Below are 1,007,992 nucleotides of genomic sequence, written 5' to 3'. Positions count from 1 at the left end.
TGAGTGCAACTTGTGATCCCAGACTGGATCCTTGGCTAAAATCTTTTTTTGTTGATTTGTTGTTTGTCAGGGATATTAGTACAACATTTGGCAAAATGTAAAAAAGATCAATAGGTTAGATTAGATAATGGTGCTGTTTTAGCATTAATTTCCTGATTTTGATCATTTTACTGTGATTACATAAGAGTCTATCCTTATTTTTAGGACATACATGTTGAAAGAGAAGCATTAGGTTTGCAATCTACCCTCAAATATTTTGAGGGAAAAAAGTAATTGTATGGGTGTTAATGTGTGTGAGAAACAGTGATTGACAACCAAATGAATTAAAATGTTCACCTCAGAGCATATGGGTGAAGGGCGCAGGGATTCTTTGTACTATTCCTAAAACTTTTCTGTAATCTGATTTCAAAATAAAATGTTTGAAAAATCAAAACATAAAGCAAAGACCCTGGCCAGTTTGAACATTAGCTGGGTCAACCTGGGGAGAGCTGATAGCCATTTGGGCCAGGAATTCTAGGGATAACCTCTAGGTCACATGCTGAGTGACCCAAAAAGAGAAACCCCAAACTCAGACATAAGGAGCTTGTGTCCTGGACAGTGTGATGAGGACACTGTTTTTTCTGTCTCTGATTCATTCAGGAGATGTTAATAAACCCTGGCTCAGAAACAGCTGGGGGTGCCCATTCCCAACCCTCTCCCCATGAGCAGTCTGACCTAGCCAAAGAAAACAGTATCAGTGGTTATTCTGCTCAGAAGAGAGATGGCACACATGTGAAGGTAGGGAGTAGAGCCTGGGGTGAAGAGGGGAGAAGGAAGGGTGGCCGTCCTCACAGGCACCCCAATGAAGGAGAAGACCTAAGTGGATCAGCTGAGTTCTGCCTGCTGGGGTCTGGAGAATCATAGGGGTCCCCAGAAGCTAAGACCTTGCATGGGGCAATGAGATTCCACCTGGTGGGGAAAACAGGTAGATTTCTCCAACACAGTAAATCTCCTTCTATTATTCTCCAACTTGATGTAGTAATGATGCAGTGGTGGTGGGCTGTCCTATTGGAAGCACTGCCTGAGGTGGTGGCAGTCAGCAGGGAAGCAGCAATGGTTAGGACTGGGCGGGCCCAGCTCTTCCCAACTGTTGTGGCATCCCCTGCTCTCCATGCTTCAGAAGGGCCTTTAGAGTCATCATGAGAGCACAGGGTGTGTGTAAAGCCCTGTGCAGCTGTCTACTCAGCAGGTACATGAACACCTTTTGTCAGACCCCATGTGGACTGTGAGCCAGGCAGGGCAAAGGAAGGGAGGGGTGCCTACATTGTGCAGATAAAGTCACTGAGTTTCGAGTGGTGAAGGGAACTGGACAGTGACACACAGCTATACTGGCAGAGCAAGGACTTGAATCTAGGCCTCTAATGGAGAAACCTCTATGCAGGTTTCTTCCCACTGGGCCCCACTGCTCTTCAAGGTTTAAACACCAAGCTTATCCTTCAAGACTGTCCATGAGCTCACTCACCTTGGGGATCCTTGTCTCTGGCCTTTGAAAGACTGCTCCTCTGCCTGGGAAAGTGTTGCTATTCAGGCCTCTCATTGTATTCACCCCAGGACATTCTAATTGCAGTTCACCTTGACCTTCTGTCTTGCTGCAACATATGCTGCTGGAAGTTAGGAACTGTGTCATTGCACTTGACCTAGCACATTGTAGACAGAAAATTCTTTAGCACTCACCCAAGTGCAGTGATTTCTGAATTTTTTTGATCAAAGACCCTTTGAGAACCTAATGAAAGCTGTGAATCTTATGGTTCAAGTGAGCTCCCAGGTGAGCAATGAGGGAGGGGAGAGAGTTCTATGAGGATAGCACTTCATCCAGCTGATGCTTTAGGCACAGATTTGTCATCATGGAGAGAAAGAGAGTTTTCTTTACTACCAGACCCCTTTGACACCTGACCCTGGATAGGTTGTGACAGAAGTCCACTGGGGTCCCTGGCTCCATTCGTCTGCTCAAAACATGGGTAGGAAGCTGAGGGGCTATGCCAACCAGATGTTCCCCTGGTACGACTTCTCCTCTGAACTGGAACACAAGCCCCCAAAGGGGTAGGAGTTCTGCTTGACACCGTGGCTCCCAAGATCCTTCTCACACTCAGCACTGCTCAACTTCTTTCTCCAACACAGTAAATCTCCTCCTATTATTCTCCAACTTGATGTAGTAAGCTGTGTCATTTTGAGAAGAAATACATAATGGTATATTAGAGGAATCGTGGATCTCCTCATTCATGCTTAGAAAAAATTTATTACAATGTGAGAAAGTCTGAATAGCATGAATTTATTATAATGATTTAACACTCTAGTACTTGAGTTAAAAATGCCCCTCCATAAATAACTGTCCTTGGAAAACATAGCAAATTTACGCAGTTTACTATTTCCCAATGTTATATAAATCCAACAAGTTTAAATCACTTGTGGCTGGGAGGAGAGCGTGGAAAATGGGACTGTATGATTTCCATCTTACCTGGCAGTCGTAAGACAGTCTTCCCTTCTTCTGGCTCCAGCATCTCAGCGCTGGACTGAGGGGATTTAAGAGTGGATGGAAGACAAGGTGGGGCAGCACCTGGAAGAATCAAGGAGGGGAAACCACAGTTTCCTAAATGCAGAATAGGTGAAGGGTAACAGGCCATCCTGACAGAGGTCAGGCCGTGGGCTGTGTGGTGCTGCCACAGAGGTGTCAGCCAAGGCTATGTAGCTGGGACTCAGGAAAGGGAGAGGCCAGCTCCGATGCCTTGTCTGCCTCTCACACTGGGCCTGGTCTTCTGGCAACCGCTTCTACTTTCTCCCACACACTAACACTGCTTTTTGCTCCTGGGCCTTCTGTTCGTGTTCCAAGGAGTTCCCTTTCAGCAGTTCTTCTTGCTTTCCTGGACACCCTGCCAGCCCCACTTTGACATCATCATTCTGACTTTTCTGGTCTAGTTTCTAGGGCTGTCGGCAGTCCAGGCACCAAATCCATAAGGTAGAATTATCACCTTCACTTTTACAAGTGATTTTTATAAATTATTATATCTGAGGTTCAGAAGGTCTAAATAACTTAAATTCCTCCAGTTTACAAGTGGTAAGGCTGGGTTCTCTAAGGAGATTACATGTTGGTTTGGACACTTGGCATTCTAATAGGAAAGACAAACCATGCACAATACAATATGGCACCAAGTGAAGTAGGCCATAACAAAGGCTCTACATGGTATTATTGCAGCCAGGAGTGTACACAGTCTGAGAGGTTAGGAAAACCTCATGCAGGTGGTGACAATTGAGTCTGGAAAAATTCACCCTGGAGAAAGGGACCTGGAAAAATCACACAGGCAGTAAAGAGCAGTGCGTCTTTTGGTAGTGAGGAGCAGAGGGAGCAGAGGAGAGAGGGAGGGAGATGACAGAAGAGGGACGGGGGGCCAGAGCCCAAGAGTCCCATGTACTTCTCTAAGGGATATGCTCCTTGCACTCCCAGGAGCTGGGGAGTCTTTGGATTTTTAATCAGATAAGTTAGAAATCTTAAATTTGAAAGACAGAATATGTCACTGTGGAGATGGAACTGAGGAGGGATCAGCGGAGGTATCCCAAAGCCCCTTCCTCCCCAAGTCTTCTCAGTATGCTCCTCACTGTATCCTCTGTTGAGAGCTGTGAGCCATCTGGGGTGGTACAGAGAGTACTGGATTTGGAAGCCACAGATCTATTTCATTTCTTCCCTTCCGTGTACCTACCTACCTACCTACCTGTCTGAAAAATAATGATTAAGGATGTACAAGCTACCAGGAGCCCTGCTGAGTTCTGAAGAATTATTGATGAACAAGCCATCCTGGGGCTTTCAGTCCAAAGGAGTCACATCAGTAAATTCCAGCACAGTAAGTGCTGTGAGAAAGAATGTACAGAGGGCTGAGGATGCTCCATAAGGAGGTCAGTTGAAGAATAGATATCACAGTGCTTTTAGGAACAAATGATGGAAGTTCAGGGTTGCTGGAGCACACACTGCAGAGAAGGAGCATTGGAAAGGGGCTGGAGGTCTAAAGACTGCAGTGGATCAAGCCATGAAGAGTCACGAGCTCTATGCTCAGAAGTCCAGACTCCCAACGACAAAGGGAGACACATGTTCTGCCAGGGTGTGATTTGATGACTTTGGTAGCTTCTTGGAGAATAAAACTGGAATAGGTGCCCTCATTGAGTGCTTATTATATTCTATACTGGGCACTGTCCATACATTAGTTTACTTACCCTTCACAATAGCCCTGAAGAAGTATGTTCTGTTATGATCTCCACTTAAAAATAAGAGTAAGGGAGAGATGAGCAATGCTCTAGGATGAATCCAGGCCCTTTGGCAAGAAAGACTAATGATGTATCAGAGAAGTGTCAGCAGTGACACAGAGAAGTGGGTAGGTTTGAAAAACAGAAAATGAGCTGGGTGCCATGGTACATGCCTATAATCCCAGAGACTCAGGAGGCTGAGGCAGGAAGATGGTAAGTTCAAGGCCAGACTCAGTAACTTAGTGAGACTATCTCAAAATAAAAAAAGGACTGAGGATGTAGCCCATCGGTAGAGTGCCCCTGGGTTCAATCCCTGGTACCACAGTACAAAAAGAAAAAAAAAAGTGTCATGATAATTTGAGAGATTGTTTGGAAATAGGAAAGAGAGAGGAAGAAGTGAATAATGACCCTACCATCCATTTATGAATTTGAACTTTACTTCTTATTAGCTGACAAACTTGGTAAATCTTGCTAAGCCTCATTTTCCTTATTGGGTGAAAAATAAATCACCTTTATGTTTTAGGTGTGCACTCCATGAAAGGTTTGAGGAGGTTTACCAAAAAAAACCCACGTTTAAATAATTTTTAAAAATATGAGAAGAGATGCATCTCATAAGAATTGAGGAAGATGGCACACTGGCTATGGTGCATGGTAAGAGCTCACAAGTTCCTTATTTTTTGAGGCTTTCCTGACATTCCTGCCTCCATGCCACGTGCCTAATGTTTGTAGTCCTTCCTTCCTCATGTGGGGTCTAGGTTTTTGTATCCTGTTCTGGCTAATTCTATCACCCTTAGTCACTGCCCCACAAAATTTTCCCCTCACCTCAAATTCTTCCTGTCCATGCCTTTTCTCTTTCTTCTGTTCTTCAATAGTAGTTCCCAGTTTTTTCACATCCTAGGAGCTCCTTTGTTCACACCTCCATGCACCCCATGTTGGGAAACAATATCAGAGTGCACATGTAGATTTACATGCCTGTTCTTACTAAGCAGATTCAAGTATGGTGTGTACAGGTATGACAACCAATCAAAGATGACCTCCCTGACCTACCCAACTTGATTTTACCCCTGACTTTCCAGCACTCCTCCAGCCAATACTCCTCCAGTATTCAATGCCATGAATACTTTTTCATTTTTCCTCTTCTTCCCTCCTTCTCCTTTCTCCACCTTCTTCTTTTGGTAACAGTTTTATGAGACATAATACATACTACACAATACAGTGATTCAAAATATACACTTCAGTCATCTTTAGAGCATTAAGTTTTGCCATCATCACAAGGTAAGGACATTTTTCATCATCCTAAAGAGAAACCCTACAGGCTTTAGCAGTCACCCTCCATCTCACCCATTTCCCTAGCCTTAGATGACCATTGGTTGACTTTATATCTGAACATGTCATATCAATGACATCTGACAATATGTGGTCTTCTACTGGCTTCTTTCACTTAGCGTAACATTCTCAAGGTTGATCCATGTTGTTGCATGTACTTCATTGATTGTAAAATAATGTTCTAGCAGAAACATTGTTGTTTATCCATTCATTGGTGATGAACATTTGAGTAGATTCCCTATCTTTTCATTTCTTTTGGGTATATATCTATGTATGGAATTGCCGGGTCATAACTGAACTGTTTAATGTTTTCAGGAACTGCCAGACTATTTTCCAAAGTGGATTCACATTTTACATTCCCATTGGCAGTGTAAGAGGGCTACCGAATATTTCCTGCCTCTAAAATTCTTCCCTTTATCATAATCATTGCCATTACTGGGGCTGAACACCTTATCAATGCCACTGGAGCAATTTCTGACCTCTTTCTCCATCACTTGCTCCTCTCCCCCAGCCCTGCCACTGGTCCTGTTATTTATCTTATCAGTCAGTGGCAATCCTGATTTCCTTCGGTATACATTCTCAATCCGTCAGAGTTGATGACAATGTTACAGTTGAGGTCTTTCTCCCCAACTCAGTCCCCAGGATGTCTGTCAGATTCTAGGTATAGTAGGTCTGCAGCCCCTAATTCTCCTTTGGGTGGGTTAAGACAAGGTCTAGACTTGGGAGGATGTATTAGAAAGTTTGATAGTGGTAGTATAACAAATATACACCCTTCTATCTACTAGGACAATCGGCACAAAACTAAGAGGTGACTGATAGGGTGGTACAGTGGGAGTGACAAACTTGCAACTTCACTTGTGGCAACTGCTTATAATTGGTGTCTTTGTCTTAAGTTTCACCTGCTGAGACCAGCATGAAGAGACTTGCATGTTAGAAAGTGCATGAATGCAGATGAGACAGATGCAGTCTCCTGGTGCATTTTACAGCTCCATGAGTTACTGGTTGAGGCATGACACCTAAAGTCTCCAAGCTGACTCCTCATCTATGACATGGGGATAATTACACTCAGTTCTTAGGGTTGCTGGGTGAAGTAAATGAAATAAAGTTGTCTAAAGATTTTGTACTTGCTAGGCACTCAGTAGGTGTTATTTTCCTTATTTCATCCTAACTGAGAGTGCCACTACTGCTAACTAGATATTTTTGTTGTTGTTTGAATTACTGGTGATTGAACTCAGGGTATCACACATGCTAAGCAAGTGTCCTACTACTGAACTATATCCTCAGTCCCCTAAATAAATATTTCTTAACAAATAATTGCAAAAACACGCAGTGGCTTTTCATTGTGTGAAGGATAAAATACTTAATTGCCTGATACTTAACATTCTGCAGAGTTTGGGCTCAACTTCTCAGCTTCTTTCCACACCTCTCTTCCAGTATCTCATCTGTTAGCCATGACATCCTCACCATTCATTCAAAATGTATCATGTCTGCCAATGAGGACTCAACTTCTGCACTTTCCCCACTTGCCCATATAAAGTCCCCTTCCACTCAGTCTTAGAGATATTCTTCCAAAGTCTATGTCAAACCCCTCTTTCTTCTTCTCCTCCCATAAAGCCTAAGTAAATGCAGCCCAGAATTCTGCTATCCTGAAACCATAGCATTTAGGGCTTCCTGCCAGCCACCAGAAAATTCACTGATAGCTCTTATATTATTGTTATTAGAAATTTTATGGGGTGGGATCCTAATTAGAATAAGATATATCCTATGCTTGTATGACTTTATCAAAATGGATTCTACTGTCATGTATAACTAAGAAGAACCAATTAAAAAAATTGCCAAGTTTGAAGCTTTGTCTTCTATCCAGCATATGTAGGCCCTTCACGTAACATTATCTCATTGTATTTTATCTAAGAGTGCCTACCAAGTGCAAGGTAAAGTCTGTAGACACTTTATTTAATTCACCCAGCAACCCCAAAGAAGTGGGTGGCATTATCCCTGTGTCACAGACAAGGACACAGCTTGGAGAGGTTAGTGTTTTGCCTTAGCAAAATGGTGAGAGGTATGCATCATCATCCCCACTTTATAGATATAGAAACTTACGTTCAATGGGGTTAACATTTTGCCCAAGATCATTCAGTTAGTAAGCAGTGCTACTGAGATTTGTACCCCCTGGTTTCATAGCTCATGCTGTTAGACACTTCCCCAGTGGAGTCAAGAGCATCTAACACAATGCTGGGCCCAGGGAGAAGGGCCACTTAACTGACCACAAGCACTGATGAAGACCTGAGGACCAGCCTTGGGATCTGGCGGGTCACAGAACATGTAGTTGGTTGTCACATGGGCAGTGTATGCTAGTGATCATTCCTACTCGACTCAAGTGCCCACCTACGGGCTTACTTCTACAAAAGTAGTGACTACCTTCTCCACACAGGTGAGGCAGGGCCTCACCTTCATTTTGGTCTTAGTCTTTTCAGAAGAGGTCTTCATTAGGATTATAACAGCCTCATTGTTCAAAGAAGGCAATCACACTTGGAGCTGTATCTCTCTTCCCTTAGACTATTATTTTAGATAGGCTTCCCATGGCTTCCACTTCTGCAGACAGAAAGAAGATCCAGACAATGGCACACGATCCTTGAGGGTCAACAACCTTCAAAGAATCTGAGGAGCAAATATGTTGTCTTTTTGTTCACCATGGCTCAAGTGGTCTGTGATGGCTCTCTCCTGAGAGATGGTGGTGGAATGCTCAGAACTAACTGATGGTCTTAAAAATGCTCACCTTGGAATACCAGATCAGGCAGGTGATATGATGTAGCGAGGACACCAGCCTGGCAGCCAGACCTCACATTGACAGGATGTGGGACTTCAGACAAATCACTTTTTTTCTTAACTTTCTTCATCTGTAAAATGAAAGTGATGGATTACATGAGCTCTGAGGTCCAATCCAGCCATAGAATTGTGACTCTGGAATGTGATAGATTGATGGTGGAGACAGGCAGTGAGTTTGTATCCTCTCCAAAGTTCAGGAGTTGCTGAAGTGATGGTATTGCAGGGTGGAGGCTTTGAGAGGTGAATAGGTGATGAGAGCCCCTCTCTCCTTGGTGGGATTAAGGTTCTCATAAGAGTCTTTCCTCATGCAGCTGTGGTCAGCTCACTAGCTTGCTCTTTAACCACATGAAGACACAGCCTTCTGCCCTCTGCAGGGTGCAGTCTCATCAGACAAGGGAAGCAGTCAGTGCCCTAATCCTAGACTTTCCAGCCTCTATAACTGTGAGAAATAAATGTCTGCTCTTTACAAATTACCCAGTTTCAGCACAAATGGATTAAGGCAAGTTGCCACCCAGTTCTGTGTATGTGTATGTGTGTGGTGGAGATGACAAGAAAGGAAAAAGCTATGAGGTTAAGCCTAAGAGGTTAAAAGACTCCCCTTCCAAATGGAGCAATGGAACCCTAGGGGCTGAGGAACTGTTGCTTGAACAGTGACTCTAAGAAAGCATGTAACTGGTCTTTCATCTATGGAGTTGGTCCTCTGGCTGCCAGGTCATTCATTTTCTGAGGATTAAGATCACTCCACTCATCTCTGGCTTTGTCACTAGACTCAAGGGTAACTTTATGACAACAGGGGCAAACTTCATTTATTTCATTTTCAGCTTGAGAGTTGGCTGAGTGATGATTCTGCTCTTGCCACCTTTGCCTCTGAGGGAAGGAGGCACGACAGGGACTTTAGCAAAAGAATCCATGAGTATGAACTCAGAACCAGGCATTCCGGGCAAGCAAACCCTTGCACACATTCTTCCAGCACCTAAGGCCAACTTAGGCAGGACTATGTCTCCTGTCTCTAAGTGCTGTGGCACTTCTTCCTTGCTGAGCCAGCTATGGGTCTAGGCGCATAGAAGCAATTCAAGGATGTGTATAGATCGAATCTTTCATCCCAGCAACCACAGAACCCACAGGAGACCTGGTGTCCGTGTGATGACATGGTACATGATTTCCTTTCTTCTGCTTGACTACAAGCACCTGTTGCTTTAACAAGTACCAAGGAAAATATTTTGGTAGTCTGGGGCTCAGCTCTTGCTACCAAGCTATAGACCACTGATCTGATGAGGAATGTTCAAGGGGACAATTGAGTATTAAAACCACATGGGGAAAACAACCATAGAGATAATTTATTAATTATAATTCCATATATTTATAAACATTTGCCCACATTAAAATAACACACAGAGAGTTGAGGATAAAGTGTGAACTGAGAGGAGTCCCACAGGGCCCCTACCTCCCTTAGTAGACTGCACCCAGCTCTGCTCCTTTAGGGCTCTCCCCCTTCCCACAGTATTTGGTCAACAAATCTCCAGGATGATCCTGGTGCTAGAAGCAGGGCCAAGTGAAAAGACTGGCTCCACAGGGGAGAGGGCTCCTCCCTCCTCACGACATTTGGGGTGCTCTGGATAAGTTCCACTATGGGGATCAGATTTGGATCAACACAAATGTGCCTCCCGGAAGAGTGACATCAGCGAAAGCTTTACCTTGATTAACTTTGATTTCTAACTCAAGCACTCTGGGTCTTACTTAGGGAGTTTCAAGGGACATGCTCTGTCCTTTTCCATTTTACAGACACTGATTGTTTTTTCTCTCATAGGTGGTGGGCAGCAGGGTGGACAATGTTGCAGCACTACATGTTGCACCCTCAATAAGTGTCCAGTCTTGCTTTGGGGAAACAGCAAGAGGCTGGGAAAGCAAATGCCAACCAGCCACTATTGGGAGACAAACTGGAGGAGGGCAGGTTCTTTTGTTCTAGACTTTCTCTCGGTGGGACAGTTTGCAATTAGGTCAAACCTCAAGGCTCTGCATATATATCTCAAAGAGATTTAAATCAGATTAAAATGTTAACATATATTATTGAATTTGTCATGAAGACACTAGATTCTATACAAAGCCACACCCGATGGCTCACATCAACACCAACAAATGTCCACAGAATAGAGGAAAGCAACTGGTGGGTGACTGTGGCATAAGAGACAACTGTGTTGATTGATGCTGTCCTGAAAATTCATCTTTTTTTCTTCAAGTTGCCCATTCAGGGGAGGTAAAGAAGCAATTAAACTCCAGTTACTGGCATGCGACTCAAAAAAGTCTTTTCAGTTTATGATTCTTCTAAAGATAAGCAAATTTTTTAAAGAAATCATAATCCTTTCCTTGATCCTTCTGGATTCTCTCGCAGAGAACAGCAAGGACACCACTGTCCAGATGAGGTGACTGTGTTTATGGCTGGTCTAACGGAGAAAGGTACACTTGAACTGATTGCGACACCGGGGAAGGGAAATGATAGTTCTGAAAACTTAACTTTGAGAAAATGCCTGAGGGCTTCTCAGTTTCCCATCTACCCATTCCTGTTACAACCAAAGAAAGCTCAAATTCCAAAGGCTTTCTGAAATGGGACAAGACAGATTTGGTTACTTTTATAGGGGTGAACTTTAACAGGAAATTGGAATCTGCAATGATTTTCAACTTTTCAAGGGAGTAGCTATAATCAGACAAGGAGGCTGCTTAGCATGGCTTTTGTAGACTGAGCGCATGCAAGGCCTGGTCCAACCTGGGGTCTTTCATCCTCTTAGAAGGCAAGGGAGGGCCAGAGGAAGCTAATAAGCCTGCAGCAGCTGGATGCCATTCTCCCTTTAGTACCATCTTTCTCAGATATAACCATGGCAAGTTCACAAGAGCACAAGTGATGGACTATAAATGAACTTCACACTTGGATCAACAGGAAATTCCTAGAGCTTCCTTTTATTCATCCTGGGAAACTGGAAGGGTACCTGAACATTGGAAGAAAAGTGTTTCAGGCCTGTCTGTCCACTTGACTTCCCCAGGTAAATATATGAGTTAATGCTGCTTTTTTCCCAAAGATTGGCTGGGTGGATTAATACAAGTTGTAGCTCATTGAGACTTTTGGTAATAGGATGGGCAGCCACCAGGCTGATGACTACTAAGACTGACTGACACTTGGTCTCCAGTGCTGCTTCTCCAACTTCAGAATTCAATGACCATACTTAGACAGAGGTACTGGTGAGAGAAAAGGATGAAGGTAAAAAAGTCTTTCTGAAATTGCTTATGTTACAATGGGCTACTTTTATATTTCAGGGACCTTACAGTGGAAAGATTTTCTCACATACAAAAGAGAACCAACTTTTCTAGCAGAAGATTGAGAAGGGAATACTCTTGAAATGATGTGGACTATGCAATGGTGTTTTCTCATGTAGAAAGTATCCTAAATTTCTAATCTCTGTTTGACTTAGAAAAGATACTGACCCCTGACCTACCTCCTTTTAGTGTGTTTCTACTGATTGGTCTGATCCAAAACACCCTGGGTTGTTAGAAAAATTTCTATATTCAATATATAACAAGATGACAGTGAGGACCCTGTGAGAGGAGAAATTCAATACTTTGCAATCAAATAATTCAACATCCTAGATCAGTAGGTGAAGAAACCCACATATTTTGTAGCATATGCTTTGGAGTCAAATGAAAAATATATCTTCCAGAATTTGATTCTCCTCCAGGTCTTCAGGGGTCCTGCATGCCCCCATCTTCTTCCAGGTTGATTTTTGAGAACTGAGTCGAAAAGAATTACGATTCCAGGTCCCAGTTTCTCTGGAGGCATGGGGATGAGGTTTGGGAGAATTTGGGCTCAAAGACTGAACCAAATCCAACAGAGATGTTTCATACCTGTAAGACACACACAACCCAGTCAATAAAGGATCAGACTATTAGAACATTAAATATAAGAACCCAGCAGAGGTAGGTTGTCCAGGGCAAACCCATCTTACACAGGTCAAATCATGTGCATGTTCAAGAGGCTTCTTTGGGGGAATTCAGGGACGGAAAACACCAGAAGGACTTAAAGAATAAAGCCCCTGCTGCCTGTCTGTAAACTCTTCTGCTGACCCCTAACAGTCCTCTCTAACTTATTAAGACAGACTGTCAAGTGGGAAAAGTAATCATGATAATAGTAATGATACCACTTATTAAAAAGAAAGTCCAGGCAGACAGTGGCTCTATCCCCTGAAACATGTGGGCTTCTCTTCTGTCTTGGCAGGGCAGAGAGACTGAGGAACTATATGTAGGTTTTCGATCACCTGGAGGTGAAATAATGTTTCCTATCATATCTGACTGGACAGAACCAGTCATGTTTCTACAAAAAGGGGAAGGGAAATGGGTATTGGCAAACACTCACAATACCTACAATGTGAGAAATGGGTCTTCCACATAATTTGTAATAATTTTTTTATTTTATAGATTAGAAAACCAAGGTCCACAGAGATAGAAATGAAATGGAGTCACAGAGCAAGTCATTGTCAGAGTCAGGTGGTTTTTAAACCAAGACTAGTGTATCTGCAATCTTTCCATCATGATTAATAAGAAATACAACCACAGCAAAAGTAAAAGAAGAAAGTGGTTGTTTCCAACTATATTTTAGTTTAAAAATTAGTTGTAACTACACTGTATTTCCTCCAAAATTCATCTACCCTAAAGTAGAAATGCTTATCTTCATGTCCTGCCGTTATCATAAAAATTCCATTTCTCTAGAAGCAACATTCAACCATGGATTACACTGTGGGAGAAGAATTAGAAAGTTTGTGGTAGGCAGGGCTCAGATTTCAGTTCTACCTTACAATTAATTTAATTAATAAGTGCAATGACAGTACTTTTACTATCAGAAGAGACTAAATAACTTGGAAGATTAAAAAGCAACAAATCTTATTTTAAAAAGCAAAGCTTGAAAATCACCCAATGTAACACAAGAATTATATATACCATAAAGGAAAATAAAAATGAATTCCTATGGAACTTTGCACTAAACATCAGAAAAGCACAGTTTCTTTATCAGACTGTGTTCTGTGAGCAGTGTGCTTTAGTTTATTTAAGTGAGGTGATAGGAGGCTATAATGTTGATCAGTTTGGTCTTACCCTGCTGGAAGTGTTTGATGTTTGAATAATTTAGGACATATATCACTTATCCAGATCCATAAAATAACACTATTTGAAACGCTGGTCTATTTTAGCCATGGGCATTAACTATGGTGCCTCCGTACCTCACAGGGCCAGCCTCATGAGTTTCCTGGGCACATAGGCTGACTTCAACAGCTTCATTACAGATAGTGATAAGCAAAAGGCTTATCTGGTCTCCTCGACCAGTCCTATTCTGACTGGGCTGTGGTGGCATTAATTCTACTTTTTTAGAGTTCTTTCTAGTCGTCTTTGTCTCTGAGTTAGGAAGATACTGTGACAAAACTCAAGGGCTGTAGCCTTTGCTGCTTTGACTTGGCTCCATGCTCCCAACTTAAGAAAGGGCTAGTCTAAGATGATGTACGGGAATAACCTGGACATAAGTAACTGATTTCATGGTCTGCTCCATAGGCTGCACTGCATGGGAAGCTAACCATGACACCAGAGTTCCCCTCCCCATCTCCCTTTTTGATCTTTTGTGATTTCAGTAGACACCTTCTCTGATTGCTATTCCAGATCACCAACACCTTCCTCTTCTCTTGCCTTTTAATTGATGGAATGTTCCAGGACTCAATCCTTAGCTCTCATATCTTAGTGATCCTGTCTACTCTTGTGGCCTTTGTTAACATCTACAGGTCAATGACTGCCAAATGTCTAGGTAAACATCAACTTTGCTCCTGACTTTGAGATTCATACTCAACTGCTACCTGATATCTCTACTTGGAAATATAATAGGTTTCTCAAGCTAAACAAAATGCTTATTTTTTTTTCTGCAAATTCCACTGTCCATCAATCTAACTGCTCAGGTTAAAAACTTGCTATTACCCTTGATTCTTACCTCTGAGCCTTGGCATGTGTTGTACCTTCTGTTTAGGCTATTCTTTTGAATTGTGATCGTTTTCTCTGTCCGTTAATGTTTTTGTTTAAATGTCACCTTTTCAAAGAAGGCCTTCCTTAGCCACTTTATCCAAAGTAACTATCACTTGATAGTCACTTTACTGATTTATGGTATTTTACTTTCTTTATATCACTCAATATTATTTACAATGTTGTGTATATATCATTATACAAATATTTATTTAATATTAATTTATTGCCTATCTCCCTCACTAGCATGGTGGGCTCCATAAGGGTAGGGTCATAATTTTGTTTATTACTACTATCTCTAGTGAGAAGGAAAGGTGTCTGCTGCAAGGCAGTTGCTACACATTTGTTAAAGAAATGAACGGTCTCATGACTTAAATTTTAGTACTTTCTTTCTAGGCAACTTTTAAAATCTTTGGACAAGTCGTCTTTGAGAAATTAATAATGTATTTCTAACATTATGAAAAGTATTGCCTATCCAAAATTTCTTCTTCTACACAGTTTCTATAAACTACTTTTTCACTTAATATGTTGGGACCATTTTTCCATATCAATATTTTATATTATTTTTAATGATTTCAGATTATTTCATCTTTTGGATACACTTTACTCTATTTAACCAATCTCCTATTGAACAGTACTTAGTTAAGCCCAAAAGTCTTTTGAAACTTAATCAACCATATCTCTTATTCCTTCAGCCAATGCTCAAAAGGTACTCCACATTAACTTTGAGTGTTAAACATCTTTTTTTTTTAAAACCAAACTATGTCTTTAATCAGCTGTTTGCTTTCTTCATTTCCACTTGTCACTATCCTAAACAGATGGCCTTGCTCCCCACTTCAGGGAAAATAGAGGCCATCAAAGAGAAATTGTTTTCACCCTATTAAGTTTTCAAGTCTTTCAGCACTCATCCTTTTCTCCTTTTATAGTGAAGGAAGTGATCCTTCTTTTAGGTAAGGAACTTAATCCATTTGTACTTCTTAGGAACATTTTAGTTTTGATTAGCTACTCAAGAACCTTCACTCTTCTCCTGCTTACCATAAAACCAAGAACACTTAAGAAATTCTCTTTCCATGACCAAACCACTTCTCAATTTATTCCCATCTGGTCTCCACCTTCTACCACTCCAGTAAGACTGAAATTGCCAAATTCACAATGACTTCTACATTTCTAAATCCAAAGGACTTTTTGTAGTCCTTATTTTACATAATGCCTCTACAACATTCAATGTTGCTGGTCACTCTTTTACTTTATAAGCTTTAATGTTTTACTGAAGTAAAACATACATACAGAAAAGTTCACCTATTTAAAGTATGCAGCTCACTGGTGGTTAATTTATCCAGAGTGGTGCACTCATCACCATAATCTAAGTTTAGAAGGTGTTATTGCTCCCCGCAAAGAAACCCTGTACCCATTAACAGTTATTCCCATTCCCAGACCTAGACAATCACTAATGTACTCGCTCCAAAGATTTGCCTGGACATTTCATATAAAGGAAACCATATAACACATGGTCTTTTATATCTGACTTTTTTCACTCAGCATATGTTTTTATGGTTCACAAAGTTATAGTAGGTATCAGTACTTCATTCCTTTTGTGTTTCCAAACAATATTCCACAGTATGGATTTTAAAAATCTATTCATCACATATGGATATTGGGCTGTGTACACCTTTTGGCTACTGTACATAGTGCTGTTATGAACATTCATATGCAAAGTCTAGCAGGGACTTATGTTTTCATTTCTATTGAGCAGATAGGGTGGGATTCTGAGTCACACAGTAATTCTATATTTAATCTTTTAAAAAAACTTTTTTGGGGTACTGAGGATTGAACCCAAGGCACACTTAACCACTGAGCTATATCCCAGCCCTTCTAATTTTTATTTTTATTTTATTTTGAGACAGGGTCTTGCTAAGTTGCTTAGGATCTTGCTAAGTTGCTAACACTGGCTTTGAACTCTTGATCCTCCTGCTTCAGTCTCCTGAGCTGCTGAGATTACAGGCATGAGCCACCATACCTGGCTATATTTAATCTTTTTAAGTAACTACTTGCTAAATTATTTTCAAAATAACACCACTTTACAGTCCCACCAGCAGTGTATGAAGGGCATATACCCATCATATGTTGAGGTCTTCTTCTGGGACCATTAAGCTTTTTCAGAGAAGAATTCTTCAGTATTTTGCATGGGAAGGAGATGTGGCCTACTTCTGGAACATAAAAAGAGGTGAAGCTTTCCATTTCTAGACTTTGAATTAATACCATTTTCAGTCTTATCAGTTTCATCTCACCTTTCAAATATATGACATTCCTGAGTCCTCCCTTCTCTATTGAATTTTTCCAGAGAATTAATTTTTCTTTCTGGGACTAATATATCATATATGGAACTGTGGAAGAGATACTGAGTTTTAAAATTCTTGCATCAAACGTCCACCATGTACCGTTTTTAGTTTTATTCTTACTTTCCAGTGTTCATGTTGCTCCCCTAGTCCCAAATCTTGCCAAAGTTCTGTGAAATCAATCCCTTTTTGTCTGAATACCTTGCTCAGCTCCATGTAGTATCTTCCTCTGTCCTGCTTCATAGGTTACTAATACTGCATTCATTTTCCTTTTCCAAAAATGTGTAAAATCTCTGGTCTATTGATGACCCTTCTCTTTTCTTTATTCTTTTGAATTTCTACCTTTTATAACATAAATTTACCCTCATTTTATTGGTATCTCAGGAAAGAGAAGAAATAAATATGTGTTCTTTTAATCACTTTGTCTAGGAAATATATTTTCAGTGAGGTTCTAGAAATTTCTTTTCATGGCTATTATGAATGAAACTACCTACAGGTAGGCTGTTTCAATTATTTGGAAATATTGTAAATGCTACCGTTAATACTAATTTCACTTTCCAGTTGTTCACTGTTGGTATACTGGAACATAATCACATTTTTTTGTGCTGGCCTTTTATCCTGCAACCCTTCTATACTTCCTTAGCTTTCAGAGGCTTTGTGTAAAGTCCATGAATTTTCTATATAGATAATCATTTAATCTGTGAACATGGACAGTTCAACAGTTCTTTATAGCAGGTCTGCTGAATGATGGATTCTCTTTTTTTTTTTTTTATCTGAGAATGTAATTAATTTACCTTTATTCCTCAAAGGTATTTTCACTGGCTTGATGGTTCTTTTATCTCTTTAAGAGTGTTTACATCATTCTATTCCTCCAGGTTTCTGATGAGAAATACACAGTCATTTAAATCACTGTTCTCTATGTGCTGTCAATTTTCTCTGGCACCTTCCAGTATTTTCTGTACTTTCTAATTTTCAGAAGTTTAATTAGGATGTTTGGAGAGAATTTTTTTGAGTTTATCTTGTTTGGACTTGCCAAACTTCTTGAATCTTCTTTCACCAGATGTGAGAAATTTTCTTCTAGTATTTTTTCTTTTTTTCTACTTAAAACTCTTTCTGATATTCTTTCACAGGTCCCTGGGATTTTGTTTCTTTTTTCTAATTTTCCTTTTTTATTATTCAGAGTGGGTACTCTCTATTGATTTATTTACATATTTATTGACTCTTTTCTCTGTCATTCCTATTTTTGCTACTGAGCCCATCCAATAAATTTTTATTTCAGTTATTTTATGTTTTTGGTTCTAAAATAAGCATTTGTTTCTTCTTTACATCTTCTATTACTATGCTGAGACTTTGTTGATGTAATCTAAAGAGTGTTTGCCCTTACTTCATGAAACTTAGTTATGAGAATTGCTTTAAAGTTTTCTGATAATTTCAATATTTCTGGCTTCTCTGGTTTGGTATCTACTGATTATATTTTTCCTTGTAAGTTGAGATGTTCAATATTATACATATGCTGAGCAACTGTGGACTGTATCCTGGACATTTTTAATGTTATGTTATGAGACTCTGGGTTTTATTTAAATTCTAAGAAGAATGTTGATTTTATTGTGTGTGTTATTGTTATAGCTGGAATTCAATCAGAACTGGTCAATTTCAACCTGTTTTCTGTGAGGCACTGCTATCACAACAGTTAAATTTTCAAAGTATTTGCAAGCTATTTGGAGCAGTCCTACAGGTGTCCCACCCAGTGGACAGTATGGACCCTGGGCAGAGATCAATCCTATATCTCATTTCTCAAAGTATGTGAGAACTAAGAATGGGAATCAGAATTTCTAAAAAAATTTTCGTAAAACACCTAATAGGAAATATTTTAGGTTTTGCTGGACAAAAGGCAAAATTCATGAAAGGATATGCATAATTAATAAAAGAAGGAATATATTCCACACATTTTTGTTGACAAAAATTTAAAAAGAATAATAATTGAGTACATATATTAAAAATTCAGGTCTGAGAAAAATGGAAATTTTGGGGGGTGTGGGGAGAACATTTCACTTACCTGGGGTTCAAAGTTAATTATCATTGCTATCTCAATTGAAAATGTTCACCTGTTAATGTTGAAGTATAAAAAGAGGTTTATATATTGTATCTGTGAAAAATGTCTTTTCACACAGGTAGTGTCAAATATGTTTTAGGTGAGCATATGTAGAGTTCTACTGTCTTTTTCCGCTGACATTCCTTTTAGTTTGTGATTAAATTGCAAATTAATCACTTTCAACTTTCAATGGATAGTTAGGTTGAAGTTTCTCAATTACACAGTGAAGCAGAATTTGCAATAGAGAAATTTCCTTTGTACTTATATTCAGGCCCCCAAAATGTAGTTTGAGCTCAGAGAATATATCTGTTGCCAGTTTGTGAAGAATTGGAAGTCACACTTCTTGTTTAAACTTTTGACAACAAAAAAAGTACATAAAACAGCCTGAAACTACTTGTGATTCAGATAAGGTTAGTTGTCATTAAAAATGACCATCACAGTACAAGTGCTGTGCCTTACAATTTTAGGCTGAATTCACTAAGAAACATTATCAAGACTAAAGCAAAAGTTAATTTTCAAGGCTATTCAATGGTCACTAACAGTAGTTGAAAGGGATTTTTTTTCTCACTCAGAAAAATTTTATTCTTAATTCTGAACTTAAAAAAATCACAAAAGAATTTTACTATTGCTAAGTCACTTGTGACTGTGTCACACTTGTCTCAGGATATTTATCCTTTATTTCTGACAAAAACTCAAGGAACTAATGATGGTTAATTCCATGAAACTAAATGACTTTCACCATTGACACTACTGATTCAATAACAAAAGTAAATTAAAATGTTTTTCCTCAAAGTAGCTGATGAATAACATAATGAATAATCATAAGCTTTGAATCCCTTACATTTTCACAAGTTTTGTAAATTCGTCTAACTAAAACTTTTTCTTTTCTATCCATGATTTTTCTGCCACTAATTGTAGTTCATTTCAGTAGATTCCACTTCATGTTGCATTGAATTAGTGTTTTCTCAACTTCTTTGAAAATACTCTTGCCTGTTGTTGTTCCACATAAACTATTCCTAGAGAGAAATCTTTGAACATGGTCATTGACTTGGCACTGATTCCAAATGAACAATATCTCTAACAATGATGATAACTCTTCAACAGGAGTGAAGGAGAAGCACCTTGAATAATTTGTCTTGTTTTAAATTGACTATCAATGCTCCTTCCAATTTTAGCTCTTTGAGCAACTTTATATACTCTACAGATATCAAGAGTACTCTCTTTTTGTAGCTCTCTCCTATTTAGTACTCTGCCCTGTAAACACTAGCCACTTGAGCCTCTTCAGATTTCCAACTCCGCCTCCTTAAGTCAATGAACCGGTTTAGCTCCAATGAGATTCCTGAGCTGTCATCCTAGAATGTCACTGTACAACAAACCTCATTGGTTTCTCCTCTTTCAGGGATAATTGACATGTGCATTTGATGTACAATGTGTGAAAACAGTTGTTTCATATATTTTGTTTTTAGTTGTTTCCAGTGGGAGAATAAATACAATCCCTGTTATTCCATTTTCTTTGGAAGAGGAAGTACTCTGATAAAGATCTTAATTTGAATTTCAAAAACATGCTTCAAGGACATGCTTTGACAGTCACCTGATACTTGAGAAAAATGCCAAAACATGTTGGAGAAAAAATAGTCTTTTTAATAAATGATGCTGGGAAAACTGGATATCCTTATGTAGAAGAATGAAAGTAGGTCTCTATCTTTCAACTTACATAAAAGTCAACTAAAAGTGGATCAAAACCTTTGAAATTAAACCAGAAACACAACTACTAGAAGAAAACACCAACACAATACTCCAGCATACTGGCAAAGGCACCAACTTCCTAAAGCTCAAGAAATAAAACCAAGAATCAATAAGTAGGATGACATCAAATTACAGTTTCTTACAGCAAAGAAAACAAGAGCTTGAGGAGAAGGCCTACAGAATGATAAAAAGTCTTTGCCAGCTACTCCTCTGATAGGGGATTAATATCCAGAATATTAAAAAAAGAACTCAAAAAACAACACAAAAAATCATATAATGCAATTGATAAATGGACAAAAGAATTAAACATTTCTTAAAAGAAGAAGTACAAATGGCAAAGAAATATATGAACAAATTTTCAACAGACCTAGCAACCAGGGAAATGCAAATCAAAAACTACATTGACCTTTAATTTCCCTCCAGTTAGAATGGCAATCATAAGGAATAAATGTTTGAGTTGAAAAAAAATTGTAGAGTTTTAAAAATCATAAAAGCCCCAGAAGATATTACACAATGTTGGGAACAAAAAATCACATTGGCATACACACACTTCATTCTGCTTAAAAAGTTCATATCATATGGTATGATGATGTGAATTCTCATAGTTGTGGAATGAAAGAAAACTGGGCAGATATAACTGAATAGAACAATAAATGAACAGGTTTTTGGTAAAAAAAAAAAAAAAAAAGAATACAAATGGTAAGTGTTGACAAGGATGTGGCGAAAAGGTAAATCCATACATTGTTGATGGGATTTCAAATTGGTACAATCACTTTGGGAAGCAGCATGGAGATTCCTCAAAAGATTAGGAATGGAACCACCACAGGACCCAGCTATTTCACTCCTTGATATTTATCTAAAAGAACTAAAATCATCACAGTATAGTGAAACATCACTTGTTTACTGCAGCACAATTCATAATAGTCAAGTTATGGAATCAGCCCAGGTACCCATCAACAGATGAATAGATCAAGAAAATGTGGTATGTATATTTAGTCATAAATAAAAATAAAATTAAGGTATTTTCTGGTAACACAAGGAACTTGTTTTAGATAGCGTTTTTTGCTGCTGTGACTAAAAAGACCTGACTAGAACAATTTTAGAGGAGAAAAGTTAATTTGGGGGCTCAAGGTTTCAGAAGTCTTAGTCTGTAGATGGCTGGCTCCATTCTTTGGGACCTGAGGTGAGGCAGGACACCAGGGTGGAAATGTGTGGGAGAGGAAAGCAGTTGGGAACATCACACCAGGAAGGAGGGGGGAGAGATAGGGAGAGAGAGAGAAAAGGAGAGGGAGGGAGGGAGGGAGGGAGGGAGGGAGGGAGAGAGAGAGAGAGAGAGAGAGAGAGAGAGAGAGAGAATATCTCCTCACCATGACAAAATATGAACCCCAAAGATATACCCCCAATGACCCACTTCCTCCAGTCACACCCTAGCTGCCTACAGTCACCACCTACTTAATCCCTATCAGTGGATTAACACACTGATTAGGATAATGCTCTCTTAACCCAATCATTTTACCTCTAAACCCTCTTGCATTATCTGACATATGAGCTTTTCAGGGATATCTCACATCCAAACCAGAACTGTAGAACATCTGGCTAAGTGAAATAAGCCAGACTCAGAAAGTCAAGGGTCAATTGTTTTCTCTCCTATGTGGAAGCTAGAGCAAAAGAAAGAAAAAAAGGGATAATCCCTTGAAAATAGAAGGGAGATCAGTGGAGTAGAGAAGGAGGGAGGAGGGAGGAGATAGCAGAAAGAATTTCACCTTTATGTATATCTATGAAGCACCAATTAAAAAAGAAAACAAATAGAAGGAAGATCAGTACAGTAGAGGAAGGGAAACCAGGGAGGGAATGAGGACGTACTGGGGACTGAAATGAAGCAAATTATATTTCATGCACATATGATTATGTCAAAATGGACCCCACTACTATGTATAACTAAAATACACTAATAAAAATATTAAATAAAAAAAAGAACACGCTCTGAGAAGGTATCTTGCTTTCTTATGGCATTTGAGTTTTGCCACTAAGGAATTTAACCTTGCCTGCAAATGTTAATTGTTTTGCTTAAGGGTTAGGGAAACTTGTGGAAACAGATTTAGGATTTGCATTCTGGTGGTGTCAGAACCTAACACATTTCCCAGAATACCCAAATTAAAGTTATAGGAAGAAAGACGCTGGCTACAAATGTAATGACAATCCACACTTACAGCTACTCAGGGAGAAAAAAGACAAGTAAGGCATTTGTGGAATGAAAGAGATCTCAGAGGCAAATAATTAAGTTTAAAAAAATGTGTGTGAATGCAATCCAAATCAACATCAAGTATTAACTAACAAGAAGGATAACAGATGCATCAGTTGTACAATACACATTAGCTAGATTTGAAATGCCAGTATTCCTATATCATCTTTAGTTGTTAGATAAATAAGCATAGATATTAAACCAAGCTGACTGCTTAAAAGAGATCCCCACAACAGATGTGAACATCAAAGGTAAGAAGAGTAAAAAGGGCATGTCACCTAACATACCAAAGAGAAAAAACAAAGCTTATTTTTAGGAATCACAGTTAGACCTCGGGAAGGGATAGAGAAAACATGGATAGAAAGACCAAGCTAAAAAAATTCTTGATATTTCCTTCCACCAGAGAGATTAGACAGCTTTCAGGAATCCCTTTGGAAGATGAGATTTATATGAACATATCATTTTAATTTTAGAGGTGCTGACAAAGACATTGGGATTACAGGAATTTTCATGTGTTTTAAAAAATGTTTTTGTGTTGACCATATAGCCTATCTCGTAGGGCACTTGCCTAGCACATGGAAGGACTGGGGTTCGAATCCCCAGCACTGGGGGGGGGGGGGGATGGTGGAAGAAAATTTCAAGGAAAAAAAATGTTTTCATTAAACATAAAGGCAGAATTAAAACTTATAATCCCTAATTTCCCCACTTATTGCTCAATATCCATACCACCACTTTGTTGAAAAAGTATCAACTATAGGGAATTATAGTATTCTTTTCCTACCACCAAATCTGTACCTAACTTCTCCCTCTTTTACTCCCCTCTATTACAATAATTGAAAAGGGAACAACCTCCCAACAAAAGCTGATCTTTTCCTATATGCTGAGTTCTATCCTCTGACACCTTCTTGAGGACCTTCATCATTTGATCTTCCCCTCTTCAAGATCAAGTTTTCTCTCTCAACTGAATCATACCATAAGCATTCAAACAAGCTTTGGTATCTTAAAGTATTTAAAAATATCTGTCCTTAAAGTTCTTCCTTAGAAAGAGATTATAGCTAATAAATGCAAGGAGAACAACAATAGAAACAAAATCATCATTTTGCAACCCCTGATCTAGTCAACAATCATCAATGGCTGCCAAAACCATTAAGTGAAAGGTTGATGGGGACCTTTATAATAGATGGATCAGGATGACATCATCTAAGTCAACTGATTTATCTTAAAACCACTAAAAGTAGGACAACCAATAATTATCTTCTTCTTGATATGTTACAACAGAAAGTACACAGCATCACCTATGAAGGATTCTTGCCTTAAAGCAATTAAACTTTAACCTAACCAAACCCAAGGATCTAATTGTCAATTTACATGAAATTCGAAGTATAGAGGAATAGACTAAATGACATTTCAAGGATATAATCAGCTAAGAACCAGAAATTCTATGACAAATGACTTAGTTGCTTCAGCAAATAAATGGCATCACAAAGGAAGAGAAAGTGGTAATAGATCAAAAGAAAGTTTTTGGACATATAAACCAAATGCAGTAAGTACGTAGTGATACAAACAAAGCAATGACAAACGTGTACTTTTGAAACAAATGAGGAAAACTGAGCAGATAGAGTCGTAGATGATCTTAAGGAATTTTACTTTGTTGGAATAATGATATTATAGTTATAGGTTTAAAAAATCTTGTTAGAAAAAAAGGAAAAAAATCTTGTTAGAAATATATACTGAAGTATTTTTTGGCAAAATGATATGATATCTGGAATTTGATTTAAAATATTCATTGAATAAAAAAGTTTGGTGGAAAATTATAAGAATGTCAGAACAGCCAGGCGTGGTGGTTCATGCCTATAAACCCTGGAGGCTGAGGCAGGAGGATCGCGAGTTCAAAGCCAGCCTCACCAAGAGCCAGGTGCTAAGCAACTCAGTGAGATCCTGTCTCTAAATAAAATACAAAATAGGGCTGGGGATGTGGCTCCATGGCCAAGCACCCCTGAGTTCAATCTCTGGTAACCCTCCACCCCCACAAAAGAAAAAGAATGGCAGAACACCGAAGATTGCTGAAACTCAGTGAAACCTATGGATCCATTAAATTCTCTCCACTTTTGCGTATGTTTGAAAACTTTGATAGTACAAAATTAAAAAGAATTCTCTTAACCCACATCACCCTTCAACTCCCACCCTTGTTTCTTTTCATAGGAAGCTTTCTGAAGTCGTAGCATGTATTATCTCTGCTTTTCACCCCTTATTCGGTCTGCAACCACTTGAATCTGGCTTTCCCTGGACCACTTTCCTGAAACCGTTCTTAAGGTCACAAAATAACCTGTCTGGGTAAACCCAATGGTCAGTTGAATTGTTTTGACCTCTCACACATATTCTACATTAGTAAACTTGTCTGCCTCCTGGAAACACTTTTCTCTCTGCTCTTGGTTTCCATGACATTACAACCTCCTCAATTCCTTCTTGCTTTTGGGTCACCCCTCAATGATACTGCCTTTTCTTGCTGTTCTTCTATCTAACTTGAATATGCTGGCATTCCTCAGCATTTAGGTCAGAGGTCTTTTCAGAGATCTCAGTATTACATAGCATCTTTGTGGTAGTTCTCAAATTTCTATCTTTAGTCCAACCTTCAAAATCTAATCAGTTACGTGATGACTCCACTTGGGTATCTCAAAGCATCTCAAAATTAATTTTCCCTAAGTCAAAGTCTGGCCCCTTTTCTCATAACTAAATTTTCTCCTTCTTCTAGCTTTTTTCATTGAATACAAAACAAAAAAACCTCTTTCATCCACTCTACTACTGAAGCCAAAATCCTTAGAGTCATCCTTGACACCTCCCTCTCAGTACTGTCCTCTTCCCTATAAGGTCTTGTTGGTTCTACATCCTAGTACATGATAGTATTGATTGTTCCTATCCCATTTCAACCCTTGAGTTCCAGTCACTATTTCTCTCATCTATACTACCACAATAGGCTCAAGAGTTTCTAAGTTTTACTTCTGTTCCCCTCCACATAGCAGCTGGAGTGAACTTTAACACACACAAAATGAATCCTGTCAATCCTCTCCAGTGACACTCAGTTAACAAGGGCAGTATGGTTGCTAATTTTATGTATCAACTGGATGGATATGATGCCCAGTTGTTTGGACAAACACTAGTCAAGACATTGCTGTGAGGGTGTTTTAAAGATGTGGTTATAATCAGTTCACTTTAAGCAAAACAGATTATCCTTCATAAGGTGGATAGGTCTCATCCAGTTAGAATTTCTTTCTACCAGAAATGAACTAAAATACCACTTCTTCAGAAAAGCCTTCCTTAACCAACTATCTAAAATTAAATTACTCCCATTATTTTTTCTCATGATACTCTGTATTTTTCTTCATAACTCTTATCATAATTTATCATTTTTTTCTATAGTTTATTTATCTATTCTGTCTCCTCATTAGACTAGAAACAATCGAGGACAAGAAACACATTTATTTGGTTTACCATTATATCTTTAATTTCAAGTACTCAATAAATAATGAATGAAACTATACAGTTCCAGTTATTTTCTTAAAAAGCCCTTTTAATTGTTCAAATATGAGAATATATGCTTACATTATAAAATTCAAACATACAAAATTAAGTAAGAAAAAAAGAAAGTCCCTTTAATACAGTATTCCCCCATCCAAATGCCAAGCCTATGCAGCTTCTCCCAAATCACTGATAAGTTTACTATATATGCTTTCAAATCTTTTTTAGTACAATTACATGCATACATGTGCATATTCAAATGCACAGACAAGGACACACAAGCATTTACAAACTTAAATTGGGCCATGCTTATGTACTGACTTGTGATCTGCCTTTTCACTTTTCAGCATGTTTTTTTGGGGGGGCTCATTCCACAATAATGCATATAGATCTACTTCTTCTAAACTAGGGCAAAGTATTCTATTTTTTAGATATGCCACTGCCCTAATTTTAAGGGGTTCCTATTGCTTCTACTATCTTAATCTACCTAGTATTAGTATTCCCGTTCTGGTTATCTTAAGAGAAGAAAATCAGTATTTGGTCATTAGTGTAGATTTAAGGGCAATCTGCTTGAAAACATTTCCTTTAAAATGTGCCATCCTTGAATTTCTTTTCTACTATATTGGTGAAAGATATGTCAATATGACTTGCTTTAATGAGAAGAAATAAAATGGAAAGACCCAGTAATGGGTCCAGGAACTGTCAGCTAAGGTTCATAAAGATCTAGTCTCTCTTCCTTGCTGAGAACTGAATTCTGTAGGTATCAGAGATTCATATGTGATAGACAGATTTTTCTCACATTTATGTCAACCAGTCTCTACAGCCTATGAGCCAGGCATCATTTGGCACAGAGTGTCTCAGAGAGGTTAGAGTCCCTACAGGTTCTCTTTTGAGTACCTCCTTCTCTTTTTTGTTTTTGTTTTTGTACCAGGGATTGAACCCAGAGGCCCTTAACTACTAAGCCAGTTCTGTTTTGTATTATATTTAGAGACGGGGTCTGGCTGAGTTGCTTAGGGCCTCACTAAGCTGCTGAAGCTGGGATTGAACTCGAGATCCTCCTGCCTCAGCCTCCCAAGCTATTGGGATTACAGGCATGTGCCACCATGCCTGGCTCTTCTGACTTCTTATTGCTACTTAGTTCCATAGCTCCAGGTAAACTGAAATCCTGTTGGCTGGAAAGCTTAATTTCTATTTCTATGACAATTTTTGTGGTTCCAACCTTTAGATCTATGAAGTTAATATTATTTATTATGCTGAGGGTTTAAAAAGTGGATGGAGTTAATGAAAATCTTTCTGACAAATCATTATCACTTAAATGAACTATAACAATTCAGTGGGTTAAATTCACATGTATACATACTTCTAATAGATGTCTATTGTTTTTAAGCAATTTTAAGTGATGCTACCATTTGGATGTAGTCCGTGTCTCCAAAAGTTCATATGGAAGGGTTGGTTCTTAGTATTGTGGTGGGAAGTGGAAGACCTTCAAGAGGTAGAGATATTGGGAAATCCTTGGGTCAGTGGGGCTATGCCCTCAGAAGAAATGCAGCTATTTCTCATGGGATCTTGGTTAGTTCTCATGAGAAGGTTGTTACAAAAGCCTGAGCCTGGTCCCACCCTATATCTCTACAGCTCCCTATTTGGCAATCTTCCTTTCACATGCACTCCTACCATTGAGATTTACCATGAGATGATGCAGCAAAGGGAGGAAGGGCCTCACCAAAGCCTATATGTTTTGTGGTTCAGCATGTAAAGTGGAATTAAAAGGACTTTTTTCTTTATAAAGTTAGCCTGCCTTAGGTATTTCACTATAGCAATGTGAAATAGACTAATGCAAATGGCATGGTTTTTCTGACATCACTGAGACATGGGTAGTAATGGAATGACTATGGAAGAATTTGGGAATCTTCATGTCTGAAACCTTCCTATTTAAAGATAGTTATACAATAGTCACATTTGTAGGCTGATTTTAACCTGACTATGTAACATCTGATAATAGGTCCAAATTAATAATATTTATAAAAATATTGCACTCCAGGGGCTGGAGTTGTGGCTCAATGGTAGAGCACTTGCCTAGCATGTGTGAGGCACTGGGTTTGACTCTTGCACCACATGTAAATAAATGAATAAAATAAAGGTCTAAAAATTTAAAAAAAATATTGCACTCCAGGTAGTGATAAGGGCTCAGACTCTAAAGTTAGATGGTAGATTTGGATGCTGGCTCTATCAAATTATTTTTTTCTTGGTACTAGGGATTGAACCCTAGGCCTCACAATTTCTAAGCAAGCATACTACTATTGAGCTACAACTCCAGCCCTCACCCCTATTTTTAAAAAAGTTCAATTTGAGACAGGGTTTTGCTAAGTTGCCCAGACTGGCCTCAAACTTGTGATCTTCTTGCCTCAACTTCCTGAGTAGCTGGATTTCAGGAGTGTGCCATTATGCTAGGCTGGTTCTTTTAATCCAAACTATGTGATCTTGAGGAATTTGCTTAAGTTTTCTAAGCTTCCATTTCTTCATCTGTAAAATGGGGGTAAAAACAACAATGACTACCTTTCTGAGGATTTATGATTTCGGTGCCATTCCTTGCATAGAATTAGTGTGTAATAAACGAAGGCAATTACTATTATTACATTTAAAATTATTGTTAGGAAGCAGGATGTAGTCAGAGAAAGAAAGGAAGACTAGATAGAAGGATAAGAAAAAAACTCCAGATGAATGTCCCATTATATCTATCATAACAAACGATTACAGGAATGAATGTAGAGTGAAATGAAAGGTATGAAGAGAAATCAAATGTATAACCAATCAAAGGACATGAAAGATCATTTGTATGGGAGAACTTTATGCATGGAAAAAAAAAGACATACAACTTAAGTTCAGTGACAAAAAAATAAGCTGACAAAAATATATGTGACATACTATTAAAAGGGCTATTCTTCATAGAAAAAGAAAAATTCTAACTCAGTGGAAAAACAGACAAAAGTAAAAACAATTGATTTTAGAAAATAAAATATCATTTATAGTAAGAGAAATGTTAATTGTAACTACACGATGCCATTCTTAACTGATCAGACTGGAAAAGTACCAAATTTAGGATTGTATTTTTGAAAGAGTAATAAAATGGGCACTTTCCAATATTGCAGGTGGGAAATAAGTTGTACATTTCTACTGACATAATTTGGCAATATCTGTGAACATTTAAAATGAACTTATCTGTGATCTGTAATTCCACTTCTGGGAATTTATCCTATAATTATCCTTACATATGTATAAATGACACATCAGGAATATTCATCATTGTTTGCGATCACAAAACAGCTTGGAATGTAACCACTATTTGACCCAGCTATTCCACTCCTTGGCCTATACCCAAAGGACTTAAAATCAGCATACTACAGAGATACAGCCACATCAATGTTCATAGCTGCTCAATACACCATAGCCAGATTGAACCAACCTAGATGCCCTTCAGTTGATGAATGGATAAAGAAACTGTGGCATATATATACAATGGAATATTACTCCACCATGAAGAATGATAAAATTATGGCATTTGCAGGCAAATGGATGAAACTGGAGAATATCATGCTAAGTGAGATAAGCCAATCTCAAAAAACTAAAAGATGAATGATCTCGCTGATAAGCGGATGAGGACATATAATGGGGGGTAGGAGGGATTAGCGTTAGGGTTAGGGTTAGGTTTAGGGTTAGGGATAAGGAGGGTGGTAAGAATGGAGGAAGGAAGGACTGTATAGAGGGAAAAGAGGGGTGGGAGAGGTGGGGGGGAGGGAAAAAATAACAGAATGAATCAAACAACATTGCCCTATGTAAATTTATGATTACACAAATGGTATGCCTTGACTCCATGTACAAATAGAGAAACAACATGTATCCCATTTGTTTAAAAAAAAAAAAAAAACAGTGGGAGTAGTCTAAATGTCTGTTCACTAGTGGACTGGTTTACTGCATTAAGACTGTTCCTATCATCATACATTCATTCATATACACAGCCTAAATCATATATGCATAATTATCCCTGAAGACACAGAAGTAACTGTACTTATGTCTAAGGTAGACACTTAGTTGGCTGAGAGATTGGTGTGAGAGGAACCCTTACTTTTCACTGAATATCATTATGAATTTTTTCATATTAAGACTATAAGTTTGATTTTCTCTCTCTGACAAGTGACTATTTAATGCAACTGGGAATAAAATACTTTAATGGGTTCCTTCTGTAATCTGTGTACCCTAAAGAATTTTGCATGGGCTGGGGATATAGCTCAGTTGGTAGAGTGCTTGCCTTGCATGCACAAGGCTCTGGGTTCAATCCCCAGCATCATAATAAAAAAAAAAAAAGAAAAAAAAAAAAAGAATTTTGCCTAGGAGAACAGTACCAAGAAATGATTTAGAGGAAAGCAGAGACATTGCCTTTTATGGAAATCCCTAGGCTAGGAATGAATAAAATAAAATGCCTAAGAGTGTTCTAAGGATTAAATTGGTTCTTAATCTTTATCTGCAATTGTGAAATCTTGATAGCACTGAAAATTCAAATTTTTTGTAAACTTCTGATAGCAATATCAGACCAAACTCACACTTTTATAGTTATAAAATCTGACCTGATTTGATGTGGGATTATATACTTAGTTTATTCCATTTAATGTTAATAATCATACATTATGCAGGTTCACATATGGCATATGTACAATGCTATTTTTTTTACCATTTTTTCATTTGTTCTTTTTAGATATACCTGACAGTAGAATGTATTCTGAGATACCCATGCTATTTTTTTAAAAATAAAATTTAAAATATATCTAAGAGTTCTGGATGAGGAAGTGTAGACCTGTACCATTTTCTCTTTTGGTTATTAGTCCTGAGTTAAATCTTCACAGAAAGAACCTCCTGAAAGTTACCCTATTCTCTTCAATAAGTACTATAATACATTCTTAATATGAAAAAATTCATAATGATATTCAGTGAAAAGTAAGGGTTCCTCTCACACCAATCTCTCAGTCAACTAAGTGTCTACCTTAGACATAAGTACAGTTACTTCTGTGTCTTCAGGGATAATTATGCATATATGATTTAGGCTGTGTATATGAATGAATGTATTATAGAACTGTTTGTCTCTTCAATTCAATAAATTCCTACCAGTCATGGTTCATAAGATGCCTACTCTTGGTTTTTTGTTGCTTATGGGGAGTTTTGGTAAGATTATCACTATGAAAACAAAGTACTTGATCTCAGAGATTTTGATATTGAAAGCAAATGTGGGCAAATCTGATAACTTGTGCAACCACAAAAATTGAGTTTAAAATTTTTTTCTTCCTGTTATTACTGCAGGAACTACACACACATTTTTAAAAAATAACACCACCTCTGCACCCCAGGCCTGTACTTTGAGGACTGGAAAACTTAAGATAACTTATTTTCTAGCATCTTAATCATTTTGTGAAATTATGATGTTAGATAATGATCATTTAATACTAAATGTTCTCTTTTCTATAGAATTATAACTTCCTACTAATCATGATTTAAAGTCTAATTTAGTATGGCCGGAAACCAGAATGACAAGTGAAATTTATAGATCTTAAACTCTACTGTCTTGAGAGACAAGTACTGTTAGGCAGATTGGAGCCAAAGAATGTTACCTGCTAGATCCAGAAGGAAAAGCAGCAAGCTGACTGCTAGAGAACATTATGCAGAAACCAAAACTAAGAGGAGGAAGTGTTTGCCTTGTAAATTCTACCAGGCAAAAATGATGGAAGGTTATCCTGCTTACTAGTGTGTTCTTTAGAAAGTTCAGGGCACATATGGATATGCATTCATTACATTTGATGCTACACATTACTGAAAACAAATGCAATAACATAACTTGTCGGTGTCCTGTCTAAAATGTAAAATTATAAAACCAAATGGTAGTGTTCTGTTTTGTGATTGTTTATATTTTTGAAAGAGAAAAGTAATATAGATAGATGGACTTTGTAACCTTTATGTGAACCTATTAGGGGAAACAATCTAGCAGACAAGACCCCCCCCCCACACACACACTTGTACACACGGTTTCTCTTTGTGTGTGTGTCACAAAGTGAGTTATAAGTAAAATCAAGTATTCTGGAATATTTTAGGGGGAGCAGATTGGGCTGGAGGTAAGGTGTTCTGCTTGCTCTCAGGGCCACAGTTAGAGCTGGGAGATTGAAATTGATGGTAAGCGAGTTGAAATAAGAGCTCTGTGGAAGAGACCCAAGATTCTTCCAATTTAACTGTAGATTATATTTCTCTGTTCTTGGGTTACAAAGAAGGTGATATAGGTTGGATGAGGGCAAACTCACGAAGGAAGAGAAACTGGTAGAAATACAGTTAAAGAGCTTACCTACTTTGTTGTTAAGTATACATAGTTCCAGAACAGCCATTTACTTAAAATGGTTGGTCAAGATTATGAACTCAGAGACCATGTTCCTAAATCTGCATATAGCTGAGTGTTTGGGTTAATACTCGACCCAAATTGGTATCTTAAATGAAAATTAAAGATGGGGAAGATCCAGACTTCTGGGTTGAAATCAATAATGCAGTGTGTATCCTGGAAAGGCAACAGTTGAACTCCCCTATTAAATGCAAAATGGACCACTGCAGGTGAAGTTCTGATAGGCTGGGAGTGCAAGTCTTGCGAGTTGGCTCTCCCAACAAATAAGCCTCTGACTAAGGCCACCTTAACAGATATGATTAAAGTGCACTTAATGTTATTTCCATGTTACTTTGTTACTAGGGGAGAATAAAAAATTGCACAGGCCTACCTAAAAGAAGATGCTAAAGTAATAGTCTCTTGTCACTTTGTGAATGGTAAATGGATGTGTGATGACAATGTAATGCATGTAGTGAAGTGTTTAAACACACATGTATAAAGGAAGTTTCTTAGTGAAAAAAGACAGGAAAAAACAGTGCAGGAAACCATATCTAATTTACTTACTTTAATAAGCTTACTGATGCTAAGAAAATTAGGACAATTCAATAGAGAGAGAGGGATATAAGGAAAGGGAGTCAATAAAGGAAAAACAAGTACAGTCAAATATAACTATTTTGATTGTTGCTAAACAAGGGAAGGATGAAGTAGATGTTGATGGGGAAAGATGAAGTAGATGTTGATGGTGAAAGTTTTAAAAGAGCAAACCAAGACAGGAGGACTAATTGAGGCATCTCCCAGCTCTGGCAGTAAATAAAGGATAACCCCAAAACTCTAGAAAGATCCACTTGCTATCCTAGTTTGGAAGAATTTAGAAAACTGAATAACAAGAAAAAGTCCAATGCATTTGTTACTGAAATACAAGAGGTGTTAATAAGAGAGATTGAATCCAATGGAGATTGATGGGGAGACCAGGATCTCCCAGTTGACACTGGGTCAGCATAGTAATTGAACCTGACAACCCTTGTTTGGGTCAAAATCAATGATAAATGGAAGGAAAAGAGGAAAAAGAACGAATTAGTGGGGCATGTTGAAGTGAAATCCAACATTATTTTGGTGTCTCAAGAGGTTCAGTGCAAGAAAATAAAATTATTTTTAGTTCAAATGTCAACACATAGCAGTACAATTCACAATAGCCAAATTATGGAACCAGCACAGGTGCCCATCGGCAGATGAATGGATTAAGAAAATGTATATACACATAATGGAGTTTTACTCTGCTATAAGGAAGAATGAAATTATGGCATTTGCTGGTAAACAGGAGGAAACAGAGAATATCATGCTAAGTAAAATAAACCAGACTCAGAAAATCAAGGGTCAAGTGTTTTCCCTCATATGTGGAAGCTAGAGCAAATTAAGGCAGAAGGAGATTAGATATCATAAAGATATAAAGAAGATCAGTGGAATAGAAGGAGAAGATTGAGGAGGGAGGAGGGATGGGAAAGGGAAGGAAATGTGGAATGAATTTAAAATCATGCTATGTACATATATACATACACCAGAATGAATCCGTCTCATGTATATGTATAAAGCACCAATCAAAAATAAGTAAAATGAGAGAAAGGAAGATCAGTAAATTAGAGGAAGGAGAATAGTGGGAGGGAAAGTGGAGGACACGGGAGCTTAAAATGGAGTAAATAAAATTCCAAGCATGTATGATTTTGTCAAAATGAACCAAACTAGTACGTATAACTATAATGCTCTAATTAAAAAAAAAGAATTAGCATATGATTCTGCAAAAAAACAAAAGTCAATGCTTAGGTGAAGAAATATGATTTTCCAAAGACACCTCCACTTTTGGAAATGGAAGAAGTAGCATGGCAACCAGCAGTCTTGAGTGACATCCTCCAGGAAATGCCTTTTGCGTTACTCATAACCAGGAAGATTCCATTTAATCATTTTTCCTCATTAAATATGTTTTAGTCTAATTTTTAAAATTAAGTTTAATACATTTTTTTCTCATCTCACAAATAAAGGTAGAATCATTTTTACAATAGGCCATGACTTTATAGCAGTGATTTGTACTTCATATTAAGTTTCTGTATTGACCAACTGGAAACACTGAAACACTGTAGCATTCTAAGGTATAGTATGAGAGAAACATGAACATTATTGTGGGGAGGAGTGATATGGATCAAGGTGTGTGATTACCTTGTGGTTGTAATGTGCTTGTGCTGAGATTCCCTGTATAAAAGTATAGGGTTAACATTTCCCTGTGCAAAAGTACAGTTGTATGGTGACAGTCGCTTGACTTCTCTGGGCAAATGTTCAGATTTCAGTTTTAACCTTGAATCACAGACACTGACTCTTAAGGGTAGAAGATTCTGAACATAGCAAGATAACCGTAATGTTGCTCCTGTGCTGTGACCTTCAAGCCTGCCTGCTTTCCATAAACTTTCTCACAAATAAACTTTTGATGATAAAACCTATATAATAGAGTTTTCAAGATGGCGGCCTAGAGGGTGGCTGCATTACGTGTTGCTCCAGAACTCAGGATTCAAGAGAGGAGATATTGAGACGCTTGGGACCAACTCAAAGTAGCCGGGTGACTCTCACCCCCTGGGGGGGCATCCCGGATGGGACGGGGGTCCCGGAACGCAGGAAACTTTGTGAAGTAGAACTGCCGGCGAGACGCCCCTCCCCCCGCTGGAGCGCCATAGAGGAGGCCGCTTGGCACAGCGCTGGGACTCGGAGCAGCCACTGGGGCTCCGGCGGCTGCCCGGGGGAGGAGTGGCGGGGAGAACTGTGTGGACTCAGGACCCCGGGGCCTGCCCTGAGGAGGAGGAGAGGAGCGTGGCCACTTGGATTCGGAGAGACTGCGCCAGAGCTGCAGGCGGTTGCCAGAGGAGAAGCCGCGCGCGACGAGCTGTTTGGAATCAGAACGACGCTTCTGAACACCGGGGCCTGCCCTGAGGACAAGGAGGAAGAGGAGCGGCCGCTTGGATTCGGGGCCTGCCCGGAGGAGTAGGAGAAGGAGGAGAAGGAGCGCGGCGGGTCCTTTGGACTCGCAGTGACTGCATTAGCGCTCCAGGCGGCTGCTCAGAGGAGAAGGCGAGTGGTGAGTTGTTTGGTCTTAAAGTGACAACTCCTGAACACAGGGGGGCTGCCTGGAGGAGAAGCGTGGTGGGACGCTTGGTCTTGAGGGACCACACCAGAGTTCCGGGCGGTTGCCCAGAGGACCTGTGCAGTGGGTCACGTGGATTCAGAGCCACTCAGAGGGACTGCTCCTGAACACCCGGGGGGTTATCTGGAGAAGGAGGAGGAACGTTGAGGGTCACTTCGACTCGGAGTGATTGATTGCCCCGGGCTACGGGTGGTTGGTGGGAGGAGGAGGCACGAAGTGAGTTTCTTGGACTCCTAGTGACCGCACCGGCATACTGGGCGGCTGTCTGGAGGAAGAGGCCTGTGGCGGGTCTCTGGGACTCAGAGCGATTGTTCGGGGCCACAGGTGGCTGCTCAGAGGAGGGGCCACGCAGCCAGGCGATTAGGTGCAGAACAGGGTCCCAGGATCTAGGAGGCTTCTGGGTGGAAGAGCCGCACAGAGACAGGCTTAGGGCGGAGCGAAGGTTCCAGGCCTATGGGCAAATTCTCTGAGGAGGGGCAGCCTAAGGAGATTCATCTGCGAAGGTGAGGCTCCCAGGCCCAGGAGGTAGGGCCGGGCCCCTGGAAACTTTGCAGAGGAAGGCAGCCCAGCCCAGGCAGTAGCTGTAAATTGAGGGGAACCTCTAGGAGGAAACTGACCAGCGAGACCTCCCCACCGGGTGAGTCTTCCCTGCTGGGTGAGGTTTCCCACAAGGACGGTAAAACCAGAGACTTAGGCCCAAACAGGCCTTGCCTCAGCCCACAGCCTAGGTCCCCTTTGGATGACCATTGGTCAAAAAGTGGAGGCACCTCTGCCCACTAGCAGGGAATATACCCCACCTGGAGGCCACCACTCTTAGAGAGGCAGCTTCCTTGTGGAGCACCGCATTATCAACCTCCTCCAAGACTTCAGCCTACTGAAGGCTAAGAGGGGATATATATAGAAATCTTCAAGGTCATTGTAAATCAACAGAGGAAATCTGCAACATCTCAGCGGTCCACTGATATCTGAACAACATGAGAAAACAAGGAAAGAAAATGCTGCAAACAAATCTAGATGTTACATCAATAAAACCCAATGACAGCATGGCAGAAGAAATGACAGAAAAGGAGTTCAGAATGTACATAATTAAAATGATCAGAGAAGCAAACGAGGAGATGAAAGAGCAAATGCAAGCATTGAATGATGAGATGAAAGAGCAAATGCAAACATTCATTGATCGCACCAATCGACAGTTAAAAGAGCAAATACAGGAAGCAAAAGATCATTTCAATAAAGAGTTAGAGATATTGAAAAAAAAACCAAACAGAAATCCTTGACATGAAGGAAACAATAAACCAAATTAAGAACTCCATAGAAAGCATATCCAATAGGATAGAACACCTGGAAGACAGAACCTCAGACATTGAAGACAAAATATTTAACCTTGAAAACAAAGCTGAACAAACAGAGAAGATGGTAAGAAATCATGAACAGAATCTACAAGAACTATGGGATATCATGAAAAGGCCAAATTTAAGAATTATTGGGATTGAGGAAGGCCTAGAGAAACAAGCCAAAGGAATGAACAACCTATTCAATGAAATAATATCAGAAAATTTCCCAAATCTGAAGAATGAAATGGAAAATCAAGTTCAAGAGGCTTACAGGACTCCAAATACACAAAATTACAACAGACCCACACCAAGGCACATTATAATGAAAATACCTAACATACAAAATAAAGACAGAATTTTAAAGGCTGTGAGAGAAAAGAACCAAATTACATTCAGGGGGAAACCAATACGCATATCAGCAGATTTTTCAATCCAGACCCTAAAAGCTAGAAGGTCCTGGAACAACATTTTTCAAGCACTGAAAGAAAATGGATGCCAACCAAGAATCTTATACCCAGCAAAACTTACCTTCAAATTTGACGATGAAATAAAATCCTTCCATGATAAACAAAAGCTAAAAGAATTTACAAAAAGAAAGCCAGCATTACAGAACATTCTCAACAAAATATTCCATGAGGAAGAGATGAAAAACAAAGAAGCAAATCAGCAAAGGGAGGAATTATCCTAAAGGAATTGTCAAATAAAGAAGGAAACAAGTTGTGTCAAACAAATAAATAAACAAAATTATAAAAATGAACCAAATGACCGGGAAACCAAATCATTTCTCTATAATAACCCTGAATGTTAATGGCCTGAATTCATCAATCAAAAGACATAGACTGGCAGATTGGATTAAAAAGAAAGATCCAACAATATGTTGCCTGCAAGAGACTCACCTCATAGAAAAAGATACCCATAGATTAAAGGTGAAAGGATGGGGAAAAACATACCATGCACATGGACTCAGCAAAAAAGCTGGAGTATCCATCCTCATTTCCGATAATGTGGACTTCAAGCCAAAGTTAGTCAGAAGGGATAAAGAAGGTCATTTCATACTGCTTAAGGGAAGCATAAATCAGCAAGATATAACAATCATAAACATCTATGCCCCAAACAGTGGCTCATCTATGTATGTCAAACAAATCCTTCTCAATTTCAGAAACCAAATAGACCACAACACAATAATACTACGTGATTTTAACACGCCGCTCTCACCACTGGACAGATCTTCCAGACAAAAATTGAGCAAAGAAACCATAGATCTCAACAACACAATCAATAATTTAGACTTAACGGACATTTATAGAATATTCCATCCAACCAAGAGTGAATACACTTTCTTCTCAGCAGCACATGGATCCTTCTCTAAAATAGACCATATATTATGCCACAAAGCTAATGTTAGCAAATACAAGAAGATAGAGACACTAGCATGTATTCTATCAGATCATAATGGATTGAAGTTAGAAATAAATGAAAGAGTAAAACACAGAAACTATTCCAACATCTGGAGATTAAACAATATGCTATTATATGATGAATGGATAACAGAAGATATTAGGAAGGAAATTAAAAAATTCTTAGAGGTAAATGAGAACAAAGAAACATCATATCACAATCTCTGGGACACTATGAAAGCAGTACTTAGAGGGAAATTTATTTCATGGAGCGCATTTAATAAAAGAAGTAAAACTCAACAAATAAACAACCTAACACTACAGCTCAAAGCCTTAGAAAAAGAAGAACAGAACAGCACCAAAAGTAGTAGAAGACAGGAAATAGTTAAACTCAGAGCTGAAATCAATGAAATTGAAACAAAAGAAACAATACAAAAAATTGACAAAATAAATAGTTGGTTCTTCGAAAAAATAAACAAAATTGATAAACCTTTAGCCACACTAACAAAGAGAAGACGAGAGAAAACCCAAATCACTAAAATTCGGAATGAACAAGGAAATATCACAACAGACAGGTTGGAAATACAAAACATAATTAGAAGCTATTTTGAAAATCTATACTCCAACAAAATAGAAAATTTCGAAGACATCAACAGGTTTCTAGAGACATATGAATTGCCTAAACTGAATGAGGAGGACATAAACAATTTAAATAGACCAATTTCAAGTACTGAAATAGAAGAAGTCATCAAAAGCCTACCAACAAAGAAAAGTCCGGGACCAGATGGGTTCTCAGCCGAGTTCTACAAAACCTTTAAGGAAGAGCTCATTCCAATACTTCTCAAAGTATTCCATAAAATAGAAGAGGAGGGAACCCTCCCAAACTCATTCTATGAAGCCAATATCACACTGATACCTAAACCAGACAGAGACTCATCAAGGAAAGAAAATTTCAGACCAATATCCTAATGAATATTGACGCAAAAATTCTCAACAAAATTTTAGCAAATCGCATACAAAAACATATTAAAAAGATAGTGCACCATGATCAAGTGGGTTCATCCCAGGGATGCAAGGTTGGTTCAACATCAGGAAATCAATAAACGTAATTCACCATATTAATAGACTTAAAGTAAAGAATCACATGATTATTTCAATAGATGCAGAAAAAGCATTTGATAAAATACAGCACCCCTTCATGCTCAAAACACTAGAAAAAATAGGGATAGTGGGAACATTCCTTAACATTGTAAAGGCCATTTATGCTAAGCCCATGGCTAATATCATTCTAAATGGTGAAAAACTGAAAGCATTCCCCCTAAAAACTGGAACAAGGCAGGGATGCCCTCTTTCACCACTTCTATTCAACATCGTTCTTGAGACTCTGGCCAGAGCAATTAGACAAACCAAAGAAATTAAAGGGATACGAATTGGAAAAGAAGAACTCAAACTATCCCTGTTCGCTGATGACATGATTATATATTTAGAGGAACCTGGAAATTCCACCAGAAAACTCTTAGAACTCATAAGTGATTTCAGTAAAGTAGCAGGTTACAAGATCAATGCCCATAAATCCAACGCATTTTTATACATAAGTGATGAATCTTCAGAAAGAGAAATTAGGAAAACTACCCCATTCACAATAGCCTCGAAAAAAATAAAATACTTGGGAATCAATCTCACAAAAGAGGTGAAAGACCTCTACAATGAGAAATATACAACACTAAAGAAAGAAATTAAAGAACACCTTAGAAGATGGAAAGATCTTCCATGTTCTTGGATAGGAAGAATTAATATTGTCAAAATGGCCATACTACCTAAAGTGCTATACAAATTCAATGCAATTCCAATTAAAATCCCAATGACGTACCTTACAGAAATAGAGCAGGCAATTATGAAATTCATCTGGAAGAATAAGAAACCCAGAATAGCTAAAGCAATCCTTAGCAGGAAGAGTGAAACAGGGGGTATTGCAATACCAGATCTTCAACTCTACTACAAAGCAATAGTAACAAAAACGGCATGGTATTGGTACCAAAATAGAAAGGTAGATCAATGGTACAGAATAGAGGACACGGACACAAACCCAAATAAATACAATTTTCTCATACTAGACAAAGGGGCCAAAAATATGCAATGGAGAAAAGATAGCCTCTTCAACAAATGGTGCTGGGAGAATTGGAAATCCATATGCAACAGAATGAAACTAAACCCATATCTCTCACCATGCACGAAACTAAACTCAAAATGGATTAAGGACCTCGGAATCAGACCAGAGACCCTGCAGATTATAGAAGAAAAAGTAGGTCCAAATCTTCACCTTGTTGGTCCAGGACCAGACTTCCTTAACAGGACTCCCATAGCACAAGAAATAAAAGCTAGAATCAACCACTGGGATAGATTCAAACTAAAAAGCTTTCTCTCAGCAAAGGAAACTATCAGCAATGCGAAGAAAGAGCCTACAGAGTGGGAGAATATCTTTGCCAATCATACTTCAGATAGAGCACTAATCTCCAGAATCTATAAAGAACTCAAAAAACTCTACTCCAAGAATTCAAACAGTCCAGTCAACAAATGGGCTAAGGAAATGAATAGACACTTCACAGAAGAAGATCTACAAGCAATCAACAAACATATGGAAAAATGTTCAACATCTCTAGTAATAAGAGAAATGCAAATCAAAACCACCCTAAGATTCCATCTCACCCCAATTAGAATGGCGATTATCAAGAATACGAGCAACAACAGGTGTTGGCGAGGATGTGGGGAGAAAGGTACACTCATACACTGCTGGTGGGACTGCAAATTAGTGCAGCCACTATGGAAAGCAGTGTGGAGATTCCTTAGAAAACTTGGAATGGAACCACCATTTGACCCAGCTATCCCACTCCTTGGCCTATACCCAAAGGACTTAAAATCTGCATACTACAGAAATACAGCCACATCAATGTTCATAGCTGCTCAATTCACAATAGCCAGACTGTGGAACCAACCTAGATGCCCTTCAATTGATGAGTGGATAAAGAAAATGTGGTATATATATACTATGGAATATTACTCAGCCATAAAGAATGATAAAATTATGACATTTGCAGGCAAATGGATGAAATTGGAGAATATCATGCTAAGTGAGATAAGCCAATCTCAAAAAGCCAAAGGACGAATGATATCGCTAATAAGTGGAGGTTGACACATAATGGGAGGGAGGGAAGGGTTAGAGTTAGGGTTAGGGAGGGGGGCAAGTATGGAGGAAGGAACTACTGTATAGAGGGTAAAGAGGGGTGGGAGGGGTGGGGGGAAGGGAAAAAAATAACAGAATGAATCAAACAACATTGCTCTATGTAAATTTATGATTACACAAATGGTATGCCTTTACGCCATGTACAAACAGAGAAACAACATGTATCCCATTTGTTTACAATAAAAAAAAAAAAAAAAAAAAAAAAAAACCTATATAATAAATGTGTGGAGCCAGTGTTCCTCCATCAGAATACAGTACCCACCTGGTTCCACTTTTTACTCTCTGTGGTGTTTGTCTTTTCTTAATCTCCCGTTGCCCCACACCAGTTTCTGAATTAACAGTCATTCAGGTTGCAGCACATTATTATGTCAATAACTGACTCTGCTAAAAGGCCAATCTAGGTAATTTTATTAAATATACCTAATTACCTCCTACCTCTTTCTTATTTATTCATGGAATGACAAATACCAAAAAGAAACTGCTACTTTTTTACCTTCCAGATATTTCACAATTTAGAAAAACTTTATCATGGATTGGGGGTGCTGCTCAGTGGTAGAGTACATGCTTAGCATCTGTGAGGTCCTGGGTTCAATTCCTAGCATATGTGTGTGACTGCGCGCACGTGCGCGCATGCACATACACACACACACACACACACACACAATTTTATCTAAAGATAGAAGTGCGTAATAGTGAAAGAGAACAAGTGCTGAAAGGAAAAATATTAATTATAATTTAAATGCTACTTAAAAATAATCTATAGAACCACTACACTTGTTCCAAATAAACATAAGTGCTTAAAGTGGTTGCTGCCAAATTAGTTTATCAGTTTCTCTAAAAACTCATTGATTTCACGTTTGAATGAATCCTCCCTAACCCTTATACACAGTCCTCTAAAAAGGATTATGGATGGTATTGTGAGGAGGTGAATGCTGTTGCCCATATCATACCTAATTATTCTTATCCGGCAGTTTAAATCTGACTTTGGGACTATGGGTTGATGATGGTAGCAAGAAAGTAAATTTGCAATAGTTAATTATAGGTTACAGAGTATTTCATAACTTTTGTAAAGACTACATAAATATATTTTTAGAAGTTAATGTTAAACAGCTTATGGTACTGTTACAATTCTGTAGTATCTTTGATCTTTAACTTCTGATATGAAAAACTTCTGTAATAAGGCTCTTTATTTAATTTTTAAAATAATTTATTTTAACCAAGTATCCAACTTAAATAATAAGGTATAATTTGTTTCCATCACGTTTGTTATTAACCTATTACAGAGTTTCTTTTACTGTCAGCTCTCTCTGCTGTGTTTCCTTCCCTTTTCCAAATAGTTATGTGAAGGGGAATTTTATCTATCTATCTATCTATCTATCTATCTATCTATCTATCTATCTATCTATCTATCTATCTATCTTATCTATCTATCTATCTATCTATCTATCTATCTATCTATCTATCTATCTATCTATCTATCTATCTATATCTATTACCAGAACTGACTAGTTAGAAAAAGGTCTTGGCCCCTCAGATGGATTTTTATACCCCAACAATTGAGGATATCTCATATTTCAGCCAAGAAATCAATGATAATTTGTGCTACTGAAACACAATCAGTAATGAATCTATAAAAGAAAGGTCTTTTCCTTTTGGGAGCTGTGGGATCCTATTCACCCATATGGAAAATCATATTAGCAGAAAATAATTCTTTTAAAATTTTCTCATCAATGATTTTCTGCCAACAGATTTTTACTTGGAGATCTCAAATGGATCAACTGCAATTTCTTTCAATCTAAAATGACTGTGATACAGAGATTTACCCTTTATGCAACAACAGGAGCAGAGAGTGCACAAAAGACTGAAATCTACAGGGCATGAAATTAAAATGCTCACATTGATAAAAAAGATACCACTGAAATAATGATACAGTGTTATAATCTTGCCATGAAATCTGGTTTGAAAGAAGTGACCTACAGTTTCTACACTGGTAGAAACATTTTGTTGTTCAAAAACATTTATATCCAAAGGAAGAAGATGAAAGAATTGAGGTCAGCTGTGGTGAAGCATAAACCTACTGAAGGGGAAAGTTCTGGCAAAGCTGTGTAGCCCTAGTAGCACCAGACCAAGAACAAAGAGAACTGTGGACTTGGCTGAGGATGGATCTTACGTGAGCATCACCACAATGCCAGTGACTCGCAACTCTCCCAAATCCACAGAGGGGTCATGGTTCCCAGTGGTTTCAGTGCCAGTGCCAGTTTGGTTCTACCATAATTATAATTAGCTTGTTCATTTCCATGTCAGTGGTTAGGGTTACAGTTATGATCCATTACTGGGGAGAAGCATCACCTCAGCTTTTACTAGAATCTAGTCCATTTCCTTCCAAAGTGCAGAAGCTAGAAGTTGGCCATGAGGTATTGTCAACTGGTCATTAGAGAAGTTTTCTTTTAGGGGCAGTACATTCTTAGTCATGAACTAAGAGGATAATAGACATGGGTTCAAGGAATGAAGGGGCACTGACTGAGGACTCCCCTGAGGTAGTTAGCATATCACTTCCCCTACCCATAGCAGGAGAGCACTAAAATGCATCTAAATGAAGTATGCATCAAATGCCATTTGTGGTAAACAGTCCAGTAGGGCATGTGTCCCAAGGTAAATACTTCCAGACTTCATCAGGTTAGAACAAGTGCCAACCACACGACTGTGGCAATTTCTATAGGACAGATTTCTTCTAGGGTGTAGAAAAAAGACAGGTTCCAAGAAGAAGTAAGATGAACATTCCTTTCCTCAGCAGGGACTTGTCTTCTATCTTGGCTCTTAAAGTGCTTCAGCAGGCAGGGTTGCTCAGAGCTCCAGAAAGAACAAAATCCCAGGGCACAGTTCCTACAATCCTTTTATTTATTGAATGTACAACATCTAAAAAAATAATACTCCCAGCTAAGCAAGACTTTTATCTTCTTTATTATATATGGCTCATGTAAGATATGTAATTCCATATGCAAGCTTTGTTTGCTTTCTACCTTTCTGTGCTGGTATTGGGCATGAGACTTTCTTTTCAATCTAATTACTGGCTGTGGTCATCTTCTCTTTTTCCTTCTCTTATAGTACTAGGGATAGAACCTAGGAGTGCTTTACTGAGCTATGTCCTCAGCCCTTCTAATTTCTTGAGACAGGGTCTTGCTAAATTGCTGAGGCTGACTTTTCACTTGTGATCCTCTCACTGAGATTACAGGCATGTGCTACCATGCATGGCCCTGGCTGTAGCTTTCAAGTAGTACACATGGCAGAAGAACTTGAAGCAGGGTCCCTATGCTAATACAAATGCCAACCCATCTAAGAATTTCCTTACTCTCCCAAAGGAAGAAACAGACTTTCATCGATAACAATAATCCCTCTTCCCTTGCCTGACAAGAGGCTTATGGTAGTTGACTGTTTTATTAGGGGTGGGGGGGGGGCAAGCAAAATGACTATGAGCTTTCAATCTTGATAATACTCATGCTTCAATACATACCCACTACGACAATAACAACAAATCAAAGAAAGCCTTATTATGTAAACAGGCAATGGAATGCATTAACTAACTGCCCTTGAGCTTCAAGACTAACTTGGAATCTTTCTTTCATGGATAATACAGATTGAGTATCCCTTCTCTAAAATGCAGGGAGCCAGAAAGTATTTCAGATCTTGAAGTGTTTGAATTTTGGAATATTTGGATAGATGTTACTGATAGAATTTTCTGACCCTGAAAATACAAAATAAAAAAAGCTCCAAAATCTGAACCTTTTTTTTTTTTTTTTTTTTGAGTTTCATGTCAGCCCTCAAAAACTTTCAGATTTCAGAGCATTTTCTATTTCAGATTTCTGGATTAGGTATGCTCAGCAAGTATTAGGATTTATACACCAAGAAGCACATTCATATTCTCTAAAAAGATACCATGGAGACAGTTTGGTGAGAAGATGGATTTGGAAGACTTAAGGCTAATAAAAATAACAATATTCATGCATTTCAATTTACTGTATACAAAGAACTTTTATACATATCTTTTTTATTTTTAGGTTCATAAAACTTATAGATAATACAAAATGCTAAAATAAATTTATCCACAAGAAATAAAAATAAGCTAAATAAAAAGGCTTAACTCAATATGAAAAATGTTAAATATTTTTAAAATGATATATACATTTAAATAGATAAGCAATGTATACACAAATGTCCAGTTGAGCTTATGATACATTAACCAATTATTATTATCCATATTATTCTACTCTTCCAACTAGAAATATCTTTGCTGACACAGTTTTTGATTTGCTAACTGCCGTTATTGATACTATCACACACAATTCTGACCATTCTCTCCATAGGGCAAGCATGCAGATTAACTAACGCAGTTGTCCTTTAGTAATCTCTGGGGAATTGGTTCTCAGTCACCCATTAGTTACCAAAATCCGTAGAGGCTCAAGTCCCATATGTAAAACAGTATAGTATTTTCATATGACCTTAGTTACATCCTCCCATATATTTTAAGTCATATTCAGATTCCTTATAATGTCTAATACAATGTATATGTTATGTAAATAGTTATTTTACTGTATTGTTTAGGGGAAAATGACAAGAGAAAAAGTGTGTGCATGTTTAGTACAGATTCACAATTATTTTACACATGATTTTGATCCAAAGCTGGTTGATTCCATGGATGCAGAGCCCCTAGTTATACATGGACCATTGTATGTGGTCACCTTTTTCAATGTGACTGATGACTTTGATTTGGACTTCAAGGTGTTATCTTTCTTTCCTTTCTCTTGAAGTCTTCCTTGTAATAAGACCATATGTTTTCTAGATAAAATTTCATTAGGAACTTTAAAAAGTAAACCTTCATACTATGAATGACATAGTGCTAAGTTTGCTTATATACTTAATCTTTTTAACTACTGATCAGCATAAAATCCAAACATTTTTGATAAGAATTTTAAATCATGTTATTATGAAATCAATTATGCCATTGTTTTTTGAAATACTGATTTCTTCATTGTTTTACTTCCCAAGTGTTCAAGTTCCTCTGAAATCCGGAAAGAGATATATATTTAAATTTTATAAGGTTCAGACAAAGAGAAGCCTGGTAAACTTAGGTTCCATGCAGTCAAGGTACTTTTTCAAGGTTGTGCTGTTAATAGACGAATAGATGAATCCACATCCTTGGACTTTAATTCTAATACCCTTTTCTCTAAGCCATGCTTGTCAACATTTGAGGATTAATGAGAAAACCAAAGCAGTAAACCAGCTGCAGGCCAAATCAGAGGTTTAGAAGCTCTATGACAAAAGATAATAGAATGGCTAAGCAAAGCATATCTGATATCCTCAGTGATACTGACACTGTCTAAGCCATCAAATCCCAGCGCAGAAACCACGTTGATACTGCTCACAATTGACAATCTGCTGTCATTGCAATCTGGAAATCCCCTGAAAGCAAGATGCTTTCCAACAGCTACAAAATGGGAAAACCTGCTACACAAAAATGCAAGGAAGTTCAGGAAGTAAGAAGAAAAACTGCTAGAAACTATAGTTGTTTTGTAGACTTTGGGAAGACATAAAGGAAAATACCTGTTTATAAGAACTGGTAAATTAAAAGGAAAACATTAAATTTGTGATCATTCATTCATCCATCCAACAAATATTTATTGAATGTCAGACTCTTCTCTAGCTTGGGGATATAACAATCAATGTGACAAAATGATCTTAGGCTCATAAAGTTTATATTCAATGTGAGGCAGGAGACAAGGAGAGACAGATAATAAATATAACACATATAACACACTAATAACATTAAAATGTGACAAATTCTATTAGGAAAGATAAAGCAGAGACGAGAAAGAAAGGTAAAAAAAAATCAGGAGTGATTTCCTTAGGAGTCTTTCTCTTGTTGATTGGTGAGAGTTTTCTTATAGATGATGAGTTCATACTAGCTTTTCTAAAAAATTGAGACATAATATTTGTACCTATAGGGTACCTATGGTAATTTAATACATGTATACAATGTACACTAATCAAAACAGGGTAATTAGCATTTCCATCTCTTCAATAATTAGTCATTTTTATGTGTTGGAAATTTCATAATCTTTACTAGTCATTTTGAAAAATTTCATAGATTGTTTTGACCACTAGTTACCCCACTGTGCTAATGAAGAACTTGAAGTAATTCCTGCACTGTTTTGATGACCCTTATTGAACTTCTTTCCATTCCCTTTTCCTCCTGCTCCTTCTAGTCTCTCGTGACCACTATTCCTTTTTGTTCTTCTATAAGATTAAACTTACTATTTTAAACTTATTGAATGAGTGAAAACATGTAGTGTTTGTCTTTATGTGTATGGCTCATTTCATTTAACATAATGAACTCCAGCTCCATTCAAATTGCTAAAAATGATGGGATTTCATTCCTTTTTAATGGCTGAATAGTGTCCCATACACACATTTGCTTTATCCATTCACCCTCCCTCTGAAAGGCATCTGGGCTGATTCCATATTTTGTGAAGAGTGCTGCAATAAACATGGAAGTGTAAGTATTTTTTGGGTGTAATGACTTCATCTCCTTTGGGTATATACCTAGTAGTAGAATTGCTGCATCATATGGTAGTTCTATTTTTACTTTTTCATATTGGTTATGCTAATTTACATTTCCACCAAAGGTGTATAAAGTTCTTTTCTTCACATCCTTGTCAGCATATTTTTTTTTTGTCTTTTTATGATAGCCATTCTAACTGGGATGAGATTAGAATTTCTCTGATGATTCATGAATTGAGCATTTTTACATGTACTTGTTGGCCATATGTATGTCTTCTTTTGAGATGTGTCTGTTTAATTCTTTAGTCCATTTTTTTTAATTGGATTGTTCAGCCTTCTGAATTCCTTATATATTCTGGATATCAATTCCTTGTCAGATGACTAGTTTGCAAATATTTTCTCCCATTCTGTAGGTTATCTCTAATTCTGTTGATTTGTTCCTTTGCTGTGCAGAAGGTTCTTAGTTTGAAATAATCTCATTTGTCTACTTTTACTTTTGTTGCCTGTACCTTTGGGGTTTTATCTTGAAAATCATTACCTATACCAATGGCTAGAAGCATTTCCCATAGGTTTTCTGGTAGTAATTTCATAGTTTCAGGTTAAACCTCTGGATGTTTGATCCTTTTTGAGTTAATCATGAATGGTGAGAGGAAAGGATATAGTTTCATTCTTTTGTATACATGTATCCAGTTTTTGCCAGCACTGTTTATTGAAGAGACTGTCTTTCTTCCACTGTATGTTCTTGGCATCTTCTTCAAAAAACAGTTGGCTGATCCATGAATGTGGATTAATTTCTGGGATTTTCTGTTCTTTTCCATTAGTCTATGTGTTTGCTTCTATGGGAGTACCACACTTTTAGTTACTATAGTTTTGTGACATGATTTGAAGTCAGATATTGTGATGCTTCCTGCAGTTTTGTTTTGCTTTGTTTTTTTCCCCTCAGGATCACTTTGGCTACTCTGGGTCTTCTGTTGTTCCATATGAATTTTAGGGTTGTTTCTATTTTTGTGAAGAGAGTTTTTGGTATTCTGATGGAAAATACATTGAATCTGCAGGTCACTTTGGGTAGTATGATCATTTTAATAATATTGATTTTTTTGAACCATGATATCTTTTCATTTCTTGGTTCCTCTATAATTTCATCAGTTTTTTTTTTTTTATACTTTTCATTGTAGTTATGTTTCACTTCCTTGGTGAAATTTATTCCTAAATATTTTTTTTGTAATTATTGTGAATAGGACCTTTTTCTTAATATCTTTTTCAGTAAGTTCATTATCAGTATATAAAAATGCTATTTTTTTTTTACCTTGACTTTGTATTCTGCAGTGTTACTGAATTCACTTATAAGTGCTAACACTTTTTAAATTTTTTTCTATGTACAGAATTAAATGTCATTTGTAAACATGGATAATTTAACTTATTTCTTTACAACTTGGATGCTTTTTCTTTCTCTTTCCTAATTTCTCTTGTCTTCCAGTACTATGTTAAATAAGAATGGTAAAAGTGGACAATCTTGCATTATTCCTGATCATAGAAGAAAGAATTTCAGATTTCAGCTTTCCCCCATTCAGTATGATATTGAATGTGAGTTTTCTCATATATATAGACTTCAGTATTTTAAGTTATATTCCTTTCATACATAATTTGCTGAGCATTTTTATCATAAAGGGATGTTGAAGCTTATCTAATGCTTTTTTCTATATCTATCAAAATGATCATATGGTTTTTGTCTTTCATTCTGTTGATGTTATATTTGTTGATTTGCACATGTTGAACCATTCTTGCATTTGCAGAAAGAATCCCATCTGATAATGGTGTATCATCTTTTTGTCACCAGTAGCTGTGCTCTGGAGTTGGATGTTCCCTAGTCACATGGGTTATGTGCAGGCAACATTTGGGCTTGCAGTGCTGGTATCTATGACCCTTGAGATGTAGGATGTGGGGAAGAACTTCAAAAGGTCCTTCAGGTTGAATACAAGTAGTGTTGGGACTTGCTTTGGTATCTGTGGCCCAGGATTTGTAGGGCATGGGTGGAAACATCCCTAGGTCATACTGGAAAAGCTCTGTGGGGACAAGGCTTGCAATGTTGGTAGTTACAATTCTGGAGTTGAAGAACACAGATGGGCCCATTTTCCTGGTCTCCAGGAAAGCTGAACAATGCTGAGGCTTTTTGCACCAGAAGCTGTAGTCCCAAAGTCATGAGTTGGGAAGAATTTTTCTAGATCCTGCCAGTCAAGTGTAGGTACTGGCAGGTGATGGAGACATTGGCAGCTGCTCTCCTGGAGTTGCAGGGATAAACTGGGAGCCAAAGATCCTTATGTAAGGTATGGTTGAAGCCAAGACTCTGTAGCAGTGGCTACAGAGTTTTGGAGTATGGGGAGAAGCTCTTCTCTAACTTCCATGGGACAAATGTGGGTGGTATTCAGGTTTGTGGCTGTGACAGCCACTGTTCTTGAAGCTGTAGGATACTGAGTATTCTATCTTCTGCTCAGTGAGGTATGTATTCTGTCAGGGCCCAGGGTTTGACTGCTGGTACGAAGGCCAAGATGGTGTCTAGCAGAGGCTGTTACGGTGGTTTGAGCTCTGAGTGTTGGGGGAGGTCCAAAGTGAGTAACGTTTTTGGAGCAGAGGAGTCACTTTTAGACCAGTCAGCTCCCTGAACTGGATTTAAAGCTTCTAAGCACTATGGAATTCTGCATTTAGGCCCGCTGGTCTGCTGGTATAACTGAGGTTGCTGGCACTTTCTTGCTTACTTTTGCCAGCAACATCACTGGAGAGCTGGCATTGAAATTGTGAATTGCTTTGTTCTCTTCTCTAGGTTGCCTTTCCAACTCTCCATGCTGTTTAGGATTTCCATCACTTTGCTAATTTCCTGAATTCTTCCTCTCTCATTCTTCTCAAAATACAGTTTCTTCTTTGTTGCCCTGATTCTCTTTTGCAGCTGAGTCATGCACAGAGTACCTCAACTCATCCAACTTCCACATAAACTTTCCATAGAGAAGACTGATTAAAAAACAATAGGCCTTAGTGATTAATCCCTAATTTTAATAATTTAGATTAATAGGTGGGGTCCTTCAAGGATTTTAAATGTTTTTTTTACTGTAGGTTTATTAATGTATTCTGTTACATCATTAGGGAGAGGATGACAGTGTCTTAAGAAAATTGCTAATGCAAAGGAGTGGGCCTGGGATTAGGGACTGGGCAGAAGGAAGAAAGAATGCTGGTGTGCTGGGGTTAGGCAGTGAGAAGATGTGCAGCTTTGAAGCAGGGGCTTCCAAATATGTCTTAAGACCAAGTACATCACAGTCAATTTGGAAAATCAAAAAATGCACATCACTGGTGACCATTCCTAGCATCCTGATTCAATTAATCTAGTGTGAGACTTACAACTAGGTATTTTTTAAAGAATTCCTTTGGAATCCCGAAGTGCAGATGGGTTTCACAACCACTGCTTGAAGGAAACTAAACCCTTTCAGAATCTTTATAAAGGGTTAATTTTGAGGACAAAATCCATTATTAATAACTTCAGCAAGGCCTTGAGTGTACCCAGAAACTCATGTCCTAGGAATACAACATTAAATCTTAACTATCTCTAGTCAAGGATTTTACTCCCTCTCCTCCTCTATTCAGAAGAAAAGCAAATGGAGGGAGGGGTCTTCTTAAGACACTGGAAAAATGTGCTAAAATTGCATGAGGAAAATCCTTCAAATTCAGGGTCATTAATGATCGCTTCTAAACCATATCTTTGCAGAGGAACTACCACTCAAATCATTTGGTAGAGAGGTCAGTATCATTCAGAGGCACTGTTCTAGGTGTCCAGACAATTCTTTCCTAGAGCACAAGTTAATGTGGAAGTGCCCAATATGGCATCAAGTTAAAAGCTTTTCATATTTAGTTGCATTTAAACTCCTGAGCAAATTTATATAGTAGTTATTAATATTCTTATTTTCACATAAGGAATTGGGCTTAGCATGATAAAGTCACAGGCATATTTGTAAGGTCAATGTAAATACAAACCAATTGTCCACCTCAGAGTTGAATCTAACCATATGCTTATTTTGTTAGGTTTGAGCCTGGAATCACAAGAGCAAGTCCCAAATTTGTTTCTCATTGCTTCTGTGATCTTGGGAAATTATATGATAGTTACTACATATGAGGCACTTAGTCAAATAACAGAATAGTGCTGAGTACTTTACATTCACTATCTTGGTTAATCCTCATGAAATGCCTATGAGGAAAATGTTATTATTCCCATTTTATAGATTAAGTGAAAGATTTGCTCAAATCACATAGCTAACACTTAAATCTGGGCCTATAAACTTGGGTGTTAATTGTTCTATAATTGCCTTTTAGAGCTTTATGTTTTCACGATTGTGTTGACTACATTAGGTAACATATAAAATAATCTTTATAAAAGCATTAAATTAAGAACAGTAAAAGTACCCACCAAAAGTTTTTTGAAGTGAAGGAAATTTTATGACCTTGGAGCAAATGAATAACTCTAAAACAGCATTTCACGAGGCTAAAACCTCTGAAATAATAGCAGGGACTGGCAATACTGAACAGGTGTCACTAATCAAAGAGTTTTCAGAGTTAAGTAGACACACAAAGGAAAGATAATCCTCACTTATTGCTGAGCTGACAAAGAAATGCACTATCTATGTGATGTGGTCCAAGGATAACCTGAGGGTTTTTGCAATTACTCAGAACAAATATTAAAATTTTGAAAAAATTACTATAAATTTGTTCCCTTTGTTTTCATTTAAAATATTTTAAAAAATTATGTTAGCAATATATCATTGCTGTGAAACATTTGTAAATTACAGAAAAGTGTGAAGAATAAAATAGTTCTTTAGAAAAATCTCTTCACCAGGCACTTAGGCCTTTAGAAAGATTTCCTGAAGCCAAGGACTAGAATTCTATATAGGTAACTACCTACATAGATAAGAATGCCTTGACAAGCTTCCTCAAGCTGAATTCACTTCTTGGAATTATGCTACATCTTTATTATTGCTACTTAGCCTATTTGTTTCTACTTCCTAACTCTATAAAGCAAGGGTGTGCAAGAAGTATGGATGATTATAATAATGGGTTTTAAGGGTGAGAATTACAGTATCAGCACATCATGACTTAACTAAAAGCAATATCTTTTCATCAAACATGAGAATTTTCATGCAATCAACTGTTCTTGATGGTAATGGAGTTGTTGGCAAGGAATTCCAAGCTATCAGCTTTACTAAATGAAAACCCCTTTGAATAGCTGGGCTTTTCACCCTTTTGGTTAAACATGGAAGACAGGTATATTTGTAACTGCATTTTCCTTTACATACTGAACACATTCTTTCTTTTTTTTTTTCAGACCTAATTATTTTTTTATTGTCTTTTCTTTTTATAAGGGGAAAGGAGAAATTTTTGTGTTTACTCAACAACTGTCCAGGAAAAGGCAGAGATATTTAGAGTTTTATGATTCTGAATCTGGGGCCTTGGTTTGGGGAGAATAACATCAAAGAGAGTCTTCAGAATAGATGGGCCACAGGAACAGGGAAAGTCTGTCTGGGCCGCCCCACTGAACACAGGGACAAATCACCAGAAGTTATATAAAAATTTAAAACATCAGTCCTTCCTGAAGTAAATAATCTGTCTTGCTTCATTTAAAACAACCTAGAAGTGTGGTAAGCAGAAGCATAAAATCAATCAATCCATAAGTCTGAAGAATTGAGTCTACTCAGACAAGAGTGAAATCGAACCCAGGGCCTTGTGCTTACAAGGCAAGCACTCTACCCACTGAGCTATCTCCCCAGCCCGATTCTGTTTCCTTTTACGGAAAAAAGACACATAGTCCAAGATCGTCACTTTTCTTTAGTTATCAGACCTTTCCTTTCTCTCATACTTAGAGTTTTTCCTTATTGATATTTTTATGACAATGGTCAAGTGCATGGATTTATTCATCTTGACAGAGTCTGCAATAAGCTCCGCCCCCCTTACAGAATAAAGCCCTGTGCTCTGAATCAGTTCGGCCTAGATGGCTTGTCAAATGAATCTGTCACGATCTTTTCCTGATGCTCCCTGAAGCCTGAAATGACAAGAAAATGACCTCAGATCCAGGCCTTGAAGGTCGCACTCCTACGCCAGCTTCAATACCCAGGACAGGAAGGCATCCTTGGCCACAGGCCTATCACTCCTTAGCTTTTCCTGACAAGCCCGTCTTCTGGTCTAAGCATTACTTAACTTTTTTTTTTTTTTTTTTTTTAAATTTATTTTTATTGTAAACAAATGGGATACATGTTGTTTCAGTTTGTACATGGAGTAACAGCATACCATTTGCATATTCAAATATTTACATAGAGTAAGGATGTTTGATTCATTCCATTATTTTTTCCTTCCCCCCACCCCTCCCACCTCTCTTTTCCCTCTATACAGTCCCTCCTTCCTCCATTCTTGTCCCCCTCCAACCCCCATTAAGTGTCATCATCCACTTATCAGTGAGATCATTCCTCTTTTGGATTTTTGAGATTGGCTTATCTCACTTAGCATGATATTCTCCTATTTCATTCATTTGCCTGCAAATGCCATAATTTTATTATTCTTTATAGCTGAGTAATATTCCATTGTATATATACCACTGTTTCTTTATCCATTCATCAATTGAAGGGCATCTAGGTTGGTTCCATAGTCTGGCTATTGTGATTTGAGCCGCTATGAACATTGATGTGGCTGTATCTCTGTAGTGTGCTGATTTTAAGTCCTTTGGGTATAGGCCGAGGAGTGGGATAGCTGGGTCAAATGGTAGGTCCATTCCAAGTTTTCTAAGGAATCTCCACACTGCTTTCCATAGTGGCTGCACTAATTTGCAGTCCCACCAGCAATGTATGAGTGTACCTTTTTCCCCACATCCTCTCCAACACCTATTGTTGCTTGTATTCTTGATAATCGCCATTCTAATTGGGGTGAGATGGAATCTCAATGTAGTTTTGATTTGCATTTCTCTTATTACTAAAGATGTTGAACATTTTTTCATATATCTGTTGATTGCTTGTAGATCTTCTTCTGTGAAGTGTCTGTTCATTTCCTTAGCCCATTTGTTGATTGGGTTATTTGTATTCTTGGTGTAGAGTTTTTTGAGTTCTTTATAGATTCTGGAAATTAGTGCTCTATCTGAAGTATGAGTGGCAAAGATATTCTCCCACTCTGTAGGCTCTCTCTTCGCATTGCTGATAGTTTCCTTTGCTGAGAGAAAGCTATTTAGTTTGAATCTATCCCAGTTATTGATTCTTGCTTTTATTTCTTGTGCTATGGGAGTCCTGTTAAGGAAGTCTGATCCTAAGACAACAAGGTTAAGATTTGGACCTACTTTTTCTTCTATAAGATGCAGGGTCTCTGGTCTGATTTCCAGGTCCTTGATCCATTGTGAGTTGAGTTTTGTGCAGAGTGAGAGATAGGGGTTTAGTTTCATTCTGTTGCATATGGATTTCCAGTTTTCCCAGCACCATTTGTTGAAGAGGCTATTTTTTCTCCATTGCATATTTTTGGCCCCTTTGTCTAGTATGAGAAAATTGTATTCATTTGGGTTTGTGTCCGTGTCCTCTATTCTGTACCATTGATCTACCTGTCTATTTTGGTGCCAATACCATGCTGTTTTTGTTACTATTGCTTTGTAGTATAGTTGAAATTCTGGTATTGCGATACCCCCTGTTTCATTCTTCCTGCTAAGGACTGCTTTAGCTATTCTGGGTTTCTTATTCTTCCAGATGAATTTCATGATTGCTTGCTCTATTTCTGTGAGGTACGTCATTGGGATTTTAATTGGAATTGCATTGAATCTGTATAGCACTTTTGGTACTATGGCCATTTTGACAATATTAATTCTGCCTATCCAAGAACATGGGAGATCTTTCCATCTTCTAAGGTCTTCCTTAATTTCTTTCTTCAGTGTTTTGTAGTTTTCATTGTAGAGATCTTTTACCTCTTTGGTTAGATTGATACCCAAGTATTTTATTTTTTTTTGAGGCTATTGCAAATGGAGTTGTTTTCCTCATTTCCCTTTGAGCTGTTTCATCGCTTGCGTATAAAAATGCTGTAGATTTATCCATGTTGATTTTATAGCCTGCTATTTTGCTGAATTCATTGATGAGGTCTAGAAGTTTTCTGGAGGAGGTTTTTGGATCTTCTAAATATAGAATCGTGTCATCCGCAAATAGTGACAGCTTAAGTTCCTCTTTTCCTATTCGTATCCCTTTAATTTCTTTAGTCTGCCTAATCGCTCTGGCTAGAGTTTCGAGGACAATGTTGAATAGAAGTGGTGAAAGAGGACATCCCTGTCTTGTTCCCGTTTTTAAAGGGAATGGTTTCAGTTTTTCTCCATTAAGAATGATGTTGGCCATGGGCTTAGCATAAATCGCCTTTACAATGTTCAGGTATGTTCCTACTATCCCTATTTTTTCTAGTGTTTTGAGCATGTAGGGGTGTTGTATTTTGTCAAATGCTTTTTCTGCGTCAATTGAAATAACCATATGATTCTTATCCTTAAGTCTATTGATATGATGGATTACGTTTATTGATTTATGAATGTTGAACCATCCTTGCATTCCAGGAATGAACCCCACTTGATCGTGGTGCACAATTTTCTTAATATGTTTTTGGATACAGTTTGCCAATATTTTGTTAAGGATCTTTGCATCTATATTCATCAAGGATATTGGTCTAAAATTTTCTTTCCTTGATGTGTCTTTTCCTGGTATGAGGGTGATATTAGCTTCATAGAATGAGTTCGGTAGGGTACCCTCCTTTTCTATTTCCTGGAATACTTTGAGAAGTATTGGAATGAGTTCTTCTTTGAAGGTCTTGTAGAACTCGGCTGAGAATCCATCTGGTCCTGGGCTTTTCTTGGATGGTAGATTTTTAATGGCTTCTTTTATTTCATTGCTTGATATTGATCTGTTTAAATCATGTATGTCCTCCTGGTTCAGTTTGGGAGGAGCATATGTCTCTAGAAATTTGTCAATGTCTTCGGTACTTTCTATTTTGTTGGAATACAGATTTTCAAAGTAGCTTCTCATTATGTTCTGTATCTCAGTGGTGTCTGTTGTGATATTTCCTTTTGCATCATGTATTTTAGTAATTTGAGTCTTCTCTCTCCTTCTCTTTGTTAGTGTGGCTAAAGGTTTAACTATTTTTGTTTACTTTCTCAAAGAACCAACTTTTTGTTCTGTCAATTTTTTGAATTGTTTCTTTTGTTTCAATTTCATTGATTTCAGCTCTGATTTTAATTATTTCCTGTCTTCTACTACTTTTGCTGTTATTCTGTTCTTCTTTTTCTAGGGCTTTGAGCTTAATGTTAGGTCATTTAATTGTTGACTTTTCATTCTTTTCTGGAATGTGCTCCATACAATGAATTCTCCTCTTAGTACCACTTTCATAAGTGTCCCAGAGATTTTGATATGTTGTATCATCATTCTCATTGACCTCTAAGAATTTTTTAATCTCCTCCCTGATGTTTTTTGTTATCCATGTTTCATTCAATAGCATATTATTTAGTCTCCAAGTGTTGGAGTAATTTCCTTTTTTTTTACTTTGTCATTGATTTCTACTCTCAGTCCATTATGATCTGATAGAACACAAGGCAGTATCTCTATTTTTTTGCATTTCCTAAGGGCTGCTTTGTGGCATAACATATGGTCTATTTTCGAGAAGGTTCCATGTGCTGCTGAGAAGAAAGTGTATCCGCTCATTGATGGATGGAATATTCTATATATGTCTATTAAGTCTAGGTTATTGATTGTGTTATTGAGGTCTATGGTTTCTTTGGTTGGATTTTGTTTGGAAGATCTATCTAGTGGTGACAGCGGTGCATTAAAGTCGCCCAGGATTATTGTGTTGTGGTCTATGTGATTCTCAAAATTGAGAAGGATTTGTTTGATGTACAGGGATGCACCATTGTTTGGGGCATAAATATTTACTATCGTTATGTCTTCCTGATTTATGGTTCCCTTAAGCAGTATGAAATGTCCTTCTTTATCCCTTCTGACTAACTTTGGCTTGAAGTCCACTTTATCTGATATAAGGATGGAAACCCCCGCTTTTTTACTGAGTCCATGTGCGTGGTAGGTTTTTTCCCATCCTTTCACCTTTAGTCTGTGGATGTCTTTTTCTATGAGATGAGTCTCTTGCAGGCAGCATATTGTTGGGTCTTTCTTTTTAATCCATTCTGCCAGTCTATGTCTTTTGATTGATGAGTTTAGGCCATTAACATTCAGGGTTATTACTGAGAAATGATTTGTATTCCCAGTCATTTGGCTTATTTTTGGTTTTTAAGTTGGCTTGGTTTCTCCTTTGAGTGTTTTTTCTCTAAGGTAGTTCCTCCCTTTGCTGACCTCCATTGTTGTTTTTCATTTCCTCCTCAAGGAATATTTTGTTGAGAACATTCTGTAGTGCAGGCTTTCTATTTGTAAATTCTTTTAACTTTTGTTTATCATGGAAGGATTTTATTTCATCTTCAAATCTGAAGGTTAGTTTTGCTGGGTATAGGATTCTGGGTTGGCAACCATGTTCTTTCAGAGCTTGAAATATGTTGGTCCAGGCCCTTCTAGCTTTTAGAGTCTGGGTTGAGAAGTCGGCTGCTATCTGTATTGGTCTCCCCCTATATGTAATCTGATGCTTTTCTCTTGCGGCCTTCAAAATCCTATCTTTATTTTGAATGTTAGGCATTTTCATTATAATGTGCCTTGGTGTGGATCTGTTGTGATTCTGTGCATTTGGTGTTCTGTAAGCCTCTTGTATTTGATTTTCCATTTCATTCTTCAGGTTTGGGAAATTTTCTGATATTATTTTGAATAGGTTGTTCATTCCTTTGTTTTGTATCTCTGTGCCTTCCTCAATCCCAATAATTCTTAAATTTGGTCTTTTCATGATGTCCCATAGTTCTTGGAGATTCTGTTCATGATTTCTTACCATCTTCTCTGTTTGGGCGACTTTATTTTCAAGATTAAATATTTTGTCTTCATTGTCTGAGGTTCTGTCTTCCAAGTGGTCTAGTCTGTTGGTGATGCTTTCCATTGAGTTTTTTATTTGGTTTATTGTCTCCTTCATTTCAAGGATTTCCATTTGGATTTTTTTTTTTTTTTGAGAATCTCTATCTCTTTGTTGAAATGATCTTTTGCTTCCTGTAGGTGCTCTTTCAGCTTATTGGTATTATCATTCATTGCCTGCATTTGCTCTCTTATCTCATCCTTTGCTTCACGAATCATGTTAATCATGTATAATCTGAAATCCTTTTCTGACATTTCTTCTAACATACTGTCATTGGATTCTATTACTATAGAATCTAGATTTGTTTGGATCATTTTCTTCCTTTGTTTTTTCATGTTGTTCATGTATCTTCCCCTCTAGCAGTGCACATCTGGGGTATTGTAGATTTCCCCCTATAGGCTTATAGTGGCCCTATAGGTTTCCAAAACCCTTTCTTTAAGGGGAGATCAATATTAGCAGTGCCCAAATCAGACACTATGCAATCCTAGACCAGATAGCCCCTATGGGGACAATAACAAAATTGTCATAATAAACAAAATGAGTTCAAATGTTATCTTCGGTAAAACAAACAGGTTTACAATAATGTCTGCAGTTTCTAATGGAGGACAAAGAGGATGCAAAGGGATGAATAATATGGCTGTTAATGGGATAATAAAAGAATATACAGAAGTTCTAGAAAACAGAAAGGGTGAGAGTATAATCAAAAGGAAAAGAAAGCAAGAAATGTAAAGAAATAAAAACTTAAATATATATTTTTTTAAAGGAGAAAAAAGAAAATCTACTGTATAACAGTCAATATAGTAATGAAACCTCCCAGTGTTCAGTAGCCTGAAGCATGAGAGGTACCTGACAATGAGCTTCAAGCCTCCAGCAGGCGTCTCAGGATGGGATTTGCCCCACCCGAAGATTGGAGCTATGGCTTCCAGGATTATCCAAGAGGGCTGCTCTGGCTTCCAAATGTGTTGGCAAATGGGAAGCTGCAGCTCAGGGGTGGACGTGGTCAGCTGGAGGTCCTGGAGACAGGATGCAGTTGGTCCGGCAGTGGTCCTGGAGGTCGGGTGTGTTTGGTGTGGTTGTGGGATCCAGGAGGCCGGGTGCAATTGGTAGGTCTGGGGTCCCGGTGATAGGACGTAGTCAGTTGGTCTGGGGGTCCTGGCGGCAGGGAGCAGGCCCCAGATGTGAGGGCCCCAGAGGCAGGGAGTGATCGGTCAGGCTGAGGGATCCTGGAGATGGGACTCAGTCAGTCCGGCCAGGGGTCCTATAGGGCCTGGCTGTTGTCTCAAAATGGCGGCAGCCACATGTAATCAAACCTGCAGGTACTGTAACAGTGAACTTCCAGGCAGCAGCAGGCAGCTGGTTCTCCACTGGCGGTCTGTGGTCAGTCTGCTGGCAGCTGTTGGACGATTGGGAGGTGAACCTCCAGTGTTGGGTGATGGATAGGGGTAAGGCAGGCGATGGACAGGCGAGAGGCAGGCAAATGGCGGACGACAGACGCCTGACAGTGAGCAATCGAGAAACAGATATCCTCTGCTTGAATCCGGCATTGCGGAGCGACAAGGAACCCTGAACACATTCTTTTCTGAAGTTTATAAATTAGTTCTTTTCATTGTCATCAATTTATGGGCATCATGTCATTGGGCTTTGTATTACTTTATTATTTACAACATACTAAAAATGGAAAAGTTATAGTTAATGCTGCTTTGTGTGTAGTATATAAGGCAGAAAAAGCTAAAATGATATTTTTAAGACTCGGTAGCTCACATTTTAGGAAAGTCATTTTGAAAAGTTTGAGAAGAAATTCTATCTAATATTTTGAAACTAAGCTTTGTCATTATAAAATCTTTACAATATTTAATTTGTATGAACATGTAAGTGAATATATCTGCACATGCCTAACACAATACTTGGCATACAATAGCATTCAGTGAGTAATAGCTTGAGGATCATCAGATGTTGTAATCATTCCTATACTTTACTACACAGAGGTAGTGGGGTCTGTTATTCAAACTTACCACAAACCCCAGCAGAGGTTTGGGATTTTAATTTAGCTTATTTCTCTCTGCCACTCAAAGAATAACTCATGATTACTTTCTCTGCTAGGCATATGAGAGAATCTGGTTGAGTACTTAACACCATTTGTTACATTGAAGATAAAAAGAAAGTTTGACTTAATAAAGATTTTGTAACACTTAGGTTTCTGGGCACAAATTCAAGAAAGTGTTGCAATTTGGCTGTTGTGTATAACTGAACCACAGAAGCAAAACTTGCCTGTAGTTTCTTCCTATGCAGTTACAGAAACAAATTCCAATGCTTAAAGTAAGTTTGTGTGATCCTTACCCTACTAGAATTTTATTAGTTTAGTGCTCATACTGCAGAACCAAATCCTAGTTTTAGGCGGAGTGGAAAATGAAAAAATACTGAAATTTAGGATTATGAAAGCTAGTTTTGCCAGATGTGGTGGTGCAAATCTATAATCCCAGAAACTGGGGAGGCTGAGGTAGGAAGATTGTGAGTTCAAGACCAGCCTCAACTACTTAGTGAGACCCTGTTTCAAAATAAAAATTAAAAAGGGGCTGGTGGGTGGCTGGGGTTGTGGCTCAGTGGTAGAGCCCTTGCCTTGCATGTGTGAGGAACTGGGTTCAATTCTCAGCACCACATATAAAAAAAATAAATAAAGTATAAACCCATTGACAACTAAAAAATATTAAAAAAAAAGGGGGGGGCTGAGGGTTTAGATCAGTGATAGAGTACCCCTGAGTTCAATCGTGAGTACCACAAAAAAAAAAAAAAAGAAGGAAAGAAAAAAGAAGAAGCAAGTGTCAAGTCTTTTCTGCTCCTTTATAATGTGACCTTTGCCAATTGCTATTCTCTCTCAGTTCTCATTCTCTCGTTGTTAAATGGGATAGTATTACTACTTACCACACAGTGTTTTGATACAAATGAAATGAAATAATGTATGATAAGAGCACTTTTCAAATCCAGAGTACTATGCTATGAACTGTGAATAGTAATTATAATTTTCAGTATTGTATTTTTATTCTATTATTTTATAATTTACATTATTTTATTATTTTAATAAAAATACGTTGCTTGTGTAGGTTTGAATCTCCTGGCAGCTTCCAATCCAGAATTTTGTTGCTGAGATAAACAAAAACACTGTTATAATCGAGAAGAGCATATTTATATGATTTTCCCTTCTCTTCAATCTAAATGGCCACTGCCCATGTGATGTGCGAAACTAAATGGTGCCAGAACTGCCCACAGTGTTTCACCTTGGAGTATTACACAAAAAGAACAAACAGTGACATGCAGAAATATTCTTCTTCAAAGAACATCCAAGAATCCAAATGTCACCTGTTGTTCTAATATTGAACTCTAATATTGAGTTCAATAACTCAAACCTTTGACCGTTGTTGTATCATAAGTGGAGGTGGAAGCAACTGAATTTTCATATCAAGTTACTTAAGGTAAAAATAAGTAATTACTGTCTTCATTACAGAAGAATTCTTCCAGACTGTGCTCAGGCGAGTGTGGCACCAGGTTTCTGGGCCTGGTGCTTGGATCTTAGCTGCAGTGAACAAAGGTCTCACAAGCCAGAATGAGGCAGCTTGTGCAGTCGCCTGTAAGTGTGACCACATACAGGCCATTAGACTCATCAAGGTGTAACCTTACAGCAAAATTTTCAGAACATATTAAGCATATGGTTTAGCAACAAAGGACCAAGATCTTTAAAGAAGAGCAAACTAAATTATTTTTAAAGCCCCCAAATAAGCTATCAAGTCCTCTAAAGTATATACTCAAATATTTTTCAAACTCCCTCAAGAAAAAAACAGGTTTTACCAAGTGCCCTCCCCTCAATAACTCAAAAAGAAACAAAGCAAAAACCATTGATACTTTGTGTTGTGTTAAAAAATTTTTTTTTCTTAAAAAAAAATCTGAAAGGCAAAGTGTAATTTCTAGAAATAGGCTAAATTCATTTTCAGTTTCAAAAATTCACTAGTTGTGCATGATTTGGAGAGATTTACCTTTCTTCTTGCACATTACAGAAAAAGGAAGGTGCAAAGAGTTACCAGTTGTAATTCTTTCGAGTCATGGAAGAGCCAAGAGAAGAGGCCTTAGTCACTTTTCAGTTCAGAGACTGAGAATTTAATCCTGCTGCTACAGGCCTGGTGTTTGCTTCTGCTTATCAGTTTGGAACAATCATTATTATGTTGTCTTAAGACTAAGAACTAGGGGCTGGGGAGATAGCTCAGTTGGTAGAGTGCTTGCCCTGGTTCGATCCCCAGCACCCCCAAAAAAAAAAAAAAGACTAGAAACTTGATCAGTATTTTATAAAGTGACAAGGTTTCTGTTGCATTAAAGAATCCCAGAAGATACTACCTACCTACAATTTAATATAACATGTATCAGATCTACATACATGAATAGAGAAAGATATCAGCAGAAAAAGGATATATAGCTGGAATAGAACTTATTTCCCAGTCCAATTTGAAATAAAAGACTTGAAGATCCAAAGCCACATTAATGCAAATATCTGCCTGTTGCAAGTATACTTTTTGATTAAATTGGCATACATCAACTACAATTAGAAAGGTTATTTATATCAAAGAAATACATAACTCTGCATCTTAATGGGGATGACAATTACAGCTGATGGTTGTTAATTAACACTACTTCTTTTGCTTTGGGTGTTAGATATTTCCTTTATTCTTTATTGTTAGCAATGGACATACCTAATCCTGGAAGCCATAAAAGGGTTATTTATCAGTGCTCATAACACATTCATTTAAGAAGTAAATGATAACCTGCTCAGGTCTGATTTCACATTGAACACCAGTGGAATTGGTAAACTTGATTTAGCCTCATGGTAGTAAAAGTAAATATTCAATTTTCTTTCAGAGCTAAGGCTAACCTACCCACCTGGTATTCAAAATGACAGGGAGAAAAGCCCTTCCCACCCTCTCTCCAGGTGGTGTGATCTATGTGGTGTTGCCTGACCAAGCAGAAGTGAATGGCATCATTTAGTTCAGTCCTACCACCCTGTTGTGCCAAGATGACCATGGTCTTTTCTATTCTTGACTGTGCAGGAGTGTGTGGTTAGCGCTGGAAGCCAGATGTGAAATGGAGAGAAAAGCACTGTAGCTCTTAGCATGGAAGACTATAATGCCCTCTGTGCTTGTGCTGTAAATTACATATTTATTTTGTTAGCATGAGATGGATGAATATTTCTACATATAAAGGTGCCCAGCTAAAATAGGATAAGTGATATTAATGTCCTATGGTCAGTATTATTGAACTTCGAAAGCAATAAACTTTATGAGTCGATAAATATTACATTTGCAACATAGTTAACATTCCTTTACTGTCTCTAGCACTTATTACACATTGTAACCACAAGTCTACAATACATTATTCATATTTGGGGTGTCACCAAGTGATGGATTGCTGTAGGAGAGGCTGTCCTTTAAATAAATCAACAAATAAAAATGCAAATGTTAACATTTTCAGCCACAACTTTTCCCATCTTGAATGGGGAATGAAAATTTTACATTATATTGACAGCCAGCAGAGAGAACAATTAACAACCTACACTGTGAATGAGAAAGATGACTCTGTCATGCCTGTTTTTTTTTTCACCTGTACAAGGAATGATATTGGACACTTCTAGATGTTTTCAGAGAACAAAAGAAAACCTAATTCTCACCAGCACCTGAACTACCGCATCCTCTTATGCAAATCTTAAACTTTCTCCGAATTTTAGGGTGGATATCAGGCTTTTCCTCAGGGTTTCCTCAGTTCCTTCAAAGATTGTTAGGAAGAATCACAGGTGTTTCTCTTGCATTGAGCGTTTGCATGTAACTGAAAAGTAGTCTATAAAAATGCCTTTTGTACACTTTGAAATAAGAATGATTCAAATACTCCTGATTCTGAACTCTGCAAAGCACCCACTGGGTTTTCCTGGTAACTGATTTTCATACTATTGAATCTTTTTTCAACTCTGCACTTTGTATAATAGAACAATAATATGCCATTGTGCACGTCTAAGGATAAAATTTGGTGTGCTACACATTGTTTTATTTAGCCAAATGCTCATTATTTACACAGCTTCTGAGAATCTATATTTAGCTGATCTGCAGTATTAAGGACTAACAGATAAATAATCATTTTTTAAAAGTCTATAAACATGAGTCTTCACAGCAATTTTAACCTGGGTTTGTAAAATTCTTTAAAGTTAATATGGTCCACTCAGACAATGTGTGCTTAGGATGTTTTATAAAACCCTTACAGTGAAACATTCTACTCCTCTTTTTCATGCTCCTCTCTAAACTGAAATGCAACCACCAAAAATATATTAAAATGATGTTAAAGATCTCATTTTAATCTCGAACAGTAGTAAAACTGAGACTCAAAACATAAATCATCACCCATCACCCCTCTTTAACTCTAAATCCTCCAAAAGAACCCTTTTAAAGTGAGCAAGATGGAAATTCATTAAGCACAAGTTTCCAAGCACAGTGCTAAGGTCCAAAGAGGGAGCCCCATCAACATTCCAGAATCACAACTCATTGTGGATTTTTGGCAAATGCCAATAATGGTAGCATTAAAAATAAAAGAAAGGAGAAATGGAAGAAAAACATGACAAACTAGATAAATTCTCTTTTGTGGGTGGCCACTACAATGGGAGGTTGTCATTGCCAGCTGTGAACAATATTTAAAATTATGAATCTGGAGTCTGAAATGTTAGCTCTGCCTCTTATTGGACATGTGACCTTAGACAAGTCACTCAATCTCTCTGATCCTCAGTTTTCTGATTTTTAAAATGGGGATGATAGCAGTACCATCTCAGAAGGTTGTGAAGATTCAATCAGATAATGCATTAAAGGGTCTTGGCACAGTACTGGACCCATAGTCAAAATAGCAGCTATTATAATTATCCTGAGTGTTAGAGTCATTTCTCAAAAGTTTTTCATGATGCTTCCCCTTTGGGCCCCAGAATTAAAGGCATGAAAATATGAGCCATGCTGATTCTTAAGGATGCCTAGGTTTGGCTTCTGTGGGACGGTATTTCTGCAGACTGTGGCTGGAATACAACTCTTTGGAGGAAGAAGAGTTAAAGCTTCTTTCTCTCCCTTCAGAAATAATCACAAACCAAAATAATAAATTTTACAGTACACTTTTGAAATCATTGGCCTTGAGACTAATAATTTAAGCATTTTTACTCTGCAAATCCAATGGACTGTGAATTAACTACAAATTAAGTCTTAAAATCTATATTCATCTGATAAAATGTTAAGAACTTAAGTACTCAAAACCAATCAGATCCCCAAGGAAACATAAGCCAAACCCTTCTGGTACTGATGTTATTTAGCAAGCTTTCAATGAATATGGGAGTTGGATTATTAGATATGATAAATTTTAAATAACATATTTCCTTAACTGACCCAAGAAATGGCTGATCAAATGATAATCCTTCTGATGGTACAAGTAATATGGATATACTTTAAATTGATATAAAAGCCACTATAATTTTTAAAATTAATTCAGTTAGTTAAACTTATAGTTCCAATGTATAACTATCCCATGATAAATTGGGAAGGACCTACTGCTAAGCAGATTTTCTGATGAAGGATAGGATTAATTTTGGGTCTCATTGAAAACCCTTGTTAATTGCCATGATTAATTAAGAAAGTGCATGTATAGAGGAAAGAACTCCATGTGGCTTAACCTGGCCAAATCCATACACTTTAATGGAAGGATATCTCTATTAGAGTAAGAGTCACTAAGAACTATCAAGATTTTTCCAATCATTATTTTTAAAAATCCAGAAGATGCTCTCATATGGAAAATATTAAGTCAAAGAATCCCTAAAGCTTACCGGGAGGTGTTGTGTTGGTATGATGATGAAGCTGTGGTTACAAGCTCCTTTTGGTTTCCTGTTGGTATAGGAGATGTGGAAGCATCTTTTCTAATTCCTGTCATTGACCCTGTATGAACAATAAAGGAAATAATTGAGCATTCAATTAAAAAAATGAAAAAACCCATTCTGAGTAATAAATTAGGTATTATAGGTATCTCTAAGCTTCAAAGACCAGGACATTCCCCTAATTCCCAAAAAGGAACAATGCAGATAAAATAAACTCTGGGAGTTATTTTGTTTTTGTAAACATCAGAGATCCACATTGCCATTTTTTTTTTTTGCTTGTTATTTTTTATTTTTCCACATATTTTTAATTGGTGCATTTTTAAAAACTATACTTCTGCAATAACAGAATTAACTAGAGTTTTTTTTTAAATCACACCTGATTGCCTATCATATTCCTGCTGATTTTGGTTTACTGTGAAAATGTCCAAGAGGGTAGGTTGTTTCATTTTGTGCTCTTTGACTATCATAAGAAAGAATCTTCTCTTTGGCAGAACAGAAAATTCCAGTACTCTGTACCCCTAAACCCTCCAACTTACAATGATTCTCTTCAGAAGTTTTCAAGGTAAATATAAAGCTTGTCTCTTTTAAAGAACTCCAAATTGGGCTATAGCATGTTTTAATTGAAAGAGATGTTCAACTAACTATTCACTCTGGGCTGCAGGCAGATTCCTTAGCAACAGTTTACCTTCCTAAACTATTGGCTGATTTGGCTCTTGTTCCTTTCTAACAATGTTTAGTTTATAATTACTTTTCTTTTTTGGAGTGCTAAATGAAAAGATGGTATTAACAGAAAGATTTTTTTTTTTGTTTTATTTTCTATTTATTATTTTCAAACAACTGTCTTTATCTTGGAAGACTACAAGAATCCCATCACAATTTTCTTCTGTTTCCTGGGAAATGTGCCCAGAATGCATTAAGAAGTTATTTGAATAGAACTGAAGAATATCATGCTAAGTAAAATAAGCCAGTCCCCAAAAACCAAAGGCCCAATGTTCTCTCTAACATGTGGATGATAACCACAACATAGGGCAAGGGAATAGAAGTTCACTGGATTAGACAAAGGGGAATGAAGGGAAGGGAGGGGGGAATGGAATAGGAAGGACAGTAGAATGGATCAGACATAACTTTCCTATCATTATATATGAATACATGACCAGGATAACTCCACATTATGTACAACCACAAGAATAGGATTCCAATTAGAATAAGTTAAACTCCATGTATGTACAACAGGTCAAAATACTGTCATGTATATCTAGAAAGAAGAAATTTTTAAAAAATAAGTTATTTGGAAAGATCCACTTTTTCTTTGAGCAAAGAGTGAGTATTCATATAACACAAAAATGGTTTGGGAGTGTTGGGAATTCAAGACCTTAAAATGTTAAGGGCAGAGTATGCTAACTATGAGAATGGCAACAGTTTAGGTGTGACCAGAGAAAATAAGGCCTGGAGCAGATTAGAGTCTTACATTAGTAGAGATTAGCATTAAAGTGATGATTATTATCCTTGGTATTCAAAAGTTATACTCTTACTATCAAGTATTCTCTATTATGTACAAATGTAAAAGTCCTTCTGTCTAAGTACATAATTCAGTCCTCTTTGCATATACAAACCTTGGGATCCTTCACCCAATCCAGTGCCTCTTCATATTAGACATAATGTCCACTGGTCCATAGAGTACATCCAGTCAGTAAATAACTACTGAGTACCTACGATGGGTAAAGACCAGTGCCAGGATAAAGCTCAGGCTTTGTTTATGAGGAGGGAAAAGAAGGTGTGAGGGTAAGGAAATGAGACACTTAACAATTCTATAAAGACACATAGATAATCAAAGGCAGTATAGGGTATAAGAACAGCTAAAACAAGGCGTATTGCTTAGGATGACCCAGGCACACACTATTCTAAGTCTTTTTTCCCTCTCTCTCCCTTTCTTTCTCTCTTTCCATCCATCTGTCCATCCATCCATCCATCCATCTATCTTTTCAACAGATTCATTAGGGTGTAATTTGAATACCATAACATTTACCAATTTTAACTGTACAGTTTGATAAATAATAGTAATTTTATACATCTGTGAAAGCAGAGACAGTTTTAAAAAATTCTTTTTATGGTATTTACTTAATTTTAGAGAAGTTTTGGGATATTTCCTCCTTCAAAAAAGCTCACTGTACCCATTTGTCTTACCTACTGTCTGCCTGAGTCTCTCCTACCTCCTCCAGCTCTGTCTATAGTTTTATGTTTTCTAGAAATCATTTGTATCTGTATAGGAACTCTTTGTTACAGATATTTTCATATTGAACTTTTAGAAAAGGAAAATAAAAGGTAGATCAAGGTCACAAAGCTAATAAGTGATGAAGTCAGAATCCATAACCAAGCAATCTGATTAAAAAGTTCTCATCATTACACTATGCTGCTATAATAAATAATATGAAAAGTTTCAGCAATTAAGAAGTGGAAGAGATCACATCTATAGGATTACAGAAGTTCTGATGCAGAAGGTGGAATCTTGATAGGAAGGAATAAAGAGCATGGAATTTGAAGCAGAGAGACTTACATTAGCAAAAGTAATAAATTAAAAACCTCAAGGCTAAATATTTAATCCATTCAGGAAGTATTTATTAAACATCACTATGTCCTTATATCTTGCTAATGACTTTAAATGTATTATCTCATTAATCCTTGTAACAGTCTTTAAATTATATTATTGTCCTCATCTTACAGATAAGAAAGTAGAAACTGAAAAGGTCAAATAGCATGTCCAATGCACACAGCTAGTAAGGATAAAGTTGAGTTTTAAATGCAATAAGATCTGCTCGACTCTGTATTACAGACTTTTAACCATGATGTTACATGCCTCAAAAATAAAACAAAACAGTAACACAAGAAAAACATCCAAACTGTTCTCTGGAGAGATTGGTCTTGCGGAAGATTTTAGAACAGAGTGGAACAGACAGAACAGAGGTAGATAAAGAAGTTCATGGATCCCACTGCCTGGGCAGAGTTCTGGATGACGTAGGGAAAATGAAGATGGGCAAATAATAGTGTAAACTGAAGGATTTGTGGGAAGAGGGAAGAAGAAATGCCTCTTAGTGATAGGTTATAAATGCCTTCCAGTCACTCATTATCACAGAAGATGTGAACATTGGTCTTATTTTTTCTGTTCTGATACTTGTGTCAAAAGTTGGCTGAAACAACTAACATCTGATGGGGACGATTTAAGGAGAAAATCTGAATGAGGGGCCAAGGACTTTTAAATCCATGGATATGTTTCAGGAATGTGTGAATACCTCAGAACTATAGGTACCAACAATCTGTATATGTGTATATGTTCATTCATATTTTTTCTGGGGAAAAGCACCATAGCTTTCATCCAATTCTAAAAGCATATGGGACTCCAAAAAGGTTAAGGATGTTTACTGTAAGTTATAGGTCAAGTTTAACTATTTCTTGTTATTAATTTTCTAAGCTCTTCTTATTAAGTATATTTGCTAATATATAGAATACATTGTATGCATAGAATGTGCATATTCATGGACTATATATTTATACATGTGTATACATACAAAGACAATATAAACTTTTAAAAAATAAAAGTGCTGGAAGAATATCATCCATTAGGCTGACCAATTTCACATATAAATATATATGACATATTCATGGGGTCACATTTATATTTATGTAAATAAACATGCACACATTTTTTACATACACAGATGAACTTGTACACAATGGTTCATGTCCTATTTGTATGTAGCTGAGTCTGTTTGCCTATCTGTCAATCAACATTTCATGATAAGACAAATTTTTCTTGCAGCTCAATGATTAGAAACCTCTGTTTCTGGTTTCTTTGTTTTATTCTGCATTCTAAAAATAATTGAGGGCTGGGGATATAGCTCAGTTCGTAGAGTGCTTGCTTTGCAAGCAAAAGACCCTGGGTTTGATCCCCAGCACCACAAAAAAAAAATAGCTGAGTCATATTACATATTCAGTTTAGTTTAAAGCATAAATTATAAAGAAAACACCAGTGTAACACTGCTGTTTTCTGTGATCAGAAAACACTGGCAGCACTGCTGTTTAATGCATCCCCCATCATACCTCCTCTTGTGTCCAGGAGTCAGCCATTTCTCATAATTATTCCTTTTTATTCTTTTAGTAGTTTTAACATCTATGCATTTGACAAAAACCATGGATTAGTTTTGCTACTTTTGGACTTTATAAAAATAGAAATATATTACACATTGTTTTGAGAGCTCTTTTGCTTAATATTGTCTGGAAATTTTATCTATGTTGATGGTTCATGTAGTTGCAGCTTGTTTTCTTTGCTATATAATGCTCCAATGTATGCACTGATGACTTTTAAAAAAAACTATCCTGCATTGATGGGACATTTGAAGTAATTCTTGTTTGATACTATTATGAAGAATGTTGCTCTGACAGAAGCTACCAGTTATCCACCAATATGAACTTTTTCCTTCATCCTGGGTACACTGGATTATATTTCCCAGTCCTTGTTGTAATTCTGTGTAGTCAGGTAGAAAATCAGTGGATGTTATTTGTGCCACTTTGGGCCTGCCTATAAAAACTTTCCATGTGTACACTTTCATACTATTCTCCCTCCTAGCTGATCTACCGTACAGCAGGGTCAAAAAATATTTTTCCCATAAAGGGTCACAGTAGGATTTGTGGGCCATATGGCCACTGTCATAACTATTCAACTCTGCTATTGTAGCATGAGCTGTTACAGACACTACATAAACAAATGGGGACATCTGTGTTCCAATAAACTTAATTTACAACAATAGGCAGTAGGCAAGATTTGGCTCATGGTCCAAGTTGGCTACCCCTGTGTTACTGCAATGCCCAAAGTGATCTTGGAAGGCACAGGAAGTGGCAGAACCATCATTCTTTGAGGAAGAGATGCTATTAATCTGAAGCCTCAAGCTGAAACTGTTAGAAGAGAAAGAAACTTTTGTTCTTTAGGCACTGATATTTTTCTGTCCACGTGTTATCATAGCTTAGACTAACCTAAGTGAATACAGCTGCCATGAACATATCTGTAAGTGAATCGTTTTGTGTATAAGTTTCTCTCTATTATATAAACCTGGCAATGAAATTACTGGATGTAAGATATATATTCTTTATCTGTAATAAATAATGCCAAATTGTTTTCCAAACTAGTTACATGAATTTATATATAGACTAGCAGCCAGTCATTGCTGTTCTGTTCAGTTCTACTCCATTGATATATATCTATCTTTATGTCGTAACACATTATTTTGATTTCAATAGCTTTGAAAGTGTGAGTCCTATAACCTTCTCTTTTTCAAGACTGTGTTGGTTATTCAGGGACCCTTGCAATTTTGCATGAATTTTCAGATCAGCTTTCCCATTTCTCCAAAAATATCACTAGTATTTTGATAGGGATTGAGTTTGTAGGTTGTTTTGTGGAATACTGCCATCTTCACAATAGTGAGGCTTCAAATTCAAGAATACAGAATTTCTTTCCATTTAATTAGGCCTTTAATTTCTTTCAATAATATATGTACTTTTCAGTGTGTAAGTCTTGCATCCTTGCTTAAATTTATTTCCTAGGTATTTTACTGTTTTGATGCTATTATAAACAGAATTGTTTCCTTCATTTTCTTTTCAGATTGTTCATTATTAATGTACAGAAATACAATGCTTTTTTTTGCATGTGTACATATGTTGAATTCTATCCTGAAAACTCAATGAATTCATTTATTAATTCTAACAGGTTTTTGTACATTTGCAAGGATTTTCTATAGTCCTACATATAATCATGTGATCTACTAAAATAGTTTATGTTAGTTTTACTAATATACTACTAAGTTATCTTAGTTTTACTAAGATATTCCAGTTTGAATGTGCTTTACATTCTTTTTCTTACCTGTTGCTCTGGCTAGAACTTCCAGTACAATGTTGAACAGGACTGGCAAAAGTGGGAACACCTGTCTTATTCCTAATCTTATGGGGGAAATTTCAGTCTTTCACAATTGAGTATGACATAGCTATAGGTTTTATATATTGGCTCCTTGTCATGTTGAGGAAAGTCCTTTCTATTCTTGCTTTACTCATTGTTTTTTCTATGTCAATTGAGATGATTGTGTGGTTTTCCCTTTTCTATTGTAATGAATTATACAGATTTTTAAATGTTAACCACCTTTGAATTACTAGCTAAATCCCATGAGATCATGATGTATGATCCTTTTAATATGGTGCTGCATTAAGCTTGCTACTATTTTGTTGAGGATATTTTTACCCATATTTATAAGGAACACTGGTCTATAGTTTTCTTGTTTAATTTTTGCTTGGCCTTGGTATCAAATGAATATTAAATGGTATCAAACAAATTAGGATTTATTCTTTCTTCTTCTGTTTTATACAAGAATCTAAGAAAGTTTTGTGCTAATTCTTTTTCGCAGGTTTCATAGAATTCACTAGTGAATCTATCTGGTCCTGGGCTTGTCTTTTTCTGAATTGTTTTTTGATTACTGATTTACTCTTCTCTCTTGTTATAGGCCTATTCAGATTTCATAATTATTCTGGAGTCAGTGTTGTGTATTGCACTGAGGCTATCTAGCTTTTGGGATTTTGGTGTGCTTACTGTTTGCCTCACTGTTGTTGTTATATTACTTCAGGTGACAGCAGTCTCTCATTTGACTTTCCATGTTTTCAAGGAATATTCTACATGTTGATTGTTCTCTTCCCTGAGAAAGTTGTAAGTTAGGCAAAACAAAAGCAGGCCCTGCGTCAGCCCTGTGGGTAATTCACAGATAGTCCAAACAGACCTCTAATTCCTTGAGAACAGGGCTAGCTCTGCTTACTCTGAAACTAGGTACTCTCACATGGGCCTCAGGCTACCATTTTTAAGATTGCTGCCATGCTGGGGCAGAGGCCAGAGCAAAGCTAAGTTAAAAACTCCACAAAGTTCTACTACCATGTTTCAGTGGTCTTTCTCCTGGTGTAGCACATGTTTGTCTTCTATAAAAACTTTCTTATCTTCTGATGCATTGATTCTTAGAGGTTGTGGCAAGTTTTTCAGTGTTTCTGGGGAAGTATAAGCAATTGGAGTTACTACTCCACTGTTTTTACTGATACGCTCCTGACTCATTTATGACACTAGAATAACTCTGATACCAAAACATGACAAGGTCATTAAAAAAAAAAGACATTATACCTTAGTAGCTCAGTGGCATCCAGTCATTATAATCATCAAATTAGGAAAAGGAAAAAAAAGATCATCTCAAATAGTTCAGAAAAAAGATTTGATGGAGTTCAACACCCATTTATGACAGATTAAGCAAACAAGGAAGAAACTTTCTCACGCTGATAATAGGCATTTATGAAAAACCTATAGCTAAAATCATACTTAATGTGTGAAAGATTGTCCTCCCTATGAGATCAAGAGCAAGGTGTAGAAGTCTACTTTTACCATTTTATTCAACATTGTAATAAAAGCCCTAGGCAATCTAATTAGAGGAGAAAGATAAATGAAAGGCATAAATATTGGAAAGAAAATAGTTACTATGGACTGAATTATGACCCTGCCTCCTCCTGACCCCAGTTCATATGAAGTCCTAACATCCAGTATTCCTTAGAATATGATTATATTTGGAGATAAGGACTTTAAAGAGGTAATTAAGTTAAATAAAGTCTTATGGGTGGGCCCTAACCAAGTATGACTGGTGAACTGGTGTCCTTATAGGAAGAGGAAGCGACACCAGGAACATAAACACGAAGAAAAGGCCATGTGAGGTCACAGTAAAAAGACAACTATCTGCAAGCTAAAGAGAGAGGCAGGGGGCAGGGGACATACTGACTAGGAAGGAGCATGAGAAAACTTTAAGTGATAATGGAAGAACATTACATCTTAATTGGTGGTTACATGGTTGTAAACAATTGCCATATTTATCAGATTGTACATCTATGGCCTGGTGCAATTTTATTATACATAAATTAAACCTCAATTAGAATAAAAGGAAATGAAAAAAAATCCCCACAGTTTTCTTGACTCTTAAGGCAGTGCTGTCCTTAAGATTCCACTCTACTGCTTTTTCTTTGACATTAGCAATCAATCACCATAAGAACTTTGAAGGGATAAGCATATATTTTGTTTAAATCACTAAATCACTGCAGGCACTGAGGTCAAAAGGTCTAACTGATTAGGTCCTTATTTTGGGAAAATGGAACAAGGGCATAGAAAGAAAAATCAATATATGTAATGTTATGTTAATTCATTCAACAAATATATAATGAGCACCTACCATATGTTAAGGAATGTTCGAGGAGATGGGGAAACAATAGTGAATATATGGAGTTTATTTTCTATTGAGAGAAGATATAAAATATATATAACAAGGAGGTAAATTATATAGTATTTTGAAATATTTCTTTCCATTGTAGAGGATAAGAAATGTAGATGCTCTGGTTTAAGTGAAAATAACTCCAGGATAGCAACTTCAATTCTTAAAGATAGCCTGTTACATTTGAATTCTTTTTTTTCAGTGAACTGAGCAGGATAATTTATTCTACATGTCTGGGTTTATTCATAGCCTTCTAGCATGCTTGTCTTCTGTGTGCTACTGATAAGGGCATCAATATTTAGCATATCTTTTATCTTACACCTCTGGGAATCAAAAGTATTATCTTTTGGTACTTTTTCTTACGATTAAATTTATAATAAAAACAATGGTGGTAATAATAAAGGAAATATAAATGAATGCTTCTTCCAGGCAAGATGGAAATGGTTTCTGTGCTTTGGATACCCCAACTTGCCTATTTTAATCAAGTCACCTGTATAAATCCACTGTGGGCCATGAAGAGCACTCACATCATTGCAAACACAGGATCATTTAGAAGAACCGTTAAGATATTCTGAGATTAGTCCTCATTTTGGGCAAGTCTACAATAATACCCTTCTAGTTAAAATAAAAATGTGTGTTTTGGAGCCACACAGGGGAACTTAACCAGTGATAGTGCCGTATAAGATTATATAACTTAAAAAAAAAAAAAACAAAACTCAAAGGCAAAATGAAGGCCATGGTCAATACCAGCAGCTAAATCCAAATTACTCTAGGGTCAGTTTCTCTCAAAGTTGTAGGGGAATTTAGAGATCCATTAAAGAGAAGCAAACAGGAGGTAGCTTTAAATGTACAGGGAGCTCTTGGCGAAGCTTTACAGCCTGTGCTAGCAAAGAGTAGTGCCTAGAACATTCCAAGTACTGACAAATGAAAAAGTTTATATTTTAAGTAAAATTCTAATAATGCTTTATATGTTTTTGTACCAAAAGGTTGTTTCAAGAGTCTGGTCTCTCTTATGTGTTTGGCATATGAAGTTGGCAGAAGGGTGAGGAGGATTGGAGAGGTAAAGGAGTAGGAGACTGGTAATAAAGATTAATGACCCTGCAGTAAATGTCCTGTGCTGTATTTAGTGATGAGAGGACAACAACAAAAGAAACAAAGGATATCAAACAGAAAGAATGTATATTAAAAAATTCAGATACATTAAAGAGGGGAAAGCAATTAAGGAGGTGCCAAACCAAGCAGTGTAACTTAGGTAATTAGTGCTAGGTCATTGGCCTTCTCATAAACAAGGTATCCAAACCCGCTGTAGCACTCCTTGGAAAGTTGCACTTCCCATTTGGTTGGATGCCACAGCAAATGCCAACACAGTAACTTTGCCCTTACCATACTCTGTATACACCAGCTCTGCCATGGGCAGAAGAGTTCAAGGGGGCAGCGTGAGCTCTTTGATGATCAGGTAGATCAGACTTTTGCTGATTAAAGGATGGAAAAATATGTGACAGTCTTTTTAAAGCATAGAAAAAAGTTAATAGTTTCGGTGAGTACTTTAAGAACTCTTTTCAAAAGATGAAAAAGTTTTCTGTGTATTTTTTTTCACTGCTACACTACAACTTCCCTTCCATCGAAAAAAGAAAAAAAAAAAAAAAAAGTACAAACCTATAGAAAAAATAAAACCATGAGTGAATGAGTGAAAACTGTTCCTGAAAACTTTGCAGAATTGTAACAGCTTTCTCTTTGTTAAATTGATTGGTATAGCAACATTATAAAATCACTATTAGAATTCATTGTACACAACAGAAAGTGCTGAAATGTCAGCAGACTATACAGCAAAAAGTAATGGGTTCTGAACTTCTGTTAGTCAAAAATGATTTTGTTTCAAATTAGAAATTGATTTTTTTTGGACACAAGCCCTTTCCAGGCTTCCGTCTTTTGTAGCTGGGCCCAGGACAGATTAACCTCCACCACACAAGAGCCAGCCTGATGATACCTTTCTCAAAGTGCCTTTTCAATTGTTGCTTTCTAATGTTGCTGGGGTCTTAACCAATAACACAAGTTATTTGTCCCCTTGCTATTACACTATATTTTTCTCATTTTGCCATTTTATTTTAGTGCTGACACACAACATGAATGTGTTGACAAGTTAACAGAAGACTATGTTAAGCCTCGTGGTATAACCACCAGACCAATTCTGACTGGTTCTCCTCTGACCAAAGTGCAATGGCTAAGAATGGAGAAAGCTGAACTAAGAGTTTTCCATCTCTGAAAGACTAATACAAGAGAAAGTAGATTCTATCTCACATCATATGTCTGCTCACTTTTATTTTTGTTTTTGGTAGAAAAGTCTAAAAAGAATATTCTACATTATTCAAAAGAAACGGAGGTCTTGCAGAGCATTTGCCCTAGGTCAAACAAAACGTATTTTTGTTTTTGTTTCAAATTGTGGATAGTCTTCCTTCTGAAGTCTGGATTAATTATGATCTGTCAATTACCTTGGAAAGGATTAAATAATCTGTAGGTTAATCATAATTAAAACAAACAAACAAACAAACAAAATGACAAAGGAGGTAGCAGGTGAGTAAAGGTAGGGAGAGGTACACCTGCAAGGTCTTTTCATGAAGCACTGCGATTCTCAAATAAATATGAGAGTGGCTACAAAGATTATGAAAAATTGATTGCTTAACACCAGAGGTAAAAAGGTGTTGTCTGGTGAAAAAAGAAGGAAATCAGGGTTAATAGTTGTGAGCTGAAAGAGATGTGTTACAAAGGTGTGAACAGAACAGGGTTCAGAGAACACTTTGGCAAATCTTTTCTGTACAGTGAGGCTCATTCCCTTTCAAAGTCCTTTGTTTAAGGCCATTAGGATAGATTAAGCCAAGAGCCACTCTAGAATAACTGGGAAACACAGTTAAATGTCCTTCATTCAACATTTGACCTTTATTTAGAACTGATTTCAAAATCTACACATAAAGCTGGGCGTGGCAGTGCATGTCTGTAATCTCAGCAACTTGGGAGGCTGAGGCAGGAGAATCACAAGTTGGAGACCAGCCTCAGTGAGGCCCAAAGTAACTTAGTGAGATCCTGTCTTAAAATAAAAAGTAAAAAGAACTGGGGATGTAGTTCAGTGGTAAAGTGCCCCGGGTTCAATCATCAGTACCAAAAACCAAAAATCAAAACCAAACAAAACAACGACAATATCTACCACATATAAAATAGGAAGCATTACTAGCACTTGAAGGACTGCTTGGCAATATCTGATTTAGACTTGTGAGGTTGTTTTAGCCACAATGTGGACCTACAGATGATTTCTTTTCTACCTTCTTTGTATCCAGAAAAATGAGGATTAACTGTTGTTAGGATTTTTGATGCTAGAAGAGATTTATGTACACTTGTCCTCTTTACTAATTTTGAACACTATTTTATGTTTATGACCATATTAATACTTAATTCTTATAGGTTGCTAACTAAACACTGTTTGTTAACTAAACACTGTTTCTCATACAAGTATTCTAAGAGAAATGCAGATGAAATTAATCCAGTAGCTGTGCCACTGTGGCCCCATAGGCACATGTCAGTTTGTAACATTAACTCCTTCTCAGCATTTAGAAAATCATCTGATGTTCACTGGTTAGCAGCAACCAACAACCACCTTGCCCATGCAGCTTCTCATTTTGATATTACAGATGCTAAACTTACCTCTTTGGGGTCTACATGTATCTTTCTTTGGACTTGTCCACTCGGCATCATCTTCTACATGAAACTGAAACCCAACTGTCTTCTTCTCCCTCCTATTCTCTCCACTGTTTGAGGAATCATGGTACTTTTTAAAGGACAATGAGGTTCCAGGCAGCCATCCATCACATTTTGACTTTAACAAACTGAAAGAGCAAACATGAATGAACTGCAGAAAGCACAGAAGGGGATACAGATCACACAAGGATATTTAAATTCAGCATGAGGTGAAATGCAATTCATGGAAGTAAGAATTCGCCTTATATTTTTTAATTAAATGTTTAATTTTAATTGACATTTAATTTGAATAATTTACTAACAGTCTATTTCGTGTCCTGCCATAACAAATCAAATGTTCTTACAGAGTTTATGATTAGGAGGAACTATCCTTATCTCCCAGAGTCATAAGTCTGTGCTGAACTTCAATTAGAAGGAACAGGCTAGTGGAATAGTGAGGGCTAACACATCAGAATATTTCTCCCTAAAAAATAAAATATTTTAAGAAGAAATGTGTTAACATTGGAAACAGTTTATTAATGAGAGAAAAAAATAAGTGCATGTGTTTGTGACCTTAAGATGTCACTATTTGCTGATAACATGATTCTCTATTTAGAGGATCCAAAAAACTTCTCCAGAAAACTTCTAGACCTCATAAATGAATCCAGAAAAATAGCAAGTTATAAAATCAACACTCATAAATCTAAAGCATTTTTATACATAAGTGATGGAACATCTGAAAGGGAAATGAGGAAAACAACTCCATTCACAATAGCCTCAAAAAAAAAAAAAAAAAAAAAAAAAAACTTGGGAATCAATCTAACCAAAGAGGTAAAAGATCTCTACAATGAAAACTACAAAACATTGAAGAAAGAAATTGAGGAAGACCTTAGAAGATAGAAAGATCTCCCATGTTCTTGGATAGGCAGAATTAATATTATTGGCCATACTTCCAAAGGTGCTATACAGATTTAATGCAATTCCAATTAAAATCCCTATGACATTTCTCATAAAAACAGAAAAAGCAATCATGAAATTCATCTGGAAGAACAAAAGACGCAGAATAGTGAGAAAGTCCTCCTTATAATTCTCAGCAAGACGATCTCATGCAGTGCCAACCTCCACATTCCACTCCTCCTCATTCCACTCAAGTGCCAACATCTAATACCACATTAGCCCCAGGAGGGAATACCTCTCTACCCTGCAAAACTCTGATATTCTATGCCAAGTTGCCCTACTCTGCAGATGCCCTCTTTACACTACTCAAGTCCTAACACTTCAAGATCAAATTAATTTTTGGCTAAGATGTGAGGTAGGGATCAAGTTTCATCTCCCTCACATCTATATCCAAAATATCCAGCATTATTTATTTAAAAGATTTTCTTTTTTGTACTGGATTGCTTGGCATCACTATCATAAAACAGTTGAGTATGTGAGTGTGTGTGTGTGTGTCTGTGTTTCTGGACTCTATTCTTTTTTATTTATCTATTCATCTATGTTAATGTGAGTACTAACCTGGATTGATTCTGTAACTTTAATTTACGTGCCTGAGAATAGTTAGCCCAAAATCTTCAATTTATTCTTCTACAGTAGCAGAGATGGTCAATGCTATTGTAGGCTTTTTTTTTTTATGTTCATGAGGAAGATTGGCTGATCATTTTCTTCTCTTTTACTGCATTTATCTGGTTTAGGTCTTGCAAAAAGAGTTGGAAAAAGTTTCTTCTTCCTCCAGTTCAAGTGATTCTCAAATCCTGTAGAAGAGAATTTTCCCACACAGGGAATTTGGAAATTTCTGGAGAGGCTTTTGTCATAACTGAGGTTGCTCCGGGTGTCTAATGAATAGAGGATTCTGCTGAACATCCTACAATGCACAGGACAGTGCTCTTCTTCCATCACCCACAAAGAATTATCTGATCAGAAGTCAGTAGTACCAAGGCTAATAAATCCTGCTCCAGTCTGTGAGTGAGCTTGTGTCACTGTTTCTTCTTTAGATGTTAGGGAGGATTCTCAAGTGAAGTGATCTGTATTTTACTTATGGCAAGGTTCTATTACAGTGACAATACCCTGATAGCTACTTTTGCTTCTCTCCCTTTACCTGGCATTCTAAATTCTAAAGAAAATTCTCACCTAAGTAAGATGTTAACTATTAAATAATCTACTAGATTTACAGAACCCAGAAAACCAGTGATCTTCAGATAACATCAAACTGTGTCACTCTCCTTATTGTTTTTTAACTTTGTGCATCAACTAACAAAAACAATGTAAACTGTTGTGAAGTTTAACATGCAGAAAAATAATGTTTGTCTGAAGGATTATAGGAACTAGCCTCAAGACATCAAGGTCTGTTGCCATGTTCTGGAGGGGAGGGTGCAGAAAAGGAGATACATACCCTCATGCCCTAGATGATGAAGATCCCAACCAGAATGTAACTTTCCTGCCACTGTCTTACTGGTAGGCGACAGAAAGATATGAGCAATGGGAACACGACATTCTGAGATAATTCTATAAACCGGACCTACTATGCTGACTCCCACATGTTTTCTTTTAAAAAAAATGTACTGGCATCCCTGACTGGCCTAAGTCAAGAGGATATACTATATTTCTCAACAAACAACATATTATCTGCAGAAGAAATGCTGGCCATAGGCTCCTCCTTTCCAGTAAGAAGAACACAAGTTACCCTGAAGGAGGGGCCTTTTATGACTTTCACACAGATCAGATTACAGAACTCAGGGAGACAGGATCATTAAAAGTAAAGCCCCCTAACCACGAAATTCGTAAGAACAAGTTCCAATTAGAACTGGTAAGCACAGGTTAAAGTGACCCAGAGTTGTCTTGGATCTTTAGCATATCATTATAGTACTAAAATCTTTCCCCATGGGACAAGACCATATGCAGTGGATCCCTGGAAGTCTGATGCAATCCTGCTGTCTATCAAAAGTCAAGATCGGACCTAGGTGGGACTCTCTGGAAACTTCCTTGGGCCTCCAATAACCTGGAGGGCAGGAGGGGCACACTGCCCCCTCTGTGAAAGGATCCACTTTCTCCAATCTCCCTTAAGAGTGTCAACCTTTTCTTTTCCTTATCTCCTCTAATAAACTCATGTATGTTACTATGTGTAGTCTGTCTGAAATCCTTCTGGTGTAATTACAAGAAACAGGAACTAAGGACTCCTGTGGCTACCTTGATTTCATGGCAAGCCTATGCTCTATAACACACAAAATCATAATAAAATTCATATCTCTGAACTTATCATACATAAAATCCAGGATACAAGTTACCATACATAAAAAGAAAGAAAATGTGACCTACATTCAAGGAATATAATCAGTCTATTAAAATCAACCTTACATATAAGGACCTTATTTAAATAAGCTAGTATAAATAAAGATGGTTCCTGACTTTGATAATTCAATTAGGACTTTTCAACTTTTCAATGTTATGAAAGCATACACATACAACTTATTTTGTTTCTTGCTTTCAGTATAGTATTTGAAAAATTATATGAGATCGTCAACACTTTATAAAACAGGCTTTGTGTTAGATGATTTTATTCAACCATAGGCTAATGTAAGTGTTCTGAATACACTGAAGGGTAAGCTAAGGTAAGTTACAATGTTTGATAGGTTAGGTGAATTAAATGAATTTTTGACTTAAGGTATTTTCAATTTATAATAGGATTTCAGGAAGTAATCCCATCATAAGTCAAGTATCAACCATACATTGACGGACAGAAAAGAAAACATTCTCTTAATGACTGAACAGACAGGCAGTTTCAGCAGAAATGTTGAAACTCTAATTTGAACTAGAAGGAAATTAATTCAAGATCTGAAAATTAGTGTTATAAAAATTAGAAAATGGAAACGGTAAATGAATTTTATGAGCGAAACAACAGAAGTTATCTAATTTGAACAACATATAGGAAAAAATATTAAAGAAAAGTTGCAAAAGCCTCAGGGATCTTTGAGACAATGTTCAACTGTCTAACAAGCATAACTTATTCAAAGGAGAAGACAATGAGAATTGGGTAGAAAAAATAGAAAAAAATGTATCAAATAAATAATGCAGAATAGTTTCCAATTTTGATGAAAAACATTGATCTAACAGTCAAATTATCTAAAACCAAAGATAAAATAATACTAGAAACAATGAAAAAAATGTTAATTATACAGAAGAATGGTAATAGTAAGAACAGTTAACATCAGAATAGCAATGGTCAGAAGACAGTGCAATATCTTTAGAACGCCGACAAATGACAAAGAGAAATGGAAACAAACAAACCTGCCATTTCAGAATTCTACATCTTATGAAAATGCCCCATATAATGAAGGAGAAATAATATTTTCAGATAAAAACAGTAAAAATTTGTTTCCAGCACACCTGTGCTACAAGAAACAACAGGATGTTTTTCAAGTGGAAGGAAAATAACACCAGATGAAAATCTGGATCTATATTGAGAGAAATGAAGAGCACCAGAAATAGAAATAGTACATACGTGGATAAACATAAAAGATTGTGTTTTTTTAGTCTTCTTTTAATTTATTTAAAAATTATATGAGTGTTTAAAACAAAAATAATAACACTGTTATGGGGTTTATAATACAGTGAGTTATGACAAGATACAAATGACAATAATATCACAAAGAATGGGAAGGTAAATGTACTTATAGAAAAGACCTACATTCTGCATAAGGTGGCACAGTATTAGTATGATACGGACTTTAATTAAAGTTAGGGAAGCATTTTGTAAGCTCTACAGAAATTACTTTAAAAATGCAAAAGGTATACTTAAAGAGCTAATAGATTACAGTAGAAAAATTTTATGGTTTAAATACCTGGTATCCCCCACAAGCTCATGTGTGAGACAAAGCAAGAAAGTTTAGAGGTGAAATGATTAAATTATGAGAGCCTTAATCTAATCAGTGCATTAATCCCCTCATAGGGATTAACTGGGTGGTAACTGTAGGCAGGTAGGATGTAGCTAGAGGAGCTGGGTGGTTGGGAGGGTGCCCTTGGGGTTTATATTTTGTCCTTGGTGAGAGAAGTCATCTCTCTCTCTCTTTACTTCCTGGTTTCATGTCTTGAGCTGATTTTCTCTTCCACATCTTCTGGTCATGATGTTCTGCCTCACCTCAGGCCAAAGCAATGGAGTTGGCCATCTGTGAACTGAGACCTCTGAAATAAACTTCAGCTCCCAAATAAATTTTCCTCCTCTAAAATTATTCATGTCAGTTTTGGTCATAGGAATGAAAAAGCTAAAATGAAATTATTTAATATCTAATTAATTATAAGAGAAAAATGATAAAAATATTATCCTTCTCTTCTTAAAAAAAAAAAAAAAAAAAAAAAAAAAGAGAAATGGCAAACCAAACAAGAAAAAGAAAAAAAAAGTATATTAATAGGAAGGGTGATCAAAAAGCAAAATAGTAGAACTAAATCTGACAGTATTAATAACTAGGTTAAATTTAGATTGTTAGACTAGAGAAAAGTAGAGAATCCAACTAGATGCTGCTCACAAGAGTCATATTTTAAACATAGTAAACAGGTTGACATAAAAGGATGGAAAGAAATATGCCACATAAACAAAACATGTGAAAGATTGTCATGGCTACATACTCTCAAATAAATTTACATTTATAAAAAGAGTATTACCAGAGATAGAGAGAAGTATTTCATCATGATGAGATAAATTATCAAATAGACATAAAAATCATAAATAGAGATGCATCTAAAACAGAGCTTCAGAATATATGTAGCACAAACTGGTAAGACTAAAGGAAAATGTAGAAAAATTAATATAATATCTGGAGAGTTTAAAAGACCTTTGTTAACAGTTGACAGGAAAAGAGGGACAAATATTTAACATACTATGGAAGAACACAACAACACTATTCATAAATTTGACCTAATTAACATTTACAGAATGCTACATTCAACAGAATATACATTTTTAAAAGTGCACATGAAATTTGACCAAGATGGATCACACATTGTGTTATAAAATAAATTTCAATACATTTCAAAATAATGAAAGTTAACAGAATGTATAGTCTGACCATAAGTGTTAAACTAAAAATTAAAAAGATAGTTAAAAAAAATTTCAAGTATTTGTAAATTACTTAACATCCTTTTAAATAACCCATAGATTAAAAGAACACACAAACAGAAATTAGTAAATATATTTAAATCAATAAACAAACCTCTATCAAAATTTAAGGTATGGGGCTGGGTTTATGGCTCACAGTAGAGTGCTTGCCTAGCATGTGAGGCATTGGGTTATAAAAAAAATTTAAGGGTCTCTTATTTTTCCAAATGAATTTCATAATTGCATTTTTTATTTCAATAAACAACATCATTGAGATTGTAATAGGAATTGTATTAAGTATATAATGCTTATGGTAGTATGGCAATTTTGACAATATTAATTCTGCCTATCCAAGAACATGGGAGGTCTCTCCATTTTCTAAGGTCTTCCTCAATTTCTTTCTTTAGTGTTCTGTAGTTTTCATTGTAGAGGACTTTCACCTTTTTTGTTAGATTGGTTCCCAAGTATTTTATTTTTTTTGAGGCTATTATAAATGGAATAGATTTTATGATTTCTTTCAGCTGATTCATCATTGGTGTATAGGAACACAATTGATTTATGGGTGTTAGTTTTATATCCTGCTACTTTGCTGAATTTATTTATGAGTTGTAGAAGCTTTCTGGTGGAGTTTTTTGGGTCTCCTAAATATAGAATCATGTCATTGGCAAATAGTGATAGTCTGAGTTCTTCTTTTCCTATTTGGGCATCCCTTTAACTTCTTTCTTCTGTCTGATTGCTCTGGCTAGAGTTTCAAGGATGATATTGAATAGAAATGGTGAAAGAGGTCACCCCTGTCTTGTTTCAGTTTTTAGAGGGAATCCTTTCAGTTTTTCTCCATTTAGAATGATGTTGGCCTTGGATTTAGCACAGATAGACCTTAAACTACACCACAGAGCCATAGTAACAAAAATGGCATGGTATTGGCACCAAAATAGACATGTACCAATACACCAAATGGTACAAAACAGAAGACATAGAGACAAACCCACATAAATATTGTTATTTCATACTAGACAAAGGTGCCAAAAACACATCAGGTACAAGACAGACCATTCAACAAATAGTGCTGGGAAAACTAAAAATCCATATGTAAAAAAATGAAATTAAATCTCTATCTCTCACCCTGTGCAAATATCAACTCAAAGTGGATCAAAGACATAGGCACTAGAACAGAGACCCTGCAACTAATAGAAGAAAAAGTAGGCTCAAATCTTCATCATGTCAGTTTAGGACATGATTTCCTTAACAAGATCCCTAAAGTGCAAGAAGTAAAATCAAGAATCAATAAATGGGATGGATTCAAACTAAAAAGCTTCTTCTCAGCAAAGGAAACAATAACATGAAGAGAGAGCCTACAGAATGGGAGAAAATCATTACCACTTGCACCTCAGATAGAGCACTAACCTCCAGGATATATAAAGAACTCAAAAAAACTTAACACCAAATAAACAAATAACCCAATCAATAAATGGGCTAAGGAACTGAACAGACAGTTCACAGAAGAAACATAATTGATCAAGAAACATATAAAAAATGTTCAACATCTATAGTAAATCAAAATGAGAGAGGTGCAAATCAAAACTACTCTAGGATTTCATCTCACTCCAGTCAGGATGGCAATTATCAAGAATACAGTAAAGTAGCAGGATATAAGATCAATGCTCATAAATCTATTGTGTTTTTATATGTAAGTGATGAATACTCAGAAAGAGAAGTTAGGAAAACTACCCCATTCACAATAGCCTCGAAAAAAATAAAATACTTGGGAATCAATCTAACGAAAGAGGTGAAAGACCTCTACAATGAGAACTACAGAACACTAAAGAAAGAAATTAAAGAAAACCTTAGAAGATGGAAAGATCTCCCATGTTCTTGGATAGGCAGAATTAATATTGTCAAAATGGCCGTACTACCAAAAGTGCTATTCAGATTCAATGCAATTCCAATTAAAATCCCAATGATGTACCTCACAGAAATAGAGCAAGCAATCATGAAATTCATCTGGAAGAATAAGAGACCCAGAATAGCTAAAGCAATCCTTAGCAGGAAGAGTGAAGCAGGGGGTATCACAATACCAGAACTCCAACTATACTACAGAGCAATAGTAACAAAAACAGCATGGTATTGGCACCAAAATAGACAGGTAGATCAATAGTACAGAATAGAAGACATGGATGCAAACCCAAATGAATACAATTTTCTCATACTAGACAAAGGTGCCAAAAATATGCAATGGAGAAAAGATAGCCTCTTCAACAAATGGTGCTGGGAAAACTGGAAAACCATATGCAACAGAATGAAATTAAACCCCTATCTCTCACCCTGCACAAAACTCAACTCACAATGGATCAAGAACCTCGGAATCAGACCAGAGACCCTGCTTCTTATAGAGGAAAAAGTAAGTCCAAATCTTCATCTTGTTGGCTTAGGATCAGACTTCTTTAACAGGACTCCCATAGCACAAGAAATAAAGCAAGAATCAATAACTGAGATAGATTCAAACTAAAGAGCTTTCTCTTAGCAAAGGATACTATCAGCAATGTGAAGAGAGAGCCTACAGAGTGGGAGAAAATTTTTGCCACTCATACTTCAGATAGAGCACTAATTTCCAGAATCTACAAAGAACTCAAAAAACTCTACACCAAGAATACAAATAACCCAATCAACAAATGGGCTAAGGAAATGAACAGACACTTCACAGAAGAAGATCTACAAGCAATCAACAGATACATGAAAAAATGTTCAATCTCTAGTAATAAGAGAAACGCAAATCAAAACTACCCTAAGATTCCATCTCACTCCAATTAGAATGGCGATTATCAAGAATACAAGCAACAATAGGTGTTGGTGAGGATATGGGGGATAAGGTACATTCATACCTTGCTGGTGGGGTTGCAAATTAGTGCAGTCACTCTGGAAAGCAGTGTGGAGATTCCTTAGAAAACTTGGAATGGAACCACCATTTGACCCAGCTATCCCACTCCTTGGCCTATGCCCAAAGGACTTAAAATCAGCTTTCTACAGAGATACATCAATGTTCATAGCTGCTCAATTCACAATAGCCAGACTATGGAACCAACCTAGATGCCCTTCAATTGATGAATGGATAAAGAAACTGTGGTGTATATATACAATGGTATATTATTCAGCCATAAAGAAGAATAAAACTATGGCATTTGCAGGCAAATGGATGAAATTGGAGAATATCATGCTGAGATAAGCCAATCTCAAAAAACCAAAGGATGAATGATCTCGCTGATAGGCTGATGATGATACATAATGGGGGGTGGGAGGGAGGCAAGAATGGAGGAAGGAGAAACTGTATAGCGGGAAAAGAGGGGTGGGAGGGGTGTGGGGGAGGAAAAAATAACAATGAATCAAACACCATTACCCTATGTAAATGTATGATTACACACACACACACACACACACACACACACACACACACACAAAGAATACAAACAACAATAAATGTTGGCAGAGAATGTGGGGAAAAAGTTACACTCATACATTGCTGATGGGACTGCAGATTGGTTTGACCACTATGGAAAGCAGTATGGAGATTCCTCAGAAAACTTGGAATGGAACCACCATTTGACCCAATTATCCCACTCCTTCATTTATATCCAAAGGACTTAAAATTAGCATACTAATTTTGATGCATCCACATCAATATTTATAGCAGTTCAATTCACAATAGCTAAACTATGCAATCAATCCAGATGCCCTTCGACAGATGAATGGATAAATAAAATATGGTACATATGCACAATGGAATATTACTTAGCCTTAAAGAAGAATGAAGTTATGGTATTTGCAGGAAAATAGGTGGAACTAGAGAATATCATGCTAAGTGAAATAAACCAATCCCAATCCCAAAAAACAAAGGATGAATGTTTTCTCTGATAAGAGGATGCTGATCCATGGTGGGGGCAGGGGCAGGGAACAATGAAAGAACTTTGGATTGTGCAGAGGAAAGTGGTGGGGCAGTGGGGATGGGAAGATCGGTAGAATGAGACAGACATTATTACCCTATTACTACTGGTGTGATTCAGCACCATGTTCAGTCAGAGGAATGAAAAATTATGCTCCATTTGTGTACAATGTGTCAAAATCCATTCTACTGACATGTATAACCAATTAGAACAAATTAAAGAAAAGGAAAGGATATTAAGGGGAAAAAAATTTAAGGTATGAAGGAGGACTGATTCGAGAGAAAATAACCTTAAAGCCTATACTAGGCTTTGAAAAGAAGAAAAATCTTAAATCAATGATTTAATATTTTATCTTATGAAGCTAGAAAATGAAGAGCATACTAGATATAAAGTAAGGAAGAGAAAGAAAATGGTAGTGTAGAAATCCAAATAGACAAGTAATAAAAATACAAAAGAAACACAAAAGTTGGCCATTTAAAAAGATCAGTAAAATTTATAAATGCCTATACCAAGGCAAATTAAGAAAAAGAAAAATTTCCTATTATAAAAACTAGGATCAGAGACGATATAAAAGAATATTAAGGATATATTATGAATAACTTGATGCCACTCTGCTGTTCATTTTATTAATAAAACAAAATGCACACATTTCTTAAACATGCAATTTGTCAAACTGTCTCAGGAAGAAACAGAAAATATGACTAGTCTTTTACCTACTAGAGAAATTGTATTCAAAATAAAAAATATTCCCATAAAGAAAAAGACCTGGATACCCTCATTGTTAAATTCTATCACACATAAGAAAGAAATATTACCATTCTTACACAAATTCTGTTAGAAATAGAAGATACTTCTCATTAAATTTTATGGTGTTATATGATACAAAAATCTGATTATGTCATTATAAGAATATCACAAAGTAGTATCCTTCATGAACTTATGACACAAGAATCCTCAACGAAACATCAGCAAACCAAATTCAGATATATGTAAAATGGTACTACATCATGGCCAAGTGAGTATTTTTCCAGAATGCAGTGTTGGATTAATATCCAAAAATAAATTCAGGTAAATGATCACATTAAAATAATAAAAGAAAAACATGATTGTATCAACACACATGTTAAAAAGCATTTGAGAAAATTTTCATAAGAACTCTCAGCAAACTAGGAATATAAAGTAATTTGTTTCAACCTGGTAAAGAGCTTCCTAAGGTTTGGATGTGGTTTTTCCCCAAGGTGTGTTAGAAGGCTGGTCCCCTTGGCAGTGGTATCAGAAAGTGGTGTGGAACCTTCAAGAGGTACAAACTAGTGGGAGGCCCTCTTATCAATTTTAAGTGTGTCCTTAGAAAGGATTATAGCACCTAGCCTCTTTGGCTTCCTATTTTGCAATGTGATTTCTTTCTTCTCCTACATGTACTCTTTTGTGTGTGGGGACTTTGTCAGAGCCAGCACAATGTCATTTGGACTTTTAAGCTTCCAAAATTGTGAACTAAATTAACCTGTGTTTCAGTCAGTTTTTTCACCATTGCAACTGAAAGACCCAACCAGAACAACTGTAGAGGAAGAAAGGTTTATGTAAGGGGCTCACAGTTTTAGAGGTTTCAATCCATAGGCAGAAGACTCAAGGTGAGGCAGGACATCATGGAGGAAGAGTATGGCAGAAGAAAACAGCTCACATGATGGTCAAGAAGCAGAAAGAGAGACTCACCCATAGGCATGCCTCCAATGAACAACTTCCTCCAGTCACACCCCACCTGCCTCCAATTATCACTCAGTTAATTCCATTAGGGATTAATTCACTGATTAGGTTAAGGCTATAGCCCAATCATTTCTCTTCCAAACCTTCTTGCATTGTCTCACATGTGAGCTTTTGGAGGACACCATATCTAAACCATAACAACTTTTTTCTTATAAAATCAGCCCATCTCAGGTATTTGGTTATAGCAATGAAAAAAAAAAAGACTAATAAAGGGTAACCACCCAAAATCTATATTTAACATATTTTTTGGTGAATTACTAAATAACTATCCCTTAAAATTGATAACCAATTTAAGATGTTTTCTTTAACCATTTTAATTCTGTATTGTACTGGAAATTCCAGATAATGAAATAAGGCATGTAAAGGAAATTAAAGGTATGAAGTATGGAAGGGTGTAAGTAAAGATGTTGTTATTCACAGTGTGATTGTGAACTTTAATACCTTAAGAAATCTACAAAACAGGGGAAAAAACCAAACTGGTAGCAAATTTGTAAAATTTAGCAGATTGTAGTATACAAAGTAGGTACTTAGAACAACAAAACTTTTTCTATATAATTTTAAATTTTAAAAAATGTGCAAGACAGTTATACTAAAAGTTACACGGCATTGATAAGTTAACTTTAAAAGATCTAAATAAATATAGAGATACACCATTTTCATGTATTGAAAAGTCCATATTTTTAGAATGACAGCTTTTATCAAATTAATCATAATTTCCTTAACAGAAACTGGCAAATTGAATCTAAAATGTGAAGAACCTAGAATAGCTAAAAGAATTTTTAATGAGAAAAACAAGATTGGACTTATTCTACCTGGTTTCAAGATTTACTCAAGTAATCCATACTGTGTGGTAGTAACATAGGCATGGACATACAGATTTGTGGAACAGAAATCCATACATCTGTGAATGTGGAAATATATGTATGTATGCATATTCAATGGACTTTTGAAAATGCATCAGACAACTCAATGAAAAAAAGGTTTTTTTAATACATCATGATGAAATAACAAGATATATATATATACATATACATATATATATATATAATGATTCTTGAGTCCCATCTTATACCATGCAAAAAAGTAATAAAAATGAATCACAGACTTAAATGCAAAAGTTAAAGCTATACAAAGTCTATAGGAAAACACAGAAGAATATCTTCCTAGCCTCATCAATATTAAAAATTTCTCTCCAAAAATACCATTAAGGTCACACACTGGGAGAAAATGTTCATAGGACATGTATCTGATAAATGTGTTGTATCCAAACTACGTAAAACAGTCTACCTTCAATAATTGGATTGTTTACCCAGTTAAAAGTGGTTTACTCAATTAAAAGTGGTTAAAAGATTTGAATGGTTATTTTGCAAAAGACGATGTATGGATGATTCAAAAATTAAAAGATGCTCACCATTGTTAGTTATCACAGAGAGTTATATATTAAAACCACCATAAGAAGTCATTCCACGTTGTTATGGTTTAGATATAAGGTGTCCCCTAAAAGCTCATGTGTGAGACAATGCAAGAAAGTTGAGAGATGAAATGATTAGGTTATGAAACATTAACTTAATCAGTGCATTAATCCACAGGTATGAATTAGGTGGGTGTTAACTATAGGCAGGTAGGGTATAGCTGAAAAAAGTAAGTCACTGGGGGCATGCCTTTGGGTTTATATTTTGCTTCTCGTGAGCAGAACTCTTTCTCTCTCCTTCCTGTTGCCCTTTCCTGAAATGCTTTCCTCTCTCATGCTCTTCTGCCATGATGTTCTACCTTCTCTTGGACCCAGAGCCATGGAGTCAGCTGTCTATGAACTGAGACCTCTGAAACCAGGAGCCCCACATAAACTCTTCCTCTTGTATATCATTCATGTCAGGTCTTTTAGTCACAGTGATGAAAAAGCTCACTAAAACACACATCCACTAAATGGTTAAAATGACAGTGAATACCATGGCGTGGCCATGACATGGAGTAACTAGAACTTTGATTCGTTGCTGGTGGAACTGTTAAAGAGATCATTCCCGACTTACAATCATTTGACTTATGATTTTTCACCTTTACAATGATGTGAAAGCAACACACATTCAGTAGAAACCTACTTCAAATTTCAAATTTCAATTTTTCTCAGTTTAGTCATATGTGGTATAGTATTATTTCAAGAAGTTCCCAGTTAGTCATATGGTCACTAGGGAAATAATTGATTTTCTATAGTGCATTATGTTGTTAAGTGAGAATATTCAGTAGTGTAAGTGTATTAAATACATAATAAATATCGATGCACAATATTTTCAACTTATGAAGGATTTATATGGGATGCAACCCATTGTAAATTAAGAAGCACCCATTTCGCTTTGGAAAACTGTATGGCTGTTTCACATATGGTTAAAAAGAAAATTACAATACGTTAACCACGATTCTACCCCTAGATGTTTGCTTAAGAGAAAAAAACTCAAACATGTCTACTAAAGACTTATTTAAAAATGTTTACAGGAGCTCCCTTCCCCTTGTTCAATCTGGAAACAGTTCAAATTAACTGACAAACAAGTTGTGGTTTTTATTTTTATAATGAATTACTATTACAGAAAAAAAAAGCGATTCACCAGTGAAACATGCAATATGCATATATCTATAAAACATCATGGTGAATCAAAGAGGTCAGATACATTCATAATATCTGCATTCATTTATATGAGGATTTAGAACCTGCAAAATGATTTGAAGTGATAGAAATCAGATTGCTGGTTGCTTGGGGAGGGACTTGGGAAAACGTACTGAACGTGGTACAAAGTACTTTCTAGAGTGAATAATATTTTTAATATTAATTAGGGTATTAGTTATAGTATTGCATTTGTTTTTTAAGACATCAATCCTGATATGTGCATTTTATTGAGCATAAGTTATTTTCAACAGTTGATAAAAAAATTAGAAAAAGTGAAAATTTTCACTCACAGACTTTTAAATATACCAAAATGTCTCAAAATTAGTCATTATGTAAGTTACTTACCAAACTACATAGACTCAGATACTTGACTAAAGAAACATGCACTGAATACATACTTTTGTACCACGTGCCATAATGTCTAGGTGTTAAATAAGCAGTGTTTCTTATGATTTCACACAGTCCAGATAAAATGTGTGCAAAATTCACTGGGGAGTTATAGCTTAATAGGTTCATTCACTGATATATATGAAATAATTCAGAATAGCATTCTAATATTCTTAGTATCTGTTGGAGATATTAAAAGTGATGGCAAATATGATCAAAATCAAGATAGCAGAAGAGATTTAAGCCATAGTATGTTCTGGTACACCATTTATAAATCACCCTCAAATTACTAAGATTTTGCTGAATTATACCTCTGTATTTTAATATTATAAAATATTAAATGGGAAACTTTGAGTAGTCCTGATATTGGGTGAGGAAAGAAAAACATTTTCAGTTTCTTAAATTCAGTGAAATTGTAATAATTCAAAGCATCTTGAACTTTTTTTTCCTGTTTTGCCCAAATCTTGTATCGCGATAGTCTGAGTTTGAACGGCAAAATTTAAATGTCATACAGGACCAATTGAAAACCACTTGTATTTGCATTCTTTAAAAACCAGAAAAACATTAACCTTTTGTTTTATTGAATTAAAATGCCATGGAAATGCTGATGTAGTCTTGGGAGACCGAAATACTTTTACAAAGAAGAATAGCTGTCATTTATTAACACAAAGAACAATTACTTGATAGGATGCCTTCTGACAAAAAGCAGATTGGTATTCTCATCATAGAAAAGGCATTATAAAAAAAAAAAATCTAGCCTAGACCTCTGAGACTTGAATAATTTAAAGCTGCATTTGGTGCAATTTGAATTTTTCTTTAGGGAGGCAAAGTTAAATACCTTTAATTTGTTCTAATTATTTCAAATTTGCAAGTTAATTATGGCTGATCATTAAATAACAAAAAGGACTATCGTCTCCATAGAGTTTTACCTCCTACCCTCTGCATTACTTAAGCTAGATTTTAGTATGCATGAATTAACTTTCTAAATAATCACACGGTTTGACTAAATGGCTCAGTAAAATGAGCTCTGATCCTCAGAATAAGCATTAATGGACATTAGAAATGCTACAGGGACTCATGTTACTTACATTTTAAGTATTTTTAATGGGGCCTTATTTACTAATCTTTATGTACTGTTCAAGTTAGAATACCATATAGATACATTATTCGGCTTTACTGGAGGAAAAGTCCAATCTTTGAGACAATAAAAACGAATGTCCATTTAACACCAACTAAATTTATGTTAAAATTAATGCAGGGATATGATGATGGGATTTAACTTGTGTTGGCTGTTCATCTCAATAAGTCAAACTAGCAAAAATGGTCTGCTTGGTCTATAAATGGAATATTATGGATCCACTGAAATGCTAAGTGACTCAAATAGCAGAGGGAGGTTCAATGACAACCAGAAGTAAGCATTTAAATTCCACCTATTAAAGAAAGAATTCATTTGTGTGTGTGTGTGTGTGTGTGTGTGTGTGTGTTGTACCAGTTTCTGGTTACCAATTCCATGTATCCTTGGCAAACAATGGATATGAAGCCAGATGTCACATAACAAGACCATTTAGAACTCATCTTAAAAATAATTGTCCTAAATGTCCCAACTAAATCTTCATTCCCTCAGAGAGAGTCCTGTGAATGAACAAAATATTTTGAGACCAAAGAGTTTAAAGAATAAAATTTCACAAATGAAATATTCCATATACTATCAGATCTTTGTCTTCCCACTCCAGGATCATCAATAAAAATTTAATTTCCATATATCCAATACATATTATCTGAGAGCCTACTATGTGTCGGTTCTGTATTCAGACATTGGAGTACACAAAGGAATAAGTAACTGCCTCTGAATAGTTGTATGTAAATAAGAAGAAATAGCTAAACAATTAATACATAATGTAGCAGGTGTTAGGACTGCAGTGTATACAAAATGCTATAGGGAGCAGGCACAAGAAGCAGGAAGTTTAGAGGAACTACTATTTATTATGCAAAAGGCACTGACATGATACTTCGTTTCAAAAGATGTGGTTTTCTTACTGGAGTATTTATGCTAAATCCCTTGTATACACTGGGTAGAATAATGTTCTCTGGACAACAACAGTGAGTTTAGAGGCAGGAACTTAGATGTGACTGCTGGAGGAAAGAGAGAAATCTGACCCTGAGAGATAGTTAGGGCAGCAGAGTGGTTGAGAATATTAGCTTTCATGTCAGACAGAACTGGATATTATATTACTATTTTTAAGTTCGGATAGATGTAATTTCTTAATCCACCAACTTAACTTCTCTGGGTCTTACTTCCTCATCTATGAAACCAGGTTAATAACAGTATTTAATTCATAGAGTTATTGTGAAGATTAAATGAATTAACATGTAAGATGGATAGAAGAGTTCCCAGCACATACACACTACCTAAACGGTGGCTTCCATTATCATCTCCTATTATTACTATTAAAGGAGATGACATTTTAAAAGGTTTAGAGTAATATCTAGTACATATTAGGTACTCAACAAGTTATTACAGACTGGCTGAATAGATGAATGCTGCAATTGCTGAGAATTATAAAGAAAGAGTAGGTCATTTGGGCTGGGAGAGAGATAACTGGATGGGAACTGGACATACTTAATTTGAGGGGTCAGTTAGTTATTTGGGCTAGATAATATTATCATGAAGTTATAAGGGCAGGATTGAACCAAGAAGGTGAAAATTGAGAACTGAGATAAATATTTTAGACTTACTGGCATAGCAATATGGCCTGAAGTTGGGAATGAATTAAATTTCCCACAGAGAAAAAGGTCTATTGAGAGGAGGAAAAAGGAATAAGAAGAGGCAAAGGAAGCAAAAGTCAACAGGGAAATAATCTCCAACTGGGAGACATGCACAGAAAGAAAGACTAGTGTCAAGAAAGCAAGGGAATGTAAGAGATTCTAGAAAGGTTAACTGTGTCACTTACTATTGAGAAGTCAAGTAACATGGAACAGAAAAGCAGAAAAATGATTTAGGAATTAGGAGGGAAACACTGAACATGGGGAGCATGGTTTTGGTTGAGTGATAGAGCAGGCAAAGAAAGTGAAAAGGTAGAAGCAGAAAATATAGATTATGCTCTCAAGAAGTTTGGGCAAAAGAAAAGAAAGATGATACCATAGGTCAAATGCAAGGCAAAATGATGTTTTTTATTGTTTTAAGAAAGGTCCTTGAACATGTTTGTAGGCAAAGGAAAAGGATGAGAGTAGAGCAGAAGAGCTTGAAGATGTAGGAGGCACTGATGCAGTGAGAGTGCTGGGAAAACAGGAAGGAATATGAATGAGGCACTGATGCAAAGACATTTGGATTTGAGATCTCTTTGGGACCTCCAAGCAGCAATGCTGATAGGCACTTTAAAATGAGCAGTCAAGAGACAGGCCAGCAGCACTTCATACAAAGATGTGACCCACACCATATAATTAGGTTACACAGGTCTCACTTTTAGTGAAGGTACACTTCATACATGGTGTCTTTAGATTTTAATTTACTCCTCATTAAAAGAAATGCAGTTGGAATTTCATGAGTTAAAATGTATTTTAATTCTGTCCCAAAGAAGCAGCAACTGAGAAAAAAAGAATGACAATGAATCTGTGCTAAATAAAACACACTGCTGTAGTGATCACCAAACAGCTAATTTTTTTTCTGTTGTTTTAATTCTGGAAATGCTTTTCAGAATTTCTTTTGGTCTTCAACAAGCAAAAATTAAGTCAACTAATGCATATTTCAATGTAGAATAAGTACTTTTAACTCTAAAAAGTATTAAAAGAAGTTAATAGATGAAAATGTCAGTTTTAATACTGTTATGGTTTGGATGTGAAGTGTCCCCCAAAAGTTCACGTGTGAGGCAATGCAAGGGGTTCAGAGAAGAAATGATTGGGTTGTGAGAGTCAACCCCATCAATGATTTAATCCCCTGATGGGATTAATTGAGTGGTAACTGAAGTGGTAGGGTGTGGCTGGAGGAGGTGGAAATTGGGCGTGGCTTTGGGGTACATATTTGTATCTGGCAAGTGGATTCTCTCTCTCTGCTCCTGATCACCATGATGTGAGCTGCTTCTCTCTGCCACCCTCTCCTGCCATGATGTTTAGCTTCACCTTGAGCCCTAAGGAATGGAGCCACCTTCTATGGACTAAGACCTCTGAAATTGTGAGCCCCCAAATAAACCTTTTCCCCTTTACAATTGTGCTGGTCAGGTCCTTTAGTCACAGCAGTGAAATAGCTGACTAAAACAAATACAAACTAAGAAGATAGGTACAAACAAAATTATCAAAGATTATCTGCTATGCAACTCATTTCCTAAGGGCAAAACCATAGCCTATTCTACTCTGAATCACCAGCAAAGCCTTCTGTGAGGAGGCACACAGATACATAGGTTTCCTCCACATATATCTGCTGAGGAAACAATTACAATCCACAAAGAATTTGTAGGATCAGGATAACAGAACTCAGAGTCAGCTGTCATCCCTTCCTGTTTCATGGACGATTTATAGTAATTCTTAGGTTTATAATCCATATTTCAATTTTGTCAAAGCATGCATTTACAAAGCTTTAAATATCTGGCATAAGGTGAGAGAGACACTATAAGGGTATATTTATACTATGCCAAAAAATCTTTCAAATAAACCATGAATATAATACAAAATTTTGGAATGAAGACTAATCCAATCTATAATACCAGATGTTTATACAGTTATTGAAAAAAGTATGTTTTATTTTACTTTTCAGTTATGCAGAGAAAATAGTCTTAGTAAATATCAAAATGAATTTGTATTTGCATTTAGAATTACAGGCACTTCAAAAATGATGGTTAATAAACATGCTTTTTGAGAAAAAAGTTTAGTGTTATTAATCATACGTTTGACCAATGAATAATTGTTAATTGCAAAACTGTCAGTTTTAGTATATAGCTATGATTAATTACATAATAATTCATATTATTATCAGAAATTAAAAGAAAATGTCAAAAACTTCATGGAGGTCAATTAAGGGCTATGGATGAAATTTCCTTATGAAAACCAGGCCCATTGGTGAATCAACATACAGCCAGAGTGTTAACAAAGATGTAAATGAGGACCAGCCTATATTTATGCTATCTATAAAGCAGTGAGTGGTTCCGAAGTATGGTAAAAAGATGTAAAATATTTTTTATAATAATGCTAAGATGTTACTTGTCTTCTTCACCTTCTTCCTCTCATGAGTAGACAGTGAAATTCTCCAGGGGTATATGATATGTGACATCACAACAGTACAAAATTATAAGTAGATATAAGATACTGTCTATTAAGTTAGACATTAAAGAGAAAATTTGCAAAAATATAAAGAAATTTATTTGAAAAATATACTTTTCACAAAAATAAATTATTTATGCTAACATTTAGTAGGTTTATTATTATTTTTGAATGAATATTTAATTTTTAAAAATTTCTATTTTAGTAAATATTAATAAATATTAATATTAATAGCTATATACAGTCTACATAAAAGCTCTTTGGGGTCCTTAGTATTATTTAAGAGTATAAAGAGGTCCTAAAATTAGAATGCACAAAGACTGCTACTCACAAAGCATGATGAATGATGAGCCATAGAAATACTTATCAAAATGTCCTTTGAAAAACTGAATGTACCATCAATATGGAAGACTCCTGAGATCAAAGGCAGGAAAAGTTTTTCATGCAAACATTTTAAATTTTTAAAATAAATACATAGTAAAATTGACTTTTTTAGGGTATAAAGTTTTAGGAATTTAACACAGAGATTCTTTTAAGATATCACTACAATCCAGACACAAAGTAGAAACATCACTCTAAAAGACTCCCCTGCTATTCCTATGTAGTCACAACCTGCACCATCCCCTAGCACCTACAACCACTGTGTTCTCTGCCATCAATTTTATCTTTTACAAAATGCCATATAAATCGAATCAAACAGGATGCAAGTTTTTGAGACTGAATTATTTCTCCTAGTACAAAGTCTCTGAAATTCATTTAAGTTGTTGCACGTATCAATAGTTCCTTCCTTTGTATTGCTGAGCAGCATTCATTTGTAGATATTTACCATGGTTCATTTATCCATTGAAGAACATCTGTGTGGATTCCAGGGTCTGGCAAGTACAAATAAGGTTGCTATGAATTAAAGGAGACCTCAAAATTTTAGTCAGAGGGTAAAGTAGGAAGCCTTCCAGCTGTTATGCACTGATAACAACATGTTTAAAATAAGCCCTGTTCCTGCATTCTCAACAAAATTTTCATGACAAAGTTTAAAAATACCATTCAAGGGACACTGAGGTAGAAGGATCAATTGAGTGGTAGAGTTGAACCAACCTGGGCAACATATCAAGATTCTATCTCAAAAAGAAGAAAGAAAAGGAAAAAGAAAAAAATATCTCCTAAATCAAGACTATGTAGTTTACATTATAGGAACATATATTCTCTATTAAACAAGCAAGAGTTTCATGTTAACCTTACCGATCAAGATGTATCACAAAAGTAAAGTCATTCTCTGGCATCTATAGAATCAAGAGTTTGGGAGTCTGCCTACTGAATAAAATAGCTACTTAGATGTTAAGAGACTTCTCTGTCTCCTTGCATCAAACATAGCCAAAAATATCTCCAGGACTATTATTATACAAACAAGCTGGTAAAGTGACATTTGTAATCCATCAAACTTTTATAAGAATCCTAAAAAAGCATGCTATAGAACTTTTTATTATTTTCATATGGTCAAGATGACCATAAGTACATATACACCATTTTCCATCACTGGGGCCTCAGAACCAGCTCAGTCATTAATAGAAGGCAACTTTATGTAAATGAATAGCTATTTTTAATTTTTTAATTTTTTATTTTTTGCTACTGAGTCCTGTTCATAGAATCATCATCTACTGAAGGTAAATGAGAATAAAATGGAAAACTGGGGGGAAAAAAGAAAAAAATATCCTAGCATTTTAAAGGAATTCAAAGAAAACACTTAAAAGGACCCATAAATTGGAGAAGCTATCTTTGAGCTTTAAAATTGTTAATTTCTGGTCATTTTTACAGGGCATTCCCTGGCATTCATTTGACCCAGAATCTTCTAATAGGATGAAAAACTACAGAGTATGAATAAAGATAAAATGAAAGCCTTTAATTACCCCAGTGTGATCAGTTTAAAGAAAATCAATCATGCTACCTTAACGCTAATAGTTACATATAATTTGCACAAAGACAGTCCTTTGTATATCTTTTTCACAGAATGCTTGTTGCTACTGGCTCTACTGTACAGTCACCAAATGAACCATCATTTTAAAATTCTGCATTTTGAAATTGGTCTCTGTTGAGTTGTGCTCTTCTGCAAAAAGCCTTCTGTGCCTGTGCAGCAAGTGTGATTCATCAACACCCCCGCCACACACACACAAAAAACTCCACACAAACAAAAAAAACTCTCTTACTTTGTGATGTGACACTGAATTGCTTATTGAAGAAAAGTAAGAAGCAGGAGCAGGGGGTTGCTAAAATATGAATATATAATAACCACTGAGCCATGAAAAATAAACTGTGATAACATATTATGTCTACTAGTTCATTCATTTAGAGATGCAAACTCCTCTTACATTGTTCAAAAGCGCTGCAAGCACAGAATCAAAAGATAATAAACTAGGGTTCATAATGCTGACTTCACATAACCATCATTGGCATATCCCTGCTCTAGGAGCAAGGGCATTTATTTTGTGGGGTACTGGGGATTAAACCCAGAAATGCTTAACCACTGGAAACACTCTCAGGCCTTTTTATTTTTTGAAACAGTCTGGTTAAGTTGCTTGGGGTCTCATTAAAGTCCCTGAGGCTGATATTGAACTTGCAACCCTCCTGCCTCAGTCTCCCAAGCTGCTGGGATTACAGGAGAAATAGCAATTTTGATAATACTTTGAATCACCAGTGACATGAAAGAGCCATGATTTTATTTTTGTGATGCTGGGGATTGAACCCATGCATGCTAGGCAAGCTCAATACTGTCATTGGCTCTTTGCGGTTCCAAAATCCGTGGATATTTGTCACTGCCTGCAGCAACAACTTGCACTGGTCTTATGGGTGGTGGAGTGGAAACTGAGGCACTTCTATCTTTCTCTTTAGTGCACTGCTTTCTTGCTTGTTTGTTTATAGAGGATAGAGGAAATGAGGTTTACTTGCTATGAGAGGAGAGAGAGAGACTTTGTTTATCAGAGAGAAAGAGACTTTGCTTAAGAGAGACTTTGAGAGAAGGACAGGCTTTGCTTAGAGGAAGAGAGACTTGCTATGCCTGCTAGCTGCTGCCGCTTTTCCCTACTAGCTGCCGCTGTTTTTCCCTCTAGCTGCTGCCGCGCCTGTTTCTTCTTCTACTAGCTGCTTCCGTTTGTGATTCTTCTTCTACTGCTTTTCTGCTAATGGCTGCTGTGGCGTGTTTTTCCCTCTGGCTGCTGCCGAGTGTGTCTTCTGCTGCTGTTTTTCTGCTAATGGCTGCTGTCCGTCTGTCTTGCTCCGCCTACGCTTATATCACCTCCAGGAGGCGGAGAGCAGGGCCACGCCTCTTATGCAAAGATTAGGCAAGACAATCTGAGCAGGCAATTAGTGCTCGAGAACACATGCGCACACATTGTGTATGTGGACGATAAAATCACCTGAGTGTGCTTATGTCAATTAACCTCCTTGCTGCCGATGTGATCAGGCGCCATCCCGGCGCCGCCAACATGGCACAGCCCCCAACACAATACCACTGAGTAATAACCCTAGTCCATCAGTGGCCCAAAAGATATGAAAATTCTATTTGCTAAAAAAATGACAATAACATGATAGTGAAATGCTTAGTGAATATCAGTCACATCTAAGTCCTTTTTTTTTTTTTGTCTTGCCCATAGGTGGTTATAAAAGCCCTTGTTCAAATGCCTTTATGAAATCAATATTTCTTCTAACATGTTTCTCTGATCTTCCATATTCAGACACCTTATAAAAATGGACTGAGATTAGGCTAATACTCCTGGTAGCAAATCATTTTTTAAATTAGTAGTAAATGGATGCAATTAAAATTTTTTTATCTTGTTTCTCTGTACATGAAGTAGAGGCATAACATTTGTGTAATCATACATTTACATAGAGGAATGTTGTTTGATTCATTCTGTTATTTTTTCCTCCCTCACACCCCTCCCACCACTTTTCCTTCTATACAGGCCCTCCTTCCTCCATTCTTGCCACTCTCCCAGCCCCCATTATGTATCATCATCCACTTATCAGCAAGATCATTCATCCTTTGGTTTTTTGAGATTGGCTTATCTCACTTAGCATGATATTCTCCAATTTCATCCATTTGCCTGCAAATGCCGTAATTTTATTATTCTTTATGGCTGAGTAACATTCCATTGTATATATATATACCACAGTTTCTTTATCCATTCATCAATTGAGGGGCATCTAGGTTGGTTCCACAATCTGGCTATTGTGAATTGAGCAGCTATGAACATTGGTGTGGCTGCATCACTGTAGTATGCTGATTTTAAGTCCTTTGGGTATAGGCCAAGGAGTGGGACAGCTGGGTCAAATGGTGGTTCCATTCCAAGTTTTCTAAGGAATCTCCACACTGCTTTCCAGAGTGGCTGCACTAATTTGCAGTCCCACCAGCAATGTATGAGTGTACCTTTTTCCCCACATCCTCGCCAACACCTGTTGTTGCTTGTATTCTTGATAATCGCTGTTCTAATTGGGGTGAGATGGAATCTTAGGATAGTTTTTTTTTTTTTTTTTTTTTTTTTTTTTTGCGGTGCTGGGAATTGAACCCAGGGCCTTGTGCTTGCAAGGCAAGCACTCTACTGACTGAGCTATCTCCCCAGCCCTTAGGGTAGTTTTGATTTGCGTTTCTCTTATTACTAGAAAAGTTGAACATTTTTTCATATGTCTGTTGATTGCTTGTACATCTTCTGTGAAGTGTCTGTTCATTACCTTAGCCCATTTGTTGATTGGATTATTTGTATTCTTGGTGTAGAGTTTTTTGAGTTCTTTGTAGATTCTAGAAATTAGTGCTCTATCTGAAGTATGGGTGGCAAAAATTTTCTCCCACTCTGTAGGCGCTCTCTTAACATTGCTGATAGTTTCCTTTGCTGAGAGAAAGCTTTTTAGTTTGAATCTATCCCAGTTATTGATTCTTGCTTTTATATCTTGTGCTATGGAAGTCCTGTTAAGGAAGTCTGATCCTGGGCCGACATGTTGAAGATTTGGACCTACTTTTTCTTCTATAAAATGCAGGGTCTCTGGACTGATTCCGAGGTCCTTGATCCATTTGAGTTGAGTTTTGTGCAGGGTAAGAGATAGGGGTTTAATTTCATTCTGTTGCATATGGTTTTCCAGTTTTCCCAGCACCATTTGTTGAAGAGGCTATCTTTTCTCCATTGCATATTTTTGGCCCCTTTGTCTAGTATGAGAAAATTGTATGTATTTGGGTTTGCGTCCATGTCCTTTATTCTGCACCATTGAACTACCTGTCTATTTTGGTACCAATACCATGCCGTTTTTGTTACTATTGCTTTGTAGATAGTTGAAGTTCTGGTACTTTTAGAGGAACCAGGAAATTCCACCAGAAAACTTTTAGAACTCATAAGTGAATTCAGTAAAGTAGCAGGATATAAGATCAATGCTTATAAATCTAATGCATTTTTATACATAAGTGATGAATCTTCACAAAGAGAAGTTAGGAAAACTACCCCATTCACAATAGCCTCAAAAAAAGTAAAATACTTGGGAATCAGCCTAACGAAAGAGGTGAAAGACCTCTACAATGAGAACTACAGAACACTAAAGAAAGAAATTAAAGAAAACTTTAGAAGATGGAAAGATCTCCCATGTTCTTGGATAGGCAGAATTAATATTGTCAAAATGGCCATACTACCAAAAGTGTTATACAGATTCAATGCAATTCCAATTAAAATCCCAATGATGTACCTTACAGAAATAGAGCAAGCAATCATGAAATTCATCTGGAAGAATAAGAAACCCAGAATAGCTAAAAATTTTAATATAACAACATGGTTTTAATGAAAATGAAAAGTTTCCTGCCATGTACTCAATTTTTATTGTCATTTATTTGTGTCGTCAGTTCTTCTGAGGGTTATACCATATATTATATATAAACAATAATGCTATATATTATATATAAACCTCAATTTATTAATCAGCTTTAGAGTCTTTCCATTTCCATTTAGGAAAATATTTAGCTCAGAGTTCCCCTTCCTCTCCTCCTATCTTGTTTTACTAATTAGATCACTGAAAGTCTATGTTATCTGAATATTCTTGAATATTATAGTCACCCTTTTATTTCATGTTTCACCAACTTTAGAAACACTTTCTTGCTTCCACACTAGGCAGGAGGGAGCAGTTAGAGCCTGTGTACTTCTTCTCACCTCTATTGGTAGCCTCCACCTCTGGACGGCATGTTGATGAAATTCACTGTGTTTACTCTCTGTTATGCAACTACAATTATTTTCTGCATCTGTCTATAGATTGATTTTGAAATTAATATTGTTTGACATATTTAACATAACAAATTTATTCACTATTGAAAAGGACTTACTAATGAACTAGATATGAAGAAAGAAGAAAGGAGAGAAATGAGCTAAGATGGTTTATACAGTTTGTGACTTGAGCAAGTAGACACAAATTTCTTTGAAATGATTGAGAAAAACTGTTCAAGTTTGGATTTTCCTAATATCTTTTTTTTTCAACTTAGTGTTATTCTGGAGGAAAGTGGTAACTATGTGTTTAGTATGCATTCTTAGAAATCATTTTATAATTAAGAATCATGTCCAGATTTAGTAACTAGTGCACTGGTATATAATAAACAGAAACTCTCCTCTCTCTGTCTCTCTCTCTTTTACTGGTACATCCATAGTTTTCCATAAATTCTCAGTATTACCAATATAGGCTGGGCAACCTTATCCACAAATATTTCACTATTCTGAGATGTATGTAAACTGAGCAGGAAGAATTGAAATTTAAAATAAACTCATCTATTCTGTAATTTAGTTTTCTTATATCAATGGTTGTTAAACTCATCCTTCTCTGAAGATCATTTATCTTGTGGGTGGAGCATGAAGTGAGCGGGGCAGGGTGGCACATGCCTGTAATCCTGACAACTCAGGAGTTTGAGCAGAAGGATCACAAGTTCAAGGTCAGTTTCAGCAACTTAGTGAGATACTGTTTCAAAATAAAAAGTTCTGTGATAAAGCACCCCTGGTCAATCCTGATTACCAGAAAAAAAAAAAATAAATACAACTCAATTAATGTTTTATTCTCTTTGACAAGTTTGTACATCATAGGTCCTAAATAACAAGCTTATTCTTGGTTTGTTCTTACTCCTTTATACATATCAAATAATCTATTTTTTGTCATCCATGGCATTTATTAAAACCCTAAACTCATTGTAGGATCGTCAATTTGAGAAACTTCTTACTGCTCTTTGAAATTCTCTTTTACCTACCCTTACATATATCTTCCTATTTTTGCAGCCATGATCTAAAGAGTCTTCTCTTAATCCCTCAATAAGTTTATATTTTCAGAGTCAGAATTATACTTTTGATAGCTTCCCAGCTGTCTCTACTCTTCTGCTTTTGAGTCTCAGAACAAGAAATTCTGCTTCTCTCTTCAAGGTCTTCCTTATGTTTTGGTTACACATATAATTATGACCAATTTTTCGTATGTCAGAGCTGGGTGGAACATGATAACTGTACGGTGGCCCTCATCTCCTTTTGGGATGTGAAGTGCTGACAACAGTCAATCAAAAATTCTTAAAGTGTGGAATAAAATATCCAGCTTCTCTCTCATTTTATACAAACGCTCTCCAGAAAAACAAGTGAGACTATTCTCTCAAGTCTCACAACCACTTTATGAATTTTTGTGTGTGTGTGGTTTTAAACCCTGTCTCTGACATCTGATTTATTTATTTATTTATTCATTCATTCATTCATTCATCCATTCTCCATAGTTATACATGACAGTAGAATGCATTTTGATACATCACATATAAATGGAGTATAACTTCTTATTCTTCTGGTTGAACATGATATAGTATTACACCTGTCCTGTAATTATATATGTACATAGACTCATAGTGTCCAATTCATTCCACTATCATTCTTGCCCCCTTTGTCTAATCCAAAGTACCTCTGTTCTTCCCTAGCCCTCCCCTCATTGTCAATCAGCATGCCCATATCAGAGAAAATATTCAGCTTTTAGTTTTTTGGGATTGGCTTGTTTTACTTAGCATAATGTTCTCCAACTCCATTCAAAATGAGATTACTGTATGAAAAATGGTGGGATGAGACAGACATCATTACCCTATGTACATGTATGATTACATGAATGGCATGAATCTATATCATGTACAACCACAGAAACAAAACGATGTACCCCATTTGTGTACAATGAATCAAAATGCTCTATGAAGTTTTTTTGGAGAGGTTGAGGAAAGTAAGGGTTAGCAAGGTTAACTAATTTGCCCCAAGTTCATACAACTGGTAATAGATGGAGCCAAGATTTTATCCCTGGTTTCTTTCCAGAGTTATTAAATCATTATACTGTATTGTATTGTAATGATCCATTCCCAGGATAATGGAGTTCCATAAATGTGTGTATTTTTTTCCCAACACATATTACTACTTCAATGCTCTAGCAGATCAGCTTTATAAAAATGCCATACAAATTTACCATTTCTAAAATCAGCTGGAATTGAAATGCCATGAGATGTTTTACGTGTTTTCTGGGTCATCTCTCTCTCCTTCTTGTCTCATGTCTTCACAGGAGCTACTTCAAGTCTTCTCCACTCTTCAGACCTTTGATCTCACCCTCCCATCAGCCTCTGCCTTCCTCAGAGATACATACTCAAGCACACCATCCCACTTCCTGATTTGCAGGGAAAATTGAGACCACCACAGAGGAAAACTCTCCACCTTGTGCTAACAAATGCATTGACTTAAGAATAGAGTTAATTTGGATTAAGTAGAAAGGATACTAGAATGAATTGGACATTATTACCCTATGTGCATATATGACTATACAACTGGTGTGATTCTACATCATGTATAACCAGAATGAGAGGCTATAACTCCATTTATGTATGATGTGTCAAAGTACATTCTACTGTCATGTATAACTAATTAGAACAAATAAAAAATATACTTGTCCTTTCCACAGTCCTCCCTGTTACCCTGGGCAAAGTATTCCTTCTCTTGATTAAAGACAATTCTGCTACCTAGGATACAGACTCCAGCAGTTCTTATATTGCTGGGATCTTATTTTAAGGATAATCATTCTCTCCTATATTTTCAAACTCTTCACCTCTATTGTCTCTTTCCCATGTACACTTAAATATTTTTAAATTTGTTTTCAGCTTAGCAAAACCCTCCTTTGACTTCACATCTGCTGGCAGCTACTGCTTGGGCCTCTTCTTCTCTTCTGGCTAGGACCTTTCGTCATTACCATTTCCTCACCTTCCATTCCGTCCCAAATCTCTCATCTTCCATTCCTATTATCTGTGTTGCTAAGTCCAACAGGCACATTTACATTCTTATCACACTTGCTCTTTCATGTGATATGATGATATCATTCTCTTCCTGAAATACTTTCTCCCTCTTGACTTTCATGACATCATTTTCTCTTGGTTTTTTAGTTTAACTCTTGTCTCAATCTTTACTGCAGGCTCCTCCTCCTCTGCCTATTCTAAAAATATTGCATTTATTTGGGGTTCTTTTTTAGTCTCATATCATCTAAATGCATTCAAATTTTAAATGTTCAAAAATATTAAGCTAATCAAACACTATAGCTGTTGACTGGATCTGGCCAGAGGCTTCAGTTTCACTCTTTAGCAATAATCTCCCTTGGAGATTATTCAAAGTTCCTTGGTTTCAATGACCAGTCATGTTTTACACAAGACACACACACACACACACACACACACACACACACACACACACACACACCTTCTCTGGAAACATCTCATTCATTCACTTATTCATCCATATAACCTATATGAGGCCCATTTTCCTTCAAGAAACTTAGTCCAGTGAAAGTGCTTCATTTTATGTTTGACAGGCTGAACATGTCTATCTGTACATGCTGCTTTCAAACACAATTCCCAGATATTTCTCATGTCAAACAGCACATTTTTTTCTAGTTTGTCAGTTATATCATGTCTACTATACTAAGCAATAAGTTTGTAGTTTTATTCCACTAGCTCCTCTGTATTCATTTTAAAGTTCTCTCCAGTAGGGCAGCCAGTTCTTGCTGTTCTTCTCAATCATCATATAAAGTCACCTACCTAGAGCTAAGAATTATTTTTCAAGAGTCTCAGTACTTGATTCTACACTGCAAATCGGTGTTCATGACTGAAGGTCATTATCTTGATACACACATGAAAAACTGGATTTTAAGAGTCTCAACAGATTCTTAACAGTATTTTATATAGACAGAGGCCCTAACATGATGGTACCCTTTCTTATGAATTATGGCAGGTCTACATAAGGCTACCTTCAAATGGATATAAAATAATTATTAACTAACCTGATGAACTCTCTTCTTATAGAAGATGATAGATTTTCTTGATTTTACTAAAACTTAGAAAAAATCGTTTTACTTTTTTCGTGTTTTTCATGTGGTTAGATATGTATCCAATGGTAACAGTTTATTCTCTTTCTATTCCTTCTAGTTTAAATCTCTTTATTTAGTTTATACAATGATAAAATGAGAGGGCTGGACTATTCCTGTATAGACTCTTTACACTCTGAAACTTCAAAATTCATCTTTGCATTTATGGCTTTTATTTTGACATTATAATCCTTTAAAAAGCATAATCTCGGGAGGTTTCAAGATGGCGGCCTAGAGGGTGGCTGCATTTCATGTTGCTCCAGGACTCAGGATTTAAAAGAGGAGATATTGAGACACTTGGGACCAACTCAAAGCAGCCGGGTGACTCTCACCCGTTGGGAAGGTGTCCCGGATGGGACGGTGGTCCCGGAACGCAGGAAACTTTGTGAAGTAGAGCTGCCGGCGAGACGCCCCTCCCCCCGCTGGAGCAGTGAGCGCGGACAACTGGGAGCCTCGTAAAGGAGGCTGCTCGGCACAGTGCTGGGACTCGGAGCAACCACTGGGGCTCCGGCGGCTGCCCAGGGGAGGAATGGCGAGGACAGCTGTGTGGACTCAGGACACCGGGGCCTGCCCTGAGGAGGAGGAGGAGGACCGTGGCCACTTGGATTCGGAGTGACTGCACCAGAGCTACAGGCGGTTGCCAGAGAAGCCACGCGGCGAGCAGTTTGGACTCAGAACGACTGCTTCTGAACCCCGGGGCCTGCCCTGAGGACAAGGAGGAGGAAGAGGAGCACGGCCGCTTGGATTCGGAGTGACTACACCAGAGCTACAGGCGGTTGCCAGAGGAGGGGCTGCGTGGCGAGCTGTTTGGACTCAGACCACTTCTGAACACCAGGGCCTGCCCAGAGGAGTAGGAGGAGGAGGAGGAGGAGCGCGGCGGGTCGTTCGGACTCGCAGTGACTGCATTAGCGCTCCAGGCGGCTGCTCAGAGGAGAAAGCGAGTGGTGAGTTATTTGGACTTAAAGTGACAGCTCCTGAACAAAGGGGGGCTGCCTGGAGGGGAAGCGTGGTGGGACGCTTGGTCTTGAGTGGCCGCACCAGAGCTCCGGGCGGTTGCCCAGAGGACCCATGCTGCGGGTCACGTGGATTCAGAGCCACTCAGAGTGACTGCTCCTGAACACCCGGGGGGTTATTTGGAGAAGGAGGAGGAACGGGGAGGGTCACTTCGACTCGGAGTGATTGATTGCCCAGGGCTACGGGTGGTTGGTGGGAGGTGGAGGCACGCAGTGAGTTTCTTGGACTCCTAGTGACCGCACCAGAATACTGGGCGGCTGTCTGGAGGAAGAGGCCTGTGGTGGGTCTCTGGGACTCAGAGCGATTGTACGGGGCCCCAGGTGGCTGCTCAGAGGAGGGGCCGCATAGCCAGGCGATTAGGTGCAGAGCAGGGTCCCAGGATCTAGGAGGCTTCTTGGTGGAAGAGCCGCACAGAGACAGGCTTAGGGCAGAGCGAAGGTTCCAGGACTGCGGGCAGATTCTCTGAGGAGGGGCAGCCTAAGGAGATTCATCTGCGAAGGGTGAGGCTCCCAGGCTCAGGAGGTAGGGCCGGGCCCCTGGGAACTTTGCAGAGGAAGGCAGCCCAGCCCAGGCGGTAGCTGTAAATTGAGGGGAACCTCTAGGAGGGAACTAACCAGCGACACCTCCCCACCGGGTGAGTCTTCCCTGCCGGGTGAGGTTTCCCCACAAGGACGGTAAAACCAGAGACTCAGGCCCAAACAGGCCTTGCCTCAGCCTGCAGCCTAGGTCCCCTTTGGATGACCATTGGTCAACAAGTGGAGGCACCTCTGCCCATTAGCAGGGATTATACCCCACCTGAAGGCCACCACTCCTAGAGAGGCAGCTTCCTTGTGGAGCACCGCATTATCAACTTCCTCCAAGACTTCAGCCTACTGAAGGCTAAGGGGGGATATATATATAGAAATCTTCAGGGACATTGTAAGTCAATAGAGGAAATCTGCAATATCTCAGCGGTCCACTGATACCTGAACAATATGAGAAAACAAGGAAAGAAAATACTGCAAACAAATCTAGATGTTACATCAATAAAACCCAATGACAGCATGGCAGAAGAAATGACAGAAAAGGAGTTCAGAATGTACATAATTAAAATGATCAGAGAAGCAAACGATGAGATGAAAGAGCAAATGCATGCACTGAATGATGAGATGAAAGAGCAAATGCAAGCATTGAATGATCGCACCAATCGAAAATTAAAAGAGCGAATACAGGAAGCAAAAGATCATTTCAATAAAGAGTTAGAGATATTGAAAAAAAACCAAACAGAAATCCTTGACATGAAGGAAACAATAAACCAAATTAAGAACTCCATAGAAAGCATATCCAATAGGATAGAACACCTGGAAGACAGAACCTCAGACATTGAAGACAAAATATTTAACCTTGAAAACAAAGCTGAACAAACAGAGAAGATGGTAAGAAATCATGAACAGAATCTACAAGAACTATGGGATATCATGAAAAGGCCAAATTTAAGAATTATTGGGATTGAGGAAGGCCTAGAGAAATAAGCCAAAGGAATGAACAATTTATTCAATGAAATAATATCAGAAAATTTCCCAAATCTGAAGAATGAAATGGAAAATCAAGTTCAAGAGGCTTATAGGACGCCAAATACACAAAATTACAACAGACCCACACCAAGGCACATTATAATGAAAATACCTAACATACAAAATAAAGACAGAATTTTAAAGGCTGTGAGAGAAAAGAACCAAATTACATTCAGGGGGAAACCAATACGGATATCAGCAGATTTTTCAATCCAGACCCTAGAAGCTAGAAGGGCCTGGAACAACATTTTTCAAGCCCTGAAAGAAAATGGATGCCAACCAAGAATCTTATACCCAGCAAAACTTACCTTCAAATTTGACGATGAAATAAAATCCTTCCATGATAAACAAAAGCTAAAAGAATTTACAAAAAGAAAGCCAGCATTACAGAACATTCTCAGCAAAATATTCCATGAGGAAGAGATGAAAAACAAAGAAGCAAATCAGCAAAGGGAGGAATTATCCTAAAGGAATTGTCAAATAAAGGAGGAGCCAAGTTGTGTCACACAAATAACTAAACAAAATTTAAAAAATGAACCAAATGACCGGGAAACGAAATCATATCTCAATAATAACCCTGAATGTTAATGGCCTGAATTCATCAATCAAAAGACATAGACTGGCAGACTAGATTAAAAAGAAAGATCCAACCATATGTTGCCTGCAAGAGATTCACCTCATAGAAAAAGATACCCATAGACTAAAGGTGAAAGGATGGGGAAAAACATACCATGCACATGGACTCAGCAAAAAAGCTGGAGTATCCATCCTCATTTCAGACAATGTGGACTTCAAGCCAAAGTTAGTCAGAAGGGATAAAGAAGGTCATTTCATACTGCTTAAGGGAAGCATCAATCAGCAAGATATAACAATCATAAACATCTATGCCCCAAACAGTGGCTCATCCATGTATGTCAAACAAATCCTTCTCAATTTCAGAAACCAAATAGACCATAACACAATAATACTAGGTGATTTTAACACGCCTCTCTCACCACTGGACAGATCTTCCAGACAAAAATTGATCAAAGAAACCATAGAGCTCAATAACACAATCAATAATTTAGACTTAACGGACATTTATAGAATATACCATCCAACCAAGAGCGAATACACTTTCTTCTCAGCAGCACATGGATTCTTCTCTAAAATAGACCATATATTATGCCACAAAGCTAATGTTAGCAAATACAAGAAGATAGAGACACTACCATGTATTCTATCAGATCATAATGGATTGAAGTTAGAAATAAATGAAAGAGTAAAACACAGAAACTATTCCAACATCTGGAGATTAAACAATATGCTATTATATGATGAATGGATAACAGAAGATATTAGGAAGGAAATTAAAAAATTCTTAGAGGTAAATGAGAACAAAGAAACATCATATCACAATCTCTGGGACACTATGAAAGCAGTACTTAGAGGGAAATTTATTTCATGGAACGCATTTAATAAAAGAAGTAAAACTCAACAAATAAACGACCTAACACTACAGCTCAAAGCCCTAGAAAAAGAACAGAACAGCACCAAAAGTAGTAGAAGAGAGGAAATAGTTAAACTCAGAGCTGAAATCAATGAAATTGAAACAAAAGAAACAATACAAAAAATTGACAAAATAAATAGTTGGTTCTTCGAAAAAATAAACAAAATTGATAAACCTTTAGCCACACTAACAAAGAGAAGACGAGAGAAAACCCAAATCACTAAAATTCAGAATGAACAAGGAAATATCACAACAGACAGGATTGAAATACAAAACATAATTAGAAGCTATTTTGAAAATCTATACTCCAACAAAATAGAAAAGTTCGAAGACATCAACAGGTTTCTAGAGACATATGAATTGCCTAAACTGAACGAGGAGGACATAAACAATTTAAATAGACCAATTTCAAGTGTTGAAATAGAAGAAGTCATCAAAAGCCTACCAACAAAGAAAAGTCCAGGACCAGATGGGTTCTCAGCCGACTTCTACAAAACCTTTAAAGAAGAGCTCATTCCAATACTTCTCAAAGTATTCCATAAAATAGAAGAGGAGGGAACCCTCCCAAACTCATTCTATGAAGCCAATATCACACTGATACCTAAACCAGACAGAGACTCATCAAGGAAAGAAAATTTCAGACCAATATCCTAATGAATATTGACGCAAAAATTCTCAACAAAATTTTAGCAAATCGCATACAAAAACATATTAAAAAGATAGTGCACCATGATCAAGTGGGTTTCATCCCAGGGATGCAAGGTTGGTTCAACATCAGGAAATCAATAAATGTCATTCACCATATTAATAGACTTAAAGTCAAGAATCACATGATTATTTCAATAGATGCAGAAAAAGCATTTGATAAAATACAGCACCCCTTCATGCTCAAAACACTAGAAAAAATAGGGATAGTGGGAACATTCCTTAACATTGTAAAGGCCATTTATGCTAAGCCCATGGCTAATATCATTCTAAATGGTGAAAAACTGAAAGCATTCCCCCTAAAAACTGGAACAAGGCAGGGATGCCCTCTTTCACCACTTCTATTCAACATCGTTCTTGAGACTCTGGCCAGAGCAATTAGACAAACCAAAGAGATTAAAGGGATACGAATTGGAAAAGAAGAACTCAAACTATCCCTGTTCGCTGATGACATGATTATATATTTAGAGGAACCTGGAAATTCCACCAGAGAACTCTTAGAACTCATAAGTGAATTCAGTAAAGTAGCAGGTTACAAGATCAATGCTCATAAATCCAACGCAGTTTTATACATAAGTGATGAATCTTCAGAAAGAGAAATTAGGATAACTACCCCATTCACAATAGCCTCGAAAAAAATAAAATACTTGGGAATCAATCTCACAAAAGAGGTGAAAGACCTCTACAATGAGAACTATACAACACTAAAGAAAGAAATTAAAGAACACCTTAGAAGATGGAAAGATCTTCCATGTTCTTGGATAGGAAGAATTGATATTGTCAAAATGGCCATACTACCTAAAGTGCTATACAAATTCAATGCAATTCCAATTAAAATTCCAATGACGTACCTTACAGAAATAGAGCAAGCAATTATGAAATTCATGACGTACCTTACAGAAATAGAGCAAGCAATTATGAAATTCATCTGGAAGAATAAGAAACCCAGAATAGCTAAAGCAATCCTTAGCAGGAAGAGTGAAACAGGGGGTATTGCAATACCAGATCTTCAACTCTACTACAAAGCAATAGTAACAAAAACGGCATGGTATTGGTACCAAAATAGAAAGGTAGATCAATGGTACAGAATAGAGGACACGGACACAAACCCAAATAAATACAATTTTCTCATACTAGACAAAGGGGCCAAAAATATGCAATGGAGAAAAGATAGCCTCTTCAACAAATGGTGCTGGGAGAATTGGAAATCCATATGCAACAGAATGAAACTAAACCCATATCTCTCACCATGCACGAAACTAAACTCAAAATGGATTAAGGACCTCGGAATCAGACCAGAGACCCTGCAGATTATAGAAGAAAAAGTAGGTCCAAATCTTCACCTTGTTGGTCTAGGACCAGACTTCCTTAACAGGACTCCCATAGCACAAGAAATAAAAGCTAGAATCAACCACTGGGATAGATTCAAACTAAAAAGCTTTCTCTCAGCAAAGGAAACTATCAGCAATGCGAAGAAAGAGCCTACAGAGTGGGAGAATATCTTTGCCAATCGTACTTCAGATAGAGCACTAATCTCCAGAATCTATAAAGAACTCAAAAAACTCTACTCCAAGAATTCAAATAATCCAGTCGACAAATGGGCTAAGGAAATGAATAGACACTTCACAGAAGAAGATCTACAAGCAATCAACAAACATATGGAAAAATGTTCAACATCTCTAGTAATAAGAGAAATGCAAATCAAAACCACCCTAAGATTCCATCTCACCCCAATTAGAATGGCGATTATCAAGAATACGAGCAACAACAGGTGTTGGCGAGGATGTGGGGAAAAAGGTACACTCATACATTGCTGGTGGAGCTGCAAATTAGTGCAGCCACTCTGGAAAGCAGTGTGGAGATTCCTTAGAAAACTTGGAATGGACCCGCCATTTGACCCAGCTATCCCACTCCTTGGCCTATACCCAAAGGACTTAAAATCAGCATATTACAGAGATATAGCCACATATATGTTCATAGCTGCTCAGTTCACAATAGCCAGACTGTGGAACCAACCTAGATGCCCTTCAATTGATGAGTGGATAAAGAAACTGTGGTATATATATACAATGGAATATTACTCAGCCATAAAGAATGATAAAATTATGGCATTTGCAGGCAAATGGATGAAATTGGAGAATATCATGCTAAGTGAGATAAGCCAATCTCAAAAAGCCAAAGGACGAATGATATCGCTAATAAGTGGAGGATGACACATAATGGGGGGGAGGGAAGGGTTAGTGTCAGTGTTAGGGTTAGAGTTAGGGTTAGGGAGGGGGGCAAGTATGGAGGAAGGAAGTACTGTATAGAGGGTAAAGAGGGGTGGGAGGGGTGGGGGGAAGGGAAAAAATAACAGAATGAATCAAACAACATTACTCTATGTAAATTTATGATTACACAAATGGTATGCCTTTATGCCATGTACAAGCAGAGAAACAACATGTATCCCATTTGTTTAGAATAAAAAAAAAAGGAAAAAAAAAAGCATAATCTCAATAGCATTAGCATGGTAGAACAGAGCTTGCTTTTCCTCTCTTCAATTGTCATCCTTTTGACTTGTCACTTTCTAGACAGTGCTTTTCCCCACTGAAGAGAGCAAGAAATTTCTAAAATCTACACATTTATTCAGAATCCTATACTCAAAATTTCCTTTTGTATTAAGTTTCTTCACTCTTTCTAGAAACTAAACTTTCTCATAAGGTGACACTTAAGGCATTCTTTTTTTCTCATTTTCTCTCAAAGACAACAGTGTACGTGTAAAGCAGTTATATGATTCAGACAATCTGGATGCATCTTCTGTAGTTCATCATAGTAAAGTTCCTCAGGATTAGGAATGTCACTCTCAGGAAGTGAATTACTAGAACTTTTCTAGTAATTATTAGTAATGAATTACTAGAACTTTTCTTTCTTGAGTAAAACCATTCCTTTCAACATTCAGCTCTTCTACACTCCCTTTACTAAGAAAGCAACAAAGATTAAATTATCCTTTTACCAATTCACAGGGAACCATTACTCATTTTTGTTGTTAAAAGGTCAACGTGCTACTTTCTTAATTTCATCTCAGCTAACTTAGCAACATTTCACAAGGAAAAGAATAAACAAAGAAACAATAATAACAACAACAAAACCCCAATGACATTGCTGTTCTCATACTAACCCACATCTATATTTATTTTTGTACACAGTCAACATTAGTTTATACACATACAATATGGACTGAATTCTGTTCCCCTTAAATTCATATGTTGAAGCCCTAACCCTCAATGTGATGCTATCTGAAGACAGGGCCTTTGGAAGGAAATTTTGTTTAGATGAGCTCATGGGGTTGGAGGTTGTAATGGGATTAGTGCCTTCTGGGAATAGATACTAGAGAGTGAGTGCTCTTGCTCTCTCCTGTGTGTGCGACTCTCTCTCCCCCTCTCCTTTTCTATCCTACCTAAAGGACAGCAAGAAGGTGGATATCTTCAAGCCAGAAGAGAGCCCTAACTGGAACCAAATCATGCTGGCACTTTGATCTAGGACTTCTAGCCTTCAAAACTGTGAGAAAATAAATTTTGGTTAAGCCACCCCATCTATATTTTTTTGTTATGGAAGCCCAAGCATACTAAGACAATACATAAACATGAGTATATAAGTATATGTAATATCTCCAACTTAATCTACTACAATACCATTCATTCTAGCTTTTTTCCCCCTTGCTTGTTTGTAACTTTCCTCTATGTCCTTTCTCTATGTCCTTTTAAAACTATGGTAGGTATTAGTGGTATTAGTAGCTATTATAAGATTGGAGATATCTCACCAGAACAGATATTTACATTGGATATTAATTTTTTCTTTCATGCATGCAAAAATTCTGCCCAAACTACCATCCATGGACCTACATGATGCCATGTCCACCATCACAATATTTTATCCAGCACTGCTTCTAATTAAGAAACTCTAAACTTGTGAAGTTTGGTAACTGACCTATGCTCATGGAATTCACTGGCACTGGGTACTATCACCTGTTCTCATGAAACAGCTAGCTGAATTAAGAGAACAGTGGAAAGACCTTTACCTAGATGGCAATGGGAAAAGGTCTTCCAGGATGCTCTAAACTGTTGTTCAACATATGGTGCTACTTCTTCTATAACTCGGATTCAATGACCCAAGAAAAGAAGGGTGGAAATGGGAATGGCCCCATTCACTATTGCCCCTAGTAACTTACTAGCAAAATATATACTTCTCTTCCCAATTACTTCAGGGTCATTGGTCCTAGTTCTTAAAGGAGGAACGCTTCACTAGGAAACAATGATGATTCCACTGAACTAGACATTGACAATATTGCTTGGACATTTTGGGAAATTCATCCCTCTGAATTAACAGGCTAAAAAGGGGGCTACACTACTAGCTGGGGTGATTTATCATGATTGTCAAGGAGTAAATGGGTTGTTACTATACAAAGGAAAAGGAGTTTCTCTAGAATATAGAAGGATCCATCCCTTAGGGCATCTCTTAGTACTGTGTCCTGTGATTAAATGCAATGGGAAACTATAATAATCCATTTTTGGTAGGACTACTAAAGGCCCAGTCCCTTTAAGAATAAAGGTTAGGTCACCCCACCAAACAAAGAACTACTAAGGTGGTTGCTGCTGATACATATGAAATACAGTAGTTATAAATACCAGCTATGCCCATGTGACCAGATGCAGAGACAACTGTAATACCTTTGAGTAATTATCTTTTTGTTTTGTTCTGAATATGTCAATATATGTATATTAACCAATTTGTTTTATTTCCTTTATTATCACTTTATCATTCAACATAAGATGCATTAATAGTTAACTTTACATCTCAGAATTTAGTTAAAAAATATCAAGAAGAGTGAATGTATTAATAGACTCTGCATCTTATTCTGGGGAAAGAACTAGCATGTTTTCAGTTATATGCAGAATAGTTGTTGGATGTAAAATTTTTAAAATCTTTATTGAGAGGATAAATATGGTTTAATGAGAGGTATGGGTGCCAAGGTGGCGAGGCAAGGGCTGTGATGGGTCTTTTTCATGTCATCTTGGTCAGGCTAAAATTTCCAGTTAACCAAATCAAACACTAAACTAGGTGTTACTGTGAAGGTATTTTGTAGATATAATTAAAGTACATAAAATCCTAGGCATTCTAGATGAGATATGGTTTTCCTGAAATTTCCTCTGTGGTTTCCAGCTTCTGATTGTTACTGAGTTCCAGAGTGCCCTTCCTAACAGCCTGTTTTATGGGTTTCAGACATGCTTAGCCAACACCAACAACTGCATAAGCCATTCCTTGAATTATATCTCAGATATCCCTTACTGGTTTCTCTGGCCAACTCTGACTAATACACTACCTTTCCTTTTGACACAGCAAAGATTATCTTCTCATCAAATATCCCAGGGCTCACATTCAAATTAAAGTATCAAAGCAGAAATGCCAAACAGCACAAGGAATGCAGAAATCAATCCTCTTCACAACAGAAGCAATGGAAAAAACAAATGAGTTGAGTTCAATGTGGAATTCTTTCTGTAGGATTACCAAAAATTAGCACTGCTTCATATGTAACAGCTCTTCTGAGATGAGCATCCACCTGCAACAAACCACCATAGGCCAATCAAGACCATTATATTCTCAGATACTTTATGACCCACAATGTATGCTTAGAAACAAGGTCATTATTTTTCACCATCTTTTCTTCAAATAAACCTTCAGTTATCATATGGATCCAGAAAGTCCCTACATACTAATACTTGCACAAATAAAATAATGTACTTGCTTATTGTTTTGTGTTTGTATGTTTCTTCTGTTTTAAGTTGTCTAGAATCCAAAAATGAAAATTTTAACTATCTCCAAGCAATGAGAAAAGCAAATTGAAGATATGGCTAATTAAAATTAAAATCTTTTATTACAACTAAAAATTGTATATCCCTTCAGAGGGAACTCGGAGGACTTCTGGAAACAAGAATAACAGACTTAATAATCACTATTGTTGACCTTGTTTCCTCTACTCATTTATTGGCACATGTCTTACATGCTGGCCTGCTGCAGTGGCACATGCTATAATCCCAGCAATTTGGGAGGCTGAGGCAGGAGAACTGCAAGTCTGAGGCTAGTGTGGGTAACTTAGGGAGACCCTGTCTCAAAATAAAAATAAAGGAGTGGAGATGTAGGTCAGTGGTAAAGTGCTCCTGGGTTCAATACCTAGTCTTAAGTGCCAAAGCTTCATTAAGTACCAATGCGTCAGGCTTCCATTTGTTTTATCTGAGTCCTTACTTCCTCTTCCTACTGCAGAATAACTAACATGTAAATACATCAGTTATATAAATAAAACACCACTATATATATATATATATATATGGATCCTTATTCCTTATGGATTCCATATATATATATTCCTTATGGATTTCATATATATATGGATTCTTTATTTAATAAAATCTCTATCTGCACATACTTTATAACTAGATAATAATATGCAGAAATAGTCCTTCGGATTTTACCTAAGGACTATTGACCAAAAATTGTAGACTTCAGGCTAATCTCCACTTACTGGGACATGAAAAAAGAGTGCTAAGAAATAAGTGATAATTTTTACACAGCTGACACCTTCAAGACCATTATATTCTAAATCTATTGTTTTTCTAAATCTCCCGTGGAATAATGTTAACTATTCAAGATGTAACCTCTGCTCCATATTGTGACAAGAACCTGTAAATTTCTGACTGGAAGAGGATAGGCAGTTATTATCTAAAAACAAATCAAACTGTTTTTATTTCAAATAAATCTGGGAATGAGGTTATCAAAGCAAGTAGACTCAAGTGGCAATGAAACTTCCAATTCCCTAATCACACTAATATTATTGGCTAGGAAGAAAACTACTTTGAAAAAGATTTGAGTAAGTAGGTTATAGCACAGGCTGAGAACCACTACTATTCCATCCATATGTGGGGATCAGATAAATATTTACACAATTTGTTATCTAGCTCCTTGTATTTAACCATTGGTACTAACTATATTTTCCAGGAAATTTCTCTAATTTCTATTGATGATGTTCTCTACCCACCATTCCCATACACATGAATTGGACCCTAGGAAAAGGGTTTGCAGTCAAATAACATTCTGAAAAAAAAATTATTATTTAGAAAATACTTTTCCTCAAAATTAATAATGCACTAAAAGTTGGCAAACTGATTAAAATTATGTAGATCCAAGAACATGTAGATAATATACATGAAGAAGTAAATTCTAAGGATATGCTGTGCCAAAGATGAGAGGACAGTAGGTTTCCTTTTCCTGTTTGAGTGCTATCAATTTGGGAAGTAACAAATTAGGTATAGATAACAGCTTGGTGGAACCCTAAGTAGCCTACATTTGTCTATTAGCTATACTTTTAAAGCTAGTATTTGTGACAAGGTCGAGAAGTGAGGATCCCTGGAATGGAATATAAGAAAGAAATTTTGCTCCTGCAGGCTATTCAAAGGCAGCCTACAGCATAAAAGGCATCAGAGTGGTAATGCAAAGCCCATCTGCCTTACTACTTACAATGAGAAATGCAAAAGTTGGTTTAATAAATTATATATTTATCACCAATTTATCTGATTTACACTATTGGTTACATACAATTTTTAAAAGTTACATTATCATGCACCAAGATATATATCTCACAAATAGGGTTTGAATAGTACTTGCTCCTACTTGTTTTATCATTGTACCTGTCATGAATACAGAAAGGGATTGTAACCAGTCATGTTGGAGAATTCAGTTTTAAAAAAAGCAATTTCCAAATAGTGTAAGGTGGCAGCGGGTAGAACAATCTTAAGAAGAAAAAGGGGAAGGCTGATGTGGTATGAAACAGCAAAGCTGTGTACATTTTTGTTTGTTTTTAGTAATATTTATTTTGAATTTTGAACGATACTATACATAGAACAATTTTTAAGTTTTAGTGAGATATAATTTACATATCATAAAATTCACCCAGTTAAAGTGATTAGTAGTAAGTTGAGTTGTACAAACATCACCATAATCTAATTTTGTATTATTTCTCATACCTCTAGAAGAAACGTCATTCCCATATGTAGTTTACTCTCCATTCCAACTCCCAATACTAAGGCAATCAATAAAGTACTTCCTTTATCTATATAGTTTTGGACAATTTATATAAATGGAATTAGTGTTACCATGTTTTCAAGACTCATCTGTGCACAGTGGTATTTTTATTGGTAAATATTCCATTATATGGATATATAATTTTTGTTTATTCGCCAGTTGTTGGAAATTGGGGGGTGTTTCCATCTTTTAGCTATTATGAACAATGCTGATATGAACATTCACTGATGTCTTTGTGTGTATATACAGTAGAAATGCTGTTGATAAACATATAATGAAGAAGTTTGAAACTGAAATGTGGGTCTAGAAAAAAGTACTGAAGAATTAACAGTTTTTTACTTTACAACTTAAAAGAATTTGAGAGACAATAGGAAAGTCCTGAATCTACTCTCCCCAGGATCTGATGACACCATTCTACACTCAACTTCTATGAGTCAACTTATCTATATTCCATATATGAATACAATATACTTATGCATAAAAACAGACACATAGACCAATGGAAAATAATTGAGTGCCCAGATATAGCACACATCTACAGTCAACTGATATTTGTTTTAGATATACAAGATAGTAGGGTGTATTTTGACATGATTTACATACCTGGGGTATAACCCATTACAATTTTGATCCCATTCTTGTGGTTGAACATGATATGGAGTTACACTGGTCGTGTATTCATATATAGCATAGGAAGGTTATGTCCAATTCATTCTACAGTCTTTCCTATTCCCATCTCCCCTCCCTTTTCTTCATTCCATTTTGTCTAATCCAGTGAACTTCTAAACTTCCTCTCCCTACCTTCCTTGTTATGGCTTAGCAACCACATTATTAGAGAGAACATTCAACCTTTGGTTTTTTGAGACTGACTTACTTCACTTAGCATGATATGCTCCAGTTTCATCCATTTACCAGCTAATGCCATAATTTAATTCTTCTTTATGGCTGAGTAATATCCATTGTGTATATATACCACAATTTATTTATACATTCATCTGTTCAAGGACACCTAGGTTGGTTCCATAGCTTGGCTATTGTGAACTGAGCTGCCATAAACATTGATGTGGCTGTGTCTTGTAGTATGCTGATTTTAAGTTCTTTGGGAGTAAGCCAAGGAGTGGAATAACTGGGTCAAATGGTGGTTCCATTCCAAGTTTTCTAAGGAATCTCCATACTGCTTTCTAGAGTGGTTGCACCAATTTGCTGTCCCACCAGCAATGTATGAGTGTACCTTTTCCCCCAGATCCTCGCCAACACCTATTGTTGCTTGTATTCTTGATAACTGCCACTCTGACTAGAGTTAGATGGAATCTCAGTGTAGTTTTAATTTTCATTTCTCTAATTGCTAGAGATTTTGAACATTTTTTTCATATATTTGTTGACCAATCATATTTCTTCTTTGAAGTGTCTGTTCAGTTCCTTTGCCCATTTATTGATTGGGTTGTTTGGTTTTTATGATGTTAAGTTTTTTGGGTTCTTTATATATCCTGCAGATTAATGCTCTATCTGAGGTGCAGGTGGCAAAGATTTTCTCCCACTCTGTAGGCTCTCTGTTCATGTTCTTGATTGTTTTCTTTGCTGTGAAGAAGCTTTCTAGTTTAATGCCATTCCATTTATTGATTCCTGACTTTGCTTCTTGTGTTTTAGGAGTCTTATTGAGGAAGTCTGTTCCTGAGCTGACAGGATGGAGAATTGGGCCTACTTTTTATTCTAGAATTCTCAGGGTCTCTGGTCTAATGCCAAGGTCCTTGATTCACTTTGAGTTGAGTTTTGTGCAGGGTGAAATATGGGGGTTCAATTTTATTCTACTACAAATGAATTTTCAGTTTTCCCAGCACCATTTGTTGAAGAAGCTACCTTTTATCCAATGTTTGATTATGTGCCTTTGTCTAGTATGAGATAACTGTATTTATGTGGGTATGTCTCTGTGTCTTCTATTCTGTTCCATTGGTCTTCAATTCTATTTTTTGTTACTATAGCTATGTAGTATAATTTAAGATCTGGTACTGTGATGCTTCCTGCTTCTCTTTTCTTGCTGAGGATTTCTGTTTTAGTTAGCTATTTCGCTGCTGTGACTAAATGATCTGACCAGCAAAATTATAGAAGAGAAAAGGTTTATTTGAGGGCTCACACTTTCAGAGGACTTACTCCTAGAAGGCCAGCTCCATTCCTCAATGGAATGAACTGAACATCATGAGGTGAGGTGGAGGGAAGCAGCTTACATCACAGTGATCAGGAAGCAGAGAGAGTGTCTCCACTCTCCAGATATAAAATATATACCCCAAATCATGCCCAATTCCAATCTCCTCAAGCCACATCCTAACACTTCAATTAATCCCATCTGGGATTAATTCACTGATTGGGTTAAGAGTCTTACTACCCAATCATTTCTCTTCTGAACCTTTCTGCATTGTCTCAAATGTGAGCTTTTGGGGGACACCTCACATCCAAACCATAACAATCGCTTTGGCTCTTCTAGGTCTCTTATTTTTCCAAATGAATTTCATGACTGCTTTTTCTATTTCTATGAAGAATGTCATTGGAATTTTATTGGGAATTGCATTAAATCTGCACAGTGCTTTTGGTTGTATGGTCATTTTGACCCTATTAATTATGCCTATCCAAGAATATGGCAGGTATTTCCACTTTCTAAGGTCTTCTTTAATTTCTTTCTTTAGTGTTCTGTAGTTTTCATTGTAGAAGTCTTTCACCTCTTTTGTTAGATTGATTCCCAAGTGTTTTTTTTTTTTTTTGAGGCCATTGTGAATGGAATAGATTTTCTGATTTCTCTTTCAGCTGATTCATCACTGGTGTATAGGAACACAATTGATTTATGGGTATTAATTTTATATCCTGCTACTTTGCTTAATTCGTTCAGGAGTTCAAGAAGTTTTTTGGTGGAGTTTTTTGGATCTTATAAATATAGAATCATGTCGTTGGCAAAGTCAATTGATTTTTAACAAAGGTGCTAAGAACACGCATTGGAGAAAACAGTCTTTTTAATAAATGATGCTATCAAAATTGGGTATCGTTACAGGAAAAAAATGAAACAAGCCACCCTACCTCTCACCAGTTACAAAAATCAACTCATAGCTAGGCATGGTGACACACACCTATAATCCCAGTGAGTCAGGAGTCTGAGGCAGGAGGATCACGAGTTTGAGACCAGCTTCAGCAACTTAGCAAGGCTCCAATCAACTTAGCAAGACCCTGTCTCAATATAATAAAAATAAATCAAGGACTGGGGATGTCACTCAGTGGTTATGCATCCTGGAATCAATCCCAAATACAAAATTAAAAAAAAAGAAAGAAAACAAAATAAACCCAACTCAAAGTGAATTAAAGACTTACATAAAAGACCTGAAACAAAGAAACTACTAGAAGAAAACATTTTAGGTTATTGAAAAGGGCAAGATAGTTTAGATGAGACTCCAAAAGCATAGACAATCAAACCAAAAATAGATGAATAGATTAAATCAAACTAAAAAGTTTCTGCACAGTAAAGGGAACACTTATCAGAGTGAAGAGAGAACACAGAGAATGGCAAAATATCTGCAAACTATACACCTGAGAAGGATTAATATCCAGAATTAAATAAGAAACTTTAAAAACTCAACAGTAAATAAATAAATAAAAATGTGTGCTAGATCTAAACAGACATATCTCAAAAGAAGACTTACAAATGGCCCAAAGGATAAGAAAACACTTCAACATCCTCTTTCTTCATAAACTTTTTTATACTGTCACTATCTTTACTCTTTTAGATTCCCACACATAGGCATTTCTTAAGGTTCTATTTACATTTCTCTTTTTTTCTGCAAACTTTTTCTCAGAAATTAACATCTATTCTCACAGGTGCAACCCCAATGCAGATGACTTTCAAATTTAAATCTCTAATTTTAATTTGTCTTAAGAGATTTAGACCCAAATTTCTACTGAGCTACTAGACAGCTTTGCCTAAAATTCCTGTTAGAAATGGAAGAAACTCGGTAAAAATACAGTTTAACCTACATTTACAGTTAAGGAGATTGAGACACATAGCATTTTCTTTAAAGATGCATAGGTAATTACTGAAAAGACTAAAGCGTGGCATTTTGACCCTTATTCCAGTGATCTTCAAAATCAAATCAATCTTCTTCATCATAAAATGAGATTTTTCCCTCTTTTTTCTTCGAATCACTCAGATCTAAAACTTGAGCCCTGATATTTAAACCCTTTCACAATCAGCCTAATTTACTAAAGTATCTTTGGTTTCATTTTTCCCTACTCAGACTCTTTCCCCCTCTCTTTCCACTGGACATCCCCTCCCCACATCTCTAATGTGTGTGTTTCAGGCAAAGAGGTTAGTTCCCTATCCCTGGCCTATCAAAATTCTATCATGTCTTCTATGAGTTCTCTTAAATAGTAACCCTTATAGAAATATTTTCTTTCCTAGCCCTTATATTCTGAATAAATGATAAATATTGGTATATTTGCCTAGCTCTATGACTAGAGTACTTAAAGCTAATGGCTTCCTTATATCTCAGGAAAGACTTAGCGAGGTTTATTTAAAAAATAGTAGTTGTTTAATAAGATTTTGTTTTGAATTACTGACTATTATATGAAAGTACAAAATGATCTGATTTTAGGAGTCTGCAGAATTACAAAACTGTTAATTCATAAGGGTCATCTTTGCATAGTCAATAAACAAACATCAAGCAAACTCACTAAAAACAAGCCAAAGGACCTATAAACAGTCAGAGTTGTTTTGAGTTTGTAAGTCATTACCATCTTTCACATGATAATTACCTTCCAATGGTTTGGCTCAGCTGTGCCCTACTATTTGCTCTTATTTGTCATTAAGGCCTCACACATTATTTATTTTCATGCTATAGCATTTATGCAGGAAGGCAGCGATGTAAGCTCCCTTGCCTGTGATTCTTCCCACAGATAATAGAAAATAAATTGCAATTAGATTTTGGTAATTGTATATAATTAACTCAAAATGAGCTGTTAATTATAAAAAAATATGTTTTTCACTTTCTCATTATCTCATTTATTTTAGTTCCAAATTCTTAATGCTTCACTTGAGTAAGTTTAATATTTTAAATATACAGAGTATTTTTTATACTAGGATAATTTAAATTTCTAAATAAACAAATTCTAGTTTAAAATTAAATTTTATCTAGGGAGTTCTATTAAAGTCAAAGAGCTTGCAAGGTAGAGAGAAGGTCATTCTCATAACAATTCTTGATTATATGTTCTACAATCAGCAGGCATTCTAGCTGAATATTCTACGAAGGCTGCTGCAGGCAGTACAGTATTCTCCCTGACCTCTCCCGACCTTTTCCTGGGGTAAGTGGAGACAACATCATTGCCATAATCAACTGAATCAAGGAGATGCTGAATTTGTCTTTGCCTCTTTTAATCTCACATTATATTAAATAATTTATGAGGCAGAGAATTCTTGGCTTTCCAATGACTGCCAGACATTAGAAGCAGTTGCAAGAGTTTCTTCAAATTCTTATAATGTATAACAACATTTTGAAAGGTCTACAGTTCTATCAGAGGCATATTAAGAAAGGTATTTTTGAAGCAATGTACAATTATTTAAATTTAGAGTACACATACCCAGATGCCTGGAAACCTTGCATCATGTTCAACCCTTCAACTGGAGCACAAATTTCCAAAGCATTCATCATCCCTATCTGACCAGCAGTGATGAAAACTTTTATAAATGGCCAGTGGGAGTATAAATTGCTATATTCTTTTGGAAAAGAAAATTAATATGGTCTATTGTAATTTATAATTATAAATTTTACCAAAATAGTCTTTGTAAAAATAATCTGACCTAGCAATACTATTTTTGTGAATTTCTCCTAAAAAAGAAACAAAAGTACCAGAACACAAAAATATATGTATAATCATACTTTTATAACACTGTGTGTAGTATTAAAGAACATCAAAGAACTCAAAAGTTCAGCAATATGAAACATGGCTGGAAAAGTTATGGTGCATATATAAACCATGAACTCTCAGGCATTTATAATAAATAATGAGAGCATTTCTATTAAGTTTTCTATAGCTACTACAACAAATTACCTCAGCTTGATAGGCTTAAACAACATGAATGTATTATTTCACAGTTTTGTAAGTGGGAAGTCTGACACAGGTCTCACTGAAAGAACTGGCCTAACATTCAGATGTTGGAAGGGACATCTTCCTTTTTGGAAGCCCTAGAGGATAAATTGTTTCCTTGCTCATTTGGGTTGTTGGCAGATTTCAGTTCCTTGCAGTTGAAGAACTAAGATCCCCTGTGGTTGCCGCTGAAGACTGTCAGTCTTCCACTTGCATTCCTTGGTCTGTGACTTCATTCCTCCATCTTCAAAGTCAGCAACAGCAGTCTGGGTCACTTTCATGCTTCTAATTTCTCTTCCTCTTCACGTGTCTCTGACCCAGCAGGTGACATGTCTCCACTCTTTTTTTTCCTTTTCCTCTTTTGGTGCTGGCTGTAAGTTTCCCTATTTTTAAGCACTTGTATGATTAGACTGGACCCACTCAAGAGAATCCAGTATTATCACCCCACGTCAAAGTCCATCCCCTCAATCACATCTGCCTTTAAAGTCTATTTGCTGCTGGGCATGGTGGCACATGCCTGTAATCCCAGTGGCTAGGGAGGCTGAGGCAGAAGGATCTCAAGTTCAAAGTCAGCCTCAGTAACATAGCAAGGCCCTAAGCAATTTAGTGAGAACCTATCTCAAAAAAGAAAGATAAAAAGGGCTGGAATGTCCCTTAGTGGTTCATCACCCCTGGGTTCAATCCCTGTTACCAAAATAATAAATAACATAAAAAATAAAGCAATAAAGTCCCTTTGCCATGTAATGTAACATATTCAAGGGTACCAGGGATTAGTGCCTGGATACCTTTGAGGGACAATTATTCTGCTTACTTCAGCTCTGTACCTAAAGACTTGATAATTCTAAAATAGCATTCAGGGAAACAATATGATATGTTCAGAATGATATCCAGTGTACACAGATGTATGTATTTGTGCACATAAAGAAAGGTTTAGAAGGTGTTATACTTTGGATGTAAGGTGTCCCCCAAAAGCTCACATGTGAGACAATGCAGGAAGGTTCAGAGGAGAAATGATGGGGTTGTAAGAGTCTTAACTCAAACGGTGAATTAATCCTGATGGGAATTGAAGAGGTAGGGTGTGGCTGGAGGAGATGGGAGCTGGGGCATGGCTATGGGGTATATATTTTGCATCTGGAGAGTGGGAGTCTCTCTCTGCTTGCCCATGATTTGAGCTGCTTGTCTCTGCCGTACTCTTCTGTCATGGTGTTCTGCCTCACCTCGAGCCCCGGGGAATGGAGCTAGCCTTCTATAAACCAAGACCCCTAACACTGTGAGCCTCAAATAAACTCTTCCTACTCTATAATTGTGCTGGTCGGGTTCTTCAGTCACAGCAGTGAAATAGCAGACTAAAACAGAAGGATACGCATAAGGGAACTAATACTAATTTAACCAAGATGGTCACATAGGGAATGGAAGATGGAATGAAAGATGAATGAGATTTTCTTGATAGGCCTTTAAATGTGTTACTTTTTATACGAGAAATATTTACTTTTAAATTTTACAAAGTTTAGGTAAAATATTTTAAGATGAATCATAAAACAAAATGTATAATATAAACACATAATACATAGTTATAAATAAGTAAGACCTACTAGTTATATACTAAGATAACTCTAGATATTATGAATATACTTTTCTTTTCTTTTGGTTTATCAGCATTTTTTTTTTATATTGTAAGCAAGCAAGAAAGTAAATAAGTAAAGATATAAACACAAACAGCATTAATAAGAAAAATATTTTAAATTAAAAACAAATATAATAAAAAGTTTGAAGATTTCAACTAAAGAAATGCAATGCCCTTACATAAAAACTGTGGACATAATCAAGAAATGAAAATTTTGCAAAGTAGAAGAAAGGGTTAAAAAAAGACATAGAAAATTTTTCATCATAATTGAATACTGGGAAACTGAGAATTAAATTCTATTTTCCACTTATAAAATTGCCAAATGTTGTTTAATTATTCAGATCACTATTGGCTAGCCAAGTTACCTCTGTTCCCTTCTAAAACTGCTTAAAAATAACAGTAAAAGAAAATGACATGAAATCTATGTGGCTGCAGAAAAATGGAAGTCACAAAATTTCAAAAGCCTGGACAGCAGATGGATGAGTTGAAACTCAATTAGCCAACTAGAAAAGTTAAAACACAAGTATCTGCTAGTTGTGATGTAGGAACAGGTAAACTGAAACATGCCAGTCAATGGCTCAAAGGCTCAGACCTAATAGGAGGGAGTGAATTCACAGCTGGTTGAAAAATCTGCACAGAGGTAAAAAGCAAAGATGCCCTCTCCTCTATCTGTCCCCATCTGGTGGTAAATGATTGGAGACTGAAAATACAGTTGAGGGCAGAAATTCCATACAGTTAAAAAGGTGATTAGGTAAAAGCCTATAGATTAATGAGGGATGGATCTCTTTCTTCTTCCACTGGGCTCCCACATTGGTAGCTATTGTGGTATGGATACTAAATGTCCCCCAAAGGCCCATATATTAAAGGCTTGGTTGCTAGCCTGGGTGCTACTGGGAGGCAGCAGAACCTTTAGAAGGTGGGGCCTAGTGGAAGAAAGTTAGGTGACCTGGGGGTATGCATGTGGAGGGAATGTTGGGACCTCAGTTCCCTTCCCCTCCTCTCCTCTACCCTCTCCTCTCTTCTGTCTCTGTTTCTTAAAACTTTTCTTCCTTTTAAGTGTTATTTTCTCAAGTATTTTCAGTAATGAAAATCTGACTAACATGGAAGTCAAGTTTATATAATGCTCTCATTCCTTCTTCCCACCCGGGCATACAATTTATCTGCAGAACTGGCCACCCAAGAGAAGAGACCTATGGACAGTAACAGGTAGGGGTCTCCAGGTTTCTACCTCATCATAATGAAATCCATTAGTTGAAAAAGCCTGCTTATATATTCTTAGAACTTTCAATAGCTTTTTACTGTTTTGCTCATAAGTACAAATGAATCATCAGACATTTGTGGGCAAAAGAAAACTGAACTTGGTGAAAACAGAAAGAATGCACTAAAAACAGAAGAAACCTCAAAACCTAATACAAATATCCTCAGAGGTAAGAAAAAAATATCATATACAGAACAACAATGGAACATTCATAGAGTAAGGTGTCCTTGGAAGATAATCAATAATAAAATTCAACAGAAGCACTGAAAGATAAAGTTCAGGAAATCTTAGAAACTAGGAAAAAAGACAAATATAAAAAGTGAAAAAAATAAAATTCTGAGAGATTCAACATCTGAATGTGATGAGTTCTGGAAAGAAGCATTATAAAAAGCGAGATAGGAGAGATTGACAAACAAAATTTCCCTAAACTGAGGGAAGTTGCCTCACTGAGTGAAAAAGGCCCAATTAATGCACAGCAGCGTTACATTTTTTAGAGGAATTCAGATCTGAATAGCAGAGCACAGATCACACACACACACACACACACACACACACACACACACAGATCAAAAATCAAGTTGCATCAAAATTTTAATGGCAATGCTAGAAATAGAAGATAATGGAAGACACCTTTAATTCATTCTGAGGAAAAATAATTACCAACTCAGAATTCTATAAAGAGCTACACTATAAATTAAACATGAAGACTAAAGATATTTCTTAGAGATGTGATATCTCAAAAATTATTGCCTCTGTACTCCTTTTCAGTAAGCTATTAAAGGACATGCTTCAGTAATATAAAGAAGTATTAACAAAAAAGAAGATAATGTGCAATCTAGGAAAAAGAAAATATAATATGGAAAAACAAAGAAAATTTCCAGGATGATAGATAAGGAAATTTCAGAATGAAATCATTAGACAGCAAGCCTAGAAAATAATCATCTATTTTTGATTAGTGCTTTATAATTATATATAATAGTGAAATTCATTGTTACATATCTATACATGCATATAATATAACAAAATACAATTTGATCACCTTAGTTCCCAAGTCCCTTACTTTTCCCTCTCCTCTCGTCCCCTGGTCCCTTCCTCTTTCTATTCTACAGGTCTCCCCTTCTATGATCATGCAATCCCCCTACTCTTTTTTTCCCACTAGCTTCCACATATGAGAAAAAACATACTATCCTTGATTTTCTGAGTTTGTCTTATTTGGCTTAAGGAAGGCTATCTTAAAAAAAAGATGAAAAAAAAAGATGAAGGGGGAAAAAGCAAAATATTAAAGAAATGAAAAGATATGATAGAATAATTGATGAAACTGAATATATTAAGAGATTTATACTTTGTGTGAGAATGACTAGACATGAGAATGTATGTGTTAAAAGGCCAGAAATTTTTTTCTGTTTTATAACTATTTTCTCCAAGTCTAGAACATGGTGGGATACTTTATAAATATTTGAGTGAATAAATAAATGAATGAATTCATATAAAATGAAATAAGGCATTTTTGTTTTATTAAAAATTTAACAAAATTGAAAAACATTGTATATGTTCATGATATACGATATAATATTTTGATATATGTGTACATTGTGAAATTATTAAATCAAGCTATTTAATGTATCCATAACCTCACATACTTATTTTAGGTGAGAACACTTAAGAGCTACTCTCAGCAATTTTCAACAATACAATACATTGTTAGCTATGATCATGCTGTACAGACCTCCAGAACTTCTTCATCCTAGCTAAATGAAAGTTGGTACTCTGATCAACACCTCCCTACTCCCCCAACCCTCTTGGCTCCTTTTGCAATCACCACTCTACAGTTTACTTCTATGAATTTGACTTCTTTATTTTTTGGTTCCAGAGAATGAACCCAGGGGTACTTAAGGACTGAGCCACATCCTGAGCCCTTTTAAAATTTTTAATTTTGAGACAGGGTCTTACTAAGTTGCTTAGGGCCTCACGAAGTTACAGAGGCTGGCTTTGAACTTGTGATTCTCCTGCCTCAGCCTCTGGAGCTTCTGGGATTACAAGTATGTGCCACCATGCCTGGCTGAATTTGACTTTAGATTCCACATCTAAATGAAATCATGTAATATTTGCTTTTCTGTGCTAAATAAGACATTTTTAAACTCTAGAGAAAGTAATTTATCATATAGAAATTAAATGTAATATTTGTAAAACACAAGGTTTAGCTGTGCATAAAATATTTAGTCTTAAAACTATTTTGATATAGACATATTGAGAGGACAGATGAAAGGAAACAGTGTATTTGGACATGTTATTAAAGAGAGGGGGAGAAGGAAGAAAGGACACAGGGAGAGAGGTTCCAGAGGGAAGGAAGAAAAAAGGAAGAAAAGGAGAAAGTAAACGGTTATTGATGAGAACCAAATTGTCTTCCATAGCAGAAAGTCAATACTTAATGACCATGTAAGTTGTTATTCAGAAATATGAATACAAATACTAGAAGTACAAGTAATAGAGGTAACATCTAAAATAGTCAAAACCGTTTGTTGAAAGAGGATATCAGGAAGATGCCAAAACAGAACTTCCAAGTGCTTGTTTTTCACTGTAGAAACAATCAATGTGAACAACTCTCTAGACATAAAAACTTCACAAGAGCTAAGGAAAAGAGGTGAGAGAGCATAGCAGCTCTTTGTACTACAAAAAGGAAGAAGAGGGCAAGGAAGGACAGTTTTATATTACTGATACCAGCCCTCCTCTAACTCCAGGCAGCACAGTGCGGGTGGAGAGACCTTCCATGAGGAAGAAGAGAGAAGTGAGCATCAGGCTTTGCCCTTGGTCCCAAAACCAAGCCTGCCTCCGTAAAACCCAGTGTTAGGCAGAAAGATGCTCAAGGCCTCAGACACCAGGCAGCAAGGTATTCCCTGGCACCAGGTAGGATCTCTCTGCCTTAGACTCCAGGCCTGCTTGGCAAATTTGAATTTCTTCCTTAGACCCACTTCACCACCAGCCCACCTCAATGGCCCCCAGGCTGTGGGTGAGTCCCAGTGACAGGCTGTTCCCTAGCAACCTTTAGCTAGGGGCTGCCCCAGTGCCAGGCCAGCCTCTCCAGACTCAGGCTCACACAGTTAGCACTATGCTGGACCAACTGGTCTCAGGTTTTAGGCCTGCCTAGCACCTAGACAACATCTGTGAATCTAGCCTCTACACTGGCCCCAGCAGCTATAGTCTCCAGGCCTGCCCTCTAGTGGACAACTCCTGTGGTCCCAGGATTCAGCCCAGTCCATGCCAAGCCACTCCTATGGCTCTACCCTCCTGGCTGGCCTCTGTGGCTGAGTTTGAGTTCAATAAAGTTAACTGCCTGATATCACAAAAAAGTCAACACTGTTCAGGGGAATATAACAAAATTTCAGAGTCATTCACAATGACTATAATAAATTCAAAATTACTAGACATATAGAAAACTAGGAACATATGATCAATACTCAAGGGAAAAGTTAGACAACATAAACCAGAAGATGACTCAAGTGTTAAAATTAATGGACAAGCACTTCAAAGGAATTATAATCATACTCAGGAAAATAAGAAAAAAATATGCTTGTGATGAATAAATTATGAAATCTTAACCGAGAAATAAAATTATAACAAAAGTCCAAATAAAAATTCCAGGAGTGAAATATATAACCAAAACTTAAAAAAAAAAAAAAAAACCCTATAATGTTTATCAACAGATTGAAAGTAACAGAAAAACAGAAAAATTTGAGGATAAATCAATAAGAATTACCCAATATGAAGAACAACAACAACCAAAAAAGATTTTTAAAAGTTAGCAGAGTTATCAGGGATCTGTGAGATAATATCTACAGGTTTATTATACATGTAACTGGAATACTAAAAGGAAAGAAGAAAGAATAGAGAGAGGAAAAAAGAAAGAAAAAACAATGGCCAAAATACCTAAAATTTCATAAAGTAAGAATTCTTAAATGTTGCCTTGAGGGTATAAAAGGAATTAACATTTATAGAAAATAATTTGGCAATATGAATCTAGAATCTTACATATATTCATATAAGTTTAAACTAGTAATTCCACTATACCAAGGACATAGGCAGAGACAAGGTAAAAAATTCATTTAGAGAAACACTCATCAAAGAATAATTTATAACAGCAAAATTCTGTATTATTGAATATTAGGTTAATAGATAAATACTGGGCATAGCTGCCACACATTAAATATTTGTTTAATGAACTAATATATTTTCACAAAGTATTTAATGAGATCAAAATGGTGGAATGAGACAGACATCATTACCCTACGTACATGTATGTTACACATATGGTATGAATCTACATTGTGCACAACCATAGAAATGAAATGATGTACCCCATTTGTGTATAATGAATCAAAATACAGTTTGTAAAAGAATAAAATAAAATAAATATATATATGAAAAAGGTAAATAAAATTATATACAAATATAATCCCTTTTACTTAATATGGAATATAAATCATATAAAGAAAAATAGGAAAGAGTGCTCAAAGAAGTATATCTGCAACATAGGATTATGAATTGCTTTTTATTTTCTTCACACTTTTCTGTATTTTTCAAAAAATCTTATGACAATTATTCATATGGTCAGAAAGTAGTAAAAATGAATACACAGCTACAACTTGATGCCAAATATATTCTAAATATCTATGCTCTTAATGTTTTTTGCCTCTCCCAGCTCTTTTTACCTTGGTCCAGGGTCACTCCCGTTCATATGGAGATTGAGCTCTCGGGGTTTAGTAAACTCTTTGTCAGCAACCAGTTTTGTAGACTTAAATACAGCTTGAGTTCTTAACCTGCAAAAATAAATTTAGAGAATTTCTAATCCTGAGGAGCCTGATTAGCTGACTGATAATCCCTAGAAAACTATGTTCTTCCAGCTCGATCTGCTGCTTCCCAACACCTTTGTCAAAAATAAATGGGTAGGCTGGGGGTGTAGCTCAAGCAGGTGCATAGCACATGCGAGGCCCTGGGTTCAATTCCCCCACACCAAAAAGAAACAAACAAACAAATGAGTAATTACTAAACACAAATTGATTTATGGGACTTTGAGGGTTTTTTTTTTAATTTATAAGAGAGTTGTTCAGAATAAAATTCAAACACTCAAAATTATAGATATGTTCAAAGTACTCTGAATCTATTCTCTAGAAATTTAAATCTTCCCTCTATTCATTGTTTAGTGTATTTTGGTCACTAATGTCTAAACAGGAATTCTAGTAACAGTTAAGTATCACTGACCCTGTCCGATATTATGTGGGAGGTGTCCACTTCTAAGAGTCACATTTCAAAGAGCTGGGGCTACAGCACACTGACCAAATGTTTCCTCTGGGCCACAGACAAATAAGAATTGCACCAAAACCCCACTCTCACAAGAACTGAGAAGGCAAGGCTGTTGAAATCAGCACAAGTCTTCTACCAGGTGTTTGGAAGTCAATGACTAGTACAAATATGTGGCATTTACTACCCAATTCTCTGCTTTGTAGAAATGTTTTCTGGATCTTTCTTAACTATGAAATTGAACCATGAAGAGGTAAAAACATCCTATGGCGTCATCATTTTCAAAAAATTCTTGTAATAGTAACTATCTATATACAAGAATATACAAAGAGATTATAGAGATTAATTACCCTTAGGAACTTACTATTTAATTGAGACTAATTTTGGTAGTGACACACAAGTAGGTTGGTTAAATGCAACTGTAAAATGTTAAAAATCAGGCAATTATGAGACCAGAGTGAAAAAAATAATAGCAATAGTAGCAGTCAGAGCAACATCGGAAGCAGCAGTAGAAATAATGATAATGTCATGTGAGACACCACTGAAGGAATGCACTTTACATATACTATTGCACTGATCCTTACAACCACTCTATGAAGTAATTATTTTTACTCTATGTTTTCACAGATGGCTTAAATAAGGCAGACAGATAACTCATCCAAGGTGACACATTTTAAAATGGTAAAGTCAGTATTTTAATCTTAAGTAGAGAGTACATATACTAGGATATTGTAACAGTGAGAAAAAAATGATACATATTGATTTTTTGTGATATTGGGGATTGAGCACACATATCCCACCACAGCACTCTACCACAGAGCAACATCCCCAGAAGGTTTTCTTTTTCTTTTTTTTGAGACAGGGTATTGCTAAATTGCCCTGGCTGGCCTTGAACTTGTGATCCTCCTGCCTCAGCTTCCTGAGAAGTTGAGATTATAAATGTGCACTACAGTGTCTGGCTAAATATTTATAATTAGCCTTCATTTTTATTCCTCATACATACATACATTCCTCATACATGATTATTAATCAGAGTTTAAATAAATGTTAATGTCATGCTTAAATGTTATTCCAAAAAGACAGGTTCATCCCCAAATTCTGAACTACTGTTAAGAATTCTATGCTACTCACTTGATAGTAATTATAGATTGCTTCCCAATATGACTCCCAAGCATCCAGAGCACCATAAACAATGCATGTGCATAGTAAGTATTAATTTAGTAATGTAATTGAAGCAAGGTTCTTTCATCATTTAGATTAGAAATTCAGTAATAATATATAAAAATTCAAATTATGTAAAAATTAGAGAGTAAGATTATATTTACTATACTGAGAGTCAAGACCAGGTCTTGTTGATTTGATACTCCTCTGATATAGTTTTGTACAGAGTAGGGGGCTTAAAGAAGGGGAATTAAAATGAATTACAGAACTATATTACATATCAAACAATAATGGGCTAATTTTGTGTAAGTTCAATAACTTAGGTAAGAAAGAAATTAGTCCTAAAAATTTTAAGTAGAGAGGTTTGTGCTGCAATGAATAGAAAGGGAGTAGACAAATGGAAAAGTAGAGGGAAGAAGATGTTTAAGTCAGGAGAAAAGGTATGGCTTGAGGAAGAAATGTGAATGTATGTTGGGAACAGTTGCAAGGAAACACAACTTACCTTCAGAAAAAATTTCTCAGGAAAAGTAGTGCAAATGGGTAGAGAGGTGATACAGATTATAAAAAGCTTTGCACACTAGGTTGAATATGCATAATCCAGTAGGAAATTATTATGGGTTTTTAAAATTCAGAAATGGCACGATAAAGGCAATGTCTTAGGTGAATTCATTTGAGATAGATATTCTTAGTATAGGATACTAATGTGCAGAAAGTTGAATTTCAGATAAATCATAAGTGATAAAATTACATAAATCTAAAAAGTAGGCCAGAGAGTAGGGCAACTTTCAGCCTAGAAATATGAACTATGATACTGATTAGTTAAATGGATAAATTTAGGCTCCTAGTTCTACGTTGTATCTGCTAAATAAGGTAGATCAGCTTACTTTTCAGGCAAAAGTTAAGTAGGAGAAAAAGAAATGGAAGCCATGGGATTAAACATGCTCCGAGCTTCTGTTTATCTGGGCATCTCACTTTTTTTAACTTCTTGATGGGAAGAATTTTGTTTTAGGACTCTAGCTTTAAAGGATAAATGAAATGGCAGAACTCTGATGGTCAAGACTCAAAAAGTAACAAAGACTTTAAAAGATGACCAAGGCCCCAGAAACCAGCCTGATCAGTTCTACTGATGGCCAGTATTACAAATGCTGTCTGATGGTTTATAAATATTTAGATCACAAGAGCTACACAAGAAGATTGATGCCCTAAAGGAAAACACTGGGGGTTTCCTAAAGCTGGAAAGAAAATAATGCCTTCCAATGATAATTCCTACCCATCTAGGAAAATGCACGAAAGTCAAATGACAACCATTTCAAAGAGGGGAACTCAGCAGCACATAAGACAAACATAGCCAAAAAGGAATTTAGCATAATGTGATCTGGACCCAAGGAGGAACTTGAACCAACTCAGTTGAGTTGTTTTCCAGAGAAGTAACAAAATTCAAGGTTAAGGACAGAAAATAGGCATTCTCCTCTCATTATGAAATGTATACTGTTTATTTTGTGTGTGGGGGCTTTGAGGGGGGATTGAACCCAGGGTCACATGACCACTGAACCACATCCACAGTCCTGTTTCCTATTTTATTTAAAGACAGGGTCTCACTGAGTTGCTTGTGCCTCGCTGCTGCTAAGGCTGGCTTTGAACTCTAAATTCTCCTGCCTCAGCCTCTGGAGCCACTGGGATTATAGGTGTGCCTCATGAGACTTATATTGTAGACCTTCCTGATAATTTTGCTTTGCAAACATTTTGTTCACTTGACAAAAGTCTAATTTTTGAATAGAAAATAACAAAATATAATTGATGAAATCTGAGTCACATGAGTTAGATAAATGAAATTAGAAGAAAATTAGAAATTATTTGACCCACTGAATGCACTGAACGTTTACATATTTATTGTTTCGACTTATTAAAATCTCTAGGGGGGTTTTCAAGATGGCGGCCTAGAGGGTGGCTGCATTTCATGTTGCTCCAGGACTCAGGATTCAAAAGAGGAGATATCGAGACGCTTGGGACCAACTCAAAGCAGCTGGGTGACTCTCACCCCCTGGGGAGGCATCCCGGATGGGACGGTGGTCCCGGAACGCAGGGAACTTTGTGAAGTAGAACTGCCGGCGAGACGCCCCTCCCCCCGCTGGAGCAGTGAACTCGGACAGCTGGGAGCGCCGTAAAGGAGGCCGCTCGGCACAGCGCTGGGACTCGGAGCAACCACTGGGGCTCCGGCGGCTGCCCAGGGGAAGAGTGGCGAGGAGAGCTGTGTGGACTCAGGACACCGGGGCCTGCCCTGAGGAGGAGGAGGAGGAACGTGGCCACTTGGATTCGGAGTGACTGCACCAGAGCTACAGGCAGTTGCCAGAGGAGAAGCCGCGCGGCGAGCTCTTTGGACTCAGAACGACGCTTCTAAACCCCGGGGCCTGCCCTGAGGACGAGGAGGAGGAAGAGGAGCGCGGCCGCTTGGATTCGGGGTGACTACACCAGAGCTACAGGTGGTTGCCAGAGAAGGGGCTGCGTGGCGAGCTGTTTGGACTCAGACCACTTCTGAACCCCGGGGCCTGCCCTGAGGACGAGGAGGAGGAGGAGGAGGAGCGGGGTGGGTCCTTTGGACTCGCAGTGACTGCATTAGCGCTCCAGGCGGCTGCTCAGAGGAGAAGGCGAGTGGTGAGTTGTTTGGACTTAAAGTGACAGCTCCTGAACACAGGGGGGCTGCCTGGAGGAGAAGCGTGGTGGGACGCTTGGTCTTGAGTGGCCGCACCAGAGCTCCGGGCGGTTGCCCAGAGGACCCATGCTGCAGGTCACGTGGACTCAGAGCCACTCAGAGCGACCGCTCCTGAACACCCCGGGGGTTATCTGGAGAAGGAGGAGGAACGGGGAGGGTCACTTCGACTCGGAGTGATTGATTGCCCAGGGCTACGGGTGGTTGGTGGAGGTGGAGGCACGCAGTGAGTTTCTTGGACTGCTAGTGACCCCACCGGAATACTGGGCGGCTGTCTGGAGGAAGAGGCGTGTGGCGGGTCTCTGGGATTCAGAGCGATTGTACAGGGCCCCAGGTGGCTGCTCAGAGGAGGGGCCACATAGCCAGGCGATTAGGTGCAGAGCAGGGTCCCAGGATCTAGGAGGCTTCTTGGTGGAAGAGCCGCACAGAGACAGGCTTAGGGCGGAGCGAAGGTTCCAGGCCTGCGGGCAGATTCTCTGAGGAAGGGCAGCCTAAGGAGAGTCATCTGCAAAGGGTGAGGCTCCCAGGCTCAGGAGGTAGGGCCGGGCCCCTGGGAACTTTGCAGAGGAAGGCAGCCCAGCCCAGGCGGTAGCTGTAAATTGAGGGGAACCTCTAGGAGGGAACTGACCAGCGAGACCTCCCCACCGGGTGAGTCTTCCCTGCTGGGTGAGGTTTCCCCACAAGGACGGTAAAACCAGAGACTCAGGCCCAAACAGGCCTTGCCTCAGCCCACAGCCTAGGTCCCCTTTGGATGACCATTGGTCAACAAGTGGAGGCACCTCTGCCCACTAGCAGGGATTATACCCCACCTGAAGGCCACCACTCCTAGAGAGGCAGCTTCCTTGTGGAGCACCACATTATCAACTTCCTCCAAGACTTCAGCCTACTGAAGGCTAAGGGGGGATATATAAATAGAAATCTTCAGGGACATTGTAAGTCAATAGAGGAAATCTGCAATATCTCAGCGGTCCTCTGATACCTGAACAATATGAGAAAACAAGGAAAGAAAATGCTGCAAACAAATCTAGATGTTACATCAATAAAACCCAGTGACAGCATGGCAGAAGAAATGACAGAAAAGGAGTTCAGAATGTACATAATTAAAATGATCAGAGAAGCAAATGATGAGATGAAAGAGCAAATGCAAACACTGAATGATGAGATGAAAGAGCAAATGCAAGCATTGATTGATCGCACCAATCGACAGTTAAAAGAGCAAATACAAGAAGCAAAAGATCATTTCAATAAAGAGTTAGAGATATTGAAAAAAAACCAAACAGAAATCCTTGACATGAAGGAAACAATAAACCAAATTAAGAACTCCATAGAAAGCATATCCAATAGGATAGAACACCTGGAAGACAGAACCTCAGACATTGAAGACAAAATATTTAACCTTGAAAACAAAGTTGAACAAACAGAGAAGATGGTAAGAAATCATGAACAGAATCTACAAGAACTATGGGATATCATGAAAAGGCCAAATTTAAGAATTATTGGGATTGAGGAAGGCCTAGAGAAATAAGCCAAAGGAATGAACAATTTATTCAATGAAATAATATCAGAAAATTTCCCAAATCTGAAGAATGAAATGGAAAATCAAGTTCAAGAGGCTTATAGGACTCCAAATACACAAAATTACAACAGACCCACACCAAGGCACATTATAATGAAAATACCTAACATACAAAATAAAGACAGAATTTTAAAGGCTGTGAGAGAAAAGAACCAAATTACATTCAGGGGGAAACCAATACGCATATCAGCAGATTTTTCAATCCAGACCCTAAAAGCTAGAAGGTCCTGGAACAACATTTTTCAAGCCCTGAAAGAAAATGGATGCCAACCAAGAATCTTATACCCAGCAAAACTTACCTTCAAATTTGACGATGAAATAAAATCCTTCCATGATAAACAAAAGCTAAAAGAATTTTCAAAAAGAAAGCCAGCATTACAGAACATTCTTAGCAAAATATTCCATGAGGAAGAGATGAAAAACAAAGAAGCAAATCAGCAAAGGGAGGAATTATCCTAAAGGAATTGTCAAATAAAGGAGGAAACAAGTTGTGTCAAACAAATAAATAAATAAAATTTAAAAAATGAACCAAATGACCGGGAAACGAAATCATATCTCAATAATAACCCTACCCTGAATGTTAATGGCCTGAATTCATCAATCAAAAGACATAGACTGGCAGACTAGATTAAAAAGAAAGATCCAACCATATGTTGCCTGCAAGAGATTCACCTCATAGAAAAAGATACCCATAGACTAAAGGTGAAAGGATGGGGAAAAACATACCATGCACATGGACTCAGCAAAAAAGCTGGAGTATCCATCCTCATTTCAGACAATGTGGACTTCAAGCCAAAGTTAGTCAGAAGGGATAAAGAAGGTCATTTCATACTGCTTAAGGGAAGCATCAATCAGCAAGATATAACAATCATAAACATCTATGCCCCAAACAGTGGCTCATCCATGTATGTCAAACAAATCCTTCTCAATTTCAGAAACCAAATAGACCATAACACAATAATACTAGGTGATTTTAACACGCCTCTCTCACCACTGGACAGATCTTCCAGACAAAAATTGAACAAAGAAACCATAGATCTCAATAACACAATCAATAATTTAGACTTAACGGACATTTATAGAATATACCATCCAACCAAGAGCGAATACACTTTCTTCTCAGCAGCACATGGATCCTTCTCGAAAATAGACCATATATTATGCCACAAAGCTAATGTTAGCAAATACAAGAAGATAGAGACACTACCATGTATTCTATCAGATCATAATGGATTGAAGTTAGAAATAAATGAAAGAGTAAAACACAGAAACTATTCCAACATCTGGAGATTAAACAATATGCTATTATATGATGAATGGATAACAGAAGATATTAGGAAGGAAATTAAAAAATTCTTAGAGATAAATGAGAACAAAGAAACATCATATCAAAATCTCTGGGACACTATCAAAGCAGTACTTAGAGGGAAATTTATTTCATAGAGTGCATTTAATAAAAGAAGTAAAACTCAACAAACAAACGACCTAACACTACAGCTCAAAGCCCTGGAAAAAGAGGAACAGAACAGCACCAAAAGTAGTAGAAGACAGGAAATAGTTAAACTCAGAGCTGAAATCAATGAAATTGAAACAAAAGAAACAATACAAAAAATTGACAAAATAAATAGTTGGTTCTTCGAAAAAATAAACAAAATTGATAAACCTTTAGCCACACTAACAAAGAGAAGACGAAAGAAAACCCAAATCACTAAAATTCGGAATGAACAAGGAAATATCACAACAGACAGGATTGAAATACAAAACATAATTAGAAGCTATTTTGAAAATCTATACTCCAACAAAATGGAAAATTTTGAAGGCATCAACAGGTTTCTAGAGACATATGAATTGCCTAAACTGAAGGAGGAGGACATAAACAATTTAAATAGACCAATTTCAAGTACTGAAATAGAAGAAGTCATCAAAAGCCTACCAACAAAGAAAAGTCCGGGATCAGAAGGGTTCTCAGCCGAGTTCTACAAAACCTTTAAAGAAGAGCTCATTCCAATACTTCTCAAAGTATGCCATAAAATAGAAGAGGAGGGAACCCTCCCAAACTCATTCTATGAAGCCAATATCACACTGATACCTAAACCAGACAGAGACTCATCAAGGAAAGAAAATTTCAGACCAAAATCCTTAATGAACATCGATGCAAAAATTCTCAACAAAATTTTAGCAAATCGCATACAAAAACATATTAAAAAGATAGTGCACCATGATCAAGTTGGTTTCATCCCAGGGATGCAAGGTTGGTTCAACATCAGGAAATCAATAAACGTAATTCACCACATTAATAGACTTAAAGTGAAGAATCACATGATTATTTCAATAGATGCAGAAAAAGCATTTGATAAAATACAGCACCCCTTCATGCTCAAAACACTAGAAAAAATAGGGATAGTGGGAACATTCCTTAACATTGTAAAGGCCATTTATGCTAAGCCCATGGCTAATATCATTCTAAATGGTGAAAAACTGAAAGCATTCCCCCTAAAAAAGGGAACAAGGCAGGGATGCCCTCTTTCACCACTTCTATTCAACATCGTTCTTGAGACTCTGGCCAGAGCAATTAGACAAACCAAAGAGATTAAAGGGATACGAATTGGAAAAGAGGAACTCAAACTATCCCTGTTCGCTGATGACATGATTATATATTTAGAGGAACCTGGAAATTCCACCAGAAAACTCTTAGAACTCATAAGTGAATTCAGTAAAGTAGCAGGTTACAAGATCAATGCCCATAAATCCAACGCATTTTTATACATAAGTGATGAATCTTCAGAAAGAGAAATTAGGAAAACTACCCCATTCACAATAGCCTCGAAAAAAATAAAATACTTGGGAATCAATCTCACAAAAGAGGTGAAAGACCGCTACAATGAGAATTATACAACACTAAAGAAAGAAATTAAAGAACACCTTAGAAGATGGAAAGATCTTCCATGTTCTTGGATAGGAAGAATTAATATTGTCAAAATGGCCATACTACCTAAAGTGCTATACAAATTCAATGCAATTCCAATTAAAATCCCAATGATGTACCTTACAGAAATAGAGCAAGCAATTATGAAATTCATCTGGAAGAATAAGAAACCCAAAATAGCTAAAGCAATCCTTAGCAGGAAGAGTGAAACAGGGGGTATTGCAATACCAGATCTTCAACTCTACTACAAAGCAATAGTAACAAAAACGGCATGGTATTGGTACCAAAATAGAAAGGTAGATCAATGGTATAGAATAGAGGACACGGACACAAACCCAAATAAATACAATTTTCTCATACTAGACAAAGGTGCCAAAAATATGCAATGGAGAAAAGATAGCCTCTTCAACAAATGGTGCTGGGAGAATTGGAAATCCATATGCAACAGAATGAAACTAAACCCATATCTCTCACCATGCACGAAACTAAACTCAAAATGGATTAAGGACCTCGGAATCAGACCAGAGACCCTGCAGTGTATAGAAGAAAAAGTAGGTCCAAATCTTCACCTTGTTGGTCTAGGATCAGACTTCCTTAACAGGACTCCCATAGCACAAGAAATAAAAGCTAGAATCAACCACTGGGATAGATTCAAACTAAAAAGCTTTCTCTCAGCAAAGGAAACTATCAGCAATGCGAAGAAAGAGCCTACAGAGTGGGAGAATATCTTTGCCAATCATACTTCAGATAGAGCACTAATCTCCAGAATCTAAAAAGAACTCAAAAAACTCTACTCCAAGAATTCAAATAATCCAGTCGACAAATGGGCTAAGGAAATGAATAGACACTTCACAGAAGAAGATCTACAAGCAATCAACAAACATATGGAAAAATGTTCAACATCTCTAGTAATAAGAGAAATGCAAATCAAAACCACCCTAAGATTCCATCTCACCCCAATTAGAATGGCGATTATCAAGAATACGAGCAACAACAGGTGTTGGCGAGGATGTGGGGAGAAAGGTACACTCATACATTGCTGGTGGGGCTGCAAATTAGTGCAGCCACTCTGGAAAGCAGTGTGGAGATTCCTTAGAAAACTTGGAATGGACCCGCCATTTGACCCAGCTATCCCACTCCTTGGCCTATACCCAAAGGACTTAAAATCAGCATACTACAGAGACACAGCCACATCAATGATCATAGCTGCTCAGTTCACAATAGCCAGACTGTGGAACCAACCTAGATGCCCTTCAATTGATGAGTGGATAAAGAAACTGTGGTATACATATATACTATGGAATATTACTCAGCCATAAAGAATGATAAAATTATGGCATTTGCAGGCAAATGGATGAAATTGGAGAATATCATGCTAAGTGAGATAGGCCAATCTCAAAAAGCCAAAGGACGAATGATATCGCTGATAAGTGGAGGATGACACATAATGGGGGGGAGGGAAGGGTTAGTGTTAGGGTTAGAGTTAGGGTTAGGGAGGGGGGCAAGTACGGAGGAAGGAAGTACCGTATAGAGGGTAAAGAGGGGTGGGGGGAAGGGAAAAAATAACAGAATGAATCAAACAACATTACTCTATGTAAATTTATGATTACACAAATGGTATGCCTTTACGCCATGTACAGAGAAACAACATGTATCCCATTTGTTTACAATAAAAATAAATAAATAAATAAAGTGGAAGGGGTCGGGCTGTGAAAAAAAAAAAAAATCTCTAGGGAATTTCAGGTCTGGAACAGATGAAGTAAATATACATCTCCCTACTCCTACAACTAAAACTCCCAGATATCATATTGAAACAAACCTAATAAGACTTGAAAAGGTAGGCAGAAAAAGTAGACCAGGCCTACAGGAACAAGGTGAAATTTCTAGGGATTTCTCTTTGCCTCATATACCTTGGATATTAGAAAAGTTGTCGACCCAGAAACTGGAAAGGCCTGGCCTCTCTCTCCAAAGAATCAGACTCAGGAAAGGGGTAGTCTACAAGACAGAAAACTTCAAAACAATAAGTACCCTACTCTAGTCAAAACATCATGGGAAAAACTGTAGCCGCTTCCCTTATTTCACCAACAAAGGCCAAGTCAGAGGCTATTTTCCATTGTCCACTGGCTCTTACAAGGCATCCAACTCCTTTGCTAAAATGAAGATCTGAGTAAAACCCAGAATTTCATACCATAAGCTTGAAAGGTTCAGGATGCAACTGAAAATCACTCAACATACCAAGAATGAAGAAAATCTCAACCTGAGTAAGAAAAGACAACCAATAGAAGCCAACATCAAGATGACAAATGTTGGAATTATCTAATATTAAAACATACACAATAAAAATGTTTCAAAAAACACTTCTAACACTTCTGAACATGCTTGAAACAATGAAACAAAACAAAACAAAACAAAAACACCCAGAAAAATCTCTGAACAGAAATATAAGACATAATGGGAAAAAAAAAAACATATCACTCTGCTGGATATTGTAAACAAGCAGGGGTTTGACTTTAAGCCAAAGTTAATCAGAAGGGACAAATTAATAACATTAATTTCATGTTAGGTGAAATAAACCAATACCCATTTTGTTGTCACACAATAGGAAATAACAATTATAAATACTTATGCCCCAAACATTGAAGCATCTCTGTGTACTTCAAACAACCCTTCTCCATAACAAAAATCAGAAACCACAACACAATAACACTGGGTCGCTTTAACATGCCTCTCATATCACTAGGTAGATCTTCTAAACAAAAACTTAAAAAGAAGCTACAGAACTAATATATAAAAAATACAAAATTAATAATTTAAACTTAATAGACCTATATAGAGTATTTCATCCATTAATATATTAATATAATATTAATATTACAATAACACAGCCACATCAATGTTTACAGCAGCTCAACTCACAACAGCTAAACTATGGAACCAACCTAGGTGCCCTCCAACAAAAAGGATAAAGAAAATGTGGTATATAAATACTATGGAATATTATTCAGTCTTAAAAAAGAATGAAATTATGGCATTTGCTAGTAAATGGATGGAGGATATCATGTTAAGTGAAATAAACCGAGGTTTTCAAGATGGCGGCCTAGAGGGTGGCTGCATTTCATGTTGCTCCAGGACTCAGGATTCAAAAGAGGAGAAATTGAGAGACTTGGGACCAACTCAAAGCAGCCAGGTGAGACTCTCCCATTGGGGAGGCGTCCCGGATGGGGCGGTAGTCCCAGAAGGCAGGGAACTTTGTGAAGTAGAGCTGCCGGCGAGACGCCCCTCCCCCCACTGGAGCAGTGAACTCGGACAGCTGGGAGCATCGGAGAGGAGGCCCCTCAGCACAGCGCTGGGACTTGGAGCCACCGCTGGGGCTCCGGAGGCTGCCTAGGGGAGGAGCGGCGAGGAGAGCTGTGTGGACTCAGGACACCGGGGCCTGCCCTGAGGAGGAGGAGGAGGATCGTGGCCGCTTGGATTCGGAGTAACTACACCAGAGCTACAGGCAGTTGCCAGAGGAGAAGCTGCACAGCGAGCTGTTTGGACTTAGAGCGACTGCTTCTGAACACCGGGGCCTGCCCTGAGGACGAGGAGGAGGAGGAGCGCGGCCGCTTGGATTCGGAGTGACTGCACCAGAGCTACAGAAAATTGCCAGAGGAGGGGCTGCGTGGCGAGCTGTTTGGACTCAGACCACTTCTGAACACCGGAGCCTGCCCGGAGGAGTGGGAGGAGAAGGAGGAGGAGCGTGGCAGGGCGTTTGGACTCGCAGTAATTGCATTGGAGCTCCAGGCGGCTGCTCAGAGGAGGAGGCGAGTGGTGAGTTGTTTGGACTTAAAGCGACCGCTCCTGAACACAGGGGGGCTGCCTGGAGGAGAAGCGCGGTGGGTCACTTTCTCCAGTGGCCGCACCAGAGCTCCGGGCGGCTGCCCAGAGGACGTGTGCAGCGGGTCACGAGGATTCAGAACCACTCAGAGTGACCGCTCCTGAACACTCGGGGGGTTAACTGGAGGAGGAGGAGGAACAGGGAGGGTCATTTTGACTCGGAGATATTGATTGCCCCGGGTGGTCGGTGGGAGGAGGAGGCACGCAGTGAGTTGCCTGGACTCCTAGTGACCGCAACGGAATACTGGGCAGCTGTCTGGAGGAAGAGGCGTGTGGCGGGTCTCTGGGACTCAGAGCGATTGTACAGGGCCCCAGGTGGCTGCTCAGAGGAGGGGCCGCATAGCCAGGCGATTAGGTGCAGAGCAGGGTCCCGGGATCTAGGAGGCTTCTTGGTGGAAGAGCTGCACAGAGACAGGCTTAAGGGCGGAGCGAAGGTTCCATGACTGCGGGCAGATTCTCTGAGGAGGGGCAGCCTAAGGAGATTCATCTGCGAAGGGTGAGGCTCCCAGGCTCAGGAGGTAGGGCCGGGCCCCTGGGAACTTTGCAGAGGAAGGCAGCCCAGCTCAGGCAGTAGCTGTAAATTGAGGGGAACCTCTAGGAGGGAACTGACCAGCGAGACCTCCCCACCGGGTGAGTCTTCCCTGCTGGGTGAGGTTTCCCCACAAGGACGGTAAAACCAGAGACTCAGGCCCAAACAGGCCTTGCCTCAGCCCACAGCCTAGGTCCCCTTTGGATGACCATTGGTCAACAAGTGGAGGCACCTCTGCCCACTAGCAGGGATTATACCCCACCTGAAGGCCACCACTCCTAGAGAGGCAGCTTCCTTGTGGAGCACCGCATTATCAACTTCCTCCAAGACTTCAGCCTACTGAAGGCTAAGAGGGCATATATATAGAAATCTTCAGGGACATTGCAAGTCAATAAAGGAAATCTGCAATATCTCAGCGGTCCACTGATACCTGAACAATATGAGAAAACAAGGAAAGAAAATGCTGCAAACAAATCTAGATGTTACATCAATAAAACCCAATGACAGCATGGCAGAAGAAATGACAGAAAAGGAGTTCAGATTGTACATAATTAAAATGATCAGGGAAACAAAAGATGAGATGAAAGAGCAAATGCAGGCATTGAATGATCGCACCAATCGACAGTTAAAAGAGCAAATACAGGAAGCAAAAGATCATTTCAATAAAGAGTTAGAGATATTGAAAAAAAACCAAACAGAAATCCTTGACATGAAGGAAACAATAAACCAAATTAAGAATTCCATAGAAAGCATATCCAGTAGGATAGAACACCTGGAAGACTGAACCTCAGACATTGAAGACAAAATATTTTAGCCTTGAAAACAAAGTTGAACAAACAGAGAAGATGGTAAGAAATCATGAACAGAATCTATAAGAACTATGGGATCTCATGAAAAGGCCAAATTTAAGAATTTTCGGGATTGAGGAAGGCCTAGAGAAACAAGCCAAAGGAATGAACAATTTATTCAATGAAATAATATCAGAAAATATCCCAAATCTGAAGAATGAGATGGAAAATCAAGTTCAAGAGGCTTATAGGACGCCAAATACACAAAATTACAACAGACCCACACCAAGGCACATTATAATGAAAATACCTAACATACAAAATAAAGACAGAATTTTAAAGGCTGTGAGAGAAAAGAACCAAATTACATTCAGGGGGAAACCAATACGGATATCAGCAGATTTTTCAATACAGACCCTAGAAGCTAGAAGGGCCTGGAACAACATTTTTCAAGCCCTGAAAGAAAATGGATGCCAACCAAGAATCTTATACCCAGCAAAACTTACCTTCAAATTTGACGATGAAATAAAATCCTTCCATGATAAACAAAAGCTAAAAGAATTTACAAAAAGAAAGCCAGCATTACAGAACATTCTCAGCAAAATATTCCATGAGGAAGAGATGAAAAACAAAGAAGCAAATCAGCAAAGGGAGGAATTATCCTAAAGGAATTGTCAAATAAAGGAGGAAACAAGTTGTGTCAAACAAATAAATAAATAAAATTTAAAAAATGAACCAAATGACTGGGAAACCAAATCATATCTCTATAATAACCCTGAATGTTAATGGCCTGAATTCATCAATCAAAAGACATAGACTGGCAGACTGGATTAAAAAGAAAGATCCAACCATATGTTGCCTGCAAGAGATTCACCTCATAGAAAAAGATACCCATAGACTAAAGGTGAAAGGATGGGGAAAAACATACCATGCACATGGACTCAGCAAAAAAGCTGGAGTATCCATCCTCATTTCAGACAATGTGGACTTCAAGCCAAAGTTAGTCAGAAGGGATAAAGAAGGTCATTTCATACTGCTTAAGGGAAGCATCAATCAGCAAGATATAACAATCGTAAACATCTATGCCCCAAACAGTGGCTCATCCATGTATGTCAAACAAATCCTTCTCAATTTCAGAAACCAAATAGACCATAACACAATAATACTAGGTGATTTTAACACGCCTCTCTCACCACTGGACAGATCTTCCAGACAAAAATTGAACAAAGAAACCATAGATCTCAATAACACAATCAATAATTTAGACTTACTTAACGGACATTTATAGAATATACCATCCAACCAAGAGCGAATACACTTTCTTCTCAGCAGCACATGGATCCTTCTCGAAAATAGACCATATATTATGCCACAAAGCTAATGTTAGCAAATACAAGAAGATAGAGACACTACCATGTATTCTATCAGATCATAATGGATTGAAGTTAGAAATAAATGAAAGAGTAAAACACAGAAACTATTCCAACATCTGGAGATTAAACAATATGCTATTATATGATGAATGGATAACAGAAGATATTAGGAAGGAAATTAAAAAATTCTTAGAGATAAATGAGAACAAAGAAACATCATATCACAATCTCTGGGACACTATGAAAGCAGTACTTAGAGGAAAATTTATTTCATGGAGCGCATTTAATAAAAGAAGTAAAACTCAAAAAATAAATGACCTAACACTACAGCTCAAAGCCCTAGAAGAAGAAGAACAGACCAGCACCAAAAGCAGTAGAAGACAGGAAATAGTTAAACTCAGAGCTGAAATCAATGAAATTGAAACAGAAGAAACAATGCAAAAAATTGACAAAATAAATAGTTGGTTCTTCGAAAAAATAAACAAAATTGATAAACCTTTAGCCACACTAACAAAGAGAAGACGAGAGAAAACCCAAATCACTAAAATTCGGAATGAACAAGGAAATATCACAACAGACAGGATTGAAATACAAAACATAATTAGAAGCTATTTTGAAAATCTATACTCCAACAAAACAGGAAACCTCGAAGACATCAACAGGTTTCTAGAGACATCAATTACCTAAACTGAACGAGGAGGACATACACAATTTAAATAGACCAATTTCAAGTACTGAAATAGAAGAAGTCATCAAAAGCCTACCAACAAAGAAAAGTCTGGGACCAGATGGCTTCTCAGCCGAGTTCTACAAAACCTTTAAAGAAGAGCTCATTCCAATACTTCTCAAAGTATTCCATAAAATAGAAGAAGATGGAACCCTCCCAAACTCATTCTATGAAGCCAATATCACACTGATACCTAAACCAGACAGAGACTCATCAAGGAAAGAAAATTTCAGACCAATATCCTTAATGAACATCGACGCAAAAATTCTCAACAAAATTTTAGCAAATCGCATACAAAAACATATTAAAAACATAGTGCACCATGATCAAGTGGGTTTCATCCCAGGGATGCAAGGTTGGTTCAACATCAGGAAATCAATAAATGTCATTCACCATATTAATAGACTTAAAGTCAAGAATCACATGATTATTTCAATAGATGCAGAAAAAGCATTTGATAAAATACAGCATCCCTTCATGCTCAAAACACTAGAAAAAATAGGGATAGTGGGAACATTCCTTAACATTGTAAAGGCCATTTATGCTAAGCCCATGGCTAATATCATTCTAAATGGTGAAAAACTGAAAGCATTCCCCCTAAAAACTGGAACAAGGGAGGGATGCCCTCTTTCACCATTTCTATTCAACATCGTTCTTGAGACTCTGGCCAGAGCAATTAGACAAACCAAAGAGATTAAAGGGATACGAATTGGGAAAGAAGAACTCAAACTATCCCTGTTCGCTGATGACATGATTATATATTTAGAGGAACCTGGAAATTCCACCAGAAAACTCTTAGAACTCATAAGTGAATTCAGTAAAGTAGCAGGTTACAAGATCAATGCTCATAAATCCAATGCATTTTTATACATAAGTGATGAATCTTCAGAAAGAGAAATTAGGATAACTACCCCATTCACAATAGCCTCGAAAGAAATAAAATACTTGGGAGTCAATCTCACAAAAGAGGTGAAATACCTCTACAATGAGAACTATACAATACTAAAGAAAGAAATTAAAGAACACCTTAGAAGATGGAAAGATCTTCCATGTTCTTGGATAGGAAGAATTAATATTGTCAAAATGGCCATACTACCTAAAGTGCTATACAGATTCAGTGCAATTCCAATTAAAATCCCAATGACTTACCTTACAGAAATAGAGCAAGCAATTATGAAATTCATCTGGAAGAATAAGAAACCCAGAATAGCTAAAGCAATCCTTAGCAGGAAGAGTGAAACAGGGGGTATTGCAATACCAGATCTTCAACTCTACTACAAAGCAATAGTAACAAAAACGGCATGGTATTGGTACCAAAATAGAAAGGTAGATCAATGGTACAGAGTAGAGGACACGGACACAAACCCAAATAAATACAATTTTCTCTTACTAGACAAAGGTGCCAAAAATATGCAATGGAGAAAAGATAGCCTCTTCAACAAATGGTGCTAGGAGAATTGGAAATCCATATGCAACAGAATGAAACTAAACCCATATCTCTCACCATGCACGAAACTAAACTCAAAATGGATTAAGGACCTCGGAATCAGACCAGAGACCCTGCAGATTATAGAAAAGTAGGTCCAGATCTTCAACATGTCGGCTTAGGACCAGACTTCCTTAACAGGACTCCCATCGCACAAGAAATAAAAGCAAGAATCAATAACTGGGATAGATTCACACTAAAAAGCTTTCTCTCAGCAAAGGAAACTATCAGCAATGCGAAGAAAGAGCCTACAGAGTGGGAGAATATCTTTGCCAATCATACTTCAGATAGAGCACTAATCTCCAGAATCTATAAAGAACTCAAAAAACTCTACTCCAAGAATTCAAATAATCCAGTTGACAAATGGGCTAAGGAAATGAATAGACACTTCACAGAAGAAGATCTACAAGCAATCAACAAACATATGGAAAAATGCTCAACATCTCTAGTAATAAGAGAAATGCAAATCAAAACCACCCTAAGATTCCATCTCACCCCAATTAGAATGGCGATTATCAAGAATACGAGCAACAACAGGTGTTGGCGAGGATGTGGGGAGAAAGGTACACTCATACATTGCTGGTGGGGCTGCAAATTAGTGCAGCCACTCTGGAAAGCAGTGTGGAGATTCCTTAGAAAACTTGGAATGGACCCTCCATTTGACCCAGTTATCCCACTCCTTGGCCTATACCCAAAGGACTTAAAATCAGCATACTACAGAGATACAGCCACATCAATGTTCATAGCTGCTCAATTCACAATAGCCAGACTGTGGAACCAACCTAGATGCCCTTCAATTGATGAGTGGATAAAGAAGCTGTGGTATATATATACAATGGAATATTACTCAGCCATAAAGAATGATAAAATTATGGCATTTGCAGGCAAATGGATGAAATTGGAGAATATCATGCTAAGTGAGATAAGCCAATCTCAAAAAGCCAAAGGAAGAATGATATCGCTAATAAGTGGATGATGACACATAATGGAAGGAGGGAAGGGTTAGTGTTAGGGTTAGAGTTAGGGTTAGGGAGGGGGGCAAGTATGGAGGAAGGAAGCTCTATAGTATAGAAGGAAAAGAGGGGTGGGAGGGGTGGGGGAAGGGAAAAAACAGAATGAATCAAACAACATTACTCTATGTAAATTTATGATTACACAAATGGTATGCCTTTACGCCATGTACAAACAGAGAAACAACATGTATCCCATTTGTTTACAATATAATAAAAAAAAAGAAAAAAACAAAAACAAACTAATTGTCCAGCTATACAAACAAGATCCTGGATTATAAGAGCAGCTTGTGATACTTCAATGAATTAATAAAAGACCTCCGTTAAAAAAAAAAAAAAAAGTGAAATAAACCAATCCTCAAAAATCAAAGGTTGAATGTTTTCTCTTATATGCAGGTGCTACGTTAAATAAGGGTGGTGGGGGGATTGGGAAGAATAGAAAGAATTTAATCAAAGTCCAAACAAGATAAACTTAAATTCATACCAAATCACATCACAGTAAAACTTCTGGAAACTAAAAACAAAGAAAAAAGTCTTGAAAACTATAAAATAACTATCAAATAACATTTTACATATAAAAATAAATAATTTGAATGACACCAGAAGACACAGGGGACAGAAGGAAGTGACATTTAAAAAATGCTGATAGAAAAGAACTGTCAACTCAGAATTCTATATACAGCAATAATATCCTTTAGAATGATACAAAGATAGAAATATCCTCATACGAAGGGAAACTAAGAGAAATTGTTGTCAGAAGGCTTTTTCTAAAAGAATGGCTAAGTAGAGTTCACAAAACAAAACAAAAGGAACAAACAATAACAAAAAAGGAAATAATAAAAGAAGGGAAGAACTTAGAATATTAGCAAGGAACAAATGAAAATAAAAATATAGATAAATACAATAAACTTTCCTTCTCTTCAGTTTTCTATGTTATTCTATAAATTATTCTAAATGTGATGACTAAAACAAAAATTGGAATGTTTTCTGATGTAGTTATCAATGAATGTAGAGGAACTCTTTAAAATGATTATAAATGGGGAAGGGTAGAGGTAGGTAAAACTTCTACGTCCTAAAATTGTTTTTCATTTGTTCATTGTTTTCATTATTTGTGATCATGTTTTCTTTCAGTACAGGCATAAAACTTCTACTCTGAACAAAGCAGCTGCTTTTTAAAAGTAGTAATTGCATCTTTACCTTTTATTTCTTTTGTAAATGAAGCTTTTCTTTAAGATTGTGACTTTAAGTGCTGTCTACTATATAAACAGTTGATACTTATTGTAAAGTGAAGATTGTTCTACTGCATGTGAAGTGGACCATGCAGATTTCTGTATATTTTTAGTATGCATCCTTAGATAATAAGGTTAAACTGTAAAATACAATACCAATAGACTATGATGTTATGTATGAGTAATATCTGTAGCAACCAATAAAAGAAATATATCCAAAGAGATATACACAAAGATGCTACAGAATTATAGAATTAAAATGTATTCTAAAAAATTGTTCAAGTAACTCATAGGAAAGCAGGAAAAAGAAAACACAGAAATTAAAACAAAGAGAACAAGCAGAAAATAAAAATACAAAATGCCAGACATAATCCCTAATGCATACAAATTACATTAAAAGTAAAGTCTGAACATACCAATTAAAAAATAAAAACTGGCACACTGGTTTAAAATAACATGATTCAGAGAAATCTTAAAAATTCACTACAAAATCACAACATACATAGGGTAAAAATAAAAGGATGAAAAACATATACCTTACAAACATTATATCAATAATAGACAAAGGAGAATCTAAAGAAAAGAAAATGACTACAGACAGGAAAGGATGTTATATAATGATGAAATGATCAGTCCACAAAGAAGATACAGCAATTTTAAATGCATAAGCGCTAAATAACAGAGGTATGGTTAGGTAGAACAAAAACTGATAGAACTAAATGGAAAACCAGATATATCCTCAAATGTAGTTGAAGATTTCAAAACTCCCCTTTCTCAATTATTAATAGAACCAGGGAGAAAATCTACAAGGACACAGAACAACTCAAAAATACCATCAGATAATAGGATATAATTGACATTTATAGAACACTTTCCACCTAACAGTAGCAGAATACACATTCCTTTCCAGCACTCACAAAACAGGTGTCAAGATAGAACACATATGAGGCTTAAAACAAGCTAACAATTTTTTTAAAAATGAAATCATATAGAATGTGGAATGTGATCCCAATGGTATCAAATTACAAATTCAATAGAAAGAAAACTGGAAAATCTTGAAAAACTTGAAAACTAAACACTACTTCTGAATAACCTATAGATCTTAATCTCATAGGAAATTTTTAAAATACTCAAATTAAATGAACATGAAAAGACAACATATCAATATTTGTGGGATACAGCTATATCACTGCTGGGAGGGATATTTATAACATTAAAAGCTTCTGGCAGAAAAGAGGAAAAGTTTGAAAATAATAATCTAAGCTTCCATTTTAACAAATTAGAAAGAATAAGCTAAATCCAAAACAAGCAAAAGGAAGAAAATAACAGAAATCAGTGAAATTGAAAACAGAAGAACAATAAAGAAGGAGGTTTCAAGATGGCGGGATAGAGGAGTTTGCTTTCCTTGTTGCTGTAAGACATAAAAGCAGACAGGCAGCTTCTCACCAAGATGGGTGAAAAAAAAAGGGCGGGGGTGACTTTACTATAATTTAAAACTGTACACTCAAAGCAGATTGGGGACTCAGGAGGTTGGATATAATAAAATAAGGAAGAAATCTGCAGTGCTCTAGCCACTGGCGTGGCTGGAGTCACCACCCAGAGCAATCCTTCCATGAGCACAGTGGAGGGATAAGAGAATTAAAGAAACCCACATTTTTAGGAGACCTGAGAGGCATGTATGGGTGGGAGAGTATACAGATCAAAGATAGGGCCTGACTAAACTGAAAGGTGTGCTGCACAATAGCCTTGTATGGGAAAGAAACTGTATCTCTCCCATTCCGCAGCCAAGTACAGGGACCAGCAGCTGAGGGAGCCAATTCCTGGTGACCTGAGTCTAGCCCATAATACAGGTCTGGCAAATGCACACTGCAGGACATGGACTGTGCCTACGTGAACAGGAGAAAATCAAACATGGAAAGAGGTTTACAACTGGTTATGGAAACCCACTTGGCTCCTGTCCCCCACTTCCCTCCAATCCTGCAGTTTGCAGGACTGGTTAGGAAAGACACACCTGACCAGGCTTTCAAAAGGGTGTTGGGGCAGGCAGAGATTGAGTTTGGAGACAACTTGAGACCAGGAGCCTTGGGGTATGCAGGTGATATAGTGGACCAAAAATTGGCTCCTCTACCACAGGAGTGGAACTCAGGGGAGACGCAGTCTTCTGGCAATTGTTGGGCCCTGGAGGTGTGCTGATTTAAAATCACTAGACCAAATGGCATCCAGAAAAGAGCCTGGAGTCCACCTAAGCCTAAACACCCTCTCCAGGAGTTCTGCCTATGGGATTACCTCTCTCCCTAGCAACCCGATCCTGAGGGTGGAGCAAGCATCATACTCCAGACAACCCAACCTAACTGTGAGAAGGGAAGCTGACTCTTTTGAACTCCAATGAAAATGATTCTTTAACTTTTCATTGAGATGTTTTTTTCTTCTTCTTTTGTTCTCCTTTTTTCTTTTCTCTGCTTAATTTTGACCTTAATTTGCATGACATTTATATATATTCATATTTGGTTTTTTTCTTTTCTCATTTCTAGATTTTTGAAACCATTTATTTTTTATGGATTAGTTTTTTGAGGACTAGGAATCTTGATTAGTATATTTCAGTTTTGTATTCTTTTATTTTTTCATTTAAAAATTTTTACTTTATGTATTTTTTCTCCTACTTTTCTGTTTCCCTCAAATCTTTGTTTCCCTTTTCTTCTGCTAACAGTCAATCTCTATTGTTCTCTCTTTAGGTCTTCCTTTAATTCTTTTACTTCTATTCTCTCTCCTCTTCCCTCATAGTCATCACATCCTACATCCCTTCTGTTCTCTACTTGTCTACCATTCAAAATTGTAAACCCTTTGGCAAGCTTATTGTTTTTATTATAAACAATAACTGACCATATATCATTTCTGTTTATTTTAACAAAATTGTAGACATCATAGCAGGAACTATTTGGTTTAATGCTGAATATTGTTTGTATTAGTTGTTATTATTTGTCTCCCTCTAAATGGTGAGGTACTGGAAACCTTCAAGGACACTATAAATTTACAGGGTAGAAACTACTGCTTCAGATCCATAGTGTTAGATTGGGTAGACACACAAATAACATGAAAAAACAAGGGAACAAATGGCCCCAAGCAAACCAAGAAAACAGATTCAATAACAGAATCCACTGCCACCACAGTGGAAGAAATGTCAGAGAAGGAGTTTAGAATGCACATAGTAAAACTTATCTGTGAGGCAAAGGATGATGGAAGGAGTGATATCTGAGAGAAAATACAGGAAGTAAAAGATCACTTTGATAAAGAGGCAGAGATTCTGAAAAAAAAAAAAAAATAAAGCAGAAATCCTTAAAATGAAGGAATCAATAAACCAAATTAAAAATTCAATGGAAAGCCTCATCAACAAACTAGGCCACTTGGAAGACAGTGTTTCAGGCAATGAAAACAAAATATATAATCTTGAAAATAAAGTTGGCCATGGAGAAAGGATATTAAGACCTATGAACAGAACTTCCAAGAGATATGGGATAACCTGAAAAGACCAAATTTAAGATTTATTGTGAAAGATGAGATATAAACCAAAGGAAGGCACAATCTGTTCAGTGAAATAATATCAGAAATTTCCCCAAACATAAAGAATGAAATGGAAAATCAGATACAGGAGGCTTATAGGACACCAAATATACAAAATTACAACAGACCCACACCAAGGCACATTATTATGAAAGTACTTAATATAAAGAATGAAAGAATTTTAAAAATTCCAGAGAAAAATGACGTTATGTTTAGAGGGAAAACAATCCACATCTCAGCTGATTTCTCAACCTAGATTCCCAAATCTAGGAGGTCTTGCAATAATATATATCAAACTGAAAGAAAATGGATGCCAGCCAAGAATACTATACCCTGTAAAATTAAGCTTCAGAATTGACAATGATATAAAAAACTTCCATGATAAACAAAAGTTGAAAGAAATCACAACTAGAAAGCCTGCTTTTTAAAACATACTCAATATTTCATGAAGAAGAAATGAAAAAGAAAAGTGAAAACCAGCAAAGGAAGGCACTAAGCTAGGAGAATAGCCAATCAAAGGTGAAATTAATTCAAATTAAACACCAGAAATAATTAAAATGGGAGTCCTGTTAAGGAAGTCTGATCCTAAGCTGACATGTTGAAGATTTAAACCTACTTTTTCTTCTGTAAGATGCAGGGTCTCTGGTCTGATTCTGAGGTCCTTGATCCATTTGAGTTGAGTTTTGTGCAGGGTGAGAGATAGGAGTTTAGTTTCATTCTGTTGCACATGGATTTCCAGTTTTCTCAGCACCATTTGTTGAAGAGGCTATCTTTTCTCCATTGCATATTTTTGGCACCTTTGTCTAGTATGAGAAAATTGTATTTATTTGGGTTTGTGTCCTTGTCCTCTATTCTGTACCATTGATCTACCTTTCTATTTTGGTGCCAATACCATGCTGTTTTTGTTACTACTGCTTTGTAGTATAGTCGAAGTTCTGGTATTGCAATACCTCCTGCTTCACTCTTCCTGCTAAGGATTGCTTTAGCTATTCTGGGTTTCTTATTCTTCTAGATGAATTTCATGATTGCTTGCTGTATTTCTGTAAGGTATGTCATTGGAATTTTAATTGGAATTGCATTGAATCTGTATAGCACTTTTGGTAGTATGGCCATTTTGACAATATTAATTCTGCCTATCCAAGAACATGGGAGATCTTTCCAACTTCTAAGGTTCTCTTTAATTTCTTTCTTTAGTGTTCTGTAATTCTCATTGTAGAGGTCTTTCACCTCTTTTGTTAGACTGATTCCCAAGTATTTTATTTTTTTCAAGGCTATTGTGAATGGGGTAGTTTTCCTAACTTCTCTTTGTGAAGATTCATCACTTATGTATAAAAATGCATTAGATTTATGACCATTGATCTTATAATCTGCTACTTTACTGAATTCACTTATGAGTTCTAAAAGTTTTCTGGTGAAATTTCCGGGTTCCTCTAAATATATAATCAAGTCATCAGCAAATAGGGATAGTTTGAGTTCTTCTATTCCTGCTCATATCCCTTTAATTTCTTTTCTCTATCTAATTGCTCTGGCTAGAGTTTCAAGGACAATGTTGAAGAGAAGAGGTGAAAGAGGGCATCCCTCCCTTGTTCCAGTTTTTAGGGGGAATGCTTTCAGTTTTTCACCATTTAGAATGATATTGGTCATGGGCTTAGCATAGATGGCCTTTACAATGTTAAGGAATGTTCCCACTACCCCTATCTTTTCTAGTGTTTTGAGCATGAAGGGATGCTGTATTTTATCAAATGCTTTTACTGCATCTATCGAAATAATCATGTGATTCTTGACTTTAAGTCTGTTGATATGGTGAATGACCTGTATTGATTTCCGGATGTTGAACCAACCTTGCATTACTGGGATAAAACCCACTTGAATGTGGTGCACTACCTTAACAGGACTCCCATAGCACAAGAAATAAAAGCAAGAATCAACAACTGGGATAGATTCAAACTAAAAAGCTTTCTCTCAGCAAAGGAAACTATTGGCAATGTGAAGAGAGAGCCTACAGAGTGGGAGAAAATCTTTGCCACTCATACTTCAGATTGAGCACTGATTTCCAGAATCTATAAAGAACTCAAAAACTCTACACCAAGAATACAAATAATCCAATCAACAAATGGGCTAAGGAAATGAACAGACACTTCACAGAAGAAGATCTACAAGAAATCAACAGATATATGAAAAAATGTTCAACATCTCTAGTAATAAGAGAAATGCAAATCAAAACTACCCTAAGATTCCATCTCACCCCAATTAGAATGGCGATTATCAAAAATACAAGCAACGACAGGCGTTGGCAAGGATGTGGGGGAAAAGGTACACTCATACATTGCTGGTGGGGTTGCAAATTAGTGCAGCCACTCTGGGAAGCAGTGTGGAGATTCCTCAGAAAACTTGGAATGGAACCACCATTTGACCCAGCTATCCCACTCCTCAGCCTCTATCCAAAGGACTTAAAATCAGCATACTACAGAGATGCAGCCACATCAATGTTCATAGCGGCTCAATTCACAATAGCCAGATTGTGGAACCAACCTTGATGTCCTTCAATCGATGAATGGATAAAGAAACTGTGTTATATATATATACAATGGAATATTACTCAGCCACAAAGAATAATAAAACTATGGCATTTGCAGGCAAATGGATGAAATTGGAGAATATCATGCTAAATGAGATAAGCCAATTTCAAAAAACCAAAGCATGAATGATCTCGATGATAAGCAGATGATGACACATAATGGGGGACGGGACAGGGGCAAGAATGGAGGAAGGAAGGACTGTATAGAGGCAAAAGAGGGGTGGGAGGGGTGTGGGGATAGGAAAAAATAACAGAATGAATCAAACAACATTACCCTATGTAAATTTATGATTACACAAACGGTATGCCTTTAGTCCATGTACAAACAGAGAAACAACATGTATCCCATTTGTTTACAATAAAAAAATGCAAAAAATAAAAAATTTTAAAAATGAATAAAGAAAAAAATAACTAAAATGACAGGGAATAAAAATCATATTTCCATAGCAACATTGAATGTAAATGGCCTAAATTTATCAATCAAAAGACATAGGCTGGCAGATTGGATTAAAAAAAAAGACACAACAACATGTCTTTGCCTCAGAAGCAAAGACATCCACAGACTGAAGGAAAAATGGGAAAAAGACGTATCATTCACATGGATATTGTAAACAAGCAGGGGCTTGTGTACTCATATCAGATAAAGTCGATTTCCCTCGAAGTTAACCAGAAGGAACAAAGAAGGACATTTCATACTGCCTAAGGAAATTATATATCAACAAGACATAACAATTGTAACTAAGCCCCAAACAATGGAGTATCACTGAACATCAAACAAACCACTCTCAACTTTAAGAATCAAATACACCACAACACAATAATACTGGATGATGTTAACACACTTCTCTCACCACTGGATGGATCCTCAAACAAAAACTAAATTAAGAAGCTATGGAACCAAAAACTACGATTAAAAATTTAGACTTAACAGACATATATAGAATATTTCATCCATCAATGACTGAATACATTTTATTTTCAGCAGCATATGGATCATACTCTAAAACAGACTGTATCTTAGGTCACAAAGCAACTCTTGGCAAATACAAAAAAGAAAATAGAGATAATAATCAGATCATAAAGGAATGAAATTAGAAATCAATAATAAAATAAAAAACAGAAGCTACTCTAGTACCTGGAGACTAAATAACACAATATTGAATGACCAATGGCAAGCAGAAGAAATTAGGGATGAAATAAAAAAATACATAGAGGTAATTTAGTAATACAACATATGTTGTTTAGCAATACAACATATCAAAATCTCTGGGACGCTATGAAGAAAAATTCATTGCATTGAGCTCATTCATTAAAAGAATAGAATGTCAAGAAATAAATAACCTAACGTTACATCTCACAGCCCTAGAAAAAGAACAAATGGACACCAAAAGCAGAAGACAGGAAATAATTAAAATCAGAGCTGAAATCAATGAAACTGAAACAAAGAAAACAATCCAAAAAACAAAAACAAATAACAAAAAGTTGGTTCTTTGAAAAAATAAATAAAATCGATAAACTTTTAGCCATGCTAATGAAAAAGAAGAGAAAACTAGAATTACTAAAATTGGTGATGAAAAAGGAAATATCACAACAGACACTACTGAAAGACAGACAACAATCAGAGACTTTTGAAAATTTACACTCTAATAACATAGAAAATCTTGAAGACATTGACAAATTTTTAGAGACACGACCTACCAAATTGAGTCAGGAGGACAGAGAAATTTAAACAGATCAATTCGAGCAATGAAATTGAAGATGCCATCAAAAGTCTACCAACAAAGAAAAGTCCAGGACCGGATGGATTCTCAGCTGAGTTCTATCAGACTCTCAAAGAGGAACTAACACCAATCCTCCTCAAAGTATTCAATGAAACAGAAAATGGGGGAACCCTTCCAAGCTCAGTCTATGAAGGTAGTATTACCCCGATACCAAAACCAAACAAAAACACATCAAGGAAAGAAAATTTCAGACCAATATCCCTGATGACCATAGATGCAAAAATTCTTAATACTGGCAAATCACTTGCAAAAACATATTAAAGTGATAGTGCACCATCAACAAGTGAGGTTAATCACAGGGATGCAAGGTTAGTTCAACATATGGAAATCAATATATAGAATTCAACACATCAATAGACTTACAGACAAGAATCACATGCTTATCTCAATAGACACAGAAAAAGCATTTGACAAAATACAGCACCTCTTCGTGTTCAAAATACTAGAGAAACTAGGGATAGTAGGAACATACCTCAACAAAGTAAAAGCTAAATATGCTAAACCCAAGGACAACATCATTCTAAATGGTGAAAAACTAAAAGCTTTCCTTCTAAAAACTAGAATAAGACAGTTTTTTACTGCCCTCTTTTGACAGTTCTATTCAACACAGTCCTGGAAACTCTAGCCCCCAGTGCTAGACAACAGAAAGAAATTAAATTGATACAAATAGGAAAAGAAGAACTCAAACTATCCCTGTTTGCTGACATGATTCTGTATTTCAGAGACCCAAAAAACTTCCACCAGGAAACTTCTAAAACTCATAAATCAATTCAGCAAAGTAGCAGGATATAAAATTAACACCCATAAATTAACTGCATTCCTATACATCAGTGATGAATCAACTAAAAGAGAAATTAGAAAATTATTCTAGTTTCAATAGGCTAAAAAAAAAAATTGGGGACTCAATCTAACAAAAGAGGTAAAAGAACTCTACAATGAAAACTACAGAACTCTAAAGAAAGAAATTGAAGAAGACCTTAGAAAATAGAAAGATCTTTCATGTTCTTAGATAGGCAGAATTAATATTGTCAAAATGGCCATACTACCAAAAGCACTACACAGATTTAATGCAATTCCTTTTAAAATTCCAATGGTGTTCTTCATAGAAATAGAAAAAGCAATCATGAAATTCGTTTGGAAAAATAAGAGACCCAGAAGAACCAAAGCAATCCTCAGCAAGGAAAGAGAAGCAGGAAGCATCACAATACCAGACCTTAAATTATACTGCAGAGCTATAGTAACAAAAATGGCATGGTATCGGCATCAAAGCAGACATGAAGACCAAGGGAACATAATAGAAGACACAGAGACAAACCCATATAAATACAGTTATCTCGTACTAGAAAAAGGCACAATAAACATACATTGGAGAAAAGATAGCCTCTTCAATAAATGGTGCTAGGAAAACTGGAAATCCATAAGCAATGAAATCAAATTGGACCCCTGTATCTCACCCTGCACAAAATTCAACTCAAAGAGGATCAAGGACTTTGGCATTAGACCAGAGATGCTGCACCTAGTAACAGAAAAATTAGGCCCAAATCCCATAATGACAGCTTGGAACTGAATTCCTCAACAAGACTCCTAAAGCACTAGAAGTAAAATCAAGAATCAATAAATGGAATGGTATCAAACTAAAAAGCTTCTTCACAGCATAGGAAACAATCAAGAATGTGAAGAGAGCACCTACAGAATGGGAGAAAATCTTCATCACCTTCACCTCAGAGAGAGTATTAAACTCAAGGATATATAAAGAACTCAAAAAACTTAACACCAGAAAAACAACCCAATCATTAAACAGGCAAAGGAACTGAACAGGAAATTCAAAGAAGAAGAAATATAATTGGTCAACAGATACATGAAAAAATGTTCAAAATCTCTAGCAATTAGAGAAATGTAAATTAAAACTATACCGAGATTTCATCTCACTCTAGTCAGAATGGCAATTATCTAGAATACAAATAACAATAAACGTTGGCAAGAATGAGGGGGGGAAAGTATACTCATATGTTGCTGGTGAGACTACAAATTGGTGCAACCACTCTGGAAATTAGTGGAGATTTCTCAGAAAACTTGAATGGAACCACCATTTGACCTAGTTTTCCCAATCCTGGGTATGTACCAGAAGCACTTAAAATCAGTATACTACAGTGATGCGGCCACATCAATGTTTATAGCAGCTCAAGTCACAATAGCCAAGCTATGGAACCAACCTAGGTGTCCTTCAACAGTTGAATGGATACAGAAAATGTGGTACATGTACACAATGGAATATTACTCAGCCATAAAGAAAAATAAAATTATTGCATTTTCCAGTAAATGGGTGAAACTGAAGACTATCAGGCTAAGTGAAATAAGCCAATCCCCCCCCGCAAAAAAGGCTGAATGTTCTCTCTGATATGCAGTTGTAGACTCAGTATGCAGGGGGGAAGGAGAAAGGGAGGCTCACTGGATTGAACAGGGGGAGTGAGGGGAATGGAGAGGGGGAATGGGAAAGACAATAGAATGAATCAGATATAACTTTCCTATCTTCATGTATGAATACAGGACCAATGTAATTCCACATCATGTATAACCGTAAGTATGGAAAGTTACATTCCATGTATGTATATGTCAAAATACATTCTACTGTCATATACAACTAAAAGAAACACATAAAAATTTTTTAAAAAGAACAATGAAGAAAACTAACGTGGTTCTTTGAATAGAGAATTAAAATAATTCCTCAGCAAAATAAATACAGAACAATAGAAAGACAAATTATCAATACCCGATAAAGAATGAGAGATACAACTACAAACCCTCAGACATCAAAAAGGTAATGAGGCAATACTAAGACCAAGTGTGGAAAGCAGTGACACAAGGATGGGAGAGCAGTGACTGAGACTGGGGGTCTCTGATGACCTCATGGCTGTGGCATGCTGGGTGCCTGGGAATGTTTCTGTGCAAGGGGACAAGAAGCTTAGCTGCTGCAGCAATGCCCTGCATGAGGAGGCTCTGTGCAAGAGCCCTATCAGCTCTGACCTTGATCTCAGGCACACAGCTCCTGGGAAGGAAGCCGGGTTGTCTTATGCTAGACAACCACAATGTTTTGCCAGCTCCACTTCTGGTTCTCCAGTTCCTGCAAGCTTTACAGTAACTGTTAACAATGAACTTTCTTGAGAGCTACACAAAGCTCCTAACATTACACTTTGCAGCTGTGGAAAAGCAACATAGATGTCCTAGTTTCTGTAACTTTCCTAAATACAAAGAATAATGGTTGCATAGTCTGTAACCTGATAATGAGACATATATAAATAAAGATCGTTGGCGGAATTCTTTAGATCTGCATTGCCATCAGAGAGCAGAACTCCACTGATCCCAGCTGCATCTTCAAAATCTGTGTTTGTGAATCTTTATTTTCCAATCCCCCTTTGCCCCTCACCAGACCCGAGTTTGGTTGCGCTGGTCTCAGCAACCAAGATCACACTTGAATTCAATGACAGAGGAAATGAACCAGTTTCTCAAAAAGCACAAACTTAAAAAAAAAAAAGCACAAACTACAGCTCACTCAACATCAAATAGGTAATTTGTATAGCCCCATATGTATTAAGAAACTTGTAATTTCAAAACTCCTCAAAAAAAATCTCCAGGCCCAGATGGTTTCACTAGAGAGTTCTAGCAAACATTTAAAGAATTATCACCAATTCCACACAATTTTTTCCAGAGAAGTATAATTTCACTGATATAATATTCTCAAAATGACAGAATTAGAGAAATGGCCAAAAGATTAGTAGTCTCCATGAGTTAGGGAGGATGCGAGCAGAAGTGAGTGGGTGGGACTATAATAGGGTAGTAAGAAAGGAAATCTTTGTGGTGACAAAAGAATTCTGTGCTTTAACTATAGTGATGATTTCACATAGTTACATATGTGATAAAATGGCATACATACAAGTATATACATGCATTTTATCAATGTTAATTTAGCAGTGTTGATATGGTATTATATTTATGCAAGACACAGCCAATGAAGGAATCTGGGTAAAAGATACATGGGAACTTTCTGTGCTGTTTTTTGCAACTTCTTGTGACTAGATAATTATTATGAAATAAAATTTAAAAATACCTACTTAATACATATACATTTTGCAATTTACACATATATAAAACTTGCTCAAACTCTTTGCTTCCTAAATCTCTTGTACAATATAGACCGTATTATCATTATGCAGTATTATCTGAATATACAATGCTATACAAATGAACAGGATGCCTATTCTAATATTATCAATTTTCCCCTGCTAGATTTTACCCTCTTCAAAGCAAAGACCACATTTGAATCATTTCTTATCCCAGCCACCTAAAATGATACTTGACATATCCCAGACATTCAATGAATACTTCTTAAATGAAGTACTGAGGACAGCCTACAGAGGATTAGGGATTGGGGTCATAAACATGAAGCAACTGCAGTCTTGGTGACAATCCTGTAAGAACTTTCATTTTCATTTACTTTGAAAGCCCCCACATTTAAAAATGAAAAATAGGTCTCTTTGATAATGAAGAAAAGAAAGAGGAAGATAACTTGTATGTCCCAAACGAGTAGGTATTACACGAAGGGAAAAATGTCAAGACTCTCAAAGCAATTAGAATTTTACAAATATTAGGCATAATCTGTAAGTAAAAGAAAACTGACCCTAAGAGGTAACAGAAAATAACACTATTATTGTGTCTGGGATGCATGTGTCTAGTAAGAATGTGTACAAGGGAAAATGGGCAATTTGACCAAAAAGGAAATGGCAGAGACATAAAAGCACTCCCCTTTTGCAATTTATTATTTTTAGAAGGTATAAATACCGCATTTTATTGTTTTAAATAAAATTATCTGATTTATTACTATTTTTCTTGAATAAATTAAGACCACATTTTATGATTCTGCTACGAAACTATTTTGAACACTATATATATCAGAAAAGCAATTTAGCTTTGATACTGTTCTCAGGGAAGAACTGTTAAAAGAACAGTTTAGATGTAGACAGGTTTGTAAGAATCAGTTATTAAACAGGTTTTGCTTCATGACCAGAAAGGGTTAAGTTTAGAAGGTTCCCATCAGTCATCATTTGTTGTTTTATATAATGATAGATATAAATATGAGTGATGACAGCTAATCACACTTCTTCACAATCTGATTCCATACCCTGAAATCCTAAGTTTTTACTTGATACCTAATAGGTGACATCAAACAGCAAAGGATTCTGCATAATGGTATTATCATTTAAAAATTTTAATCTTTGAAATCCACCAAATTATACTGAACTGCTTAGAGGTAGATAGTCTAATATTACATTTTGAAAGACAAGGTAATTTTCCTGGTCTTTCATAGAAGACAGGAATTTACTTTGTAGCCATAGTTATAATAAATCTTGAACAAGCCAAGAACTGGAAGAATCTCTGTTCCTACACATCTGCTGAAGTAATACACCAGCTATTTTATATGTGTTTTCCAAACTATAGACACTGTCAAAAAGAATAGGTAGGACTCACCAATTGTAATCTAGTCGAGACTGATGAAGCTGCTGCTGTTTTAGGAGAAGTTTTGTCTCCTGCTGAGCCAGCAGATGCTGCAGACGCTCCTTTTCGATTTCCAGTTCCATTTTCTGAAGAATCAGTTGTTGCCTTCTATCTTCTGAGAGTTGCTTTTTGACATCAGTTTCACTGGGTTGCAGTGCCCCTCCACCATGCATGAGAGATGCCCAAGAAAGCCCACAATAACTGCATGATTCTGGTTCTGTCTTGGAATACTGAGACACTATGTTTGTAGGATGGCTCTCATGAACATGATCTTCATTTTCAGAAGGTCTATGACCACAACACTGACTAGGTGGAGTAGGCTTAAGATGTAGATGCTCCTTCATCTTCTGTTCTTCTTGTGGAGCTTTCTCCATTGGTTCTGTATCCACTGGTTTTCTCCCTGGAGATTCATAATTACATATTCTGGTCTCTGATGACACCCTGTCTGGATTCTCTTTGGGATGATGAAAGGTTACTGGTTTCAAAGAATTGTTCCTATGTTCCATCTGGGATTCTGAAGCTGAGTCTTGGTTTGCAGACTTAGGCCTTCGCTTAGTTTGACAGAAGGTTTGTGGTTTGGCTACACTCAGGTAAGAACCATCCAGTTCTACAGATGAAGACCGGGGAGTGATTTTCCTATTGGTTACCTAAAAAGAAACACAATGTCTCTTGTCAAGTAAAAGCATAATAAAACAAGTTCTTTCTTTTGGCCTTTCAAAAATCAATGATACATGTTCACAAAACAAAGCTCTTTTTTTTTTTTCCTAAAAAATTAAATGATAGCATTTCGTATAGCTAACAGATTTGTGCCAGAAAACGATGTCCATTTTCAACCAGCTTATGTGTCAGAAAATCCACATAAGGATGAAAAAAGTACAGTGTTTCTACATACTGCTTAAGCAAGAGCTTTGGTGATTTTGAGAGTTGCAAATAACAAAGATTGTATAAACTCAACCTTGAGAAAAGGCAAAAACATTAAGTTTAATGTCTAAAAATGTTTATTTCTGAATACTGAGCCAATAAATCCATTTGGCTACCTTAAAAACCCTTTGATTGGCCATTACAAAGAATGAGATTTGATGTAAAACATTTTACTTTATACTGAATAGGATGTTACTGCTAAAAAATTTGAAGAGCTGTTATAAATACCTTTACAGAACACAGATAAAACCAATCACTTTCAACAATATATAATTTTAATCAAAAGCTATTATTTAAATATAACATATTTAATTTCAATTACAAACATAAGTGATTTTTCAGGTAAGCTGTTCAAGAGGATGTAGTAGGATAGAAAAGAAACAGTTGCGAATTACTGCTGATAGGTCGAGAGAGTAACCTTTTCCCATATTTTAGCCTTAAGCTTGTTCTATCAGGAAGGACAAAACTCGGCTTGAGAGTCAATGATTCTCAAACTTTAGCATGTTTCAGTGTCACTTGCTTCTCTGTCTCAATAACTTTTGAAGGCAGGAGTTATATTTATCTCACAGTATTGGGGTTTGCACATAGTACATGCTCAGTAAGCATGGGCTGTTCATATAAGCATAGGAAAAAAATTCAAGTTGGGTTACAGTTCACAGTAACTGAAGAAAATTTAGAATCCATGATTATGCTGAATCATGTGTCAATAAGCAGGAGAAACAGAGGAGACAGGAAACTCCCTGCTAGAGCCTAAATATAAGAAATTTAGCTACCTTATTAGTGGAGTTGAAGACACATGAGAGTAATAATGGGCCTGAGTGAGACAGGTTCCATTTTCTTTCCGGAACAGCTCCATGACTTCTATGGGATATTTGCAAATATACTTTTTCTTAATTAAGGCTTAAACTAATGAAAAGTCCAAAACTGTTCCTCTAGCATATGAATTTAATATGAAACACTGAGATACATAATATTAACTTAGAAACTAAGTTTCTAAGTTAGAAAATTATAAGTGGGTTTTTTAAAATTGAAGCACAATTTCCAATAAAATACACTTTTTTTTTTTTTTTTTTTTTGAGGTGCTGGGGATTGAACCCAGGGCCTTGTGCTTGAAAGGCAAGCACTCTACCAACTGAGCTACATCCCCAGCCCAAAATACTCTCTTTTATACATGGTTTCAGCATAATTTTTGAGCTGCTTCTATTACCAGAATCCTGACTCCAGGGGTTCCAAAAAACCAGGTCTACCCATTTGCTCCAGAAACCAAATAGCAAAGGTTGTGGAAAAGCAGGAAAGAAAACTTTCATCAACATGGCTATAATAGGAAGGTAAAATGAGATCCAGCATCTCAGTAGGACCGTTAGGCTTACATGGAGGAAAAATTGGGGCAGGGGTGAGAGGTCTGCATAATTAAGCAATTTTGGTCAAACTATGTTCTGGTTGATCATTACTTCAGTTCTGGTTCTGTGAGGCAGCTCTGGAAAAATCTTTATCACTTTAGGAGTCAATTTGCACTTGTTGTTCTGGATATTTATGTATCAGAGCTGTGATCCTGGAAGCGGGTGATTCAGTTCCCAAGAAATGATTGTTTCTACTATTGTTTCTACTCAGAAGTAGTCTCTCCATGGGATGATGTGTCTGACTCCCACTGTTCCTGGAATGTGTAGGGCAATGGCTGAAGACTTTTAGGCATCATTCCAGGGGTCTGATGCTGTAAAAGCTGAGTCAAATGTCCACAAAAATATTGTCTCAGTCTTAAAGCAGGAATGAGATAGTTTAGGTAAATTTAGGGCTAATAAACCTAGTATTATCAGTTTTTGGAAGTCCAGTACTAAAATGATTAACATACCTATATGCAGAGGTGAGAAAGCCCATAAGGTTTAAGGTAACAAAGGAGACAGATACAAAAAGAAGACAGAGATGCCAAGCTTTATCCTGCTTTTAGTTACCCGGGGGCATACAAAAGCCTAAGAAGATAGTAATTGCTTTTAGCAAAGGCAACCTCTCTAACTTTCTGTTACACTTCTATGTTGAGTGTATTGATATTCATTCTTTTCTAAAACACTGTATTCTATTCTTATTATATGACTATTACAATTTGTTTATTCATTCTCCTATTGATGGATATTACAGTGTTTCCACTGTAGGGCTATTATGAATAAAGCTGTTATATACCTTATAGGAGTATTTTTTTTTTGACATGTTTACTTCTCTTTGCAACAGGATAGGCATATGTTTATTTTAATGGAAACAGACAATAAGTTTTCTAAAGTGTCATCTTGTTCTATATCCCATCAGGAAAGTACAAGATTCCTAGTTGCTTACTGATACTTGGTAGTGTGTTTTTATTTTTAGCCATTTTGTTGTGTAATAAAATACTGTGCTTTTATTTTGTATTTCCTTATACATTGTGGCACTGAATAACTTTTCTTAAGCTTTTTGGTTATTTGGGTTGTCTTTTATGAAGTGCTTAGTGAATCCAAGACCTTTAATTCAAAATAATTTTGAAGGATTGAAGATGGGAAAATGAAAAATAGAGGTCAAGGCAGAAATTTGCAAATTATTTCTGATGAGAGAAGTTGGCTCTAAATAGTCACCTTCACTGATCATTGAATGCTCAACATGCTTCCAGATTACCTTGTCACTTAGGCTATTCTTAACTCAGAGCTTACATGTCCTATGCTAAATGTTTTACATATTCAACCTATAATTCTTAACAACACCTCTGCAAGGTGACTATTATAATTACCACTTTACATGAGAAAACGAGGTTCTATGGAGCAACACAACTTCCTTAAGGTCGCATCAACACTACATGTGAGACAAGGGAATGTCTCACTCCAAACCACTTCCATTACTCCACATTATCATTTAAAAAAATCTTCTTTAATATCTACCTCAGTAAATAATCACAAGGCAATGCCCACATGACCACGATTCAAGAACTTAAACGCTGCTTGCAGGCAGAACTTTCATGGCTGCTCTACCCCTCCTGCCAAAGGGAATGAGTATAATGAGTTTTATATGGTTAATTTCTTTGCTTCAATTCTTCTCTGCTTAAATACTTAGATATCCACATCAGAGTTTAGTTTTATCTGTTTATTATTTAAGTATAAATGAAGTCACACAATATATATTCTTGTGTCTGGCATCCTTCACCCCACATTATAGTTATTAAGTTAATCTATGCTGCTGCATGTAATTTTTTTTATTATTTTTAACTATATAGAAGTAGCTAGAAATTTTTTTCCTTAAAGGGACAAAAGATAAACATTTTAGGCTCTGCAAGTCATACATACAATCCTTGCCACAGCTATCTGACTCTGCTTTTATGATGCAAAAGAACAAGATAATGAATGCATGTGTCTAGATGTGTTCTAGTAAAACCTTATTTTTGAACAACATAAGTTTCATGTGATTTTCCCATTCCATGAACTACTCTTTTCTCTCCCTAAAACTATTTAATAATGTAAAACTCATGAGTTATACAAAAACATGCATTGGGCTAGATTTGGCCAGCTGAACTTGATTTCTATATGCTAAAATGCACTCAAAACCCAATAAGAAAACTAAGCAGTGTGACTTGATATATATCATTTACATGTTTTCTATGTAATGAATACAAGCTGAGTCAGGTGTTTAATAATAAATGAGAAAATTTAGCAGAAAAGCATGCAAAGGAACACATAAAGACAGAAAAACTATAATTCTGTTTGAAAAGTTTAGCCAGGAAGATAATCTATAGATCACAACAGATAAAATAGTTGGAATCCCAATAGATAAAATAGTTGCATTCACAGCAGTAGCAAGGGATCTGTCTTATATAAAAGATACCACAATCTCTGGCTCCTATAAGTGCCTTCTGCCAATGAAATCTTTGACATTGCATTGTCATGTCACAAAAGAAAGATGAGGAGAAAATGCAGGCATTTTTAACTTAGGACAGAATTGGAGAATAGTCTCTCAACTTGGATAGACACAGAAATGACTAGATGGAAAAACACCACTGAGGAAAGAACAGGTTTAAAAATAAGTGTGAGGGACTTGGCTTAGGCACATGAAGAATTTTGTAAGACTAAAGATTAATAAATTTGAGTTGGAAGATTTTCTGAAATATTAAGATGCTTTTTTATATGATACATTATATATGTTGCCTATATTATAATAATGTATGATATGATTATATATGTGTGTATACACACACACAGAAGTATAAGTACATGCATGAACACATATCAAAAATCACATACTATTCTTAAGGTAATCCAGGGTTTTCCCATGTTTTCAAATGCTAAAAACCAATAAATGCAGTGTTACTTTGTGAAATACCATCAAGAAGTAGACAGTGATGTTTTGAAAGTTTCTATAAATCATCTTTATGGGACTGGCCAATCTCTGTGCTATAGAACCATAAGAAGTTAAACTAAACTGCCAGCAATATTTTTTTGCAACAGGCTGTTATTAACTTTGGATTTACAAGAAATGATTACTTCCAATGCATTCATGAGTTGCTGTCCACAGGATTAGTCAATAGTACAATAAGTCTTATTGGTATTCATTTCTTTGATGGCAAATAATAATTTTCCTATCCTGGGAAGTACCTTATTAATGATTTTCATTTTCCCACTGACAGACTTGTAAAATTTCTGTAACTTTAAAAATTTCCCCTCTACTCTTTATTTTATTGAAAATAAACAGTTCAAAGAACAAGATAAATACTTCTAAAACCAAACTACTGTGCATGGTGCAAGTCTGTATTTCCCAGAGCATTTGGAATTAATGTAGATTAAGGCACAGAATGACATCCTGCATTTTCAACATTGGGCATACATGGACCAGTTGTCAAACTGACAGAAAATACGTAATGCAACAGCTGCACTGTGTGCTTTGCCAAATTCTCATCCCAAATAAATGTTCATTCTCCCTAGTGCAATTAACCCTCCTATACTGGCAGATTTTGCTAGAAGATCATCAAGGTAGATTACCTTCCAGCATTATAAACTAAATACTTACAGGTGTTATATCATCAGTTATAACTTACAAACTTTTGCATTTAGTAAGACATTCAGGCAAATGAATCATCTAATTTATGAATTATTTATAAGAAATTCACAGCATGCTCCTGGCGTCATCCATGGCCTTTTCCAGGTCATATGACACCAATTAGAGCTGAATTTTAAATTATTCAATAACCTGAACTCTCTTGTCATTTAACATATAGATATCAATGCAGTAAACAAGTTAAATCTAATGGACCCTAGAGGTTTAAGCTCCTCCACAGCACAGCAGCTAAAGCGGTAGGCCATCAGTGGAGGAGAAAATAACAGAATGCAGCAGTCGAACACATTTGCAAAACTCTAATAACTTATTCTAGTTCCCATAGGGACTGTGGCACAACTTAGGAATATTGAATCTAAAAGACATTAAAGTCAATAATTATGAGATTTAAAAGAATATAGGCACACAGAAGGCACACAAAAACACATAAATGACAGACACTAGTACCAAATGCCATACCAAGTCCTAGGATATACACACCGTAGGCCTGCCAACTTTTTTTTAACAGTAACTACCAGACTCAGAAAAGGTTAAACTTCATATTCTCTAATCATTACTACATTTCCCAAAAGTTGGAATTAGTTGAGTTGCTATACAAATGAACAGACAGCATGGAATAATTGACAATATAATCCAGTTGAGGCCAAAAGGTTGATTGGAATTCTTGTACTGTTACTTAGAAGTTGTTATTTTAGGCAAGTTACTTTACCTTTCTTAAGCAGTTTAGTCATTTGTAAAGGAGGAGCTGGGTTTGATGATCTCTATGGTTTATGCTATTTTTAAGAACTGAAAATAAACAGGGATTAGGTTGTTATACCCCAAGGAAATGAGAGAAATTAAAAAGGACTGGATGAAAAATCATACCAATCAGTAAATACTCAGCTATCAACCAACAGACCTATAACAAAATTACTGAATGTTCGTTGGTTCTATTTCCTTTAGCAAATTCTGGATTTAACTCTTACTGCCTTATTACTAAAGAATTTAAATCATCACCTTTACTTATACATTTGGCTCCTAAATCTGAAACAAACACAACTGAAAAATGAATAAGACAAATGCATAGTTGTGGTGATGGTCCTAAATATTTTGATTGGATTAAAAAGGGGCAACCATTCTCCACAGCAATGGTACTGACTAAAATGGCATTCACATATGATTATAATCTCAAAACATGGTTTTCTAAATCTACATGAGGAAACAGAAGCACAAAACTAATTTTAATTATTTAACAAAGGTCATAAAAATGGTAAAATAATTTTAATAGAAAATCAAACAAAGGCAAAGACAAAGTAAAACCCTAGTAGATAAGTTGAGAACAACCTTCAGAGGTACAAAATGAAAACAAAACATATTTCAAGGATATAGTCAACTGGTAACTATTTCAGTTAAAAATGCAGTACTAGACAATGATCCATAAGAGGTCATACATCAATTTCCTTTGCCATTCTCAAGGATCATGGAGTGTATTCAATGACTTCTCTCACCTCCCTCCAATAACAATCAGACTCCAGAATGGAAACAAGAATTGTATGTAGACAGATGCTTCAATGCAGTTTTATTTTTAGGAAGGAGCAAACAAGACGAGTTTGTATCAAAGAAGGCAAGTTTTAACACAAAATTCTTAAGACACTTTCTATAGAATATAAAGTTAACTCTATGAGTGTGATCAACTGTCCCTGAAATGGAGATCAGAGTTTACACTGCATTTATGCTACTGGCTGAAAGGGAAAAGTATTTGCATTGTATTTCTGAGACAAGATGGTGAAAAGGAACTCTCAGGGAAAAGGCGTACTTTCTAAGAAAATACCAAGAAGTACAATCAAACAAGAGGGATGGAAAATCAGATTGCTGTTTATTAACCAGATTTCTCAAAGTGAATCACTGTTTTGTCATTAAAGACCAAAATCTTTCTTAAGACTCTTACTAATTTTTCCCCTGTATGAGTAGTTGTAGACCAGGGATGTTGAATAGACCTAGTCAGAAGCATCCGTGAAAGCACTGGGAGCCACCAAATCAAAAAGAATGAAGGTGGCTGTCTTTACAGGGCCAGCCCTTCCTTGGAGAACTGCATAGAATTCTTGGTCTATTAGTTATATAGTACTGGATCTTGGTTTTTTAAAAATTAGGACATTGTTTATTAGCTGCTTTATTTAAAAAAAAGATAGCTCATCTAGAATTTAATTTTAAAAATCAGTGATTTAATGTTCCACTGTTCAAATGCACTGACTCCTTTTTCTATTCTTCAAGATTGTATTGGCACCACTCCTTTCTGTGTGGTTTCTCTATTCTCCCAGCTCAAATTATTTATGCCTTCCCAGGTACCCTAAGAGCACTTTATTCATTCCTTTACTGTTGAACTTATTTTGTTCTGCTCCACTGTAGTTAAATGTTAGCTGTTTTCACATCTCTAAGTTTCCTTGTGATGTTTAAGTATTTATAGACTTTTCTCTAAATGGAAACTGAATTCTCTGAGCGTAGATACCATGTATGCTGTTCATTGCTATATCCTCAAAAAGATACAATAGGTGCTCAATAATAATAGTTTTTGTTTTTAAATTTTATTTATTTATTTATTTTGCATAGAGTTTGGTTCCTTTCCAATATGTTATATGGAACTTGAAGACTGGGACAATTTTCTTTTTAATCTCCTATTTCAATGATAACTTCCTTTACAAAAAAGACACTTGAATTAACGAATATTTGTTGGAGAACTATTAAGCAGGATGAAGGAGTAACAGCCACTAAATAGCCCAGCTTGTACCATAAGGGACTTGATGGTAACTTATCTTAAAATTTAATGTACTCCAGGGGTCATTTACCCTGTATATTTTCTTAAGAGTATTTAAAAGTGTATAAAAAGTTCTATGAGCATAATAAAAATTCCAACTACGTCTTGCACTGCTCAGAGGAAATAAAAAAAGGAATCTAGATGCCGATCTAGTTTAAATTTGTGAAATAGTAAATCAAAAGGGTTTTGGGGATAGAGTTTCAATTTAAGCACAGATCTTATTTTCTAAAATATTCCTTTAAGTGTTTAAAACCAGAACTGCATTTAAAGACTGTAAAATGTGTTCTAAATCAACCTAAAGTTAAGATAATTAAACAGGTTACATGAACAAAAGGGAACTGCCTCAGGATTTCTACTTTTGAGTTATGTTTTAAAAAAAAATCATGAACAAAAGGGAACTGCCTCAGGATTTCTACTTTTGAGTTATGTTTTAAAAAAAAATCACTGGGCTGGTGGCTCAGTGGTAGCACACTTGCCTGGCACCTGTGAGGCACTAGGTTAGATCCTCAGCACCATATAAAAATAAATACATAAAATAAAGGTATTGTGTCTATCTACAACTAAATTTTTTTTTTTTTAAAATCAGGCTTAACACAGGGTGACTCATATCATAAACAAGAAGGGTACATCTTGAGACATATAGTATTATGTTCAAAGAAATATTCATGAAACTTTGGGAAAAGCAGGGCTTTAAAAACATAAGTTAATTGCATTTTCCCCAAAAAATCCTTTTTCAGTTAATGGTGTCATCCAAAGCATAAAACCATATTATCAAACAAATACTGTCCTATAGCTATTTTTTAAAAACTCAAGTATTTCCATTCTGTTCCTTGCTTTGGGTGCTACTCTGGTACTAAATGTGAGAGTTAGGATGTGGGCATTTGGGGAGGAATAATTTCTAAAATAATTAAATGAGAGATACATAGGAAAGGACAAAAGTTCTAAAGCCAAAAGCCAAATATTGCACATTTGTCTAACAATAGAAAGGAATCATTTATAAACAATATTATGAATAAAGACTTTCAGAATTCTTATCCTCCCTCTCTATAAAATTTTATTACCTTGGGATGGGCAGGCAGGACTAGGATTTGGAAGTATCTGCCAGATACTATGCTAGCTGTCAGGAATACAAGGTTTGATAAGACAGATCCCCAACCTTCAAGACCCTGAAATATTGGCTCAGGAGGGAAAATATTTTATTAGATAATAAGGTTTATCAAGAGTGTTATGTGCAAAGAGCAGTAGTAGTGAGATTAGTCTTCAGTTGAGGCAGAAAAGGGGAAGGTTTTGTAAGACAGTTGACATTTAAACTAATTTTTTTATTATTTTTTACAGACTGCATTTTGATTCATTGTACACAAATGGGGTACATCATTTCGTTTCTATGGTTGTGCACGATGTAGATTCATACCATTTATACTAAATTTTGGAAGAAAGACTGGAGTTGATTAATGTTAAAGGTATGTGTAAGAGTGTATAGTACAGGATATTTCAGACAAAGTAGAAAATATAAGAACAGGGATTATGAAAATGAGTATGTATGGTGAACTCTAAGGGGTCCAGAACATGTATAAAACTGTGACAGCTTACACTATTCACAAATGTGGTCTGGAGTTTTTGTGTGTTCTGACAGCACAGCAGCGATAGGAAACATTTAAGAGCATAAATTAGAATATAAACATACACACTGGTTCCTTCATTTACAAAGTTTTATTATTAAAAAATCTATAAATTAAATAGCATGGTTGGTAACTTGGTAAAAACGAAAGTGTATTTCACAAAGGTAAATGCATAAAATCTGAGATTATTTTATTTATTTTTGGTAATGTATTAGCCAAGAGCAGGCACTAACAACTTTTACTATATACTAAGGTATGAAGGTTATATTGAGTGGGCAAGTTCTGTTGAGAATTTGGAACAGACCTTAAGTGTTTTTATAACATAAGGAACTAGCTTGGTGTCAATTTTTAAAGCAGAGTTATTTAGCTAATCTAATTTATTTATCTGGTATCTTTGGGTTTTTTAAGCTGATTTTTAATTATTCCATGTACAGTGAAAATTTAACATGATATTCAATGGCAGTTAAGAGTAAAGAGCAAAAATGAATGATAGTAGTGTGGAAAAGTCACCAGAGATCATTATGTCATATTCCATCATTTCAATGAAGTAAACGATGATACTGATAGTGTTCACCTGTGAATAATTATCACTGAACTTCCTTCAAATTTGATGTTCTGAATTTTATTTTCTATCAAACAAAATCCATGCACAGAAAATCCATTTCCTTCTCTGAGAGAATTTAAATTTAACCATAGTTTTGTAAGATGAATTGTTGAAACTGGTTAATAGTAAAAGACTGGAGACAAATTTTGAAAAGATACCAACACTTCATTCACTTTGAACAAAAGTTAAAAGCTAAGAGTGAACATTCTGAGCCTATTGAAAATTGATTTAAAATCTCTTCTTTCATTCCTAGAAATGTACCACTGTGAGTTTTATCTGACGTAAGTATTAATAAAGCAAAACAGAGTTTAAAAATATGCTATCAAATACTCTATTGCTATGATCACTCCAAACATGACTGCATAGACTACCAATCTAGAGCAAGCTTATTTATCATATATAAGACTCTAAATATTGGCATACATAGTGCAATTAATATATGTGGCACTCATTCAAAGTGTGTACAGGCATTTGTTATGAGGTAATTATGACTTCACACATACATTTTCTTTTAATTACAATTGCAAATAAAAAGTAGTAAGTAAGTCATTCTCCATGTTAATCAACTGTATGTACACTTTCAACTCAAGGTTTTATAATTCCTTTATTCCTGTTGCATTTGTTCAGTTTATTGAAATACAACTTAGGATTGTTAAAACTATTAAAATTTGTAATTTATTTCATTTTTCTAGTATTTCAGTTGTAAGGAATTTTACACAAATTTTATTAGTTCATGAAAATTAAAAAAAAAAAAAAGTCAAACCTGGCCCTTCACCACAGTTTAGTTTGAGAAGCACTGACCTAAATCATCTAGAATCTAGTCAGTTTTGTGTAACATTTAGTTGAAAAAGTGGATTTTTTCCAACAGGATTTATATATTAGGGAACAATCTGAACATAATGAAATTTCAGTCTGCTTATGTACAATTATTTTTGTGGAAAACACTAGGTGAACACTGAAATTGGAACCATGTAGGCATTTACAAAATGCACAAAACTGAAACTAGCAATCATCTCAGTTATACTTAAGCTTTACACTTACTTAAGCTTGTGTTCTGCTATTCTTTCCCTTTGTGAACTTTTCAATATAAGAAAAGTCAATCAACATCCCCCAAATGTGTGACCATCTTGGTTATACAACTATAAGCAGTATGTATAAAAGAGAAGCTTTAAGCATCGAGGAGAAGGGTGAGCAGCAAGCACAAATGAATCCCCATTGGGGACTATCAGAGACAACTCTGCAAAAAGCAAAAACAAAACAAAAACCCCTACAAACCCACAAAGCCTCTGGCTGATATAATTCCAAGGACTATGAAGTCAATAAGAACAAGTCCTAAGGAAATAAAACAAATGGAGAGAGGTGAGCCTTTGGAATGAACACCAAAGAACAAAATAATTGATTTTCATAAAGAGGAAATGCTCTATTTACTAAGACCTTAAATGTAAATCACCACATCCTGTAACAGTGACTTCTTTTCAAGCTAGGCAATGGCTGGATTTGTGTTTTCAAACAGCACTTCAGCTGCCTAGCAAGGCCAAGAGTGTAGATATAAAGTTGCAAAAGAATTTCTAGCAGTCAAGTACAGAAAGTATTGGATTAAATTTTCAGTTTCCATGAACAGGTAGATACTATAAAGGTAAACCTCAAAAGACCTATATCCCAAATCCAGAAAAACATGCCACAGGATTTAAGGCCAAAAGATTACTTAGAGAATTTTAGTGCCAACTCCTACTCAAGAGTGCCAACCTCTAATGGCGATTATCAAGAACACAAGCAACAATAGGTGTTGGCGAGGATGTGGGGAAAAAGGTACACTCATACACTGCTGGTGGGGTTGCAAATTAGTGCAGCCAATCTGGAAAGCAGTATGGAGATTCCTCAGAAAGCTTGGAATGGGACCACCATTTGACCCCAGCTATCCCACTCCTTGGCCTATACCCAAAGGACTTAAAATCAGCATACTACAGAGACACAGCCACATCAATGTTCATAGCTGCTCAATTCACAATAGCCAGATTGTGGAACCAACCTAGATGTCCTTCAATTGATGAATGGGTAAAGAAACTGTGATACACACACACACACACACACAATGGAATATTACTCAGCCATAAAGAATGATAAAATTATGGCATTTGCAGGCAAATGGATGAAATTGGAGAATATCATGCTAAGTGAGATAAGCCAATCTCAAAAAACCAAAGGACGAATGATCTTGCTGATAAGCGGATGATGACACATAATGGGGGGTGGGGGGGTTAGTGTTAGGGTTAGGGTTAGGGAGGGGGGCAAGAAGAGAGGAAGGAAGGACTGTATAGAGGGAAAAGAGGGAAAAGAGGGGTGGGAGGGGTGGGGGGGAGGGAAAAAAAGAATGAATCAAACAAACCCTATGTAAATTTATGATTACACAAATGGTATGCCTTTACTCCATGTACAAACAGAGAAACAACATGTATCCCATTTGTTTCAAATAAAAATAAATTAAAAAAAGAGTGCCAACCTCCTATAGCTGCTATTACAAATTTTCTTCTTGTTTCCGATAACCCTGCTTTTACCACTTTCACAGTAAGTCACAAACTGCAATTCTTACAGCATCCATTTCAACAATCAACCTCAGGTCTATTTCAAGGCAAACTGCCAAGTTTACTGTGTATTTATGCATTTATTTTTAACATTTCACATGCATAAAACTTCATTACTATTTTTATTAGATCCTTATTTTTTTTTAAAGTGTGGCTTTAAGTTTTTAAATGTTGGCCCCTAATCCCATTTTCCTGACAAGTCATTTTTTAATTACATCATTTTGCATAGCATATTTATGTTGAGAAATATGTGTCACTTTATACATCTGAATGTATTATTTCTCCTTTCCCATTTCCCTACCACCTCCAAGTAACAATAAAGGAACAGACAATGGATAACACCAACAGTGTACTTGAAAAATTACCTATATTCTCTGTAATTCCAGGGTCTATTGCTATAAATTTTAAAGGTAAAAAGGAATACTTTGTAACAATATGTCTAGGAACTTTTTCTTCTCAGTCGTCAAAAAAAGTGAATGTTAAATAGCTTTAAATAAAGTTTAAAAATGAAAAGCTTGAAGTGTTAGTCCATGATTTATGAAATTATATATTAACACTATTGCCCCTGATGTTTGAAATCTGAGATGTGTTGAGATATGTACCTTTCCCATAATCCATAAGTCTTTACTGTGTGATTTTGCATAGCATGCTTACTTTTAGAAACATATATCACCTTATAGCAGAACGGCCTGATTGGAGCAAGCAACTGCCTGACAATCAGAAACTTAACAGGGATACTGGGGAAGGAGATAGTTAAATGGGAGTTTTGATAATTCCTTACATACCCAATGGTCCAGAAGGCATTATCTATGCTCAACTTTGTGTGTACATTCAATAGAGACTAAAGAGGGTCCTTAACTATCTACATATCGAGATGTGATATCTTGCTTGCATTCAAAGCAGATGTGAGAAGGCATGGCAGAAAGTAAAGGCATTCCCCAACTCACAGTCATTGGCAAAGGATAGAAACCAGTATATGAGCATAACCTATGGCCAGTAATTTGCTATTTGCTAGTTAAATTATAATACTCTGGGTGAGTTAAAAAAAAAAAAAAAGGCTGAGATACCAGTGGATAGACTTTAGGGGAGACAAGCCCTACAGAATGAATTCAGGCAAGTCATCAAACCAACAAAAAGGCAGCATCAACAACTTCTGAAAGAAGGGACTGGAAGCCAGAGTTGCTACAATATACTAGATAAAATGTCCAGTTTTCAATAAAAAATTATAAGAAATACAAAGATAGAAAAGAGTGATCCATATTAAGAAAAAAATATCAGAAAGTAAGGGGGGGTTCAAATATTACAATTACAAAGACTTCAAGGCAGTTATTATAAGTATTTAAAGACCTAACAACAAAAGAGCACTTGACATGTTTAAGAATTAAAGGAGGGTGCTGGGGATATAGCTCAATTAGTAAAGTGGTGGCCTCACATGCACAAGGCCCTGGGTTCAATCCCTACCACCACAGAAAGAATTAAAGGAGGGGCTGCAGTTGTGGTTCAGTAGTAGAACACTTGCTTAGCATGTTTGAGGCACTGGGTTTGATTCTCAGCACTACATACAAATAAAGTTTCATCAATAACTGATAAAAATATTTTTAAAAAAGAATTAAAGGAAAGTATGACAATGGCAATGACAACAGAAAATCTCAATAAAGAGACAAGATTGAAAAACAAAACAAAAAGTAAATGGCAATAATGGAGTTGAAAAGTATAATAAATGAAATGAAAAATCAGCAGATAGTCTCAATAGCAGATGTGAAATAGCCAAAGTCAGAATCAGTAAGTTAAAAAATATATCAATACAAATTATTTTACAATGTGAAGTACAAAAAGAAAAAAGAATGATGAAAAATTAAGAGTCTCAGAGACTGGTGGGACACCAACATACCCATATACAGACATATGCCACATAATAATTGTTATGGTTCAGATATATTGCGTCCCTGGAAACCTCAAGTGTGAGACAATGCATGAAAGCTTAGGTGTGAAATGATTGGGTTATGAGAAACTTAGCCCAATCAGTGAATTAATTCCCTGATAAGGATAACTGAGTGGTAATTAAAGGCAGGTAGGGTGTGGCTGGGAGATCATCACTGGGGATGTGCCTTTGAGTTATAAATGTTGTATCTGGTGAGTGGAGTCTCTCTGCTTCCTAGTATGAAGTCTTGAGCCACTTCCCTTTACTACACTCTTCAACCATGATGTTTAGACATACCCAAAGCCCCAAGGAATGGAGCTGGCTGTGTATGGACTGAAACCTCTAAAATCATGACCCCCAAATAAACTTTTCCTTCTCTAATTGTTGTCAGGTCTCTTACTCACAGTAGTGAAAAAGCTGACTAAAACAATTACTTTTCAGTAAATGAAAATATATTTGACATGGGTCCCATAAGATCATAATAAAGTTGAAAATTTCCTACCATCTACTGGCATTGTAGTGTAATACAATACTCATGTGTTTGTGTTGAAGCTGGTGTACTATATATAATATTTGATAACAAATGACTTGGTTTATGTTATTTACCATATTATACTTTTATCATTATTTTAGTGTAATCCTATTTATAAAAAATGTTTATTGTAAAACAGTATGCCACTTATGCTGCCAGCAGCTTCTTACATCTGTGTTTACCACATCTCCTGATTGCATAAAGAGGCCACATTGAGTAATTGACCCATATACCATTTAGGTCTATATACATGCATTCTGCCATGTTCATGCAACAACAAAATCACCTAATGATGCATTTCCCAGAATATGTCTCCATCATTAAGTGATGCATGACTATAGAAATGAAAGAGAAGAGGGAAAAGATGAAGGGGCAGAAAAATATTTGAAAAATAAGCCAAAACATCACAATTTCATGCACAGAGAATTCATTTCTACCATGGATCTTAGCCACTTCAGTATAAGAATTTTTTTTCCTTATTAAGTAAAAAATTTCCACCTTCTCATAAAAGGAAGTACCTTATGACTTCTCCTTAGCGTATATGTATGACTAGCCTTGTGCTTCAGGGCTCTTATCAAGTGAAATAAGGGTTACTCAAATACTGTGATACCACAATAGCTTATCTGTCAACATAGATGGCTACACTAAGTGACTAATGGATGTATATGCTGAACAAAGGGATGATTCATGATGCAGGCAGGATTGAGGAGAAAGTGTAAGATTCCATCATGATACTCAGATGACATGCAATTTAAAACATATGAACTGCTTATTTCTAGAATTTTCCATTAAATATTTTCAGTCAACTGTGGACAACAGAAACCTTGGAAAGTGAAACCACAGATGGGGGGCAGGATACTACTGTATGGCATGTTAATAGAAAGAAGAACAAAAAACAAAAACACATGATTATCTTATCAGGAAGAGAAAAATCACATGACAAAATACAGAACCAATTCACAATAAAGACTCAACAAACAAGGAAGAAAGGGAACTTTCTCAACTCGAGAGTGTCTATAATCTCAGTTTGACTTAATATCCTTAATGGGGAAAGAATAATATCAAAAGACAAGCAAGTGCACTCTTACCCTCTCAGTAACACTACATTAAAAGTTCTATTCAGTGCAATGAGGACAAAGAAAAAAGAAAAAAACATACTTCATGAAAGAAAGTAAATCCATTTTTATTCACAGTTATCATGAGCCTTTATATAGAAAATCCTAAAGAAACTCCAAACAAAACAAAAAACTTCTAGAGCTTTGAGTTCATCAAGGTCATAGGATACAACATCAACACATAAACATCAACTGTATTTCTATGTACTAACAATTTGTATTTCTATATACTTTGCTTCTCGCTCTCTACGCAAGTGAAATGAAAACATGTCTGCAAACACATACTTGCAAATGGTCACTGCATCATTACTCATAATAGTTAAAAAACTGAAAACAACACAAATATCTATTAACTGGTGCATGAACAAACAAAATGTGGTATATCTAGAAAATCAAACACCATTTACAAATAAAAATGCACAGACCACTGGTAAATGCTATGATGAGAATAAACCTAAAAAAGGGATGGTAATAGAAACAAACCAAATGCAAACAGTTATCCATGATATTATTCTCTCAATATGAAACATCCAGAAAAGGTAAATTCATAGATATAGAAAGCACATTAGTGGTTCCTTGAGCCCAATGGTGGGACTAGGGATGACTGCAAATGGGCATGAGGAATTCTTCTGGGGTCATCAAAATATTAGAATATTGGATTGTGGTGATGGCTATACACTCTATAAATTTACCAAAATCACTGAATTATATACTTAAACTGGGTAAATTTTATAATAAATCTGTTTAAAAAGGCAACATTCATTCATTTACTTACTAATATTTATTGACTGTATAAATCCACATAAAAAATCATTCTGAGTAATGTGGAACCATCAGTGAATGCAAAGCACCTGCTCTAATGAGATATTCTAGTGGAAAGACACGAACAACAAAATTAGGAGGTCACTGGTAAGTGGCATAAAGATAATAAAAATAGGGCTATTTGATTGAGAGGGAAATGAATGACAGAGTCTAATAAAAACCTTACATCATCTGCTACTTGCCTTAGGATTTCTGCCATCTTTGCAAGATCTCATCTGATATGATAGGCAACCTGTGTCATTAATGTGGAAGAGCCATACTTCAATTTTATCTCAATTCAGATGGGCCTTTAGAGTCTGTTAGCTGAAAAGTCATTTGATTCTGGGAGAGATTTATTACACAAAGCCTTATATGCTCTTGGCTATATATAAATAGTGAACAATACAGTTTGTAGAAAACAGGTTGGAAAGAAGTTAACTGTAAGGACAATAGAAAATACAAGCACTTTAAATAGTGTGCCAGATGTTGTTTTCTTTACAGCTAAGAGTGAGTGATGATGAAATTTCAAATGAAAAGTTACTGCAAGAATATTTATAGTATATATATTTTTAGGATCTGAAATCATTGTGACTTATACTATATAAATTTTGGACATGTTTTAGCTGAGGTCATAATTGGGGTGATTAAGCTGTTACATTATTTGCAATAGCTTAAAAAGCACAAATAATAAATTAGTTCCTTAATCTAGATTACATGTAAACTGAAAAAGGGAGAAACCCTGGTGATAGAGCACTGTCCTGAAGCACTTACTGCAGGGGTGTGTGCGCACACTAAAACATCTTTGCAAGGGTGTGTATGTGCATGTGTATGTGTAAACAACAACATAAACCTGGACTCTAATGACACTTTTCATGTGAAAAGGGAGAGCAAACTTGGACATTTAAACTAGGAAGGTAGCCCAAGCAATGACTTTAAATAAAAAGAACAGGTGGCTGTGAGCATGGACAAGGCATATTGGCAACAGTATTCATGTTTCTCCATGTGTCAATAAGAACTAATCAACTCAAATTGTATGGAATATCTGTACATGCCAAAATGTCATCATCTGTTCAACACAGACCATCTGTCCTAATGAAGTGTATGTAAAGGGTTTCCACCAATCCATATCACCTAGGAAGACTGACACAACTTCAATAGGGAAAGACATCCAGGGTCTATCAGGCTTATTAGTGAATCACTAATCATCTACCATGGTCAGCCTGCTTTTATTACTTCAATGAAAACTTTCTCCTACAGAGATAAGGATGGAACAACCTGCTTCTTCTCTAGTAGTATTTACACTTGGATGTCACAAATGTGCTATCTTTCAATGCTCTCCAGAAACTACTCAGATCAGCTATGTTTTCTTTCTTTCTTTCTTTCTTTCTTTCTTTTTTTTTTTTTTTTGCAGCTTTCTGAAGCAAAGGTGCTAGGCAGGACCGAGCACATCAGTAATCAAATGTTTACCCAAATCTGACTGTAAACAGCGTTTTTCTTCTCTGAAGGCAGGCTTTGAGAGAAAGACAGTGAGAAAGCTGAGGTGGCATGGAAAAGTAGTAACAAAGAAGAACTGAGAAGAGGAGAGGAATGATAACAGAGGAGCAAGGAAAAAAAAAAAAGAGCAGCAACTTAACCCAGGAAAAGCTACACTGAAAAAAATACATCACTTTCATACATTTCAAACTGGTTTTTAAAGAACCCTTTTAAGCTTAAAGGACTAATTTGTACAGAAAACAGCATATTCCATTATCTCACTCTCAACCAAAATTAGTTTAAATCCTCTTATCAACCCTTATCAATCACAGAAAAAACACATCATATAAGAATGGATAAAAACAGGAAAGAGGAAAAGGCTTGAAGACCTGAAGGTAAATTTTGCTTATTTTCCATCTTAGAGACTCTTCTTGTTTTCCATCATTTGTGTGATTAAGTACACTCATTATTTCTTCTGATAGAAAATACTTCTATCTGTACCAAGGAGATAATTTTGGGAAACATATTCATAAAATTCTGTATGTGAAAGAACTCACTAGCAATTTAATAGATGACATTTCTATTACATTGGCACAGAGGTTCTCAAATGTTAGCTTTCATGAGATTCACCTAGATCTGGGTCCCACCTCCAGAGTTTCTATTTCAGTTAAGTGTGGGGTGAGGCTTGAGAAACTGCATTTTTTAAAAGCTACCCAGGTGATGTTCATGCTGCTGGGAATCATCACACTAAGAACCATCATATTAGTAAATGTCTTCTGACATCATGAATGAATTCTGACTTTGGGACAAATCAACTCAGATGTTTTTGTTTCCTCACTTTATACGATGGGGTGTGCACAATTTCTTTCCCACCTCTGGCCTCTGCTATGACTGGCAGACACCTAAACATCATTCATCCTTCTTTTGTGAATACTAGATCTAATTCTCCCCCACTAAAGTAAATATCTTCCATCTATAAATTACTTTTTCTTTAAAGGTCTTGACTTGGTGGTCTATATGTCACTAAGGAAAGAAGATACAGTTGGAGTTCTTTTCATTTCTTTTCCTTTCCTCCTTTTTTCCCATTTTATATCCATTACTTTTTTTTTTTTTCTTGGTACTGGGGATTGAACCCAGGGGCATTTAACCACTGAGCGACATGCCCAGCCCTTTTTAATATTTTATTTAGAGACAGGGTCTTGCTGAGTTGCTTAGGGCCTCGCTAAGTTGCCAAGGCTAGTTCTGTACTTGTGATCCTCTGCCTCAGCCTCCCAAGTTGCTGGGATTACAGGTGTGTGCCACCACACCCGTACTTCTAAGAGTTATACACGAATGCTCAACATCTCTAGTGATTAGAGAAATGCAAATTAAAACTGCTCTAAGATTTCATCGCACTCCAGTCAGAATGGCAATTATCAAGAATACAAGCAACAATAAATGTTGGCAGAGGATGTGGGGAAAAAGGGTACACTCATACATTGCTGGTGGGACTGCAGATTGGTGCAACCACTATGGAAAGCAGTGTGGAGATTCCTTAGAAAACTTGGAGCAGAACAACCATTTGACCCAGTTATCCTACTCCACAGTCTATACCCAAAGGACTTAAAATCAGCAAACTATAGTGACACAGCCACATCAATGCTTATAGCAGCTCAATTCACAATAGCTAAGCTATGGAACCAAGATGAATAGATAAAGAAAATGAGGTATATATACATAATGGATATTATTCAGCCTTAAAGAGGAATGAAAATATGGCATTTGCCAGTAAATGGATGAACAAGAGACTATCGTGCTAAGTGAAATAAGCCAATCCTAAATAAAGGCTGAATGTTCTCTCTGCTATGCAGATGCTAATACACAATAAGGTGGTGGGAGGGAAGAATAAAAGTTCATTGAATTAGACAAAGAGGAATGAAGGGAAGAGAGTGGGAATGGAAATAGGAAAGACAGTAGAATTAACTGGACATAACCTTCCTATGTTCATATATAAATAAATGACCAGTGTAACTCCACATCATGTACAACCACAAGAATGGGAAGTTATACTCCATGTATGTATAATGTCAGAAAACATGCTGTCATGTATATCCAAAAAGAACAACAAAAAGAGTCCTACACTTTGTATCCTGTGATGTTGCTAAAGTTATAGCTGTTTGTAGTCCTTAGGATTTTCTACATAAAGGATTATAGCTGTCCTCTGTGCAGATCACCCAACTGTTTTTTCTGCATAGCTCTCTTCTCTGGGACTCTATCCTACATCTTCTGGCCACCTTGAACTTCCTGAACTCTGGTGTCTTATCTATATAACTCAACAAGACTCATGTTCTGCTAGGATTTCCCTCTATGTGCCACATCTGGAAAGTTTATCTAAACTGAAATCCAGGGCCCTGGTATTCGTTTGCCTTTTCCAGGGATCCTAGACTTGCATTGCTGTTGTCCAGTGTTTGAAACCAATTGTCTTAATATTTTGCCCTGTTTTCTAGTGTAAAAATTGGTGAATAAGCATGTTCCCTGTTACTCCAAAATGAAATTTCTCACTGCAACTCTCTTTTAAATGCAATGATAGATTTTACAATGCAAATTTAGTGGCATTCTTGGGAAAACAAAGAAGTTAGGTATGATATGGAAAATGAGAGTACCTGATCTCATTGGACAAAAAATAAATGTGGAAATTTAAGGAAGGAGAAGTTATATTTTGTCAGGTTTATTGTAAGATTGTAATTAAAGAACTCCCAAATTGTTGTATAATAGGAATTTTGTAAGGAGTACTTATTTTGAGAGGACAAAGTAATAAAAGCAAAGTAAATATTTAAATAAGAACTATAGGTAGAGTATTTCCTGAAGTCTTGGCTCTGGGGCTGGGAACCAAAGTTCATGGTTTTGAGTCTAGGTTCAGTTACACTGGGCAGATCTTTTAGCTTCATTAGCATTTCCTTATAAGAATTAAATTTAAGCCTTAATAAAAATAACTTTGAGTCCATCTAATGAAAGGAGTGTTTACCAAATATTTCTCCTGGGGTTTCTTTATGACACAGTACTTTGTGAAAATCTACTAATATGCTTAAAGAACAAGAATTGAAACTCAGTTATTAATGGGTTAATAATCCTCTGCACAATAAAGTTGTATTCAACTGTATAAATACAGTTGGTCTGAAAAAAAAAGCTAGAGCAAAACATTAATGTTTCAGTACCTCGGAACCACAATAATAGAAATGTCAAAACATTCAAATGAACTAGAAAGTAGAATATTTAATTAACATTATGGAACAAAAGAGCTATGAATGTATAAACCCAAGAAGTTCAGTGAAACCCAAGCAGAGAAACTACAAAAAAAATACCACCATGGGACATCATGGTCACGTTGCTAAGAACTAGTTATAGAAAGATCTTAAGATGCAGATTCAGAAAGACATTACATACAGAGGAACAAAAAATTAAATGGGCTGGGCATGGTGGCACACACCTGTAATCCCAGTGGCTCAGGAGGCTGAGGCAGGAGGATTGTGAGTTCAAAGCAGCCTCAGCAAAAGAGAGACGCTAAAGCAACTACATGAGACCCTGTCTCTAAATAAAATACAAAATAGGGCTGGGGATGTGGCTCAGTCATCAAGTGACCCTGAGTTCAATCTGTATCCCCCAAAAAATTAAATTGGAGGAGAATCTCACTTAAAAAATAAGTAAAAACAGAAGAATATAATATTTAAAAAGTGGTAAAGGAAGGGAAAAAATACCTGAGAAGCCAGAATTGTATAACTAGCAAAATTTCCTTTAAAAATTAAAAGTAAGGAGCTGGGGACATAGTTCTGTGGTATAGCACTTGCCTACTATTCATGAAGTTATAAGTTCAATCCCAGCACTTCAATTGTAAAAAAAAGTAAAAAAGAAAGAGAGTGAAGTAGACATTTTCAGAAAATAAATGAATATTTGCAGAAGATGTGCTTGACCATAAACAAACACCCTTATATACAAATAAAATAATAATGAATGAAAATTTGGACCTAAAAAATGAATATGGATTACTAGAAATGAAAAATATGTGCAATATTTTTATATTTAAAATCTATTTAAAAGATAATTGTCTAATACAATAATAAAAAATTTGAGTTTATAACATGTAGAAGTAATAGAAAGAATGGATGGGGAAGGAAAAGTATTCTATTATAGGATTATACACTGTACACTAAAACTGTGGTAAAATGTTATTTAAAATTAGACTTTTAAAAGTGTCTATTAAATACCTTAGAGAAACCACCAAAAATAAAACAAAGATAACAATCTTTAGTTATTGAACACTAAAACTGCAAGTGAAAGGAAGGTAGGAAGGCCCAGAGAATAAAAAAACAAATTCATAAAAGCTAGAAAATAAATTATAAGATGGTAAATTTAAACTCCATCAAGTTGATATGTACACCAAATATAAAGGATCTAAATACTCCAGTAAGAAGTCAGAGATTGACTGGATTATAAATCAAAACCTGATTTCATACTATGAGAACCCTTTATAAAGACAAAGATGAGACAACAGTAGGATAAAAAAAGCATTTTGCTAATACTAATGATAAGAAATCTGGAGTGCCATATTCATTCATATCATATAAGATATACTTCTGAAGAAATAATACCATAAATAACAAGGCATGTTCATATATGATATAAAATTAATGCATCAGAAGTTCCAACAATGCTAAACATAAAGGCATCTAACAGGGGGCGGTCCAAGATGGCGGACTAGAGGGTGATTGCATCTTCTGTCGCTCCAGAACCCAGGATTCAAGAAGGGGAGGCACTGAGAGACTCGGCCGGGGTGGGTCTCCCCCACCAGGTGAAGCTCAGCCCAGGTGGCAGGCCCGGACAGGGGCGGCTTCTCAGAGCAGGGCAGCTACAGTCTTCCCCAGGTAGCCCTGCTCCTCCAGCGGTGGGCTCCTTCCACACGGCCAGCTTCTTGGAGCAGGACCCCAGTGAGAACCTTTCTGCACAGAACCAGCTCAAAGTCCCGGAGCCAGCGGAGAGCTCCGGCCTGCAGGCAGCCTCTGAGACCAGGGCAGGGCAGCCAGAAACTTCTCCAAGCAGCCCTGCTCCCTCCGGTGGCAGGCTCTTTCCACAGGGTGATCCAAGATGGCGGACTAGAGGGTGACTGCATCTCCTGTTGCTCCAGAACCCAGGATTCAAGAAGGGGAGGCACTGAGAGACTCGGACTAAAATAGAGCCATGGGGTGTCTCCCCCACCGGGTGAAACTCGGCCCAGGTGGCAGGCCCAGAAAGGGGCGGCTTCTCAGAGCAGGGCAGGGCAGCTAGGCCTCCCCAGGAGCCCTGCTCCCTCCTGCGGTGGGCGCCTTCCACACGGCCAGCTTCTTGGAGCAGGCCCCCCAGTGAGAGCCTTTCTGCACAGAACCAGCTCCAAGTCCCAGAGCCAGCAGGTGAGCTCCGGCCCGCAGGCAGCTCCAGGGACCAGGACAGGGCAGCCAGGGACTTCCCCAAGCAGCCCTACTCCCTCCAGCAGCAGGCTCCTTTCACGGCCACCTTCTTAGAGCAGACAGCCCTGTGAGAGCCTTTCCGCACAGAGCCAGCTCCAAGCCCTGGAACCAGTAGCGGGCTAGGGGCAGCTTTCTTCGGAAGCACTGCATTATCAAGTTACTCCAAGACTTCAGGCTACTGAAGGCTGGGAGGTGATATACTAGAAATCTACAGGGACACTATAAGCCAATAGAGGAAATCTGCAATATCTGAGTCCCACTGACATCTGACCAATATGAGAAAACAAGGGAAGAAAATGTCCCAAACAAACCTAGATACTATATCAATAAAACCCAATGACAGCACAGCAGAAGAAATGTCAGAAAGGCAGTTCAGAATGTACATAATTAAAATAATCAGGGAAGCAAATGAGGAGATGAAAGAGCAAATGCAGTCATTGAAGGAGGAGATGAAAGAGCAAATGCAGGCATTAAATGATCGCACCAATCAACAGTTAAAAGAGCAAATACGAGAAGCAAGAGATCATTTCAATAAAGAGTTAGAGATACTGAAAAAAAAAAAAAAAACAAACAGAAATCCTTGAAATGAAGGAAACAATAAACCAAGTTAAAAACTCCATAGAAAGCATAACCAATAGGATAGAACACCTGGAAGACAGAACCTCAGGCATTGAAGAAAAAATATTTAATTTTGAAAACAAAGTTGACCAAACAGAGATGGTAAGAAATCATGAACAGAATCTAAAAGAATTATAGGATATCATAAAAAGGCCAAATTTAAAAATTATTGGTATTGAGGAAGGCTTAGAGAAACAAACCAAAGGAATGAACAATCTATTCAATGAAATATCAGAAAATTTTCCAAATCTGAAGAATGAAATGGAAAACCAAGTACAAGAGGCTTATAGGACTCCAAATATACAAAATTACAACAGACCCACACCAAGGCACATTGTTATGAAAATACCTAACATACAAAATAAAGACAGAATTTTAAAGGCCATGAGAGAAAAGAATCAAATTACATTCAGGGGGAAACCAATAAGAATATCAGCAGATTTTTCAATCCAGACCCTAAAAGCTAGAAGGGCCTAGAACAACATTTACCAAGCCCTGAAAGAAAACGGATGCCAACCAAGAATCTTACACCCAGCAAAACTTACTTTCAGATTTGAGGATGATAAACAAAAGCTAAAGGAATTTACAAAAAGAAAGCCGGCATTACAGAACATTCTCAGCAAAATATTCCATGAGGAAGAGATGAAAAATAACGATGCAAATCAGCAACAGGAGGAACTAGCCTAAAGGAATAGCCAAATAAAGGAGAAACCAAATCATGTCAAAAAACAAAAATGAGTCAAATGACTGGGAATACAAATCATATCACAATAATAATCCTGAATGTTAATGGCCTGAACTCATCAATCAAAAGACATAGACTGGCAGATTGGATTAAAAAGAAAAATCCAACAATATGCTGCCTGCAAGACAATCTTCTCATAGAAGAGATACCCATAGACTAAAGGTGAAAGGATGGGAAAAAAACATACCATGCACATGGACACAGCAAAAAAGCTGGAGAATCCATCCTCATTTCAGATAATGTGGGCTTTAAGCCAAAACTAGTCAGAAGAAATAAAGGACATTACATACTGCTTAAGGGAACCATAAATCAGCAAGACATAACAATCATAAATATCTATGCCCAGAACATTGGCTAATCCATGTACGTCAAACAAATCCTTCTCAATTCCAGAAATCAAAGAGACCACAACACAATAATACCAGGCGATTTTCACACACCTCTCTCACCACTGGATAGATCCTCCAAACAAAAATTGAATAAAGAAACCATAGATCTCAATAACACAATCAACAATTTAGACTTAACGGACATATGTAGAATATACCATCCAACAAAGAACGAATACTCTTTCTTCTCAGCAGCACATGGATCCTTCTCTAAAATAGACCATATTTTATGCCACAAAGCTACTGTTAGCAAATACAATAAGAAAGAGATACTACCTTGTATGTTATCAGATCATAATGCATTGAAATTAGAAATAAATGACAGAATAAAAAACAGAAACTTCTCCAATACCTGGAGATTAAATAATATGCCATTATATGATGAATGGATAACAGAAGACATCAGGAAGGAAATTAAAAAATTCTTAGAAGTAAATGAGAACAAAGACACATCATATCAAAATCTCTGGGACACTATGAAAGCAGTACTGAGAGGAAGATTTATTTCATGGGGCGCATTCAACAAAAGAAGTAGAAATCAACAAATAAACGACTCAACACTACAGCTCAAAGCCCTAGAAAAAGAAGAGCAGACCAACACCCAAAGTAGTACAAGACAGGAAATAGTTAAAATCAGAGCCAAAATCAACGAAATTGAAACAAAAGAAACAATCGGAAAAATTAACAAATAAATAGTTGGTTCTTTGAAAAAATAAACAAAATTGATAAACCCTTAGCCACACTAACAAAGAGAAAGAGAGAGAAAACTCTTAATTACTAAAATTCGGAATGAACAAGGAAATATCACAACAGACACGAGTGAAATACAAAACATAATTAGAAGCTATTTTGAAAATCTATACTCCAACAAAATAGAAAACCTCGAAGACATCAACAAGTTTCTAGAGACATATGAATTACCTAAACTGAACGAGGAGGACATACACAACTTAAATAAATCAATTTCAAGCAATGAAATAGAAGAGGTCATCAAAAGCCTACCAACAAAGAAAAGTCCGGGACCAGATGGGTTCTCAGCCGAGTTCTACAAAATCTTTAAAGATGAGCTCATTCCAATACTTCTCAAAGTATTCCATAAAATAGAAGAGGAGGGAACCCTCCCAAACTCATTCTATGAAGCCAATATCACCCTGATACCTAAACCAGACAGAGACACACCGAGGAAAGAAAATTTCAGACTAATATCCTTAATGTACATTGACGCAAAAATTCTCAACAAAATTTTAGCAAATTGCATACAAAAATATATTAAAAAAATAGTGCACCATGATCAAGTGGGTTTTATCCCAGGGATGCAAGGTTGGTTCAACATCAGGAAATCAATAAATGTCATTCACCATATTAATAGACTTAAAGTCAAGAATCACATGATTATTTCAATAGATGCAGAAAAAGCATTTGATAAAATACAGCATCCCTTCATGCTCAAAACACTAGAAAAAATAGGGATAGTGGGAACATTCCTTAACATTGTAAAGGCCATTTATGCTAAGCCCATGGCTAATATCATTCTAAATGGTGAAAAACTGAAAGCATTCCCCCTAAAAACTGGAACAAGGGAGGGATGCCCTCTTTCACCATTTCTATTCAACATCGTTCTTGAGACTCTGGCCAGAGCAATTAGACAAACCAAAGAGATTAAAGGGATACGAATTGGGAAAGAAGAACTCAAACTATCCCTGTTCGCTGATGACATGATTATATATTTAGAGGAACCTGGAAATTCCACCAGAAAACTCTTAGAACTCATAAGTGAATTCAGTAAAGTAGCAGGTTACAAGATCAATGCTCATAAATCCAATGCATTTTTATACATAAGTGATGAATCTTCAGAAAGAGAAATTAGGAAAACTACCCCATTCACAATAGCATTGAAAAAAATAAAATACTTGAGAGTCAATCTCACAAAAGAGGTGAAATACCTCTACAATGAGAATTACAGAACACTAAAGAAAGAAATTAAAGAAAACCTTAGAAGATGGAAAGATCTCCCATGTTCTTGGATAGGCAGAATTAATATTGTCAAAATGGCCATACTACCAAAAGTGCTATACAGATTCAAAGCAATTCTAATTAAAAATCACAATGATGTATCTTACAGAAATAGAGCAAGCAATCATGAAATTCATCTGGAAGAATAAGAAACCCAGAATAGCTAAAGCAATCCTCAGTAGAAAGAGCGAAGCAGGGGGTATCGCAATACCAGATCTTCAAACTCTATTACAAAGCAATAGTAACAAAAACAGCATGGTATTGGTACCAAAATAGACAGGTAGATCAATGGTACAGAACAGAGGACATGGACACAAACCCAAATAATTACAATTTTCTCATACTAGACAAAGGTGCCAAAAATATGCAATGGAGAAAAGATAGCCTCTTCAACAAATGGTGCTGGGAAAACTGGAAAACCATATGCAACAGAATGAAATTAAAACCCTATCTCTCACCCTGCACAAAACTCAACTCAAAATGGATCAAAGACCTCGGAATCAGACCAGAGACCCTGCATCTTATAGAGGAAAAAGTATGTCCAAGTCTTCACCTTGTTGGCTTAGGATCAGACTTCCTTAACAGGACTCCCATAGCACAAGAAATAAAAGCAAGAATCAACAACTGGGATAGATTCAAACTAAAAAGCTTTCTCTCAGCAAAGGAAACTATCAGTAATGTGAAGAGAGAGCCTACAGAGTGGGAGAATATCTTTGCCACTCGTACTTCAGATAGAGGGCTAATTTCCAGAATCTATAAAGACCTCAAAAAACTCTACACCAAGAATATAAATAATCCAATCATCAAATGGGCTAAGGAAATGAACAGACACTTCACAGAAGAAGATGTACAAGCAATCAACAGATACATGAAAAAATGTTCAACATCTCTAGTAATAAGGGAAATGCAAATCAAAACTACCCTAAGATTCCATCTCACCCCAATTAGAATGGTGATTATCAATAATACAAGCAACAATAGGTGTTGGTGAGGATGTGGGGAAAAAGTTACACTCATACATTGCTGGTGGGGCTGCAAATTAGTGCAGCCACTCTGGAAAGCAGTGTGGAGATTCCTCAGAAAGCTTGGAATGGACCTACCATTTGACCCAGCTATCCCACTCCTTGGCCTATACCCAAAGGACTTAAAATCAGCATACTACAGAGATACAGCCACATCAATGTTCACAACTGCTCAATACACCATAGCCAGATTGTGGAACCAACCTAGATGTCCTTCAATTGATGAATAGTTAAAGAAACTGTGGCATATATACAATGGAATATTAATCCGCCATAAAGAATGATAAAATTATGGCATTTGCAGGCAAATGGATGAAATTGGAGAATATCATGCTAAGTGAGATAAGCCAATCTCAAAAAACTAAAGGACGAATGATCTCACTGATAAGTGGATGAGGACATACAATAGGGGGTGGGAGGGGCTAGCGTTAGGGTTAGGGTTAGGTTTAGGGTTAGGGTTAAGGAGGGTGGTAAGAATGGAGGAAGGAAGGACTGTATAGAGGGAAAAGAGGGGTGGGAGGGGTGGGGATAAGGAAAAAAATAACAGTGAATCAAACAACATTACCCTATGTAAATTTATGATTACAAAAATGGTATGCCTTGACTCCATGTACAAATAGAGAAACAGCATGTATCCCATTTTTTTACAATAAAAAAAGGCATCTAACAACAGAAAATCAAAATGTACAGTGAAAAAACAGAGAGAAATAAAAGGAAAAATAACTCCATATCATAGTTGAAAAATTTAAGTTCTCTTTCATTTACTGATGGAAAAAGTAGACCAAAATATCAATAGTTATATGAAAGAAGTGACAGCACTTGGAAAAGAAAACACATGTATATGAATATTTACATATATTTACACATAATATATAATATATTAAGCATAATATGTTATATTAATATATCACATGTATCTGTATATTACATGTAATGTATTACATGCAATATATTAATTTGAGTATATAAATATAAATGTATGTAAGTACATATAAATTATATTACATGTAATGTTATACATAATATATATTACATGCTACATATATTACACACATTTAATATATATTTACATGTGATACATATCACACACAAATATACATAAATATTCATATATAAACTTATAAGTAATACAGATATTTATATATAGGGGGAGCGAGAGAGATGGAAAGAACACTGCATTCAGTAATTATAGATTATTATTACATGCATATGAAGCAGTTACCAAGATAACACATACTGCAGGGTATAAAAATGGCATCAATAATTTCAAAGATTTGGAAGTATATTTTCTGACAAGGGAATTAACTTAAAAATAAATGACAAATCTAAGAAATCTGCACAGATTTGGAAACTAAAAATCTTATAAATGATTATAAAGTGTTCAGAGAAGAAATAATGAATTAGGAAATATTTGAAAATAAAACAAAACAGATACACAGAAAAATATGTGGGATGCAGCTAACTAATCCTCAGAGGGAAATTTGTAGCTTTAAATGCTAATACAGAAATGCATTGCTAGGCAATTTTCGTCTGTGAACATCCAAATGTACTTATACTAAGTTGGCCGTGACGTATGTAGGTGACATAATCTTATGTGACCAGTGTTGTTGTATATGTGGTCTGTCATTTTGTAACATCATTATGTGGCACATGACTTATTAGAAAATAAGTTGCAAACCAATGATCTAAATGTCCATTTTAGCAAGTTAGAAAAAGAAATACAAGTTAAAATAAAGTGAAGGAAGAAAAAATATGGGCAATAAACAGAAAACAAGCAACAAAAAATATGACACAAACTGCTTTGCTAAAAAATCAATTAAACGATCAAGAAAAATGTTAAAAATGATTGAAATAAAAAATGAAAATGTGCCACAGAGGTCATAGACATTAAGATAATAAAGGAATATTACAAATGTTTAACACTACTATATGCAACATCTTAAATGAAATAGACAAATTCTATGAAAGGCAGAAACTATGAAACTGAATGAAGACAAAACAAAATCCAAATATTCCAATGTAATTAAAAGAAAGTGAAGTAGTAATTAAAAATGTCCTCACAATATAACTCCGTTTCTAATTGCTTCAGTTTTGAATTCTATCTTTTTTTTTTAAATGAAAAAGAGAAGAAAAGAAATTGACTTGGAAGATATAAAAAAAAAGAACAATTTTCAATTCATTTGGTGAAGCCAGACCCATTCTATTACCACAACCAGACAAAACCATTCCAAGAAAACTAAAGATCAATATCCCTTATAAACACAGATGTTAAAATGTTGAGAAAAAGTGGGGGAAAAAAAGACATTGCAGAGATAACCGATTAGTTAGTTGTTCCTTGCCTCTCTGCAGCAAAAGTGTTCACATATAATCATGGTTAGCTGTAAACAAAATGGTTCACAGGCTTCATACATATGAATAACACAAAAATGAATTGTCCTTCAGAAATGTAACATTTAAAAGCTTTGAGAAGGAACTAAGAAAGGTGAAAGCTAAAATAAACTTTACTACTTTCTGATGCAGTAAAATAAGAGTAAAATTCCAATGCAGATTCTAAAGTAGTCTCCCTCTGGTGTGAAAAAAATGACAATTAGATAATTGCATTTAAAATACAGAAAGAAGAGAGTGTGACTGTGTATAAAATATCAGTAGTGGTATTCAGTGAGTGCAGAGCTCATCTGTTTGCTATTAGAGTTGTACAGCAATATGCTCAAGTTATTAGCCTGATGGGCTATGGAACCTCTATCTTAAGCTAAGAGAATGTGCAATGATAGCTTATATTTTCATAAATACTCTTCACCTCAACATAACCTTCATCTCCCCAAATAACAGTTTCTTCATAAGTCAATGAGAACAAAATCACAATAAGATAACATCTCCATTTCTAACATTCAGATTAAAATAGAAAATACCAGAAGGTAAGGGAATAAATTTGGAACTCTGACAAGTCTCCAGATTCCTTAAACTTCCATGTGACAATTCAATGTGTCAAGCAAAAGTATCGCTAATAAACTGTTTTTAAAGAGTTTTTTACTGGAAGATATATGTAATTTAACATTCAAGGGTCTTTAATTTTTAGGTTATATTATTAAATAGCAGTCTTCTTCAAAGGTACTTTATTAACTTAATGACAACAGAACCACCCTCCAAACTAAATTCCTCAATTAAACAAAAATCATGCAAGGAACATTCATGTTCTATCTGATTGAGTTTTCAAAAAACTACCTTCTTAACATCAAAACAAATGCAAAGAAATCCTACCACTGTTTTTTTTGGAAGCTATGAAAGGCATCTCCAGAGAATTTGGTAGTTGTGCTAAAGGCATTTTTCCTCCTTAAAAAGAAAAGTTTCTCATACAACACGTTTCATTACAAGAGTGTATTGATTGAAACTAGTTTCATCGCCACTAATGTTCTGCTTAATTTTAAAGATAACATAATATTGAACAGAATAATGTGTTCTATTAATAACATTTTATTGAAAGAGTAAGCTGATTTATTGCATTTGTTTGTCCGAATAGGCAACCAAATCATTTGCCATAAATCTTCTTGAGTCTAAACAGAAGGTTGAGTTGCAACTTGATAAAAATAAAAAGTTATCATAAAACATAATGAAAAATTCAATTTGAAAATTAAACAGTGCACTGCCCAGCTTCATGCTTTGTTTAGGGTCTGAAGTTTGCAATGAAGATGAAAAAGCTGTTCTAGTTTACTTTAAATGCCTATTTTGAGTCTTAATTGAAGAAAAACTATAAAAATAATTAAAATCTGTTAGGGGAAGTGTGGTCATTTTGCTTCTGAGGCAATTCACTCTAATCGCATTGCTTATACACTTTAAAATAAAATTGCTTACTTTTTATTTAAAAATATTTGCAAAGTTGAACTTTATTTTGTGAGGGTTAGAGAGTGCAGAACTTAACACAAGACACATGGGCTGAGAGTATAGCTCAGTGGTAGAGTGCTTGCTTAGCATGCACAAAGCCCTGGGTTAGATCCCAGGGAAGGGGGTACTTTTGTTCCTAGGTGAAACTACTTCTCTCTGGAGCTTTAGATTCCAATGAGTCTACCAGAATCCATTCCTGTATGTGTTATGTACACACAGAAACACAAACCATACACATGCAAACTAGTTCTAGCAGGTGAAACATAAAGGATGCCATCAGGCCATTCCTTTATGGAAGGTGATCCATACAACATTTGGAGGTAATCTTTGGAATTCACAACCAAGAGATAAGACTGTGTTGTAATACATATTTGCCACTGATTCCATATAAACTTGATTGTTTATCTGCAGCTGTTTTTCTGCACATTGGAAAGCTCTTAGTAGTCTTTTATATTATTTATCATTTTGAAAAATTCTTGGTTTGTGAAATTTATGTATGGTGTTTTGAATATTAAGAACTATAACTTGTTCTGTAATATTTCAAATTAATTTTGCAAAAGAGAAGCTATTTAACTATTTTCAAGAAATAGCAATGTTTGCAACACAAATTTAAAAGCAGTATTACTGAAACTGCAATACAGATATTGGCTTTGCTAGGTTAGATTTAAGAGTTCAACATTTAAATAACTTGTATTTATTAACCTACCTGCAAGACTGCAATTACACTCTGGCTTATGGAACACCCACCACCTGGGTAAATCCTTCATGTACTGTATAACACGCCATGATTTATTCAAAGTCTTTTATTAATGAAAATTTAGCTTCCATGCTGACTATTGAGGTTGGCTCAATCTACCTCATTTCACCCTACATTTAATTTAAAAATTTAAAAAGCTACAAATCACATACTCCAGACTCCTTTGCAGCCATGACCACTGGGTTTTGCCTATCTCACATAATTTTGGAGGTCTCGTTTTTTGTGTTTCTACTGGCAAGACAAAGGTGAAAACATGAGAATTTTCTCCTGCTGTAATATCCCAGGAAATACCTCTCAATTTCCTGGGTAAGTAGCAGCAGTTGTAGTAGACCACCAAGGATTTGAAGATCTGGCTTCCTAACCACTACATATCATAGATGGGAGTCTATTCTTAGTTCCCTGGGTTTTCAGAAAGTTGTGGAAGCAGCAAATGGATTGCTTCTAATTCCAGCAGAGCTCCAGTGTTGTCTCAGTGTATTAGTTCTGTTGTTCTGAGGTAATTACTGAATGCCTAATCTAGACCTGCTTCTTTAATCCTTTCAAAGCTTTTTTTCCAAACTTTTTATTTGTTTTAGTTATACATGGCAGTAGAATGCACTTTGACACATCATACATAAGTGAAATATAACTTCTCATTGTTCTGGTTGTACATGATGTAGAATCACATCAGTCTTGTAGTCACATATGGACATAGGGTAATAATGTCCAATTCATTCTAGTATTCTTCCTACCCCCAAACCCCCTCCCCTCTCTTCACTCCATTCTGCCTAATTCAAAGTAACTCTATTCTTCCCTAGCTCCATCCCCCTTTACCGTGAATTAGCATCTGCTTATCAGAGAAAACATTCAGCCTTTGTTTATTTGGGATTGGCTTATTTCACTTAGCTTGATAGTCTCCAGCTCCACCCATTTACCTGCAAATGTCATAAATCCATTCTTCAAGGTTGAGTAATATTCCATTGTGTATGTATACCACAGTTTCTTTACCCAATCATCTGTTGAAGGGCACCTAGGTTAGTTCCATAATTTAGCTATTGTGACTTGAACTGCTATAAACATTGATATGGCTGCATCAGTATAGTATGCTGATTCTAAGTCCTTTGGGTATAGACTGAGGAGTGGGGTAACTGGGTCAAAGGGTGGGTCTGCTCCAAGTTTTCTAAGGAATCTTCATACTGCTTTCCATAGTGGTTGTACCAATCTGCAGTCCCACCAGCAATGTATGAGTATCTGTTTCCCCACATCTTCTGCTGACATTTATTGTTGCTTATGTTTTTGATAATTGCCATTTTGACTGAAATGAGATGAAATCTTAGTTTTGATTTGCATTTCTCTAGTTGCTAGAGATGTTGAAATTTTTTTCATATATTTGTTGATGGATTTATATTTCTTCTTTTGTGAAGTGTCTGCTCAGTTCCTTAGTCCATTTATTGATTGGGTTGGTTTTTTTGGTGTTCAGTTTTTTGAGTTCTTTACATATCCTGGAAATTAGTGCTCTATCTGAGGTGCATGTGGTAAAGATTTTCTCCCATTCTGTAGGCTCTCTCTGTTATTGTTTCCTTTGCTGAGAAGCAGCTTTTTAGTTTGAAACCATCACATTTATTGATTCTTTTCATTTTACTTCTTGTGCTTTAGAAATCTTGTTAAGGAAGTAGGATACTAATCTGACATGGTGAGGATTTGGGCCTACTTTTTCTTCTATAAGGCATAGAGTCTCTGTTCTAGTGCCTAAGTCTTTGTTCCACTTTGAATTGCATGGTGAGACACAGGGGTTTAATTTTATTTTATTACATGTGGGTTTCCAATTTTCCCAGCACCATTTGTTGAATAGGCTATCTTTTCTCCAGTGAATGTTTTTGGTACTTTTGTCTAGTATGAGATAACTGTATTTATGTGGGTTTGTCTCTGTGTCTTCATTTCTGTACCACTGGTCTACATGTCTGTTTTGGTGTCAATACCATGCCATTTTTGTTACTATGGCTCTATGGTGGGTTTAAGGTCTATCTATGCTAAACCCAAGGCCAACGTCACTCTAAATGGAGAAAATTTGAAAACATTCCCTCTACAAACTGGAACAAGACAAGCATGCCCTCTTTCACCACTTCTATTTGACATCCTCCTTGAAACTCTAGCCAGAGCAATTAGACCTATGAAAGAAATTAAAGGAATACTAATAGGAAAAGAAGGACTCAAACTATCACTATTTGCCAAAGACATGATTCTAGATTTAGAAGATCCAAAAATTACACCCAAAACTCCTAGAACTAATAAACAAATTCAGCAAAGTAACAGGACATAAAATCAACACCCATAAATCAAACGTGCTCCTATACATCAGTGATGAATCTACTGAATCTCTGAAAGAGAAATTAGGAAAACTACCCCATTCACAATAACCTCAATCTAACAAAAGAGGTGAAAGACCTCTACTATGAAAACTAGAAAACACTGAAAAAAGAAGACCTTAGAAGACGGAAAGGCCTCCCATGCTCCTGGATGGGCAGAATTAATATTGTTGAAATGGTCGAACTACAAAAAGCATTATAGAAATTTAATGCAATTCCTGTCAAAATCTCAATGACATTCCTCATAGAACTAGAAAAGGCAATCATGAAATTAATTAATTTGGAAAATAGGAGACCAGAACAGCCAAAGCAATCTTTAGCAAGAAGATCAAAGCAGGAGGCACCAAAATATCAGACCTTAAATTATACTACAGTCATAGTATCAAAGTTTTTATATACACTTATTTTCCAGAATTAAATTTTCCTGATCAAAATACCTAAAATGGTTTGTTTCCCACACTGAAACCAGGATGACAGAATCCTTTGCTATTATTAATAACTCATTCATTATTTTTCCAAACTAAGGTACAATTTGCATGTAAGACTTGTCCTTCTTAGGATATGGTTTTTCAAGTATTGAAAAATTAATACAGTTGGGTAATCATAATAAAAATTAAGACAATTGGTTGGGGATGTAGCTTAGAGGCAGAGTGAATGCTTAGTGTATGTTCAGTCCCAAGCAACACCCAGATACACACAAAGATAATTCCATCCTACTAAAAAATACCTAATGCTTCTTTGGAATTGACCTCTACTGCAACCTTAGCCCTTGATTTGTTTCTGGTTTTGCAATTTTCTTTTTCTGGAATATTATATATGTGGACTTATATAGCATATAACCTTCTGAGTCTGGCTCAAAAGGTTTCACTTAGCACAATGCATTTGAGATTCATGAATGTAGTTGTGTATCAAAGTTTGTTCCTATTTATTCATTTACTGCTGAGAACGGTCACTTGGATTTTTTTAGTGATTATTAATAAAAGCACTATAAACACACTCAATTTTTCATATGAATACAGACTTTTATTTCACTCAGGTAATTCCAGGTGAAAAGTGCACCTGAATTAGGGTGAGAACAACAATGATAATTATAATAAGAGTTGAAATATATTTAGAGGAAAGAATGGACTAGATTTGGTGATGGACTGGATCTGAGATGACAGAAAAAAGAATCACTTATGAGCAACAGAGGAATGGGAGTGCCAATTACTGAGCTGGATGGATGAGACAGTTAAAGGTTTGGGAAAGAAATCAAGAGTTCAGTTTTAGTTATGTTAGGTATTGGTGGACAACAGAACAACTATGTATTTACTGTTTCCATTTTTAGACTGAAGTCTTTTCAGGTAAAGTCCCTATCTTTTACTAATACACAATTTCCTAATATTGCAATGGAATGGATTAGAAGACATCGGTTAGAAGATTTGGAGGTGTTTTTCACCTCTTAAATTCTGAGTGAGAATCAGTTTATCACAGGTGAAAATTTACAAGTGCACTAAATTTTCCATATTCCACAAATGGCTCTTATAGATCACCTATAATTTAGGTGAATGTGCCATTGCTCTGAGACAATTAAAACTAGCATGGACTTAATAAAGAAATTCTACTTTCTTGAGGGCATGAGGCAATTTCATGGTCATGTTGGATTTTCTTAGTTTTTGTTTCTGTCAATTATTGCTATACATACTTATAATCTCCTAGATCTGAATTCTTAAATTCTCTTAGTTCCTTAAATATCAGTGTGGTATAATTTCAAATGACAGCATCATTTTAATCAGGTTCCAAGGCTGCACATAATATTTTAGCTTTGATATTTCCCCTATAATCAGAAAAGGATCTCAAAAAGTCAAATCAACATTACCTATTAGTTTTCCATATGTATATGTAGCTTACCTCAATCACTTTCCTGTTAGTGTATCTGCAAACCACAGGCAAGGGAGGCAAAAGCAGTTTGTTAAGTCCCTATGGGATCAAAAATAATCACAGATCTAATAATGTTTAAGTGAACAAATCCTGGCACCAGAATGTATACATTATAACACTGATGGAAAACTGCCTCAATAAAATGAGATTCACAAAATGGTATGAACTTCTCTTCAGATATCTTTAATTTCTCAATAATAGGCAAATATATGTCTATAGCCAGCAATTTGATATTTTGCCAGATTTTATATTCATCCACTTCACCAGGTAGACATTCCATAAAATGTGTCTTGGCCCAAATATATTATGCTAAGCTTTTCCTTATTCTTTTCAGTGCCTACAGTTTCATGATAATTTACATTTTAGCTATTTTAATCTTTATGACTAACATTTAATAAATGAATCCTCTTAGATAATTAGAAACTACATAAGAAAAGAGAACTCCATTGGCTTAAATAGTTTATATATGTATATTTTGTTTTGTTTCTTCTCGTAATGAGGTGCCTGGAAGTCCACAATCTGGGGTTCCTTTGGCACCTCTACAATGTTGTTAGGAACTTCAGTTCCTTCTATCTTTTAGTTCAGACATAGTCTTGCCAATTACAGTCATAAAATGGCTGGTCAGTCTCCAACATCAAGTCAGTATTGCATAGAGCAATGGCTCATTGACATTTGGACCTAGTAACATTTGAACCAGGTGATTATTTGTTCTGAGCATGCAGACTATAGGATGTTTTGTAACATTCCTGGCCTCTACCAGCTAGATGCCAGTAGCAAACTCCAGATGTAACAATCAAAAAATGTTTCCAGATATTGCCAAATTCCCTCTGGGTGTCAAAACTAATCTTGGCTGAGAATGGTATACCATTGAGTAAAAAGATAATGGACAAAAGACAAAGACAGTAGTTTCCTACATCCTGCCCATCTACAAAGGAGATTGGGTGGACACAGCTAGAGACACTGTCACTGTCAGTGAGATTGGCATTCAGTTAAGAAAATGGATAATAACTAAGTAGATAGCATTCTTCACAATACAAAGTCACCAAAGTGACTTTTGTTTTTGTTTTTGTTTTTTGTTGTTGTTGTTGTTTCATACCAGGGATTGAAAGTAGAGGTGGTTAACCACTAAGTCACATCCCCAGCCCTTTTAAATGTATTATTTAGATACAAGGTCTTGCTGAGTTGCTGAGGGCCTCACTAAATTGCTGAGGCTGGCTTTGAACTCAAGATTCTCTTGCCTCAGTCTCCCAAGCCACTGGAATTACAGGCATGCACCACTGCACCCAGCATCAAAGTGTTTTAATACTTTATTTTCAAGACAATTTTGTTCTGCTTTTTAACATGTTCTTGATATCCTTGCAAAATTTCCCAAAACTTTTATTGTTTAAAATTTTACCTTCATTTGTATCTTCTCAAGAGGTCACTTTGTAGAGATTGTCTTTTCCCTGTAGAACTGGTTATGCTTTCCTATACTTTACACATAATCTTTCTCCTCCCCTTTTGGGACTCCAGTGACATAAAAGTTAGATCTTTTGATATTATACCAAAGGGCATAAAGCTCTTTCTCTCTCTCTCTCTCTCTCTCTCTCTCCCTTTTCAATCTTAGGTCATTGGGGAAATACCTTAGAAGGGATCTGTGAGATTTAATTATCTTAGGTTTTTTTTTTTTTTTAAAGAGTAACACAAAGCTGACCAACACAGATGCCAACCCTACAATTACCTCATGCCTTCCCAATATACAATAGAGTATCTTTTACAACTGTAAATAATGCCATCAAGGAAATATCTGCTGACAGTAGCACCTAAACCAACTGACAAAAGGCAAGCTACCTTTGCCTTATTGATAAACCTCAAATGTATTTTTCCAGGTTAAATGGTGTGAGGCCCTACTTTTAATCAGTTAAGACAAAAGGATATGTTTCTTCAAAGCCTCTTGCTAGCCCATTGATTTGGACTACAAGTGTCCTTTCTTTAGGACTAAATGGCTTTCCAGATGGAAGGTAATATTTAGAATCAAAAAAGAGAACTAGTGGAGGAAGAGAATTGGTGCAATTTAAAAAAAAATGTTTAGCAACAGAGGCTAGTCTCAAGAAGGCTTAACAAATAAATGAAGCAAACAACCTGTAAACACATTACCTAAATCAATGCCTGACCATTTTACTATTACTCAGGCATTAATCTCCTGAGTTTTGCTATGCGTAATAACTAAAACTTCTTAAGCAACAGTGACCATTTGTTGGATACTCATTTTGTGGCAGGCATGTGCTTGATGTGCCAGACTGAAGAATAGAAACAGTTTTATTTCAAACCCTTTCATTTTAATATCACTGAAAACCAAGGTTACAAATGTACAGAATGGAAAACATTTACAGAATACTTAAAACATAATAAAATGATATTTTGTATAACAATACAAACTAAGAATCTCTTTTAAACTTAACTGTTTGGGGATGTGGGATAATTGAGACATTTTACAAAGTTTATACTCCTTGAATATCTTTTATGAAAGTCACACCAAACCATAAAATCTTAATGAAGGAAGGAGGGAGGAGGGGATGAAGGGAAAGTGAGAGGGGAGAAGGGAGAAAGAGGGCTATAAGGAAACAATATATTCCTTCCTAAGGTATATAGAACAAATCATTAAATGAAAATGAATGACTCATAGCTTAGTGCTTGAACTAATGAAGCCAGACTGTCAACTGGTCATACTGGTTAGGAGCCCATACGTCCTGATGGGCTCTATTATTCTTCCCTTTAATATAACTTTCTGGGAGGGGAAGTGGGGGGGTGGGTAAAAGGGGTAAATCTAGTACAAAGAAAGGAGTTTGAAGCAGGAAAGTCAAGGTATCAGCTGGGCACCTCAGATTACCCTCCTTCTATTTAAATACCTTATAGGGTCACAGACATGGACAAAAAGGCAAACCCAATGTGCATGTCCAAGTTAACACAAATGGTATTTCCACAGATCCAAATGTTTAACTCCAGGCACAAGAAATTTCTCTTAAAAACTTGCAAAGGTGCCAGGTATGGTGGTACACACCTGTAATTCCAGCAGCTCGGGAGGCTGAAGCAGGAGGATTGCAAATTCAAAGCCAGTCTCAGCAACTTAGTGAGGCCCAAAGGAACTAGGGAAATATGTTTCTAAATAAAATATAAAAAGGACTGGGAGATGTGGTTCAGTGGTTAAGTGCTCCTGGGTTCAATCCCTGGTACCAAAAAAAAAGCAAAGCTAATACATGCTATCTTCTGCCTTCTGATACAGTTAAGACTGCATGAAATGCACATTATTCTATCTCAGAATTAGAAACAACTTTAAAGAGTATAGCAAAATAAAGAGAGTAAAAAAATTCTTTAGCTCTTTCCCAATCTGCAGATGTTAATGCCAGAACTCTAATACGGAAACACAGAGTGCTCACCATCCTCCTTCCCCCACCAGAATTTATTCTTTCTTTTTTTTTTTTTTGTCAAGGGCTGGTAGACTAACCAGAAGTCTTAAGCTGTGTTAAGATGTTTATTTTTCACATTACCTTCTCAGAGTTTTGGAGAAAAAGAAAAAAACTATTTATTTACTGTTTTTAAAGTTTAGAGTCCTTTTAACAGACTCAGTAATCAATTAAAAAAATATAAACATTCTCATCTACTCCAATAATGACTAAATGACTGTGTTAGAATTGTGGTTCCATGCACTACAGCTTTAAGTGACTGACTTTGAGAAAGTTATTTAATCTCTCTGACCTCCATAACAGAGGATAATAATGGTGCCTAACTCATAAAGTTAAGGTGAGAAATATGTCAACATACATATTAATATAATATAGTATCTATATAAATAAGAGCTATATAAGTGCAGGCTGTCATTTTTATTGCTGTTGCTATTAAAACAAGTAGAAGCCTAATAAGGTGAAAAGTGGATTTTAGAGTAGACAAAGTTTTGAATAGTGTACCTAACACTAAACTGTAATATTGGGCAAGTTACTCCACTTTATAATAGCTATTTTTTTCATTTACGGTATTTTGAGAATAAATTATAATAATGTTTGTAAAGCAAATGGCACAGGAAAATGATCAATAAACAACAGTAATTATTATTACCATGATTACCAACTTCTCCCTAAACAATAAGTTCTTCTGCTCTTCTAGAAAATGCTCAGTTAGGAAATCTATATGCAGTAGAATGAAATTAAACCCCTATCTCTCACCCTGTACAAAACTCAACTCAAAATGGATCAAGGATCTAGGAATTAGTCCTGAGACCCCTCACTAAATAGAAGAAAAAGTAGGCCCGAATCTCCATCACTTTGGTTTAGGACCAGACTTCCTTAATGAGACCCCTATAGTGCAAGAAATAAAAGCAAGAATCATTAAATGGGACAGATTCAAACTAAAAAGCTTTTTTTTTTTTTTTTTCAGCAAAGGAAACAATCAATAATGTGAAGAGAGAGCTGACAGAGTGGGAGAAAATCTTTTCCATACACACTTCACACAGAGCACTAATCTCCAAAGTTTATAAAGAACTTTAAAACTTTACACTCAAAATACAAAGAACCCAATCAATAAATGGGCTAAGGAACTGGGCAGACACTTCACAGAAGAGGATATACAGGTGATCAACAAATATATGAAAAAGTGCTCATCATCCCTAGTAATTAGAGAAATGCAAATTAAAACCATCCTAAGATTTCATATAATTCCAATTAGAATGGCTATTATCAATAATACAAGCAATAATAAGCATTGGTGTGGATGCAGGGAAAAAGGCACACTCATACATTGCTGGTGGAGTTGCAAACTGGTGCAGCCACTCTGGAAAGCAGTATGGAGACTCTTTAGAAAACTTGCAAGGGACCCACCATTTGACCCAACTATCCCATTCCTTGGTTTATACCCAAAGGATTTAAAATCAGCATACTCAGTAATGCAGCCACATCAATGTTCATAGCAGCTCAATTCACAATAGCTAGATTGTGGAACTAATCTAGATGCCCTTCAATTGACGAATGGATAAAGAAACTGTGGTATATATACATAATGGAATATTACTCAACCATAAAGAAGAATAAAATTATGGCATTTGCTGGTAAATGGATGAAGTTGGAAAATATCATGCTAAGTGAAATAGGCCAAGCCCAAAACACCAAAGGCCAAATGTTTTCTCTGGTATGTGAAAATGCTCAGTTACAAAGGAAACCAGAAAAATGCTAATTTAATTTCACTGAAAACCCTCAGTGAAAGGAGAACTTGCCCATCCTCCAAAGAAAAGGAGAGATGGGACAAAGGTTTTACCTCAAGTTTTACCTAATTCCATCCTCTGACAGAGCACAAGTTAAGAATGAGTAAGAATATAACAAAAGAGTTTTATCATGTACACAATTTTATAAGAGTAGTAACCTCATTTGGTTGCTTTACTAAAATATCAGTGATTCTTTGCTATTGAAATTGGTTTTCAGTTAAAAATTTTATAGTACAGGAGTGGCAGGGCTGGATGCAGTGGTACCCACCCATAATCTCAGCTACTCAGGAGGCTGAGGGAGGAAGTTTACAAGTTTGAGGCCAATTTGGGCAACTTAGCAAAATCCTGTTTCAAAACATAACAACAACAAAAAAGGGTGGGTGTAGGCTGGGGGTATAGTCAGTGAGAGCTCCCCACCCCCACTGGTTTCAATCCTTAGTGTTGGGAGACTGTGGAAAAAGAGTAACAGGAAAGGAACATAAAAAAGTAGAGGCATGCAGGTGTGTGTGTACATGTGTATACAGCAGGTCTCTGTGTATGTGTATGATACATACAAAAAGGAAAGGAAAATATACCAACCAAGCTTTGGGTTCTGGGAAGCAGTGAAGAACTGGTAACTGAGTTGGTATAGGACAAAGCAGAATCCTAATTTAGAAGTAAGCTGATATGTATTAGCTCAGAAACTGAAAACAATGGATATTACTAAAAATGAGAGTAGAGGTGAGGCTGAAACAGGGAGAGTGGATTGAAGGTCTCTTTAAGGAGAGAGTCTATTTTGGAAAGAGATGACTTTTAAAGGGTTTTTAGAAGAAAGAAGGTATATAAACTAAAATAAGCAGAAAAAGTCAAGAAAGAACTCTAGACTAATGGAAATCACATACAACAATAGAAGTAAAGAGATCAGTTTTTCAAAACTAGAACATTAAGAACTGTTTGACATTAGGAGTCAACATTGCTCTGTCACTAATCAGTCAAGTGAACCCCAGGGCTTAAGTTTCCACTTCTGCCAATGAAGAGGCTGGATGAGATTAGTTCTCATGGAAGATGTGTATCAGGGTCATGTGGGAAGAGAATATCTTCTTAAAAACCATATGATGGGGACAGACACTTCACAGAAGAAGATATACAGGTGATCAACAAATATATGAAAAAGTGCTCATCATCCCTAGTAATTAGAGAAATGCATATTAAAACCACCCTAAGATTTCATCTAACTCCAATCAGAATGGCTATTATCAAGAACACAAACAATAATAAGCATTGGTGTGGATGTGGGGAAAAAGGCACACTCGTACATTGCTGGTTGAGTTGCAAACTGGTGCAGCCACTCTGGAAAGCAGTGTGGAGATTCCTTAGAAAGCTTGGAATGGACCCACCATTTGACCCAACTATCCCATTCCTTGATTTATACCCAAAGGATTTAAAATCAGCATACTACAGTGATGCAGTCACATCAATGTTCATAGCTGCTCAATTCACAATAGCTAGATTGTGGAACTAACCTAGAAGCCCTTCATTTGACAAATGGATAAAGAAACTGTGTATGTATACACAATTGAATATTACTCAGCCATAAAGAAGAATAAAATTATGCATTTGCTGGTAAATGGATAAAGTTGGAAAATATCACAGTAAGTGAAATAGGTCAAGCCCAAAAAACCAAAGGCCGAAAGTTTTCTCTAAGTGCATGACACTATATAATGAGGGGGAGTGATGGGGGGAAGAGAAGAATGAAGGAACTTTGAATTGTGTAGAGAAAAAGGGGGTGGGGATGCAAAAACAGTAGAAAGAAACGAACAGTATTACCCTATATATATGTATGATTACATGAATAGTACGAATCTACATTGTGTACAACCATAGAAAAGTTGTACCCCATTTGTGTACAATGAATCTAAATGTGTCTGTAAAAATAAAAAAATATTTTAATTTAAAAAAATATGATGGCCCCTTCACTTAGGTAATAACTGCTGGTTATGTGTATTATAGAAAAATGTTCTCAATGATCTCAAAATTATTCCTAGTTCAAAACTTTATACTTCAAATAACAAAGAAAATAAGTATAACTAAGTTTATTCAACGAACTCACCATTAAGTTTCCTTTAGACTACCCAAAGCACACTAGGGACAGGTATAAGAGACTAATAGTCTGAGATTGACCCCACCAATTGATGTTTGTCAAATGAACCGGCATGTATATGGTATTGTTATGATTTTAATTTTATAACTCAAATTAAATAGGTTTGCTCCCATTAAACTATAATAGGGTACAATTTTTCTTGATATAAGAAGTTCACAAGTGGATTAATAAACTACATAGTATATGTAAATCTTAGATGTCTAGCTAACTTTGATATTCCTCAGTGTTCCATAATTGTTTTGATTCTTCCACCACAGTGTCATGGCTTTAGCTGTTTAGTCTGTTTGACTAATTTGCCAAGTGATAAATGAACACAGAACTAGAGATACAGTTACAGAAAGAAAGAAAAGAAAAAAAAGTCTTTGTTCCTTACCCCTAACTTCACTCCTCAAAAATAACTACACCCTTTTTTCCAGTTCTTTTAGTGTAACTGCCACAATTCTAGTATATTTATATTTAGACCTTTGCTTCTTCAATTATATCTACATAGTTATTAGGCAAGATGCAGGGTTTTCCTCACTCAGACAGAATTACCTCACTTTTACTACTTCTTAAAAGTTGTTCTTTGTTAAGTCTCTAATACTAATTCTTTTAAAGTCTGAATAATTATAATGTCTACTTGATGTATCATTTTAGATTGTTTCTTTGTTCATTCTGAAAATGAGAAAATCAGTATCAGACATCTCCTTTTACCTCTTCTCCCCTTCACTATTCAAATGTTAACAATGCTACAATTTCTTTCAATCATCAAGATTTTGATATTTGCATTCTCTGCAGAGATTGGATCATTCAAGTTTTATTTACAGATATATGCTAAAAATTGCATGTCTGCAAACATAAAATATGTAAATACTTGTCATTCAAGACACAGAATATGTGACTAGAGTCATAGAAAGAAAGATAACAGTCTATGGTCACAAAACCAGACACTTGAAAGAAAGTATTCTAAATGTAGAGGCCAAAGGGATCTCCTTTCTAATACTGATCTTCTCAGGAGCATATCTTGTTTTTAGTCTATTTCATTTTGAATGATGACTTTCTTGTTCAGCTTTTCATTTTTACTACATTCCAAGTGCCTCTTTCTTCCAATTGATGGGATATTTCTTGTTGCCTCTGCCAGGAACATTCTTTCTCTGGCTCCTTACATGGTGGGTTTCTAATATCTAAGGTCTCCACTCAAGTGTTATCCCCTCACAGAAAGACTACAACTATTTGATCACATTATTTATAAATGCTCAATTACTTATTAGTTTCCTGTTAGGAGCTTTTTTCCTCGGAACTGCTACATGACTGTGCTCTAGCAAAGTAAAAGAGATCCAGAAAAGAGGAATATACAACATTTAAGAAGCAGTGGAATTAAACAACAACAAAAGTGGTGTAAAGAAGGGGCACATATGACAAAAAAGGAAAAAGGAAAAATATATATAGAGAGAGAGAGGGACAGAGAGAGAGAGTTCTGCCCCACACCAATCCCCAAAATCAATTCCAAGTGAATTAGAAACCTGCATGTATAAAACATAACTATAAAACATTTAGAAGATAATATACAATATTTTATGCCTTAGAAAAGGGAAGGACTCAAAAAACACAAACTATAAAAGACTGATAAGTTAAACTACCATTAAATTAAGAACTTCCATTCATCAAAAACACCATAAAGATAGTGAATCAGTCATAAATCGGTCAAAGAGTTTGTAACACATACAACAAAATATTTAACATCCAGATTGTATAAAGAATTTCTATGAATCAATATGAAAAGACCAACTACTCAAAAGAAAAGTGGGCAAAACTTGGAAAAGAATTTGAAAAGATGTATCTGAAAAGATGTTCAACTCCACTAATAATCTGAGGAATGCAAATTAAAATTAAAAAAATTTAAAAAAATTTTTAAAAATGACTGAGAGAGCATTTGTGGTAGTCTGTTACACTGGTGGCCTCCAACAACTACCAGTTGTCTCTTCAGCTTAAATCTAGTCTGGCCAAGTTGTTCACTCTAACTAACAATGTGACCAGTTCTGAGCCTCGACTGTAAAAAAAGACCTAGTAGCTTCCATTTTTGTGCTCTAGGAGACCTGAGCCGTCCGGTAAAAATTTCACCTCTGTTTTGATGAGCCACATACAAGGGCTACATGGAGCCAGAGGCCTTGAGTAAAACATGAAAAGACAGAGACAGGCCCAGCCATGCCAGGGTGATGAATATAATGCCAGTTACATGCAGCTACATGAGTACCACAGGCAAGGTCAGCAGAAAAGCCATTTGGCTTTTCTCAATGCCATTCACAACATAGTTATGGAGTAGTTTGTTAAATAGCAGTAGATAACTGAAAATGTAAGTTAGTTATTTTATGCTTTCATCTTCCAAAAGCCCAAAGGTGAAAAAAAAAAAAAAAAAAAAAAACTGCCAAATATTCTGAGGGGGGGAAAATCCACTCAACTAAGTCTTAAGACTTTTTTTTTTCTTAAGAGCATATGCCTACCAGACATTTGTGGTTAGTTAACTAGATTACATGATATGTATTAGAAGTTTTTTGGCACAAAGAGGAATTAATATGGAAGAACAATTTCCAAGACTCAAGTAATAAAAGCCAGAGTTTAAGTCTTCATTGCCAACTATAGTGAAATGATTAAAACAATTATCTAACAGAACGCTACTAGCCATTAATAGAAAATGCCAAAATATGTTGACAAACAGAATCCAAAACTGTAAATATACAGTACAAGAATTTTATTTTCCAAATATATAGGTAAAAATCAGAAGAATTTCACAAGTAATTATTCCTATTTAATTAAGCTTGATTTGAGAAACTGGAATAAGTATGCATGACTGTCAAAGAAGTATATAGAGCTTGATCCCTTCTCTCATACTGGTGGCAACTGGTCTATAATAATTGTAGTAATCTAAGAATATAAATGGCTATGACAAATATAATAATTGTTAAATATATTGACAAGCAAAATATTTAATAAGCCAGTGAAAAGTGATGTGATGAAAATCAATTTCCAATCAATTTTTCAAAACAAGTGTCCTTAATGTCAGAATAATGTTGAAGTTAATTTTTGTTCATGGTGCAAAGTAAGGCTCTAAAGGCATAAGGGTCTAAATCTTATTTTAAAGTGTCTATTTATTCCATCATCATTTGTTGAAAAGATTGTTTTTTCCCCCACTTAATTAAATTAGCACCTAAAAAGTCAACTAACCATATTTGTTAAGGTTTGTTTCTGAACTCACAATTTTGTTTCTCTGGTCTATATGTCCACCATTATGGTGATCTTGAATACTGTGTGAATTTGTTGCCTACTTCTGAAAAACAAGTTCCCACAAATGCAGAGCCTTAAAATATCAAAGTCAGTACTACAGATCTCTACAGATCAGGAGTACAGGCAGGTTTGGGCAGCTTCTCTGTTTGGTTTCTTACAAGACTGAATTCAGCTGGGTTCTAATTCCAAATTTCTAAGAAAGAATATGATCCACGCTCACACAGACCCTTGATAGTCTCTTGAGTTGTAGGACTTAAATCTTAATTTTTATGCTGTTGGCCACAGTCTATTCTCAGCTTCAAGTTCTCTCTATCTTCAAAGTAACAAATGGTGTGTTAAGTAATTCCCATGCTTTAAATGTCTCTTGATTTCATCTTTTGTTCCCAGTCAGAAAAAATTCTATTTATCTTATGTCCTTAAGATTGGGCCTATCCAGATAATCTTTTGATTATATAGCATAACACAGTCATGAAAAACAAAAGGAGCAGGGGGCAAAGTTTTGCTGGCCATCTTAAAATTCTACCTACTGTACTGTAGTTTTAAAATAAATTTTGAAATTGTAAAAAGCAATCTCTACTTTGTTCATGTTTCTCAAAATAATTTTGGTTATTCTCATTTCTTTGCATTTCCATATAAATTTTAGAATTCCTTTATCAGTTTCCATTAAAAAGAAGTTATCAAAATATGTTAGAATTCTGATAGGGATCACAATAATGTACAGATCATTGAGAAGAATGACCTTTTTAAGAGCATTTGAGTAGTTCATGAATGTGGAACCTGTTTTCACTAATTTAGATTTTCTTAGATTTTCCTGAGCAATGTTTTGTAGCTCTCACTGTACAAGTCTTGCACTTCTTTTACTAAATATATTCATTTTTAATTTTTAATTAAAAGTGAACAAAACTAAAATTGATTTTGACAGTTAGGTCTTATATCATGCAACCTTGTGAATTTGTTAGTTGTATCAGGTTTTTGTAAATTCCTTAGAATTTTCCACATACGAGGATCTCATTATTTGTGAACAACCACAGTTTAAATCCCAGTAACTTATTCCAGGAATTTGTAGAAAATTTGTTTCAATATAGTTTCTCTCCCTCCCTTTCCTTTGTGCAAATGTTTGTGCATGTATACACTACACACACACTCACAGAGATGTTAACATCTGTCTTATAAACTCACTAATCTATTTTTATAATTATTATTGTATTCAAATATTTTTAAATAATCTAAGAGAAATACACAATTGCCTTTATGAGTACTCTTTATTTCACTGATAGATTTAAGTTATTGCTTTATGTTATTTCCTTTAATCTACAGAGACTTTTACTGATATGTAATGTAATGCAGGCATGCTAGCAACTAATTCTCTCAATCTTTAAGTATTTGGGAATGTCTTTATGTCTTGTTCACTTTTGAATAATGCCTTTGCTGGATTGTCAAGGAACTTTTTTTTTGGTTCTTTGAATATGACATCTCACTGTTGTATTCTCCATGGTTTCTGATGAGAAGTCAGCTGTTAATCTTATTCTTTTAACCTACAGAACTCTCATGCTGTGAGGAGCTTAATATTATAAAGAGCATGACATCATCTCAAATTTGGGGTTTTTGTCAATTAGAAATATGGTGTAGTTTCTTGAACTGCCAGTATAATCTGGGCTTGTTCAAAGTGGTACTATGACTTGAAGATAGTTCAGTATTAAAATAGTTGGAATTAAGATACATACTACACAGTAAACACACATTAAAATGCATAAAATAACATTAGAATTAAGATGCCAAGGTGACTAATTTTATAATTAAACAAAAAGTCTTATTAGCAATATCACATTCCAGCAGAATTATTATCATTTATCTATTTAGATTTTTCCATATGTGCAAACTTTAACCTCAAAACTGAAGTTCCCTCAGTCAGAACTCTTAGCTCATCTAAAACAGTTGTTTCTAGGTTGAACAGCAATGATGTTCTTTAGAATGTTTGCAAAAATCTTTAGGATCTTTAGGACTTGTACTGTTCAGAAGGAAAGATAATACTCTAGTACATTATATTTTGATACATAATATGAATACTTTGATCATTTCTATAATGTCTTTATATATATATAAGCTTATCTTGCATTCACTTGAAACTGAAGCCCATATGGATATGAAAAAGACAAATATCAATTGGAAGAGGGCAAGAAATGTGTCTGTAGAACTTGTTTTACATAAAACCAGCAGGACTCTGAATATTCATTTAATCATATAATACTACTTGATGATATGTGTGTGTGTGTGTATATATATATACACAAATATATAGTGATTAATATACATATGCAAATGTGCAAAATATTCTGATTATATCAATTTAAAGTTTTTATGGGTCATTAAGTCACTTTTATTCTAAGAATGATAAATGAATTAAGAAAGGCTTATTAAGTGTTTTTCAAAAAAATGAGTAACAAACAGTCCATTTGATTTTAATTGAGTAACAGAGCAGTGCATTTTCTTTGCCATTCCTCTTATGATTTTTCACACAACCAAGAGATTTCCCACTGATCCTTGGCCTATTTCAGGTCACTGTTCCCAACTTTTGAGTTCCAGGAAAAGGAAAGAGGAAGGCAAAACACAACAACTTAATCACATACAGTATCTGCATATTTATTTTAAAGTATTACATACTGTGCAACAACTAACATAAAAGCAAATGACTCTTTTGACATCTTGCTAATCCATCAAAAACAAGAAAGGGTAAAAATACAGACGCTTACCTGTTGTTCCGGCATTCTAGCAGCATTAAGTTCTGAGAGAGACATGGTGAGCTTCTCTTGCTGTTCTGATAGGTATTTCTGATACAGACTTAGAAGTTCTTGGCATTCTCTGTACTGTAGCTGAAGAGGTAAGATTTCAAATTAAGGAAAAATATCTAAATAGTTGATTCAAATTGCATACATCAGTGCTACTTTTCAGTTTCCAATAAACAGAAATGTAACAATGTTTGGTAACAAAATAGGTAAGTATATAGTCAAAAGATAAAAATAATACACATATCCCCCTAAAATCATAAAACAATAATTCACAAAGAGGGTAGCAATGGTCATCCCATGAAAGAGAATTATTTTTCATGTCTTTATATTTGAATAGATAAAAACACATGGCAGATACATGCCAAGACACTCCTACCTCATGCAATGTACAAAATGAAATGAAAATGGACCATTGATCTAAATGCAAGAGTTAAAACTATACGAAATTCTTAAAAGAACATAAGATAATGTCTTTTGACATTGGATGACATGATGATCACTTAAAATCACGAGCAACATGCCCCCCCCCAAAAAAAGATAAAACTGGACTTCAATACTAAGTCTTGTGCTTCACAGGGTAAAAACATGGAAAATATAACCCTCAGAATGAGAGAAAATAGTTGGAAATCATTAATATAATAAAGACTGGTATCTAGAATATATAAAGACCTCTATAACACCTTATACAACTCAGCAATAAATTATTAACCCAATTAAAAAATGGGCAAAGGTTCTGTATAGATTTCCCAAAAGCAAACATAAATGGCCAAGAAGCACAAAAAAAATGCTAAAAATAACTAGCCATTAAGGAAATAAGAATCAAAAGCAAAATTACATGCACTAGATAGCCATAATCAAAAAGACTAACAAAGGCAAGTGGTTAACAAGGGTATAGAAAAAGTGAAACCCTTCAACATAGCAAACGGGAATATAAAATTGTGTTGCCACTTTGAAAGGTAATTTGGTAGTGTTTCAAAAAATTAGACACAGAGTTTCCATATAACCCAGTAATTGTATATGGTAGGAATATACCCAAGAGAATGAAAACATATGTCCACAAAAAAAACTTGCACATGCATATTCAGAGCAGCTTTATTGGTAACAATGAAAAAAAAAAAAAATAACCTGATGTTTACCGAATAATAAGTAGATAAACAAGATGTGAATTACCTAAACCATGGAATATTATTTGGCCATAATGAAGACTGAAATACTGCTATATGCTGGAAATCTTGAAAACATTGTGTTAATGAATGGGGTACAAAAAGAAAGGGTGCATATTTTATGATTTCACATATGTGAAATGTCCAGAATAGGCAAGTCCATAACAGAACATTGACTGGGGTTCCTAGGAGAGAGGAAATAGGGAATAACTGCTAGATGTGGGTTTAAGGGAGAATGTAATAAATATGTTGTAGAATTGACACTGTGGTCATGTTTGCACATATTTTTTTTAAAAAGCATTTTTAGTAGTAGAACAACAACCTTTATTTTTTCACCCAGTGTCTCACACATGGTAGGCAAATGCTCTAGCAATGACCTACAGCCCCAACTCATGTTTGTACATCTTTGAGAATATATTCAAAAAGCTTTAACTGTACACTTGAGAAGTACACATTTTCTGTAAAATTATATCACAATCAAGTTGTTATAAAAAGCAAGGTAGAAATAATAACACTATATGGTAAAAATTATTACTGCCTAATTTACACAGAAAGTTCCTAACCTATTAAACATAAATGAATTATAATTTGATTTTTGTCATTTCTTTTATTTTGTTTAACATCAGATAAGTCAATGTGTCACTAATAAAAATATCACCTGGGAATTTTCTTTAGTCAGGTATAAAGAACAGGCAAACTAGCCTGGGGTATCCTCTCTCTCAGTTCCTAAAACTTGAAAATTGCTCAAGATGAAAATAATCAAAAAGGTCACCTAACTTCATGACCTGGTGTGTCTGGGAGACAGATGGTTCTAGCCTGTTCCCTCCCATTTTTTCTTCAGATAATTTCTAAGTCTCCCTCTTAACACTCATGTATGCTGTTGATGTAAGAATTACTGTTCAGTGGGATTATTCTACATAAATAATCTTACAACAGGTCATCATGATTAAGGATGAGAATATATTTCTTAAATGTCAAAAATGGTGACTAGTTTCAGTATTCCTTAACATTTTTATAACCTATTCATTGCTTCTGGAACAGGAATCTTCCTGTTCTAATAACTTCCTAATCATTACTGCATAAATAACCAATTGTTTCATTATTCTCATTATTAACCTTTAACAGAGAAGGAGCCAAAGATGGCTTATAAAAGAGGAACTGATTCACAGTGAAAGGACAGGTTACTATGCTTAGAGAACACATTAATTAGAAGATCCTGTTGAATATTTGGTATCTTAACAACAGTAACAACAATAGCGTGAATGGTGGTCTAAATAATCTAACAGGTTTTCAGAGTTAATCTATGTTATACCAGCCTGGTTTTACATTTCCATGCTTTGTGTCAGCAAGCTCTAAAAGAAAGGAATGATTTGTGTTGGTCCCCAAAGTCTCCACCAGCTTATTATGTATATAAAAAGAATTTTTTATTCTAGCTGTTACATTGGCAGTAATGTTTATAGTAGGTGAACATATTAGCCTGGTCACAGAATATGAATTTTACTCTGGAAAAATCAAGCACAATTATATAGCCTAGGAGTTAAATGTCAGCATTTGAGACAAATTATAGGCAAATTCATTTAAATACATGCCATGTTGGCAGAATATAAAAACAAGTAGTTCTATCTTCATCCATTTTTTATGTCTTTCCTGATTTTTACCAGATTTCAAAATGACCTGATTTTCCTTCCTCCTTAGCACTATGGGACTTCAGTCCTCCATCTGGAGAGAGATTTATAAATGCTAGGAAGATGTGGGTAAAATGCCCTCTTCACTGATTTGGAGGGGGGAGGAGGTTAATGAAGAGAAGACATATTTGACTCGATCCTGGTCAAATGACAGGAAAGAATACAATAGATAAGGAAATCAAACCTAACAAAAGATATACACTAAAATTAACACTGGAATCTGTCCAAACACCATTTAAGAACTGAGAGAGATTAGCATTCATCACAATTTCTTTGAATAAAGGCTTCAGGGAATAAAATAAATAAATAAATTAATTAATTAATTAATGTTAAGCAAGATCACATGAAAACCTAAACATCAAATTAATTAGCTGAAATGGCTGCAGGAAATGACCATTTTCAAAAGTTTAAAGGCTTAACTCTAAAATACATTATATAGAAAAATAAAACAATATTGGCAGAGAATAAAAAAGGAGATGAAAGAAAGAATTAAACTATGTAAGAGAAAAATCAGAGGTAGTGGGAAAAAGGACAACAGCCAGGATATACTACTAGTCAGCTGTCACAGTAGAAGGAAATTGTCCTAAACTGGAAGAATTCCTCTGGTCCAGCAGAATCCACCCCACCTGCTGCCCCACTTCAACTCTTGTCCCTAGCACTTGGGATACTTGAATTTTGTACTTAGTAATACTGACCTAACACACAACCAAGTGAAGACAGGCCCTTGTGAGGGGAGAAAAGTTAATCAAAAAAAAAAAAAAAAGTCTTCTCTTTTTGGAACCAAGGCATTAATGTAACTGACAAAAAAGAACAGATTGAGGTGTCCAGATTAAAATATTAATTCTGGTACCTGGGAACACTTTAACTTTGGGCAAGTAACTATACAACAGAAAATGGGTTCTTTTTTTAATATTTTTTAGTTATAGGGGTATATGATGCCTTTGTTTTATTTATTCATTCTTATGTGGTGCTGGGAATCGAACCCAGTGCCTCACATGTGCTAGGTGAGCACATTAGCACTGAGACACAACTCTGGCCCCAGAAAATGGGTTCTTGAGAAAAGAAAACCTGATTCCAAGATGATGAGATTAGCAATGGTGGACAAGAATTTCACACAAATGTTTATATTCTTTTATTGAATTGTGATGTGTGCAGGAGTAAAACCCACTTATGAAAGTCCAATGTCTAATTTGAATATTTAACCAGCTCCTTTTGAGCTTTCTAATTCTCTACTTTGTTTCTTACAGAGTTGCAAAACCAGATGGGACAAAAACTGACTTGGAACTGAGATGCAAATGCATTCAATTCTGTTTTGCTCTGGGTATTTAGGGCCTATTGGTCTTCAGGGAACTACCTACACAATGGAGACTCAATGGTTATTTCTCTAACCTTAAAGAAAAGGACATATATTTAAAAGTTTATATGCAGATATCCTAAAAAGCAAGTTATCAATGTGTCAGACTGATCAGAACTTTGATTTTTTTTTAAAGTAGTTTCCTTGTCATACCCTAAAAGAATACAAGTTTTCAAGTATTCACTGTGGACATTAAAGAAAAAGTTGCAAAAGCATTTCTACTGAAAGTTATGCATTTTTCCTTGCTTCTAGCTTGTTTAAATATTTCTATTTTACTTAAAGGTTCCATATTTCAACAAGAGCCAATGTAGAACTATCTCCCCCATTTGGAAAGGCTACTTTAAATCAAGTCAGTCTTTTATGAGCTATAGGAACTAGCCTAGAATCACAGAAGAAAAAGTAACTACAATCCTTTACCCATGAAGTTTCTTTATAAGATAAACTTCATAACAATGAGCAACACTTTAAAATTCCCACTTTCAAAAAGGAACTCCTGGCAGTACAGACCAATGAAAATTGTCCATATGCCAAGCTCTCTAGATCCTGAAAGGTGCTCAGTGAGGTTGTGTGAATAATGTTTTGTGAGGCTTATAAGCCCGGCGCTGAGGAATGGACTTCAGAGCACCTTGGACAGGTATCATCTCATCTTTTGTTCCCCATCTTCAAGAAGAGATTTGTTCTTGCATTAGATCATAACTCTTCAAGAGCTTTCAGTTTCAAAACATGTGATACCTGTCTCCGTATCCTACATTTGTCTATTTTAACTATGCTGTTGTGTGGAATCATTCATTTCTCAGCAGAAATGTAAATTGAATTTAAAATGTCCATTAATCTTGTCTTTTCTAAACTAAGTAACCCAGTGACCTTGTGTGTACCTCAAATATTTCATCTTCCAGCTATATCATTTTTGTGTTTTTCATCTCCCCCTTCTTCAGATTCCTTATCAGCCTTCTCTTCTAAGAGACAGATGGTACCATTATCTATCTCACAATTAAATGCTTAGTACCAGGAACAGGCACTTGAACTAGAATATCTGTGGAGACTCAGTATAAACTATCTGTGGGTGTGGTACTTCTAAGTGCTTTAAAGATCTGTGGGTGTGGTACTTCTAAATGCCTTTGGGAACAACATTCTCACACCAGAGATGCATGAATTTTTTAATGCAGCATTGAAAATATCACCCAATATTAATAATTCTAAGTAAAAAAATCAAATTCCTTAAAATAGTATTGTTTTTAATTCCCATCACAAGAAAAAAACCTCATGAGGTACTGTTATTAGTCTCATTTTACAAATAAATCTGCAGCATAGAATAGTTAACAACTGATGCAAGGATATTCTGCCATTAAGGTGGGATATGGAGGAAAACAACTAAAACCATTGCACCAGTGTTTCTGAAAATATAATACACAGAGCAATCACCTGTAGATCTTCTTAGCAGATTTTGATTCAGTAGATCTTAGGTGGGCCCACAGCTCTACATTTCTACCCAGCTACCAAGTGATGCTGATGTTACTGGTCTAGGCAGTACACAATTGAGTGTACAGATTATCTCTGAGAACCCACTCCATGTCAGTGGGAGGAGGCCCCTGCTTTCTTCCTGTTAAAGTATAATGCTTTATCAGATTCCTTTGCTTTTTCCCCTTAATTCATCCTTAGAATACCTGTGGGTTTGTTTTATATTTTGGTAAACTGTTTCTTTTTGAGAAGGAAGCATATAGAAAATAAAATACGAGATGCAAAATAATACACTTTCTGCCTTAAAAGGAGGTGGTGTTCTGAATTCAGAGTGGTATAATATTTCCACTGTGGTTGTCTACAGAAGTAATAATAATTAGCAAATATCTCCAGTAGGGCTTAATAATTTATACGGGGGAAAGAGTCCATGGGAAAAAAAAAAATAATCACATTTTCTGTCTCCCACTTTCAAGTAGATATCTACCTTTTACTTTTCCCGGGTATACTTTAAGCCTAAATTTACAGCATGATTTATGAATTCAGCTCAACACTGCCAGACTATTAGCTATGGCCTTTGGGAACAACATTCTCACACCAGAGATGTATGAACTTTTTAATGCAGCATTGAAAATATCACCCAATATTAATAATTCTAAGTAAAAAAATCAAATTCCTTAAAATAGTATTCATAACTAGAGTGAAAAGTAAGAGAGTTCTTATACAGTGGAATCACATCTAACATATTAAGGTCACATTTGGAAAAAGTATTAAGAATATCTCATTATTTGCCTCTTTGAAAATGACTGAGACTACTGATCACAAATATAAATTACTGCTCAGAGAAAAATTAAGTAACTTCAGTGTGGAGGTTTATTATCTAAACTCAGCAAATGCTGCAAAGGCTGAAGGTAATAAAGCATTTTATGAACGACTTCATTTCACTAGATCCTAATATAATTGAGCTTATATGGACTATTTAGCAGAAAGATATTTTAAAAATTGGTAAAACACCAGATTATTTGCCTGACCCTGCACTTAGGAAATGTTATACAGAAAAATCCCAAAACACTCAAGGAGAAAAGTTTTACAGTATTACAAAGATCAACAACTTGGGTTTGGATTTACTATTTTACTACTATTGACTACAAACTAGATTAATCCAAGAGGCAACATTTAGAAGGACAAGCCCCAAGCCCTAGTATTTTATTATATTAGACCAGCAACAGAGATTTAGACCTACTAAAAAATTCAAAGTAGTGAGCAGAACAGTTAAAGTCAATGATTTCTATTCCATTTTTTTAATATGCGGGGGTATGACTGCTTAAGTAATTCTGTTAGGAGGTAGAACTTTTGCACATTTAGTTGCTGTCTAAAGGTGATTTTTCTTGAAAAGTAAGTCTGAGCTAAATCAGCTCACCCATTTATATGATGAGGAGGAAAACCATTTTCTTTTGGACTAAGGCAAGGCATGGAAATATGACAGGATGTATTCAGAAAGTGGAGTTGATGTTAGCAGACACAAAAGAAAATTTAAAGAAAAAAATAAATTGTAGTGGATTTTTGGTTCTAGAGAAGACGGAGTAATACAATTCTCCCTATTCCTCTTATTAAGTACAGCTGAAACTCTTGGACATCACATACAAAACAACATAAGATGACTCTGAAAAACAAAAAAGAAGGCAGCAGACTGGCCAGGGGCATTAGATCTCAGGGGACAAGACAGCAGTGAGAGGTTTGCTTTTTGTTTGTTTGTTTGTTTTTGCTTTATTTCTATAGTGGGAGCTGGAGAAGTCAGTCAACAACCCAGAAATGCCAATTGGCAAAGACAGAATTATTATTTACTAATAAAAATTTACTAATTTTTATTAGTAAATAAAAATTAAATAAGTAAAAGAAAGAAAAGAAATCTAATCAGAGAGAAAACTTTTAGCCAAGAAACACTTTACTTCAGCCAGAGATCACACAAAAAAACTGCAAACCCTACCCCTAGACTTTCAGGAGTTCCTCCACTGCCTTTTCTCTCTTTCTCTAGTATGACATCAAAGAAGACTGAACTAGAACAAAGAACTTTAACCCTAGCTTCTGCCTCTACCCTCATGATTGTCCGTGGAGGCTTCATGGGGAGCTTGGAATTCGGTTCACATTTAATCTAGCTTTAATGAGTGTCCATCTTTGCTAGGGTAGCATGGGAGGAAGCTAAATAGGAAGACAAAAATTTCATTGCTAATAAGCAGCAAAGAGTAAAAGCCATCTGGGAAGGACCTGCCCTTTTCAGCCAGGGTAGTATCTGCCAAAGACCTAGTAGATAGCTAAACTTCCACTCCTGCCCACCCCCTGCCCCCAGCAGCAACAATGTGCCCAATCCCAAGTGTCAAAGGAGGACAAATAGGGCCCTGAACTTTTACCTCACAATCTGGTGTGATGTTAGAAAGGTTCTGCTAAAAAACCTAATTTAAATGAGACCATAACATAGTACTGCAAGTGTCCAGAACACAATTAAAAGCCATATGCTATACCAAGAACCAAGATAGTATCAATTTGAATGAGAAAAGATAATCAACAGATGCCAATACTGAAATGACCCAGATGTTGAAATTATCTGAAAAGGATTTTAAAGGAGTCATCACAAAATATTTCAATGAGTAATTATATGTGTGCTTAAAACAAATGAAAAAAATAGAATGTCTCATCTCGGCAAAGAAACAGGAGATAAAAAGAACAAATGGAAACTTTAGAACTGAATATTACAATAACCAAACTAAAAACCTTATTGGATGTGCTCAGCAACAGAATGGGAAGAACATGGGAAAGGATGAAGTTGAAAATATTATGATAGACATTACCCAGTATGAACAAAAGAGAAAGTAGATTAAAAAAGAAACAAATAAAACAACAACAAAAACAGAGCCTAAGGGACCTCTGAGACTATAAGTTCCAATGTCTATGTCATTGGAGTACCTGGGAAAAAAGCAAAAAGAGGGTAGGGCTGGAAAAGTATTTGAAAGAACTAACAGCTAAAAAAGTCACCAATTTGGCAAGAAAAACTAAACAAATCCCAAAAAGGATTATTCCATAGAAATGCATGTCAAGAAACATCATAATCAAACTTCTGAACACTAAAGACCTCTCACCCCCTCCAAAAAAAAAAAACAACCAAAAAAAAAAAAACTTAAAAGCAAAAGAAGCAACACTATTTACAGGGAAAAACTGAAAAACAACAGTGATTTTTCATTGTAAAACATGGAGGTCAGAAGGAAGCAACAAAACATTTTTCAAGTGTGAAAAGAACTGTCAATGCATAATTTTATATCTGGCAAAATATCCTTTAGAAATAAAGAAATTCTCTGGTGAATAACAACAATGAATTCATTGCCACTACATCTAGTTTAAAATAATGTCTAAAGAAAACTCTAATATGAAGGAACTGAAGAAGAAAGGAATTTCAGAACATCAGGAAGGAAGAAGGAATAGAAAGAACAAATATGGATAGATATTTCCTTCCTCTCTTGAATTTTCTAAATTATGTTTGAAGGGTGAAATATATAAAATTATATTTACCTCCCACCAATGTAGGTAAGGAAAAAAAGAAACAGAATAACTAGAGAACAATAAGCAACTACATCAGGAAGCAAAAAATTTACTCATATTTAGGTACATCTTATTTCCCTGAAAAGGTATATTGCCACAATGAATGTCTGAAATATCCTCAACTTTCTCACAATTACCATCTCAACACATCTTTACCTCAGGTCTTGGCCATCAATAAATGTTGAATGAATGAGTAAATGGATGGATGTTTTCTAAGACAAACTCCTCCACTTGTGTTCCTGATTTCATCATCTTCTATATTTATTCAGGACACTGTCCCATCTGTTATTCTATCTTTCCTATGATTTCATTAACTTTTGGCTACTGCCTATAACCTTCAACTAAGTGTATCCCAAGAAAAGTCTTCCTCAAAGCTTTCTTCTCAAGTTAACAACATTTCTTTCTCCTCCCATTATTATAAAAATTCTGAAAAGATTAATATATACTCATGGTCTCTATTTCCTTATTTATAATTTACTTTTTGACTCAATACAATGAGTTTTCCTATCCTTCATTCTATTTACATTGTATTCCTGACAAGTATTCTCTAACACATTTTTAAATGTACCAGTCTGATTTCAGGTTTTATCCTTCTTCTTGGCCACTTCTTTTTTCTTAAAAGGATCTCTTCCCCTGGTTCCAAAGTTACAGGTTCATTCTGCTTCTTCCTTATTGAGTGTTCCTTTTAAAACATCACTGATTTTCTTTAATTTACTTCCCAGTAAATGCAGACATTCTTCCTTACAATGTCCTTGAAGTCATTTGGTTTTTATTACCTCCTCCATAACCTTATATTCTACCATAGCTTAAAATTCAATATCTATGCTGGTGATTCCCAAATTTCTATTTCTTAGGTATTCAAGAAAAGAAGTGGGGACAGGAGGTTCTATGTTGCGAACATGATTATTATCTAATAGAGTATACACCTATATTTGGCAACAGTGAGTTTATATAATGGAGGTAGGAACACTGATAAACCTTCAATTTCTCTAATCATTTTCAAATCAAAATGTTGGGTTTTTACACTTTAACAAAAAATTAATGCTTCAGAAAGTTTTAACATCCTATTGTTCAGAGCAGCATCATATTATTATTGAATGATGTTACTTTTTTTTTGGGGGGGGGAGGTGCTGGGGATCGAACCCAGGGCCTTGTGCTTACAAGGCAAACACTCTACTGACTGAGCTATCTCCCCAGCCCCAAATGATGTCACTTTTTATAAATAAAATGCTAATACATGCCAGTTTCATTTGAAGAAAACATGAATTTACTTTATTAGAGAATAATAGCTCATGATTAGTTCCTGATTTGATTATCCTTTGAAGTGAATCCAAAAAATGGCATCTGATATAATACAAATCAATTAATTTAGGATAACCTATACACGATAAAAAATCACATCAAATAAAATTAAGGAGTATGTTATTCATCAAAATAAAATTTCTTCTTTTTCTTCAACTGACATCAATAAGACTTCAGTAATATTTGGCTTTCTAACACCAAAATGACTTGTTTTCAAGTTCCATTGATGTTACTTATGCAATAACTGTTTTTAAATGACTAAAAGTCAATGAAAAATGTGAAGTAACTCCCTACACTGGTCAAAATCACTGATATGTCCTATTTATACTAATAGAATAAAGAATATAAACACTAGATTACTATACTGGCAATGTTTTCCATGATCAAGCAGTTTATCTTCTCTCAATTCAGGTAATAGCTCTGAAATATATAAACCAGGTAGGATAACAGAGTGTTTTTTAACGTTTGTATAGAACCACATGGGCATCAGCAAGTGTCAGTGCTGAGCAAATGAAGAAAGGCTTTATAATGAAAGCAGCTGTACACTTAAATAATAACCACAAACAAAATTTTAATTCCTTGACAAAAGGCAAATCATAATTTAGAGGGACCTTCATAATAATAGCTAGGTACTAATTATCTGCCACTCAATGTGAATATACAAGTCCCAAACAAACAAAGCAGGTACTGTGTGCATCTTGGTTAACACTGTTAGCTCCTTCAATTTTAATCAAGAGTTTATGTAGATATGTTGATGTGCCCTCATACCTGGACCCAGAGAGCAGGTCTATGTAGCACTGCAACAAATCCTGATAGAGTTTAAGAAAGTTAATTTGCTTCAGCATTATCTGTAGGGCTTCTTCAGAGTAAAATCTGGGAATGGTTTATCTTTAGGAATTGGTAGAAAATTTCAAAATTTATGTCTTTGTCAATTTAATTGCCTGTTATGTGTCCTTCTTATTAAGTAGTAAGAGTCAAGAAAATATAGCTAAAAACATTCATTCCCCAGAATATATATAACTTCACAGATATGTGCTTCAATTCTCATAATTCATAAGAGGTCAATTAAAAGTGAAATGCAAGGTCCACTGGGTAGCACAATACTAAGTAAAAGGAAGGGTTACTCGTTCTACTAAAAATTGTTCTGGGTTTTGTTTTCTCATTTAAAAATATATTTAGATTACAAAATTAAAACAAATAAAAGTAACACTGCATAATTTAGCTGTCGTTTTCTACCAAATTGCTTATAACTGTAACCATAAAATGATAATAATTTACCATATGTGCAGCTGCAAAACTAAGAAAAGCACTGGTCAGTGCTGCTGCAAAATGTGAACCTACTACCCCCCCTGGTGCTCATGGAACTGAATTGCAATAAAATTAAAAGTTTATTTTTCCAGTAAAGCGTGAAATTTCATATACAGTCAATTCTATAACGCTTGTTTTGAGAATTCAAGTTTGTTTCAGTGCCTCTTATGTATTTGGAAACAATTTGGGCACAATGTATCACTATGAGAAATACTAGGTGCACTGTGGAAAACTGCACCCAGCTGACCCAAGTCCAGTAGGAATACACAAAATATGTACCCATAGGGCTCATACCGCAAATGTCTGACAGCTACCTTGGTTCACCTCATGCAATGAGCCACACCCACTGGTGTTACAACATTCCATTCAATTTTAGTAATCTTCCCACTACCATTTCACAATAACTTGAGCTGAGGCTCTCGCAATGTTCACTTTCACAAGGTAAAGTACCATATTCATTTTTTATTCATTTAATATGTATAAAATTATGCTATCATTTTTATTAGGTTTCCTTTTTTAAAAAAAAGTCTAACTGACAAGGTTTTGAATACTATACCCATTTTTGGCATGACTTTGCATAGTACAGTGATTTTTTAGGAATAAATATATGTCTCCTTATAGTCAAACTGACTACATAAAAAGTAATAAAACTTAGGTGTCTCTAGTACATTGGTGTATAAGACCAAAGTAATTATATTCAAATTTTGTAATTTTAAAAAATGTATTTTATGTGTCTATTTCCATTAAGAGTCTTACTGACCTATCTCACTTTAGAAAGGCTATCTTATCAGTTAGATCCTCTATATGTATTCGGGATAAAAATATTAATCTATGTGTGTATGTGTAGGTAAAATATATTTTAACATATATTAAAATACATAAAAACTTTCACTTTTCCCATCCAAGCTGTTAATTATACCATATAGTCTGTGTCCCTACTTTAATTTGACAACCAAGATCTTTCCAAAAGTCTGAAGTGAGTAAAGGTTCAACTGACTCAAAAAACAGGATTCTTTGTTTCATGTTCATACATCATTCAAAAACTTAAGCCGAAAGGTGTGTAAGAAAAACAATATTTCCATTAGGAAGTGAGAATGGAGAGAAAATACAGAGTCCAAAAAAGCTGATTTTGCAAATGATGAAGTTTCTCATAGGCTTTCATTTTTCTGAAAAATACCAGCATTTCATTCAGACAAAAGGGAAGTTAAGATAAAATCTTTAAGAATCCACAGTCTCTCACTTAGTTAATACTCTTGCTTATATCTAATGCTTCATAATTACATCCAGCTTCCTCAACTGCATGTCTTGCTTATCAACTTCAACTAAAGTAGTTTGTCTGCACTGGATTTAACCTTTTCACATTGTCAACTGGCCATTAAACAAAACAAAGTAAAAACAAACAAACAAAAAAATCTTACTGTCCTGTGAGAAGTCTAAAAGTATGGACAATGAACATCAGAATAGGTATCACCAGGGAGTTCCTAAGAACTGTAAAATCCTAGGCCTCCCTCCATGGGGGTCACAGTTTGCATTTAACAAGCCCTGAAAAGAGACTGAAGAATATATGGGGCTTGAGGAGGATTGGGGAGAAGCCTTAGACTAATCTACTTTAACAAAGTTTCAAGTTCAATTTCTGCCCATCTTGCACTTGTATAGCATTAAGAAAAGCAGTTTTTTGTTTTTTGTTTTTTTTTTTTTTTGGCAAAGTCATGATTTTTTAATAGAGAATTAACCAGAAAGATTATTTTTAAAAATTTACTGTTATTCTATTGGTCTAATCTTATTGAAACACAAACTATATGGATCATAATGAATTAAAAATACTCATATATTTCTTTCAAAAAGTAATTGAAGTAAAATTAATTATATGTCTAAATATTAATTCCTAAAATAGGAGTTTATTATCTCAGTATATATAAAATAGGTACTTTTTCATATACATATGTAAAACAGCAGACATTTGTTCAATAAAAACCCTAGTAATCATCCCAATAAATGCAAAAGGCATTTGGCAAAATTCAACATCCTTACAAACTCAACAAATTAGGCGTAGAAGGAATATATACCTCAACACAATAAAGGCTATGTTTGAAAAGTTCATGGCTAACATTGTACTTGTATTAGTCAGTTTTGTGTCACTATCACGAAATACCTGAGAAAAATTAACTTATGGGAGGAAATATTTATTTTGGCTCATAGTTTCAAAGTCATGGTTGATTGGCCCAGTTGCTTTTAGGCCTGGCAGAAGCATGTGGTGGAGGAAAGCTGCTCAGTTCACAGTGGCCAGGAAGCCAAGAGCTTGCTTTTATAACACAGACCCTCCCTCACACCCATTAAACTATGAATCCATAAATGAATGCATTCATGAGACCTGAACCCTGATGATTCAAAGGCCCCACCTATGAACACTACTGCACTGGGAAACCAAGACTTCAACACACAAGTTTTTGGGTGATGTTAAGATCCAAACCATAGCAATACTCAGCAGTAAAAAATTGAAAATTTTCCTCTAAGATGAGGAACAAGACAAGGATGCTCACTCTACTCACTTCTATTCAACATAGTACTGGAAGTTCTAGTCAGATCAATTAGACAAAGAATAAAAGGAATTCAAACAGGAAAGGAAGAAGTGACAGTGTCTCTGCTGACAGAATTATTTTACATGTAGAAACCTTTAAAGACTCTACTGAAAAACTATTAGAACTGATTAAAAAAATAAACAGGGGATATAGCTCAGTTGGTAGAGTGCTTGCTTTGCATGCACAGGGCCCTGGGTTCAATCACCAGCACCACAAAAAGAAAAAAACAGTAAGGTTGCAGGATACAAAATCAAGACACACAATGAGTAGTGCTTCTTTATACTAACTATGAACTATCTGCAAATGAAATTAAGAAACCAATCCTATTTACAATAGCATCAAAAAGTAAAATACTTAGAAGAAAATTTAATCAACATGAAAGATCTGTATACTGAAAACAATAAAACATTCATGAAAGAAATAGTTGATACACAACTAAATGGAAAAAAGAATTAATATTGTCAAAATGTCCATACTATCCAAAGCAATCTACCAAGAACACACAATGGAGAAAGGATAGTCTCTTCAATAAATGGTGTTGAGAAAACTGGGTATTCATATGCATAAGAATGAAATTAAATCCTTAATTCACATCATATAGAAAAATTAACTCAAAATTTATTAAAAGACAAAGGTAAACCTGAAACCATCAAACTACTAGAAGAAAACACTGGAGAAATGTCCTACGATCCTGGTTTGATCACACATTTCTTGGACATGATTTAAAAAAACAGAAAGCAAAAGCAAAAATAAACAAATGAAATTCTATCAAACTAACAGCCTACTGAACAGTAAAGGAAACAGAGTGGAGAAACAATAAATTGGGAAAAAATACTTGCAAGTCATATGTCTAATAAAGAGTTAAGTACACTCATACATTGCTGGTGGGGCTGCAAATTAGTGCAGCCACTCTGGAAAGCAGTGTGGAGATTCCTTAGAAAACTTGGAATGGACCCTCCATTTGACCCAGCTATCCCACTCCTTGGCCTATACCCAAAGGACTTAAAATCAGCATACTACAGAGATACAGCCACATCAATGTTCATAGCTGCTCAATTCACAATAGCCAGACTGTGGAACCAACCTAGATGCCCTTCAATTGATGAGTGGATAAAGAAACTGTGGTATATATATACAATGGAATATTACTCAGCCATAAAGAATGATAAAATTATGGCATTTGCAGGCCAATGGATGAAATTGGAGAATATCATGCTAAGTGAGATAAGTCAATCTTAAAAAGCCAAAGGACGAATGATATCGCTAATAAGTGGAGGATGACACATAATGGGGGGGAGGGAAGGGTTAGTGTTAGGGTTAGAGTTAGGGTTAGGGAGGGGGGCAAGTATGGAGGAAGGAAGTACTGTATAGAGGGTAAAGGGGTGGGAGGGGTGGGGGGAAGGGAAAAAATAACAGAATGAATCAAACAACATTGTTCTATGTAAATTGATTACACAAATGGTATGCCTTTACGCCATGTACAAACAGAGAAACAACATGTATCCCATTTGTTTACAATAAAAAAAAATAAAAAAATAAAAAATAAAATAAAAAAAAGAGTTAATAGTAAAAAAAATGTAAGAAACTCAACTCAAAAAGAAGAAAAAAGAGAACCTAATTGTAAAAATATTGGCAAAGGACCTAAATACCCATTTCTCAAAAGAAGACACAAATGGCCAATAGATATAAAAAAAAATGCTCATCATCACTAATTATCAAAAATATCCAACTAAAATTGCAACAAGATATCACCGCATACCTATTAAAATGGCAGCAATGAAAAAGATGAAAAATAAATACTCATGAGGATGTGAAGAAAAGGGAATCCTTATGCACCATTGGTGGAAATGTAAATTATTAACACAACCAAACCAAAAGTAGAATTGCCACAAGATCCAGCAACCCCATTACTGGGTATAAAACCAAAGAAACAGAAACTAGTATACCAAAGAGACTCTCCTGTTCACTGCAGCTCCATGCACAACAGCTAAGTAATGGAAGCAACCTGAGTGTCCATCATCAGATCAACAGTAAAGAAAATGTGGTATAAATACACAAAACAATACTATTGAGCTTTAAAAAGAAGAAAATTTCTTCATCTGAGACAACACAGATAGGCCTAGAGAACATTATATTACATGAAATAAACCAGACACAGACAATACAGTATGATCTCACTTATATTTGGAATCTAAAAAGTAAAACTCATAGATGTAGAGAGCAAAATGGTGGTTACCATTAGGGGGAAGAATGGAAAAAGTTGTGATGTTGATCAAAAGATAAAAAATTTAGTTACACAGGACGATTAACCTTTAGAGATCTATTGCACAGAATGATGACTATAATAAATAACAATGCATTGTTTGTTTCAAAAAATTTGGAAGTAGATTTCAAATGTTTTTACTACAAAAAATGTAAACATGTGAGATAACGGATTTGTTAGTTTGATTTAATCATTCCATGATGTAAACATATCAAAACATTACATTGTACCCCAAATGTATAATACATACAACTATTATTTGTCAAGCAAAATTTATTTATTTATTTATTTATTTATTTATTTATTTGTGGTGCTGGGGATCAAACCCAGGGCCCTTGTGCTTGCAAGGCCCAACTGAGCTACCTCCCCGGCCCTTGTCAATCAAAATTTAAACAAACTGAAACAAAAAACCCTAAGGGTAACTCACATTTTAGTTGCATGCCTAGGACATACTTCGTTGATTATGGAAACATTTTTAAAAAACTAGAGTTAACATTTTCTTCCCCAATCATATATAAATGCATCAAACTGAGTGTCCTGGTTATAATGAACTAAAAGCCACAGAAGAAAATGGCATCTTATAAAGTTCATTATGATAGAAAATATTTATCACAATTTTATTGGAGACCATTGTAACTCTTATTAATACATATACTTCTACAAAATTTAAAATGCCAAGAACCCAGGAATTCTTTGATAAAATGATCCTTCTTTTCTAAAGCTATCTCCTGCACCTATTAGACAAACAGTATATATTTGAAACAGACTAACTTGATTGCTTCATTAAGATTAAGAAATTCACCCTCCCTTCTCCTTCCTGATCTGTTCCTTACCCATCTCTTGTGTACATGGTAAAAAATTCTAAGAAAAGATGTGCCTTCCCATAAACATATATAATAACAAAAATAAGAATACAAAGATCAAACCAAACCAAACAAAAATCAAATCCCACTAAACAATTACATGAGTTCCAGATAGCATAGGGTAGTAATGACCTTATGCTACGTGGAAGGAAGAACAGGTAATTTGGTCAACTTCTAACAAGACCAAGGAAAATGCCCTTGTTACTTAAGATAAAAGCTGACAGGTTTATGCCCAAAGAGATCTAAATTTAATTCTTTTATTAAGTGACTTTATGTATGGGTAAGAGGAAAAGGAGAGAAAGGGAGAATCTAAGTGATCTCATTTTGGTTGGATAACTTCTACTCACTAAAACTTTGGTAAACTTCTGTTAAGAGTCAAAAAATAAGTATTTTGAGGTTTTCAAGATGGCGGCCTAGAGGGTGGCTGCATTACGTGTTGCTCCAGAACTCAGGATTCAAGAGAGGAGATATTGAGACGCTTGGGACCAACTCAAAGTAGCCGGGTGACTCTCACCCCCTGGGGGGGCATCCGGATGGGACGGGGGTCCCGGAACGCAGGAAACTTTGTGAAGTAGAACTGCCGGCGAGACGCCCCTCCCCCCGCTGGAGCGCCGTAGAGGAGGCCGCTCGGCACAGCGCTGGGACTCGGAGCAGCCACTGGGGCTCCGGCGGCTGCCCGGGGGAGGAGTGGCGGGGAGAACTGTGTGGACTCAAGACACCGGGGCCTGCCCTGAGGAGGAGGAGAGGAGCGTGGCCACTTGGATTCGGAGAGACTGCGCCAGAGCTGCAGGCGGTTGCCAGAGGAGAAGCCGCGCGGCGAGCTGTTTGGAATCAGAACGACGCTTCTGAACCCCGGGGCCTGCCCTGAGGACAAGGAGGAAGAGGAGCAGCCGCTTGGATTCGGGTGACTATACGGGAACTACAGGCGGTTGCCAGAGAAGGGGCTGCGTGGCGAGCTGTTTGGACCCTGACCACTTCTGAACCCCGGGGCCTGCCCGGAGGAGTAGGAGAAGGAGGAGAAGGAGCGCGGCGGGTCCTTTGGACTCGCAGTGACTACATTAGCGATCCAGGCGGCTGCTCAGAGGAGAAGGCGAGTGGTGAGTTGTTTGGTCTTAAAGTGACAGCTCCTGAACACAGGGGGGCTGCCTGGAGGAGAAGCGTGGTGGGACGCTTGGTCTTGAGGGACCACACCAGAGCTCCGGGCGGTTGCCCAGAGGACCCGTGCAGCGGGTCACGTGGATTCAGAGCCACTCAGAGGGACTGCTCCTGAACACCCGGGGGGTTATCTGGAGAAGGAGGAGGAACGGGCAGGGTCACTTCGACTCGGAGTGATTGATTGCCCCGGGCTACGGGTGGTTGGTGGGAGGAGGAGGCACGAAGTGAGTTTCTTGGACTCCTAGTGACCGCACCGGCATACTGGGCGGCTGTCTGGAGGAAGAGGCCTGTGGTGGGTCTCTGGGACTCAGAGCGATTGTTCGGGGCCACAGGTGGCTGCTCAGAGGAGGGGCCACGCAGCCAGGCGATTAGGTGCAGAACAGGGTCCCAGGATCTAGGAGGCTTCTGGGTGGAAGAGCCGCACAGAGACAGGCTTAGGGCGGAGCGAAGGTTCCAGGCCTATGGGCAAATTCTCTGAGGAGGGGCAGCCTAAGGAGATTCATCTGCGAAGGGTGAGGCTCCCAGGCCCAGGAGGTAGGGCCGGGCCCCTGGAAACTTTGCAGAGGAAGGCAGCCCAGCCCAGGCAGTAGCTGTAAATTGAGGGGAACCTCTAGGAGGAAACTGACCAGCGAGACCTCCCCACCGGGTGAGTCTTCCCTGCTGGGTGAGGTTTCCCACAAGGACGGTAAAACCAGAGACTCAGGCCCAAACAGGCCTTGCCTCAGCCCACAGCCTAGGTCCCCTTTGGATGACCATTGGTCAACAAGTGGAGGCACCTCTGCCCACTAGCAGGGAATATACCCCACCTGAAGGTCACCACTCCTAGAGAGGCAGCTTCCTTGTGGAGCACCGCATTATCAACCTCCTCCAAGACTTCAGCCTACTGAAGGCTAAGAGGGGATATATATAGAAATCTTCAGGGTCATTGTAAATCAACAGAGGAAATCTGCAATATCTCAGCGGTCCACTGATATCTGAACAACATGAGAAAACAAGGAAAGAAAATGCTGCAAACAAATCTAGATGTTACATCAATAAAACCCAATGACAGCATGGCAGAAGAAATGACAGAAAAGGAGTTCAGAATGTACATAATTAAAATGATCAGAGAAGCAAACGAGGAGATGAAAGAGCAAATGCAAGCATTGAATGATGAGATGAAAGAGCAAATGCAAGCATTGATTGATCGCACCAATCGACAGTTAAAAGAGCAAATACAGGAAGCAAAAGATCATTTCAATAAAGAGTTAGAGATATTGAAAAAAAACCAAACAGAAATCCTTGACATGAAGGAAACAATAAACCAAATTAAGAACTCCATAGAAAGCATATCCAATAGGATAGAACACCTGGAAGACAGAACCTCAGACATTGAAGACAAAATATTTAACCTTGAAAACAAAGCTGAACAAACAGAGAAGATGGTAAGAAATCATGAACAGAATCTACAAGAACTATGGGATATCATGAAAAGGCCAAATTTAAGAATTATTGGGATTGAGGAAGGCCTAGAGAAACAAGCCAAAGGAATGAACAACCTATTCAATGAAATAATATCAGAAAATTTCCCAAATCTGAAGAATGAAATGGAAAATCAAGTTCAAGAGGCTTACAGGACTCCAAATATACAAAATTACAACAGACCCACACCAAGGCACATTATAATGAAAATACCTAACATACAAAATAAAGACAGAATTTTAAAGGCTGTGAGAGAAAAGAACCAAATTACATTCAGGGGGAAACCAATACGCATATCAGCAGATTTTTCAATCCAGACCCTAAAAGCTAGAAGGTCCTGGAACAACATTTTTCAAGCCCTGAAAGAAAATGGATGCCAACCAAGAATCTTATACCCAGCAAAACTTACCTTCAAATTTGACGATGAAATAAAATCCTTCCATGATAAACAAAAGCTAAAAGAATTTACAAAAAGAAAGCCAGCATTACAGAACATTCTCAACAAAATATTCCATGAGGAAGAGATGAAAAACAAAGAAGCAAATCAGCAAAGAGAGGAATTATCCTAAAGGAATTGTCAAATAAAGGAGGAAACAAGTTGTGTCAAACAAATAAATAAACAAAATTTTAAAAATGAACCAAATGACCGGGAAACCAAATCATTTCTCTATAATAACCCTGAATGTTAATGGCCTGAATTCATCAATCAAAAGACATAGACTGGCAGACTGGATTAAAAAGAAAGATCCAACAATATGTTGCCTGCAAGAGACTCACCTCATAGAAAAAGATACCCATAGATTAAAGGTGAAAGGATGGGGAAAAACATACCATGCACATGGACTCAGCAAAAAAGCTGGAGTATCCATCCTCATTTCCGATAATGTGGACTTCAAGCCAAAGTTAGTCAGAAGGGATAAAGAAGGTCATTTCATACTGCTTAAGGGAAGCATAAATCAGCAAGATATAACAATCATAAACATCTATGCCCCAAACAGTGGCACATCTATGTATGTCAAACAAATCCTTCTCAATTTCAGAAACCAAATAGACCACAACACAATAATACTACGTGATTTTAACACGCCGCTCTCACCACTGGACAGATCTTCCAGACAAAAATTGAGCAAAGAAACCACAGATCTCAACAACACAATCAATAATTTAGACTTAACGGACATTTATAGAATATTCCATCCAACCAAGAGTGAATACACTTTCTTCTCAGCAGCACATGGATCCTTCTCTAAAATAGACCATATATTATGCCACAAAGCTAATGTTAGCAAATACAAGAAGATAGAGACACTAGCATGTATTCTATCAGATCATAATGGATTGAAGTTAGAAATAAATGAAAGAGTAAAACACAGAAACTATTCCAACATCTGGAGATTAAACAATATGCTATTATATGATGAATGGATAACAGAAGATATTAGGAAGGAAATTAAAAAATTCTTAGAGGTAAATGAGAACAAAGAAACATCATATCAAAATCTCTGGGACACTATGAAAGCAGTACTTAGAGGGAAATTTATTTCATGGAGCGCATTTAATAAAAGAAGTAAAACTCAACAAATAAACAACCTAACACTACAGCTCAAAGCCTTAGAAAAAGAAGAACAGAACAGCACCAAAAGTAGTAGAAGACAGGAAATAGTTAAACTCAGAGCTGAAATCAATGAAATTGAAACAAAAGAAACAATACAAAAAATTGACAAAATAAATAGTTGGTTCTTCGAAAAAATAAACAAAATTGATAAACCTTTAGCCACACTAACAAAGAGAAGACGAGAGAAAACCCAAATCACTAAAATTCGGAATGAACAAGGAAATATCACAACAGACAGGATGGAAATACAAAACATAATTAGAAGCTATTTTGAAAATCTATACTCCAACAAAATAGAAAATTTCGAAGACATCAACAGGTTTCTAGAGACATATGAATTGCCTAAACTGAATGAGGAGGACATAAACAATTTAAATAGACCAATTTCAAGTACTGAAATAGAAGAAGTCATCAAAAGCCTACCAACAAAGAAAAGTCCGGGACCAGATGGGTTCTCAGCCGAGTTCTACAAAACCTTTAAGGAAGAGCTCATTCCAATACTTCTCAAAGTATTCCATAAAATAGAAGAGGAGGGAACCCTCCCAAACTCATTCTATGAAGCCAATATCACACTGATACCTAAACCAGACAGAGACTCATCAAGGAAAGAAAATTTCAGACCAATATCCTTAATGAACATCGATGCAAAAATTCTCAACAAAATTTTAGCAAATCGCATACAAAAACATATTAAAAAGATAGTGCACCATGATCAAGTGGGTTTCATCCCAGGGATGCAAGGTTGGTTCAACATCAGGAAATCAATAAACGTAATTCACCATATTAATAGACTTAAAGTCAAGAATCACATGATTATTTCAATAGATGCAGAAAAAGCATTTGATAAAATACAGCACCCCTTCATGCTCAAAACACTAGAAAAAATAGGGATAGTGGGAACATTCCTTAATATTGTAAAGGCCATTTATGCTAAGCCCATGGCTAATATCATTCTAAATGGTGAAAAACTGAAAGCATTCCCCCTAAAAACTGGAACAAGGCAGGGATGCCCTCTTTCACCACTTCTATTCAACATCGTTCTTGAGACTCTGGCCAGAGCAATTAGACAAACCAAAGAAATTAAAGGGATACGAATTGGAAAAGAAGAACTCAAACTATCCCTGTTCGCTGATGACATGATTATATATTTAGAGGAACCTGGAAATTCCACCAGAAAACTCTTAGAACTCATAAGTGATTTCAGTAAAGTAGCAGGTTACAAGATCAATGCCCATAAATCCAACGCATTTTTATACATAAGTGATGAATCTTCAGAAAGAGAAATTAGGAAAACTACCCCATTCACAATAGCCTCGAAAAAAATAAAATACTTGGGAATCAATCTCACAAAAGAGGTGAAAGACCTCTACAATGAGAACTATACAACACTAAAGAAAGAAATTAAAGAACACCTTAGAAGATGGAAAGATCTTCCATGTTCTTGGATAGGAAGAATTAATATTGTCAAAATGGCCATACTACCTAAAGTGCTATACAAATTCAATGCAATTCCAATTAAAATCCCAATGACGTACCTTACAGAAATAGAGCAGGCAATTATGAAATTCATCTGGAAGAATAAGAAACCCAGAATAGCTAAAGCAATCCTTAGCAGGAAGAGTGAAACAGGGCGTATTGCAATACCAGATCTTCCACTCTACTACAAAGCAATAGTAACAAAAACGGCATGGTATTGGTACCAAAATAGAAAGGTAGATCAATGGTACAGAATAGAGGACACGGACACAAACCCAAATAAATACAATTTTCTCATACTAGACAAAGGGGCCAAAAATATGCAATGGAGAAATGATAGCCTCTTCAACAAATGGTGCTGGGAGAATTGGAAATCCATATGCAACAGAATGAAACTAAACCCATATCTCTCACCATGCACGAAACTAAACTCAAAATGGATTAAGGACCTCGGAATCAGACCAGAGACCCTGCAGATTATAGAAGAAAAAGTAGGTCCAAATCTTCACCTTGTTGGTCTAGGACCAGACTTCCTTAACAGGACTCCCATAGCTCAAGAAATAAAAGCTAGAATCAACCACTGGGATAGATTCAAACTAAAAAGCTTTCTCTCAGCAAAGGAAACTATCAGCAATGCGAAGAAAGAGCCTACAGAGTGGGAGAATATCTTTGCCAATCATACTTCAGATAGAGCACTAATCTCCAGAATCTATAAAGAACTCAAAAAACTCTACTCCAAGAATTCAAACAGTCCAGTCAACAAATGGGCTAAGGAAATGAATAGACACTTCACAGAAGAAGATCTACAAGCAATCAACAAACATATGGAAAAATGTTCAACATCTCTAGTAATAAGAGAAATGCAAATCAAAACCACCCTAAGATTCCATCTCACCCCAATTAGAATGGCGATTATCAAGAATACGAGCAACAACAGGTGTTGGCGAGGATGTGGGGAGAAAGGTACACTCATACACTGCTGGTGGGGCTGCAAATTAGTGCAGCCACTATGGAAAGCAGTGTGGAGATTCCTTAGAAAACTTGGAATGGAACCACCATTTGACCCAGCTATCCCACTCCTTGGCCTATACCCAAAGGACTTAAAATCTGCATACTACAGAAATACAGCCACATCAATGTTCATAGCTGCTCAATTCACAATAGCCAGACTGTGGAACCAACCTAGATGCCCTTCAATTGATGAGTGGATAAAGAAACTGTGGTATATATATACTATGGAATATTACTCAGCCATAAAGAATGATAAAATTATGACATTTGCAGGCAAATGGATGAAATTGGAGAATATCATGCTAAGTGAGATAAGCCAATCTCAAAAAGGTAAAGGACGAATGATATTGCTAATAAGTGGAGGTTGACACATAATGGGGGGGAGGGAAGGGTTAGAGTTAGGGTTAGGGAGGGGGGCAAGTATGGAGGAAGGAACTACTGTATAGAGGGTAAAGAGGGGTGGGAGGGGTGGGGGGAAGGGAAAAAAATAACAGAATGAATCAAACAACATTGCTCTATGTAAATTTATGATTACACAAATGGTATGCCTTTACGCCATGTACAAACAGAGAAACAACATGTATCCCATTTGTTTACAATAAAAAAAAAAAATAAGTATTTTAAGTTTAGTTTTTCCTGTATCTACTCCACTCCATCACTGTAGCATAAAAGTAGCCACAGATGATGCATAACAAGTGTGGTTGTGTTCTAATAAAAATTATTTTATAAAAACAGAAAGTAGACTGGATTTAGTTGGGGTGGTAATTTGCCAAAGTATTGCTCAAGTCTAACTGAGAACTGTAATTTTCCCATGGTTTCCAAAGGAAATAAACTGAGAAATGATGAGTGAGAATTACTTGGTCTCAGAAAGAAAACTGTCTCTAAGATCATTGTGACAAGTTTTAAGAATGATAACCCCTTTGATAACTTGAACAAATATTTAAACAAAAGCACAAATTTATTATATATCCTATTTTATCATATTGCCACAACATATGCCTTTCCTTTCCCCAAGTTTCATCATTATTACCTATAAACTTTTATTGATTTATTAAATTAAAAAACCCTTATCCTTCAAAAAGCAAAACTTACTCTCACACGGGTAATCTGGGCAGGTACACCCAAAGCAAAAATTATTCTCAAAAAGATGGTAACCTAAAAACATAGAGTTTAAGACAATTTATAACTAGGACTAGAAGGTGTAGTAAAAGAAAAACAGAGAAGAAAGATGAAGGCTACAAAAGGCATAATGAGTTAATCCAGCTATTTACAAAAACCATTTTAAAACTAAGTACTTGAAAATCTTGCCTTAAGTATTTTCTGTACTAGTGTTTGCTAACCCTCTTGTTTATGTCCCCTGACTATAAACTGTGTTGTAGTCTGCGAATTAATGATTGTATTTACCAACTACCATGAAGAAAACACTGTTTCCTAATATGTAAGCAGCTGGGTAGATTAGGGAATGAAGAGGAATTGGTAGAAAACCCATTGTTTTGAGTCATTTAACCCAGATTTAAACAAAGCAGTGAGGAATCTACTCTAGAAAATAATAAGCAATTTGCAGGGAAACAGATCTTGAATATTTGAGAGTTTTGGAGACCTCCCACGTAAATAAACAATGGAAACTTTTGGACTTATTAGTACGTTTCTATCTGATAGGAAGAGAAGATCCTTTATTCACAGAGAAAAAATATGAAGATCGGTAGCAGAGAAGAGTCATGGTGTAAGCTACATCAAACCCAAATAATTAAAACAAAAATATTAGGAAAATCATGCAAAGGCTGAAAAATAAGGAAGAGACCTAATTTATCCTTTTGCTCAACCCCACTCTTGAAAATAAACAAAACTGGTCAAACTAAAGAAATCATGCTTATTTTTCTTACTTATTTGTGTACCCCAATTTGTGACCATGTTCCTGCCACTCTATTATTGAAGTAGAAAGCTGTCCTTCTGAAGGTAAAAAGACCTATAAAGACATCATGAATGATACCTGGTGCAGACATAGAATATATACAGTAGAGCACTAAAAAATCCAAGGATAAATATATTTTCATTATTTTCCTACACTGATTAAAAACTGGCATTTGTAACTCATTCCAATATTTAAAATTTTTTCCTATTCTAATAATTCTATAAGCAAAAGAATAGTACACAATTTTTAAAAAAAATCTTAGTTTTGCTTCTTTTTACCTCAGAGTAAATGTGTTCAGAATATACTATGCAGTTACTTTCCCACATTTACTGTTGAATTTCATTTTTCTTTCAGGGTAAATACAAAAAAAAGTCCATTATAGAAATACTTAAATAAGATCTCAAACTTTTTCCTAATGCAAATGGAAGGATTGATTATTGGAAATGTCCTTGAGGTATCTAATATAATCTGTATCATAAAAACAGTGAGCATCATAAGCTTACTTTCAATAAAAACTCACTTCTTTGTTCATTTTTTTCCCTCTATGGTCCCTTAAAGATGTAAAATAAACCGAAAGAAAGTAGAAAAAAGGTCATTACATTTAAGTGCATATGGTTTAAATCTTTTATAACTGATTTTATTAAATTATACATCACACTTTGTGAGATAAAATATGCAAGGTAGAATTCTATGAGTAAAAACATAGACTATAAAAGAGAATAATTAAACTATTAAATGTTAAAGCAAATGAAACTAAAAATTTTAAACATAAAATAGCTAAGATTGGTAATTTTCAAAACTCTACATCACAACATATATTTCCAAGAGCAAAAAACAGTCAAAACGTTGGGAAGTGCTACATTCCTGACCACTGTATCTGTGGTTTAAAACTGAAGCTTCAGTGTAAATTAATATTTCAAATTTCTAAAAGTCAGAGGAAAAAGTCTTCAAATTTGCGTTGGTGCTAAGTTACTATAAGAGAGGCCAACAAGAATCAGATGTCCTCCCACTATTTACAAAGAAAAAGACCAGGGCTGTAGTTCAGTAGTAGTGCTTGCTTAATATATGTAAGACCCTCAACAACATAAAAAATACAAGTCCAAATAAATAAAATACAATAAATTTAAATCCTAGTCAAAAGACAGCCTGATTGTTTGGGGGCTTTGCCTATTTGCTTTTCAATGGATTGATATCAGGTATTAAGCAGGAAACATCTATGCTGACTGTTCTAGTTGACTAATTTTGGAATACGCATAACTAAAAAAAGGAATATATTGAATAAACACAAAGAAAGTAGGTAGTAAATGCTGGTAACTATGGCAAAATGTAGGTCCTTAAGCTTACAAGGAAAAATTTTGACTTTTTTTTGTGTGTGGTGGTGGTAGAGATAAAGCCCAGGGTTTCATTCACACCAGGCAAGTGCTCTACCACTGAGCTATATCCCCAGTCCTTAATCTGATTATTGTTAATTTCTAGGAATTGTCATAGCATTTATACTATACCATAATATTCAAATTCATTTTGAATTCTGTACTCTTTGTTTATCTTAAACATAAGAATAATTAAGATGAAAATGAGTGGCTATTGCTTGTATCTGATTTAATCACAATAATTATAAAGTGGATCCTGTAAATAGATGCAGAGCATGGGAGGAACCCCATTCTAACCATCACAGAATCAAAGCATTATGATACATAACTAGCCTCATTCCAACAACTTACAACATCTTTTTACAGTACTCCGAAATGCCTATTAAAGAAGATGCTCCTATCCATTCATGCTTTGCTACTATTATTTTTAAAATTACCTTAAAAACTACTATTACAAGATTCAAAATTAGAAAAGGCAGTTCTTTAAATTTCTTCTTAGAACTATTTGACTCATTTATAAAAGATACATCATGATTAGAAGGGAGGGCCACCCTGTTTAGAATAAAGTTTCAGGAGAATGTTGCTTCCACACTCAAAATAACAAAGTCAGATAATCTACAAAATATAACTTTTGGGGCTCTGCAGAAATTTGAGATTGAAAGGCAACTAAGAGAACTAAATTTCAAAGGGGAATAAGCTACTCTAGAGAGAGACAAGCATAAAACTAAGGGAAAAGGTGACCATAAAGGGCAGATAAGAAACAAAACAAAACACAGCTGCAATTTTTAACAAATTCTTCGAGGCTGAGTGGGAGCTAGTGTGACAGTTTAGATATTTCTGGGAGCACTAGACATAAGAGAAGTATGTGTTAACTGACTAGATCTTTTCCATAGTCCTTTACCAGAAGCTTCTAAGAAACAGACCTGAGAGAGTCCTCCTCAGTGGTGCATATGTACATAAACTCTGACCCCTCCATAGGCCCTTCTCACACAGTAGGGTGGGGAAGGCAGATGTGTGGGGCAGCATTCCATCAATATTGAAGAGATAAAATAATAAAACTAGATTCAGAGATGACTGAGATATTGGAATTAAATAGGAAATTTAAAATAATTTTTAAAGGATTTTGTGAAAAAAGGCATATGCATGAACAGATGGAGAATTTCAGCACTGTATTAAGAACAATCAAATGGAAATGTCTGAAATGAAAAACAATATAAGAAATAAATAATTCCTTTGATGACTTTTGAGTACAGAGGAGAATCAAGGAACTTAAAATAAGGCAACAGGAATTACTCAAAATGAAACACACAGAAAATAAAAAGAAGTAGAGTATCCCAGATTTGTGGGACCACATCAAACATACAATTTGAATCCCAGAAGAAAATAAGAGAGAACGGGGTAGAAGGAATATCTGAAGGATAATAATGCTCAAGAACTTTGCAACATTAACTAATAAAACAGAACAACCACAGTCCAAAGAAACTCAAAGAACTCTAAGATGAATACACACACACACACACACACACACATACACAGTAAGTAAAGTTGCTGAAAATCAGGTCAAAGGAAAAAATCTTCAACACAAAAAAAGAAAAAAAAATTAAATTATTCAAACAAATGTATATCAACAGCAATAATATTTCACATTTGTGAGTTACCCTCCTCTCTTTTGTCTGTGGGGATGTAATGCAGGGTCTTGCATATGCTAGGCAAGCACACTACCACTAAGCTATATCCCCAGCCTTGTGAGACTCTTGATAATTACAAACAGCAAAAGAAAAACAGGTATTATACTTACTGATCAAGTATTCCATGTCAGACACTGTTCTAAGTATCATAAAAACCCCAAGAGGCAAATTAATAACTCATTTTACAGATAAAGATGAAAAAAAAAACACACACACACACACAAAATGAAGTTGAGCAAATTGCTCAATATCACAGCTCAAGGCTATGGAACCAGGTGTGACACCAAGATCTATAATCTTAATCACAATACCATTCTGTTGTTTTTTTCTCCAACAGGTCAAGACTTTTATCTTCTCATAAGAGTACCATGAACAATAATAATCAGCACATACCATCATCATCATCACTACCACCACCACCACCACCACATCATATACTCATCCTGTTGTATCTGTGCTCCTAAAATAGAAAGCAATACTGATACAACAGAGACAGAAACTTCCTATTTCAATACTAGAGTTGGCAGTAAATGTTAGCAAGATATATAGAATCTCTTCTAAATCAGATGAACACTTCCAGACAACAAAATACCTGGCCTTTAACTATCCTATGTTCATTATTTTTGTATAGAACTGCATCTACTTGTTCTTACAAGAGGACTCCTGTTCAGAATCACTTTTCTCTTTTTCCTCCCTTGAAGCACAGTGAAAATAATCACATCAAGGAAAAAATTATTACTAATACCAAATTGTCTCTGCTCACAGAAGGCATGTTCTCCAAGCAATAGTTCTGTCATAGTGCTATGATTAATAAATTTATTTTAGAAAAAAATTTAGTTCTATAGAAAGGTTGCAAAGATACTACAAAGAGTACCCATACTTCCTTAATTCGGATTTCCCCATCAATAATATCTTACAATAATATCAATAATACCAAGAAACCGACATTATTGTACTACTAAATAAACTCCACACCTTATTTTATCAAATAATTGATTTCACTACATTCTCCATTAACGATCTTTTTTCTGGTCTAGACTCTAATCCAGGATAGTACATTGCATTTGGTTGTAGCTGTCATGTCTTCTTAATCTCTGGTCTGTGACAGTTGTCCAGTTTTCTTGTTTCTCGTGCCTTTAAGAGTTTTTAGGAGTACTGGCCAGGTATTTTTGAAAAATGTCTCTCAATTTGACCTTGCTGATTTTTCTCATGATTAGAACAGGGTTAGAACAGGGTTATGGATTTTTGGAAAGAAATAGAGGTCAACGGACATTCTTAACACATCTTATTGGGGGTGTCAGATATCCATAAGATACTGGTGATATAAACATTGGTCACTTGGTTTAAGGAGTTTTCACCAAGTTTCTTCAATGTAAAATTATCATTTTTCCCTTTTCATGTGCTAGTCTTTGGATTAAGTAATTTGGTCTAGCCTCCTCTCAGGAACTGAGGATGGGAAGTAAGCTCTATTTCCCGAAAGGGGAGAATATACATAAACTATGTGAAATTTTTCCAGAAAAAAAGAAATGTCTCTTCTCTCCTATTCTACTAATTACTTTTTTGTTACTCTTTAATACAGGGTGGGTATAAAATGTTCAGATAAAGTAAATGTTTTCAGCTGGGATTTCGTCCTCTTAAATAACACCAAAAAACAAGCCCTATCCCACTTGTTAGCCCAATTTTACTGAAAGAAACAAATTTAAAAAGTGTCACACTTAAGACAATTTTGTCCAGGAAATCTGAATAAAATTAACCACCTGAAAAAGAAGATTCAAGGTTGCTATGAATGGAGGATTATGGAACAGGACTTGGTCTTCATATTACTGTGCAACTACAGCCACAAACTCTCCCTTTGGGGTGAAGAGTGACTAGAATCAAAGTCGAGAAAGGAATAAAATGAGTCAAATTGTTATTAATCTTTCCTCCTAATGACACAAATATTTGTGAGGCCAAGTCAGGATAGCTAGGTAAATAGAAATAAGAACTACAAATCATTCTTAGATCAACATAAATATTTTCCATTTTCCGGAGAGTCTGTCCTTCTTCTTAGTACACAGGAAACTGAACCCTCTGAACAGGAGCTTGTTTCACTGTAGAAAGAACCTAAGAATGCCTAGGAAACCCCACATTCTGAAGACCTGAGTTAGAAGCTACAAAAGTTGAAAAGTAGCAAGAGAACATCAATATCACAAAAATAAGGAAAAAAAGCTGCAAGATCTTCTAGAAGAAGAAATCAAAGGGGTGAAAAAGTGATGCAGGGACAAAGAAGGAGAAAACTTGATGAAATATTACCTGCCACTCCAAAGGTCTGGATTCGGTTGGTGATTGAACACACTAAACATCTCAAATCTAATATATGCTCATAGTTCTCTTATATGGACCAGTAACCCTCCTAGAAATGTTACCTTCCTTGGTCTTTTCTTTGTTACCACTTTTTGCTAATACTCTTCCTTTTTCTAGTTACTGCATCTCATTTGTATTATAAAGACCTATCATTTTACACCTAATAAATGTTGGAGTCTGTCCTTGGTATGTATCTGTTTTTATGTCCTCTCTGGGAAATCTCACCTAAACTCAAAGTTTTAAAAGCCAACTAAATATTAATTAAAGTGAGCCTATCCTCAAAGTTAATATGGATAAAATTAAAATGATAATCTTATTCTTGTCTCAAAACTTGCTTCCCCATATTTGTACCATCCCCTTTCTATATGCCTGATACAAAAATCAGTCACAGACTCTGTTAGCTTTCATAACAAATCGTCCTACCTATTCTATCTCTAACTGGCACTCTAATCTGTCTATTCCTTTGTATCCTCATTGCTTCTGATTTAGCTTAATCCTTAGCATCTCTCTTACCTGGAATACTGATCTACAAGTCAGTGAACTCTTGAACACTAATTTTATCCTTTTATCTTTGTCAGAAAGATTATTTTAAAACAAATCAGATCAATGCACCAGCACCAACATTCAATAATCAAAACTACACATCCTCCCACCACCCCAGCTGGTATCCCATAGGATCAGTTTAAACACCTCTGCCACTGGCTTTGGATTTTGGCTTACCCTTCCAGTATCACTACCTTCGAACCTGCCTGTTTTGTTTCCATCTCATCACTGTTGGTAACACTATAATCAAACCAAGCTTCTAAAGGTTCTTTAACACATTATGACAGCTTTGTCATAGAACTTTCTGTGATGATGTAAATGTTCTGTATGTGTCCTATACAGTACCAGTCACTCGTGAGTAACTGGTAATGTAAAATACTGCAAGTGTGAGGTACTTAAATTTTTATTTTATTGGATTCTAATTAATTTAGCTTATTATATGTAACTAGTGCCTACCATATTAAATAGCACAAAGAAGATCAATATGCTTCATATTTCTCTAAATCTTGGGATATGTCCCTCTGTCCTGAACAGTTTATCTGTCAATTGCTTATTTTGAACTACAAATTCAATTATTCTAATAGAAACATTCAAGTTATCAATTTCTTCTAAAATGAGCTTTAGTAGTTTATCTTTCAAGAAATTTATCCTTGAAACATTATAAAATTTATATGCATAAAATTTGTTCATAACAATCTCTTAACTATTCTTTTATTGGCTGTAGAATCTACAGAGATGAGACCTCTGTCATTCCTGATTTGCTATTTTTTTTTTTTTTTTTTTTTTTTAGTTTCTTAAGGTAAAACCTGAGGTTATTGACTGGAGAACTTTCTTCTTTTGTAATATAAGTTTTCATTGCTAAAATTTCCCTTTAACTAATACTTTAGTTGTATCCGAGTAATTTTAATATGTTACATTATGGTTTGATTTATCATCATAACTCAAAATACTCTCTACTTTCACTTTGGATTTTTCCTTTGACTCATGAATATTTAGAAAGAGTAAAAAAATAAAAGGAAAAAAACTCAATTATAAACATCTTCAATACTTCTAGACACAGCAAAATATACATGTTAAGATATATCAACATATTTTATACTCTGCAAACATTAAGCATTATTATAATAACCCACATACATATACCAAGATTCATCTCAAGGCAACATGTTACGTGCCTTCCAAATAATGTCCATTATGAGGAAAATATCCAACCTAAATAACTTGAAGGATGATTCCTAAGTATGTACATGGGTTCATAAACTCAATATTTGTGTTCCCTATTAAATATGGAATAGTCAACCTGTGTTAGATAGCTGCTGAGTTAAAGTCTTTTCTTTTTACAAAGTTCTCACCAAAGGAAAGAACAGTTACCTGTACAGGCCCAAATGTAAACATTATTAGAAGTAATAAATGCAGATCAGCATTCACAGGCCAGTCTAGTAAATCTGAATCAATTAAAAAAAAAAAAAAAACACCTAAGTCTTAAACATGGAACTAAACACAATCTCTGTGGCAAAATACAAACTAATTTATCAATAGCTGAATGAAGAAGAATCTATGATATGATGGATTCTGCATGACTAATTTTTCATGATGCTGATCTCAAATAACATCTTCTATTACTAATAAATATAGGGGCTGGGGATATAGTTCAGTTGGTAGAATGCTTGCCTCACATGCAGAAGGCCCTGGGTTCAATCCCCAGCACCACCAAAAAAATTTTTAAAAAGATATATCAACTGTATGCTTCACTTAAAGAGACCAACCATGTTGCCAATTGGAGATGGGATTGGGGGAGGTGAATAGACAGGTTTGAATCAAAGTAAAGTACAACATCATTTGGAAAATGAAAAGAAGGCAGACCCTACCTCCTTAAGAACTGTATGATCAGGAGGTACATTCTAGATACCGCAAACAAAGACAATGGCATTAATATTTGGAAAAGTCTCAGAGTGGTGTTAAATCCTGTCCCATCCTGCTGAAATCCATGTAGGCTTAAAAAAATTAAAAGGTTAGTACTATAATTTAACTACAGACAGGTTGTCTCTGTTTTTCTTAAATACATATAAATTTTCCAAAGGGGAATGAAAGGAAGGGAGAGGGGAATCTGACATAACTTTTCTATGTACATATATGAATGTACCACAGTGAATCTCTACATCATGTACAACCATAATACTGGGATCATAATTAGAATAAGATGTACTCCATGTTATACTCTATTGTGATATATAGCTAAAAAGAACAAATAAAAAAAGATATTTTCAAAAGTTTCTAAACTACTTCTGAAATAAGCTGAGTATATGGGAATAAGAAAAAGTAAGAACTAGGAGTAGGTCTTTAGAATAAAATACAATCATATGAAGTTTGCCAAAATTCAGTAATTTATAGGAATCTTGGAAGATTCTACCATCTGAACCAGATAAGTCATAGTAAACATGTAAGCTGAATATCTGCTAAAAATTTAATGGAAATATAACTCGTAATTTAACAGAATATTTTTCCTCACTTCTTTGTTTTTTGTTAATTTATGAAATTTAAGATCAGGAAAAAAAAAAAAAAAAAAAAAAAAACCTCTTGTAATCATGACCATAAACACCGTCTTTTTAGGAGCTTCTCCATGTACCCAGGAAGAATGAATTGGGACAAGAACTGACTTCCTATCATAAACAACTACAAAAATGAACAAATATATTAAATAACTGTTTTAAGATGTTGAAGAAGGGACAGTGGAGTACTGTGCTGCTAAAGAAAAGGTAAAAACATTAGGTGAGTCTACAAGTAGCCAAACCTACTCCCTAAAGGCAATTTCCAAGTCACAACAAACAGACCTGGTGTGCTAGCTGAAGAATGCAGACAGTCTAGTACGCTGGAAGCTGAGGATGCTAGATTTTACAGGGCAGAATATTAGAGAAGAGAGAGAGATGCACAGAGAGAGCTTTGGAGATCTCCAGAGGAATGTGCTGACTCTGGCTGAGTACTACTCTGCAAATTCATGGAGCCAAACACCTCTGGCCAATGAAAGAAACACTAAAAAGCAGAAGGCTAAATAAATGCTACCGGGTTTTACACAGGGTCAAAAATATGTAGTACTCACACTAACCAGGGCAGAAATATTAGTTAATACACAAGACATTTAAGAATATCCTCCAAGATATCACATCTTAGTAATAGAGCTAAGTTAGCCCCAAAATAAAGGCTGCTAACAAAGCTTTACAGCAAGACACATTGAGTCCAAACAACTAGAGTGCCTTGAACAAAAACAAAAACTTCTTATAATCTACAAAAAGTAAAACCAATTAGGGTTCACAGGGTGTAGGGTAAATTTTATTTGACTTTTGAAAGATTCCTTTAACAAGAAGTAATACAATATCGATGCAAAGCAGATTTTGAGAGCTTGTTTGGAGGTTCTAGCAGGGGAGCGCAGCTACTCGTATACCCTTGACTGAAGAACGGTCCTCCTCTATTGGGGAAGGTCGTCCTCTTCGACTGAGCGCGCAGCTTCGGGAGGGACGCACATGGAGCGGTGAGGGAGGAAGGGGACACCCGCCTAGCCAGCCAGATCAGCCGAATCAACCCTGGCGATCAATGGGGTGACAGATGTCGCAGCCAGATCGCCCTCACATCCGCAAAGCAGATTTTGATAAAGTGTACATTATAATCCCTTGAGCAACCACTGAACAAAATAATGTAAAGTAGTACAGCTAAAATTTCAATAGAGGTGTCAGAATAGTATACCAAATATTCAATTAATACAAAATATGGCAGGAAAGGAGTCTTAGAAGCACACATAAATAAAACGAATAGCAAACTAATAGCACAAAAAAAGACCTAAATTCAACCATGTCAATAATTAAATAAATGTAATAGAGTAAAAGCTCATGATTAAAAGAGATTGTCAAACTGAAAAAAGCATGATCTAACTATTTATGGTGTCTATAAGAGATACACTGGAAATAAAAGTAATGGGTTATAAGTACAAAGAGCAGAACAAGATATACCATACGAACAAGCATAAGAAGCATAAGAAGGTTGTGATCATATTATTAAACAAAACAGGAAGTTTTACCAAATATAGGGGGGAATTTCACAATAATAAAAGAGTAGATATACCTTGCGCACACAACAATAGTAAAGGCATATATACTTAGTAACATTGCTTCAAATGATACCATCAGTACCTTGATCCAAATGACAAACTTAGAAAACAATATTCCCACTAACTGTACAATGTACATTCTTTTCAAATGTACACAAAATGTTCATCAAATTGCACCACATATGGGGCTGTAGAAAAGTCCCATTAAATTTCAAAAGGCCAAAGTTATACCCATTATCTTTTCTAAGCACAAAAACTTAACTTAGAAGTCAGTAATAGTAAGAAATCAATGGAATAAAAAACATTTAAAAATATTTCAAAATGAAAGATATTGAAAATACAACATTACACACAATTTGTAGGATGCAGCTAAAGTGGAGCTTAGATGGATATTTATACTTATAAATGTTTATTAAAATGAAGAAAGCCTTAAAAGCAATGATCTCAGTTTCCATCTTAAGATGCTAGAACAAGATGAGCAAATTAAGCCCAAATTAAATGGAAGAAAAAAAATTACTAAGAATGAAAATCAAGGATAAAAATTTTTAAAGAAGGAAAAATTTTAAGAGTTGGCTTTTAAGATATAAATAAAATTGATGGAACCCTGCAAGACTCTTGGAATACAAGGCATAAAAGAAGAGATAATGCTATAAATGTGACTAAAGAAAAATAAGGGAAGTTCACCTTCCTGTAATAGTCATGTAGTTTGTTTTGAACCAACCCTCCTACAAACAACTTAAAGCTCTAGACACAAAAACTCTAGTCATGAAAAACAAGTATGATGGAAGGAAGGCACTAGAGATGAATAAGAAACCAAAAAAAAAAAAAAAAAAAAAAAAAAAAAAAAAAGGAAGGGAGTTGCCAACTAAAAGAAAGGAAAAACACTGGGTTAATTCCCTGTTTTCACAGATTTTTACCTGTATGCAGGCCCTAGACAAAGTGAACAAAACAGATGATCTCAGAAATAAATTTACCTGTTAAATCAGAGAATAGAGTTAAGGATAGAAATGGCAAACAAATTGAGGAAGGACATGGTAGGAAGGATAAAGAAAGGAAGTACACAAATCCTGTTTTAAACTGTCCAAATCTCTGGCTGATACCAAGATTATACATGCATCAGTGAAGTCTTCAAGCAGCCCAGCTAGGACTAAATGAACTGATTATAGATTTCAGGTATTGCACAATTTCAAAATGCAAAGTTTGGCATCTGAATTCAGAGGAATCTAACAGAATGCCCAACCATTTACACTGTATCAATCACAATATGGAAGAAATAATACAAAATGATAAGAATATGTAAATGGGGCATTATGGTACATGCCGGTAATCCCAGCTACTCAAGAGGCTGAAGCATGAGGACTGTAAATTCAAGGCCAGCCTGTATAATAAAGCAAAACCTGTCTCAAAATAAGAAATAAAAAGGGCTGATAACATATCTCACTGGTAGAGTGCCCCAGATTCAATCTCCAGGATCAAAATAAATAAAATGAAATGTGACCCATAAAGGCATTGAACGAAGGTCAACCCTAATATGACACGGCTGTTGGAGTTATCCAACAGGGATTTAAAATAGCTATTATAACTAAACTCATAATGAACAGATAAGGAAATCTACACAGAAGAAAACCTACAAAATAAAATGGATACTTTAGAACTAAAAATTTTAATATGTTTAAAATAAAATTTTCACTGAATGTGCTTTAAAAAGCAAATTAGTGATATTATAATACCTCAGTAAGCTTCCAGAGATCAATAAGCATCATGAAATTTAACACCTAGCTGAGCATGGTGGTGCACACCTGTAATTTCAGCAACTCAGAAGGCTGAGGTAGGAGGATTGCAAGTTTGAAGCCAGACTAAACAACTTAATATGAGATCCTATCTCAAAATAAAAAATAAAAATAAAAAAACAGGCTGAGGATGTGGCTAAGTGGCTGAGGATGTGGCTAAGTGGTTAAGTTTTGGGTTCAATCCCTAGTACTAACACACACACACACACACACACACCTACCTAGTTGCTTCATTTGAAAATGAGGGACTGCAAATGGAGCTACTTCTTAAATTTCAGTTTTTATTGCAATGTCTTCATGTTGATCTTATCGTGTAATGTTACTAAGCTCACTTAGTTCTAGGAGGGTTTTTAAACTTGTTTTAAGATTCTTTAGGAGTTTTATGATAATAATCAAAGCTTTGCTAATAACTAACCCTCTTCCAGCAACATGCCTAAGGTTTTCCATTGTCTTACCAAAAGGTCTTCGCTTATGGAACTCATGTTCACATGCTTTGGCACACACATAAAAAAAGGTATGCCTAGCTGAACAGTATTATGTTTCTTGTACTTCAATAATGTTTTAAAGATATTATGGTTAAAAAATGGTAAAACTGAAGTGATACACAAATTTATTCTAAGAATTTCTAAGAATCAAACTGTCTTATATATTTTCAGGTAAAGTTTATACTTCCTGGGTGGTCCAAGATGATCATCTTGTTTACAGAGATCACCATATGACAGTACACAAAGAAACCTAAAAAAAAAATCTCAGACCTCCTTTGGAAAAACTTATCTTCAAAGAATTCACAGAGACACAGATACAAAGCAAATAAGTGACTGAATCAATTAATTTAGTAAATACACAGGGAAAGAAAGCATCATAACTAAAAATAAGCAAAACAACAGGCAGCATAAACTGACTTGCAAAGGTTTCATAATATATTTAATATGCTTCATGAAAGAAAAAGAAAAATTGTAGATTTACAGATCTGAGGTAGTAAGAATGAAGCATAGAGAAACAGACAATATGAAATGAAATGATAAGAAAAATAGAATAAGTGATCTAAAATATTCCTACTCTAGAGTTTCTAGAAGGCAAAGAGTGAATGGGGCAATAATAATACATGAAGAAATAACTTAAAATTTTTCACTAGCAATGAAAAATCTGCAGATTCAAGATGGAAAATGAATTATAAGCAGGATAAGTAAGGGGAATTTATATGTAGAGTCCACGATGAAATCATAAAACATAGCCTAGTTATACTAATTACTAATTGATTAATCCTAGGAGATTTGTAAGCTTGTTTTCTGAGCTGTAAATATAAATACAATAGTCACTATTCTTTCTCATCTAGTCATTGTTTACTCTTATTACTACAGGTAATCTTAGTGGAAACTATGGAAACAGTCTTTTATATTTACTCATATTAAATCTACATCAAAAAGTTATTAAATTAGACAAAGACCAAGATGATTTACATAGTGTTTTCAATCATAAAAATGACAGGGCTTGAGGTGTAGTTCAGTGGCGTATGCTCTCGAGGGACTGGGTTCAATCTCTAGCACATGCATATGCACAATAAAAAAAAAATTAAAAATAAATTTTTCCCAACTGAGCATATTCAAAACTAAGAATGCATTTCTGAAGTTCATAGCTCTAAGTATGCTTCCCAAAAGTAAATAATTGACAAACTATAACCTTATTATCCTCATTAAACTGTCATGACAAGTTCCCCCAAATCACTGCAGTGAATAACTTATTACTTCAAAATAAGATTAAAGGCTGAAAGTGCACTGGATACTGAAAAGGTATTAAATACTAAAATGTGTTTTGTGGTAAGACAGTGAAAAACCATCATAAGGAAAAAAATTTACAAATTTCCTAGAATGGTGATCAGTACTAATAATAAAAACACAAAAGAGCAAAAGTAACAAACCTGCAAGATGTTTGCAAAATAAGACTGATTTGAAAAGTCCAACTGGAAGCTTTAAAATATTTGATATTATCTTGGAATATTTTTGTATTATAAAAGTTTTAAAAATAACATCAGATGAAATTAGATAAAAAAAGCTGTCAAACAAGGTATAAAAATAAGTCTATTCACAATATTCAAGATATAGAAACAACTCACATATTCAGACAAATGAACAGATGAAGAAAATGTAGCATATATCTATAATGGAATATTTTCAGCCTTAAAAAATTGGGAGATAGTAGTGATTGGAAGGAGCCACAAGAGGAGCTTTTAGGGTACTGATAATATATGGCATGTTTCCACTGGGAAGCTTGGGGTTGATTGTTTTCAAAGACGTTTGATTCTTCTCTTCGGCATTTTCTCAAGAAAGTGACAGAAAAGTAAGAGGACAAGTAGAAATATGCAGTGCCCTCTGTTAAAGCCTAGGTTCAAAATAGGATGCTAGCTATCATTTAAGTTACAGGATGACACTAAACATCAACAGAAAGGTATGTGAGTATATGGACGTGCACATGCACATGCACATGTATATATCTGCAAAGTTATAGGGAAAACTAGATATAGGAAGGCAATAATGAACTGGGACCAAATATACCCACCACACAAATTCTGGTTCAATTCTGACACTACTAAGCAAGCTACGGTAGATAAGAAAGCCTGCTGAATTTGGCTTTGGATATAGGGATTGTTCTGTGAACTTAAACTATCAATGAAGTTCATTCATTTCACAATGTCATATATTTTTTAAAAGGGGAACAGCTCAATTTACATATTTCATTATAAATAATTAGCAATGTTTATGTTTGTATGCAAGTAATAATTAATATACATTCTAGATTCATACAGCTGCAAATTCTGTCCTGCAATCTCATGTAAATCTATTCACACCTGACACACAGGCTCCCAAGTTGGTTGCAAAAGTATAGTCATATTTAGTTATAAAAAAATCTTTCTGGGTTTTACATAGTCAAATTTTAGGTGGCTAAAATGAATGAAAATAAATTACTTTAGTGTCTTAAAAACAATAGTCTCCCACAAGTCAACTAGCAGGGCTCAAAGATGGAGAAATAACAATAATGAGCAATACTTCCAGAAGGAGGAAATGATTCTGTTTTATACATTCCTTTTTAAAGCATATTCCAAACAGGAAGAAAGAAATTTGCTGTTCTTATTACAAGTTGGTGAAATTAATATAGGTTAAGAAACCGATTCAGTTAATCTCCAAAGTCCTATGTTACTTCAACTTTATACACATGAATTTGAAAACAATGATGAAATGGAAAAATTCCTTGAAAGAAACAAACTACAAAAGTTTATTCGGGAAGAAACAGATATCCCAAATGGCAATTAATTTGAATTTGTAGTTAAAAAATGTTCCCATATGAAATGAGAAAATTCTCTAGATGCGGATGGTTAAAAAACAACAACAACAAAAAAAAAAACCAAGATTTTTTTAACAAGTAGTACTGAAACAAATGAATGCCCATATGCCAAAAAATTTAACCTAGACACAAAGTTTACACCTTACAAAAATTAACTCAAAACGTATTACTAATGTAACTGTAAAACAGTGATAAAACTTTTCAAAGAAAGCATAGAAGAAAATCCACAAAAATCTATGTTTGTTGACAAGTTTTTAGATAATATCAAGAGCATGAATCATGAAAAAAAATTGATAAAACTAAATTTTATCAAAATTTGAAACTTCTGTTCTATAAAAGACACTGTTAGGAAAATAAAGACAGCCAGGCACAGTGACAGATGCCTGTAATCACAGCAACTTGGGAGGATGAGGCAAGAAGATCACAAATTTGAGGCCAGCCTGGACAACTTAGTAAGACCCTCAATGACTTAATGAAACTCTGTTCAAAATAAAAAGTACAAAGGTCAGGGGATATAGCTCAGTGGTAAAGTGGCCCTGGGTTTGATCCCCAGTAACAACAATAACAATAACAACAAGAACAACAACAAAAATTTAAAAAAAATAAAATAAAAAGAAAGAAAGAAAGAAAGAAAGAAAGAAAGAAAGAAAGAAAGAAAGAAAGAAAAAAAGGAAAGAAAAGCCACAACTGGAAGAAAATATTTGCAAATCACTCAAGAGCATAAAGAGAGAGCTAATAGAAAAGGAAAGATCTGTGCCACCCTCACCTCAGATAGAGTGTTAATTTCTAGGATAAACAACTCAAAGAACTTAACACCAAAAAAAAACACATAACCTAACCAATAAATGGGCAAAGGAACTAACACAAAGAAAGAAATACAGTCAACAAATATACAAAAAAATGTTCAACATCTCTAGCAATTAGAGAAATGCAAATTGAAACTATACTGAGATTTCATTTCACTCCAACACATAAGGGCAATTATCAAGAATACAAGCAACAATAAATGTTGGTGAGGATGTAGGGGAAAGGGTACTCATATATTGCTGGTGGGATTTCAAATTGGTGAAACGACTCTGAAAAGCACTATGAAGCTACTTCAAAAAATTAGGAATGGAACCACCATTGGACCCAATTATCCCTCTCTTGATATATATCCAAAGGATTTAAAATCAGCATACTACCGAAGTACAGCCACATCAATGTTTACAGCAGCACAATTCATAATATATAAGCTATGGAGCCAACCTAGGTGCCCTTAAACAGAAGAATGGATAAAGAAAATGTGTTATTTTTTAATACTAAATAAAATATTAGCCATAAAGAACAATGACTTTATGATATTTGCCAGTAAATAGATGGATCTGGAGACTATCATGCTAAGTGAAATAAGTCAATCCCAAAAAACCAAAGGTTGAATGTTTTCTCTGATACATGGAATCTAACCCCCAATGGGAGTGGAGGGTGGAATAGAAGTTCAGTGGATTAGACAAAGGGGAATGAAGGGAAGGGAGGGGAGATGGGAAAAGGAGAGACAGTGGAATGAATCTGACGTAACATTCCTACATACATACATATAAATATATATACATGAATATACCACAGTGAATCTCACCATTGTGTACCTCCAAAAGAAATTAATTTAAAAAAATAACTATGGGGGCTGGGGTTGTAGCTCAGTGGTGGAGCACTTTCCTTGTATGTATGAGTTATTGGGTTCAATCCTCAGCACTACACAAAAATAAATAAATAAAGGCATTGTGTCTATCTATAACTAAAAATATTTTTTAAAAATAATAACTATGGGTAAATGGCACAAGATCAATAGAGGGATGGGAATGAGGAGTGGGGAGAGGGAAGGAAAAGAAGAGATAATGTGATCTGAATCAGAACAAGATATATTACATGATTTTATAATTATGTCAAAATGGATTCTATTGTCATGTATAACTAAAAAAAAAAGAATTTTAAGAATCCTTAGTCCATATATGGTAAAAGACTTATATCCTGAACATAATATACAAAATTCTTTAAGCTCAACAGTAACTCAACTTTAAAAAGGGAAAAAGATATAAACAGACACCTCACCAAAAAGAAATATAGATAGAAAATTAGCATGTGATAACATGATCAAAATCACATCTGTAGGGAAATGTAAATTTATAGTAACCAACAGAAATGTGGACTGTAGTCATGTAGAACACTAGAATGGTAACTGCATAAGTATATATGATATTTTTTCTTTTTAAATCTCCTTAAAAGATAATTGATTAACAACATGTAAGGTGTGAGTATAAAATTAAAATGTATCTTGACAATGTATAATGATTAGGAAGGAAAAATGGTACTATACTATCATAATATAGCTAAAATGGTATAAGTCATCAGTAGATGGTTCACTGTTATTAAAGGTATACAGACACATCTTACATCAACCAATAAATACTAAACTGAACAGATCTAGTTTTAATAAGCCAAAAAGAGACAAATTTGTTTAAATATTCATTTAATTCAAAAGTGGGCAGAAAAAAGGAAAGGTGGGACAAAGGTCAAAAGGGGCACATTACAAAATGAAAAGCTCAAACCTATCTGTACCAAAAATCATATAAAATGATTCTAAATATCTCAAAAGCCATAGAGGGCAGATTGGATCAAAAGATAAGACCTATCTATGTGCTGGCTATGAGAAATGTACTTTAAATATAGAGACCCAATTTATTTAAAAGTTACAGCATACAAAAAAGATATCATGCTGACATTTGCCAATAGATGTTGGAGTATGTTTAGCCAACAAATATTACCAGGGATAAATTAGGTCATTTTATAAAGGCAAAGGGGTCAATTCATTAGGAGGAGATAATCTCAAACCTTTGTACATCTAAAAATGGATCTTCAAAAAATATGAAGCAAAACCAGAAAGAATAGCAAGGATAGATAAATCCATAATCATGCCTAGAGATTTTAACAGCCCTTTCTTAGCAACTGACAGAACAACTAGATTAAAAATCAATATGCATATAGAAGCTTTGAACCACACATAATCTACCTAACAACAATAGAACACACTCCATGTCCTATACTATCTAAAGCGACAAATTTGTGAGAACAACAATTTGCGCTCATCTCAAGAGTTTTCTAACCACCTGGCTTAGTAGAGAGCTCAGGTGTTCCTTGAAATTTTCTTTTTCCAACATTTCCCCTACAATCACATTAATTTCAGATTTCTTTTTCTTTGGAGTTCTCTCTCCCTTTCCCCACTTTAAGACCTAAGCATTTTACCATAGAACTGAGCAGAAAAAACTTTCACAAACATGATTATACAACTGAACTGGAATTATTGTAAATACATGCCATTAAACATCATGTAGCTGACTTTTCTATTGTGTTTTAAAGATATTTTTAATTGTTTCCCTTAAATAAAATGTAAGTGAAATGAAATTAAATGCTGGAGATCTGAAAAATTCTTTCACTGTGACAACAAATTAGACCTTCAAGCATCCATTTGGTGATTCACATTTGCAAATATCTCTAGAAGCTAGAAGAGCCTAAGAGTAATTTATGTCCTCAACAACAATGGAAAAATAAAGAAAATATACACAGGAAAAAATATCGAATATCCTGAATCAAAGTTTCCTTGAAAAGGTGAAACACAAATGGCTGCCACAGGGTTCCTGCAGTCTTCCAGAATAGGTGGAGCTCAGGAATCTCATGGTGCTGACGGTTTACTTCTAAATGCTTTTATGATCTTAAAAAGGAAGTGGTCATTGTATTCCCCAAGCCACAGAAAAAGAAAGTAAGTATAAATGAACATGTGAAATCCTCCCAACTGGTTATTACCTTATGGACAACCTGACTCTTGTTTAGAATTTTTAACCTATAAAAAGTGTACAAGGAAGTTGTCCTCAATCATAATTTAAAATTCTTTTTTTCTCTAAAGAAATCAGAAACCATTGACAAAACCCTTAAAAACATGCTCCATTGCTGCCTTGAAGGTAGTTAAGTTCTATAGCAACAGAGATGTTAAGGGGCAAATTGTCAGATTAAATATCATAGCACTTAAATACTAAATAGCAGATGATTTTTTTATGTCAATGCTAACTTCTGTCCAGAAAAGAAAGAGTGTACAGGGAGAAAAAAGATAAATGCTATTTTTTGGTGAAAGGAAATGTTTTTCTCCCTTCGTGGCCAATGGCCATTACCCCAAAACAAAACAAAACCCTGATTGATGCTGAAAGATGCAATCACAAATAGCTTTATAAGGAGCTGAAAATATTGGAGTTGAGGATATAGCTTAGTAGAAGAGCATTTGCCTAACATTAGTGAGGTCCTGGGTTCAATTCCCAACACCACAAAAGAAAAAAGAGAAGAGATGAAAATACTACCTCACTTATAATTGAGGCTGAATTGTTTGAATTTTTTTTTTACTTCCATATATGACGTCTGATTTGCCAACAGATCTGGCAGCAATAAAGACATTTTCCCTAAATAGAAGGGCCTGACCAAAGTTTTCAATATGACAGTTCAGAAGATCCTATGAGTGTGAGAAGTAATAACCTCACACTATTTTAAGAGATCATATAGAAAATTTAAGAAAAAGCTGGGGTAAAAATGAATAGCTATAAACTCCATCTCTACAGTAGTTTCTTCACAACCCTTATCGTATTTCTTTCTTGGCAATTCCCCAAAGAACAGAAGTCCTTGCAAAAATTTTAGTTGTCTCCTGACCTGTTAAGCCAAATAATATTTCTATCTAAATAATCCTTTTATGCTGCATCAGTTTTATGCTATATCAGTTCTAATATATTTTTAGCAAGTAATTTGGGGCAAGAACTCCTCTCAAAGCTGCTTCTTACTCTATCTTGCTAGAGTGCCAACCTTGCGTTTTGAACTGTGCAGAGTCAGCTCTAGCACTGCAGGTCCACTAACAGTCAACACTAAAATGCTGCCCTAAGCCAAAAGCAGAGAAGACCCACAAAGAAGAAAAAAAAAAAAATGTCTAGTGGCTTCATGCTCACCCACCCACCAACAAAAACACCTGTCAACCTCCAAAACATTCTTTAATTGATTGTTCCAGTTTTAAAATTTCCAAGCATCTCATTGATGGCATCCAAAAAAGCATTCACATGTTGGAGAAACAGAAGCTGATAGTACACATAAATATCCAACAAGCAAGAAGTTTGTCCATAAACCTGTCCTTCTGTATTAGTTCTGCTGCTTCCCTTGACATGCCTACCCCACCAAGTGACTCATACTTTCACACTGAACATTTTCTAAATGCACACAAAAAGCTAAGATGTCTAAGAGCATTAACATAATAAGCTTACACCACAAGGCTTTACAATACAGATTAAGAGACAATAGGAAGAAAAACAAAGCAAAATACAGAGAATACTTTAAAAACTAACATTGTGGCCTGATGTATTCGAAAGCACTGAAAAACATGCACTTTAAGATCAACATCTCAGAATCAGAACTCTAAATATTCATAAGCAACAGGATCTTTCCTAAGACTTCTCTCCTTATTCAAGACAACAAAACTAACCCTAGTCAGGTAGATAACTTTTCATATTAAAGCATCTGGAAGAGATAACCAGATTATAACATTTAACCCTGAAAGTTTTATTTCATAAACCTATTTTTATGGAGATGGACTCTATCTAAAAGTGCAGATTTTTTTTAAAACTTCCTTTGCCATTTGGGGGATGGAAAAGCATCCCTGATTTGTATATTAAAGCACAAGCATCTGTCCTACTGATGATATTCTAGGGAAGCACATTAGCATAAAATTTAACGATGTCAAATAAGTGGATGTGAAATAGGGACTGCGTAAAGACACTATTTCCAAGGCTGACAGAAACATCACTGTTTAGAAATGCAAATGAAACCATTATGTTCAATAATTATATGAAAATATGAACAGTTCAGCATGTTTTCCAGCCCTGATGGCGGTTAATGGGATGTACGCTTATGTAAATAACTACTATTAAAGCTAATGCTGAAAAAAACTAATAAATTCATACTAAAGCAACTGATTTAGTATGCTTTTAAACCCCAGCAGTGCTCACTTATTAGAAAAGAGTGCATTATTATGTTTAGAACTCATTACTGCTACAAGTCACTGCAACTCCATCAATTACCATGCATTAATGAAAATGGGACACATACAAAAAAAATTATTGCCTCTCAGCAGTTTTCTTTAAAGACAAAATCTAGGGGTATTACCATCATGGGGCCTTCTAGGGAACTCATCCACATGATAATCTTTATTACTAAAACAGTACTCCCAAAACTATCACCCTAGGGCATTTTGATGGGAAGAAAGAATAACCTTTCTGTAAAATTATTAATATTTTACAACATGATTAACCATTTAAACATCAATAAAAATTTTTAATATCTGAATGGCATTTTTAAAAACTTTCATTCACATATATTTAGCATATGGTCCATTTTTTAAAAGAAAGGCTAAGAGACAAAAATACATAGTGGTAATCAAAACAGTGTAGACGATAGATGGCTTCATCCTAAGATGCTGCTGATATAATAGATAAATCTCATTCAGTTCTACACTATGTCTCAGTGAATTCTGTGTAACCAACAGATCAGATTCTTAAAAATAAGTCTTAAATTTCTTTCTTGGACACAGATGACTTTCTTCAGATATGTTAAATATTTAGTATAAAATATTAAGAACTGGAAAATTCTTATTCTTTTAAAATTTCAGTTTAGCTATTACCTAACAGTAAGGAAATGATGACAGAGTAGGAATTCAAATATAGAAATGTTTTTGCTCTCACTCCACTTCTGTCAACTTTTACAATTTATTCTGTTTCTTTAATACATAACAATTAAACCGACACTTCATCCTTTCCCTAACATTCAGGAAAACAGAAAACACTTCAGCACCTAAATATAAAATATATTTGTCAATCTCAAACACAGTCTTATTATATATAGTGAATATATGTTTAGTTGAAAATTATAAATATTACATCAATTCAATCATGTGCAGTTTTATTCATCTCCCAGGATACTTTTATTGCAATTCAGATGTACTATCAGCAGGTGGTAGCATAGTGCCAGATTTATGCACCTTCAGCAGTAAAATATAAGTTTTCTCTGAAGGGTCAGATGTTCTCTGACCAAGCAACTCTGGTTTGTCAACTCAATCATTCAATTATTGAGTATGAATTACTGTTCTAGACTCAGTATACAATAGTGCACAAGACAGAAATGATGTCTTGTGAGAGAAATAGATAAAAATACATAATAGAATAGTAAGTGCTACATATAATCAATGTCCATTCATGATTTTTAAAAAAGAGGAAAAAGAAAACAACAAAAACTCTTAGCAAACTAGGAATAAGACAGATTCTTCAAACAACAAAAAAAGTGGGGGAAAGAGAAATTCTTCAATATTGAAAAAAGGCATCTATCAAATCAAAAATGTATATCTAATATTAAACTTAAGAATGAAATAAATATTTTCTCCTAAGATTTGGAACATGAAAGGATATTCTCTCTCTTCACTTCTATTTAATACTTAACTGAAGATAATGCAATAAGGCAAGAAAAAAAATAAAGGATATAAAGAATAGAAACAACTAAAACTTTTCATTTGCAGATTGATATGATTCCATAGGAAATCCTAAAGAATTTGTCAAACAACTTCTAAAATAATAAGTAAAAAATTTAGTAAGGTCAAAAGACACAATCAATATATAAAAATCGATTGTATTTCTAAATTCAACAATGAAAAAATGAAATTAAAAACAAATTTAGAGCAAACTTTTCAAAATCAACAGACTATCCAGAAGGTCCTGCTGCCTAGAATGCACATGTGATGGCTAAAGCTTAGAATGCCAACACGGAAAAAGTGTGACTCTCTAAAATCTATGGAGTCATGCTATGAGAGTATCTTTTACATGAAAAAAAAAAAAAATACACATACGTCTTGATTTGATTACCATTACTTTTGCATTCTTGTTATATACAAGGAAATCTAATCCTGACACAGATTTATAAAACATTCTAATGTAGATTTAATACCATCATAGCTTTCATCAATTTTATTTCTCCATTATTTTCCTTGAGATCTCTATGCTCTCAGAGCACCATATGATGCTAAAATTTCTTAGCAATTCTTAGTCAAACTAACAAGAACTTCCTTACAACTACTTCAAAAATTGTAAAGGATGCTCTCTTATCTTATTAAAAAACAATTTTGCTTCAGAAGTTAGACAGTCTTTTTAAAAACTAGAAAGCTAGCTACACTTTGAGCAATAGAAATCTGAGGGCTCTAAAGGCAAAAGGAAAAAAAAACTTCACATAGAATACAGAGTCTGAAAAAATGTTCAAGATATTTCAAACATATTTTTATATGCTGTGAACTTTTTCAAGACAAGAGAATACTTTATAGACCCTCAATTTTTATAAACCTTTATATTTTTGTAAAAATGTTATGTTAGTTCATCTTGTTTGGTTAATAGTCTTAATGTTATTAACATGCTATGTACAATGAAATTAAAACTCGCAAAAGTTACTTTATCTTTTGAATACCAAAAAATCTTTGAACCAATTTTCAGTAAAATGCTCCACAGAATATATTAATAATATTTGTAAATTTCTGCTCTAACTACAAAGCAGTCTAGAAAAGACAGGCTTATTGATATTTGTATGAATCATCAGTGCAGAAATAACTGGGTATAATGGAAAAAACAGAACACTTGGTGTCAAAAGAGACACTCTTAGCTCTGCAAGTGGTCTGTTTCAGCTACCTCTCTTGACCTGTATCCTCATTTGTTAAATAAGGATAAGAGTATCCTCCTTATCTAATTTAACCAGCTTATTATAAAGATTAACAAAGGATACATGAATATGCTCTGTAAACGGAAAAGCAATTTATAAATGTAAGATGTCTTATTAACAGAAATACTAGTAGAACTAAAAGGGAACAAGGGATAATTTGTTCTCTTGATGCCTCAAAATCACCAGTATGAGACTATTACATATTATGCTGTAATAATGAAATCACTAAGATATATCTACATGGGTAGAGTTCTACACTGCTGTGTATTTTCAGTTCTTACGTGTTTTTATGTTTTTCTGCCAACTATTCTGTCAGTTTCAATATTGCTCACTGAAGCGCCCTTCTAATTTTCTGTTTCTAAGCTGCAATGGGCTTAAAAATCAGATGCCAGATAATGAATTTCTTACCCATATGACAGCTCCAGAAAATCTCATGTAAGAAAAGTGCATACAAAGGTGACCAAAGTGAATAAGGAATACTTCCTTTTATTCTTATTTCCTGACTGAGTTCCATAAGACTGTAAATATAAGTCATGAAGAGAAACTGAATCCTTAAAGGTTCTCGTTGAAATAAAATTAAGTATGAGAAACTAAGTATTTAAGTATATAGCTATTTTATTTTTAGAAACATTTGGCATCAATTCCTTCCTGTAACTAGCAATATCAAAATATTTTTAAAAGAAAAAATAATCTTTATTTAAAGACAACAACAAAAGAAACATCGGTTCTTTCCTTAAGTATGCTTATTTCCCTGTAATATAAATGGAAAGTTATTTAATGTTATTCTGACTTAAAATGATATTCCAGGACAATATAAATAACAATGGTCCAAAACCTGCTAAATGTATACAGTACTATACAGCAATACAACCCCTACAGCATTAAAGACAATTACTAGACTAGTAAACAACATATTCTAAGGCTTGTTAAATGGAATTAATCAGTTTTATCCAAGTACACAGAAAATATTCTATCACTCAATAATTCAATTCATAAACATTTTAAAAAACAGTATTTACTCAAAACAAAAAGTCCAAGATCCAGCCAAGTTGATGTGGTGTTTCGCAACATATTTTGCTAATTAACATATTAGTAAACCACACTATCAGACATCAATATACCCTTTCCTCTTCTATATCTTTTTTCTTTTACCTATGGTCTTCTTCATTTTAAGTGTAGTTTTTTAACTGTCCCAAAACCATTTTAAAGACTAAAAAATGTTCTGACTTTTCTTATGGAAGGCTAGAAAGATTCACTGAAAAGGACTTATCCTTTGTCTTTAAACCTGGGTTCTATGAAACCAATTTCTACTGTTTCCCTTCCCTCCCATACCACTCTATCCATCCTACAGTATAGCCCTTATCCTAGCTAAAAATCTGTTCATGATGGTAGTAATTCATGATAGTCTGGTTACTAGGAGAAATGAGATGATTAGTTAAATAGAAAGCTCTGAATACTTCAGGACCAGTGATTAGTTTCATAAAATTAAATGAAATTCTTGTGCATTTCCTACTTTCAGCACAGACATTAATGAAAACTTTGGTTCTTTCTAAAATATCACTTAAAATTTGTTAGTTCCTATAAAATTTCTTCTTACGACAGGACAGTTTTTAAAAATGATCATCCATGAAATGGACCCAAAGATATGAGCTTCAAATGTCTTTAAACTTCTTCAGTTTACCAAGTCTCTCAATCAGAGAGAAAATGGAAACAAACCAGAAGGAGAATAAAAACACTAACATCGCCATCAGTCTGGTTTCTGGTAAAGGAAATCAAATATTGGTTTCTTTCTAATGAACAACCAATAGGTGAAAGTAGTACAGGGAGGTCTTCCCTTTTGTATAGCTTAGAAAATAAAGTAGAGAACAGATCAGTTTTACTTTCCTACTGGGCCTCTAAGCAGCCCAAGTACTTGCATAACATAATGAAAACCATTAAAACCCTGGTGACAAAGGCACAAAAATGGCAAACAGAGGGGCCAGTTATCTCATCCCTCATCCATATTAACAGTACTCAAAATTTGAAATTGTATCTTTTATTCAGTACCTACTGAGTAGAAGACACTGGTAGATTCTTTACACATATAATGTAAAGAATCTTTCAAAGTTCGACAGGCCTGCAAAGAAGACATTATTACTTATCTATATATTATAGAAGCAAACAAGGGGAAGTTCAGTAACTTTTCCAAAGGGTCAGACAGCTAGTCAATGCAAAAATGGGATTTTGATTCTAAAGTACTCTGTGATTTCTTCAGGTTCCTTGCTATGCCAGTTCAAATAGTGAAGTCATCAAACATTAGACTTTACTTTCTTCGGCAAGCTTTTGATACCACCATTGATCTGAGTTAGATGTTCCAGAAATAAGAGTTCAAATACTAATCAATTTTTCTAATAGCTACACCCTCTGTGTCTTATACTATTACATGCTAACACATTTCAGAATTATCATTATTGAACATATTTATCTTTAACTGTCAGATTTATCTCTCCTTATGTGCTCATTTAGTCAGGCAAAAATCTACTAAGTTCATCAAACTGCTTAGCTTTGTAAATGACATATTCGGTTATATGATTAAATCTTAAGAAATAAGATTTTGTTATTCAAAGACTGAAAATTACCAAAAATTTTAATGTTTTAATAAACTGCCAATTTTCTGTAAGAACAAATCCTTCAAAAGCCAGATTCTAATGCAAACATGTAAAATATCTTTCAGTCACTAAGGACTGGTCTATATTTGTACAGTTGATCAATAAATCAAGTTATGAAAACCTAAAAAAACATAAATTTGGTGAAACACATCTTTAAAATGCCAAAAATTACAATTCATGGATACAGTTCCTCACACTGAAATAGACTTTAAAATGAGCTAAAATTATCTGATTTCATGTATATGAAAGAGTTTGAATCATTCATGTATGATAGGTAAATGTATCTGTAGTTAAAATTACATTGTTTTAAATTACAACCTCGTTTTATGTTTCTAAGTTTAGAGTTTTATGTACTGTAAAATCATCTGTATTAACCTTTGACAGGTTTATTCTGGTAAAAGATTTGTACCTGAGCAACCTAGTTGGAATAAAAACCATGAATGTCATTATTTTTATCATTTCTGTCTTTCTCCCTTTTTTTAACAATAAAATTCTACAAATACCATCTATCTTTGAAGATTAAAAATATCTTAAAGCAGGGCAGGGGACGTAGCTTAGTGGTAGAGTGCCTGCCTAGCATGTGCAAGGTGGTCCTAGGTTCAATCCCCAGTATCACACACACACACAAAAATAAAAAAAAAATAAATCAATCTTAGAGCAGTCATACCAACTGTCATTTTAATTAACTAAGCCAGTCTTTCATTTATTTCAGTTCTTATTCACAATAAAGAATAAATACTTAAACTCCCTTTTATGTGTAAAATAGGACTAATTATGCCAAATGTCTCTTTGACTTTACTTATGTGCCTTTTCTCTCCTTTTCTAGCTTAAAAGAGAGGTCAGGATGCTGCAGAGGGTCAGAGAGTCAATATTTTAAGTAGGAGAATCAGAGGGTATTTATTTCAAGTACCTGCTGCAACTAGAGCACAAAGGCAGTCATAGGCCATGTATAAGGGAATGTGTGTGGTCAGATTTAGTTGGCACCCTAATGGATTTGGTCCCCAATAGCAGTATGGTGATTCCTGAGCTAAATCATGGGAAAACATGAAAACTCACTTGGGGTATCTTAACATTTAGCCTTCTGGAAGAAATTATTCACAGCCATGCTGAATTTAGACTGCCTCAGCACTGAAAAGCACTAATCTTGACCCAGAGAGCATTAAAAATAATAGTCCACTGAAATTAGATTCTACTTTTCACAGTTTTCTTAAGTACAAGGCAAACAAGGACCCATTTTAACTGTGGCCAGGTTTTCTAAACTATCTAATACCAATCTTTCTCACCTTTCCCCAACTTTTACCTCAGTTCTGCTGGATGCTATACATGTATTTTGTCCAAGGAAGAGCAAAGCATCACCACATCCTCTCCACATAAAAAGTGAATTCTTATTTTCCTTATTCTGCTACCAGAGCAAGAAGCTAATTTCACTCCCAATTCACCTCTCCCTTGTTGCTTCTCATTGTGTCAAAGAAGCTAAATATTCGCTTTTTCAGTTGCCTATGCAGCTTAGCATAGCCACATAATAAACTTCATGACAAATAAATGTCATATGAAAGACTACCAGGTAGGCTGGAGAATGCTCTGAGAAAGTTTTTATAAATCTGAAAAAAAAAAAAAAAAAAAGCAGAGTCACAATTGTCAGGACCTCTCCTCTCCCCTAATTTCTTTTCTCACCTTAATGCAAATGTGATTCCAAGAATGGGAGCAAGTGTTAGAGAAAGCTAGAATTATAAAAATGCACTGAAAATTTTAAGTCACCAAATCAATGCTAGAGGCTATCTCCAGAGTTGTTGTTATATGAGTAAAAAACAGGCCCTATAAACTGAATTTCGTTGCAAAAAGAGCATTCTTAATAATTTCTTGAAAGTGTAGGTAATGTGTGCTGTGAATTCTGACTAAACAGCACTTCTTTAACCTGGAGAAAAAAGTAGCAGGAAGAACAAGGTCTGGCCTGAGGGTTGCTGAGGGAAATAGTCAAAGTGGAAAAAGCAAAGAAAAGACCTGAGATGATTATCCAAATGCTAGAAATATGGGGCAGGGGGACTTGAAAAAATTGCTCCTTTAGAATTGTGGGATCAATAAGCCTTATTAATGTTCTACTGAGCAAATCAAGTCTGAGAATTCCAATTAATTTCCTATCATGCACTCCCACTATTTGAAAAATAGAGGGTCAGAACTCATTTTTAATGGTTCTTGTGTTTTTCAAACTATTTATTTTATCTTTATTCTTCCATTTCTCTGGTATTCACGAAATCATACTTAGGGTCAATACATGATCATTCTGGACTTTTGCAGAATCTGAAATAATTACTAACAATCACTAAATGATACTGTCAATGAGGACAATGGTTTTTTTCAAGCATTCACACATCAGTTTAGCTGGCAGACCCATCACCTTAACTTCAGGGATAGTCACTTTTCTTCTACATCAATGTCACTACATAAAACACTGAAAGAACTCAAAGATAAGTAATTTAATACTACTATAAATTAATATTAATTTAATAATTAATACTACCTCAATACATTCAAAATACACTTCAGAAATATTATTTTAACTCACATATCCCTTTAAGTACAAATTTTAGCTTAAAATATGATTTCACTGTTACAAACAATGCACTATGTATAAACACACACACACAAACACACACACCTACCTCTAATTCTAAATCCAAGTTTCTGCTACATGAAAATTGGTGATTATATGCTGCAGTGCGAACACTTATCAATTATCTATACATTAAAACAGACTTTTTTTTTTAATGATTTTAGAGTAATTCCTTAGAACTATCAAAGCTTTAGCAAGAAAGAATACCAAACACAAGGAGGTTCAGGCTCAATTACAGTAGTGGAATGGAATTTAATAAAGTTCCAACACTACATTTTAATGCCCAAATTTCTTATTGTCTTTTTAGTTGACAAATATGTGCTTCGCAGCATAATAGCAGCAGCGGAACAGCTGGGTGGCCTTATCAAGCACAAAGGCAGCAACAGCACATGCTGTTAAGTGTCGTTCTGATTGCCTGGAAATGGCAGCACATGCAGATTTATTCCCTGTTATAAATTAAAGCAATTATTTCTCTGGAGTTTACATTTTCTTCATCAAAGAGTCAAACTTTCTGCACATTATAAAAGAGGACTTTAAAAAGGATATCTTCCCTTTCTTTGATGATCAGTTCATTCTGTTCTTCCAACTGCCTGATCTTCTTCTCAAATGATTCTTGTTCGGCTTTCAGTCGTTCTTCTGTCACTTCCTTTTCTTCACTTACTCTGAAAGATATAAGAAAAAAAAAAAAAAAAGAGAAAAGAAAAACCCATCAGAATAAAAACTATGTGCCTACAGCAGCAGTTTACCAAAACTAAATTTCTTCCAAAGGTGTGCTGAATTCTTCAGAGTTACTGTGTGTTGATTTTAACTTAATCTCTCATAAAGCAATCTTCTTCACCTTTGTTACAAATTATGTTCATGAGTTTTACTTCAAGAATGTTTCCAGCTAGACATCAGGGCACATGCCTGTAATCCTAGGTATTCAGGAGGCTGAGGCAGAAAAATCTTGAGTTCAAGACCAGTCTCAACAACTTAGCCAGATTCTGTCTTAAAATAAAAATAAAAGGGGATGGAGATGTAGCTCAGTGACCCTGACTTCAATCCCCCTAGTAGAGCAAATAAATTAATTAAATACAAAAAGAGAGAATGTTCCATCTTAGATACATAAAGTCCTACAAAGGACACGAGTGCTAAATTATAATCCAGGGCAGAAAATTGCTCCAATATTTAAAATACAGATTTCATTTTTTTTTCATTGCCAAGATTACCAATTTGTTTTCAGTTAGATAGTTTTCATACTTTTATTTAAATCCGGTCAATGAAGTAGGAAACATATATCTTAAATATTTTACTAAATATATATAGGCATTTTTTTTTCCTGGCACTGATACCCTGCATTCCTTGCCAGCAAAGAAATAATTGGATTAAAATAAAAAGATGACATTAACATGAAGGAAAGTTTGCAATAGTCTTATTCTTAGTTCAGAGAGGTTATCAAAGAAATGTGTTATTAACGTTTAACTTCGAAAAGTATTCATACCAAATTTAATCATACCAAAAAAAAAAATGGCTTCTGACAAGATATCCCGGGGGAAAAATCTTAAAAAACAAAAACAAAAAAAAAACCCTAAACAATAAGATAAAACAATTCACCAAAGTATATATGAGACCGACCCTAATTTTCATGCTATGCTACCTACAGAGATGTTAACCCTGAATTCCTGTTACTGGTGCTTATTTCTCCAAAGAGGATGTAACACAATTAACCCTACAAGATCACACAGGGATAGGTGGACGTAAAATCCACAAGAAATCTAAAAATTTTCCTTAAGCTACTAAATATAATTCTTCCCAGACTCAACTCTACAGAACAACTTCTGAATAATATGAATCCAATAGGCTTTATTATTTACTTGCCCTCTGACAAAGAAAGACATTGAGATAAATGAATGAATATTAGAATTTTGGATGTTCTAGAGTTTATTGCATCTTATATTTGAAATTACTTGTGAAAATACATAACACACACTAGTGCTCAATAAATAATTTCTCCAGGCTCATCATGACCCTCATTTGCCTAAGCTATGTTATTTATGGTTAACGTACCACTGGGCCCATGACTGGGACCCGGGCCCTTCTGTCTAACAGAGTAATCTCTAAAACTGATGTATTTACAAGGAATCCAGACAACAAAACAAAAATATGAAGAAGATTTACACTCAGATCTCTTCACGATGCCTTCCCTTTTCTTGTCATTGCTCTCAATTACACTTGCACTAAAATCTTTCACAGAAACTTGACAAAGTCTACTTATCTCTCAGAGCATCTTTATTGTCATTCATAAAGGAAAAAGGTTAGACTAGACAGTTCTAAAAATCCTTTTCATTTAAAGTTTTAGAATTTCCTTCATTATATTTTAAATTACCCTGTGCTGCATATATACTGTTTATAAATATGAATAGTATTTATTAAAAAGTTAAGAAGTTATCAAATATTTGATCAAAGTATAAGCCATACAATACTATAATCTATTTCATAACCTACATCCTATAGTATGAGAAGTAGATATAAAAGTATTAAAAAGTATAAAGACGTGAAATTTGGCATGCAGATAAATATGAAACAAAGGAAGGGATAAATCTGTAAGACTCTGCATGAAACGAAGATGAAATAAATGCTATATAAGGAAAGAATAAATACTGCCAAGGTGAGGAAATACATGGCAAAATCTCTCTCTGCTTGGACTTGAAGACATAACTGAAAAGGAAAATACCTAAGTAGACAAGCAAACATTTCATTTTCATTTGTTTATTTAAAAAATACTCGCCGAATATGTACATTAGGAAAATATAATCACAGTAACTTTACTCAATATCCAAAAGGAACTAAACAAGGGCTCTCAGTAGTTTTAATCCCATTTATAAAAGCCATATAGACATGAAGAGTACCCAAAGATTTCTTTCTTCACCAAGTAATGCTACAGGGCCATAAAAAACAGTAACAAAAAAGGGAGACTACTAAATTGACCTTAACATTAACCTAAATGCAAAGATTAATCTAATGCAGAGATCTCCAGTATCCCCCAACTCAAAACATAGTTATACCCCAAAATTGTCTCACTCACATTGATGAAACTGAAGGAGATCTATGAAATTTCTAAGGATCAGTAAGAGCAAAAATGTTTGTGCTAGCAATCAACAGATATATGAAAAAATGTTCAACATCTCCAGTAATAAGAGAAATGCAAATCAAAACTACCCTAAGATTTCAAATCTCACTCCGATTAGAATGTCTATTAGCAAGAATAAAAGCAATAACAGGTGTTGGGGAGGATGTGGGGAAAAAGGTACACTTATACAGTGCTGGTGGGGTTGCAAATTGGTGCAGCCACTCTGGAAAGCAGTATGGAGATTCCTTAGAAAACTTGGAATGGAACCACCATTTGACCCAGCTATCCCACTCCTGGGCCTATACCCAAAGGACTTAAAATCAGCATACTACAGTGACACAGTTACAGAAATGTTTATAGCAGCTCATTCACAATAGCTAGATTGTGGAACCAACCTAGATGCCCTTCAATAGATAAATGGATAAAGAAACTGTGGTATATATATATATATATATATATATATACACACTGTGGTATATATATATATACACACACACACAATGGAATATCATTCAGTCATAAAGAAGAATAAAATTATGGCATTTGCAGGTAAATGAATGGAGTTGGAGAATATCATGCTAAATGAGATAAGCCAACCCCAAAAAACCAAAGGCAGAATGATTTCTCTGATAAGTGGATGATGATACATAACCGGGGGGCGGGGCAGGCAAGAATGGAGGAAGGATGGATAGTATAGAGGAAAATGAGGGCTGGGGAGGGGGTGGGGGGAAGGAAAAATAAAATAATGAGACAAACATAATTACCCTATGTATATATGTATGATTACACAAATGGTGTGACTCTACTTTGTGTACAAACAGAAATGAAAGTTGCATTCCATTTGTGTACAATGAATAAAAAACAAAAAAAAAACAAAAAAAAAAACCAAAAACGCTTGTACTGGTGTATTCCATAATGCCAGGGTCTATAATGAGATTTTCCTAAAATTATTAAAGTGCTCTGTCTACATAGAAATCACTCTTCTCTAAATTTAGTTTCTGAAGTATGTTTGAAATATTTGTTACTACATTAAACAGGGTTTTAAGCAATATTTTACACTGCTGAGATTAAACTATCCTTTAGAAACTATTATGCTCTGAAAGGCTATAAAATTAACAAGCTGTGTTAAGAACAAAGGGTAACACTTTTTCTATAGGTCTATCAAAAGATATGCATGGCTTCTTTGCAGCCCATTAGCACAGTTAATATGAGCAAGTATATTAATACAGACATTAAAGGTAGAGGATCTGCCAGTAAAGCAAACTCAGGAATTGAAATCCACTCTGAAATCAGCCATCTTGTTTCATTTATGTTCAAGAATATTTGAAATAAAGTACATATACAAGAAAACATTTGGCATCATGATCTATAATTTTTACCTAAGTATTTGGAGAACATAAAGTAACATAAAAAAGACCTTATCCTCCAATCAAGAGTATATAGCAATGTTAGGGCTGGGATTTTAGCTCAGGGGAAGAGCACTTGCCTAGCATGTGTGAGGCTCTAGGTTCAAATCTCAGCACCACATATAATAAATAAAATAAAGGTTCATCAACAATTAAAAATATTTTTAAAAAAGAGTGTAGCAATGTTAGTTAACAAAATGAGAATCTAAATACAATAAAGGGAATTCTTTGTCTAATAGGATAAAAAGTTCAAATTCTAGATAGGAGGATATGAATAGTGCTGGTTTGTCAATTATAAGGAGGACAATAACTTGTTCATTAAAAAAATCATGATCATTTATTTAATACTTCAGACTATTTCTCAAGGAATTCCACAAAATCTACTCTTATCTAATAAGAAAAGATAATTCAAATCCTTAGAGTTGGACAGTGGACCAGAAAATTGTGCCAAAAGTACTTAATTTCCTTTAAAGTCCTATCTTTTACCTTAAAAATTCATGTACATTTTATATTTCTGCATGAAATAGTCTTGTCTGTTTTAATATAAAAAGTTTTCCCACGCTCACCTATTTTGTGTGTGTGTGTGTGTGTGTGTTACTGGGAATTAAATCCAGTGGCACATCTGCACCTCAGCCTCTTGAGTAACTGGGATAACAGGCATATATATGGAACCTCAGTCCATTGTTCACCTATTCTAAAATTTTTAGTAAAACTAATGTTTTAGAAAAAGGCCTTTTTTTTTTTTTTTTTTTTTTGTGGTTCTGGGGATCAAACCCAGGGCCTTGTGCTTGCAAGGCAAGCACTCTACCGACTGAGCTATCTATCTCCCCAGCCCAGAAAAAAAGCTTTTTTAATGACCTTACATATCCCTGATACTCTCCCAGATACTCCAGGAAAGGATAATTTTACACAAATATGTAAGACAAAGCCAAGTCAATAAAGCTTCTATCCCAGAGAGAGTTGCAGCTCACCTAGCAATCAACCAGATTAAGTGCATTCCCCCATTTAATATCTCCTACTTGGGCATGTTGGTTGCATTTTGGAAATTATTAATATCAACTTAGTAATAAGATTTGGAGAAGGAAGGAAGTAACTGATTTCACAAGTATTCCTAGCAAGCAGAAAGGGGCATATTCCTTTTAAGCAAAGGTAACTTCATGGTAGGGGGAAAAAAGATTTCATCATTAAAAAAATATTTCAATGAAATCATCTTAACTCCCTCTTGACAAATTTCAACATTTGGCTGTTATTTAGAGTGTACTGCCTAAAGATATCAGGTGATTTCAGAATCAAAGATTCAGTGATCTACATTCAAAAGGGTTCGAAGAACTACAAACCACTATCTCTTAAAGATTGTACAACATGATCAACTGGGATTTATCCTAGGAATAAAAAGTTGGTTCAACATCTAAAAATTAATTAATGTAATACAGTCTCTCAACAGAATTAAAAAAAAGAAACCATGATCATCTAAATAGATGTACAAAAGCATTTGAAAAAATATCAAATAGCAATTCAAGATCTTTTAAAAAACAAAAACTCAGTAGTAGAAAAAAGGAAATTTCCTCAACCTGAGAAAAGCCATCTACAAAAAAATCCATCCCTAACATCATACTTAACAATGAAAAATTGAATGTTTTCCTCCTATGTTCAGGAACAAGAAAAGTATGGTTGCTTTTACCACTTTGATTCAACATAGTGCCAGATGATACACAAGGCAATAGGAAATAAATAAAATGAAAGAAAGAAAAGCATCCAGATTCTAAAGTAAGAAATAAAATCATCTGTATTTCTCACAATATGATTCTGTATAGAAAAAAACTTAGAAATAAAAAGGAATCAAGAAAATAATTTCCATTTGTAATTTCAAGAAGAATAAGACACAAAGGGATAAATTCAAAAGAAGTTCAAGACTTAATACCAGAAAACTACAAATCATTATTGAAAGAAATTAAAACCTAAATTAATGAAAACTATACTTATTATTGCATGACAATATTATTAAGATGGAAGTACCTGAACTGATATACGAATTTAATGCAAACAATCTTAGTGGCCTTGTCTGCAGAAATTGGTCCAAAAATTCATAAAGAAATGAAAGGGAATACCTAAAATATTCTTGAAAACAAGCATAACAAAGATGGAGGACTTAACGATTCCCAATTTTGAAACTCACTAGATAACTACATTAATCAAACCACTTAGGTACTAGTGTGAACATAAGACATACAGGTCAATAGAACAGAATGGAGAGTCAAAAAAAATTTTCACATTTATAGTAAATGGATTTTCAATCGGGGTACTGAGAAAATGGAAGAATGGAAGGAAAAACAACAGTCTTTTCTACAAATAGTGCTGGGACAACTTCATATTCAAATGTAAAAGAATAAAGTTAGGCATCTATCTTATGCTATATACAAAAATTAATTCTAAATGGATCAAAACCAGAATAAAAGAGCTAAAATAATAAACTCTTTAAAACACAGGCATAAATCTTTGAAACCCTGAATTGGACAATGGTTTCTTAGATACACTAATAACACAAATAACAAGAGAAAACTAGATAAACTGCACTTTATCATAACTAAAAACTTATACTCTTAATGATGCCAACTAAAATAAAAAGGAAAAAAATGCACATGAGATAAAATATTTGCAATTAAGAGATCTAATTGTATATGAATATATTAAAAAAACTCTAGGAACTCAACAATCAAAATACTTCATTTAAAATAATATAAATAGGTATTTCTTCAAAGTAGGTTCATGAATGGCAAACAAGCACATTAAATGATGTTCAACATCATTAGCCATTAGGTAAATGAAAATTAAACCCACAATTAGATATTCCTACATATTAGGGTGGCTAAAACAAAACCAAATTCTACTTGAAGCTGTGGAAAATGTGGAACCTAATACACTGCTGGTGAGAAGGTACCTTGATATAACTGTTTTAGAAAACATTCTGGCAATTCCTCAAAAAGGTAAACAGTGTTATCGTATGACTGACCCAGTAATTCCACTCCTAGGTATACATCCAACAGAAATGAAAACACGTGTGTACAGAAAAACTTGCACATGGATGTTCATAGTAGCATTCTCTGTAATAACCAGAAAGTAAAAGAGCCCGAATGTCTACCTAGCAATGAATGCATTTTAAAAATGTAGTGTTGTCCATATAATTTAACAATAAACTGAAATGAGGTACTAATACATGCTACCTACCACAAGGATAAACCTTGAAATCACTAAGCTATGTTAAAAAAATTAAATTAGTTTAAAAAGACCATATATTCCATTGATTCTATTTATAGGAAATTTCCAGAACAGACAAATTTCTGAAAAATCTATAAATCTACTTGTGCACTGTTAAGCAACCCTCCAATAAATAGATTAAGCAAAGAGAGATACTATACCTTGAGGAATCTATAATTTAGGGGACTTTTCAGAACTATGTATTGATCAGATAAAGAAGACCACATCAGTCTAAAAATCCTGAGATTTGACCAGATCGCCAGAAACCGTCTTGAGCTCACCAGACTGGTATCATTCTACATACTTTTCCATACCCACCCCACACCAAGTTTTCTTTAAAAGAAGAGACTGGCACCCCAGAACCACATCTCTCACTTTTGAGGTGGCTAATATTCTCCCTTGAATGCATATGTTCCTTGCTTTAATACAAAAGATGTCTCTCTTGAGACTGCCCACATTCTTGCTTGAATGCATACCTACCTTCCTAAATAAACTGTCTATGCCTTTGACTGGTGCATGCTGAAATTCTTTCCCATCAAGTATGCCAAGAACCCTGACAGTATATTGAGTCAAGTTCCCCCTTCCCTTCTGAAACTCCTCAAGGGCTTTTCTTCTGAGACACCTCTTCGCAGGTAACACTATCTCTATTTGATATTGACAGGAGGTCATGGCCAATGCAACAAGGCAAGAAAAGAAAATTTTATGTGCAGATGACATCATTATGTTTAAAAAATATTAAGGATTCTACAGAAAATATATAAGCTAATTTAGGAAAACCAAAAAAGTTATTATGATAGGCAGCCTCTAAAATATGACCCAGTGATTTGTGTCTCCTGGTATTCATGTCCTTGTTTAACTGTCTGTCACTGAGAATAGGCTGAAACAAGTGATCCTCAAAATCGATAAAATGTCACATCTAAGATTCAGTTACAAAAAGTAGTGTCTTCTGTCTGGCTTATTCTCACTCAATCTGATGGAAGCTAGTTACCAAGTAAATGAATGTGCCGCCTACTTTCTTCTTGGTGCTGATAGTAAATTGGGAGAAAAGAAAGATATACTAAAGGAAAAAAATATTAAACTAAACCATGAGGATTCATGATTTCAAAAATTCTCAGCCTCTCCACATAGCAAAACACATTAAAATTAAGAAATGTCTTATGACCAATTTCAAATCCAGGATACCACCAGAAAAAAACATGCCTTAAGAGATAAAGCCAAGGGTGAAACTTTTGTTAAAACTTCAGAAAGACTAAAGTTGATGTCTCAATACAAAAATCAAAAGATGTGTTCAAGAGATTAAGGTTGGGCCTCACAATTTCTTTAAATCAAACAAGGGCCTCCATAGTGGCTTAAGCTAAGTTTTGAGACAATGGGCAGCCACAGATAAATAATACAAATTTTTTGAGACAGGGTATTGCTAAGTTGCTCAGGCTGGTCTGGCACTTGTGATGATCCTCCTGCTTTAGCCTCCCAAGTCACTGGGATTACAGGTGTGTACCACTGTGCCTGGCTACCAATACAGATTTTAATATATTAATCAGTTATTTTAAATTCTTCATTAGATTGCTCAATGTCTATACCTAACTGCATCTTCAGTTGCTCTCTTGGATACTTGCTTCTGTTACCTGTACTTTTTCCTATGCTTCATATTTTACATGTTATCCGTACATTTTGAGTAAGACAGGAGGGACCGAGGTACATAATTACAATTACTAATAATGGGCAGAACTTGCCTTTGCCTAGGTTTTCAGTGTAGGGATTTTGTTGATATAGTCAGGAACTGGGTGGGTTTGTGGTTTACTGTTGCTATGGTGACCATTAGGCTTCAAATTCCTCCAGGCATAACCTCCCTTCAGGTGGGTCAGATGATCTTTCTTAATGTCAGTTCCCCTGCTCAGCTTTGTCCTCCCTCCCAGAGTATCTATTTAAAGAGTTTTTACTCTTACTAGACACTTGTTAGGCTGTTGGTAAGGATTTGGATTGGGGTAGTTTCTTTTGTTGTTATTCTTATGTCTGTGACAATCAGTCTCTGTATATCTGAGTCTTTCCAAGTCTTTCTGCCCTTCTACAGTTCTGGGACCTACAAGTAACTCTGTCCTCCCTTATGGTGTCCCCCCCACCCACACACACACACAAACACACTTCAGGTAGTTTTCATGAATGCCCTAAGGAATAGTTTATGTAGCTCCTCTTCCTGAATTTTGTTTTTTGGTACAGAAGAGAGACAAAGAAGAATGATCCAGGAAATATTTCATGTCCTTTCCATAGCAACTGTTGCTCTGCTCCAACAGACCTGCCCCAAGGGGAATACCTTATCAGAGTTTTCCTTCTGTAAGGGGACAAACAGATGAGGATGGTGGAAACATGAGGTTAAGAGAATAATTCTATAAAATAAGCCCATTGTACTGACTTCCCATGAAACTGGTCTTGAAAATCAGGATCAGGTTCTCTTTTCCCCTGGTGTTGAATATTAAACACCCCAGAAATGCTGAGGCAAAAGCAAAAAATAAATTTTATTTGAGAAACAACAGAGAGAGACTCCTCTGGAGAGGAGGGAATCCAGAGCTTATGCCCAAAGGAGTGGGGGTGTCTTGCCCCTTTTACAGGTTTCCTTTCTTCTCATACCCATTTCCAAAGTGCAAGAAGATAGCCATCTAGGAGGCAACTGCTCCTGTTGGAAAATGTGATCCTTCCCTTTTTCAGAGGCTGTTAGCAACAGGGGGATTGCTATCTACCCTCTTTCTTTTCTTTGATAATCAGCTACCTGCCTGTCCTTTCCTCTGGTATCACTCACAATGCTTTCTTTGTCAAAAAGCAGTGTGCCTACAGCCCCACCTGGCCTAGGGGACAAGAAATGTCACATTCCTCAACAAACTGAGGTAGGAGGCAGAAGACCTGGCAGTCAAGTAGGTAATGAATGATGGGGATTGAGAAGAAAGGGTTGGTTATCAAAGAAACACCTCCAGATTGCACCTCCCAGCACAAGGAGTGCTAGTAATTATCCCCTGTGCTGCTCCTTCCTGCTCTTAGGCACATACACAAAGAAGAAAGAGAAGGTGGGGGGCTGGAATTCTGGGAGGTCTATAAAAAAAGCAAGGCACATCCCCTCCCCGTGGGCACCTATCTGTCTCTTTCTCAAATAAATCTTGCTTTCTACACTTGCCTTGCCATTTCTCAGTTGTTTAATCTTCAACACCAATACTGATTTCCAAGACTGGTAACACTTTATCAAAAGAGCTCTTACCACATGTGACTCTATGGAGGAAAATATGTCAAGAGAGTTCAACCTCCCTCTATATTTGCAGTCCAAGGAGTTACCCACACTTACCTGCCCACATTTAGCCTTCACCAACCTGCTGTCTATTTGCAGCTGTGTCTGCCCCAAGTTAGCTAGCACTCATACCTATTTTTCCCAAGTCCCCTTAGAATTCAGGTTAGTTTGTTGGTTACCCTTCTACCTCAGCTCTCTGAGTGTTTCAGGAAATGTCCTGGGCTTGTAGTTTTCATTCCACCATCTTATGTATTATTGTAAGACTGAGAACAACACTCTTTAAGTAATTTAGGCTTATCTATATAATTATTTATATATACTTATCTACTTATTTGTTTTTGCTCATATTTTCCTAATATCTGCCTTCAATTTTCAAAACTGGAACAGTTTTTTGCAACACAACATAAAACTGAAGGATATGGAAAAAGACAACCCCCAAGACAATGTGACTTGGGAGGAGAGAGGGAGGAAAAAGGCAAAACATTCATCCCTTCCCAGTGACAACAAGTCCTAAAGGGAGGAGCCAGATACTAAGGGCTGGGTCCTGCACTTTCACCCTTTCCCATTACCAATGAGTCCTGGAAGGAGAAAAGCAAATAGTGAAGCTCTGGATAACAATGGATCCAAGAGGAAGAAGATAAACAGTGAGCTCCAGCCAGGCTCTGAGCTTTCATTCCTTTCCCATTAAGTGATGGACTTTTCACAACGTTTTTCCTGACTGCCCAAACCAACACATTCTACTACATTGTCCAATGATTAAGTCACTCTTATTGTAAACTATAAAAACAGCCCCACTTTGTAATTAGTGGCCATTTTCCATTCTGAAAATGAGCCCCTCCAATGCTTGACTTATTGACTTCACTGCTGAATAAAGGAAAGCTTGCTGATCCATTTGAGGTCTGCTCCCAACTTGGTTATTTGTGCTTACAAAAACAATATTAGATTATAACCCACAGAACTATGATATTTATTAATTATAAAAGGGGGAAAAATAACTTCACAGTGCAGAAACCTGCGAGACACCATCTTAATCAGGTGACTAAGGTTAACCTCATCGTTAAAAAAAAAAATAATTTTAGGTAGTCCCTGATCAAACTATCAGAAAAAGCTTTGATATTCTGGCCATAAATGCAGAATCATAATCTAATTAAGGGAAAACGGACAAACCCATATTAAAGACCATTCTATAAAACATGTAACTAACACTCTATAAAAAAAATAAGTATCAAGATCATGAAAAACTGAAGACCTATCACAGATTAGAGAAGTCTAAGGAGATGTGACAACCAAATGCAATGTATGATCCTAAATTGAATATTAAATCAAAAAAACAATATTAATGAAATGACTGGTGAAATATGAATAAAGTCTGCAGTTTAGTTAATATTATATCAATATTAACTTCATAGTTTTTATAACTATATTACTTGAATTTAAAAGGTACTGAAAGCTGGGTGAAGGATATATGGAAATTATAACTCAGTAACTTTTCTATAAATTTAAAATGAAATCCCAATTAGAGCAGTGAATGTACAGGGGAGGGTAAAGGTGAAGGAATGAAGTGTCCATGAAGGATTTCATTTATCTGCAGTTTTATTTTTTAAATTGCACAGTTTTAATATTTATGTAATTTCAAGTAAATTAAAATTGGAAGGAAAAATACACTAAAGTGAATAAGGATGCAATTTTTTGGCCTCTGAAAGAGCTAACAAAATAACACTGCTACCTTTGTTAGCTACCTTTGTTATATCATGGATTATTCAATTACTTTAAAAACCATCAGAATAAAAATGTCAGTATAACACGATAAAAATTGATTATCTTTTCCACGAAAGCTTTGAAAAAGATCATCATATAACAAGTGATCTATGACTGTTTTTCAGTCAAGATATGAAAATTAGTATGGTAAGAATAAACACTTTTAGTTAAAAAGTACTAACCTGAGAATAATCAATTCTCAAATGCCATAATTCAAGTCATAGTTCCAGTTTTGAGGCTGCAACCTAAATTAGCACTCTTTTAAGGACTTCTGATAACTTCTGCCTTTCACCCTTCCCTTATTTTTATCAATGATTCTTCCTTTTTCCTGTTTATTTCAGATCTAAGAAATCTGAGTTCACTATAATGGGAATATAAAAGTGAATTATGAAAGAAATTAATCAGCATATCTAAGCACATGTGTTAAAAGCACATTAAAATGAAAACTGCCTAAGAAAAGACTGAACTGCTGTGACACATATGTCATACATATACGTACAATGATGACCTTTGTACTTTTCATAACCAAAACATGGCCCAAGCATAATTCTGGGTAGATCCTTCAGGATCAGAGATTATCCACATTTATATGCCATTGTACATTTCCAGATGCCATGCAAAAGGGAAAAATAATTAGTAGAGAAAAACTACCCTCTTTCAGGAGGCAGAGTCTGGTCAGAACCATGAGAAAGACTGTTGAGTGCACAATAGTTACTCAAAAAATGTTCTTTGAATTATAGAGTTCAGAATGGACCACGTGAAAATAAAATCTGGCACACTAACTGTTCTACACGTTAAACTCCACTGAAGTTCAGAAATTTTCTTTCTACTTAAAACAAGTTAAAGATTCCTTATCTTTTCTTGAGATTTTCTATGTAATCCATCATAAAGATTATTATATACCAGACTTCTGCCCCCCAAAATCTAAAAAGGCTTTTAATGGGAAGACAAAAGAACAAAACAATAAGCCTAAGTCACTAAAAAATTAAAGTCTAACTTTCCTATGGTACTGCAATGTATATTTAACTATAACCCAAAAGTTAAAATTTTAAAAAAGACCAGAACGAATATAAAATAATGATCTACTCATTTTACAATGGAATCTAATGGTTCTACATTTTATAGTCTTCTTCTGAGAAATGTCAAGTAGAACTCTGTGTCTAAAAAAAGATTTAAATGAGTTAGTGCAAAAGTATTCACTGGGCAACAATACATTATTTGGCATTAGGGGCACAGGGCATGAAATAGTGGTGGGTTTTGTTTTTATTTTCAAGCTTCTTCGAACAGAGTTAATATACATCAAAAATTAAAATTGTGACCAAGACTGTTTAAAATGTTAAAGTCTATGTTACAGTCTGTGCTTTAGTCTGTGGCACCCCTCTCCCTCTTAAAAAGTCTCAGTAAAAAAACATAAATGCATATACGGAGAACGACCACCACCTTTCTGCACAAATCACAATATTTTGCAAAGTCATTTATTTTTTAAGTCCTCATAAAAGACACTGCTTTCCCCAATGGATGCAAACAATTCATTAATTTTACTGTAAAAGACTTCCTAAGGTCACTTAATTCAACAACTTCAACAACAACAAAAAAATTCTCTCTATCCTAGTATCTTCCAGAAAGATCAATCAATATTCCAGTTATCCTTCTGCAAATGTAAATCAATGTGAGACACCTCAGGGAAACCCCTTCATTTACTTGAAAACCATATATCAACTAATCCATTAACACTCTCTTCCTCAAGTTAAATAATTCACATTACCCCTAATTTATATCTTTGTGGGATCTATTCTTCATTAGCCTGTACATTTGATTCACATTTGTAGTCTATTCTTTTATTACTGTAGTTAACCCAAGTGAAAATGTTCCTTGAGTATAAACAGATTATTAAAGAGGCATTTGCAGATTAACTCATATCAGACTTTTAAAATCTTTTTTCTTGACTACCACCACAATTTTGCTGCATTTGGGTGATTTAACTACAGGATATAACAAAAGAGCCAGGGATCAGTCAGGCATGGTGGTGCATGCCTATAATCCCAGCAGCTTGGGAGACTGAGGCTCTAAGAAACTTGTGAGGCCCTGCCTCTAAATAAAAAATAAAAAGGGATGGGGATATGGCTCAGTTGTTAAGCACCCCAGGTTTCAACCTTGGTACAAAAAAAAAAAATAGAACCAGGAATCTTTTTTATTTTTTTAATCTATCAGGTCTTACCAGTAGGTCTTTCTCTAATATAAAGTTCTAATTTTCCCTGAAATAATGCCAATGGACTTGCATAAGAGCTGAACCTCTTTAAGTATGTTATACTTGAATATACCAAAGGAATATAACTTTTCTAAATCTTTTGACACTTTACCTCATTTGGTTTGAACTTTAACTCAACTAGGTATAATATGTCCTATTCTTATCACTGTTATCTTTTACCCTATTCTTAACTATTATGTCAATTCTAGATTTTATTTATATATTTTATTCACATTTATTTTCATTTAGAACCATTAAAAAATCTTTTAGGCATCTTTTTGATTCTCACACATAATATCAACAAATATACTAAGAAGGCATCAATAAATCCCTCCAAAATACAAGAAAGCCACTCGAGTTGGGACACACATGTTTTCCCATTTAACACTACTAAAAGACCCTGGTTATTTTTTTGTGGTTTGTTTTATTTTTGTTTTTAATAAAGGTCTTGATCTCCTTAGGGTGCTTTATATATCAAAGGTACCCCAAAAGAAGCTATAGTTAGCACTTTGCCTTTATACTGTATATCACTCTGTAGTTGAACAAGATGCTATTTGTTTTGTTTATTGTGCTGAGGACTAATTACTATTATATCCTTTTCAAAATATACTTGTCAATGCTAAGTAGGGGGTGCCTAGCACGTCATCTCAGTGGCTTCTCCCTTGAAATAATGCCAGTGAATTTGCATAAGAGCTGACAATCTTTTAAGTATGGTATACTTGACACTTTTGCCCATTTGGTTGGAACACAATTAAAACATCATTCTTCATAGCTAACTTTATTTCTGAAATGATAAACTAAAAGAACTTTTAAAACTTCAGCCTTGTAATCATTTTCTACTAATACTTCATAAGAAGTATTTCTATTTATTCAAAAGTCTATTGATTTTTAAAAAAATAATATACCAGGCAAGGTAGGTAGAACACAAAAGCAGCCATTTTTATCATATTTTATATAACATGTCATATTTTATATAACAACAATGAAGCTAAGTGTTCAGTCACAAACAAGGAAATACATCTAAATATCCTTTACTCAAAGAGAACACATTTTTCCCTCCAGTACCGGGGATTGAACCCAGGGCTTAATACATGCTAGGCAAGACCTCTACCACTAGTTATATCCATCACCCTCGTTATTTAATTTTTTTTGAGACAGGTTCTCATTAAGTTGCTCAGGTTGTCCTCAAACTTGTGATCCTTCTGCCTCAGTCTCCTTAGTAGCTGGGATAACAGGCATGTTAAAGAGAACACTTTTTTTTTCTTCAAAATGAGAAGGTGAACTTTCATTTCCTTTCTCCTCTTCATTTTTCACTTTGCCTTTTCTTCATGACAACTAAGATCTAAAACCGGAACGTGGGGTAGAGTCAGAATGGAGTGGGATTAAAGATGGCATCTGCCCGAGGAATGTCAGAGCCCAAGCAGGTTGAAAAGTACATCCACACGTGGAGTAGTTTAGTAAGAGCGGTCTGAACCTAAACAAGGTAAGAAAAGCATCCATGTGGAGAAATAGCCATGCATGGTAACAGAGCAGGGGAACAGTGGTGACTTAGCATGAAGATTCAGAGTCTAAGTATGGTGAGAGGGGATCTATGCTGCAGTTGGTAGTGGGTGCTGGTGAAGCAAAGTCAATAAAGAATGAAAGAGTATTCATACAAAGGGTTAACCTGAAGCAGGGTATCAGACCCCAAAGAAGATAAGGAAGAAACAGAGGGGGCAACGCCATGAGTAATATCAGAATCCAAGCAGAGAAAACAGAGTTATCCTCAAGAAGAGGCTGGCTGGTGTGAAATGACAGCCTGAAGTGGGTGAGAAAGGAACCTACTCAAGACAGCAAAACAACATGTGGAATCAGAGCCAAAGGTATGTGAGGACAACCCACCAAGGATGGACTGGTATGGGATGTGAAAGCCTAAGCAGAGGGAAGAGAATATCCAAGTAGTGGAGAGCCCAACATCAAAGTCAGAACCAGAGGGGAATGAGGAGGGCATTCCAGCAGAACAAAGCCTGAACTGGTAAGCTGAAAGAAGAGCGCGTCCATGAGAAGGCAATCAATGAACTGGAATGGAGAGTCAGAGTTCCAGCAACGTAAGGGACGCTTCTGAGCAGTAGAGGGACAAAAAACAGAGAGGGAGGATTAGTTGCATACAGGATGACTAAACAGAAGAAAGAAAAGAAAATTCTGTATGTCAGCTAAGAGTTACAGTTATAAACACTTTTTTCAAGCACTCATGAACATTCACCAAGATTGACCATCTACTAGATGATGAAATAAACCTCAAAAACTTTTTTTAATTGGTCTCTGATCATTATAGAACCAAACTGTAAGTCACTAATGGATTCACTGGAAATTTTACAATACAGTTCTAAATAATCCACAGATCAAAGAACTATCAAAGAAAATTTTTAAAAACAGAACTGAATGAAGATGAAAAATGAAAAAAAGAGCAGATGCAGAGAGCCATTTTGTGAATGGTTTGGATTATTTAATTAATACTACCTCACTGTAGAGAAAGAATTGTAAAAAAAAAAAAAAAATACTTTGAGACAGCTTCTTGTTTTTTTAATTGTTTCTCTCTTAAGAGTATAGAAGGAGGGCTGGGGATATAGCTTAGTTGGTAGAGTGCTTGCCTTGCAAGCACTAAGGCCCTGGGTTCAAATCCCCAGCACCACAAAAAAGAAAAAAAAAAAAAGAGTATAGAAGGATTCCTTCTTTGATAATGTTAAATTTGTAAATTTTAGGTGATATGTAAAATCTTTTTAAAGATTTTTCTAAAAGTTTTGAAAAGCTACTGACAGAATCATGGTGTGATATGATAAAATGTTTTTCTCTTTAAAAAATTCAAGAGCATATGTAGTTAAGAAGTTGTTGTACATTTACAATTTAATGATATAATTCTAAAACAAAAAAAGAAAAGAAAATACAACAAGTAGTTTCACTGAAGTGTTCAGTGAAAGGATTCTGAGAAATTTATAGCACTAAATACTTACATTAAAAGAGGATTAGTCTCTTAAGTTCCCACCTTTAAAAGAGTCTAGAAAGGGAAGAACAAAGTAAGTTGAAAGCAATGATAAGGAAAGAAATAATAAAGAGCAAAAAAAATTAAAAATCAATGAATAGAGAACAGGAAAAAACAGAAAAGAATCAATGAAACAAAAAGCTGGTTCTTTGAAGTCAATAAAAATTGATAAAACTAGTAGACTGACAAAAATAAAAGAGAGACCACACAAATCACTAAGGTCAGAAATGAAGCACTACAGAGTCCATGGTGATTAACAGGAAAATAAGGGAATACTATTAACAACTTTATGCTCATAAATTCAACAACTTAGAAGAAATGGAACAAGTCTCAAAACCACAAACTGGGGATGTGGCTCAGTGGTTAGGTGCCCCTGGGTTCAATTCCCAATACCAAAAAAAAAAAGTGATTTCAGCAGGGTTTCAGAAATCAAGATTAACATAAAATTCAATCATTTCTATATATTACCTAAAATACATGAAAACCAAAATTAAAACCATAATACCATTTATAATTACTCCAAAAAAATTAAATAGATGTAAATGTGAAAAAAATGTATACGACCTGTATCCTTAAAATCATAAATACCTATTAAAAGAAATCAAAGACAAATAAAACCAAGATAAGATATTACTAATAAGCACCTATGAGAACTGCTAAAATAAAAATCATAACAAATTTGTTAGCAAGAATTCAGAGAACCTAGATCTCTCTTGCATTGCTGAGAATATAAAATGGTACAACCATTGTGGAAAGTAGTTCAGCAGTTTCTTTCAAACATGCACTTAGGATACAATATCCCAAAGAAATGAAATTTTTATGTTTACACAAAAACCTATACATGAATGTGCACAGCACTTTCATTTGTAACTGTCAAAAACTGAAAACAACCCAACTGTTCTTCAAAAACGAATGGTTAAACAAACTGGAGTACCTCTCTCTATACCATCAAATACCACTCAGCAATAAAAAGGAACAAACCATTAGAACATGTAACAATTTGGATGGATATAAACAGAATGATGCTGATTGAAGAAAGCCCATCTTCAAAAGATACATACTGTATGATTCCATTTATTTAGCTTTCTTAAAATAACAATTAGAATAGAAGAAAAGCAGATTAGTGGTAGCTTAGAATTATGTAAAGGGCTAAGAAGGGCAATAATGTCTAAAAAGATCTTTTAAGTATGTTCCTTAAAAGGACAATATGAGTAATCCTTGTAACAGGACTGTTTTGTACACGTGATAAAATTTCATAGAAACAAATACATATTCAAGGAGTACTTAAAATTGGTGAAATATGTAAAACATTAATGAAAGCTGTCAATTGTTAATATTATACTATAGTCAATCAAAATATTATCATTGGTGAAAACTGGGTAAAGTTGTAGGATATTGTACTATAATTAATCAAAATACCACTGCTGGTAACAGGGAAAGGGCACATGGATTTTTTCTGTATTATTTGTAACAACTGCCAAATGAATCTATAATGATCTCAAAACAAAGTCTTTTTCTGTTTTTTTTTTTTTTTTTTTTAAGTGAAATGAAAAAGTATCATCTTGCTACTTCACTTTGTTTCTGAATCTTGGATAGAATAAAATAAATGTTCATGCATCTGATATTGATAAAAATAAACCATGACATAAACACTAACCTAAATAAAGAAACAGGGCAGAAAGGGTAGTCTGTCCTTAATAGGAATTCCAATTATTAAGTGTGAAACAAATATGGGAAATAAAGTAAACATCAGAACATCACTGTAACAGCTGTTATATGTAACGGTCCTATAGATAGATAGATGCTTATCAAAGTAAGTAATATTTTCAGAGCAAACAGTATATCTGAATAGTTCCAGTGGATCTCCCCCAAATATCTTCTTTGGTTTGGATAACACCTTTTAAAGTCCCATGTGTTAAATGCTTGGTCCCCAGTTCATGGTACTACTGGAAGGTTGTGGAACCTTTAAGAGGTAAGGCCTAGCAGAAAGAAGTTAGGTCACTGGGAGCAGGTCCTTGAAAGGAATGATATTTTGGGTAACAGTCTTTTAATTAAGTCTTTGCTCCTGTAAAATCAATCGACATCAAAACATATTGGTAATTTTGTTTTCAAAAAGGGCTGTCTCTCATATAATAATGCATTTCATAGAAGGTCCCGCGCCTCACCTGGCCAGTTCTTTAATTAAGTTTGCAATTCGTCTTTTGTCTTCGAGACATAAATCCTTCAATGATACACTCTTCATTCCTCGCTTGCAAAAATTCTAAAGAAAACAAAAAACAAAAAAAAACAAAAACCGAAAAAAAAACCTTCTGGTTAACTTTTTCTAAAAATACTTAGAAGCCTAGTTAGAATAATTAGAAACCTATTAAAAATAAGCATGGAAAGTAAAATTTCTTAGATATCTTTTACCTGGTAGAACACCATCCACCTGTTGTATTTAAACCTATTGTGAACTCAAAACAGGTTAAGGAACCAATTATGAACCAGAGAATACCAGAGAATTTACACAGAAAATGACACAAAAAGAACTTTAAAAAGATGTTCCTGCTAAAATACTAAAAAATATTAGGAAAACAACTTTCCCTTGATGCATGTCACAAGAACAAGTGCCTAATGGAAGATACTGAGAAACCTTTCCTACACCACAGTCCCGAGGCTGTTTAAGGATACACTAAGATTGATAGATGAAGCATCAGTTACTAAGCATTCAAAATACCCTAAGGTCTATTGCAATAGATACTCAAAGAATAATTATTGTAACAGTTAAATGTAAATCTAGTGCTTACAGCATGACAGGAATACTCTAAGTACTTTGTACTTACTATTCCATTTCATTTTCACAACAATGCTATTAAGGTTATTATTCTGTTGTACATTGAGGGTACAGAGCCTTTACAGGGTTATAGCAGTTACATAGGAGAATCAGGACAAAACAAGTTCCATAGCCTGTGCTTTTAAACATTATACTATTCTATCTGTTATGCTACAAAAAATTCTCGGCAGTACTTAAGCAACATTAAGAGGGATCTTTAGGGTCATCTAACTCAGGCAGTCACAGGGAACCACAGGTAACATGTAAAAGGAAGAAACAATGATTCTTGACATTTGTGCAACTACCTAAGTAAGTTACTATGATTACTTCAAGTAGCCAAGAAAAACCAAAAGGTCCCTAAAATTAATCCTGGAAATAGTAAAGTCAAAGGTCAAAGGTGGGGAAGGTAGGGTAGGAAAAGGAAATAGGAAAAAGGATAAGAAAATAAGATGAGTTTACTTTTAGGTATGCTCAATTTAAGATGCCAGCAAGACATTCATGTAGAAATGTCCAAGCAGGAAGTTGGAGAGGTAGGTCTGTCTCTCAAGTCAGTACGGTTTTAAAAGATAATGTATGGTATTATGGATAATGCTTAAATTTTTATTTTCTTTATACCTTTCTGTGTTTAAATTTTTCTTTAATAACTATAAGTTATATTGACATTTTTAAAGATTATTTTTTAAAAATTGGTTAGAAATTTTTTAAAATTGTATTTGATTTCAATTTAAATTTAGATTGGCATTTAAAAGTATAAAAGAAGAATCAGAAACAATATTGTAGAGAACAAAAGTTTGAAGACAGTATGGGGTCAATCAATAGTGGTAACAATCAAAAAAGTCAAACAGACTAGGGAAAAAAGGCACTGGATTTGGCAGTAGAAGAAATTATTGATAATCTATGAAAAGACCAGTGGTGTAGTGAGTGAAAGATCAAACAAGAGAAACTCATGCACACAGGCGAAAACTTTAGCCACTGTGTTTAACAGCAAAAACCTGAAAACACAAATGTCCATCAACTAGAGAACAACAAAGCAGTGACATATCTATACAATGGAATTCTGTAGGTACTATTGTTATGCTACTGGCATTGGTCTTCAAACCCAGAATTCCATGTTCTGCTTTGTAATGCTGAAGTTGAGACTTTAGAAACCTCTGTTCTTTGTTACCTGGCTCCCTGATAAATTCTGCTGCTAGAACTAAATGGAGACCAGATGTTGTTCGAGGAAGGAAAGACATATCCCTTCCTATTTGTTTCCAATTACTGTCACTGTCAGCCCTAAGTTACTCACAGAACAACTGATTTCAGTTTGTAATTTTTTCCAGCCCCTGCAGAACTGGCCTTTATTAAGTCTCCTGAGGGATAGCAGAAGCAATCAGGCTGGTGCTCCATCATCAAAAGTCCAAGCATAAGGGGCGCTTCCTCCAAGTTTCTAAGTTTTAATTGTTCCAACTTGTTCTGCCTGTTCAACCAGCCCTAGGGATAGTGGACATTATGCCTTAAGGTTGCCTTTTGGATTTTTGGATTTCCAGCACTAACAACTCTTTATGTTAAATATTCTCATTTAAAATCTGAATAAGCACTATTAGTTAAAAGAAATGAATTGTAACTACAAACAACATTAAAAAAAATTCCATGATCACCTTTAGCTTGAAAAGAATCAAATTAATTCCAGATAACACTGTTCCAAAATAAATTAATAAAGATTATTTCTAGAAATACAAAAATACCAAACAAGGTAAAATTCATACTGTCTGATGACATCCAATAAAAAACAATCAGGTAGGTCAAGAGAGAAAAATATAACCCAAAATTAAGAGAAAAATTATTTCATTGAAATCAACCTATAAATAACATGGATGATAAAAACTGGTAGACAAAAATATTAAAAATTAGTTTAACTATATTCTGTATGTTCAAAAAGCCAGAAGAACGACTGAAAGTTAAGTAGAGACAAGAGACAAGTGAATAAGGAAAAAAAAAACCCCAACCTGAACTTCTAGAGATAAAAATTACATAGTTTCATATGAAAAATACACTGGATGAAGTCAGTGGCAGATTAGACACTGCAGAAGAAAAATGATTAATGAATATGAAGACACAGCAAATAGGAATACAAACCATCCTAAGATAAACAGAGAACAACAAAAAGAACAGAGGACCTCAGAGTTGTGGAACATTTCAAGCTTAAGTGAGGTCATCAAAAGAGAAAAGGATATGCAAAAATATCTGCAGAAATAACAGCTGAAAAGTACTTGATTTGATGAAAACTATAAATCTATAGACCCAAAAAGCTTAACAAAACCCATCCAAAAGAGGTATTTAGAAAACTATTGCAAGGAATACTAAAATTGGTCAAAATGAGTAACAAAGAGAAAATCTTCAAAGCAGCCAGAATTTACACACACACACTCTCTCTCTCTCACACACACACACACACACACACACACACACGGAATAAAATAGGGATGATAGCAGATTTCTCAAAAACAGTGCAAGACAGGCAACTAATGCAACATCATTTAAATGCTCACACACAAAAAAACTATTGACTCAGTATTCCATAACCAATAAAAATATCTTTCAAAAATGAAAGTAAAATACTTTTCAGGTATACAAAAGCTGAAAAAAATCCATTCCCAGTGTGTCCTCACTATAATGTTAAAGAAGTCCTTTAGGCAGAAGGAAAATATCAAATGGAAACTTAGATATACACAAAAGGATGAAAAATACCAAAAAATAGTAACAACATGAGTAGATTTTAAAACTTTTGTTTGATATTTTTAGATCTCTTTAAAAGACAACTGAAAAGGAATCCAAATTGAAAAGGAATATGTAATGCTACCTCCATTCACAGATGGCATGATCTTTTATGTAGAAAATTATAAGGAATCTATAAAACAATGAGTTTAGCAAGGCTCAGATACCAGATCAATTCACAAAAATAAACTGTATTTCTAGACACTAACAGTGAGCTTAAAAAGAAATTAAGAAAACAGTTCCACATATAATAGCATCAAATAATATAAAATATTTGATGATTCTGTAATTTCTATGGAAATACATGGAACCCCAAACAGCTGACTCTTTCAAGAACAATAAATTTGGATGACTTCCCAATTCTAAACCTTTCTGCAAGGCAAGAGTAATGAAGACAGTGCTGGCATAAATAAAAATATAAATCAATGGAACAAAAAAAGGGAGTCCAGAAATAAACCCTTACATTTATGGTCAACAGATTTTGACAGGGTGCCAAGATAATTAAAGGAAAACGACAATCTTTTTCACAAATGGTCTGGGACAACTGGATGTCCACATGCCAAAAAAAAAATAAAGTTGGAATACTACCTCACACCATACATAAAATTTAACTCAGATGGAACAAAGACAATAAGAGTAAGAGCTAATGCTATAAAATTCTTAAAAGAAAATGTAATCATAAATCTTTGTGACCTTAGATCAGATAATAATTTCCTGGATCTAACACCAAAGCAAAGGAAACAAAAGAAAGCACTAGATAAATGAACTTCACAATTAAAAACTGAGCTTTGAAGGACAAATACACACACACACACACACACACACACACACACAAGGCACTGCACAGAACGGGAAAAAATTCTAGCAAATTGTGTACCTGATAAATGGAATCTAAAAAGAACTTTCATAACTCAACAATAAAAAGACAATTTGATTAAAACACACCTGACCAGATATTTGTCTGAAAAGATATACACATGGCCAAAACGATATACACATAAAAAGATACTCATCATCACTAGTCATTAGGGAAATTAAATTAAAATCACAATGAACTACCTAGTGCCAGACTCTACTAGGATTGCTATCATCAAAAAGCTGGATATAAAATTTGGTGAGAATGTAGATAGTTAGGTGAAGGTCACACACATTGCTAGTAGTAATTGTAAAATGATGTAGCCACTTTGGAATATAGTTTGGAATTCTGTCAAAAAGTTAAACATATAATTTCCACAAGGCCCAGAAATTCTAACTATATTCCCAAGAAAGCTCAAAACATGTTTTCACATAAAAATTTGTATATGAATGTTGATGGCATAATTATTCATGATAGCCAAAAAGTAGAATGTCACAAATGTCCATTAACCAAAGAATAAGCAAAATATGTTTTCAGCCATGAAAAGAAATTTAATGATAAGAAATAAATATAGATGAACTCTGAAATCATAATCACAGTTAAATCCTATAGAGTACTAAAACATAATCATGAGTAACAAAAAAGATATTAAAATTGTCTTTAAGAATATAAATTAAAGACTGCAAAACTTTATAAAGTCTGATAAATGTTTTCGGCTTGTTAGAATGCAATCTCTAGCCATAGACAATATGGAAAAGAAAAGGCATGGGTAGGTTCCAAAAGATACCTTATACAAAACAAGCAGCAGGAGGATTTGGTCCACAGGTCATAGATTCCAAACCCTGATTTGAACTCTGCTTGAGGAGAGAAAATATAACAAAAACTAAAGTAAAATGAAAAAGTCAGAAAGGACATGCACCAAAAGAAAAGTCCACATATAGAGACAAAGATGAGAAGAAACCAAAGACAGGGCTATAAAAGGTAAGAATCTCTATGATCTTATTTTCTAAGTAAAGGTAAGATAATAATAATGCAGGTGAAATTTCTTTAATAAAGTGGCATTATTATATAACAGGGCTCATCCATCAACAGATTCATAAGAAAAAAACTCATAAAGGATACACAATTTTTAAAAATTTTGTCAATTTGATTTATTAATGCCACACAGATCAGAATGTAGATTTTTTTAGACATATTTAAGATAATATGTTTTCCTAGCTAAGCCTTAAAAGTTTGTCTAGATATTGTGGAGTAAATCTTTGAATTATATAGATATTTCATAGTCATTTTCAGCATTATCAAAGGTCCTTATTTCTGTATCTTTTAAGAATGTTTTCAGCTCACATAAAGTTCTTTTAAAGGCTCTTCTATCTCTATTGACTAGCAATTATAAAAAACTGACAAAAAAAAAATTACTCACCTGTTCACTTACAGAATCTCCTGCGCCTTTTAAAGACTTCATAGAGACTGAAGTGTCAGCTACCCTGGAAGTCTTATTACCTTTAACATCAGCTTTTGGACTTATCAACTTGTGTCTTGATCTGGTATTTCCTTCTGTAGAAATTCCTAAAGATTTTCATTAAACAAGATTTTGAAATTACATTTTTTCATTCTCTTAAACCCTCCCCTCATAAACCTTTCCTTTAGTATTCTCTGCTTTATGGGAGCTGATGGGAAAAACTTACTTTATAAACTTCTTTAAAAGCTGCCTTTCTTTGAGGAGGGGGCGGTACTGGGGATTGAACTCAGGGGCACTGGACCACTGAGCCACATCCCCAGCCCTATTTTGTATTTTATTTAGAGACAGGGTTTCATGGAGTTGCTTAGCACCTTGATTTTGCTGAGGCTGCCTTTGAACTAATGATCCTCCTGACTCAGACTCCCAAGCTGCTGGGATTACAGGCGTGTGCCATTAAAGCTCTCTTCATATTCAATGGATCATGAAAAGGTAATATTTTAGAGAAATACTTTAAGGAGTCATTGGAAACAGTTTTTAAAAGGTGCCATAAACAGTCATAAACCTTAAAACCAATAAATTACAACATGCCATAAATACCTTAACTTAGGAGAAATCAAAGATATTTCTCACTAATTTAAGATGCCTTCAATGATTCCATTTGACTACTTGTCTATTAACCACCATTAATAGTATCTTAAAGGGCTGGAGAGATAGCTCAGCTGGTAGAGTGCTTGCCTCACAAGCACAAGGCCCTGAGTTTGATCCCCAGTACCGCAAAAAAAAAAAAAAAAAAAAAAAAAAAAAAAAGGTATCTTAATATCCATATATCAAGAAGTTTTCATATTTTTCTTTGAAATATTAAATTTAGGCTATTTTTAACTTAAAAATTTTTTAAAGAATCTTTTACCCCTTAATATGTGAAATATTGTACAAATTCATTAAAAGTTGATCTCCCCAATCACTGCCCAAGATGAGTCAGTATTTTAAACCTCAGTAGGATCTGGTCATATATTCAAAAATACTTGAATTTTTTAATTTGTTTTGAAGAAACAATTTTAGATTCTGATGGACTGTCCTGTATCCAATTATACCTGCAAAGTTGTCTTGATGTTTTATATTCTTCTAATACTTAAAAAGCAAAGAAGGCTTCCCAAACTTGAACACAGAAAGTCATACCTGGAACGTATACTACTGATTGTTCTTCATCAGAAACTATGAGGAGGACATAAAGGAAAATACTATAAAAGATTATATTAATATCCAAATGTTGCTCCTATATGTCTGTTATAATTCTTCATCTCTTCCGACTTGGGGAATTTATAACTTTTAAAAACAAAACTAAATTACTTTAATTCAAGTAATTGAATTAAATGTAGTGAAATAATTATTGTTTAAAAATTCATCTTTATATAGTCACAACTATTTGTTTCATATAAATTCTGAAGGCTTTATTCCATGAACTTTAATCTTATTTCCAACTAGGATATCTTACAATATACATTCTGCTATTAGGTTCCTTTCCTTTTGTGCTCCATTCAGTTTGCCCATTATTAAGAAACTGGCAAGTTATTTTAGACACAAAGAATATAAATAATTTCAAGACAGGCTCTAGCTTTGAAGAACACTGCACGGCAAGTCAACTGTGAAAACACAAAGGCAGCATTTATTTTTCTGCAGTACATTCACAAAATGTTCCATGAAGCCCTACTATTGCAACATTAAGAAGTTTAAGACCAAAATAAATAAATAAATAAAACAATTATTTTGAATTTCAAATGAAGAAATTTAGAAAGGCTAAGATCATAATGTTGCTATAGGAAGAGAAACAACAACATAAGAAAGCTTTTTTTTTTTTTCCTGGAAAAAAAAAAAAGTCATATTCAGAACCTTATCCAGATAGGTCCATGCTTTGGTAACCTTCTGGTCCACTTCTGCAAAAGAAACCTACAAACAATTTTCAAACAATCTAAAAAATTCCAAAGTTTTCTGTTCTTTTGTAGAATGTTTTCAAAGATTTCTGAACAAAAGCAATTATTAACTATAGCCTTCTGGAAAAGGTTAGGGTGGATACAATAACATTTAAAAGAACATTTTCAGTTCACTATCAACCCTAGTAATGGGGTCTTTCCAGAGAATACTGACTGGAAATGCCTGGAATACTATAAAAATACTAGAAATACTCAGATGGCGTTTACTGTTTGCTGTATATCACAGGTTTCAGATGTGGGCTGATAATGAGTGCCTCTAAATTTTCAATTCCCTCCAACATCAGGGATGGAGCTTAAATTTTAAGAGACACATAAGGCAAATAAACCAAAAAATTAGAACCTCCACTCCAAAGAAACTGACAACAATTAGTATGGGAGCAAAAAGAACACTTCTAAATTTACTGATACCCAATCTAAAAATAGCCATTTTATAATGAAATTGTACAGGCTCCTCAATAATAAACATTGATTCATTTTTTAATATCCCTTAGGACAAGCACAGGGCCTTGTAAACACAGTAGGCACTCAATACATGTTTATTTGCTATTTGAATTGTACTTGGAAAAGAGATCTTGGGGAAAATTCAAAACAATGATGCAAGATCTGCTCCAAATGGCTGTACTTCTAATTGGATGGTATAGTAATGAAGAATTTTCAGAGTTTCCTCCAAAGATGACCTATGGAAAAACTAACATAACTGAGTCTTGGAAAACATAACATTTCCCTACACCACTCATGAAGGAGCCTTCTCACAATTGGAAGAGATCAGCCCCTGGACCCCACTGAGTTCCACCTTGATTTGGAAACTCAATATTTCTTACTTTCTTTTCTCTACTATAACTTGACAAGTTTCCCCATCCTTAGTCTCAGCTAATAACTTTGCCTCCTATTTCTTAAAAACAAAACAAACTTCCCCAGGCTTCCATCAGCATATCTACTGACCTTTCCTGTATCTATGCCCATAGACTCTGCTTTCCCTTTTGCTACAGATGTTCTTGCTCCTATGTAAAACCAACATAGCCCTTACACACACACACAAAAAAATGATTTTTTTCCCCAAGAATATTGCTCCTGATAGTCTCCCTTTCCTTCTCCTGAATCAATTATTTTTCCTATTAAACTTTCTTCATTAGCATCCAAACATGTAAATAATTTTTCCAGAAAAAAATTCTTGATTTACATTCCTTCTCCATCTACTGCACCAACTTTGCTCCCGTTCCCAGCAAAATTTCTCAAGAGACATTCACTGTCTCCAATTCCTCTCCTCCCAATCTTGAACCTACCTCAATCAAGCTTTTGACTCCATCAACCCAATACAACTATTTTTGATAGATATAATGTTCTATATTGTTAAAAATTCACTAATCAATTCTCTGTTAATAGTATTTGGCACAGAAGACCACTGCCCTTTTTTTAAAGCAGCTTTTTGTTTAGCTTCAAAGACACGACTTCTCATAATTTTTCTACTATTTTTCTAACAATTCCTGCTCAGTCTCCTTAGACGCCTATCCTATAAACCTTGGAGTAACCCAGGGCCCAGTCCTTTCCTCTATCTACTTTTTCTCTCAGTGACCTCATTCAGTTCTCAGGTCTTTACATACCATAAATACATTGACTTCTACCAAATTAATTTTTAGCAGGAGCCTACCCCCTAAACCTGACATTGCTACTTATATTATAAAAGATATCTAAAATTCAAATATCCAAAACTGAAGTCCTAATCCTCATCTCAAAAGCTACTATTCCCAAAACTTTCCCCATCTCAGTAAATGGCAATTCCATCCTTCTAGCTTCCCTGGACAAAAACAAGGAGTTATTCAACTCCTGTTTCTCTCATACCTCACATTTAGAAAATTCTCTTGGTGCTTCAAACTACACTCTATCCCCTATCACTTTTCACCAATACTATCACTGTGATCTTAGCCACCTTTTCCTCTCCCCAGGATTATTACAATTACTTCTTAACTGCTCTCCCCTTATTTCTATACATAACTCCTCAACTGCCATTGTTTTACTTAATGGTGGGAAAGAACATTTTAAAACGTATGTCATCCCTCATTCAGATTAAACGTCAAAGTATTTACAAGGACTATGCTCAATGTCTGATCTCTCACCCTATCACCTCTCTAGCCTCCTTTGGGACTAAATTCCCCTCACTTATTCCTGGATTCCTTACATCTGTCAATGAGCTATGCAAGTTCCCACCTCAAGAGTTTTTTGCATTGATTTCTTCTATCCAGATAGCTCTTTCCCAATATCTTCATGGTTCCCTACCTTATTATCTTTAGAATTCTGGTCATACGTCACCTTCTGACTTCTGACTGAGGCTTTAACTTCCTAAACCATGTAGGTATTTAAAATTGCAAAACTTTCTCTACCTGTAGCCCATGTACCTCCCCCTACCAGCCCCTTCCTGCTTTATTTCTCTCCAACGTACCTATAATTATCAGACATAATATATTTTATTTATTCATGGTCTTATCTCACTCAAATGTAAGCACCAAGAGGGTGAAGATTTTCTTCTTTTTTGCCTTATTGCTCAGTGTTATATCCCCACACATAAAAGAATGTCTCTGGTCCACAGTAAGCCATCTGTGAATGAAACTGATATTTAATTTTATAAGGCACGACACAACAACTTTCAGGGTTCTTTCTCTATCTCATTCAAAATATGTAAACCAAAACCCATTATTTCTGCCTATAGCCATGCCAAATTTCTTTTTAAATACAAAAAAAAAAAATTCTAAGTAAATTGATTACAATGAAGTTTTTAAAAATGAAATATTTGAAAATGCTTTCATCCAAATTATGCTTTCTAATAATATGTAATCTTATCTTCATCTCTTTATCTTATTGTACAGAATTTCCCAACAAATGTATATTTTATGGAGAAGTCAAAGAGGCATAATATATACCAAATGCATATTAGACCTACCACTGGGATCCCCATGCCACCTTATTTCTACTTTAATTACTTTAGAAATGCCTCAATAAGACAAGAATAGCAAGCTTGCAAAGCATTTTTAGTGCTGGTACCAAACTACTTAAATGCCCAGAATTAAAATAGTAATTAGAATCCATGGGCAGGAGGGTTAGATTGGAAGAAGCATCTCTATTCTAGATCTCCAGTGTAGGAAATAAGTTTAATGCTGCTCACTCTAACCCTCTTAGTTTTAATCACCAGGAACAAATCTATATGTAATTATTATTGACCACAGAGACCTGAGCTTGTATATTATCTTTACATCCACATAAAGTCTTGCCTATTTTTATTTGAGAACTCAATATCACGGATTATAGCTACTGAAATGTTTTTGACCAGGTCCCTTGCAGTTCATATTTGTTAATATCAAGTCATTAAATATAGTTAATGATAATCCACTTAAGTGCATTTAAGTAATCAATGTTAAATACTGCAAAAACACTACTTCTAACATTACCAGAAACTATTATGAAGGAAGAAAGCAATTTACTACTGAAGAAACATTCTACTGGAAGATTTAACTCATAAAATGTCAATGTGGCATACTCATCACTTACACATACTAAGACATGAGGCTTTAGTATGACATACTTTATGCAAAACACCACTGCTGAATCACACTGTGAGGGGGATACATAATTCACAGCAGCAGTTTAAAAAAGTGGTAATGATCTGTCCTCATGATGGAAACTTTTAGAATCGACAAATCTCTCAGTCATTGAAAATCTAATCCTTCAATAGTGTGAGAAGAATTCAAGATCATAAGTGCATACTATTTGACCTTTTTGTATTGAAAATTCTACTACAAAGGCTCTGGGTTGGTCTGGGAAATCAGCAATGTAACTGAAAAGAAATCAAGACTCAATCCATAGGATGAAACAAAATGATTCATAACTATCATCATGCTTCTCAGCAAATTCACAGTAACAAAATCACATTCGTCATTGCTTTTATGCCCCATCATGATTTAAAATGAAAATATCTGAGGCTGGATGTTAACTGGTCATCATATGGATTAAGCTAGGGAAACAGGTGATGCTAGTAACCTTACAATTCCTCTCCAATATCTAAATTTCTACAGGAGAGCATCCTATTTTTCCCATATAATTTCAATTTCAGTTCCTCACTATCCCTGGGTAGACAAGTATTTTATATTAAATTTTCAAAATAAGAATGTAAAACACAGGGAGTATCTGTGAATTCTATATGAAATAGAGTGATTTGACTACATGAATGAGAACAGAGCTGCTAAATCCAAGAGCAAACGCTCCAAACACTTGTTAATTAACTTAGTCCCACTTGTTAATTAACTTAGTCCCACTGCAATCATCATTCCACCCCAACCACTTATTCTATATCAGAACAATACCACTGGTTGTTATAAGGAATCTCCTCTCTCTCAAAATCCTTTCAATGCAGAGGCAGTGTTTCATAAGGAAAGGTTTATTCCAATTTCCAGACTTCTTAATTCAGCCCAGTTGTCCCCCCATACACATATTCTCTTCTCATCCCCACTGATGGTTGAAGGAAAAAACATTTAATTTGTACCCTGCACTAGTGTGCTTTCATCCACAGCCTATATACATGATTTCATTTGATTCTCACCAACCTATCAGAGACAAGTGGTAATTTTGTTTAGTAAATGCACAACACTAAACACCCAAGGAGCAAAGAATGCAAATATGTCCCTCTCCACATATGAAACTCTAATCCTAGTAACTCAATAAGAACTGGAAATATAATTGTGTAAATTTCACTGGGAGCTAAGTAGAATGTCTAAAGAGTGATTCTGCCAAAGGTAACAGCACTATCTCAATGCCAATCCTAATCCTAGGAAACAGACAAAAAGACTTGTCTCTGCAGGTATCCAATAACACTGATTGCATTTCTTCTTCCTAGTAAAGCCCCTCTAAGGAACTAAAAGTAAATTACCAGGAGGAAAGCTCAGGTTACAACAGTCTACTTAACTCAGGGGAAAAAAGGCACTGTCAAGGAAACATCACAGATATTGAACTGGGACTACTACCACGGAGGTAGAAGGCTCCACAGTTTCTCCATCCCCAAACAATTCCAAAACTTGAAGCCCTGCCAGTGGGACCCACGATCGACATGTAAATCACCCTTTTAAGTGCCAAGATTCACATCTTATTTTGTAACCTGCACCACGAGAACACATCGCTATGAAACCAAGCCCTACACGTCTCTAAAACCTCAGTTCGAAAACGTGTCACCACTGAAAGGCCTTTGAAATCCGACAGAGTCTTGATTTGAGACTATCAGCATAGACTATGGACAATTCTAAATCAAGACAAAAAGCTCCCGACCCCGCCAGCAACTATCCCTGTCCAGCCCACGTCCACTCTTCCTCAACCACAAGTATACTCCGCACACTCCGTCCGCCTGGGGTCACCCTAGGAGGGTCGGTGGACGGAGCCTCCCGGTCCCAGGCTGGGCCAAGACTAGGCCATCTTTCAGCGCTCACCACCAAGGAGGGCAGGGAACCATCAGTGCAGTGTCCCCACACCTGGAATTCCAGTCTGGTGACACCTAAGACCCCAGCGAGAGGGAAGTCCGGCACCTAGACTGAGGCCGGGCAGCACGTCCCTCACTCCGGGTTAGATCGCGCTCCGCTGGCCACCCAGCGTCCCACGCGACCGCTCGCCCCTCGGCCGGGGGAGGGCGCCGGCGCCCCCTGCCAGCCGGGCAAAGGATACAGTCCCGGCTCCAGAACGCTGCGGCGCCCGAGCGGGAGGGGCCCGCCACGTCCGCCATCTTGAAACAACCGCCACTCGGGGCGTCGCGCCGAGACCGCCACGCCCCGGCCCCCAGGCTCAGTCCCCATTGGCCGCAAGGCGCAGAGGCCCGCCCCCGCTTGCGCGGCCAGCAGCGGCGGGGCAAGAAGGTCAGGGCGGAGGGGAGGTGGGATCCGAGCGGTGCGGAGTGGAGCGCAGCGCCGGGCAGCGGGAAAGAGCGCCCGGAGGAACTACTGCGGCCAGACCAGGCCGGGCCGCCCATCTCCCCTCCGCCGCGCTCTCAGGAGCCGAGAACTACAGCTCCCGGCATGCCGTGAACTGCACGGCCGAGGCGCCGAGGCGGGGTCCGGCCCGCCCCGCTCGCCGCACCGGCCGCAGGCGCTGTCTCTGCCGCGCGCGTAGCCGTAGCCGGGACTCGAGCCATGGAGGAGGCGTCGCCCTCGCTGCTGGGCTGCAGCAAGCCGCACCTGGAGAAGTTGACCCTGGGCATTACCCGCATCCTAGGTGAGGGGACAGAGAGCCAGGGGATAGGCGAGCCTGGGGTGAGGGGGCGTGGAGATGAAAAGAGGGTGGAAAGGTGATGTGTGGGGTGGACCTCACGACGCTAGACCCAGGCATCGCTGCTAGGACTTCCGTGGTTGAGGAAGAAAGACCGGGAGCCGGGTGCATGACCAGGCCGGGGAAGGGTTTGCAGGGAGTGTTCCGAGACAGCTGGGAAGCAGGAATCCCCCCATCCCCCGCGTACTCCAGGACCTGGAAGACCTGCCAAGACGTGCATAGGGAAGACAGCAAGCACCGGGCATTTGGGGGACTGGGTTTCCCAAGAGGCATTCTTAGTCAAGGCGGTATCCATAAAACCCAAGGCTTTTCTCTGGTACCAGGGCGAGCTGGGGAAATGATGCAGCCAACCTCCCTAAGCATCGATCACCAAGCACCTTCGTGTGCAGCTCCTGAAGTGGTTGAAAGGAGTCAAAGCTTGTGCCTCCTGATGGGTTACAGTTTTTAATTCAACTTTTGTTTAGTAACTACCACTGATGGGCTAGGGGTATAGCTCAGTGGTAGCACCTAGCAAGTGCAAAGCCTGGCTTCAGTCCCCAATAGCACACACACAATAGGAACCACCACTGTTAGATGCTGGGTTACAAAGATGAAAAAGTAAACATGCTAGTTCCCTAGTAGCTCAGAGGTAGCACAGAGGAGGTGAATGGCTTTTTTGGAGAAAGTTAAAGAACATGTCCCAAAGATGATGCTAGATTTTCATAGATAAGTAAAAGCCACAATACCAAGGAGGAGAAAGACTATCTTAGGCAGGCTGAAAAGCATGCCTCAGTGCCTGCCCATCACAATTACAATACACTCGAAATTTCTCTACTGTGTCCCACAAGTCCCCATATGATCTGCTCTCATCTGTTGGTTTTCACTGCTGTGGCCACCGGGTTACCATATCAAGGCTATGACCTTAAACACACCAAACTTACTCCTGCTTTAAGCCTTTTGCAATTTGCTTGGGCTTCCAGCTGGATTTTTCTCTAAATGTCTCCCTCACAGCGTTCAGATTTCTGATCGAATTATTATGTCAGAGAAGCCATCCCTGAATGTAGTTCTAATAACATCCTTCCTTCCTGCTCTTTCCTTAACTTACTAAAAAAAAAAAAAAAAAAAAAAAAAAATTGGCAGCACTTATCGCCAATGATATAATGCTTTTTTTAAAAAAAGTCTCTTTTTATAATAGAAGTCCAAGAGCACATTATCTTCGGAATGTGTGGTTTTAAGATATGAAAATCAATTTGTTAAAAGAATAATTTGTTAATAGAATAAAAGAACCAACACCCTTCTCAATAGATACAGAAAAAGCACATGATAATATCCAACACCCTTTCTTGATTTAATAAAAAAAAAAAAAACCTGAAAATAGAATGGAATAGAGATAGAACTTCCTCATGCTGATAAAGAGCATCTGTAGAAAGTCCACAGCTAACATCATGGTGAAGCCCTGACAGCTTTCCCCCTTCAAATCAGGAACAATGACAAAAAGGTCAGAGGTTCACCAAGATTCCCTGGGAGGATTACAAGACATAGAAGATAGCCATACTCAATGTTATGATTTATTACAGAAAAGAAATATAAAACAAAATAAGCAAAGGGAAAGACACATGTGTGGAAGTCAAGGAAACCAGGTGTAAGCTGTCATGAGTCCTCTCAGTGAAACCACATGGTACTTAATTTCTCCAGCAACATGTTGTCATAGCATATCTGAAATATGTATCAGGGATGCTTACCTGCACCTAGGAGTTCAGACCTTTTATTTAAAATCAGTCACCTAGGTACCTTTTTTCTACCAAGTGCCAAAATTCCAGACTCCCTAAGGAAAAGCAGATGTTCAGCATAAACCATATTGTTTGCAACAACACTTTAGGTATGGCAAGTCACTCTTATCAGAGAATGATGAGAACCTTCCTGAGATCCAGTTCCCAGATGCCAAAAAGGGCCAGCTTTACAAGAATTTCAGTCTCAGGCCTATTGCATTTGGTCTTTTCTGCATGATAAGAATTCTTATCACTTCTGTACACATTGTATTAGAGATTCTAGTGAGTGTAGGTAGGCAGGAAAATGAAATAAAGAAGTCAAATGAAGATTTCTCCACTTACAGATGATGTACTCTTGTATATAGAAAACCCTAAAGAATTCATAAAAGTGAGGGGGACCCTGTTGGGTTTACATTTTGTCACTGTGACCAAAATACCTGATAAAAACAACTTCAAAGAGGAAAAGTTTATTTTGGGCTCACAGTTTCTAAGGTTCAGTTTATGATCAGCTGACCCCATTGCTCTAGGCCCCAGGTGAAGTAAAAACATCCTGGCAGAAGGGTGTGGCAGAGTGAAGCTGCTCAACTCATGGCAGCCAGGAAACAGATGCATGAAGGGGCCAGAGACTGATATAATCCCCAAGGGCCCATCCCCAGTGACCTACATTCTCAGTCTTTGACCCCCTGCCTGCAGTTACCACCCAATAGTCCATTCAGATTATTCATCGAATGGATTAATCCACTAATGAGTTTATAGCCCTTATGATCCAATCATTGCTTAAAAGCCCCATCTCTGAACCTTGCTAGGGAAGAAGCTGGGTATTAGGTTAGTATTCGCAAATCTTCTCATGTTTTTGTCTGGCTTTGTGGCCATACTTCTTAAATCATGTAAATGACAGCTTCCTCTGACCTGTGAATATTCACCTGCCTCAGCAAGTCTTTTCTAAGCCCACAAACCGAAACTCTTTGTATCTGTCAAGGTTCTTAGTTTCAGGCCTTAGAATACACTCTGGCTAGATTAGAAATAATTTGCACTTTATCTAGTTAAGACAGAAAGGGATCAGTTAAGGGGCAGTAGCCTACAAAATCATTGAGAGAGCTGAGGGAAGCAGACTCTATAATGAGAACCTTACTGCAAACATAAAAGATAGATGTTAAGTAGGAAGTATCTGCAGTATTACAGTATCTGTAATAAAGAAGCTGGGTGATTGAAAGTTATGTTGTTGTTGATGCCGTTGATGCCGTTGTTGCAATGCCCAACCTATGAGATCAAAATACCTCTGAAATTATGCTTCTAAGAAGGTCTCCTCTCTGCATTTTCCCTCACCTGCTCATCCCTTTTCCAAATTTATGGGTGCAGTTTTACATAGAAGAATTTTGTTTGTCTGAGGAATCCTAAATGTAGAGGAATCTAGGAAATGAAGTTTTTAGCTATCCAGTCTCTAAAATACAGGTATGCACACTAGGAAGAAGCCAAAGTAGGTATTCATCAAACCAGTCTGCAGTAACTTCCACATCATCCTTCAAGGACCAGATGGACTGTGCATTATTTCTGACATCTGTCACTTGTTCAGTCTTTATCAACCTCCCTCTGCATTCAACTCCTGTGGCCCTCGGGGTCATTATCACCCATTTTAACACATAATTGTGTAATCTTGAAGTTTTCACTTTCATTACATGTATGTCTTGTTTAATTAGCAGTAACTTTCTTTAGATGGTAGTAGATGGTGTCTACTACTTAAATTCTTTTTTTTTTTTTGGGTGCTGGGGATCGAACCCAGGGCCTTGTGCTTACAATGCAAGCACTCTACCGACTGAGCTATCTCCCCAGCCCTTTAAATTCTTAATAGCTGGTAGTAATTTCACCAAGCTGAGGATATAACAGGTCCTTGTTAAATAATCCAGAGATTGTGGATTTGGATTATTTTCTACTGGGAAGTATGTGGTGTTGCAGGGTGACAAACCACTCCAAAAATAGTGACTTGAAACAAATTACTAACTGTCCTAGTTCTTGGGTTTAGCTGGGATACTTCTCATTTGGGGTCTCTGAAATGTTTGCAATCCCATAGCAGCTAGGATTGAAATTTTCTGATGACCTTTGCACTTACATGTCTGGCCTCCTCAGTGTTCCTAAGTAGGACCTATCTCTCCAAAGAGTAGATTGAATTTATTATATGATGGCTTAGGACTCCAAGGAAAAGGGAAACTGCCAGTTCCCTTGAAGTTTAGGTCCAAAGCTGACACAGCATGTCTTCACCATATTGTTCAAAGCAGTTACATGTCAACTCCAAATTCAAGAAGGTGGAGAATCAGACTTCACCTCACAAGGGAGAAAGGAAGGAAAGAATTGATAGCACCCAACCTTGGAATAAACTACCACAAAGTTTAAAAAGTGAATAATTATATATGTCCTCTTGCATCCTTAGACACCAGACTGCCCTGAGAATATAATCAAAGGTTATCACTATGCAACCACCCAGGTTGTTGGAAAACAGTGTATTCTATCCTACTGCCCATGAAGTGTTAGGTTACTAAGACTGATGAAAGCTAGACTCTGCAGTTGCATAGGATAATTTCTGTAGAGCTATGCCAGGGGACATGCAGCAACTTTTCCACATAAACTAGACTTATACTTGGAAGAGACCAGGCTATGTGGCTTTAACTCTCAGCCTCAATATCCTTATCTAAGATGTGAATAATAACATTTATTATTCATTATCTTGGCTTTGATAGAACAGTGGTCAACAGGACCACCCTTGAAGGGATAGACAGCATCTTCCATCCCCACCAGGCAGGCACATAGCAAAGACTCATCCATGCCTAATGGCTTGAAGTTCAATCTTTTCCCTCTGTAACACCTGCTTCCAATATCTTAGAATATTGAACGGGGGCAGGAACAAAATGTGTAACTCTACATATAATACTTTTCATTTTACCATAGTATTCTTACTCCTTGTTTTCCCTACCAAGGGAAATAGTAGTATTCTATCTTACTGAAGGCAAAGAGAAGTGAGGAGTCATCTCAGGTCATATAATCACTGAATGAATAGAGAAAGACTAGAATAGGCAGAGTCCAGAATTTTTAGTTGTGCTATTACTGCATCTCAAAATTTTATACACTTTATTTATTTTTAGATAGACATGACAGTAGAGTGTATTTTGACATATTATACCTTCATGAAGTATAACTTATTCTAATTAGGATCCCATTCTTGTGGTTGTAAATGATGTGGAGTTTCTTTGTTGTATATTCATATATAGAACATAGGAAAGTTATGTCCAATTCATTTACTCTCTTTCCTATTCCCATCCTCCTGTCCTTCATTCCTCTTTGTCTAGTGAACTGAACTTCTGTTCTCCCCTTCCCCCTTGTTGTGTTAGCATCTGCATATCAGAGAAGACACTCAGCCTTCAGTTTTTGGGATTGGCTTATTTCAGTTAGCATGATAGTCTCTGGATCCATCCATTTACCAGCAAAAGTCATAAAATCTTTTTTTTATGGAGGAGTAATATTCCATTGTGTATATATACCACATTTTCTTTATCCATTCATCTGTTGAAGGGCACTTGTTTGGTTCCATAGCTTAGCTATTGTGACTTGAGCTGCTATAAACATCGATGTGGCTGCATCACTGTTGCTGATTTTAAGACCTTTGGATATATATGGAGGAGTGGGATAACTGGGTGAAATGGTGGTTCCATTCCAAGTTTTCTGAGGAATGACTGTACTGCTTTCCAGAATGTTTGTACCAATTTATAGCCCTACCAGCCGCATATACCTTTTCCCCCATATCCTTGGAGGAAAACTTTTATCATGCATAGAAAGGGTATAATCATGGAATCAATGAACCACATAAAACTGAATTAGAAGTCTGCCATTTTCCTAAAAATTTTTAAAAGTCATTTCAATAAATTCTTGTATACAGTATTTCTAGAGTCTCATAGTAAATAACTAGGATTCATTTTAAATAGTATAAAATTGGGGCTGGAGCTATAGCTTGCCTAGCATGTGCAAGGCACTGGGTTCAATCGTCTGCACTGCATATGAATAAATTAAAAAATGAAGGTCCATCAATAACTAGAAAAAATATTTTAAAAAATAGAGTAAAATAAAGTACAAACATGTAGCACTGAACCTGTGTGAGATGGAATGGAGTATTAGGATAATCAGAGAGCTGTGAGCTATAGTAATCCTTAGTAATGGTTTTATGGAGGAGGTGGAACTTGAGTGTGGCTTTAAAATATGAGTAGTATTTGGGTATGAAGAGAAACAGGAACACATTTGGGTATGTGCATCAGGAAAAGGGGATAGCATATTTAGATAGGAGCACAGGTTTCTTTTGGGGGTATTGGAGGAATAAAAGCAATGAGTGAACTCACTGACACTGCTGAAACAGAGGATTTAGACCAGGGAAGAAGATAAAAATCAAACATAATAAGGCTACTATCTTCTAGACCAGAGGGAGAACTGAGCAAAATTGTATGAGAAACAAGCCTAGGTATGGGCAAGGTCTTCTGATGGTATGCTAAGGATGGTTGAAGTAGGAATAGATTTTTGTAGCAGTGGTTTCATCAAGGCTTACAGTGACCATGATAGAAAACAGAGTGGTGCAGCATCACACAGAAAAAGTGGATCATTTGCTAGGGCTGCTGTAAAAACTGTCACACTGGCATATAACAACAAAGTCATTCTCTCACCGTTCTGGGGGCCTAGAGTCTAAATTAAGGTGTCAGCAGCAGCCATGCTCATTTTGAGACCTGTATGGGATGTATCCTGCCTTTACCCCTTCGTGATAGTTTGGTCCAGTCTTCCATCTTCACATAGTCATATTTCATCTTCACATGGTATTCTTTCTATCAGGACACCAATCATATTGGGCTGGGGATCTGAGGTACTATTCTGTATTCCTGACTCCAGCGTAGCAATACTGATTACATCTACAATAAACCTATTTCCAAATAAGGTCATATTCTGACCTTATTTCAACATATTTTTGGGGGGAGAATTTAACCATAAAACTGTTTCCTTGTTTTTTTTCGGGTTTTTTTTTTGTTTTTTTTTTTTTTTTTTTGGTGTCAGTGATTGAACCTAGGGGCATTTAACCATTGAACCACATCCTCAGCTTTTTTATTTTGAGAGAGGGTCTCACTCAGTTGCTTAGGGCCTTGCTAAGTGCTGGGACTGACCTTGAATTTATAATACTCTGCCTCATCTTCTTGAGTCACTAGGATTACAGGCATGAGCCACCATGCCCAGCATAAACCATAAAAGCTTTTATGACAGATATTTATGTCTTAGACTAAGGATTTCAAGCTTAAGACTGGGTGACCATAGAATAAGTAGAGAATATGGGAGGAGATATTGAAATGTTTTATTCCCAGGTGACTTCTCTTCTATCAAAGTAGTAAAGCACAACTCAGCTAAGACGAGAGCGGATTATTTGGAGATCTTTGCCAGCATTGAGGATAGAGAGATATGACTTACTTTGTTTCCAGTATATTTCTAGACAAAATCCATTTTTCATAATGTTCGCCTAGCTTCTAAAGCCTGAAACTCATAGAGTAGAATATTATGTTCAAAATGAGTTTTATTTGGAAGAAAAGTTAGCAGGTTTTACATCTTATAAAAGTTAATGAGGAACTACTATTCCGTATTTCTTTTTACCATTTCATAAATATATAAATTTAGCTCACTGAGAAGTTTGGTGTGAAATCACTAGAAATTTAGGATCTCTTTTCTCTTTTCAACAAGATAAATGAGTAGTGATTGAATGTGGAGTATGTTCTGTTGGTGTTCTTTCTACCAGGTAGACTGTACCATCTTAGGTTACAAGACTGAGTGTTGCCTTTGAGGGATCAAACACTTCTTTGCTTTTGTCACAGGGGATATAAATACTCATTAGAGGGACCAGATAGTCCTCGGACAGCCATCAACAGTCAATCTGTAGTGTAGAAAAGTGAGAACCAGGTCAATTGCAACTCCACAGATGTTCTTTTTCTTCCTCCAGAATCTTCCCCAGGTGTGACAGAGGTGACCATCATAGAAAAGGCACCTGCTGAACGACATATGATTTCTTCATGGGAACAAGTAAGTGTTGTCATGTGGCATCCTAATCTCCCAACAAAGAGAAGTCAACTAACATGTCCCTGAGAAGAAAGATTAGGACAGGAAACCTATTCTTATGTCAGCTACAGTTGCCTTCTATTATGGAATGCCACTTTCCCTGCATTGAAATGTCTCCCCTGAGCCCTGGTAAACCTTTGATGTCAATGGGTATTTGAAGCTGTTCACAACAAAACTAAAAATCCAGCAAGGATAGGAAAGGAGACATATTACTAAGTATCATGCCAGGCAGAATGTGGTTAAGCATTATAAATAACTACTGACCAGATCCACAGCTAGTGCTTTCCAGTTTTCCTCTGATCTTTCATTTATTCAATAAAACTTTAAAGCTCCAAAAACGGTCCAGGTATCCTGCTTGCTATCGAGCCTTGGGGATTCAGTGTTAATTTTTTTAAAGGCACTGTTCTTCCTCTTGATTGTACTAAGATACAGTGTAAATTGTTAATAAGCTTAATTACAAACTAGACTGAGTACTGTGAAGTAGAGATGAAGGGAGAATTGTCCAGACCCTGACCTAGTCTAGAGGTTGAGAAAAGGTTTTCCAAAGAAGCTATGAGAAGTTGTTAACCTGACAGATGGGATCTGGGAAAGAAGGGGCTTTTGATATGTTCCAGGGCTTTGAGATGGAAAGGATTACATAAAACATAAAAATAGAGCATAGGAGAGCAAGATCACAAGGACCAGGCATGCAAGGCTTCATGGATTAGAATTTTTGTTCCATATCTTGAGAGCAAAGGGTAGCCAGTGAAATGTTTAAAGTAGGAAATTAAGAAGGTCAGTTTTCTGCTTTGGAAAGATCAGAATAGCTGTAGAGTAGCAAATAGATCTGACTGGGGCTGGTGGCTAAGAAATAACCCTGTCATTTAGTAAGTATCTGCTAATGTGTATCATCTAAGTTATTTCCTATTAAATGAATTATAACCCTACAAAGTGAGCATGGTATCTTCATTTTATAGATGAAGGAACTGAGGCTCAAAGAGGTTAAAGAAGTTGTTCTGGGTCTCACAATTACCAAGAGATAGAGCCAGAATTTGAGTGCAGAATTACCTGCCTATGAACACATACCCTTTCTGCTGTGCATGGCTGCCTCTCTAACAGAGACAACACTGGGTGTCTTGCCCTCAGCAGCCAGGCAGCCCCTGGCAAAGTATGTAGTCCTGCCAGTGTGACTCCTCTCCCTGGGTTGAGACAGCAGCAGCTTTTCTGGAAGCTTAGTAACTGGTAGTTGAGATTTTCCTCCGGGACTTCAGCTCAGCAGTACCTCAACTTTTCTCAGGGATTTCTCAGCCCCCTACCTCCATTTCAGCTCACAACTGATAATAGAAAAAGGAAATTTCAGACAGTGTCTGTTTAAATCTTTTTTTAAATTTTTAATTAACAAATAATTTTATGTATTTATGGGGTTTGATGTGATATTTCAGTATATATATACATTGTAGCATTATCCAATTGGGCTAATTAGAATATCCCTTGCCTCAGATATTTTTAGCATGTCTTTGTGGTGAGAATATTTAAAATCATTTCTTAGCTATTTTGAAATATACAGTAAGTACATTATTAACTGTAGTCCCATTGCTGTATAGTGGAATATCAGAACTTGTTCATTCTAATCCACTGGCCAATATCACCTCTTTCCTCCTGCCCTCCCGCAAACCTCTGGGAACCACCATCCTACTCTACTTCTAAGTTTGCCTCTTTTAGATTCTGCTGTAAGTGAGGTCATACCATGTTTGTTTCTCTGCGCCTGGCTTATTTCACTTTATTACTAAAATGTTCATACTATTCAAAGCAATATGCAGATTTGGTATAATCTCTATCAAAATTCCCATGTCATTCTTTGCCAAAAAAAAAAAAAATCAGTCCTAAAACTCATATGAAACTACAAAAGACCCCAGATAAACAAAGCAATCTTGACTAAAGTGAACAAAACTAGAGATATCACACTGTGGGATTTCAAAATATGTCACAGAGTTTGAGTAATCAAAACAACATGGTACTAGCATACAAACAGATATAGGAGCAAATGTTGAACCAGCTGATCCTGGCAGACCTGTGTGAGAAGGTGAGAGAACAAAGTGGAGCAACATTAAGGCTATGACATATTATGCCACTTATTTAATGAAGCAGTTTCTGAGTCATATTCTTTGTTTCTTATATATTCCCCAGAACTCTTTAAGGAGACTACCCATTTGTCCCAGCTTTACCTGTTATAATATAGTTTATTCATTTGGAGCATACCTTCCATAGCTAGTTTCCATGGCTAACATCTGTAATGGATCTTTATTGGAATATGGTCCACCTCCTAGACAGTATGTCATTATTGGGTTCCTGTTCAACTTGGGCTGATACCTAGAGAATATGGTAACAGAAGTGGATGAATAGCCATCAGAGGTCTGAAAGGAAAAAGATTTTTAAACTAAGATAGTTAATCCTCAGACATACTCAGTGGGAGGATTTCTGTGGAAGTGCTTAGAGGAGCTGGCCTTTTGAAAGCCTGTGGGTTGCTTAAAAGTTGACAAACAAATGTACAAGGTAGAATTTAGAGTGTGTACCTTGGTTTTAAGATGCTGTTTTTATGTCATGATAAAACATTGGTCACAATAAAAAGATTGGAAAACAAAAACACAAAAAAAGGATTTAAAAAATGAAGAGTTCTCTAGGATCTAACCACCTAGACATACCACTTAGCATATTTTTGGTTTTGTGTGTGGGTAGGGGTACACAATACAAAGTGGTCCATGGAGTCCTTGAAATGTATGTCAAGTGTATTAGGTCTGTGCATGTTTCTGGGCAGAGAATTCCTCAGATTCTCAAAAGCATACAAAGGTTTTTAAATAAATTTTTCAGTCAGAATGGGGCAATATACTACATACTATTTTGCTACTTACTTTTATCTGTTAAGCAATAGAGAACAGAAGTTTTGAGTTGGTTGGGAGCTCCTTCTTTCCTCACCCAAAGGGTGACTGAGGAGTCTGGTTCCATAGGAAAAAGCTTGGTAGAGCCACCCCTGACTTGTGCCTGATTCCAGAGATGCCTGTGCCAGAGAACACTACATCTACTTCTCTAGGGAACTGATCCTACAGACCTCTGTGCTTGGAGACATCCCAACTAGGGAACAGCTGCCATGTGGTATACTCAGTGTTCACAACTGCATACATAGCCAGAAAAGGCCCTCAATGAAGAGGTTCCCCGCCACTACCCCTACCCCTTTGGGCAACTATCGCCCTCTTGGAAGCTCACTGAAATAGGACATAGCAGTAAGGTTATGGAGGCACTGTGGCGTGAGGAAAACAGCTTGGAGTAGAAGTCTAATGCCAGCTCTGGACCCTTGGCTAAATACTATAGCTTCTCTGGGTAACTTCATCATTTGTAGAATAAATGATTTGAAACCAGTGTTTCTAAAGGACTCATCCAGCTATAATCTAATATTTTGTGATTTTGTACAGATCCAGGAAGAAAGATTGAAAACTAAAACCTAAAAGATCAAATACCTAATGCAGATCCTAAGGTTAGCAAAAAGTAAACAACCTCTTCCCATTTCACCCTCTGTTCTTTGAAAAGCAGTTTCCATCTGCCTGACTTCATGCAATTGTATGACTCACATTCATTGTGCCTGCTACCTGCCTTGTGTAATGTTGGTATTTAGTAAGACCTAACGTCTTTGCTGAGCTTTTCATCTTTCAGGCACAATGAAAGCATGCCTCTTAATACTCACAGCATCTTGGTGCCAGGAGAATCCTATTATTGTTATTATTAAGCATTTCAGTGACATTGCATAGTTGCCAAGTGTTTTACGATTCTTGATTGATTACGTTCCCAATCCCCAGATAAAAATTCAGTGTACTGATGGTAAAACTATGACTCACAGAGACCAAATGATTTGGTAGAATATCCCTTTTCTTTTCAGCCTTACTGACTCTACAGTCTACAGAGTGCAAGTGCATCCCTGTACCAGTTAACCATCCTTTCTTTCTCCTTCCCCCACATCCTTTCCAAACTTTAGTGACCAGTGTTCTATTCTCTGCATTTCTGAGATGAACTTTTTAGTTTCCACATGTTGTGAGAACATAGGGTACTTGTCTTTATGTGCCTGACTTATTCGCTTAATATAATATCCCCCATTTTCATCCATCTTGCCACAAATGACAGAATTTCCTCTTTGTGGCTGAATAATACTCCACTGTGTATAAATACCACATATTCTCTAACCATTCCTCTGTTGGTAGACACTTAAGTTGATTCTTGTGAGTAGTGCTGCAGTAAACATGTAAGTGCAGATGTCTCTTCAACATACTGATTGCAATTCCTTTGGATATATACCTAGTAGTTGTTTTGCCAGATCATATGGTAGTTCTGTTTTTAGTTTTTTTGAAGAACCTCCCCACGGTCTCCATAATGGCTATACTAATGTACACTCCCACCAGTAGTATGTTAAGAATTCCCCTTTCTCTGCATCCTCACCAGCATTTTGTTTTATCTTTGAATTCCGCATATATTCTGGAGTTAATCTCTTTTTCGATGAATAGTTTGAAAATATATCCATTCTGTAGATTGTCCCTTCCCTTTGTTGTTTCCTTTGCTGCTATGAAAATTTTTAGTTTGATAAAATCCCATTTGTCAGTTTTTGTGATTTGTCCTAGCATGTTGGTTGGATATGCTGCATTGTCTTTCATTCCAGGTGGGTGCCTTAGTATTGTATCCATGTAGCTTCTTAAGCAGTAATCAAAGTTAGTCATGTGTATAGGTGTCTCTGTGGCATTGGGGATTACACTGCCAGGTGGGATGCAACTCTCTAAGGTTGGATGGGTTCGCTGGAAGGTCTGGGTGCAGTGTACCTGGCTGCAGGTACAGATACCTACCTGTTTCTGCAGGTCATGTGGAGGCAAAACCACCCCAGTGAGCCCAGGTAGGTGCAGCACAGCATGTCCAGTAGTGGGGCAAAGTGCTGGTTTGTGTCTGAGGACTGCATGGGGACTAGGGCATCCCAGTGGGCCCAGCTCAAGTACCTCTCGATATCAAAGGAGCTGCTCAGGTGACTTTGCAGGGCCTTGGGAGGCCAGCCTGCCTGCTCCAGTGGCCTTCCAGCTGTTTTCCAGGACCAAGGGGAGTGGTTCCCACTACCTCAAAAGGCCAAGCTTCTGATAGCAGCAGTTTGTTCATCTGCTTCTTGAGACTGCAGAAGGATGGGTAGGGCTTCCCATCAGCTTCCTGGGGGTGCCTCAGTGAGCCAAGCCAGTCAGGGAATACTGCTCAGATGCTTCCCTCTGCCCTACTCCAGCCTCTAGGTGGGCATGGCCACCTGTCTGCTTCCCAAAGACTCTGTAGACTGAGCCACTCAAGGTGGGCTGCCCAGCTACTTTCTGGGACTAAGGGTGAGGGGTAGGGCTGCCTAGCTGGCTCAAAGGTCAGCCAGGCTGCTGGGGGCATCTGCCTGGCTGCTCCATAAGGTGGAAAGGTCTCAAAATATTGCTGTGCAGCACAAGCCTAGGATGGGGTTCTTTTTCTAGGGTAGTGGGCTTGTTTGATAATCTGGCAGCTTCCCAAACTGGGTTTGGTCCTCTGAGAGCTACAGGCTTCTCTAGGAGCAAATGCCTCAGATGGCCATGGCATTAGTGAAGATTGCCAGAACCTCCTACTCATTACCCTTCCCCTGTCAAGCAAAGTCCCTCTTAATTTAGAGTTGATCTAGAGAGGGGGTGGTAGATACCGTGTGCCTAAAGGCCATTATGTATGATTGTGCTCTGTGAAGTCTCTGCTATATCTCCACTGTACTCTAGCACTGTCTCAAACACTCCAGTGAAGTGTTTGAGATACATCCTTTGTTGTGGAGAGAAGCATGTCAGGCACCTCTAGTGAGCCATCTTAATTACCCATAAATCTTCTTCCTTGGATTCTAAAGCACCACCCTCTTCTGATTCTTCTCCTACCTCTCTGACTCTTCTTTCATAGTTTGTTTGGTTTTTTTGTTTTTGTTTTTGTTTTTGTTTTGCCCTTCACAGCTGCAGAACATTTGTCTGTTATACATTTGTCTCTGTATAAATTTGGAACGTGTTTGGCTTCAGGAAATATAACATTGAACTAACAATAGTTTAAAGAAAAAGGAATTAAGATCTGCAAGTAGTTAAGTCCTGATGTAGACAGTTGGAATTGTCAGCCCTGACAATGTTAAGCCATTATCTCTGGAATTCTTTTGTCCTTTTCCTTTATGGTGGCCAGATGACTGCCAAGAGTCCCACCTGTCATCTCCAAGCTCAAGGCAGGAAGAAGAGGTAAGGGGTGTCTTCAGCCACATCCATCACCTTTTTTTTTTTTTTTTTAAATATTTATTTAGTTGTTGATGGACCTTTATTTATTTATTTATATGTGGTGCTGAGAATCAAACCCAGTGCCTCGCACATGTGAGGCAAGCATCTGCCACTGAGCCACAACCCCAGTCCCAACATCCATTACCTTTTAACAGGAGAATGAGTTTTCCTGAAAACCTCTTTGGACTTGTGTTTACATTTTAATGTCCAGCACTAACTACAGAGGAGGTCTTTAAAGTAAGTATTTAACAAGACACACACCATCTCAAACAAAATGAGGGTTTTGTCAAGGAGGAAGAGAAAGGCAGATTTGCATAAGTAAACCATGTGTCTGATACAGCCTCTTCTATGTCTTGCCTCTTTCCTGATTCTAATGCCCAGCACAGTGTTTACTCTATAGCAGACACTTAAAAAATATTGGATGAATGAATGAATCTGATAAAACACCGAAGTCAGAGGGTAGAACTGTCCTAAGGCTACCTGACTGCTTTTCTACAGTCCTTAATTTCAGCCCTGAGACTACTTCACCCAGGAGCTTTAAAGCAAGCAGGCTGCAGATGTGAAGCTTTCTCCCCCAACCCAACCACTCCTACCACTTGTAAAACTTGATCCTGATGATTAGTTAATATAATAATATATGAGGACAATACTGTTCTGAAGACTATCATGGTGTACCCGGATATGGCAAAATGTATGCTACATCATGTATTTTACAGGGAGACTGATGATTGTGTGGAGAAAGGATTTGGAGCAAAGTATACTTCCTCTCTTCTGGGTCTTAAGCAGTTCAACTCTGATCCTAAACTCTTACACCTTACTCAACAAAATAATAGTTTCTAGTGAACCCTCCACCTTTCCTTAGAAGGAACTTTGAGAACATTTGAGAATCTGGAGTCATGCCATCTCTCCACAGCCCAGGTTTTCCTTCCAAATGGTGAACTGCTCTCCCCAAGAAGAGTTTGATTAGATGCACTTATGCTCAGTGCTTCTCCTTGGTGGGTTTCAAGGGCAACCTTTCATTTGGCTGTAGTTGCAGACTACTCAGCAAGGACAAGCCCTACAGAAATACAAATTTCCATCCTCTGTTCCCTTTGCTGACCTTATCCTGCATTTGCTGCCCTGCTCCCTTCCCAGATGATGTGACCTCTAAAAGAGGAGGGAACTGTGGAGTGCAGGATTGTCTACAAGTAAAGAAGGTGAGCAGGAGGCAATGCACAGCACTTTGCTTGAGACTCAGGCAGCTCTCATCAGAGTTTTCTGGGAATCTAGTTGATAGCTCCCCAAACCGATGAAGTAGTAACAGTTTATGGTTTATTCTTTACAGTAACTTAAGAAACTTTTGTAGTTAGCCTCCTTGGGAAGAGGGAAAAAATGTTGGAAATTAGGAGCTATGTGACAGAATCATCATTAGACTAGAGATAGCAGTACCATGTTGGAGCAGTTAGCTGTCATTCCAGATTCTGGTCAGCAGGGTTATCCTTCCTTCTTCACTTTCTCGCCAGATCCTCCCTCCAGTCTGGAGATGCCCCTCTTCCATTCACCTTCGATATTTCTTCTTCCTTCCCTCTCTCACAACCTCCCCACCCCACCCCACCCCCCAAAAAGGCTGAGCACAAATCTTCCTGGAGAGAAGCCTTCTGAAGTGGGCAGATTACTTTCTTAGCAACAGCAAACTATTTCCAGATTGACCAGAAGAGAAATTAATATGGCAGTAATTTGAATTGCTGGCCAGGGCAGAGAAGCCACCAGAAGCAGCAGTTCCCTGAAAATCCCACTCAGAAAAGCTAAACATGGTAGGAAAGGACAGAAGCACTGTAGGACCTCAGGTGTGTGGAGCAGAAAGATACACGTGGGGAAACAGCTCATGGGCCAGGGTCCACAGTCCTTATATCAGAAGGACAGTGTAGACTTAATGGTTCACTTGACAACTTATATGTTTATATTAGTATTTTAAGTATTTGTTACTGACTTTTCCTATTTTATGAATTTTGAATTTTTTTTCAAATTCTGGTATAAAATGTTAAAATTCCATTCTTGGGTGAAAGAAATGCTGTAACAAATGTATAAATACTACTACTGAAATTCTACAGCCTAACTTGGAAGATGAACAATGCCAAGTAGTCTACCAGTCCTTCTCTTCTGGAATCCCATGGAATTCCCATTAAGAATAGCTGGTGGTCAGGAGTAGTGATGCAGGTCCATAATCCCAGCAACTCAGGAAGCTGAAGCAGGAGTTTCACAAGTTTGAGGCCAGCCTGGGCAAATTAGTGAGACCTTATTTCAAAATAAAAAGTAAAAAAGGGCTAGAGATGTAGCTCAGTTTAAAAATATCCCTAGTTTCAATCCCCACTACCACCACCAAAAAACAAAAACAAGAACAAAAAAAGACTGATAGACAGCTTTTTTCTTGTCTCTACCACTAGATGGCACTGAAGATCAAAATCTTCAAGTGGATGCTGATCTTCTGGGGCATAGGAGCAAAAATCTTGTCAGAATAGTGTTAACTCTAGGCTTCCTTTGCAAGGATCCCAGGAGTGGGAGAAAGGCATTCTGTATGTATGCTTGTTCACTTAGCGAATGGAGAATATAGCCATACAGGAGGCACTAAGGGCAAGCCCCAAACTCCATGTAACTTACCAAGTAGGAAATAAATTAGCCTAAGGAATCTGAGAATCCCCTCACTTTCATATCTCTAAAATTGGGAATTGGATGGTAATGAGGAAAAATTTTTAAAAACTGGTTCTTAAAGGAAATTTAACACTGGATTCATTAATTAAAATCACCCACAAACTTAAAGCTGTCCCCACGTCTATAATTCTTGAAGATGCTATAGATAAAAATCATAATTTCTTAGTCTTCTCTCTTCCTGACAAGCTTATATCCCTCACCTCCAGTGGCTTGTAGATTCAGTCTTAGAGTTTTAATTCTTAAAGCTAGATTCACATGGTTTAAAATGACATGTTCAAGGCTGCTCAAGGTGCATGACCAAATTGGGAAGTGAACTCAGATTTTCCTGCTATGTAATACTTCCCCACCCATTGGATGCCTAGAATTGACTCACATTATGACCTGAAGCAAACTTGACATACACTGGTCAGTATCACATCTTAGAAGGATCCAGTAAAATAAAAGTTTGGACAGAGTTACAAAAGAGTTCTCTTTTAAGATGTTCTTATTTGTCCAGTAATTTATTTCAGAAGATAATATGTGAGCATGGATCTGAAATTCCTAATAGTGATTGCTTTGCTCCAACATTGTCAGACTTTCCCTAGGGCCTCCTCTCTCTCTCATCACATTTCCCTATCTCCTCAGCTTATTCCCTTTGAGTTCCTTTTCCAGCTGGCTGTCAGGGCATACTGTGGCAGAGCAGATACCTAATCTACTTTATCTAGTGAAGTAAAAAAGAAGCAGGGGTTGATGACTCCACTTGCAGACCCCATACCTGTCCAATAGTTTTATAGGTAATTATCAGTCTTCCTATTTCAGAGATCTGAATATGGTGAATCATGCCCCCAGTGCTTTGAAACATAGGCCTGCACCCTCTTTCCTAGCCCCAACCTTATGCTTGGTTGCTTTGTGATTCTAGAAAAATAACTGTGTGATGCCTGAGGATCTGAGGAACTTTTACCTGATGACCAATGGCTTCCATATGACATGGAGTGTGAAGCTGGATGGTAAGTCACCCTCCTTGCTGTTAGGGAACAACATCCCTGGTGGAGAGGTTGGGTGGGACAGCTCTGGGTACTCACAACTTTTGAGTCTTTGAATGTAGACAGTTTCTATGGGTGTTCAAGTACCACATTCAGAAACTGAATTTTCTCCCAATGCTAATAGATATCTAGTGCTTCACATACTTTACCCTGTTCCAGTGGCTGTCTGGTACTGACCAGGAGCTTAATTTAGAGGCTTCCTCTAAATAGGCTTGGGATAGACTGGAGGAAAACGTTAACTACAGAGAGAACTGGAACTGAAAGCCCCTGATTCCTTTATTTCAGAGCAGACTTCTGATAGTAACCTGAAGTGAAACCCCATGCTGCCTGGGAGCAGCTGTCCATCTCTTTCAGACTCCTTCCTTAATTCTTACCATTGTGAAGACTTCAGGGCTTTAACCCTCAAACCAGAACTTTTCCTTCTCTTCCTGTAGCACCTCAGCCTCAGTCACCAACTGCCTCAGTTTGCAGGCTGTCATCTTGCCTTAAATGTGTCTAGACTAACATATTTGCATGGTGTGTGTGGGGACTCACAACTTTGTATATGTCAGAGCTTGCAGCTGCTATGTAGACATGAAATGCAGCACTGTACATTTAGGTAAGGAGTTCTTTAAAAAATTCATAAGCTAGGAAATCTTGTTAGAGTCCATCTTCTTCCTGACACAGACTTGCCAGCCCTCACCCCTATTGGCCTTTATTGCCTTCTGCTCCTGCAACATCCCCATTCCTGCATCTACTTATATCTTAGGAAGTACCCTAAACCTCCCCACTGCTGTCCCTAAAGAGGAGTGACTTCTGCTGCATGGCAAGTCCACACACCTGTCTTGTCTTCTTCCCTGCTTCCACCTCCTACGCACACATCTGAGTTACCTTTTTTGGTGATTCCCAAAGCCTTTACAACTGTCTTCCAAAGCCTTTACAACTGTCTCCCATAGCTGATCAGAGGTACTTTTAATAGCTTACTAATGAATATTTAACTTTAGTTTTAACTTAGAATCATTTCTTCTAATGGCAAGACGTCATCTGTCACCAGCATCAGTACTTTCTCTGGTAGCATGGCCATGGCCTTTGGAATCTGGAACAGTAGACAGGGGACAGAGACTAGATTGACTGACAGACTCTCCCTGCCTACATCATGAGGACAGGCTAGCTCACTCTCAAGCCTGCCTCACAGAAGAAATATTACATGAATATTTCATAAACAAGTCTCTGGTCATAGTGCAACATTGTCTGTAACTTGATCTCAGTCCTGGTCTTTTTGTCACCATTACTATACCCATTCTTTACTAAATAGTTTACAGTACTGACAGAAAAGACAGTAGAGTCAGCTTCCAACATGTACTCTAGTGGTCTTTTCTTCTCAGACAGTCCATTGTGGGGGGTCCTCTCTGCCACATCCCATGTGGATGAGAAAAAGGTTAACTGCCAAAGGATGATGTTGGCAGTTCTTCTATCTCTTATCCCCAAAATTATTTATCTACTCAATAACATACAAGTGTCAATAAAAACAAGAGTGGGTATGATGGGTCTGGCCATACCACCTCTGACCTCTAATAACAACGACCTGGAGTAGCCCAACTCTTTTTTATTTATAGACAGACAGGTAAAGTAGGCAAGACCAAGAGGAGCTTCTTATGTGATGAATAAGATAGGGTGGAGTTAGGGGAGCCATTCTCTCAGGGCAACTTGACAGGGAACTGTCTGCTTCTGCTAGATAAAGATGGCTTGCCACAGTCCATGGTCTGTACCAGCTGTTTTATTGCTTTCAATCATTCCATTTTTTTCAAAAGTCAGATTTCTAAGTCTGTGTGCCACCCTGTGTCAAGGATTCTTTCTATACAACAGATAAGGAAAACATGCAGTCTTCCTGTTCCTTACTTACACCCTAATCACAGAAGACAAGAACCAAGTGAGAGGGGCTGCCATATTCTCTCCATTGAGAAAGAGAAAATAAGGTATTTTCCATCATGAAAGCTTATAATAAGAGAAAAGTTCCAGTATACAATCAAAGCTGTTACTCCTTTGAAAAGTATAATTGTTTATACAGAATATTAGTTAAACAAGAGAGACAGAGAGTGGAAATATCCTTAAGTCATTTACTCTTCAAATGAGGTTCCCAAGTCCAGATTTTTTTTATCTCTTCTTGAGCATCCCTCTCTAAACTTTTTCTTCAGCTGCACCCTAAATGTAGTAGGGACTGTTCATTGCCTGTGATCCCTGATTCCCTTTTTGTTTTCTTTTGCATGAAAGGTGGGTGCTTTGGGCCATGCAGCAAGTGAGCAAGCCTCTTCTTCCTACCTTCCATCAGATGCCTCAACCATGTGACCAATAATAACTGAATTTATAATGACCATTATAACTAGGCCATCAACTTTTTGTCATTCTCCTTTTTAATGTCTCCATAGAGCACATCATTCCACTGGGCAGCATGGCAATTAACAGCATCTCAAAACTGACTCAGCTCAACCAGTCTTCCATGTATTCACTTCCTAACGCACCAACTCTGGCAGACCTGGAAGATGATACATACGAAGGTATCTGGAGGAACTTCTGCTTTGGGTTAGAAACGAACTTGCTTGCTTCCCTTTTGTAATATTAAGACCCATGGGAAGAGGTTGTAGCATTGTATTACATTCCACCAAACCAAAACCCTTCCCACTCATAGCTCCTTAGACCCTGGGGGTGAGCAGCAGCAGCAGCAGCAACAGCCTGTATCAACAAAGGAAATTCTCATGAAGGAAATGCCAAGTTTGGGATCTTTGTTTTGTTTTCCATACGTGGTTCAGTGCCGAGTACACAGTAGGCACTTAATAAGTACATGCTGAGTGAATGAATGTTATAAATTAAGCTTCACTTCAGTATGGGGGGGCGTTCAGGGAATATGATAGTGTAAATACAGCCCCTTTCCTCTCCATTCCTACATCCAAGCTCTTTTCACTTCTAAGTGAAATGGCTTATAGGTTAAGTAGCTGCTAAAGCCTCAGAGGAGGGCTTTTCAGTCAGAATTGTTTAGCTGCTTATAACAGAGACCCAATTACATTATCTAAACTAAATAGCAGTTAATTTCTCTCATAACATGAAATCTGGAACTAGGTTGAAGTCGCTGCTTGAGAACGTGAAAGTCTCCCTCTGACTTCCTGCAGCACCAGCCTTTGGTATGGTTTTCATCCTCATGGTTTAGGATTGTGGGCTTTACCTTCTAATTCAGGTCTGTGTTTCCAGCACGAAGATGAAGGGTAAAAGACAAAGAACAATGACCAAAAAATGTCCTTGGCAAAATCTCTCCCTGTTTTTTCCGGAAAACAATTATTTTTTCAGAAGACTCTCCTAATAGCCAGTGGCCAGAACAGAGTTAAAAAGCCACCCATAGTCTGACAGCTAGACCTAAAGGAATCTCGGGAAATGTTTTTATTTGTGCAGTATTACCTCCTCAAACAGAATTGGGGTTTAATTAAGAAAGAAGAATGAGTAAACAACTAGAGTCTAGGCCTCGAGGGTTCATTTAAGCTCCGGCAGAGGGAACTGATGTAAGGCTGTCTCCTCGCACTGGACAAACAACTTTAGAATAGTACCAGAAAAGTCCAGGAACAAAGATTAGAAAGTGATAAGTCCTGGAAAAAGCCTGTCATTCAGAACTATGGAATCGCCAGCAGTGGGAAAAGTTCACATTGGCTTAATAAATGGGTTTCTCTAAAAGGCAAAGAAGTAGTTATATAGGCAGACTAGGTCTTCCCTGCCCATGAGGTTGGAAGAAAAGAAGTACTCTGTAGAGGGTACTTAACGAAAGTACTAAGCCAGGAGTAGGGACTACGTTGCTCCTACATACTCATGGGGTATAAAGACCAGTTGGCCTTCTGGCACCTGCTGGACTCATGCTTTCTGCAGTAATCTAAGTAGAAAAATATTGACTTTTCTCTGGGTGCTCAGCATACAATCAGAGAACAATCAGAAGAAATGTCAGAATATACAACCAAAAAACTAAAACTTCTAGAGCACACAAATGAAAATCTAAACAAAAATAAGCACAAGAACACTTGAAATTTAAGACAACACAGAGACCTCTCATAGATTAAAAAATATAAAGATTCTTAACCAATTGATTAAATGAAATGAAGAAAGTACAAATATTATTGACTCCTGAGTTAGCCAGAAAAATTAAGTGCAATGAATGTCATAAAGTGATGTTAGGTAAGTATAGATAAGTAAATTTTAAAGAAGTGAATTTATAAGGAAAAAAGTAGGAAAGTATGAGAAGTAGAAAATAAATCCAGGGCACCTTCCATTGCATTTCTAGGTGCTCAAGAAAGAGAAGAGATGGAAAGGCAATAAATACTAACAAAAGAAAATTTATCTGCAGATTGGAAAGACTCAACCTAGACCTAAATCAAACCAATTTAAAAAAATCTAAACCTTCCCACTGATATGGAAAAAATGACAAGCCTTTAGGCAAAAATAATAAATTGTACAGGAGTAATAATCAGACATCGGTGGAAATTAGAAGATAGTGAAAAAAACATTTTGGGGTTACTGAGAGAAAAAGGAGTGAAAAATCAAGAGTCTTAAGTTTGCAGACTAAATATACCTCAGGTTATGAGAAGGAAGTATAACAGCTAGAAATTTGTTATATAAGAACTCTTAAGCATAGTGCAAAGAATATTTTGAAAAGTACTATCCCATTTCAGTTTGACTTAAATGTGAAGAGAGAGAACAGTTAAAAAACTACTCTGGGTTAAATTATGTTCTGCCCCCTTCCAAAAAAACAAAACAAAGGATATATTCAAGCCCTGACTCTCAGTGCCTCAGAATATGACCTTATTTCCAAATTGCAGACTTAGTTAAAAGATGTGATCATACTGGAATAGGACAAGTCTTATAAAAAGAGAAATTTGGATACAGGCACATATTGGAAGAATGCCATTTGAAGATGATGGCAGCGGTGGGGGCGATCCTTCTACAAGCCAAGAAGTACAGAAATTTCCAGTAAACAACTAAAGGCTAAGAGAGAGATATGGAACAGATTCTTTTCCATAGCCCTCAGAGGGATATTCTTTGGACACTTTGATCTCAGACCATAAATTTCTGTTAAGCCACTTAGGGCTGTTGTATCAAAATACCCAAACTATCAAATTAAATACAGTGGTTTCAGTGGTCCTCATAGTGGATAACTGAGAGAAAAGGGAGGAGGTAGCAAATGAAAGATTCTTTTTTACTCTAGGAAAGAAGTACTACGACTTGCTGGGGAAAACAGTTTTGGTTTACCAGTTTTCTATTCCCTTATGACAGATTACCACAAATCTAATAGCTTAAAGCTCCACAAATTATCAGTTTTATTTTCTTATTAGCAGTTTCCATGAATCAAGAATTAAACTGCAGGTTAGCTGGGTCCTCTGCTTAAGTAAGGAGCTGACTACTGGCTAAGCAGAGAATGCAGCTTTCTGAAGCTGAACCCCAGTGACTGAAATGATGTCAGCTGAGATTCATCTCATCTGAGGCACAGGGGCCTCTTCCAGGCTCACTGTGGTTGACTGCTTTCAGTTTCTTACAGTTGTGGGACTAAAATTTCTGTTTTCTTCCTGACTTCCATCCAGGGTTCACTCTAAGCAACTTATGGCTGCCCTCAGATCTTAGCCATATGTCCCTTTCCACATTGTGGCAGCTTGCTTTTAAGCCAGCAGGAAAATTTCTTCCTAGTGTGCTGTGAACCTTCTTAATGTAACCTAATCCAGGGAATAACTGCCCATCATATTCATAGGTCCTGTCCCCCCCCCCCCCACCACAGGGGAGAGGATTATGTGAGGTGTATATACCAGGAGGCTGTAATCTTGGGGACCATTTTAAAATTTTGTATATCCCATTTGGTTAGGGAAATGATAGTATATTATTCTCAAAGTTACTCATGAATCTAATCAAGCAAAAAAACAAAAGATAATCAGTTGTCAACCTAAAATACAGACAAATGACTCTTGGAAATATCAAATTTATTTAGGAATGAGTAATGGGAAATTCCAGTCTGTGATGCAGAGGCAATGAAAAGCCATAAGTGTGTCCAGAGGGATTTAGGTAAGGGGAGGCTTTTCAAGGCCTAAAGGAGAAGTTTACCTAAACTGCTCTGAGATAAGGTTCTTTTATCTGAACTTCAGCAGTCTGGAAAAATTTCTGGAAATAAACTTTGAGAACAGAAGTAAGTGCACAGTGAGCAAAGTATATAAGAATGAGCTGCATCTAGGATGCAAAGGAATTTCTGATGGGCTCTAGGAAGTCTTTGTGGTAGCCTATCTCTGATATACAAGCATGAATGACCCGCTGCCACCCGACCCCACCACCACTCTTTCATGACCTGCTGGCTGTATTTTGATGGGACAAGAATAAATTCATCATCTTGGTATTTTAAGACAGGATCTTGCTAAGTTGGCCAGGTTGGCCGCAAACCTGTGATCCTTCTGCTTCAGCCTCCAGAGTAGCTGCAATTATAAGGTTGTGCCACTATGTCCCACTAAAATCTCCAGTCTAATAAGGGAAATGTGGAATGATAGGAGTGAAAAGAAAAAAAAGAAAAGAAGTGATTTAATAATTCAGATATATAACATTAAGATGAGAGGAATATAATTATTAAATGTTATGGAATCAAATCTCTTTTGAAAGACAGAGACTGTTAAAATTATATAAAAAGCAAAACTTATCTATATATTATCTTCCAGAAACATTCTTAAACTGATGAATAGACTTCTTCTGGTAATGGCAGATTATTCAGAGCAGCCTTCCTGCTGAAGACTTAAAAGCAGGACAAAATATAACAATTGTCTTCCTAAAAGCATCAAAGAGCTAACAATATACTAAGGGTGTGATATCAGATCAACATACAGGAGAAGACATCCAGGGAAGATGATTAAAATGTGGCATTGCTTTTGTCTAAGATACATTGTCCTTTTCAAAAGAGGAAAAGAGAGCAGGCTGGGGTTGTGGCTCAGTGGTAGAACACTTGCCTAGCATGTGTGAGGCACTGGGTTCAATTCTCAGCACTGCACATTAAAATGAATAAAATAAAGGTCCATCAACAACTAAAAACATATATAAAAATAACTTTTAAAAAAGAAGAAGAGAGGCTGCTGAAAAACTGAGAATTTGACCCATTTATGAGCAGGGGGATAAAAAGGATTCCAGGGCCTGGAAAAGATGGGACCATGCTCTTTGTAAAGGGGTATTGAAAACCTGTATCCCAGGAGAAAGGGTGAATCAGAAGTAACTATTATTCACATGGACTGAAGCTCAGGTGTGAGTCATCTGGTTGTCCCAGAAAGTGTTAAATCTCAAAACTGGATGTAGTTAATCCTGGATTATTAACCTCAGGGAATGGCAGATGCAAACAAAAATACACTCTGGAGAAATGTTCTAAAATTGTGATCATGATGATGATTGCACATCAACTTTGTAAAATATACTAAAAACCATTGAGGTGTACAATTTAAATGAGTGAATGCTACAATAGGTGAAATATATCACCAAAAAAAAACCACTTTTATATAAAAATAAAAATCCACCCTAGCGGGAGGTAACATTATCCTAGGTCTCAAATTGTTTTTGTAAATAATTTTTCAAAAAATAATTTCTACTAAAAAAGTAACTAGGCACATGAAAAAACAAACCCCTGAAAGCAAGAACGAGTACAAATTATGGGTAACATTAAGAGATCCACCAATACTCCCAGGTATGAACTACACACAGATGCTAATGCATACATGGAGATAAAACCAAACTAAAATTTAGGTGGGGGGCAACTGAAACAGTGGTACTGCAGATTTGGGAGAGGGGCGAAGAAAAAAATTCAAATGCTGAACTTATACTTCTGGTAATGGCAGATAATACTCTACAATCCAGAAAAACATTTAAAATAATTACCTAAACGGTCTGGAGAATAGCCAAAATCAGGCAGAAACTGAAGTGGTATCTACATTTAGCAGAAGGGAACCTCACTGAGTGAATTTCCTATTTTTACAGCTTTTTACCTAAGGGCATACCCCACAATTTTTAGCACCATGCAGGGCTGCTAAGAAGTTGTGGAACCACCCATCTGGACTTATGATTTCATCTAAACAGGAGCAATAGAGACCAAATTTTCCCTCCCACCCGAAACAGCAATTAAAGACCTAGACAAAACATATAAAGTGGTTTTCAGGACATCGGTCATCAGGCAACAAAGAACAGACAGCCCTGAGTGATGGGAAACAATCATGGTAAAACCTGTTTATTTCCCAAGTTTGCTTCCTCGAGAGTTCCCAGTTCACAGAGTAGAAAGGAGGACCCAGGCAGGCCCATTGTTCTTCCTGAGTTGAGACGACAGCTGTGAGCCCAGATAGATCAAGGCAACTAGGATCCACAGGACTAACAGAAAGAGTGCCGAACAGATAATTCCAGAAATCTATGAGGGGTTCCCTTAAGTATTCAGCAAAGACCTGATAATAAGCTCAGGTGTTTGAAGAAACTGCCCAAGGCCAATGACAAAAACCACTGAAGATAATTAGAGGGAATGATGTCTAGTCCTCATAAAGAACCAGGAAGAGTGCCTGTCTCTACTAAACAAGCTGAAGTACCTCATGATTCACAAAGCTTTAAAGTACATAGAAGGGCTTGCCTCAGAAAGAGGAATAATTAGCCACAGGTAAACATTACATGGATCCCGCCTGATAAATCTAGGAGCAAAGCCCAAGGTATCTGTTTCCAAGTAACCATGTCTAAGAATAAAGCTCAAGAATATTTATAGAAATATAAAAATACTTAGCGTTCCACAATGTAAAGTTAACAATTTTTGGCATCTAATCAAAGATGATCAGGCTTGCAAGTAAACAGAAAAATATAACTGTAATAAGGAGGAAAGTGGATTAATCAAAACAACCCTGAATTATATACATTTCAGAATTAGCAAGTGTGGACATTAAAAGTTATTAAAGCTGGGGTTGTGGCTCAGTGGTATAGCACTTGCCTGGCATGCGTGAGGCCCTGGGTTCGATCCTCAGCACTGCATATAAACTAATTAATTAAATAAAGGTCCATTAACAACTAAAAAAATATTTTTAAAATTATTAAAACTTTATTCTGCATATCTTTAAAAATACAGATTGGAAACTGTGTATCCCAAGTTTAACTTTTAGACTTTAGTTTCTGAGATGAAAAATACACTGTATGAAATTAGCAGTGGCAAAAAGAAAAGACTGCAGAAGAACTGAGAATTCAGCAATAGAGATTATCCAAAATAACAGAGAAAGGAAAAAAGTTAGCATCCATACACTGGGGAAGAATAAATGGTATAATATATGTGTAATTAGAGTCTGTGAAAGGAGGAGTCAGGGTCAGAAAATAATATTTGAAGATATAAGGGCCCAAAGATTTACAAGTTTGATGGAGTAACTGATATATTCACTGAACTTATTAGGCCAGGAAAGAGAGACATGAAATGATACCACGAAACATCATAATGAAATTGCTCAAAATTAAGGATGTGTTAGTTTTTGGTCACTGTGAATAAAATACTTGACAAGAACAACTTAGAGGAGGAAAAATTTATTTTGGCTCATGGTTTCCAAGGTTCAGTCCATGGTTGACTTACTCCATTGCTCTGGGCCTGAAGTGAAGCCATTACATGGTGGAGGGGCATGGCAGAGGAAAACTGCTTTGCTCCTGGCAGCTAGGAAGCAGAGAGAGGAGCCAGGGACAAGACATAGTCCTCAAGTGCACACTCCTAGTGACCTACTTCCTTCAGCATCACCTTACCTAACTATAGTTAACACCCAGTAGTCCACTCACATTATTAATCCATCAAATGAATTAATCCACTGATGAGGTTACAGCTCTCATCATCTGGTCATTTCCTAAAATCCTCTCTGAACCTTGCTGCATTGGGGACTATGCTTTCAACATGAACTGGGGGAGATTCCAGAGCCAAATCTTAACAAGGCATAAAAAGAAAATCTTAAAGACAACCAGAGGAAAGCCAAATTGCGTACAAGGAGCAAAGGATAACGATAACAGCATATTTCTCCCTAGAAATAATTAAAATGAGATAAAATACTCATAGAAAAAAATTGTCAAGGGGCTGGGGTTGTGGCTCAATGGTAAAGCACTTGTCTAGCATGTGTGAGGCACTGGGTTCGATTCTCAGCAACACATAAATAAGTAAATAAAATAAAGGTCCATCAACAATAAAATTTTTTTTAAATGTCAAAACTAGAATTATATACCCAGTGACAATGTCTTTCAAAAGCAAGGACCTTTTATGAAAAGCAATCTGTCAACACCCATTCTGCAAGAAATTTATTTCATGTAAGGAAAGCAGCAAAACACGCAGAGAATTATTTTAGCATTCATAGAATGATAAGGTAAATGCATATCAATAGGAGGATGGTGAAATAGTTAAAGATACATCCATCCCACTCCTACAAACCTTCCAGCAGCTACAAAAAGAATTAATCAGTTAAAGGGTTTTCCACGTGGTATTATTGTATAAAAAGCAAGATTCAGATAATGTGTGTGATATCCTATTTTTACATAATAGACAATCCCAGAAAAAGAAAAAAAAATGTCAACATCAGGTCTTTCAGCCTGTTCTGACTTTATGTGGTGCCATTCCCAAGAAATCAAGTTCCTGTCCTCTTGCCAGCTTCCCCCAAATTCTCTGATGCTATGGCTGATGAGACAACCCAGACAGAAGGCCTAATCCATTGATGAGATCAAGCATTTATAGAATTGTTTTGACAGTATTACTTCACAGTATGTATGAGGCTTTTTCCCCATATTTTCATCCTAGCTAAGTTGGATATGTAGCTTTGTTTGAGGTGAGTTTGTTTGTTTGCAGCCAGTGAGGACCAGCCAGAGAAACCTCACTTTGACTCTCGCAATGTGATATTTGAGCTGGATTCATGCAATGGGAACGGGAAGGTTTGCCTTGTCTACAAAAGTGGGAAGCCAGGTAAGAATAACAGCGTGATGCCGTGGTCTTTTAGTCTGGGTGTGATCTTGCCTGACTGCTTGTCAGCCATCACACAAAAAGCACATATCTCCTTGGCCTCCTGAAATGATTCCAGATTGTCTGTGCCAAGACCTAGAAAGCCCCTTTGGTTGTCTCTAGCTCCCCATGTAAGCTAAATTTTTAGTCTTTAGCCATCTTCATATGTGAGTTACTACAAAACAACCAACGGGATTACATAATAGGTAAGATAAACTAAAAGAAATAAAGAGATCATCTCCAGCTGGAGGAATCTTAGAAAAACAGACTTTAAACTGCATCTTGAACTATGGTGGGAATTAGATATTGTAGGAAGGGGCAAAAACCATGTCATGGAATTGTTACTCCAAGTTAGTGCACTTCATGCTTCATCTAGGGGATGTAGAGATGAAGCCAGAAAGTTAACTGCTCTCTCTCATGCAGAGCTTAGAAAGCCAAAGAAGTTGAACATAATGTAGAAGACAGCAGGTTATCACTTTTTGTTGCTTAGACTGGCAGGATTCAAATGAAAATTTTTATGACCATAAGCAGTTTTGGAAAAGGAAGAGACTAGATGATGGAGGCCACTTAGGGAGATGTTACAACTGTCTAGACAGCAGGTGAACTAGGATAGACTTGAGCTAGTAAGATTGGAAGGTCAGAAACAGGTGCAAGGCAAGAACTGGTATAATGTCTGTGTCACCCAGAACATCACACAACAGCACATGCAGGGTTTCCAGGAGTGAGCTGGTTCAGACTTTTTTAATAGTAATTTTTCACAGCATTTCTGGAAAAGCTGAGACCACAGTGTGCACCCATTGGGAAGGAGAGTCTGCTCAGACAAGATCATCTGCTTAGAGAGCCCAGATGTACTTCCAGATGGTCATCACCCAGCAATTAGAGATAGACTGATGAAGAATTTGTAGAAGTGGCCATTGGAGAATGTGACTGGGAGGTCGGAAGGGGGAAAAAGTGGAACTTTTACTTTATATTTTTATTTTATTTTATATTTTATATCTTACTATTGATTTTTTTTTTTTTTAAATCATGAGTATATATTGACTTTAAATTACAAGGAAAAAAAGTATTAACTTACTTCCTTTGTCTGCTATTTTAGCATCAGCCCAAGACGCTGAGATCTGGTTCCTGGACAGAGCATTATACTGGCATTTTCTCACAGATACCTTTACTGCCTATTATCGCCTGCTCATCACGCACTTGGGCCTGCCCCAGTGGCAGTATGCCTTCACCAGCTATGGCATTAGCCCACAGGCCAAGGTAAGGACTGAGAGGAGGAACACTGTCATCTCCAAGTGTGACACTGTGTATCAGAATCTTCTGAGGAAATGGTTATATTGCAGATTCCCAACTTCCTCATTTAAGAGGTCTGGGGTAGAATCCAGGAACTGTGTTTGCTTAACACTGTAATCACATGCCTTGCTTAATAAATAATAACACTTCATACCGATCTAGTTAAGTGACTCCCAACATAGCTGACTCTCAGAATCACCTAGGGTGTTTTCATCTCTGTTACTGGGAGCTTACGTCCAGTTGATTGGTTTTGGATTAGCAAATACATGTACTCAGAGTGCAAAGTAAATCTTTTTCCTATTCTCCCAGTGTACTTTCACAGAGGCAGCCATGATTACCAGTTTATGTGCTCTTCCAGAGGTACTCATTACATGTAACACATGCAAGTGTATGATTTTTGGTTTCTTTTTGCTAACTCACAAGTGTAATGTACTATTCACATTGTTCTTTTCACTGAACACTCCATCTTGGAACTCATCCACCATCAGTCCATGTAGAGCTACCTTGTCCTGTGTAACGGCTATCAAGTATTCCAGGATATGATGGCTCATTTATATTACACATGTGGGCACTACATTTCAAGCATACAGATGCCAAGTATTACTGATACAATCCCTAGTTTGAGAACACCCAGTGTGGCAAAAAGAACTTTTGACTAGAATGAGCTGGTTTGGGCTCCTTTCTGGTAGTTTCTCACAGCACTAAATTAGCAGGAAACTAGGCACTCTGCTCTACCACTATGTTACTATGTGTTCATCGAGTAAGTATCATCTTCTTCAAATATCACATAATGACAGTTTCCATCAGGTAAATATTATGAGGTGGTTGTGATCAAAGAAAAGTTCATGAGAACATCCTTCACCCTCAGCAACTTGGAAAGCCAATAGGGAAGAAAGCACTAGCACATACATCTTCCTTCAGGAAGGCTGCACCAGCCTCCTGTCATACTTCCCCTGGGGGGAGGGTACTGGTGGGGACTACTACTTCAAGGGCAGATGGAAGGACACTGGCCCCTGGTGGGCTTACTAGATCAAGAAGAATGCAGCATACTCAAAGTTTTAGTTTTCGTACTACATTTACTTAGAGATTATTAGATAGGCCTCATAAAGCCTCCTTGTGCCTGACCAAGTCAGTTTTTCAAGGCAGTTTTTCATAAAAACTTACATAAATATCCCTTATCTGAAATGCTTGGGACCAGACATGTTTTCAATTTGGGCCTTTTTTTTTTTTTTTGGATTTTGAAATATTTGCATGGACTTTACCAACTGACACTCAAGAAGTTTTCAGATTTTGGATTAGGAATGCTCAGCTTGTACTCTTGTGTCCTCAGCTTTCAACCCCCAGCGCCCACTAAAGAGCAGAAATAGCGTTGCTCCTTTGAATTGTGACCTTCTCTCCCAATTTTGCCTTCCAGCAATGGTTCAGCATGTATAAACCTATCACCTACAACACAGACCTGCTCACGGAAGAAACTGACTCCTTTGTGAACAAGCTGGATCCTAGCAAAGTGTTTAAGAGCAAGAACAAGCCCTTAATCCCAAAAAAGAAAGGGGCTGTGCAACCTGCAGGTGGCCAGAAAGGGCCATCGGGTCCTTCTACCTCTAAACCCTCCTCTGGACCTGGAAACCCTGTCCGGAAGTGAGCACCCCCACCACCAGCTCTCCAACAGCCCCACAGCAATGATTTCCATGCACAGATGGCCCCAACTTCAGATTTTGCACGTAACTGTAGGCATCTTCCCAAGTGACCAGAATCCCAGCCATTTTATTCCCACTAATGTTAGCCAGGTTTGGAAGGGCATCCTGAATTCTTATCCCCAAGAGTTCTTCACAGTGGGTTTTGCCAGCCCCTGCCTCCAAAAGCTGTGAATTTCAGATCTTTAAGGGACCAGTGAAGTCTATTGAGAGCTTTCCTTTCTGTACCCAATCCTCAATCCCTTAGCTGAAAAAGGCCTCCAAAGAAATCCCTGGTTTTGAGCGTTGAAGCATTAGAACGTCACTGTTCAGTCGGTAGCCACTAGTCACATGTGGCTATGAAAACTTATATGAAAAATCCATACCCTCAGTTGCATTAACCACATTTCAAGTATTCACATGGCTGCTAGGTTCAATAATGGACAGTAGAGAGATATGGAACATTTTCTTTGCAGAAAGTTCTTTGGGACAGCACTGCAGTAGAATATTTTTCTACTCAGATTAGTTCATTTCTGGTGTTGATACCTAAATTTGATGGTTGCAATATTTCATAAAAACTGTTGAAGATACAATTGTATGTTCTTTATGAACACATTTCACTCTGTTCATTTTCCTTTAGTTTCTTAAAGTTTTTGCTTTCCATTTTATGCTGTTTACACATTTGCCAAAAAAAAAAAAAAAAAAAATTGGGGGGGGGATATACTCCTATACTTTATTCTAACCTTTTAAAAGCAAAAACTCCCAGGCATCATTTTGGAAAACTCTTCATAGAGTGTTAATGAAACTAGTTAATGTTAAGAGCAGCTTTCTATCTGTTGTCACTTTTCTAGCCCCACCCTGGTTGGTCCCTGGCCGTACTTGAGACGGAAGTCCTTTAGAATATGGTGGGGTTCCAAGAGTTATCTTGCAAGTTTCCTATAATTCAGAAATCATTTTCCCCTAGACACACAGGGGTATTACACCTCCAGTCAGACCACATGTGCCTAAGAGTTGACACAACATAAACCTGGTTTATGTGTATACATACATCTAGTGGAATTTCTACAGTGTTGTTCAGGTTTTCAATTGCAAAGTGAGGTTTCCTCACTTTGCAGCCCTGACATTGGGCACAAGCAAACCTTCACTCTGATTCCCAACAGGGAAATTCAGGAGTCACCTACCATTCACCCAACCCCAGGGTACTTGAGTAGCCGAAGTTTTTGCCCTGAAATCCCAGAGGTTGGAGAATGACAATTCTGAGGCGTGAGAGGCAATTCTGTATACTTCAGTCCTGACTGGCTTTCTCATTTTTCCTAACTTTTCTTCTGCAGTGATTATCTAGACTCTCTTCCATTGAGGCCTCAACCTGTTAATCAGTCTGGGGCTCTTCTCTTCCATGGCCCACCAGGGAACTAAAAGAAGTCCCCACAATTGCCCACCTGCACTTCTGTTCTGATACCACTTTGAGTATTACAAAGTTTTAAAATTTGTGTTTTGATTGCTGATTATAGTGATAGACATGAAAAAGGCTTTCAGTCCCCTAGGGAAGCAAGGTGAAGAGTTGGCCTTCAAGGATCATGGCAAGCTCTACCTGGGTGCTTCACCATTTTTGTAATGGTGCTTAGTCTAAATACTAGTGTTCAAAAGTCTTTGGAGGGCTAGGGATATGGTTCAGTGGTCGAGCATTTGCATAGCATGCACAAGGCCCTAGTTCCATCCCCAACACTGCCTCCCCCAAAAGAAAACAATGTGTTTGGGAATATACACTGAGCTTCATATTAACAGCATACTCAGTTGCTTTAAATATGCCAGTACTACAGCTCTCCTGTTCACTTCTAATAGAAAATGTTTAAAATAGCACCTCTAGCCTTTTCAGATCCACAGCTAAACATTTATAATGCAGCCTGGTCACTTAATTGTTTTTGTGGGGTTTTTTGGGTTTTTTTTTTTTTTTTTTTAACACTGATATGCCTGTGTCAATTTTCCCTAATTTAAATGTTTTGCCCCTTTTAAATTAATTGTTTAGGTTATTACATTTTGAGCATTTGTAAATGTGCAACAATTCAAGGGAGATCCGACAGCACCAGTTCAGCATTTGACTGCTTCTCCAAGACAAGTCAAGGTTAGAAGGGAATTAAGAAGGCATGTCATCCTCCATTGCCACAGATGTCCTTCCTATAGTACCTGTGGAGCCCATTGGAGGACCAGTTGGGTTTTGTCCAGTTCTAGATTCCATAAGTGAAGCAACAGAGGAATCAGGAAAGCAATGGTGACTTTCAAACCAGTGACAAGCAATCAATGGGAATCCTCCAGAGACTGGAAAGGAAGCAGTTATAAAGAAAGGCTCAAGACCTGCCTCAGAAGGAAGAGTGATGAAAAAGCAGGGCTGGTTGCATAGTATGCAGGACCCAGTACAAAATGATGTGGACCTCTTGTTCAAAACTCAAAAACAGAGGGGGTTTCCCTTAAAGTTACTAAAATGTGCTTTTCCTTTCTTCCATAGTCTCCACCAGCTTGTTATGATCTTTTCTATTTGCTACTTAATACTGTTAGAAAGAAAATTAAAAATTTTAAGTTAGCATGCTTTTTAACTGTTTTTATATTGTACATTTTAATTGCAAATACAAAAGCATTTAACTCATGCAGAATCACCAGAATTACACAATTTGTATTTCATAGTTTATGTATACATACTATGCAGATGTATTTTGTTCTTACCAAAACAGTGGAAAAATTGCACAAAACTCAGCATTTCCCTTGATATGTGCACATTTTAACATACTCTACTTCTAGCTTACTGATGTGTAAAGAACTGAAAAAAGGAAGTGTGGACTGCTTTCTGTTTTCCTGTTCTTCTGTGTCATCCTTTTCAGCATGAGTAGTTAGCTAATACAGGGAAACAACATGAGAAAGAGTGGATTTGGTAGGGGTTTTCCTTGGTTATTCATGTTTCTTAGAGCACTGTTGCCTGCCATCTGTGTTTTAGCAAGTCTGGTTCAAATGGAAAACATGATTTGGAGCTCCCAGTGCTCTGTATTCAGTTACAGACATACTTACCTTTCACCACTTTTATTCTGAGGTCTGCCACATTGTGGATCCTCTGGAATCCTGTACTCTAAGGGCACATGGATGTGTGCATGAGACATCAAGGAACAGTGGACACACGCATCCCTTGTTGCATCAGACTTCACTTAGGGAACACAAAGTCAAGGGTAAAATAAGAGGTTTCAAGTCAATCACAGAAGAGCAGTAAAACAAATGTGAGGTCCTTCCGAGTATGGGTCCTTGTGTCACTGCACAGGTCACCTGCCTGTGAAGCCGGCCCTAGTGAAAGAAGAGGGCACTTCTGGCAAAAGACTTGACAACATGGATAGTGAATTTGTTAAATGGGGAAAACAGCCTTGAGATTTTGGTTTTGAAACTAAAGCAATTAAAATGAGAATGTACTGTACAAGAAATCAATTACTTAGGAAAAAGACACTATGCTGGAGTTACAAAATAAAAACGAATGGCAGAATGCCTCAGGATACATTAAGTGGCATGTCATCATGCTGCCTTGCAGGGAGGTAAATAAGCCATGGATAGGAATGAAAAAGGTCAGCTTGTGCATGACACCCTGTAGAATCTATCCCTCCAAGCTATGCCCTCCAAACTTTTCCAAATGTGTACCAATGACACTGGAGTCATGTGTAAAAAGTAAGATTCCCAGATCTCACTTCACACCTACTAAATCAAAATTTCCAGGCATCAAGATTTTTAATCAACTGATGGCAATAATGCTAAGTCTGAAACTTGCTGGGTGGTTTTGCTTGTATTGCATGGAGAATCCAATAATACGTATAATAATGACTGGAATAGAAGGGACCAATGATCCTTTATAAGTTGCATAATGTATTGTTTTCTAAATTTTGTATTATAGAGAAGGGCAAGCATTTACAAAGATAAATAATATATTATACCCTATCTCCAAAAGCCACTTTAAACAAATCATGACCATGTTTTGTGTATACCTCTATTTACTCCTCCAATTTTAATTGATTTTTAAATAATTCCAGTTTGTCAGTTTTCATTCTATGTTTTAGGTTTTAACAGTTGTTCTAGGAATTATAAGTTCCTTTTTCTGTCAAATTCAGTAGCCATTCACACATGGAATCCCTGGCAGCATTATTTGTACAATATAACTTGGTCCTTGTCTTACAGTTTGTTGGACCCTGGGTGGGTAACAATCCACATTAGCTGTGTTTTTCTTTGGGATCCTGTGATAAATTTTTTTTTGGACTAAGCCAACTCTCTAGATTGTTTTTCCATCTGAGCATTCTCTTGTTAACATACAGCCTCCATTATGGTGTTAATTGTGATTATTAAAAGAGGTAGTACATAGATGAAAACTCAGAAGTTTTACCCCATTCTTTGTAATGTGATCCCAACTTTGTTTCCTACTATTAACTTTCTGTGTGACCTAGCCAACTCTACTCTCCTTTTCCTTCCAAAATTCTACCTTATGTTGTGCTCATGTATCAATATGCAACAATGGATTCCACCATTATTAGTAATTATAATGCACCAAGTTAAAAAAATGAAGGGGAAAAAATGCTAGCTTGGTCCTCCTGTGCCTATACACCAGTGGTTGTCCCCAAAGGTCTAGCTCCAGTCTGTCTTCACCTCAGAGCACCATGAAGCCCTACCCCATGAGGAGGGCCCTCTTTGAGATGGAGTGCTTCATGTCAGTATCACTCAGTGAACGTTTAGTCATCTTACCTATGTCTTCTGTATCTTCCAGTGGTTGTTGAGATGAAGACTTATACTACTCTGGAAAGCCATCCTACTTGGTGTGGAGTCCTATCAACCATTAATAGAGTAAACCTGAATCAAGCATTCAAACTTTTGTGCAAAATCAAGAGCTGCATTGTTGGGCTGGGGATATAGCTCAGTTGGTAGAGTGCCTGCCTCTCATGCACAAGGCCCTGGGTTCAATCCCCAGCACCACAAAAAAAAAAAAAAAAAAAAAAAAAAAAGAGCTGCATTGTACTTAAGGATAGAACAATAGAAACAGACAACCAAGCAAAATTAATGGAGAAAATGGCCAGAATAAAATATATTACCAATGTTCTGAATATTTTGACATCCAAATGTCTTATAGACTGCTTCTTGCCATGCTCATTCACTGGCAGTGGCTCAAAAATCTTTTTATCAGTGTATCTTGTAGTCTTGGAAATAGCATCTTTAATTACACATCTGTATGCTGCCTACAGAACCTAGCACCTAGGCCTTAACCAGTACCTACCTTTGATAGATGTAGCAAGTAGAATGAGACCATCTACCCAGCTGTTGTCAATATCCAACCAGTCATTCTCACATGGATAAAATCTGTTGTGAGCAGGCCTTCCAGACAACAAGGGTAAAAGCAGTGAAGACTAACCAAAGGGTGACGAAGGATACAAGCAACCAGGCTCACCCATGGTTCAGTCTCACCCAATTCACTCTGCCATGAAACATAGCTGACTATGACTATCCAACATGCAGCTGTCTTAAGAGTTCTAAAAGAACAAAAAATAACCAGTAACTAGTGAGACAAGCAGGATATATCACTTCCTTCTTATGTCCTTAGGGAAAGGTCCTCAGTACCTCATGCTCAATATTTTTAAATGTAAAATGACAACAGAATGGCTGAGTTCTACTAAATAAATATATATCCAGTACTCTAAGAGGTGCTTTCAATAATATTTTTAAAAGTTTAAAAATCAAAGTTCACTTTCCCTCCGAATGGCCTAGCAAACAGAACTCATTTTTCTACCAAATAACCATCTTTTTTGACACAATTGATGATGTATTTTAATATATATCTTCAGTGCAATTGCAACGACATTTCATGCCTTAGGCAATTCTGTTTTTTTACTTGTCTCTGATAAAATTATTTCTGATCAAAACAAAACAAGAAATGGCTTCAGAATGGTTGATAGATTAATATTTTAGTTAGTAATTGCCTCCCATGGCTCCCAGTAAGTTCCCAGCTGTTTCCCCAGTCTGGCACACAGTTACCTTTAAAACAGGCCCTCAACATGTATTCATTGTGGTTGTATAGTTTCCTGTGGCTGTCATAACAAATTTCTAGGGCATACCCAGACTATCCAGGATGATCTCAGATTAAGGTCCTCAACTGAATCACATCTACAAACTCTTCCCCTTACAAGAGAACATTTCTAGACTCCAGGAATTAGGGTCTTTGGGTGGATGCTATTCAGCATATTACAGTAGCATTTGGTGGTACACCATACCATGGCCATGAACACAAATAGTGGGTTTGGGAACCACAGACGATATGAAGCCCACCAAAAATCAGTGGCTGAAAACCAAGTGTTCTATTCCTGGCCCTTGCTCTTCTGCACTATGTAAAGTGATGAACATGGAAGAAAAATAAAGTGGGTCTTCAGCCCTCCAAGGCCCTGTGAACTTTCCTCTCCATTCCCAAATCCCTTAAAGTTATTTTTAAAACAGGAAAGAAAAAATCCAAAAGAATCAGACCCAGGAGTATTCAACAACAACAAAAACTGTTTTGCTTTTTTTATTTTACCACAGCATCCATATGGAGGCAAGGTGGAAGAATATCTGTACTAATGACCAGAAAAATTAGCAATAACATCTTGCAAGTGTAAGTTACCATTTGCTTTGATGCCTCTCAAGGGTCTTTTAGGGGAACTCAATATCTTGAATTAAAACTATTAGAGGCAACCAGACTAAGTGACAATAAGGAGAGAAGCAATAACAGAAAACTCCTCCACTTTCATTAAAAACTACTTAACAAGCTTAAAAATACAGACTGATTTTTCATCCAGGCTCATCTGTGCTCCCCCTTTTTTTAAATGGTTCTATTCCCTCAGTAGAACTGAACAATCCAATGGGAAGAGAAATGATATAGAACAGAAGGTTCTAGAGCTACCCTGCAAGCAGGGCTCACAAGGACTCTCCCTGGTGCATTCTGAATACCCTGTGACACTGACCAACAGCACCTCTGGGTTCACTTCCTATAGCATGTCTGTCATGCCACTGAGTCAGTAGCATTTTCTGGGTGAAGGAAAGAGAGGCGCTGGCAAGAAGTGGGCCAAGATTATTGGGCATGAAAAATGTTAACTAAGGAACTCAGCTTTTTCTTCTGGATTTTAAAGGAAGGAACAGATCAGGCATCACTGAATATTATATACAGCATGAGAAAGACTTTGCACAAACATGTCCTACCTAGTTGATCAGTTCGTTGATAGTATGAAAGTTACCAGTATAGAACTGTAGACTATCATGCTAAGTGAAACAAGCCAATCCCAAAAAACCAAAGGCCGAATGTCCTTTCTGATATGTGGATGCTGACTCAATAGGCAGGAGGGAGGGAGGAGTGGAGGTTCACTGGATTGGACAGGGAGGAATTGCGGGGTAAGGGAGCAGGGATTGGAATGGGTAGAACAGTAGAACGAATCAGACATAACTTTCCTATGTTCATATATGAATACATGACCAGTGCAACTCCACATCATGTACAACCACAAAATGGGTTGATATGTCAAAATATATTCTACTATTATATATATAACTAAAAAGAATTAAAAATTTTTTTTAAGTTACCAATAATAAAATGAAGTCACTTTATGTCTAACCCTAATAATATGGAGCCCGGAAGCCATGAAAGAGGGACACTTTCACACTATGCCTATACAAAAAAGAAGAAAAAACCCACAGGAAAATTTTTCTAAGCCACAGCTTGCTACATGGATCATACACAAGGACAGCTAGTCCACAAAGACAACTATCCACCGGCATAAGAACAACTGCCTGACAGCCTCCACTAATGAACTGATGTCAACGCCTGTGAAAAGATGTCACCAGTAAGTGTACTTCTCTCTTCTGTCTTTAAGAGCTTCCCCTCACCCCAACTTCCTCAAATGGGCCTAGAAGAGCACCTATAGCTCACCATGACACCATATAGAGATTGCAATACCCCTGTTATTCCTGATAAGCTGTCCTGGAGAGCCACTCTGTCATTTATTTTAGATTAACAATACTGATTAATAACCAGTTCTGTATTAGTGAATTAGTTTGGTTTTGCCAGGGTCTCAAAAACACCATCTTTAGTTTCTGACTCCTACCCCAGGGAAGAAAAAAGTAAAACACACACACACACACACACACACACACACCTTGTGACTCAGTGGCTTCCAAACTCATCTTCGTATTAGATCCCAGGGGAAGGAGATGAGACTTTTTAAACATTCCAAAGTTCAGGCCACCCTCCAAACCAACTAAACTGCAATCTCTGGTGGAGTCACCAAGATGGTAGTTCTCATGCACCCAGATGAGTCCAACCTAGAGACTAGGGTGGCAGCCTCTGCCCTATGTTACTTCCACTGCAGTGAGTTTTCCAAATGTCATTCCCAATAAAAGGGACCCTCTTGGCTAGCTGTACACAAGAAATTAGTGAATTTTGCTTCTTCTGAAAAGTTTCAATTCCTGAATTGAACATTAGATTTATTCAGTCACTTCCTTCTGAATGCGACCTTCTCTTCTAAAATAAAATTTCTCAGAACTACAAGGGCATCAAAGTATTTGTTCACTAAACAGTGACAAAAACACACTTCCTTCTGTTTATACATCACTATCCCATGTGATAGTTTTCCATGTCTCTATTCAGTGCCAAGGTAACAAGCAGATGCCCTCCCAAATCACTAAACCAGGTATGCAATATTACAAATTATTTACAGCCCTAAGGAAATGAATATTAACAACTGGGTATCCTTTGTAACACAGTGATTAAATAAACTCAGTGGTCTATAATCTACAAACTTATAGTTCCAGGCTCTCCTGGGGTGCTTCCACCAGGTATGATTTCACCAATGCCTGCCTGAAAAAGCTCTCTCCATCAGTGGTGACAGTTACAGGGGCCTATGATGTGAATATATTATCTTTGACTTCTTAGGCAATACTACTGCAAGTTGTCTATAAATCACATATTCCAGATGCAGAGGTACAGACATTTTGAAGGTAAAGCAAAGATGGAATAATCTTCCAACCTCTCAAAATACCAACTGCAATGGCTTACCTTTCCCTGGCTTTGGAGTCAGAGGTTCTTTGTAGGGAACCATGTGACCCCGGGCCAAGGTGCTCCCGTGGAGGTCTCGACCACTTCTTGGGTGCCAGGCCCCCAGTGTTGCTCTGCAATTGCTGAGAGCTCTTCACATGCCTTCCCCTCCAGACACCTTAGGTCTCCATCACCTTGAGAGCCAAGTACCAAATGTGTGATTCTGTTCTCTGTAGATAGAGCTTTAAATTTCTACTTCAATTTGGTGACTTAGTAAATTTTCCGAGACAATTTTTTTTACAAAAAGGCAAGAAAGTAAGTTGCAGAAGAGTTCAGATGTGTAAAAAGCCACTCTCAAGGAGCTCTGGCATCATAACAAACCCTCAAACCTCACGTAAGGTGATATGTATTTGGTTAATAGCAGCTAATACATCCTAGAACAAACACTGTGCCTACGTAATTAAAATAGGAGTGCCCAAGAACACATTGCTGGTGCTACTCACTCTGTCAATGAAATGTTACCCAAAGGACTTGAAGATCATTCCAAGCAAGGGTCCTGATGAAACCAAAAAGAGGCGAACCTTCATAGGGCCCTACACCCGGGACAAGGAAAGTTTCTCATTTTGGCATTAAACTCTATTTATTTAGTATTTGAAACATGGTGTACATTTATGAATTTGTATAAACATTTAGTACATCTAAAATCCACAACTGGTAAACAATCTGTGCTTTCTTTTGTGTACAAGGTTGGAGTTTACATCTGGATATTTTGGTGTTGTGGAGAATCAGTCTGTGAATCTAATCAGATTGCCTCATATTACCATAATAACTGTGACAGGAGTGATCTGCTCCTTAAAAGGGCTGTTTCTTGCCCAGAAAAGGTGTCACACTTTGGAACTAATAAACCAGGTGTCAAGGAAACAAGAGAAACATGGCTGACATGAGGAGGAAAGTTCGTGCAGGAGATTCCTGGAGATCCACATCAATGCGCAGCAGGCAACTGAAGCCACGTGGTGACACCTAGTCTCCTCAGCTCCCCCACCAGAGGGGTTCTGTCCAGCAGGAGCTGGTCCTGTTCTCTGTTCAGCATACTTCTGAGGGTGCCCATGAGGGTCACAGTTGCAGCTCAGAGGTGCCAACCAGGCCCAGGGCTCTGGCTTCTTCTGGAGTCAGGCCGCTCTTCAGGGTCCTTCGCACTGCAGTGGCCACCCACAGGTCACAGCCAGAGAGACAAGAAGAGAAGGAGGTGTTATCAGCAAGACATACAGCAAGCAGTCAGTACACCAGTCTCTCCTCTCCCCAAATATCCCCAGGGAAGCCCAGGGATGCTCCACACCACCCTGCTGTTACTCCAGTACCCAAGGTAGAAAAAATCTTGGGGCTACAACAGGGTGAGCTGAAGCTAGTGCTGTCCAGAAGGGCAAGGGGCATGAACTGGGGCTAATGGAGAGGGGACAAAAGAGGAGGCTCTCTTACTGGGTTTCTGAGAAATGGGTGCAAACTACACAAGTGCTCATGGCAAGTGAAGAGCTCAGTCTCTGCCCAACACACAAAGTGTAACAGAGCTTGAGAAGTAATCACAGAGCCCAAGAACGCATGAGCACCAATGACAGAAATTAGGTAAAATAATTAGTGCATGGTGAGGGGGTCAGCAAACTTGAACAACCCTCTGGGTCTACAGAAGGACCAAGGATTGCTGGTGACATAACGGAGAACCCATGGCTCCACAGAGTTGGGTGTTAAAAGGCCCAGGGCAGCGAACAGAACGAGTTTCTTCATGAATGTTATGGGTCTCGGTCTCAATTTATCAAAGGACCTTTAGGGACAATGATTAAAGTAATCAGTGACTCTTTGCATAATGGATGCCAAAGAGCAAACTACCAAACTTCTGGGTGGGTTTGATGGATGTTTTTTCTATTAAATAACCCAAAGCTAAGAAGGCGGTGACTATACAATCATTGGGGGTCAATGCTGGAAATTGGATGCTCATATTGAACTGACACAGCCTTTGACTGCCTTTATCTCAGCAAGATGGTTTTTCCCATTGTTTGGTATTGATCAATTTGGATGTCAGAATAAAGGCTGGATCAGGGTAAATGAGCAGGCAGCCGCCCTTCCCTAGACAATTCTTTCATTTGAAAGACTGACCAATTACATTTCCCTTAATTTACAAATCATATTTGACCTACTCTATTTCTTTTAAGGTTATACAGAGTTCAGGGTATTTATTCTATTTTCAGAAGACCTGTGTCATGGATCTATCTTCCACGCTAAATCCCAAGTCAGCCAGTCCCTAAAGTGAGAAGAACAGGCTTATAATCAAAGTACAAAGGTAAAGCTCGCCCTTAGCATCTTTCCCTTTCTCCTGCCAGAACAAGTTCCCCTCATTCCCTCCCCAGAAGCCAGGGTCCCACCTCATGGGAATGCAGGCAACACTTCACATTCTCTGCCTCATCAACCCCTGGACGAAAGCTCATTTAGTTGATAGCAAAGGAACTGAAAGACCCAGACTCATGATGGAATGAACACAGGCTAAAACCTATTAATAAATGGCTTTGAACAGGAGCCAGCATCTAGTGCATTGATTAGTCAGTCAACAAATCATTTATAGAAAGTCTGTGTGCTCAACATTTAAAGAATTGAAACTCTCATGGAAGACTCACAGAAATCAAGTATGGATTCTTCAAAAGACACAAGGATCTGTGGTGAGGGGTACCCCAAAATCATGCCACTCTGTTTCCAAGCCTAGCTTTGGGCCCCAGACCTACCTATCTGCAGCGATTGCCACACTCACTCAACCTCTCCAACTGGCCCCTTGAACTCAACCAGACCAAATGTTTGGCTTCAGAGTCTTGGCTGGAGGCAGACTGCATATAACTAAGTTATGGAATTTGTTCTATGCAGCAGCAATAAAAACACTAGTTTGAAACAAGTGTCTATGTTCTTTAAACACTCAAAGTGTTTGTTAAAGAAAGATCATTTTTAATAGAAGAAAATAAGATAAAATCTCTCTCATTCTCAACATGGAAAGACAGCTAAGACCTCCTCATCAAAATTCAAAACACTGCCTGAGGAAGTCCATGCTGTACTGGCAGGCACTTCAAATTCCATCAGCCATAGAAGGCAGCATAGCACAGGCACGTGCCTGGAGACTGTCACCTTTGTGTATGTAGGAATATATTCTAGGGTCAATGACTACAGAAGCCCCCACAGACAGATGGGAATTTTGCCCATGAAGGTGTTTGAAAATGTTTCTTAAACACTTTTGTTCACATATTTGCTCTAGTCCTGTGACTGTTGTGCTCAGTTCACACAAATCCTTGCATAAGGACTCTGACACCTTTAGCCCATGCAATAATCTCCTAACAGACATGAGCCTTGGGCTGGCCTATCTGCAGCAGAATTGGGGGACAGATTAAAGGTAAATGGTGCTGCCTCAGCCTTTCTGCACAGAGGTTGTGCTTGCCCCTGTGGCCCCCGACTCAGTTTTGATGCATCAGACCACAAGGGAACCCCTCCCTTTGACTTGGCTCAGAGTCCTCTGTTGTGGGGATAAGCCAGCATGGCTTAGTTTCTTTTGTTTACCAGATGATTCCCCCCCAAAATGAGTATTCACAGAAAAATCTGCCTCATTAATGGAATCCTACTTTCTGCAGACCTCCATGTCAATACTGGTAAAGTTCTCTTAGATATTAACCCCTTGGTGTAATGTAAAAGAACTTGAGAATCTGACACCGCCCACTTGAAAAGAGAAATGAAAGTAATCGGCTGAAATCACTTTTGTACCCCATCATATCTAATAGGGCCTCATATACAGGAAATGTTCCTGAGCATCTACCCTGAGCAAAGTGGCTGCAGATAGAGGATCCAGGTCAGGTTCTGACAGGGAAAAGGTATAAGGAGAAATGTTTGGGCAACAGAATGTGTTCAGACTAGGAGTTGGCTCTCACTCAAAGTTTCCCAAAAGCAAAATAGTGCTCGGGGTATAAGAAATCAAGGGTGCTCATAAACAGGCTGCAGGATACGGAACTGCACGAACCAACCCTCTATAACCCTTCCATCAAATAGAGGGAATCGTCAAGTGAGTGTATCTGGCCTCTCTCCATTCTCTATTCTGCATCCCACTGAATGCTCTCCAGCCCTTCCCATGCAACTGGTTCTCATCCCTGAAATTGCTTAACAGACTGGATGTGTTTATCTTTGTCTGTTTTAAGGCTCTTCCACACATAGTGTGGGTCTCTTGGCTGGTACCAGCAGCAACTCTGTGGCCCAGGCACTTGTGACAGCTCTCTCAAGCCATGATGAGGAGAGGGGTTCTGAAGCAGGGTACCTCTGTAGTCAGCATGCAGTGCAGGGCTGTGGGGAATCAGGAGGAAAACAAGTGTTCTTCTCTCTTCCTCCTTAGAGGTGAGGAAGTTTTTCTAATCCTACAAAATGGTAACTCTTGGTTCAAACAAGTTGGATCTAAGAACCATGGGGATAGTAGTTGTCATTTACTGATTATACAGAGAAATCTGATCACGTATACAGTAAGTGGTGGAGAAGGGTTTGAGCTAGGACATTTGGATCATAGCCACACTGTCTTTCGTATTGATGAGGAGTTGGCAACTTTAGTTTGAAATGACAGAAGTTCATTTCTGATCTTTCACCTTAGGATCACTGGCAGATTTTTTTTTTTTTTTTTGCATATAATGTTGAACAGGATTTGAAAATAAGTTTTGGGTTTTTTTAACTCTTAAGATCCTGAAGATTTTATACTTACTATCTGGGGGAGCAGTGTGCTAGGATCATAGGTACTGTATAGAAGTTCAAGATGCCTTAAATGGTTGGGCGCAATGGCGCACACCTGTAATCCCAGCTACTTAGAAGGCTGAGACAGGAGGATCTCTCCTAGCTCCCACATGAAAGAAAACATTGACCTTTGACTTTCTGAATCTGGCTTATTTCACTTAGCATGATGTTCTCCAGTTCCATACATCTACTAGCAAATGACAGAATTCATTCTTATTTATGGCAAAGTGAAATTCCATTATGTATATATACCACATTTTCTTTATCCATTTTTTTTTTTTTTTGCAGTGCTAGGAATTGAACCCAGGGCCTTGTGCTTGCAAGGCAAGAACTCTACCAACTGAGCTATATCTCCAGCCCTTCTTTATCTATTCTTATGTTGACAGATAACCTGGGTTGGTTCCATAACTTGGTTATTATGAACTGCACTCCTACAAACATTGGAATGTGTGTATTACTATAGTATGCTGATTTTAGATCTTTTGAATAAATACCAAGGAGTGGGATAGCTGGGTCATATGGTGATTCCATTTCTAATCTTTTGAGAATCCCTATTCTGCTTTTCAAAGTGGATGTATCAATCTGAAGCCCCACCAACAATGCAAGAGCGTACTTTTTTCCACACATGCTATAAGCATTTATTGTTACTTGTTATTGATGATTGCCATTCTAACTGGAGATGAAATCTGTGTAGTTTTAATTTACATTTCCATGATTATTAAGGATATTGAACACTTTTCATGTATTTGTTAGTCATCTGTATTTCTTCTTTTGAGAAGTGTCTATTTAGACCTTTTGCCCATTGGGTGATTATTATGTTTAGGTGTTGAAATTTGAGTTCTTTATTCTGAATATTAATCCCCTATTGGAAGAAGAGCAGGCAAAGATTTTCTTCAAAGCTTTTCTTACTTTTGTTTCCTTTGCTGTACAGAAGTTTTTTACTTTATGGGATCCCATTTATTGTTTCTCAGTTTTATTTCTTGAGCTTTAGAAAGTCAGTACCTGCACTAATATATTGGAGTGTTTTCCCTACTCTTCTTCTAGCAGTTGCAGTGTTTCTGGTCTAATTTCTAGGTCTTTGATCCACTTTAATTTTTGTGCAGAATGAGAGAGAGAGGGATTGTTTTAGTCAGCTTTTTTCCACTGCTGTGACCAAAAGAACTGACGAGAACAATTTTAGAGGAGGAAGTTTATTTGGCACTCATGGTTTCAGGGTATCAGTCCATAACTGACTGACTCCATTGCTCTGGGCTTGAAGTAAGGCAGGAATCATTGCAGAAGGGTGTGGCAGAGGAAAGTAGCTCAGGACATGGTGATAAAGAAGCAGAAAGAGACTCCCCTTATCACAAATATATACCCCAAAGGCACAACCTCAATGATCCAACTATTCCAGTCACACCCCACCTACCCACAGTTACCACGCAGTTAATCCCTGTTAGCAGCTCAACACACTGATTAGATTAGGCTCTCATAAACCAATCACTTGCATTGTCTCACATATGAACTTTTGGGGGACACCTCACCATCTAAACCATAACAGGAATCTAGTTTCTTCTACATATAGATATCAAATTTGCTCCATTTGTTTAAAAGGCTATCTTTTCTCCAACATATATTTTTGGCACCTTTGTTAAGGATCAGATGACTGTATTTATGTGAATTTGTCTGTTTTTATAGTAATACCAGGCTGTTTTGTTACCATAGCTCTGTAGTATAACTTGAGATAAGGTATTTGATGTCTCCAGCATTGCTTTTCTTACTCAGGAGTGCTTTGGTTCTTCTGGGTCTTTATTCTCTATAAATTTTAGGACTTCTGTTGTGTTCTGTAAAGAATATCACTAGTATTTCAACAAGGATTGCATTGAAATTGTAGAATGCTTTTTGGTAAAATGGCCATTTTGACAATTTAATTCTGCCTATCCATGAACATGTGAGATCTTTCCATCTTCTAAGATCTTCAATTTCTCCCGTGTTTTATAATTTTAACTGTAGAGATCTCTCTTACCTCCTTGGTGAGATTTATTACCACATTTTTTTCGGGGGGGGGTAGGCTTTTGTGAATGGAATTGTTTTTCTCATTTCTTTCTCAGCACATTCATTATTGGAGTTATAGGAAAGCTCGTAATTTTCATATGTTGATCTTGTATCCTACTACTTTGTTGCATTTCCTTATCAGCTCTAGGTTTTTAGTGGTATTTTTGAGGTCTTCTAAGTATAGGATCATGTCATCTACAGATAATTTCTTATTTTCCTGTTTGTACCCCTTTAATTTTCTTCTCTGACCTGATTGTTCTGATTAGAGTTTAAAGAACTCTATTGAGTAGAAGTGGTGAAACTGGACATTCTGCCAATGTTAATTTCTTAATTTTTAAAAAATTTCTTAATTTTGATAAATTGTCCTATGGTCATGCAAGGTGTTGTATTAGGGGCAGTTGAGTAAAGGATGCAAGGTAATTCTCTGTACTATTTTTGTAACTTCTCTGTATATCTAAAAACTCTCAAAAAGTTAAAACCAACCTGGAACAACAACAAAGCAGAGGTTCCCAGACCTATGCAACTTAATCTCAACTTCTTGTACTCCAGACCCAGTGACCAAGGGTGTCTGGGAGAGGCCCACAGCACTGCATTTGTACCTTCCCCCGGTGACCCTAACTTAATCACTGCCCTCAGACTGAAACAGGGGAAAGGCAGGGCCCTCAGGAAAGTGCTTTGTGGTGACGGGGTTGAAGTCTTCCGGTTCCACCTAACACAACACGATGTCCATTCATTCTGAGACAGCTGAGAAACACTCATCCATCAAGCACTTTCTGTGGTCACTGGCCTGGCCATGTAGCAGAGCCCCCTACAATGACACATTCTTCTGACTGGCTACATTAGCATCCATACTTCTTGCAAATCTCTGGTTTCTAAGCAGGAACCACCCATGAGTCATGTTATGGAGTGAGGAGTGGAACAGAGCTGGGCTTGGGAGGAAAGAAACAAAAGTTCTTAAAACTGTTTTCTGGGAGAACCCACATCAACACATAAGGAGGAAGGGTGGCTCAGGAATCCACAGGCTCAGGATTTTCAGCAATATTTCAAGTTCTGGGCCAGATAAAACTGCCCTACCCTGCTTTTCAGACTAAGTCAAACTCATCAGCTCTCTGTTTGGATGAATTAGCAATACTAGCCAAGAACTATGCCAACACGGTAGCCTTTGTGTTACCAGGTGCAAAGCCACTACCCCAGCACATTCAAGGCAGTGAAGATAGGTCTGGTCTACTTAGAGCAAGTGGGGTGAGGTAGACAGTGTGGGGCATGGGTGAGAGAGCAGAGTGACCACTGAGGAGGTATGACTGTGTGCACTGCCACTCAGAAGCACCTACAGGCAGCTCAGATTCCCACCAGCATAAGGTCTCTTGAACAACAGCACAACAGAACCTACATGAGAGGAAGGGTTGGAGAGAGGGAGGTGGGAACTTGTCACAAGCAACTAACAACCATACTTGGGGCTGGCACTACTGCCTTCAGTGTATCCAAAAAGCCCACAGTTCTGTGAGTTGAATGTACATGTGAAATTCCGAGCATAAAAATAGATTTTATTGGAACCTGGTGGCATAGACAATGAAAGACTGTGGCACCCCATCAGGAAGGTACTGGGTGCTTTCCAGAGCACCCTTACAGGAACCCTCTCTTGCACCCTCAGAACAGCTCTAGAAGCCAGGAGAGACAGATTCCTCTTTCACTGCTCCTCCCTCTTTCTGAACCTGCACTCTGGGCCAAATGGGTTTTCTGGCATCTGGACAGACATGGCAGAGGACTGAAAGGCCAGCCTCCTCTTTTGGTGTGCCAGTTCCTTGTTTAGGAGGGTGATTTATCTGAAAATGAAACAATCAAAGAGCTATTGAGTGCAGTGAAGCACTTCAAACTCTCCCCAGATCCATCTCCCTAACCTCAAGGCTTCCACTGGAGCCCAGTTTCCTGACATTTTGCCCTGTTGGAGTCCTGGCCCCTGGCCCAGTCCTACTCTGGAGCCCAGGCTGTCCTCCAGCTCCCCACCTGGGTTCATGGAGATCTTCAGCACTCTCTTGGATTGCTCCATTTATCCTTCTGTCCTGTGTACATTGGGTAGGTGCCCTCAGCTGCATGAGGGGTCAGTCCATCTTTAATGAGTTCTAAAACTCAGGAAGTGCTGAGTAAATTCTAATGATTTTGTTGAGAAGAATCTGATTGAGAAACTCTGTCTCTTCTAACATCTTTATTTTGCTCCAAAACATTAATTAAAAAACTCTCTGGCCTATTGCCATGTTAACTTCCCCTGTGAAAGAACATATAATTGGTTCAGGGTAAGTAAGAAGAACTATTTAAATAAAACACAGGGAGACTTTTCTTAATGGGATTAATTTTTAAAAAATCCCTGGATATTTTCAAATACCACCTTGGAAAGTAAGGACAAGTGAATTATGTTGTGTACTGATCTAGTCCAGGGCTGAATCTAATGTTTTGTCAGTCATGTCTTCTGTTTTCTCTAAAATAGATTCAACAGTATTTAAGATTCAATAATTTTCTATCACCAAGAAATTTGACTTATCAGATAGCATGGCTATCTCCCTCCATATTCTGTAAAAGAAATAAGATTAGTTACACCAAATAAATGTCAAGTATTTCCCAAGCCCTTCAAGAGGAAAATAATGCTTATAGGAGAAACACACACAAGATAGGGAGGTAATCATGGTGTGAGGGTTGGGAATCAGGGTGCACAGTCAGAGTTCCACGTTCCTTTCCCAGCAGAACCTGACATCTCCAGACTGAGCCACTATTTTCAAAGGGGTGACCAACCTTAAGTTCCCAACTAGTTGTAGGTCATATCAGAGTGAGAACATCTTTATAGAAAGTTGGCCCTGAGCCCAAAACTCCATGGTCACATCATGGGCAGAAACCCCCTTGGAGGAAAATTCAACAAAAAAGGGTCATTTGGCCTCTCAACCATGACAAGACCTGAGTTCTACTGGGAAAATATATAAGTCCCTAATCCCTAGCTGTGTTCTTTGACAAGTTGAACTCAAGGTGACAGGCAGGCAACCAGCTGAACAGGCCCTCCTTCTAAGACAGGTCTGAAATGAGAAACAAAAAATGTAACATGGGAGCTGCTTCTCCTCCCTGACTACCACAGCCTGCCCTGCAGCATCAAACTGGGGAGAACCCCTTAAATGCCTAAGCTACCATATTCCAGGCAAGGCTGAGTCTAGGGAGCCTAAGATAACAATCAGCACTGAGACAAAAATAAAACTCCAAATTGTTGAAAAGGGAAACCAAAATATGAAAACACGAAGAGCTCTGGGAACTTTCTCCCTGGGTCAGGGCCACCAGTCAACTGGAGAACCTTGGATGGAATCAAAGAATATATGAGAACAACAGCTGTAGCTCAGTGGCAGAGTGATTGACTAGCATGTATGAGGCACTGGGTTCAATCCTCAGCACCACATAAATAAATAAATAAATAAATAAATAAATAAATAAATAAATAAATAAATAAATAAATGGCATTGTGTCCAACTACAAAAAAATTATAAAAAAAAAGAACATATGAGATGAGGGAGATGGACCATTTTGCAGGTTAGAAATCATCTACCCAATTTGAAACATTTTACTTAATGAGATGCTGACTGGTACTAGCTGGAAAAGCAGCAAACTGAGCCACGAGAAGCTGTAAATGGATTAAGATGCCCTTGGCATGTCTGATGCAACCACATGCCAGGCGTTAGCAGGATATTTGAGGTGTACAGGCCTCGTCCTCAGCATTACACCCGAAAGCAGACAATTATCTCTGAGGATCCTCAAGTGGCTTGCAGGTCATAAATTTCCAGGTTCTGGGATGGGCTCTGTTTGATTTCCTGCACTAGGTGGACTATAATTGCCTTAAGCCAAATGAGTTATAGCCCAAATAAGTTGGTTATTCATTACCCCCTTGCCTCAGCGCCACCATTAAACAATCAAACACAGCATTGTTCCACAGTGAGGCCCAAACCACTAAATTTCACATAGATTGTGCAAATTGCTTTTTCCTTACTCCTTTAACCCCTTGTGAAAAGCTGGAGTTCATCATTCCTTTCTAACAGAAATTAAAGCCTAACATTCCTTGTCTGTTGACAGTGCCATTGCTAATGTATTAAACCCATTACAGATAAACACATGCACATGATGCTATATTTGTTATAGTAGCTGTGTTGTGGGGGAAAGTGTGCTGGCTAAATAAAAAGAATATATGGCATAAAATTGGAATGGAAATGACACCACAGGAAATTATTTTTTATCAACCTCAAAACAGGCTCTTTCAGGCCAGATTAAAGAGGAAAATTATTTATGACTGTGTTATTGTCCCTGATATTATGGATCTATGAATCTGATTCTTCTTAAACCAAAGAGAGAGACAAAGCAGTCATAAAACCTGTAGGAGGAGCCCATACCTTTGGCCTCCCCAGGACTGGCCAGGCCAATGTCTTCATGCATAAGGCTTTTTGTTTGAGGTCCCTGACCCAAACCTACCCACCTCTGACACTCATTTCCTGCCCTGATGTTCTTTCTCTACTTTTCTCCCCAAGTCCACCCCCACAGGCTCTTCCCAGCAACACCCCACAGTCATTCTTGAACTGAGATTGCTCATTGCAGTAAGACCAGGAGTTAATAGACACAAGGCTTCTACCATTTGGTACCAGGCTATCAAAGTAACATGAAAGCAATAAAAAAGCTACTGTTATAGATAATCCACTTAAGACCTCAAAAAGGTTTTTGCAAGCTTCATTTAAAAAACTAAAGATTTTTTATTAAAAAGCAAGAGAAAAATGGGCATATATGATGGACAAGTCATATATTGCAAGACGTTCAATCTTCCTCATGTGCAGGAAACAAATTAAAGCCAAAAGAAAATATTATTTGATACTATTCTGATAAGCAAAAATGGAAGTCCCTCATTGGACTGGAGCAACTGAATGCAGAATTCAGTCAGTAGTGGATTAGTTTTGCTCCCCTTTGGAGAAGATTTGTCACCTGAGGATGCCACTACTTTCCCAAGAGGCAGGGACCTAGACCTCAGCCCCTACCCTTGAGATTCTAAGCTGTTGGCCTGAGTAAGCCAAGATATCTGCAATTTAAAAAACTCTGCAGAATATTCTAAGGTGCATGCAAGGTTGAGAATCACAGCTCAAGAGCCTCATGACTCAAATGAGTACCAAGGGCCAGCAATATCAACTTCACCTAGGAGCTTGTCAGCAACAGATTTGTGGCCCAACCATCTTACTGAAGGAGTCTTTCTTAGGAAAAATTCTCATTAGTAACTGAACAGATCATATGAAGGGAGCAGGGAACAGGCTGCAGTTTTGGCATCCTTTATCCTGGAAGCAAGCATGTTAATGAGTCAAGCAGAAGCACAAGGTCCGACACATGCAGCCTGCATCCCAATAACCTCCTGTGTGAATCTCATGGGTGGCACAGGCTGGGGGCAATCTGTTTGAGTTCTTAGTGAACTCCCCACCTGCCTGGGGTCATTCTTTCACTTTTGAATACAGAACAGAAGAGCAACCAGGCTCTGTTTCCTCCTCACTATTCCTCAATCTCAGAGGCAAATCATGAAGGCAAAGGCTGAGTGACCCAGCAGGGGGTTGAATCCTACGAGCTCCCCTGAAACATCCAGGCCATGGCTAATACAGGCACACAACAAAGGACCCACAGGAATCCCATCTCTCAACAGTGGGGTCCATGTGAGACTTGGTACATAGCCACAGTCAACAGAGACTCTGCGCCCATTAGCTCCAGGAGCAGCAGCAGGCTCAGACTAAAGGGGACACTTAGTCCCTTTGATGTCCTGAATCCTCTGGTGAGGAAAGGAAAAAAACAATCTGCCTAGGCTACCATCATATACTGTAAGCATCCTAATGACCATCAAATCACTTGCTACCCTGGTTTCACCTTTGACATGCAAGTGGGCTGTGGTAAACCCCTGAGGGATCCAAATTCTAACACAGTGGGTAAGTGGTCCTGGGTGCCTTTAAAGAAGGCACTCACCATGACACACAAGAGACATTTAAAACCCTTTCAGACTTTCCTGGACAAAGTGTGATTTGTGAGAGGCCTGGCCACACACAGCAAATAAACTGGACAGATGCAGTACAGCCCCTCCTCCACAGTGGCCAACACTGGTAGTGAACTTGAAAACTTTCAGTGAGGGTTTTTGTTGTTGTTGTTGTTGAGGGCTACAGGTGGGTACTGAGACAGCTACTGAGGATTCATGGGAGCTGCCTCTGAGTCCCTGTCCTTCGGGGTTGTACAGCATGTTGTACAGCATGTAAAGCTAGATCCCTCCAGGGTTGAGTCCCTCACCCCTCCTCAAATGCACTCACGAGATTTGCGGTTGGCCCGGGATCGCTTCCTCTCCCGTGGCACCACTCGCTGACTGGGCACTTGGGTGGCTGACTTGACAATGCGGTCCATGATTTCATCCGCTGCGTCGTCTGTGACAGTGGGTGAGTCATCAGTTCCCATAGTCCATGAACTAGTGGATCCTGAAAAATTAACCAGAGTGCAATATATTTAAAGAGAAAGAAAACATAGACAACAAGACAAATCATTGCTTCTCAAATGGCTGACATCCATCAGCGATGGATCTCAGCAAAGCCAGAGAGCCTCAGAGTTAGTGACACATTCCAGGGTGCTTAGCTGTACCAACCTGTGACTGCTACTGTCCAGGCTCTGCCCAAACCTGTGCTGGGGAATTTATTTCATATTCATTTCATACCCTGTAACAGCTATGTTCTTGTCTCTCATTGTTATGTAACTCTACCCTTGCCAAGTCCTGTGATCACCCAAGGGCAGATGATCCATGCTATACCCAGCTGTGTACATCACTGATATCCAGCAATGTACAGAGGCCCATGGAGAGATTAACTGAGTTACCTTTCTATGAGTGCTTGTGTATACCTAGTAAATGTGCACTAATCCTACCTTCTCATATATTAAATAGAAACCAAGGAATTTTATAATACATAGCTAGCCTTTTAATTACTTAGTTTTTAAAAATTTTAACAGGATTGCCCATTTCCACCAGTAATATGGATATTGATAAATTTTTTTCCTATGAAAAAAAAAATCACTTGCTCCTGGACCAGAAAAATGTGTTTATAAGCAACTGTATGTTCAAATAGTTCAAGTTGAGTATCAAGGTATCTGCCTACAGACAAGCAAAAGACACAAACTAAACGTGGGCTCCCAAGTAATGTCAAATAGTTAGAAATCAATGCTAATTTAATATATCCAGAACTTTGCCTTTGTGATAATTTCCTTATGAAATCTCTTCTATGATGGTGAATATGCTTTTATAGGAGGAAAGATGTACCTGTTCAAAATCATTTATTTCTACTACCCACACTTTACTTGTAATAAAATAATTTACAATGTACAATTTCAAAAGTCTATGGAACACAGGTAATCCCAGGATGAAGCCAAAGAACAGTCAGCTTTTTCTAATTCAAAGGGAAAAAAATGTTTAAAATGGTAAAAGTTTTAAAATTTAATGTTAACATATGTTAATAAGCATATATTTCAAACATTTATCTTCCCTCTTGACATTTTAAAAACTTTCTAGGCTTGAAACCACCTGACTGGTAATGAATGTATGAAGAAAACACAGATATTGATGGATCTAGTTGGGAACAGTGGATCACAGTTCAATGCATTGTGGTTTTCATGGACATGTGTGTTTAAAATTTTACTCCAAATATGAAATATGCTATAATGTAGTCCTAACTTCTGCCAGTAAAATTCATGTAACTGAACTGAATGTGTCAACACTTTACTTTGCAAGAGGAGTGCCAGAACTCCAGGTGTTCCATCACTTGCATGGTATGTCCTGTAGCTACAGGACAATGATACAATGATGCTTTCAAATGACAAGTTTTTTTTTTTTGTTGTTGTTGTTGTTGCAATTGATCAAGTTCTTGAAGTTTGTTTTGCTTAGCTTTTTAGTGGGAGTGCATTCACAGTGCTGGAACAGGCAGAGCCAACTGCAGTTTTCCTGCTCATTCCTAAGGGAACTTGGTCTATTTGCTCATATCAGAATGCCATTTTTCCCCCCCAGAATTATATAACATTTTGAAAAACAGACTCTTTCCAAAACTGAATTTTTGAAATTGCTGCTGAGGTCTCCCACCTTCTCAGGATGGTCCGAGTGTTGGAACTGCAGGTGGGAGGACTCATGGCACAGCTTTCAGACCTGGACTGCAGAGCCTCTGTGACAATGGCCCCCTGGGAGTAGGGCAATCAATAGCACAACCATTTACCTAGCAATTTCCTGTTTTCCCTTTTGCCTATTGATTTATAATTCTGAGTCTTATCTTGATATGCCAAACTACCCCTCCAAAAATACACCCAAGCTCAATTGTGTAAACTCATAAGACATTTTCAGAGCACTGGGCTAGAAATGAAGGCACCATCTAATTTTCCCTCTGAGAATTATCAACATTTCCCATCTCCATTTTACACATCCCCAGGGATCCGCTTTCAATGCAATTGTCGGAGAGGATCAAAAGGAATATCTTGCCATGGGTCCAGGATTGTCAAACCTCAGTTCTGTGATGACTTCATTCCCTCCTGTGACCTCACTCCTGGTTCTGCTTGTTATCTCTTTTCTTCTTGGTTATTGTCCTCACTGCCTGATCACCATTTGTTCTCACTCTTCCTGGCCATGGATGTTTCTCTTCGTAGAACCTTGGTACCCACAGGCAGCCATCAGGGGAGTACTGCCCACACCTCTTCCATTCCCTAGGGGCCATGTGTCTCATCTCAGTCACCCAAGTACTGGCAAGTCATTTATGTACACTGAGATATGATGGAGGGGAAAGACCATTCTAGGCCATAATAGCACAATACCATTTTATTTTGGCTTCATTTTTAAAGATATGGACATGATAGCTTGAAAGAAAATACTGTAATTCATTTTTTTCCTTTTAAAAACCCAAACAGTCTATAAGGAAGAAATTATATCAAAGTAGATATTAATGGTTGCCTTCATCACTAAAAGACAATTTTCCTGGAGATAGACTGCTAGGTTACAAGCTTTTTCTTCTGGCAGTTTAAAGATGTCATTCCTTTTTTCTTTTTTTTCTGGCTTCCATAGCTTCTTTTGAAGAGTGAGCCACACTTCCTGATCTTGATCCTTAGAAGGGAATGTATCTTTCCTGTGTTATAAAGATTTTATCTTTATCTTTGCTTTTTGGCACTTTGCCTATGATATGGCTTTTTCTATTTATTCTGCTTGGACTTGCTAAGTTTCTTAAATGAGTTAATATCTATCATCAATTTGGGGAAATTCTCAGCCATTATCTCATCAAACATTTCTTCTTCTCCTTCTTTTCCTTCTCGTACTCCAATGACACATTAGATCATTTACTGTGTCCCAGACATCTCACACTTCTTCTTTCTTACCATGCTTTGATTTATACATGTTCTATTATCCTGTCTTTGAATTCACTAATTTTCTCTTCTTGCTGGGATCTGCTATTAAACCTAACCACTGAGGTTCTTATTTCAGATATTTTGTAGTCCCAGGGATTGAGATCAGTGTTACTTTTCTCCAGAGTCTCCTCATTTTCCTCTGTTAATAAATGTGACAAGGTACTGAGCTAGCTTGAGGCCAAATGGCAGTTTTAGCTAAGAAATTAATCCACCTCTCTCCCTAGATACCTTGAAGCTGAGATCTGTGTGTTCACTCTACCTTGTCTATTTTCCTCAGTGCTTGGAAACTGCAGGTTCCAGCAGCCTGACTGGCCCAGTGCCCCCACCCCCTACTTCCTCTTGCAGCATTTAGCCAGTATCTTATGGAGAAAATCCCCTGCACTTGGGGCTCCTTTCAATTCCATTTCTTGCGCCAGCTCACCTGGTTCTTATGAGTTCTACTGTTATCTCTTTGCTGTTAGTAAGCCTGGTCCTTAACCTGTGCCCCAATTCAGCAAATGCTCCCAGAGGAGCAATCTCAACCCATCCAAAATTCTACTTCTCAAGTCTTCTTTCCTTGCACAGTTCTACAGTGTCTTTTAAAAGAGAGCTTCTAACTTGTTTTATCTCTAATCATTACAGGGAGTGGCAAGCCACACTACATGCCACCTGGAAACACTAGTCTTTCTTTAGATAGGTGTGAACGTGCAGAGAAACTAAACAGCCTCTCTCTAAGAACCTTTATTAGTCAGTGAAAATGAACCCATATTGAACAAACCCAGCAATAGTTTTTCTCTTGGTTCCTTTTGGTTGGGGAGAGATGTCTTATTTCTTTTAAAAAGTGTACAGCCTGTTTATGTCCTGTTATCTGACTCCTTCTCCTAGGAGGGACTCCATTGCACCACTCTGGCATCCAACAAGGTACAGTGACTCAAGGCTCTGGCCTGATGGCTGGGGTCACATGATGCTGTACACTAGTGCCTTCTTCCACCTTCCTGCTGCCCCACTGAGACCAGGGCACCAAGCCTGAGAGAGCTGTCAGGCACAGACTCGAACCCGGGATGTGTGAGACTTTCTGCTACCACAGGGAACAAGTAATTCCCCTCCCCATAATAACACTGCAAAAGCTATTTTATTTTTATTCTTATTTTGTGCTTCTTCCAGATTGACACTCTCTATTGCTCAGCATTTAATGATAGTATTTTCTTCACTTTCTGACTTGCCCCACTTTCTCTTCTTTGTTTAAACACATGCTGTCTTCTGTTATGTCTTAGGATGGAGGACTTTTATATACAGCAATGGCCAAAAGGAGGCCATGTCTTAAACCAGATGATCAGAATGCACGATGTCATGCTCAAGGCTGTTCTCCCCCACTACGTCTTTCTAAAGTTGGTCACTGAAGTCTGCATTTTGATGGCCAAAAGATGTTATTTTCTTCTCCTAATTCCACATCTTAAAACTACTCAGCAAAGAGTTTGAACAGATCAAATATTGAGAAGCCTAACCTTTGATTCTTTGCTGTAATACATTCAAATATGGAGGGTACAGCTTGGGAATCAAGGTTATAGTAAGAGATGTGCCTTTTCCACTGTCATCTGTGTAACACTGGGGCAAGGACGGATGGCAGCCACCTTTCTTTTAGAGTATTCTTAGCTAAACATCAAAGTTAAGGTCCTATTACAGGGTAAAGACCAAAGTCCCACATGAAGGAAGAAAGGGGAATTACAGTCAGTACGACTACATGCATATGAAATAACAACCAAACAAAAAAACCCAGCAACTCTGTTAAAAATCCTGAAGTACAACTTCACAAAATTCTGAGGGTTCTAGAACACAGACTGTGCATATCTTTCGAGATCCTCTCTGGAGGATTTGTGGCTTTCTGGTTCACAGGAAACTCTAAGAAGCCATATGCATTGTGTGAGAAAAATAGGAGCGGCATTTATGTTTTCCCTTCCTGTTGAAATTATTGCTGCTAGTGCTTTACTATATTTAAGAGAGTTGACAATAGCAAGATTCCAAAAAGCAGAGTCAGTGAGCAAAACCAACTGGAAGTCAATGGTAAACCCTCTCATGGGCTCTCAGAGCACAGCCCTCTGATTCTAGCTGTTTCCTATCCTCCTGGAAGTCTGAAGGCTAATCAGAGCCTTAGAAGATGCCTGGTGGGCACTGCATGCATTACCAAGTTTCTGTGATAAGTAAGGTCACCCTCAGCCCAGCTTACCTGACATGTTCAGTTTTATTTCTTGTACCAGCATAATTATTACCAGTATCCTCTTTTAAACTCCAAAGCATTCAGTTATGACAAAACTCTGGTTTCTTCTGTGTGCATAACATGCGCTAACTAAACACTCAGAAGACAGAGCCCATCTCTAGCATTTAATTCTCTTTAAAGCTTATCCTCTTTAGAAAGCCTAAACTGGGACCTCATGAGTGCATCGAAGAGGAGTTGGAGAGGGACTGCAAGTAGTGTCTGGAGGTGAACAGAAACTGGAGAAGCCGAAGAGAAGGGCATTCCAAGCTGAGGGAACAGCATGAGCAAGAGGTGCACCCAGGGCTATGCATTCAGAGAAGGGAAGTGCCCAACAACATGGGGATGACTGAACACCATATTGGGAAAAGAGGCCCGGATGACAAGGCCCCCAAAGGACAGCATGTATAGAGTGGGTTTTAGCCCGCAGCAGGGAGTTTAGGAGGGCTAACATGGTATCAGACTAATCCAGGAAGCATGAGTGCTCCTTAATTCTTAAAATTAAAAAAAAATCCCTTCCAATTATAATTCAAATCCGGAAATTCCAAACTCTTTATCATCCTAAAGTTTAAGTTTTATCTATATTACTAAGGATGTGAAAAAAATGCACAAAGGGTAGGTTTTAAACCAAGCGTTGGCAAGTTTTTTTCTGCAAAGTCACCGTTTCAGGCTACAGACCCTAGAGTCTGTCACATGGCTCAACTCTGCCATTGTGGTACAAAGCAGCCACAGACCATACTCAAAACATGGCTGTGTTCCAATGACACTTTATTTACAAAAATAGGTGGCAGACTGAATTTGGCTCTCAGGATGCAGACTGCTGAGCTCGGCTTTAGCTCATGAGGATTCACTCATAATAAGAACTTATGTGTGCAGAAAGGTATATTTTGGAAAGTGTTGTTTGGTTTTGAGACACAGCTATTGGAGGGAGTGGTAAAGGGAGATGTGTGCCCTAAAAGTCCAGGAAGGTTGATGGCCCTTCATGGCCACATACAGGTACAATAATATGTACCCGTAATGGAGACTCCCAAGATGGCCAACCCAAGACGACAGGCTCCACCCACCAGGACTCACCTCTGCTGGCCCGGCTGCGTGTGCGGACACCCAGCACAGGGGTGGCATCCTCCATGGCAGGGGAGGAGGTTTTCAGCACGGCCTTCATATTCTCATGTTCAGCTGCATCCTCTGCATAGCTCAGCCCCTGCGGCTGGCTAGGTGGCACTGGGCAACTGCCAGAAAGTTTGCCAGACTGCAAAAATCAAAGGGGAGTTAGAATGTGAGGGAGACTCCCCAGAACTCCAACTCAAGCTCAGAAGATGTTTCATTGAGGAAAACTTTATCTTCTCTGTTTTTGTATGCATTCTGTGGACCCATTAGTTCAGGCAGTCACTGAGGTTATCAAGTAATGACAAAACATCTGTTACTAAGATTGTCAATCAGTGACAAAACAACTGCGTCTCTTAACTCCAGGGCTACGGTGGACTTACTGTACTCTCAGCCTGGGAATCCTGGCATGTGGGCAGAAGTAGCACTAAGCAGGGGCAACATGATCACCAGCCTGGGAACTATGCTCTGCCAGCAGGTGGGACCTGGTTTTCCCTCTAGAGACATCTCTCTACAAAAGATGTATTATCAGAAAAAGAAGCCACTGCCCCGGAACGAGGTCCACACATTCATCCGCTGGAGTGGGTCTCTCTGGGCTCAGACTCCCCAGTAAACGTTTGCTAGGAGTGACTGAACTCTGGGAGGAGCTGAAAAAACAAACTGAAGCACTGATATGAGAAATGAAATGTATCTTCTTCATCAAATTACTGAGCTTTATTTTTAAAATTTAAAACCAGAATGCAGGTAAATTTTTCATAAACATCAGTTATGAAGAGAGAACTGTAAAAGTGGGATTTGATCATGGCATGTTAAGAGGTGGGGAGGGTTCTTCTAGATCTAGATCACTTGCTAGAAAAGGAAACTGAGGCCTTTCAAGAAAACACGGCCTACAAAGGCCCCAGGTGAGTTAGTATCAGGATATAGTAGAGAACATGACAATTAAATTCAAGCTGAAACCGGATTTGGCAACACTCACTACTTCTGATGATGTCAAAAATTTGGTTCTGTTTGTCTGTCTATCAGTACTGGGGATTGAACCCAGGGGTGCTTTATCAGTGAGCTACATCCCCAGTCCTTTTTATTTTTTGAGACAAAGTCCTGCTAAGTTGCTGAGGTTGGCCTCAAACTTGCCATCCTTCTGCTTCAACTTTCCGAGTCACCACCACACCTGACAAGAATTTAATTATTTTAATAAGCATTACAAACTAATGATGATTTCCTCTAATTTTACCTGAACAAAAAGGCAGGTCATATATATTTTAAAGAGGTATGCTAGAATACTGTGTATGCACAAAGCCAAACATCTGGTGAAGAACAAAAAGTCAGATTAACATCTGTAAAGACAAGCTACACAGTTTCCTGGCTTCCTCTTTCATCCAGTGTCTCAGCCACAGAGCCAAGAGCCTGGGACACATCTGTGGCTTTGTACATCTACACTGCTCCCTCCTCATTTTCCAGGGCCAATGAGGTCTGGTCTCTTGTTCTTGCACCCACACCCAGGTTCAGGGGAAGCAGCCCCTGCCTCCTAGCACTACATACACATCAGTGCCACAGGGGCCAGTCAAGGAAATGGGCAAACATCAGAGGCTGCCCACCAGCTGGTGACATAGAGGCTCTGGTCTGGCACGTGGCCACTGCCTCACTTCCTCTTAGGATTCTTTATGTAGTTATTCTAGAGTCTACTTCTCATACTTGAGTTGCCAAAAGGCTTAGAAAGGCAGCTGAAGGGAAATTTCTTTGTTCAGTTTTCTAGCAGTAGGGAGAGATCCTCTGAACCTGCCACTAGTGACAAGGCTACTGATTAGTTTAGACTCAGAGACAGGTAGGAAGATGGAGTCAACCCCTCACTCCCTAGTACACAGCATGACAAGAATTCGTCAGGTGGTTAGTGGTCAAATGAAAACCAACCAGAAAATGCCCATGCATGATTTAAAGTACTAAATGGTGCTGAACACTTCATGCTGATTATGTTAGGTTAGACTTTACAGCACACATGGAAGGTCAAATGTGGTGTTCTTCATGTTTATAAATAGTCATACCTCAACTTCATCCTCGTCATCAGTCTACCCGACAGGACAGGACAGGACAGAAAAGACAGAAGGATTCTTAGATGACACAGAAGTCAGCAAAGATGAGATTACCTTAAAGTCACATCACATTCCAAAAAAAAATGGCCACCACAACCATGGCACACCCTCTTGAACTGGGAGCTGCTAGGACCTGCTCTCTTTGTCCTCATCTGGATACTTGTTTAGTAAGCCCAAGACCAGGCCTTCCCAGAGTCAGAAGGGACTTGCAGGGCTTCAGACCAATCTCCTGACCTTGCTTTCTGCTTTGTGTCCTGCCATTGGAAGGCCATATTCCTGCCAACCCCCCAGTATTGGGGACTGAACCCAGGGATGGTTTACCACTGAGAAACATCCCCTGTCTGTCTGTCTATCTATCAAGACAGGATCTTGCTAAGTTGCTCAGACTGGCCTTGAACTTGTGACCTTCCTGCTCAGCTTCCTCAGTTGCTAGGATTACAGGCATGTACCACCACACCTGGATTTAGTGGTCATATTCTGCTGAGGCACCTCCACCAGCTGGTCATCAGGGTTTCAGTAAGTGACTGGTCTTAATTTACCTGGCTCTGCCCATCAGTAGCTAGCCCCCTCTTCCAGAGTGCAGAAACCTTCATGCCCAGGCCACTGGGCCTAGGCTACAATGACCCTTCCATGCACAGGTGAGAAAGGACAGGGGGAACAATTTCCAGGCAGAATGTGTCATATTACTCTCTCCTCAGACACATGAAGTTAAGCTCTGTACACAACCTCACCTATCCCTCCTGGTGGCCATCTTAACTGACTCTGTACTTTCAATTAATTTACCATTAGATAAACTTGACTTCAAATAAAGCATCTCTTTTCTAGATATAAATTGGGGGTAAAAAGTCCTGTTAATCCCTTGATTTTAATTAAGCACAATTTCAATTTAAGAGCTTCCACCAAGGTTACAGACCATGCCAACAAATCGAGACAAAAGTTTTGTGGGAACTGACTACGCTTTTGAAAGTCAAGATGACAAGACATTTCCAATGTATCACATCCCACCCAGCCCCACCAAGTGGCATTATGACAAAAGAGACAATAGTCCTGCTCCACCATCTTTCATCTTATGACTTATGTAACCAGGATGACTGGCATTATTTTCAGCAACTGGCACACGCGCAAAGTTCTGCAGTTACAGAATTCCTTACACAAACTCTCATTCCCCTTCAACAGAAGAAGCTGGGGCTGGGAGAGGCTAAGGGGAGTCCTGGGATTTACCAGCCTGGGTTCTCACAGCTTATTTGGATTACGCCAGCAGTAGAAAGGGCCAGAGCTGCCTCGTTTTCCCTTGCTTTTGCCTAGTTGGTCTAGAACTAGGTTGGGATGGACAGATGAGGAGTAAGATTCTCAGTGAGCCTTGCCTGGGAGGACCTCTGGATTATGAAAAAAGCAGCCTTTTCCATGTCCAGGAACAGAGAGGGCAGAGAAGGTTCACTCCAGAGCTGACATGGGGCCCAGTTGATAAAAGCAGTCTTTGGATTTTACCTTCAGACTTCTCATCTTGATTTAACTGCAACCATTTCCATCCTCAATTTTATTCAGCATTCATGTTAAAAGTAATGAAATACCATTTTCTCTAACCCCTTCTAACTCTGATGTTAGGGAGTCCTGATTCTGAATCTACCGAATGGCCTTGGTCATAGTGGTTTCAGTTGTGTGTCATTTTCTAATCACATCGTGATGTTCTTGGGATGTAAATTTGTCTTTTGTTATACGCACAGCTTCTTGGTGCCTGCCACAGTGACTGGGCGCTTCCTAATCAAGCACGGGGAAAATTAGAGGTTGTGCTTTGCCTTGGTGACAATATCCTGATATTCCAGCAGATGGCAGTCTTCCTACATGAATGATGCCATTTTGACTTCTAAAAACAAGGACCAGGTTGGGAATGAACCCTGAAGCCCTTTCTGACTGCTGTTATAATTCAAATAAAGTTGTGAGAGGTTGCAGCTCGGTGGTAAGAGTGCTTGCCTAGCATGTCTGAGACCCTGGGTCCAATTCCCAGAACCGTCAAAAACAACTAACAAGCAAAAGCCCAAATAAAAAGTGAGAATCCAGGCTGGTAAATTCTAGGACTTCTCTGTGGAAGGCAGCAGGACTCCTGGGTACACCTCTTAGCCTCTCTCAACCTGGCTTTCTCTTCTACAGAGGAGAAGGATGGTTTTCTATTGAAGGAGAATGATGATTGTTCTCTAGATTTTAATGGCAATTTAAATGATTTAAACTAAACTCTAGAAACATTTATCTCTGTTTATAGCTGAGAAAGCCAAATATTCTTAGAGAAGGACAGAATTAAAAAATTAGTGGGATCTGTTAAAAAGCCTCAAGAATTTGGCAAGAAATGCTGGTGTGTTTTCATAATTATAAGCACTCTGGGCTGTGTCTTTTGCCCTCCAATGTGTCTCATTTCCAGAAAAATAAGTGATCCCTTTTTAAAACTTTTAAAAATACTTTGGAATGAAATGTGGGCCTTATTTTTCCCAAGTGGATTCAATTTGCTTCCTGGATCTTCCAGAAGTCTAAAGATTCTGCTGAACCCAGGTTTCAGAAGACAAAGAAATGACAGAAAGAGCTGATGGCTCTGGTATTCAGAAATACCAGGGGCTGCAGAAAGGGGTCCTTCTGCAGTAAAGTGGCTTGGTGCTCCCCTCAGGGTCCAGAAAGTTCCAAGGAAACAAGGAGCTCAGGTGAAGGTGGGGGGTTGGGGGACTGATTAGTCCATGGTTCTACTTAGACGTGCCTTGAAATTACAGAATTTCTTGGTTAACGCATTTGGATTTCCATGTGAAATCAAGACCTCCCAGGAATGTGGACCCAGCGGTAACCATGTTCCCTTTGTGTTACCTACAGGAACATACCTCTGGGTAGAGAAGGCAGGTTCCATCAAATCTTCAGAACCAATTTTCTTCCTCCCCAAAGAAATCTGCCTACCCTGTATTATGATTTCCACCTCTGCTTCCCTTGTAGTGGCACTTCTTGTCACTTAATCCTGTACTCAGCCCATTCCCTGTATCACTGGAGACCTTGTACGACTCAAACACAGCACAGGTGGAAGAAGTTCATGGGTACCAATCTAAACAATCAAAACCAAACCAAACAAAATATCCACCCAAGGACCTTCAACAGGTTCCAAGTATGATCTGTCGGTACTAAAGAAAATTGACTTTATTCTTCCGGAGTCTGTTCAAGAAAAAAATAAATGACGAGGAAAGGAGAATTTCTACAGACTTTCTTCCTTTCACCGAACCTGAACTTACGGCTTGCTAAGTAATAGATGAGGTGCACATGTTTCATAAAGGGACATCAGAAAGAAAGATCTGCTCTGATTATCTTTGTTGTCTCTGGCCTCTTGATGGAATCCCTTCACCCTGTACCTATATAGCATGTCCCATCTACATGCCCACCGAGCCTGGGTAGGCTCAGGGCTGAGGTGGTGGAGTTAAAGAGCTCAGGAATGGGGAGATATGTAAGTGTCCAGGGGCACCCCACAGTGCTGTAGGGAAACTTCTCCTGGATCCACTGTCCTCTGGTATCTTTCCACCCTGATATTCTGTGACTCAAGGGACTGTAGAGGGCCTGTCACATTATGTCTTAGAGCAACTACATCAGTTTCTCTATTCAAACGCCCCAAACGGATGGTCCAGGTGTCAACTGACTGGTTATACAACATTGTAAGGATGACTAAATTCCTGAATCAATTCCAAATCAACACATCTGTCTTCCTCTAGATAAGTGGTGCTACCTCTGATGTTTTTCTCCTCCAATTTACCAAGCATCTAAATGTCATCAGCATCGTACAACACATAAAGATGGGTTATTCATTCCTTCTCCAGCCTCATGACCTTAATATGTCCTAGGTCCTCATTTGTCACACAGATTTTCACAGAAATGGTAGAGAGGCAGTTGGAGAGTGTATTTGAAAAGAGGCAATTTTTTTTCCCCTACAATGGCAATGGGGGAGGAGCAGCTTCCAAACTCTGGGGAGGATTGAAGGCCGATCTTTCAAAATAAGTGACATAAAGAATCAGATTTCATGAAACTTACATCTGTGATCATCTTCCCTCTGGTCTTATTTCTTTCTCTGTGGTTGGCCCGTTTCTGTTTCTGCTGCAAAACCCTCTCCCTGGTGGTGCGATACTCTAGCGCAAATTCACTAATGATCCTGCAGAACTTGTTTATGTTCACTTCCCGAATTGCATAAGGTGGATGGCCCATAAAGAGCAAAAAGGAGTGGAATCTGCAAGAAAAAACAGAAATGGCGATGATATCAGTTTATGCCACATCCCCAATACTATTTTAATACTATTTTGTATTTTATTTAGTGACAGGATCTCACTGAGTTGCCTAGCGCCTCACTTTTGCTCAGGCTGACTTTGAACTTTAATCCTCCTGCCTCAGCCTCCCAAGCTGCTGGAATAACAGATGTGCACCACCGCACCAGGCATGACTTCAGTGTCAAGGAACCAAAATTACTGGTCTAAAATCTCTCCATAAGAAACCAATGAGCCAAGTTCTCAGTAACAGGTCACCATCCTTCATTCCTCAGGCTCTGAGTTTCGAGAGTCTTCTCAAGTAAAAATGCAAACAAAAGTCAAGTTCAGTTAACTTTCTCATCTGTAGAGATTATGTCTAGTGGTAAGATTTCAGGGGATTAATTACTTCTTGTGTATCTGTGTTTTAACATTTTTCTAATGAATACATAAAGCTTTCTAAGAAAAATGATAAACTACTGTTTTAAGAAAATACTGCATAGTTTCTACACTATGCAAGAATTGGACAAGAATGAAGAAGTGTTGCTTAGAAATTCCTTTATAAAAAGGTAAGGGGGAAAAGAAGAAATTCCTTTAATGAAAACTTCAGAGTAGACATGAAAATGTTAATCGATGGTTTATAAATAGGTGTTTATAAAGTTTTTCCTGAGTAAATATTTGAAACATTTTCTTACAATATTATGCACAATCTTAATTTAGCTAGAAAACACCAAATAAACAGAACAAGATAAATTTATAAATTAAAAAAATATTAATTTTTATTTGTTTAAAATTTTTGTAAATTTTTAGTTATCAGGAAATAAGAAAGAAGATAAAAATAGGTCTCTATGCAGAACAAATGGCACTACATAAATATCACTATTTGTAGACAAAAAAAATTTGGTTTCAATCACTGGAATCTGCCTCCTTTGAATATAATTTTTTTCCTAAAGAGGAACATTGATTTATTCTCTTCTGTGACAAAAAAAACACAACTTGTATTTAAAGTCAAGGAGGCTCAGAAAACACTGGCAAAAACCTTAAAACTCAATAAGAACAAAGTGAAAATCTTTTGGACTTAGATTAGGTAATTTTTTAAAAAAATATTATACCAAAGCATAAGCAACCAACGATGAAACAATAAATTGAATCTCATCAAAATTAAAAACTTTTTTTGCTTCAAAGGTCTTTATTGAGAGTGTAAAGACAACCTTCAGAATAGGAGAAAATATTTGCAAATCATATGCAGGAAAAGAAAGTTTCTACCAAAATAAAGAAATCTTACAACTCAATGCCAAAAAGACAAATCAGCAAAGGATTTGAATAGACATTTCTCCTAAAAAGATATGCTGAGAAGTACATGAAACGATAAAAGTTGGCAATTGCTTGCAACATACAAAGCATGAAGGTCAAACCAGCTCACATTCCCTGCCTCCCCTTTTTAACCACGGTGAAAGCATAGTGTACTTTAGTTTTAGTAAGAAATTTGACAAAATCTTTTATAAGATCCTCCAATCCAGAGGGCAACTAGAAGGTCTAGATGAAGTACAGTTAAGGGGGTTTATAGTTGAACAAATGAATTCCAAAAGTACTGATTAATGGATGGTTTTCAACCTGGAGGGAAGTTTCTGTCCTGTTCAACATTTTCAAAGTACCCCCCTTTTCTCAACAGTCTGCCTCAAGACCCAGAAGTATGGTTATCAAAACAGCAAATGACCCAAGCTAGGAGGCGGCTCATGGGCAGATCAGAGAATCAGGGTTTTCCAATTCCTGTGTGGGTTGAAAGAAAGTGAAAGAAAATAAGGAAAGAAGGGGAGAAGGGGAGAAGGGAAGATGGGGATGAGAGTCCTACAATCACATCCTGTGATGAAGCAAAGGAGAAGCAAGTGATGGCTTCTGGCAGGAAATGCCCTGGCCTGGGAAGTTATAGAACCTGGGTTCTAGTCTAGGGCAATTACTTGCTGGAACATGCCTGGACAGCCATGGAGCCATGTTAGACTCAGTCAGCCTCCTTGTGGGTAAGGCAAGGCCTGACCCATCACTGTCACATCTCTAGGGTTCTCTTGGATCCTGTGACTCTGGGGAAGGCTGGTTCAGAGAAGGGCACCTGTGGCATGGAGCAGCCATTGGAGAATCCATGGCTGGAAGATCCTCAGAGGGCAGAGAGCCGATCAGACAAAGGAGGAAGTTTTCTAATAAGGAGAGCTGCCATGCACGGGAGTAGGTTCCCTGGAGGTGGAATTGTTCAAGCAACCGTGGAGAGGCAACATACAATTTGACAGGTGTTACAGAAGTGATTCCTGATCAAATGGAATTTTGGATGAAATTATCTGACATTCCTTCCACCTTCAAGATTCAATGGCATTATATTATTGTGTATGAAAAATTAGGTATCCACGAAGCTGTTACACATCCGACTAAGTATCCACGAAGTTGTTTATCATAGGTACACTTTGTGATGCGCCGTGTACCAAGAATGTACACTAACCTTTACATCCTGGGTTGCAGAATATTTTTAATATGCTAGTGTACTGAATTTTTTAAATAAGTTACTCAATATACTTACCTGTTAATTATCCTTCTATGGACAATCTTTAAAATTATAATTCGCTCTGCACAGTCTTTTAGGAACTCTGACATACGCTGTTTTAACACTGGTTTCATTTCGTGTTTTGCAATTGCCTTGAGGTGATCCCATGAAGCTTTGCATCTTCTCTCCATCTGACATAAATTATCCTGAAGTTGATCAAAGTCAACCTGAAAATCAGAGCGAGAACATTGCAAATGCACTGAAACAACTGGACACCGACCTTAACCAGGAGACCAGAGTGCCTCTGGGAAGAAACGAACATCAAAACCCAATTTACATCTTGAAACACAAACATATTTATGACCTAAAAATTATTCACATGTGTATTTGTTATTATCTGAAAATCAAATTAGTGATAAAACTGTTCTCCAAATGAACCCAACACAGGAGTTACCTTTCCTTGCCTAATTTGGAAAGAAATGTTACAAAAGTCTTTGGGGGGGACTGTAAGTTAAAACATGAGATCAAAGAACCTAGTACAAGATGAACTGAGTAGATGTCTCATAAAATTTCAGAGCACACTCGTTCTTCAGGGATGATATTTCACTGAACACTGAGGAATGTCCCCAAGCCTCATGTGGATGGCTCCTGAGGCTCTGGAGCAAGCCAGCTTCTCTTCACCACGATCTCCTTCACAACTTGTGTGACACATTATTTTATCCATCCACCATTCACTCATTCAACCAATATTCTTGGATTGACTAGTACACGCCAGTCCCCCTATCCAGGCACTAAGAGAACAAAGACAAATTCTGAAGGAAATCACATCGGTGTTCTCAGGGAGCTTCACAGTACAGACAGGAGATTGCCAAGCTCTGAAGGGGCACAATACCCACCAGAGATCTTGACAGCAAATGCAAACCACCTACACAAAGAAGACACGTGACAGAGCTCCTGCTGCGTATTCGGGGAAGTGCAGTTTGGATTGACTAAAATGGCCCCAAATGAAACTTCCTAAAGTAATGCCTTCACAGAATTTCTAGACCAAAAATTATGAGAATCAGAGAGTTGTTTAGTAATGAAAAAACACAGGTGAGAGTGTGGTGGCACACGCCTGTAATTCCAGTGACTGGGGAGGCTGAAGTAGGAGGATTGCAAGTTTGAGGCCAGCCTCAGCAGCTTAGCAATATCCTGCTTCGAAATAAAAAATAAAAAGGGCAGGGGATGTGGCTCAGGGGTTGAATGCCCCTGGATTAATTCTCCAGTACTCAAGGGGGTTGGGGGAAATAATTCAAAGGGATGGTGGGGAAGAAGAAAGAAATGGGTGGGTGGGCTGAAAGAAGGAGAGGTGAACAGTGAGTAAGCAAAGAGGTCTAAAAAACCAGAAGGAGCAGAAGACACACACAGGCAAGCAGCCTCTGCTCAGGTGTCAATGACAGTGGTTGTGCACTGGAGGAGGATGCCCAGAAGGCATCCTGGCAGACTTGCTGGTATGACTTCAGAGTAAAAGCCCCACCCTCAGAAGGACAAGGGAGGAGCTCAAGTCATCAAAGGCAGATACTGTGGGAAGATCCATGGCAGCCAGCAGGAAGACACACTGAGCACAGGAGTCGTCCCCTCATCCAGGCAGGACTTTGCAGGGTCTGTATTTCTTGATTCTCTGCAACCAAAAAGGCTCTGGGAGTGAAGTGTGAGAAGAGGTGGCTGATGTCCTCTTGGCCTCCTATGGCAATTCACAAGCGTCTGGATCAATAATCATCTTGAGGGCTGGGGATATAGCTCAGTTGATAGAGTGCTTGCCTAGCATGCACAAGGCCCTGGGTTCAATCCCCAGCACCAAAAAAAAAAAAAAAAAAAAAATCATCTTGAGTAGTTGCTGCAGTCCCTGGAATTGTCCTCGTGTTGGGACTCCTAGGCCAGGATCACTTTTAGCCCAAGCTGGGGAAGGCCCTGGGCAAAACCACAGGACATGGAAAAAGGGAAGCGATTTGCTCTGGTGTCTCTGGAATTAGAACCAAGATGAAGGGGATCTCCACAGGCAGACTGCCTCAAATTCCCAACAGAACTCTCTTCTGAGAAGGGGCCCACAGCATGTTGGAGCAGCCCCTGGAGGACCCTCTGCTTGGATACTCAGAGAGGGGTTCTTCCCTAGTTAGGAAACTGAAGTCGTATTTGTATAGAATAATGCCTGTTAAACAGAGGACTGTTCCGCGAAGCCCTCTGTCAGCTCTCCACGCCTCTTTTTGCCTCAAGGTCGGTACACCACGAGGCCAGCGGAAGGGCTGCTGCTTGATGTACCTGTGGCTGCCAGCCTGTTACTCCTGAGGGAGATGGAGGAGGGCCCCCAGCCACCAGGTCCCCACCTTTCAGTCCTGGGGGAGAAAGCTGAGCAAGCGAGCGAGCTTCTAGAACGGGACCATTGCGGCCCTCGCTCCATTCCTCACCCACTCAGTCCTCTGTCCTGCTGCCTCTTCATATACTGGGCTGCAGTGTGTTCCCAGGAGGTTCCTCCACACAGGCCTGGCTCAGGTGCCCTCTTCAAGGGTGCTCCCACATCCAGTGTGTCTGGAATTCCTCTGGGCATTGTTCAGTCTCAGTGACACCCCTGCACTGGAGGCAGCTAGGTGTCCACCTACTGTGACTGTCTCTTTTCTAATAAACTGTATGCTCATGAAGAGATTAACTCTGCACTCACTTTAAGAGCTTGCAGCCGAGGGGCCAATGCTATATACTGTTTACAGCCCTATAAAAATGTTCCCTGTAAGACTGTAGGGACAGCCAATCTGTGGGCAGCAGGGCCAGGCCAGGCGTGCCCTGTTTCCCAGCTCCACACCTGAGACATTGTATGGACATCTCAGGGGCCAGATGGCATTCTTTTGACATGTTTGCCCACCTAAAACAGGCTGTGCAGTTGGAATGTTCTGGAGAATCCAGCCTGGTCAGTAACACTCCCAAGGAGTGAGGACTGGGATGGCAGACTAGCCTCACATACCTCAGTAGGAAAGAATCTGACTGAGAACCAGAGATAGGAAAAAGATCTTAAAAGTTCATTAGAAAAGGCATGAACTGAATCCTGTCCTCAGACTCTAGAGCAGGGAACACAGGCGGCACTGTGGGTCAGAGTTAACAGAGCATGAGTGTGTCTGAGAAGAGGGTCAAGGATCCAACCAGCGGAGGCTGAGGCAAGGCCGGCTCCTCCGTGTTCACTGACGTACCTTGGCTGACCTGGTGATGGCCCCAATCTCCGAATACAGATCAGAGCTGTCTGGGAAGTTTTCCACCACCATGGTGCACACGTGGTGGAGAAGCGACTGCTTGTGCACTGTGTCTTTCACTTCTGGAACCTTCTCGAGGTAGCTTAACTCAAATGCTTTGGCCTGTTTTGTGACATTAAAGATGAGAAAAACAAGTTTTATGTAGGCTCTTAGAATAGCACAGATGGTTAGAATCACTGCACAGCTATAATAGCCAATATTTAGTTTCTGTGTGACTGAGGCTTCTCAGGCACTCCATCCTTTGCTGATCACATGTGGACAGTGGTAATGAACTGAGCCTCCAGCCCTTTCCTGCACAGCCCAGAGGCAGGTCCCAGGATGTGACCCTCAGTCAGGGTGCTGTGGGACTCAGTTTCACATTCCTAAGCTTCTTTCTCCCCTCCTGTTGCCTGCCTACATCTTGGCCAGAGCCAAATACAATCTACCAAATTATGCCATGTCCACATATCAACATGCCACAGTGAAGCCTGCATATATGATCAAGTGGACAGAGCAAGAGGATTGGAGAAGGGAGGAGCAGGGAGGGAAGGGAAAGGGAAGTTCCTGGGAAATGAGATCAGTCTAATTATGTTAATGTGCATGAATATGGCATAATAACTTCATTATGTATAATTATGATGTACCAATTAAAAAATAAAAAACAAAAAATTAATAAAAATCAGAATATTTGAGAGAGAAGCTCAAGGGGGGGAAAAACAACACAGGGTAGATGAAAATTCTCCAAGTCAAGGTTGAGAGTAATCATACTCTGTGAGGAATAGGGTACTTACTTTTCTAAGCTTTCTTACAGCATGGTTCAAGTTCAAATAAATGGGTTCTAATATTTTAAAGACAAAATCCTTTCTAGATTTTCAACAAAAGTTACCTAAGGTCTTTATTCTACTGTGCTTAGGAGATCAGAGGTACAACCTTCATCAACAAATGGTGGGCAGGGATTTTGTGACAAGGGAGGCAGGAGGATAAGACACAGGGACAACTTACATTAGTTCCATTTAGAAAGTTCCCAATAGCAAGGAGAGTAGACAGGATAAAGCCCAAAGTTTTATTGTTCTCCAACTGGTCTATTCCTTCCTTCAGATCCAAAAGTGGTTCTGCCACTTCCTTTCAGTTAAAAAAAAAAAAAAAAAGATGAAAAAGAATGGACAATTTGGTGACTTTTTATTTTTCATTTAGGGTAAAGTAACAATAAGCAGGGTTCACTCTAGCACAGGACAGTCTCACGTGTGGGGCATTTGCTCCTAGGTATGACAAAGTGCTGAACAGCAGCAGGGAGAGCTAATCCCCAACCATTCCACAGTGGAGACCAAACAGAGTTTGTGCCCTGTCTTCTGTGTGTCTGCCCAGGGTCTAAGCCCAAGCAGGACCCTCAAGTCATCCTGCCCTCTCTGCTCTGACCATGGCTGACTTCCAAGAAATCTTCCTTATGAGGCTCCAGCATGGAGAGCATGGTCCCACTCTTTGCCTTTCCTCCTCATAGGCAGATGACTGGAGAAATTGGGCTCCAATGTCCCTGGACCACCCGTCTCCTCCATTCCTCTCTAGGCACACTTAGCCTAGGTTGCTGCTCACTAGAAGGCCACTGTCCTTGCTACTCCAACTCCTTCTGACCTTCAGCCTGCCCTGTAGCCTCACGACCTCAATCTGGTCTTTCCTCTGTACTGTGGCCCCCTCACTACATCCCCACTGAAGCGCTCTTCTCACCTGTACCCCAGGATATTCAGCTTCACTCTCCAGCAGCCTCACTTCTCCTGGGCTGGCCCTCCCACTACCCAACCAAAGCTGGCCCAGCTGTTTCTTCCATGATGATACCTCACTTTGTTGAAGAGTCACACACATGTAATAACTGGTTTTGCAGCTGAGTTACATCAATCACCTTAGGGGTCCTAGGTGTCTTTGTCCCTGCTTGATTCCCTCATGAACTCAAATATGCTACAGGTTGGGCATCCCTTATCCAAAATGCTTGGGACCAGAAGTATTTTGGATTTCAATTTTTTAGACTTTGGAATATCTGCATATACATAATGAGATATGTTGGGGATGGGATCCCATGTTTAAACATGATACTCATTTTGTGTTTCATATATGCCTCTTCATATAGCCTAAAGGTAATTTATATAGTATTTTTACTGCACCTGTGTTTGGACTACAACCCATTATATGAGATCAGGTGTGGAATTTTCCATTCGCGGCATTGTGCTGGCACTCAAAGTACTTAGGATTTTGGAGCATCTGGATTTCTAATTAGAAATGCTCAACCTGTAGCACCCTTCTGAAGACCCCCAAACCCACTGCCATTCATCTGGCCCTCAGCATAGCACAATGCCACCACCTCTTCCAAAAGAAAGAGACCCAGAGCCTCTCCACCTGGGCTTCAGAATCTCTCCTCTGATGGTTTTTCTCAACTAAGCTCCCCTGCCATTCACATCCATCTCTTTCTCTTCTCTCCACTGGCTGCCGTTCAGGCCAGGCCAGGAGAATTCCTGTGCCTTCCATGTCCCATTCAATGTCCCTTTGCCTACCCCATTGAGGTCTCGTTCCTTTGAGTCTCTTCTCAATTTTTTGCAAACTGCTTCATCTTTAATTTCCTAGTGAGGATGTTTCCCCCCAAAGACCTGCAGTCATGGTCAATGGCAGTCTCAGTGATAATGATCAGATGAAAGGATGACAGGCAATATGCTATACTGTGTTTTTCTGTGTTTTCTAAGTTTTCTAGAATCTGAAAAACATTTTAATTAATTTAATCACTCACAATGTGCCCATAAGCAAGTGTCTGAGGCTGGTGCCAGGCAAATGCTTTAGAACAACCCTTCACTGACAGACTGATGATCAGTCAGCATGGACACAAGTAACATCAGAGCTAGCGACAAGACAACAAAGTCATCATTGACTCGCCCTGCAAATCCTGTATCAAGAGTGATATTTCACTATTTTAATATTCATGAATTTTTCTAAAAAAATGGGGGACATAGGGTTTGGGCTGCCTCTTTTAAGATAGCACTTACCTTTTCTGTGGTTTCATAATCCATTTTGAATGCCCACAGGTGGAGCCGAGCAGAAAGCTCACTGATAGAGGACAGAGTAAGGAGGAACTGCTCTGCACTGCCCAAAGGCATTTCAGGGTTGGCCAGCTGAGCTTCCTGGATTTTCTGCTTCTCCTCTTCAGTTGGAATCATGGTCAGAATTTTCTGGAAAGATGGGATGATAGAAAATAGTCTTTCTCAGTAATAGATTCTACCCCACCCCTTCAATGATTTCAAACTCATGTTATAATTTTCCAACCAGGTAGTAGAAATAGTCGGTATACATTTTTTAAATCACACATGGGTGTTATAATGTCATAACCAAACAGACTTTAAGCAACTTGCCAAACATTTTCTGGGTCTTGCCTCTGAAGGACATTCTAGACATGAAAGGGGGATGGAAAGCAAGAGAACAGTGAAAGAAAATTGGAGGACTCCCTCTTCCCTAAGAAGAGGGAAACAGGTCATAATACATTCTTTGTAGCATTTCTCATGGATTAATTTAAGAACTACAAAATGAGTCATTTGTAAAGAACTCAGGTTGACTTTTGGTTCATGTGACATTAAAATTTTGTTTTAACTATTTCAGAACTTTAAAATGATACACTTTAATATCAAACTCAAGTCTGAAGAAAAGTGATGATGGTATTTATAAACCTACCTGCTAATAAAAAAAAAATGTGCCTACTTATTTTTATTTGTTTCTGGTAAAAAAATCTATTGTGAAAAGTAGAGAAAGCAAAAAGACACCAGAATGATTATGATTCTTGCAAGTTCAAATTTCTTATTGATTATATTTTTTTAAAAGATAAAAATTCCCATCTACTCTTACCATTATTATTTAATATTGTACATAGAGTAATCATACAAAGTGTCAGAAAGGTAAAGTCGTTCCTATTTGCAGATGACATGATTGATTACATAGAAAATTGTAAGAAATTTTTAAAAATCTAAAAAATGTGTGTTCGACAATGTTGCATTTATAAGGCCAAAACAAAAATTCATTTTATTTCTATATGTTGATAATGAACAAAACATTTAAGTGCTATCTATAATGAAATTCATAGTCAATAAATTTAACAAAAAATGTACAAGATCTGTATGCTTGCAATTAGAAAAACTGATGAAAGCAATCAAAGAACTAAATAAATGGAGAAACAGACTATATTCAGGGTTTGAGAGAATCAAGATGCTTATTTTCCCCAGATTGATCTAAAGATTTACCTCAATTCCAGTCAAAACAATGGCATGGAATCCTTAGCAAGAAGAATGAAGCAGGAGGCATCACAATACCAGACCTTCAACTATAGTATGGAGCAACAGTAACAAAAGTGGCATAGTAGAGGCACCAAAATAGACACATAGACCAAAGGTACAGAATAGAAGACACAGAGACAAACCCACATAAATACAGTTATCTCATACTAGACAAAGGTGCCAAAAACATACATTGGAGAAAAGATAGCCTCTTCAACAAATGGTACTGGGAAAACTGGAAATCCATAGCAAAATAAAATTATACCTCTATCTCTCACCCTGCACAAAAATCAACTCAAAATGGATCAAAGACTTAGGCACTAGAACAGAGACCCTGTGCCTAAAAGGAGAAGAAGCAGGCCCAAATCTTCATCATGTCACTAGGACCTGACTTCCTTAACAAGATTCCTAAAGCGCAAAAAGTAAAATCAAGGATCAATAAATGAGATGGATTCAAACTAAAAAGCTTCTTCTCAGCAAAGGAAACAATCAAGAATGTGAAGAGTGCCTACAGAATGGGAGAAAAGTCTACCACACATACTTCAGGTACAGCACTAACATCCAGGATATATAAAGAACTCAAAAAACACCAAAAAAAAACCCTAATCAATAAATGGGCTAAGGAACTGAATAGACGCTTCACAGAAGAAATACAATCAACCAACAAACATGAAAAAATACTTATCTCTAGCAATTAGAGAAGTGCAAATCAAAACTACTCTAAGATTTCATCTCACTCTAGTCAGAATGGCAATTGTCAAGGACACAAGCAACAATAAGTGTTGGCGAGGATGTGGGGAAAAGGCACACTCATACATTGCTGGTGGGATGGCAAATTGGTGCAACCACTATGGAAAGCAGCATGGAGATTCCTCAGAAATTTGGAATGGAACCAACCACCATTTAATCCAGCTATCCCACTCCTCGGCTTATACCCCAAGGACTTAAAATCAACATACTGCAGTGACCCAGCCACATCAATGTGTATAGCAGCTCAATTCACAATAGCTAAACTATGGAAGCAACCTAGATGCCCTTCAACAGATGAACGGATTAAGAAAATGTGGTACTTGGATGGAGCTGAAGGATATCATAATAAGTGAAAAAAAAGCCAAAACCCAAAAAACCAAAGGTAGAATGTTTTCTGTGATAAGCAGATGCTGATTCATAATGGGGGGTAGGGAAGAAAGAAGGGACTTTGGATTGGGCAGAGGAGAGTAGGGGAGAGAGTGTGGGAACGGGAAGGACAGTGGAGAGATACAGATATTATTGCCCTATATACATGCACGATTACACTACCAGCGGGGCTCTGCACCAGGCACAGCCAGAGAAATGAGAAGTTGTGCTCCAATTGTGTACAATGTGTCAGAATGCATTCTACTGTCATGTATAATTAGAACAAATTTAAAAATAAGAAATTTAAAGAGTGCTGGCATCATTTTTATATAGGCATACAAGCTGACTTGAAAAGTTACATGTCAAGATAGAAGAACTTGAACAACCGGAATGAATAGGAAAAAGAATAACCCTAGAGGAATCACACTACTGATTTAAGAACTTAAAGACTATAGTAATTTGGGCAGTGTGAGAAAGGCAAGAGGACAGACACATGGATCAATGGGACAGAAAAGGCAGGCCAAAAATATAACACACAAATACAGCCCACTGGTTTCAGCAATAGGATAGTATTTCAACCAATGGTGTTGAAAAAATTGGATTCCGTATGCAGGGAAAAAAAAGTGAAACTTCAACTTAAACCTTTTACTTTATACATAAAACAAAACAAAACAAAAAAATGGACCATGGATCTAAAAGTAAAATGTTATAGCTTCTTCCTTCTTTTAGAAGAAGGAAAAATAGGAGAGAATATTTGTGACCTATGTTAGGCAAAAAATTCTTAGATATGATACCAAAAATGAAGAGGCTGATGAGCTGAATTTCATTCATCCAAATTGAAAATTTTTGCTCTGTCAAAAGTACTATTGACAGAACGAAAAGACAAACTATAGTTCATCAAAAAGTTAAACACAGAGGTTACCTTACAACACTGCAATTCCATTCCTAGGTATTTGCTCTAGAAAAAATGAAAACTTACATTCACACAAAAACTTGTATGTGAACATTTGTATTAACTTTATTCATAACTGCCACAGACTGTCTCGAGTTAGACATTCTTCAGTGGATGACAAACTATGGCACATCCCTACAACAGAACAGTACTGGGTCATAAAAGGAGTAAACTATAGCCAGGCACAGTGGCACACTCCTGAAATCCCAACTACTCAAGAAGGGTAGGCAGTAGGATCACAAGTTCAAGGCCAGCCTCAGCAACTTAGCCCCACCCTGTCATAGATAGATAGATAAATACACACACACACACACACCGGGATGGGGATGTAGTTCATTGGTCAGCAGCTCTGGGTGAGGGGAACTATATACATACAATGGCTTGATGACTCTCAAAGGTATGATGCTCAGTGAGAGAAGCCAAACTCTAAAGGTTATGCACTGTATGATCCCATTTACATGACATTTTCCAAAATACAAAACCTGTGATGGCAATAGCACCCCTGGCTCCCAGGGCCTAGAGGTAGGAATAAACATATAATCAGAAAAGAGCTGTATGGGAGTTAGGATTGTTTCAAATCCTGCTTGCAGTGGTCACGGCATCAACTTACACATGATTTAAAACTCCTAGAACTGTATATCCAAAAAAGTCAATTTCATTCTATGTTACCTCAAAAATATGAAAAAATCTGTAACAAAATAATGGACACCAGTCCCCATATATGTGATTGTTTAAACTACTGGGTCCCAGGACACACCTGGGTAGGGTAGAAGCAGTTACATGTTTGATCGGAGTGTTAACAGGCGGGGCTGTCTCTATCAGAAGCCAGTGATGTAAAACTACTTTGAAGATGTGTACTCTGAGCCACAGTCAGAATGAGGCTGCAGCAGGTGACACCTGGTGAGCCCTGAGATATGTTCTTTCCAATTTGCTCTTCATTATGGCTCCCAACACTGAGGCCATGTGGGTGGAATTTGAGCATCAGGAGAAATACTTAGCCGCGGGTCTTCTTGCTTGCTCACTGCCTGGCTCATGCCCCACTGTCCACACAGATGGCATTAAAAAAATAACTCAAGATTTCGCCCCTTAAAACATCCATGATTTGAACCTAATTAGTTTGCAAAATAAAAACTAAAGTTTATATTTTAATTTCCTTAATGCTTAAATTGTTTTGAGCATGACGAGCATTCCAAATCAAACAACTGCCAACACCTTTTATAACCTTCAGAAGGCATTTTTCTGCAACAGTTTGGTTGCTTTGTTCCTTTGAGAAAGTAATCAAACATCTTTACTTTTGTTTTTCGCTCCTCTAATTCAAACCATTTGTTCACTGTTGAAGACTTATGAGGTTGCCATCTGTCAGTTTATTTTACTTTATTTTGTTACACATCACCGACAATAGAAGCAGCCATAGACAGTGGAACAGCAGGTCAAAGCCACCTCCTGTGAGTCAATGGCCCTTTTTCCATGAGCAAAGGGATAACAGGATGAGCATTTTTACTTGCTTTTCTACTATATCAATAGGTTTATTGATGATTTTATGATTTCCATTTGGTATTGCAAGAAAACAAACATCAAACAAAACCAAAACCTGAATGTGCTGTGTTTTCAGCTTTCTTCCTGATAGTGTCCCTTTAATACTCCTTGAGATATATTTGCTTTTGTATCCGAAAGTCATATTTCAGAGAAAACAGTGCAAAAATATCCATTTTTCTAAAACCAAATTCTACTGAGTTTGTCCATTTAATTCACCTGAATATAAGGCCATAGAGTCATTATTTTGCTTTATGATTGTGAACAGAACTCTGGTTACAACTTTGGATAAGAATCTATGATGAGGATTGTTTGGGTGATAACAGTAGAAAATCAGAAAACTTAGGGCTGAGCCTGCTTTATATACAACTTGCATATTCTCATGAGAAAATGTTGTTCTTTCCATGTACTTATTTTCATGTCACAATTTAGGATTTAAAAAAAACCCTTCTGAAAGCATCTCGAGAGTATCTTCTTCCATTCTTTTTAAAATTGGTATAATTATATATGACAGTGCACTTTGTTATGCCACAATCATACATGTACATAATTTGATCAATCTCATTCCCTAGTTCCTTCCCTTTGCCTCCCCTCCTCTCCTCCCTCCCCCTGATCTCTTTACTCTAATTGGTCTCCCTGTTGTTGTTCTTTTAAAAATTAGTACTGTAATTATATACAGAAGCAGGATTCTTCGTGATGACTACTCTTTGAGGCATGTTGGGCAGAAATTATTGCATCAGACTTACAGATGAAATGACTCACCTGAGGCTAGGTTGGAACAACCAAGACAGGGCTAGAAAACCACCTAGGGGCTGCTCCTCCTTTCCTAGTGCCAGCTCCATAGTTCATGGAGATTTGACTAGAAATTCAAAATTAACAGCACAGCTGTGTCTATTCATCACAGTATCTTGGTTCCCTGGTCCCACTAAGCTAACAGTAACTCTCCATGGGCAGGCTCATCTGTATGTGTCCAGCACCCAGTTGGCCACCTGTGGAAAGGCTTGTACAATACCAACTACTTAGATGCTGTAGCTTTGCATGTATGGCTGAGGAAATGTCTGTTCCCAAGATGCTATCAGGCCTCACAACCAAACTGAACCAAGTCAAACTTCATTTGGGACCATTTGAATGTGCTACCCTCTAAGTTGACAGACTCTTACAAAATAAAAAAGGAAAAAAATAAAAAGGACTCTTCATACTTCCATTTGTGAAAATTTGATGACATATTACTTTGGAAAATATTATTATGCTACTTAGAGATGGCCCTAAAATAATTTTCTAAAATTTAATACTCTTCATAAATACTACTTCCTTAATGAAGTTAAGTTCTCCCTTAGGTTTGCATGATAAACCCTGATACATACCACCAGTTGCTAAGCAAAGCCACAGGATGTCATTTAATACATCCTAATTACATTTAGGTATACATAACTTTCAAATATCCCTATTAAGCCATGGTGCCTGTGTTCAAGAAGCAGACTGTTTGGCAAAAGGCCCTTTGGGCATTAGCTGGAAATCTTATTAGTGAAGATCTGTAAGTTCACAACTGCCATCTCAGTTTCAATTTAATTCTTGAACAACAAACTTACCAAATAAGCTCTGGGTACTGCCCAGCACATGGATTTAGATCTTTCTTCTATGCCCTCCTGGTCCCTGAGATCAATGGCCAGAGATAGTAGATGATGTCAGAGTGTCCTGGATTCCACATGTTCCAAGAGGGCTGTTTCCATTGGAGTCTTCCCAGTGGAATTGCTCAGGGATATACACAGTCCCTGGATTCACACAGGAAGCCTTAGGATCAGGGGTTTTCAGCCCCGGTGATTCTACTCCCAGGGAAGGATTAACAACGTCTGGAGTCATTTGGGGCTGTGTGTCAAGGTCCAGGTTGGTAGATACTGCTGGCATCTAGCAGGTAGAGACCAGAGATGTTGCTGAACATCCTTTAGGGCACAAAACAGCCCCACAACAAAGACTGGTCAACTCTGAGTGGCAAAAGTATTGAGTGTGAACTTTAGAGGAAAACTGATCAAAATGTTTTAACTCTGTTATGGTTTGGATGTGAGGTGTCCCCCAAAGCTCACACGTGAGACAATGCAAAAAGGTTCAGAGGAGAAATGATTGGGTTGTGAGAGTCTTAACCCCATCAGTGATTTCATCCCTTGAGAGGGATTAACTGAGAGGTAACTGAAGTGGTAGGGTGTGACTGGAGGAGGTGGGAATTGGGGCGTGGCTTTGGGGATGTTTTGTATCTGGCAAGTGGACTCTGCCTCTGATCATGATGTGAGTTGCTTCTCTCTGCCATGATGTTCTGCCTCACCTTGAGCCCCGAGGAATGGAGTCTGCTGTCTATGGATTGAGACCTCTGCAATTGTGAGCCCTCAAACTTTTCTTCCTCTGTAATTGTGCTGGTCAGATCCTTTTAGTCACAACAGTGAAAAAGCTGACTAAAACACACTCCAAGTGCTGCTGTGACTCAGTGAGTTTACTGAGGACTTATGACACAATAAAATCTCAGTAAGGATTTACCAAGTAGTTTCTGTAGCTGTGTTTCCTCACTTCAAACTATCTGCCCGCCAGGGATGCCTGGGCAGAAGACCCTAGCAGGACTGTGAGGGACTCCACGCTCCCTCCTGTGTGCTTCTCACCCACTTCAGGTTCTTTCCCATTCTGTGAGTCACATAGTTCAGGCCTGAGAGGGGCTCCTGGGCCATTCATCCCCCAAGGCCCGCACCCTGCACTCAGGCTTCAGGGCTCACGTTCTGCTCCATCTCTTGGGGGCCTGTGAGTTTGGCAGTCTGATGCTGGGACTCACTGGTTCTTTTTTAAGATGGAGCACAACGTTGTGTATCTGCAGTGCTGTAAAACACCTACAGGGTGCCCAAGGAGAAACCCACGAAAGCTGACCTTGTGCTGTGTTCATTCCTACAGCCACTGGCATTATTATTACTCTTAGTATTCCTTCCTGGATCAAAAGGGTGCTCAATCAGTCAGACAGGGAAAAAGAATCATTGGCTCATTCTAAAATCTAAGTAATTTATTATTATCTGAAACTTCCCCAACCCAGGGAGAGCTGTATTTCAGGAAAGAACAAAGGCAAAACTGAAAGGACTCGCTCTCTTCTGATGGAATTTCAACTTCTTCTCATGAGGAGGGGAAATATCTTTAAAAGGAGAAGTTGTCATTTTTTCCTTTCATTGGGCTGGCTCTGGCTGTATATGAAACCTCTCCATGTATGAATCAAAGAATTTGTAATCTCTAAAGGACCTTGGAAAGTAAACAGGATGGTCTGAGAGGGCCCAGACCTTGCTCCTCCTCCATGAAAAACACTTCACACTTGGTTCATCCAGGTTCACCCAGTGGGAGGGCCCAGTCTTCTTCCTCGCTCCTCTGGAGGACCCCAGAGTGAGGACGCCTCACACAGAGGCTGAGCCTGACCCTTCTTGCTTGGGGCCTGACAAATGCCTCAACATCTGTCTCTGTCTGCTGTCACCTGACTCATTCCTTTATCCCCCTGCCCTGCTCTGCCAGGTGTGCCCACCTGGATATTCTGCCTCATTCCAGGGCTCAGGGTACAACTTTCTCTCCAGCCAGGAAGGAAACACATTTTTCCCTCTTATACCTGTTCCAGAACAGGGTGTGTGTGCTTCTCAGAGTAGAGCTGCTTGAGCCTCATATGCATTTCTAGGGCTTCCATAACAATGTACCACGAATTAGGTGGCTTGACACAACTAAATTTATTCTCTCACAGTTCCAGAAGCTAAAAGTCAAAATCAAGGACTAAGCAGGGGCTGGGGAGGTAGCTCAGCTGGTAGAGTGCTTGCCTCAGAAGCACAAGGCCCTGAGTTCAATCCCCAGTACCACAAAGAAAAAAAAAAAAAAAAAAAAAAGACTAAGCCGTACTATGGTCTCTCTGAAGGAGAATTGCTCCTTGCCTCTTTTTTGGTTCTTTGTTTGCCTTCTGTCCTTGATATTCCTTGGCTTATGAACACACTGCTCTAAATTATGCCCCTGTCATTACATGGCACTCAGTTCTGTTTCCCTGTGCATTCTGTCTTCTGATGGCATTCTTCTCTATGTGTTTATGTCCTAACATCCCTTTTCTTATAAGGACAGCAGTCATGTGATTTAGGACATATCCTAATCAGATGATCTTACCTTAATTGATTACATCTCTAAGATCCATTTCCAAGCAAGCCTATCTTTTGGGAGAGCATGAATTTTGGAGGACACGACTGAACTCAGCATGGGCCTCTTAGAACAGGTTTTATTCTGGAAGCACAAAGGCACGTGTGGCCTGCAGGGTTCAGACTGTGTGCCCACCACTCCCTCCCACTCCCAGGGCTGTGGGCAAGTCTGGCACTGTGGTCCAACCCTCTCGCTTTTCTGTCAAAGGCTTACTCTTCCTCTTCAGGGTCAGACTTCACTGGTTCCCTCCATGCTCAAGTATTTCAAATAAGACTGTGCATGCATGAACCCCAACCATGGAGAGGCTTTAAAGGAGTTCAAAGCCCTTGACCAATGGGAGGATGGTTTGAGTGTCCCTCAATGTCACAAAGCAATGTTCCCAGACCCCCCCCCCTTTTGACCAAGGGGACCCTCAGACTACAATGCCCATACAGAGGACTATCAGCTGGCCATTAGCTCCATCTGCTCTTCTTTCATTATTAGAGTACAAACTGAAACCCTGGTGAAGGAGAAAATGATCTGGTGGAAGAACATGAATGCTGGCACAACAGGTGAACCATGGCTCCAGCTGGGCCACCTACCAATCACACAGTGACAGCCATGTCACCCAATCTCTCTCCACTTTTGACATTCACATCAACAAGTGCTACAGCCTCAATTGGCTTAGTTCTCCTGGTTATGGAACAAGATGTATCTCTATATATCCCAACAAGTGCCAAGAGAGAAACACACAGATGTGATCACAAATTGAAAACCTTATATTTGAAAGTGTTTCCTAAATATATTTGGTGTGGAATGACATGAATGAAGAACCCAGCAGCCTCCTAGGAGGTTCTGATAGTCTATTTTCAGAGCGTGATCAGAGGCAGGTCCATAGATGAACTGTAGAAGGAGGGTCTTTGAAGTTCACAGGCAAATGAAGCTTGCCTCTCCATGGATTAAAAATGAAAAAATTATTAACATTATTCAGAGCCTGGTCGAGAACAGAAAAATGGCAAGACACCCTGTGAGGAAAGTCACTTTAGATGCAATAATGTGTACATTTTATGCATGTGATAAAGTACAGAACAGAAACGATATTTGACAGCTTCCCTTACCTCAATTCCTTCTTTGTTTAAGGCATATTCATCAAAATTCAAAATGGCTATCTTAATTGTTCTTGGAGGGGGCAGCACTGTCAGGCCAATATTGATGGCGTTGCTTCTCTTGGAATCTAGAACGATGATCTCCTGCCTTTTTCCATCTGCAGCAGTTTTCTTGGTGATAAAACAAGGAAAATCCAAGATTAATGCATTATCATGGGTCCTTTCTGTGTTTCATTATTAAAAGAAAACTCACCACTTACTTAGAAATGAAAACAAATGGCCCCAATTCAACTCAGGCGAGGACTGGCTACTGCTTAGTCCAGAAGAAAGAGATCAAGATTGGGCTCTGAGAAGCCGCCAAAGTTGGGTCAGCAATGGAACTTTGTGAGTCAGACACATTACAAAATAAAATTGATTTTCCTTCAATTGGGAAAAATGTGATATTTTGCAAGGAAAAAACCTGCATTTTTTTTTTTTTCCATAGAAGCAGTGAAAACAAAAGTAAAATCTTTCAGCGTTCCTTTCCTGTGGGCTGTGAGGTGTCAGAATGTGTCTTGGTTGGCAGGTGCATGAAGAAGTGAGTACACAGGCTGAGAAGACAGGACTGACAAGGAGGGGCCTCTCAGCCCCTCCATAAACCCAGCTGAACTGGCTCAGGGTCCCCTGCCATTCAAATATCTCACGTCCTTTAGGCCAGGTCACCTCCACCTTTCCTGCTGCATTTAACCATCTGTGCAGCTGCCCGCTGGGTGGGTGAAGAAGACCCACTATTGAAGAGAAATGATGAGGCATGTGCTGATGAAGAGGAATAAGGTATAGGCAGGCTCAGAGGCCAGGAGGAGAACAGGAAGCAAGAGGTATCCTGACATCCTCATAGAACCCTGTGTGTGGTTTCCCTGCTGGCCTGGGTCCCCCTTGGAAGCAGGACCTCTCATCCCTGCAGGCAGCCCAGGGCTAGCGTACAGACTGAAATGTCTGTATCCTCCCACTCCCAAAATTTGTATGTTGAAGGCCTAACTCCCCATGTGAAGGTATTAGGAGGTGATGCCTTTGGAAGTAATTAGGTTTAGGTGAAGTCACAAGAGTGGGATCCACCTCATGGGATTAGTATCCTCATAAGAAAAAAACAGTTAGTGCTCTCCTTTCACCAAACAGTAAGAAGATAGCCATCCAAAAGCCAGGAAGAGAGCCCTCAGCAGGAACCAACTTGACCAGCACCTTGATCTTAGGCTTGCCAGCCTCCAGAACTATAAGCAACAAATGCTTTAGGCCACCAAGTCCATGGCATTTTATTACAGTAGCCCTAGCAAAGACTGTGTGAGGTACTGAGCCAATGCTTATCATGACCCAGAGTTGTGACCACAAACCACAACTCCCCCCTCACATTTTTTCCTTCAGTCCTAAGGAAGTGTAGGTGGCAAGCGGGGGTCAAGTGGGAGACCTGGCCCAGCATGCCTGCTCTTGCTCAGGTTTCCCTTGAGGCACATAGGACTGGGAAGATGACTATTCCAATTCAGGCCTAAGGTGACCAGAAATGAGTAAGTCAGAGCAGTTCTCCTGAAGGAAAAGACACACAGCACAATGACAAGATGTGCTCACTGCAAGAGGGCTCAATTCAGGGCAGCTGTAATCACCTGGTGGTAAAGTGGGTCACTTGTGCTGGGTCCTAAAGAATACCTGGGATCTATCCTTGGGCCAGGGAAGAAGGTAAGGAGAGATGCCAGGAATGAGGCTGGAGGTTGATGGGGCACATCCCTGAAGACCTCAAGGACTGGCCAAGGGACTCTGACTACACTCTAGAGTCAGGCCTCAGCGGGTGGCTCACTGCACTTCCCATTCACTCTCACTCTCACCCTTTCCTTTGAAGCAGGGAATGTAGCCTGGGAGCAGCTGAGCCATCTGGAGAAGTTGGCCTAAGGCAACACCAGACATGGGGAGTCACCAAGGAGAAACAGACTGAAGCTCCACTAAAATTCTCCTGGGCCCTCCAAACTTAATTGCTCACATTCTATTTTAGATTCTTAAATATGCATTTGGGAATAAACTCAAATTTCTTCATGAAGAACTGAAGACATCCCAGCTGTTTTGGGGCCTGGTGGCCAGGAGGGGCAATTCCTACGGGTGTGGCCACTGGCTTTGAACAGGGGCTCCCAGAGACATGTGGCAGAGATGCTTCCTTCTGCAAGGCAGGCTTTGTCTTTCACATATTTAGCCAAATAAAGTGAAAATTCTCAATTTAGTTTTGAAATATAATTTAAAACAGTATATTTTATGTGGAATACTAAGAAGGAATGAGAAAGGTTTGGCATAATGCAGAAATTGGGCAATGAAGAGGGATATTAGAACCTGAGATGAAGCACTAGGGTGCTGGGGTGCCTGCTTCTCCAGTGCCCCTATTCATATCTGCTCTCTTCTCCCTGATCACCACCAGGACCCTCATTTCTTTTTTGGCTGGCAATATGTCCATTAAAACAAAAATTACCTCTTCGCATCTAACTCTGGCCCTGTGACTTAGTTCTGGTTTTTTGTTCTCCTGACTAAAAACGGACAGATCCAACAAGCCAGGCCTTCAACCTTTTCCCTTCTTTCTGCCTAGAACATTGGCTTGACGCCTGGAGGTAGAACTGTAGATATCTCATGAGTGACAAAGCCGCAGGTCACAGGACCGGGAAAAACAGAAAGCATTCAAAGAATAGACAAGGGGCTGGAGAGATAGCTCAGTTGGTAGAGTGCTTGCCTTGCAAGCACAGGCCCTGGGTTCAATCCCCAGCACCGCAAAAAAAAAAAAAAAAAAGAATAGATAAGCATTTGGTCATATATAACTGGTATATCAAACCATCACCAGCCATAGTTGATCATAACCCACTAAAGTAACTATTATTTTAAAACCCTGTCAAAAACATCTTCTGTGATCTGGTTATTGCAATCCTCAAAAAGAAAATCTGCTGAGGGCCATTCAAAATGACAAAGGGCTATAATTAACTTTTCAATCATAGGGGATGAATTAAAACTAGATATTGACGAAGAAAGAAAAATCCAGACTCTTTAAAAGTGCCTCACTATGCTCTTTGGATATGGTCCACTCTGTGCCAATGCTGAGTGCACTGTCACTTTAAATTCTCTAATAAACTCTTTGCTTGCTTAAAAAAAAAAAAAAAAAAAAGACAAACTACAGATGTTGAGCATAAAGAACAAAGTGATGGACAGCAAGGATTCTCTGGGTACTGTCAGTCCTCAGCCTCTCATCCATACAGTTCTTTTCACCCAAAGATCCTGGAGAGATGACTGTGCAAGCCCAGCTAGGCCAGCTGGAGCCTCCGTGCAAATGAGAAAAGGATGCTCCGCCTCTGGGGAGACAAGGCCCCACCATGAACAGCTGCCCCAAACAGCTTGGGAGAGAAGCACCACTCAGGTTTCAGCTTCTTCCCTGGTGGCCAGTGTTCATTTGTGGCAAACACAAAACTTACATGGTGGCTCTGAAGCTGGTATGACCTTGGTTCCAATCTCAGGACTTGGTTTACAAAAATGGACACATCCACACGCTTCATTATAAACCACTGAGCAAGATGAGGCTAGGGAGAGCTGTCCCCACAGAGCACATCTATGCAGGCATGAAGGGAAGATAAGAAGTAAAGGAATATCTGGAACTGAATTATGCAATCTCTGGATTTTAGCAAGAGATGTTTTAAAGGCCATTCCTGATAAAGTAAAGCTCTACCTGATGCTATGGAACATTCCAGTGCCTTCTGGTAAGTTCTGCCCAAGATGAGGGAGTAGGTCAGAGGGGGCTGTCTACTCCTCCTCTTCCCTCCCACAAGAACCACAACTACGCCTGAAAGAGCAAGCCAAAGCTCTCCATGCTTCGAGCCCATGACCATGTCCAAGGATGGTCATCAGTTCTGATCCATTTCAACTGTCCTTCAGGCTCAAGCCCCAGATCTGCAATCATGAGCTTCACTAGATCCTTCACACGGTCCCACGGCAGTGCAAGTGCTGCCTGCCCTTCTTTCACAAAGCTTGTCATGCCTGTTGCTCCTCCTCCTCCTCCATTCCTGCCACCTTCATCCTGAGCCCGACTCCCAACATGCAGCCTCTCACCAGTCCATCACCAGTCACCTGCTTCCAGTCTCTTCTCCCTGACCATCCAGCCTACATTTACCAAAAGTCTTCCTCAGATACCCTTTTCCTTATTGTATTTCTTTGATCAGAAAACCACGGTAATTGTCCGGGGTTTATATATAATAAGAAAATTAAGAAATTGGTCAATGAAGGAAGGGGATATAAAGCAGGGGTCAGAGAAGGCAGAGTGGTCCTTATGAAGATGAGACATGTAAATACCCCTCTGAAGGCATCTGGAGGAGGAGGTGAAATGTGTTTGGGGAAAAGGTAATGGTTGGGAAGAAGAGAAGAGGAAAAGTTTCCAGGCAGGAGATAAGAAGGTCATTTAATGTTTGATAGAAGAAACATGCCCCCAAACACCCAAACAAGGAAATGTAACCCCAAACCTCTTGGAATATCATTATAGGGCAAGGCCTACAACAAGAAAATGATGAAAATTTCCTGAAAGTAATAAAAGAAGACTAGGCTAAATGAGAAACATTATGCTCCTAGATAGGAAGTCTTAATTTTGTAAGTATATTAGGTCTCTCTGATCTCATATATTTAAAATCATTCTATTCAAAGTTCAAAATGATTCATTTTTGGAATTAGAGAAATATATTCTAAAGTTAATATTTTAAAAAGTCAAAAATATTCTTAAAAGGTAGAGTTACATGTAATATCTGATCCGTCATCGAAACTTACTGTAAAATTAACAAAATGTGTAGCACAGACATTTGAATAGCTGGAATGACAGAGCAGAACAGAATGGCAGGGTAGAAAAAGTTCTTATACAATGGCCCAGGGGATTTCAACATAGACACTAAGATTAGTGACCCACAGTCTTGCATGAGAGGGATTCCTAATATGGGACCAAAAAAAGTCTAACAAACTAATATAGTGCAAGTGAACACTGTAACAGAGTGGACTCACTGATATCTTCCTTCTCAGGCAGGCAAAAGGTCAGGGGAAAGCAGGAACACAGCCAGGGTGGGGATGGCCAAGGGCCAGAATGGCAGGGGTACACCATTTCTCTTGCTGCCTGGGGTACATCTTCATCCTTGCCAACTGCAGCCTGAAGACATTTTCAATGACAGTCCATGACCCCAAAGTCTGAGCAGAGGCAGCAGAGGCTAAGAAGCAAGCTCAACCCTGCCTCCAGCAGTCCTTTCCAATCAGCTGTGAATATATATTCATTCATTCGTGAATTCATTCATTCTCTTTGCTACCCCATTTCTTGAAAGCCATATTTCCTAAGTGCCAGTCAGGTACCTATTTCTCAAATGGCATATTTCTATGGGGACCAGGAAAGAATGTATGCCTGTGGAGCTCTAGGAGGTCCCCATAACAATAGTCAGCTCTAGGGTAACAGGAAGTTATAGTCACAGCAAGCCAGAGCTCTGTGCTTGAGAGCCCAGATTCACATCTAATTCTTTTTTTTTTTTTATATTTTTTAGTTGGAGATGGACACAATACTTTTATTTATTTTTATGTGGTACTGAGGATCAAACCCAGTGCCTCACACATGCTAGGCAAGCGCTCTACCACTGAGCCACAACCCCATCCCCCCACATCTAATTCTTCGATGAAAGGTCAACCACCATACCTCTGCCTTCTTCAAGTTCCAAGAACTATCAGGGAGAAAGGGATGTTGGAATGAGTCACTGGTGGGGATGGCTGGAGGCAAGCAGGAACAATTATCTCCAGGGTGGATCAGCAAAAGGGTGGATGGGAGGCAGTATGGGGGACCACCACTCGGGTGCTGACTCTGGACATGTTACTTTCCCAAATATGACCAGGAGAATTCAAGGCAAAAGAGGAACTTGCTTCTTTAAGGAGGGATGGGAGATGCTGGGAAAAAGTCAGGCTCTGTTTTTGTTCCAGAAAACCCAGTTATGCTGAACTCCTGTAGCAGCACCCCTCCCACAAAGCTGCAACCCACCAGGGAGCCTCTGGCATGCCCCAGTAGCCCTTACCCTCCAGGGCAGGACATTCTTAGGAGAAATGCTTGGGGCTTGGATGCCATGTAGGGATTTTGTTTTTGTTTTTGACTTAGCCAAGAAAGAACACTGAAGGGAGAGGGGGCGGGGTGTAAGTAGCCAAGATGGATGCTTCTCTGTGCCCAGAGAAGCAGAGAACTCTAAGAAGGTCAGGAAGGAGGTCATGGAGGCAACTCAGCTCTCTTCCCTCAAGTAGTCTGCGGGTTAGGGTAGGGGGTGTCAAGGTGCAGTTTTCAGGAAAACGGAGGCAAATCCCTCCAGAATGAGGCTTCAGATGGGAAGCACCTAAGGCCAAAAGACACGCAGGACTTCTGTCACACACAGAGGAAGGAACCAACCTAAGCAGCAATTGCTAACTGCCAAGGCTTAAGAGAAGGCCTGTGACTATCTCTGCAGCCCTAGATACACCTGGCAATGAGCTACCTGGGGTAGAGATCCACTCTCCAGAACTAGTAGCCCCAAGAACAGGACCTTGTAAGTTCAGCCTCTACTAGGGTCCAAAAGTCACACAGGGCAATAGGAATAATTGCTACAACAGTAAGCCAGATACCGAGGTTCCTCTGAAATAAACCACACAGAGGCTAGACCCATCCAGAGGGCTGGCTTACCACTAATGCTTGATGCACAGAGGAATCATGAAATGCCTCCCACAAAGGAGATATGGAAGTTGGATTTCTGGATAGAACAAGTTATTGTCTCCAGGAATGAATATTTAAATGAGGACTCAAACCTGATTCTGAATGGTTATGTGGAGAGGGTAACCATGACATAAGAGGGACCACAACTTGATTTGGGACAGCATCCTAGGGAAAGGAAAAGACCTTAACTTTCCCTTGGTAGTTCCTCAAGTTTTGGGAAAGAGAAACGTGAAGATTTAGGCAGCAGGTTAAAAAAAAAAAAAAGGTGCAGAGGCAAATTTAAATAGTACACAGCAGTTATTAAGCTTCAAGTTTCTGGATATACCAACCAACTGATCAGCCCTTTGAATTTTTAAATAGTAATTTCATTAGGAATGGAGGATATAATATTTAAAAAGTGAACATTTAACACATAGAACTTGTCACCCCAGGAGTTCCTGAGATTGAAACTAGAAACAAGGCTTAGGACATGGTTTATTTAGAGAACTCTGAGTCTTGGAGAATACTGCAAAGCCTGAGAGCGCTTCCATGAAAGGCAGCTGAGCTTCTTCCCAACATCTCTGTTGGAGACCCCAGGTCTGGGTCTGGCTCCAAAGCTCTAGAAATGGTGAATCATTCCTCCTCACTCCCTGACCACTGCCAAAACAGTGACACTACAGGATCTTTTCAAAACTGTCCATTGATAAAGTGACAGTTACAAGGATGCAATGATACAGATGTCACCAGGATGAGACAGTTATGGAATTTTCCTCGTGAGATATACAGCAAAAGGTTAAGGCAGAAAAATGAGAGATCACAAAGTCTCAACAAGGACTGGAAAGCCTTTATTTAGGCATACAATTTTCACCAGAATGTGCTTGCCTTACTGTAAAGAGAAAAAAGTATTAATGTCGGTGTTTGCCCTTTGGGTATCTGATAGCAGAGATCAATGGTTAAACAGACATTCTGTGATCATGTATCCATCCCCCTAACCAGGAGACTTACATGAGGACCTGTGCTGGCATGACAGTCTTAGGAAATTGCATTTTGAATTTCCAGGTAGAATTCAGGTTTTCTGAAGTTGATATTAAATAAAATAATGTATTCCCTTATGCCCTGACCTTGAATACAGGGTGGGGAGGTTTTTCATCTCTTCTCAGGAAAATGTGTCCAGGCCTCACTGTGAAAGGTGGTGGTGGAGAGGCAATGCCCCTTTGGTGCCTCATTTGTCACTTTAGATCTCAAGTCACAACCCTGGTTGTACTTGAGAGTCTCTGAATTGCTTTAAAAAACAGCCCAGGCCAGGGCTTATCCCCTGATCAATCAAATCATCACCTCCAAATTTGCTTTAAAAGTCACTGTTAATGGTTTCTGATATATTCTGAAACTTCAGGGTAAATAAAGTTAAACTAGTCTCCAAATTCCCATGAAAAGCTAATGAACCCAGAAAAAGCAAGATACCATCAGGCCCCAAAGGGAAACTAAGTCCTCTTCTTTATAGTCTCCTGTTCTGTTTCATACTCATCTTGGTCTGGTGGAAACTTAGGATGAAGAAAGTTCCCTTTGGAAATACCAGGGATTTTGCTACTCCTGGTTAGGCGCAAGAGCTGGGAGGCCACTTCTTGGGGTTCCTCATGTCAAACCCATAAGCTTTCCAGGAGATTTTTACCTGGAGCTTTGTATCCTGACATCTTTCTCTGGGGTCACTTATTCTCCTATGTGACTCACCACATCTCAGACCAGCAGAAATATAACATGCAGTTTAGCACAAGCTTTCTGTCTTTCTCCATAAAACACACTGAAAGTCATCTTACTACAAAGCTCTATGTATTTCCTGCTGAGAAAAGGAGATCCTGTTTCAGAAACTATTTTGAAAGGAAACCAAAAAGCACATCTTTTTGCCCTTTTCATGCTTATTAAATGGTCACTCCAGCCTTGGATCTGGCTTGTGACTGTTTGGGAGTGACTTGGATGGTCACAGCCATGCCCTCTAACTCAGGTCTGGTGTTAGTTTTCCAATGGAAACTAAAACCAATTTCCTTTGTTTTCTGCTGTCTTGTGAAGTGTATTTCATTCTTGTTTCAGTCTATTGTGTTTAATGAAAAACTTCTCATGAGCCAGAATTCGGAAGTGGCTATTTACAGCTGTTTTTTATGAAAATCAGTTGATTAGAAACAGAAGTGAAATTGGTTATATCTGATTTGAGACCATATACAAAATGGATACACCCCTCCAAAATGATATGTTTTAATCCTAATTTGCATTCTTTTTTTCTGTCACGTTTTAAAATAAGCTCATGCTCACATTTTTCTATTCCAAAAAAACAAAGGTATAGCCTCCTGCATCTCATTGTAGAACATTCTGGAATCAATTTGGTAAACTTCTCAGTATACTTGTTTCTCAGTAACCATGGGAGATTGATTACAAAGCCCTTCAAGGACACCATAATCCTCAGAGGCTCAAGTCTGCTATAAAAAGTAGCACAGCTAGCAACAATAGGTGTTGGCAAGGATGTGGGGAGAAAGGTACACTCATACATTGCTGGTGGGGTTGCAAATTAGTGCAGCCACTCTGGAAAGCAGTGTGGAGATTCCTCAGAAAACTTGGAATGGAACTACCATTTGACCCAGCTATCCCACTCCTGGGCCTATACCCAAAGGACTTAAAATCAGCATACTACAGAGATACAGCCACAACAATGTTCATAGCTGCTCAATTCACAGTAGCCAGATTGTGGAACCAACCTAGATGTCCTTCAATTGATGAATGGATAAAGAAACTGTAGTATATATATATATATATATATATACAATGGAATATTACTCAGTCATAAAGAAGAATAAAATTATGACATTTGCAGGCAAATGGATGAAATTGGAGAATATCATGTTAAGTGAGATAAGCCAATCTCAAAAAACCAAAGGACCAATGATCTTGCTGATAAAGTGGATGATGACACATAATGGGGGTGGGGGGGCAAGAATGGAGGAAGGAGGGACTGTATAGAGGGAAAAGAGGGGTGAGAGGGGTGGGGGTAAGAAAAAAAATAACAGAATGAATCAAAAACTATTACCCTAGGTAAATGTATGATTACACAAATGGTATGCCTCTACTTCATGTACAGAGAAACAAGATGTATCCCATTTGTTTACGATAAAAATAAAAAAAAGTAGCACAGCATTTGCATATAACATATGTACATCATCCCACATACTTTTATCTATTGGTTACTTATACTACCTAATACAGTGTAAATGGTCCATACATAGTTGTCAAACTATTGTTCAGGGAATAATGACAAAATCTGTACATGTTCAGTACAGAAAGGTTTTTGAATATTTTTCCATGGATATATGGAAGGCCAACTGTATATTACTTTCCTCTTATGTCCCCATTTGACAAAAACTAGGCAAACATTTATCCACTAGCTAGTCATTTATAGTATTTTAAGAGGCAACTACATAGTTCAGCTAAAAATGAAATCTCAGGGTACAGAGTAGACAGAGCCCCAATTTTGTCACCAACCAATCCAGCCACAGTGGAACCAAGCAAAGGAGGGAACAGGTGAATGGCTTATTTTGGGTCTTCTTGAGGCAATTTAATCTTGCCATTTTCTTTGTAAAAATCAAGTTAAAAGTACCTCCACTGCCAAACCATTACTCTTTTTCATTCTTCTCAGCCCTGAGACAAGCCTGTCCTCAGCAACCTCCGTGATGAGCAACCAAAAGAGCCAAACAGCCCAACCCACCAAAATATCAGAGAGAGAGAGGAAGAGGAGGAGGAAGCTGGCTAACTGGATCAGTGGGTCAGGGGTGGTGCCAGAAAAGTAGGTTGTGGGTGACTTCTGGCAGCTAGGAACTGCTCTCTTAATCCCAGCTATCCTTCTCCCAAATGCCAGCCTGAATGTAAGAATCAGAAAGGGGCATGTGGGTGGCTCAGTACCAGGTGGAACCAGCCTGGAAAAGCCAGGATACAAGCACACCAAGAGTGAGTGCCCAGCACCACCTTCCTGGGTATTATTTTCTTGAGAGGACAAAAGCTGGATCGACTTTCAACTGAAGGGCAGGACTGACTGCACATGATTTTTTACATTAGACCTTAGCAGTTTGGATTTACAAATGAGAAGGCTTTAATTCTGATTTGAGGGGATTCCCAAGGCTGGAAATGATTTAGATTCACATTCTCACTCAGACTGGGCAGAAAGAGACACCGGGGCAAATGCCAACCTGCAAAGAGTAGCAAGTAGTTTAAGAGCCTTAACATGGATTTCAGGAGGAGACTTATCAAGGACAGCTGCTCTGACTGGCCTTTCAGCATCACCCAGTGGTGACGGACACTACCTTGTTTGAAGGGCACTCTCATCCTGAGGGTACTACACAGTATGGATTCAGACTTGATGCATGACTGCTGGATCTGAGAGCCTTACTCAGGCAGCTTTACACACACTCCAAAGGATGATTCAAGAGCAGGAGCAACATGGAGTTAGAATTGACTCGTGATAACAAACACTTACATGTTTACATTATAAAGTACTTTTTCATACTCCAAGTTCCTGAGGAGAGCAGAGAGTTACAAGACTGTTTTAAAACTGGATTACACCCTGAGTCACAGGGTTTTTTCCCCCAGTTCTTTAAAATATGTAAAGGAGGTTTTATGATATACTGAACCATGAGACGTACATTCTGTGATCCAGTGTCTTGCAGTTTTTGCATTAGTGTTCACTAATCCTGATTTCATGGATAGTGTTTCCCATCTATAAAAGTGGACCCAACATCTCTGTTAACAATAGCACAGCAGGAAGGTTTACAGGTTACCAAATATTTTTGAAAAATAACAATTTTAGATGCACGTGTAATATTTATAAGATGCTGATATATGGCCATTGGGAAATATCCAGATAGTTGCACTATGTTGTTTCAATTAGGGGATTATCCAAAGAAATGTCACTGAATTATTGCCTTTGTAAAAGCACTGAATGGCTACAGCTGAAGAGCAAGGTACTACCATCAACCATAAGGCCACTTTGCTCTAGTTAAACTCTGACATCTGCTACTGGACTGTGCTCTCTCTGTGCGGCCGACTTTTTTTTTTTTTTTTTGGCTTTACTCAGGCTCTCTCTCTCTCTCAAAGCTGCTTTGCATGATGGTAGTAAACTGATGTTTAACTCACATAACTTATACCAAGCATATGGCACAGGAACACTACCATAAAAGATATATATATATATATATATACACACACACATACATACACACCAGTGGATTTTTTACCAAATAGTCCGTTACCTTAAGAAGGGTATCTCTTCAGCCCTACCCCAATGCAAATCAAGAAGCAAGCTAGAGCCCAGGCCTACCTTTGTGACAGACAGTTCCTTGGATTTAGACTCAAATAGGTGCTCCAGTTTGGAAGTGTCCACCTTAATGGGTTCCAGTTTTGACCACAGGAATTCTCTGCAGCGGCGGTTGTTCTTACATGGCCACTCGAAAGGCCGGACTTCGTTCCAGAACAGACGAATGGTCTTCTTTTTCTTCGTGAACGCGGGCTGACCCCTGGGTACCTGGGACCACCCTAAGCCCTGAGGAGAGTTGAATACTGGAGGAGGAGGAGCCAATAAATTACCAGGGACTGGAGGGGGTGGGACGCTGTCCAACAGGGGCGGCGGGGGTGGGGGTGGCAGACCCAGAAAGGTGGGCGGGGGTGGAGGAGGTGGTCCTGGGGTTTCCCTGTGACCCAGGTCCACGTCCAGGACGTCGATGTCGTCCTCCTCTCCCAGGTCGGTGAAATCCATGTCTTGAATTCTGAGCTCCCGAGGATTGGCCATGAGCTGGTCCCAGATGTAATCAGACTCGGTTTTCAGCTGCGCAGGCGTTGTCTCTGGGGCCTTGTCACTGGACTCTTCATCAGGAGAGATGGGGCCTCTCCCCAGGTCCCCGCTGTTGAATTTCTCAGCAAATGCTTTTACGCTTCCCCGGTTATCCAAACATTCGACGTCCACCCTCCTGACGCTTTCATCTGGGGCCTGAGAGTTGGCCTGCAGGGTGGATATCCTGGAGGCGAGGCTGGCTACCGCCTCCGCCTCCTGCTCCGTGCTCCCAGTCTCGCTCTCGTCCTTCTCCTCGTCATCCGTGGACTTTCTGTTATGGGCATACAGCATGTCCAGCATGAACCGTTTGTTGGTGAGGATGTCGCCACACTGTCCATTTACACCTGCATCCTGAATGCCTGTGGACCACAAACCTGAAGGCACACAGAAGAAAATAAAAAATGAGAAGGTGGCAAGGGAGCTTTAATTCCATGAAAAAACCAATGAGGTGACATGGGGGGTAGACACATGGAATGACTTCAGAAAAGACACTGAAAACAAGCAACTGAAGCAGAAGGGGGTCATGACTGATGGCCTGCTCCAGGAACAGGACCCTCTCCAGGTATGACAGTGCTCCTGGCTCCCATCTGGGTTCATAGGAGAAATTTTCCTTGCTTTCTCTGCCCTCCTGTGGCAGCTGGTCAGGACCCAACAAGGCCACAGGTAAGGGGCCTCTTTTCTAACTATAGGAGACAGGCAAGGAAGCAGTTCCCTGGCCCAGAGCAGGCATAGGAGGGGCTATAAGGATATCTCTGTCTCTCCCCAGATTCCAATTCTGTATTTGCACAAATCATGCCTTTGGCTGCACTTGAAGCTCATGGTGGCTCAATGCCACCAGAACTTGCCTCAGCCCTCCCTTCTCACCTCCCTATCCATCTCATCCTCAGGAATGGCCTCATTTACCGGCTTAATAGATGAAGTCAGAAGATCTTCCAGAGCCTCCATTCCATCTCTACCCTCCCTCCTGCACCTAAACCCAGGACACAGCCTCTTTCCTGTGACTACTCACAAATTGTCCTTTAGCAGGGTTCACCTGCTCCACTGCTACATTAGAAGCCCATTCCAGTGATTCTGTCCTCATCTTCCATGCTTTTCCAGCTAAATCCTTCCTTCCAGCATAGAAGCAATATGAATAATTTTTAAAAAAGAAATTATTAGTTGTTAATGGACCTTTATTTATATGTGGTGCCGAGAATTGAACCCAGTGCCTCACACCACTGAGCTACAACCCCAGCCTGAATAATTTCTTCAATTAAAAAAAAAACTTTGACCCCATTTACATCTTCACCTGTCACCCAACTTTTCTCCTTTCCTTTGAAGTCAAACCATTTACAAGAGTGTAACAGTTGTTTTGCTCACTGCCTCCAAATTTGCTTTTATTTTCTCTAGAACTCAAATAGAACTTTTGCTCCCAATGCCCTTTAAAGCTTCTCCTTTCCAAGTGACCTGTGTCTCACTAGACTAAGCTGATCTTTCCCTCCTCCTTCACATACAGCCTTCCAGGCTACACCACTCACCTGGTTTGCTTCCTTCTGCTTCTCCTTCCCAGACTCATTGTTCCTTTAAATGCCCTGGCCCTCTCCTATTCATCGACCTCACTCTTGTCGTCTTCAATTCATCTAGTCCCAGGGCTTTAACATTCGCAGATTTTTTACCTTTACCCCTCACCGTAGCACCTTCTGCAGTGGTTTGCTCTCTCAGCTTCATGCACCTTGCTGCCAATTCCAAAAACACTGGGATGGCCCTCCACTCCTAGTTTTTCATTCTCCACGTGCCTTGGAGCATGCCGTCCTGACTCAACCTCACATCATATGCAGAATCCAGCCACTTTTCTCATGACCTCCATTGTCACGACCCTGGTCCAGACTGCTATGATGTCACGATACTTAAGTGGCTGAGATGCAACAGACAACCTGGCTCTTTCTCCATTTCATGGGAAATGTTGGCCTTTCATATTTTGGCAACAGGAAAAAGAGTGTATTTCAAGGTAATTTTTGTACCTTGCTGGTTTTCTTGCTTATTTTGTTCATTCATTTTTGTCTTTTAAAAAATTGTTAGTGCATATTAATTTTACAAAATAATGGGTTTCCATGACATTTTCATACACAAATAAAACATACTTTGATCCTAACATTTATATCTACTTTAATCATTTTATAGTGTCCCTCTTTGTCTTTAGTGATTTCCTTTGCTCTGAAGTCTGCTTTATCTGATATTAACATAATTACTTCTACTTTTCTTTGATTAATGTTTGCTTGATATATCTTTTCCCAACTTTCATCTTCCTGTCATTATGTTTGAAAAGTTTCATACAGACAGCATGTAACAGTATATAATTGGGCTTTTTTAAAAAACCCACTCTGTCAATCTTTTTTAATGTAAAGTCACTATTGAAATGTTAGGGCTTAAATCTGTCATTTGTTTTGGTTGTTTCCCGTTTCTCCTTTCTTGGCTATTGTGCACTACTTGAATATTTTTTCAGAAATTATTTTGATTTTTATAGTGTTTTTATGTACATTACTTCAAATATTTTTCTCAGTGGTTGCTGGGGGTGTTATAATATACACACTAACCTGCCATGATCTACTAGTTGATGTTTTACCACTTTAAAAGCAATGTCAAAAACTTAATTTAGTTCCTTTTACCATCTATGCTTTTAAAATTATCTGAAATATTTCTTCTCTATACAGAGAATACTACATATCAAATGATTTTAAAACTTTTGCTTCAACCTTCAAATATTATTTCAGAAACCTCTGAGGAGAAAGTCTATTTTATTTACCCTATTTTCACCCATTCTTGTGTTCTTTCCTTCCTGAAATTCCAAACCTTCCATTATCATTTCTTATCTGTTCAAAGAACATTCTTCCATTTGGTAAAGAATTCCACCATTTTTTAAGGGTAGATCTTCCAGTGACAGATTCTCTTAGTTTGTATTCATCTGAGAAGGTCTTACGTTCCCATTGTTCTTTAAAGGATACCTTTGCTAGGTTCAGAGTTCATGGTTGTCAGTTGTTTCTGGCACTTACAAAATGCTGTGCCCTCCCGGCCGGCTTCTGTTTGTAGATCAGCTGTCACAAGAATCCGTGTTCCCCTATTGGTCACGTATTTCTTTCTAGTCTCCTCCAAAACTTCATTTTAGCTCTTTACTTCTTAGAAGTTTATCACTGTCTTGGTGTGGATGTCTTTATTTGGGTTTTTTCAGCTTCACAAACCTGTGTGTTTATGCCTTTTGACAGACTTGGAAAATTTTTGGCCATTATTCCTTCCAACATGTTTTCAGCTTTGTGCTTTTTCTCCTCTCCTTGACTCCAGTGACAAAGATGTCAGGCCTATTATTATAGTCCCACAGGTCTCTGAGGTACTGTAGTGTCTCTAACCATTTTCTCCCATTCCTTCTGTTATTAAGATTGAGTCATTTCTACCGACCTTGTTTTTGAGTTCACTACTTCCTTCCTTGTCTCCGATCTACTATTAAGTCCATTCCAGTTAGATTTTTATTTTGGTTATTATACCTTTTAGTTCTGTAATTTACCTTTGATTCATTTTTGTACATATGCTACTTTATTTTCTTCATGTACTTCCTGAGTTATTGAGATTATGATGGTTGCTTCAAAATTCTTGTCACATAATTCCAATGTGAAACTCATCTTGATGTTGACATCTGTTGACTGTTTTTTTCAAGTTGTACTTGCCCTGGTTCTTGATGAATGATTTTCAACTGAATCCTGGAAAATGTGGGTATCATTTGCTAGCCTTTTCATCCTATTGAATCTTCTCTTCTAGCAGGCAGTCACCATTTCCTGGTGTAGCGTACAGTTCTTGGTGGAAACAGGTGTTCAGCTCCCTGATGTGTGATGCTATCATCACCCTCCTGAGGGTGCTGACTCACACTGCCTCACTATAGAAGAGTATGATAGAAGTTCAGTTCCCCCTTGGCCCCAGTGCCATTGTCCCAGGGAAAATGGACCACTGATTCACATTGCCTCATTGCCTCCAAGTGGAGGTGAAGGCTCAATCAGCCCTCTGACTCTGGGTTGGGGAGAACACTGCAGACTGGCCCTACCTTCAAATGCATTATCTCACCTTGTGTATGCCAGATGAGGATGGTGGCACAACTCTCTGCTGGGCCACTGATATCAAGAACAAGGACACCAGACACCTCTTTATTCATTTATCTAGAGATAACTTTGTAAGACCCTACTGTGTTCTAGACACAACGTGAGGACTTGAGGGCTCACAGTGAACAAGACAGACATCTCATCTCACAAAACTGACATTCAAGTGTCAACAAAGAACAATTACACAAGTCATTTTAACCATGGGCAATGAATGCTATGCTAAAGCCTCTCACACTGAGGTCACAGAGCAGAACATGTGACAGAAAAATAGAGCCACCTGACTGGAATAAGTTGAGTCTCTTTCAAGGCCAACCACTCATTTGTCAGTAATAGACACAATCATTAAAAATAAGATTGGTAATCATTTTAATCATCTCTAAAGTTTCCTTGTGGTTTATGAAAACATTTTGAAAGCAAAAGCTACTACGATAGAACTTCCCGACTCCATGGCTGCAAGTGCCTATGAGCAGTGGTGTTTTTAAAAACCAATAAGCTAGTGTAAATAAACATGATCAAATCTCTTCACAACACTGGAGAAAAGTCACTGTGAAACTCTGATTCCTGCATCTACACACTTGGACACCGTCCTCTTTTGGTAGAAAGTCAATGATTCTTCACTGATAGCAGAGTCTCCATTTTTGGAAAGTTGTCCTTATTTGGTAAAAATACTGCACAACTGATCCAAGAAAGTTCTGTTCCCTGTCTTATTTTTACTAATCCCAACTTGCTGATATGTTTTGGGCCTGCTAAACCCAGATATGATGAATAATACTTAAAGTTATTCATAATATATAAAATCTGACTTAAGACCAAAGTGATTAAGAAGATTTACCATACGCCCTGTATTATCAAAATTTCAATGAACAGGAATAGTACAAGTAGAATTTGGGATACTAACTATAATCTGACTTTGAAGGAAATTAAGTAAATATCAGCTTATGTAATACTTTTTAGCACATGCATCTTCAACAAAAGACAAGATTTTTCAGGGCAATTTCTAGGATATAAACATAAATTTTTTTCAGTTTTTTATTATAATATCATGATTAGTGATATAGAGAAAAAAATCAAGCAGCACATCCTAACTGGAAAAATATTTTAAAAGTAACTATTTTAGACTGTGCCATTGATTGACAGGTCTTTTGGAAGACTAATTTCATTTACTCATTCCATTTTCATTCATTCTTCTGTGCTTCAGAGACAACGTATTTCAATCTAGGAACTAACAAGCCAAGCATGGGCCACAGCAATGGCTGATAAGTCCCTGTGCAGCTTGGGACTTGAGGGTGTGTTCCTTGTATTTTGCCTCACAGAGGGAAGCCCATAAGACATGGTTCCACTAGTGAAGAGTTAGTGAGGAAGGCAGCATCCTACCATCCTGATAGCACACACATCAGGAAAACGCAGGTCTCACAGGTATTGTGAATGGTTACAATATCTATAATCTTCTGGGGTACCACCTCCTTAATCTCTGGTGAGGTCCTTATGGGCCAAACCTGTAATCTAGCATTCCGTTTGGTCCTTAACTGCAAAGTCACCACCCCCCAACACACAGGTGAACTGAATGAATACTAGGTATAATACTTAAAAGATAAAATTACATAAGGAAAAGCATGTGCATCATAGTAAAGAGTGATCCCGAGTGTAATGGAGAAAACTACCTGAATTTGGTGTACTCCAGTTTAGTATATCAAGCTGACCTCAATGCACTGTGAACCGCAAAGTTTTAGAAGCACTCATTCATTCATTTAAAAAATCTATTTCCATCTGAAAGTCCAGGTCTCCCACACTTCATTAAAAAAAAAAAAAAAAAGCTTTAAAGGGTGTAAATAATAACATGGCATGTCTAAACCAAAATAAGAAACTGAAACAAACCACCCTTATTATCAACAATTAAGCAAATAGTGAAGTGCGTTTCTCCTCTAAGACTCATTCTTCAGAAAAGTGCTCATTTCCTGGACCCTTTATTTTCCCCTGTGGAAGTGAGAGATGCCAACAGCATGGCAGAGGGTTTGGGGGCCACCATTCTAGGGGGAGGAGGATGCTGGTTGTTAGTGTGGCCACATTCCTCATGTCCAGATGCTGGGTGATACAGCTGGGGGAGGGAGCTGCCCCAGCAGGTCACCCCAGAGGTCAGTCTATGGACAAGCTTGGTAGCAAACCAGGTCCTCTATCTCAGGATCCCTGCAGAAAGGGGTTTCATTTACCAGTTGCCCTGTCCCTGGAGAGCTTGTCTTCCTTCTCTTCCCTCTCCAAGGTGCTGCTGGAGGACGAGATGCTGGAGGCCGAGCAGTTGTCCCTCTCATTCACCTCCTCGTTCTGCCTCTCTTTTTCACTGAGGGAGGCTCTTTCTTCTGGCTCTTGCTCCAGTGCCCGCTCCCCTTCACTCTCTGCTTCCCCTTGGGAAGAGGCTATGTCCTGGCTGGCTTCATTGGCAACTTGCCTTGCCTCTGCCTCCAATTCAGGCTCAGGATCCCCAGCACTCACTGGTGAAGATAAGAGTGGAGAGTACATTGACAACAGGGATTTCTGGGGAGCGTCACATAAGATGTGAGAATGGATGTGAGGTTGATTCCTCTGTGCTGCTCTGTGGTGAACAGAAGTCTAAAGATGGCTCCCAAGATTCCTGTTCCCTGGTGATCCAGGCAGATACTCATGGGGGTACCGCATGCAAGGGACTGTGGATTGTGAGATGACATGAAAGTCCCGAATCAGTTGACGTCAAAATATGGAGGTTAATTAGGCCCAATTCCATCAGATGAGCCTTTTAAAAATCAAGCATTTTCCAATTAGCAACAGAAAAAGAAGCCAGAGATGAAAAGCATAAGAAGGATCTTACTCGTATTGCTGGCTTTTCAAGATGGAGGGCCATGTGACAGGAAAGTAGGTGGCCTCTAGAAACTGAGAATGAAAACAAGGAACAGGGACCTCAGTTCAACAACTGCAAGGAACTGAGGGGTTCTGCCTACACCCTAAATGGGCCTGAAGGTGGACCCTTCCCAGTGCCTCCTAATCAGAGCCCAGCCAGCCACAAGCTTAATTTTAGCCTCGTGACAGTCAGGGCCAAGACCTCAGTTAAGCCAAGCTGGACTTCTGACCCAGGCAAACTGGGAAACAATAAACCAATGCCATTTCCAATCACTATGTTTATAGTATTTTGTTACATAGCAATAGAAAACTAACACATACTCCTTTAGCTTCTTCTGGTAAAAGTAACAAAATCTACAGGGAACCAATCTGACAAGCAGTAGCGTCCTAAGGTATTCTGAAACATTGGCTAAACCAATGAGACATATCATCCATTGCTTGGATTGTTCATAAAGTAAAGTTAGTCCATAATTTTGAAAACCATTTGAAAGAATCACTCATGGGCACAGGACTATTTGTAAACCCATCAAAATTGGTGATTTGATGCTCACGCCAAGATGAAATGCTCATGTTCTTGCTTGTGCAGTGCTCTAGGGAGCAGGGAAATGGCAGTCAGGCTTATCATGTTTTTGCTGAGCAAAGCTATTAGCTGTGAGCTGTGAATGGGCAGCAAAACGACTGACAGTGCAAAAACCTCTGAGCCAATTGCCACATGCACAAACCAGAGGAGAATGGGTCCTTCCTGAGGGTATGACCTTGGGGCTGGGTAAGGCCACATTGCTGGAACCCAGGCAGTGTATCCCAAGAGCAGTACTTAGGCCCTAGGCACACACTGCCAGAAGTGATAAAGAAATCCAGGCAGGATGTGCAGGTAGCAGGAACCAGGTCTGCCTAGATCCCAGAGGAATAGGCATATCAGGCATATCTCTCTATGCAGGAATCCTGCAGGCTCAAGTACAGGGACAGCTGGTGATGGGGTATGCAGAGCATTTTCGGCCCTTCATCAAGCCAGGCTCTGGCACTACCATGGGGGAAGAAAATCCAGGCCTTATTGGGCAGGGGGCCCAGCTGCCCTCAGCTTCCTAGTAAAAACTCATTCTACAGGACTTACCTGGGACAGTACCACTACCCCTTCCTCTTAAGAACAAGGGAGCCGAGTTAGGTAGGGAGGGAAGCAGAATAAAACACCAGGTGTTCCTCCTATTCCTGGGCAATTTCCAACATAGGGAAGAAAACTTCCTCCACAGTATCTCCCCAATGCCCTTCAGGTAGGTTCTGGGGGTGAAGGAATGGGGCCTCTCCCTTTTCCTGTTTGGGGCTTGATTTCACCTTGTGCATGTTCAGCTGAGGACTCCAGCCCAGCATAGGAACCTGCTTCCAAGAGCTTGGTGGGAGGAGACAGGGGCAACCAACACCCTCTGCCACCTAGGGGCTGTCCCTAGAGCGGAGGTTTTAGGAATAGGGGATGTTAGAGCAGTTCCTAGACAAAGATGCTCAGGCTGGCAGTACCAGGAAGAAGCCAAAGGGCAGAGCACCGTGAGCCTGTGTGCTGCAGAATGGGCACACTGTACTCTTTTACAAGAATGGAGCTACTTAATGGTAAAGAGTGAACATGCCTTTCAGAAAAATCCCCTTTGGTGTGGAAAGAATCTTGTGGTAATTTCTTTTTATTTGATAATATAGTATTTAGCAAAGAGATACAAAACCCTATTAGTTTTACAAGCATGGCAAAGGCAGAGCTTCAGCAACAGCATTGTCATCATTTGGTTGACAGAAAGCATGTGTGTTTGCACACACTTACTTCAGAATAGCCACATCAAAACAACAATGTGCTTCCAGAAGCCTAGCATGTGGCATGCATTTGAGTTTTCAATGGTGAGCATCTGGGGAACACTGGTCTGGGGTCTTTTGGTGGCTCTGTCACTGGCAGGGACAGCCAGGTCTACTCACCATCCATAGGAGGCTAGACAGAAAAAGTAGAGAAGATCCATGATTGATAACTATTTGACTTCAGCCCATGTGAACCCACGGCCACGTCTTATTCCACGTAACACACAAGACTCATGCAGAGACATGGCCACTGATTGACTAGGGACTGGCTGGACAAGTGTAGTAATGGACATGCAAGCAGTGGCAAAGTCACACCCTTATGGGAAGAAACAGCAATTTCATCCCAATATGTTAAAACCTAACTTCACAGAATCAGACCTTTAAATCAGTGATTCAAACATCAGAGTGACTTTTTTCATGACTGAAAAGAGAGTCAGTCATTTCTGAAGCTGCCTCTTGCCCGGAACACATGACTTTTGTGTCCGATAAGTCTGACTGCAAATCTGTGGCATGTGAGGCTGTCCTACTGATGAACAAATTAAACAATCACACACAAGTCACCTAAAATAAGCAAAGATTGAGAACAAAGGTGATAACCAAGGGCCAACAAGCAAGACTTGTGTTGTGGCAGGGTCCTCCACCCCACACACCTCTGCTTTTAAAGAGCTCACCAGGTAGCTAGGGACACAGGACAGAGGAACCTATGTGCAGGAGTCATAAGATACACTGACAAGGAGACCTGGAGGGAGCAGCCAAGTCCCATGCTAGAGCCCTTTCCTTGCTGTTTTAATCAAACACAGGTACTACAAGGGCAAAAGTTTCCCAAGGGTCATACCTCATCTTTTCATGTTGGCGAGTCCTCAGCAAGTTCACAAAGCCAGCATTGGCTCACAAAGTTCTTGTCAGTTCTGATCAATAGGAAGCACCGGGATGACTCAAAAACCCTATACCAAATTCCAGAATGTTTTTCTTCCCTTTTCCTGTTCTCTTTTATCAAGACCTCCCTAATATCCTCCACTACATAAGTACAACCATTCTTTGAGTCACTATCCCTAAGCCAGGCCTGCTGCTCCATGGACAGATACAGAGGAAGCGTCCCCTACCTTCAGTCCTCAGGAAGCAGGAGGAATCATATAAATCTGTGGTCTAAAGGGAACAAAGATTTTTGATAACACAGGAGTGAAAACAGCATTTACAATTCCTAACTGCTACTAATGCCAATAGTTCATGATCCTTTCTCTGACCCAGCCGTGGTGTTCATGGAGAGACACACTGATGCAGCAGTTATACCCAGCTCTATCACCACAAGTCTGCAGAGAGGCACAGAGAAGAGATCCTGCTGGGTACAGGGTGCATTGCCTGTAATTCCAGTGGCTTGGGAGGCTGAGGCAGGAGGATCTCAAGTTCACAGCCAGCCTTGGTAACCTAGTGATACTCTATCCCAAAATAAAAAGTAAAAGGGGGTGGGCACGTGGATCAGCACCCCTGGTTTCAATCCCTGGTACCGGCAGACAGGGGGAGGGAGGGAGAGGGAGGGGGGGTGAAGAGGGAGAGGGAGAGGGGGAGAGAGAGAGAAGGAAAGAGGGAGGGAGAGAGAGGGAAGGAGGGAGGGAGAGGGAGAGGGAGAGAGGGAAAGGGAGGGAGGGAGAGGGAGGGAGGGATGGGGGAGAGACAGACAGAGAGAGAGATCAAAACTAAACTTCCTGCCACAATGAACTCTGCTACCAATGAGCACAGGGAAATCCCAGCCTCTCAGCTCCCATCAGACACAATAAAAAATACTTATCAATGCTATACATGTTCTAAGATCAAAAGCACAGCTCCCTGAGAAATTATGGCAAGGGTCTGTTGCAAGACCTTGGAGGGGAGCCCTATTTCTGTGCCAAAAGGACATTTAAGCAGAGTCTCCAAAGATGAGGGGGAATTAAAGGGGGAAAGTGGCTATAAGAACATTCTGGGCAGAGGGAAGAGCACAGGCAGCCCCGGAGCACAGAGTATTCAGAGGAAATAAAAGATGTCCTGTGTGACTGGAGCTGAGAGAGCAAGGGGAGGTGGACAGCAATTTGGGGTTGGGACAATGGGCCTAGGGTGCTGAGAGAAGGACCTAAGACTTTACCCTAAGGCAGTGACAGTTACTTCAGATAGAGATAGGTTACAAGTCCTTTGTCTAGAGGCCTCCTACCTATGCCTGTGTCACAGGCAAAGCACATTTTCTACTGGGACTAGTTCAGGTGTTCCTGTGAGCTGTGGGTGAGCTCTGGTTAAGGTGGAATCAACAGTCCAGGAAGCACACCTGTGGAGAAGAGCCTGCGAGGAGGTGAAAGCCAACCAAGCAGCTGGAAAGAGAGACAAAGGAGAACCCAGTACCACATGGGCAAGGCACACGCGGGTAAGGACACTGGTTTATGAACAGGGGGGAGGAGCTGTGTTGTGTTCACATTTGAGGGAAGCAGCAGGCTGGCCAGGGCTGCTGGCTCCCTCTGAGGAATGACTATGGGGCATTTTACGTGAACTGTCAGCTGAAGTCCTTACGACCCCTCTCTGGCGAGGGCTCTGTAATGACCCCTGAAAGCTGAGGCTGAAGAACAGAACAGAGCATCATACCAGGTGGCTAGACAGAAAAAAGCACTTAGCAAGTGCCCGTAAGGACCCCGCAGCAACATCTTCGTTTGAGGCAGGCTCAGGAATAACTGTGATAACCAAACCCTGCAGGGCTCCACACACTGGTCCATAACCTCAGATGGAAGGACACAAAGATCTGCCTGCCTCTCTGGGGCTGTGCCAGGGAGGAGAACGGCAAGGAGGACTTGGGCTGGTGCCCAGCCGGCCCTTCTCCTGGTGGGGGGTGAGAGTTTGGAAGTGAAAGGAGGACATGCAAGGATGGCCTGGCAACGTCCACAGAGTCCAAAACTGGGATCTGTCTCCCTGGACCACAGCCTGAGAGCAGACTGATGGAGCTCAGCAGCGCCAGAATGCACTTAGCAAAGAGCAGAAAAATGCATTTGGCCAGGACGCCACTGATCTGATTCAGAGGGCTTTAAACTAGATTTTAAGGTTGGGGTGGGAGGAATATGAGGAGGGGGAAAAAATCAAACTAATTAAAAGAATATGGGAATGGATCATTTATAAGAAATATTAGGAAGAGGAGGTTTACTATATCACTATGGGGAACTGTGCTGTCACCATCCTGTGGGGGAAGGATCTAGAGTTAACACAGCCACTGAAAAGAATTCTTTATCCCAGGAGACAGACATGACTGGAGTGAAAGTGGCTAGAAAGTCAGGATGGGATTCCATCAACCTGAGAAGCCAGGAAAAGACTGAGCATTTCGGTGTTTTTCCTGGGGATACAAAAGCCTGCCCAGTGGGGTGGAGAATGGGGTGGTGCACCCTCCTGCAGATTACAGAACTGGGGGAGAAGTGATGAAGGACCTGAAGATGTCAGCTGGCTCCTCCCTGTTCCCAATTTGGCTAGGGCAGATATTCATTTCTACCTACCATCTCCCTCTCGGTCCCTCCAAATGCCCAACACTACCTTCCTCTTCTGGTTCCCAAACCTCACTGCAGTTCAGGCCCTGCTTGGTCTTAAATGAAGGAAACATAAAAGTTAGTATATATTGAGTGCCTTCTCCACTGGGGCACTGTGCCAGGAACCATACTACATCATTCTATTTAGTTCCCACACCCACACCATGAAGTAAAGGTTAATGTCTCCTTGGGAGAAATGATAAACCATGTTCAGAAAGATTAAGCAACTTGCCCAGGGTCACATGGCAGGTTGGATATTCTCAGGTTGCTCCCATTGCTCCTGTTCTGTGCCCTAGGAGCTCTCCTCTACAGGAGCACTGCCTGCCTTTGCTCCTCTCACTTTCAGATAGGTGACCCCTGGGAAGGACCAGTAAAAGTAGGAGTAAAGAGGGGCTAGAATCGTTAATTCTTGTTCCCTTCATGGGGGCACAAGTCTGGCAAAGGTTGTCAAATCACTCATTCCATCCATGGCTTCAGTCCCCTGGCTATGACTCTTACCAGATTCCAGTCATTCACCAATTCCTTCATATCGAGAGGTGGGAAAATGTTTCTAGCTGCTTTCTCTGAGTGCCTGACCACTCTCTGATGCCCCCTGACCTCTCAGCACCTCTGCCAAGTTGCACATGGAATGCCTTCAGTCACCTCGGAAAGTGCCACCTGTTTTCAGCAACACCTCACTTACAAAGCAGAACCCATGGAACACAATGAGGACTGGAACCCAGTTTGGCCTATATGAAAAGCCCTGGGTATTTAAAAAAAAAAAAAAAAAAAAGAAGAAGTAGAGTGGGCACAAACATTCCAATTCTATTATCATCAATGTCCCCAACAGCTGAGTCCAGAGTGTCCATTTGGAATCTCTTGTCATGCGACTTTTCTTTGAAGAGATGAGCTGCTGGTACAAAGAGCTAAACTTAATAAATCTTTGGGTGGCTTCAATCAGTTTCAGTCTGTGGTAGTGTCTCGATGACTTTGCCAGGACTTGGCTTTCTGGCAGGTCTTATGAAACCAAAGTCTGGGCCAGCCAGTTCTATAACAGTTGCTCCAAACTATGTAGATTCCAGAGACCTCCCCAGTTCAGAGCTAATAGCTAACACCATCGACTTTAAACTCATGGTTTAATCACATAAATCTGAAAAAGGTCCCAAGAGAAAAAACTCACAACTTTTGAAAATTCTTCAGACTTTGTCCTTGGTATGAGGCCAGGTCTTGCTAAGCCGTTCACTAAGACTCATCTAAAGTGGGCTTTTTCAGTCTTAGTCCCATGGGCACTTGGGTCAAATAATTCCTTGCTGTGGGAGGCTGTCCTATAAGTTAGAGGATGTTTAGCATCCCTGGCTTCTACTCACTAGAGGCCTTTAGCATCTACCACCTATTTCTCTCCCACTATGATGATGACCAAAGATGACTTCAGATACTGGCAAAGAATAAAATCACCTTGGTTGAGAATCTTTACTCACAGGAATAGCTTCATTAGGATAAGTACCAACTCGGCTACTCAAATTTATAAAAGAACCACATGATCACCTGTAAAATACTGATTTAATGGTTCATTTGTTCTCAAAACTAAGTCTAGCCTTGTTCTCAAGTTTTCACACTGGACCACTTAAACAGGTTTAGGTGTAAGCCACTTCTTAAGCCCCTTTTAAAGGTGTCACTTTATAGATCCCAGAACTCCCTCCATAGTGCCACCAATCAAGATTGTCATTCAGCTTTAGTGGCACTCTACAAGAAGTTCTGTGTTTGCCCTCACTGGCCACGTTACCCCAAATCAAAATCCTTAGATTGTAAAATCACATTTGATGCAGCACATTATTCATGTTCCAAGGCACATGGCAATCAGGAATGGCTCCTGTCAAAAACCAGATCTAAGTCTCTCATGTTACTCAGGGACGTGGACTTGAGTTGGATACTGGAAAGGATAATGAGGGTTATTTAATTTATAAAGTCCATTACCCTCTCTTGCCCCTCAGATTATTTCTGCTTGAATTCACTTGGTCAAACATGTATATGATTTAATTCTACCATAGTTTCCTATACACAATAAAAATGCAGCCAGTTCCAGGTCTAATTATTATGCTCTTGATAATATACAGGGTGAATATTCTATTTCTCAGTATGAATGAAAGCTGATAAAGTAGTTTAAGGGTTACTGAATTATTTACTACTGTATATTTCATTACCTTGAAATCAAACAAAAATACCAACGCTAGGTCATGAAGGCTTCCTGTGACCTTGTTTAGTTATGTTTCCTTAAGTCAGACAGGCAGATCTTATTTTTGTTCAATTGTATCAAACAGGATCCATTCTAGTCCTTCTTTGTCCTTGTATGCCCAGTGAGACCGCTGGAGCACCTGGGTCAACCAGATGCCCATTTCCTTACAAGGACAAAGAGGATCCTTTCCTCAAGAATGACGACACTGATTCTAAACTGGCCATGCTTTCCAGTACCCCTCTAGCTCTTGTCCAGTTTCAGAATGTCAAAGGAGCACTTTAACATTAAATGGACAGTCCTGAGTAGTAGCACCTTGTAAATGAATTGTTAGAGCTTGAGTTTTTTGAACAATTCAGTTTTTCAAGCTTAGTAGGATATGGTTACTCTTAAATAGGTGCTTTGATGCACCCAGAGGCAAAATTCACTCATTCAATGAACATTTGAGACCTATCATGTGTCAGGCACTGGGCTACTGCACAGAAACTCAGACATGACAAAAACGTATATTCTCCAAAGTATTTACTAGCTAAACTTGCCTATTATACCTCAGTCAAGAGATATAATAAGGTCCAAACTAATAGCGTCAGAAAATAGTAGCTCTTCCTGCCAGTGTGTGTGAGAGTGTGTGTGTGTGTGTGTGTGTGTGTGTGTGTGTTCATTTGTTTATTGCAAATTGAATCCAGGATCCTGCACATGATAGGCAAGTGCTATGCCACCTGAGCTACATCTCCAAGTCCCTGCCTGTAGACCATAACCAAGCAGAATCAGCTGGCCTGAGATGGGGGCATGGCTTGAAATCTCACTTTTGAATTCTCATTCAAAAAAACCCTTCCTGACCAACCAACACGGCTGGTGACCAACAATATGGCTTTCCTCTTAATCGACAAACCAGTTTATCTGCACTTCATTCACAAGCAAATAAACGCACAAAGAAAAGGAAATCTTGAATTGAAATGGAATTCACTTTAAAACAAGGGATGCAAAGGATTAAATACTTATATCCCCCCCCCAAAATATTCTCCCAAAGTGATAGTATTGGAAGGCAGGGCCTTTAAGTTACTGGGGCAGAGCCATTGTGAAAGAGATGAGTGACTTTATGAAAGAGACAAAGAGCCCTCAGACAACTTCCATCATGGTAGGATATGGTGATAAGACATCATCTACGTTGCAGAAAGAGGGCCCTTATTTGGCACTACACATGCCAGTGCCTTGGTCTTGGGCTTATCAGCCTCAAGAACCATGAGAAATAAATGCTGTTTGTAAGTTACACAGTTTATAATATTTTGTTATAGCAACCGAATGAACTTAGGGGGCATTTTAATTTTTATTGTTACATATTCATTATACAAAAAGTGTGTTTCATTGTGGCATACTTGGACATATATGAAAACATAATTTGATCAACTTTGCTCACCAATGCCTTCCTACTCTCTTTTCCTCCCTCCCCAATTCTCTTCCTCTAACCTATTAGTCTCCCTTCTAATTTCAAGCAGTCTCTCTTTTTTTTTTTTTTTCTCCTCAAGTTTCCACATGAGACAAAGTGTATGGTATTTTTCTGAGTCTGGCATATTTCACTCAAAATTATGGTCTCCAGTTCCATCCATTTTCCTAAAAATGACAATTTCATACTTCTTTATGCTGCATAAAACTTAACTGTACGTGTGTGTGTATGTATATATATGTATGTATATATATGTATATATCACATTTTCTTTACCCATTAACCTGTTGAGGGACACCTAAACTGATTCTATAACTTGGCTATTGTGAATTGTGTTGCAATAAACATGAGTATGCAGTTATCTCTAAGATATACTGACTTCAATTCATTTGAATAAATATGAAAGAGTGGTATTGCTGGGTCATACAAATATTATTTTTAGCTTTAAGGAACCTCATACTGATTTCCATAGTGGCTATACTGATTTACATTCATAAGGGAGCATTACATTTTAAGACAAATACTTAACTATCAAATTTTCAAGAATCATCCTCAGAATTTTCTCCTGTATTAGTTATTCAGAAATAAATGTCCCAGGTATATTATGTCAAGTCATTGCAAAAGTTCCCTCTTGCTTAAGTCAATGTTATGTATTCTGTCCTCATAATATAGCCTATATAGTCAGATACATGTCCTCTACCCATGGTCCATGTAATAAATTTCTTTCTGGGTAAAAGGGCCATCTCTGTCTTGGTAGATGAAAGTGTCTACTTTCCTTTTCCCTGTCTGTTCATTCACCAACTCAGAATATATTTACTGAATGCCTATTCTGTTCCAAGCACCAGGAGGTGGCAAACTTGAGTGCAGGTATGAACCCTCCCCTGAGAAGCACGCAGATAAGTGGGAGGACCACTTACACCCAGTGAGAGAAGCCCTGTATCCCACCTGAGGACAAGATAAAAGGGAAACACAAGAGGAATCAAAGGAGGCTTTGAGAACAGGAAAATGCTTCAACCAGATGGGTAAGGCTCCAATGGGCACCAAGGGATCAGACTTTGCTCAGAGGCACACCTAAGAGAACATGGCCCTTTTCCGGCACTGAGAGTAGTTTGGTGTGGATAGAACATAACACCTGAGGATGTTGTACTGATAAAAGTTGGTAGGGACCAAAGAAAACCAAGGGTATTAAATGCCATGTAAAATCTGAACTAACATTGTAGATTATGGAGAACCACTGAGGGGATTTTAGAATATAAGTATATAGATGTGATTTGGTGAGAGGGAACACTGGGTTGCTGCAAGAACCTTGAAGAAGTGAGACCTGCTAGAAGCAATTGACATAGTTCATATGGTGACAGTTAAGGTCATCTCCACGATAGTCATGGAGAGGAGCGAAGATGGTTGATTTGAGAGAAAGTACCACAACAAATCCTTTGATTGACTGGATGTGGGGTGAGTATTGAAGGAGAGAACGAAAATTATTGGTAAGTTTCCAGCTTAAACGACTGGCCCAAGAGAGATGGACTTTTCCAGCTGAGGACTAAAAAATGTAAAACAGGGTTGAGGGTAGGCAGTAGCTTATGCATGAAAATGGGAAACACCTCCCACTTGAATGTCCCTCAAACTGGCAGCTGGCAAGTCTGAGGTGTCTGAGGGACATTTAGACGGAGATATCTGAAAAGATGAAAAGCACTCACCTTAGCCCAAAAGGGCCAAGACTGAGAAAGAGATATGGCAGGTTTCAGTATATAGCAAGTAGCTAAAAATCACAATTGGGAAAATGAGGGCCTGGTGAGAGGGTGTGGATGAAATGAGGAAGTTGGAGAGAAATGTTAGGAAAACCACTTAGAGGGCAGACAGAAGAGGAGTGAGAACATTCCAACAAAACAAAGAGAAAGACAGATAAAACAATGAGAAATGTAGATGACATGAAAGGCAAGTAACACATTCATCTGGAGATTGTCTAGAGGATACAGAAGGATCCAGAAAGATTGGATCAAAAAAAAAAAAAAAAAACCTACTGGAACTTTCCAACACATCAGGCAGAGGCAGCTTTCTCAGAGAAGTTCCATCTTCGAAAGCCTGAAGATGCATGCCACATTTAGAGGTACACAAAATGCTCTACAGGGACTCTGAAGCCAGGGGTTTTCCAGAAAAAGCATAATTTTAGAGGCTAGAAAATCAATGTGTGCTTACCTGGCTACACTGAAGGTACTGTGTCATTTTGAACAAATGCATTACAGGCTAGATGGGGGAAGGGCAGGGATACTGGAGAGAGGAGGTGTGATAGAGATGACAAAATGATGATGAAGTTCCTGAGCTCAGATAAAAATGCTAGAAGGAGCCTGAGAGTTCTTACCCTTTGCTACTCACCAGGTTTCAGGTACTGACTGAAAATCCCCAAGTACCAAAGACTGAAGAATTCTCATTGCACCATACTTGGTACCTCCTGAGTGTACCTAAAAGCATTGACCCACGGCTCTGACCTTGGCTGACAGGCACTGATGCCTCACCCAGTCTATAAGCCAGGCTCTTTGTGAGCACCTCCAGATGTAGGTGTCACAGCTTCCGACACTCCTTTTTGTTAAGTAAGGATAAGCAAGTAAATTACTGTTCAAACTTATTTTGTTTATATTAAACAGACTTAGGATACGGATTTGATAGTAAAGCTTGGTTAAAAACCATTATAATTTAAGGGTATAAACAATTATTTATGGATCTCCCGTGTTTCTGTAGTCTTGCAACCAGAGGCACTGATAGCTTGATCTGGAATATCTTTCCAAAGAAGAGTGAAATAGTGTCCCCTTCCTGAACAAAGCACTAGATCATTTATTACCCACTGTAACTGCCTGCCCTAGGCTGAAGGGAAGATATGCTTACTGCTCATTATAAATGATCTGAGGGGCTGGGGTTTTGGCTCAGTGGTAGAGAGCTTGCCTAGCACATGTGAGGCTCTGGGTTTGATCCTCAGTATCACATAATGAATAAAATAAAGGCATTGTGTCTATCTAAAAATAATAATAAATTGATCAAAGTTTCTTTCTCTTCAGGTTCATCACACTGTGTAAACAGGTATCATTGGGTCTTACCCACTTCACTATGGAAATTGAAACTTGGAAAAACGACTACTGTTGCACAAGTAATAAAGTCCTTTGTCTCTGACCTTGGTGTCTTGTGTCTTCTGCTATTTTCCATGAGACTAGGCAGGCCTACTTAATACCTTATAAGTGGGTACAGGTTTCATATAAATTATAAGTAGGTTAAGTCTCAGAACCCTCACAATTCTTGACACCCAATAGTGCCTATGAAATTACCAAGTTTAACAGATAACGTCCTTTACCAAGTTTTCCAATGCCATCCTGTGCTTCATCTTTACTTAAGATTTATACTTTGCCTACTTCAAAAACACTAAAGACTATATAATGTGTCAAAATATGGTGCAAGAAAACAAGTTGCAGGAAACTGTCAATCTCCATAGTGAAAAAAACGGAATTTTTTTTGTCTTTTTACATTTTTAGAGACTGAGAAATAGCAAGAAAAAAAACCCCAGTGACTGGCAAAGCCTCTTAGGAAGACCCCACAGCAGGTGCAGTAGGTAGGATCTTGGCCTTGGATAGAGCTCCTGAGAGATTTTGTCTAGCTGAACAAATGGTATCAAGTAGCAGCAGGTGAGGTACAGGGAAACGGGGCAGACCTGAGTAATAGACCCACAAAGAATCAAGTTTCCTGCCAGTTCATGAAGCACTGGACCGGATGTGTCCAAAATCTTTATGCTAGTGAACAAGCAAGCATGAAGCTAATGACTAATGATATTCCATCGCCAGGTGGAAATAGGATTCCAGATGTTTCTGACTTGGGCCGTGTGGATTAGGTAACGTAAGAGAATGCCTACATCTGAATGAGAGTCAAACATATTAAACACAATGAAAGTGACAAAGATGTTCAGTTGATGCTAACAATGACCCCAACCAGGTTGATGAACAGCTGTCTCCCTGAAAAATGATTATCTGTTTTAGCAGACAGCTCATTCAATTGTGTGTCTATGCTTTGTTTCCATGTTTGAGAATCAGGAGGCTGGAAGAATTGTCATGTTTGCTACTACTTTAAATGCTTGAGAGAAAATATCAGAATACTGTTTTCAGTAATTTATGTAAATGCTTGCCAGGTCAAGGCCCAACTGAATAGGACATATACTCCCAGAGTCATACCAGGGAGGCATTTGGAAACATCTAAGAGTACAAAAAAATAAGTAGAAAAAGAAACTGCTGTTGAATGTTATGTTTCTTGACACAAAGTTAATACAGTGAGGCAAAAATTTCCAAGCACATCTCGAAGTGTCTTTTCTGTGTGCAATATGGGGGCTACCAAGTTAACAAAAATAACCTAGCCATTATGCATGCTTCTGTGAAGCAGCTAGTGGGCAAAAGTCACTTATCAAATCTTGGTAGCAGCTTTCTTCCACTGGGAAAAGTCATTTCTCTCCACCTGACCTTAGGAGAGACTCGTGTGTGAGAGACAGAGCAAGGTGGAGACATAGTTCTAACTCGCTAGGGAAGGCAGTTCAATCCTAGCACACACTGCAGGGACCACTGTCAAAATCTAGTTTTCAGGTGAATAGTTTTTCAGGTGAATAGGTATCAACCTATGGGGATAATAGTCTACTTGGCTATTTTGACTTCATTTATGGATACATAGATTATTATTTTTTAATCCTCAGTGCAACTGTGTGAAGAGTCATACTGAAGAACTTCATCCCAATAGGAACAATATATTTTCTCTAATGAGTGACAAGGACTTGTTTGCTTTCAGAGTCATCTGTGAGTTCCCTAAATTATTAATAGAAAATAAACTTATTAGATACATGTTCTGATGCAAACCCCCAGGGCTTTGTGAAAAATAAGGTAAGGATTTCATAGCAGTGGATGAAAAGAGATACCCTACCATTTCTACCTAAACTCTGAGATAATGGTCTGCATCGATTTCTGAACAGTACAAAGGAGAATGCATGCAGATGTCTTTTCCTCACTTGGGCCTAGTAGTTTTACACAGAGGAAAAATACTCAGACCATCACCACTAAGTCTAGGCAGTGTTGGGACACACATCTGCTGTGAGCCACAAGAGGGCCAGATGGAAAAGTAATTCAAACACATTTTGACTTGATGGTGGGGGTTAGTGGCATCATTTATACAAGAATTACAGCAGATTTAGCTGGGAAGGATTTTGGCTGACAGTTCTCACTAGATGGCACATAATGCTATTGGTATTTAGCCATTAGCCCTTCTCCTTCTAAAAACATAAGAGAAAAGAAAAAGATTTTTTCTAAATGCTGTATTTTCTGCTTTTTAAAGTTCTTCAGAATTTGAGTAATGATCTGTAGCAAAAGAATCCATAAAGTAAATGATCATCTGGAAGTTTCTATATAATAACAAATATTAGTCTTTCCTTTTCTTACAGATACAATTCTGAAATGTAGGCCACAATTTTTGCAGATATGATGCAAGAAATCACATCTCAGGCAACTATCGTTCTCTGTAGTAAGAAATGGGAAATTTGCAGGGAGAAGGCAGGCTTAGGGATGGCGCAGTATAGATCTGTACACCACCATGAATTCTGTGGAACCAGGATAAATGGTTGTGATGGGGCCAGAACACTTGGTTCTCTTCCCAGCACTGTACCAATAAATCTGAAGCAAATCTTCCAACCCATTTGACCCTCAGGAAAATAAGGATAACATCTCCCTCCTTATCCAAATGCACAACATGACATTAAATGGTAGTATTTGTGAGGAAGGGACAGAGTGCTACAAAAATGTGAAGTGTATTATGATCATACAATCCCATAAGGGTCAAGAGCAAAAAAGGAAGTAAATCCCTGGCACAACTGTACTATATAATGCCAGGTGTTTGGTGCAAGGCAAACATCTGCATGTGTGATTATATTTTTTATTCTTCCTCTAGATGTTGGGATATTATAAATGTTAGGGATAAGCAACAAGTTATTTTCAAAATTTGAAAATAGAACTTGGACCAGACATGGTGGTACACACCTGTAGTCTCAACTACTTGGGAGGCTGAGGCAGGAGGATTGCAGGTTTGAGGGCAACCTCAGAATCTTAGTGAGACCCTGACTCAGAATAAAAACTAAAAGAGGCTGGGGATTTAATAGTTCAGTGGTAGAACCCCTGGGTGTAATCCCCAGTATGGATGAATGGATGAATGGATGGATGGATGGATGGATGGATGGATGGATGGATGGATGGATGGATGGATGGATGGACAGACGGAAGGAAGAAAGGAGATCCACTCAAAATAGCCTAGTAATGAGATGCTAATCAGGATGTTTCAAAGAACAATAACAAAATAGACTGAGAAAGACCTTCCTGTCACCCCAACGTAGTATTTCTGTCATAAAAGCAAAAGTCTTCAAATCAGAAAGGAAGCCTTAGAACTTCTTTTTGAGATTATTCTCTTGTGGATTTTTTATATACTTATCAATTCCCACTTTATTCATCAGGACAAGGAAGCTAGATTTTGTTGCTGGTTCTCACTGATTTGAATTATTTAACATGATGGATAGCTCTTCTAGATACTAAAAGAATTATTCTTTTTTTCTTTTTTTAGGGAAAAGCAAACAACATCACATGATGCTATCTTACTAACTTATAATTATATATGAATTCAAGCCCTGTGTCCCTTTTTCAGATGCAGGGATTGGCTGTGTGATTTTAGTTAGACATTTTCTCCATTTCTATTAATCTGAAGAGGAAAATGACCATTTGCTATTTATCTTCCTAAAAGTATACTGAAATAACTAGTGTTCCCCAAATGCATGTTGTATATATGCAAAACACGGATTTCCTGTGTTCTTCTTGAAGTTTAAAATATTCTGTTTTAATAGATAGAATGGTCTCAAATTCAGCTCTGATTGAACAAAATATCTGAGGAACTGTTTTCTGCCACAAATATCAAGTTTAAAATTTTAAGGATGAATACCATGAATAGATATCGACAGGTCCCTCTCAGTTTGGGGCTGTTCTGTATCTCCTAGTTTAGATAATCATTCAGCAAATAACTGAAGGCACAACTCCTGAGTGCAAAGTCCCAACGTTAAGTACTGAGCTACAACTTTGCAGGGAGGTATTTTTTATATTGCCTCTGGAAGTATCACAATGTAGATCATGCAATGATAGAAGGCAGCATTTGGAAAGCATTGGCTGTCATGGACCAGTTTGTTTTCCTGATCTTCAGAGTCTCAATATTTTCAGACTGACATTACTCATCCATGACTGACCCATCTGCCTGGGATGATCTTCCATGGCTTAGGGACCCAGAGTAACTAGACGTGATGGAAAGCTGTAGTGGAGCCAGTCTGCTCCTGCAGAATGAGCTCTGAGGTTTGAGAGCCAGCAAAAAATTGGACAGACAATGTCGTTCCATTACATCCAGTTCTGCTGAGGTCATGGAGTCCTGTCTTGCTTAAGTTAAACTTTATGCCATATTTAGTCAACCCTCCTAGAGTTAAAAGTTTAGTGTCTCTGCTATATTTGATTGGCTACAGTATCTACATCAGGCTGTAAGCCATAACACTGGATAAGACCAAACAGTGCTTGCAGCAGGGTTAACCAGCATGCATTGTGCAAGCACCTATGGCTGAGAACCATGCTCCAGGTTAATGTGAAAGAAAATGAACCCACAAAGCATAGAGCAATCTGTGAGACAGCTGATGCTTAAGACTGCAGTGAACAACATTGCTTCTTTTCTCCAAATAAAGCTAAGACGACAGAATTTCTCCAGGAGAGCATGACAGTCTGCACATAACCTGGATACACACCATGAGCCAGTAATTTTAACTTTTTTTTTCTTCTTCAGTATTTAACTTCTGTTTTCATTAGGTCTACATTTTTCTTTGCTAACCTTAATTGATTTTGTTCTTTATCAGTTTAATTTAAACCTAACAGATCCCAGGATAAGAAAATTCAAGACCGTTCACTTTATTAAGCAGACCCACATATCAAAATTATAAAGTATTAAGACCCTAGTATCTGGGGTTAGGTGTCACAGTCTTATTTTTTATAGTCTCCCTTTTCAATGACCACTTTTATAAATCATTTTGCTCTACTATTAGTGGCTCTGAAGATGTCCAGTGACAGTGAAGGTTACAGCCATTCTCCAAACTTACCTGTCGTGACTGTCTTCACGTTAGTTTGCATGTTGGAATCCTTCGGTTGCACAGAACCTGTCTGATGTTAACCCATCCATTTTCCCTCTACTCGCCTAGCACTCACCTTGGGGATGCAAAGGTGTCCCTGGGGAGGAGGATGACAGAGCCTCTTTCGAGTCTATAGAAGAGCTCTGGCTCAGAGGGGCAGGCAAGGCAGGGGCTGCCGGTGAGGTCAGGTCCAAGGAGAGGTCAGTTCTGCTGTGGCTTGAACTCCGGCTTCTCAGCTCCTTCTCGTGTGCCTCAGCTGCCAACTGTTCCAAGTATTTGTATCTGAAAGTTAAATTCCAAAGGGTTTCCGTAAAAAGAAAGAGGAGCCCGTGGCCAATGCTTGTTTATGGATGAAACACCTGCAGGGTGAGCTGGTTTCCTGGTGCACAGAGCACAGCGCGGGGCTGACTTGGAGGGTCAGTCTGCCAAAAACACCCAGCGGAGCCAAGATGCTAATGATTAAAAACCCTGCATCATTCATAACCAAACAAATTGCGGGAAGCGGCCACATCGCACAGTCCCAGATCCTGCATCACTGCCGCAGCATTCCGTTTTGCTCTTTCAGGAAACATTTGTACAAATAAGCAAAATAGCAATAACGACCATTTAAAAGCCCTAACAGTGACAGCTGAGAACCAAACCCCCTCAGAGCTCGCAGCTGCGAAATGGGAGGGTTCGCCTGGACTCGGTGTGATGGAGAGAAACAATGGTCCCAAAATAACAAAAGGGGCTGCTTGGATGAAGGCCTCTCGGAATTTCTGAACCTGCTTCAACGCTAACAGCAATGCAACTGGAATTCACTTTGTTCTCTCAGCGTCAACCATGGAAACTTTTTTATATTCTAAAATATTTCTGAGCAGGACTCAGAGACATCCAATAGCTTGGACCTGACGTCACATATAGTTTATTCATCAAAGTCAGTTTAAAAGAACAAAGATACATCTGTTTTGCATTTCAGGCAGGCAAAACCCACTAACTGTTTATTAAGACCAGCTACCAATCATATTCCTCATAGTGTGCTTTATAGATCAGACCAAAATAACTCTGAAATATGTGCCTCTTCCAGATGTCTGCTAATTTTACCCACCATTATTTGTGCAGAATTCAGCTGTAGCAGGTTTCCAACAATCTTACCCTCTGCTCATCTGTGAAATAGTTTACTTGGGACCCTCACTACACACCCATCCAGATTCACTGCTTCAGCCCCTCCCAACCCACCAGGGACCCACCCAGACATTGGACATGATGCTCCTAATCCCCAGGATGAGAAAGGCAAAGCACATGTTTAAAATCTTTACAAAGGATGCATTTAGAAAGCATGTACTTCTTCATCCCATCCTTAAGTGGGAGTGGCTCCCTGTCCATCATTGTCACTCTTTCTCCCTGCCAGCACAAAGGCAGACTGTCCTTCAGCCATGCTTGCATGCACTTCCCACTCTGTGAAGCCTGGCTTGACCACCACAGCTGGAAGCGATCCTGGTCCTGCCTCTGAACTCATGTCGGATATGTAGCCCATTCAACTTGGATGGCATTTTACATTTACTGCCTGGCATAGTCATCTTTTCACATGTGTATGTCTGTTTTCAACAAGCAGATAATACGATTTTTCAGAACAGGAAGATTCCCATCCTTTGTTCTTTTCCTCAGTGCCTTACATTTATCAGCTGATGGAAAGCAGGCAAAGTGCACAGGGGGAAACCGGCAGAGCAGACTTCACCTGCAGGCCAGGGTGCCAGGGAGCAAAAGTGCCCCATTTAATTTTCATGGGCAGTGAGCCTGCTTTCCTGGTGAGTCTCTGATAACAGATGTGTGATGGGTTGTGCATACAAACATCTGAGGCTTGGTGTTGAGACCATATGCCTCACAGGGGATGAAGTTATACCCAGAAAGAATCACACTCTGGACTTCCTTTACCAAGAGCATCACCTCTCCAAAAGGTGTCATGGTTTAGATCTGCAATGTCCCCAAATTCTTGTGTTCAGAGGTAGGGCTTTTGGGATCAAAAGAGCTCTGACATCATTAGTGGATTAATCCACTGGATGGTGAAATGAACTAGTGGGAGATGAGACCTAGTTGGAGGAAACAGGTTACTGGGGACATGTCCTGGATGGGTTTATCTTCTCTCCAGCAGCCCCCCCCCCCCCTCTTTCTCTTTCTCTGTTTCCTGGTTACTTTGGGATGAGCAGCTTTTCTCCAACACACCCCTCCACCATGATGCTCTGCCTCCCCTCAGGCCCCACTCAATGGAGCCAACCAACCATGAACTGAAACCTCTGAAACAATGAGGCAAAATAACCTTCCCTTCTTTAGGTTGTTGTGTGAGGAATTTTGGTCATAGCAAGGAAAAGCTGACTAATACAAAAGGTAAAAGAGGTAACAAACAGCATGCATTTCTGAACTCAATTTAAACCAGCAAGGAACTCTCCAGCCAGCTAGCTGAGAAATAAGAGGAAGAAAAGAACTTCCATGGCAATAGGTTGAGACCCCAGGAGGCTGATTGGGATGGTAGTTCACTCAATGCCAGGAATGCCGTCAGGCCAGAAGGAGTGAGCACAGGCATTCCCACACTGAGTCCATGCCTAGGACAGGAGAAAGGGGCAGGCAAGGAATGAAGTACAAATAAGACAATCCAGAAAGGTCTGGGAGATCAGAATCCCAGAGCAGGAAACCAGGAGGCCAGGAAGGGTGGTAATGAGGCCTTGCGCAAAAGGCTTGCAGTCAGGATGACGACCACCTTTGGCCTTCACGTTTGCTGGTCCAGCCTTGGTCCTGGCCTTCCATATGCTTCCCCATGGGCAGTCAGACTGGCAGGAATGGGTTAGCAAATCAAGGGTTCACACTACATTCTAGGGAACTCTCATCCCAGCTGCTTATCCCAGAACTAGAAGAGATAAAACATGAAGACTACTCCTATGCACCCCTTGGTCTCATGGATACCATTCTGGGGAGGGTCAATGGTTTAACTACAATTGTCCCAAGGAATGAGAATGTTTATGTGATAGAAAAAAATGGCTGGGGTGGGGTATCATCTTTAATGGGTATGGAGGTTCCATCTAGAAAGATGAGAAGGGTTCTGGAGACCAGTAACACAACAATGTGAATACACCTCATAGTACTAAACTATACACTTAAAATGGTGAAAATGGTTTTGTTATATGTGCTTTATCACAGTTAAAAAAATTCTTAATGGCAGGGGCAGAGTCATGGAGGTCAAAAGCACCAAACTTTTCTGGAAGAGGAGCAGCAGTGTTTGTCTATGGTAATCAGAGAGGTGAGGGTGTCAGACTGCTACTCATGGAAAGAGTCATAGTAGCCCAATAGTGAGAAGTTACAGCTTAGTGACCCTCCAGCCCACAGGATTCTCTGGAACTGCAGGGGAGAAAGTTGGACTTGTATCATGGCTTCCCTTAGACAGTGACTCTAAGACTCACAGCATTTAGGGGCCCAACCATAGTTGCTCTGAGAAGCCCATCAGCCCATGCAGTGGCTGTCACATGTCTCTGTTGCCTCATGAAGCAACAGCAACCTATAGAGAATGAAGGAACCTCTGTGCCAAGTTGGAGGTGTGCCTTCCAGTCCATGCAACATGGCCCTAGGCACAGACCTTCCACCTTTGCTGCCTTCATCTAAACATTCCCATTTCTCCTTGTTCTGCCCCATCCTTTGTTTATTCATTCATCTTTTCATTTATTGACTGAACATTGGTTGAGTGCCTGTCATGTGCAAAAAATTCTAGTGGCACCAGGGATTTAATAATAAACAACAATAACAAAAGAGATGTAAATCAATGGAATGAACCCAGCATCCACCAGGGTCTGGTGGCAGGGGTAGAACTGTGGCTCAGGATCTTTTGCACAACACCCTATAGAAACCTCTGACTTTAGGTTAACCTAAATCTACTCACTGATAATGTTTCCTGCTGCCTTTCTCTTGGAAACTCTCCCTTATATTAAGCCCAAGACTGGATCCTCTAACTTCTATTCTCAGTCCTTTTAAGCAATGCTCAGAATCCTTTCTCACTGCTTCATTGTTGACTTTTGTGTATAAGTTCCAAACTCCCAACCCAGCCCCAAACCTTCCCTCTGCTTTCTTTCTGAAAGTCGTGCTTAGCACAAAGCATTTCCTTTTTGGGTCCTGCCACCCCACTTCCCCTAAGACTAACAAACATTAGATGAACTGAAGCACCAACTGCTTTAACCCCACCCCAACATGTCCCCAGACTGAATCCCGTTATACTCCACTCCACTTTCTGAAAAATCATGAACTTCCCTTAAATGGATCTTCATCATATAAAAACTTTATTCTAATACTTTTAAAAAATTAGAAGCAGCAACTCCATAGAAATTTATTCCTGGTCTATATCACTGTCAATAAAACAGTTTGTCTGAAATCATGGATTGAGATATGAAATAAAATTCAACTGGATGGTCATTGGACCTCAACATAGCAAAGCAATGTTTATGTTCTCAAACAAACATGACACAAACCCAAAAACCACTGAACATGACTCAGGCCATCTTTCTCTGAGTCTTTTCAGTAAAAGACATTGAACCCCTGACTATCTTGAAGTTAATAGATGGAGTCCTCTTTCTTATTCCTGTGCTTCTTTCTACCTCTGATCTCATTTCCAAATTCCATGACACTTGGAAATCTTACTTCCTGGACTACCAGGAACACACCAAGCTTTCTAAATAGGGATGAAAGTATATCTCCCTCACTCTTATTGTCACCAGGTAATTCAAGAAACAAACTACCCAAGAAAAGTGGTTGATTCAAACCAAAGGAAAATGCTCAGCTGCTTTCTGCCAAACTTCTGTGTAAACACAAAAGTGGGCTGAGGGAAGGAGCCTCATGGGGCCATGGGGAATCCCCTGCTGCACCTGCTAAGGCAGCCCAGGCAGATGGGCAGCTTCAGGGAGAGGACCAAAGGCAGAACAAAACACGGGAGAAGATTGGCAACTTCCTCTACACAAGTCTGCTCAGCATAAGTGAAGCCCTGTTTGGAAAAAAAGAGCAGCAAATAATAATCACTGGCTTTTTAGAGGTTTGGAAAAATTCTGAAGTCAGTCTGAACCAGTTCAGACCTGGACAAAGCACCTTGACATTTCCCCAGGAGCTGCCAAGCTTTGCCTGTGTAGACAAAACTCTGATGGTCAAGTTGTAGGAAGCTCAAAAAGGTACAGAATCTGGAGGGAAAATGTGAAAAAAAAAATAGAATTCCTTAAGTCTGGACAGAAAGTCAAGAGCATTTTCAATAAGAGTGAGGCTATGTTATGCCTCCCCAGCACCATGTTAAAAACAGACACTGGTTAGAAAAACAGAAGTTTCTTGTTTCCTTACCAGCATCTTTCACTCTGAATTTACTGGCCACAACTGGTTATTAGGATGACAATAATCTAATAGAATGTTGGAAATAAACCATTGCTGTAGTTTTATTTATGAGGCTGACTTAAGCACCTAATTTTTTAATTGAGCACAAGCAGTCTCCACTCTGCTCAGACCGTCTTGATCTATTTAGCTGATGGTGTCTAAAAAATTAGCACAATTCCACATCTTATTGGCACAGTCCAGAAATTGTTAGGTTCCCAACTGGCTCCAGTACAAAAGGTATAAAATGTGGCTTTCCATCGCTCCATGCTTTAATGCCATCTGGTGGCAAAGGGGACAACTGCAGTCTCTACGGTGCAAAGGGTAAAAACGTCTTTCCTTTGTTTACCTACATTTATCAAACACTGACTATGCTAACTATATTTTATTGGGGTTCAAGTCCTGTTTCCATTGAAATTAATATTCAAGTTTACAGTTTGAATATCTTAAAACAAGCTGTTGGTTTGTTTGCTCATTCGTTTATTCTATGTAACGTTCCTAAGTGCCTACTATGTGTCAAGCACTGTGGTGGGCACTGGGGGAACCAAGGAAAACCAGGCATAGTTCCTGACATTCAGAATCTGGATCCAACTCAGGAGACAGGGGTATGATTAGACACAACCAGCAAGAGTCTTGGGTGTGTCTGACACCCCAGCCAGTGCCTGCCTCAGTGTGCTTGCTCAAATACTTGTTGAAGGAGCAGCAATCAAGTGACATGGAAGCACATAGTAAAGGTATCTAATCTAGGCTCAGCAGTGGTGGTACACAGCATGTCAAACATAGTCATGCACTGCAAAATGATGTTTTGGTCACTGATGGATCACAGTTGGTCACAGATGGTCCTCTAGAAGTAATGCAATTCTAAGGACATATCCCAGTAGTTAAGTGACACATGACTATATCTAGACTATATATACCATGTGTCAATAAGGTAACACTCATATTACTCAATAAGGTAACACATTTTACCATAACACTAAATGATAAATCTGAAATTTACTTGGAAAAATTTACATAATTAGACCACTTTTTTTTTCCCCAAAATGCCAGTTATACAATGCTTTAGTGCCTTACATAAAGTTAATATGCTTTAATGAACACAGTCTCTTCTGCATGCTTGGTTAACAGTGCAAAATCATGTGCCATTTGGTTAGAACGGGAAAGAAGAGATACCAACCTTCCTTCTCTTGCTTGTCTTTGCTCCTCTCTTTTGTCTAAATACTCTCGGCTAATAGAAATATGCAGAACAAACAGAGAAGGAAAATAATAAAATTAGATACTTATAAAATTACAGTGATTATTAACAGGATATCATGAAAGCCTGCTATTCAGAAATGAAAACATGTTGTAGTTGAATTTTTTTAAAGTTTAAAGGTTGATCTTTAAAAGTTCTGAACACAATTGTTTTCAGTAAAAACACAAGGATGTCAAAAAAACATGAGAATATTGGATTCACTCAGTGACAATTATTCTGTGGAAAAAAAGTAAGTAGCGAGGGAGGAAGTGAAGTTTTAAAATACATGTTTATAAAATGTGGCAACTACAAGAAGGCAATACTTATTAGAGGTAACTAATATTTGACTGAGCTCCAGTAGTTCCATAATATCCATCTCAAGAAATAAAACTCAGCCAGGTATGGTGGTGCACACCTGTAATTCCAACAACTTGGGAAGCTGAAGCAGGAGGATCATCAAGTTCAAGGACAGCCTCAGCAGCTTAGTGAGACCTTGTCTAAAATTAAAAACATGAAAATACAAAGGGCTGTGGATGCAGCTCAGAGGTAAAGTGTGGGTTCAGTTCCCACAAAAGTCAATTCAAGTGTGCCCAAATGCTGTGGCCATCTGTGTTGCACTCCACAGTTTGGATGCTCCTTCCACAGTCCAGGGTTCTTTCCCCCGATTCACCGTGCTTTCAGTTTCTAGGTCAGGAACATTAGCAGCTCTGACTTTCTGTGTTCCCTTTGTTTGCACCCATCAGATGCCCAAGCCCAACTTTGTTCAACTTTAACTTTTGTTTTTCTGCTGATGAGGTTCCAACACAAATCTAAGTTTAAGACTATGTGGTCAGTCAACTCTTGGTGAACCATTTATGTCCTGGAGAATCCTAATATGGTTTTCTACACTGCTCTTCATAATGCAGCTTAGTATTCTCTCTCTTGGTGCACTGGTAACTGGACTTAAAAGGGAAAGAACTTCAAAAAGACTGAAGTAGGTTGGTGGGGGGCAGACAACTAGAACTCACATTCATCATTGTATTTATTTTTTAATATATTTTTAAATATTTTTTAGATGTTGATAGACCTTTATTTTATTCATTTATATGTGGTGCTGAGAATTTGAACTCAGTGCCTCACACATGCAAGACGAATGCTCAACCACTGAGCCACAACCCCAGCCCATTTTGTCATCATTTTAAACAGCCATTATCATTTTCCACACTAGAAATAAAATTTCTTATAAACTAGGAAGCTTAAAACCACATTCAACAAAAACAAGAACTGATAAGGAACAAATTTTATATGCTTTGCCAAAAGCACAAAAGGGTGAACAATTCAAGTTAGTGAAATAAATAAGAGGTGGGCCATTCAGGTAACACTAGAGACCACTGTGTAAAGCTTTTCCTATATTGTTTTCCAAATCTCATTTCATTCATATTCTCAGAAATATGGAATTGCATTACAATAATTAGTAGTTGCCTATGCTCTGTCCTGATGATTAACATCCTTCCGGGACAAATGGTCCTTCTGCTGGATATCTCGTTGTTCTTAAATGACAAGCGAGAATCATCTGGAACCAAGAGCAAATGGTGAACAGTTATGAACACTCTTGAGACCATGACAGGTACCCAAGACTAATCCTCACTCTGTATGCTTATGTCACACATAATGGCTCCATATGTATTATAACATGTTCTTTTCCTATCCTTTTATACCTCTGGGACTCTAAACATGAATTTGAGACATTTTGTTGTTTTCCATGGGTCTCAAAGACTGCTCATATTTTTCAATTTGTTTATTTTCAGATTGGTTAATTCCTATTGTACTATCTTCAGGTTCACTGACCCCTTTCTGTATTCTGTTCAGCTCATGTGATGAATTTTTCATTTTGATTTAAATTTTTTTTCAGTTTTTCATGTATGTATGCAGTTCTTTTATGTATTTTTTCTTTGCAGAAACATTTCATTTGTTTCAAGCATATTCGTCCTTGCTACTAGTTTTTGTGAGTGGTGGGGGGGTTACTGTGGATTGAATCCAGGGGTGCTTTACCACTGAGCCATATCCCCTACCCATTTTATTTTTTATTTAGAGACAGGGTCTTGCTAAGTTGCTCAGGGCGTTACTAAGTTGCTGAAGCTGGTCTTGAACTTGCAATCCTCTTGCCTCAGCCTCTTGAGTCAATGGGATTATAGGAGTACATCACCATATACAGTTGTCCTTACTTCTTGAAGTACATTCACAATAGCTACTTTAAAGTCTTTGTAATAATTATGACATCTTTGTCCTTTTGTGGTTAGCATCTTTTGATTATCTTTTCTCTTTGAGTTATAATTTTCCTGTTCTTTGTATGACAGGTTATTTTTAATTGTATTCTATAAATTTTAAATATCCTATAATGAAATTCTGCGTATTTCTAACAAAAAAAATCTTGATTTTTGTTTTGTTTTGTTTTAGCAGACAATCAACCAGGATAGGTTCAGCTTGAGAGTTCTGACCTCCCTTCTGATGTTGTTTCCAGCATTGGCCCAGTTTTCGACTACTTTAAGTGCTAGCGATCAGGCTCTGTGTGCACCACCCAGAGGCCAGTCAGGGACCTGAGTGACGGTCCTCTACTTTGTTCTTAAAGGCTGTGGCATGTGGTTTAGGTTCAGAGCTACGTGTGCATAAATCAGAGATGGGCTCAGGAGTGCTCACTTGATCTCCCTGCTCTTTGCGACTTAAACACTTTCTGATTTCCTTCCTGTTCCTCCAGTCAAAAGCTCGTGCTTTAGCTTCCTTGCTCTGTGGCATACTTTTGATAACTGCACCTGCATCCAGTGCAGCACAGCAGAAGGTCAGAGAGGAAAATGATTTGCCTAGTGTCATGCAGCCACTGCTCCTCTGGACAGAAGATGGGCTCCTCTCACTCAGAGCGTGGGCACCTGCCTGGGTGTTATTGCCATCCTGTGTCTTCGTAGCAATACTACTTGGAGGCTGGGGCAGGAGAAATAGAAAAAAATAAAAATAGAGAATTTCTCTACTCTTTGACCCTTAAGGACCCCTTTGTCTGTGTCTCATTCCAGGAAAAGAAGGCTTTGTTTGGAGTTCTTTTGGGCCACACTGATTTGCACTTCTAGGTTTGGGTTGCCACTGAGGTCATGTCATTGATATTTTAGATAAAAAGTAGTCCACTCTCTCTGGTGGTACTTTAAATGCTGATCTCCTTCCCCGATTCACCTGCTCTTACATTTCAGAGCTCTCATAGCTCTGTGAATTCTGTCCATGGTTTATGGGTACATTCACTCAGTGATGCAGTAAGAGTGACAGCAGAGAATGTGCCAGTTTCATTTTTCCTCAAAACTGGTGCCTTATTTTAAAATGCTGTCAATCAAAAATTTTAGATATATAAGCTAATCTTTGAATTATCCATAATTTTCAGTCAAATTCCCTGCTGCTATTTGGTGGCAAAATATGTGAATCTTTCAGAAAGCCATAAATCAGGAAACATTTAACTTGTTCCAGGAGTTTAAAGATAAACTGGTCTTTTTTGTAAGAACTTCTTAAACTACCTCATGAGAAATGGTGCATATGGAACGGGTGTTTCCAGTATCATTCAGGAGAAATCTGTCAGCTCAGGGCATACCACATTAGTATGGTAGAGAAGCAGTGCTGGTTTACTTCATGTGGTTCATATGCCCACTCTCATAAAGGCTAGGATTAGTATCTCACCCATGACTTGGGGTATCATCTATTTCCAAGAAGTACTGAGTTACAGTTTAACGAGTTATAGCTTAACTACTTCACAACTCTGATCTTTTTTTTTTTTTTTGGTATCAGGGATTGAACCCAGGGGTCCTTAACCACTAAGCCAGCCCTTTCTATATTTTGTTTTGAGACAGCATCTCACTAAGTTGCTTTGGGTCTCCTTAAGTTACTGAGGCTGGCTTTGAACTTGCCATCCTCCTGCCTCAGCCTCCCAAGCCCCTGGGATTACAGGTGTGCACCATCATGTCCAGCTATTTTGATCATTTCTAGAATTACATAAACTCTTGCTGGCTTTTTTTTTTTTTTTTTCAATCTGTTAAATCCTCATTGACAATGCCTTTTATCCTTTATTGATCCAACGGAGAGTAATCAATGGAAATAATTGCCAGAGAAACTGAAGGAAGGAAACAGGAAGCAGAGATGGGGAGAGATTGCAAAGAAGAAAAAATGTAGATGCTATAGGAGAGATGACTAAGAAGATGAAGGGGTGAGAGTATAGGAGAAGAGGAGAAAAGCAGAATGGAAAGCAGGTAAGGTTAGAGGGAAAGGAAGGAAAGGTATAAGGAAAGATTCAGAAAGTGGTTTGAATTCCGTGAAGCCCGGGGAGTGGGAAGGTGGTGATCCTAGATGAAGGAGAACAGGTGAACTGGCAGTGGAAGAAGTGGAAGGTCACTGGACTCAGTAGGGGCAGACAGCCCAAGACATCAAATCTGCAATAGACCACACCAAGGGAAACATTCTTGGAGCTGGACAGGCATCAGGCAATCAAGGGACAATGGGTTAGGAGTAATCAACAGAATGACTTTTTCCTCTGTCAGGAAGAGGGATTATTGTTACATATGTATAATAAATACACATACCAATATTAAAGATTGCTACAGTAAGAAAAAAATTTTCTTTGAGGCATCCAACAGAATATGAATAAAACATGAGGACCTTTAAAGAGATTAGCAAATAAGATTGAGGCAATTAGCTCTGTGTCCTCAGGAAGTCCTGGATAGAACCATTTTGGATGATGGAGGACCCAGGAACACACAAATTCCTAATTGTATTTGGTTGTTCCTGCTTCCTGCCCTATGGTTAGGGAAAAGCCAGAACCAACCAGATCCAGCCTATTGTAGGTAAGTCTTGGGTTTCCTTAAAGATATAGACAGAATTAGAAACAAATATATTATTTTGTACCTTTGGACCAGTATGATGACATACAGCTGTAAAGTCAGGTGGTTTGAGCTGCAACTCATTGTTAAAAGAATCTTAAAATCCTTCTTACTTGAATTTGTTTCTTTCTTCCCGTTCTATTCTCTGCAATCTTTCTTCTCTCTCCTGTCGCCGTCTCTCTCTCTCTGCTGCCAGTGACTCTTGGTGCTGCCTAAAGGATGATGTGAGAAGACCACTCAGTGATGACCTGAAGGTACAATGAGTTCATGTTTTAGTTGCTTGGACTATTAAAAGTACCAAAGCAGGAATCAGTCTCAGTTTGGTTAGAACTGAGGGACTGCCAGTATCTAGGCACTGCTTGGGGAAAATTATCGAGTGCCTCAGGTCTGTTTCAGGAATTTTATCTGTCAGTGTTGATAAGCAATCTGCTTTAAGCACTGGTAGGACAAAAAGATAGTAATACATATAAAATACCAAGCAACATGCTTGGCATATAAGTAGTCATCAATCACACGTATTGTTATAATGTATTCCAGGAAAATGCATAAAATAAAAAAGATATCTTTAAAGTGGTGTGTTAAGACTTTCATGAGCTAAAATGAACTTTCCAACTAAAACTACTTTCTATTACGCATGTACTAAAGATATTTTACCAAACACCAGTTTTTCAATATGGAACTTCAAAATAATGGCGTCGTCTTAAAACAAGATATTGAGAAGACAAATGAGGAGAACAATGGTCTGAAAAGCAAATACAATTAATTCCCTCTATACCAAGAAGTGCCCCAATTTTCCATGTTCAAGGAACAACCCCTGACTCTTGGAAACACCACACAGTCTGGGCTGTTCACTAATGATGACATTATGTGGATACCAACTGTGTAGAGACTTTGCTGGGAAATCAGGGGTGAAGATCCTAAGAAATCTCGTCAGAGAATGGGTGGGAAAAGGGAAAAATAGGTAACTCCATGAACACATAAAGCCAGGGGTTATCTGGTGAGACTGTTGTGCCTCTGAAGAATAAAATTTGTTAGGGCAATTGTTGCTTTCATTTATGAAACAACAATAAAACTCCCAAAGCTAAGATATAAACATTTTTGAAATCATTTTTTTCAATTTATTTGTTGAAGAATATAGCTTGGATAAAATCATCCTTGAATTTAGTGCAAATAGGCCAGCATAGTGGTGAACACAAGGTCTCTAGGGCAGGAGAAAGGTGTCACACACTCTGCCACAGCTGTTCCAACTAGAAAAGGTATGGCTGTGGGTCAGGGTAGAGGGGGAAATGGAGGGGAAAAAAACCACCAGTCCAGCAACCAGGTCCTATATTCTAGGCTCACAGTGGAGTGTCTACATCAGTCCTGGATACTTAGGCATAGACAGATTTATCTTTCACATAAAATAAGTCCAGACCCTGCCATATCTAACCTCTGTCTTCTTTGACTTGCTCTTATTATTTCAAGTTTTTAAATGCTATAGGCAACCAAATCTAATCCATAGTCAGAGTGAAGGGGTTTATTATATCTCTTGTACAGTGATTGATAGAAATTGTTAAAGACATAATAAATGGTTAATAAGTTTTATCTGATAGATGAACCCAGCACCCCAAATTTGAGAAAATACATTCTTCTTAGATCCAGACTTTTCAAAAATTGACCATCAACTGTGCCATGAAGCTCTTGAATGAAGACCAAGAATTGGTTCCAAGAGACCTACCTTCATGACCAAAATGGAATTAAGTTGAAAATAACAAGCTGAATTTGAAAAAAAAAATCCACATAATTGGAAATTTATCTTACTTCTAAATAACTCAGGTCAAGAAAGAAAATATTCAGAAAATATTCAAAGGGCGCCATAATGAAAAAGCTATACATTAAAGTTTGTAGGATGCTTCTAACATTTAGAAAGAAATCTATTGTTTAAGTATTTATATTAGAAAAGAAAGAGGAAAAATTAGTCAACCCAACAATGAGGAAAACAACAGAATAAAATCAAAGAAGATAAAAGGAAATAAAGAACAAAAACTTTAAATTGTACACCTATTTTTTACAAGAACTTTTATTAAGCTTAATAATAGAATAACTTTCTTAATCTGATCATGGATGTTCAGCAAAGACATCTTAAAAAATTATGGTGAGCATTATTATTAAAGCTGAAATACCAAGTAATTGCATGTTAGAAATGATATGAAGATGCTCCTATCATTGCTCATATTTGACATTGTTCTGATGGCCCTAGCAAATATACAAAAATAAATTTAAAAACACATGAAAGGGAAAGAAATGTAATGCCATTATTTGCAGAAAATTTGATTAACTAGGTATTAGTTAATTCAGTTATTAGAATTGAGTCCAGTAAGTTTCTACGTGTAAAATATACTAAATCAACTGCATTTTCATATACAACTTACAAAGTTATCCGTAAGTTAACTATGAATTATTTAACTCATAATATAAAAGACCCTTATAAAACATTATTAAGACTCAAATATGGGCTGGGGGTGTGTCTCAGGCAAGAGCACTTGCCCAGCATGTATGAGAGACTCAAATACATAATTGTACCATGTTCACACATAGAAAGATAAAATACAGTCAAGATGCCAAGTCTCCTTCTCTTCAAATTATACAATTTTGGTATACCTCTAACTCAACATCCTGAAAGGACTTTTCAAGGAACTTTATAAGCTGAGGTTCAAGTCTAATCAAGACAATTTTGAACAAGAACAAAGCAGAGCATTGGCTCCACTCTCTGTATATCAAATTCACTCTATAACCACAATGATCAAGTGTTAACCTGGTCTTGGTGCATGAATTGAAATGTGGACTAATGGAATGGATAGAGCCAGGACATAGATACAAAAGATATATACAAGACACATACATTTTGTATATATAAATTATATATAAACTATAAAAATTATAATAAAATTTATTTTGATTTATATATTAAAATTTATATTAAATTTATATTAAATTATAAATTATGTTATAAAATATATTCCACATAGATGGAATACTGAATCAAGATAGACATGTCAGTACATACCTTCAAGCAAAGTAATAGACTGTTTAACAAATGTTGCTGGGACTACTCCTAGCCATATAAAGCAATACACAACTAGCCTTTCCTCATACCAAACACACACAAAAGAACTAGGTAGTTTAAATGAAAAATGTAAAAGCAAATCTTCACAGCTTTTACATCTCAGGATAGGAAAGAAAAAAAATTAGACTAAAAAGGACTCTGGATAAATGTATATATGTTAAACTTTAAAATTTATATACATTGAAAAACTAAATAAAGAAAATCAATGGCCTAGAAGCAGCTACTCATGACCTATATAAACCACAGAAGATTAGTATGCCTAATCCAAAAATGATACCTTAAAATCAGTATGAAAAAGATAAACTACCCAGTGGAAAAGTGGGCAGAAGATAATGGGCATTTCACTGAATAAGAAATTTACATGTCCAATAAACATATGAATGATGCTCATTTTCACTAGAAGTCAGGGGAAGGAAAAGTAAGCTAAACCCAATAGTAAAATTCCAGATCCATTCTCTTCGTGTCCCTAACTGATCCCTGTAACAGAAAAAGAGAATAAGAGACTCCTTGAGCTTGTCTGTCCTAAATACATATAAACCACTTTGGTCGCAGTAGAAACAATGAGCTATAAAAACAGTATTCCTAAATTAAATTTCTCTAGATCTACTATCCAGATAAGCTCAGCACATGGGAATATAAACCCTGGTCCCACAAATCCTATTTCTGGAAATTTCTCAAGGTATAATATAAATGCTAAATTGTAGCATATCAAGGGGATAGCCTACATTATTGCTACAAAAAGACCTTCCAAATTCAAGCTAGTGTGGTAAACTCTAATGACATTTTTAATACTTTTATCTTTCATGTTAAGTTCTCTAGGAAACACCTACAGTGTTTAAAAGTTGTTGTGAAGTTTATATGAGGTAGTTTGAGGACTAACTGGCATAAAGGAATGAGTACAGAGCTAAGGAAGAGAAAATTTTAATGGGGCTGGTCACTTCACCTTTCTGAGTCACTGTTAACTTGTTTGTAAAATGGGGATAATCACACATACAACCCATGAGGTACCATATAGCTTAAATGAAAGTATTTGCATAAATTTCCTTAAAATAGCATCTGGGCCATGATAGGCCCTCAAAAGATACTATTTCATGTTGGAGGGCAAAATCTGTAGGTAGTGATGGAGGGAGGGGTGCACTGCAATCTACAAGACCAGGCCTGGAGAACAACCTGGCAGTACCCAGTCAGAGGGGTGCCAGCAGGCAGGGGTTCCACGTGAACCTTCCCATCATGGCTACCAGCTGGGTCAATCATCAGGACTGTGGACCATCCCAAAATGCACCTGGAAAGCTGAAGTCATCTGAAGTTACACCCAAGGCAGCTGTGACCAAGTGAAGCCATAGGAATGCAGGTGGCAAGAGGCAGAGGGGGAGAATGAGCAAGAGACCAGATGATATACTCTGAACAGCAGGAATTGCAATATTTAACCCCAGAATTGGCCCCCAGACTTCACCTGGTTAAAGACTCCTTCATGGAGACATTTGGAATAGGACCTCTGTTTCACTAGACTATGGCTGGTAATAATAGCTCACATTCATAGAGATGGAACCAGATGTTTTAAACCATACCATCTGTGATGTTTTCTTGTCCTCTTTAGAAATGAGGAAACTGAGGCACAGAGAAGTTGTAACACAGGTGGACTTTAAAACAGGCCAGAGTCCATATTGACCAATGTCCCTTCTCCTCCTACACCTCTGGTACTTTAAGTACCATGTCCCCAGTACTTGTCACAGTACATGTATCAGCATAAAATTACATTTTTCACTTATTCTCTAGAGATGATCTTACCTTAAATTCTGCCTTTATCATTTCCCCCATATGTTCTTATATTTTCTGCTGGTGGCTTAGGTTTTGGAATCAGATCCTATGTTTTGGTTCAGCTCTCTGGCCTGGCACATAGAAGAACCTCACTGACTGCCTGAAGAATCAATGAACTATTAAGTAAGAAGCATGAAGTGAGATCAGTTTGTATGTCCCAGGCTCAGTGCTGCTGCCACACTCCCAGCCATTCCCTATAGGATAATGCATGACAAAAACCTGCAGAGGAGGAGCTATCTGCACAAGACCCTGTCCCCTGGCAACAACTGAGTAAAGACAGAGTGGGTTCCTGCCTCCAAGGCAGTCACAAAGGCAGGCTGTGCAGCATTGCAGGAGGCTCCCAGGGAAGAAGTCCACACCCAGACTCTGAACTGAGAGCTGGGGAGAAACAGAAGTCATAGATCTGCAGACGGGAAGCCCTTAGTGGCCCCGTATGAGACCCAATTAAGAGAGGTCAAACATGGAAAACAAACCCAACTTGTGAGAGCAGAAAAATTGACACTGAGTGTGTAAGACAGGGAGGTGGTGGAAACAGGAAGCAAAGGGACAGACTTGGAAGAAAACCATATGGGAGGAACAAAGTCAAGTTAATGACGGAACAACAGAGGACAGAGCTAAGACCTCTCTCTGCCAGGGACACCTGATGGCTCTGATCTTTAGTGCAGAAGATAGCCATGGAGGTTGTGGTGGGTCTGACCCTTCAGCCTTTGCTGGACACACAGGAGGCCTTTCCCATGGCTGACAACCCACAATGCTGATGATCCTGGGAGTTCTTACCTAGCCCCCCATCTCTGGGAGTAACCCAAGCTCATAGCAGCTTCACTTATACAAGAGAAAGAGAACTCTTGCAGCAAAAAATTATACTGGCATGAAATAGCCCCCACAAGTAACAGTAAATTTTAGGTTCAATTTTTGGAGAAAATTGTTGCTGAAAGCCAAATCCAAAACCAATGTACACTGCAGGGTATTATCAAAGCTGCCTTCTCCACACCACGAGACACCTTAACCCAGAAATCACCAGCAGGGGCACGTGCTTACATGACATGTTTGTATTCATGTGAAGGCTCAGAGCAGCACCAAGGTGCTCTCCAGATCTCAGTTAATGTTATTTGTATTCATGTTCTCTTGACTCCATGACAGGGTTTCTGGAACTTCAACCTTGCTTGAATTTTTGTTTTCCTTCTGGGAATATTCACTATTGCCACAAAGTCTACCCTATGGTAATCAGCAATTAGGACCATTTACCTTAGGTTAGTCCCTTTCCTGTACTATCCCCCATTTTTTGAAGGGAAAAGGTAAAGTCTAAAGACTTAACATTTCTTTCCTCATAAGAGTTTTTAGCATTAGCTCCATTATACTAACCTGAGTAGAGAAAGGACTGATTCCAGGAAGGATGAAAATTATATACTTGATAAACAGAATGATTTCTTAGATTCATGAAGTTACATCTGTTCCATAGCACAAAGGAATTTTATATAAACAGTAACTTTTCCTTTTCTTAAGACTTTCCTGCCTTTTTAATATAAAAGTGATCTGCCAGAAAAACTCAAGACAACCAGCCAGTCTGATCTAGACCTGGAGTGACTTGGAATGTCTCTTGGCTCTTAACAGAGCAAACCCACCGCCCAGGCTGAGTGAGCACAACCAACAGAGATAACTTGATCAAAAGTGGTGGGAAGTTTTTTTGTCTCCCCCCTCCCCAACAACAGTCTTTCTTTTTAGATGATGGGTTGGCATTTGTTGACCTAATAATCTGCATGTAGACTAAACATAAAATGGGAAGTTCCTTATAAAGATAAGGCTAAGGCAAACAGGAGAGATGAAAATGTATTAGTGAAAGAAACACTTGAGAACCATTCAAAATATAATTTAAGTCTGCCAGCTAGTCTGTAAATTACTTTTTGAACAAAGTGATAACTTGAAACTCAAAAGCCAGCAGGCTGATCCTCTTCATTTATTATACAATAAATATTTAAGGGATGTACAAAACAGACATAAAATGTTGTGGCTACTTCTTTCAAAAAGCAGTCTTTGTCTATCTCCCTGAATCCAGGCTGAATGTGTAACTTGCTTTGGCCAATGCAGCAATCAGAAAGGTGATTTGATACTAGCAGAGGCTTGAACCATTTGCAGGCCAAAGCTTGTTCCCTTGTTACCCATGAGAGCCCAGCAAATACCACCATGTCAACAAGCTTGGACCAGGCACCTAATGACAAGCCCAGTGCCCAGCAGCCCTGTCAGCACAGCTGGCAGTGAGCCAATCACTGGAAACAGAACCAGGAAGGCAACCAGTTGGCTGCCCACCCCTAAGCATACCCGGATGAGTCCACTCAAGGTGAGCCTGGCCAAGGTGGTAAACAAGCAGAATCATTTGGCAAGCACCTGGTTGTTGTTTTAGTGTTTTCTTATGTAGTAAGAAACAGGATAGGTTTTAAGGACATTTGCTCTTTCTGTCAGAGGAATCTGGTACTTTTTTGTTGGCTTCAATAAAATCTGAATGTAGGTACAATTAAAGTCATCTCAGAATCTGACCTACTAGCTAAACTCATCTCTCACTGTCCCCCAGGTAGTATTTCTGCCAATCAAGCCATTTAACTTCTTTCTTCCCAAAGAGGCCAAGTTCCTTTGTTTACTAGCCTGCTGCTTCCTGAAACACCCTCCCCTTCTGTCTTCCAGAGTTCTTCAAGACATCTCCTTTGATGACCACGGAGAACATGTTATTTCCCCAAACCCTTAGCTATATCCATATGGCACATCATTACAAATAATTGGCTTGTTCCTTAACTGATTTGTGAATGACCACTATTTCCAGTGAGGCTGTAAACTTACTGGAAGCATGGTCCTCATCTTCTCCTTATCCCTACTCCACAACACCTGTCCTATTGTATCTCTGACTGAGTGTCAATACACACCAGTTGAATTCAATTGTATCAGTGATTCCAGAAATTGAATAAATGTATAGACCACAAACCCATTGTTTCCATGCTTTTTTCTTTTTCTTTTTCTATCTCTTTAGAGAAATTAGTTTTACTAACACAAGTTACCATAAAATAAATCTTGGCACATTGAACCCAATAGTTTTTCTACATATAATTGGAGGTCTATTTTGGTGGTTTAAAAAAAAAGAAATAAGGAAGCTTTTGGACTTCTATTTTCAGGAAACATGAAGTAACAAGAGCCAGATCTGCCTGCACCTGAAATAACTGAAAACCAGACAAAATGTGCAGGACAACGGCACACCAGAAACTGGACATCAGATGGTGCAAGTCACAATAACAGAGAGGAGAAGCCCAGGAGGTGATTCTTAGTATTGCCCTCACGTTCTGCTTAGAGGAACCTTTCAGGCTGTGGCAGGAAGGGAAGGCTGGAAGTCTGAGTAGAGCAGATGCAGCTGGAGTCTGGAGATGCCAAGGTGGCTGAGTGGGCAGGGCAATGTACCAGAAAGAGGAGACACAGAGACAGACTTCAGTGCATCTGCAGTTTCTATCAAGTATTCAGTTGAGGACTGATCAGCACATGTGTGAAGAAATTACCTGAGGCCAAGAAAAGAGTGACTCGAAAGAATTAGGGTCAACAGTGCCTAGGGGTTACACAGAGCAGAGAGCAGGGCCTGTTCCCATCAGAGAGGAAAACCTGGTAATCTAAGGGGAAATGGTTAAAATTGTTAGTGTCTTGCTTCAGAAAAATATTGGACTAAAGATAGCTCTGGTCCAGTCTAACAAAGCTAAAAATGGAAGACCCAGAAGGATCAAACCATTTCTGAATTAATTACATCACAAACCAAGCTCAAGAATATTTGTAGGAATAAAAAAATACCAGCCCCCAACAAGGTAAAAATGACAAGATGTGATATCCAATAAAGAAATGACCATGTGTACAAAGAAGTATAACACAAGCATAATGTGGTGGAAATAAATCATTTGAAACCAATCCAGAAATGACAGATAACAGAATTGGTTGATTAGAACAGGAAAACAGTTACTATAACTATAGCCCACAGATTCAAGAAGATGAAGATTTAGCATGTTATGCCATAAAACATATAAAAAAGAACCCAGTTGGAAGAGTAGACTGTCACTGCAGAAAAAATGATTAGAGAACTTTGAACACATGGCAACATAAGTATTCAAAATGAAACGGAGAAAAGAGATAATGAAAAAAAAATCAAGAGAGCACCAATAAACCATAAAAAATTCAAGTTGTCAAGTAGACATGTTATTAGTTATAAAAGGAAAATTGAAAAATAAAGTTCTGAGGTACTGAAAAATCCCTCAACATATCAAAAACTATAAACACACAAATCCAAGAATTCCAACAAGTCTCAAGCACAAGAAACAAGAAAGAAACTACACCAAGACATATAAAAATCAAATTGCTAAAAACCTATAATAAAGAGAGAGTCTTAAGAAAAGTCAGAGGAAAAAAGATACATTGCATACAGAGGTACGAAAGTAAAGGCGACTGAAGACTTACTGGCAGAAGCCATATAAGGTAGAAGAAAACAGAGCAACATCAAGGAAGGAAGAAAACCCCAAGAACCAGTAATTCTTTACCCACCAAAAGGTATCTTTCAAAAAGTTGGGGGGAAAAGACTTTCAAATACAGAAAATGCAGAAAAAAATTCATCATCTAGCTTTATATTACGAAAAAAAATATGCTGACAGAAGATAAACGGTACCATAGGCCATGTTGATTTACACACAGGTATGAAGAGGATTGGAAAAAATAAGGACACCAATAGATAGAAAGACTTATTATTTAAGCATATTTAAAAGATGAGACTGAGTCAGGAGGATCATGAGTTCAAACCCAGCCTCAGCAATGGCAAGCCACTAAGCAACTCAGTGAGACCCTGTCTCTAAATGAGACATAAAATAGGGCTGGGGATGTGGCTTAGTGACCGAGTGCCTCTGAGTTCAATCCCTGGTAACAAGAATGAATGAATGAATGAATGAATGAATAAAACATTGCCTAGAACAAGCATAATAACAACATATCATGAGTTTTACTATATATTTAAAAGTAAAATATGTAATGACATAATGACCTTAGTGGGAGAAGGAACACAAGCATACTATTGCAGAATTGTTGTGCTGTTCATGAAATAGTGTGGTCTACATAAAGGTAGAATACAGTGAGTTGAAATGAACACTATTTACCCCAAAACAACCACTAAACCAGTATAAGAGTTACTGCAAAAAAGCACCAAAGGAGAAATAAAATGAACAAAGAAATACACAATCCAAAAAAAGGCAGAAAAAGATAAAAAGACGCAGAAAAAGATAAAAAGACACGGAAAAAGTGCAAAGTGCATATAGATTTAAACTCAACTAAATCAATAATTACATTAAATATAACTGGTCCAAACACCCTAATAAAAGGGTGAGATTGTCAGGTTGTTTTAAAAAATTCAACACTATGTTGTTTACAAAACCCACTTTAAATATAAAATCTTATATTCAAACAAAAGGATGATAATATAAAGAATTAAATATGTTATCAGGGATAAAGTAATATTTAAATGATAAAGGGTCAGTCACCAGGAGGACATAATAGTTATAAACATTTATACATCTAATAAAATAATTCCAAAATACATAAGGAAAAACTAATGGAACTGCAAGAAATAAACAAATCCAAAAATATAGTGAAATATTTCTTCATATCTTCTCAGTAATTGATAGAATGTGTATACAAAAAAAATCATAAAGGACAAAGAATATTGAAATATACTAGCAAACAGATAGACATGTATAGAACATTCCACTGAACCTCATCAGGATACCCATTCTTTCAGGTGCACACAGAATGTTTGCCTTGATAAATCTGGGCTATAAAACACATCTCAATAAATGTAAAGAATTCAATTCATACAAAATATGTTCTTTGAATATGATTTCATTAAATCAGAAATCAGCAATAGAACTATAACTTGGAAATCCAAAAATATTTATAAGCTAAATAAACACTTCAAAATAACCTACAAAGTAAAGAAAAATCTGAGGAGAAATGAAATATTTTTGGACAAAGTGAAAAAAAAACATGAAAAATTGGAGGATGCTGCTTAAGCAATACTTACAGGAAAATTTATAATACTAAGTGCCTACACTAAAAAACAAAATAAAACAAACAAAAAGCCTAAAATCAATGACTTCATTTCCTAACTTAGAAAAATAGGACAACTTTCACCCAAAGCAAGCAGAACAAAGGAAATAATAAAGACTATAAATCAATAAAACAGAAAAGAGAATTAAACGAAACTTTAAAAACTGGTTCTTTAGGATCAACTGATAAGCCTCTAGCCAGAATGATCAGAAAAAAGACACAAATTACCAATATTAAGAGTGAGAGAAATGACACCACTACAGTTTCTATAAATACGAGAAGATTAAGGGACTACCCTGAACAAATGCATATCAATATATCCGAAAACTTACATGAAATAGAAAAATTCTTTGAAAGACCAAAAAAAAAAAAAAAAATACCAAAGCTCACTGAAGAGATAGATGATCTAATATGGATTCATTTCAAATAATATCAAAGAAATTGAATTTATAGTTTAAAATTTTCCCATGAAGAAAACTGTAGTACCACGTGGCTTCAATGTTGAATTCTAAAAACTAAGGAAGAATACTAATTCTAAGTAACTTCTTGAAAGTTGAAGGGAAAGAAGTACACACCTCATTATGTGAGGCATTACTTTGGTATATAGTCACTCTGGAAGACAGTTTGGCAATTTCTTAAAAAGCTAAACGAGCACCCAGCATATGACTCAGTCATCCCATTGCTAGGCATTTATCTAAGAAAAACGAAGGCATATGAAAATACAAAAATTTGCACATAAAATGTTCATAGTAGGGGCTGGAGATATGGCTCAGTGGTAGAGTGTCTGCCTGGCATGCACAAAGCCCCTGGGTTCGATCCTCAGTACCCACCCCACACACAGGAATAACTTATTTTAAAAAGTTCATAGTAAAACAATCAGACAACCCAAATATCCACCAAAAGGTAAGCGGACAAACAAATTGTGGTTTATTCATTCAATGATTACTACTCAGCATTAAAAGAAATGAACTATTGAAACACATAGTAAAATCAATAAGTATCAGAAGTTTAAGCCAATTGTTGACCCTCCCTAAGGAGTGCATCATTACACTAATAGAAAACTCTTAAAAACGAAAGTTAATCTATAAATATGGAAAACCAATCAGTAATTATTTAGGGATGGTGAAGGACAACCATAATCACAAAGAGGCATGAGAAAATTCTGGTAATAATACCAGAGAAAATTCTGGTAATAATAATTCTGGAAAATTGTGGTAATAATACATTTGCCCAAATTTAAATGCAGTATTTCATGTCAATTTTATTGCAAAACTTATTTTAAAATATTAATTTAGGCGATCCAAGATGGCGGACTACAGGGTGACTGCATCTCCAGTCGCTCCAGAACCCAGGATTCAAGAAGGGGAGGCATTGAGAGACTCGGACTAAAACAGAGCCTTGGGGTGAGTCTCCACCACCCGGTGAAGCTCGGCCCAGGCAGCAGGCCCGGATACGGGTGGCTTATTAGAGTAGGGCAGGGCAGCTAGAGTCTTCCCCAAGCAGCCCTTCGCACTCTGGTGCTGGGCTCCTCCCACACAGCCAGATTCTCTAGCTTCGCGGAGCAGGCCCCCCAGTGAGAGCCTTGCTGCACAGAACCAGCTCCAAGTCCCTGAGCCAGCGCTGCGAGCTCCGGCCCCCAGGTAGCTTCAGGGACCAAGACAGGGCAGCCAGGGACTTCCCCAAGCAGCTCAGCTCCCTCCAGCAGGAAGCACCTTTCTAGGCTAGATTCTCGGAGCAGACCACCCAGTGAGAGCCTTTCTACACAGAGCCAGCCACAAGTCCCCAGGCCAGCGGAGAGCTCTGACCCGCAAGCAACCTCTGGGACCAGGGCAGGGAAGCCAGAGACCCCTCCAGACAGCCCTGCCTCCTCCGGCCACAGGCTTTTTCCACGGGGCCATCCAAGTTGGCGGACTTGGATCTTGGATCAGTGTGACTGCATCTCCAGTAGCTACAGAACCCAGGATTCAAGAAGGGGAGGCATTGAGAGACTCGGACTAAAATAGAGCCACGGGGTAAGTCTCCCCCACCCGGTGAAGCTCGGCCCGGGAGACAGGCCCGGATTCGGGCGGCTTATTAGAGTAGAGCAGGGCAGCTAGAGTCTTCCTCAGGCAGCCCTGCGCACTCCAGCAGTGGGCTCCTCTCACATGGCCAGCTTCTCGGAGCAGGCACCCCAGTGAGAGCCTTTCCACACAGAGCCAGCTCCAAGCCCTGGAACCAGTAGTGGGCTACGGGCAGCTTTCTTCGGAAGCACTGCATTATCAAGTTACTCCAAGACTTCAGGCTACTGAAGGCTGGGAGGTGATATACTGGAAATCTACAGGGACACTATAAGCCAGTAGAGGAAATCTGCAATATCACAGAGTCCCACTGACATCTGACCAATATGAGAAAACAAGGGAAGAAAATGTCCCAAACAAACCTAGATACTATATCAATAAAACCCAATGACAGCACAGCAGAAGAAATGTCAGAAAGGTAGTTCAAAATGTACATAATTAAAACAATCAGGGAAGCAAACAAGGAGATGAAAGAGCAAATGCAGGCATTGAAGGAGGAGATGAAAGAGCAAATTCAGGCATTAAATGATCGCACCAATCAACAGTTAAAAGAGCAAATACGGGAAGCAAAAGATCATTTCAATAAAGACTTAGAGATATTGAAGAAAAAAAACCAAACAGAAATCCTTGAAATGAAGGAAACAATAAACCAAGTTAAAAACTCCATAGAAAGCATAATCAATAGGATAGAATACCTGGAAGACAGAACCTCAGACATTGAAGACAAAATATTTCATCTTGAAAACAAAGTTGACCAAACAGAGAAGATGGTAAAAAATCATGAACAGAATCTACAAGAATTATGGAACATCATGAAAAGGCCAAATTTAAGAATTATTGGGATTGAGGAAGGCTTAGAGAAACAAACCAAAGGAATGAACAATCTATTCAATGAAATAATATCAGAAAATTTTCCAAATCTGAAGGATGAAATGGAAAACCAAGTACAAGAGGCTTATAGGACTCCAAATATACAAAATTACAACAGACCCACACCAAGACACATTATTATGAAAATACCTAACATACAAAATAAAGACAGAATTTTAAAGGCCACGAGAGAAAAGAATCAAATAGCATTCAGGGGGAAACCAATAAGAATATCAGCAGATTTTTCAATCCAGACCATAAAAGCTAGAAGGGCCTGGAACAACATTTACCAAGCCCTGAAAGAAAACGGATGCCAACCAAGAATCTTACACCCAGCAAAACTTACTTTCAGATTTGATGATGAAATAAGATCCTTCCATGATAAACAAAAGCTAAAAGAATTTACAAAAAGAAAGCCGGCATTACAGAACATTCTCAGCAAAATATTCCATGAGGAAGAGATGAAAAACAACGATACAAATCAGCAACGGGAGGAACTAGCCTAAAGGAATAGCCAAATAAAGGAGAAACCAAATCATGTCAAAAAACAAAAATGAGTCAAATGAGTGGGAATACAAATCATATCACAATAATAACCCTGAATGTTAATGGCCTGAACTCATCAATCAAAAGACATAGACTGGCAGATTGGATTAAAAAGAATATTCTAACAATATGCCACCTGCAAGAGACTCATCTCATAGAAAGACATACCCATAGACTAAAGGTGAAAGGATGAGAAAAATATACCATGCACATGGACACAGCAAAAAAGTTGGAGTATCCATCCTCATTTCAGATAATGTAGACTTCAAGCCAAAACTAGTCAGAAGGGATAAAGAAGGACATTACATACTGCTTAAGGGAACCATAAATCAGCAAGACATAACAATCATAAATATCTATGCCCCGAACATTGGCTCATCCATGTACGTCAAACAAATCCTTCTCAATTCCAGAAATCAAATAGACCACAACACAATAATACTAGGAGATTTTAACACACCTCTCTCACCGCTGGATAGATCGTCCAAACAAAAATTGAATAAAGAAACCATAGATCTCAGTAACACAATCAACAATTTAGACTTAACCGACTTATATAGAATATACCATCCAACAAAGAACGAATACACTGCTTCTCAGCAGCACATGGATCCTTCTCTAAAATAGACCATGTTTTATGCCACAAAGCTACTGTTAGCAAATACAAGAAGACAGAGATACTACCTTGTACTCTATCAGATCATAATGGGTTGAAATTAGAAATAAATGACAGAATAAAAAACAAAAACTTCTCTAATACCTGGAGATTAAATAATACACTATTATATGATGAATGGATAACAGAAGACATCAGGAGGGAAATAAAAATATTCTTAGAAGTAAACGAGAAAAAAGACACATCATATCAAAATCTCTGGGACAGTATGAAAGCAGTACTTAGAGGAAGATTTATTTCATGGGGCACATTCAACAAAAGAAGTAGAAATCAACAAATAAACGACTTAACACTACAGCTCAAAGCCCTAGAAAAAGAAGAGCAGACCAACACCAAAAGTAGTAGAAGACAGGAAATAGTTAAAATCAGAGCTGAAATCAACAAAATTGAAACAAAAGAAACAATCGGAAAAATTAACAAAATAAATAGTCGGTTCTTTGAAAAAATAAACAAAATTGATAAACCTTTAGCCGCACTAACAAAGAGAAAGAGAGAGAAAACTCTAATTACTAAAATTCGGAATGAACAAGGAAATATCACAACAGACACGAGTGAAATTCAAAACATAATTAGAAGCTATTTTGAAAATCTATACTCCAACAAAATAGAAAACCTCGAAGACATCAACAAGTTTCTAGAGCCATATGAATTACCTAAACTGAACGAGGAGGACATACACAACTTAAAAAAATCAATTTCAAGCAATGAAATAGAAGAAGTCATCAAAAGCCTACCAACAAAGAAAAGTCCGGGACCAGATGGGTTCTTAGCCGAGTTCTACAAAACCTTTAAAGAAGAGCTCATTCTAATACTCCTCAAAGTATTCCATGAAATAGAAGAGAAGGGAACCCTCCCAAACTCATTCTATAAAGCCAATATCACCCTGATACCTAAACCAGACAGAGACACATCGAGGAAAGAAAATTTCAGACCAATATCCTTAATGAACATCGACGCAAAAATTCTCAACAAAATTTTAGCAAATCGCATACAAAAACATATTAAAAAGATAGTGCACCATGATCAAGTGGGTTTCATCCCAGGGATGCAAGGTTGGTTCAACATCAGGAAATCAATAAATGTCATTCACCATATCAACAGACTAAAAGTTAAGAATCACATGATTATTTCAATAGATGCAGAAAAAGCATTCGATAAAATACAGCATCCCTTCATGCTCAAAACACTAGAAAAAATTGGGGTAGTGGGAACATTCCTTAACATTGTTAAGGCCAAGTATGCTAAGCCCATGGCCAATATCATTCTAAATGGTGAAAAACTGAAAGCATTCCCCCTAAAAACTGGAACAAGGCAGGGATGCCCTCTTTCACCACTTCTATTCAACATCGTTCTTGAGACTCTAGCCATAGCAATTAGACAAACAAAGAAATTAAAGGGAAACGAATTGGAAAAGAAGAACTCAAACTATCCCTGTTCGCTGATGACATGATTATATATTTAGAGGAACCTGGAAATTCCACCAGAAAACTCTTAGAACTCATAAGTGAATTTAGTAAAGTAGCAGGTTACAAGATCAATGCTCATAAATCCAATGCATTTTTATACATAAGTGATGAATCTTCAGAAAGAGAAATTAGGAAAACTACCGCATTCACAATAGCCTCGAAAAAAATAAAATACTTGGGAATCAATCTCACAAAAGAGGTGAAAGACCTCTACAATGAGAACTACAGAACACCAAAGAAAGAAATTAAAGAAAACCTTAGAAGATGGAAAGATCTCCCATGTTCTTGGATAGGAAGAATTAATATTGTCAAAATGGCCATACTACCAAAAGTGCTATACAGATTCGATGCAATTCCAATTAAAATTGCAATGATGTATCTTACAGAAATAAAGCAAGCAATCATGAAATTCATCTGGAAGAATTAAAAACCCTGAATAGCTAAAGCAATCCTCAGTAGAAAGAGCGAAGCAGGGGGTATCGCAATACCAGATCTTCAACTCTATTACAAAGCAATAGTAGCAATAGTAACAAAAATGGCATGGTATTGGTACCAAAATAGACAGGTAGATCAATGGTACAGAATAGAGGACAAGGACACAAACCCAAATAAATACAATTTTCTCATACTAGACAAAGGCGCCAAAAATATGCAATGGAGAAAAGATAGCCTCTTCAACAAATGGTGCTGGGAAAACTGGAAAACCATATGTAACAGAATGAAATTAAACCCCTATCTCTCACCCTGCACAAAACTCAACTCACAATGGATCAAGGATCTCAGAATCAGACCAGAGACCCTGCATCTTATAGAAGAAAAAGTAGGACCAAACCTTCAACTTGTTGGCTTAGGATCAGACTTCCTTAACAGGACTCCCATAGCACAAGAAATAAAAGCAAGAATCAACAACTGGGATAGATTCAAACTAAAAATCTTTCTCTCAGCAAAGGAAACTATCAGTAATGTGAAGAGAGAGCCTACAGAGTGGGAGAAAATCTTTGCTACTTCATATAGAGCACTAATTTCCAGAATCTGTAAAGAACTCATAAAACTCTACACCAAGAATATAAATAATCCAATCAACAAATGGGCTAAGGAAATGAACAGATACTTCACAGAAGAAGATGTATAACCAATCAACAGATATGTGAAAAAATATTCAACATCTCTAGTAATAAGAGAAATGCAAATCAAAACTACCCTAAGATTTCATCTCACCCCAATTAGAATGGCGATTATCAAGAACACAAGAAACAACAGGTGTTGGCGAGGATGTGGGGAGAAAGTACACTCATACATTGCTGGTGGGATTGCAAATTAGTGCAGCCACTCTGGAAAGCAGTATGGAGATTCCTCAGAAAGCTTGGAATGGAACCACCATTTGACCCAGCTATCCCACTCCTGGGCCTATACCCAAAGGACTTAAAATCAGCATACTACAGAAATACAGCCACATCAATGTTCATAGCTGCTCAATTCACCATAGCCAGATTGTGGAACCAACCTAGATGCCCTTCAGTTGATGAATGGATAAAGAAACTGTGGCATATATATACAATGGAATATTAATCTGCCATGAAGAATGATAAAATTATGGCATTTGCAGGCAAATGGATGAAATTGGAGGATATCATGCTAAGTGAGATAAGCCAATCTCGAAAAACCAAAGGATGAATGATCTTGCTGATAAGTGGATGAGGACATATAATGGAGGGTAGGAGGGGTTAGCGTTAGGGTTAGGGTTAGGTTTAAGGTTAGGGATAAGGAGGGTGGTAAGAATGGAGGAAGGAAGGACTGTATAGAGGGAAAAGAGGGGGGAGGAGTGGGGGGAAGGGAAAAAAAATAACAGAATGAACCAAACAACATTGCCCTATGTAAATTTATAATTACACAAATGGTATGCCTTGACTCCATGTACAAATAGAGAAACAACATGTATCCCATTTGTTTAAATAAAAAAAAATATTAATTTAAGTAAACTCTTATTGGTAAAAGAAGCAAATATTGAAGCAAACCTTCAACATCATCTTCCATCATTATTATCTATTTTATAAACAATGATGAAATATTAACTGAAGTCAAACTAAATTCACAAAGTATCTGATATTGAAATTAACACTTAATTCTCAAGTAGAAAATTTAATATGAAGGTTTAAAGGTGAAAAATGTCATAATAACTGGGTATGGTGGCACACCTGTAATCCCACTGGCCCAGGAGACTGAGGCAGAAAGACTAGAAGTTCAAAACCAGCCTCAGCAAAAGCGATGAGCTAAGCAACTCAGTGAGACCCTGTCTCAGAAATAAAATACGAAGTAGGGCTGTAGCTAAGTGGTCAAGTGCCCCTGACTTCAATCTCCGGTACCCACCTGCCCCTGAAAAAAATCATAATAAAATGGGAATTAAGTGACATTGAACAGTGAGATGCTTCCACAACCTGACGGAAATTGAGCATCACATGATCTAAAGACAGAAGAGGTAATTTGGGTTATGCTTAGCTGTAAAAGTCATTACCTGCCCTGTGTTAGCCACCTTTCCATCATTATAATGAAATACCCGAGAGGATTAATTTATAAATTAAAAGGTTTATTTTTCACAGTCATGGAGGTTCCAGTCCATGAACCTTTGCCCTGTTGTTTTTGGATCTGTGTCAAGGCAGTGTATCACGGCAGGTGTATATGGCAGAGCAAAAGCACTTGCCTCACGGTCAGGAAGCAAAGAAAGCAAAGAGTCAGGATTCTGCATGCCCATGGAAGGCCATTCCCGAGTGACCTGAGGACCTCCCTGTATGCCCCGCCTCCTAAAGTTTCCACCAATAGTGTTATCTTGGGGCCAAGCCTTTAACACAAGGGCCCTTTGGGGAGCATTTGACTTCCAAACTATAGCACCCTAGAACAAAGAAACATGGAATCTTCTTTCACATCTTTGGAACTGTATTCCAACAATCATGATGAAATGAGCCCCAAGGGTAACTCCAAGAAACACATAACTTCTGCCTGTCTTCAGTGCTACAATCTGGGCTACATCCACTGTCCAAGACAGGGATGTGAATTTAAGTCTCACTCTTGCTTTCTCTTCTCCAGCTGGTTGCACTCATGCCTGAGCCCAGATCTGAGCTTCCTGGATGTGGGAGGGAATGGCAGGGTCCACACAGTGTGCTGAGGAGGTTGGTTCCATGGGGAGTCTCAGGTTACTGTGCTGGCTCACAAGCAGAGCATGCAGCCAGCCCTCCAGGCCTTGGTTGTCGTCACGCTTCAGCCTGTCTTCTGGCCTCTGCTGTAGGCCCTGACCTTGGCATACAGCAGTTCTTGCCCATTCCCTCATTCCCTTTTAATTTCCATCCTTCTGTCCAAGACTGAGCAAGTCCTCTGGCAGAAAGAAGGCCAGTCCACTTCTCTCACAGCTCCAGGTCCGGGTCCACCCCTGCTTGGCTTTGTAACTCAAGCATTCTCCTGGCAGCTTCCAGAAGCACCAACTGCCATTAGCTCCATGGCTTCCAGGTCTTGCTGGCCCAGAATAACATTCATCTTTCCCATTTTCTCTGTCTTTCCACTCAAAGTCAATGCACTCTTCCTTTGAACTCTAAACCCTGAACTTACTCGTCTTATAACTCATACAGTTTTTCAAGATTGCATTTTAAAAAAATGCATTTCACTCCATTTCTTTATCCCCCTTTTGACCTCCTGTCTCCCTCTTCCACAACAGGTAAGTCTCAGGTCAAACTGCCATTTATCTTATGGTGATTCCCAGACCCCTTGCCAGCGGGTATTTCTTGAGAGGGTGAAGCACCTGGGCTAGGCCCTCACTTTCTAGCTCTTTATGAAGGTTCATTTTCTTCACAGTATTGATGACAATGGAAACTCCATTTGCTGACAGTTTGCTTATCTTCTATTTTTGCCACAGACGTATAAGCCCTATGACATTAGGGACGAGGTCTGATTCAATCTGCTTTGGGTTACCATGCCAAGCATAGGGCTGGCACACTAGGAATGTCAATACATATTGTTTGAAGGAAATATGTGAGCATGTAGGCCTAGTGTATCCTATGTACAAGATTTCCAACATCAACCTAAAAATGCTGTCTCCTTCCATTAAAACAGTATAGTTTAATGAATCCTCATTGCTGGACTTTGAGAGAAGTGGGGCAATGGAATCAGAGAACAGATAGACACAGGAGAATGTTTTCTGAATTGGAAATCTCACTCATACACACCTTTTTTGCTCTGTGACAAGAGTGCAAAACCACTGTAGCCAGTGGCAACTGTAAAAGTGTCCCATTGAGAAGGGACATAGCAGTGTGGCACATAGGGTTCTGTTTATACCACTGACTAGCTGTGTCTACGTTTGTGTATGGCGGGGGGCACTTCACCTGTACTTTTTTAATTGGGGGATAGTTACCCTCCTTGTCACAGACCTCATCTAGTTCTCAAGTGTTGAGCAAGATGTTCTCACTTGCAAAAGGAATTGCAATACCAGTCCTTAAGGCTGCTATGCATACCCTTCCTGCAAATAAGGAGAAAAAAAGAAAAACTATTGGAATCCCACATCCCAAAGAAGAAAACAATGCAGAAAGGTTAAAATCTGCCTGTGCATTTGTTATGTGACAAAGCAGCAGAGAAGCTGACTGTTAGGGACCCTGAAGATGGCAAGGCACAGTTGCTCCTGAAGAGTCTCCTAGCCTCAATGGGAGAGACAAAGGAAACACAGAAATGGGTGCTGCATAAGAGTGAAGAAGCCCGAAAGGCAGAAGACCAAGAACACCAGCACAGCACAAAACGCCCCCTGCAAACACAAAAACCTACATCTTTAAAATCTGTGTGAATACTGGATTCTCCAGGGTACAGACCTGCTTCTCTTAATATCATCTCTGAATCTTCTAATAATATGGCCAGGTCAGAAAGATAAACCATTGCATCCCATGACTTTGTAGGCCCCAGGTATACATCTCAGACCAAAGGGTAAGCCCCACTTTATTTTTTTATTTATCTTTTAATTTTTTACAGACTGCATTTTGGTTCGTTGTACACAAATGGGGTACATCATTTCATTTCTATGGTTGTGCACCAGGTAGATTCACACCATTCATGTAATCATACATGTACATAGGGTAATGATGTCTGTCTCAGTCCACCATTTTTATAATCCCCTCCCTCTCATTTCCCTACATAATCTAAAGTTTCCCCAATTCTTCTCTCTGAGCCCCACTTGAGAAACACATGGATAAACACACAATGACTCCAAGAACTGAGAACCAGAACAGAGGTGTATGAATCAAAGAGTGTGTCATAATTTTGTCTGGGCAATCAGAGTTCCTCAGAACAGATGTCACCTATTCAGGTCTTGGAGAATGAAGAGAAATCAAATAAAGAAAAGAGAGAGGTGAGACAGAGCAAACGTAACAGGGAACTCAGGACAACCTGGTATGTCCATGGCATGGGAGAATGGATATGGGGTTTACGTACAGTTAGGGCATGCTAGTGAAGCTGGAAGGGGCCTTCAGGACACACATGAGAGCTTCTACATTGTGACCTTAATCAGTTTCTAAGCAGGAAGAGTCACCTGCTCAGATCCATAGTTCAGAAAGGACATGTGACATGTATCACCACAATGTATAGTCCAGGCATAATGTAGATCTTGAACTAAATCTAGGCTGGAAGGAATAATAAGAAGGAATCATATCCCAAACAGATGTGGAAGAAAGAATCTCTAGCATCTGTTGAGGACCCCGAGTCCTAAGGCAGGGCAGGGGAGCTAATGCAAAGCCCAGGTCCTCCAGTGCCCAGAATCAAACATGAAGCTGCCAGCAGGAGCCAGATCTTATGTAAACTTTCTCTGACAAGAGGACCTGCATTCCTCCTCTTGTGCACTTTGGACTTAACACAATCAATTAATTAGGACCACATTTTGCCTTACAGGGGCTTTGATTGTTTGTAACAAGATTGCTATCAGGAGCTAGCAGCAGGCAAGTAGGAAGCCCGCAGCTGCACAGCACAGGGTGCACCCGGCTTCTTCATTAGAATGGTAGGGAGTCAGGCTGTGCTGGTACCTTTTATTTCCTATTGGTAATGATAGGGTGCCATTAACTGCCATGGTATAGAAAGGTCATATCTTTTATCCTGTTTTATGTGCTATTTGGGAATTTCTTCAGAATTTCTCAATGATGTTTAGTTTGCTTTTTTAACCTACTTTGATAGACCAATTTAAATTTTTTAAACAAGTGTCCCTTTGGACTGTGGGGCTCTGGACTCCATTGGAACAATTTTTTGCAAGTGATAAAACACCCATCAAATATCTAGGATCCAGAAAAGCACTCAGATCACATGTTTGCAAAGAGCAGTGCTCCAAAACTAAACTTTCAGAAGAACATTGAACATTATGGCACATGTAGATACAGCAAGGTCACAACTGGAAATAACCAAAGTCAAAGCTGACAATGAAGGAAGGATGCAGCATCCAGGTCCACACAGAACAGAAGGTCCACTTGGCGGAGGCAATTAGGAGAGGAAGACACAAGCAGCAGCGAGTTACACACAGGGCAACTGTCAAAGGCAAGTTCAACAGGTAAACTCTGGAAGAGCAGGGAGAAAATGCACAGAGGTATTCAAGTGGGTCATTTAAGAAGTAAGATTACAATAAGGGGAAGTTTGAGCTGGAAGGAGACACTACTGCTTAGCACAGCAGGCTCCTCCTGTTCTAGTCCCAGATGCTTGATCCTTGTGTCCATGTCCCAAAATGTGCTCTTTATTCCAGATCTGTCAATTACTGTACAAAACTTCAAAACAACCAACAACAAAAATGGTAACAGGACTGGTTCAAGATAGCATGACACAGTCATGCTTCAATAACTACTAAGGAAATAGAGACAAACAGTGGAAGGAAGGAGAGTTCCTGGTGGCATAGGGCGGTTGATTAGGGAAGAGGCACAGCAGGGAAGATGGGACGATGTTCCTAAGGCAATAGCTGGAACACTCAGACATATGACCAGTGGCACGCCTGCTGGTATATAACCAATCAGTAGGGAAATGGTGGATTATTCAGTAAAAGGTATCAGAACAAGTGAAGATGTGGAAGTTGGGCCCCTCCCTCACATAGTTTGCCAAAATAATTTCCAAATAGAAAAAAATTTAGATGTGAAAAACATAGCACTCCAAGTGCTAAAAGAAACCCTGGGATTAGTGGCTTTCTTCAGTAGGAACACAAAACCCTGAAGATAGGAAAAATTAACAAATTTAATTGGAAAAACAGATATTTTTTCTATTTTAAAAACTCCATAAATGTAAACACCAATGACTGATGAAAATAATTGCTTCTCCTTTCACATTTTATAAACTGTTACAATTCAATAAGGAAAAAATACCTCAATGACTATGTACCAAAAATAGGAAAGGAAATATAAAAGTGTCCTGAAAACACACAAATTAAAATTTTACTGACACAACTTTTTATTACTACTATACAAAAATTTAAAGTTTAATAACCTTTTGGCAAGTGTGTAGGGAAATAAGCTTGCTCACACACTGCTGATGAGAATCAAAATCGGTTTGATCTTTATGAAAAGCAATTTGGCAAAAATCAAAATTTAAAACGTGTCATCATTCTCATTTCCTGAATCCATAATCACCCATGTGCAAAAGAACACATGTGCAGGCATTACGATGCAAAGTCATGCACCGTAACAAAATGCGGGGGTCCAGGATGTAGATCAGCTTAAGCAGGTAGAGTAGCATGAAGACCAACAAGTACGCTGTGGCCATTAAAAAACACAAGACACAACAAACAAACAAAAAAATCAACAACTACAAATACTGCCGTGGAAGGAGAACTGAGACAGCATTTTCCGTAAAAAATCAAGATGCAGAATAGTTTGCACAGTGCATTACAGAGCAAAACTATATTAAACATCTACAAGCTTATGTAAACACAACAACTCTAGAAGTGGACATGAAAAGTCACTTCTGCAGGGATAAGAGGGAGTTCCCCTTTCACTGTACTTCCACTCTCACCTTTCCAATTTTATTCTTTGTATGTATAAAGCCATAGAAAAATAAATTTTAAAATTGTTTCCTTTTTCTTTCTTCTGTTTTTTGTTTTTTTTCTACAATCCAGTAACCTCACTTCTGGGAACATATATCCAAAAAAATTGAGCTGAGTGTGGTGATGCACGCGTGTAATCCCAGTGAGTCGGAAGGCTGAGGCAGGAAGATCACAAGTTCGAGGTCAGCATCAACAACTGGGCAAGACCTTGTATCAAAACTATAAGGATCTGGGGAGGTACTACCCCCAAAAATTTAGGATATGGAAAGATTGTTAACACCCATGTTTCATTACAGAAACATTTATAAGAGCCAAGATAAGGACACTCCATCAACCAATGAGTGAATAAAGGAAATGTAATATAGACATACAATGAGACTCAGACTTTACTCAGACTTTAAGGAAGAGGAAACACTATCATTTGTGATAACATAAAGGGATGTTGTACTACGGGTAGTGAACAGTCACAGAATGACAAATACTGCATGATTCCTCTCACGTGAGGCATCTAAAATGCCAAAAATATAGTAGACGATAGAATGGTCATCTCCAGAGGATTGTAAAAAGGGGGATGTGGGAAATCACTGTTCAATGGGTATACAGTTGGTTATATAAGATGAGTAAGTAAGTGATCTGCTGCCTATAGTTAACAAAATACTGTGTACTTAAGAATTAAGCATGCAGATCTCATGTCACATCCTTTATTTATTCCTTCTTATTCATTGTTACTCCCCAGGGGAATGTCATTACTGGGCTTATAATCTAGGAAGAAGGAAAAACTCTGTTGGGATATCTATATGGGCCAGGTCATTTTCTACCTCTTTTGAGGGCTCTGGACATTAATCTGTAAAACAGGCAGGGACTGTGGTTTATAGTAAGCAATGACACTATTATAAGTGGAAAGAACAGAATGAATGCTTAAGGTACGTCTGATCCTTCAGGTTTTAGCTTAGCATGCCCATAGGGAAGCCTCCCCTGCAATCTGGGCCCACAGATCCTCCGTCATCCTCTCACCGAGCAGTTCGGGACACGTCTCATTCTCAGTGGACTCCCCAGTCCCAGCACAAGGACTGACTGCTGCAATGCACCATCATCACAGACCCTGGACTTATTCCCTTGAGGGCCCAGACTTATTCAAAGTCAACACGGCAGAGCAAGCCTGCAGCCGCTGTTTCTACAAAGGCCCACAAGATGGAGACGTCACCGCACAGATGGGAAGAGAAGCCCTCTCTCTGCCTTCCCTGAGGTGGCAAACTTGCTTGTGGTGTGATTATTGTTTGTGTGTTTGTTCATTTGAATATTTGAAATGAATGGTTCACATATTCTGGTGATTTTGTTGTCCTTCAAAGAGAAAATATTTAGAACTTCTTTGTTCAAGAAGTACATTTTCAAAGTTGAAAAATTTGTAAAGTTTGCATTCATTAAACAGTTGCATACTGTATCCCTGGGGTCTTTGTAAATAGTTTTTTGTTTTGTTTTGGCACAGTTTTATGAACAGTAATGCAATGCTCTGTTTCTGAAAGAGAGCCCTTTAAATGAAGCTGTAAAGGGAGAACTGGAGATGGATTCATTTTAATACTCCTGCCTTGCCTTAATTTGTGTATTTTTTTTTCTTTAGTACTTCTTTCTCAATTTATCATTCCAATTTTTATTAACATCCAACATATTAACACTTTTGGTATAAATGGAAAACTCTAAGCTCCTGATGATGCAGCAGTTGCATTTCCAAATGGCCACAGTGTCCTGAAGGAGTTGTTTAGTTGACCTGATCTTCCTAGGACTTAAAAAAGTGAGTTTGTGTTCCCAAATCAAGGCAATAAAGTTGTAAAAGTCTAGTACTCTGCGGGGCTCTGGTGCTGTTCACTACTAGTTAGGGTGTGCTGACAGGAGATGTGGGTTCTTTTGGCAAAAAATATGCAACTACTGTCTATAATATTTCAGTATCTTTGTTAAGAGTTTTCCTTTGGGTTTCAATAATATACGGGTTTATAAACATCTCAAAAAAAAAAAAAAACCACCTCTTACAAGTTCTGCTAAGTATACACCTCAGTAAAAATAGTCACATAGACACCGGCCTGAGCCCGCTCCCCCACACTGAGGTCAGTCACAGGAGCTGAGCCCATCCCCCATCACAGACAGACCTGGCGCTGAGCCCCCAAGCCCACCCCCACACCTAGGACGGAGGCTGGTAGCTGAGCCTGCCCGCCTGCCCCCCTACTGCTGAGGGACGCTGTGCCTGCCTCTGTGCTGACTCAGCACACCCTCGCTGGGGCTGTCCAGCTTCTGTGGAGGCTGGTGCAGGCATTTTGAATTATTCAAAATAATTGAATAATTATTGGAATATTGTGGCCATCATCATTGGAAGGGGGCTCCCTTCCTGAGACACCTACAGGAGACTGGAGGCCCTTTGACAGGTACCTCTATTTACTCACTTACATCCTACACCCTTCCCCATCCTCTTGTTCACAACTAGAAACACTGTACATAGTAATCAAACTCATCCTGTTCATTACAATAATGCTAAAGTCTTTATAGGGGCTATCTGGTTCAGGGTTACATTTTCTCTGTATTGGGAGCTACCGGTATTGATCTCCCCTTCAAAGGAGAGGTATGGAAAACTGCAGGGTCATAATGAACCTACGGGGGGAAAACTTCAGTATCCCTTATCTTCACTGCTAGAGGGGAATATATGGAAACAATATGAAAAAACAGGGGAAGAAAATGTCCCGAAGAAACCAAGATGCTATTGTGGTAGAATCCAATGACAGCATGGCAGTAGAAATGACAGAAAGAGAGTTTAGAATCTGCATAATTAAAATGATCCATGAAGCAAAACACAAGATAAGAGAGCAAATGCAGGCAATGCATGCCCATACTAGTAAGCAGTTAAAAGAGCAAATGCAGGAAGCAAAAGAACACATCAATAGAGAGATAGAGATTCTGACAAAAAACCAAACAGAAATACTTGAAATGAAAGAAACAATAAACCAAATTAAAGTTCAATAGAAAGCATCACCAACAGAATAGACCTCGTGGAAGACAGAATCTCCGACAAAATATTTGATCTTGAAAATAAAGTTGAACAAACTGAGAAGATGTTAAGAAGTCATGAACAAAACCTCCAAGAATTATGGGATATCATGAAAAGACTGAATTTAAGAATTATTGGGATTGAGGAAGGCACAGAGAAACAAACCAAAGGCATGAACAACCTGTTCAACAAAATAAAATCAGAAAATTTCCCAAACCTGAAAAATAAAATGGAAAATCAAATACAAGAGGCTTACAGAATACCAGGTGCACAAAAATTACAACAGATCCACACCAAGACACATTGTAATGAAAATACCTCACATACAAAATAAAGATAGGATTCTAAAGGCTGTAAGAGAAAAGTGTCAGATTACATATAAGGGGAAACCAATATGGATACCAGCATATTTCTCAGCCCAGACTCTAAAAGCAAGGGCCTGCAAAAATATATTTCAAGCTCTGAAAGAAAACAGATGCCAACCAAGAATCCTATACCCAGCAAAACTAACCTTCAGATTTGACAATGAAATAAAATCTTTCCACAGTAAACAAAAGTTAAAAGAATTTACAAAGAGAAAGCCTGCCCTGCAGAACATTCTCAGCAAAATGTTTCACAAGGAGGAAGTGAAAAGCAACAATACAAGTCAGCATAGGGAGGAAAAGCCAATCAAAGGACCAGTGAAAAACCAAAAATAAGCCAAAATGACCAGGAATACAAATCATATCATAATAATAACCCTGAATGTCAATGGCCTAAACTCAATAATCAAAAGACATAAACTGGCAGATTGGATTAAAAAGAAAGATCCAACAATATGCTGCCTTCAAAAGACTCATCTCATAGAAAAAGACATCCACAGACTAAAGGTGAAAGGATGGGGAAAAACATACCATGCACATGGATCCAGTAAAAAAGCAGGGGTCTCCATCCTCATATCAGATAAAGTGGACTTCAAACCTAAGTTAGTCAGAAGGGATTAAGAAGGACATTTCATACTGCTTAAGGGAAGCATAAAACAGCAAGATATAATAATTTTAAATATTTATGCCCTGAGCAATGGAGCATCTATGTATATCAAATAAACCCTTCTCAATTTTAAGAATCAAATAGACCAAAACACATTAATAGTGGGGGACTTTAACACACTGCTCTCACCACTGGATAGATCCTCCAAACAAAAACTGAACAAAGTATAGAACTAAATAATACAATCAATGATATAGACTTAATGGATATTTACAGAGTATTTCATCCATCATCGAGTGAATATACTTTCTTCTCAGCAGCTCATGGATCCTTCTCCAAAACAGATCATATGCTATGCCACAAAGAAGCCATTAGTAAATACGAGAAAATAGAGATACTACCCTGTATCCCATCAGACCATAATGGAATGCAATTAGAAATGAATGATAAAATAACAAACAAAAACTACTCCCACACCTGGAGACTAAATAATATGCTATTGAATGATGCAATGATAACAGAAGACATCAGGGAAGAAATAAAAAATTTCTTAGAGGTAAATGAGAACAATGACACAATATCAAAATCTCTGAGACACTCTGAAAGTAGTACTAAGAGGAAAGTTCATTGAATTGAGCTCATACATTAAAAAAATTAAAAGTCAACAACTAAATGACCTAACATTACATCTCAAAGCCCTAGAAAAAGAACATATCAACACCAAATACAGTAGAAGACAGGAAATAATTAAAATAAGAGCCAAAATCAATGAAAAGGAAATAAGAGAAACAATTCAAAAAATTGACAAAACAAAAATTTGGTTCTTTGAAAAAGTAAACAAAATTGATAAATCACTAGCCACACTAATGAAAAGGAGAGAAAAAACTCAAATTACTAGAAATTTGTGATGAAAAAGGAAAGATCATGAAAGACACCATTGAAATGCATAACATAATTAGAAGCTACTTTGAAAATCTATATTCCAACAAAATAGAAAATATTGAAGACATTGACAAATTTTTAGAGACATAATGATCCTCCCAAACTGAATCAGGAAGATGTACACAATCTAAACAGATCAATTTCAAGCACCAAAATAGAAGAAGCCATCAAAAACCTACCAACCAAGAAAAGTCCAGGACCAGGTGATTCTCAGCCGAATGCTACAAGACCTTTAAAAAAGAACTGATACCAATACTCCTCAAAGTATTCCAGGAAATAGAAAAGGAGGAAATCCTTCCAAATTCATTCTATGAGGCTAGTATCACTCTGATACCAAAAACAGACAAAGACATATCAAGGAAAGAAAACTTTAGACCAATACCCTGATGAACATAGATGCAAAAATCCTTAACAAAATGCTGGCAAATCGCATACAAAAATATATTAAAAAGATAGTGCATCATGATCAAGTGGGGTTTATCCCAGGGATGCAAGGTTGGTTCAATATCCAGAAATCAATAAATGTAATTCATCACATTAATAGACTTAAAGTTAAGAATCACATGATTATTTCAATAGATGCTGAAAAAGCGTTTGATAAAATACAGCACCCCTTCATGCTTAAAACACTAGAAAAAAAGGGGAATAGTAGGAACATATTTCAACATTGTAAAGGCTATCTATGCTAAGCCCCCAGTCAACATCATTTTTAATAGAGAAAATCTGAAAGCATTCCCTCTAAAAACTGGAATAAGACAGGGATGCCCTCTTTCACCACTTCTACTTAACATCGTCCTTGAAACACTTGCCAGAGCAATTAGACAGACCAAAGAAAGTAAAGGGATACAAATAGGAAAAGAAGAACTAAAGCTGTCACTATTTGCTGATGACATGATCCTATATTTAGAAGATCCAAACAACTGCACTAGAAAACTTCTAGAACTAATAAATTAATTCAGCAAAGTAGCAGGATATAAAATCAATATGTGTAAACCTAATGCATTTCTGTTCATAAGTGATGAATCCTCTGAAAGAGAAATTAGTAAAACTATTCCATTCACAGTAGCTTCAAAAAAATAAATAAATAAATAAAATACTTGGGAATTAATCTAACAAAAGAGGTGAAAGACCTCTACAATGAAAACTACAGAACATTAAAGAAAGAAATTGAAGAAAACCTTCAAAGATGGAAAGATCTCCCATGTTCTTGGATAGGCAGAATTAACATTGTCAAAATGGCCATTCTACCAAAGGCACTATACAGAGTCAATGCAATTCCAGTTAAAATCCCAATGACATTCCTCATAGAAATAGAGAAATCAATCATGAACTTCATCTGGAAGAACAAGAGACCTCCAATAGCCAAAACAATCCTGAGTAGAAAAAGTAAGACAGGAGGTGTCACAATACCAGACATTAAACTATACTGCAGAGCAATAGTAACAAAAACAGCATGATATTTGCACCAAAATAGGCAGGCAGACCAAAGGTACAGAATAGAAGACACAGAGACAAAACCACATAAATAGTCACCTTATCCTAGACAAAGGAGCCAAAAACATACAATGGAGAAAAGATAGTCTGTTCAACAGTGCTGGCAAAACTGGAAATCCATATGCAGTAAGATGAAATTAAACCTCTCTCTCTCTCACCCTGCACAAAACTCAACTCAAAATGGATCAAAGACATAGCAATTAGACCAGAAACCCTGCACCTAATAGAAGACAAAGTAGGCCCAAATCTTCACTGTGTTGGCTTAGGATCAGACTTCCTCAACAAGACTCCCAAAGCACAAGAAAATCAAAGCAAGAATCAATAAATGGGATGGACTCAAACTAAAAAGCTTTTTCTCAGAAAAGGATACAATCAAGAATGTGAAGAGAGAACCTATAGAGTGGGAGAAAATCTTTTCCACATGCACTTCAGTTCTTATCTCCAAAATTTGTAAAGAACTTACAAAACTTTACACCAAAAATACAAAGAACCCAATCAATAAATGGGTCAAGGAACAGGACAGACACTTTACAGAAGAAGACACACAGGCAATTAATAAATACATGAAAAAGTGTTCAACATCTCTAGTAATTAGGAAATGCAAATTAAAACAACTCTAAGATTTCATCTTACTCCAATTAGAATGGCTGTTATCAAGAACACAAACAATAATGGATGTTGGTGTGGATGTGGGGAAAAAGGTACTCTTTTACATTGCTGGTGGAGTTGCAAATTGGTGCAGCCACTGTGGAAAGCAGTATGGAGAATCCTCAGAAAACTTGGAATGGACACACCTTTTGACCCAGTTATCCCACTCCTCAGTTTATACCCAGAGGACTTAAAATCAGCAAACTACAGTAACACAGCCACATCAATGTTTATAGCAGCTCAGTTCACAATAGCTAAATTGTCAAACCAAACTTGATGCCCTTAAACAGATGAATGGATAAAGAAACTCTGGTATATATACACAATGGAATACTATTTAGCCATAAAGAAGAATAATATTATGGCATTTGCAAATAAATGGATGAAGTTGGAGAATATCATGCTAAGTGAAATAAGCCAAGCTCAAAAAACCAAAGACCGAATGTTTTCCCTGATAAGTGGAGAATGATATATAATGGGGGTAAGGGAGTGGGGAATGAGAGAAGAATGAGGGGAACTTTAGATTATGTAGAGGGAAATGAGAGGGAGGGGGTTTGAAAAATGGTGGAATGAGACAGACATCATTTCCCTAAGTACATGCATGATTACACGAATGGTATGAATCTACATAGTGTACAACTATAGAAACGAAATGATGTGCTCCATTTGTGTACAATGAATCAAAATGCAGTCTGTAAAAAATTAAAAGATAAATTTAAAAAGTCACATATCATAAAGAATTCAGTTGTCAAAATAAAAAAAAGTTATACTATTTCAAAATATGTATTTTCCTAAGTGCAAATGACATAATATGCTTGGGCAATGGTGTGAGGTGAACAGTCCTCATGTTTGTTTATTTTTATAGTCACAAAGTACAGGCTAAGAAAGAAGAGGTGTGCAGCCAGGAGCTTCCTGGTGTTAATGAAACTGTGCATCTGATGTTTCAAATGATGCATGGCATGATTTTTCAGAACCGCATATGGTGATGGTCAAAAGACATGCAAATGTAAAGAAAGAAGTTCTTAGAAGCAACTTAACTGGCCAGTAGCCAGTAGATGGCAAAGGAAACCAAGTTCCTAGAGCAACAGTGCACTGTAAAAGAGAAGAGGAGCTGTTCCTGCCATTGCTGTTCCCTAGTGACCTGGTCTCAGGGTGCACGCTCTCCTGGAGCACTTGATCACAGACCCTGCCTTAAGCTGAGGACTGCAGACCCCTGGCTACCCTGGGGCTTACAGAAATCTCCCTAGGTATCACAGACTCCTCACGCCTGCATGCCCCAGGCCACACACTCCATCCCCACTTCGCTTTTCTTCCAGTATGTCTCAGTCCTTATTTCTAACATCCACGCACTTGCACAAGCCTGAACCCTCGCTCATTCTGCTTCCCCTGATCCCATTCTCCATCCAAGTCCACCCAAATCTGCTGCTCTTCTCAGAGAACTTGTTGGGCATGGTCATTTCTTTCAACCTCTGATGCGGTTTCCTGACAGCCATGTTCCTGCAGCCTCACCCTACTGGCTCATTCTCTGTTGCTGAAAAATTAGAGTTGTCTTCCTCTCCTGCTTCTAAACCTGAACAGCTCCCAGTCTCAAGATTAAGTCTAGCCTCCTCCCAGCGTATGCAAGGCTCCCAGGACCCAGCCCAAGTCTTCCTGGTTGAACTCCACCACCACCCCAGCAGAGGCACTGCCAACAGTCCAGGCAGGGAAAGAAATTAGACAAGATTATTTAGGATCCGGTCCTGGACCTGCCAGCTCAAACCTGGCCTGCTTTCCAGGGGTTGGGAAGTAGATAGAACCTGAGGCTTCCTTTTAGCTGGGAGAAACATCCCCAAACTCAGGCTCTCAGTAAATATGGGGACAACTTAGATCTCCTGTCCTTACAACTTAACACAATGGACCTCTAGACTGTTCCCAACATATGAATGGCAAATTGACGAGATCCTTCAACCTAGGCTTACCCCAGTTCTGCTATGGCCAGGCCTCATGTACTGAAGGGCACACAGCAATGAATATAGCCTTGTTCTGGACCCAGAAGAATTGGTAGCCTAGCTGGTGTGAGACTGAGACTCGTCATGTACTCTGAGTCAAACTTCAGTCTTCCTCATTTAGCCCCAATCTTGCATCCTATATGACAAGTGTCAACTCTAAGGTGATCCCTCCAGGGCTACAGTCAGCCTTGATAAATCCCAAGAGGAAGTGCTCTAGGCTGAAGGACAGAGCTGCAGACAGGTAAGACTATCTTCAGGGTCATCAGCTGGTTTCTTTATTACTAAGACTCAACTTTGCCTAAGCGTACCCAGCCCAGGGCCATGCTGGGCTGTGGCACCTGAGAATCTGACACCACAGGACTGATATGCCATTTTAGACTAATGGTGACATGTAGCTAGGCAAACCCCATTGGATACCCCTTCTTCCCAGGACTGTAAAGCCTGGCTTGCTCCACAACCTGACCAAAGCACCCATCACAGCCAAACGGAGCAAAACACACTTCGCAATACACAGAAAAGGATTTGCATGTAAAATCAAGTCCAGCTTTCTTTAAATTTGGAATTTGTGGCAAATGATGTGAGCTGCTCATACCTAGATTCCTGATGAATCAGGAGTTGCTGGAAGTTATGTGCCACCATCCTCTGCACACAGCGGGCTTCACACAGCACTCTTATGTGGACATTTTTATTTGCTCACCAAAATCACCTCTAAGGCAAAGGTTAGCATAATTGAAATTTTACCCTCAGGGATTAAATGACTTCCAAAGGAGCGAGTTGGAACCCATGGAATCAGCACTCTTGCCATGTAAGAGTAACTGCTTTTAATTGTTCTAAAATTATAGGTCTTACCTTTCCCTTGTAAACACATCCTTGTGCAACCACTGGCTTCTAGGGGGAGTAATCAGTGAATTTCTGGTGGTCTTATAGTCTTGCCAAGTTAAATTCCTTCCATGTACCCTTATAATTCTTTTCTCTTCTGGGAAGCCCTGGATTAATTATAGGACCTTACCTCCTAATTAATTACCGAGTACCACTACCTTCTGGCTTACATAGATTTAATCATTCAAAGGTGAAAACTAATGTGTCTAAGACAAATTGTAGAGCTTACATAATATCAGAACCATTTTTTAAGGGGTGAATTAAAACGTTCACACAAATATTTTAGGAGACATTTTTATACTTTGTGTGGGAAGCATGTTGGGAGGTGGCACAATAGCAACACATCATGCTCTCTAATAAAATATCTGCTGGGTCAACAGTGTGGAAGATGGAGAAATGTTCTTGCCTTTGGAGCATATCTGTCAAGGAACACTTCCAACTTTGCCTTTCATCTGTCCCTTTCCTTCAGCTATGCTTCATCAGATCACTTCCCCTCACGTGAAGACAGAGAACCATTAGCAATGCATATAGACTCACCTCTCTAGCCTGCCCTCCTGGGGGGGTGAGAGAGATGATGAAGGCATGGGGGGTACACTGGGTCCAGATGAGGGTCTTGAGGAGTAGAAAGAGCTGTTGCTGAAGTTGCTGTATCTAAAAAGTGCAGAAGTTTCACTTGGGGAGAAAAGACTGGAGGAATAGGCACAAGTCAATCACTAAGATTTAGCAAACCATCTTAATTTTTGCAAGAAAAACAGTGCTGCAAATGCTGTCACTGTTAGTGATTATTTTAGCCCACAGGGATTTACTAACTGCTTTGTTCTGATAATAGCTCATTAGAGAAGTTTCTCAAAGTCCCAAATCAATGACAAAGAGTTTAAAGAAAACCCTCGCATTTCCTGTCTACTTCAATGTACATTGAAATTAATTGCTAATATAAATTAAGAATCCAAGTTATTTTCATTTGAACCATAATGATATTTCTTGCCTCTCATGATGGTATCATGAGTGTTATTTCTACCAAAGATCTGTAGAAAAGATCATACACTTGGCCAAGGAAACACCTTATTAATAATTCTGCTTTAGGCACTTCTGAATCAATTTCATTCACCATAGCATGCCCTGTGATCAAGGAGAAACCCTCTCCAGGCATTCTGGACCAGCTTGCTGTTTAGAGATATATCCAGATTTTCATTCAACATTTCTCCTGAACCAAAGCTACAGTCATTAGGCTTACATGAGCTTTGATCATTTCCATGTCATCTGTGATAAGTGGAATTTCAGAATTTATAAGATCTGGGGCTTTCTGTTTTCAGAATAGAGGTCCTTCAGCAGTTTTTATTTTGCTGTCATTAGTCAAAGAATTAGCAGGAAACAAATCATTATCTGAAGCCCTTTTATGGGATCAGACACCCATAATTACAAATGAGGTTTGAGAGCTTTGCCTCTCGGCCTACATGGATATAGTGCGGGTCAACTCCTTACTCTCAACTGGTTAGGGGCACTCCATTAGGGTGCATAGAACCCCAAGGGTCATTATGATAAATGTGCACATGGAGAGTCCATTTCAATAACAGAAATTGGTATTAACCCTTCTGAAAAGCAATTTGACTTCAAAACATTTCTATATCCTTGGATAAAGTAATTCTACTCTGGGGACCTAACATAATGAAATGACATCATGCTTCTTTATACACTAAAAGTGACATGCAGGAAACTATTCACTGGAACATTATTTAGATCGTGATGAACTAACCAATCAGGTTCAATTCAGGAATGGCTAAGAAAGTACATGATATTATTTATTGATGTACTATTACACAACCATTAAAATGATTATCAACATTATAAATGTTAATGTAAAAAAGTTGGTATATAGGCTGAATGAAAATATCAGGATATAAAATTATATAGTCTGATCACAACTGTGTAAAACTATTTTCACAAGTAAAAAGGTAAGTGGGGACAAAAAATGTAAAAATAGACCCTCCATCTTAAAAAGTAGAATACAGAGATGAAATTAGTTTTCAAATAATAAAGTACATTATCAATGGAAATGAAAATATTTATATTCCTCAAGCCCTCTGCGAACGACTCCGGTCACGTTGGCTATTGCTCTCATTTGTTTATTTGGTATCCCATGTTGGGCACGTGCTCAGTGGCAGGCACTCTGCCAAGCAAATGGAGCCTCACCACATGATCTTACCCTATCTCCTACTCTGTTAACACATCACTGTCATGGTTCTGGTTTCTGGGCACTTTTTTTCCCCTTTAATGACCCAGATTAACTGCTTCTCAAAGTGAGCATTAATTTGATTTTTCACGAGGCCATGGAGAAGGGAGAAAAAAACAAAGAATGAAAGGACCAGAAAAAGAAAAAGTAGAAACCGGGGGGGGGACTCATAAGCAAAAAAAAAAAAAAAAAAAAAAAAAAAAAAAAAAAAAAAGGAAGAAAGAAAGAAAGGCAGAGGTCAGAGCATTAAGTGCTCCTAGGAAGACCGGAAGGAGCTGCCACAGGGATTGCAGAGACCCCAGGGATGAGGCTGGGATGCTGCCACTATGCACCAACCTCGGCCTGGACACGTGCCAGCTGTCTGGAAGCTCAACTTGTTGTCCCACCCCAGCAGCTGAAAGCACCCGCTCTGACCACAAGTGGACATCCTGCAGATTGTTTGAACAGGATCGCGTTGCTCGAATTGTTTAAATGACGTTATGGAAATAAAACAAACATAATGTGTTTTTCCCTCCTTTGGTTTTTCAAATGACTAAGCAATTAATTCAAATGCATCATAATCTGCCCGATTTTGCTTCTCCATTTCAGCCAAATTAACTGGATCAGACAATTCCACTGTTCAGCGTTTTTGTGTGTAAGTCGGGGAGGGTTCCGTTTAATGACTAACAGGTGGGTCTCTATTACAACCCATTCAACTACAGCCAACTACTGAGTAGTCAAATCTGTGGCCACACAGGCCCACGGAAAGGCCAGCAAGTGAACGTCAGAAAATTCAACAAGTACAGTATTTATACAGTATTGAAATTCCCAACTTTAAGCTTTGCTCAATTAAATCAAAGTTGTTCCTCATTCAGAAGCACGGAGCTGCATTTCAGTGTACTCGACTGGGTAATTCATGTTCCTGTTGCTCTCCCTCCCCAGGTCTTCACATAATAGTGAAGACTGGAGACCAAGTGGGAAGGACCTGGGGTCCAGGAAACCCCATCAGAGGCCGGGACCATCACCACAAAGTCCAGGATCACCACCATGGGTTTACGCCCTGCCAGGAAAGACGAGGTTGCCAAGGTCTTTTTCTCCCAAAGGCACGGATTCTAAAGCGCACATAGGTACTGCTCTGGAGGGCACAAGAAGTCATGTTGGATTCATTCCATAAAATTGTGTGAATAATCACCATAATCCCAGGTCCCAGGATTTCTTTTTTTTTTTTTTTTTTTGGTACCAGTGATTGAACTCAGGGGCGCTTAACCACTGAGCCACATCCCCAGCCCTTTCAATATTTTATTTAGAGACAGCATCTCCTCCAGTTGCTTAGCACATCGTTAAATTGCTCAGGCTGGCTTTGAACTTGGGATCCTCCTGCCTCAGTCTCCCGAGTCATTGGGATTACAGGCATGCGCCACCATGCCAATTCCAGGATTTTAAACTCAGAATACAGCAGTAGAGAACCTGCAGTTTTGAGGTCTTCAAACTCTGCCATAACCCCTGAAGGTATACAGTCATCATGGAAACAAGGGGAAATGGATTTTTAGATCTGCCAGCTCCAGTGCTACTCTTCCCTACCATGGATCTGCCTGAGCAACCCCAAGAGACTTCCCTGACATTTGCCTTCCACTTTTAGAAAGAAAAAACACCCTCAAGAGGTGGAGGTGGGGTGGGACACGGCCTTGTAGAACAGGAGGCCAAGCAAAGGAGAAACCTGGGAAAGCAACTAGTCCCAAAGGAATTCTTAGAGGGAGACGAAGGTGCTATATCTATCCAGGGGCAAACTCAGGACAAGGCTTCATGCCTGACCTCCATCTACCTGCTCACCTACCTGAGCCCCTGGAGTGAGATGGCTATCACAGGGACACAGATGAGCTGGCTTGTTTGAACTGAAACATGAAGCCAGATGTCTTCTGATGGAAATTAGATCTTATTGGACTGAGGATTCGTTCTGCCAGTTAGGTGTACATAGATGTTTTCATAACCAAGTAAGTGACATCTGAAGGTTTTGACAAAAATAAACACATATCCCATAGACAAATTATATCCTCTGCAATGATTTAAATTTAGGATTAAAAACATTTTAGACAGGCTTCTTAAAACTTTGAGGGAAGGTTCAAAATTCTTTTAGGTTATGGTAAGCAAAAATGGCTGATGACAACGGATTAGTCCTTCTGTTTATGAGATGGACACATAGTGACTGGTCATTTTTATGGTGTGAAAGAGCTGCCCTCCAGGTTCAGGTTTTATAAGGCTTCATTTAAAATGAAGTACAGCTTCTTGCCAGGCACCCAGGCTCAGGGTCCCCCAAACACAGGCCTCTGGCAAAGGACCTCCCTGAAGACCCCTGGCAGGGGCATGGCAATCCCAGAGCAGACAGCAACAGATTGCTGGAGACAGGCAGTGACTTAAGGCTCAGGTGAGGACCTAGCTGTGGAGCAGGCTGACACTGTTCTCTCACTCACTCACTGAGTGACTCTGGCTAAGTTACTTAGCCTCTCTGTGCCTCAGTTTCCTCACCACAAATTAGGGCTCATCACAGAACCTACTTAAGGGTTAAGTGGATCTTGAAAATACTAATTTCATGGAAAACATAGGACTGGGTCATGATAAATGTTCAACAAATGTTAATTATTATTATTATTATTATTGTAACACTGGGTGGCCATCAGAATGATCAAATATCAATTGTGGACGACTGATTGTTTGAAATACACACCCATTGTTCCCCAGCTCTCTACCCCAGCAGAGAGCTCCTAATTCAGGCAATAATGAAGGGCATTCATACGGCAAACACTGGTTCAACTTACCAGTTGGAGTTTTGATTTGCGCATCTCTATCCCTATTGCCAATAAGATATCTTATTATAAAGTTTATTCAAATGATCATAGTTAAATAATGTAATTATATTAAGGCTCCATAAAGTGGTTCAAACTGTAATCATTGTGTGTTATCAGTGAGCAATCTTTGAGAAGAAAAATGCACGTTAGAAAACAGACAGCTACAGAATAGGGAAAGGAAGTAATGACAAGACACCCACCTATTAGAAGAGAAAGACCGGAAGTTGTAAGGCTCCGAAGCAGTGTGTGTGTTCCAAGGGGAAGAGTCGGGGGAACTGCTGAAGGAAGGAAAACCCACTCACCAGGCTGTATGGAGGGGAAGTACATCCATGTACTCTGCTGGTCAAAAGCTCTCCATGTGGATGGAGAGGTGCATGTGAGATGTACAGATTTTGACAGACCATGTAACACTTATGTCTAAAAATCCATTGTTTGAAATCATATTAAAATTAAAAATCTCCTTAGCTCAAACAGGTGACAGTTTTCCTCTGCATTTTATCTACAGTGATTTTGGGTTTTGGTGGTTCAGGGAATGAAACCTAGCACCTGGTACATGCAAAGCACACACTATGCCACTGAGCTACACTCCCAGTCCCCAGCGTCTAAGTACTGGTCACCATTTTGTCAGTGGTCAGGGAGTGGGTTTAGGTCACATCTGTCTGCTCTGACTACACCTCACAAACTTTGCAGGAAGACATGTCACAGAAGGCCGTTAAGGTGCTGTGTTCTCCCCCAGATTAACTTCAAATGGGCCCCACACGGTCAAATCTACCTGTTCTCCTTCTGGGGCTCTGCTTCCTTCTCCTTGGTGGGTAAGGGAGAATCCTCAAAGTCGTAGGAGAAGAGGTGGAAGGGGCTGTGGGGCACGTAGGGCAGCTTGTCTGTGGTCGGTGACACCTTCAGCGTGGCGGAGGGGGACCGAGCAGCTGAGACAGGATTGGGGGGTGGCAGGAGGGCGGGCTGGGTGGCCTCAGGCCCAGAGGATGCTCCATGCAGGAAGTTCCCTGCTGCTGTGCTGGTTGGGAGCTGTTTTCCCTGCAAGGTGTCACTGGAGGTGGCTGGGAGCGCAGAACTCTGGGGAGCAGTACCCTTCCCGGTGGTGCCCTGCTCTGAGGCAGGGCTGGCCTCTCTGTTGGCCCAGCAGGCAGGCAGGAAGGAAAGGGGAGAAGAGAGATTTGGGAGAGAAGAATCAAAGTTAGGAGACAGAGAGACATATGTAGAACCCACTCTGAGTGCCACTGACTCCAGTTCCAGCTGTTTCTTGAGCTGCAGGATCAATACCCATCCCCAGAGGCTTCAGCTTGTCCTCTCAGTGCTGGCCCCTGGATTGCCCAGTTGGTTGGCTGCAGGTCAGATGTGCAGAGTCCAAGGAAGCATCTGGTCTCTGGGAAGGGATTTATGGGAAGCCTGAAGGCTCCTCTGCATTACTCCCTGCTGCTTGTGTCAGCACCTCAATTTCTACAATTTGAACTTCAGTTATTTGTCTTGGTCAAATAGAGGACCTGTCTTCCTGTTAAAAAGTCCAACCTTGAAGTATCCAAAAAGGTCTATCTATAACTGCTTTCAGAGCCTTTCTTGAAAACAGGTATGGATAGGAGGAAAGGAGAAGAAATGCCAGTGAGGAATGAGAGCCAAAGAGGGGGTACAGGGATAAGGAGACAAATTTTGTGCACTGCACTTTCTCCAGTGCCTGTCACCAAGCCTCACAATATCTGGGCTCTTCCAGAAAGGCCTGCAGTTAGAGTTATGGACTACCTGTCCCATGCACATGGATACAAGGGGTAACTATGGGTGGTGGTGGATGTTTGTTAATTTGATCATGGTAATCGTTACACAATGTATAGTCATATCAAATCATTATGCTGTATATCTTAAACATCTACAATTTTGTCAAGTGAACTTTTCAGAATTTAAAAACAAACAAAAACCCTTCTTATCTTTGGGGACTGGCTTTAGATACTTGAATACTTTAACACATACCTTTACAACCTGAGAACTGATGCGATTTTTAAAACCAGAGCCCTCTCCAGGAGAGCCTGACTCCCGGCCATGAGCTTTGAACTGTTTTCTTTCCTACCTCAAGTTCAGAGAGACTCATCTGTCTAAAGGGGCAGGTTTCCCTGGGCTGATGGGAAGAGCTCACCCTGCCACGCTAGGGAGTGCACAGCACCATTGGAACACAGGTGTGAGCACACAGTAAACTGGAGTCAGCAGGAAGAGAGAGCTGCGGGGAGGTCAGTCCTATAAAAGGAAAAAATCTTTCCCATCACTTTAAGTTTCCACTGGAGAACAAGTAACATCCATATCAAAGTTAATGAACACCTAGGTACTGTCAAGATTAAACTCCATGTTTAACATGCACATCCTTATTTCCTAAAACTGGAAGGCCTAGCCAGTCTCTGAGGAAGGATGCTTCTAGCATTGCTTTAAGGCCTAAGGTGAGTGGTCATCTACCTGCATAGATAACAATGCTAGGTGAGGACAGCACATCATCACTTGGGATGTCCTTGAAGGCTGCCCTTTACAGCAAGATTCTTCCAGCCAGTCATTAGGTGCTGAAGCATGTGAATTTCTGTGGGTGTGAGGATGGGACAGAACACTCACTCTTAGGCACACTTGGAGTCACACTAGTCTATTTATCAAGAGTCTACATACTTTTCTGTGACTCATTCTCAAGCTAAAATGGTACTGTGAACCAAACTTCCTTCCCAGAGGGCCCATAACTAATCCATCACTAACTTGGTACATCAGCATGGGCAAGGGACTGTTTCCTGCTGACCCTTCTCCTTGCTTACTCTGATGTGTGTGACTAATTTTCTATCATCATTTCTTTCCTCTGTCCACATCCTGCTAGCTTTTTACAGATATTTCAAAGGGGGAGGGGAGGCACTCATTAGTTTCTCAATTTGGAGAGGATTCTATGACCCGGGGAATGGTGGGAAACTTAGACAAAGACTTTCACATGCACAGACAGCCTGGCAGAGGAGAGGCCCCACCAACATTGAGGTTGGCAAGAGAAAGATTTTACTCCAATTCATCTAAGATCCCTTTGATTTTGTTCATTTGTAGAAAAAACTAATAGCAAACACGTCAATTTGCAATGGCAACCAACTAAATGAAGAAAGTCATTCAATTTCAGAATAATTTTTGAATACTGGAAAATCAAATTTTTATAAAATGTGCATTTTTGTAAAGAAGTCATTTTGAGAAAATGCCTACAAATTTTTAAAATACCTTCAACAACTCATCCCAAAGTCTGCAGAACTATGTTAATTGTTCTGGGCATAAAAATAAATACTGGAATGAAACTGTTCCTGTCCAGTTGGATAAAAAGCATACTTAAATCATTAGCACAGTATTTATCCACACACATTAGCCAACATTGTATTAGCAAAATTAGCAGGAAGAAGGGAACACACATCTACATGCTAAAAGGCCTAAAATCTTAAAGATGGGTCTTTTTAGTCATTGTCAAGTTGATTCAACTAAAGTGCTTAGTAAGGGAGGGAAGAGTAGTTGAAAACCAATTGGATAAATTTTCCATAAATTACGGAAGGCAGGATTTGAATAAAAAGTGCTGTTCTCAAATGAAAGTGTGCTCAGTTATTTCCACAAAACTAGTCATTCTGTGATTCTGTGCACAGGGTAAGTGCAGGGAAGGAGATTATCAAAAGTGGTGGCAGCAAATTGTCATTAGGAAGGAGCCCTGGGTGTTTCTTGTGAGCCTGGGAGGGTGCAGCCCTTGGTACCTGTCCTTGCCCTGATATCGGGCATCGTCCTCTCTCTCCTCCTCTGAATTGGGTTCCGTGACTGGTTGTTCTTCTTCCTCCTCCTCCTCATCCCTGAGACAATGCCAGGAAAAGAGAAATGTACACAAAGACAAAACGGAAAAAGCAAGATGAGCATTACAGACAAACACAAAGATGAGACAAAGAAGAAACCCCAGCAGGCTGAAATGAAAAGGAGCATTCTCAATCTGTTAGGAGAGAGCAGACAGTTCTGAGATGAGGAACTTTAAATGTGGGGAAGAGATGCCATAACCCAGAATAGGCCAGATGTCTTTGTCGGGTTGGCTGGATGCCACTACCCTGCCCCCACCACATGTGACTCAGAGCCTCCTATGTGGTCTTCCCCTTCACACAGAATCATCATGTTCTTGGTGATAACCAGCTCCTGCAGCAACCACAGAGTCCTCACATTTTTACCACATCCCTCTTGGTTAGAAACCATCCAAGAGCAGGCCAATCTGGCACTGACTAACCCCATGGTAGACATATGGCTTTGGCTGGCCACTCCTCAATTCTTAATGTGTGGTTCTGGGGGGCAGATCCACCCCCTCTTAGAGGGTGGGTACATGTTCTAGGTGGAATCTATCCATGTCACCCCCTGGAGTTTCTCCTGGTGCTTTCAGGAATGACTCTGTTAGGACATCCTGAATCTGGAGGTTCCTGAACCTTCTAGTGGAAGGTGGCCTAAACATAAGCCCATTCAAGAAAAGCAGGGCTGAAAAGGGAAGAGGATGATTTAACACCTGTATCCAGCAGTTCTGTAGCTCCACACTGGCCTTTCACTGACAGACGATAAATTCTTTTTTGCTTAAGATAGTTTAAGTTAGGTTTTATACTTGCCGCTAAATGAATATAGACTAAAGACATGGATAACCATATCATTATCCTCTTTCAGTCTCTAAGCCCTGATACCATCTGACTTACATGGCTATCCACGGGGAACACCTAGGCAATGCCCTGCTGGGCTTCTCCATCCCTTGCCTTCCTGAACTCCAGGGATCTTTGCCTTTTCTCACATCAGCCCCTCACACTCTGGACCTCATCATACAGAATTAGTCCACCAGGGAAGTCTGACACCCAGCCATCCTTCTCCCTGACCACAGCCCCCACCCACCAAAATCTCCACCTGCTTAGAGAGTATCCATCTCTTCTACCTGTCCACCAGCACCTTCCTGCCATTAGACCTGAAGAAGAGCCCTCTTAACACTTCAGGCATCACTTTATCAAGATGTTTAATTCTTCTGCATCCTTGCCCTTTAGCTATTTTTTTTCCCTTTTACTGAACTAAAAAGTATGTACACAAATCACTGAACTTTCATAAAATGAATACCTTCATCTAATCAGCACCCCATTATGGCTCCCTTCCAATTGCTTTCCTTCCCCAACTCACATCAAAGAGCACAGGCTATCTGCTTGGTTTTCTTCTCTAAAAGGAATCATACTGTGTCTAGTTTCTTTTGTTCAACATTACCCTTGTGGGATTCATCTACATTGTCATGTGTACTTAAACATCAAGTGTTCTCATTTATACATAGAACTGTCCTATGTGAATATGCCACAATTTAGCTATCAATTCTACTGTGGAAGATATTTGGGTACTTTTGAGTTATTCTGAATAATTCTGTTATGAACATTATAATACATGTCTTCTGATGAACATGTGAATATATTTCTGTGCTGAATACATCCAAAGATAGGGTTTGGGGTCCTAAGTTATGCTTGAGTTCATCTTTATTATTTTTTGAAGTGATAAGGCTAATTTACATTTCCATATATATGAATATTCTGGTTATTCACATCTTTTCCAAGATTTGATATTTTTGTTTATTTTAGCCATCTGATCTGTGTTGTGCTATTTTGTTGTGGTTTTAGTTTGTTTTGTCTGATGACTAATGAAGTTGGGCACATAGTCATACTTTTAATGTCCATTGGATACATCTTCTTTTTTTGAAGTGCTGAAGTACCTTGTCCATTTTTTCAAAACCAGATCACCTTTTCTTTTTCGTTTGAAGTTTTTTTTTTTTTTAACATAATTAGACTATAAGTCCTCTGGCATTTATGTGTTGCAAATATCTTTTTCTTATGTGTGTTGCCTTTATGTTTACTTCATGATGTCTTTTTAAATGAATAGAAGTTATTAACCTTAATGAAGTCCTATTATCGATCACTGCTTTTGTGTACTGTGTTCTAAAATTTGTTGTACAAAAGAACTAAAATTGGCATACTATAGTGATGCATGCATATTAATGTTTACAGCAGTGCAATTCATAACAGCCAAGTTATGGAACCAGCCCATGTGCCCGTCAACAGAAAATGTGGCACATGTACACAATGGAGTTCTACTCAATGAAATTGTGCCATTTCCTGGAAAATAGATAAAACTGGAGAGCATTATGCTAAGTGAAATGAGTCAGACTCAGAAAGCTAAGAGTCAGATATTCTCTCATATGCAGAAGTTAGAAGGAATTTTTTTTTTTAAGGTGAAAATCCCATGAAAACAGAAGGAAAAATGGTGGAGTAGAGAAAGGGAACTAAGGGTGAGGGAGTAAGGGAAGAACTGAGGAAAGAAACTGACAATTTTTTCTAGGTCCATGTATGAATATATTATAGTGAATTCTACTTTTATATATAAAACACCAAAATAAATAAGTGAAGGAAGGAAGGAAGGAAAGAAGGAAGGAAGGAAAGAAGACCAGTAGAGGAAGGGTTAGGAAGGAGGAGAGGAAAAGTTGTAGCAATAGGGATTAATTTGGAGCAAATTATATCATACAGAAATGAATATGTCAAAATGAACCTATTATGTATAACATACTAATAAAAACATTGAATTTTTTTGCTTATATCAAGATTCTAAAGATATTCTGTACAATGCTTTTTTATGAATTTATTAAGATCATATGATCTTTCTCCCCTTTTTCTGAAATGTAACAAATTACAACAGCTTTTGTGTGTGTGTGTGTGTGTGTGTGTGTGTGTGTGTGTGCGTGCTGCGCTGGGGATTGAACCCAGGGCCTTGTGCACACAAGGAGAGCACTCTACCAACTGAGCTATATCCCTAGCCCTACAACTGCATTTTTAAAAAACGTTAAACTGGGGCTGGGGTTGTAGTTCAGTGGTGGAGTACTTTCCTCACACACATGAAGCACTGGGTTCAATCCTCAGTATCACATAAAAATAAATAACATCTACAACTAAAAAAACGTTTTTTAAAATGTTAAACCAAACTTGTGCACCAGTAACAAGCCCCACTTCGTTGTAATCTATTATCCTTTCTATGCAGTTGAGTTCCGATCTGTAATTCCCATTCCTTAAAATGTGTCAACCAAGTTTTGGAATTGCAGCCACATAAGCTTGGATACAGAGGCAAGTAGGGCAGTGAGGGGGCCAGCAGTGGAACTGAAGAGGATGAGATGCATCTGGAACAGGATTAAAGCAGAAGATCTGGTTGAATCTGGTGACTGATTAAATGCAGCAGAAAGGAAGAGAGACGCCTTGGCAAAACCTCATGGCCACATGTCTCAGGCGGGACTTCCATCTAAAGGAAGGTGACCTGCAAAACAGCAAGGGCAGCATCCCTCCTGCAGTGCCACAGCCAAGCCACACACCTCATCTGTCATTCTAAGCATGGCACAGCACACCCTCACAGCCACCCCCTTGCCAATCTCACTCCTTTGCTTCTCCAACCACATTCACAGCACAAATCCCAAACTCTCCTCACAACTGCCAGCCTGAAGCCACCTTCCCTTAGCTTCATCAGGCATTTGCAGACATTATTGCTTCCGTCTACCCAGAATGCACTTGACCTTGCCAATCCCATGGGTCTCACCTTTTTAAATAAAAACACTGAGCCTCACCCTCCAAAATGACTTGATTCCATTTACTCTCCCAGGTGGGGTGGGGTGGGGATGCTCTGAGCCTGGCTGCCTGGTTTGCTCTCCAGCCCACCACTACCCAGCGGTGTCCCTGTGTGGGGGTAGTATCAGTACCTGACTCTAAGAGAACTGCAAAAACATGCAAAAGGCTTGGCCTATGGTAAACAAATCAGCTTGTCTTAGCTGTTACCCAGGGTCATCCTTGTCTCCATCATCTTCAGGACCTGAGGACGTCTCAAACCTCCCCCACTAATGAACACTGCTTGATGCCCCAAGAGAAGGCCCAGTACTCTGCAAAACCTTCTGCACCACTGACAGCAACACTTCTCTTTTATGACCTCCACCTGTTACCTCTGTTTCTCATTCTTCAGTCTCCTATATAGCTACCGTGACCTTCATCACAAGCTCTTTGGGTTCCATATTCTCAACTCCTGCAATAAATTGTCATGTGACATGTGTATGATATAACATTGCTATAACTAGTGGCAGGCCAAGACCAAGAACAGGCAGCACAGTAACTCCCCAGAAGGGCCCACTTCCACGATGCACTATGGGCAAAGTATTGGTCTTGCCCTATAATGCAAAGTGGTGGAGAAGGAGATACCCTCCCTCAGGGCACAGAACTTCGTGGCTTGGTTTTATTTAGTTTCAGCCTATGATGAAATCAGTCAAGCAATGATTTTTCTATGCTAACAATATTTAAGAATGAAGAATTAATTCAGACATCTTTGCTTTGCCCCAAGTTGGATTTTTTTCTTAAAGTATAACTGTTTAGAATTGTTTATTTTTGTGCTACGGAATTGTGGATTTGGGGCCTCTGGCTTTCACATACCTCTGTAGAGATTTTGTTTGTTTTTTATTGATAAGGAATTAGTCCTGGACACAAGCCTGTTTTGAATGAAAGTATATTTTCTTTTTTATTAAAAGCAATCCCAGATTTGAGGGCAGGGCAAAGGCCCACAGCCTGATTCTGCAGGGCCCAGTTTCTATAATAGTCTATTTAACTTTCCCAAATTTGGGTCTCAGGTTAATGCCAGGTCTCAGGCTTCAAAAACACAAGCAAAAAGGAAAATGAGCATTGCTGAGCTGTTTCAAAAGCACAATACAAATCCCCAGATCAACAATGAAGCATGTTCTAGGATCAAGGCAATTGGGATGAGGAAGAATTGAGCAGTAAGCAGGGAAAAGACCTTTGTCTACATCTAACAGACAAATCAGATCAAGATACACAAGATACATTTTAAAAATAAAAACTATAAAAGTAGGCAAAACACATGAACAAAGCCAATAAACTTGAATGAAGATAAACAATCTCTCTCTAAATCAGGGGACTATAAATTAAGTGAGATATCACTTAACAGTGCGATATCATCTTATATCCACCAGGCAAAATTATCTAAAAATACAAAAAGTATTGAAGAGAAAAGAGGTCAACTGCCTCTTCTAGGAGTATGCAGAGGTATAACCACTTTGGCAAAATGATTGGCACTATCTTGCAAAGTTAAACATATCATGACCTAAAAGTGGCATTGTTATATCCTAGTGCAGTAATTCTGAACCAGGTCAATTATGTGGAACCACCCTATTCCTCCAAGGTATATTCATCGATGCCTGAGACATTTTTAGTTTTCACCTCTGGGAGGGAGCTACTGGCATCTAGTTGGCACAAATACTAAACACCCTACCATGCTCAGAACAGTCTCACAGCAGAGATTAGGTGCAAAATGTCAACAGTGCCAAGGCTGGGACATCTTCCCTTGGGATCCTGAAGTGCATGCACACCAGGATGAGTCTAAGAATGTTCTCAGAGGTGCTGTTTGGAATTTTCAAAAGCCAAAAATGACCTGAATACCCATCAATGTATAAAAGAAAAAAAAGATCATGATAAACTCCAGGCGGTGAAAACAGACGAATGACAGCTTATTGTGACGATGCACGTGACCATCAGACACAAAATATGGATTGAGGAAAACAAGCCCAAAAAGGAACACACCCAGCACATTTTTTTTACAGTTAAAAAAAAATGCAGCATTGTATATTATTTATTTACATATATGTATGTGAGATAATGCTAATAAATAAAAACAAAAGTCTACAAGATAATAATGAACACATATTTAGGAGTGTTGGTACCAGGCTTAGGGAGGGAAGAGTGACCACAGAGATTTAAGTTTGGGATAATGCTCTAGTTTTCAGTTATGTCAGAGACTCGCTGATATTCTTTATATTAATAAATATTCTGTGAAATTAATTCAAACCTGTACAATTAGGATATTTTAAAAGTAAGTTATGCCAGGCATGGTGGTGCATGCCTGTAATTCCAGCAGCTTGGGAGGCTGTGGCAGGAGGATTCCAAGCTCAAAGCCAGTCTCAACTTCTTAGCAAGGCCCTAAGCAACTGAGTGAGAACTTGTCTCTAAATAAAGTATAAAAACGGGCTGGGCATGTGGCTCAGTGGTTAAGTGTCCCTGGATTCAATCCCCAGTACTACTACCACTATTATAACAACTACTAGTCATGAAAACTTCTGAAAAAGCGCAGCAGTCTATGAGGCAGGGGGGTCTACCTTCCCTTAACCAACAAATGTTTTATTGAACATTTATTACGGTGTAAACACTAGGGTACAGTGGTTAAAAGAGGATTCCACCCTTGATGTTCCAGGCCCATGAGAAGGAAGACACACAATTAACCTAGGAAGTACTCAACCTGGCAAACCTAAGTGTCCTGAAAGACATCCACAGCACTATTAGCAAAATTCAGGAGACCAGAGAGGAACCAACCAGGGGTCAGGATGGGATGTGCAGATATTTCAAATGCCCCATTTAGTTCTGTAAAATGCATACAGCTTATATCATAATTAGATGAAAAATATTTCATAAAAACATTTTGCTAAATCTATGACAAAGAAAGCACCCCTTAGGCTTGGTTTGCATCACTCCGTTACAAATACTTAAACTATAGTTTCCACCTAGCCTGTCAGTGATTCACACTTTGTTAACTTTAAGGCTGTTTCTAGGTTACCCAGGACCCATGATCAGTTTCAAATTTTCCAATTAGTGATCATCATCAGTTTGACAAATATCTGAAGCAGTGATTTCATTTAAAAATAGAGTTTTGTTATTCACCAAATAAAATTAAAGTTCCCTCAAAAGATTTGTACCAGCCAAGTGAATGAAAAGACATCTAACAAAGCCCAGCTGTTGCTGGATGTTACCATGGTGAAAACCCAAAGTCAGACAGGAAGGTATTTATTGTCCCCGAAGCATGCAGTTTAGGAGTATAAAGCACAGCTCATGGATCCTGACATACCCAAGAAGCTAGACCACTGGTCAGCAACTCAACATATAAGCCATTATTTCACAATTCTGTTTTAGAATCAGACCCATCATGCTATTACTGTTGAAGCATGGAATAGTTTAATACAATGTAATTTAAGCCTGCAGAGCATAAACATCAACAGGAATAAACGAGTAGTAGCTGGAATTGCAAATTTGAGTGTAAAACAAATTAATCCAGCGACAGCTACAGACTATGAAGCCTCTCCCTACTTTCTTCTGTGCATACCTTGATTTTAAGAAAATGTTAATTTTAAAAGCTTGGTTCTCAGTCACAGACATTAGCTGCTTTAAATGTCCCTGAGAGGTCTGAGAAAGAAGAGAAACTAAGATAAATGTAGATTGCAAGTCTATGTGAATTTTTAGAGACAGTGGGGACATCAAGTATAGTCCCAGGCTGAGACTTAAGAAAGGAAGCATCTAAAAGACCTACCTCAGGTCTGGCTTGAATCTGTCTCAAAAGCTGGGTCAATCTGGGGGCTCTTGTATCTCACCCATAAAATAAAACAGTGGAATGGGACCTCCCAGTTCTGAAGGTCTGTTGTATCAGAAGAAATGAAACTGTACGGATATTAGACCTTCTCTCCTACTTCTGGAAATTGTATAATTACTAATCAGTGTTTTCCAATCAACTTGCTTTTAAAATGCAAATACAGGTTGAACTTCCCTTATCTGAAAATGTGAAATCTGAGAAGCTCCAAACTCCTAAACTTTGAGCGCCCACATCACATCCCAAGTGGAAAATTCTATATCTGACCTCATGTGATGGGTCCTAGTCAAAACACAGGTGCACTAAAAATATTGAATAAATTACCTTCAGGCTAAGAAGGCATAAACAATGTAAATGAACTTCATGTTGAGACTTGGGTCCAATTTCCAAGATATCTCCTCATGTAAATTCCAAAATGTGAAAAAAGAGAGAGAGAGAGAGAGAGAGAGAGAGAGAGAGAGAGAGAGAGAGAGAGAGAGAGAGAGAGAGAAAGAAAGAAAGAAAGAAAGAAAGAAAGAAAGAAAGAAAGAAAGAAAGAAAGAAAGAAAGAAAGAAAGAAAGAAAGAAAGAAAGAGAAAAGAAAAGAAAAGAAAGAAAGAAAATTCAAAGTCCCAAACACTTCTGTTCCCAATGATTTTGGATAAGGGACACTCAGCCTGTAACGGCACTTCTCATACAATTTCTCCTTCTAGTGCTCTTCAGCAATGGGAAGAGAAGGATATTTTCGAGTGTGAGTCTCTTAGTTAGAAATAAACGAGACATGATATTTCTGTATTTAAGCGGATATCAAATGTAACCACCGTGAGGGGGCCAAATGTGTTTCAGAGTTTCAGTGTGTGGTAATCTTTTTAAATTCATGACTCAGTTTGATCCTGGAACTTCTAATTGCCTTTTCTCATGCTTTGGACTTGAACAAACCACAATCCATTCTTAATATGGTCATCAAGTAGATAATGGGACTCTACAGATAAACCCCAAACCTTGTATTTCAGCCAGGGTTCTCCCCAGTAACCTCATTTTCCGTTTTCTACCCCCTTAAGTCATGCCCTTAAGTTATCACCAGTAACCACACTGACTTGTTTGGGGAGCATTTGCTTTCTCCTTCATCGACCTTCTGCTGGTGGAGTTGTTCATGAGGAATGAACTGTATGCAAAGGAGATAACAGGAAGAGAAAAACAGCAGTGAAGGGCCAAAATGACCTACAAGGTACTGGACACATGTCACCTATTCTTGTGCCTTCCTCGCTCACAGTTCCCACTGTGTCTCATACAGCTTTGGGCTCATCCTAGAACAGGAATGGGATATCCAGCAATCAGGCCAACCCTCTCTTCCTCTTACATATGCCTCAAACCCTCCATATCTCTCCATGACCATCAGTAATGACCAGATTGGTGATTCACATCCTTGAAATAATTTAAAAAGTGAATTCTCAGGAGAGTTTAGAAATTGCATGCCACTATTCTAAGGTGGGGCCTGAGCATGGATTATTTTAGATACTCCATAGGGTTGAGAACCACTGACCTAGACAATGTTTCCCAGGAGTGCTTCAATAGCTACCATCTGTGCCCATTTCCACTCTCCTCACCTCCAATCACCCCCACCAGGCAGACAGGCATCTCTTCAAATGTGCAAAGCTGAACATCACTTGTCAAATAACTACCAGACTCCAAGCTATGGTTTCCTAGGCCCTGCATGACCTGATCTGCTCACTGCACAGTCTCACCTCGTGTCTCCCTTCACACATCCCAGCTTGCCTCTCCAGACACCTGGTAGATGTCCAGGTACACTATACCCTCTTCTTCCTGGTATTCCTGTCCTGGATAATTCTTCCCATCCTTCAGAATTCAGCCTAATTCCTGGGGAGGTTCCTGGACCAGTCCCATCCCACTACCTTCTTTTCCAAAAATTATAGCAATTCATACTCCTTTTAAGAAAGTATATTACTGATAAAAGTGAATGGCTCTTTGGCCAGAGGTAACAATTGTTATACACTTGGTGAGTAAACATCTAGATTTTTTAAAAAATTGAAACATTATTTTATAATCTTTTTATGCTGCAAATGATTTGGCAGATATGTTGTTATTTCTGGTATTATGTTTCCTCCAACAGCTGTTTCATCCATCCTAGGGTATTTCATATTTAACTTATCTTGCTATTCTTCAGCTCCTTGTTATTATGAGTGATGTTTGTAATGACCATCTCTGCCCACATGCTTATGCCTTTCTCCAAGTTCTCCTCGAGGGCACATACTAATATCCCTGTATTATGATATGAACTTGAAATATCCCTCAGGCTCATGTTTGAAGGCATGGTGTCCAATGCAGTAATGTTCGGAGGTGGGGCTTTTTTAGGAAAGTGATTGGATCATGAGGACTCTGATCCCACTAGCGGATTAATACTGAGTGGACTGCTGGAGGTGGAGGGGTGGAGGCTGTGGGAGGTGGAATCTGGCTGAAGGAAGCGGGTTCTTAGGGACATGCTCTTGGGGATTCTATCTTGCCACCAGTTCCTTCCTCTCTGTTTCCTGGCCATCTTAATCTGAGCAACATTCCTTTGCCATGCCCTTCTGCCATAATGTTCTGCCTCACTTCGGGTCCAAAGCAATGGAGATAGCTGACCATGGACTGCAACCATGGACCATGAGCCAAAATAAATCTTTGTTCCTCCAAGTTGTTTTATTTATTTATTTTTTCAGGAATTTTGTCACATCTAGGAAAAGCTGATTAACACACCTTGTTATCCTCTATCACACAGCTTACTTCAAAAAGCCCTCTTCCAAAGCTACACGTACCTACTTGCTTTAACATCCATTTGCATAAACTATCTTATTAAGTTGAGCTTTGTAAGGATCATGTTCACTGTTATGGTCTCAGATCCAGGAATATGGTAGGCACAAGAAAACAGGAACTGAATGGAAATGACTTCTTAACAGACTCTGGTCAGTAAATAACAGAGCTCATAAAATGTCAATGTTAAGAAGTCTATAAATGTAAGGCTACTCTGAACTAACGTACCCAGTATTCTTCTAGAGATAATGGCTTGCTCATTTACTTAGAGAGACAAGTTATTATGGATATGGACCCAAGTCCATAAATACAAAAAAACAAAGGTAGGTCCAAGGCACTTCATAATTTTTCTTTTCTCATGTTTGTGATCCAATTTATTTACCCTTTTATTTGGAAAGAATTTTACAAAGCTTACTCTATGTATATATGTAGAAAAATAGCTTCTTAACTCTAGTGTTTGTTCCACTTTGGAAGGCCTGGCCATGGCGGGCAGCCATGTTATCACTTCCCCTCACCCATCCTGTCCTGTCCAAGGACCTCTGGGAGATAAATGCCAGCAGGCAGTCAGCCCTGACTGACCACTTCCTTGTGGGGGCTTGTCTCTTGTCAATTTTTAATCTCATGTTTATAAAACCAGAACCACAAAACTGAGGGGGGAAAAAACCCTCAGGAATGAAATTTTTTCTCTGGGGCGATGAGGGTACTGCAATAGAGTATTCCTGAAGTGTGATAATTGTCTCTGGATTCCTCCCTGAGTTACTGTATCTTTGGGAAGTCTGCTCCCTCAGGACAATTGAAGGCACTTGGGATGCAGAAGCCCATCCCAAATGTGCCCAGGCTGCCTCCAGTTCTGTGGGCCATTTTCTGAGAGGCAGGCTTCTCTGTTCTTTGCGTGGCTGTGCTCCCCTAGGATCTCTGGGAAAACAAACTCTCCCTGGGAAGTCTGCAGTCACTTGTTTACTCCACAAACTCAACCCCATGTTGGGCACCTTTATGTGAGGCAGTTTATATGGCTCACTTGCTTGGTCTTTAAAGGAACCTCTCAGGTAGTAGGCACTATTACTCCTATTTACATATGAGGAGCTGAGGCATAGAGAGCTTAAGAAGTCTTCCCAGGGTTATACAGCAAGTAAACCAGGAAGTCAGACTTTAGCATCATGCTCCTAACTGCTAAACTCTTTCTGTCCATGGTAAAGTCTTTGTGGCTGGAAGAAAACACATCTTCTCTTCAATAACTGGGAGAAGCCAGAGTCTTTCCTGAACTCCAGGGCCCTTCTGCCTGTATTCATGTACACAGGGACTCCACAGGGACTCCTAGCCCTTGCCTCTAGTGCCTTCTCTGCCCATTCTAATAATGTCCCACATCTGCCAGGAGAACGAATAAAGTGGAGATTTTAAGGCATCATGACATGTTATCCTACCATGATTATGGCCCATGTGAATTCTGATCAGTGTCTGAAACACAAAAATTACCTCATTTAGAAAAAGTACTTCTCAACATTGGCATGATGTTCCTGTCATTACCATCAGCTCACTGAGACACGGAGTGACACAAGCTTGAACAGGTCTTTTGTTGGACCTGTCCTCGATCTCCAAAGCCTATGCCTAAAGGGCTCCCTTGCAAAACAACTCACCAGCACCACTGTGCCCTGGGAAGACTTCCCTTGGCTGTCACATTGGGTCTCCTCAACCTACATTGCCAGGATTTTAGTTGCCTGTTTAATTATCACCAGTGCCTTGGTACCACCAGTTTCCCTCTGCAGACTTTATCAAACAAGCACAATCTCATCCTTCTTTCCATGGCTGGATTCTATCCACTGCACTCAGTGCTGCTTAGACAGTCCTTGTTCCACTTCCAAAGCATCCTGCCATGTGTACAGACTCTGAGAGATGTGTGCTCACAGTGGGACCAGCCACATCCGTCACCTACATGGACAGCCTGAGAAAATCAAGCTCTGCGACTAGGGCTGTGGACATGCAGACTATGAGATGGCAAGGTGCACATTATAGGAAATGGGGGATTTGGATGGATCCAGAAGGAAGCAAGTGCAGCACCAGAAGAGGTTGATGATTCAACTAGAACATGAATCTGGCCTTCTGTCTCAAGTGTGTTCATCAAATCGCTGTAACCTGGCCTAGCACCCACCGTCTCCAGTGCTGCCCCGAGCCCAGCCCACCACCGTCTAGCGCCCGCGCTGAGGCTGATCATCTACCAATAGGTGGATGATCTGCCCGCTATCATGGATTATTCCTGACCTGGAGGCCACTATCCCTAGTCCCTTCTTGGGACACTGCATTATCAAGTACCCCTCAGGCATCAGGCTATGGAAGGTTTGAGGTTTGAACAGTATAGTTTTATTGTAGAAATTTTTTATTAGTAGTATTATTATTATTCCTATTACACCTACTATTATTCCTACTTTTTTTTCTTATTTTTCTCACTCTATTTTCCTCTTATCTGTTTCCTTGGAGTCTTTTTCTCCCTTTTCTCATGCTAACAACCAACTTCTTTTAATTCCACTGTCACTATTCCTATGACGTAGTACCTCTACAGACTTAGTTCTTATCTCACTAACATTACATCCTACACCCCTCCCCATCCTCTTTGTCCACCATTAGAAATTGTGGTCATTATTGCAAACCTATTGTTTATGCTATAGATAATAATCAAACACATCATCTCTGCTTATTAAGACAATACTTTTGATATCTTAATAGGGACTATTTGGGTTAAGGATGCATATTGTTTATATTGTGTGCTGCTAATATTAATCTCTCATGTTAAGGTGAGGTATTGCAGGGACACTATAAGTCTACAGTGCAAAACCTTGGATTCGCACTGCTAGAGATACATGAACAACATGAGAAAACAAGGGAAGACAGGTCCCAACCAAACCTAGATGCTACATCAATAGAATCCAATGACAGCATGGTAGAAGAAATGTCAGAAAGGGTGTTCGGAACGTACATAATTAAAATGATTGGAAAAGCAAAGGATGAGATAAGAGAGCAAATGTAGGCGATGAACGATCACACCAATGAACAGTTAAAAGAGCAAATCCAGGAAGCAAAAGAGCACTGACAAAAAGATAGATTCTGAAAAAAAAAAGAGAGAAATCCTTGAAATGAAGGAAACAAACTAAATTAAAAATTCAGTAGAAAGCATCGCCAACAGAATAGATCACTTGGAAGACAGAACCTCAGATAATGAAGACAAAATATTTAATCTTGAAAACAAAGTTGACCAAACAGAAAAGATGGTAAGAAATCATGAACAGAACATCCAAGAATCATGGGATATCATGGAAACATCACATTTAAGAATTATTGGGATTGAGGAAGGCACAGAAATACAAAACAAAGGAATGAATAATCTATTCAATGAAATAATACCAAGTGTGTTCATTACCCTCCTACATGAACAGTTTGAGTCCTCCTGAAACCTGGTGCCAGGGGAGTTCACTCCAGCTTGAGAAGCCTTCACACTGGAAGATAACCAATTTGAAGGCTCCCTGACTTGGAAAGCAGGTGATGGTTTCAATTTCAGCATGTCATGAGATGATGGTTCTACAATGCCTTTTCCGGGGATTTGTCATCTCCTCTCCCCCACTTGCATGTTTACAGGGTTTTGGCCTCTGCTTCACCCATTATCTACAGGCACAGGAGTTGAAGAAGTGCCTATCCACCTGACTGGGAACCTTCCTTCTTGCCTTACCCACAGGTACCTCAAACATTTTAACTGGCCCAAAGCTTCCCGAGTGTTCTTAAAGTCAACCTATGACCCTGGGTTACTGACTGCCCAGGAGTCAGCTCAGACTTCACCACATAATCCAGTCATTCTCCCACAAACTGTGTTCCCTGATGGCATCACTGCCCCCTGCTCTCTGTCCCCCTGGATCCTGCTCCAGCCCCACCCACTCTGCCCCACCCCGGGCTCCCAGCTGCATGCCCTTGCTGAACACAACCCTCGTCTCAATTCTCCACTTGAAAACTGCTCAGTTTTAAGTACAGAAGTCTGCCGGTTTCCTCAGACTCTACAAAGATCCCCACATTCAACTCAGCAAAACCCAAACCCCAAGAAATCCACAATTAGTTCACAGTGAATTTCCAAGCTCTCAGAAATCCTACTCCAGTAACCAGGAGCTTTGCAAAGTGACTCTTTCTCATGCCTGTCTCTACTTGGTTCAGGTTCTCCCATCTCCAGCCCACTCTCCCTTGTCCCCTCTAGCCCAACCTTTGCTACTCAATACTCAGGAATAGCCTCAGACATCTCTGAATCACTGGCTGTATTCCAGTCATACCTATTTCAGGAGGTCACAGCCCTTGTCAGTGAATCCCATTTATAACAAATCATTTACCATCAGATAAATCTTCCAAGTAGCTACTTGCTGCTCATAGTACAGTGGTTGTTAATCTGGTTGTTATGAAATCCTCTAGCGTGTTTATGCCAGTGCACAAAATATGCTCTCCAGTTCATGTCCATATTTATTTAACAATTATCTTCTTTAATAGAACAATATCCGGGAAAGCTCCAGGGCATGGAGTGACTAACACTGAAGTGCACATTGTGCTATCTTAACTCTCCCATCACCCTCTTAAAGAGGTATCCTTGTCCTGAGTTTATGCAGGAGGAGACAGAGATCAAGCCAGAAGACCACGCCTCTGCTCTAACATTACACCTGCTCCTTATTGTATGTGGCCAAACTGACCTCCAGGAACTAGGAAGAAGCAGGTTTTGTAGGTTAACATTATATAACACCTACTTGCCTCATGGAGGTTTTTTCCTTGCAAATTGATCGCTCATTGACAACTGCTACCAGGAAAGACAGAGGGCTGCTCCTCTACCCTGCTGCAGATCTTGCAGGTAACTGGTGAGTGACTTCTATAACCCTGGCAAAGAAGTCTTGTGGACAAGCGTGAGGCGAATCAGCAAGGTGCTGCCTTAGAACTTAGGCATCCAAACACATCTTCTTGTCAAAATACAGGAGGATGAGCTCACCCAGCCAATGGGTTCCATAATTAGGCTTCCTCATTTGCCCACTGCTTCCTCTGGCTGGTGGAAAGGTGCCATATTGTTCCCCACTCCTGCAGGAACATAGAAAACTGCACCCCTGCATTCCCTCTGACTCCCCCCGCCCCGGCTCCAGGCTCAGCCCCATGGCTTGGCTTCCCTCATTCCACAACCCACTGGACCATTAATTGGTGTGTATCCGCTGCCAGTCCCTGAAACGCTAGGATGGTTTGGTTCCCTGCTCCTTCTCAGCTTCCAATAATTAATAGTCAGCTGTAGCTTCCTTTCAACTAGGAGTTTGTTCTCTTGCCTTCCTTCCTCCATCACCCAGTAACGGCGAGTTAGCTGTCATTAACTGGGAAGACTCACTCCAATGCTTCAGTTATTGCTCTGAATATACATTTTCAGAACACCTCTTCAGAAACTGATTTCAATTCCCATTTATGAAAAATACCCAAGCAAATCAATATGACTAGTTCAGGAACAAAAATCAATGAACAATTCAGCTTATAAGAATTTCCAAGTTCAAGTAAACATTTGCTCTGAATGATTTTCTTGCTCTCTCAACAAATCTAATTCAGTGTTAAAAGACAAAACATCATCGCTACTAAACATAGAATGTTTGGTTCTGAGTGCAGGCTTTGGACCATGACTGCCTGGGTCCCAACCCAGCAGGGTCACTTACTATTGTCTGTGTTCTGGGACCAGCTCCTTATTTCTCTGTGCCTCTGCTCCCTCATCTGTAGGGTAGGAAGGACACTACCTCCTTCTTCATGGAGTTTACAGTACATGTCGAATGGCCTCGTACAACAGCCAGCACATGAGCCCACGACTGGTGCAAGTTCCCACTAGATAGTCCAGGATAAAGAGCAAAGCATTTTTCCCAGGACAACAGAGAGGCTACAGAGACTACAGTTGTCAAGAGCAAGACTGACACCTCAAGGCCACATAGGAAGACTGACACTATGGACACTCACACTGAGAGATATTATAAATTTCATTGACGGATATTTGAAGAGTGGTGATAATATTGTCCAACAGCTAATATTTAAAATATAAAAATACCCAGTCTACATTTGCATCTATAAATTTCCATAAGAAAAATAAAAACAGACAAACCCATGCAGAAGACAAAGGAGCAGAGGATCAAAACGGGTAGTACTATGAACAGGAAATGACAATAGCCTTTCTTTATATGAAGCAATTAAAGGTGTACAACCTTACTAGTGGTGATAAATGCAAATAAAAACAGTCACCACATTTAACTTAAGGAACTATGAAAATGCTGAAAAACTAGTAATATTTAGTGCTGGTGATGGTGTGGAAAAATGATTGACTGATGGTGGGGTAGTAAACTACTACAGCCTTTTTAAGGAACCATGTGGTGATATCAATATTTAAAATCTAAGTATTCTTTGATCTAGAATTCCACTTCTCAGAATTCATTCTAAAAAAGTAAAAATGCTAATAGATATACATAAACATGTACATATTCATTACAGCAAGTTTGGTGCTGGGAAAACTGGAGTTAGGCCAGAGTGAAGTGAGTGACTGCATTATGGTATTGTGACATATCTGTGTAGTGGGACACTAAGCAATGATTTTACATGTTTTGATGTGAAAAAAATCTAGAAATGGCATGTGCATTTACTCATGATTTCCTTATTGACAGCTCCTCAGTCTGTCTTATTTCTACAGAATCAAAAGTAAGGACAATCAAGAATGGCAAAGGAATGGACTCTGGAGTCAGAGTCACTCAACTCTAAAACCAGCTCCTCCACACATTAGCTGAGGGACCTCAGAGGAATTACTTCAACTCCTTAGGTCTCCTGTCACATGGCAATAACACAAACCTAGCTCACGAGCTAGTGGAGAAAGTGGAGTCAGTGTACCTTAAGTTCTTAGTATAATGCCTGACAGATAATTAAGTTCTCAATAAAGGTTAGAGGTTGTTGCAGCTGTTAAGATTGCTGAGTACTATTTGGGACAGACTTTGAAGCAATGGCCATATATAAGTTGACACATGGTTGTTGAGGAGGAACTGGGCTCCTGACTTGTCTGTCGTCTGTCCCACACCATAGGGATTCCAAATGTTTCTCTGGGAGCACTTGTGAAAACCGGTGCTCTCCTGCTCCTTCGAAAACATGGCCCCTTCTTGAGTCCAAGAATGGATTGAGATGCTGGCAACCCCACTCTGCCCTGCACCAGCCCCCTGCTAAGCTCCTCCTCATCCCCCTGCAGCTTAGGTGGTTAGCTGTGCCCTGATCAGCACCTCACGTCAGTAGACCTCTTGGCCCTGGCCGCTTCTGGTTTCCCTCTTCCAGGATCAACTGAGGCCTGACCACATCTTCTGTTTGCTGCTTGAGGGTCAGATTTGACTGTAGATCCAACTACTGGGTTCCTGACTGTGAGCTGAAGGCCTCCATCCATGGCCTGATCATTCACAGTATATGAGAATGAGTACTTCCATGCCACGTATATCAGACACTTTTTCCTATCTTTATCCCCAGTCTAACTCACATGGGAAAAATCAGCAATTCTCATACTTAACTCTTACTTCTTGACCACCACTTGTCAAACGTCAGCGGCCAAGAGAAAAGTTGTCCATGGCCTCCCTCAATGCCCCTTCCTCAATTCCACATGCACATCTCTGATTAGACTGCTCATGTCCTTACTCCTCCGAACAGGTTTGTGAAACTTGGCTGTAGATGATCACACCTCTGTTACATAATCAGATCTCTGCCTTGCCAGCTTGTTTGATGCCGGTGTCACATTCCATGATGTCAATTTTTTGTAATGTGATATATGTGGAGCTGATCAGAACTGGCTATGTTTGGTTACTGAAACGTAAGATTTAGTCAAGCCTTTGGCTCCTAAGAGGGTTCAGCATATCTCCCAAGAATTTGAAGGGTAAAGCTTTGCTAATTAGAGAGGAAAACAAAGGACTGTACTTACACACTGTAGCCCAGAGTAACCAGTCAGCTGTTGAACACATCCTCTATTTCCTTGCTAAGAAATCCTATCTCCATGGCATTCGTGAACTACCAATGAAGTCCGTTTAACTTGAAGTAACTTCAGTCGACCTGCGTTTTAACTGATTTGCAATATGCTCTAAAACAAAAAAGGTCAACATTGATCTAAGCAGATGAATATTTAAGGAAGGTCCATGGGGTTCCATGTGCTTCTAGAAAGCTACCCTTTCCAATAGCCAAGACATTCCCTACATGGGCACCACCAGGAGGAGGTGAAAATATTAACTGATTATCTGTCTCCTACTACAGCAGGATTTCTCAGACTCAGCACTGTTGACATTTTAGAACAGATATTCTTTGTTTGACAAGGGGACATCCTATACATTGTAGAACTTCATTCCTGGAATCTACCCACCAGTAGCACCCCCACCCGCAACACGCTAGTTATGACAGCCAAATATGGGTCCAGGTGTCCTCTGGGTAACAAAATCACCCCGGTTGAGAGCCACTGCCTTAATGGACCACTGGAGGCAGTATCAGCTTGCATTAACCTGCCCAACTGGCCACCTTTCCCTGGACTCATCACCAGACCCTTTCTCTCCAGTCTGGGTGTCCCCTAGTCTGACTTATCTCCTGCCCTTTTCTAACTTCCTCAGTTTCCTACTTTGTCCCTCAAGATTCCTATAGTGCCAATCTCTTATGCTATGTCCTTAACTTTTTTGCAATAACCCCAAAGCTAAGAACACTGGTCTAACATGGCACAATGAATTTTTCTCTTACCCCACATACTCCTCTTTGACAATTCCAGGCCATTTCCCTCCAGCCTCCCTAAGAAATCTGGCCCCTTAGGACAGGGACTGGCAAATTATAGCCTGGGGCCATATTTGGCCCACTACCTGTTTTGAATGACCTGTTTTTACTGACTGAGAACTGTTTTTACTTTTTTAATGATTGGGGAAAAAAGACTAATACTTCATGACACGTAAAATTCAAATCTCAACATTTGTAAATAAAATTTCACCAGAATGCCTTCATGCTCATTTGCTGATCTGTTGTTGATGGCTGATCTTGTGCCACAGAGGCACAATTCAGTTGAGTGGTTGCAACAAAGACTGTTGGTCCTCAAAGTTCACCGTGTTTACTATCTGGCCCAAACAGAGAAAGCTGGCCAACCCTGCCTTTGGGGCACGCAGCACTAGTCTGTACCTTCCACTCCCCAGCCAGTTGTCATCATCCACTCCCCGCCAAGTCACTCTTCCATGTACATTAAAATATACACAGGACTGAAAGCTGGATGGCACAATGGCTAACATCAGTGACTGAATGAAGTTCAAAATTACCTCTTCAGGCTGGAATGTTCAGTGGAAATCAACAGGATGAAATCTACAGTTCAGGCACTAAGTTCTGTGCAGTGTTCAACAGCAAAGACTGGCATACAGAATGGATGGAGGCCTATTGGGTGCTGATGGAGGAAGACCCAAGATGAACAGGGAACCAACTGGAAAGGGAGGGTCAGAGATTTTCCTAGCAAGCAGAAATGTGTGATAGATATGTGCATGGATAGAATGGGGTACTCAGGAGAGGGTAAGACTGCAAGTGTACCCCCTCTCTTGGCTCCTGCTTTGGGATAGACAAACTTCAAGAACTTTTTAGTTCTAAGATTGATTATACACAATTACTATTTAAACCAGAGACACCGTTTTTTTATTGCTGTTGTTAGTTAGATGTCCAAAATAATTTTCTTGGTAATAAATGAAAAGCACTCACATTTTTCTTTCTTCCAATCAAATCTGTACATTTCAAGTGCACAATTGAAACTCATTACAGCACACAGTCACATAAAGATGCTTTTAGGTTACAGATGACCAAGAACTCTTACCTTACCTGGCAAAGGCCCTTGTGGAACTATTTCTTTAGAAATGGAAGCAAGGCAATATGAATTAGGAAGTTGATTAGTCCTTATTAGAACAATGGTATGCTGCTTAGTGGGCTTAGATTTGGAGGGAGACTTTGAAAGTATCTTCTTTTCAACTCTGAACTTTTATATTTACCTCAATAAAAATTTACATTAAGAGTCAAGGACCAAAAACTTGGCTTAACCCAACCACTGGCTCTACCATTTGACATAAGTGACCTACGCTTTTGTCTCTTTTGTTAAACAAGGATGATAATGACACTCAGTTCCTACAGAAGATGACCATGAGAATTCAATTCAAAGGATGTAAGAAGACCTTCTGAGTGAAGCGTTCCACAAGTGTTGTCACAACATGAATTGCTTTCTAACCCGATGCATATTTCTACCTCCTTTGCAAAAAAGTGTGGGCATCACTTGGGTCACAGAGTGATAAAACCCAGCCTCCAATTCCTCCTAGGTGGCATCTTCAGGCACATTGCTGCAAGTGAGAAGCAAGCCTGGCCAGGACACTCGAGTGGATGAAGAACAACTGAGGCCAGGCATCCTCCAGGCCTTTCCAGGTCTGCAGGGGACACAGGGCTCCTTGATTCTAAGGTAGTGTTGTGAGGAGCTGATGGCAAGCAGGTGACCAAGCAGGTAGGGACTATTCTCCATGGTGTGTCTTGCTACCCTTTCCATCTCACTCTCACCTTGACAAACTGTACTGTCACTTTGGGACCACAGGCAAAATCCCTCCAGCAGGATTCATAGATGAAGTCACCTCATAACATAAATTTGTACAAAGTTTTCTATCTCTACAAGCTGATAAGTGTATTTTTTCTCAAATGCTACTAAATTTATGTTAAGGCAATAAAATTTCAGTAAAATGAAGAATCCATCCCATCTGAAAAAAATGAAATGAATGACATGTAGGGAAGCATCCTCAGCCTTCTGTTTCATTCTCACTGAGCCCAGAACTTTAGAACTGTGAACAATGCCCAGGATGATCCTCTTGGTCCTTGTGTGCCAACTCCTCACCGCAAGACCTTGTCACCCGAACTGACAACCTCTGAAAAGTGTAACAGGAAGAAGCAGGCCAGGAACACATGACACAAATCAGAGCAAGAGAACAGAGACCAGTGACAAGGCCCACCTCACTCCTACCCTCAAAATCATCGGAGATTTTCCCCCATTCCTTTTGTATATTGTCCTCAGTTCTTATGGACCATTAGCTAGGAGCAGTACCAGGAGAGTATTTCAGATGCCCTTTCTTTAAATATTGACTGAGTTTCTTCAGGATCCTAGATCACCAAATGCAACACTCATGGTAAATGTTCTCATTCATCACCCTATTTGGAAGTTGAGGTCTTCTCACTAAAACAGAACTGGTTATAGAGAGACTCTCAGAAACAGAAATACCCATAGGTGGAGTGCCCCTGGGGCTGTGCAGTAGAAAAGGGACTTCAATACAAGTAACAAGAAATTTTGAGCATGTGAGGAAAAAGGTTCACTTGTACATTGCTGGTGGGACTGCAAATTGGTGCAGCCACTCTGGAAAGCGGTAAGGAGATTCCTCTGAAAACTTGGAATGGATCAGCCTTTGACCCAGTTATCCTACTCCTCGGTATATACCCAAAGGATTTAAAATCAGCATACTACGGTGATGCAGCCTCATTGATGTTTACAGCAGCTCAGTTCACAGTAGCTAAGCTATGGAACCAACCTAGGTGCCTTTCAACAGATGAATGGATAAAGAAAACGTGGTGTATATACACAATGGAACCTTACTCAGACATCAAAAATAATGACTTTTGCCAATAAATAGAGGAATCTGGAGACCATCAGGCTAAGTGAAATAAACCAATCCCCAAAAAACAAAGGCCAGGTGTTCTGATATGTGGATGTTAACACAAAACAAGTGGGGGAGGGCAGAGGGAGGAAAGAATAGAAGTTCAGTGGATTAGACAAAGGGGAACGATAGGAATAGGAAAGACAGTGGAATGAATCACACATAACTTTCCAATGTTCATATATGACTACATGACCAGTGAAACTCCACATCATGTAAAACCACAAGAACAGGATCCTAAGGTACACTCCATATATGTATAATACATCAAAATACACTCTACTGTTGTGTACCTAAAATGAACAAATAAAAATAAACAAGAAAAGGGACTTCAACATAGAACTTGCACATTGCATGCCACTCTCAGGCCATGCCCTCCTTCTACTCTCTGGGCAGCAGGTATCCAAAGGCAAGGCCCAGTACATGCCCAATGTGGCTCATGGGCCAGGCCACACTGTGCTATCTGTTGGTAATGCTGATGGTATTCCCTCAGAGATGGAGGGGTGGGGGCACATCTTGATGGTGGACTTTCAGAAATTCATGCAACTTTTCTGAGTTATTTTCTTCTTCCCCTTGCAGCTGGGTGACCTGAATTTGGTTCCCAGGAATGTCTCCACAATGAGGGCAAAAGCTCCAGTCAAATGACATAAGCACTGCTCCCACCCACCAGCAGCAGGAAGTGAGCAGGTCAGTCAGCCCTGTGGACTGCTCCACAAAGCCCATCATCCCAGTGAGTGGACAGCATCCACTTGGGAGTACACAACTCACCCAGATCCCAGGGACATGATCATCCCTTTCTTGCACCTGAGTTTTTCAGAACCACTCTGGGCTTCCATAGATTTGATCAAACTTCGAGTTTTGAAGCTACAATTTCTCACAGGATTGTTAATCTTTTTATTTCTTCTCCAGTTTTTTTGTTCTTTCTCCCAGCCCAGATGTGAGGTTCATAAAAACACAGACCAAAGCACTTCTAATTATTTATCTGCATGCCTTGAATAGTCCTGACCTACAGCGGACACTCAATGAAAATGTTCCACTGAATGACTGACTAAATGGAATTAGCATTTACTCCATTTACTGAAATATACAGAAATAGATGTTTTTAAACTTACACATATTTATTCTATTTAACTAAAACCAATCTTGTGCATTGCCACAGGTCTCTCAAGAGTCTATCGTTTTACACTTCTGTGGTGGCCTACTGTCTGTTTCTAACCCAAAGTTTTACATGTTGTATTCTTTTCCATTTTATAAAACATCTTTTCTGAATGGATATTATCTGAGATTTTAAATAATATAAAAACACAGGTGGCTGAAGACAAGGTCACCAAGTCTCTGCACACCACTAGGGCTTGCCTTGCAGAGGGATTTCCTGGTGATTGTGGTTTAGTGGTAGAGAAAAGGCAGGAGGCGGCCAGGGGCTCGTCTGCCTGGCAGGGAGGCAATGGTGGTAGGTGTCTGTGGCTCATGGCCTCGCTCCCTCTTTTCGGGGGTACCCTCACCTCTCCCCACCATTGGGTTTAGCTTACTTCTCACAGAGGTCTCGCGCTTGGTTAGGCTTGAAGGCGGCAGCCGACTGGACACAGGGACTGGTGGGAGCCGAAATAGGGCTCTTGAGGCTCTGTACTGAGTGCCTGCGGCTCCTCCTGCGGTCGATGCCCTGGTTCTCGCCCCCGCTGCCACCAGAACACACGCTGGCCCTCCTGCGGTCCCGGAGCCCACTGGGGGGCGGCTCTGCTGTCTCATCACCATCCTCGTGCCTGAGTGCCACCTGAAAAAGCAGAGCGTACCCAGGGCAAGGTCAGACTTAACAGCCTTTCCCAGACCCTGGCTGTGCCAGTCTTGCCCTAACATGGCTTTAAGGTTACTTCAATCTTTTCACTGCAAGATCTTCCCAATCCTAAGAGTCCAAAAGCCAAGCACAGTCTGCCAACTGAAGCTACTTGCCTCGTGCATTCTTCCAATGAAATAGGTACATAAAGGACAACTGAGAGCACAAGGAAATCTGAGCAAAATTTGTAGTTATATGAGATCTAATTTCCCCTTGCCTCCAGCATTTCCATTTCCCTGCCTTCATTTGTCCCTGCCCTCCCATCATTCTTCTCTGCTCCAGGAGTCACAGATCCTCCTGAAGTCCAGTAGGGGCTACATCCTGATCATGTCTGAGCTGGTTTTCTGAAAGAGGGTGCTGAGAAGCACATAGAAGAGGAGAGTGCCATGTGATCCGGGAGACAGGAACTGGCTGTTCCATCAGTCTCTCTGAGCAGCCTAGTTCAGCAGTGTGTGTTGCTCAGTTTCAGAGTCCTGGCTGACAGCTGCTCTGTTCTCAGGCTGCCCCCAGCCCTAGTCCAGGGTTAGGGGTGGAACCTGAAGCTCCACTAGAGAGTGTACACGTGCAGTCACAAGACACAACAGGAACAGACTTGACCTCTAAAATAAGGTTTTGTTTTTTTTTTAAGTCCTAATAGAGATGCACATTTGCACAGAGAATAACTGGCTTACACTTTGCTACTTTGGCTTTCATGGGGAAACCTGCACCAACTGGCACTGCAGCCTTCTTCTTTTTCCAAGGGATATTTCAGTCCCACGCCTAATTGGTGCACCATGCAGAAACCCAAATTGTCCAGCTCTTAATCTTGCTCCATTCCGGATTTTACTCCAGGGCTTCTCAATTCCAGTTACAACCCACTGTCTGGCCTTTTGTATAACTCTCTCCCAACTTGCTGCCAGTTCTGCTCCTTAGCCTTACCCACTCCTCCCAGCTGCAGGCTGTGCCCATCTGCATCTCTGGTTATTTAGTTTTTTATAATATGTACCTTCTAAGAATGGACAATAAAAAGAGCACCAGTTTTAATTTATCTAACCAGGGATGTAAGAGATCTCAGTCAAGATTATAGAACACTGAAGAAAGAAATTGAAGAAGACCTTAGAAGATGGAAAGATATTCCATATTCTTGGACAGGCAGAATTTATAATGTAAAAATGGCCATGCTACCAAAAGCAGTGTACCAATTCAATGCAATCCCCACCAAAATACCAATGACATTATTCACAGAATTAGCAAAAATAATTCTTAAATTCTTTTGGAAGAATAAAAGACTCGGAATAGTCAAAGTAATACTAAGCAAGAAAAGCAAAGCAGGAAGCATCACAAAACCCAATTAGGAATTATATTCTAGAACTGTAGCAACAAAAACAGTAGGGTTTTAGCATCAAAATAGACACGAAGAGCAATGGAACAGAATAGAAGGCACAGAGACAAATCCACATACCTATAGCTGTTTGATATTTGACAAGGATGCCAAAAATATATTTTGGAGAAAAGATCCTTTTTAACAAATGGTGCAGGGAAAACTGGATAGCTCTACATTGAAAAATGAAACTAGACCCCTCTCTCTCACCCTGAACAAAACTCAAAATGGATCAAAGACTTAGAAATTAGACCAGAAACCTTACAATTGCTAGAAGAAAACCAGGAGTCTATACTCCATCACATAGGTGCTGGCCCTGACTTCCTTAAGACGGCCAAAGTACAAGAAATAAACCAAGAATCAATAAGTAGGATGCCATCAAACTAAAAAGCTTCTTCGCAGCAAAGGAAGCAAAAAATGTTAAAAGAGAACCCAAAATAGAAGAATCTTGGCCGTCTACTCCAACAGGGGATTGATATCCAGAACTCAAAAAACATACACATGCATGCGACACACACACACACACACACACACACACACACACACAGAATCAATAAATGGGCATAAGAAACTTCCCAAAAGAAGAAATACAAAAGGCCAACAAATACATTAAAAAGTGTTCCACATTACTAGCAATCAGAGAAATGCAAATCAAAACTACACTAAGATTTCATCTCACTCCAATCAAAATGGCAATGATCAATACAAACAGTAACAAATGTGGGTGAGATTGTGAGGAGGAAGGAAAACTTGTACACTGCTGGTGGGACTACAGACTAGTACAGCCACTGTGGAAAGCAGTATGGAGATTCTTCAAAACACTAGGGATAGAACTACCATATGACCCAGCTATCCCACTCCTTGGTAATTTCCCCAAAGATCTAAAATTGGAATACTACAGTGATACAGCCACCTCAACGTTTATTGCAGTACAATTCACAATAACTAAATTGTGGACTCGACCCAGGGAAGATCAGTAATGGAGAAGAAATAGGTCAAAAGGCAGAGTGGAGGGATGGGTAAGGGGAGGCAATGCAGAACGAATGCTTAGAAAATCATGCGATGTGCACATATGAATATACCACAGGGCACCTCACCTTTATGCACAGACAGAACCAATCAAATAGAAATTAACTGATGAGTGAAAGGAAGTTTAGTAGAGGAAGAAGTATGGGATAGGGAAGGTCAGATGGAAAGGAAATGTTACAATTATTTATAACTATAAAGCTCTCATTTAAAAAATTAGAAAGAGTACCAGCTTTGGTGTTGCCTAGACCTTCGTATCATGGTTGTGCCATTAATAAACCAGGTATGGACTATCACAGAATACTTACCCTTTCTCTGGCTCTCCTAGTAAGAATAGTACTATACTTGCAGATTTGTGGTAAGGATGACTGGTATCAAGCATGTAGGACAGAGCTTCCGTGTGTCTGGTACCCAAGAAATGGGTGCCCTTTCCCTACCCAAGATCTCAGATGAAGTGACCCAGGATGCCCCTAAATTCCTCCATTATATAGAATGAGGTGAACTAGGTGGGCCAAGCCGAATTAAGTCCAGCAGTTTTTTTAGCTACTTTGGAGTCACATGGTTTCAAGTTCCAAAACACGGAAGTTCTTTAGCCTTGTGGGTATTCACAACCCAGTCCTGCCAATGTAAGAGAATGGGAAATGATGTGAAGACCCAGATAGCTAAGCAAGCTATGTGGCTTTAACATCAACTATCTGTAGAAAAGCCTGGTCACTGCAAAATCAATTGCCTTATGTCCAAACTTTTCACACGGGTATTTATCTAAAAAGGTGAGCTGGGCTGAGGCAAGGCCTGGTTGGCCGCTCCCAGCCCGGTCCACGAGGCCCTACCAGCACCTGAGATATGCAGCCTATGAACAGGAGTGCGTTCCCCTCCATCTGCCCCATACCCTACTTCCTCCAGTTCAGTTTTCAGGTAAGAGGGATTCAGGATAAGCTCTTCTGTCTGCCTGACAGATGCATTTCATAATAAGCTCTCAGATATAAGAAGGCAATTTAACTGTCTTTTGGGACATTTTAGGCAAGAATTGATATGAGTTCACCTAAAGCTCTATCTTTACAAAATCTCTTTAGACATCGTTTCTCAGGAGTTCCATTTTCTACTGTAACTGCAAGAACTAAAAATGAAATTATGCATTTGGGTAATCACATTTGTCAAACTCAAAGCTTTAAGCAACATCCTCTGGGGAAGGTTTGAGCATCATCACACACCTTACCAAGGGCAGTAGTTTTGAATATTCCTTGTCCATTTTTTTTTTTATTTCTGATATGAAAATTCTGGACTATTTGAACTTATTCTGACCTGAAGTATTGATTCTGCTTTTTATTAAGCACACACTGGGAATGAGAAGATTAGGGTCTAAAGTAGAGTTCAGATATTTCTAATTCCTTGTCTAACCTCAGAGATCTAAGGCTCAAATAACATTCCACTTGCAATGCCTGCCAGGGAGGCACAGACTATGCACAAAGTGAAATTTGCTTTCACTGCCCTGCAACAAGGAAGAGGGAAACAATCAGAAAGTCAAAATAAAAAATAAAAATCTGGATAAATTATCAAGGCAACATCAAGTGGAATTCATCTGGAGCTTTCTAAAGTTCCAACCCTTGAGAAAATACTTTATCTCCTTAAAAAAGGATCAGCAACAACATTAAATAGATTGTGCTTTTCAAGAACAACAAAAAAGGGAATTGCATGAAGCACGTGAATGGGTGGTAACCCAATGGCAGCCTCAGCCTTGGCCATCAGGGACAATGTACCATGAAATTTGGGTCCTTTGTTTACTCATGGTTGTTTTTATAATGAGAATTCTCAAGTCACTAGTACCAGTGATAACAGGAGGAGAGACTTCACATACACATAGAGGGCCAGGGTGGCCATTTCCAAATCCTTCAGATGCTAAGAGCACACAGCTTGAAGTCAAAAATACAAAGGCCTAGGAAATACCCAGAGAGAACCACCCTCAAAGCAGGCTTCCCAGCATCTGTGGCCAGTGTCAGACCTGATCAAGTACTAGGGCAATGAGTGTCCTCCGGGGGAAAAGGGTGAGAGTGAACCTGTGCTGAAAAATCTCTAATTGTTCCCAAATGGGAGTGACCCCTTCATTAGACCCCTCATCAATTATCTTCTAGATCTTTCAGTTAAATCTAGAACACTCTAAACTTCAACCTCGGGCAAGAAGCAAGTAGGATCCAGAACTCAGCACTGATTGCTTGTACACCCCCACTTAACCTGGTGTGCAGGTAGGAGCAACTTGACAACAGCTGTGACTTCTACCCATTTGTGAGGCCACCAAATGATCTGAACATTCTTTTTAACTTAAAAATCTGATAAGAAGATAGAGTTTTATGATGTTTTTACTGAAACAAAAAATGTAAGTGTATAATATGGTTAACCATAGGAACAATGTTGCATAGCAGATCTCTAGAACTTACTCATCTTACATTACTAAAACCTGATGCCTATTGATTAGCAATTCTCCATTTCCCCTCCCCTCAGACCCTGGAAACCACCATTCTTCTCTTGGCTCCTCTGAGTTTGGCTATTATGCCTCTTATAAACAGAATCATTCAGTGTTTGTCATACTGTGATTAGCCTATTTCACTTATGTCCTCTGGGTTCAACTATGTTGTTGCAGATGTCAAGGTTTTCTTCCTTTTCAAGGCTGAATAATACTCCAGTGCATATCCACGCTATATTTTCTTTATCCATTCATCTATCCATGGACATTTATGTAGTTTTCACACTTGAGCTACTGAGAATAGTGGTGCTGTGGACATGGGAGTAACCATTACCTCTCCATGATCCTGATTTCAATACTTTTGGATAAAAACCCAGAAGTGAGTTTGTCAGGTCACGTACATGGTAGCTTCATGTATGTGTGTGTGTAACTCCATTTTTGTGTGTGTGGTACTGGGAATTAAATCCAGGGACTCACATATGCCAGGCAAGTGCTCTGTCACTGAGCCATATTCCCAACCCCACTTTAAATTTTCTAGGTCTTTTTCATTTTTTACTGTGGAAATTCTCAAACACACACAGAGTATAGAGAAGAGTATATACTGTGATGTGTTAATCACTTATGATTGTGCAACAATTATCAACCCATAGTCGATCTTGTCTCATTTACATCCCACTCCTTCCCCTGGCTCCATGGCCAAAATTTTAAAAGGTAAATCCAAGATCATAACATTTCATCTGTAAATACTTTAATGTATGTCCCTAAAAGGTAAGGATTTCCAGAACACCTAACCTTCATACTATTCCTCCACTTAAAATACTTTAATATCAGATGTATATTAATTAGAACCAATCTTCCCACCCTTCCTTCCACACTGGAGGATTGAACTCAGGGCCTTGTGCATGCTGTGTGTGTGCTCTACCATTGAATTACACCCCCAACAATCTGAACATCTTCAGTGGGGATCAAAAACCCTTCCAACATGTTAGAGTTCATGCTGTTACACTGCTGCTAGCACTTACAGCATCCAGCCTTCTTTCCCTAACAGAGGCAATTCTTTTCTATATTGCTATCGCATACCTTCTTCTTAATTCAGACCTATACAATTCAATTCAGCTTTTCAGTAAAGTAGTTGTCAGTGCTAGTAACATTTCACTGAGGATCTGCTGACATACTGTGACTGTCACAGTGTTGGGTCCCAGGGAATTCCTCCTCCCTGCTTCTTCACCTTACATCATCTCTTCCCTGAATTAGGCTTGGCCACAAGACATGCTTTGGCTTCTGGGTCATTGGTAAGTGTAATGCAGGCCTTGTCTTTCTGAAATGCTTCTATCATGTGAAGAAACGTGGACCAGTCTGCTACAGCCATGTCCCAGCCGAAAGCCAGCATCAAATTCCAGAGCAGGTGGATGAGGCCACACTGCCCAGGTCAAGCCACAAGACAACTGCAGCCATATGAAAGCCTCCCAGCAGAGCCAGGCCCAGACTCCTGACCCACAGTTCACAATTCTGACTGTTGTTTTAAGCCACTAAGTTTGGGGGTGTGTGTTACACAGCAAGAGGTAATTGTTACATATTTTATCATCTGTGAAATGGAAGAATCTTAGGAAATAGAATCTATTAATAGTCCTAAAAGCAAGAGATATTTCTCACCCTCAAAGCTTCGGTGTTAAAATGCCTTTGCCCTTACAGAGACCACATATTCAGAACTGAAATTTAGCACACATAATCTGACAAAAGATTTTTTTTCATTTTGGCAATCAATGTATTTGAAAAAATCATATGAGGCTATAAAAATTCAAATGAATTTAATTAAACATGGATCATATCACCTTTCCGAAATGGAATTAAATTACATGAAATTGGGCCTCTCCCCAGAAAGTTGGAGACATATGGCCACCAGACATCCTTCACTGTGAGGAAGGATTCTAGAAGTCCACCCACGTTCTCTGCAGGCACTTGAGAATATTCGGTCTTTTGTGAGAAATGTTGGCTTCCTTACTGCCCCTGCATACAGTGGAGCTGGCAAAGGAGCTATATTTACTGTCTTGTGGTAGTAAATACATTTTAAAACACATGAACTTGCAGAAAGGAGGGAAACCCCCTGCCCCCCAACTCTGCCTGCTACCTGAAGCCTTCTGTTGATAATTTTAAATATTTCTCCAGGCACTTGCCCCTGAAGGTAGCTGGTTTTCGACTAAACCATACTCTTCCTATAACCTAGCACCTGGCCAACACCATCATAAAATGTATGCTACTGGAAGGAGACCTTCGTGGGAGCTTTTACTGAACTTCTCTGGGCAGCTGGGAAGCTGTATCCTGGGACTAAATAGGTGTGAGACACATGACTTAGGGGAACTCAGAAGGGAACAGAGAGACAAGTATGTCCTGTGCACTATTAGCAATGGTGCCCACAGAGACAAGGGGCTTGTTCATTAGATCAGAACGGTGGGTGTGAGGGGGTCGGGGGACAAGCAGCAAGAGTCCCTTTTACTTGCCAAAGAGGTTTCATGGAGGTGGTATCTTGGGGGACCCCTGAATGACATTTACCTGCTGGAGAACGGGAGGGAAGAATACCCAGACTGAGAGAGGAGAACTGAGAAAGGAAAGCTCCCCTAGGGCCTGCCTTTCCTGCCCAAGAAATGGAAAGTTAAGTGTGGCTGAAACCCTGGAGACATCTGGGAGTGGCAGAGACAATGTCACAGAGGCACAAAGACCACAGACTGTGTAGGGCTTGGTCCCAAGTCGAAGATGTAGGTTTAACCCTGCTGGTCATGAAAAGGCCATTCACTCATACACTCATTCTTGTTTTCTTAAACAGAATGGCATAGTCAGATTGTTCTCAGTTGGAGGGTATTAGGAAGGAAAAAGGAAGATGCAGCCCCTGCAGGACACAAGTGTCTCCAGGCCCTGGAGAAACCCCAACCTTCCTCCAAACCTCCACACCTGCCAAGCTGGACCCCTGCTCCAGTGCTCCCTCCTCCTTTAGACCACCATGCGAGACAGGCCCTTTCCTTGGCCCTGCCTCAATCTGCACCCCACTAGATGTGTGCTCCCTCAGGGTGCTGGGTGGGTCTTGTTTGTTCACTGCTGTGTCCCAAGGTTCTAGAATAGTGTCTGGCACTCAGACACTCCATAAAGTTTTGTTGAATGTACAAGTTGATGGACGAATGAATCAGAGGATGTTGCAATAAATAGTCCCAGCAAGAAACCATAAGTGCCAGGCTAGGGAAAGATGGTGAGAAAGGGACAATAGTCGTTTTCCATCATCATACTTCTAAACGTAGGGACAAAGGTGGGGACACAGGGAAGAGAAGGGAGTCCAGGACAATTCCAGGTTTATAACAATGGATACTCTGCTGTTTGTAAAGTTAGAGAAACAAAAAGACTGCCGGATTTTTGTTTGGGGGAGGAAAATAAGGGGATCATGTAGGGCTGGTCACATTTCGGATGCAGGCTTCAGGTGGGACATGTCAGGCACAGGTCCTCTGCCCCACTGTATTTAGCTTCTGGCGGAATTGGCTACCTACTTGCCTTATAATATAGAATGGAGGTTCTTTGGGGACAGGAACAGATCTTTTATCTCTTCATTTACAGCCCTGGTAGAGTTTGGGACATACAGAAAGCCTCAAATAAATGAGTGAAATTCAAGATGGCAACCAGGAAGAAAGAAATCCAGGCAGACAGGCAGGCAGCCATGGGCCATGGAAGAAAGCATGAGGGAGAATCATAGGCAGGCCACAAGACTGACCAGGAAGGTCTGAATAGGACACATCAAAAATGAAATGGAGGGGCGGAGGAGTCAGGGAATGACACTGAGGACGAACAATCATCCTGGTGGCATCCAGACACAGCCACCAGTAACAAAGTGCAGGAGTTACCAGGAATTCTATGATGATACTAGTGCAATAGTGGTGCTCCAATTAATGAAGATGATGTACAGCAAAGGGAAGGAAGCGTGGGGGCAGGGGAGCTCCAATAGACCAATCTTATGAATATGGGTACAAAAATCTTAAATATCAAATATTAAACAGAATTCCAACAGATTTTTTAAAAAGAACATATCACAACCAGGGGGGTTATATTACAGGAATGCAAGGATGGTTACAAGAGGAAAAGAAATAGCCAACTCAAAAAGCTAGAAAAACAACAACTGAACTTAAAACAAACGGAGGAAATTATAAAGATAAAAGCAAAACATATCAAGTTATAACAAAAAAAATACAGTATAAATCATATATAAAAAATACCATGGCAGGGGGGTAAGTCAATGAAATGGACAAACCACAAGTTAATCTAGAGGGAAAATGTCAAAATTAGAAATAAAGAAAAAATAACTGCTTAATGAGCAACTTTAAAACATTTGTAAGAGACTATATTTGTCTTTCTGCTAATCAATTTTATAAGTCAGATGAAAGACAGAACTTTTTAGGAAATCATAATTTAGCAAATCTGATCCCATTAAAGATAGGATGTTTATTTTTTTGTTTTGGGGACTGAACGGAGAGATGTTCTACCACTGAACTACATCCCCAGCCCTTTTTAAAAAATTTTGAGACAGGGTCTCACTAAGATGTATAGACTGGCTTGTACAGACTGGCTTCAAACTTGCAATCCTCCTGCCTTCCTCCTGAATAGCTGGGATTACTGGTGGGCACCACTATGCCTGGCTAGGAAATTTAAACAGACAAATTGCCATAACAAAAAACACATCGTTACCAAAGTTCTCCCTGGCTCTTTTTATCCCCTGGCCCCCCGCCATACCTTCATGGGTCTATACAATTTCCCAAGGGAATTCTAACAAGCCATCAAAAGCCTAAGTGAAATGCCACTTGAACTTTTCCGGTATATAAATGAGAAAAACTTAAAACATTTTTTATGAGGCCTAAATAAAACTGATACCTAAACATCTCCTGCATACACACACCAAGAAAAGTACAAGCACTCTCACGGGAACACCGTTTGCTTGGCAGCACAGATGTAAACCAGCCAACATCCATTAAGGTAAATAAATTGTGATATACTTATCAGCAGTAAAGATGAACAAACTAGATTTCCACAGTTTGGGGTAGGCCTCAAAAATGTTGAAAAAAAGGGCACAGAGTAGAAGGATTCAAATATGATTTTGTTTACAAAGAGTTTGAAACTGACAAAAATGTTGAGGGAGCTAAAGCATCCGGTCTGTGGTCCTTACGCTCCTGGTAGAGGAAAGATGCTTCTGGGAAAAGAGCTGGTAAGGTGATGGCCGTCAATCTAATGTAAGCATGCTCATAACTAGAATACCTAAAGTATAGACTACAGGTATTTGCTGTGAGTTCTTATTCTGGAATGCCCTTAGCAAGATGTACCTAAGGATTAGAGTTAATAAACATATGTGCTTATGAGCCACGAACCTCTGAGCTGTGAAATAGAGATATTTCATAACTGAATGTTCCTCTATGGACAACGTGACCCAGGAACTTCACTTAGAGACCTTATCTGTTATCGTTGGTCGAAAGTACATGTCTGATACACAAGGAAAGGACCTGGAGAGTCACAAGGGATGTCTTAGGCGGCTCCCAGTTTCACATGTACCTCTCTAGCCTGCATTCTTGAAATTATTAGTACAGTTATATAGTGGGCAAATCTCTGGTCGACTCTGACCTGATAATATGATCCTTTCTGTTAGCTCACAGATTATGCCATTTCTAGGTGAAATGATAAAGAAAAGCAAGGTAATTTTGAGGTGGGGGTAGTGGGATTACATCAAAGGGGCTATTTTGGATCCTTCCAAGTGGTAATTTTTTAGTTCTTGAAGCTGTTGCATAGGTGGTTGTCTTATTTTCTTTAAATGATATATAAATGCAACGTTTATGAATGATATATACTTGATGCTAAAATAAAGTTGGCAAAAACACAGCAACTTTTTAAAACTTTCGCATGGAGGGAAAGAGGGACCTGGGGAGGTAGCCGAACAGGCAGGCAAGAAACAAAATGCACCTGAACAGCAAGGAGTTTCTGGTGCCCTGGAGCAAGTATTGAGGCTACTCTTAATTCTCTGCCCAGTGGTTTCACTAATGTAATTCACCTGCATCATGCTGTCTTCTAGATGTGCAGCCACCCAGAGAATCCAAAGCTGGGATCCTCTGGACCCCTGATGGGGCAGAGTCTCAGAGATGGAAGTTCGGACCACAGTGGAGAAGGCAAGGGAAGGGAGATAGCCAAAGCCTGTCTTCTGCTTTCATGTAAACCAACTGCATGTAGCTCCCTTCCCTCTGCATTTTCATTATTCTTGTTCTTCTTTCACTCCTTTAGGGAACATGAGAACATACCCTTCCACCACCACTGACTTACATTACAGGTCAGCAATAGTGAAAACAGAAGTCCTGGCTCAGCTGGAGAAGATGCTCAAAGATCTGGGCACAAAAATCTGGCCAGATGGACAGATGTGGGAAGCTTTCAGCTTTGCTAGCAAGTACCTGGCATTCAGATTCTTCTTTCTCAAGATTATATAAATACAATTCTGTTCTGTTCTTCAAGTCATTTATTATGACAGCAACTTGCAGAAAATAGTAAGTTATATGTCAATATCTTTACCTAGTAAAGATCAAAATGGAACCATTAAACAGAGAAATCTCTCCCCTGGAACTCTAGTTCATAAAAATTTAGAATGAATATCTCTGTCACAACATAATTGAAAAAACTTTGGAAATAATTTAAACATGAAAAACTAGGGAATTTATTACATGTGTTAAGGTACATGCACACAAAATCTTAGAATCTTTTTTCCAAGTCAACAGGCCATGAAGCCAAGGTGACTATAAAGCAGAGCTGGGTTCAGTTGCACAAGGTCCACACTCACAAGGGACTTGTGCTTGATTTAATGAGCTTCTGTTTGTCTTGAAATTATTATAAATTTTATCTGAAACCCATGTCAGGTGGTCTAGTGGCACTGGGGGATATGCTTGTGGGCAGAGGATCTATGTACCATATCCCCATCTGCCATTCCTGTTGCTCATGAGCATAGAATCAAGTAGACCCATGATATGTAAGAATTAGTAAGACCCACAGTTGGGTAAGCAGGGGTGCCAACAGCCCTGGGAGCCCACTTCCATATGAATGACATTTGAAGGTGAATGCAGAGAGAGAACACCTTAAGGAGCCCCATCATATTCTTTATATTTGTTACTTCCCCACATTAAGTCAAAGGCTTATTTTGAAATGGTAACACAGAAAACATGACAAGGCAGAACAACGCAGAGTTCCTTTTTCTTTTAGCCCTGCCTCACTTAGCAAATTGAAGGCAGAGCATTAGCAAAATGCACACAGATTGAGAAATGAAATGAAAATAGCCGAGTTGGTTTTGAACAGTGTTTCCTGTTGTGGTAAGAATGAACTGCATGTACAGGTAGGGGCTTTGAAGTATGAATTGAACAATTTTGCCAATTCTGCACACAAGTTAAAAGCTCTCATATTTGCATTTTAAACTTACATTGCACAATACAAAGATGAGCAATAAAATTCACAGTAATAGTAATAAATTTTAATTTTTCCTTATGACATGATATAGCAAACAAAAAACAGAGGATGAGAAAGATCACAGAAGGAAAAAAAAAACATTGAGTATCTTTAAAAGCACTTTTTGTTCCCCCCAAATGGCCCCAAATTTCCAATGGGCCCTACAAATTATGTAGCTGGCTGGCTCTCTCTCTGACACACACTCCCTCCACCCCTTAACCCTTGAGTAAAGGTGCTGCTGACAGGGTGCATGTTCTACAAAATAAAATAGCTCTGAGTTCCCCCTAAGGCCTTAGACTTAAATATACATCAGGGCCGCCTGGAAGGCCTGTCATAGAACAGATTGCTGGACCCACCCTCAGAATTTCTGATTCAATAGGCCTGCACGAGCCTGAGAACTCGCATTTTCAGCAAACTGTCCATGTGTGATGTGGGTGCTCCTACAACACACCAGAATCCCTAGTCCACGGTGCATATGGCCTCTGCCCCCGACATTTGCTGACGCTCTAATGACTTACGAATGGCATGTTCTATTACCTCATAAATGTTAAATTGCTCCACTAAGTCCAGGTCAGTTCCCTTCTTGTTCAAGTGCCTCTGGGACACGGCAGCAATGCCCAGCTCCTCCAGGCAGTCCACCACGTCGTAGAAGGAATCTTGGTCTGGCAAGCCTGACAACGTCTGGAGAAAGAGAAGAATCCAAAGTAGATATGACTTAGGACACTGTTGAGAGGCTCTGAAAGCCTTTTTACATGGTATTCAGTGGCCTTTGATTATAACAATATAAAACAGATGACAAATTCATTTGAGAAAAAAACATCCTTAATAGGAGGGGCAGAGTGACCCCAAGATTCTTGCTTCCCCTGCCCCACTGTGTGTATTGAAAGGGTTCCTTTCCCTTGAATGTGGGCTCAATACTCCTACAGTGGGATATCACATTATTGTAAGTTCATGTTATTCAGCAAAGAGAAGGGATTTTGTAGATGTCATTGAGGTCCCCAAATCAGTTGATTCTGATTTAATCAAAGGGGAGATTGTTCTGGGTAAATAATCCAGTGAGTTCTTCAAAAGAGGGCTTAGGTCTTCACTGAGTCAGAGACCGGAAAGGGATTATCCTCCTGGTCTCGAGGGAGGAGCAAGACCCCATGTGTTCTATGGCTGAGAGGAAATGAATTCTGCCAACAACCACAAGAGCTTGGAAGAGGACCAAGTCTCAGAGAAGACCACAGCCCCAGCTGATACCTAGATTGCAGCCCTCTGGGACCTGGCTAGGTTTTGCTGGCCTTCTACCCCATGGGAACTGTGAGATAATAAAAGCATGCTACCCTAAGCTCCTAAATTTTTGGCAATCTATCACATGGCAATAGAAAATTAATACACCTTGTGATTAGAAACTCCTGTTACAATCAATACACCAACAGCTGGTGTTAGAATAATTTAATGAGTCCCTTTTAATTCAGTAGGGCCTCCCATCAGTTTCTGAAACTCAGGATAACATGAGAAATTTCATAGCAGCAACCATGAGACAAAAACCCAAGAAATAAAAAGTCGATTCCTCTTCAAATTCTACTTCTCTTCAAAGGGGGAGGATGGCTCAGACTTGAGATGGAACCTTGGGGAGAACTACTATAAGCCCCTGGTCTTATCAGGAAGGATGGGATCTGCCTGAAGCAAGAGAAAGTCACTGGATAAAACCCCAGCTCAGAATTGCCATTCCAGTCTCTTCTCCGCACACATTCCTGCATTCTACAAGACTTATTCTGGGCTAAAAGTTCAGACACTGGTCTCCATTCCCTACCTTTGCATTTCTGAGAACACTGCATGCTTTCCAAAGTGACTTTGAATAAGGTTTAACTTGCTTCAGAAGACCTAAGACCAACGCTTCCATAAGGATCATGCCCAGTCTTAATTCTCTGACACATCTATTTTGGGGTTGTCAACACTGGAAGGAATGTCTCTACTAATAACCCCCCAAGTGACTTTTCCCTTTTCATGTTGTGCAGAGGATACAACCCACTGCAACTGAGATTAGGAACTAATGAAAAATGCTTGTGTGTAGTTAACCACTCCAATCAGGGCTGCAGTTAGGGCATGAAACAGGAGCCTGTAAATCAGCTGGAGTAAACAGGCCCTCACAGAGGAGTAATGTGACTGTCAATACTGCATCACCAGCAGCAAGAGTCACCCAAGCGCCTGCCTCCAGCACAAACTGAGAAATCACACATTCAAAGAACCCCATCTTCAGCTGGGCACTGTGGCGCACTCCTGCAATCCCTGAGACTCAGGAGGCAGAGGCAGGAAGATCACAGTTCAAGACCAGCCTCGGCAACTTAGTAAGGTCCTAAGCACTTAAAAAGGGTTGTGGATGTAGCTCAGTGGTAGAGTTCAGTCCCCAATACCAAAAAAAATTTTTAAATCCTATCAGAACAATCTCACCCTTTGGTTTCTGTGAGAACTCTGGAACTTAAGGGATCAGGAAAGGGAAATGTCAATACCAGTCCCAGGCAGAGGACAAATAGAGATGCCCTAACTGCCTGTAGACCCAGTAAAACATGCAACTTGGGAAAGGTGGGCACTTCAACATTTAGTATCAGAACTAAAACTTTCTACACAGCCAGAAGGAAGCAGAAAGAGGGTCTCTCGTAGTCTGACTCACCACTGCCCTTTCTGTTGACCTGAAGTCAGCTGAGGTTCTTTGACTCAGAAGTTTCCAGGGGATTAAAATCCTAGACCGAATCTCCACCGCCTTAGTGAGTCCAACCATGAAGGTAGGGGGGTCACCATTAAATAATTAAACCACTAAATCTATAGACCTAAACAGACTCCAGGAGCCTGCACTCAATAACAGGCACAGAACCAAGAGTATTAAAAGGTCATTTGTCATTTCCGCTGTGAAAATCTGGGGACTCCAGCTTTCACGCATGGCTGCAGGGGAGATGCTGGCCTTCCACTAGAAATATAGCTTCCTTCTCCACCTGTGCAGGGGCAGGGGACACAGCCCATAAACATGTATTCATTTATTTTTTACTGATTCTCTCCAAGCTCAGCTAATTTATCAAGTGCCTGCTTGACCCTGGGCCTTTCCTCCCAATTCCACCCTGTCACCCTGCCAGGCTGCCTACATTTGGCAAAGGTGGCAGTTTTGCCAGATGACTCTGTGAGGTGAATATTTCTTTACATCTTTTCCCTCAGAAGCCAGAAGAGAGCACAGCCACCTGACACCTGGTACCTTCCACTTTCTCTCAGATTTTATCTTGCTAGGGCTTGTGACAAGGAATTCTTTACTGGAATCTCCAGGAGGGAAAACTCTGTCCTAAAAAGGACATTTACCTCCTTCTTGGGTTTTTATGGATTGCATCAAATCTTTTTTGTAGAATAAAATAAGTGTGGCAAAGCCTATGCTCCAATACTCCCAGCAGTGTTGTGCATGGGAAGGAAGCTTTAAACCCAAACCCTTCTTAAGAGGAGAATGGATAAGCACACTACAGCGCATTTCACAACAACAGAGAAGGGACACAGAAGGATCTCAGGCATTATCCTGAGAGAAGTCACTCTTCAAGGGATATGATTCTGTCCGACATTCTTGGAAAGACAAAAGTGTAGTGATGAGGGAATAAACCAGCAGTTGCCAGGTGTTACAAATAAGAGGGTCGGGAAATCATTGTAAAACGAGAACATGGGGGAAGTTTGGGGGAAGTTTGGGGGAAGTTTGGGGGAAGATGAAATCAGCCTCCAGTGAAGGTGAGACTCATCCATGCATTAAAACTCAAAGAGCTGCATACCAAAAGGGAAAGTCCATTTTATTGTGTGGTATTTAAAAAGCAACAGAATTAAATGTAAAAACAGAGGCAAAAACTCAGTATGAATGCCATGTGGGTCAATTACCCCAAGGCCTGGAAGCAGCTCTCCCACCCCCAGGGCTCCTGCCTTTGGGGACTGCTCCAGGCCAGTCCCATAGTAGCCTCTCCTATTATCCATGCCCCTGCATCTGCCTCAACCCCTTCTGCACTGATCCATACTGAGCCCCTTAGAGGGAGGGACTCTCATGAGGGGGATTTCAGCTAGGTCAAGACAGGACATCACATCAGGGTGAGAAGGGGTTCATTTCTCATTCATTTCTCACATTCCCTCTGATCTTCTGAAGCCCTGGTTGGAGACAAGGGACAGAACCAAGGAGGGGGAAGAGGGGAGAGATAATGAATCTGGTTAACGAAGAGAGTTACTTCAATCTCAGGACCCTAGGGCAGGCTAGGATTTAGTGTCCTTATTTTTGTCATGAAAATGTCAATTTTTTTAATTCCACGTTATTATACCACCGTTTATTTTACTGAAATCAATACTAGTTAGAAACCACCCAACTTGCAATATAATTTCCCAGATTTCAGAGTCTGCATTTTTTTCCAGATCCATTTTAACATTTGTTATTCTGTTTGGTATCTCAGAGCATTTTACTCACTGGGGCAATAAACACGCCTCCAATTCAACAAAACAAAACAAACCCAGTGTGAGTGGCAGCGGTCTCTTGACCTTTTTAAGGAAAGGGTTACCATTTGGGAACATCCTCCAGGACCTTCCTTGTCTGAGCCAGAACAACAAAGTAGGAGAAGAACCATCAGAAGAGAAGGAGGGAGGGAGGCATTCCTGGATGTTAAATACCACAGTGTGCCACAGAGATGACATGTACTGTGTCCCACGCACTGTGTCCTTGCCAGCGACTGACAAGAGTGCTCATGCCGTCCAGGTGCTGGTGCAATCCTAAACAGGACTGGGCATGGCCTCTTTCAGTAAAATGGACAATTGTATTGGTATGAATTGTGATGAATTGCAGGCAAAGAGTCTATTTTCCATTTTTGCCAAATCCAGTGTTTTAACAAAACAAGATCTGTGACACAAAAGGACAGGAAATAGATGACCTTAATTTTAAAAAAACCAACAGAAAATTGCTTCAAATCACATGTTGAAGTTAGCACACAAATAGATTTTAAAATAATAGCAGAATTCTTAAGGTTTTGCACAGGGACATTTGAGAGTTTCCCATGGGCTCATCAACAAATGACATTTCATTAAAAAGCAATCATTGTCATGGGACCTTGGGAAAAAAAATGTCATATTGTTTCACTGTGTACTTTTTTTTATTCTTAGTTGCTTTAATGTTTTTCATTTTTCTACTGGGTTCCAAAATATATTTAGGATCATTTTTTTGCCCTGCTTCTGGCAACCAATTTTGTAGTTTGTCATTTGCCTTCTAGCTATAATTTGTGATTTTTCATTTCACAAACAAAACCATTAACAATTTTATGCAGTGACATATTTAAATCCCTTCCTTTGGAATCTTTTTCTATTGGTTTTATTAGTAAAAGAATCTTTATGAAAGTTGTCAGTACCAAAATTGAATTATGTCAAACCTAAGCAAAATGGAGCCAAGAGGCCACAAAAGAGGAGACTTCATGCATGTAAGCCTATGTTAGGAACCATCCAAGGAATTCCGGAAAACTGCAGTATTCCAGATAAGGTGCTTGCTAAAGGACACTTGGCTAACAATGCTGTCTCCACCAATGAGCTCACTCCAACTCCTGCCACAACCCTTGCAGCTAATGGTCTTTGTTTCCGAACAGCCTACATGGAATTCTTTATTCTCCTAAACACTTCCACTTGCCACCACCTCCTGGAACGTGCCTGTGGCCTCCCATTGCATGTATATCCCAGACTGCTATCCCCAGCTATTCCCAAATAAACTCCTTGCTCTTGGAAAGTCAGCCTGTCACTCATTTTAAATTGGCATCTTTATCAACCAGAAATCAATTTTAACTTTATTCCTTTCTGTATTTTTTCCCTGAAGTTTAATGTGTTACATTGAACTCTTGAGTCTATTTGGGATTTACTGTGGCATACCTTCAAAGAAGACATTTATTTTCATTTAGCAATACCCCCCCCCCAGTCGTGGAGGAGGTTACCCTGTCCCCAATAGTGTGGCAGGTTGTTCTGAACACTGGAGGCTGTTTCAGGCTTCTCTGCACAGTTCCCTTAATGCTGAGGAAAGAGCAGAGTACACGCTTTTAAGCCTTAGAGTGGGCACATTTTACTATTCAGTGGGAGAAGTTGCTCCTTATAATTATGCTGTTCTACAAATGCATCTTCAGTCCATCAGGAGAAACATCTCTCCAGTTATATGCCAGGAAGGGACCCTGGATCTTTCTGAAGCCCTCGTTATCACTACAGGTGGGAGACTCATACTCAACAGCCTGGAGCATATGAGGAAAGTTCACAGGGTGGTTGACATGATACCTGGGGTCCAGGGTGTGACAATTCAAAGGAGCAGGTCTAGTCCCAAATCCAGTCATCATGGGTCCCCCTGCCTCAAAGCAGCATCTCTGGATGAGATCTAAGGATGGCTACTGCCCTACAAGTAGTCAGTGACCAGAGGGGGGAACAGGAGCACAAAGGTATGGTCACTGTCATATAAGGAGGATGGGATCTACTCCCAGGAATCCTCAACTCAGCCCAAGAATCCAAACATAATACTCCATGGAACAAGAGGCCTCATTTTTTCCTGTCTTGTGAACTATTTCTTTAGAGTAAAATTGCTGATATTAAGGAAGTTTTATTTTAGGGTATATCTTTATAGGAAAAACAATCACAGAATTTCTGCTGTCAACTTTCTGGTTTTACTAGAGAACACCAAAGCACAAAAGCATGCAGACACACACCGACCCTCATGGTACATGCATACACACACACACACACACATACACACACACACACATACACACACAAAATGCATGGCGTGAAAGGTTTCTTCCTGCAAAGAAACACACTGCAGCTGTGGTTCCAGCTGCTGTGTTGGGGGTCTACATAGTGTGGCCCTTAAAGGAAAAATTTTAGGTTTATACATGTTAGCATCCCTGAATTACTGAAACAAGGTACCATGAACTAGGTGACTTGTAACAGGAACTTGCAAGTCTGATATTAAGGCATTAGCAGTGCCATGTATCCTCTTTGAAGGCTCAATGGAAAACTCCCTCTTTGCCCCAACCTGGATGGTTGCTGGCCTTTCTCAGCACTTCTGGGCTCATATACACGTCTTTCTGATCTGTCTTCACATGACTGCCTTTATTGCATGCATGTGTTCACATCATCTTTCCCATGTCTCTCTTCTCTTCTTATAAAGACACCAACCACACCAGATTAGAGTCCACCCTAACAACCCCATCTTCACTGCATTACATCTGCTAAGACCCTAATTCCAAATAAGGTCACATTTACTGGTACAGAGGTTAGGACTTCAACATATCTTCTTGGGTGGACAATTCAACCCACAACACACATCGACCAACCTTGTTCACTAAAGTCATTGCATAAACCAGCAGCTCCGTGTCAACTCCATCTTTTTCCTCCAGGATTTCCATGATATTTGACCAGGGCTTAATGCCTATGAGTGAAGCAAAAATCATTAGAAACAATAATTTGACAATACTTATCCAGTTCACTTCACAGCATATGCAAGGACTATTCCCCACACCATGGCAGTGTCTTTCAGCTGCCAGATCTGTATGTATGATAATATCCTTAGAGTGGACCTGAGCATACTTGGAATTCAGAATATCTCCTAGCAGGCAACATTGTACCACAACTTCGTCCTCTTAATCTAAGTATTAAATGCACACCAGCATCAGGATGCCTACCTGCTTGAAAACTTCCATGTATACCCAATTTGTAGTTTTTAAAACTCTTTTCATGAGCAAACTTTTGAGCCATACACTTCACTCAGGGTGGGAAACCTCTTCCTATGTGTCTGAATGTCCCCTGGCACACAGAGGAAGGGATATGGAAGATCTTTGTTCACTCTAGCAGTGACTCCAAGCAATAACAGTGACACACCTGTCCAACAAGCATCTTAAGAACAGAAGAATGCTGCCTTTTGTCCCCTGGCATCACCAAGTAGAAAGTCTAATGGGTGGCTGCCCATGATAGGTTCACCATCTAATTGAGCTATGAGGCACAAGAACAAATATGGGCACAGAACAAATGAGGAGTGGCAGAGGCATTTAGCTCATCATGTCACTTAGTGAGGGAGGCATCTTGCAGTGAGGAATGCCTGCAGAGAGCTTAGGATAAGAGGTGGCTCCTGAGTGACCTCTGTAGGGGAAGCCTCATGAGCAGCTCTCCCCAGGCTCAGAAGAGGCAGAAAAAAATGTTTCATGTTCAGAACCCACAAGGCAAGGTTGCAAAGGGGGAAGCACCCCCCCCGACATGGCTTCCCATGCCTCAGAGCAATGTTTGAAGCAAAGTAAGCATTGCCTTTCCTTTGGCTTGGTGGTTTGGAATATTAAGTTCTTCTCTGCTTTCTATATAAATGCTTCAAAGGGACATTGGAAATAACCTAAATAGAGTAGTTTCCAACTGATTATCTTTTGATGCTTTGTGTCCAAGCTGACAATGACCTTAACATGAGAGTTCCTCCAGGGCAGAGAAATATCTGTCTTGTTCAACTCTGTGCTCTTAGCACAGTGGCTGGCATATAATATGTGTTCAATAAAATGCTGAATAGTAATAAAGATCTCTGCATGAAGTGGGTAAAGCTAGAGTAATTTGAAAAGAACGAGAGGGCAGATGCACACAATAAGGAAATAGGAGCAGAGGATTAAAGACAGATTCAGTTTCATGGAGAGATCTTCTGGTTCTTCCAACAAGCGATACCCAGTCTTGTCAAGCCAGTCAGTCTTCCACGACCTTTCTAACTGTGAGTGCAAAGGCATGCTCCATTCCCTGCTGGCAGCCAAATTAGCCTGGCTGATATTTATCACTGAACTTCTTTGAAGTCTACACCACAGTCTAATTGTTCTTTAAACCCCAGCAAAGTAACCATTTCAGCCCTCAAGATGGTCAACTGTCATGGGTCAACCGTCACGGTCAGTAGACTCGTAGTCTTACCATCCAGGTGCAGTTAAGAGCTCTGGGTGCCTCTGCTTGTGTTTACCATTCACACACAGTACCAAACCTCAGCATAAAACATCTGTACTTGAGAGTTACCCACTTATGGTTAAAAGGAACACGGTATAGGGGAGAAAACACTGAAACCAAGAATTTCTAGTAGTACTAGTGGACCCACTTCCAGGTTGCTTAATTTGAAGCTAAAGAGCCAACAGGACCAAAGAAAAAAAGCCAAGATGCAGAGGCCTGCAGCCCTGGCAGGAAGTAGCCAGACTACAGCCCTCTCTCACACAGATGAACAAACCTGCATGCAACATCTAATCCATTATGATTAGAACAAACACTGGCTTACTCTAACTGAATATTCAGCTATGATATTCGATTCCCTTATAATCATGAAGGATTTTAAGTCTGGAAACATGCATATATTTACATACTGCTGGGATAAATGTTCACTCTCCTTTGATGGTTTTGAGACCATTTAGGATGAAGGTGAAGGGGAGGAAATATTTGGTTTAACAGACAGCTTTGGTGGGGTACAGACTAGACTCATGTTAAGCACCAGCACTTGGGACTGTTAGGAGCTGCCCCATCAGTACCAAGTGGTCCAGCTCATCCTCCCATCTTCCCCACTGTGTGTATTGGGGGCATTTTTGTATCTGAATGAGAAACCCTTTGACGCCACCCCTTTCCATAAGACAGAAAGAAACCGGGTCCCAAAGCAGTGGAATGAAGGTCAGTTCAGAAGACTCATCTGGAAGCATCTACCTTACAGGATTTCTTCAAGGTGTTACTGAGATAAAGCACTGATGGGTACATTAGAAGTCAATAATTATTGTTATCGACTGTCTTGGACTCCACTGCCTACCTCCGCCACTTAAATGCTGGAGTACAAGCTCTATAAGCCTGCTGTTTTTTGATGTCTGCATGCACACGGCCGATACTTGCATACTTGCTAAATAACTGAGTACATGAGAAAATACAGAGGGTCCTATCTGTTACATAAGAGGCACTCGAACATTGGTGACTAGAATTACAATGGTGCTGGTTGGTGGTGACAACCACAGTTACACAGAGGTGGGCCTTCTACACAGGCTCCCAGGTCAGCCCTCTCATGTCACCAAACCTCAGGGCCTCTCTCTCAACCCAGAATAAGTAAGTAAGCACAGAGAAATGGCTCAAGACTTTTCTTTCACTCTCCTCTGGTAAAACTAAAGCAAAATAAGACACTGAGCAGCACACTTCACACATGAGGTGGTCTAACGCTCACACGGAAGATTCTCCCGGCGTGCTCCATGCCTTTCCCCATGATGGATGCACACCCCAGAGATACTTCTCTAAAGAACAGCGGAGCTGGAATTGGAGCTCTGTCAGGATCTCACCAGGCTTTGAACACCCCTCACCCGCCAATATGTTCTGGAGCAGAAACAGACAGATTGCCTGAAATGATGGCTGGACTTCCCCCCCCATTAATCATATGTGACACACATGTTTAAGAATTATGTCATATCTCATCACTTTACATTCAAATGAAAAACAGAACTTCTTCAAAAGCTATGCTGAACCAAATTAATGTGACCCAAGATTTATGACAAATTTTGAAATGAGTTACCCTGTCTGGTCCCTTGCCCCATCCTCTGTGGGACAGGCAGGCAGACAGAGGGGAGGTCCCCTTCTCAAGGAGCAGTTCCCTGTCAATCACCACAGGGCAGATCTCAAAAAAAGGGAGTCTCTGATATGGTCAAATGACAAAGTAAAGCCGCCTCAAGAGCTGCCATGAGCTTCACTGCCTTTCTTCCTGCCAGGCCAGGCCTGTCCAGAAAGGGAAAGTGGCTTGAAGGTGCAAACAAAAGAGAAGATGATCTAGGGGACTGAGAAGACAGGTGCATACCAAGCATGCCCAGATACTAACTTGAATCAACCTTTTTAATCCAGCTCTTGAACAGAAGTACAATTGCCTGGGTCAAATGGGGCACTATAAATTTTCACTCATTCATAAATAATAATTACTACTTATGTGGAATTTGACTCCCTCCGGTTTTACCCCCGTTCTTTAAGTGTTCTACTCTGGACCACAGAGCAAACTGGCTACACTGCAGAATGAACCTTCTGGTTAAACCACGGGCAACCACGCATGATGTTTATAGAGCAATCAGAGGAATCTGTTTGGGAACAACTACGTTTGCTTAATGTTGTTTGAGGACCTGTACTTTATTTTGTTGGTTTTATTTGCTGATTCCTTAAATCTGAGTTTTTCTACTAAAAACAAAGAAAGACAACTGTCTATACTTTAAAATGCCATTCACTCTGTTAGGGAATGAGTCTAAAGCCACTCTTAGCAGTAAAATTTATGCCTTATTTGTAAATGTGTGCACAAATGGACATGCTCAGTTTGCCCTCAGTAACCTCTGGCACCTGGTGCTGCTCTCTGGTCCACATGAGAACTGGAGAGTTGCCTCTAAACCCTAGGTGGTAACACACCTGGAAGTCATGTTGCTCTCTGCAGAAAACCATGACATATTTATATGTTTAATTTCATCGTAGGATTCTGGAACGATTTTACTAGCAGTAAAATAGGATGATGTTATATGTATGTATTATAAAATCACAGCCAAGACCACACATGTCTATAAAGAAACATGCTATGGAACCATGTGTGATAAGCTATTTGAGTTTTTCCATTAGTGTGTTTTTTTTTTTTTTTTTAAGTTGCTAGTGCAGTAGCAGACAGATGATAGCAGTTGCCAAAAGTTTAAGAAATTTTATAGGCAGAAAACCCTATGAAGCTGAGAAAACAATCCATTAGCTGTTCTATTTTTACTAACTATAAAAGATGGCCATCATGTTGTCTTGCTGGAGAGACTCAGGACAGCAGAACGCTTCTGACTGGGGCTGTGGATGAGTCTTGGATGTGGGGCGCAAAGTCTTGGGTTAATCTCAGGGTCATTCCTACCCTTCCAACAGGTCTTTTATGAAATGTGAAGTCCAAGGAAAGAGACTCTGAGCTCCCAGCTCAGCAAAGCTGAAGATCCACCCCTAGGTCATAAGAAAGATGCTCCTTCTAATGTGTCTGCCATGGCAAGAGCCCACAAGTTACCTGAAATCTAGGATGAGATGATAGAGCCCATTAATTGTCCTAATGTAACCTCCAGAGTTGGAGGATGGAGAACAATTTCCCCAAGGACGATTGGAAGGAGCCACCTCACTATCTTCCAAAACACCCACCTCTGGCCTTCCACCTAATTAATGGCCTTGGAAAAATCAGACCTGGTTTCTGAGCCGTCAGTCATCCTAATTAAGGACTCTTGGCTAGCACCGGATCTGCTTTTGGCCACAAGGCTCTTCTTACCTGGCACCAGGTGGCAAGGTGCTATGGTGGTGGGAAACCTGCCCTGGTCTGGGACCCACCTCTAAGACTCACAGCCCCTTCCAGTGTGCTAGGCTTCCTCTCTATCACACACCCTGACACTGAGGCCTGGAGCTGCCTCCTGGCCCAAACCCACCATGCCTGAGGCTGATCTCTGCTCTGCCTGTGTGTTCATGGAAACGGTTTAAAAACCCCAATGTAGAGTCCTGGATGGCTTTCATTAACTTATATCCTACCTTTCAAAGTAACTAGTAAGCTATCTTCCTTTGCATTTGCATTCAGCTTCCTATGGAATGTTTCTGAGTAATGTTGACTCAGACACAACTGAATTGAACTGAGAGTAATATTAGTTCCTGTGCTTCTTTCTGACAGTTACATTTAAGCAGATTTGTACAGAAGCCTGCATGTGCTCACTTACTGTAAGGAAATATATCAACATGTTGACTATTATCTTTGTTGAGATCAGATAAAATTCACTGTCTTTTTACACTGGTTTTTCCAAAATTTTTTACAATAATATTACTGTTATAATCATGAAAAGGAAAAAGTGTTATTATCATAATTGTGTTCTTCCTTATTTGAGTCTTTGTGAAGATGGTGATAATCATCATTGGGTTCCATTAAGGAGGAAAACAAACAAGACGAAACAAAAGAATCCCCAGCATTTTAGTGTCAGGCTTCATGCCATTATAGGGACTTAGCATGGCACACACTAATCCAGATCCAGAATTCGCTCTTGGCTACCTGCTGGCTCAGAGGCGGGGGGAGGTGTGGATCTAGGACACCAAGCTTGGCAGTAGAGATCCTGCCCATGAGCAGGGCACACCCTGTGAGCAGACAGGCAATGGTGACAATGCAGCAGAGAAAAACACGTTGGGTTTCTGAGAGCACATAAATAAGGTGGGAATGGATGGTGTTAAATGAGTGGCAGGTGGTTCTGGAAGTCAGGTGAAGGGTGTGGTAGGGCTTCTTGGAGCAGACACCGAAACCACTGGCAGGTTTTAAATGGGGAATGTAATCAAATTTGTATTTCAGAAGTCTTTCAACTGCATTTCAGAATGATGAGGGACATCAGGTGGGCTGAGTGAAGAGAGGCATGGGGAAGAGGGGAAAAGGTTCAAGGAACATCCAGGAGCTGGGATCAAGGAATGGCTGTGGAGGGAGGGAAGGAGGGAGGGGCAAAGGGGCTGGTTCTCCGAGTTTCAGTGGGAGCTGGGAGAGGGTAAAGTTAAGCAGTGTCTGACCATCCTGGGGAGGTTCCTGCACTTTGCCTTCATTGGGACAGCATACCTCAGCCCTGATCTCTGTGTACAGACAAGCGCCCCACCCCCCGGTAATTTTCCTGCAGTGAGATGTCCACACAGGCAATGGTGCCAATTCTTCATTCTGCTTCAAGACTGTGAGATGTGGAAGTGTCCCGGCATCACACATTGTTGCTTTGGCGTAAGGGGCAGGGACTGCTCACCTTTTTTGGTGTCAACAGCAGAGACAGCCTGAGTGAGAAGAGGTGCATTGGACTCGGAGTACTCTACAAAGACCAGCAGGAGCTTCAGGGCCGTCTTCACCACCAGGCGGAACTGGAGAAAAAACAAAACCATCAGACAGCTGCACACATGGCCTTGGACCTGAGGGCACTGTCCTAACCATAGTTAACCCATCTCCTCCAGGGCCTCGTTGTTCTTCTCAGCACTTACACAGATTCCTTCACTAGTTCCTCATTAGCTACATCAGGAAGCAGAGATGAGTATTCTCCCCACTGTGCAGACCAGGAACCTGAGGCACAAAGGACTATGTCCATGGTCACATGGCTAGTAGGAAATAGAACCAGATTGAATGTGGGACATTTGGCCACAGAGCATACACCTCACAGGTTCCCAGCAAATGGGACAGTGTATGCCAAGTTGTTATCATGTTTGATTCCAGCAACAACACTGTGTGGTAGACACCGTCATAATTCTTATTTTTCTGGTGAGGAAGCAGGTATAGCAGATTAAATGACTTGCCCTAGGTCACTACAGCCAGCTTGGATAACAGGAACCTGAGCCAGATCACCCATTTTTAAAAAGGCACAGCAGATTGCCTGGCACCTGGGAGCCCACACTTCTGAGCCCAGGACTCAGCAGTTGTGAGGGACCACATAGAGCTCAGAGATCTCCTTCACTAAGGTAGGACTTGCCCTTGGGAGGCCACAGGTCACTCACCCAGAGAACGTGCCACAACTTCCAACAGAAGTTGCAATAACTCCTAACTCTAGCACCTTCTGCCCTGGGGCTGCAACAGGCTTGAGATTTCCAGGTTTGTTCCCTGCCCCTGGCCCCTGTGGTGCTGCAACCCCTTGCCCACAATCCCCCTTCCCTTAAACCTGCTTTCTTCTGAGAACCTCCTTCTTGAACTCACATACCAATCACCTCCCAGAAGTGGGTTCAAATGGGCATGTAAGAAACATTTAGCCCACATTGAGCTTTACACTCCCCCCAAGCAGCTTGCCTTCTGGTGCCCGTCCCCAACCCCCATGGCACTGAACTCCTTCAAGGAAAGAGGGAAGCTTATTTTCATGTGTCTCCAAGGCCTAGAACTGCACTTGGCCCAGAGAGGACTTGGAGATGTTCACTCATTGAATGAATCCACCAGTTAATGACCAGGTCAATCACTCAATGACCCCTCACCCACCCCCGAGCCTCTATCACCGTGGAGTCAATCAGCTCCATCTTCTTCATTTTTTTCTGCAGCAAAAGGAAGAGCCAGTGCCTCCCGGAGGCATCTGCTTATGTTAAAGTGGTAGGAACACAAGGAGACTACAGGGAGGGGGCAGGGAGTCCACAGGGAACAGCACAGAACATCACCCACCTTGGATCACTTCTCCCATGTCATGAGTACCTCTACCCCTTTTCTTTTTTTCTGCTGTCTTACCTAGGAAACCACCTTTTTCTTGATCCCATCTCTCTCTCCAGTTAGTGCCCTGGTTCTCAGCTCCTGTTCCTAGAAAAACTTCCCTAAAGAGTTACTATGGCCCCTGGCTCCACTTCCTAACCTCACATCAACTCTCCAACCCTATCTGATAGGACTTCCACCACAGTTTAGCCTTTTCAAGGTCTGTGGTGGCCTTCCTGTTGCCAATTCCAAACGTCACTTCTCTGAGCCTCTTTATCTCAACTCTCAGCAGTACATGACACAATTTCCTTTCAGTCTGGGTCACTAGTCTCCTACCTCAGCCCCTGCTTTGTGCCTCCAATGTCTACACTGCAGCCAGACTGACCACTGTACCTTCCTGCTCATCACCCCTAGATCCCATCATGGCCAGCAGCTTGAGCAGCTCTTGTAGTCTTTAGGTCCTGGCCTCTGCATGCTCTCTGACCTCTGTGATCACTTCTACTCCTGTTCAGTTTGCTACCACCATTAGCTCTTCAACTGGGTGAGTATGTTTTTCCACAAACCATGGTTTATTCATGACTCAGTGCCTTCTTGCTGGCTGTTCTCTGCCTAGAACCAGCTAGCTACCCCAGGCCTTGCATTTTCTCATTCTTCAGAGTTGAGAAATTCCCTCATGGAAAATGATTCCATGACACTTCATCTGAAGAGCCCTTGACTAATACCATATCACTGTTTAATCACTGTTTAACCTTTTTTTTCTTTTTTTGGATACCAAGGACTGAACCCAGGGGCATGTAACCATTGAGTCATATCCCTAGTACGTTTTACTAAGTTCCTGAGGCTGGCCTCGAACTTGTGATTCTTTCAGCCTCCAGCGTCACTGGAATTATAGGCATTCACAACTACACCTGGCTCTTCACATCCTTTATCATGACCTGAAACTGCTATGCAGTTATCCTCAGTATTCATAGGAGATTGGTTCTAGAATCCCCATGGATAGCACAATCCATGGGTGCTGGAGTTAGATAAAATAGCTTAGTATTTTCATGTCCTCTGCTGTGGGGAACTGTCCATGTCTAGCAGAATCAGACTTGGCTGAGCCATGGGATACAGAGGTCTGACTTCCAGGAACTGGCAGTCCTGAGAGACTGTTCCAGATTGCCAGGGAATAGGTGGCCCTGTATGAGAGTGGCTCACCATCTGAGGATATGCTAGTTCCCTAAGCAAATGGCTTCTCCAGCTCCACCCCATCCTGTCCCTCACAGAAGCCCCTCCCAGTCCAGGCCCCTTTACCTGTGTAACTATAAATAAAGGTGAAGTTTGAGTTCTCCATCTTGTTGGAGGCCAGATCTGGTATGGCCCAATTAATTTGCCATACCCCCTTCCATTTGAAAAGAGTATTGGCTCTTTTGTGTTTATTGATTAGTTAATAATTAATTGATTTATCGCTGGCACCATCCTGACAGTTATCCCTTCCCTCATTCATGCTGGATGTGGAGGAAACTCCCCCCACTCCTCTATGCCCACTTTAAATTACTAATACAACCTCATACAATGTACTTGCTATGCAAATAGTTGTTACACTGTAATATTTCAGGAATAATGACAAAAAAGTCTTGGCTGTTCAGGACTGAAAATTGGTTTTGGAATATTTTTGATTGTGGTTGATTTACCACATGGCACTTGGGGACAGAGACAGGGAGGGCCGCCTAGCTCACGTGTGTTCACCTGCTGGCCTTCTCCTGCTGTCCCTAAGAACATAAGCTACAGAGCAGCAGAGACATTGCTTCGTCTGCCACACAAGGAGCTGCTAGTCAGTACTATGTGTGAAGGGCAAATCAGCACATCCTGAGGCTCCTCCTTCCAATCCATCATGCTGATGATGCGTGGACCTCAGCCCCCAGCTGCCATCTCGAGTCTGCAGGCCAGCCAAGAACCCACCCCAGTCATATCAAGGGCAGCAGCACCAGGGGCTTCCATCCTCAGGCACATCCTCACCATGAGGGGACCGAGAGCCTTGGAGGACTCTGAATGCTTTACAGGGTTTCTGTCTCTCTTCCCCAATTGATCCTCTGCTTCCTGACTGGGGATAGAGTGAATCTGAGTATTTTCTCAACAGCTACAAGGCAGGGCAAATGAGGGGGGGGGGTATGGTATAATCAACTGTGCTTTGTATACTTAGAGATGAAGAAATTTCTTCATGTAAATAAAAAAAACCTAGCAAGTCCAAGCCTGGCGACTTCCTCAGTTGGTGGACTATTATTATGTGGTTTAAACCTTCTAAATGCCTTCCTGGGAAAGAACCTGGCTGCTGCCCAACCCCACCAACCCTGTTAGCTGGTCTCAGCAGGGGCTCCCAATGCCCATCTCATAAAGTTTCCTTCCAAGCACTCATGAGGTCACGGGGCCCTGACCTACATGGTCCCAGGCATGCAGAATCCCCAAACCACTCTCCCTTCCAAGGCTCTCTAATGAAGAAACCACTGTTTTCCAGCCAAGTCCTCCTTTCCCATTGGTTTTAACATGCCTATTCATGTCATCCTCTCCTCTGTTGCAAAGTCTGCTTGGAGCTCTTTTGGCACTAAGTTTCATTTTTAAAAACTTCCCAAACTTTTATGATTCATAATTTTAGGTTTCTATGAATTTGGCTTCAACTGAGTCTAAGTTAATGTTCGCGTACTTTAGGAAGTTTTACCATGTAAATTAATAGCAAACATATCAGATAGTTGAACTAGAAAGAAGAAAGCATCAGAATGTTAATTTCGTAGAAACGCCTGGTACGAATTGCAAACATGTTCTAACTAATCATCAAAATATATCCAGGGGCTCCTCAGAAATTCCTTACTATCACTACTGCACGGCCTTAGAGGTAATAAAATACATCACTTTAGGAGAATTCACCCTCATTCATCCAGAAATTGCTTAATTTGATGCCCTCATGTATCTGGAATGCTGTCAAAACACTCCAAAACTTAGAACAGCCACCATGGGGACCACACACCCATTCTTCCAAGGTTCAAACACACTGTTCACCCCAAAGCTCTTAAAAACCCAACCCAGGTGCCACTTGTGCCTAATGTGGACACATTTGAATAGAAGCAGTTATTGAGAGTCCCAGCCCACATCTGCTGGGAAGAGGCAAATCAGAGCAGAAAGGACAGACCTCAAGAGCAAGCATCACAAAGGAAGAACGGGAGGAGACTGCACAGATGCCAGAGTGCATACCACTGCATGGCCTGGCACTGACAGCATCCCAAACATGTCAGAAAGCATCCGACCATCTGAGCTGTCCGACTCTCAGCTGTTCCAGGTGCCCCTTGATGTTGTAATGGAGGGTTTAGCAATGATGATCCAATGCCTGTCCAGCCCCAAGAGCAAATCAATAACAACTGATTTTCACTGTCATGGAGCATCTGATGCTATGGAAATAGCAGTGACAAGGCACACAGGGCTAGAAGCAACAAGGAGTCCACAGACAAACTGGCTTATGGGGAAGGAGCCAATTCCCCATCCCTGGAGGTTCTGCCTGGTGCTTGCTAAGGCTGTTGTAGAAGGAATTCAGACACCGGATGGCAGCGACACCATTTAAGTTACCTCCCAATCCAAGATTCTCTGCTTCCCCTTCTGACATCAAGAGCACCTTCCAGATGCCCGGCACCCTGTCAGAGTCTGTGAAGGAGAAAAAGCCAGGCCCCCATTTCAAGGAGATGACCCCCCCAGTTAGAGACCCTCAGTCAGGTAGCTGAGGACAAATGCAGAGAGTTCCCAGGGGGCATTTCCTGGAGCATGAATGACAAGGGGGCTCAGAGCCAGATCTAGTCAGAACTTTCACATTTCCATGGAGCTTCAGAGGCATGCAATGGCGTTTGGGCTCTTGTTTGCACAAATAATCCCACTTCCTTCAGTCTGGAAAAATTATACTGAGGCTCTAGGCTATGCCTTTGGGCTTTGTTTCCTGTAATTTATTTACATTCTAAGGAATGCTATTATTTCATTTGAAGTTTGCCCATTGTAAGAAAGAAAATGTTTTTTGTTATTCTAAAAGATGCAGTTAAAAATCTCAGGAATCAGACACCCCTTCATGAAGTAGAGTACAGAGAAGAGAGAAATGGCTGTGGGCTGAATTATTGCCATTTCATCACAATTTGGCACAGTTTCGGGATGACTGAGCTGCACTTTGTCACAGCTATCATTTTGCACTCTCTGTTTCTGATCAGTATAAAACAAAGACCATGAATCTTCAGAGGAACCGAGATGCCTGCTGACCCACAGAAGAAACAGTGGCCAGGTTGAGCCTAGTTCAGAGGCTGAACCTCCGTAGTCCATAAATAACTTTGGGTTCCAACATCACCTCTCTTTCAGAGAGATTGGTCAGAGGGAGGGAGAGCAGGATGGTGTTAACAGTGTTTTGATGCTGTTTTATTTTCTGGGTTAACCCACAGTGAGGGTGTAGAATCGGCCTGTTCAGAATCTGGGTATTTAGATTTTGAATAAATCTTTACCACCAGATGTACAGGAAAAGAATAAAAGACAGTTTCTCAATACTTTTACAAAACAAACTGGAACTCTCTTATGTTTTATTATACTTAGGGAAACACAAGACTTAGCAGGTCAAATATGCTGCTCATTAACGAGAAATAAAAGTATTCCAAAAAACCTTCAAATTCCTAACTCCTCTTCTAAAAATTCAACAACCATAAAAAGAAAACAATTTCCAAACCTCAGGATTTAAATTACTAAGTGGGTCAGAAAAACATGCTTGATTCTGTTTCATTTTTCATGAAGACAGAATAAATATATGTTATATAAATGGATTCTGGTTGTTAAAACTGAAATGGGAATTAGTAAGATAACTTGATCTATAAAGTTTTGCCATTTTGTTTACAAGCTCACCAGCACTTTAGAATGTTGGACACTACTTTAAAATAAGTAAATAATAATAATAATAATAATTCTAGCCACTTAAGGTACATATCAATAAGAATTCCTTCAACCTTTTATTCCAATGACATACACTCAAGCTTAGAATGGGCCCTGAAACCTTTATAATGAACTCTCAAATAGTCCAACAGAAATCTCTGGCTCCAAATCTCTCCCTTCTTAATCTCTAATAGGTTACATATAACATCTTATCAGAAATAAAGTTGAGGTCCAAACACATTACCTAAGTACAGAACTCTGGGCCTTGGCTTGCAAATATCCAGGAAGGAGTGTAGTGACCAGGGTTGGCACATCTGCGAAGACAGCAAATTGCCTGCACCAAATCCAAGTGCCCTGGCCTCAGAGCCTAGGGCCACCTGCTATGACTCCATACAACTTGCAGAAAGGGAACTGACTTTGTGATGAGCATAGTTGCTAAGTGTGAGACTGGGAGGCCCTAAAAGGTTTTACTAATTAGTGAAAAGGAAATCCTGCAGAAGGTAAAATATAGTTGATTATCCAAAATAATTAAGCAACAAAATACACCATGCTACAAACTAATATTTTCTGCTATTGAGGTAAAATGCTGGGACTTAGTTGGACTTTTCTTTAAAAAAAAAAAAAAAGTGAACAAAAATGACAACCAGAAAATAGCCACTTTCCTAACTTTCCCTTAGGATACTCAAAGTAATTAAAGAACTTTGTGAAAACGTGCCAGGAGACAACAGCTAGCCTCAGGTATGGTGAAGGTGCTGTTGGAAGAGTTTGTCAGTCAGCTTGTTGGAGTAACCTTGGAGCGGGTGGTGAAGGACTGGCAGGTAAGTGCGGGCAGGTGGAGAGAGACAGAAACCTGCGGGAAAGGGTGTTATCAGTGCTGGCAAAGGGAAAACAGAGCCTGTGGGGCGACTCTAGGGCTGGATACCAGGAGCCTCTGCCATTGCTTCTGTTCACCTCTTCTAGAAGAGGGTAGATTCTCATCAGACAAATAGCACACTGACTTCTCTGCAGTTTTTGCATCACTCCACATGTTCTTAAAGGTTAGAAACTCACATTTTTACTTTCTTTAGCTGCTAGAACACAACTGGTAGTCCCTGGATACATGGGCAGAAGCATCAAAGTACCATCCTCTTTGCTGTTTCTTGTCAACATAGGAATAGCATCTATGTGAATTGCTAAGATGCTGTTCTGCTTTATAGAGAAGCCTCTTGAGAGTGAAGGAGCTACAGTCATCTTCCTGAAGCCAACCATCCCAGAGTGCACTGCAGCAACTGGAAATCCGCCCTAGACAGGGTGCCTTAAAGGGCCACCCCATCAAGGCCTGGACTAACCTCTGACCTCTCACTCCACTGTCTTCCAAGAATAAGAACTTGTGAAACCTTTCCTCACTTTTTCTCCTACTGAGACTATCCCCCATGGGGGAATCTTAGAAATCAGATAAGTTTTCTGTGTACACCAGATAGCAGCAGAAAAGCAACAGCCCCAAAAGGGAAGTGGGCCACGTACATCCACAGTGCCCCTCATATAAACAGCATGAGCATGTGCCATTCGAACCCTGGAGAGTTTAAAAATCCTATCTAATGCAATGTTGTAAGGGGACAAAGAATTTTAAAAAACTATACTAACAAAACAGGCTTACATAACATAAGATGCAAGGTTCTTTAAATATACTATAGCATCAGAAACAATTTGTTTAACAATATGAGAAAAATCAGATATAGTATATTCATGACAGAACATTGCATAGGCATTAATTATCTGATAATATCCTAATAACACAGGGAAATGCTTATTATACAGAATTTATAGTATAAGCAAAAAAATCAAAGAAAAATCAGGAAGAAAGGCATCAAAAATTAATTTTTATTTGGTAACATTTCTAGGTAGTTTTTAAAACCTTTTTTATTTTTAAAGTTTTACACAATACCCTGATAATCATAATAGTAAAAGTTTTAAAATCATTATTTTTAATAAAGATTTCCAGATTACACCATTCAACTAACTTTTTTCAATCTGTTATCAGTTTCATTATTAAAAGTTAATGTTAATCTAATTCCTATTAGTGAAATACATATTAATTTAAGTAACTTGGAAGCAATAAACACAAAATTCAGTATCCAGGATTGATTTAAAAATAATAGAAGAATTCAAGGAAATAACTAATGTTCTGATAACTTCCCTTGGCTAGACCATGTAGAATTTATTGACTCAATACACCTCATAGTATGAAATATATTGCCAGTAGTTTTGTAAATATTCAAAATGGGACTTCTTTGTATTTAGAAAGCTATAAAGAGCATCATTCTTGAACTAACAATGAGGAAAAGTCAAATAATCATGAAAATCTTAACTTTTTAAAATCCATCATGGAGCTAGGGTTGTAGGAAAACCAAGTAATCTGAAGTCTAAGGAGGGCCAGTTCTCCTTCTAGCAAGAAAATGTAGAAAGGAGGCCAGCAATGGCTGGTGTGAGACAGGGAGGGGAGGAAGGTGGAGCCACCATACGAAGGAGCAAGAAAAACTCATAATGGTTTTGACAAAATGCTAAAAACTGAGGGTGGATTATCATGAAAGCATGAAGACCCTGGAAACTATAGACACAAAGGGAACTGGCCACCACTCAGCAGCTGTGCAGAGCCCCTGCTGGGGAAGTCAGGGGCAGAGATGAGACCTAGAAAGTCTCTCATGGTGTAGGTCTGCAGGTGCGCAGCAAAGCCAGGGAGACAACAACTATCCCAAAGAGGGAGGGGAATTCCTAACAATTATGTCCTACAGCTCATGAAACCCACCAACAATACCTGACAAAATGTCTGGAGAAATTTTGACAGAATGTCTCAAGCATTTAGAAAAGAGAAAAAAATACATTACAGAGTATTAGCTGCACGCACCTATAATCCCGGAGACTTGGGAGGCTGAGGCAGGAGGATTCAAAGTTCAAAACCAGCCTCAGCAACTTATTGAGGCCCTACACAACTTAGCAACACCCTGTGTCTCAAAATAAAAAATAAAAGAAAGGCTGGGGACGTAGCTCAATGGTTAAGCTCCTCTGGGTTCAATCTCTGGTACAATTAGAAAAAAAAAAAAAAAAAGGAAAACACCAGGAATTGGTAGTGTTGAGATGAGATGAGCGGGTCATGGCAAACTGCACATATCTTTGTTATCAGGTTGATGGATTCTTGGAAAAAAAAAATTTCTTGCTAACAACACTGGACACTAGGTGCTAGGTATAGTGCTTAGTGTTTTATACATTCTTCTCTAGTATTCCCATTTTATAGATGGGTATCTCCCTTTTATGGATGAAGAGACAATCCACCTAAAGGATAACACAGTGGGTTGGACCCCAAAGCTCCAGCACTTAGAACAAACGCAGCTTATCTTGATTTCAGGAAGGACTTTGAACACATCAAAGAAAGATAGTTGTATGGTCGAGTCAGGCAGTTCCCTGCTGACTGCACGATGGCCCTATGTGTCCTGACCCATCACTGTCAACAAGCAGGTTGCATTAATTTAGATATACCTTGTCTCGGTCCCACTGAACATCTTGGACTATAACAGAGAAGCTTTGCTTATTAAATTTGCATTAAATAACACTAGCACTAACAGTCACTATAATGAACAATCAAAACAAAATTCATCATCATCTTGAGGCTGGACCTCTGGTCTGATCAATGGCGGGAAAATGAGAAGTTCTGCATTTAGATATAAATCAATCACAGACGTGAACAGAAATAACTGGCAGACCTGGCTGTATGGATAAAAATATCCTGGGAGGTTTAGAGGATTGCCAGTTTACTTTGAGGCAGTCCCCAGGACTGAGGTCAAGAGGCGTAAAGAAGCAGAGATGGAATTTATGGAAGAAACATGGCCTTATTCCCATGAGGCAAGCATCTTACAGTCTTTCTGCTAGATGCACAGAAAAGTTCATCACCAGTATGATGAGAAACTGGAAACCATGTCCCCAGGGAAACCGTGAATGTAGCTTGAGCGGAGCTATGGTATAACTAACTACCCAGGTGCTAGAGTGTGTGCAGAGGGGTCAGGGTGTGCTGCTCCGACAAGCAAGCACAAGGGATTGGCTGATGGCAGAGAAGAAGATGCTTCCCCAAAAGGTGGCTTCTCACCAATTCCAGTGTCCAGTGACGGCCAGTTCACCTAAGGAGACAGCACTCCCTTTCTGCCTGTAGAAGTATCAAGAATGGGACTCATGATTTCAGGATTATCTCTAACATGGCTTCACCATCTCTTCAAGGTCAGGATTCTGATACTTCATACTACAAATCTCACCATGTGGGGGTCATCCAGATGGTCCACACACAGCGACACACTGACGACAGCAGATCACAGGGCTCTCGGACTCCTTTCCCTTGATCAGCCCTTATTCCCTGGAGCACAGCAAGTACCAGGCACCTGCTGAGCCCTTGGGGGTATTTCCTTCATCTCTAAATGAGTGTGTTCAAATGTGCCCACAAACCCCAATTTTCAGTGTGTGTGATCCTGATGGAGGTGCTGCCATTCCCTGCTGCCCAGAGCTGACCTGTTTTCATTGTTCTACAACCAGAAACCCAGTCCTAGGATGCTATTCCTCAAGACGTTGCCACATTTCCAACATTCTATTCCTGCTGCAACTCTGAATCAGGTCCTGTCACCTCACAGTTGTGACACTGCACCATCCCCATCTCTCCCTCCTCTACCCCTCCATTCTACATGCCATGCCACTTCTCTTCATTCTACTGTCCCAATAGGAAACTTTCAGCAACAGCCCCAGAGAGAGAGCAAGCCAGCAAGCATGAGACAAAGAGGTGGGAGGTGGGAGGTGGGGCACCTGGCCAGGGCTCCCCAACTCAGGTTCAGTAGCTGGGACTATGCAGCACTAGAGAAGCCTGGCCATCTTCACAGCAGTACAAAGAAAGTATGGAGATCTGTGTGATCAGCAACCCGGGGCACAGCTGAAGGAATTAGATGCAGAGTGGGCAAGTGTCAGCAACATCCCTGAGAACTGGAAAGGAGGTGAGGGTTTGCGAGTCATGAAGCCCCTGGGGCCACCCCAATGGGCCAGAGAGACTTTGAGTTAGGGTGATGAAAGGCCAAGCTGTACGTAGCGAATCATCTTACCTCAATTAGTTAGAATTCCAGATCTATGAAGAGAACAAAGCCCACACCCTGAGATAAGTCATGGGATGGGCATCTGCCTCTTACCTCTTACTGGGAAGTTTAAAGATGGGCTTTTGTAAATAAAAAGAAACACTTTATCGAAAACACTTTTTTCTTTCTTTTAAAAAGTCATTATTTGGCTGCAAGTACCTCATTTTCTCCTCTGGCTATGAGTTTCAAATATCTGCAAATATGCATTGCAGAATGACCCTCTGGCAGGCTGCAAAATCACATCTTGTTGCCTTTCATGGAAGGAAAATTAAGAACTCTGGAAACAGAACACGAAGGTTTTTCTAACCCACTACTTCCTTTATCAGCTCTGTGCCTGTTTAAGGCAAAGACAGAGGATGACAAGGCAAAGCTTTCAGGTTAGGGAGGATCAGACTGTCAAAGGAAAATGCTGGTACCCAGGCTTCCCAATTTAATTCAGCTTGAGCTAGGAAAGTCTTTCACAGACATATCACCCCAATCTACACATTTAGAGAGGGAACTGAGACTTTGTTCTCAAAACCTAAGGGTCTTGGTGCATCTACTGCTTCCAGATGCTTCATTCCCAGAGTGGGGTGGGGAGGAGTCTCTGCAGATACTGCTCTGGTTTTGTAAAGAAGGGATTTCATTAGAACTACCCTGAGAATAAATTTGAAGGCTAATGTTGTTGTTGACTTTCAGCCCCTGACCTAGAACGGAGCACATCCTGCAGGGTCACACAAGACTTTTGTCCGACCTCACAGTGAGTGATGGACATGTGCTGTGGGTGTCACCAGTGTCCTCCTTGCTAACAGAACTGTGAGCCCCAAGACACAGGCTGACTCTTGGCACCAAGAGCCAGTGACTATTATGAACCTGCCTTTGGGAAGATGAAAGATGGAGACAGAAGTCCACGGTGGTCCAATACTTCCCAGCTGGCTGGGGAGGAAGCCTTGAGGAACCAGAGAGCAAGCACTCGCTATGTGTGCCATGCAAGAAAGCACAATCCCTCCAAACTCATCTTTTGAAGCTTTCCAATGATTTCTCCATGTTATTTAGAAATGCAATGAGAATTTTCCTGTGCTCTTTTTCAGTTATTTTCCTTACAATATGACTCCAAAGAAAAATCGGCCCAGAGTTGTTGTGACACCACAGGCTGGGCACCAAGAGATGTGTTCATTACCACTGTTCTCCTTTACTTATCATCTCCCTTTTCTCCCCACTGTCACCTCTCATTTCTTTCCATCTCTCTCCTCTTCCCTTCATTGTGCTTTGTTCTGTCTTACTCCGTTTTTGCTGCTATAACAAAACACCTGTGACTAGGTAATTTGTCAAGAACAGAATTTTATTTCTCACAGTTTGTGGGAAATCCAAGATCAAGGTGCTGGCTGGTGAGGATCCAGTCCCTCTGTTTCTAAGATGTCACCTGTTGCTGAATCTTCCAGGAGGGAGGAAGGCCATGTCCTCACATGGCAGGAAAGCAGAAGAGCCTGAGACCTCTCCCTCAAGTCCTTCTCACAACAGCATGAATCCATTGGTGAGGGTAGAGCCCTTGATACCTCAACACCTCCCAAAGGGCTACACCTCCCAATACTGGTACAGTGGGATTGAGTTTCTAGCCCATGACTTGGGGGACACAGATCATGGCACCCTCTATTTTCTCCCTCTGCCCAGATTGATCCTCTTCCCTGTTCCCACCCCACAACCCCAATCTTGCCCTCATTCTATTTCCTTCCTGCAATGTGATAATAGAGTCTCCCATTCCTACCATAGCATACTAGGTTTTATGACCTTTGAGAAATAGGACTGATTGTTGGTATTTATCATGGCCATGATAAGCTATAATAAAACTATACAGAATTTTTTCTGATAAAATTTTATTAGGAGGAAAATACAGATCTATAAAGTTCTGATTTTGAAACTGAGGGAAATCAGTTCAGATTAACGTAATTCTGGAGACCTGCTTAACCCCAAAGGAGAACCCCAAAGCTGTGCAGTATCAAGAAACTACAGAATTAGTCCTAGTGTGGTAGATGTTTAGAAAATATTATATATGGATATATGAAGATATTAGATTGAGTTGCTTCTAATGATATTTTATAAATATTTCTAGTTTGCATTTTTCTTCTATAATAAATATAGGTATTCTCTTCTATCCTTGGCATGATGGACCCAAATGTGCCTCACCACTTCCTTTAAGACAGGTACACAAATGGTGACAAGAAGAAGTCTGAAACAGCACCTACCCATGGTCACCCAGTCCAGTGTGAAGTTGAATAAGAGAGTCAGTGAGGTGAAGTATGCTCTCCTGGGACACATGATAGCTAGGGAGACCACAAAGGTTCACGGACACTAAATATCAGTAGCTCATGTTCACATGTATTCAGCTGTCACATGTACCAAAAAATACATCTTTACTGAAAAATCTCCTCCCATCTCTCTAGCTTTTAAGGTCCTCAAGACCATTCAGGGAGTTTTGGGGAGGGACCAGTTCCCAATGAACACGCAGATTGGAAGGGGCTCCCAACAGACACAGGAAAAGACAAACACTGAGACCCAGTATCAGATATCAATCTTCCCTCCACCTGGCTAAGTCAACCTGGTAAGCCCAGCATTCCACTGCCCTTCTAAGGTCACTTACATCAGTTTTAAAACACAGTCACTTCCATTTTCCATAGGGAGGGAGGGAGGGAAGGAAGGGAGGAAGGAAGGAAGGAAGGGAGGGAGGGCGGAAGGAAGGAAGGAAGGAAGGAAGGAAGGAAGGAAGGAAGGAAGGAAGGAAGGAAGGAAAGAAGTGAGGGAGGGAGGGAGGGAAGGAAGGGAGGGAGGAAGGAAGGGAGGGAGGGAGGGAGGGAGGAAGGAAGGAAGGAAGGAAGGAAGGAAGGGAGGGAGGGAGGGAGGGAGGGAGGGAGGGAAAAGAAAAGGGAGGGCAGGTTTTGAATCTCCTGAGAGAAACCATAGCTTTTTCTACTGTGAAACAGGAAAAAAATTCTCTCACCAATAATACTGGGAAAGAAAAACGCAGAAAACAGAGGGGGGGAAAAATCAAGGCCCTGGTAACCAGGAGGCTTTTATACACTGGTGGTATCCACAGAGACCAAGCTTTCTGGCAACGTGAGGGCACAATTGCCAGGAGCTTGAAAGCCTGGGAGGAAAGTACAACCTAAGACTATCACCATGCTGGCCAACAACATTCACTCATAGCCTAGGGCTCCTGGGGACAGCAGAGTCCCCTAGAATCAGGTAACACAAAGATCAAGACCTAGGAATATGACCAACCAGTGTCTCCAATCTTGCTTAAGTCAGGGTAGGCAGAGAACATGGGATAAGGAGGGTCTGGGCTGACCACAGGCTCTGCAAGGATCCCATAAAATTACATTCATTCTGTGACCACATCAGATTCCACATTCGAGCCCCCAAGATCCTCCTGCTTAACCCTCTGCCCCCTGTAAACACTTTGCTCTCCTCTACAATACCCTGCCTCCAGCCTTGCTGCACACATGCCTTCCCAGGACAGGACTCTTCTTACTCCTCTCTCCAACGCCCTCCAGCCAGGTCCTTAATATCCCCACCACCAAGAACCCAAAGGGGACCTGGCCAGACCCTCACCTAGCTTCAGGCACGCTGCAGGTGATGAGGTGGGTCTGCCTCTTGGCAGCACTTCCACAGGGTGTGGGGACCTCACAGGTAAAGCCATAGCTGGGTAGGTGTATGCCGAGCACCACTGGGAAATTGACTAGATTCTTATAACCAAGTACTGTTTCCTCAACCACAAAAAAGGGAATGGAGATGTAGCTCAGTGGTAAAACACCCCTGGGTTCAATCCCTAGTATCAAAAAATAAATAAATAATTAAAAATAAAACGGGGGGAGATCCAAGATGGCAGACTAGAGGGTGGCTGCATCTCCGGTCACTCTAGAACTGAGGATTCAAGAAGGGGAGGTATTAAGAGACTCAGACCAACACAGAGCTGCATGGTGAGTCTCTCCCACCAGGTGAAGCTCCGCCAGGCGGCAGGCCCGGACAGGCGCAGCTTCTCAGAGCAGGGCAGGGCAGCGAGAGACTTCCCCAAGCAGCCCTGCTCCCTCAGGCAGCAGGCGCGAACTACAGCCAGCTCCTCTGAGCAGGCCCGCCCAGTGAGAGCTTTTCTGCACAGAGCAAACCCCAAGCCCTGAACCCAGAGGCGGGCCCGACCTGCAGGCAGCTTCTGGGACCAAGGCAGGACAGGGAGAGGCTTTCCCCGAGCAGCCTGGCTCCCTCAGGTGGGGGCAGGCCCCGTCTATAGCCAGCTTCTAGGAGCAGGACCACCCAGTGAGAGCCTTTCCACACAGAACCAGCCCCCAGGCCTGGACCCAGTAGCGGGCTAGGGGCAGCTTTCTTTGGAAGCACTGCATCATCAAGTTCCTCCAAGACTTCAGGCTACTGAAGGCTGGGAGGTGATATACTGGAAATCTACAGGGACATTATAAGCCAATAGAGGAAATCTGCAATATCTCAGAGTCCCACTGATATCTGACCAATATGAGAAAACAAGGGAAGAAAATGTCCCAAACAAACCTAGATACTATATCAATAAAACCCAATGACAGCACAGCAGAAGAAATGTCAGAAAGGAGTTCAGAATGTACATAATTAAAACAATCAGGGAAGCAAACGAAGAGATGAAAGAGCAAATGCAGGCATTAAATGACTGCACCAATCAACAGTTAAAAGAGCAAATACGGGAAGCAAAAGATCATTTCAATAAAGAGTTAGAGATACTGAAAAAACAAACAAACAAACAGAAATCCTTGAAATGAAGGAAATAATAAACCAAGTTAAAAACTCCATAGAAAGCATAACCAATAGGACCTGGAAGCATAACCATAACACCTGGAAGACAACCTCAGACACTGAAGACAAAATATTTAATCTTGAAAACAAAATTGACCAAACAGAGAAGATGGTAAGAAATCATGAACAGAATCTACAAGAATTGTGGGATATCATGAAAAGGCCAAATTTAAGAATTATTGGGATTGAGGAAGGCTTACAGAAACAAACTAAAGGAATGAACAATCTATTTAATAAAATAATATCAGAAAATTTCCAGGATCTGAAGAATAAAATGGAAAACCAGGTACAAGAGGCTTATAGGACTCCAAATATACAACATTACAACAGACCCACACCAAGGCACATTATTATGAAAACACCTAACTTACAAAATAAAGACAGAATTTTAAAGGCCGCAAGAGAAAAGAATGAAATTACATTGAGGAGGGAAACCAATAAGGATATCAGCACATTTTTCAATCCAGACCCTAAAAGCTAGAATGTCCTGGAACAACATTTACCAAGTCCTGAAAGAAAACGGATGCCAACCAAGAATCTTATACCCAGCAAAACTTACTTTCAGATTTGATGATGAAATAAGATCCTTCCATGATAAACAAAAGCTAAAAGAATTTACAAAAAGAAAGCCAGCATTACAGAACATTCTCAGCAAAATATTCCATGAAGAAGAGATGAAAAACAACAATGACACTCAGCAACGGGAGGAACTAGCCTAAAGGAATAGCCAAATAAAGGGGAAACCAAATCATGTCAAAAAACAAAAATGAGTCAAATGACTGGGAATACAAATCATATCACAATAATAACCTGAATGTTAATGGCCTGAACTCATCAATCAAAGACATAGACTGGCAGATTGGATTAAAAAGAAAAATCCAACACTATGCTGCCTGCAAGAGATACCCATAGACTAAAGGTGAAAGGATGGGAAAAATATACCATGCATATGGACACAGCAAAAAAGCTGGAGTATCCATCCTCATTTCAGATAATGTGGACTTCAAGCCAAAACTAGTCAGAAGGGATAAAGAAGGACAATACATACTGCTTAAGGGAAGCATAAATCAGCAAGACATAACAATCATAAATATCTATGCCCCAAACACTGGCTCATCCCTGTACATCAAACAAGTCCTTCACAATTCCAGAAATCAAATAGACCGCAACACAATAATACTAGGTGATTTTAACACACCTCTCTCACCACTGGATAGATCCTCCAAACAAAGATTGAATAAAGAAACCATAGATCTCAATAACACAATCAACAATTTAGACTTAACCGACATATATAGAATATACCATCCACAAAGAACAAATACACTTTCTTCTCAGCAGCACATGGATCCTTCTCTAAAATAGACCATATTTTACGCCACAAAGCTACTGTTAGCAAATACAAGAAGATAGAGATACTACCTTGTATTCTATCAGATCATAATGGATTGAAATTAGAAATAAATGACAGAATAAAAAACAAACTTCTCCAATACCTGGAGATTAAAAAATATGTTATTATATGATGAATGGATCACAGAAGACATCAGGAGGGAAATAAAAAAATTCTTAGAAGTAAACGAGAACAAAAACACATCATATCAAAATTTCTGGGACAGTATGAAAGCAGTACTTAGAGGAAGATTTATTTCATGGAGCGCATTAAATAAAAGAAGAAAAAAATCAACAAATAAACGACTTAACACTACAGCTCAAAGCCCTAGGAAAAGAAGAGCAGACCAACACAAAAAGTAGTAGAAAGCAGGAAATAGTTAAAATCAGAACTGAAATCAATGAAATTGAAACAAAAGAAACAATTGAAAAAATTAACAAAATAAAGAGTTGTGTCTTTGAAAAAATAAAATTGATAAACCCTTAGCCACACTAACAAAGAGAAAGAGAGAGAAAACTAATTACTAAAATTCAGAATGAACAAGGAAATATCACAACAGACACGAGTGAAATACAAAACATAATTAGAAGCTATTTTGAAAATCTATACTCCAACAAAACCGAAAACCTCGACCAACAAGGTGAAGATTTGGACCTACTTTTTCTTCTATAATCTGCAGGGTCTCTGGTCTGATTCCGAGGTCCTTAATCCATTTTGAGTTTAGTTTCGTGCATGGTGAGAGATATGGGTTTAGTTTCATTCTGTTGCATATGGATTTCCAATTCTCCCAGCACCATTTGTTGAAGAGGCTATCTTTTCTCCATTGCATATTTTTGGCCCCTTTGTCTAGTATGAGAAAATTGTATTTATTTGGGTTTGTGTCCGTGTCCTCTATTCTGTACCATTGATCTACCTTTCTATTTTGGTACCAATACCATGCCGTTTTTGTTACTATTGCTTTGTAGTAGAGTTGAAGATCTGGTATTGCAATACCCCCTGTTTCACTCTTCCTGCTAAGGATTGCTTTAGCTATTCTGGGTTTCTTATTCTTCCAGATGAATTTCATAATTGCTTGCTCTATTTCTGTAAGGTACACAATTGGGATTTTAATTGGAATTGCATTGAATTTGTATAGCACTTTAGGTAGTATGGCCATTTTGACAATATTAATTCTTCCTATCCAAGAACATGGAAGATCTTTCCATCTTCTAAGGTGTTCTTTAATTTCTTTCTTTAGTGTTGTATAGGAAACAACATGTATCCCATTTGTTTACAATAAAAAAAAAAAAAAAAAAAACCAGAAAACCTCAAAAACATCAACAAGTTTGCAGAGACATATGAATTACCTAAACTGAACAAGGAGGATATACACAACTTAAAAAATCAATTTCAAGCAATGAAATAGAATATGTCATCAAAAGCCTACTAACAAAGAAAAATCAGGGACCAGATGAGTTCTTAGCCGAGTTCTACAAAACCTTTAAAAAGAGCTCATTCCAATACTCCTCAAAGTATTCCATGAAATAGAAGAGGAGGGAGCCCTCCCAAACTCATTCTATGAAGCCAATATCACACTGAAACCTAAACCAGACAGAGACACATCGAGGAAAGAAATTTTCAGACCAATATTCTTAATGAACATCGACGCAAAAATTCTCAACAAAACTTTAGCAAATCGCATACAAAAACATATTAAAAAGATAGTGCACCACGATCAAGTAGGTTTTATCCCAGGGATGCAAGGTTGGTTCAACATCAGGAAATCAATAAACGTAATTCACCATATTAATAGACTTAAAGTCAAGAATCACATGATTATTTCAATAGATGCAGAAAAAGCATTTGATAAAATACAGCATCCCTTCATGCTCAAAACACTAGAAAAAATTGGGGTAGTGGGAACATTTCTTAACATTGTAAAGGCCATCTACGCTAAGCCCATGGCCAATATCATTCAAAATGGTGAAAAACTGAAAGCATTCCCCCTAAAAACTGGAACAAGGCAGGGATGCCCTCTTTCACCACTTCTATTCAACATCGTCCTTGAAACTCTAGCCAGAGCAATTAGACAAACAAAGAAATTAAAGAGATGTGAATAGGAAAAGAAGAACTCAAACTATCCCTGTTCACTGATGACAGGATTATATATTTAGAGGAACCTGGAAATTCCACCAGAAAACTCTTAGAACTCATAAGTGAATTTAGTAAAGTAGCAGGTTACAAGATCAATGCTCATAAATCCAATGCATTTTTATACATAAGTGATGAATCTTCAGAAAGAGAAGTTAGGAAAACTACCCCATTCACAATAGCATCAAAAAAAAAAAAAAAAAAATACTTGGGAATCAATCTCACAAAAGAGGTGAAAGACCTCTACAATGAGAACTACAGAAAATTAAAGAAAACCTTAGAAGATGGAAAGATATCCCATATTCTTGGATAGGCAAAATTAATATTGTCCAAATGGCCTTACTACCAAAAGTGCTATACAGATTCAATGCAATTCCAATTAAAATCCCAATGATGGACCTTACAGAAATAGAGCAAGCAATTATGAAATTCATCTGGAAGAATAAGAAACCCAGAATAGCTAAAGAAATCCTTAGCAGAAAGAGCAAACCAGGGGGTATCGCAATACCAGATCTTCAACTCTACTACAAAGCAATAGTAACAAAAACGGCGTGGTATTGGTACCAAAATAGACAGGTAGATCAATGGTACAGAATAGAGGACATGGACACAAACCCAAATAAATACAATTTTCTCATACTAGAAAAAGGGGCCAAAAATATGCAATGGAGAAAAGATAGCCTCTTCAACAAATGGTGCTGGGAGAATTGGAAATCCATATGCAACAGAATGAAACTAAACCCATATCTCTCACCCTACACAAAACTCAACTCAAAATGGATCAAGGACCTTGGAATCAGACCAGAGACCCTGCGTCTTATAGAAGAAAAAGTAGGTCCAAATCTTCAACATGTCAGCCTAGGATCAGACTTCCTTAATAGGACTCCCATAGCCCAAGAAATAAAAGCAAGAATCAACAACTGGGATAGATTCAAACTAAAAAGCTTTCTCTCAGCAAAGGAAACTATCAGCAATGTTAAGAGAGAGCCTACAGAGTGGGAAAAAATCTTTGCCACTCATACTTCAGATAGAGCACTAATTTCCAGAATATATAAAGAACTCAAAAAACTCTACACCAAACATACAAATAATCCAATCAACAAATGGGCTAAGGAAATAAACAGATACTTCACAGAAGATGTACAAGCAATCAACAGATATATGAAAAAATATTCAACATCTCTAGAATTGAGAGAAATGCAAATCAAAACTACCCTAAGATTCCATCTCACCCCAATTAAAATAGCGATTATCAAGAACACAAGCAATAACAAGTGTTGGCAAGGATGTGGGAAAAAGGTACACTCATGCATTGCTGGTAGTGTTGCAAATTAGTGCAGCCACTCTGGAAAGCAGTATGGAGATTCCTCAGAAAGCTTGGAATGGAACCACCATTTGACCCAGCTATCCCACTCCTGGGCCTATACCCAAAGGACTTAGAATCAGCATACTACAGAGATACAGCCACATCAATGTTCATAGCTGCTCAATTCACAATAGCCAGATTGTGGAACCAACCTAGATGTCCTTTAGTTGATGAATGGATAAAGAAACTGTGGTGTGTGTGTGTGTATACACACACACACACACACACACACAATGGAATATTACTCCATGAATATTCAGCCATGAAGAATGATAAAATTATGGCATTTGCAGCAAATGGATGAAATTGGAGAATATCATGCTAAGTGAGATAAGCCAATCTCAAAAAAATCAAAGGTCTAATGATCTCGCTGATAAGTGGATAATGACACATAATGGGGGGTGGGAGGGGTTAGTGTTAGGGTTAGAGTTAAGGTTAGGGAGGGGGGCAAGAATGGAAGAAGGAAGGACTGTACAGAGGGAAAAGAGGGGTGAGAGGGGTGGGGGAAGGGAAAAAGTAACAGAATAAATCAAACAACATTACCCTATGTAAATTTATGGTTACACAAATGGTATGCCTTTACTCCATGTACAAACAGAGAAACAACATGTATCCCATTTGTTTACAATAAAAAAAATTTATAAAAAAAATAAAAAGGGCTGGTTCTGGGGTTGTAGCTCAGTGGTGGAGTGCACTGGGTTTGATTCTCAGCACCACATAAAAAATAAACCAATAAAAAAAAAATAAGGCAATCTCAGATTCTTTCATCTATACATACTGATGTGCATATACACGTGTACAACATATAAAGTGGTAAGTACCTTAACATATATGAACATAAAATATAGAAGGTACATAGATGTACAGCTATGGTATAATGTTTAATTATTTATTTATTTTTTAATTTTTTACAGACTGCATTTTGATTCATTGTACACAAATGGGGTACATCATTTCATTTAACCAAAGGTGCCAAACCCATTTGATTATAGTTTAAGAGAAGAAAGAATAGAAATGAATTAAATTTCATAAGCTGTAATTTAAGTGTGTTTTAATCTGCACAATAGTAATCTTCATTATACTGAGACAGGATTTCATTCTACCAAACCATCAAAGAGAAGGTAACAAAAAGAAAGGCACATGATAGGCAAACTGAACAAAATATTCAACCATAACCTTCTCTTACCTTTGAGCCAACGAGTGTGTACAGCCACTGAATGGTTTCATTGTGGTTTATTACTCCGTTCATCCCATCCACATACAACATAATCTGGCCCAAAGCTACGGGAAGAGAAAAAAAAAATTTTCATAAAGTACACAGTACATTAGGAACCAAATCTAAAGAAAAGTAGAAATTTGAAATTAGCCAAAGTATTGACTACATAAAAAAATTATATATTTATTTCTGGCATCTGGGAGACACAATGAAGATATCAAATTCAATGCTATTTATGTGTACCTTAATGAATAAACACACGGTTTTCTGTTTCTATGCCTGTGTATATCCCAGACACTACACAATGGTGTCTGGCCCCCCATTGGAGCCAAGAGGACCTATAGTGGGTCAGCAGGCCCCATACTCTATGGGACCCTCCCAAGCTAATCCAATTTTATTCCCTTGGATAAGTACTGAACATGCACTTAAATATTATTTATAACATCCTTTAAAGAATTTTCTGTTTAAAAATGTCTGCTATGGAAAAGTCATCATGTTTTTTTTTTTTTTCTTGGCACTGGGGATTGAATCCAGGGATGCTTAACCACTAATCCACATCCTCAGCCCCTTTTTATTCTTTATTTTGAGACAGGGTCTCACTAAGTTGCTTAGGGCCTTGATAAGTTGTTGAGGCTGGTTTCGAACTTGTGATCCTCCTGCCTCAGCCTCCCCAGCCACTGGGATTATAGGTGTGTGATACCACACTGAGCTACCAAGTCCTAAATTCTTAGAAATTCACATATTGTCATTATTCTCCAAAGACCAAATACAAGCAGGGCACAGTGGTGCATGCCTGTAATCCTAGCAGCTCGGGAGGCTAAGACAAGATTGCGAGTTCAAAACCAGGCTCAGCAAAAGCAAGGCGCTAAACAACTCAGTGAGACCCTGTCTCTAAATAAAATACAAAATAGGGCTGAGGATGTGGCTCAGTGGTCAAATGTCCCCAAGTTCAATCTCACGTACCACCGCATCCCTCCCAATTAAAGCACGAATACAGGTCATGTTGCTTTTTAAGCATATATTAATTCCATTTTTTCAGCTCCATTAGCATCAAAGTAATTTGGACTATAGCTAATGAACAAACAGAAGTTATACCCTACGTGAGTAGGCTTCCTTAAATCATGTGATCTCCTATTTCATCCTTAAATGATACGACATTGATGTTTTTAGGCAACTTTTTTTTTGGCTGATAACAGTAGGACATCTCATTTTAGAAAATAGGAAAAATACAGATGAACAAAGTTAAAATTCATAATTCCATAACTTGAGGACAATAATTCTTAATATAGTAATAGATTCTTTTAGAATTGTTTATATATTACATATAACAAAGTTTACATGTAGGTTGTAGGAAGCAATCTTTGTGAAATGCGTTCATTGAAAATAGCAAGACATAGAATACTGAGTACATACTAATTTTAATTATACAAACATGTGACATCAGAAAACTATTATCCTGGACAAAAAAAGGTCAAACAAAACCACGATCATTCTGAAGAACTATGCACATAAACTCAAAAAATTTTAAATGATTCTGACATAACTTTGACACAATCAACAGTATATATTTGGAAATAGAATCATTCTAGTTAACAGTGAAACACACATATTCCTATTAAAATTAGGAATACTGTTAAGTGATGCTAACTTAAGCCCATGATAATTTAATGCTACAGTTTCAGACAAATTTATTAAGATATGCAAAGTAATAAAAGGGAGAATGATTGGAAATGAATATATAATATTGTCATTACTTGTTAATATAGGAACAAAATTTCACAAAATTTATAAAGATCACAATTACCACATTTCTTATCTTAAAGAGACATATGTAACATACTAAGAAAATAGTCTGATATAAAAATAATACCAGATCATTATGTATACAACAGCAAATATAAAACAACTAATTTATTGTGCTAATAGCTCAAATTACCTGATAAGAAAATGCTAAATGCCAGTAGAAAAAAGGCAAATATCATTTCATAAGATAAACTGGTTTACACACAAAAGTGTTCATTCTTGCTATAGTAAAACTAATGCAAACCAAAACAATGATGAAAGCATTTTAAGTTTGCAAAAGTATTTTAAAAAAGAAATGATACTGGGGAGGTTAAATAAGTAACTTCATATATTCCTGATGACAGGGCAAACTTGTAGAAACCTTGGTAACAGGCTATTTTGTGCTATAATTATTTTTAAAGTCACCATGTATTTAGTGCTATGTACCTAGCTCCCAGGAGGGACTTTAAGCACGTTATTAATATAACAGTCCCATACAATGGTTATTATTACTCCTATTTGATAGAGGAAAAAACTGAGACTCTTAGAAGGGAAGAAATGTGCCCGAAACTTCATCACTGCCAGATGACTAGCTTTCAAAAAAATAAAGATAAAGCCATGCCTAGCAAGGTTCCAGAACTCAAAGCTGTGTTACAGTGAAATGTTTATAATAATTAAAAAGCAGGTATAAAAGTGTAACAATCAATTCGATGAAACACTCAAATCCTGTGCTTCGCAGGAATGAAAAGTTCATAAAATAGTACACATTAAGGCTGAATATATGTTCTCTGGATGCATTTTTTTTCCCTACTTTTTCTGTTTTCCTGATTTTCCACTATGAACATCACTTCTGTAATAGAAAAGTACACAATATGTAAAAGGGACAAAAATAAGACTGAGGAAGGTTGTTAGATGCTTATGTTTTTAGAATGTTTTGCTCCCCACCCCCATCTCCTTTAGAGATGCAGCCCCAACTTCATGAAGGAGTGGGGAGAACTCAGCACATTCTGCCCCCGTTTTCCCCCTCCTTTCCTTCCAAGACAGAAGGATAAAGTTTCCAGGGAAGGGGAATTTACCACCCAGGCCTTCTCCAGTTCTGCGTTCCACAGTTGAGAAAGCCAATGCTGAAGCACATTCTAGCATTTTCTGCTATATGTATCAGCTTAATGGCACAAGGAAAGATAAATGCGCTATTCAAATTTCTGGATGGTGCAGTCCATGGGGAGGGTCACCACCCCCTCCCCTGGCCCACCAAAGCAGATAAGCAAGACCACCCTACCTACTCAAGGTCTCTGTTAGGGCATGAATGCCTAGAAAGTGGGAGATTACTATGGAAGTGGAGGACCAGTGAAGATTTGAACACCAACTTGATCTGTTTTCCCCCAAGATTCTACCAACTGATCTTCTGTGGAAGTTCATGTCCAATTCAAGTTCCTGATCACACTGATTTGACAACAAATTTTGATATGTAAAATTCAAAACTTGCCCACTACATTGCTTATACCCAGTCTTTTGGTTTTTTTAATGTCATGTTAACTAATTTGTATTTATTTTAAAATTTTATTTGTTCTACTTAATTGTACATGACAGTAGAATACATTTACACATTTTAATAGATCATACATAAATGGAGGGCAATCTCTCATTTTTCTGGTTATACATATTGCAGGACCACATTGATCATGCAGACATACATGTACACGAGATGTACCCAGTCCCCATGCTGAACAATTCTTCCTGCAAAATCCACTCCAGACACAAGATGGCACTAAATAGGCTCGATTGGGCTAGCCAGCTAGGATTCACAGCAGATTCAGCAACCTGCAGGTGGACTGAGAATAAAATCCACAACAGAACAAGAGACACCACGAAAACACAGCCTAGGTTACAGGAGCCACGAAAATTAATGATTTTCATTTTTCTGCCACTCATGGAATTTAATATCAGCATAATTTATTCTTCTGTACATCAATTTCTTGATTTCAAAAATGAGAGAATAATTTTGCAGTACCTATTTTGTAGGGATGTTGTGGGGATTCAGTTAAAACAGTACCTGACCCACAGTAGGTGTTCAATAAATGTTAGTCATAAGTTAATTATTACCTCACTGCCATCAGACTTCACTCATGCATGAACAGAAACATACCTTGAACACTTCTTGAAGACACACAGCTGGGGACTGAACTTTCCTACCCTCACAGTTGAAGTTACTCAGCTGCTCACCATGAGATGGAATGCAAGAACTCCTTGTTTCACCCCAACTCACCAAGATTTTCTGTTTTCTTCTAATACATAACTTCATGATCCAATTTGAGGTAATTTTTGTGCAAAGTACGAGGTTTACACTGAGGTTCATTTTTTAATATAGATGTCCAATTGATCTAACACTATCTTTTTAAGAGACTTCCTTTCTCTATTTAATTGCTTTTGCAAATTTGCCAAAAAAGTCACTTGGCTGTTTATGTGGGTCTCTTTCTGTCTCACTGGTCTATTTAGCCCTTGGCAATGTCCATTATCAGGAGTACCATGAATATGATTCCTATTTATCTCAGCTTTTTCAAAATTCTTTTGGCTATTTTTATTCTCTTGCCTTTTCACATAAATCCTAGCACTGACAAAAAAAAAAAAAAAAAGTATTTCTGAAAACATTGCAACTACGTGTACGTAAATTTTGGGAGAACTGACATATTTGCCCTATGTTGAGTCCACACACCAAGTAGGTCTATTTAGATTTTCTCTGTTTTTCATTAGTGTTTTTTAACTTTTAACTATAGTTCTGATACATGTTTTGTGTTGGTTTTTGTTGTTAAATTCATTAATTCATGTTCTTCGGAACTATCATAAGTGGTATTTTAAAAACACTTCCATTCCCAATTTATTATTTGTACACAGAAATAAAATTGATTTTTGTGTGTTAGCCTCGGATTCTATAACTTGATTACTTATTAATGCTGGGATGTTTGGGGGTTTTGTTTTGATTTTGGTCGATTCCCTTGGATTTTCTACATAGGTAATAATACTGTCTTGCGAACAAGAACGGTTTTATTTATTCCTTTCCAATCTATCTGCTACTGTGCCTTACTGCACTGGTAAGACTTTGAGTATAATGTTCAATAGGTGTGGTAGTAGGACCTTGCCTTGTTCCCAGTATTGGGGGAAAGTATTTAGTCTTTCACTAGTGTAAAGTTAGAGGTGGATTTTTGTAAACCATCTTTTACCAAGGTAAGAAAAGTTCCTCCAATTTCTAGTTTGCTAAGTTTGTTGATCATGAATGATGAATTTTGTCAAATGCTTTTCCTGTACCAACTGATTCAATTATGTGTGTTTCCTGCAGACTGTTAATGTGATGGGTTACACTGATTGAATTTCCAATACTGAATGAGCCTTGCATCCCTTTGGCCATGGTGTATTATTCTTTTTACGTATTGCTGGATTTGATTTGCTACTATTTTGTTAAGGAGTCTTGCATCTTTGTTCATGACAAATATTGGTCTGTGGTATCCTGTCTTTGTCTGGTTTTCATATTATGGTAATGCTGGCCTCATAAAATGAGTTGGAAAGTTTTCTTCCCTATTTTCTGGAAGAGATTGTATAAAATTAGTTTTGTCTCTAAATGTTTGGTAGAACTTGCCAGGAAACCATCTGGTCCTGGAGATTCCTTTTTCAGAAGGTTAATTACAATTTTCTTAAGCAGTTATAATTAATACTAGTTACATAGGGCTGGGTCAGGTTTTCCTTCATCTTGGTTGAGTTTTGGTAGTTTGTGGTTTATAAGGAACCGACCCACTTTTACATAAAGTATCAATTTTGTATGCTCAGGGTTGCTCATGGTATTCTATTATTCATTAATACCTGTAGGCGGTGTCTCATTTCTAATGTTGGCAATGAGTGTCCCCCTTTTTTTCTTTTAGTTATTCTTGTTCATCATTTGTCTTTTCAAAGATCCAGTTTTCTTGTTCCATTGATTTTTCTCTATCATTTCTTGGTTTTCAAATTTTATCAATTTCTACTCTTACTATTTTTTTCCTACTATTCAGACTTTTCACACTCTGGTTTCTTAAATGTAGATGTTTATATAATTGATCAGAGTGTTCTATATAGGCATGAGATGTTTTAAATTAACCGACATGAAATGTATCTCACACATTTTGATATGTTTTATTTTCATTTTCATTTAGTACAGAATATTTCCCTTGAGAATTCCTCTTTAACACATAGAATTTAACACACTTCAGGATAACCTAAGTGTTTGTACATATTATGTTATCCTTCTGTCATTGATTTAGTTTAATTCCATTACAGTCAGAAAATACATCATATGATTTCAATTCTTTTACATTTGTTATGGTTTGTTTTATGACCCAGGATATGGTCTATCTTGGTGAATGTTGGTGCATATTTGACAAGAATATGTATTCTTCTGTGGTTAGGTGGAATGGTCTAAAAACATCAATTAGAACTAGTTGGCTGATGGTACTATTCAGCTCCTCTATAACTTTGCTGATTTTCAGTCTATCAATTCTATTGATCACCAGAAGAGAAGTATTTAAGTCTCTGCCATAATAGGACTTTTTTGATTCAGTTATTTCGATTTTGGCTTCATATATTTTGAAGCTCTACTTCTCTGGGTGAACTGACCCTTTTGTCATTATAATGTCTTCTTTACCTGTCATTTTCATTAATATAGCAACTTTAGTTTTCTTTAAATTAGCATTTGCATGGTTCTTATTTCTGTATCCTTTCACTTTCTAACTATGTAGAGCATTATTAAGGTGCATTTCACGTAGATATTTAGTTGGGTCTTGCTTTGTTTATCCATTCTGATAACTGGATTAGACAGTCCTATTTAATGTAATTATTGATGTGTTTGAATGTAGTTCTATCATTTCCAATCTGCTACTGGGCACATCTGGTGAGCTTCCTATATTTTCTTAATTATATTTTTCACTTGTAACTTTTTCATCAGGTGTCTCTCTTTAATCTTCCATTTCTTTGCTGGGACTTTCTATTCATTTCAACAGGTTCACCCTTACTTTCTGAAGCACTTTTCTAACAGTTGCTTTAAAGACTTTGACAAAGTTCAGTATCTGTATCACCTTGGCACCGGGATCTGTTGATCTGTCTTTCCCATGCAAGTTGAGATTTTCCTAGCTTATTTCATGCCAAGTAGTTTTGGCTTATGTCCTAAATATTTTGAAAATTATGTTATGAAATTCTGACTTTTGTTTAAGTATTACAGAAAATGTTGGCATTTTTGTTTAACCAGGCAATTAACCTAATGCCAGTTGAGCCCCCAGTCCTGACCTACCTTCCATGGGCTGTGGATGCAACATCAGTTCAGTTTTCACAACCTTTTCTGTGTCCTTCAGATCCGTCCTGTATGAGTACCAGGGACAGTCTGGGACTTGGGCAGTGGTCTATCTTGTTTGGTTCTCAGAGTCTTTGGTGCACTGCCTGGAGCAGATTCATGCATCGACAGCTTGTGGTGAGATCACAGTCCCACAAAACTTTCAGGGTCAGGTCCCTGAACTCCTCCTCCTCCATTATCTCCCTGACGCTTGTAGGTTCCATAAGGTTCTCCCTTGTAGTTTTTCAGTCAGAGAACTGGGGCACTATTTCATCTGCTCAGCCACTTGCTTTCTGTGACTGCTTACACATCTGGGGCCAAGCAGAACAGGGAAAAAAAATAGGTAACCAGAGTTCACTCCAGTCCTCTTGTGACCACAGTTCCCTCCCATTCAGAGTGGAAGTTTACACCCTGCTCCTCAGTTTTAGGTGGCTACAAGCCCTTCCTGTTCCCACAGTGGGTCTCACCTTGGAGTACCTGGGGACAGGGGTGCAAGGTAACAGCAAGCAGAAAAAGAAACATGGTGTTTGGGGATTTCCTCTCCTACTCAAGATAGGCAGGAAGCTCTGAAATTCTGCCCATACCAATGCCCACTTTGGGGGTTGGTGCCAATTTGAATCCAGACCAGGAATGCCAGAAGAAAATGTGAAAAGCACCATCTGTTCAATGCTATTTCAAATTCCAGTCTTCTTCCCCAGTCTGTTTACTGCCATTTACCCTTCCGGGCCCTCAAATAGTTGCTCTGTGCCTTTTCTCTCCAGGTTTTATAGCTGAATTCAGCAGGAATGACAGGGTCATGTGTGATACCTAGAATCAAAACTTTTCCCTGCTCTCCATTTAGAAGAGCCACCTCAGCAGTGATGTGGAAGGTGGCCTGGGGTCTTGCCGTCAGGGTCCACTCTGAATTCTGTCTCATCACTCTAAGCCTGTCTCTCCTCCCTCTGTCTCTCCCTCCCTTCTTTCTTTTTTAAAGCTCTTCTCTTCCGTCCACTATTGATGCAGATCTAGCTCCCAGAATCACTCCTGGATTACAGAAAATGGTGGCCTGGAAACTCAGGTCCAGCCAGTCTCCCACCCTCTTTCGAATCTGTAATAGATGTTCCTACCACCGAATGTTCCACAGCATTAGACATGCCAGCTGAAGCTAGACGGGGCTGTGTCTTCCTCTTATCTCAGGAAGGGGCCTGAGGTCCTCACACCTCTAACCAGCCTGCCAGGCCTTCCAGCTTCTTGCCTAGACCATCCAGGCTCCTGTCTCTCCAGATCTTTTGCTGCCATCTAAGGGTTCAACTCCAAGTCTATCAATTTTCAATTAGTTTCACATTCCATACATTTATGTCAAGCACATATAAAATATACATTCATTCTAAAAACCAGAGTTAGCCTGGCTTTTAAGAATTTCTTACACATTGGAGGCACAAGAATACAATACCAAATTAGTTGTCTGCTTGCTTGTTCATGTCCTTTCCTTCAGCCAAAGACACCAAAAATTGCCATGGAAAAAGTTGAAAGGGAATCTCTCGTTGGCAGAACCATCTGGTTTGTTAAACAAAGAGCTCTTAAATATTGCTGCCTGTGTTGTCTTTAATCAACCCCCATCCCCTCTTTCCTTTTACCCTATGACAGTGAGGTGACGGTCACAAGTATTCTGGGAATGGGCACAGAAATTCAAACACTGCAACACCTTCCTAAGGGAGAGAGAGGATAGATCAATGTATTTTTAATGTCATTTTTTTTTTACTAGAGAATTGTTAATAACTGTGGATATACTACAAGTTTTGTTGTAAACCTGTCCTTTTCCTGTGTTAGACAAGGTTCTGTTTTTTAAACGAGGCATCCACTTGTATGAGACTATAGTTCCAGCACGAACAAAAGAGTCCTCTTAGGAAAGTGGAGTATTTTGGTTTGCCTCTGTGGTCTTCCCACTCTTTTCTTTTACAAAAGTAGTATGAACAAAAGATTTAAAACTGAGGAGAAATCTGAACAACTCTTTAGCTTCCCTTGCCTTTAGCTACTTGCTTTTATCACCCATCTTCATGGTTGGGTGGCCAAGCAGTACATTCCCATTAGCTTTGCTGTAGGTGACACCCCCAGTGGAGGGTTCCAAAGGCAAGGTTGTCCAAAAGCTCCTTCAGGAACTTGGAGGTCACTTTTTTCTCTCTCAAACTGCTCGAAACCACCAACCCTTCACTTGGGCCTGTGCAGTGTCCAATGGGTGACCTTTGGACAGCAGAGGGACAAAACCACACCCTCGGAGAGCACACAAATACTGCCATTTTCTTAACATGCATCCTATGAAGATCTATGATGTTTATAAGCAGATTACTGATTATTTCATTTTTTAGTGTCTGACATCTTTCCCCAAGCCTCAGACTTTTTTTTTTTTTTTAATTCCACAAATGTGAGTAAATCCCAATATTGAGAAGATAAATTTGAGACCTGAGGCTCCCACTTTTGGCTGACTTACAAACATTTTCACAAAACCCATGATTTCAGAGACACACGGCAGAGTGGGCAAGACTGACTGGTTTGGTAACAGAATGCTCCACTGCCACTGAAATATTCTACCATTTGAAAATGTGTCTGGAAATAACTCCTATTTATTTTTACCAAAAGTAACGGAAAAAAAAAATGATGAATCCTATGAAAAATTTAAGAAATTTCCCTCACCACAAGGCCAATAGTCTCCTACAAGAAATATCACTAGTGCTTTGTGTTTTGGTGGGGTGACCTGCTGACCTGCCCGTTAGGAGTGAAAACAGGACTGCCATTATGCTGTTAGACATAGTCCTTCCTGGAGGCTGACACTATAGGCTAAGATGCACGATGCTTTCCTGAGCTAGAACAGAGTGGGACTCTGACAACATGCAGCAAGAGTTTTTAAGTCCAAATTATCTCTACAGAGGGAAGAAAACACTACTACCACCACCACCACTATCCCCACCCCACCTCACTCAAACCTTACCTTCTCGAAGGAGTTAATTCATCTTGAAGAAGGCATTTCTACTTTAATTGAACCATTAAAACTCAGTCTTCTTAACACTGAAATGGATTTGCTGATCTCTAATTTCTATATTCACCAAAGCCCCCCACCTACACCTAAATACTAAAAACAGACTGATAATGTTGACATTCTTGGAACTAAATGATGACCTTGGAGTCCACATTATTATTTTTTTCTTCTTAATTGTCTGCCCTAAATAACAAGTCCTGGCTCAGTTTTCCCCAAGGGCAATGTCAAAGAAATACTCTTTCAACACCCATGATTGCATGAAAATTAAGGAGAATAAGCTGCCAATTCCAGGCTGGAGACAAGAATTTAATCAGTGCAAAGAGCTCCAACAAGGTGTCAACGTTTTGAGTTTCCTGTTGACATTCAGCAGTATTTGTAATGCAAAATTTTTAAAGCATTCTTAGGGAAAAAAAAAAAAAAAAAAAAAAAAAAAAAACCTAACTTTTCTCTATTATAGAATGCCCATTTCAAAAAAAAATGTAGTCCCCAAGATAAAATTTAAAATAAGTCAGGACTAAGGTCCTCACTTAACACTTTTAAGCTAATCAGTAATTCTCAGAAGAGGGGGCCCTCAAACAGTATGACTGATGTGGATCTTTCTGGTCAACCTTTCTTTCTAAAGGGATAGTCTGTAGTCACGTGCGTTGCCTCCTCTTCTCCCAACTAATGCCAGGTGGTTTTCTAACTGATTTGCTTCTGAAGTATTCATTCACCTTCCTACCAGCAGGCTTAAACGAAGGCCCTACCTGGCCACCAGAATAGGAATAGCCTCATTATCCCAGGCTGCGGTGGCCTTGGTTACACCAGTGTGCCCCAGCCTCTTAGGCTCTCTCATTCTACATCCCCCCATTCTTTAGATAAAGAGAAACCAGAGGAATGAAGAAAATTTTAATAGATTAGCAGGTTTTGAGCCTCTACTAATTTTTGGCAGACTCCTAGTTTCTCTATGGAAAGAAAAATAGTCATTTTAATTATCTGTTCTATAATGATCTTCCAGGATTTCCATCCAATGAAATACCAGTGGAAGCTCACAGCCTCCCCACACCAAGTCAGAACCAGAGATGTAATGAACCAGAAATGGATTCTGCAGAGTTAGCAGTGGCCAGGGTGGCCTTACTCACCTTCATGTGCTTTTTCCACAGGGACCTGGTGTGACACCCTGAGTCAGAGACAATAATTTGACCAGTGACTCTGGGAGATATGACTCCTCCTACTAGGGAGGGCCCATGCAGGAGGAATAACACAGGGCATCCACCCGAGTGGCATCCCTGCCTGTTGGATGACAGGTACAAAAGATATGAGGTTTGGAGAGAATAATTAAGACCAAACAAGTGGGATGGAGCTCATAAATACCTAAATTCAGAGAAGTCCGTGGATAGTATGAGTCCAAGTAATTAAGAAAAGGTTTTATGGAGGAGAAGGATAAGAGAAATACCTTCCAGGATGGGGTGCACTTAGCAGAAAGAGTGAGCATCCACAGCGTACCACTGGTTCCTCTGGTTTCTGCTTTTAGGAGGGTACAGCATCAAGGAGAACTCACAGAACTCAAACCCAGGGACACTTTAAGCATATTGGTTCTCTTCAAATGCCCCCACCATTTTCTACTTCTAAGAAGTACAGGATACCCAGCCTCTGGATTCATAGCTTATACATTTGTACAGTGGCAGTCAAATACAAACTGGATCCCATATTGTTGGGATGAAGTGAGACTGCATATGAGCACAGCCCAAGGCTGACTGTCAGGACTGCTCGTTGATGCCGTTATGCTAACTGATCTCTGGACTTCAACTCTATCATCTGACAGACATGGAGATTTCACCTGAAAACCTCCAGCGCTCCCCAGCCCCAAAGTTCCACATTGCCTAACATTACACCAAGGTCCCTGTGGGTATGCAATGTGAAATGACTGGCACTAGGGGGCGCACGTCCATTAGGTGTTTCTGCCTGCAATCCCAGGTTTCCCAGATGCAACTCTACGAATCTGGCTTAATGACATACAACTATACATAAACCAAAACCCTATAAAAATCAGAAATATACTTTGTGGGAATTATTTTAAATAAAATCATATACCCAGGGGAATAGAGAAAAGGAAAGAGGTGGCACCAGGGAATGAAAAGGAAAAAATTAAATTCCATGAATGTATGATTATGACATGTATGTCAAATGATCCCAACTATTATGTATAACTATAATGCACTAAAAGCATTAAAAATCATTCTAATATATTAACACTATATTTCTAAGATTTTAACACTTTAAATTGCAACTCTCTTAGTATCTTCTACTTCCTATTCATTGAGAATCGCTGTGTTGAAAGTCTTAGGCCACTGCTCCCCGAGTCCCTGCCCCCTACTTCCTTAAACCTCACCTTTAACTAGCTGTGGGTACAGACCTGGCCTCGGTGTTTGTCAGTGCTCCACAGGTGATTTTCCTGTGTAGCCAGTGATATTAACCACTGGTCAATGCTCAGTCAAACCATTACGGATGGGCTGTGCTCAGGTAGGGCTGTGACCCAGCCAGGCTCTCTGAATTTGGGCTCTGTAGCAGCATCTGCCTCTAAAACCAGAAGCAAATACAACCACCACCACCCCAGTCACCAATTTCCTACATCCTGAGAGCCATATTTCACACTCTCCAATAAGACAGAGAACTGGGAATAGGGACCTATAGGTGTTTCTGGTCCCAATCAGCCCAGACTACCCTGCCCTGTCCCTCACCTTGAAAACTCCAAATTGCTGGAAATGGTTCCCACACATCTCCAGTGTTTACAAAGGTACATCGTTGCATGTTTTGATAGATGCAGTTTCAGATTTTCAGCTCTTAAATATTATGTTACAATTCTGACATCCAAAAACACAACAAATAATGTTTACAAGACAATCATTTAGTTTCTTTCAAAAGGACTTATGACTACTATAGATCTATACAATGAAGCTTTCTAAAAATCAAGATCCAATGTAGTCATCATTTGCCTATGAATTAAATCTAAATTCCTTGTAAGTACCAAAAGCTTGCTCAATGTAGCATCATTTAATCATCATTTTAATGATGCTATTTTTTGTATTCATGACCTAGAACAATACCAACATAGACATTGTAATAAAAAAAGGGGCAGGGAGCCTCCTATTGTGACCATACTCAATCTCTGGCAGCTCTAAAGTTTAGATGCTTAAAAAAGAAAAATGAAAAAAATGAAATCTCCTTTAAAGGAGAAAAACAATGATCAAAATCTGTGTTGATTATGCACACCACTCTATTATCTACCTTCAAAAAAATTCAAACATTGAGCTGAGGATATAGCTCAGTTGGTAGAGTGCTTGCCTCGCAAGCACAAGGCCCTGGGTTCAAATCCCCAGCACCAAAAAAAAAAAAAAAAAATTCAAGCATATGTGAATACATTCATAGGCATGGATTCATTTAATATAAGGATACATTTAAAAATCATGGATGAACATGGATGAACTTTGAAGAAATATGCCAAGCAGAATAAGCCAGACATAAAGGGCAAATACTGAATGATGGCACTTATACAAAATATCTAGAATGGGCCACTTCAGAGACAGAAGACAGCTTGTGGGGAGGAAGACTGGGGAGTGATTGCCTAATGGGTACAGGACTTGAGGTGACAAGTTTTGGAAATAGTGGTGATGGTGGTGCAGGTAACTAATGCCACTGAATTAAACAATTTTAAATGGTTGAAATGGTTTAATGATGTATATATTTTTATACCAAATTTAAAAAGTCAAAATCCTATCAAAAATAGTCCTTGGCTACATATAAATGGCCTTTTAGATTGTAACTCTTTTAGTGTCTTCAACTTACTATTCATTGAGAATCACTGTGTTGGAAGTCTAAGGCCACTGCTCCCCCAGTCCCTATCCCTTACTTCCTTAAGCCTCACCTTTAACTAGTTGTAGGCCTAAGACCCACCATAGAAATCAAAATAGCAAGAAAGACAAGATTTCCAGATGCAGGTGGCCTGACCTCCTGACCTGGAAGCATGCACGAACAGTTCTGGGGGTGTCGCCTTGTGTGCAAATAAATCTGAGCCCTGAGTAGCCCTTGCCGACTGACCCAGGCAGTAAAGCCATGGGTTCAAGGCTGCTTGCCACCACCCATCCTGTCTCCTTGGCCAATGCAGAAGGTTCCATTTATTTAATAGCTATTTCCTGGCAGCTGTAATTACATGCTCATTAGACATGAATTGTTTTGCCATCCTAATAGTCATTACAGGCTGTCAATGATTAGTATTTTGTTTTTATTTCTATAAATATACAAGCATTTCTCATGTCCTCACTACTGAAACTAAATACTGCAGACCACGAATTTCCTACAGGAGCAAGAAATAACATTGGTACTTGGGAGCAAAAGCAGAATAACTATTACAAAGGTTCATGGTCTTCACAGGAGCGTAGTACATCAACAGGTATACAGTATATGGTCAGAATTCAAATTTCATGGGGTCAGAGGGCACAGGGGTAATTAAGGGAAAAAAAATATATTAAAAGTTCCTTAGGTGGATAATGGAAATAAGTTGATAAATACTGCCTTATGCCCTGTAATTAATTTTCTTAAACTGAAAGACAAAAAGTAAACTCTTCTTCATATACACACACACAAAGCAACTTCAAAAAAGTTGCTGAAAACTTTTAAAAAGCTTTGCTGCAGGTCTCTTCAATCTTCTTAGCACAGTAGGCACCTATCTGCGAGGAGTGTTGTCCTCCGTTTGGCCCAAACTCTTAGCTTTAAGACGCCCACACGCACTCACTCGGGCAAACGGTCACGGCATTTGTCACACTCCAGGCACTCTGCTAGGCCCATTTGGCAGGAGCCACCTTGGCCAAACGTACAGAATGCTGTAGCAGTCAGGAATGGAGACTGACTGGACTCTGTGCTCCATGACGGGCCTGAGGCAAGAAGCGGGAGGTGGGCCAGGGACACGTTGCAAGTCTGGGCTCTCAAGCCAAAGAAACTCAGGGTTGAGGCCACCTGGCATTGTCTCTACTAAACAAGCAACTGTGTGCACATGGCTTGACCTCTGGGGTTTCAAATTCCTCCTCGGAAGAAAAAAGCAAGCAAACAAGGAGATATTTCTAAAGGAGTTACAGTGAGAATCAAATGGGAGTTAGAACTATATCTATCAGTCTCAACGGAAGCTCAAGCAATCACAGGTAATGCCTCACCAAGTGAACTAATGTACACCTACAAAGTGCACAGTTCCCTGTCATTAAGGGCACTTTCCTCACCTGGTTTCCAGCCGTGGATACTGTGTACCAACACCCTCAACAGCCCTTATTCCAGGACCCTGCAAGCATCTTTTGGACAAGCCCTGACTTCAAGGTAAGCTTTGGACTCTTGCCCAGCCTAAAATACGAAATAAAAAGCAGCAGCAGAGTTCCTAAGTGAAGAGTCTGAGCAATGGGTGTTCCCTTTATGCTCATCTGTCTAGCCAAGATGAGGCGCACTTACTCTGGGTGCCCAAAGGCACACTGAAATGGATCACTTTCCAAAAACTCAGACTAACAAGATGGTAACTGCTGTCTGTGGGGTGTGATTTCTGGTTGCCTAGAAGGACTTAGCATACTTTCAAAGATATCCCTCTCCCCTGCTTGTGCACATGCCATAAAGACAGGCAAGGCTCCACAGCGCATTCCCCTGGGCTGTCTATACACTGCGATTCATGCTGTGGGACATGTGCTTACAAACCTTTCGCCTCTGAGTCCTACCTTCCCACACACCACTTCCCAGACCTGGGGAGGGCCCTAGCAATGAGTCCTCAGGCTCCTTTATTTTTACACAATCTGTGAAAGGAAGGTGTTTTAACAGCAACCACTTAAGGGTATGATCTCAAGCATGCTGATTCCTCTCCTTCATGTTCTACTGGGTAAGGATAAAACAGTGAGGATAACCAAAACACAGGCATCCTCAGGAAGCTCAGGCCTGACATGGGGAGTAAAAATGACTGTGCATTTTTGTTTAAAATGTGTATTGTGCCCAGGTAAGGTACTCAAGTTCTGTACAGAGGGACTCGGGGTGCCAGTGCTGGTAGGGGCTCAAGTAAATGGTACATAATTAGTAAGCAATAATCACTTGCCAGTAGCAGTCTATTAGGAAGGAGGCCAGGGCAAAGTCAGGGGAACTATTTTAACAGCTTCCTTCCTAGTGGAGGAGGGACTGATGTCACAGCATGTGCTGCCACTCATCTTACCCTCCTTCCAACTCCTGCTGAGTCAGGAGATGCAGTAGCACAGTAAGGAATCCTCAAGGACAAAACATGGTTGGGTTGGAAGTGGCCCTACATAGATAGCAAGGTGACCACAGACTGGAGGTCTTTGAAACCACAAACTTTCCAACATCACCTGGCCCTGAAAACCCAACCAAGTTCTCGCAGAATCCTCCTCCAAGAAATCATCCAGGAACATTAGAAAGTGGTGACTGTGGTCCAAAGCAATCAGAAGAGAGAAGTCAGCATTTAACAATGGGTGAAGACGACCCAGCTGGTCATAATCAGGTGACTCTTCCCATCCTGTGGAAACACTCATGACAGAAAGACAGCCTTCCAAGAAGGCAGAACTGGCAGCTGAGCAGAGCATAGGGGTCTGAACATGAGCACTGGCGGGAAGCAGTGATGTAGCTGAGAGGAATTCAGTCAAAGGTGGGCCCAACAGGCAAATTCCAAGGGCCTCATTATGCAGTGACTTTATGCATCAGCAATCATTTATGGATGGTGCCAAAATAAACACTGAAATTCTACAAGACTCTTAATGCTAGATAACTAAGATATACTTATGGAGATAAATCAGGAAGGTTCCAGAGTCTCTAAGTTTCTGTTGATCTAATAGTGCAATTTATAGTACTTTTAAGACTCCTATGGGAAAAAATTAGTATCTACCTGGAGATATAAAGCAAGCCTTCTTCCAGAGAACAGGTAATACCAGAGAGGTTATGAAATCTATTTCCATAAAACATAATTATCAACCCCAAAGCCTACAAATTTTCTCATACCTATATACTCTAACCTAGAGAAATGTATACACGCTCAGAGACAAGAATTTTTATAGCATGTTTTTAACAATAAAACATTAAGGCATTCTAATTCCATCAGGAGAATGAATTATGAAACTATGTGTATCCAGAAATGCCACACTTCAATACTGAGTGACAGTATCGTGTCACAGAAAATATGTAGAATTCTTTTATTAATAGTTTGCAAACATAAAAACAGTACTACATAGGGCCTAGAAAATATACAGTGGTCAGCACAGCAGTTTTCAATGGAGGGAAGTATGGTAACTGCAGATTGTTGCACTAGGGACCTTCAACTACATGCATGATTATTTTTAAGGTCAATGGCATGTCCACGTGTATTTATCTTATTCTCTATACTCCTTTGTATGCTTTTAATATTTTATAATAGTTTAAAATGGATGATAAAATTAATTCTAAGTTGATGGATTGTAATGTAGTAATGAATACATTCTTCAAATGAGGAGAAAATACTCAATTCTCTTTCCCTGAAATGCTGCATGCATAATTTGTGTACAGTCATCCTTGGTATCTGCAGGGATGGCTTGAAGGACCTCCCTATGGATACCAAAATCCATGGAGGCTCAAAATCCCTTACAAAAAGGGTACAGTATTTGCATGTAACCTATATACACTCTCCCATATACTTATATCTCTAGATTACTTTAATGCTTAATACACTGTAGATGGTTATTATACTATGTTGTTCAGGGAATAAGGGGAAGAAAAACATCTGTACATATTCAGTACAGATGTAGCTTTTTCTCTAGTACTTTCCATGCACAGTTGGTTAAATCCATAGATGTGGAACCTGCAGATCCAGAGGACTGACTGTATTCTGAGTCTTTATCCATATGAATGTATACTTTTTTGCAGCTGTAATTATGATATGCTTTTGAAATATTTTAACAGATCTAACAAATTTGAAATTAAATATTAAGCATTTTAATATTGAGAATCTTAGAAATTATTATATAAACTTGTAACATAATTAGAGAGGCAGAATATTAGATAATAATATTTAATCATTTTGTTGTGGATCACTACATATTGTCAATACATTTTAAATACAAATGGCTGCAAGACTTGTGTGTCTGGCCAAGAGAGAGAAATATGGATCAAATTCCTCTTCTCTGAAACACACAAAAAGCTAGACTAAATATAACAACACATTTTAAGATACTAGACGTCAAGCAACACAGATGCTATTTCAGAAAGTTGGAAAACAAAGAAGGTAAGTCCTCAACTGGCCTAGCTTACTGCCTTGAGAAGACTCCATCTATGACAGAGCGAAGGGGACGCCTGCAAGGCTCATCAGACTCCCCAGGTTAGAAGACCTAGGGGAGCAAATCAGACAGACTTCACCAGACAAATAGAGAAATGCCCAAGAAAAGAACCTGGGAATCAACTGAGTGTCCCCCGTGAGTATTCACCGGACTTCCTGAGGACAGGAAAAGAATATCCAAAAGGAATGGAAAGAAAGTTACCAGCATGCATACAAGACTACTCCCACCAGCCAGACTAGGAACTCTCTGGAGCACTGGGTAGAACATTCAGAAAGATCTTGTTTTATTCATGAGAAATCATTAGCCTTGAACTAAATGATTTTCTGGTTCCATCTAACAATTCTTAAAAGCAATATGCAAAACAATCAAACTGTTTCCACATAACTGTGTCCCAGAACAAACTTTACAAATATTTGCAAGAATACGAAAACATAAGTGTGCAACTAGTGCAAGTTAGTGTGGGAAGAAGTCACTTTTAAAAATTCATTATAGTAGTATCTCATATATTCAAAAAGTTAGATAGGGATATGACAGATATTAACATCCAAACTGAACTTCTAAATGAAAAACCACGATTTTCAAGATGAAAATTACACTGGATAGAATTAATGGCCAATTAAACCATGAAAGAAAAGATTTAGGATATTGAAGACTTAATAAAGCAAACTATCCAAAATGAAACACAGGGGAAATAATTCAAAAAATAAACCTAGTGACCTGTGGCACATATTTGTTATTAGAATCCCAGAAGGGAATAAGATGGACAAGATGACAAAAATGTCTGAGGGAATGATGACTGAATATTTCTAAATTTGATGACAGTTGTAAGCCAAAAGATCTAAGATACTCAACAAGCCTATAAGCACAAGAAACATGAAGAAAATCACACCAGTTCAGACTAAAATCAAATTGATCAAAATCACTGATAAAGACAAATAAACGCATGTACAGGAAACAAAGATTAAAACAGATTTCTTGCTGGAAACAATGTGAGTCAGAGGACAATGGAACGAAATATTGAAACACTGATAAAAAAAAGACTGTCAACATAGGATCTTACACCCCATGAAACTATAGTTGAAAAACAAGACTTCAGACATGCAAAGGTGAAATGATTAAACAACAAACAGCAAAACTACACTACAAGGAAGTCCTTCAGGCATAGGGACTTTCTTGTAGTGTAGTTTTGCTGTTGTTTAATCATTTCCCCTTCAGGCATAGGGGAAATTGTGCCAAATGTAAACATGTATCCATAAGGAGGAATAAATAGCATGGAAAACTACGATGGTAAATATTATTGTACAATTATTAAACTTTTTAAAAAGATAATAGACTGCTTAAACATAACACATGTTGTACAGCGTTTACAACATACATAAAAGTAAAAGGTATGACAATGGTATTGAAAGATTTTTACACTCTCTACAAAGTGGTTTAATATCACTTGAAGTCTGAGGAGTTAAAAATGTACAGTACTAACCCTAATGCGTCACAAGGAACTATAGTGAAAGAAAAAGAAATTCTAAACACACTCGAATAATTCTAAAAGAACAAGTCCTACCTCAGTGTGTGCAGCTATGGTACTAATTGTTGACAACCAAGGAACGTGGAAGAGCTGTGACAGAGGCCTGGAACACATGCCCTCCTGAAAACTGTTCTCCCAGCCCAACGTTGGATGACCCAGATTAGGTAGCTTCACAGTTCATGGAGCACTTTATGAAGTTTAGTTAGAGCTTACAGTGAGAGAGGCCTCTTTGCAAGGTGAGCTGCCAAAGGGACAAAGATACTAAAAGACACCCTCAAAATAAATACCTAGCAATTAAAAACCCATGTAAATTATTAAAGTATTCAAAGGTTAAAAAAAAAAGTGGGGGGAGACAATAAAGTTGAGGGTCAGAAATAAATAACAAAAGGCTAAGTTCTGGCCTATCCATACTGATAGTCACATTAAATCTAAATGATCTAAATGTGCCAGTGTAGGGTGAGACTGGATGAAAAAGCAATTCCCTATGAAAGCAAACTTCTCATAGAGGACAAAAATAAGCTAAAAGTAAACAAATGAAAGAAGAATAAACCATGCTAATGCTAATCCAAAGAAAGTAGTACTTACTATATTAATATCAGACCAAATGGATTTCAGAGAAAAAAATATTGCCGGAGATGAAAAACATGTATTTTCACAACACTGAAGAAGTCAATTTATAAAGAGGAAATGAGTATCTGAAGTATCTGAAGCAAAAACTGATAAAACCCTACCATTATAGTTAAAACCTTCAACAGTACTCTCACAGCAATCTGTAAAATAAGGCAGAAAATCAGTAAGCATTTACAAGATTGGAACAAACTATCCACCAACTTAACCTAATTGACATTTATAGACTATTCCACACAACGGATTGTACAATTCTGCACAAGTATCCATGAACAGACCAGATTGTGACCCATAAAAGGTCTCAATAAATTTAAAGGATTCCAGTCGTACAAGGCATGTTCTCCTACAACAATGGAATTAACTTAGAAACAAATAATAGAAAGAGCTCTGCCAAATCTTCAAATACTTTTATAATAAGTAACATGCTTCTAAATAACCCAGGGTTAAGCCAAAAACCAAAAGGGAAATTACAAAGTATTCTGAAATGAAAATAAAGCACAACAAAATATATGGGATACTGCTTAAGAGCAGTATAAGGGAAATCTACAGCCCTAAAAGTCTGAATTATAAACAAAGGTCTCAAATCAACCATGGAAGTTTCCACCTTCAATTAGAAAAAGAAGAGCAAGTTAAACCCATGGTTAACAGGAAAGGTAATAACCAAGATCAAAGAAGAAACTGATGAAATAAAAAAAGGAAAATGATAAAATCAATCTGGTTCTTTGAAAAGATCAATAAAATTGTTGCACCTGTATCTAGGGTGATTAGCAAAGACAGACACAAATTGCCAAAACCAGGTTGAAAACAACACTGCAGATTACACACATTCAAATATAAGAAATACAAACTTTATACCAAAATATTCAGCAACTTACATGAAATGGACAAATTCCTTAGAAAGATAGTCTAGGAAAGTCTCACTCAAGAACAGTAGATAACCTAAATGGCCCAATAATTATTGAAGAAGTAAAATTTGTACTTAAATGTTTCCAAGAAAGGTTCCCCCAGACCCAGATGACTGCCTGTGTCAGTAAATTCCACCCAATAGCTAAAGTTTGAAATAATGCCAATCCTACACAAACTCTCTCAAATAACTCAAGAGAAACAGATATTTCCCAGTTCACCCAATGAGACCAGAATGACCATAACAAAACCAAATGCATTAAAGAAAAATACAGAGCAACATCTCTCATGAACAAAGATGTAACAATTTAAAAAATTAGAAAATCAAATCCAACAATGTATTGAAATTCATCATGACTGAGTACAGTTTGTCCCAGTTTAATAAGTTTTTAAATGAATCAGTGTAGTTCCTTGTATCAATAAAATACTGCTTGAGAAAAGTAATTTCACAAAATCTAACATGTATTCCTGATATAAACTCTCAGGGAAGGAAAAGATGGGAACTTCCTCAACTTGATAAAGGACATTAAAAAAAAAAAAAAAAAAAAAAAAAAAAGGTAAGCCAAAACACCCTATAGAAACACATATTGAGTGGTAAAAGAATGTTCTTCTCAAGATAGACAACAAAACAAGCATGTCCACTCTAGCACTTCTACTCAACATTATTTAACATTATAGCCAGTAAAATGAGAAAGAAATAAAAAGGAATCTAGGTAGGAAAGGAAAAAGTAATATTGGCTTTATTTACTGATATGATCACCTCAGGAAATCCCATGGAAAACTAATTGAATGATTAAGTTCAACAAGGTTGCAGGACACAAGATCTATATGTAAAATTCAGTTGCATGTCTAAATGGTACCAATGAGTGATTAGAATTTGAACATTTAACAAATACATGATTAGAGGTTAATTACACAAAAGGTATGTCCCTAGGTAAAGAAAAAGTACAAAATATTTCTGAGAGAAATTAATGACCTAAGTGAAGTGGAGAGCTCCCAAGTTCATGGATGAAAAGATAAAATGTTTTAAAGATGTCAATTCTCTCCAAATTGATCTGTAGATTCAATACATTCTCAGTCAAAACCCCAGCAGGCTTTTTTTCTCCCATTGAAATGGACTGACCAAATAAAATTCATATGGAAATACAAAGGACCTAGTGTAGATTTTTTGAAAGAGGAAAGAACAAGACTAGAAGACTTGTACTGCCTGACTTCAAGGTTTATTATATTATAGTAATCAAAGCAGTATGGCATTAGCATCAATATAGACACATGAACCAATGGAACAGAATAGAGTCCCATAATAGATACACACAGAGACAACTGATTTTTAACAAAGGTGCTGAAATAATTCAGTGGAGAAAAGCTTTTTTTAACAAATGGTGCTGGAATAGTTCTTTATATATGGGTAAAATAACTTTAGAATGCATTTATATACTTTGATATGTCATACATAGTTGGGGTACAATTTCTCCTTTTTCTGATTGTACATGTTATAGAATCACATCAGTCATGCAGTCACATATGTGTATAAGGTAATAATGTCTACTTCATTCTACTGTCCTTCCTATCCCCATATTCCCTCCCCTCCTATCACTCCCCTCTATCTAAAGTACAGTAACTTTGATCCAGACTATATGCAAAGACTAATTCAAAATAGATCATATGTGAAAGTTTAAAAACTAAAACTATAAACTTTTAAGAAAGTGTGAATCTTTTTGACCAAATTAGGTCAAGACTTCTTAGATATACTACAAATGCATAGTTCAACTGATAAATTTAATGTCTTCAAAACAAGAAGTGAGTGCTCTTTGAAAGAGACTTAAGAAAAGGGGGGGGGCTACAGGGTAGGGAAAATATTTGCAAATCAGATATATGACAAAGGGCTTATATCCAGAATAAAACAAAAGAAGTCTCAGAAGCCAACAAGAGAGAACAGTAAGAAATACAGCAAAATATGGAACAGAAGCACAATTAAAAGAACAGAAGATCTGAACAAATATTCCACCCAAAGATGATGAATGGATGGTAAATAAGCACATAAAAAGATTCAATATCATTAGTCACTAGGTAGATGCAAATTAAATCCTCAATGAGGCACAAAACAACAAGGATGTGATGAAAAAACTGAACTCTCTCACACTATTGTGGGAATATAAAATAGCACAACCCCTTTGGAGATGTTTGACAGTATTTTAAAAGGTTAAATATACACCTACTTTATGATTCAACCCTTCCCTCTTAGGTTTATACCACAGAGAAATGAAAGCACATGCCCACACAAACACCTGTACACAAATGTTCACCAAAGCTTTATTTTGAACAGTCTAAAACTGGAAATATCAAATATCCATCAGCATGTGATTGGATAAACTGTGTGGTATAACCATACAATGGAATGCTACTCTTCTGTTAGTCAGCTTTCCATCACTGTGACAAAATACTTGAGTGAATCAACTTAGTATGGCAAAAGGTTTGTTTTGGCTCGTGATTCACAAGTTTCAGTCCATGGTCACTTGATCTTGTTGCTTCAGGCCTGTGGTGGCACAGTATGTGGCAACAAGAGCACATGGCCGATAAGGTCTCGTAGCCTTATAATGGCGTGGGGGATGCTGGGATGCCAATATTCCCTTCAGAGATATTACTTCAGTAAACTATCTTCCCTTCCCAGGCCCCATCTTCTAAAGGTTTCACTACCTCCTAATAATACCACACATAGGAAATCAAGACTTTACATATGATCTTTGGGGACATTCAAGATCCCAATTATAGCATCTTCAACAAAGCTATCAAAACATGCAATGAGAATTTCCCAAAAAAAAAAAAAAAAATTCTGCTGAAAGTTGAATAAAATCACTATGGTATAATTCAATTTATATAAAATTCTAGAAAACAGACACTAATGTATGGTGTTGGGAAGATCGGTGGTGATGGGAAGGAATAGGTGGCATTGGGATCCGAGGGCCTATCAAGAAGTACAAGGAAATTTTGGAGGTGATTAATACATTTACTATCTTGGTTGAGGTGTTGGTTTTTCCTGTGCACACGTCAAAACCTGTTAACACAATAAATTATACCTCAAAATATCAATAATCATACCTAACAAAAAAGGAAATAGTTTACAAAACTAACGCCACCATGATCACTACTCTCTCCAGCCAACCAGTTCAGAGCTTTCTGCCACCTCACTCGGAGATCTTCCCATCTGAGAGCTGAACACAATGCCTGGCAAATAGTCAATTTTCAGCTGATGTTTGCTGAGTGAATAAACTATTTTTTTAAAAACACCCAGCAAATCGAAACTTCAATCCTCTGCCATAATCCTTCCTGCCTCCTGGGCCTGGCTCAACTCTGTGGGTTTCAGGAAGGAACCTGCCAGGCAGCACCCTTACTTCACGGCTCCTGCTGGGGCTGACAAGTGACAAGGTGGCTGTGGGAGTAAAGGACACAGAACTGTGAAACTCAGTGGGTGACCAGCTCCCACAAACCTGGTTTCCTTTCTGAATTTCTTCCTCCCCTTTCTCTTCCCCCGTTTGTCTTATTGTATTTGTAGAGATCAACATTTAAGTTTCTTGCCCCTGGTTTTAAAATGAGCTGTTTTAACTGGTGGTGGATCTACCTCACAAAAAGAAAACCGAAAGCCCTTCCTAGTTTTGGGGGTTCTCTTTAAGTCCTGGCTATGGTACGATTTGAAATTATGACCCTCGAGGAGGAGGGAGGGGTGGATTTTCCACCCAGCAAGTGCATCAGATCTTGAATGAACCAACCCTGGTGCTGCCAGGGGCTCGGGCTTTCCTCAGCCATACCCTCTCATGTCCTCATGTCCTCTGTCCCTCTGAGAGCATAGCCAATTTGCTCCTGCAGGTGGAGAACTGGGGGGAGGGGTGATGCAGGCTCTCCTAGGAGATGCCTTAGGGCAGTGACAGAGCAGACTCCACATTCATTCCTCAGGATCAACTGGATGAGTTGACATTTTATCCTCCAGTCCATATTTTGTGGGCAATATTGATGTTAAAGTCACTTCTTGCTTTAGGTTCTACACTGACTATTCCATAAGTGGAATAAAAGATTGGTAGATTTGGGGGAGCCAGCGTTTGAGACTCAGATAAACATGGAGTGAATATTGTGTCACTGCTAACCTTCTCTGGCTGCACATGCTACGTCCCTTTACTGCACCCACTCACTATTATGCCAAAGCACACTATGCGTATGCAGTGGGAAAACTGGTGCCCCAGCAAATATGCCTGTCAGCTAATTCACTGGAGATCCCAAAGTCTAAGTCCAAATCAACTCGCCTCATTCTGGACAGAAGCACTTGCACCATCCCTAATGACCATTCCAGCCTGCTGCTTTCCCTTCCTGGGGCTGGATATGGAAGAGCACCTACTTCCTGGAGCTGCTCATTAATACCACTGCCACTGAAGCAAACAATAGACCAGCATCTGAAAAACCAACAAGCTCCTGAGAGGCCTCCCCTGGGAGCCGCACCAAAGCTTCAACCAGCCAATCACCACAAGCATGTTCCAGGCTGCCTTAAGGTTTCCCAGGTCAATTTTTTTAAATTAAATATCCAACCTCTGAAGAAAGATGTCAGAAACTGTTGTTAAACAGAAAACTGTGAGCAAATATAGACACAGAATGATAATAGCTAAAGCACCACTGGAAAGACACCTCAGCAGTAAGCCTATCTCTAGGAGGAAATTGACCCCTCAGGTAGTGATGCGGGAGACAGAGGGTGACCAGAAGCATCCCAAGGTGAGCTGCAGAGGAGCAGCAGCCTGAGAATGGCAGACTGAGGAGAGCTACATCCAGAACTCCTGTGGAAAAGGGCTTCCCTTACACACAGACCCCACAGTCACTTCTCCACGAGAACCCTGCCTTGACACACCCACAGATACAGGATTTCACACTAGTTTCATCAAAAAGGCAACCCTCCACTCCACATTAAGAGTCCTCTCTAGGAAAGGGGTTTCCGGGGCAATGCTCAGCAATTCCTTGCCTGCTGCCTATATCCTGCTTTCCTATTAGCAGTCGGGGCATAAACCTGGCTTTAAACAGCTGTTTTAAAAAATATCAAATAGCATTTTTTTTTTTAAAAGACAAAGTGATCTGTAAGCTTTTTCACTCAGATACACATGTCAAAGCAGTCACATTTACTACTGCTTAATGAGAACCAACCACAGGTCCACCTTGCTGCATGTTCTGCTGAATCGGGTTGAGGTGGAACAGCATCCTCCTAAAGGCAGAGCTCGATCCATACCAAGGAAAAGGCACTTTCCCTGTACACATCAAACACAGAGATACAGAAATGGTTTCCTGATCATAAAAATACATGGTGATAACCACCTCTAACATATTATCAGCAGGTTGTTGGTTGCACAAGATTCAGAAGATGGCTTTATATGTCCTAACCTAGCTCCCTTTTATGTTTTGGGTACTGGGTAATCTCCAGCTTCCTCCATTCTTTCCTCATCCTTCCAGAGAGGCTCTCCTTGACCACTCCTTAGAAGACAGTGTTTACCCACCTCAAACCCACTATCCTCTACTCCAGACTCTTTTTAATGTTATCATCACAGCATTATCACCACCTGGCATTAATTATATCCTTTATCTGTTCCTTGTCTGTCACCTTGGCCAGAATGGAAAGTTCCATGAAGCAGGACCATGTCTGTCTTGCTCACTAGGATATGCTCGGGTCCTGGCTGCTCAGACACAAAATCAGTTTTTCTTGATCAAAACCAAAGGAGGCAGAAAAGAGAGGGAAAGGGAAACAGGAGATGAGAAGAAATAGAGAAGTGAAGAGGAAAGGGGAATAGACAGGGTAAACATGGGTCGATTTTAAATCCTGAGGCAGGTAGAAATTTTCATTGCCAGTTGGCCTTGGTGGCACACACGTGTAATCCCAGGAACCTGGAAGGCTGAGGAAGGAGAATCACAAATTTAAGCCAGCCTCAGCAACTTAGCAAGACCTTGTCTCAAAACCAAAACTAAAAAGAGCTGGGGATATAGCTCAGTGATAAAGTGTCCCTGGGTTCAATCCACAATACCCATCCCCCTAAAAACGTTACACTGCTAATTCTAATATCATTCTAGTATCTATAACATGGAGAGAATCTGTAAGCATCCCTGCACGGATCCCTCAAGACAACACCAGGTAGAGAGTGTCATTAACCTAGTTAGAGAAACGTGAAAACTAGAGTCAGAATGTTCATGTAATTTTTCTAGGACTGTCATCTAAGAAATCCCAATCTCTGAAGCAAGGCTGTTCTTGGTTTAAGTTTTAAAAGTTAGTACTACTGTTTAAAGGTTTATATCCTGCTAGAAAAGCACCCATTGCTTAGGAAAAAAACACCTGGGGAAGATGTTGAGGGGAGGAGGCAGCAGCACCAGAGAGTCTTCCCCAGGATGGTCCTGGGCAGCCAAGCCCCGACTTGTCCACCATACTCACCTGGGTTGTAGGTCTCCTGCGAAACAGGTTGACTGCTCCGGCACCCTGCGTCTCCTTTGCTCTTTTCAGGCTGTGGCCACCCTTCTAGCTCACTAAATTTTTTCCACATTCAGAGGCACCAGGGGAGCTGGCTGTTGTGACAGCGTCTGCAGCCACCTGACCGCCTGTGACTCAGGTGCCAGGTACCTCACACTGGGAGCTACCTGGAGACGCGGCCTGATTCATCAAGCCAGAGAATGCCTGGGCTTTGGCCCCAACTAATAAAGCGTTTACCCACAGACTTGAGGCAATTAGCCAGGAAACAAACAAGAAGTAAAAAGGAAAGTTGACAGGTAGTGAGCCAACAGCGTCTGCACCTCCTCATTAACGACCTGAGTGGGCAGAGGGTGGCTCAGCTTTGGCAGGGGGGAATGGGGGGGCTAGTATGTGACCCTACCTCTCCACCCAGCATCTTCCTTCCAGAGTCTGCTCAGCTGCTCTTTCTCCAAGCCTAACACCTGCCTGCTCCAGTAGTCAAGCAAGAGACTACAGATACAAAGCACACTTGGAGCCACCTAGCCTGGGAACAGTCCAAGAACCTCTTGTTCACGGGATATAGTTGAAGAACACCTACTGTGTGCCAGAAGCCCACAAGCGAGTTAACGCCATTTTATATGTTTTGTTTGAAGACTTAAGTTGCTGCAGTAATATTCTATCACCCCTCCTGCCCCACTCCAAGGACAATTCATCTGGAGTTTCAGACACAGAGTTCCCAGATTCTATCACAGAAATAACCAAAAGAGATTAGAAGCGTGATCTTTCTCCATAAACACTTTTTTATTTTAAGAAGTGGAACTGTTTTTGAAACGCTCAGCACTGGCAATCGTACCAAATGCTAATTTAAATAAAGAGACAAGTTTGGAGGAAGAAGCACTTGGTCACACATGGTGTCTTTTCCATAGCATTCAGCACATCCTGGGCTTAAGCCAAGACAGGGACATGCTCCTCACCTCCCCCACAACACCACAGGGACGACTGAGCACCTGGGGCCAACTGGGCTTCACAACCTTTTCAGCATCTGGAAACTTCAAGAATGTTCTTTTTTTTGTTCATCCTAGGCGGATTAGCTGATTAAAATTTCTTGGCTAAAGGGTACCACCAGGCTATCAAGGAAGACACCATGCAATTTAACTTCTTAATCACAGATTTCTGTGCTAATGGATCCCTCTAAAAAGGAAATATATTACTATTTTCCTGAGAAAGGGAACCAAGGGGGTGTATGTGTGTGTATGTGTGTGTATGTATGTATCCATAAAGTATGCGAAATTATGTGTATATATTTAATTTTTAAATTTTTGTATTTGAGGAATTGGCTCACATAATTATGGAGGTTATCAAGTTCAAGATCTACAAGGTGGCCTGAAAGAGATGACCTGGTAATTCAAGTCCAAAGACCTTCAGACTGAAGACCCACAAAGAAACTGATACTGCACTTCGGGTCTAAGAGCCACTTACTATAAAATTCAATCTTGCCCGGGATAGATCACTGTCTTGCCCATCTAGACCCCCAGCTGATTAGATGAGGCCTACCCACATTATGGAAGGCAATCTGCTGACTCAAAGACTAACTACTTACATGCAACACCCCCCCCAAAAAAAAAAAAAACTTACAGAAACATTCAGAATGTTAGACCACATATCTGGGGACACTGGCCTTGCCAAGTTGACATAAAATGAACTATCCTATAAACCTAATGCAATCCTCTCCCTCAGCTTCACTTTCTGGGCTTCTGTACATAACATTTTTTTTTTTTTTTAATAGCATGTCTCTTAGCTACACAGCGTGCCTCGCAACTTAGAAACTCTGTGAACGACCTCTGACAATTTACAAATTCATCTCCTGTACAAAGAAAGTGCAAAATCTCAAGAATTCATGGTCTAGGTATGCCATCCCCCTTCCCACTTGGCGAGAACAAGTGTCTAAGTGTCTAACTTTGAAAGTAGAAAAAAAAAATTTAAGGCAAAACAAATGATTTTTCCAAGAATTTCTTTTCAGCTAGTTGATTCCGGAAAAAAAGAATTATCTAGCAAAGCTTTTACTTTTAAAAAAAGAGTAAAGAGGAACTGGGGGGAGGGGGTGCAAATACTAAGGATTGATTATAGGGACACTTTACCACTGAGCTACATCCCTAGCCTTTTTAATTTTGATGTTGAGACAGGATCTCACTAACTTACTTAGGGCCTAAGTTGCTCAGGCTGGCCTCAAACTTGTGATCCTCCTGCCTCAGCTTCCTGAGTTGCCACCATACCATTTTTTTTTTAACCCCAACTTTTTTTTTTTTTTAATTCACTTAAAGTCACGAAATTTCTTTATTCCTTAAAAATAAAAGTAAATTTCAGAAATTTAAGTTAACTGAAAACAGAAACATCTCCATCTCCACCCCCTGAAATCCATGAGATGAAAAGCACATTGACCATAGAAATCAAGATGTGTTCAACTTCCTGTTTGGGCTCTAGCTCTGATCTGTCTAATTTGCACAGGACATCTGAATTCATAAAGTCAAGATGGTACTTACTCTACAAAGAGCTGTGGGGAAACCCAGTAAAACCATCTTCATTATAAATAGCCCTAACATGGCATGTTGGCCTTTTAATTCCAGTGCTATGCACTGGGATCCAAATTCCCATTTGTAAAAAGGCTTTGATGTGGGGCTGGTGAGGACTGGATCAGCAAGGGTGAACACTTCCTGGGAGCCCTTAGATGCTGGCACTAGCCTCCTACCTCTCCCTCAGACTAGTTATTAGCAAAGGATACTTCATAAGCATAGAGTATTGTCATCAGAAGATCTCTATGTACTTAAAAGAAAGGGCATTAACTTCTCAGGATTCTCAAAGGGGATAATCTGGAGATTCAGTTCAATTCAATTCTGAGGTTCAATTCCAATTCTGTCCCATAAAGAGGATGTTAAATTTAATGCTAATTTTATAAAGGTTGAACTTTAAAAGACTTTAGCAAAGTTTCAACCCATAACCCCAACCAAGTAACAGCTTCCCTGTTCTCTCAATGTCTGGAGGCTCATTCCACATTTTACTGACCACCGATTCATTTCCCACTTTATTTGGAATGAGTAAACACACACATACATTTATATCTTGTTTCAGATTTTTGATTCCTGAAATTGAAAGCAAGAGAAAAAAAAATAGCAACGTTTCTTTTAATCCATTTGGAAAGTTGCCTTAACAGAAACAGAACCAAATGTACTTCCTGTTGGTGAGACAAGCCAGACTGAAGGCGAGCTAGAGAAGTAGAGGCTCACGTGGGTGTGAATCAATTAAGTGTGCTCTGGCCCCCACCATGAGGCCTGGAAACGGGGACATCAGATGCAGCTCCTTCCTTGCCACGTGCTTTTTATTCCATAAGCCCTTCCCTCCCTTTATATAACTCTCCCATCCCACCCTCTCCTCAATGCCTGCTTTAGGCCCTGGGCACCATTGAGCAAGCAGAACATGACCTGGCAGGAAGGGGCTTCCAGATTGCAACAGTGCCAAATCATGTCTTTAAATAATCAGCTTCATCAGAAAATCCCTCAACAGCTGTCCGCATTTGGCACCAAGAACACCCTTCTCCCCAGGTAAACCTCTAAATTCTATCTGCAGTCACCCCAACTTCCAGTCACAAAGATGCCCAACTTGGAGATTCTGTTCATGGAGGCATTTAGTCTATCTACTAACCTACTAACCTATACTTTCAGCCATTATAGTTCTGAGAGCTATTCCAAAAAAGAAACCTTGAAGGATCTACACTCGGCTGCTCTGCATGCTGACAGATAACCAATGCGAGACCCCTGTGGCCCAGATGCTCCGTGTTACCACAAAGGGAAAGGCCCTACCAACCTGCCTGACACTTCATTCCAAAGCCAACCTAGTTCTTACATGCATCATTAAGCAATCTGCTTTGATCTGTGAGGAAAGCATATTTGTTGAAGCAACATAATGAAAGGGATCATGATTTAAATGCAGGTGACAAGAAGCCAGAGGCAACAGAAAACCCACTTGATTCTACAGAGCCTCTTCTTGTAGAGTCCAAGGCTTTGCAGGGAAGTTCAGAGAATCCCCCACAAGCTGTGCCCCCTCCCACTCCCACATCAGAACCAGCCTCTCAAGAGTCACCTGTTGGGGAGGTTTTCAAGATGGCGGCCTAGAGGGTGGCTGCATTACGTGTTGCTCCAGAACTCAGGATTCAAGAGAGGAGATATTGAGACGCTTGGGACCAACTCAAAGTAGCCGGGTGACTCTCACCCCCTGGGGGGGCATCCCGGATGGGACGGGGGTCCCGGAACGCAGGAAACTTTGTGAAGTAGAACTGCCGGCGAGACGCCCCTCCCCCCGCTGGAGCGCCATAGAGGAGGCCGCTCGGCACAGCGCTGGGACTCGGAGCAGCCACTGGGGCTCCGGCGGCTGCCCAGGGGAGGAGTGGCGGGGAGAACTGTGTGGACTCAGGACACCGGGGCCTGCCCTGAGGAGGAGGAGAGGAGCGTGGCCACTTGGATTCGGAGAGACGGCACCAGAGCTGCAGGCGATTGCCAGAGGAGAAGCCGCGCGGCGAGCTGTTTGGAATCAGAACGACGCTTCTGAACACCGGGGCCTGCCCTGAGGACAAGGAGGAAGAGGAGCAGCCGCTTGGATTCGGGTGACTATACGGGAACTACAGGCGGTTGCCAGAGAAGGGGCTGCGTGGCGAGCTGTTTGGACCCTGACCACTTCTGAACCCCGGGGCCTGCCCGGAGGAGTAGGAGAAGGAGGAGAAGGAGCGCGGCGGGTCCTTTGGACTCGCAGTGACTACATTAGCGCTCCAGGCGGCTGCTCAGAGGAGAAGGCGAGTGGTGAGTTGTTTGGTCTTAAAGTGACAGCTCCTGAACACAGGGGGGCTGCCTGGAGGAGAAGCGTGGTGGGACGCTTGGTCTTGAGGGACCACACCAGAGCTCCGGGCGGTTGCCCAGAGGACCCGTGCAGCGGGTCACGTGGATTCAGAGCCACTCAGAGGGACTGCTCCTGAACACCCGGGGGGTTATCTGGAGAAGGAGGAGGAACGGGCAGGGTCACTTCGACTCGGAGTGATTGATTGCCCCGGGCTACGGGTGGTTGGTGGGAGGAGGAGGCACGAAGTGAGTTTCTTGGACTCCTAGTGACCGCACCGGCATACTGGGCGGCTGTCTGGAGGAAGAGGCCTGTGGTGGGTCTCTGGGACTCAGAGCGATTGTTCGGGGCCACAGGTGGCTGCTCAGAGGAAGGGCCACACAGCCAGGCGATTAGGTGCAGAACAGGGTCCCAGGATCTAGGAGGCTTCTGGGTGGAAGAGCCGCACAGAGACAGGCTTAGGGCGGAGCGAAGGTTCCAGGCCTATGGGCAAATTCTCTGAGGAGGGGCAGCCTAAGGAGATTCATCTGCGAAGGGTGAGGCTCCCAGGCCCAGGAGGTAGGGCCGGGCCCCTGGAAACTTTGCAGAGGAAGGCAGCCCAGCCCAGGCAGTAGCTGTAAATTGAGGGGAACCTCTAGGAGGAAACTGACCAGCGAGACCTCCCCACCGGGTGAGTCTTCCCTGCTGGGTGAGGTTTCCCACAAGGACGGTAAAACCAGAGACTCAGGCCCAAACAGGCCTTGCCTCAGCCCACAGCCTAGGTCCCCTTTGGATGACCATTGGTCAACAAGTGGAGGCACCTCTGCCCACTAGCAGGGAATATACCCCACCTGAAGGCCACCACTCCTAGAGAGGCAGCTTCCTTGTGGAGCACCACATTATCAACCTCCTCCAAGACTTCAGCCTACTGAAGGCTAAGAGGGGATATATATAGAAATCTTCAGGGTCATTGTAAATCAACAGAGGAAATCTGCAATATCTCAGCGGTCCACTGATATCTGAACAACATGAGAAAACAAGGAAAGAAAATGCTACAAACAAATCTAGATGTTACATCAATAAAACCCAATGACAGCATGGCAGAAGAAATGACAGAAAAGGAGTTCAGAATGTACATAATTAAAATGATCAGAGAAGCAAACGAGGAGATGAAAGAGCAAATGCAAGCATTGAATGATGAGATGAAAGAGCAAATGCAAGCATTGATTGATCGCACCAATCGACAGTTAAAAGAGCAAATACAGGAAGCAAAAGATCATTTCAATAAAGAGTTAGAGATATTGAAAAAAAAACCAAACAGAAATCCTTGACATGAAGGAAACAATAAACCAAATTAAGAACTCCATAGAAAGCATATCCAATAGGATAGAACACCTGGAAGACAGAACCTCAGACATTGAAGACAAAATATTTAACCTTGAAAACAAAGCTGAACAAACAGAGAAGATGGTAAGAAATCATGAACAGAATCTACAAGAACTATGGGATATCATGAAAAGGCCAAATTTAAGAATTATTGGGATTGAGGAAGGCCTAGAGAAACAAACCAAAGGAATGAACAACCTATTCAATGAAATAATATCAGAAAATTTCCCAAATCTGAAGAATGAAATGGAAAATCAAGTTCAAGAGGCTTACAGGACTCCAAATACACAAAATTACAACAGACCCACACCAAGGCACATTATAATGAAAATACCCTAACATACAAAATAAAGACAGAATTTTAAAGGCTGTGAGAGAAAAGAACCAACTTACATTCAGGGGGAAACCAATACGCATATCAGCAGATTTTTCAATCCAGACCCTAAAAGCTAGAAGGTCCTGGAACAACATTTTTCAAGCCCTGAAAGAAAATGGATGCCAACCAAGAATCTTATACCCAGCAAAACTTACCTTCAAATTTGACGATGAAATAAAATCCTTCCATGATAAACAAAAGCTAAAAGAATTTACGAAAAGAAAGCCAGCATTACAGAACATTCTCAACAAAATATTCCATGAGGAAGAGATGAAAAACAAAGAAGCAAATCAGCAAAGGGAGGAATTATCCTAAAGGAATTGTCAAATAAAGGAGGAAACAGGTTGTGTCAAACAAATAAATAAACAAAATTTTAAAAATGAACCAAATGACCGGGAAACCAAATCATTTCTCTATAATAACCCTGAACGTTAATGGCCTGAATTCATCAATCAAAAGACATAGACTGGCAGACTGGATTAAAAAGAAAGATCCAACAATATGTTGCCTGCAAGAGATTCACCTCATAGAAAAAGATACCCATAGACTAAAGGTGAAAGGATGGGGAAAAACATACCATGCACATGGACTCAGCAAAAAAGCTGGAGTATCCATCCTCATTTCCAATAATGTGGACTTCAAGCCAAAGTTAGTCAGAAGGGATAAAGAAGGTCATTTCATACTGCTTAAGGGAAGCATAAATCAGCAAGATATAACAATCATAAACATCTATGCCCCAAACAGTGGCTCATCTATGTATGTCAAACAAATCCTTCTCAATTTCAGAAACCAAATAGACCACAACACAATAATACTAGGTGATTTTAACACGCCACTCTCACCACTGGACAGATCTTCCAGACAAAAATTGAGCAAAGAAACCATAGATCTCAACAACACAATCAATAATTTAGACTTAACGGACATTTATAGAATATTCCATCCAACCAAGAGTGAATACACTTTCTTCTCAGCAGCACATGGATCCTTCTCTAAAATAGACCATATATTATGCCACAAAGCTAATGTTAGCAAATACAAGAAGATAGAGACACTAGCATGTATTCTATCAGATCATAATGGATTGAAGTTAGAAATAAATGAAAGAGTAAAACACAGAAAACTATTCCAACATCTGGAGATTAAACAATATGCTATTATATGATGAATGGATAACAGAAGATATTAGGAAGGAAATTAAAAAATTCTTAGAGGTAAATGAGAACAAAGAAACATCATATCAAAACCTCTGGGACACTATGAAAGCAGTACTTAGAGGGAAATTTATTTCATGGAGCGCATTTAATAAAAGAAGTAAAACTCAACAAATAAACAACCTAACACTACAGCTCAAAGCCTTAGAAAAAGAAGAACAGAACAGCACCAAAAGTAGTAGAAGACAGGAAATTGTTAAACTCAGAGCTGAAATCAATGAAATTGAAACAAAAGAAACAATACAAAAAATTGACAAAATAATAGTTGGTTCTTCGAAAAAATAAACAAAATTGATAAACCTTTAGCCACACTAACAAAGAGAAGACGAGAGAAAACCCAAATCACTAAAATTCGGAATGAACAAGGAAATATCACTACAGACAGGATGGAAATACAAAACATAATTAGAAGCTATTTTGAAAATCTATACTCCAACAAAATAGAAAATTTCGAAGACATCAACAGGTTTCTAGAGACATATGAATTGCCTAAACTGAATGAGGAGGACATAAACAATTTAAATAGACCAATTTCAAGTACTGAAATTGAAGAAGTCATCAAAAGCCTACCAACAAAGAAAAGTCCGGGACCAGATGGGTTCTCAGCCGAGTTCTACAAAACCTTTAAGGAAGAGCTCATTCCAATACTTCTCAAAGTATTCCATAAAATAGAAGAGGAGGGAACCCTCCCAAACTCATTCTATGAAGCCAATATCACACTGATACCTAAACCAGACAGAGACTCATCAAGGAAAGAAAATTTCAGACCAATATCCTTAATGAACATCGACGCAAAAATTCTCAACAAAATTTTAGCAAATCGCATACAAAAACATATTAAAAGATAGTGCACCATGATCAAGTGGGTTTCATCCCAGGGATGCAAGGTTGGTTCAACATCAGGAAATCAATAAACGTAATTCACCATATTAATAGACTTAAAGTCAAGAATCACATGATTATGTCAATAGATGCAGAAAAAGCATTTGATAAAATACAGCACCCCTTCATGCTCAAAACACTAGAAAAAATAGGGATAGTGGGAACATTCCTTAATATGGTAAAGGCCATTTATGCTAAGCCCATGGCTAATATCATTCTAAATGGTGAAAAACTGAAAGCATTCCCCCTAAAAACTGGAACAAGGCAGGGATGCCCTCTTTCACCACTTCTATTCAACATCGTTCTTGAGACTCTGGCCAGAGCAATTAGACAAACCAAAGAAATTAAAGGGATACGAATTGGAAAAGAAGAACTCAAACTATCCCTGTTCGCTGATGACATGATTATATATTTAGAGGAACCTGGAAATTCCACCAGAAAACTCTTAGAACTCATAAGTGATTTCAGTAAAGTAGCAGGTTACAAGATCAATGCCCATAAATCCAACGCATTTTTATACATAAGTGATGAATCTTCAGAAAGAGAAATTAGGAAAACTACCCCATTCACAATAGCCTCGAAAACAATAAAATACTTGGGAATCAATCTCACAAAAGAGGTGAAAGACCTCTACAATGAGAACTATACAACACTAAAGAAAGAAATTAAAGAACACCTTAGAAGATGGAAAGATCTTCCATGTTCTTGGATAGGAAGAATTAATATTGTCAAAATGGCCATACTACCTAAAGTGCTATACAAATTCAATGCAATTCCAATTAAAATCCCAATGATGTACCTTACAGAAATAGAGCAAGCAATTATGAATTCATCTGGAAGAATAAGAAACCCAGAATAGCTAAAGCAATCCTTAGCAGGAAGAGTGAAACAGGGGATATTGCAATACCAGATCTTCAACTCTACTACAAAGCAATAGTAACAAAAACGGCATGGTATTGGTACCAAAATAGAAAGGTAGATCAATGGTACAGAATAGAGGACACGGACACAAACCCAAAGAAATACAATTTTCTCATACTAGACAAAGGGGCCAAAAATATGCAATGGAGAAAAGATAGCCTCTTCAACAAATGGTGCTGGGAGAATTGGAAATCCATATGCAACAGAATGAAACTAAACCCATATCTCTCACCATGCACGAAACTAAACTCAAAATGGATTAAGGACCTCGGAATCAGACCAGAGACCCTGCAGATTATAGAAGAAAAAGTAGGTCCAAATCTTCATCTTGTTGGTCTAGGACCAGACTTCCTTAACAGGACTCCCATAGCACAAGAAATAAAAGCTAGAATCAACCACTGGGATAGATTCAAACTAAAAAGCTTTCTCTCAGCAAAGGAAACTATCAGCAATGCGAAGAAAGAGCCTACAGAGTGGGAGAATATCTTTGCCACTCATACTTCAGATAGAGCACTAATCTCCAGAATCTATAAAGAACTCAAAAAACTCTACTCCAAGAATTCAAACAGTCCAGTCAACAAATGGGCTAAGGAAATGAATAGACACTTCACAGAAGAAGATCTAGAAGCAATCAACAAACATATGGAAAAATGTTCAACATCTCTAGTAATAAGAGAAATGCAAATCAAAACCACCCTAAGGTTCCATCTCACCCCAATTAGAATGGCGATTATCAAGAATACGAGCAACAACAGGTGTTGGCGAGGATGTGGGGAGAAAGGTACACTCATACACTGCTGGTGGGGCTGCAAATTAGTGCAGCCACTATGGAAAGCAGTGTGGAGATTCCTTAGAAAACTTGGAATGGAACCACCATTTGACCCAGCTATCCCACTCCTTGGCCTATACCCAAAGGACTTAAAATCTGCATACTACAGAAATACAGCCACATCAATGTTCATAGCTGCTCAATTCACAATAGCCAGACTGTGGAACCAACCTAGATGCCCTTCAATTGATGAGTGGATAAAGAAACTGTGGTATATATATACTATGGAATATTACTCAGCCATAAAGAATGATAAAATTATGACATTTGCAGGCAAATGGATGAAATTGGAGAATATCATGCTAAGTGAGATAAGCCAATCTCAAAAGCCAAAGGACGAATGATATCGCTAATAAGTGGAGGTTGACACATAATGGGGGGGAGGGAAGGGTTAGAGTTAGGGTTAGGGAGGGGGGCAAGTATGGAGGAAGGAAGCTGTGTATAGAGGGTAAAGAGGGGTGGGAGGGGTGGGGGGAATGGAAAAAAATAACAGAATGAATCAAACAACATTGCTCTATGTAAATTTATGATTACACAAATGGTATGCCTTTACGCCATGTACAAACAGAGAAACAACATGTATCCCATTTGTTTACAATAAAAAAAAAAAAAAAAAAAGAGTCACCTGTTTTTATTCTCTCCATTCTGGCAGACTAATAAGCATTATACTCTCAAATTCTGCAAGCTGTCCCCTGGGACTTGTATATACAAGTCCACAAATAACCCCACAAAATACCGCTCGATTTTAATTTTCTTAAAATAGTGTCGATACTATCATGCTAAGTGAAATAAGCCAATCCCCAAAAAACCAAAGGCTGAATGTTCTGATATGCAGATGCTAACTCACAATAAAGGGGTAGGGAGTAGGGAAAAATAGAAGTACTTCGGGTTAGACAAAGGAGATTGAATGGGAGGGAGAGGGATTGGGAGTAGGAAAGTCAATAGAATGAATCAGATGTCATTTCCTATGTGCATGTATGTTCACATGTGACTACATAACCAGTGTAACCCCATATCATGTACCCCCCGAAGAATAGGAAGTTGTGCTCCATCTATGCATAATATGTCAAAATACGTTCTGTCATGGACAGAAAGAATTCAAAAAATAGTGTAGATAGAAAAATGGTCCATTTTACAGTTTTGTTGCCCAAATCCACCCACCTGGTATTGGCTTTCTCTCACTGCAATTCACCAGCAGCCTTGGGATGCCAACGAAGGAAGCTGTGGGGCCCCACTTCTGTCGCTGCAGTCACCACCCACACAGCACCCTTAACAGATGTTCACTCAACCTCTGCCCACTGCTCCTGGCCCATCTGAGCAGGGGAAGAGCTGGGGTCAGTCTTCCTCTTTGGACAGTGACAGGGACTTCCTCAGACTGAGCCCCAGTCTCACTCTGGACACTTTCCATCCACAGGACCTGGTTTGGACCTCTGGAGCTACACACGCAATAACTGTCTTTTCTATCCCTGAACTAACAGTCCATGTTATGACATGCCCTCCCTGGCCAGTCTTCCCCCAGTTCCTTCACCGTGCCCTGGATTCCAGCTGTTCAGTCTATAAGGCACAGAATGCAGTCATGAGTACAGAATTAACTCAAAACGAGTCTGACCATTCAGACAGAAGGAAGACCCTGGTGTCAAACACAACGAATGTACTAGTGCAGCCCACACTAAGCGCGTGGACGTGGGAGGGTGTTTTGTGGCAGCTATGTGACAGGTGAAGCCTACAGATTTAAGAAATACGCAGAAAAATATAAAGGTCATACAGCGAGGCTCCATATACTCTTCACCAGTTTCCCCCAAGGGTTACATCTTACAAGGCTATTGCGCAATGTCAAGACCAAGAACTTCACTTTGGTGTAGTGTGCATGAATAGAGAGGCACTTCATCTTATCTGTATGCAGATTCATGAGTCAATCACCATGGTCAAATGAAAAACCATTCCATCACCTGAAGATCCCCCTCATGTTATTGTCTCATAGGGACATCTCTCCTGCACCCCACCACCACACTCTCCAATCCCTGGAAACCCTTGGTTCTCATCTCTATAATTGTTTCAAGAACGTTACACAAAATGGAATCACACACTATGTGATCTGTGGAAGTCGGTTTTACACAGTTGGCATAATGCCCCAGAGATCCATCCAGGTCATGTGTGCTAACAGTTCATTCCTTTTCATTACTGAATAGCATTCCACAAAGTAGATTAACTGTAGTTTGCTTAACCATTTACACAGAGGGACAATTGGTCCATTTTACTGATGCTGTCAAAGTTACCTAGGTAGAGTTATTTGTAGTATTCCTTTTATTACTCATTTGATATCTGCAGGTCTGTAGAGACATCCCTTTTTCATTCCTGACACTAGTAATTTGGGTCTTCTCATTTTATTTGTAATTTTTATTTTATGTTTCTTTTTAGTTTTTACTTGTTCCAATTAGTTGTATATGACAGTAGAATGCACTTATACATTTTCACAGATCATACATAAATGGAGTGTAACCTCTCATGTTTCTGATTATACATATTGTAGGATCACAGTCATGCCATCATATATGTACATGAAGTAATAATGTCTGCTTTCAACCCTACTATCCTTCCTACCCCTTGTCATTCTTGAGCCTTTTTTACTGATATTTTAAAATAACCAACTTCTTGTTTCACTTCAAATCTACTGTCATTTTTATCATTGGTACCAATTTCTGTTCTCGTTCCTTCTTTCTGATTTTAGGTCTTTGCTCTTAAGTTTCTGAAGTGAGGAGCTCAGATCATTCATTTTAGACTTTTATTTTCTAATATAAATACTTAGTTCTAAAATTTTTCCTGTCACCACTGTTTTTACTGCTTTCATATATTATATTTTCATTTATTATTTTTAAAATTTCTCATAAGGATTTCTTTTTGACTTGTGGGTTTTCAGGAGAGTATTCTTTGGTTTCCAAATCATTACAGATTTTCCTGTTATCTTGTTGATTTCTAGTTCAATTCCATTGTGGTTAGAAAACACATGCTCTGTATGGTAACAGTTATTTTAAGTTGGTTGAGGTTTGTTTTATGGCCTTGGAATATATTCCCTGGGCCCTTGCACATAATGTCTGCTGTTATTGTTGGGTAGTGCTCTATAAACATTTATTGCATCTTGGTTAATGTATTAGCGACTTCTACATTCTTTTTTTGTCCGACTTGTTCTATCAATCATTAAGAGTGGGAGACAGAAGTCTCCAGATGTAACTATGGATTTGTCTGTTCCTTTCTTCATTTCCACCAATGTCTGCTTTACATATTTTGCAGCTTGTTTGGGGAATACCAGAATTGATAAGGCCTCTAAATGACCTGATCATCTCATTATATAATGTCCTTGTCTGTTAGTTTTCTTTGCATTGTTTCAACTTCACAGTAGAAAAACTCCTGACAGTACCCCTGGCCTCCTCTGGCTCCAACCCAGCAAGAGTATCAGTCAGGGCCACTCTTCACCAGCAGGTGAGGGTGCAAGTCCTGGTTCCTCACATGGTCTCCACTGACTCCTAGCTGCGGTGCTGGGGCAGCTGGGTACTTATCTGCAGACAGGGCAGGGAGTACCCATTCACCTTGGAGAACTGTAGGGAGATTTGTTAGGGGGTGGGCCAATGTGACAATAAAGGACCCAGAGCAGCAGTTTGACCGCAGAGTGACCAGTGGGAATGTTGAGAAGGCAGGAGAAACCGGGGTCCTCTAACAGGACCAAGTATGAATAATGAGTTTCTGAGGATGACATGGCTCAGAGCCCGTCACCCTGAAATGAAAGCACAGGGGTGAGGTGTCCTGCCTGGAGTGACCACCCAATGAGGAGCTACAGCCTGGAAACTACACCTGGAGCACAACTGATACAGCAGAAAGGCACTGAGGAAAGCCGTGGCTTTATTTATTTTTTTTATTGTAAACAAATGGGATACATGTTGTTTCTCTGTTTGTACATGGCGTAAAGGCATACCATTTGTGTAATCATAAATTTACATAGGGCAATGTTGTTTGATTTATTCTGTTATTTTTTCCCTTCCCCCACCCCTCCCACACCTCTTTTCCCTCTATACACAGTTTCCTTCCTCCATACTTGCCCCCTCCCTAACCCGAACTCTAACCCTAACACTAACCCTTCCCTCCCCCCATTATGTGTCATCATCCACTTATTAGCGATATCATTCGTCCTTTGGCTTTTTGAGATTGGCTTATCTCACTTAGCATGATATTCTCCAATTTCATCCATTTGCCTGCAAATGCCATAATTTTATCATTCTTTATGGCTGAGTAATATTCCATTGTATATATATACCACAGCTTCTTTATCTACTCATCAATTGAAGGGCATCTAGGTTGGTTCCACAGTCTGGCTATTGTGAATTGAGCAGCTATGAACATTGATGTGGCTGTATCTCTGTAGTATGCTGATTTTAAGTCCTTTGGGTATAGGCCAAGGAGTGGGATAGCTGGGTCAAATGGAGGGTCCATTCCAAGTTTTCTGAGGAATCTCCACACTGCTTTCCAGAGTGGCTGCACTAATTTGCAGCCCCACCAGCAATGTATGAGTGTACCTTTCTCCCCACATCCTCGCCAACACCTGTTGTTGCTTGTATTCTTGATAATCGCCATTCTAATTGGGGTGAGATGGAATCTTAGGGTGGTTTTGATTTGCATTTCTCTTATTACTAGAGATGTTGAACAATTTTTCCATATGTTTGTTGATTGCTTGTAGATCTTCTTCTGTGAAATGTCTATTCATTTCCTTAGCCCATTTGTCGACTGGATTATTTGAATTCTTGAAGTAGAGTTTTTTGAGTTCTTCATAGATTCTGGAGATTAGTGCTCTATCTGAAGTATGAGTGGCAAAGATATTCTCCCACTCTGTAGGCTCTTTCTTCGCACTGCTGATAGTTTCCTTTGCTGAGAGAAAGATTTTTAGTTTGAATCTATCCCAGTTATTGATTCTTGCTTTTATTTCTTGTGCTATGGGAGTCCTGTTAAGGAAGTCTGGTCCTAAGCCGACATGTTGAAGATCTGGACCTACTTTTTCTTCTATAATTTGCAGGGTCTCTGGTCTGATTCCGAGGTCCTTAATCCATTTTGAGTTTAGTTTCGTGCATGGTGAGAGATATGGGTTTAGTTTCATTCTGTTGCATATGGATTTCCAATTCTCCCAGCACCATTTGTTGAAGAGGCTATCTTTTCTCCATTGCATATTTTTGGTCCCTTTGTCTAGTATGAGAAAATTGTATTTCTTTGGGTTTGTGTCCGTGTCCTCTATTCTGTACCATTGATCTACCTTTCTATTTTGGTACCAATACCATGCCGTTTTTGTTACTATTGCTTTTTAGTAGAGTTGAAGATCTGGTATTGCAATATCCCCTGTTTCACTCTTCCTGCTAAGGATTGCTTTAGCTATTCTGGGTTTCTTATTCTTCCAGATGAATTTCATAATTGCTTGCTCTATTTCTGTAAGGTACATCATTGGGATTTTAATTGGAATTGCATTGAATTTGTATAGCACTTTAGGTAGTATGGCCATTTTGACAATATTAATTCTTCCTATCCAAGAACATGGAAGATCTTTCCATCTTCTAAGGTGTTCTTTAATTTCTTTCTTTAGTGTTCTGTAGTTCTCATTGTAGAGGTCTTTCACCTCTTTTGTGAGATTGATTCCCAAGTATTTTATTGTTTTCGAGGCTATTGTGAATGGGGTAGTTTTCCTAATTTCTCTTTCTGAAGATTCATCACTTATGTATAAAAATGCATTGGATTTATGAGCATTGATCTTGTAACCTGCTACTTTACTAAATTCACTTATGAGTTCTAAGAGTTTTCTGGTGGAATTTCCTGGTTCCTCTAAATATATAATCATGTCATCAGCGAACAGGGATAGTTTGAGTTCTTCTTTTCCAATTCATATCCCTTTAATTTCTTTGGTTTGTCTAATTGCTCTGGCCAGAGTCTCAAGAACGATGTTGAATAGAAGTGGTGAAAGAGGGCATCCCTGCCTTGTTCCAGTTTTTAGGGGGAATGCTTTCAGTTTTTCACCATTTAGAATGATATTAGCCATGGGCTTAGCATAAATGGCCTTTACAATGTTAAGGAATGTTCCCACTATCCCTATTTTTTCTAGTGTTTTGAGCATGAAGGGGTGCTGTATTTTATCAAATGCTTTTTCTGCATCTATTGAAATAATCATGTGATTCTTGACTTTAAGTATATTGATATGGTGAATGACATTTATTGATTTCCTGATGTTGAACCAACCTTGCATCCCTGGGATGAAACCCACTTGATCATGGTGCACTATCCTTTTAATATGTTTTTGTATGCGATTTGCTAAAATTTTGTTGAGAATTTTTGTGTCGATGTTCATTAAGGATATTGGTCTGAAATTTTCTTTCCTTGATGAGTCTCTGTCTGGTTTAGGTATCAGTGTGATATTGGCTTCATAGAATGAGTTTGGGAGGGTTCCCTCCTTTTCTATTTTATGGAATACTTTGAGAAGTATTGGAATGAGCTCTTCTTTAAAGGTTTTGTAGAACTCGGCTGAGAACCCATCTGGTCCCGGACTTTTCTTTGTTGGTAGGCTCTCGATGACTTCTTCAATTTCAGTACTTGAAATTGGTCTATTTAAATTGTGTATGTCCTCCTCGTTCAGTTTAGGCAATTCATATGTCTCTAGAAACCTGTTGATGTCTTCGAGGTTTTCTGTTTTGTTGGAGTATAGATTTTCAAAATAGCTTCCAATTATGTTTTGTATTTCAATCCTGTCTGTTGTGATATTTCCTTGTTCATTCCAAATTTTAGTGATTTGGGTTTTCTCTCGTCTTCTCTTTGTTAGTGTGGCTAAAGGTTTATCAATTTTGTTTATTTTTTCGAAGAACCAACTATTTATTTTGTCAATTTTTTGTATTGTTTCTTTTGTTTCAATTTCATTGATTTCAGCTCTGAGTTTAACTATTTCCTGTCTTCTACTACTTTTGGTGCTGGTCTGTTCTTCTTTTTCTAGGGCTTTGAGCTGTAGTGTTAGGTTGTTTATTTGTTGAGTTTTACTTCTTTTATTAAATGCGCTCCATGAAATAAATTTCCCTCTAAGTACTGCTTTCATAGTGTCCCAGAGATTTTGATATGATGTTTCTTTGTTCTCATTTACTTCTAAGAATTTTTTAATTTCCTTCCTAATATCTTCTGCTATCCATTCATCATATAATAGCATATTGTTTAATCTCCAGATGTTGGAATAGTTTCTGTGTTTTACTCTTTCATTTATTTCTAACTTCAATCCATTATGATCTGATAGAATACATGCTAGTGTCTCTATCTTCTTGTATTTGCTAACATTAGCTTTGTGGCCTAATATATGGTCTATTTTAGAGAAGGATCCATGTGCTGCTGAGAAGAAAGTGTATTCGCTCTTGGTTGGATGGTATATTCTATAAATGTCCGTTAAGTCTAAATTATTGATTGTGTTATTGAGATCTATGGTTTCTTTGTTCAATTTTTGTCTGGAAGATCTATCCAGTGGTGAGAGAGGCATGTTAAAATCACCTAGTATTATTGTGTTATGGTCTATTTGGTTTCTGAAATTGAGAAGGATTTGTTTGACATACATGGATGAGCCACTGTTTGGGGCATAGATGTTTATGATTGTTATATCTTGCTGATTTATGCTTCCCTTAAGCAGTATGAAATGACCTTCTTTATCCCTTCTGACTAACTTTGGCTTGAAGTCCACATTGTCTGAAATGAGGATGGATACTCCAGCTTTTTTGCTGAGTCCATGTGCATGGTATGTTTTTCCCCATCCTTTCACCTTTAGTCTATGGGTATCTTTTTCTATGAGGTGAGTCTCTTGTAGGCAATATATTGTTGGATCTTTCTTTTTAATCCAATCTGCCAGTCTATGTCTTTTGATTGATGAATTCAGGCCATTAACATTCAGGGTTATTATTGAGATATGATTTGGTTTCCTGGTCATTTGGTTCATTTTTTAAATTTTATTTATTTGTTTGACACAACTTGGTTCCTCCTTTATTTGACAATTCCTTTAGGATAATTCCTCCCTTTGCTGATTTGCTTCTTTGTTTTTCATCTCTTCCTCATGGAATATTTTGCTGAGAATGTTCTACAATGCTGGCTTTCTTTTTGTAAATTCTTTTAGCTTTTGTTTATCATGGAAGGATTTTATTTCATCGTCAAATTTGAAGGTAAGTTTTGCTGGGTATAAGATTCTTGGTTGGCATCCATTTTCTTTCAGGGCTTGAAAAATGTTGTTCCAGGCCCTTCTAGCTTTTAGGGTCTGGATTGAAAAATCTGCTGATATGCATATTGGTTTCCCCCTGAATGTAATTTGGTTCTTTTCTCTCACAGCCTTTAAAATTCTGTCTTTATTTTGTATGTTAGGCATTTTCATAATAATGTGCCTTGGTGTGGGTCTGTTGTAATTTTGTGTATTTGGAGTCCTGTAAGCCTCTTGAACTTGATTTTCCATTTCATTCTTCAGATTTGGGAAATTTTCTGATATTATTTCATTGAATAGGTTGTTCATTCCTTTGGCTTGTTTCTCTATACCTTCCTCAATCCCAATAATTCTTAAATTTGGCCTTTTCATGATATCCCATAGTCTTGTAGATTCTGTTCATGATTTCTTACTATCTTCTCTGTTTGGTCAACTTTGTTCTCATATTTTGTCTTCAATGTCTAAGGTTCTGTCTTCCAGGTGTTCTATCCTATTGGATATGCTTTCTATGGAGTTCTTAATTTGGTTTATTGTTTCCTTCATGTCAAGGATTTCTGTTTGGTTTTTTTTTTTCAATATCTCTAACTCTTTATTGAAATGATCTTTTGCTTCCTGTGTTTGCTCTTTTAACTGTCGATTGGTGCGATCATTCAATGCCTGCATTTGCTCTTTCATCTCATCATTCAGTGCGTGCATTTGCTCTTTCATCTCATCATTTGCTTCTCTGATCATTTTAATTATGTACATTCTGAACTCCTTTTCTGTCATTTCTTCTGCCATGCTGTCATTGGGTTTTATTGATGTAACATCTAGATTTGTTTGCAGCATTTTCTTTCTTTGTTTTCTCATATTGTTCAGGTATCAGTGGACCGCTGAGATATTGCAGATTTCCTCTATTGACTTACAATGTCCCTGAAGATTTCTATATATATCCCCTCTTAGCCTTCAGTAGGCTGAAGTCTTGGAGGAAGTTGATAATGCGGTGCTCCACAAGGAAGCTGCCTCTCTAGGAGTGGTGACCTTCAGGTGGGGTATATTCCCTGCTAGTGGGCAGAGATGCCTCCACTTGTTGATCAATGGTCATCCAAAGGCGAACTAGGCTGCGGGCTGAGGCAAGGCCTGTTTGGGCCTGTGTCTCTGGTTTTACTGTCCTTGTGGGGAAACCTCACCCGGCAGGGAAGACTCACCCGGTGGGGAGGTCTCGCTGGTCAGTTCCCTCCTAGAGGTTCCCCTCAATTACAGCTACCGCCTGGGCTGGGCTGCCTTCTTCTGCAAAGTTCCCAGGGGCCCGGCCCTACCTCCTGGGCCTGGGAGCCTCACCCTTCGCAGATGAATCTCCTTAGGGTGCCCCTCCTCAGAGAATCTGCCTGCAGCCCTGGAACCTTTGCTCCGCCCCTAAGCGTGTCTCTGTGGGGCTCTTCCACCAAGAAGCCTCCTAGATTCTGGGACCCTGCTGTGCCCCTAATCGCCTGGCTATGCGGCCCCTCCTCTGAGCAGCCACCTGGGGCCCCGTACAATCACTCTGAGTCCCAGAGACCCACCACACGCCTCTTCCTCCAGACAGCCGCCCAGTATTCTGGGGTAGTCACTAGGAGTCCAAGCAACTCACTGCATGCCTCCTCCTCCCACCAACCACCCGTAGCCCTGGGCAATCAATCACTCCGAGTCGAAATGACCCTCCCCGTTCCTCCTCCTCCTCCAGGTAACCCCCCGGGTGTTCAGGAGCGGTTGCTCTGAGTGGCTCTGAATCCACGTGACCCGCTGCATGCGTCCTCTGGGCAACCACCCGGAGCTCTGCTGCGGCCACTCGAGACCAAGCGACCCACCACGCTTCTCCTCCAGGCAGCCCCCCCTGTGTTCAGGAGCGGTCGCTTTAAGTCCAAACAACTCACCAATCGCCTCCTCCTCTGAGCAGCCGCCTGGAGCTCTAATGCAGTCACTGTGAGTCCAAATGACCCACCACGCTCCTCCTCCTCCTCCTCCTACTCCTCCGGGCAGGCCCTGGTGTTCAGAAGTGGTCTGAGTCCAAACCGCTCGCCACGCCGCCCCTCCAAGCAGTGGCTCTAAACCAGGAGGAGGGCAAGGGGCCAGAGCCAGGTGATGTGGACCACGGCCACATCAGATTTAGTAGTGTTAGAACATTTTCATCCAGCTCTATCCCGAATCTCTACTTTTCTCAACTTTTGTTTTTCTTTCCTTTTTTATTGTTATTTCTAGAAAAGGTTCCGCTTGAAAAATTACAGTATTTCAGCTGAACTAAGGGGAAAAGGGACGATATCTTGGGAATTCACATCGGAGCCAAGATTGCTAGCAGAATGAGTGTGTCCGGACTGGCCACGTGTGATGCGGCAGCTGTCTGTTTTTGCTGTCTTGGGCAGTCTCTGTGCAGCAAAAACGCAGATCGAAGTGTGGGAACAGGCCCTTCCCCAGTCCTCCCTCCTTTGATCCTAGCCAGGATGCTGCTCAGGCCACTCTGTGCTCAGCAGGAAGGCAAGCACTCAGGGAAGTGGCAGGTGGCTGCAGTGAGAGAGGCAGGGGAGGGAAATAAGCCATATACAGGGCCTGGAAGGAGAGAGCACACAGGGAGCAGCAGTGGCAACAGCAGTGTGGCCCTGCCACCGCCAACCATGAGATACCTACGTGGGCACCATGGGGCGTGACTTACATCCCCTTTCTTTCCATAACAGGAGATCACCAAGATTTATTTGTATAATTAAGCAAGCATACTGAGCCATGGTTTAAAATCAAAGTGTTACAAAGTTCATAAACACTAAGACTATGAAATTCAGATCAAATAGTGTTTGCCAAGGACCAGACAGGCAGGTACCTTGACCTATTTCTGGGGAAGAGAGAAGAATTTTCCAAGCAAATCATTTGTATAAATCAGGGGTTGGCAAACCACAGTCTACAAGCCAAAGTTGGTTTTTGCACAGCTGCTAAGAATGGTTTTTACACATAAACATTTGCAGTTAATTTGATGATAGAAAACACTAATTTTGAATCCCAGTTAAGTGAAATGGTATCTTCTCCCAAAATTCCATCCATATCATTAGATCTTAGTTATAAAAACATTGTCCTCTATTACTATTATATTGAGTTTGGTCAGGAAAACAATCTCTCATCATTGAGGTACCTACTCAATATTCTCAACTTTGCTAAAATATTTACCTTCTGGTCCTTTGCAGGCAAGTTTGCCAAACTCTGGCATAAATAATATAAACAAATTGGCAAAAAGTAATCCTTTGGGATATTATTAAATATTGCTAAATCTATCACATAAATGAAACATGCTGATTTTGTAAAAATTAAATAAAGCACAATTAAGGAGCATTCAATTTACCTTACGGTAACTCAGTTCAAAAATAGCAGGCACATTTATTTAAACTCTTCTCTAGGTCAGACTTGCCACAGTTGGGCAGTCCTCCTCTCCAAGGGGGCTTCTGTTTTCAGGTAAGTAAAATAACTCTGGGTTTGATTCAAGGGATTCCGGTCAACTGTATCTTCAGTGGTCCAGCTGTTTACTACTGACGACCTTCAAGTGTGTACAACTCAGATCTACACTTAACCACCCAGCGGTAACTAGGAAGGCTGGGGCCAGGGGAGGGGAGAGTGGCTTCCACCAGCCCACTCAGACATCACATGGGTTTGTGCCCCGGGGTCTGCAGACCCATGCTGGGTCTTCTCATTCTGGAACGCACAAGACTTTCACTCTTAGAGGGAAAAACCACTCACATCTTACTTGAGCAACTGGCCACCCACTGAGCCCCAAGTTCAGCTCACAACCCAGTGTCTCTGGAGCATGGTTTTGGCAGCACTGCATTTTGTTGTTGTTTGTTTGGGTTTTTTTGGGTTTTTGTTTTTTGGTTTTTTTTTTAAATCTGAAAAGATGGGTTTCCTGAAATGGGGTGGTGTGGATTTGGAGAGAACAAATGGGCCAAGTTAGTTAAACAAGAAGCGCAAGAGACAGGAAAACATTACAAAGACATCAAAGTGACCCAGACTGGCCCAGTAGGGTCTCCATGCCTCCCTCAGTCCCCATGGCGGCAAAACCTTGACAGATGTGCCTCAGTGTTTTGAATGGTATTCAGAAACAACAAATCTATAGAGTGATGTCAAAGCTAAACCTGGCATTTGCACATTAGCACCAGGGAAACAAGCCCTCTTCTGCTAGTATGTCTCCAGAACCACAAGGTTCAGCAAGGAACTACCAAACCAGGCAAAGGAGAGCCCAGCAGACGACAGCTCCCCACATCTGCTGAAGGTTCCAGTCCACCCAAAGCAATCAGTCTGGGCAGTGCTGAACTCAGAACCACAATTCAAAAATTCCACCTATGATGGTTAATCTGGATTGTCAATTTGAGAGATGGCTAAGATTAAGAGTCTTTGAGGTATGTCAACAAGGATGTTTCCAGAGACAATGGGCATGTGGGACTGTAAATGGAGGAGGGGAGATCTGAATGTAGGTGGCACTATCCAATAGGCTGGGGACTCAAATGGTAGGTGGAGGAGGAAACCCCATGTGGGGGCAAGTTGAGCAACTACTGATTCCTCTAACTCTCTAGCCTGCAGAAGGCCATTGTGGAACTATCTAGCTCCTGACTTTGTGAGCCAATCTCAAACTCCTTTTATAATCATCCTTATGTGTGTAAATATATATAAATAAAAATATTTATATATATCATCCATTTAATCCTACATCAACAAATAAGGGGATACTTGTATGAACCCTAGTTTATACACTGCCTTTGAGGATTCTGAGATCCAATATTAAAACCAGGCTGTACATCCTTTCTAAATGGCTCAACTCCAACTTAAGTTCAAAGGACCTCCAATGTTTCAGTTTCCGCTGATGGAAGTGTTCTTAGACCCATCACTTTTGTACTGGAATAAGTGCTTAGAGTGTAGTTGACTATTTTCTGTGTCCTAGGCACCATGAGCACATGCCTCCTGGATTGTAGGGATTGCTCCACCTCAGACTTTCCTCCTGCGTCTCATGGCTTCTCTAGTTTCTCCTTGTGTACCATGCCCACCACATCAGAGTCACCAGGCTGCCCTTTGACACCTGTAGAGTTACAGTTTTTGTCCACCTTGGCCACAGGATGACTTCATACAACCTGCACTTGAGTGATCATATCTCATGTCCTTCAATCCTATTGAAGTCTATGCCCACTGAAGCCCAGAGCCCAGTAGCTAGTAGGGCCCAGAGAAGCCCTCAAGGCCTAGCTGTCCTGCTGTCACCACTTAGATGCTTTCCAAACCTGAGGGACCTGTTCCAACCTCTCACTTGAGTTTTCAACTCAGGTATCCTGCTACCCACTGACATGTTCACATAAAATTCCCATGAGCAGCTCTAACTCCACAAACACACCCCTCAAAGTGCTCCCTCTTCTGTCCTCTCTGCCTAACTTAGTGTCATCAGGGGTGCCTTATTACTTAGCTAAAAGTAGATTCATCACCTGATACCTCCACTTCTTTCAGGCATGTCCCCTGCACAGACCGTGCTCTGAGCTCCTATTCTGAATCTATAGCTTCCCTCATCCCACTGCTTGGGCTCAGGACCTACCCTTCACTCACCCATCTCCATGGCCCCAAACCAAACCTGCACAAAGGCCCTCTCCCACCTGGGTCTTTGAATGCTCAGCATTCCACTTTACGTAAGAGTTGAAGTTGCTCTAAGGGACGTCCAACTTTACTACATGGGGCCCCTCCTCCAACCACCTCTCCTGCTCTCATCGCCCCAGCAGAAGAGGGCACAGGCTTTAGGCTGTCCCTCAGTTTCATGAATTTACTCCCTTGTCCTCTGCATGTCATGGCCGCATAGTTTTCCATCCCTAACCTACTCTACCCCAAGACTTGATTCAGTTATCATTTCCCCCTTCCCCTCCCCATCCCTTGCTGGACTGCTTGGGACCTACAAAAAACCTTTAGGGAGTCTGTTGTCCCAACATGACCACATGGTGAGGGTGACTGAGTCGGTAGCTGATCTCCCCAGCTAGCCAGAATGATGGGGGCTTTACCTCATTTCTTTATCTCTATGCCCAGCATTCAACAATTCTCAAATATTCAGGAACAAATGAATTTAATGCCTACAGTGCTTTGCCTGGAAACTTCCACATCACATAATTTCTTCAGGCCAGGGGTTTTTCAGCTGTACCGCTCCACCCAATCATAGAACCCTTCTTTACTTCCTGTTCCAGAGAATGGGCTCCTCATTTAGGTCCCAAGTCTGTCTGAAACCAATGCAGTCTCCCTGGCCCAGTAGTAGACAGATTAAGGAGACCAGGCAACAAGACAGTATCTTGAATTCTTTTTCTACAACAAATAACACAACTGAGCCCCATGCTTCGCCTAAAATACAACTTTGCTCTCTCTTTCTGCCTTATTTTCTCATTTTGAAAAACCCCCATCCTTCTGGCCCTGGGAGCATGTGGGCATGAAACCTAAGCACATAGGGTTCCTAGGTAGTTCCAGACAGCAATAGTCACATGGCAGAGAGAGGGGTATTCACGGGGGGCTACACAAGGACAGGCACACAGCAGTCAAGCTCCAGCCCACATCCAAGCTCTGGAAGGCTTGCTTGGGTAAAGGGCAGGGCAGGTCCAGATAGGCCCAAGAGCAGTGACAGCTCTAGAACTGCATCCTGGGTCCACTGGCTTGGGTCCAAATGCCACATACAGTCACCTAGGAGGCACAACACTGCAGAGAACAAACAGCTCAAGGACACAGGGGTACCTTATAAAGCTCCTTCCCCAGGGAAGTGCTGGACACTATCAGGTGAGCAGGATGTCATACTGCAGTCAGTGAAACCATCAGACATGGTAGGTACCATGTTAAGGGGGCTTTGAATGACTGAAACTGCCTTTTACCTCATCTAAACTTTTGATTTTAGCAACGGAATCTCTCTCAAAAGATATCTTAGGTACAACCCTGGAAAATCCACAGGTAAAAGTGGAAGTTCTGTTAAGGTACTCTGCTATTTCTGCTTCACAGGGATCCCAGATTTATGGATTAACACACAGAAACCCCCTGGCTCCCACACAAAGGTAGTCAAACAGTGAACATGACAGATGACACTTATGAAGTTTTGGTTTGGGGTCTCCAACCAAAAGTGGAGCAAGTGCCAGAATCTCTAAAGCACTCCCAGTAGGGTGGGAAACCAGAGACACCGTCAGCCAGGCTGGACACGGGGACTCAATGCTTCCCCTGGCTGTGATGCACTAAGAAGGAGATGGAAGCTGTTTGCACACTTCACTGTTGGGTCTTCCTTTTGTTAACAAGGTGGAAAGCACTCTGACTGAGGAACGTTCACAGCTAAGTGTCCAGCTGGAAACTGGAGCAAATCTGAAGCCCTCTGGACCTCAGTTTCCCTGTTTACAACACGAAGGCCAAATTAGGGGGCTTCTAATGCATCGTCTAGCTCTAATATATTTCATCTATCTGGTCAGCCATTGGATTGGACACTGAGATAGCTCAGCCATGCCCACAGAGGCAAGGCCTTTGAGGACCAGTGGAAACAAGCCAAGGAAAAGTCTCTTCCCAGCCCAAAGACTCCAGTATCTCAGTCACATGGTCACTGACTCACCACAAGGGCCAGAGGGAGAACAAGACTCAAAGAAAGCCCCAACTACTAAGAAGCAACTCACCAGGAATGCAGACTCCTATGTTCCAAAGTAGCAGTTCTGACTCAGGCTAAAAAACACAGTATGTCAGGATAAGAATAAATATAAATATATCCCTTACCCAGCAATTCCACTCTTAGGGATGCCCTAGAGAAATTCAAAGATGCAAAAGAAAGAACAATAATGTGCATGCTGCCATTGTCTGTAATCACAAAAACTGGACACAACCTAAATGTGGACCAAGCAGAAAACTGATAAGCAATTGCAATACATTTATGTAACAATTCTATCCAGTAGTGAAAATGGACAAGTGAGGCCACATTATCAGCATTGATGAATCTCACATTGTGTTAGCTTTCCTTCACTGTAGCAAAATACCTGAGATAGCCAACTTAAAAAGAGGAAAGGCTTATTCTGGTCACACTTGTGGAGATTTCAATCTATTGTTGGTTGGCCTGTTGCCTTTGGGCCTGTAGCAAGGCAGCACATCATGGGTGGGGAACACGTGGTATAGGAAGCTACTCATCTCATGGCCACCAGAAAGCGAAGACAGAGAAGGAAACTGGGGTCCCAACCTCCCCTTTCAAGGCATACCCCAAGTGACTTAACTTCCTGTGCCATGGACTAGGGACCAAGTCTTTAACGTGGGCCTTTGGGGAGCATTTAAGATCTAAAAATAGCATTATAGTCACTCAGTCTTTCAACAAGGCCTTCATAAATGCTGTGTCAAGGTGCTGCTCTTAGCAGAGGGACACTTGATGGAGTAAAACAGATGAAGCCTTTGCCCCTGGAGGGGTAGAGAGGAAAGCAACCACCGCCAGGTAACAGACTGTGCCAAGTCCTACAAAGGTACGTGAAGCAAGGAAGGGCAGGGTGGGGAGAAGGTGCTACTTGTCTGAAAGGCCAAATGACAGACTGGTAATGCTTATTTTAAACCAAGTGGTAAATGCATAAGGGTTCATTTTTATTATTCATTATACCATTTTCTAAGTCTAATGTGTCTTAAAATAATTTTCATCATAAACATGATGGATCAGGGAAGTTATTCACAGGTTAGAGTACTAATGTCATCCACATTTATGATTCTAAGTCATGTATCCACACCCCTACATGCCTGAACCCCCCACCCTGGGAGGTTGATCTCGCTCAAGCAGAGGTTCTCAAAGGAGTGATGCTCCTTGATCCTACCAATCCTCATAAAACCTGCTGCTACAGTGCTTGGTGAGGAACCTTGCTGGAGATGTGGCTTCCAATGTCAGAATTCTATTCCATATCACATGGTATTTTCAAGGTTGAAGCCACCTTGTCTTTTTAATTTTTTTTTATTTGTTCTATTTAGTTGTACTTGACAGTAGAATGCATTTTACTGATTTTACACATTTCAGGATCATGTTGGTCATGCAGTCATACATGTACATGAGGTAATAATGTCTGTTTCACTCTACTATTATTCCTTCCCCCATACCCCTTCCTCTCCTTTCACTCCTCTCTACCTAATATAAAGTACCTCTATTCTTCCCTATCCCGATCCCTATTGTGAATTAGCTTCTGCATATCAGAGAAAGCATTCAGCCTTTGGTTTTTTGGGGTTTGTCCTTTGTACAGCTCTAAAAGATATAAATGAAAAAATTCCCCCAAATCCTACATCTCTTTAGTTTTTCATATTGAAAAGGACAAAATACACTTGCTCAACAAGAGAGATATAAAGTGGCTGAAGTAGACTGCTCCCAAAACTTGCTAAAGAATCTTGATAACAAAAATACTGGAAAGAGACCTGGCCATTGCCTTGCTGTATCATACTAACAGACAGCTAAATAAAGAGCACCAGAAAATTTTATATGTCAGATTTTATCAACCTGGTAAGGAATTGGTACTTAAACCCATCTGTCTTTGTTGCCACATTTCCAGAACCACAGCAGCTTCCATCACAGTCGAACACTGTGCTGCTTAGCTAAATCTAGAGAAGCACCATCCAAAACTGGTATGAGTATCACCAACAGCTATATCTATTTATAACACTCCAAATGAGAAAGCTGCCATCTGCCCTCCAGACACCCTTTTTTTTTTTTTTTTTTTTAAACACAGCAAAAGATGGTAAAGTTTGCCTGGGGTCAGAATCCCCTCCTGAGAGCATGAGCTGCTAGCTGTGATGCTTAGTGTTCTATCCAGGTAATACCAATCCATCATCAGGGGACTTAGTGTCAAGGAGCAGGATGAACAGTGATACAGCACAGCACGCTAGCACAGAAGGTGTGGGAATGGGTAAGGCAATGCACATCAGCACAACTTTCTAAAAGGGCAGAAGCTGTGCAATGAAGTCAATTTTTTCAGCACTCAAAACCTTCAAGGTATAATCTGACAAAGCAGCCATGTCCTCTTTTTAATACTCTAAAAAGTCTGATAAAGAAAGGTGGTAGCATTTTAGAAGTGGGTGTAGTAATGACTTTGTATAAAACCTGAGCAAATGAGATCACCCAGTACCTACAGGACCACAGGGATGAATATCCAGGGCTATCTGAAGCTAACAGAGAAAGCCAGGAACAGACACCAGACACTGGCTCAGATCCACTCAGGTTAGGGCATTTGTACCCTGGAGGGCAAGCGAGCAGCACATTCTGCAATTCCCCTTTGAATCTCTCAGCACTGTGTCCTTTGCACAGGCAGAAAGTAAGCAAAAGAAAGGTAGATTCAATTCCTGAAAAACACCGTGTTCTGTGATCAGAAAAGCAGAGCACCTGTTCCCAGCAAACCATTTCAAGAATGGGCTATTTCAGATTCCCATCATGCAGTATGGCAGCCCGAACATCAAGAACATCTCTGTCCACACACATGTGGACGTGGCCTTGGCTACAATCATGTTTATATCATGTGAGTTGTTCTTTCTAGATTGTGATTCCAAGACCCCTCTGTCTTATCGTTGTGCCAAGGGTTTGGTTTCCCTGGCACCCTCCCTTGAAAAATGACTGGTTGAGCACTCAACCAAAGCATCTACCACTGAAGCATCAGTCACTATATGAATGACAGGACAAATAACAAGGGAGGGTGTAGTCCTCAAGGGAGACTCCATCTGTCAGAGAGGAGGACAGGAACAAATCATTATGAATACCCCATGAAGTGGGAAGATCACATGCTAGGAGTATTCTGAGGAAGAACTCCCCAGAAAAGATGACACATGAATAGTGACACAAAAGGTGGAGAGATGGCCTACAGTAAGATAAGGTGGAAGAAGGGTCAGCAGGAGCCAAGAGATGGAGTGCACTGAAGATTCTGACACCGCCACACAGCTTGGGCTTGTGTAGACCCAAACCCAGAGCAGAGGCTGTTCTGCCGTGATGGTGGTTCAAATATCTTCTCCCTTTCACTACACTGTCAAGCTAGTGAGCATGCCCTACGTCCCGTTGTCAAATGGTGCTCACAATGGTAACTTTCGAGAGCCACCACGGCACTCAGCATCTCACAAGCTGACCCAAACAGTGGGATTGGGAAGCTCCTCTCTGCCCACCACCCTTGTCATCAGTCACATGGGGAAGAAACAGCACAAAACCATTTCTCCCTACAGTGCCCTGCAACCAGGTCTGGTTTCCTGGTACAAAGACAAAAGCAAAGAAAAGAACCAGTTGTTTTATTAAGAGACCCCTTAGGTTAAGTGAAAGGTTGCACTGCTACTGTCCCTCATGATCTGGCAGCTCAGAGGATGCTCAGAGGACACTCAGAGGGCACAAGGAAACTCCTACCTTAATTCTTTTAAAAGAACTTATGTTTCTCAGTGCATAATAAGTCAGAAAGCCTAATTTAGACAGATGACTCAGATGAAATGCCTCTCTTCTGTGGCTTAATGCGTAGAGCAGCAAATATCTTGCTCACAAGTCGACACCTACTCTGGGCATAGCTCCATGGAGAAAGGTCAGAGGAGCCATAGGCTGGACGATGGTTCCAAGATCTCCCACCAGGTACTGGAAAGAGCAGTTGGTTGGCCATTGTTCATGGAGCCACAGCATCCAGACACAGGCTTCATAGAGTATCTGCTTGCCCAACAGGTGGGGAACTGACAGGGCTTCTTTCTAGGTCTACAAGGCTAATATTTTAACTCTAAGTTACAAAAGCATCATCCATTCTTGGTTTCAAGCATCTTTCACATTAGGACTTTGAGTAGAGACTTGGTAATCCACAGAGAATTCAGAAACAAAACCATGAAGTTCCATACTTCCTTTATTTTCAAACCTGATAGTTACTGGAAGCCTTTTACTTTTGCCTGCATGAGAACGAATATTGGACCCAAGTACATTTTATGTTTTATGAAATTCCCATGAAACATGATACGTTAAGCTGACGCTATAAAAAACGGAAAGCTGAATTATGAAAAGCAAACATCTTGAACGACTAAGCAAAGAATAACTGAATAACCGTTTCCTGTGTCTTTGAAATGGATAATATAGGATTGAACTAAAGATTTATCAACTACCTTTGGAAACAATGCTGATGCAAGCAAAGTTGAGACAAGGGTAAAGAGATGACTTCAGGATTCTCATCCAAAACCTAACTCAATACAGTGTTTCCACGTATATCCATCCTTACTATATGGCTCCTGTCCTAAGTTACTCGCCAAGTTCCTTGTGGTGAGGGGCTTTGGCCAGAGCCCACTGCAGTCTTTTGCACAGGGTGTGTGCCAATGAGCAAATGAGTGAGGGGGGCAACGCAGAGAAAGATGAGGTAATCCCACCTCACAGAAGAGCAAGCACTGCCCCAGCGCCTGTGTCTGTCTTCACTGGCAGGATCACCCAAGAGAGTTCTCCCTGAAACAGCCCCATCTTCACACAGCAGCCATGTTCCTGCATGACACTGACAGATTAGTATATTTTGAATTTTCTTCTTAATCACCTTCTCCTTTAGTTGCTCATCTGTGTTTGTCAGAGAGTCCTTTATTTGAATGGGCATGGACATTAGCAACCATTATGAGCCAGCATTATTTGCAGGAGGGTCTGCCCAGGTGGTAAGAGATGATCATGCAAGAAGAGGCACAGTGATGAGAGGAAATCAGCTTCAATGGCTGTTGTGAAGTTGTCCAAACGCCAAGGAAAAAAATAAAAGTTGCTGCCCTATGAAACCTCCACCTACCCCACCCCCGAACAAGGCCCTCCGTCTCTTCTGAGGTGGCACAGCATTTTGTACCAATTTTAGCAGGTCCAGATGGTTTTGTATTGTGATTCTTTGTGTGTTAACTATATTCATTTTCTAACTTTGTATAACAAATTGCCACAAACTTAGCAGCTTAAAACAACATGGATTTATCATCTCACAGTTTCCATGGGGCAGGAGGCCAGGCACGGCCTAACCAGGCATTCTGCTCAGGGTCTCACAAGGTTGCAGCAGAGGTGTCAGCTGGGGCTGCGGTCCCCTCTGAGGCTTGGGGTCCTCTTCCAAGCTCATGTGGTTATTGGCAGAATCCATTTCCTTGCAGCTGTACAACTCATGGTGGCTTGCTTCTTTAAGATTAGCAGAAGACAGTCTCTGATTTCTGGCCCTTCTTTTAAGGGTTCATCATTTAGGCCCATTCTATATAACATAAGCTTGACTCAAAAAATAAAAAATCAAGATTTGGAACCTTAATTACATCTACAAATTACCTCTGTTATGTAATGTAACCTGATCAGGATTCCATGATACTCACAGGTCTGGCTTGCACTCCTGGAGAGACTCATGCAGGGTGTACACTAAAGGGAAGAACCTTCTGGACCATCTTAGAACTCTAATGACAGTATTCAAGCCACTTTCTCCATTACATTCTAGGTCACTCTCCTTAGCACCTTATTCTAGGCTTTCGTCACACGACTTGCCATTAGTTTGTATTGGTCTCTGCAATCCCTTAGTGGAACCCTAAGTGACTGACTCACAAAGGGCAATCAAATAACACTCATGGATGAATGAATTCAGTCTTTGAGACCCCAAACATAGAAAACTGGGGAAGGGTATGTATTGACAAAAAAGCAACAAAACCTAGAATTTAGGAGAGGATGATGTTTATACAAACTTCCAAACAGGAGTTGGGGAAAGAAAGAGGATGTAGAAAGACAAGTGGGGCCAGTAAGATGCACACAGAGCAAAAAACTTTTTGGACCTTGATGGGAATACAGGTGGATACAAGGGAATATAGGAAGGAAGAAAAGTGAGGGTGGTCCTACCTGTGACACTTTCCTCAAGAGTGCCAAATGGGGCTGGGGATATAGCTCAGTTGGTAGAGTGCTTGCCTTGCAAGCATAAGGCCCTGGGTTCGATCCCCAGCACCGCAAAAAAAAAAAAAAAAAGAGTAACAACTGACTTTTTAGTCCCCAAATTTGACCAATGAGTCCAACCTCCTGGTACTTCTGGCAAGCCCTCTTGGATTCCAGTTCTCAGGCTCTGAAGAAGCTGTAAACCACTCCTGATTCCTGTGCATCTGGTCTCACCATGCATATGAATTCCTGCATAGAAACTATGCTCACCCGACCAACCCTTCAAAATTCTGTAGGTCAGCATGAACCAAGGCAAGTTGTTTTTTTTTTTTTTTTTTTTTTTTTTTTAAACAATGACTTGGCTAGGCTCTATGCTAAATTAAGCCAATGGATTTTTTTCAAGTAACAATGGGACCATATATGCTTGGTTACAGACTAGGGATCCTATAGCAAGTAAGCATGAAGAAGAGAGAGGGGCAAACTGCTTTGCTTTCATCACTTCTGCTTTTCATATTTTACTTGGAACCACAGACTCACAGACATGGAAAGGATCTGAGAAGTCATTCAGTAGCCCCTGACCCCAAACCTAGCAGCCCTAACAGATCATCTGAGCTTCGCTGCAGCATTTCCAATGCAAAGTAGTATGCACTGTGATTGGAAAAACTCTAATGCCCACACACCTGTTTGAAATCAAACTCAACAAAACATTTGGAAAATGCTTCATATTCTCTAAAATAACCACATGCCATATACAGTCTTCCTGCCTCACTCCCACCTCACGAACTGTTGACAGACATCACTAATCAGCTGTGGCGCTCATTCCTGCTGATGCTGGATGTGGCTTCAGAATCCTCAACAGGCTGCTCCAGAAAGGCACCGCCAATCAGTTTATGTTGGCAAGAGAAATAAACTAATTTTCCAACTCTGTTCTTGGAGCTTGCCTTCAGTCAAAATCCACTTTCCTATAACTTCTATTCATTGCTCCTAATCCACCTATTTGAAACCAATAATTTTGTCACTTCCTCCAAAACAACCCTGTACTTAGCTAACTACATCTCAACTCATCCTTCACTTGAACCTTGCAGGCTCAAACCCAATCCCACGAATGGTGTTCCTGGGAAAGAAAAGAGTAAAGTGACAATTCCAGGATAATCAGGGGGCCCAGCAGCAGCAGAAAAGACTCTAACTGGGAGACCATAGAGTACTCCTTTCCCTATGGAACTGTCTCCAGAAGTGGATCAAGGTCAACCTAGCATATGAGTAGCTTTGGGAGAGTTCAGTATTAAGGAGTTGCAGACAGGTAAAGCACAGGATAACAAGGATGCTAAAAAACAAAGCAAATTAAAACCCTATATATCACCTTGATCATCTTATGTCTTCTGAGCACCCATGCATAGTTCTTGGTAGAAAGTTTGTACTTAACCATAATCATTCACTGAACAAAACCAAGATAGCTTCACACATGGCTCCAGGAACTCCCCCAGCACCCCCTGCTCAATGTTTTCACCCACTATCTGTTGAATATCTATAAGGCACCGAGGAGCAGGCTGGTGCTGGGGCTGTGTTTGTACAACACTGTTTCTGCCACCAAGTAACTCCTGCTCCATCTGTCTCGAGGCAGGTAAATAACGCCTCCCCACATAAAACATAAATTCATATTTGCATGGATTTTATCTTTAAATTAAGAAATAGACCATCCGTTCTACTGAACTAGCAAACTTATCAAAAAGAAAATTCAATCATTTGGCTTTTTTATGAAACAAACATAAATCAACTTGGCTGTAGTATTTTAGAAACAAGATCTGGTAGGTTAAAGCTTCATATGAACACATTCTGGTGCTCTCAGATTATTAGTACAAATCAGCAGCTTCCTCAGATACCTTGTTGTTCACTTGTTACCCCAATCAGCCAGTTTCCACCACATCCTAAAATGTTCCTGGCCTCAAGAACATTACAACACATAGATGGAAATTGACAAAACAGCCAAGTATGTACAAGAAGTTAACTGAGGATTCATGGCCTTTGGGGTATGCTTAAAAATCTATCATTGTGCTGATGATAAAGCTCATCTCGTTGGGTGCCTGACTAGCATGCGCAAGGGCCGGGGTTCAAATCCCCGGTGCAATGGGATGGGGAGAATAAAAAAAAAAAACTTCGTACGATGTCAAAAAAATATCTATCACCAGCGAGGTAAGTAGAAAGACCAGGGTAAGCCCAGGAGGCCCAATACACTGGGTTACGGAAGGTCTTCTGGAGAATATACTATCTGAGCTCTACTTTAGAGGATAAACAGATGCAAAGAAAATGTGTGTTATAGTTTGGATCTAGAACATGCCCTAAAAGCTCATGTGTTGGGGCTAGGGTTGTGGCGCAGTGGAAGAGCACTTGCTTAGCATGTGTGAGGCACTGGGTTTGATCCTCAGCACACATATAAATAAAATAAAGGTCCATCAACAACTAGACAGTATGTTTAAAAAAAAATTTTTTAAATGCTCATGTGTTGAAGGCTTGGTCCCCAATGCAGCAATGTCCAGAAATGGGGCTTTAGGGAAGTGATTGGATCTTGAGGGCTCTGCTCCCACCAGTGGATTAATCCATTGGGAGCTGAATAGACTACTAGGTGGTAGTGGAAACCACAGGCAGGTGGGACACGGTTATAGGAAGGAAGTCACTGGGCGCATGCTCTTGGGGACTATAGCTCATCTCTGATCACTTCCTCTGCTTCCTAGCTGCCATGAGCTGAGAAGCTTTCCTCTGCTGCACCTTTCAGTCACAATGTTCTGTCTTACCTTGGTTCCAAAGCAATGAAGCCACCTAACTACAAACTGAAATCTCCAAAGCAGTAAACACTGTAGAGGGATTCTACATCATATAAAACCAGAAGAATGAGAAATTATACTCCATTATATATGATGTATCAAAGCACATTCTGCCATGTATAACTAATTAAAACAAATTTAAATTTTTTAATTTGCAGAATTTTTATTGTTTTTAATATAATCTGACATTTACATTTGCCTGCTGAAAATAGACCACACAATCACTAAGTTGTAACAATTGCTTTTTGGCTTATTTTAGCCCAATTTTTCATTACAATAGACACAATCTGAGTTTGCTTTATTTTGCTTTCTAAAACCTAATGCTGTCAGGGAAATGTGTGAATATATAAAAACAGTCCAGTGGTGTTATACTGTGACCTTAGGAAAATGAACATTTGGGTTTTTTTATTTGTTCTAATTAGTTGTACATCACAGAATGCATTTGTACATTTTGATACATCATACATCAATAGAGTGTAATCTCTCAATTTTCTGATGATACACATTGCGGGATCAAATCCGTCATGCAGTCATACATTTTACATGAGGTAATAATGTCTGTCTCACTCTACTATCATACCCCCGTACCCCTTTCCCTCCCTTCACTCCCCTCTACCTAACTCTATTCTTCCCTATCTGCCCCTCCACCTATTGTGAATTAACTTCCACATATCAGAGAAAACGTTCAGCCTTTGGTTTGGGGGGGGTTGGCTTAATTTACATAGCATGAGATTCTTCAACTCCATCCATTTACCAGCAAATGCCAGAATTTCATTCTTCTTTAAAGCTGAGTAATATTCCATCATATATATACACACACACACACACACCACATTTTCTTTATCCATTCATCTGTTGAAGGGCATCTGGGCTGGTTCCATAGTTTAGCTATTGTGAATTGAGGTGCTATAAACATTGATGTGGCTGTGTCACTGTAGTATATGATTTTAAGTCCTTTGGGTATAAACTGAGGAGTGGGATAACTGGGTCAAATGGTGGTTCCATTCCAAGTGTTCTTAGGAATCTCCACACTGCTTTCTGTAATGATTGGACTCATTTGCATTCCCACCAGCAATGTATGAGTGTACCTTTAAGTTATGTCTGGCATTTTGGTAACAACAATAAAAAATCTTACTAATACAACATGTGAACCAGGTCAAGAGGGGTGAACAAGAACCTCACAGGCTGCAGGAAGGAACAGAACTCTCCCTGGGACAGCAGGTAGAATCTATAGTAGCTCAGATAGATACACCAGGTCAGGACACAGGTGGCTCTACCAACATGCAAGGGCCAGGGCTTCACCCTGAGGATGAGAAGAGCCACTGAATGATTTGAACTTAGGACTGAGAACAGATCAGCAATGCAGAAGGTCAATGCATCCAACAGGGCACAAAGTAGACCAAAGGCAGGCAGGACTGAAAGCAGACCAATGAGTTAGGGGCTGGTAGAAGCAGGTTAGAAAGGAACAAATGGAATTCGGAACTCAAAAACCCCTCCTGGGAATGACAAGGGATGAAAGGGCTTGGAAGGGCAGGAAGGGTGGAGAACTCTGGGTTTGGTGGTTTATGGTTACAGAAGGTGAGTGGTCAAAGGAGCGTAGGAGGCCCCGGATGGCTGGCTTCAATGTGATGGTTGACTGTGCTCTTTCCTGAGGTGGTGAACTGAGTTGTCAGGGAGCTGACTGAGTTGTGACAATATTGATTTGGACATGGTGAACTGGGGATGAAGAAACCCAGGACACAGATGACTTAACAGATTGGAGTCATCAGAGAATAATCTAGACTGTGGGATATGAGTGGCAGGAGAAGACAATATCAGGAAGAGTGGTGCCCTGTCAGGAGGCTGACCCAGTTCACCAGGAGCTTTCCAGACACCAAAATGCAGGAATCTATGAACACACCAACTGCTCTCCTCAGCAAATCTCAGCCAAGAAAATAGTTTAAATTTTGCTGGATTTGTAAGTCAAAGCCCTACAAAAGAAGACCACATGTATGATAAAGTTACAGCCAAGGAAGCAATGATTATGCTTCAAGGTACACCTAAGCCAGCAGTTCCTTGGGAAAAACCTTCTGATCAAGCAAAGGACAGAGTGCAGAGACATCTTTGGTATGAGTAAAGTGGAAAAATTCTTGTGAACTTGCAGCAGAGAGATCTGGTTCTGGAAAATCCAAACTGTGTATAGGAATGGCCAAATAATTCTGCTTTTCTTTCTTCCTTCTCATCTCAGATAAAATGAAGAAGATAGGGCCTTCTGTAAGAGAATACAATTCTGGAGATATCTCTGGCCAAGACAGGAATGGCTCTTTCAGCTGAAGCACTGAGAGGCCTGATTGCATGGGAATGCAAAGGATTTGCATGCATGGCCCTTAACACTAACCCAACTTTCCAGAGAGATGTGATTCTATATGGAATGCACAGTGAACTTTAAGAATCTAAAGAAACTTTAAGCATCTAATGAATCCAGGAAAGACTCAAGATAAGATTAAATCATAATAATGCTAAGTTAAACCTCACCTTGCTATTTCTGTACGTAAAATCAAGGAGAGTATCTGCAAGTTCACGTGGTTCAGCCTAATGATGCTCCAGGTTGGAGGTAAGATTTGCCAGGTACAGCCAGCTGTGCATTTCTTTATGAAGACTGTTTCAGTGGAGTATTTCTGTCACCACTTAAGGCTTGCTGCATTTAACAATATTTGTAGTCATTTTTTGTTTCAAAGAATTAACACTTGAAACAAAAGCCTTCCTAAGCATAAACTAAGATTACTCCAACATGGGCATCTACTAATTATAGGAGTACTTTGGAAGGGAAACATGAAACCATCCTTAACACTGGTGGGGCCTACCTCAAATCAGAAGCTGGCAGCAAATACCACTTGCTGTTAAATATGGTGCAGCTCAGGGTCACGTTTGACATGTGCCTGTCCTCTGGTATATGCTTTTCCTGCCTCAAGACAGAGGGAAATGAAAGGCATATGGTCCTGTCAAAGATCAGACCTGAATGCCCTTCCCTTCTCCCTCTGGCAGGAACCCTCCCAACTATCTACACCACATTCCTGCGCACAGTCCTGTGGGCTGGCAGAAGGTTAGGGCACAGACCATAAGCAACTCAGACATTTCCAGAAAAAATGGCAACACAACAAGGTGGCCTCAAAACACCCTCCCCCAAATTGACCCAAATAACCAGAGAAGCACAGCGGAGTACAGGTCTCAGGAGACCTGAGATTAGGAGTACAATGACTGCATACCACTGACTCCAACAGGTCCATCCAGATGCACCAGAGACTGCAGCTGGCCCAGAGGGTACCATGAGAATCTTATTTAGTACCTTTCCCAAGGGAAGCAATGCTACAGAAAGTGATGCAACAAAATCAGGGACGTGCCCGGTATCCCTTGATCTGGGCAGGAGAGCTGTGAACCATCCAGTTTAAGTCCATGTTTTGGCCCTTGGATAGGCTGGAATAATAAGGACACAAGCATAGGTCTGACATATGCTTGCCGTGCGACTTAGTTTCCCAGGAGGGTGCAGGCCTGTTGCAGGGCACACGGGGGGCAACTGGGACTCCAGGTGGGACCCTCAGAAGACTCTGGGGAAGCAGTTCTGTCACCATATACCCTCAGCAGCAGCACAGAAGGGACTGCTGTGCAGGCTGTGGCTTCTGTGGCCTGATCAAACTCCTTGGCATGTGACTGGTTCTACTGGAGGGCGCGTCCCCAGGAGCAGGCCATTGAAGGCAGACACTCCAGGGCATAGAGAAAAGCAGATATCAAAAATGGAGGCTCCAACTACTCCAGGAGGGGAAAACAAATGAAAGGTGGAGACCACATCCTTAGGCTGTGAATGGCCCAGTCACTCCAGCCTCCCAGGCCCATCCTGCAGCTGTGAGGCACCAACCAACAGCAAAGTCTTTGCTAGATATACTACGAGTGTAAGTGTGAAAAAGGGAGAGTTTTAAACCTGGGAATAGAGAGCATGCGCCATTGGCTCTGGGAGAGAGAACTTCTCACGTGAGCCTTTCTTTCTTTGCTGCGTGGCTGCTACCACCAAGGACTCCCAGCCCCGTATCACACAGTGCTCCCTGAATGGGTCAAAACAAGCACAAGGAGGGTGAAGAGGATGCTTTGGAGGACAGGATGCTCCAAGCTAAATATAGAAAACAAGTAAACAGGAGAAGGACCCAAAAGAGTCCTCTGGCTTCATCACCGGGCAAGTGTCAAGCCCAATTCAAAAGTGAAAAATAGGTTTTTCAAGATGGCGGCCTAGAGGGTGGCTGCATTACGTGTTGCTCCAGGACTCAGGATTCAAAAGAGGAGATATTGAGACGCTTGGGACCAACTCAAAGCAGCCGGGTGACTCTCACCCCCTGGGGGGGCATCCCGGATAGGACGGGGGTCCCGGAACGCAGGAAACTTTGTGAAGTAGAACTGCCGGCGAGACGTCCCTCCCCCCGCTGGAGCGCCATAGAGGAGGCCGCTCGGCACAGCGCTGGGACTCGGAGCAGCCACTGGGGCTCCGGCGGCTGCCCGGGGGAGGAGTGGCGGGGAGAACTGTGTGGACTCAAGACACCAGGGCCTGCCCTGAGGAGGAGGAGAGGAGCGTGGCCACTTGGATTCGGAGAGACGGCACCAGAGCTGCAGGCGGTTGCCAGAGGAGAAGCCACGCGGCGAGCTGTTTGGAATCAGAACGACGCTTCTGAACCCCGGGGCCTGCCCTGAGGACGAGGAGGAAGAGGAGCGGCCGCTTGGATTCGGGTGACCACACGGGAGCTACAAGCGGTTGCCAGAGAAGGGGCTGCGTGGCGAGCTGTTTGGACTCTGACCACTTCTGAACCCAGGGGCCTGCCCGGAGGAGTAGGAGGAGGAGGAGGAGCGCGGCGGGTCCTTTGGACTCGCAGTGACTGCATTAGCGCTCCAGGCGGCTGCTCAGAGGAGAAGGCGAGTGGTGAGTTGTTTGGTCTTAAAGTGACAGCTCCTGAACACAGGGGGGCTGCCTGGAGGAGAAGCGTGGTGGGACGCTTGGTCTTGAGTGGCCGCACTTGAGCTCCGGGCGGTGCCCAGAGGACCCGTGCAGCGGGTCACGTGGATTCAGAGCCACTCAGAGGGACTGCTCCTGAACACCCGGGGGGTTATCTGGAGAAGGAGGAGGAACGGGGAGGGTCACTTCGACTCGGAGTGATTGATTGCCCAGGGCTACGGGTGCTTGGTGGGAGGAGGAGGCACGAAGTGAGTTTCTTGGACTCCTAGTGACCGCACCGGCATACTGGGCGGCTGTCTGGAGGAAGAGGCCTGTGGCGGGTCTCTGGGACTCAGAGCGATTGTTCGGGGCCACGGGTGGCTGCTCAGAGGAGGGGCCACGCAGCCAGGTGATTAGGTGCAGAACAGGGTCCCAGGATCTAGGAGGCTTCTGGGTGGAAGAGCTGCACAGAGATAGGCTTAGGGCGGAGCGAAGGTTCCAGGCCTGTGGGCAAATTCTCTGAGGAGGGGCAGCCTAAGGAGATTCATCTGCGAAGGGTGAGGCTCCGAGGCCCAGGAGGTAGGGCCGGGCCCCTGGAAACTTTGCAGAGGAAGGCAGCCCAGCCCAGGCGGTAGCTGTAATTGAGGGGAACCTCTAGGAGGAAACTGACCAGCGAGACCTCCCCACTGGGTGAGTCTTCCCTGCCTGGTGAGGTTTCCCCACAAGGACGGTAAAACCAGAGACACAGGCCCAAACAGGCCTTGCCTCAGCCCACAGCCTAGGTCCGCTTTGGATGACCATTGGTCAACAAGTGGAGGCACCTCGGCCCACTAGCAGGGAATATACCCCACCTGAAGGCCACCACTCCTAGAGAGGCAGCTTCCTTGTGGAACACCGCATTATCAACTTCCTCCAAGACTTCAGCCTACTGAAGGCTAAGAGGGGATATATATAGAAATCTTCAGGGACATTGTAAATCAACAGAGGAAAACTGCAATATCTCAGCGGTCCACTGACATCTGAACAATATGAGAAAACAAGGAAAGAAAATGCTGCAAACAAATCTAGATGTTACATCAATAAAACCCAGTGACAAAATGGCAGAAGAAATGACAGAAAAGGAGTTCAAAATGTACATAATTAAAATGATCAGAGAAGCAAACGATGAGATGAAAGAGCAAATGCAAGCATTGAATGATCGCACCAATCGACAGTTAAAAGAGCAAATACAGGAAGCAAAAGATCATTTCAATAAAGAGTTAGAGATATTGAAAAAAAAACCAAACAGAAATCCTTGACATGAAGGAAACAATAAACCAAATTAAGAACTCCATAGAAAGCATATCCAATAGGATAGAACACCTGGAAGACAGAACCTCAGACATTGAAGACAAAATATTTAACCTTGAAAACAAAGCTGAACAAACAGAGAAGATGGTAAGAAATCGTGAACAGAATCTACAAGAACTATGGGATATCATGAAAAGGCCAAATTTAAGAATTATTGGGATTGAGGAAGGTCTAGAGAAACAAGCCAAAGGAATGAACAACCTATTCAATGAAATAATATCAGAAAATTTCCCAAATCTGAAGAATGAAATGGAAAATCAAGTTCAAGAGGCTTACAGGACTCCAAATACACAAAATTACAACAGACCCACACCAAGGCACATTATTATGAAAATGCCTAACATACAAAATAAAGACAGAATTTTAAAGGCTGTGAGAGAAAAGAACCAAATTACATTCAGGGGGAAACCAATACGGATATCAGCAGATTTTTCAATCCAGACCCTAAAAGCTAGAAGGGCCTGGAACAACATTTTTCAAGCCCTGAAAGAAAATGGATGCCAACCAAGAATCTTATACCCAGCAAAACTTACCTTCAAATTTGACGATGAAATAAAATCCTTCCATGATAAACAAAAGCTAAAAGAATTTACAAAAAGAAAGCCAGCATTACAGAACATTCTCAACAAAATATTCCATGAGGAAGAGATGAAAAACAAAGAAGCAAATCAGCAAAGGGAGGAATTATCCTAAAGGAATTGTCAAATAAAGGAGGAAACAAGTTGTGTCAAACAAATAAATAAACAAAATTTTAAAAATGAACCAAATGACCGGGAAACCAAATCATTTCTCTATAATAACCCTGAATGTTAATGGCCTGAATTCATCAATCAAAAGACATAGACTGGCAGACTGGATTAAAAAGAAAGATCCAACAATATGTTGCCTGCAAGAGACTCACCTCATAGAAAAAGATACCCATAGATTAAAGGTGAAAGGATGGGGAAAAACATACCATGCACATGGACTCAGCAAAAAAGCTGGAGTATCCATCCTCATTTCCGATAATGTGGACTTCAAGCCAAAGTTAGTCAGAAGGGATAAAGAAGGTCATTTCATACTGCTTAAAGGAAGCATAAATCAGCAAGATATAACAATCATAAACATCTATGCCCCAAACAGTGGCTCATCTATGTATGTCAAACAAATCCTTCTCAATTTCAGAAACCAAATAGACCACAACACAATAATACTACGTGATTTTAACACGCCGCTCTCACCACTGGACAGATCTTCCAGACAAAAATTGAACAAAGAAACCATAGATCTCAACAACACAATCAATAATTTAGACTTAATGGACATTTATAGAATATACCATCCAACCAAGAGTGAATACACTTTCTTCTCAGCAGCACATGGATCCTTCTCTAAAATAGACCATATATTATGCCACAAAGCTAATGTTAGCAAATACAAGAAGATAGAGATACTAGCATGTATTCTATCAGATCATAATGGATTGAAGTTAGAAATAAATGAAAGAGTAAAACACAGAAACTATTCCAACATCTGGAGATTAAACAATATGCTATTATATGATGAATGGATAACAGAAGATATTAGGAAGGAAATTAAAAAATTCTTAGAGGTAAATGAGAACAAAGAAACATCATATCAAAATCTCTGGGACACTATGAAAGCAGTACTTAGAGGGAAATTTATTTCATGGAGCGCATTTAATAAAAGAAGTAAAACTCAACAAATAAACAACCTAACACTACAGCTCAAAGCCCTAGAAAAAGAAGAACAGAACAGCACCAAAAGTAGTAGAAGGCAGGAAATAGTTAAACTCAGAGCTGAAATCAATGAAATTGAAACAAAAGAAACAATACAAAAAATTGACAAAATAAATAGTTGGTTCTTCGAAAAAATAAACAAAATTGATAAACCTTTAGCCACACTAACAAAGAGAAGACGAGAGAAAACCCAAATCACTAAAATTCGGAATGAACAAGGAAATATCACAACAGACAGGATGGAAATACAAAACATAATTAGAAGCTATTTTGAAAATCTATACTCCAACAAAATAGAAAATTTCGAAGACATCAACAGGTTTCTAGAGACATATGAATTGCCTAAACTGAATGAGGAGGACATAAACAATTTAAATAGACCAATTTCAAGTACTGAAATAGAGGAAGTCATCAAAAGCTTACCAACAAAGAAAAGTCCGGGACCAGATGGGTTCTCAGCCGAGTTCTACAAAACCTTTAAGGAAGAGCTCATTCCAATACTTCTCAAAGTATTCCATAAAATAGAAAAGGAGGGAACCCTCCCAAACTCATTCTATGAAGCCAATATCACACTGATACCTAAACCAGACAGAGACTCATCAAGGAAAGAAAATTTCAGACCAATATCCTTAATGAACATCGACGCAAAAATTCTCAACAAAATTTTAGCAAATCGCATACAAAAACATATTAAAAAGATAGTGCACCATGATCAAGTGGGTTTCATCCCAGGGATGCAAGGTTGGTTCAACATCAGGAAATCAATAAACGTAATTCACCATATTAATAGACTTAAAGTCAAGAATCACATGATTATGTCAATAGATGCAGAAAAAGCATTTGATAAAATATAGCACCCCTTCATGCTCAAAACACTAGAAAAAATAGGGATAGTGGGAACATTCCTTAATATGGTAAAGGCCATTTATGCTAAGCCCATGGCTAATATCATTCTAAATGGTGAAAAACTGAAAGCATTCCCCCTAAAAACTGGAACAAGGCAGGGATGCCCTCTTTCACCACTTCTATTCAACATCGTTCTTGAGACTCTGGCCAGAGCAATTAGACAAACCAAAGAAATTAAAGGGATACGAATTGGAAAAGAAGAACTCAAACTATCCCTGTTCGCTGATGACATGATTATATATTTAGAGGAACCAGGAAATTCCACCAGAAAACTCTTAGAACTCATAAGTGATTTCAGTAAAGTAGCAGGTTACAAGATCAATGCCCATAAATCCAACGCATTTTTATACATAAGTGATGAATCTTCAGAAAGAGAAATTAGGAAAACTACCCCATTCACAATAGCCTCGAAAACAATAAAATACTTGGGAATCAATCTCACAAAAGAGGTGAAAGACCTCTACAATGAGAACTATACAACACTAAAGAAAGAAATTAAAGAACACCTTAGAAGATGGAAAGATCTTCCATGTTCTTGGATAGGAAGAATTAATATTGTCAAAATGGCCATACTACCTAAAGTGCTATACAAATTCAATGCAATTCCAATTAAAATCCCAATGACGTACCTTACAGAAATAGAGCAAGCAATTATGAAATTCATCTGGAAGAATAAGAAACCCAGAATAGCTAAAGCAATCCTTAGCAGGAAGAGTGAAACAGGGGGTATTGCAATACCAGATCTTCAACTCTACTACAAAGCAATAGTAACAAAAACGGCATGGTATTGGTACCAAAATAGAAAGGTAGATCAATGGTACAGAATAGAGGACACGGACACAAACCCAAAGAAATACAATTTTCTCATACTAGACAAAGGGGCCAAAAATATGCAATGGAGAAAAGATAGCCTCTTCAACAAATGGTGCTGGGAGAATTGGAAATCCATATGCAACAGAATGAAACTAAACCCATATCTCTCACCATGCATGAAACTAAACTCAAAATGGATTAAGGACCTCGGAATCAGACCAGAGACCCTGCAGATTATAGAAGAAAAAGTAGGACCAAATCTTCACCTTGTTGGTCTAGGATCAGACTTCCTTAACAGGACTCACATAGCACAAGAAATAAAAGCTAGAATCAACCACTGGGATAGATTCAAACTAAAAATCTTTCTCTCAGCAAAGGAAACTATCAGCAATGCGAAGAAAGAGCCTACAGAGTGGGAGAATATCTTTGCCAATCATACTTCAGATAGAGCACTAATCTCCAGAATCTATAAAGAACTCAAAAAACTCTACTCCAAGAATTCAAATAGTCCAGTCAACAAATGGGCTAAGGAAATGAATAGACACTTCACAGAAGAAGATCTACAAGCAATCAATAAACATATGGAAAAATGTTCAACATCTCTAGTAATAAGAGAAATGCAAATCAAAACCACCCTAAGATTCCATCTCACCCCAATTAGAATGGCGATTATCAAGAATACGAGCAACAACAGGTGTTGGCGAGGATGTGGGGAGAAAGGTACACTCATACACTGCTGGTGGGGCTGCAAATTAGTGCAGCCACTATGGAAAGCAGTGTGGAGATTCCTTAGAAAACTTGGAATGGAACCACCATTTGACCCAGCTATCCCACTCCTTGGCCTATACCCAAAGGACTTAAAATCTGCATACTACAGAGATACAGCCACATCAATGTTCATAGCTGCTCAATTCACAATAGCCAGACTGTGGAACCAACCTAGATGCCCTTCAATTGATGAGTGGATAAAGAAACTGTGGTATATATATACAATGGAATATTACTCAGCCATAAAGAATGACAAAATTATGACATTTGCAGGCAAATGGATGAAATTGGAGAATATCATGCTAAGTGAGATAGGCCGATCTCAAAAAGCCAAAGGACGAATGATATCGCTGATAAGTGGAGGATGACACATAATGGGGGGGAGGGAAGGGTTAGAGTTAGGGTTAGGGAGGGGGGCAAGTATGGAGGAAGGAACTACTGTATAGAGGGTAAAGAGGGGTGGGAGGGGTGGGGGGAAGGGAAAAAATAACAGAATGAATCAAACAACATTGCTCTATGTAAATTTATGATTACACAAATGGTATGCCTTTACGCCATGTACAAACAGAGAAACAACATGTATCCCATTTGTTTACAATAAAAAAAAATTAAAAAAAAAAAAAAGTGAAAAATAGGGGTAAAAAAAAAAAAAATAACACTGTGGAGGGAGGGGAGGCATGAAATCCTGCACCAAAAGAAAGAGACATAGTATCAAAAAGTTAGATGGGGACCCATGCTTGAGAAGGATGTGCCCCAGGAATCAGAAGTACATGGAGACAGCAGTTTAGGAACCTGGGTCAAGATGTCAATTCTTCCCACGTAAGGTAACAAATTTAACACAATGACAACCAAAATTACAAACTACTTTTTTAAAATGACTAAAATTTGTTGGTAAAAGTATGTCATAGTCACCAGGAAGGACACAGACAACAAAGAACAATACCTGAAGCCTCAAGTAAATGAGCAGAAATAGGGGGCACTGGTGGGAAGATAAATTCACCCAGCCTTTCTGAAGGGCAATTATTCAGCCCCAAATGAGATGTGATCCTACAGTACGTACAATCAGAAAAATAAGAAATTATACTCCATGTATATATGACTTATCAAAATGCATAAATGCATTCTACTGTTATGTATAACTAATTAGAACAAATTTTAAAAGTTTTAAAAAAATGAAGATGGAAATATATGCAGCTCCATCCCTAGGACTTTTGCCTGAATAATTCCCAGAGAACGTTATGCCATGATGGAGTATTAGTCAGCACAGGATGCAGTAACAAATACCACAGACTGGGAGGCTTAAGCAACAAATTCATGTTCTCACAGTTCCAGAGCTGGGAAACCAAGATGAAACTGTCAGCAGGGTTGGTTTCCTCTACCTTGGCTGGTAGAGGACTGTCTTCTCCCTATGTCTTCACATGTATCCTCATTTTCCTCTTATAAAAACCTTATCCATATTAAATTAGTGCCCACGCTAATTTAAATTTATCTACCTTCTTAAAGACCCCCATCTCCAAATACAGATTCTTAGATACTGAGGATTAGAAGTGAACAGGGGGGCGAGACACACAATTTAGTCCAAAGCATATGGTCACTGCCAGCAGCATCACTGATCAGTATTCATAGTAACTGTCTCTGATGGAACCATGAGCAATTTCTCTGCTTTTCTTTATCCTGTTTGCTTTCCAGGAAATTGAGTGTCGACAACCTATACAGTAAGAAAGCACTATAAAAGCTACTGTTGTTTTAATAGAACTCTATATCGTTCCATTTTCACAAGTTTTTTAGAGGACTGTGCCTGTCTTAGCCCACCTTTACATCACAGGCCTTGTCACTGTGATCTTCTCCTCCCTGGAATCCAACTTTCACCCCTTGTTGGACAAGTGGACACTGAGGACGTTCTGAGGTAGATTTCGAGGCACAGGATTTAGGATTGCAATGGAATTCTCCCTGCTACCAACCCAGCAAGCTTCCATCCAGAACCTTCTCCACACACTGTAGCCGCACTCAGTGACTCTGCTTCCTCTCAGCCTGTTTCATGCTGCACTATTCAGACAAGATATCACTGTCCCTGAGGTGATCATTATTCATCCCTAGATAACCACAAAAGAACCTGGTGGAGAGGAGGCAGGATGAAGTATGGAGTTTTGCAAACATTGAAAAATGTTGAAAAGCAGAGGTTTTTTTTTTTTTTTTTAAAGCACTATGTTATACTTAAGGATCAAGTTTATAAAAAGTAGCAGCAGCAGCAGCACAGCTATCCCGCTATTATAAAGCTGCGCTTGTTATTTGACATGATTGCAATTCTCCCTTCACAGGTTGGGAGGGTATTAGTCAAAAGTCTCCAATTCAAAGGCCTATTTAGTGCAAAGAGGCAAAAAAATACATGGAACAAACCCAATGTAACACATTAGGGAGCAGTGGGAACTGTGGTAACCAGAGTCCACGTGCACTATGCACAGGGAGCAGCCTCTTCCAACTCCAACCATCTGTGGTCATACAGCAATAAATGCTCTATGTTGGCTTCAGCTTTTAGTTCAAGAAAAGCTTGAAACCCATGTTTTTATGTCAAATCTAACTCATGTCTGCAGTCATTTTTAAACATTTTAAACATACTAGATAGATCAAAAAATACCTGCTGACCCAGTTTGACCTTATAGGCAGCCAATCTGCCAGCTGACACAATCCGGTACTCAGAATAGTCCCCATCACACTGACTCAGCAGAGACACACATCAAGCAAGGAAAGACTCTCTCCTTGACTCTGGCCTCCATCCACCTGGAGCTGACAATGCCACTGGGACACTTGTCCACTTGTGTCATCCATACCACAGCTGAGGCATGCAGCTGCAATGATTAACCCCTGAACTCCTGACCAAGATCAGAAAACCCTCCCTAGAGGCAGGAGGGTTTCCTACAAGCCATAGGGTGGGATACAGCACTAATGTAAGTGGGGGATGAGGTGAGTCACACTGGGTCATTTGCCAGAAAACAGTAGCTGAGGACCTAACCTGGGTTAAGGAAGTAAGCAGCTAATCCCCTTCTGGGCTTGTCCCCTCACCGTGGGGTCATTTGGTGCCCTTTCTGTAGTCTTAACACCGGCTTCCCACTTTGCTCTGAAATGCCTGAATACAAATTTTCCATTTATTTGTCTGGGCTAGAGGAGGTTGGCCTAATTACTACTGGATCATTCTGTGCCCACCTTTTATCTAACATTGTCAAACAGCATTTATACTATGATATTTCCTTTTCTGATGATATAAATACCAATGAACACTATCTGACCAGGCATCCTGATCCTCATCAGAGGAGGCCCTAACAGGCATGGCATTTAGAGGTTTTCCTACAGTGGAACAGTTTCTTCAAAAAAAAAAAAAAAAAAAAAAAAAAGCTAAACTCTAGATTTTTAAAATGTTAAATCTTTCAATTCTTACAAGTTGATGCCCCTGAAAACTTTTTTCAATACATGAGGGTAAAAAAAAATTCTGAATTTTTCCTCAAGTAAGAAAAGTTTCAGCTAAGTTTAAAGATCTTATCCAGCTTTAAAAATGACTGATAAGGACTGAGGTATTTTCTAGTTAATTGGTATTTTGCTTTGAGTGAAAGGACCCTATCAAATGTCTCCAGGCACAACTGCCCATTAGAGGCAGCTCCCCTAAGGTACAGCCAGAAAGGGCAGCTGGGCTTATTGCTTTGAATTACCTTTCTCTTTTCTCTTCCAAAGTGTATCATGGATATGTAATTTCTGAACATATAAGACACATGTGATACAACATATAAAAGGCAAGCACCAAGGACAGGGTTGGAAGTTGGCTTCATAGTTTTCGCCCTAGGGCCTGATGTGGCATATGGTTCATAGCAAAGGCTCAGTAATGTTTGTGGAAAGTTTAAGTTCCCAGGAATAGACCACTCTAGGTCCTCCTTCCATAAGGATAACTGAGTACAAAATTCCACAGAAGATTTATTTTAAATACTGGCTATCCTGAAAAACTTTAGATCACTAGCTATACCGATCCAAGAATAATAAGTCAGATAAATATTATTCCTCCATGTTGTGCAGCTAAGGCCTCTTCCTGGCAGCCTGCTCACATTTATGGAGAATACTTGGTGACCCTATAGTGCAAACCTATCTTTACCTCTCGCCGATACACTTTAAACTGAAGCAACAGATTCCTGGGCTTTTATGAGAATAAAGAGCTAACAGAGCTAAGCACAAAAAGAAAACTGAAAACTTCTACAAGCAGATGGGGCGAGTGCAGCTCTCCACATGCCATTTCCTTCAAGTCTGTAGGAGCCACACGTGGTCACACAGAGCAGGTCTCCTGGGGTAACTCCACTGAGGACATGCTCCTCCAAAGCACTTGACCAACTGACACATCCTACCATCTGCAATGTTTTTAAAAGGCTGTCTTGACCCAGTTTTGAGGGCCTGGCTGGAGGTCAGTCAGTTCCCCTTCCTTAGCAGTCCATGAAATCCACACTCCCAACCACTGCCATGTCAGAATGTCACAGCCCAGGTCACCATACACCAGCCCTGATCACTCCAGGGCCACCCCTCTACCCTGACCCCTGTAATTATTCAAACTAACCAATCCTACTAAGCCTGTTTGCCCTGCCTCATCTGTTCCTTCCTTAGGAAACCACAATGAAGGTGCTGGTCCAGTCACCACCACCTGCAACCCATCTCAAGACCCACCTTCTGCACCTTCCCCGAGTGGCCTGAAATGTTCTCACCAGAGAGCTGTGAGTAACCAAATCGTAAAACACTTTAGCGAGTCAGTCTCTTGATCTGCATCTGGCTTCCCCATTCCTCACTCAAGGTAATATGGGTACAGCATGGCTCAGCAGATAGAAACAATTCAAGGGTTGTTTTCAATTACACATGCCTGGTGGCTGTCAGCAACCGATCACAACCTCAAAAAAAGACTTCATGAGAAGTTCTTCAGAGTCCCCAAGAGGTGGCTCAGTATGTGGACAAGGAAAAATGGTAATTTTCCTGTAAAAAAGAAAAATGTCACACCCCAAGAAATCTATCATTTCCATGCCCTAGAATGTACTTTTCCTGGCACACGCTTCAACCAGACGCATCAAAGTGTGATGCCTTGGTTACCTGAGTTCTGTGTGACTCAGAGGACATGCAGCAAGCTTGCAAAAGCACCCTCTTCTGGGAAAGCAAGACGTCTTGCGGTGACCAGATGGCATGAGCACTTACACACTTTCCAGGTAACACTTGATGAGCTTTCTGGTCTCTAGTAGATGGCTACTACTGGAAGGTGAGGCTCTGGTGGTGACAATGGAAAGGTAGGACCCCCTCACATCTTAGGAAGTGCAATCCACAGCGAGGATCTTTCCTCGCTCACATTTTCTACCTGGACAGAGAAGTGGCAGATGGTTCTCACAGGGTCATGAGTGGCAATTCTCTCACTTCAACATTCAGTAAATTGCATTTGGCACCTATGCGCATCAGAACACTGAGATGAACGTGCTGAGGTAGAGAGTCGAGCTGAAGTTCCCTGTGCCAACAGCATCTTCTGTGTCTGGGAAGTACAGTCCACACATTCTATTACCTGGGACCTCATGCAGCCACTGAGCTTAACCCACCCCCTTATGAAATTCTTTCAGCATCATGAAGGCCAGCTGTGGGAGGATCTTCACGCTGCTCACTAAGAAGGGGCTTAACTCCCTCTGTTTGGCAGGGATGGATAACAGGTCAAATTCAGTTTTTCTATCTCTGACTCTTCTGTTGAATCCAGGAAGCCCAAACTGTTTGCCCACCTCCCTTGCAACTCCAGGTGGTCACGTGATCCATTTCTTATCTATGTGACATTGGGTATAGGGTTCTGACAAAAGGAACCAACCACAGTGACAGCACCAAGTCCCTCAGCCAGACTTGAACACAGATGAATACATATGCTTATACAGATGACCACTCTCTAGTCATGTACACTTATACTTTGGATGAGGAACCGAGGAATAAGGAAACATGTGGGTAGTTGCCCTGTTACTTCTATAGAGAGGTCTCCGTGTTGGATATTACATTTTTTGGGTGAAGTTAAAATGATGCACACTTTAACAAAGAAATATACTATCAGTTTGAACCTGCTATTCAGAATGAGACAATTTTAGGTATATTTCCTCTCACATGGCTTAATTTATGAATGTCCATATTATAAGTAACAAAAATAAACCAGTGGAAGTCCACCTTCTTATTTCCATAGCTTCCCCTATTCTAGGTGTTGGACCAGCACAAATAGAAACAGGAGAATCAGAATCCAGGCCTGCCCTGGCTCTTTCCACACAGAAAGACAGCTGCCTTCAGATACAACACAGCAGGACAGTTTGTGGTTAGCTGGTCTACCCATACTACCACAGTTTCTATATAAGTGCTTAGATTATATGAAGGATAGGGATCATAAAACCCATCAGCAAGGCACTTCTCATGACAACTTGTAACTAAGGACCTATACACCCAGAGAAAGGCAGAAGGTGGCACAAGGAGCCAACTCCCCAGCCTCACAGACTCTACCATGAACACAATTCCTAGTGAAGAATTAGAGTCTGAGGATATGTTCTCTCCCCCACACAGCATTTCTCAAAGCACAGGAAAATAATCAACACCAACTTGAAAATTCACGTTAAGTGAGCCCTAGGTTTTCCCTGTTGCCTTCTGGGACAGTGGTTTTCCAGGAAGGAGAGAAGGAAGGACTCTGTTAGGCTGTGCTGAATAATGATGGTGAACCCAAGGAGATGTTCTCAGGGTGCAACACACCAGTGAAATGACAGTCACTTTGCCTGCCTGACTCTAACCACGGACAGCTGATGTTATATCGCATCTCGTGTTTATTCCCCTCACCCAAGGAAAATGTTTTCGGCATTTTTATATGAACACCAACGTGCAGTTTGTGAGGTCACAGGCATGAGCTGATGGGGAGCAGAACCCACAATGGTCATGAAGTGCCCTAATGCCTGGGCATAGCTCTGCTTGGCTGCACCCCAGGGGAAGTGACTGTTAGGCAAAATACTCGGCTACTTAAAAGTCTCATTTTTTTCCAACTGTAAAATGGAGATAATATTGAGTTATAGGAGATTTCTCCTTCTGTAGGTCCAAACTATTCACAGCAGCAAATCACTACCATATTAAAAAAAAAAAAAAACAAAATTCTGCACAACAGGAATCGGGCTTTGAAAAACATGCAGGGGCTTCCCTATACATGGAATTCTGGAGGCAGCATTTTGATCCCTCTTTACAATGCAAGTTCCTAGGTCCACCCCAGACCTCTCCAGCCAGGAGGAGGAGGATGTCATGAGGGGTATGTGCTCTCACAAGAGCCCCAGGTAACAACTCAAATTGGAGAAAAGATTTTCCTCCAAGAAATAAAATCAGCCTCTCTGGTTTTGGGGTGGCATTCTGCTAAAATGCAGACTCTACCCAAGCCCTCTCAGGGTATCCCTCTCAACAAATAAGAGATTATAAAGAACTAGTGAATCATTTGCAGGTTCTTCATAACCTAGAGAAGAGTCTATGGGAAAGTAAATAAAACAAACCCCATCACTGGTTAATTACTAGGAGCTCCTAAAAGCCAATGAAGACGTCATCTTGTGCTGTAAGGAATCTTTACCACCTTGCTCCTGAGTCGGAGTCTCTCAGAATCTAAGTTCCTGGGGAAGAACCCTGGCCTCTGCACAGTAGGGGCTGTTCCTGCATGCCTGCTGGGGACTTACCCCTCAGGATGTAGTTCTGATAGTTCTGATCGGCCTCAGCTCCCACCTTGATCAAACACGTCAGACCTTCAGCCACGACAAATTCATGCACCAAATCCTTGTCATCCTGGCAGGAAAGAAAAATTTTTTAAACTTCAAATGTGGTCCCCAACCATCTTACACCCAGGCTGCACTGTTCAAACTATGTACAAGCCTTTGAAGCCAGAATGACCCCTAAGGATTGTTCTGCTCTATTCAAATGAAGCATCTTAACTCTTGCCAAGGAATTTTACAACCAGCCTTCACATTGTCATTTGCCAAAGACCAGTTATTGCCTTCTGGGCAATCTAATAAAGATAAAGCAAATGAATTCCTTGCCTGTACAAAATAGTTATAGCACTGTTTTTCATTTTCAAAAATTACCCAGATTCATGCTCTCCACAGGTCACAGAGACTGGCCACATGAAGGTTTGCTGGATTTTTACTACAGGAAACATTCTATTGCAGCATAGACCATCAAAGTAAAGGACTCAAAGTCACTCCTGTGTTACAACAGACGATCACAGGACAGCAGTTGCAATGAGGGGCTTGCAAATGCTCTCTGGAAACCTAAGGAAGTCATTTCTTCAACCTTCTGGGTTATGCTGCTAGGAAGTCAAGGAAGGAAGCTGAGCTCAGGACCAGCCATACCACACCTTAAAGAGCCACTGTACTCTGGTTCAGACAAAGGCAGGACATGGAAAGAGCGTAGGTAATCTAATTCAGTGGTTCTCAAAGAAGACTCCCCAGACCTACAGACCCACAGAGATGACAGCAAAAGCCTCTGTAGGAACTTATTTGAAATGCAAATGAGCTGGCCCCTCCCAGACCCAGCTGGTTGTGTTTAAGGATCCCTTCAGGTGTCTTGAAGGCTCTCTGCTGGTTTTCATCCTTCACATTGGGATCATCTAGGGAGCTTTAAAAGGATTAGGAATCGGGACCTTATACAGATGGATTTGATCAGAATTTCTAGGGTGGGATCCAGGCTCTGCTATTATATACCCCAGGAAATCCTATAGGGCACCCCATTCAAGAACCACTGATCTAATACTACATTCTCTTTACAGATAAAGACTCTAAGACTCGACAGTGGCAAAAAAAAAAAAAAAAAAAAAAAAATGCTTGGCCAAGACCATTTAACCACATTTGGCCAGCCCCCAAACCCTGACAGTTCTCTGTAGTACCAAGTTCGGTGAAGCCCTATGAGATGAATTTTTCCACCACTGCTTTCTCCACTGAAACTGGGAGTTTTCCTCAGTTGAACAGCATGCCTTGTCTCAAATGCATCTTGGATAAGGCTGGAACATCCATGTTCGATTATAACAACAGGGCAAAAATTAAAAAACCTCAGTGATGTAAAGAGTAGAACACTTAATGGAATAATGAAAAGGTTGTTCTAGGAATAGTCAGCAACCACAGTTTATCTCTAAAAGAGAAAAAATAATTTAGATGAACAGCCATCATTCTCTTGTCCCTATATGAAATCAGTCCCTTCCTTTGATTTTTATGCCTTTTTCAATTATATGGATGGGGGTCTTGAGCTGAGTATGGGTAGATGCAGCATAGGGACCCTGGGAACAAAGAAAGCACTCCAGGGTCAGAGCTGGCTCTGGCGGGGAGGGCGAGTAAGCGATGCTTACGTCCTAACAGTAATGAAACACAGCTGTGTTAACTCAGACTTTGAGATAATCATGGCTGTGGAAGAAAGAGAAAATGGGACAATATCGTGAGTTTTTGGAAAATTACTTTACACTCATATGTAGAAGGGAAATAAAAAATAATTCTCTCTCCATCCATATCCTTTTCCACCAGCATATGTGAAAAGTGGACATTTAGATGAGCTCATGTCTAGTCAGAAAGTTTTTTTCCAAGCATGTTACAAATGTTTATTACTTTAACTAAAACTAGATTCACACATGACTTCATGGTGAAAAAGTGAGAACAAGCTCTCAAGAAACGGCTCAAGCTAATCACTAATCGTAATATAGCAGAGGACGGACTGTCTGGCAAAGGCCCTTGGAAAAAGCACTGGACAGGCGAGACAGTGTTTATAAAAGTAATTCAGAACTTTAAAATGTATGTACATATGTAGATAAGGCACTTAGGAGACCAGAGGATGGATAATTCATGTGCAGAAAATCTTCCACATTGGCAATGTACAAGGTCCTAAACACATATACTAATCCTAATATACAGGCATAAATTTGGCTTTTTTAAACACTGGTGTAAGACTAAATGAAATATATGTTAGCCTAACTGATAAGTGATTAACAGCTGCACTTTAGAATTTTCTAGAACAACTGTGCATTAACCTGTGATCATATGAGGAATACTCAATTCAGATGACCAATGTTTGGTTTTATTGTTGTTGAAGCCCTGAAAGTCTAGTTTCAAAAAAAAAAAATCTCCACACCTAGCAAATAGGAGAGATGTGGAGATGTGGACATAAGGGTAGAGAAGGTGGTGATCTCAGCCCCAGACAGCTTGCTGCCTGCATAATCCAGTTAATCCCCAGTGCCCTGCTGCTTTGTGGCTGAGAGCTGTTTGTGTACACCTGTGTGGTCTTCCAGCCGACTCTAAATTCCTGGTAACAAGCACCTTCTTCCTGGCCTTCGCAGTGCCAACCAGGCTACACAAAAACACTCTTAATGAATAGAGATAATAGCCCTCAGAATCCAAGCAACACATACTCTGCAGTAAGACTGGTTGAAGGAAAGTGTAACAAGCCTAAACATGTTTTTCTTTTCACTATTCAATTTAGATAACTTTCAACATATACCACTGCAGGTGCCAATCAATTTATGCTAAGTCTGTTTCATCTCATCCTCTCCCCTGCCGTATCAGTCTGAAGCAAGTTCTAGATATCAATTAATCCAGTCTTCCAATATGTATCTCCAAACTATAGGAACTCTTAAAATATGTACTCACATTAACAAAATACTTCAAAAGATAATTATCAAATATCTAGTCACTAATCAAATTTCCAGCTTTATAAATATTGTTTTTGACAGTTTGTATTAGGATCCACATAAGATCCACACATGACAACTAGTTGATATAACTTTGAAACAGTTTTGACATTCACGGGTATTCTTTTTTTTTTTTTTTTTCCTTGACAATTGTTGGAGAGACCAGGTCATTTGTCCTTTAGGGTTGCCCTGTCTAGATTCTATTGATTCCAGCACTGTGGTATAGTTTAACACATGCCTCTCTCCTGAATCATTTGTAAGTTAGTCACCACACATAGAGGCATGACCAGATCTTGATCTTGGATCAGGGTTGGATCTTGACTTGACCACAGTAGACTTTGTATTTCTCCCAGCAGGTACATAATATCTGGTTGTATCTCATTTCTATCATGAGAGCAATCTTGATGCTCAATACATAGATCCATTGATTCATCAGGGGCTTAAAAAGGTTACATTTCTAATTCCATACACCTTTTTAGCTGGAATAGTTCTACAAACTAGACTTCAGACTACTGATTATTCACACATGAAAAGGCAAGATAAAATGTGAGATTCTAAATCTTCACCCATTTTCAAAATAGTGAATAGCATTTTCTCAGAAGTCCATTAGCATCTTTTGCCTACTTGTTTTGCCAATTCATTGTTATTTCTAATGTAATTATAAATTCATTAATTCAAACCTATTTAATGTGTTTGGGTACACTGCAATTATCATCCTAGCCAGTCAGTGGGAGACCCTTAAACTTGCTTCCCAGTGCTTCCAGAAATAATCCTAGTACCATCTGATAGCTTCTGGCTGTCTGTACAATAAGAGGTTTTATAACATTTTCTACTACACACTAAGAATGAGCCACTTCTCCAAGGAGCCCTGATTCCTTTTGGTGCTTTAGATTGCAATCTCATTGACAGCGATGCTTTTTACTGATTATTTGCTTTTAGTTCTTTTAAACAGATGCTTCTAGATAATATACACTATGGGTTCATTCTGATACTTCCTATTAAATTCAAGAATACCAAGTTTTTAACTTAAAAAGCATAATTTTTAAGAACTCTAAAGCATCACACACATACCCTCAAAATAATAATAATACTTACACTATTACCACCAATACAACGATTGTACACAGTCTGTGGGGGATAGGGTGTCTTTGTTCTTTGGGTACATCCTACTAAAGGAACACAAACTATAGTGTTTTAAATCCCTTGAATAGCAAACATCTCTCCATGATTCTACTTACAACTCAATACGCAATCAGGGGAAAAGTCAAACCTAAGCAATGGAGACAGAGGCAGGCTGAAAAAATTGAGTGAAGAGTGGTGTGTGGCCCTCTAGTCAGAGTCTGGCCCAACTGCAGAGGGGAGAAAGGAGTGAGGGATAAGACTGAACCCGGGAGGGAGACTTGCATGTGTCACATAAGCCAACATGTCCACAATGCTGTGGTCTATAACAACAAAACACTGGAAACTAACCTAACCATCTGCTAAAAGATCAACAACAAAAACAAACAAAAAATGCCTTGTATTCTATTCATATAATGCAACACTCAACCAGCACTGTATCAGTCATGCCTGTACCCATGCCACTCTTGATAGGTAAGCTGAGGTAGGATGCAGGCAGCACAGCATATACATGAAGTAAACACAAGGTTATCACATATTGTTGACTATTTACGATGAAAAAGGAAACGTACATGTACATGCATAATGAACACAGATAGTAGAAAGGGGACCCTGGCAGGGGTTGGGGGAGATTGGTTGATATTGGGAAACAGAACACAGATTTTCAATTATATACAAATAGGCTTTGGTTTTCTTAGTTGAAGTGAACATAGAAAAGTTATGATTTGATATTATCTTTAGTTTTTATATTTGAAATATTTGATATCATAAAATATTCTTTGCTGATATTCTGACCTAATTTATAGTGTGATCTAAAGAGACCTTTCCTTTGGTAATAAACAGGTATAACCTTGTCTGATCTAATCCCAAAACAAAGCAAAAACAGGACCTAAAGTACCTTTTATTTTCCTTTTTACCTGAAATATCTGCTTCAGGGAGAAAAGGGCCCTTCTTAAATCTCGTCCAGTAGAGTTGTACAGTTTTTCTGAAATAGAGAATATAACAAGAATGTAATGATTAATTTCTGCAATTCAACAGATGGTATAATCACAGAGGGGATATGAAGGGTAACAACTTCTTCTGGAAAGGTAAAAAACACATCTACTCCATCTAGCATACAGCCCTCACTCCACCCGTACAAAGAATGATTGACGCGCTCTAGTCTGTTACAAATGGCAGGGGGAGGGGATGACGAGTTGTGCAAAGATAGGCCCAGATCTGCACTCTCGGCCCCCAGCCTCCTTCCCTCTAGACCCCTATATTTCTATCTCTTTATAATAGGCTGTATTTTCCAGTTTACTGATACTTCCACTTGATGGCCACATACACCCAGAAAAATCACTGTAGCCAAAACAGAATGCACCCTTCCAGCTCACTCCCTCCTGGCCTTATAGTCCCCGAACCCTTACACTCTCTGCATCTATGCTTAGAAAACCTTGGGGGCCCTCTCTTCCTGGGTCTGCTGGTGGCCTTGAGCACTCTGGTGGGCCCCGCTATCTCAAGCAGTACAAAAGACCCAAAGGCTGCAAGGTGGTGATGCAGACTCACTCACTCCCTGTAGTTGTGCAATGGTTTAGAAGCCAGCCTTACCTCTTCCCCAGGCAGCTCCACTCACTCATGTTTAAGGATGGTCCTGGCCCAGAGCAAGGCAGACGGGGGAGTCTGGCCTTGAAATTCCCTGGCTCAGGACTTGGGCTGACTTCTATAAGCCAGAGATAAAAGTATGCCACGATGACTAGGTGGCCAGTGGGCAGTGCTAGAAGGTGCTAACAATACACAGGAAGAAGGGAGAGTTCAGTACTGGTGTCTGCAGCACACCTGGGAACATGAATTCTGCTTAGCTTTGTGGGAACCAGGCTCGGTCCTGCCAGTGATGTTTCTTTTTTATGGACAAGGATACCATTTGCTGAAGTACTCCAAACCTGTAACTTGCTTATGCAAATCATTTTAACAAATGTCATGCATTTGTTAAAAGTATGTCATCCCTTTATCACATGAGAACGATACTGGAGTCCTCTTCAGTATGGTTAAAATAAAAATAACCAAATATTCATTTAAAGGAATATTACACTAGAGCACTGATCTTCGAAAAGACAGTAAGATTAACCCTCTCTACAGAGACAACACCATTGCACGAAATAAAACCACAGTGCTTAGTTCAAACTCAAAAATTCCCATCTATTTTTAAAACAGTGGGACCAAAAAGCCATTATGTCTAATCTGACTTGTTCTGCTTATTCAACATACATTTTAGGAGATACCAGTTTACCTAGAAGCTGAGGAAGAACTAGAGACCAAGGATGTGCGTACATGACATGTAATTTGCCCTTTACAGAAGGTACAATTCCTGCTGGTAGGGGGGCTCCAGCAAGCATTTCCCTATGTCAGACATCCTGCCCACACAAGCAACTGCTGAGCACCCTTTGATGTGGCTCAAGCATGGCCTACAGGCCAAAGGAGAAGCACTCCTTCCCACAGACAGGTCCTGGCTTTCTTGCTGTATGACTACCACCACCATGGAAAGCATGGTCTGGAGCTTTTTCTGCTGAGTAACATACTGAGCTCAAGACTCTAGGTATTCCATGGTAAGTCTACCACAGCTGGTACAGGCCTCCCTTTCAACTAAGTCTGGGGTGTGAAGGACTCATAGACATCACTGTTGGGTCCATTTCCTACTGAACTCCAGTCATTGCTTTAGAAGCAGCCTGTTTATGTAGATTCAGGCATGAGTCTCAGACTTGGGTCATGTGGATGTGCGCAAGTCCTCCTCGACACAGGATGACCACTAACCTTGGCACTCCCTAGTTCTGCAATATAATTCCATCTTCTGTGGACTGTGCTGTCTCACATGTGTGCCTGTAGGTGTGTGTGTGTGTGTGTGTGTGTGTATGTGTGTGTGTGCAGATTCATATGCACATGTGGCTTATGCCTGTGATTAGTGGCGCCGAGCTTGCAGGTTCTCTCTCTCCAACTACACCCGATTCACTATGTGGATTGTCCTAACAGCCTGAATGCCAAGGGAGGGAATTCCAAGTGTTTCTATTGCCTGAAAATCAGGCAGTGCAAAAGAAAAGAGACCACACACCATAGAGCAAGAGAGGCCTGGAGCCCACCTAAGCCATCAAGAGGACAGCGACAACATGGCTTCACCTCCAGCTTCTCCCCAGTCCCAGAGGTTCCCCTCTCTCCTCTTGGTCTTCCTCAGTTATGAATACATTCCACAAGGCTGGTGCAGCCCCCAACAGGGGAGAGTGCGGGGCAGCACTGACTCAGCAGGAGAGCTCCAAGTCAGAGCATCAGGAGAAAAGCCACCTGAGCAAGGAATTTTGAGAACTGGGTCCCTTCCTGGTCACTGTCATGAAAGTGTAACAGTAAAACTCAAGCAGAAATGCAGGGCTGGGGTCAGGCTGGGGTGTCAAGGGTGGCTGGTCTCCTGAAGTTTGAGGAGTACCTGGTGGGAGATGTGTGAAGTTCCCCTCAGCATGGACTCAAGGAGAAGCCAGCAACTCATGAGATCCAAGCCTGCAGAGTGCCAAGAGGTGGTAAGGATTCCAGCAGCTGGGGAGAATGTGAGGGAGCTGATTATACATCCCTATTGTTAGTCGAGCATAGCCTAGGTTTGACCAATAAGCAAAGGAAGGAATATATACATTATTCTTCTACCCACTTCAACTAAACCTGCCTGGGTACAATCATTTGCAGAAAATTAGCTTTTATGTAAAGGGCAATTAGTGGCCCACATTTGGTAGCGAGGTCATCTGAACCTTCCTTGTTAAAGTCTTTGTAACTACACCCTCATCCTTACTCTCCACGTTTCTTGCCTTTTAAAGTGAGCTCTGTTCCTTTAATAGATGCAATTCGTATATTACACTCTAAGCTAGTTTATAAAAAGAAGTAGAGGGCAAAAAATTAAAGGCCATTGGAGACCACGCCTGCTTTGTCATTGGGAAACTCCCTGTGTGGCCCACAAACATCAGTGCTGAAAAGCACAGCCAAAGGCGTCTTGTGCCCCTGCTCGGCCAAGAGTGCAGTGAAGACAATCTCAGTATATAGGGAAAGGCAGGCCAGAACATTAATCAGAAGAAACCAGGGGAAAATTAGAACCAGTTCAAATTAGTAGAAGAAGGTGAAGGGTAGGAACCAAGATCACCTTTGAGAAAGATGTGGGAGAGTCAAAGATACATCTAGAATATCAAGCTTTCAGGCCTGTCAAATCGCTGACTGTAATAATGACAAAACACCTTTCTGTCACCAAGTTTCAAACACATTAACCAAGGGCCAAGGGAAAACTTGGGCCAAGACCTAGGATTCTCTCCTCTGCTCAGGGGAGATAACTTTCCTTTTTTCTTGCGCTGCTACAAAATCCATCACACTAAGAGGAGATATATTCATAGGCAAGATACCTGAGCCTGCATTTGAAACACTGTTTGCATCAGTTACAGGGTATACAACCATCATGATTTTTCAGGGGCAGCCACAAGAAATGAGGTCCTTGTCTACCAGGCATTGAACTGTGTGATATGTTCTTCAGACACCCGGCAGAGAGATAGTGAAAATCAACTCCATGAGATGGGACTAAAGACTATCTGAAGAAAAACAGTGGCCAGGCTTGGAAGTACTCAGCCTAAGTTCTCATTGGCACAGAGTGAGGCAAGGATTCCACTCTGGACATTCTTCTCATGAACTCAGACGTTTCACATGATTTACAGATGACCAGGAAGTACAGTCCATTTCAACCTGCAACTTTTGCTTCATTATTACCTGCCAATATTTTAATTATTTTTTAGAATTTTGAGACAGGGTCTCAGAAATCACAGATGCTAACCTCAAATTTGCAGTCTTCCTCAGTCTCCCAAATACATGAGATTGCAAGCATACACCACCATGCACAGCTACATGCTGATACTTTAAAGAAAAAGGTGCATAGTGAAAACTATTTTACAATTAAAAATTGCTAGATCAGACTTTGGAAATCATTTTTTCCGATGATTTTTAAGCTTTTTGGAATAATAGACTGATTTAAGGATTACAAATTGCAAAAAAGTATTCAATCATAAAAACATTCAATTTTAGAAGGCACAAGTACCTGGAAACTTCCAGTGGGCTTTTGGGAGATTCTATGGACTGCCAGGTAATAATCCTTGATCTGACCCAACATCTTCGTTTACAAATGAAGAAACTAAGAAGTGACATAGAGTTGCTTGCTGGGTCCAGACCTGAGACTGGAGGTTCAAGGAAGTGGAAAAGACTGAAAATAGCTAATAAAAATGGAATTGACCATATGTTCTGTTTGTACAAAAAATAAATAAGGTGAACACCTGAGCCACTAAAACCTGCTCAAATCTTAACCATAGCACTTAAGATACTGTGTAAATTCAGAGAACAATACATATAAAAGGGCCTTTGAGAAATCTGACTCATCCACCTACGATGATGGTAGAAGACACAAGTGCCATATCCTCCAATCAACTGAATGGCAGCCCAGCAGCTTATAGAAGAAGAGTTTGCTAAACGGGAGTAATGCAGGGTTATGAGATCTGGTAAGACAAAAGACGGCTTAAGAAAACCTTATTTAAATCCAAATTCTCTTGGATTCCAGTCATACTTTTAAATAATTTTGAGTAATAATCATTAAAATATTTTATTGATCATCTAAGCAGATACCATGCTAAGCACTAGAGACACAAATACTTATGAAGAACTTCCCGGTCATCATATGAGCTTATAGCCTTGTGGAAGAGAGAGACATAACCCCAAATCACAAAAATGTCATGTAAGAAAGTGATGGCAATGCTCAGGGCCCCAGAGGAAGGAGTAGCAAAACCTGTGAACCTGGATCTGGCACACAGAGATTCAGATGAGGTGACCTGGAACAAGATCAGCCACCATGAGAACTGCTATATAAAAGGGGAACTCGAGCAAGAGAAAGCAGAGGTATAGAAACAAAGTCACATGTCCCAAGAGGCATTGGGACTTGGGCATTGCAAGAACATGGAAGGTGTGCAGCTGTGAGGTCATCCAGACCCATGGGAGAAACAAAGGGCAAGTGGGCACAGGGAGGGCCCTCCAGGGACATGTTGTGTGATTTAACTTTGTGTCTCACAGGCTGTCAGAGAGCTCTGAAGGGAAGTTAAACAGAGAAGCAATCTGATGAAACAGGGCTTTCTCAAGTTCACTGCTTGCATGGCTGGACAGGGAAGTGGGTAAGAACAGCAGGGTATTTAAGAGGCTTTTCAAAAGGGACTCTGGAGGAGCACAGGCTACTGCCTTGGAACAGACCCTTTTCCAAGACAGCTGAGTGCTTCTTGGGAGGCGATTAGGGTCAGAAGCAGCCTCACTCCCAGCCTTCGGTGCTGTCCTGGAACAGCATTTCCCTGCTTCTTTCTTCTCATTCCTCCTGGTGTACCAGTCAGCAGCTCCTGGAGAAGCCCTCCCCACCCTCTCTGTGGATTCCTCACCTTCACCTGAATGATAGCACTTGTTACACGGGGCTTGAATCAGTGTTGATGTGGTGCCATCTCTTTTTCAGTATTGTTAATTTCTCATACAATGTTTAAAAATTCCCAACCTATAATGATTCTTTTGAAATCCACCCAACAAATAATCCATGACCTCCTTGATAGAAGGGACTGTGAATAATTTACTTCGATGTCCCCAGTACCTAATCCTTCAATAAATAATTAAATGACCAAGTTGGCTATGAGGGCTGGAAAGAACACATTCCATCCAGATTCCCAAGGTTCCAACATCCGGCCTGATCATAGCTTTACAGGTTAGCCAAACCTAAGAACATCCTGGAGTTTTGCCTTTTGCGAAAGCCCCACACTATCATGTCCCTTTGGCTACATGACCCAAGAAGAAGACATGAAAATCACATCCATATTTATTATTGCCAAAACTTCAAAGCATCCAAGATACCCCTCAGCAGGTAAACCGTAGTTTACTCATACAATAGAGTATTTATTGCTCTGTGATAAAAAGAAGTGAGCTATCAAACCACAAGAGGACATGGAACCTTAAATGCACACTTTTAATTGAAAAAAGTCAAGTTGAAAAAGTTACATACCATGTCCATGAAACCAATTATATGACATTCTCAAGGAGAAAAACTACGGAGAATAAAAAGATCAAGGTTTGGGGAGATAAGGAAAGATGAATAGGTAAAGCATTGGGGATTTTTAGGGTAATAGAATTATTATGTATATACTGTAAAGGCAGATAAATGTTATTTACACTTGTATAACCCATAGAAATATATAATAGAATGAACTCTAATGTGAACTATATGCTTTAATAATAATATGAGAATTGACTCATTAATTGTAACAAATGCACTATACTCACACAAGATATCAAAAACAGGAAACCAGGGAATAAAAGGCAGTAGGTGGGGACTCTAATTTTTTCTCATTTTTCATAAAATAAACCTCCCCCCCACACACACAAAGTATATTTTTCAAAATCATCTAAATCAAATGTACAGGAAGTCAGAGACCATAAGCCCCAGGTATGGCCCTTTACAACACTTCTACACACATGTGATCTCAAGCCAGGGCATGGCATTTTCTGCCGTGGATCATTCTCCATGGTTTGAAGCACAATTCTGTGATCTCCCCAACCAGAGCCAACTTGAATCCTTGTTGGTTTCCCTTCAGTCCCTGGCAGTGTCTGCCTGTGATCAGTGCTTGGTATACATGACTAATACAAGGAGGATGAGTCTATCTAAAGTCAGGCTTCCATTAACTTGGGATCCTTGAGGGTTGATGGACCTTCACATGCCTGTGCCTGCTCTGAGTGCCAAAGGGAAAGGCACAATTTTTTAAGCCCCTGGGAATTCCAGGATGTTTCTTGGTAACCCTCAACATGCAATTCTGACTCCTTCTATTTTCCTTCCTTTGATCACTGACCACATACTGTGGGTCAAGGGCTATGCCAGACAGGTAAGTACAATAATACTCAGGGCACAATTCCAGTTTCAGGATGCTCATAGTGAGTCAACAAAAAGCACAGCCCAGTATTGCAGACACAAGACCCCAGGGAGATACCAGATATGGGGAACCCCCTTAATGTAGGGAGCAAACAATTTCCAAGAAGCTGATGACCAAGAGGATGCAAAATACTTTAAATTCTGCAATGAGGTGTTGGGTTGCTTATCCATTACCACCCTCATTTCTAGTGAGGACAGCCTAGGCTAAGTCCTTCATATCCCCATCTTCATGAGTTCATAGGAAATGATTTTCCCCTTTGAATTTGAGAAAGTGAGTTAGCTTTGGGAATCTAGCAAAGCATACTTCCATTTGCTCTCATCTTTGAGTTTCCAAAATCATCCCTTCTCAGAGCAAAAAGAACCCATTCAAGGGAATTCTGTTTCAAACAAGACATTTTAGCCTCCAGGATCAAAGAATGGCAGAAAGAGGAGAGTCCTCAGATCACCCAGTCCTGCCTCCTCCCTCTGCAGAGGTTACCTCTCTTGCCCAATCCAAGAACATGGCACCTGTGCCAAAAATGGCCTTCCCTCAACAGACTTCTGACCTGTCATCAATCAGATCATCTGCATGTGACAGGCAGCAGGAAGACCTGAGGCCAAGCAGGTGATGGGGACTTCGCTTTCTGCCTACCTCCCATCTCTCGGTGCTACACATGACTTCACTAAGTACCTGCCTGCCTTCTTCTTTCTCCATTTCCTTCTTTTGTTCTCTTCACCCTTGATTATGGATCTGGAGAACCTTAAAATACTTTATTCATCAGCTTTCCTATTTCCCTTTCTTAATTTTAAAATTAAATTGGAACATTTGAACATTCCATATTTCTCCTAGTTCTCTTTTAAAATCACAAAGAATGTGTACTGCCAAACCAGTTTTGCTGGAGTGAGAGGTTCTTCAGTGAGAAGGCACAGTAGTGGTCATGGCCCTCCTGCTCCATTCTTCTCCTTTCCCTTTGTGCCCGGCTGGTGCAGGTGAGGTTTCCTGAACAAAGGAGCCCTCTTTCAGCTTTTCTGGAAGCATCCAGATTACCTGGCATCCACGGGAGACCATCCCTCTCACTGGGGTATGAGGCCCAACTCTGCTTCCCTCTCTGGGGAGGAAATTTAGGAGACTAACTCCAACCCCAGTACAAAGACCCCAAACCAATTAACACCCAGCAGCCCAAGGACAGGACACATGCAAAAGTGTTCCACACCATTAAGCACCAACTATGGCCAGGACAGGGCCATCTCAGCTTCTGCCAAACACCCCAGCCCCTGAAGTCAACTCTCAAATCCTACCAACCATATCCCCTGGGCCCCTCTCCACACCACCTAGACTCCCTGCCAGTAACATCCTCATACCATGGACTACACCTGTGCCTGGTTTGCACTCTGGCCTCCTGTACCATAATGGACACCTCCTGGACTCCTAAACCATGTTCACATTTCAGAAGGATTTCCTGTGACTCAGTTGCCTTTTCATTAAAACAGGATTCCAACCTTCTGAAGCTACCCGATGGTGCACTTTTGATGAAGACATGGAGTATGTCAACTGCTCGGTAGAGACTCTTCTTTCACTTTCCAACCCCTAAGACTTCAACAGCATTTCTGAAAACTACCTAAGGCCCTCCATACAGAGAATGGTCAGGCTTTTCCTGGTCCTGCACCCAGGGTTGGGGGAGGCACCTCCAAGCACCTGTTGGGCCCTCCCAAACTCTGAAGTGAGAGGGTCACCCAAGTCAGACCGCCCCTATTGGCCCTGGGGTTGCCTCTCCAAGGCACCTTCACTCCCTGGAAAAGAGGGCCTCTTCCTTCCTGGGGTCATGGCTCTTGAATGGGAAAATGTTCACCCTCCCTGCCCCAGATACTTTGAGAAAAAGAGGTAGATGTCTAATCCTTGGAAAGAAGATAAGGATCATTAGCTGGGGTCAAAAGGGAACAATCTCGCATCAATCATGTCACTAAGCAGAGATGGCAAAACTCAGGAGTCCACCTGCCCCACCCCATGGGGCCAGGGCCCTTCCTTTAAGCGTCCTTCAAGAGGGAAACAGTCATTCATCCATTGCAAGTAGTGTATAATGCAAACAAAACTGGACCAGAGAAAAGACTGGGGTTTTAAAACAGCTGTTCTAAGGAGAGTTTATTCACTAAACAATGGGGGAGGGAAAATCACGATAAAAGACTACATTGTTACATTTTTACAACTATGTGCACCAAACTTTAGTGATTTTGTCTTGCAATAAATTCATAACTAACAGAAAGTTTAGATACTAAAAGAGCAAATTGCATACAAACCCCCTCTGATCACCAGACACTTCTGTATTTACTAACAGGCTATGGGTCCCATGCCAGGCAGAGCTGAACCCAGGGTGCTTTTCAGCTGTAGCAAACTGTTTCAGTAAGAATACACCATGACAAGGATCAGTATTTCTTCCCCTACAGGAACACAGTGTTTGAGAATATCACTAGGAGACAATGCAGATGCAGTTTCAAGTTGCTGGGGGAACTCAATTACAGAAAACAGGAAAAGAGTGTAGAGTTGGAAGCTTCAGGGAAATCAGTATTTCCAAACATACTATGTACTCCATGCTTCCTGATGAACTTTGCTATTTGTTCATCATCTTCCACTGAATAATGGACCATATATGGAGGTGGAACTCTGAGCCAAGTGCAGGCAGTTACTTGAGAAAGAAACATCTTTACATTCAATTCTAAGGTCACCAACAGGACTTCCAGTTCACCTAAGAAGGATGTCTTTGTTTAAAAAAAAAAAAAAAAAAAAAAAAAAAAAAAAAAAGTTATGTGTACACATGACCATTATGTGACTTAATATGCCTACTAAAATTGTATGGAGTTGAGGATGTGACTCAGTGGTATGGTACTTGTCTAGAATGTATGAGGCCCTGGGTGCTATCACCAGAACCACAAAATGATAAATAAAATTATTGACTAGAAAAAAAAAAGTTATGTGGAAATTGTCAGTCAGGTCAGTACTACTGCCCTGACCACAGAGTCCAGTGGGTGAACCACCACAACATGCCCAGGGATCTGGGGTTCAGCACTGACTATCTGTATGCTTTTAGGCAAAACCCTTGTGCTTTTCATCTGCCAAAGAAAGTACTGTCATGTTGTACTACAGATGGCTAATGATAAAAAGACTGATGATACAGGTTATTGAGAGCTCGGAGCAACTGGAAATTCATCCCCTACTGGTGGGATGTGAGATGGTGCAACCACTGTGAAAGCAGTTTCATATTTTCCTATCAAAAGAAATCAACACCTTGGACCCAGCAATGCCACTACCAGGGCTTTCCTCAAAGACAATGAAAACTTACATACACAAAAATATTTCACCAAGATTCATAGTGGCCTTACTCATAATGGCAAACACACACACACACACACACACACACACACACACACACACACCCCTCCTGGAAACAACCCAAATATCCATCCATTGGTGAAGAAGTAAGCAAACTGTGGCACATTCATATGAGGCAGCACCAATCCACAGTACAAACACACTACTGGCTCATGCAACAACATGTATGTATTTCAACATCATACTAAATTAAAGACAGAGAGACACAAGAGTATGGACTTCATTTATATGAAGTTTTAGAAAAGGCAAATCTGATCTATGGGGACAGAAAGCAGATCAGTGTGGGCCTGGATTGGGGGGGTAGGGAGAACTATGGGTAAGATACTTGGAAGAATTTTGAGGGAAATATCCTTTGTCCTGCTTGTGATGGTATATAGAATTGTCAAAAATCATGGAACTGCGCATTTAAAATGTTTTTTGTTACATGTAAATTGTTTTCAATAAAATTCACTAAGGAAAGGAGGACTGATCCTAGAGAGTCTATAATTCAGTTGGAGTTCCAACTCTTAAGAGAGTCATTTACCTTAAGTAACTGTTTCCTTTCTAGATAACACCAGACATAAGATGCCCTGAAAACTTACAAAGGGATCATTATATAGCAGCCCATGGATATAAAGCAAAGCACAAATTACTACTGACTATGAAAGCACTCTGAGAAGGTGCAGATAAGGTAAACTGGTGACCCAGAGGCTGAACTCTGCATGTGGGCCCCACATGCTGGGGATGGGAGAGGAGGAGGCAGTCGGGGCAAAGGCAGTGGACAAAGCAGCTTCCCCTTCAGGGGAAGTCAGAACTGTCATAAGCAATGGTGACAACAGTCACTAGGCAGAAGGGAAAACAAAGTTCTGTTGTGCTGCCAGGTGCTTGGTATGCAAAGAACAGGGGACCCTGTTATGGTTTGGATATGAGGTCTTCCCCATAATCTCATGTGAGAGACAATGGAAGAATGTTCGGAGGTCAAATTAGGAGAGTTGTAACCTAATCAGTGGATTAACCCATTTGATGGGTTAGTAATTTGAATAGATTAATGAGTGGTAACTATAGGCAGGTAGGCATGATTGAAGGAACCAAGTCACTAGGGGTATGCCCTTGAGGATTATATGATCCACAGCTCCTTGCATTCAAGCTCTGTCTGCTTTCAGGCTGCCATGAACTGAGCAGTTTTCCTCCACCACACCCTCGGCCATGATGTTCTGCCTCAACTCAGGCACAGGGCAATGGAGTTGACCATCCGTGGATTGAACCTCAAACTGTGGGATTTTCCATCTCTAAGTTTATCTTGTCAGATATTTTAGTGACAGCAATGCAAAGCTGACACAGAGTCCCAGATAGATATGTACTATCTAATGCATAAGAGGAAGGTCTTGGCCAATTGGGGGTTCAGAAAGGGAGAACCACCCCCAGGAAAATGCTGGATAAGAAAGCCAGCTGTGTAGTTGAATGAAGGCTGGTGAAGCATTCCAGGCTGGGGAAACAGACTGCACACCAATGAGGAAGACGGTTTGGGACTGCTGGGGAACTTTTGGTGCCCTGTGATGGACAGTGTCATTCCCTCTCAATTAGCCACAGGCCAATTCCCGTAATGGTTATCAATCAGGCTCATGGTAGGTCAGCTGAGTGACACTTTCTGATATTCACTCAACCACCACAATGTTGCCATTATGTACCCTGCTCCATGCTAGGTTTCAGGTTCACTGAAGCAGCTGGTGTCTTCCGACAGATGCCATTTGTCACTAGATGAAAGCACTCCCACAGGGCTCTTCTCAGTTCCTCAGCTCATTTCTGGGACCCAGCTGACTCTGACTTCCTTTCCCATCCTGGGTCTGTGGCCCAAGAGTACCAGCTCCATCTATTCAGGTCTGCTTATTTTACCCATGTCATGTCAAAGGAGCAGTTGCCGGATTTTCAGGGAATGATGGGAAACAAGGGCTGGGAGTTACAAAGAGATTACCCACAGGCTTTGGACCATGACTGACTACCTGTGGAGCTCATAGGCTTGCATTTTCCTACTCTCTCCTCCTCCCTCCCTCCCTCAGTGGCTTCATCATAAATTCACACTGAAGTCTGGGCCAAGTGAGCCTTTGGAAGAAAGTTAAGGCCACAAGCCACGAACAGGAGAAGCACAAGGGCCCACTATTCCTTTATCACAATGTAGTCCCCAAATCAATGAATGGGGCAAGTTGATCACTGGTTGAATTATTTCAGGTGGCAAAGTAAGTCAACGTCAGACAGGTACATGATAAAATTCAAGATACACGGGTGGAAAAGCGGACTTAAAATATATTTACCAGAAATGACATTCTCATTTGTTCATAACGGTCTACCACCCACCCACATCCAAATGCCCAAACAGCTGCCACCATTTCTCCCAAGAACAGAAGCATCACAGAAAAAAAAATCAAGTGATAATGGGATAAGAAACCGACCTGACCACACCTTCTGTGTGAGTCCTTTTCTTAGTGGCAGTTTAAATGTAGAACTGTGAGGCTGGGTGTCACTTAGAGCTATAGACCAGAACTGGGTAGCTGCAGGGATGGCTGCCTTTGCTGTCCCCAGGGTGTTCTCCCTTCAGTTTCCCCCTCCTCCACACAGACCAGAGCCACAAGCATGGAAAATGTCCTCAGTAATCTTTGTGGTCCGACAGCAGGGCCCCAGCCTTCACCACACCCCCTGGGGGCTGGAGCATTTTCCTGTGTCTCCACATGGCCTCAGGAAGAGACATGAATACCCATCATTATACCACACTTAGAGGCTCCCTCAAACACCGACTGCGGATAAAGGTGCCATTAGGACAAAACCAGGCACCCAAACTGATGCTTTGCTTTGCAAGGGAGCAGAGTTTTGTTTTTCCTAGTCCGAAAATTATGAGACCGCCCATGTTTCATATTCTGAGACCTAAGATGACTTTAGCTGCCTTTCACCGGTTAATACCTGTATTGTGGGGATACTGAAGCAGAGTCAGGCTTAGTCAGGGAAGCATCTTTACCATCTCTATGAATCAACTAAGATTGAAAGGGCAACTTCTCCCTGGTCTGACATGTGGCATGAGGGACATAGAAGGGATACAGGCACTCTAAAAGGATCATCAAAAGTTTAGGTTTCACATTTCTGTGACATACATTAAAGAAACTGGACAAGTGGACAGAAAAAGATTTCAGGAAATCATCTCAAAGGGAGCCAATGAGAGGCACAGGTTCTCTCCATGAAGGAGGACTTGTGGATGACCCATAGTTGGGATAATCTTCTATGCTGTACTTTAAATAGTTGACAGGTATTACATTTAACCTTCTCACACTTGAATGTGCACAGGAGTCCTCTGGGGACTTACCTTATGCAGTTTTGGATTCAGTAGAGCTGGGGTGGGTTCAAGATTCTACAAAATGCATAGGTGGTGCCCCTTGGTGGTGGATGTTTCCAGGATGACACTCAGAATCACTGCCCTCTGGGTATTTGGTTAATCATTCCTGCAGCACTCTGGGGAATGCCCACTCACTAGGGTGGCCAGTTAGAATTGGAAGAAGTCCACTCCAGAATGTCTTAATCCTGCCGTCTATACCTGCTCCATGGGGCTCACTGTCCAGCATCAGAGATGAGAAAATACACCTCCAATGGTGACATGTATGGTCCTTGGCCAAAAAGATTACACAAGCACCTCCACCCTTCAACCACAATTAATATTCAACTCTTCAATTGAAAAATGGGAGTAAGACAGAACCTGCTGTGCTCATGTGAAAACACTTGGTAATGTATTTTCCTAGCATTCATTATGACTTTTTTTTTAACCTGGGAATAAAACACAAAGAGTCAATGGAGTGTAAATTCCTCTGACACATATATATTCATCACACTCAACAAACAGGTTAATCTATAACAAAATACAAAAGATGATGGGCTAGAAAGAGTGAAGAGCAGGTGTGATCTTAGTACCACTTCTACCCTCCTAGGGCCAAAGACAATGGTTGCTTGTGCTGACTGGAGCCCTTGGCTGAGCTTGATGGGGGCTGGGAGCTTTGTCATTCATCTGAGTGCCCAGCAGACTCCTGCCTCTCAGTCAACCACCCTGGCTAGTTTCTCCTGCATTCAGGACATTTTAAAACCTGATCATTTTCAGACTATGCTACCATGCAGAATCTCCGGAGTGCCTGTCTTTGAATACATGAGGTCAAAGCCTCTAGAAACACCCAAAATTCTTCCAATGCCTCTACTCATAAGGCACAGTTCTGGCTGCTCTGGAAGCAGGACGGGGGGCTTTGGAACTGCACTGGAAGTGAGGCTCCATTTTTTTTCCTGGTATCTGAGTCCATGCATCTGTCTTAGGGTCATGGGTGGGTGTAGTTGGCTCTGGAAGATTCCATCCAGGCCCTTGGCTATCATTTTTTACCACAGGTGAGTCACACATTATAAACCTGGTAGGTGTTCTATGATGTTCTTGTGTCTTAAGTGCTGATCTTGGAATAGAATCAATTCCATTGAAGCCAACTAACATTTATTGGACTCCCTAATATGTAAAAGTTAAAAAGGAAATAGGCTTGCCCTTGGAGTTTGCAAACCAGTGTGAAAGCAATTACACAATGCATAAAACAGGTCAAACTGAAAGTCTTAGATGACTCTGCTTTGGTAACCACAGCAGAGGGACCACAGGATCTGCACCAGATGCTCAGGACAGAACCTGCCTCTCTCCTACACCTCCAGTCCCATCAAGGAATCTCACATCTAAATCTTTTCTACCATTTCTCTGCTTACACCACTGCTTTAAGCCATCATCCTTCATGGGGGTGATGCAGTGACCTCCTCCCTGGCCATCTTTCCTCTCTCCTTATCCCTATGTAGCTCATGCCCTCACATCTTTATGTGCTTGCCAAAATATCTCCTAGGTGAGACTTCCCTAACTATACTACTTAAATCTTAGACACCCAAATACACTTTCCTTTTGGAATCACTTGCCTGCTTTTCTTCTCATAGTACTCATCTTTTCAACTATACATTTTACTTATTTACTGGCTCCCCCACTGAAATGTAAACTCTTCAAAAGCAGGGGGTTGTCTGCTTTGTAAATGACTATCCTCAGGACCTTTATGAATGACTATGTCCCCAGATCAATGACTGACACATAACACGCACAATCAACTTTGGTAGAATGAAGGCAAAAATCAGTCCTCTCCTTCCTTCCTTTCCTCTTATGAATGAGGGAATTTGAGGTCTGTTTCCACCCTGTTCTTTTTTGATAATTTGAGAGCTGGGAATAACTTTCAGAATCTTTAAGATACATAAATCGTCAGACACACCCACCTTCTGCCTCACTAATTCCTTAAAACTCTAACCCATATCCTAGCAAAATATAGAAACAAGTTCCCTTCACGTCATCACTTGGAATTAGAAAACATGAATTAATTTGTTCTCACTTTCAACTAGATTAAGAGTTAAGAATCACACTGCTCTGATTTGGTACTGTATTTGAATTGGTAGGAAAAAGCAAACAATGCCTTTTAAAATATCTGACCCATTTGTCTTTGGTGGTTTGCATAAAAATCATGTTTAGCCTATTTCTGACAAGAATTTTCATATTTAATTGACTTGGGAAGCAATCGTAAAACTCCAATTTTTATCCTTTGCATCCTGTGTTCAGTGGTGAGATGCTACTTCAAAATTCAAGAGATCAAAATGTTCACTTGGTATCTGTCCATGGTACCAGTGGAACCCCAATGGCCAATTTTTTTTTTTTTTTTTTTTTTTTTTTTTTTTAAAGAGTCATGTGAAAAAGCTCTTTGTTGCATCCCATTTGGGTGGGGTGGGGTGACAGGAAAGAAACGGGTGGGGAATGTTGCCCTGTTAAAAGCGTAATTCTCTGCCTTTGCAGCCCCTTCACATCTTAAGAAAATCTCCCCAATCTCACTAGAAGGACCACCTGTTAATACTGCCTTTCTTTTCATTGTCTCCTCTCAAACCCTGAAGTCCTAGGGAGAGTTTTGGTTCAGTCAAGAGCTGTGATCCAAAAAAGGTCTTTCAAGAATCGATTACAGCTGGCTGCAGAAATTCCTGAGGCAAATTACTAAGAGATACTAAGAACAAATCCAGAAAGCAACAATTACTATCCACGACTCCCCTCCTTCCATCAGTCCTGATGCTTTTCTCCTTTTGAAAGCAAGCAAGCTGAGGAAAATTAAGGTTCCTTTCCAACACCTACCTAGAGAATGCCATAAAAGCATTTTTTTTTTTTAAACTGACGCTCTTCAAATGCAAAAAAAAAACACTCCCAGCCTGGCCCACAATCAGCATAGGATAACTTTGGCTGGAAGTGGCTTGAGTTTCCAAAAAAGTATAAATACTTTCTTAATGCCATAAGGAAGGAAAAGCCAAAGATAGGAACTAAAAACTGCTGGACTCCCCACTCAGAGACAAAAGCATAGTGAAGAAATGGAAGCAATTTTTGATGTGATGAACCTTAATGCAGATAATTGCTAATGTCTGCTTATGCATGTGCACTATTTAAAATTCATTAAAATAAGGTTGGTCTGTTCCACTGAACCAGGTTGCTAAAGATATAAATTCAGGAGCAAATGGTGTTTGCCTACTATAATTTTGTTTCCCAGTCACAAGAGTTAGCAAGAAGAGTAATGATACCATCCTGTTTTTCTACAATCTTACAGAAACTGAAAACCTCCATAATAAACAACTGAAAATGAATGGAAAAGACCTTTGAATACCTAAAAATGTGTCAACAATAACATCCTTGAAAACACAGGCACAAGCTTCATGCTGCTTGTGGCTAAGCCAGAAGGAGTCATCATTTCTTCCTCTAGATGGACATTTCAGCTATCCCCAATTGTCCACTATGGAAACATGTGATGAACATCCAATGTCTATCTCCCAGCATTTGTGCAATTATTTTTTCTAAATAATTAAATTTTGTCCAAGGTTCTGATGTGCCTGGTGACCAGGTGCTAGAAAACAGCAAACAAGAAGCAGCAGAGAGGGCAAGGTGTAGAGTAGAAATGTTAAAGTGTACCTAGAGCAGCACTGGGGAGCAGGTGGCATCTGTGCACGGAGTCTCAGATTTAGTCAAGTCTCAAGGATAAACTGCCTTCCCCTGGGCCTCCAAGGTGCCCGTGCATGGAAGCAGGCATTTGGCACAAAGCCCATTTACCTAAACCCACTTGACAGAATTTACCTGTTTCTCTTCACTACCTATAAATTTCCAGCAATTTGTTTGAATGTGCTGGTTTTACCAGTTTGTTCTGCCCAGTTCTGGATGACCAGTTTTTAGGAATGGTTAATTTGTTTTTGGCCCAGCCCCCCATAACTGCAGCTAGAGAAAAGCTGTGGGTGGAAGAGTTTGCAGGAACAGCCGCCCTTGGTTTGGGGAAAACAGAAAGGACAAGAACATCATCAGCACCAGCCTACCTAGGCAGGAGCCTGCAGGGGAAGGCTGAATGGGAGACCTTAGTCCTTTTCACACATCTGGTGCATCTATCTCTTTGATTATAAATGATCCCTCCAAACATAAGCTTTTTCCAAATGAAGAAATATATCTAATACTCATCCAATACAGTCAAATGTTCTTACGAATATATATGTAAGGATAATGAATACTCATGTGCAATTTTATTATACATTCCCAAGATGGCTTTTTATGAACTAGCCAACATTTCTTAAAATGCTGTTAAGACAAAACCAAGCCAACTAAAACATGCCAGAAGTTGTCAGAAGCCATGAACTTAAGACAGTACCAGTAGAAGTGGTTATAAACTTACACATTGAGAAAACAAGCCTGAAAGGTTGATTAGTGGATGAAAAAGATCAGAGTTACATTATACTACAATTCACCCAAAACCACAGGAAGGGTTAAAATATGAGTTGGTTTGGTGTCCCTTAACAAATGAGACATGGGAAATGCATAGTATCCATCTTAAATTTTTGAAATTTAAGGGATAACAAATTTTCTTGAAAATTTTATTCATACGGCCCATTCCCATTTCTGAAAGATGGAGGTTAACTACTATATGCAGAATAGACGTGAGCACCTGAAAATGAAGACAGCACACAGGGACAGTCACCCAGAAGGCAAACATTCAAAGTGAAACAGTGCAAAAGAATCTGGTGTGGTTATTTGAACTTGATTTGACTATCTACAGTTGATAAAAGTCCATCAAATTTGGTCTTTATATTTACAGTAAAGCTATATTTAGAACCTCCGTGATATTTCAACTTTGAGAATAATAAGAACTCAAGTGCTAGTCTACAAGACCAGAGTGACAGTCTCATGGAAGTTTTGAAGGGGTGGAGATGAGGGTCAAGAGTCAAGAGGAGATTATCAGTAACTCAGCAGGATGAATGGATGGTAAAGAGAAGAGACATGTAACAAAGCCACTGAGCAGTTTTAACTAAAGTGAGGCACAATCCAACATGTGTTAGAAAAAAATCAGTCTGGCTACCTTCAGCACAGGGAATCATATGGAGGAATTTGAATTCCTTGATAAATATTTGTTGAATGGATTGAAGGAAGGAGAGAAATCTATTAAAGATGCCACATTCATCAAAAACATGAGATACTGATGACTGGACTAAGGTACTCTGCCAGCATTACAAGGGACAGATAGACCAAGCAAACATTAAAAGCCTTTAAATCTTTGTGAACTATCAACATTACAGGAAACCAATTACTGTTCCCCTTCCATAGCCTTCTGCTCAAAGTGAACTCTGCACAACTTCCTCCTGAAAAGATGCTGGATTTTCCTGGGGTCTCACAAGCACTGTTCTTTTCGTCAAATCTTTCCCATATACCAGGTATGAAGAAGTGAGTTCGTTGGGTCAGAGCACCTACACATTGATCCTGTCAGTGTTGGCATGCCATGGATGTCCTCCTGATCATCCCAGTTCAGGGACTCTGCCACCTTTTCCCTCATTTCATGCACCAAGAACTGCACCCTGCCACATGAGCTCATCGTCTCTACAAGTGCTACTGACTTCTTACATATTTGTGCCTTTAAAGTCATGAAGGCTCTCACAATCCAGTTAAAAGTCTGTGCTTCCCATCATACTGGTACAGTGCTTAGTATATTCCTGGTATTGTTTAAGTGTACACAGACTGCTAATACACATATTTTCCCCCAAAATTCTCTGTCACAGGAGAAGTCATATGATCTCTTGGATCTCAGTGGCCTCCTCTGGGCTTTGAGCTCAATGACCTCTTTGACCACTTGTGGCCCTAAAATTAAATGACAAATGGTTACTATTCAACACCATTCTGATCTCCTTTAATATCTGTTTCATCAAGTTATACCCAACTTAGACTCTATCATTCATGTTTCTGCCTCATCATGTCTACATGCCTCTGTCCAGCTTTAGGGACTTGCCTTCATTGGAAGACACTTCATACATCTAATAGCACCCCCTTCCCCACCCCAACTGACTACGTTATGCACACTCCAAATCTCATCTTCCCTCTATCCTCCCTATCTTGCCAAACTCTATCCATCTCTGAAGACCTACCTAGAAGCCCATCCTCCAGACAACTTCCACCATGACTGTTCTCCTCTTTGAGGTCTTCAAGCTCAGATTTTCTCACCCATTTTACAATTACAACACTTACAGCTTTGCTATGTGTAGGTCTTACTTCCCAAACTCATGTTAAGTGTACTTTCCTGATAAAACCCTCTGTACTTCTTTCATATGCTGATAGTTACAGAACCCGTGCTTGGTAAAGAAAGCACTCAAGCAGCCCTGTGGTTTAAAGAATCTCCATCCCCCGACCCCACACACTGAATTGACTATGCCCAGCCTGAATCCTTACACTAAAGAATAGCAGATCTTGGAAGAAAGGTCAAGAGATTGCTTTTCTTTGATGCATAATTCAATTTACTTCCCAATTCCTAATTTTCTCCACAACTTGCTTTGAAGCAGCTAATCGAGGTGAAATTACTGCCTTTGATCTTGAGGATCCAGTGACTCATACTGGTTAAGAACTGACTTAAACATAATGAGCACCATATATCCTCTAGCCCCTTCCTGGCTACAGGGGGCCAAAAGGCAGAGAACTTGCATGCAAAGGTCTCAGGGATGTGGGAAGGAGATCCACACAGAACTGCCAGCCCTGGCCTCTTAGTTCACTCCGCACCACTGCCTGCCTACCCTCTGTGGGGGCCTTGTGAGGGCATCCCATAATCCAGAGGTCAACAGGGATGTTGGTGGCTGAAGACAGAGATTCCTTCCTGCCTACTTAATGGCAGCAACCCTTGGTACATCCCTGGGAGAGAGGATCACACCTCTCAAGACCCCTTGGCAACCTGTAAGATGTTCCTTACCAGCAGCACTCAGTGGGAATATGGTGTCACCATCAGCAAATCACACACCTAGGGAGAACAGATTCCATGACCAGCGCACATGATCAGCATTCTCAGGACATGCTCAGCACTGTGACACAAGTAACAGGACCTCAACAGAGGAAAATGGGCTGATGGATGGAATGAGTGTGAGTGAAAGAACAAGCTTCATAACTGTATATCACTATAATCATAAAATGCTTTTAAAAATAGATTCTATAGATCAATATTTGGATCAAATTTTTCCTAACATACCTAGTGAGAAGTACACTGACAACTTTATTTTTTAAGTATATGGATTTTAGGTAGCATTCTGTAGGTCATTTTTTACATATAACTTCTAATTACAAAAGTAATACATACCACTGGACAAAAGCTGCAATTTGCTATTTTTTAGAAAAAAAATAATTATATACTTATATGTGAAGTAAATCTACTGTAATCCTGCCCCTCTAGGAATTGCTATATATTCCTCATGCTTGTGAGGAATTAACATCATGTACATTCAAACTAAACAATTGTGAATAATAGTTTCTGTGCCTAATCATGTTATAGAAAGTTTCTCAGAAATTCCTTTATTGGTCTGTATTTCGAGGGTAGAGCTTTCTCATTAAAATTCTCAGTTACTTTTTCAGTCTTCTTCACTCCTCTGAGTTCAGACTACTTGGTCTACTTATGTGAAAAGTTCTCTATAGCAGCCAGCAAGGAATGACAGTCACAATCCTCAACACTCATGGCTAGAGCCTCTGCAAGGCCCACCAAGTGGCCAAGAATTCAATCAGTCAAGCTGCCAGGGTCCTGCAAGACACCACTGCTGAGTGTCACTCAGGCCCGAGATGCTACCAAGCTCCTAAAGGCTCCAAGGACAGATGAGTACTGGTGTCCATCAAAACAAGGAGATGCAGCCACAGGGGGTTGATTAGGGACATGAGCACCCAGGCACCACAGGGAGGGTTAGGGTGAACTCCCACCCCGACCTGCAAAAAACACCTTATAGATTAAATGATAGCATAAGATATAATCCAAAGCCCTTCTGTTCTGAGTAGAAGCCATAAACCTTGTTTTTGTACTGAGATATATTTCACATACCATAGGATTCACCTTTCTAAACTGTACAATTAAATGGTATTTAGTACATTCACAAAGTTGGGCAAAAACCACCACTAATTAGGAATATTTTCATCACCCCAAAAAACACACATACCCATTTAGTCTTTCCCACCCATTACTCCCAACTCCTAGCAACCACTGATCTACTTTTTATCTTACACATTTGCCTATTCCAGTGCCTGTAAGTGTGCACATGGAATTGGGCAATACGTGGACATTAGGTTTGGCTATTCATGTAACTAGGTTTATCAGTGTTGTGGCATGTGCCATACATACCTCAGTACTTCATGACTCATGTTCCAGTGTGTGCATACATCACACTGTGTTTAACTGTTTATCAGCTGATGGACATTTGGGTTGTTCCACCCTTGAGCTCTTGAGAATAATGCTGCTATGAACATTAGTAAGTTTTTGTGGGAAACACATGTTTTCAATTCTCTTGGGTATATTCATGCTAGAACTACCGGGACACGTGTAACACTGTTTACATAACCCTAGTTTCTTAGGAATCATTTTTCTCCAGAAAAATCTCTTTAGTCCTCTCCTCCTTCATAAGTATTTTCATTGTCTGTCACCTAAACACATAAGACCTGTGTTCCACAAAATGCAGATGACCTCAGATGCCCGGAAGACCTTGATGCCTTGAATATTCTGGTACTGACCCTACCCACTGGGAGACATAGGACATTTTGGACTTCCTCAGAAGACCTGAATGCTGACCTTGGCCCAAATCTAGCCAGAAATGGCCTGAGTTCCAAGCAATTTGGGGCTTATCTAATAGGGAATAGATCAAATTTTCCAAAGTCCAAAGGGCCTAACACTGACAAAGGCCCACAGACCTCAGGAAGCAGATCTAGGCCAAAACCACAGGGCATCTGGCCTCCTGGCTCACAGAGGAACCACCTCAGAGGCTCAGACTGGCACTGGGTGGAAGCAGAAGTAATCTCATAGGGGACCACTGAACTAACTGCAGCAGACCTCAGTCACCAGAGTTCTTCTGGAGTTTCCAGGGACTACCTCTTCTCTACCTCACTCTCCTATCTATTATACCTTGGACACTGGCCTTCCCAGTTTCAGCCTCTTCTGACCCCAGTGACTGTCCAGCTGTAATCCTACAACTTCAGAGGTGCTGAAGGTTCAGCTCTTAGTTTGATATTTGCCTCCTACTCTAATAACTCAGAATTCCAATGTTAAGAAAACACCCCCAAACAATACCACAACAGAACACAAATCGACTAAGGTATTTACCAAAATTGACAAATAACCACCAATGTTTCAATTTCCTAACCTCTCCGTCCTCTAGGGACTGAACTAACTCCTGAGACCAAACAAAGGAACTATGTGACTATGAATGAAGTGGAGGAGTCAGTAGAGCAAATGGACAGGTAAAACTTCGGGAGTCCAGTTGTTAAATAAAATCAACCAAAAACCAAGATAGTTCTTAAGGGCTGGGCCGTAACTCAGCAACAGAGCGCTTGCCTAGCACATGTGAGGCACTGGGTTCAATCCTCATCACCACATATAAATACATAAAATAAAGGTTCATTGAAAACTAAAAAAATTTTTTTTTTAAATATGGTTCTTGAGGTCTTTTTACTGTTCTCCAATGCCTAATTATTAGGAGAAATTTTTCTAAGTTTCAACTTGAAAACTATTCAAAGTCAATGGCTGAAAAAAGTCAGAAGCAAAAGAACCAAATACTTTCAGAACTTGGATGTCACTGCCACATGACCACATCAGAGAAAGGGTGGGATTGGGAATCAGAAACATTGAGATCAGATTTGTTTACCAAAACCCCATGGATGCTCCTCAAAAGATTTGTTCCTTTACCAAACTGACACATCCCCACAGAATGGAAAATTTTTTTAGAGGAATGCTAGAATGGCACCCTAGGATTAGCAACAGACTTGGAGAACAATGCCATTCTAACACAGCTTCCTATTACTTTGATCTATTCCACTGTGTCAAAGTAGGAAGGCTATGGGTCCTCTGTATCTTATGTATTGATGCAGTAAGGAACATATTAACATTTTATAGAACAATACATTCTGAACATGTCCAGTGGCCACCTAGAGGAGCAAAAATCGCCATAAACTAGAAATCAGAGATCTAGACCTAGCTGTGTGAGTGTAGCATCTCACACTTGAATGAGAGTACCAGGGATAAAGAATGGAGTGACGGTGCAGGATCTGAATCAGCAAGCCTAGGGCAGGGCTGAGGGGCTGGATTTCTGACAATTTCTGGCACTGCATGGACCACACTTAGAGTAGGTAAAGCTAGAGTACCTCTTTGAGTTCATATCCTGCCCACGAGTGAAGGAGTCTCAGATTTGGATTTGTATGCTTCTAATGACACTGCCTATTGTAAAATTCTGACTTGCTTTGGAGTAGAGGTAAAGTCTTAGTGATGATCACATACAGATATCAAAGTGGTTCAAATTCTGGCTCCTAATGTCTGATATTCAAAGAAGCATTACCCATAATAGCCCAAAACTATAAACAACCCAAATTATCAACTGTCTGAATGGATAAGTAAAATGTAGTTTAGGTAGAATATTATTCAGCAATAGAAAAAAATGAAGCACTTACATATGCCAGAGTACAGATGAAGTTTGGATGATATAGTAACTGCAAGAAGTCAGTCATAAAAGGTTACATATTGTATGATTCTATTTATATGAATGGCAGAAGAGGCAAACGCATAGAGATGATGTTACAGTCTGGCTCTACGAATGTTTCTCAAAGGTTCATAAGCTGAAGACACTCACCAGCCTGTGGTGCTTTGAGGAGGTGGTGGAACCTTTAAGAGTAGAACTGGGTTGGAGGGAGTTAGGTCACTGGGTCTGTGCCCTTGAAATGATATTGAAGCCCGAGCCTCTTCCGGTCTGTTTTCTAGCCACCATGAGGTAAGAAGCTTTGCTCTACCACAAGCTCTGACCATGATGCTCTGCCTCACCACAGACAGGCCCCAAAACAATATAGCCAACAACCATGAACTGAAACCTCTGAAACCATGAGCGTAGTAAACCTTTCCCTCCCTTAGGTCGATTTTTCCCACTTATTCTGTCACGACAATAGAAAACTGACTAGCTCAGATAGAAAGTAGATGAGTGGTTACCTAGGGTTGGGAGAAGAAGATGGGGAGCCATGAGTGACTGCTAATAGCAATGAGGTTTTCCTTAGGGATGATGGAAGTAGTCTGGAATTAGATACTGGCCATAGCTACACAATTTTGTGAATATATTAAAAACCATTAAATTGTATCCTTTAGAAGAAGGAATTCTGTGGTATGTAAATTTATCTCAATAAAGCTGTTTTTTAAAAATTCTAGTTCCATATACTAAATATGTGACATTGCACAAGTTCTAATTCACAAAAAAACAGATGATGTCACAGTAACCTGCATGGGACTGTCATGGGACTGGTTGGCATGATGTCAAAACCAGCAATCTTGAGCTTCCTCACATAGACCTTTAGAATCATTAGTTTAAAATACTCCAAATAGTAAGTTATCCTTGAAAGTTTGTAAAAGTTCTATAACAGAAATCAGGTAAAATTTCTATTTATGATTATGATAAATGTGCAATACAGAGAAATAGGATTTGCAATTAACACTCTTTCCATTTTTGGTTAGAGACTTCCTTTTCTTGTTTTTTTGTTTTGTTTTGTTTTGTTTTTTGTTTTTTTGTTTGTTTTGTTTTGTTTTCCCAAGCAAGATTATCCCAGTTTGAGAATTTTATCCTCCCATAGACCTGGCTGACTTTCAGGAGCCCCGAGTATTAAAATGACTGGAAACAATTGCTTTTCCACCTACGTTGAAGTCTTTCACAGGTATTTGGTTACTTCCCACAAAAGCTATGAAAATCATTACTCATATCTTGTTTATGTAAAAGACCTTGGGATGGAAGGAAAATTGCATTCTGGAAGCTATGTCCCTAAAACAAATAACCTTTCCATGTGCTGCAAAGAAAACATCACTTATACTGTGGATAGACATCAAGCATTTGTGGGGAAGAGCAGAAAACCAACCACCTTTAAATGGGGTCATTTTCCCACAGAGAAGTTCTTTTTTGCCGTCTTTGTCCTGGTGATTCTAATTTACTCAACCAAACCTCAAGAACAACTCTCCAAAGTCAGCACTCTGGACAAAAACGTCTCTCCTTAGAGTAGTGTTGAGCGGACCAAGGTTCTGGTCCTTGTTGCAAGGTTGCCATTGCTCTTTGTTCTAAGTGAGCTGAGCACTCAAGAGAAGCCCAAGAGCCACTAGGGCAGGGTGAGTGATCCACAGTCCCTTGCTATGGACACAGGGTGACCAAGCAAAACACAGGGAGCGCTTTCCATATGTAACAACTGTGAAGCCTTGGGAGGAGGTGTAGCCACAGGAAATCTTCAGGGAGCACGTGATCAAGCAGGATACAAGAGCTGCGGTGTGGAGCTTCAGGTTAGATGCTACATCATGGAGGAAGGAGTGTTGCCAGCATCCACATGGCAAGAACTCATATTCCTCTGCTTTGCAAGCTGGGAAGAGTCCCAGGAGCAGCAACTTCATCTTCCTACAACTACCTTCTGCAAAAAAGCACACACCCTCTTCCATTTTTTGACAGCAATGCATTAACACTATGTTACGGTTTAGATGTGAGGTGTCCCCAGAAGCTCACATGCGAGACATGCAGGAAGGTTCAGAGGAGAAATGATTAGGTTTTAAAGTCTTAACCCAATCGGTGACTTAATCTCTGATGGGATTAATTGAAGTGGTAGGGTTTGACTGGAGGAGACTGGGGTGTGGTTTTGGAGTATATATTTTGTATCTGGAGAGTACAGCCTCTCTCTACTTCCTGATGTGAGTTGTTTCCCTCTGCCACGCTCTTCTGCCATGATGTTCTGCCTTACCTCAGTTCCTGAGGAATAGAGCTGGCCTTCCTAGGATTAGGACCTCTGAATGAGCCCTCAAATAAACCTTTCCTCTATAACTTTGCTGGTCAGATCATTTAGTCACAGCAGTGAAAAGCTGACTAAACCACACTGTCAACTCTGGGACACCAATATCTGAGTCACTGAGAGGATTAACAGGTTATTTTAAGCCAAGACTGAGAGCCCTCAGGTCTCTGCTCTCAAGTGGTAAAGCAGGTGCCATTATCTCCCTGGTCAGCTAAAGGCACCTCCATGGAAAGCTACCAGCTACCTGCCATTCACTAAGCACCACCCACCACCTGGCAAGGTTTTTTACCTTTTTTTTTTTTTTTTTTTTTTTTTAATTCTAATTCCAAGACCTTGACCTTCTTATCCCTTACTGTTATCAAGGACATCAATATTCAAAGATCTAAGACTGTGCCTGACATTTTAGAGTTAAGTAGGAATCTAAACCAAGCCCTAGTTAACTGTCCATGTTTTTGCCCTCCACAGGCAGAGTGGCTTTGTCTCATTTTACTTACCAGCCAATAAAACAGTCATTGAATAGATTCAGCATCTATACAGACCACCAAGCACCAAACCAGATAAAAGTCCCTTAGAAAAATTAAAATTTCATTATGCTACATGATCACAGAACTCTATAGGTTTGAGGGAACACAAGGACTTTGAAAAGTCCCACTGTGAGAATCCCTGGGTCTGTACTCTGCTATCCCCTCCCCATTCCATGACAAATGTGTGTTCCAGAAAGCTTCCCCGAAAGCTGCCTGTCCCTGCAGGACAAGTGTCTCAGACATAAACCATAAGACCATTTATCATCTCTATGCTAATCCAGTTCCTTTTCCGTGCACCTGAGGAAACAGGCCAGGGAGATAACAGGATGCTCATTCATAGCACTACTGAGCATCTTCTACGAAGCGGGTGCCATTGAGGAAGACAGTGACCAACAAAAGGAAGTGTAGTTTGGGGATGGAAGAGAAGTCCATCCAGGGCCTCAAAGTAGGCCCACTGTTACACTCACATCTACTCCTTGTGCACCATGATCTTCCTCTGACCTTTGCTAGGCTCCAGGGGACAAAGCAGTGCAGGCCCTGCCTCAGGCACGTCAACTTCTCCTACCATCTGGAACTCCCGCCAGCTCTCCACTACAAAATCTCCTCATGAACCAATTTCCTAAGCTTTTCAGCCTCTTGACAAAGAACAGGAACTAGTTTTCCAAAGACTCCTTCCCACACATATGCATTCCATAATTACATAGATCAGGACACAAGGGGAAATATGCATGAAAATGGCTTGATTTGTGGAAATAATCATGCTTATTCTGGCTTAGCCACAGAGCACTGGAGCTTCCCCCACAGACCCACTACCACCCCCTTAACCCTCCAACAACTCCCCTCAGGGCTTGCTGCAACCCACAACTCCAGAACAATTTGAACGCTCTTAAATTCTGGTCAGAACTCCAACTGGTTTCACATTAAGATCCAACCAAAGGTGACAAGGCCTTACAACCCCGTCAGGTCCAACATGTCTGCCAAGTTATTTCTGCACCAGCATCAGCTGCCTCTTGGTCAACTGATAGCGGAGTACAAAAGGTTTTGCTTTCTGGATATTTATGAAGTACCTTGGTGTTGATGTCCTAAAGGACTAAGGGTGAATATCTCGAGGGAAGCTCAGCCAGCCTGTTGTACATGGCAATCCTGGAACCCTGATCTGCCTCAACATCACAGCCCTGGATGGGACCACTGTTGACACTGGGTTCGTCAGAGCAGAGATGGTGCCTCTAAACTCAGTCCAGGAATCTCCAAGCATGGTTTGCATATGCCCCTTAATCTGTACCCAAATCCACAAAACCTGGGCACAGGGGAAAGGTCTCCTTAAGTTTCACAAAGAAGGAACAAACAGTAACCAACCATTCAACCCCAAGAGGGTCAATCTCCACCAATTCTGCAGCTCTGCCCCTAGTGCTTAGCTGGGGGCTGGGATTGAGGATGTAGAGTACATATAAAACAGAAAATGGCATGCTAAATCTTGGCAATCTTCACAACAGTTACAAAGAGAAAAATCCCAAGCACAGTGATGCCAGCCAGGGTCCTGAGGCTTACAGAGCTTCAAACCCATGGCATCCTCTTCTAGCACTTGCCACAATTTCAAACTAACACTAATGCCTGTTTCCTCCTCTTCCCAAGCTCCAGGAAGGCACCGGCCTCGTCTGTTCTAGTTCCCAGACCTGCTGCCTTGCAGGGGCTCCATGTTTATAGTGGATTGCTCCCACTGCAGGCTTGACTGCCCTCAGCGGAGGCACCCTGCACTCTTGTGGAGCAGAGGCCAGTCAGGCGGCAGCCATGACAGAGCCTGCGGCAGGGGTAGGAAGAAACCTGCAGGAGGAGCCAGAAGACCTGGGGTGGGACTAAACTCTGCCACCAACCTTGAGGACGCCCCTTAGCACTTTTGAACCACAGATTCCTCTCCCTATGAAGCGCTAGAGTGGGACAAAGGTACATGGCAAAGTTTACTAACATGCACCAGTTCTGAAATGCTGTGCTTCACTCAGCTGGAGCTGGCTCTTTCATCTGCTCACACCTGCAGGGCACAGCCAAGAGGACTCCCAGACCTGGCTCCAGAGCCCCAGAACCACATTCCTGTGTCGCAGTCCCTATCTTATCGCCCTGTTCTTTCTCCACCACCTCCGCCTTCCCTGTCCCCAAGTGACGTCCCTGACCATCTGGACCCTTATCACCATATATAGCAGGCTATTCTTAGTCTCACATTTTTCCCTAATGGTCCTGTCCTCCTCACTCCCCCTGCTGCATGACCCAGACTGGGGAGCAGTACGCACTACATGACTTCAGTAGTACACATCACTGAAGTGGCAGGGGCATCTGAGATGATCTAGGCAGATTGGTGCCCTGTGAGGAAGAATATGGTTGCCACAGTCAGCATTTGAAGTCCAGTACCTGCAGGTTGTCATCCTGTTGCTTCCCTTTCTGTACCTACAATTGCCAGAGGGGAGCACTTGTCTCAGTGCCACTGTAGAGTGGGAATGAGCAGTAATATGGGAGCTTGAGGACCACCCACCCGTCCTACTGTGGGACAGATTAACCCTCTGCCTTCCGAGTGCCAATCAGTTGGGGGTTCTTTGCATCTGTTTTAACAAGCATCCCCATGTCCATGGTGTGTGCATTACAGACACTTTGTCACTGACAGCATGAGCCTACAGGATGCCTAGAGTCATTCGTCCCCTACCCAAAGTAGGAGAGCACCCAGGTTTCCTAAAAGTTTGGTAGTAAATAAGTGAAGCATGTACCAAAGGACAGGGCAACATTCGTTGAACAATACAAAGGCCAGCACAGAGTACTTCTGGAGGCCATGTGATTGCCAGGTGGCACACTGACTCTTAAGCAATCCTCAGGACAGCCCTATGAGAAGGGAACTTTTTTCTTAGTTTTAGGAATTGAGCCAACTGAGGACAGTAAGGTCATGTGACCTTCCCCCCAGCAACAAGCTAAGGAGATAGGATTTCAGTCCAGGCTCGAAACCTTTGCCCTTGACCCCCCTCCCTTGCCACTTCCTCATGGCCTCCACTGGAAGTGATGCTGGGTCAGCCTGGACCAAACTTGAGCTTCTGCCCCAGAAGGAAAGAGAGGCATCCCCAGCTGGAAAGCGTTAAGGACCACCACAGGTGGAGGTCCCATCTCTTCAACAAGCAGAAGGTGGTTCTCTCAGAACACAGGGTCCAGTGGAAAGCATATTTCTAGCTTTAAATACTGACTATATTCCATGCATGACTTTCTAAATACCCCAAAAGTAAAATCATGCTGCTGAGGCTGGAAGTTTGTCATAACTACTAAAAGACAACTGCATAAAGCAGAACGGAAACAAAGGTGATGCTTCGGTCTCATAAGACAGAAGTGAAGGGAGGGAAGTTCGGCTCTTGTTTTCCTAAGGTCACTGAGGAACAAAACATCTGTCCACCTATTTTCAAGGGTTGCAGTCTTGCTGGTCAGCAGTAGTAGCCAGGTCTGAGAAAACTGACCAGGTTCCAAAGCCTCAAAAGAGTCCATGCAAAGACATGAAGGTAAATTCATCCATTTTCAGTGAACCATGTTCTTGTGGGGCAGCCAGAGACCCTCCTCCTCCCCTGGATAAACAAAGACCAAAGAAGTCCACCCCACCCAGGGGTGTGGGCAGCTCCCTGCAGCAGAGTTAACACATGTTCATTTCTGCAGCAATGGCAGGATTACATGGGATTTATAAGTACCATGGTTGAGGAGGAGGGAAGAGAAGGGAAAAAGAAGCCAAACTGTTGACAAGCTACTGACAGTAGTATCTACTTCAAGAACTTGTTCTAATTTTATGCTTCAGAATTGAGGTCAAATCCAATCTCAGATGTAGTCTGAGTGAGGCAGAATGTACCTGTGTATGGAGAAGAGAGAAAAAGTATTGTAAGATTTAAACAAGTTGCACCCCATTTGTTTACAATAAAAAAGAAATTAAAAAAAGAAAATATTTTAAGATGTTTATACTAAAAAAAAAAAAAAAAAGTATGGTGAATAATATTAATTGTGCCCACCAATCCCAGACAAGGCCTCAGGTCTAAACAAAGAACTGCAGAGCCCTAGGATCAATCAGTAGGTATTGGCCCTTACAACACACTTTGAGGCCCTTGATTTAAATCAGTGTGTGGATGACTGATCATTCTCTTATGGATATTTGGTGAACTTAGAAACATCAGGCCATCAACTAAGTCATCTCTCATTATATTACTGAATGACAGACAATGAACCTGAAGGTCTTCCACATCAGACTAAGGTGGCCCTTTACCCTCTGTGGCAACTCCTGACTCCCACCCTAGTGCTTTGCAGCCAGACCAGGCCACAGCCTCATTCCTGGGTGGCCCAGACCTTGGGCCACTTCTGGGCCCACTGTCACCAGGGGCAGCCACAAACATTGTTGCTTGTGTTTCTCTAAAGTTCTGAGATTCATGTCCAATGTTTTGCCTGAAATCATCCCACTACCTTTTATACTTCTATTTTGCTTTTATTCAAAAAGTTTTAAACATCCCATGGTAGTTTGCCCCTGGGGGATGGGGGCAAGTAGAAAAAGAAGAAGAAGAAAAAAAAAAAAAGACACAGGAAGACAGCAACCCCTGGTACGTTCGGGACCTTAGAATACAGAAGGAAAAAAAAGGGAGGAGATAGAGACAGACAAACAGACATAGTGAGGGACAAAGAGGGTCAAGAGACAGGTCATTGTTCTCGTTTCCACTGAAGTCAATGCACCTCCTCCTCTTCCTTCTCCCCACCCAGGTCCCTCTTCTGGCCCTGTGTCCCTGGCACTCCCTCTCTTTCTCCACTTGCACAGAGATCCTTTCCACTTCTGCAAGTTATCACACTGGCAGTCACCAAAGGAAAAGAAATGCAATGTCTCTTAAGTGTCAGTTGATGGAATTTTTATCTTCTTGACCCAAGTTTCCCTGGCTGGGACCGACTCACTGTGAAGGAGCTGATCCATCCCTGGCCTGGGCCTCCTGGGTGCTGAGCATCACCCAACAGAGCACTCGTAAAGCTTCCAAAAGTACCTAGAAGTCGACCTCCCTGCACATCTCAAATAGCAGTAAGAATATTCTGTATGATCTTTAAGGGTAAAATGACCTTATGAATCATTCAAATGTCATAATGAAAGGAATGTTTATTGCTTAACTGATTTGTCCTTTACTAATCCTTTTCCCAGATATCTTTTATCAGAGAGGCACAGAGTTCATTTCTTCCACACGTCAATATGGACATAATCATCTGAAAACTCAAGTGTAGTGGCATGCTTCCCAAGAGAATTATCAACCTGGGCACAGATTTGGTCCAAGTTGAATGCCAGTTATTAGAAGTATGAGGTTCTTGTGAGTGAATAAAATTAAAGCTGGTTGCTTTCTCCTATTATAATATTGCAAAAATTCCTTGCTCTATCATTGAGGGAGAACATTTCTATCAGTCTTCTTTTTGCTTAATTTTATGTCTCAGTAGTTTTTTTTTTTTTCAGTGAGCAGGGACCCAAATCAATTTATGAAAGATAATAAATGCATCATTAACATAGCCATCTGTGAAGCACTTCCAAGAAATGATCGGATTTGAATTTTTCCAACTTTCAGTACCTCCTAAGCTTAAAGTCACAAACACACACACATTGAAGGTATTCATATTTTCTGCAAATCAATTGTCACTCAGGCTAAATGTTTATCACAGCCTCCAAGTCTATCAGAAAGTAATTCCTAAGTATTCCATTTTAACTGTTCGGAAACGATGGAAATCAAAAATAGTTAACTAATTTGAATTTCACTAAAATTTTAATTCTCAATTGTTAAAATAAAATTTCCCATTTACAAAGATGTCAATATGCTTTAAAAAATTAAATCATATGAATCAGAGTTGCAATGGTTTATTGTGCAATGGGTGACAGATTACTGTTCGGTGCTGTCTTTAAACTACTGGAAATCTCCTAATGTTAAGAATGTGAAGTTATTTTACAAATTATCTTAACCATCTAATAGATTAAAGATCACACAACTGAAAGAAAGTAGCTGGGAGAAATTCACTTGCTTGCACCCTCAGTAGCTCTACCAGTCACCAGGACATGCGTCTCCATTTTTCTAATGGCCAGCAAACATTCTAAGTGGGTACATGTGCCAAGGTATAGGAAAAGCTAAGGCAGTCCAGCATTTTCTGAAAAAATTAAAAACCTTAAAACTGGCTTGTATAAAATCATCCAAAAAGTACAACTACATTTGCTTTTACCTATTATTCTATCATGAATTATAGGTTCTGAAAAGGATCTTCCAGATCTTCTTGCCCAACTTGATTTTACTAAAAAAGAAATGAAGCTTAGAAGGGACTGGCTCAGGATCACAGGACCTGTGACAGATCCATGACTAAGGCAGAGGCCTTCCAACTCCTGGTGCAACACTCTTTCCACTACATCACCCCTTCCTCACTGGGATCCTGCTGTGTCTTATACAACACACAGGCAGAACCCCAACTCTGCATGACAAACTACCTGTGTTTCAAAAAGCTGTTAGTAAGTTAGTTACTTGAAATTAAAAAGCAGTTTCACTATGAAAGCAACATTTCCTATGTTGGATGAGTTCCCAGCCTAGCCCACAAAAGTAAATTTAGAGGCTATAAGGAGAAATAGATAATCTTTGAACTCAGATTCTTTACGTCCTCAAATACCTCGAATTGAGGTTTAGTGCCAGACGAGCATACCACTGACCCAAGTCACTAACCTCCAATGAGGCAAAGTAAGTAAATGTAAAATGTCAGGGATGAGACCAGTCTTAAGTTCAAGTTCAGGTTCACCCAACCCTGCAGATAGCAATAGACTTTATTCCCTCAGCAAAAATCCAGCAAAAGAGGAGGAGGAAGGGATGAAGGGAATCCTAGTCTTCAAGTGTTCCTAGGTGCTTCCTTCTCCCTTCAGTAGCAGGTGAAGAGAAGAATGGTGAGAAAGTACTGTCTCCCAGGAGAAGAGGAGAAGCAACCTTGCCCCGAAGCAATGACTGGTAGCAACAGAAAAAGAAGTAGGCAGTACCTCCACAGCATGGGATGACAGCAGAGGAGGCTGGGACTTGCAGATAAGCCCATTCCCAATCAGCTATCCTTGCCTCTGCAGGAGAAACCCTCCACTCACTGTTAGGTCCCTCCCTCTGTTCTGTGCATGACCCCAAAGGTCTTAGCCCCCATTCTCACCAGTCCCAACAACTATCATTGGCTCAGACCAGAGGAGTCACCACCAGCATCTCAAAGTCCCAGACAACTTTCCTTTCTCTGATCAGCAGGTGAGAAATGGAGCAGAGGCAGGTAGGGCATTTAATCATCATCTGCCCATGTCAGGTGCTTTCAAGGTTCCTCTGTGTTCACTTTTCCCACAAGTTCTGACACCAAGCTTAATGTCTTGATATGACCTATTAGAGATTTAGCAACTTATACAGGTCACACAGTAAGTCATAGGGGAATCGGGATCCAAAGCTACAACCGAGTGACCCCATAGCAGAAGTGGAGCACTTTGCCGTCAGTTGGCACTCTGAACACATTTTCCCATAAACCACTACACACAGAAGTTAGGAGCATATGTATTCCACTGCCCATACTGTACATTATGAAACTTGCTGCAGAAAATGGTAGATAGCAAAGCTTCATGGGAAAGTGACCTCCAGGTTAACACACACAACACCATGATTATATAATGTCACGTGTGTAATGACTTGTGGTTTACAAAAATCCCTGCTCAAAAGTAGTATTGGATTATAATCCAAACTGTGGAAAAAAATATCCACAAGTCCACACTGATATAAATAACCAAACAAAAATACAAAGAGAACAGACGAATTCCCCTTGGGTGGAAGCCTAACTTCCTCATGGAGGAGAACTCCCTACCCTTTGAGTCTGGGCTACAAATAATGGCTTCCTTCCCATGAGCACAGTATGGAAAGGGGAGAAAAAGGGAACTTTGGGATAGAGAGAGCTGACTGACACTCCCTCAGCCAGGTGCTGAAGGTCAATATCAGCAGTGTCAAATCACATTGACAGCAAGAGCCCCTGATACAATGAGATCAGCGCTTAAACTTTGTTATCTATCTCCCCAAACACATTATCCCATTCAAATTAGAAGAAAAGCATGAGAAAAATCACAAATTGAGGCAGCATTCTATAAAACACCTAACAGTACTGATCAAAATCATCAAGATCTTCAAAATAAGAAAGAAATTGTCCCAGCCAAGAGGAGACTAAGGAAATGTGACCACCAAATGGGGTGTCCTAGAGGGGATGATGGAAAAGGAAAACAACATTAGGTAAAAACCTAAGGGACATGAATAAAGTATGGAACTGTAGGTAATATCGGGGTGACAAAAGTACAATAACGTAAGCTGTTAACAGGGGCAATTAATAGAGGTAATTGAGTGGAGGTATGTCCTATACTATCTTTGCAATTTTTCTATGAATTTAAAACTATTTTAAAATTAAGTGCACTTTTCAAAGTGCAAAAACCAAAACACCCTTCTTGTATGTGTAATCACCGAGTACCCTGTTTGTTCATGGCCTCCCTACCTCCTTCAAGGCTGAGGATGAGAGAAGTTGCTAGAATCTCTCTCCTGCATTGCAGGTGACCAGGGCCATCTGTGAACACCTGCTTGTTCTACATGATGCTTTCATGGGAAGATAAACTGGCAACTGCCATCTAAGTCCCCTGGACATCCCTTCCTCAAAGGCAGCCCAGCCACACAAGCCCTTCACCTACTCTAAACTCTGGGTCTGAGCAGGATTTCATTCATCAATTCCTCTCAACATTACTCTTCACAGAACCTATTCATACCATCAAACTAACAGGTAACAGTCATGTGTAACTTAACATAGTAAGTTTTGAGAACAGTCTTTAGTGTTTCTGTTGTGTGAACATCATAAAGTGTACGTACAAATTCAGGTGGTTAATCAATGTGACCTTTTGATGCAACCAAGTTATACAGTAAAAACAAAATATATGAAGCTACTGCCAGTGTAACACAGCATACTGTCTTACAATAAACTTTGTTTTTATAAGCATGTTCTAAAATAACAATGAAAAGGAAATATAACAATTACAGTCATTTATGATCATTTTCAAATATTACATACTTTATGTAATTGTATGTGCTGTATTTCTCTATGACAGCACATGAGGTTTGTTGACAAATGTGAATAATGCCTTGTGCTGTGACATTGTGGTCACTATGTCACCAGGCAATATAAAATTTTTAGCTCCATTATAATCTTTTGGGATCCCTGTCATATACATGGTCCTTTGTTGATCAAAACATCCTCATACAGCACGTGACTGCACTCCAACACTGCATAGGTTAGCCACTTTATCTTGTTTGCTTTCTTGTGAATGTGTTACTCTCTCCAACTAGAACGACAGCTCCTTTTTATTGCTGATGATGTCTCTTGTCTTAGGCTGGATCCTGTTCCCCAAACCTGCAGCAGACAGGGTATAGCCATAAAAAGGCATGCTGACAAGAACTGGAGAGAACAGGCAAAGAGAGAAAGTGGAGGAAGGACAAAAACTTAAAGAGCAACTTTCTCATACAGCAGAAATCAGACAGGGGACTTTGACTCAACTCCAGGCTGATTAGGACACTGTCACGAAAGCCACTGACAGCCAAAGCCCAGATCAGGGCAAAAGGCAACACAGTCAAGAAAATCTCAGTAACATCAGGGAAATTCCCCAGTGTCCAAAACCTGTGTGAAAGGAAATGTGTAGATGGTCATAATACGGGTGGTAGGAGAGATTCATGAGACCCAGGTAAGCCAAGTCACCCAAGGGCTTCAACTGAGCCTCTTGGAGGTTTCATGGGGACAAATTATGGATTTTGTACTCAAACACACTGAGCAAATGACTATGCCTTGTTACAACACCTGAGGTGACACTGTTCCCCATCCCGACAGCTTGACAAGTTCACAGACCAGCAGAGAACCAGACAAGAGGCCCTCACAGAAGTGAGTACTTATTTTAATTCAGAGACACTGCTGCCTCAATTCTGACCTCTAACCCTCTCTTCAGCAACCCATGATGCACAGACATGCTCGTGAAAGTCAGGAGCAGGCAAAGGACTGGAAGCTAATGCTGCTGAAAAGTATCTTTTAGTAACTGTTCAGATCTCAATTTATTCTTAGAAGCAATGGGTTCTTAACTACTACTTAACATGATGAAGCAAAACCAAAAGTTCATCCTAGACCTTTCCAGGCAGTGACTTCCTGAGCTCATCTAACTCTCATAAGCTCTGAGGAACTCTTCCTGAGAAACGAAGGGCAGGAACAACTCAGAAAATCACTTGAGGCACAGAAACATGTCTCCACTCCAGCCAGCTAGCCCTGTGGTCCCCTTTCTTACTCTCTCCAACAAGACTATCAAACCCTTTGCCATTGGTTTAAGCTCTACGAGGAGCAAATTTAAAAAGCTGCTCCTTTCCATTTGCTCCTTTTTGAAGACTGCCCTTTTATTGCTGAATTCAAACACCTTTAGTATTTAAGTTTAAGCCAAAATTCTTGCAAAAATTAGATGTTCTTTACAGAAGCTGTCTTCTGACCACATCTGAAGATGCTCTTCCCTGTGAACAACCTACCAATGCTGCCACCTTCACTGGGAGGTCACATGACAGCTATCACAGGATGACCCCAACCTCACTGAGTAATCTGCAGAGCTGTATGAAATGCAAGCCAGGCACCGAATTGTTCCTCAATGTCATTTTAAGTCCATAGTGAGGTCTCCTGAAAAGGTATCCACGCCCAGTAAAAAATCCTCAGTGTTTTCTTTACCTGTCTCTCTCATCCAAGTGTCACCCATTTTGGCAGCTCTTCCCTTAAAACTGCTTTACTTCCAAAATGGTCTGACCCTTCTCCCATATTTCCCACTTCCCGACCTGCTGGAACTCATCCATAGCTGTGTTTCATCCAGCCTGTGTCCATCTTTCTAAAGTTTCTCTCGACTGTCTCAAAACCAAAGGTGCAGGTACCAAACAGAAAAGCACACACCCCTCCTTTGAAGGTGAACACTTCATACCAATGTTTTTCTTCCGATTCAAATTGGTTATCACCAAGTAGCACTGTGACCCCATGACGGAGGCAAGATGGTAATCTCGGTTTTAGGGTTCTGTTCCACATGGATGGACAGAGAGCTGGGTTGTGTACAAGCAGGGTTTTCACAAACCTTGATGCAGTCCTGAGAGCTCAACATACGAAAGCAATTTAGGAAGCATTTCTGGCACCATCACTGATACTGTCATCCTCGGGGGGTCCACAGGCTACAACTCTTATCCTGCCCCTTCTAGTAGCCTCCAGGAACATAGACCACCTCGCTGAGTTTGAAAACTATGAGATGGATGAATCCATAGTCCAATCTACTTCATTCTTACTCATGATGTAGAAACCCATGTTGTTTTATAAGAAAAGACCATTTCTTTTCAAAATGCCTCCTAATACATTACATTAGATGGTGGCCTTTTCTTCCACCATCTCTCAAGAAAAACCATAGCTTATCTAGCCTGCAAATCTTTTGCTGACACAACTGATAAAAGTCCACAGCCTGGACCCTAGTTGCCTGGGTAATCTGCATTTTTTGGAAAACTCCTCCTCTCCAATCACTGTCAGAAGTTGATTTGTTACAGACCATGCAAGAGGGAGAATCATGCATAGCTAAGGGATTTATTTGAGGCCCACAGTTACTTATAATTGCACCAGGAGCTAGAGTTGTGCTCACCTGTCACTGTTCACTGCTCAGGACAAAATGAGTTCAATGGGAACAGAAGCCCATTAACTCCACAGGGGGCCTGGAAAACATTGGAAAAGTACGGGTCCTCAGGGACAGCAGGTCTGAGTGTCAGGACATATGCAAGGGTACACTTGGAATGCACATGGCCTTCACATTTATGTGTAGATCTTCTGCACTAAGGTACAGTCTCCAGGTGACTGAAGTTGTAGGTGGCTCCAACCATTAACATGGTACCTGGAGAGGGACTAGGAGGGAAAGAAGGGGAGGATCATACTCCAGATAGAAAGGGATAACTTTGCCACTCTCCTGAAGATCACAGCCCAACCTGTTTATACCTTCTTCCCATATGGTAGCTGTGGTCAGAATAAAGGTATGCGTGGTAAAGGCTGCAGTGTATGCTCCGATGCTACCAACTCATCCCAGAGCCCAGGGACAGCAGGGCACAAGCAGGGTTTCCATTTTTAACTATCTTAAAAAACTGATTTTTTCCCCATACTGAATACATTTTTTTTTTTACCTATTATGCCTAAACAGTTTTTAATGTTTGACCAAATATTGCCAGCATCTAAATAAAAAACTCAGTAAAATTGTATTAAAGTTTTCCCCCTGAAAGAACATTGATAGTTACAGCATCATTATGTAGACATACTCAAAGCAAAAGTAAAAGATCTACTACGAAACTCTGAACACACTTCAATTCCTCCCACCCCATCCTAGAATACTTCCCTAGCAATTTTAAGAAAAATTTTTTTTTCTTGAGACCATGGGGAGCAAGCAGGTGGAATTGCTTCCAGAGCTCTGCAGAGAGGGCAGCTGTGAATGGGGACTGCAAGGCATGGACTGGGGCATCAATGAGAAATGGAAGAGACCTCAAGCCGATCAGGGCAGACTGGGTACATGCCCTCTAGATTCAGAATTTTTACAGATACCCTTTGCTCTGTTATCATTTTCTCTCCTGCTTTGATTGTGGGTTTATCTCTTCTATAAAATGTGAACACTTAAATGAAGAACAAGGAGAAATAAATGAGCACATGTTCTGAAACCTAAGTGAGAGCAGAAAGAAGCAAGTCAGTCCATGACACATGTCACCACAGGGCTTGAGAACAGATAAAGTGGGGTCTCTCTAAAAGCTTGTATAAGGCAAGGCTGAAAAGAGGGAAAAGTTGGAAACTTCCAGTTAGATGTGGAACATCATTTCCCATGCCAGAGAGCCAGGAACAAACAGCCTCAACTATAATACCAAAAAGGGGGTGGAGGAGGTAGGGACAAGAGAGGTTGGAGAAACAGGCTCTAGAATAAAAGTCCACCAGAAAAAGTTCGAGCTGATGGAATTTCTGGTGAATCCAAACAAAATTAAGAATAATTATTTTTTGCTTTGTCAAAGTTCAGGAATAAATAGGTACATGGAAAAGCAAGCATGTGAAAAATAAGGCCATTAATTCCAAGAAAACAAATTTTGAAAGAAAGGAAAAATACAACCATAGACTACTCTAACTTGGGTGTGAGCAATACAGATGCTATCCTAACTCATAAACAACAGATATCCATTTAACAACAGAAGACACTGAGAAATTGGGGAAGAATGGTACAAGCCTATGTGGTACCTATCTGTCTCTCTCTCCCCACATATGCCTGTGTGCATCTGCACATATGTCTACCGTGTGTACATACAGGTGTGTCTGGCAGGGAATGTGACAGAAGAACAAAACTCATCTTTCATTTGAGGAAGTCAAAAAAAAAAACAAAAGATCAACATGTAACAGTAGGTTGAATTACCTAGAACTATGGAGACAAGACATGAGAATCAGCTTTAAAAGTGGCTACTCTGGAGAATGGGAACTGAGAGTGGACAGAGGGGCCAATGCCTGCTATTTCTAAATGACTTTAGGCAGTTTTAACAGAAACAAATCAAACTTGGAAATAAGAATCTAAATAAAAATAACTGAGTGACCACAAACCCTCGAGGAAAGTCATAAATTTCTAAATATTTTTGTTAATTTTATTTGTTCTAATTAGTTGTACATGACAGAACGCATTTATATTTTGATGAGTCATATATAAATGGAGTATAATTCCTCATTTTTCTACTTGAATTAAGTTTTTATTCTATAACTTTTTAGAAACCAAGCTCATTACTTTTACCAAGCATTGCATGGATTTGGATGATTAAATAGGACTGCCTCTATTCACTGAACACTTTTCCCCTCCTGCAAGGTCTCATTGATGCAAAGAGATCCGAGCAGCATGGCAGACCAAGCAGCAGAATACTAACATTGCTGAGCACCTCCTGCGGGGGAAGGGTGATTCTGGCACTCTCCTCCTCAGCCTCCAAGGAAGCACCATCATCCCCAGTTTTTAGGTAAGAAAAGCAGTTCTCTCCATTTCCCAGCAACACTCTAGTCCCTGATCTTCAAGAAATGGGGTACTGTCAGCTAACTTTACAGACCCTGCCAACTTGTAAAAACAAAGAAATAGAAGTTATTGAATTCCTGGCAGTAGGAAAAAATCATATTTAATTAGTACAAACTCATTGTTACAAAAGGTTTTTGCCCTGCTCTACAAACTCTTCTGTCACCTATGAAAGAGAAAGACAAATTAGGGGGCTGGGACATCCTAAAAAGTTCCCTGCAAGACCAGGGAGGGAAGATGATGAGAGGAGATGGGAAGAAGCTTGCCAGCCCACCAGACACGACCCTTGGAGGCTCTGCTTCAGCTAGCTGGATGACCTGAAGGCATACCAAGTATTCATTACCCTCACCTTAAAGGGAAAGGGTGCAGGGCTCAACAGTTAAGGATTCAGAGAAAAACACTGAATGGCGTCTTTTTTTTCTGAATGGCATCTTTTAACAGTTTTGGAAATACTGTTTACCTGTTATAACAAAGAGCAAGATTTTTATGAAGAAGTTGGAGGAAGATGTCTGGGATATGAAACAGCATAAGTTCAGAGATAGAAAAAATCCTACACACCAAGCTATGGTTGACCGCTGGAGCCAGAAGCTCCCAGCAGGGTAAGAAAGCATTCGTGTCCCTCCAGCTACTTGATTCCCTTCCTCAGTGGCAGCCAAGAAACCATTTCTTTCTCAGATTTGCATTTTAATGTGCATATCAGCCAAATGTGGACCCAACTTTTATTTACCTTAATGACAGCCCTTTTTCCAGGTTGCTGCTATGTTAGTGACTGCATGGTATTCCATCAAGTAAAAAACTTAAACTCTTCCTTTTGGAATTGTGCATTGAGGCAGATTTCAGATCAGTACTCTAAACAATGCTACAATAACCATCGTGGGCATTGGCTAGCTTTGGTCAGATTTTGGAGTATTTTCTTTGAGGTTGGAGCTTCCCATCTCCACCATCCCTTTGATGACTGTGCTGCAGGTGAGAAAAAAAACACATGATCCACACCACTCCAAGCTCTTCAGAAAACAGTCCAAACCAACCTGCCACCAGCTCAGGTAGGAAAAACAAAACCCCACCAATTAGGTAGAGTCAAGCTGATGATGCCCAGTGTTGGTCACATTCTACAGTCACACATCAGGCCCCAGATTAAGCACAAAGACATGCAGATGACACATCTCGAGAGATGCTCTGGCCTGGGCCCCTCTGACACATGCTCAGACCCTGGGGTATCCAAAGTGACAGTGTTGATCCACAGCTTAATGTGTTCCATCCAGAGTATCATTTTTACCCAGAGATGTGGGGAATCGGACATTACATTTATATTCGTCATGGAAACCTTATAAAGTGAAGGGCACAGTCCAGATGAGTTTCTGAAACAAATCTAAGAAAATAGATTGTGACATTTCGGCAAAGGCAAGCAGTTAGGACCCTGCCCCAACCCTTCTTGGAGGTGCTATTTTGAGAAATACTGCCACAGGTGTATCCACAGTCCTTACCTCTGAACCATGAAGATGTCATGGTCTTGCATAGAAATGCATCCCAAATCCAAAAAGCAGCTGCCCAGGTGTTTGGAAACATCTTTCATGTGGTCACAGCATGTCCCAGACAAAGCTCTAGGGGTTTCTGCCCCACTCAACCTCCCTGCAAAGCAAGTGTAAGGCAGACTCTTCTCCCCACCTCTACTCCAATCATCCATTATCATATTCCATGTAGAACTTTCTGTTGGGCAGTACTAATGGACATGACACCAGATAAATAGATGAGTAAGCTAGTTTTTATCTTTCAATAGCTCATTCTGGTGGTAAGAGATAGATACATTTAAGAACCCTTGATGTACTGAAGTCCACTAAGGGTCAAGGGAATGTGTGAGGAGGTGGATACTAACAACACAAGTTGAGTTCTTGTATGAACTGGCCAGAGTCAACCAGGAAGCTCTCCTTCGGACACAACCTTGAGATGGCATGATTCCATGACTCCCCCTCCCCCCACCACCAGCCATACTTGCAGACCCTGACTTACAAAGCCTTCCCATTCAAAATGGGTTCAAGTTGGGACATGTGTGTTAAAGGGCAGCAACATTTGCCAATGAGGAATTATCCCCAGCCCTCTAGGGATGCTAGAGAACGAGCACGCTGGAAATGGAAAATGCCCACAGAGACCTCGGCTGCTGAGTAAGAGAAATCAATACGCGGATCCAAAGCTATTAAAAGCCAGCCTGACTCATGGCTATCCTCGTGTTGCTGGTGACTTCAGACTGACAAGGATGCAACATTCTGCAACCCCTGGGGATCCCTGGGACTGAAGAAGGCCAGAGTCCTGGTGCTCTGGATCCCCACGTGCAGGCTTGGGTGACTGCCACAAGCTGTGAGGTCTGATTTGCAAACATCTTGTTCAGTCCCTCATTTGCAGTATGGTTAACTGTGGATAATTCCCCGGGCAATCCTAAACCCTTTAACAGCTGTTGTTCCAGTCAGAAGCTCCAGTCCTTGAAGCCTAACCCAGGACAGGAGCCAGGACAGAGCTGAGGCCCAGAGAGAGGCCCTACTGCTGTGGATGCAACCAAGGCACTGGGGAATCCTGGGGCACTGGGAAGACCTTTTTGTTTACTGACTTAGAAGAAAAGTTCACTTCAGTTTCAACCTGGCTTTCAGTGAAGATGAAAAGGTGTGATCGTGATTCCTGTAGCTAAACAGAGCCTTGGTGTCACTGCCTAGACATGCCTATGACTTCTGAACACACTGAACAGGCATCCTCACCTGGAAAGGGACAAATCAGGAGGCAGCAGAGCCCCAAATCATCATCATCACACCCTTAGCCAGGCTGTGAAATACTGAGGCAAAGCAAAGCTTACTTTTGTAGGACTTTTAAATACTGTTTCATGGTCAGTAGAGTAATATAGAGTCCCTCTTCCTATTCAAATAAACCGAACAGCATTAGAGGGCAGAGAGAGGAAATAACTTACTTCTCCATTTACAATTTATTTACCCTCAGATCAACCACATCAGCCCAACCAGACACTGCGGAAAGTACTTTCCATACATTACTATATATCATTCTCATTCTGCGGGAGGTTAAACAAAACGTCTGCTTAGGAGTCATTCTGCTAAAACACAAGGCAGACCTCAAACCATGATGTTTTTACAAACACCCCATCCCCTACTCATGTTCCTTCCCTAAAATAAGAGATCATTTCATTCACCATCAAGAGCAGTACCTAATAGTCCCCCAGATGCCTTGGGAAAGCTGGATTCATGATCTAAGTCCTGAGCTAGCCTCAGAACTATTCTTCTACTCTACAATGGGCTGTTGCTCTTAAAAGATGGAAGGAAGGGAAGGGCAAGGAGCCAAGTTCCCTCTCCAACAGAGGAACCTATGCCAATCTCTGCAATCTCAGTCACCAGATGACCAACTTTGGCTCATGCAGTCAAAACTTCCTAACTTGTCCCATTCAGATTACCTTACCACAATCTTTGGGAGGGAATTCGGCAAGAACCAAACTCCTAGGAATTTACCCAGACAATATACCCCCAACAACATGAAAACACACATGAGACCCATGCATGAGGTTGTTATTGCAGCAGTTTGTAATTGAAAAATATTGAACACAACCTACATAACTTTCCATGCCTAAGAGAGTGGTTGAACAAACTGACACATCCACCCAATGAAGTTCAATGCAGCTGTTGGAAAAAAATGAAGATCTCTATAAACTGATGACTTCCAGAACATTCTGTCTATAAAAAAGCAAAGTGCAAATGAGTATCTATACATGTTACCCTTCATATTTAACCAAAAAGGGGTTAGAGGGACATAATACTTATCTGCTCTGCTCACTTGTGCAACAAGAAATAAACCAGTAAAAGAGACCATTTATCTATATGAGAAGTAACAAGGTGTAAAGAAGGGGGACGGAGATGATATGGAAATAGCACCTCTCTGAGTCTGCCTTTTGTATTGTTTCTCACATATTCAAAAAGCAAACAATCAACCAGGATGTGAGGGGAATTTAAAACTGAGCGCAAAAAGCAACAAATGAATATAACTATACTACAAATATTGTGACCATACCAAAGTGGGTGGGGAAAAAAAAGAACTCAAGTAACTTTGGACAACAATATCTTCCCAGGATACTGGGAAGCTAAGGGGAACTGTACAATAATTATATTCTAGCTAGTAGGGTGTTTTTTTTTTTTTTCCTCCACAGACACACAAGTTAATTTCTGAAAATGTTTTCTGTATATTTGAAGACTGAATAAAATGATGAAAAAAGGAGTTACAAAAAGGAAAAGTGAAGAGATTAGAATAAGGAACTGAATTAGAAGAAATCATATCAGTACACCAAGTTTTAGATGTATTTTTATTTACATATGTTTCCTACCTCTGTGCTCCGAGCAGGTATAAAGCCAGCGACACTCAAGTATCCTTGAGTATATCTTGGGTTCTAAACACCATTCTCCATACACTAAAAGGAAACAGGACCCTTGTAGAAATGGTTGCTTTCAGAATGAGGAAGGAAGGTATAGTTTTAAACATGAGACTTCCTGAGATGTTAGAAAATAAGACATTTATATATGTATACACACACGTACATATAAATACACATAGTGTGTGTGTGTGAGTGTGTGTGTGTGTGTGTGTGTGTGTGTGTGAATATATTTAGGGAATGTCTAGAGGATACAGATGTCAACTTTAAAGATCTCCCATTGGTCAATACTCAATCTGAGCAAGAAAATAAATCATGATCATAATGGGGCAAAACCCATGAAACAAGTACCCATGAGTCCACACTGATATTAATAAATGGATAAATCAACCCAGAGAGGAAGCTCTTCTTTACAGGGGAATTCCAATTACCAAGTGCAAATGGGAGCAGAAAATTTCCATTTGGCAAACACCACAGTAAACAACTGTTGAGGGCAAGAATCGCTGTGGAGAAAGTGGTAGTCTGATGAACAGCAGGATTTGCATGATCTCAGAGCATCTCCTGCCAAGATGTTTACTGATGACAAAGGGAAAAGCAGTAACTTTCCAGAATTTCTTTGCATGAAAAAAACACAAAGACAGCACCTTTCCCATCCAAGTTCTCAGCAAGCGTGAGGAGACATAGGGGCAACATGCACCTCCTACAGGCAGTGCGGAGGACACATGTTTCAGTCAGTTTTTTCACTGCTATAACTAAGTAATCTGACCAGTACAATTATGGAGGAGGAAAGGTTTATTTGAGGGATCAGTTTCAGAGAAGGCCAGCTCCATTCCTCGGGGCTGGAGGTGAGGCAGAACATCATGGCGGACTAGCATGGCAGAGGGAAGCAGCTGGCATCATCAGGAAGTAGAGAGACTTCACTCTCCAGATACAATATATATATCCCAAAACCACCAGGGATTAATTCACTGATTGAGTTAAGACTCTTACAACCCAATCTATTCTCCTCTGAACCTTCCTGCATTGTCTCACATGTGAGGTTTTGGGGGACACCTCATATTCAAACCATAACACATATCCATGGGATTTTTGTTGAAATTGAATAACTTGAACTTGATCATAAAGAAACATCAAACAAACCCACCTTGTAGAACATTTTACAGAATTGGTCCTTACTCTTCAAAAGCATCAAGGTCATGAAATGAAAAGAATGATTAAAGAACTGCCACATATCAGAAACAGGAAAGACATGACAACTAAAACCCAATGTATGATCCTGGACTGGATGCTGAAGTGGACTCTGGGACAGGAAAGGTGGCATTAGTAGGACAATAAATCAAATCTGAATAAAGTCTACAGAAGAGTTAATAGAATTGTAGCAATGTTAACTTCCTGGTCTCAATGCTTGTATTATGGCTCAGAGGTGAACATTTGAGAAAACTGAGAAGGACATACAGAAAGTCTGCTATATTTGCAACTTTGAGAGGTCTAAAATTACTTCAAAATGAAAAGTTGAAAACATAAAATTTAACAAAATTGCCCCACCAAATTCTTGGGAATTTGTCTTTTTTTTGTTTTGTTTTGTTTTGTTTTGTTTTCTCTCGTATGATCACACAAAATGAGAAGGAAATAGACTAAAAATGGAGTATATTAATTGTAAGAAGTCCAAATGACAACACAAGATCATCTGATAAATCTCAGGAGAGAAAATTCCTGTCTACAAAGATGTGAGGAATAAAATCCACTCATTTAAAGCTAAATATGAGAATTGACATTCTTCTGTAGGACAAATGCATATTATCATGAATACATCTTTAAGGAAAAATAAATCAACCATTGGTCTCCACAGACTGTTTTTGATTCAAAGAATGCCACATACTTAGAAATTTGAACCATGACCTTGCGAACACCCTACATGAAGCAGGGCAGACATGCAGGGGATGTGGGGGAATGGGAATGAGGAGCGGGCATTCCAGGAACACATGGAATGTCCAGTGTCTGGAAGTTCCTAAGGACTACTATTGCTGCAAAGACTTTTCTAAATAGTGAACAGTAGTGACACCTGCTCACACTATGACTCAGAGGAATTGCTCTAATTGGTGATTTATTATTCTGTTCTGCAGCTTTATTCACCAACTCCCATGGACTATGGTCAGAATTCCTAACCTAGCATAATTTGATTTGGCCTTTCTCATTTTGTTCTTGGGCAATGCAGCACTCTAACTTGACAAAGGTCCCTCCCAGCTCAACTAAATGAATTCAGTGACTAATTCTACGAGTAGGTACATTTTGTCTCACAGGGCAGGCACTGCTTTCAAAATGTGGAGAGATGGCGCTTGTCGTTGACGACTATAATTAAGAGGCATGGCAGCAACTGCATGGCAGGGCTGTGTGTGATGCTTTCCCCATAACATGGGGTTTCCCAATATATCATCTGTATGATGAGCTTAAAATAGAAGAGCCCACCAGCACACGCAAGGCTGAGGAGAATCCTGCCAGCAAGGGCTCAGCCCACTCCAACAGCTATGGAAACACCCAGCAACCCACAGCCAGCCTCAGGCAGTGTTCTGAAGCCTTTCTGGGCTCAACTCAGGCCTGTCTCCAGGGAGACTTCCTACAGCCCCCCAACCACAGACTGGTCCCACACAACCCTGAGGCTCCACAAATCCCAGCACCTGACCCAGGTGGCCCTGTCCTTCCCTTTCCTGCTATGGGATTGAGCTGTAGCCACCCTCTGTGTTTCCCAGTGCCTGCAACAATGCTTGGCCCGTGCAGATTCTTGCATACACTGGTGGACAGGCAGAGCCCGTGGGAAGCACACCTCAGCACCCACATGCTCTAGTTACAGGGTGCACACCTGCTCATCCAGACAGTTTTATTGGGCTCCTAATGTCAGAAGGATATTGTGAAGACAAAGCAAGCAGAGCAGGCCATCCTCTTGGAAATGAGGATCTCAGACAAACAGATTTTATGCAGAGTCTTGCAAATGGTTATGTAAGTGCAATGGGGGAAAACAATGTCAACAAGAGAAAAAAAATTTTTAAGTATAGCAGACTGTAAGACTAGGTGAGACTTGATTTGAAAAGCTTCTCAGGGGTGAGAAGTTGGGGGTGAAGAAATCTCAGCAGGTAGTCACAACCTCACCATCTAAAACACAAGAAATAAAATTGGAGATGTGCCAAGTACCCACCTTCCGAGAAAAGGCTACATACCCAGGCTATCAAGGTAACCTAAGGGACTGTAACCACTGAGCCATTTAAAAATGACAAGTATGTGAAGTATGTTGATAAGTGAGAGGATATTAATGGAGTTTACTATTAGGTTTTCTTTTCCCCCTACCACAAAGTTACTAAGGTTCATTATCAAAAATTCTAAAACTCAGTCTCAGTCACTCCTGCCTTGAGATAATCTTCAGAGTAGTGGGGACAGCAATGCTGGTGACCTGTGGGGTCCTGGGGATTGGAGGTGTTTGCAGAATAGGAGCTCTGGGAGGGCCATGGAGACACGGTGGGGCCCCTTCATCTGAGGGTGCAGACTCAGTGGGCCCGAACCTCATTCCCTCTCCAGCCCACAGGTGGCTCTTTGAAGGAGCTCATCCAAGAAGGACAGCTGCAGGGAGACCAGAAGAGTAGCCACAGCCTCTGTCAGGAAGAGATGCTTTCCCCCAGGTAGACGTGCAAAGTCTGTTTGATGACGGCTGCACCAGTCCCCAGAGTGGTGGTTGGCTGACCCTCAGTTCTCCACTATTTTGTGATCAGTAGTTTAATTCTCAGTTATTTAAAGCACAGTCTTGCTGGATCAGCATCAGCCTACCCTGAGACCTAGCTAGAAACAAAGAACTTTTGTCCACCCAGACCTACTAAAGTCTCATTCACATCTCAACAGAGTCCCTAGAAGTCACTGGGATGTTGAATTTCAGGTGCCAACTTGACTGAGCTAAGGGATGACCAGGTAGCTGGTCAAATATTTCTGGGTATATCTGCAAGAGTGTTTCTGGAAGGCATTAGCATTTGAATCAGTAGGTTGAATCAACAGATCTGCCCTCACCCCTATAGGTGGGCATCTTCCAATCCAATAAGGTCCACACCAAAAAAATAAATAAAAAGAGTAAATGATTTCTCTTCTGAACTATCTTTTCCTGTGCTGGGAAATCAGAGCTCCAAGTTCTGGGCCTTCAGACTCCAGGACATACACCAGCTACCTTCCCCACCCCAGATTTCAGGCTGCGGCCTCACACTGAGTTACACTAACAGTTCCCCTGGACTTTGGCCTTCAGATTTGGACTGAAGTACACCACTGGATTTCCTTCCTAGGTCTCCAGCTTGCAGAAGGCATGCACCTTCTCAAGCCCCTAATTCCCATAATAAATCCCCTCTACCTGTGTTTCCATTGGTTCCATTTCCCTGGAGAACCCTAATACAGCCCCACATGTCAGGATTTGAGAAGCACAGACTTAATCTACTTCACAGGAGGATTCATCTATTCATTACCAAAATATGCACCGACTGCTGGGGCAGACGCAAAGATGTAACAAGGCACCTGTAGGGTCCTCAGGGACAGAAAGCCATGTGAGCAAGTGACACAGGTTCCTTTTGCAACCCCAGAGAGAGGAGATCTGGGCTAAAAAACTTAAGACCTTTAGAGGAAAAAATACATACATCCAAAGTTGGAAATCGAACTACAAAAGCCATTAGAAATACTATACCCATAATGAATAAGCAAAAAATCAAGGGCTTTTTTAGTCAATAAGGTGCCACGCTGTTCTTTCCATTTAGCATTCTCAACTAGAGAAAGGTCTTCACATTCTTCCCCAAAGTCCCCATGAGATTCGGATAGAGTGATTTTGTTTTGTAGCAGATAAGGTGGGTCCTACCTAAATGGCCTCTACAAAAGGTCTGGGCCTCACCCCGAGGCCACAGACCAGTTCAGGATCAGATCTGATTTTCTGAGTCAACACTCAGGCGCCAACATGGAGAAGGAGCTGCAGGCGGGATGGGAGCAATGTCGCACAGTGCCCAGAGGCAAGGCAGCCCCAGGCAACACAGGACAGACCATGAAAGCAAGGCTGGAAGTCCCTCAAGCATCTCAAGACAGCAAGCACCAGACCAAGCCTCCAAACTAAGTGAATGGATGTGAGAGGACACAGCCCACCTCAAGACTGGGTGACCACCAGCAGATATTGCCAACAAGAGATGATCTGCAGGGTTGCTAGATGTGACAAGTGCAGGCTGGGGCAGACAGTGGGTCTGGGCAGAGGGCCATGGAAGCACAACACTGGAAGAGTAGACAGGACAGTAAGACACGAGAAGAGGGTCCAAGGAACGTGGGCAGATGAGGCAGAGAAGACTCCCAAAATCTTCCAGAAGGAGAAAAAAGGGAGCCTGTTTCAGGAGAACCAGTTCAGCAAGAAGAGTTTTAAATGACTAATGGTGAAAGGCCCCCCTTGAGATAAGGGGGGAAATAGCCACCAAAAAATAAAAATAAAAAAGTCCCTGTAGTTCAATCCATGTTGGACATGGCAGGATTTTGTTCTGCTTCATGACTGCAGAGTATTCCATCATTGACATTCACATTTTCTTTATCCATCCAACCATTGTTGTGCACCTGCATTAGTTCTGCATCTTAGCCACTGTGAATAGTGCTACAAGAAACTATTGTGCAGGAATTTCTTTAGTATACTGATTTCATCTTTTGGATATACATCCATAGCCGAATCATGCAAATAAGACACAGAAAGACAAATACCATGTTTTCTCTCAGGCTCAAAAAAAAAAAAAAATCTAAATACAGTAATAACTGGAGACTAGGAAAGGTGGGGGAAGAAGATAAAAAGGTGGGACAACAGGCACCAAAGCACAATTACCTAAAAGGAATGAAATGATGGTGTTCCACAGCATAATGGAGTTTACAATTACTTATCACATATTTTATGAAGATCTAGGAGAAAGGAGCAGCAAGGTTCCAAATAAGTGACAGGAGAAGAAAATGCTAATTATCCTGACCAGTGCACAATGCATACATGTGTTAAAATATATACTGTATCCCATTAAAATGTACAATTATTACACATTAAGAAAAAGGTCCCGGCATTTCATAATGAGGAGATTGCTGGTGGCCTGGGAAGCCACCCCACAATTATGGAGCCAATGAAGATGGGTAGAGTTGAGGGGCTTGGTGGGTCCTCAGAGCGGAGGCAAAAGTCATGCTACAATTCACAGTAGCCCAACTGGGGAACCAGCCAGGGTGTCCGTTAATAAATGAATGGGTACAAAAGACGTTGTGCCTTACACACAAGGGAGGTATATTCAGCCATAAAGAAAAATGAAATTATGGCATTTGCAGGAATAGAACTAGAGACCACCAAAGTCAGTCAAACTCAGAAGGGTTTATGTTCTTTCCTACATGGAAGCTACAGAGAAAAAAAAAGGGAGAGCAAAGGTGGGGGAGGATCTCCCAAAACCAAAGGAAGATCAGTAGAGGAAAGGGACCAAGGGGTGGGAGGGAGAGGGGAAGTGCGAGGGCCAAATTATGGGCCAAATTAAATTGTTCTATTGTATGCATCTACGAATGTGGCAACAAATCCCATCAATATGTTCAAATACAAAAAACGGGGGGGGGGGGTGTCATGCTGAAAACCACCATGCTGATTGGCTAAGTCAACCTCAGACAAAAATATTTCTAGATAATACCCTCCATTGTCAGCTTTCTTTGTGGACAGACTTAAGGGCTTCATGGAGACTCCCAACAGTCACGTTGTAGAAACTGCCTGGACCAGACCCAGAGGTACACCCTGCCAGCACCTCTGGAGGGGTGGAGGTAGCACAGTGGGGTTGGCACCCAAAATAATTGCTCCCAAGGAGAAACCAGTTTCATGAAGCTCAGCACTTATTAAATTATCCAGGGAAAGATGGGTTTGTTTCTTTCTTTCAAATTCACCATTAGCCAAGGTTTTCAAAAAATGCAATCAAAATGAATGACTAGCAAAGGAAACGATACAGAAACAAATGCCAAGCATTCTACCATTCAACTCAATACACAGAATTCTTTAATACATATGATCTGATTAAACAAAACTTACAGTAAGAGGAAACAATGACACAATACAAACATAATCAAAGCAAGCATACAGGCTTACAGAAAGTCACTCTTACTCTCATCATACTGTCTCCCATACAAAGAATTACAAGTGAAATCAATTCTCTGACTTGGAATGTAGTTCAGTGGTAAAGTGCTTGCCTACTATGTGTGAGGCCCTGGATTTCATCCCCAGCACCACACAAGAAAAAAAAAAAATAGAACTCTACATTAAAACCTAACATGTATGTAACGAATGGCTTATACAATATTCGAAGTTTTTAATGAGACAAATTAGTTTTTTGCTTGTTATTAGTTTGCATCAACTAAGCTACTTGCAAGGGTTAATGTATATTTAAATTGTCTTTGTATTTTGTTTTAGCAACAGAGAAACCAGTCCCACTGAGGTCTACTGATGGAAATTAAGGTTTTAGCATAATTTTGGCAAGCTTAGAACATTAGTTTTGAGCTTTCATCCAAAATGAAAGCAAATTAGGCTATATTTTCAAAACATACCCTTAATCCTTTCATAGTTGCTAGTTCCATGATCTATCCTATGCAATTATGATTCAATTTATTATGAATAAATTTCATTGAATGAAAAAATAGCTACTAGATCTATAAATTTCCTAAGCATAGATCCTTTTTTAATGGAAAATAAAATTCAAATGTTCGATCAGATTCATAAGCTGTTGGTGATAACATTTCCTAGATATGTAACATTGAGATTATCTACTCCAGAGATACCTATAGTTCAATCATGAAGTACATCATAGCAATAGCAACCTATAGACTATTCTTATAAACTTTTACATTTTTGCTCTTTGATCTTATTGGCCATTATAAAAACATGCTTTTTGGGGGCTGAGGATATAGCTCAGTTGGTAGAGTGCTTGCCTCGCAAGCACAAGGCCCTGGGTTCAATTCCCAGCACCACAAAAAAAAAAAAAAAAAAAAAAAAAAGTCTTTAAAAAAAAAAAAAAAAAAAAACTTTTTTTGTTGCATGGAATTTTTAACACCTAGGATAACAAATAAGCAAGCCTGGCTCCTAACGCACACCATTCGAGAATTGAGAACAAAGTCAACCACTGTGGTGCATCCCTGTAATCCCAGTAGCTTGAGAGGCTGAGGCATGAGGGTCATGAGTTCAAAGCCAGCCTCAGCAATTTAGCAAGGCCCCAAGCAACTCACCAAGAAACTGTCTCTAAATAAAAAGGGCTGGGATGTGGCTCAGTGGTTAAGCGCCCCTGGGTTTAACTCCAGATACCAAAAAAAAAACGAAAAAAAGAATTGAAAACAAATTAGTTCACTGTTTTTAAAAAATACTGTTTATTCTACATTTCATTTTTCAAAGAATTCTTCCATATTTCAGCCTGCAATAACGTTTTTCATGGTTAACTTTCTTATTATATAATTGGAAGCATAATCCTTAACATCTCTACCTTTATATATTGTACGATTTTTATACCATTACTAGTAAAAGCACACTATTGATTTCAGGTGACACTTTTTAACATCAACAACTTTCAATGAAGCAAGAAAAGAATTTAATTCCATTGGAAGCTCTTAATTCCATGGACCTTTCCTGGAAGATTTTCCTGCCATTGCAACAGTGTCATCCAAACACACTCCTGTACAAAATTTTAATCCCAAACAACACTTGTTGGCAACGTAGTCTTCATAATTTTAATGCAGTTCAGAGTTGTCTTATTGGTGAGCAATAAAACTAAAAAGACTTCTTCCACAATTATCAACATCATGTTCAAATTATGCACTTACTAGAACTTACTAGAAAAACTGTCATTAGCAAATTTGCTCATTATTTAAGCTGTGGCAAAAAAAAAAAAAAAATTTGACTTTTTCCTGTGGGGTAGTTTTCTGTTTCATTAACCAACTTCTAAATACATCCTTGTAAACTGATACTTGTTATCTTTGCCATCAATTCACCCAACATTTCCAAACATGTTTGATGTAGTCTTAACAGTATTGTGTTGACAACTGTATATTGCTTTATTTTTAAATTTTTATTTGTTCTAATTTGTTGTACATCACAGTAGAATGCATTTATACATTTTGATTATATATGAATGGAGTATACTCTCTCATTTTTCTGATTATACATATTATAGGGTCACATTGGTCATGCAGTCACATGTATATATGACATAATAATGTCTGTTTCACGCTATTATCCTTCCTACCCCCAAACCCCTTCCCTTCCCTTCACTCCCCTCTACCTAATATAAAGTAACTCTATTCTTCCCTATCTGCCCCCCTTACTGTGAATTAGCATCCACATATCAGAGAAAACATTCAGCCTTTGGTTTGGGGGGTTTGGCTTATTTCACTTAGCATTATATTTTCCAACTCCATTCATTTACCAACAAATGCTATAATTTCAGTCTTCTTTAAAGCTATACCACATTTTCTTTATCCATTCATCTGTTGAAGGGCATCTAGGTTGGTTTCATATTTTGCCTTATTCTTAGCAAACCTAAGTATTGCTTAAAAAGCCTCCAAACTACTTATGTTGATATATTCAATAGTGAGCCCCTTATCTGTCAGCTCTTTAGCTGAATTCTTTCAAGGAATTTTTTTTGTTTTCAATATAATCCCTTGATTTATGTCAATATTATTCACATATTCAAGGTCTCTCTGTTAACAGCACATTCTCACAAAATAGGACACTGTGATTTCAGTAGTTTAATTATGACTACAAAATTGAATATGAAAGGATTCCTATTGCCAAGTAAAACATAAGATCTTTGATCTTGAAGCGACTTCCATTGTCACCATCTAGTTTACTACTTGCTACCACTCCTTTGAAAAAGTCTCTTCTTAACCAAAAAAATTCCACTAAAATTTGCCTTGCATCAATAAAGTTACAAATAATTACTATATTTTGAGAAATGACAGATAATATTAAGCCACAGATTAAGAAATGTCACTAACATACTTATGTCTAAAGAAAATCTTAGATCAGTAAAGGGTGGAGATCAATGGGGAGAGAGGGAAGAAGAAGAGGGGAGGTACTGGGTGGTGAAATTATGTTATGTGCATTTATGAACGTTATCACAATGCATCCCAATGTTTTGTATAATTAAAATGTATCAATTAAAAGATACTAGAAATCACGAGTCTAGCAACATTGCAGAATATAAGGTTTATGTACAAATATCAATTTTATTTCTGTATGAGCAATAAGTTGACAATTTAAATTTATAATAGCATAAAAAATGACACTTAGAAACTACATGCAAAACCTGTACCTGAAAACTGTATGGCACAGAAATTGAAGATCTAAATATATATTCTCAATAAATGGAATAGAAGACAATATATTCAGAAGTCAGTTCTCATACAAAAGATCTAGCAATTCCAATTCTAGGTATTAACACAAGAAAAATGGAAAAATATATAGAACCAATGATCACAATAGCCTTGTGCAACTGGACGTTTGATATTTAACAAATGGATAAGCAAACTTGTGCAGCCAAACAATGGACTACTTTTCAATACAAAGTCATGAACTATGGATAACACGAATTTCAAAATCATGATGCTGAATAAAAGTCAGTCCAAAAAAAAAAAAAAAAAGGGCATAGTGAATTCATTTTTGTGAAACTCTAGAATAGACAAATCTATAAAGGCAAAGAGCATATCTTTGCTTGCAAGTGACTTGGGGTGAAGGTGGACAGTGAACAAGGCCTGGATCAAGAGGCAGCGCAAGGAAACTTTGTGAACATGGACACATTCCATCTTCTTATCTTGGTGGTGGTAGTTACATATGCATACACATTGGTCAAAACTCAAACTATTGCTTAAAATAGGGGCATGCTTAAAAGCAAGTTTTACCTCAAAACTGAAAGTAAAATTTTTACCTTGTAACAGTTCTAAACATGCAATTGATACTCAGTCTATGCCACAAGTAACTCATCACATGAGTCAGATAATACCCAACCTGTCCTACACTCTAAAGATTTAACTATTTATTGCCTGGACTCCATGGTAATGTTCAATTACCATCAATGTTTCTCAATGCTTTCTCTGTATTTACCTCACTTCACTGGGAAATGGAAACAGATCTTAAATTAGCAGGGATCCATCGATGACACTTTGAACAGCTGTGTGCAAGATCACTTGCCCAGCACATTTCTGATCCCATACAATCCCCATGTACTTAGAAATTGAGTCAATTTGCTAACCTGTCTCTTCTGATCAGGGTAGTACTAAAGCTTATTCCTGTACTAGGAGCCTGGTGACATAACAAAGTCTATGAACTTGAAGTAAAAAGTTTAAGCTCTACAAGAAAAAACTATTACTGACTAATCCCATGCAATTCTTTGAGGCTTAAGTGAGTAATTGTTTACACAAGCACAGTAGACAGACCTAAAATGGCCAAGATTCCCTTCCCTGCAGCACCCACTGAATAATCCCCTCCCTTTGTGGGTAAGACCTGTGAATGTGATAGTAGTGCTCCTATGATTAGGTTATGTTATATGACAAAGATGAAGGTATTCTGTAGACATAATAGGACCCCAAATCAGTAGGTTTCAAATTAATCAAAGGGAAAATTATTCTGGGTGGGCCTGACCTAATCAGGTAAGCTCTTCCACAGAGAATGTGAAGGTAAGACGGCCAGAGGAGTGTCTCCAGTGACCTCAAACAGCAATGGATGCACTGACATGTGGGTCACATGGAGAGAAGAGCTGATGTCCTGGAAAAGCTGAGGATCTTAGTCTAACAACCTCAAGAAACTGAACTAAGCAAACAGTGAGTTTGGAAGAAAATTTCAATTAGATGAGAACACAGCTTGGTCAACACCTTTTCTTCAAACCCAAGGCAGAGCAACAGCTAAGCAATGTCAGGGTCCTGACCTATGTAAACCAGAAAAACATATATGTGTTGCTTTAAGCCAATACTTCTGTGCTCATTTACTCAACAATTGAAAATTAATAAAACCTGAGTCTCAAAATATATTTTATTTATAATTTTCAATAAGTCTTCATCCCAAGGATGCAGAAGTATACAGTGATTGTGCAAGGAAAGCAGGGTTGAGGCTGGAAGCAAGTCGTGTCTGGGGACAGCAGGGCCACCTGGAGATAGGCTGTGCTGACAAGTGGCCAGAGTAGTCTCTGGAACACCCCAGGCCTGGCTTCAATTTCAGCCACGTCTCTGACCTGTGAGGAGTAACCTTTAATTCTACATTTCTTTCCTTTTCTGAATAACAGGGAGGTTAAATATCTACTAAATAAGTTTCTATGATTTCAAGCAAGACAGTAAGAAGTTAAAATAAGCATAAGAACGGTACTAAAAGTGTGCTGTGGCTCTCCAGATCAAAAAAGTCTCATCTCCAGGCCTTGGGAAGGGCTGGAAGCAGAGGAGCCCTGGGGCCTGGGTACTGGCCACCAAGTGGTCTTTTCAGGGGCCTACTGCTGTTAAAGGCATAGTGCAACTCAATTCCCAGACAAGCCTGCACCATAACCTCAACCTTCTACTGCCCCAGTAGAAGGGTGGTCCCCAAAGAAATGGGGCTTCCAGAAGGTGTGTACTATTATCAAATTGTCAGTGGCTCATAAAATACTTGGAAACATGATCCAACCACATATTAAAATTATATGCTGCTATAAAATACTCATTAGCTTTCATAATTTGCAGGTTATCTTTTGGGGCCCTGTTTCTGTGTTCTTCTGAAACTCCCAGGAAATATCCTTGAAGGATACACAGCTCTAAGCCACTTGTGTGGATTTCTCTTATCCACCTTTCAATAAAAGGTCTTCGACTTTGTTAATCTGGTGCTCGACCTATCCATTAAGTTTTTAAACTTCATATTTGATTTTTTTCATGTCTACCTTTTCATTGTTTATCGCATGTTATTTTTATTCTTCAAATTCCTTCTTTTGCCTCTAACTTATTTCATCTTCTCCATATTCAACTTTCTAGCATTCTAACTCCACCTTTGACCAAGTGTGCCGAGTCTCAGGTATAAAGCATGGTTCCACAGGAAAGCCTAATTTTGGATTGTGAGCTCATCCTCAGGAAGATGTTTATGTAAGGGAAACCTGTACGGCCTGACTATAAAATAAGATCCTCAAAAGAAAGGCATGGCCAACTTGGGATGCTTTTATGTTAACAGCCTAGGGATGCTTACACAAGTAACATTATTTTGAACCCCAGGCCCAAACCAAGACAGACCTGGGGGGTCACAAATCCCATCATGCCTAGCCCCAAGCCTGAGCCAACAAAATTCCTAGTTATTTCCCCAGCCTGGGGAGCACGTATTTCTGAGGTTCATTCTTTCACCAAGAATTCAGTCTTGGAGACCCGACTTTAAACAGGGGTCCCGACCCTCCCGGAGCCTCAAGTGGCACTTTCTGTCTACACATGTCTCTAGGCTCCCTTAAGTCCTGCATTCATGGGGTTGCCCTGGCATTACCGCACACAGTTCTCACTTCTGAAAAGGTCCCTAGACCCTGAGGATTTCCTGTGCTTTCATCTCTGTCACACATTTAAAAGCATTTTGTACCTGCAGTACTAAGTGGAGGATTTTCTGGATATCCCACCTGCCAGACTTCCAGTAACAGAAGTCTCAGGATATATAATCAGTAAGATGAGACATTTTAAATCATGACTTTTTCTTTACACAAACTGTGCATGCAAAATAATTTAAAGTCTATCTAGTCCAGTCCCTCATCCATAAAAGATGTGATTCTGTGACCTGCTAGCTGAAACGACTCAAACGAACACTTCTATCAAGATGCTGAAATACGCAGACAAGTAGAAAGACGAACACCATCCTGTTAGACAGTTTATGTTATCAGAATTCATTATTGCAAATAATGTTTTAAAATGAACATGCCTGTGTTTTGTTTCCTAAGATGTCTTTAAGCTCTATTCCTGAAGCCAAATTATTATGTCAAGATGATATATTTTTGAAGTTCTTTTCAAAACATTAATAAATTATATATATGTTTATAATAAATTTTTTATAATAAATATATATGTTTATAATAATAAATTATATATATGTTTGTTGTTTGATTTCCTCAAGTAACTGAAATTTCAGAGCAGGAGCGGAGTCTGAGAAGATTCACCCTCAGCATCCTATGAGGTACAGATTGTAAACTTCATTTTGTTCAAGGTTCAGTAATGTGAAAGTGAACAGAGCTATTGAAGCAAATGGGAAAGAGAAAGATAAGTTCTTAAAAGGTAGAGAATCCTAAAAATCAAGAAGACCCACACATCCAAAAAATAGCCCAAAATGACAAAGCACTGCATAAAAGTGAAGAGGCAGTCATTGTTATAGATCAGTTAAGCACTTTTCAAAAACTGCAAGAAGGTGCTACTTAACTGCCCTCTGTGGTTGACAATAACTCCTGAATGCACACAGTCTTGGTCCTGTCTTCCTCCCTTCCACGTGTGACCCCAACATAGCCCAAAGACAGCCAAGAGAAGAAGGCACCAGGCACACACTCAGGGGCTTCCTGAAATCACAGTCACTGTGACTCAAGGGCTCATTCCAAAACCCACAGGTGAGACCAATTTGGCAGAGGGTTCCCTCACCTCTTTTCTTGCAGGGGAGAGGGGAGAAACTTCAGCATCAAACTGGTGATTTTTCTTTTCAACTTTTGGGTGCACTGAAGTTAAGGAAACCAAAAGATCAAGCTCAACCAGCTTCTAACAACAAACACCAGAATCAATAGGTCGACTTAACATTTTAAAGAGGGAGAAAGAAAAGTCTTGAAACGAAGCATCCAGCTGGCGCTCTGTAGACTCTTTGTAGAGTGAATTTTAAATTATAGATCAGAGTAAAACAACATGGGCAAAAATAAAGAGCAATCAGGGTCTCTTTCTGAAGACAATCTCCAGAGCGGCCACAGCCCCGATGGGTCCTTGGTGCCCATGCCAGCTATAATAACCGCTCTGTAAAACACAGGCCCCTGAGAGGCAGGGTTTGCTCGGTCAAACAAAGCTATGATTACTGGAAAGCGGAAATGCTCAAAAAGAATCACAAAAGGGAGAAGGGATTTTTTTAAAATCCTCATCTCTTTCCAGCAGTCTCAACCTTTACCCATTGAACGCGAAGTGCCTTTTTGGGGACACGTCGCCTGCTACCCATGCTGCCCCTTTCCTTAATACTCTGTTTCGTCACTGTTTTTCAAGGGACCAATTTATTTTCCCATCACAGTTTTATCCAATGAAACTCACTCTCCGCAAAAACAGTCATGGCTTCTCTTGCTTCTCTGTAAGCTTCCTTGAGCCTTCCCACTTAAAGGACAGTCCTATCACCGCTTCCTTTTATAGTATTACATAACCCAAATTATAACGATAAACCCATCTCCAAACCATATGTTAGTGGCTCTAAAATTGCAATGAAATGTGGACTGTCTAGTACTAAAGAATTTGAGATTTGGAAGAAACTTCAGAAGCCACCAAATTCAGTTCTTCACCCACTGAAGACATATTCCAACCCCGCCATCAAACGTGCTCAAATCTGAATCCAATCTGTCCACCAGTAACCTCCACCCTGGGAGGTGGTGCTGCCTCGAGGAGTTGCCCCTAACAGTCCCACTCCCTCCCCAGGACAATCCTAACTGCTGGGGAGAGCCTTGCTCACCCTTGCCAGGGTCTCAAGGTCAGGCTTCCCCAGGCCCTCTGGCCATCCAGAACTCTCCTCCTGCATCCTGTCAGGATTCCCTCCTAAAATACTGCTTGCAGAGCACACAGCTGTGGGCACTTTGTCCTTTTAAAAGAATAAAAATCTTAACAGACCAGCTCATCCTAAAAGCTTTCTATTCTGTAAACACAGTCAACTAAAGCACAAAGGTCTTCTTTTATACAAATGCAGCTTTTTCAAGTCACTTTCCATGCTCCTGTAAGAACATTTTTAACCTAAGAGGCAGGACATTCATTTCCATTATGTCTTACCTTTCAGTCGACTTTAAACTCTTAAAGTCTGCACTTTGTTATATAACATGTTGGGTATTCTATCGGCTATCTGCTTTGTCAAACAACCTTGTTTTTAGTACATCATTCAGATACAGGACACTGACTTTTTTATGATAATGTGACAGCCTTTTGGCATCCAGTGAGTCTGCCCATTCCATTCTGATGACACAAACACCACCTACAGTTTGTAAACAAACAGTGACTCCTTCAAACTAACGTGTAACCAACAAGGATAATACAAGGGTCCCTATCAAATCTATTTCTCAAAATGAGACCTACCAGCCAATGTTATCCCAAGCTGGCTTAGGGCCATCTACTCTTAGCTAACCCATAGTGGTTCCTAGTGATTCTGCAACCAATGCAATCAACTTGCCATCAAATTTCAAGTCCAAAAAAAAAAAAAAAAAGAAAAAAAAGCTACTATCTAGTAATATGTAGTTACTAATATGTAGTAGAGATTTTACTAGACATTGCTGGCAGACTTCTAGGAATTGTACTTTTTTAACCACACTTATTTAAAAAAAAAAAAAAAAAAAAAGCTGGTTTATTCTCCCAGCCCTAGCCTTATAGGAAATGGAGATCACCCTCAAGAAAATAATCTGTCATTTCAGTCAACAATAAGGAAATGTCAAAGTTCCATATTTTGTTCTGTCCAATGAAGATCCTTTGGCTGTAAGAAGAGATGAATGCTCTCGGATTCTGATGTCCATGTCAGCCTCACACGCAGAACCCCAAGGTCTCCGGAGATCAACTCCAAGGTTTAGCACCCACAAAAGGCAATGGGCACCCATTCCCAACAGTGATCTCAACCCACAGGTCTGCTAGTACATCTGTGTTTCCAAAGGCTCCTCCTTACCTTACAGCACTTTCTCAATGCCAACAACATCATACGATCTTCTGCATGGTCCACAGGACAGGAGAGTCCTGTCCCCATCAGTGGGTACTGTCACCACGCAGCTCCACCCGCACAGATCTGTGCCTTGCTGCCCTCAGATCTGCCACGTCCTCCTGTCCTCTGCAAGGTGCTCATCACCTTTTCACCATTGTTCTGGTTATTTCTCCAATTCCAAGAGTTCCTTACCTGTACTAACAAGCTAAAAAGAGACATGTTTAAAAACTACTCTTTCTTTCTATAGCAAAGGAATGAACTTCTTTTGCAACAGACAAATCAGATGGTTGTTTCAAAGTAAATCAGCATTTTGGAGGCCTCTGCAGCATAGCAGTTATCTGTAAATTAGGAGAACCCTATGCCTCCTACCCCTACCACACACAGCCAGTTGTAGAAATGGGGCGTGTGCTGAGGAAATGGAGATCACCTTCAAGAAAGCCTATTTGCTGGGATTCAATCTCATTAGTTAGAGCCTCCTTGGTTAGTCTTTTTCCCCCACTCAAGTCTACTCATCTTTTAGGATTGGCTGCAATTTATACACACGGTGTCCCTCTGTCCCCCTTCCAAAAATAGAAATACCACAACCTAAATACACCCCCTGCCTCACTGCATGGCTTCTTGCAGCACAGTAAGTCACAGAAATGATGTCCAGTCTGCTGTGCTCCTTTGTCAGACATCCTAGTGGCAGAGACCTCAGGGAAAAACAACTTTCAACGTCTAATTAGACCTCAAAACCCTTCAGGAGGTGCCACTCCCAGGCCAAAGATTAAGGTACCATTATGGTGTATGTCTCTGTATCTCAAGCATGTTAACATATAGCCCCTTAATTAACATTCTTGACTGACTGCTGCTGGAACATATTTTAAGTTTCACTAGAGAAATCTGGCATGCCCATCCAGCCTATACTTTAAGATGTATGTTCACAATCCTACCTGAAAATGTGACCCCATCTCTCTGACCATTGCTGTCTGGACCAAGGAGGAAAAACTGACCCAAGGGAATCCATTAGATTCTGCCTCTGAAACTCCTACTGAAAGAAAGTATGGTCAGTGATGGTCCCTTGCATAGTCATTCTGCTATCATGTTCAAAGAACAAGCAAAAAAAAAAAAAAAGGGCAGTTAGCAAAGAAAATCAACAGCACAGGCACTTACCACAGCATAGGGAGCAATGAGAGACCATCAAACCAAACAGGCACAGCTCCCCACTGGCTCCCAAGGACTTCTACTTCCCACATTCTCTGTGAATGCCTAGCTGTACTTCTTGCTTACCTTTTCCCTAAGACACCCCCATTTTCTTACAGTAAAGCTGCTGTACTACACAGGTGACCGTGGGCTATTACTAACAAAGTGAGAGCCAAGAATGGAGGAAAAAGGCATTTTGCAATTTGCCAAGGCAAAACATCTGTGGATATTCTCCACAAGGCACATCTGGCCAACAGAGAACAGAGCAGGTGAGTACAGAGTGCTTCACTCAGGCCTAAGAAAACACCTAGAATTTGTCAAGGGCAGCAAATGCACAAATTAGAACAAATTTTTTAAATGTAAAAAAACATTTTAAACATTTCCTAATTGTGATCCACCAGAAGACACACACATCCCACATCTTATTCAAAACCTACTTTATATCCTAATTTCTAAGAACTGCTTTTGAGAAACAATGAAATTAGCAATTACATTAATTATGGAAACCATGCAGTCACAGTGGCTTCAATAGTCTTGAAACAAGAATATTAACCATGTATCACATTTTTATGTGACGATTCAAATATTTATTCATCCCTCTACCTACCCACTCCACAAAAGCTCACAATGTGACAGGGACAGGCACCAGATACAGGCCTGGATACAGATAAAACCTAGCCTTGACCCATGGAAAACCCTTCAGCCATATGAGCCTGTGTTTGCAACCCAGTGTACCATATTCATGAGAACAAAATCCACAACCTTCTGGGATAACAGAGAACGTAGCAACTAAATTTTGCCTGAGGGATTTGGAGATATCTTTCCCAAGGCAATGAAACTCGAACTAGATTTTGCAGGAAAGAAAGGATGATGCCTTTGGGAAGAGGAAAGGGTGCGGCTGCATCATATGAAAGCACACAGAGCTAAGTCAGGACTAGCAAGAGAGGCACTTCTGGGACAAGGTAGAAAACTGTCCAGAGCATTGGACATGCCAGGATTCATGTTCTGCAAACAGTGGGAACCAAGAAGAATTTGTTTTTGGTGGGAGAGAAGCAGGATCACATCTGATTTTAAGAATCATTTCCCCAAGTTCATATATGAATACACGACCAGTATAACTCCACATCACGTACAACCACAAGAATGGGAAGTTATACTCCATGTATCTATTACGTCAAAATACATTCTATTGTTATGTATAAATTTTAAAATTTTTAAAAAGAATAATTTTCCACCAGTGTGACCTTCTGCATCCCATAGTTACCATTTTTACAATCTATGTCTTCTATGTTCTCTAATGACCATGCAGTTTCCTGATTGTTTTCTTGTAAACACAAGAGCTTCATTACTCTGAAGTACACATTTATTTTTTTAAGACTTTGAGGAATTTAGTCACTTCTATCTCAAATTTCTTCCCATTTTTCTAGAACACCTCAATTCAATACGTGCCTTCGAGGAATAACTGTGAACACCACCCTGGGTTGAAATCAGAACTGTGCCATTTCCTCACTATGTGTCCTTATTTCCAAAAGTAATTCCTACCTCACTAGTTGGCAGGCAGTAACTAAATGATGCCCATTATTCACTGTGCGACTTTGGATACATTCTTATGAAAAAGAGAATCAGCCTTGGGAATATTGTAAAGAATACCACAACAGGATGAAGGCATGTACCACAAAGTCTAGATCCAAAATCATCAGTATCTAATAGTGTATAAAAAGTAACTAGTCCAATCCTTGGAAAAAGGTAGGGATCCAATAAATGTTAGTTCTTTCTTTCATGTACATGTCTATGCTTTCTAATTCTTCGGGTAAGTCTGGGTCCTTCCAGTGTGGAGGGGCACCTTCCACAGCATCTGATCAATAGAAGGGGAGCCATCCACATAGAGCAGTTAAACACCTCTCCCCACCCCCAGATCTCCCCATCTCTGCTGGCTTAGGTACCCATCCACTGTTAGCTTTCCTCTACCCCTCCATCTCCTCTTCATGGAGGGTGGGGGATGAGTCTTCTTACTTGGTATCAAGACCTACCTAGCACAGTGTTCTCAACTCCTGGAGTCAGGGGCTCTGCATCCAAAATCCCAAATCCTCTACTTACCAGCTACATCACTGCCACTAAGCTCTGTCATTTGAAAGAGGAAGGCTACTGTGGAGAGTGTTATAAGGATGAAACTAAACAATGCTGGTGGAGGGCTTTCCAGAGTTGCCACAGAAGTCACATGACACGTATTATGTTGCTGTGGTTTGAACATGTTCTCCAAAGTTCCCATGTTAGACATTCCTGATGCAACAGTATTTAAGGTCCCTCTTAAATGGATCAATATTGTTGCCTCAGAATAAGTTCATTATCAAGAGAGTGAGCTTGTTACAAAAGTGAACAAATGCAAGAGTGTTGGGTTTAACCTCTAGACACCCCCCACCTCACTCTCACACACACACACCAAGTTCAGCCCCCCTTTTGCTCTTGTAGCTTTCACCCTGGGATGATGTGGCATGCAGGTCCTCACAAGATGTAGGCCTCTTGAAAATGGCTTTCCCAGTCTTTAGTAATGTAAGAAATTTCTTTATAAATTATCCAGTCTATGGTATTGTGTGCTAGCAACAAAAAATAAAGATGTGTATATACATATCTAGAATTCTGCCCAACAGTTATGTACACAACACACGACTTCATTTACTGAACACTAACCATGTTTATATGTTAAATATACATGACAGGTAGTGAAAGAATTATTCACAACAATTTCAATTAAAAAGAAAAACTGGGGTCCTTCCTAACAAATGATTTAAAATACCACCTTACTGAATTTAAAAGTTCCTTCTTTATTCAGCAAACTCTTTTGGAGTCAAATGCCATCATTGGAATCTCTTCCCTGTTTTTATTAAATGAATATATCCACATCCACAGATCTGACCAGTTTTGCTATTATTCTGGTTGCTCCAATTTTTAATTGAATAAGCTCTTAGACTGTCAAGTTGTTCCTGAATTCAAATGTTAGAAAGCTGTGTGACCAGTATGTATTTCACATATCCATTCCTACCTCTTGATGAGCTATGTTTGCCCAAGAGCCAGACTTAGCTACCATACTTGACTACTACACTACATCCCTTAACTTTAAGAGCCATTACTTTACAACAGAATAAAGCTAGAATGATAGTTTAGGTACAATGTTGAATGACTCATTCATTTGACAAATATTTTTTGAGACTCTTTGTGTCAGACACTGATCACCCTAAAACTCAGAGGCCATACAGGGGGAAGAAAGGAATCAAAACATGCAGCACAATCATACACAGACTGAATGGTTAAGAAACACAAATATTTAAATATGAAGTGTGCTTGTGGAAGTGGGCATCAGAGGAGCCCCTGCTCAAGAGTAACCACGGGGTGGCAGGAATAGTATCAGGAAAAAGGCAGGAAGCTGCAATGTCATGGGCAGAGACATGGCGGAAGAAAAATGTGAACTGCAAAAGCCAACAGGTGCTTCAAGTGTGGACATGAATGCATTATGTGTTTTCCTCTGTGAAGACCCTTTTCAGTTGCGTGCAGTATTCTTATTCACCTGCAGCTTCTGCAAACAAAACTGCACAGCAAACATGAAATTTGCTATGCTCAAATGATTCCCTAAAATGTCAATCATGTTGGGACACATATACTTTTTAACAAGTTTAACACAGAACTGAGTGAAGGTGGTCATTGCTGTGGAAAACTACAGCAAGATAGAAGAAACTGAATGGTTGTGTTTTGGGGGGTACCACGGATTGAACTCAGGGGCATTTGACTCCTGAGCCACATCCCCAGCCCTATTTTGTATTTTATTTAGAGATAGGATCTGAGTTGCTTAGCCCCTCACTTTTGCTGAGGCTGGCTTTGAACTCGCAATCTTCCTGCCTCAGCCTCTCCAGCAGCTAGGATTACAGACATGTGCCACCGTGCCCTGCTAAAACATGCTATTATATATCTCTGTATTTGTTCTATACCACGAGTTTAAAAAAAAAATGCATTTGTCAAGTGCACTTATGTATGAGCTTGCAGTCGTTTCTCTCCTCTTCCCACATCTTCTGGTGCTGCTTCTGCACCCCCAGGTTCATGCTATTGTCACATGACCTCTTCATCTGTACCCACTGCATGCACCCCTTCTATGGGGCCTACAGGCACTGCTAGTATGCACCATTATAGGGCAATATAAATGGATGCATTGCACTTCAATATGAATTGAAGTGACAGCAGTTTTTCCTCCAACATAGCCCTCTGAGTCATGACCCTGCACATATCCTTAAGCATCTGCACTCTTGGTTCTCAGTGTGTTCAAGATCTGACTTACCACAGCAAAACGCTCTTAGACAACCTTATTTTTCACACTTTCCCAATCGTCAAAAGGTCATTCAACAGACTGAGAACTTCACCCAGATTCAATTCAACCCATTTATTTTTTAATTTGTGATGTTTTTAAATTTGTTAGTTGTACATGACAGAATCCATTCATACATTTTGATAAATTACACATAAATGGAGTGTAATTTCTCATTTTTCTGATTGTACATGTTGTGGGATCACATGGGTCATGCAGTCATACAGGTACCTGAGGTAATGATGTCCATTTCACTCCACTATCCTTCCTACCCCATACCACTTCTAATCTCCTTTTCCATACCTGTTCATTCCTTATTTCAACTCAATCTGATCTCCAGAGTTCCAAAACAGTTTTAAACTACAAACACTGTAGAGTCTCTCATGTATTACTTTTATCAAGAAATTCATTAAATTTAAAAATTAGAATAAGGATATGGACACGGAGCTTCAGGAGGCAGAGAGAAGTGAGAGCGGGGTGTCACGTGTAACCCCAGGAAGCTGAGCTCTGAATCAAGCAATGGCTGGGACAGCGAGACCTAGGAAGGGAAGAAAAGGCCATTACCTAACCTACCTCTTGCTTGGCGGTTTCATTTCTTACAATATGATAGATGTTAACTCCTATTCTACTCCATTTCAAAAACACTAGAATTTCGAGGTGACTGCTTCTCTCCCCATACAGCTGCTAATGACAGCTTCAGTCAGGATTCACTAGATTCACCAAAGTCTCACTTAGGGATGTTGGTTTATATATCTCTAATCTGAATGAGATTTGTCATTTCTCAAAAGGCTTCCTCAGCCAGAGCTGCTGTTGGAACATCAGGCAGGGTGCCTCTCTGGCCAGCCTGGAGGCTGAGCTGGACCTCTGGCTTGCCTATACTCCCTTGGGTGGGTGCCCTGGGAAAGGACTGTCAGCACTCTCTCAAAACTCTAAATACACAGACCCATTTGACCCAGATATCCACCTCTTAGAATTTATCCTACAGAAAAACTTGCACACATGCATAATGGCATATAGGTCTCTCTCTGTATTGGCAGGGGATTCATTCCAGGATACCCCAGATTCCATAATCCTTGGATGCTCAAATTCCTTATAAAATAATGCAGTATTTTTTTATTCATTGTACACAAATCATACATGTACATAGGGTAATGATGTCTTTCTCATTCCACCATCTTTCATACCTCTGGCCCCTCTCATTTCCCTCTATGTAATCCAAAGTTCCTCCATTCTTCTCTTACCCCCACCCTCCCAGCCCCATTATGTATCATCATCAACTTATCAGAGAAAACATTCGACCTTTGGATGATATTCTCCAACTCCATTCATTTACCTGCAAATGCCAAAATTATATTCTTCTTTATGACTGAATAATATTCCATTGTGTGTGTGTGTGTGTGTGTGTGTGTGTGTGTGTGTGTAATACACACCATCGTTTCTTTATCCATTCATCTCTTGAAGGGTATCTACAATCTAGCTATTGTGAATTGAGTTGCTATAAAGATTGATATGGCTGTAACACTGTAGTAAGGTGATTTTAAATTCTTTGGGTATAGGCCAAGGAGTGGGATAGCTGGGTCAAATGGTAATTCCATTCCAAGTTTTCTAAGGATTATCCATACTACTTTCCAGAGTGGCTGCACCAATTTGCAATCCCACCAGCAATGTATGTGTCTTTTTCCCCACATCCTTACCAACACCTATTGTTGCTTGTATTCTTTTCTCCACCCCCCTTTTCTTTAATTATTTTTTAATTTTTTACAGACTACATTTTATAACAGACATTCTAATTGGGGTGAGATGAAATCTTAGGATAGTTTTGAATTGTATTTCTCTTATTACTAAAGATGTTGAACATTTTTTCATGTATCTGTTGATTACTTGTAAATCTGTGAAGTGTCTGCTCAGTTCCTTGGCCCATTTATTGAATGGGTTCTTCGTATTTTTGGTATAAAGTTTAAGTTCTTTATAAATTTTGGAGATTAGTGCTCTATCTGAAGTGCATGTGGAAAAGATGTTCTCCCACTCTCTAGGCTCTCCTTTCACATTATTGTTTCCTTTGCTGAGAAAAAGCTTTTTAGTTTGAATCTGTCCCATTTATTGATTCTTGCTTTTATTTAGGAGTCTTGTTAAGGAAACCAACAAGATGAAGATTTGGGCCTACATTTTCTTCTATTTGGTGCAGGGTCTCTGGTCTAATTCCTAGGTCCTTGATCCATTTTGAGTTGAGTTTTGTGGCGGGTGAGAGATAGGGGTTTAATTTCATTTTATTATGAAGCAGTATTTGATTGAACATACATCCTCTTGTGTATTTTAAATCATCTCCAGCTTACTTATAATACCTAATACAGCATCTATAGTTATAGTTATACTATATAGTTATATATACTATATAGTTATACTATATTATTTATAGAGTAATGACAAGGGGGAAAGTCTGTACATGTTCAATAGAAATTTTCTTTTTCAAATGTGTTTGGGCCACAGTTTGTTCCATCTGCAGGTGTGGAGCCTGTAGATAGCAGAGACCAAATCCTATATAAAGTTATTCATTGAAGAATTTTTTACCATGACCAAAAATAGATAACAAACCCACTAGCCATAAACAGGAGACAAGAGACAAATTAAAGATTTGTATGTACATGCAGTGAAAAATTATACACTGCTGAAGGAGATATTTACTAACATGGAAAGAGCCCAAAGAAATACTAAGAAATTTTAAAAGGCAGTGCATATGATGTTACCTTTATATTTATAAAAGGGGAGTAAATTGTTCTTTCCTTCATCTAAAAAAACATGGATTTAACAACAAGGATTACATGTGATGGCCAATTGGGAAGTTTTCAGGAAAGAAGTAGACAACAAAGTTAAAGGAGAGAAGGAATAAATTTTATTGTAAATCTTTTCTATACTTTTCAAAGTTGCAGCTATGTGGACATACCACCTTTTCAAAAGAAAAAAAATCAAATTCAGAATTAAACAGCTCTCTAAATTTAGAATAAATATCATACACTTTGTTGAAGCACCATCCTGGCTCCAAAAGTGATGGTTGTACTCTCATCCAGGAAGGAGGGCTTTGGGATACACTGTAATCCACAGGCCTGGGCTGTATTCTAGCCCACCGTCTCCCCACCCATTCCTATGCTCCTTCTTTTATAGTCCTCCTTCAGGTACCTTCCTGTCTCCATTACAGACTGTCTCCACAGGTCCCACCCAGGAGCCAGTGCAGACCTGCTGCCCTCTGAAACTGCATGGGATTCACCACCACCCTCACAGCAATCCCACCCAGCTGGACATCCAGGTTACAAGTTATCGATGTTTACCCACTGACTCCATAAGATCTGCCAGCAACCGCCACTAGACCCAGAGCTGCATTTATATTGTCAATAGCATGTGTGAACTTGATTGCTCTGGAATATTTTCTAATGGGAGGAAAAAAATGAAACCAGTCATTACTTTTTGTATTCCTCATTCTAAAATTTAACCCATCCAAAAAGCTAAATCAGATGCAGTCTCAGTCTGGTTTTAGGTTGCAAAATTTAGGATTCTTGAAATATCGACTCCACAAACTCTTGGATCAACTGAAGTTTACAGAACCAATTAATTTTGTAAGAATGAGAACAATCTTATGGAAGAGGCCATCCAGCTGCCTTAATTGGTGACTCCTAGAATAAGTATTTGGAAATGCCAAAGTACCTCCTCTTTGTTACCTGGGAGCCAACAGCCAGACTCAGTTCAGCTGTGCACATATCCTCACCCATGAATATCACATGGCAAATCAACCTGACCTCAATTTTCACTTTTAAAAAAGTGTTTCAGATTTTGAAAAATGCCCAGAAGTATTTTATTATCTTATTACTAGAATAAGACCAACCAGAGTGGTTTCCATTTTAGTGCATGCTAAGAAAAGTTCCTGGGCCCAGGTGCTGGGCCTGCATGTGACACTGTCTATCCTGATGGCTACTACAAGACTTTGGCTGAGCATCTGGCTGAGTCATGGCCATATTTAACCTCACCATTTGTCTCTTGGGTTAAGGGAAAAAAAAAAAGGGGGGGGGGGGAAAGAGTGATAACCATCAAAAATCCAGTGCTACTCAAGTCAACAGCTGAAATTAAAGACCAGGGAAGGATGTCTCCACTTACTATTTACACTAAGACTTTGAACTTATTATTCTTCACTGCCACTAGAGAGTCAGACCCTGATGGTCCTGAGACTTCTATAACTGGTAAAGAATGTATCAAGCCATCTAAGCTTATCACAGATAAGCTCAAATATGTTAGCTAAACATGGGAGCTCCTGCCTGACTCTTTCCCATAAGCTGGTTCTTATCTCAGGTCAACTCTACTTTTCAAAACTCTTTAACATGGGAGAGAAAATTACTTAACCCCAGATTTCTAGCTAGTGTCCTCAAGAGGGTTTATTGTAAGACCAGCTGTCCTGAGTTGACAAGGGCAAACATATAAAACCAATTATTAGCTTATTTAGTAGATGGATCCAGTCTACTGTCAGGTCCCACACTGTTACCCTCCTAAGGTGGCAAACATAGGCACTGACCAATCATCATGGGTGAGCAGGCCCTGCCACCATATTCAGGTTCCTCCGCACACAGGAAGGGGTGTGGCCTCTCTGGGCATTAAGTAAAGGATGCCCTTCCAGACTGGACTGCATCATTTAGTTTATTTCCTGGCTTGTGATTCCAAGATCATACACCTCAGTCCATGTGACACCTGTCTGCCTTCGATAGCCACAGACTATACCCTCGAACTGTAGCTCATCACCATCTCCTTACAAGTGTACCTCCTCAATTAATGCAACACTGGAACATGCCTGGCACTGTCATAAAGGATACAGAGATCTGGACAGATCGGTATAAATCCACAACTGGAAGGAATGCTCAGGGCCCACAGCCTGTGCAAGCAAAGTCAAGTTCAACTCCATTAGACAGTTGAGCCCAGGAAGAGAAGAGCTCAGCAAGTGAGACTTAACACAGTAGGCCAATGAGAGCCAATGGGGTGCCTCCAAGTCAAGTAGGCCAGTATCTTCCAAAAAGATGCAAACCCTTTCTCAGCCATCCACCTAAGCAGGCTCATTTTGTAGCTCAAGCATCCACTCTTCTAAATATGAAGAGAGATCTAGCGTGCCACTCCCTCCCCTGGCCACATGTGGCCACATAAGACAACACTAACCCGAGGAAGTCCTCTTGCCTCTGGGGTCCATCAGACCCCATCTATTTATAGATGCCCCACTTGCGGCTGTTTGGGCACTTAAAAGAGCATGAGTGACTCCTAATCCCATGTCAGCACAGATGCAGGTTTGCTTTCTGCATCTGCTCTTATTGTAAACCTAAAAATTACAAGTAACAAGTTGCTACAGGGTTCCTATTGAATATCAGCATTCTTTCCTTCCATGGTTTATGTCAATTCATGAAAACATGTGTGAAGCATCTGCCCTTTTATTTAAACAGAATCCAAGAGCTCAGATGTCTGTGCTGTGGCATTTTATGCACAAACCCAACAGCTAAATCGGGAGCTCTGTCCTTAGGAGGGGCACACTAGAGTTGGGTCACTACAGCTGTGCTGACCACCAGCTGTCCAGGAGGCCTCCACTTGAACCCAAGGGGGACGGTCAACCACAGAGCAAGGCCAAATAGTGAAAGGAAAGAGTCCTAGTCCCTTATGACTCCACAGCTGGAAAGTCAGGCTCCTAAGCACCCTTTGACTAAGGGGAAGACAGAAAGTTATAATTATTTTTAAATGCCTTTGATGGCATCCAGTCTTCTTTCACAACAATTTCCTTGAATTTGATACTGGGAAAGAGTTTAGTATGATATCCAGACTTGTAAAACCAATAGACTTTGGTTTTAATAAATTCTTCTTAGATCCCTACACTTTTTCTACCCTTCCTCTCCCACTAGCATTGATAATTGTTGGGAAGGAAATTTAGTCCTTCCTGTTCATGAACATGAAATTCCCACTTGGTCAGAGAATTGATCGTTATCAAAGGGTCCACTTATGTTCCACAGTCAAAATCAGGCGGCAACAGTTTACTCCTGGCCACATGCCTTCCACACACACTCTCAGCATGATAAACCTCACCTCCTGATAGCCTCCATTTCACACTACTGCTCCCCAGTCCTCAGTGATCTTTTTTCTTCTTTTCTGGGGTACTGGGGATTGAAACCATGGGCACTTTACCACTGAGCTACATCCCAGCCCTCAATTTTTGAGACAGGTATCTAAGTTGCCAAAGCTGGCCTCAAACGCAATCCTCCCGCTTTAGCCTCCCAAGTAGCTGCAATTAGAGGTGTGCACCACCACTCTGGCTCAATGGTCCAAGTTTCAAAGGCTGACAAAGCACTTAGCTAATATGGAAAATCTTCCACATACATTCACAAAAAGCAACACATGAGCTTTCTACAAAACTACAACAGAAGATAAAGTACTTTATTCATCTTTCCACCCCTAAAGTCTTCACTGGGAATTAGATAAACATGCTAAATGCTAACCTGCAAAATTCCATCTCGGAGTACATGACGTTTTGAACCCTCTAGGACCTTCTCTGTTCTGAGATGCAAGCTCTACTCTGAATATAGGAAGGGGTATGTTGGTCTAAACAGACGGAAGCCACAGCATTTCCATATGCCAAACAGCAATCCACCTGAGGGAGCAAGGATGTTGGTACATCACCAAGGTGAAAACTGACAAGTGTCACTCTTGGTAGAAAAGGGAAGCATCCGATTGCATCTTATAATATGCATGAATATTCCTAGGTTTTGCCTTTTTTGTTAGAACATTTTCAGCCTAAATTTCTTGAATAACCATTAACTTTTTCAAGAAAAACTGTGACACCAAAAAACATTTCAAAGACAGTTCTTAGTAGTTAAATTTGATGCATATCAAGGAAGTGAAAATTGGTAAGAGAAAATAATGCCAACATGATAATCATTTCTAAGGCTAGTTCATTTCCCGAGTGGTTTGTTTTCCTAATGTCTTGGGAGGGAATGACAGTTAAAGTTTCCATCCTTGTCACCTTTCTTTCTCAACAATCTCACTAGGTCAGAAGCACATAGAAGAGCAATATAAAGTGTGTGCTTTGGAGGTTTCTAATGTCTACGATCTCATGAAATAAAAGCACATGTATTTTATATTCTGCTTTTCCCTAATACCTCTCACTGAAATAGAATTTTAAAGAGAGACCTCTTTAGTTTTCAACTGCTTCTTCACAGACAAGGGAAGGCTAGACAAGCAGCATTTAGAGAGGAGGCAGGAGGCAGACCCAAGGAGGAGGAAGAGGTGCCCGCACACAGTCCTGAAAATACAGGTGGCCTGAAAACCAGGGAGTTGGGGGAAGGAGGTTGAAAGGTTTTAAGCAACCATGTCCCACAGTCAGATCTGCAATTCAGGAATATCATCCTGCAAAGGGATGGAGGAAGGGCTAGCAGAGAAGAGAGGGAATGCAGAGAGAGCTCCAACACAAAAGTGCCCAGGACCTCCAATTGGCAGCCTTGGGCATGGAGAGGGGACAATGTCACAGTCAAAATGCTGTATTCTTAATACCTACAAAAGAGAGGTCCACAAAACCAGTGCTATCACATAAGTGTGCAAAGAGGTATGCTAATGAGTGGATGTCTCACTCAGCCTGAAGCCCAGGCCACAGCTACCAGATGTAAGCAAATTGCCCATGGAGTTAAGGATTTGTCACACTGAGGGATGTTCAACCCAACTTTTTCTTTAATGTCATTTTTAATTTACTGACAATTTTTAATTGGAGCATTATAATTATGCAAAATAGTGGGATTCATGATATATTCACATATGCAAATAATTTGGTCAACTTTATTACCTAGTACCTCTCCTTTCCCTCCTCTCAACCCTCATTCTCTACTTTACTGGTCTCCCTTCTTTGATGAAGATTCCTCTTTTTCCACCCTAGCTTCTACATTTGAGAAGACATAACCCTCGACTCTGAGTCTGGCTTATTAACATCGTGTTCTCTAGCTCTGTTTACCTGAAACTGACAAGTTTGGTTCATTACAACTGCATAAAATTTTATTGTGTATATACCATTCTTTCTTTACCTATTCATGGACTGAATAGGTAAAAAAAAAATTGGCTATTGTGAATTGTGCTGCTATGAACATGGGCATGTGTGTATTGCTATAGGATGCTGACTTTAGGGGGTTGGATAAATATTAAGGTGTGAGAAAGCTAGGTCATATGGCGATTCCATTACCAGTCTCATGAGGAACCTCCAAACTGATTTCCTTAGTGTCTAACCCCCCTTTAATATGGTTCAGTATAATCATAGATGGTTAAGAAATACCTGTGTATGTGATACCCAGATATAATGTGTTTGAAAACTATGTTTTTTCCAGCTGATTCACAAGTTTAACAGTAGGGAAGACATACAGAGTCCTTTGGTTAGATCATCAAACTTCATCCAAGAGGCCAGATTTGAATCTGTCTCTCTGGGACTCCAAGGCATGGAGAAGAGAAGTACTGCCCTTATTATTCAGTCTTGGAAACAATTGCCTGATGGAACAAGAATGTCTGTATGAAAATCAAGAAAGAAAAAAATTAAAGGTAGTCCAGTACTTGGTATTTCTTTCAGGATTTGAGAAAACATGCTGGCAATTTTAATCGTGCTGGAAATGACTTATAATATTACTTGGGTTTATGCTAAATATAGATTTACTGCAGACTGGTAAACTTTAAAGTGTCAGCCAATTAAGAATTTATTGCCTGAATAAAACAGTTCGAATGAAACAAAGCTTAAAAAGGGCCATTTGTCCTCTGGGGCAGACTGAATCATGTCATTTAAATTTTAATGATATGTGGATAAATCCTTGCAGACTGACTTTTTAGAAGTCATTTTCCTCTGAATCTTCTCCCCATCGTCATCGACAGCCTCATCACTCCTCACTCACACCCCCACCTCTTATCTATCTCCGCATCTTCACTGCTCCCTCCTCACTGAACTTGGCTGATTTGTTGTGAACTAAGGAATGAGATTACCAACCTGATAGATATAGATGCAAAACACCAGCAAACAGGCAGCAAGGGAAGGCCTTTCCCCTGTGGAAGTAAATGCACTGTGGCTGACTCACTTTCACTCTCCAATTGCCCAGGCCAGGCCCCACCTCAGCCTTCACAATGAGGCCCCATCTCTCTCCTGAAATAATGGGGGAATCGGAATAAATGGGGTTCAGAAATGGTGGCATCCAACACCCTCCCCTGCAGCCCCTGCTCCCCAGACCCCTTACCACGCTTTCACTGCCCAGGTCCTTTAGGTACTCAGGTATCCTTGTCTTGACCAGGAGGACAGTCTGGAAAAGGGACTCCCCACCATGCTGCCACAGCCAGCCAGGTGCTCCGACAGCTTCCATCTGACCCCTATGAGCTGCCTTTTCTCCAACTTAAACCCCCTGCCAAACCTCAGGAAGGCTGAGAGGATTAAAGATCCTGACACGTCCTACCCAGGTCACAGAAATTAGGCCTAGAAGCAAGTTTCTAAGAATGTGCTAAATACACAGGGGGTATGGTGGCTGCTACTGCCACCGTCTTTGTTGTCATCATTCCTGAAGGCTAGCAGGGGCCACTGGCTCATCTGCCAAGGGCCAGTCCATGACAGGCATCAGTGAACAACCAGAATGAGTTGACGTGGGTGGACTAGTGGCTTCAGGGAAGGCAGAGCCTCCTCTGTCACTCTGGGCAGCCCACCTTGAATTGTCATCACCTTTGGTTCTGGAAATCACTCTGCTAAACAATGGTATTTATTGCATTTATTCGCCCTTTGGTGTCCTTTATGCATCCTGGAAGGACTAAGTAACAAAGAAATGGACACCTTGAGGTCAAGAGGATTTGCTTTTTAGTCTCAATTAGTAATGGGACTTTTATATCCATGCAAACAGGAATAATTTCCTCACTCAGAGCAACTGAGATCAGACTTCCATGCACTTACTCCTGCACTTGGTAGGACAGAACCTCACAAACTTAGCCACTGTCACTTCCATCTTCTGCATGTCTCTCTGGGCAACTGTACAGTGTGCAAAATGGGCAGACCTGCAATTTAGATGTGTTCTGCTGGAAAACTAAGACCTCAAATACTCCTTTGAAATCCCTTTTAAGTACAACTTAAAATTTTTGAAAATGAAACAAATTGTATAGGCAAATTCATAGAGACATGTAGAAGAGAGGTTACAGGGTTAGGGGAAAGGGGAGAGGGGTGAGTTTTGCTCCATAGTTGCAGAGTTTCTGTTTGGGAAGATGAAAAAGATGGAATGCTTTCTGGTGATGAGCACAGAACTATGAATGTAATTAATGTCATTCAGATGTACACTCACAATGGTCGAGATTTTAAGTTCTCAAGAATAAGGAAAGCATAAGGGATTTTGAGACAACAGCCAGGCCTCATAGGACCCCTGGCAGGACTGACTGAGCCCCATCTCCAGGATCCCTCAGCCCAACAGATCACTCCCTGCCTCTGGGGCCCTCATATCGACTGACTGCTCCCTGCCACCAGGACCCCCAGACCAACTGACTGCATCCTATCACCAGGACCCCAGACCGACTGATTACACCCAGCCTCCAGGATCCTGCAACCACACCAAACACAACCGACCTCCAGGATCCCTACCTGATCAACCGCACCCCACCTCCAGGACCTCCAGCTAACCACGTCCACACCCTGAGCTGCAGCTCCCCATTTGCCAACACATTTGGAAGTCAGAGTGGCCATCCTGGATAATCCTGGAAGCCGTAGCTCCGATCTTTGGGTGGGGCAAATCCCATCCTGAGACGCCTGCTGGAGGCTTGAAGCTCATTGTCAGGTACCTCTCATGCATCAGGCTACTGAACACTGGGAGGTTTCATTAATATATGACTGTTATACTGTAGATTTTCTTTTTCCTCCTTATTGAAAAATTTTAAGTTTTTATTTCTTTACTTTTCTTGCTCTTTTCCTTTTGTTTACCTGTTCCCTCAGAGTCTCTTTCTCCCTTTTTGCATGTTTTTTTTTTTTTTAAAGGGAATAGATTTTGATTTATTCATCATTGTCTCCACATACAGGGAACAATGAAAGGCACATAGTAGTTGCTAAATACTATCTTCTGAATGAACACATGATTGCCCTATACTTCTTAGACATCTCCTTCTTCTGGTAGATTGTGAGTGTAAGAATTCAAAAGATATTTATGGAAACAGAAAGAATGAATAAAGAAATGGGGATGTTTTAAGGTGAAAGAAAATCTTACATAAACATATTTTAACAACATACATATATATAAATAGATCAAAAGTAGAAAAAGAATATACAAAAGAGTGCAATATTTAGCAGTTGAAAATTCACTGAACTTTTAAATATTCTTCACATTCTTATACTTAGAAACGAAGAAGTAATCCTAAATAACAGTTCTTCAGCAAATATCTATAAATGCATGTGTAGATAAGTTTTCTTTTAAAAACAGATATAATCTTGATGAACACAAACACAGCTCAGTTTTCAAAATTCAAGTAAATAAAATTTTAGTTACAACCATGACAGGTTTTCCAGATAGTAGTATTACAAAACAAACTGTTTCTCGTTAAAATATTTGGTATTGCCTTTTGTTATGTTTTCTCAGTTGAGATTTAGTAGCTCCTTCACAGTCTCACATTGATAACTATTTTGACACATCCTCACATAATGTGTTTACTTAGAGAAACCTGATTAATAACAGAAATCCTTTTTAGTAGCTAATTTGCAGATATGGCTTAATTTCTCAAAGTTCCTCAAGTATTAGATAATTTTTAATTTGGTTAGTATCTTAGACTACGAAACTTTGGTTTTCTTAAAATCAGCATTGGTTGCTTGATGGCAGGTTTGTCACCAAAAAGTGCTGCTTCACTCTCTGTGGTTGGAAATCTCTTCTGATATATCAAGGGATATTCCTTCTGAAACTGCTTTAGTTTTCTTCTTTTCTCTTTTAGAGGTAAACTCTTATTTTTAATAATATTCTCTAAAAGTTCTGCAATTGCTGCTTGAGAGGTAGAAATCTTTTGTTCATCAAATTCCTGTGCACTAATCTGTTTACAATAAGAATAAGTTGGCAAAGGAGCAAATAGTCCATCTCCAGGATTTTTAATGTGGCCCTTTTTTAAGTAGTCAAGATGTTTCTCTACTGCAGTCTGTAAGTAAGAGGGTACTTGAAGAATTTCCTGATGATGATCCATTAAGAAAGAAACTAATCTTGTAGCAAGAAGCTCATCAAGATCCACTTCTTCAGCACAGCACAGCACACACCGAGAAAAAGTATGTATCATCAGTGATCTTGTACCCATTACATCATGGAGTTTGGGCATATCAACATTTTGACTCATTCGAGAAATCATGCACATTAAGAGTTGAAGCCGTCTACGATTTGGTGGGGGAAGTAACAAACAACATAACTGCAGTGCATTGATGGCAACTCTCTCTAAATGAGGTTGCAGCAAACTTTGCGTGCCAGTCAACATAGAAGAAGCTGGAAGTAAAGGATTTTCTGCAAGTTCTATTGTACTTTTGCAAAGTCTTTTATTGATTGTGGTACTAGACTCTCCGAGTTCACTGTTCATAGCTGTTTGCATACTTGTGCTGCCTTTTCCAAGATTTGGCTTCATGATAATTTCAGCCACTGGTGTATTGATATAACTACTCAGTCTAGTACTGCTTCTTAAAAGTAAACTCTGAGATCTACAAAGTTGTTTTGACTTGCATTTCCCATTAGATAATTCTTCTTGGTCTTGAACAGTCAATGTAGAGGTTCTCTTAAACCCAGCACAGAGTGGCTTTTGAACACTTTCCTCTGAATGAAGATTCAATAAGAATTCCTGGTTGGGCTCTGACTCTAAAACTTGTTTATTATTTTGTCCTTCTATGTTCTGAACAGATTGATGGAAGGTACTCGACACCTTTTTACTTGAATTCTCAGGCCTATCTATAATTCCCTCCAAAGAAGAGCACCTTGGTTTGATGTTAGAGGCCAAAGCATGCATACTACTTAAGCCTATTAAATTATGACAGCTTCCTCCCATTATGTCATTGGCACTGGCTCTTCTGTTTCTTAAATTAACTAGTTGTATTTTCTTAGCACATCTTTCTTGAAATCCTTGATCACTTATCTGTAGTTTCTCAGTAGAATCTGATTCTTCTTTGTTTTTGTCTTTGTGAAGCAGACTAAGAAGAAGACACTCAGTTGATTTGAAGGAATTCAGATTATTTAAGTGAAGGATTTTTGAAGTCTGTGGATCATCTTGGATTTTATGTATCCCACTGGGTCTATCTGAAACTGTGACGTAGCCACAAACAACCAAAATGTTCACAAATAATTCATAATATTCAAATGTAAGTAGAGATTCAGGGAGATCAAGAAAATAATCTGCGATTGTTCTGAATACATCTCGCTCAAATCCAACGTAAGTTGGGTTATTTGTATCATTACTTCTTGGCCAATTTGCTAGGCACTTCATGGCAGATAATACCCAGTGAGGAAGGTCATCTGATTTGTCCTGTAGTACAACTACTCCATGCTTACTGGTATTGGTCATGTTATACATTACATATTGAGGAATTACTTGGCTTGGATTTATCAGTTCTTCTAGGGATGGCACACCTAAAATGGTTTGCAGATAGATCAGAATAATATATCTCCAAACTTCTTCAATATCTTCCTGGCCTATTTCTCTCTTATCAACTGAGTTTTCTTGATCTTCATTGATCATTTCACGATTCCTTTTCTCTGTATTTTCCTGGAAGAAATGTAATCCATGCTTCTTAGGAGTTCTACGAGATAAGTTTCTTAATTTAAAAACACTATCTTTATCTTTGGGAAAGTTCTCTATGCTGTTTTTTCTTAATTCTGGATGTCTTCGTGGAAGAGTTTTAAGTGGAGAAGTTGCAGGAAATCAGCTTGGTGGCCCGATAAGGCCCGGGAGTCTCACCCCGACCCTCCATAGGTCAACGCTGGCCGGCGTCCATGGAGAGAGAAGGCGACACTCGATCGGCGCTGCCCCGGCGGCGGCTGCTGTCCGGACACACCTTTTTGCATGTTAACATCCAATTTCTTTTGATTACACTCTCACCCTTTCTATTATCTAGAACTTCTGTATATTCTTTTCTTATCCTATTAACAGCCATATTCTATATCCCTCTGTATCCTCTTTGTCCTCCATTAGAAACTGCAGACCTTATTGCAAATCTGTTTGTTTTACTGAAGATAATATTTGAACTCATTCTGTTTATTATGACAATATTGTTATTGTCCTCATAGGGGCTATTTGGTCTAGGATTGCATAGTGTCTGAAATGGGCACTGCTAATATTGATCTCCCCTTAAAGAAAAGGTTTTGGAAACCTATAGGGCCACTATAAGCCTATAGGGGGAAATCTGCAATACAGATGTGCACTGCTAGAGGGGAAGATACGTGAACAACATGAAAAAACAAGGGAAGAAAATGATCCAAACAAATCTAGATTCTATATTAATAGAATCCAATGACAGTATGGTAAAAGAAATGTCAGAAAAGGACTTCAGATTATACATGATTAAGATGATTCACAAAGCAAAGGACAAAAGAGAAAATGCAGGTAATGAATGATAATACCAATAAGCTGAAAGAGCAACTGCAGGAAGCAAAAGATCAATTCAGCAAAGAGATAGAGATTTTCAAAAAAAAAAAAAAAAAAAAAAAGGAAATCCTTGAAATGAAGGAAACAATAAACCAAATAAAAAACTCAATGGAAAGCATCACCAAAAGACTAGACCACTTGGAAGACAGAACCTCAGACAATGAAGACAAAATATTTAATCTTGAAAATAAAGTTGCCCAAACAGAGAAGATGGTAAGAAATCATAACAGAATCTCCAAGAACTATGGGACATCATGAAAAGACCAAATTTAAGAATTATTGGGATTGAGGAAGGCACAGAGATACAAACCAAAGGAATGAACAACCTATTCAATGAAATAACATCAGAAAATTACCCAAGCCTGAAGAATGAAATGGAAAATCAAATACAAGAGGCTTAAAGAACACCAAATGCACAAAATCACAAAAGATGCACACCAAGGCACATTATAATGAAAATGCCTAACATTCAAAATAAAGATAGGATTTTGAAGGCCGTGAGAGAAAAGCATCAGATTACATATAGGGGGAAACCAATACAGATAGCAGCAGACTTCTCAACCCAGACTCTCAAAGCTAGAAGGGCCTGGAACAACATATTTCAAGCTCTGAAAGAACATGGTTGCTAACCAAGAATCCTATACCCAGGAAAGCATAAGGGTTTTTTGGGTTTTTTTTTTTTTTTTTTTGTTTTGGTTGGGGGTGGATACCAGGGATTGAACTCAGGGGCATTCACCAACAAAGTCATATTCCCAGCCCCTATTTTGAATTTTATTTAGAGACAGGGTCTGAGTTGCTTAGCATCTTGCTGTTGCTGAGGCTGGCTTTGAACTCCCGATCCTCCTGTCTCCGGCTCCCAAGCCTCTGGTATTACAGGCGTGTACCACCGTGTCCAGCAAGCATAAGTATTTTAGTAACTGGGAGTGATGAGCCTTAAAGTTGGCCATGATTGAAATATACAAATTAGGGTTGCCCAACATGGGTGTGGCTATGACTAGACTAGATGACTAAAACCTGGTGCAAGATGGTCAATCTCCACTCCAAAAGCAATTTGCCATCCATGAAGAAAGCAGCCCCAGTAATGCCAGGTCTGCTGATTGGTAAGGCTCCCTTACACAGAAACCCTCAGCCATGTCCCTGGGCTTCGAGTCCAATATGTCACAGTTAGGGCTTTTTACTCAGGGGAAACATTCAAGAAACCTCTGGGAGGAGGTGCCAATCTACAGGGATCCATTGTTTGCACTATGGATGTAGAGTCAAAGTGTCCAGTCCTGCTCACCAGGAAAGATGTACCTTGCACCCTGGTGGGTGGTATATCACTGTCCCCATCACCCAGAGATCTTTTCTTAAGGTCTTCTTTTCCCCAAACACCACCTCACAACAATGTTTCACTTATTCTAGAAAACATCAGGAACAGTTTACCTCTTTGACACGTTTCTCGTTAACATTGTGGAGAACCAGGGTACCTGGTAACTTAGAGAGCTGTGTCTATGAAGGGTGCATCCTCTGCTACCAGCCTCCCAACTTTCTGGTTGTCCCTGGTGGGCAGTGCCCTTGCCAAGCTGTGGGGACAACTCTCACCAGTGCATGCTGGCAGGAAGATGAAAAAATTCTCATACTGATCATTTTTACATAGTGATTTTTTGCTCTTTTCAGTATTAGATTTCTATACTTAACCACTTTTAACCTTCATCCTATTCAACGGCAAATTTCTTGAAATCAAAACAAAAATCTGAAATGATAGAAAAAGGTATTTTGACCTTTATAAAATTGCTTAAAAGCAGATTCTTCTATCTTAAGTCTTGGATTAGGCAGGAATAAGTTCATCTGGGAGACTCTTCTCCTGAATCTCATTTACCCTCACAGAGAGGAGAGGCAAGACAACACTCCACTATACATACACACACACACACACACACACACACACACACACACACACACAGCTTCCCCAGCTGTTCAAGGACAAATCCTTCACATCTTGTCACTTAGCAATCACCTGACTTTAAACTGTGTGATTTCAGCAGCAAGTTTAATTTTATGGATACTATCACCTTTTCCTTAGAGACATAATTCTTTACATCTTAGAAGTTCTAGAACTTGAGTAGATTTTCTTGGTCAGTAGCTTTTTCTCCAGTTGTACTTCTAATGCAGCTGTGAGACGGGCCTTGCCTTTGTACAAAGACCCTTCTCATATCTTGTTCTTAGAAGTGCTACAGCAAGCCCTGTGTTTGAGCAACTTTTCTATTCCCCTGCTATCCACCCCTTCAGGTGGTGGCTCTGAGCCCTGCTAACACACACATCCTTTTGCTGCCTGCACAGATGAGGATGGGCCATCAACAGTCTTGGTTAAAATTAGGCAAGCACAGAGCACACTTTATGCAAGGAGCTCAAATCCTTCTCCAGGGATCCATTTGTCACCCTGCAGATGGCCCACTGGGACAGTCTATATTTGGAGCATCTGGGTGGGAAGAGAGAGAAGCCAAGCCATTGCCTGGAGCAGGGAGACTCAGAGAGGCAGCAGGCAGGTCAATCTCCAAGTGGCCAAATGGTGGCTTTGTTTTAGGATCAGAGGCAGGAGAGTACTATATGGCATTGAAGTCGTATGGGTGCTCTTATCTGGGGAACAGGAATGAGAACCTTGGTTGTTCTCACTTTTTGAAAATTATCAACATCAACATTTTCCTGGCCTCTCAGGCAAGTGCTTGCTCAGGCAAGTTGTGTTTATGGGAGTTATTGCTCTATTTTGTGCTCCAAATATTTTAAACATGGGCACTCTAAAATTATTTTTCCTTTTTGCTCACCTAATCTAATAAGCATAGGAAATGGCCAATAAAATGAAAAGCAACCACTAAAAAATACAAACAAAAGGTGTCAAGACCAGACCTCCATAGTCTAAGAACTATAATTCACCAGATATTCTCTCCTGAATCTCAAACACAGGTAGATATGAAATCAATTGATTTCTCATTTAGAATCACCAAGTAAAAAGGATACCCTTTGAGGAATTATATTTATCCCCAAAGAACTCTACCAAAGTACTTAAAAGTTTCATAAGTTTTAAGGTGTGTTTATTAATTCAACAAAAATGGGGATAGTCTCTTCAACGAATGCTGAAACTACAAGATATCCAAATGGAAAAAATGTTAGTTTGTACCTCTACTTCACACCATATGCAAAAACTGACTCAAATGAACCACAAACCTAAATTTAAGAGCCAAAGTGGTAAGACTACTAGAGAAAAACAGAAGAGTGAACCTTCATGACCTCAAACTAGGCACTGATTTCTTAGATATGACACTAAAATCACAAGTATAAAAGGAAGGAAAAAAATAGGTAAATTGGACTTTTCCCAGTATAAAAGAACATTAAGATTCACATATCTAATAAAGAACTTGTATCCAGAACACATGAACTCTAACAATTCAAAAAAAAAATTTAAAGTCAAATAGTTCCATTTTTTTAAATGATCAAGGATTTGAAGAACACTTCCCCAAATATGAATACCTAATAAGCACATAAGATGCTTGACATCATTAGCCCCAAGAGAAATGCAGATCAAAGTTTTAAGGAGATACCATTTCAGAGCCACTACAATGGCTATAATCAAAGAGAAAGACAATAACAAATGTCAGCAAGAATATGAAGTTAAAATTCTCATACAAGTGGGAATGAAAAAATGGTACAGCATCTTTGGAAACAGCACAGCAGTTTCTTAAATTGCTAACCATGCAGTTATGTGACTTAATTCCACTCTAGGTATGTACCCGAGAGAAATCAAAACACAGGTCCACACAAAAACTTATACATGAATGTTCATACCAATATTATTCACAATAACCAAAAAGTGAAAACAATTCAAACATCCATCAGCTGAGGAATGGGTAATCAAAATGTGGTATATCTATACAACTGAATATTAACCACAAACTAATAAAGTTCCAATGAATACTCCAACATGGATGAACCCTGCAAACATGCCAAGTGAAATAAGCCAGATACAAAAGTCCACACATGATTCTCTTTGAAATATATAGAATATGCAAATCTATACAGACAAAGTAGATAAATGGTGGTCATAGGCTAGGGAGCCAAAGGGGTATAGGAAGTGATTGCTAGTGGGTATGGATTTTCTACTGAGCATGATGGAAATTTCCTAAAATAGTGGCAATGGCTACACAACTTTGACTATACAAAATAAACCAACAACAACAACAACAACAAAAAAAAACCATGCTGTACAAAGTGACAGAATCAGTATATGGCATCTCTTACCTAGGACATAGTGCTGGCTGTTACTTGAAGTAGGAGTTGGATGACCAGCAATGGGCACCAGCACAGTCAATGAGTTGGCAGGAAGGAGCCAAGGGATAGATGTATTAGGATCTGGCCAGACCTGGACTAAGTCCATCATGAAGAGAATCGAGAACATCCAAAGCTCAAGAAGACAAGCCCAGAGAAGGTGGTAGAGCATTATCCATGGAGAATATGGGCCTCGTGACTACCATTAAAGGGAAATATTTCTGGGCTGTATCAACATGTATGAGAGATGACTGAAGAAAATTGTCACATGGCAATACATTAACCAGGTGACCATTATTATTGCTGGGAAGGGCTCTTTCCTTACTCCCCCTGCTGGGGCTTTGGTGACTGGAATGGAAACAAGCAATCCTTGGAGGAGGAAAATGAGAGGTGAACAGAGACAGGGAGGGAAAGCAGAAGATGGCAGAGATTCATCCCTGATCCAGTGACCCAAGCAGATGTTGTGCCCCAGTGCTCTGCAAAGCACCGAATGTGTGCAGGACCTTATCCCCTAAAAAGCAGAGAAGTATGTTCACTCAGCCATTTCTGGTGGTTGGGAGGTGGATCGGTGGGTGGAAATACAGGAGATGTGACAAGCCAGAGTAAGAACCACCACATAGTCAGATTATACCATGGGAGGTGTGGGGAACACGCCATTAATGTAAGGCCTTTTTGCCAACAACCCCTCCTTTTTACCAGTCCATAAAAGTGCTTTATAGATTATTCTAACTCTTGAACTGCCAACCAGAGTATATAGCATCATTAACTCCTGAATTCCTTGATAACACTCCAAAAACAAAAATACCCAATCCCCGTAGGCAGCTGATCTCAGATAAAAGATAATCAGATCAAATTCATTCAAAGATGAGAATAACTGATAGACCAGAGGGGACAGATTTTCAAAAAAGAGGTTGCTAATCCAAATACACTTTCATGTTCCAGTTAGGGGTATTTATAGGGCTGGGGATATTGCTCAGTTGCAAGGCAAGCACAAGGCCCTGGGTTCAATCCCCAATACTGCAAAAAAAAAAAAAAAAAAAAAAAAAAAAAAAAAAAAAAAAAAAGGAGGTATATACACAATGGAATATTACTCAGCCATAAAGGAAAATGAGATTATGCCATTTGCCAGTAAATAAATGGAACTGGAGACTATCATGCTAAGTGAAATAAGCAAATCCCAGAAAACCAAAAACTGAATGTTCTCTGATAATATAGATGCTAACACAACAATGTGGAGTGGGTGGGAAGGGAAGGATATAAGTACTTTGGATTATACAAAGGGGAATGAAGAAAAGGGAGTGGGGATGGGAACAGTAAAGACAGAATGAATTGGAGGACATTACTTTCCTATGTTCATATTCCAGAATACATGACCACTGTATCTCCACATCCTGTACAACCACAAGAATGGGAAGTTGTACACCTCATATACATGTCAATACATTCTACTGTCATGTATAACTAAAAAGAAAAATTTATAAAAACATGAGAATAAAATAAGGCAAGAGGGTTAATATGCTTGTGCACTGTCCAGCTCAGATAGCCCAGATCCATCTCTGTTGCAGGCCAATTTCAGCAGATCCATTGGCAGCAGCAATGCCTACATAACTCCACACAGTGTGACAGGTCACCAGCACAGTGAGCAATCCCTGAAAAGAACCAACCCTCTCTCACTGCCTCAAAATCATTTGCAGGTGCCACCTTGCTTTAAAAAGAATAGACAAGGTCACAAGGTGAACTTAGGACAAATCAGTCTGCACTCCTAAAATGAATTTGCATTCTGGCCATTATCAAAAACCTACTATGTGCTTAGCACTGCATTAATGCACCACTGAGCAGCTGATTCAACTTCTGGAACCTATAGGCAAACAAATATTTTAAATCGAAACAGAGCCTTACTTCGTTTAACCAAAAAAGAGGAAGAAAAAGGAAAATCATTAGCATTTCCTAATGTACACGAAACTTTCAGCCACAACCAGGACTAACTCTTCCATGTGAACAAGAAGCACATCTGTTCCATATTTTGGTGTATTCACAGTCATAAAAATGTTCTCACAGCTGGCTCCTTGGGAACCTTACGAATCATATAGTCTTTGTTCATCCCAAGTTGTACAAATTCTGGTCCTTAGCTTTATTCCTATTAATTTTTTTACTTAGATTTTCACCTACATCTTACATAGTCACAAAATCCTACATTTGAGATATCACATATCCATCAAGTAACAGGCAAATATATATATATATAAAATTTTAAATTTTAAATTGCATCTTGCAAGCATTTTACATCTATCAATTTGCCATGATACAAAAAAAAAAAAAAAAAAAAAAAAAAACTGGTAGGAGCAAGGAAGACCAACCTCTCCAAGGCTTGAAAAATGTTTTGATCTTTAAATCTTTCTGCAAATAAAACTTTTTCCTTAGAACATAATTAGACAAAAAAGTAAACCAAAAAGTGAACTCTGAGGCTTCTCACCATTTCCATTTAACAATGCAGTGCTGTGGGTTCTGTTAGGCCCATTTCACAGATGCCCTAATGGAGAAGTCAAGGCAAAGAGCTACTTATAGCAGAGCCAGGAATTAAACCCTGAACTTTCAACCCTACCTCCATTTCTCTGATGGGACCTGATGTTTTATAAATAAGAAATGAACAGTAAGGACTTTACAAAAACCAGAGCCTGAAAAAAAGGCAACAGATGTGTTAGCATTTACTAGCACATTGGTTTTATATCAAAGTATAAAAGTACAATTGGATTTTTATACCTCCTGTGATTGCCAGCTATAAGGTCTTTAAAAAAATATTCCAGATGAAAACAATACTGTAAGAACCGTAGGCATGGCGGCCACCAGATTGGGAAGGAAGGGACAACTTGTGAGCACCTGACTCTAGTTCACCATGTAGTTTTGCCTTGGACATCCTGCTAGTACTGGACTGGGTGCATGCGAACCCCAGGAGCTGAAAACTCAGACCTTAGCATCACTAGGAACTTCTCAGAAGTTCAGGGTCTCAGGTCCTCCCCAGATCTATACCATCGGCCACCTCAGGTAAGGTACTTGACACTTAAAAATCTGCCCCTCAGGAATCGAAGGGTTAGCATGAGGTCAGGCCACATGCACACATGATCTGGTACAAGAGCAACAACCTGCATCCTCCCTACACATCAGTCACTGTACCATGGCTTCACCTCCATCTCATTTAATTCTTCTCAACCCTATAAGGAGGGCTCTACAATCCCTGGTTCAGAGAAAGTGCAAGAGTAGAGACCAGGAGACTTTACCTGAGATAACAGAGCAACAAGGCCATGTGGGATGTGAACCTACACTGGACCTGAGACCCTGCTGCTTCCATCCGAGAAGGTCTGTCGCCAGCACTCTAGGAAGACACCGCATCAGCTTATGACTGGACTAGGTCTGGTTCTCTAGAAGTCCTTCTTGAAAGGTGAGTCCAAAGCAGGGCACAGCAGGAAATCAGAGGCCTGGGCTAGACGCCATCCCTGCCCAAGCTTTCAAGGGGCAAGGAATAGACCACAAAATCACTTAATCCGGGAAAGCTCAGTTTCTACTCTAAGTAGAAGAGGCAGTAACTTTCCTGCTAATGAGGCAGAAATGGGATCAGAAAGAAAGTGCTTAGCACAGGTGGGACACAGAGTGAGGATGGCTCTAATTACCCTGTGGGCACAGGGGGCATAAGCAGTTCAGCATGCTCAGCCCTAGCCACCCAGGAGAGTCACTTGGAAAAGCTTTTGAAGGATGAAGGTTCAGACCCAAGCTCAGAAAGCCAGTCCCACTGTGCTGCCATGGGATCTGGCATCAGTTCCTTTTGTGATTGCTCACATGTCCCCAGTCAGTTACTCACATTCCTACCTTCAAAGTGTCTTTGACTCATAGTAAATTATACTAGAGTTTTGTCAGCAACTAGGTAAATTACAAAGGAAATTATTCTAATGAAATCTACATTTTGCTAAATTTTCCTTAGACCTTTTTTTTAACATTAAAAACTCTTTACTGGAGCATATCTTTTATTATAAAGACCAGTAATATATGAACCCTACATGATCAGTTCCATTTTAAGCACATATTCAGGTTGAGGGCCCTTTATGCAAAATGGTTGGGGCCAAAAGTGTTTCCAAGTTTGGGTTTTCAGATCAGGAAGTGTTTTCATATACATAGTGAGGTATCTTGAGGATGGGACCTAAGCATAAACACTGAATTTTTTATGCTTTGTACATGTGCTATTCACTTAGCCTAAAGGTAACCTTGTAGAATATTTTTTAATAATTTTGTGCAAACAGTTTCATGTGGCATTTTCCGCTTGTATGTCATAACACTGCAGAGAGTTTAAAATTTTGGCACATTTCAGGCTGAGATTATAGATGTCACCTTGTATTTGTAAAATGGTCTTGGCACACAGGAGGGCTTCTAATGCTGTGATCCTGTAAATATTACAAATGGAAGTCTTGCTGTTCATCTTGCAGATAATCCCAGAACACATTTTTAAAGGTGGGAAAAGAATTGTGGGATTTTATGAACTAATGGCATGTCTTTGTTCTACTCTGCACACTGGGGTGCGTGTGCTGACTCACTTTAAGTAATGTCCTACTCTATTCTGCCAGCCTCATCCTACGAGTGACTGGGAGAAAGGTGCAGAGAACAGAACACACACCAGGGTTTAGCCCCTTGGGGAAGAGTGGCGGGAGGCAAGTCAAGAAACAGCCCTGGCACCCTTCAACTCCCCCAGGGTTTTTATGGCTAAGTGGAGGCTGCTCCAGCTCTGGTCTTAGAGGATTTTCCCTGAGCATTTTAGAGAGCTCAGACCCTATGCCTTGCACACCCCCAGACTCTTCCCAAAAAAACTCTCCAAGCTTTTTCACTTCATCATCACGGCTTTGCTAAGTCTAAGCAAGGCTAACTCTCCTCTGGCATTGCCAGCTTGAATTTCTAACTTGCGACACTGTTGACCACAGCTTCAGCCCTGCAAACATGCCTCTCAGCAGACGTGAAATAAAAGATGCTGCTCTGTGTAAACGTTGGTTTTTCTGTAGCCGATGGAAACTCACTGTGGTTCTAGTTCAGATACCCTGAATGCTGGAACATTTTTGTTATTAAGGCCTTAAAAATTCAGAAAGCTACACAATTCCACCCCACACAAAGCCATGTCATTTCCCATTTAGATATAAGGAAAGGACTTGCCCAAAATGATATACAATGTCACATTAAGAAGATGTCAGGGAAAGAGGACTGAACGAACAGCATAGGAAAGTGGACTCAAGCCTTGACCTTGGCAGTTTCCAGCTCTGTGACCTTGGTCCAGTCCCTCTCCAGGGTAATGTATACTTGTATGTGCATAAACAAATATACACGCATAAGTGATTTTATACAAATAAATGATTTTATTATATATGATGTTAAGGTAAAAATATATAAAGTGTATTTCATGTGATTATACTTTGTATCAGTATATAGTACATATTTCCCATATTTGTTTACATACATGGGAAATACCCCAAAGAAGTATGTATATGAGAAGAACTTGACCAAGATAAGCAGTTTGTTTTCCGTTATCAGTGTTTAGTTTATGAGTAGATCGTACTCAAAAAGTTCTCTTCACCACCATGATGAAACCAAGAACGCAAGAACACAAGGTAACTAGCATGCCACCCTGAAGCTTCAGCAGAGTTTTCTGCCTTTAAAAACAAAAAGGCAAAGTCCAGCTGACTTGGTACTTCTCCCTTCCCCTCCCTGCCTGAAAGGCCACTGCTCCCTATAGGCTTCTCCAGTCTTCAGGGTTATATGGAGCAATCCCAAATTCAAAAGCATCATGTTTAAAATAAAGAAACCAATTTTTAAAAAATAGTTTTACAAAACATTTGCAAGAAATTGAAAACATGTTCTCAGACACGTACAGAAATGTTCATAGCATTATGCAGTAGAAACAACCCACATGTCCATCAACTAAGGAATGGCTAAGCAAAATATGGTATATCCATACAATGAAATGTTATTCAACCATAAAAAGAAATGTAACACTCACCCATGTTACAACATGCACGAACCTTGAATTCATTATGCTAAATGGAAGAAACCAGACACAAAGACCACGTATTATGATTCCAACCATACAGAATTTCCAGAATAGGCAAACAAGTCATAGAGACAGAAGGATGATTTGTGTTTGCCAGGGACTTGGGGAGGGAATTGGGGAGTAACTGCTAATGGGTACAAGGTTTCTTTTGGAGGGCAACAAGAAAGTTCAGGAACTGGACAGTAGTGATGAATGTACAACTGTAAAAATACTCAAAATCAGCATGAATACACTGTTTTAAAAGCAATGAATTTGATGAATTTGAATTGCATCTCAATAAAACTGTTATAAATATAGCTGTATATATGGGATACTAGGGTAAAAACCTTCACAGTTCTGCTGGCAGCAGGATGAGGTGAAGCCGTCCCAGACCCTTGGACTCCTAGTCCCGAGGATAAAGAGGCGGTCATGCAGGTCTAGTCTGTCTGATACCATCAAAAACTCAAGTTACTGCAGCAAATGAACCTCCCCCTGACATCAATTGTACTTTAGCTTCCCAGGAGCATACCTGCAATGAGATCACTGAGCTGGCCATGTCTTTCTGAGCATCCTCTCCTGTGTGACATGTATTTTTCCTTTTACACCAAGTGGGGTCTGGGGTTGTAGTTCAGTAGTGGAATGCACTTGCCTCATATGTATGAGGTGCTGGGTTCAATCCTCAGCACCATATAAAGGTATTGTGTCCATCTACAACTAAAACTATAAATAAATAAATCTCCAAATGGGCATTTGGATCTGTTTAGCCAATAATTATGGCCACTCTGGGCTGCACACCAAGCGAGACTTCCCATGTGAGATGGCTCATTCGGAGAGGTTGAGGCTCACATTCAACACTGCCCTCACAAGTCTCTCAGACTTAACATCTCAGAACACTCAAATCTTTCATGGCATCTGGTCCTTCTAAAAAACCAGAGAGCAAATGATAACACTGTGCCAGTTTTATAAATTGGAAACTGAGGCTTAGAGAAGTATAAGGACCTGGCTAAAGTCACATACCAGCAGGAAGCCGTACACAAATCAAGAACCTAGAGACCAAGTCTCCCAGTCCAATACTCTCTTGAATACACCTGCCCACCCCTCAGTTTCATGCTCCTTGTGGTTGAGAAAGGTGTCCTTGTCAGGTACTGTTTGAGTACATGCCAGCCACTATAACAAAACATGTTAGACCAAGTAATTTACAAATTTATTGCTCACATTTCTGGAAGCTGGGATGCCCCAAAATCAAAGCTGCAGCTAATTCAGTGTCTGGTAAGAATCTATTCCTTATAATGTCCTTTTGTCTTTATATAGTAGAAGAGGCAAAGGATCAATAAGCTCCTTCAGGTCTTTTCATAGGGGCAACTTACTGATCTCATTCATGAGTACTCTGCCCTAAAATCTCTTAGTACTGCCTTGGGACTGATTCCAAAATATGAATTGGGGGCAGGGGGACATGACGATTCAGACCACAGCACAGGTCATGCATAGCAACATCCAAATGCTCAGAAAAATTGCTCCTTCAAAACTATTATCCAGCAGCTCACTACAACCCTAGAGTGACACAGTTCCTTCCTGAACCAAAGGCTCAGCCGCCATCTTTACACACAAGATGCCAAGGTCAAAGCCCACGACTCCTACTTTCTTCCATTTCTCCTTAAAACTCCTCCCTCAATGACAAACACATTTACCATCCTGACCCTTCTTTCCTTCTGGCCTCATTATTCTGCTTCTGAACTGGGTCCTCTCTTCTTCTGTCCACAGACAGAAAAGGTGGATCCCCATTTCAAAGGAATCAGTCAGGAGCACCCACTTCATGGTCATGTTTGGTGAGACCTCTGCTTCCAAGCAGCCATCACTGCCCTGGACCACCCTGCCCTCATCATCTCTGGTGGACATGCCAAGTAAGAAGCACTCCTCTCTCCTGCCCACTCCTCCCTAAGCCACAGGCATCCCTCAAACCCAACAGAGCAGCCATTCTCAAACTGGAATGTCTCACTACTCACTCAGAATCCAGGGAGCACTCACCTGTGGGTGGGGTCTGAGGTTCCACTCTCCTGGTCTATAGACATTTTGATTGTCCCCACTAGACCTAAGAGGTATGGGAGGGGGATAGGAACCAGCTCGTCGTGAAATTGCCCCCACCCATTTAGAAGGGGAGTGACAGACGCAGTGCTCCTATTTTTATTCCCACAAACAGGTAACCATTTATTGGAATAAGCTTTTTCACTACATGATTTTTAAATAACTTAAGAGATGGAGCATGTCTAGCACATAAAATTATTCAAAAGCATGTTTTATTCCCAGTTCATTTTTTTTTCAATGACTCTGCAAATGTACAAAAATAAAGCTTGGAAATTAATTAATATCATCTATAAATCCTGCTGGGTAGAGCCTAAGTTAGAGAATCATGTTTCAGTTCACAAACAGCAGCATGGCCAACTGAGAGGTAAAGGATGCCTGCTACTGGGATCTGTGCTTTGCACCCTTCCACCCAATTTTGGAACACATTTCCTATTATTTTCTTGAGATGAATGAAGGGACTTTATGATTCAGAGAGACTGAAGTTAAATTCTGCTAGAGCCCTCAGGCAGGTACCTGGTGTATCAGCCATCAGCTACCTCATATCTCCAAACCCAAAATGGTCCTCTAATTGCATCCTTGTGAGGTCTTCCTTCAGACTAGGATGGGAGCCAGAAGCATCTACTTGGCAGTGGTTAGAGAGAAAGAAAATGCTTTATTCCCGGTAAGAGCTCTCTATGAAGTTCTGAGTCCAGATGAACTTCCCAAGGCAGGGCCACCAAAGCTGAAGAAGGGAGAAGAAAGAGCTGGAAAGGTCCTGAGCATGAAATTGACCAAGCCAGCAAGGGACACTCAGTGAGCCCCAAGGGCAGCCGAGGGTAGAGAAATTATCTCTATTATTACTCCTACTGCACCAGCCAGCCAATAGGGAACTGTGGGACTGGGTAGTACCCCAGACACTGGCTGTTACAAGGGTCTCAACATGTCTACTGGGACACTGAAACTCTACCATGGTTCTTTCATGAAACAGGCAACCTGAGGGAGTTTGCAAATGCCTCAACAGAAGATTCTCAGTACATTCTGTGTGGACATGTGATTCATCCACATCCAAAACCTCAAATATGTGCCCAGACAGAAAGTGTGATATCTCATAGTCCCCAAAGAAAGTGCAGGTGGGGGAAGGCAAGGCCTGTTATGACCTGGGTCAGAACCAAAATGGAAGATTCACACCTGACCTTGACACTTGCCCTCCTCACAAAGCAAACAGGACACTTATGTTGGGCCAGGCTGGAAATCCAGGACCACAGAGGAAAGCAGCAAATGGCTTATACCTTCCAGTGCTCAACAATGCTATCTGAAATCTCTAAGTTAAGGAATATGTTAAGCCCATTTTCAAAGAGCAGTGTCCCCTTCCCAGAGGTTGGTGTCTGTGTACTTGGTGTCAGACATAACGTTTAACTCCCTTGCAATCTGTGGAAACAGGCAGCTTTGGACAGGCAACTACTAGATCATAAAGAATCCCACACTGAGGAGACCCACATCCTCCTGTATGCCACAGGAATCCTTTCTCCAGGACCCATCTGCCTCAGCCTCCCTCCTCATAATACTCAAAAGCATCCCTTTAGAGAGGGCTGCAGAGAACCCAAGTAGTACCACTCCCTTCATTGCAGAAAATGGTCAGAATTTTATGTATTTTGGTGGGAACTTGGGGCAAAATTTGGAAAGAACAAAGCACATGTGGGTAAGTGAGTACAGAGCCACTGCCTCAAGGCTCTGCCCAGGTAGCATGAGGGGCCACATGCAATGTGTCACCTCCCCAAGCTGCTCCTGACATGGCCTGACCACAGTAACAGAACAAGCCAGCAACACCACATGCCGGCTCCACTCCCCGCAGGCTCCCAGCATCTACTGAACTGAAATCCAAACCAATATTGGATGGCTGCACTTTCCTTCTCCCAAAACAATGTTTATGGAATTAACACATGATCCAGCAAGCCCACTCCTGGGTATATGTCCAAAAGAACTAAAAGCAGTATCTCAAAGAAACGTTCATGCAGCCATATCCACAGCAGCATTAATCACAATAACCAAGCGATGGAACATACAGGAATGGATAAGCAAAATGCAGTATATACATACAATGGTTTATTATTCAGCCTTAAAAAGGAAGGAAATGCCAATACATGCTAAAATGCAAACCTCGAGGATATTATTCCAGGTAAAGTAATCCACTCACAAAAAGATAAATAGTGTATGATGCCACTTACATATAGGAGGTACCTAGAATAGTCACATTTGTAGAGACAAATCAGAATGACAGTCATCAGAGGCTGGGGGGAGGGAATAATAGAGAATTGTTTAATCCGTACCGAGTTTCAGTTTTGCAAGATGAGATCTGGATATGAATTGTTGTGACTTTTGGGGGCTCAATATAATATGAATGTACTTAATGTCATTAAGCTATACACTTAAAATGATTAAGATGGTAAATTAATTTGTATGTAATTTGCCACCATTTTTTTAAAAAGTGGTTAAAAGAGAGAAACAGTCAATATGTCCTCACAAACATGGAAACAAGCATGAAAGGGGTCATTTTAGACTGCCAAGATGAAACAAGCAAAGAGTAGGAAAAATAGCAGAAGAGAATGACCAAACAGCAGAAATAAAGGGGAAATCAAAAACCAAGATTCTGGGCATTTCTGACCAAAGGACCTCATTTGTCTCACTCACCATAGAGGGACCTGAACAACCAACCACTTCCAAAATGATAACAGGATATTAGTTACAATGCAGTTTTACATAGGAAAAAAAAATCAGACATAAGTAATGACAGTATTCAGAGCTTACCATCTCTTCCAATTAAGTTTCATATTTAGTTTCAACCCTTCATAAAATAGCAAATCATTTTGAAGGGATAAGAACTCATTCTTTGCATGCAACAGTTTCCCCTGTGCTGATTTTTATAAAAAGGCAATTTACTTTAGCCTCTCTGCTTGCACTACACTTTCTTCTTATGAGCGATATACAGTTCCTCAGCCCACAGCACAACTACAATGAGGTTACAGTTTCATTTAGAGTCAACCAAAGCACTCCAAGAAATGCAGAGGGAACTTCATTAAGCCCGGGTGGCTGCACCTGGGCCACCTGAAAACCTGCAATATTCCAAACAAATACCCATTTATTCCAGAGAGGATGCCCTAGGATTTTTCCTCTTAGAGACAATAAATTAAGGATTTAAAAACATAATGGCAGCAACTCAAAACCACAGGGAGTCTCACTTCACACACCCATTAGAACTGCTATCAATAAGCACTGAGGATATGGAGAAACCCAGGCTCTGTTGGCAAGACAGTAAAATGGTGCGTTTTGGGAAATGATACACTGGTTACTCAAGAAACTAAACATACACCTACCGTATTATCTGACAACACCACTTCTGTATGTATACATATTCAAACATATTCAAAGCAGGGTCACAGACATATTTGTGTATCGATGTTTACGGCAGCATTATCCACAAGAACTAAAACGTGGAAAGCAACCCGAATGTCCAAAGACATGTGAATGAATCAAGAAAGTGTGGTATATACATATGATGGAATAGCATTTGCCTTAAAAAGGAAGGAAATTCACAATAACAAGGATGGAACTGGAGGATGTTAGGCTAAGTGAAATGATCAGTGACAAAAGATGAATGTGGTACTGCTCGATTTTTCTTATCTAAAATATCTGAAGCAGTCAAATTCATGAAAACAAAGTAGAATGGGGTTGTCAGGACCTGCAGGGAGGAAAATGGACCTTGTTTGATGAGAATAGGGTTTCAGTTTTGCAAGATGAAAAATTCTGAAGATTAGCTATACAACAATGTGAATGTACTTAACACTACTGAACTATGCATTTAAAATGGCCAACTCACTCAGAAGGGTAAGGGTTATATGTTTCCTCTCATATGCAGAAAGTGGAGAGGAAAAAGAAAAACAGATGCGGGTGGATCTTCTAAAAAAATTAAAGAGATCAGTAGAGGAAAGGGACCAAGGGGTGGGAAGCAGTGGGAAGTTCTGGGGAGTGATATCGGTCAAATTATGTTGTGATATTGTGTGCATATACAAATATGTACTACAAATCCCAGGAATATGCATGACTATAATGTAGCAATAAAAAATGTGGAAAAAATAAAATAGTAAATTTGATGCATGCTCTACCACAACTAAAAATTTAAATGGGAAAGATAGAATGAATTGGACATAACTTTCCTATGTTCATATATGAATATACAACCACAAAAATGGGAAGTTATATTCCATGTATATGTCAAAATACATTGCACTGTCATGTATAACTAAAAACAAAAGTTTAAGAGTTAAAAATTTGAACATTTATGAATCATTTGCCATATACAAGGCCAAAAAGAAGGGTTGCCTTTTCTTTACCCCAGGCACCCAAGACTTTACACAAGAGACCATTATCATCAGATTCATACTCTTCCAAAGTCTTTAATTAGAGTCAGGGAAGTTCTGATATGAAAAAGGAAAAAGATTCCCGAACCTCACTACTCACCATTATGCATATGTTTGAAGTCCAGGTGGGTGGTTATCTAACACTACAGACAAGATCAAGGAACTGCTTCAATTCACACTGTAATGTTCTCAGGACTTGGAGTCACTACCTACTTAAATGACAGAATCACAGAAAGCATGGCTGGGAAGACCAGGACAGTCATCTTTCCCACCACTGCCACCTCCAAGAGACTACAGATCTGCAGCGAGACACCGTGAGCATCCCAAGGTATGTGCAAAAAGTTCAGTTCATAGGACTGAACATGCTGTTCTGCAAATGAAAGCAAAATTTGCTAAGAAAAATTTAAGATTAAAATCATACTCAAAATACCCTTCTAACTTCCTGCATACTTATTTTCTATAGGTCTGTGTTCAAGCACACAGCAGGAAAAGTCCATTCTTTTCCAGTTTGTCTATTCCAATATCCACACTCCTCTTCTCATTGGAAAAACTCCAGTTTTACTTCAAGTGGCCATGCAGCCAGGTAAAAGGATTCATTTCCATGATTCTTTGGCAGCTACCTGCAGCTAATTCTGGCCAGTCAGAAGTAAGCAGAAATGTTGTGGGAAAACTCCCAGAAAGCGTCTTAAGAAGGCAAGAAGCCCATCCTCAGCTCTCTCTCCTCTCTGCTGCTGGAGTACAGAAGCAAGGACTGAAGATCAAGCAATCATTCTACACTGTAAGGGGACTTGCTAGGACAAATACATGAGAGGGAACCACATCCCTGATGCCTTTGAAACTGTCAAACTGGCCCAGAGGAAGCCCCTAGACTTTTTCACATTATAAAAGGAAACTTCTATTTTGAAGCCATTTGCTATTTTTTTTTTTGGGGGGGGGGGTTATCTAAAGGAAAACTAAATTCTAAGAAACAAATTTTTACAAAATTCTTCAAAGAATGGAGAGAGAATTCTATAGAAGTGGAGGCAATAACAGTAACCTACTTCTCAAAATCTAAAAACTCACATATATATACAGTAGAGGGTGTAGGGTATACAGAATTTCTGGACTACCCTTACAACTGTGTTTGTGTCTCAAAACATTTTAATTTCTAAAAGCATCTTTAAAAAGCAACCAGACAGTCAAACAAATACCCCATAAAAACAATATTTAAAATAAAATAACAAATGTCAAAATACAAGTGGGTGAGAACAAATTCCACAACACTAAAATTTAAGTGGGTGAGGACAAACCACCAACGGCCATGAGATATGCATGGTATTATTGTCTGTCCAAGAGAAATTGAAGGGAAGCAACGAGACATCCAATAGACCTGAGAGCAAGAGAACTCAAAATAGCCAGCAAGTACTCATTGGAAAGAATAGGCAGCTAGTTTGGGAACAACTGAAAGAAACTGAGGGGTACTGACCAATCCAACTTGCAAATCAACAAGCCCAAGTTTTGGGCTCAAGACTCTGGAGCAGTCTAGTCCTGTGCATTATTAAAATTGGCCCCAGATATATTGGATTAGACAAAGAAGAATAAAAGAAAGAAAGGGGGGATGGGAATAGGAAAGACAGAATAAATTGGACATAACTTTCCTATGTTCATATATGAATATATGACTAGTGTAACTCCGCATCATGTACAACCCCAAGAATGTCAAGTTGTATTCCATGGATGCATAATATGTCAAAATACATTCTACTGTCATGTATAACTAAGAAAAATTTTTAAAATTTGGTTCCCAAGGCTAACTTACAGAGTAGAAGCAAAATGGAGGAAGATAAGAATAATGTAAAGGAAAAAGATGGACCAAATAGAAGTGAGACAGGAACAGACCCCAGAAATCTCAGTACATCAGTCATGTTTCTCGATGTTATCATAAATAGACAAAGTTCAACAAAGAAACAATTCTGAACCAAGCCTCCTTATGAAAGTTCAGGAAAATCGATCTCACAAAAATGAGCAACATAAAAGTATTGAGGTTAAGTTTCATGCAGAGCTATTATAAGGAAAAAGATAAAAGGAGTTGAATCAATATCCCTAAAGACAATGAAAACAATGTTAAAAAGGTACACCTAAACAAATTTGTAACCTACCTTTTTCAAAATGTGATAAAGACAGAAATGATACAAGACAAGAAAGACCAACATAAAATGGAATTAGAAGAACAGATGACAGAACTCAGGATTATAATTTGAATAAATTGAAAAGATATGAAGACTAGAAGGAAAACAAAAGTAAACATGACAGATAATGCTTTAAAGATGTATAAAGTTAAAAGGAGACATTTCTTTACATCAAAAAGAAATGAAAATGATGCAAGACAAACACTCATCACAGGTAGACTAAGGAGGTCTACAATACAGATAACATGAGTCCCTGAAGCAAAGCAAGGGAACAGAATACTAAACTACAAGAAAATTTTCCTACAACATGTTATTTGTAATATTTGTAATATTTTATATTTCACATGTACTTCAAATTACATATTAAAAGAGCAGCTTATGTCTCAGAGAATACTGACCCATAATGACCTCCCCCAAAACACATTTTAGTAACTGCACTTTATGGAAAAAGAATATCTCTTTGGGGAATCTATAAACAGTGATTTAAAAGAAAAATAAAAGTGAGTATCACACTTTCAAAAATCAACACTTATACAAAAGAAAATATAAGAAAATGTGAGTGAAGGACATCATACAGCAAAAAAAAAAAAAAAATTTAAGTATACTCAAACTGTCAGCAACATACAAACTTCAGAGCCCTTATGAAAAAAAAAAAAAACTAAAATAAGAATCCTTTTATTCATCACTGACTTCTAAAATTCAACTTATCAAGGTTCCCAAGGAGCTGTGTTTATGTGGTATCTGTAGACAAATTACCTTCCAGAAATTGACATATTAAAAAAAATTTTAAAGCAATATATCCAGTATTCCCTAACATATGTAACCTGTTTGGGGGAAAGAACTATGTTCCAAAATAAAAATAAAAGTGTTTTTATTTTCATAAAGTCCTTTAATCTCTTAACACATAACAAAACTGCACATCTGCTATGTATTCAATATATTCAAAGTCACAAAACTGGAAAACTCTATCACATGATCATGAAAGGGGGATAAAAATGGCATCTTAGAATTATATGAAGAAAGTTTGACCTCAAAGACCACCTAGCTAGAGAAGGGGCCTACAACACAAAATAACTAGAGCAATATCGTAAAGGTTGGTGAGCTTTAAATGTATAAGTACTTGTAGAATTTAGAGTAAATAGGAGCTAAACTGAAGAGAACATAGTCTAGAATGGCTATACATTCTAACAAAATAGTTATAAAATTACCAAAAAATGAGAACAAATGCAAAAAAAAAAAAAAAATCCTCCACTCTTCTCAGCTATTATATGACTGGTGATAGTAGTACTGTTGTTCTGGTACTTCTGTGTGGTCTAAAGTAAATTGAGTAAATATCAGATATTCTAATTCTATACACTTCTGTGTTCTTAAGAGCCTGAACTTGGGGTAAAAGGACAAGATATTGATGTGGTACAGGAAAGTTTACATAAAAACCTGTAGTACAGATTTTGTAGTATCAGTATGCTCTCATAAGCTATTTGATCCTAGATAAATACATATACTGAACATATGCCCAATATACATCTCAATGCATATCTCAGGCTCAGAAACACTGACAGCCCAATAGCAATGAGCACCCAAACTGTAGCCTTAAAATAGTGTTTTCCATTAACAGATCCAGGCTTTCCTGGAGAAATGGCCAATTCCAGGCCTGAGGTAAGTAACAGAGGATTGAAAATCTTGCTTATACCACCAAGAGGAAGCTATGAAGAACACTAAGGATTAAGAAGAACCAACCTAGGTGTTCTTCAACAGATGAAGGGATAAAAGAAAATGTGGGATATGTGTGTGTGTGTGTGTGTGTGTGTGTGTGTGTGTGTGTGTGTGTGTGATGGAATATTACTCAGCTTTAAAGAATGAAATTATGGCATTTGCTGATAAATGGATGGAGTTGGAAAATATCATGCTAAGAAAAATAAGCCAAACCCAAAAAAACAAAGGCCAAATGTTTTCTGATATGTGGATGCTAATTCACAATGGGGGTGGGGGTCACTAGGGAAGAATAGTTACTTGATTAGGTAGAGGGAAGTGAAGCGAGGGGAAAGGGCATGGGGGTAGGAAGGATAGTAGAGTGAAACAGATATTATTACCTCATGTACATATGCTTACATGACTGATATGATCCTACAACATGCACAAAATGTTGAAAATGAGAAATTATGTTTCATTTTTGTATGATTTATCAAAATGCAAAAAAGCATTCTACTGTCATGTATAACTAATTAGAACAAATAAATTAATGAGAGATACTCATAGCACCTCTTTATAAACATTACAAGTAAGTTAAAAGAAATGACAAATACTGTGGTTTTTACCTGGACTGTCCTCAAAGTCTGTGTTCAGAGATGGGGTCTGGGGGTAATAATTGGATCATGAGGGCTCTGATCTCATCAGATTAATTCATTGATGAATTAATTTGGTCCCAGTGGAGGTGGGACCAAATTAGAAGAAATAGGTCACTGGTGATTGCCCGGAAGGGTGTACCTTCTCTCTGGCCTTTCCTCTCTTCAATTCTGCTTCCCAGCTACCATACTGTTCATACTAAGCAGCATCTGTCCTGCCACACCCTTCTTCCATGATGTCCTTCCACCTCAAGCCCAGAGCAATGGGTCTGGTTGACTGGATGAAAATCTTTGAATCCATGAGCCAAAATAAACTATTCCTCCTTTAAGTTGTTTATGTCAGATATTTTGGTCACAGCAAAGAAAAGCTAACATAATAAGAATATCACATTTTGTACACTAGTGAATTAATGGCCATAGGCATTGAGCATTCTAGATAAGCAACACAAACAGATTAACAGATAGTGGGTGCCCTCAGACCAAAGGAGTCTCCTCAGACATAAAGAGTAGCCTCAGTAAGCCTTTAGAATCAGTGGCAAAAATCAAACCAGGCTTTTAAAATGTCAATAACTCTCTACACAAACAGTCAGTAAATAATATCAATTTGCACAAAATACAGAACCAGCTTTTGGTGGCTGAATAAACAAGGTACATCAATCCCTTTTTGTGTAAAATTCCAGACTGGTCATTGACGTTTTTCTCAGCTGACAACTCCCTAGTACTCTTGCCTAGTACAAGGTCCCTTGCCACAGGCAATGGCAGATACAAATGGACGATTAGAAATGTGCTTTTTCTTCTCTAGGCTTCTCTGAGCCCCACTCACAACTCTGCAAATCATGAACTTGGTTCTCTGCCCAATTCAACCTGTATTACTCCAGTGAAATACGTCTGTACACTGGCATCATAAGCCCCATGCCCCTTAGGGACTCTGCAAGAAACCAGGGCCCAGATCTGCCATGCTCCATGGATATCAGAAGAGCTTCAGGAACAGTTTGGCCAAAGGGGGGGGGGGGGGGGGCAATCACAGATTTTAAAATATGCCTTTATATTTCAATATTTAAAAATGCTCATTTTTTTAAACAAGGTTTGAGTGGGTTTTTTTTTTTAAGACCTATTATTGCTCAAGGCATATTCTGAGGCTTCATACAATGGTTTAAATATTCACAGCTCCTCTCAAAAAATGGCTTCTTCCAAAAATAATAACAGAATGAAGCAAAAACTATTACCCTAGGTGAATGTATGATTACACAAATGGTATGCCTCTACTTCATGTACAGAGAAATAAGATGTATCCCATTTGTTTACAATAAAAATGAATTAAAAATAAAAGAAAATTTTTTTAAAAAATGGCTTCTTCCTTCATACTATCTCAAATGGATTTTCCATCAAGAGGGCCATCTAGGTTCTAAGCCAGTAGTCTTCTTACCAGAAAGTTCAGCACAAACATTCAGTGACCAGTTCCAGTAACTAACTTACCAAGACACCAGATAACATTGTTTCTTGTAATTTCTTACAATCCATATTTGTCAGTTTAACACAGTTGTGTGTCCTTTTAATACTACACTCCACTTGCCATCATTTGGGGAAGCAGGAAGTCTCACTGCAGTTAATCATGGAATTGGGCCAACCTCCAATTCCTCCAAACACACAGCCCCTTCCCCACACAGCAGGGCCCCCTTCCAGTGTTCTAGTGGGGGAAGCTGGTCAGCTAGACCATGCCTTTCTCTCTTACCCTGACCTCCCACTCCTCCCTCTCAGTTCCCTGCTATTCATGTCATCCCAGAATATTCTTCATTAAGTTCTACTCTCATTACTCCCCGCCCCCATTCAAAATCTGATTTCAGCAATTCCCTTTTTTTCTATTTGGCAAGGTAAAAATGTCATTATCCATTTATGAAGACTGTCTACACAAAAGACCTGAATAGCCTTCAACTGGGTGGCCCAATATTTAAATTGGTATCTTGTCTGAACCTACCAATAAACTTATGAGCCAGAGAGCATTCACCCCAGTAGAGAACTCAAAAATCAGGTCTTCTTCATTCAGCCTCATTCCTTAATGAGCCACCACACACACATATACCTCAATGCCATTTCCAGTCTTGATCTCTTTCCAAGTAAGTTGTCTCCATTCCATTGCTAACTTCACTTTGCTCCTGCTAACACCATTGGGGGTTTCTTCCTTGGTCATTCCCTCAACCCCCTCCTTGTTACCCACACAATTCCTTCCTAGTTTTCATTAACTACTCACCTCCCATGTCTCTTACCAGCACCAAATGATTTACAACCAGTCTCTGGATCCAGAGGGTTTAGCTCCCTGGCCACACAAGATACCTCCAGAATCCAGATTTTTCAGTTTGGGGCCCTAACAACCCTAGAATAGGATCAATTGTACCAGTCAAAATGACCATGTCCTCAAGTTGCTCACAGCATCAGGGTCTTTCTCCCACGTTGATATTCTCTGAGCTTAACACAGTACCAGGCACACAGCTGGGGCTCCAGAAGTACTAGTTTCCTGGGAGAATAAATCGATTGTCTGAGTGAATCGGTCCCATCTCACCAGCCTCTCCACACACTGTGCTACTGTGAGGATTGCTGGCAGCTTCTTAGCCCCTCTACAGCTCTCTTGGGGCCAGCTCCACAGCAGTGGTTCTCAATCAGGGCCACCTTTGTCCCCTCCCAAGGGACATCTGGCACTGTTTGGGAATATTTCTTGCCCTTACAACTGAGGCATTGTTACTGGCATCTAGTGGGTAGAGACCAGACCCTGCTGAACATCCTACAGTGCACAGGACAGCCCTCGCAACAAGCAGCATCTGGCCCAAAATGTCAACAGCACCAAGATGGAGACAATGCCCGGAAGACTCAGACCCTTAAAAGTGATGGAAACATCACAACATTCACCACCACTTTCAGATTTGTCATAAATACTTTTGACATTACATTAAATTATTGAATTCTGACATTAAGCTGTGCAGCCTTCTGCCCCACAACAGGCCCAGAAGCACGCGGCAGTCATGGCAGACGCTCTGGAATGACCACATCACAAACTTCTGGAGCTGGCTGCAGCATTTCTGCCTACTAATTTTAATCTCTTTCTCAAAGGTCATGAATATTTTCAGACCTCTTAGCACAAGCTTATTGTGGGCAGACTTGGTACATGTTGCTTCCAGTTGGCAAAGCACTTCATTCGCCAGCACCCAAGCTTAGTTACAGGCTTAACTTGGTCCATGTCACTTTCCAAGGGACTTTTTGAGACCATTATCCTAATTGGCAAATGATATGTAACTACCAGAAGGCTGTGTTTCAGCAATTATATTTATAATGAAAGCTTAATCTCCAAAAGAAAACAGTAATTCATTAAAACCGCCCTTCCCATCTGCCATTACAGCAGCCAAAGGAAAAAGAATCTGCTCCATGGTAAGGTATAAATTAGTTGCCGGAGCACAAAACCCAGGCAAGGCCAGACAAAGGGAATCAAGATACACACCCTACTTGGTCCCAGTCAAGCTTTATCTTGCTGTACCCTTAGTAAATAGGTGAAAGAAGGGACAGCAGCTTGGGGATCAGGAGCTGGGAGTGTGGGACCAGGTTTCACTTTGTCTACTGCTCAGAGCAGCATTTTTAGCAGACCGTATTCAGTTCTACATTTTCTCAGCACTTCAGGGAGGATGACTCCATGGTCTGATATTTCAGTTCAGCTCTCCCTAGGATCCCAAATACAGTTCCTCTTATTATTCACATAGATATATTAAGACACACATGTGCTGTGCATTGTTGTACCGAAGCCAAGAATAGCTACCAGATACAGCATGTCCACTTTGTGCCAGGCGCTGTTCTAAGTACCTGATGTAGACTCATTCATTTAATCCCCCAACAACTGTCTCATTTTACAGGTGAAGTGGAGACAGAAGCAACTTGAGCAAGTTCACAGAGCCTGTAAATGATGGAGCCAGACTATGAACCAGACAGACTAACTCCAAAGTTCAGGGACAAGCACCAGACATGACAACCAGAGCTCATATGCAGTGAGTCCTTGTTATGAATTGGAGCTGGGATGCCCCCCAAAAGCTCACGTGTTGGAGGCTAGGTCCAGAGGTAGGACTTTGGCGAAGTGATCAGATCATGAGGGTTGACTTCATCAGTGGATTAACCCATTGGTAACTAACTACTGGAGGTGGTGGTAAACTGTAGGCAGCTAGGGCATGTTTGGAAGTAGGTCACCAGGGGGCATGCTCTGAGGACAACATCTTGTCCCTGGCTCTTTCCCCTTTCACTGCTTCCTGGTTGCCATGAGGAGAGCAGTTTTTCTCTGCTGTACCCATCCACCATGATATTCTTCATCACCTCAGGCCCAAAGCAATGGAACCAATCAACCATGGACTGAAACCTGTGCAGCCATAAGCCAAAATGAATACTTCCTAGTCTAAGTTGTTTGTAACAGGTATTTTGATCACAGGGATGAAGAACTGATGTAACATGGCCTACCATATCCAGGAGCTATGACAAGTGCTTCACATGACCCATCTCATCTGTGGGGGGCATGGAAGACCTCAGGCTATTTTCCCTGTGGTATGCTGGGATCTTTGAGCAGAACCCAAAAATATGAAGAGTCAACAAAGGGGAAAGAATAGACAAAAAGTCATAGGCCATGTAGCTTGTTTGGAAAGTCATTAGCAGAACAGGAGGTATGTCATCTTACCCAGGACTCCAAACCCACTCTCGAGGTGTGCACAATGACCAACCACTCACTTTGAAATAGTCACCTGAGGACTGGGAGATTAAGTGACCTATGCCAAGAGAAAGAATCAGGATTCAACATGGGCATATCTGGCTTCAAAGCCCTGGTTTCCAAGGACTCTGCTAAGATCCAGGTCATGCCATCCCCCTGTGGCCTCAAATTTGCCCAAGCTCTAATTCCCTGGATTTTCCATTGTCCACGGCATCCCCCTGTGGGGCCCTCCTATGATTATGAAAAAGCTCCCATGGACCAGGCAACTCAACCTGGGTGAGGGACCCACCTGGACTCCAGGGACCCGCCAACATCCCTGCAAACCCAGGGACTTGGTACTTGTCTAGGATTAGGCCAACCCTTGGAAAAATAATCTCTAATTCCTGGCCCTGCCCTGAACTGTTCAGTAGCCTAACAACTTCCTACATTCCCTCCAAATGCTGCAGGGAGCAAAGTGTCTCACCAGATGTAACACAGTCACCATCATATGGTAAGCACAGGTCCCCTGCTAGATCACTCACACAGGTAGGGAGCTTTCTTAAAACGTGTTTGTTGCAATATACTCTTGCAGCAATGACCAGTGTGTGTGCCAGGGCAGGAACCCAGCAGGGGCAGTCTTCACCAGAACGACGAGCACCAAGTGGGCCTCCAGCTGCACACCCTGCATGGTGTCACATTTTATTTTAGGCTCACTCCTTATCTTTGACCTCACACACTCTGGCCTTAAAAAGAACAAACTCAGGATACCCTCCAGTTTCCACTCAGCTTGGCACAGGCATGCTTCTCCAAGCCAGAGGAAGGAAAGCAGGAATCGCTGCCCTTGTGACTGCACACACACATGGACACAGCTCATCCATCGAGACGGCAAGACCTGCAGGAGCAGGGCTAGAACTAAAATACCACATCCAACTCCTCCACATATCCTGCAGGGAGTCTTTCTATGGGGATTCTGGGATCCACAGGTAACTCTGCTCTTTCCTTCCCAAACTCGGACATGAGTGAATGGGCAGGCAGAAGAAGCCTTCCCAGTTTCTTCAGTCAAAGAGCTTCCAGACAGGCTGTCGCCCTTCCCTGAGCAAAGCCATTCAGGGTCCTCAGAATAGAACACTCACTGAAGAGGGAGGCACTGGGCTTCACCTGCTCACTGCCTTTCAAATGCACCCTTTTTCCTGAGGAAGGAATGAAGGGGAAGTGCTGGAAAGCCACCAGTGTCTCCCTGAGGGGCTGAGGGGAATTCCCTGTTCTCTCTGCAAATAGAGATGAATCCTCAGCAGAGGAAAAATGAAGGTCCATGCCACATCATCTTAGGGTCTACATGTAGAGAAAGCTCATTCTTTAAAAAAAAAAAAAAACACCCTACTAATGCTCCAGGAAAGAATAGTAACTGTGTAAGTCCACTGAGAAGCAAGGAGAAGGGAAGTACATAGGACTGTCAGAGGCCAAAGTCCACACACAGCTCTGTGGATAACAATGAACTACAGATCTATTTATTATCAATAAAACTCTCATTCTGACACTCACAGTTTGGATGTGATATGTCCCCCAAAAGCTCGTTTGTGAAAATGCAAAAAGGTTTAGAAGAGAAATGATCAGGTTATGAGAGCCTTAACCCAATCAGTGAATTAATCCCGACAGGACTGAATGATAACTAAAGGTGGGCAGAGTGCGGCTAGAGAAAGTGGGTCACAGGGGCATGCCTTTGGGGTATATATTTTTTATCTGACCAGTGGAGTCTCTTGCTTCCTGATCACATGAGTTACTTCCCTCTGTGACACTCTACAGCCATGATGTTCTGCCTCACCTCAGGCCCCAAGGAATGGAGCTGGCTATCTATGAACTGAGAGCTCTGAAACCATAAGCACCCCCCAAAATAAACTTTTCCTCCTCTAAAATTGTTCTGTCATTCAGACACAGCAGCAGAAACGCTAACAACAACAGACACCACACAGAATCCTGCACATTCTTCAGAAACTGACACTACCAGTGATAGAATCTAGAGGATAATAAACACAAGAGCGGTGTGGTGGGTGAATTTTCAATCTTTGAGTGTTCTGACCTCCAGCAAGGTAAGGAGGGCAAAAGAAAAGTACTTGAAGAACAGGGAACTTTCCCCAACTGACTTCTAGGGCCTTCCCATGGGGCTAAGCTACAGTTCCAAGAACATATTCTGCCCTTTTATATAATACACTAAAATTTCCATTAAAAGTTCTCTCAGGTCATCGTTGAGGCCATTACTGTTTGCAAGGAGGGTCCTGGGGGATTTGGGCCCGGCCACTGCCTTGTCAGCCATCACCGCTGCCATGGTGCTCCTCCAGGGAGTGTGGGGCATGCTGAGGGACTTGGGAAAGTCTGAAGTAGAGCTGTGCTCCAGCTGTGGAAATCATCTGCGCTCACCCTTCAGATCTGAAAGTATCAGAACTAATTAGAAGAATTGCGGAGCTATGGAGGGAACTTCCTGAGTCACAGAAAAAAATATGAAGATGCTTATAAGGCAGACTGGCAGGCATACAAAGAAGAGATAAACAGAATTCAGAAACAGCTAACTCCAAGTCAAATGATATCTTTGGAAAAAGAAATCATGCAAAAATGTTTAAGAAAGAAAGCTTTAATTAAAAAAAAGAGAGTTAACAATGCTTGGAAAGTCAAAAAGACCTCACTCAGCTTATAACATTTTTGTATCTGAAACCTTCCAAGAAATTAAGGATGGTTCATCGCAGGCAAAGATGAAATCTGTGAATGAAACTTGGAAAAATCTGTCTAGTTCTCAAAAGAAAGTATATATTCAATTTGCTAACGATGATAAAATCCGTTATGATAATGAAATGAAATCTTGGGAAGAACAAATGATTGAAGTTGGATGAAGTGATCTTATATGTGGCAAAATGAAGAGCCAAAAAAAAAGATGGCATTGAGGAGGAGTGTTAAGATAAAAGATGGAGCTGTGTTCATGATGATTGGGCACAACAAACCAATTAGGTCTCAGTAACCTGAAGCTGTGTAAAATTAGAAAGGATAAAGTTGGTGAACATTTTATATTCAATTCCTTTTTCTTTAGCCCATGAACTTCTGCTAGTTGAATACATTTTGTATTAGTATTTTGACAACCTAAACAGTTGAAAGTTCATGCAAAATTTTATTTTGTGTTTAAGAACTACTGAGGATCAAGATAATCCATACAAATGGAGCAGTGAATCATTTTACCTTTGATAAAGGTAAACCAGTCTGTGAAGTTTTTTTATATTGGAAGACAATTATGGAAAGAGAATTGTTTCCTTATGGAAGCAGGAGTTTCTTTTCAAATTTGTGACATATTATAAATGACAGTGTTCTATGATGTTATTATGCATTTTTAAAAAAGCAGCCAGAGCTCATCTAGGTACATTTCTATTCCTTGGGTATAATTCATATTTTATTCAGAGTTGATGGTTGTACATGTATGTAACAGTTGGTTTCAATAGTAACTTTTTATAAAAGGGACTGAGATTTATAAACCTTTTTCTCATTGTCTTTCTTTTAACTAAAGTAAAAACTAAGAAATTATGTATGAAATCTATGCATATTATTTTATATTGCATAGAATAAAAATTCTAATTTTTCATTTTATACTTTTGTGAATTATGCATTTGTAAATGGAACATTTTTCTTGAGGGAATTTTATTTTTTCTGAATTATTATTTCTCTTTTAAGTTAGTATATTTATTCACACACACACACACACACAAATATGGTAAATTTTTAAATGAGAAATCTAAAACATGCAAATCTCCATCAGGAATTTGAAGCATTTTGCATAACATATAAAGGTCTTCATAAAAGACAGCAAACTACGGTATATGGGTCAAATCTAGTCCTCTGTCTACTTTTCATGGCCTGTGAATTAAGAATTTTATTTATATTTTAAATGATTTTAAAAAAGACTATGAATGTGAAAATGAACATGAAATTTAGTGTACTTAGTTTCATTGGACATGAAACTAAGTCATGAACTAAGTCATGTTCATTCTGCTTATCATGTATGACTGCTTTTGTGCTATCATGATGAAGTTTACTGGCTGCTACCGAGACTAACCTGGAAACCCTAAAATACGTACTATCTGACCCTTTATGGATACAATTTGCCAACTCATGTTTCATAGCATAGTCCAGAGTGACTAAGGTTCTTATGTATTGTAATGTTAGGATAGTTTTTTTTTTTTTTTTAGCTGCTTCGGATGTTCTTGTTTTAGAATCAGCACTCAAGAGAAAAAGCTACATAAGCTATATAAGGTAAATAATTGTTCCTCACTGTTAGCAAGGAAAGTAATCTTCAGTCTCAAATTATGTTGCAGTATAATGAAAAAGATTCATGTTATGTGAAATAAGAGTCTCAAATTATTTGCTATGGATGAATAAAATGTACCTTAAAAGTTAAAAAAAAAGTTCTCTCACTTTGCCAGATGTGGTGGTGCACACCTGTAATCCCAGCAGCTCAGGAGACTGAGGCACAAGGATTGCAAATTCAAAACCACCTCAGCAACTTAGTGAGGTCCTAAGCAACTTTTAGGGCCCTCCCTGTCTCCAAATAAAAAGGGCTGGGGATATGGGGATATGGATCAGTGGTTAAGTGCTCCTGGGTTCAATCCCCAGTAGAAAAAAATTCTCCAATTTTAAATAAACTATTTCTCTAAAATTCAGTTGGGGAAGTTGGGGCTTAGGGTAGTTCCACCATTGGCTTCTAGAAACCCCAGACTCCTTGTTCTGTCAAGTTCCCTTTACCTGTGCCCAAGAAAGAAGTGCCTCCATCCTTGCCCTTAAGTCTCACTGGGAATCAGGGGTAGACACATCACAACGCAGTAATGGAAGAACAAGAGGTCAGTGAATGGTGCTATAAGCACTGGGGACACAGGACCAGTGGGCCCATGCCCTGCCAACAAGGGGAAGCCAGAGTTGGATGTTGAAATGAAGTACAGGTATCCAGTAGACAACAGTCACATCAATGACAGATCCAGAACTCAGGTGAGAGCTGGAAACTCCAAGCACACAGCCTTTAGTTAGGGCTAGGATGCCCACCTGTACCTCATTTACTCATAAGCCTGTGTACTTCTTTATAGTCCTTTGCAGAGTGGTTGCACCCAATGGACACTGAATCTTGATTTCAGATAGAAATCTGGAGATTTTTCACATAGCTTCAAGATAGTGGTGTTTTCAGGCTCATACCATCTGACAGTAACAGCAAGGAAACTCCCAATAATGAAAATCCTGCAGGCCTACTAGAGGCCAGATTCTTGACCAGACATACCTTGTCAGCTCACCAATTGTTTTGTCAGCTTGTAAGGAAAACATGAGGGTCCTCATTGTCGGTCAAAGTGCCATACCCCATATTCAGCTGCTAGACATGCTGGTTCCAGAACTGCAATCCTGTTCTTCCTCCCTTGACCACCAACTCCCCTCAAGCAGGACACCCTGCAGGAGAGCCAACACTCTCCACTACAGTCTAGACCCTCAGGCCTGGGCAGGGCCTGACCCCCTAACCCAGGCCATGATCCAGGGCATTTGTCATTTGGGGTTGTTTTGGGGTTTTGTTTCCTATACCAATAACAAAAAATGAAGACTTCCAAAGAAAGGTTATTAAAGAAAAAAAAAAAAAAAAAAACTGGCATACTTTAAAGATTTAATCTTAGATTCTAGTCACAGCCTCATTTGGAAGTGACACCAAAAGTCCTTCCCACAAGGCCCAGGTCAGTGGTCTCTTGCCTGCCCCATTAATGGCCTACTTTGTTCAGAACACCTCATTCACCAATACCCACTGTGCCAGATACCACAGCATGGAGCCCCTGCTCCTGACAAAGATGAAGCCTCAAAGACGACTCACAAAGGCTGGAGAACAGCCAAGGGGAGGAAGGGCTGCACCTGCACCCCCAACGCCAGGCTGCAACCAAGGATCCCTATCCTGATGCCCGCACATATTGGCAGTGCCCTCCACAAGCCTGGCATGCGCTGCTCCAGGCATTCTGAAAGCGTCTCAGTCAATGCCTACCTTGATCTCAAGATTCCACTATCTTTCATCAAAGAAAATGCACATCAACGAGAGTGACTCATACAGGCCTAGGAATTCCTCACCAGGACAGATCTGTGGAGCTTCTTTTCCAAGTTCCTAATGGGATGGTAATTGTTTTTATGGCTTTCTGACAAAGTGCAAAGTGCTCTGTGGCACTCTCTATTGCTTCCCAGTGGCCTCTGAGTCAATCTCTGGCCACCCTGTTCTCAGCCACCAGCATCACCCTCACCAACCCCAGCACCCACACCCCATGTCCAGGGTACTAGGAGGAACCAATCTATGCAGGGAGATAAGACAGGAAGAGCCTCACATGAACTCCTGGGACAGCTTTTAGAAATCCCAGTCCAAAGTCATCCAAAAAAAAAAAAAAAAAAAACTCTCCAGATAGTCAGCAGATAAATTTACCATTAGATGTGTGATTTAAAAAAAAAATTGTCATTACTAGAGTATTTACTGAATGAAAAACATTGTATTGTACATGCTACTTGAATAGCCTATGTATTCAAATGTTTTGTAAATGTCAACTCATACATTATGTTTGTGCTGTTTTTGTGTGCTTAGATAACTTTTTAACTTGATGACTATACCATAACTGGCACTTAGCATCATGGCATTTCTTCCTTTTCACACATTCAGCTATTGTTTTAATGCCCGAGTGTGTACTTGGGAGCACCTTTCCATTCCAATCCTTCTTTGTGTCCTTAAGGAGAGCACAATCTAAGAGTACACAGAAGGGACCATCTGCTTATTATTTATAAAACATGCTTGTTTCAAAGATATGAGTTTTTTCCAGGAAACATTCCAACTTTTCCATACTTGTCCAAACTAGAGAATTCTAAATACCAGAAGTGGAATAATTGAAGAGATTCACAACATTTGACCCCAGTGCCAGTACTAGTCAGGAACCCTGGTATCCTCAGGCCTTGGGTTGACCAATTCCATTTTGGAGAAAAAATAAAATTGTAATGGAGGTTTGTTGACCCACAGTCTTCAAATCGGTCTACCTCTCAGAAAAAGGTAGCAGCTAAAACTTACTTTAAACACGTTAACTGGGCACTACTTGGGTTCATCTTTAAGAGTTCCAAGATTTCTTGCCCCAGTTTAACATTCAATACAATTCAGAGATCCAGTTCTGAATAAGGATAATGGGACCCCTCGAGAGTTAGAAGACAGGTATTTCATGCAAGTCAGTTCTGCCTCTAGGAATAGAGCCTCTAAAGACTCCTTCCTGTGAAAGCTACTCCATAACCACATTTAAATTTTGTTCCAATATCCTGTAAAGCAACAAGACATGAGACTTTTTTGTGATACTATCTTCCACCATTTGCCCAGGGATTGGCATGTGCAGGGCATTATGCTTTGGCCTGTGCTCATGTCATCTCCTTGAGGATTCCATCACCACCAGAACAAGGCACGAGGTCCCCTTGCCCCACCTAAGTGGCCGACAGGCCTACGGGGTAGCTTACCCAGTCACACAGAGACAGGCTAGGATTCACACTCCAGTTCATCTGATTTTAAAGCACACACTACCCTCTTTTTCCCATTCTTTTTGCTCACAAATCAACCCCAAATACAAGTGCTTTACTGGATCCAGCACTAATAAATTTTTTAATTCTCATGACTATTCTGAAAGGAAATATTATCTTCTTTTGGTAAGTGACATCACATGGATAAGGTCACACAGCTTCTCAGGGTCTGGTGCTGGAGCCTGTATTCTCTCATTGGTCCATAATGGCACTAGTGAAGGTCTCACAGCCAGATGACATTGCCACATTAAGTTCCCAGTCAAGGACAGAGGCAACAGCAGAGAGGTTGAGCACAACACCCTGCATCAAGCAGACCAGACTCCAAATCTCAGCTCTGCCCTGAGGGACCTTGGCCAAGCAGTTGTACCATGAGTGCCTCAGTTTTCCCATCTATGAGGTCAGGATAGAAATTCCCAGAGATTATTGTCTAGATTAAGTGAGATGACATCTACCAAGAGCTTTGCTTGGTGTCTGTAGGAAAGATAGAAGTACTCAGTGGAAATTTCTCTGACTTCATAAAAAGACAATTTTAAAAAAAGTAAACTACCTATTATAACAAAACCATTCTTTTCTATTGAGAAGTTAGATGTAGGTTTTAATTCCAGCTCTGCTGCTGGGCCTGTGTCCCTGGGTGAGCTACCAAACCTCTGAATTTCTCTCCCCTTCTACAAAACAATAATAATGTGCATCAGGAGCATAAATGGACTAACCTATTGAACTCCTTGTACATAGCAGGTACTCAATAATGGTGGCCCTGGTCATGACTCAGGTAGAGCACAAGACTCAAATCCCCTGGCCGCAGGCCTTCATGGCAGGCAGAACATCATGATTCAGATTGCTTTCAGACAAAATCCTCATACCTAAGTCCCTGTGCTCCTTCCATTCATCCATTCCTAGGTGACAAGCCCCACTCAGGAGGAAGTTTACCAAAGAAAAGGGTACAGGAAGGCTAGAAAGACTCTCCAAAGTCATCCCACACCAACAGAAACAGTCACCCTTGGGGTCACCCCTCCCAGGTCCCCAAGCCAGCACTGCCACTGGAGCACTCTCTAAGAACACACAAAGTTCACACAACCGTCCTCAATGAAGCATTCTCCTGCTGCCATCCTGGCTCACCACAAGGAAGAATCGGGGACAATAGCATCCTACCCCATTCCCCAAAAGATGATTAGCAGGCAGCTTGAATAGAAAGCCACAAAAGCTAGTCCTGCCTCAGATCATCATCTAGACCACCTCTGCTTGCACTCCAACCACAGACTCAGCTTCATGCTCCCAGCTGCGCCAGGCCAAGGCCCACCGCCATGGCAGTACCCGCGCTCACACTGCTCTGCCCGGCACATGTGCAGCCCACCAGAGCACTGCTTCTGGTTGTCACACCACCCGCAGGGCCAAAAGCCAGCCTGGAAGTGACATTCTACTCACTTTCACAGGTTTGCACTCTGCTTGCTTTTGCTTTTCAGTTGTCTTTTATTCCTCTTCCTGAGACAATATCATACGGTCCTTCTGAAGGAATTAAATTTAAGATTATTAATGTTTTCCTCAATCAACAATTAGGGGTCCTCTTCTCTGCCACATGGGGCACCAAACGGTTCATCTTCAAGGACACAGGAGCAAGCTGCTACCAGGCGCAGCATCCATAACGCATAGACCTTCTCAGACAAGAACAAAGGCACCTGTTAGGGGCACAGAGGACTCCCAGCCTCCAGCCTGTCCCTCCTGGTTCCTTTTGGGCAGCTCCTAAAGCCAGAGGCCAGCGTGTGAGGTTCTAGTCAGTTAAGAGTCTCAGTTTCCTGGGATTTCCCAATATGAGTCCTGACAGGCACGCGCGTCCTGTCAGGGTAGAAGCCTGGAAAGGATAAGAAGTCCCACCTCTCTCTACAATGTTCTATAGCCTGGTTCCAAAGGCAGCATTCTAAACACAGAGTCAGCTCCCCAAGGGTCAAGGCCAGTTTTCTCAGCTAACCTACCTTCCCCTCAGGCAATCTGTGAACCGTGTTGGAGCTCAGCCGGAACCCCATCCTTTGAAGCCTGCTCAAACTTCACACACAGAAAATGTTTCAAAAGACATTTATTTAGATGCTTTGGCAGCACTGCTCAGGCTTCTCAGACTGGAAGGGCCACCACAGCTTCTACAATCTCACATCTAGAGAAGGGCTGGAGCTGGGTTCCATTTTCCTAAACACAAGAGTATCAGGCCAGTGCAGGCAACAGCCATCAGAGACACCAACCTGTACCCCATATTTTCAGCTGTGAAACTTTGAGAAAACACCTTACCATTTGTGGGTTACCCTTTCCAGCTCCTGCATGGCTCAGAGGGGTAGTGAGGGCCCATGAAACTGGGTAGGAAAGGACCTAACTGCAAATGTGAGTCAATCAGTGATCAGGTAAGCCATCAAAATTTTTCTAGTTTGTTGGTAGAGCTCCTCTCAAACTAATGATCTTTGTAGCCTTTTGCAACTTTTGAAATACATGCGACACAGTCCCTCATTAAGAGTGTTCTTAAGTTGACCAATGAATCTAAAGTAGATACGTTGTAAAGGGTAAGAAGTGACTGGGGAATGAGCTGTGTGTCCTGGCCCAATCCCTTGTCAAGGTTTCTCTAAGTCCAGGTTGTTCCAGCCCACATGCTTGTAACCAGTACTGAGATTACAGATAAACCGTGTTACTTCTGGGCACAATTAATGACAGCATTTGTTTTGTGGGTTCTTCAACTATGCTAACAATTGGCAAACCTTTTAAGTTTTCTCCTTGGCTATCCTGTCCCTCTTACTTCAGTACATGAACTTGAGATGGCAGCACTTGCAATAAATGTTCCAGTGCTTTTGCCCCTTTAAATCTTGTACTGGTTGTATGTTTTACCTGTCTTACACACACACATTAAAACAACTCCATCAAGCATTCTAATACAACAGAAAATGGGACAATATGACCCAAGATCCCCCAGGAATCCATTTTCCCTGGGTCTCTCAGGAGATGTGAACAGTACACTAATGCAGAGTCAATCTTGAAAACACCTCCATTTATCAAGACATTAGCAAGTATTCATCATCCTTTTAAATTTCCACTTTTTGAATATCAAAATTTTTGACAGCAAGACAAACCATTTGTTTCCCAAAATTGACTGTTCAGTGACAAAAATGAAGTTGTCCCTTCATGAGGACAGTCATGGGCACAAAGTACTGTCACTACAGCTTGCACTGCACCACACAAACAGCCAGATCTGCAAGGGCCTGGAGGAAAGCATTTGTACACAGTACAGTTAGAATCACTCAAAAGTACAGCATCTTCCCTAAAAGGGGTTAAAACTGAAGGTTTTGCTGGAAAGCAACGTTGTAGTCTAACTGCCGGCACATACAACACCTGCTGCAGGTGCCCCCACCAATATGACTGTATCCTCCATCAATATTTTTTGCCAATATTTCATGATCCTCTTTAAGTGACCAGGATGTAAATAGTTACTAGAACAGTGCAAACACACTGATAATGATTCTAAAACAATGTTTGAACTCCAGTATCCAACATCTCAAGATCCTTAGAGATGAAAGATCACAAAGTCCTAAGGGTACCATAAGTCATTTAAATAAAATGGAGCGGGGCAGAGGGGTATAGCACAAATAAGAAACAAAGCTCCCACAAGAGACCTTCAATTCACATGTTCACATCCATATTTCTAGTCTAGATGCCTCTTGATTCAGCTGACCTGAATTTCTGGTCATATCTGGCAGGTTCTCATGCTACCTCTCCCACAGGTGTGTCTTTATTCATCCCCTGAATTTGTTTACCTACATGTCTGCAGATGCCAGAGCTAAGCTTTACATTCTCGAGTTGTGCTTTCCATTTGTGGCAGGAACTCATTCCTGACCTCTGAATCGTAAGATCACAGCATTTGTAGAAAGAGGTGGGACAGAACTGGACATTCACTAGCATTTCAAGACTAAACCCCAATGTAGGTTAACAAGCCTGGTAGTGAGTTTTGCATCCTTCTCATATCCTTTTCTCCCTCTTGGGGCTTGAGGATGGACCTGGGGGATCGGGCTCATCTGTCAGTCACAGTCTGATAAGGTACCTTAGGAAGGTGACCACCCAAAGTGGACAGGGGCTTACAGACCAACTTTAGAAATCTCCTCCTGTCCAGATCCAAGGGCCTTCTAGAAACAAACTTTTTGTGGGATCTGCCACCTGAACCTGTGACAGATTAATCGGAAAACAGATGATGGGAGGTACTTGTCTGATTAATCCATGGAACTTACTTCTACATAGAAAACAGAACCACAGGCAAAACTGGGTCACAAACTTCTTGGGGAATAAAAGGGAGGTTTTTTTAAACACACACACACACACCCTGTAGTCTCCTGTTGCAGAGGAGACCAGTTATACAGGGCCTCTGCAGAAGGATGAGCACCTCTTGAGGAATGAGGGAAAAATGGGTCCCAGGAAGCAAAAAATAGAAACCCACTGCACCTGATCCCTCCAGGAATGTGCATGGCTGGACACTGTGAGCCTGGTCACCACAAAGTTCAAGGATAAGGCATGAAGGCAGCCCCCTCACCCCAAGGCTGCTGTGATATTGATGGCAGAGGAGTAGAAGCAGCCTCATGCAGGAAAGCAGGATGGGGTCAGCAAGAAGTCTGAGTCCAAGGTCTGAATATACAGAAAGCAGAATCTGGGGGTCGGGGACAAGAGGATAGAATGGCTCTGGGTCAGGGGTCTCGTGACAAGGGAACAGTCATCTTGACTCCATTTCTCAGTCATGCAGTGGAATAGGGGAGGGCTTCTAAGTGGACAGCAGAAGATCAGCAGCAGCCACCTGGACCCTATAGCACCTCAGGGACCAGATGTCCAAGATCACTTGTCACTGTACAGTGCTCGTGTCTCGGCAGTCAGTGCTCAGTAGCACCTCGTCTTCATTAGCTAACAGAAACATCACCTAGGTGCTGCAGGCCCAAGAATGTCAAAGAGGCAATTTGCTGCTTCCCAAAGGAAACCTCTAGTTCTAACAGAAACATCAAACTGACACTGAGCCAAGAGGCAGGAAGGAACATAATGAAATCTGACTAATTCTCCACAGCCCTGTGTCCCCCCTGCAACCCACCCTAGAGTAGAGCCAGAAAAGGAAGCTGGAGGGGTGCCTCCCTGGGGGGGGCCAGGAGAACTTTTCCCCCTCATGAGAAACTAACTCAAACTCACCCGAGCACAGATGGAAAGATCCTCAGAGGGAAGGGAAATGGTACCCAGCCTGGTCAGAAAGCACAGGGAAGAGGGAGAGGATGGGGGAACCAAGCTCAGAACTACGGACTTAAGAAAGGCCATGCCTGAGAAAGGGATGCAGGCAAGGCCAGAGCAGGGTGGGGTTGGGAGCCAGATACCACAGCACCATTCCCCGTGCTTTGGATCCAGAAGCCCAGGACCCCACACTCCAGTCACTACAGGGGGTTCAGACATGAACAGGACCTGTACTTCACCTGGTCCCACCACACACACACACACACACCACCTCCACCAATAAAAGCCAGTGTATTACAGGATCCTTTCCCATTATGGCTTCAGGGAACCTCAGGATCCTGCTCAACACTGTGCCCCACGGAGCCACCTCCCTAAACTGGCTGGTACACGAAATGAAACCCCCCACTCTCACACTAGAAGCCTGCTTTTGAAGAAATGCTTCATTATTTGCAATTCACCTCTTCGCTGTAACCGTACTAAAATGCAAAGCAAACCGCTGTGTAACTTGGCTTTCAAGGAGAAAATGCTTTGCAAATTATACTGATGCCTCATTCACTCATGTTTCTGTTACTGGAAATCAACTGCTTTTCCACATCAATGGACAAAGCAGTCTTTTCTCATGTTTTCTTCCGTTAAAATTATCTTTATCCCTGTAACCTGACCCTTTGAGTAATGAAACTAATCTCATGTAGAGATTACCTACTTCAGCTACCTTGTCAGCTTCTTCCCACCCCATCTCCATGGACAGACCTCACTGCCACCGACTATGGAGAAATGCCTCTGAAGACCCTGTGCCCATCTGTTCTTTTACAAGTGTTAAGTACAAATGAGTCCTTGTAATCTTCAGTCAAATTCTACCCTTTTGCTGGACACACAAGCACAGGCTTTCTCAGTCTCAGAGAATCAATTGACAGGATTTATTTCCTTAATGAGAAGACAGGGTTGGCTTCAAAAAAAAATGGAGCATAAGAGATTTTGAGCCAAAAAAATGCAAAATTGTCTAAGTCCACTAGTAGAAAACACATTAACTTTAGGATCCTAACAATTTCACCCTTTTTTATATTGTTTTATATCCTAGATTCTATTCTCTCACCCATGATTCTTGAGCTCCTTTCCTCTGCATGGCAAGACAGCCATCAGAATATTTTTTGGTATCTAAATAGGATCGCTGACAGGGATCAAAAATCTATTTTCTCTACTAACCTCATAAAAAGCAGATTTCTCATGTCTATCAGATATTTTACTTATATCTGTAAGATCAATGTCCATGAGAGGACTATCAATACTTCTATTTCTTAGTGGACTGAAGCTATATTAAGAAGGCAAGTCATGCACTCTTTGCTATAATGTTACATCAAGTGTTCATACTAAAAATGTAGCAAGAAAAATTACAGTGGAGAAGATCATGAAGGACCAAAGCCTGTACCAAAATCTCATTCCATCCTCCTGACAAATGCATCAGAATTGCATCACTATCAAAAAGACCTTTCTCAGCTGCTGGCTGTGACCATCAAAGCAGAGCCCCCGTGGCTTTCATTTTTAGTGAGGTTTTCTTGTTGCTAACTATGAAGCTCCACTCCACTCTCATCCCAAGGGATGCAGGGTTCCAAAGTTAGTGCTGGAGAATTCCAAAGACGTGTCACCTCCAATTTGTCAACACACCATCCTGGATTCTAAACATTCCTATACTTAATGAAAACAGGAATGAAGGGGAAGAGAATGTAGGGTGAGGAAAACAGTACTTCGGGGAAATTTACCTGATAGTATTTTAGACCCATAAGACAAAAACTGATGCTGGATCCTTCCAGAAAAGAAGGGTCTCTGTGGTATTAGATGTGATGTTAGTCCTACAGCAGCAGTTGCTCTGTTCAGTCCCTACAGTAATTCACCTATCTCCTACGTGGTTAAGAAGGAAAATAATGTGGAAAGGAAACAAGGACTCAACCAATGGGAGAAAGGATTTTTCCCCCTCCCTTGTTGCAATTTCCTTTGTAATTTCAATTGGAGATAGAGGTTTTGTTTGGCTTTTTTATACCAAAGAAATCCTGTCTGATGTTGCCACTTGGAAAGGGAAAGAATATGTCACAATGGGAGGAGGTGCTTCATAAACATGACACATACATTCCATTTTCTATACATAACCAAAGGATATTTAGTGCTATCATAATAAATCCATTCCAGATCATGCCAATAGAAAATGAAACAAGAAAGAAGGTTTTAACACAAAAGAAAGATTGCCTTCTTGGGTGTTAGTATTTATACAGTCAAATCTTTTCATCTGGCATACTGAAGCCTGAAGTGACTGATAGTAAAAACTGATCAAAGCAGAAAATTCTTTAAAAACAATGCATACATGCTTTTTAAACTTTAACTTACCCCTACAAGGACCAAATGCCACAATTTACCTATGAAGAGGCACAACTGGTTCTATGAGTGAGAAGCTCCTCACTGGACTTGCATGAGGACCTTCTTTCATGAACCACTCTAAAAACATGGTCTACAACTTCCTGTCGTAGTTTCTTTCAAGTCAAGCAAGAACTGAAGACACTTGACAAAAATAGAATCCTTCTAGACTTCTTACATTCCCCACCTTTCATAAATGTCATAACCCACAATGAATTTTCAAAGTATTAACTTGTATATGCATATTTTCTCAGTTTATAAAATATTGAGGGACCTTTTCATTAAATTATGTAATTCCAATAATGGGTGCAATTGACAAAGAGGTTTGAGGGCACACACTCAGCAATCAGTTGAACCCCTGTGGTAGGAAGGCAGGAGTGCCCTGGACAAGGGTGGGCTCAGCTGGCTGCTGTGTTCAGCACACCATGGGACAGGATGCCTGTTTTTCCTCCATTACACAGCACTTCAGAATATAGAAGTTAATGCACTGAGTCAATAACATGGAAGCTGTTTGGAGAAACTCCTGTACTTGAAATAATTTTATACTGCAGAAGAAAAAAAAATTTTTTTAAAAAAGGAGTCTATTCAGAGTTTGGTCAAGCCCATTTTTATAAAGTCTGTTTTCCTATCCCTAAAAAATGCCAATGTATACTCATGTCCCAAATGTCTAGTGGCTGTCAGCTATGTGTCATTGTTTAAGTTCATTAGTGCTTAGCATATATGATGTGCCTGGGTTTGTCCTAGATCTGGGATGTGGGTAGGGGGATGTTTATCCAAAGTGATAAGCTACAGGTCTTTTTTTAAGGGAGACACGATTGATACATGTATAATTATAAACAGGTAATTAAAAAGCCACTGGTTAAATATAATTCAACCACTCAGTGCTACCAGCAACTACAAAGTTTAACAGCTGATGTTGGCTGCAGGTCCTACAGGCTTTATTTCCCAAAACATTATAAACCCTCCCAACACCCTGACCTTCCAATCTGAGGGTTATAAGTCACCTACTTGATCACTCTTGATTACAGAGTGAGAACAAGGTTCTCAAGATACTTGCAACCTCACCACTTCGCTGCAACAAGAAAGCAGAGAGGAAGAACTACCAGAAACCATTTCTTCCACTCCACCCATGAAACCACACTCCAGGTGCAGCCTGGGACTCAACAGAATGATTTATTTTTTAATTAGAGACCTGAATGAAGACCACCACATATCTTAAAAGAAAAATTACAGATATTAAATACTCCCATACATAGTCAATTTTAGTTCTTTTTTTTTTTTTTTAAAGAACATTATGTCCTTGCTTCAACTTCATCCAATACCAGGAGGACACAGGCCACAGCATTGTAGAACATTTACACGAGGTTGTCTATTTCATGTAAGAAATCAGCTTTCCACCATTGAACCTGTGTTTACAGGCAGGGAAACCAATGAATTCAGCAAAACCCATAGCTGCAGGAATGGCCCCTGTGGTGTCCCCAGGTGACCTCATGTAAGACATTCTGAGCCTCAAGTGTATTCACCCAATTAATACCATTTTGTTCTGTGTCCACTTGTGCCCCTTTGCTGACCCAAGTTTTCCAATCACCTGACCAAACCCAGAACCTCACAATCTGCTTCCCCACAAGTGGGTTTCACAGATCCACCAGGAAACACCTAAAGGTCACATCAACAGACTAGAGGTCACACTGGTAACAACCCAAGAAGAACCTGTTCTCTCCCAGCACTGCCAGGAAGAACCTCATTAGCAATCTGTCAAACCCAAGCTCCAGTCACATCCAAAGAGCAAAAGAAGCCAGCATGAAACAAGACTCAAAAAAATCATTGCTAGAATGGACTTCACTGAAACTCTAAGAGCCCACAATAGGCCTGGACCAAGCACATGACATGATTATGATAGTTCATAACAGTGACGTTCTCAGCCCGTGTTTGATCGCTGAGGGTAGACAGCAAATATGCCCAGCTGCAGATGTCACTCACCGATGCAGGCATGAACCCTCACAGACAGCTGCGTCCTCAAGATGATGCTGTGCTTCTTGCCCCGCCTAAGGGAGACAGGTGACAAAACACAATGTGTCAGAGTCAGCAAAGTCACCCCCAATGCTGTCGATCAACTTGAAGGTTCTGATACAGCCACCTGGAAGATTTCCAATAAGCAGGGTCCTAGACTGAACAAGAATCTGTCCTGAAATCATGCGACATTATAGGACTTCAAGGAAGCACAACAGACTAACTTTGTTGGACTGGCACATTTGTTTTATTGCCAAGCCCTGTCAACTCATTCCATCCAGAGTTCACACGGAGTCATGCTTGACCATGCTGGGAAATTTTTAAAATCTGGGTCTGAGAAGTGAAATTCCTGGAATATAACGACCCAATCTGCTTGATCATTTCCCTGGCTATCTTTCATTTTTTTACATGGTTACAGGAAAAGGAACACAGTACAGGGCAATCAGAAAGAGCTGCTCTGTCGGGCATCAATCCACACGGCTGCCATGGCTTTTCTCTGTACTCTTACAGGAAGACAAGAGTCCGCTGAAGACCACATACAGGCCATCACGATGGGCTATGCCAATTGACGCCACTCCCCATCTCATTGTTTTCTTCTCATTTTGTTTCTCAGGGAGAAAAAGAAGGATCCTCCCCAATTCCACTCCTACCAGGGCCCACCCTCCATAGTACCCAGCTCTATCAAAGTACAGAGCAGCAGGTAGGATGTGAATGGAAGAAAACACAAGTCCTGACCACCTGGGATTACAGGGACCCTGAGCCTCGAGATACGGGGAAGAGGCTGAGGTGAAACAGCCACAGTGAGCAGCATGTGGGCCTCCCAGCAGCTGAATTCCCTGTCCCAGCCTCATCTCTCCCCACAGGAAGAGACTGGCCATGTCTCCCTGCTTCCTGGCACTGTCACTGTGTGAGGAGGAGGAAGACACAGAACTCACTGAGGCACCCTATTAATATAGTTACGAATGATCCACAGTAGCGACTGTATCAGTTTTTTCACTCTTGAGACCAGATAATAAAAAGGTTTGTTTTTTTTTGATTCTTTAAAGGAAAAAGGAAACCCAGTTTTACAGTCCTAGAAAAGCATGCTAGCCTCCAACCCAGCAACTGCTTGTGGGTGAAGAATCTCGGGCTGCCTTTGAATTGCAGTAAGGCCCATCTGTTTTTGCGTGTTTGACTGGTTTACATCTCCTGTGTGCTGGGCATTCATTTTAAGATGCTTAAAACACATACTCAACATCTGGCCCATCTACAGAAGTCCAGTTTGAGATTTCTGTAAACATTTCTGCAAAACTTTATTCCTCACAAAACAAAAACAAAAACACTCCTGAAAATTCTGACATGTTCTCCCAAATTTTGCAATCATCCTATGAAAAAAAAATTCATTAAGTGTATTGAACTGAATTATTGGAATTTCTTTTGTTTGACGGCCAAGAAAGATGTCCTGGGGTGGGGCAGTGCCAGCAGATGTGTTCATCTTAACTGAAGAGCAATAAAGCCCTGATGGCTTCCAATCCCAAGGGTTTTCTGTAATCCACATCAGTAGCAATTGTAATTCAACAGTAAGCATCGTGTGAGCTTTGATGAAGCATGAATTGACCAAAGTAAACACTTCTGAATACAAGTTCTGGAGGTTTCCCCAAAGGGTCTGAATGGCAACATCAGTTCTTACCTGCATTTCCAAGCCTTCTGGCCCACCCACAGACCATTCCTACAACTGCACAAGCCAATTCCTTAAAAATCTCTCAGGGGATAGATCAATAGATAGCCCATTGATACGGTTTCTCTGGGGACCCCTAACCAATACAAACTTTGGCACGTACCTTCCTGAAACTTCCACATTGCAGAAATGAAATTGGAGAAGCTGTCATTGGAAACTGCAGCAAGCACTTCAGTGACCCTTTCTCCCAGAGATGGGTGTGCTGGAGCCCTTCCATAGCTGCCACACCTTCCCAACTGCCCTTGAGCAGAGTGAGAGGGGAATGTACTGGTACCAGAACCCTGTGACCCAGACCCAAAGGCAGCTCAGTGTGACCTAACTGTCCTGGGAGGATCCCAGTCCCCTTATCAGCATGGCCAATGCAGGGGAAACAGCGCCAGTCCAGCTGCTCTCCGGAACCAGGGGCCACCCTCACCCTCAACCACACCCAAGGCCAACACTGCCCCCATGACAATGGGATTATCTAAAATAAATATGCAACTCAAGGAGATACCAGTCAAGGCATGTGCACCAGGGACATGATGGCACTACCACTAAATTTGCCACCACTTCCGGGATTCTCAGAAAACAAGAGTTTCTCTTATAATAATGCTTATGTCCTTGGGGGAAAAAAAATCTGGTTTAACCATTTAAGGCTCCCAGAAACCTGTGTGTTTCCATTCTGTGGAAAATGTGCCTCTCAAGGGCACATTTTTGCAGGAGTAACAAAGATCTTGTAATAAGAGCAAGGGTTAATACTGAGTAGTATAGGGTCGAAGGCTTGACCATTTTTTGCACCAACAGTTGAACTGATGCTCCAGTCACATCAGAAAAACCGACTAGATCAAGGACAGAAATCCATAGCTAATCATCCTGTGGGACTAGGGCCCCTCAGCAGTTGCCCAAAGAATAGAAAGTTCTTAACAGCTTCCAGTGCTGTAAGATTCAACCAGCACTCTCGCCCAGGGATAAAGAGATGAAGGGGGATTTGAACCAGTCATCCACTAGAAAAGAACATGCTAAGATTAACTTACTTAGAAGCTCAATGTCTAACAAAGAGAGCCAGCTGCCATTATATTCATCTCCCAAAATACTCTGGTCTCCCCCAGTGGACTAGGGGGTGGCGGGTAAATAAACTCAAGTCAGTTGTAGGAGTAAAAAATGAACAGATGTCAGTTGTGTGATCTTTGCCAAGTTACTTAACCCGAGTCTTGGCTTCCTTGTCTGTACAATGGGATGATAGTGCCGAGTTTCTCTGGAGGGTGTGAGGACTGGATTGGTTCATGCAAGCAGTGCCCTGAGGACATGACTGGCACATGTAGGTGTGGGGCAATGTTCTTGATAACGGTACAGGGTGCTTTTCTTCCTTCCTGCCACTTCCCCTCCATCCTTCCATTCCTGTCCTAATGTCTGGCTAGCCTCTCACTCTCTTCATGTCCGCCCCTTCTCATTCCTTCCACCTCTCCCATCTTTCCTTTTTCTCTCCTTTTTTGTTGCCCATTCAAGAATCTACAGCAATGATCCATTTGTTATTTGCTTCTCTTTCTTGCTCAATTAAAATTCCAGGGATTTAATACTTGAACTTTTTCAAGGGACCCTACTGATGCTTGTCCCTCCTGTGCATAGCCTTGGGTGTACTGGTCTCCAAGGATGGAGTCCCCTGCTCTAACTGTAAGGAACAGAGTCCCAAGATACATAGGGATCCACTTGGAAGTGCCCTTACGTCCTGTGACATAAGCATGAAGCCCCTGCATATGACCAGAGGGAACACCCAAAGCCCTGCCTCCTGGGTGCCTTCTCAGGGAGAAGACTGGTTCCGCCATCTTTTCAATGTCCCTACATCTGCCATATTCCCTCATCCCAAAAGCTGAAACTTTTTCCTGTACCCAAAGTCTCTCATACATGACCAGTTCTCCACAGCTTTATAAGTTTTAATGAGATATAAGTTAGAGAACATAAAATTGATTACCAGTATATTGATAGAGTTGTACAGTCATCAGAAAAATCTAATTTTTTTCACTGCCCCAAAAAGAAACCTCACGCCCATCTGCTGTTTTTGTCTATTGCCACACCCATCCCAGCCAACCACCAGTTTGTCTCTACACATTTGCCTTTTCTGGGCAGTTCATTCAATTTATACAATGTCACCTTGTGCCTGGTTTCTTTCACTTGGTCTGTTTTCAAGGCTCATCCATCCCAGGAAGGGTATTCATATTTCACTTATTGCCAAATAATATTCTATCATCTATTTAGGCAACATTTGGTTTAGCTATTCCTCAGTTGAAGGATGAGTTGCTGCCACTTCGGGATTAACATAACAGTACAAACTTTTACCTAGGCAAACCAGGCATGGTAGTGCACACTTGTCATTCCACTGGCTCAGGAGGCTGAGGCAGGAGGATGGCAAGTTCAAACTCAGCCTCGTCAACTTAGTGAGGCCCTAAGCAACTCAATGAGACCCTGCCTCTAAATAAAACTTAAGAAGGAGGGAGGTGGGGCCAGTATGTGGCTCAGTGGTTAAGCACCCCTGGTCCAATCCCCAGTACCAAAAAAAAAAAAAAAAAAAAAAAATTTATCTAGGCAAATGTTTCATCTCTAGAGATAAAATTGCAGGGCTATATGATATTTCTGTTTAGCATTTTAAGAAACTGTCACACTATTTTCCAAAGTAATTGTACTACTCTATATTCCCACCAGTAACATAAAAGGAGTCCAGGGTTGACACATTACTGTCATTTTGATCCTAGTATCTCATCATGGGTTTGATCTGTATTTCCCTAACAATTTACAGTGTTGAGCATCTGAGGTCTTGTTGGCCACTTGTATTTTTACTTGAAGAAATGTCTATCCAGATCCTTCATCCCTTTAATTGGTTTATTGTTGAATTGCAAAAATTCTACATTCTGGATTCAAGTCCCTTATCAGAAATGACTTACAAATATTTTTCATTCTGAAGCTGAACTTTTCACTCTTAATGATGTCTTTTGAGGTGAAAAATCTTTTTTCATTTTGATGAAGTACATTTTCTTTTATCCTCTGTGCTCTTGGTGTTGTGTCTAAAAGACTATTGCCTAACCTGAGGCCATGAGACTTAGACTTACTCCTGTTTTCTTCTAAGAATTTGATAGTTTTAGCTCTTACATTTAGGCCTAAGATCCATTTTGTTCATTTCTATGCATGCTTTTAGATCCCCCCAACCCCCGCCGCCGCCATATCCAGACCATCTCTTTTTTCTTGCCTTCCACACCTGGCTCTTCCCTAAAAGGGGAAGAAGCCCTTGTTTGACACATCGACAGTTTCCAGGCAATCCCACTACCTCCCCCACCATTCTTAGCTCCTCTACACCAGTGACATCCTAAATCACCTGCATGCCACACCCCATCTTTGCCCAACTCCTCTCACCGCCTGACTTTGTGGCTTGGTGTCCTCAACTGCTCACTCTTCAAGAGCCTCTCTCCCCTTGCATGGGCAGGCACTGCTGGTTACCTATCCCATACCCATTTTCCTCCTCTGTCTTATAAAAAGAGCATTATTTTGTTTGGGGTGACATACATCTTCCATGCAGCACAGTTCTCAGTGTCATTGTTGTACATGACAGTAGAATGCATTTATACATTTGATAGATCATACATAAATGGAGTGTAATCTCTCATCAGTGAGTTATTGGTGGAAGTTGCCAGTGGAGCTTTTGGAATGCTCTTTAAAAGGGGGAGCAGACCCAGGAAGCACCAGTATTTAATCACTAGGATTCTATCCCCAGATGACAGTGCTGTCTAAAGGTCATATTCTAGAAAATGTGTGCAGAGTATACACAGTATCAAGGATAGGTAAGAGACCTCTCTTCACCTTTCCCCTTTGAGGCAGGGACCACTGTCACCCAATATCCATAGCAATAGAGAAAGTGAACTGAACACAAGTCCACAATTCATGGTATGACCCTGAGCCCAAGTTTGGCTAACATCATGTGAGAAGTTATGTCGACAGAAATGTGGATACACACCCTTTGTTCTTTTCCTTAATGGGCTAAGATTCGAATGAGATGTTAAGAATGAAGGCAGCCACCCTGAACCCAGAAATGGGATCTTCATTTTGAGGATGCTATACCTACTTTACCAATCTCCAAAAAAAAAAAAAAAGAAAAAGAAAACTAAATTTGGGCTCTTGGTCAAAAAAATTCTTCCCCAAGAATTTAACATTTGTTTTTATGTGGCACTGAGGATCAAACCCAGAGCCGCCCCCATGCTAGGCAAGCACTCTACCACTGAGCTATTTCCCTAGTCCTAAACTTATTTTAACTGTCATATTTTGGGATTTCTTTGTGAGAGAAGTCTGTGCCCTCTTCAATACAGATGCTGGAGAAGGAGGAGACATGTTATAAATATGATAAAGCATGAAAGATTAAAGCCAGACCCAGAGGATAAAATGAGCTGGAGTTCCTAGGAATACCACGAAATCAACATATTGTTCTTGAATCAGCCTATTTATCCACTACTTTCTTAGAACAGTTTTGGGTTTACAGAAAAACTGCAGAGTAGAGTGTTTTAAGATACCCTCGTGTCTCCACCGCACACCATCCTGCCTATTAACATCTTGAGTAGTTATATTTGTTACAACAGGTGTGCCAATTATTATTCAGTCCATGGTTTACTTCAGGATTCAGTTTATGTTGACCCGTTCTAACGCTTTTCACAAAAGCACATCCTGTAGCCAACATAACAGTAGTCAGGTCACCCTAAAGCCCCTGTGCTCCATCAACCCACCCCCTCATGCCCATCCCCCACCCCTGTCCTCTGGAAACTACTGAGCTCTTTACTGTAGCCATAGTTTTGCCTTTTTCAGGATGCCATGTTTGGAATCAGACACCGTAATTTTCACAGACTTCACAATATGGGTTTGTTTCCTGTCTTTTCTGATAGCTCATTTTTTTAATGATAGCTCTTTTTTTTTTAAATCACTGAATAACAGTCATTGTATGGATATGTAGCAGTTTGTTCATCTATTAAATAACATCTCAGTTGATTCCTTGGTTGCTTCCAAGTTGGGACAATTATGAGGAAAACTGCCATAAACATTCATGTACATGTTTTTGTGAGGATGCAAGTTTTCAGTTCATTTGGGTAAAATACCTGGGAGCATGACCACTGACTCAGACGGTCAGTCTCTATTACAGTGTAGGAAACAATCAGACCATCTTCCAAAATGGCTGCACCATTTTGCATTCCCACCAGCAATGAGGAAGTGTCTGCTGTTCCACACACTCACCAGCGTTTGGTGGTATGCTTGGGATTTCAGCTAGTCTAAGGTGAATGGGAATCTTACCATTTTAATTACATGATATTGAGCATCTTTCCTTAAGCCACCCAAATGTCTTCTTTTGGGGAGGTATCAAGTCTTTTACTTACTTTATAGTTGGGTGTTGTGTTTTCTTATTGAGTTTTAAGACTTCATCCTTTAATATGTGCTTTATAGATATTTTCTACCAATCTGAAGCTTACCTTTTCATTTTCTTGAAAAAATGGATTTTTTTTCCCATGACAAAAATATACAAATGGTAGCCAGGCTCAGTGGTACATGCCTATAATCCCAGTGACTCAGGAGGATTGCAAGTTTAAGGTCCACCTCAGCAACTTAGTGAGGCCCTAAGCAACTCAGCAAGGCCCTGTCTCAAATAAAAAATGGCTGGGGATATGGGTGGCTCAACGGTTAAGCACCCCTGGGTTCAATCCCTAGTGTACACATACATACACAGAGTAAGCTACCGTCTGGGTTGTTAGTTACATGCAGCTAAACCCAGCTTTTTACTGAAATATAGTACTTGGTCATCCAAATGTTGCCACCCGAGCAACAGCTAACTCTGACCCTTACCAGAAGATCCTTGTCATCTCACCCTCTTGCCTATCCCTCAAGGACGAGGCTTACCAAACTGCACAGCACCCTCCCTCCAAGGGATCTCTCCCAGCTCCTCTGTCCTTGATGCTTCTCACCTGTGTCCTAGGCCAACATTTCTCATGAATCAGCTTATGCCTTGATTGTGCCTTGCCTCAACCTTGGATTAATATGTATAAATACCTCCCCCTCCCCAAATTGTGCCCAGTGATAACTTTGCTACTTCTGCCTTTCCATACACTATCCACCTAATGTCATGTGCCCATTTATTCATCTCTCTACATAAGCTGGTACTGAGGTTCCAGATTCACAGCTTCCCTCTCCTCCCGTGAATCGTCCAGGTCCCAATTCTCAGCCACCAGGTTTAGGGCTATTAGGTCACTCCCTTCTTGTCCCCACAGTGGGCCACACCTGACCAACCTGCTCCAAGTCCTTTCCACCACCTTCCTCCTTCCATCCCCCTCACCAGACCCCTACTTGAGGGGATCTGAGAGGGCCCCCCATTTGCATGTAGTTTGTCTTCTGCAGACTCCAGTCCACATCCTGCAGCCCAGCTCAGGCCCACGCACTTACCTGCTGCCTTCCTTGTCCTGTCCTGCAATTTGGTATCATGAAGGCACTGCGAGCCCCTCTGATCCCACTGGGCATCCAGCACGGGAGTACATCCACTCTTTCCAGCATCCTGCAGCCCGTTCAAGGCTCAGTGGAGGCTGCAAGTAGGACTCACCTGGGGTGGCTTTTAAAACTGACACTGCCTGGGCCCACCATCCCAGTTCTAATTTTATGAGCCCAAGACTGAGTATGGAAGGGGAAGTTTTTAAAGCTCCTCAGTTGTTTGCAATATTCTCCAAGGCTGAGAACCATTGCTCTAGGTCCCTAACCAAACATCAGACCACCTGGGACAGTTTTTTTTGAAAAACAAGATTCCCAGGCCCCCCTCCAAACTTCCTGAAGCCCAGAAACTAGAGATTAGCATTTCTAAGCAGCTTCTTTCAGAGTATTCAGGGGTAGTTGACCTAGCTCTAGTACTGAACTCACCCCAACAGTCCCTTTCCTCTGAGCAGCCAGCTTCTCCCCCAGGGCCATGGGGCAGGTGTGGGTGGTCTGCACCTTGAGCTGGGCTGTGCACAGGGAGTGAGTGCAGCAAACCCCTCGTGCCCCTCATCCCTGATTCCACAGGCTCCTCAGCTGCAGGCCTGCTCTCAGCTGAAGCTAACTGTCTAAAGAAGCAAGGGGAGGTGTGGTTCTTCATTTCTTCCTTCCACGCCCCACCAAACTTTTTTTTTTTTTTTTTTTTTTTTTTAACTTGGGGGTTTCATTGGCTGCTTGCTTGGGTTTGGTCTTTCTGGTTCACCAAGTTTGGGACTTAGGTGAAATGGTGATTTCTCATTCCAACAGTCCCGTAGGCGAAAGCCCCACAGGCAAACGCGTGACTGGATGAGGGTAACTTTTACATTAGGCCCTAACAAGAGGAAAACACTTCTTATTCCTTCAAACTTGACAATCGAGAGGCAAAGACCTCTGTGTACATCTGATAAAGACCCTGAAATGCCTTCTCACCCACTCACCCACAAACAGCATTTGGTGGACCCCACACGTGGATCCTTGGCTCGGGGGCTATGGGCTGAGAAGCTAGGTGTCTAAGAGGCAACTCAGAAGAGCCCCAGATGCCTGCACCCCTCTTGACTGGCCCACCACAAAGCCAGAGGGAGCCACCCAGGTGGGCTTCCTCACAGTCCTGGCCAAGCACCCGTCCATCCATGGTTTCTGAGCCACCAGCCTCATACTGCCAGGTCCCCCACCCCACCCCACAGAAACATGTGGGCCACAGGGAGAAGATTGCCAGCCCCTCAGCAGAGGAGAGGAGAACAATGTCACACAACCAGTGAGCAGCTGCATCTTGAAAGCTGACCCTTGGCACAGGTCTGAAGGGAGCCAACCAGGGAAAAGGTGAGCATCCCAAGTTACCTAGGAATGCGTACAACACATCCAACAGCCACACTGTCCTCACACTGTCCCTAAAAAAATGTCTTCTCATGCCCTTACCTACTGCTCCTTCCACCCAAACTGCTATCTCCCCTGGGGTACCCCTAAAAGCCCACCTTCTCCATGGTGGTTCCCTTGAACCTTGACTGTCACTAGTTTCCTCCCAAGGTGTTGGTAGGACTGGGGGTAAAGGGAAAATTGGTGGGGCCTTTGACAAGCTCAGCTCTGTGAGAAGGTTCTGTTTTCTTAACTACAAAGAAATCAAAATTTCAGCCTACTTGATCTATGCAGGCTCTTCCAGGTCTGAAAGGGCCTAAAATCCATCTATCCCCATTTCAGTGTACCTTGTTCCCAAATTTTGACTATAAATTATGTCAATGGCTATGATTTTTGAGTGTGTGTGTTGAATGCCAGGAACTAACTTAATATCTTAGGTGCCTCCACATGCTTTACCTCAAAACAATCCCAGGAGGCAGTGGCACGATAGTATTATAGGGAAACTGAGGTTCAAAGAGGTGAAGTTGAATTCCCATGGTCACCCAACCATGAGGCTAAACACAAAGCCCATGTCCCTAACCACTGTGCGCCACCCAACAGGGGTACCAAAAACCCTGCTCACACAGGGAGGGAAATGGGATTGGGAAACATTGTCCTCATTGTATAAATAAATTTTATAAATGTCCTCATTTTGTAAACCATCAGAAGTAAAGTGGCTTGCACAAGGTCACACAGTGGCAGGGTCAGAATAATCTAGAGGCTTCAAGGCTTCTGTTTCATGCATCGTGCTTTGCTTGCTAATTTCCCTGGCCTTGGAAAGCAATAAACAGACCTTGCTGCTTTTTTCTTTTCTTTTCTTTTCTTTTTTTTTTTTTTTTTTTTTTTTTTTTTTTGCATAATAATTGCTTTGTCCTTCCACTTTTGAAGGTCTTTCTCTCTTCTCTGATAACCTGAGTGATAACTCTAAACAACAGATAAGTTAATTTTTAGTCTTGGCACAAAAGAGCAGGGTAGTAGACAACAACAAAGAAACAAATCCCTCCAGCAAGGAAACTCACTCAGAACACACCATATGAAAAATACCACAATCTTCATCCATATTCATCAGATGGTCCCAATATTAGCAGATATTTTCCTATAATTTACACAAAGAAATTAAGGGCCAAACTAATACTTTCTTTTGCCACTTTCTTACCTCAAAAGGGCAAATCTTAACTAGGGAATAATTTTAACTCCTACTCATGGGATACATGAGTTCTCAGCCACAGACTTGGCCAAATGTCACACATCTGGGAGAGGACCGAAGAAGAACTTTCAGGGCAAGTGACACTGCAACTAGCCCAGTTACCCTGCTTACCCATGTGGGCAGGGCTCAGTCTGCAACTGATTGCGGGCCAGTGCCCAGAGATTCGCCATGTGCTTCCAGTACTCAATGGTGGTAGCTAACCTGGGGATAGCAGGTAACCTGGAAATGCCAGAACAGCTCCATCCTGGCAGTCTTCTGCAACCTGGACCAGGAACAGGCAGGGCCCTCCACTAGGAGATCAGAGGAGGTGGCTCCTTCCTACTCTTTGAGACCATAAGGGGGTGTCATCTTGAGCATGTCCCAAAGGACAAGGGGTGGGTCACTATCAATGAAGACCATTTTAAAGATATAAAACCTCCCTCTGGGGTGACTTCATGTCCAAAGTGTAGCTACCCAACATCTTGGGGGTCAGCCTCCCCTGTTTGCAGTTCCCCATGTCTTGAGTTCCCCCTGTTCATCGTGCTGTAATTCATTTCCCAGCATCTCTCACTATTAAAGTGCAAAAAAAAAAAAAAAAAAAAAAAATGGTATCTAGGCTCTACCTATTTGTTGGACTCATGGCCAGGTGAGGATCCAGAAGGGAACAAAATTAGAAAGCAGGCACCATGATCCCTGGTGAGCTTGCCATGGGATCCCCTGGCTCTTTGGGAGCAGCTGTGGAAGAGCACCCAGCAACCAGATGATAGTGTCGCAGTGAAAGCTGTAGTATCACTGATGGATGATGGTGACAAAGGTGTCTTCCCTGGAGCCACCCTGCAGTATGGCTGCATGTTGTTTCCACTGGAAGTGGTGTTGAAGACCAGGACTGATGTTCTGGTGTAAACCAGACACCCATCACCAAAGGTGCAAAGCACAGGCTGAGTAGACCCTGAAGTGCTGGTACCCAGAAGCCCCTGAGGCAGCAGTGGGCAACAGACCTGGGAACTGATCACATCTGTGTTAAGAGCTGGCTCACCACCTCCTGGTTCTGCCACTCTGGACATGTAATTTAACTCCTGACTCTCAGGTGTCTGGGATGAAAAAATCGATGCAATCAAATACAATTACATGACTATTATGAAAATTAACTATTAAAGAAAGACACTGTAAATAATGTGCCTAGAATAGTGCTTGGCATAGCACATGCTCCATAAAGGTTACTTCCTTCTTCACCCTTTATTCTTACACTGCCATCAGATCAACACTTTCCCCCTGAGCTGCCATCTCTAAATCATTCAAGTTTTGGTAAAAAGAAACAAAATCCAACAGGACAAGGTCTTCAAGCCTAACACTACTTAAAACATTTTTCAAGTTGACAATGATCTACTCATAACACTCCTGGGGTCTGTTTGATCAGTGAGCCATGAAGTCATCCAATTAGGCTGTCAGCCAGCCTGTACCCTGACATCTTACATAAAGGGATGTCATTGCCAGATACTTGTTAAAAACTATTGCGATGTAATTTCTCCAAATCTTGTCAGTCTATGGTGTTAACTTTTTAAATGATGCGGAGTAGACTCTGGTGTGACTGGGGAGTCAGAAAGGTCCTCTGAGGGACACCCTTCTTGCCAGAGAGGTGGATGGGCCGATGGTGGTTCCCAGCATCTTTTCCCACACACTCTGTTAGAGCCCTCACACAGGAAGCAAGAAGGGTGCTCTCAGGATCGTTGCTGGATCCCATCACGGCTCTTCGTCTTCTTGGTGCTCATGGCTATGCCACTCAGGAATCAGTTCAGGTATTTTGTCATTCACCTGGTCACTGATATTCACCCAACATCTTCAAAGTGCTGAGAAGATGCTAGGTGCTAGAGATTCAGAAGGTACAGTTGTGACATCATGGAGTTTTAGTGGGAGAGAGGGATGATTAGAAGAACAATGACCATAAATTGTGAGGAGTATTTAAATGGGAAACCCATGAGGCCACCAGGTTATACCTGAGTCAGAGAGCGACATGAAATCAACACTAAGAAGGTTCCAATTTTTTCCCCATTCTTTGAGCTATTTATGAAAAACTAAAACTCTCAGACAGTATTTATCTGACTATATTTTTGAATGAGTAAGATATCTTCAAACAACTTTTGGGGCGGGGAGGTCCCTGCATACCAGATGAAGACAGTGGAGTGTTACTTAGGAAGCATCAGTGAGCCTCTAAAGGTCTCTATGGGAGGTGATAAAATCAGAGATACTTGGTTGAAGATGGATAGGAACATCAAAAGGGATGCAGGGGCCCCATCAGAAGGTGATTTCAGTAACCTAATGGCTGACTCCATGTGCACATTTCAACAGAGATTTTGCTGTCTGTACACACCTCTGATTTGTTATGTCAGTATTGCTTCATTCTGACTCATGATAATCAGAAGTATTAAGCAACCTAGATATAAGCTAAAAGTACCTTGATTTTTATGAACATAATTATTTTCTTCACTGTAATGAGCTGAAAATATGATAACAGCACATAAAATCATCTACTAGGGCATCTGCCAAGAAAAATGAAATATACAGCAAATTATTGTAAACAATGTTGAAAACAGTTGTCAATCCATTAAAATCTGGAAGACATTGATTTTTTTTTTTTTTTTTCTTGGTACTGGGGATCGAACCCAGGGGCACTTAAGCACTGAACCACATCCCCAGTCCTTTTTATTTTTTATTTTGAGACAAGGTCTTGCTAAGTTGCTTAGGGCCTCACTAAGTTGCTGAGGCTAGCTTTGAACTTGTGGTCCTCCTGCCTCAGCCTCCTGAACTGCTGGAATTACAGGTATAAGATATTGATTCAATTGCGATATTTGGATGGAAAAGTAACTTGGAAGGTAAAGACCATGTGTTCAATTAAAATACCAGAAATTTTCCTAGGGTGGGCTCCCCCAGAAAAATTTCCTCAAAATGGAAAAGGGTCCGCAGTCACCATTGAGTCACCTGCAGAGCCCTTTTGAAGTTACGTTAATTTCTCCAGAGTATTTTAAGCCACCAATGCACCCCATTTCCTGGTACGTGGGGAGCAGTCAGTAGGAACAATAGTTGCTCTTACCCAGCGTCATCCTGGAAGCCTTCCAACTCATCCCGCTGCTCTGCCAGTGTGGCCTCCAGGTCCAGGTAGGTGCCATTGTGGGAGAGCTGCAGTGTACAGTCGTCCAACTGTGAGAGAAAGAGCAAGTTAAGCCCAGTCTGCTCCTTCAGTGGGGGCTTCATGTGCAGAAGCCACCCTAACCAGCAAGTGTTTTTAAAAAGCAAGCATCAAAAAATGTTTGATGTCTCTAGCAATCAGATAAATGCAATTTAAAACTACACCGAGATTCCATCTCACTCCAGTCAGAATGGCAATTATAAAGAGTACAAGTAACAATAAACGTTAGTAAGGATGTGGGGAAAAAGGTACTCATACATTGCTGGTGGAACTGCAAATTGGTGCAACCTCTGTGGAAAGCAGTGTGGAGATTCCTCAGAACACTTGGAATGGAACTACCATTTGACCCAGTTATTCCACTCCTCAGTCTATACCCAAAAGACTTAAAAACAGCATACTACAGTGACACAGCCACATCCATGTTTATAGCAGCTCAATTCACAATAGCCAAGCTATGGAAACAATCAAGGTGTCCTGAAATGGATGAAATGGATAAAGAAAACGTGGTATATATACACAATGGAATATAACTCAGTCATAAATAAGAATGAAATTATGGCATTTTCAGATAAATGGATGGAGTTGGAGAATATCATGCTAAGTGGAATAAACCAATCCCAAAACACCAGAGGCCAAATGTTCTCTCTGATTTGTGGATGCTAACCCAAAACAAGGGAGTTGGGGAGGAGGATAATAGAAATAGATTGGATTAGATAAAAGGGAGGGAGGGGGAAGGGAATAGGAAAGACAGTAGAATTAATTGGCCAAAACTTTCCTAGCCTTGGATTTGTACACATGACCAGAATAACTCCACATCATGTACGACCACAAGAGTAGGAACCTAATAGAATAAATTATACTTTTTTATGTATATTCTGCCAAAATACATTCTACAGTCATGTATAACTAAAAATTTTAAAAGAAAATAAAAAAGAAAAACCAAGCATCATTCTGAACTGTGTGGCATAACTAGAAGAGGTAATCATTAGTGCAAATAGATCAGGAACAAACTGGGTACCAAGTGGACAGATAAGACGTCTGTTAAAGGACTAGCATTAACAGGGTCCAAAAGACAGATAAGGCAGGAGAAGCAGCTCTCTGGGCACTAGGCCTCTGCCACTTTCCACTCAGAAGCTCCCAGAGGAAGCCATGAATTTGCTCAAAGGGAACCAAGATCAAGATACTGGTGTAAAGAATACAAATAATCCAATCAACAAATGGGCTAAGGAAATGAACAGACACTTCACAAAAGAAGATGTACAAGCAATCAACAGATATATGGAAAAAGTGTTCAACATCTCTAGTAATAAGAGAAATGCAAATCAAAACTACCCTAAGATTCCATCTCACCCCAATTAGAATGGCGATTATCAAGAACACAAGCAACAATAGGTGTTGGCGAGGATGTGGGGGAAAAGGTACACTCATACATTGCTGGTGGGGTTGCAAATTAGTGCAGCCATTCTGGAAAGCAGTTTGGAGATTCCTCAGAAAGCTTGGAATGGAACCACCATTTGACCCAGCTATCCCACTCCTTGGCCTATACCCAAAGGACTTAAAATCAGCATACTACAGAGATACAGCCACATCAATGTTCATAGCTGCTCAATTCACTATAGCCAGACTGTGGAACCAACCTAGATGCCCTTCAGTTGATGAATGGATAAAGAAACTGTGGCATATATATATACAATGGAATATTACTCAGCCATGAAGAATGATAAAATTATGGCATTCGCAGGCAAATGGATGAAATTGGAGAATATCATGCTAATTGAGATAAGCCAATCTCAAAAAACTACAGGACAAATGATCTCGCTGATAAGCGGATGAGGACATATAATGGGGGGTAGGAGGGGTTAGCATTAGGGTTAGGGTTAGGTTTAGGGTTAGGGATAAGGAGGGTGGTAAGAATGGAGGAAGGAAGGACTGTATGGAGGGAAAAGAGGGGTGGGAGGGGTGGGAGGGGTGGGGGGGAAGGGGAAAAAATAACAGAATGAATCAAACAACATTGCCCTATGTAAATTTATGATTACACAAATGGTATGCCTTGACTCCATGTACAAATAGAGAAACAATATATATCCCATTTGTTTAAATAAGAAAAAAAAAAGATACTGGGGTAAACATGGATTAAGAGTCACCAAGTTTAAAAGGCAGATTTGGCAGGGAATACATGCTATTTCTTTTGATTCAGGGACAGGCCTACTTAGATTCTGTAGTCACACCTGGCACATTACAAATAATAGTTGTCCAATAAACATTTTTGCAGTTGAACTCAAAGAAACCAGTTTCATCTAAATGGCAATGTATTCAAAGTACAACATGCACAGGAGGAAATTAGGTCTCTTTGTTGCTAGTCTAATTTTTTTTTAATTTTTTTTTCTTTTTTTTTTTTTTTTTTTTTTTTTTTTTAACCAACACATTAATTATCTTCTGGGAACTCTTCTAAACACATAGGCATAGAAAATCATTGGATTCTCCCAAGAACTCTTTGCTCTATTGTTAAACCCATTTTACAGATAAGGAAACATAGGCCTAAATAGATATTAAGTTGCTCACCCAGGGTCACAATCTGGTAAATGGTAGAGCTGAGATTTTGACACTAGCAGCCAGATTCAAGGTCATGCAGTCAGTCACTGCACACTGCATCTTCTCTATGGATCGAGAACCTCAAGGGACTTGAAAAATCATCACACTACAACATGCAGTTATGTCATTGGCTTTCTGGCATGACCAAGGCAAGGTCAAATGTTTGCCAACCCCATTCTCCTTTCTTCCTGGGCACAGAGGCTACATGCCCCAGCCTTATAGATGAGCTTTGGTCACATGACTGAATACAATCAACAAATTGTGGGTGAAAGTGAAGAAAGTCCCCAAGAGACCTGGCCATAACACCCCTGCACTGCAGTTCAACTTTCTACTCTTGCCTGTAGATAGATACAGAGGAATAAGAGGAAGACACCAAACCCCAGAAAATGACAAGCCCCAAATGGAAGGAGCTTGTGTTCCTGCATCACTGCATGGAAGAGAGGAGCTGCCCAGTCTCCACTGACCTGTCCTGAGCTGTGACAAGATCAAGAAATGAGCCTTTGCTCATTCTTAAGTTATTAAGAATATGAGGTTGTTGCTGGGTACAGTGGTATATGTCTGTAATCCCAGCTACTCCAGTGGCTGAGGCAGGAAGATCACAAGTTCAAGGCTAACCTTGGCAACTTGGTGAGACACTTTCTCCAAATAAAATAAAAAGGGCTGGGAATGTAGCTCAGCAGTAGAGCAGCCCTGGGTTCAGTTCCAAGTACCAGAAAAAGGGATTTTGTTACATTTAAAATGATTGCACTTAAAAATATAGAAAAATAACTTTAACAAAAAAGAATGAAATTAACATTGTGAAGAAATCCAAATGTATAACTTCACCTTTGGTTTTCTCGGTTATAAGGGTGGCTTTTACTTACCTTGGTGAGTTAAGACTGTCAGTCAAAATGACAGGAGATTGGGGAAAATGGAAGACAAATATATGACTGCTTTAAAACATCTAGATAAAATGCCTATAATCCACTGTAAGTGAGATTTTAAACAAGGAATTTGTCTCTTATGATGGAAGAGCTTTGCTCAGTATCCTCAACATGTAAAATCTAGACCGTCGGCTTATTCAGAACTAGCATCTGTAACAATCCTTGTTAGAGACCCTGCACTTCCTTAATGCTGACAACCCTCAATAGAATGGAAGGAATTTGCCCTTTATCTGTGAGAAATACCTAGTTAAATCATTTGAAGGTTAATACTATTTTATTCACTTGTTTCATTTCTCTGATAATAAACTAAAGGCCTTCTGGTAAATTTCAGCCTTCCTGAGCAGCACTTCATAGATGAACCATCTGATCTATGAAGGCATTTAAATAGGGAAAATAAAAATGGCCAAACTCACTTTACTGTGCTGTTAGAGGTGTAGCCAGGGTTTGGGGAAAAGACCCAGGGGAGCTGGGTGCAGTGTCACACACCTGTAATCCCAGTGACTGAGGAGGCTGAGACAGGAGGATCACAAGTTCAAGGCCATCCTCAGTCACTTAGCAAGACCTTCAGCAACTTAATGAGACCTGTCTCAAAATAAAAATTAGATCCCCAGTAACCAAAAAAAAAAAGACACAGGAGAATGCCCTCCCTGGTCTATGGAAACACCAACAGGAAGTCTCCTGCCAAAGACACCTCCTTAGCCAAGGGTCGCCAGTGGACTGAAGTAAGAATTTATCATCCCTAGATGGAAAATTCCATTAGAAACTGAACCTGTTAACACACAACCATGAGGATAGTTGTAGTCATTGGCAGCTTGTTCTTTCTTTGAACTTCCACTGCTGGTGTTAACTAATAAAGCTTACTTAGTTCTGTTGGCAGTGTCAACACTTTTGCTTATGTTTAATCCCACATATAATCAGCAGCCTAGCAGATGGCATAATGAAAGCCCTTTAAGCCATAACAATTTATTTTCCCTCCACCCCTGGAAACGTCTGAGTCCAGAGAAAGGAGCTTTTGGATCGAGTCTTTGCGTCTCCTCAAAAGGGTCTGAGTCATACTGAGGTTGTGGTCCACACTCAACCCAGGGAGAGAACCAAGAACAAGAGGAAGTGCAGCTCTGGAGCAGAGAGGCAGAGCATGTCCATGGACATGGGTAAATGCTCCCACCATGGCCTGTCTCAAGTACCAACAGGAAGTCACCGATGCACAATAGCTCACCACACCTACATGAGAAGTACCCAATCTCAAGAGCAAAAGTAGCACTCAAATGATTACAAAGTGATATATTCTGAATACTTACTACCTTCATTTTTAATATAATTTACTCAAGTATAAGTTTCCACTATTTAATTTTTTTAATAATGGCTGTTTTTAACAATTGACTCATAAAATTCCTGAGGACTTAATAGCCAACGTTCAGAAGCCACCCAGGACAGGGTCAGGGCATATTTCTTGTCCCCCTCCCCGGTCACTCAGTGGAGACAGCAATGGGGATAAAAAGGCTAAGATTCCCTGGCCTAGGATCTCAGTCCCTGCCAACCCCACCTAAGCCCTGTGCCCCTCCCCTCAGCTGGGGCAGAGGTGGGAGTGCACTAATGGCCATAGATGTAGTCCTGTCCATGGCATCAGGGACTATTTAGCATATCATCTCCATCCTGCACTTTCTGATTTTATTCCCATCAGCCAAAAGTGACTATCCCATCTTCCTGGACACCCCCTAGCCTGCCAGGCATCTACCTCAATGTGCTTCCTGTTGTGTCCCCAAATCACAACAGGAAGCCACACAATCTCCCCAGGCTTCTGACACGGGACCCCCTCACCCTTAGCCCAACTGCCCACTCTCACCATTCTTCTCCTTATATCCTGGGCATCATCAACCACCACCATTTCCACAGCCCTATTCTGACCAAATTATATACCAGACACAGGCAGGGTACCAAGGAACACATAATCACTTCCTTTCCTCAAAGAGACAGTTTCATCGAGTAAGTATGACATACAAATAAAACACAGAATCGAATAAAATGGTATCTCAATCAACTGTCAAAATGTGTGGAAATTCTTCCTCAGTTATATTCCTGCTACTGTAATTATCAGGGACCCAAATATCCTCCATACAACTCTCCAAGTCCCCCTTCCAAGAGGAAGACCGCCATTATTTCCTGAGCTAGATGTCACCATCCCAATTCCCTAATAAATGGGTGGGCAAGTCCTTCCCTATCTGTGCTAGGGAATCCCTCAAATGAAAAAGAAAAGATGACATTAGAGGTCTCTGAGTTCCCCAGGAAGTACACGTGGGAAAAAGGAAAAAACTCAGACATCAGCTGCCCTTAGGGAAATGGGACGTGTGTGTCCAAAGGGGATCCTAACAGCACAGGTGACCTGTGAGGATGCCAAACAAGTCAACCCACACTGTCCAAGCCATTCCACAGTGCAGGCCCCGCCTTATCCTTGTACCCAGACACGTGAGATTAATCTTTTTTTTTTTTTTTTTTTAATCCATAAAAATTCTCTTTAATATTTTGAACAGGTAACATTATTTGGAATTTGATTCAGTAAAAAAAAATTAAACTTTTCTTGAATTTTGAAAAACAATTTTTGTCTCATAAGTGAATATTATTCCTAATAAAATGTATGTTTAAAGCAGAATTGACTGAATTAATTCTAATAGACAATCCATGGCATTTTCAACTTTGAAATCACATTCAGAAAGCATCAAATACACTACATCAGGATCCAGATCAGAAAACATCTCTGAGATACTGGTGAAGAGTTCTTCCTGATCAATGTTTGTCTCACACACGGAAGGAAGAGTAGTGGTTGATTCCTCATGACTAGCAAGACTGGATACGACAACTTCCTTAGAGTTTGCAATCTTCAGAATAGGATTTCCCCCAAGATTTTTCCTTTTCCTTGGCATTCTGACTTCCAAAACTAAAATGTTTCCCTTTTAATTAAACTCGTGTCATAGCTCTCTCCACCTTCCAGAATTGCACTGTCAATATGGCAGCCACCAGCCACATGTGCCGTCTGTCTGGCATTGTTGATACTGACATGCTTAGTAAGACCACAGTTGATACCTGCAAACTCTACACCTCTTCCTGTTATCCAATATAAAGTCTTCTTACATTTCAGTTCCTGGAATACTCAGGTCCATAATACAGAGCATCTTCTTCCTACAAATAAAGTACTCCGGGAGCGGACGGAGGGCGCCGAAGCCGGAGCCGCGTCGTCGAGTGTGCGAAGCGGCACCGCGGGTCCGCAGCCCTTTCCCGCCGCCGCCACTGCGCTCTCCGGCGCCGCGCAGGGCTGGCGAGCAGCTGCGGCCGCGGGGGGAGACGCGCAACGAGCGCGCGGAGCAGGGAGACACTGCCGCTCTCTGAGATTAATCTTTAAACCATCACACGAGCCAAGAAGAGAGAATAAAGTGCTTTCTTGATTGGACTAACACACTGAAACACTAAAATCCCCTGGATATTTGGGGGATGACAAGGGTCAGCTTCAGATATCTTTTTTTTTTTTTTTTTTTTTTTTTTTTTTTGGTGGTACTGAGATTGAACCCAAGGCTTGCGCATGTGATTCAGATATCATTTTAATAAACAAATTGATAGATACTCTAAAGGAATTCTTTAATCTTGTTAGTGATAAACTTCCAAAACAATGGGTAGTGAGTAGGATTAATTCCAATGGCATTATCATAAAGATTTAGGCAGAAATATCCAGATTTCCCTACAGAGTGAAGGACTCCGAAACTTCCCTGCCAGCCCAATCCCTGACCTCAATTCCTGCTTACAGGGAGCAACCTGATCCCTTCCCTTGGCCTCTCATGTCAAATATCTTCCCGGATGACTTAAGGACCCTGGAATTTCCTGACTCTGACAATTTTCATGTCAACCCTGATCCCCTGGCAGCATGTCTCCTGCACTCTTTCTTGGCTGTAGGTTTGGTGGCCAGGACATTGTCGGGCACTTCAGGACATAAGACAAAGCAGGGAGCCATGTGGGAAGATAGCATTACAGGGCTATTATAGAAGGGTGGCGATTAGGGAATTTAGGGTTAGTGACAGTGGCCCAGCAGGGAGACTTCAGATCAGGTTGCAGGCTGTCAACCTGTGGCCAGGATTCTGGCAGAGGGTGGGCTGCTCAGGAGGGAGTCAGTGCCAGATCCACAATAAGGAGCCTTCCAGACAGGCTGAATTCTGTGCCACCCCCCAGGGTCAAAAACACCGTATAATGGACCCGCATTCTGTAGAGACAGATAAAGAGCCCTCAGCTGCTTGTAGAGAGGCTGCACAAAGTCCCTCTGGGGTTCTTTTGACTGTTCCTACAAAGACAGTGCACTCAAAAAGGCAGGCTGGCTCACCATCCCAGAAAAACCCCAAACATCTAAAACAAGGCTGATGTCACGTCTCGATTTCTATATTCTTTCCCTTCCTTAAGCCAGTGAAGTGGAGTGTTACTGGGGCAGTTTAATGATTATCTGGGTTCTGGCAGCAGGTCTACAGTGATCCAAGTCTAGGCAATAAAATTTCTGTGTAACTCTGAAATAGATTTGTACAGACCCATTCTATAAATATACACGAAGGCTACCCTTTAAGCTAATTTCACTAGTAATTCAGAAGTAGGAAAATAAATGCCAATTTTAAAAAGAAAAACTAAGTCTAAAGAAAAGTGCAAATAAACGTCACTTGCCTGTGTCATTTGATTCACTCCCCCTCCCCCATTCCTATATCCATACCCTCCCAAGGTGATTTTGCAGCTTGACAGGCAGGTTCTTCTTCCACTCTTGCAACCTAGGCTGGTCTGGGTCCTGTTTTGTCCAGTGGAGTGGTAGTAAACATGACATAGCAGATGTGTGCAGGGCATTTGCTCACTGGGTTGTCCTCTCTGGCTACTCTTGGAACTATACCACTGAGGGAAGCCAACCTGGATCTTCAAACCTACAGAGGACCTACCAGCTGATAACAGAGACAGGAAGGAGCCCAGCAGAAATCAAACTAGCAAACTAGCCAAAACCAGAAGGCCCCACAGACCCATAGGCACATACAACACTTCATGTTGTTACTTTAATTCAATCACCTCTTTCCCAAGAGTTGCCACCATAGCCTAAGGCAGATGGGCAGGACAATTTTCACCCTCGGAGTGCTAGGTATCTGGATGGGTGCTAGGTGAGAGCCTGGCCCCACAAGTTGCCCAGTGAATACAGCATAACACACCCAGCTCAAGGCAGAGATGGCCAGCAGATGCCCAACCCTGAGATGCCATGGAGCAGACACACCTAACCCAGACTCTCCCAAAGCCCAAGTTCCCTGCTGGGGACAGAGGAAGTGAGGAGGCAGGAGGAGGAGAAATCAAGTGGATTGAGGCTCCAAGACCCCAGAACATTTTCCACCTTACTCTACTCACAAACCGCGAACTGAAAAGTGGAATTATTAAGAATTTCAAGCAACTGCAAGCCCAGGCCTTTCATATTGCACTGGTTCCATGCCCACAGGTCAGCCCACTCCTGGCTCAGAAATGAGCCCTGGCTCCCTCCAAGAATAAGCTTACTGTAAGCCCCCGAGCATCCCAACTCAAACTCATCCCCGTCCAAGAGTGGTACAAAACATGTTTCAGTTGGTCACCTGCAGGACAGCTATGTCTGTTTCCTGCCTCAAGTGGTATACCTGCTGCTTAGGCAGCCATGAAGCTTGTGGTTTTCTTAAATTTTGTGGTTCCTTCTAAACACAAGAGAGACAAGAAACTAGATTTAGATGATAAACAAAAAAAATTAAGAAAGAGAACTCACCAACAAGCAGTGTCACGTGTCCCCTTTGAAATTCTTTTTTTTTTTTTTTTTTTTTTTTTTGCAATTCTTAACAAAAATCAACACAAAACTCTGGTTTGATCATTTAGGCTTTTATGGGCTATGGTACCCTATAATAATCACTGCATACGGACAAGGTTGGGGACTCATACTCTGTTCTAAAGTGGACAGCGAGGACATGTTATTCATTTCATTACCCTTCAAAATATACATATCCTCACGTATATTCCTTAGTATATGCAATAGGCCCTCCATATCCATAGGTTCCACATACACAAATTAAAACAACTGTGAATTAAAAATAATTAGAAAAAAATTACATATGTACTGAACATGTCATACTTTTTTCTTGTCATTATTCCCTAAACAATACAGTATAACTATTTGCATAGCATTTACATTGTGTTAGGCATTATTAGCAACTGAGAGGTAACAAAGTATACAGGAGGCTAGGTGTAGGTTACATGCAAATACTATGCCATTTTATTTAAGGAACTTGAGCATCCACAGATTTGGGCTTCCACAGAGGTCCTAAAACCAATCCCTTATGAATCCCAAGGGATGACAATATAATGCCTTTTATCATGGGTTTGGGGATAGGAAGGATAGTAGAATGAAACGGACATTATTACCTCATGTACATATATGACTCCATGACCAATGTGATCCTACAATATGTACAATCAGAAAAATGAGAAATTATACTCCATTTATGTATGATTTATCAAAATGTATAAGTGCATTCTACTGTCATATACAACTAAATAGAATAATTCTTTTTAATTTACTATAATACTTGAAAACTAAAACTAAAATAAAATATATTAGTTTCCTACAGAGATGTAACAAAGTTTAGAAATACAAGTAACACTGATCAATTTTCTTAAGAGAAAGACCAAAAGACTGATTTGTATGATATCAGAAGAAAATAGGTCCTGTCTACTAACCCCAACAATCCCATTGCCCTTTTACATTTCTAGAGACCCATTTAGGCTCTTCAGAATAAATATAATACAGGGACTTCAATAAATGTTTTAGGACAAAGTGTAAGGACATTTTCAAAAATCCAACACATACAAGTGATTAAATAATGTGAGTATATATTCTTTGAAAGTGATTAGATTTTACTTCCTCAGAAACCTTTAATAAGTTATGCTCTTTGTGACCACCAAACTAAGCAACATCCTGAAACTGGTTTAGGTAGTTTCCAGATCATGGCCCCAATTTCTTTTTAAGTGGACAAGAGTGGATAGCTCACCAACCAATGACTTCTGCCAAGGACTTCTGCCAAGTTCTGCAGAAACACAAAGGTAAGGTTCTCTCATGAAGAGCTAAATTTAGAGTGATACCTGGTAAGTAGGTAAATATTTGAATTATTTTGATTGCCTTCTTATCAATGAATAAATAACAAAAAATACATTTAAAATTTTTATTTGAAAACATTAGAACATTTATTTATGTCTATAAGTACCTTTTCCCACTTGAAACACTGTTTCAGGATTATTATTATCCATCATTCTTCATCTATTCACTTACTCAGGTTAATGTTCTTTCCTGTGCTCAGTGCTATGCTGTGTCTGTAAGCCAGACAGACGAGGTCTCAGGGAACACTCAGGGCTGTGGGTAGGAGGATCACCCAACAAGCAGTTGGAGTTCAGGAAACAGAGAAGCACAGCAAGTGAGTCACCTTTGTGGCTTTGGTTCATGTTTTCATCCTGGGGACTGAAGCATAATGATGCAAAAACCTTGCCACAGGAGTCTGAGTAATCAAGGTACCAATGAATGCAAGCCAAGGGCTCTGGGGAGGCTCCTGGCCACAGCTGAGCTTAGACTTGACTCACGAGAAGCTGTGGAACGAACAGCTGTAAGCAGATGTGTGCAGGACCAGCTCTGTGGGGTGCAGATGAAAATGGAGAGATAAATGAAGTCGCCATTGCTGGAATCAGTCAATCTGAAGGTGGCTGGGAAAACAGTGGATTTGAAGGAAATGGAGAGAAGAGAAGGGAGATACAGGGCAAAAGGCAAGGGGAGAAGGGAAAGCCATAGGCCTGGGGGATTGAGGAGATGGGAAAGGATCCACCAGAGAAAGCCAAAATCCTGAGTTTCTTGCTGGAGCAAATTAATAAGTGCTGGTACCATTTACCAACATGGCGAACACTGAATAAAAAGCTGTTTGGGTGGATGCAGTGGCATACGCCTGCAATTCCAGTGACTCAGGAGGCTTAGGCAGGAGGATCACAAGTTTAAGGACAGCTTCACCAACTTAGTGAGGCCCTAAGCAACTTAGCAAGACCCTGTCTCAAAATAAAAAATTTAAAGAGTTGGGAATGTGGTTCAGTGCTTAAATACGCCTAGGTTTAATCACTAGAACAAAAAAAAAAAAAAAAAAAAATGCTATTTGGGGGTAAGGGGGATAGGATAAAATCAGAAGTTTTGTTTTTGACATGTTATATCTAAAACAAGTGGAGATATTTTAGGGTTTGAATGTAAATACAATGTGGCAGTTGAAACCCACCAGTGTACTGGGGAGACTGCACATGCCTCTTCTCAAGTCTTGAGGATTTTATTCACTCCTGAGTTTGGTGATTCGTGCTTCCTTTGTTTTTGCTGTTTTGTTTGTTGTTTGTTTTCTCTCACAACTTAGGAGAGGCACTTTATTGATACTGTCTTTTCAAAGAACCAACTCTTGATTATATTGCCTTTCCTCTATTGCAAGTTCGTTTTCTATCTCATTTATTTCTGTTCTTTGTGAAAATAGTCTTCTACATATAATGTCCTTTTACATTCTTTGTGAGGTTTTATTCCCTAAACTCTAAACTCTTGAGATTTTTAGTTTTTCTTCTTTTCAATTACATTCAGCTCTCTATATCAGCTCTCTATATCTGCACCCAAGGACTCAACCAAACATGAATGAAAAATATTCAGAAAATAAACTGCTTAGGTACTGAACATGTATAGACATTTTTTCTTGTCATTATTCCCTAAACAATACAGTATAACAACTATTTCCATTGTATTTCCATTATATTAGATATTGTAATTCATCTAGAGATTATTTAAAGTATACAAGAAGAGGTGCATAGCTTACATGCAATTACTGCACCATTTTATTATATAAGGAACTTGAGCACCTATGGATTTGGGTATCCATGGGGGAGGGGGGTCCTGAATCCAACCCACACATAGAAGTCTGTATGTGCATTTGAGACTATGATGTCCTTCTACATAGATTTTTAGCTACAACCCACAAGATCTGATATGCCGTATTTTCATTAACTTTGCTCAAAATTTTTTTCTAAATTCCACTGGGATTTCTTCTTCAAACCAACATTATTTAGAAGTGTACTGCATCATTTCCAAATATGTAGGCATTATTATATGTATCTTTATTATTGGTTTCTAGCGTAATGTCACTGTGGTCAGAAAACAGATTATATATGATTTCAACTCTTTGAAACTTCCTTAGATTTATTTTATGTCCCAATAAATGCAAAGGATGTATCTTCAACAGCTGCAATGCCTGTTAAATAGGATATTCAAGTCTCCCCTATACTTACTGCTCTTTATCTGCTTGTTCTGCAAAGAGGTGCACTAATCTCCCACTACGACTATGAATTTTTTCTGTTTTCCCTTCTAATTTGTCAATATTTGACTTGTTTATTTTGGCTATTTATTAGCTGCAGACAAATATTTCCTAGAGCCCTGGCTGTTTCAGCACTATGAGGTTTCCTCTATAACCATTACTACCATTTCTTGCCTTAAAGATTACGTCATCTGCTACTAATACAACCATACCACTTTCTTTAGTGTTGCACGGTTTATCTTCTAATTTTTACTTACCTCAGTGGCCACATATTTAAGATGTCTCTTGTTAGTAGAATACAGGGTTTTTGTTTTTTTTTAACCTAGTCTTTTTTAAATAAAAGCATGTCATAAAAGTCTGCTTATCTAAATGATTGCTGATGTTTGGGTTCAAATGTACATGTTTCATATTTGACCTGAAAGTTCTGGTTTCCTTTTTTATTACCACATTTGGTTTAATCAACTATTCTTTATTATTCCACATTTCCTTTATATTATTCTATTTTTTCCTAGTTACCCATTCTCTTATTAATTCTTTTTTTTTTTTTTTTTTTTTTTTTTGCGGTGCTGGGGATTAAACCCAGGGCCTCATGCTTGCAAGGCAAGCACTCTACCAACTGAGCTATCTCCCAGCCCATCTTATTAATTCTTTTAGTAATTCACTCTGTAGATGATAGCATGCCTTCCTGACTCAGCAAAGCCTATTATAAATTAGCATTATGATTGCCCAGACAAGTTAAGGGCACTACACTACTTTAATATGGTCTATACCTTTTGAGATATTAAGAAATGTATTTTAAACCCATAAAATTGTATTGCTCATCATCAATGTTCATTCAAACTTATCCACATAGTTATTTATTGTGCTTCATTCCTCCCTGCACTTGTGTGCCTCTATCTACAAAAATTTCCTTCCACCTCAAGAACACTCTAGTATTTTTTATTGAAAGTCTGCTGAAAACAAAATTTCTCAGTGTCTGTTTTCTAGAAGCATCTTTATTTCACCTCCGTTTTGGGGGATAATGGCTTTATTAAGGTATAATGTTCACACCATATAATTCATCTACTTAAAGTATATAATTCTCTGGCTTATAGTATATTCAAAGAGTTGTTCATCTGTCACCATGATCGATATCAATTTTAGAACATTTTTACTAGCTGAAAAAGAAACCTCATGTTTATTAGCAGGTATCATATTAATTCATAGTCTCTCTCTCTCTCTCTCTCTCTCTCTCTCTCTCTCTCTCTCTCTCTCTCTCTCACACACACACACACACACACACACACACACACACAAACAATGGCCCCTGGAAACCCCAATCTACTTTTGGTGTCTATAGATTTGCTTATTCTTGAACATTTCATGCATGCAATCATACGGTCAATCATGACTGTCTTCTCTCACTTAGAATAATGTTTTTGAGCCCCATCAGTGCTGTAGCACTTACTGATATTTCATTCACTATAAGTGGCTCAGATACTGAAGTTATGGGATATAATCTATGAAATAATTATTACAAAAGGCAAGATAGAGAATTTTAACAAAGAAAAGCAGGAATATATGTAATAAAAAGAATCAAAAGATAAGTGGATACTGATATATAACAGGAGTGGGGAAGAGGTTAAGGGAAGAATGGAGGAACATTGGATTGTGTAGAAGGAAATGAGGGAAGGGAAGGGGGTGGAAGGAAGGAAAGATGGTGGAATGAGACAAACATCATTACCCTAGGTACATGTATGATTACACAAATGGTGTGACTCTACATCATGCACAACCAGAGAAATGAAAAGTTGTACTCAAAAAAATATTAAAAAATAAAAAGAAATTGTAGAAATGAGAAATAGGAAGATTAGGAATTGGATAGATGCTTCAACAGAAAAATAGACACAGATAAAGGGAGAACTAACAATATGGAATATAGGTCAGAAGAAGATATTAAGAACAACTCATGGGGAGCAGGAAATGGTAAATGTAGTAGAGAGTGCAAGAAGCATACTGGCCATGGGTCTAAAATGCATGAATTGAAGTACAACAGGAAGAGAAGAAAGAGAATAGACAGAAGCAATATTTGAGGAGGCAATGGTCAAAATGTTCTGAAATCAACAAATGACATCAAGTAATAAATTCAAGAAGTACTAGGCAGGACAAATGCACAGTAAGGTGCATACCTTATAGCAAAACTGATAAAAATAAGGAAAATATTCAATGCAGTCAGAGAAAAATAGTTTATCTTCAAAAGAGCAACAGTATGGCTAGCAGTTGATATTTCCACTGAAATGATCTTAGCTAGAAGATAGTGGAATAGCAGTTTAAGAGTGTTCCCAGAAAATAACTGCTTATCTCTAATTCTGTATCCACCAGAAAAAAATATTCTTCAAAGTGAAGGTGACATAACACCAAAAGTACACAACAACAAAATAAAATAGGTAAATTTTACTTCATCAAGATTAAAAACTTTTGTGCTTCAAAAAAAAGGTACCATCAAAAAAAAAATAAGAAAAATAAATAAAACCCATAGGTTGGAGATTTCTGTAAATCACATACCTGATAAGGGACTTGAACTAGAATATATAAGAAATGCTTATAACTGAACAACAAAAAGGCAAACACCCCAATTTAAAACTTGGCAAAGGATTTGAATAGCCATTTCTCAAAGAAGAAAAACACACAACCAATAAATGCATAAAAATATGCTCAAATCAAAAGCTATCAGGGATTGCATTGCAAATCAAGCAATGAATACAACTTCATATTCTTTAGGATGGATGTTACAAAAAAAAAAAAAAAAGGCAAACAACAGGAGTTGGCAAGGCTCTGGAGAAACTGGAATCACCGCACATCCTGATGGGAATGTAAAATGATGCAGCCACTTTGGAAGACAGTCTGGCAGTGACTTGAAGGGTAAAACATAGCAACTCTCCTCTCCCACCCGCACCTCTTTCTTTCTCTCTCCTCTATCTTCCTCTTTCTCTTCCTCGGGTTTCTAGATGAATTAGGTAAAGTTTTATTAAACTTAATAGTCATTTATTAAAATATTTAGAGACACTGGGTGAAGTCTTCCTCCAGTGAGTATTTTCCTTATCTTCTGGGACGCCATAGAAATAGACCATCTTAACCTGATCAAGAATTGAATTCATTTTAAACTGGTGGTCAGTCTTTGTACAGCCTAGTTTTTGTTCACTAGTCCTTACTTCCTGGATGAAATCTTTAGTGGTCCCAACTGAATGCCTAGAATGTTTCTTAGGATCCCTCTACCTTAATGAGCCCTGATCTCCATTTTCTTCTCCCCCGTACTACGAAATTGCTGTTAGCTAAATTTGCTTAACTTCTCAGCCTCCTCGTGATCACATTCATTTTCTCTGCATCTGTCACTGATGAACTGGTAAATGTGAGGTGAAAGTAAATTGAGTGTGTCCCACCCAGTGAGAGTGACCTCACTGAGTCTCCTTTCTCTCTGAGATCTTAGCCTGATCATTCGTGGCTGCTTGGGTAGTTTTCTGGAGCCTTCAATCTTATTTTTTTGGTCCTCTGGCCAGCTTTTCTGCTGTCCTGGGTAGGAGGATTGTTCTTCTATGAGCTGGTTCACTTTAGCCAGAAGCAGATGCCCAACCATCTAACTTATAATAGCAACAAACATTATTTATTTACACAAATTAACATGAATTATTTAATGGTCACACAAGCTCATGAGAAATGTACATTTATTATTTCCCTCTTTAATTGGTGTAAAACTGTGGAGCACAAACTCACAGAAACCTAAATCTTGACCAAAGGACTTACCTAAGATCATCATAATTAGTAGCAACTGACCCCAAACATGCTCCTTTGACCATGTTCTTAGCTATTGGGCAACAAAAAACAGAATGAAGAAAGAAAGAAAGAAAAGAAAAGGAGCAAGCCCCCAGCAATCCATCATTTAGAGATGAGGTAAAAGAAAAGGAGCAGTCAGGGAGACCACAGAACAACCAAGAGAAAGCTGTCCTCCAAGCCAAGGGGAGAGAGTGTTTCCACTAGAACATGGTCAACTGAAAACAGTGCTGAGAGGTGAAGCAAGACACAGACTATGGAGATTTCCACTGGGAAATAAGTAAGCCTAGTGCTGTCAGCTGCTTATCCCTCTAAACAATAACAAGCTTTGCCAAGACACGCACACTCCAATCCTCACACCCTGCTCTTCTGCAGACATTCACTGAGCACACGCCGAGTCCCAAGTGCACCCTGCTTGCTTTGACTGACAAGGTGAGGCAATGCAAACCACTCGCAGCTAGACTGCATAACCAAATTGCACTACACATGGAACGCTTTGTGATTTGAAAAACCATGCAAATATGATAGCCTCGCTGATTCCCCCCACTTTAAAAAGTCCTCAAAACTCTTGTACAAAATTTACCAGGAACTTGTAATATTTTATTGCTTTATTAAATTCCTGTATTTCACATTCATCAGAAGAAACATACTAATGTGTAGACCATAAAGAAACTTGAAAACACATGGAATACTTTGCATATTATTATCAGATCAAAGACCTACTGAAAGAAGAAGAAGACCTAAGTAAGGGTCACATTATTCCATGGATGTGAGCCACCAGTAAGAGAGACCCAGCAAGAATAGGATTTACGCACAGCATCACTCAGGCCAGCTACAGCATTTGTAATGCCAACTGAAAATGTGTAGCTTCATGTTCAAAAAGCAAAAAAAAAAGAAAAAGAAAAAAGAAACTTTCTCCTTTCATCAGCAGTCTCTCTGTCTCTCTTTCCACCAGTACTGCTGGATTTTTTAAATCTACTATTTACTACTGTGGTTTGTGGGGCACAGGGGCACTTGGTGAGCAAACATAGAGATTCACAGGGTCTGTAGCCCCACCCCCAGTCCCACCACTCAGCACACAGAATACATGCCCAAAACTAACCCTCTCTATGCTTGAACCCAAGTTCCCATGGGGCAGAGGGAATGATAGGGCATCAGGGCAAGGTGGAGAGGCACAGACAGGCACAGCTGCACATGAGCACAAGTGCCAAGCATCAGTAATGGTTCCACTGTCCCATCAAATCTCAATGGCTTAAAAGACACAAATTTTAAAATCAAGTGAATTTCGAGACTGTGGCCACAGAGTACTAAACCCCAAGTGTAGGTTCCCTTCTGAGTGTGGGGCTCTGTGCAACCACTCTGGTTATACACCCAGGACATTGGTCGTGGGCTACCACTTAACACTGACTGCTGGGTTTGGGGTTGTGGGCCAGAGTCAACCAGTCGATGAGGACTCCTTGGATCCGTTCACATTCCTGCATGGCAGGTCTGTAGAACAACACTTGAAATCACAAGAGCCTGATGCCAGGCCTCTGCCATCCCTCATCAGTGCTTCTCAAACTTCAGTGTGAACAATAGCCTCCCCAGTAGGCTTAAAATGCAGATTCCTGGGCCACACCCCAATATCTCAATTCCATGGGTCTAAGTAGGTGGCACCCAGGATGCTGCACACTTCCCACCACCCCAAGGTGATATGACATAGGAACTTGGAGTCCTTACTCTGAGAAAAGAGGCCAGAGATACCACTTCAACTTCCCCAGGGGAGAGAACAAAGAAAACCAAGAGCAGAATCTCAAGGGCCCTAATCTCTTCAGAACTTGTCCCTCTTCCCCCAGTCCCCAGCTCTCCTTCCTACTCTACTACATAAGTCCAGGTGGGATTCTTCATGCTGAGCAAGTACATCTCAGGGGTCAACTATGGGTATTAGCCCAATGACCCAGCAAAGATGCACTGAGATCCCAAGAAAAAACGCAAACAGGCCAAGATGCCAGCTCCACCTGGCATCCATGACCCAAGGGCCCAGGAGCAGAAGCCGCACCTCAGGGGAAGTCCAGCTGGCTGCCACTGTGGACTTCTAGGGAAAGCTTTCAAGAATTCCGGAGGGTGAGCTGCCTGCCAGCCAGGAAAACCCTGAGCACACAAGTCATTCAGAGCATCCTCAGAAAACAGCCCTGAAGGAAGAAAAGAAAACCAGCCACAGAGCCACACCAGTGGCAGGACCCCATGCCAACTCATCCCAGCTGTAAAACAACAGAGACTGGCAGACATCAGGGTGCAAACAGGCAGTTCCCTGCCATGCCCAATTTGGCCTGTATGGCCTTTTAGAATAATTTCAGTTAGTTGCTAATAGTTAAAAGTAAAGTGACTACATAAAAATCCAGGTTGCAAGCTTCTCTTGAAGAATGGGAAGATCCAGAAATCCTAGGCCTTCCCTTCTAGGCCCAGAGAGGGCAGGCTAAGCAGCACATACCCTTCCATCTGAGCACATTCTGCCCAAGTCCCCTGGCAACCTGCCCACTAACTCAGGGAACTCAAAGGCCCTTTTCCTTTCACCATGTATGATTGTGCAATTTCTTCATTTATTTTCAACTGTACACAACACTAATGTTAGGTACACTCTGCCTAACACCTTCTGAATAACCAGATAATTTTAAAACCAGCAGTGTCTTTTGCTCCATTCCCTCAGTCATTCATTAACTATCTGACTAGACAGCCCTGGTTTAGTGATCAGTGGGAATCTCTCAACAAAACATCTCTACTTGTGTTGGCTCACTGAGATTCCTGCAGTCATAAGATGCTCAGAGCCTACGTCAGCATCCGCCGCCTCCCCTCTTTCCATGTTTCTCTCTCCACAGCAAATAGCCCCATTATGGGATGCCTGATACCCGGGACAGGGACAGGAAAAGTGAAGCACTTCCATTTGTAATGCCATACATCTCAAATAAATATTCTCAAAAAAAAAAAAATTACCATCTTTAATTCATTCCTGAGACGTTTGGAGAGAAAAAGTGAATGCCTTTTGTGGGGTCATCCATGTTACACAGCCACTGTGAGCAGGACTAACACCATAACCAGGTCTGGAGCATTTAGAGGTCACATTCACTGAGCATGAGATACACTTCTGTAGCAAGTAAAAATTATCAATCCATGACTCTAGGAATGTTCTGCATTAGCTCGTTTGAGAGTCTGGAGAATCTGACCTTTGACACAAAAATAACTTTCAATCTAAGATTGCTGAGGATTAAGTTTTTAGAATCAATAACCATTTTAAACACAGTGTGTTTTCTAGTAAATGAGAATCTGTTGTGAAATTTTGAATTTCTGGATTATCCTCTGAGAGATTCAGATCCACTCTCAGGCATCACCCTATCAAAATCAAGATTCTTTACAGCTAAAAATGCATGCTACAATGTTAATTTAAACCAAAAATCAGAATTTTCTTTAGTCCCAAAAACTGTGCAACAGGCTTCAATCACAGACAGGGCACTGCATGTTTGTGACAGGATTGGACTCGGTCCCTTTCCGGTTCAACACCCAAGGTGAAGGGATTTGTTGGGAGTGTTTCTAGAAAGCGTTTGCACCTGCCATCTCTAAGGAGGAGGGTACGTGAGTGCAGCTGTGGGTCCATTTCTTTCATTTACCTAAACATGGAGCTTCTTACAGCTGCTGGATGGTTGGCTTTTAGGCCGAGGGTAATCATTCCCAGATGCTAAAAAGAAATGCTCTGACCAACTAATGCTGCAGCTCCAAATATGTCTGGTGTGGGGACATGTCCTAAATCCTGTTCTCCCCACAAGACACCCATTTGTACCATCTCATGCACCAGCACCCCTTGCTCCCCACACATCCTCATGCACGCTGAGTGAAGGTAATGCCCAAATGGGCTGGAACTCTTTACACTCTAGATCCCCCGTACCTACTGCTCAGAACAACTGCTGTCAAATAACAGAGGTCCGGCAGAAGCACAAGAACACCCAAGTTTCTGCACCCTTAGAGGCCAGGAACAACTATTAGAGTCTGGAGAATCTGACCTTTGATAACTTTCAACCTCAGATTGCTGTGGAATCTAACAGGGATGTGGCAGCAGTATCCACAGCAGGGTCTTCAAGGAACTGACTCTGACTCTTTTCAGTTAGGAAATCTCTCTTACAAAGCTGGTTTATGGAGGCAGAGCTGAGAAATGCTGGACAGGTCTAAAACCTTGAGTTTATGACTCCACTGTGACAACTGTTCCAGGCAACTCCCATGTGTATCCACAAGCCCAGACCAGGCCCTGGAGATCTACAGCTGCTCCCAAGGCCAGGGAGAAGGGAGACAGGCCTCAGGCACACCTACTGAAAGACAGGCATGGAGCCAGGGGTGCTGGACTGAAGGTGGCTTCTGGAACGCATCAGAATGCCTCTCACCAGCTGCCAGGGCACTCCACGGGATTAATTAAATTAGTCCCTTATCTCTGAGCCAGAATGGCATCCAGGACAATTCCTTTTCTCTTGCACCCTCTCTCATTCACATTCTCATTCTAGTAAAACCTAAATCCATCAATTAGAGTTTTCGCAGTAGGTCAGAAAGTAGGTTTCCCGGTACAGAGCAATCTTGGCTGTGAATGAGAGCTGCATGCAAGAGTTTTTCCCTGAGCCTCACTGTCACTCAGAGGTTCCAGGCTAAGACATTCTGGTAACTGTACTAAGATTTATGGCCATGAAAAGTTCAGCCAGAAACAGACTTGATTTCCTTCATTTATATACTTGGGACTCCAACTTCCAGAAAGTCAATGATAACCTTACAGTAATACAGAATTCTTGAAAATCCTTGCACAGTTATTAAATGCCTGCTGTAGGCAAGACGCAATGTTAGCCATTGTTCAAAGTATGGCTTCTATCTCAAAAGCAGGTCATCTGAATAGGGCTCCTACTAGGACAAAGGTGGGCCAGGCCCATCCATGATGACACCAGAGAGCTTGCTCCCAGGAGAGTCTAAGAAACGTGCTATAGCTCCTGAACTTGGGTGTCTTAGCTTCTCTAGGCTTTTTTCTGTATTCCCTGGTAGATAAGTTTTATTAAATTTTTTTTTTATTTTTTAAAAAATCAGAGTGGTTTGACTAGTGTCCCCTAACCTTTAAAATGGATAATAATTGCCTACAGATCCTGTGGAATGGAGACTGATCCAGCAGGTGGAGCAGGACCAGGATTTCGTACTTCTAACAAGCCCTGAGTGATGCTGATGTGGAAGGACAGATGTGGTGGGGGTCACAGAGCAAGAGCTCCAGCACTGGAGCATACCAAAGAGTACACATGGAATGGGGTCCTGGGGTCCTAATTAGAAGAAGATAGATACCATGTTTGAATAAATATCTCAAAATAGACTACTGTCATGTATAACTAAAAAGAACAAATAAAACTTTTTTTAAAGTACACATGGAGAATGGAGGATCAGGAAAAGCCTAGGAGGTCAGAAAAAGAAAAGGAAAGTACACACTGGGCTGTGATGCACTGCGTCCATTCAGTCTGATGACTGGAAGAGCAGTAGTTCTCAAATTTAAGCCTGGACAATTTTCTGGAGGCCTCCATATAACACAATTCCAGGTCCCATCCCAGAGTTTCTGGATTAATAACTTGGGAGGGAGGGGTGTTACAAATTTTCACTTCTAACAAGGGCCCAGGTGATGCTGGAGCTGTTGGTCCAGAGACCACACTTTGAGAAGTGATCAGACAGGACTCTCCCTGCCTCCCTCCCATCCCACTGCAGGACAAATGGGTAGTGGACTTGGGTTGGGGTTGGGGCTCAGTGGCAGAGCATTTGCCTAGCATGTGTGAAGCACTGGGTTCAATTTTCAGTACCACATATAAATAAATGAATAAAATAAAGGTCTATCAACATTTAAAAATATATATTTTAAAAAAATAAGGTGGACTGTTCACATTTGAAAGTGGCCCTGATAGCTCATGTTAGATCCTGCAAAGTAAAAATGATCACAAACCTGAAAGGACAGAATTGCACATTCCTCTGGACTAGCTCAACCATTCCCACAGAATTAAGTGAGGACTACGAGGAATACTTTCAGTTTGTAAACAAACTCCTCACGAAGAATTTGAGTTGACAGACAACCAACCCTTCATGTCAGCAGGTCCCGGTTCCAGGACCAAGGCAGCCAGATCAGTCGTCTTTGCCCCAGAGCCAACTTCCCCAAGACTCATTTTTCTCACTCTCTCCCTTGCCAACTGAGAGTCCCTGATAAAGCCTAGCAAGTCAGATCTCCCAGGTGGAGACAGTGAGCTTTCCGAGCTGATTCTGGGATAAATCTGCAGCAGTCACGTCCACTGCTCGAGGGAACCCTACCTGATCAGAACAGTGGAAGTTACGTAGAAGCTGCTATTCTCCAAGGATGGTTGGTGTACTGATGTAGAAAGAGAAGAAAACAATCTGTCTTCAAAATGTTCATAGCCCATCAATGAGTAACACAAAGAAACAGGAAGGCACTAAGAGGCCCACTGCACAGGACATTGATGGGCTTGAACCAGGGTTCTTTTTTAAAATTTTTTAATTTGTTCTAATTAGTTATACATGACAGTAGAATGCATTTATGCACTTTGATAGATCATACATAAACGGGGTACAATTTCTCCTTTTTCTGATTGTACACATTGGTCAGGCAGTCATATATGTACATAAGGTAATAATATCTGTCTCATTCTACTATCCTTCCTATCCCTGTATTCCCTCCCCTCCGCTCCCATCGCTCCCCTCTACCTAATCTAAAGTAACTCTATCCTTCCCTAGTGCACCCCCCACTTTTTGTGAATTAGTATCTGCATATCAGAGAAAACATTCAGTCTTTGGTATTTGGTAATTGGCTTATTTTGCTTAGCATGATACTCTCCAACTCCATCCATTTACTGGCAAATGCCATAGTTTCATTCTTCTTTAAGGTTGAGTACTCTTCCGTTGTGTACCATATTTTCTTTATCCATTCATCTGTTGAATGGCACCTAGGTTGGTTCCATAGTTTAGCTGTGGTGAATTGAGCTGCTATAAATATTGACATGGCCACATCACTATAGTATGCTGATTTTAAGTATTTTGGGTATGAACTGAGGATTGGGGTAGCTGGGTCAAACTGTGGTTCCATTTCAAGTTTTCTAAGGAATCTCCATACTCTTTCCAGAGTGGTTACACCAATTTGCAGTCCCATCAGCAATGTATGTACCTTTTCCCCACATCCTCACAAACACCTATTGTTGCTTGTGTTCTTGATGACTGCCATTCTGTCAGAAAAATACAATCAACCAACAAATATATGAAAAAAATGTTCAACGTCTCTAGCAATTAGAGAAATGCAAATCAAAACTACTCTAAAGGGCTGGGGAGATAGCTCAATCGGTAGAGTGCTTGCCTTGCAAGCACAAGGCCCTGGGTTCGATCCCCAGCACTGCAAAAAAAAAAAAAAAAAAACTAAGATTTCATCTCACTCCAGTCTGAATGGTAATCATCAAGAACATGAACCAGGGTTCTTGACCTTAGCTTCACTTTAAAACCACATAGCAGGGACTAGGGTGCTATTAAAGAATAATGATGCCAGATCAATTAAGTCAGAGTCTCTGAGGCTGGGACCATGCAGAGGGATACTAAGCAAATAAAACCTAGCAGCCACCTTAGCTCTATGGTCATATCAACCCACTCCAACCTGGACCACAGAGGTCACAGCAACAGATGCAGAAGCTGCCCTCTTGCCTGATGTGCACTGATATGGAAACATTCTTCCCAGGCACTCCTGAATTGGAACAGGGGCAGCAGTACAAGACTGTGAGACATGCATCTTCCAATCATTTTGTACCTACAGTTGACTTGAAGAGAGTGGGAGAGAGAGGCACCTTCAGTGAGCCATCAGAGTTGCCACTGCCCAAAACAGTAAATCAAGTTTAAGTCCTGAAGTCTCACACATCTCCAGCAGAAGCACTGGTCAGCTCCAGCTAGGATCCTTTCTCCTTGAGCTGTTGGCAGGATGGTGAAAGAGGATCCTGATCCATCTAGGTCTCTGTCCTTAGCTGACCCAGCTGCCAAAGGCAAAGCTGTGAGGGGCAGTGTACATCCACACAGACATCCTGGGGCCCTGGGTGCTGCAAGGAAGGTATGCCAATCAGCAACAGATTGCCTCTCAGCTCCAAATTCATCCTTCAATACATGCTCTGCAATACTGGAAAGAGGTCATTCAGGCATTTCTCCTTCACAATAAGCATAATGTTAAGCCTCAGCAGACGGTGCTGGCTGGAGAGCACACTGCAGGAGAAAGGGGCTGGTGAGAGGACGTCCAGAACATGCCATCTCCAGCAACCTCACAGCTCCTGCAGAGCACAGCAACCACCTCCCACAGTCCTCAAGGTATGCACACCTGGCTTCCCGCAGACATCACAGTACACTCCAGGCCTCCTGTCCATGCTGCCCCCTGGTTCCCTCTGCACACTCTCTCCTGACCTCCCGCCTGCACCAGTGACCTGCCCCCTCTGAACAACCAGCACCAGCTGCACTCCCCACCCCATCAAAAATCTGGAGATTCTGCCATCCAGAGCTGTACCTCTCCAACAAACCTGAACCCTTTCCAAGTTTCTTTCCTTAGGTACCCTCAGCCCTAACCTGGGGAAATGTAAAGATTTTTCTTTGATCCTATAATTACTCCTTTATCATAGTTTAATGATTCTTCATATTAAACTCCCCCTGTTTAAATCACTTTGTGGTTACTCCCTCCTGGCTGGATCCAGATTGCCACAGAAGTGTTACCCTAACACCCACTCCACAGAAGCCCTCCAGTTATGGGGTTCCAGGCCAGCAAGCCCTGGCTCGTTTCTCTACTGATACTGATGTACTCAGAGGAACAAGGGATCCATATAAATCAGAGTACTAACTTCTAATGTAGTTTGGGACAACCCATCCAGACCCTTTGTCAATTAAGTATAGAGAAGCCAAGTATAGTAATTAAGCCATTCTCCTGAATATTATTGAATATCTTTTGAACACCTACTAACAATGAGTATTTCCTAGCCTGTTTCTAACAAACACTAGCTGGGAAAATTGCAACTTATTGTTTACAATGTTTCACTTATTTGCAAAAGAAAATGGGATGAGACAAACATCATTACCCTATGTACATGTATGATTACACAAATGGTGTGACTCTACATTGTGCGCAACAGAGAAATGAAAAGTTGTACTCCATTTGTGTACAATGAATTAAAAAAGTAAATGAGAAATGATGAAAAAAATAAAAGAGGAAATATTTGGATATACACCTCTTTGGAAGAAATCAGAAAAAGCAAAGCCATATGATGAGATTAGTACCCAGAAGCATTTGGAAGCTGAATGTCATCAGAACTGATGGGTCAGGGGAGGAGGTCAGGAAACAGAAGGTCTCCTCTCAAATGCAGGAGCAGAGGCAGGTCAGCTCTTGTGAGCATGCTCAGTCCCTGGCCTGTGATGCCCCATGTAACCTCACTATTCTGATTCCATTCTCATTCACTCATACGCTCATCAGCTGGGTACTGAGCACCCACTGTCCACAATGGAAAGAGATATAAGCTCTGAAGCTGCATTCAGCAAGATGCCCCTGACCTTGATGTGGTATCCCCGGGAAGCCTTGCAGCTGGGAGGAGAAGGTACCCATAAACAGCAGGCTGCCCAGCAGGCAAAGTCATTTTCAGTTACGAGGTTGGCTTTCCCACGTGTGAAGCCTATTCATCCATGTCAAGCACAGGAAGCAACTGCCAACTTTTCAGGGGCTGCATCCCTACTGGATGAGCAGGCAACCAAATCAATGGTGGTTCTATCCTGCAAGCCACGTTTCCAGGTCTTCAGCCTGCCCTCTCCAGCCAGGACTCACCCAGTTCAGGCAAAGCCCATCCCAGTGTTTCTCTTCACTTTCCAAGAGGAGGAACTTAATTGTAGGAAGGAACAGTAATAAGACAAGTCTGCTCTATAATTGTTAACATTATGGCCAAGCTGGTTTTCCTCAAGCAAAGCACAATAATAAGTCCTTACATTTATAGAGCACCTGACAATGCTCAAAATACTTTCACAAACATTGTTTCCTTTTGATGAAGGAAATCTCCTGCTAATTTGGATATTTTTTCTTGCAGATGTTTGTTTTTACTTCTCTAGAAGCTTCTGTGTAATTCACTCCATGATGTAGAACACAGAAATAACAATGTTCAGGGTCACCTCCAAAGGAAAAAAAAAAAAAAAAAAAAAAAACCTGTGGCTTTTGCTTAACCCCATTTTTTTAAAAGATTTTGTTAGTTTGCAGTTGAGTTGGTAAATTTCAAGCCAGATCTAATTTGGTGGGTGTGTGGTTCACACAGCATAATTACCTATGGGTGTGTAGGGAGTGCCAAGAACTTCTGAACTCAATAGAGGCAGCTCTCAGACACTTGGAAACACCCTCCTAGACAAGGATAGCAAATACCTGGCCCCGTTACTCCCTGGCAGAAGTGATTAATCAATCACCTCTTTCCTCAGCGACCTGACCTAAAGGCAGGTATTATCAGTTGATCGGACTTGGCATATGCAAGTAAAAACTACTGACCCTTCCCTAAGACCCGGGCTGATAGTGGTGGCCCAGCAGTACCCTGGGGCCCCTGTTTAAGTTCTTCCCTGGGATTCCCTCTCCTATTGGGATGGCAGATATCCCCAAAGGCATCTGCAGCGTGGCAAATTGCTCACCACTGGTCAGGATCACAATGCAGGCTGGCTTCATCCTTTCCTCAATCTAGCTGTCCTCAGTCCAAAGCCAAACCTTGACCCCCATTCACTCCCTCTTTCTTCATCTTCCCAGTACCACCAAGAGACCCACTGCCCCCACCCATCCCAGCAGCCATCAACCACTGAGGGCCATAGCATGATCAGATCACATCTCCAACACCTTGTCACCTGAGGGAATATTATAGAAAGGGGTAAGTCTGCAATACAATGATTGGCATCACTCTAGAATCTTTCTAAATCTTGGGAATGGTGGCTGCATATTATTACATAATGTTGGGGAATGGAGTGGATTCCAAGGGGAAGAACCATGAAGACCCAGGACAGGTCATGAGAACTGCTGCGCTCCAATGCTTTCCTCATAGGAAGAGTGAGGGTCAACATTGAGCAATCGCTTGGCAGGGCAGATAGGGAGAAGTGCATGAGACAGAGGTGCCAGAAACTCTGCTGCAGGCTGTGCAGACACAGCAAGAGGGGAGCAACACAGCTGGCACTGGGCCCTGGACTCCCTGCTGGCCCCACAGATAACAGACTAGGAAGGAGGTGACTACAGTGGTTTCAGGGAAGAGCCTCAAGGTGTGAAGTCAACAGAGGCAGAGGACCAGGAGCAAGAAAATACAGCAATCTCCAACCTTCTCCAACCTTTCTCACTCCCTGGGCAATCCCACTTGCTATAAAAACCATCTACATCTTATTGACTCCCCACTGTATAACCCTATCCAGAATCCTAACTAACCATCCATGGCCTGTTTGACATCTGTACTAGGATGTTCAAATGACATGCCCAATTTAAATGTTCAAACTGAGATCATCTCTGCCACTCCACTGTCTGACATCCCGGCAAAGGCAATCTATCCTTCCTTCCAGTTCCCCTAACCAAAACCTCAAGTCCACTTTGATCCCTCTCTTCCTCCTACCTCCTACTTCGATCCTCTGGGAATTATGACTTCATAATAGTGTGAGAAACTCTGGGCTTCTTTCTGCACCAGCATCCTACTCATGAGGCTCTTGGGATCCACAACTACACACTCAGGCTCTCTCCACCTGAAAACCAGAGGAATTCTTTGTTGTATGCCAAATCCTAACACCACTGCCCAAAACCCTTCCATGGCTGCCCACTGAAAATCCTGCAGTGACCAGAAGGCCCCACAGGAACCTCCCTGCTTCTCTCCCACCACTCTTCCCTTTACTCACTCCAGTCACTCTAGACTCCTGCCTGATCCTCAACCCTGCCAAGCACACTCCTACCTCAGGGCCTTGGTAACTTGCTGACTCCTCCCTGGAATGCACTTCACCCAGACAGGCATGAGGTTCACTCTCTGCCTGCCTGTAGGACTGTTCCAATGCCCTCTTGAGAGTTCTTCTCCCACCACCCCATGTAGAACAGCACCCCTTTATCCCGTTCTTCTTGCCCCTCACCACCTGACCATCCATCTCCCACCGGAATGCTAGTTCCATGAGGCCACAAACTTCATTCTGGTCACTGCTTTATCCACAGCGCTCAGCATGTGGCATCTGCTCAAACATAAGAAGAATGTGTGACTTTGACAATGAATGGATACAGTGGAAAGCTTCCAAGGCAACAGAGTGAAGTCTTTAGCAGAAATGTAGGAGTTCCTAAGGGTGTGGGGGCTGGGAACAGAAGGCAGCATGGACTAAAACAGGAGTCAGCAAACTATGACCCATGGGCCAAATCTGACCTATCATCTATTTCTATAAATAAAGTTTTATTGGAACTAGACACACAATGATATTTAAATATTGACTCTGGTGCTTCCATGCTACAAGGGCAGAGTTGAGTCATTGCAACAGAGACTGGATGGGCCACAAAGCCCCAAGCACTTAGTATCAGTCTTTTACAGAAAACATTTGTCAATCCCTGGCAGAAGACAGTATTTTTCCAACTGCAAAACTCATGGACCACCCCCACTTGCATCAAGATAAGATCCACAGATCTCCCAGGAGATTCAGATACCTGTTGAAAAATAGTTATAGAGAGCACATAGTGGTGGTGAAGAGGAAAGACCTGGGTCAGTCGCCAGGGCTGCCATTCACCAGGTGTGTAACCTTATGCAAATTACTGACCTTCTCTGCAATTTCTTCCTTACCAGGGAAGTAAGAAGACTATCAACCACCAATATTGTGAGGAAGTACAATTTGCAGGTAAAGCATCCAGCAGTGGCTAGCTCACACTACAACATTTTTTGAGGATTTGTTTAATTTCAAGCACACTTCAGAAGTTGCTATGAAATGTGGTACAATGGAATATTACTCAGCCTTAAAGAAGAAAGAAATTATGGCATTTGCCAGTAAATGAATGGAACTGGATGGAAAGTATCAAGCTAAGTGAAATAAGCCCATCCCAAAAATCCAAAAGGCTAAATGTTCTCTCTGATATGCAGATGCAATAAGGGGGAGTAGAGAATAGAAGTCCATTGGATTAGACAAATGGGGAAATGAAGGGAAGGGATAGGGAATGGGAATAGGAAAGACAGTAGAATGAATAGGACATAACTTTCCTAGGTTTATATATGAATGAATACATGACCAATGTAACTCTACATCATGTACAACCACAAAAATGGTAAGTTATACTCCATGTATGTATGATATGTCAAAATACATTCTACTGTCATATATAGCTAAAAAGAATTTAAAAATTTTTTAAATGCAGGAAAAAAGAAAGCATATAAATGGACTACATGTGATGCTTTTTAGAAAAAAGGAAGTCTCCTTATTCCTAATGCTTCTTTTGTTGTATAAGAATTATTATGACAATGTCCTTCTTCCAAACCAAAAACAGAAAAGAGAAACTACCATGGCACTAACTCATCCAATCCCCGCAAATACGCTCATGGTGCTCTGCCAGCACTCCAGTGGGTTTTCTTTACCTGAGATGAAGACAATTTTTACAAATGGAAATAAAGGAGATGCAGTCAGTGCTGTTAGCATTGGTGGAGAAAGGGCTGACTCTTGGGGAATCAGGGAAACATCAGGGCTGCCTTGGAGAGCCTCCTCAGCTGCTTCCCAAATTAGCAGGAAAATCTCCCAATTCAAAAAACCTCGTGACATACTTTGCAGCGATACCACTGAAAGCAACTGATTTCGTGCCTATTTTTGGCTGGTTGGAAGATAGCTGGTCCCTGCAAGGGCAAAACTCTTGAATCGCTGGATTAACAATGACAGAGTCAGAACCCAGAAGGGGCACATGCAGCCAAAGCCAGCTTGCCTGGGCACCTGCTCCTGTCAGGTCTCTCCTTCCTAAGCCAGTGATGTTCTCTTGACTTTTCCACAAACAAGATAATTCAGATATTTTCTCAAAAAGCATAACAATTTGCAGTGCTTTATTAGTATTAAAAATGTGGGGAAATGTTACATTATTTAAACATACTGTCCATTAAATCAGTGAACAGAATTTTCAACTCGGGTATGAGAAGCAATATCAATTAGAAACCAAGAGCAGATTCTTTTATGGAGACTTTTTTTTTTTTTTTTTTTTTTTTAAGGAGTAAACAAGTTTTTCTAACTTATCTAGTCAGATTTAAAACTCGCAAGATTTGAAGTCAACCCAGTTCTGACACTGACAGGCATACCTGAATCTTTCTGTCAAGGTTTCTTGTTTTTCTTTCCTTGACTCATTGTGAGTTTCCCTGTTACCAAGATGGAGCCAGATTGAAAACCCTAGTACTTGCAAAAGACATTTCTTATTTTGACTTGACCACGATGCTCACCTGGACATGGCTTAACTGCTGAGGGATCCCAGCCCACACCTCGGCATGGATAAATCCCTCAGGAAGGAGGCGCCTGTGCCCTGGCATGCAGGAATCCGTGCTGTTGAACCAAATGAAGTTTTATTCCTCCAAGTAATTGAAACAGCTTTTCACTCAGTTTCTAGAAAACAGAATTCTTGCCTGCTCAAAGCAGCCTTCTGCACTGCACACTGGGTCTACATTGACTACATGCTGAATCTTAGCACATATCTCAATCCATGAAATACTAATTTATTCACGTCTGTCCTTTTAATAAATGTCCTTCTGTTTTTTTAGTCTTTGGGTGTGGGGACTCTAGCAAGAATTCTGACCTTTTGCAGAATAAATAAAGAGGAGGGGTAAGAAAAGGGAATGGAGAGGGAGCTGGGGGAAAGGCATCTTTGGCTTCCTCCTGTGCTCTCTAGCACCATCTCTTAGGGATATAGCATAGATCACAGATCCCTGTGTCTCCCAAGGACAGAAAGGGCCACAGAAATGAACATCCCACTGCTTCCTGGTCCTCAGGCTCTTCAGAGACTAGTATTGACTAAAGTACTTGCTACACCTAAGAAGGAGGATAAATCTGTATGATCTTGAAGTTAGATTATCGGAAAAGAGTATCAGATTTCAACATCACTTCCCCCTTTTTCAGATTTTCTATTCCAAAAGGGCAAAATCCAAGAGATTCATGACCAACAGCTTCCATCCTCTGTATTTTTTAAAATTTGTTTTTATTTTGATTCATAGTACACAAATGGGGTACAACTTTTCATTTCTCTGGTTGTACACAATGTAGTCACACTGTTTGTGTAATCCCACATGTATGTAGAGTAATGATGTTTGTCTCATTCCATTATCTTTCCTTCCCCTTCCCCACCCCTCAATTCCCTCTACACAATCCAACGTTCCTCCATTCTTCCCTTACCCCCTCCACTCCCCCGTTATGTATCATCATCCACTTATCAGAGAAAACATTTGGCCTTTGGTTTTTGGGATTGGCTTATTTCACTTAGCATGATATTCTCCAACTCCATCTATTTACCTGTACATGCCATAATTTTGTTCTTCTTTATGACTGAATAATATTTCATTGTGTATATATTCCACAGTTTCTTTATTCATTCATCTATTGAAGAGCGTCTAGGTTGGTTCATCCTCTGTATTTTTAAGTAAACTCTATTAAGAATAGCACATTTAGGAAAGTGTAACTATTGATGAATTTTCAGTGAACACATACATCTGTGTTAACTATCAGTCAGATAAGAAAACAACACTGTCAGCACTGCAGAGGCCCCGACCACTTTCACCAGTCACTAAAACCCCTTCCCACCACAAGCAACTGTTGTCTTAACTTGTATATCAAATTAGTTGAACTTGATATAAATGTACAGTGCATACTCATCTGCCTAGCTTCCATTCACTGGTCTGTGAAATCCATTCATGTTGTTACATAAATGTAAGAGTATATTCATTTTCAGCATTGTGTAGTATTCTATTGTATGAATATACTGTAATCAACCATTGTTGATGAACATTGCATTCAGTGTTTTGCTTTCACACAGATCATTACCATGAACATTTTTATATATGCCTTTTGGTCCATACTTACCTGTAATTGCTAGGTCATTGAGCATGTACATAAAGGATCAGCTCCACAGCTGTTGAACAGTTTAAAAAAGTGAATGTGTGGGTGTTCTTTGTTTCACATCTTTGCCAACCCTTAGTTTTTGTTTTGTTTTGTTTTGTTTTGTTTTGTTTTGCGGTGCTGGGGATCAAACCCAGGGCCTTGTGCTTGCAAGGCAATCACTCTACCGACTGAGCTATCTCCCCAGCCCCAACCCTTAGTTTTATCAGGTTTTTAAATTGTAACCAATCTGGTGGTATGCAATAGTATCTCTGTGATTTGTACTTCTTGATGAATAAAGTTTATTGACCATTTGAATATCATATGAGTCTTTTGCTATTTTCCTATTGGATTGTCTTTTTCTTATTTATTTGGTAGAAACTCTTGTATATTTTGCCTATAAATCCTTTGTTGAGGATTTACATATTCACAGATAGAGAACACATAAATATTTTTTCCCATTATGTGACTCGCCTTTTTGCTCATATTAGGAACTTTCAATGAAGAGAAGATCTTAATTTCAGTGTACTCCAAATCACTCCATTAGGGGAGGTACTGAGGAATGAAATTGACCAAATTATATTGTTATAAATTGTGTGCATGTACATATACATAACAACAAATCCCAATATTATGTATAATTATAATGTACAAATGAAGAAAGGGAAAAAACAAATTGTCTCATTTATTTCTTTATAGTTAGTATTTTTGTATCCTGTTTAAAAATCTTTGCCTACCCAAAGACATGAATATATTTTCCTTTTTTATCTTTAATGTTCTACCTTTCACCTGTAGATTTATGAGCCATCTGGAATTGAATTTTGTATGTAGTGCAAGATAAGGATCTAGATTTATTTGTTTCCATGTTGTTATCTATTGACCTAGCACCAGTTACTAAAAAGACAATTAATCATCCTACTGCCTTATGTCAGTCATCATCAATATGTCTGAGGATATGTTCTGAGAGTCCAGGCTGGCCATATGTTTATCTACCCTTGCACCAACATCTTGCCACTGTAACTTTAAAGCAGCCTGTGCTACTTAATATTCAACAAATTCCTCAAAGAATGTTGGATTCACCTCAGTTAATTTCCCTTTTTTCCAGTATCTTGACCCCACAAATCCTGGTTGCTTATATGTCTTCTGACGTATTTATCATTTACTCAGCTTCTTCTCATTGTTTGCAGAGAGAGGACTGGTATACCATAAGCTAGAAGGAAGTAAAAGTCCTCTCTGGTCAACTTTAGGAAAGTATAATTTACAGTCAATTAAATGCATGGGTTTTGACTATCCAGTTTGATGAGTTTTGACAAATGTATTCACCCAAGTGATCTTCACCATGGTCATGTATAGAATGTATCCATCACCCCAAAATGTCCCATATGTTCCTTATTCCTTTGATTTTTCAAGGATGAGTGAATATTTTTCAAATTTGCTCTCTTTGTGGTATGAAAGAGTATTTCCTTGGTTCTGCAGGTTGCTATTCTTGAGAGTAGGGAACAGACAGACCAGGTCATGCCCCTCATTCTCACATTCACTTTCAACCTCTAGGCAGAGCAGAGCAGCTGAGCTGAAAATATTTACCACCTGTTCCTTTATGAGAAGGTTCGCTAACCTCTGCTTTAGAATAAGCAAGACCAACCTACACTATGTAGCTATAAATCAGTTTTCTTGGAGAAAGAAGGTCCAGCTGCCTGAAACAACAATGTTATTTCATGCATTTCCAGTCTTTCCTTGCTAACCAATACAGCTGTGGGGAAAATATTAAAACACAATGTCCTAGGATCAGCCTCCCTACTCTTCAGGAGTACCATGAATATATGAAAGAAGGATACTGGAGAGGGATATTGGGGGAAGGAGCAGAATGGGAGCCTCAAAGTCTAGACAATATAATAGGAAAAATTATGTACAAGGTGGAACTTTTGCACATTTAATCTTTGGGTTGCTTTCTAAAACACATACCAGAAACCTAGAATCAGAATGGAGAACTCATCAAAAAAATGTAACACTATAAATCTGAAACAAAGAAAATAAAAGGAAAGGAAGTGACTGAGAAGACGGAGGGGCTGAGCACTCTGGGAACCCAGAGATGGCTGAGAGTAGGATTCTATCCCCTGAGTATTCTTCTTCCAAGGAAGAGGGATTCAAACATTGTTATAACTGAAAAGGGAAAGGCCAACTGAGAGAAGTGGAGGGTCATCATTGGAAAGGCAAGAAGGGGGAGGGTTACTCTGGCCAGAGTCAGCAGAGCAGCCTCCAAGGGGGCTACCACCTGGGAGCCAGCCCCTTAAAGTGGGGAAGGTTTTGCAGAAGGGGAATGGCTGAGCACCACTGTGGGGAGCAGAGAGTGGCCCAGTCATGGAGTGTTAAGATGGACACAAGGCTGAATCCAGTTTGTGGAGGGTCATGAATATCAAATTAAGAATATCAAATTCTGGCAAGGCAGGGAGGTACACACCTATAAACCCAGCAACTCAGGCAAGGGGATCACAAGTTCAAAGCCAGCCTCAGCAACTTAGTGAAGCCCTTAGCAACTTAGCAAGACCTTGTCTCAAAATAAAAAATTTTTAAAAAGGACAGGGGATATAGCCCAGTGGTAAAGTGCCTCTAGGTTCTATCCCTGGTACCAAAAAAACAAACAACAAAAAAAAAATAGAGTATCGAACTCTTGGCCTTTGGCCACATGATCCAAAGTGCTACAGCTTTAATATGTTCCCCAAAGAGCATGTGTTGGAAACTTTCCACAGTATGGTTGTATTGGGAGGTAGGACCTTTAAGAAGTGATTAGGTCACAGGGTTCCATCCTCCTGAATTGGACTAGTGACATTACTGCAGAGTGAGTTCCTCATAAAAGAATAAGTTTGGCCTTCTCCCGTCCTTTGGTCCTCCCACCAAGGGATGACACAACAAGAAGGCCCTTGATGTTGGACTTGCCAGCCTCCAGAACTGTGAGTCAATAAGCTGTTTATTGTCAATTACCCAGACTGTGGTCTTCTGCTACCGCAGCACAAAACAGACATTGACAAAGCAAAGCTCTTTTCACCAGACCATGTTTCTGCTTTCAGCTCAGCTCAACAGTTCTCTCCTGGGTGCAATCTGCCCAGGCTGCAAAAGGAGTTGTTAACAGAAGCAAAGTAGATGATGTCAAGGAAAATGTGGAACACAAAGGTCAGCCACAGGGTACCCTCAAACTCCTCCACTTAATGTCATAGCAAAGGAAAAACTTTCCTTAAAAGACTGCCTTAAAAGATTTCCTTAAAAATCCCATCCAGTATGGGAATTTCTGTGAGGCAAGACTGCAGAGAAGGAGGAGGCTTCAAAGAGCACATTGGACTCAAAAACGCAGGCACTCTGGGGGACCTCCTGGCCCATGATGGTTTGAAGGTCACAACCCCAAGCATATCAGGACACCACAACCTACCCCTTCCACACACGTCTTTCCCACCCCCAGAATTACCCTGAAGTCAAATGAAGTGAAGCACTTGATTCTAGCAACAGGGAACTTGCCCTCTCCACCAGCTCAGTCCCTGCTTCATGGTTCTCACCCCTGCCTGAGGCAGTTCCTCCCCTCCTGCCCTCCACCCAGGGAGGCTGCTCTCTTGCCTTCAAGGGCCATGCCATCCCACTCTGCCATCCTTCCTCATGCCTTACCTAGGCACCTGCTCACACTCTTCCCTCCATCTACTACCTGCCACCATTCTAGAAACCGTGCCCTTCTCTGTACACAATGGTCTTCTAGCACCCGGCTCCTCTGAGAGAAAGGGAGGTGGGAGGACCCATACTAACACTGGGTCCTGTCTACCAACCATACCACCTCATATCCAGAAAGCTGACAAATGCGCTCTCCAGAGCCATCAAGAGACAGTGTTCTTGAGGCAGTAGGTTCTGCTGCTGGATTTACTACCTCCAAGGCTTTGTGATCTCTCTGGCACTCCAGTTGGAGGATGCAGTGGAGAGAGCACAGCATCCCAGAGCATGCATGTCACGGGCAGCTCCACACCCTGCCTCGAGGCTCAGCAGAAATGGCAGAGTTGACATAGGCAATAAGCAGAAAACTGATTTCTGTCCTCCATGAAAGGGCAGTTGTCCCTTGCTGTGGACTCACCACTTGGTTCTCCAGCTACTACAGACAGCACCTCACATGAAGGGCTGACAGCCCCGATCACTGCTCCCAGGCACTAGGCATCCCCAGCCAACGTCCAGCTCCTCAAAGGGGCATCTGCTACCTCCTCCTCCCCACAGTCCCTGTAGCTTGGTTAGTGACTGGTGCTTGGTGGGTACTCAGTGTCTGATTTAAACTAAGGGGAAAGTAATAGTACCACTATTGCTATAATACATATTAACAAAGATTACTAACAAGCCCATTTTCAGAAGGTCCTGAGTCAGGAGAGAAAATAACAAGAAAATCACTCCACAGCCCCATTATCCAGAAGCCTTGGAGACTGAGATATGTCCTGAGAAGAACTGTGTCCCTCCATCCTCCCTAACCTCTCAGCCCCTGCGCATAAGCAGAGAGGAGGCACCAGTTTCTAGGTGTGCGGGAACATCTTCCTACAGTCCACCCTAGGAGTACTGGGCTAACCAAACCCACAAGAGCAGGGATCAGCTCTGAGTTCTTCCTAGATAGACTACCAAGTGATACCACATCCCACTGTGTACCTGAGGAGACACAAACACTGTCACAAAGAGAATAGTGCAGAACCACACTACTGAAAACACTTCTGTGTTCTCATTAAGATATCTGCAGGTGAAAAAGACTACTAGATTTCCTTATGAAATGATGCAAAAATTTCACAAGGAAATCTAGAAAGGGTGGGAAGTGGGGAATGGTTTTCTCATTCTGAAGATGAAGAACCTAAGGCCAAGGGAGAGGGGTTGGTCACCTCCCAACATACCACATAACTTGCTGATTTGTTCTGTTTACCCCTCTCCTGCATCTCCTCCTCAGACTGTGAGACCCACAGAGGTCAGGATCTCTGTCTGCTTGTTCTCTATTGTTTCTCCAGTGCTCACGGGATTCCAGCACATAGCCAGTGCTCAATAAAAGTTTTGAGTGAACACATAACTTAATAACAGAGCTGATTACCTGGTTTCAGGAGCAATGTGCTTTGAGGACATCACACTGCTTCTCAATACACTACCAGTTATTGATCCCAGAAGGACAAACCAAGACGCTAACCTGAAAAAGTGAAGCCCAGCCAGGCACGTTGGTACACACCTGTAAATCTCAGCTATTCAGGAGACCAAGGCAGGAGAATCACAAATTCAAGGCCAGCCTGTCCAACTTAGTGAGACACTGTCTCACAATTAAAAAGGGCCGGGGATGTAGTTCAGTGGTAGAGTACCCTGGGTTCAATACACAATACCACACATACCCACACCCACACACAATAAGAGGAACAGTGCTGCAGAATGACAAGGCATTGGCGTGGACTGGTGTCATTGGTCTTAACAGCTATGCCTCAAGCCATTGATTACCGTGAGCCTTATGTAAAGTGATAGGAAATTTCTGTACACTTAAGTACACCTAAGGCCCTTCCATCACAGTGACTGCTCAAAGTGACCAAAATACACTTTGAAATACATATGCACAGCTTCATAAGGCCAGTGAGCAGACCCCTTTCCCCAGTGACTAATGCAAGAGGATGGGAGCCACTCCCTTTTGCTTTGGGACAGCTGCAGTGTGGGAGAGCCCTGGTGAGGATCTCCAGGTTTCCCCCTACCTGCCCAAGAGGACAAAAGCAAAACACAGTCCCAAGTGTACTGGGGGTAAAGCCTCTCCTGCCCCCAACAGGTTCCTCCTGCTTTGGCAAACTCTAGTCCCCAAACAAATGCAGAATAATGAAATTTAAACAGTTTAGACTTTGCAGAGCTGCATATGTTAATCTAAGGAGGCCAGGCTTTTCTGCTTTAGGGACCAGGCAAGCCAAGGAACTTTTTTTTTTTTTTTTTTTTTTTTAATGAGAGCAATGGCTCTCCAAGAGTGTGGGGGAAGAAAAGAGGCTTAAAGATACCAAAGCCCTGAGACACAAAGAAACCTCAGGCCCAGGGCGCGGCCCCTCCTTTCCCCTTCCCGCTTCTCGCCTGAGGATTAGCTCTGGTCTTACTCATGGCTGTCTCAGCACGCAGTGGCACATGCTGCAGCAGCAACAGCGGGCACACAGCAGCCACCTCAGGGCCTGGCAGATCGCAGCACTGGGGTAGCTTACCAAGGGGAGACACACACCCCATCAGGACACCAAATGGTGTTTTTAGAAGTCAAACTGTTGGCAGATGTGATGGGGAACCTGTCAGACTGAGCACTGAACTTTGCTGGAATTCAATGGGACATCACAGACTTTTCTCCAGTCCCCAGGCTACCAGAGGAACTGATTGGGCAGGCCGTGAACACAGGTTCAGGGCTTCATCTAAGGCCTCCCCCACTGCTGATCCGAGACCAGCTTCGACCAAAGGGCTGTTCACCAACTACTGTTACTAGTAAAGTTCAAAGTCTTAGGATGCACCAGTTTCCCCCAATTCCCACCTGAACATCCAGAACCCCTCTGCAAGAGTCCCCCATTTTCATTCATGAGGGAACCTGGTGAAGGCTTCTACACATTTAGGGTGACCCATGGGAGGGGAAAGCCTGGTCACAGGTGGCAGATCTGGAATCCTGAGGTCTTGGGTGGCCAAGGAGGCAAGCTAAGAGTCACATCCACTGGGCCACATGGCTCTACAATCATCACAGTGCAGTTTTCATTCTCTAATATTCTCCAGAGCTACTGCCTGCTTCACTTATTGATGGTACAGTTGTCCCTTGGTATCTACGGGGGAATTGGCTCCAAGACCCCATAGACATTGAAATCTACAAATGCTCAAGTCCCTTATGTAAATGGCATAGTTTTTATTTCCCTATAAACTTTAAGTATCCTCTCATAGAGTTTAAGTCATCTCTAGAATGCTTATAATATCTAATACAATGTACCTGTTACATAGAAAGTTATTATACTATATTGTTCAGGAAATAGTCACAACAAATAAAAATATATGTTCAGTACAGACACAATTTTTTTCCTAATATTTTGCATCTGCACTTGGCTGATTTCATAGGGGCAAATGCAGAGGACTGACTATATTTTGACAACTGATAGAATTTCTGGTGATCCATATGTGCTCTGTGGGGTTTGAGAAATGCCTCCCTCGAAGCTCTATCACAGGTATTGTCACTTTGTATATATATACACACACACATGTGTAGACACATAAAGATCTGTCACTTGAAGTGTTTAAAAGATTCTTTGCATTTTGAAGGAACTTAAAGAAACAAAGGTATGCAGTGGTCCTGTCACTGACTCAAAGTCACAAGCAATGGCAGAAGTAGCTGGAGCTAGAACTCAGTTAACAGGTTCAGGAACATGACCCCCTGCTGCATATAGAAGGGAATCAAAGTTACTTACAATGATTGAGTTACGACTTAGTTATGCTGTTTGCCCAATTTTGCTTTCTCAATCTTATCTCCCTCATCTGACCCAACATGAACCTCAATAACAGGCACATTGGAGATATCCTCTTTGTCTTTGTTAGAAGACTGTTTCCTGATTCTACATCTATCCAGGGGTCTCTAACTAGTTAATATATGCAACAACTGGAACAATGCTGTATGAGAGTTCTCACATGACTCAGTTTGTCTATTATGTTTTCCTTCTATTTGTTATTATGTTTATGTCTGTTTGTAGAAGCATTCATGAATGTTAAAGATTTAAATTAATAATCCCAGCAGCTCGGGAGACTGAGGTAGGAGGATCAAGAGTTCAAAGCCAGCCTCAGTAAAAGTGAGGCACTAAGCAACTCAGTGAGACCCTGTCTCTAAATAAAATACAAAATAGGGCTGGGGATGTGGCTCAGTGGCCAAGCGCCCCTGAGTTCAACCCCCAGTACTCAAAAACAAAAAGATTTAAATTAAAATGTATATAATATTAAAAAAAAAAAGCTCTGTCACAGGTATTGTCACTTTGTAAAAGCAGTGAAATGAGGGTACACAGTAATTGTTGACTGACGTCAGCGCCCAGGGTGGCAAAGCCACAAAGGGACATCTCAATCCATCCACAACAGGGAGTAAAGAACAGTTGAATAGCTAAACAAAATTGAAAGCTACCTTTCTGTAGGTAGTGCTTTAAAAGGTACTTAGACTCTGAAGTCCAAAGACTCAAATAAGAAATTCTTATGACAAAAGGTATTTGTCATCATAATAAAAAAAACTTCCTGACTGTCCTGCTAAGGAGAGAGTCAGGTAATTCTCTACCTAAAGCAATCAATCCCACTTCTAGGAATTCACCAGAGAAAAGGGAAAGTTTATGTTCACACAAAATCTGCACACAAATGTTTATAGCTACTCTTATTAAGAAGCATCAAAAATCAGAAGCAACCCAAATCAATAAGTGAAGGAATACAAAATGTGGTATATCCATACTGCTAACTACAGCTCAGCCATAAAAAGTAGTGGACAGTTGATGCACTCAACAACTTAGATGGATCTCAAGGACGTTATGCAGAGTGAAGAAGCCAGTCTTGATTATACACTAGCCAGGCACAGTGGCACCCACCTGTAATCCCAGCAACTTGGGGGGCTGAGGCAAAAAGACCGTAAGTTCAAGGCCTACTTAGCAAGATTCTGTCTTCAAATCAAAACATAAACAACTTGGGATGTAGATTACACACTAAATGATTTGGCTTATGTGGCATTCTGGATAAAGCACTATAGGGAGAGAGACCTATAGATCAGTGGTCCCTAGGGATTATTGATGAGGAAAGTATCTGCCCGCAGAGGGAGACCTCAGGGAATACCTTAGGTTTCTGGAATTGTCCTTTATCCTATTGGTGGTGGCAATTATAAGGACCTATGATCTATTCAAATTTACAGGACTGCACACCAAAAATAAAAGTTCATTTTACTGTATATAATTTTTAAGTTCACAAATTGTTCAGCATTTCTCCTATAAAACAATGTCTAATTCCCTGACCTTGAATGAGGGCTAGACTTTATGATTTGCTTTCAGTGAGTAATGATAAAAAGAGGTGATACAGCATCTGCCTGACCCTATCTCTTTGGAGTCCTAAGCTGTCATGTAAGAAGTCCAACTACCCAGAAGCTACCATGTTAGAGAGACATTGCCGAGAGACAACACAGAGATAAAGAGCGATGCCCACAGGGCAGTCAGCTATTTTTGTCTTCCCAGCCCAGGCATCAGGTGGCTGAAGAAGTCTCTGAGATGATCCTGAGTTGTCCAAGATGCAGCTTTATGTTTGGCCTCAGGGTCCAGAGAGCCACCTGTGCCAGAAATATGAACTCTAAGGTCATCAGAAAGTCCTTGAAGCCACCCAAGGAAAGCAGATTGGCTGTGCAGAGAAGACATGGTCTTGGGACAAGGGCTCTGAAGAAGAACAACATTAAAGGGCAGGAGGAACAGAAAGATTGAGAAGGAACAGAGAGGCCAGAACATCCTACCACTGAACTTAGAATGCAGGCATTCCTCAGAAGGAACAAGCAGAAATGGCTAGTGCTACTAAGATATTAAGATAAAGACAGAAAAGTATCTCCTGAATTCAAAAACATGTACCTTAGCAAGAGGAGATTCACTGTGGTGGTAGGGATGGGAGCTGGAGGAAACAGAAGGGACAGGGAGGGAAGACAGTCCTAAGATGCTGAAGAGGGCTGGATGAGAAGCCAAGGAAGAGGACTTTTCTGAATGAAAAAGACTTTAGGCTATCTAAATGCTAAAGTAAGGATTCAGATGGAAATCCAGGGTGAAGCATGGAAAGCAGTTGGCCCCAGCCAGAAGGGCAGAGCAAAGAGGGACAGGTAAATGGCTGGTAGGTAGGGCAGGACTACACCAGAAGCTCAAAGGTAGTGACCTGAGCTGGAGGTGGGGCAGGGAGAGCAGGTCTGAGAGTGCAGCAGTGGACAAGGTGTGATGATGCTGGGGGACAGGTGGGACCTGCTGGGGTCCATAAGCAGATGGAGCCCACAGGCAGCTAGGGCTAGAGGTCACATAGACCCCTGTGACATACAAAAAAAGTGGTCCATTTTGTTTTTGTCTACAACAGACCCATGAGGCAGGTGCTACTCTTCCAGGTTTAAGGAGAAGAAACATGGAATGCACAGACCTGTCAGAGGCAAAGCCACCACTCTGCCAGCCCTCAGTGTTGGTTCTTTTAGTTACTCTTCCAGGTCAGGGTCTGACCCCAAGCAGACACCCACAGATACTTGTGAAAGGGAGGGAGGAGAGAGGGCCCCAGAAGGGGTCAACTGCTAAGCCTTCATTGGCTAACACCCAGAATAATCAGCTCACCAGGAATTAGCAGTGGCCAGACCCATGGACAGCAGGAGTCTCTGCTCTCCCTGCCCGGGCCAGCACACCTTCTGAGGCCCTGCCTCTCTCCTCCTTCCCAAGCTTTCTTGGTAAGTGACCCTTCCAGTGACTACCTATCCATCCATCTCCATTCTTTCCCATTCCTCTTTCTTCACCTGTTCTTTATAATTGCTTTCTTCCCGTCTATTTTTCTCATCTATTTCCTCCCCTTTCCATCATGTCTCTATTATGGAAATTGGGAGTAATCACTTTTGAAATGGTTTTGTGCTCACTGCTGACATTCCCAGTTTCTCAGTCAAGCCCCAAGAACCCACTGAGCCCTGCCACCCACAGCTGAGGGTCACCTTCCTCAAGGCAGGTCATCCTTGCTCACCCAGAGCCATCAAGGACGATCCTGACTCCCAAGACCTGTCTACCTCTCACTTGCATGGAACATCCTTCACCCTCCTTTTCAAATTCTACTTAAACCCCACCCTTTCCCTTGGAGACCTGCTAGATGATACAGTCCACAAGGATTTTTCCCAAGTCTGACATTTCTATAGATCTGGTGGTCTATATCACACGTTGACGTGAGTCATGTGTTGTATTCAGTTGTTACTTTGCTTTTTATTATGTTTATGACTTATTTCTCCAAAAAATCCTAACAGGAAAAGGGATAATTTTCACATTTTTTGAATCAATGGCATTGATAGAAATGAGGCTTCCCACTTAGCCAACCCTAACCCCAACAGCCCATGTAAAAATCATCATTGACCAGTTATGCAGAATGTTATACAAACTCAGTTTAGATTTTTCCCTGATTTTCTTCACTTGGCACACTTCACTAGATGTCAAAATTTTTCATTTATCTCCAACAGACCAAGCTATGGAACCCACATCAGAAAGTCAGGCATGAAGGACTGAAACCGTGTCCCAAGTTCCAGTCTCTCCTCACTGTGAGAGGCTGCTACTGTGCATGGGTAACATGCCAACCTGACTATACCTTTCTCATCCTTAAGATGGGATGGGTGCCTGAATATCCATCTGATCCCTTTCAGGGTCGTGTGAGGATCGGCCAGGCTAACCTACATCACCGTGCCTTGTAAATTGCACAGACATGCCATGGTTCTAATACTGGCATATTCAGTGATGAATCACTGTCCACAAAAATGCACCCAGTTCTGGGAACAAAAAACCACTCACATCACTGACTATTGTTCTGGACAGGACTGCCCAACAGCTCTCCTCTCCCTACTTCCAGACACATGTGCTCTTGAGCTTGAAAGGAGAGCCCAGAGGAAGACTGGATAGCCTCACCCACCTCCTGACACTGGCCACCCAGACACTAGCCATTCAGGTACTGCTGAATCCTGGTGACTTACTGAAGCTTCGATCAGAAGTCAGCCTGAGCACCTATGGCCATGGCTATAATGCAACAGGAAAGGAAAGGGTAATAGATCCCTCCAAGATGAGTGCTGTCACCTGCAACAAATCCCACCCAGCAACTCCATGAGTGGCAAAAGGCAGCATTTCCACACGTGGAGAGTCAGACTCTGTGGTCACCATTCCTTTCTCCCCGGATCCATTAATCACAGCTGCTACCACTGCCACAGCCACACTGGCCTCAGGGACCTTGCCCCTCACATAGCTCACAACTCTCCTCTCCCTTCCCAAGACTGACCCTCAGTTTGTGAAGTTACAATATATAAATGTCACATGGATAGGTTAGGGATCTGACAAAGGTCTGAGGACATAGCTCTTGATGAAAGGTCCACCCGACAAACATTTCCATTATAGCAAACATCACATATATACATATATACCATACTTTTTTCTCTTGTTCTGTGAAATATTAATATATATCTATATATGTATATTTTTTGTTTGCTAGAACTCTTTATGTATCAGGCACTGTCTTAGGAACTCTGAAGGAAAAGGGGCGTTAAGACACACTCCCTGCTCCTGGAGCTTTTCACCTGGCAAGGAGATATAGACACAGAATAAGAACCACAGAGTCATGGGTGGAGGGCACAGTGCACAACTGGGGAGGCCTGGGGGAGCTTCCAGCATGACTGTGTCCTTCCAAGAAGGGAGAGGAAATGGGATATGCACACATAATTTACTCAGGGTTTCAACTGTCACCTCTATGTCACTCTTGGCAATAACACCAGTTACATGCAAAGGAAGAAGTCAGGCTGCCCTGGGCTTCACGGCTCACCCAGCTCTCAACCAGCTACCCTGATTTAGAGACTATCTCTCCAAGCAATTCCAATACTTAAAATGGAAAAAAAACGCTCCCATCCGAGATGAACTCTTTGCCCTCCAACTCAGCAACTAAACATCTAGGAATTTATCTTAAGGAAATAATCAGATACAAGCATGAAGATTTTTTTTTTTCTGCAAGTATACATAATACAGCATTATCTGGAATTTTTTGTTGTTTGTTTTGTCTTGTTTTGCTTTTTGGCAACTACTTAAATATTCAATGGTTCGTTCATGCATGCATGCATGCATCTAATGAATATTTATTAGGTACCAAGTATGGAACAAATTAGACATTAAAGGAGACACAGTACTTTCCCTCATGAAATGTGGGGGCAATGGTCACATGAATTGTAGTCCACTCACAGACTTGATTACCATGCTATCATTAAAAATGATGTGCCCTATGCACATTTAATGACTTGGGAAAGTACTCAAATAAAATATTTTAATATTTGTAGATATTAAAATTCTGATAAGACACAAAAGTGTTAACAGGAGTTCCCTTGGGTGATGAGAAAAGGCATTTGTATTTTTTCAGTGTGCTTTTCTGTAGTCTACAAACTTATGCACATGCTCATTTGGTAATAAGATCAGATGTTGTTTATCACTTAAGGTTAAACCTTGCCTTGGTGTCAATGTAACTTCTTCCCAACAGCATCACCCTGATTCCACATGCAGTTCACAGTTGCTCAGAACTGCTGTGTGAAGATGCTGTAGGGTACACACATGCATGTGCCAAGAGATACTTATTGATTTGAATGCTAGAAATAGTCCATATGACTCATCCATCACATGAAAATAAATAGCTTTTTACTTCTGCCATCACAGAGGAAGACAACAGGTTTAATGTTTCCAGCTACCCCCGTTAGGCACTACCTAGAGGTCACATTACCAAACCCTGGGGTCATGGTTCTTCCAGCTTATCCATCCTATTTCCACCCTTTTGGGCACAGTCAACCAATTAGTTGTCCCAATCTGTAGAGAGATGAGAGTCTACCTCTCCAAGTAAAAATTAGGAAGGAATGGGTCACCTGATAAATGCAGCTCAAAAATGGGAGAGCCTACACTTGGAGGGGAAGGGTCACATGAGGAAGATAGAAGGTACTTTCATTAAACACTCTACAGCAGGGAATGAGGAGGCCACTGTACTCTCCAATTCTAAATTATGATAATTCACACACGAAAAAGCCACTAAAATATTTACTGCACATTACTATGTGCCAGGCATTGTTCTAGAATCTGGAGCTACACCAGTAACAAAACAGATCAAAAAAAAAAATTTTTTTTTTTAATTTCTTCCCAGAGCAGTGAATCAGTCACCAACAAGTAGAAGACTTTGGAGTTTGCCCTGAATGACAAGGGGCCTAAAGGAGGTTTGGTGCAGAGGAGTGACATGATCTGACCCTCATTTTAAAATATCTCTTAGCTCTGTAGCTAATCACACAAACCTGTTGCCAAGCTGCTTCTTCATGTTAAAACCCCCTGAATATACCATGTGGAGTTCTCTAACCTTCTTCTCTTTTCCTGTTAATGGCTATATTCTAAGGCAAGGAGGAAGCCTGCACCTCCTTAGACATCAAGACTTAACCATAGGGCTGGGAATGTGGCTCAGTGGTCGAGTACCCCTGATTCAATCCCCAGTACTCAACCCCTGCAAAAAAAAAAAAAGGACTTAACTGCAAATGGCAGCAACACAGCACAGTGTTAGCACAAGAACTACAGACAGACAAAAGAGCAGGGAGCCCGGAAACACACCCTCAGTCTGGGGAAACGATACAGTATAGAGAGAGCTGTGAATAGTGTGCTCTACTCCCTACGACTTGGATACCCCACAACCTCCTGACCTTGACTGCTTCCCAGGGAGTCCACCCTGAGCTCTTCCAACTGCACACAGCATGCCTAGAGGAATAGAAACAATGACTCTCAAAAAGAGGTCTCCTCCAATTGTTCGCAAGAGTTGAAAGCTAGGTTTTCAGGGTATAGCACCCTTAATGACATTGCATTTTGCTGTCATTTAATTAAATTACAGAAATAAGAGACGGAAGCATTGTTTAAACTAGTTGTCTCAATCCTAGTATCACCACCTAGTCATGAGGGTTGTTTCCACTGATGCTGCACTAAAATTGTAATGAGAGGAGGGTTGGAGAAGATGACCTTGAATAAGATAAAACAAAACAGGCACATACATGATATAAAATGTATCTTTTATAAATGTCTTTACTCAAAATTGTAGCCAGCAAATGGCTACAATTCTGTGTGTGACCTGGTTTGGCCAAAAGTACCCTTGTGCTCATTTTCTCTTCCAAGTATCCACCTCTTGGAGTCTCCCACCTGCTTTAAGCATGCCAATTCCAGTCATTCAAGCTCTGAAGCATTTGATCATCAATTTATTTGCTGCAAAGTCCAAACCACCTTCAGATCTAAGGAATCAGTCAGAAGATGCCTTGGTTATCTTCCATTCTGAGAACTTTGAAAAATCTTGGGTTTGTCTCATATAATCTTGGTTAAGACCCTCGCACTTCATTCCCTACCATAAAAATCAGGCATGAAGAAGCAGAGTAGTCTATCAATACTAAAGGAGCTTTCTTCTCATTTTTTTTCAATAATGCTAAAAATATTTGATGAAGTGCTCAAGAAACTAATTTGCTTCCTCTTTGCCAAATCCAGGGGTAGTGTTCTACATTGAACTGTAATATTAACATTTTTTCCTTTTCAACTTGTTCAAAAATGTTAAGATTTCCCCCCCTAACATTAAGTTCTAAACATTTTTGCTTGGAATCTAACATCTAAGTAATAAAACTAATTGGTAAAGAGAAGTTATGTTCCCAAGTTGTAAACAAATACAATGTAGATTCCATTTGTTACTATGTGTCTCTAAAAATAGAAAAACTACTGGGTATGTATTCTTGCTGATTCATGGTAATATACTTTTTTGTTTTCAAAAATGATCCATCTTTCTCTTCCTCAATAGTTAACACATTAAAAAATCAAAGTTGAAAGCAATAATTAGGGTTATATTTTCATATACATTACAGCATGTCTGCTGTTCACCATCTCCAGGGATGCTCTTTAGAGGCAGGCTGAAGATGAAGGTAAAGCTGGCTCAAGAGGAAACAGGTTAGACCCTGCTGTGGCCATGAGGCAAATCACAGGCTATAACAACCAGTGAGAAACTCAGTACCTTTACTTTGGTATAACTTATTATACCTTAGCCACATTTTGATTTAGAGATCTAAATAATGCAGGTGTCTATCCTAAAACTACAGGTATAGTTCTACTTTAGCATTTCCTTCACTAACCTAAAAATTCATGGAACTGGCAGTCACTGACTTCGTCATGGCAGATGACTGAGCCTGGAAAGACAATCTGAACATTAACAGTCTTATGCCAACACTTGTCTTTCTAAGACTCTAAGGAGAATATGATCGCCAGGGTGGGAAGAAAAATATCCACAGAGAAAGGACAAAAAATTCACTGATGGTTAGCCATCTCACCTGTGGAGAACATGCTCAGGATACACAGTGATGTTTAATGAAAAAGTCCTGATCCCAAAGGGAACACTGAAACTCAAATTTATTTTTTAGCTTTTTTATTTTAAAAAACTGTTTTTCAACATATGCAAAAGCATAGAAAATACTATAAGGCCCTCCCCATAGACCCACTGTATAGCTTTAACTCAAGATCTACCTTGTTCCATTACTTATGGTAATTTTGTTGCTCAATTTAAGTTTTTATACAGAGGATACTGGGACATAGTAGATTAAGCATAACTACAATACTAATATCACACTTTAAAATTAATTTTAATATAAAATGCCAGTCACTGTTCAAATTTCCCCAATCAACTCACATATTTATAAAGTGTTTGTTTGAATCAGTATTCAATTAGAACCACACATTGTTATTGGTTAGACCTGGTCTCAGACTTTTGCCCAGGCTGGCTTTGAACTCATGATCCTCCTACCTCAACCTCTCCCATAGCTGGAACTACACGTATGTACCACCCACGTCCAGCTTCAAATCTCTTTTCATCTATGGTTCCCTTCCATTTTTCTTCTTTGCTATTTATTTGTTAGAGAAATTGTCATTTCGCACAATCAAAATTTTGCTGATTGCATCCCTATGATGAGGCTTAATATCCTCTATGACTTGCTTGTCCCTATTCTTTCTTCTTCAGTTCAGAAAAAGACCCAGAAACATTCTCCCACCTCCCTCTCTTTCCAACCCCAGAAAAGTCCAAATGTCTCTATAAAAGAGAAAATGCTGACAAACAGAGACTCTGCAAATGACCTGCAGAGGTGGACCTAGCTATGCTGATTAGACAGGCAGTTTTCAATGGGGGACCTTGCCAAGTCAGCCACAGGCAACAGGACTAGACCTCAAGATGAGGTATGGAGGTTGCCAGGGGTCGTGACTGTCCTGTCTTAAGAAAGAAAAGTTCCTAAGTGTTCAGAAGTTTCATCATTAGAAAGAAATAAACCATAGAGAAGAAAGGAGGGTGGGGGAGTGGTGTTCCTGGGTTGGCCTCAGCATGTTAATCAGTTTTAAAGCTGCTACCAGTAAGAATTAACACTTCAGAGTCTGGCAAGGGAGGGCAAAAACAGTCCTGTTGGTTTTCCAGAGGGACTCAGGTTGTATTCCTAAGACAAAAGGCCCAGACACACAGAGCATCAACCCTGGAAGGACTCACCAGAGCAGAGCCATTTAAATCACAGCCCTGTGACAGGCAGCCACCCTCACCCCACCCCCACCCTCACAGAGAGCATGTGCTCTGCTGGTTTTCTAATAATGGGACACAGTTGGTTACAGGCTTTGGAGTAAAAAAAAAAAAAAGACTTGACCCAGCTCTTTCACTTAAAGCAGTGTGACCTTAGACAACCTGCTTAACCTAGCTGTGCCTCAGTTTCCTCATCTGTTAACTGAGAATTTCTCTTCTGTCTGCCTGCTAGAGTTGTTATGGGGATAGATGAAATTTCATAGGAGGGCCTACAATGCAGTCCCCAGAACAAGTTCATTAAATTGTATCCCCAACCCCCATAAAGATTGCTACTAGTCCATTCCAACCCAGATCCTTGCAAGGAGCCATGACAGCACCTGCTGGGTGTCTGGCTGGGTTACCGACAAGATCTGTGGCCATGCATGAAACAAAGCCAACTGACCCATAAAGGGTTCAATCCCATGATCCTGATCTCAATAGCAAGGCTCCAACCAACTGAGCTAATTACAGTGGAATCAAATTCAACTCTACTTATACCAAGATACTCTTAGCAATTCATACAACATTCTTAAACAGCATTGTCCTAAGATGCTATGACACAACACACTTGCCAAGTTTACTAATGATCTCATCTTTTAAAAATCTTAATGTAATGTAGCAAACAGATGTGTCCCTTAAGAGGATTAAGGTGGAAATTCATTAGTGCAATAATACCAGTGGATTTGTGTTCTAAAACTAACACCAATCAATCACCTTAGTGCACACCCTGTCTTAGCACTACTTAGCTTCTAGAGGTAACATGGAGAACTGGGCATCTGGGTCTTTGCCTTCAAGGAAGCTATCTGCAAATGTAAAAAGCAGTGAGAAACCCTGCACTTATGTACATCACCTGTAATGGGTGCTGCTCAGACTATAGTGTACACAGGTACCACCAAAACATCTTGGTAAAATGCATATTCTGATTCAGCAGGTCAAGGAAGGTAAGAATGTATGCAGTTCTAATAAAGTCCTAGATGATGCTCAACCCACACTTCCTATAGCAGAAAGATCTAATCCTCACTGCAAGGGCTATTTCACAGATGGGATAGCTGAGGCAGCAAGACAACCACCAAGACAAAGATAGTGAGAAAGGAATAATCAGGAGACATTCAAGGCTTATCCAATGAGAGGATGCATGCTAGAACAGGGACAGTTGCCTGGAAGGAGAACAATTAAGACACAGAAGTGGAGTCATTTAAGAGCTTAGCTCTGATGTCAGAAGCCAACTCTGGAACTTCAAACTGTGTGACCAAGTGACTTGGTCTCTCCTGCTACAATATGCAACATCACCCACACCTGGTTCATGGGTGGTTATGGGGTTGGTAAGTTGACACATCTACAACAGTCTCTGACTCAGACAAATGCCTAGGACACTGTAGCTATTAAAACTACTCTCTCTAACCCACAGCAGGCAATGAAACATTTTCTGAATTAAATTACAAAATCATTTTTAAAAATTACTAAGTCACAATTACCATTTCGACATGTATGCTAGTCATCATTCTCTTCTTAAAAAAAATTAAAAAATAAAAAAATAAAAAAATAAAAATTCTACAATTCCAGTTTTGTCCATCAAAGAGGAAAAAAGATAATCCTTGGATCCTTAAATTCCTTTAGTATCAGTCAATTCAAAACACATTTTATGCTTTAAAATGCCCATTATGAGATTAATTCTACTGCAATGTTTTTAAATTACAAGTCCTATAATTACAACTTTTATTTAAAACCATTAAGCCAGAAATAAACTCCTAATTATGCATCCTTTGAAGACAAAAACAAAAGGCTTCACTAACTGCAGCCAAAACATAACCACCAAAATGAACATCTCCCCTGTTTTGACCATTTTTATTACCAAACTAATGATTTATTTAATCATCTTGCCTGGAACTACTATGAAAAGCTGGTAGGGGTTTTTTGTTCTTTGGGTGGTTTGGTTCAGTCTGTTTCCCCTGCTCTGTCAGCTTGCAGGGCAGTGAGGTGGGGGAGGGATAAAGCATAATAAGTATAATATATTGGCTTTGTCCAAGACAATAGTTTTGTTAAATGGATAACTTCTAATGGAGTCAGCAGACATGAGAAAAATTAATAGATCATTAGTTAAGATGTCCAGGCTCAAGTTTCAGCCAGAAAGACCTTAGAGGTTATCCAGTTCAAAGGCTCCCAGAACAGGAGAATCCCTATACCAGCTTTAAAAATTAGCATCCATGGGCTGGGGATATGGCTCAGTTGGTAGAGTGCTTGCCTCGCAGGCATAAGGCCCTGGGTTCAATCCCCAGCACCACAAATAAATAAATAAATAAATTAGCACCCTTTGGGGTGTTTTTTTCCAGGCTGGTTACCTATGTGTATGAAAACTCATCCAGTCGCACACTATACACTTTCCTGTGGGGGTTGGGGAGATCTACTTCAATCATAAGTTACTTCCCCAGGGACTTGAACATGCAGGACAGCTAGAACACTGGGAGTACATGCAAGTTCCAAGCTCACGCTTTTCTCCCCTTTCCACCACCCAGAGTGCCCTCCTCCCAAGCAACTCCCCATCTTGCCAAGGTCAAAGTCAATCTGGGAGAAGCGTTCTCTGTAACCCCAGAAAGCTTACTTGTGGCAGGGGCCTGGAATGACAGCAAGATTACTCTCACCATAAGCTAATTCACAGCAAAGCTGGTAATAGACGTTCCCACCTCTGAGTATGAACTCTACCAGAACAGGAATTCTGCAAGCTCTTACTCATGCTTATAACATTCTCTTGCCCCCAGGCCAAAAGGTGCCTGGCACAAAAACGTGATTGGGTGAACAGCCCAAGGTAATGGATCAGGAGGTACAGTTTCTGCCTACGGCCACACAGCTGGTCCTGGGACCAGAGTAGCACTGAGGTCTTAAGTCACACGGGCTTGCCTGGTTAGAATCTTTAGCCCCCTACTCTTAGCAGAGAAACTAGGTTATTTGAGTTTCTTCATCTCTAAGGTGGGGAAAACAAAAGCCCCTACTTCATGGAGCTGTGTATTAAATGAGATCGTGCATTGAGAGCCCCAGTGGAGTACACACTGCATGACGAGTGCTTAAAACTCACTAGCTTTTTGTATCATAGGTGGATACAAAATTTTAAGATTTCTGCTGGAGCCAGGCAAGGTGGCGCCCGCCTATATCCCAGCAACTCGGGAGGCTGAGACAAGAGGATCAAAAATGCAAAGTGAGTCTCAGCAACATAGTGAGACCCTGTCTCAAAATAAAAAATGAAAAGGGCTGGGGATGTAGCTCAGTGGTTAAGCACTAAGCACCTCTGGGTTCAATCCGTGGTGCCAAAAAAAAATAAAACAAAAAGGGCTGTAGATGTAGCACAGTGTTAAAAATGCCTCTGGGTTAAATTCTAAGACAAAAAAAAAAAAAAAATGCTGGAAATTAACCACCATCTTAAAGATAAGAATGTGCACTTAGGTACATAAATGCCCTAAATTCTGCTTCATAAAACTCTGGTTAATGGAATCAGCCACTAGCTTTTGAATGGGAAAACAATGCCAGTAATATGAATATGCTCCAAGAGTTTTTGCTCAAAAGATTCTGAGACTGAAACTAGTTGGTCCTCAGGACAAGAGTTAAGGGTCTCTGTAGGCTATTTTCTCCTTCTGTTTGTCCCACAAAGGACACCTTAGAAAATTCTGTGAGCCAGTGCAACTGTTATCCTGTGGCTTCTAGAGGGGGGTGGGGAGGAGGGGGAGCACCAGGATTTCCTCCTACTATGCCAAGAACACTGGATCAGGACTGTGGGGCTCTTCCATGGAAACATAAAAATATACTTCAGCTTGCAGCTTGAAAGGTCAACCCATGTATATAGGGTATGAAATCCAAGGAAACCACTTCAAGGTCACAGGGCCACAATTATGAGTCTTCTGTGGTTTCAACAAAAGATCACTGTAATCAGAGACCATAATGAATGGAATAATCATGATGTAGAAGAAACTCTGAAAACTTTTAACTGAATCCACTGATTGAGAAGAAACAAAGAATTTACCAAAGCAATTCTGATAAGCTGAACCCATAATACAGCATTCTGTCCCTCTGTCTCCCAATCCACTGTGTTTTTATGGCCAGAAAGGTTTTCATGTATAGTAACTATAACCGGTCTGCACCAATAAGAGAATGAGATGGAACGGTCCCAGTTCTCATTCCTGAAAAGGGGTTATTAGTCGGGTAGGTGGAGCACTGATATACTAATAGAAAGGGTAAACATCACTGTCAAAGTCCATCGATTTCCAGACACAACCTCCTCTTCTACTTCCAAAGCAGGTGAACATCATATAGAAAATATGAAGAATTTTTCAAAATCAATTTTGTTCTTCTTGGCATCAAGGGTTATCTTGCCACATATTTGTCAATGTTGATCTTCAAGGAACAAATCATCTCCAAGCTTTGGCATGAACCCTAAGCAGAAAATATAACGAGGTGGTAATTCTTCAAGGTGCAGTCAATCTATTTAAGTGGGAGGGTTTCTCTGGGTAACTAAATGATTAGCTTTCAATACCCTGCTCTTTTACAACAATCACTTCACAAGACGCTGTCTTCCTTCAAAGAGTTTTTAAAAGAAGAAGAAGAATGAAAGAAAACTCTCTAACGGGTGGACTGAGGAGCCATTCTTCCCAGGGGACACTCATTTGGGGCTCAGAAGCTAAGGCTTTGTGCGCGCGCCGCCCCCCGCACCGCACCCCCACCCCTCCTCCCACAGAGACCGCTCCTCCAAGGTTTCCAAGGCCACCTGCTTCTCAGAAGAAAAAGGGGATACTGTGAGCGCTACCGCAGTGCGCAGTGGGCGTCCTCAGCGATGCCCCCCGAGGCGAGGAAGGGGAGGTGTCCCCAGGAAGCATGCTTTGTCGTGAGGGTCGCGAGGCCGCCCGCAGCTCCCCAGAGGCCCAAGAGAGGTTTTGTCTCGGGCGTCGCTCAGGGCTCTCCCCCGGGGACCTGGGTTCTTTCCGCGCCTTCTTCAGCACCCTCTGAGTTAGCAGGGCCGGCACCCTCCGAGTTAGCAGGGCCGAACGCAGGCGTCCGAACCCCACCCCGCCCACCCCGCGGACTAACGGCCCGGCAACCAGGAATCTTCTCCATCCCGCCTCCGGCCGTCACCGCACCTGCTCGACCGCCCCGGCCCCCAGCTCTGAGCCGGAGCGTGAGGCTGTCCTTCCCGCGCGCCCAGGAGGGTTCCATGCCAGCCCGCGGATACCCAGAGCCCCCGGCTTAAAGAGGAGAGGGATCTGCCCTAGGGCGCTTGTCCCCCGGGGCCGCGCCCCGCCAAGCCGGCCTGCGGCGCCCACACCCCCGCGCCCACCGCGGCAGGGGCTGCGTCCAGGGGGCCCGGCTCGCGCCACCGGTTCGTACCTTGTGCGGCGCCCGCAGCAGCCGATGGACCCCGGCCAGCTGGGTGCCGAGCGCGAGGTCCTCGCGGAACGTGAACAGCGGCGGCCGGCTGGGCTCTGGGAAGTTGGTGCTGTTGAAAGGGTCCGTGTCGTCCAAGAACTGCACCCGGCAAGCCAGCGTGGCCATGATGCATCCCTGCCGCGGGGAACACGGGCCCCGGGGTCAGCGGGGCCGCGGGCCGAGACACCCGGTCGCTCGGCGTAGGGGAGGCCGCAGCCGCCGATCGCTGGCTCGCGGGCTCGCAGGCTCCGGCGCGCCCGGCTGCAGCCCGGGCTCCGGCCGCGGGGGGCGGGGCGGGGGCGGGGCCGGGGCCGGCGCGCCCCCTCCTTCCCCTCTCTCTCCGACTCCTCCCCTCCTGCGTTCCCCGCTGCACCCTGCGCGGGACCCGACAGCCCGGACCGACCCAACCCGCTGCTCCGACTAGTAAAGGGAGAATGATTCTCTGGGAATCCGCAGCCCTGCGCCAAGCAGGCCGGAACGCACCGAGGACAGGCTTGTATGCACGTGGCGCCGCAGTTTCGGCCCCAGCTGCAGCCCTTTGGATGCCTGCGAACAGGGCTGGGGAGAGAGGGCCGCCCTCCGGCTTTTTCCCCACCTGGAGGAGGGCTCAACCCTTAAGATATGAAAGTGACGGTGTCTGGGCTCTTGCTGCCTGGACGGAAAAGCCTAGCTGGGCACCAAGGGAACCGGTTGCTAGCACCGGGAGCCCAGACGAGGCTTCCGCGAGGTTTCCCCTTGGGGAGAAGGAATCCTAGAAGGGGAGGGAGGAGCCGGGGAGCCCAGGCTGCTCTTCGCAGAGACAAGCTTAAGGGGCACCCGAGGAGAAAGCTGGAGGACTGGTGACTAGGCTCCGGGCCTGGCCAGGGTACGCTGGTTGAACCTCTGCATCGACACTGCATCCCTCCACAGTTAAGTCTCCAAAAGCCTTAACTGGGACTTCTGGAGCCCGGGAAAGGCGTGCGCTTCCGGTGAGGTCTCCGGATTGCGGAGTGCCGCGGAGAACCCGGGATCCCCTGGCAATCTAGGGACTTAGAGGGAAACCTCCTCCAGCAAGGAGGCGCTTCCTTGCTCTGCTCTCCTTGCTGCTCGTGGGCGACCCCCTTTGTTTCCAATGAGAATTATCGGCTCTCTCCATTCCCAGGCTACAGCTAAATTCGGGGTTCTTCGTCTCTTTTATAGGTCGCCCCGACACCCAACCACTATTAACGCCTTCCTCTTTATGAAACAGCTTTCTAAGAAACGCTTGTCCCATACTTAGAAGCCTCACTCTTTAACCTGTCCCTCTGCGGGGACTCTTGCCTCACCATATATGCACACTTAAGCCTGGTCTTATAATAATAGTCATCCCATGATACTCATGCCTCTTCCAGCTGAGCTTCCGATTCTCAGTACTTTTGCCCCTGAACACTTTGAGTCCTCTAGGCAGGCCCTATCCCAACCTCTCCATCTCCTCATGAACAGAATAAATAAACCCATAAACTCAACACCTTTAACACCGGTTTCCTAGGCTCCCACTTTTGTCGTCCACCTCCTTCCTCCCTTTAAGAGCAACCCAGCCCTTTTGGTCACCTATTTCTCGAGTTTGTGCCAACTTGGATCCCAGTCCATTATTTCATGTCTCCTTGCACATCCTTCCCTCAGCCCCCCTTGTCCTTTAGGTCCCTGGCTTGCTCCTGCCCTACCTGCCAAGGGTGGTTCTGTGATTCATTATCACCCTAAATTCCCCCTCCCCTCATGCTGCTGCAAACTTCTGCAAACCTCTGCCGCTTCCCTCCACCCGTGGATTTTTCTGTAAGAAATCAATCTCTCCAGCATATGCTAATGAAGCTTAGCAAACACGAACTTCCAGTACCCACTCCTGACCACCCTCTATCTGGCCCATCTCAGGAGATGCCCAGATAATTTTCTTCTGCTCAAGGGTCTGCCTCCACCTAGACTCTAGATTCCCCTCTCCCATTTGGATCAGGCCCTGACATAGTTACATCCCCCTTTCTGCCTGGGCTCCTTCCCCTTGAGAACTAAGACTGGATTCCTCATGTGCTACCTGTGCAACCACACAGGACCCTGCTCTTAAAAGAGCTCTGCCATTGGTGTCTTGAAATTCTTAAGAATATTTTAGCAATAGGCCCTTCATTTTCATTTCGTGGGGCCCACAAAGTAGCCAGGCTTGATGAGAAAACTCAAGAATTTTCCACCTTAAAACTGTATCTTTATGAAACCTGACTTTCATTCTAAGCTTCTTGGCTTATCTCTCCCTCACTTCCTAACCAGCTTTCAAAAGAGAAAGACATTCACCTCTCAGCATCCTCATCACCACTTCTGCCCAATCTATGGCACCCAGAAGGCAAACTCTCTCCCATTCTAAGATCACCAGTACCAGCCTACTTGCCTCATCCAGGAGCAGGACTTCAATCCTGCTTACCCCTTTCTTGGCAGCACTTGTCGCCATGGCCCATTCTCTTCCCAAACTCTTTTCTTCAGCCTCATTGATCTACCCACTTTGGGTTCTCCTTCTCCCTCTGGAGCCCTTGGCTCTGTGCTCCTCTTGGCCCTCTTCACATTTCCCCCTGGACTTCCCTGGCTTCTATACTCCTCAACCTGTGTGTATATGACATATAACTCTATACTCATGGAGAAGCCCATTCATCTCACTTCTAAGCCTCATTTTTCACTAGGCAACTCAATATCCCCACCCTGGTTATTGCACCACACTAAATGACACCCTCAACCTGACACCTTAACCCAGCTGCCCATCTAGTTCTTCCTCTGCAAGGTTGTAATCTGCTGCTTTACCTGCCTGTGCACTGATTCCAATTCTCTCCAGGCCCTGGGAGTGTTGGGCATTGCAGTAATGGTTGCTGTTAATTTACTCTCTGTGCCACCAACAAGTGGAAAACTCCTCTGGGCAGGGACCATGCTACTTTTAGGTCTGTGCCTAACAAAGAGAAGTCATACAATAAATTTCTGGTGAATGACTGGATATTTCCTATGCCTGTCTTCTGAAGCATCTCCTTTCCCCCAGTCTTACATCCTGCATGCCATCTTCCACTGAATACATCAGAGCTAGCCATCATTCTAAGACATACATTTGATGTGCCACACCTTAAAGTTCTTACATGCCAAACCCTTTGACATGACTCAGAAGGGCCTCTAAGTCCTGCCTCTGTCTACCACTCCAGGCTCATCTCTTGGTCTTTCCTCCACTTAACACTCTTGCTTTCAAGTCACACTAAATGCATCACCCTTTGCAAAACATGCTGAGCTTATTCATGGTGAGTTTGTCTACCTAGAATGATCTCACTCTCTAGGGACCAGGTGAACTCTCCTTCCTTCAACACTCATTTCTGACATCAACTCTGGAGAGCTATCTCCAACTCCTACCTGAAACAAGGATTGTCTCCCTTTCCTCTGTAATCTCAAATAACTTTAAATATGCCCCAACTGTAGCACTTCCCATGTTGCATTGTAAATATGTGCTTACCATATGCCTGCCCATTAAACTATAATACTTTCAGGATTTGACTTTGTATTAATTTTAATCTTAACAACTTCAGTGATGACCACCTAAGATGAAATCTTTAACATTTTAAATAATAAGACCATCATTCCAAACATTTATAAGTGGATGCTGATATATAACAGGGGGTGAAGGTTAAGAGAAGAATGGAGGAACTTTGGATTGTGTAGAGGGAAATGAGGAGGTGGGGGCAGGGGGAAGGAAAGATGGTAGAATGAGAAACATCATTACCCTATGTACATGTATGATTACACAAATGGTGTGACTCTATATGGTGAACAACCAGAGAAATGAAAAATCGTACTCCATTTGTGTCCAATGAATCCAAATGCATTCTGCTGTCATGTATAACTAAATAGAACAACTAAAAATGAAAAATAAATAAATAAATAATAAGGCCATCATTGATTGTTTTAGGGAGTTTTGCCCTGACAACTTCCTTGAAGCTTCTGTTGGTGATAATTTCTTTCTCTGATTAGCAGTCACTGTCTTTTTCTGAGACTACTTTTTAAATATTTTTTGTAATGCTTTATCTTAGTTTTAAAGGTCAGGAGCAATAAAAAAAAGTTATAACAAAATCAGCTTCCTGCTTTATAACCTCCTACCTGGTCCTCCACTTTCCAGAAGCACTCATTTCTAAATAATGTGAGCACCCTGCTGTATTTTGATCTACCCAATTTATGTAATGCATCAACTTTCTATTTTATATAATACATACTTTCTTCATGAATATTTTAGCTTCTTTATAATCTACTTTCCTTTCTCCATCCTCCCAATATAGTTTTGTCACATTTTTCCTAAATCCTTATTCAGTAATTTTTAAAATTATGACTACACTAATATTGTTCACATTTGTGCTGAGTAGTAAACATACACATGTGCTCTTTCTTGAACAACTTTCTGTGTTTTCTGAAGTTAATGTTTCCTCCCTGACCCCATAGTGGGAATTGAACCCAGGAGCACTGTACCACTGAGCCATATCCCCAGTCCTTTTTATTTTTTTATTTTGAGACAGGGTCTCACTAAGTTGTCCAGGCTGACAATACTTGCAATACTCCTGCCTCAGTGTCACAAGTCACTAGTATTTCAAGCATGCATCACCACACACAACTCAATTTTTATTTGATTGTTTCCTTGAACAACTGGCTAACTCTTCTCATATCCTTCCAAGAACTCAGAAAATGTCTCTGTTTGACCAAATCATATTGATATGGCTTGTGCATGTACAGATACATAACAATGAATCCCACTATTATGTATAATTATAATGTACCAATAAAAATATGGAGGGCTGGGAAGATAGCTCAGTTGGTAGAGTGCTTATTTTGCAAGCACAAGGCCCTGGGTTTGATCCCCAGCACCACAAAAATAAATAAATAAATAAAAATAAAAATATGGAAAATAAAGAAAATGCCTCTGTCAGTATTGTCAAACAACCTCTTGATTCCATATTTTTCCCTAATGCAAGTTTCTTGAAAACAGCTCTTCGAATCTTTTATCCTCTTGTTCCAATTTGGACCATGTGGCTCTCTCAGACCTATGCTGCTGATTCCCTTGGTTGCTCTTTTACATAGAAGCCCCATAAGTATACACCCTCCTGAAAAATGATAAGTCTTTGGGAACTATTATGCCCCAGAGTACCTTTATTCATTGTCCTTGTACTTGCCCTGGTATGGTAGTTTTGGTGGCAAAGATGGCAACAAAAAAAAAAGTCCTCACACCCCTTACATTCCCACTATTTTGCAATATGACTTTGCCACTTCTACCATTAAAAGGTAGTGCCTATTCCCTCACTCCTTGAATAGACCTGGCTTTGTGACTTACAATGACCAAAAGAATATGGTGGAAGTGACATTGTGTGACTTCTGAAGCTAGGTCTCAAGAGACCCTGCAAAATCTTCTCTCACCTTCTTGAAATGCTGTCCAGAGACTATCATGCCAAGATGCCAGGTCTAACCTAGTAAAAGTAGTAAGAAAATCACTACTGACTAGGGGGAAAATGGTTACTGTGTTATATACCAATGAAACAATTGGCAAGGTAATCGCCTACAATAATGTGGAGGATTTGAAAGAAATGTAATGAATTTAGAGAGTTGACCAAGGAGATCTCCAAGCAGAATGTTGGAAGTATTTGTTGCCTTCTTCTAGCTGTATATTATAATGAATTCTGTCTGGAAGCAGAATTTAGAGGAATTATAAAGTGACTAAGACTTCCTAGGTTGTAAAATAAAACAATTTCTCAGCCCCAGTCTGTCCAAATAGCAAAAGATACCCAAAGTAATAAATGACCTTGATAAAGATCAATTTTTAAAATCTATATAAAACCCTTTGTTTAAATCTCAGAGAGATTTAAGGCAGTGCCTAGGTGATCCTCTCATTTAGACAAAGGGGCTTCTAAGGACCATAAGGGTTATCTTCCATAGCAACCTGACAGGCCAAAGGAGGAAGAATTCTGAAAATAGGTTTCAGCACATGAAAATAAACCTTAATAAGATTCATAGAACATCTACAAAGTTTTTAAGATAGTTGTACTGATAAAAGCATTGCCACCTTGAATCAAAAGGAACTAAGATTGTTCAAAATAAAAAGAGATCTCTGCTCTTCAAAAGACTAGGCATGGAACCACCACATGACCCACCTATACCACTTCTCAGTATTTACCCTGAAGAATTAAAGTCATCTGACTACAGTGATAAATGCAGACCCATGTTTACTTTTTTTAATAGATAAAGAATATTTATAAAGTAATGACATTTACAATATTACACATAAAAAATTCTGGGTTGTATTCAAAGATATACTTAGAAGAAAGTTTATTGCCTTAAATAGTCTCTTGTTAAATAAGAAAGAGTGATGTTTACATATGTTGTTGTTGTGCCTCAGTTTCCTCATCTGCAGACCCATGTTTATAGCAGCACAATTCACAATAGCCAAACTATGGAACCAACATAGATGTCCATCAATGGTTGAATAGATAATGGGTATATATACCAACATGGTATATAGACATTGGTATATATACATAATGGAGTTTTATTCAACCATAAAGAAAATGAAATTATGGCATTTTCAGGAAAACAGATGAAATCAGAGGCCATGATGTTAAAAGCTCAGAAAGTTAAGGGTTATATGTTTTCTCTCATATGCAGAAGCTATAGAGGCAAAAGGAAAACAAAGATAGGGGAGAATCTCCTAGAAATCAAAGGAAGATAAGTAGAGGAAAGGGACCAAGGGATGAGAGGAGGGGAGGGAAAGGGGAAGTTCTGGGGAGTGATATTGGTCAAATTGTATTGTTACATTTTGTGCACATAAGAGCATGTTAACAACAGATCCCATTAATATGTACAACTATAATGCACCTATTTTTAAAAATGTGGAAAACAGGAAAGAAAAAAGAGACCTCTGGAACTCCAACTTGCAATGGGTAAAAAGCAGGTTATGAAAAGAATTCAGCATGGTACCATTTCTTTAGGAAAAGGAAGCTTCTATCACAGCATGATGCTAAGAGCCAGGAGAATAGCGGACTTGGGGACTATCCCTGGGAGCAGAACTGGGTCCTACTCTCCTGGAATAGGAGCTGGCAACATGACCCTGGCCATAGTTCACAATTGCTATGTGTCTTCCAGTCTCTCCATTTGGAAATGGGAGTCCACATTGAAGTTATTCTGCTCCAGTCTCACCATTGAATATTGGGTATGTAGGAGGCATGTATCCTGTCTTTTCAGATCAACGTCTAGGGTACAGAGGAGTTGTGTCTGAGGAGTTGCTCTTAAAAGGCCTCATCTGCACACAGATTCAAACAGACGCTTCCTTGCTACTTTCCCAGTCTCTGCCCCATGCCTGATTCTAAATCCATGTTACTGAGTTCAAGTTTTGTTAAGGCCAATTTCTATTTTATTTATGCTTTGTTGCAAAACAAACCACCTCCAAAATGTGCTAGTTTAAAGTAACCATTTTATTTGCTCTGAATTCTGTGGGTCAGCGATCTGAGAAGGCACATCTGGGGTCACTCATGCAGTTGTAGTCACCTGAAAGCTTGACTGGAACTGGATGGACTAAAGTAGCCTCCCTCTGAATCTGGTTATGTATGCTGACTGTCAGCTGACTGGTCTAGGAGACTTCACTTGGGACTGCTCATCTTGCCTCTAGGTAGCTTCTTACCCAGTAGGCTAGGCCTGGCCTCTGCGCAATGGTGGCCTCCAGGTAGCATTCTCAGAGGTCTATAGCAAGTTGTGGGACTTTTTGTGTCCTGGGCTCAGATTTTATGCTGTGTCAGGTTTTTTGCTACTTTGGAGTAGAGCAGTTGGTTGGTGAAGTAAGCCAAGGCCAGCCAGAGATTAAAGAAACTGGAAGATACTTTGTACTCCCTGATGACAAGAGAGCAAAACATATTGTTGCAAAGTCACTGAGTAGGAGAAACTGTTGCAGTCAACTTTGTAACAATCTAACACGTGGTGATGCATAATTCTAGGCCCAAAGTGATTTTCACTCAGAATTGTATCTCTCCCTCTCTCTCTCTTTTCCTCCCCACCTCTCCCTCTCCTTCCCCCTCCCTCCCTTTCTTCTTTTAGAAACTTCCCTTTCTTCTTTTAGAAACTTCTCATGATTTCCAATATACTGACAGTTTGTAATCAGGTATGCTGGACTGTGCTCTTTTTCTGGGTTATCAGTGCATTTTCTTTTTTCTTATCTTGAGACTGTCCTTCATTGTGGGAACATCCTGTATCATGTCTTTGATAATGTCCTCTCCACAGTGTTCTCTGCTTGCTACCTTCTCCCCCTTACTGGGGATTGAACCCAGAGCCTCACGTGTGCTAAGCAAGTGCTCTACCACTGAGCTATACACCCAGACCTCTGCTGGCTCTTGTCTAGAACTCATAATTTTTTTTTTTTTTTCATGTTGGACCACTAAAAAAAATTCTCTAATTTTCTTAACTTCCTGTCCTGCTAATCTCTGATTATTTTGTTCTGCTTTCTGGAAGATTTCCTTAAGCATTTTTTTTTCCTTCTCTTATACTGAACTTTTATTGTATTTGTAGTTTTAACTTTTAAAGATTCTTTCTTATTCCTTTGTTTTTGTTTCTAAAGTATCTTATTTCCAGGATTTCCCTGGTATTATTAATTACATTTTCTTTTGGTTTTTTTCTCTTTGACTGCACTGCTCCTGTACTCTGTGAATGATGCTCTTTACTCTAGAAGCTAACTGGAAGCTCTCAAGTATATTGAGGTACTTCCCCTGATGAGCTTCACTATAGACCCAGCCGCTAGGGAAACATATTTATCCTTGAGTATCTTTATGTCCCCTCTCTGGGGTGGTTTGCTTTCTCCATAAAAGTTCTTAACAGTATTGCCTCTAGCTCAGAGCAAGAGGGCCCCAGCCTTGGGCTCCATGCCTCAAGAGAGCCTCACACTGGACCTCTCTGCAGGGCTAGGAGTCAATCGGACCAACATGTTATTTCTAAACCAAGCTGCTCCCTCTAGACTGTCCTCTGGGTACTGTTGGGTAATTTCTTACCCAAATGGCTCTGAACATGTGTCCAAGACCTGTATGTGCCTCCTCTCCAAATCATCCTTTTAGGGGTAGACCCCACTGCACCCCTAACCTGAAAAGGTAGCTATTTGCAAAAGAGTGACAAAGTCTGGGTGTATAGGCTTGGGTTTCTACACATCTGGGGTTCATGGTTCAGGGGTTGAAAGAGAAAGGGTGGCAACCAGAGACTGGGCCAGCTTTCTCTGGATCGTCATGTCCTGTGCAGAGTGCCAAGGAGTCGCATACATCTATGTTATGCTACCTTACACTGTGTTAGATATAAGCTCACTACATACTAACCATTCTCTCTCTCTCTCTCTCTCTCTCTCTCTCTCTCTCTCTCTCTCTCTCTATATATATATATATATATATAGTGTGTGTGTGTGTGTGTGTGTGTGTGTGTGTGTGTGTGTGTGTGTGTAGGGTCATCAAAGCAAGAAAGAAACTGACAGACCTGGCAAAATACCTAATCATAAAGTAGAACTGTTTTTAACAAAAAAAAAGAAAGAAAGAAAAAAAATTCTAAGAAAAATAGGAGAATCCAAAAGAGTGATTGATGAAAAGTAGGTTGAAAATTAATCTGATTGAGAAATAACTCAGGAACTAATTTTTAAAGGACTGCAATTTCAGACATGAAATTTTTCTCAGCTCTGGTTCATTCAGGAAGCCAGGCAGCATCCACAATGCCATGATGTGTGCCATCATTTTGTTGAGATTTGCGATCCGGTTTAAACTAGTTTTCAGCTTCCTCAAGAAACTGAATCTGCACTTACCTGATGCTGCCACTGGGTGGTAGACCTGGCTTCCTTGGGCTTACTGATTTTAAGACACTACTAAACACAAAGTGTCTCCTTTAATTCTTAAGCAATTTATAAGGGAAGTACTGTGGTTTTCCTCACTCTTCGGATAAGACTTAGTAACTCACTCATAAAGGGTAGTATTTTCATGATATTAATTTGGGGATCTGCACAGTGAAAAATGTAGAAGTTAATACCATCAGCACAAGAAGAGATTGGAAAAGGACAGACTGGAAGAGGCTGCAGGTACATTCTAGCTTTCCTTCTGCTTCCAAGGGCACCTGGAACCCTCCCCTGTGGAAGAAAGAAACCCAGCCTTTCTCAGTGATCTGGGGTGGTCAGAATACCCTGTGCCCAGTGAAGGTTTTGACTGAGACTGGGGAACATGGGAGGACCGTTGTATGAGGACCCTCTTCAGGTGCCAGTCAGTGTACAGTTCCAACAGTGGATCCCTGCAAATAGATCCTCCTCAGCAACTCACCATCTCTGTTTTAGATAAAGGAAAGTTGATAAATGTGGGGCATGATTGGTCCTCATGTCTTCTTCTAATCAAGGCAAGGTCACTAAAGAGCAAATCCCACTCACTGGAGCCAGTTTTCCAGTACCTAACTTTCCTCACTGCTGCAGAAAGTTTGGGGCATGCTTCAAAATTACCACTTCATCTCCTCCTCTGCCAAGGACCCTGGAGGCCAGGGTACTTATGGATGAAACTGTGCAGAAAAACTTAGACAGTTTGCTGCCTCCCCAAAGATGGCACTGCTCTATCATAGTGTGAATTTCTTATCCTTCCCCCAAACTCTTACAGTTTGAATCTGGAGTGGCTCCCCAAAATCTTTTGCTGAAAGCATGGTCCCCAATGCACCACGGTTCAGAGGCGAGGCTTTTAGGGAGTGATTGGATCGTAGCAGCTCTGACGTCATCAGTGAATTGACTCACTGTTGGCAGAATGGAGGAAGGAGATCACTAGGGCATATCCTAGACAGATTTGTCTTGTCCCCAACCCCTTGCCCCCTTCCCTCACACTTCCCAGCTGCCACAAGCTAAGCAGGTTTCCTCCACCATTCCCTTCCACCATGATGTTCTGCCTCACTTTCAAGCAGTAGAGCTGGGCAACCATGGACTGAACCTCTATAACCATAAAATAAACTTTTCCTGCTCTACATTGTTCTTATCAGGCATTTTGATCACAGAGACAAAAAGCTGACTAACACATGCCCTGCCCTGTGGACATGCACTGAAGATGGATGTCCAGCCCTGGGCTGGCCTATATGAACCACCAAGTTGCCTGAACACAAGAAAGGCTTTTCCTTTTCTCACAATCACCATCCAGTGCAATGGGAGGTGCATGTCCTCTGCAGCTCCCAACCAAATCTCTTACCAATGCTTATTTTTATCATGTTTTTATGTATATAAAAAGGAAAGCAACTTATTCACTCATTAAACAATAGCAGCTTTCTATGAGTGAGGTAAACAGCACAGACACCTGAGTTAGAGGCTCCAATTCAAATCCCAGCCTCACTCCAGCTCAGGAACCAGGGACAAGTGATTTACCCTCTCTGTACCTCAGTTTCCTCATCTCTAAATAGAGATGACAGCAGTAGACTGCTCATACACTTGTTAAAGAAGATCAAATGATCTACTACACATGTAGTGCTTAAAACAGTGCCCACTCTTATAAAGAGGCAGCAGGTTAGCACAACAGTGAAGAGACAGACCTGGGCCCAAATTTCACCCCTGCTAAGTGCAAGTTCCCTGATCTTAAGTGGGTCATTTAACCTAAGCCTCAGTTTCCTCATTTGCAAAATGTAAAGGATAATACCTATCCCATAGGGTTACAAGAATTAAAGTTATGTGAAGCATTTAGCAGGTTTCATTCACAAATATTGAAGTTATCAATAAGCTTTGTTAAGGAAATAAGTAGATTTTTTATTTTTATTTTTGTTCTTTTTAGATACGCAAGACAGTAGAATGTATTTTGACATATTATACGTACATGGAGTATAACTTATTCTAATTAGGATCCCATTCTTATGGTTGTACGTGATGTGGAGTTTCACCGAATGCATATTCATATATGAACATAGGAAAGTCATGTCTGATTCTTTCTACTCTTTCCTATTCCCAGCCCCCCTCCCTTCCATTCATTCCCCTGTGTCTAATCCAATGAACTTCTATACTTCCCTCCCCACTTCTTGTATATTAGCATCCACATTTCAATGTATAGAGAAGTATACATTTGTTATGTATCAATAACAAATGTATACTTTTTAACTTACTACATTTAATTACTACAGTTTACTATTGTAAACTGTAATTTTAATTCTACAGTTCCAATTCCAATAGTGTACTCTGCCACCTCACTAAATGATCTGTTTTCTTCCACATTTTATGACAACAGAGTGGGAAGCTTCCAGGCTTCCACAGAATTAATCATTGCTGAACCAGCTAATTTGAACCACAAACAAAACATATTAAAAGGGTCCAACTACTATGAATTCAACATAAGCATTTTTATTCCTTTGGGATTTCTTTGCAGAAACCATGTTTCAACAGGTTTATATGCTCTTTCTCAAATTAGGGAAGAGACAGTGTGGGGATTTGGAGGGGGAGGGGTTGTTTGTTGGTTTTGTGGGGTTTTGTTTCTTTGTTTTGTTTTTTTGAGGGGTTACCAGGGATTGAATTCAGGGGCACTCAACCACTGAGGCACATTCTCAGCCCTATTTTGTATTTTTTTTTTTAATTGACAAGGTCTCGCTGAGTTGCTTAGTGCCTCACCATTGCTGATGTTGGCTTTGAACTCTGTATCCTCCTGCCTCAGCCTCCAGGGCCCCTGGGATTACAGGCATGCTCTACTGCACCTGGCGGACAGTGTAGGGTTTTTTTTGTTTTGTTTTGTTTTTTTGTCTGTTTTTTGTTTTTTATTGTAAACAAATGGGATACATGTTGTTTCAGTTTGTACATGGAGTAACAGCATACCATTTGCATATTCATATATTTACATAGAGTAATGATGTTTGAATCATTTCATTATTTTTTTCCTTCCCCCCCACCCCTCCCACCTCTCTTTTCCCTCTATACAGTCCCTCCTTCCTCCATTCTTGTCCCCCTCCCACCCCCCATTACGTGTCATCATCCGCTTATCAGTGAGATCATTCCTCTTTTGGATTTTTGAGATTGGACAGTGTGTTTTTAATGCTTTACTCTAATTTCCAAACAGCAAAGAAAGTCATAGAAAAGGTGGTCTTATACAAATAACCCAATCAACAAATGGGCTAAGGAAATGAACAGACACTTCACAGAAGAAGATCTACAAGCAATCAAATATATGAAAAAATGTCAACATCTCTAGTACTAAGAGAAATGCAAATCAAAACTACCCTAAGATTCCATCTCACCCCAATTAGAATGGCGATTATCAAGAATACAAGCAACAACAGGTGTGGCGAGGATGTGGGGAAAAAGGTACACTCGTACATTGCTGGTGGGGCTGCAAATTAGTGCAGCCACTCTGGAAAGCAGTGTGGAGATTCCTTAGAAAACTTGGAATGGAACCACCATTTGACCCAGCTATCCCAGTCCTTGGCCTATACCCAAAGGACTTAAAATCAGCATACTACAGAGATGCAGCCACATCAATGTTCATAGCTGCTCAATTCACAATAACCAGATTGTGAAACCAACCCAGATGCCCCTCAATTGATGAGTGGATAAAGAAGCTGTGGTATAGATATACAATGGAATATTATTCAGCCATAAAGAAGAATAAAATTATGGCATTTGCAGGCAAATGGATGAAATTGGAGAATATCATGCTAAGTGAGATAAGCCAATCTCAAAAAACCAAAGGACAAATGATCTTGCTAAAAAGCAGATGATGACCCATAATGGGGGGTGTGAGGGGGGCAAGAATGGAGGAAGGAGGGACTGTATAGAGGGACAAGACGGGTAGGAGGAGGGGAAGGGAAAAAATAGAATGAGTCAAAAACTATTACCCTATGTAAATGTATGATTACACAAATGACATGCCTCTACAAACAGAGAAACAAGATGTATCCCATTGTTTACAATAAAAATAAATTAAAAAAAAAAGAAAAGGTGGTCTTAAGACCTCATGAGAACCACATTGTAATAAATAACTAATAATTTTAGTGATTTCTACTCAACTTTTGATTGTTTCAATAGATGCTTGCTCAGCTCCTGCAAGAGAGGAACCATATAAAATGTGTATTTTGTCCCCAGCATGGAGCATGGTGATCAGCACAATGATCAATAAGACTCGTTGATCATAGCTAGTGAGAAGGCCAGGAGGAGATGACAAGTACCTGCATGGAGCCCATAGCAGCAACCAAAAAAGATTTCAAAGGGATAATTAAAGCATGCTCATATCTCCCAAAGAGTGGCCCAGAAAGCCCAGAACTGAACTTATTGCAAGAATCCTAGAGAGACCAGGTACTACACATGGCTTTTCCATCAAGGCAAAGAGCAGAGGGAAACAAGCATGAAGAAAATATGCAATGAAGGACAGGAGTTAGCATTTGCAAATGGGAAATGCCTGGAATCCTAGCCACAAAGCATTCAAGGTCAAGGGTTTCTCTGATAGGGTGGCAGCTTGAGAGGTTATTTCTCATCTTGCTTATCTCTATGTTCTACTTTTCCCACAATGAGCATGTTATTTCTGTATCAATTCATTGTTCTCTGTGAGCTGGGATCCAACCTCTGAAAAGTTTCCTCCTTTCCATAACCTTCCTTGGCCACTTCTAAAGAGTTATGCTCTGCAGAATACACAGTTTTGAGCAGCTAAGTAGCTTTGTCATCCTTTCTTCCCATAGGAAGCTGGTGGTCAGAAGTCATTTTCTACCTTTCCAGTGGTTTCATTCCCTTTTAGTCCAGGGTGGTGGTGCTTTTGCTAATACAAATCCCTTGGGGAAAATTGAGGGGTTTTATTATGGTAAACTCTATATATTAAAAGTTTTGTGGCAATGTTTTATCAAGAATTTTGAGTTCTTCAGTTACATTAGGTTTTTATGGTACTACACATTCAAAGCTTTCTGGAAGCCCAGTCCTAATTATTTCAGAGTTCTTATCTATGTGTGATGGCTATGGCCTTGATGTGGTTCTCTCTAGCCCAAGTTTATCTCTCTTCTGCAGAACTTTGCTGAAAGCTGCAAGAAGGAACCCAATGTTGTGATTTTCCTTTTCCTGTTGTTTCCTCTAACACATCATTTAGTTGGCATGGGGGCAGTGTCTCCAAAGACAATAGGCAACAGTTTGATCAAATATGGGTGTAACAAGGGTTATCTACTCTCCAGTTTGAAATATTTGGACCCTTACTATCTGCTATCCCTCCTCCTCTGTTTAGCCAATATTGGGTTTAAGGGGGTATTTTACTAAGGTACAATCAGATACCTGGTTTTGTATTCATCATAATTCTTTTTTAGAAACAATAAAACTAACACGTGCAAGATTAGAAAGAAAACAAGTGGATTAAAGAACATTGTGTAGCTCACAGATTCCCCCAGAAGACCAAGAACCAGCCATGGAGGCTGCATAGCTATTACAGGAAGACCCCTGCAGACTGTGCCAGGCATGGCACCATGCTCACTGCCACCCACGCTGCCACCAGGAGCCATAGGGATTTTTACTTACTTCTGACAGCAGTTAATGTTGTTTGCCATATATTTCTTCTACTTACTAAAAAATTAATAGATTATTAGTGCTGATATTTTATCAAATTTTTTTCTTCATTTATGGAGACAATTAGACTTGCTTTTTAAATGTCTTATTCCTTAATTTTCTAAAATAAAAACCACATGGTATACTTGAAGTATACAGAGTCATATGCATAAGTGCTTTAGATACTCCTGGACTAAGTTTGCTACTTTTTAAAGAATTTCAGAATTTATGTTCATTAGTGAGAGGGGCCCCATAATTCTCGTGATGGCTATATCAACATTACATAAATTGGACTCCTGAGCAAAGAAATTATTAGGCACAAAAGACTTTATATGCTCATAAAAGAAGCAGTTCATTGAGAAAACAGTAAGCTTGAGTCTGAATGCATCCAAAAAATGCAACTTCAAAAATACATAGATCAAAAACAGAACAGGAAAAGAAAGAGACAAATCCACCTTGTAGTTACACATTTTAGCAACCAGACACACAATACAAGGAAAGAAAATCACAACCTAGTATCCCTCATGAACGTAGATTCTCAACAAAATAGTAGCAAAACAAACCCACGAATATATATAAAGAATAATACATCAGGACCCACAGGGTTATCTGGGAAAGCAAGGCTATTTCAATATTTGGAACTTGATCAATGCAACTCTCCATAATAAGAAAAAGGAGAAGAAGCAAGTGATCATATCATGAAGCAGTTAAATCCTTCTGAACTTTAACAAAATTCAAATCTCTTCATAATAAAGATTTCCAGCAGCCTAGGAATAGAAGGGCATTTTCTCAACATGATAGAACAGATCTATGAGATTTCTATAGCTAAATCATACAGTGAGCAAAAGATTGAATACTTTATCCCCAAATTGGGAAAAGACAAGTATAACCACTTTTTTTTTCCTTGGTATTGGGGAATTGAACCCAGGGGTGCTTAACCACTGAGTCACATCCCCCCAGTCTTTTTGTTTGTTTGTTTGTTTTGTTTTGTTTTGTTTTGAAAGAGGATCTCACTGAGTTGCTTAGGGCCTCTCTAAGTTGCAGAGGCTGGCTTTGAACTCACAAACCTCCTGCCTTAGCCTCCCGAGCCACTGGAATTACAGGTGTGAACGACCACATCTGACAGTATATCCACTCTTAAGACACTTATTCAATACAGTTTTGGAAATTCTAACTGGGGCAATAAATCAAAAGGCAATAAAAGTTATAGAGATGAAAAGGGAAAAATAAAAATATTCATATTCAAGGTAAGATGTTTTCCATGAATGAATTCTAAAGACGTCTTTTTTTTAATTCTTTTAAATTTTTAAATTTGTTCTAATTGATTATACATGACAGTAGAATGCATTTTGACATATTGTACACAAATGGAGCATGTTCACGGTACCAAGTCACACCAGTAGTGTAACCATACATGTATATAGAAAAGACATCTTCATGTACAGAGAAACAACATGTATCCCATTTGTTTACAATAAAAAAAAGAACACTAAAAAAAAAAAAAGAAAAGACGTCTTTTTTTAAAAAAACTGAATTGACAGGTTTTCAAAAGATTACAAATGAGATGACCCATGAAAATAGGTCCTATTTCTATATACCAGCAATGAAAATTCAAACACAAGCACTACACCTTTTCATGCTCACGTTGTCAGGAGCACCATTCTGTTCTTATCATCAGGTGGATTTGTACAAATTAGTTTGAACCTCAGCTTCTGCTCTAGAAAATGGAGCTAAGAACACAATTCTCAGTATTCATACAGACTACCTAAGATAAATTGAATAGGAATACCATAAATGCAAAGAGCCGTCCCAAATGCCTGTTTTTTCCTAGTACCCTATCCTACCCCAATTCCTATTATCTGGTACAGAAGAAAGAATTTATTAAGCAAAGACAAAATCTGGCTCTGGCCCCTGCACTAATTTGACTTGATCAGATCCACCTAGCATGCTCTTTGCAGTTAAATCCCTTGGCATCCTCTGCTGAGATATCTCCTCTCATGGACACATTCCAACCTGTGCCTTATCTGCTATGTTGGCATTTCCTGTGACTCTTCTCTTTCTTGTTTTTGTTTTTGTTTTTTGTTTGTTTTTTATGACTTTCTTGTTCTTGATTCCTGTTCGGTTTAATTTTAATATTTTATGGATATATTTCCACCATTAATCTTCAACTCTTAATAGTTGGGTTTTTCATCAGTACTTCTCTCCACACAAAAGCCCAGTTGTGTGTTAGTTTGTGCAGACACCATTTCTTTCACTTGTACCTTCACCTCCTGTTGTTCCAGCATCACCTCCTTTCAGAAACTTCCTTTGGGGCTCTATGTATTAGTCAGCTTTCTGTTACTATAACAAACACCTGATACAATAAACTTAAAAAGAGAAAAGGTTTATTTTGGCTTATACTTTTGAATGTCTCAGTCCATGGTTTGCCCTATTACTTTGGGCCTGTGGCATGGCAGCACATTACAGCAAAAGTGCATGGTGGTACAAAGCTGCTCACCTCATGGTCAGTGAGAAAAAAAGTGAGAAAGAGGCTGGGGTTCCACAATCATCTTTGAGGGCTTGCCCTCAATGACCTAAAGACCCCTCACTTGGCCCCACTTCTTAAAGTTTCTACCACTTCTCAGTAGCACCATGCTAAAAAGCAAGACATGGGTCTTTGAGACACTTACCATATCCAAGCTATAACAGTCTAATTTTCAATTAATGAAATATATAAATTTAATTAATTAATTAATTCAACTGATTGATTTGTGTGTGTGTGTGTGTGTCAGGGATTGAACCCAGGGGCACTTAACCACTGAGACACATCCTCAGTCCCTCTTTTTTTTTTTTTTTTTTTTTTTTTTTTTTTTTTTTGAGATAGGATCTCACTAAGTTGATTAGGGGCCTCCCTAAGTTGCTGAGGCTGGCTTTGAACCTGTGATCCTCCTGCCTCAGCCTCCTGAGTAGCTGAGATTACTGCTGTGCACCACCACACCTGGCTCAATTGATAAATTTTTAAAACAGAACCAGTTTTCAACAAAGCCAGACAGTCAACACATTTTATCACGCAGCTACTATTTGCCAACACTGAGAAAACAGTGTTGAACCAAATAGGAATGAGTCCTGATTTCCTGAAGTTTATAGATTGGTGGAGACAAATCAATACTGTATCAGGGATATATGTAGATAATTAAGTGTATTATAAAGAAAAGAGTTTGCATTAAAATGTCCAAAATCATCACACTAAAATATTGACTGCAAAATGCAGAACATGATGTTCTTGTGTTTTGTATCTCAAAATATGTTGATGACACAATTGATCACATTTTTGCAGAACATGCTTTCTGACTGGGACTCCATCATAGCTGCATGTGTCAATGCAGGATCCTGAGAAATGCTGCAGCATGCCTTCTGGGAATGGTTTCCTCCCATGTGAAATTGGCCCGCACCAGCAGGCAAATCCATCACTCAGGCATCACTGCCCTACCAGTTGCTGATGGGGACAGGCCCATATGCATGATGCAATGGTACAGGGTTTTAGAAGAGGCTGAATTGTTTAATAAACCAGCAGTTTCAAATAATAAAACCCTCAACTAACCTCACTTGCCTCCCCTTTCCTTGATCTCAGGAAACACCGAATCAGAGGTGTGCTTCTTACCCTTAATTTTACACAACAAATAAAGGTACAAGCAAAGGCTCCATCTAAACAATCCTAGAAAACAGGGTATACCTCATCATTCAAATCCCACACAGTGCTGGAAGCAACATAGAGCCCTAGAAATAAGATAATAAAACAAACTGACCTGAATCCCAAGTTCTCTGACCAGATGAGGGAGGAACAACAGAGCAGCCAAGTGACACAGTGTCCCTAGCTTTAGGAAGTACTGTGGCCAGTGGTTGGAAGCAACTTGAGGAAGACAAGTGACTAGACAAAAGAACAATCTAGGTGGAAGGTGCTGAAGAGACCTGCAGAGTGGATGCAGAGTGGACATGTCCACTCCACACTGCTCCATAGGACTGGGCTAGAAGTCACAGGTGGCAGACAGATGGGTACAGGAAAGAACTTTTTAGAGACTAAATGGAATGGGAGTGAGCTTTCTGACACTGGCCATATGAACTGCAGGCTGTCAGAGCATGCCAGAGGTGGGACAGACAGGGCCCCTGAACTCCAGAACTCCTCTCTAGACTTGGATTTGGAGGCTGTTGGAAGGACTGACACCATCCAGCAGGCTTGTGGAAAGAAGGACAACCACACCCAAGAGTTGGTGCTGATGTAACTTCAGTCTTTGAACTGTGCTCAGTGTGTCAACTAAGAGGAGGACCAGGATGGTGGTCAAGGATGGGAAGGAAGAGGAAGAGGAGGTTGCTGGCTCATAATATAAATATTCTGGTCAAAACTCCCCTCAAGGAATGTGGTCATAAATCTGGTTTCACTGTCATAATATACACAGAAGGACAGGGACACCTCATCCCCTCGAGATCAGTGGACATTGACACACTTCATTAGCACAGAGGAGTTGGAAAGAGGCTGAAGATTCTTCATAAGAAAATTATAAAATAAGGACTGAGAGTAGGTTCAATAGTCGTAGTGAGCTTCACAAATATTTTATCTGAAGCCTGTGCATATTTGTAGTTCTAGTTATTAGGAAGGCTGAGGATGCAGGCTTGAGCCCAGGGGTTCAAGACCGACCTGAGCAACATAGGGAGACCCCATCTTTTTAAAAAATATTTTTTTCATCTGACCACAATAGATCATATTTCAAATACATATGAAAGCCCAACATTCAGTCCTGAGGCCTCAGAAATGTTCTTCTGGGTGTAGCCTCTGCAGATGAGCAGAGTGAGAGCAAGCAGATGAGAGTACTCTTACCTCCAAAAAAAAGAACTGTCCTTACTTAAAGACCGAGTTCTATTGAACCAAATCTTTTTATGTATTTTTTATTTTTTCTAATTAGTTATACATGACAGTAGAATGCATTTTGACACATCATACATCACAAACCAGATCTTAGTAATAGCAGAAATCATTGTAAAAAAGAAACTTTAATGCACACTGAAAAACAAATTTTAGGAGGTAACATCCTGGTATTTCTTCAGAGCAGGTAGGTTGTGGAATTCCATATTCTCTTTACATACAGGGAGCACCTGAGATCCCACAGACAGGAAACAGGGAGAAGATAAATCCAAAGATTCATGCATCAGGTACACACCAAAATTCACCTGTGAACAAAACAGAGACAAGAAAGGCTAGGTTATTTTAGTGGTTAAAATAACTCTGTAGCCAGATATGGTGGTGCACACCTATAATCCCAGTGGCTCGAGAGGCTGAGGCAGGAGGGTCACAAGTTCAAAGCCAGCCTCAGCAAAAGCGAGGCGCTAAGCAACTCAGTGAGACACTGTCTCTAAATAAAATACAGAATAGGACTGGGGATGTGACTCAGTGGTCGAGTACCCCTGAGTTCAATCCCCAGTACCCCAAGAAATAAATTTGTAAATAATAATGTTTAAAATAAAATTAGATCTCTAGAAACATACTGGGACAAGTTACTTGGTTAGGTTCTACCTGTGACAGAGTAGAATATAATGAAAGTGAGGAGATTCCTAATTTCAGACCCCTAAGATTCTCTTTCCAAGGTGTCCTTTACCTACAGTTGCCCCACACCACTTTCCAGCTGGGTGATTCTTCTTACATTTCTCATACATCCTGTGCTTCCTTCAGAAGCATCTTTTATCTCCCCTCAGCTTCTGACCCCTGACAGGCTGATTTCCTCTGTTTCCTAATGCAAAAGTCACTTGGGAATCAAAATAGCAAAGTTCTGCACTTTCCTTGAGAATGAGAAATTGTAAGTTAAGCTCTCTGAATACCCCCAAAACAAAGATGGAAGGTCCAAAATGAAGAATGATGTAAATCTGCCAATAATGAAAGTGAGCCAGTTAGGGCCCTAAGGAGAACATGATAAACCCCCAAATCTGTTAGTTCCTGTGATAACAGATGTGGATACCCTTGTTCCCAGGCCCCAGGCTTGAAAATTAACTAAATTTCAAGTTCATTCCTTAAGATTTATGCTCATGTGGGTAAAGAGTACATAGTCCCTTCTGTACTCTCTTGACAACTTTCTATCTTAAAGTATTATAAAATTTAAAAACTAAAAGATTTATGCAACAATGCTGAGAAACAGCATTCCAGTACACCATAGTATCTGGGTCCACCCATCCCTTCTGTAGGCACCCTGAGTGGAGCAGGCTCAAGGTCCCTATATCCCCAGGGGATGTTGCCTGCATCAACTGGGCAGATGTGTTGGTACAGTACTCAAGTGCAACACCTCTACAGACCACATCTATACAGACACTTGTATAAGTCAAAAACTGCTTTTTAAAATTTCTATTGTTTCCCAGTGGGAGATTGAACCCGGGCCTCACACATGCTAAGCAAGCGCTCTACCACTGAGCTGCATCCCCAGCCCTAAAACCCTGCTTTTGAAGGAACACAGAGAACAGTTCAAAACATTTAATCATGAACTACCCCACCATCTTAGTGTTAGACATTGATTAAATGTTTGCACTATTTCTGTTAATTTTCTAGAATCCTTTTATGCAGCGTAACTGCTTCCTTGGCTCCCTGGAATTCTTCACCAACAGAGAGTCCCAAAAGAAAATATGAGACTGAAAACAAATGTTCCTAAGAATCAACATGTTAGTTCAACTTTTATAACCTGGAATCTGTAACAACAACATTTAACCATTTTAACCTTCAAGAAGATAAACTGGCAGAATTAATATAATAAAATGTACTGAATCTCTCTGTGTAGCTACTCTATTCACATTAAGCCATTTGACTCCCCATGAGATCTCTGCAGTGAAGAAAAAAATAATCAAGACAAAAGAATTACCTTACTTAATATCTTTATACTCTTTATGTCCTTGATAAAATTTGCAAGTACAAAAATACATAAATTTTTTTAAAAAAGAGGACCCAACATAAAGGAAAATAAGACAGAGTCACAGATGAGCTTAGGACCTTAAAGCTAGAACACCAGCCTTGGAATATGTAGCAAGATTCCTACTGACAAAAGTAATTCAGCACTATTATAATATAGTTCTGATTTTAAAGCAGGGTATTGTATTTTGCCGTCATGTTTACCTTTCTCTGACGACTCTCAGATAGTTTTTGGAAAATGTCTTGATTTCGTTGCCCAGTTTTCTGGTCAATGCAAATCATCTGGCATCTATGACAAGGCCCCAGAACCTGGCAGGTGAGATGAGAAAAAACAGAGTTGCCATGAAAGTGAGAGACCATCACACTTTGCAAAAAGGAATCATACAGAAATGCCCAAAACCCTAACTACAGAGAGCCAGAAAGTGGCACTTCCTCCCAATGCCTGCTTGTCAACCCAAAGGCTCCTGCTTCAGCACTGAAAAGAAAAAGAACAGGGGAGGGCTGGGGATACAGCTCAGTGACAGAGCGCTTGCCTGGCATGCATGAGGCCTGGGTTCAATCCCCAGTACCATGAGAGAGGGAAAAAAAAGAGCAAGGGCTTAAAGATGAGTGCGGCTTAAAGATGATCTTGCGAGTTCTCAGGGGATGCTGGGAGATCAAAAAGTAAAGAAGGAAAGCACTCAGTGACTAGAAAAACAAACCAGAAGAAGAAAAACCCCAGACAGCCAGCACTGGGCCACTGAGGGAAAGCCATCAGAAAGAACCTTCATGGGCTTATGTCTTTCAACCAGCAACTTCACATCTAGGAATTTAACCTAAGAAACAAATCAGAAATGTAAACACAGAGTTAAATGCAAGAATTTGCCCTCCTCTTTGATAGTAGGGAAAACTTGATAACATCTTAAATGGCAATAATAGAAAAGAATGGTGAAGCAGATCAGGCTACGTATAAAACATAGGCATTATAATTAATGTATAAAGGTCTTTAAATAAAATGGGGAAATATTTGTTTTCTAAGTTAAATAAGTAGGAAGCACAATTATTTTTATGAGAGTGTATCATTTCAATGTGTGTGCATACATATGTACATACATCTATATATCACATACAAACACATGAAACATAATACCAAGCTGCCTAACACAAATCATACTGCATGGTAGAATATCTACATTCAGTGGCCATGATCTTCTATTGCTTTGATAGCAAGAAAATCTCCCACAAATGTTAATGTTTAAAAAGGCAGTTTACAGCCAAGTGTGGTGGCACATGCCTGTAATCCCAGCAACTCTGGAGGCTGAGGCAGGAGGACAGCAAGTTCAGTCAGCCTCAGCAAAAAGTGAGGTGCTAAGCAACTCAGTGAGACCCTGTCTCCAAATAAAATACAAAATAGACCTGGGGGTGTGACTAAGTGGTTGAATGGCCCTGAGTTCAATCCCTGGTACAAAAAAAAAAAAAAGGAAGTTTACAATTTAACTGTAATGAGACATTTCTTTGCTTGCACACATAAAAGATGCAAAGGTATTTATTTTTTCTTTTTGTTTTGGTTTGTGTTTCTGTTTGTGTTTTTGAGATAGGGTCTTGCTATGCTGCCCAGACTGGCCTTGAACTTCTGAGTTCAAATGATCTCAGCCTCCTGAGTAGCTGGGACCACAGAAGCACATCACCCTGCCCAGTTACTGGATTTTCTTAGAACCATTTCTCCTCTGCTCACTCATGGGCACTGAAATTAGAAGCACTCCCCTACTCTGGATGTGTCTTGGTCTGTTCCTATCAATCACATTCTGGCCATTAGGCATTAAACTAGTGGAGAAATAACTTCTCTGTGGTACCAAAATCAAGATGCCCAGACCATTCAGGCAGCCAAAGTGTGCCGTACTGGACCTTTGTCCCACGGCTTGCCCATGATGCTCAGCCAATTCACCACCTCTCCAAACCTCATCTCCACATCCAGCAGCTTGGCTCGCTTTGACAAAGATTCCGGACACTATTTCAGGGATGTCATGCCCCAGCCTGGCCCTCAATTGTACTCAAAAACGGAAACTATCACTGCTGTACACCAGGATCCCTGAGATGGAACAGGAGCAGCACAGCCCTCAACAGGAAAATGTTAGACTCCCCGGGCCTGGTGCCTGAGGAAGGGATGCCAAGGCCCACAGAGCCCACCAGCCCCAGATCCAGGGCTTAAAGAAGAGTGCCTGTGCTTCTTGAAAGTTCCCCAACAGACAACAATCTTGGGTCACTTTGTTCAAAAGACCCTCTTAAAGCAGTTTTTCAAGCTGGTAGAAGGAGGGAAACTTTCACTCTTCAAACACAGATACAAAGAAAATAATTTTCTTAAAATGTTGTCCTCTTTGAGCTTTTTTTTCTGGTGCTCTCATCAATTGGTATTTTAAAAACTTGTGCGCGAGCATATAAACTCCTTGAAAAATAAGCCAAAGGATCCAGAAGCTTGAAGGAATAAAAGAGAAAACATTAGCAGTGTCTTCCATTCCCATCCTCAGGGACAAGCACTGCTTAAGGACTATGGCTCATCCCAGATCCTGGCATCCAACTGCACGCAACCACACATCTGTAAGGTGTGGACACACCCTGATATTGGAGAAGCCACTCAGGTCTCTTTTCAATTACTCCACAATGCACAATGGACATCCTTCCACACCAGTGTAGGGAGAACCACCTCATCCTCAGGTTTTGCAATTTTCACCGTGGATGACTCGGCTTTCCTGTGAATGGATATACTTAGTTCTTCTCCTTTGGAATCACATAAGAGGTTTCTAAGGCTTTGCTGTTTTCAATGATTTTGCAGCAGAGATCTCAATTCACACTATTCTTTTTTTAATTTGGATTTGTTTAAGGATCAACTTCCCCAAATGAGATGATAAGGTCAACAGTATAAAAGTACTTATGACTTGATATCCAGTAAAAATTGTTTTCCAAATTTTTGCTGAAGCAACAGATTCAGCATGGAGTACTATCATCAGTGAACATCTTCCAAGCACTTATCTTTTGAAAGGCACAGCATTAACTATATCTTATATTATTTAATGATTGCCCAGGACTGCATTGTATGGATCTATCATAATTGATGTACCCTACTTCCCTGTTATGGATACTTAGGATGTTTCCAAATTTTTCATAATTACAGTAATACTTCAGTAAGTAATCTGGCAATATGTCTTTGTACACTTGAATAAGTATTTTTTGTAATTTCTACAAGTGACATCATTGAGCCAAAGGGCAGGCAAAACTTAACTTTATTGCTTTATTTTTAAATTTTTTTTTAGTTTTAGATGAACACAACACCTTTATTTTATTTATTTATTTTATTTTTTAATGGGGTGCTGAGGATCGAACCCAGTGGCTCACACATGCTAGGCAAGAACCCCACCACTGAGCTACAACCCCAGCCCCAAATCTTAACTTCATTAGTTGCTATTTATTCAGAACAGTGACCAAAAGACAGCAAAGCATGCCAAGAGGTCATCTCAGAAAGGTTCCTTGATTGGGTTTTTCTTGGATTTATATCTCAGGTACCTGTTCCAGGTGAGATCCTGATAGTGCTCCAGTCTAGTTTCGTTTTCTCTCTCTTCTTCTTTTGTTTCTTCCTTTCATCCTCCCTCCCTCTCTCCATATATCCAACATGAAATATTTAGTGCCTACTTTGTGCCAGACAGAATATTCAAGAGCAGGTATCTTTAAAACAGCAGAGACACCATGATGGGAAATAAGGAAGAGAAGAAGAGGTCAGGGTGGAGGGATGAGGAGAAATGGCAGGAAGGTTGGAGTCAGAGACAGGTCTGTAGCGTAGAGTCTGGGAAAGAATAAAGATAGCTTTACAATGGTGGGGAGCAGCTGCCAAGATAAGAGGAAGTTTGAGAGTTAAGTGAATAAATAAGATCACTGGAATCTTTTATTATATCATGTAATTCACCACCTCCCCTGGCCCAGATCTGAAATTCTTTAATGAAGATTAAACATTTAGTGCTTTTCTGGATGCTAAGGTGATACACCCTTTCAGCACAGAACCTGGACCAAGGGAGCCATATTAAAGCCAGTTTATACCACTGGGTAATATACTACCATTAAAATCATTCCTTCCCCTCTGCAGGGCTGAGTGCATTCCCTGAAGATAAGCTATCCTTCTGTCCCTAGTTATTCCTTATATTTCCAGTCCATTTTCTCAACAATTATGTATTAGGTGCTAATCGAACCAGGACTGTTCTAGGCCCAAGAGGTATAGCAGGGTACAAAACAGACTTGGTCCCCACCCTAATACGCTCTGGAAGGATGAAATGAGCAGTTACCATGCAGGGTGTGTGGACCAGGGTCATCCTTTCCAATGAGGCACCCTCTGATCTGAGACCATGGAGCCACATGCCAGGCAGAAGGGACAGCAAGAACAAAAGTGCAAAGACAGGCAGGTTGACTTGTTTAGAGGATGGAAGAAAAAATTAGTATCAGAGGCAAAGAGCAGAAGAGGTGATGGGCTCAGAGAGGACAACAGGGTCAGATCTCACGGGGCCTTGTTAGCTGTAAGGAATTCAGATTTTAACCTGAGACTTTTCTTCTCTTTCTCATGTTTTGAAATCCAAAGATTTGGGGAGCACAGAGCTTGAGGGGAGATAACATCAATGACTTTCCATCTGCATACAATCTCCTCCTCCAGAGCTGCCAGAGAGGACAGAGGGCAGCGCACAAGGAGGAGGTAGTGTGAACGTGGGCACCAAGGGATCACAGGCTTCTGGGTCCCCCTCCACATGCTCCAGACTGCCAGAAAATCCAAGTTTCAGGAGCATGAATTCTTATAGACAAAAGTCCCAAGAAAACGGAGTTTAAGCCTAGATGTGATCATGGTATAGAGGCAGCACGATGCCCTCTGGTGGTCTGGATAGGCACATTCTCTATTCCTTATTTCAAATTGACCACAGCCACACTCATGGGAAATAAAGAATGGACCATTCAAAGAGGCATCCCAGAATGCTGAGGTCCTTCTGCTGAGATTCTATGGGTAAGAAACAAGAATTTCCACCTGTCACCACCCAGGTATGGAGTTGAGTCAGTCATCATTGGCAAACCTTAAGAAAAGATGTTAGAACTTCCAGGAACTTACCTGGAAATGCAAGGAGCCAATTGAGATCTCACCCCATTTCTCTTCTTCAAAAGCCCTGGTTCCATTGGTAATAATATTGGCACGGAAACGCGAGATGAGATCTTTCATTGGGAATAATTCCTCCTTTTCATTCTCATCACTGTTTTGGACATACCAAAAAGAGTGAATGCATGGTTGCAAAAATTCAGCGTGCCTGCCACACGATGCCTGACTTTATCAACTCTACTCCAGCCTGACCGCATAAGGCCAAAAACGGTCATGTGCTAAGGATACATCAGCAGCCCCTTTGAGATGTGGTCTCACCTCCAGGGAGCAGCCCACAAAGGCAGGCAAAGGGTGAAGAGACCTAGTTGAAGAGATGAAGGACATTGGAAACCAGATGAACAAAGTTCAAGTTAATGAACTTGTTGAGAAAATGCCAATTCTACAAAGTGGGACATGATAAGACATTCAAAATGCTGTCAATGGGACTAAGTGACAAAAGCACCAAGACCACATACTCTTTTGGATAGTAAAACATCATAAAGAAATATAGAGGAAGTTTCCTAACTTTCATTCAATCTGATTTTTAACCAGCATTTTCTAATTTTTTCATTCGTTTTAAATTTTTGTTTATTACCAAAACGTTCCACAAAATGGCACTCTGCACCTCTACGCTCCCCTCACCCCCACGCAGAGAAACACACTGAAAATAAGTCTTAACATTTCTCCAGCAAAAGAACACAGTAGGTATGATCCCATTACATGAGGTCTAAAAGCAGGTAAAACTATCTAGAGCCAAAAAAGTTAAAAAAAAAGAGGTGACCTTCAGTGGGGTTGACTAAGAGCAGGCAAAAGAGAGGTTTCTGGGGTATGTCCTCCATTTACTCTGGCTATGGATTACATGGATGCAGACATTTGTAAAACATCCATGGAGCTGTGTACTTATGATTTTTGCACTCTTCGTACTTCATTTAAAAAAAATTTTTTTTTAAGTCATGGGAGGGGGTCCTTGAACATGGTAGAATTTGTCCTAGAAACAGAACTGAAAAGCTAAAGGGTTGGGGGAGAAGGGCTGTCAAGACTACACCAATTCCTTCCAGATGGCCAAGGGCATGTGAAAAGCCAAGGACCAGTTCTAGATTCACCACAAGCCATATGCAGCTCCCACACCCTATGAGAACAGCAGCTTCCTCTGCTGGCTGACAGGGTTAGCACTTGGCTGTCCTAAAGTCCTTTGATTCTAAATTTGCTTTCTGGGATGTACACAGTTTGTGATTTGTAAAAGGGGAAGTTATAAGTCTGAAAACTACTGTGCATGAGAAAGTCCACTGAATTTTTAAATTCAGCACAGAAAAATACCATGCAGGTGCCCCAGAAACCCTCGCCCTGTACTAGTCTTGGGCTCAGTACTTCCCACCTTTGACCACCCGCCCCACTCATTACCCTTGCTCTAAACCAGATTGTGGGAAATGTCGCCTCCTCCTGGTAGGAACCAGGACTGCAGCAAGCCTGTCCCCACCTCCTATCTTGCACACACCAGGAATCCCACAAAACTGCAGACCCACTCTCTCCTGGTTTGGGTGCTTGTGAAGGAGAATTCCTCAGTGCCAAGAACATTCAGTGAACACAAAAGACCCTGAAACTCTGTCACAATTCTGTTCATAAGGAGGACTATTGTATTTAATTTCTACAAACCTATCTTTGTAGAGGCCCAGGAGGGGCACTTGGCTGCTTTTATTAAGTTGTACGTGTTTTTGAGTGTGCACAGGTATGCACATCACCACGTGGACAATCAGTGTCACAGGAGGCCCAGCTGCCAGTCCTCCTGTGGTGTGCACACATCTCCCTGGCCTGTGGAGTAGGAATGAGGAGTTGTGCCCATCACAGCTCTGGCAAAACAGGTGGGGGTTTTTCCCTAACAACCTGGCTATCATGGGACTTCAGTTCCCTCGGAAGAACGGTGGGGGGGTGGTGTCCAACCATGACCCTTTCCAGAGCTGGAGTGACCTCCTAACCCCATCAGGACCCTCAGAAGAGCACTGGGTGGCAATGAGTAGGCAGGGGTGCTAGCTCTGTCTGATGGTGCAACTGATAATCAAAGCAAGCTTGAAATGACAATGTAAAAAGCCTTCACAGCCGCTCCTTCTCAGTCCTCAAAATGCCTGTGTGAAGTAGGGCAGGGCTCCTAAGGGACAGGAGACAGCGGGAGGGTGGGCAATGAAACTGGGTCAAATTGATGGCAACTCAATTAAAACAAAAGTTAAAAAATGGAAATAATTAAATGAGAGCTAGGGGTTCTCCACCAAGATCTTGAAGGTGTCAAGGAGCATTGGATGATGTTATACTATAGTTTGGATCTTAAGGGTCCCCCCGCCCCCACCCCACAAAGACCCATGTGGCAAAGGTTTGGTCCCCATAGCGGCGGTATTGGAAGGGGGTGGAAACTTTAAGAGGTGAGGTCTAGTAGGAGGTCTTTGGGTCACTGGCAGAGCAGGGAAGGAAACTTTGAAAGGAACTGTGGGACCCTGGCCTCTTTCTCTTTTTTTCATTGGTTTGTCATAAGGTCAACTAGTTTTGCTCCTGCCGTAAAGTGCCACCACAGGCCCAAAGCAACAAGGTCAAACCTGGACTGAAACCTCTACAATTATGAGCCAGAATAGACCTTTCTCTTCATAAGTTGGTTATCTGAGGTACTTGTTACAGTAACAGTAAGCTGATTAATACAGTATGGAAAAAGAGAACCCTCAGGCAGGTTAATAGGAATTGGTCAATAAAGCTTGCTGATTTCTCTGAGCCTTGTATGCTCATATATAAATGAAGTCTGGACTCAATGACTCTCAGATCCTTCCTCCCCAAGTAGGAGCTGGGCCTCACTCCCAGGGGCAGGTGGTTAACTGGTCTGCTAGTTCCAAGGAAAGGATCTTACCTGATGCATAATTGCTGCTGAAGTTCCAGAATACTCGATGTGTTTATCAGCAGATATTGTGCCTCATTCACCAGGGAAAGGGTCGCTGTTGTGCCAAAAGGCTGATCTGAAAATGATGGAGCATTGAAAAAGAAGAGCTGCTTTCTTGGAATGCTAATGAATCCTGTTTGCGTGAACTTGAATTTTCAAAAGGCAGACACTATTTATACAAGGGGAAAGAAAATCAAGCACTGGCAAAAGCAAAAATGTTTTAAGCATGGGGTCAGACCTCCCAATAAGCAGAAAGGAAAAATGAGTTTCTAGAATATTCAGTTTAAAATAATCTGGAGAAACCAGGCATGGTGGCACACACCTGTAATCCCTGAGTCTTGAGAGGCTGAAGCAGGAGGATCCCAAGTTCAAAGCCAGCCTCAGCAATTTAGTGAGACTCAAAACAACTTACAGAGACTCTGTCTCAAAATTTAAAAAAAAAAAAAAAAAAAAATTTAAAAGGCTGAGGATGTGGGTCAATGGTTAAGCACCCCTGGGGTTTATCCCTGATACTACTACTACTACTACTACTACTACTAATAATAATAATAATAATAATAATAATAATCTGGAGAAAATAACAATAATAAAATGTGAGCATGAAAGTGTTCCAACAATGAAGACTGAAAATGAAAGTGTTCCAACAATGAATGGAGATGATTCTTAGAGCAGGAGAAACAGGCAGAGGGGCAGCACAGGTATAGCTTTCCTTAAGACAGGACAAAGCAGAGGGGCTTAATGAGGCAGCAGGCCCAGGAAGATATTCTAAGTCTAATCAGGGAAAAGATATTGACTTTTAAAATCATGAAAGATTTTAAACTACTAAAAGGAAAATAAAACTATTAAAAGAAAATCTCAAATCCACTGGCATCCTATCACTTGGCTTTGTTTAAAGGGCCCGCCCTCACTATTTTTACCCTACCTGTAGATTAAAAGGGCCAGGGCCTAGTGAACATCTCCAAACCAGGATTGTGGACCCCAGAGTATATGAGATAGGCCAGATCCTTTACTTCCATTTACCCTCACTGACAAAATGGCTCCGTCAGAAAAGGGAGTTCCAATCCCAGCCCCTCCACAAAAGGTCCTTCTCCCACTTCACAGAGGAAAGGCCACAGGTCCCCGAAGACACCCTGACTGGCCCTGGGGGCTGAAAATCTCCCGAATGGCAAACAAAAGGCCCATTCAAAACCTTGGAGCCGGGGCTGAGAAAATGTCTCCAAAGCTTGGGCGAGTGACCCTCCTAGAAGTCCAATGGACTTCAATTTTTCACTGAAACACAAAACTAAAGAACCTAAGTAAGTTTTCAAGTGACAGATGATTAAAGGCATTTTAATGTTAGATCCCTGTGCTTCAGTCACAGAACTCAGAAGAAAGGTTTGAGTGACAGTATGTTAACCAAAACCTCCTTCCTTCCCCAGCTCATTATTACTGAAATGAGGTTTCTCAGAAGAGAGCAATGCTGAGCATGAGCAGGTCTGGCCATAAGTGACAGTCATTCACGGATGTGGGAACAAGTGACTGGAAACCTGCTGGCTCTGTAAAGGATTAATTTTCATCAGTTTTTACTTGTTATGTTTAATAAGTGTTTTGTAAAATATATAAATATATATATTGCTTTGATCAATTGGATACCTTTTAAATTATAATAAAAACACAATAATCTCCCCAAAAAGTTTCCTAACACATGTAGATTATGATCACAGAAAACTCCAAAAAAATTTTAATGTATTTCAATTTAATTTTAATTTTATACAAATATCAAAGGGTGACCAAAAAAAAATTTCAAGCATAAAATATAAAACACTTAAGATAAAATTTGGAGGGAAAAGGGAAAGGAAATTAAAGTCGAACAAGGAAAAGGAAAGAAATAAAATTTCTGACCATTTAATGGCATGTATAAATGAATACTCAGGAGATTCAAATTGCTATGATATTAATGTTTCACTGGTCATGTTTAAAAGGGTCCTGCACAACTTTTATCTTAAAAATGACAATATTTCCAATGTGTTAGAAATCACATCCTTTGCAACTGTTTAAATTATTTTAAAAATTTAAAGGATGTAAAAATATGCAAGTGAGGGAATGTGGCTTTAAAAATTTCTCCTCAGATGAACAGGGTGCACATGCCTGTAATCCAGTGGCTTGGGAGGCTGAGGCAGGAGGATTGCGAGTTCAAATCCAGTCTCAACAAAATTGAGGCCCTAAGCAACTCAGTGAGACCCTGCCTCTAAAGAAAATACAAAATAGGGATAGGGATATGGCTCAGTGGTTGAGTGCCCCTGAGTTCAATCCCCAGTACCAAAAAGAAAAAAATTCTCCTAAGATATACCAACACAAAAAAGACCTGAGGCCTAGATGCAGAGAGCTCTGCTGTGAGTGTCATCCTTGAAGTAGAGTCACAGGCTGACTCTCCACCATCCTGGGCCATGCAGGTGATGGGCTTGTGTCTCCTCTGCACCCAACACCTTAGTCTCATCCAGGCCCCCAATTCCCCTTGGGAATCTTTGATTCCCAAGCCTCCTGCTCTGATGCTGCCACCATGCCAAGGCAGGAGTGTCTTTCTAACACAAGTGGGGTCATGAAATGTCCCAATAAAATTCACTAATGAGTCCTGCAGCCACAAGGTAAAGCACAGACTCCTCAGTGGCACACAGGTGCAGCTCTCGCCCTGCACTCCCCTGCCCACATCTGACCCTCCTAAACCCTTCTCTGAGCCCAGGTGTGCTAAACTCTGCCACCTGCTCCCACAGCTCCAGAGTAACCTTTCCACCTCAGGAAAATCCCTGCTCTCCTGGGAAAACTCAACTCGACACCCACCTGAAGCCCTCTGGTTCATTTCAGGTGCAGAGGATCCTCCCACACCTCTGTGCCATCCCCTTATGTTGTAGTGTGGCTGTCTGCAGAGAAATCATCTCACCAGACTAGGAACAAGACCTGATACTCTCAGCCAGCCTCCCAGGACCCAGCCAAACCCATGTCTTCAGCAGGAGCCTTGAATGATTGGAACTTAAAGATTTCATTGCTGTTCATTCTCCAGATAATTTATAAGGGTGGCACTGATCCTGACAAATCCCACACTTACATTTCTCTACCCATGAAAATGCCCATTTCTTTCTCCCCTTCAATTATGTCTTGAAGTTTACCCACATCCAACTGCCATCAGTTAATCTCCTCCATGAAATGAGTATGAAATTGTCCCTTCCCTGTCACATAGCAAGTCAAATTCTTTCCAAAACTTTTAAAAGTCTAACGAGATGATATCCTTTGACTCCTCTTTTTGAGACTTTTTCAAGGATTCATAGATTAACCTATGAAAGCCCCTAGAACTGGTTATTGATCACTATATGGCCAAAATGCTGTTCAGATTTACAAGTCAGTCTCTCTGGAAGCTGGTCATCTGGTCCCTGGGAGCCAGCTCATCTTTAAATCAACTAGCAATATAATAACGATCCATTCATTCATTCATCTAGCACTTACTGAGCAACTACTATGTGTTGCTCCCAAGATACAGCACCAAAGAAAATAGACAACAATCCCTGTTCTCACAGAGCCTACACTCCAGGAGAAGGAAAACAGAACAAAGAATAGTGAAAATCACACAGGGTCAACAAAATGAGAAAAGTCCATGAACAATAATCTAACAGGGAAGGCCACCAAGGAGATTCAGGCACAGATTGCAATTCTACAGGGGGCGGGTTGCAAGGGTTCCCTGAGAAGGTGACAGCTAAGTGACACCTGAAAAGGATCTTTTCTGCACAGAAGGGCCAGTTAACTTTCCAAGTACTTTCTTCTCCACTTTCTCACTTTATCGTAACAATGGCTCACAGTGGGGGAAATGTCAAAACACTTAAAAGTCAAGTAGTTAACATCTACAGAAGTCGAGGCACCAGGGGGTTCCAGGATTTGTCGAGGTTTCATGTCTGTTGGGTGACAGAACTAAAAATTCAGGTTTCTTTGTTTCTGTATCTGATCTGAGGACATAGCAAGCCATTAATGTTTTAATTTAACACAACTGAATTGTGCCTCTAAACATATGGGATTGAGGCTGAAGGCTTGAGCAGGAGTAGGGAAGGTGGTGCTAAGCCCTCCTTGACATCCTTGGGGAATCATGTACCCACTCTTCCTCTGACCTGGGGTCACTGCAGTAGCTTTCTGCCAAAGGTAGACCACCCCTGTTTCCTGCATGTGTGCAAGTGACCCTATAAATCCATTTCATGGGCTGCTTTTGATGCATGCAGAGGAAGCCAGAGGACAGGGTCTGACCTCTCAGAATCCTTCCAAAATGTAATACCTTTTCCATGTTTCTTCTTTGCATTTCTCTGGAAGCTTGAACTTTGTTTGATTAAGTGATATGGACGGCCAAAAAACCTTGACAACCAGCTTGCAATTTTTTCTCCACAGTCGTAAGTATTTACTCTGGCAAGAAAAAGAAAAAGATGAACTTTTATATAGTATTTCTTTAAAAGACAAAATAAGCTAAAAAAAAGGTCAGATTAAAAATAGAATATTGCATAAGCCCCTAAGGAGAAGACAGCCTGAAGTAGCAGGTGGCAAGAGAGTCGGAAATCTCTTTGCTGCTCTCTCTCCTGTGCTTTGAAACCCAAGTACATGTTCCTTATTTGAGTGCCAATGGTTCCAAGGGTAAATAAAATACCTCTAACCTCTAGTATCCCAAAAGCTTTATTAACCAAAATACTGCATTCCCCACAATGCAGCCAAGTGAAATGCACCACCAGGGATGAGCCTGATAAATAACTGAGCATGTTCTTAGATGTCTAGAATTCTACCAGAAGATTTGCTATAGCAACATATAAAAAATGGTTGCCCAAAATTCATTGCCCTAACTGAAAACATGCTAGAATGAATGTTTAAATTGGCCAAAATAGTTAAGTTGGTCCAAGTAGTGGGAAGAAAATACAGAGCTGCTGCACTCCTCGGTCTCCAGGGTGGAGACTGTGCCCAAGATGCTCAACTGTACTGACAGTCTTCTCATAAGTTCCCTCATGCACTATCCTGGGGGTGTGGCCATCAGAGTCCCAGAGAGATCCTCCATCCAGGGGTACCAATGACTTGGATCTTATTTGAATGTAACTTTGGTATTTAACATATTACATTATGACTTGCATTATTATGTATGTTCACAGCAGCACAGATAGAAATGTAATCTGATTTGATGTCCATGCAGTATCACCACCTACTAAACACAGAACTACCCACTATCAAGTTCAAAGTGCTAACTAGTAGGTAATTGACATTTGAAAAACTTTTCATTATTTAATGAACTGTTATATAGTCAGCTGTTATGGGGGTGGGGGCAGTAGAATAGGTTGGTATTAGATGGCATAGGTTTCCCATGATTGGAAAATTTGCTATTTCACATTTTCCATGAAGATCACAAGGGCTGCAGACATTTGTGTATTCAAAAAGAGATTTTATAAACATGCACCATCAAGAAATTTTAAAAAAAGCTATCACATTCAACCCCACTCTACATTTCCTAGATTTTAGTAAATGATTTATCAACAACCCAGTTAAGTAATACTTCACAATTATATGGTATGTACATGAGTCACCTCCTGAACACTCTACTTTAGACACCTGAGGGCCATCTTGACACCCCTTTGCACTCAGTCTTCTCACCCAACCCAGTTCTGTTTGTAGAATATTTCTGAAGTCTATCTGATTTCCTCTCTGACCCTGGTCCCGCCTCTCATCTCACCTGTGTTGCTAACACAGGTGCTCACTGGCCTTCCTGCCTGCACCCCTCCCTAATCTAACTACTCTCCACCCACTAGCCAGTCTTTGCAAAATGTGAACCAAGTTTCTTCCCATGGGGTAGCTCTGGACTGTTGCAGTGGCCTCCAAACTAATCCTGTTCTCCCACGCCATGCTCTGCTGGGAGAACACAGGCATTCTAGTGGGAGTAACTGAAAAAACAACATGTAGGAAACAATAAATGAGAAGGAGACAAATATAGAAGAGCAAATGGAGATGTGAAGCCAACTTCTGTGGGTGGTCAGGGGGTCATCTGAGAAGGAGGCTTTGGGGCAGAGCCCTGATGGAAAGAATACTAATGGAGGGGAGGAATGAGCCCTATAGGGTTATAAATAGGGGAAAAAACATTCCAGATAGAGGGACAGCAAACACGAAGAGTTTATAAAGGAGCATGCTTGGTAGGTGTGAAGAATACCATGGAGGCCATCTGATCAGAGTGAGTGTGCAGAACAGTGGGTGGAGGGTGTGGCAGATGACAGGCTGCCCAAGATAATGCTCTCTTCCCCCTCTGTGCCACCCTGCTAACACAGCCAAGACTTTACCCTGTTTCAGAGTCTCACCTGTCTGCACAGACCTTGCTCTGGCAAATCTGAGCCCGTTCACTGTCCTCCTCAAGAGGTACCTCTATAGGTTCCATCCCTAGTGAACAGAGATGAAGACACACTTACCATCATGGACAAAGAACAGCTATGCAAGAAAAGCCCACGGTCATAAAATACACAGGAATTGCAATGACACTGGAATTTGGTTGGATCAAGAAAGTGTCTGGGTCCTGGAAATCTTTTAAGAACATAAAGATTTTCTTCAGCATTATCAGTGTCACCAACAGCATGTGTTTTAAGCAGGTTTCTCATAAAAGATTCTATGCAGAGACAATTGCATCCATAGTCTGTAAATTACTCTGAAAGATTTTTCTATTCTATGTGACCCACATACTGAGATCATTGTTCCCTAAGCTTACCTTAAATTCTTTAGAAAGAAGCAGTCAGGCATGAAGTCTCATTCTATAAAGATATCAGCCTAGAGTGTCAAAATTCTCAATCCCTGGGAATCAGCATCAAATTGTATTCCTGCATCAATCATCATTATTGCAAAAATAACTAATAATAACAATAACACGATGTCAGTGGAGTAGGAAAGCTATACTTTTTTTCTTTATAAAGGAAGATATAACATACATACACTGAATAAGTAATTATAATTAACATGTTATTATCCTGGGTATTTGCACTTGAACAAAAAGGATACAATTTTTAAAAGGGTACAATAAGAGAACATTATGCATCAGTCTAAGTGATAAAAATAGACAAAAAAAAAAAAAAAACAAAACACTGAACTCAGGAATGTATTTCTGCCAACAACTGGGGATATAACTTAGTGGTATAGCAGTTGCCTAGCAAGCATGAGGTCCTGGGTCCGATCCCTAGTACCACAAGAAAAGAAAAAAAAAAAAAATTACTGCCATGTAGTACTGACTATCAGGGATAGGCAGTATAGACAAGCCACAAATGTACTATATTGCATTAATAGATTATGAGAGAAAAATATGATAACCAATAGATGAAGATAATGCATTTAGTTAAGAATTGACAATCTTGATAAAAACTTCACAAATTAAGAAAAGAACTACTTTAGCCTGAAAAATAAATCTTTTAAAACTCCAAAGTAAACATCATTCTTATATTTGAAACGTTGGGAGCATTCCATTCAAGTAAGTTCCATCACTGCTCTATTCAACATTACCTAAGAAAGCTTAAAAAATGTACTGAAAAGAAGAAAAAGAGAAATAAAAATTGGCAAAGAATGTAACAAAACCACAATTCTTAGAAGATGACACAGGAAATCAGAAACTAAATAAAAGGCTCCTTCAAGCTCAGAAAACACAAAAACCAGATTCCTTGAAGCCAGCCGAGAGATTTGCTACGCCCTCTACCCAGAGACCAGATTCCCAGTGCAGAGATAGGAAAAGAAGCCCCTATTCACCTAGGAAAGGGCAAGGGTTGGTTTATGTGGCCAGAATCTGTCTTTTCCAAGGGAGCTTCCCAGAGGATTGGCTTCTGCCTTCACAGATTGGAGCTTGGAGCTTGGAGTCATGTATGAGTTTTGCCACCTAGGGGAGAAAGGAGGTAGAAGCTTGAGCTGGCAGACGCCATGGATCCTCCCCCATGCTCAGAGCAAACAGACAAAACCCACAGCTGCCTGCTTCTGTTAAGGAAGAGAAAGAGTTGGTAGAGAACCCTGACTCTCTAGCTGGGCTGATTGGTGAGGGTGTTCTCCCATATGAGGCTTGTGCATGAAGACTGTGAGAATTTTCCTCTTTGTCTAAAACACAGACACCAACACAGAGAGCTGAGGAAAATGAAAAAATCAGAAAAAAGATGTTCCAAAACAAAGGAATCAGAGAAATTTCCAGAAACTGACCCTAATGAAATGGAGCTATATGATTTACCTGATAAAGAATATTTTTCAAACACTTATAAAGATATCAAGGTCATAAGAGAAATTCATGAAAAAAGTGAATATTTTAACAAAGAGATTTTAAAAAAATTTTAAAATGTCAGACCTAAATTATGGAGTCAAAGAACATAATAACTAAACCAAAAAATTTTCAACTGCAAAAAAGCAGAAGAAAGGATGAGTAAACTTAAGAACAGGTCCACTGGAAATAATTCACTCAGAGGGGGAAAAATAAAGAAAGAAAAATTTAGGGAATTATGAGACAGCATCAAGTAGATCAATATACACATTACGGGAGTCCAAAAAGGAGAAAAGAGCTGGTGTGGTAGTGTACACCTGTAATCCCAGAGACTCGGAGGCTGAGTCAGGAAGATCTAGAGTTCAAGGACAGCCTCAGCAAAGCGAGGCGCTAAGCAACTCAGTGAGACCCTAAATAAAATACAAAAAAAGGGCTGAATTTGACTCAGTGGTTGAGTGCCCCTGTGTTCAATTTCCAGTACAAAAAAAAAAAAAAAGTAAAAAAGGAGAAAGAGAGAAAAAGAATAAAAGTTTATTCAAAGAAATAATGGCTGGAAACTCCCCCAATCCAGGGAAGCAAATGGATATCCAGATCTAAGAAGCCTCCAGAACACCAAATAAAATGAACCTAAAGATATTCACACTAAAGACACAAATAATCAAATTAATCAAAAAGAAAGAGAGACTTTTGAAAAGCAATTATAAAGAAGGGACTTATATCCAGAATATATAATCTTACAACTCAAGAATAAAAAGGACAAATTATCCATTTTAAAACAGGTAAAACACTGAAGATATTCTTTTATTTGGTGGGGGGACCAGGGATTGAACTCAGGGGAGCTTAACCACTGAACCACATCCCTATCCCCCCCTTTTTTTTTTATTTTGAGACAGGGTCTCGCTAAGTGACTGAGGATCTCAATAAAATAAAAGGATAAAATATGATACACCAGCAAACATAAAGCAAGAGAGAGCTGGGGTCACTATTTAATATCAGACAAAATAATTTCATACAATTATTGTTACAGTTTGGAACAAGGAAAATTAACATGTGTACCTCTTTAGGGAGCTTACTTAAAAAGGGACAATTCGCCATGAAAAGTATAAGACTAAGTGAAGCAAAATTACAGAATACTCAGGAAAATTAGACAAAATTCATAATTACACTGCTCTCAATGATGAAAATAGAGCTAGTAGGCAGAAAAATCAGTGATTGTGTAGAAACGCTGAATAATACCATCAACCACTGGACCTAATTGACACTTATGGAAAATTCCACCCAACAACAGCAGAATATACATTCTGTTCAAGTGTGCATGAGGTGTTCATGGAAATAGATGATAGTCTGGATTATAAACCAAATCTTCACAAATATTAATGCATTAAAAGCATAGAGTGTTTTCCTCTTTTGAAGGGTTTAATGGAATTAAAATTAAAATCAGTAATAGAAAATATAAGAAAGAAAATCTCCGAACAGTTAGAACTTAAACAACACTTCTAAGTAATTCATGAGTCAAAAGGATGTAAGGAGCATAAATAGTACCCAAAGTGATGCCTGACATCATTAGACACACGGAAATGAAAACTAAACTAAGCCAGAGCCCAAGGCAGTGTGGCAGGATGCCTAGTTTCCAGGAAGCTGCTGGCCAGCCACCAGCCCCCAGGGCTGGTCAGTTCATTGGTGGTTGCAGATTTGGTTTGAGGCTATTTGTACATCACAGCTTATACATACTGAGATGTCTCAGGAAGGATACCCAAGACACTGGAGACTGAGGTTGGAACAAGAGAAACTTACTTTTCAAATGAGATACCATTTGTCTATTCAAAAATACTGAATAAGTAAAAATAAAAATAATTGCTCAAAACTGGAAACAACCTAAATATTCTTCATGAAAAATGGATAATACACCCTGTTACAATCCATCCATGCCTTGAAATACTATTCAGCATAAAGAAGAATGAACAACTGGTACATTCAGTAACTTGGATGGATTTCCAAGATATCATGCTGAGTGAAAGAAGGCAATCTGAAAAGGTCATGTACTGTATGATTCTCTGGATATAACATTCTCAAAAAGATAAAACTAGTGATAGAGAACAGATCACTGGTGGCCAGGTATTAAAAGTAGGGGAGGGGACACTACAGAGGACTAGCATAAGGGATTCTTTGGGGGTGATGGAATTGTTTCACATGTGGATTATGGAGTTGGCTACACAAATATGGGAGAATAGAAAGCCAAGAGTAGCCCACTAGTTTGGGAAGAATGAGATTACAAAACTTCTTCTGTAACTCTAGTCTAAACATTGGCCTATTGGCTCAAGGAAAAAAGAAAAACAAAATATATATATAGTCAAGAAAAGAACATAAATATATAAAAATGTGATGTCACAAAAATTCAGCTACAAATTAGGAGAGAGATTTTAATATTCCTGTAAATCATAGAGTGAGGAAGGAGGAGGAAAAAGACCCAAGAGATGTACACAGAAAAATTCAGCTTTACAATAAAGAGATTTCCTCGGAAAACTTGAATGGAACCACCATTTGACCCAGTTATCCACTCCTCGTATGTATCCCAAGGACTTAAAATCAGCATACTACAGTGACACAGCCACATCAATGGTGATAGCAGTTCATTCACAGTAGTTAAGCTATGGACCCAACCTAAGTGCCCTTCAACAGATGAATGGATAAAAAAAAAAATGTGGTATAATAGTCACAATGGAATGTTGACTCAGCCATAAAAAAAAGAATGACTTCATGAGTTTTTGTGATAAATGGATGGATCTGGAGAATATCATGCTAAGTGAAATAAGCCACTTCCAAAAAAAACAAAGGTCAAAGGTCAAAATGTTCTCTCTGATATGCAGATGTGACAAGGGGGAGGACAAGGGAAGAATAAAAGTTCATTGGATTAGACAAAGGGGAAAAAGGGAGTGGAGAGAGGATGGGAATAGGAAAGAGAGTGGAATAAATCAGACAACTTTCCTATGTACATAGATGAATATACCACAGCGAAACTCCACACATCGTGTACAACCACAAGAATGGGATCCTAATTAGAATAACTTATACTCCATCTATGTATACATGTCAAAATATACTCTACTCTCATGTATATCTAAAAAGAACAAATAAAAATTCAGTTTATTTGTAATATTTATTATTGTTATTATCATTTCTTTATTAAAAAAAAGGATCATGAAGGAAATGTGACAACAGTTAAGATTTGTTAAAAGTGGATGATGTAATTGTGTATTATGTTATTCTCTAATCCTCTGCTGTCCAAAACTAACCACCAGCCACTTTAAACTACTTAAATTAATTAAAATTAAATAAAATGTAAAAAGTCAGTTCCAGTGTCCCACTAACCACCTGTTGCTAACAATTGGACAAACATAGTGAACACTCCCATCATCACAGAAAGTTCTGGACAGAGCTGGTCTACATATTTCTATTTGTTAGTTCACAACAAAAATTATCAAGGCTGAACTAGGACTGGGGGTGTAGCTCAGTGGTAGAGTGCTTGCCTAGCATACACAAAGCCCTGGATTGGATCCCAGCACCGCTCACCAAAAAGGAAGAGTCAATGCCTGCAGTACATATTATAAAGCATGAAGGAATTAAGAATGGAGTAAAAAAGACATCATATAAGTTCAAAGTTTATACCTAGTTACTTACCAATTGAACAGTCAGGTTATCACCTCTCCCTAGACAAAAGGGAATTTTGCTGGATACCATTTCACTTAGTCTAGAATAATTTAAACATGTGATAAAAGAAAGGCCATTCTATTCCTGTCACATGAGTAGGAAAGTCACTCTCAATAGCCACTCTGTGAGAATGAGCCCTATCAGACCTTGGGCTTTGATGACCATGATCCTTTGCTGCAGGTCAATGAAGGGCTGGATCAGGCAGAGGCGAGGCTCCTGCTTCTGACTCAGGCAAACGCCATTGTGATTCACAACCATCCAGCTCCGGTCGTACAGCAGCCCTTGTTTGCTTAGAGGCCACTTGGTCACCTAAACAAAAGGTAGGTGTATTTGAGGCCAGGATTTCTCAGAAATTGTTTTCACATTACTGTACAGGGGCTGCACAAATCCAGACAGACGTCATGAATTCAGCACATATTCTCAAAGGAAAAAAGGGAGGAGGAGAAAATGGAGGAAGGAGACAAGGCAAATGGAGGCAGCTAGGAGTGAGAGTCCATTCAGCCTCAAGATTCACTCTTGATCCTTCTCTCCTTGAGCCCATGTTCTAAGCAGGAGAGGCGTGTGTATGCACGACATTCAGAGAGAACAAAAGTCTCTGGTGAAGAGTCAGTCTCTGTCCCACTCCACCTGCAGCCCCCTCCCCACAGGTGACCGTGGCTCCACTAGTAAGGCCGCCCACACCTATCAGAATACAGATATTGTTCTTGCAACACTGTGGCTATGCTGAAGAGATCACTGAGGTGAATTCATTTTAAGTGTGTAAGTTTTCCCAAATTCTTCATATTTTTACAAAATCAGAACACAGAAAAAAAAAAAAAAAAAAAAAAACAGGAAAAAAAAAAAAAACCTACTGCCCAGATTTTGGTATCTAATACCATTCGCCAATAGAAAGAACTGGGGATCCTTGAAGAAATGGTCATTCTAGGACCAGATCAGGTCATTTTAGAAGAATGAAATATCAAGACTCATTCTGTAACTCTAGTCTTATTGGCCTATCAGTTCAAGGATAAATAAATCCTAACTGAGCCTCCATGTTCTCATCTGTAAAATGGGACACCAATGCCTGCCTGGGTCATCTTTGTGCTTGTCCTACAGAACAAACTCATCTGTGAAAACAGATCCCTTATGTATAAGGGGAACACAAAGTCCTCACCTGCCTTCATTCAGGAGAAAGTGAATTTGCTGGTTTATGGTCTCAGCCTAGAAGCCAGACCCTTATGGGACCACCCTGAAACACAGGCCAACAAACATACCTGATTGTGGTATGTCAAATGAGGAGCCAGAGAGCCTGTCATCCCCGAGGCCTAGGAATCTGGGACATTTGCTTGGAACTTGGGACACACATGGAGATTGTAGGAAGATAGCCTCAGGTTGGCCATACCAGGGGAAATGGCTTCTTGGAAACCAGGGCTGGCTGCCAGAGAAGGCAAGACTCCTGATCCCCTGGGTGCAAAGATGGCTCAGCCAATATGTTTGCAGATATAATATATGCTGTGGGGATTAGTTCCATGACTCCCCACATAGACACAAAATCTGTGGATGCTTGAATCCCTTGTATTAAATGGTGGAGTGTTTGCATATAACCTAAACACCTCCTCCCATGCACTTTCCAACTATAGATTATTTATTACTACCTCACACAACATGGTTGTTATGCAGTGTTGTTTAGAGAACAATGACAAGAAAAAACGTCTGCACATGCTCAAGACACATGCATTAAAATAATTTTTTGATTGGCAGGTTGATTGAATCAATAGATGCAGAACCCACAGGACACAGAGGGCTGGCTCCGGTTTTTCTGTAGAAAGGTCCTGAGCAGAATAAATTCTCCTCAGAGCATAGACCCAAGGGTCAGCAGACCCAGGTTCAAATCCTTGCTCTGTCATTTATTTACAGGTGACCTGGGTAAGTGCTTAACCTCAATCCCTTTGGGCACTGCATCTTTGAAACAGGGATAATGTCACCCTTGCCTTATGTGACTGCTTTAAGGATCAAATAAAACAAAGCATGTCAAATGCTTCAGCAAGGAGCCAGCACATGCATTCAAGGAAAGTGACAGCTATCATGATTAACAGTGACTTAGGTGTTCACCACTCAGAAACAGGGTCATCTTGGGGTCCCCAGGAGCAGAGTCATGTTTAGAAGTCAGCCTGTATCTAGAAAGGCAGAATGAGAATGACTTTTCATATGACGACTCTGATGTATTATTATGATTTCTGCATGCTTTTCTTCACTTGCTACATGTTTTCTTCACTTTATCCTCCACCCCACCCCCCCAAAAAAAAATCCCATAGGGGAAGCAAAGAGAAGAAGCAGTTCCTGTGCTACAGTGAAAGTTCTTACCTCAAAGGCAGCACAGGATTTGATGGGGTAGAGGTAAATGTTGGTAACAACGTGAGGCCCATAGTCCCATGCAGGACACCCGCAAGCTTTTTCTGAAGAGATCTGCTGGGTTCTGGTGGCCTCACTCATGGCAGATGCAAACAGATGGTATTCGAAGCTGGGTGAGAGTCAGTCCAAACCCCAGAGTCTGTGCCAGTGCCTTCCTGAGGCAGGAGGACATCTGCCTGTGACAGCCAGGCATGTCCTGGACCTTGCCCTCTGCTGCTGGGGCTCCAGCTTCCCTGGGACTGGCATGAGGGACAGGCTGACCATCTGGTGAGGGGAGGCGGGTAGCTATGATAAACTTGAGAAAGGCCTGGGCGTCCTCAAGCGTTAGACATGTATCCAAATGAAACCCTCACAGAGCCTGTAGGCTGCCCATCTATGAGGGCGACGTCAATCTCCACAGATATGACCAGCCTGTGAGTAAAAAGGAGGATAAATCAGCCAGAGGGTCTTGCACCTCCTGGATCAATTAGAAACAGTTTTGTAAAATAATTTTGTCAATTTTAAATTAACCCAGGAAACCAGACCTACCACACCAACATGTTCTGCATGTATGAGACACGGTTTTGCTCTGAATGCTCAGGGGCCCACTTCCTGGACCCCATTTTGTTTAGCCATGAACCAATACCAATTTCCAAGGGTCATGAAAGAGCTTAATAGAAAAACTTCATGGTAAGTGTTGAACCCAGAGCTGGCATAGTGCTGACCCACAGAAGGGTCAAAGAACAGACCAGAATTTCAGAAGCACTGAGAGTTGACTTCCTGGTTCACTCAGATCTGAGGCAAAAGAAATACCTGCAGGCCAGCCCTTCAATTTCTCTGAAAAACAGAGAAGCTTACATCCTTGAAAGATGCCCCTTGACATGAAGGAAAGACAGAGATGCTGTCCCTAAATGACCAGGTGGAAGCCACTGTGAAGGCCCAAGTCAATCTGAGCGTTCCTTCTGGGAGGAAGGTAAGAAGGAGAAAGATGTCGGTTTCCAAGCCCCGCTACCTGGTGCTGGTCATTGGTCAGTGTGGCATACAAGGCTGCACCCCCCCAGTGAGAATTCCAGTCCAGTCAGCCAAAGAGATGGGACCATGGCGTTCCACACAATCAAATGTTGCATCTAGAACTGCATTTATTCATGTCCTGAGCCTCTCTCTCCCTCTCTCCCCACCCCGCCCTCTTCCTCTCCATCTCTTCTTCTCTTCCTCTATCACTCTTTTTAAATAAAATCCAATTCATGATTAGTTGGGAATCTAGTAAAAGCAAATTCAGCAGCAACCAAAGGAAAGTCAAATTAGAAACTATTCCAAAATCAATAAGGGCTCATTGCCACTCAGATGATTCTGTTTTTATGAAATGATTCAAAACAGGCTGCACCCTAAAGGGGAAAACCTTGGCCCAGAAGAGAAGGAAAGGCAGGGATTCTGAGAAACAAAGAATTCCTAGAGCCAGGAAAGAGTTCCACTCCACCCATGAATTATAGAGAGGCTAACTCTAGCAGGAAGACTGTCCCCAAGGAACACTGAATTAGTTAAGGGTGTGTCCTAGTACTTGCCTTCTTAACAGACTTCTCTGCCTTTAAATTTTTGCCTTCAAAGTAAAAAGTAAATCAGAGAGTACTGCCATCAAGATAATATCTTGAGGGCTGGGGCTGTATCTCAGTGGTAGACCACTTACCTAATATGTGTGAAGCACTGGGTTCGATCCTCAGCACCCATAAAAGCACCCATAAAATAAAAAAAATAAATAAAATAAAAGCTTTGTGCCATTCACAACTAAAAAAAAAAAAAAAAAAAAACTTAAAAAAAAAAAAAAAAAGATAGGGGGGGAGATAGCTCAGCTGGTAGAGTGCTTGCCTCACAAGCACAAAGCCCAGAGTTCGATCCCCAGTACCGCAAAAAAAAAAAGATAATATCTTTAAGTATTTTGTATTTTCATTCACCTCCTTTTCCTTTGGATAGCCTCAGAATGGGCCCCAAGAAATGAGGTCAAAGAACTAGCCCCACCAGACACATGACCAATTAAAGTGGGGACCCTTCCCCACTGCTGGTCTGAGTCACAGCACTTGGGCCACAGTACTGACCTGAAGATGCTTCTTGACCTTCTCATTGCTTATCCCCAGGTGTCTCTGGCAGGCTCCAGTGTTGCAGAAGCAGCCAGTTCGCAGGTGGATGTTGTACAGGCTGGCCATTTTGTCTACCTGTGGATTAAACATGACACATATCTGCTGTTACAGATGTCCAGTGGTCCCCTAATTGCCTGGGAGAGTTTCATATCAGCCTTTGGGCCTCTCCCACAATAAAATGATGATCTTGTTACTGAGGAAAAAACCTAAATAAATTATCTACCTTTGCTAGTTGACATAAAAATCACTGACTTTTGAGGTCACATGACTAGGCAAGGGTGATACATTACGAGCGTTCCACTGGCTTTGCTGTGGATCACACCTCTGACGTGTGGGTCATGATGACCAACAGTTGCCTGTATTACTCTTCAGGGACCTGAGGCTGCTTTCGTTGAAAACATGACTCTTACTGGGCTTACACAAGTTTGATAAGTGACTGGAATGAGATGCAAAGGCTTGGCCTCTCTGTCTTCAGATCGTATCTGTCTCCTTTAGGGCCTTCACTTTGGGTTAGAGTCTACGCAGCTCTGCACATAGACTTGTTGAACCTTTCAGAAATGTCTTGTCCCAAAATATAACAGGGTTAACTTGACCCAGACCTGCCTGGTCTCTCCCTCTTAAGGCTAAAAGCACCTACCAGCTGCCATGACCTGAAACACCAGACTATGAAAGTAAAGAGGTGGCACTCAGGTTCCTGGAAGATCTCCACCTATCCCCAGAAAAGACGTGACTATTCCTCCCTCTATTAGCCTCCCTCTCTTTCGTGACTTCTATCCTATACCCAGAATCCCCAATCCCTTTGTGCTGAGACACTGACTTATGAGCAAACCTCCCTCTTCTGCATTCTTTGGCTAATAAATAAAACCTTTCTTTCTCCCCAACACTACTCTCTCAGACATTGATTTTTCCATGGCTTAAGCCTCTGGACCCAGATTCAGTAACAGTTTGAGACTAGAAGTTTGCTCTAAAATGGCATGATCCATGACAGGTTTATTAAACATTTTATAAATGTTTAGAAATTAAAGTTTACCCTGTCAAATTACAGAAGTATGCTTGAGAAAAGTTCAAATACCAAATTCAGGCCATATTCCAAGTTAAGAGCCCATGTTTCCAGTGAGGTTCACAAGAGTAACACTTTGGTGCCACTGGGGACTTGGGGTAGCTCCTTGGCATCAGCTGCCACAGGGTTTGATCACAGAGCCAGCCCCAGCAAGTTGCCATCCCCAGCAGCACCACCTCAGCTCACAATCTGAACAACTAGCATCATTGGGTCATGTTCATTTCCTGCTCCTGTTTCTCAAATATTGGGTTCACCCAGAATAGTTGCTCAATCTGAGTTGGGAACTCAGAAGTTCCCAAGGCTCTTTTCTGACCTCCAAAGACTCTGGAAGGTGGTTCACATTCACTTGATTCCATAGGAATGTTTGTGCCAGCTCCTTGGCCATGGGTCAAGGACTTTACTCCCTTGGGGCACCCTGTGTGGGTCCTCAGCCCAGGTAGATCAAGCTGAATTCAGGGAGAGAGTCACCTAACCACATTCAAGGAAACAAACACATTTTATCCACCTGGGTAAGCCTTTGAACTTTCCTTCCAGGGCAGTCACACATCGAGTGACCAGAGGCAGCCACAAGGAACGTGGTGTCCCCTGCAGACCATCAGTCACCACAGTCAGACTGGCTCTTGGCTGAGCAAGAGTGTCTCCCAGAGTCCCTTATCAAACCCATGTCTGGTTCACTCTGGCCATCTCCCCTGGTCTGTCAGAGTGAGAAGAAGACATTTCATTCTCTGGATTGAACTGAAGGTCCTTGAAGAAAAAACTCTGTCCCTTTACCCTTGACTTACAGTGTCATCCTGGAGGTCTCACCTCACCTCAGTGAGGTGAGGTCTGGCAACACTGTTGATTCAGTCAACTGCATCTCCAGGGTCCAGTCTCCACTCACAGGGCAGCATCTAGGGAGGCCCCCACCCCTCTCCCAGACCAGCTCTATCAGGAAAGACAGTAGAAGTCCCCAGTGGCCATCCCTCATCTCTTATTTTCACTGTTCCAGTTAGCATTGCTATAAAACAAGCCACTCAAACTTGGTAGAATAAGACAAAAACCACTGTATTGTGCTCACAGCTACAATGGGGTCAGGAATTCAGATTGCTCACAGAGGAGGCTTGTCCCCGTTCCATGATATCTCAAGTCCCACTTGGGAAGACTCAAAGTCTGAGTGTCTTGGCATGATCTGAAACCCATTTACTCATTTGAGTGTCTGATCACAATGCTGGGAGAGCTCAAAATTTAAGGCAACCAACCACAGTGCCTGGACTTGGCCTCTCCATTTGGTTTGTCTTCCTCCAACATGGCAGCCTCAGGATACAAGATGGCAGCTGACATGGTAACTCAGAGCTCCAAAACTGAGTGTTCCAGAAAACAAAACATGGCATCACCTTTTCTGACCTAATCTTAGAAGCCACACGGGGTCACCCGTGTCACATTCTATTAGTTACAAGTGATTCACAAACTGGCCCAGATACAAGGGAAGAGAAGTTTGTCCCAGCTTTGCATGAAAGGAGTGTCAAAGTCACCTGGCAGAAGGATGTGAATGGAAGACATTACTGCAATCACACTTACACTCTGACCCAATTTCCCACTTATGAGTTAGTCTCCTCTGGCCTTCATCCCTGAGGAATCCCATGCAGGCCCAGCCAGGTATAGGAGGCTGGTCACTATAGCAGGATGAGCACAGGAAGGGGTGAGAAACAAGCCCAGGTGCAATGAATCCCAGCCAGGAGCCTCGGTGCTCAATGTTCACTGAGCCCTGACTTTTATCCCAGATCCCTTGTAGTAAGTGATGTGTATATTACATCTCATTTCACTCTCTGAGCAAGGCATATGGTTATCCTCATTTCTTAGAGTCTTGGAAAACTTAAGTCAATTTGCCCAAGATCACAGAGCTGGCAAGAAGCAGTCGGAGTCTGATCCAATATCTTAGTCATGGTACACAGTAACCCCCAAAAGTGAAGAGAACAAAATTAGGAGACCCAGATATGGAAAACAAGCACTCAAAGACATCATATAGAAGATTAAATTCTTCTACTCAGCTCCAGAAAAAGAGATAATCAAACACAACCATGATGCCATCTGATCTTCTGAAGGCCATCAGAATCCCCATGGAATCCCATACTGTGAAGTTTCCTTAGCCCAGGGTAAAATGGAGTTTCCCGAACCACTGCTGCTGGCCCACACCCCAGCTGTGAAGTTCACTGGGTGAGCTTCTTTCATCAATGCTCAGAGGAAAAGACTGACCCTCAGGGAAAGCACACCCCAGTGAACTCTCCTAGACACCTGGACAGGCAGACATCCAGTCTCGTGACTCCTCCTCTTTGAGTCTTCTCCTCCAGTGACACCTGCCATGGGACACTTCATGGTCACCATTGCCCTCCCTCACTCCTTCAGGAAATACAAATTTACTTTAGATTCAAGAATGAAACTTATTTTTACCAATTACCTAAAATAACATGTTTAAGAAGGCACCCTTTTCTTCTTGATATATATTCTACCCCAACCCACACAGGCAAAGCACTTAAAATTGTATGCCTCACAGTGGGTGCTGGTCTGGTTTTGTGACGGGGAAGGGAGCTGAGGGCTATGGGAATGGGGAGTCTGCACCATCAACTTACTCAAGAGACACCTGTGGTTTAGAGTATCTTCCCTGAATGCCAAGGGGGACCCAGAATTCTCCAGAAGAATAGTTTCCTATGTGTTCTTTATAAAGTTTGTAGCTCTTCAGAAGAGCAGGTGCAGAGAGATTGCTTTGGAAATGGACTTTCACATTTTCGTTTCTGAGTCAGGGCCTCCTTATGTTGTCCAGGCAGGTCTCAAACTCCTGGGCTCAAGGGATTCTCCTGCCTCAGCCTCCTGAGTAGCTGGTACAATAGGCATGCATCACACTGCCTGGGTAGGAAATGAATTTTGTTTGGGATATTTGAAATTTAACAAAGGTGCATAGGGATTGTGGCTTTCAGGGGAAGATAATCACCAGCTTCCAAACTTCTGATCAAACGGACTCCAACTCAAGTACTTCCCAACTGCAAAGCAGTTTCCATTTTTTAATAAGAAAATATATGCAGAGAATATATCTGCAGAAAACTTTTAGCCAACCCACCAAATCCTTTGAACTCATCATATGCAAAAATGAGGCAGAAATAAGGGCTTTTGTGAATTAAAAAAGGTGAATCATTTTAATGTCTCATAAAAAATAGAACTCTGAGTTTCAAATAATACACCAATAAATCATGTTATGGTCTGATGTATCATGGGGTACCAAGCAGTCTATACATGAAATGACCTCAGCTGTGGTATTCTGTCCCTACTACTTTTCTGTCTAGATTACTTTAGGGTGTCTTCCCTTGCTGGCAAGCTGTCACCTGTACCCTATTATTGCTATCAGAAGAGTCAGCTTCTCTATTTGCCATTTGAAATTTCCTACTGTGCCTGAGTAAAGAGGACTGAAAAAGTACATAGCCAAGCTTGCACTCTTGTGTAAGTAAGTGTTTAAGAAGCCTCTGCATGCCGAGTTCGGTGGTGCACACCTATAATCCCAGTAACTAGGAAGGCTGAGGCAGAAGATCCTGAGTTCAAAGTCAGCCTCAGCAAAAGTGAAGCGCTAGGCAACTCAGTGAGACCCTGTCTCTAAACAAAATACAAAATAGGGTTGGGGACGTGGTTTAGTGACTGAGTGCCCCTGCGTTTAATCCCCGGTACCCCTGAGGGCAGGTGGCCCTTGCAAGAGCGCCTGCATTGTGTCATGGTGCTTCCAGGGCACAGAGGCTTTTACAGCAAATTCCAGAGCTGGAAAGGCTCCCAAGTTCCAGGAAAAACAATTTTGTTGTAAGAAGATCAGCAGGATGAAAAGAAAACTCACCTGGGAGTAACCAATGATGTTCCCATTATCATCCAGCACATTAAAATTGATGACAGGACCCTGAACGTCAGGGCTGCTGAAATCAGAGTCGCTGTAAATCCGCACCACAGGGGCTCCATTGGGGTAGTGGAGAGAGGACAGGGCGGCGTAGGTGTACTGAGTCAACGTGAAGGTGTGCTGTCTGATGTTCTCCATGCCACCTCAAGACGAAGGTGAAATGTGGAGTGTCAGGAACTTTACATGGAAGGCACTCTCATTTTTGAGAAAACAAGATCATTACAACTGATCAACCTGGTCTTCATATTAATAATTTTAAATACTTATGAGTATGGTATGGTGTTGTCTTTATAACAGAAGTTTAGGTCTTTGGTACTAAAAATTAGTCTGACATTGTTGTATCTGTAGAATTTTTCCATAGGAATTCTCCTGTACTCTTTTAAAAATATAAATGTATTTTAAATATGAACATGTACATATTTAAATATGTACATGTAAATATACATTTATATGCATGTATGTACAGCTATAGATATACATAATGGAACTTATGTATATAAGTATGTATATGTATATGTATCTAGATATAGATATATATATACATAATGGAATTTAAACATTTAGATAATTTATACCCTTTGGTAGCAGATGGGAAAAATGTATAATATTTTCTTTAACTATCATTTTTTTGCTGTTTGTTTTTGTTAATGTTTAAATCATTTTAATGATGCAAAGCAATTAAGAGTACACAGTTCAAGATGAATGGATCTTGAAAATATACTAAGTGAAATAAGCTAGACACGAGAGGAAAAATATTATGTTATTCCTTTTATCTAAGGTATTCACAATAGGCAAGACAGAAAGTCCACAGTGGTCACCAGGGGCTGGGAGGAGAAAGGGATGAGCAGCTATTGTTTCAGGGGTAGTTTCAGTCTCAGGTAGTGAAAAGGCTCCAGACATGGGTAGTGGAGATGAATGCACAGCAGTGTGAAGGTACTTAAAACTGCTGAGTTGCATGGTTAAAATGATCTAAGTGGAAATTTTATATTATGTATATTGTACCACATTTTTTTAAAAAAGCAACTGAGTAGAAAAAAGCAAAGTTTGTCATATTATGCACTGATACTATCAACTTTTGCTTTTAAAGGCACCCCAGCCTACTGGACCCTGCCACCTATGATTTCAGTGTCCGGTTGGTATCTTTCCTTGGAAAGTGCTCGTTTTTCAATGCCTGTCTTTACCATCTTCTCCCTTGGTCCTGGATAATGCCCACCCACCTCTTTGCACCTCCATCAGGGCAGCCCTCCCTCTCATGCATCCCGTCTGCCCCAGCGTTGGGCGGAGGCTGAGGACCTGCAGAGCCCAAGCAGTATAACAGGGCGAACAGAGGAAGGGCTGCCTAACTGCGAAGCCACCCTCCCGGTTCACCACAGTCCCACTCAGAATGGACGGTACAGGCAGTGTACCAGTTCTGGAAGCTCAGCCTCTCAAAGGAGCCGCCAGGAGCACAGCACCAAGGGGGATGCCCCGCTGACCAGAAAAAGCTTCTTCCCGTTGTGGTCTTTTGTGTCATCCCGTGAAATGGAAAATGGTATCTGTCTGTGTGTCAGCCTCTGGTGAGTGGCCCCCACCTGTCCACGCCCTGAGCACTTATCAGGAAAGAAGATGTATATTGTGCAAAGGCAGGTGGCAGAGACAGTGTTTGGGAGTTTGGAGTTAGTAAGGCCTGCATTTAAATCCTGTCCTCCCAGTTCCCAGGGAAGGCATTTAACCTCTCTGACCATCCATTCCTCTGTAGACAAGATGGCCTTGTCATCAGCTCCTGGGGGGCTATAGAGAGGATCCAGCAGGACAACAACTGAATAAAACCTCAGGATCTGTAACCACTACCAGTCCAGAGAATAAGGACAGCACCTCCATTTCTTTGCAGCTATTAATCTCCTGATTTGAAATGTCTCCCATCTGCTAAAATGCTCTTTTAGAAAGCAAAGCAAAAAAAAAAAAAAAAAATCCAAAACCTTCCTCATTCCCTTTCTCTCAGAAGTTGCTTTGAAGATGCTTAGAGTCAGATTTAACTGCATTTGGTTGTTCAGCTACCATGTACTACTTATTCCACATATTACCTCCTTCATTGGAACCATACCCGTGCCAGGGCTCCCTCACAACTATGAGCAACAAAGGCTGATTCCATACAGATAAAAATGTCCACTGACCTGTGAGGTGTTCCAGGGCATCAAATCCATGTTTTAGTGCTATGATGTCAAGGAATGAGATGGTGCCATCTTCAAACCTGTAACCACGGGATGAGGGGAACAAAATCAAGCTGTGACCCACACGCTCCATGTGCATTGTGAGGTATGTAACTAGGGTTCAACTTTGGCCAGAGTGATATCTATTACTAACTTCCCTCTGCTGCCTTTGACACCATTCTTCCCATCTGGGAAGAGGGGCTTTGCTCACCAAGAGCCAGACTATCTCTGGCCCTGACCAGCTCATCAGTTTTCTCTAACTACTTCAAACTTCCTAGGGCAGGTTAGCAGTGGTGATAAAGGGCCCTAAAAAACAGTCACCATCTTGAGATGCTAAGGAGACAAAGAAGAATTTGAACTTGACAAAATTGGAACCTGACTCTGAATTTGTCAAGTTCTTGAAATAATGCCCTCTGACCACAAGAGGGCACCAATGAAGGGGCATCAACTCGGGGTGATCTGCAGAGTAGCTGAGGGTTCTTAAGGAGCCTATGATTCCAAAGCATATGGAACCACAGGTTTGGGTTAAACCTACAAGACTTCTATTAATACAGCATATTAATAATTTCCTGACCACTAAATTATTTGTCATGTTTAACTTCATAATTATTCATTTCATCAGAATTTTCATGGAATCTTTATAGTCTCCTACTGTGCGTCAGGCCCTATTCTAGGTGCTAAGGATACAGCAGTGAACAATGTAGGTGAAATCTGTGCCATCCCAGCCTCTCTTTCTATGAAACGAGGAACGAAATCCAACAAATACACATTGAACCAAGCAAGCCACGTGGCAGGTGTGTTAAGTTCAATGAAGATACAGAAGTAGAGGGACTGATAGCTGCTTTAAACCAAGTCTCAGGGTGAGTCCTGTCTGAGGAAACTCATTTGATCAGAGACCAAGTGAAGTCAGATCAAGGGAAAGAATTCAATTTTGGTTTTTGTTTATTAGTTTTTATTTTGTTTTGCACAGGGGATTGAACCCAGGGCCGCTCAACCACTAAGCTACATCCCCAGTCCTCTTTTATATTTTATTTAGAGATAAGGTCTTGCTAGGTTGCTTAAGGCCTTGCCAAGTTGCTGAGGCTGACTTTGAACTTGTGATCCTCCTGCCTCAGCCTCCCGAGCCACTGTGATACAGGTGTGCGCCACCATGCCCAGCAGGTAGAAGATTTATTAGCATCCATGCAAAAGGCAGTGACCAATGGCAGCCTCGTGCAATTTGAGCCTTCAATGAAACATCAGTTTTGTACTTTGATACTCTAGGTATAAGATTTGCTTTAAACATTGTTACTTCATTGCTAATTAAAGCTAGTGGTAATAGACATACAGAATTTGAGTCAATAATGAACCAACTAATTGATGAATCACTAAGGAATGAGTAAATAATCACTAATAAATTAAACTTTATTAGCTAATAACTTAATTAATCAACAATAAATATTTGTTCATAAATAATTAGACTCAAAAGGGGAGTTTTTTGTTTCTATTAAAGATTATATTTCATTGAATTATAAAATACAAAAGAGTCAATAAGCATTTGGATTGAGTATTATACCTTCAGTTCTAGTCCAGAATTCACAGGAAGTAAATTAGGCTTATAATGATAAATATATTCTACTATCTAGGACTCTTGGCATGGCACGTGCTGATGCTATAAGGTAATCCACCTGCATCAAAGGGAAGAGGTCTGGTCCAGCCCAGCCCACCTGCATCCTGACCCCCAACAAGCTGCCTCACTTCTCCTGACCTTCAAGTGCCCTTATGGTCAAATTAAGTTTGTGGTGCCTCTTTGTATTGCCTTTAATCTACATTATGTTGTGCCTGTCATTTTTTCTTACTTGACTATATTACATGGTAAATCATCCCAGTTGGGGATTCTTGTTTTAGAATCTCCAACTATGGAGAAGTCCTAAATAAAGATAATTCAAATAACTTCATGATACATATTGACACTCTCTGTGTCTTGGTGCTGCACCTACCTTAGCTCTACAAGGATGATATCATCACCCCTGCTGTACAGGAAAAACATGAGGTGCAGAGAGATCAAGCCACCTAGTTCCCTGACTGCTATGTAGTACAGCCAGACTCTTGCCCCAGCAGCCCAGCTCCAGGCCTACACAGCTAGTACTGACTCTACTGCCAAGACATGGCCCTGTCTGAAGGACACTGAGTCTGCACCTGGGTCTATGGTGGATCCAAGTCTCCTTCCCATCAGGCCAGGGCCTTCTCAGGTACTAGCAGGGTGATTAGTTCCCTCCCTCAACTTCATGGTGTCCCCTGATGCTAGACCAGCAGAACCTTGGGTCAGGGAACATTTTCACCTCTTAAACATTTGGTCTAACAGGACCTAGCCATTACCATCTGGGCATAACCCACAACTCCTGCCCTGCAGCCTGAGGAAGAAGTGCAGGCCAACAAAGCCAAGCCAGGCAAGGCCTTACCCTCTGTGGGGCTCACTGAGGCTGCCCAACCACTGCAGTGCAGGTCTGGTGGCCTCTGGCTCAGCTCATTTTTCCTGCTAACCAGACGCCAAGCAGAGCTGACCTAAGCTGCTATTTGACTGGGTGCACTCTTGTTCCATAGGGTGTTTTCTGTCAAAATCATTGTTGCAATTGCTGCTACCCTTTGGCAGTGCTATGGGTCCATGACCTGGTACACAACCTCTTCACTTCCCTGCAGGCCTTTCACCTCTTCTGCTTGCAGCTTTTATCTGTAGTCCTGGTCCTTCCGCTACTATGGAGAAGCCTACACACAGGGCAGAGTTCACACGCAGCCTGGGGCACACTCTAGTGACCTCTGCTTCCCAGATCTGAGCCCTGCCACCAGCCTGTCCCTTCCAGCAATGTCTAACTCTGCTGACCCCATGGCTCAGACCCACCCCTTGAACAATCCCATGGGCTGCATATGCCAGACCTGCCTTGGTGACTCCACCAGCCACCCCCAATGACAAGGTTACCTTTCAGTCACCGACTGCCTCGGGATGTAGAAGTCCTCTCCTGCAAGGTAGGCAGCAGCAGTCCCTCCTCCAAAGTAGTTCTTCCTCAGTAGAGGGGCCACATGATTATTGACCAGCAAAGCACCCAGGCCAGTGGGGAATCCAAAGATCTTATAGAAGGAGATGGGGACAAAGTCGGCCTGGTGAGCTGACAGGTCCAAAGGCGAGGTGCTCACATAGGAGGCTGCATCCAGCAGCACAAACCACTTCCCAGGCACGCTCACAGGGCTCATCCACCCAGACTTGACCTCTTCTATCCAGGACAGTGGGTATCTGGTTCCTGAAAAGTTACTCTGAGCTGGGTAACAAAAGAGATGCAGAAGCCGGGAATCTGGATCACAGGCCACAGCACCCTGTTCCTTGGCCGACCACATGTCCTCTGGCCTGACCGGCGTGGACGTGACATTCATGGCCATGGCCACATTCCTCATTCCTACTACGGATGTGTGGCTGTCAGTGAGGTAACAGAACTGACTTCCACTGCTGTCTGGGCCCCGGGACACCCACGGAAAGGCCTCTGCCACCAGTTTGAGAGCAGCCGTGCTCCCAGCGGTGAAGATCACGCTGTACTCCTCTGGTGTGGTGTGGAAGTGCGCCAGAATCCTGCAAGAAACAGCATTATGCAGAGCTTTGCTCTCAGCTCTGGTACTGAATGATTCAAGTTGTTTTCTTTCTTTCTTTTTTTTTTTTTTTGGTACGGGGTATTGAACCCAGTATTCAACCACTGAGCCCCATCCCCAGCCCTTTTTTTTTTTTTTTTTTTTGTATTTTATTTAGAGACAAGATCTTTCTGAGTTGCTTAGGGCCTCACTAAATTGCTGAGGTTGGCTTTGAACTTGGGATCCTCCTGCCTCAGATGCCTGAGTTGCTGGGATTAAAGGGGTGTGCCACCAGGCCTGGCTAGGTTGTTTTATTTCTACTGGAAAGGACATCTCTAATAGTTAGATAAAATCCTGATAGGCTTGGCCACATTGGGACATTAGGGTCGGGGCAGAGAAAGACATGGGAGAGATCGGGCTCAAACCCACAGTCACCTTGCCTCCCAAATTCCACCTCCAACCTGAATGACAAAAATCTACAATGACCTGAATGTTAGCTGAAAACACCTTCTTCTTGACACTCCTTCCCCGGTTTTGTCACAAGTTTTAAGTCATCAGCCTGTTTCACATGCCTTTTAACACTGGCAACCCAAACAGCCAAACTGTTTTTTTTTTTTTTGTTTTTTTTTGGTTTTTTTTTTTTTCCTTAATACAGTATTTATTTGCCTTCCCTCTGTCAAACCCTACGCCAACCACTTTCCCCAGACTGCTTGGGAGGTATAGGAAAAGGGACACACAGGTCAGGCAAGACACGGGAGAAAGATGTGAAGCAGATACTGCTCCTTCACATGGTGAAGAGGATGAGAAAGGCCACCATCAGGCAAAAGAACCCCATGGCCTCTGAGAGGACAAAGAGGAGAAGAGCTCTTGTTTCAGAGAAGGGTTCCTGGTAAAACCAATGATAAGGCTTCCAAACACAGTCCCAATTCCAGCCCAGAGCCAGCCACCCCAACTGTGGCAGCCCCAGCCCTGAGCTGCTGTGTCGATGTCCCTTGAATGGTGCTGGTGTGGAAGTTGCGGCTAGGGTAAGCGAGGTCAGGGGATGTGGACTGCCAAGCTGCTGAAGCTCTCATGGTCAGTTGTCTCTGGCCGGCTCAGCAGCTGAGAGGTACTGACCAAGGAGTAGGTGGAGAGGCATTTGGAACAGGCATACATTTTCACGGGGTTAGGGGGCCATGGCACGAGTGCTGCTCCCAGTGCAGAGAAGACAGAGAGCTGTAAAACTGTTTTACTTTCAAATTTGAAATAATTGGAAATTGTGTCAATCCAAGTAACTTTAGGTACCACCTGGAAATTATTATGAAGAAAAGTGCGATGAAACTGCTTAATATGCAATACTAGTAAAAGGATGGGGTACCATATGAATAAAACAGACGCCTAATAAAACATTCTATGAAAAGAGGAGCCATGTTTTTCTTCTTTCTCAGAAACTGGGTCACTCCTTGGCACTCGGCTTATGCTCAGAGACACATACCCGTGTTTTACTGACCCCATTCTGGCATTGAATGCGTTCTCACTTCCTGTCCTCTAACCTTGGTGTATACTGTCATGCATGCATTGCTTTTTAGCTAAGTGTGATCTTCCTGAAACCCACTCAGAGCTTTTTTGGGATAAAGATAGGTGCTAGGAAGGAAGCGTGTCCACCAAGGTGGTCCGCTCAGGTAGGCATCCCGGTTGCTCACCTGTAGCGCATGTGCTCCACGGTGTCATGGGTGAGCTTGCTGGTGATATTCTGGCTATGAGGATTACCTGGCAGGTCACAAAGACAAAGGCTTAGAGTCACTACCATGATCTCTCCTTTTATGTCCTCTCAAAATCCTGTCCCTCCACCATTTCTCAAAAAGCTAAGCATAAAACTACCACATGACCCCAGCAATTCTACTCCTAGGTATCTACCCCAAAGAAATAAAAACTTATGTTCCCACAAAGACTTGCACATGGATGTTCATAGCAACTCTAGGCATAAGATCGACTTCTGGAAACAACATAAATGTTCACTAACTGGTGAACAGATAGACAAAATACAGTACATCCACACAAAGGACAATTCTTTGGCAATAAAAAGGAATAAACCATGTCATGAATGAACTTCAAAATGCTAAGTGAAAGATTTCGGACACCAGAGTCCAGTTGTTGCATGAGTCCATGGACCATGATTCATTCCATGGACCTCATGAAAGGTCCAGCAAAGCAACTATAAAGAGGTACTGAAAGTAATAGATTATCAATTGCCTGGGCTGGGTGTGCAGAATCTCATGGGGGGAAGATAATGTTCCAGCTGATTCATAGCAATGGTTGCAATCACTCAGTCAAAATGCTAAAAATCATTGAACTGTATACCTGAAATAGGTGAAGTTTAGGATATACAAAATATAAGACAATAAAGCCATTTAAACAAATAAAACAAAACCTTCCTCTTTTCTTGTAAGATAAGTTGGGATCCAGGAAGAGGGTTTTGGAGCTAGAAGTCAGCTCAGAGGTAGCCAGCCAGCCCAAGTCTTTCTGCAGGTACTGAGGCAGGTAACCAGAGGCTGTGCATTGACTTCAAAGAACTAAGGGCACAACCTCAGGAGCCTGCCCTCTCCTCTAAGCATGAGACAGGCCATGAACCCCACTTCATTATCCCCATATGGTGTCCTACCATTCCCACTGTCCCAGCAGAAATGCACTGACCTGGATACATAAAAGGGCCAGTACATGACCCCTCATCCTCCTATTCCCAAGACTAAAGTCTCTCCCAATTTCACCCAATCCTTTGATAGCTTCTAGTCCCCCCCACTTTCATCTCCTCCCTGCATATCCCAGAGTATTAGCATCTCCCTCAAAACTTGGTTCACAGACAAGAATCCAGATGTCTGAAAGGCCTGTTATACAGGGGCAGGGGACCAGCATCTCAGAAGGTGCAGGACTGCATGAGCACAGTCTTTGTCATTTTGTGTTTTGTTTGTTTTAGTTTATTTTTTTCCCTAGACCATACTGAAGGGTCACACTGGATTTCTGGTCACTGCAGCAACGAGATTCACCTTGATTTTTAGCCCTGCATCATTAGGACCCCCTAGATCTCCCTGCAGCCATTTCTTAGGCTTAACCCGTTTACCATAGTTGGAGCTCTTGTAAAGGTTACAGCAGAAAAACTGCAGGTCTCTTTGCAAATTATAGATTAAAATCAAGATAAAGTCTCTCATTGGCACCTTTCCTGAAGATTTCACCAGATTTAAAGATTGGTTGGCTGCTCAGAACCATGATTCAAAGCCCTCAGTGTGACCTAACAGGACTGTCATGATCTGAGGCTGCTATGGGAAGGTGGGGAACTAAGGGCTTGGGCTCTGGAGTCAAACTGCCAGGAGATTCAGTCCTCAGCTCCCCAGCTCCAGTACTTCCTGACTGTGTAGCTTTAGGTTAGTTACCTACCCTCTCTGGGGTCCCATTTGCTCACCTGTAAATCAGCCTATAGCTCTTGAGTTATTGTGAGGATGACAAAGGTAATACAGGTAAGCATTAGAGAGACACCTGAGCCTTAGATGGGTGGTATTGATCACTATTATCATTACAAGTATTATAACTGCTACTGTGGCTAGTATTAAGAAATTTCCTTTCCAAGGTTATTTTCTGAGCATGTTGTGCTGCTGATTAATGCTCTCAGTGACTGCCTATTGTTCTTAGAATAATCATCAATCTCTTCAAATCATCTACAATGCCCTCCCCCCACCTCCCTCTCTATACAGACCTCTGCCACTCTTCTACCCTCTGTGTTCCTGGGCTGCTTCCTGAAGCCCCTATCTGATCTTGGCTCCTGCTGTTACCACTACCTGCAAGCCTTCTCCTCCTCTTGTCCAAGTGAAATCCAGTTCATCCTTCAGCATCCACTCCATTCCCAAGAAAGCTTTCCCTGACGTGCATGCTGCCAACCCACTGTCTCTCTCCAGAGGCAGACACCCATGGCGCCAGCCACCTTTCCATAGCCCTTCACACACTTGTTAATTACATTTATTTGGAGATCATTTAATTACCATCTTGCCTACCAGGACTAGATGATAGTCTCGTGGAGAAAGGGTCTGTGTTTATTTTTCTCCCATTACAGCACCATGCCCATACACCATGGTGCTTTAATAAGTATGGATTGAATAAATGAATGAATGAATGAATGAATGAATGAATGAGTGTTCCTCCTGCTGTTCCATCCTCTACACTGTAGAGTCACTCATGACCAGCAAACACAGCACCTTTGAACTTCTGTGCCTTTCCTGACACAGACTCTTTCTTCTGGAAGTAACCTGTCTATGCCTGAACCAGAATCTTCCAACTCAACCATATCTGTTTGATACAGACTTATCCTAGTCACTTATCTGACCTCCCATCTGATATGGGGCTTATTCAGCTTTGTATGCACAGCATGGTCTCCATTTTTTAATCCAACATTATTAAATATAGATTTATCATCTGCATGTAATTGGCTATCATCAGTTTGAGTGTATATTTTCTTTACCATAAATATTTTCCATGAGATCATTAGTGAAGTTTGTGAGCTGGCTCTGGGAGAACAAGGTGGCTCCTGCATGGTCAAGGTAGACAGTTCCTGAAAAGGATAAAAATAAATAAATAAATAAAGCTGCAGGTTGTTTCTCATAGATTGTCCAGTCATCTACATCTGGTCTGTATGAGTCTGACCAGTACCTGCTATGCATTTCAACATTATACCAGGACACTGATTTCCCTGAGTTTCTTGATATGAGCTTCTTAATCCAAGTGTAGGCGTGAGCAATGGCAGAACTGCCCTTCTAATGTTGAATGACCTTTAAGACCCTGAGAGACCTTCCTGAGTAACCAGCTCTCCTATGAAGCTGGACCGGCATCCCACCCAGGGGAGGTGCCCAGCAGACATTCAGGATGAATACAGCTATGACTCATGCCCTGTCCTGGAAGTGTTCCGAGCACTTTCCTAATGGGTGAGCCTGGATTCTTCTTTCCCACACTGCTCCACAGCCCTCAAACCCAGAATAGCCTTGGGAACTGCAGAGAATTTGAGGGACAGAAACAATCTTTCCAGTCTCTCTCCTGAAGAAAGAAATGCAAACTTCATGGACATGAGATACCATGGTTTATCTATCAGCTTGGCAGAGATCAAAAGGTTGGATGCCTCACTGTGGGGGCAAATGCTGGGCAGCACCCTGCTAGCACGTGACTAGTAGGTTAATTGGTACAACTTCTTTTTTTTATAATTCTTATTAATGTGTTGTAAGTATACACAATAGTGATTCGTGATGCCATATTCATACATGTATATAACAATTTGAGCAATCTAATTTTCCAGTGATTTCCCTTTCTCCACCTGCCTGCCTCCGTACAACTTCATGGAACAGTCAGTCATTTGGCAGCACAAGTAGCACTTTAAAATGCAGATCCTCGGAGCTGCGTTGTAGCTCAGAAGTAGAGTGCTTGCCTAGTACATGGGAGGCACTGGGTTCAAGTCTCAACACCACATAAAAATAAATGAATAAAATAAAGGTATTGTGTTCATCTATAAGTAAAAAAGTATTTTTAAAATGAAGACACTCTTTGACATAGCAATTCCCCCTCCAGGTATTTTATTTTATAAGACCCAGGCTTTTGTGAAATGACCTGTATATGAGGGTATTCAGTGCCATATTTATTGTAATAGCAAAAGAATAAGGACAAATGTCTATCAGCATGTACTTTAAGGAAAGAATTATTGAGGACCAAGCTAGTACACTATAAGCACTGATATGGAAAAAATTCTGAGATGCACTTTCAACAGCAAATGAAGTGAATAGATCCATTTGTTCCTTTGTTCACTTAACAATATTTTTTTAGTTGGGTAGGGTGAATTTTTATTTTATAACAACTTTACTGAGCTATAATCCACAAGCCATGAAATTCATCCTCTTAAATTACACATGCAGTGGTTTTTAATATATTAATAATGTTATGCAACTATCGCTACTAATTTTAAAACATTTTCATTCACCCCAAAAAAACCATAACCATTACCATTCATACCCCAAGTCCCCCCAGCCTCAGTCCCTGGCAGTCACTAGTTTAACCTTCTGTTTCCAAAGATTTACCTATTCTGGATATTTCATATAAATGGAGTCATCCAATATGTATTCTTTTGTAACTGGCCTCTTTTGCTTGGGGTTATGTTTTCAAAATGTACCAATATCTAAGCATGTATCAGAATTTCACTCTTGGGCTGGGGAGATAGCTCAGTTGGTAAAGTGCTTGCCTTGCAAGCATAAGGCCACAGGTTCAATTCTCAGCATTACAAAAAAAAAAAAAAAGAACTTCACTCTTTTTATGACTGAATGAATACGCCACATATTGTTTATCCATTCATCTGCTGGTGAACATTTGGGGTTTGTCCTCACTCTTTGTCTATTATAAAAATGCTACTATAAATATTAGTGTACAAGTTTTTACATGGATATGTGTGTCGTTCCAATCAGTAGGGCGTTTTGTGTATCCACTGGAACACACACGTAGTTTAGTATTCAATTGTCTCTTCTTGTAGTCATTGTTGCTTAAGTTTTTGTTGTCATAAGCTGTTACTAATCCAGTGTCCTGAGGATCTATGCTTGAGTATTCTTCTAACAGTTTTATAGTTTTTGCTCTTACATTTAGGTCATTATTGATTTTGAACTAATTTTTGAATACAGTGTGAGGTAGAGGGCAGGTAGATATCCAGCTGTCCCAACATCATTTCTGAAAGAGACCATATTCTTTCACCTGTTGAATAGTTTTAGCATCCCTGATGGAAATAAATTGGCCACAGAGGTATATGTTTCTTTCTAGATCCACAATTCGATTCTAATGGTCTCTATGTCTGTTCAATTTATATTGAATCTGTACATCAGTGTAGGGATCATTGCCATTTTAACAATGTTAAGTCTTGGGCTGGGATTGTGGCTCAGATATAGAGCACTCCCCGAGCATGCCTGAGGCCCTGGGTTCAATCCTCAGTGCCACACAAAAATAAAAGGTATTGTGTCTACCTACAACTAAAAATATATATTTTTTAAAAACAATATTAAGTCTTCCAATCCATGAATACAGGTTGTTTTCCCATTTATTTAGGTCTTTAATTTCTTTCAATGATGTTTTGCAGTTTTCATTGTATGACTTGCACTTATTTATTTATTTACTCATTTATTGGTACTGGGGATTAAACCCAGAGGCACTTTACCACTGAGTTACATCCTCAGTCCTCTTTATTTTTTATTTTGAGACAGAGTCTCACTAAGTTGCTGAGACTAGCCTTTAATTTGCGATCCTCTTGCAAGTCACTGGGATTAAAGATAGGCAACATGGAACCCACCTATTTTTTTATTTACTATTTTTCTTCTCTCCTTCTTCTTCCTCTTCTTCTGCCTCCTCCTCCTCCTCCTCTTCTTCTGCCTCCTCCTCCTCCTCCTCCTCCTCCTCCTCCTTTGGTACCAGGGATTGAACCCAGGGGCACTTAACCACCGAGCCACAATCCAGCCCTTTTTTATATTTTATTAGAGACAGAGTCTCACTGAGTTGCTTAGGGTCTCACTAAGTTGCTGAGGCTGGCTTTGAACTTAAGATCCTCCTGCCTTAGCCTCCTGAGTCACTGGGACTATAGGCATGCACCACCATGCCTGGCTATTTTCTATTTCTTTTAATAATTTTTTCTTGTATGTTTCATTCTTTTTAAAACTGTAAGAATTATTTTTCTAATTTCACTTTCATATTATCCATTGCCAGGGTCTAGAAACTGGCTTGATCTTTGCACATTGACCTTGTGTCCTACAAGCTTGCTGAACTTGATTTTTAATACTCTTACTTTGGTGTGTGCATTCCTTAGGATTTTCTACAGCCAAAATTATGTTACCAGTAAGGATAAATATTTTCTTTCTTTCTTTCTAATCTGGTTGTGTTTTATTCCACTTTCTTGCCTAATTGCCTTGACTAGAACTTTCAGTACAATGTTGAATAAAAGTAGTAAGAACAGAAATCTTGTCTTGTTCCACATCTCAGGAGGAAGGCTTTCAGTCTTTCTCCACTAAGTACGATGCTATCTGTGGATGATTTCATGATGACCTTTATCAAGTTCATTAAATTTCCATATATAAAATAACAGGTCAAGGACCTTTTATTTTTTATTTATATGTGGTGCTGAGTATCAAACAAAGGGCCTCCTGCCAGGCAAGTACTCTACCACTGAGCCACAACTCCAGGCCCTTAAATTTCCTTTTATTTCTAATATATTGAGTGGGGTTTTTTTGTTTGTTTGTTTGTTTTTGGCGTGTGGGGTACCAGGGATTGAACTCAGGGGCACTTGACCACTGAGTCACATCCCCAGCCCTATTTTGTGTTTTATTTAGAGACAGGGTCTCACTGAGTTGCTCATCACCTCGCCATTGCTGAGGTTGGCTTTGAACTCACAATCTTCCTGCCTCAGCCTCCTGAGCCATTGGAATTACAGGTGTGCACCACCAGGCCCAGCTCCATTGAGTATTTTTACATTCAACAAATCTTTGTTGAGCATTTACTTTGTAGCAGGCACTGTTCTAAGAATTGGGGACACAACATTGAAAAAATAGAAGCTAGCATGATAGTGGCAGAGAAAGACCATGAACAAATAAATGCAGACTATGGCAGGTAGCAAGAAATGTTATGGCTCACTTGGGAAAGATTTCTTAAAAGTATGCACACATACAAATCTAAATAACCACCAAAAAAGCACACAAGACACACAGTGACAACATTTGACTCTGGCTTCAATGGCTGCAGCCAGATTGAGAGAGAGTTTTGTTGGTCATTCTTCCATTTCATTTGGCGCCTTTTGAATCTGATACCACTAAAATGTACAGTCTAAATTTTTTTTAAATTAGGTTCTTTTTTTTTTTTTTTTTTTTATCAATGCCTCAGAAATAAAACTCTGAAGTTAAAATAAAGGATTTTGTTCATCCAGGCTTCAAAGCTCAACAGTGCTCATGTGAAATCCCAGTGCACGGTTGAGGCCCACCTGACTCTTTTGGAGCCCCATGCACCTTGCCCAGCATCTTTTGCCGGACCACTTAGGAAAAGCTTTCTCTGTCCTTTGGTCCAGCAGTTAATTTTGAAAAAAGAAAATAAAAGCAACTGTGTTTGACCACCCAAGGTCTGATCTTAGGAGGTAGAGCAGCAAAGTGGTTAACAGTGCAGAATTCAAGTCAACCAACCTGGATTAAATTTTGGCTCCACCACTAACCATTCTGGGATCCTGTTCCTAGTTCTGCAGATGGGATGGGGACTAAATGAGTTGCTATATGACAACACCCAGTTCAGTGCCTGGCACAGAGTAAACAACCCACAGTTTTAGCTGACATTAGAAGCAGGCAAAAGTCTCAAAGCCAAGAAAAAGAATTTCAGGTCTGTTCTGCAATTTTTTTGTTTTGTTTTGAAATATTTTTTAGTTGTAGATGGACACAATATCTTTACTTATTTATTTATTTATTTTTATGTGGTGCTGAGGATCGAACCCAGTGCCTCACATGTTTGAGGCAAGCGAGCTACAGCCCCAGCCCTCCCTGCAATTCTTGTTGCATACAGTGAGTTGGTATCAATCAGCTTCCTAAGACTTCAACCAAATCTATGTATTCAATACACTCCCTTCACTAAGACAAGGAAATTCCCAAACAACAGGTTAGGCAAAACATTTCGGCACGTAAAGTTTCAGCATTTAATTATATAGAGCCACAATTTAGCCAGATACATTTTCAAACCCCCAGAAAACCTTCAGGGAGGGAGGGGAAAGAAGAGAAGGTGAAGCTTATATTATTTTGGTTCAGTTGGTTGGTTTGTTCTTTTCTACCCTTTCTCCAGTTCATTTATTTCCATAAGGCAGAAAAAAAGTGAACCTGTTCTGAAACTCCCAGACAACCAAAATGTAGAGAAAATGCTAGGAATTGTGGTACATAAAGGACACAGAAAACACTGTCACAATTGCAGTTGATGTTAAAAGGGCTCCAAATGCCCTGGCTGGCTCATCTCCATTTTCCACTTGTTCCCTGAAGGACCAGAGTGAAACCAAGAGGAACTCAGAACATACCTCTGCTTTTCAGGGTAGTGTTGGGAGAAGTCAGTCAATGGAGGGTGTGAGGAATGGAGTTTAGAGGAGATTTAGGAGATTAAGGAGGTGTGTTGCTAGAAGAATAACCAACTGAATGGCAGACTGGGATTTGCTTCTAAAGAATAGAGGGCCTCCCTCCCTCTGCATCTGTGGGTATTCTTAGTGTAAGACTTTATTTCTTTGTGGAAGATTTCTGTAATAAGAAGAGAGAAAGAGGGATGAAAGGTGTCTCCAGCAGTTAACAGTGTGACACAGAAGAATGGGAAGGGAGTTGAGAGGGTGGCAAAGACCACCTGTCCCTCCTGACTCTTCCTACTTAAGTATAGAGGGGGCCACACAAGGAGGAAGCTATGGCCCTCCAAATCCCCCAAAAGGAAAAAAAAAAAAAAAAAAAAAAAAGTTATCACTGAAAACTCACGAAAATGACTCAAAGATGAGCAGTCACCAGTTTATCACGAGGAGATAAATAAACCAAGATATGCTGGCCCATGGCCTGCCCACTTCACCTGCTCCCTTCTACCCTTGGGCACGGGGTTCTGAGGCTTGACTAAACCCCCAACACTACCACTCAAGGTTCCCGGCACAAGAGCTAGTCCTGAACCCACAGCAAGTGGGCTGGGGTCACTCATCGCCAGCTTGATCTTGATTTCCAATTCAGTCAGCAGGTTCCACAAAGGCACGCCACGATCCCGGTCTTCGTGTCCAATTTACTGGCTTGACCTGTTCTTGAAAACTCAAATTGCAGGGTTCGCTAATTCTTCTAGTCCCCCAGAGAGCTAGAGCTCAGAAGAGCTGGGAGGCATTGCTCCGATTGCGGGAATGAGAAAAATGAGATTTCGGAAATAAAAGCTAGTCATGGTCCATGTCATTGGAGTCTGGGGCGCCACCTTGGGAGACCCCTGCCCCACGGCCTCAGCCTCTCGGTCCCCACCCTGCAGAGACACTCTCCCAACTGGCTGGCTGCCACGCACCGCTCCGGTCTCAGGGCGTGCATCAGAGCAGTCAAGGCCACGGGACCTCTTGCATTTTGCAACCCTGGTGGTGTAGTTGGACCTTTAGAATGCGGGGTGGGAGGGTGTCTCACGACAACAGAGGGCAAGAAGAATCCTTAGCCCGTTCGCCGAGGGTGGGGAAAGGTGCAGAGTCTAGATTGTCCTGCACTGGAAAGTCTACGGAGCAATAGAAGCAGCAAGAAGTCTCGGGGTTTACAGGTGGGATGAGGGAGCCACGTCCATGAAGCCGAGGCATGGACACATCCTTCTTACTCTTTTCGATTCAAAATGCGCCGCTCCCACCCGAGCAAAAGCTCCTTTCACGCGGGTCCCAGGAGCCGCGTGCTCCCCACGCCTGCCTCACCTGCCAGGCGGCCGAACTCGCTCTCCCGCATCTCGAGCAGGCTGCGCGGGCCATATCCGTAGGCGAGGCGCGCCGCGCTCGAGTCCCGGAACCGCGTGAAGGACAGCAGCTCGGCCCCGGGCTCTGCTGCCCCGCTAGCCATGGCCCAAGACGTCCAAGCTGGCGGGGTCCGGGAAGTGCACAAGACCGACCCACCGCGACTCCGCCCCGGCCGCGCCTCCAGGGCCGCACCGGTCCGCGGCCCGGGGGCGGCGCCTCGCCGGACTGTCCCGCTTGCTCCCCGGCGCGCTGACTCACGGGGTTTCACTTCTGTCCGGCCTTTTTACACCTGGGGCCCAGTGAGCGAGTGCCCGCTTTTGCTCTTTGAACAAATTCCCATTGTAGCCCTCGGAGATGCCCAGACACCTGGAATGCAAAATTCTTGTTTAGCTATGTGTCATGGAAATGCATGTGACCGAAGCAACCAAGTGTTTTTCCTGCGGGGCATCCTGGAACCCGTGAATCTAATCCGCATAGCGACCCCGGGGACCTTCATCCACCGTGGTGCGAGCCGGCAACTGTACAGCGGGCGTTTGCGAAGGGATTTGGATTTCTCCAGTTGCTGCTCCCCAGTGGGACGTGTGCTCCGCGTTTCTGAGAATGTAGCTAAACCAAGGATAGAAAAGGAAAACCTTAGGGATCCACAGGCTGGTTAATAAAGCTCTCTGCGACTGCGCACGGTTGGAACCGGGAAGCTTGGGTGCGACCGGGACATGAGCGCCTCCTCTGCTCCGCCCTCGGGCCGCACCCGAACAGAGCCGGGTCAGAGCGGCAATGTCCTGGGTCATTAATACGTCAAGCAGGGAGAGGCTGGGAAACCATGTGCGGGAAGTGAGAGATTGGCGGCCTGGAGGGATCAGGTGCACGAATGAGGGTGGGGGCAGGTAACAGCGGGAGGGTGGCATACCAGCGATCCCAGGTGCGGGGCCGGCTACCAGAGACGCGAGACCAGGTGGAAGGAGACAGGTGCTTTAACTCCAGATGAGGGACCGGGTGAAGAACTGTGCCTACAGTCATGCTGCCAGCCTGCCATCATCTCCTCACCTGGTCCAACTACTGCTACTGAAGCCTAAGAGGAACCTGAGCTGGTTCATGCTGAGGTCCCAGGAGACCAGCTTCTGCACCTAGAGTTTACAGCTTTGTAGGGAAACAGCTCTTTCCACTCCTGGAGACCTCTATTATGCACTTAAAAATCTCCCCCACTGCACCGAGGTTTTGTCCTTGGTCTAACTCCTAGGGCCTCCTTCCTTGCCTCATGATGATATCTCCTCAAATGTCCTTGGTTCAAAGTTAACGGATCCCACTCACAGGGTTTGCTCTCAATAGGCTACATCTGCAAGAATCTCCACTATATATAAGGCATCCATTCACATATTCTTTCATTCATTGGCTTGGCCAAAGGCGAATGAGTGCTTCTCAGAATTAGACTCTGTGGTGGTAGAGGAAGAAAGTAGGGAGGGTTTAGGGAGAGGTTTTAGTAAGTCTTCAAGTTGCGCTGAGGAACTAGAAATTTATTTTGAAGATTTTGGAGCAAGAAAGTGCCCCCGGAAGTGATTTAAGTGGAACTATCTAATGACCATGACCAGACTGGATGAAGCAGTGAGAATTGGGGCCAGGGAAACCAGCTGTAACCTCTTGCAAATGTCCAGGCTCCAATCCCTGGAGATGAAGCCTAAGGCTTTGGCAGGGGCATTCCTTTGATGTTCTTGGACATAGCAGGCATTGGAAAGACTATGTCAGTAAAGCTGAGAGCAGAGGCCTTCTCATGAAAGCCAAGGGTGAGGGTTAGGGTTAGAGTTAAGGGGGAAGAGAATTTCCCTATCAGGGGAATGCAGGGAGACCTTCCCAGAGGGTCCCAGAGGAGAAAGCAGGGGAGAAAGGCAGTCTTCCATGTGCAAAAGCCTAGAGATAGCTCAGAAGATTCCAAAAGCAGGACATTCTCTGAGGCTGAGACATTCTGGAGCTGGGTGAGGATGAAGGGTGGGATGAAGAGCAAGGGAAATGAGTGGAGTCAGACTGCAATACAGAGCAGGAACCTGGTTTTGGTCAGGTAGGGACAGGAAAATGTTCGGGAGTCTCCAGGACAGTGACTGCACCTTTGGTGGCACTGAGGAGGGAGTTGATTCAGGGAGGCTGCAGACGGCACTGTCTGTCTGCGATTGAGTAGGAGTCCTGGTGAGGAGCAGTGAGGGCTGATCTGAGGCCCAGATGGTTCAGAAAGTTTGGATTTAGGGACAGATGAGGCCTAAGGAGGACTGGCTGGGAGTATGTGGTGCTGTGTGTGACTGAATGAATGCAGGGAGGAGGGGCTCAGGCACAAGGAAACAATTTGGAGCTTAAATCAGGACTTTTAAGTGGGAATTCAGGCCCAGGGCTCAAGAAGAATGGAGTGTTTAGAGTCGGAGACACAGTCATACGGAGGGCTTGTGAAGATGGCACATCAGGAGCTCGGGAAAGGGGGTGGAGCTATGGGATCAGTGGCACTTAAGGGTTGTCCGCCTCATCTGTAGATGGTGAGAAGGTTGAGTAGAGGGGAGTGAGCCAAAGCAGAATGCCAGGGAGGTCTCTAAGGCTGGGAGGCCGGTTAGGAGAAGGATTAGCAATTATTAAACTTGCTGGTCAGGTAGCATCCTGACCTAAGTGAGAACAGTTCTGTTATCTGGGTGGGCATGGTGGTGCCATTATAATGGTCTTGTCTTAAATGGTAAGGAAGAGTAGAGGCTATCTAGCCTCTGGCTAGTCCTGGAAGACCTTTGCCTCTCAGTCTTGGAGGGTGGGTGTGGTGGTGTGGCAGCAATTATGATGGATCAAACCTCCTACCAAACTGTCAAGATGTGGGGGTGGGTATTTCCAAGAAGGTCAAATTTGGTTTGGATAATGAAATTAATTTAGTATTTCCTGTTAGCATGAAATATACACCTCCCTGATGAAGAGATCCTGCAGAGCTAGATATTAAGGTAGCTAGGAAACAAGAAGGCAGGCACAGCCGTGGGACAGGTTTCTGCTAAAGCTGGCAGTGTGCCCTGGTTAAGCAACTTGAGAGCAGTGGAAAAAAGAACCAGAAACCCCAGGAAGCTCCCTCCCCTGGAGTGAAATGAGACCTTTGCTGTGAATAGAAGCTAAAAGGGCAGCTTGAAATCACGACATGGTTGGGAACAAGGCTCCATTATATCTACACTCAAAATGTTCAAAACAACAAAACCCCACCAGTACTAGGCAGACCACAGGACGGAGAGGGTGGGAACACCCAGAAGATCTTTCTGAAATTGCTTCCTTGGGGGTTTGGCTTCTCCCCGTGTTCATTCAGGAGCAGGCCCACCGCCAGGCCAGCTCTTTCTCAGTCCATTCTGGGCTGATACCTTACCTCCCTCCCGCTCTTCGCCTCCTAACTCTTTAAGCCACCAAGACAAAGAAAGGATTAGATACCATGTATTCTATTTACTGCCTGGCAGCTTACATTTGCAAATGCTTCCTCTCCCAGCCATCTGCTTGATCAAGTTTACTCATCTTACCTCAGCAAAGATGTGACAATACACTGTGCTAGATGCTGTGGACAAAAAGAAAACCATCGGAAGCCCCCATGTTTAGGCTTTGGTAGGCTTCCATAATGGACTTGTGTTGGTTGCTCATCCAGCACCCATTGTCCCTCTGGTTTTGCTTTGGGAAGACCACCCAAACAGAGCAGTCATTTGGTCCCAGTGGGACTGACCATGCCTCCAGCTCCAGGATAGTTCATCTCATGCTTCATGACATCCAATGTGCAGGTCCCAGTCACTCAATGTGTGGCTTTCTCTTGCTCTGTGATTGGTATAGGGATAGTCAGTCAGAGTAAAGTTAGGGACGTGATGTTTACAGTTATATGCAGGAAATATGTCATCTCAGAGGCTGTTTGCATTCCTCTGCAGACTTTGGAGAAAGCTGACCTGGAAAGGGCAGAGGGAAAAGAAAAGGAAATAGGGACCTGATCATACTATTCCTGAAACCTGTCCTACCGCTCTACTCTCTTTTCTTTTATGTGAGCCAATAATCCCTTTTGGCCATTTGAAATGACTTTCTTACAACAGAAAGCATCTCATTGAAATAGCTTAAGACATATACACAAATAGTATAAAGTGGCAAATAACAAAAAAGAATCAGAGGCTTTATGATTTCTAAATGACTATGGCTACTTGTCCTTCTCTTCCCACCTTACTCTATTTTAAATTTGTTTTTTAAGTTAAATGTTTAATTAATTTTTCATTTTCTTTTATACATATTATGTTGCTGTTATCTTGTGGTTACCATGGGAATTACATTTAACATCCAAAAGCTGTAACATTCTAATTTGGAGTTTTACTAACTTAACTTTAATAATATACAATATCTCTGCTCCTTTACATCTCCTTCCCTACTCCCTTTTGGTTGTTTATGTCATAAAATTATATTCTCCAATTTTTGCCTGCCTCTCGCCTGTCCATCGACTACCTTACCCCTATCCATCACCTACCTTACCCCTATCCATCACCCAACACTCGAGGTTTCACCTCCCAATCGTCCGACAGCTGCCAGCAGACTGACCGCAGACCACCAGTGGAGCACCAGCTGCCTGCTGTCGCCTGGAAGTTCACTGTCACAGTACCTGCAGGACCCCCAGACCAACTGACTGAGCCCTAGCACTGGGAACCCAGACCGACTGATTGCACCCGGCCTCCAGGATCCCACAACTACACCAAACACACTGGACCCCCAAGACCCCTGCCAGACCAACTGCATCCCATCTCCAGGACCTCCAGCTGACCACGTCCACCCCTGGGCTGCAACTCCCCATTTGCCAACACATTTCAAAGCCAGAGCAGCCATCTTGGATAATCCTGGAAGCCATAGCTCTTCGGGTGGGGCAAATCCCATCCTGAGACGCCTGCTGGAGGCTTGAAGCTCATTGTCAGGTACTTCTCATGCATCAGGCTACTGAACACTGGGAGGTTTCATTAGTATATGACTGTTATACAGTAGATTTTCTTTTTTCTCCTTTTTTAAAAAATTTGTTATTTCTTTACTTTCTTGTTTTCTTTTCCTTTTGTTTACCTGTTCCCTCAGAGTCTCTTTCTCCCTTTTTTGCATGCTAACATCCGATTTCTTTTGATTACACTCTCACCCTTTCTATTTTCTAGAACTTCTGTATATTCTTTTCTTATCCCATTAACAGCCACATTCTACATCCCTCTGCATCCTCTTTGTCCTCCATTAGAGAAACTGCAGACCTTACTGCAAATCTGTGTTTTACTGAAGATAACATTTGAACTCATTTTGTTTATTATGACAATTTTGTTATTGTCCCCATAGGGGTTATTTGGTCTAGGATTGCATAGTGTCGATTTGGACACTGCTAATATTGATCTCCCCTTAAAGAAAGGGTTTTGGAAATCTATAGAGCCACTATAAGCCTATAGGGGGAAATCTGCAATACCCCAGATGTGCACTGCTAGAGGGGAAGATACATGAACAACATGAAAAAACAAGGGAAGAAAATGATCCAAACAAATCTAGATTCTATAGTAATAGAATCCAGTGACAGTATGTTAGAAGAAATGTCAGAAAAGGACTTCAGATTATACATGATTAACATGATTCGCGAAGCAAAGGATGAGATAAGAGAGCAAATGCAGGCAATGAATGATAATACCAATAAGCTGAAAGAGCACCTGCAGGAAGCAAAAGATCATTTCAAAAAAGAGATAGAGATTCTCAAAAAAAAAAAAAAAAAAAAAAACAAATGGAAATCCTTGAAATGAAGGAGACAATAAACCAAATAAAAAACTCAATGGAAAGCATCACCAACAGACTAGACCACTTGGAAGACAGAACCTCAGACAACGAAGACAAAATATTTAATCTTGAATATAAAGTTGCCCAAACAGAGAAGATGGTAAGAAATCATGAACAGAATCTCCAAGAACTATGGGACATTATGAAAAGACCAAATTTAAGAATTATTGGGATTGAGGAAGGCACAGAGATACAAACCAAAGGAATGAACAACCTATTCAATGAAATAATATCAGAATATTTCCCAAACCTGAAGAATGAAATGGAAAATCAAATACAAGAGGCTTACAGAACACCAAATGCACAGAATCACAACAGATCCACACCAAGGAACATTATAATGAAAATGCCTAACATTCAAAATAAAGATAGGATTTAGAAGGCCATGAGAGAAGAGCATCAGATTACATATAGGGGGAGACCAATATGGATAGCAGCTGACTTCTCAACCCAGACTCTAAAAGCTAGAAGGGCCTGGTCCAACATATTTCAAGCTCTGAAAGAACATGGTTGCCAACCAAGAATCCTATACCCAACAAAACTAACCTTCAGATTTGAAGATGAAATAAAATCCTTCCATGATAAACAAAAGTTAAAAGAATTTACAAATAGAAAGCCTGCACTACAGAATGTTCTCAACAAAATATTCCATGAGGAGGAAATGAAAAACAACAATGGAGGTCAGCAAAGGGAGGAACTACCTTAGAGAAAAACCACTCAAAGGAGAAACCAAGTCGACTTAAAAACCAAAAATAAGCCAAATGACTGGGAATACAAATCATTTCTCAATAATAACCCTGAACGTTAATGGCCTAAACTCCTCAATCAAAAGACATAGACTGGCAGAATGGATTAAAAAGAAAGACCCAACAATATGCTGACTGCAAGAGACTCATCTCATAGAAAAAGACATCCACAGACTAAAGGTGAAAGGATGGGAAAAAACCTACCACGCACATGGACTCGGTAAAAAAGCGGGGGTTTCCATCCTTATATCAGATAAAGTGGACTTCAAGCCAAAGTTAGTCAGAAGGGATAAAGAAGGACATTTCATACTGCTTAAGGGAACCATAAACCAGGAAGACATAACGATAGTAAATGTTTATGCCCCAAACAATGGTGCATCCCCGTACATCAAACAAATCCTTCTCAATTTCAAGAATCACATAGACCACAACACAATAATTCTGGGCAACTTTAACGCACCACTGTCACCACTAGATAGATCTTCCAAACAAAATCCAACCAAAGAAACCATAGAACTCAATAACACAATCAATAACCTAGACTTAATAGACATATATAGAACATTCCATCCATCAATGAGCAGATACATTTTCTTCTCAGCAGCACATGGAACCTTCTCGAAAATAGACAATGTGTTATGCCACAAAGCAGCCCTTAGGAAATGCAAAAAAATACAGATACTGCCTTGTGTTCTATCAGATCATAATGGACTGAGAGTAGAAATCAATGACAAAATAAAAAAAGGAAATTACTCCAAGACTTGGAGACAAAAAAGAATCAGAACAAAATATTATGTAATACAGAGGAAGGAAGGAATACTGGAAACAATGAGATTAAGAAAGACTTTTAGGGGCTGGGGTTGTAGATTTATGGCAGAGAGCTTGCCTACCACATGTGAGGTACTGAGTTTGATCCTCAGCACCACATAAAAATGAATAAATAAATAAAGGTATTTTGTCCAACTGCAACTAAAATTTTTTTTAAAAAGAAAGACTCTTAGGAGGTGGCATGAACTGAGGAGTACTTAATCATAATAGTGACAGATGCAAATTATTGTGTCTTATTATTTTCATGCATTGGCCTATTTAATCCTCAAAATAACCAACAAAGCAGTTACTTTTTATGAAATGAAATTATCATTTGTTCTCTTTCTCCCAGAATAAAGCACCCCAATGCTCCACTGAGAAGATGGCCATCCATGATACAAATTTGGTTTCTCGGCTTCTCTTGACACCAGGTATGGCCACAAAACCAAATTCTGGCCAAGGAGAATGGGCAGAACTGTGTAGGACTTCCAAGAAACTTCCTGAAGGTTAGAGACAGGCCTTTTCTTATGTCTTCCTCCTTTCTGCTACCTGGAGTGCAGAGATCATGGCAAGTGACCAAGCAGACATCCTGGCGGGTAGAAGCCACAGGTGGCAGAATAAAATGACCCTGGGACCCGGATCATATTGAGAAGTTCCATGCCCATCGTGGTCAGCCTAACTATTAGAACTTCTTTTACTTTAAAGAGAAATTTTCTAACTTGTACAAATCAGGAAAACCGTTTTGCATTTTCTTTCATACACAGTTGAATTTAAGCCAGACTAATATTTTACTTACAGAGAAAAGAGAGAAAGCTTGCCCACAGGGAGAGCCAGTGTGAACCAGGATCCAAACCCACTTCTACCCTACTCATCAATTACTTTCCAGCCTTCATCTAGACAGCCTTAAGAAATATGCAGAACTTGATGAAGAGGGGGAAATGTCAGTGAAAGCCAAAGACTGGGAAGGTATGTCAGAGGCAAGAGTGGGAAAGTTGGGGATAGGGAGGAAGCAGTGCTGGTCAGAGAGCCTTGTGGTCCTCTGGGGCAGTCAGTGTGGGCAGTCTTAGCCACCAGGCTGCAGAGAGCCCCTCTAGAGCAGCCTTTGTTGAGCTGCCATTTCCATCCCAGCAGGAATGTCTCTGACAAAGCATGACTGCTCTCTCTGTGTGTCTTTGTGCCTCAGTTCTGGGTCCCAAGACTTGGGTCCACTTGCTTGTGGAGCTCAGAGTCCTCAGGCCACCAGTTATGCACTGCCATCCAGCATCTTTTCTCCCTTCAGACCCCAGCCTCATGCGCCTTGCTGTGCTTTTTACTCATGTCGGAAGGCTTTACACTCAATCATCTATTGCTTCTTGGAGGGCAAGAGAATCCCTCATAAAGCAATACCTTTTGCATTTCATTTATGGATGTGCTCATTCTTTCTTTCTTTTTTGGTGGGGGGAACTGGGGATTGGATCCAGGGGCACTTCACCACTGAGCCACATTCCCAGCCCTTTTTTATACTTTATTTAGAGACAAGTGTCTCACTAAATTACTTAGGGCCTCACTAACTTGCCAAGGCTGGCTTTGAATTCATGATCCTCCTGCCTCAGCCTCCTGGGCCAATGGGATTACAGGCATGCTTCGCCATGCCCAGCTTCATTCTTTTTTCAATAAATTTTTTCCTTTTTTTTTTTTTTGCGGTGTTGGGGTTTGAACCCAGGGCCTTGATGCTTGCAAGGCAAGCACTCTACCAACTGAGCCATATCCCCAGCCCTCAATAAACTTTTATAAGATTAGAAAAAGAGAAATGAAGGGAAGTGAGGGGGAATGGGAATAGGAAAGACAGTAGAATGAATTGGACATTGCTATCCTCTGTGCATATATGATTATATGATGTTATGGTTTGGATGTGAGGTGTCCCCCAAAAGCTCACACAATGTAAGAAGGTTCAGAGAAGAAATGATTGGGTTTTGAGAGTCTTAATCTAATCAACAAATCAGTCCCTGATGGGATAAACTGAGTGGTAACTGGATGCTGGTAGGGTGTGGCTGGAGGAGGAGGTGATTGGGGCATGGCTTTGGGGTATATATGTTTGTATCTGGCTAGTGGAGTCTCTGCTTTCTCATCAACATGATGTAAACTGCTTCCCTCCACCACCAGCTCCTGCCATGTTCAGCCTCACCTTGAGCCCAGAGGAATGGAGCTGGCCTTCAATGGACTAAGCCATCTGAAACAGTGAGTCTTTAAATGAACCTTTCCTCCTCTATAATTGTGCTGGTCAGATCATTTAGTCACAGTAGTGAAAAAGCTGACTAAAACATATGACCAATGTAATTCTACATCATGTACAGCCAGAAAAATGAGGTTATGCTCCATACATGTATGTCAAAATACATTCTACCATCATGTATAACTAATTAGAACACATTTTAAGTTTTATAAGCAAACAAAATGTATGTATTTTAAAAATATTTTTTAGTTGTAAATAGAAACAATACCTTTATTTATTTATATCTATGTGGTGCTGAGGATTGAATCCAGTGCCTCCATGTGCCAGGCAAGTGCTCTACCACTGAGCCACAACCCCAGCCCCTTAAAATGTATTTTTAAAGGATAGTATAATGACCCTCCAATGCTCAGCTTCAAGATACCTCACTTTGTTTTTTCCCAGTGTTTCCCAAATATATTTTACTTCAGGACGCTTGAAAAAAATGCCTAACAATTAACATTCTGGGAAATGGTGTGTCTTGGATCACTTTTTTTAAATTGCGGTAAAATAAATATAATAGCTACCATCTTAAACATTAAGTTGGCAATTTGGTTTATTCTCATTGCTGTGCAATCTCTATAACTTTTTCATCTTGCAAAACTGAAACACTATGCTCAAAGAAACTCCCCGTTTCCTCCACCCCACCCTTGCCCCTGGCTACTACCATTCTACTTTGTTTTTATGCATTTGATTACCCTAGATGCATCATATAAATGGAATCATAAGAGTATTAATCTTTCATGACTGGTTAATTTCACTTAACATCATCATGTCAGAATTTCCTTCCTTTTAAAGACTAGATAATACTCATACGTGGTTTGTATACACCACATCTTGTTGATCCGTTCATCCACTGACGGAGACTTACACTGTTTCCATCTCTGTTATTGTGAATATTTCTTATGAATATGCATGTACAAAGACTACCTCTGATATTTTATGGCATTTGCTTCATTACATAACAGTCCATGTCTTTCTATCCAGCCATCATTCTTATTTTTTGTGTATTTCAAAGTTGCAGACCTTTTGGTAAACTTGCCCTAGGCACTGCAGCAAACACATTAATGACTGAAGTTCAATATTTGGTTTTTCAAAGGCATTTTTTGAACTGCCATAGAAATGAGAAATGTGGCCACAAAGGCATACACAGGACATGTGTTCACTACAGAAAATGTTTCCTGAAAGATAGGCAAGGGCCCATTGTTGGTCATGTCATTTTGGTTACGGCAAAACAACCTCCATTACCATTTAGTAGCCTGGGTTAACAAGGGCTGCATGATAGACATTCACTTTTGTCATCCCACCCAGAGCAGGCCCATGCCTACCCAGTATCTGGTGGTTGGGGTCTTAAGCAGTCCTCTGCTGGAAACCACTGACTGTGGTCCTGGATTCTCCTGTAATAGCTTCCTCAGCTTAACCCTGAAGAAAACCATTTTTTGTCTGCTAGTTGCTTCTCTGTTCATTGTTTTGGTTTTTATGTTTGAGTTGAAGTCCTGCAACTAATGTGAATGACTCACTCGATGATAGCACGTGATGGGGTTGTGGCTCAGTGGTAAAGTGCTCACCTAGCATACTTGAGGCCCTGGGTTTGATCTTCAGCACCACATAAAAATAAAATAAAGGTATTGTGTCCATCTACAACTAAAACAAAATAATTTTTTTTTTTTACAATGATGATAGCAGGTGGTCTGGAAGCTGTCCCTACATCCAGCAAGTTTCCCTTCCCAGAAAACCAGCCTGGCCTTCAAAAGCCTGTCTTCTTAGATGTGGTCCTTTCTACATGGACATAGCACATGGAGGCTCCTGCTGCTAGAGAACTCTAAATTCACCTCCTCAGTTTGCTGGCCGCTCCAGGTGTTTCATCATTGTTAAGACAGGCTAAGTGCAGTGAACCAGAAAACCTGAGCAACTAATAAGGACCACATCAAGTCAGGGCACTGCCAGCAGCAGAGGCACACAACACCCTGCTCCAACTCACCTGCAAATGCCCTTGAGGCTGCCATGTGGATTCTGGGGCCATATTTCAGAACATACACCAAAATAAGAAAAGCCTCAAGCAGGAAAGACTCTTTAGGATAGTGACCCCATCCAGAGGAGTGATACAAGAGGTAGTTGTCAAAACATGATGTTGTAGTATGTTCTAGCAAATGACGAGTTGTTACATTGCTTCTCATGCTTTAGGGTGTATCACAATTCTCTGAAATTTTGTTGAAAAAGATTCCTGGACACTATCCCTGGAGATCAATATTTACTAGGTAGGGCTTGAGGTCTGAGAATTACAGTGCTGTCCTGTGATGCTTGTTGCCAGTCTGCTGACACTTCTATTATCTGCAACTAGGGAAAAATACAAATCTTCAGGCTCCCTCTTTGACAGGGGCCCAGCCATCAGTTTTTTTTGTTTGTTTGTTTGTTTGTTTTGGCTGCCTTTCTGCTACTCTGGATTGAACCCAGGGACACTTTATCACTTAGCTATATCCCTAGCCCTTTTTATTTTTTATTTTGAGACACAGTCTTGCTAAGTTGCTTGGGGCCTCACTAAATTGCTGCAGCTGGCCTCAAACTCGAGATCCTCTTCCTGCCTCAGCCTTCTGAGAGTTGCTGGGATTATAGGCATGTGCCACCAAGCCTGGCTGCAATGAGTTTTGAACCAGCCTGACAGGTCACTGTGATGCATCAAGTTTAGGAGCTGCCTAAGAATATTACATTCTGAAGCTCTTTCCCTTTCTACCTTTAAAACACACATGTAGCTCAGCAGGGACTGAGCGCAGGTTAGTGCACGCACACACAGAGTCAAGGGCATAAGGCAACTTTGTAGAGATGAAAATAGGCTAGAACTGCATTGTCCAAGAATGGATGGCCTCTAGTTACATGTGGCTATAGAACACTTGAAATGTGGCTAGTTTGCACCGAGGCAGACTCCTAGCATAAAACAGCTCATTAATAATTTTTTATGTTGATTACAAAGTTGTCCTTCAGTGTATGTGGAGAATTGGTTCCAGGACCTCAGCAGAACCAAAATCCAAAGATGCACAAGTCCCTTATATAAACGGTATAGTATTTGAATATAACCTCTTGCATACTGTAAATTATCTGAAGATTACTTACAATATCTAAAACAATGAAAATGCTATGTAAATAGTTGTTACACTTTATTTTTTTAGGGAATAACCACAAGACAAGTCTGTGAGTACAGATGAGATGCAATTTTTCCTCCTAATATTTTCAATTCATGGTTGGTTGAATCCAGGTTATATGGAACCCAATACAGAGGGCCAACAGTATGTTGATACATTTTTTTGTATATGTTGTATTACAGCAAATTTAAAATTAAATTTTACCTGTTTCCTTTTATTATGTGGCTATTACATTTTTAAAATTACATATGTAGCTCACTATTGGACTAGAAATATTATATAGCACAGGTCTAAAAATCTGCATCTAGGAAACACAACTGAACACCTCTGAAAGCAAAATATCATATTAAACAACAGCATAAACTCTCACCTAGAAAATCCTCACCTTCTTTTTTTCAACATATTGAATTTGCCTGATGACTCCATGTTCCAGTAGGGTTGGACCCAAGCCCCCATTCTCCTGTCTTCCCTAATCTCTCTCCACTCAACTCCCAAGCTCCTAACCCTGACCTGCCTCTAACCCTCAGCTGGCATTCCAATGTCATTTCCAGCACCCTCTCCCTCCCTTTGGCATCCTCCCTAAGGTACCCTCTCTTGGCTTTGCTACTACATTCAGATGATTCAGAACTCTTTTTCAAAACCTAAATTTGAAAGTTTAAATGTCCGAATATTCTACTTTAAGTAACCACCGCCCCCCCAAAAGCAGAATCTATGTACCTTAAAGAATAAAAACTGGCTGTAGTACAAAATTATAACTGCCTGCCAAATGCCTAGAATAATTGGCATATACTAGGAAGAAAGGGTCAAGGCAGAGTTAGCACACTGTGTGTGGTATGTTTATTTACAAAAAAATATTAAAATAAAAATAGAATAATCTGGATTTCTTCTCTTTTTATTTCCTATGTCTACCCTCTGAAGAAGGTAATAGATAATGATGTACCCCACAGAGGATGCTTTGGTTTGGATGTGGTTCAAATGTGTCCTCTACAGGTTCATGTGCTAGAGGCTTGGTCCCTAGAGTGGTGGAGTTAAAAGGGGGTGAAACCTTTATAAGGTGGGACCTAGTGGGAGAATAATACTTTTAAAAGAAAACAATACTTTTCTAACAGGAGCACATTCTCACTGGAGGTCATTCTCATGAGACTGGGTTTTTTTAAAAGCAAGTCTGGCACCTTCCTTGAATCTCCCTTTCTTTCTGTCTCAACAAATGACCTCTTTCTCCTACCTACACTCCCAACACTGTAATTCCATCCACCATAAGGCTCTCACCAGAGTCAGGATATCAGGACCATGTTCTTAGATCCCCAGAACTCTGACTTAAATAATCCTCTTTCTTTATAAAGTACCCAGCACCAGGCATATTGTTACAGCAACACAAAGCAGATGCAGAGGGGCAAATAAAACAGTCCAAAATAACATAAAATCAAGCAAATGTGATCAAGAACAGATGTTCTTAATCTGGGACTCATGGAAAGTAGGTCCAAAAATCTCTGAAAGTATGAATCAAGGTCTTGGATATGTGTAAATATACATAATATAAAACAAGAAAAAGGGTGTGCAGTTTTCATCAATTTCAAAGGGTCCAGGACCCAAATAAGGACTGCTATCTGAATCAAAAATGAAGCTTGATTCAATTGTGAAGGTAAAGAAAGGTGATCTATTTACATGATAAATATTTTAAGACACCAATGACTGTAAGCATGTGACAATGAAGCCCATTACAGTGCACATCTGTTAACTCTGTATATCTTCACAGTGTGATCTTCACCACAACTTGCAAAGTGCAACCAGTCAGCACCTTCTCCTTCACTCTGCTCAGCTTTTCCATTGCAATTCTTCCAACATAGTTTTTTGATAGCAAGTGTATGACTTTGGCTACAACCAAAACAGAGAAATCATAAAATTAATGTATGTCATAATTACAAAATATTTTACTGGGCACTCACACACATATTAATTTAATTAGTATATGCTCACTAGTAATGCTAGAAAGATGAATGGAAATAAATTTAAAAATTAAAATGTACAGGTTTTTAAATACCATCACTAATATTTTAGCAATTTTATTTTAACTTGGAAAATATCTTACTCTGCTTACTTTTTTTTGGACAGTGCTGGGGATCAAACCCAGAGCTTTGCACATGCTAGACAAGAACTCAACCAGTCACATTAAATTGACCAAATTATATTGTGTGCATGTACAAATAGATATATGACAACAAATCCCAGTATTGTGCAGGATTACAGTATTCCAATAAAAATTATTTAAAAAGTTAAACTAAAATCATTAAAAAACAGTCTTACTTACTGGACAATGACATCACCAAAAAGAATAAGAAACAGACGACGAATTTCTGCCAAATGTTTTAATGATTAGTAAAATTCATGAAATGACTACTAAAGTCAGTCTTCCAAGTAACACTACTAAATGTATTTCTTTTTCTAAAAATTTCAACTTTATAATATATTCTAGATTATTATATTCACATCCCTGAAAAATGGAGGAACTTTTACTCACATTTTTATACTGGATAAAGAAAGACAATGAAAGATTTAATGAACTGCATAATGAAAGAGCCTTGGTCTTCAACATGCCCTCCAACTGCATGATGTTTGGGCAAGACAACCAAATTAATGCTCCCTATCCCCTCTCACTGGTCCCTCAAAAGGCAGAGCTAAGGGCTGGGGAGATAGCTCAGTTGGTAGAGTGCTTGCCTTGCAAGCACGAGGCCCTGGGTTCGATCCCCAGCACCACACACACACAAAAAAGGCAGATCTAGAATGTTACCAAATATAGATTAGCAATAAAACTGTGAAAATATAATATCGTTGATAAATTTAATTTACAAAGTAGATCCTCAAACCAAAAAGTAATAAAGTGAAAAACCTAACTAGGTTTCAAGGCAGCGAATATTGAAAACAATATCAGAGCACACAAATTATGCATTCAGATGCTGTAAAAATGAAGTACAACTTCCAAGTGATGAAAGACATTTTTCAGATTAGCCCACTAGAACTTGGGCAACCAAATAACTGTGAGCTCTGCAAGTGGTCATTCCAACAATGCTGCTGTACATCAGTGCTTTCTGAGAGTCATCTAGAAGAATGCTTCATAATATGGAGACTGACCTAAGCACCCACAATGAAAGCTCATCTTCCTTTGAAGATGAATTTGATTACTGAAAGCAGCCAAGGCACTGGGAGATGAGCTTTGCAAATAAATATGAATGGAAGGCTTAAATACAAATACCAAGCTTTATAAATATGAATGGCAAGCATAAAAAAAGATAAAAGACGGCTGGGGTTGCAGTTCAGTGGTAGAGCGCTTGCCTAGCATGTATGAGGCAGTGGGTTCAATCCTCAGCATCACATAAAAATAAATAAAATAAAGGTCCTTTGATAACTAAAACAATTTTTTTTTTAAAAAAAGGTAAAAGATTGAAATAAGTAATAATATAAAAGGTCTAATGTTATAAGTGGTTTTCCTGTATCACAAGTTCTCTTGTTCTGAACACAAACCGAGAAATTTCAAAAACATTTTAAGTGACAGTAACATCAGTGGAATCTCACGTATTACTGATCAATATTAAAGTTTTCTCATTTCATTAAAAAGAATGGTATCACTGAAAGAAACATATATTTCTTCCCAGGAGAGTTATTTTGAGGGACAAAACTTATTTGGCTATATAAGATATGTTTATTTTTTTCTTTTTCCTTTTGGTATTTTCCTTCAAACCTAGTATGTTAACTCATAACATTTAAAAGATATGGAAGGCTGAGGATGTAGTAGCTCAGTGGTACAGCACTTGCCCAACATAAGGCCCTGTGTTTAATTCTAAGCACCACAAAAAATAATTTAAAATAAAGTAAAAGATAAGGCGTTTGGGGAGTCAACCTAAAAGATAATGTTGCCTGTTGGACACAGTGGCACATGCCTATAATCTCAGTGGCTCAGGAGGCTGTGGCCGGAGGATCTCAAGTTCAAAGTCAGCATCAGCAACTTAGTGAGGCCCTAAGCAACTCAGTGAGACCCTGTCTCTAAATAATATACAAAAAAGAGCTGGTGATGTGGTTCAGTAGTTAAGCATTCCTGGGTTCAATTCCCAGTACCAAAAAAAAAAAAAAAGACAATGTTGTTTATATTATCTTTGAATCTCATTACTGGCAAAAACTTGAAATTTGTTAACTGGAATGATCAGCAATCCAAATAATACAATTGTTAAGTCAAGAATTAGTTCTAACTTGCAAATTTAAGTCACTATAATGTGGGGGGGGCGCATCTTGAAACAAACAAACAAAAAAAAAAACCAACAATAATTCTATATACATTCCCTTTCTGTGCTTTCTAAGGGGCTTCCTGCAGGGTCCTACATTGGGGTCCTGGAAGTGGTCTAGGTACCAGGTTAGAGGCAAAGCAAGCACTGTGGACAGGCAAGGTAAAAAAAGAAAAAGGGAAGAAAGGCAGCCCAAGACAGAAAATTTCAAATTCCTAAATGGAATTTCACTGGATTCTTCCCTCCTGAGCAAGCCAACAGCATGAACTGTGTAACTGCTAAACTCAGCACAAGAGATGGGAGAGAAGCCCCAAGGGTTGCAATAATAAAGGCAGAATCTCATTTTGACAAATATAATTCATAAGGAGCACTAACATGCTTGGCTGACATGGAGACAAACTACTGGATGTAATATCTTGTAGCTGGATTACTTTCCTAGCACCACCAAAAACAAAAACAAAAACAAAAAAAAAAATAAATAAAAAAACCTACTTTCATCTCAAATGGTTGCTGTTTGTTAACACAATAGCATGTAAACAGGAAATCTGATCAAGTAAGCTTAAAAAAAAAAAGTCCAATTAATAACAAACATTAATTTCAAGAGGTACCACTTAGTGGTAAATACCATAGAGGTTTCCAGCCCTCTCCATGAAATGTGGCATAAAATTTGCCCACTAAAGACCCTGTAATTTCTATTTAATCTTAGGGAAGCAAATATGAGACAATACCTTTGACTTGTTTCAATACAACGAATCCAGTCATTTATTTCTGGAACTTGATTAGTCTTTTTCCAGGTATATAAGCAAATCTTTCCACACTCTAATCCAACTGCAACCACATACCTGTTGTTAAGGAGGAGGATGAGAATGATTAATTCGGCATGAATTCCTATTATCTCCATCATCACTCTAAATCAGCTCTTCATAGTATCCCAACTGTCCCTGGCTTACAAAGGACTCTGTTTAAAGGTGTTCACTCAGGATACACTGTGATGCTATGCTGTGTCCTCAAGGAGCCCCTCTCTACAGAAAGTGCACACAGGTTTATCTCTTCCTCAGTTGGCAAAGTCCATGAGCCAGTGTTTTCCAAGTTGGCTGCAGGGACCCCTACTGAAGATGCTAGTTATAGAGAAGGCCTGTAAGGACTATAGTCCTGCTGTCAATGAAATAAAACCACTTAGAGTCTCATTCCTAATGTGTATTTTACCAGTCAGAATCACTGAGTTCTATCAAGTTAAAAATTTTATGAGAAACATAAGCATCTTGAAAATAACAGCAACTCAGAAGCAAAGAGAACACATGAATTGAAATGACAACTGAAATGATATTGAGAAAGTCCCCTTAAAGCAAACATAAAACCACATGCCTCCCCTAGAGACTAACCTTCCAGAAGAATCAAGCACAGGGCAGACACTGACAGCTGTCACAGCCCCGCCCACATCCAGGACGGAGGAGCAGGGGCCAATGCCGTGTTCCATGCAGTCATCACCACAGTCACATTCACCCCAGACAACCACCTAACAGAAAGACCACATTTAGTAAAGCTTTCTTTTTGTAAGGCTTCTAGCAATTTATCAAAATCTGATGGTATGAATAATGAAAAACATTTCCTCTGGTGTTTAAAACTCTGCAGCATTTATATTTGTGCATGATGTTTCAGAACTTCAGAGTATTTCCAGCATCACAGACACAGTGTGGCAGACCCTAGTCTCTGAGACCTCAAGTACCTAAGCATGTTGGTCTACAGATGGACTGTCCCTGCCCAGAGGTCACAGAGGTGTCTAGGATGCTCATTACACTCACAAACCACTTCTGATCCAGTGAAATTCCATCACTCATGTCCTTACTGAAGGGGCATATACACTTCCCCAAGAAGTTACCACAAAATTTAAAAGACTTATTAAGTCTCTAGCTCTTCACTCTACATCTGAGAATGAACTCAGAGATCATTTATCCTTGATGATATCCCTGATGATACCCCTCATAAGAAATGAGGCTTCCCTGGAAGCTCATGCCTCAAGAGTATAGGAATGGTCATGAAGAAAAGGAATGGGGAGTGAGGTGAACGAGAGTTGCAAAATGTAGGACCAAAGCAAGATCCTGAGCAGAAAGCTCTAACCAAAAGCAGAAGTATGTTTCTGAGAAGGTGCAGTGCATGCTGCTTGGTTGGTTTCAGCTCTGATAGTTGTGAGAGCTGTGGCTGGGCCACCTTCTACTAGGTGTGACTGTGGAGAGTAGAAGCAGCCCGGCTTCCTCAGCATCCAGCATAGCACAGGCAAATAAACACCAGGGAAGAAAGGAATGGGCAAGGGAACAGAAGTGGTGATCTGGAGAAAGATGCTTAAGTGGCTGATGCTGAGGTGTTTCACCTGAGTGACACCAATCCTGAGCCAGTTCTCTGCTTCAGTAATTTGTACCATGTCTATGACTGGAGAGGACAGGGGAGGAAAGAAAACACTAAACTGCTTCACCACTTCTGGTCTGCAGAAGTGCAGAAAAAGGAGAGAACAATTTAAAGAGAAAGAAAATAGAAAAGCATAGAGGACAAGCAGACATTTTCCAGAGGACAAGGGTAAAGGTCATGTTCAAGAATATATAGCTACCTAACTTGTTTTTTTGTTCCAAGTTTGGGTCACATTCTGCCCCTCTTCTATCACTGAATAAAAAAGTCATAATCATTCATTATAGAAAAATGTTTAAATTCATCGAAGTATGAATCAGAAAAACTAGAAAATGTTTTTCTCCTATGTTCTCCTCTTCCCTCTCCTGTTCTCCTAGTTTCTTAGTCTTGACCTGTTCAATTTATTATTTTTCTCCCACTGGGGATATTTGATGAAGGTTATGTGTCTGAAAAGTCTTCTCTTAGTATTTTTGATATTTCAGAGCAAGTATTTGTACAATCAACAACAAAAAAGACTTTTTCATGTGTCTATATGAAAAACACAGAAAGATCTGATTTTTAAAAGTTGTATCAGAAAGGCAAGGTTATGCAATTTTTAAAAATTCAAACATACTTAAAAATGTTATCTTACACTTCAAAGAATATTCAAATATTCTTTGGACTTTTAAAAAATTACCTTTTTGTCTCGACTCCCAGTGAAGAAATACTTGCTATCAGGACTCCAGTCACAAGACCAAATAATTCTACTGTGCACAGAGGTGATTTTATTGGTGAAGGCAAAGAGACTGAAAATTGGGTCTGAAAAAAAATGTGCAAACATCACTCACAAAGCATAGAAAACTATTTTTTTTAACTTGTTAGAAAGTTCACGTTTAAGTACCAAATATATTGTGCAACTTGGTAATCTATTTGCATATGCTCACTTTTGTAATAGACTAAGGCCAGGCAACTGACAGCTCAGCAAAAGGCTGTTGGCATACTGCTGTTTTTCTAGTAGGAGATGCTTTTATATTGACTAGTCACTCTAATGACTAATGACAAACTTCTTCCAAACAGTTAACTAAAATTTCAATTTATGCCCATGGAAGAAACAGAAGCAGAGCAACCTTACTCTGCAAGTAGCCAGATTTGCATATTAGGCTATGCAAAAATGATTAATGTTCTTAAATTTTCTTATAAAAGAAAGAGTTAGGGCTGGGGAGATAGCTCAGTTGATAGAGTGCTTGCCTTGCAAGCATAAGGCCCTGGGTTCAACCCCAGCACCGCAAAAAAAAAAAAAAAAAAAAAAAAAAAAAGAGCTAAAGAGAACACTTTCCTTGTAACATTTAAATGTTAATGTAACTAGCCCTTAAGTGAACTAAACCTAAAAAATGTAACTGCTCATGAGGAAAGGAGGAGAGTGTATCTATTAATCCATAATCCACAAAGACACAATCAATTAAAACATGTTATAGAACTTTTTTGGGGGGGTAGGGAGTACTGGGGATTGAACTCAGGGGCACTCAACCACTGAGCCACATCCCCAGCCCTATTTTATATTTTATTTTAGAGACAGGGTCTCACTGAGTTGCTGAACGCCTTGCTTTAGCTGAGGCTGGCTTTGAAATCAAGATCCTCCAGAGGCCTCAGTCACTAGGATTACAGGAATGAGTCACTGTGCCTAGCTTATAGCTCTTTAACTTTTTAAAAAACACATGCTGCATGTGAGGAAATAAGTAATGATGCAAAAGAAAATATATATGCTTCTCAACTTACAACTGAAAATATTAAGTTGAAAATGCACTTAATACACCCAACCTACCGAACAACATAGCTTACTAACACAATATGCTGTAGAACCTGAGTTTTTAATCTTTGTAATCATGTAGCTATCTGGGAGCTGCAGCTTGCCGCCACTGTGCAGCATCATACTCCATGTGGTTATTAGCACAGGAAAAGATCAAAACTCAAAACTAAAAGCATGAGTTCTATCAAATGTAGAAATCACATAATGTAAAAATCACACAAATCATTTTTGCACCACTGTAAAGGCAAAAAAACCCTAAGTTGAACCATGATAAGTTAAGTACTAACTAGCTATTCTAACACATCCTATAAGCATGTCTTATACTGCCTGGATGTTCGCTGAAATATAAGAAACTAAAAGACTAGAAATATCACAAAATGAAATTATATGTAAGTCATATCCATGATTAAACACCACAAATATACTTTAAACTCCCTCTGGATTTTAGCCCCCAAAAGGAAGTAGGGAATGGTAACAGGACATTGATGCAATGACACAAAGCTTTTATTCTTTTTCTTTTTAAAATCTATGCAAGATTTACAGTAGATGGATTGTTATCCACAGATGCATAATGAATCCTTCCCAATGATCAAAATGGCAGGGGAGGGTAGGGAAAGGTTGAAAATAAAGGTTCCTCTAAGTTTCATAATTTAAAATATTATATTTATAAAATAGTTCATAGAGGAGACAGAAATCACTCATTTCCAAGTTTCTTAAAAGTACCTTTATTATTTCATTCCAATAAAATCCAAGCTCAGAATGTCATCTATATGGTTTTGTGGCAGCTATTCTATAAACACTTATACGTCTTCCTCAGTCATCTGAGAACTTTGAAAGGTCTTACATTCATTAGACTCTGTCTTCACCCTGTTATCCATTTGTCTTAACCCAAAAGCTGCTTAATATGGATAAAATAAATATAACTATTTAATAACAACATGTTTTACCGAACTCAGGTGAGATTGTATCCTGCCTTTTCCATAATGACCAGGTTCGATCTCTGGAAACAGCCAGTAAGAACTTGTCATTAGGTGAGAAGGCCATCTGCGTGACAGTCAAACTGTGGAAAACTAAATTCTGCACCTGTTTCCAAGATGTAGTGTTCCAAAGAATGATAGCTGCATGTTCTTTCTTAGCTGCCTGTACAGAGATGAAACAAGGAAGCGGTTTAAGCAGAAATAAAAAGAACATATTTTCTAAAGTAACACATAATTTCTATGACTGTATTATATGGATTTGTTTGAATGCAGAAAACAACAACGAAACACCACTCCTAGAGGTAACAATAAAGGCTAATCTGTGATAAAAGAGAGAAAATTGGGATTAGAAAAAATAAATCATCAGGGACCAATGCTGTAATCACGTTTTAACTTGTTATGAGAAAAATACATGTTGTGTATTGTGTAATTAACCGTTTGGAGACTTCCACTTCTGATGAATATAGAGTAACTGGGACCAGATTTACTCTAGTATGAGAAAATTAAAAAGCTAAACAAAATACAAGAAATGACAGCACTCCAAAATATAAATATTTGGCAACAAAAAACACTGATCCCAGAGAGACAAAATGAATCACAGGAAAAAAAACAAAGAACCATGAACCATGCAACAACTTCATCAGTCAAATATAACTGGAGTTTCCAAAAGTATGAGAAGAAAAAAACATATGAAAAGATAAGGGCTAAAAATTTTCCATACTTGATGAAAACAACAAACTTTCAGACCCATTAGGTTCAATAAAACCCAGCATAAGAAACACGAAGAAAATCATACCAATAATAATCAAATTATTTAAAACTACCAACAAATAAAAAAGTTTAAGAGGAGGAGAGAAAAAGCCTATTGCAAAACAATGAAAAATTACAGCAGACTTCTCATCAGAAAGAAACGATGCAAGCCAAAAGAAAATGGAACAACATCTTCACTGTATTGAAAAGAAAAAACAACTTTAAACTGAGAATTCTTTACCCACCACTATTATCACTGAATACTGAAAGAGAAGCAGACTTTTTTGAGGGCAGGAGAAAACTTAAAACAAAAAACCCCACAAATTGCTGGGCATGGAGGCACACGCCTATAATCCCAGCAGCTTGGGAGGCTAGGGCAGGAGGATTCCAAGTTCAAAACCAGCCTCAGCAATTTAGCAAGGCCCAAAGCAACTTAGCAAGACTCTCAAAATAAATCATAAAAAGATCACCATTTCAGTGACCCTGGGTTCAAATCCCAGTATTCAAAAAAAAAAACCAACCAACCATGACCAGCAACACTGCATTACAAGGAATTTTAAAAGAATGTCCCCACGCAGAAGGAAAATATCTGATGGAAAAAATGTTCCTGTATTCTTTAAATCTCTTCCAAAAAATAATACTGTTTAAAACAAAAATAATAACAAGGCTGGGGATATAGCTCAGTTGGAGTTGGTAGAGTGCCTGCCTTGCCATATACAAGGCCCTGGGTTCAAACCCCACCACAAAAAAATAAATAAATAAATAAATAAATAAGTAAGTAATAACAAAATATTGTGAGGTCTTTATGAAGAAAATACAACCAAAATACCACAAAGTAGGGGGAAATCAAAGTATACTTTTGTAAAGTTCTTAAATAATAACACAAGGTGGTACATTACAATTTGAAGGTAGATAGTGGTAAGTTAAAAATGTGAGCTATAAAATTTAAAATGACCACTGGAAAAATATACAGAAAATTATGTATACTAACTGAACCAAAAAAAAAAAGTATAATCATAAAAAATAACTATTGAATATAAAAGAAGAGAAATGAAACATGGAACAGATGAATCCTAGGACAAAAAAGTAAGATGAGAAAGTTAAATTCAACCATCCTCAGTTATTACATTAAATATAAGTGGAACCATCCCCAGTTATTACATTAAATATAAGTGGTATAATAAATACCCCTATTAAAATGAAAGTCTGCTAGAATAGGTTAAAATGTAAGACTCAACTATAGGCTGCTTCTAAGCAACCTACTTGAAATAAAAGCAAACAGTTTAAAAATAAAATCATGGAAAAAGATATAACTCAAGGATTAGTCAAAAGAAAGTGGGTATCAGACAAAGTAGATTTCATAACACAAAATATTGCCAGGAATAAAAAAGGTTAAAGTGATAAACAAGTAGATTAATCAAAAGGACGTAATAATCATAAATGTATATGCACCTAACCAATAGAGCTTCAAAATACATAAAGTAAAAACTGATCTACAATATGTCCATAATTTATAGTCAGATTTCAAAATAGCATTCTCAATAAAACTGAACATAAAGAAGATTCAGGGGCTGGGGAGATAGCTCAGCTGGTAGAGTGCTTGCCTCATAAGCACAAGGCCCTGAGTTCGATCCCCAGTACCGCAAAAAAAAAAAAAAAAAAAAAAAAAAAAAAAAAAAAAAAAAAAAAAAAAAGGATTCTAACAACATATCAACCAATATGATGTAATTATCAATATATAACATTCCATTCAAAAGAAACAATACACATTCTTTTCAAGTAAACATGGAAACTTATCAATATATAATTTTAAAGAATTCAAGTCATACTATGAAATTTGTGGAAAGTTTTGTTCCAGAAAAACTGGGTCTCAGGGTATGAGACCTGGCCACACAAGGTGCTATAAGAGCAAAGAAAGAGGCAGATCGATTCAGGTTTGCATAGAGCTCGACATACTAGAGAGTGACCTATGCTGAAGTACGGTCATGGGCAGCAGCAAGGCCAGTAGATCACCGCAGCTTAGGTCAGAAGGAGGGGGCATATGAAACAGTCAGGACAAGAGTGACTTCATCTAAGAAATGTACCTGGTTTATCTCAAACCAATATCAAGGACTTCAGGCACATGCTTGGTGCTCCCAGGCCCAGGGTCTGGTCATAAAGCTCCACCACCACTTTAATGGTTTTGTTTGTTTATTGTATGCTAGAAAACAGATCAGGATTACTTAGGGGCAATCATGATGGTTATGACTCAAAATGGTCGTGGTCAAGTCAAGATGGATCTCTATGTGCCTCAAAAACAATACTTGGAAATTTGTAGCACTAAACACCTATATTAAAAAGAAAGATAAGAAGCTGGGCGTAGTGGCAAATGCCTATAATCCCAGTGGCTGGGGAGGCTGAGGCAGGAGGATGATAGGTTCCAAGCCAGACTCTGAACTTAACGAGGTCCTAAGCAACTTAGCAAGACCCTGTCTTAAAATAATAAAGGGCTGGGGATGTGGATCAGTGGTTGTCTCAAAATAATAAAGGGCTGGGGATGTGGATCAGTGGTTAAGAGCCTTTGGGTTCAATCCCTGGTACCAAAAAAGAAAGGAAAGGAAGGAAGGAAAGAAGGCAGGCAGTAGGGAAGGAGGGAAGGAGGGAAGGAGGGAGGGAGGGAGGGAGGGAGGAAGGAAGGAAGGAAGGAAGGAAGGAAAGAAGGAAGGAAGATCTGAAACCAGTACTTCAACCTTAATCTTAAAAGTTAGAAACGGAGAGGAAATGTAACCTAAGTAAGTAGAAGGAAAAAAAAAATAGTAAATATCAATGAATTAAAAACAAGAAAAATAATGAGAAAGTCAATAAAAGCAAAAGCCGAGTCTTTGAGGACACCTCAACTTACTGTTTACTTCTGCTCCCCTTAAAAAACAACAACAAAAATGGGGGGTGGGGGGAGGCGAGAGGTTTTGAAGACACAAATCACCAATAGCAGAAATAAGAAAAGTTATATTACTACAGATATTAAGAGTATCATAAGGGAATAACATGACTAACCATGTCAGTAATCTGACAACTCAGATGAAGGGACACATTTTCTGAAAGACATGAAGTACAAAAATGAACTCAAGAAAACTCAGATAACCTAAATAACCTTACTTATACCCATTAAAGCAATTGCATGCACTTAAAAACCTTTCCACAAAAACACCAGAGTCAGTTGGTGTTACCTGGGAATTCTATGAAAACTTTTAAAAAGAAATACAACACCAATTCTACAAAAATAATTTTAAGAAAATTGTAGAGAAGGAGATGCTTGCATGAAGGTAGCACTACTTTTAGACCAAACCTAGAAGAAGTCATTATGATGAAAGAAAACTACAGAGCAACACCCCTCAAGAACTATTAAAAGTTCTTAACACAACTGTAGTAAATGAATCCAACAATATATAAAAAGACAAAACATTATGAGGAAGTGGGATTTGGTTCAAGGAATGCTAAGTTATTTTACCATTTTAAAAATCATTCAATGCAATTTATAAACAAAAAAAGATAGATGAAGGGGAAAAAAATGACAAAATCTAGCATTCATTCCTAATACATTCAGAAAACCAGGATCTTCAAGGAATGTCCGCAATCAGAAAGAACCACGAAAAAGCTACAGCAAACATCATTTTTAACAAAGACTAAATGTTTTGTTCCTGATATGAAGACCAAGATTAAGATCTCTGCAGTCACTGTTTCCATTAAACTTTAAGACAGTGATATAGGAAAGGAAGAAATAAAACTTTTTCATTCATAGACAACATAAGCATCTATGTGGAGAATCTGACCTTATCTACAATAAAACTACTAGCAATAATAACCAAGTTCAACAAGATTGTGGAACATAAGCTCAATATACAAAAAGCAACTATATTTCCATGTATGATCACTGATACATAAAAAAGAATATGTCTAACTAAATATATGCAAGACCTGACATTGAAAACTATAAATATTCCTTTTAAGATATTAACACTGGGGAAACAGGGAAACTTGGGGAGAGAAATGTGGGTATTCTGGGTAGTAATCTTTGCAATTTTTCTTTAAATCTAAAAATTCTAAAATAAAAGATGCATTTTTAAAAAGTTCATTCCTAAGAGAAATTAAAGGCCTAAATAAACAAAAGGCTCATTTCTTTCACATGTTAAAATACTAAATATTGAGCCAGGCACAATGACACATGACCGTAATCCCTGTGGCTCAGGAGGCTAAGGCAGGAGGATTACGAGTTCAAAGCCAGCCTCAGCAACTTAGCAAGGCCCTAAGCAATTTAGCAAGATCCTATCTCAAAATTTAAAAAAATAATAAAATCTTTTTAAAAGACTAGGGATATGGCTCAGTGGTTAAGCACCCTGGGGTTCAATCCCCAGTACCAAAAATACATACATACATACATATATACATACATACATAAATTAACAAATAAAATACTCAATATTCTTAAAATTATCCCCAAATTCTTCCCATTAGATACAATGTAATCCCCATCAAAACTCCTGCCTGTATTTTTTGTAGAAACTGTCAAGCTGCTTCTAAAATGGAAAAAGTAAAGGGCCTAGAATAACCAAAATAAGAGTACAAAGAGAGTTAGAAGATGTATTATAAAAAACTACAGGGCTGGGGAGATAGCTCGGCTGGTAGAGTGCTTGCCTCGCAAGCACTAAGGCTCTGAGTTCGATCCCCAGTACCACAAAAAAAAAAAAAAAAAAAAAAAATACGGTTACTGAGAGTATGATACTGGCATTATACCAACACAGATCAAAGGAACTGAATAAAGCCTGGAAACAGACCCACACATATAAATTGACAGAGGGCAAAAGAAGTTACAGTGGCGAAGGGACAGTCTCAGTAAATGATGCTGGATCAACTGGATATTATACTATCAAAGAAAATCAATTTTATTCTGTACTCCATGCCAAATTGAAGAGTTAATTTAAAATGTTTCATTAGATTTAAATGTAAATTTAAAAATTATAGAGCTCCAAGAACAAAACATAACAAAACATTTATAACCTTGGTTAGGCAAGTTTTGGTACATGACAAAGATAACCCAATAGAGGAAAAAATGATAAACTAAACTTCACCAAGACACAAAGTTCCTCTGTTCTCTGAATGACACCGTTAGGAAAATGAAAAGACAATACACTGGGAAAACATACCAATATAGTACATATCTGATAAAGATGTATCCAATATATATAAAAAATTTTTCAAAACTCAGTAATAATAATAATCTAACAAAGAAATAGGCAGAAGATATGAAGAGACATTTTACCAAAAGAGATAATATGGATGGAAAATTAGCACATGAAAAGATGATCAATATCAACAGTCAATAAATTGCAAATTGCAGTCACATTGAGCTATTATACCCTTATTAAAATGGTTGAAGGTAAAAAGATTGGCTGTACCAAGACCAACTGGAAAGCTAATATCCTACTGGTGGGATTGTAAAATATAAAACCACTTTGGAAACCAGTTTGGCAGTGTCTTAAAACTTTATTAATGCACCTACCATATCACCCCAAAATTCCACTCATAGGTATGAACTCAAGAAAAATGAAGGCATATATCCATGCAAAGACTTGTATTCCTAATTGCTTTATAAGGAAAAGACAAAAACGTGGCATTACTATACAAGAAAACAAACCAAATGTCCATTAATAAGTGTATGGATCAACAAACTATGGCACAGTTATACAAGAGAAACCATTCAGCAATAAGGAACAATGAACAACATGGATAAATCTCAAAAAATTATCATGAAAAAAAACCAGACCCCATCAAAAAAAAAAAAAAAAAGGAAAAAGAATGCATTTATATAAAATTTTAGAAAATGCAAACTACTCAAATCATTAGTGGTTTCCTAGAGATAGAGGCAGGAGTTGGGGGTGAGAGGCAGAAAAGAGATATTACCAAAGAGCATAGAAAATTTGGGGAATTGATGGATATCTTGGTTATCTTGTTTGTGGTAATGATTTTATAGGTATAAATGTTAAGTCAAAACTTATTAAACTGTTTATATTAAACATACAATTTATAATATATTAATGTCACCTAAATAAAGCAACTAAAACCATTAATTTAAAAGATAAACATTCCTGGGCTGGGGTTGTGGCTCAGTGGTAGAGCACTTGCCTAGAATAGGTAAGATACTGGGTTCAATTCTCAGCACCACATTAAAAAAAAAGAAATAAAGATATTGTGTCCAACTACAACTAAAAAAAAATTTTTTTTTTTTGTGGTGCTGGGGATTTGAACCCAGGGCCTTGTGCTTATGAGGCAAGTACTCTACCAACTGAGCTATATCCCCAGCCCTTAAAAATATTTTTTAAAAAGAAGGAAATGTTTTTTAAAAAAAGATAAACATTGTTGCTACAGTATGAAAGATAAACATACTACAAGTGAGTCAACTTGAAAAGGAAAAAATTATCAATTACATGATTACAGTAACCTATATTAAAAACAAATTAGCTACTCAGTGGAAGCAAAGCCATTTGAGCAATTGAATCCTGTTCTTACCAATGGTTCCACACAACAGATTTGCACTACACAAGTTTAACAAATTGTGGCGTAACCACCCAAGAGACAACTACTCAGCAATAAAGAATGAACTACTGATACATGTAACAATATGAATGAATCTCAATTATAACTGATTTCAATTATATAAAATTTTAGAAAATGCAAACTACTCAATCATGACAGACTTTTTGAAGATTTGCAACAATTTGAAAAATTCAAAGAAGAATTGCATTGCCTAGAACTATTGAAGAAATAAGAAAAAGTTATGCCACATGCCATAAACATACATTGGAGAAAAGATAGCCTCTTCAACAAATGGTACGGAGAAAATTGGAAATCCATGTGCAGCAAAATGCAATTAAACCCCTATCTTTTACCCTGCACAAAACTGAATTCAAAGTGGACCAAGGACCCAGGCATTAGGCCAGAGACCCTAGGCCCAAATCTCCATTATGTTGGCTTAAGAACCAACATAATGGGGCTGGAGACTTTCATGCTAAATGAAATAAGCCAACCCCCCAAAACCAAAGGTCTAATGGTCTCTCTGATATGTGGATGCTAACACACAAGAAGAATCAATTGTAAACTTCTAAAGCATGAGAAGTAAAATCAAGAATCAATAAATGGGATGGTATCAAACTAAAAAGCTTCTTCACAGCAAAGGAAACAATCAATAACATGAAGAGAGAGCCTAGAGAATGGGAAAAAAATCTTTGCTACCTGCATCTCAGACACAGCATTAATCTCCAGGATATATAAAGAACTCAAAAAATTTAACACCAAAAAGCAAATAACCCAATCAATAAATGGGCTAAGGAACTGAAATGACACTTCACAGAAGTACAACCAATCAACAAATACATGAAGCCAGGCGCAATGGTGCGCACTTGTAATCCCAGCAGCTGGGAAGGCTGAGACAGGAGGACTACAAGTTCAAAGTCAGCCTCAGCAATGGCGAGGTGCTAAGGAACTCAGTGAGACCCTTTCTCTAAATAAAATACAAAATAGAGCTGGGGATGAGGCTAAGTGGTTAAGTGTCCCTGAGTTCAATCCCTGCTACCCAAAAAACAAAAACAAATATATGAAAAAATGTTCAAAACCTCTAGCAATTACAGAAATGCAAATTAAAACTACACAATTTCATCTTACTCCAGTCAGAACGGCAATTTTCAAGAATACAAATAACAATAAATGTTGGCGAGTATGTGGAGGAAAAGGTACACTCTTACATTATTGGTGGGGCTGCAAATTGGTGCAACTACTATGGAAAGCAATATGGAGATTCCTCAGAAAACTTGGAATGGAACCACCATTTGACCCAATTATCCCACTTCTCAGCATATTCCCAAAGGACTTAAAATCAGCATACTACAGTGGCATGGCCACATCTGTGTTTGCAGTAGTTCAACTGACAATAGCTAAGCTATGGAACCAACTTAGGTGCCCTTCAACAGATGAATGGATAAAGAAAATGTGGTATATTTACATAATGGAATACTACTCAGTCTTAAAGAAGAATGAAATTATGGCATTTGGTGGTAAATGGATGGGGCTGAAGACTATCATGCTAAATGAAATAAGCCAACCCCCCAAAACCAAAGGTCTAATGGTCTCTCTGATATGTGGATGCTAACACACAATAAGGGGGTAGTGGGAGGAGAACAGAAGTACTATGAATTACACAAAGGGGAATGAAGGGAAGGGAGAAGGGATGTGAACAGGAAAGATAGTGAAATGAATCAGTCATAACTTTCTTATGTTCATATATGAATATACCACCAGCATAACTCCACATCATGTACAATCACAAGAATGGGAAGTTATACTCCATGTATGTATAATATGTCAAATATATTCTATATCATATAATTAAAAAGAACAAATAAAAATATTCAAGTTGGGGGCTGGGGTTGTGGCTCAGTGGGAGAGTGCTTGCCTAGCACATGTGAAGCTCTGGGTTTGATCCTCAGCACCACATAAAAATAAATAAAATCAAGGCACTGTGTCCATCTACAAATAAAAATATTTTTTAAAAAATTAAAGTTGAAAAAAAAGTTATGCCACAAAGACATAAAATATATGTAGATAAGAGACTAGTATATCATTTACTACTTCCATAAAATATACACATTTATTACAAAATTACTATACTACACTAATAACTTCATATCCATGTCCTGTTGCTACTGTAAGGAGTTAAGTCATACAATGGGATTGGGCATGGAGCTCAGCAGTAAAGCACCTGCTTAGCATGCATGATGCTCTTGGTTCAATCCTGGCCACACACACACACACACACACACACACACACACACACACACACACACACAAAATTATATGCAGATTTTCAACTATGCACAGGAATTGGCACCCTAATCCCTGCACTGCCAAGGGTAGACTCTATTTAAGAACAAAAATGTGTAGCTAAAATAGATTTAAAATGTAACTGTAGGGGGCTGGGGATATAGCTCAGTTGGTAGAGTGTTTACCTCACAAACACAAGGCCCTGGGTTCTAAACCCCAGCACCACCAAAAAAAAAAAAAAAAAAAAAAAATTTAACTGTAAGCTTTTAAAGAGGCAGAAGGGAAAGAGAGTTAAAGAAAATAAGATTTGGGCTGGGGATATAGCTCAGTTGGTAGAATGCTTGCCTTGCAAGCACGAGGCCCTGGGTTCAATCCCCAGTACCACAAAAAAAAAAAAAAAAAAAAAAAAAAAAAAGTAAGTAAGATTCAGGAAAAGCCAGTACCAGTGGCCTTTCACATAGAATTTTGCCCAAATTTCTACCAAACTTGCAAAAGCCTAATGATGCAAACAACCTGTGATCAAGCAGAATCAAAAGTAAAACTTCCTACCTTGCAAGCTGAGGCAAGCAGAGTCTTTGAATTGTTACAGGCAACACAAAATATTTCATAACCATGTCCATATCTAAATTTAAAGACAAAATGAATAACCTCTGCATTAGTATAATATGCCTAACCTCATGCTGTAAAATTTGTAAAAACTAAGAAAATAACATCATTCTCCCAAGCAACACACATTTCTTTTAGCAAACGCTACATTTTTGTCTAGGTAAATACTTTCAGAAAAAAACGGGAGAAAAACGACAGCTTCCTAAAGTAATAGAACTCATTCAAACAGATCAAGATTCGAGTTTTCACCTTTTGTCCTTAGACAGATGGTACAATCAACCACCAAGGAAATGTTTTGATGGGAAACTATCAAGGACAAAAAAGACCAGTTACCATAACAAAATTTTAGAAGAGAAAATATGTTATGCCTCTCTACTTTAAAACTTAAGACCAATAAAACTAATAAATATCATAAATATTAACATAAATATCAATGTGAGATGTGATTCTTACTTGTCTGAAGAGCTACTGAAAGTTCTGTAGAGCAGGAGGGAGAATGTAGGCAGGTTAAGGAGAAAATAAAATTGTAGAGGGAAAAAATCCCCATGTTATGGCAGAATCAAATCAAAGAGGTAAGTATAATTTAACTTACAGTTTTTGAACTTCAGGCCACAAAGTGTTCTGCAGAAGATGATCCTCAGTGGGAGGCTCTACAATAAATTTGTAGTATTACAAATAAAGCAATACAAATAAAGCAATAAAGCAATTTTTAGCCAAATAAAGCAAATTCTATAGCACCTTTTTAATTCAGCAGCAACAGACACCATACATGTGTACTAGTGATTCTACTAAATCATCTTCTTGTCATTTCTTACCAGTAAGTAGGGAGGGTTGAAAGGCAACCTGGTGATACTCAAAACCAGTACTAGTTAACAGTTCCTCTTCATGAGAAGGTTGAGAAGCCATGTCTCCTAGTTTAAAGAAACACATCAATTACCTTGAATGGAGTTACTATCTTTATGTCTCTTATACTGTCTCGATACAGCCCATAAGAAAGCGGTGGCACCTCAAAGTGGTGTATTTCAAAGTTATGGCCACACGACTCAAAAGCCAAAGGTATTTCTACACTCCAGTGTTTTCCAAACAAGTTCTGGAAAGCATTAATCAATTCCATAAAGATTCCTTCCATTTGCTTTGACCTAGCAGTTCACAATCTTTTTCAACTATACAAGATTCTCAGGTTGCCTGCATTCCCATCTGTGACTCCACTGCTCTGTTAAAGACTGAAAAGCTAGTACTATTTTCAGTGGTTTGCATTCATATACTTATCACAAAAATCTGAAGGGAGATGATAGATGTGTGGACTGTGATTAAAAAATGAAAAAAATGAGCTGTAGTAACAACATTAGGTATACACTACACAAGTATATAACTAAGTTTTACATACAATGAGCGGTTGAATAATTTGAGACCAAAGCCTTACCCTGGAATACAGCTTTATTTGATAATCCCAATGCAGGGACAGTAGCTCCTTCAGGAAGATCATTGTCGTGCTAGAATAAAAAATCAGATAATATAAGTTTTAAACACTAAAACCTACTGGTTTCCTCAGGCACTACAAAAATGTCATGCTCATAAAGGCTGAGAAACAGTTTCAAGACCACCTAGTGTGGACACCTGCCCACTCTTCCACCTCCTGAACCAAGAGATGCAATGATGAGCAATGACTCCAACAGACACTCTAACCCAATTCATAAAGCCCAGCTTCTTCTCATCCATGTCAAATCCTTATAGCTCAATGGATTTCAGGGTCTGACAAGAAATGCAGCAGGGTGAAAAAGGAGGGACCAAAGCTCCACCTCCAAGAAAGCCTCAGAGGGCACATCTTTGATGATCCCAGTCCTAGAAAGGGATTTTATTAAACATAAAATACCTAGAAAGGTATTTTCATTAAACATATTTAAATAATTGAAAACTATTTTAAAACTTGATAAGAGTACCATTTGAAGAGGCAATACTCTGCCTAGGTTCTACAACTTAAAGCAATCAAGTTTTTGAAACTATATACGAATCATCAAACCTGGCCCAGGACCACATGGTAAGAGTTTCTTACAATTTAAACTCTAATACAGGAGCTAGGACTAGACAAACTTGAGCAATGTGAATTTAAACCACCATCAATAACAGCTACGCAAAACATGAGGAACTACATGCTTAACTCAAAAATCAAGAGAAATAGCATAGCATGGGAAGAGCAATAAAAAGCTTTCCCATATACCTATCCCAACACTTAGTATGGGGGTAATACCTAAAAGAGATCAAGAGACAGTCAAGTCTATACAATTCCTTTATTTTATTTATTTATTTTGGTACCTGGGATTGAACTCAGGGATGATGCTTAACCACTGAACCACATTCTCAGCCCTTTTTTTTATTTTGAGACAGGGTGTCTCCAAGTTGCTCAGGGCCTTGCTGAGTCTGGCTTTGAACTTGCAATCCTCCTGCCTCAGTCTCCTGAGTTGCTGGGATTACATGTATGTACCATCACACTCAGCAGGGATTCCTGTATTTTAGGTATTGAAAGTATACCTGGGACTAAGGTTTTCATGAAATTCCATGAAACTCCATTTTAATCCCTGGAACTAAAGAGATCCCAAAACTAACTGTTCCTCCATCCCCAAATGTTAGCCCTATATAATGAGTCACAATCAAGACCTCCCTTTGGATCACATTCACAATGCCCATCATTATTAGAAATAGGCAAAAGAAAATCTTAAAACCTCTTCACATAATTAAGAAAGGTTGTGGCACAATGCACTGTATTCCAGGGCATTTCATTTCAAATGAGTCTCACTTTCTTCTCCATTCTTACCTGGGTCAATGGTGGTTTCTGTGCCTTCAATCTCTGGGCTCCCAGAAAATTCTCCTTGTTCCAAAATACTTTTTCATCACATTCTTTGTGAAGGGGCTTCCAACAGCACTCCACAGTCTGAATTGTGCCTGCCTCCCAAAATCCTCCCTGATCTGACTTTCCCCACTTCTCCATTTCCTTCTTCATTCCAACAAACACCCCAACAACTCTGGCTACCTCTCCCCTATTTCTCCTTCCTCCTGCCTATTAAAAGTATACTTACCCTTTGGACCTCAGAACCAAACCTGCGACCCAATTCTAGGTAGAGGACTATAAGAAACGCACATCTATATAATGTAACTATCTTCCTAACTTAATTTCCCTTCCTTCAAAATTACTTTGTAATTTTTATAATCCATGTATTTTTGTAAGTAGCTCAAATCTTTTGTAAGAGAGGTGCAAACAAACAAAACAAAAACTTACTACACAACCCAAATGAAACTCATTAAATATGCTGTCATTTCTCCAGTGCAGGGACCTCTTCCTTCTATGAAATTTACTTTTGTACTATAAGCTTTAGCAGTTATCTGATCTCATCTAATAATTACAGGTATGTTAGTTAGACTGTCCCCTACCACTACCCTACAAGCAAGATGACAATCTCTGAAAATGGAACTCATCTTGTATAGTTTATCAAAGGTATCTAGCACAGTGACAATATATAATATCCATGTCTCAAATGAACATGATATTCCTACAGTGTTCTGAGCTCATTTGTTACACAAAATTTCTGGTTTTAATACTTAAGCCATTATATGCCACAGTACACACAAACATATGTCAAACCAATAATAAATGATATGGTTTCTTTTCTACCCATATGCTCCATTAATAGCCCAAAGCAAAAAATATTTAGAATTTAAAATTAAGTGACTAGATTTAAGTAGAACCTTTAGAAGAATACTCACATCACAAAGCACATGACTCAGTGAATGTCCTGAAATGGCACAAAAATTTTCCACAAAATTCCGAGGTGCAGAAAAAACTCGAAGAACCTTTTCATCTGCTCCAGATACAAACTGAAACCGATTAATCATTGCCAAACATTTCAGGTCATAACCATGTATCTGAGGCCTTGCAATTTCATGCCAAGTCACCTGAGTAAAACAGAATAAAAGAAAATGGCCATATATTTCAAAAACGAATTCTTCTCAACAAACAAAATGTCAGATGCAAAACTACTAACTATACTGTGGAAATAATGACCATGGGACAGATTCATCCACAAATAAACAACTGAGCAGTACTAGTAGCAAATCAACAAGAGCCACAGAAAAGCATTCCAAATCATTTGACTTGTATTTTCAACACTACAAGTGATGCTCCAAAAGATCTATCATGTTACTGTGGCAGCAATACCATTGGCAAACCTCACTAGCTCTCATGACCCGACTCCTAGTCAGTCCTGTGAATTTTTGTCAGAAATAGAGGTTAAAGATTCTGACTTTCACCATATACAAGTTCAAGGGTTTATCAGTGGTAAAATTTTCTTGTGACTAAGCTCAGGGTTAAGACTAAAAATTTTCTTAAACAAGAGCTACCCTCACGCTGGGGAAGGAGCTCAGTGGTAGAGCATTTGCCTAGAATGTGTGAGGCCCTAGGTTCAATTCCCCCAGTACCGCCAAAGGGGAAAAAAAGAGCCATCTCAACTACTACTGTCAAACACTAGATGACTTCAGAAATTAGATTCTACTGTATCTCAAATAATGTTTCCTAATGAGTTAAACCTATAAGACGTACAACTTTTAGGTGAAATAGAAGCAAAATACATTGTGACAACTAACATTTGCATTATTGTTTGAATTGCAAAGAGGAGATGAATATTTAAGTTTTTAAGAATATGCCAACAGGTTTCAGAGTGGATGGATCATTTTGCTTTCCCATAAGCAAAGTATGAAAGTTACAGTCACTCTACATCTTTACAAGCAATTGTTAATGTTACTATTTTTTACTTCAGCTAAAGTGTATATAGTGGTATCTCATCATTTTTTTTAATAATTTTTAAAATTTGTTTTAATTAGTTATACATGATAGTAGAATGCATTTATGCACTTTGATATATCATACAAAAATGGGGTATCATTTCTCCTTTTTCTGATTGTACATGTTGTAGAATCACATCAGTCATGCAGTCATATATGTACCTAAGGTAATAATGTCTGTTTCATTCTACTATCCTTCCAACCCCCATCTCACCTCCCCTCCCTTCACTCCCCTCTACCTAATCTAAAGTAACTCTATTCTTCCCTAGTGCACCCCCACCCATTATTGTGAATTAGCTTCCACATATCAGAGAAAACATTTGGCCTTTGGTTTTGGGGGATTGGCTTATTTCACTTAGCATGATATTCTCCAACTCCATCCATTTGCCAGCAAATGTCATAATTTCATTCTTCTTTAAAGCTGAGTAATATTCCATTAAATACATATACCACATTTTCTTTATCCATTCATCTACTGAAGGGCACCTAGGTTGGTTCCATAGCTTAGCCTTGTGAATTGAGCTGCAGTAAACATTGATGGGGCCACATCACCATAGTATGCTGATTTTAAGTCATTTAGCTATAAACCAAGGAATTGGGATAGTTGGGTCAAATGGTGGTTCCATTCCAAGTTTTCTAAGGAATCTCCATATATTTGTATTTTTCTAACAGATAACAATTTTCACTTACTCATGGAAGTTTTTTAATGTGGTCAGTCAAGTAAGAAGATATTTTACCTGTGACTGGTCTTTTCTTTTCCATGGAGCAAAAAGTCGAGTTGTCTGATCAGTACCAACGGTGATAATAAATTCTCCTTCTGGATCCCACATTAGGTCTTGGACACCATCAAAGTGTCCTGAAATGACAATTTCTGGACTCCATTCTCTCTGCAATGAAAGTGCTCATGACACATATCAAAATAAACAAAGACCACCACCACTCAAAGGAAAGCACTCGTGTCTGGCAACAGGAAAGATGGAAACCCCCTAGCAAACTGAAAAGTTAAATGTACAAGACAGGATCATAAAATAATAGCATCTGTTTTCCAATCAATCATATTAGAACTTAAACATTCAAATATGTGTTGTACCCTCTGAAGCAGTAATCTTAGGAAATTTCCCTCCATTCATCATTTATTGAACATCTCTCAGCAACAGACTCAACTTCTTTCTGTGCCTCAATTAGTTCTTCTATAAAACAGATATTTCACAAATGGCATCTACCTCATAGGAATGTTAAGAGGACTGATTAAATGAGCAAAGTATGCAGAACAATACTGTACGTGTACAACTAAAATATTTTTTTAAAAAAGTAATAATAATAAATAAACGGAAGAAAGACCAGTAGAATAGAGCAAGAGGATAGCAGGAGGGAAAAGAGAAGGGAAAAAGAAAGCACTATAGACTAAAATGGAACAAATCATATTCAATGCATGTGTGATTATGTCAAAATGAATTCCACTATTACATATAACTAGAAGACACTATAAAAAATTAAAAGTTTTTAGGGACTGGTGCTGTAGCTCAATGGTAGAGCAAATGCCTAGCATGTATAAGGCACTAGGTTCAATCCTCAGCACCACATAAAAATAAATAAAATAAAGGTATTGTGGCCATCTACAACTAAAAAAGTATATTAAAAAAATTAAAAATTTTTGACTCAAAGGAAAATGAAATTTATATCAACTGGCAGGTCATTCAAAGCAAAATCTCATGACTAGAGTCATTAATCTGGTATAAAAAAAGTGGAACAAAAATATTAATTTCTTCTGTGACATAGAATCAGGTTCTAATGTTAGCACTAATGTGAATTTAAAAGTTCTGAGTAATGGATAGCTCTTTTGGACTAACAGTGTAGTTTTCCACAGTAACAGTCCTAGAGGGCAGTATTTGCTTTTAAAAAATCACCCACCAAGCTGCCTGTAATTCCAGAGACTTGAGACAGGAGGACTGCAAGTTTGAGGCCAACCTCAGCAACTTAATGAGACCCTAAACAAGTTAGTGAGACCCTGCCTCAATAATTAAAAGGGCCAGGGATTTAACTCAGTGGTAAAGCCCCCTTGGGTTCAATCTCCAACACATACACACACACAAAAAGAAAAAACAAATCACCCACCAGGCACAGAGGCACACGCCTGAAATCTCAGCTATTCAGGAGGCTGTGGCAGGAGGACTGCCAAGTTTGAGGCCAGTCATAGCAATTTAGTGAGGCCCTGTTTCAAAAATAAAAAGGGTGGGGGATGTGGCCCAGTAGTTAGGCACCTCTGGGTTCAATCTCCCGTAACAAAGATAAAAATATAAAGGGCTAGGATGTAGTTTAGTGGTAGAGTACTCATGGATTCAATCCTTAGTACTAAAACAAAACAAAACAAAAAAAAAACACCCTTGACTGTAACAAATGTACAACTCTGGTTTGGGGTACTGGCAGTGGGGGAAATGATACTGGGGTGGAGATTCGTAGAACTTTGAATTTTCTGTTCAATTTTGCTACTAACCTAAAACTGCTCTGAAAAACAAAGTCCATTCAAAAAACAAATCACCCTCAACATTTGACAAGTCAAACTGTAAGCACAGGTACAGTGAGATTCTATGTTCTGGTTTGTGTTCCTCCCTACTCATCTAAAGCTTTTCTTCCTATGAAAGCCCTCGAAGACCAGCTGAGTTAAGGAAATAAAATTTATCTTAAAAAACAGTTTCTACCTTAATAGTGTCATAATTGTTCATCAATCTTAAAGGTCAACTCCAAATGGAAAATACAAGAAAAAGAGTAAATCCCCCTATAAATTGAGAAATCAAAACCTTATAGGTGACACAACTATTTTAAATCCACAAACTAAAAGTTATGCAAATCCATGAATTTCTATTTTACAAAAGAAACCATCAGGGGGCTGGGGTTGTGGCTCAGTGGGTTGATTCTCAGCACTACATATAAATAAATAAAGAAAATAAAGGTCCATCAACAACTTTTTTTTTTTTTTTTTTTTTGTGGTGCTGGGGATCGAACCCAGGGCCTTGGGCTTGCAAAGCAAGCACTCTACTGACTGAGCTATCTCCCCAGCCCCCAGGTCCATCAACAACTAAAAAATATATTATAAAAAAAGAAACCATTAGATACATATTCAGAATACAATGCAACATTTCACCCAATGCTCTTATTTCTTTTATTTATTTATTTAATTTTAAATATATAGCATTTGAAATATAACAGGTCCTATTTTTCATTCATAAAAATGTGGTGGTGGCAGTGCTGGGGATTGAACCCAGGGCCTTGCACATGTTAGGCAACGTTCTACCACTGAGCTATATCCCAGCCCTATGCCAATATTAACTCATTCAATTCTTCAACACTGCTGTATAAATTTGTACTTTTCTTCTTAGAAAAGCATGCGTTTCTTACCTACTGTACAGTATAATGTCTACAGAAATAAGTGATGTCACCTCAATTAAATGCCTCTACTATGCTTCTGTACAGTGTTATAAGTAAAACACTATTTAGCTAGATTGAAGATTCACTCTATGTCATTAGAAATGCTTGAACAGTGCTTTTCTTACTGGGTTAACTGTATTCTGCTTCCAAAGGTGCAATGCTCCATGGAAAGCATGAGCGATGATCATAGAACCATCTTCATTGAATTGACAATCATAAAATCCCAGAGTATTTCCACCTACTTCGCCTACTCGAACCTATACAATAACAGAAACCAATTTTCACTTAACAGTTCTATTTCCTTTTAAGATTAAAAAGTTTTCTTAGAAGTAAAGATAGTAAGTAACATTGATTAAAGTTTCAAGTCACGTAGAAGATACGATTCTAATTTTGACATAGCTAACAGCATTGCCTCCCAGACAGAATCATAAGGAGAAACAGATAAAATCCACCATTGGATCATGAGACAGTTTTACATGCTCTCTCAGTAACTGATAGCTCAATCAGAAAATCAGACAAATCAATAAGGAAATAGATTGAGCACAGCAATTAACAAATTTTATATACATAATAAATATGAACTACTATCCACATATAATACATATTCTTCTCAAGAATAATAGTCCCATTTCTTATAATGGAAATTGATTCCACATTTTTAAGTTCTAACTCATTTAATGTATATAAAGACAAATTTATAGATGTAGCAATATAGATTTAGGATTTAAATATTTAGTTTACAAAGCCCAACCTTCTGTCCCTTAAGTACCCACATTTTACCTGTTCTAGCCAAACACCTGACTCCTCATCTGGAGCCCAGAGAATCATGGTTTTGTCCATTGAGGCAGACAATAATCTCACTGGCTGCTGTAGAACACCATCTAAAGAATAAAAACTACTACCTTTAGGTGATTAACAAGCCTTGTGCTTGTGGATTACAGAAACAAAACAACAAGCATGCTATAAGAACTTATTTCCTGTAGCATTGTTTACAAATTGTTTTGTTACAGCAAAAACATCCAAAGAGCATAAAGGCCAACCATTAGAAGAACAGATAAATAAGCTGTGGTATATTCAGGCAAGGAAATGTTATAGTGTGATTTAAAAAAATAACTAATTACATGAATCAACATGGATACACCTTCAAAACATGTTAAATTAAAAATGTATGTTGTGAAAGAATACATATAGTTATCAAGTTTTGATACCTTGTAAATAAAAACAGCATTATTTATTGGTATATAAATGTGCAATTAAAGTATAAAAACGCGTGGGAATGAAAGGCACTGAATTCAGTACTGCAGTTACCGCTACAGAAGGACGGAAGGGGAGGTTCAAAGGAATATATAGGAGTTCTTGATATATATATCTAATTTTGTTTTTAATTGAGGAAAATTTGGCTGTTATCTTTCTTTTTTTTTTAGTTAGTTTTAGACGAACACAAAACCTTGTTTTATTTATTTTTATGTGGTGCTGAGATTCGAACCCAGTGCTTCACTTGTGCTAGGCAAGCATTCTACCACTGAGCTACAACCCCAGTCCTTGGACATTATTTTTCTAATCCTAACTTCTCTTAGAAAGTCAGACAAAGAGCTTAGTTTTAGCTTGGAGATGTGGAACTTCACCATGTGTGACTCACTTTGATTTTCAGTCTGGTCTATTATGGCCTGGTATAAGAGCTGAATTCAAAATAATGGCTTACTCTTGTTTTTTTGTTTTTTTAATTCATTTTTATTGTAAACAAATGGGATACATCTTGTTTCTCTGTTTGTACATGAAGTAGAGGCATACCATTTGTGTAATCATACATTTACCTAGGGTAGGCTTACTCTTTTAACAGTGAAAATGAAATTTCAAATTATTAATAAAAAAGAAGACAGGACTTTCTTGTTTTTAAATTAACCTTGTTTGAGTTGCTAAAATACAGCTAGCTGGTTCTATGGTGCAGAAATAGTAAAGTAGTAATCCTTAGCCGAGTCCCAATACCTATGTTAACTGACAACAGAGGGCTTAGACTGGCAAAAATGGAGGTATTACTAATTGGAAATAAAAGAAGCCACTAGGGAAGGCCAGATGAGATGCATCAGAGTTGGCCCAAAGAGAGAAAACAAAAAAAATTTTAAAACAGTGGGAAATAGGGTATAATGTAATAAGAACTAAATGGTGGGCTGGGGAGATAGCTCAGTCAGTAGAGTGCTTGCCTTGCAAGCCCTGGGTTCAATCCCCAGTACCGCAAAAAAAAGAACTGAATGGTGATTACTTGAGCATTAATTACCATCATTCTTGTCTTGGGGAAGGGGTTGGGGAAGAATAAGGCCAGGCCTTGCTCAGCTCTATACTCAGCACCAGTTGGGCATGATAAAACCACCACTCCATAAATGGAAGTCATAAGCAAAAGAAAGAAGGGGGGAGGTAAAAGGGTCTTACTTTTGCATAAGTAATATATCTCAGTATTATCAACTTTATTACCAAGACTAAAGGTTCCTATGAAATTAGCTTGAAAGTCAATTTTCCTTAAATCTCTTAATGACTAGGTAGAAACTTGTAAGAAACAAAGTTAATGGGGGTGTGGTAGTTTCAGCATCATGACAAAGATCATACTCTGTCTACCACTTAAGAGCAATTTTCAATGGAACCTAGTGTCCAGCACACTTGGAATGCAGTTTTACTTACTCCACCACCTTAAAACTTTATTACATTTGAGATTTCTAATCACACTCGAAAAAAACAAAACCCTCCACTGCAGCTGGTCAGCTTAAAATACTACAAGAGTTAAATGAAATGGGATCTGCACATTTTTCTTCTTACCTTTGTAAAATGAAGGTTGCCAATGAACTGCATTTACCCAGTTTTCATGACCAGCCAACACAGTCTCCAGAGTAACTGCAAACGCTATTTTAATACCTACAACAAAAGCAATGAAGGTATTTTTTAGTCCTCATATATCTGCTAAAAAGAACATTTGCATGACCAAGTCAGTTGTGCAACTACATTTAAAAAGTAAAATAAAACACAATAGCTGAGATTCAACAACAACAAAAAAACCAGTATTCTAAATATTATTAACCTCACCCACTCTTCAAAATTACAGGAGACAAAGTTTTAAAATGAAATTTTCTCTACCTGGTCATAAATAAATATTAAGTAATGTTTATTTTTAAAAAAACTTTCTGAAACAGCTGTTATACAGTGATTAAAAAGCAAAAACATACATTCTGCAAATGTACTGAAACATCATATGTACAATCTTTATGTTTTTCTGTGCCCATTTGAAATTGGGCTGGGAGCAGGGCACGGTAGCACATGCCTATTATCCCAGCTCCTTGGAAAGCTAAAGCAGGAGAACTGGAAGTTGAAGGGCAGCCTTGGTGACACACTGTCTCAAAATAAAAATATTCAAAACAGAGCTGGGTGTGTAGTTCAGTGATAGAGTATGCTGGGTTCAATACCCAATACTGTTAACAAAACAAAAAAAAAAGGGTTAGGGGTGTAGATTTGCATGTGTGAGAATGTAGGCTCCATCCCCAGCACAGCAAAAAAAAAAAAAAAAAAAAAAAAATTAAATAAATATATATATATATATATATGAAAGCAACAGAAAAGCCAGCCTCCTTGTTTCCACACTCATTATCAAGACATCACCTAAAATACCATTTAAAAAAAAAAGATAAATGCCGAAAAAAGGGACATTAAATTAAAACAAAATAATTTAATTTAAAACTTTAAAACAAATAATTAATGAATAATTTCACATTTGGGTATAGCTACTCATAATATGCTGCTTATATCATTTCTTTGTTATCCTTATAAAACTCTACACCCAAATTTCAACTCTAATGGGTTTTATAAACAAGAATACACACCTAGGTGAACAATGCTTACTGAGAACTAATTTTACAATTTAGATACACATGAAAAAAAATCTCCTTCAAATTCAACATTCCAACAATATCTATCATGGAAGGGTACCATTCTAATGCTAAACCATAAGAAAATCAAAACTACTTGTAATACTTAAATGTACGGATTTAGCTAGTCTCTTAAAAATATACTCCAATAGGCTGGGTATAGGGGTGCATGCCTGTAATTCTAGTGGTTTGGGAGGCCAAGGCAGGAGGATCACAAGTTCAAGACCAGTCTCAGCAACTTAGTGATGCTATAGTGACCCTGTCTCAAAATAAAAAATTTAAAAAGTTGGGGATGTGACTCAATGGTTAAGCACCCTTGGTTTTAATCCTTGATACAAAAAAACAAATAAATAAATTATATATATATATATATGTGTGTGTGTGTACACACACACACTCCAACAAAAGTATGGGTAATTCACACTATTGCCTTATGTCTTTGCTAAAACTGTAAATTTAGCAACTTTTTATAAATTGATTTATTGAGAAACATTAAACATTATGTTTAGCAATTTAAAAGATCTTACTATTACAGCTTAGAATAAAAATAATTCTTATATATGAAAAATGACTCAATCTCACATATAAATAAAAACCAAAAAAACATACATTGGTTTCAGATAGGGATCCGACACTTCTAAAAAAATGAACTTTCACACAGATTTGTGTTGAAATAGATAAAATGACTTAGCCAGTAGACCCAAGTACAGCAAATATTTTCAGTTACTCACTTCCATCTTCTACAGTAAAAGTATTTTCCTTCAGTCTTATATTATCATCCTGAATTTCTGAAGATGTCAATTTTACATACAACCTCCATATTCTTATCAGGCAATCTTGTGAACAGCTTGCTAGGAAAAGATCTCTACCTAATTAAAAAATACATTGTATCATTTTTAAATATAGGTATAAGACCCTTCATTCATCTGACCTGCATCATTTTAATAATACTGACAAACATACATGCAATAATAAATGTTATCCATAGATGGCCCACTAAGTTCTACCAAGAACTTTTCAAGAATGCCTGCATGTAGACAATATGGTTGGCATCATCTTGAAACATCAGTTTGGTTCATCTTCTACCACCCAATTAATAGTCAACATAGGGATAAGTATCCTCTTTTATAACTGGGACAGAGAAACATGTAACACATAAATAAAACTTTAAAATTAAAACACAGGAGACTGTTTTCTTGGAAGTTACACATACTTGTCCCCATCAGCTGTACTTTAGCAAAATTTCATACTGACCAAAAGTTGCCCACTCCACGCCTCTTATCCAATCCTCATGTCCACTGAGGAAAAGCATTTTCTGAAACTAGTAAGATAATAAAAATCACTGGGCTTGATAATTTAACATTTCAATGTATATCAGTGACTTCATTTTATCTTAGTCCTACTGCATTGCTTTTAAGAATGCTATGTGATTAGACAAAGAATAAAGCACTCATTTGGGAACAAAAGATCTCATTTAATACCTAAATCATTAACTAAGCAACTCTGAGTTGATAATACAACATCTATAGATCCCAAGTTATTTAAATGTTTACAACATAAAATGACATGCTACAGATAGTGTATATAAAAACGTTGGATGTCCCAGAATGCAGAAACTGGGCCTAGAGTTAACCTACCTAATTTCTAGAACTTCTCTCCTTTAGTTTAGACATTCAAAGTGTAGGTAAAACTTAGAAGGATTAAAAAAAAACACTGGCTTTACTACAGGTTTGTTATACCTCATATGAAATTTTTAGGGAAAATAAAAAAGTACTACCATGGAATCTTCTTTATCTCCTACACCTTTTAAATGACCTGTATCTCCTTAACAACTCAGCCTGGTGGCTAATGCTGTCATTACTTGGTGATCTAATAAAGAAAGAAAGACCATCTAACACAAGAACTGTCAAGAAAAGATTTCACTATTGGACAATTTGGTTCAAATTTTCAAATTTTAACATTCCTAAATTCTATGATCTGTAAGTAGTCCATATTAAGATATGTCACTAAGCACATTTTAATTTTAGTCTCTTAATAAATATCATTATTTACCTGATCATTTTGTTGAACAAATAAGTGAATTTTGCAGTCATCATCACCACATGCTAATATTGGTACTAGAAGGGGAAAAAACAGGCATGACTGTAAGTACTCCACCCTTAGTAGGATCACCTGTATGGACTCTAAGCTCTAGGTAAAGTACCCTGACTTCTATTTCCCAGATCACTGAACAAACAAATTTAAAGTGCTCAATAAATATCTCCAGGAAAAAAATAGATACTCTAAAACATATTGGTCAATGGTTAGTTGACAAATAATAACAATAAACTCAGATAATTAGTATCTATGACACCTATGATAGAAGGAGCAATGAAAAAGAAGCTCAAGAGCAAGTAGGGAGCCAGGTATGGTGGTATATGCCTATAAGGAAGCTGAGGCAGGAGGATCACAAATTCAAGGTCAGTCTCAGCAACCTAAGCAAAGTTGGTGAGACCCTGCCTCAAAATAAAAAGGGCAGAGGATGTGACTCAGTGGTAAAGCATCCCTAAATTAAATCCCCAATACCAAAAAAAAAAAAAGCAAGTAGGATACATCTTTACCATGTCAGCCAAAAGACCAATATGAGAAGCTCTTAGTCCAGCTGAATAATAAAGATCTACTCTGAGCCCAGCACTGCTATTGGTGCAAAGATTTACAGATATGTCTATAACTTCGAGGATTTTACATTTTATTGGAAACTGAATTCAATATTAAAACAAAGTAAAAGAGCAAGTAGTAATTAAATATGTAGCTAAAGAGCTTTGAAAAGAGTGACTAAAATGAGCTATCTTTAAAAAGATAAAAAACAAATTCTGGGCTGGTAGTTCAGTTGGCAGAGTGCTTGCCTCACAAGCACAGGCCCTGGGTTCAATCCCCAGTACTACATAAAAATAAATAAATAAAACAAAGCCATTGTGTCCATCTATAATTAAAAAAAAAAAACTATTAAAAAAAAAAAAAAAAAAGAATTCACATCATCAAAGGACAGCCCTAATGACTCTGGAGCAAGATAAAACCTGGACTCTTTTCTAAGGAAATACTGTGCTACAGAATATGTTTTTCAAAGGCCTTCTCATTTTAAATCAACTTAAAACAAAACTCTTAGTCACTTAGCCTCAATAAATGGGGAGAAATGAAATTCTATGTTAAAAACCAGAATGTTTACAGATCCTCCTCTCAAAGAACCCTTGCACAACAGGGAACATAATATGAAAGTATGGAGTCACAGCTTCTACTGCAGAGTGCAAGAGAGGCTGGCACCTCTAGGCCCTATCACTCCTGTCCTAGTAACAGAGGTGGCAAAGTGAATGACTGCCTCACACTGGCTATCACTTTTTGTGAAGGAAAATGAAAAGACAGGTACAGTTGAGTTGCAGAGCAAGAGGAAAATTTTTCTGTTTGGAGATTTTAAGGGGCTCAGGCAAACTGTCATTATGCAAGATTTAAAGAGGCTGTCATCTTGAGAGAAAAGCTCACATGGTCCACTTTCTGTACTTTTTCAACTTATCTCAGACCTTTACCTTCTAATTAAAGAATTAGATACTTTTCCCAAATTAAAACTATAAACATCCATGTTCATAAGTAGCTGCATCAATCCTGAGTATATATTAAGTTCCTAAAATTTTCAACAGCTACCAAATTTTCTAATAGCCTACTGCAACTTTATATTCTATACTTAGATCATTTGAATATTGTAACAAAAGCACTTTATTCACATCTCAATTTGTTTCATGAAAACTTTTAGATACAAGGTTGGGAGAATAGCTCAGTGACAGAACACTGCCTAACATGTGTGAGGCCCATGGTTTGACCACCAGTACCACCAAAAAAAAAAAAAAAGTCAAAACAAACAAATATAAAATTAAGATACATTTCTTTTAGGTTCTAGTCATATGGCAATATATAAACATATTGCTCTTTTAATATAAACTTACTAGGATACTCACCATCAGTATTAGGCAAAAAAGATAAACAGAGAGCCAGAGCAAATCCATTTCCAAAGTTCAATGTCTGAAGGCACGTTACTAAGAAAAAAATTAAAAAATACAATGAACACCCACCACATCATCACAGTCCTGGGTGTCAGATAGGAGATGAGAGAAGTCATCTTGAGCCCCTACTTGACCATGTGATGTTAAATGACCAAATTCTAACAAGGTTACAGAGAACAAAATGACTCATGAAAAAGCTTAGAAGGCCAGGCATGGTGGCACACACCTGTAATCCCAGCAATACAAGAAGCTGAGACAGAAGGATTGCAGGTTCAAGCCAGCCTCAGTAACTTAGTAAGACCCAGTCTCAAACTGAAAAATAAAATAAAAAGAGCCTGGGATGTAACTCAGTGGTAAAGTGTCCCTAGATTTAATCTCCAGCACCAAAATGAAAAAGCTTAGAGGGAATTTACATTGTCAGTTTGTTGTAGGGGAATTTTGAAAAGGTTGTAGAAGAAAAACATTTAGATTAGAATTATAGCACTCTAAGTTATTTGAATGTTTGAAAAAGTTCTATTTATGCTCTTCTAGTTTTCTTTCACTCAATAATTACTATTTCATTTATCAGGATCTTAATGTCTCCCAACCTACCTTCTGAACCCTTTTTAAGCCAGAGTCTAACAGTGGAATCTGAAGCAGCAGAAACTATCAGCGCGTGTAATGCAGCACCCAATGCCCCCTTCTGGTAAATGGCATGTACTGCATAAACAGGTCCTTCATGGCCTTGAAGATGGACTGTTTTTAAAAGCTGAATCAGAAAGAGAGATAAAAGCATTATGATTTTTTTTTTTACAAAAAGGAATATCAGTTTCACCTTTATTTAGTTGGGATCATAGGATTAAAGGTTTCATTTAATGCTTGGCCCAAAAATAGGTCCTCCAAGCTGAAGAGAATAACTGTTCAAGAAGTCTGTCTGACCATGTTAATAGCACATAAAAGTACACACCCTCTATATCAGCAATGCCACACTGAAGAATCTACTCTGAGAACAGCACTAGTATAACAATAGACAAATGAACAAGGATCTTCACCACATGCTGTTTATAATAGTGAAAAATCACAAGCAACACAAAATTATCAACAGGGAACTGATGAAATAAATTAGATTAGGTATACACTGTAGCCAATAAAAAGATATAAACAAATGTATGCCTACTACCATGGAAAGATGTCCATGACATTTACATTTTTGAAGAATACAGTTCAACTTTGTGGAATGCCTTTCCTTTTGGGTTACTCTAATGTTTCTTTATGAATAAACTCAGGATATAAATTTTAAATAGATTCAGGATACATATTCTGACGGAATTACTATATAAGCACAACACAACAAGAAGCACAAATCAGGTCTGGGGATGTAGCTCAGTTGGTACAGTGCTTGTCTTACAAGCACAAGACCCTGGGTTCAATACCCTGCACCGCAAAAAAAAGAAAAGAAAAAAGAAGCACAAATCAGTTTGTCAAAATTTTAGTTATGTTAACCCTGTTATCTTAGTAAAGGAAGTTTCTGCCAGTTTTTTTTTTTTTTTCTTTCACAGTGAAGTTAAAATTTTTTGGTGATAACGTGTGAGTATGTTTTTAGCATCTACTTGTGATACCTGCTGATATCAAGTATGGCTGCAAAACAGAAAAATAATAATCCCAGCAGCTTGGGAAGATGAGGCAGGAGGATCTCAAGTTCAAAGCCAGCCTCAGCAATTCAGCAAAGTACTAAGCAACTCGGTGAGACCCTGTCTCTAAATAAAATACAAAAAAGGGCTGTGGCTCAGTGGTTAAGTGCCCCTGAGTTCAATCCCCAGTACCAAACAAAACCAATACAAAAAAAAAAAAAAAAAAAAAAACAGAGAAATGGCAATTTCTCATCAAGTCTATCTGCTTGCCCTGCAACATTTCCTCTGGCATCTGTTTCATTGCTTTTTTTGTTGTTTGTTTGTTTGGAGGTACTAGAGACTAAACCCAGGGTCTTGGCATGCTACACAATTGTTTTAACACTAAGCTGCATCCCAAGACCAGATCCGTGAGTTTCTTTCAAATGTGTGAGATCTACTACTTCCTTTGAAAGTTTTTTTCTTTTCTTTTTTTTTTTTTTTTTTTTTTTTGGTGCTGGGGATCGAACCCAGGGCCTTATGCTTACAAGGCAAGCACTCTACCGACCGACTGAGCTATCTCCCCAGCCCAAGTTCTTTTCTTTAAGTTGTCTGATGAAATAAAAGTGTTTCTTCAATGTAGACTCAGTTGTTTTCCCAATTACTTAAGCAAAAATCTAAAAATCTACCACTCAACAAAGTAGTTGATACTTGTGCATTAAGATCTGTACACTAACTTATTTAATCATTAACCTATGATTTCTTTGAAAAAAAAAAATTTTTTTTTTTTTTTGGATGCTGGGGATCGAACCCAGGGCCATTATGCTTACAAGGTAAGCACTCTACCGACTGAGCTATCTCCCCAGCACCTGAAAAAAATATTTCTAAATGGTTCACACACAATACAATCTGTTTTATGCATAACTGCACACATAGAATTATAGATCTGGAATGTTGCTATTCAAAAAGTTAACTATGTTCAGATTTTGTATAGTTTTTTCCTTCTTTGTAATTTTCAGTATTTATGAACTTTCTTTACATGAGCCCTTATCATTGTCCCCTAAAATATTAAATATATTGAAAATACTCATTTTACACATTTAAACAGAATTTTAAGTGCATGCATGCATGCACACACGTACAAAACAAGAGTAATCGCTCAAGTTCGCTAGCTTTTTAAGAAACAATGCTCACAGATCAAAGACCCAAACCTCTTATTACACCAGCTTAGATTTCTTTTATCAACAGTCAAGGTGCACTGAGCACCTGCATGCAAAGGAATGCACATGGGGAGGAACACATAAGCCCATAAGGAGGTTCCTATGTGTGGCCCTTTCCTCTGAATCCTTATTCCTTCCCTCTTTTATGCCTTTCATCCGCCTTTTTCTCCTCCTCTTCCCTGTTTGGCCTCACATTCTCCCTGTCTCCACATCTGCTGTCTGCCAACAGATATGTCTGTTTAACCTGAAAACCTCTCTATTGTCAGGAGACAAGTGGGGCAGCACTGAGAAAAGAGTCTTCCAAGTCTCACCTCCAAGTCTCAAAAATAAATGCTCAAATACCTCTTTCTGGATTCTTCTGCCAAGACTGGTCTAAACAGGAGCCAAGTTTGCTTCATTCCCCCACTATGGTAATTTCACTCAAGTTCAGGTGGCTCCAAAATCTACCCCCATATCTGCCTTCTATTTCTGAGGATAAGTCAGGGTGTCTTGCCCACAATTCAAATATGTCTAAAACTGATTCCATATCTTCCTTCTTACTTGACTATTTTTCTGTGTAGGAACACCTTTCTCTCAGGGCCCCAAGACAGAATCATGTATTTTTCACTGTTTATTTCCCTGCCCATCAGATGAACACTCTATTGACAACCAATCTGTCAATGGTAAAATCATTTTCCTTCAAAAATACATCCCTTTATATTTTTTTCCTATTCTAATCTGGCATTCTGGTATCAAATTAATCTTCTTTTGATACTCATATTTTTGGGCTTAAAAATCATTGCTAATTTCCAAATGCCCACTAATAAAGAACAAATGCTGGGCTGGGGTTGTGGCTCAGTGGCAAAGCGCTTGCCTAGCATGTGTGAGGTACTTGGTTCGATTCTCAGCACCACATATAAATAAATGAATAAAATAAATGTCTATCAACATCTTTAAAAATATTTAAAAAAGAACAAATGCTTAAAGCTAGTATTCGAATTCCCACAAGATCCTCTATTCTATTTCACTAATACTACTGTCCACAATGTATTATCTAGTAACATTTCCAAAACTGTGTTCCTCAGAGTTACAAGGGATGCCAAGAGATTTAAGAAGTGGAGGAAAGGTTCATACACATAATAAAATTGCTATTTTTTTCCTACCTGGATTCTTACCCTTTTCATTTCTCCCAGGACAATCATACTACACCTTAATACTCAACACAAAGGCCACCGCATAAATCTCTACAGCACAAAGGTTGTAGTGCAACAAGTTAGTACACCTATGCATGGAATCACCTGGCCTTTAGTTATTCAAGTTCATTTTGCCTTCAAAACTATGTACGTGGGCTGGGGAGATAGCTCAGCTGGTAGAGTGCTTGCCTCGATAGCACAAGGCCCTGAGTTCACTCCCCAGTACAGCAAAAAAAAAAACTATGTACATGATTTGTTAGTAGAAGGACTCTGCCTTATTTGTATCTTCTGCATGGTAGACGTTCAGATATCTAATACGCTAACTTTTTTCACTTTTAATCTTTGCTAATAACTTGAAACAATCTAATTGTCCATCAATAGAGGGCCATCCATACCATGTAGTGCAGATAATATCACTCAGAATTTATGTAGGTCTAAATTCACATGGCAGCACCTGCCCTGTTAATATACAGTATCAGTTTTTACTATCATTGAAAACAGAACATATATACACAATGGAATATTATTCAGCCATAAAGAAGAATAATATTATGGTATTTGCAGATAAATGGATGGAATTGGTGAATATCATGCTAAGTGAAATAAGCCAAGCCCAAAAAAACCAAAGGTCCAATGTTTTCTCTGATAACTGGATGATGACACATAATGGGGGTGGGGGGTGGGGGAAGAAGAAGAATGAAGGAACTTTAGATTACATAAAGGGAAATGAAAAGGAGGAGGGGGCGGGAGTATGAAAGATGGTTGAATGAGACAGTCATCATTACCCTATGTACATGTATGATTACACGAATGGTATGAGTCTACATCATGCACAACCATAGAAACAAAAAGTTGTACCCCATTTGTGTACAATGAATCAAAATGCAATCTGTAAAAATAAAAAACAAATTAAAAAAAAAAAAAAAAAAACAGAACAGTCCATGTAAGAACAGTTTGAAAATTATCCCAAAATGACATGGAATTCACAGATGGTTAATAGCACATGAATATGGGGGATGGGGGCAGGGAGAAAGCATATGAATATGGGAACAGAACTGAACATGGGAAGGGGTACAGGGCCTATGAAGTATAAAAACACAGCATCTGGGTTACAGATAAGCAAAAATTAGGGAACTTCATAAAGGAAAGATAGGAAAAATGAGAGGGGAAATTTACAAATAAAAGTAGACAGAAATTATTTCTTAATAATGTCTACTCACTTGATTATTCTCTATTTCCCAATGAATCACTTGATTGTCAGATCCTCCAGAAACTAATTCAGTAGAAGGAGCTGGAGAAAAAAAATCATATCTTAATAAATATTTTTATTTACTTCATTTCCCCCAGCTATTTTTTTAAATTCAAAGGTATAGAAAACATGTAGGATCCTATTTAGAAAAAGTTATACTCCATGTATGTCAAAATATACTTTATTGTCATGTATATCTAAAAAGAACAAATTTTAAAAACTTAAAAAATAAGAAACGAAAACATATGAGAACTCTCCTACATTCCATATTTGGATTTACCTAGATTAACGTTTTGCTCTGTATCTTATATTTTCTAAATTTATACATACTTTTTTTTCCAAACCACTAAAAAATAAGCTGAAATCAAAACTACACTGAGATTTCATCTCACACCAGTCAGAATGGCAGTCATCAAGAATATAAATAATAATAATAAATGAAGGAAAGGATGTGGACAAAAAGGAACACCTTTACACTCTTGTTAAGATTGTAAATTAGTAAAACTGCTATGGAAATCAGTATAGAGGTTCCTCAAAAGACTGGGAATGGAACCATCATATAACCCAGTTATATTACTTCTTGATATTGATATTTACCCTTAAGAATTAATGTTGGGCTGGGGAGACAGCTCAGCTGGTAGAGTGCTTGCCTCCCAAGCTCAAGGCCCTGAGTTCGATCCCCAGTACCGCAAAAAAAAAAAAAAAAAAAAAAAAAAAAAAATTAATGTTATCATATGGTTTATATCCATGTTTATAGCAGCACAATCCACAACAGCTAAACTATGGAAACAGCCTAGGTGTCCATCAATGGATGAATGGATAATGTGTATATATACCAATGTGGTATATATATATATATACAATGGAGTTTTATTCAGCCATAAAAAAAAATAAAATTGTGGTATTTGCAGGAAAATGGATGAAACTAGAGACCATTATGTTAAGTGAAATAAGTCAAAACTCAGAAGGTCAAAGGTTGTATGTTTTCTCTCATATGAAAGCTAGAGAGAAAAAGGTAAACAAAGGTTGGGGTGGATCTCATGAAAATCAAAGGGAGATCAGAAGAGAAAAAGGATCAGGGGGCAGAAAATAGGGAGGGAGGGGGGAAGTGCTGGAGAGTGACACTAGCCAAATTATATTGTAATACTGTGTGTAAGTATGGATATGTAACAGCAAACCCATCATTATTACAATTATAATGAACCAATAAAAAAGGTGGAAAAAACTTGCAAACTCTGTGACCTCAAAGAGTGTCCCATGTATCTCCTAAGGACTGGAACATTTTCCTACATTACACAATAGAATTATCACTTTCAAGAATTTTAACACTGATACAATATTACAATGCAATACAGTTCATATTAAAATTTTTCAAATTATTCCAGTAACATCTTCAAAACTTTTTGTTTTAGATTTGGAATCTAACTAAGGATCATATGTGGTAACCACATTCTTATCTCCTTTAATCTAGAACAGTCTCCCAGTCCCTTCCTTTTTTGTAACAATGACAGTGCAGTCCAACTATTTTGCAGTGTCCCTCAATATGGATTTGTCTGATTATTTCCTTATAATTAAATTCAAATTAAACACTTTTAGCAGGAAAAATTTATGAGACTTTACAATCAGCTGCTGCTATCAAGCACCTGATTTACTTTTGAAATTAGACATATACGTCAAAGTAGCTCTTTTAAACACTATAAATTTCATGGTGATACAGAAAAAAATAGGACTAAATTCCAGAAAAGAGGGAAATAGCATAATTTTGTCTTGGTTTAGATTTTCCATTTATTTGTTTCTTCTGGCCTATGTGCTAGACATTTAGGGAAGCAACAGGGAGATAGTCCAAAAACTTTTTGCTATGAAAAATAAATAAGTAAACAAACACTGTTAGACTTATATTCCAGAGGTCCCAACTCTGGAATATAACTCTAGTGCGAGTCAACTCGGATCTTGAGCTTCAATCTCTTCATGCACCACAGAAATTAAGCCATATATGTACATGACTTTGAATTCTCAAAGTACACAAATTATAATAAAGTACACAAAAGTAATATATTAAAAACAGACATTGTAAGAATATGAAAAAGGTATTATTAAATTTTTATATGTCCCTATGCAGTGGCTGGAAGGATATCTGAATTATCTGATGACAGAGCCTTGTTCTTAGAGGAAATCAATCATAATAGTTATAGATTACAGTGATACACAATTAATTCATTTTATGTAACCTCATTTTTAAAAAGAGATCAAGGACACCAACCAAAATTAACAATTCATAACAAATTCCTATATAGAGAACCAAGTAGTCTTTGATGCCACATAGTGGCAATTAATATAATATTAATGGTCTTCACATCTGCATTTAATAGCCATCCCTTGTACTATTTAGTGGTTTTTACTAACCTGATACGTGACCAATCCTGCTTTACCAATTGAAATAAGTAGCTTATTAAGCTTTTTTAATGACACAGATAAAATCATAGCAAAGTCTACATTTTTGCCTGGATCAGAATGCTTTCGCTAAGTGTTTATGGAAAGAAAATAAATTTAATTCAGACTCTATAATATTACAGTGCATATATTATATATTTTAAGATACTTGAAGAAATTCCATTGGATTTTGGAAGTACCACTTAAAAGCAATCAATATGTTAACTAAAAATTCTAGAGCCAGAGAATCTTAAGGATGAAAGAAAATAATCCACAGTAGACTGATAATTTTCAAATTTTTTGGTCTTGGGACTCCTTAACACTCTTAGAACTTTTGAGGGCTCCTAAAGACTTCTGATTATATGAGCCATATGTGGTATTATTAAATGTATGTATTAGAAATTAAAACTTTTAGAAATTTGAAAAACACTTGTTTAACAGTTTACTTAAAAATGACGAAGAAGCCCATTATGTGTTGACAGAAATAACATTTTCATGGGGTTTAGGAAATACCAATGTTTTTTGATAAAATAATAATAAGAGAGGCACTGTTTTACACTTCTGCAAATCTCTCTAATGTCTGACTTTATTAGAGGGCAGCTGGATTTTCACAACTGCCTCTGTATTTAATCTATTGCAATGTCACACATAATATGGTTGCTAGAAAGCTATACATTTGGAAGGATGTGAATGAAATCTGTGGTTTGACCTTGTAAGTCTCAGGGTCATCTGATCTTGTCCAATCTCTAATTTTTCAGATGGTACAGTTACAAACAGGAGTCCACAGAGATGGATGTAAAACAAATGCAGTAGGTTGTCCATTGCAGAACCAGACCTAGAAGCTGAGTCTTCGGAATGTCAATCTCATCCTAGGCCCTGCTTACAGGTTTTCAAATGAAGGTAAGGACAACAGGGGTAGAGGTGTTCTGTCAGTCAAGGGGTGCCTCTACCCTCACCTAAGCAGTGCTGTGTCATCTGGGTTTCAACCACCATAAAGTAAAAATAGAAGTCAGATATTTCACTGGGCATACCATTTTTCTTGTGTTTTCTAACTGAATAACATCAGGTAAGGTAATACTAAGTTAAGAGAAGTGATGAAAGAAAAATGACTAGCTATACCTCATCAGAAAACAATTGAACTCAGATTTAACAATCAGATTAATACTTACAGCCATCCTGTTTATAAATCCATTGTACGCAATTGACTCGAGCAGTGTGACCATTCAGGTTGGTAATGACTACCCTTTTCTTTAAAGAAGAAAACAGCAGTTAGTATATTAGAATTATCCTATAAAGGAGTTAATAAATTAGTAGAAATGAGATTTCAGTGTTTTCAATGCTAATAAAAAGATCAGAATTACAGCAACAGAGCTGCCTTCTGCAATTTATAGACTTTATAGGTAAGTCATTCATTCACTCCATATCACTCCTGCCTTTCTCAACACTCTCCACATTCCCAGTGTCCTGTGCTCTCATTATACTCAGCCCTAAGGTCATCTACCCAGTTGTGCCTACCCTCCCAGGGCCCACGTCGTTCTCTGTGGAGCCTGTCCTGACTTTCCAGGTTAAACAGTCAATCTCTTTCTTATGCACCACAGGCTCAGGGACTACTACCATGCTCACATCAATTTCAGGGTTTCCTTAACAAAAGAATCCCTTCGTCAGAGAAATTCATAATGAATGTATACGAATTCAGGGCTCACTTTCCATACCATGGTTGACCAGGTAGTATGTTCTTTAGCCCCAGTAACACAAGGTCACAAGGCCACAACTACTAAGGTACTTATATATTATAGATTCCTGCAAGGCCTACTGCCAGATTCTCAGGTGACCATCAGCCTTTTGCTTTTACCAAATGGTCCCACACTTGAGTGTCCTTACTTCACCCACTGTTGAAAATTTTAACTGACTATGGTGCCTTCCTCTTCTTGAATTTTTTTTTTGGGGGGGGGGCAGGGAGGGTCACTGGGGATTGAACTCAGGGCACTTGACCACTGAGCCACATCCCCAGCCCTATTATGTATTTTATTTAGAGACAGGGTCTCACTGAAATGCTTAGCACCTTGCTTTTGCTAAGGCTGGCTTTGAACTCTCAATCCTCTTGCCTCAGCCTCCCAAACTACTGGGATTACTACTACGTCCAGATTGGTTTTGAAATTTTTAACTTTTTCTCTTTCTTTTCTTTCCTTCCTTCCTTCTCTGTCTTTCTCTCTCTCTCTCTCCTCCCCCCCCCCCGCCCCCTTTGGTGCCTTCTTTATAGCACCTTTCCCCACTGTCAATAGCACTGACTTCATATCTGCTTGTATGCCAATCAGAATCTCATGACTGGGAAAAAGAAACAGAGGCAAATGTGCACTAATATATTTCAAACAAGGGTTATTTGAGATTGGGAAACAATTTGCTACATTTCGTCATCTCTCCCACTGGAATGAGAATGCCTGGAGAAAGGAAGCAGTAATTACTCATTATCTTTGTCATCACCACCCAGCCTAGGGCTAGCCCAGAGGATCCCTAAAAAGGTGCTGCTTCAATTCAGCCATAAAGAAAAATGAAATTCTGGCATTTGCAGAAAAATGGATGGAACTAGAAACAATCAAGTTATGTGAAATAAGTCAAACTCAGAAGAGTAAGGGTCGTATGTTTTCTCTCAGATGTGGAAACCAGAAAGGAAAAAGGAAATCAAAGGTGAGGGTGTATTTCCTAAAAATCAAGATCAGTAGAAGAAAGGGATTTAGGAGTGAGAAGCAGGGAGGGAAGGGGGAAATGCTGAGGAATGATACTGGCCAAGTTATATTGTGAAATTGTATGCATATATGAATATGCAACAATAAATCCCATTAATATATACAACTATAAAGCACCAATAAAAAAATGTGAAAAAAGTAGTGTTTGAGCATCATTCCCAAAATTTTATTTTAGCATTTCACATGCTTTTATGTTTAATGAAACGCTCAATGAGCAAATACTTAATAAAACCAAATATTTCTTAGGTTCAATAAACTTCTGTCTTGATATATTAAAATCCCCTAACATGGCCAACAGGTTATCCTTAAAAATGTGATGGATGGTGTTAAGGTTTGGAAAGATTTACGGGGTGAAGGATTAGTACCCAATACAGCAATATCCAGAGGCAGGGCTTTTGGGAAATGCTTAGATCATAAGGGTTCTAATCTAATTAGTAGATTAATCCATTTGATGGATTAATAATTTGAATGGACAGCTGGGAGGAAATCTGTAGGCAGATGGGGCATGGTTGGAATAAATAGGTCACTGAGGGTCCCTGGTTCCCTTCCTCTCTCTGCTTCCTGACTGCCATGAGTTGAGCAGCTTTGCTCTACCATACCCTTCCACCATGCTGTTCTGCCTCACCCAGGCCCCAAGCAATGGAGCCAGTTCGCCATGGACTAAAGCTGTGAGCCAAAATATATCTTTCCTCCTCTAAGTTGGTTCTGTCAGTTATTTTGGTCACAAAAAAAAAAGTTGACTAACACAGAATGCATGAAAAAAAATCTATTAAGCTGTTGCACCAAAAGGACTTCTAGAGCTAAGTGTGTCTTTGATTGATGGTCACTATAAAGTTTATCCTTGGTCTTATGTTCTTTCTCTTGCCACTCAAGAATGCATGACAACTAACAAGAACAAAAACCCTAAGAGAAGGGGCAAGAGAAGAATGGAGGAACTTTTGGATTGTGTAGAGAAAAATGGGGTGGGAGGGGTTGGGGGAAGGAAAGAGATTGAGACAGACATTATTACCCTATATACATGTACAATTACATGAATGGTGTGAATCTACTTTGTGTACAACCATAGAAATGAAAATGTTGTACATTTGTGTACAATGAATCAAAATGCAGTCTGTAAAAATAAAAATAAAATAAAATTTAAAAAAACCCTAAGAGACAGACAAACTCAGGATAGTAAGAAGTGAATAAAAAAATTTTCACCCAGAAATCTGAATCTACAAAGGACAAAGGAATTTTAAATCTAATTAGCAAGGAGTACTGAGTAGGCTAGAAAAAATAAGAGGTAGAAAGGAGACATAAAGGAAGGACAAAGATATATAAAGTTCCACATATTTTTCCAGGCCTGTCATTTCCCATGTTAGTTCTTCTCCCAAGCCTGTCACTACTAAATTTCTGGAAAAACTGTAAATCTTAAAAATAACCATAAATTCACCCACTCATGAAAATTATCTTGTGCAATGTTAATTTGCCCATGCCATAAACAGACTAAACAAAGAGAGACAATATTTTAAGAAACCTATAATTTGGGGGCTTTCCAACACTATCTACTGATCAGACTAATTGATCAGATAATGAAGATACCATCAGTCTAAGGATTCTGAGAACAACCACACTACCATAAACCATTCCTGTGATCACCAGACTGGTATCATCCCTACATACCTTCCCAAATCCACCCCTCATCAAATTCTTTCAGGGGCTGGGGTTGTAGCTCAGTGGTACAGTGTTTGCCTAGCACGTGGGAGGCACTGGGTTCCATCCTCAGCACCACATAAAACTAAATAAAAGGTGTGTATAATTTTTCTTTCACAGAAGAGCCTGAGAACCCCAAAAGTTCTCTCTCTTGAAATGAGCTGCTCTCTTGAAATGATGGCCCACACTGCTCCTTAATTGTGCATCTTCTTGCTTAAATAATTTGTGTCTCTGGCTGGCCTATGCTGAAATTCTTTTCCATAAAGTAGGTCATTTACCCTACCTGACCCCACCTGTACTGAGTCAAGTTACCCCTCTCTCCCGGAACTCCTTGAAGCCTCTTCCAGTGACAGTATAGTAAGATATATATATACAGCAGCTCCTGCACTGCATCTTTAATGCTCGGCATTGCACCTTTTATAATGAGGCTCCTATTCGGATTCAAAACTCACTGTATCATCATGTTATCCAGGGGAAATGGGGTCACAATGAACTCTGCATGCAAAAAACTACTCATTTGAGAAGTTCGGTAGGGAAGCCCCCCCCCCCCCAAATTAACTGAAGTTAAGGAAATGGATTAAATCCTGCCTTACAACCAACGCTGAAGATCCCCATTCCCTATACTTTTCCCCCAAATGACACATTATTTAAAATGAGCATTCCCATAGCTCAAATATTGATATATTTCTGTGAATTTCAATACAAGTTTACTAACCAATAGTGAGAACTGAAATAGCATCTGTGGGATGATGGCTTTAACCCATACCCACATTTTAATTCTTCTAAAACCCAAAGGGATTCTTTACCAGTACTACAGTTCCTGGGAAGAAAGGCTTCAGATTACGATCTCATCATTTGGGTTTCAACGTGGGGCTCAAAGGACACTGTCAGGACACGGACCACAGTAACCCTAGGCAGACAGTGAGCAAGAAGAGGCGAGTCCAGCGCGTCCGGAGGATATTCCCTCCTCCTCCAGCGGACCCAACAGAGAACTCGGCTTCCAGCTCTGGGCAGCAACCTACAGTCCGCCCCCAGCACGCCCAACAGGTTCGGCTCAGGAAGCACAGCCGACCCGGAGGCCAGCTACCCTCCGTACCTGAGGGTCATAGAGAACCACAGAGCAGGACGTGCCGAAGGCCAGAAGTCCTCCCGGCCCGGGGCTCCAGCTTAGGGCTCCCCGCACCCGGTTCGGGCAGCAAAACACGTGAGAAGCCTCCAGCACCGGAGCCACCATGACGCCAGCTAGTCAGCGGCCGCGACCGAGGCGCGCACTTCCGCCTGGAGAGCGGAACTACTCGCTGGGCCGCCTCTTCTAGCGTCCGCCAGTCCACGTTTCGGAGGCGGCCTGGGGTGGGGCCAAGGCGACCCCCGCCCCCGCAGGCCCCGCCCCCGTCCGGCCAGGCTGATTCTCCAGTGCAAGCCCCAAACCCCGCGCGGCCACGGACTTTAACTCTCATCTCCTGGATCCGGGCTCAGCGCACCATCCAAGTCCGACCGGGGTACCTGGGGACCCTCCTGGGCGAGGGCGGTCCCTTACGGCCCGGCTCCCCGCAGCAGAAGAGGCTGGTCCGGGGAGCCCTAGCGGGAGAGTCTCGGGCCTCAGAGAAGCACAGGGTGTCACCGAGGGAATCGAGGAAAGGACCCCCGCTCTGCTCCCAGTCCACTAGAACCGCGCCAACACCTTCGGCTCCGCGTCCCCGCCCCTCCTGTCCCTGTGAGCCCCGCGGCGTTTACGAACACGCGGAAAAGCGGATCGGCCTTTGGAGACCGGGTTCCGGCGCCGCGCTGCGCGTGCGCCGTGCTACTGGCCGCAGGAGGCGGTGATCCGTGGCTTCGCGCTGCGAGCGGCGTTAATTACTGATTGTCCTGCACCCGGGAGGCAGGGGCGCGGGGCGCGGCTTCCCGGTGACTGCGCGGCGGTACCCGCGGACAGAGGGGCCGCCGGGCGCATGAGACCGCCGCTTCTCTGCGCCCTGTAAAGGTTCTGGGAGAGACAAGCACGGGCCAGTTCCCATCCTTCCGAACCGCCCGCCTAGAACCGAACCTGCGCGCGGGGCCGGGCGGTGGGACGGCGAGGCTGCGGAGAGGTGAGTCCGTCAAGTTCTAGAGTGAGGAGGTGGGAAGGGAGCGCCACAGGCCGGGAGTTAGCAGAGACCGGGTCCTGGGGCCAGGCAGCGGGACTGTAGAGTAGGGATGCTGAGGGGAGCCCGCCACGAGCACCCACTAGCCCTGGAGAGCTGGTCTTCGCAGCTTTGTGTGGGAAGATGGGCTTCGAGGTCCCGCGGAGGACTTTCTGAAGAGATGATCGGTACTTTTCATCCTGTCACCGGAGGAGCGTTCGAGGAGATCCCGGAGGGCGGGGGGGAACCTTGACTCAAGACAATTGGGGACCTGGGCATTCGCGATGGAAAAGAATTTCAGCACGCGCCGAGACGCAAATTTACCTAAGAAAGCAAGTAAACATTCAAAGGAGAACGCGGGGCCGTCTGGAGAGTAAGGGGCGCGATTTGGGGGTTCCAGGCTCCTCTTTTAAAGGAAACTTGGTAAGGGGTGAGCACGGGAAGGTATGTAGGGATGACATCAGACTGGTGATCACAAGACCAGCTTACAATGGTGTGGTCGTTTTCCAGATCCTTGGGCCGACGAGATCTCCATTATCTGATCAGAAAGCCCCCAAATTAATAGATTTCTTAAAATGTCATACCTCTCTGATTAACCTGTTTATTGCCCAGGCAAATTTAACAGTAAAGCAATTTTCATAAGCGTGTGAATTTATGGTAACTCGAAGATTTACAGATTTCCCAAGAATTTGGGAGTGACAGGGCTGGGAGAGAACTGGCTTATGGAAGAATAGGCCTGGCAAGGTATGCAGAACTTTAAATTTATAGTTTCCTTGCCCTTCCTTTTTTGTCTCCTATTTTGTTAAAATTTCTTCTATATTACCTCAGTTACATATTAAAAGAAGTATTGACTTTTAAAAAAGTAAAAAAAACTCTTTGAAAGGAAGCATTGTGCCCTCTTTTCCGTTGTTTCCACTCACCCCTTTTTTCAAGGCCATTTCCTTTGGCTCTCTTTTTCCCTCCTACACAACCAACTTGCCCAGAAGGAGAGCAGAGATAGGTCTGAGGGCGCCTTCCTCATCCTTTCTGGAGGAAAACAGGAAACTACCTGGAGCTGCTTCACAGTGCTTGTCCCCACCCATCCCTCTCCTGGTCCCTCACTGGTCTCCCTCCCTCCCTCTAGCTGCTCTCCCTCTTAGTTTTGTTAGAATGATTTCTTAATGGTTCTCTTTTGCCTGTTAGGTGAATTCTCTAAACTTCTGCCCCTGAAGATTCTTTCAGGAGTATAGTCCTGCCCTACTTACATACCTTTATTTACCACTGCTCCCACGATGGTAATCAGCCCTTGGGCAACACATGAGTTCAACAAGTACTGCCACATTATTCATTTGTGTTTTCTTCATTCAACCTGCAAAATAGGTATCATAGGCTTTTCAGATGAGAGAGTAAGTCCGAAGTAGAATAGCTGAAATGTTAAGGTTTGGGTGCCCCTTGCTTTTGATAAGTGAAACTCCACCTCTGTCTTTTCCTGGTACATGGATTTGGCCACCACTTACCATTGATCCTAAACATTTGCTAGATCCTGAACCGAGGACACCTTCCTCTGCTTAAATGAATTCTGCTTTTTAGGTCCCAACTCAAATTCTAAATCCCCTTTGAGGAATAGTGTTTTTGTTCCAAACACTATTATGAGAATGACTAATAGTTTATGATAATATTTCACTGGTTTGTAGCAATATAAGAATAATATAATGAGTTTTTCATGAAGTTTAATTTACATAAAGAGCTCTTATGCAGTCATTTAAAAGAATCAGGGAAATCTATATATACTGACATGTCATGTCTAATTCATTGTTGAGTGGTGGGGAGAAAGATTAGAAAGATTTCATTTGTGTATTTAAAGTACACCTCTATTTGAGTATGGCTATAAAATATCATGTTACACACACACACAAAAAAAAAACCTGGTAAAATTAAATACTTCTGAGGAGTAAGGGAAAGGGACCTTAAATGAATTCATGTATAAGGAGACTATCAGTTTAAGAAAAAATTTAAATGTGAATTCTGAGATGATTATTCTACTTTGTGTGTGTGTGTGTGTTAAAAGATTCTTAAATGAAATGGTGGTGTTGGTGGAGTTAGTTAAATATAGTTTTGTTTTGAATCACTGTTCCCAACACAATAAGTAGTTACAGTATGACTGTGGCTGCAGGGATGTCTGAATTACTGTTGCTTTTACAGCCTCTTAGCACTCAGCAGTTCTCCACAGCAGTTGTGTGTTTTATCAGTGCAAGGGGAGAGCCTAGGACTCCAGTTCTCCACATCTTCACAATACCTTGTACCACACTAGTCTATATTAAATAATGCTCTATAAACCTAATTTGATTAGACATTCATTTCCAGATGAGATCAGATGTGTTCAGGGTTGTATGGCCTTACTTTGGACAATCTTTTTCAGCATGAAGTTTTAAATTATTTTAGGAGTGAGGTGTGGAATTTTTCTTTTCTTTCTTTTCTAGGAAGGTGCAATGGCAAAGAATTTATCTGTAATCTTGGTCCTGATCTTAGCCCTTTCGGTCACAAATCCCCTTCACGAACTAGAATCAGCAGCTGCTTTCTCTCAGACCACCGAGAAAATCAGTCCAAACTGGGAATCTGGCATTAATGTTGACTTGGCATTTACCACACAGCAGCATCACGTGCAGCAGCTTTTCTACCGCTATGGGGAGAACAATTCCTTATCAGTTGAAGGATTCAGAAAATTGCTTCAGAATATAGGCATAGATAAGATTAAAAGAATCCACATACACCATGACCATGAGCATCATTCTGACCATGACCACCGCTCTCACCGTAATCATGCTTCCAGTAAAAATAATCGGAAAGCTCTTTGCCTAGACCATGACTCTGATGGTTCAGGTAAAGATACTAGAAACAGCCAGGGAAAAGGATCTCACAGACTGGAACACACCGACGGTAGAAGAAATGTCAAGGAGAGTGTCAGTGCTAGTGAAGTGACCTCAACTGTGTATAACACTATCTCTGAAGGGACTCACTTTCTGGAGACAGTAGAGACTCTGAAATCTGGAAGAAACCCCAAAGATGTAAGCAGTTCCACCCCACCCAGTATCACAGAAAAGAACTGGGTGGGCCGACTGGCTAGCAGGAAAATCAATGAGTCTGTAAGTGAGCCCAGAAAAGGCTTTGTGTATTCCAGAAACATAAATGACAACACTCAAGAGGTAAGACAAATGCTACTCATTATTTTAACATACCTGCTTGTCTGTTTTGTCCTGCTAGTCTGTCTCTTATTTATAAGCAGTGTAAGTAAAAATGAAATAGTGAAGTTATTGAAAAGGGAATTGTTCTACCTTCTCACTGAGGCACTTGCTCAGTCTGCCTGCTATGTTTTAAATATTCCTAATACAGAACTTGGGGATTAGTTCTTTGTTGAGAATAATACTGCCTGCTGAAATTTCTTTTCTAATATAGAATGTTAAATATCTATAGAAAGATATTTAAGTAGGGGAAATCTTTGTAAAGGTGAATATTATTAATGAAAAATAGGGTGTGGGAATGTTGTGTAGTGATAGAGCACTTGTCTACCATGGGTGAGCCCCTGAGTTCATTCCAACACCATTTTTAAAAAGCAGAAGAAAAGAAAATGAGAAGGGGGTTTGAAAAAGTAGGAGTTAGAATCTGTGTTTTAGGGAAAAGTGTGGTCAAAAAGGGGTTTAACATCACCAGAGAGGAGCAGTGGTGCTTCCTTAACAGAAGGATCACAATGACTTGTGAAATGCTTGAAAATAAAGCAGTTACCAAGAACATCATCAGATTGAGCAAGTGAAAGATCTGACGAGGAGGTTGAGTTCACATGATTTTTGTAGAATAGATTTCCAGACCCTTCATAATTTGCCTTGGCTGAGAGATGTCCAAAAAAAAATTAATAAGTACTTCATTCAAACCAACATATAACCATACAGTGTTTGGGAGAATCCCACTATTGCCATAGCACACTGGTGATGAGGTTCATTCTGAGTAAGATTGGCTGAGAATTGTGGGAGTTTGAAATGTCTTTACAGATTAGAAACAGGTACTATAGCCAGTTCTGAGTCCCCACCACCACCACCCTTTGGTAGAGAGATTATATGGCACAGAGGAGTTTCTCTTCAAACTGAGCTTGTGATCCAATTAAAATTGTTGAAAACATCTGCCTGCCTGTACAAGTTCACTTTATTAACCAGCATTGCCCTCCACAAGCATAATTTGAATAATTTAATATTCTCATTGTAGAACATTATTTTGCCAGGTATGTAGACAGAACTGAGCTGTTTTTGCAAGTAGGGTCATTGCTGAGAGAATAACATGTCTTGGGCTTGTTTGGGCCAAGTAGGGTAGCGTTAGTACTAAAATATATTTCTCAATCTCTAATGAACCCCATTTCGAAATTAAAGCTCATTTCCTTAATAGGTTTATACAATGAGTTAACAGGCTTGTGAATCTTCATTTATCCCCAAGCTTGTTCCACTTGAGGCTTTCTTCCTAGGTGACTATTGATGTAACTTCCCCCAAGTAGGCAGAGAGAGTAGCATATTATCATGTGACACAGGATCTCCATGCAATTAGAGGCAAGTTCCAAAGTACTGAAAACAGAAGTTGATTTTAACTTGCTTTGACTTAAACAAATAAAGAAGTAGCTTTAATAAGGAAAAGGTGATGTGTTGTCAGACTGAATTTTCGGATTCTCTAAAGATAGTACCTTTTGGTGACTCACTGCTTTTCTTCTTCCAGTGTTTCAATGCTTCTAAGCTGCTTACATCTCATGGCATGGGCATCCAGATTCCGTTGAATGCCACCGAGTTCAACTATCTCTGCCCAGCCATCATCAATCAAATTGATGCTAGATCATGTCTGATTCATACAACAAGTGAAAAGAAGGCTGAAATCCCTCCAAAGACCTATTCTTTACAAATAGGTAGAAGTGCTTTTTTTATGTGAAAAATAATTTCCAGTAGATACATTTATGTTGTACTTCTTATATTTCCATCAATCTATTCATTTTTTGGCATAATTCCACATGTATCATTTTAGTTGTTCTCTGCCCTAAATGTGAAGAAAGCATGCATGTTAGTCTCCCCTTTAAAGAAAGAAAACTTAGATGATGATTTGTTGGAAATCTTTCCACATCAGGATCATCTCAAATTGGGGCCTTTTTTTTTTTTTTTTTTTTTAACATTTTTTTAGTTGTAGATGAACACAGTACCTTTATTTTATTTGTTTATTTTTATGTGGTGCTGAGGATTGGAACCCAGTGCCTCACATGTGGGAGGCAAGTGCTCTACCACTCAGCCCCAGCCCCAGCCCAAATTAGACTTTTTAATAGGACATACTGTTCAGGAGGAGGGTCAGAGTTCATCTCTATTAGGAACCTAATTCTTGGTAAATGAAACTAAGATAAACCCTGCTATAGGACAGAGTCACATTGCTCAAAAGCAATAATGGTGAAGAAATAGTTGCCTTATTTGCTGGGGAAATTACTGAGTTCCCTGTTTTTTTTCTTGTTTATTTTTTCATCCCCTTTCTTAACTTGGCTGTTATGTTTTGGAATCTGAAAGCTTGAGCTAGCATTCACCCTTGATAACTTTTTTCCTCCTTCTGCCCCCATTTGAGGCATTTCCACTAAGCTTATTCTCCTTACCTGAAGGGTTCTTGATTACAGGGCAGGTTCTCCGGGCCATCAGTGTTTTTTGGTTATGGTGCTATTGCCACAGTCTTGTTTGCAATGAATTTGTGTTTCTTCATAGCTTTTTTTGTTCTTGAGTTTTGCTTTATGTCACTGTCCAAGAGTCTCCATTTAAAAGTATATTAACTATGATTTTCCTTTGCTCTATTTTAACAGCCTGGGTTGGTGGCTTTATAGCCATTTCCATCATCAGTTTCCTGTCTTTGCTGGGGGTTATCTTGGTGCCTCTCATGAATCGGGTGTTTTTCAAATTTCTCCTGAGTTTCCTTGTGGCATTGGCCGTTGGGACTTTGAGTGGTGATGCTTTATTACACCTTCTTCCACATGTAAGTATAGTAATTTGTCCTACCAGTGTGTTTTTATTCAACACTGAAAATATTTGTGTATATTTCATTTTATTTCATACTAGAATTCTTGTATCATTACATATAAAATGTTAGAATTTTGCTTTAGAGAAGTTGATTTTAAAATATATTTGGTAACCGAAAGGTACATTTTTGTCCAGATTTTAATACATTCTTTTTCTTTTCTCTATAAGGAAATCTAAATATGGACTTAATTTTTTGCATCCTCTTAATAAAAAAGACAAATTCTGCTCAGATATTAGTACTGTGACAGACTGTAATGAAGAGAATTAATCTGCTTACCTGGTTATTTAATAGCCACACAAATAAAATATATGAACCATGGGATTTGGGTTGTAACTCAGTGGCAGAGCACTTGCCTAGCATGTATGGGGCACTGGGTTCAATCCTTAGCACCACATAAAAATAAACATGTAAAATAAAGTCATGCTGCATGCTGTCCATCTCCAAATACAAAAATAAAAAAAATTTAAAAAATGACCCTTTATGTTGCCAAGAAACTTAGAGGTTTTCTTCAGAGTTGAATTTATTTGTGTATCTAGAGATCCACACTTAATGACATGAGTGAATTCTTAAGTAAAACAAATTTGGTAATGTAAATTTACTTTTCCATTAAATATTCAGGATAAGTTTTAGGCCAAAAGTATTTTGATCTTAATTTTTAAATTTCCCGTAGAGATTTTCAGGTAAGTGGGAAAAGGAAATCACTCTATTCTAGGACATACAAATCTCATATTCTGTTCAGTAGTGAAAGAAAACTATTTTGCTATGACAAGCTCTCTGACCACCAGATGACAGATGTTCAGGAATACCTGCTGCATGAAGTGGCCTGGGCATGGGTTGTAACCTGTAACCTTAGTTAACGTGCTCTACATTGGGTTCCCTCACATGTAGTAGCTGTACATAGTATTACTACACGTAGCTTTGGGCTCCTGGGTCAGTGCACCTGAATCTCAGATACCTACCAGGCCCATCACTGCACATAGACTAACTTCTTATAAGGCTAGTCTGGTGACCCCATTCTGAACCTCTCAGTTGGGAATATAAGCCGCAGATACTATGCGCCTGTTAAGTATACCATTTCCCTGTTAATTGTGGCCATGGTAACTTGTTAAACATTGAGAATATTCTCAATAACATACATTAAATTCCAAATAGCTAGTTGCTCATTGGGCATTTTATTTTTACTGTTCCTTCAACACTGAATTATCCCATTAATTGCCTAATTCTGAATGATTTCAAATTTGACCCTACTTCCCACCCAGTTTTCTGACATATGTGACACTAATGAATTTACAAATTACATATCACTTTGCTTTTAGTCTCATGCAAGCCACCATCATAGTCATAGCCATGAAGAACCAGCAATGGAAATGAAAAGAGGTCCACTTTTCAGTCATCTGTCATCTCAAAATATAGAAGAAAGTACCTATTTTGATTCCACATGGAAAGGTCTGACAGCTCTAGGAGGCTTGTATTTCATGTTTCTTGTTGAACACGTACTCACGTTGATCAAGCAATTTAAAGACAAGAAGAAAAAGGTAAGGAAAAGTATACTGAGTACTCACTATGCATCAGACATTTATTTAGATTAGCACTCTAACTAGATTGTAAGAGTAGGTTATCGGGTACATGATCATTATTCAAGAAGTGTTCAGTGCCTTCAAGATCCTTTTTGTTCCTGGGGGCGTTCCTGTAGAGTAGTTCTGTATCTTGATAACCCTGGAGTTTTCTGTCTTCACTGTCCCTTGTAATTCCTGGCAAGGATAAACATCCATTTAAGTGATCAAACACAAGGCACAAGCTGGACTTTAAAGACCAGAAGTATTGCAAATACACCATCAATACTTATTAGTGTTTATGATCAACTATTGTGTTTATTTTTAAATTATTTACCCAGTAGCTAAATGTTCTGTTTCAAAGGGTATGTGACTTTCACAGGCTTGCTCTTTGCAAATTAGACCATGATATAGTATGAAGCCAAGTAAGTTTTTTATTTCTGACAAAAAGACCTTTTGAGTCCCTTAAGGTCATCTGCCTCTTCTATTAGATGTGGTCAGGCAAATCAGTTGAAAGACTGTTGAAGGAACTCTTAAAGTGATGAGTGCACATAGCAGACGTGTTGATTTAACTTAAAATATCTGTACACTCATTGGATGTTGATCAGAATTTTCTTTGAATTGAAGTTCTGTATCATGTCATATGTTTTCTAAAAAACCATGTTATATTTCATCTACAATTTTCCAGTTTTAGTTTCTCTAAAATTGAAGCTATTCTGAATGTAGAATCTAGATCTCAGAAATCTTAAGAATTTTATACAGTGGTCATCTTAAATAATTTAATAGTTTTTTGTTTTTTGATTTTAGCAACTTGCCTTCGAGTCTTTTAAAAGCATTCAACTTAGATGTTCATAGAAGCAACTATTCTCATCATCATGTCATAATTTGAGCAACATGTAATTAAATTGTGCAATTACAGTAACAAGTTTAACTGGCATGAAGAGGTTTGAAAACTAACACAGTCGATTCTTGCTGAGCATTGAGCTCACTGTGGGAAACAAGTTCATGTGTGAACAAGAGAGCAACTTCCTCCCTCCCATGAACATTTGCCCTTGTGGGTTTTACAGTCACTAAAATCTCACATTGCAAATTTTGCAACCTTCTCTTTTTTTTCATACCAGGGATTGAACCCAGGGGCACTTAACCACTGAGCCACATCCGCAGCCCTTTTCTGTATTTTATATAAATTCAGGACCTTGCTGAGTTGCTTAGGGCCTCACTAAGTTTCTGAGGCTGGCTTTGAACTCAACAATCCTCCTGCCTCAGCCTCCTGAGCCACTGGGATTATAAGAATGCACCACTATTCCCAGTCTTAAACCTTCTTTGTAGTTGACTGAAGTAGAGGGAAGAAGTACTAATAAGAATTAACTTCCGCGGGCTGGGGAGATAGCTCAGTCGGTAGAGTGCTTGCCTTGCAAACACAAGGCCCTGGGTTCAATCCCCAGCACCGCAAAAAAAAAAAAAAGAATAACTTCCTTCCCTACCTGCCTCCCCATTCCCACTCCCTTGGTTCTGGGGATTGAACTGAAGGATGCTTTACCACTGAGCTACATCCTCAACCCTTTTGTTTTTTTATTTTGAGACAGGATCTCACCAACTTAGGGCCTTACTAACTTGCTGAGGCTGGCCTTGAACTTGGGATCCTCCTCTCTCAGCTTCCTGAACCACTGGGATTACATGCATGTACCACTATACCCTTCAGTTTATTCATTTTTAATCTAAGAAGTAATCTTCCAGGCTAGGGTTGTAGCTCAGTGGTAGAGTGCTTGCCTAGCATGTGTGAGAGTTCAAGTCTCAGCACCACTTATAAATAAATGAGTAAAATAAAGGTCTATCAACGTCTAAAAAAAAAAAAAAGCCAACCTCACAAAATCAAGGTGCTAAGCAACTCAGTGTGACCCTGTCTCTAAATAAATACAAAATAGGACTGGGGATGTGGTTCAGTGGTTGAGTGCCCCTGAGTTCAATCCCCAGTAAACCCCCCCTAAAAAAAAAAAAAAAGTAATCTTCCATATTCCCTTTTTCTAGTTGCTTTATTTAGTCTGAATTAACTATAACTCCTATCTCTTTATTTTCTAAATTATTCTTACCTTTTAAAAAAATATATCAAATTTTATCTAAAGTAAAATAGCTTTTCTTTAACCTGGCACTCATTAATTTGGGATTCCAAGAGTAGACTGTTAACTAATATAGAACAATTTATTTTCCAACTGTAGGTTGTTAGTAAGCTACAAAATCTGTGTCATGCCAATATTTTTAAATGCAACAATAATAAAACAGCATATTGCATATTACTATGGGTAAATTGTAGTCAGAGAAGTTTGAAAATCTCTACTGAAAAATATCTCCTAGTATATAAAGTGCTTAGGAACCAGCAAGTAAGTAATTTCTAGGCATAGTCTTTCCACGGGAAGCTTACAAACATTATATGTTCTCTTCCTTGTTTAGAATATGTTGAGTTTATTTTTGGTCAAGGACATCCAGATATTAGTGGTTCATACTTAACACCAATCTTCTCTCAAAAAGAAAAAAATCTACTCATTATATGGTCAATGTCGAGAGTTCTTTAGTCCCATAACAGGGCATTTTACTTAGAATTTTCCTTCAGAAAACCAGGCTGCATTCCTGGGAGTTTCTGTACAGCATAGTTTTAAGTCACCTACCACATGCCAGTCTGAAATCTCTACCTTTCTCTCATACTTGATATATATAGTTGGACCCTCACAAGAGTTTATCTTTAAACTTACTTTCTACCAGAGAATCATTTGTGACATCCCTCTTTAGTGACAACTGTTACCTCCTAACTAACCTATCCACATAATTTCTTTTCCTCCTCTCCTAGTCCAGCTTTCCCAGAGCAGGCAGTGATTTGTTTAAATGAAAAGATGATGAGATTGTACACCACTAGTTAAAATTTTTTCGTGACTTCCCATTGCTTTGTAGACAAAGGTCACCACTCTTGACAGGGTTTGCATTGTCTGAACTATTTTTGTTACCTCAACCTCGTCTCTGGCCACCCTCTGTCTGACCTACCAGGCCCCAGCCACCTTATACCTTTAGTTCCAGGATGGTGCTGGCCCCTTCTTGCTTCAGGGCCCTCCTGCTCACTTTTCTCCCTGTGTGGAGTACTGCCTACTCCACCTTTCCCTGGCAAACACCTCATCTTTAGGTCTTAGTGCAATCATTACATTTTTTTCAAAAGCCTGTCCTGAAACTTATGTAGGTCTTGTTATGATACACTCTAATAACTCCCTGTTTTTCTTTGTAAAATGTATCAAAAATTGCAAGTGAAAAAAAGATAAAACATGTTAATGGTGATTTAATAGGGAAAGTATTTTAGTTTTCATAACTGAAAATCTAAGTATAGTTTTAGGTTATGGAAAGTGTGGGATTTCTGTATCCAGTTGGGTAGCAGATCATTCAGTGCCTGAAGGATATGCCTCTAATTGGTTCTAAATTAATAACCTAAGGTGGGGTTGATCTAATTAGAATCCAAATTCTGATTCATCAGTTCTAGGCTGTGGCTTGAGTGTGCATTTCTGACAAGTCCCCAAGGGATGCTGTGCTGCTTGTGTAAGACCACACAGTCTCAGGAAGACTAATGTGTGATTTCCCTACATCTCATATTACTGAGGCATTCTTTAACTTTCTGACAGCTGCTATGCCTAGGATTCACTACTAAGTACTGTGCGAATCAGTCCAGGCCCTGCCCTTAGATGACTTTCATTCTGGTAGAGATGCGTTATTTTAATTCCATTGTCCTTTTCTTTGTCTTTTGCTTACCTGTTTCTTTAAAACTGCACACTTGAGCAAATCAAGTATTTCAAAGTATTGTTTTCCTTTGCTATTTTAGAATCAAAAAAAACCTGAAAATGATGATGATGTGGAGATTAAGAAGCAGTTGTCCAAGTATGAGTCTCAACTTTCAACAAATGAGGAGAAAGTAGATACAGATGATCGTAAGTCCCTATGAGTGAATCTGAGGGCCTGGCACAAGGCAGGGTGGGTTGCTCTGTGATTTATGGACAACTCAGACCATTTGGAAGAGATGAGATCATGTCCTTTTCTTTTTGTTTTTTCGGTATCTCATACTTTTAAAAAATCATCAATGAGTAGTTTGTTTCAGTATATATTTATATTTCTTTTTCTGTATTTTTTTTGCGGGGGCAGAAATTTGCTGGGGATTGAACTCATACGCTAAGTAAGTACACACTTCACCGCCAAGCTACACCCCTGATCCCTACATTTTTATATTTTGAGATCAATTCAGACTTACAGAAGTCTCAAGAATAATACAAAAAATTCTTATATTCCCTTCACTTAGATTCCTTGTTTATGTATTCATTTGGTTTTGTTGTTGTTGTGGCTCTTTCCCCACAAATACTTAAGTTTCTTGAAGGCAGTAGCACTGGGGATTGAACTCAGGGCCTAGTGCATGCTAGGCAGGCACCCCACCACTCAACTATATCCCCAGCCCTTTATATTTTAAATTATTACATTTATTTGTCATTCTCTCTGTTTTTGTCTATATACACATACACACATTTTCTTGTCCTGAACTACTTTGAGAGTAAGTTATGGACATGACACTTCTTTGCCTCTAAATATTTCAGTGTATGTCTCCTAAGAAAAAGGATTTCATTTTATAACCACAGTTCATTTATCAAAATCAGGAAATTTCTGTTGGTACAGTGTCAGTCTGTAGTCTACGTAACTTGTTCTGTTCATTTTGTTTGTTTGTTTGTTTGTTCGTTTCCAGTTATCTTAATCTCTTCACCCCCACGAAAAAAAAAAAAAGAGAAAGAAAAAAGGAAAGAAAAACTTGATCCAGAATACAATTCAGAATCAAATGTTGCATTTAGTCGTTTCTCATTTTGAGTTTGTCTAATGTCTTTTAACTATTAAATGATGAGTTTGGGTAGGAATATCACAAAGGGTGGTTGTACCCTTTTTAGTAACATAGTGTGCTGCCCAGTATGATGCTCTTTCGCTTATTGGTGGTGATAATTTTGATCATTTGGCTCAGGTTGTGTCTCCCATCTTGCTCTACTGTAATGTTACTATTTTCTGTAATGATAGTTGGTTTGGCATTTTTGTTGGACATTCAGTTAAGATTCATATTTTAGATCAAACTCCCTTTCATGACCTTTGAAGGCCTATCATGTCCTCCATCTCCCCTGTTGTTCACTCTGCTCCAACCTCATGCCCTTTTTTTCTTGTGATGAGCACAGGTGGTATGTCTCAGGGCCTTGCACTTGCTGTTCCTTGAATGCCCTTCTCACAGATTTTCACATAAGTTCCTCTTATCCTTAAAAATCTCAGCTCAGGTACCTCCTCCTCAAGCTCAGATACGTGTTTCTCAGAGGACTTCCTCATTGTTCAAATACAGATCTCCCGGACACTCTCCTTCTATTACCCTTTTCTAATTTGTACTTCCAAGTGCCTCAGATTATCTTGTTTATACAAGTACTTCCTAGCTAAGTGACTCTTTCCCCACAAATACTTAAGTTTCTTGAAGGTAGATATTTTCGTTATCTTCAATCTATCCCCAGGGCTGGCCAAAATGCTCAGCACAACATAGGTGCTCAATAGATAGTAACTGGCTGCAAGGATCAAAAACTTCTGTTGTTGCTACTGCCTATCTATAAGGTTCTCTGTTCATCCTAAATTTTTTTTGCTTGTTTGTTTTTGTTTTGGTACTGGGGATTGAGCAGAGGGGTGCTCAATCACTGAGCCACACCCCCAGCCCTTTTTTTAATATTAAAGACAGGGTCTCACTGAGTTGCTAAGACTAACAAGTTGCTGAGACTAGCTTTGAACTCGGGATGCTGAGCCTGTGGGATTACAGGCGTGCACCACTGCGCCCAGCTCACCCTAAATTTTCCAACATGCCAGGGGTTTTTTTATAAAGATCAAGAAAAATGCTTTCACTCTTCCTGCAACTGTTCCCCTTTCAAATTTTTGAACGGACATCAGTGAAATGTATAATGATGGGAGAAAGTAGCTACTCAAGAATTGAACCACAAGGTCAAGGTTGCTCCCAAGAAAATTGATTCTAGGATAAAGAAAAAACAACTTTATTGTTGGTATTTGCATTTCTTTGCCCAAATATAGATAATAAATTCTTCTTGGCAATGATGAAGTAATTCAGGTTATTTTGTTTTTCCTTGAATTTTATTCTTTCGAAAAAGAAATCAGATGACAGGATTATGCATGTTTTTTATTTTCAGTATTTTTTAAAACAGTTTTCTAAATATATGTTAAATATCTAACAATATATTTTCACAAATAGTCATGTGATTCTTTTATAATCAGAAGAATTCATCTTTTTTTAACCTTATTTATTTACTTATTTTTATGTGGTGCCGAGGATCAAAATGATCAGAAAAATTAATCTTTTAACTCAAGGGAGGCAGAAGAAATTAAAGGAGAATGAGGAAATAGCTATTGAAGGTTAATGTTTAATCCATTAATTAATTGAAATCATCAGTTTCTAAAATTCATTAAGATCTATTGATCTTTTTTTATCAACAATACCTTTATGTTTAGGTCTGCAGGTGTAAGAGAGTTACCATGCTTTAAGATCATTTGTTGATGTTAATTGTCAGTGCAATGTTTGAAATGTATTTAAATATGTTAATGAAGTCTTCTGACTTTGTCCCAATATCCCTTGTGTTGATTCCTAGGACCTGAAGGTTATTTACGAGCAGACTCACAAGAGCCCTCCCACTTTGATTCTCAGCAGCCAGCAATCTTGGAAGAAGAAGAGGTCATGATAGCTCATGCTCATCCACAGGAAGTCTACAATGAATATGTACCTAGAGGGTGCAAAAACAAATGCCATTCACATTTCCATGATACACTGGGCCAGTCAGATGACCTCATTCACCATCATCATGACTACCATCATATTCTCCATCACCACCACCACCAAAACCACCACCCCCACAGTCACAGTCAGCGCTACTCTCGGGAGGAGCTGAAAGATGCTGGCATTGCCACATTGGCTTGGATGGTGATAATGGGTGATGGCCTGCACAACTTCAGTGATGGCCTAGCAATTGGTATATATCTATATATCTGTTCCTTGTTGGTTGACTCAGAAAATGTCACCTTAAACAAACTGAACAAAAAATAGGTTAGTTTAGATGAGTATATTAGTAGTTTCCAAGATGATCAAATTTTTTTTTTTCTCTTTGGCTACTTTGACAATGAGTACTCAATAAATATTAGCTAGGATTAAGTGCTAAAAACTCTTCCCAGCCTGTTGCATAAATTGGAACTATCAAAAGTGCTTCATTAGCAAGGTATTAACATCAGGCTATAACTCATAGTGAGCATGTGGCATGTTTTTTTTCCCCTATACATTGAAATCCCTTATTAATAATATAATCTATGCTTGTTAAGGTAAAATCTTTTCCATCATCTTTTCTTTTATGCTAAAGGAATCTTCATATATCTGATAAGTTTAGTTACCAATATACCCAAAGAAGAATTACAGAATTTTTATATTAAGCTGTTCCACCAGAATTGGTAGATAATAAAATATTTATACATGTTAGTAATCTAGAAGGAATCATAAAAGTAATTACAAAATAAGCTACTGAAGCCTGGATAGGTGACACTTGTCCAAGGAAGGAAACTGTTTTATAGCCAGACCAACATGAACCTGGGTTCTGGGTACTCTGGAGTCTATTGTGCTTCCTTCCACAAACTATTGCATGTGACATAAGCAGACAAATAACTGATGTCCAAATGCACAGTCATGGTTCATAATTGATCAGTTGTATAATATGTTGGTTTTCTTAAGGGGGATAGCAATTTGACTGAGTTTTCTTGTGAGATAGTAAAAGAATGAATGTAAACAAGTCTAATTACATAGTGAATTTCTGTGAGACCAGTGAAACATTGACGTGCTTGACAGCAAGAGGTTTTCTTCCAAACCTTTTAAATCAGCCTATTTTTTATTCTTGACTGTTTTATGTGGTAGCAGTTATTTCTCAGGTTTACAGAAGATCATCTCTTTCTAGGGCATAGTCGAACCTTCCCTTCTCTGTCATACTTGCTTGTGCTCCTCTGGGAATTTTAGACCCAATGGAATGTAATCTTAGATTTCTTATAAAGATAATGGTTGGGGTATGAAGGTTGTACTTACTCACAACCAAAATATAATTTATTTATTTTATCTCATTTTAGGTGCCAAGATTAAAAGACACACAAAACCATGTAGCAAATTTTCTTCTGGTTGATTTTTACACAGGTGCTGCTTTCACTGAAGGCTTGTCAAGTGGTTTAAGTACTTCTGTTGCTGTGTTCTGTCATGAGTTGCCTCATGAGTTAGGTAAGAGGACTGCTTAAACTGTATTTGCCACAGGAGTGAAATGTTCTAGTGTTGCCGGCTTTTGCTGATAAGCTTTCCAGCAGGCTTCTTAACTTCCATCCCTTCCCATAAGTCTACTAACCTCGTCAGCTTTCCTTTATTCCTGGGCACAAGTTTGTCTCCAGACTGAATTCTGACCCTACAGGTATACAGTTGCCTGTGTGGGGTTTCCAAAGAGGTACCTGGTTCCCCTCTCTCTCTATTAAATATCCTTCTATGCCAGTATACTAGTAACATCAGTGAACTATCTTCATGCACACACTGTGAATGAAACTATAGCACACAAAGGAATCATCTTCCATTAACAGAGGGAAGTTGGGAAAGAGCATCTTATTGCAGCTGAAAAAAGGGGGAATTAATGAGGTTTGCAGGGGGCGGTTGTTGTTGTTTTGTTTTGAGACAGGATCTCACTAAGTTGCTGAGACTGGCCTTACATTTGTCATCCTCCTACCTCAGCCTCCCAAGTTGCTAGAATAAAAGGACATGCACTACCATGTTTGGCTAATGAGTTGTATTTTAAATATTATTATTTTTTGTCACTAGGAGTTTAAACCTTTTGTAGTTGTTTTGGATCCCAGTTTGTGTTCTAGTTTTTCTTCTTGTGGACACATATTCATTCACATGTACTCCTGATAACATTTTCAGATTTGTTTCTTGGCATGTGTTCAGCCATTCAATGCTTATAAGCCTCAATATCTCATTTGTGTTCCACATTCTAGATCTGTCATGCCCCACGAGGCCTCTTTGAACATTTCCATCTCTTTTTCTTCTTTTAAAATTGTAACATTACACTCACTAGCTCATCATTACATTGTGCTTTTATCGTTTACTGATGATTTCATGTGTACTCTCCACCCTACCCTACCCTCTTTGTGGCCAGTTCTAAGCTCCCTGAAATAGTGCAAGAGCACAATAGTAGACTCATGGTATTTACTCACCAACAAAGTACAAACCTTAAGAAAACTTTGGTAAAGATTTTTTTGTTTATAGAACTGTTAGGATTATTTCTAGTGATTAACTCTGCTCTAACCCTGAGTATTTCTTTCTTTCTCCCCCCACCCTTAAAAAAATTGGAGAATTTCCTTAAATCAGAGAAGGTATCTTAAAAATGACTTTTCACTTAACTTCATCCTGTTTTCTGTTAAAGGTGACTTTGCTGTTTTACTGAAGGCAGGCATGACTGTTAAGCAGGCTGTGCTTTACAATGCTCTGTCAGCCATGCTGGCCTATCTTGGGATGGCAACAGGAATTTTCATTGGTCATTATGCTGAAAATGTTTCTATGTGGATATTTGCACTTACTGCTGGCTTATTCATGTATGTCGCTCTGGTTGATATGGTAAGTTTTTAAGAAGTCAGAGGACATTGACTATTTAAATAAAAGAAATATTCAGTAAAAGTTAATTCACAAAAAGGTTTTATATTAAACAGCACTAATAAGTGATTCCAAATTTTAAGAAGTACGAAGTTTGTTTGTTGATTAATAACATGCACACCCTTATCCTACCTAATGTATATCAGCACACACACAAATACCCACCCACCCTTTTTTTTTTTTTTCCTGGTAGAAGCACTAATTTTATTTTATTTATTTTTTTTTTTTATACAGCCTGCATTTTGATTCATTGTACACAAATGGGGTACATCATTTTGTTTCTATGGTTGTACACAATGTAGGTTCATAACAGTCATGTTATCATACATATACATAGGGTAATGATGTCTATCTCATTCCACGATTTTTCATACCTCCCCAATTTCCTTCTACATAATCTAAAGTTCCTCCATTGTTCTCACTCCCCACCCTCCCACCCCTATTGTATATCATCATCCACTTATCAGGGAAAACATTTGGCCTCTGTTTTTTTGGGATTGGCTTATTTCACTTAGTATAATATTCTCTGATTCCATCCATTTATTTGCAAATGCCATAATATTATTATTCTTTATGACTGAATAATATTCCATTGTGTGTGTGTATATATATACATATATATATATACACACCACAGTTTCTTTATCCATTCCTCTGTTGAAGGACATCTAGGTTGGTTCCACAATCTAGCTATTGTGAATTGAGCTGCTGTAAACATTGATGTGGCTATGTTACTGCAGTATGCTAATTTTAAGTCCTTTGGGTAAATACCCACACCTTCTGATGTATCTTTTTATCATAGAATCTTGATCATTAGGCACCGAATTGTCTGCAAACTTGTAGGAAACCTAGAAAAAAACCACATTGTTGGCATAAATGTGAAACCACATTTCAGCATACTTCAGAATGCTGAAAGTGTCCTTATTATCAAAGGAGTTATATATTCTTTTGTCACCAAAGTTCACATAATAATCTCAACCAATCTTATTGCTAAAACTTTATTTTATATAGTATAAAAAGTTTCCTATCTCTGAACTCAGGTGAGCCACACATTGTATTTAGTTCAGATATGCAGGCAGTAACTGACGCAGGGCAGTCAATATAGCTTTCTACTTTACAGTGGAGCAAACTGGACTAATAAAAATTTTCACTTGCTCCACACAATGAATAATCATTGTTTATATTAAACTACTAGGAAGTGCTATGTAACATTAGCTAGAGTTAGTATGTATATTGTCATGAATTGACCTATAGTATATTCAGCTACAAATAAAAGTTAATATACTATCCTACAAATGTTTTTGAAAGATTAACCTGCAGTTCTGAAAACTTAGATATTAACTCTTTTTCTCCCCTCTGTCTTAAAGGTACCTGAGATGCTGCACAATGATGCTAGTGACCATGGATGTAGCCGTTGGGGATACTTCTTTTTACAGAATGCTGGGATACTTTTAGGTTTTGGAATTATGTTACTTATTTCCATATTCGAACACAAAATTGTGTTTCGTATAAATTTCTAATTAGGATATGAATGCTAGAGTAGCTTAAAAAACATTGCTGTCAATAGTTTAAGTAGGTCATAGAGAGATGAGTTTGTACTATGAAATGCAGCATCTAAAGTTAGTGGATTTTGTGATTTTTGTATTGAATATTGCCATTTGTTATGCTTATAAAGTCAGTTATGTTAGTAACATAAAGGTACGGTTTAGCTGGACGTGGTGGCGCACGCCTGTAATCCTAGCAACTCAGGAGGCTAAGGCAGGAGGATCGCAAGTTCAAAGCCAGCCTCAGCAACTTAGCAAGGCCCTGAGCAACTGAGTGAGACCCTGTCTCAAAATAAAAAAAATAAAAATAAAAAAAAAAAAAGACTGGGGATATGGCTCAGTGGCTAGGCCCCCTGGGTTCAAACCCTGGTACCAAAAAAATAAAAAGACGAAGGTACAGTTTAGTGTTTAAATTATTCTGTTTTGGAAATGTAAGCTTCATGTGCAAATCCACCAATATTACCAGTTTATTGTATAAACAAGAAATTTGGCATGACCTGTTCTGTATATTTCAGGAAAAATGTTTTTAATGCTTTTTGTAGAACTTAAATGTAACCAGTAATTCACGTAGTAGATTTCAGGCCTCTGAAGAACTGCTGGTGTTAAGGACTAAGAATGTACACAAGCCTAAGATACCTATTGGTCTGTACTGAATTTAAGTTAAGAGGAGGAAAAGAGACGAATCTGAGAATTGAAGACTTGTAGATTTCTTACAGAAATCACAAAATTTGGTTATAATATTGAGCAGAAATTTTAGATACAAGTTTTAAAAGGCAAAATTAGTATACAGTTCATTCATAAACATCTTTGTCCCAAAGTATTAATGATCCTGTAAAAAACACAGTGAGCACTTTTCATATGCTAACTTAGTTGTACATTGATTTGTATAAAAGAGAAGTCTAAATATATTTAATGAATTCAAGCAAGATATCACATGACCAAGAAATTGGATTTTAAAAATATTTTTGTGGAGATATGCCAGATGAGTATAGTAAGTTTATCACCAAAAGATTTGCTTATCACCAGTTTATGTGTCACCAAAAGTTAATGATGATTGGGTATTCTGGTTATCTGGTTTTCCAAATGTCAGAGTATTAAAACTTTTATCTGTGTAAGGACATCAGAACCCATTCTAAGTATAATTTGACTTCTTGGATTTCAGAAAGTACTTTGGTATCTTTCAGTGCTTCAGTGTTGTCATTGTGAGCAATTGTCCTTTTATATATGGTACTGTAGACATACTAGGGTCATCTGTGGCATTATCTAGATGTTTCTTTCCTACAAAATAAAATTTTTTTGTCAAGTCAATGTCAGATATTTTCTTTCTTCTGTTTTACCATCTTAATCATTTTTAAGTATACATTTCAGTAGTGTTGAATCTATTCACATTGTTGTGCATTGAACCTCCAGAATTTTTTTTAAATTTATTTATTTATTTATTTAGTTGTAGATAAACACAGTACCTTTATTTATTTATTTTTATATGGTGCTGAGGATTGAACCCGGTGCTTCACACGTGCTAGGAAAGCACTCTACCACTGAGCTACAACCCCAGCCCCAGAAATTTTTCATCTTGCAAAACGTATTCTACACCCATCAAACAATAATTCCTCATTCTCCCACCTCCAACCCTGGTAACTACCATTCTACTTTCTGTTTCTATAAAATTAATTAATCTAGTTTTCTAAATTATAATCCAGATTATACTATACTAATCAATTTATATATTATTTTGGGGATAGCCTTATTCTGGTTCTAAACTCTTTATCACAAAAGAATTGATCAACAGTTTGTTCCCCAGTGTGTGTTTGTTTGTTTTTCTTTCTTTCTTTCTTTCTTTTTTAAACAACCAGCATCTAAAGATGGAGAATAAAGGTTTTTTTAGTTTGTTTTGGTATTAGGAATTGAACCCAGGGCGCTTTACCACTAAGCTATGTCCCCAGTCCTCATTTTTTACTTTTTATTTTGAGACAGGATCTCATTAAGTTGCTGAGGGTCTGACTAAGTTACTTGAGCTCCTCCAGCCCCAGCCTCCCCAGTCACTCTGCAATTACAGGTGTGCACCACGGACACCTGGCTAGAAGATTTATTATTAGTCTGAATTCTAAAGAGAATCATCAACAAGCAAACAACACACCACCTCCTACTTAGGACCTACTGAGACCAGCATTCTGTTACTCAAACACTAAAGGGATATAAGTAATAAAATAATTACTTTGTTGGGAGTGCCTATAAGGATGAAATAATGCATCTCCTCTAACTGAATGATTACCTTCAGAAACCTGTAGACCTACCATAATGCCACTGCTGGATCAGTGCAAGATGAGGAAGTTCTTGTAATAGTTGGAAATATTCATCTAGGAGTTTAGAGAACATAGAAACTTGTATGTTGTCCATGGAGATTATAAAGATGGGAGTATCTGGACCTGCCTCCCAAAACAAGATGAATAGAAACCATGGTTCCCACTTCAGTGTGAACCCATTAGTGGGTATGTAGATTTAAGCAGTTATTTCCTGTGGCTTTGTAGGAGAATAGAAGTGAGAGGAAAATAAAGGAGCTATAGGACCTGGGCCAAAAACTGTTGTTTGAGGGAGAGGGGATTGTTAAACTGATAGGAAAGACACACATAAAGATATCTTGAATAGGGCTGGGGATGTGGCTCAGTGGTAGAGTGCTTGCCTAGCACACGTGAGGCACTGGGTTCAATCTCCAGCACCACATAAAAATAAAGTTATTGGGGCTGGGTAGATAGCTCAGTCGGTAGAGTGCTTGCCTCGTAAGCACAAGGCCCTGGGTTCGATCCCCAGCACCCAAAACAAATTAATAACAAGTTATTGTGTCCATCTACAATAAAAATTTTTTTAAAAGATCGTGAATAAAAAAGGAGACAAAGTCACAATCATTAAAGCAGCCTATATATTTGAAAACAGGTTTTTTTTCATTAGTTCAACTGTAGATTTATCAGTGTTTTCTCTCAAGCTGTTTCATTTTCTCTATTTTTAATGTATTCAAATGATTTCTTTATTTTCTTTCATTTATTTTTAATTTGTTTTTTTTTTGCTTTTAACCAGAAACCTAGTGTATTGATTTTGAAGTATTTAAGCATCTTAATACTATAAATTTCCTTCTAAACACTGCTTTAACTGCGTTTCACAAATTCTGATATGTTGCATTTTCATTTTTATTCGGTTCAAAATAAAAGGATGAGGGCATACTTTATATAAATTCGAGGACTTAGATCAAATGGACCAATTCTTCAAAAACCACGTTACTAAAACTTGTCCAAAATGAATAAGCAACATAAATAGTACTGTAACTATTAAAAGAAACAAGTTATAGCTAGCCTCTGAAAAATTAAATTCCTGATTTCATTGGTGAATTCTACCAAATACGTAAAGAAGAATAACACCAGTATTAAATGATCTTTGTAAAGACTGGAACACTTCCCAACTCCTTTTATGAGAACATTACCCTGATATAAAAACCTGGCAAGGCTAATACAAGAAAATTGAAGACTGAGAAAAAAACTCATGATCATATCAATGCAGAAAAAAAATTTGATAAAGGTAACCATTTATGATTGAGAAAAAAAAAACCTCAGTAAACCACAGCTAACATATTAGTAAAAGAGAACTGCTTTCCCTCTAAAAGCAGGTTTAAGGTAAGGATGTCCACTCCCACCAATTATTTTCAATAATCGTGCTAAAAATCCTTGCCATCAAAATAAGCCAAAAAAATTATTAATCAGGAGGCAGACCCAGGAGGATCCCAAGTTAGAAGTCAGCCTCAACAACTTGGTGAGACACTTCTCAAAAAAATAAAAAGGGCTGGGAATGTAGCTCAATCCCCAGTAAATCAACCCCCAAATTTTTTAAATGCATGCAAGCTGGATAAAGGAATAAAATTGTTGTTATTCATAATGACATTATCTATACAGAAAATTCCCAAGAGGGTTGTGGACCTAACTCTAGTAAAGCGCTTGCCTAGCTCACATGAGGCCCTGGGTTTTGTCCCCATTTTGGGAAAAAAAAAAAAACCAACAAAACCTTCCTAGAACTATTGAGTTTAGCATTGTACACAATACAAAGTCAACGCACAAAAGTCAGCAATGAACAATTAGGAACTGAAATTTAAAAACAAAAATTCCAGTCAGGCATGGTGGCACAGGCCTGTAATCCCAGTGACACAGGAGAATCACAAGTTCAAGGCCAGCCTCAGCAACTTAGTGATGCCCTAAGCACCTTCGTGAGATCCTGTCTCAAAATCTGAGGACCTGGCTCTGTATGTAAGCACTCATGGGTTCAATGCCCAGTTCCAAAAAATAAATAAGTAATTCTAGAACTGGGATGTAGCTAGGAGATAATATGCTTGTGTAGCAAGCTCCAGTTCCTGGCTTGGATCCCCAGCACCACAAGAAAAAAATAAACATATATGTAATTTTAAAAATTGCTAATATCTCATATTCATTGATGGGAAAAACTCAACATAATAAAATTTCCATTTTAATCAAAATTCTAGTAGGATCCTTTTAGACACAAACTGATTCTGGCAAGGATGTGGAGGAACTGAACCTTGATGCATTACTGGTGGGAAAGCAATTTGGTAATTTCTAACAAAGGTAAACACCTTCCTGCATTATGACCCAGCAATCCCTCTCCTTGTATTTACCCTAGATTAATTAAAACTTAAGTTTACACAAAAACCTGTATAGCAGTTCTGTTCACAATCACCAGATGCTGGAAAGCACCCCAATGTCCTTCAATAGTTGAGTGGATAAATAATACTGTGGTGTATTTGTGTACTACAACACTACAACATATTAAAAGCAGTGGACTACTGATTCAGACAACTTCCATGTTGCAAGCATTTCACTAAATGAAAGAAGGCAGACTCAAAAGGTTACATGTTGGAAGTTTCCATTTATATGAGATTTTGGAAATGATAGTATGATGTGGATGGAGAACAGATCAGTGGTTTCCCAGAGTTAATGTTGGGGACAGCATCATAAAGTGGTAACTCAGGAGTGCTTTGCGGGTTAATGGAACCATTCCACATCCTGATTTTAGTGGTGTTACACAAATTTCTCCATAAGTAAAGCTTATAGAACTCTATTGCAAAGAAATATTCTTTCTAAAAGAGATGAAGTAGATTTTTCTCTCTTAATTATACAATTTATAACATCAAGTAATTTATGCATGGATGTGGGTATATACTGAGATTTTTGAAAAGAGGGAGACTCCAGTATTCTTCGTAAATTTCTCTTTTAGGTTTTTTTTTTTTTACCTTTTTTATTGTAGTAAAATATGCACCATAAATTTACCATTTAACCATTTTTTTAAAGTTTAGATTCAGTGGCATTAGGTTTCTTCACATTGTTGGGCACTATCACCACCATTCATGTCCAGAACTTTTTCATCTTCTGAAATTGAAACTCTATACTCATTAAGCAATAGCTCCCCCTTTCCACAACCCCTGGCAAACACCATTCTACTTTGTCTGAATTTAACCACTTTAAGTACCTCAGGTAAGTGGGATATACTATCTTTTGTGACTGGCTTACTTCACTTAATGTGTATATATATATATATATATTTATATGTATATCTATCTATCTATCTATATATATATATATTTTTTTTTTTTTTTTTTTGGTACCAGTGATTGAACCAGGGGTGCTTATATTTTTATTTAGAGACAAAGTCTTGCTGAGTTGCTTAGGGTCTCACTGTTTACTGAGGCTGGCTTTGAACTCGTGATTCCTCCTGCCTCAGCCTCCTGAGCCACTGGGATTACCACGTCCAGCTCATTTAATGTAATTTCATCAAGGTACTTTCAGCCGCTGGGTATAATGGCATTCTCCTGTAATCCTAGCAGCAATTGGTAAAGGCCCTAAGCAACTCAGAGAGACCCTGCGTCAAAATAAAAAATAAAAATGGCGGGGATGTGGCTCAATGGTTAAGTATCTCTGGGATCAATCCCTGGTACCAAAAAAAAAGAAACGGAAAAAAAGAAAGAAATTCATTTGTCCATGTTGTAGCACGGACAGAATATTATTCAGAATATCATTCCTTTTTAAAGCTGACTAATATTCCATTAAGAATATTTACAATGCACATTTAGAATGCATTTAAATTCTTGCAGTAAGCCAAATTTAATGGAACTAGTCTGCCTCCTTGTGGAATTTCAACACAACTTTGAATTTTACAAATCAAGAGGATGATTTGACAGTTTGATTTAACATAGTTATTTGAGATCTATGTGAAGAGAACTTCAAGTGCTGATGATGGATCCAAATGTTTGAATAAATGTAAAGATATATCCTATTATTGGATAGAAGATATTGGCACGGACATGAATTGAGTGGTCATGGAAAAAGATGCAGGTAATTTTTCATGACATAAAATGGTAGATATCATAGGATTTCAGTCTCGTAAGAAAAAATGCTATTTAAAAATGAAATTGTGGGCTAGGGTTGTGACTCAGTGGTAGAACACTTGCCCAGCGTGTGTGAGGCACTGGGTTCAATTCTCAGCACCACAAATAAAAAAACAAAGTAAAGGCCCACAGACAATTAAAAACATTTAAATAAATAAAATAAAATTGTAATATGGATGAGTCTTGAAAATATCAGGCTAAGTGTAATAACCCAGACACAAAAGGACAAATATTGTAGTTGTTCTTTTTTTTTTTTTTTTCTGTTTTTATTTATTTATTTTTTTTTATTTTTTTTTAATTTTTTTTATTTTATTTTATTTTTTTTATTGTAAACAAATGGGATACATGTTGTTTCTCTGTTTGTACATGGCGTAAAGGCATACCATTTGTGTAATCATAAATTTACATAGAGCAATGTTGTTTGATTCATTCTGTTATTTTTTCCCTTCCCCCACCCCTCCCACCCCTCTTTACCCTCTATATAGTAGTTCCTTCCTCCATACTTGCCCCCCTCCCTAACCCTAACTCTAACCCTTCCCTCCCCCCATTATGTGTCATCCTCCACTTATCAGCGATATCATTCGTCCTTTGGCTTTTTGAGATCGGCCTATCTCACTTAGCATGATATTCTCCAATTTCATCCATTTGCCTGCAAATGTCATAATTTTATCATTCTTTATGGCTGAGTAATATTCCATTGTATATATATATACCACAGTTTCTTTATCCACTCATCAATTGAAGGGCATCTAGGTTGGTTCCACAGTGTGGCTATTGTGAATTGAGCAGCTATGAACATTGATGTGGCTGTATTTCTGTAGTATGCAGATTTTAAGTCCTTTGGGTATAGGCCAAGGACTGGGATAGCTGGGTCAAATGGTGGTTCCATTCCAAGTTTTCTAAGGAATCTCCACACTGCTTTCCAGAGTGGCTGCACTAATTTGCAGCCCCACCAGCAGTGTATGAGTGTACCTTTCTCCCCACATCCTCGCCAACACCTGTTGTTGCTCGTATTCTTGATAATCGCCATTGTAGTTGTTCTTTTTGTATTTTAAGGAGCTCTCCTTAAAAATAAACTCTTTACTCCCTCTTCATCTTACTCCAAAACACATGGCAAATGGGAAGTGGTTATGAAATTTAAAATATATTTATAGCATTTAGTAAGGCCTACTGTAGTCCACAACATAATTCTCTCTAGTTCTGATAACAAGCTCATAATATATCACAATATAGATCTTATTAGGTTGATATTACAGGTGAAAAAATATAAAGTGAGGTTATTTGACTTTTGTGCCAATACAAGGCTTGAACCTCCCCCCCTTTTTTTCCTGATGCCGGGTGTCAAACCCAGAGCCTCAGCATGCTAGGCAAGCACACTACCACTGAGCTGAGCTACGTCCCCAGCCCAAGGCTTGAACTCCTGTCTACCAGACATCAAAGTTGAAAAATTAGGGAATTAGACCAGGCATCCCTATCTTAAAAGAGTTGTCCCAGTCTAAGGTCTGATGTCCTTTTTCTCTATTCCCTTTGAGGAGTGGGGTTCCACTATTGGAGATGTAGCACATATCCTGAGCTATAGAGGGTTGGTTAGCCATGGATTTTTTTTTCTTCAATTCATTGGAAAAGTGCATGGTTCTGGGTAGGGAGGTACGAGGTAGCTGCTGGCAATATGCCTGCCAAACAGGCTGGACTTGCTGAGCCACACCATAAAATGCCAGGCTATAAACCAAGGAAAGTCATCCTAATACTTTAAGACTTGGCTAGAATATACCCTAATCATTTTAGGGAAATGTTGCCAAAGGAACATGTTCCTAGATGTGAAGCCAACATTGTGGCAGATCTGAAGACCATAATTCATAATCAATAAGGGTTGATCCTTATTGGGCTCCTACTATGACCACACATTGCTCTATGCAGTATTCTGTTAATTGATAAAATATACCCAAATCCCTACTCTCTTGAAGATTTCATTCTAGTAAAAATAGGCACCCAGGAAATAAGATGAATGACAAATTACATGGTATATAAGAAAGTAACTTTTTAACAAAAATTTTTTAAATTTTTCATTTCTCCCAAAAAGAAAAGTTCTAAGGAAATGTTGCTAAATCCAACTGTCAGTTCTCAGACTCATTTTATTTGATCTGTTAGCACATCAAATGCATTCTTGCCAGTTTCAAGATTCCACACTACCGGTTTCTTCCCGTGTTAATGGGAATGGTTCTTTTGGATTCCCCCCCCCCCCCTTTGGCTCATTCTCATCTCTCCAGCCTCTATTTGGACAATCCTGAGCTCAGTCCTTGATCTCCATCTGTTTACATGCCCCTGCTTGGTGATCTCATCCACTCTCATAACTTTAGACACTACTGTCTATAGTCAAACCCCTAAAGTTACAACTCCAGTCCAGACCACTCTGAATTTGTCTACTCAACATATCCATTGGTTAATGAAAATTCAATATGAAATCCTGTTCTTCTTTTCCTCAAACCCATGCCCTCCCACTGTCTCCTCTCTCTCAGTTAATGGTAACTTCAGCCTTGCAGTTTTAGCTAGGGCTGAAAATCTTAGCATGGTCTTTGACTTTCTCTCTCACCCCCGCCCCTATATCAACAAATCTACCTATTCTACCTTCAAAATATGTCCAGAATCTGCCTGCTCCTCACTTCCTGTGTTACCAATGATTCTCTATGCTTCCTTCTTTGTCCCTGCATTCCCCCCTTTTTAACACAGCAGTTAAAGTATTTCTGTTTTAATTAAAACATAAATCTGACCATACCTTTTTCAGTTCAACACTTTCCAATAACTTCCCATCTTGCTCAGCGTAAAAGCCAAAGTCCTTGCAGCACTTTACAAGGCTCTGTATGAACCTTGCTCCCACCTGCCAACCCCATCTTACTGACTGTCCCCAGTTACTTTCTTCTCTGACCACCCCACTCTCGTCGCATGAGTGCTCCTTACTGTCCCTGGGTGACACCAGTCACACTTCCATCCTAGGACCCCTGCACTGGTCTTCTCTGTGTTTCCACATCCTAAAATAGCTGTGTGGCTCATGCCTCCCATCCTCCAAATCTTGGAGTGTCACCTCAGTAAAGCTTTCCCTGGCTAACCAATTGGAAAATTTCAATTCCTTACCCTGCTCTCCTGCTTCACTTTTCACCATACCCTATGTCCCACCTAGCATACCTGGTTCATTCGTCACCTCCCTGAGTGCTCTGATGAATTTTTATCTGATTTATTTATTTCCGTATCCCAGTGCCTGGTTCAAATCTACTGTTCAGTAAGTATGTCATTGCTTTCAGCCAAAGACCACCAGAAACACCTTTAGTTGGACTGCATTTGGGGTTTATTGCAATGAGGGAGCATGTACAATAGGGGGAATCAAGAAGTAACTGGACCAGAGTGATTCAAGGGGTTTGCTCTAAATTGGATGCTTGCAGGATACATGAATAATTCTTAGTGGGTTTTATCTAGAAGTGATTGCAGTCTTGGAAATCAGGATCAGATCCTTGTGCCTCTGGTGTTGAAGATTAAACACTCAAGAAACACCGAGGCAAACATAGAAAGCAAGTTATATTTAAGAAAGAAACAGAACATAAAGAGCTCAAAAAACTTAACACGCCCAAATAAACAAATAACCCAATTAATAAACGGGCTAAGGAACTGAACAGGAACTTCACAAAAGAAATACAATCAATCGGTTTTTCAAGATGGTGGCCTAGAGGGTGGCTGCATTTCATGTTGCTCCAGGACTCAGGATTCAAAAGAGGAGAAATTGAGAGACTTGGGACCAACTCAAAGCAGCTGGGTGAGTCTCTCCCATTGGAGAGGCGTCCAGGATGGGACGGACGGTGGTCCCGGAACGCAGGAAACTTGTGAAGTAGAGCTGCCGGCGAGACGCCCCTCCCCCTGCTGGAGCAGTGAACTCGGACAACTGGGAGCATCGGAGAGGAGGCCGCTCAGCACAGCGCTGGGACTCGGAGCAACCACTGGGGCTCCGGAGGCTGCCTAGGGGAGAAGCGGCGAGGAGAGCTGTGTGGACTCAGGACACCGGGGCGTGCCCTGAGGAGCAGGAGGAGGAATGTGGCCGCTTGGATTCGGAGTGACTGTACCGGAGCTGCAGGCAGTTGCCAGAGGAGAAGCTCCGTGGCGAGCTGTTTGGACTTAGAACGACGCTTCTGAACACTGGGGCCTGCCCTGAGGACGAGGAGGAGGAGGAGCAGGGCCGCTTGGATTCGGAGTGACTGCACCAGAGCTACAGGCGGTTGCCAGAGGAGGGGCTGCGTGGCGAGCTATTTGGACTCAGACCACTTCTCAACACTGGAGCCTGCCCGGAGGAGTAGGAGGAGGAGGAGGAGGAGTGCGGCAGGGCGTTTGGACTTGCAGTGACTGCATTGGAGCTCCAGGCGACTGCTCAGAGGAGAAGGCGAGTGGTGAGTTGTTTGGTCTTAAAGTGACAGCTCCTGAACACAGGGGGGCTGCCTGGAGGAGAAGCGCGGTGGGTCGCTTGGTCTCCAGTGGCCACACCAGAGCTCCGGGCGGCTGCCCAGAGGACGCGTGCAGCGGGTCACGTGGATTCAGAGCCACTCAGAGTGACCGCTCCTGAACACCCGGGGGGTTACCTGGAGGAGGAGGAGGAACAGGGAGGGTCATTTTGACTCGGAGTGATTGATTGCCCCAGGCTACGGGTGGTCGGTGGTAGGAGGAGGCACGCAGTGAGTTGCTTGGACTCCTAGTGACCGCACCGGCATACTGGGCGGCTGTCTGGAGGAAGAGGCGTGTGGCGGGTCTCTGGGACTCAGAGCGATTGTACGGGGCCCCAGGTGGCTGCTCAGAGGAGGGGCCGCATAGCCAGGCGATTAGGTGCAGAGCAGGGTCCCAGGATCTAGGAGGCTTCTTGGTGGAAGAGCCGCACAGAGACAGGCTTAGGGGCAGAGCGAAGGTTCCAGGCCTGCGGGCAGATTCTCTGAGGAGGGGCAGCCTAAGGAGATTCATCTGCGAAGGGTGAGGCTCCCAGGCCCAGGAGGTAGGGCCGGACCCCTGGGAACTTTGCAGAGGAAGGCAGCCCAGCCCAGGCGGTAGCTGTAAATTGAGGGTAACCTCTAGGAGGGAACTGACCAGCAAGACCTCCCCACCGGGTGAGTCTTCCCTGCCGGGTGAGGTTTCCCCACAAGGACGGTAAAACCAGAGGCCCAAACAGGCCTTACCTCAGCCCGCAGCCTAGGTCCCCTTTGGATGACCATTGGTCAACAAGTGGAGGCACCTCTGCCCACTAGCAGGGAATATACCCCTCCTGAAGGCCACCACTCCTAGAGAGGCAGCTTCCTTGTGGAGCACCGCATTATCAACTTCCTCCAAGACTTCAGCCTACTGAAGGCTAAGAGGGGATATATATAGAAATCTTCAGGGACATTGTAAGTCAATAGAGGAAATCTGCAATATCTCAGCGGTCCTCTGATACCTGAACAATATGAGAAAACAAGGAAAGAAAATGCTGCAAACAAATCTAGATGTTACATCAATAAAACCCAGTGACAGCATAGCAGAAGAAATGACAGAAAAGGAGTTCAGAATGTACATAATTAAAATGATCAGAGAAGCAAACGAGGAGATGAAAGAGCAAATGCGGGCACTGAATGATGAGATGAAAGAGCAAATGCAGGCATTGAATGATCGCACCAATCGACAGTTAAAAGAGCAAATACAGGAAGCAAAAGATCATTTCAATAAAGAGTTAGAGATATTGAAAAAAACCCAAACAGAAATCCTTGACATGAAGGAAACAATAAACCAAATTAAGAACTCCATAGAAAGCATATCCAGTAGGATAGAACACCTGGAAGACAGAACCTCAGACATTGAAGACAAAATATTTAACCTTGAAAACAAAGTTGAACAAACAGAGAAGATGGTAAGAAATCATGAACAGAATCTACAAGAACTATGGGATATCATGAAAAGGCCAAATTTAAGAATTATTGGGATTGAGGAAGGCTTAGAGAAACAAACCAAAGGAATGAACAATCTATTCAATGAAATAATATCAGAAAATTTCCCAAATCTGAAGAATGAAATGGAAAATCAAGTTCAAGAGGCTTATAGGACTCCAAATACACAAAATTACAACAGACCCACACCAAGGCACATTATAATGAAAATGCCTAACATACAAATAAAGACAGAATTTTAAAGGCTGTGAGAGAAAAGAAACAAATTACATTCAGGGGGAAACCAATACGGATATCAGCAGATTTTTCAATCCAGACCCTAAAAGCTAGAAGGGCCTGGAACAACATTTTTCAAGCCCTGAAAGAAAATGGATGCCAACCAAGAATCTTATACCCAGCAAAACTTACCTTCAAATTTGACGATGAAATAAAATCCTTCCATGATAAACAAAAGCTAAAAGAATTTACAAAAAGAAAGCCAGCATTACAGAACATTCTCAGCAAAATATTCCATGAGGAAGAGATAAAAAACAAAGAAGCAAATCAGCAAAGGGAGGAATTATCCTAAAGGAATTGTCAAATAAAGGAGGAGCCAAGT

General features: G+C 39.6%; 7 protein-coding genes, 2 long non-coding RNA genes and 2 pseudogenes across 40 annotated transcripts; 4 read left to right on the top strand and 7 right to left on the bottom strand.

The window, feature by feature from the left end:
- Positions 1-9,743: 9,743 nt before the first annotated feature.
- On the bottom strand, positions 9,744-311,192 carry KIAA1328. Of its 7 annotated transcripts, none has more exons than XM_079108525.1 (11): positions 311,075-311,192; positions 304,566-304,601; positions 303,351-303,496; positions 297,671-297,765; positions 277,986-278,101; positions 221,972-222,099; positions 169,982-170,655; positions 136,565-136,672; positions 79,473-79,654; positions 67,408-67,516; positions 9,744-12,312 (listed from the first exon to the last, which is right to left on the bottom strand). In XM_079108525.1, the coding sequence occupies exons 1-11, from the start codon at positions 311,130-311,132 to the stop codon at positions 12,105-12,107; spliced, it is 1,860 nt and encodes a 619-aa protein (XP_078964651.1). In that variant the 5' UTR covers positions 311,133-311,192; the 3' UTR covers positions 9,744-12,104. The 7 variants fall into 7 exon arrangements, with proteins under 7 accessions (XP_078964651.1, XP_078964653.1, XP_078964654.1 ...); XM_079108527.1 differs by having other exon boundaries at positions 304,481-304,601; positions 311,075-311,172; XM_079108528.1 differs by lacking the exon at positions 311,075-311,192 and adding an exon at positions 310,885-311,054 and having other exon boundaries at positions 304,481-304,601.
- Positions 217,587-221,357, top strand: LOC306642784. Its single transcript, XR_013758688.1, has 2 exons — positions 217,587-221,158; positions 221,258-221,357. It is a non-coding gene; the product is annotated as an uncharacterized lncRNA (long non-coding RNA).
- Positions 311,193-311,381: 189 nt separating the features above from the next.
- Positions 311,382-348,420, top strand: TPGS2 (tubulin polyglutamylase complex subunit 2). Of its 4 annotated transcripts, none has more exons than XM_079108594.1 (8): positions 311,382-311,617; positions 319,427-319,506; positions 329,434-329,521; positions 331,963-332,091; positions 340,404-340,517; positions 341,650-341,810; positions 343,258-343,481; positions 348,297-348,420. In XM_079108594.1, exons 1-8 carry the CDS (start codon positions 311,536-311,538, stop codon positions 348,304-348,306), a joined length of 888 nt encoding a protein of 295 aa, XP_078964720.1. In that variant the 5' UTR covers positions 311,382-311,535; the 3' UTR covers positions 348,307-348,420. The 4 variants fall into 4 exon arrangements, with proteins under 4 accessions (XP_078964720.1, XP_078964719.1, XP_078964721.1 ...); XM_079108593.1 differs by lacking the exon at positions 348,297-348,420 and adding an exon at positions 345,543-346,095; XM_079108595.1 differs by lacking the exons at positions 331,963-332,091; positions 348,297-348,420 and adding an exon at positions 345,543-346,095.
- A 4,513-nt stretch (positions 348,421-352,933) lies between these two features.
- Positions 352,934-844,412, bottom strand: FHOD3 (formin homology 2 domain containing 3). Of its 21 annotated transcripts, none has more exons than XM_079108488.1 (29): positions 844,090-844,412; positions 788,454-788,560; positions 774,546-774,610; positions 648,336-648,403; positions 643,313-643,418; positions 561,706-561,800; positions 539,358-539,469; positions 532,929-533,023; positions 526,132-526,275; positions 512,952-513,193; positions 489,175-489,267; positions 486,198-486,554; positions 485,626-485,700; positions 480,911-481,024; positions 445,860-445,994; positions 440,807-440,857; positions 434,339-434,544; positions 416,383-416,661; positions 409,545-410,428; positions 397,489-397,647; positions 387,331-387,513; positions 385,310-385,429; positions 384,269-384,430; positions 381,090-381,280; positions 378,318-378,510; positions 374,226-374,249; positions 372,157-372,331; positions 365,744-365,905; positions 352,936-353,773 (listed from the first exon to the last, which is right to left on the bottom strand). In XM_079108488.1, exons 1-29 carry the CDS (start codon positions 844,252-844,254, stop codon positions 353,691-353,693), a joined length of 4,845 nt encoding a protein of 1,614 aa, XP_078964614.1. In that variant the 5' UTR covers positions 844,255-844,412; the 3' UTR covers positions 352,936-353,690. The 21 variants fall into 21 exon arrangements, with proteins under 21 accessions (XP_078964617.1, XP_078964618.1, XP_078964614.1 ...); XM_079108477.1 differs by having other exon boundaries at positions 485,626-485,703; positions 844,090-844,411; XM_079108491.1 differs by lacking the exon at positions 374,226-374,249 and having other exon boundaries at positions 352,934-353,773; positions 485,626-485,703.
- On the bottom strand, positions 710,761-718,032 carry LOC306643152. Its single transcript, XR_013758824.1, has 2 exons — positions 717,506-718,032; positions 710,761-717,468 (listed from the first exon to the last, which is right to left on the bottom strand). It is a non-coding gene; the product is annotated as an uncharacterized lncRNA (long non-coding RNA).
- On the bottom strand, positions 727,735-730,544 carry LOC306642766 (DEP domain-containing protein 1A-like). Its single transcript, XM_079108532.1, has one exon. The coding sequence runs from the start codon at positions 730,396-730,398 to the stop codon at positions 728,458-728,460; it is 1,941 nt and encodes a 646-aa protein (XP_078964658.1). The 5' UTR covers positions 730,399-730,544; the 3' UTR covers positions 727,735-728,457.
- LOC306642778 (transcription factor A, mitochondrial-like) lies at positions 759,203-760,979 on the top strand (annotated as a pseudogene). Its single transcript has one exon. The product of its transcript is annotated as a transcription factor A, mitochondrial-like (transcript).
- Positions 844,413-864,549: 20,137 nt separating the features above from the next.
- On the bottom strand, positions 864,550-913,964 carry MOCOS (molybdenum cofactor sulfurase). The gene is given in 20 exon segments (XM_079109356.1): positions 864,550-864,847; positions 866,769-866,873; positions 871,678-871,816; positions 874,586-874,691; positions 878,907-879,031; positions 880,951-881,029; positions 886,721-886,883; positions 888,918-889,045; positions 889,048-889,127; positions 889,129-889,152; positions 889,154-889,290; positions 889,292-889,354; positions 889,356-889,376; positions 891,035-891,151; positions 895,987-896,186; positions 898,197-898,273; positions 901,189-901,830; positions 903,509-903,575; positions 906,313-906,402; positions 913,276-913,964. Coding segments are annotated over 20 exon segments (2,658 nt in total). The 5' UTR covers positions 913,418-913,964; the 3' UTR covers positions 864,550-864,694.
- On the bottom strand, positions 902,611-902,981 carry LOC306642554 (ATP synthase F(0) complex subunit C2, mitochondrial-like; annotated as a pseudogene). Its single transcript has one exon. The product of its transcript is annotated as an ATP synthase F(0) complex subunit C2, mitochondrial-like (transcript).
- A 12,286-nt stretch (positions 913,965-926,250) lies between the features above and the next one.
- Positions 926,251-975,270, bottom strand: ELP2 (elongator acetyltransferase complex subunit 2). Its single transcript, XM_079108522.1, has 22 exons — positions 975,088-975,270; positions 970,725-970,803; positions 967,097-967,167; positions 962,490-962,646; positions 961,854-961,931; positions 959,920-959,984; positions 959,122-959,188; positions 958,599-958,736; positions 956,768-956,863; positions 954,740-954,840; positions 954,085-954,216; positions 951,271-951,420; positions 949,460-949,648; positions 947,124-947,193; positions 946,516-946,611; positions 946,293-946,350; positions 945,644-945,716; positions 935,465-935,657; positions 933,408-933,529; positions 931,714-931,847; positions 931,060-931,173; positions 926,251-927,932 (listed from the first exon to the last, which is right to left on the bottom strand). Exons 1-22 carry the CDS (start codon positions 975,223-975,225, stop codon positions 927,776-927,778), a joined length of 2,478 nt encoding a protein of 825 aa, XP_078964648.1. The 5' UTR covers positions 975,226-975,270; the 3' UTR covers positions 926,251-927,775.
- A 127-nt stretch (positions 975,271-975,397) lies between these two features.
- Positions 975,398-996,319, top strand: SLC39A6 (solute carrier family 39 member 6). Its single transcript, XM_079108524.1, has 10 exons — positions 975,398-976,078; positions 978,571-979,293; positions 980,843-981,026; positions 981,951-982,120; positions 983,482-983,700; positions 987,572-987,677; positions 990,405-990,782; positions 991,979-992,059; positions 993,246-993,436; positions 994,840-996,319. Exons 2-10 carry the CDS (start codon positions 978,580-978,582, stop codon positions 994,990-994,992), a joined length of 2,196 nt encoding a protein of 731 aa, XP_078964650.1. The 5' UTR covers positions 975,398-976,078; positions 978,571-978,579; the 3' UTR covers positions 994,993-996,319.
- The last annotated feature ends 11,673 nt before the right edge of the window (positions 996,320-1,007,992 follow it).

The sequence above is a fragment of the Sciurus vulgaris genome (genome assembly GCF_902686455.1).
Source record: "Sciurus vulgaris genome assembly, chromosome: 13".
Classification (NCBI taxonomy): Eukaryota; Metazoa; Chordata; class Mammalia; order Rodentia; family Sciuridae; genus Sciurus; species Sciurus vulgaris.
Note: the sequence above shows the minus strand (reverse complement) of the source record. Positions and strands in the feature narration are given on the sequence as shown.

Coding starts and splice junctions, on each gene's coding strand:
- KIAA1328 (XM_079108525.1), bottom strand. CDS start 311,132: ATGGCGGACGTGGCGGGCCCCTCCCGCTCGGGCGCCGCAGCGTTCTGG. Junction 303,497..304,565: donor ATCAGTAGTATACGTTCCAG/GTATGACTTTCT, acceptor GAAAATCTTTAG/GAATTTCTACAGAAGGAAAT. Junction 67,517..79,472: donor TACATGTAGACCCCAAAGAG/GTAAGTTTAGCA, acceptor TTGTTCATACAG/GGTCAATGACAGGAATTAGA.
- TPGS2 (XM_079108593.1), top strand. CDS start 311,536: ATGGAGGAGGCGTCGCCCTCGCTGCTGGGCTGCAGCAAGCCGCACCTG. Junction 332,092..340,403: donor GGAAGATGATACATACGAAG/GTATCTGGAGGA, acceptor GTTTGTTTGCAG/CCAGTGAGGACCAGCCAGAG. Junction 341,811..343,257: donor GCATTAGCCCACAGGCCAAG/GTAAGGACTGAG, acceptor TTTGCCTTCCAG/CAATGGTTCAGCATGTATAA.
- LOC306642766 (XM_079108532.1), bottom strand. CDS start 730,398: ATGATCAATGAAGATCAAGAAAACTCAGTTGATAAGAGAGAAATAGGC.
- FHOD3 (XM_079108477.1), bottom strand. CDS start 844,254: ATGGCCACGCTGGCTTGCCGGGTGCAGTTCTTGGACGACACGGACCCT. Junction 481,025..485,625: donor CGGTCTTTCTCTTCTAATAG/GTGGGTGTCTTG, acceptor TGCACTTTTTAG/ATACAGCAACTTCAGCAACA. Junction 374,250..378,317: donor GAGGGAAGATGATCACAGAT/GTAAGTTTCATG, acceptor CCTGTCGGGTAG/ACTGATGACGAGGATGAAGT.
- ELP2 (XM_079108522.1), bottom strand. CDS start 975,225: ATGGTGGCTCCGGTGCTGGAGGCTTCTCACGTGTTTTGCTGCCCGAAC. Junction 970,804..975,087: donor TGGTTCTCTATGACCCTCAG/GTACGGAGGGTA, acceptor TCTTCTTTAAAG/AAAAGGGTAGTCATTACCAA. Junction 954,217..954,739: donor CAGGTGTTTGGCTAGAACAG/GTAAAATGTGGG, acceptor GTTATTGTATAG/GTTCGAGTAGGCGAAGTAGG.
- SLC39A6 (XM_079108524.1), top strand. CDS start 978,580: ATGGCAAAGAATTTATCTGTAATCTTGGTCCTGATCTTAGCCCTTTCG. Junction 979,294..980,842: donor TAAATGACAACACTCAAGAG/GTAAGACAAATG, acceptor TTCTTCTTCCAG/TGTTTCAATGCTTCTAAGCT. Junction 981,027..981,950: donor GACCTATTCTTTACAAATAG/GTAGAAGTGCTT, acceptor CTATTTTAACAG/CCTGGGTTGGTGGCTTTATA.